Raw genomic sequence first — 1,119,788 nt, forward strand, 5'->3', positions numbered from 1 at the left:
TTTTATGACGAATGTTTTATCTCAAAAATATCCACATACCTAATGACGATTTTTGAATTGCATCCGATCTGTATATTTATATTCTACAACCTATTTAAAATTCTATAAGAAATACACCGAATTTAACATAGACTTCATACTTCTTTAACACTCCGGGAATGATTAATTTCGAATCAATTTAGAAACAGTTTATTTCCTGTTATTATACTGGAACAATCTATTCACACATTTCGGACTTTTATGAAAATGTGTGATTTAATCGCTCCTATTTGCATACTACAACGTATTAACTGTTTGAAAAAGCCATAAAGTGTAATATTTTTTTTTCAATAACCTCCGATTGTAAATGATGTTAAGTCTGGTCACCATGGTCTATTAAAAAAAAAACAAATTGTCACAAAATTCATTTGTAGCTACAGGAATCACAAACTATTTTTTTTTGCTGTACAGTATTGTACAGTTTTAAAAAAAGTTTAAGTATTTAGTTCAATTTTTTTTTTTTTTACTAATACATCATACAATTCTGGACATTTATAACTTGAAACTATAACTTTCAACAGTTTATTTTGTTTGAGAAATGCACACATCTTAAAAGAGTAGTGTCAATTTCCAATGTTACCAACGACAACCATTGACGAGATTCCTTACAGGAGTGGAAAAAAAAATGTTCTCCCTGTATTAAATGAGCATTTTTCAGTTTAAGTAAAATATTTCTAGAGGATATCCTATCCGGTGTATCTCTTTTAATAATTATTGACACTTAATTCACAGTACGTGCATGAAGTCTGGTGATGAAATTAAAAATATATACAAAAAGTACATGTATGAAGACAGTTATTTCAAGTATTGTTAATTTACTAGAGGTATAATTCCTTTGAATCCTACGCATACGAACACATATTTATCCATTCACTGCTTCGCGAAATTAAAGTCTCTGTCTGGTGCATACAATTCATAAATAGTAATGTTGATCAAGTATACAATCTTTAGGATTGATCAAGTTACAATGTTTAACGGTGTTGTCGTACGGATCTATACCCACAATGTCTTTGCCACCTGCGAGGGTTAAATGTGTAGATACTAAAACAATGTCCAATTCAAACAAACACTTGATTGAACCATATAATCATCATCATATCTATTTAAATGTAGTTAGACCAAAATAGTGTATTGTTTTTATTAGTGAACAATACAATTGTACAAAATATTTCGGCAGTCCACCAGATGATCGTTCGAACAAGAGGAAGTTAAGCAAAGTAACCGGATACCTTTCTGCGAGTCATAACCGAATGACCACTCCGTTGTTCCTTCATCAGTACAAATCTAACTAACACCTTGAACTTCAATTGATGTATGAATCAATGGAGAGTTTCATAACCAAAACGAGACTAAAGCAATGTAGAACAGTCAAATAAAAAAACTCACATAGCCTAAGAAAATTCAAGAAATGCAACCGTATTATATCTTTATTTTCACAATTACAATATTTATCATTGATAATAACAATAACAAAATGGTGACAATATTAAAAAACAATAATACAAAATATGATAATAATAATTAATAGATAATGAAAATGGTGTGATTGTCGTCATCATAACTGTTTAATGTTTATTGTATAAAAACATGGTGTTAGCTTGAATCAGGTAGTGTCTCTTTAGAATTGATTCAAGTTTATCCCGTGCCTTCTATATCTAACTATACGGTGTGTGTTTTCTTATTGGTAAAGTTTTATTTTTTTTGTTTTTGGAGAATATCTGTCTTATGACGTTGCGTTCCCGAGGGTATCACCAGCCCAGTAGTCAGCACTTCGATGTTGACATGAATATCAATTATATGGTCATTTTTATAAATAAACAGTGTGCAAAAAACTGAATTATTCGAAATACTAAGGATTTTCTTACCCCCAGCATAGATTATCTTAGCCGTATTTGGCACAACTTTTTGGAATATTGGGTCCTCAATGCTCTTCAACTTTTTACTTGTTTGGCTTTCTAACTATTTTGATCTGAGCGTCACTGATGAGTCTTATGTAGACGAAACGCGCGTCTGGCGTATCAAATTATAAGCCTCGTACCTTTGATAACTATTACGGGCAATCATATCATGTGCACATTTCCTTATTTAATTCGTATAACAAATACCGAAATATTCTAGACTGAACAGATACTCTTTTTTTTGAAAAACAAAATAAATAAATATTGAGTGAGTGGTAGTAAATCAAAGTAGAACAGAACGATTGTTGTTGCTGCTTTGGAATGTTTCTTCCTCTATCTTCATCTTATTCATATACTTAAAAAGCCAAAGGTGTTAGTAAACTCATTATAGAAACCAGGATGACTTGCGTTTCGTCTACAAAAGACTCATCAGCGATGACGCTTGAATAAAAAAAGTTAAAAGGATCAAATGAAGTACAAAGTTGAGGAGGATTGAGGATACAAAATTCCGACATTTTTTGGCCAAACACAGCTAATTAAATTATATATTGGGGAGCATTGTGACGAAAGGGGTTCTATGTTATCAAAGGGGATAGTCAAACCCATCCAAGATAAAACTGTATTTGTAAGGTTCAAGTCGTAATTGTTTTTAATATAAAACTTTTCTCTAGAGAATTTCTTAAATATCAGTAAGAATTCAAGTCTGAAAAAATAATACATGTAATAAATATGTAAGTGGAGTCAGTCAACATTAATATGAAGGGTCGGAAAATGTACGTTTTACCAGTTTGTATGATTAAAAAAATACGAGACTCTAAAAGCAGACGTAAGACTTATATACTCACTCATATTGTAAATAATGCATCATAAAAATGAGATCTGTATACATATTTCCACCTCACATTTTAAAAAACATTCTATGAAATTCTTCGATATTCAACTCAAACTGGTAATAAACATGAATATAAAAGAATAACATTTTGTATATATATATATGTATATATATATGTGTGTTCATATACATGTCCAGTAAAAAACGGGTATAGTTTATGCATTTGCATACAGTGTTTCTTGTGAATCTCTCTCAAGCAATACTTTGATACACTTGTAACAATACTCGTACTGATCCTGAAATACAAAAAAAGGAACATGTAACAGAAGATTCTTCAATGTTCGTAATCATCATGTATAATTGATACCAAAAAAGAGAGTGAAACGTTACAGCCATTACAAATACAAAAAAAAGTCTCAGCAAAAAACAAAAAAACAAATAGCAAAAAAAAAAAACAAAAAAAAACAGCAATTAATTACTAGACTATATTGTTATGTTCTCTCTTAGTTTGAAAAGTGCATTATGCAAACTTACATATTCCAAAATGAATTCGGGTCGCCTTATTTGTATTGTTCTTACTACTTGGAAAATATCAACTTCGTCATCAATCTGCAGTTTTTCTAAGACCATCCTAAGTGCAACAAATAATCCACTCTTTCTACAGCCATCTCTGAAATAGTGCAAGTTACAACTTTAAAAAACACTTTTGCGCAATAGATGCTAGTCAGACATAGCAATATTCACAGTGCTTCATTTGATATCTGGGTTCAGAAAAGGGTTATCTAATTTTTGCTGTCTAAAATTTTGTCCAGCAACTTATCTTCCTCTTTTTCTATGTCTTCGAATGTTTTGTTTTCTCCTGGGTTTTCGTCTTAATCATATTTTATAACTGTGTTATAGATACTTAGGATTTGGTTTCTATATTAAAATATCTTACAAAACTTATCAAGTGAAATATAAGCAAACCAGAATGATGAACCTTTAGTTAACAATATCATGCAAAATAACAAGCGCATCATTTAAACATAGAAGAAAATTTCAAAATTTACAATTTTCGACAACGTACCTACAAACTACAGTTATCGGACATTTCTGCTTTTCCCAACAATTGACTACACGTTGAATAAGATCCAACATACATTCGGGCGACGGTGGCACATCAGTATTTATGGTCCAATCATCAACGGTAAAAACGTTTATTGATCGTTTTTCTCTATTTCTCTGTAAATTCAAATAACTAAAGTATACAATTATTTTTATAGATAGAAAATGTTAAGAGTTGTAGAAATATGAACCTAACATCTTTTTTTATTTTGTTATCTGTTGGTATTAAGGATGTATTCCTCTGACGTTTCAGTCTCGTCGAAATCTCGTTCCGGAATTATTTCCAAAACATGTAATAAAGAAGAAAATATCAATGAATTTAAAAAAAATTATAATCAAACTTAACTCTGTGAAAAAATTGTGGATTTACAATAAGTAGTTTTGAGTAATAAAATTTTCAAATTTTATAACCAATCAAGTCAGTCTCATTAGCCAAAATGTTGAGAAAATGGTTGAGGGGTACAAGAAATGAGTTTACCAGAAACATGTACATCCCAGTTCAATTTTTTCTTTTCAAATTTCTTAGATATGTATTTTTTCAATCGTTTATAACAAAGAAGTTGAAATAATATGCTTTTTGTTCTAAAAAAAGAGAAAAATCCCAAATTTACAAAATAGACAGCATGGTAAATTTGACACGAAAAAGCAACAAAATTTTATAAAATTTTCTTATATTAAAACCTACCTATAGTTTTTTTAAGTTAAATTTATTCAGATTGGTCCACTTCATCATAAGTGAAAGTACGAAAACAAGTTTAATTGTGAAACTGTGATTTTTTCATGATAATAGCCCAAAAATGGGTAAGAATTGATGAAAAATGGGAAAATCATCAAAATTGGGTACTTTCAAATGGCCGTAGTAAATAAAGAAGTGCACTACCATATGATTTTTTCTTCCCCAATTATTTTTTTACAGTCATATAAACCCAAAAATCAGGTTAAGAAAAAAAGTTTAATTCTAGAAATTTTTGGCTTCTCAGAGGTGTACATCCTTAAGAAGATTGACACAATGGATGCAACTACTCATCTCTTCAGTCGCATTTTTATTATAGTTTATCTGTTTAAAAAAAACTAGACATTAAGACAAAGTTATTGTTATAAATACTTTATCTTCATTTAAAAGTGCATGGTCAATGTAATAAAAAGAATAACTAATCCAAGAATTAAAATATTCAACACGTGAACGAACAAAACTGATAACTAACTCTACGCGCATTCTTGAATTAATGTGTTGTTCAGTCGCTCGTTGAATATTTTTCTACATTGGAATTTTTGGATAAGTTAACGAAATTCTATAGTTATCAAACTTTAAAGATGTTTTTAGAAACTTACCTTCATTTCAGATTTAAACAAGAATAATCGAAGCCATTATAACTGTAATGTACACAATGAAAGTTTACACTACATGCATTTAATTAAATTAATTTCTTTTTTTCTTTTTGTTCTTTTATTTTTTGAAATTATTACTTCCAAAAATATAAACCCTTTGGATTTTGTTTAATTTATCAAACAATAACGCTTCTACAAAGTTATTACGTACCTGCCTTTTGAGTAAAACACAGAATAAATCACCCTCACCTTGTGATTTAAGATGAAGTGCAGCTCGTCGATCGCCTTTTCTCTTTCTTGATATATACTAAAGTTGTCAAATTCTAGCATTTCTTTCTTCTCTAACCATAGTGGAGCATCCTGATAAAATATGAATTTATGGAACTCTAAAACCTCAAAACTGTAAAACCAATCTAAACTTTTATTTTCAATAGGTTTTGAAGGCCGTCATGAACCAACTACTGTTCATTCATGAGCTTAGTGCTTCCAGCATTTGCATACACCAAACGTGCATGTTCTACATTGTCGAATCTACAATACTGCGGTAAAGGGTGCATTTTTACTGTAAACTTTGCTGAAGGAATTTGATATATCAAAATTGCCGACTGATTTGTACAGCTTGGTCTTATATTAAACTGTTACATCGCTTTCCAATTTGTTCTGTCACAAATCAGGAGTCTGTAATCCAGCAGTCGTATGTTGCTGTATGTATACGTTTATTGTTTTTAGCATAAACTAGGCTGTTGGTATCTTCATTTATTTCATTTTGTCATGCCGGGGTTTTACAGTATGTGTTTTGCTCATTGTTGAAGGCCAATAGTGACCTGTAGTTGTTCACATCTTTGTTTTGTTAGTCTCTGGTGGATATTTGTCTCATATGAAATCATACCATATCTCTTTCGGTTATTATCATCCACTATCCCAAGCTCTAAAACACCATTGGTCTAAAGCGGATATGAATAGATTAAAACAGACTATCGAAAATCTGTCATCAACCACAAGTTACTTAAATGACAATGTCTGTTTATCAATAGATGAGAAAAGACAACCACTATGCATGGGTCATATTGCAAACCTGGCTAGTTTCAATCAGTGTATGAACAAAAAGTAAATCAAAGAACATACACATATAAAAAAAAACCAGCACAGAAAAAAGCACTTAACTTTCAACTAAGGGTATTAAATATAGCAAAGGCGTCTTGATGACAGTGAAGGTTACCTATTTATTGTGACGAACCATGATTGAAGTATTTAGTTAGAATAAATCGTCATTCATATTTCAAACTAAAAATGCCGTCCAAAATCCTACAAAATGATGTTAGACATAAATGCAATCAGACACACGAATTAGTCATTATTGTAGTGCTATGTTTTTTTTCAGAATTTACAAAAAATAAAGATTGTACATTCATTGTACGTATGATACATGTAACTGCGTATTTAACGATTTCTTGTCCTTGAAAGTTAATTTTCGTACACTTGTTACTTTATTGGGTATATTAGTGTGTGAAACACCCTCGTCCGGTCCTCTAAGTTACATAAGTATTTTATGCTAAAATCGACCCAAGTGTACTGCTTACCTCATTTACTGGATCCAGTAAAACAATAATATCGGACCTATGGTCATATATCATAGTCCAAAAATCAACAGCAGTTTCCATCAATGGATACTGTGTTACAAAGAATTTGCTGTCAGCTGAAAATCCCTGCAACAAAATAGCAAGATCGAGTGAATGAATCATGTCATGTGATTTTAGTGGTGCAGGATATGCATTCCGGAGCACATTACATCCCTTCCCGGTTTGGCGGGCGGTGTTTGTGTAAATCAATCTAAAGTTTCCGGTGTAGTATTTTGTTTGACTGCTGTTTGACTTTTTGTCATGTTTTTTTCCATGGTATTGTTTTTTTTTCTTCGACCTCATTTTTGTCGAGCCTTCGACTTTTGTCGAAAAAGCGAGACATAGCGATCCTACATTCCGTCGGCGTCGTCGTCGTCGTCGTCGTCGTCGTTGTCGTCGGCGGCGTCCACAAATATTCACTCTGTGGTTAAAGTTTTTGAAATTTTAATAACTTTCTTAAACTACCCTGGATTTCTACCAAACTTGGACAGAAGCTTGTTTATGATCATAAGATAATATTCAAAAGTAAATTTTGTAAAAAAAAAAATTCCATTTTTCCCGTATTTTACTTATAAATGGACTTAGTTTTTCTGCCAGGAAACATTACATTCACTCTGTGGTTAAAGTTTTTGAAATTTTAATAACTTTCTTAAACTATCCTGGATTTGTACCAAACTTGGAAAGAAGCTTGTTTGTGATCATAAGATAGTATCCAGAAGTAAATTTTGTAAAAAAAAAATTCTATTTTTTCCGTATTTTACTTGTAAATGGACTTAGTTTTTCTGCCAGGAAACATTACATTCACTCTGTGGTTAAAGTTTTTGAAATTTTAATAACTTTCTTAAACTATCCTGGATTTGTACCAAACTTGGAAAGAAGCTTGTTTGTGATCATAAGATAGTATCCAGAAGTAAATTTTGTAAACAAAAATTCAATTTTTTTTTGTATTTTACTTATAAATGGACTTAGTTTTTTCTGCCAGTTAACATTACATTCACTCTGTAGTTAAAGTTTTTAAAATTTTAACAACTTTCTTAAACTATCCTGGATTTGTACCAAACTTGGACAGAAGCTTGTTTATGATTAAAAGCTAGTATCTAAAAGGAAATTTTGTTAAAATTTTGTTCAATTTTTCCGTATTTTACTTATAAATGGACTTAGTTTTTCTTCCAGTTAACATTACATAACAGTCTGCAGTCTGCAGTTTAAGTTTTTATTTTAAAACATTTATTAGATTCATAAACTATCCTGGATTTTTACCAAACTTGGACAGAAGCTACTTACAATCAAAAGATAGTATAGAGAGGAATATTTTTATTAATTTTTTTCCTCATTTTTGTTGAGCCCGTGATTAACAGCAGAAGTAGGCGAGACACTGGGTTCCGCGGAACCCTTACGAATTTTTTTTCTAATTGTCCCCTCTGTCAAAGTGGACTTTAGATAAGTTTTGTAGTCTTTATGTGTACTTTTTGGTCATATAGCTCCTCAAGTGTTCATGTATTTATACATCCCTGACTTTCAAAACGTGTAATTATGGGAGTTCCTGTTGAAGGTGAATACAAAAAAAAATCGCTACAGACGCAAAAAAGTTATAAAATGGTATTTTCATTTTCTAGCACTGGAATCATGATTGATAATATACTTTCCTTAAGTTTTTAATTTAGAAATTATATAGAAACTATAGTTCCGGATCTTGCAGGCAAAGTTGTCTTTAGATGAATTTTTCTTAACTGTATTGTTATGTCACTTTTAACCATACAGCTCCTCATGGAACTGATACTTATACATCATTGGCTTTCAAATTTTAGGTTAATCCTGAAAGCGCTTCGGACACACACAATTTTTAAAATATAAGAGAGAAGCCTTTCTCCTAAAGCACTTTTTCATTGACACCATAATAATTCAAATTAACAACGCGTTGAATAATTAGATATAAGAAGATATGGTATGAGTGCAAATGAGACAACTCTCCTTCCAAGTCACAATTTGTAAAAGTAAACCATAATAGGTAAAAGTACGGCCTTCAACACGGAGCCTTGGCTCACACCGAACAGCAAGCTATAAAGGGCCCCAAAAATGACTAGTGTAAAACCATTCAAACAGGAAAACCAACTGTCTAATCTATATAAAAAAGAAACATTTATGAACCACATCAACAAACGATAACCACTGAACATCATGTTCCTAAATAATGTTCGCCACAGACACTACTTGTCATATATTATTGTTACTGATACGAATATGTAGTTACTGTAGTAATTAATTAAAAGCAGATCATGAGTGCCATAGGTCACATATAATTTGTACACATATAGGTACTTGTCCATCATCAAAGAAATGTGCATATAGTTTATTTATTTTATTTATTTTGTATTTACATTGTATCATAGGTCAAATTTATTTGTTCAGTGTATGTTCACTGGTGTTAATATGCCCTTTGATTGAGTTAAGCTTTTTCAGTTGATATTTTATAGTGTGTCTTTCTATGTTGTGATGTTACACTATTGTTTCAGAAAAAGGGTGAAGGTTTGGTACCATTAAAACGTTTAAACCCGCTGCATTTGTTTGCACCTGTCCTAAGTCAGGAATCTGATGTTCAGTAGTTGTCGTTTGTTGATGTGGTTCATAAGTGTTTCTCGTTTCTCGTTTTTTATATAGATTAGACCGTTGGTTTTCCCGTTTGAATGGTTTTACACTAGTAATTTTTGGGGCCCTTTATAGCTTACCGTTCGGTGTGAGCCAAGGCTCCGTGTTTAAGACCGTACTTTGACCTATAATGGTTTACTTTTTTAAATTTTGACTTGGATGGAGAGGTATCTCATTGGCACTCATACCACATCTTCTTATATCTATATAAAAAGGTGGGTTAAATGTGGTAATACAAATGTACAGCTTAATTATATACTCACTGGAATTATAACTGCATTGATGTAGTCATTTCTGTTTATACCATATGATATTAGATAAGGTCTATATTGGTCATCTGCAAAGAAATCATGTTAAGTTGTCATAAGGTATTATTTATCTGAGTGTGTTTCTTCATTTCATTCGCTCAAAATGTTGCAAATAGCCTCATTTTTAGTAAAGTATTCGAAGCCTCGGTTATAATTGAAAACGCTATGATATTTATCGGTGTTTCACCCAAAATGAGGAGATTACAACTTAATTTTTTTAATGCAGTTTGATGATCGTCTTTTTGAAATTGAGTACCACCTCGATGGTCTTGTGTAAAATGCTCGCGTCGAGTTCAGGAGGTCGTAGGTTGCGATCCAGCTGGCTTGTGAAACCAAAATATGAGGAAGAACAAAGACTTGTTGGTTTGTAATCTAAGTATAATTGGTCCGGGCAGCGTGACATCATTTACTGTGGACTGTTACTTTGTGAACTAGCATGTTAAAAATCCTTCTCGGAGTGTCGATCTAGTACAAGGTACGTGTTATATTCATTCATTCTTAATTAACATTAATTAATGTTCTCGTCGTGATAGGCATGATAGGCATGAAATATTTGCAACTATACTTTGAAAATATAATACAAAATGCATCATATGTCGTTGTAAAATAACATACTCTGACCTATTCCGAAACAATATTAATGCTAAAAAAGACTGCATTATTATAAAATATAATTGTTTTATATGTTTTATTCAAACATACGTTCCTACATGTATCCCTTCAGTAAGGAGCTTAATGCATAATTCTTTGTTCTTGCTGGTTTTTTTCAGGTTCAGGAAATACTATTTTATTCCAGTTTACCATTCCAATTATTCATTCATTCGTATTCACAATTAAGATTTGAGTGTAGTGCCTCATATGCAATGATTTATGTACATGTATCTATGCAATGATTTATGTATCTGATCATTTGATATGTTTGCAACTAGTTATTGGTTTAAACTATTTGATCTTTGATGCATGAGCTTTTCTCTTACATAATATAACAATAAGGAGATGTGGTATGATTGCCAATGAGACATATATCCACTACAGTTCAAATGACGAAGATACGGCCTTCAACAATGAGAAATAGATCGGTACGAAGCACAAAAAAATAAACCTCAACTAAAATAGACAACTCTTTCACAAGCAAAAAATAAAATAAAAAAACCAAACCAAAAAGCACCATATAACAGACATCTCTCTCACAAGACAAATCCTAGTATGCTTATTTGGTAAAGCTAATTTATTTGTACATGCTTAAGTATATGTTTATAATGAAGAACTTTTTTTTTCTATCTTTGAATAAATTGCAATGATATTTGATATGTTCAGCAAAGCTGCTTCTCTCTGGATTAAGACTGCTTCCTTTGTATTTTCTTTCGATCTTATTATTATTTGCTACATGCATGGATACATCAGTTATTTATTTTACCTTTCGTTCTCTAAATAGCTTAATACTACGATAATTTAACAATGTCAATTAAAACTTCGTCAGTCAATGAAATGGACGGACGAACGTGTGATAAAAAACAACCGTAAACAAAAATAACAAGATGCTATGTTGACAGGGTGAGCATTTCATTCGATGTATGCATCAAGCGCGATACGCCTTTCAAGAAGTTTCCAATAAAAATCGTCAACTGGCAGAACACGACCAAACTGCTCTTAATGCCAGATGGACGACATATTGGGTGTATTGCAGAGTTCCTAAAGCAAAGACACATGCGATCAAACAAACTATGACGACGACGGTAACAAAATTATAATTTCAGATGTTCTACCTCATAAACTTGAATTACTTTTTTTTTTCGTCATGGGTATGTCTCTGATAGTAAAATTGCCATTATGAGAATATGCTTCGACATAGCATATCATTCGAGAAACATACAGGACGCAGATTTGTATGTTATTACTTCGAACATTGTAGTTTAAAACAGGAAACCTAAAATGATCCTGTTTGAAAGCCAGGAAAACGATATACATGTAGGTACGGATCAGGCACATTTGGTTTGTGGTGTCCATAATGTGAGGTTCATAGAGATTTGTGCGATTCAAAAGATGAAGCTCTCTGAAAAAAAGGTGCATTGACTGAAATAGCAATATCATTATACATGCATCTGAAAGTAAAACAATTTATAAATCCATGAATAATAGAGCCTTACCAGAATAAGGAATCAGAAATAGATCATGATTTTCAATTTCGAAATAAATTTCAAAATTTTGCCACCAGAAATTTATTTTAAATGATTGATGTTGTCTTTAATACCAAAACTCGTGCTGACCCTCTTTTGTGTTGTTACTGTCAGGAAATCAAGCCTAACTGTCAAATGTACACAACATTTAAAGTGGTGTACTTAATTGAACAATCTAAAAGGAAAAGCTCCTATTTTGATAATGTTTTGCATCCAGGGTATATGTCAAATATATATAAATGTTCAGACAAACAACACTTAATACATAACTATTGTTTACAAAACATGACTTACGTGCAAGAACATTCTTTTGAGAATTCTTCGATGTATTTTCTTTTGAACTCGCAGCAGTATACGCCTTTGTGGAATATAATGGCCTCATCGATTGCAATCTCTAAAATAATTTCAGAAAATATTCTGGTTAATTACTCTTAAGTTCATGTACAAGACATGAGATGAACCACTGTAGTTGATATATTTTTAATATAGATACATGAAAACCTATTTCAATTTAATGGCCAGCTAGATTTATGCATATTCTTAATGCAAAAACTATGAAAAATAAATAAACAAACGAAAGTTGACACAATGTATACTCAAGGTCAATTGGGCTAGAAAAATAAAAAGAATATTTTGTGTTGCCCCTATGTTGACTTTCACCATGAACGCTCATACTCAAAACATTGATAGTCATTAATGTATAACTACCTAAACACATGGAGAGCTATATGACCAAAAGGGACCTTTAAAAGAAGAGTAAACAGATGGCTGGCGTTCCTGTCACGAAACTAGATGCAATACAGGGTCAAACTGAGATATCACTAAATAAATACAACATCATATACAAGAATTATATGAAATAATTTTACCTGGAACTCTTCTTTGTACATCGTTTGATTTTTTGGTAAAGTCTTATTTTCTTGTTTCTCAATAGATATACAGAAATTGTTCTTTTGAATAGCCGTTTCTGGGACTGTGAACAGCTCTAACAATGCATCAAACACGGCTTTATATTGCTCCTACAATATTTGGGAAAAAAATAATACAAGTGTACGACATGATTAGGTTTTTTTTTGTATTGTTTAATAAGATTATTTAATATTCAATTCAAATATATTATTAGTATTTTTATCATTGTGGTTTGTTTTGTGTAGAATGTTTAAATTTGTTTGTTTAATTTGTTCTTTACTTTTGTACGAAAACGTGGAACTTTACTTGTATAGGTACAATGTATAGAAGTACTAAAATAAAGATTCAACCTCGAATCAGTTAAATTGAGAATGGAAACTGGGAATGTTTCAAAGAGACAACAACCCGACCAAAGAGCAGAAAACAGCCCAAGGCCACCAATGGGTCTTCAACACAGCGAGAAAATCCCGCACCCGGAGGCGGGCTTCAGCTAACTACTAAAAAAATTTGTACAAATTCAGTGAAAATGAGTTTTCTCTACACAATTAAAACAAATCCATAACATAATTATCGTCACAAATTCGCAGACCGAGTAAACGGCAAGATTTGCATACGCATAAGTTTTAGCTACTACTAGATACAGGCTTTATGGTTATGGACAATTAAGACTAGTGCTCTTTTAGAAAAAAAATATTTTAGTATTGGTGTTTCAAAAAAGGACGATACAATTATTATTATCAAAACCCACGACAACACCGTATCCAAAGAAGGATAAACAGACAAATAATAGTCCACAAAACACTACACAGTAAAGGTACGATTGAGCAACACGAGTCTCACAATTAAGATTCATTTTGATTCTATAAGTCCAAATTTAATATGGGGATACCCGTGTAACAATTTTCTTTTTAAAATAGAAACGTAGGGTGAACATTGTTGAGACAGTACAGCAACTTAACTAAAAAACTAGCCTGTTATGCTATGACTATGTAGAGGTATATTCAAGGTTGCAGGATGGCAGCAAACAATTACAGTTATAAAAAGGTAAGGTTTTATTACAGTTGTACAAACGCTACATTATTGCTACTGTTGTTTAAACGCAAGAAGAAAAAAGTGAACGATAAATAAGCTTACGTACGACATGTAATCAACAATTGCATCTATGAGTACATGTGCAAAATTGCAACAAAAAACAGTAACAATAATGATAAGCTTAAACCCCTGAGATGATACATACAATCATTATTAACTGATTGATGACTTATGAATGCTAAAGTGGCATATGTTAATGTGACATGGAGATACCTTGTTTTGTACTAGATCGATTTCGTATGTGGTTGCTTACATTGTAACTGTCCGCACGAAAGAAATAGAAGAACCCTATTCAGACACATTATTCGGACTATGATCCGAACGTTTTTTGATCTTATTCAATGTGCTTGGCAAATTAGCAGCAAATAGTTATACCAATTTGAAAGCATTTGTTTGACTATGATAACGACTAACCCAAAAACACCCTTACAATTGAAACGCTTCTATGAGTCCATCGAGGTGGTTCATACAAAACAAAATAACAGGTTAATTTGCAAATATAATACAAAAGGAAAGTGAGAAAATTGAATTGGTTCTCATGTTTTACTTTCCTTTTTAATTCATGCGGACAATTACAATCATGCTAGCAACAACACAAGAAATCGATCTAGTACAAAGCAGGTATCTCCATGTCACATTAAAAAATGCAACTTTAGAGTTGGTCTTTAAACTTTGAGTACTCTACGCTTTGTTTTCCCTGACCTGAAACATTTATACGAAACATTTTTGATTAAAAGTTGTTGAAAAGGACTACGGTAATTACAACACGTATATTCATTAATCTGATATAATTGCAGATATATAACATACATGTGTTTGTATCATATTCATTCTGTCCTTTCTCATCATCTGTACATAATTCATAATATCAACGTAACCAACTTTCTTCCCGTGCTCATATAATGCATCTATAGCAATGAATGTACCTGTCCTTCCCACTCCAGCACTGAAATGAAATGTTTAATGTATACAATATGATGCAGTGGAAACTTTGAAGGATTTAACATAAAACAGTTTAAATGTATATTGTTAAATTCAAAGTTGAAGTGCAGAAGGAAAGAAAACACAAAACAAATGGAAAGCAAACTTATTATAACGATATCAGGAGACAAGTACGCTTGTTACCGTTTGACAATAGTTTCAATATTATGGTGTGTATTACGACTCGTAACATATATGAAAATACCTGCAGTGTACAACCATTGGACCGCTCTGATCACGCTTTTCATATTTTACTTTCCTGTAAAAATGTACTAGTTTAATGCTGTCTGGTACACCATGGTCTGGCCATTGTGTGAAATGAAAGTGGTGCACTCTTCGTTCTTTCTGATTCTAAAAGTAAAGAAATCGGAATGAGAATGCGATAACACCTAACTATACAGATACTAATATTGTTAACATTTACGACTTAGTCTTATATACATTACAATAAGTATGATAAGTGACCTTGTAAGTCGATTCTAAAATTATAAAATTTAAGTCGGCGTTAGAACAGTGTCACTTCATTTTGCAGCTTATTTCATTTGTATATGGTTTTCAACGGGGTTATGTTTACGAATCTTTCAAATAATTATATTATAATGATATATATTATAAATAATTTATAATTAAAGCGAAAAATCAAATGAGCAATATTCAAATATATTAAACACGATGTTATCACGAAGAAAATGTAAAGCGATTTTGGTTTTTGGTAAGGAATTAAAAATGCATTCCGTTTTGACTATACACAATAATACATTTTAAATTTCAGTTCCTTTTTTTGTTTGTTTTCTGCCGTAAGCATAATCAAAGTGCTATATGCTATAAGATATTGGTTCATGCTCCACATTTTAAAGCTGATAGAATATTTAATTTGTATTTTGACTACCTTCTTATTTTGTAGTACAAGTAATCTATACACATAAATGGTATATATTGTTTCCTCCCTCATTGTGAGTTTATATTGGTCTACTACCATTGTTCTGTTGATCTCTTGTGGCCAATACTGTTCACATTTCCTCTGAAATAGAAAAATAGAAAATTACTTAATGATATATATAACAAAGCGTTATCATTTTACTAGTGGCCTTTATGGAAATTACATCTTGAACATCCAGTTTGGTTTAAATAATTATATTTTATTCAAGTAAACCGAATTGAAACCCGTGTATGCAGATGCATGAAAATAAGACGAAGTATTCTAAAATATATAATTGCTTCATATGATCAGGTTATCTAGTGAAACTAAGACATCAATAGACATCACTTTTATAGATATTTTGACCTGCAACATAGGACAGTCCATCTTTTAAGATAACTTAATATACTTCCACGACTCATTAAAATATTTTAGAAACCAAGACATGTATTTTTGTGTTTGTTTTATTTTTCGTATTATGAGTCAGAGCGACTGTATTTTAACAAGCATACTAGTTATGTATAATGTAGCCGTATAGCACCAGCTACTTCGAATTGTAAGGATTAAACATGACCCTGGCTTTTCCTGCAATCCTAAAGAAAACAGTACTCGGCCAATTGAACTAGTGGAGGGATGTTGTAAATCTGATTCGTAAAGTTAATTACAAATAAAATCTGCCAAAAACATTTGCAAACTACGCTTTGTTCTATAAATCAATTTTCATTATGTTTGGTTTCGTTTAAGCAGCAAATGCAATAATTTTTCCTTGCTAATTGAAACTCTGTACCACCTGGTTAGCAATTCAAGCTATGCAGTGAATTCAATATAGTAGAAATATATAATAACAGTAATCAACTGTCGAGGAAAACACCGCTACACATGCTGTATACCTAAGAGATAATTTGGGAGTTCCTTTCTTTATCGGAACACTGTTTTGCGATATTTTTGAAAACAAATAATCCGAGTAAACTAAAAATTCCCCCAAAATACCCGCAGTAACTGTTCATAGTTGAACATGAAAACAGACTATGTATAATCATGGAAGTATTATATTGACAGGAACTCCAACAAAACGACTCGACATGTCATATGGATGCATGGATTCAATCAAAATTTTGGAACCTCGTGATTGAACGTAATTACGGAACATACCGACATAACCGGATGTGTACTTAATTGTCAAGGAAATGACATTTAACGACCATGGTCACTAAATGACAAATATGTCAGTTTTGACGAGTTTGGCTGCGTTAAAACAAATAAAAAGAAAGAAACGAAAACCCCGCGACCTTTTTTTCACAAAAAAACTGAAGAGTAAAAATACTCTCAAGCCATGAACATTTCAGTTTTAGTTAATTACAATCAATTTAAATAGTAAGATTTTTATTCATGAGAGGGCCGTTGGCTAAACATGCATAACTGTTATAGTAAACATGCTAGGCTCGAAAATCAGAAAAAAAGGGCTTTGATCGGAAAAAAATATTATTTTTTGGCATATTGAAATAGTTCATGGGTAATCAAATCATATTTCCTTATTTTAATATTAGCTTGAACTTGGAACAGTAATTCACAGGCACTTGTCTAAGAAAACAAAATTTCCTATATACCTTAGTATAACAATATATTAAGGTATATAGGAATTTTTTTTCTGAGACAAGTGCCTGCGCAGTATATCTAATATATATGTTCCTGGCATGAATAACAATAAATTCCTTGTGTAAAGAAAGAAACGGTTGTAACCTGCATCTGAGGTTTATTGCTAAATTTGACAAATATTTCGAATAATTGTTTACTGAAAGTCCAATGGCAAATATTTCATGCAATTCAACAAGAAACAAGTCATTCCTAAAAAAAATTCTGTCAGACGTCAGATCGAGCAATTTCGGACTAGGTTGAAGGTTGAAAGTTGTTTTTAACTTTTGATATATTATAAAAGGTGTAACAATTCATCTGTCTCGTAGCCTGATAATGCTATGTAGAGGTCATCGCGTGCGTGTAATTATTAACCTCTTTCAGTCTTTAACTGAAACATATTTGATAAATACGTTAATAACATTTTTCTACATTGAGACGATAGAGAAAACCATAAATATTCTTGTAACATTCGATACAAACTTACAACCTTTAACTTAAATTTCAGAGATCCTTCGCCATCTTACATACTACACGCGCATCACATTATTTTACGCAAACACCCAACTTCAGGCACATGTAATTTTTAATACCGGATATTTTCCGGTTTCCAATTTCCAATGATTAAAACATATTAAACAAAACTAAAAATAATCTTGCCCTCTTTCCGAATGCACTTAATTTTCTTATGTCATTCTGTTAAATATGGACCGATTTTTTAGATCTTTTCAGCTTTTGCCTTCATTTATTCAACGGAAACAGGTGTCGTTATTCATGTGGCGATTCACAAATAACGGGAGTTGTCGTGTTTATTTACATTGGTAGGTAGATAAGACACTCGATACCAAATCACGTGATAAGACCAGCTTCAGTAAACAGAACAGGCAAAGGCGGCATCGCAGATACCCTACAAAGGAGTTATCACATACTTGACAAACTGATTCTGAACCTTTTATTTTCCTAAAGAAATCAGTGGGATGCGAATGTGCTAAATTTTCGTTGGAGTTCCTGAAAATATAATACTTCCATGGTATAACTGAAATACTACGATTTTAATACGAAAACAAACAAACAAACGGCATGAAATATATCGTGAATTATCATTTTCTGTCGGTCATGGTTTACTGAATACAATGATTTCATAACATAAAATCGAAAACATGAGGTCATAATATAACATGTGAATATGGAGTTGCAGCTTAGTTGAAATAATGTATAACTGAAATTAATACCCTTCTTTCTTCTTGTAGCTGCGTTACCATTACTATTTTACCGGTCTTTTCTTGCCAAACCATGTGCCAGAAATCCCTCACAGTATTCTTCTTTGGACCTAAGTTACAACAAAAGTAAGAAAAACTTGTTGAATAACAATAATTTTAAGAACTTGATTTACTTTAAGTAGTTATCCAAAACAAACAAAGTTAAAATAAGATTAAAAATAATAACAATTAGAAAAGGTCGCTTCGATTTTGTAATGAATTGTGGTTATTGTTTAAAAAATAGAGCAATGGATAAAAATATATGCATAGACATGTATATTCAATTAAATACTTAAGAAGAACCTCATCATAATAAGAAAAATGAAAGCAGAAACAACAAATTATGGAAATTGTAACTTGCATGACAGACCTATCATAAATATCTACAAACCTTGTGATGCTATGTATGCCTTTTCTTTGTCATAGCTCTATAATGAGTATCGATATATGTATTAAGGTGGTACCAAACACATTGAAGTGGTGACAAAATGTTTACTTTGACCCTTTGACAAAAATATAAAAAAATTTAAAAAACTTTGAACCACACACTTTATCGGAAAAATTTCATTGGATATCTAGCAGTCTGACTAACACTAATTTTGATCATTGAGAAGCTTAATATTTCCTCAACAATTATAGACCGTGATTAAAACGTTCAGCTGATTTTTACAGAGTTATCTCCCTGTAGTGTTATGTACCACCTTAAGCATAACATTTTCATTATCAATTCATTAATAAAATGTTACATTTAGCAGTTGTAGTAGTGTTTTTCTTCGGCATATTTTTCGCTGAGCTGAATAATTTATATCATTCAAAGGAAATATGACCATACGTTTTCACAATTACTGGACTGTCGCTAATGGCAAACTATCTGTCTCTGTGGATGACGCCTGATTCTTTGTTATAATTGGCATGAATTAAATGAAAATGTTAATTTAAAGATTGTTTTAGAGCAAAGGCTAGGTTTCAATTAGGCAAAGGTTATTTTAAGACTATTGAGTTTAATCAGTTTGGCCATATTGCACAAGCGGAACCGTAGTTCTTTGGTCTCTGCCGATTGCTTATATTGTGCGAACCATTTGTGGTCACCAGTTACATGTACCAATAAATGAAGTCATAGAGATTAGAGCTACTATTCTGCATCACGGCACTTTTGGTATTAATGCTTACAAATATGTTGCTTTTTTTTATTTTCAAACATTTTAGTCTCGGGTTAATATACTGTCACTGGATCGTTATCACTTCAATTGTAAAACTAGCATAGCTTATTATGATAGTAAATCCACCCATTAGCTATTGATTTGATACTGGTATGATTTAAATGATTTCAATTGACTATAAATGTCCAGTTATGAATTATATATTTGTATTTAAACAAAGGTTGCAACTGCCATATATTATTTTTTTCTATTTTGTGTGTCATATTTGTTTTTCGGCTATAAAAGTTTTGTCCTTCTGATTTATTTTTATCTCGAGCATACCTAGTCAGCGATACCTCAGACAATAAAACGGTGTCATGTGTTTTAATACATGTAATCAGTATTATTATCGTCAACAATGTTTTCCATTTTCAATTGTATTTAATTGGAGCTACAGAGAATATCATTGCGTTCTACTGCTTGTTGCAAAGAGTTACTTTTGGAGCGAGATATGGCTCAATCGTTTTGTTGTTGATAAATGGTGTTGGATACACATATTATAGGTTTTTGTGATATATTTTTCAAACAATGACACTTTAAACTTTATGCTATAAGCTTTAAATGTTCAGAATCATCACAGAACTATGAAAGTTTTTAAATGATAATAAAGGTGTAAACTCACGTCAATATAACTAGCATTTATATAATCATGTTTAGTATCTCCAACCAACACAACCCGTGAGTGGTCATCTACAAGAAGATAAAAAACAACAAGTTGGTTGGATAAACGTAATTTCTGTATGACCTTATGAAAATGTTACAAAGTTTGTAAAGTGTAGCTCATGACGAGCAGTTCTGGTAGATACTAAATTTGCTGTTCAGTATAACGGACCTTTATATATAAACAATTTTATTTTGTTTAGGTTTCTTGATAAAAACCAGAAGATGTAATACATAATGATCTTAGATATACTTTTGTTCTGACTATGGTCAAAAAAACTTTTTTTTTATATTTGAGATAAACTTATACTACTTTCATCTTGTACAATTATGTGTAAGAAAAAAGACTTACTGCATCATATGTTCAAAAGCATTAACTTTGTTACAATGGGATTGGTTACTCAGATGGTGGACTGTCAGTACCAACTAGTCGACTGCATATGAAACCAGAACAAAATTTACCACAAGATAGTATAGACATCATTGCTAATGCCTCAGTGGTTAAAAGACAACATCGAAATTCGACACCAGAAGATAAGAAAGACAAACATAGAATGTGTAAATAATAGGAGTGCAACGAACTAGCATAATAATTAATGCAAATAACATTAATATGTACCTGCGTCGCGTCTTAACTTTAACTTTTGAAATGATAAAAAAAAACAGACATGGTGCATTAAGGACCAGGTGCAGACCATTGTGTAACACATGGCAAAGCAAAGTATGGTATTTCATAGTTCTGTTTAGTAACTTGGAGCTTTGTTTGGTTCGTTTTGTTTGTGTTCTGCATAAACAAATGGGCACAATATATATAGTGGAGTCCGTTTTCTAATTTTATTTTTATTTTCCATTATTAAATGTATATAAATTTTATTAACATTTTTTAGAGATTAAAAAGGAGGTTCTACTTAGATAAAAAAAGGGTTAAATATGTTTGAATCCATATTTATGTTGAGTTATGTATCCAAAGCTATAGCTACATTTAAGTAAGAACTGGGCCATATTAGAACTTTGCATACTCTTGCATTTGGTTTTCAATCATTTGAGATCGTATTTACAGTGTTGCTGGGTAGGGTTTAGTATAGTGCATGCTGTGATCCCTTTTTTCACAGAGATTAGAAAACAGTTTACAAAACAGTGCTCGTTATTGTAAAATAAAAAAAGCACAACAAAAATTTAGAGAAGCCCATACAAACAACTATAGATACGGCTGATGACCGATGACATTGCAGGTACAAATGTAACAGGATTTAATACCTTTCACATATATCTTGATCCCTTGTAGAAAGAAGCACAAAATGTTACGCCATCAATATTATATTCAAATAGTACATACATATGTATATCATAGAACAATGTTGATTGACAAAGTTTCAATTCATCAATATTGTTCCAATTTCTCTTTCAAAACGCATTAATCGACGAACGTTTCAGAGTACAGCATCAACATTTATAACTAATACATACATGGCCATGTTGTAAGGAAACGATTTTTAATTTTGTTTTCGTCTTTGGAACCTTCCATATGTTGATGAATAAGTCCTTTAGGCAAAATCTATACAAAATGGGAAAAAAGAATATCGTATAAATTCAAAGGTAATTACATACTAGATATATCATTTCCAAATCTATCAGTGTTTGATAATCGAATATTGTAATCGATGATTTGATTATTATAATGATGATGAAGAAAGTAAAAACTTAAAAAAAAAAAAATTATCAAAGATACCAAGTTAATGATTGTGAACACCAGACGCACTTTACATCTACAAACGACTCATCAGTAACGCTCGTATCAATAAAGTGTAAGGCAAAATAAAGTACACTGTGAAATAACATTGAATAACCAGAATTCCAAAAGGTTCTGTCAAATACAACTAAAGATAACGTAATTTATTGCTGGGGTAGAAAAATACATAATATTTCGAACAATTCAAAGTTTTGTAAACAGTTAATTTTTAAAGATGACCATATCAATTATATTTCATGTCAACTCATAAGTGATGACTACTGGGCTGGTGATATGTAAAATCATTGTTATACATTGTATTTTGCAAGTTTTGTTTTAAATTTTTGGATAATATGTATTTTTATCATACCTCCTATACATTTCTAGGAATATGATTGGTTAAAAGCAAACGCGTGGAGACCGTGTATATTTCATATGGGGTTAAAAGGCGTGATTTATTTCAATACACGGTTAGTAGTGGTGTTACTTCCCTTAGTAAAAACAACACGATGTTGAGGAAAAATTTGAAAGGTTTCGTTACAGACGAAGAAATTGATGATGAACGATTGAAATAAATTCATAAAACACGTTTAAAGCCAACAACGGATGAAGTTGTTGGCATTTCTTTTGTATAGACCAATGGAAGTAGGTTCTGAATACTAGTATTGAAGACTTGATCACTTTGATAGGCCACATGTTAAGATAGTCGGTAAGATAAATTCGTTACGCAGTGTGCAAGTGACCTAATACGATATATATGGGGTCAGTAAATTAACCCCCGCTCTCACCCCATATGGAACTTACTGAACCCATGTAACTAATAATATTAGACGATTAATTATGCACACAAAAATAGAAACGTTTAGGAGTGGTAGAAAGTATTAACCTCGTAATCCTCTTTAAAACTTTCATTGTTCTGTTTCTCCTCTATAACCTGTTTTAGGTCTCCAATTGCTATGTTGAATTTAACAATAGTTTTTTTAGAAGGTACATTATTGTAGACGTTTCCTTCATCTTCAACATCATCTTCAGTAGGAAGTGCGTCTGACATTCTACTAGCTCTTTCAGGTACCGATACTGTTACGTCATTTTCGTCGGTTATGCAACCTACATTAATATATTCATTTCTTTCCTGATCTGCAATACAATTTTAAAAAAAATTGTTACCATTTAATGTTTATCGAAATGTTCGCACTACTACCTTTGCTCCGTATGTTCAAACTTATATGTTTGTAAGGAAAAAATAACTGATTTATATTGCAAGATATTTGTCTCTATCCTTTCTAACAGAGCGAAAACATTTCCTCCCCAAGCTTGGATTGTATCTTTTTGTTATTTTTCATTTCGCCTGTAGAATTTCTACTTTTTGTAGTAAAAATCTATGTTCAGTGATGCAGTAGCACGGTTGCAAAAATCTATGTTGTAGTTCGGTGGCAAAAATATGTGAATTGAAAAATTCAAAAGACAAGTCATTTAATATCCTCAGCATCATATTTGACTGATATTTTGCGCGCGTCTGACGTATTAAATTATAATCCTGGTACCTTTGATAAATATTGAATAGTCATACAAGTATGTGTACAAGCTATTTTTTTTTTTGAAAGTATCTAATTAACACTAATTGTCAATTGTCGTTTTCTTTAGATTTCAAACTAAGCTACTGCTAATACATGTAATATATCGAATATCTCTATTTTGTGGAATTGATAGCATTAGAGCACTTTAAATATCGGATGCACACATGCATGGGCGGATATTACTTTAAAAAAAATATCAAATGGTTTTTAATTAACCTTATTGTTAATGCAAATCTATAATGTGAATTTCTTTAAAATTCTTACAGATATGTAAGATTGACAGCGTTTTGAAATGTCTGAATATGGCACATACTTTAATATGCAAAGCCCATTGGTGCGGTTGGGAGCAACTGTACGTATCACTCTTTATGGATTAATCCGCGGAAACATAAAAACTTTACAATATAATCATGATAATTAATTTTTATTGGATGTTCAAAGTTGTGGTTTTAAAAATGTGTGTTGCTACTCACTCATGTATGGGTTTTCATTAGACTGGTTGTGGTGTTCACTGTCACTTGCATATCTCTTATGTTTGAATGGCAACCCTCTTCTGCACAGGAAAGCAAAGTGTAATGAAGAAATATGAACATTATCAAATTAAAAAACTATTCTATTTAAAACTCTTGTCTAACGAACATGTGACTAAATTTAGGAAAATGTAACACTGGCAGTACTCTACTTTCTATCAATATCATTTTGAAAAATTTCATAATTGTTTTATGAAATAGTTCCGTAATCGCAAATAAGTGTATTGAATGAATTTGTACTGCAAATGCTTAAACATGTTATGGCAAAATTAACAACATATATTACATAATATAAAACATGGATAGAGAGCAGAGAACAATAGTAAAATATCATGACAAATTTAAAGTTATGAAACTATATGAGATCTAATATGGCATGCAATTTTTATATAATTACATGATTTGATAGTGAGAGACCTGACGTTTGAAGAAAATACAAAAGTTTACGATTATAAGGCCAGGAACAATAATACTTTGGTAAAAATTGTGTTCTCATAGATCTACTAGCTAGACAAACTAGAACAAAATGATATTCATCTTCAATAACACACATTTCATAGCATCTACATAAACGATTTTCTCTCGGAATATAATTGTAATAACCAACTGCAACATTTAACGTTAATGTTCCACTGCATAATTTGTTAACTGACACACATTTTTGTTATAAGTAAGATATTTTCTAATACAAAAGGTAAATTTAAATCTACTATATAATAACAAAGTTTATTACATTCTTGAACAGTTGTTGACCAATTCTGCAGATATTGGTCTTTAATGCGTGTTTTAATAGCATCTATACAGACTGTGCTAGCATCTTGATACAACCATACATAATTAAATCCAAAATCATATACAATATCACGTATTTGTGAAGCCCAGTTAACATAACCATTGTTATCATTGTCATACAAGAAAATATTGTGTGCCACAACAAATAGTTAATCAATGAGAAAATAAAGTAAACTTCAAATCATGATAAAATTAAGGTAATTCTCAATTAATCTTCATTTTAAAGACCGTAACATGTTTTATATGTCAGGAAAAAACTGTTAAAACACAAACCATTCGTCAATTTAAATACTGGCTTCTATCCTGCTCCAAGTGCTTTTATCGAAAGTTTACAGCTTAAACATTATATAACAATATATATATCGTCATTCCGTTCGACTAAATTACCTGTTTAGTCGCTTCGTAATTCTCGTATGATTCGGCTTTGAGACGTGAGCAATCATTGTCGTTCTTTCCTCCGTTTATATCATCCTGCTTAGTTCATTGAAGTTCGTAATTTTCGTATGACGACTTAGAGACGTAAGCAGACATTATCAGCGACGTCACAATGTCAGGGGAGAAGTTATCAGCGACGTCATAATGTGTAAAGAGACGTTATCAAGCTTGTTTTCGTCAAACGTAAAACTGTCTAAGAGAGGAGCGAAGGACCAGTAATAGAACGATAAACAGATTACCAGGTCTTCTACGTATCGATATTGTAAAATATCAGCCGCTCGACATAATGTAAAGCTTTTCTGGTCGTTTGCTGCGCTCACTCGCCTATAATGTTTACATAGGCTCGTGGCTGAAATCTCGAGAATCAATTCTTATCAGCGACTTTACAATGTCTGAGGAAAAGTTATCAGCGACGATGTATGACGAAACGTTATCAAGCTTACTTTTGTTAAAACTGCTCACTTGGCTATAAGGTTTACAGTGTGGCTAGCGGCTAATATTTTACGATATAAATAAATACAATAACCTATACGTATTTTACAAGTTTGCCGAAGTTGACTTTTTCATGTAAAATAGTTTGCTCTAATATAAATCTTTCCAAGATATATTATTATACACAGTTGTTTTTAAAACGTATACATCTTAACGACACTGCTATAGGCGTCAGTGCAATGATAATCCGTTAAAACCACATTAATCAATTGATGCAGTCTCATACGTATTTGGACTAATGCAAACTCTTCTAATTAATTGGTCAATAATTTCAACTAATAATTTAGAGATTTATATGCGTTTTCATCTGACTTGATAAGTTTTAGTATCATCTCAAGGTATCCGTTGTCCGTTATCAATTTATATTTTCACATCTACTTTAGAACCAGTATACAAGGTGAATTCGTGTTAGGTAAAATATTCTTTAAATGTGTTGCCATGTGTGGGTTTTGTTTTCGATTCGTCAAAATGGTCGTTTCAGTATTTTATAGCTTCTGGTTTGACTGTACACTGAAATTTTCTTCTTAACAATTTGTTCGAGCATCTGGTTTTGCAAGGTTTTATGGACTTCCCCCTTTTTGAATTTACATCAAAGTTCGGAATTTTTGTTTATACTTTTTCTGAATAGAATGCAGACAGACTTCACTTGAAACATTTGTTGTTACTTTTGGCCCAATCAAAATGTAAACATCGCTTTTTAGAATAAAATAAAATTTTTGTTAATTTTGGTATTTGTGAAATGTGATTTAAATGGATCCAAAATAGATTGGTCCCAGTTCCAAAATCTCTCTTCCAAAGAACCAGACAGCAATTAAATAAATGTATTTCTGCGCATGTCCTGCAAATGTGTTCTTACGTAAATGCCGATTGGAAATTCAGAACCTGAACAGAGAACCTGAACAGAGATCGCAATAAACTCTTACACCGAATACGTGAGATTAGATTTTGGTTTTAATTCCCCAAGGAATCATGCAGGAATGTCCATAAGGTATTTACTAAAATCATTATTACTTTGCTCACGATGAAAACCCAATTTTGACCCAAGATCTAAACAATGTTGTACTGTTACACCACTATCCAAAGTTAAGGGGAGGGTTTGGCGCCAACAAACTAGTTTAACCTCGCCACATTCTGTATGTGGCTGTCCCAAGTCAGGAGCCTGTAATTCAGTGGTTGTCGTTTGTTGCTGTATATCATATTTGTTTTTTCGTTCATAAATCAGGCCGTTAGTTTTCTCGTTTTAATTGTTTTACATTTGCCATTTTGGGCCCTTTAATAGCTGACTATGCGGTATGGATTTTTCTCATTGTTGAAGGCCGTACGGTGACCTATAGTTCTTAACTTCTATGTCATTTGGTCTTGTTGAGAGTTCTTATTTTGTTCATTTCGGATATATTTTAAGAGTCTGTTGAACTATGCAGGGTTAGTTTGACGGATGAGCTATTCAAGCTACGTTGAGTTTGTATATACCTTTATACCCTTTTTTTATACCCTATATGTTAAATATACCTGTATATGATGATGGCAACTGCAGTTAATAAAATAACTAATATAGCAGCACTTATTCCACCTCCAATGGCTGGACCAGAATCGGTTGAGGATTGTTCCTGAAATTCTAAAAGCTCAATAACATTATTTTTATAACAGATGATTATAAGTCTTAGAAAAAAGTAAAATAACAAAAATACCGAACTCCAAGGAAAATTCAAAACGGAAAGTCCCTTATCAAATGGCAAAATCAAAAGCTCAAACACAAAAAACGAATGGAAAACAACTGTCATATTCCTGACTTGGTGCAGGCATTTCTTTATGTAGAACATGGTGGATTAAACATGGTTTTATAGCTAGCTAAACCTTTCACTTGTATGACAGTCGCATAAAATTCCATTATATTGACAACAATGTGTGAACAAAACAAACACACATAATAGGTAAAACTGTCAAAAATAGGGGTACAGCAGTCAACATTGGTGTTATAATCTGAATCAGTATAAAAACAAACAATTATGTCAACAAAGAAAAACAAAATGGCATATAGATAACGCACATATTTAAAGCAAAATTGAAAGACAATAATAAAAAAAAATGAATAGTATTTAATTCGTGTTGTCTAGTAAAACGCCATCACATTTCTGAATCATTGTTTTACTTGTAAGAAATAATTTAACAATTACATTGTATCTGAATGTTTTAAAAGGGTTCTTCTTTTCCCGAACATTTGTGTAAGATGACATTGAAAATTTAGAAATTTGTAGTTTGTCAATTATTATAAAATAAGTGAACAGCTTTTGAAAATTTGTAAAGAAGCCTAACAATCGGTGCATATGTGTTTTCCTTCAAATTTCATTGGAGGGAGCACAAATCTTTCAATATTTTATAAGAAAGAATGAATAATAAATTCAATAATGCATTTGTATATTAAAGTTATATTTAAAAAAAAAGAACGTACATGTAACAAATCAGAATGTTAGCATGCATATAAAATAATTACAAAACACACTTCACATTCATTGGAATGCAAATAAAGGTTTCCACATTAAAGCTGAGCACATGACATTAAGGAGTAGGAGAAATGAACATGACTGGTATGCTGGGTTTTAAAGAAATGCATCTAAATAGGATAACAAAATTATTAGCCCAGCAGAAAAACAGGGTTCAAATGCATATCATTAGAACACGGTTCCGTCCTGAATATGCATGATTGTAACAATTACCAGCAAAAATCCATCTATGATCCATCTATCCATTCACCATAGACATCATTTAGTTATTTGAAAGTTAACAACAATGTATTTTCATTTTCAACGTGCTAGCCATAAACAGAGTACTATGCCAAAGAGGTTTATTAATGTACTTGAGAAACTCTCTTACTTTTACATATAATCCATTAATATAACTAATTATGATGCATATATACCTTTATCTTTACATATCGGACCACTGTATCCTTCAATACACCCGTCTGTACAATTCCCGTCATATATATCACAGGACCTGTTGTAACATCCTTTACAGGAGTACATACAACTAAACCCAAAATAACCAGGACTGCATTCTGAAAAATAAACTTAATATACTTGACATTTCGTATATAATTATGTAAATATATTATTTCTATCTGCTGAGGTGCCTTGGTGGCAGAGTGGTCTAAGTAGTCGAATCTGAAAGTAAAACTTGTAACAAAAAACTTCGGCAGAAATGTGATGAAGAGCTTGAAATCAATTTTAATACGTCAAATGTACGTGATAAAGCTGGAATATCCATTTAAATTTTTGTTCAATAGCTCGTAAAATATTTAGCAAATTTCAATTATATTGTAATTTGTAGGATAATAATTTATTGATAATCATATATTTATCAATATCCTTGTTTCGAGATATACAGAATTGTAGACCACTGTTTTGTCAAATGAACAAAATTGGCGATTTTTTTTTTAAAAAGCATAGAAATTCCTTTCACGAAGTACACAAAAAATGCCAAAAAATAGTACTGATCAGTTAAGTAGGCGGAGCTAATAAATATGTTATATTGGAATACTTTCATACAGCGGAATCAAATGATTCGTCTTTCAACCAATTAAAGATCAGCATTTGTATGAAATGAACACCTACTGTAAATATTTGTTTATAATTGTTTCGTTTGTCCTATTTTACATATTACTTCTTATTAAAATAATTTTATGCAAACGAAATTTAAGAGTTCTGGTTGAACAATTTTTTATTCGCAATCTTTGTTTGTATCTGTTATCTATCTATTGATTTTACCCATAATTGAAAATGTAAAAGTGTAATAGCACCTTGGCAAACGATTAATACGGACATCTTCACAACGGAACGGTGACTGAACTTCTGTTCAATGAGAAATTATCCCTTTGTCGAACTCGCTCATATAAATGACTGATACGTTTGTGGAAAATTCATTTTTTGGTACAGAATTGTGCAACCGTTTGTCAAATTCTTATAACCAATAAAAAACCTAGATCTTTCTTTTATTTGAAGTCTCCTTTTTTAATATCTTGAAAGAAAAGAATAATAATCCTCAAATTACTATATAACTAGAAAACTGACATACCAGCAAGGGCCTCAATTGTGCATTTTCTTGTAAGACACAGCAAAAAATAACTGATACAGACGCATAAAAAGTAAGTCAATTTCATGGGGTATCAATTTTAGACTTTTTCGTCTTTTTGGGTTTTCTTTGTATATTTTATGCCATGGCATTATTAGTTTTTCGTAAACTTATGAGTTGTGAATGTGCCTTTGGTATCTTCCGCCTCTTTTTGCATAGATGTTGACAAATTGAATTAATATAAAATTGTTTTTTTTTAAATCCAAGTACTGTGTATTTTGGCAGAAATTTCATAAATGGCGGGCAGCCACTAACATGAATAATGTTTTGACCCAGAGAATCATTTTAGAAAATCAAAGTATGCCTACCTATAGGGGTTCGTTGAAATTCAAGAAAAATTATAGATGGTTCTCAAAATCAATATTTTTATTTTAACAAAAACTAAGTGTTTACCAAACTATTATATGTATATCAATTTTGTTGTAGCAGAAAAAGATGTTCGGAATCCATAAAAAAAAAAAAAATCAAAACATTTGACACAATTTAGTTTGGAATAGCTTATAATATCTGAATATCGATTTTCATTGAAATTCCAGTACCTCTCAAAATTTATGAAATTAAACATGTTTTACAAAAACTAAGTTTTAATGTCAAATTACCGACACAACTTACATGTATCACACAAATCTAAACTTGACTTTGGGAATCAAAACAATCAAAATGGAACTTCCTGTTATATGTATCAACACTGTGCATACGAATTTTGGAAATAGTTTGAGGATATATTGACTTAGACGACCTGACACTAATTACACGGCATATGAATAAAAGGAGATCTTATCCTTGGTATTAATCTATGATATACCAAACAAACGACAAAAAAAAAACCCACATAAGATATCCAAAGTTCTATATACCGCCTTCAACAATAAACATATGTCTATACAATATATCATGCTCTAAATCGTGTTTCCGATTAAATACAATTATTGAGATATTATTAGACATGTACAATCTATACTAAAATATTGAGTCATTCTTAATTTACGCCGCTTCAATCATACAATTTGATATAACATTGCTTAATGAAAATGTGAGAATTTGGTAAGCAATCCATTTTCAAACACAATCAATCTAATGTCTACCTTTATCACACGAGTCACCATGCCATCCCCTTTTGCACCCGTCATTTGAACATATACCACTTGATTTTTCACATGGCTGATTACGACAGTAACAAGTGTTTTCACAATTTTTTCCAAAATTCCAATCTGCACAAGCTGCAACATAAGACAATATTTATTATGATACGTATCTACCTCTTGTTACGACAATGACATAGTTTGCCGGCTTTGACTACAGTGATATTTACAAGAAACGTTTGTGATTTGTTTACGCGACTGACGAGTATCTCTACAACTAGTTGTGTCTTTTTTGAAGGTGAGCAGCAAATAATCCTGACTTTATATTGTTCAACTGTATTTTAACATTTTTTATTTTCCAGTTATACAGAAAGTTCGGTACTGTTCTAATCTTAACACATGGAAACGCTGTATATTATTTAATGAGACCTAGAACCAAACGACACAAATATACAAAAATGCATATAGTGTGCAACACACAGTCTGGTTGTATCGAATTTAAGAACATGCTTTATCAAACATAACAAAGTGACTTTAAGTGTCTGCTTTATCCCCTCGTATGCCAGTTTCACATTTACATGTGTTACATACTCGTATTGCAGTATTTTCCTAACATAAAGCCTGGTTTACAGCCACTGGAATTACTGCAAACACCATTAATGCGGTCACATTCATCCGATATACAGCCATCACAGGACTCTAAACAATTCTCTCCAAATGTTCCACTATCACATTCTGAATAAAAAAACTGTTATAAAGTATTTTAGTGTGTGTGTGTGTGTGTGTTTGGATTGATGTCTTATAAACATTTCACCTAGAGACCTAAATTGAAGGTCATATGAATACGGATTCAATAAGGTCGAATTATTCACTTGCAAGTGAATAATTCATCAGCGATGTTTCTTACCTTATTTTTGACAAAAATGAACCAAACTAGCTGCTAAAAGCGAATTATTATTGCACTATTGCACTTTTATTAATAATTGAACTAATTATTTTTTTTATTATCTCGTAGCTAATGTCTCTCTAAATTTTGAGCAAATTAATACATCAAGGGACAAGATAATTAGATACAATGAATATGGGTGTTTGTTTAACAATAAACAATAGCATTGCATAAATACAACCGATACTGCTCTTCGTCCAAAATCTTGTTTTGTATACATGGATGTAAATATAAAGCTACAAAATTACTTTGCTAGTCTTGTATTATTAAGAAAGTAGAAATTTTTGTTCTTCAAAGTTGAAAAATTCAAATCTAAAAATGTGATTTTCTTTATTTTCAATCATTTGAACGAATATATAAAAAAAGTGAACTGAAATCACCACAAATAATCGACAGTGCTTGTTGAACTGACATCAACAATCATCCAAGTCCAAAATTTCCGTAACATACATGTGACAGAGAAATGTTCTGTTCAGATTTTCTGATGCCAATTATTTTCAATCAAGACAGGTACACTCCTGTATGAAACCACTTACAGAGAAAATGAAATGATAATCCAAATATTTTACCGGACGTATCATTATATACGTTAAATACAAATATTTTTGATGAACACTCGTATAATTAAATTTGAGAACTAACAGAACTGATATATGTTCAAATCATACAAAGTACAAAGGGACGTATTTCTAAACCAAAACGGAAAAAAGAAAAAGATGACTCTGTTGATTTTTGCTATACAATCTTTTTCTCTAGAATATGTCTACCAGGAAAACTACGGTAAACGCACCTACAAATAAGAGAGTTTCTCTAGAATATGTCACTTAGAACTCGTGTTCTTCTCTTAACAAATTCTATCAGTTCTACACTGAAACAGATCCTGACATTTTCATTTAAGAACAGTTTTGGTATTTAGAGGTAAAGTGAGTCGTAATTCTCTGTGTAGTGTTTGTGTGGACTGTTGAATGTTGTTTCGTCGTTTTTTGTTTTTGTTAAAGGTTTCTCCGGTTTGTCTTCGACATCTGCATTTTGATTGCCTCTATTATTCGTTCAACCTTTTTTTCAACAGTTCTACCCTAGAACATTTCTAGAATAGTTTTATGACAGATAGACAGATTATTGTAGCAGTTCTGTAGAGAGGTAAGAATTGATTCCAACTTTTTTTTAGTGTCATAATCATTTGTTTTTATGATAAACAATAATCACATGTAGCATTCACCTGAAGGTGTAATTAACAAACCTTCTGTGCAGTTGAATCCTCCCCATCCTCTATGGCATTCTCCAACACATTCTCCCGTTACGTGATGGCAGTGTATGGACAGACAGTTTTTGGAACAGATCCGGAGACACTGACCACCGAAAAAACCAGGAATACAAGCTGATAATAAAATCATCGTTATGATCTATAAATAGCATTTATGTATGAAGCTATTTCAGAGAAATGCAGGGGAAAAAATACCAACATAAATCGTTAGATATGCAGCAAAGATTAACCCTTTTGACATGATAGTATTAAGCAAATTCAAACGGACCTCATCCCAATGAAAATATGAAATGCGAATACACCGAGAACACCGCAAATACACGTACAAAAATCGAGACGACCTTTTCTTAAAAATTTAATTTCTTTTTTTAGTAAAAACCTGTTTACTTATAACCTACTTTGTAAAAATATCTATCTTTGATTTTTAACCTGTATAAACACAACTATGAAATCGATATATTCACGAAAATACAATATTTCTATATTGAAAATTCACATGGAGCAGAACGGCGTAAGAGAAAACTGAACTGTGGAAAATATGCATATCTTGGGAAATTGTAACATGCTAAGGACTATTTGGAACACTCCGGAAATTGGCGACTTGAAAGAAGTTAAGATTGTGTATCCACATGATATTTTTCCAATTTGTTTTTAACAATATGCAGCAAAGATAAACAGTTTTTCTCAATTTCAGTTTCACAAGCTTCTAATGCAACTATCTCGGTTAATGATCAAAACAAAACATCATGTATTTGCAATGTATATTTCTAATAACACAAATACTTTCTTTAAAATGTACAATTATTGTTTAGAAATAACTTTTAATCAGTATCGTCTCCGGCATTGTAGAGTTTACTAATAGTTTTTTTCTACTTTTTCATTAGAAGAGAAACTTTTCTATAATTTTTCTCGCATCAACGGCTTTAGCCACTGCATATATGAAAAGCAACAGCACAATTTCGACAAGCATTTCAATGGAATTATCATAAAAAGTTAACCAAAACCCCTGCTCATATTATGGTCTTATCACCTAGATTAACGCATAACAGCTGATCATAGTCATATCGCTTGTCTATTTAAATGGTTGCGATTTTATAGTTGTCGTAATGTTAAATATATCACATTTTCAATAAAAAGAAAAAAAGGAAAATTCTAAATCGGATTCCAATATAAGACAAAATATTTCATCTTTTATTAAGCATACAGTGTTAACGATCACGTCTAACAACTACAAAATCTGAACTCTTGTATTCACATGAACATATCCAATTTTCTAGTATGCTTCCGATAAATTGTCGTAACTAATTCAAAATATATGTAGACAGCTTTTGTTGGGATAGTTAATATGGGAATAAAACAAAAGATTGTACTATTTGTCTTATCATAATTGGTTTATATTACCGTCAAACACATTTTGCAGTTTACCTTGGTCACATTTAACACCAATCCAACCATCCAAACAGCCAAATGTACAATTTCCTGTCACTATATCACATCGGTCAATGCAGTTTTTGGAACAGGGGGATTCACAATTGTGTCCATATTTTCCGGAAGGACATCCTAAATATTACAATATATAATCAACGAACTATATGTTGATATCTATGATCATCTATGTCATACATTTTCCAGATGCTGTATTTAAGCAAACAATTTTCGAACGGTATTTGACTGAAGTCTCTCAAAAGTTTTACAACAATCATATAATTATCTTAAATATTTTATTGATTCCATTGTCAGAAAAGTTGAAGTACTTACAATCATATAATTATCTTAAATATCTTATTGATTCCATTGTCAGAAAAGTTGAAGTACTTACCACCGATTTCTATTTCGCAGAACTCTAATTTGGAATTTCCAACAGATGGTACATAAGTAACATATCTGCAAACTTCTAAAACTGTAATATCCATGTTTACATAATCTTCGTTGTTTATAAAATGGATACCACTTAGGTATTCAGAGGTATTGGAACAATATACTGAAAACCTACCAACACTGGCCGTTTCATCTGCTAATAAGACAAATACCCATGTAAACTAAGAAATAAATCTCATAAAAAAATACTTTGAATATATCGTTTCGAGACAATATATAAATATTGCAAGCTATTACGAACGTTCTTTCCATTAAAACTAATGATAAAAGTAATCACTAGGATCATATCAAAGTTTAAGGAATTCAACATATACTGTCTATAGTACAGCGTCCAAACCTAATTATGAATACAATATTTACAAACTTGGTCGTATTATATCATGTTTACATTATTTCTCTAGCTATACCTGAACCAAAGGAAATGTGGGTGTACGCTAAACCTTTAAGTGGGATGTGCTTAAAATGGCCTTAGTATTATAAGGGAAACACACAAATGAGTTAAAAATTTTGTCAAATTATTAGAAAATCCTATCGATTTTCATAAATTAATAATTGACCAACTAACTTTATATAAAAATCCGAATTTACATTTCTAGTTATTGACTGCTTCAGTTAACACATTAATTTACTCCGAATAAAACATGTTCAACAATGCTGGTAACGACAGAAGTCTGCGGAACACAGTGGAGTAGAAAAATCACTACACGAAAGCGCAAATAAACCTAATTGTGCAAATCAGAAATTTAAGATATTCCATCATATTCATTATGTATGTTTAATCCTATCAAAGAAAAGGACATGAAAAGCACCCTTCAAATGTGTTTGCTTTTCGTCGATTTTTATTTTTTGTTATGGTATTGTCGCTCTTGTGTATTTTCCCACTTTCAAAAAAACAATAATTCAGTCAAAATCTATATAATGTAATAATCCACCCAATATTATAATTTGACTCTAAACCTTTCTAGCAGAGATTTCAATTTAAATGCGTCACGTATTGTATTAATATTAGCTACGTAACCATGGGCAATCAACATTATTATATAAATGTAGTGAGTCAATTCCTAATGAACGCAAGTTGCAATAGAAGTTATTATTATTGGTATTGGGAAATATGCATTGACCTTGTTTTTATATGGGCTTAAAAACTTACCTCCAAAAGCAAAATATAACATTGTTATGACACTTAACGATCCGGTGTCAATTTGTAGATAAGGATTAGGTTTGGTTGTTACTAAACTTATGCAGGATGTTATGTCTCCATCATTTGATAGACTCGCAGGAAGATTTCGATCATTAGGATTCTGTTGTGCTGTCTTACGGTAAGCCAAATTATCTGTGAATTAAACAATGTTCATGGTTTGTTAAAATATATCTTTATTGTACCTCATTTTGCAGAGTTTGAAAAGGTTTAAATATCTATACAGCTACATACATACCCAATAAGTTTACTAGTTTAAAGCCTTTCTGCTCGTGATTGTTTGATATTGACAGTGGTGTCACAGCACAACATAATAAAGTGCCAAATCTCCAAAACGTAAAATCAGAAATTTTAAAGATTCGAAAGAGAACTTCTGTCAATATATATAAACAATTACCAATGTTTCATGAAAATTGTTCAAAACATTTTTTAGTTATAGTCAGAAAACTGGAAAATCACCTAATGCTATGTTTTTAAGAATAAAACCACATAACTCAGAGACATAAAATCTAAAATTCATAAAAATCGAAAGGGAGCTTACATCAATAGATATAAACAATTCTCAAAAGTTCATGAAAATTGGTGAAAGCGTATTTGAGTTATTGTCCGAAGTGTGACGACGGACGGACATACGGACAACGATATACCGTAATACGTCCCGTAAATGGGCGTATAAAATAGTAAAAGAGTTGTAAATGCCATTATGGTTTCACTTGACTCATCGTATCGGAATGAAGCACAACAACAATTATGTAAACCTAACGACAAAAAAAAAACCCCACAAAGTACTGATCTAACAGTACTCGCAATTACTAAAAGATAGTTCAAAGCCAATAACAACTAACATATAAATCAAATTCTTAAAGACTTGAATATCAGTTAGCACTAATCCAACGAATTTTGTAAAACATGGTAAAGACCGTCATACGCAATGCATACTTTTTAAATTAAGATTAAATAGAAGAAATAAATAGCAGTCTTCAATGTATGTCTTTTCTGTTATTTCTCCATATCTGTCAATTAATTTTCAATCAAACATATTTTTATTTCTTTATAATATTGCTTAGGCAGTGGTGGAAATGTTCTTCAAATATTTCCGAAATTATTTTCAAAAATCATATATTATCTTGGTAAAAACAATAATACAGTTCGAGGAGGTCTTTGTGGTGTCTATTTCAGGTTAAATATATGGTTTACACAGTGACCATATCGTTTTCTTGGGGAGTACCTGTATATCTGACTTTATCTGCTTTGCTTGAACATTATGACATTATTTAATATTATGTCATGATACATTTGTGGTTAAGTATTCTTATATTAGTTTTAGAATACGCTTTTAACAACAGTTCATAAAGTTTTAAAAAAAGTTACAAAAAACAATTATTAAAAAATCTTTAAAAGTAACAACGATATATTAGAATAACTTATTTGATATGATAAAGATAAATAACATAAGTGAATAAGATTATTTGACTGTTGTAAGCTTTACATCCAGTGGCAAATATTTCATGCATGTTAAGGAGGTGAACAAACTAATAATAGATACAGCCGGTAGGTTCTGTTATAGAGTACTGTTTCGTGCTCAAAAATAATCTTACCGTATGAAATAGTATAAAATAGTGAGATGTCTGTCCCAAGTCAGGAATCTGTAGTTTTTAGTGACTGCTGTACATGTAGGTTGCTGTCTGCCATATTTGTTTTTCGTTTATTGTTTTGCTATAAATCAGGCCGTCGTATCTTTTTTCCTTTGAATTTCACATTTTATCATGTTGGGACCTTTTACAGCTGTCTATACAGTATGGGTTTTGCTCACGTTAAAGGCCGTACGGTGTGACAATAGCTCATATCCACCTTAATTTGACTTTGTTGGAGATTGTCATAATTGCCTCTTTATTTTATATTAAACGACGAAATGTAGTTAGTATGCATTTTCTATTTTGACTTTCAGACACATATTTAATTTGTAACAGTTATCTTTTTTTATAGATTGACAGATGAGTACATTAGTTTGTTTATTCTATATCCTTGTGCACGTATATATATGAAATGTGCAAATGCACGATTTTCCATTTATGATACTAACGTAATTTGAAACTACCTTATAAGTAGCTCTTTATTATAAGTATTCACACCGCCGATCACAGATTGAGTTTAAAATCACGGTGATTAGATTAATGATGCAATTTGCCTTCAACCAGAATCCAATTACATTATTATTTATTTATCATACAATTAAAATTTTAAAACAAATAGTAAGGTGTAATCAGTCTATTTAGTTTGGCCCCTTGTATCCGAAAAAAAAAACATAAATCTATACAAAACAACATCCTTCAGATGATCATATGTCTGTCAGACATCAGTTTTTATATTTTTGAAATTGTTTCTTGCATGTTTGCATTTGGGCTTCAAACTTTTTAGAATTAGTACAAAACTGCTTAAACAGACAAAATAGCCTCATTTTGAGATCTTGTCTGTTAGATATGAGCAACAGATTTACTCAAAAGATAATATACCGCAAAATGTATTTTACACACATGTTAACCTGAAGTTGGTACAATATATTTAATGTAGTAAATCTTTAATTCTTTTATATGTCTCTGAGCGATTCACAGTCTTTCAGTTTTTCTTCAAAATCTTGCCCATGAACCCCATTACTTGATAGTTTATTGGTACATAATTGTCAATAAGCTCAGTTAATTCCTCTAAGCCAATATCTAACAAAGTAGATTTCATGGAAATCACCAACTCGAGCTGTTTGCATGCATAGCTTTTAAATGAACAGACATATATTGATTGATTGATTGTTGGTTGCTTAACGTCCAGTGGCAAATATTTCATGCATATTCAGGACGAGAACAAATTTAACAATAAATACAATAGGTGGGTTCTGTAATAGGGGCTTCCGGGATTAAGGTCGGAGAAATTTAGACTGCCACGGGAAATAAGAGTATATTGGATAGGGACAGAAATTTAGCCTTGCAACAAGTCACCTACGGACCCCTCAAAGAGTTGTTGCAAGGATTCTTAACGTGCAAAGAGCGTGGCACTCACTTTACACGAGGCATCGGATTTAACGTCCCCATTCTGACCGGACGTGGCTACAAATTTTTACATCCCGCACAGCCAAACGGACGCCCCACTTTAGCAAGGGTTTTACTGCCGGTTGGAGGAAGACCAATGGTGACCATACTTCTATTCCCCAGTCACCCTTGGGGGTAACAGACATATACAAAATGTATTTATCCATTTAGATAATTTGATCTATATTTGGATTCGATTCATTTCATTTTCAAATTGACGAACGTTATAAGTATGCTAGTTGCATGTACATATGCATGTGGTAATTATGACTTAACCCAGTCATGCTGATGATTGGTCTTTATTACTGAAAGGGAAGTAGTCCTATATCCTCCTTTAAAAGCTGACTATACTTTTTTTTTTATTAAAGTACCGTGCTTGTTTCTTATGTTATTTTTAGTCTAATCTAATAGATAACATTATTCAGATTTGTATGTTATAGTTTTCGCATCTTTACCAAGAATATCATGAACAGTATATCTATATTTTCAGTATTTTTTTTATAGTCATTTTGATGCAAGGAATATATTCTTTCGTCCCTAGTCCAACCACCTCCCCTATTGAATATTTTGTGTCGAACACTTTTCGCCAAGAAAGACTGGGGAAGCGCAAGAAATGTCAAATCAGAGCTCTTTGTCAATTAAATAATGCGCTATCGGTGATGTGAATACTTATAAGTGGAAGATAATCTAAGATTTTATTGTAGTTTTCAATTATATCGTAGTACATTTAACAGATCTGAGAAACAATTCCCATTTATATACAGAAGTCAATAATGCATGTAATGCATTACCCTATTTCGTAATTTGAAAATTGAAATAATAATGAGTGACTATCAAATATGAAGTAATACATTATGTGAAACCTAACAATAAGAGGAGCCGTATTTGATTTTAGATTTTGTTTGAATATAAAATGCTTACAATGAGTACAGTATCTCCCTGCTCGTCCTTCTAAGCAACCTTTAGTGCAAACACTTGTATTAGTATCGCATGTACCATGGAAACAGCTAGGTAAATGACAACCCCAAACACAAAAGCCATTTTCAGGGTAACAGTCTGTGTTCAAACACTCTACCGGACACGACTTCGTACAGGTTTCCCCCCATCGACCTCTCCAACACCCTAAAAATCAAATATATAGATTGAAAATGTTGGCATATGGATGATTATCAGGGGACAGCAATCCATGCAATAGTAAAACTAACCAACAATTCAAACAAACAGAGTTTCTAGTGCTATTCTTAGTCTCTAATTTTATTGTAATGAAGCTTTTGCGATAAACAGTGATTTGTATAATATATTTTTCCTCGAACTAACCCGCCATATATGAAAAAAAATGCTCGACATGTATCTTATGTATGCCTTTCTCTCTATCAGAAAACTGTTAATCTGGACTCGCAATTGGTTCGAAAAAGGGTAGTCAATTTTTAGCGTAAAGTTTATTGTGTTGTTTTTCTCCTGAACAATTTATTCGGCTGAGTATATACTTCATATACCAAACAAGGCGTAAATACATTGTTGCAATGGCGTTGTCAGCTTATTTTCGACTAATGAGTTTGAATGTCCCTTTTGTATCTGTCACTTCCCTTTTTTGATAGATCAACATCATTTGAAGTTACTTGTAACTATAAAGATTAATTCAATTATCAAAATTTTTGTATTGACAATTATAACAGATAACTGGTTTATGATGATTATAGAAAGTAAAAAAAATTAACTTGTATTTTGAAAGATACTTTACCATATACTTCGATATAGCATAATTCAACAACTGCTTTTGTGACACCATGTCTTCTATTGAAAAAGAAAAACCATGTTGCTGGCAAATGGCAGGTTTTTTCCTGTGTTACATTAGGATGTGCATGTTCTGATTCTCTATAACACAACACTTCACCTGAATTCATGGAACCAACATATGTACCATTTGTAAAATACAAACGGAACCCATCCATATTACTGTTTTCTATAGATATAAATAAGAAAAAGAATGATGATGAGGAGGAGGACGAGGACGGGGACGAGGAGGAGGACGACGACGATGATGATGATGGCGATGACGATGATGATGACGATGATGATGACGACGATGACGACGATGATGACGACGATGATGATGATGATGGAGAATGATGATGATGGTGATGATGACGATGATGGCGATGGCGATGACGATGACGATGATGATGATGATGATGATGATGATGATGATGATGATGATGATGATGATGATGATGATGATGATGATGATGATGATGATGATGATGATGATGATGATGATGATGATGACGATGATGCTGACGATGATGACGATGATGATGATGACGACGATGATGACGATGATGGTGAAGACGATGACGATGATGATGATGATGACGATGATGACGATGACGAGGCATCGATCCAGGTGATTATATTTTTACACCCCGGTCAATTCCTGGAACTGAAAGGATAGATTAATACAGGAGAGTATGCTTAATGTATCATAAAACAGCACAAGTAACTACATTGAAGTATTAACAACAAATAAATAAAGATAAGTGCAATTTCTTTTTAATTTTACTTTTAAAATCAGACTGTGGTAATTAATTTTTAATAGAGCTAAAATCTCACAACACAAAGGTTTATATGTATATATATACATTCTAGTCTGGGTGAATGTGAGAAGTTATTGCTATCTTTACGCGATGTTTTTACTACAAATTGTAAAAACGGTTGTGTGTATGTATGTCTGTGTGTGTGTTTTTATTTTGTTTGGTTTTTGTCGGTTTGCTTTCTTGTTAGTGAATATCCCGTTTTGATGATATCTATTATAGATGTTTTGCTTATCTGCCCTATCCATTGCATTAGGTTTTGCAGTAAATTGTAGTCGAGTATTATACTTTCCCCGCTGATTGTAAGAGATGGTCAGTTGATGACAACATCTTTACCTTCGGATGTTAAGTTTCTATGTCATTAAACAGAGGTTTTGTTGCTGGTAACTATATGTCATTCGATGTATTTGACTGGTTGATCATAGATTGCATAACTCTCCGTAGCAAATATGCCAATGATATTCAAAACGGAAATATATCAAACATTAAAATTATTAAGTGTGTTTCGCAAAATGTGTCGATCATGACAAAAGCAAGGGCTTAACACTGGGAGAGAGTACATGTTGGCTAGGGGCGAAAAGCTTGTTTCGCAATATGCCATCTTGATTGCATTTTCTTTACATTGCACAGATCTAACTATGACACAATGTTACTCAAACATAATACATCGTTATACGGACGTTCCTCCTTTTCCCTGTTAGCACAAGTTTTACAAACTGATGGTAAAGTCTATAATACCATATAATATTCCTTTATCATTAGTCATATAACTATATTGATATCTTATTATGATTGTTTTTTGTTTTTTTGGTAAATTCCTATCAAGTTTTAGATTATTCGTACATAGCTCTTTGTAATTATCGGAGTGAAAGTCTTTAATAGGTTCCATTCAATTTTGACTTAGTTGCTTCCTATTTTGTCGTACAATTGATACTTACTACCACCGCGATAGTATATTTTTATATCTGTAATGAAAGCCATTTCAACAAGTTGTAGACCCCACCATGCCGTCCCTTGCTTTCCAGCTGTAGACGAGCATCCATCGTCCCAATTATTGGTTGCTGGTCCGTCTGTAGCTAGGTGTGCAGGGTAAGACTTCCCACCATCTGTTAACGTTGAATCTTGTAATACTTTGCCTTCTAAAGCAAGGTTTACTGCAATAATAAAATTGAGAATGGAAATGGGGAATGTGTCAAAGAGACAACAACCCGACCATAGAGCAGACAACAGCCGAAGGCCACCAATGGGTCTTCGATGCAGCGAGAAACTCCCGCACCCGGAGGCGTCCTTCAGATTGCCCCTAAACAAATATGTATACTAGTTCAGTGATAATGGAAGTCATACTAAACTCCAAATTATACACAAGAAACTAAAATTAAAAATGATACAAGACTAATGTATTTATTTTATAGTCTTAATTCAATCACACCCTATCAGTACGACAGATACAATAGGTAACACAGACAAAAGTCGGCTAAACTAAGACATCATTCTTTGTATTCCAATTGCAGTCGGAAACGCAGACACAAATCTACGAAACACGACAGCGAAAACAGTTATTGTAAATATTAATCGGAAACATAGATCAGTTGTACCTGCCGTAACGATACGCGGGATAAAAGCCTCAGTCACACATAAGGATTTTAACTGTCGTCCTTGATAGGACCATTTCCGATTAAAATTTGTCAAAATTCGGATCAAGATTCTTTGATTTGTGGCTGGAAATTTGTGAAAACAATTATAAAACCACGACAAAAATCAAATATTGTTCAGGAAGCGTCCCGTTCTAAATCCTATTTGCAATATTTCGCATGGTAAACAAACCAGAATCTGTTCTGACAGCGACCCAATTCTCCCGAATGCGACATGACAGAGATCAGACAGTGGACTGAAACAGAACATTGTTACGATTTTGATCAGATACAGCAGAATCTGTCACGACATAGTCACAACTGTAACCCGACTAGTCAAAATCCAAAATGTTGCCTAACGTACCTACATTTGTTGCAACTCTCGGGGATGCTTGACAGATCTCTCCTGACCATTTCTGATCCATAGGACTCTATTATGCACATATACGACTGCTTTCCGACAATAATAGAACATTCAAAATCATTAAAGATAGTAATCCAACTTTTTCACTTTCGTGTCGTTGTGCTGTATGATCTCAAACGGGAGCCATAATCGGCTATGTGTGAACGCTGCTTTATGATGTGCTAAATACATGATTTACATGTAGTTTCTATCTTATTTGCTTAGTGTCGGATTACTGTTGATTGATTCGTACCCCACACCCATTTGTACTAGATATTGCGAACATGATATATCAACCATATTGGAAAACAACAATAAAGTTTAAATGTTGCGTTTTACAATATCCAAAATGAAACGACACATCCATGATTGCACGTGCTCTCAATGACAATGCATACAATTTCGTAGAAATATTTAAAACAAAACAAACAAAAAGCCTGATTTAACTTGTTTTTTTCCTCTTTTTAGCATTATAATGGTATTAGAAGAATGTATTGTTTTTCTTTCTTTTTTTGTGTATAGGGTTGTTATAGCGCTGACATATATACTGTTTATGTGCTTGATACATAATGTGCTTCTGTCAATTTTTTAAAACTCTAATTAAACCACAAAAAGAAGCATTAAATTCTTTAATCAATTATTTATTATCTGTGACTTTCAAACACGGTAAGGTAATCTTATACCTAACAATCCAAGGAACAAACCTGCTTTCTGGCATGTAGACTTATTTTGTGAAAAGTATTTTTGTCTTTCAAAAGATCCTCTCTTTTCATATATAACTAAAATGTCTTGAAAAACTGAAGTGTTACTATAGAACTTTATCGAAGTGACCAATTTTCCCTTAGTGAGAGTCGTACATTGTACGTCTGTTAAACAGATTTTTATTAGATCAATGATTTTCTTTTAATATAAAGTCCAATGGCATGTTCATGTGTTATATAGAAAAACAAAGCCGCCATGCAAGTATATAAAACATAATATTTAACTTATTTTTTTCAAATTGACGTATCACATGACTTTAAACATCTAGAGATCTTTTTACGGTTCCTCAACTGCTAACAAAATCATTAATACATAACAAACTCTAAATCGCACTTTAAAACATTGACTATATACACTGCCTAAATCGAAGAAAGATAAAATTAGAAATACAATGGCCATAGAAAAAAATGTCGAAACAATATAGAAAAGTATAAAGTTCGTCAAAGAAAACTAAAAAATCCCTCAAAAATTGAACTCTAACTCATATATTCCTGAAAGTAGTTTCTACACCACTAGAGGCATCCGTCGTGTTGCTCGTATCGTGATAAACTAGTGACAATTTGCTTTATTTGAAGTCATAACCGAGGAAAGAGTAATGGGATTGTGGCAAGCCACCGACAACTTGGACGTATCCGTGGTTACCTGCGACACAAACTTTCCATAACAGTTAACTAACGAGATTGATTGATTGGTTGATTGGTGTTTCAGGCTACTTTCAGTACTATTGAGCCGGAGTGCCCGGAGAGAACCATCGACCCACGACAATAGGTTAACAAAATGAATCCTAGTCAATTAACATTGGAGTCTGGCGCACCTGACACTTGTGGATTCAAACTCACAACCTCGGTGTTGACAGACTTGTGAAATAGTAGTTGGGAACCAACGAAATGATGGCATCCTTAAACAAATTTCCTTAAGGATTACTTCGAATTTACCATTAAGAACCTTAAGTTAAATTAAATACCTTCCTGGTCTGCAGCAAATATATTTTGATTTAATTTAACAAAAATTACCGAAAATCGTTCATCAACATCCAATTTAATTTTATTATTCGATTATCATTTAAATATAAAAACGAAGCAATAACAAAAATCTATAAAAAAAAATATGAATAGAACAAAAAACTAGAAAACATATAATTGATAAAGACAAGCAATGATAGGTTTCCTAACTTGTGAAAGACACCACATTTATACACAGTGCACGGTTAAACGATAGTAGTCTATACACAGATGTATTAAGGACCCAAACAACGGTTACAGATGAGACGAAGCAAACGCTTGGTAACCGCTACTGGAATCTTGAATGACAGGAGTCTCCGCCTTATTAAATGGTAGTTTGTTGTAAGTCAAATACGTTATTCATTCATAAACGGAAATCAGGGTTACATGTAATATCAACCACTCCAAAATAAACATCTAGAGGTCACTATGCCACCTTAAAGTGCATTTATTGTATGATAAGCCCTACATCGACCCGACTGTGGACAAAGTCTGTCTAAACCGAATAGATTAATAAATACCTGTCACCATCAACAAAATAAAGAAGAAAACTGGAATTTACACATACCTACAGTGTGCGATCTGGTGACAAAATATTACCTCCCCTGTAAACAGTGCGCTCTTCTGACTAGAGGCGATCGGTAAAGAAAAACGGATGATGCTGTAATTGTTTTGCTTGTTTGAAATGAGCTAGCACAGACGAACTAAGACGTGTCAACATAATGTGAATATGATAATGAACCAGGTATATTATTAATTGTTAAGTTTATCACCTCATCGTATCTTCATATGATAGGTAAATGCGTCAATTTCGATTTTCAGTGTCGTCAGGGTTCAAACTTGTAATCATGCCATCCTTTCATTATTCTTTTTAATACTATCCTTGATTTTCTCCCAATTTGTAAAGTTGATCATGTTGTATGATATATATTTTTATCGGGGGAAAAAATTGATATGCAGCAAAGATTGGCAGTTTTTAATGTGTGTTGCTACGTGAAATAAAGTGAGGTAAATTAAAGTAAAAAGAAGGCGCGCTTTTTCAAATAGTAAACAATTTAATTCAGATGCATGGTATTGTGTCAAATGATAAAGAATATCGTAGAAATTTACTAGAAATTCATCTAATTTATGCAATTTTCATTAAAGATATACAATATGACATACTGAAAGCCGAAAAGGGGTAAAACCACCATACCTTGAACAAATTAGGGAAGGGGGGGGGGGGGGGGGGGGGGGGGATGTCGGGTGAAAATATTACGAAATTTAGATTATTTTTATCTGTGGTAACAACCATTTGATTTTCAGGGGGCATTTCTCTGTTCAAACATTGGTCTAATATTTTCAGGTTCTCTTTGGATTGCCAAATAATATTATTATCACCTAATTGAATGTTCAAATTTTTTTGCAGCGATATTCTGTATGGAAGGAAGACTGTCACAGAATCCAACAGTTCCGGAGGGGCCATTAAACTAACTGCTTAACATCAAGATCGATGTAAGATTCAAGTGCCTGATCCAGTACAAGTTGTAGCTAGTTTTTCCTTGTAATTGTGGCAGAAAAACCACTAGCTCTCAGCTGGGTAATAGACAGTTTCTGGCATTGAAAGGATTCCCAATTTAAACTCCGAAAAGACAAGAGCAAAGAAATGTACATCAATGAGAAACAGTCTCTGTGAATAAAATTATTCCAAAACTTAAATGTGTCATTAGTGTTGCATTATTTATCAGTAGAGATAATTAGATTACAGTAAGATTGCCCAACTGAAGGCTTTTGTCGGTAATGTTTTGTAAATCTTGAAGATTTCTTTCATCAATATTGTTGCCTCCATTGTCAGTAAATTTTAAACCACGTCTTTCAATATTTTGTTTACATGTAAATTCTGAATGCTCATGTTTTAAATTTCTATTGATAAAGAAGATGAAATAAATGAGTTTTCCTTAAGTTTGTGCATTGCTGTTGGACTGTTAAGAGGCCATCTTCTTTGTGTCTTTATTAGGCAGTTTCTTTCAATCCAGCATCGAAGTACGTTTTCATAACAACTGGCTAGGTGATTTTTAGAAAATGCTAGTCACTGAGGGAAAGGAAAGACCCACAAAAGTTCATCTGTATATTCAATTTTGAACATTAACATATCATATATTTTGGCATCAACGACATTTAAAATAAGGCCGCAGTTTAAATTTTAGCCTAAAGTTTCATGACTTTTTTAAGCTATATTGGGACATATTTGACAAGTGTCCGACCATCTCTTTTTTTGTGGAGGACCCTGGGGTTTGACACATTTGCATTCTAAAGAAATGTTACAACTGGGACAGAGACGGTCCAAGAATCATAAGCTATGATTGTCTTGTTACCAACTTAAAAAAAACTCCACAGCTTGTTCATATTATGATACGATCTGGTTGCCGTCTTAATTGCACATTTGGCACACTTGACATTTTTATCAAGGATGGGCTTTTGGTTTCAGTTTGCATGACATTGTAGTTCACAAAGTTTATGACAAAATAAAGATTTAATTTGTTTAATACGACATGCCAAGTTATAGTCCGAGATTACCCTGACGTCCAACGGCTGTTTTGCAAGAGAAGCTGGGGCCGTGCTTGTCTGGGAAAACAGTCGTTGGACGTCAGAGAACTAGCCAAGTTATTCTAAAAAAAGCTCCTCGCATGCTACCCGCCTGATTTACAAACTTTCATCAGAGTCTGAATAGGGGGCAGGGTGCCCGGCCGCCCCTTTCAGTGTGAGACAAATTTGGTTAATTATATACGAAATCACTGAAGCAGGACTGGAGCGGGTCCCCTTTTATGCAGTAAGTGGGCATCCCATTAAGTTTCAACCATTTAACTTCAAAACGGGGGAGGGGGGGGGGGGGTATGTATTTTTTGTCCGAGTCAAACATTTTTCATATATTAATAAATTCAGACTTAACATATACTTTCCTATGTGTAGTGTTTGTATAAAAGTATTACCAACAAAATTCATCAAATTGGGGATCATAATATCTTTAAAGAAAAAACCTATAACCCCCTTTTTTTTAAAGTTAAATGGTCGTTCCCTTAGGAAAATTTCTGAAACTGCCACTATTTATACTTTAATATGCACGTTAAAGATTTCAGATGCGGACTTCTGAATCAACACCTGCAAAAGTTTTCAATTATACAAAAGATAAGAAAAATTTATGCATTTTTAATTTGACTCGGATGGATATTTTTATTTTGCACACACTCCAACATATTACATGAACTGACAATAAACATAAATCAAAGTTAGAGAAATAAGTATATTCATATCAAAGAAATACCAAATAAAAATACTCATCATTTTTGAACAAAGACCAAACTATTGCGTAGTGTGTAAGTATTTCAATTTTTTCTTTTTTTTAACAAATTTGAATATGGAAGATGCGCATACTTGCACATCATAAAAGTGCAAAGTCTGTTCTTTAACACACGTGGTTAATTTGGATCACATGTTTTCTAGTCCTATATTATAAGAATTCGAAGGTTCATATCATTTACATTCAACGTTTTTATGGGATTTTTTTTCACTATCAATGTTGAACCTCGAGGTTACATTAATAGTAAAAAAATCCGATAAAAAACGTTGAATGTAAATGATATGAACCTTTAAAGTCTTATATTATAGGACTCATGTTTTTCAAACATAATATGTTGATCATTTATATTATGATGATTTCAATACACTTCACATTAGGTAATTTGTCACGTATATTGATTACATTATATCGAGTTGTCCCAACGATACACTTATCGGTGTGCTCGATCATACGAATTTACAGACATTGATATAGACAAAATGACCCAACTTTGAAAAATTCTTGTGGCGAAACTACATTTTGGAACACGTTAAACATTGGATCCTCAGAAAGCTACATTATTAAGGTTTGATATATATTTAAAAAAAAAAATAAAAAATATGCAGTCAAAATTGACAGTTTTTTATACACCCTATGTTGTGCAATAAATTGTTCAATTAACAGCATATTTGGCAACTAAAAAATCTGATATCAACAAATTCAGCTTTAAAATATACTTTACTTAGAGTGGTTGTATAAAGGTTATATTATGGTTCTGTGTTTTAAGAAATATTCATCCCTATGCATATCGAGTTTTATGTGTTAATTGTCTTTCTTTATTTTGACCTTTTCTATCTCTTTCATAAGAAGAGTCACTTTTCTATTGTTCTAGTGTCACTGGAAATCCCCCTGCCTATGACAATTTGAGTTAAAGAACAAGTTAATAATCTCCGATTTACAATTTCGGATACTTTACATAGGTAACGAAAAAATGTTTCTATACGTGCAGATTTAATATGAACTTTTTAATATAAAAATATATGATATTTTCCGATTACAAACTAATTTGTATCAATTCACCAAATGCTTATCTAAATACTTATACGGGGTATGTGTCAAAGAGACAACGACCCGAACAAAAAGCATAAAACAGCCCAAGTCCACCAATGGGTCCTCAACGCAGCGATAAAATCCCGCACCAGGAGGCGGGCTTCTGCTGGCTCCTAAACAGTAATGTATACTAGTTTAACGAAATAGACGCCACACTAAACTCCGACACAAATAAATGAACCAAAATTTAAAAAACGCAAGACAAACAAAGGTTAGAGGTTCTTGACATGGGGCAGGCGCAAAAATGCGGCGGGGTTAATAGATATAGGAAGATGTGGTATGAGTGCCAATGAGACAACTCTCCATTCAATTGCAAGTTACAATTTATAAAAGTAAACCATTATAGGTCAAGGTACGGCCTTCAACACGGAGCATTGGCTCACACCGAACAGCAAGCTTTTGCGAGATCTCATCCATTTCCCTATACCTCTAGCCAATGTTGAATAAACAAACACAGAGCAATACGCACAGTAAACTCAGTGTAAAAGAATCCGAGTCCGATGTTAGAACAGGTAATAGAAGAAACTAAGCAAAATGACAATGAACAACATAAATGGACAAAGGACTATTAGCAGTTACTGACATGCCAGGTCCAGACATCAGATTAACTGAACGACAGATTGTCTTCATCATATGAAAATCAAGCACAATCCCTCCCGTTAGGGGTTTACTATCAAGCCATCATAAATTAAACGAGACGAAAATAACCCGCATCATGCCAACAACTAGTTTTAGAATAAATGTGTTTAATTTCGATGCAAAGACCCTATGAGTGAATCAATATTAATTCCCAAAAATGCCATCTTTAATGATTTGACAACAGTATCGTAACTATATTCCCTGTGAATAAGTCTGTGAAAAGGTTTGATTATCTTTTGAGGTGAATGACGACATTGTTTTTCTTTTGGAAAATACTGTGGAGTAGTCCTTAGCTGTATTTGGCAAAACCTTTCGGAATTTTGGGTATATATCATGTATATGCTCTTCAAATTCGTACTTTATGTGGTCTTTTTTAACTTTTTTTTTATTCGGGCGTCTCTAATGCGTCTTTTGAAGACGAAATGCGCGTCTGAAGTACAAATTTTAATCCGAGTATCTATGGTGCGTTTTTTTTTGCCAGGAAATAAATCCAGCCGTTCTCATATCACAAACCAACTACATGTAAAATGACATTCATTTTAAGTTAAATCATTCGTTGTGCTGAAATTCTATTTTAACTTACCAATTTTACTTAAAAGGGAGTTTGGAAAAAGGACTACATATGCTTACTTTGTGCTGTTACTGTTACAATGAAGATCTCTGAGATTATTACGAGCACTTGCATCTGAAATTTAAGAAAAATGAAATATAACATCATTCTTCTGTTAATTTAAGATGAAATATGCTATACAGAAAAAAAAAGTGTTATCATCACAGCACTTCGAATGCAATTCTGAAAATTGTTAATGTTTTTTCGAATGACCATTCGAACATTTATTTCTTTTGGCGATGCTTAAGTTGTTATGGTCCATACCATTTCTGAATCATCAATATTAAAAAAAAAAAAATTAAAATTGAACTAAAATCGAAATCCTTTTTTTTTCATTCTGAAACCTCTCTTTTTATTGCATTTTAGTAACACATTTACACACATGAGTAAAATATTCTATCGTATGGTACATGTATGCAGGCCAGCCTCCAGGAGAAAAAACAGATTTTGTGGGATCTAAAAATGATCTGTAAACAGAGCATTACACCCTAAGTAAATAAATATGTGCAAAAAGAATTATCCTGACTACCAATGGGTAAAATGGAAAGATATAGATATAAGAAGATGTGGTATGAATGCCAATGAGACAACTCTCCATCCAACATATAACCAAGATTCCTGAAAGTGGCGTTAAAAACCAATAAGCAATCATCAGTCAAAAGGTATTTTTTTTATATTTGTGTAAGGAATATGATAATTCAACAGAAGTGTCGCCTTATTTTAGAAATCTTGATTATAATATTATGGAAAATGTCGAAAAAGATCTAGTAAATTTCAGAAAACAAGGTTATATTTTGGTCTTTGGTGACCTTATGCATGAGTATCCTCCATTCAAGTAAACAATGGCAGTCCGATTGTAGCAGAATATATTGTGAGAATCTGACGTATAATATATTGTTTAGGATAATCACCGACATAATTGTGTAGTCAACTGTGCTACATGTGGCTTTGTTTCGTGTAAAACATATATTTGATTTAACCAAATTTAGAATTTGAAAATGTTAAAAAAAAACCAATCAAGTTTCCATTTGCATGCATTTAGCTTGAGGGACCAAATTTGGCCTGATTGCAAATAGAAAACAAGTTATATTTAAAAACAAAAGTGACAAAGTTAAAAATAGGGGAAAATAGTCCGGTATTCTCTTTTCCTCTATTTTGTAACTAGTATACTATGCTCCAGTATTTTGCCCCAATATAGTAAAAAAAATAATATTATGAATTTAGGAAAAATAGCTCGGTTTTCTTTCTTTGTTGAAATTTCTGTTAAATATATCTTTATCATCAACAGCCAAAAATACCACAGATAACAACTATCACAGAACGACACAAAATAAAAACAGGACAATATACCAACAGATGACACACCAATAGGACTATACACCAATAAGACGACACACCAATAAGCCTAGGGTGACACATCGGAAAGACGACGACATGCCGACAGGAAGACAAACCGACAGAAAGACAGTCCTACATGCCAGCTGGTTGACACATAAACATGCCAACAGACAAACACAACAAAAAATAGACATACAGAATCAAGTCGACATTATAACACTGCGAGAGACTGACACAACTACAGGACGACACACCGAAAGGTCGACAAGGATAATTTAATCAAATAAAACAGATTAACAATTGACCTGATGATATTTACAGAACAAAAAAGACTTGGCATCCTAAAATTGATACTCTAAAATGTTGCTAATTGAGACTTTGGTTGGGATGAAACATCTTTGAATAAAGACAAATAATGTTTTGTAACAAGTGTAAGATCTGCCATTTTCAGAACAGCATTATTACATGTATTATGATTTCCAAGATTCTAGTCTATAATGCGTTAAGGAATTTGGAAACAAAATGTTGCTCTTTAATTGTCCATTCATTGTGCAAGTACGGAGTACTTCAAAATCATCTCTTGTTCTTTCATCCATCACAAGTTCACTATCAAGAGTTCACTTTTCTCAATCCGTCGCTGGAAAAATCGTAGCAGGATTTTCCGATTTGATTCCTTTAATCTTCAATATGTAAAATCGATACTTGCATTATTTTAACTGCAATTCTGCAGAACTATCGAATTTTTGACCTGTATGTCTGTTGTCTAGTCGTCTTTTGGATCTTTAAAAAAATACTTTAAGCAATTGATTTCAAACTTATGAACAATCATTCATTCGAACATTGCTGTTCGGTGTGAGCCAAGGCTCCGTGTTGAAGACCGTACTTTGACCTATAATGGTTTACTTTTATAAATTTTGACTTGGATGGAGAGTTGTCTCATTGACAGTCATACCACATCTTCTTATATCTACTCAGCATGTCGACCTGTTGGTTTGTTAGCATGCAGCGGAACAAACAAATACTGGCAAGGCTGCATGCATAAACCGATTTACTGATTATATCATCCACATTACACTCTTTAATTCCTCATTTTATAACCAATTTCTTCCATTTATGACCTATTTGAGTCTTAATTTTTTACTTGAACCTGTTAAACAAATCTTCTTAACAGTTGTGTGGCATGCTTTAATCGTCAAATAGATTGCCAAGTTGAAAAGAAAATATAGTATTTTGCATTTTTTTTTTTTTTGCGTCTGTCGCTTGATGTCTGTTTAAACATATGTCCACGGAAATTCGAAGCTACAGTCGTGAGAGTCAAACGATATCAAACACAATAACTCTGATTGTGCTTGATTTCAGATTTTTTTACCCTTTACACTTATCGATCGGAATATGTTTGTTACCCCTCTCGCGTATATTTTTACCAAAAGGGTCGAAACAGAATAGCCGAAAGATAGATTGTGTCTGAGAGAGTAGCAATATTAGGCTTGTTTTAAATACTTGTACATGAATACAAGTGTATGTGCAATAAGTTCATTTTCAAACTTTGAATTGACTGACGATGAACTGTCAGCCCTTACATCAGTAGACTAAACTAACGTTTGTTTTTATACTTAATCTACGGAATTTTTGTAAATACACGTAGCAGACTCTAGGATATCAATAGGTATGTCTCCGATAAAATCGTAAAAAAGATCAGCAATACAGAAAAGAACGAGGCACATGTATTTTTCCCAGAAAAAATGTTCTTAAAAATACAACTGTAAAACTGGATAATGTTATATATTCAGTACTATGTCCAAACTATCTAACTATTTTTTGTAGAATCAACATGCGTACCGATAAGGACACTGAGCACATTTAAATATATTTCAATTAAGTTTAAATAAAAATTAGTCATTATCCTTTTGACATGTTTTTTTTCGGTCAAAATAATTCAACCTAAACTAGTAAGAGGGAATATTTTCTTAAAGCAATAAAGTACTGAAAATTCAAAACTGGAAAAGAACCTAATTTAAATTGAAATGCATTATTATATCAGAAAATATAACCATGCTTTAAGTTATATTTTAGAAATATATTAATGATGATACGCGTACGTACAGACGGTTTTTTGTTAACTTAAGGGGAATAACCAAAGGTACGTGAATCTGAAGAGAGATATATAAATCTATTAATTTCTTGATTGTTTGTTGCTCAATGTCTAGTGGCAAATATTTCATGCATATTCAGGACGATCTTTCAAATAGAAGTTTTTCTTTAGAGTCATTCAAAGATTATGTGCAAAATTTAAGAAATACATACAATTATTTCATATGAACAGAATAATGTTTTCTTCCGGTATAGACCTTACAACTCATACAACTAAATTTTAACAATAAAGATGTCATATTTTTTATATAAAGAAGACTTTGACGTAAACTTTTGACACCTACCGGTCCATTGCATAAATTCAATACACATATTCATAACGGTTTACAAAATGTGATTGTGCTTTACTAGGATGCATGCGCACCTGTCTTTGTTATTAAACACATGCATTGATTCTTTTATCTTTATCTTAATTCTATTAAACGATTTTAAGTAAGTAAAAGTAAATATATTCTTTAAATATTCTTATTCCAAAATATAGATTAAAGACCCTTTTACACGCATGAGAATGTAAAACTCAAAGGAAATGAGGTATGTCCAAGACACGATGTAGTTTCGATATCGACGGCATCCACGATAACGAGTCGATATCGAATAGTTATTATCTAAATGTCTATCTGCTACAGTTATCTATATAGACAATTTAGTTTCTCCTGGTTTGTCTGTTTTAAGATGTCGATATCGACGATATTGTTCCAAATGTTTATCTGTTTTTACGTTATTAATATAGACAATTATAGTTTTTCCCAGTTCGTCTGTTTAAGATGTCGATATCGACGATATCGACGACATCAAGTCGATATCGACAAATTATGTTACATATTTCTTTCTTCTACATTTACCTTTATAGACAATTTAGTTTCTCCTGGTTCGTCTGTTGTAAGATGTCGATATCGACGATATCGATGACATCGAGTCCGAGTCGATATCGACACATAATGTTCCAAATGTCTATCTGCTACAGTTATCTGTATAGACAATTTAGTTTCTCCTGGTTCAGCTGTTTAATATGTCGACGATTTCAATTCCATATCAACATTTAAACACTTTCTTCATAATTTGTTTCTCTATTCATTTCGTTTAGTTTAGTATACCATTAAGATAAGAGGATGTTGTACGATTTCCAATCAGACAACAGACCACCAAACACAAAAAGGATGAGGATGTTAACAACTATACGTCACCGTACAGTCTTCAACAAAGATTAACACTAATACCGGCATGAAAAAATGTCAAATTTTTCAAATGGGAAAACAAACATTCTGATCTATGTATAAATGATAAACAAAAATCAAATATGACAGACATCAACCAACGGCAACCACTTAATGACAGAGCTCCCGAGAAGGGTCAGTCACACTGAGGATGTGGCGGGGTTAAACTTGAGCGTTAACCCCTTCCCTTAAATCTAGGACGGTAGTTTAGCATTAATACATAAATACAAAATGTAAAATTCAGAAGCAAAAGGCTTGACTTATCAAATCAGCACGAAGAACAACAATAAATAGACAAAATCACAAAGTACCGGTCTAAGAGTACTCGAAACTATTCAAATCAAGTTAAAATCTAATTTCAACGAAAAAATAAACCATGTTTTCTCTGTTTGAAATGGGAACCAGTTCACATCCCATGGATTTGAATTTTACATATATATATATATATATAGTAAGTCATGTGTGTACTGTATCTGCATTTTTACGACCTTCGTATGCAACCATATCTCACTTAGTAGCACTTAAATGTCATCGTTATACAACAAAATAGATTTTTATTATTTTTAAGAACACAAGAATACATTAATTTGTTTTTTTAAAGGATACAGTAATTTGGAGATTGAAGTGACCACCTGATTGTTTTTTTTTCAAATAAATAAATTACAATTCAGCCATCTTCTATAATATCAATCTTCATATTCGATCTTAATTTAATCAGCTTGATATGTCTTGATTTTTATTCATTATCTTAAGTCATTATCGATATCGAGTCGACATTGTCGATATCGAAACCAGGTTTTGTCATTGGTGTCGTCATCAAAATCTACATCTGGTTATGTTATGAGTGTATAAGTTCATCGAAATCGATTCGATATCGACATCTGGGTATGTCTTGGACATGATTGATGGAAATACATCGAATCTGTCCGTCACTCCATAGCATTCGAATTTATTACATTTAAGTAATTATTGTAAAGCTTGTATCATATGTATGGAATTTTTGTAATTTATTTTCAATTTGATTCAAAGTATATTGTCATTTAAGTTTGCGACAAATAACATATAACAAAAATCAAATATAACAGACTTATACAAAATAAGCATAGTTGTTAACTTATATTATTATACCATTTGGTCTCTGGTGGAGAGTTGTCTCATTGGCAATCAAACTACATCTTACCTTCTTATTTTTATATAACATAACATGGATAAAATGAATAAGTCTCCACTTCTTAGTTCTAATGATCATGTTCTATAAAAGATCTCATGATTTATATCGTACTCTTAAGGTTAGGTTTAAAGCCAGATTGCGGTAAACTCAATCAATATTTAAATGAAAAGGGGTAAAATTAATAAGTAAGTTATATGTTTTGGGTCTCATGAGTTATTTTTCACTAAGTTAAGAGTAAAAAATAAATAACGTACCGTTGAAGGTTTAGAATATCGTCTTTCTTGTTCATATTTTCATTTTAAAACCCGATTCAGATTTGAAAAAACCGGACGTTTTTAAGACAATGTTGTTAAGATTATATTTCAATAGAAATAATAGTAATCGAGAAACTTTGACACACGTAAAACGCGGAATTTGAAAAAAAAAGATGGTGTGTGTCGTTTTTGCTCAACATTTGTGTATTATTAAACAAAGTTTATGCATACAAATGACAAACTTGCAAAATAAGTCTACAGTAAATCAATTTGTTCGCATTTAATTTTTCAAATTTAAAAAAAGAAAAACTGCTCTAAACAGATTCACGAGAAAAAATACGATTCCAACTGAACATTGAACCTACTATGGTCATCAGTTGAATCTAGATTTTTAACCTAACTGTAGTGTCTGCTTTGGTTTGTATCTCTCATTGTTGTTTGGAATATTTTTTTCCTACGTTTAAAATTTAAATCAATTTCACTTGATCTTAACACGTAGTTGGATCGTACTCCAGTAAAACACTAACCATTTCATTTTTTGTGAGAGCCGAGGCCAAAGTCTTTCTTCTTTGGCTGACCTATTTTTTTTATCTAAAAAGATACAAATTATTTTTTCAATTACAAACAGGAAGATTTCTTTTAAATGCAATCTTTTTACTATATTTCAATGAACATAATATATTTCTTTATTCACCTCTCTGAACAATTCACTATTACTGCACAGTTCCAAAATTGTCTTTACGTCCGGTCAGAACGGGGACGTTAAATCCGATGCCTCGTGTAAAGAGAGTGTCAAGCTCATTACTGCACGTTTAGAAAACTTGCAACAACTCTTTGAGGGGTCCGAAGGTGACCTGTTGCAAGGCTAATTTTCTGTCCCTATCCAATATACCCTTATTTTCCCGTGGAAGTAGAAATTTCCACGAACTTCATCCCGGACGGCCTCTGTAACAGGACCTTCCTATTGTACTTATTGTTAATTTGTTCTCGTCCTGAACATGCATGAAATATTTGCCATTGGACATAATCAACCAACATTCAATCAACCCATCAATCAAAATTGTCTTTAGTTACTGAAAAGACCGACATAGATTGTTTGCACTACTCTATTGACAGTTGTACAAATGAAAATAGTTCTACAATAAATGGTTATGAACTCAGTACCCAATCATTCGATAAACCATTCCTATTTCCGTATCTTATCCGAATTTCAAAGGTACGCAAAGTGCAAAAAAATAATTTTACAATTATGAAATCATAACTCAACAACAAACTGTTATACAATACGGTTTTGAATAAAATGGACGTCTGGTATATATGGTATACTTGACTTTAAGCCTGGTATCTTTGATAGGGTTTTCTACAATATGACCAAGAGGAATATCAAAGTTTTATAAGATAAAAGAGTTAGAAAAAAGGATTGAATAAATCTAAATTATGAACACAAATGCACAAAAACAAGTTATTACATAAGAAATGGTGCAAAACTATTCCCATCTATCCATTTTGGAAATCATCAAGTGCAATTTGACCTTCACAGCAATACCTTAAATATTTCAAAACTTTAAGCCCACCATAATCTTGAAAGAGGTTAAGTACTTGGCATTCGCTACTTAACAATGTTGAATAATTAGTTCATCTATAAGAGATATACTTCGTTAACCTAGCCATAAATGCAAACACAGTCGAATAATCCATATCAGTATTTTTTTATAATATATATTGTATTTATCTATTTTTATCATATACTTAGCATTAATATGATAGTTTTTGCATAAATTCTCACCCAGGCTGATAACCCGTATCACGGGCCTCTCGTGCAAAAAACCCGTTACAGTGCTTCTCGCGCAAGTTACTTCCGGTATTTCTTTTGTCGTCTGTTAATATCGGACACACAAAGACATGACAGAGGGTGATCGGCTAATTAACGTTGCAATTGTGCTATTTGAGCAGTCAAATTGCATTGACCGTATATTCATAAGTGATATATAGGTAATGACCATATATCGCCTTGTTTATGACGTTGACAATGCGTTTCCGTAGAGTTTTATTTTTATGACGCAAATACAGAATACAGAATACAGGTTCGCGGAATTTTTACGTCGTCCGCTTCAAATTAAACAAATTATTATGGTTTTTACTCCAAATATTTCATTTGGAACAGTTGTAAGAGTTGCAGTTTATAAAGAATAACCATACATTTTCTCGTCATATAAATTTTATTTTGTACTCGGCATAAAAAAGATAAATACCTGGGCCGATATGGAAAAGGCATGGGACTGAAAAAAAAAAGTAATCTGTATGTATCCTATAGCAAAAAAGATCAACTGTGGTTACAGCAAAATATTTTTCTTCGTTGAAAATATTTGAAAATATCTTATTACCAGGTTAAAGGTGATGGGATAAAGATAGCAACCTGAGATACGGGTAATACGACACACTTTTATTTAACGATGCTTGACAAATTGTCAGACTGTTCGTTAATGCTTTTTAAGAGCGCAAATAAAATCTAAACAAGAGAAAGTTCCTATTTTTCGTAAGTTATCCTAAATGTGCTACACACATAGGCAATTTTAAACAATCTGAAAGTTTCGGTTAACAAATATATTGATTAAATAATGTGCCACATGAGAGTGTTGAGTTCTATTCGACATTCGGTTATTTTCAGAATTACTTTCTTGGAACCAAGAAATATTTTAGATCGACTTTGTGTATTGCATGTATTGATATAGCTGGAAGTTTAACCGTCTTGTTTGTCATTGAACGAAAAGCAAGGCTCTTGGATGCAGAATGTATATATATATACATGTATATGTCTATACCAATTTGTGTATACGTACTCACAGTATCAGCCTTTTTGTTCTATTGCGGTTTGTTATATACAGCAACTGTCAAACGTACCACATCATATTTTGTTTTAATTATACACAGCCATTTACAAAAAAGGAAAAGTTTAAGGTATTGGACACAAGGTTCGAAGGTAAAGCAACGCAACATAAAACACACTCAATAGTAAATGATACCGTATAATACATTGCCAGTCTCTGTTGTTATAAGCGGAAGCATTTAGTTTAAAGAACACAATAATATTTGTATAATGATCTAATATTGATTTACGGATCTTCCTTCTTCATGTTGTTAGGCACATTTTATAATGTATCCGTATGTAATGATATCTGGCTTATTGACTTTTACATCTTTAAATATTCCATTCGATCGCCTCCTATGTGTGTAATGATGGTGAAAAGCAGCGTACTTGTTCAAGAACGATACATGTAAGTCGTGGGTTGTTTCCAGTATGTGTTAAATAATAGAAAGTAACATTTGCCTTTTTTAGCTTGAGCTTAAGCAGCATGTAGAATCGACGATAGATATGCTCAGTCAGCATTACGTTTCATGGACATGGGTATAGAGTCTCAAGTCTCATCTTGTCTAACAATTTTAGCTCCTTCTGAGTTAAGAATCAGTTGTTGAGACAGGTTTATATTTATATTTTTGCCTAAAATATGCATGTAATTATTGACACTTGTCGTGAAACAATTATAAGTCAGAGACAAATCGTAATTTTTCTTATTGTAAATCAATTAAGTACATATACTTTACAGCTCACACCAATTGCAAGATATCTTTAATTGAAATTGGATACCTTGCATTACACGTATCATGCTTTGCAATAACATATGGTCATATTGCTAAAAGACCCCTCCTAATTTATTGAAAACTATCATTCCGCATTGACAATAATATCGTGGTGTAAAAAAGTCTAGATAGTACGTTAATTGTCGACAAAAAATCAGTGCACACAAATACATATGATGTAGCAATTAACTGTCACTCTTTATAGTTGCTATTGCAACAGACAAATCTAATAATACGAGCATAGTTTTGTGTACTTAATCCCTGCTGTATAAATCTGATAGAGAGAATACTGGCTAGCAGCTAACAGCAAAGTCTGGTGAACGGGGATTTAAGAAGAATAATTCTGAAGTTAAACATTTCACAATCTAATTAAAATCATATCTTTAACTCTCTACTTTTTTTACTGCTATATCGAACAAAAAATATAACAATTAATGAATAATTTAATCAAGATTGAACATTTCAATGACTAAAATTAAATCGATATACACAAGTCATATTAACAATCGAAATACTTTTAACATATCATTTTAGCAAGTGTTGTTCAATGAATAGAGAAAAAATACATACCTTAAGTGGAAGCAAAATACATTGCGTTATGGCTAAAGTAAACGAGGAAGAACTTATATTCGCTCTAAATTTTAACATATACCCTGTAGGATTTTAATCAACGGAAACTATCCATGCATAACAAATTAAAGGAACTCTGTGTGGGTATTATATATTATCCATCTTGGGTTTAAATTGTAAAAGGAAATGACATAAGGGGAGATACTATCAACATCCTATTTTTAGCGCTCAAACAAATAAACTTGAATTAGAAGTTTTAAGAAATAAGGAAGATCAATTTGTTGACAATTGTGAGCCGTCTCAAATTTCAGTATTATGCACATGTACGATAAGTCTTATTTAAGGATGTATTCTTCTGACGTTATAGTATCGTTGAAATCTCGTTCTGGAATTATTTCCAAAACATGTGATACAAGTGGAAAATATCAATGAATTTAAAAAATGTTATAATCAAACTTAACTCTGTGAAAGAATTGCGTATTTACAATGAGTAGTTTGTGAGTAATCAATTTTTACAAATTTTATTACCAATCAAGTCTGACTCAGTCTTTTTGGACAAAATTTTGAGAAAATGGGTAAGGGGTACAAGAAATGATTTTACCAGAAACATGTACATCCCATATCACTTTTTTCTTTTCAAATTTATTAGATATGTATTTTTTTAATCATTCATAACAAAGAAGTTGAAATAATATGCATTTTGTTCTTAAAACAGAGAAAAAATCACAAATTCACAAAATTGACAGCATGGTTAATTTGACACAAAAAAGCGTCAAAATATGATAATACTACCTTATATTAACACCTACCTATAGTTCTTTTAAGTTAAATTTATTTAGATTGGTCCACTACATCTTTATTGAAAGTATGAAAAAAGTTTAATTGTGGGACTGTGATTTTTTTCACGATAAACATCAAAAATAGGCCAAAAATAGGTAAAAATTGATGAAAAATGGGAAAATCATCAAAATTGGGTACTTTTAAAGGGCCGTAGCAAAACAAAGTGCACCACCATATGATTTTTTCTTCACCAATTATTTTTTTACAGTCATATAAACCCAAAAATCAGGTTAAGAAAAAAGTTTAATTCTAGAATTTTTCATCTTCGCTAGCCAAGGGTTACGATCCACTTCCCTCCTCTCCACCCTTGGCAGATTAAGCCAACATTTGTGATAACAATGTTGCGCCATCTATCGGTAGATTACAGTCACGCCCATTCCTAATACATTATTCTTAACCAATGATAGCACTTGAACTCTTCAATTTGGAGGTAAAAACACGGTAGCGTCTAGTTTCTACACACTTGGTAAAGCAGGAAACGAAAATATACGTTGACATTAATGCATTTGTGCAAGAAACATAGACAGGAACTTCTATTAGTTGATTAAAAACATTCAAATTGTCTGTCACTAAATATAGTCGTATGTTTAGGGATGTAAAGACTTGTTGCACAATAAGCACGTGGCAATTGTTTACATACACTTTCTACATTTACACGTGATCATGTTATAGGCGCTTTTTGATTGGATGCAGTGAGTTTCGACTGCAACCAATGAACATCATTACCTTGTGTCTCCGAAATTATATCTCAATCCGCCAAGGGTGGAGAGGAGGGAAGTGGATCGTAACCCTTGGCTTGCGAAGATGAGATTTTTTTGGCTCCTCAGAGGTGTACATCCTTAATGTGTATATATATAAATATGAAAATATACAAACGGTCTTGCAGAGATAATTGTTTTGAAAACGTATGTACACTAATTTGAATGATTCTTTAACTATGAAAGTACACAGTATGATCAAAAGAAACGGGGGATAAATCTAGTATGATAGAAAAAAAAAGTACTAATCCAATTTCGCTAATAACTTGTTTGACGGGCGGATGAACAGACAAACGGGCGGCAAACTGACGCACAACCTGATTACTATATACCATCATCTTGCAAAAATGGTTTGAGGTGGGGATACTATTAGGATACATGTATTATAATAACCATAAGCTTTTTCCGATTGCACATATTTTTAAAAGAAGAAATGGATCACACAATGTTAAATATGAAAGAAATACGAGAAATTCTAGAGTCGCTATTATAATTAAGAGACTAACAAAGATCTGTCACGAAAAAGACAAAACATTCATATAACACAAAAACAACACATAATAAGAAAACAATAATAATTAATAACATGCGCATGGTCGCACATGTTAGAGGCTTAAACTTTTTTTTTATATGTGAACCCTGTGAAAATTTACTGATAAATAAAGTTAAGAAACACAGCTTTAAATCGAAAAAAAAGTTTAAATGAAAAAATTTCAAAAGTTGAGGAAATATATTTTATATATATTTGCACCTTATGGTGTATGTTCTTTGTGACAATACCTAGTTTATTGGTATGTGCAGAAGTAAAGTTTGATTTTCAAAAATGAAATTTGAAATATTTGTTGCTGAACACATTTTACTCTGTATATATGTAATAAAACCTGTAATTATAAAGCAGCAAAATAAAAATCAACCAAGATCATGTATTATTAAGGCACAAAAATAGGTGTACATAAAATATCTCCTTTACTACGTATATGAAATCATAAAATCAAAAATGGTAATAACATATTGCTAGATAAACAGTTATGCATGTGGGCATATATTTGTTGATTTAATATGATTAAACATTACAAAAGATGGATTTAAAATCTTGATTAATATAAATATATATTTTAAAATATAAAATGATTGAATAATAGCCAACGATAAATCTTACGGGGCGATAGATCATAAAATTATGATACAGTACATTACAATATTTACGCTTGGTTAAGATAAATATTTGGAAATTGAATATTTGGACTATTTGTATTTTTGTTATTTTTTGTGTTACAAGAAATTACTAGCGACAATATATTTTGATATTTAAACACCTATAGCTAACGGAAAAGGACAACACGGCAAAGAACCATTGAATCGCACTACCGTAGTAACGAATGTATAATGAGTCTTAATTTGGTCGAAATATTTAGTCTTTTCTAATCAAATTTGTCATACTCCACTGGGATATTTCAAGTATATATAGTTTGTTTGAACTCTTTTCTGCAAACTAGGACCGACACCATTGCGGCATAATGCAAATGCTTTTCAATTTGGTCCATATTTCGGTCGACGAGAAGGACAAATTTAGTACCAGCGTTCATTTATCATAACAGAAATTAATGAATACTCAGTCTGGTATAAAAAATTGTTTCTTTATACAAACAAATATTTGGTATTTTTGTGGAAACTTAACAATCAATATATATATATATATATATATATCTATCTATTTTTATGACAAATAATGTACGTATCGGTATTGTTATATGGATAAAACAAATGAATCCAATTTAGAAAAATAAATAATAAACATGACTGTCACAGTAAATACTATGTATATGTGTATATGTATGTATACAATAGCACCTACAGTGAACAAGTAAAAAAGAAAAATCTAACAAACAAAAAAGTTCTCTGCTACATTGGAATTGCGAAAACAATTAATCTATCTATCAGGGAAAACAAATTTTGCTTAATCATACATATTCATTGTTCCTTCGTTTATCGTAAAAATAACTGCTCCATTCGCGGACAAGATGTAAATTAATCCTCGAGAGAATTGATCCTTTAGATACTAAAAAATGTATGCGTTTATTTTGTCCGTTTGTTGTCGAAATAAAGTTTGCTATTTGTATGTCATTGTTGCTTGTACATGTCAATGAAAAATGCTGATGCAGTACTGCGAGGCCAATAAGCATACATAATGTATAAAGAACAATAATAAAAAAACCACTTAAATATCGCAGAAAGTTTGAACTTCACTAAATATTCGCATACAACGAATCTCGAGAATCTCCATCCAGTAGCTCTTTGATACACTTATAACAATATTCGTACTGATCCTGAAATAGACAGACTAAAGTTAGGTGATGGATATGTCACTATTACAAAAATGTTTATATATATATATTCTGCAAACAAATAGGGTTGGGAAGAAAATATCACTAGCATTACCTCTTCAAACCCCAAGAGCTAAAAGAGAAACAGCTTTTATGATTCAAAATAACAAAGCTCTTTAAGTTATATAGTTCAAATTGTATAACAAATGATCTACACTAATTGGTAACACCGCGATTTTTAAGGCTTGGATTATAAATATCGTATGGGGTATCTGTTGCATACAATGAAGTGCATTAACTGTTGTAGAATATATTTTATCCGTTTGATTGAAATACTTACACTGATATAAGTTTGCTCTACTATAATGTAAATTACACATCAAACTTTTCTTTAAATGATAGAAAAATTACAGAAGAAAAACAATTGATGGTAAACAAAATATACGTGTTTCCAGTGCCACTGATGTAGTCGTAACGCTCGAATGACGCAATTAACTGTAAGCCTGGTATCTTTGAGGATATTTTAAAACCACTTGTGAAGAAATACTATTAATGCAGTCATTTCATGTTGATTGATTGTTCAAAGATGTATGTTTTTAGCCATTCAAATCACAGTTTGGTTGTTGCTTTCAACCAGACTCGGCACAACTTTTGAATTTCTGAAGTCTTTTGTAGGCGAAATAGTAATTCTGCTATTTTGTTGATTTTTTTTAAAACTAGAAGGACGTTATCAAGACTCGTGCATTGGAAAATGACAATCACTATTATGGCAAAAAGAAAAACCACCAAACGTTAACGAAACATTCCCGGTACAAAGTAATGCAAACATTGGTCATTTCAGAATCTTGTGTCTTTGTAGTGTATATTGAAATCAAGCAACACAAAAAACACAAGCAGTAGGTGCATTACGGTCAATTATTGACACCTGTAGCGTATGAGAACTATAATTAATAATGTAATAAGGCTGCGAAAACATGTCGCCAGTGAGTTGAGACACTAAAATATCTTATTGGTTAATCAATTCATGTTAGCGAATGTAAGACGTGTCGATTTAAGTCGTTCTTCTTCATAACTCTGTTGGGGCAACTTTTGTTTAAGAAGCACACCTCTGTAAATGAAGTCCGTGTAGTGTGAACTTACATGACCGTATGTGGGTATTGTAGTACCTAGAAAGGAGAGGTTGATAATAGGAAAGTTGAAATCATCTTTAAAGAGAGGCGAAAGTTAACAAAAGGCCATTCAAACTCATAAGTCGAAAATAAACTGACAACTCATTGGCTAAAGACTGATCAATACAAACCCTACTAAAAACTGGGGGTGATCCCTTGTGCTCCAGAAGAATAAGCAGATTCTGCTCCTCATTTGGCTACCGCCGTGTGACTCTTGTAAGTAAAACCCCACTTATAAGTCTAATTCGGTAGGTCACAATCAGGGAAAGGGGGACGGCATTGTAATAACGATAATTGGAACATATACGTCATCATCTGTGAAACAGTTATGCAATTACGGTCAACTAACTCGTGATTGCGTCCATAAAATTTTCAAAGGGATAATTTCAGCTTGATCACTTGAAACTCTTGATTCAATAGATTCCTTGTAAGCAACAACTCTCTATCAGCGAAATTATGATGGAAAATTCAAGCTCTCGAATATAGAATTAACTAGGAGATATATACTCAACATGCAGGTGCTGCATGTATGTTGCTACATAGAAATGGAAAGTTTACAATCAGAAAGCTGAACTTATTTATTTTGTCGAAAATATTTCTTCTGAACCGACCCTGCAATAGTCCATCTATGTCAATATCGGGGAAAAATATGACGCAAACATTCTACTTTTGGTAGTATCCTTAATTTTAAGTTCACTGAAATATATGATATGTAAGCCCTCGTTGAAATATGGTTTATTGAGTAATAGAATATTATCAATATATCTGAATGTGAAATTAAAGCACTTTGCAATATGCTTTTTCTTTTTGTCTTTCAGAAGGTTCTGTTTCACTTCAAAAACAAATCGAACAATAGTGGTGTACAATTAGTACCCAACGGAATACCGACTGTCTGCTGAAATATCAATATATTGACGTCAACAAAATCTTCGAAGCAAGACTTCATTTTGATAATTCTTGGTTTACTACTTTTGTCTTTCATATAATTACTCTGTAAAAAATAATGATAGGGTACACATGCTTTGCAATATCGTTTCAAGTGCATAAGCAGCTGGAATATTTGCATATATAAATGGCAAGTAAACAATTAAAAACCTGATGTTATCAATGTTGTCTTACTGTTTAGCTCTCAATCATTATTGAGTATTTGAAAATATCTGATTCGTATCTTTCATTTGGCAATGCGTATTTGTCAACTTATAGGACTGTACACATTTTTTACCGCAACATTTGACGTTAGAAAACATTTTATACATGTAAGAATTATTTTCCGTCATTGCATACTTACAAATTCCGTTAGGAATTCTGGTCGCCTCTTTTGAATTTCTCTAACTACTTGGAAAATATCGATTTCCTCATCTATCTGCATTTTTTCCAAAACCAGTCTTAAGGCAACAAATAGCCCACTCTTACTACAGCCATCACTGAAATGTTGAGAAAAATTGCGAAATAATGTTTACATATTTTTTTTTTATAATTAAAATAAATAATGATAATAATATATAAGTATGACCTTTATCAAAACTTTATATAAAACGTATTAAATCAAGAAAATTTATTTTCACAAGGTCAAGATGTGATTATTATCTTTTTATGAAGGACCTAATTGTATTGTATAACTGAAGTAAATAAAAATTATGAAGATGTGCTTCTTTTGTTGTATATTTTGTGTTTTTAAAGTCTTTATTGTTATATAAAAATGTCCATACATGAATAAGAACTGGAACCAAATCTTGTGGCTGCCATCAAATGAAAACTAGTTATTCTCTGACGGACGTATAAAACCGAACCAAATTTTACAGATTTTATTTTACTACGCGGACATTCCCAGTCAATTATTTTGCCTACGTGCAATATCATACCGAAGGAAAAGGGTTATTTTAACAACGTGCACATTCCAAATCATAAATTTCGTCTACTCGCAGTTTCCCGCGGGAAAAATGGTTATTTTTTATGATTATTTCATGAGTTTTCACTCAAGTAAAATAGAATGATAGTCATAATTTGGTAATAAATCTGTTATATCTTCATGGTCCTGATTTTATACGTATATCAGGATTACATGATGTAGTTAAATCTTCAAATGCTTATTCTGAATTTAGCCAACAATAGTTTACCGATGTTCAAATCAATGTAACAAACAAAAAAATGAGTGAATCGCATGAACTTCGAAATGAGTAATACCTGGTTTATTGGAGGTTTCGAAGGATGGTACTTCTAGAAAAGCGTTTCGGACACACGAAATTACCAAAATGCTATTTTCATTTAAAGTAGATTCTAATAAATTTGTAATAAATCAGCGTTCTTATGACAACTGCCACTAGAAGAACGGTTACTGCTTACTATTTTGGAGCAGTTGAATTCACGCTTACTTTATTTTGGAGTTCACGTTGCTCTATCATTATTTGTATGTATACTAACGTTTTACGTACTGTTTTCCTTTCGTCAGCTTTTTCTTTTGACCATGGTGTTGCCTGTGTTTTCGTCAACTTTTGATTTGGGATTGCATCTTCTGTTTATTTGTATTATTATAATATCGACACTTTAAGCGATTGATTTTATTAACGTCCTTTTATGACATGAAATGTATAGAATAAAATAAGTAAAACTAATTTCATGCCGGGGACTTTTATAGCCGACTATACGGTATGGGTTTTTTTCATTGTTGAAGGCCATACGGATTGCCTATAATTGCTTACATTCACTTCGTTTGAACTTTGATGGATAGTTGTTTCATTGGCAATCATACCACCTCTCTTAAATTTTATATTGTACAATTTTGAAAAATAATAGTTGTGACAACGGCATAATATAATAATGATTGATTTTTGGTGTTTAACGCCACGTTCAACAAAATTGGCTTGTGGTGGCTATTTTTTGTTGCGGAGGAAGACAGAATGCACAGATAGAACCACCGACATTCAGCAGAAAAACTGTCAATTCAAGTATATTATAATTAGGATCCGAGTGGAAAGCACCTGCCGCTTGCGGGTTTCTAACTCACAATCTAACTGTTGACAGCATAGACATTGCTGTAGATAAACAATTTAGACCACTCGGTAAATTAGGCACTGGCATAAAGTATATAGGTATACCGTTAAAATAATCTACATTTTGTTTCTGAGAACGTACCTACAAACTACAGTTATAGGAACTTTCTCCGTTTCCCAGCAATTTTGAACACGCTGCAGAAGATCTAACATATACTCTGGTGAGGGTGGTGCATTACTGGTCGTCCAATCGTCAGCAGTGAAAACATTTATTGAGATTTGTTCTTTATTTTTCTGTAAAGTTTTACGTACATCAGACTAAAAATGTGTTTTTGTAAAATATATTGCAAATTATTGTTCAATTGCATTCAAGATATTAAGAAGAATACTTTAACGAAATGATTAAACTTAAATAAAAATCAATTAGAATACACATTTACCTTAAGGTTGCAATACAATACATTTAATCCATTATTTATAATACTGTTCTTTTTCTAAGAAGATACATCGTAGTAGAAAAACAACATTATACCCATGTATAATATATCAAGCTAACAGAGAAATAAATCATGTAATTTGCAGATATCAAAGGGTCTTGATAATGGAATCTTCCTTTCGTGTAGTCTTATTTCTTTGGGCATATATCTCTTTAAAATAAATCGGTCATTATTGTCTTTTCTTAATTTTTTGTAACTGTTTTGTGTTTTTTTTCGTCCATAAAACTCTGTAAACTCCATTCATATCCTCTTATGAAGATGATTTTAAAAATAATAACAACTGTCGTAAAAATGTTTCATTGGTTAACGAAAAATACAAAATGTTCATCTCCACATTTACTACAGATAAAATAAATGCAATAATATTGCAATCTGATTGGTTAAACACCCGGGTGTTAATAACACCACATCCTTGTTCACCCGGGGATAAAATGTTGCCAAAATTAATTAAAAATTTTTTTAAAAATTTCTTCTTACCGTATGATTTAAAGTAAGCTGAAGCTCTTCTTGTGCATTTTCCGTTTCTTTGATAATACGGAAATCATCAAATTGTAGCATTTCTTTCTTCTCCAGCCATAATGGAGCTCCCTAAAGAAAAGAAACAAAAAGCCCTAAATTCTCTGAAAAAAATCTTTCCATATACGAACGCATCCAAAATACTCTTAACAAGCCCAACTTGGTGAATGTTTTCCCCCGTTATGGCTATTTCAGAAGACATCCAAACAAACTATTTTCGTTTTTTGTTGCTTTATTCATACTTGAGAGTACATGTTACACTTTTGCGACGACTTATATTAACAATATATTCTTATTCGCATAAGTCGCAGAAATCATTCTGTCTCAAAAGGTAGTTGGTTTGCAGTACTTATTGTTTATATTTACCACGTAAATTTATTCAAATCCGTCATAGATTAGTTGAGAGATATTAAATGATGAAAAGTAAATTCATCAGCAGGTGAATATCCATATGCCTCCCAGTGAAAATTGTGTATTTTCCCATAGCAATGTCAGGTTCTGATGCAAATGATTTAGTTTATTTTTCATTCGTCGTGGATTCGACATTTGAATGAGGACAGACTTAAATCCACTAGACAAAAGTGTATATCTTAAAAATAGTGTTTGCTGAATACTTGATGTATACCGACTTAAAATGAATGATTCTAACCTTATTTCCAGGATCCAACAAAACAATAATTCTGGAACTGTGATCATACATCATTGTCCAAAAATCAATTACAGTTTCTACAAGTGGGCACTGTGTTACAAACATTTTACTACCAACTGCATAGCCCTGTGAGGAAATGGACAAAATATGCATAAGGATAAGAAACAACCATTATAATTAAAGCAAATGAATATTAAAGATGAATACAGTTTTAAACATTTTATCAAGATTTGTTATATATTATGTATATAAAAGTTATATAGAGTTCGACAAATGTGAACAAACATTTATAATGTTCCTAATAAACGCAATATATTGCAGGATTACCAATTCAAATGTTTGAATTGTTTGATGGATTGTATGCCATTGTTGCCTTCCATTAATACATTTTCTTTTGAAGACGAAATTTTAGTACCTAGGAGAAAACATCGTCGTTCTTCAAGTAACTTATTCTATGTTCAATACACAAATATATACAGTGTGCCTTTTAGCCGTTTTCAAATAATCAGCAGAAAGGTCAAATGACTATGTCAACATGTATTGTATTATGAAACATGTAGCCCGATATATAGCAATAAGTTAAGCACAGATATTGCATCTGTGATGAGTCTGCCTGTGATGTTTGAAATGAATTTATATTTTAAATGGATAACTAGAACTGAAAAAAATTACAATAGATTGATGGTGTAAAAAATTTACTCACTGGAATTATTACAGTATTGATGTAGTCACTTCTTGTTTTACCATAAGACATTAAATATGGCCTATATCTGTCATCTACAACAAATATGTTAGACAGCGTTATTCAAATATTAATTGCTTTTCATTTAAACCGGCAAACGTGTATGTGTTATGCTGGATACATAAGCTTTATTTCTTTGGAAATATAATTTTCGAAAAAAGTAATTTTGTATATGCAATTAAAAAAACCAGTAAAGGTGGTATTTTTCGATCGATGAAAGCTGACTGAGAATGGCTATATTTGTAGCAAAATGCTTGCACACATTCTATTTTATTCGGGTTTTTGTTCTTTGTACCCTTTTAACGACTAACTTGCATTTTCCTTATCCTTATTTACAATCTATACATTCGCAGGGTATCAAAATGTACACATAGTCCATGTTTTATGTTGTTTTAGTTGGTTGCGTTTTGTAATTTTATTTAAAACCAACTTATGATTTGCTGCATCATACTGTACTGGATTGCATTTTGTTGATAACGCAAAGTTGATGTATTGACTTTTGGGAAATTTTACTATTTTAACGTTACATTAATGATGTTATACAATTATTGACTCTTGATTTATCAACCCCAGATATATGATATTCACCGAGGCCAATGGTAATCAATGTATCAACTGAAATTAAAAGTCAACAATTGTTTTATTGTATGACTTTTTATCCTTCTCCAATTTTTTAGTATTTGCTCAAGATACTTTTAAAACTGCTCCCTGTTTTTATACTAAATATATCATCTGCTTTTGCAGTGATTGAAATAAAGCTTAATAAACAAATACACCGAAAACAAGAAGCAGAGAAGAAATACACCGAAAGAAAAAAAAAGAAAAAAAAAACGGAATTTACATGACGCCATAAACCCACGTTATTGATGTTGCCTTGGATTATCTATATTTAGGTACATGGACGCTGTTACAAATCTTATATTAACCTCTCGTGATTTTTGCCGCGGTGAATATAATTTTTTATCAAAGAGGATTTCCTATGCTTTTAGCCAATGAGAAAACCAGAAATTGTATAGTCATATAATAATACATGATATTTACAACAAAACACTCGTATGAAACGTTAATTTATGAAAATGTGCAATTTGAATTAAACATTTCTTACGTGCAAGAACAGTTGTAGAATTCTTTGATTTGTTTTCTTTTGAACTTGCAGAAGTAAACTGATCAGAAGAATATGATGGCCGCAGCGTTCGCAATCTCTAAAGTGTTGAAATGAGAAAATGGTAAAATTAAGAAGCTGTAGGGCGATTGCAAATTAGATAAGTATCAGCCTAGAACCAAAAAGTATGGAAAAGGATTATTTTCACATCTATATCGGTCATTTAATTTGCATCAGTAATAGCCAAAAACTCACAATTTCACCTGATTTTCATTCTGACAATGCACTAACATTTTTGTGTCTTCCAAATGTCACATAAAGAGTCTTAATGGTTGCATTTTAGTAAATGAAATGATATTGCTAATTTCGATCAATAGTTGGCATAGACAAAGAAAGCACCATTGAAATCATGAAGTGCCTCACGTACTTTGTTTGTAAATACTAAACTACTTAATATTTAAAGACTATTGGAATATATGAAATGAAGTCCCTACAACCAAAAGTTATAAACAAATCAAAAATATAAAACATCCTGCTAGTGAATTATTTATTGAACAACTACAACACATATATCTATATATATTTGATAAAGAACCCACAGTGATGTAGAAATCCCGATACATTAAAAACTATTATGCTCTGACGTTTCGACAACACTTTGGGTTCGAAGTTTTATATTAAACTATTGGTTGTACCGTATATGACACAAACATATAACCAAAAAAAGAATGAGTCCTTGAAAATTAAAAGTTAAAACAGCCTAATCTTAAAACATTAGCAATAATATCTGCAAAAATCATACTACATGCCGACCGTCTCACAAGTGTCTGTTTAACTAAAATGAAATATAACAAGCTAACAATTAAATGAAAAGATGTACAATGTATTGAGTACCTGAAACTCTTTTCTGTATATTGTTTGATTTTTTGTCTTGTTTTCTTGCTTTTGTATATATTCACAGAAATTATTCTTTTGAATTGATGTATCTGGAACTGTGAATAATTCAAGCAGTGCTTCAAACACGATCGCATATTGCTCCTACAAAATTAAAAGATAATGTAAAAGGATACGCAATAAGAGCAATTTGTGTTTTTATTAACTTATATACGTTTAACCATTATAGACAATAAACAAAATAAGTTCAGTACACCGCCACAATCACATTTCAAATGATATCTTATTTAAGTCACACCGAAAAGCTAGACTTATAATAATCAATGAATTACTTCCCCGATTCATATAATGGACACACAATTATAACTAAAAGCAACTACAATGTACGAAATAGTGACATACTCTACCAAAGATTTGAAGAAAAAACAATGACTTGTTCAAGGGTGACGCTATCAACAGAAAGTAGTAGTCCATGTAACCATTTCCTGTCTCAGTCTAACCAATGACAAAGGTGTACAAGTGTCTTGTGCAGTTAACTAGTCAAACCATGGTTAAAAGACAATACCTTACAGGTATTTGAGAGTCATTACCGGTTCCGCACTGTCAATCTGTCTTCACGAGAGGGCATTTTGAACATCAACATGGTAAAACCACGATAACAAACCATTTCCTTTCCCGAGCTTTAAAAATTAATTTTCCAGCTTGCAAAAACTCATTTATGTGTCCGTGTAGTCCTTGTTGTAAAGCAAAGTGTATACATTTATCCATTAAAACATATTTTAAAGTGTACATATAAAAATGAGGAGATGTGGTAGGAGCGCCAATGAGACAACTATACACTAAAGTTCAAATGAAGTGGATGTAAGCAATTATATGCAACCGTACGGCCTTCAACAATAAGAAAACCCCATACCGTATAGTCGGCTATAAAATGCACCGACATTTAAAATAAGAAACAATTCAATTGAGAAAACTAACGGTATAGTTTATAACAAAGTAATTTACGAAAAACAAATAAGACAGACATGAACCAACGACAACCACTACAGGCTCCTGACTTGACAGGCACATGAAGAATGTGGCGGGGTTAAACATGTCTGTGAGCGCTCAAACCTCCCCTAACCTGAGACAGTGATGTAACAGCACAATATAAGAACAAACAATACAAAAGGAATGTTATATAGCCACCTACGTTTTAATATTGTATTTATACTGTGTTATAGATCAAACTTATTCGTTCAGTGTATGATTACTTGTTGTTGTTTAAATGTCTTTTCGATCGAGTTAAGCCATTTCATTTGATATTTTATAGTGCGTCTTTTTATGTGGTAATGTTTTACTACTGTCACAGGTTAGGGTGAAGGTTAGCGCCTGTTAAAACGTTTAAACCCGCTGCATTTTTATGCACCTGTCCTAAGTCAGGAGCCTGTTGTTCAGTGGTTGTCGTTTGTTGATGTGCTTCATTGGTGTTTCTTGTTTCTCGTTTTTTATAGAGATTAAACCGTTGGTTTTCCTTCTTGAATTGTTTTACACTTGTCATTTTGGGGCCCTTTATAGCTTGCTGTTCTGTGTGAGCCAAAGCTCCGTGTTGAAGACCGTACTTTGACCTATAAATGTTAACATTTTGTACATTTTGACTTGGATGGAGAGTTGTCTCATTTGACACTCATACAACATCTTCTTATTTATATTAATTGATCAGATCGATACAAAGAAAAAACATCAAACAAAAACACAGACAGGACGTGGCATGGTATATATGCATCCCTCATCCCTAACAACCTCAAAGACACTAAGTACAGATCTGAGAGTATTCGCAGTTAGCGACAGCTAGTTCAAAGCTAATAACAACTAAAAAAAAATCATGTATCTAAGACTAAAAGACTTAATTAGAACCTAACGTAATAATAACAAATAGATTGACACAACTTTTATTTAAATACCATTAGATAGGCTTTTGATGAATTAAGTATACCTTAACTACATTTTGTAAGGTCTAGGTGTATTCAGAGAGACTGTATAACTGGCTGTTAATTAATGCCAATATATTTGTTATGCATTTTCCTTTAAAATGTTACTTGCATGTGTTTGAATCATATTCATTCTGTCTTTCCTCATCATCTGAACATACTCCATTATATCAACGTAACCAACTTTCTTTCCATGCTCATAAAGGGCATCTACAGCTATGAATGTACCTGTCCTTCCAACACCAGCACTGAAACATATATGCTTGATATAAATGACAGCCAGGAGTCTACATACATCTTTTATTTTTAAGAGCCGTAGAATTCTAAATTTGAATATGATGTTTTCAAACTATTGTACTGCTGAGAAAAGGGAAGTTGAAACCATTTTAAATCGTCCATAAAACATACTTCTTGCAAAAAGAGTCTTTGCTACCACCAAAACCACTGTTGGGAAGAAAATCTCAACAAGTTTTGAAATCTATAAAACGTCTGACTTTACATCATTAGTACCTCAATCCATGAAAGATGACCCTATTTGATATCAGCGTTGAATTAGATTATCTTGTGGGTGATCTCAACGCAAAGGAATGGGAAAATATACTTGAACGTTATAGAGACCCATAGACTTACATGTAAGTACAAAATGATTTATAAAATAACGCGTATTATCTCATTATTATTTTACCGGAACGGTTCCATAATACTCATGACTGTAAAACCCGTCATGTCAATTATTTTCAACCCATTAAATGCATTCTCCATATGTTGTTTTTTTTCATACATGTCAGCATGTAAATATATATATTGGACGAATTCCTTATTAAAATAAGTTTTTGTAAAGATCACTCAGAGAAATAGCTCCATACTGTTTATTTAAGAAATTACCATAAACTCTAAGGTTTAACATGTTTAATGTATAATTACAATCGGATATGAGTTGTAATAATATAAACGACTAAAAGTACACAAATACATCGTACTAATAGAATAGTTAAACCTAAGATGGTTTTGGCTTTCATTTGTATGTCTTTTTTAGTCATATAGTTCTTCACCTTTTTCGATTCTTATAAATCCTTGGCTTTTAAATATATGATTTTTAGCGTTCTGTTGAATGTAACTACAGAAAAGCGCCTCGGACGCATAACATTTATAAAGTGTTATTTTCATTTTTTAAGTACACAAACCTGCAGTGCACCACCATTGGTCCACTCGTATCATGTTTTTCACATCTGACTTTTCTGTAAAATTTTACCAATTTGATGCTATCTGGAACACCATGGTCCGGCCATTGTGTAAAATGAAAATGATGAATTTTCCGTTCTTGCTGGTTCTTAAAATACATAGAATTATATTCTACAAACAACTTTTTGATTAATAACTGTATTTTGTATTTTATTAATCAATTAATGATTTATTTCCTATTGCATTTGAGTTACTTTTACATAACAACTAAAGCAGCAATTCCTTTATGATGTTTATCTGTTCACTATCATTTGGAGTAATTTGTACATCTCATTTGTATTAATTTATCATTGATACTCATAATATAAGATAATAATGATGGCTTGTTCTGAAAACAATGCATGTTTTTCGAAAGACCTTTTTTTCAAACTTTTAGTCAGTTTAAAGTTTTTGAATGTTGCATTTTTAGATTTGAATTTCTAATTGAACAGCAGTATTTTATAATAAAATTGAGAATGGAAACGGGGAATGTGTCAAAGAGACAACACCCCGACCATAGAGCAGACAACAGCCGAAGGCCACCAACGGGTCTTCAATGCAGCGAGAAACTCCCGCACCCGGAGGCGTCCTTCAGCTGGCCCCTAAACAAATATGTATACTAGTTCAGTGATAATGGACGTCATACTTAACTCCAAATTATACACATGAAACTAAAATTAAAAATGATACAAGACTAACAAAGGCCAGAGGCTCCTGACTTGGGACAGGCGCTAAAATGCGGCGGGGTTAAACATGTTTTTTGAGATCTCAACCCTCCCCCTATACCTCTAGCCAATGTAGAAAAAACAAACGTACAACAGTACGCACAGTAAAACTCAGTTTAAGAGAAGTCCGAGTCCGATGTCAGAATAGGAAACAAAAGAAAATAAACAAAATGACAATAATACATAAATAACAACAGACTACTAGCAGTTACTGACATCCCAGCTCCAGACCACAATTAAACTGATTGAAAGATTATGTCTTCATCATATGAATATCAGGCACAATCCCTCCTGTTAGGGGTTTAGTATTATACCGTCATAAAATATATGAGAAGAACACAACCCGTGTCATGCCATATAAGTATTTATACAACCTAGGAAATGTGCAATATAGTAATTTTTCTACCAATTTAAAGAAGAATATGTTAAATATTTATTTTGTCTATTCTGTAGAGCTAATCCCTCCTGGAATTGTTGTTTTGATGAATATTATACATTTACTTTCTAAAATTGTCCTTTTATAAATTTTGAAATTATTAAGAAACTAAGGTTTCAGCTCCCTCATGCAAAGTTCGCCTAAGAAAGATTTGGCTATTATTTTTGGTCCTTTTTGATTATATAGCTCTTCAAATGTTTCGGTTCTTATACAATCTTGGCTTTCAAATTTTCGGCTTTAAGCGTTTCTGATGAAGGTAAATCCAGAAAAGCGCTTCGGATGCATGAACTTTATAACGTGTTGTTTTCATTTTTACAGCACTATGTCGATACCTCTGCTGGTGGACTATCAGTCCACGAGGGTATCATCAGCTCAGTAGTCAGTATTTCAATACTGATATGAATTATACCAACTTTTTAACATTGTCCGTTTATAAATTTTGAAATTATTAAGAAACTAAGGTTTCAACTCCCTCAAGCAAACTTGTCCTTAGAAGTATTTGGCTATTATTTAAGGTCCTTTTTTATTATATAGTTCTTCAACTGTTTCGATTCTTATACATTCTTTGCTTTAAAATATTCGGCTTGAGCGTTCCTGATGAAGGTAAATCCAGAAAAGCGCTTCGGACCCGTGAAATTTATTACGTGTTGTTTGCATTTTTTACGCTAACAATATTTTTGAAATTAACTGGTCTTAATATATTAGAGTTACCGTTTTATTGTGTAGTATAATCAGTCGGTAAACATAAACTGTGTGCTGGATTTCTTCTTTCATTGTAAGTTTATAATTGTCTACTATCAATGTCCTATTGACATTCTGAGGCCAGTATTGTTCACATTTTTTCTGAAATTAAGAAATTCCAAAGTGTACGTGACATGTATAAAGCTATGATATGTATTATTTCACACACAGTGTACTACATATCAACCTATGTTTTGAGACAGATGCATCATACAGATTCATTATCTAATATATACTCCAATCATAACCATAACTTAAATGAATTACGCTCGCTTTTTACACAATCAAACAATTTTAAGGCCTTGTTTTAGAACATAAAATTTCAATATACTCTGATTAGTGAAATGAGACACAGCAATCACAATACTAGTTCTGGTGAATTTTACAGAAACAAACACGTGTGGCCTACTGTATTAGAAGACTGGTTCTTCATATAAGTTTTTACAGTACAGTTTACTATTCGTGTCAGTGTTAAAGATAACAAATTTCATTTTATGAACATAATAATTTAAAAAAAAAAAAAAAAATATACGCATTTTTCCATTGACCAATGGCTATGTCGTCGTATAGTTTTTTTTGTCGTTTACTTGCCCATTACTAATTATTACAAATTATTAAAGAGCAAAAAATAAAAACAAAATACATTTTCAACAGGTAAACATAAATAATTAAAAGAAAGAACTTAATGCAAAAGAAAACGAGCAAACTCCTCACGAAAAAAAAACAACAAAAAACCAAGCATTCAAAATTATACATATTAAAAAGCAAAACATAATCAAACAATTACAATTCTTTCTTCATTGTTCTGTTTTATAAATTAAGATTTTGTTTCTATTCAAAGTCAATTTGGTGTGCCTGTGCAAATTGATACATGTATTATCTAAAAATACCTGAAATTAGAATTTATAAAACATTTATATACCCTTCTTTCCTCTTCTAGTTTCGTTACCATCACTATTTTGCAAACTTTCTCCTGCCAGATCATGTGCCAGAAATCTCTAAGAGTAATCTTTTTTGGACCTTTAAGAACACAACACAAGAGTTTATAAATACTGACTTGATAGTATGATACATTTGATTAAAGCATAATAAATAAATAATTATAATAATAAACCAACAGGTATTCAGTTACAATATTTAATTAATGTGTTGAAAGAGAACCATAGGACTGGAAAAGTTTTTAAAAGAAAGTGAATTATAAATGTTATTATCTGATTTTAATGAGTTACTTAATCTGTTAATACAATGGAAATCTGCAAGTACATGTACATAACAAATAAAAATAATTTGCTAAATAAGTATAGCTTCAACAAACCTTGTGATGCTATGTATGCCCTTTCTTTGTCATAACTCTGAAATAAAATGAGCTTAAAATTATTGTAATCTTCAAGATAATAATATATTAGTATTAATTTCATTATTTTCTAGCATAAAAGTGTCAATTTGCATCTGTTATGACTTATGTAATTTTACGAGTTCTGCACCTATGTTCGACAGTTCACAGAGATAGGATTCTTTTTTTATATTCACAGTGTTCCATTTGTATTATAAAGAAAGTTACTATAAAAGTAAGAATTAAAGCAATAAACGTTAAAATCTTACGTCAATATAACTAGCATTTATATAATCGTGTTTTGTATTTCCTGTCAAGACAATCCTTGAATGGTCATCTGAAAGAAAAAATAAAACACTTGTTAACACTTTTGTATATTTATATATATATATATATATATATTATATATGGAATCAATAGAAAGAAATAATTAAATTTACAGTCTAATGTTTATATTATGATATTCAGGATTTTGGATTAAAATCAATCGACCAAAACTTACCTGTATTATTACTGATCTATGTTTACATCTTATACATTATATATCAGTATTGTTAAAACTTTTAACATTGAGGAAGGCCGTTTGTTGAGCCGAAATATTTGCAATTATTGTATAATTTATATCATCTGTTCAGTTTTTCCATCTTTGTGCGATGATATTCAACACTTTTTAGTGTTTTGTTTTCCATCTATTTATCGGTATTGTTACACAATCTTTTAGACTCATATATATATTATATATATATATAAGTACGTCTGAACCAGTGACAACTCTACAACAGATTTATCCATCGGATCACCAGCAGTGATGGTGATACATGGCTGTGTACATTCTGTATATACAAATCGTCCAAACATCAGCCCAACAATGTTAGATCTGTAAATTTGCTTTCGCAAATTTTTGTTCTTCCCTCGCCGGGACTCGAACTCATGCTACTGAAATAACGTGACACCAATTCGCCTGCACTGTATCCGAAGCGCTAGACCACACGACCACCTAGGCTTCACAATAATAAAGCTTTCGGTGGCCGGGTGTAACCTTTCCTCGTCAGTTTTAAGCTAGCGTCGTAATACAGTACATGATATATAAGGCATAAAGATGGAATTGTTACAGATCAGCTGAAATATCTATTGTAAAGGATCCTACAAATTAATGCAAGATACAGTCACAGATATAATTATATTTATAACTACGTCTGAACCAGTGACAACTCTACAACAGATTTATCCATCGGATCACTAGCAGTGATGGTGATACATGGCTGTGTACATTCTGTATATACAAATCGTCTTGCTACTTGCTACTTGCTTATCATATATTTTTATTTTGTAGTGTACTGTATCATATTTATATGATCAATCGCCTTGTAAGATTTATCGTTGGCTATTATTCAGACATTATGTATATATATATATATACAAGTCTAAATTGAAAACAACGTTCAAACCAATGATTGCGTTGGATAAAGACAAAAAAACATTAAAAACAAATTTCTTGGTAGAGGGGTATAAATACAGCACAAACAACATTTTCCAAAAGACCACAAAAGTGAAAAAGTATAATTTAACTATATATACAGATATAAGAACTCATTATCCTACATCTTGTCGATTCTGTTTTTCATGTCGGGCCGTTTAATAGCGGACTTTACGGTGTGGGACTTTGTCATTGTTGAAGGCCGTGTAATTGCCGACAAATGCTTACATTCACTTTATTTGAACTCTAGTGGATACTTATTTCATTAGCAATCATACCATATCTCCTTATTTTATAACAATAGAATTAGGAAAAGAGATATTAAAAAGACAATCAACAAAACGTTTGGCACTTAACATGCTCTTTATCATAGGTGGGAAACATTAGTCTGACTTGTTAACTACTCAATACTTTCCCAGTGTGTCGTATTCAATGGAAAGAGCAGTAAAAATAATTCAAAGATACCTGCCTTATAATTAAGTTAAAACACACAACTTTCTTTCTCATTTCAGAACATCAGAAAAACGGCTAAATGTAAAGAACTTCATGATACCACATCGTAAAAAGCTTCCTATATATAGATGATTTGCTGGAAATTTATAGATTAGATAATTTCATGATCTACTATATATTGTCGATGATTACTATAGTGAAAATTAGAAAATACTTAAAATTAATACATACATGGCCAAGTTCTCAGGAATCTATTTTTAAGTTTGTTTTCCTCTTTTGAACCCTCGTCGTGTGCATGAACTAGCCCCTTTGGTAAAATCTGTAACGATTGAGATAATAAAAATTTGAGAATATGTTAACATAGGCAAATGAACGTATGTATTACATCTACTTTCTGTATTACCTTTATATAATTTACCTTGTATTCATTGTTAAAACCTTCGTCTTTTCTTTTCTCGTTAATAACTTTCTTCAGGTCTGATATTGGTATTTTGTATTTAGTTTGTCTAGAAACTTCGTTTGTGTATAAGTCTCTTTCATCTTCGTCGTCGTATTCCTCTTCCTCTGGTAATTGATCATTTTCTTCACTATCTCTGACGTTACTTGCGTGTTGGCCAGTCACAGATACATGAACATCATCTACAGATGTTTTACTACCCATATTTGCATATCCTTCTTCTTTGTTTTGAATAATCTCATGATCTAAAAAAAAAATTAAAAATACCTTATCACGTTACTGTTCATATTGTGAACGTAATTTTAAATCTTAGAAATCTTCATAAAGAAAAGAAGAGATTTGTATAAATACCAACTAATGTGGCCTTGTAGTTAAACTAAATTAATAATTCACTAGAAGAACAAGACCACATATTATGTTGATATATATACAATATCTATTCGACTATTTAAACACAACACAATTTATTCAACTAATGTGTACTCACTAGAATACGTGTTTCCTTCTGATCGCCGTAGTGATTCATTATCACTCAAATATTTATCTTGTGGCGAAGCTGACCTCCGTCTGAAAAAAAGTAAAAACAATTATTACAATAAAAATGATTCTGTATTGTTTCTATAATGCTCGTTTTAAAGTAAAACGCTATAACAGTTACTGATACTAATATGCTGGTTTAAGAAGATTGACTGCTGAAAAAAAAACTTTAATAAAATGGCGTCTTGTATAGCGTGATGTAAGTGTAAGCGGTTTGATATTGTCAAAATGTCACGTTCAGTCGAATACCATAAACTATTTCATGTGTATTGATACATGTGTTTTAAAGAGCTATACATATGTGTTTCTGTGATCCTGTGTAAAATAAATTTGCAACTACTACTACACTGAATATACGTGAGTGAAGGAATGCAAACACAAATGGACGAATTGATACACCTTAAGTTTAAAAAAAAAGAATACACTGTAAATAGATGTTGTTAAGAATTATAACACCTTTGTAACTCGTTTAACCGTAAACATGGTATGGTTTTTTGTTCAATCCCAAACATGGATAAACACGAACATGTTCTGTGTTTAACGTATTTGGCAATTAAACAGTCGAGTTGACTGATATAGACACCTATACCAGAGCTCATTTTGCATATTGGATTTGTTTATAATCAAATGTTTCATATTCATCTCAAGTTTAATTTTGTGTTGTACAGAAGACACGAAAGGTCGATCATCTCTCAATTTCAAATACAATAAAGTAACGTCGTTGTGCATTTAGTGCTGCATAAAATGTATTACCTTCAATAATATTTAGCATTTCACTTAAATTTTGAGTAAAAACTCATCAAAGATACCAAGCTTATGATTTGGCACGCCATACGCGCGATTCGCCTACACAAGACTCATCAGTAACTCTTGAACAAAACAGTTCGAAAGTCATACCAAATTCAAAGTCAAAGAGCATTATAATATCAATATTTAATTTTAGTTGTGCCCAACACGGATAAGGCATTCTACACTTGGGGGTAGATAAACCTTAGTATTCAGCATCATATTTTAAAAGTGAATAGATTTTTTGCTCCTATTCTGTTGCAATTTAACCCTTTCCGGACCCATTGTATAAAAAAATTGAATCAACGTGTGGTTGCCGATGATCTCAGAAGATGATCAGATGTGTTTAAGGGTCATAACCTTTATCAGCTCACAGGATGAATAAAAATTCAGGTGTTAATGATATTGACAACTTTGTGGAATGTGGAAGGCACTCGAAGGGGATTTTTTGTTTATCAAAAATTAAAATTTATTTGATAATCGTAAGGGAAACAGATTCTCACATAGTTACTCTTGGGTTATCGGATTTATCCAATCTCGATAGTTAAATCATCAATTTCAAAGTCCTCAGACATTAAAATTTTATAATTTAACTATCTCGATTGGATAAATCCGATAATCCACTGGTACAAATGTAAGAATCTATATTTATTCCATATGTGACATATCAGGTAATATAATATATGTTTTTCTATTTTTTGCAGATACATCGAAAGAGTTTTGGAGTTGTTACATAGGCCTTAACATGTAGGAAGTATCTATGAGTTGATTAAATGTTATTTCAACACTATACATTTGTTGGGTGCAAACGGGTTTTAACATCCATCTAATAACATTGAAGGTGTCAATTTTACTGCACCAGATATGCATTTTGACAATTAATATATCTTCAATGATGCACGAGGCATAAAAAAAATTTAAAAGTAATAAATAATCGGCCTTTAAAAATTACATGAACGTGTTGCTGAACTTATACAGTAGTTGTTGGTACAGTCAAAAAGTACTGCCCTCTAGAAAAGATAACAAAATAAAAATAAAGAGATGTGGTATGATTGCCAATGAAACAACTATCCAACAAAGTTCAAATGAAATGGATGTAAGCAATTATAGGCAACCGTGCGGCCTTCAACAATGAGAAAAAACCCATATGGTATAATCGGCTATAAAAGGTCCCGACATGGAAAATATGAAACAATTCAATTGAGAAAACTACTGAACTACAGGCTATGCATATTTATGTCAGCTAAACATGTTAATACCCGATACAAATAAAGATTTATTTAAGACACACTAGTTTACCGATGTTCAAATAATTTAAAAATTAAACATGTGTAGATGCAAAACGCATTAAAAACTGTACAAACGAATTGTGTCTACGATTGTGGTTACAATCTAAACATCATGTTTGAATATGAAGTCACGTGTTCCTGATTTAATCATGTTACATAATATGTCATATTTCTGAAATTGTTAAAGCTTACATTAATAATGATAAAGCATGGTAATAATTTGTGGAAACCAGAGATACAGCAACGGAGAAAACGACAAAAATACAAATGAGTATGTGCATTTAAATCTAAAATTTGAATTGGTAAATAAAATTACATTCTTTGTATATTCATACAGAAAATAATACCAAGCAAACGGATAGCGCTCAGGCAAAAATAAAACCCAGAAATAAAAAGAAATATTAAAGAACCAAATCTGAAACAAACAATTCAAAAACAAAAACAGTGTATGAATATTTGATTTTTAAAACAACTGAAAGTGACTAGACTGAGAGACCGGCTTTTAAATGTTATGATTACAGTTGTTGAAAATAATGCACTTTGTCTAAGATAAGAATCTTGTCGGTAATTATTTCCTTAATGTGTAATCACAATTTACCTGTAGATAATAACAGTAAGTACAACTATTATAATAACTATAATGACACCACTAATACCTCCTCCTATGGCTGGACCAGAACCTGCTGGCGAATTCTGATTTGCTAGAAGATTTTTATAAATGTATTATAGGTATTAAAATGATTGTAAACTCTGTTTGTATAAACAAGTTGGCATGTGCATAAAAATTCATCGGAAAACAGTTTAGTTAAATCCCATCATTGATTATATACAAACAAAGATTTGACTGTCTCAGCATTTGTTTTCTTTTGTCTGTTTTTGTTAGGTGTCAGATAAGACGACTTATTTTTCTATGTTTATCGCAGCTTACTAAAATCTCCGATACATTAAGTAACTTTTGTTATCACTATGTCAATATAATTAGAATATATTTTTTTGTTTTCATAAAGAGACTTACAATGTACTAATTTGTTTGTTGAATACACTTTGCTTGTATTTAGGTAATGTATACGTTATATTTTTGTTTGTATTTTAAATATATTTGAAAGCTATTAAACAACAGAATCGCTTTTCGTAATCACGTTTTCCCATACTAAAAGTATTGATAAATGGTTCGTGTGATTTGTTTTAAGACGTTTCCAACAAAATCTCTTTTTATGTCCATTCTTATGCAGTTCTGTCGCAGTGATAACTTAATATTGCGATTATCGTGTAACAAAGAAGAAATAAAGTTTGATCTTATACGATTATCTGAAGATATAGAGCCGATTTCCCCTGTATTGGTTTCACTATTCGGGGTAAAAATCATAAACTTATTAAAACGTACTGGAATTTGAATTTGTAATTCTACATCATATACTCGAAATAGTTTTCAACAATTTGAGTGTCCCTTTGTTATCTTCGGATTCTCTTTGACGTATTTCCGTTCAATCAATATGTTAGTCAGTGCTACTGTGCATACTGCACTTGACAATTTTGCAAACTTTATATTTTGTAAAACTTTCCATCGACTTATATCTTTAACCATAAATGACTGCATTTGTATCTGAAAGACAACATATAATTGCTTCTCCAATTGTGGTGTCGTTTAAGAATGCTTTTTGTACAATTTCTTGTTAAAAGCTATCAAAATTTAAGCTTAAGCTATCCATCTTTAGACATGTATAACTCTGCTAAATATTTAGAAATTAACAATAATATTGTTAGATATTCTACATAAATACAGGATGCTCTGATACTGTAAAAATTAAGGAAGATTTAAATATCTTTTTTAAAATGGCTCTCTTGTGAAATAGTTCAGGGAAATTTTGCCTTACCACATGATCGGAAATAAAAATCAGTGTGATACCTTTATCTTCAGTTATTTTGGTTTCAATGACTAGCTTTGTCCTGGGGATACACATTTACTGTGACATTTTTAAAGTAACAGCATACGGGTGATTTGTATAATTAAAGCAAAACAATATGCACTATTAAGGAATATTTTTTGCGGAATTATCATTCAGCACAAAAGTTGCTCAACATAATTTTCACTCGTCTAGCAGATAATTAAAAAACACTCTTCTAGTGTATCATTTAGATAGTTTTGCTCAATACAATTTCTCTCCATTTGCGCTCGTGTAAAATTGGGAACACTTTACGTAAATTTGACAATTTACAATCTCACCCGTCAATTTAGGCTCTATACACATAATATTTACATACTATGATCAGTACATCAATGTATATTCATGTTAATGGAGAAAAACTGTATCAACATTGAAGTCTGCGAATATAAGACATTTTTAGGGCTATTTTAGTCCTGTATCGTTGACGTTAACTGTATCATTTACACATATACTGTTGTGTTTGACACTATTAAGAGACGGGTTTAGCTTTCTTCAATAATATATGCTGCCAACAACGAATTACATGTAATACTGATATCCATAAGGATCAAATGTAAAAGTATGTAACATGTCTAAATCTTTATTCTAAAAAAAAACATTTTTCTATCGATTTGTTTACACAAAAATGTATATTGTTTGAAATTTGCCGATTTTATTCATTTAATTGTATCATTTAACTAAAACAAATCTACCAAATATGCTACCAAATACAGTCATAATGTTTTGATTTTAATAATTTTTTATTGATTTAATGTAATCTTTATGCGAGTTGTCAATCTTGGTGTTATGTTACGAGAGCCTGTTTAAAAAAGTACAACAAAAACCAATTGAATGTATGTATTACATTTTATTTCGGCTTTAGGGTCGAAAGACTATTTTCTAATTGACGATTAACCAGATGTCCTTCAGTTTGTACGAAGTATAAAAATACCACCACTTACCTTTGTTTGCACATAGAGGACCACTGAATCCAAATTTACATTTAGCGTCACAACTGCCATTAAATCTATTGCATGAATGGTTAAAGCATCCGTCACAAAATTCTTTACAGTTGTATCCAAAATAACCGTCGGTACATTCTGAAATATTTTACTGACTTTCATTTTGTACGGTGTTTCTGCATACAGCTATGACAATATTATTGCTTTATTTTTTTTATCTGTTGCATTATCAATACTTTCCATTAATTTTGACATAATGGGTCACGTATGTCATGTAAAATTTCCTTTTATAAAGATCATGATAATTGTATAAATCATGATAATATTTTAACATTTTGCTATTTCGGGGTCTGTTATAGCTTACTTTACGCTTTGGGTTTGTCTCATTGTTGAAATCCAATATTTAAGTCCTTGTTTCAATATGAAAAAGCATATTCAACTTTTAAATTGATAAAGCATATACATTATTTTGTTTCATAGCAGTCGATAGCTGAACATTAACCTCCTGTTGCAAGTTAAAAGGGGACAACAAACGAGCAGAACCGTCTGCAAAACACTACGCAGAAACGATTGAACAACAAGAACAAGAGACCAAGAATAATCTATCTCGGATACTCCGGAAAGGTCAGCATACCCTAGTCTATAGTTACACTTGCTGTGAGTTTGAGTTGATCATGAGCTATGTACTTTAGTGATAGAAGATTGGTGAATGTCTCTTGTCTAACCCTAAGATAATATTAGTTATCAACCGACTCCATTGTAAAATTCGCCACGTAAGTCACAATATGAGACAGACATAAACTTATCGTTTGTATTCTTTTTCAGGTTCGATAATATAGATATGTTCAACATACTCATCAATCTGTAAACTCTTTAGTGAGTGGATATAATCGACATAGCGGAACATGAGGTGAAAAAATAAAGTAAGCTACTGGTCATCGTAACTGAGAGACTTATGTATGTTCTTAGACTGAATAAAGCAAGAGTCAGGAAGAAAAGAAACTAAATGGAATTTTTACCGACAATGTCAATTTTTTTTACCTTGATCGCATGAGTCACCTTTCCATCCCATTTGGCAGACATAATCTGGACATTCACCAGTTAATGTGTTGCATGGTTCGCTAAGACAGTTACACATCTTAGTACAATTAGTTCCAAAATGCCAAGCTTCACACGCTACACAAATGAAAGTTGACAAAGCAATCACATAAAGATAATGAACTAATTCTAAACAATATTCATACCTTAAAAAAATTATCAGATCAAGGTTTTTTGAATATGCAAAACTTAAAATGAACAATTAAAAAAGGGGCATGAATCAAACCCAAATAAAAGTATATTTCCGATAGTCACCATGACCCACCCGCAATATTACAATTCAATATTCATTGGACATTGAAATCTGGTTTAAAGATAGATGCAACAGAAGTACTCTGTCAACACGTGTACTAAGTTTTAATTGATGTTACTTTGATTTAATCATATTAATAGTTGACTACGCAATTTTGTAAAATGCTCACATCATAATGAATAATTGTTGTACTTTTAACGCTACTGTGAACTCAACTCCATAAAATCTACCTGAAACAATTAAACAAAAAGTGAAACCCGTTAAGGAACGGACAAACTGATGGACATCTTGACCAACGGACGGAATAACGGTCGAAAGGATAAATAGAAGGACGCACAGCAGAACAAACATGTATTGCCCTATCATTGTTTAAAAAAATAAATGAAACATGACAACCATAATTTTGACTTGCAAAACTACATTAAATATCCTTGATATATATGGACATTGAAATGCTCTTTTAGCTTATAAAACCCCTAAAACTTACTCTGATTACAGTATTTTCCATACACGTAGCCAGGTTTGCAAACACTGTCATTTTTGCAGACTCCATTGATATGACTACAAACATTTTTTATGCAGCCTTCACATGTCTCTGAACAATTCCAACCAAATTTTCCTTCACTACATTCTGAAATAACCAATAAAATTTTAAATTTATAGACTGGCAAGACCATTTTGTCAAGCCAATGTAATCCACATGTCTTGAAATCAATCTTTACTTATGTGCGTATAATTTTATCTCCTGCAGTAGTGGTTCTTCCGAAAAAGGTGAACATTGAAAAGGTTCGCGTCTGGAGTAAAAAAATTTAAGCCTGGTATATATTTTTTTAGATTGTCGTTAATTTGATTTTTGGCACCTTGAATTATGAAATCAAAAGGTGGTGCTAATTTACCAAAGATCATCCTTCGAATTTTCATAGGACATTATTCTGTCGGTGGCAGTATTTATCATTCATCATTTGGTCTTCCATTGGTATTTGAGCTTCAAACTTCTCACAGTTAATGCGAAACATACAGATTACCACAATTCATTACAATCTAAATTTTGAAATTTTGTCGTTTATATTTAGATATGAACAACAGCTTTACACAAAAGAAATATTTTGCAACATAATATAATTAACAAAGATGTAAATGTGTCAAAAATATTTTTTTTTGGGGTAATATTTATTTTAATCAAAAACTATACGTGAAATTGCCATTTTAGGTCAAAATATAAATCTCGACATGTTGATGACGTCAAAGTGACCTCACATGTGACCTTTCTGCACCCAAGTGTCCAGATTAAATTTAGCTGTTCATTTATCGATAAAATTGACCTAGTTTTGAAATGCTTGAATACATTTACTATTTTTACAATTTCAGGGCCAAGATAATATTAATCATCTTGATGTAATCAGGGGTGTACGGAATTTGACACCGGTGTTGAATATTCATTCAATCTGAGGCGCAGCTGAAGTCGTGTGAATTTTCAACACCAGTGCAAACGGAATTCATCATGGGTGCGGAGATTAATAAAAACACGTCCGTTTTCATTTGGGTACCTAAATAACTCATAAAATACGTCGAAAACAAGCTTAAAACCAAAGACAAGTTCCTACTTCAGAAAACAATACCATGAATACTTTATGAGTTCTTTAATAGTGAACTATGATTTAAAAAGGGCAATAGTATTGCTATCCATGTCAATTATACTTAATTTAATCTTCAGAAAGGTATTTTGATGACAATTATGCTAGTTTCTTGTAAAAAAACAGTGCGGACGTATACTACAGAGCTAGCTACCTTTTGCATAATTACGTCCGCTATGGGTTGTATAGGTACCGTTATCGATCGATCAAATATCAGTTGTTTCAAGGACTTAAAGTAATTACATTACTGACTAGAAACGTCGACTTTTATATTAATACATTATAGTTAACATTATTTTTTTCAAAATAATACATGAAGATTTGTTTCATCAATTAATATTATGAGTGATCATATTTGTGCGTCCATAATATAATAATCATTTATTGCCTACATGATTTAAGTACTTTCAAATCAAGTTTTCAAGAGTGGTTTTTATATCATGAATGAATTACCGTCGTTAGTACTTTATATAATATATTCATACATTTAGATAAAACCACAGACACAGCTCTACCCTTGTGACGGTTCATGACTTGTATCTATTTATTAGCGTTAGCTATATGCGATACACATCTTAAATATTATATCATTTTATGAAAGAAAAAAATGTTTGATAACTTTAAAAATATTCTAAACAGACGCATATAACAGCTTAAAGGACCGCTACATTCCCGAATAGTTTTTTTTGTCAAATGCGTGTAAAAAAGTTGCGAAAGTTACTAAAGGGACATTCAAACTCATAAGTCGAAAATAAACTGACAACGCAATGGTAAAAAACAAAAAGAAGGCCAAAGGCAAACAATATTATACAAATAACAACATAGAACACTAAATACTGAGCAACACGAGCCCCACCAAAACCTGGAGAGATCTCAGGTGCTCCAGACGGGTAGGCAGATCATGCTCCACATGTGTAAGGATGTGGTGTATGATAATCCATACTAGTTTCTAGTGCATAAAATATCTATTAATTATGATATATTACATGTTATTAGCGATTGTTTTATGATATCAATTCATTTTTTCATTAAGATACAATTTTTTGACTAATTATTTGCAAAATTCTCTTAAGATTAATCACGGAAAACTTAATTTAAAGATTTTTGACAGAGGTTGGGCCAACATCTCCTGTATATGTTTCACTCGAAAAGTCACAATAAATGTATTGCCAAATATTAACGGATACTGCATATCAAAGAGACGAAACAGAGTCTTTAACATATACTTAAAACATTTTCAAACCTAATATAATAAAATCAAAATGTGTAACAGATGAAGGCATTTTGATACAAAATTGCACAAATGGACTTCAGCTCTACATGTTGCTGATAAATGCATTTTGATACAAAATTGCAAAAATGCAATTTGGCGTTACGTGTCGCTGATGGAAGTTTTTTAATACAACATTGCAAAAATGCATTCGCCTCTAACGACCCTAAATCATATTCAAAGATTTGATACTGGACGTAAGAAAACAACTGCAACTTACTTAATGCAGTTTTCAGAGAGATAAAATTTTGTATTATTTATTTACCAGCCATCATATCACGGGGTCATTTTGATAGCAGTAGGTCAGTACTTTGATTTAACTTTGGTAGTTTCGGCAAAATTATATTTTTAGGGAACTGCACTTATCATTAATCTGACAGGACGGAAAAGTAACTGCCTTAATTGTATGGACCCATTGTCAAGGATTACTCAAATAATTGCACATCTTTTCCATAATATACATCTTCTTTGAACATCAACAAATATCATGATCGCAGGAAAACTTATAGATATACATTACTTAGTTTAAAACTCTGTAATTCAACTATTTAACTTCACTTCGTGTAGTCTGCTGCTTTTTTTCGTCAGGTCGCGTTATCTCAGAAGTATACCCTATATTAATCACTCAATTGTTCTTCTTAAAACACACAATTCATTTAAAAAATTCTTCTATTAATTCATTTAACGAGAAAAGAAGAGAAAATGAAGAATTCAGCAACAAGGAGTTGTAGGCTATGTCTTGCAAAATGATAAACTTCGTTCATTAAATAAAGAAGAAAAAAAATTCATCATCATTGGATAACCAAAACAATTTATAAAAGCGACTGGCTCTCAGAGCTGCCAATTGTTTATTAGACACAAATGACCAATGGACATGAGGTCATTAAGGCCAAATACATTGTGATATGATCCTTATCGCAACCATTTAACATACAAAATTATGCAGTCTGGCTGCTATCATGTACAAAAATAAGAAATAGACCTCATCGTAAAATATAAATTTGTGCTCTAGAGTATAAACATAAGTAATATAGCCGATGCTAACAGGTTAATGTAATATATCAACACTTAATTTTAACATGTGTATCTTACTTAAATATATCGGCGGTATCCTGTTTTAATTTTTTAAGATATTTTTCACTGGGAAATCGAGAGCAGACTGAACAGTGTCGTCTCAAGGAACTGGAAATATGAATTAATCAACAAAGTAAAATCGTTATACTCATCTTATCATCATTTAAATTAAAATAAGCAAACCGTCTGTGCAATTGAATCCTTCCCATCCTTTCAGGCAGCCTGCTTTACATTTTCCCGTCACATGATCACAGGGTGATGATAAACAGTTTAATGAGCAGTCTCGAAGACACTGGCCACCAAATTTACCTACATCACATGCTGTTAAAAAAAGAAGTAGTTTGCTCAATATATATTTGTCATACCAAACTTAATTTAAAGATTTTTGACAGAGGTTTGGCCAACATCTCCTGTATATGTTTCACTCGAAAAGTCACAATAAATGTATTGCCAAATATTAACGGATAATTATGTCCTTAACTGAACACTGAATAAATGACAGTAATTTACAAAGTAGGGTTATAAATACCACCACCGTCAACATGGTCACTACACAAGTTAAAAAATAAATAAACAAACAAATATTGTACATTCAAAGATAGAAAACACGTTATAATATATATTTACGTCTGTAAATTAATCAAGGGAGTGGGTGGGAAGAAAATAAAACAAATCTTCACTTCTATTATTTGACAAAAGAGAAATGGCGACAGTGAGCATTCAGTGAGCATTCAATGCAATTGCCAGATCACCATCGCATCTGAACGCGTGTTACGGGATAGCATGCACGTTATCCTAATTTGCAAATGAAATCATTAATAACCAATAACAATTATACTTGACCCAGATCATGAGGTGACCATACTTACCTTGATTGCCCGTAATCAAAAACTTACATCATTCCTCAACAGAACCCGTGCAAATTTCCAGGTTTATACCACAATGCTGATACGAATCAAAAAATAAACCATTTAAAAGGTATCTTAATGTATAAACATTTCTCGCCGAAAACATTTGTCTTACCATAAAAAAATGTTTGCTTTACCATAAAACGAATAATCGAATGGCATCTAAATCAAAAACTGACACAATTAAAGAATCACATTCAAACAAATTTGGAAATGCAGGAAATATATAAAATATTCTCCGACGTTGCAATACCTGTATTTATACAAATATACTGGTTTTGCTCGTAGATTAAACAAAAAGGCATTATACAGTTTTTCGTTTTAAGCATGCGCATGCATATTTTATAATCATAATTGTTATCATACTTTATTTACAAATTAATTACTGTAAACAATAATAATCATTGTCGTATTATTTCCTGATTGTCGATAATAGTTAGTAATAGTGCCTGACGAATAGGATGATTTTCTTTAATTGTTTCGTTCTTGAAGTTATATATAAAGAAAACTTGGATGTTTGACTTGATGAATTTATAATTTTGCCATGTCGATGCGAGCGAATGCAAGACTCCAAATCCATTTTTATAAAACACACCAACTGCCCAATTGCATACGCCATTTTTTAAATGCATATCTTAATATTTTGGATAATATTTTAAACGAAAGAAAATGTAGGAATTCAGGGTGGTAGTTTAATAAGGGCAGTTTGTAAGTCACATATGAATACATAATCAGGAATTTTAAATCTGATTGATACACTAGTGTAGCTTTCTGTTATTTGCAGAGGGATGAAATATTTCAGCAAATGGAAGTGAAGAAATCATGGTTTCAATATCCATGATATTATATTAAAGTCGTTTTGATATTCTGTTTTCAGTAATGGTTTGCATTTGTATCTTAACTACATTTTAGTAAGACTTAAGGCTGTAAGATTTTTATCGATTTTGTAACATTTTGGAATCATATATATTGGGCGTTTCAAACGTAATGGCGGAACCGATTTTCATTGATTAAGTGTTATAAAGTGGCCGGTAAATCTATGCAGAAAGAATCGAATGCAAAATTAGCATAAGTATAACGTTCATTTCGAATGGGGAAAACAACGTGAACAAACAAGCACATATAGACGACAAAAATTCCTTTAAGATGACACGAGGAAGATCTGAGTAAAATACCTACGTACTGAAGACGAAATCGTCCATTGCAATCTAAAGTCTCCGATTAATCAGAATATAAAAACACAGGACAAAATAAACAAACTGATCCACAATTTGAATGACAGTACACTACACTAAAAACGAATGCACTTGTATTATATCATAATGGGTTCAAATTTCCATTCCCAGATAAAAGTGTTACACTACTGTATGCATACTGCGCAAAACGATTATTTGCTTAACAATTCTGGAAAATCCCAATGTTATGTGAAAGAAGGCGCAAATTTTTATAATGCATGTGATTTGGAAATAGTTGATATGGAGTTTGAAGAAAAACGTGACTATATGCGTTTTACATGCAATAAGTACCAAGGTCAGGCGTTTGTATATTTAGCGCTTTAAACCTACGATGAACTGATAAAGCACCTTGGGGTTTACCCCCTGTGTCCCGTTATAAGGCTCTCCTGAAGTGGACCCTAGTGCATTAAGTGAAGTTACAGGAGTCCATTTAGATTTTACACCAGACGTCTCAAGTTGTTGTTGCAATGTTACCTAACGTGAAAAAGGCGTGACACTTTCTTTATACAATGAATCGGATTGAACGTCCCTAATCTGACCTGACACTGCCGTGTATTTATCCATTTCACAAAGCCATGCAAGTGCTTATCATTGGCTAGTGTTTTATTTCTTGATGGAGGAAGCCTTAGGGATGATATCCCCTCTATACCCCAGTCAACCCTTGGGGAGAGCAGACCTTGAATTACATATCTTGTGACTTCTTATGACTTTCTGTCGCTAATACATTTTGTTGATTTTCGAAAACAACTGATAATACAATTGAGACAAAACATCTTTAACATCTGGTAATACAACGTAACGGAAGATACCAAGACCCAATTGAGTCAACTTCACAAATAATGGTCATGAGTAATAGTTTCAAGATAATGATGTTTTGTATCATTTTATTTACTTGTGTAAGTTTTCCTTTTACTTATTTTTGAAGTTCATGTACCCTGAGGCTCGTATCTAAGTGTTTCCTTTGAACTTTATTGGATGATTGTCTGAATAACAAAAATAGTTTACTATCATTTTCTTGACGTCGTTGTTAGATTTATTTGCAGTAATGACGATTGTTTGTGTTTTTTTTTTATAATTTAGTTAAGTTATGTTATATTCTTAGATGTGCGTTCACACGGTGTTGGCTACCGAATTCCAATCATTGTCACGTTAACCAATTATGTCTGTTTGGGTTGCTCACACTGTTTTGTCAGTATAACTATAGTCAACTGTCATAAAAGTGGGTATTTGAACTAGTTAGTAAACTTGGTTCAACCCGAAATTCCCTTCGAAAAATGCCTGTAGTTTAGTCAGAAATATGCCAGTTGTTTTCCAGTCGTTCCGTAGGTTGATATGGTCGAATGTCTGGTTTTGTCAGTTTTTATAGATTTTCCCTTTTTATTGACCTTTTAGTTCGAAAAATGTTTTATCTATTTTTTTTATATTTACGTCCTGTTATTGTCTTAAAAATTATTTTTAGACACAATGCACTCATTTACGAATATATAATTACAACAATCCAACATATGAGAAAATATACCCATACATTTCAGTTGCAGCAGTTCAAGTGTCCCAGACAAAAAGAGGGGCATTAGATTACCAATTACTTTCAAATAAATCAATAACTAGTGTTTTGTTATGAAAGAAGCACACTAGTTAAAGAACTACTGATGATCTTTGAATGATAAAAAGTTAATGCTTATCATGAATTACAGTGATATAGGTTACATTAACAATCCATTTATATACTAATACATATTTACTGACTGGTTGTCATTGTGCATCATTAGACATCAATTGAGATAACGAACATTTTACCTTTTTCACATTTGTCTTCAAGCCAACCATCTAAGCAACCAAACAAACAGTTTCCGGTAATTACATCACATGGTCCCATACAGTTTTCTGGACAAGTTAATTGACAGCTCTCTCCATATTTTCCATAAGGGCATCCTGCAAGTAAAGCGTCGTCTTGGTCAGAATTGCCTTTTTAATTCGTCGTTGTCTATAAAAGTTTCACACACAAAAATCATGAAGTTTTGAATACTTTCAAAATAACCATTTTTCAAGTTCTGTTTGGGATGTTTGTTCGAATTGACGTTTCATCATTTTCTTTTCTGTCTTTTCTGTAATCCATATGAAAAGTTCTAATTCGCGTTCAAACAATCCTCGTATTTTCCCCTCTTTATCACATAACCAAATACGACTATTTGTACTTGCCATGAGCAATATGACGAATAACACTTGTGAGGCTGGATCTGCTCACCTTGCCAGAGTATATGAGATTAACCCCTGTATTGTGTAGTTTTTGTTATCCGTCTCGTCGTCATTTTGCTTGTCTGTTTTCTTCGACATATGTTTTTTTTTATTTCCTCCTTGATGTATTCTGACTATTTTGATTTAAATAAATTACGATACCAAAGGAGTAGAGGAATAAGGCTTTTATTTGGCCAAAATATTAGACTCACTGAAAATTGAAAAGTTACCATATATTTTCTTAAATTTGTCCTGATTACACTTAAGCTCAATCTGTTTAGAAAATTAAAAAAAACATGTTACAAGTTACTCAAGGCAACAAGCCATGACAAAATTTGTATATTTTGTAAAATTTTAGGAATTTTCTTGATTTACATCAATTTTTATTTGGTAAAAATATGTCAATAGCTATAACAAAACTTCTTTTAAATTATTTTGTTGTTTCGTGACTGCGTATGATGTTTCCACAACAGAAATACCGATGGTAGGTCTGGTGTTTTCTTTGTCTGGATTTAATTCAATTCCACACAATACGAGCACATTTGAAATACTTCCCAAAAACATTATTTCCTTGGGCCTACACTGGCCCTTACTGCCCCTACTCCTTTGTTTACCCACACTTGAATGACATCCTGAGTATAAATAAGTTCCTTTAATTAAATGTCACATGAAATTTACAGATAACTAACTTAATATCGCAAGTATATACTTACCGCCAATTTCGATTTCACATATATCAATCTGTGCATTTTCATTCAGAATGGGCGGTATATAAATAATATATTTGCAAACAGCAAATACGTCTATGTCCTCGTTAACATACTCTGCATTGTATAATAAGGTAGCATCAGTCCATGAATTAGAAGTATTAGAACAATAAACCTTGTGGTTACCGACACTTGGATTCCATTCTGCAAATGAGACATAACCGAATTGAGAATCTACTAATAATGAATACACAAGACAGTTGAACATGTTGAAAATAAGAATGCACAAAGAGAAACGTCCAAAGATACATGTTGAAAAAGTTGGCTATAAATACTGTTTGGCAAAATTGACAATATGTTTAATTTTATTAGCAAAATTGCTTCAAAGCTCCTTATTTTTACATCTAGTATTCGTTTATTGAAAGTAGATTTATCCAAACATGGTATTTTAAGTTTCCGACATATGCATAGTGTGTTTTTGTTTGCTGAAGAGTTGATAAATCATTAGGTTCACTATTTATAGTATTGGTATTGTGGACATTTCTACATGGTGTGTTATATCTGCTGAAACTTGAATAAAAAGGTCAAATATTTTTGGAAGGTTTACTCTATATCCTTTTAACGAATGTGACCTACCCAATTAGACATATCACCGGGTTTTTACTTACATGAGCAACACGACGGTTGCCACATTTGTAAAAGGATCTGTTTACACTTCCGGAGCACCTGAGATCAACCCCAGTTTATGGTGGGATTCGTGTTGCTCAGTCTTTGGTTTTCTATATAAAAATAAGGAGATGTGGTATGATTGCCAATGAGACAACTATCCACTAAAGTTCAAATGAAGTGGATGTTAGCAAGTATAGGCAACCGTACGGCCTTCAACAATTAGAAAAACCCATACCGTATGGTCGGCTATAAAAGGCCCTGACATGAAAAATATGAAACAATTCAATCGAGAAAACTAACGGCATCAATTACAACAAAACAATTAACGAAAAACAAATATGACGGACACGAACCAATTACAACCTCTGAACTACAGGCTCCTGACTTGGGACAGGCACATAAAGAATGTGGCGGGGTAACACTTGTTTGTGAACGCACAACCCTCCCCCTAACCTGGGACAGAGGTGTAACAGTACAACATAAGAACAAACTATAAAAATCAGTTGAAAAAGGCTGAACACATCAGGTAGATACAAATAGAAATACAACTAACAAAAACACAGAGTGGACGTGGCTATGTTGTTTGTGTACTGTTTGTCTGTTTGTCTTTTTCTTTTTTAGCCATAGCGTTATCAGTTTATTTTCGACTTATGAGCTTGAATGTCCCTTTGGTATCTTTCGCCATTCTTTGATTAATTCATTAGCATATTCTTGTCTATTAGGAGGAAAATAAGTAATTTTAATGAGCTTACGTTGAAAAAAAAAACTGTATGTCCTGTCAATGTCAATTCTGAAATGTCCGTCGGCTCGGTCAATGTATTCGCATTTAATTTTCGTAAAACCGTATTACAAAATAAAGTGTTAGTGAAAAAGTGTTCAATTTTTATACTTATTAAAGATCTGTTTTATACATGATGAAGGATATGTTCCAATTATCGAAACTACAATTCCGCTCTCTTTTCCTCGTATGTGACCTACCGAATTAGACGTATCACCTGATTTGTACGTACATGAGCAGGACGACGGCTGGCACATGTGGAGCATGATCCGCTTACTTTCTGGAGCATCTGAGATCCGCCCGGTGTTGCTCATATTTTAGTTTTCTAAGTTGTGTATTGTTGTTTGTCTTTTCTTCGTTTTTTTTTGCCATTACGTTGTCAGTTTGTTTTTGACTTATGAATTTGAATATCCCATTAGTATCTTTCGCATATCTTTTGTTTATATTGACTGTGCCGGAAAGAGTAAATGAAAGAATTGCTAACGATACACAAGTTCGACAATTTTACTTCTTTTTTTTTAAACATAAGAGCTTCGATATCTTTTTAAAATAATTTCGTAAAACTGTGTTCTATTTCAGAACATTCATATGAAACATTAGTTTTTCGACACAATAGTATAATAGTAATTCAAGAACCTACAAGCTGATATTTTATTATCAACATATCGATGAACTGATAATGCCGCATCCATTTTATAAATAGTTTTACGTCAAAATCGTCAAACACTTCCGGCCGATCAGGGAAAAAACATACACAATACTCCAAAAATACTGAAAAATTATAAAGTTTGAAATTATTCCTTTTAGAACAGTATATTCTGTTTTTATTTTAAACCATACACCGATTGAATTAATTTCAAATATTCCCATAAATATTATGTTTTTGTTACATTCAAACATTTTCTGAAATATGTTTTGTTGTGAAGGTTTAAACCAAAGGCAATCTAAAACCTACAAAAAGACGTATGTAAAAGATAAATAGAATTTTGACCGTTTTAATTGGTAAATATAAATTCACATTGGTGAGGGAAACATTAGTTTATCCAGACACATCAACAGTTTAGTTTCTATATTCTAAAAAATATAAACTAGAATTAAAAACCAATTGTTCAGAATTGTTCAGAGAACAATTGAAGGTCTTTCCACATAAATTTTCAAAGATATTGAAAAGAAGCTAGTTCCTGTTTACTCAAAGTTAAAATTGGCATCGAATCATGATTTTTTTTTTTCATACTGATGCGATAAATAAGTGATTTCTATATACTTTTGAGAGAAATAAGAGAGATAATTTGCTACTTCCGGTGAAGTCAATGTCACTTCCGGTCTCATATGATGGCTTCTTTCACACTGATTCCAAACATATATAGTTTCTTAATACTTTTGCCTGTAAACCAGGAGATAATTGGTCACTTCCGGTTTATCGAAAGTCACATCTAGTCTTTAGTGATAAGTTCATGTATTTAAATTACAAAATATATGGATTCCGAGTACTTTTTCATTAAAAAAATGCAAAAATTGCTACTTCCGGTTTTCTCAAGGTCACTTCCGGTTGTCATTTTTCAAGTCATATGTCACCCAACCTTTTGTTAAAGGTCATATGGCTTTATAATGAACCAAGTTGAAGTAATAATCAATTAACCTTATAATTAGACATTTCAGGGGCACTAACTCCTATAAGATGCCATTAGATTGTTTCAGACCAAATGTAACATATCTTCATTTCAATAAATCAAACATTTTGCACATGTTCTTTTATATATATCTTTAAACGTTGCGGAGAAAATGCAAAATCAAGGAAAAGTCAAAATTGGGAACTTGACCTTGACCTTTGACCTTGACCTCATTTTCTAAGTTAGGACCTCGGGGACTCAAATGAAAATATTCCAGGGTTATACAGTTAACGGTTTATGAGTTAAAAAAACATACAGACAAATTTATTTGGTAAGGGTAGATAACTTCTATAAAATTTCATCGAATCGCTTCGATCCAAAATAGCCAAAAATTTCTGAGGATGTAACGAACAATTTAAAAAAAGAATTTTGTCGATATCTTTTTTTGTTACGAAGAAGATACACACACATTATAAACAGTGAATAGGGAGATAACTCTTACAAAGAAAATTGTTCAGCTTAGACTGGTAGAAATTTAAAAGCGCATAAACTATACGATACAACATAAGACATATCTAAGCGACATATTGCGAAACAAAAATTTGTCGCAAGAACAAACTTTGGCGGAAGAAAAAAAAATAATAATATAAATCAATTGTTTTAAAAACAATTGTTAAACGGTCTTTCCCCTCCGAAACATGATTGGTTGGTTGGTTGGTTGGTTGGTCGGTTGATTGATTGATTGATTGATTGAAAGTTTGCATGACACTCCCTCTATGCGAGGCATCGGACTTGACGTTCATATTCTGACGAGGCTGCGTACTTGTATATCCCGCACTCCCAAACGGACAGCTTTAGGATTTCCTAATAAATAAAAATCCTAACATCTTCTTTTTTTTCTAATTTTCTCTATTTGCTACGAGAACTGATACTTCATGGTTTCTTTTATGTGTTGTGTGTACATTTTGTTTCAACTTGTAGGAAGAAAAAAAATGAGTAACATTTTGTCTTGGAAGTTTCACTTTCCATATTTGGATATGGATTTCGAATGTTTTATTCTAATTTTAGGTCCGCGCGCGTGATGATGTTTTGAAGTCACGTGACGCTCAAATATATATGTCTGAATATTAATTTCTTTTCAGGGGAGACCGTTGAACAGAGCACATGTGTACTGATCGGACAAACATGATCACTATTGGTTTTATTATTTACAGGTCATTGATGACGGATCATGCATGCATCTTACGTACACATGTTTACGGGAGCACAGATTTGTATTTCAATGCATGATTAAAAAATTTGATTGTAGGATTTCAGCAATATTTACGATTTTTCTACGTCATTGAATTTTATTTCTCAATCAAGCGGACCGCGTCTAACGGGAACATGAATTGGAGCCGATTTTTGCAGGAATGAATTTCTATTTAAGAAGTTTGTACATCAGAAGGATTGCATTTTTTACAGTAAAATGTACAGGACTGAACTTCAAGGCGAAATGGGATTCCTCAAAGTAGAAGAAAAAAAAAAAAAAAAAAAGGGGGGGGGGGGGGGGAGGGAGGTGGAGGATGGTGGACCTTGGTTGATAAATTAAGATAAGATGCATGTATACATCATGATAGCTGCAAAGTTTCAGGCTATAATTAGTTCATTTTGTTCATTTTACTATTTCAGTGACATGGAACCCCTAAATCAGTGACGCGTACCATTTTGACAAAAACTTTCCAGTTATATCATGTCGCGACTAACATTTTGGTCAAATTTTTTTCATACGGCTTACGGTTTACGTGTTACAAAAACATAACGACAAATTAATTTGGTAAAGGCAGATAACTCCTTTAAGATCTCACTGGATCGCTTCGATCCAAATAACGCAAAAATTCCTGAGGATGTAACAAACAATTTAGAAAAAGAATTTTGTCGATATCTTTTTTTGTTACGAAGGAGATGCACACATATGATAAACAGTGAATAGGGAGATAACTCTTGCAAAGAAAATGGTTCGGCTTAGCAGGGTGAAATTTAAAAGCGCATAAACTATACGATACAATATGAGAAATATCTAAGCGACATATTGCGAAACAAAAATTTCAAAAGTTGGCGGAAAAAAAAAAAAAAAAAAAAAATAATAATAATAATAATAATCAGAACAAATACAATAGGTCTTTCCACAGAAAAGTGGAAAGACCTAAATATAAATCTATTGTTTTAAAAACAATTGTTAACGGTCTTTCCCCTCCAAAACATGATTGATTGATTAATTGATGGGTTGATTGATTGATTGATTTATTGATTGTTTGATTGATTGATTGTTTGATTGATTGATTGATTGATTAATTACACACGTAGGATAGGGTCGCTTGAAACAAGCAAACACGAAACAAATGAGATCTTGGACCTGTATTAAACACAAGGGACCACAACAACCATGTAACGGTTGGTTGGTTGGTAGGTAGGTGGTTTGGTTGGTTGGTTAAACACATTGGGCCGATAAACTAGGACAACGCAAAAAGGGAATTGAGAGTCTAGTGCCCGTGTTTAAACACTGAACACGTGAAAAAGGCATTGAGAGCCTAGCGCCCGTGTTTAAACACTCGAGACCTAGCCTCTAGGAACACGTGAAAAAGGCATTTAGAGCCTAGTGCTCGTGTTGAAACACTTGAGACCTAGCCTCTAGGAACACGCGAAAAAGGCATTGAGAGCCTAGTGCTCGTGTTTAAACACTTGAGACCTAGCCTCTAGGAACACGCGAAAAAGGCATTGAGAGCCTAGTGCCCGTGTTTAAACACTTGAGACCTAGCCTCAAGGAACACGTGATAAAGGCATTGAGAGCCCGGCTAGTGCCCGTGTTTAAACACTCGAGACCAAGCCTCTAGGAACACGTGAAAAAGGCATTTAGAGCCTAGTGCCCGTGTTTAAACACCTGAGACCTAGCCTCTAGGAACACGTGATAAAGGTATTGAGAGCCTAGTGCCCGTGTTTAAACACTTGAGACCTAGCCTCTAGGAACACGTGATAAAGGCATTGAGAGCCTAGTGCCCGTTTTTAAACACTTGAGACCTAGCCTCTAGAAACACGTGAAAAAGGCATTGAGAGCCTAGTGCCCGTGTTCAAACACTTGAGACCTAGGCTCTAGGAGCACACGAAAACGGGTCCGTGCAACATTTAAGTTATATTCAAGTTATGATATTTGTAAGAACATGCAAGGATTTAAACAGGCCTTCAAAAATATCCTTGCATCTTCCTTTATAAATGTTCTTTTTTTTTTATAGTGCTTCCCGGAATTTGTGTCTTATTTTTTACTTATTGATCTTATTGTGTGTGCATTGTATTCAATTTTGTATTTAAAATGGCCCGACCTGACCTGCATGGATCTTTTGTATTTAACCTATGTGATTAATTCCTTCCGAAAAGGGGGAAACACCTATTTTATTTTAGGTAGCAGGCGTTGCACCGGATGGTTGACATGATTGTGACGTCACCAAGCTGATTGATATACACAGAAAGTTTATTTAATTTAGTTGCAGAGAGAGACGTCGTTCTGACCACACCTATGTATAAAGAATGTGCAACCGGATTTAATTTTCTTTCATTTACAGGTCATTGAAGTCTGATCATGCATGCTTTTTTCGTACACATATATTTACGGGAACACAGATTTCATTTTAATGCATGTTTAGACATTTGATTCTAGGATTTTACTACTATTTACGAACTTTGGAGGGAATTCTAGTAATTGATTTTAATTTCTCAATCCAGATTGGAACGTTAAGCGGACTGCACGTGATTTATACTGCTAACGGAAAATATATTTTTCCGATTTTTTTTACAGGTAAACTATTGTCCAATCGCTGACCACTGGTCGACTTATTCATTGCATGCACACAAAAACAATGCTGGTGTTGTAGTACTTTAACAAAACGTTTATCGATTAATTTTCAGAAATACATGTACATGATTTGGAGCAGATATTTTATTTTGCAGGAATAGATTTGTATTTTTGTATTTCAGAAACAAATTTATTCATGAAAAAAAAGAAGGATTAGCATTTTTATAATAAAATAGAAATGGGATTCCTAAAAAAAAGGGGGGGGGGGGGCGGGGGCTAAATGGGTAGTTGTGGGCATTGGATGATTTACAAAGATAAATTGCATGTACGCATCATGAGAGCTGTAAAGTTTGAAGCTATAATTAGTCAATTTGTTGATTTTTCCATTTCAGTGGCATGAAAACCCCCAAAATACTACGCGTATTATTTCGACAAATATTCACGACATAAATAATGTCGCGACTCACATTTTGCTCACATTTTTTTCAATTTTACCCCTAATTTTCTTCTGAGTAAAAGCAGTTTGAATTGAATGTCAAAATTTAGAAAATGACCTTGACCTTATTTTCTAAGTTGGGACCCAAGGACTTTCAATAAAGCGACTCTAGATTTATACGGCTTACGGTTTATGAGTTTATATGCATATCACTTATATCAAATGCATAAGGGGAAATAACTCTCATATGGAGACTCCGGAGAACTTTGGTGCAAACCGACTCATCATCTTGAAGATATAGGAAGCACTTTGGTAAAATAAATTTGTCGTAATCTTTTACGGTTGCGAAGGAGTAGTGGACACAAGAAAAACAGTGTTCGGGGAGATAACTCTTACAACGTAAAGTGTACGGTTTAACAGGGTCAGTTCCAAAAGCTCAATAACTGTTCGATATCATATGCGAAAAATCTAAGCGACATCTTGCAAAACCACAATACTACGCAAGAACAAAATGTGGCGGAAGATAAAAATAAAATCTCAGAACAAAACCAATAGGTCTTTCCACGGAAAAGTGGAAAGACCTAAATATTATAATAATCAGAACAAATACAATAGGTCTTTCCACAGAAAAGTGGAAAGACCTAATAACGCCTACAGTCTACAGGTAAAATTATTATCATTAAAATACAATAATTAGTAATCTTAGCCGTTGATGTACATATTATTATATTATTTTACTCACCCCCAAAGAAAAGATACACTCCAGTTATAACAATTAAAGATTCATTTCCAATCTGTATATATGAAATCGAACCGGTTGATACTATATTGATGCAGGAAGATGTGTTTCCATCGACTAAAACATTTGCGAGTGTACTTTGACCAGAAAGGTTTTGTTTTGCAGTTCTATTATAAACCGCATTATCTGTAATTGAAAGTATAACTAAGGTTTTTTTTTCAAAATAAGTTTTTAAAAGTAAACCTAGACATTTGGTTGAATTTATATATACATTTTTAATTTTGTACTCCCTTTCCACAAATCTGCTTTGCGCATCCCATACAAATCAAAATAAATTCTTAAATTTTGCATCTTGCATATTTTGACTTTCTTCACAATTATAATACTTGGAAAGCGAATTGTCTGAACAGTAATGAATTTACCGCAGTTGATAAGTCTGAATATTGACTGAAAACTGAAAATAACGTCTTAAGATTGAGAATCGAAACGGGGAATGTGTCAAAGAGCCAACAACCCGACCAAAGAGCAGAAAACAGTTCAAGGCCACCGATGGGTCTTCGAAACAGCGAGAAAATCCGGCACCCAGAGGCGGGCATCCGCTGGCCCCTGAACAAACATGTGTACTAGTTCAGCGAAAATGGACGTCACACTAAACTCCGCAACATATAAATGAACCAAAATTTAAAATAAAACATACAAGACTAACAAAGACCATAGGCTCATGACTTGGGACAGGCGCAAAAATGCGGCGGGGTTAAACATGTTTTCTGAAATCTCAAGTTATTGTTCAGTCTTTTAAGAGATGTTCAGATCAGCATTTGTCTACACGTGATAGTCACACTAGACTCAAGCTGGCAGCCACTTTTAGCAGCCAATCAAGATAGCAGCCACTTTTTTTCCAGCAGCCAATTTTGATGATATGTCTAAAAACCAAAAAACTGTATAAGACTCAAACGTTCCAAATATCTCAAAATCTTAGTTAAATGTAATTTAACAGCATAATTTGACAATTTCACGGCTTGTAGTCATTCTCAAAGGATTTCAGTCCGTTCTAAATACCAATAATGATAGCAGTCACTTTTTTGTTGGCAGTTGTAAGGAATCGTGTTATATATATAATTCAAACCAATTTGGAATGAATAAACCAGATGCAATGCACGATAGAAAAGTTACATACATGCTTTCCATAAACTCGGCATCCTCAAATATCAAGTATTTTCGCTGAAATCATTTTTAATATTTATTTTTGTATATATGAAATGAAAACATTTTGATATACTTGTAATGGTTATCTATATTTTAATGTGAACAAGTATTTTCACAAAACTCCTGCGTGGACTATTTTGTACGGCATGCATCATTACCAACTCATTGAATTAAAACTGAAACTTTCCTTGTCAAATGTGCCAGTACAAATACTTGACATATAACTAAAACTGTGGGTAAACGGACCCGGATCCCAGAAAAATATTTAAGCGGGGAATAACCTAGGTCAACACCTTTAAAATGAACTAGGTCTGGTTCGGGACTTTGCCGTATGGAATTGCCGAGGAGTACCGAAAGCAATTGTAGTAAATACGAAAAGTACGTATAGGGACAACTTTGTACCCCTGTGGTGGCCAGACGTATTTTTTTCTATAACAACAACTTTGAAAATCTACAAATACCGAATGGGCCTAACTCCCAAAAAAACCTTCCAGCGGGCCCTTCCCTAAGTTATTACTTTTCATTTGAGCCATGTCCGGTAGCGAACTTTGCCGTACGAAGCTGGCGAGGCTTACCGAAAGAGTGTAAGGTGGAGACGTATTTTTTTTCTATAACAACAACTTTGAAAATCTACAAATACCGAATGGGCCTAACTCCCAAAAAAACCTTCCAGTGGGACCTTCTCTAAGTTATTACCTTTCATTTGAGCCATGTCCGGTAGCGAATTTTGCCGTACGAAGCTGGCGAGGCTTACCGAAAGAGTGTAAGGTGGAGACGTATTTTTTTCTATAACAACAACTTTGAAAATCTACAAATACCGAATGGGCCTAACTCCCAAAAAAACCTTCCAGCGGGCCCTTCCCTAAGTTATTACTTTTCATTTGAGCCATGTCCGGTAGCAAACTTTGCCGTACGAAGCTGGCGAGGCTTACCGAAAGAGTGTAAGGTTGAGACGTATTTTTTTTCTATAACAACAACTTTGAAAATCTACAAATACCGAATGGGCCTAACTCCCAAAAAAACCTTCCAGCGGGCCCTTCCCTAAGTTATTAATTTTCATTTGAGCCATGTCCGGTAGCGAACTTTGCCGTACGAAGCTGGCGAGGCTTACCGAAAGAGTGTAAGGTGGAGACGTATTTTTTTTCTATAACAACAACTTTGAAAATCTACAAATACCGAATGGGCCTAACTCCCAAAAAAACCTTCCAGTGGGACCTTTTCTAAGTTATTACCTTTCATTTGAGCCAAGTCCGGTAGCGAACTTTGCCATACGAAGCTGGCGAGGCTTACCGAAAGAGTGTAAGGTGGAGACGTATTTTTTTTCTATAACAACAACTTTGAAAATCTACAAATACCGAATGGGCCTAACTCCCAAAAAAACCTTCCAGTGGGACCTTTTCTAAGTTATTACCTTTCATTTGAGCCAAGTCCGGTAGCGAACTTTGCCGTACGAAGCTGGCGAGGCTTACCGAAAGAGTGTAAGGTGGAGACGTATTTTTTTCTATAACAACAACTTTGAAAATCTACAAATACCGAATGGGCCTAACTCCCAAAAAAACCTTCCAGCGGGCCCTTCCCTAAGTTATTACTTTTCATTTGAGCCATGTCCTGTAGCGAACTTTGCCGTACGGAGCTAGCGAGGCTAACCGAAAGAATTTAGGATGTACACGTATTTTTTCTCTTAACAGCAACTGTGAAACCCAACAATTCCCAAATGGGCCTAACTCCCTAAAACACATTTCAGTGGGGCCTTCCCTAAGCTCTTACCTTTCATTTGTGCCATGTCCAGTGGCGATTTTGCCGTAGGGAACTGTACATAAAAACTGAAAAATGTGCCTATACCCATAATTGATAGTTAACTCATACTTTGAACGACCAGTGAAGTCATCATGTGCATTTTCCAACCTAGGTCTTCATATGTGTTGAAGAAATGGATAATAGTTTTCAATCAAACCACCTGTGGTCAAAAACTTTGCAGTAGAGAAATGGGAGGATAGCGATTCCTACCACCACCGCTGTGCTGCAAAATTAAACATTGGTTATATTTCTGGTGCACTTTCCCACCCAGGCATTATTATAAATAAAAGGGGCTTGGACAAGCTGTATGTTAATCTTACCAGTAGGACACTGTATACAAAGACTGAAAATAGTGAGACGAATGTACGGTGGACATTTCAACTATTAAAAAAGAAAAAAAAAGAAACATAAACTTTGAACCCCTCCAATCCCTAGTAGTTTCTAAGTTAGTGTACATTTTCTTGCATTGTCTCTGCAAGCATGACCAGCTCTGTACGGCAAATCTAGTCACCGTACATGGCACAACTGAAAGGTAAAAAATCAGAGCAAGGCCCACGGAAATATATTTTTTGGGGGTTAGAATCTTCTGGGAAATTGATGTGGTTCAAAGTTGATGTTAAATTTATTTTTCACGTGTCCACCGTTCATTTTTTCGGCAATCTTCAAAAGGAAATAAAAGGTAATAAATCAGAGCAAGGCCAAATGAAATTCTTTTTCGGGGGCTAGAACCTTCTGGGTGTCGTGAAAATGGGCCAAAAGACTTTAGAACATTATGTTATGTAATTGTTTCCCATACTTTCCCGCACTATTGTAATGTAACGTAGCACTATTGTTACTTATCAAACCGCGGGTAATTTATTACATTGTGATTGGTTCAACACCGTCACGTGATGACCCCCTTTAGATCCGTAGAGGGTTAGTAAATTTTATAGTGGATTCATGACGTCACGTCTACTGTTAATGGTGACGTCATCTATTGATGTTGTTGTATTTCATTGTTTATTTTTCTACAAAACGCTGCAGAAAAAGTCTCGCGTGCGATACATTCGTTATACGGTTCACTTCTTACCCCCTACGGACCATAGAGGGTGAATAAAATTACTAACCCTTTATGGATCCGTAGGGGGGTCAGTAGCGAACCATATAACTTATAGTATCTACGCATCTTAGAATCATACAGCATCTCAACTAGCAAGGCGATATTTTCGTTCACAAGTATAACAAAGTTAATAGATAAATAAAACAAATAGAGATGGTTCGCAACTCAAAACAGTACGAGCAGCACATCGACGAGCAGTAATAAAGCTTCTGTAAAAAGGAGACCAGACAGAAGATGTTGTTAACCTGAAATCCATCATGGAGCTAATCAAAACAAAGCAAAAGACATTGTCCGATCTTAATGAGAAGACTACGGAAATTATTAAACAAGATTAAGACATCGACGAAGAAATTGAAGAAGTTGACATATACGAGTTAGAGATCCAGATTGGTATCACGAAAATTGAGAAGTACATCTCAAAGAAGTAAGTCTGTCAAAAAATCAATCCGCATTAAACCCTCAAGCACCAAACTTCATATGCACTAACCTCAGCGTGCAAGAACATTAAAATCCGATAAATTTCAACTCAGAACAAATTGCCTAAAATCAACCTACCCACTTTTAGCGGAAATAAACTAGAATGGTCAACTTTTTGGGATACATATAATTCTGCCGTACATGAAAATCCTTCATTGAGTGACGTACAAAGATCTAATTATCTGAAATCGTAACTTTACGGAGAAACTAGCCAGTGTATATCGGGAATGCAAATTACTAGTACAAATTATAACCAAGCAATACAAATTCTAGACGAGATTGTGGCCAACAACACAAAATTGTATACACATACATGCAAAACTTAATAAATTTGCCTGCACCAACGCCCAGAATTAAAGGACACGATGGAAAGTTATATACGTGAACTAGAAGGAATCGGTCAATATCAAGAATCGTCCCGAAGCCAATTAATACCACTAATACTCAACAAATTTCCAAATTTAGTCAGACAAAACATTACTCGAGACCACGGTGATGATGATTGGGATATCTCAAGTTTACGTAAAGCAATAAAGAGAGAAATTTGTATACAAGAGGCCGCTAATGCCAATCATATTGAAACCGACATTATCTCAACCGCATCGATCGTTGGAAACATAAACTACAAATACAAGATGGAGGTCAACATGGTCTAAAGATAGTAACGACAAATGTACATTTAAGACTAAAAGGCCGTGTTTTTTTTGTCAAACCACGTATTACCCAAATGAATGTAAATATCACTGATATAAACGGCCGCACAAAAATTTGTTCAGGAAAAAAAGAGTTTGCTTTAACAGTTTCGGTAATCATAAGGGTTCGGAATGTAAGTCACAATATAGTTGCTGATGAGTTAGACACATCATAGTAGCATTTGCCGTAATAATTTACAAAATAGAAAGACCGAAAGAAAAGAAAGAATTCCAATGGAAGTAATAATTGTTCCATAAATTGCCCAACCGATACATATGAAGAAACGTGTAAATATCAACAGCTTGTCCTATTTACGAGGATTACAACTTGGCCACACCGTCACACACGATGAAAAGTTCAACATTTCACTACTCGTTGGAGCAGATTACTACTGGTCTTTGGTAGAAGATGAAATTATCCGAGGTGACGGACCAACAGCGGTTAAATACAAAATAGCCTATATGCTGTCAGGACCGCTGAACACAGGTATTAATACTAGATAATGGACCTCTACGGTGATGAATGATTTAGTGGCGGACAAACCGAAGGAGTGCGCTTTACAGAAATTTGGGGAGATTGAGTCGAACTGTTAAGAGATGGATTCTGTTGAAAATATAAAAAATGTACAAAACCTAATGCTTGAGTACCAAAAATAAGCATAACTTTTAAAACTTCCAAACTTCCATGGAAACCAGATCACCCAGAGTTACCTACAAATGAATATAAATCAAGAATAAGGACCAAGAATGTTACAGCTGGGTTAGCTAAAGACCCGGATATGTTACATTTATACAAAAAGATAATCAAGGAACAGGAGATGAAAGACTTCATAGAAAATGTACCCTCTACAGAAATCGATCGCGAAAATGAACGAATCCACTACATACCGCACGATCCTGTTAAGAAGGAATCAAACACGACCCCAATTAGAATTTTATATGACTGCATTTGCCATGGAAATCTAGATTTACCCAGCCTTAATGACTGCCTATCTTCAACACCACCTGTTTTGAATAAATTATCAAACATTCTTAGATTTAGATAAGAAAAATATGGAATCACAACAGACATAGAAAAGGCATTTTTACAAGACAAACTTGACAATGAAGACCGAGACGCTTCACGATTCTTTTGGTTGTCCGATTCAACTGAATCAACACGTGACTTGACAATGTACAGATTTAAAGTTGTACTTTTTTGAGCGACGTGTTCGCCGTTCATTTTAAACGCGACATTCCTAAAATATATATCGATGAATCCGAGAAAAGTAGCTACAACTTGTCGTGAAGATAGCGCGAATTACGTTCCTATGTTAATGTACTTTTGTTTGTCTATGTCGGAACAATGACTTCGGCGTGGGCGGAAGTCGAAACTACATGTATATGTTATGAAATAGTTGACTAGAACGGCTGTATTTCTATATATCTCCTATCGCCACTACTTTTTGGTGCCGTGACTGTAGGAAACATTGGAATCAAAGTTAAAAGCAGTACGGGCAGGACACAGAGGGCAAGTTACAAAGTTATTAAAGAAATTTGATGAAATTGAAAAGAATTCGGACTTAGACAAAGACGATGTAAAATCGGATGCAGTTAAACAGAAACAAAGGACTATAGTAGATTTGAATGTAAAGATACTGGATTTGACGTCGGAGGAGGATGTAGCGGTAGAAATTCAAGAGTCTGATGAGTATATGTTTAATTTCGAGTCCAAGCTTCGGAAAATTAGAAAAATATCACATACTGATTCACTTTCTCAAAATGTCGCATCAACGTCTTTAGATCCAAACGTAAACAGTTTTACGTCATCTTACCCCACAAATTCATCTCTTACCAACGACAATGTTATACACAGCAATAAAACTGAAATTAATGTACAGCAAACCCACTTTGATAATTTCCGCTCCGTGCAAAATACACATCGTGATTTGCATTCTACAAATAATTTGCACAACCAAGGCTTTTCTTCGGTATCAAATAGTAGTCAAAACGACAGATTAATTAAACTTAAACTAAATTTACCGCAATTTGACGGAGAAATTTAACAATGGCAAACCTTTTGGGATTCGTATGAATCAAATATTCATTTTAAAAGTAATTTGACAGAGATACAGAAATTTAGTTACTTGAAGGCCCAACTCCATGGTCATCACTCCTAAATTATTGAAGGTTTTGCACTTACAAATGTCAATTACACCACAGCCGTAAATTTGCTCAAAGAGCGTTTTGGATCGCCCAACAAGATAATTTATTCCTACATGAAAGCGTTAATGGAAATGCAGAGCCAAGCAACAGTTTAAAAACTTGAAGCATATGTCCGGGAACTACAATTATTAGGTCTGACGCAAGAGATGTACGGAGCCCTGTTAATTCCGGTAGTACTTGGAAAACTCCCAGCTGAAATTCGCAAAAATATCGCACGAGAACATGACAGCGACAACATTTCTTTGATTGAATTATGCAAATCGATTGTAAAAGAAATCGAAATACTAGAAGTAGGCCAGACTACAGATTACGAAAATAATCACAAGACCGCTACCTTTTTCGCATGAGCAAAGTCGAGACAACAACCTCATTATGACCATAAACAGACAAAAGGGACACGTACTTGCGTTTTTTGTGACGGAAGATTGTGGAGGATAAGGTGATACGAGATGATGGACCTACAGCAGTAGGCTCGAAAATTGGTAATTCATTGTCAGGACCAGTTAAAGATAACAGGACTTCATCAATTTCTCCCGTCCATTTGAATATTATTTCAAGTCATCATATGGAGGAGAAAAGTTTTGAAAACTTCTGGAAGCTAGAACCACTTGGGATAAATCCAGGTGAAACAGATGAAGATTTAAAGTACCTACATACATATCAGCAGACTTCACTGAGATTTGAAAATGGACAGTACCACGCCAAATTGCCATGGAAACAGGACCACCCTGACTTGCCATCAAATTTTTATATCGCTAAATCGAGAACAGAGAGCACAACCAGAAGACTTTTTATGAGAACCATAGATACTACATAGATATGGGGATATTATTCAAGAGCAAGAGAAAAGAGGATTCATAGAAAAGGTAAATGAAGACACAAATCCAGTCAAAACTCATTACGTTCCTCACCATGCTGTTAAAAAAGACTCAGCTACCACATCCATTAGAATAGTATACGATTTGAGCTGCAGACAATCGCCATACCATGCCAGCTTAAACGACTGTTTAATGCCAATACCACCAGTACTTAATGATCTAACAAAATTCTGATGAGATTCCGACAAAATTGGAGTAAGCACAGATATTGAGAAAGCCTTTCTACATGTTGGCCTAGACAACAGTGATAGAGATGTAACACGCTTCCTATGGTTGAGCGATCCGAACGATCAAACAAGCAAGCTGACTACTTACAGGTTTAAATCTGTATTATTTGGCGCCACATTTCTCCATTTATCTTAACTGCAGCATTACTGAAACACTTAGATAAATACAAAACGGAAACTGCATCCACTATGAAGAATGATTTGTATGTTGATAATGTTTTGTCAAGCCTTGAAAATGAGAAGAATGCTCTTACATATTTCTGTGAAGCAAGATCGTTAATGTCAGAAGCTGGGTTTGATCTACGCTCTTGGACATCAAATAGTAGCCATCTACGAGAACTTGCACAATCTGAAAATGTACTTGACAAAGACACCAAAACGAAAATACTTGGACTACGTTGGGATACAATTACAGACAAACTTTCTTTTCCGGAAGTAAACTTGAACTAGGAAATCGGGAATATCACAAAGCGGGAGATTTGAGGCCAGTCATCAAGGATTTACGATCCGTTAGTACTTTTAAGCCCCATAACTGTGAGTGCTAAAACATTAATGCAAGATTTATGGAGACAGAAAATAGACTGGGACAAACCTATACACTCGGCAGAACTACAACATCTATTTATAAAACTTGTCAAAGATTTAAAGATAACAACAACTACAGAAATTGAAAGGCACTATTTCACAAGCTGGTTAGTTATTATGGACCACAATGAATTACATATTTTCGTCAATGCAAGTATTGACGCATATTGAGCATTATCATATATTTGTAATGGAAGACATTCAGCAGTAGTAATGGCGAAGAATCGTGTAGCACCACTAAAGAAGGTGACTCTTCCACAGTTAGAACTCATGGCCGCATTTATTGGCGCTCGCCTCGCTAGCCACATCAGAACTACTCTACCTATCAACAAAGTGGTATTTTGGTCAGACAGTCAAATTGGTCTACACTGGTTGAATACGTCAAGACAGTTAAAACGATTTGTTCAAAACAGAATTGATGGGATCAGAAATTTGACTGCACAGGATGAATGGAGATATTGTCCAACTAAAGAGAATCCAGCAGATTTACTGACTCGAGGATTGACTGCAGAACAGTTTTTTACAGAACGCACTCTGGTTTAACGGACATGAATTGCTAACCGAAGAGGAAGAATGACCGACATGGATGTCAACACTCACAGATAGTACCGTATAATCATCCTTCGAAGAACACAAAATAACGACGACCCAACAACAAAAGAAGAAAGTAACAGTATAAATGAAGCTGGAATTGACATTATTATTGACAGTACTTGGTACAGCACTTTATTCAAAACTATCCAAATTCCAAAATCATAGAGAAAACCCAACCAGCTTACAACTAGTGAATTACAAACATGTACAACATGCCATGGAACTATGAATAATGAACTGTCAGCAGAGACAATACTCGGAGGAAATTGCAAACTTTAAGTCATAGTACAGCAAAAGATTGTCGATCGTGAAACAGTTAAGACTATTTCTTGATACAACTGGAACTATTCGTTGCGGGGGAAGGATTCACAACGCACCATTGACAGAGACTGCTAGATTCCCTTATTTATTAATTAGAGACCACCCACTTACTCGATTGGTTGTTCTGGGTGTACATGAAAGATTGAAGCATTCTGGAGTATTAGCTACAGTAACTCAGATGTGAAAAAACATACTGAGTTCCATGCATTCGCCAGTACGTGAAGAAGGTTCTACACAAATGCATAACTTGCATAAAAGTCAGCGGAAAACCATACATAGTACCTTATCCGCGGCCATTGCTGAATATCAGATTGACAGAAGCTCCGCCTTTTACAGACACTGGAGTGGACTTTGCAGGACCCCTGTACGTTAATGACAGACATTGAAATGAGAGGAAAGTATTTATCTGCCTGTTTACGAGTGCTGCAACACGTAACAGTCATCTTGAAGTAGTACCTGACCTAACAGAAGAATCATTTATACAGTCATTTAGAAGATTGACTAGCCGTAAATCTCTTCCTCGTACAATGATCTGGATAATGCGTCTACATACCTAGCAGCAGCAAACACAATAGAGAAATTCACAAATTCATCAACTTTGAAGGACAAGCGGCTTGCAAAAAATGGAACTACATGGAAGTTCATACCACGACGCGCACCTTCGTATGGAGGCTTTTGGGAGCGTCTTATTTGTTTGACAAAAACGTTTTTGAGAAGGACACTTGGTAGGTTATACGTCACTATGGAGACACTTCAAACTATCATCACAGAAATTGAAGCGATTATCAATGACCGACCCCTGACATATGTTTCTTCAAACATCGCAGACGAAGAGCCTTTGACACCATCACACCAGCTATATAGGAGGAAAATAACTGCAACCCCGTATCCACAAACAGACAATCAAGATATAGCAAATATAATCGAAAATCGGATATCTTGAAACGTGCACAACTACAGAGTAACATACTGGACAATTTTTTGGAACCGTTGGAAAAGGGAATATCTCACGTCATACGAGAATTCCATCGGACTACAGGAAACAACGAAAGAGCAATCAACACTGGTGATGTCGTGCATATTCATGAAGACATGTTACCAAGAAGCAAAATGAAACTAGCACGTCAGATCTGCCGCAGTGAGAACTAGCACAGGACACACAACGCGACCCATTGTTTAACTCTATCCAATTGAAGTGAATCTAAAAACTGACTTTGTACGAACAAACGATTCTAACGATCACGTTAAATCTCACGAAAACACATGTCGTACTTTATCAAAAAGAGAAGCATCAGTGCGAGCGAATGAAAGAATTCACCAGTTTGTATTTTGTGAAAGTTACAATTAGATTTTAGTGAAATCTAATATTGACAGTTTAAAGTTAATTTCACTTTCAACCGCAACTACACATGGACAATGTTGAGAATTATTTCATTTCTAAAAGCAATTAATTGGTAACAGGAAAATTGATTTTTTTTAAAAATTGTGTTTGTTTTCTTTTGCGCGCCCGGAGAATGTCGTGGATTACGTTTATATGTTAATGTACTTTAGTTTGTATACGTCGGAACGTCAATGACGTCGGCATGGGCGGAAGTCGAAACTATATGTTATTTAATTGTTGACTAGAATGGCTGTATTTATATATATCTCTTATTGTCACTACACAACTCTACAAGAAGACTTATATGTTGATAATGAACTTACCAGCATGTACTCCGAATAAGCAGCAGTTAAATAGAATCATTTTCATAACAGCGTGGACATGACTATTTCTTGGCGCGCTCAGGGTTATCAATTGACTGGGTTTGATTAGGTGAACGTTCGACTGTAACGCCCAGTTGTCATATCGCACGTGTTATACACATTTAAACTGTAGGTCGCCCAAGGTTGTAAACGCCTAAATCAAATTATACAAATAACTAGAGGACTAAATCTTGTGTGCTGATTTAAATGTGGAATACTTAAACTTTTTTTCCCTCTCGTGCACCTGTTTGTATTTTACTCTTTTATTCCATTTATATCCCCACTTGAAGGCCTTTGACAGACTGAGTGAGCGTAAAATCACTGTTATCGATAGCCGATGACAAACCAGTTTAAAGAAAATGATTCAGTTGCATTACCAACATAAGTATTGCAATTGTCCACGCTGTTATGAAAATGATTCTACTTCAATGAATCGAGAAAATTACATAAAAAGGGAGGATTTAACTTACAGTCATGGATGTCAAACAGCGACAAACTCAGAGATTTTGCACCATCTGAAAAGTACTAGACACAGACAAGGAGACGAAAATATTAAGTATGCACTGGAATACAGTATCAGATACACTCAGTATTGCCGAAACGAAACAATTAAACAAGGACACACAATTGACAAAACGTGTACTTTTGCGACAGTCTTCCGCTATTTGTGATTCGTTAGGACTACTCGTACCGATCACTATTAGAATAAAAATACTTATTCAAGAAATTTGGGGAAAAAGATATGCATGGGACGAGACACTACCGAAAGAAATAGAAAACCCATGGACGATGTAGAGAATGACATCTTATAGATAACTTCGAAACCTAAATTACAGAGATACTATTTTGCAAACCATGACGAGGAAACTAGTGAATCTAGTCTACACATTTTTTTATGAAAATCAAAAAGCATATGGAGCTTCTGTTTACTTGAGTAAAGGGACAGTGTCGACACTTGCTATCGCATAAAACCGTGTTGCGCCTTTGAAATTGATAACGTTACCGAATTAGAATTAATGGCTGCAGTGATCGGAACACGACTCTCATAAGATGTAATCGAAAACTTAGGAATTAAAAAGCAGTATTTTGGAGCGATAGTCAAAAAGTTCTACATTTGCTTACCTCATAAAAACCGTTAAACAATTAAACAAGGACACACAATTGACAAAACGTGTACTTTTGCGACAGTCTTCCGCTATTTGTGATTCGTTAGGACTACTCGTACCGATCGTGTAAGTGAAATTAAAGACATAACTGAAACTCACGAATGTAAATATGAACCCACAGAAATGAACCCAGCTGACCTTCAAACACGTAGAATAACTGCATCGCAATTTGAAGATTCGACATTATGGATTTATGGACACCAGTGGATAACGGACGAGCGTAAATGGCCTACGTGGACAGGACATATGGAGATAAGCACTAATATATCCAATCTAACAGGAACAGAGAGACACAAAATTGACGATAATACTGTACGCAGCGAATTTCACAGATCATAGATATGTCAAGGTATTCTAATCTACATAAAATTATAACTGTGACTGGATACGTCTTGAAATACGTAAATAATTGTCAGAAAAACGACCAGATCGACTTAGAAGTTCACAAGGTGACAGGAAGCTCAAAAGAATTTTAACAAAATAGGAAATTTCATTAGCTATGAACTTATGGATCAAAGATACACAACAAGGCAGGTTCGTGAAAGAGCTAGAACATATTTCATTGATTCCGAAAATTAAATCACTACCGCTTGTGCAACAATAACGTTTATATCTGGATGAAAGTGGAATCATACGATTTAAAAGCAGAATACAAAATTCATCTCTTTAAGAAAACGCTAAGTTTCCTATTTAATACCAAAGAACTACAAACTTACAGATTTTGTTATGAGGGACGCACCTCTAAGAAATCTACATGCAGGAGTCGGACAGACAATCATACTGGATACCAGCAATTCGACAATGTGTGAATAGTGTCTTACGTAAATGTGTACAATGCCAAAAATCATTGGTTAACCATATAACAGACCAGAACCTCCATCGCTACCAAATGATCGAGTAAAAGACAGCATACCACCGGACATGCTTCAAATGAAAGGTAATAACTTGGGAAAAGCTCCACTGACATGTTCTTGGGGAGTTAAACCCATTCAGGAATTGTTAGGGTTCAAAGTTGCTGTTAAGAAAAAAAAAGAACGTGCCCACCCTTCATTCTTTCGGTAAGCCTCGCCAGCTTCGTACGGCAAAGTTCGCTACAGGACATGGCTCAAATGAAAGGTAATAACTTAGGAAAGGGCCCACTGGAAGGTTTTTTTGGGAGTTAGGCCCATTCGGTATTTGTAGATTTTCAAAGTTGTTGTTATAGAAAAAAATACGTCTCCACCTTACACTCTTTCGGTAAGCCTCGCCAGCTTCGTACGGCAAAGTTCGCTACAGGACATGGCTCAAATGAAAGGTAATAACTTAGGAAAGGGCCCACTGGAAGGTTTTTTTGGGAGTTAGGCCCATTCGGTATTTGTAGATTTTCAAAGTTGTTGTTATAGAAAAATATACGTCTCCACCTTACACTCTTTCGGTAAGCCTCGCCAGCTTCGTACGGCAAAGTTTGCTACCGGACATGGCTCAAATGAAAGGTAATAACTTAGGGAAGGCCCCACTGGAAGGTTTTTTTGGGAGTTAGGCCCATTCGGTATTTGTAGATTTTCAAAGTTGTTGTTATAGAAAAAAATACGTCTCCACCTTACACTCTTTCGGTAAGCCTCGCCAGCTTCGTACGGCAAAGTTCGCTACAGGACATGGCTCAAATGAAAGGTAATATCTTAGGAAAGGGCCCACTGGAAGGTTTTTTTGGGAGTTAGGCCCATTCGGTATTTGTAGATTTTCAAAGTTGTTGTTATAGAAAAAAATACGTCTCCACCTTACACTCTTTCGGTAAGCCTCGCCAGCTTCGTACGGCAAAGTTCGCTACAGGACATGGCTCAAATGAAAGGTAATAACTTAGGAAAGGGCCCACTGGAAGGTTTTTTTGGGAGTTAGGCCCATTCGGTATTTGTAGATTTTCAAAGTTGTTGTTATAGAAAAATATACGTCTCCACCTTACACTCTTTCGGTAAGCCTCGCCAGCTTCGTACGGCAAAGTTTGCTACCGGACATGGCTCAAATGAAAGGTAATAACTTAGGGAAGGCCCCACTGGAAGGTTTTTTTTGGAGTTAGGCCCATTCGGTATTTGTAGATTTTCAAAGTTGTTGTTATAGAAAAAAATACGTCTCCACCTTACACTCTTTCGGTAAGCCTCGCCAGCTTCGTACGGCAAAGTTCGCTACAGGACATGGCTCAAATGAAAGGTAATCTCTTAGGAAAGGGCCCACTGGAAGGTTTTTTTGGGAGTTAGGCCCATTCGGTATTTGTAGATTTTCAAAGTTGTTGTTATAGAAAAAAATACGTCTCCACCTTACACTCTTTCGGTAAGCCTCGCCAGCTTCGTACGGCAAAGTTTGCTACCGGACATGGCTCAAATGAAAGGCAATAACTTAGGGAAGGCCCCTCTGGAAGGTTTTTTTTGGAGTTAGGCCCATTCGGTATTTGTAGATTTTCAAAGTTGTTGTTATAGAAAAAAATACGTCTCCACCTTACACTCTTTCGGTAAGCCTCGCCAGCTTCGTACGGCAAAGTTTGCTACCGGACATGGCTCAAATGAAAGGTAATAACTTAGGGAAGGCCCCACTGGAAGGTTTTTTTGGGAGTTAGGCCCATTCGGTATTTGTAGATTTTCAAAGTTGTTGTTATAGAAAAAAATACGTCTCCAACTTACACTCTTTCGGTAAGCCTCGCCAGCTTCGTACGGCAAAGTTTGCTACCGGACATGGCTCAAATGAAAGGTAATAACTTAGGGAAGGCCCCACTGGAAGGTTTTTTTGGGAGTTAGGCCCATTCGGTATTTGTAGATTTTCAAAGTTGTTGTTATAGAAAAAAATACGTCTCCACTTTACACTCTTTCGGTAAGCCTCGCCAGCTTCGTACGGCAAAGTTCGCTACAGGACATGGCTCAAATGAAAGGTAATATCTTAGGAAAGGGCCCACTGGAAGGTTTTTTTTTGGGGGAGTTAGGCCCATTCGGTATTTGTAGATTTTCAAAGTTGTTGTTATAGAAAAAAATACGTCTCCACCTTACACTCTTTCGGTAAGCCTCGCCAGCTTCGTACGGCAAAGTTTGCTACCGGACATGGCTCAAATGAAAGGTAATAACTTAGGGAAGGCCCCACTGGAAGGTTTTTTTGGGAGTTAGGCCCATTCGGTATTTGTAGCTTTTCAAAGTTGTTGTTATAGAAAAAAATACGTCTCCACCTTACACTCTTTCGGTAAGCCTCGCCAGCTTCGTACGGCAAAGTTTGCTACCGGACATGGCTCAAATGAAAGGTAATAACTTAGGGAAGGTCCCACTGGAAGGTTTTTTGGGGAGTTAGGCCCATTCGGTATTTGTAGATTTTCAAAGTTGTTGTTATAGAAAAAAATACGTCTCCACTTTACACTCTTTCGGTAAGCCTCGCCAGCTTGGTACGGCAAAGTTCGCTACAGGACATGGCTCAAATGAAAGGTAATATCTTAGGAAAGGGCCCACTGGAAGGTTTTTTTGGGAGTTAGGCCCATTCGGTATTTGTTGATTTTCAAAGTTGTTGTTATAGAAAAAAATACGTCTCCACCTTACACTCTTTCGGTAAGCCTCGCCAGCTTCGTACGGCAAAGTTTGCTACCGGACATGGCTCAAATGAAAGGTAATAACTTAGGGAAGGCCCCACTGGAAGGTTTTTTTGGGAGTTAGGCCCATTCGGTATTTGTAGATTTTCAAAGTTGTTGTTATAGAAAAAAATACGTCTCCACTTTACACTCTTTCGGTAAGCCTCGCCAGCTTGGTACGGCAAAGTTCGCTACAGGACATGGCTCAAATGAAAGGTAATATCTTAGGAAAGGGCCCACTGGAAGGTTTTTTTGGGAGTTAGGCCCATTCGGTATTTGTTGATTTTCAAAGTTGTTGTTATAGAAAAAAATACGTCTCCACCTTACACTCTTTCGGTAAGCCTCGCCAGCTTCGTACGGCAAAGTTTGCTACCGGACATGGCTCAAATGAAAGGTAATAACTTAGGGAAGGCCCCACTGGAAGGTTTTTTTGGGAGTTAGGCCCATTCGGTATTTGTAGATTTTCAAAGTTGTTGTTATAGAAAAAAATACGTCTCCACTTTACACTCTTTCGGTAAGCCTCGCCAGCTTGGTACGGCAAAGTTCGCTACAGGACATGGCTCAAATGAAAGGTAATATCTTAGGAAAGGGCCCACTGGAAGGTTTTTTTGGGAGTTAGGCCCATTCGGTATTTGTAGATTTTCAAAGTTGTTGTTATAGAAAAAAATACGTCTCCACCTTACACTCTTTCGGTAAGCCTCGCCAGCTTCGTACGGCAAAGTTTGCTACCGGACATGGCTCAACTGAAAGGTAATAACTTAGGGAAGGCCCCACTGGAAGTTTTTTTTGGGAGTTAGGCCCATTCGGTATTTGTAGATTTTCAAAGTTGTTGTTATAGAAAAAAATACGTCTGGCCACCACAGGGGTTCAAAGTTGTCCCTATACGTACTTTTCGTATTAACTACACATGCTTTCGGTACTCCTCGGCAACTCCCTACGGCAAAGTTCCGAACCAGACCTAGCTCATTTTAAAGGTGTTGACCTAGGTTATTCCCCGCTTAAATATTTGTCTGGGATCCGGGCCCGTTTAACCACAGTTTTAGTTATATGTCAATTATTTGTACTGGCACATTTGACAAGGAAAGTTTCAGTTTTAATTCAATGAGTTGGTAATGATGCATGCCGTACAAAATAGTCCACGCAGGAGTTTTGTGAAAATACTTGTTCACATTAAAATATAGATAACCATTACAAGTATATCAAAATGTTTTCATTTCATATGTACAAAAAAAAATATTAAAAATGATTTCATCGAAAATACTTGATATTTGAGGATGCCGAGTTTATGGAAAGCATGTATGTAACTTTTCTATCGTGCATTGCATCTTGTTTATTCATTCCAAATTGGTTTGAATTATATATATAATACGATTCCTTACAACTGCCAACAAAAAAGTGACTGCTATCATTATTGGTATTTAGAACGGACTGAAATCCTTTGAGAATGACTACAAGCCGTGAAATTGTCAAATTCCGCTGTTGAATTGCATTTAACTAAGATTTTGAGATATTTGGAATGTTTGAGTCTTATACAGTTTTTTGGTTTTTAGACATATCATCAAAATTGGCTGCTGGAAAAAAGTGGCTGCTATCTTGATTGGCTGCTAAAAGTGGCTGCCAGCTTGAGTCTAGTGATAGTCACTGTACGTTTTATCAGTTAAATTAAATACATTTGTATATCAAAATATATGTCTGACCTTTGAGAATAACGAAATACTTTCCGCAGAACTAAGTGATACATGTATATAGAGGGCTTTGTTATAAGGTATTGCAAATTAGTTGATGTTTCAGGAAACTTGCCAAGGGTGTTTCACAATTATGGAAACCAACTAGTTTTTAGAAAAATGCTGAGTTGTTTCGATTCAATTTAGCTAATACTCTAGATTTTGCCTGTAGATGGACAATGGGACATGCTTTTCATTATTATCTTGAAGTGTGTTATAGATACAGAATCACAAATACTTTTTTTTCTCTTGAACCTGCATTTTGAATCAGAAAAATCATATTTGGAAAAACCTTTTCTTGAAAAACCAAATAAATTTGTGTTTTAACGAATACTCTGTGAACTAAACAAATTGATCACAGATAACAACAGACGATGTTTTGGTGATTATTTCGTCTTTTTCCCTTTCTTATATATTTTTTGCGTTCGAATATCCAAGTTAATATGCGTAATGGCTGATGTATACATATGTAAAACATATATGTATAATGTATGGAGAAGACTTTGTAAGTTATAATAATTATTTATAATATTTTATAATATTTTATATAAAGAACTATGTTGAATCTAAAATGGAATGTTTTTTCTTGCACACATGCGGAGTTGGTCGAGTAATTGCAAAGCGACAACGAAATACTAACACATAATTGTTTCGTAATAAACTTAGTCTAGTGCAATTAATATAAAATTGTTGTGTATGGAATTAGATATGACTTCGTACAATCAAATAACATAGGGTCATACGTCTTTTTTATCGCTTATATTAATAAAGATAGACGGCAAAACGAACTTCACCAATCCTTCATCTATATGTGTAATGCAGGAAATTTCATTTGACTATATAATTTGTATTTATATTAAGCAACGTTCGAGTTTTAAAAAACTCATCCGATCAACACTGAAGCCATCTTATCTTTTTTGCAGCTTCAGACCCAATGTGTGTCCCTCTACATGTACCTCGGTCGTCTCTCTTAAAGAACCTGCACACTTGAAGGCTTGTGTAATTAATTACAGTGAAATATACCTGAAATAATTACAAATATATGTTATACAAATAACAATCTATCAATCAATGGGACATTCATCTGATGAATTATACCTACAAAAAGTACAGTATCTACCACCTCGTCCCGGTACACATCCCTTCGTACAAAAATCTGTTACTGAATCACATGTTCCGTGGAAACACTCCTGCACATCACAACCCCAAACACAGGAGCCATTTTGAGGAAAGCAGTGATTTTCTATACATTCACCTGGACAATCCGTTGTACAATTGGTTCCCCAAGTACCTTTCCAACATCCTACAATGTAGTGATTGCATGTTTATAATATGATGATTGTTTGGAACCAAATTTCCAATGTAAAGAATTTCCTATGTTTGTGTTGTCTGTAATGTATCATACTGGCAACGCATTACATTCCTGTAATACATTGTTAATCATAATTTCGATGGTTGTTTTGGTGGTTTTTTTTTCACGAATAAATCACGTAAAACAAGTTTATTCTGACAAAAGTTAGAATATTCAAGCTTTTTTAGTAGATTTGAAAAAAAAAAAATTGTCTCATTAGAGTGAAATGGAATAAATCTTTACTAAGAATTGATCGACAGTTTTAGGTGAGTAAATATTTCTTACCTCAATTCTCCTGCATGTGTATACACAGCCTGACAAGCATTGTGTGATTTAATGACTATTTGAGGCGTTTATAGATCTTTCAAATCAATATACTTTCGACCCTCTCAAGATTAGTCTTATAGAAAAAAAGGCTTGTAACTGATGCATAAGGCTTTTAAAAAGTATGTTTCCCCCTTGAGACATAATTAATAAGACCACCTTTCATTTGTTTCTTGTTTAAATTTTCAATAATCCATTTTAGTTAAGAAATGATGATAACACTTAATCAACTTCGTGCAACCAAAGCGCTTCCGAAGAATTACCTTCAACATGAATAATCAAACCCAAACATTTGAAAGCCAAAGATAGATAATAACTTCTGAATAAGTGACGATCTGTACATTTGTATGATCTAAAAAAACATGAAAAGAACGGCCAAACTCATCCAAGTCAACTGTGGCTGAGGAAGTTGGAACCGTAGTTTTTTTTCTGAAATTATTACTTAATTTAGCATTCGTAAACTTCAAGGTAATACGAAAAAACAATTGGAGTAATTAATCCTATTATGGCCCGAATAATGGTTTAAGTCATGTTTGAATTTCTTAGATGTGTGTTGCTGGTCGTTTTTGCTGCTTACTTTTCTTTTTGTCAACTGAATTTTCTTTAAAAAAATAAGCCAAAACTGCAAAACAGGTAAACACAGTGATTTATGGAGATAATTTTAATAAGGCGTTCGCCTACCTTCTACTCATGTTAACCTGTTTGTAAAGCTTGTCTTGCCAGTAAAAGTTCATCTTTATCTATTACAATTTTCGGTACAATATTCAAAATTCTAAAATTGTCAATATATCAAAATAGGAAGCCATTTAAGATTTCTGTCGTTCATTGATTTTTAAAGAATTTGTCGGTCATTTTTGCTGGTTTAGTTTGTATTTCATCTTAGTTTTCTAGATATTGACATGATGAAGGAAATATGCTTAACTTCGTAAAAACTGTCATTTTAAGGCAATAAAGTTTATTAGAAGTTCATTGAGGATTTTAGTCATTATTGACTAAATGTAAATCTCGTCTTGCTGAGGTGTTTGTGATTTATAGTTTTTGTTTATCTGTTATATTCTGAAAGATCACGCATACAGTCAAAAAACCATTTACTTTAGAAGACAAACTCATCATGGATACCAGGATTAAAAGTTTGTACGCCAGACGAGCATTTTTTCTTCAAAAGACTCATCGGATCACTAGAAGACTTGATTTTATTTTTCGGTGGGTTGCTGTATCATTGACATATATCAAAGTTCTTAAATTCCTATAAATGTCCTTGATTCTAGGTTGCTGTTTTATTGGTTGATACCCTTCATGTCCATTAAGGGCATACGATACAGTTACAGGGGACGTAATGACGCTAACGTAAAATGTAATTTTTTGCGACGTCAAACTGTGACATATCGGAACAAGATGCATTTTTGGACTTATTTATCCATTAGCTTGTACATGGACCCCCTTTTTTTAAATGACATTTGACTTGAGTATGTATAAAGATTATTTGTAACAATTTTAATAAAAAAATGACCGATAATTTTTTTTTAATTAGATAAATACACAGCAAAAAGTCTAAAATAATGAAAATTTAATAAAAAAAAAAACTAAGAATTATTTCCAAAGATTTTTTGCACAAATTAAGAATACATTTTTGTAACCAAAATATTCTAAGTGCTTTAACAAAAATCCGCTTGCATTTATCTTTTGAAACAAAAAAGCTAGGTATGTCTGACCAAAGGATAGACAATTCGAACATGTCGAAGAAATCGAAATTGAGTAAATGTCTTAAATGTCGACCCTATTCGTCTCTTAAAGTGGCATATGCAGATATAATTTTTATTACATATTTGAAATTGACTAGGTGAAAATATAACTTGTCTGCAAATGTTCGTGAAAAAATCACCGTGGGATCAAACTGTATCGTATGCCCTAACAATTATCAAAGGACGTCAACGATTGCAATAAAACTTCAAATTTTCACTGTCGTGATGATGTGTTGTAATTTCAACACTATATAATGATATTAAGCCAAATACACTTTCCAGAAAAGAACAGTTTTTGTTTAATAACCTTATCGTACAATTCACTATGTGCATGTACAAGCCAATATATACGCGTAATTCTTACCCTCTTCTTTACTTTCTTACCGTTTACTGCAATGTGACACAATTCAATAGCCTTATTTCTGTTAAAAAAGAAAACTTTTTTCGTAAGTATATAACAGTCGATATCCTGTGTAGTATCGGGGTATCCAGGTATATTAAGATCTGTGTAGCATAAAGTTTCACCTGCACCACCTATGGTTGTATTAGCAAGGTACAAACGGAAATTATCCATTTGCTCTGGCGCTGAAAAAAATGTACTTTATAATGACAGAAAACAAAGATGTCGTTTAAATAAAATTGTATATTTCGAAAATATTTAACCCAGAAGTTTCAGGAATTGTTAGAAAATTTCAAATACTTTCTGTCAAGTAGTTTCGGAGAATAAGGACATGTATTTGTGAAAATTGGAAAATCAGAATCAATGAAAAAAAAAGAATCAACGATTGTCTTTGGCGGTCTTGTTTTTATTTTCATCACACCAAAAGAAAGTTAGTTCGAAGGGGGGCATCAGTACATTATTTCACCAAAGTTTTATTAAAATTGTCGAAGCGAAGGCACTTTTTCAATTGACTGTTCATGTCAGGTGAGCTAAAAGAGTTTTATCACCATTGTTTTTTTTTTTTTTATTTTTCTTGGTTAAATATAAATTTGTGCAGAATTTGTCTTTGTTTCAAATAAATATTTGGCATGAGTAAAGTTGTATCCTGTCAGTACTACAGACAAAATTTCTTAACATTTCATTATATATAAGATAATAACCACCACTGGAAGTTAACCGATCCAATGTTCACCCCTTCTTTCCTGTTTACATGCTTTAGTAACCATGTAACCTTAAGTTTCTAAAACATATTATAGAAACGCCAAATACGATATGAATGGTGCTTTGAATCACCCAAGATATATGTTTATCATGTTTATGACTCAGAAATTATTTTTCTGCAATGAAATGTAGGATTAATTTCCTACAACTGTCAAAATCAAGGGAATATTTTTTTTCGACCTTGTTCGTATGAAACCGGATGTGACGTACTATGTTTTGTTGGTATTATACCTACAGATAAGCAGCACACCTTACGATAGAGTGTTATAAAATGAATACAGCATTGATTCTTTCACCGGAAACCAAGTCAATTTTACCATAAATATTTTGCCACAGAATTTCTGGACAAAATCACTCTGAAAAATCTTCGGCAATACATTTTTATCAGAAAGTTATTTTGAACCAGACCTGTCTGGGTTCTACCAATCAGGTTCTAAAATAAATTTTTCTACTGCAGGTTCTTGAAATTGCATAATTTAATTAATTTAAAATTATGTTGAGTATGTAGTGTTTTTGATTTGGTTATTTTAGTTAGTATTATTGTAAGTTTTAATGAGTAGCCCCCTAGTCCGAGGACACAGTTATCGTCTTAACGAAACAGAGCCTAGGCGGATACAGCGAGTGTCACCTGGTGCAAGTAACACACCCCTGAGGTTGGCAAGAATGGTGCACCATTAGAGTATAATTTAATTTTCTATTAATTCACCAGTTTTTCTATCCTTTATTTTAATAACTTACTGGTCATTTATTTTCCATTATCATTGATTTACCTTAAGGCAAAAAAAACTTGTACCTTGACGGGCTCGGTAACAGTCCTTCTGCGACAATTGCTATTTTCCTCATTACGTTGTGGTTACAGAAGAAAAATATTTAATATGAAAAAGGGACTATTTGAAAGTCAAAGATGCCTAAGACCTAACCACGTGAAGATCTTAGCCTGTAAGGCCAAAAACGGATCTTAAATAACCAAATTTATCTAAGGTCGCCTTTGCCGTAGGGAGTTGGAATCTTAGTTTTTTTCTTAATTATTTACTTTGATTTAGGCATAAGAACGGAAAATTTAAGAAAAGTTTGTTAAAAACCAAGTCATAAGTACCGAAGCACTGACTATTGAGTTGATGATACCCCAGGGACTAACAGTCAACTAGCAGTGGTATCGACTCAGTGCTAGTAAATGAAAATATCATTACTAATTTCGTGAGTCAGAAGCGCTTTTCTGAATTAAACTTCATCAGGAATGCTTAAACCCAATCATTTGAAATCAAAACATATAATTATATGACCTAAACCCATGAAGAACTATATCACCAAAACGGATATAAAAAGATAGAAAAATTCATCTAAGCTCAGGTTTGCCTAAGGGAGTTGGAACCTTAGTTTTTAATAATTAATCATTGAAAAATTTAAGAAAAGTTTGTAATAAATCATGTAAGTAGTACCGAAGGAATAACATTAACTTCGACAATGTAAACTGCTGGTCCGATACCACGTTTAAAAGGAGAAGTGAAGTCATTATAATTTTGTTTTAATTGATTGGCGCAATCTCATACTTTATTTTTGGCGCAACTAATTCTAGATATTTTTAGAACGTAACATTGGTTCAAACGTGATATTGGCGCAAATAAAGTGCTGCTGAAAAGGACGCATTTTTGGCGCAAACAGATTTCACCCGTCTGTTGCATTTGCGCCAATTTTTGAAAAATGCAGTGTTTCATTTGCGCCACAGGGTTGTTTTTCATTTGCATCAAAAATAAATACTGCTTTTGAGCCAATTTACAGGTAAAATATACCGGAAACTTTTTAAAATAAGTTGTATCATTGATACCAGGATTTAATTTATGTACGCCATACGCGCGGTTCGTCTACAAAAGACTCATCAGTGACGCGCAAATCAAAATAAGTTAAAAAGGCCAAATAAAGTACGAAGTTGAAGTGCATTTAGGTTTTTTGAGCCATTACATGCTAAGGTTTTTTGGTATTTATATTTGGGTTGATGTGTGTGTGTTTTATATAGGTAACTACGGAAAGAAACTCACCTGTCAATAAGTCGAAGTTATAAAAAGTAAGAATGGTTTTTAGGTTTTTCGAGCTACATGTATTGCATGCAAGGTTCGTTGCTTCTTCGCTAGCCAAGGGTTACGATCCACTTCCCTTCTCTCCACCCTTGGCGGATTGAGATAGAATTTCGGAGACACAAGGTAATGATTTTCGTTGGTTGCAGTCGAAACTCGCTGCATCCAATCAAAAAGCGCCTATGACATGATCACGTGTAAATGTTGAAAGTGTATGTAAACAATTGCCACGTGCTTATTGTGCAAGTCTTTACATCCCTAAACATACGACTATATTTAGTGACAATTTGAATGTTTTTAATCAACTAATAGAAGTTCCTGTGTATGTTTCTTGCACAAATGCATGAATGTCAACGTATATTTTCGTTTCCTGCTTTACCAGCTATAGGTGTAATACCACCATTGATTTTCCCCTATTAGTCTTTGTTAAATTTGCACTTTTCAAAAAATTGTGCAGAATTTATCTTTGTTTCAAATAAAGAAATACTTGGCATGAGTAAAGTTTTATCCTGTCCAGTACTATAGAAAAAATTTCACATAACATTTCATTGCATATAAGAAAATAACCATCACTGGAAGTTAACCAATAAAATTTTCCCCCTTTTTTAACCTATGTACAAGCTTTAGTAACCATGTAACCTCAGGTTTCCAAAATATTCTATAGAAACCCCAAATAAAGAAATAATGGTGCTTTGAAATACCCAAGATATATGTTTATGACTCAGAAATGTTTTACTGCAATGAAATGTAGGATCAATTACCTACAACTGTCAAGTTCAAGGGAATATTTTTGTTCGACCTATTTTCGTATGCAACCGGATGTGACGTACTATGACTTGGTGGTATTACACCTAAAGAAGAATTTTTTGTTAAATAAACTGAATGTGACTTTTGTCCTTTGTGATACTGGTTATTTCAAGCATTCCTGTCAAGTTTTGTCAGAATCAGTTCAATAGTTTGAGAAAAATCTAGTATAATGTAAGACGACATCTACAGCGATTCGAGCAAAATTTCTTCGAAAAATTCAAACCAAGCCGCTTCATGATAGAATATAGTGTGGACCAATAAATGATCAAATATTTATCTCATCTGCCTACAAACAGTTGAATATGATACAAAAGATGACTTTAGGATGATAAATACTACTAATGTACCTCTTTGTCTTCCTTATAAGGTCTCTTTTGGTCCATTTATACCTCTCATTTCCTCAAAATTTCTACTTTTTAGGCCAATAAATAAAAATTTTGGGGTAACTTTCACTCATTTATGATAGAAATGTTATTATAAATGATTAATTGAAGTATTCAAGCTGAATGAACTATCCGTATAAAAGTTTACTGTCTCCAAGGAGGTTTCAATAAGTCCTTACGTAAAACTTAAATTTACGCCGCGTTCCAGAGAGGGACATAAAAAACTTCTCTTTTGGTGAATAATTTGTTGTTACTGCTTTAAAAATAATTTTATTTACTTAAAACTATATATTTATTAAAGTATTTCTTAGGAAAATTTTTCTAGTATAGCAGAATATAAGAAATAAAGAGAAAAAGCTCCCCAAGACTCTAAGTATGGCTTGTTCTGTCAACTAATATTCATGGTAAAGTCCTATTTCAAGGAAATTTTCTCATAAAATGTATTTTGGAGACTCAATCCACTCAGAATATTTCATTATTTGTAATATTTCACTTAAATAGCAAGAAATTTTAACACATGAGAGTACTCACAAGGTCAAAGGTGCATGTACAGCTTCCCATAAAGAAGACTTTTTTGTTAAATAAACTGAATGTAACTTTTTTCCTTTGTAATACTGGGTATTTCAAGCATTCCTGTCAAGTTTTGTCAGAATCAGTTCAATAGTTTGAGAAAAATCTAGTATAATGTAAGACGACATCTACAGCGATTCGAGCAAAATTTCTTCGAAAAATTCAAACCAAGCCGCTTCATGATAGAATATAGTGTGGACCAATAAATGATCAAATATTTATCTCATCTGCCTACAAACAGTTGAATATGATACAAAAGATGACTTTAGGATGATAAATACTACTAATGTACCTCTTTGTCTTCCTTATAAGGTCTCTTTTGGTCCATTTATACCTCTCATTTCCTCAAAATTTCTACTTTTTAGGCCAATAAATAAAAATTTTGGGGTAACTTTTACTCATTTATGATAGAAATGTTATTATAAATGATTAATTGAAGTATTCAAGCTGAATGAACTATCCGTATAAAAGTTTACTGTCTCCAAGGAGGTTTCAATAAGTCCTTACGTAAAACTTAAATTTACGCCGCGTTCCAGAGAGGGACATAAAAAACTTCTCTTTTGGTGAATAATTTGTTGTTACTGCTTTAAAAATAATTTTATTTACTTAAAACTATATATTTATTAAAGTATTTCTTAGGAAAAATTTTCTAGTATAGCAGAATATAAGAAATAAAGAGAAAAAGCTCCCCAAGACTCTAAGTATGGCTTGTTCTGTCAACTAATATTCATGGTAAAGTCCTATTTCTAGGAAATTTTCTCATAAAATGTATTTTGGAGACTCAATCCACTCAGAATATTTCATTATTTGTAATATTTCACTTAAATAGCAAGAAATTTTAACACATGAGAGTACTCACAAGGTCAAAGGTGCATGTACAGCTTCCCATAAAGAAGACTTTTTTGTTAAATAAACTGAATGTGACTTTTTTCCTTTGTAATACTGGTTATTTCAAGCATTCCTGTCAAGTTTTGTCAGAATTAGTTGAATAGTTTGAGAAAAATCTAGTATAATGTAAGACGACATCTACAGCGATTCGAGCAAAATTTCTTCGAAAAATTCAGACCAAGCCGCATCATGATAGAATATAGTAATAATTTTATTTACTTAAAACTATATATTTATTAAAGTATTTCTTAGGAAAAATTTTCTAATATAGCAGAATATAAGAAATAAAGAGAAAAAGCTCCCCAAGACTCTAAGTATGGCTTGTTCTGTCAACTAATATTCATGGTAAAGTCCTATTTCAAGGAAATTTTCTCATAAAATGTATTTTGGAGACTCAATCCACTCAGAATATTTCATTATTTGTAATATTTCACTTAAATAGCAAGAAATTTTAACACATGAGAGTACTCACAAGGTCAAAGGTGCATGTACAGCTTCCCATAAAGAAGACTTTTTTGTTAAATAAACTGAATGTAACTTTTTTCCTTTGTAATACTGGGTATTTCAAGCATTCCTGTCAAGTTTTGTCAGAATCAGTTCAATAGTTTGAGAAAAATCTAGTATAATGTAAGACGACATCTACAGCGATTCGAGCAAAATTTCTTCGAAAAATTCAAACCAAGCCGCTTCATGATAGAATATAGTGTGGACCAATAAATGATCAAATATTTATCTCATCTGCCTACAAACAGTTGAATATGATACAAAAGATGACTTTAGGATGATAAATACTACTAATGTACCTCTTTGTCTTCCTTATGAGGTCTCTTTTGGTCCATTTATACCTCTCATTTCCTCAAAATTTCTACTTTTTAGGCCAATAAATAAAAATTTTGGGGTAACTTTTACTCATTTATGATAGAAATGTTATTATAAATGATAAATTGAAGTATTCAAGCTGAATGAACTATCCGTATAAAAGTTTACTGTCTCCAAGGAGGTTTCAATAAGTCCTTACGTAAAACTTAAATTTACGCCGCGTTCCAGAGAGGGACATAAAAAACTTCTCTTTTGGTGAATAATTTGTTGTTACTGCTTTAAAAATAATTTTATATACTTAAAACTATATATTTATTAAAGTATTTCTTAGGAAAAATTTTCTAGTATAGCAGAATATAAGAAATAAAGAGAAAAAGCTCCCCAAGACTCTAAGTATGGCTTGTTCTGTCAACTAATATTCATGGTAAAGTCCTATTTCTAGGAAATTTTCTCATAAAATGTATTTTGGAGACTCAATCCACTCAGAATATTTCATTATTTGTAATATTTCACTTAAATAGCAAGAAATTTTAACACATGAGAGTACTCACAAGGTCAAAGGTGCATGTACAGCTTCCCATAAAGAAGACTTTTTTGTTAAATAAACTGAATGTGACTTTTTTCCTTTGTAATACTGGTTATTTCAAGCATTCCTGTCAAGTTTTGTCAGAATCAGTTCAATAGTTTGAGAAAAATCTAGTATAATGTAAGACGACATCTACAGCGATTCGAGCAAAATTTCTTCGAAAAATTCAAACCAAGCCGCATCATGATAGAATATAGTAATAATTTTATTTACTTAAAACTATATATTTATTAAAGTATTTCTTAGGAAAAATTTTCTAATATAGCAGAATATAAGAAATAAAGAGAAAAAGCTCCCCAAGACTCTAAGTATGGCTTGTTCTGTCAACTAATATTCATGGTAAAGTCCTATTTCAAGGAAATTTTCTCATAAAATGTATTTTGGAGACTCAATCCACTCAGAATATTTCATTATTTGTAATATTTCACTTAAATAGCAAGAAATTTTAACACATGAGAGTACTCACAAGGTCAAAGGTGCATGTACAGCTTTCCATATTAGGTGTAATACCACCATTGATTTTCCCCTATTAGTCTTTGTTAAATTTGCACTTTTCAAAAAATTGTGCAGAATTTATCTTTGTTTCAAATAAAGAAATACTTGGCATGAGTAAAGTTTTATCCTGTCCAGTACTATAGAAAAAATTTCACATAACATTTCATTGCATACAAGAAAATAACCATCACTGGAAGTTAACCAATCAAATGTTCCCCCTTTTTTAACCTATGTACAAGCTTTAGTAACCATGTAACCTCAAGTTTCCAAAATATTCTGTAGAAACCCCAAATAAAGAAAAAATGGTGCTTTGAAATACCTAAGATATATGTTTATGACTCAGAAATGTTTTACTGCAATGAAATGTAGGATCAATTAACGACAACTGTCAAGTTCAAGGGAATATTTTTTTCCGACCTATTTTCGTATGCAACCGGATGTGACGTACTATGATTTGGTGGTATTACACCTTTATAAAGAAGACTTTTTTGTTAAATAAACTGAATGTGACTTTTTTCCTTTGTAATACTGGGTATTTCAAGCATTCCTGTCAAGTTTTGTCAGAATCAGATCAATAGTTTGAGAAAAATCTAGTATAATGTAAGACGACATCTACAGCGATTCGAGCAAAATTTCTTTGAAAAATTCAAACCAAGCCGCATCATGATAGAATATAGTGTGGACCAATAAATGATCAAATATTTATCTCATCTGCCTACAAACAGTTGAATGTGATACAAAAGATGACTTTAGGATGATAAATACTACTAATGTACCTCTTTGTCTTCCTTATAAGGTCTCTTTTGGTCCATTTATACCTCTCATTTCCTCAAAATTTCTACTTTATAGGCCAATAAATAAAAATTTTGGGGTAACTTTCACTCATTTATGATAGAAATGTTATTATAAATGATTAATTGAAGTATTCAAGCTGAATGAACTATCCGTATAAAAGTTTACTGTCTCCAAGGAGGTTTCAATAAGTCCTTACGTAAAACTTAAATTTACGCCGCGTTTCAGAGAGGGACATAAAAAACTTCTCTGTTGGTGAATAATTTGTTGTTACTGCTTTAAAAATAATTTTATTTACTTAAAACTATATATTTATTAAAGTATTTCTTAGGAAATTTTTTCTAGTATAGCAGAATATAAGAAATAAAGAGAAAAAGCTCCCCAAGACTCTAAGTATGGCTTGTTCTGTCAACCAATATTCATGGTAAAGTCCTATTTCAAGGAAATTTTCTCATAAAATGTATTTTGGAGACTCAATCCACTCAGAATATTTCATTATTTGTAATATTTCACTTAAATAGCAAGAAATTTTAACACATGAGAGTACTCACAAGGTCAAAGGTGCATGTACAGCTTCCCATATTAGGTGTAATACCACCATTGATTTTCCCCTATTAGTCTTTGTTAAATTTGCACTTTTCAAAATATTGTGCAGAATTTATCTTTGTTTCAAATAAAGAAATACTTGGCATGAGTAAAGTTTTATCCTGTCCAGTACTATAGAAAAAATTTCACATAACATTTCATTGCATATAAGAAAATAACCATCACTGGAAGTTAACCAATCAAATTTTCCCCCTTTTTTAACCTATGTACAAGCTTTAGTAACCATGTAACCTCAAGTTTCCAAAATATTCTGTAGAAACTCCAAATAAAGAAAAAATGGTGCTTTGAAATACCTAAGATATATGTTTATGACTCAGAAATGTTTTACTGCAATGAAATGTAGGATCAATTACCTACAACTGTCAAGTTCAAGGGAATATTTTTTTTCGACCTATTTTCGTATGCAACCGGATGTGACGTACTATGATTTGGTGGTATTACACCTTTATAAAGAAGACTTTTTTGTTAAATAAACTGAATGTGACTTTTTTCCTTTGTAATACTGGTTATTTCAAGCATTCCTGTCAAGTTTTGTCAGAATCAGATCAATAGTTTGAGAAAAATCTAGTATAATGTAAGACGACATCTACACACTATAAACCAGTAAAAGTCTGAAATGGCCTATATCTGTACTCGACTGTACTGATTTTTACTCGACCAGTCTGAATTGGTCTGAAATTTACTTGATAATACTCGACTGTAGTCTGAACCATACTTAACAGTCTGAACTTGTACTCGACCCTTAATCGACCAGTACTTAACCATTTTATACGGGTCTGAACCATGCTCGACCTAGTCTGAACCATGCTCAACCTAGTCTGAACCATACTTGACCTAGTCTGAACCATACTCGACCTAGTCTGAACCATACTCTACCAAGTCTTAACACCTACCTAGACCTATTTTTTGTATATATCTTTTGTATTCATCAATTTAGGAACTGTTTTTAGCAACAGCTATTCCCCCTGGCTAGAAATTTGAACAACAATTTGAAATTAAAAATGTATTCAATATAGCATTGAAACCAAAATTTCGCAATAAACATAATATAACTTCATCACCATTTTATCAACACTAATCTTATATACATACATATATATCTGTCACCTTTAAAATAAAAATATAACAAGCTGATCAAAGAATCTCAAAACTGAATTGTGACTAATATTTTCAATGTTATTCAAAATTTTTTGAATGTTTCAGATACATTTTATGGTTACTGGACAATTTTCACCATTAACCTAAGCCTCGTATAGATTTATGGTGTCACTTGAGTTTAGTTAATAATGCAGTGAATATTTTTTTTATTAAAATATATATAAAATAGCATATAAAGCAACTTAATAAATTTAAAAAATGACACCTTTGTTTTGTTAAACCAAGAATTTAATATAATCATGATAATAGAACTTCCATAGTAATCCTGTGATAAACTTTTAAAAAAGGAAATGTGTTCCAAAGTTACAGTAAAAAATTATTTCAATTAAATTTAAATAATTTTTGTCAAAATTAAAGACATGGCATACAAGAAGCACTTTAATAAGGTTTAATTACCTCAGTACATGTGTGTTTTACAGGTAAAAAGAAAACCCTATTTTTCTTAAACTCGTGTATTACTTACATTGTATCTAGTGAATTCAAAAGGCCTTGCGATTTAAGTTTCACAGGATGTTGCAATTTTGAATGAATGTTATTTAGAATTTAATACTCTCTGACCAGGTGTGATCTTTTTCATGAGTTTGCCAAAAGCAGGAGGTATTACTTTATACTTCACCACTAATCTGAAGAACAATTTTTTTAATTTCTTTAATTTTTATCCCTTTTTGCTTTATATTGTATATAATATATCCCAAATTATAATAATAAATATATTTCTAATAAACAATTTCAGTGATTTTGTTGGCTGTTGTTATCTCATTAAAAAGATAATTATATAACTATTGTACATTTTTTGTATGTAACCATGAAACCTATGTAGTTTTTATTTAGGAATTTAGGAAAATTAATTTGAAAAAAAAACACATGCCAAACAAGAAGCACCTTAATAAGGTTTAATTACCCTCAGTATAGGTGTGGTTTTTAGGTAAAAGAAAATCTTTTTTTTAAAAAACTCTAAAACTTTAAAATTAATATAATTAAATTATTATATATGATAATTTGATTTAACTATCTCTTCGATAAATCTGAGAATCATGTAAGAATGTAAAAACTGTTTTTATAATATATCTTTATTTTATTGTGGCTGTTGTCATGTCAGTTAAAAAGAAATTTATTTTAACAGTTAAAATTTAGAAAAAGTAGAGGTTATTTGGTCAAGTATGGTTCAGACTGGTCGAGTATTGTTCAGACCTTTGGTCGAGTATGGTTTAGACTGAAAAAAATAGGTCGAGTACAGGTCGAGAATGGGTTAAGACTGTTTCAGACTGGTCGAGTATGGTTCAGACTATTTTCAATGGCAAAGATAAGGGTAAAGTACAAATCAGTACAGTCGAGTATGGTTAAGACTGGGGTCTAGTAATGTCAAGTAAAATTCAGACCAATTCAGACTGGTCGAGTAAAAATCAGTACAGTCGAGTACAGATATAGGCCATTTCAGACTTTTACTGGTTTGTAGTGACAGCGATTCGAGCAAAATTTCTTCGAAAAATTCAAACCAAGCCGCATCATGATAGAATATAGTGTGGACCAATAAATGATCAAATATTTATCTCATCTGCCTACAAACAGTTGAATGTGATACAAAAGATGACTTTAGGATGATAAATACTACTAATGTACCTCTTTGTCTTCCTTATAAGGTCTCTTTTGGTCCATTTATACCTCTCATTTCCTCAAAATTTCTACTTTTTAGGCCAATAAATAAAAATTTTGGGGTAACTTTCACTCATTTATGATAGAAATGTTATTATAAATGATTAATTGAAGTATTCAAGCTGAATGAACTATCCGTATAAAAGTTTACTGTCTCCAAGGAGGTTTCAATAAGTCCTTACGTAAAACTTAAATTTACGCCGCGTTTCAGAGAGGGACATAAAAAACTTCTCTTTTGGTGAATAATTTGTTGTTACTGCTTTAAAAATAATTTTATTTACTTAAAACTATATATTTATTAAAGTATTTCTTAGGAAATTTTTTCTAGTATAGCAGAATATAAGAAATAAAGAGAAATAGCTCCCCAAGACTCTAAGTATGGCTTGTTCTGTCAACTAATATTCATGGTAAAGTCCTATTTCAAGGAAATTTTCTCATAAAATGTATTTTGGAGACTCAATCCACTCAGAATATTTCATTATTTGTAATATTTCACTTAAATAGCAAGAAATTTTAACACATGAGAGTACTCACAAGGTCAAAGGTGCATGTACAGCTTCCCATAAAGAAGACTTTTTTGTTAAATAAACTGAATGTGACTTTTTTCCTTTGTAATACTGGTTATTTCAAGCATTCCTGTCAAGTTTTGTCAGAATCAGTTCAATAGTTTGAGAAAAATCTAGTATAATGTAAGACGACATCTACAGCGATTCGAGCAAAATTTCTTCGAAAAATTCAAACCAAGCCGCATCATGATAGAATATAGTAATAATTTTATTTACTTAAAACTATATATTTATTAAAGTATTTCTTAGGAAAATTTTTCTAGTATAGCAGAATATAAGAAATAAAGAGAAAAAGCTCCCCAAGACTCTAAGTATGGCTTGTTCTGTCAACTAATATTCATGGTAAAGTCCTATTTCAAGGAAATTTTCTCATAAAATGTATTTTGGAGACTCAATCCACTCAGAATATTTCATTATTTGTAATATTTCACTTAAATAGCAAGAAATTTTAACACATGAGAGTACTCACAAGGTCAAAGGTGCATGTACAGCTTTCCATATTAGGTGTAATACCACCATTGATTTTCCCCTATTAGTCCTTGTTAAATTTGCACTTTTCAAAAAATTGTGCAGAATTTATCTTTGTTTCAAATAAAGAAATACTTGGCATGAGTAAAGTTTTATCCTGTCCAGTACTATAGAAAAAATTTCACATAACATTTCATTGCATACAAGAAAATAACCATCACTGGAAGTTAACCAATCAAATGTTCCCCCTTTTTTAACCTATGTACAAGCTTTAGTAACCATGTAACCTCAAGTTTCCAAAATATTCTGTAGAAACCCCAAATAAAGAAAAAATGGTGCTTTGAAATACCTAAGATATATGTTTATGACTCAGAAAATGTTTTACTGCAATGAAATGTAGGATCAATTAACGACAACTGTCAAGTTCAATTGAATATTTTTTTCCGACCTATTTTCGTATGCAACCGGATGTGACGTACTATGATTTGGTGGTATTACACCTTTATAAAGAAGACTTTTTTGTTAAATAAACTGAATGTGACTTATTTCCTTTGTAATACTGGGTATTTCAAGCATTCCTGTCAAGTTTTGTCAGAATCAGATCAATAGTTTGAGAAAAATCTAGTATAATGTAAGACGACATCTACAGCGATTCGAGCAAAATTTCTTCGAAAAATTCAAACCAAGCCGCATCATGATAGAATATAGTGTGGACCAATAAATGATCAAATATTTATCTCATCTGCCTACAAACAGTTGAATGTGATACAAAAGATGACTTTAGGATGATAAATACTACTAATGTACCTCTTTGTCTTCCTTATAAGGTCTCTTTTGGTCCATTTATACCTCTCATTTCCTCAAAATTTCTACTTTTTAGGCCAATAAATAAAATTTTGGGGTAACTTTCACTCATTTATGATAGAAATGTTATTATAAATGATTAATTGAAGTATTCAAGCTGAATGAACTATCCGTATAAAAGTTTACTGTCTCCAAGGAGGTTTCAATAAGTCCTTACGTAAAACTTAAATTTACGCCGCGTTCCAGAGAGGGACATAAAAAACTTCTCTTTTGGTGAATAATTTGTTGTTACTGCTTTAAAAATAATTTTATTTACTTAAAACTATATATTTATTAAAGTATTTCTTAGGAAATTTTTTCTAGTATAGCAGAATATAAGAAATAAAGAGAAAAAGCTCCCCAAGACTCTAAGTATGGCTTGTTCTGTCAACCAATATTCATGGTAAAGTCCTATTTCAAGGAAATTTTCTCATAAAATGTATTTTGGAGACTCAATCCACTCAGAATATTTCATTATTTGTAATATTTCACTTAAATAGCAAGAAATTTTAACACATGAGAGTACTCACAAGGTCAAAGGTGCATGTACAGCTTCCCATATTAGGTGTAATACCACCATTGATTTTCCCCTATTAGTCTTTGTTAAATTTGCACTTTTCAAAAAATTGTGCAGAATTTATCTTTGTTTCAAATAAAGAAATACTTGGCATGAGTAAAGTTTTATCCTGTCCAGTACTATAGAAAAAATTTCACATAACATTTCATTGCACATAAGAAAATAACCATCACTGGAAGTTAACCAATCAAATGTTCCCCCTTTTTTAACCTATGTACAAGCTTTAGTAACCATGTAACCTCAAGTTTCCAAAATATTCTGTAGAAACCCCAAATAAAGAAAAAATGGTGCTTTGAAATACCTAAGATATATGTTTATGACTCAGAAATGTTTTACTGCAATGAAATGTAGGATCAATTACCTACAACTGTCAAGTTCAAGGGAATATTTTTTTTCGACCTATTTTCGTATGCAACCGGATGTGACGTACTATGATTTGGTGGTATTACACCTTTATAAAGAAGACTTTTTTGTTAAATAAACTGAATGTGACTTTTTTCCTTTGTAATACTGGTTATTTCAAGCATTCCTGTCAAGTTTTGTCAGAATCAGATCAATAGTTTGAGAAAAATCTAGTATAATGTAAGACGACATCTACACACTATAAACCAGTAAAAGTCTGAAATGGCCTATATCTGTACTCGACTGTACTGATTTTTACTCGACCAGTCTGAATTGGTCTGAAATTTACTTGATAATACTCGACTGTAGTCTGAACCATACTTAACAGTCTGAACTTGTACTCGACCCTTAATCGACCAGTACTTAACCATTTTATACGGGTCTGAACCATGCTCGACCTAGTCTGAACCATGCTCAACCTAGTCTGAACCATACTTGACCTAGTCTGAACCATACTCGACCTAGTCTGAACCATACTCTACCAAGTCTTAACACCTACCTAGACCTATTTTTTGTATATATCTTTTGTATTCATCAATTCAGGAACTGTTTTTAGCAACAGCTATTCCCCCTGGCTAGAAATTTGAACAACAATTTGAAATTAAAAATGTATTCAATATAGCATTGAAACCAAAATTTCGCAATAAACATAATATAACTTCATCACCATTTTATCAACACTAATCTTATATACATACATATATATCTATCACCTTTAAAATAAAAATATAACAAGCTGATCAAAGAATCTCAAAACTGAATTGTGACTAATATTTTCAATGTTATTCAAAATTTTTTGAATGTTTCAGATACATTTTATGGTTACTGGACAATTTTCACCATTAACTTAAGCCTCGTATAGATTTATGGTGTCACTTGAGTTTAGTTAATAATGCAGTGAATATTTTTTTTATTAAAATATATATAAAATAGCATATAAAGCAACTTAATAAATTTAAAAAAAAGACACCTTTGTTTTGTTAAACCAAGAATTTAATATAATCATGATAATAGAACTTCCATAGTAATCCTGTGATAAACGTTTAAAAAAGGAAATGTGTTCCAAAGTTACAGTAAAAAATTATTTCAATTAAATTTAAATAATTTTTGTCAAAATTAAAGACATGGCATACAAGAAGCACTTTAATAAGGTTTAATTACCTCAGTACATGTGTGTTTTACAGGTAAAAAGAAAACCCTATTTTTCTTAAACTCGTGTATTACTTATCTAGTGAATTCAAAAGGCCTTGCGATTTAAGTTTCACAGGATGTTGCAATTTTGAATGAATGTTATTTAGAATTTAATACTCTCTGACCAGGTGTGATCTTTTTCATGAGTTTGCCAAAAGCAGGAGGTATTACTTTATACTTCACCACTAATCTGAAGAACAATTTTTTTAATTTCTTTAATTTTTATCCCTTTTTGCTTTATATTGTATATAATATATCCCAAATTATAATAATAGATATATTTCTAATAAACAATTTCAGTGATTTTGTTGGCCGTTGTTATCTCATTAAAAAGATAATTATATAACTATTGTACATTTTTTGTATGTAACCATGAAACCTATGTAGTTTTTATTTAGGAATTTAGGAAAATTAATTTGAAAAAAAAACACATGCCAAACAAGAAGCACCTTAATAAGGTTTAATTACCCTCAGTATAGGTGTGGTTTTTAGGTAAAAGAAAATCTTTTTTTAAAAAAACTCTAAAACTTTAAAATTAATATAATTAAATTATTATATATGATAATTTGATTTAACTATCTCTTCGATAAATCTGAGAATCATGTAAGAATGTAAAAACTGTTTTTATAATATATCTTTATTTTATTGTGGCTGTTGTCATGTCAGTTAAAAAGAAATTTATTTTAACAGTTAAAATTTAGAAAAAGTAGAGGTTATTTGGTCAAGTATGGTTCAGACTGGTCGAGTATTGTTCAGACCTTTGGTCGAGTATTGTTCAGACCTTTGGTCGAGTATGGTTTAGACTGAAAAAAATAGGTCGAGTACAGGTCGAGAATGGGTTAAGACTGTTTCAGACTGGTCGAGTATGGTTCAGACTATTTTCAATGGCAAAGATAAGGGTAAAGTACAAATCAGTACAGTCGAGTATGGTTAAGACTGGGGTCTAGTAATGTCAAGTAAAATTCAGACCAATTCAGACTGGTCGAGTAAAAATCAGTACAGTCGAGTACAGATATAGGCCATTTCAGACTTTTACTGGTTTGTAGTGACAGCGATTCGAGCAAAATTTCTTCGAAAAATTCAAACCAAGCCGCATCATGATAGAATATAGTGTGGACCAATAAATGATCAAATATTTATCTCATCTGCCTACAAACAGTTGAATGTGATACAAAAGATGACTTTAGGATGATAAATACTACTAATGTACCTCTTTGTCTTCCTTATAAGGTCTCTTTTGGTCCATTTATACCTCTCATTTCCTCAAAATTTCTACTTTTTAGGCCAATAAATAAAAATTTTGGGGTAACTTTCACTCATTTATGATAGAAATGTTATTATAAATGATTAATTGAAGTATTCAAGCTGAATGAACTATCCGTATAAAAGTTTACTGTCTCCAAGGAGGTTTCAATAAGTCCTTACGTAAAACTTAAATTTACGCCGCGTTTCAGAGAGGGACATAAAAAACTTCTCTTTTGGTGAATAATTTGTTGTTACTGCTTTAAAAATAATTTTATTTACTTAAAACTATATATTTATTAAAGTATTTCTTAGGAAAATTTTTCTAGTATAGCAGAATATAAGAAATAAAGAGAAAAAGCTCCCCAAGACTCTAAGTATGGCTTGTTCTGTCAACTAATATTCATGGTAAAGTCCTATTTCAAGGAAATTTTCTCATAAAATGTATTTTGGAGACTCAATCCACTCAGAATATTTCATTATTTGTAATATTTCACTTAAATAGCAAGAAATTTTAACACATGAGAGTACTCACAAGGTCAAAGGTGCATGTACAGCTTCCCATATTAGGTGTAATACCACCATTGATTTTCCCCTATTAGTCTTTGTTAAATTTGCACTTTTCAAAAAATTGTGCAGAATTTATCTTTGTTTCAAATAAAGAAATACTTGGCATGAGTAAAGTTTTATCCTGTCCAGTACTATAGAAAAAATTTCACATAACATTTCATTGCATATAAGAAAATAACCATATCTGGAAGTTAACCAATCAAATTTTCCCCCTTTTTTAACCTATGTACAAGTTTTAGTAACCATGTAACCTCAAGTTTCCAAAATATTCTATAGAAACCCCAAATAAAGAAATAATGGTGCTTTGAAATATCCAAGATATATGTTTATGACTCAGAAATGTTTTACTGCAATGAAATGTAAGATCAATTACCTACAACTGTCAAGTCCAAGGGAATATTTTTTTTCGACCTATTTTCGTATGCAACCGGATGTGACGTACTATGATTTGGTGTTATTACACCTATAGATGGAACGGCGGACCAGTTTACCGTGTTTTTACCTCCAAATTGAAGAGCTCAGTGCTACCATTGGTCAAGAATAATGTATTCGGAATGGGCGTGACTTTAATCTACCGATAGATGGCGCAACATTGTTATCACAAGTGTTGGCTTAATCTGCCAAGGGTGGAGAGAAGGTAAGTGGATCGTAACCCTTGGCTAGCGAAGATGGGTTTGTTGGTATTCATATTATATTCGAGCTGATTTGTGGTTCTTTCCTAATACAAATGGGCAAGATTTTCAAATCATGTTAACACAAATTTAACATTTGCATAAAATTTATATATTTTATACAATGAATAAATGAGGCTCTTATAAGCAATGTTTAAAGTGCCCACCCCCCTTTTTCCCCAAATTGGTTAGTAAGTGAATTTGATATACTCACTTCTCATACAAAACTATGAAATCGTATAGCATTTACATGTTCGAGTTGACAAAAAGAATATAATTCATTCAGAGATAAATAGAGGAGGAAATACGTCTGTAATTTTCACATTAAGGATATCTAATGTATTGAAAAACGGAGACACATTGTATAGATGTACCCAAAACCTTGCAACGCCATCTAAAGAAAATCAGTATTTATTTTTTTTTTCTTTTTGGTTTATTGATTAATGTGATTTATAATGACTATGTTTTATTATGCTATCAAAATTATTCTATAACATTGTTATTGAAAATTTGTTTTCAATATATATCTATTATTAAAATAAATATTATTTACGTGTATTATTAGCGCAGATGAAATATGTTTTGTGGCGTATTTTTATACAATAAACTTTGTAATCATCGATCGTTAATTGTGAGTTCGGTTCCTTTGATGTGACGGTCTGAAAATCTAGAAGCAATTCTCAATTTTAAAAATTTTCTTTCTATATTTTTATATAATATTTATATTTGAAATCCAAATGATTTGTCATTCGTTCTGATTATAATCAGCATCCTAAATCATAAAACCAACCCCTTATATATCACGAGTCCTGCATATTTTGATTTTTTTTAAACATATTTTGAAAATTTACATTTTAACAGGTTTTTTTTCGTGAAAAGTATTAATTAAAAAAAGTCTGACCCACTAACACCAGTCCTCCTTATTTTTTTTCCAAAAGCCCTTCACGGCCAAATTCAGATCATTGATGCATTTATCAGATAGACAGTACTTATGTTTTATCTTTCCGTAGAATTTTATAAAATGTATTCATTAGAATGCATCTTCAAGATACATGTAAGCAATTACACTTTACCAAAACACAGTTTTCTGCAATAATATCCCATTTTTAGTTTCAAGCCCCGTCTATAATAGTATGACATTTATATGTTTAGTCTGTGTGTCAGTCCAATCGTCCGTCTCTTATCGGATTTACAACATTTAAAGTTATAGTGTTTTGACCTGGATTTAGTGATTCACTGAAATTTTTGACACTTGGTAACGAGGCTGTTGCAGTTACTCTCCTTCTTTTCCAAAAAACAATTTTGATAAATGCAGTTGTTTGAGTTTTATATGTTAAGTGCCTTGAGAATAATAAAATTATTTCATGATACAAGAGCTTGGTTTACAAAATTTTATGATTTATGCTGGGTTGTTTTGAAAAAGTTAAACTAAAATTAAGGGTTGGCCAACAAAATATTCGTCTCAGACGAGACAACTATTGATACTCAAAAAGTGAGCTTTACGCAATATTATAGTTTAGAAATCTTCTTTTGGCGCTGATGACTAAAAAGTTGTCGTAATCAAAGAACAGCAATGATTATACACAGCCCAGGTGCGCATTAACTACCTCAGAAGTACTGCACAGCTCCAATGCCTCTCTGCCTTACATTTACGACATAGTTGTTGTTCTATACTGACGGACATTAAAAACGCAACACTAGATTATACTGGTTAATTCTCATTTTTAAATACGCAATGCTTGTACAAAAAAAGTATGAAAATAAATTTCAATCATAACTTCATTCATGTCGAAACAAAGCTCAGTAATATAGAATTTTTTTTTTTTTACTTGTTTAACTGTGGACATGGATTGAAAGAATTGTAAAAAAAAAACAAAATCAAAAAAAGCATTTATGGGTTTCAAATATCAAATATTGCTTAACGGAATTCGTTCGACATCATTCATCCGATATGTTCATTTACCTCAGGTAAGTCGGGTATTATATTTTTCTAACAGGAAAAAGTATGCTTAGCGTGAATGATACAGATGTAATTATATGAAGATCAATCATGATTTGGTATAAAAAATCACAAAATGTCATTTATAAATGACGCTTAGAATTTAAACGTCAGTGTTACATGATAAGGTCTAAACATGTTAAGGATTTTTTTATATTTTATATTGATGGCACGATACACGTGTTTTTGACGATTACAAGTTTAGATTTTAAACGTGTAATGCCTATTGTATTTATATTCTAACCGTGTTTACATCATTAACGTGTAATGTCTATTGTGCTTAGATCCTAGTTATACTAGGATTTTTACCAATGGTTTATCTGCCTTAACAGGTGGCGCTGCTAATAAATAATATTTGAAACGAAACAAAGGAAAAATGAGTTCCAGTTGCCAAGTATTGATGCCGACACCTGTGTGATTGAATCAGTTCACTTCAATATTAAACTGATAAATACTTTTTGTTTTCATTGTAATATAAGGAGAAGGAGTGATAAAATATAAGTCGTCATAATCATTTAATTTTACACTCGTTCATATGAAGAGAAAGTTCCAAATCATCAAGGAAGTTTTTAAGGGTTAATGTTATAAATTTTAACACTAGAGATTTGTTAAGTGCAAACGGACATCATGCATCACAAACAGACTCCAAATGAATTATTAAAAGGGACACCTGCAATCAAGACAATATGTACAATAAATTTCCTAAACAACAACTATCCGAAGCCTAAACCCTAATCACATTATTTGTAAAAAAAATCGTAAGGGTTTCCGCGGAACCGTGTGTCTCGTCTGCGATTGCTGTTGTCGGTGTAAAAGTGTAATGTTGACTTAAAAAGTGAGTCATTTATAAGTAAAATACAGACTTTAAAAAAAAACATTTTTATTTCTTTTGATGCTATTTCTTGGTCTTGAAGATTGAGTAATGTCCAAGTTTCATATCAATCTATGAAGGTTTACAAATTTATTATGTCTTAAACATTTAATCCCAGACTGTCTGTAATTGTTAACTGTAAAAACTAAGTCCATCAATCAGAAAAATACTGAAAATGAAAATTATTTTCACAAGTTTGTTTCAGAGATTATCTCTTAATCATAAAAAAAGCTTCTGCCAAAATTTCATAAAATTCTATGAAGGTTTGACAAAGTTAGTGATATGTAACAAAATTTAACCCAAGACTGTATCTACTTGTTAACTGTAAAAACTCTGGATACTGTATTTTGGTCATTAACCGACGACGGAAACTAGGATCGCTATGTCACGCTTTAGCGACATAAATGTTGCAGACTCGACAAAAAGGTAGTAGACGTGTTTCGATGATTTAGGCGCTTGAAAAAGTGGGACAAGAATGTCCTTAGTATTGTGATTAGAATCTAAACGCCATTTTTACAGTGTGTGTGTTTAAAGTCTATCAGTATACTTCATCGTATCCAAGTGCGAAAGTGTGAAGGATCCGATAAATTGAATGTTGTGTACATTTGCAAATCCCAATTCAGTCCCGAAGCTAATTAAAACTAGATATGGAATATTGTAATTTCCGAAAAAAAAAAGAAGTGGGACCACGTGCATTATTAAAAAAAACAGGTGTCTACACCATATGTCAATATTTAAATCGTCCAAAATCTATATAAAATTGTATATGAATTTAACAAAAGCAATCAAATGTCTGCTATTTAGGTTCAATTCACAAAATAATGTGACCATAACAGAATTGAGAAAGCCTAAAAAAGTGTATGATTTAAAAGAGAGACGGAGGATACCAAAGGAAATTAATCATATTCAAATTCATAAGTCGATACCAAACTGACAACGCCATGGCAATAATTGGTAAATGACCAGAAGACAAATAACAGTATATTTAAAACACAATATAGAAAACTAAAGACTAAACAACACGAACCCTACAAAAAGTAGGGGGCGATATCAGATGTTCCAGAAGGGTAAGCAGACCCCTCTCCTCATTTGACACCCGTAAAAGTTAACAACTTCTTTCTTCTGAAATGCGCATTTTCCTGTTTTTTTATACAAGAGAATTATCTCAGTAGCCGACGACTGACAGTGTAGTCTGCATAAACAATATGTTTGAATAAAAACAATCTCTACAAAACTTGTATGTAAATTAGTGACGTCATGTGTTAAAATAGTTAGATTTTTTTTAGTTGCTCATATTGCTCTTCAACTTGTTCGGTCCTTAAACATCCTTGGCTTTCAAATATTCGGCTTCGAGCCGTTATATATACACACATAAAATTGCGACCATTTATTGCATATATTTTTCGTATTTTCTTAAGAAATGATTTATTCCAGGAATTATTAAATAATCTGTTTTTCGGCTTGAGTTGCATAGAAAAAATGATGGGTACAGATTGTGTTTGTTTTTTTGACACGCATGTCACTAGAAAGATATGGGGTCGAGGAGTGGGGTGTTGCACCTATATTTTGTTACAGGGGTGGCGTTTGCATTCGAAAAATATCCCAATTCATTATATATTGACTCTGTCCAAAAATTCGATTTATTCGTACGGCTTACATAAAACTGTGTTCCTATACTGTGGATGATAAAATACTACTGTAAAATTTGGAGATTAACACTATCATAAAGATATTTTGACCCATTGATATATATGGTTTAATAAAAAATTGCCAGCCATTGGTATATGATAGGGTGAAAGTTTCCATCCTTTCATATATTTAACATCCTGAAAAACGGACACCGGTATAGAACTTATTTAAAGCAGTTACCCTACATTAAATATTGAACTTAATGTTTGTGCAGCCGTCTGTGTCCGCTAGCGTGCGCATGTCAGATAGTATGGTGATTTCATCACATATCTACAAATCTGAGAACATTTCTGCATGACCACTCGTCTGTCTAAATGTCCATTAGTCTGTCTTCATGTCCAGTGGTCTGTTAACGTGTCCACCAATCTGTGTATATGTCCACAAATTTGTTTACATGTTCACCAGATTGTGTATATACTAACCAGTCTGTCGACAGGCCTACAAGTCTGTCTACATGTCCACCAGTCTGTGTGTCTCCGCAAGTCTCTCTACATGTTCACCAGTCTGTCTACGTGTCAACCAGTCATTCGACATGTTCACCAGTCTATCTACGTGTCTGCAAGTCCGTCTTTGTGTCCTCCAGTCAGTCAATATGTTCACCCACCGGTCTAGCTATGTCCACTAGTTTGTTGACATGTCTACAAGTCTGTCTATGGGTCCACCAGTCTGTCAGTATGTTCCCTGGTCTGTTTATGTGTCCACGATGATTGTTTGGTAACGCAAAACTATTTGAAAGAAGGTTACCATCCTTTAATGGATAATTAATTTCCAACTGACGCCGCCAACGTTACTACAAGGAGGGAAATAGGCCTGATTCTGGTTATCCCCCCATCACGCTGTTGGGGAATAGTGGGATCATGCCAATTTTTCCGGGGAAAAAACTAGATCGATCCAGTTCTTCTCCCTTAAAAATTTAGCATGGGGAAAGAATGGCTATTGGACACCGGCTCGATACCGCTGCTGGTGGATGGTGGACTATCAATCTCCGGGGGGGGGGTCGAGTCGGAGGTGGGGGGTATCGTCAGCTCAGTTGTCAGTACTGATATTCTTTATGACGTAACTCACTTAAATAATTTATTAAGACAGAGGTTTCAACTACTAGTACCTCGTGTAAAGTTGACCTTAAATGGAAGCATCAAGTTTATAAAGTGTTATTTTTTAAATTTTTTTAGGGTCACCTAAGCTGTGCAGTATAATAATCTAATATATACTGACTTAATTATTCAATAATTATTTACATGATCTGGAAATAAATATTAAACAAATATATAACTTGTAATTTGCATATACTCTTGGAATTCAGATTGATAAACTACATTTTGTAAATATCCGGATAGAAAATAGAATTTCATATGTATCCAATACATGTCACTAAAAAAGTGTAGTGATTTTTACTATAAATTTACTATAAATTATTTGAATTCAATGTTCTACAATTTTCTTTCAAACGGAAATTTATTGTCACTGCAATCATATACAAAGCTGTTTGTATCAATATTACATTTGAATAGGGTTTATGACTGCATTGTGCATCGAAATCCTTTTATATTTTGTATGATTTATGCAATCCTAAAGATCGCTTTTAAACTTGAAAACGGTTTTTCTGTAATGGTTCAAGTTTATTATGTAACTGTACGCATTCTTTTTTTTTCAAAAATAATAATTCTTTACCTTTCTTTCAATATGCACATTCTTTTATTCGTAAATATTTCTACGGAAAATTTTGGGCCTCACAAATATCATCAAGAGGAATAGTGAATGAAAGAGAAGCGATAGTTATTAAACTGAGTTTTCTTATTTCTTATAATTAATTTATCAGCTAAGATATTTTAGAAATGACACTTTTTTTTTAAATGTGATGCAGTAGATCTATCAATTTTCAACTTTTATCAAATGAATACGTTGATTTCGATAAATGCATTGGAAATCTCAATTGAAAGACAAATATATCGACACTGTAAGTGGCATTCGTCAGTGGGAAAACGAAATATATTTAAATGAAAAACTGTACTTACTGTCACCACGATAGTGAATCACCACATTTGTAATGAAAGCTACTTGTGGAAGAGTAAGTCCCCACCACACATATCGCTGATTTGGTTGTGTAGATGAGCATCCATCTTTCCAGTCATTATTTGCTGGTCCTTCTATTGCCAAGTTTGCAGTGTGTTGACCTAAAGTTGATTGCTGATCAGCAGTTCCCTGAAGTGCAAGATTTTCTGCCCCAAAAAAAAATGTATTATAATTTTTTTTTGATCATCATCATCATCATCATCATCATCATCAATTGTAGAATAGATAAGTCACATGTATACAAATATGTTAACATAACAGATTTATATTTTGAGGCTTTAGTACGAAAATGGAGAAACATAATTTCAGTTCGTGTAAAAATTTGCAGGATCACAAACTAGTTCCATGCATTCATTAAAAAATATTGTTTAATATTGCGATTGATATTTTGTAGTGATATACATTATTCTAAAAGTATAATATAGATTATTAATCCTTGTACATACAACTTTACGAAAACATACAGGAATATTACAGTTAAAACTCAGGTAAGATCTGCACAATTCAAAAATTGAACCATCCAAGGCAATTATTAAATAAACAAGTAAACGCTTTTCTAAAAAGTTTGCAATTTTATACATTCATTCAGAATAGTCATTTGCATACAAACTGTATTGGGGTAACCAAACCTAGTACACTTGTAAGAGAAAGTAACCACGGGGAAGGCATTAATTAATTGATCACATGTGATTATATCTTTTCAATATTTCGGTAATGAACAGTAAGTTTTTTGGTTTTCTTATGAATGCATTTTTTCAGCAAACATTGCGATGTCATTGATGAATTTTATTTACTTTTCGTTTGTTTGTTTGTATAGACACAATGTGGCCAATTTATTCTGTATTTGTCTCATTCATAGAGCGTAAAACGGAAAGTTGGTAGCATTTGAATATAAAAGATTTCAAATACATGTGATATATTTCAACTTTAACGAATGTCCTAACCCGAATAATTCAGTCGTAACATCGCCTGGGAGAAAATCGGACATGGAGAGGGATTGAATTATTCGAGTTACGAATGTCCTTAAATATAACATATGATGTAGCATTCTTCTTTTAATTGGGTTCTACGATCACGTGATTCAAAGTGTATTTAAGTACATGGACGCTATGTTTCTATTTATTTAAGGAATGGCTAATATTTTTTTGTCTATGAAGAAATGACATCAAAAATGTGGTGCACACTGAATAGTAGCGGGTTATTTAAAAGTGTACACCACATTTTTTAGGTTATTTCGAATAGACAGAACAAATATCACAGTCATTCCTTATAATTTAATTCTAAATTCCCATTTTTAAGGAGTAAATTTTGAAAAAAAAACGTTGGTGACGTCACGGTCACATGACAAAATTATGCAAAACACTTTCAGCCAATCAGAAGACGTGTTACATCCAAAATTAAATCATATATATATATTGACGGACAATTTTAATAATCTTGCAAAATACAACGTAACATACGCTATGTTTCTATTTATATTATATATTGACGGTCAATATAAAAAATCTTGCAAAATACAATGTAAAATACACACATGTAAAATTATGGACTTTCACAGAGACTTCGTCCTCGGTCAATATAATCTTAACAGGTCCATATATTATGTATTGACCTTGTCAAAAGTCCATAATAATTTATTGATAGATATGTTTGCTTCTCTTTCCATCATATTTTTGTTTTGGTCAATATTGGCCTTTTATTTATTTTCAAAAAGAATAATCGAAAGGAGGTTGTATTAAAATGTCAACTCTTAAAATGCTGTCTTTTGTTATTTGTACATGTTAATGAGGAGTTGTTGATATCCAAAAGTAACTACAATGTACAGTGAACACTCCATACAAAATTATAATAAATATGTACAAAGTTACAAAAAGAAAAAAAACTTTATAAATATGTTGCGTTCGAAGTGCTTTTCTGGATTTACTTTCAACTGGGATGCTCATACCCAAAAACTTTAAAAACTAAGGACGTACATTTACGTAAACAAGTGGAGAGCTATAAAATGATCAAAAACATGTATGACAACTTGTACACAACCTATATATTGAACCCAGGTCAACGTCCCAAAGCGACAACCAATGCAATCGCAATCTGAAGTTTTAATAAAGTTCTATGAAGTCAAATTATTGTTTGTTATATAGTATTTAGTCAGGATAATAGGAAGTCAAAATGATCTCAACAGAGAACAAAATATAAAACACTGTGGATAAATTACTATTACTATTTGACACTTATCGGGCTGCGATTTGGTAATTTATGACTTTGAATTAAGCATCGATTAGAGGATATTAAATTTGGACGTTGATTTTAGACTGTGATGTCAGATCGGACTCCGATATGCGAAACGAACGTCGATAAGAGTCCGAATGTCTGTCTGAGTCAAACATATGTACATGTGTACATGTAGATGTCGTTGGATTGCTGACAAAATTGACATTTACTCTTTATTTATTTATAAATGTTGCCCAAATAAAAAGCTAGTTAATCAAACCCCAAAATTTATCTTGTATAAAACTGAAGCTGATGGTAGTTTGGATATCTACAAATTTGTCAATGTATGCAGTGCTTGCAAATATTTCTGATATGTTAGTAGTTAACAGGAGTAAAAAATATATGTACGAGGAGACTGAAATGTGTTAATTAATATCATAATTGTGATGGCTAATGTCCTATGTTCTGAATATGTGATGTTATTATTTGATAGATTTAATACTTATTTTACTAAATGATATTTTATTAACCGAGGAATTAAAAGATTTTTAATACAAGAGCACACACGTTAAAATGACTCGCCTGCTTTACTGATTTCATATTTTTGGTGAATTTATGTTAAAAGATTTGATTTACTACAAGGATCACATAAATACTACATTATCAATGATCAATGTAAATGTTGTCAAGGTCAGATTTACACTACCAGACATGCAGATATGTGCACCTAACAATCCTTCCATACACAAAATGTTGTTAAATTTTTTCTAAAGTACAAAATGTAAATGAGAAATAAACCAAACTAAAAATAATTAACATTGACGGAAGAACCATAAAAATGTAGTTCGATGAAAACTGCCAGTCATTCATGCACTTTGTGACACCTTACAATCAGTCCATACACCAAATATAGCTAACATATTGCGCATAGTATCTGATCAGAATTTCTGGCATCTGATAAAATAACCAAACCACATGCACTAAACATTGAATAATGAACCATGAACCATGAACCATGAAAATGAGGTCACGGTAAGATGATACCTGCAAGTCTGACATGTACATCTTACAATCATTCTATTATACAGTAATACACCAAATAAGATTGACGTATTGCTTATAGATTTTGAGATACGAAATTTACCAAAAAAACCTCGATCACCGTTCCATGTAATGAGGTTAATATCCGGTGAACCCTGTCTGAAGGACATGAAGACCTTGGAAGGTTGCACATACCAAACAGGGATGATAATTGAGAAATTCACTGTACAGTTTTATTTAAGTAGTCACTGAACCATTAACAAATTTTAAAAAATGAGGTCAAGGATAATGAACATATGCCAGACGGAAACATCGTAACATAAGGCATATGTATACAAGGTATGCAGCCAGGTATTCTTCCCTCTGAAATGTAAAGCTTTATGCATATGGTTTACGCTGTTGCCGCTGCCACCGGATAAGCATCTTTATGTGTTGCATTCTGGGACTTTTGTCGCAGGCAAGACAAAATTACAGTTGTGAACAAATGTCAGCCTTATCAACATCGAAAATGGTTCAGCTATATATGCTGTCAAAACATCAAAATATAAACATGTACACGAAGCTGTGTTAAATGGAACTTATAAATAAAATAACCAAGATTCTTCTAATGACAAAGTTAACACTGTTGAACAAGATATTAAAATTGTCAATGATGTGGTGTTGCACCGCTGTTTCATGTAATGGAAGGATTGGGCGCTCGCAAACATGTTTACCCCGACACATTCTATATGTGCCTGTTCCAAGTCAGGAGCCTATAATTCCGTCGTAGCGGTTTATTGCTGTATATCGTATTTGTTTTTCGTTAGGTATTTTTTTATTCATAGATGAAGAAGATCGCTAATCTCGTTTGAATTGTTTTACATTTTATCATGGTAGGGTCTTCTATTATAGCTTGCTATGCGGTATGGGTTTTCCTCACATATTGAATGCCGTACGGTAACTTACATTTGCTAACATCTACGTCATTGTGTATCTGGTGGATAGTTGTCTCATTCGTAATCATACCACATCAACTTAATTTACATTAACGGTATCATTGGTTATAAAAAAGCAATGTGTTTTATGACTACATCTAGAATATTTTAGAAATAATCTTTACTGGCGGAGAACAGTTTTTGATGCGGAATGTCACTTCTACAATTATATTGACACTAATACACTGCAGGGAAAACGGTACTATTTATTCTGCCATAGGCGTTGATAGGCGACAATACTATCATTTTCTAAATTTACCACTTTTTATAATAAAAACCTGGACAAAACAGTTATGTGTGGTATTAGTACTTTTTTACTCTGTTTTAAAAATTGAAGCCAAATAGTATCATGACCAACTTCCAACGGAGCTTGTTTATGTTATCTATGCCCACCGTCATTTTACACCAAATTTATGAAATTTCTGAAGTCTTTTCGAATAATTCTCTAGAAAATATTTCAATGGGTTTCAAAATTTATATTGTAAATATACACACTGCAGTTATTCATTATTATACACTGGACACTTTTAATTTGCAAAACACTCATTTGCAAATCCGCCGCCGCCTCTCCTTAGACCTACAGTGTCGTGTATATAACCAAAATGTGCGGAATTACATGGGATTCAATAATTTCATTGCTTTTCTGCTGTTATTATTATAAATATTTTGTAATTTGATTTAGAAAAACATGGGATTTTCAATATCCCATGGGATTGACCATTATCCCATGGGATTTTGGTTAAATCCCATAGGATTTTTTTGGGTCCCATGGGATAATTGTAGTCCCATGGGATATTTGTTGTCCCATGGGACCAAAAAAATCCCATGGGACTATAATTATCCCATGGGATTTTTAATATCCCATGGGACAAAATAAAATCCTAAGGAATTCAAATTATAAATATTCAGTAATGTGTATGTTACAATGAATTCTGTTTGGTAGTAAAAAGGTTATAATATAAATATGAGTGTATTTTGGGTTTTTTCATTTTGTCACAAACATGTTTTTAATTTGTTTATATGACAATAAAGATTATTATTATTTTGGAAAGTATAATAATATTTAAAGTCAAAAAATAAAATCCTTTAACTTAAATAAAATGATGACATGTCTTAATAAAAGTAAAAAATATTGATTTGAAATCTTTGTCCTGTTTGTTTTATTATGAAAAATAGAACTAAAAAAAATATTTCATATTCTGACTGAATAAATTGACAAAGCACAGTAAATAGTTTACTCTTTTAATGAGGTAAAGTTTTCTTTGTTATAGTTCCATTGCAATACATGAATATGCAAACGATTTGAATCTTATAACTTTGTGGGGTTCATAATATTACGTTTATATTTGCAAATTTATAAAATAAACACTTTTCCTGTTAAGTTTTAGTTTTCTTGTTTCAGCTTGCTATGTACAATTATTCAGTCCACTATATAAGAGTCAAGTAAATAAATTATTTCATCCACTAGAATATTCCTACAATTCTTAGACAAAACATTTTTGCAATCTGTTCTTAAAAAATCTTCCTCCGTACATCTTTATTGGATGGAGCGATTTAAATGAGTGGACAAAGCAAGTTCATTTGGACAACAAAATACTAATATATTTTTTCATTCCTCCCTTCTTTCAATTGATAATTACGTTGTTGCATTTACATGATTTAGTTCTTGTGCATCTATGATCATGATAATATGACTCCTTTTTGTTTATAGTCATTATGTTGAAATTTCCTCTTTCTTATGTAGGAAAAAAAACACATTCCATTTCACTTTAATAAAAAAGTCACTATGTAGAAAAATATCAACTTTAAGTTTTCTGTTCAGTATTGACCTGTTGAATGATGATCATGAAAACCAAGATGTCTGACCTACAAATACACAAAACTCAAAAATTATAAATGAAGAGAAATACAGCAATAAAATGGCTACTTTATCATGTTTATGTACATTTTGATAAAACTTTCATTTGAATATTTAAAATTGTAAGAACTCTTCATTTCAGTGCTTTGTGTCTATGGTTTCCATATTAGTTGTTTTTGTGCCTTGTTGCAGTCTTTTGAGTTAAGCCAATTGCAACAAATGTTTACAGTTTGTCCAAAGGTTGTGGTTATTAAAACCACTGTCCTAGGTTAGGGGTGGGTTGGGTGCTCATAAAATGTTTTTTTATTAGTTGATATTTGCTATGAATTAGCTGTCAGTAACTGTGAGTACTAATATATCTGTAGGTTGAGTCTTTTTTGTTATGTACAGGGAAAGAATAAATTTCCAGCCACATTCGGTCTGTGTTTTTGGTAGCTGTTTTTCTGCTTTGATACATTCTAATGAGTTAATAAAATTGAGAATGAAAATGGGAATGTATAAAAATAACCTGACCCAAGAGCAGAAAAAAGCCCTTTTCAACTGATTTTATAGTTTTTATATTGAACTGACACTTACACCACTGTCCTTAATTAGAGGAGGATTTGGTGCCAGCAAACATGTTAAACCATGCCACATTTTGTAAGTGTCTGTCCCAAGTCAGGGGCCTGTTATGCAGTGGTTGTCAATTGTTGCTATATATCATATTTGTTTTTTGTTTATTGTTTTGTGCAAAAATCAGGCACTTAGCTTTCGCCTTTGTGGTGTTTCCCCCAAGCATGTTTAGCATGGATAGACATTATGCCCTTTTTAAATGACGCCATGCCCTTTTTGAATTGTTTTACATTTGTTTTTTGAATTTCATGGCCTTTTATAGATTACTATGCAGTATAGGGTTTTCTCATTGTCGAAGGCTGTACAGTGAACTAATTTTGTTAAATTTCATGTCATTTGATCCTTATTGGAGAAAAGTCTCATTGGCAATCATACCGCTTCTTATTTTTATATCAACCCTGCCATATTTTGCCTGTCCGAAATCAGGAGCCTGTACATAGTTCAGTGGTTGATGTTGGTTCACGTCCGTCATATTTGTTTTTTCATAACTTGTTCTTTTTTATGAATTAGTCTGGTATATTTGAAGTTTGAATTGTTTTGTTCCAAATTTTATTTGTGGTGTCTTTTATAGATGACTATATCATGTATAGGTTATGGGTTTTCTCATTATTTACAGGTCATCATTGGCCTCTAATAAGTCATTGCATTGCTTTCATCCACTTAATTGAACTCTGGTGGATAGTTTTCTCATTTATCATACCACATCTTATTTTCATAATAATCATTATTCAAGGGCAATAACTTTTATAGAAGTGGACTTACCATTTAGGCTTTGTTGACGTCTGTAAATCTATTTTTGTTGATAATTTCTTTTGTTTATAGTTTCCTTTTATCTTTAATGTTCTTGCCCTACACATAAAAGGGTAAACATTATCATTTAATGACAATAACTACTATTACATAATTAGTAGGCAACTGACAATTTTGGATCATTTGTATATCTTGTCATGCTCATCATTTTTTTTGTTTCATATTATCAATATTCTATGAAAATGAGGTCACAGTAATATTAACCTTGGCAGACAGACAACTTCTTATTTTTATATGACACCTTGCAGTCATTCCATACACTTACAAGTAGACATATGCTTATAATATCTGATAAAAAGAAAACACCAAGAAAACTTAGCATTGACCAAAGAACCATAAAATACGGTCATAGTTATATGAATCTGCCAGACAGACGTGCACACCTTACAATCGTTACATCCGCCAAATATAATTTACCTGTTGCTTAAAGCATATGATAATCTGACAAAACAATGCAAACTTTTCATTGACCAATGAACCATGAAAATGAGGTCAAGGTCATATAAAACATGCCAGACAGACATGTGCATCTTACAATCATTCCATTCACCAAATATAGGGGCCTTATTGCTTACAGTATCCGAAAAATAGACCAAACCACAAAAACTAAACATTGTCCAATGTACTATTAAAATAAAGTCAAGGTAAGACGAAACTTCTCAGTCAAACATATCATGATATGCACCTTACTATCATTCCATACACCAAATATAGTTGACCTATTGCTAATTTGAAAATAAGAAAATAGAAAAACTGACCAAAAAACAAAAAAATTCGTAAGGGTTCCGCGGAACCCAGTGTCTCGCCTACTTTTTCTGTTAATCGCAGGCTCAACAAAAATGAGGAAGTAAATCAATAAAAATATTCCTCTTGATACTATCTTTTGATTGTAAGAAGCTTCTGTCCAAGTTTGGTAAAAATCCAGGATAGTTTATGAATCTAATAAATGTTTAAAAACTTTAACTGCAGACTGAATGTAATGTTAACTGGAAGAAAACAAAATTTCCTTCTAGATACTAGCATTTGATCATAAACAAGCTTCTGTCCAAGTTTGGTACAAATCCAAAATAGTATAAGAAAGTTATTAAAATTTTAAAAACTTTAACCACAGAGTTAAATTGTTGTTTCCTGGCAGAAAATCTAAGTCCATTTAAAAGTAAAAAATGGAAAAAATGGATTTATTTTTTTTACAAAATTTCCTTCTAGATACTAGCTTTTGATCATAAACAAGCTTCTGTCCAAGTTTGGTACAAATCCAAAATAGTATAAGAAAGTTATTAAAATTTTAAAAACTTTAACCACAGAGTGAATGTGTTGTTTCCTGGCAGAAAATCTAAGTCCATTTAAAAGTAAAATAAGGAAAAAATGGATTTATTTTTTTACAAAATTTACTTCTGGATACTATCTTATGATCATAAACAAGCTTCTGTCCAAGTTTGGTACAAACCCAGGATAGTTTAAGAAAGTTATTAAAATTTTAAAAACTTTAACCACAGAGTGAATATTTGTGGACGCCGCCGACGACAACGACGACGACGACGACGACGACGCCGACGGAATGTAGGATCGCTATGTCTCGCTTTTTCGACTAAAGTCGAAGGCTCGACAAAAATAACATTAAGCAATGAACCATAAAAATGAGGTCAAGGTCGAATAAAACATGCCAGACTAACTTGTACATCCTTAAAAATTTTCATACACCAAATATACTTGACATGTTGCATACAGTGTTAGAATAAAATGCTCCGCTGGGTGCAGCTTGATACGACCGCAGAGTTAGAACCCTGAACAGTTGAGGCAAGTATGGACACAACATTCAAGCTTGATACAGCTCTGAATTTGGATTGCTATTAAATATTTGACACAGCATAGGTTTCTGACACAGAATGAATGTGGTCTAAGAACTTAAAAATTTTTAATTTACCTATTATGGTCCAATATCCAAAATCTAAATACATACACGGTTAGATTCAGCATATCAAAGAACCCCAAGAATTAAATTTTTGTTAAAATCAAACTAAGTTTAATTTTGGACCCTTTGGACCTTAATGTAGACCAATTTGAAAACGGGACCAAAAATTAAGAATCTAAATACACGGTGAAATTCAGCATATCAAAGAACCCCAATATTTCAATTTTTGATGAAATCAAACCATATCATTATTATTTGCTTTTATACATAAATAAAAAATAACCAACTTAAAATGGAAAAAAAAAGGAAAAAAAAATCCCCCCCCCAATTTTTTTAACCCCCTTATGATTCATCACCCCCAAACTCAATCCCAGCCTTCCCTTTGTAGTATGGTACCTTGCAGTACAATTTCAGAGAGATCCATACACTTGAACACAAGTTATTGTCTGGAAACTAGAAAAATGCTTGTATTTTGGCCCCAAATTCCTAAACGTTTAAGTCAATTACCCCCAAACTCAAACCCAGCTTTAACTTTGTGATATGGAACCTTGTAGTACAATTTTATAAAGATTCATACACTTACACACAAGTTATTGTCCTGAAACTAGAAAAAGACTTGTTTTTTGCCCCTTGTTGGCCCCTAATTCTTAATATTTTAAGGCAATTACCCCCAAAATCAATCCCAGTCTTCCCTTTGTGGTATGGTACATTGCAGTACAATTTCAGAGAGATCCATACACTTGAACACAAGTTATTGTCTGGAAACTAGAAAAATGCTTATTTTTAGCCCCTTTTTGGGCCCTTATTCCTAAACGTTTTGGGCAATTACCCCAAACTCAATTCAAGCTTTCCCTTTGTGATATGGAACCTTGTAGTACAATTTCAGAAAGATCCATACACTAACACACAAGTTATTGTCATGAAACTAGAAAAATGTTTGTTTTTTGCCCCTTTTTTGGCCCCTAATTCCTAAGATTTGAACACAAGTTATTGTCTGGAAATTAGAAAAATGCTTGTTTTTTTGCCCCAAATTCCTAAACGTTTAGGGCAATTACCCCCAAACTCAAACCCAGCTTTCCCATTGTGATATGGAACCTTGTAGTACAATTTCATAAAGATTCATACACTTACACACAAGTTATTGACCTGAAACTAGAAAAAGGCTTGTTTTTTGCCCCTTGTTGGCCCCTAATTCCTAATATATTAAGGCAATTACCCCCAAAATCAATCCCAGTCTTCCCTTTGTGGTATGGTACATTGCAGTACAATTTCAGAGAGATCCATACACTTGAACACAAGTTATTGTCTGGAAACTAGAAAAATGCTTATTTTTAGCCCCTTTTTGGGCCCTTATTCCTAAACGTTTTGGGCAATTACCCCAAACTCAATTCAAGCTTTCCCTTTGTGATATGGAACCTTGTAGTACAATTTCAGAAAGATCCATACACTTACACACAAGTTATTGTCATGAAACTAGAAAAATTATTTTTTTTACCAAGGAATAGTGATGTCTTGGACTAGGAAAATTAGTCTGGGGACATAAATTACTGACATCGGACTAAATATACTAGTAAATTCTGTATCCATGGACTTTTTATACTAGTTATATTTGTCTGACCAGACAATTTTTACAAGGACTAATTTATCTTATACACTTGTTCTCAGAGAGACATGTCACCTTACCTTGACACATAATTCTGACTCTGAACAAACCAGTATTTGCTCTTACTCCTTAATAATACTGTGTGCTTAGGGGAGAAGCAGCTAATACCAACTTTAAAGTCTTTGGTTTTACCCCGTTGGGTTCAAAATAAACAACCTTCTGCACTTGAGGTGAACACGCTACCACGAGACCAGGCAGTATAAATATAAGGAGTTTACCCAAGATTTAAAGTTTCCAAGTTTTTGCAAAAACTGGATCAAAATCATCATTGGAAAGCAATAACTTTTTAATAAGATTTAAGTTTCTCTTTAAATATTACAGTTTTAGAGATAAAAAGGCAAATTCAAGAAATATGAAGAAAAAAAAAGGTAAAAATCTGTATTTAAGGCAACAACTCCTATGAGTCAGCTGCCAGTTTTGATGCCATTTAAATGGACAGTAGATTTTTTTTTCAACATTCTGAACATTTCTACCCTTGTCATATATTGTCGATCTATTTTGGCCTTATGTAGCTTATTACCCAGTTTGGCTTTTTAGCCCATTGTTGAAATCTGTACGGTGACCTATATAGTTGTTAACTTCTACGTCTTTAGTTTCTGTTGAAGAGCCGTCACATTGGCAATGTCCATTATGATACCATATTTGTATATGTTTTTGTCATGTAGGTGTAAGGGAGTTACCATTTGATTTTTATGGGGGGGGGGGGGGGGGGGGGGGGGGGCTAGGATGAAAAATGTTGTCCTGCATTTTTCTTAAGTTGTAATCTCTGTCCGGTAAGAGTTCCATATGGCACCCCCACCCAAAATGTTGTAAAAATATATTTAATTGATATATATTTAATCTACAATAATAATATATTTGTTTTACAAGGTATTAGGGGGTGTCACTTCTTGGAACAGGGGTATGTGCCATAAAAATGTTGTTAAAATTAATTGATTTATAATATGTATTTGATGTACAATAGTAATATATATATATATAATAACTATCAAGGAAAATGAAACAAAATGAGATTTATAATGATTTCATTTTTATTTTGAAATAATTAATTTCAAATCAAGAAAGGGGATATACTTTACACATGTCCTGAATGAAACTGTCAAAAAGTGATGTTTTATCTGAATATAATGTTCTCCACATATATTCCATTAAATGTTTATCAAAAGTTTTAGATCTAGTATGTGTGGTTGGCAGTTGTCGTTTGATACACCACCACCGGTTCTCAATTAAGTTAGTGTATGCACCACTAGTGAAATAAATAGTGAGTACGTGTTAATACAGTAGTATACCAATAAATTTTGACCAGTGTAACTATTATGGTGTGAAAAATACTAATTTCATTGTATTGCTAATTAGATTATTTAAACTTTACAAAAATATTTTGTTACCTATTTTAAAGTGCAACAATAACCCTGATTTCCCCATATGGAATTACCTAAAAGGATATAATTATTTTTAAAACTTATATCACCTAACTTGTCATAGCCTAGTGGCTAAGTCAGTAGACTACAGATCCCAAGATTGGAGGTTCGAATCCCAGCAAGGTATATAGATATATTTATATATATAATTGTGTTAAAATGTAATGAGATGTACTGTAATATGAATGATGCTTAAGATGTATAAGTAGTAACATGTGAAAATCTGAGGGTGTCAAAAGGAAATGGGGTACCAAAAGAAAAAAAAAAGGTTGTCAACAGAAAATGGCTCATATGAAAAGCAACTAATTTGTAATATTTTTTTTTCTATATTTTTTTTACATTTTTTTTTCCAATTATTTTTTTAACCCCCCAAAAAAGCCATGCCCCATTTTTTTTTTATAAAGCTCCCCTAAAAAAAACCCTATTTAGAATGTTTTCTAATCGGGAAAAATATATTTTTGGGTGGGGTGCCATTTGGAACTCTTTCCCTCTGTCCTGCCTTTATTAGTTTATCCTGACTTTATTAACATAAAATGTCATCTTGCCTTTTTTTTTGCCATGTTGCTCATCCTGCCTCCCCCCCCTACCCACCCTAAAAATCAAATGGTAGCTCCCTAAGGAGACAACCTTTTGATTTTCTGGTGGAATAAAAAGTGGAGACAGATATTTTATCACCTGTCCTGGTTAGTTTTTCAGGGTTTGTAAAGATAGAAAATCCGGCAAATTGTAACAAACCCCTGTTGTACGACCATATTTGCCAAAAGATTAGTCCAAATAATTATGACGACTTGCAAGGCTATTTTTACTTTTTTTCTGGGCACGTAATAGTCAAAGTTGTGACTGAGTGCGGAAATATGAAGATAGATAGTTAGAAAAAAAATTAAAATAGTCTTGCAAGACGTCATAATTATTTTGACTACCTAAAGATGTAACCTAATTCTTACTTGTTTGGGGAAAAGGAGAACTAACCGAACCACTATTCAATCTAAATCAGTGAACTGAATTATTGTCTTTTGCTTTTTGAGACTGGGCGACTGAAAAAGTTGTAAAATGTGACCTTGTGACCCTACTTGGAATTCTCCATTCATCGGCGTGTGTCGGTGTGGCTAAAAAGGGGGCATTGTTTTTTTTTTCTTGGGACAAAAAATTGTTTCTATCTTTATTAAAAAAATTCAAGACCAATCATAAACTTTTTTTTCAAAACTCAGTGTCGTATTTTATTGTTTTCCCAACAATGTTTAATAAAAGCTTAAAATGTTTGTTTCACTTCCCTCTGACTTCCCTCCTGATTTTTTTTTCTCAAGAAATTATAGAATCAGTAAATGGATATATATATATATATGGCCCAAGACCACAATTAATGATCCCGCTTTTCGTTGTCCACGAATATAGTTCCTTTTAATTAGAGTGTATTTTTTCTTAATTTTTTTTCTTTCCCTTCCTCACTCATTTCTTAGTTTTTTTTGGGTGGAAATAAAAGAAGAGAGGTGAAATAATCTTCTGAATGTTGTATTTTAACTGATTTTGATATGGAAAGAGTGATTAGGCCAGGTGCAAAAAGGTGATATTTACAGTTTTCGGAACATCTCTTGACTTGTCCATAGGGGTATGGATGTGTATTGGCTAAATTTGTAGGAGTCATTGGTTCAATCTTTCTGAATTTTGGATATATTTTTGGACTAGTACTATACATTATACACACAAAAGATTTGACAAAAATGCAAGGTGCAATTTTTTTAATGAAACAAAACGTTATAAAGAACTAATAGGGGAATTTAATTGTGGTCTGTGGCCTAAGAGGTGAATTCAGGAAATATTGAATTTGTACTTTGACAACTTCCCTGAATGATCTATTGGTATTAATTTGTCAAACTACATGAGAATAAATGATTTCCACTTTTATTTGATAGAAATTTTGTAAAAAAGTGACATTTCAGCCTACATGCCCAAAATTGAACTTTTTCAGTTGTTTCAATATTTTTACAAAAGTAGCATGCTTACTTTCTCTCTGACAGATTTTTCTGGTTTTCTATTTGTGTTTGTGGTATCTAATATAGATGTTTAACTCATTTTTGAACACTGAACACAAAAAAAAGTAGATAAAATCAGAATAAGAGTGCAAAATGTGCTGCTTTAATGGTCTTAGTCTAACGGTCAGTATGAAGCAAGTGAAAAATGAGGTTCTATGCACATACAAGTTGAATTCCTTTTAGCAGATTTCACTGAATCTGTATCAAAAGCACTTATTTCTGGTTGTTTGACCTTGTCTGTTTTACAGACTACCTTTATTTTTTTTTGTTTGATAGCTAGTGGTTAAAATATTGGCCTTTTGAGGCTGAAATTTCATGCCGGTTTTAAAAAGTAAAGTAAATAACTTTGCATCAAATCATACTGTCTACATATATAGTTGAAAGTGACAGTCATGTTACATCCAGGCTCCATGTTTTATCATATCTAAACAAAGATTTGAGCAAAAAGAAGCATATCTCTATCTACCATATCATTTATATGCTTTTTAATATGCAAATGTGGGGAACGACCTAAATTGACAACCTGTTTTTTTAAGCTTGACATTGCTGAAGACCATTTTATTCACATGTGTTATGCTATTTGAAACTTATATTTCCATTCAAAGTACATTTATAACATGTAAAAGGTGTTTTTATAACTTAACAACTTCAGAAAATTGTGGTAAGTGAAAAATATTACATTTCATATAAGGCCTCGATTCATTTGAAAACCTCTATTTTTTGGCACAGGCTCATATAAAATTTACTTCTGGCCATTTTTTATAAGTCTGAAACATGAAGTATGCTGTCTGTTGCTTTTAATAGGTGATAACTTGTACATAGAAACATTAAAAAATGTAAGTTTTGGTATATTTTGGTTTTTAGAAGCCCAAATTTGATAGTTGAAATTGTTCTAATTCAACGCCACAATTCAGCACCCAAAGTTCAGATATAAAAAATGCCACATTTTTTATAATTGGTATCATATGGCTTTGAAACTTTGTAAACTGTTTTATAATACACTAAGCTTAAATCATGCCAAGTTTTATTAGAATTGGTCAAGTTTTAGACCCCTAATAGGCCCAAGACCACAATTAATGATCCCGCTTTTCGTTGTCCACGAATATAGTTCCCTTTAATTAGAGTGTATTTTTTCTTAATTTTTTTTCTTTCCCTTCCTCACTCATTTCTTAGTTTTTTTTGGGTGGAAATAAAAGAAGAGAGGTGAAATAATCTTCTGAATGTTGTATTTTAACTGATTTTGATATGGAAAGAGTGATTAGGCCAGGTGCAAAAAGGTGATATTTACAGTTTTCGGAACATCTCTTGACTTGTCCATAGGGGTATGGATGTGTATTGGCTAAATTTGTAGGAGTCATTGGTTCAATCTTTCTGAATTTTGGATATATTTTTGGACTAGTACTATACATTATACACACAAAAGATTTGACAAAAATGCAAGGTGCAATTTTTTTAATGAAACAAAACGTTATAAAGAACTAATAGGGGAATTTAATTGTGGTCTGTGGCCTAAGAGGTGAATTCAGGAAATATTGAATTTGTACTTTGACAACTTCCCTGAATGATCTATTGGTATTAATTTGTCAAACTACATGAGAATAAATGATTTCCACTTTTATTTGATAGAAATTTTGTAAAAAAGTGACATTTCAGCCTACATGCCCAAAATTGAACTTTTTCAGTTGTTTCAATATTTTTACAAAAGTAGCATGCTTACTTTCTCTCTGACAGATTTTTCTGGTTTTCTATTTGTGTTTGTGGTATCTAATATAGATGTTTAACTCATTTTTGAACACTGAACACAAAAAAAAGTAGATAAAATCAGAATAAGAGTGCAAAATGTGCTGCTTTAATGGTCTTAGTCTAACGGTCAGTATGAAGCAAGTGAAAAATGAGGTTCTATGCACATACAAGTTGAATTCCTTTTAGCAGATTTCACTGAATCTGTATCAAAAGCACTTATTTCTGGTTGTTTGACCTTGTCTGTTTTACAGACTACCTTTATTTTTTTTTGTTTGATAGCTAGTGGTTAAAATATTGGCCTTTTGAGGCTGAAATTTCATGCCGGTTTTAAAAAGTAAAGTAAATAACTTTGCATCAAATCATACTGTCTACATATATAGTTGAAAGTGACAGTCATGTTACATCCAGGCTCCATGTTTTATCATATCTAAACAAAGATTTGAGCAAAAAGAAGCATATCTCTATCTACCATATCATTTATATGCTTTTTAATATGCAAATGTGGGGAACGACCTAAATTGACAACCTGTTTTTTTAAGCTTGACATTGCTGAAGACCATTTTATTCACATGTGTTATGCTATTTGAAACTTATATTTCCATTCAAAGTACATTTATAACATGTAAAAGGTGTTTTTATAACTTAACAACTTCAGAAAATTGTGGTAAGTGAAAAATATTACATTTCATATAAGGCCTCGATTCATTTGAAAACCTCTATTTTTTGGCACAGGCTCATATAAAATTTACTTCTGGCCATTTTTTATAAGTCTGAAACATGAAGTATGCTATCTGTTGCTTTTAATAGGTGATAACTTGTACATAGAAACATTAAAAAATGTAAGTTTTGGTATATTTTGGTTTTTAGAAGCCCAAATTTGATAGTTGAAATTGTTCTAATTCAACGCCACAATTCAGCACCCAAAGTTCAGATATAAAAAATGCCACATTTTTTATAATTGGTATCATATGGCTTTGAAACTTTGTAAACTGTTTTATAATACACTAAGCTTAAATCATGCCAAGTTTTATTAGAATTGGTCAAGTTTTAGACCCCTAATAGGTGAATTCAGGAAATATTGAATTTGTACTTTGACAACTTCCCTGAATGATCTATTGGTATTAATTTGTCAAACTACATGAGAATAAATGATTTCCACTTTTATTTGATAGAAATTTTGTAAAAAAGTGACATTTCAGCCTACATGCCCAAAATTGAACTTTTTCAGTTGTTTCAATATTTTTACAAAAGTAGCATGCTTACTTTCTCTCTGACAGATTTTTCTGGTTTTCTATTTGTGTTTGTGGTATCTAATATAGATGTTTAACTCATTTTTGAACACTGAACACAAAAAAAAGTAGATAAAATCAGAATAAGAGTGCAAAATGTGCTGCTTTAATGGTCTTAGTCTAACGGTCAGTATGAAGCAAGTGAAAAATGAGGTTCTATGCACATACAAGTTGAATTCCTTTTAGCAGATTTCACTGAATCTGTATCAAAAGCACTTATTTCTGGTTGTTTGACCTTGTCTGTTTTACAGACTACCTTTATTTTTTTTTGTTTGATAGCTAGTGGTTAAAATATTGGCCTTTTGAGGCTGAAATTTCATGCCGGTTTTAAAAAGTAAAGTAAATAACTTTGCATCAAATCATACTGTCTACATATATAGTTGAAAGTGACAGTCATGTTACATCCAGGCTCCATGTTTTATCATATCTAAACAAAGATTTGAGCAAAAAGAAGCATATCTCTATCTACCATATCATTTATATGCTTTTTAATATGCAAATGTGGGGAACGACCTAAATTGACAACCTGTTTTTTTAAGCTTGACATTGCTGAAGACCATTTTATTCACATGTGTTATGCTATTTGAAACTTATATTTCCATTCAAAGTACATTTATAACATGTAAAAGGTGTTTTTATAACTTAACAACTTCAGAAAATTGTGGTAAGTGAAAAATATTACATTTCATATAAGGCCTCGATTCATTTGAAAACCTCTATTTTTTGGCACAGGCTCATATAAAATTTACTTCTGGCCATTTTTTATAAGTCTGAAACATGAAGTATGCTATCTGTTGCTTTTAATAGGTGATAACTTGTACATAGAAACATTAAAAAATGTAAGTTTTGGTATATTTTGGTTTTTAGAAGCCCAAATTTGATAGTTGAAATTGTTCTAATTCAACGCCACAATTCAGCACCCAAAGTTCAGATATAAAAAATGCCACATTTTTTATAATTGGTATCATATGGCTTTGAAACTTTGTAAACTGTTTTATAATACACTAAGCTTAAATCATGCCAAGTTTTATTAGAATTGGTCAAGTTTTAGACCCCTAATAGGCCCAAGACCACAATTAATGATCCCGCTTTTCGTTGTCCACGAATATAGTTCCCTTTAATTAGAGTGTATTTTTTCTTAATTTTTTTTCTTTCCCTTCCTCACTCATTTCTTAGTTTTTTTTGGGTGGAAATAAAAGAAGAGAGGTGAAATAATCTTCTGAATGTTGTATTTTAACTGATTTTGATATGGAAAGAGTGATTAGGCCAGGTGCAAAAAGGTGATATTTACAGTTTTCGGAACATCTCTTGACTTGTCCATAGGGGTATGGATGTGTATTGGCTAAATTTGTAGGAGTCATTGGTTCAATCTTTCTGAATTTTGGATATATTTTTGGACTAGTACTATACATTATACACACAAAAGATTTGACAAAAATGCAAGGTGCAATTTTTTTAATGAAACAAAACGTTATAAAGAACTAATAGGGGAATTTAATTGTGGTCTGTGGCCTAAGAGGTGAATTCAGGAAATATTGAATTTGTACTTTGACAACTTCCCTGAATGATCTATTGGTATTAATTTGTCAAACTACATGAGAATAAATGATTTCCACTTTTATTTGATAGAAATTTTGTAAAAAAGTGACATTTCAGCCTACATGCCCAAAATTGAACTTTTTCAGTTGTTTCAATATTTTTACAAAAGTAGCATGCTTACTTTCTCTCTGACAGATTTTTCTGGTTTTCTATTTGTGTTTGTGGTATCTAATATAGATGTTTAACTCATTTTTGAACACTGAACACAAAAAAAAGTAGATAAAATCAGAATAAGAGTGCAAAATGTGCTGCTTTAATGGTCTTAGTCTAACGGTCAGTATGAAGCAAGTGAAAAATGAGGTTCTATGCACATACAAGTTGAATTCCTTTTAGCAGATTTCACTGAATCTGTATCAAAAGCACTTATTTCTGGTTGTTTGACCTTGTCTGTTTTACAGACTACCTTTATTTTTTTTTGTTTGATAGCTAGTGGTTAAAATATTGGCCTTTTGAGGCTGAAATTTCATGCCGGTTTTAAAAAGTAAAGTAAATAACTTTGCATCAAATCATACTGTCTACATATATAGTTGAAAGTGACAGTCATGTTACATCCAGGCTCCATGTTTTATCATATCTAAACAAAGATTTGAGCAAAAAGAAGCATATCTCTATCTACCATATCATTTATATGCTTTTTAATATGCAAATGTGGGGAACGACCTAAATTGACAACCTGTTTTTTTAAGCTTGACATTGCTGAAGACCATTTTATTCACATGTGTTATGCTATTTGAAACTTATATTTCCATTCAAAGTACATTTATAACATGTAAAAGGTGTTTTTATAACTTAACAACTTCAGAAAATTGTGGTAAGTGAAAAATATTACATTTCATATAAGGCCTCGATTCATTTGAAAACCTCTATTTTTTGGCACAGGCTCATATAAAATTTACTTCTGGCCATTTTTTATAAGTCTGAAACATGAAGTATGCTATCTGTTGCTTTTAATAGGTGATAACTTGTACATAGAAACATTAAAAAATGTAAGTTTTGGTATATTTTGGTTTTTAGAAGCCCAAATTTGATAGTTGAAATTGTTCTAATTCAACGCCACAATTCAGCACCCAAAGTTCAGATATAAAAAATGCCACATTTTTTATAATTGGTATCATATGGCTTTGAAACTTTGTAAACTGTTTTATAATACACTAAGCTTAAATCATGCCAAGTTTTATTAGAATTGGTCAAGTTTTAGACCCCTAATAGGCCCAAGACCACAATTAATGATCCCGCTTTTCGTTGTCCACGAATATAGTTCCCTTTAATTAGAGTGTATTTTTTCTTAATTTTTTTTCTTTCCCTTCCTCACTCATTTCTTAGTTTTTTTTGGGTGGAAATAAAAGAAGAGAGGTGAAATAATCTTCTGAATGTTGTATTTTAACTGATTTTGATATGGAAAGAGTGATTAGGCCAGGTGCAAAAAGGTGATATTTACAGTTTTCGGAACATCTCTTGACTTGTCCATAGGGGTATGGATGTGTATTGGCTAAATTTGTAGGAGTCATTGGTTCAATCTTTCTGAATTTTGGATATATTTTTGGACTAGTACTATACATTATACACACAAAAGATTTGACAAAAATGCAAGGTGCAATTTTTTTAATGAAACAAAACGTTATAAAGAACTAATAGGGGAATTTAATTGTGGTCTGTGGCCTAAGAGGTGAATTCAGGAAATATTGAATTTGTACTTTGACAACTTCCCTGAATGATCTATTGGTATTAATTTGTCAAACTACATGAGAATAAATGATTTCCACTTTTATTTGATAGAAATTTTGTAAAAAAGTGACATTTCAGCCTACATGCCCAAAATTGAACTTTTTCAGTTGTTTCAATATTTTTACAAAAGTAGCATGCTTACTTTCTCTCTGACAGATTTTTCTGGTTTTCTATTTGTGTTTGTGGTATCTAATATAGATGTTTAACTCATTTTTGAACACTGAACACAAAAAAAAGTAGATAAAATCAGAATAAGAGTGCAAAATGTGCTGCTTTAATGGTCTTAGTCTAACGGTCAGTATGAAGCAAGTGAAAAATGAGGTTCTATGCACATACAAGTTGAATTCCTTTTAGCAGATTTCACTGAATCTGTATCAAAAGCACTTATTTCTGGTTGTTTGACCTTGTCTGTTTTACAGACTACCTTTATTTTTTTTTGTTTGATAGCTAGTGGTTAAAATATTGGCCTTTTGAGGCTGAAATTTCATGCCGGTTTTAAAAAGTAAAGTAAATAACTTTGCATCAAATCATACTGTCTACATATATAGTTGAAAGTGACAGTCATGTTACATCCAGGCTCCATGTTTTATCATATCTAAACAAAGATTTGAGCAAAAAGAAGCATATCTCTATCTACCATATCATTTATATGCTTTTTAATATGCAAATGTGGGGAACGACCTAAATTGACAACCTGTTTTTTTAAGCTTGACATTGCTGAAGACCATTTTATTCACATGTGTTATGCTATTTGAAACTTATATTTCCATTCAAAGTACATTTATAACATGTAAAAGGTGTTTTTATAACTTAACAACTTCAGAAAATTGTGGTAAGTGAAAAATATTACATTTCATATAAGGCCTCGATTCATTTGAAAACCTCTATTTTTTGGCACAGGCTCATATAAAATTTACTTCTGGCCATTTTTTATAAGTCTGAAACATGAAGTATGCTATCTGTTGCTTTTAATAGGTGATAACTTGTACATAGAAACATTAAAAAATGTAAGTTTTGGTATATTTTGGTTTTTAGAAGCCCAAATTTGATAGTTGAAATTGTTCTAATTCAACGCCACAATTCAGCACCCAAAGTTCAGATATAAAAAATGCCACATTTTTTATAATTGGTATCATATGGCTTTGAAACTTTGTAAACTGTTTTATAATACACTAAGCTTAAATCATGCCAAGTTTTATTAGAATTGGTCAAGTTTTAGACCCCTAATAGGTGAATTCAGGAAATATTGAATTTGTACTTTGACAACTTCCCTGAATGATCTATTGGTATTAATTTGTCAAACTACATGAGAATAAATGATTTCCACTTTTATTTGATAGAAATTTTGTAAAAAAGTGACATTTCAGCCTACATGCCCAAAATTGAACTTTTTCAGTTGTTTCAATATTTTTACAAAAGTAGCATGCTTACTTTCTCTCTGACAGATTTTTCTGGTTTTCTATTTGTGTTTGTGGTATCTAATATAGATGTTTAACTCATTTTTGAACACTGAACACAAAAAAAAGTAGATAAAATCAGAATAAGAGTGCAAAATGTGCTGCTTTAATGGTCTTAGTCTAACGGTCAGTATGAAGCAAGTGAAAAATGAGGTTCTATGCACATACAAGTTGAATTCCTTTTAGCAGATTTCACTGAATCTGTATCAAAAGCACTTATTTCTGGTTGTTTGACCTTGTCTGTTTTACAGACTACCTTTATTTTTTTTTGTTTGATAGCTAGTGGTTAAAATATTGGCCTTTTGAGGCTGAAATTTCATGCCGGTTTTAAAAAGTAAAGTAAATAACTTTGCATCAAATCATACTGTCTACATATATAGTTGAAAGTGACAGTCATGTTACATCCAGGCTCCATGTTTTATCATATCTAAACAAAGATTTGAGCAAAAAGAAGCATATCTCTATCTACCATATCATTTATATGCTTTTTAATATGCAAATGTGGGGAACGACCTAAATTGACAACCTGTTTTTTTAAGCTTGACATTGCTGAAGACCATTTTATTCACATGTGTTATGCTATTTGAAACTTATATTTCCATTCAAAGTACATTTATAACATGTAAAAGGTGTTTTTATAACTTAACAACTTCAGAAAATTGTGGTAAGTGAAAAATATTACATTTCATATAAGGCCTCGATTCATTTGAAAACCTCTATTTTTTGGCACAGGCTCATATAAAATTTACTTCTGGCCATTTTTTATAAGTCTGAAACATGAAGTATGCTATCTGTTGCTTTTAATAGGTGATAACTTGTACATAGAAACATTAAAAAATGTAAGTTTTGGTATATTTTGGTTTTTAGAAGCCCAAATTTGATAGTTGAAATTGTTCTAATTCAACGCCACAATTCAGCACCCAAAGTTCAGATATAAAAAATGCCACATTTTTTATAATTGGTATCATATGGCTTTGAAACTTTGTAAACTGTTTTATAATACACTAAGCTTAAATCATGCCAAGTTTTATTAGAATTGGTCAAGTTTTAGACCCCTAATAGGCCCAAGACCACAATTAATGATCCCGCTTTTCGTTGTCCACGAATATAGTTCCCTTTAATTAGAGTGTATTTTTTCTTAATTTTTTTTCTTTCCCTTCCTCACTCATTTCTTAGTTTTTTTTGGGTGGAAATAAAAGAAGAGAGGTGAAATAATCTTCTGAATGTTGTATTTTAACTGATTTTGATATGGAAAGAGTGATTAGGCCAGGTGCAAAAAGGTGATATTTACAGTTTTCGGAACATCTCTTGACTTGTCCATAGGGGTATGGATGTGTATTGGCTAAATTTGTAGGAGTCATTGGTTCAATCTTTCTGAATTTTGGATATATTTTTGGACTAGTACTATACATTATACACACAAAAGATTTGACAAAAATGCAAGGTGCAATTTTTTTAATGAAACAAAACGTTATAAAGAACTAATAGGGGAATTTAATTGTGGTCTGTGGCCTAAGAGGTGAATTCAGGAAATATTGAATTTGTACTTTGACAACTTCCCTGAATGATCTATTGGTATTAATTTGTCAAACTACATGAGAATAAATGATTTCCACTTTTATTTGATAGAAATTTTGTAAAAAAGTGACATTTCAGCCTACATGCCCAAAATTGAACTTTTTCAGTTGTTTCAATATTTTTACAAAAGTAGCATGCTTACTTTCTCTCTGACAGATTTTTCTGGTTTTCTATTTGTGTTTGTGGTATCTAATATAGATGTTTAACTCATTTTTGAACACTGAACACAAAAAAAAGTAGATAAAATCAGAATAAGAGTGCAAAATGTGCTGCTTTAATGGTCTTAGTCTAACGGTCAGTATGAAGCAAGTGAAAAATGAGGTTCTATGCACATACAAGTTGAATTCCTTTTAGCAGATTTCACTGAATCTGTATCAAAAGCACTTATTTCTGGTTGTTTGACCTTGTCTGTTTTACAGACTACCTTTATTTTTTTTTGTTTGATAGCTAGTGGTTAAAATATTGGCCTTTTGAGGCTGAAATTTCATGCCGGTTTTAAAAAGTAAAGTAAATAACTTTGCATCAAATCATACTGTCTACATATATAGTTGAAAGTGACAGTCATGTTACATCCAGGCTCCATGTTTTATCATATCTAAACAAAGATTTGAGCAAAAAGAAGCATATCTCTATCTACCATATCATTTATATGCTTTTTAATATGCAAATGTGGGGAACGACCTAAATTGACAACCTGTTTTTTTAAGCTTGACATTGCTGAAGACCATTTTATTCACATGTGTTATGCTATTTGAAACTTATATTTCCATTCAAAGTACATTTATAACATGTAAAAGGTGTTTTTATAACTTAACAACTTCAGAAAATTGTGGTAAGTGAAAAATATTACATTTCATATAAGGCCTCGATTCATTTGAAAACCTCTATTTTTTGGCACAGGCTCATATAAAATTTACTTCTGGCCATTTTTTATAAGTCTGAAACATGAAGTATGCTATCTGTTGCTTTTAATAGGTGATAACTTGTACATAGAAACATTAAAAAATGTAAGTTTTGGTATATTTTGGTTTTTAGAAGCCCAAATTTGATAGTTGAAATTGTTCTAATTCAACGCCACAATTCAGCACCCAAAGTTCAGATATAAAAAATGCCACATTTTTTATAATTGGTATCATATGGCTTTGAAACTTTGTAAACTGTTTTATAATACACTAAGCTTAAATCATGCCAAGTTTTATTAGAATTGGTCAAGTTTTAGACCCCTAAGAGGTGAATTCAGGAAATATTGAATTTGTACTTTGACAACTTCCCTGAATGATCTATTGGTATTAATTTGTCAAACTACATGAGAATAAATGATTTCCACTTTTATTTGATAGAAATTTTGTAAAAAAGTGACATTTCAGCCTACATGCCCAAAATTGAACTTTTTCAGTTGTTTCAATATTTTTACAAAAGTAGCATGCTTACTTTCTCTCTGACAGATTTTTCTGGTTTTCTATTTGTGTTTGTGGTATCTAATATAGATGTTTAACTCATTTTTGAACACTGAACACAAAAAAAAGTAGATAAAATCAGAATAAGAGTGCAAAATGTGCTGCTTTAATGGTCTTAGTCTAACGGTCAGTATGAAGCAAGTGAAAAATGAGGTTCTATGCACATACAAGTTGAATTCCTTTTAGCAGATTTCACTGAATCTGTATCAAAAGCACTTATTTCTGGTTGTTTGACCTTGTCTGTTTTACAGACTACCTTTATTTTTTTTTGTTTGATAGCTAGTGGTTAAAATATTGGCCTTTTGAGGCTGAAATTTCATGCCGGTTTTAAAAAGTAAAGTAAATAACTTTGCATCAAATCATACTGTCTACATATATAGTTGAAAGTGACAGTCATGTTACATCCAGGCTCCATGTTTTATCATATCTAAACAAAGATTTGAGCAAAAAGAAGCATATCTCTATCTACCATATCATTTATATGCTTTTTAATATGCAAATGTGGGGAACGACCTAAATTGACAACCTGTTTTTTTAAGCTTGACATTGCTGAAGACCATTTTATTCACATGTGTTATGCTATTTGAAACTTATATTTCCATTCAAAGTACATTTATAACATGTAAAAGGTGTTTTTATAACTTAACAACTTCAGAAAATTGTGGTAAGTGAAAAATATTACATTTCATATAAGGCCTCGATTCATTTGAAAACCTCTATTTTTTGGCACAGGCTCATATAAAATTTACTTCTGGCCATTTTTTATAAGTCTGAAACATGAAGTATGCTATCTGTTGCTTTTAATAGGTGATAACTTGTACATAGAAACATTAAAAAATGTAAGTTTTGGTATATTTTGGTTTTTAGAAGCCCAAATTTGATAGTTGAAATTGTTCTAATTCAACGCCACAATTCAGCACCCAAAGTTCAGATATAAAAAATGCCACATTTTTTATAATTGGTATCATATGGCTTTGAAACTTTGTAAACTGTTTTATAATACACTAAGCTTAAATCATGCCAAGTTTTATTAGAATTGGTCAAGTTTTAGACCCCTAAGAGGTGAATTCAGGAAATATTGAATTTGTACTTTGACAACTTCCCTGAATGATCTATTGGTATTAATTTGTCAAACTACATGAGAATAAATGATTTCCACTTTTATTTGATAGAAATTTTGTAAAAAAGTGACATTTCAGCCTACATGCCCAAAATTGAACTTTTTCAGTTGTTTCAATATTTTTACAAAAGTAGCATGCTTACTTTCTCTCTGACAGATTTTTCTGGTTTTCTATTTGTGTTTGTGGTATCTAATATAGATGTTTAACTCATTTTTGAACACTGAACACAAAAAAAAGTAGATAAAATCAGAATAAGAGTGCAAAATGTGCTGCTTTAATGGTCTTAGTCTAACGGTCAGTATGAAGCAAGTGAAAAATGAGGTTCTATGCACATACAAGTTGAATTCCTTTTAGCAGATTTCACTGAATCTGTATCAAAAGCACTTATTTCTGGTTGTTTGACCTTGTCTGTTTTACAGACTACCTTTATTTTTTTTTGTTTGATAGCTAGTGGTTAAAATATTGGCCTTTTGAGGCTGAAATTTCATGCCGGTTTTAAAAAGTAAAGTAAATAACTTTGCATCAAATCATACTGTCTACATATATAGTTGAAAGTGACAGTCATGTTACATCCAGGCTCCATGTTTTATCATATCTAAACAAAGATTTGAGCAAAAAGAAGCATATCTCTATCTACCATATCATTTATATGCTTTTTAATATGCAAATGTGGGGAACGACCTAAATTGACAACCTGTTTTTTTAAGCTTGACATTGCTGAAGACCATTTTATTCACATGTGTTATGCTATTTGAAACTTATATTTCCATTCAAAGTACATTTATAACATGTAAAAGGTGTTTTTATAACTTAACAACTTCAGAAAATTGTGGTAAGTGAAAAATATTACATTTCATATAAGGCCTCGATTCATTTGAAAACCTCTATTTTTTGGCACAGGCTCATATAAAATTTACTTCTGGCCATTTTTTATAAGTCTGAAACATGAAGTATGCTATCTGTTGCTTTTAATAGGTGATAACTTGTACATAGAAACATTAAAAAATGTAAGTTTTGGTATATTTTGGTTTTTAGAAGCCCAAATTTGATAGTTGAAATTGTTCTAATTCAACGCCACAATTCAGCACCCAAAGTTCAGATATAAAAAATGCCACATTTTTTATAATTGGTATCATATGGCTTTGAAACTTTGTAAACTGTTTTATAATACACTAAGCTTAAATCATGCCAAGTTTTATTAGAATTGGTCAAGTTTTAGACCCCTAAGAGGTGAATTCAGGAAATATTGAATTTGTACTTTGACAACTTCCCTGAATGATCTATTGGTATTAATTTGTCAAACTACATGAGAATAAATGATTGCCACTTTTATTTGATAGAAATTTTGTAAAAAAGTGACATTTCAGCCTACATGCCCAAAATTGAACTTTTTCAGTTGTTTCAATATTTTTACAAAAGTAGCATGCTTACTTTCTCTCTGACAGATTTTTCTGGTTTTCTATTTGTGTTTGTGGTATCTAATATAGATGTTTAACTCATTTTTGAACACTGAACACAAAAAAAAAGTAGATAAAATCAGAATAAGAGTGCAAAATGTGCTGCTTTAATGGTCTTAGTCTAACGGTCAGTATGAAGCAAGTGAAAAATGAGGTTCTATGCACATACAAGTTGAATTCCTTTTAGCAGATTTCACTGAATCTGTCTCAAAAGCACTTATTTCTGGTTGTTTGACCTTGTCTGTTTTACAGACTACCTTTATTTTTTTTTGTTTGATAGCTAGTGGTTAAAATATTGGCCTTTTGAGGCTGAAATTTCATGCCGGTTTTAAAAAGTAAAGTAAATAACTTTGCATCAAATCATACTGTCTACATATATAGTTGAAAGTGACAGTCATGTTACATCCAGGCTCCATGTTTTATCATATCTAAACAAAGATTTGAGCAAAAAGAAGCATATCTCTATCTACCATATCATTTATATGCTTTTTAATATGCAAATGTGGGGAACGACCTAAATTGACAACCTGTTTTTTTAAGCTTGACATTGCTGAAGACCATTTTATTCACATGTGTTATGCTATTTGAAACTTATATTTCCATTCAAAGTACATTTATAACATGTAAAAGGTGTTTTTATAACTTAACAACTTCAGAAAATTGTGGTAAGTGAAAAATATTACATTTCATATAAGGCCTCGATTCATTTGAAAACCTCTATTTTTTGGCACAGGCTCATATAAAATTTACTTCTGGCCATTTTTTATAAGTCTGAAACATGAAGTATGCTATCTGTTGCTTTTAATAGGTGATAACTTGTACATAGAAACATTAAAAAATGTAAGTTTTGGTATATTTTGGTTTTTAGAAGCCCAAATTTGATAGTTGAAATTGTTCTAATTCAACGCCACAATTCAGCACCCAAAGTTCAGATATAAAAAATGCCACATTTTTTATAATTGGTATCATATGGCTTTGAAACTTTGTAAACTGTTTTATAATACACTAAGCTTAAATCATGCCAAGTTTTATTAGAATTGGTCAAGTTTTAGACCCCTAAGAGGTGAATTCAGGAAATATTGAATTTGTACTTTGACAACTTCCCTGAATGATCTATTGGTATTAATTTGTCAAACTACATGAGAATAAATGATTTCCACTTTTATTTGATAGAAATTTTGTAAAAAAGTGACATTTCAGCCTACATGCCCAAAATTGAACTTTTTCAGTTGTTTCAATATTTTTACAAAAGTAGCATGCTTACTTTCTCTCTGACAGATTTTTCTGGTTTTCTATTTGTGTTTGTGGTATCTAATATAGATGTTTAACTCATTTTTGAACACTGAACACAAAAAAAAGTAGATAAAATCAGAATAAGAGTGCAAAATGTGCTGCTTTAATGGTCTTAGTCTAACGGTCAGTATGAAGCAAGTGAAAAATGAGGTTCTATGCACATACAAGTTGAATTCCTTTTAGCAGATTTCACTGAATCTGTATCAAAAGCACTTATTTCTGGTTGTTTGACCTTGTCTGTTTTACAGACTACCTTTATTTTTTTTTGTTTGATAGCTAGTGGTTAAAATATTGGCCTTTTGAGGCTGAAATTTCATGCCGGTTTTAAAAAGTAAAGTAAATAACTTTGCATCAAATCATACTGTCTACATATATAGTTGAAAGTGACAGTCATGTTACATCCAGGCTCCATGTTTTATCATATCTAAACAAAGATTTGAGCAAAAAGAAGCATATCTCTATCTACCATATCATTTATATGCTTTTTAATATGCAAATGTGGGGAACGACCTAAATTGACAACCTGTTTTTTTAAGCTTGACATTGCTGAAGACCATTTTATTCACATGTGTTATGCTATTTGAAACTTATATTTCCATTCAAAGTACATTTATAACATGTAAAAGGTGTTTTTATAACTTAACAACTTCAGAAAATTGTGGTAAGTGAAAAATATTACATTTCATATAAGGCCTCGATTCATTTGAAAACCTCTATTTTTTGGCACAGGCTCATATAAAATTTACTTCTGGCCATTTTTTATAAGTCTGAAACATGAAGTATGCTATCTGTTGCTTTTAATAGGTGATAACTTGTACATAGAAACATTAAAAAATGTAAGTTTTGGTATATTTTGGTTTTTAGAAGCCCAAATTTGATAGTTGAAATTGTTCTAATTCAACGCCACAATTCAGCACCCAAAGTTCAGATATAAAAAATGCCACATTTTTTATAATTGGTATCATATGGCTTTGAAACTTTGTAAACTGTTTTATAATACACTAAGCTTAAATCATGCCAAGTTTTATTAGAATTGGTCAAGTTTTAGACCCCTAATAGGTGAATTCAGGAAATATTGAATTTGTACTTTGACAACTTCCCTGAATGATCTATTGGTATTAATTTGTCAAACTACATGAGAATAAATGATTTCCACTTTTATTTGATAGAAATTTTGTAAAAAAGTGACATTTCAGCCTACATGCCCAAAATTGAACTTTTTCAGTTGTTTCAATATTTTTACAAAAGTAGCATGCTTACTTTCTCTCTGACAGATTTTTCTGGTTTTCTATTTGTGTTTGTGGTATCTAATATAGATGTTTAACTCATTTTTGAACACTGAACACAAAAAAAAGTAGATAAAATCAGAATAAGAGTGCAAAATGTGCTGCTTTAATGGTCTTAGTCTAACGGTCAGTATGAAGCAAGTGAAAAATGAGGTTCTATGCACATACAAGTTGAATTCCTTTTAGCAGATTTCACTGAATCTGTATCAAAAGCACTTATTTCTGGTTGTTTGACCTTGTCTGTTTTACAGACTACCTTTATTTTTTTTTGTTTGATAGCTAGTGGTTAAAATATTGGCCTTTTGAGGCTGAAATTTCATGCCGGTTTTAAAAAGTAAAGTAAATAACTTTGCATCAAATCATACTGTCTACATATATAGTTGAAAGTGACAGTCATGTTACATCCAGGCTCCATGTTTTATCATATCTAAACAAAGATTTGAGCAAAAAGAAGCATATCTCTATCTACCATATCATTTATATGCTTTTTAATATGCAAATGTGGGGAACGACCTAAATTGACAACCTGTTTTTTTAAGCTTGACATTGCTGAAGACCATTTTATTCACATGTGTTATGCTATTTGAAACTTATATTTCCATTCAAAGTACATTTATAACATGTAAAAGGTGTTTTTATAACTTAACAACTTCAGAAAATTGTGGTAAGTGAAAAATATTACATTTCATATAAGGCCTCGATTCATTTGAAAACCTCTATTTTTTGGCACAGGCTCATATAAAATTTACTTCTGGCCATTTTTTATAAGTCTGAAACATGAAGTATGCTATCTGTTGCTTTTAATAGGTGATAACTTGTACATAGAAACATTAAAAAATGTAAGTTTTGGTATATTTTGGTTTTTAGAAGCCCAAATTTGATAGTTGAAATTGTTCTAATTCAACGCCACAATTCAGCACCCAAAGTTCAGATATAAAAAATGCCACATTTTTTATAATTGGTATCATATGGCTTTGAAACTTTGTAAACTGTTTTATAATACACTAAGCTTAAATCATGCCAAGTTTTATTAGAATTGGTCAAGTTTTAGACCCCTAATAGGCCCAAGACCACAATTAATGATCCCGCTTTTCGTTGTCCACGAATATAGTTCCCTTTAATTAGAGTGTATTTTTTCTTAATTTTTTTTCTTTCCCTTCCTCACTCATTTCTTAGTTTTTTTTGGGTGGAAATAAAAGAAGAGAGGTGAAATAATCTTCTGAATGTTGTATTTTAACTGATTTTGATATGGAAAGAGTGATTAGGCCAGGTGCAAAAAGGTGATATTTACAGTTTTCGGAACATCTCTTGACTTGTCCATAGGGGTATGGATGTGTATTGGCTAAATTTGTAGGAGTCATTGGTTCAATCTTTCTGAATTTTGGATATATTTTTGGACTAGTACTATACATTATACACACAAAAGATTTGACAAAAATGCAAGGTGCAATTTTTTTAATGAAACAAAACGTTATAAAGAACTAATAGGGGAATTTAATTGTGGTCTGTGGCCTAAGAGGTGAATTCAGGAAATATTGAATTTGTACTTTGACAACTTCCCTGAATGATCTATTGGTATTAATTTGTCAAACTACATGAGAATAAATGATTTCCACTTTTATTTGATAGAAATTTTGTAAAAAAGTGACATTTCAGCCTACATGCCCAAAATTGAACTTTTTCAGTTGTTTCAATATTTTTACAAAAGTAGCATGCTTACTTTCTCTCTGACAGATTTTTCTGGTTTTCTATTTGTGTTTGTGGTATCTAATATAGATGTTTAACTCATTTTTGAACACTGAACACAAAAAAAAGTAGATAAAATCAGAATAAGAGTGCAAAATGTGCTGCTTTAATGGTCTTAGTCTAACGGTCAGTATGAAGCAAGTGAAAAATGAGGTTCTATGCACATACAAGTTGAATTCCTTTTAGCAGATTTCACTGAATCTGTATCAAAAGCACTTATTTCTGGTTGTTTGACCTTGTCTGTTTTACAGACTACCTTTATTTTTTTTTGTTTGATAGCTAGTGGTTAAAATATTGGCCTTTTGAGGCTGAAATTTCATGCCGGTTTTAAAAAGTAAAGTAAATAACTTTGCATCAAATCATACTGTCTACATATATAGTTGAAAGTGACAGTCATGTTACATCCAGGCTCCATGTTTTATCATATCTAAACAAAGATTTGAGCAAAAAGAAGCATATCTCTATCTACCATATCATTTATATGCTTTTTAATATGCAAATGTGGGGAACGACCTAAATTGACAACCTGTTTTTTTAAGCTTGACATTGCTGAAGACCATTTTATTCACATGTGTTATGCTATTTGAAACTTATATTTCCATTCAAAGTACATTTATAACATGTAAAAGGTGTTTTTATAACTTAACAACTTCAGAAAATTGTGGTAAGTGAAAAATATTACATTTCATATAAGGCCTCGATTCATTTGAAAACCTCTATTTTTTGGCACAGGCTCATATAAAATTTACTTCTGGCCATTTTTTATAAGTCTGAAACATGAAGTATGCTATCTGTTGCTTTTAATAGGTGATAACTTGTACATAGAAACATTAAAAAATGTAAGTTTTGGTATATTTTGGTTTTTAGAAGCCCAAATTTGATAGTTGAAATTGTTCTAATTCAACGCCACAATTCAGCACCCAAAGTTCAGATATAAAAAATGCCACATTTTTTATAATTGGTATCATATGGCTTTGAAACTTTGTAAACTGTTTTATAATACACTAAGCTTAAATCATGCCAAGTTTTATTAGAATTGGTCAAGTTTTAGACCCCTAAGAGGTGAATTCAGGAAATATTGAATTTGTACTTTGACAACTTCCCTGAATGATCTATTGGTATTAATTTGTCAAACTACATGAGAATAAATGATTTCCACTTTTATTTGATAGAAATTTTGTAAAAAAGTGACATTTCAGCCTACATGCCCAAAATTGAACTTTTTCAGTTGTTTCAATATTTTTACAAAAGTAGCATGCTTACTTTCTCTCTGACAGATTTTTCTGGTTTTCTATTTGTGTTTGTGGTATCTAATATAGATGTTTAACTCATTTTTGAACACTGAACACAAAAAAAAGTAGATAAAATCAGAATAAGAGTGCAAAATGTGCTGCTTTAATGGTCTTAGTCTAACGGTCAGTATGAAGCAAGTGAAAAATGAGGTTCTATGCACATACAAGTTGAATTCCTTTTAGCAGATTTCACTGAATCTGTATCAAAAGCACTTATTTCTGGTTGTTTGACCTTGTCTGTTTTACAGACTACCTTTATTTTTTTTTGTTTGATAGCTAGTGGTTAAAATATTGGCCTTTTGAGGCTGAAATTTCATGCCGGTTTTAAAAAGTAAAGTAAATAACTTTGCATCAAATCATACTGTCTACATATATAGTTGAAAGTGACAGTCATGTTACATCCAGGCTCCATGTTTTATCATATCTAAACAAAGATTTGAGCAAAAAGAAGCATATCTCTATCTACCATATCATTTATATGCTTTTTAATATGCAAATGTGGGGAACGACCTAAATTGACAACCTGTTTTTTTAAGCTTGACATTGCTGAAGACCATTTTATTCACATGTGTTATGCTATTTGAAACTTATATTTCCATTCAAAGTACATTTATAACATGTAAAAGGTGTTTTTATAACTTAACAACTTCAGAAAATTGTGGTAAGTGAAAAATATTACATTTCATATAAGGCCTCGATTCATTTGAAAACCTCTATTTTTTGGCACAGGCTCATATAAAATTTACTTCTGGCCATTTTTTATAAGTCTGAAACATGAAGTATGCTATCTGTTGCTTTTAATAGGTGATAACTTGTACATAGAAACATTAAAAAATGTAAGTTTTGGTATATTTTGGTTTTTAGAAGCCCAAATTTGATAGTTGAAATTGTTCTAATTCAACGCCACAATTCAGCACCCAAAGTTCAGATATAAAAAATGCCACATTTTTTATAATTGGTATCATATGGCTTTGAAACTTTGTAAACTGTTTTATAATACACTAAGCTTAAATCATGCCAAGTTTTATTAGAATTGGTCAAGTTTTAGACCCCTAAGAGGTGAATTCAGGAAATATTGAATTTGTACTTTGACAACTTCCCTGAATGATCTATTGGTATTAATTTGTCAAACTACATGAGAATAAATGATTTCCACTTTTATTTGATAGAAATTTTGTAAAAAAGTGACATTTCAGCCTACATGCCCAAAATTGAACTTTTTCAGTTGTTTCAATATTTTTACAAAAGTAGCATGCTTACTTTCTCTCTGACAGATTTTTCTGGTTTTCTATTTGTGTTTGTGGTATCTAATATAGATGTTTAACTCATTTTTGAACACTGAACACAAAAAAAAGTAGATAAAATCAGAATAAGTGTGCAAAATGTGCTGCTTTAATGGTCTTAGTCTAACGGTCAGTATGAAGCAAGTGAAAAATGAGGTTCTATGCACATACAAGTTGAATTCCTTTTAGCAGATTTCACTGAATCTGTATCAAAAGCACTTATTTCTGGTTGTTTGACCTTGTCTGTTTTACAGACTACCTTTATTTTTTTTTGTTTGATAGCTAGTGGTTAAAATATTGGCCTTTTGAGGCTGAAATTTCATGCCGGTTTTAAAAAGTAAAGTAAATAACTTTGCATCAAATCATACTGTCTACATATATAGTTGAAAGTGACAGTCATGTTACATCCAGGCTCCATGTTTTATCATATCTAAACAAAGATTTGAGCAAAAAGAAGCATATCTCTATCTACCATATCATTTATATGCTTTTTAATATGCAAATGTGGGGAACGACCTAAATTGACAACCTGTTTTTTTAAGCTTGACATTGCTGAAGACCATTTTATTCACATGTGTTATGCTATTTGAAACTTATATTTCCATTCAAAGTACATTTATAACATGTAAAAGGTGTTTTTATAACTTAACAACTTCAGAAAATTGTGGTAAGTGAAAAATATTACATTTCATATAAGGCCTCGATTCATTTGAAAACCTCTATTTTTTGGCACAGGCTCATATAAAATTTACTTCTGGCCATTTTTTATAAGTCTGAAACATGAAGTATGCTATCTGTTGCTTTTAATAGGTGATAACTTGTACATAGAAACATTAAAAAATGTAAGTTTTGGTATATTTTGGTTTTTAGAAGCCCAAATTTGATAGTTGAAATTGTTCTAATTCAACGCCACAATTCAGCACCCAAAGTTCAGATATAAAAAATGCCACATTTTTTATAATTGGTATCATATGGCTTTGAAACTTTGTAAACTGTTTTATAATACACTAAGCTTAAATCATGCCAAGTTTTATTAGAATTGGTCAAGTTTTAGACCCCTAAGAGGTGAATTCAGGAAATATTGAATTTGTACTTTGACAACTTCCCTGAATGATCTATTGGTATTAATTTGTCAATCTACATGAGAATAAATGATTTCCACTTTTATTTGATAGAAATTTTGTAAAAAAGTGACATTTCAGCCTACATGCCCAAAATTGAACTTTTTCAGTTGTTTCAATATTTTTACAAAAGTAGCATGCTTACTTTCTCTCTGACAGATTTTTCTGGTTTTCTATTTGTGTTTGTGGTATCTAATATAGATGTTTAACTCATTTTTGAACACTGAACACAAAAAAAAGTAGATAAAATCAGAATAAGAGTGCAAAATGTGCTGCTTTAATGGTCTTAGTCTAACGGTCAGTATGAAGCAAGTGAAAAATGAGGTTCTATGCACATACAAGTTGAATTCCTTTTAGCAGATTTCACTGAATCTGTATCAAAAGCACTTATTTCTGGTTGTTTGACCTTGTCTGTTTTACAGACTACCTTTATTTTTTTTTGTTTGATAGCTAGTGGTTAAAATATTGGCCTTTTGAGGCTGAAATTTCATGCCGGTTTTAAAAAGTAAAGTAAATAACTTTGCATCAAATCATACTGTCTACATATATAGTTGAAAGTGACAGTCATGTTACATCCAGGCTCCATGTTTTATCATATCTAAACAAAGATTTGAGCAAAAAGAAGCATATCTCTATCTACCATATCATTTATATGCTTTTTAATATGCAAATGTGGGGAACGACCTAAATTGACAACCTGTTTTTTTAAGCTTGACATTGCTGAAGACCATTTTATTCACATGTGTTATGCTATTTGAAACTTATATTTCCATTCAAAGTACATTTATAACATGTAAAAGGTGTTTTTATAACTTAACAACTTCAGAAAATTGTGGTAAGTGAAAAATATTACATTTCATATAAGGCCTCGATTCATTTGAAAACCTCTATTTTTTGGCACAGGCTCATATAAAATTTACTTCTGGCCATTTTTTATAAGTCTGAAACATGAAGTATGCTATCTGTTGCTTTTAATAGGTGATAACTTGTACATAGAAACATTAAAAAATGTAAGTTTTGGTATATTTTGGTTTTTAGAAGCCCAAATTTGATAGTTGAAATTGTTCTAATTCAACGCCACAATTCAGCACCCAAAGTTCAGATATAAAAAATGCCACATTTTTTATAATTGGTATCATATGGCTTTGAAACTTTGTAAACTGTTTTATAATACACTAAGCTTAAATCATGCCAAGTTTTATTAGAATTGGTCAAGTTTTAGACCCCTAAGAGGTGAATTCAGGAAATATTGAATTTGTACTTTGACAACTTCCCTGAATGATCTATTGGTATTAATTTGTCAAACTACATGAGAATAAATGATTTCCACTTTTATTTGATAGAAATTTTGTAAAAAAGTGATATTTCAGCCTACATGCCCAAAATTGAACTTTTTCAGTTGTTTCAATATTTTTACAAAAGTAGCATGCTTACTTTCTCTCTGACAGATTTTTCTGGTTTTCTATTTGTGTTTGTGGTATCTAATATAGATGTTTAACTCATTTTTGAACACTGAACACAAAAAAAAGTAGATAAAATCAGAATAAGAGTGCAAAATGTGCTGCTTTAATGGTCTTAGTCTAACGGTCAGTATGAAGCAAGTGAAAAATGAGGTTCTATGCACATACAAGTTGAATTCCTTTTAGCAGATTTCACTGAATCTGTATCAAAAGCACTTATTTCTGGTTGTTTGACCTTGTCTGTTTTACAGACTACCTTTATTTTTTTTTGTTTGATAGCTAGTGGTTAAAATATTGGCCTTTTGAGGCTGAAATTTCATGCCGGTTTTAAAAAGTAAAGTAAATAACTTTGCATCAAATCATACTGTCTACATATATAGTTGAAAGTGACAGTCATGTTACATCCAGGCTCCATGTTTTATCATATCTAAACAAAGATTTGAGCAAAAAGAAGCATATCTCTATCTACCATATCATTTATATGCTTTTTAATATGCAAATGTGGGGAACGACCTAAATTGACAACCTGTTTTTTTAAGCTTGACATTGCTGAAGACCATTTTATTCACATGTGTTATGCTATTTGAAACTTATATTTCCATTCAAAGTACATTTATAACATGTAAAAGGTGTTTTTATAACTTAACAACTTCAGAAAATTGTGGTAAGTGAAAAATATTACATTTCATATAAGGCCTCGATTCATTTGAAAACCTCTATTTTTTGGCACAGGCTCATATAAAATTTACTTCTGGCCATTTTTTATAAGTCTGAAACATGAAGTATGCTATCTGTTGCTTTTAATAGGTGATAACTTGTACATAGAAACATTAAAAAATGTAAGTTTTGGTATATTTTGGTTTTTAGAAGCCCAAATTTGATAGTTGAAATTGTTCTAATTCAACGCCACAATTCAGCACCCAAAGTTCAGATATAAAAAATGCCACATTTTTTATAATTGGTATCATATGGCTTTGAAACTTTGTAAACTGTTTTATAATACACTAAGCTTAAATCATGCCAAGTTTTATTAGAATTGGTCAAGTTTTAGACCCCTAATAGGCCCAAGACCACAATTAATGATCCCGCTTTTCGTTGTCCACGAATATAGTTCCCTTTAATTAGAGTGTATTTTTTCTTAATTTTTTTTCTTTCCCTTCCTCACTCATTTCTTAGTTTTTTTTGGGTGGAAATAAAAGAAGAGAGGTGAAATAATCTTCTGAATGTTGTATTTTAACTGATTTTGATATGGAAAGAGTGATTAGGCCAGGTGCAAAAAGGTGATATTTACAGTTTTCGGAACATCTCTTGACTTGTCCATAGGGGTATGGATGTGTATTGGCTAAATTTGTAGGAGTCATTGGTTCAATCTTTCTGAATTTTGGATATATTTTTGGACTAGTACTATACATTATACACACAAAAGATTTGACAAAAATGCAAGGTGCAATTTTTTTAATGAAACAAAACGTTATAAAGAACTAATAGGGGAATTTAATTGTGGTCTGTGGCCATATATGTCTGTGGTCACCGTCATGCATTTAGATAAGAAATTCCAGCATGCATCATCAAATAATTCATGTGTATTTGTGACTTCAACATTATATTATTTCCCAGTAATTATGTAAACCATTTTGATTTATAAGTATATATGTCTGGGACTATATATCTCACAGGCACTTGTCTCAGAAAAAAAATTTCTTTATACTTTAATTAAGGTATATTAGGGGGGGGGGGAATCTGAGACAAGTGCCTGTGATATATCTGTCAGTCCCAGAATAATAAATATAATTGTATCTTAATCTTTGGAAAAATCCAATTATTAAATTGTTAAATTCTTTTACTTCATAATTATGTCAAAGTATACTTTTTAAAGTTTTAAATTTTAAAGTTATAATAAATATTCCGTTTTGATCTAAGGAAAAACTTTTTAAACTGTAATGACATGGTCAGTCAACTGATTTGTTGCATGGCTGATTACAGGTAATTAAAGCATGCAGTAATTTTCCATTACGACAGTGCGTTTACCCTGGGGTGTGTATAACCATAGATGTATACATCTATGGTATAACGTTTTAGAAATACCATAGTTTTCTAGAGAACATCCTGTCGATGTGTAATACAGATTGATGACATTACACAAAATTTCTTTCGTTAAATGTATTTAAGTATCTGTGTCCATTCCCTGTTGCAACACTACAAATTTTTCGAAGAAAAAAATGTTAAAATTTGAAAAAAAAATCATTTATATAAAATAAAGAAGAAAAAAAGTAGCAAATAAACTTATGTTATTTGCCTATCCTGCAGTAGACAAGAAATTGAGGATGAATACCATTTCTTCTCAGTCTGTCCATGCTATACATCATTTAGGGATACCTATATACAAAATATTAATAAAAATCTTAATTTCAATTTTATTAAATTGCAGTCACCTATAACAATCAGGCATATGACCGCACTTTTAAATAGCACTCTGCCAGTCATTATAAAAATCACCATAAAGTATATTAATGATTGTTTTTTATTGAGAACATCTGTATAACTTATGTTTCTTTTAATATGTATCCTAATTTTTATTTTTGTTTTTTTTTTGTTCATGAACATTAATAATGTGTTAATTGTCGATACACACATATTTATAGTCTTTTTTTCCCCCTGTGAATACCACTGCCACTCTAATATAATTATAGACAATTTAACTATTGTCAGTTTCTTGTCTCAATACTGTATGCCATAACCATTTAATGTACATGTGTTTGTGCTTATAAATATTGTCTATTGTCTATTGTAACTACGCATTGAGTAAACATAATTTCACTTTACATGTACAAACCCTTGAGAAAACGTATATATAGATGTGTTTTAAAAGGGTGCGTCTAAACACTGCTAAGGAGTCCTTAGTGCACTAAGGACTTATGATATGCCACTAAGGACTAGATGGGGTTCTATAACCTTTTATGTCTTTTCATATTATGGTAGATATTGATATTTAATGCATAAATTTCAAATTTTATAGAAAAATAATCACAAATAAATGAGTTATTCAACATTGTGTAGACACGTGCCTGTTTTTCTTTGATATGCCGAAAATCAATGAACCGTTAGAGACGTGTCAAATTACATAACTGATTACACGGGAATCCTGCTTTCTGTGAGGGGGCGGACAGGGTAAAGGGAGACAGGGAGAGAAGGGGTGGGAGAAAGGAGAGAGAGGGGCGGGAGAAAGGAGAGAAGGGGTGGGAGAAAGGAGAAAAGGGGGTAGATAAGGGAGACATAAATGTTTATAAAAAAATAATAAAAGTGAGTCGGAAATTGATTATATTATTAAATTAGATAATACAAAGCTTGAAGAAAGTGCTAATAAATGGCATAGTAGGCTTAATGAAAACGACCTCATAAATACGCCTAGCGACGTCACTTATTCAATCATTACGCTCTCTTATATACGGAGAAAGACTAAAAACTAACAGAATATCAATGATTGTATTTTGAATCCGTGCTTTTATAGAAACAAACATGTTACCATCCCTGTTTTTTAGATAAATTGCGTCAAAGTTGACCGATATGCAAAGAATTTGACAGAAAAGGGATGAGGCTTCTGCATATCAAATAACGTTATTTTTACGGAGAGGTATGAAAATATGTAACGGGATCTGAATGGTGTTTGTTATTTTGTTTTCAATTCCCCTGTCTGGTTACTTACATTTCGTCCTAACCGGGTGCATAATTAGCTCATAAAGAAATTAAAATCTTCAACTTAACCCTACTAGCCAAATTAGACAAGGGTGATGCCACCGCAACTTCCGTGTGTCAAATATTTCATGCATGTTTACAGTGGCGGATCCAGAAATTTTTATAAGGGGGGTCCACTGACTTCCTCAGAGGGGGCCCGTTTCAGTCATGCTTCAGTGATTCCCTATATAATCAACCAAATTTTTTCCACAAAAGGGGGGGGGGGGGGGGGGCGGGCCCCCTGAAAAACCATCTGAATCCGCCTCTGTGTTTAGGACGATTCAATACAATTAGAAATAGTTGTGTTTAAAAGACACATTTAATGCAACCATCAAAAAAGGTTAAACATTCTGTTAGTTGTAAAAATGATAGATACAAACAATATCTTTATGAAATACATATTCTTAATCAAGTATACTATATGGTGTAAACGTGTGATTTTTTTTAATGAGTTTGCTCATTTTAACATTTTTAACAAATTATATTCAAAATTTCACTTGAAAAGACAAAGTTCAACATTCTGTCATTCGTGAAAAATTATACAATATAAAATCCTGAGAATATATATGCACACTCGGCGCAATATAAAAGTTCAAGCTTGAAATTGTACATGTAGTCGTAGAAGGAGTATGGCCTTTAAACAATGAGTAAAGCACATACAACATAGTCATTATTTCATACAATATCTTAAACAGACAATTTGGTTATAAAAATACAAATCGGATTTCCTTCTGACATACTTGTTCTTCTTAAAGAAAAAATAGATTTAAAGAAATTATATTTGAAAATATTTCTGTTGGTTTAGTTTCAAGGATTTATATAGTAATATACAATACAGATCCTTGTTTTTTTCATTTTTACACGTGATAGATTTAGGTATAAAGTATTCAAATTATCTTGTATTACAAAAAATGATTATTTTCACATCATGAAAAAGCATATTTTCACATCATGAAAAAGCATATTTTCACATCATGAAAAAGCATATTTTCAAGGCATTTCGTGCGAAGCAAAACCTTTTTATGTGAAAATTATATCTATAGCTCTAAATTAATACATACGGGGTAATTTTCGTAAATAATGTGCTAAAAACTGTGGAACATTTAAAAAAAACATTTGTCTCCTTTATATATTTGAAAATGAAACTTCAAAGTTCGATAATGATTTTTAAGCTTCTTATACTTTTAGAAAAAAAAATGTCGAACAATTACAAAAAAATAATACGGTATGAAATCCTTTGTAAACAGCTATCAAACTGGTTGAAAACTAGTGGTTTTGAATAACCCCAAGGACGTCACATGATTTTTTTTTCTCAATTCAATCGTAATTCGTACTAAGTATGAAGTGCCAATAGAAAGTGGAGAAGCAAACACCATGTTTTGATAGTTTTTTTCGGAATTTACTCATAAATTTTAATGAAACACGCATCTTTGTTGGAATTAAAATTAAAACAAAAAACTTATAAATATATCTATTCCTTTTGTCTTGGTATCTCTAAATATTACTTCCATGCTCTTACATAAACATTTAACAAGCTGACCACACTCTTAACTTATTAGTTGGCGCACATCAAAGTCGTGCACAAATGGGAAATAACTTTGTCGAGAAAGATATAAAAAATAAATAAAATTATTTGTCCTTTAATCATTGCAAATAAGAACAACATATTTAATTATAAATTATTAAGCATTAATCTTTTCGATACAATTGTTAATTACTTAAAATAAAAAGATTATGATTGTTTATTCAGTTGGTATGTTATATGGCACGTGTCAATCGGTTCACTGATTTTCGGCATATCAAAGAAAAATGGGCACGTGCTTAAACAATGCTTAATAACTCGTTTATTTGTGATTATTTTTCTATAAAATTTTTAAATTTATGCATTAAATATCAATCTCTTACTTAATATGGAAAAATAATACATGTTACAGCACCCCATCTAGTCCTTAGTGGCATAGTATACGTCCTTAGTGCACTAAGGACTCCTTAGCAGTGTTTAGACGTACCGGTTTAAAAAGGTCAATTCTCAGTGGATTTATTTCACACAAGGACCACTGGCACTTTTCTCAGAATATTGATTCCTATATACTTTAATATAACATTAAAAGTATATAGGAAATTTTTTTCTAAGACAAGTGCCTGTGACTAGGACATAAGATAACTAGAACTAAGTTCATTGGAAAGTCTTTTTGTCTGATACATGTATACCTATAGATAATGTACATAATTAAGAACAGCTTCAAATATATAGGCCTATAGATTAACGGTACGTCTAAAAATCGCTCAGGACCTCCGTTGAGGGTATACATTCGATAGATAATTTAATTTTTGATCTTATAATTTTGGTTTTGATAAAATCAACCCAACATTAAAGAAGTTATTTGAGAAACGTCATGCATGACCGATGATCATATTCAATACCAATCATCATTTTGATTAGGTCGTTTGATCTTTAATAATTAGGACTGATTGGTGATGGTTATAGCACATACAAGTAAACTTTGCAAACAAACAAAAAAAAACGTGTCCTTGGAAAAATTATAAAAATACATGAATATTGTTTTTACAAAAAGAAGTTTAATACATTTTTCGTTTTGTATGTAATAATTGAAGCCATTTAGAAATATAAGAAATCTTCACATAGTCGGGAAATTTTCAATTCAAGTTATTTCATTTGAAAACGTTAAAAAATATAGATCTTATTCGATGTAAAATGTGGCGTCCTTGCGGATCAAAACCCCGTTTAAATAGGGTTTGTCTACTTTCATCTATTGCCGAACATTCTATAATCAGGGATATGTACAAATCCTTGCTATAATATAATGAATCTCGTCGCCAATATCACCACAATTACATAAATTACAAATACAATCTTCTAAATATTTGGCATCTAACAATTTCAATAGGAAATTTTGAGTCGAAACTGAAGTACCAAATCTACAAAAAGAATCACTATTTTTTGTAGTAGTAGGCGTCGAAAACTAAACTGTTTATAATCTTTTTTTTCTCCTAAATTAATTAAAACTCTTGAAATAATTTAACATTATCTATAGACAGCTTACACATTCAAATCTTTTTAGAAGTACATGAGTGTAACTGTATAGTAATAATTTGTTCATTAACCCCCCTTTTTTCTTCTATAAAATTACATTGTAATCGATTTTATTTCCAAATATGTGTTTGCTAGGATTGACACTTAGAACGTACAACATAAAGTAACAAGTAAAAAGTCACGATTCAGTTTTGGGATATTTTTTTCTTTGAATAAACTTAATTTTAAAAACGTTTCAGTATTTTTCTGAAATATTTTTAAAAGGAAACGGACTTGTAAACAAAATTTATTTTTTAATATTAATATTGAACAATGATTGTTAAGAAAACAATCTGCCAAAGTGGTTTGGTAATTAACTGGCTTCATGCTGTCAAAAATGTCTCCTTTTTATAAGTTTTTGATAAAAAAAACTATTTGAAGGCGAATAAATTATTTCCTCAACTATCTATAAATAAAGTCAATTCATCAAGAACTTTCTCTCATATATTTATACAATTGTAAAATAATTAATTTAAACTTTTGTACTGCGACTTTCTGTCCGTTTACCAATACTTATTCCTTGTTAGGTTTTGTCATATCCATTTACGAATACTAATAATGTGATAATTTTCGGATGCTTTTATCCTATTTTCATATCAAACAACCTTTCTTCTTCTTCTCTAGGTTACCCGTAGAACGGAGTTAAGTACAAATTTAGGAATTTAGTACTCAAAATTTTCAACAACAAAACGTTATACTTTCATTTACCTGGATTTTGTTCTACGCTTCGAAGCCGCCACCCTGTATCAAACATAGCCAACACCTCGCATGGCGTATTCACGATGTTGAGGGATTGACAATATACAATCAAAGTTAGCAATATACAGCAAGTAAGTAATTGGGTGTTGAATGCCAGTAGATCTGAATTTGTAAATTGAATTTAACCTGTTTAGAATGTGTATTGTTGAATTGTTTAATAAAATTACACACATATGATAATCTGGGCTGATATGCATAAAACCACTTTAAGTTCAAAGTATCAATGAAACTGGGTCTGCATGAAAAAATGACTTATCACATAATATCAGAACCTATGTTTACTGTTAGATGATAAGAAAATATAGCTGTAGGTCTAGTTTACAAATTATTTATTCTTTTGATTTCTATTTGACTGTCTGGGTGCTTCTTATGTGTTTTAAATGTTTGCGTTTTGTATGCTATAGACTAGTTAAGTTTTATAGACTGTTGTACGTCATTTGGTCGTTTTTAAGTTTTTGACATGGCGTTGTCAGTATGTCTTCGACTTATAAGTTTTATATAATCTGCATCTCTTGTGCTGTATTTTAAAATGTATCTTTACACATGTATTCATCAATACACCAAAAAAATATGAATAAAGCTTTCGTATATATAAAAATAAGGAGATGTGGTATGATTGGTAATGAAACAACCATCCGGGATATTTTGAGACAAAGTGCACGTATTAGTAGTCAGCCGAAACCACTAAGCGTTTTGCATCCATACGTTGTTTTTTTTTTCGGGATACTGACTGCATAGTAAATTATCAATATACTAGTTATAATGTTCTCGAGGGATGACCCTATTTTACACAGACATATATACACATATGTGTTCTATTACGTGTCAGTAACCTCCTCGACTCGGTTCATTTTACGGCGGCTAATTTTTGTCTTAAGAATAAACATAATTGATAAGTTTCTTTCCCCTGCATTCCTCGATCGCACTTGTAAATAGCACATTGGCCTTAAGACATTGGTACACTATATATATATGCTATACGTTACAACTCTTGCCGTCAGTACTCAAAATTGGAAAAATATTAAATAAGAAGGTATAGAAAATTAATGCACACACACTATTATCAACCACATACATGATGTTTTTCTCAATTGACCTAAATCGTTATTCCGCAATACAACGAGGGTGATGAAAAGAATCTGAAAACCCACCAATTTCCCAAATGAATAACTATCCATTACTTTTCTACTGTAAAGTTTTATTAAATACACATTTGATTTGAAATGGCATATCAGAGAGATATATCATAGGCTGATCCAAGGGAGGGGGAGGCTTGGGGGCCTGGGCCCCTCCTTTCTTGGGAAAAATTTGGTTGATTATATAGGGAATCACTGAAGCATGACTGGAGCTGGCCCTCCCTTATGAAAAGTTCTGGGTCCGCCACTGTATATTCATAAAAAAACCTAACAAATTATCCAAAAGATGAATAAATAGTCTTGAAGGACTCCAGGAGTCAATTTCACAAAAATACTTACGACTAAGATTGATTATAAGTATACTTGAGTCGGTTTTACAAAAAAAAAATTTACACAAGTAATTGTAAGTATACTGTATTGTACATGACTTAATGACTATCAATATTATTTGACTTAATGACTATCAATATTATTTATAAGTTTTTTTGTGAAACTGCTGAATTGTTTTTCCATGCTTATCTTACATCTAAGTTGTAAGCATTTTTTAAAACCACCTCAAGGGTATAATGTCTGCTCGCCCATAGAATCCGTTTGCCTTATTTTTATCAAAAATGAAATATATTGATATTAATACTGTAAATTCAGAAATTATTGCGTGCATTTATTTTTGCGATTTTTCAAAAATGCACAAGAATGCGATTTTAATTATTGCGATTTCAGAAAAATCTACATACAGATCTATGTTTCAGTTATCAAAATGCGAGTTTTTATTATTGCGATACTCACCTAGTCACATTATTCGCATTAATAAAAACCTCGCAATAATTTCTGAATTTACAGTAGTATAAAGGTTAAATAATTTATTCATACATTTTTAATTGACTAGAATTATTGAGGAATTTAAACCATTCCTATTTTTAAAAAGTGACAAAAATAAAATTTATATATAACAGGGTGATACAAATGAGAAAAACTCAAGAAATTGTTGTCAATTAAGATAAATACATGCAGTTAATAATGGTTTTCAGTTGTTTTTTTAAAGCAGAGGCAGATTTAGTGGGGGGGGGGGGGGGGGGGGTTTCGGGCCCCCTTTTCTTGAAAAAAAATTGGTTGATTATATAGGGAATCACTGAAGCATGACAGGAGCAGGCCCCCTCTTAGCTATAGGCAGTCACTTATGAAAATTTCTGGATCCGCCACTGTAAAATCGTCTTCAGTTGTATTATATTAAAAACTGTATACCTGTATTCTATAGTGCAAATCAAAGGAAAATAATGTAAATTATCTGGTAGTAGCAATACAATATAAATATTATTCAAAAATAAACATTATACATCAAGATAACATTGAAAATAAAATTTAAAATCAGGGCGAATGGACCCAGGGCAAACAGATATTAACTTATTCAGGCTAACAAGTAATTAAGGTTGAATGTGAATCAGGACGAACGGACCTGGATCCAAACTCCAGTAGGGTAACTCCTATAGGTCAAAAGTTCATGTTTATAAATTTCGTCAGGTCACCAGTACCTCACTAATCAAAATGAAACAATATGTTACAGACAATTTACATCTTTAATTTCAACATAATTTAGGTTATAAATATCTTTCTTCTATATTTTTGGATAAATACTCAATTATCCGGCAAATTCCAAGTTGAAACTTCTTCAGCAGGCCTATCCCCACCAGAGACCAAACGATGCACAAGTTAGGTATCGGTAACGATATGAATGCAACAATGAGCAAAAGCCATACCATCTAGCTAGCTATAAAAGGCTTTGAATAATAATAATAAATATAAAATAAATCAAACAAGGAATTTAATGGTTTTGGGCAACTGTTTTGAATTTAAAATAAAGCTTTAACAATGTTAATTTTTTTGTGCATTTATTGTTGCTTATTTTGAATAATGGACAAACATGTGAGATTGATTATTGTGATTTAAGAAAAACCTGCATACATAAAATTGAAAATGGAAATGGGGAATATGTCAAAGAGACAACAACCCAACCAGAGAGAAGACAACAGCCGAAGGCCACCAATGGGTCTTCAACACGGCAAGAAAATCCCACACCCGGAGGTGGTCTTCAGCTAATAAATGTGTATCAGATATAAGAATTCAATACAGCTCTCAGTCACATTAAATAATAAAAACCTCACAATAAGTTCTGAAAATCAGAATGAACAGTATTGTAAGATTCTCAAAGTGTACACATGGAGTTATGAAACTTAAATTAATCATGCTAATTTAACATGTTAAAGATTGGCATACAACTTGGAGTAGCCTTATGGCATTGTATAGTGTAATGAATTCAGGGGATAATGACACTACCTCTTTGATTTTAAAGTCATCAGAATCAATCTTTAAAATTAATATGCATACTCTTGTACAAAGGAATATAAGTATGCAATAGACATATGGTCTTCAAAAATAAGAGGTATCCATGCTATACATTTATGACAAGATCTTAATCAAGTATTAATTTTGGTTTGTTTAAATATTTCGGAGGTTAGTATGACTATGACATCCGTTTTAGTGATGATGTTTTCGTTTAAATTTGGAAAAATTGTTTGTACCAACAAAAATAAAAACACGAAGTTATTTCAGAATTATGTGTTTATCATTTTTTTTATGTTTTAGGTTGCCAGAAAGATGAAAAGAACAATGCAGTTCAAAAGTTAAAATGTGGATAAGCTGATGTACAAGGTCCTACTTTTGCAGATTTCATATTTTGCATGAATGAATTTGAAGTTTATATCATGGAGGGCAGAGAAAGGAAAGAAACACGTCAATTTTCCTGCTTCTGAAGGATAAATGTAAAACATCTTGTTCGGTAAGTTTTATGATCTGTTTTGATACTGTTTGTGCATCCATCTGTCTTTCTCTAAATTATATTCACTTAAAGTTTTTGGTTACAGTTCACCATGAACTTCAGTTAGTAACTTGTGGTTTTACATGTATATACTCAAAATTTAGTTCATTAAAATGTTCATGTATTTTTGTCGAGCCTGCGACTTTTGTCGCAGAAAGCTCAACATAGGGATAGTGATCCGGCGGCGGCTACGGCGGTGGCGTTAGCTAACTTCCTAAAAGCTTTATATTTTAGAAGGTGGAAGACCTGGATGCTTCATACTTTGTATATAGATGCCTCATGATACCAATTCTGTCTGTCACATGTCCATTATCCTTGACCTCATTTTCATGGTTCAGTGACTACTTGAAAAAAAAAGTTCAGATTTTTTGTAATTTTAATTTCTCTCTTACTATGAGTAATAGGATAACTATATTTGGTGTGTGCGTACCTTGCAAGGTCCTCATGTTCGTCAGAGAGTTTTCACTTGACCTAGACCTCATTTCATGGATCAGTGAACAAGAACTTAGTCTTAGATGCATGATTTATTTTATTAGTTGTTAGTGGCTTTGAACTAGCTGTCAGTAACTGCGAGTACTCTCAGATCTGTACTTAGTGTCTTTTTGTTGTTTGGATGTACAAGTACCACTTGTATTTGTATTTTTATCCATCTGATGTGTTAAGCCTCTTTCAACTGATTTTTATAGTTCGTTCTTATGTTGTACTGTTACACCACTGTCCCAGGTTAGGGGGAGGGTTGGGATCCCGCTAACATGTTTAACCCCGCCACATTCTGTATGTATGTGCCTGTCCCAAGTCAGGAGCCTGAAATTCAGTGGTTGTCGTTTGTTTATGTGTAAAATATTTGTTTTTTGTTCATTTTTATACACCCGTTTACGGGACTTATTATGGTATACCGTTGTCCGTCCGTCCGTCTGTCCGTCAAAAGCGCTTTAACCAATATGCATGAAACTTTGGTGAATTGTTTATATATGAAGTGAGCTCCCTTTCGTTTTTTTTATAAATTTCGGATTTACCATTTCTGAGTTTTGAGGTTTTATTCATTAAAAAAGGGGTGATTTTCCAGTTTTCGGACAATAACTCAAAAACTTTTTCACCAATTTGCTTGAAACTTGTGTGAATTGTTTATTTCTATTGATGTGAGCTCCCTTTCGTTTCTTATAAATTTCATGTTTTCCGTTTCTGAGTTTTGGGGTTTTATTCATTAAAAAAGGGGGGATTTTCCAGTTTTCGGACAATAACTCAAAAAACAATTTCACCAATTTGCAAGAAACTTTGGTGAATTGTTTTTGTCTATTGACATGAGCTCCCTTTTGATTTTTATAAATTTTAGACTATACATTTCCGATTTATGGGGTTTTATTCATTACAAAAAGGGGGATTTTCCAGTTTTCGGACAATAACTCAAAAATGCTTTCAGCTTTTTTTATGAAACTTTGGTAAATTGTTTAAATCTATTTTTGTAAGCATAACCATTGTACATGACCAACTGGCAGGTGTCATCTGACCTTGACCTCATTTTCATGGTTCAGTGGTTATAGTAAAGTTTTTGTTGTTTTGGTCTGTTTTTCTTATACTGTATGCAATAGGTCTACTATATTTGGTGTATGGAATGATTGTACGGTGTACATGTCTAGCTGGCAGGTGTCATCTGACCTTCACCTCATTTTCATGGTTCAGTAGTCAAAGTTAAATTTTTGAGTTTGGTCTTTTTTTCTAATACTAAATGCAATAGGTCAACTATATTTGGTGTATGGAAACATTTTATGATGTACATGTCAGTCTCGCAGGTTTTATTTAACCTTGACCTCATTTTCACGGTTCATCGCTTAGTGTTAAGTTTTTCGTGTTTTGGTCTGTTTTTCTTAATCTATAAGCAATAGGTCAACTATATGTGTTGTATGGAAGGATTGTAAGCTGTGCATGTCTGCTTGGCATGGTTCATCTGACCTTCACCTCATTTCCATGGTTCATTGGTCAATGTTTAGTTTTCTTGGTTAAGTCTGCTTCTTAGAAACTATAAGCAATAGGTCAACTGTATTTAGTATATTGAATGGTTGTAAGGTGTACATGTATTTTTTGTCGGGTTTATATGACCTTGAATTCATTTTCTTGGATCATGTTGAGTTTATGTGATAGTTGTAGTAAAGCTTTATATTTAGGACTATCAACATGATATCAATGATTAGTAAAGAAGGCGCAACATTTCAGTGTGTGCACTCTTGTTTATACATTATACACCACATTTACTGTTTTTACCCTGATTTTATGGATCACTGAACATAGAAATGTCATAATGTGAAATTATAGTACATTCTTAGGTTAAATTTTTAGGTTTAGGTACATAGCTTACCATGAAGTTGAATTTCATACACATGTTCATTATGTGGTGAACTTTTAAATTCAGTGCCAAACTAAGATTTTGAGCCTGATTACATGATTGACTAGACATTGACACATGCTAGTGTTTGCCAGGCATGGTGTCCTGTACTAGGAATTTGTCCTGTACTAAGAACTTTAATAGTACTCGCTGAGTATGGAGTTTTTGTGAAAGTTTAATATTAGTGAGATTTTTGCATGACATCCTGTCAACTGCTTGTTGATCATGTTTATACATGTCTTAAAATTAATGTCTGACACATTGGTGTTTTGTGAACTTGAAAATAAGTTATTTGATAGAATAATAATGTTTTGAGATTATCAAAATAAAAAATATCCCATTTTTACGATTAATAATTAAGTATTAAAAAAAGAAGATTTAGGATATATGTATAACCATATATAAAAATGAGACAGCAACCAAACAACACAAAAATATGAAAAAAAACCAATATAATTTTTTGTATCAATGTTATAATTTCCAACATGTCCAAAGAATTCAAGGCATTTTCTCATTGAAATAAAACACAAGTGGAACTCTTTCAGAACTTCAGAAGCTTAAATATGTTTCGTTTGTTGGCGTTTTGTATAATATATTGCAAATTCTTGTGAAAAATGGAATGTTATTGTAATTGCCTAAAGTTTTAACATTGATCTATTTATATATATATATATATATACATATAACTGGGGAAAATACCCAAATGTTATAAAGAAGAATACATAAATTGATTGTTATATAATATTAAAATAGGAAGATGTGGTATATTGCTAATTTGACAACTCTCCATCAGAGACCAAAGGATGTAGGAGGTTAGCAACTGATGACACTGGACAACCTTCAACAATCAGTAGCATAGCTATTTTTATTGAAAATCATATGTTATTGCTACATTTATGCCAACAATTTTTTATTATCCATAACTTCGGATTTTATTGGTTCTTTTTCAGAAGGATTGAAATTCATCAATTAGAATAAAAGGAGAAAACACAGAAACAAGACCAGAATAAATTCAAAGACAAAAGTCAGATCAGTTATTATTTTCATCACTCAGTCAATGAATTAAAGTTCTATTAAATATCTAAAGTCAAAAGATATTAAAACCACAATAATGACAATGTTCTGTGCTGAATGGCCAAAAAGTGGACTATACATTACGATCACACAATGCTGGATGATAAGAAACTATTAATTTTTTGGGTGGAGGGATATCCTGAAAAAAAAATAGATTTATGTAAAAAGCTACTAGTATGTTAAGCCTAATAAAAGAGTTTTCATTGATTTCAAATGGGAAAAAATTGTGTTTCAAAAAAGTATTCTAGAATTCATAAATAAACATATATTGATACTTACATTATCTGCTTTGTTGTTTAAAAGTTTAGTTTTGAACAGTTATAGAACAATATAATTGCATTAACATTTCCAAGGAAAAAAAGATATACAACTAAAAAGATTCATCTTAAAACAATTTACTACCAAACAGAATTCATTGTAACATACACATTACTGTATATTTATAATTTGAATCTCATAGGATTTTATTTTGTCCCATGGGATATTAAAAATCCCATGGGATAATTATAGTCCCATGGGATTTTTTTTGTCCCATGGGACAACAAATATCCCATGGGACTACAATTATCCCATGGGACCCCAAAAAATCCTATGGGATTTAACCAAAATCCCATGGGATAATGGTCAATCCCATGGGATTTGCCTTATCCCATGGGATATTGAAAATCCCATGTTTTTCTAAATCAAATTACAAAAAATATATAATAATAACAGCAGAAAAGCAATGAAATTATTGAATCCCATGTAATTCTGCACATTTTGGTTATATACACGACACTGTAGCTGTAAGGAGAGGCGGCGGCGGATTTGCAAATGAGTGTTTTGCAAATTAAAAGTGTCCAATGATCAGATAAATTAAAAAAAATATATTGTACCCTTACATCCAATCACAGCGCTCCTAAGTTGACTTCCGTCACCTGCCTTGGGTACACAAAAGGCCAACCTAATGCTGGGAAAATATAATAGTACTATTTTTCCTATAAATTAGAGATAAAAAAAAATCTGATACCAAATCCGCTCCTGTAGTAAGTAGGCTTACTGAGAAAAATAAATAAGCCACATTTTGTAGAATGTAGCTGTATAAACTACCTTTTTGAAACCCTCTGGAAAAATGGAGTCTTCGTCAACACAAGTATACCCTTCAAGAGAGGGGTCAATTGATTGTTATTTTGATGTTGTTGTTTTTGTTCTGGGATGATCATTCATTTTCCATAACTAATTTTGTTAAAAAAAAAAAAATCATCTACTCGCATCTCCCATTCTTACGCATTAAACGTTCGCAGTTTCGGTAATACTTCTAAAATTAACATAATATTGCTTAAAATTTGATTCATATCAAACTAAATATACGGAAAATAAGGATACATTTCACAAATATCTCGGACGTTAAATAAGCATCATCAATCAATCAATACATGTGTATCTCATTCATTTAAGCACAATAATTATAACATATCTCTTAGAACCTCTAAATATTGCGCGTTATGCTCTCAATATAAATACATTTCCTGGAACGGTGATAATGCATGTCTCACTGTCCTAATGTGAATATACATGTATTAATCATACTAGTTTGTATTCTTTTACCCGTCCTGAATCTGCATGATATTTGCCATTTGACATACAATCTGGACTTTCTATCTTGTTATAAAGAAAGCACTCCAAGTACAAACCAACATAACCAAGGGCGCGAACTTTTACATTCATAACATGAAATGACCAACAGTCATACTTTCAAACTGTCATTTCGTTCATATTCAACGTTCTCAAAAATGAACGTATGACGTAGAATCGGCATCTGAACAATTATTTTTAAGTAAAGATCTTTTAAGAAAGCTTACGAAATCTATGGATTTATCAGTCGTAGGAATTTCGGATGTTCTTATGGGATAAGTATACAGACAAATATGGAGCAGATATTTTGAATACATCATCCGTCATCTGTTCTCAATATGAGACATTTACCGTTACGTTTTCCATTCGTGTGACATTGCTCAATTTTTAAAAAGATCTTGAATACCAATATAACTGTAAGTTGTTATACGGAAGGTATCTCTTACCTTACAACAATTAGCGACAAACTCCAACAAGAATGTGAAGTACAAGATGTTTCCGCCGTTGCTGACAATATTGTGTTTAGTTTCTCAAATGGTACCTTCACTAATTTATTAGTGGAACAAACTGTTTAATTGGAGAAGGCTCTTCCCGCCCTTACACATGTGTGGTCAAATAGCTTCTTTTGCTAGATTTGTTTTTACCATACCTAGTTATTCCATAGAAAATTTACCACAATGTTGGTTATCATAAAGCAAATCTCCGGTTCTTGCTAATATACCTTTGAGGACAAACGTGTGCTTGTTTGTAACCTTACATATAATTCAATCCAGGAAAAAACCTTAAAGTGTGTAATTGATATAACAAACAATCGCAGATAGTCTATGTTTATCTCTATGTCATGTTCTCGCCACAAAGGTCTGCGCCCATGCATGTAACGTTATTAGTTACATTGTAACCACAATAAGTGAAGCAATAAGATGACAAATAAAATAGACAAAAGCAGTACGTGTGTGAAGTAAGAAATGCATATGCATAGATGTAGATACATAGAAAAGAGAGGAATTTAAGGTAAATAAAAGTGTTATAGAATGGTGGTAAGTCCTTTCAATGCATATGGGAACCCTAATATTCAATATGTCCTTCGTTCCCGCCTTGACGGTTACCACTACATGTATCAATAATCTAGTAAAAAAAGTATTTATAGTTCAAACACGAGCATGTAACAATTGGTCAAAGCTAATATCATTTTACAGATACTTACTTTGCGCTGCTACTGTCACAACAAAGGTCTCAATGATTATCAAAAATGTATGTGGTTGCAACATCGATATCATCTGAAACAGAGATTTGTTATTCAGCATATTTATATACAGATTGACACATGACCTTTTCTATATTGGCCCGGATATCATTCCGAGACCCCCATATCAGCCCGCGACGCAGTCGAGGGCTGATATGGGTCGAGGGATGATACATGTGATACCAGGGCCGATATGGAAAAGAACATGTATTAATCATTTTATCATATATACTACCGATGTACCAACGCACCCAGGCTGATAACCCAATATTAGTCCGACCACGTGACGTCACATAGTGCTGATATGGGTTATCAGCCTGGTGTGAATTTATGGCTAGTTTACTTCCGCTCGTTACACATATGCAAACAACTATCATTATAATGCTTAATATATGATAATTGAACATAATGAAATTTGTAAATTCTGTAAAGACATTCTGCCCTAAACAGTGACAATACGATATACTGACAACTATGCAGTTTACATTGCTTTATATAATTACATATTTTACCAAAAATGAAGAAAAAAATCCTAAACCAAACAAATGTAAAAATGTTGAATTGTATTTCAACTTATCAAACCGAAAGCACATTTAAGAAATTCACTAACATGTTGTTTGTTTAATTTGTTCTAAAATTATTTTTTTAGATTTATTTTTCAATTATTTTAACTTATGACAGCTTCAAAAGTAATCCATTTTTTTTTTAATTTATGACTACCCTAAAAAAATGTAACTTTGTTTTACTTTTTTTCAAATCTAAATGCAAAAAATCCCAATTTTTAGCCCCTTTTTTCTCTAGAAATTTAGCATGGTAATGTTTTATTTAGTTGTTTTTTACACAACTTTCCAAGACTACAACATATTTCAAAATGATAAAAAACGTGAAACTGTATCGGATCCAAATAATTCAATGCGTACCAATATGTTTTTTGTGTTTGTTATTGTTTTTTTTTGTGCTTAGCGGCTATTTGATGAGTCAAAACCTTTTCCGTCTGTTTTTACATTTTGTTATTATGTTGTGCTGTTACACACATGTCCCATGTTAATGGGGTTAAGTCTAAGAGCTCACACACATATTGACAGTCACATTCTTTGTGTGCCTGTCACACGTCTTTAATTTAGTGCCTATCGGTGGTTGCTGTCTGTTATATTTGTTTTTCGTGATGTTACACTATTGTTTCAGAAAAAGGGTGAAGGTTTGGTACCATTAAAACGTTTAAACCCGATGCAATTGTTTGCACCTGTCCTAAGTCAGGAATCTGTTGTTCAGTAGTTGTCGTTTGTTGATGTGGTTCATAAGTGTTTCTCGTTTTTTATATAGGTAAGACCGTTGGTTTTCCCGTTTGGGTGGTTTTACACTAGTGATTTTTGGGGCGCCCTTTATAGCTTGCTGTACGGTGTGAGCCAAGGCTCCGTGTTGAAGACCGTACTTTGACCTATAATGGTTTACTTTTATAAATTTTGACTTAGATGGAGTGTTGTCTCGTTGGCACTCATACAACATCTTCTTATATCTATTTAAATTGTTTCACGTTTTGTAAATCCTGGGTCATGTTATGACTTACTTTACGGTGTGATTTGTGCTCATGCTGAAAGCCGCATCATGCTCTTTAGTTGTTTGCATCCTTGTACTTTGGTCTCGGATGAATAGTTGTCTCATTAGTAATCAAACCATATCCCAATAGCAATATGTAAATTTAGTTTCTTAATTGTTGAGAATGTTTTCGCCAATTTTGGGATTAATTTTCATCATATGTGTGATACGTTAGAATTTAACTTCAATCTGAAGGAAAAACCAGAAGTTTAAAATAAATCAAAATAGAGCTTACTTATATCAATCTCAACAACAGCGTAAAGTATTAATCAAATCGATCTAGGCATATTTGAGTGTTCCATATGTAAAATTTCCTTAAATGGGATGGTAAAGATACCGCAACTCTGCAACTTCAGAAAAAATGAAAGTTATCTCAAAGAATCGTTCTGCAATTTACTAAAATATGTTATACAATTTTTTAGGTATTTGTTGAGCTTTATACGACAATTACACGTTGGACAGACGGACGGACGGACATACATACAACGGTATAAAGAAAGAGACAGAAGATAAAATGAGGCCCTTTAAACATTTGAAACTCATTATAAATCAAAATGAAATTGACAACGCCATGGTAAAAAAAAGCAAACAATTCCACAAAACAAAGGTACGAAGAAAACTCTGAGTAGACTAAACACCGTCAATGACGGGCAATATTTAAATGTTTAGAAACCTATTTTTTGATAAGGTATTTAGGAGTTTGGCACCAAAAAATGCCTAGTGACGGTAACTGGTAACTGACGGTAACTTGTCGCCGACCAGTATAAAGATGAAAATAACGAGCATAGTATTGCGGTCCTTTAATTATGTAATATGTTAAATTTATTCCATTATAAAATCCAGAATGACATTGTAGACGGATAATCATACTTATCTCTTAGACAAAAAGTGATTTAAAAATGTATTTTGATGCATAATTTTGCTATATTTTCAATCATCTACATAGACAATACAAAATTCCATATAAGGGATTTCCCGATTAAACATAATCCGTTTGAACTGTTTATTGAAGAATTTTAGGGTTCAGCAGTCTGTTTTATACAAGTAAAGAATGTGGACATAAGTCATCTAATTTATATGTTTCTTATTAATACAAGTTTTTATACATCAGTACATTTAAAAATTATATATTTTACACTTTTTATCATAGTACATGAACTAAAGAAAGTCAATCCTACCTTTATTGCAACCAGAACAACATCACATTATATCAGCTGCTAACCAGGAAGTACAAGACATACTGTTTGTATATACATTATACCCGTGTTGGATATCATAAGTACGCATAGAGAGCAGTCAGTCATACACATCTCATATTACGGTATTTAAAAGTTATGGGATTTAAATGTAAAGAAATTGTATTTAATAGTATTTAAAAAAACTAAATGTAAACTTTTCTACTTTTGTTCAGCGAAGCAAATGATCTGTGTATGTTCATTGTATAAATTGTCGTTAAGTTTTTTGTTTGGGTAAATCATGTAACTCGGTCATAGTCAACTGTAATAAATGTCGTTGTGATAGCAGTCAACAGACGAGTTACCATTTAATAATATTTATTGGTTTTCTGATAATACAGGTTTAATAAAAGTTTAAATTCCGTATTTATTCTCGTCCCCTCTTATTCTCCCCGTATTCTGAACCTTGACAAAGTCTGTGACGTTTTCGCTTTGTGGCGTCAAATGCCTACATCACTTTTAGAAGTTTCTAACGTTCGATCGGGAAGCTTGCTCAACGTTTTTCAATAATCCAGTTTTATCCACAACACAGATGAAACCTCAAAAGAGAAATAGACAACCGCCTTATAGTTTACGATCTGGTTTAGGAAAACAGGCAACTCCGAAGCGGAAAAGATCAAGTGTTGATAGTAATAGGCTTGTTTATTCTGATCCAACAAGACACGTGGCACCTCGTGGGAATCAGAACATTGATTTGGTTGCTACTTCGTCTACTCAAGGTAGCTTGAATACAAGCAGAGACGAGTGTGTTGCTTCCAATCAAAACCAAATTAATTTTGTGGAGTTGGACCCAGTGACAGAAGCCATATCTGGACAGGCGCCTTTGAGAGATCCGATGTCGAGGATAGATTTTTAGCGCACGGGATTCCAAGATGTCATCCCAGTGATTCGCAGTAGAGCGGTTGATAGCGATACAAGAATAGGTACTCAAGACGAGATGGTCCCGCCAATTCAGCAAAATAAAGGTCACTCCCCTTTAATCAAAGTAAGAGGTTCCAGTTGCCAAATACCGTTTTGAACTTAAACAGTGAGAAAATTTCCCTAGTTAGTCACGTTCCAGAAAGCATCCCTGGTATATTTGATCCTATTGGGCTCATATTCCGGTAAAGATTAAGAAAAACATTTGGCGTGGTGAGTTTATACACTTAGGAGTAATGTTAAAATCGGCTAAAGATTTGGCCTCTGATTCCTCCTTGGATGGTGATTTTGTTTTAAAAGGAGGTGCTCTTACAGTGATAAATAAGAAACCAAATTCTAAAAGCTACATTGTATATAGAAACTTGGACCTCTGTCTTTATGATTTACATGGCAATTCTATTAGAAAGATGGGCGTCAAAAGCCCGAGAGTATTTAAAATATATGCAAAGCATTCGATTGGCGGCTATAACAGGTACTAATAATGGTTAGGCGGTGTATGATGATCAGTACCGACTCAAAAAAAGAGCGCTATCCAACATCTTTATGGAGTGGCATAGATCAGGAGTTGTGGGTTTTGTGTGTAGTCACAGGGAACGCCAATCAGTCATCGTCTGTATTCATGAGCAACAATGTTTACCTCTCCTTGAATTATCAAGATTGTCAGGTCTCGGATTTCGGATTTCGATCCTAGAAGAATTCAAGCGGACAGTCCTCTAGAGTGGAGTCAGATGGGTGCTTTGAGGGACATCTCGTTTTTGGAATTTTTACCAGTCGTCGTTGCTATTCAACTGTGGGGACGATTTTAAGAATATACAAAGTTATTGTTTAAAGTTGACAACCAGTCAGTTACGTCAATTTTGAATAAATCCTGTTACTTAAGAAACTTTGCACCAGATTATACAATCACTGCTGTCAGTTTGCTCTTCTTATTATAAAGCTTCTATGTTTGCTTCAGCATTCAGTCTTGCATTTTTTTCCGTTATAAAGCATAGGTAAGCACGGCCGATACTAATATGCAGTCCACCCAATTTTTGGTAACGATGTGTCGTTGAAATTTTCACGTAATGAATATGAATTGCATTTGTAGATTCGCAGTTCGAAGCTGACCAAAAAAGTACGTATCTCTGTGGCTTTATTATGCCTCAACGGGAGGGAGATCTTTATCCTTTGAGCATGTTTTGTGTCTTTTTGAAAAGACCCTTCTACAGACAAACTTCTGTTTTTACTTTTTAATGGGTCTCCTTTGACTCGTTTTCAGTTCATTTCTATACCTGTGAACCCCCACCCCTTTGCCCTTTATTTTTGTGACGTTAAAGACAACATCCGAATGCATTCGCTTATAATAAATGAAGCGTCGCATTTGAGCAGAATGGAGGTTTCGGATACAGACATTAAAGTGGGGACGTTGGTGTCTGGTATATATACGAGCTAAATTCGTTTTTGGTAGATTATTAGAATAGATACGACGAGCTTGGAAGATGTATTTTAAATGTTTTGTATAAAGTTAAAGCAAAACTGCACTTATTGCATTTTTTTGTCATTGTAGAACCCCGTCATGTTTGGGTCATGGGATCATCTATAGTTTATTGGGCGGCCCGAAATGCCATGAGAAGATTAGGGGAGGGCATCAAAACTTGGATTACAGTCGAAAGGTTATGTTTTTCATTGGTATGGCCAGCGAGGGATGAAATGGAAAAATGTTGTACCTTCAGTCGAAGAAAATCAAAGATATTATTCGCCTCCTCAAATCTTGATTATACATTTGGGTTCAAACGATATGGGTCTAATCAAATAAGCAAATAAGGTTGGAAATGATTTGATTGCACGTGTTAATGCCAAATCTCTCCTTTGCCCGTAGATAGTGGCACTTGGCAGATAATCAGATGGCTATCAATTCAACTCGTAACGAGCTTAGTTAGCTGTTCATAATATATATTCAAAGAAGAAATAAAGCATGGCCTTGTAATTTGCCATGCACAGCCCAAGAAAGAGATGTTTCAGGCACGATGGAGTGCACTTGTAAGACGTAGGTAAAGGTGCTTTCTTGAACAATGTGCAAGGAACGAGTATTTCCAAATTAATCAGCTTTATTGTATTTTAGTACCATGTTGTAAACTCGTTTCTTTGGGGTTGAGAATGTTTAGACCTACTCATTTTGGTGGGATCTGGCAAGATGCCAGGGGGTTCATGACCTTATAATTCTACGTTAGACCATATGCTATATTTTCCTGTGGTACCACAGTGAAGATTTGTTTTCATAAACGGTTTTCTCTTGTTTACCAGGGCGACCGGTTCATTACTGGTACCACTTTTGAATTTTTTTATCCTCCGAATACCGGGGAAGCTTTATTCAGGTTATGGCCTAGCGTCGGTGTGAGGTCGTGCTCTTCGTTTACACAAAAGGATGTTTTGTTACCTCTGTTACCAGAAGAACATCTACTTGCCAATATTACAAATGCCGGCGGTTTGTATCTTCTTGCCTCGTTTTCTGTTTTTTCCTTGCGGCAGATTTATTTCACACAGTATGTCTTGAATTATTTAAATCTTTAATTAAACGCATATCAACTTATTTTTAGTACTGAAAAAGTGTTACAACAATATGTTTTTTCTTGACATTTTTCTGAATATCTCTATCAATGGAAGCTTAAACTCAGGTAGTGTTTTTTTGGACCCTCCCCTACATGTAACAATTCCTTTAATCTTTTTTCTCTCTCTCTGTCTCTTTCTCTCTCCCTTTCTCTCTCTCTCCATCTCGTTTTTTTCTATTATAATCATTACAACTGCCAAAAAGGAAACACAATTTTCCTTGCGATAACCATAACCAAAGTTTTTTATTTATTTTCCTCCATGGTGACTCTATCTACCTCAGGAATAGATTACCTTAGCTGTATTTGGCAAAACTTTTAGGAATTTCTTGGTCCTCAATGCTCTTCAACTTCGTACTTTATTTGGCCTTTTTACACTTTTTCATTCGAGCGTCACTGATGAGTCTTTTGTAGACGAAACGCGCGTCTGGCGCACATATAAAATTTCAATCCTGGTATCTATGATGAGTTTATTTACAACCACTGGGTCGATGCCACTGCTGATGGAGTTTTTATTCCCCGAGGGTATCACCAGCCCAGTAGTCAGCACTTCTGTGTTGACATGGATTATCATCGATATGGTCATATTAATTATAAATTAACTGTTTACAAAACTTCGAATTTTTGAAATACTAAGGCTTTTCTACCTCAGGAATAGATTACCTTAGCTGTATTTGGCAAAATTTTTAGGATTTTTTTGGTCCTCAATGCTTTTCAACTTCGTACTTTATTTGGCCTTTAAACACTTTTTGATTCGAGCGTCACTGATGAGTCGTTTGTAGAGGAAACGCGCGTCTGGCGCAAATATAAAATTTCAATCCTGGTATCTATGATGAGTTTATTTACATCCACTGGGTCGATGCCACTGCTGGTGGAGTTTTTATACCCCGAGGGTATCACCAGCCCAGTAGTCAGCACTTCTGTGTTGACATGGATTATCATCGATATGGTCATATTAATTATAAATTAACTGTTTACAAAACTTTGAATTTTTGAAATACTAAGGCTTTTCTACCTCAGGAATAGATTACCTTAGCTGTATTTGGCAAAACTTTTATGAATTTTTTAGTCATCAATGCTCTTCAACTTCGTACTTTATTTGGCCTTTAAACACGTTTTGATTCGAGCGTCACTGATGAGTCTTTTGTAGACGAAACGCGTGTCTGGCGTAAATATAAAATTTCAATCCTGGTATCTATGATGAGTTTATTTAATACCTGTGGACGTAACATTTGCATTGGATTGAACGACGTTCATAAAAAAGGCAACTTATCAGTTTTGTACAGTTGTACATTTATAGTGTAAACTGTACGTGTATACTTCTGTCCTTTCGTTTTATCGTTTCTAGAAATCAAAAACGAAAAAAAAATAACGGAGGTGTTTTTGTCTTTTGTTTTTGATTTTTTAAAACCAAAAATGATGGAAGAAAGTATTTTTGATTTGATATCGTATAAAAAAAAAAGAAAAACGAACGTATTTTCGATTTTTTTGTGTTTGATATATTAAAAAAAAAAAAAAGAAACACAAAATTGTTCTCGTTTTTTATTTTTTTGGTTTCTTAAAACGAAAATCAAATAAATGAATGGAAATATGCACCGAACGCCGTGGCTATCAGTAACATTTCCTTTTGATGGCATGAATTAAATGGTTAATCAATCATGTTTCTTAGTTTAAAAAAAGTAAGTAGCTCAAATGCAACAATGGGATATCTCGGTACACGATGTATGTATACATTCAACGAGTTGGGAAGATAATAATAATGATAACAAATATCCAAACCACATATATATATGTCTTTTGGTCTCATGTGGAGAGTTGACAGGAACTACTATAGTATGTTCTAAATTGCACATGTGTATTATCGTGAAATAAATTTATTCAAATATGCAATCTATAGTGAAATTGAACGTATCTTCTAGTATCTTAGCTATTCCATAGTACATGTATATGAGAATGGTTTAAAATGAAATGTTTATTTACGTTTTTTTGTTCAACCATCTAATCAAGATTTGCTATGCAGATTACACGTCAGAATACAAAAACCAGAATTAATGTTCAATTCAATATTTCATCATCAGACATTTCATGAAAACATGAATTGGGTTTGAACATTCAATATGAGTGAAATGTAGTATTACAGTCATTTTATTATATTTTTATAATTACACAAATAGAAAAAAACAACGTACCTTTATTGCATGCAACCAGAACAGTCAACATCACATTGTGTTCAATGATAACCGGGAAGTACAAGACATATTCACATGATATTATTTGTGTATGTATCCGTTTTACATTTCTTAAGTATGTTAAGCTAGAGCAGTCAGGCATACAAACAGCATATAAATACATTTAAAATTATAGATTTTAATTGTTAATAAAACGTGTTTGAATTGTTCACAAAACAGGATGTCAATTTTTTACTGTTGTTCAGTAGAGCAAACGATCCGTCTATGTCCCATTTGTTGAATTGTAGCTGGATAAAACATTTCACTTTGTCATACTAAACTGGCATAAATGACGTTTCGATAGAAGTGTACAGACGTAATCGGTTCATCGCTGACCGATTTTTTGTTCAGTATTTAAACATTTTGACAACAATATGTTTATGATGGAATTTATCAATTATTATTATAAGCTGCTTCAGCAAAGTAAATCTCGTTATGGCAGCTTAAATAGCTTAAATAATATTCGGAACCATCCGCAACTCTAAAAACATGTTGCCTCTCTCAGACAGATTATCATCAATTACATGTACAAACCTTGATAATCTGCATCGCACTCCTGATATCTTTTGCACAATAATGTCATTCTTGTACTTAAGAAAAGCCTGACCGTCAGAAGAGAATTTCAGTTTTATGCCTCAGCAAAACGAAAGGAACGACAGCATATATTTGGAGCAACACTACCGCTGGATTCTTGAGCTCAATAGTAAATAATGCATTGCCTCCTTATCGTTAGGGAATGATAATGCTAAGTTTGATGAAGGTCAGATGTATGTTTTAGAGGAAACACGAACAGACAAATAAACGCAACATTTGTGCAAGGTGTGCAGGTAAGAGATGCGGAAGTAATCAAGAAAAAAATTTGAAGGTTTTTAAGTACAAACTTAGATGTCCAATTGGTGTTTACACTTTCAATCGAACTTTGAAAACTATACCAATTGTGTTATTGATATAGCGTCCTTGTTTCAAAGGACATTATTTAAGGCCTCTTCGACACATTGGTACCTTGGTATACACCTCGACGCCTGCTTCCTGTGACAGTAAATCTGACCCCCACTGTTAAAGGACCTATAGGTGTTATCGATTTTATTTAAGCAATCTAATAGCACGAAATGATAAAGTTTGTAAAGTTTATCCAGATCATGACCGTAAGTATAGAAATTTGTGTTTGTACTTATAGAAGAATTGAAGTTCTTGTAATCTTGGACCAATCAGAGTCTAAAACAAAAATAACTATCGCATGCTTTTAGTAAGTTTTTTAAGGACTTCCATTACGATATTTTCTTTATCTGTTTCCACTTGTCACATTTGTTTCAAATCATAATAACAAAATGTAAATAGCACAGGATGTACACGTATTTAACATTAACAACGACAATGACGTTATTATCAGATGTTTTTCCTCTAAGTGCGGTAGGCTAAAAACAAAAATGAATTTTTAGCTATGTTGCACTTGAGAACCTAATTACCATGTACCTTATCATCATCTCTCAATATATTTTAAATTAACAAAAGGATATTATACGCACGCATGATGCTCGTTTCTCTTTAAAATTGATAAAATCACAAAATATGAACTTACAAACTTAAAAGTCTAATCTTTTTAAAAAGGTACACTAATCAAACCAGGAAGCAGAACAGAGGATCAAAGTTTCTAGGTTCACGGGCCGTACATATACTTTTTACATGTCCTCGTCGACTTGAGAACCACATCCCTATACATTTTGGGGGAAGGTTTCGTGTATATCACAAAAGACAAGCGGAACCCAGCAAACACAAAAACATCTTTAAAATGTTTTTAAAATGTTGTGTCTAATGTCATGAAAATATCACAAAAAAACGTGAGAAAAACATTAAATGTATGGTAGAATATATATCGCTAAAACGTTTTCTAATATATTTTCTAAAATATTTGCATAATATAATTAAAATGTTGTAAAGAAATATCATGATAATGTGAAAAACAATGGCGTATAAAACATTTTGATAATCTTTTAAAAAATATTTTCTACAAATATTTTCTGAACGTTTGAAAATCATCATGAACATCAAATAATGTTATAAAAATGTTTTTTGGATGTTTTCTTGCAAGTGAGACTGTGCCTTAAAAATGTTTTCAAAATGTTTTAAGGAGATGTTTTTGGTTGATATCTAGATCATATCAATATAAAATTTTCTCTCCTTTTGATTGAGTTTCCTGCTTTTTTAAATAACAAATCATTAGTTAAATTTATTTATACACAGTGATTAATTCTATATACAAACAAGAATAAATCAGTTGTTTTGCTAAGCATATGAAATTCACAATTCAAAGTCTCTAAAAACAAGAAGTATCTACAAATTTTGACACATCCAAAATGGCAGACACAACTCATCATGGTCAAGCCACTTACCAAATATGAAGTCATTCTGTTCATCAACATTACTAATTAAAGTAATGAAAAATTTGAGAACATTCAACATTTTGAAATACAATGTATAAGGGAACAGGAAACAGGTGCTAGATACAAAAATGTTCACACATCACAGTTCATCACTATCAAGCAGCTCATTAAATATGAACTCATCTTTATCAGCAGTTTTGGGAAAAACAGTGATGAAAATATTTGTTGGACAAAATCCGACAAATATAGGTGGACAGACGATTGACAGTGCAAGAATGCCCACATTCCAACCACAATGGTATAATGTTTAGTTTTTCACTCTCAACTTTTATTACCTATCTTATACACATCATGCATATGTCAACCTGAACATGCATGACATATATGCCATTGGACATTATGCAAACATTATACACATTTTTAAGTTCAAGTTACATTGACTAAAACTTGTGTCCCAAATTCAGATTTTTCAATACAACTTCTCTTTCTAAACTAAAACGCTACACTTCTAATAGGGTTACATCTTAAGTCAATAATCATTGATAATTGGCTGAAGAGATGAGAACAAAACACCATTTTACATCAACTACATGTATTTGATTTATTTAAGAATACATTGAAAAGTCAATCAATTGTGTTATTCAAAATCACTTGGAATGTCTTGTAGTGTCTTTTATCTTTTTCTTGCTGTGCCATGCTTCTGAAAAAAAAATTAATCTTACATTCATATATAAACTTCTTGCACATTCCTTTATCATAGAACGATTCACGTTGCCTGAAGGATATACATCCCCTCCCCTTTAAAGTTTTGAAACAAATAACGATGATAGTCTGTCGGAAGGGGAAAATAAATGGCTGACCGTGTTAAGAGAGAGCAATATGCCACGCTGAACTTCATTTAGTTATTTAAACAAGAGTGCACACGCTGAAATGTCTCGCCTTCTTTACTAATCATTGATATTATGTTGATAGTCTTAAATATAAAGCTTTACTACAACTATCACATACACTTAACATGATCCAAGAAAATGAGGTCAAGGTCATATAAACCAAACAAGAAATACATGTACACCTTACAATCATTCAATACACTAAATATAGTTGACCTATTGTTTATAGTTTCTAAGATACAGACTAAATCAAGAAAACTAAACATTGACCAATGAACCATGAAAATGAGGTCAAGGTCAGATGAACCATGCCAGGCAGACATGTACAGCTTGCAATCCTTCCATACAACAAATATAGTTGACCTATTGCTTATAGTATTAGAAAAACAGACCAAAACACAAAAACTTTACACTGAGCAATGAACCGTGAAAATGAGGTCAAGGTCAAATAAAACATGCAAGACTGACATGTACATCATAAAATATTTCCATACACCAAATATAGATGACCTATTGCATATAGTATTAGAAAAAAAGACCAAAACTCAAAAACTTAACTTTGACCACTGAACCATGAAAATGAGGTCAAGGTCAGAAGACACCTGCCAGCTAGACATGTACACCTTACAATCATTCCATACACTAAATATAGTAGACCTATTGCATACAGTATAAGAAAAACAGACCAAAACACAAAAACTTAACTATAACCACTGAACCATGAAAATGAGGTCAAGGTCAGATGACACCTGCCAGTTGGACATGTACACCTTACAGTCCTTCCATACACAGAATATGCTAGACCTATTGCTTTTAGTATCTGAGATATGGACTTGACCACCAAAACTTAACCTTGTTCACTGATCCATGAAACGAGGTCGAGGTCAAGTGAAAACTATCTGACGGGCATGAGGACCTTGCAAGGTATGCACATACCAAATATAGTTATCCTATTACTCATAATAAGATAGAAATTAACATTACAAAAAATGTTAACTTTTTTTTCAAGTGGTCACTGAACCATGAAAATGAGGTCAAGGACAATGGACATGTGACAGATGGAAACTTCTTAACATAAGGCATCTATATACAAAGTATGAAGCATCCAGGTCTTCCACCTTCTAAAATATAAAGCTTTTAAGAAGTTAGCTAACGCCGCCGCCGCCGGATAACTATCCCTATGTCGAGCTTTCTGCGACAAAAGTCGCCGGCTCAACAAAAAAACCTCATAAAAAACTTTAGACTAGATATGTGTCCAGTCAAGAGTCTTATTTCATTATACTTGTTGATTGTTGTCTATCATATTTTTTTTCTTTTATTGTTTTGTATAAATCAGGCTGTTGATTTTCTTGTTTTTTTTTAGTTTTCATTAAATGCATTGTGGCAGATTCCATATAAGAAAGTGAAACAACTCCCATAAGCACGTTAGGCAAAAATCATAAGCAATGAACTTCTGTTTTTGAATACATGGTTTACTAATAAAGATAAAGACAATTTGACCCAAAAAAAAATTATGAGCATCATCCTTTTTAAATAAACGAAGCCTTAAATATTATGTTTCTGACATAAGATTTGACAGACTTTATTGTTTCTGACATAAGATTTGACAGACTTTATTTTTTCTGACATAAGATTTGACAGACATTATTATTTCTGACATAAGATTTGACAGACTTTATTTTTTCTGACATAAGATTTGACAGACTATATTATTTCTGACATAAGATTTGACAGACAAATTGAGTTTCTGACATAAGATTTTGACAGACTTGATTCTGACATAAGATTTTTCATACATAAGATATTTTGACAGACAATATATATTTGTTTTTTTTGACTGACATTGGAAATCAAATCCTAGTTGAAAGTCATTTTTAAAACTCCTGGAAATACTGCAGCCTAACATCTAACAAGATTTCACTACAGGTCAAAGAACTTTAACTTTTAGCACATTCAAATGTTTCAGACATAAGAAAACAAGTTTGACAGATCTTATGTAGGAAACATATAAGTTAAAACTATTGCTTGAATAAAGTTAAATGAAAGAATCAACATGTGTTTTTTCTTATGCACAGCATGACTTACAGTTTTAACTGGCATATATTGGAACCTACAATGATTTTGAAAGTTTTTACAGCGATGTTCCTGACATAAGATTTATTGACAGACACTAAGCTATAAAGCAAGATATTTGAAAGTGAAAAAAAATATATATCACAGATGTTTTTGACTAAAAAAAGTTACAAATTTGGGAACAGGGATGTTTGAATAACCAGACTACACTAGTAAATACCAGTATACAAGTGTCAACATAAAGCATTGCAACACATAAACATTGTGTAAAAAAATGGGAGTTAATTCTGTCAAAATTTTTGCATTTTTTCAACTTGTTTTAATCATTTCTACTTTAAACGGAAACAATCATATCCAAAAATTATTTTTATAATTTCTTCTAACATCGTTATTCCTCAAAACATTCACAGATTATCTTTAAAATAACAGTTATTATTATTTTTATTTATTTATTCATTTTGACAGACATTTCAATTTCTTATATGGAATCTGCCTTGTATCATGTAGGGGCCTTTAAAAGCCGTGCTACATAATGTCATTAAACATCTTATTTTAAGTGTTAAACTCTGTAGAGTGACAAAGTTTATAACTTGTCATTTGAATCTACATGTAAGGGCATATGATACAGTCCTAGAAGTATACTATAGGCACATAACAACTTATCGAAGTGTTACGCATTGTTTTCGCAATGATGGCAAATTTAACTTAACTTCCAAGAAACACACAGATGTCATTAAATGAGTTGTTTATATGTATTTGAAATACTTCAAAGGAAAGCAAATATGTTGTTTATGAAAGCACACTGTTGGACTAAAAGATTGATTTAAACAAATAACTTGTTTCTATTTTGTCACAAAAAAAATAATTTATTCAAATATCCAGATATCTTTTCTGTATTGTATGCCCTTAATCTTGAATGTAATGCATTGTTTATGCTAAATATTTGAATTAAATATGGAATAACAGTAATTCTGTATGAAAATCTTACTTCAAAAAAAAAATCTCCTGAAAGGTTGTAGACATTCCAAAGAACCTGCGCCACTTCCAAATTGTAAACCTGCATATTGAACTTGTCCTTTGTGGCTTTTCTTTTAGCTCCTGTTAAAAAAATAAAAGATACATAGTATATACATTGTGTGTATGAAGCAATAAATATAATTTTGAGCAACAGTTTATATAATCTTGCTTGTACTGAAGTCTTACATAGTCTTTGTAATGTTCATTAAGCTGTTAAGGGAAATTTAATTTACTGTTTTGCAAATACATACATACACTGATTTTACTAGAAAAAAAAAATCTCCATATTCAAATGGTGCTTATATTAGTGTTATTGTAACTTGTTTGTGTGCCTCGGAAACAAGGTATTGAGTCATGCTTATTGCAATAGTTGTTGTTGGTTTAAGTCTGTCAAATTTCTTTTTCATAATGTGTATTTAATGTAGGCAGTTAGTTGTTTTGTTTCAATTGTGTTGAGAAAAATTTAACATTTGTTTGTCAAGGCTTCAAAGTGGACTATATGGCATTGGTTTTCTCAGTTTTGAAAGCCATACAGTGACCTATAATTTCTTTTATCCAAGTCATTTAAATTCTGGTGGATAGCTGTCTCATACACCTTATCGCTATTTCAGTATTTGGAAATCTGTCCTGCTTGAATTTTTTACGTCAGCATACGTCATACAATAATACACCTTATCGCTATTCCCGCTTGACCCGAGAATCTATCCTGCTTGAACTTTTGACGTCAAACAACAATCACTTTTCCATTGTGGCATCAGATATTTTTTATGATGACGTAAAAATTTTAAGGGAACTTGTGACAGTTGTGTGATGTCCAGTAATGGCGGACAAATAGCGATAAGGTGTATTACTTTCAATTGTGGTGTCAAATATTTTCTAATATGACGTCAACATTTTACGGGAACTTTTGTGATGTCCATGGCCAGTAATGGCGGACAAATAGCGATAAGGTGTATTGGCAATCAAACACACAAGCCACATATCCTTATAATTTTTTTATATCAATGAACAAATTCATAATTGGTGTACGTAGATGCTTGAAGTTGAACAGTGGCGGATTTAGGGGCCCCGACCCCCTTATGGAGCTACTTATAAGATAAATGTATAGACTTATAGACTATTTACAAGTATCACTCCAAACCGTAACGTTTGCTTGCCTTGGGCAGGGGCCCCCTTTTTTCAAAACCTTGATCCGCACCTCCAGAAACAGATGTAATTTGGTTCCGATTATGATTGAACACACACAATGAATGCACAAGTTTCATCTTAACAGATTAATCGTTCTTACCAAGTGAGTATATATCACGTAACAAACAATTTTCTTGGCTCTCTTTGTTGATATCCTGTCTTCGTTTCGAAATTCAAATTTCGAAATCATTTCCGGTGATTAAACAAAAGTCGATTCCGGAAAAGGTCGGTATTCCGTAAGGCATATAAACGATACGAAAATTGAACTTAGTACAGTTACAGTTTTCATTTCTTAATTTCTAAAATATACACGAACGAAATGAATAAACATTAAAGAAAGGTGATTGTTTATTAATACATTATTGCTTAATTTAATGTTGACTCTTTTGAATTTTAATATAAGAAGGAATAAAATCTGACTCCAAGGATCTTCAAGATATCAATTTAGGATTTCAACCATAGTATCTTGGTTGTCATGATATTGATGAAATGTAGTACTATATCTTATCCTGAAAAAAAACGAGCTAATTCCAGCTAATTCCACAAAACGTTGTTTGTGGGGTTTTGAATAAAGTTTAAATAAAATGTTATTTTTATACCCGTAAAATGTTGAATAAAATATCAGTAAGACTATTAAGTAATGTGTATGTCAGAATATTTTATAGAAAACATTTAGCTGATATTTTTCAGATGTTTTATGAAAACATTTTAATTTAACGTTATAAAACATTTTATGCAAATAGCAAAACTATATTTTCTGTAAAACATTTTTTTACAGAATGTTTCTTGGATATTTGGAAAATATTTACTTTAAATGTTGTTAAAATATAAAATACCAATTGAAGAAAATATTATTTTTTTATATTATAAAATATCTACGGGATATTTTAGAACAATGTTTGAGAACATGAATAAAAGATATTAGCAAATCATATTTTGCTAATGTTGTAAAAACATTTTACTTAAATGTCAGAAATAAAACATTTCAAAAACAATTAAAAATAAACTTTTTTTTTTATGTTTAAATGATATCTTATTGAAATATTTTGTGAGAGACGTCCATATGACATTTAAAAAATGTTTTTAAAATGTGTGTTTGCTGGGAAAGAAATTGCTCTAAATTAATTCCCCTATTTTTACATGTTTCATAAAGTTAGTAAAAAAAAGTTTAAAAATGACAGATTATAGTTATTCAGAATGTAGAGAATTGATGATATTTTGAGTTTTAAATTGATGGTGATATGTTATCTAGGAGAATAAAACGTTAATATTTATGAATCTGTGCTGGTTTATACAAAATGAACATAATATCAATTTTTCTTCTTTTTTTTGTGGAGTTTCCCTCTAACTTTTTATACTTTTATTGCTGTATTTATTTTTGTTTTATTGTGCTATTCTGATACTATATCAAAATTCATTATTATACAACGAATGAAATAATATTCTCTAAAATGGCATTGAACATTTTCGGTATAAATGTCCTATCTATGCGCTAAAATATTCTCCGCCGTTGATAGTGATACACTTTTGGTGAATGAATTGAATATGTCTAATAATATGACTTCAATTTACTATTTTCTGTTCGGGTAATTCATCTACATAAACTGCCTATACAGAATATAATACGGAAGGAATCAAAATGTTGAAATATCGCAAATGACCACCTAAATATTACGCACTAGGGATATAGTTGGCATAAAGGACATGAAATATAAAAGCAGACTATGTTGTTATAAATAAATAAATAATTCCAAATTATATGATCATATCTTTAGAAATTACCATGATAACAGTGTTATTAAATGTTTTATCGACAAGTGTTACACTCTATTGATTGTCAGCTGAGTGTAATCGATTGAAATTCATATTCATTTAACCAGAACCCGTTAATTACGCACGTGTATACAGATTGTAAATGAATATATTATTTCAGCATGTAAGTGTTTTTGTTTTATGGGTCTTGTATTTTGAAAAAAAAAATCATTTTAGTGAACAACCTGCAACTAATTGCAACACAAAGTTCTTCTCTGAAAAACAAGACTGTTACTATCTATGAACAACATACTAAAACTATACAAAAAATATATTTTGCGGAAAGTGGTGTAATTTATAAAAATGTTTTGTAGTAAAAGTAAGGTTATATGAGTTGCGTCCCCTTATTTGCCAAAGTTGGAAAAAATAAAATTATACAAAAAATGTCCTGTATTTTTTAAAACAGTTGGAATAATACAATTCAATACACAATTATTTCAATTTAAAAGAATAATATTACAAATGAATCACTTTCCTATCTCAAAATTTGTATATTTGAATAAAGATATAGACCGAGATTGTGTTCTGCTATTTTACAATCCAAGAATCTAGTTCTCCAAAAGAGTGTTGGTAAGTAACCTATAAATGGAAAACTGTACTAAATTAGAGTAACCAACTTAGTCACATTCTTACTTGGTATTTGAAAGAATTCTGCCCCTGTGTTAAAGGCACATACAGTTTATTTTTTGTTGGGGGAGGGGTTCCAGAAACACGTGTTTTGTTCTTTATAAAAAAAAATGTTATTGCAAGATTCAAAGTCTTTAATGTATTTTTTCTCCACAAGTTTATAAAGAAAACAATATATTTCTTTCATTTACCTTCTGGAACAAACATGTTAAGATTTAGAATCCAAGAATGTTTCATAAAAAAAAAAAGAATGATGAGTGTTAAATGATTTTATGTTAAATATTTTTTCACAAATGAAAATTTCAGGCTCCTCGAAGCAAATAGATACTCATGCAATTTGCGACGATCTCAGTACTCACACACCATATAAATAAATCTTTGACTGTAACACTGAATCCACTTTTCACTTTGGTTACTAATCGGATGTGTACTTATTTATATTTTAGTCGGTGCCAACAGTATTTATTCATCAACTGTAATTACTAAGCTTTGAACTAGCTATGAGAACTCAGTGTCTTTTTGTTAATTGGTTATATACTCCGTGCTGATCTTTTTGAGTTGAGCCCTTTCCAACTGGGTTTTACAATTTGTTCTTACGTTGTTTGCTATTTAAATAAAATTGAGAATGGAAATGGGGAATACTGTATGTCAAAGAGACAACAACTCGACCAGATCAAGAGCAGATAACAGCCAAAGGCCACCAATGGGTCTTCAACGCAACGAGAAAATCCCGCACCAGGAGGTGGTCCTAGCTCAGCCGACCCCTTAATAAAAACTGTTCCTGATTATTGGAGGGTTTAGTGCTCTCAAACAGGGTTAACCCTGCACTCTATGAATAAGATTATCACAAGTCAGTGGCCCTTTAACACTTGGTTGTTATTGTTTGCTGTCTGTCATATTTGTTTTTCTGTTTATTCTTTTAACATTAATCAGGCCTTTGAGTTTCTCGTTTACTAGTTTTATATTTTGGCGATGAACTATAGTTGTTTACATCCACACCCACATGCATCATTGATATCTCTTGTGGAAAGTTTTCTCATTGGCAATCATTGATATCTCTTGTGGAAAGTTTTCTCATTGGCAATCATACAACATCTTCTTATGTTTTTAAAGTGGGAAGATTTTATAATAAGTGATGGTTTCATTGGCAAGCGATCAAACTTACTACCAAGAGATCACTGATAGAGTTTAGTCGACCTTAAAAGCTAAACATTTATATTCTTTTGGCATGAGGTGTATTTTTTTTTTAAATATTTGTATAGTTTCGTTCAAATGAGTTGAATACAGGTCAGCATTCCGGAAGCAGAAAACAGCGTCTTTAACATTGATATATCTGTAATACAGTATATTTATGAACAAAGAGAGATTTGAGGTTTTTAAACAAAAACCAACGGACATACTTTCAGATTAGACATGACTATCTAAACGCTATCTCTGGCCATCAAAGTCGCCCACAGACACTGCAAATTTTAACTCATACACAGATGATGCATGATAATTTGTTTACAGTTCTTAGGCTGAATCTGATTAACTTTTATTAAATTAATTCAATGAGATATATTAAATAAAGAACTTGGTAATGCTTTTCTTTATATACTAGTAAGTATATACAAGTCTAAATTGAAAGCAACGTTCAAACCTATGATTGCGTTGGATATATCTTTGACCATAATATTTTCATATAGCAGACAACCCATGTTAGTTCTTTGTCATTACCATTTGGTTGATGTTTCAAACTACCACACACATGCAGGTTTATATGGTACACACATAAGGCGTTGTTGCTATAAACACTTCCTCCAGGAAGTGATCCCATTAATTCATTCAACAGTGCTTATCTCATTTTCAACATCCAAAATTGGACCACTTTAGTACAATTACTATTTAAATTCAAGCGCTTTAGGTAAACTTATAATCGTATTGACAAAGCTGCTCTTGAAAATGCCTTAAACAATATCAGATCTACATTTAATTTTCGATCTATGAGTTTGACTGTCCCTCTGGTATCTTTTGACCCTCTTTTAATGCTAATTCAGTGAACTAGTATATGTTCCTAAATTTAAAAAGCTTATATATCTGAAATTAAACGTGGATATTGATAGAGCTTGCTAAATAAAATTAGCAACACATTAAGAGAAATCTACAATCACATCGTCTGTGTTTAACTGTGACTTTATGCAATTCAAATATTGTAAAAGTAGCTAATGAAAAAATACACAAAAAGGACTACAGTCAATGACGATGCAAGGACACTAGAAAAATGACTTTTCCAGCAATTAACATGACAGAATCAAAGTCAGTACCCAACTGATTTAGAGTTATTTTTTAACACAATCATTTTTTGTTTATTATACCTACACGTATAATTACTATAAATACATAACCGAAACATAAGATAAAATTTCAAACTTCCACAAAATGCACATATTTAAAACTGAGTTTTACTGTGTGTTTGTTTATTCTATATTGTCTAGAGAAACTAGGGTAGGGTTGAGTTCTCACGCAACATGTTTTACCCCTGTCACATTATTGCACCTATCCCAAGTCAGGAACCTCTAGACTTTGTTTGTCTTGTGTGTTTTTTTTTTGGTGATAATTTTGGTTCATTTGTATGTACTGGAGTTTAGGGTAGTGTCCATTTTGCTGAACTAGTGTACAAATAATTAAGGGGTCAGCTGAAGCCCACCTCCGTGTGCCGGATTTACTTGCTATGTTAAAGAGCCGTTAGTGGCCTTGTTTTCTCTTTGACACATTCCCTGTTTCCATTCTCCATTTTTTCGTTTTTAAAAATCAAACTAGAAATAACCAAGATTTTAATATTTTCATTTTATATGCCCCTCACTTAGGTGCATTATGTCTTTCTGTCTGTGCGTCTGTTCGTTCGTCCGTCTGTCCTGCTTCAGATTAAAATTTTTTGTTAAAGTTTTTGGTCAAGGTATTTTTTGATGAAGTTGAAGTCCAATCATATTGAAACTTAGTACAAATGTTCCCTATGATAAGATCTTTCTAATTTTAATGCCAAATTAGAGTTTTGACCCAATTTCACAGTCCACTGAACATAGAAAATGATAGTGCGGGTGGGGAATCCGAGTTCTATGGATATATTCTTGTTTTGTAGTTAGTGTGTAAAACACAATATTTCACACCACAAATTGATTATTATTGATATCGATAACAAGAGGAATACATATGCGATAAACATAAGATAATATAGTTTGTCTATAAAGATCCTATGTTAAAAGTTTTAACCATGAATAATCGAGTTTTTATTTCCATTTTTCACAATTTTTCTCTACAAATCACATTTTACACAAGAATTACAATTGTTTAAATACTAATAACTATAGGGCTTCTCAAGATAAACATCAGATAGTATTCTCTATTTTCTGTTAAGATCCCAATTTGAAAGTTTTAACCATCAATAACCGAGATATTTTCATTTCCAGTTTTCCGGGTTTTCGCATATATTCAACCAAAATTACCCAAATATTAATATTGATAACTAAAGGACTTCACAAATAAAACATAAAATAGTTTGTTCTTTATCTATATAGATCAAATTTCAAAAATATTAACCATTAACAACAGAGATTTTCTACGTTTCCAGTTTTCAGCGTTGTTTCACTAAAAATCACTCATTTCACCTCAAAATTACTTCAATATGAATAGTAATGATTAGAGGACTACATAATACTCTATTAAGATAAGGTTTCCTGTCTTCAACAAGCTTTAGGTCTAAAAATGTAACCATATATAACAATTTTTCTTCTTTTCCAGTTTTCAGCATTTTTATTCTAAAAACCACATATTTCACCCCAAAATAACCTTTTCCGCAAATTATATCAATGTATAGTTTTAGTATGTTGTTAGTACAAGTCTATATTATAATTTGCACTAAAAAAACCTTGTGTTGCAATTAGTTGCAGGTTGAGCGATTTTAGAGCTAAATTGACTAGGCTATTGTCATATTTCTACGCACTGGAAAAAAAAATGATTTAAACATTTTTTTTTATCAATTTTTCAATAAGTTCAATAATAATAGAAAAAAGAATACTTTGTTATCACAACACACACGCGCAACCTCATTTAAAAACTTACTTGTCATTCCTTCATATTTTACTGGATAATCAGAGTTTTATGGAAGTTGCATGTTGAGTGCAACTTTAGATACGTAACCATATTGACATTTTGTAGAAAACCTGCATGCTCCAATAATTTAACATAAATCCTGCAGTTTCAACAAATTTCAATTTTTCTAAGAGAAGAACAATTAAAAGGAAAACATCATCCATACATAAAATAGCTGTTTCAATGGGAAGACAAATTGTTCCCATAGGTAGACAAATTTTCCCATCGGAAAAATAAATGTTCCCATGGGAAGAAAAATCGTTCCCATGGGAAGAAAATTTGTTCCCATGGGAAGATAAATTGTTCCCATGGGAAAAGTTAAATTCCCATGGGAACGTTTTGTATTCTTCTTTTCCCATGGGAACTGTAAATTTCCGATGGGAACTTTAAATTCCCATGGGAAAAGTACTTTTTCCGATGGGAACTTTAAATATTCCTATGGGAACTTCTAATATTCCCATGTGAATTTTTTAATTACCCATGGGAAATGTACTTTTAATCAGCTGTGGTGACAACAGTGATATGTTGGGACATATGGGGAAATTAAATTTTTTTAATTATCTTTCACTTGGCAAAAAAATATTTTTGATATCTTGTAAAACAACAAAGTCAGATTTGCCAATTCTGGAATGGCAAATTTGTCCCGCACAGTGTTCATAGTTTGTTGACCGCGAATACATGTCGTTAGAGAAATGGGAATCAGACACATCGCAACATCAACCAATTAATGACGGCGACCATAACACTTATTTAGTGTTGATTTCCATCGTTTTTTTCAATTCATAACTCTGTTGGAGCACACCCCTGTTAAGACAGTAAAATTAACACGAAAAATTTTTTAAGCTTGAATTATTCAGTATGAACATATTAAACGTGACGCAATTAACACCAAACAGTTAACCATATTTGACAGTCTAACAATATATACATGTACATGTACATGTAAATATAGTAACCGCTAAAAAATCATTCAATTAAGCTCTGTGATCTTTCTCGATATCATGACCCGAACTATGAGATGTCAGTACATTCCATATCAATTGATCCAGCTAGTTTGTATTGTTAATTTGATAATACCACATGACGATAAAATAAGATTACACAAACTAATAGACGTGTTAGGAAAGGGATTTAAATACTGCGCTGATGTTAAATACCAATACCGATACAAGATTTAAGTGTGGACTTTCTCAAAATGCAATTGCATTGAAAAGTATCCCGGCTTAGTCTATAGTTTAGCTTTGTGGTGTGTTTGATACAACATGAAGCGAACGGTTAATGTCGACTCTAAATTTTAAGACGTGCATTGGCCTTACGTAGATCTTCATACATTCATTTGTATTTGTTTGATTTAGGAGTGCAAAACAAAACTTAACAAACATATATGTAAGAGTCAAGAATGGGAATGACGGATGTTACAGCCACAAGTCCAAATATATGCATTAAGTGATATGGTAAGAATATGTTTAACAGTTAAATAACTCAGTTTGTCTCTCCACAATATGTCCTATTTTCGTTGCAAAATATACTAGTAGTTAGCATGCATTTTGTGTCCAGGGATACAGGGACACGTATGTGTGGCTTAAACAAATTAGTACTAATCTGAACACATCATTATATCTATATATAAAAAGATAAATAAATAGTGGAAACAAGTGGATACAGTGATATTTCCTATATAAAACTTAAAGAAACTGGGGATACAGGCGGACACAAGTGGACACAGTGTAATTTCTGTATAAAAATTACAGAAACCGGGGTTTACAGACGGACATAGCGTAATTTTTATATAGAAGTTTAAGAAAAAGGGCCAAAGGCGGACACACGTGTTCACAACATTACTTCTATATAAAATTATAGAAACTGGTAATTTTGAATAAAAGTTTAAGAAAGAGGGGGCTACAGGCGGATACACGTGAACACAACATTATTTCTATATAAAATTATAGAAACTAGTGGCTACAGGCTGACACAGGTGGACACAGTGCTATTTCTATATAAAACTTTAAGAAGCAGGGGGCTACAGAAGAAAGTCGTCTTGCTGCGCATCGTTTTAATGTTCAAGAAAACCACTTTTCACGAGCTATATGTGATTCGAATTGTCTACTACTATCTGGGTATGAATGCAATGCATGGACAGAGGGACGAAAGAACGGATGGATGGACCTATTCACCCATCACTATATCATGATTATATACCGTCCAAAATATCCTCCTGACCCAAAGATAATAAACTTAACTTCTCCATATGAAAGTTTAACACCACTTTCAACAATATCTCAATTTAATCGTGGTGTTCTGTTTTGTTGGTGAAGGAAGCCGTGATAACAAGAAAAATATCCAACTTCCGACCCTTCACCGAAACGTAAATTTAACATGCTTGAAAATGTCAGGGAAAATGTGAATAAGAGTAATTAATTCACACATTTTAACGTTTTTTTTTAGGTATTGTCGCTTTTCAACATTACATTAAATTGCCAGTGACCTTTCTAGATAAATAAAGATATAAAGATAATCAAATTAAAAACGCTTTTGTTTCATTCTTTTTTTAAATGTCAAGTACACACATTTCTAGTTTAGTTTATTTTTAGAATTTTACGCTACTGTGTAACACATTTCTCTATTCTAGAAAATGATATAAAGTAAGGAGATGTGGTATGATTGCCAAAATAGACAACTATCTACCAGAGACCAAATGACGTAAATGTTTGCAACTATAGGTCACCGTATGACCCCCAACATGCAGCAAAATCCATCCTGCATAAAATCTAAGAAAGGCCCCGACATGACAAGTATATTTTAAATAAATGAACGTTTTCAACAAAGATTGATGTAGAGTAAAAAATCGGATTCGAATGTGATTTAATTCCTGTGTATTTTTTTTTAATTCATTTATTTTGATCACTTTGTAGATTTTCCTTGTCTAGTAGTCGTTCAACAAAATAGTTAAAAAATGGGGGAACAACGATCTTAAACTTAATCGATCACTACTTTTTAAGAATAATTATCGTGTTGTTTTGCTGGATCCTCGTCCGTGTATTGCGGAATACATTGTTACTATTTATTGTTTAAAAATCATGTCAGCATTATCAAACAAACCCATACAGGTAACTATGATGAATGATTATCTGTGCTTTTTGAGATGGTCTCCACTATAGCCTGTAGTGGTATTGTTATTTAACATCAGCGTCAAAATCGTATTGACTTTCCTAACACGTCTACTAAAAGGTTGCAAATTAAATTACAATTCGTGCGAATTAATGTTTACGTCCAATAACCTATCATTACTGGTATTCATTCGACCTAAATTATGTCATATATTATATGTGTATTTATTAAATTTTTTTAAAAACATAAACTGATTTCGAATCTTTTCACAAACTTCTCATGCATGTATGTACGATTTTAAATAGGTATCCTTTTTTCAATAAATCAGTAAACATCTTCCTTACAGATACTATGCAAATGGCATTTGTGGAATAGACAGTGATAGATATTTTAATCCCTATCATGCGCGGAAATCAAAAGAAATAACATTGGGACAAGGGGCAAGTTCTGAACAATTCAGAAAATTGCAGTGTACGTAATACTAGAGTTATGTGTTCTTTTAACATTTTAAAACTTAAAAGTGCATAATATCAAATTTCAATTATTTAAATGTAAAGATTTGGTTACAGTTTTTTTTCTGACCGTAAACAAATTAATGTACTAACATTGACAATAGATTACTGTGTGTTAATATCGCATTAATTGATATATACACTGTAATTCTAAAAAAACATCGTCATAGTAGTATATGTTACTCATTGCTACACAAATGTAGGCATCTCCAATATATTTCAAAGCTGAAGTATAATCGATGGGCTTGTTCTTTTTTCCCACAAGCAAACCAAGTACATATTAAGTTATCAGTAACTTGAATATTTAAAACTATTTAGTCGTTCTGAATGTTCGGTATTCTTTTCTTAATAAAACCATATCGGAATATCAAACTACCACCTCTTGCATCACAATTAACAGAATGTATTGACAAAATTAGGTATAGTTTTCATATGTCTTGGGATATGTATGCCAGCAAGTTTGGAGATCATTTTTGTATACGTGCTAGCTAGAATAGGATTGGAAAAAAATTATCATTAATTTGCTCCACATCGTGAATATTGATCAAGAAGACATTAAATAAATTATTGAATGTAATTTTATTTAGTGAATAACAGGCTATATAGACTATATGTACAATACAATCATAAGTGATGAGGTTCCTTGCATGTACTGAATCGGAAGCTTGTGGTTAACACACAAGTCATGTAATATGATATTAATCAGTTTAAAGATAGTTGTCAGATATAACATTATTTAATTTATTGTATACACAGAAAGCAGTATTGGTATATCATACACGTCATAGTGATATTCGAAGTGTGTTACCAGAGAAAAATATATAAATATATATTTTAATACGGTAGTGAGTGTTCTATATATACAGTAATAAAATGTATGTGTAGAAACTGGGACTATAATAGTCCCAGGTAGAAATAGTAACCATCTCGAGTTAAATGGTACTGACTTGATAAGTTGGTGGGTCTTGATCAGAAATAAGAATTGAATGGATGGACTTCATGCTGTGTGTCGGTACTAATGATATCACTATTTTGGTCCGAAGTCATACAAGTGTCTGAGTAGGTTTTGTCTCTACTCAGATTGTATCGATCGTGTTTCATAGTAGTTATGGTTTTAAGCATTAGGATTGTTTCAACAACTGTTTTTGTCATTTGTGGCCTTACCATCTCATTAGAAAGGGGTGAATAAGTTTACACATGAAACTATGCAAGTTTTGATTTGTCAAGAACATGTTTTTATTTAAATTATACGGAAATTATGAGCTGGTAACCGCTAAGCAGAAAAAAAACCCAAGAAAAATAGAAACAGAATAAACTTACCCTTTTCTGGTTAAACGCATATTCTTTCAAAGAATCAGTCTTTATTTCATATCTTCAACGTGTACGAGAAAACTTTTAAAGAAGCCGTGCATCGGAAATGTAATATCCATATTCAATTATGAAAGTGTGAAAACTTCCGTTTATGTTGAAGATGGAAAATGTTACAAATATACATATCAAAATACTTATTTGCCATCTAATAAAACCGGAATATGTTAGTTGTACTACACAGTTCGTGTGACCCGTTAATCTGAACTAACCTTATTTTCAATGTTGATTGAATTTGTATGTCCAGTACATGCGAACAGGCATGGAATGATGTTATAGGCTTCCTTACGATCGGAGTCAAACTTAGATGGGGAAATAATGCTAAAAAAAAGAGTCGTAAATTTAGAATATTGATTAAATATAGAATATATCTGATATTCTGCACATATAAAAGTAACCGAGAAACTGACAAAGAGGTAAATGTCACCTAACACTGATTATATAGACCAAATGTATGTGACACTTTTACTCATAGTAACTAAAACAATTGTTTACAAGTGTTAGCTTTCTAAAAGGCTTTGACTTGGTATGTTGTATCATACAGTTAAGTGAGACGTGGTTTATGTGGTTGTTTAAGTACAGTGTATTTGGAAAGAGTTATGGTCTCCTTTGTGTATATATTCATAAATGCGGTATTAAACACCTATTTTAGACGGTTCTTATTATTATGTACGTATTCCAACCGTCCACACCTCCATCAATACTATGTACAAAATTCCAAATTTTCTTTTACCAATTCCAATAATTTGTTTACGCATCATTAGGATTGACAGAAAAAGCCCCTTTTCGATTATAAAATACTTTTGTGGTGTTATTCCATAGTTACGAGACTGAACTGTCAGATTGAGGAACGAACTCCATTATGTCCAGTGTCAGGCTTGGAGAGATTTTCTAAAAATCTTACACTATTGTTTGGATTGATAAATTGAGACGCTCTTTCGAATTGTCAATTTTCTGGGTTAGTTTTCTAGAGTAACTGGAATTAAATTGTTAGATTGAAGTAAAATTTTCCATAAATTGAGTATGCTTGGATTAAGATCAATTTGAATTTAACACAAATCTGATCTGTCCAGATTTACTAAACTTTGACCTTTAGACTATTAAAAGATAATTTTCTATTGGAGCTTGTACAATGCGATGTAACAATTTTATCCAGAAAAAGCACAATTATTCATTGGTCGAGTATCAAATACCACGTGGAATACCCCTAGCAACACTTAAATTGATGCATTATATACTGTTCAATAAAAAGAAACGCATAGCTCGGATGAATTTTTCAAAATGCAAAATATATATTTTACACGGTAAAATGAAACGGTCAATTGCATCATCAAATTTTTACAGGTAAGTTTTAAGCATTAAATGTCCGTTCTTTTGATTTGGCTCTCTGCCACATGAAGTTTGTGACTCGCTAAAAGTGCATAGCTGACTATGCGGTATGGGCTTTGCTCATTGTTGAAGACTGTATGGTGACCTTTAGTTACTAATTTCTGTGTCATTTGGTCTCTTGTGGAGAGTTGTCTCATCGGCAATCATACCACATCTTCTTATTTTTTTTATAACCTTTTTCGCCGAGAAGTTTTGCTAACGATTTTCACGAGAATTTTGTGGTCAACTCAACTGTTACACTTTTGCGCATATGAGGACCAAGTTTGAATATTTTATTCATCACAACGTTACAACGCTGCCATGCCAAGGTTGGACCCTGCTATTCGAAATATCGTATCTAGGCCGGAGTGTCCCAAAGTGAAGTAGCAAGAACTGAAAACTGAGGATCGCCCGAGGAGTGCAAGACCTCGCCTAACGACTCCCGTACAAGATCGCTACATCCGGGTATTTCATCTACGGAATCGAACCGTTGCCACACAGCAACTGCAGTTGGGATACCCGGATTGAGAAGAATCAGCACAAACAGTCTGCAATCGACTGCGACAACATGGCATTAGACCCAGGAGGCCTTATTTTGGACCCGTTTTGAGGCCGTAACACAGACGGAATAGAGTCCGATGGTGCAACAGATTGAGGGGCTGGACATTCCGCAACTGTCGCAGAATCTGGTTCAGTGATGAGTCCCGTTCAGAAACGTGATGGAAGATGACACATGAAGGAACGTTATGCTTCCTCGTTTGTCCAAGAAGCGGACAGCTTCGGTGGAGGAAGTGTCATGATGTGGGCGGCTATCTCTAATGACCGTAAAACGGAAGGGGTACATGTTCTGGGTAATTTAACGTCTCAAAGGTGCAGAGACAAAATTCTCCAACCTCACCTTATGCATGTTATTGACAGACAGAGGGAGTTATTCTAGCAGGACAATGCTAGGCCTCACCTAGCGCGTTTAACAATGGACTACCTTCAGCAGAATAACATCAATGTGCTACCTTGGCCTTCCAAATCACCGGACTTGAATCCTATTGAGCATCTATAAGACCAACTGGACAAACGTGTGCGCCAGAGTCAACCCCCCGTCTCAGACCCTTGATCAGCTCTGACAAATGTTGCAACAGGAATGGTAAGCAGTTCCACGCAACAACATTAGAACATTGATAGCATCAATGCCGAGGAGATGCGTAGCAGTCTTAACAGCGAGAAGTGGTCAAACACGGTACTAACTTTAATAGCACCAGAAGCAACTCTAATTGTGATAAATCACTTGTTTTCATCAATCTAGAAGGAATTGACTGTCCTCTTCTCGATCAAACACGTTTTGAGTGAATATCGTTATTAGTAATTGTAAAATTTCCATTCAAAATGCATGTATTAAAATTCTTAAAAATCCATTATGCGTTTCTTTTTTGCAGAGTATATTACAAATCTAATTACAGATAGAATACACAAAGTCATATGATTAGCAGAATTTTTAACATTAAAGAAACACCCACCAGAGAATGCATTATTTATACATAGATGGAGATAACTTTAAAAAATAAGAATGCAGATACAAACATTTATCAAAGAAAATTTATTAAATGATTCTATGATTTAAAAGTTTGTTCTAATGAGTAAACATACGTATTTTAGACCAATAAGAAAACACGTTGCAGTCCAGTTTGAACTGGAGATGGAGGATGTTTGGATGAATCGCCTTGGTAAACATTTTGAGAGAATTCCCAGTTCCTGCAACATACCATGTGACATTACCAGCGACAAAAGTTAATACTCCAGTGGCAACTATGAATGAGCAGGAACAGAGTAAGACTGACCTGAATGGTAGGTTTAATTAAACTCTAAGTGCAGTGAACAATGGCATTACAAATAAAGAAATTACATATATGTTAATGTTCGTTTTCATCTTTAAAAGTAAACCTATATATAGCCATCTAATTTGCTCCCTTTTTTATTTAACCCTAACATTAATTCATTCTCGGAAACTTTTGTACCAATTGTGAAGAAAGGTGCTTCTATAAATAACAGAAACTGTACATTTGCATATTTTGAATACCAATTCTTCAATTCAAATGCAAGTTGAATTAAGGTAAATGTTCATGATTTTCGCCAAAAACATGTGTATAAAATTTTGAATGTCAGAAATGCAGTACACTCAACCAAACTTGGACTGTGCAACATAAACTTACATATAGTTCTGTTTGTTTTTTTCTTTGGCTGATTCTTTTAAATTTTGTCAGATTAACGTGACTGTCATTCTGGAAAACTCCTCAGAGTTCTGTATTTTGTTGTTTGTTGTTTTATGCTTTACTGCTACATTGTATACAGCGTTAACTGCATGAAGAATATATATTATGAGCATCTAATGTAAAATATTCAGTCACTCAACAAAATGTATGTTAAACTGAACTTATTGTTGGTAGACCTTTGTTTACTACCAATGATCTACTATTGGTCAACAATATTTGTTATATCATATCCAGTACCCTAGAAATGAACATAATAACAAAAAGGAAACCAAGTCACTAAATCATACAATGCTGGTTAAAATGGCCCAATCCACCAACTACTCATCTTTGTACGGGGTCGTTTTTTCTTAAAAATAAATTGTTCGATTCAAAATTTCGTGAAAACAAATATATTTTGTTTCTAAAGGGAGGTAAAAATTAGAAGGGGAGGCGTGGCTATGTGGCTATGAAACATTGAGTTCTTGTTACGGTATGTTATGAAATTTTCTTTTTTTATTTAAGATAGTGTAAGCATTTGTCTAAAGAACAACCCATACCCACACCCTCCTAAAAATACACACACACACACACACACAAAAAAAACCATATGATGAAACAGAATGGTTGATGCATTATTCCTAAGTACTATCCATTGGTTAAGTTTCATTTCTCTGTTGTACTGTAAGTACCAAAACATAACCAAGATTATGAAGAATGGATAGACATGGATAAATACATATGTCCCATCTACATGTATGATGTTTATGATATCCTGTTGTACACATTTAAGTGTTAGAGTTCAAGTCAATAAAAATGTTTTACTTTTAGTTACACACATGTTTAAGGAATATACAAAGAATGGATTAGTGGAATTCATCACATTTCTTATATGTTTTATCTCGTTGTTTTCTAGAACCAGTGGAAATGAGCCAGCCCACATATATCCGGAGAAAAAGACAACTTATGATATGTACACATTACAGTGCAATTTCCTAGAATGGGAATTGGTAAAAACTAACCTGCAGATTCAGCTATATTAAATATTACATAGCTACCTTGATGACAATCTTGCTGCTGGATTTCTCTCTTTTATGAAGTAGTTTTAAAAAACATTTCTTCTTGATGCTAAGCTGTTATTTTTAAATGTGTTTTGTTTATCCTATTGAATATTTATATGTTAACTATTTGTCTGATTTGTTTGTGTTCCCCGAACACATGAAAATACATTAAATACACAAGAGTTCGTGCACACGCTCAAACGTCCCGCCGGCTTTCTTGATCACAATTGAGTTTATGTTGAAAGTCTATTAGATAAAAGTTTTATTACAAATATCACATAAATTTATCATTGTCAATGATCAATGTTAATCAGATCAAGACCAGATGATTCCTGCTAGACCAACATGTAAACCTTACAATAATTCCATATACCAAAAATAGTTACCAGACATACATGTACAATTAACAATTGTTTCATACACCAACTATAGTTGAAATTTGCATATAATATATGAGATAAGAATCAAGCTACAGGAACTTAACATTTTCCAATGAGCCATGAAAATGAGGTCAAGGTCAGATGATACCTGCCAGACGTTCACGCACACCTTACAATCATTCAATACACCAAACGCAGAAAATATCAATTTGTGCAAACCCTGCTATGTGTATTCAACTTAAAATTAAGTTATATTGTTTTACAAGTAATAGCTTTTCTAAAAAGCTAGCCGTCTTTAGCTGATGAAAGTGGAAAATGTTTTCGCTTTGTAGTTTAATTCATTCAGAATAGCCTTGTATATAAATTGTAGTGGATTACAAAACTTATAAAAGGCTTATACATTTTTTTTAGATTTACCAATATCTTTTTTGGGGGGATGTATTAATACTGGAAACGGAGGGGTAATATCTTAATCATCTGCGTTTGTAGTAAACTTTTGAAAATATTTTTTTTTTATTTTCAGTTTTTTCTGATAGATGGACTTAGGTTTTTACAGTTAACATTTACAGACAGTCTGGTATTAAACTTTTTTGACATTTACATTTTTAAATTCTTTGAATTTTTTATACTCATAAATGGACTCACTTTTTAAGTCAACATTACACCTTTACACTGATAGCAGCAATCGCAGGCGAGACACAGGGTTCCGCAGAACCCCTTATGATTTTATTTGCTATTAAGATATTTTTGTACATGTATTCACAACTATGCTATATATTATAGCTAGACTTGGAAGGATAAAGAACTTAAAATATTGTAATGACATTTCCATTGTTAAAGACCGTATGTTGATCTTTAGAAGTAAATTGTTTTGTTTTTTGTTTAATTGGGTTGCTTTCTAAATACATTATGTATACTTCACATCTCCTTTTAAATCATGCATACATATCAAATATTGCTTAAAATATGCTAGCATACATGTATAATTGCTTTATCGTCTGAGAGTAGTTTTGTTTTATTCTTCTTATATTTCCCTTTGGAGATTTTTTTAATCTTCTGTTCCCCAACATCTGCTATCTTTATAGGAAGAGCTAGGGAGAGCTAGCCAACGTCCAACCCAACCCATACCCGGATCCCCTTAAGATCTTGGGGTATGTGGAAAGGGGGAGGGTACTTATTATAATGAGTGGAAGGGATGAGCCGCTGGTCGAGAAATTTAGATGAAATATATAACAAGGTTGATGATTGTGAATCTGAAACTAATCAGATGTCGATATTTTTACAGATGGAATTGAAATTACTGTCGTAAATGCTTAAGACACTTGCAAAAACTATTCATCTCCCGTTGAAATAGCGTAACAATGATAGCTATATGTAGGTATGATTACTGTAAAAAAGAATATGATAGCTAAGGTATGTTCTTTTGTTATTCAAGATCTAGATGTATGAAAAGGGTGAGGTATTAGAAGTCTCAGCTAGTCACCCCTTCCATAAAGAGGTCGAAGTGCCGCCGCCCCCGGAGATGAGATATAAAGATTCCATTGTAAACTTATATTAATTGCAAATAAATGATTTGGATATATCCGTTTTCTATGTTTTTTCTGCCTTTTGTTTATCTTACTAAGAATTAATATCTATAACCTAAGAAAAAAACATGCGCGGTGTTTTCCTATGTTTTCATTTATAAAATGTACGTAACTTGGCAGTATGCGACTGGATTGAATGTGAAATAATCACATGTGTGTTTACAAAATTTTAGGAGTTTCGGCTATTTATTGATAAGTGTTACCTGTGTACCGATATACATGATGATAACCAGGCAAAATCTAATTGCTGAAATAAAGAGTTCAAATCCGAAACTCTACGGGATTAACATCCATATAAAATAATACGGCATATGCTATATATTATAGCTAGACTTGGGAGGATAAAGAACTTAAAATATTGTAATGACATTTGGAGATATTTTATTGGAGAAGACGGAACTAAGTTGAAAAACTTGTGTCTAATCCATTTGTTTTGTACAATAAAATATGTTTAAACTAACATCCATTTACTAGGTTATGATTGTCCCAACCAATCAACGAACTTCACTATTATAGAGTCAGTAATTATCTTCCAATCAGATAGTAAGAAGCATTCAGCCCGCAGACTGTGCATCGTTCGACTCTTAAGACCGTCTCCGAAGAGACGGTAATGAAAAGCTCTTTTCGATTGTATGTTATTTATAGTTTGAACACTGTCACAAACTAAGTGCAGTTTAAGGAGTTTAGTGCAGTAGGACCGCTTTGGTGGTGTTTAGACGCACCACTCTTTGAAATAAAGTGTATTGTTTAATTTTACAAAGCTAAGAAAATAGACTCTTGACCAAGTTTCACAAAAATAAATCGCACGACAATAACTAATAAATGCTCAGAAGTAATTATTTAGTTTAAGAGGAAAGTATCGAAAGATAATGAATTGAACCATCTGACATAAAAAATTATTGCGAAAAACAATTACCACACACATTTTATTCGGGATGAGCACTACATTGTTTTCCTGTCGAGTTAACACCATTTTGAAGTTAAGTGTTTATCAAACATGTTTTGCGAGTAACGATTGCACAGGATACCGATTTTCTCCAATACACACAATCCCCGTTTATTGCAAAGCTGTTATAATAGGGTAACTTTTACAATCCTATAGTTAATATACATGTACATGTATAACTTCTTTATGATAAAATGCAGGTTTCAAAAAATGTCGGTGAAAAATATCAGATTCAGCAACATACAATTATAATGAAATTATATATTATATATAAATATACTAAATAAATAAATGATTTGGAAAATTCGTTAAAGGTATAAAAAGTCATGAGATTTCCTAATGCAACTAGGTTCTATCCGGGCACTCGGGTTCAAAACCTTGGTTCCATCCGGGTCTTTTGGTTCTGAACCTTGGTTCTATCCGGGTTCTTTGGTTCGTAACCATGGTAACTTGTTCAACATCCGGGTTCTTTGGTTATAGGAACCCAACTTCTTGGTTCTATCCGGGTTCTTTTCTAACATTCCCGTATCCCAATAAAGAGATAAAGTAGGTCAAAGACGCTTATCTTGTTTTATATCATTTATACATTTCAGCCTCGCCGGAAAATGAAGCTGTAAGGTAAATACAAGGACCATACGTGTTATGATTCCACAACTAATGCAAACGTTGAAAAGGACCCAAATCAGGTAAGGAAGCAGAGCTACAGTATATATAATAATATGAAGATGTGGTATGATTGCCAATGAGATAACTCTCCACCAGCCTGAGACCAAATGACATGGAAGTTAACAACTATAGGTCACCGTACGGCCTTCAACAATGAGAAAAACCCTTGCCGCATAGTCATGTATGAATAAGGGTGAATGTCAAATACTATATAAATAATGTTTAAGAATGGAGCACATACAGATTTATCGACTTTATAAAATTTACTCTAATACATATACTTATACTTAAAGAAATTAATTTGCTACGTGTTTTCATGGGTCAAGCTAGTCGTACATAGATATAAGAAGATGTGGTATGAGTGCCAATGAGACAACTCTCCATCCAAGTCAAAATTTATAAAAGTAAACCAGTATAGGTCACAGTACGGTCTTCAACACGGAGCCTTGGCTCACACCGAACAGTAAGCTATAAAGGGCCCCAAAAATTACTAGTGTAAAACCATTCAAACGGGAAAACCAACGGTCTAATTTATATAAAAAACGAGAAACGAGAAACACTTATGAACCACATCAACAAACGACAACTACTGAACATTAGATTCCTGACTTAGGACAGGTGCAAACAAATGCAGCGGGTTTAAACGTTTTAATGGTACCAAACCTTCATCCTTTTTCTGAAACAATAGTGTAACATCACAACATAGAAAGACACACTATAAAATATCAACTGAAATAGCTTAACTCAATCAAAGGACATATTAACACCAGTGAACAAACACTGAACAAATAAATTTGACCTATGATACAATGCAAATACAAAATAAATAAACTAAGGGAAGAATAATAAAAGTAACATGTTATATCGGTATGAAATGTTAAACAATTTAAGAAAAACAATATGCTCGAACAAAAATATCAGCCATTTCCAATAACTTTAAACACAGGTAAATGAAAATAATTTTGTTGTTAGGTATACGTGTACAGTTCCAATAGAGAAAGGAAATATTTTTACAAAATAAATAATTTTGATGTTCATGGTACGAAGTGAAAATTCATAGTAATACCAAACACTTATCAAAGCTGGTATATAGACCAGATATAACCCTGAATAACATTAAATAACAAAAAAAGCATTACTAACAATTAGTATCAACAGGTCAAAAAAACAAGAAAGTACGATATGAGAGTACTCGCAGTTACTGACAGCTAGTTAAAAGCCAAAACAGTTAATAATTAGAAAATCATGCATCAGAGACTAAAATCAACTAAAACACATCCCAGGGATTTAGTATTTTAACGTCATGGACAGTCAAAGAAGACATGACTTGTGCAATGCCAAAAATAAATGTATCGACATACAGTAGGAAAGTTAGGAGTTAAACCTCTTTATAGATTAAAATGAACGTGGGTGTGTCTTTATACATCCCGTTTGAAAAGAATACAAATTTAGTTATGTTTTAATTTGCTGATGACAAAATCGATATTAGTGCCAATGTAAACTATACAATGTATATATGCCTTTGCATCATCTTTCATTTTTTAGTGTTTTTAAAGGGGCATAAATTAGCTGTCAAATTTATCATATTCATGTTCACTGATTTGACTCAAATTCTCATATTTGATTTATAACCATGATAATACACTAAAACGTATAATCCCAATTATTAAAAAGTCCTAAAGAAACAATTTGCGATCCATGGACTCCATAATATGTACATGATGTATCAAAATTTCACACGATGTTTGTGTTATAGGACTTGGATCATGCAAAAAAAAACAAAACAAATTTAAACATAAATTAAGGTGTAAAATGAATCCACCCTTGGATGGGATTGCAATTTCTTTAAATATCTCCAAATAGGGTATCTTTCTCCAAAACGAAATTGATGAAATTGCACCCTTTTCTCCCTTTGATAGTGTATAGATCTATGTGTTGTTCCATAATAATTCAATTTAATTAGTGGTTCAGATGTTTTTTCAATAGTTTTATTTGATGACTACGCAGAAGCAACAGGCTTGGTATGGAAAACTTTGGTCATTTTCAACATTGGGAGGAAAGCAATAAATTTTTAACACTTTATACTACATGAATATCTACTTTAACAGTATTGTGATGTTACAACAAAAACGTATTGTTGACAATCTTTCATATATTTGCAACATTTTATATGAAGATTATAAACTCATTGACTGCTTGTGGTCAGATTAAATTTTACTGTGAATGTAAGACTAAGGAGGTGTGGTATATTTGCCTTAGAGACAAACACATGTATGAGCCCAAATTGTTGTGGATGAAAGACGTAAGCAAAAGGAAACTCATTTTTTAGCAATTTCTTCTAACATTTATATTGGTCAGAATATTTATGTGTATTAAAAACTATATTGGATTTTCATTTCTCGTTTCAGCATTTTTTAAGCAGTGGCTGTACCTTGCCGGTTACTATTTATGTGTTGTGTATTATATACCGCAACACTTTATAGTTATTGGACAGGTTAAACTTAGACGACGAAACATCCAAACAGCACCAGATCATCATGATTATTTGCGATTCCAGCTGATTTCAGATTAGTAATAAATGATAACAGAAGGTTAGAAAGCTCTAGTTCATGTAACTGATTTTATTAAATGATTGACAAATATTAAATACAGAAAAAAGACACAAGCTTAACAATGATCGTAATAAAGAAAATGTAAGTTTTGTGAATGAAATGAAAATAGATCATGACATGATGTGCCGACGCATGGGAAGTTGCATACATCAAGTCCTGTGATATTGACAATATAGCAGGCTATGGCGTTAAGAAAAAACATATAGTGCAAAGATTCTGGTGTGTTCAATATGGAACTTTATAAATCCATATCAGCATCCTGCAAAGATGAAGATGCTATTTTCATATTTTTTTTTGTATTATCCGCCAACGCATTTTTAAAATATTCTGTATACAAAAATAGTAGTTGTTAATTGTACAAAACAACCTCTCAACTACAAAAGGTAATGAATTAATTATATAGGCATCCCATACTTTTTAGAACCAATGAAATTTGTTCAGCAGAATCTGCTACCCATAGAAATGAAATGAATCTGTATGCTTGAAGTAAGATTAGCATATGTTGATACTTAAAAAACAATTTAGTAGAAAATAAAACAAAAGCTTAACTTTTTCCCAGAACATGGTGAAATTTCATAGAAAGTACCACAAAATGATCATAAAAATTCTAAAGATATCAGTAATTTCTATAACAGCATATGAGAATTTACAATTTTAGTTGAGAACCCATTTTGTGCAGTATATGTAACAAATCGTTTGGTTCAAAACAGAGTGTTAAAAGACATCTAAAAGAGCAACACAACAATTGCTTAATAGAAAGTACCAAGTATACTATCATAGATGAAATTGAATATTATGTCCAGAACAATGCAAGACTTAGAGTTGTATACGAATGAAGAATTTGATAGATCCGAATTTTATTCAGAATGCACTAATAAGAAACCGTAGTTTTTCTTCAATTTATTTACCTAAAACTATTAAATCAGCTTCAAAATTATTATTATATGTACGCCTACATTGCATCAAACAGTGGAAATAACAATGTATATTTATATAAACGATCAAATTTGTAAATACATAAATAAACATAAATTAGAAAAATAAAACCAGAAACGTTAATAGAAGAACAATTAATTTATTCCTTAACAAAACTACAGACGTTTTAAATAGTTTAATACAATAATGTCTTTTAAACACAGCAACAGGAATAAAAAAAATAAACAGATGATTTTTTCTTCAATTATTCAAAAGTCACGTTATTAATTCTAGCATATATCAATGATTTATAGAGAACCATATAAATCCTTGCATATATATATATACTGTAAATTCAGAAATTAATGCGAGGTTTTTATTAATGCGAATAATGCGACTGAATGAGTATCGTAATAAAAAGAACTCGCATTTTTATATCTGATACAAATAACTGCATGCAGATTTTCCTGAAATCGCAATAATAAATCTCGCATTTTAGTCCATTCTAGAAAGTTCGCAATAATAAATGCACGCAATAATTTCTGAATTTACAGTATATATATATATATATACATTTTAATTTTTTTTTTAAATGTATCATCAACCAGAAGGGGCGTAACTCCTAGTATCTTACTGGTATACTGAACGGATCTGAATACGGTCTGACAAATTTGAACGTTATTTTTATGTTTAGTCTGGTTTCGTCCAGATATAAATTGAATAAATGAACCCTCCTTTATCTTGATATGACTAAACGGATTGAACTGACTTGAGTGACTATCGATCGGAACGGCGTCTGAACGTCTGAAAAAGTCTTAAAACCTTTACTAAATTCTTCCTTTGATATAAAGATTTGGTTTGGAAGTTTGGTTATACCTGTAGAAAACTTATTTTCAACGGGATAGCACATCCAAATTTTTACGGAGATGTTGTTTACCGAACCCGGAAATTTAGATACGATCCAAGTAAACTTATCGATCCTTTAAATAAACTTATTCTAAAGGGTAACCAATTCGATCAACACAATAATTAGATCTTTTAGTATTGTTTTTATTGGTATTGATATTGATTTTGTTATCAGTAAATTAAAATGAAACTAAATATTATTTTTATATACATATGCACATTCATGATGGCTCTGCAATCTGTCCATACCTGTATCTTGGTATTGCACAAGGTCATGTTTTTTCCCTGACTCTTAATGTCGTCTTTATACTAAAGCCATTGGATGTTGGGTATGTACTAATTGATATTTTAGCCTTAGATGCATGATTCTTTTATTAGTTTATATTAGCTTTGGACTAGTTACAGTAGCTGCGAGTACTCTCAGATCTGTACTTATTGTCTTTTTGTTGTGGGGATATCTAAGTACTCTGCCACATCCACTCTGTGTTTTGATGAATTTCTGCTTTGTATCGATCTGATGAGTTAATGCGTTTTCAACAGATTTGTATAGTTTGTTCTTATGTTGTACTATTACACCACTGTCCCAGGTTAAGGGAGGGTTGGCGTCTTCAAACTAGTTTAACCCCGCTACATTCTGTATGTGCCTGTCCCCAGGCAAAGGCCTGTAATTCAGTGGTTGTCGTTTGTTGTATATCATATTTGTTTTTCGTTCATTATTTTGTATATAAATCAGGCCGATAGTTTTCTCGTTCTAATTGTTTTACATTTGTCATTTCGGGGCCTTTTATAGCGGACTTTGCGGTATGTTTTTTACTAATTGTTGAAGGCCGTACGGTGATCTATAGTTGTTAATTTCTGTGTCATTTGGTCTCTTGTGGAGAGTTGTCTCATTGGCAATCATACCACATCTTCTTATTGCGTGAACCTCTGAGGGTTTACGCATGTATATTGGTTGATTTTGTAGTCTTTCGGAATACCGGAAGTCTCTACAGTCTTTTCAGAATGCATCTGTTCTTTTTCTATGGCAACCTGCGTAATGGGTAATTAATTGATCTAATGAATATTCATTAGCGTTTTACCGTTGCTTTAGAGATAAGTGTTTATCGAAACCAGTTGTTGTTCGTTGATTAGAGATGCATATGTGCAGTTTTCTGAAACACAAGCTTAGTTCCCATTGGCGATGAGATTTCAAGCGAAAAAAGTGACCGTCAATGGACAGGGCGTTTTTATGATTTTAAAACGTAGCCATTTTAGCGAAATTAGTGCGCAAAAAAAATCAATATTTATACTTAGTCTAGTAATTGAACATCTGTAAATTAAAATTACATAGGTGGAATTACTTTTTATTTTACCCAATGGAGTAACCATAATCGTTTCAAGAGGAATATATTGGGAAAACAATTTTTAACCTTCGTCAAAGTAGAAACAAAAAACAATAATTGCTCACATCCACTTCATTTGAACTCTGGTGGATAGTTGTCTCTTTGGCAATCATACCATATGTCCATTTATTTTTTATTAATCTTATATAAAAACAATGCCAGTTAATCCTGGAAATTTAGACGAAATTTAAAAGGCACCTTTTGTGTGTCCTAAATCAGAGAAATAGAATACGGTATTATATGTCTCATGTTAAATCCACAAATGGTGTCATATCGAAACAGTTGATTAATGAATAATTATGCGTTTGAGTCCTTAAAACTATTCTATATATATACAACGATTCACGAATGATATTCTTTGGCCTAAGGCGATGACTTTCTATTCATTTAAAACTTATATGATCCTTGCAATAAAAAAAAATGAGATTTGATATATTCTTCAATGTTTGGCATCGAAAACTATTGTAAATTACTACCGGTATGTGGTTTGCGAGAATGTGGTTTGTTTAAGTACTTATAATACCTGGAAGATAAATATTATTTAGTCATGATTATTTTATCAAATTAGAGATCCGCTTGTCATTTTTTTTGTGGAAAATGTGTGAGTTGTCCAAGGGACACCTGTGTTGACTACCCTCTCCAAAAAATATAGTTATAAATGGCAAAGTCAATTCTTTAGTTTTTGGCATATGAAACCCCTCCCCAAATAAATCAGATAAAAACATGAAGTAGTAGGTGCACAACTTCGTGTCCCATCTATAGAAAAAGCATTGCAAGTTTCTGGGAATTCCGTCAATTCCTTTTCAAGGAGTCGCGGCAATCTGTATTCATAAGCCAAGTTAGAGGGTCTAGTTCAAAGAGGCACATAGCGTGTTTGGCGACAAATAAGGACGATATGTTATATGCACAAAAAAAACAACACACACACACACACAAAATCACCCAGCTTAGTACAAATAATTTTTTTTAAAATCAATATCCCTATTCAACGGACAGGCGCTTGCGATTGATTATCAGTCTGATTAAAATTATACTTCTCACTTGCTGGCGTTTTTTTATATATCGTGTGTTAAAATTCCTCGTCCGCAACACACTGATCTACAGATTTCAAAAAGTCATATAACGAAAAACAAGAGGCCCCGCATTCCACGGAGCACCACAAAATATTCAATATTGATATTTACATAAAAAATAAAACGTGGACCACCCGCCAAGAAACTCAGTCATCAAAGTTTTTGCAACAAATGATATACTTTGAAGATCTCAATTTTTGTGTTTAAAAATAAGCTAAAATAATTTCTCTATTAAAATTATCGTTTTCACATGGATTTGCAGTATATTTTTGAATGTTCTCTCTTTTCAGATTTCCCCTATCACCCTTATAGTTTACAATATATTTGACAAGTATTTCCATTTTAGAATCGGTGCAGTAGGTTTGGAGATCTTTGTAAACGTGTACGTCGATGGAAATACCCCCCCCTCAAAAAAAGGGAAACACAAAAATTCCGGTCGATACAATTTGTACTATCCTCATTTTGTGTTAATTATCTTTTTCTTTTGCGGTCAACTAATTCGTGGCGGCGTCCGTACAACCTTAAACTTCAATGAGACGTCTTCAACTTTTACACTTGAAACACTTGTTTCAATAGGTTCCTTGTAAGCAGCAATCCTATATCAGAAAAAAGCGTAATAAGACACTATTCATATAAATATGTGTATGCACTCAATATGCAGATGCTGCAGGAATATTGCACCATAGAAATAGAAAGTTCACAATTTGAAAGCTAAAGTAATCCCTTTTGTCGACTACTTTTGTTCACAACCGACACTCATTGTCAATTTTTCTGTGGTATCCTTTATTTCCAGTTGGACGGGATAGATGCGTTCATCATAGGCATTCAGCTTTGAAATATTCAGTGAGAGGATATTATCTATAAAGAGGACAGGTAAGTTCAATGCTAATGCTAGCTACTTTTCACTCTTCTTGAGAAACCCCTGTATGACTGATTGATGTTTGCTTTACGTCTAGTGAAAACTTTCATGCATATTTAGGACGAGAACAAATTAACATTAAAAACAATAAATAGGTCCAGTAACAGTGCTCGACTAAGAAGATAGTCGGAAAATTTTGACTGCCACTGGAGGTTAATTGGATAAAGACAGAAATTTAGTCACCTACGGATCCCTCCAATAGTTTTTGTAAGGGTTCTCAGGGTGGTACACTCTCTACACACTGCATCGATTTTAACGTCCCCATTCTGACCGGATGTGGCTGAGTATTTAAACATCCCACACAACCAACCGGACACCCCATTTTAGCAAAGGTTTGACTGCCGGTCGGAAGAAGACCAAGCGTGACCATATTTCTGTTCCACAGTCCTCTGTACGAAGTTTGCATGTACATGTACATGTATTAATAAAGTAACAATTCGGCAAGAATAGGAGCACAGTTGCTTCCTGTAGGAATGCCAATTGTTTATTGAAAAACGCGTCCGTCACATACGATAAAACACATTTGGGAGAGATTTAGAAAATTATCAGCAGGACATTTCATTGATCCATTTCTTATTATAACGTTTACTTTCATTATGGAAAATTTACTTGTTTAATGTATTTTTGGGTAAAAACATTTATCAACCATTAACCGTCTTTTGAAACTTTTGTATACTTCATTGAGCTCTGCTATATATTATGAATACAGAAGATTTGGGTAAACGACTATGATGAAGCAGCAATCCAAAGACAAAAAGTTACCAGAATACATATCGATATCAACACAAAGATTTTAACTATCAAAATGCATTATCACTATACAAAATGTCACGCTCTTAATTGGTTTAGGAACTTAGGATACGAAACACGATTGGATGATATGTATGAAAATCAAAAGCCTCATAAAGAATTAATGACCACTCAAGAAAACAAAATCAAAACAAACAAATAAACATACAAAAAAAAAAAACAACCGAGAAACTAATCGCAAATTTACCAACTCTTATTGAAATATGGAAATAATTTTAGCGTTACTGTATGAAATCTACTATGAACTTCATAGTCTTCTATGATATTGTATGACTTTTTTTTTGTCTCTTTATTCATATCATTACAACATGTGTACAAAGCTCCCCTAAAAAAAGTACAAAAAGAAACAGAAAAAGAAAACAAAATACAAAATCAAATAATCAAAATCGAAAAATGAAAACGAAAACGAAGCAAACATAATAAATAAAACCAAATCAAAATAAATCAATATTTGTCTTGCATACTGATTTATTTATTAGTTGTTATTGCATGGCTTTGAACTAGTTTTCAGTAACTGCGAGTTCTCTCAGATCTGTATTTTATGCTTTGTATCGATCTGATGAGTTTTCAACTTTTCAACTGATTTAAGGTTGTACTGTTACACCACTGCCCCGCGTTAGGGAGAGATTGGGCGCCAGCAAACATGTTTAACCTAGCCACATTCTGTATGTGTCTGTCCCAAGTCAGAAGCATGTAATTCAGTGGTTGTTGTTTAAAATGTTTATTTGATATTTACAATGTAAGTGCATTTTACAACTAACAAGTTTAGTATCTATCAATTGGCGTATAGAGTATTAATCTGATCATACTCGTTTGATACTGAATGTGCCGTGAGGTCCTGATACGTAGATACAGTTTCCATTCCGAGATTGTCATACTGCTTTTCATGGCTAAAATAAAAATATTGTTTTACAGTGGAAGCATTCCTAACTGGTAAAATTCATTAAAAATGATAAAACTAAGTACATTTAACTATTATCTCCAAATGTTCTTCAAATATCGTATGGTTGTTCAAACCTATGATACACGTTTCAGTCACTTTTTTCTATTTAAAGTTTGAAATGTAACCTTAAGCACATGTGTTCATGTCAGATTTTTATTCTTGCATAGAACGTAAACAGAAAACATTGATATTGGAATAATCATTACAGTGACTAAGATCTTACTTTACTAAAGAAGGTTTACTACATTGTACATGTATGTCACGCAATTGGTTTATCTTTAAAGTTTTTCATATATGTCAGATTTTGTCATAAATCTAAGGAGAAATGCATGGTACCATTACCAATGCGGCAACTATATATCATATAAAGATGTTTACAATTCGGTTCACAATTGTTGTTTTAAAAGTAATTTAATTCATAAATTATACATACTGATTATGAAAATCTTAAATTCCATAAGGAACAACTGTTTAAACCTTTATTATGTTTCCTTGTTTCGATGTTTATCATTGTTTATAGCCTAAGAAATAACTTAAAAAAATATAATCTTATTCAGTTCATATATCTAATAGGGATTGATTATAATGATCCAATTCGTGGATAAATATTCGAATATTTCCTTTTTTTTTAAAGTCGAGTTTCATATTAATCAGCTATGTACAAATGTAGCAAGCTATACTGTATATTAAGGTATATTTACACATTACACACAGTTCAATATGCATCAACAAAAAATAAAATGCATACCTTTTTGGGTTGGCTGGTTTGTTCTTTTGTCCTATCAAAAGTAATTCAATGTATAATACTATTTTTTTATTTTTTTTTATTTTGAATAACTGAGTGGTTTTATTTTTATACAAACATAGTCCTACTATTCTCTGTTAAAATACCACTGCCTCAATGAAATATAAAGCTATAATTGCTACGACCTTCGCAAAATACGACATTTTTTGTTCAACATATGGCAATTTCTTCACATATTAAGTGCAAGGCTTGTATTTTTAAAACAACGGAGATGTCAACCTACACTAATGATCGTAATCGTAATTCTGTACGCCGGTTATTCGACAAAATTCTAGTTGAAGAGCATGCTACTTCAGTTTTTCCTAAATTGTATACATTTTCTCCGAATATTTGATGTCAAATAATTGATCCTATTGCATCCGTACACCAACATGTTTTCTTTTTAATTATGGTGCTGGCCATCTTACATGGTGGTATTGTGAATGGTATTTTGGACTTGTTTGTGAATTGTAATAATGTTTATCCAAATACAATAAATTATAACTATATGTGCTTACTTTGCTTTATGGATATTCGTCTTCTGTTTATGATAACCATTATACTGAAGGTCAACAAAGCTCCCAGCACCAAACCCCCAATAAAGATTCCTATTTGAGTAGACACCGGGGAATCAGTACTGGCTGAATCGGCTACAAATACAGATTTACTCAAAAATAGAAAGTGTGTATAATACTACTATTACTGATAATAATAATATCAGATTATAACATTGCATTTTCATATCAGATCAGATGTATAATCAGCGTTTTCACATGATAACAGTTAAAAGAGCCAAAAAGTCGAGAGGTGATATTAACCGAATGGATGATGCATGTGATACATTTATGACAAATGTCATGTCATGATACGTTTTACGTTTTTACAGTGTATTAGAATATTTACAAAATTTTACAAATCAACAAGTTAAATGTAGGACGGTAGATATATTTTATTCAGAAGCACCTGGTCCTCGGTTTTTTGGTGGGGTGCGTGTTGCTCTGTTTTTAATATTTTAGGGTATTTTTGTGGACACGTTTGTCTTTTCGTCCTTTTCTCTTTTTTGCAATGGAGTTGTCATTTCTTCTTGGACTTTTTAGATTAAATTATCGATTGATATCTTCTACCTCTGTGTATGATTAAAAGATATTAAAGGCCGGTTAGAATACTAGTATTAAAATTCAATTTGGTACTTTTATGTTTGTTCTTTTAAATTCAGTAACTAGTTTCGGTTTGGTGTTACGATTTTTCTGTGATATTATTTGAGTGACACTAAGAGGGAGATTTCACAAATTAAGGTAGAAATAATGCACTTTACTGGAATATTTTTGGTGAAATACAATATGGCACAAAAATCGATCAACATAAGTTTTGCCCGGCGAGTAGACAATTAAAAATTACACTTCTAGTATAAATAAATGTGGTAGACGACAATTATATCTAATACTGTTTTTCCATGTGTGGTCATGTAAATTTGATAGAAGTTTGTGTGAAGTTCGGTACTTTGCAGACTAGAATATCCATTAATGACCCTCATGTCTCTATACACTTGCGATTAAAATACTTTGACACGAATGACAATGCATTACTGCGGTACGCAAAACGAAGACATTTGGTGAAGATTTGTGCTTACGACTAGTGTAGTACCATGTCGTACATGTACTTTTTATCGTTCTCAAATATATTGTTGTTTTTAACACAATTAAGGTCCGCCTTATGCTTGCTTCATTAAATTTTTTTTTGTCACCTATATAACATGTATAATAATAAAAATGTCGTTTTGCTACATGGTATTTATGAAGAGCAAATGTTATACGAATGAAAAAGCATGTAGCACGTCTTATGTATACAAAATTTACAAGTTGTTTGTATCAAAGTCAAATTTGACAGTAACAGGATTAAACCCTTCTAATATCGTTTATTTATCAAAGTTTGAACTAAGCAGATTTTATTATTGTAGAATCCTTTTACTGTTGCAATGCTCTTAATAAGAAAACACGGCAATATGCGGCCACATACACTCATAATGCTTTATTTGTTTTTCATTTCCTGGAAATCCTTGTATTCTGTATGCGAGTTGTAAACTGAGGTTTTTTTACGAAAGACTTTTTAAATCAGTAAACAGAATATACTAAGTAAATGTATTTTTTTGCTTTAAGACCGTTAGGTTATTGTCTCATTGAGGTGCAACCTATATGTATTAATACGATCACTTACCTTTAATTGCACACAGAGGACCCATGAATCCATCTTTACAATAATGGTCACAACTGCCATTGAGTTTATTACATGAATGATCAAAACACCGGTCACAAAACTGTACACAGTTGGGTCCAAAATAACCGTGGGTACATTCTGAAATATTATACCTGCTTTAATTTTGTACGTTGTTACATCGAATAGAGTTACAACACTAGTTTGCTTAAATTTTTTTCATCGGATGCATTATTATTATTTTTTTAACATTTTGACATTTAGGGTCTGATGAGCAACCATGGTGACGTGAATCCTCAAGAAATCAACCTAAAGTATCACATCGAGTAAAGATATCTTTATAAAAATGTTTGATTGAAAATTAAACATTATAAATGTTTCACATGTTGACATTGCAGGCGGGACCTTTTATACATGTAGCTAACTAACGGTATGGTTTCGATTGTTGAATTCTAACGAAAAATCATCAGATTCTGGCTTGCATTTGTAATAATGTCGTCTAAACTTCTGAAAAGTTCCGAAACTAGAGGCTCTAAAGAGCCTGTGTCGCTCACCTTGGTCTATGTGCATATCAAACATAGGACACTCTCCAACATTGTAGACAAGAATAGACTTCATGACAAAAATCTCTATTTTGTTGATCTTGTATTACTGATCTTTTAGTCTGTTTAGTTTCTCTCTATCTTCTTTAGTTTTTGCTCAAAACACAAAAGAGGGTAAAAATAAATGGGGAATGTGTCCATGGGACACAGATGATGCCCCCGCTTGCATATAATGTTATAAAGGGATATAACTCAAGAACTGTAAAAGTGACGCTAACCAAATTTGTACTTGATCTGAGTTTTGTGGTAAGATGCATTGTTTATAAGTTTGATAACATTTATTTGAGGCAAACTTAAGTTAGAGAACGGAAATGAAAAAAAAAACAGCAAGTTTTCCATAATTTGTAAAGGGGCATAACTCTAGAACAGTAAAAGTGTCGCCACCAAAATTCAAACTTGAACTGTGTTTTGTGGTAATAAGCATTGTTTATAAGTTTCATAACATTTATTTGAGGCAAACTTAAGTTAGAGAACGGAAACGAAAAATTCAGCAATTTTTCCATTTGTAAAGGGGCATAACTCTAGAACAGTGAAAGTGATGCCACCAAAATTCCAACTTGATCTGTGTTTTGTGGTAATTAGCATTGTGCATAAGTTTCATAACATTTGTTTGAGGCAAACTTAAGTTAGAGAACGGAAACGAAAAATTCAGTAATTTTTCCATTTGTAAAGGGGCATAACTCTAGAACGGTAAAAGTGATGCCACCAAAATTCAAACTTGAACTGTGTTTTGTGGTAATAAACATTGTGTATAAGTTTCATAACATTTGGTTGAGGCAAACTAAAGTTAGAGAACGGAAACCAATTTTGGGACTTACGGACGCACGTACACACAGACAAACAAGGGTAAAACTTAATGCTCCCTCCGCTACGGCGGGGGCATAAAAATCCTCATTTAAGGGCAATCACTTCTATGAAGAGTGACAGTCTACTAACTATTTTTGCAAACTTTGACTTTGTAATAGATCTTGCCTTGCTGATCATTTTTGTGATTTAAAGTGTTTATTTATCTATTATAATTTAAATCATATAAGGCATAACGGAAAACAAAATGTTTCTCTCTAAATATCATAGTTTTCATGGTAATAGGCAAAACTGAAAACAAAAATGGTAAAATTTGTCATTTATGGGCAATAACTCCTATAAGAATTTGTCTAACAGTTTTGACGTATATGGACAATTGGTAGAGCTCATTATTCTGAACATGTTTGCTCCTTTCAGATTTTCTCTATTTATAACGTTTCAAAAAATAATAGACAAAACTTGCATTTTACCCCTATGTTCTATTTTTAGCCATGTCGGCCATGCTGGTTGTAGGCGGGGTCATCGGACACATTTTGTAAACTAGATACCATAATCATGCTAATGATGATTGTGGCCAAGTTTGGTTAAATTTGTCTCAGTAGTTTCAGAGGAGAAGATTTTTGTAAAAGATTGCAAAAATTTACAAAAAATGGTTAAACATTGACTATAAAGGGCAATAACTCCTTAAGGGGTCAATTGACCAATTTGGTCATGTTAACTTATTTGTATATCTTAGTTTGTTGTACATTATTGCTGTTTACAGTTTATCTCTATCTATAATAATATTGAAGATAATAACCAAAAACTGCAAAATTTTCTTAAAATTACCAATTCAGGGGCAGCAACTCCAACAACGGATTGTCTGATTTGTCTGAAAATTTTAGGGCAGATAGATGAACAATTTTACCCCGTCAGATTTGCTCTTAATGCTTTGGTTTCAAAGATATAAGCCAAAATCTACATTTCACCCTTATGTTCTATTTTTAGCCATTGCGGCCATCTTGGTTAGCGGGCCAGGTCATCGGACACAATTTTTAAACTAAATACCCCAATGATGATTGTGCCCAAGTTTAGTTAAATTTGGTCCAGTAGTTTCAGAGGAGAAGATTTTTGTAAAAGTTAACGGACGACGGACGCCAAGTGATGAGAAAAGCTCACTTGGCCCATTGTCAGGTGAGCTAAAAAGGGTTAGTTTCCCCGATTTTCATCAACAATGTTTAATTTTATATTTTTTTTCTGATTTTTCTTAACTTTGTGTCTCACTTCTTAACAGATCTAATTCATTCTGATTTTGTTTGAAAACATTCTAAACAGTCCTCACCCCGTCTGAAAAAGTGTGGTAACGAGTATTCTGAACTGTATAAATATATTCTAAAGTCACAAAAGAATGTGTGTTCATACTGATTAAATAATACATATAATAATATATAAATAAAAATAAGCTAGAATGATATAGATTTGTTTGTCGAAATCTTGAGCAGAAAAAACACTTAATTTCCTTTTCCTATTCTAGTCTTAACTTCCATCATGATATAATCTATTCATAAAAACAGAATTTATTTATTTCAAGAACTTGAAATAACTACACTCCTTGAAATTATGAAGGTAAGTGTCTGACACTTGACAAGTAAAACATAGATTTGTTAGCTTTATTTTCCAATTATACAGATGAGTACCTTCCAGCAGGATATAATGTAACAACTTCCATCTAACCATTTTAAGTTTGTCATCTTCTAGGTAGTTAAAAATAAATTCAAATGTGTGTTTGTGTATAAATTTTATTTGAATTTAACTCTTTTGTCCATTTAGAAAAAAGCAATTGGGAATTCTTTATCATTGTTTATCAAAATGTTTCTAATTTTTATTAATGTTAGTGTTTTTTAAAAAGAGTAATTCATATCTACTTTTCCTCTGTTTTGGTATGCTAGTTTTTATAAAGATAAAAAGCTGTGGTATGATTGCCAATGAGACAACTCTCCACAAGAAACCAAATGACATAGAAGTTAAGAACTATAAATCACCGTACGGCCTTCTGCATTATTTCGGCAATCCATATTTTTTAACATTTTAATTTATTCAAATTGTTTTCTTTTGAAATGTTACTGTTGTCATCAATAATGTCATTTACATAAAAACCATATCATTTTGTCTTCTATCTAGTTTCTGAAAATCAAGCTGTGTGTGTTAGAAATAAGAAGATGTGGTATGAGTGCCAATGACACATCTCACTATCCAAGTCACAATGTGTAAAAAGTAAACAATTATAGGTCAAAGTACGGCATTCAACACGGAGCCTTGGCTCACACCGAACAGCAAGCTATAAAGGGTCCCAAAATGACTAGTGAAAAACAATTCAAACAGGAAAACCAACGGTCTAATCTATATAAAAAACGAAAAACACTTAAGAACCACATTAACAAACGACAACCACTGAAACAGGTTCTTGACTTAGGACAGGTGCAAACAAATGCAGCGGGTTTTAACGTTTTAACAGGCGCCAACCTTCACCCTAACCTGAAATAGTAGTGTAACATTACAACATAGAAAGACACACTATAAAATATCAATTGAAATGGCTTAACTCAATCAAAAAGACATATTAACAAAAACTAGTAAACATACACTGAACAAATAAATTTGATCTATGACCCAATGTCTACGGAGATATTTTTTACAAAATAAATAAATTTGTTGTTCATAGTACGAGAACAGCACTGCAAATTTATCGTCATACTAAATCCGTATCAAAGGTGGTAAATATCCAAAAATAGTGAGACGAGATATAACACAAAATAAGTAAACATTGGATAACAAAAATGCATTACAAATTGTGTCAACAGGTCAAATTAACACGAAAGTACGATTTGAGAGTACTCGCAGTTACTGACAGCTAGTTAAAAGCCAAAAACAATTAATAATAAAAAAACATGCATCAGAAACTAAAACCAACTAAAATATATCCCAGGGATTTAGTGTTTTAACGCCATGGACAGTCAAAGAAGACAAGACTTGTGCAATGCCAAAATAAAAGTATCTACAGACAGTAGAATAGTTTGGATTTAACCTTATAATATATATGTATAATGTTATATATAGATAAAACAATCTCTATATAGAAAATGAACGTGGATGTGTATTTATACATAAAAAAAAACAATTCGAAAAGACTTGATACATTGATTTCCCCATATTATTTGCTGTTTAATTATTTTGAAATTATCAGGTTTGTCAGTTTAACCGCCCTTGTACCTAACCCATATGTAATGGTCGGTTAAGAACAACAAAATACGACAAAAGAGATGCTTCCAACGTGTGCACGTTCCATTTCAATGTAGCAGCATTTCATCAGCGCCTGCATATGGAGTATATTTTCCCAGTTTATATAATATTCCAGGGTTTGAATTTCCTACCATTTCATTGATAGAGGTTTGCTGCTCACAAGGAAGCTATGAAACCAAGAGTTCCAAGTGGTGAAGCTGAAATCACCCTTCAAAACATTTATAAAGGCCATCAATTCGTTGACCGTTATGGAATATCTGTTTCACTACCAAAATAGACTTATCACCTGGTGTGTACTTACATGAGCAAAATGACGGGTGTCACATGTGGAGCAGGATCTGCTTAAGTACCGGAGCATCTGCGATCAGCCCCGGTTTTTGGTGGGAATCGTGTTGCTAAGTCTACAGTTTTCTATGTTGTGTTTTGTTAACTATTGTTTGTCTTTTGGTCTTTTTCGTTTTTTTTTGTCATGGCGTTGTCAGTTTATTTTCGACTTATGAGTTTGAATGTCGCTTTGGTATCTTTCTCCTCTCCTTTAAGTAGCTCTTAATATAATGTTGATATAGGTTTTGCAACATCATGGATTGATTTAATACTATCTAAAATTAAGAGGGTTGATCCATATTGATTAAAATAATATGACGGAATTATTTTTCTAGTTTGCATTTTCATCATCTATCGTGTCTATTAAGCATTTTATCCGTTTAACCCTAATCAATTTAATATATCTATGTATATATATATATATATATATATATATATATCATTCCAATTCCTCCTTCATTTGTATTTGTCCGAATTTAACGAATTTCTCTTAGTTTTTTTCTGTCTTTCTAACCTAGATGGAATCGTATATCATTTTTTTTAATTCGAATAACGATTCAGTGTCGACATGAGAAACGGATGCAATATACGTTAGGTTTTGGATAATAAGTGAGTTCACCACATTTATTTTGCCTATAATTACATTTCTTGTTTTCATTAAATTCGGTCTTTTTTGTTTTTTGACATTGTTTTTTAAAGAAAAGTTTCATGCAGTGTGATTTGTCATGTTAAAAATAAACACCTAAACACTTAATAACATCTCTACTCCAATTTATGTTTTCATAATTGTCTTGAAAATTTTTTAAGTTGCCTAGTCATAAATATTTAGTTTTGTGACGATTTAGTAAAAGCCCTGATACAAACTTCAATTACATTGAGAGCATGAGTAATTTTGTCTTCAGAGTTTAAAACAATGTTTTTGTCATCTGCTAATTGACTTATTTTAAGACTATGTGTTTTCCAATCTCATTTTACTTTGATCCCTTTTAGTTTATTGTCTTCTCTTAATTTACATGCTGGTATTTCAATAGCTAAAACAAACAAAATAGCACTTAACGAATTCCCCTATACATTTCTAGTGAATTGTAGAGTCCAAATAGTGCCGTATCATATAATCAATAAACAGGCGCTACTTTAATGTAGCTAGAGAGAAATGAAAAGTTCACAAATTGAAAGCCAAAATCATCTGTTTTGTTGTAAAGTTTAGTTATCAACCAATCCCAGTATCAAGTTCTAAACGTTAGTTAAGATATGCAGCAGACATAACTGTATCTTTATTTTCGATTAACAGGTTCAATATGATACATACTTTCAAGAAAAGTATTAACATAATACATTTACCAAACTCCTAGGTAATTTGACCTATTCAACCTACGGATCGAAAGGAGAACAACCATCATATTTCTGCTTTGTACAGACATTTTCCGAAGAAAATGGTGGATTAAACCTGGTTTTATGTCTAGCTTAACTTTTCACTTGTACGACAGTTGTTTATAGTTCTGTTATATTGACAAAATTGGATGAGAAAGCTAGGCAGAAAAAAGCCTTTACTAAACTCTTCCATAGATACAAAGATTTGGTTTTGAAGTTTGGCTGTACCTGTACTGTTGTGTTTCGTTCATTGTTTTGTACATAAATAACGCCTTTAGTTTTCTCGTTTGAATTGTTTTGTATTTGTCATCTATGAGCCTTTTATAGCTGACTATGCAGTATGGGTTGTTGAAGGCCATACGGTGACCTACCTATGTATAATTGCTTACTTCTATGTCATTTGGTTTCTGGTGGAGAGTTGTCACATTGGCAATCATACCACCTCTCCTTATTTTTATATAAAAAAGGTTAATGCAACATTAATTGGGACCCAGTAGCCAAGACTGTAAACACGCAACACAGACATACAACACAAATGCTTAAACAAATTCAAACTAGCATACAAATAAATCTAACAAAGACACCAACACAAAAGTTGTTGTAGTCGATAGTAAATTTGACAAAGAAGCAAAAAAAAAAAAAACGTAGCTGATCGTACATACAGTATGTAGTATGCACTATCTACATAAACTACAAACTAAGTAATACATACATACAAGGGAAAACAGAATGAAAACAACAATGTAAAACCTTCTTTCACGCAAATCACCTGTACCAGATCATCCAAACCCAAACACCCTTTAGCTGGATGCATAAATGCTAAGTCATGTCATACAACAAAAAGGAACATAAAAGCACAGAGACAAATACAGGTTAAACTGTCATCGAAATAAAAAGATACGCAACTGCAGCACTTAGAATCTATAACTCAAGACCATCTTGTAGTATTTGGGAAGTAGACACTGAATGTTTATCTCTTATATATTGGTACTTTCCGATGAACTTTTGAGAAATAGGACGTGACTTTCTTTGACAAAACCCTGGATCATTAATTGTTTGTTCAAACACTGATGACTTTTTACAAGTCTGAGTAGCAGCTGCAAGCTCTTGTATATCGTATGCAGTTAAAAATGTATACTACATACGTTGATGGAGTTATATCATTGCTGCTAAGGTGAGGAAAATTTATAATTTCAATATTGAAATCGCTCCGTTTGTCATTGATTCTTGTACTGAGATGACTGCTGTAATCAAGTTCTAGGTTAATTATATATATGTCTAGAAAAGAGGCGGAGGATGCTGTATAAGAGGCGAAAGATATCAAAGGGACATTCAAACTCATAAGTCAAAAATCAACTGACAACCCCATGGCTTAAAGGGAGAAAGACCAACAGACAAACAACAGTACCTGTATCTGTGGTTTTGATCTCTACTTTATGAGGATATATTAATGAGACCCATTCAGAAATGTTTGCATCGGTACTGGAAAGAATATCATCAACATACATGTATGTGAAGTTAAACTTACTTTGATCTAGCATCTCTGATCTTCTTTTTTTTTACAAGAGTCTGAAGGAACTCCGATTTATATGAAAATGAGAAAAGGTCGGCCAGGAGAGGTGTTCATGTGGTTCCCAAAGGAATGCCGACAACCTGCTATTAAATTTTACCTCCAAATTAAACAAATATATTATCAGAGAGAATCCAGCATACTTATCACTTGTTCTTTGGTGTAGCAAGTTATGTTTTTGGGATATTTTTGGGATAATTTTAAATAAAATATGCTGAATTATATCCCAATAACAATACATTTGTAGAGTATGGTATCATTAATATTGTTATGGAGGAAAGCATTGTGAATTATTTCTTTAAGACGGGTTTTCAATTTTTCATGTGGTATTTTGGTGTAAAATTTAAGTCATCGAATGACCAAAATTTTCCAGAAGTTCTTATGAGTTCTTCACAATCCAAATATGGTTAATGACATATTCATCAGTGGGTGGACATCATCCACTTTTCAGAACGTGAAGTTAAGACATAATGTATATAGCTTCTTTTCATTTTCCATGTGAAGCTCATGTATGAAATCATACTCTTAGGAATAAAGTAACAAATCATCAAGAACAGTTGCACAATTGTATTACAATATAACCGATCATAATTTTACACTAATGAGCCTTATGTAGACGAAACACTCGTCCGGCGTAACAGATTATAAGACATTTATCTTTAGAGAGTTTTAAAAGCACCGTCAATAGTTATTTTTACCTTGATCGCAAGAGACACCTTTCCATCCCATTTGGCAGCCATCGTCTGGACATTCACCAGTAAATGTATTGCATGGTTTATTTAGACAGTAACACATCTTAGTACAATTAGTTCCAAAATGCCAAGCCTCACACGCTACAAAAAAGGTTTGAAAAGCAATCATATAAAGATAATGACACAATATGAAACAATATGTATACCTTATTAGGAGGTTAAAGACACCATTTTATTCGGAAAATGATTTTACCAAGTCAGGAGTTTTATTTGTTTTTAATCGTTCTGTTGGTTTTGTTAATACCTTTTTAATATGTAAAAGCCTGTATTTGGAGAAAGTAAAAGAGACTGACATTAATTATATGTCAATAAAGATATTTTCAAAAAGACAACTTGGCAAGCCCAAACTATCACAATTGAATATAAGATTATAAAATTAAAGGGATGTGGTATGATTGCCAAGAAGACAACCGTCTACAGAAATCAAAAGACGTGGATATAAACAATAATAGGTTACCGTACGGTTTTGAACGATGAGAAAACTCATGTCGTATAGGCAGCTATAACGGACCACGACAAGAATCATGTGAAACAATTCTAACGTGAAAATGTAGGGCTAATAACAAAACAAATATAGCAGACATGAACCAACGACAACCATTCAATCTGCAGTAAACAGTGTTCAGGGTTAAGGCAAGATGCAACAGAGGTATACCGTTATTAGTAAATATATTTTAATATACAAATATACGAAGTTGATGTGACCTGTACTTACTACCTTAAACTGAAAACTGTAACCCGATAATGCATTTATTCCATTTATATCACATAACATATATTTGAAAACATTAACATCATGACGAATAAGTGAACTATCTTTTAGTTTTATGTTACCTTTAATTAATTGAAAACTACTAGCATTTTTAACCAAAACTTATATAATTATACCTGATAAGGGACAGACAAACGGACAAAAAGAGATACAAAGGGATGAATATACAGACGTATGAACAGAAAAAACAACATGATGCCCCTAACATCGAAGACGAACCATATCAAAACCATGACAACCATGATTATGACTTGCAAAACTACACCATATGTCCATGTTGTACAAAGACATTATTATGCACTTGTTGTTTATAAAACCAATGAAACTTACTCTGATTACAATATTTGCCATACATATAGCCAGGTTTACAAACACTGTCATCTTTGCAGACTCCATTCATATGACTACATTCATTTGTAATGCAGCCATCACATGTCTCTGAACAATTCCAACCAAAGTGTCCGTTACTACACTCTGAAATAGCCAATGAAAATTTAAATGTAGAGTTGCGTAACGTTTTTGTCAGTCCAATACAATCCATTTGTCTTGTAGTCAATCAATAATTGTGCCCGTAAAATATTTTCTCAAGCAGCAGGGGTTCTTCTGTAATCTTATCACTGCTCTATTTCTCTCTTTGATCACAATTCAGCATGCTGATAATTATAAACTTCGTTTACTTTTTCTTATTTCGAAGACCTTTTCATGCAGATTGAAATTCGACAGTATCAATATCTATTAAAAATCTGTTTAATATGAAGACAAAAGCAGGCTAAATGAAGGAGTATCTAAAACTTTACCAAATACGAATGCATCTGTAATAAAGGAGTTTCCTACTGACCCCCTACGGATTCATAGAGGGATAGTAAGGTCATAGTGGGTGAGGCCGAAGCCCGAATGGATTTTACTAACAATTTTTGGATCAACAAAGCGTCAGCAGCGAACCGTTAAACGAATATATCGCACATAGGACATTTCCTGTCCAGTTTTGTACGAAAAAAATAGTAAATACAATGAAAATGATAATAGACACGACGTCCTGATACCCTTAGATTCGGTATTGTTCCATTTGTGTTTTGCACATACACCTAGGAACTAGATAGATACATTTTCAATTTAAAGGAAAGCGATATAGTTTGAAATTAAGGTAAATGTATTGTACCCTGTATGTGTTTAAGTTACAGCACAACCGAACACATAAACTGTATAAAACATAATAAATTTGCATATTGACATGATTAAAGACCTTGGATAATAGTTAAAAATATCTTTGTGAAATTTTGAAGGAAAGAGGTACATAGCTTTATTATTAAAATATGGTTTCGCTTTGGATGTTCTTTCGTGTTTATCAATTTATTTTAATACTTTTAAACATTTGCCATCTTTATCCAATTTGGTTGTATGTTTGGAAATAAGTCATAACAGAACACGCATTTAGCTTTACTGCAGTAAGTATTGTTTAGTTTCAAAGATCTTGCCATATAATTAGTAGCAGTTTTCATAGATGGTATCTTTAGTGAGTTTTCATATTTGCAGCACAGTATGTGAGTGCCCGTCAGATTGAAAATAGCTTATTAAAACCCAAATGAACAATGAACACAAGGTCATATAAATATAAGTGTGTCAAACTTCAAAGTGATATGCTCCTGGTCTCATCCGACCAACAATGGCAACACCCAAATAGTGCAGTCAGATATCCAATAAACATAGGTAACAAAATAAATTGTCCTCAGGAGTATAAAAATCTGCAATTGTCAGCTCAGTCACTCACTGAGATTATCATAAAGACCACTAGGCAATTTTGGTCACCCTATGGGTAACAACATTGAGGTAAAAAAAATTGACACCTTTGTCCTAAGGCGTCGAAATCGAGACAAAAACTTTGAAGAGAGCTTTTTATCCGAGCTTTGAATTCATTTTTCTTCAATGTGTTGGATGAATGAATGGTTAATAATTGGTGTGAATTATGGATTTCAGAAAACATAACAGTTTCTTTAACAAGAGAGGGCACACGCTATGTTTCGCCTGTTTTACTGACCATTGATTTGATGTTGAAAGTCTTAAGAATAAAGGTTTGACCACATGTATCACATAAACTTAACATTTTTATAGATCAATGACAATAAGATCAAGGTCAAATAAAAACTGTCACACAGACATGTACACCTTGCAAGTATTCCATACACCAAATATAGTTTACCCATTTAATACTTATGTTAATTGAAAAACAAACCAAAACACAAAAACTCGACGTTAACCAATGAACCATGAAAATGAGGTCAAGGCCAGATGATACCGGCTAAACAGACAGGTACACCTTACAATCATTCCGTTCACCAAAAACAGTTGCGCTATTGCTTATACTTCTTGAAAAAACAAACTTAAACACAAAAACTTAACATTAACCAATGAACCATGAAAATGAGGTCAAGGTCATTTGAAACCTGCCAGACTGACATGTACCCCTTACAATTACCATACACCGCATATAGTTGACCAACTACTTATAGTATCTTGGACACAGACCTAATAACGTTACTTTAACATTGATCACTGATCCATGAATTGAGGTCGATGTCAGGTCAACCCTGTCTGACGGACATGTAACCGTAGCAAGGAACCTATATAGCAAATATAGTTATCTAATTACTCATAATAAGTGAGAAATTCACATGACAAAAAAAAAGTTTTTTTTTCAAGCAGTCGCTGAACTATTAAGATGAGGTCAAGGACAATGGGCATAAGACTGACGGAAACTTCGTAACATAAGGGGTCTGCATACAAGATATGACGCATCCAGTCTTCTACCTTCTGTAATATAAAGCTTAATACAAATAGTTTACCCCGCAGCAGGATAGTAATCCCCATGTTTCGAATACTGCGACTTTCGTCACAGGCGAGACAAAATCTAGTTTCCTTTTGTATGGATATTTCATTTAATTTTAATCTATTTATACAGATATGTTATCGACTCACTGCTAGTTTTTGTTTTGATATTGTAACACAGTGATGACTGCTGTACCCATATTTTGACTATTTTATTTATAATGTCTGTTTTGTTCACGCATCGTTGTAAATGTAACGGAATTTGATAAGACTGTCGTAAAAGTGAGAGGTTAAGCGCTATAAAACCAGGTTCAATCCACCATTTTCTACATTTGAAAATGCCTGTACCAAGTCAGGAATATGACAGTTGTTGTCCATTCGTTTGATGTGTTTTGTCATTTGATTTTGCCATGTGATTAGGGACTTTCCGATTGAATTTTCCTCGGAGTTCAGTATTTTTGTGATTTTACTTTTTTCTAGTATATGAAAATACCATTTTATTGTGTTATCAATTTTGTGCGTCCGAATCGCTTTTCTTGATTAACATTCATCAAAAACTCCTAATATCTAAATATAAGAAATATACCTCATCGTAAACATTTACTTGTTTGCTGGAGTATTTAAGTAAGTAATGATCAGACTAGTAACTGGTCGACAGAGAAATGTCTCATCATGAAATGCTCCAGACAATTTATAGGAACATTGAAATACAATATCTAGGTTTAAAAAAAATAATGCAACCGTCGTCGTTGCCGTTTATTTATTCGAGCGTTGAATTAAATGTTCTGTGATGTGTTCATATTCTATACCTACAGTGCAGAGATAATAAAGACGATGCCTAGCTTGTAAATTGTGGCATATTTGATTACGGTAGCAGGTTTCGACAACATTAGAAAATTGATAGCTTACTTAATGGAATCTGATATATCATGTGTATGTCTAACATATATTTTCCTCTAAGAAATCGAAGGCTGACAATCAATGATAGTCGTTTAAAGTAACTTTCAATAAGATTCAATCCACACAACGATAAATGGTTATATAACGACGGGTGCCACATGTGGAGCAGGATATGCTTACCCTTCTGGAGCACCTGGGATCAGCCCCAGTTTTTGGTGGGATTTGGGTTGCTCGATCTTTAGTTTTCTATGTTGTATTTTGTGTACTGTTTTTTTTTCTGTTGGTCTTTTTCTTTTTTAGTCTATTTTTAGGCGTTGTTAGTTATGAATTTAAATGTCCCTTTGGTCTCTTTTGGCTCTCTTTTATACTCATCTTATCATCTAATTTCAAATACTCAAACCTTCTGTGCAATTGAATCCTTCCCATCCATTCATGCAGCCTGAATTACATTGTCCCGTCTTATGATCACAGGGTGATGCTAAACAGTTTGCTGAGCAGTCCCGAAGACACTGACCACCGAATTTATCTACACCACAGGCTATTAAATAAAATAAGTAGTTTGCATAACTTATTTTTCCCTTGATATTGCTACTAACAGCGCCACATTGTAAATAACACATTTGTGTTCACGATTATTGAGTATTATTCTTTTCTATAATCAATGATTCCATAATTATTCCACTCCGAGCTAAAACACTAATAAAATATACGTTGAAGGTACGCGATTCCTTTCAACCAAAAACGATTGGAAATATTAAAAGAATATTCCGATGTCACCCAATCTAAAACTGATACAATTAAAAATAAAATCTCCATTAAGCAAATTCAAATATTCTGGAACTAAATATAAAAGTTTCTGTTTATGCGAAATTTCGAAAGATGAAATATTTAAAGCAATTAAATTAATGAAAAGGGATAAATCACCAGGGGAAGATGGCATAACTGCAGAATTTTATCAGGAGTATTGGTATTTGATACAAAACGAACTTCCGCAAATATTAAAAGAAACTTTTTTTGATAAAACGCTTTCCGAATCGCAGAGACTTGGAATGATAACCCTACTATATAAAGGTGGGAAGTGGGAGGATATTAAGAACTGGCGACCAATAACTTTATTAAATGTAGACTACAAAATTTGCTCAAAAATTTCCGCTGAACGTTTGAAAATTGTTCTACCATCAATTATAGAAAAGGACCAAAAGGGGTTTGTAAAGGGCAGAAATATTTTCGATTCTAATAGAATGCTGCAAGATATTTTCGAATATATAGATATGGAAAATGAGGAAGGATCCATAATTTTCCTGGACCAACCAAAAGCTTTTGATTATGCAGAATGGGAATGGTTAGATGTATGTTTAAAAAATTTCAATTTGGGGAAATCTTCAGATATTGGGTTAAAATGTTACTAAAAAATGCTAAAACTTGTTTAATGACTAACGGTTTTCAATCAAGATATATCCCCATTTCTAGATCAATCCGTCAGGGCTGTCCAATATCGCCGATGCTATACATTTTACAAGCAGAGTCGATGGCAGCCACAATTAGGACTAATCCAAAAATTCAAGGAATTCACTTACCTAACCCCAATACAGATATTGAAAAAAAAGGGGTTAAAATAAATATGTTTGCAGACAATACACAATTTTTTAATAGAACAGAGGAATCAATCGGGGAAAAAATTTAAGGTTTTAAAAATATACGAGAAAGCATCGGGAGCTAAGATGAATTATGAAAAGACTGTAGGGGTATATTTGGGTCGTTGGAAAAATACAACTTCAAAATATAAAAAAAAATAGGTGGTCAAGTGAACCAATTAAAGCATTGGGAGTTATGCATGGATACAGTGTTAATAAAAAAGCTATATGGTTAGAAAAAATCAAGAAAATTAAGGCGTGTCTTGAGGTTTGGAAATCTCGTGACCTAACCTTCAAGGGCAGGGTCCTAATATTAAAATCATTGATTATATCTAAAATAGGGTTTGAAATTGAAATGCGAGGAATACCTGAAAAATTTAAAAAAAGAAATAAACAACATCATGTGGAATTTTATATGGGAGGGAAAAGTAAATTTAATTAAAAGGACGTGTGTTGCTTACCAGTAGAGGAAGGGGGAATGGGTATGATCAACATAGACTCGTTTGTTAAATCTAAACAAATCAAAAGCATGCAAAAGATATTAAGATAAGAAAACGATAACTGGAACACGTTAGCCAAATAGTGGTTACAGAAATATGACATTGAATATAATTGTAAAAAATTTTAAGCAAAATGTTCTGATTTACGAGGATTGCATATGGAAAGTTTTCCAAAATTTTAACTTGATTTACTAAAAACATGGTCTAAATTCTTAAGTATACAAAGCCCAATAAATGGAAACGATATCCTAAACCAACAATTATTTGGAAACATAAAAATTCAATACAACAGAAAACCTATTTTCTTCGCCAACTTTGGAAAAAGTGGAATTCATACAGTTAAAGATATTTGGAACGAAAAAACAAAAAATATCAAAAGCGACAAGTTTATATACAACTTCCTTAAAGATAAAAGAAACTGGATTTCGGAATGGACAAGATTGAAATTAGCTATTCCAAAATCGTTACCAGGACAGGCTAAAAAACGTCAACCTACAACCCGAACCACAAAAAAATGGTTATTATGTTAAAAATACTTTTGAATTTTACGATAAACGGAAGAAGTTAGTATTCCCAAGTGAAATATCTTTGAAATTAGTCCAAGTTTCGTTTAACTAAAATATTGTTCCAAACTGTAAAATAAAATGGAATATTCAGTATAATTCGGAATTACCTTGGAAAAATATATGGAGAAATTTAAATAAAAATATGTCCTCTAGGAAAGCAAATCAAATTAGCTGGAAAATTGTTCATAACATTATCTATACGGAGCAAAAACTGTTTAGAATGGGCAAATCCAATAATGGTAAATGCCATGTTTGTAAAACAGAAAACGAAACCCTCACACATCTTTTTCACAGCTGTTATATTATAGAGGTTGTTTGTGAACATATTTTTGAGGCTTTTAAAATGTATAATGTGCTGAAAAATACAGCAGATATCCCAATGAAGGAAGAACTTATCATACTAGGAATGTACGATAACAATAAAAAAATAATGGCATAACCAATATCATTATGAATACAGTTAAATGGGTTATTCGGAAATGTAGGAATATAATCAAATATCAGTCTGAAAGTTTTACTTCCAACCAATTGATATCATATGCAAAACGGGAACTCGACAGTTTAATTGAATCTATGGATACATCATTATCTTCACAAAAACAACAATATGCAGCTGAAATAAAACTTATTGTAAACTTTATACCTTAAATAAATTAATTATTAATTAATTAATTTGTATTTACATTCTTTGCCTATTTGGAACATTATACATTCACAAAAAGAAATACAGTATGAATAAATGAACAACGTCGAGCATGTGACCTTTTATAATTTCTGACCGACACATTACAATGTAATCCAGGTGTTAAAAGTACACATTTAAATGTCAATTATAAGTAAAGGTAAAGTGTATACAACTGTACATTTGTAGTGTGTATTTTGATGTATTTTATCAAAAGAAGAATGTTGTACTATTTTTATCGCATTTTTCTGTCTGTGTAATGAATAAGATTCCACGCTGCAATACCTGAACGCTGAATATTGCCAACTTTTTCCAATGGCCCACTTTCAAACCATTAGAAATTATTTTTGCAAACTATTTGGAAAGAAAATATAAGAAAGAATGTCAAGCAGAGTTTACATGAATTCATCAGCTAGATTGTAAATTTACCTAAAGCTGCTATTAAAGTTTTTGAGATATCGAAAACGCCCCTTTTATTTTTCTTTCTTTCTTTTTTTCTTTTTTTCTCCATATATTAAACTAGAAGCTTAAAAGTGCCTGTATAGCTCACCTAGGTCTAAGGTGCATCTTCACCAATGGACACTCTTCAACATTGTAGACTAGTATAAAATTCATGACAAAAACCTATTTTTTTGTCGATATTGTATTGATGACAATTTGTTCTGTGTAAAATGTCCTTCTATTTATAGTTTTCAAGATAATAGTCAGAAATACAAAAACAGGTTAAACGCGTCATCAAACTCCAATAATTAGTCAGCTGACGATTTCGGCCTTGTTGAAGAATTTGTAGATCTTGTCTAGATGATCGTTTTGGCTATGTATCTGTCTATCTATCTAATATACTTTTCAAGAAAATAGACAGACACACTAAAAATTGGTAAAAATCGTCATTAATGATTAATAAATCCAATAATGAGTGGACTGACAATTTCGGCCATTAAACTTATTTGTATGTGATGTCTTGCTGATCGTTTTGCTCTAAAATTTTCTCTCTTTATTTTATAGTTTTTCGAAATAATAATAAAATTCGTCATTTGAGGGCAATAACTCCTATAAAAAGTCAGCTGACAGTTTTGATATAAACCAACAGTAGGTAGATTTCAATATTCTCAACATTTCTGTCACGTCAGATTTTCTCTATTAACAGGCGTTGTCAAAATAAAAGACATAAGTTTCATTTTACTTCAATGTTTTATTTTTTGTCATGTAATCCAGGTTAGTTGGCTTAGAAGTTCCCCAGGAGAATGATTTTGTTAAGGTAAACGGACAACGACAACAACGGACGACGGACGACAAGTGACGAAAAGAGCTCACTTGGCCCTTTTGGCCAGGTAATCTAGCATAAACTATTTTACATTTCAAACAAGTACAAAGATATAGGAAGATGTGGTATGAGTGCCAATGAGACAACTCTCCATCCAAGTTACAATTTATAAAAGTAAACCATTATAGGTCAAGGTACGGCCTTCAACACGGAGCATTGGCTCACACCGAACAGCAAGCTATAAAGGGCCCCAAAAAATTACTATTGTAAAACCATTCAAACGGAAAAAACAACGGTCTAATCTATATAAAAACGAAAAACGAGTATATTCAAAATGTATAATCCCTAATGATACACCAAAATAACTACTAAAATTGCATATACGAATGCATAATAAAAAAGCAAAATGAGGATGTTAAATTAGATGTATGCTTTTTTGTGCTTCTTTGTTACACATGTTACATTTGATTGTTTTTATAGTGATTAAGATGAAAACACAATGTTGACTGCTGTACCTCTATTTTTGACATTTTTACCTATTGTGTCTGTTTGTTTTGTTCACGCATCGTTGGCGACTGTCATTCAAGTGAGAGGTTTAGCTAGCTATTAAACCAGGTTCAATCCACCATTTTCTACATAAGAAAATGCCTGTACCAAGTCAGGAATATGACAGTTGTTATCCATTCGTTTGATATGTTTGAGCTTTTGATTTTGTCATTTGATTAGGGACTTTCCTTTTTGAATTTTCCTCGGAGTTCAGTATTTTTTGTGATTTTACTTTTTACATTGATCATTATTTTCGGTCGTTTAATTTCCTGTTTTTCTATAGCTTAAAATAACTGTGCTTGATGAATATAATTCTTTTCATTTAGTGTTCCTAACGTGGATTTATACAAGAAGGACTGATGTTTAGGTTAAGCTGGATAACAAATTTATAATCTGCCTTGTCGATGCGAGCGAATTCAATACTCAACTCTTTTTTTTTAAAACTTAAAAAAAGCATACGACCTGTATCAGAATGTCTTTTAATGCATTGCTATTCTTTTGGATAATATTTTAAACGTGAAGACATATGGGAATAAAAGGGGAATGTTAGTATGGATACTTTGAAAGCCTTGTATGACTATATTGTTTTGGAATTTAAAATCATGATTGATTATTTGAAAAACTATAGCAAACAGAAAGTGAAGATTTCATGGTTTTAATATCATAAGTCGTTGAGATATTTTGTTTCCAGTAATGATATGCATTGCTTACCTTATCTACATTTTAGTAAGACTAAAGCTTAAGAACACATTTTTATCTCTCCTACAACTGACGAGAATAATATATCAGGCATTGCAAACGTGAAAACACAAGCGATACTCGAAGATTCAAGTATATCGAAGTTGTCGGTAAACCTCACGCAGATATAAATTGAATGCAAAACCGTCAAAAGTGTTTCGTTCATTTTGAGTAAGGTTACAGCCCTTGGATGGTGTAAACTTCCCAAAAAAAAAAAACGTGTATGGTGTAATGGTGTATGGCATATGGTGCAATGGTAGAAGGTGTATGGTGCTATGGTGTATGGTGTAAGGGGAATGGTGTAATGGTGTATGAGGAATGGTACCCGTGTGACTGTGTAACGTGCGATATCGGGAATGGTGTGAATGAATGGTGTACGACATTTCATTGGTTGAAACCGAAGTTCATTTTATTTTAATTTTTCGGATTGTAAACATAAACAATAATAATAATCTTATTGTTCTTTTTTTTCCCAGTATAGGAAATTAATTTACTCGTTAGACTCTATGTTATAGATATTATACACATATTAAATTTTTTTTTCATATTCTTATTTACATTAAACAATGGCTATAAAATTACACACTTGTGATCACATGCAGTTATCATAAAAGAAAGGATTTTTTTCCCTAGAAGGCGGATAGAAAGGTTATCCACGCATCGGAACAATATTTTTATATCATGGGTTATCAACATCATTTTTAACGTTGCTTCGTTCCCCATTTTTGACAGTCTCTTTATAAATATTTCATCGTAATTCACCTTTGTTTGCCTTAGATTTACGATTTTGTCTTTACGGATTATAAATGATATCTTGAACGTCCGAACAAATATACTTATGTGAACAGGAATGAAATATTTGACACTTGATATTTAGCCACCAACAAAATCAACCAACCGACATAATATACTAACAGTATACTTTTCCTAGAGGAGAGAACTTCTCAAACTTTTCATTATAAAGTACAAATGAAATCTGTCATGTTAGTCACAGTGTTGGATGATGTGGTGGAATAGTTTTATTATACAAAGCATCCTGAACTACTGAGTTTAAATCATCACACCTTAGCAAGCACGACTACTATGAGCAGACCAACCCATCACACAATATCCCAAAAGGAATCTGTGACGTACCCATCCATATTCAGAAGTGGGAAATACAGAATGTTCTCAATAAGAGCCGGCAACCGGCAAAATCCGCCGCCTATTGCGTGTTTTGTGCCGGCTATTAATTTCTTGACAAAAATATGACATACGCGAAAATCGCATAGTCAGGATCTGTAGTATATCTTTTTCTACTAACTGGTTACTAATACAATAGTAAACGTAAACCAGTTTCAAATCATTTAAACGTTTGAAACAAAGCAATAAAATCTGTACAAATCGAAATTAATGTTGACGCGGATATTTTAGACAGTTCGTTGCAAACTCAAACATGAAGAGAACGATCGGTGATTACTTTAAGCGTGAGCCAGATTTACAGTAAATTAGAGATAAGAAAGCTCGCTTAGTGTATCTTACATGAATTTAAACTTGTGTGCATTTATGTATTTAATTGTAGAATCGCCGGTGTATAAAGTAAAATAAAACACGGTGAAATCAGTCCGCATCTGACGGATTCTAGTCACTTCGGAATGTGGTTAAATCGGCACCAGGTATACTTAATTCGGTACCTAGTCAAATATACGTTGAATATATATTGTTTGTAGTATTTTAAGCAAAAAGATTAAAATAAAGAAGGGGGATGGCCAGAATTAATTATTGTATTTAATCAACGTTCTTTTTGTTTCTTTGTGTATTTTCTTCGGTCAACTATATGTGTATTCAAGGTATTGGATATTTATTATGCATATTTTAACCAGTTGATATGGATGACAGGAACTCATATTTGCCCTTCTTTTGCTTATTTTTTCATGAATAAACAACAGCTTGGGTAATGGTTTCATTAGTTTTTATTTAAGTTTTTGAGGAAAAAAAATCAATAACTACCTGTATAGAGTTAAAACAACAGACATGTTAATTATTTAATTTATATAAGTTATTGAATAATTAATTGAAAAGAAACAAATCAAGTCAAAACATCAGTCATAGGAGTTTAAAAAAAAGCCTCAAACATTTTACTTCTTAATAACAAAATTATTTTAACAATGTTACTGAACAAAATAAAATCCAACCCCAATTTTTTTCTAAATAATTAAAAAGCAGAAAACAGATGAAAATTATTATTTGGTGCCGAATTGACCAACTAAATGCCGAAATGACTTTAAAATAGGTGCCTATTTAATCAGATGCCGATTTGACTTTTTCGATAGGTGCCGATTTAACTTGTATCCTCTGACCAAGAGAGAAGATTGAGTGTAACCTGATAAACTGTTGACACTATATAGTTCCTATTTCCTGGATTTAAAATTTATTATTTTCCTAGCAATATTTTGTCAGTTGACACTTTCCAAAGGATACTCTGGTTTCCTCTAAATATAAATCTTACCAGTTTTTGAATAACTGAATAAAGCATAAATTAATGTTCTCAATCAATTATATTTTAAACTATAATACAAGACACTAAGAAATAATATGAAGTGAAGACACAATTATAAGGGCTATTCCAGAAATGTCTGTATGGGAAGGGGGAGGGCACATAAATAAAAAAAAAATGCATGGGCTACTTCACATATTTTACCAATAAAAAAAAAGTGCTTTTCCCTCCCCATACAATCAATTCTGAAGAAGCCCTTAGTCATAAAGAATTACAATAAGAAGAACATTGAACATGGAAAAGGGTGAAGCAAGCCATGTCATATAAAATCTGCACATTAATTTTCATGAATTTTCATTTTTTGAGCTACTTAAAATGGACAAATTAACATGAAGAATAAGAGGTAAAAATCTACTCAGAACAGCCCAGATGCCACCTCCTGCAATCTAGATTTTCAAAATTTTCTCGAACCCCCGGCTTAACGAGAAGGGAGGATACCGCCCTCTCGTACTCGCCCCCTCTCGCGCCTGCGACGCTCGGTTCAGGTCTTGCGGCCCTCAAGATTGCCTGCTATTTTTATTTTTCTTCCTCTTATTCAAATACTTATTGAGAACTGATACTGACTTTAGTGACAGTTTTATATTACGAATACAGAGATGAAATGCTTGCACTCTAAATTAAAGCGGACACGATTTTGTAGTCATTGTTTTCCAATATTTCTGTCTTATGTATTATATAAGCCATCCTAACATCAAAATATTATTGCATTATAATGCGGCTATATAAATGTAAATAATAAAATGCAAATATGGTCAGTTTTGTTTGATGCTGTTGAATAATTTTGTTATACGAGTCAGCCTGAGGTATTAAAATTACTGAGATTTTGTTGGGAGACAATATTTTGAATAAAAAGAGGACATGCTGGCTATCTAGATTGATGGGGACAAATTTGTGTTTTCATTGTATTGCAATGTTGCTGTCATTTGTATAATACAATCCATCTTGACATCAAAATGTTGCTGATTTACTATGCGGCTATATAGATTTACATAATAAAGTGCAAATATGGTCAGGTTTGGTTGATGCTTTAAAATAATTTTGTTATACCAGTCAGCCTGAGGTATCAAAATTACTGAAATTTTCTTGCGGGACAAAATTTTGAATAAAAAGAGGACATGCTGGCTATCTAGATTGATGGGGACAAATTTTTATTGTCATTGTATTGCGATGTTGCTGTCATTTGTATTATAGAATCCATCCTGACATCAAGATATTGCTGATTTACCATGTGGCTATATAGATATACATAATAAAGTGCAAATATGGTCAGTTTTTGTTGATGCGTTTAAATAATTTTTGTTATACTAGTCAGCCTTAAGTATCAAAATTACTGAAATTTGTTGCGAGATCATATTTTGAATAAAAAGAGGACATGCTGGCAATCTAGATTGATGGGGATAATTATTGTTGCCATTGTGTTGCAATGTTGCTGTCATTTGTATTATACAATCCATTCTGACATAAAAATATAGCTGATTTACTATGTGGCTATATACATATACATAATATTAAAAATGCAAATATGGTCAGTTTTGGTTGATCATGTTGATGTGTTAAAATAATTTTGTTATATAAGTCAGCCTGAGGTATCAAAACCTACTTAAATTTTCTTGCGAGACAATATTTTGAATAAAAAGAGGACATGCTGGATATCTAGATTGATGGGGATAATTGTTGTTGTCATTGTGTTGCAATGTTGCTGTCATTTTTATTATACAATCCATCCTGACATCAAAGTATTGCTGATTTACTATGCGGCTATATAGATTTACATAATAAAGTGCAAATATGGTCAGTTTTGGTTGATGCTTTAAAATAATTTTGTTATATGAGTCAGCCTGAGGTATCAAAACTACTTAGATTTTCCTGCGAGACAATATTTTGAACAAAAAGATCTAGAGGACATACAGGCAATCTAGATTAATCGGGACAAATTTTTGGTGTCATTGTATTGTAATGTTGCTGTCATTTGTATTATACAATACATCCTGACATCAAGATATTGCTGATTTACTATGTGGCTATATAGATATACATAATGAAGAGCAAAAATTGTCAGTTTTTGTTGATGCGTTTAAATAGTTGTGTTATACTAGTCAGCCTTAGGTATCAAAACGACTGAAATTTTGTTGTGAGACAATATTTTGAATAAAAAGAGGACATACTGGCTATCTAGATTGATGGGGATAATTGTTGTTGTCATTGTGTTGCAATGTGGCTGTCATTTGTATTATACAATCCATCTTGACATCAAAATATAGCTGATTTACTATGCGGCTATATAGATTTACATAATAAAGTGCAAATATGGTCAGTTTTGGTTGATGCTTTAAAATAATTTTGTTATACGAATCAGCCTGAGGTATCAAAACTACTGAAACTTTCTTGCGAGACAATATTTTGAAAAAAAACAGGACATGCTGGCAATTTAGATTGATGGGGATAATTGTTGTTGTCATTGTGTTGCAATGTTGCTGTCATTTGTATTATACAATCCATCTTGACATCAAAATATAGCTGATTTACTATGCGGCTATATAGATTTACATAATGAAGTGCAAATATGGTAAGTGTTGGTTGATGCGTTTAAAATAATTTTGTTATACGAGTCAGCCTGAGGTATCAAAACTTCTGAAATGTTGTTGCGAGACAATATTTTGAATAAAAAGAGGACATGCTGGCAATCTAGATTTATGGGGACAATTTTTTGTTGTCATTGTGTTGCAATGTTGCTGTCATTTCTATTTTGCAATCCATTCTGACAATAAAATATAGCTGATTTACTATGTGGCATAGATATACATAATAAAGTGCAAATATGGTCAGTTTTGGTTGATGCGTTAAAATAATTTTGTAATACAAGTCAGCCTGAGGTATCAAAATTACTGAAATTTTGTTGCGAGACATGTTTTGAATAAAAAGAGGACGTGCTGGCAATCTAGATTGATGAGGACAATTTTTTGTTGTCATTGTACATGTTGTATTGCAATGTGCTGTCATTTGTATTATACAGTCCATCCTGACTTCAAAATATTGCTGATTTACTATGCAGCTATATAGATTGACATAATAAAGTGAAAATATGGTCAGTTTTTGTTGATGCGTTAAAATAGTTTTGTTATATGAGTTAGCCTGAGGTATCAAAATTACTGAAATTTTGTTGCGAGACAATATTTTTAATAAAAAGAAGACAAAAATATTTCCAAATTTTTTAACCCTATATAACTTAACAGATTAACACATTCCCCATTTCCATTCTCAATTTAATAATTAAGTGCAAATATGGTCAGTTTTGGTTGATGCGTTAAAATAATTTTGTTGTACATGTACCAGTCAGCCTGAAGTATCAAAACTACAGATAATATATATATGTTCCTGAGACAGTAAAAAAAAAATGTTATATTGGAACCAGTCTGAGATGTGGAAACTACTGATTTTTTGTGATGATTCAATTATTTGAATAAAAAAAGGACATGCATACTTGCACTGTTGATTGGTGCAGAAAAAGAAATATTAATAATATTACGCTGGCCATAAGCATGATTAACTGTACACCAATATTGCTTTCAATTATCATGATTATTTTATATGATCTTAGTACTATTCGTTTTTGGCATTGTTTGTCGATTTTATCTGAAAACCAAGTTTATAAGATTTACGCTACATTTTAAAACCGATAATAATAGCATCGTAACCAATATCGTTTTTAATTTATAGAAAGACAGATCGCGGATAAATTTGCATTACAAGCAAAGTTTTATGCGTACTTTATTTACAAATACATGTATATATATTTAATCAGTATTGTTTATACAACCATCATAGGCATGATCACGGAGGTTTTAATTTTATACATTAATTCACAATATTGTGATCAAAATTCGTTTTTTAAAAACAAATAAATAATTTTGTAGTCGCACGCTTTCTTTGAAATTTAATTGCATTATGGGTAATTTCGGATCGTGTAGATAGAATGGGGAATGGTGTATGGTGTAATGTGTAAGGTGTATGGTGCAAAGGTGTTACGTGTATGGTGTAATGGCACAAGGTGTATGGTGTAATGGTGTAGGGTGAATGGTGTAATAGTGTATGGTGTAAGTGGGAAGTTTACACCATCCATCCAAGGACTGTAATCTATTTCAAACAAAAAAAACATATAGACTACATTATTCTGAGTATTCGACAAAGTGCCTTTAAACAGGCACGACGAAGATATCAGTTAATACCAAGCTACACTTGTATATTGCTATCTACCGTTTGTTAATCATATTACTTAAATTACACCGGACACTCAAACCGATTAATGATCATGACAAACTGATCATTGACTTGAATGACAGAACAATTCTCTGACAAATTCCTAGAAAATCCAAATATTATGTGAAAGAAGGCACAGGTATCAATGTGCACGCGATTTGTAAATCGTTTAGCTATAGAGTATAAAGAAATCAACGTGAAAGTGTTTCACATGCAATAAGTGCCTATGGTCAATTCCGTTCTGTTCAGTATCTTTTCAGACAATTCATCATGCCGTTTGTGTACAAGTAAATAACATCTACTGAGTAGGCAGAACATATAATGAACAGATCTAAAATGACACAATAACATGTCTTCAGTGTTTCTGTTTAACCAAATGCACTAATAAAGGAAAATATGGTTACGTTAACAGTCCTGTTGCATGCTAGTACATATATACCTACTGGCTGTCATTTAGATGTTTCTAGAAATAAAGAAAACTTTACCCGTGTCACATTTTTCACCAAGCCAACCAACTGAACAACCGGACAAACAATTTCCAGTTTTTAAATCACACGGTCCTATGCAGTTTTCTGGACAAAGTAATTGACAGCTGTCTCCATATTTCCCATAAGAACATCCTGCAAGTAAGGCATCGTTTTTACAATGATTGCCTTTAACATTTTGTCATTGTCTATCATGGTATCAAGTGTTCTTGCGTTTGTTTATGCTGTATTTCTGTCACGTAGTTTTGTCATTTTAGCGATAATTTTTGACATTGCCATATAAGAGGGAGGTTTGGCTAGCCATAAAACCAGGTTCAACCAATCATTTTTTCTTAAAATGTCCTGTACCAAGTCAGGAATATGGCAGTTATCATATAGTTTGTTTCTATGTATGTTGGCGTTTGTTTTTGTTGTACTTCAGTGTTTCTGTTGTTCCGTTGTTTTCCTCTTATAGTTGATGTGTTTCTCTAGGTTTTAGTTTGTAACCCGGATTTGTTTTCTCTCAATCGATTTATGACTTTTGAACAGCGGTATACTACCGTTGCCTTTATGGTACACACTCATACATCATGAAGTTTTAAATACATTCAAAGTAAGAATTTTGTTTTGTATACACAATCTTGTTATGCTTTCCTTGTTCTTACATTACTGCATGCGACTGTTACATAATTTGTACTTGCCATGAACAACATCATGAACATGACGGTTAATACTTGTGGACCAGGATTTGTTCATCTTTCCGAAGCACATGAGATTAACCCCTGTGAGGTAAGATTTTGTGTAGTGATCATAGAATATTGCTTGTACTTGTGTAATTATTCTTTTGCTCTGGTATTATCTTTTTTTTCGACTTATGACTTGTTCCCCTAAATATATTTTCCTCGTTTATTTAAAGACATTATGATATCAAATGAATTTGCACACATTTGAATGACATCTTGAATAAATGCAGTTTCCTCTAATTTTATATCAAATAATACGTACAGATAATTATCTTAGATCCACAAGTACAAAATGTATATTGTATACTTACCACCAATTTCAATTTCACATATATCTATCTTTGCATTGCCATTCATAACGGGAGGTATATAAATAATGTATTTGCAAACAGCAAATACGTCTATGTCCTCGTTGATATATTCTGCATTGTATAACATTGTACCATCAGCCCATGAATCAGTAGTATTAGAACAATACACTTTGTGAATACCGACAACGGGATTCCTGTCTGCAAATGAGACTTTACTGAATTAAAACTCTAGAAATTATGAATTAACAAAACAGTTCAACAATATTTCAAGATTAAAATGTACAGAAAGAATCGTCCAAAGATACATGTAGAAAGAGTTGGCTATATAAACGTTTTGACAAAATGCTTAATATATTTAATTTTATTAGTTAACTTGATGTTTAAGGCTCTTTTTTAATGTGTATTCTTTTAATATCTATCTCAAACTCGTTTATTGAAAAGAATGTTTATCCAAACATGGTATTTTAAGTTTGTAATATTAATGTAACATATTTATAACATCTACTTTTCTGCAGACTTAATTGAACATTGATTTTAGTATTTGAAGTATAGTGCACATTTCTACGTGTTGTCTTATACATGTATATTCCAAACCTTGGAATAAAAAGTTTAAACTTTTTTTAAAGAAGGTTGTGCTCTATATCCTTTTGAAAGTTGGCAATATCATTAAAACATTCTGGTCTATTGGGAGGCAAAATATGAATTTTTAATTCACTAAGTTGGTATTTCTTCACGAATGTCATTTACTAAAAGGTTATTGGACTTGATAAATGAAGGCATCTTCTACATTTTTATTGATCATTTCGTACAGTAGTTTGTTACTTTTGCTACCATATTAATGTTATATCGATTAGATTTTGAAATGAAAAAAAAAGACTGTATGTCCTATCAATGTCAAAATCTGAAGCATCTGTCGGTCCGTTCAATGTATTCGTATGAAATTGTTGTAAAACTTTTACTGCCTTCATTTATGATAAAAATAAAGTGTTAGGGATAAATTGTTGAAAACACGTACTTTCGCAAAAAAAATTATTTTGTTTGTCACGAAAAGACCACACGAAAGAATTGCTAACGTTACACATGTTCGAATATTAAAATTCTACTGTTAACCCTCGTTATCATTTTGAATATAACTTTTCCCAATCTCATAAAACTCTGATTACGACTATTTTTAGCTATCTTTAATTAATTAACAGTATACGGAAATTGGTAGGATTGATCCTCTATATGCGACAATACAAACATTTCCTAAATTCAACACTTTTGATAATAACCCTGACAAAACAGTTCTGTGTGATATTAGTACTTTAGTATTTTGTTTTAGAAATTGAAGTCAAATGGTGGCATGACCAATTTTGAACAGAGCTTGAACTTGAACTACCGTCATTTTACATCAAATTTGTGAAAATTTGAAAGCTTTTTCGAATAAACCTCAAGAAAATATTTCCCTGTGTTTCAAAATTGATATTGTAAATATACACACTGCACTTATTCATAAATAAATAAAAAAATATATCATACTCTTACATCCAATCATAGTGCTCTAAAGTTGACTTCCTTCACCTGCCTTGGGTACACAAAAAAACCAACCTTAAGTCATGAAAATGTTATACTACTGTGTTTCTCTATAAGACGTATCCTAGTCTTGTGATAGTCGTAAAGTCTGGCCTTAGGATCTTAGGAACTTTTGAAAACCAGCCATAGATTCCTATATCAGCAGATTCATATTGTAAAATATCAGCTTTTCAACACCAAATATAATTCAAGAAACAAAAGCTGATATTTCTAATAGGTACACTATTTATAAATTGTTTTACGTCAGCCAACATAGCAAAACCCTACCAGCAAATCAGGGAAAAACATACACAATACTACCAAAATAACTGATTACTCATAAAGTTGGAAAATAGTCCTGTTAAAACAGTATAAACTGACAGTGTGTTATTTGTTTAAATCATACACTGATTTAATACATTTTGAATGTCCCCATAAAAGTTATGTTAATATGTTTTGTTTGCACTATTCGAACGTTTTATGCCATTTGTTTTATTGTGCAAATTTTAGTCCTGCAGATCGGTGAATTAATTGTGAGTTTGGTGATAAAAACACCAAATTTGGCATGGTGAAGTTCTTGTTGTTTTGAAATTTTGTATTTTTTATATGCTTTCACTGGAAATCGAACCCCTCCTTGAAATCTGTAGTGTGTAACTGACATCAACACATCGATGACACCTCTCGGCTACCAATGGTTGCAATTTAAATGTCTAGTTTATATATTTAAATGAACATATGATACACATCAGTACAATGGACACACAGGGCTTGTACCTTTATTTATACATAATAGACAATCGTATAGTAGCAGTTGGTAGCCGCGAGATTAACATGGTTAATATCAATAAGTTAAAGGTAGAGACTTGTCGGATGAGGTTCGAATCCCTGTATTCTCTCTGTTGTCCCTATTCTTTAGTTTTTCCGTTTTTTCTTATTTTGTATGTTACTGTGGATCTTTTTGTAATAATAGCGGGTTTTCTCGTTTATTTTTGAATTATTATTGGCATTTTCCCATAATTTAAAAGAACATGGTTACATTCAATTTGTGCATTTTTGTTTTATAAATATAATATGCTTTCATCTGTTTTACTACATATCTTTACAAATATTTTTTCGCATCTTTATGCGAGTAAATCGTGATGTGTCTAGAATTAGGCTTCTTGGTAGTATTTTCGGTAACACACTTATTATATACTAGTCAACAAAAGTAACGATACACAAGTTTGAACTCCAAATGATCATGAAATATAATAAATAGGAAAAACTGTTAAATTATCCAATGAAAAACATTCATTTGCAAAGCAAATGCATACGATTAAAAGAATCTGACCAAATTGGAAAGTGAAAAAAATAATATGTTATTGAACACAGGGGTCAAATTCATTTTGCGGAAAATGATGACAAAAGCCGGCACTTATTTTCGAAAATGAGAATTAAGTATTCAAATATCTGCAAAGGCATTCAAAATTTCAAGAAGGACATGTTTACGTTTAAAGATTTAAGTTCTAATATCGATTTTTGAATATTTTGGTGAAAATACGATTTTTGAAATAACAAAAATTCGCGTATTTGCCTTAAATCAAAGATTTTGATAAGAAAATAACACTCTGTAAATATTAGACAAATTGGGCAATTATTTACCCTTGGTACAGTGTATCCAATTTCATTATATATAGACAATACATTGGCTTTTATCGTTTCATTTGTTGATTAGTATATGTACTTAGAAATAAGTTCGAGTATGTCTTATTATGTAAATTACGGATGATATTCAGATGCCTGATAATTTAAAGGCAGACGTGTTATGTTATATTTGTGTTTCTTTAACCAATTAGTTGTGAACTTAGATTTATTTATGAATCGTTGAACATGGTACATTGGCTAGGGGTATAGGGGGGAAGATTGAGATCTCACAAAACATGTTTAACCGTATTTTTGCGCCTGTCCAAAGTTAGGAGCCTCTGGCCTTTGTTAGTCTTGCATGTTTTTTTTTAATTTTAGTTAATTTATATGTTTCGGAGATTAGTGTGACGTCCATTTTCACTTAACTAGTACACATTTTTGTTTGGGGGTCAACTTAAGCCCGCCTCCGGGTGCGGGATTTTTCGCTGTGTTGAAGACCCATTGGTGGCCTTGGGCTGTTTTCTGCTCTTTAGTCGGGTTGTTGTCTCTTTGATACATTCCCCATTTCCATTCTCAATTTTATGATAGCATGGTTATTCAAACTCACTTACAATACCTTCTAGTTAAGAAAAGGCTTTAATTTGAAACGACATCAACACAATAGCTTTCGGGCTCATGGTTTCTTTTTCAAGAGTCAACGCTTATTCATTGTATCTATAATACGGAAGGGACACACAAATGATCTAAGAATCTGCATTCTTGTAGTAATCCGAGTTTTGGAGGGCAATTAAAAATTTAGTTGCGTTCTTTTTCTGTTTAATAATTAGTGTTGCATATATGACTGAAGGGAATCGATCATTTCAAAAGCTGCAGATGTAGTTCAAAAAGACATGATATGAACGCTTTATACATTCTTAGAAATCTTCAAGATAGGATGCTGGCAAATGTGTTTTCCACAGTCATTGAAAGCATTCGTTAATCATCCCATCACATGTCTCAGTTGGCCAAATATTCAGATGCAGTCAAGTTATTCCATTTAGGAATACTTACCAAAGACACTATGAAACCAACTATCAGGCGAATTTAAAGCAAAGATAAAACAAATCTTTGACCATAATTGGTAAATAAAAAGTCATATTGGTTTGGTTAGTGATAGTTTTTCCCGTCATATCAGCAGTTTGTTTACTATATTGAAAAAAGTAACAACTAGTACAAGAAAGACTACAGGTTTAATTATTATGACCAAAATTAAAGAAAAATAATATAAATGTAAGCCATGTATGTAAATACTACTACATCATTTACTCACCTCCAAAGAAAAGATACACTCCTGTTATTACAATTAACGATTCATTTCCAATCTGTATATATGAATTCGAACTGGTCGATAATATACTGTTGCAGGAAGTTGTGTTTCCGTCTACTAATTCATTTGCAGGTGAACTGAGAAAAGAATGGCTCAGTTTTGCAGTCCAATTGTAAACCGTATTATCTGTGATTGAAAGTTTAACAAAAAGTCTTTTGCAAATGATAGATTATAGAAAATAGGGGATCACCAAATTTTTTTCAAACAATTCTAAATGCAAATAAATTAAAAGTGTATGTGTTTATTTCTAAGCTGAACAATGGTTTATGATATTGATATTTGGATTTTGACAGTAGAAGTAAAATAATTGAAATATTTTTGAAAGGCGATTAAGATTTTGTTTAGCCTAATAACAGTTAACGATCTAATGAAGTATCCACAGCATCTAAGTCTGCATCGCCATAATAATGCACGGCTTCTTGCATTTCTGAGTAACTAAATGACATAAATTCGTGTGGATTGTCATCACGACGTATCTAAGCAAGTTATTGGTTCAACACAAATTAAATCAGTTCTTTTTTCGTGGTTGAAGTCAAGTCTAACATAAGAAAAGTTGTTCAATCTAAATGTTGGCAAAATGGTTTAATTGTAGATATTAAATACGCATCAAATATTTGCAACCATATGTAATCCAAACAATAATCAATACACATAAAATATGACGCTTGTTTGATGAATTGTACCTACAAAAAGTACAGTGTCTCCCTCCGTGTCTGGGCACACATCCACTTGTACAAACATCTGTTTTCGCATCACATACTCCGTGAAAACATCTCTGTTCTTGACAGCCCCAAACACAGGAGCCATTTTCAGGATAACAATGTCGGTTTATACATTCATCTGGACACGGCATTTCACAAGCCGTTCCCCATGTACCATTCAAGCATCCTAGAATTACAAAAATGTGTTTTTCCTGATCGATTCTATTTTTAAGTTTAAACAATGAATTGGTATTTTCGTGACTGATAACCTTGAGGGACTGTGAACATTGTTCAATGACGGGAAATATAAACACTTCCATAAAAAGGTCTTTTTAAACATATTAGGAAAGGTATGGAATTCAATAATGTGGTACGATTCGAATGCAAATATCCCAATAGATGATAACGTATTCTAGTGCTACTTTTTATAACTTTTTAGGAAAGGAAAATACTACTTTCTAAACATAAACGTTCGAGGCATGAGTTTGGAAAAGAGCTATCATCTTATTATCCTAATATCAAAATTGTTTTAAAGTCACAGGGGCAATTATCAGCATCTTACTGGTCAATTGTTTTTGTTTAGATTCAGCTTGTTTTGTAAGGATTGTTTTCTCTTCTTATAGATATGTACAATTATTGGATAAGTCACTAGCCTTTAATCTGTCTGTAAAGACAGAGTTCAAGCATTCAACATGCAATTAATACGTTTTAATCACCAAAAGGATAATGAAAGTGTTAGATTCACTATTCATGTTGCATATGCATTGTGTAGACTGAGTGCATCACGCGTTTCATTATGAAATTACATGCAATATTTGTGAAATACGAAACACAAATTGTGGACGTAAAAAAGTTCAAATAGTTTAAACACCATTTGAAAAAGTCTTACTTGATGGTGTATGCGTTTAAATTATGTTGCTATATCGTTGTTTAATAAATGTTTATCCTACATCAATAAGTCAGAGATGCAAAAATATAAAAAAAGTAAAAAAAAGGTCTCATAAATTTGAAATGCAACAAGCGTATATTCGTTGTACCACTTATGTTTCTATCCACCGAATTGCACATATATACAACAATAATGAAGAATATAGACAGAAAAATCTTAATTCAACATGTTCAACTAAATGGACAGATGAAATGTAGAAATTAACACTTTATTAATGTTCCGAATAGTCTAGAACAATACCAACCATTAAGGGTAGATCCAGTGGAAAATCTAAACATACAAACATAGTAGATCGATAAAGATGGAGTGTAAAAGGCCTTCAAATTACACAATGTTGACTGCTATACCCCAATGTTTGACATTTTTACCTATTATGTCTGTTTGTTTTGCTCACACATTGTTGTCAATAAAATGAAATTTTACGCGACTGTCATACAAGTGAGAAGTTTAACTAGCTAAACCAGGTTAAATCCACTTTTTCTACATAAGGAAATGCCTGTACCACGTCAGGAATATGACAGTTGTTTTCCATTCGTTTGATGTGTTTGAGCTTTTGATTTTACCATTTGTTAGGGGACTTTCCGTTTTGAATTTCCTTGGATTTTTGTTTGCTATTATAGTCTTATAAATAAGGAAGGAATGCCCCCTGAAGCCATCAAGTCTGGTGGAAATTACATATTAAAATATAAGTACAAGTTCCTGAATAAAATCTGGGATTTAGTTCTGTTATATTGAAACATTGGGTCAGGAAATTGGTCAGTAACGCTGCCGCAGAAAAGATGTTTTACAACTGAAGTTGCATGACACTTCTATCTGTAGCAAGTAAGATACACGAACCGTGCAAAATGATATTCACTTACTTATTTAGAATGCACTTTAAATCAAACTGTTGGGAAAGCAAAATGATATCTAATCAAGAATACAAAATGCACACCTAACTTTGCTATGCTTCAAGCCAAAGATCGAAATATAGGTTGTATGTTAACTGATTTTGATATGGAAAGATTGATCAGGGCAGGTGCAAAAAGTTAATATTTACAGTTTTCGGAACATCTCTTGACTTGTCCATAGGGGTATGGGTGTGTATTGGTTTAATTTGTAAGATTTTAAAGTGCCATTTTTCTGAGTGTTGTGTACATATTTTGACTTGTACTTTACATTAAAAACACAAAAGATTTGAGAAAAATAACTGGTGCAATTTTTTAATGAGACAAACCTTTATCAAGAACTAATACAAAAATATAAGTGTGCTCTATGGCCAGGATATTGGATTTGAAGCATGATTTAGCGTTTAAACAGTCTGCTAAATTAAAAGACAAATTTTAATAATAACTTGAATGTAATCGTGCCTTTTCGAATGTATCATGCAGAAATCCTGGCAATTTATTTCATATTTCTAAAAACAAGAACAGAAAACAAATATATACAGCTACTCAATACTTAACCGTATATTGCTATGAAACATAATTCTATTTTATCCACCGGATTGAATCTGTTGAATATGTAAACATTTCTGCCAAGCATGTAACACTCGATACTCTGATTCAGGTTTGGAGAGTTGGAATTCCATATATCCGTGTAGCAAACAGCAGAACTAGGACTGTTCTCAACAGTTCCATTTTTGACATATAAACGATAGTTTTTCAGACTTTGCTCATCTATAAATATAAACAGAATTTAAAAACTAACAGACATTAATAAGAAATAAGTAAAATATTATGTACAATGAACATCTATACACTATATATATTTGGTATATACAAAATAAAAAAATATACATATATATATGTTGTGAACAAGTTATCATTTTGTACAATTTATAGTTTGTACAAAAAAATTGTATACATTATAATTTGTATTTTGATTTTGTTCAAGTTCTTGTTTGTACAAAAAATGTTTGTACAAAATTTGACTAAAATTCACTTATAACTTGTACAATAATTTATAGTAAGGATTTTGTTATATAAAAACATTGATACACACTATGTGAAGTTGGCCCGAGTGACAACCAGGATGACACTGACGTTAAAACACCAATCATATGTGCCAGGAAGCGTGCGCTGTCTGGCCAACAGATCCAGGATAATTCAAATTGAAGCTGTTAAAGACACATCTGTATTCGCAGCAACGGTTTCTGAGCTTTACCTTTCGCTACGTGATGATGTTCAATAGCTTTGAAAAACTGGTGGTCAGGGGTTTCTTTCATGTAAATGCAAAGGGGGGTGCAGTACTTTTAAATTTAAATTGAAAAAAGCAAAAGATGTTGACTTTTTTGTTGTGCAATTCCTGATGCCATATTTCTCTCACATGCTAACAAATGATACAGAACTATTTGTATTTTGTAAATAAGGTTTATTGTGTGGTCATTGAATACAAACTATATAGCGTGTATCAATGTTTTGTTTATAGCAAAACCTATACTATAATATTGATATTAAAGAAATTTCTTGGTATTCCTAAACGGAAGATTTTATAAACACAGAAGAAGAAGTATACTTAACAACAAAATTATTTTCATTTACCTGTGTATAATATGACGAAGGTTTCTTCAAAAGTGATGATTTTCTAAAAATTGTTTGACATTTCACAGTGATATCATTCTTTAACTTTGTTTAAACCTGTTCATTTACTTTTGACTTTAATTATTTATCCCTTGTAATTTTTTAATAACTGTGTATTTGCATACAGGTGTCACAGGTCAAATTTATTCGTTCATTGTGTGTTAATTTACGTTTTTTGATTGAGTTAAGCCTTCCAATTGATATTTTATAGTGTGTTTTTCTATGTTGTGATGTTATACTATTGTTTCAGAAAAGGGAGAAGGTTTGATACCATAAAAACGTTTAATCCCGCTGCAAATGTTTGCATCTGTCCTAAGTCAGGAATCTGATTACAGTAGTTGTCGTCTGTTTATGTAGTTCATACGTGTTTCTCGTTTCTCGTTTTTATATAGATTAGACCGTTGGTTTTTCCGTTTGAATGGTTTTACACTAGTAATTTTTTTGGGCCCTTTATAGCTTGCTGTTCGGTGTGAGCCAATGCTCCGTGTTGAAGGCCGTACCTTGACCTATAATGGTTAACTTTTATAAATTGTAACTTGGATGGAGAGTTGTCTCATTGGCACTCATACCACATCTTCCTATATCTATATGAATCATTGTACAAGATCTAAGTGAATTTTAGTCAAATTTTGTACAAGTTGTAATTTGTACTAGCACTTTTTGTACAAATTACAATTGGTACAAGGTCAAAATACAGATTATAATTTGTACATTTTTTTTGTACAAATTATAATTTGTACAAAATGACAACTTGTACACAACATATATATATATATGTTGTGTACAAGTTGTAATTTCGTACAAATTATAATTTGTACAGGTTTTTTTTGTACAAGTTATCGGTATTTTGTCACACACCATCTTTCACCAGGTGATACAAGTTTATCTTCAATAATTATCCAGTTCGATGCTTTACTCACAAAATTTATATACTTCAGCCTCACATTAAGCACTGTCCTCTATGTCATAAAACTACAAATAAGGACACCTGATTGGTTAAGATTATATTTTTATTTTTTGACTGATACCAAATTCTATGTCCACAAAATATCTTAGTGTTTTTATATAAACTGTATGTCCATACTGTGTGCAAGACTGTAGCATGTAGTTGTGGAAATAAAACTTTGATAGACTTAACCAAAGACACTGTGCTTATTTTATCTAATTATGTAAAGAAATACTGATAACTTGTACAAAAATACTGTACAAATTATAATTTGTACAATATTACAATTTGTACACAACATATATAAATTATTTATTTTGATTTAATAATCGCTATGTACAAAAAGCTGCAAAAATATGTTTAAACGATATGTACAGTAAGCTGCAAAAATATATACAGCATCCGATTTTTCTCTGTATGGCTGCACGCCCCTGATAAAGCTAATTTGTATAGCGAAATATTGCGTGAATATATAAAATATATCAACTGTTTTTGTTACACTCATTTGTGTGTTAAAGTTACATTCTTAGGCATTTATATATTTATAAATATATAAACAAGTCTAAATTGAAAACAACGTTAAACCTATGATTGCGTTGCATAAAACCTATGATTGCGTTGGATAAAAACCGCAATTTTTATACGTGTGCATGCAAAACAAATTTCTTGATAGAGGGGTCTAAATACAACACAAACAACATTTTCCGAAAAGACAAAAAAAGAACAGAAAAAGTATACTTTAACAAAACGCAGTTGACTAGCAGGTCGAATAACGGATGTTCTTAAACCCTGCTGTCTGCCATGGCGATTGCCAAATCAACAGATCACCAGATGTAACAAAATGGATCTAAATAATAAATTTAATACCAAACAGAAAACAATAAATTTGCGGAAAAGAAAGTATACCGCAAACATGAGGTGCAAAAATTTGTACACCATATCCGGATTTCGACAATTAATGTTTCTTCAGTGATGCTAGGAATTGAAACGGTATTTGGAAGGCCATATGATTTACCTCAATTTAGGATTGACTCTTGAATTTTGAAGAGTCGAAATAGGATGAACAGATTATATAAACCAGAAGGCAAATATAATACAAGCCCAAACGAAAAAATATAACAAGTCTAAATTGAAAACAACGTTCAAACCTATGATTGCGTTGGATAAAAACCGCAATTTGTATACGTGTGCATGCAAAACAAATTTCTTGGTAGAGGGGTCAAAATACAGCACAAACAACATTTTCCAAAAGACCAAAAAAGTAAAAAAGTACATTTTAACAAAACGCAATTGACTAGCAAGTCGAACAACGGATGTTCTTAAACCCTACTGTCTGCCATTGGTGATGGCCAAATAAATGGATCGCCAGATGTAACAAAATGGATCTTAACTCTTAATTTAATACCAAACAGAAAAAAAAAAAAAACTTGCAGAAAAGATGGTATACCACAAACAAAAGGTGCAAAAATTAGTAAACCATATCCGGATTTCGACAATTAATGTCTCTTCAGTGATATAAAGAATCGAAACGGTATTTGGAAGGCCATATAATTTACCTCATTTTAGGATAGACTCTTGAAATGTGAAGAGTCGAAATAGGATGAACGGATCATATAAACATATATATATATATATATATATATTAATAAACAAGTCTAAATTGGAAACAACGTCCAATCCTATGATTCCGTTGCATAAAAACCGCAATTCTTATACGTGTGCATGTAAAACAAATTTCATGGTAGAGGGGTCTAAATACAGCACAAACAACATTTTCCAAAAGACAAAAATAGTGAAAAAGTACATTTTAACAAAACGCATTTGACTAACAGGTCGAACAACGGATGTTCTTAAACCCTGCTGACTGCCATTGGCGATTGCCAAATAAATTGATCACCAGTACAAAATGGATCTTAATATTAATTTAATACCAAACAGAAAACAATAAACTTGTGGAAAAGATGGTTTACCACAAACATGAGGTGCAAAAGTTTTATACACCATATCCGGATTTCGACAACTAATGTCTCTTCAGTGATGTTAGGGATCGAAACGGTATTTGGAAGGCCATATAATTTACCTCAATTTAGGATAGACTTTTGAATTTTAAAGAGTCGAAATAGGATGAACGGATCATATAAACCCAAAGGAAAATATAATACAAGCCCAAACGGAAAAATATAAACAAGTCTAAATTGAAAACGACGTCCAATCCTATGATTGCGTTGGATAAAAACCGCAATTTTTATACGTGTGCATGTAAAACAAATTTCTTGGTAGAGGGGTCTAAATACAGCACAAACAACATTTTCCAAAAGACCAAAATAGTGAAAAAGTATATTTTAACAAAACGCATTTGACTAACAGGTCGAACAACGGATGTTCTTAAACCCTGCTGACTGCCATTGGCGATTGCCAAATAAATTAATCACCAGTACAAAATGGATCTTAATATTAATTTAATACTAAACAGAAAACAATAAACTTGTGGAAAAGATGGTTTACCACAAACATGAGGTGCAAAAGTTTTATACACCATATCTGGATTTCGACAACTAATGTCTCTTCAGTGATGTTAGGGATCGAAACGGTATTTGGAAGGCCATATAATTTACCTCAATTTAGGATAGACGTTTGAATTTCAAAGAGTCGAAATAGGATGAACGGATCATATAAACCCGAAGGAAAATATAATACAAGCCCAAACGGAAAAATATAAACAAGTCTAAATTGAAAACAACGTCCAATCCTATGATTGCGTTGGATAAAAACCGCAATTTTTATACGTGTGCATGTAAAACAAATTTCATGGTAGAGGGGTCTAAATACAGCACAAACAACATTTTTCAAAAGACCAAAAAAGTGTATTTTAACAAAACGCATTTGACTAACAGGTCGAACAACGGATGTTCTTAAACCCTGCTGACTGCCATTGGCGATTGCCAAATAAATTGATCACCAGTACAAAATGGATCTTAATATTAATTTAATACCAAACAGAAAACAATAAACTTGTGGAAAAGATGGTTTACCACAAACATGAGGTTCAAAAATTTTATACACCATATCCGGATTTCGACAACTAATGTCTCTTCAGTGATGTTAGGGATCGAAACGGTATAGAAGTCTATAAAAAGGACCAACTAGCAAATTTACTATGTACCGGATCGTCTAGAGATTTGCACAACGATACTAATATAAGATAGTATTATACGAAGATGTTGTTATTAAATCGTGTTGAAAAATATTTCGGCTTAACAAATAGCCTTCTTCAGTGTCAATAATTTTAACAATACTGATTGTATGCATAAAAATAGCTCAGTAATACAGGTAAGTTTTTGGTCTATTGATTTAATCCAAAATCCTGAACATCATAATATATAGCAAAACTCAATATTCAAATATACGGGACTGTTTATATTTACATCCCAAAATGAGTGAAAAACAAAACTTAGTATTTTTTATTGATGCCGCTTGGATGATGTACATTAAGTTCCTTTTTCCAAAAGCTTTCCCGAACCTGTCGCTGGGCGTCACTCCAGTGAATGTTCTGTTCAATCACAAGGATCTTCATGCGGTTAAAGTCATCAAGTTTGTGACCAGAAAGTCTGAAATGCTGAGAAACTGGGAGAAGTGGCTTCTTAGAGATATCACTCCTATGGCCATTGAGGCGTTTGTGGAAAGGCTGCTTTGAATCACCAACATATTGGAGGACACAAACCGAACATTCTAGAATGTAAATAACATTCATACTTTTGCAGGTAACATTGCAAAAGATCCTATAGTTATTTTCGGTTGCCTTACTGTGAAAAGTTGATGAGTGATGCATCTGTAGGCAGCATTTGCAGCGTTTTTCATCACACGAACGACATTCTCCAGAAGTACTTCTATTATCAGACACTTCAGCGCGTACCAGCAGGTTCCGCAGACTATTGGGTTGCCTAAAAGCAATCATGGGAGGCTCGGGAAAATTCTTGGATAATTTGGAATTCATTTCAACTGTTTTCCAATGCTCGCGAATGACACCGAAGCTGTTTTTGAGAGATGGGTGGTAAGTAAGAACACATGGAGTCCTTTAATTTTTCTTTTTATATTTGTATTCTAACAGTTTACTCCTTGGAATAGTTTCCGCTTTCTGAAAATCTTTTTGGATAGTTCTGTGTTTGTAGCCCTTCTCTTCAAGCGGGTTTCGAGTTGACGTAGTTGTTTTTTAGTTGTTTCTGTGTTGGAACATATTTGCTTGACTCTGAGTGCCTGACTGTATGGGATGCTCTTAGTACAATGAGCAGGATGGCAACTTTTAGGGGACAGATATTGGTGAGTGTCAGTAGGCTTAGAATATAGATCAGTGGATATGATGCCATCTGTGAGCGAGCTGGAGGTATCGAGGAAGGTGATTTTGGATTTAGATTTCTCATGAGTAAATTTGATACTTGGATGTATGTTGTTGGCATGAGTGATGAATGTATCTAAATCCTCGTCACTTTTATTCCATTTCATATCCACATCGTCTATAAATCTAAACCAGGAAAGCGGTTTTTCAATGGAAAATTCAAGGAGTTGTTTTTCTAATTTGCCCATAAATATGTTGGCATATGATGAAGCCATTTTGGTGCCCATTGCAGTTCCATTAACTTGCAGATAATGATCTCCATCAAAAGTGAAGTTGTTTTTAAGTACCAGCGTGAGCATTTTGACCAGGCATTCAGGAGGTGAAATCTCTACAGCACAAACAACATTTTCCAAAAGACCAACATAGGGAAAAAGTATATTTTAACAACACGCATTTGACTAACAACTCGAACAACGGATGTTCTTTCTTTTGGGTTTATATGATCAAATATACTTTTTCACTATGTTGGTCTTTTGGAAAATGTTGTTTGTGCTGTATTTAGACCCCTCTACCAAGAAATTTGTTTTACATGCACACGTATAAAAATTGCGGTTTTTATCTAACGCAATCATAGGTTTGAACGTTGTTTTCAATTTAGACCTATTTATATTTTTCCGTTTGGACTTGTATTATATTTTCCTTTGGGTTTCTATGATCCGTTCATCCTATTTCGACTCCTTAAAAATTCAAGAGTCTATCTAAATTGAGGTAAATTATATGGCCTTCCAAATACCGTTTCGATCCCAAACATCACTGAAGAGACATTAATTGTCGAAATCCGGATATGGTGTATAAAATTTTTGCACCTCGTGTTTGTAGTATACCATCTTTTCCACAAGTTTATTGTTTTCTGTTTGGTATTAAATTAATCTTAAGATCCATTTTGTACTGGTGATCAATTTATTTGGCAATCGCAAATGGCAGTCAGCAGGGTTTAAGAACATCCGTTGTTCGACCTGTTAGTCAAATGCGTTTTGTTAAAATATACTTTTTCACTATGTTGATCTTTTGGAAAATGTTGTTTGTGCTGTATTTAGACCCCTCTACCAAGAAATTTGTTTTACATGCACACGTATAAAAATTGCGGTTTTGATCCAATGCAATCATTGGTTTGAACGTTGTTTTCAATTTAGACTTGTTTATATTTTCCGTTTGGACTTGTATTATATTTCCCTTTAGGTTTATATGATCCGTTCATCCTATTTCGACTCCTTTAAAATTCAAGAGTCTATCCTAAATTGAGGTAAATTATATGGCCTTCCAAATACCGTTTCGATCCCTAACATCACTGAAGAGACATTAATTGTCGAAATCCGGATATGGTGTATAAAATGTTTGCACCTCGTGTTTGTGGTATACCATCTTTTCCACAAGTTTATTGTTTTCTGTTTGGTATTAAATTAATCTTTAGATCCATTTTGTACTGGTGATCAATTTATTTGGCAATCGCCAATGGCAGTCAGCAGGGTTTAAGAACATCCGTTGTTCGACCTGTTAGTCAAATGCGTTTTGTTAAAATATACTTTTTCACTATGTTGGTCTTTTGGAAAATGTTGTTTATGCTGTATTTAGACCCCTCTACCAAGAAATTTGTTTTACATGCACACGTATAAAAATTGCGGTTTTGATCAAACGCAATCATAGGTTTGAACGTTGTTTTCAATTTAGACTTGTTTATATTTTTCCGTTTGGACTTGAATTGTATTTTCCTTTGGGTTTATATGATCCGTTCATCCTATTTCGACTCCTTTAAAATTCAAGAGTCTATCCTAAATTGAGGTAAATTATATGGCCTTCCAAATACCGTTTCGATCCCTAAAATCACTGAAGAGACATTAATTGTCGAAATCCGGATATGGTGTATAAAATGTTTGCACCTCGTGTTTGTGGTATACCATCTTTTCCACAAGTTTATTGTTTTCTGTTTGGTATTAAATTAATCTTTAGATCCATTTTGTACTGGTGATCAATGTATTTGGCAATCGCCAATGGCAGTCAGCAGGGTTTAAGAACATCCGTTGTTCGACCTGTTAGTCAAGTGCGTTTTGTTAAAATATACTTTTTCACTATGTTGGTTTTTTGGAAAATGTTGATTGTGCTGTATTTAGACCCCTCTACCAAGAAATTTGTTTTACATGCACACGTATAAAAATAGTGGTTTTTATCTAACGCAATCATAGGTTTGAACGTTGTTTTCAATTTAGACTTGTTTATATTTTTCCGTTTGGACTTGTATTATATTTTCCTTTGGGTTTATATGATCCGTTCATCCTATTTCGACTCCTTTAAAATTCAAGAGTCTATCTAAATTGAGGTAAATTATATGGCCTTCCAAATACCGTTTCGATCCCTAACATCACTGAAGAGACATTAATTGTCGAAATCCGGATATGGTGTATAAAATTTTTGCACCTCGTGTTTGTGGTATACCATCTTTTCCACAAGTTTATTGTTTTCTGTTTGGTATTAAATTAATCTTAAGATCCATTTTGTACTGGTGATCGATTTATTTGGCAATCGCAAATGGCAGTCAACAGGGTTTAAGAACATCCGTTGTTCGACCTGTTAGTCAAATGCGTTTTGTTAAAATATACTTTTTCACTATGTTGGTCTTTTGGAAAATGTTTTTTGTGCTGTATTTAGACCCCTCTACAAAGAAATTTGTTTTACATGCACACGTATAAAAATTGCGATTTTGATCAAATGCAATCATAGGTTTGAACGTTGTTTTCAATTTAGACTTGTTTATATTTTTCCGTTTGGACTTGTATTATATTTCCCTTTGGGTTTATATGATCTGTTCATCCTATTTCGACTCCTTTAAAATTCAAGAGTCTATCCTAAATTGAGGTAAATTATATGGCCTTCCAAATACCGTTTCGATCCCTAACATCACTGAAGAGACATTAATTGTCCAAATCCGGATATGGTGTATAAAATTTTTGCACCTCGTGTTTGTGGTATACCATCTTTTCCACAAGTTTATTGCTTTCTGTTTGGCATTAAATTAATCTTTAGATTAATTTTGTACTGGTGATCAATTTATTTGGCAATCGCCAATGGCAGTCAGCAGGGTTTAAGAACATCCGTTGTTCGACCTGTTCGTCAAATGCGTTTTGTTAAAATATACTTTTTCACTATGTTGGTCTTTTGGAAAATGTTGTTTGTGCTGTATTTAGACCCCTCTACCAAGAAAATTGTTTTACATGCACACGTATAAAAATTGTGGTTTTTATCTAACGCAATCATAGGTTTGAACGTTGTTTTCAATTTAGACTTGTTTATATTTTTCCGTTTGGACTTGTATTATATTTTCCTTTGGGTTTATATGATCCGTTCATCCTATTTCGACTCCTTTAAAATTCAAGAGTCTATCTAAATTGAGGTAAATTATATGGCCTTCCAAATACCGTTTCGATCCCTAACATCACTGAAGAGACATTAATTGTCCAAATCCGGATATGGTGTATAAAATTTTTGCACCTCGTGTTTGTGGTATACCATCTTTTCCACAAGTTTATTGCTTTCTGTTTGGTATTAAATTAATCTTTAGATTAATTTTGTACTGGTGATCAATTTATTTGGCAATCGCCAATGGCAGTCAGCAGGGTTTAAGAACATCCGTTGTTCGACCTGTTCGTCAAATGCGTTTTGTTAAAATATACTTTTTCACTATGTTGGTCTTTTGGAAAATGTTGTTTGTGCTGTATTTAGACCCCTCTACCAAGAAAATTGTTTTACATGCACACGTATAAAAATTGTGGTTTTTATCTAACGCAATCATAGGTTTGAACGTTGTTTTCAATTTAGACTTGTTTATATTTTTCCGTTTGGACTTGTATTATATTTTCCTTTGGGTTTATATGATCCGTTCATCCTATTTCGACTCCTTTAAAATTCAAGAGTCTATCTAAATTGAGGTAAATTATATGGCCTTCCAAATACCGTTTCGATCCCTAACATCACTGAAGAGACATTAATTGTCGAAATCCGGATATGGTGTATAAAATTTTTGCACCTCGTGTTTGTGGTATACCATCTTTTCCACAAGTTTATTGTTTTCTGTTTGGTATTAAATTAATCTTAAGATCCATTTTGTACTGGTGATCAATTTATTTGGTAATCGTCAATGGCAGTCAGCAGGGTTTAAGAACATCCGTTGTTCGACCTGTTAGTCAAATGCGTTTTGTTAAAATATACTTTTTCACTATGTTGGTCTTTTGGAAAATGTTGTTTGTGCCGTATTTAGACCCCTCTACCAAGAAATTTGTTTTACATGCACACGTATAAAAATTGCGGTTTTGATCAAACGCAATCATAGGTTTGAACGTTGTTTTCAATTTAGACTTGTTTATATTTTTCCGTTTGGACTTGTACTGTATTTTCCTTTGGGTTTATATGATCCGTTCATCCTATTTCGACTCCTTTAAAATTCAAGAGTCTATCCTAAATTGAGGTAAATTATATGGCCTTCCAAATACCGTTTCGATCCCTAACATCACTGAAGAGACATTAATTGTCGAAATCCGGATATGGTGTATAACATTTTTGCACCTCGTGTTTGTGGTATACCATCTTTTCCACAAGTTTTTTGTTTTCTGTTTGGTATTAAATTATTCTTTAGATCCATTTTGTACTGGTGATCAATTTATTTGGCAATCGCCAATGGCAGTCAGCAGGGTTTAAGAACATCCGTTGTTCGACCTGTTGGTCAAATTCGTTTTGTAAAAAAATATACTTTTTCACTATGTTGGTCTTTTGGAAAATGTTGTTTGTGCTGTATTTAGACCCCTCTACCAAGAAATTTGTTTTACATGCACACGTATAAAAATTGTGGTTTTTATCCAACGCAATCATAGGTTTGAACGTTGTTTTCAATTTAGACTTGTTTATATTTTTCCGTTTGGACTTGTATTATATTTTCCTTTGGGTTTATATGATCTGTTCATCCTATTTCGACTCCTTTAAAATTCAAGAGTCTTTCCTTAATTGAGGTAAATTATATGGCCTTCCAAATACCGTTTCGATCCCTAACATCACTGAAGAGACATTAATTGTCGAAATCCGGATATGGTGTATAAAATTGTTGCACCTCGTGTTTGTGGTATACCATCTTTTCCACAAGTTTATTGTTTTCTGTTTGGTATTAAATTAATCTTAAGATCCATTTTATACTGGTGATCAATTATTTGGCAATCGCAAATGGCAGTCAGCAGGGTTTAAGAACATCCGTTGTTCGACCTGTTAGTCAAATGCGTTTTGTTAAAATATACTTTTTCACTATGTTGGTCTTTCGGAAAATGTTGTTTGTGCTGTATTTAGACCCCTCTACCAAGAAATTTGTTTTACATGCACACGTATACAAATTGCGAAATACACTCGAACAGAGTGAAATAATTTTTAATTAAAATATAAGCGTACTTTAAATTATCATTCGATTTTCAAAAAAATTTGAAAACTTATATCGTGAATTTGATATTAAGCCTACAATTTTGTAACGGTGCAACAATTAATTCCTTTTAAAAACTATGTATAACGATTTAAAAAAATGTTCACCCCTTTTTTCCAGTATACAAGCTTAAGTAAACATGTAACCTCAAGTTTCCAAAATATTCTATAGAAATACCAAATAAAAAAATAGTGGTGCTTTGAAACACCGAAGATATATGTTTGTGACTTATTTTTTTACTGCAATGAAATGTAGGATTAATTTCCTATAACTGTCAAATTCAAGGGAATATTTTTTGGACCCTTTTTCATATGCAACCGGATGTGACGTACTATGATTTGGTGGTATTACACCTTAACGGGACTTTACAAACAATGCAAATTGAGGTATTTTTCTAATTTAAAATTGTATTATATAAACTGTCTCCTGTGGCAATATTCTGTTAGTAATGATTCAAATTCTGTCAACATTCCTAAAAGCATTAATTTCCCCAATTTTTTTTTTAAACATTGTCTAAAATTTCCTAAATTACTCTGATTATTCTTAACTGTGTTTATTGTGTATCTTCTCAGTCTTGCCGTTGTCTGAATTTGTATCAGCACATTCTCAACAGTCTTAGCATTGTATGAAATGGTCTAGATACGTAGATTCGAACTGTCTGAATAAGATAAAGTATGAAGTTGGAACATCTATGATTATTTCTTTAAAAAAAAAAGACGAAAGATACCAAAAGGGTATAAACTGACAACGCCATGGCAAAACACGAAAAAAGCTAACTACAGTACACAAAACACAACATAGAAAACTAAAGACTGAGCAACACGAATCCCACCACATACTTCATTTTGATATTTCAAGATCAATTAGTAAAACCTTATTATTATGGTCCCTACCAAATATGGAAAATTCTAATGACTTTTAGTGTTATTTGATTTTAAAGACTGATAAACAACTTTAAATGTTTTGTTTGTGTTAATAATGATGGAACAATAAAAAATAGTATATAAAACAAGAAATAAATTAAAACTAAACTAATGTTAATATATGTTTACTAATTGTAAATTTATGGCATTAACAAATCAATCTCCTATGATTAGTTGATAATTAAGATCTAAAAAATCAACTAATCATATCATACGTTCCCATGTTTGAACTTTAATACTTGCTTGATTTAATAATTCAAAATAAAAAAATATTTCCTTTTTTTCATCTTCGATGCAATAAACTGTGTTGTCTACATTTGTTTATTACTTATAGTTTAAAATCTGTTTATAACTTGTATCTTTCTCTGTTGATGATTGTTCACTAAAAGGGATCCATTTTGCGTCCCTCTAAGGAACGTGACGTAAATTTAAGTTCTACGTACGGACTCCTGGGAACCTTCGTGTACTCAGGAAACGTATCTACGCGTAGTGCATTCAACTTTAACATTTAAATTACTTATTTATAGCTGTAGCTAGATCTTTAATCAGTGATCAATAAGTACGGAATATTTCAATTCAGCAAACAGATAAATGAGGTCCTCTCAGAAATGAATAGAGATAAATAAATAGATGGGACACAAACGATTATCTACGACTTGTACAGCCATTCGATTTTATATACTTCCGAAAGTCCATAAAAAAGGGTTTTCTAAAAGAGTTATCAACCAATGGTTAACCTACCGAAAACATTTTTGATTATCAGCTTAGACCTCAAGTTAAACAACTGTCAACTGACATTCAATATCCAACATTATTTGTAGATAATGGATCCCTTACGACACAATTTTTGTTTCGATTGATAAAGTCCCCAACTGACTGTCTAGTTCAGTTACTTAAGCTTGTGCTCGAGCAACGACTAACACTCAGATTTCCTTGTCTTGGCACCGTTTTAACGATGATATTGACATAACATGGAACGATACTGCAGAATGCAAGTTTTTTTTAGAACATTGTACAAAGTTCCATTAAAAAGCGAGAAAATTGCTTTTCTTTAAACTAACACATTTGTAAACACAGGGTCATGTCAACTGATCTCAATGCTACGAAAACTGACAACACCAATTTCTTTCTCCGAGGAGATGTCATACAAAACACTGCTTTGGGATCATTCCTCACAGTATAGCCATCAGAATAAACCAAATCATCTCATCCAAACTCAACTACAAATTATCACAGAAGCTGTCGGTAGAACTCAAGAAAAGAAAAAAGAAAGATCCTCATGGAATTAATGTGAGGTCATTTTCAATTGTTCCTTTTAAAATGCAAACAACAGTTTACCAAATTATTCAATTCATTTGATAGTTATTGTATGTTGTTACCAATTTGGGTTTTACTTTTCAATTTTCCACCTTTAATATGTTTTAGCAGAATTAGTCCTTTCCTCCTTGTGTTAGACTGAAATACCAGAAAACCCATAACTAAAGTTTCGATCATATAAGTTTTGTAAATTTATCGCTACACTAAAGAGACATTACATGAGATAAATTCAGTAATGCAAAACTAATCATGATACTTTTAAAACAAGCCAAATTTCAGCAAACCCATGTGTAGGATTTTTAAAAGCAGGACAATCTTGTTAATTAATTAGATATAGGAAGATGTGGTATGAGTGTCAATGAGACAAATCTCCATCCAAGTAACAATTTATAAAAGTAAACCATTATAGGTCAAAGTACGGCCTTCAACACGGAGCATTGGCTCACACCGAACAGCAAGCTATAAAGGGTTCCAAAAATTACCAGTGTAAAACCATTCAAACGGAAAAACCAACGGTCTAATCTATATAAAAACGAGAAATACGTATGAACTTCATAAACAGACGACAACTATGGTACACCAGATTCCTGACTTAGGACAGGTGCAAACATTTGCAGCGGGATTAAACGTTTTAATGGTACCAAACCTTCTCCCTTTTCTGAAATAATAGTATAACATCACAACATAGAAAGGCAGTATAAAATATCAATTGGAAGGCTTAACTCAATCAAAAAACGTAAACTAACACACAATGAACGGATAAATTTGATCTGTGATACCTGAATGCAAATACATAAGTAATAAAAATTATAAGGGATAAATAGTTAAGGTCAAAAGTAAATAAACAGGTTTAAACAAAGTTAAAGTATGATACCACTGTGAAATGTTAAACAATATTTAGAAAATCATCAATTTTGAAAAAACCTGCGTCATATTATACACAAGTAAATGAAAATAATTTTGTTGTTTAGTTTACTTCTTCTTCTGTGTGTATAAAATCTTCCTTTTAGGAATACCAAGAAATTTCAATATCAATAAAACTAATTTAACACTTGGTACATATGGCAATGTATGGGGTGAATATCAACAATAAAACTATACAATAAGTGCTAGATACAACAAATGGAAGTTTTTAACGACCTTGACTGGCTATACAGCCCTTGCACGGTCGGTGTGCTAGATAAAACTTCCTGTACAGTATTGAAGGAGAAATGAAATAATTTTGATGTTCATAGTACGAAAAAGTGAAAATTTGTAGTAATACTAAATAATCAAAGCTGTATATAGACAAGATCCATGTTAACATTAAATATCAAAAAAGCATTACAAATAGTATCAACAGGTCAAATGAAAAAGAAAGTACGATTTGAGAGTACTCGCAGTTATTGACAGCTAGTTAAAAGCCAAAACAATTAATAATAAAACATCATGCATCAGAGACTGAAATCAACTAAAACACATCCCAGGGATTTAGTATTTTAACGTCATGAACAGTCAAAGAAGACATGACTTGTGCAAAGCCAAAAATAAATGCATCGACAGGTAGTAGGATAGTTAGGAGTGACTTCTTTATAGATAAACATGAACGTGTGTGTGTCTCTATACATCCCGTTTGAAAAGAAAATACAAATTTAGTTATGTTTTAATTTGCTAATGACAAAATCGATATTAGTGCCAATGTAAACTATATTCAGAGATCTAATTACAACATTGGTACGATAACCCTTACTAATAAGTTTGTTTAAAGATTCGATGAGTTTACACGGATCACATAGTGATTTCCGTGCTTTAAGTACAATATTACCGTAAAATTAAGGATGTGAAATACCATTTTTAATAAGTTTTCTACAAGTACAACCAAGTTAACTAATCAATTCTTTGTATCTATGAAAGAATTTAGTAAAAGTTTTAAGTAATTTATGGTAACGAAATCCATGACTTAATAATTTACCAGTGATGCATTGATTAAGTTCGTTAAAATCACACACGGGCATACCGAACGAGTTCGGATATATAAACAACGTATGATGGAGCCAAAATCACATCGCCGTCTAAAAAAGGAAAATTAACAATAGGGAATGAAAAATCGTCTCTTTTGTCGTAAATTTTAGTATGGAGTTTCCCTTTAGAAATTGAAATGTCTAAATCTAGAAAAGGACAACTGCTGCTGTTTATGTTAGATTTAGTTAAAGTAAGTTCTTTTGGGTAAATTTCGGTAGTATATTTAGAGAACTCTGGATTATTTAACGAAAAAATATCATCCAGATAACGGTAGGTATTGTTGAATGTATCAACCAAATGTAACAATGATGTGTCTTTACTGAGTTTGGTCATAAACTGAGATTCATAGCAATACAGGAATAAATCTGCTATTAAAAGGGCGCAGGAAGTGCCCATAGGAATACCTACTACCTGACAATACACTTTTTCGCCGAAACTTACATATATGTTATCTAGGAGAAAATTTAAAGCTTCAATCATATCCTCACATTTCCAGTGAGTGTATCTAGCATACTTTCCTTTTTCGTTACAGAAAAAGGCTTTAAACGAGTTACAGCAAATAAATTTACAATGAGATTTTTCGAAAGACTATTTTATTAAATATGAAAACTTTTTCTTTATTAGATTGTGTGGAAGTGTAGTGTAGAGAGTAGAAAAATCATAACTGTCAACAGAATTAAAAGGACCATCAAAAGCATGTATTTTATCTAAAACCTCTAAAGAATTTTTAACACTCCAAAAATAATTAATACCATTATTTTCATAAGCTTTATTACAAAAGTTAATAACCAGTTCTTTGATAGTAGTAAGGGAGGTAGTAAGAAGCACTAATAGATTAGTAGTAGAACACTTACTAGATGCAGAGATGAAACGGAATTTAAATGTTTTTTTGTGAAATTTCGGTAACCAGTACATGATAGGGACTTTCAAATGTTCGGAAGAGGCTTTAAGCTGGGTAGTGGCAGTGATATGCTTGTTAACGATTTGACTCTCAGTGGTGCGTACGGACCTGAATGTAAAGGAATTGATAATTTTGTTTTGAAGAACTTCCGTGTAGTATATGCGTCATACCACCACTACATTATTGGCTGTCTTTTCTGCCGGTACGAACACAAACCGCTCTGCGAGTACTTGGAGTTTATTTTTTATTCTAGAAATGGGAATATCATGGACCCTATTATTAATTTCAGAATTGTTTTCAAAATGAGATATTCGAATATTAACAGTATTCATAATTTTATTCAAATAACTGTCTAGAGATTTTTTATCAGATTTTTCACGTTTGCACCAATTTTTACAGTATGCAGACAGAGCGTCTTTAATGACCTGACGACACTGTTTCCAATCTATTATAGACGGAGGACGGTATTTCGGTCCTTTCTTTAGAAAAGTTTTGACCTCACGGTCTTCGACGATGTTGAGGTTTCCTGTAATAACATGACCATAGGGAACATATCTAAAACTAGATGTTTCACAGTCTCAAGTGGAAGGAACATTATTTTCTATATTGACGTCTGATGTAACTGACGTATAATTAAAAATCAAACTTCTGCTCGTTTTTTTATAAGAATACGAAATAATGGGTGGTTCTATATTATCAAAATATGGAGGTATTTGGCTATAGACGGAAGAGTCATTGAATATGCTAGATAAGTTAATAAAATCAATACCTCTATTTATATATTTTGATTTAAGAAAATGTCGTTTATGATTTTCATGTTTATCGATACTAGGAAACAGCCTGTGATGACAAAAGGCTGTAATAATACGGGTGTATTCATAAAACGGGCTAAAAAAATAAATTTTATCACACTCCAGAAAAATAGCATATAATTAACTTATTGGTATCTGACCAAGTTTGCATAATACTTGATGTCTGCCATTATTTTTTATTATATATAACAGATCAGCAAGTGTATAATTAATACGATGTTTAATACGTTGATTACGATTTTTGCGTTTACCATGAGACCTATTATTTCTAAGTCGTTTATCAACAATATTAATGACACCGATAGAAGTTTATGATATGTTGCCCTGTCCTAATATTTTGTCATTGAGACCGAGAGGATAAGCTGTTTGAAGTCTTTTTATCCAAAATAATTCGCGAACTTCACGTGATTTTTCAAATTGCTTGTGTTATTCTCCTGGTTGTTTCTGAACGGTTTCGAGGAGTTGGAATTTTATAAATTTAAGATTGTGATTTTGCTTACTTAAATGTTGATATACCAAACTTTTGAATTTTTTGGGTCTACGAAAGCGGTAAAGGTGTTCTTGATTTCTTTTGTAATACTCTCGTCCCGTCTGTCCCACATATTGAATGCCACACTTAGGTTGGGTTCAAGTTACCACATATATCAGGTTTTGAGTTTTTCAGGTAATATCACAGGAAAAGGAGAGCGAAAAAGTTCTCCCGTTCACTGTTGACCTTGCAGTATTTTGAGAAGTTAATCTAAAACAGGTTAGTAATTTTTTGGCATTGCACGGGAAAATTTGTGGATATCCACGTGCATTTTTGTTAAATAATCTGGATGTAGTGGCATTACAAATACGTTTATTTAAGCACGCGGATATCCTAGAAGTTGTGTTGTTAATAATTTTTTTTCCATTCCGTAAAATCATGATTATTAAATAGGGGTATAGGAACAATAAAAAAGACCGGAGGTTGCAACATTGAATGAGGGTCACAATTATGGAATAGGAAATAATAGGCAAAGCAGTAAAAGAACTCTTACAAAAACTGTTATAAAAGGCCCGACGTAAAGACTTAAGTATTACAAAACTGACATATATAACAAACACAGTGCAAAAACAGAGATTGTAATAAATCTTAGTAAAACCATAGCAGGGGGCAATAATAAAAAATAGCAGGCGTGGATGAGTATTTATACATCCAAACGCCGTAATATATAATAAACACACTGTATTGGAAATCGTACTTTGATCTATGTATGTCCTTTTTTAGTGACAATGTACTTTTCGATTTTGTGTTCTTTTCGTGCCAGTTCTTGGTTGTTTTACCTTTTACTCTGTCCAATGACTAAATATTTTCATTTTCTATACGGTAACAACCACTTTACGTACTTTATAATGGGGGAGTAGGGGTATTTTTATTTTGTCCTGATTCTCAATTAGTTAAAAAAAAATGTATTGCCAGACAAAAGAAAGAAAACCATCATTCTGGATAGTTCGTTTACAATTAATGAAAAACATATACTTTTCCGCACTAAAAATCGCATGCACAGGATGTATGATACACCTGAAAGCAGGTGGTATGGCATGTTTTATAAATTCAACATGTGAAAATTTGGTTTATTCAGCGGTAAAGCGATACATTGATACCCACATTGTGTATTGTTATAAGATTGTAAGCTCACCGGGACGTCGCAGGAATACCCGCATGTTACACTTAGCAACGACTCACGTCAATAATTAACGCAACCATGTCGATTTCCATAATAGGAAAGAACCAAGAATAAAAAATTAATTCTACAAATCAGCGACATATATACATCATAATTACACTGTATGGGAGTCCGGTAAGCCATGTGGTTTTTGGACTATATCGTATTAAGATACGAGATTATGTTTACCTAGTCGGATTACAAATACTGTGATGCTCACTTATCCAAGAGAATAAATAGTTATCATTAAAGAATAAATGCATACTTGTAAGGAATAAATAAACTTAACATCAACGTTTCATCTTTTGCCGAAGTACAGTGTCGGTACACATGGAACATTTGCCGAAAAATGCACAAGAGCACAATTTTAAAATCAAAGCAATATAAATAAAAAAATCATTAATTACTGAATAATGATTTCATTCCGACATTTTTGTGAAAATTACGTTGTGTTCCACTTTGTTACGGAAATGTGTTAGCACAGTTATAGTGCGCTTGTCTTTTTGACGTACAATGTAGCAATAGAGATAATTACGTCACTTCCCCGTGAAAATGAAGTCTTTATAATAGTATACTTTTAATTTTAGTTTCTTGTGTACAATTTGGAGTTTAGTATGGCGTTCATTATCACTGAACTAGTATATATATTTGTTTAGGGGCCAGCTGAAGGACGCCTCCGGGTGCGGGAATTTCTCGCTGCATTGAAGACCTGTTGGTGACCTTCTGCTGTTGTCTGTTCTATGGTCGGGTTGTTGTCTCTTTGACACATTCCCCATTTCCATTCTCAATTTTATCATTTATAAAACATTTATTTGTCAGTGACTGCATTCGATATCTTTACAATTACCAAATTGTATGGGGAATCATAAAAAGCTTAGACTGTTAATTTATCTGTTCACTCAGGTGCACATACGGAAGTCAACAGAGACAAAAATCAATTCGGATGTTCTTTACTCGCCACAAAATACATTTAAGAAAAGACGAGTACTTTTGAATTGTTCAATGTGAATTAAGATACCATATTGTGGTTTATGTATTTCACATACCGCTTTGACATTTTCCACACCTTATGTATATGTTTCGAAGGTAAGGCTTTTATTTAAACTTTCAACAGTTTAAGGATTGGAACTTATTGATTATATCGTGATAATGTTAAAGCATAAATATTATGCTAAGCCTTATTCAAAATTTTGAGAGGTATGTTCAAGACACAATGTAGTCTCGATATCGACGACATCGACGATATCGAGTCGATATCAACAAATAATGATCCAAATGTTTATCTGCTACATTTTTCTATAGAGACAATTTAGTCTAAAGTTAGTCTAATTTAAAGATGTCGATATTGACGACATCGACGATATCAAGTTGATATCGACACATTATGTTTCTAATGACTATCTACTACGATAATCTATATAGAATCATGTGCATAACAGTGTAGCCGAGACCATTGATTGGCGCGCTAAAATATCCCATTGACTGGGTCAGATTAGGTGAACGTTCGTCTGTAACGCCCAAAACTCACGACGTATTTATTATAGACATTTAAACTGTGAGGTCACCAAAGGGTCTCAACGCCTAAATAAAATAATTCGAAAAACTAATCAGGAATAACCTTTGTGTTTTGATTTATATTGAATACTTACACTGAACTGCGGCCAAGCTTAGCGAAAGGTCGTGCAACATAATCAGTCAAACAATCTTTATTAGATTAACTCGTTAAGGAACGATCGTTTTCATTGGTCAATTCAAACCTTCGACCTCACACCTGCGAAAATAGAACACGCGTACTAAAAAGCTGAATGGACTGATCAGTATTCACGTAGCCGGTCAAGGTCGTTAAAAACTTTCATCTTCGTATTCCCGAACATGATTGTGTTCTTGATTATCCCATGGCAATTTTAGCTTTTATACATGTGCATGTAAAATTTTAAACTTTAATATGAAACATTTTGTCCTACATTTTTTTAGTTGTTATCTCTGTCCTGTCTTTCTATTTTTCAGTCTGTTAGGTCCTGACTATATTTATTCGTTTATCCTGATTTTTTACATAAATCGTCATCCTGCCTTTTTTTGTCAAGTTGCTCACCCTGCCTTATCTTTTATTCAATAGACTTGATGAATTAACGTTGGACTTGAAATGAAACCGTACTTAACTACAAAAATAACCAAATTACATACTAAAGATATTGCTCGATTTTTATAGTAAATGGGTTTGTGTTATAAACTGTCATGTTCATTATTCATATTCTTTCATAAGTTTTAGGATAGTGTGATTTTTTTTCTGATTTAGTTTACTTGATTTTGAAAAAAAAATCTCGAAATTCTAAGTAAATTCAGAACATGTAACCAGCCATGCTTTGTTTAGAGAAAAAATGGAGATGGCAAACCATGGCACAGTGGAAGGAAATGTATTTTATAAACTCCAGCGATATACTTTCTTAATTCATAATTAACTGTTTTGCTATCCTCGGTTGAAAATTATATATTGTAAATATTTAAATAGTTGCATAGAAAACAATCAGTTTTAAACAGTGTGGTTATTCACTAAATGTATTGATAAAAGGTGACTCCATTTGTGTACATACTTTTACAGTAGTCATCCTCAATTTCTTAATATTTCGTTTATAAGTTTATCATACATGTATGATTTTGTATTCATTTTAAGGTGGTACCCAACATCTTGACTAATATTAATTTGGCTCGTTTAATTTTCATAAAATTTTGACAAAATGTTTACTTTGACCCTTTGACAAAAATATAAAAATTTCAAAAAATTTGAACCAACCACTTTATCAGAAAAATTTCTATGGTTATATAGCAATTTGACAAACACTAATTTTGATCATTGAGAAGCTTAATATTTCCTTAACAATACAACGTAATTAAAACGTTTAGCTGATTTTTACAGAGTTATCTGCCTGTAGTGTTAGGTACCACCTTAATACGCACGCATGCCACACGTTACTTTGGCGGATAGTTCAACAATGTTATGCAAAGCTCTATTCTTACGTCATGAAATTAAAGGATAAATTTTCAACCAATTAAAATCGAAAACAGTACATTTATATAGTTCCTTATAAACTACGACATTTCTCACAAGTATTTATTTATTTTTTAGTTCCACACATGCAAAAATAAAATCTTCGCCGATGAAACATTTCAAACCTTTTTACACCAACATGCCTTCACTGAATTCATTTGAATTTCGTGGTGACCATGATAGTACATTGCATAGTACATCTATATTCACGTGCACACATGGTACGATCTTTCGGGGACAATTTGCTCGTTTATGACACGTCATTTCTGAATGACCAAACGCTTAGCTACTTTATTTTCGTTTTATAGCATGAAAACAATAAAAGAGGAATGTGCAACCCATCATAAATTTGAAATGGATCAGTATTATGAGATCCTTATTATAAGTAACTACGACATTGTCAGGATAATAACCTAGCGTCAATATGAAAGAAATTAAAGTGGTTCATACATTCATCCGTATAAAAGCGGCACATGTGTTTTATTTTATCCTTATATTTTTCATAGTGCGGTACAAGTGCTGCATGCATAAAGAATATTACTTAACACAAATTATTAGTATAATATTTCGACCCCACTATTTGAAATTCACAAAATACTTATTTAATTATTTCGACCAAAAATCATTGTTTTTTACGTTCGTAGTAACGTAGTACATTCCATTGTCGGTCACCTGTGTCAATTCACGTGCACACAACAACTGTTGTTGTATTTAAATCTTTCGGCCAATGAAATGAGACGTTGCAAGTTGTTTGTTTGTGATACACCAGAATGTTATCAATGAATTATCAATCGCTAAACTTGACTGCATTTCAGTGTAAACGTTCTTTACTTGTGTTTTCGTTATGTTTTGATAATCAATTTTTATGATATCGCACGTTCTATTAAACTGGCTTTAAAAGTTACAATGCATGTGTTGATTATTATCTTTTTTTTCGGACGTCAAAGCGATTTAACAATTGCGGTTGCATGTCCAATTATGTCATCTTTTAACTTTTTTCTGGTCAAAATTTTATTTTAGAACGAATGCATGATCAACTTTAAAAAGTGTGCGTACACAAAACATATAGACAAAATATACTTCTGTCCTGTCTTTTTCGTACTTGCAAGTTATTAGACAATAAAAAGGCTATTTGGATCAAGCCTTGTGGAATTTGCATTTACGTTTTTGAATAGGTAAAATGTATAGTTTGGTGAACTTTTCTGCTAACTACTATACTTGTGGAAAACCCTTGGCAACAGAAACATTTTCAGCTTTTTTTTTAATCGACCCAATTTACATAGTAATGGACGACTTCGTACATTTTATGATCGCAAATAAAATATGTATATAATATACTGTGCACTGTAGTTCGTATATATACTGAAACCCTTTGGCAACCCCACAGTTTAAATGTTTATAATAAATACGTCGTGAGTTGTGGGCGTTACAGACGAACGTTCACCTAATCTGACCCAGTCAATGGGATATTTTAGCGCGCCAATCAATGGTCTCGCCTACACTGTTTTGCACATGATTCTAAACAATTTAGTTTCTCCTGGTTTGTCTGTTTTAAGATGTCGATATCGACGATATTGACGATATCGACGATACCGAGTCAATATTGACACAGTATGTTCCAAATGTCCATCTGCTTTACAGTTATGTATATATGAAACAATTATAATTTCTCCCTGATCGTCTATTTAAGATGTCGATATCGAAAAATTATGTTACAAATGTTTATCTCCTCCTACAGTTACCTGCACAGACAATTTAATTTCTCCTGGTTCGTCTGTTTAATGATGTCGATATCGACGATATCGACGACATCGAGTCGATATAGACACATGTTCCAAATGTTTATCTGTTGCAATTATCAATAAAGACAATTTAGTTTCTCTTTGTTCGTCTGTTTAAATATGTCGACGCTATCAATTCCATATCAACATTTAAACATTTTCTTCATAATTTATTTCTCTATTTATTTCGTTTAGTTTAGTATACGTACCTTAATTACACATTAAGATAAGAGGATGTTGCACGATATGCAATGAGACAACATACCACCAAACACAAAAAGAATGAGGATGTTAACAACTATACGTCACCTTACAGTCTTCACAACAAAGATTAACAATAATACCAGCATAACAAAATGTCAAATATTTCAAATGGGAAAACAAACATCCTGATTTATGTATAAATGATAAACAAAAATCAAATATGACCGAAAGCAACGGACGACAACCACTTAATCAAAGAGCCCTTTCGAGAAGGGTCAATCACAGTAAGGATGTGGCGAGGTTAAACTTGAGCGTTAAAACTTCCCTTAAATCTAGGACGGTGGTATAGCATCAATACATAAAATTCAACAAATAGACAAAATCACAAAGTACCGATCTAAGAGTACTATAAACTATTCAAATAAAGTTAAAATCTAATTTCAACCAATAAATAAACCATGTTTTCTCTGTTTGAAATGGGAACCAGTTCACATCCCATGGATTTGAATTTTACATAGCAAGTCATGTTTGTACTATATCTGCATTTTTAGATCTTTGTATGCAACCATATCTCACTTAGTTATGCTAAATCACTTAGTTAACACCTAAATTACCATGTCAGCCATTGTCAATGTAATAAAAGCAAACATTTTTTTTTTTTTTTGAAGAATACATTAATGTGTTTTAAAGGATACATTACCACCTGATTGTCTTAAAAAAAGAAATAGATTACAATTCAGCCATCATCTATCCCTATATCAATCTTCGGTCTTAATTTAATCAGCTTGTTATGTCTTATTTTTATTCATTATCTTAAGTCATCATCGATATCGAATCGATATCGAGTCGACATTGTCGATATCGACGATATCGACATCAGGTTTTGTCATTGGTGTTGTCATCAAAATCTACATCTGGTTATGATATGAGTGTATAATTTCATCGATATCGATTCGATATTGTGTGGCCATTGTCGATATCGACGATATCGACATTTTGGTATGCCTTGGACATGTATGAATTTTGAGAGGTGGATTAAGTAATATACAGATCCTATCGTCAATCAGAGACAGGAGGGTGAGACAGTTGTAGATCTGCACATCTACCATGTCTACCGAGCTAGTCTGCATAACGTGATTTACAACAAACAAAAATATGCACCTACACGCATAAAAACTTGGAGTACGTTATTTTACTCAAACTCAAAATGCAATCAATGAAAATATTGGATTTGGTGTTTCCATCACGATTTTGTACTACAAGTATACATTTAAGTACTATGACTGTGATGTATCTTAGGCTATAAAAGGCTTTCACGGAAGAGATCAATAAAACAACGCAATATTCGGCACTTTATATTTTGTCAATATGATGGAACTTTAAAAAACCATCAAGCTAGTGGGAAGTTTTTTTCAATTAACTAGCATAAAGTTTACACACAATCTTCGAAAAATACCCTTACCAGGTCAGGAATATGACAGATGTTTGCCATTTGTTACGTTGGTTGATATAGTCGAGCATTCGATTTGGTCAGGGTATTTTTACTTCCCTGTTTTTAATTTACCTTAATGTTTTATATGTTCGTTAATACTGTAACTGTTCCTTTAAAAACAATATCATAACAACAGCAAATTGGAAGGCACAGTAGACTACAGTCTCGTGGTTTGGGTCAAACACATTATGTGTATAACGGGGTTTTTAGGCTCAGATTTCCTTCTTTGACACTGATGTAACAGTGAAATAAAACACCAAACTGTCAAAATCTGAAACAGTGGACTTACTTAAAGTAATCGATACTAAGAAATTGAATGAAAAACTAGCGTCGAGATGTGTCGACCTGTGAGTGTTTGCAGTTCAAAATCAGATTAGAATTAATAGTGGAGTGACATTAACCATGATATTTATTTTAAATGCACGCACTAAACTCACAACTAGATAATATATCATTTGAGTGCTTATCTTCTGTAATTTCTGTTTTGTAAAATCGTTAACAATTTGTACGGTGCAATTTATGAAAAATCAAGATGCAGATTCAGTACTTATATAATAAAATAGTGTATGCAAATAACAAAACATTTTATTAACTAACAGTCACTTATCAAGCGCACTTTGAAATATTTAAAGCGTGTTTGAATACACAGTATATTCTTTTGCAGAAATTCCAGTAAAAATAATAAAACTGAGTGACAACCAAAATATTTCTTAGGGATTCAACTCTTTATTGAGTGATACAGAAGTTTTTTACATCATCAATTTACAAAAAATCACGCTTAATGCTACTTATTAAACAGCCGATTAAGACAACTCATACTGTTACATTAAATACACTAAAAACACAGTGTTTAGCACTTCTTATATAATTACGTTAAAACATTATGTATGCAGTCAATATATGTTAAAGAAACATATTTAGTAAAAACGTGAACAAATTAAAAGAAAATAATACACGCGGGCACATGTGATTAAATGGATAAATCGTAACATTTGATATTTCAATGTAATTCTTCTATGATTTTCATATCTACAAATACTTGAATTGGATTGGTCCGTTAGCATTTTTTCCTTGGTTTACACTTCGATAGACCATGTTACAGAAACTTTTTTCGTAACCTTCATTGTGATCTGTTCATGCGCGATACAGATGCATGGTAACAAGTTGTTCAAGCAAATTCAGATTGAAAAAAAATACATAACTGTTATTCCTATTCTAATGAATAATAAAAAGAAATAACGCATTAAAGCTTGGAAAATGTATAAATTTACAATAATATAAAATTCCGCGAAATTTCACGAATGAGCTGGGCGCATTAACGGCATGGGAAAACTTGACGTCATGCAAATGAAAACTCTTAAGATGAAGATTATTCCGTTTAATGTACGCTTCAAATTTGAATAATATCTCATTAATAAAATGAAGTTTTTGAGGTAGGTGTTATTTCATTTTAGATTCTATTGCATTAATCGATCAATTATAGATTTCAGAAAGTCAATATGGCGGCTTACTCCTTAGTTACGAAATGATGGTAAATAGTAGCCAATGTAAAAAAAATTGTGAATCAAAAATTGCAAATGTGCGGGTAAAGAATTATAAGGATTAAACACATTTTTTCTAGAGGTTATTGATGTGTAAACTGGTTCGCTGACTCAAAAAATTTACATAAAAGTCCTTCGGGTATTCAGTTTGTGAGTTAATCGCCCCAGTTTACACATCAATAACCTCTAGAAAAAATGTGTTTAATCCTATAATGTGTTATTAATGCTAGTCTTAAAGAATAACTCGTTCGATTTTTCTTTTTATATGTTAATAAGTTGATTTTATATTTCATGTCAAACATTGATATAAGTAAAGGCGTTATTTTATATCTAGTCGTCCAAAAAGAAATTGAAAAATTGAAATATATATTCACAAATTAATAAAAAGTGATTTTTTTTTCGAAATCTCTTAATATACAAATTATAAAACTTGTTTTCTTGGCTATTTCAACTGCATAATGCAATGTGCGTTATTTAAGTGCTTAAACCAATAGATGGCAGACGACAAGTTATAACTAGCATACACTACATGCACAAGACGCCGTTCTGATCGTCTTGCCTTTCCGAAGCAAACACCTGAATTATGAGAATTGATATGTTGCATTGGCTTTCACTCTGTATACTACCTTTCGTAAATTCTCTGATGACATCTATACTATTAAATTTGTAGACCAAAATTGTTTAGCCGGTTTGTCTCCGAGCCGACGATCGTCTGAAGTATTATTCAATAATAAATAGTTAGTTTATGTAATGTACTTCATAACTTCATATAGTAATTGCTTTAACTAGAGCAGCTTAATTTATTAAACCCCAAATAAAGTTCCGTCACCCGATGTTAGAATAGGTAACAAAAGAAACTAAGCAACATGACAATAATACATAAATTAACAAATGATTACTAGCTGTTACTGACATGCCAGCTCCAGACTTCAATTAAACTGATTGAAAGATTATGTCTTCATCAATTGAAAATCAAGCACAATCCCTCCCGTAAGGGATTTAGTATCATACCATCATAAAATATATGAGAAGAACATAACCCGTATCATGCCAACAACTGGTTTTAGAACAACTGTGTTTATTTCCGATGCAAAGATCCTATGAGTGAATCAATATTAATACCAAAATATGCAATCTTCAATGACCTGAAAACAGTATCGTAACTATATCCCTTCTGAATAAGTCTGTTTAAAGGTTTGGTTAGCTTTTGATGTGAATGCCGACATTTTTGTGCTTTGTAAAGAATATTACTGGCCATAAAAGATTGGATGTGAAATATCTGAACGTATAAGATGTCCGCATGTTGATTGATATTTACGAATAATGTCCTTTTACCGATGATAAAATTTAATAAATGTTTTGACTAGTTTGTGGTATCGAAAACCCTGGTGTAATAATTGTTCAGTAAAACAGAGATTTCTTTCGTTAAAATCAAATACGTTGTTACATACACGAGCAAATCCAACAAGTTGAGATATATGAACACCATAAGATGGTGACAAGGGAACGTCACCATCTAAAAATGGATAATTAACAATAGGAAATGAAAAATCATCTCTTTTATCATAGATTTTGGTATTAAGCTTCCAGTTAAAGATATAGATATCAAGATCCAGGAAAGGGCAGTGTTCATTGTTAGTATAAGCTTTATTTAAAGTCAGTTGAGCTCAGCAGGATAAATCTCTTTTGTGTACACACTGAAGTCGTCGTTATTGAGAGCCAACATATCATCCAAATATCTAAAAGTGTTATTAAATTTTTGTATCAGATGTTGTTTCGATGGGTCTTTGCTGATTTTAGTCATAAATTGCAACTCATAACAATACAGAAACAAGCCGCGCTCGCGCGTGTTTTTTTCAAGTTATTAAAAGATTTAGTTCCCAACTTCGTTAAACTATCTGCTTGACTAAGAAAAACATTTATTCACTTTATTTTTGGCCATATCAATAAATTAGCATAGATGTTGAAAACTATTGAGAACATTAAATTCCGAAATTTTTTGCCGAATACAGCAGGTAATCTATTCCTAATTATCGATCCCTCAAGACATATTTTTGGAGGAATTTTTATGAATTGTACTTTTATGTAAATACAACATGTATTGCGCAACTCACCTCTTAATTTTCGTTTAAACTATTGTATCATATCATATAAGGTCTATGCCAAATATTTTTGTAAGATGTTTAATGCAAAAGGACATGTTGAACCCAAACTGAAAGTAAAAAAAAATGCATTTAAATGATATAATTGACACTGATTAATGAATGCATATGTTTAAAATACGTAAACATGACCTAATAATGCAAGGCCAATATGTTTCTATACTCATAGATATGATAAGTCTTACTTTGTTTCGAATAGAAAAACCGAATACTTGTAATTTAGGCTAAATCTGTAAATTGGATACCCCACCAGGAGGACGAGGCTTTGTTCGTAGCTGAACATCCATCATCCCAGTTATTATTTGCAGGTCCTTCTACTGCCAATCTTGCCTCGTATTGAATTCCATTAATACTGTAAGTTGTCTGTTGTGATGCAGTTCCATATGGTGCAAGATTTACTGCAAATTATATTATATAAAGCATTAACTATTTCATAATTATGATCAGTTTATATATATCATTAACTGATATTTTCCAGGAACATTTAACAGTATGCATCCCATATCACCTATATTTGTTCCGATTGCACTAATGTTTAAACTCGTGAATATCAACAAAAATCTTCCATCGCTAGACTGCTATTAAAAAGTATGGTCTGCTAAACACCTAAACAACTCCAAATTTTGAACACTGAAGTGCAATGTTTGTTGTTGCATTTATGTAAACATTACATTTTCAAATATAAAAACAAAAACAAAAAACTAGAAACTTAGAAACAGTAAATTATAGACGAGAAAAGTTATAGCTATTTTCTATGATAACGTCTTTCAACCATAATTAGAAATTTTTTTTTTTTTATAGTTGACCTACTTAAGAATGAATTTGAATTATTTTTAAAGACTAAATCTAACCTAAAATGTGATATTAGCAATAGTCATGGATAACAATGCTTTGCTACTGCATTTAAATAGTACTACTAAAGATCAATTGTTATCCGTAATTCAATTCATAATATCCTCTTAGAAGTTTTCAATATGCACCTGTCCAAATTAATTTAATTAAAGATGTAACACAAATTTGGTTTTCAATGATTTTGCAAAAATTCCAATGAACAAAATACGATGCATGAACATGTCTTCACATGAAATTATGTAGATATTGTTGAAGTAGAGTTGAAAGAGAACCGCTTACATGGAAAATAGTGGTCACCTCTACATACATACTGATTCCATATATTAAGCACGTTGTATAGTTACTGATTGTTTTTACTTTAAATATCTCCTACTTCAACATTACGCCTTCGACCTATTCTGAATTTTCTTTAATAATATTTAGCCATACGCCTATATGCGTTTAGATAGCGAATTCTAGATTTAACTCGTTTTAATCCAATTCTGGAAGTTATATATTTCCTGAATGAAAGTACAAGCATACATAATGCAAACTGTATAAGTTCGTCTTCACATTTAGCTAAACTCGGTGGGATGTTGGTGTTCTCAATACTTAAATTAAACCCAAAAACGTTCCAATAGATAAACATCAACGTTTGCATGTAGTTTAAATTGGGCTTCGACAACATGCAATCGATAAGCAATGTAAGCCTTGTGTCGGTGAAGTGTACATACAAAAATATATCAAATCAATCAGAGACTAAAGGGCGAAACATTTTATAGGTCGCATCTAACAAGGTGGTCTGCATGCAGTGATAGACAACAGACAAAAACCTTAGGCGCTTTTCGCACAAAATCTTACTAATAAAATGATAGTAAGTTGTACTGAAATATTCATGATTTACGAGCATTTTTCTCGTAAGATGTTTTGTGAAATGAGTAGCAGTACTGTGCTTTAAGCAACATATGGCTTCCATAATAAAGATCAATTAAAAGATGCAATATAAGTATTAAATTTATCAGAAAAGTATTAAAACACCATAGCAAACACAAATTGGAAGACTTTTCAGTGAGCACAGTTAAAAAAAAGAATAACAATGATGGTCATAACTACACAATAATTTTGGCCAACTAAATTAGACTCAACTCAAATATGCATTTTGCCGTGCAGACAGACTGGAGCCAGCATTTAATCAAATTTTTAATCCAATACAACAATACAATAATCTCATATACATATGCAAACATCATATAACACAGTAATAGTATCTATACTAAGTAATTTACACGTACGCAACTTGGTGAACAAAAAATATACTTCCGGCAACAATAGTAATAAATATCTATTAAATTCCAAGAACATTCCAAATGTTAAATATCATATTATGAATACCTGTCATAAACGGACACTCGCCGCCTAGGAAAAAACCAAATAGTTTGGAAACCTGCGTCACGGAGCAATGCAAGAACCGTTTCTGGGTAATGATGCCGTACTTCATCATGATTATGATAATATAAAGATAAATTTTTATACAAAACAGGAAGTTTTAACTGTACGATGTCTACGGCTAGAATGACCACCTAGACGATTTTTTCACGAACCCGTGAAAAACAAATTAGCAAAACAAAACGTTAGGTCATCTGACCTATCAAATCATACATCATTGACCCATACATAATATGACAGAAACCTTAAGACAGTATTTTTCCGCTATACTGCGAAACGCTGAAAAATATATTTATACACAACACGTCACAGCATGGGCTTCAACAATGAACAGAACTCACTCTTTATGGTAAGCTATTGAAAGCTCCGGAATAACAAAATGTCAAGTCAGTGTATGTATCCTAACGTTACCATATTCCAAATCTGTATCTTTTCCTTCCTAAGTATATTTTGCGCCGCATGAAAACATTATTTAAATTCAGCTTAACATCTTGCAAGACAGGATATTTGAAGTAATCCATTTTAACATAACATCGACCTATATACGAGATAAACTTCATAAAACACTATTAAACTTCAACACGGTGTATATTTAGAAGGCTTGCTTTAAACATGTTCTTGGATTAATTTGCACTTCTCATTAGTGCAAATTGGAACCACACCTTTTTTAACGATAAAATCATCAAATTTGGCAATAATGTACCTCTGGGGATATGTAAAACAATACAAAACAAAATTTTGGTGTAGCTTGCCTGGTTCGGCAACTGGAGTGAAAACAGTGACAAAATCCTGTAGGATATTATTTTCTTCCATAGGATTTTTTAAAATCCTACAGGATTTTGAGAAATCCTATAGGATAAAGTAATAATCCCATGGGATATTTTTCATATCCTACACGATATTAAAATCCTATGGGATTTATAATCCCTTAGGAGAATAAAAATATCCTACAGGAAAGATTTTCTCCCTTAGGACTAAAAAAATCCCTTAGGAGAAATAAAAGCATTTCCTACAGGATATTTTTTATCCTTTAGGATATTTGTCAAATAAAATAATCCTGTGGGATGAAAAATATCCCATAGGATTAATAAAAATCCTAATGGATTTCATTACAGAAAAAATATCCTGTGGGATAAAAAAAAATCCTAAGGGTTAAAAATAAATCTTAATGGATAAAAAAAAAATCCTATGGGAGATTAAAGCAAATCATAAGGGAGAAAAAAATCCAATGGGACAACAAATATCCTATGGGAGAAAGAAATATCCTATGGAAGACATAAAAATCCTATGGGAGAAAGAAATATCCTATGGGAGAACAAATCTATTTGAGAACAAAACAAAAGAAAAGAGAATAATTTTTATATATTCTGGTACTTTGTAAAAGTATCATTTTATTTGACAAAATATCCCCAGATTTCATTGTTAAAGAAATGCAAATTTTACTACCAATGATACAGATTCTCGATAATTGTACTCCAAGTCTGGAGCTTGCATGTCAGTAATTGCTACTGGTCCTTTGTTCTTTTATGTTTATTATTACCATTTACGTAGTTTCTTCTGTTACCTATTCTAACATCGGGCTCTGACTTCTTTTAAATTGAGTTTTTTCCCTGTTTTTTGCAGTGTGGTTGTTTTTTCCCTCATTTGCTAAAGGTATAGGGGGCAGGTTGAGATATTAAAAATCATAAATCGCATTTTGGCGCCTGTCCAAAGGCAAAAATCTCTAGCCTTTGTTAATCTTGTGTGTGGTTTTTTTTTTTTTTTTTTATTTAAGTTCATTTGTATGTTTTGGGTTTAGTGTAGCAACCATTTTGCTGAACTAGTATACATTATTGTTTAGGGGCCAATAGAGGCCCGCCTCCATGTGCGAGATTTTCTCATGCGTTGAGGACCCATCAGGGCACCTGTACTCAACCCTGTTGTTATACTGAGACAAGACTGTGACACCATCTTAACCAAAACTTAATCTGTGAAAAAAATAAGAAGCAAATTCAAACAACACATGGTGTTGAGGCTAAGTATACCACTAGCTCGTAATTGAAAGTAAGGGCAAGTCGGAAATATGCGTCCAACAGATCTTAAACGCAATCATACGTTTGTATTCATCTCTGTTGAACTGCTACATTCATCATAGGAGTTCATTGACAGACAGACAGACTGACTTTGTCGTTTCTATAATCATGTAATGATGATCTCAATATTTTGAACAAGGTTTCTTTTTGAAAGAAAAAAAAATGTGCAATAGTATTTTAGCATTTTTCAAATTTAATGTACATGTATAATTGGTTAAAAAGTAGTACTGTAAAACATGTGCAACACAAAAAATCTTTGAAAATCGTATATAAGTGGGTTTTTTTTAAGTATAGGTAGCATTCCATGAAGTTTTATTTTAGTTGGAGATGCCTGAAGAATTTTGCCAGTTATTTTATTTCTTTGATTTTGTCCTCAATATGCATGAAGTATTTGCAACTGAACATTAACATTAACTAACAACAATAAATCCATCAACAGAATTTAATAATATCCCAAAAATTTTGAAACTAAAAACTAGATATTCTAAAGAGAATGTGTTGTTCACCTAGGTCTATGTGCATCTTCAACATGTTCAACAACGGATACACCAACACGTTAGACTAGAATATTATCCGATATTATTCATGACTAAAATCTCTTTTCTTTTTTTTTTAAATTATATTGCTGATAATTTATTTTATTTTCTCAAAAATGTATGCACTTGTTGATCATTGGTTTATACAGATAGAAAATTACGGAACTATAGACAATCACAATTTAAAATATATGTTGAAGATAAGAGAGAAAATAATCATATAAATTGCATACATTTCGCATATTTCTGTTTATTATAGGAACGAGTATACAGAAATTTTCTCAAATGTTGTAAGGGTAAATCATTTATGATTCCAACTTTTCTAGAAAAAAAAGCATTGTTCCAAAGGGGAATAAAAAAAACCACACTTCTATCGAAAGTTACAGATAAAACGTAAATTTTACAAACAAAATAGTTCCTGGATGTAATTTAAAAAACTAAATGTTTAGTTTAGTGATTAAAGTTGAGTCAGAATTTAAAACATTTACCCCATCTAGGACACATCTAAAAAGATGACTGATGATGCTTTACAATCGTGATAATTTCTGTGGCATGGTATATTCTGTATAGGTAGTGATTTACTTTGACATTTCCGGGTATTACAGCGGAGTTACATGTATATTACCTGTATATGGTAAGGTTCTGTCCCATGACGTCTCGCGTATATACTGGTTTATATTCATATTGGGGTTCAATATCTATTCATGATATTTAGGTTTTTTATCATATACTTGTAGAAAAAAATGGTATAATTGTACCCCTTGGTAAAACTAATTTATACATATATCTATACAATAAATTTGAAGAATTGTCTTAGCCGTGTGATATGACTTTTGTTATCAACTGCTTCCGGTATATATCAACTGTTTCCGGTTTATATCAACTGCTTCCGGTTATTATCGCATGCCTTTCTTTAACGTAATCGCTAAGCATTTCGACGTCATTCTGCAAATTCCGGAAAATAAACCTCAGTGGTACATTTAAGTGAGAAACATAGCTAAGTAGAATAACAGAAGGAATATTAGGAAACAGGAAAATATATTATTAAAAAACACCAAACAAATAATACAATAAGTAAATTTTATAAAGCTTTAAAAAAGTTTTCATGTCTGTATGGCTTCTGCTGAAGTATATGATAAAAAGAACATAACATGTAATTTTTCATATCAGATCCTTTATCAGCCCATGGTCAAAATCATCCTTCGAGCCTGTCGGCTCTCGGGCTGATATCATGACCTAGGGCTGATAAGGGGTCTGATATGAAAAATGGCATGTTATAATCTATATATAACATTCACCATTCTGCATGTTGTGTATACCAAATTCACATTTTATTAGCAGTCCGAATGTATATGAGGATATGTAATTTTTGAAGGAAACATATTGATTATCAAATTGATTTCGGTGGTTTTTTTTACTATGCATTAAATCATTGTCCACTAAGTACTACAGCCGATATTAAGGAGTATTTTATGAATTTACAAAAAGAATTTTGTTCATCGATGTAATTAATTGGTTTTTTTTTAAGTTAAGTGATATAAGTTGAGAAAAAAAATCTAGTCAGAATTCCCTCAATTTGGACCCCTCTTAAATCATGAATGGTCATGCTTTAAAATCGGGAGAGTTTCTTTGACATGGTACATAGGTAGTGATTTACCTTGACATTTCCGGGTGTTGCAGAGCTACATGCATATTACCTGTAGATGTAAGGTGCCGTCCCCCGAGGTCTTACGTATAGAGGTTCACGTTAATGATGGTGCTCAAAACTTTTGTTTTTAATTAAGTTTTTTTTCCGTGTAAACAGCCAAACTCTTATTATAACACTTGATTATTGGTGTTTCCAAGATTATTTCTTCGTTTTTAAACTAATTGAATAAAAAAAAAATCATTTTGATTTTAATAACTTCTTCTTTAGATTTATAAATTTGAACATTATTTATCATTTTTATAACATCGGATTTATCCATCCTACATGTATATGAAATTCATGTTAAAAATCATTATTTGGTAAACAACGGACCTAACCCTAAAGATAATTTAATATTCCACGGCCAAATATTTGTATTCGCCACCTCCTTTAATATGTATTTTAACTTTGTGTTTTAAACTCGACCTTCTATCTTATGATCCATTCAAAATGACAGTCACACCTGACACGTGTGCCCTAGAGGCCCGGCTAATTTCCGATCTGTAAATTACCGTATATCTTTTTACAAGCCTTCCACGAGTATTACAAGAGAATACTACACACATCGTATATACCTAGTCCAAGCGTAGATAGTAAAAGCCGATAAGCTTACACCTATATATTGTTTTTACAGTTTAAGTTAAATACTTTAATTTGTTCACCATATCCGTCGAAAAAAGCAAATATTAAAACATATAAAAGATTAAATTTTTGTGATGTAAAGAAAAATAAATTGAAACGGAAACGGCAAATATAGAAAATGATATCTCATGAATGTAAAAAGTAGCATGTCTGTTCATTTTATTTTCTTATAGACTGGGATCCTGGCTCATTGCTCGACAGTAGACGAAGTATTAGATTCGGTCAGAATGTCAGGCTTATTTTCTTGCTATCGGATGGTAAATAGCTATCAAAATTAATCATCGGCGTGCTCATAATTATGTTAAAATATGATAAAAGACCAAGACTTTAAATGATTGTACTTTAAATCACTGTGTCTAAACTACCCCGGCAAAAAATGTTTGGACTCGATGGTATCTAATATCCGGCACGGTGACGGAACATCAATAGACAGAGAAAAGGTAGTTTTCTGTTTATTTATTTGTTTTTTTTATGATATTGAAGAACATATATACATATATAACTATTTTCTATTGTGAGACGTAATATTTTCTACAACCGTTCTAGATTAACAGAGAAATAAGTAAAAATGCACGTCAAAATGACGAATTGAGTGAACCTTGCCTCGAATTTGTTTAATTTCTCATTAAATTGTTCACATGGTACAGAAAGAAAGGTACGGAAAGAAAGATATTGACATGGAGATTGCAAAACTAGTCACTTTGAGCACCTCAATCCTTGTATTTCTGCGTATGGAACGAAAGAAATAGGTCATGTCAAAATGGAAGCACCCGGTTTTGTCAATGTTGTTTACTACACAATGACCCGGTTTTGTCTATGTATCGAACCCGGTTTTGTTTATTTTATGAAAAACAACGTTAACACTGGTGCCCTGAAACAAAAAAAATAAATTAACAAATGGCTGATCATGTGGGTTTTCAAACCAGATACCTCAATAAAACCTGTAGCCAAGTTTAATTAATTTGTTAAAGAGGAGAAGATTTTTGTAAGATAATTGGCAAAAACGCAAAGAAATGGTAAAAATCGTAATTAAAGGTCAATAATTCTTACAAGGATATCGACCAAGTCGACTTATTCGTATATATTATCTTGCTGATCATTTTTGCTATATAACTTTTATATATTTCGAGATAATAGACAGAAATGGAAAAAAGGAGAAATTTGTCATTCAAGGACATTAACTTCTATAAGAATTCGTGTGAGAGCTTTGATGTGTATTGACAAAAGGTAGAGCTCAACATTATGAACATATCAGCTCCTGTTAAATTTTCTCTATCTATAGTTGTTTTCAAATAATAGACAAAAGTTGCACCCCCTTTGTTCTATTTTAAGCCATGTCGGTCATCTTTGTTGACAAGCGAGGGTCATCAAAAACTTTTTAAACTAGATACCCCAATGTTGATGAAAAACAGTTAAACATAATTTGTTAGACCTTTTAAAACCGACATACGATTGTGGATAAGGTTTGTTAAATGTATTGTAGCCCAGTAATTTCAGAGGAGAAGATTATGCGTTTTTTTTTTTTAACAAAAATAAATACTACGTATTATTTATACAGGAGTGACTGCACGCACTGACATGTCGCGACTGCTGGAATGATCGTTATCGAAATTATTTTGTTAATTTTATGAGATACTTTTATTTATACAAGTTGAACTATTAATAAACTAAGCATTATTGCATTTTTTCGATGGCCTGAGACTATTATAATACTAATTTATACTTAGTATTATAGTTACAATAAGGAATAAATAGATTTGATTTTTAATGCATGATTATTGTAATCCTTTTCTCACCATAAACATTCATTTTCTATGGCGATTCTGCAAGCATATATATACATTTGTTTGATTATCATGCCTTATAATGAACATTTAGCCTTAAGAAGATTTATTTTGTACAATCATAGGAAATATTACATCCCTAGGTACATTGGATTATTTATAAAGAAAACCATCCTGTTGTGCAAGAAAATCAAATATCAAATGTGCGTTCTTCAATTTTTAAGACCATCAATTCTAATTTTCAGTTTAAACACTAAAATTTACATAATTCATATGAAAAAACGTATAGAGAGCTTAAAACTCAGTTTGCGGTTTAACCTTCATTTCTATCTATTTCTCAGTTAGAGTATTTTTTTTTTAATGCAAAGCAAAATTATTATTTTTGTTCCAATAAAGTAGGAATTCAAGTGTTTACAGATTCAAATAAATAACAGGTTGTCCTCTGTAAGAAATCGTTTTCCAACCAACCACCAAACTTCTTTTAATTACTGAAGTTCAATAATTTTATGCGATTATGCATCTTTTTTCTTTGACAAAACCGGGTTCTGCCTTGTGAAATCTAGGACAAAACCGGGTTGTACACATTGACAAAACCGGGTGCTTCCATTTTGACATGACCTATTTCTTTCGTTCCATACGCAGAAATACAAGGATTGAGGTGCTCAAAGTGACTAGTTGTGCAATATCCATGTCAATATCTTTCTTTCCGTACCTTTCTTTCTGTACCATGTGAACAATTTAATGAGAAATTAAACAAATTCGAGGCAAGGTTCACTCAATTCGTCATTTTGACGTGCATTTTTACTTATTTCTCTGTTAATTTAGAACGGTTGTAGAAAATATTACATCTCACAATAGAAAACAGTTATATATGTATAAATATTCTTCGATATCATAACAATAACAAATAAATAAACAGAAAACTACCTTTTCTCTGTCTATTGATGTCCCGTCACCGTGCCGGATATTAGATACCATCGAGTCCAAACATTTTTTGCCGGGGTAGTTTAGACACAGTGTTAAATACCGACATGTAATACCAGGAGTTAACGTCGGCAAACGGACAGAAAGTCACAGGACAGAAAGTCACAAATTTGATAGGACAAAAAGTCACAGGACAAAAAGTCACAAATAATTTGTTGATTATAATTGCTCTCTATATAATATATCAGTGACCGCTGTGGATAGTACACTTGGAATTGATAGTAAATAGCAAATACAAGTTATTTGTAGTATATTATGTTCTTATGATACAGAAAAACGCAAAAACTAATTGAAATTAATAGAAAACGAAAAAATAACGGCTTTTGGAAAAAAGGGGAGGGTCAAAATAAAATAAAATTGTCCTGTCCCAAAGTACCTATGGTTTCAGCTAGGAGTTTGAGGGCTTAAGTCACTTTACCCGAGATGAAAATTAACCTTATTTTGGGTAACAGTAAGGTAGTTACCATTTGATTTTTATGGGGGGCTAGGATGAAAAATTTTGTCTTGCATTTTTTTTAGTTGTAATCCCTGTCTTGCCTTTTTATTTTTCACTCTATTCGGTCCTGCCTTTTTTTATTAGTTTATCCTGACTTTTTTTACATAAATTGCCATCCTGCCTTTTCTTTTTTGCAAAATGTCTTATCCTGCCTTTTTTTCTACTCAAAACTCCTGTCCTGCCTTTTTTCAAATTTCATCCTATTTTTCCAATAACTTATAGTGTTAAATTTTGAAAAATAATTTGATTGATAGCATAACAAAAAACCATGACCCCCACCCCCTTGATGTTAAATGGTTGCTCCTAAATGAAATTGTAACAACTATATCACTGCATCGTCATTTTTCCTGTAAACACGATTACATCGATATTTGGAATTCATTTTTATAAACTTGGTACGATTAAAATTACTGTATATTTAAATTCATCAAGAATAGATCACGTTTACTTTCGATTTTAAACGAAATAAAATCAGGAAGTGACAAGAGGATAACAAATTTAGAATGCATTCAAATTCATCTACAGATTGGTTCGTGTTTAACAAAAAGGCGGGAGATTATCAATTTTTAAATTAAGTTGCTCAGTAAAAAATATATTTGTGTCTCTCGTTTAATTTGATAGTAAATGATTTCGTATTTTACGTTTTAGTGTCTATTATTTTTTTAAGAATACGTTCACGCATGCGTAGTACATGATAAAGAAAGCACCTGTTTGACTCATGGAAATATTTTTTAACGTTTTAAAGTTTCATCTTTGTAACAGACCAGATGATATGATATAATTGGCATAAAGGACATGAAATATAGAAGTAGACAATTTTATAATAAATAATTCAAAATTTTATAATTATATCTTTTAAATTTATGAAGCTATTTAGTGTTTTATCGACACGTACCGCATTCATTATTGATTGCCACCTGTGTAATTGATTGAAATTCATATTCATTCAACCAGGACCAGTTTATTACGCACGTATATACAGTTTGAGCATGCATATGTTATTTCAGCATGTTCTAGTTGTTTTTTTTTCATGTGTTTTGTATTTGGTTTATAAAATAAAATTCTGGATAAGGACAAACGAAAATAAAAATTAAAAATTAAAAAAAATATTTTACTCTGGATACTCTATTTATCATAAAAAAAGCTTCACGAATTCCACAAGGTTTGACAAACTTTTGACTTTATACTTTTCTTAATAATGTTGATTTAAACTGCGAAAAAAAACTAAATCCATTTATTGGTAAAATACGGACAAACGAAATTGTAAAAATATCCATGATCTTTAAAATTTATTAATCTATTGATTCTAGTTTATAAATCAAAGGCGATCCCCTAACAGCAGTATTTGTAATTCAAACTAGTTTGATGGCGCGCAAACTCTCCCTTAACCTGGGATAGTGGTGTAACAATACAACATAAGAACAAACTATAATTAAAACTCAGTTGAAAAGGGCTCCACTCATCATGCCTATTTGCAAAGATACAACAAGTTTTCAAACTATGAACATATAATATAAAACTGTCTTAAAAAAATGATAATTACGTTGAGTAAACTTGAGCAGTCAAACCTAGCCCTATTTAGACTGGAAGGTATTCAAACGTAACTCTACAAAAAAGACTATGATATTTTGTAAAAGTTGAAAAAAAAACAGAACTGAGTGCCATTTCATCTTTGACTGCCCTCTCTATATTGACTGTCGAATTAACAAATAAGCAAAATATATAGTTCGTGCATGTCATGTATAAGACGACAGTTGCTGTATAACCCATAACATTTAAATTATTTCCATATTCAATCTAAATATTTGAAAATCTATTTCAATTTTGAATCGAATGAGATATATTATGTTAATATTTAGTCCGTGATAATGTATAAATCTACCAAATTTGTCAAATAGTTGACCTATAGGTCCAATGGGCCGGGTGCACCATTGATTATACCAACTGTAATAGTGTTATATTTATTGATATATGTTCAAAAGTCTGACTATTTTAAACTAATTGCTTACTTATTTTCTAGCAAACCAACGTGAGAAAATCCGTCCTTACTTTTGTTTTCTCAAATTAAAACTCAAAGTTGACTTCATGAAAATAAAAACAAAAGAAATTTGATTTTTTTAACAGTTTCCCTTGATACAAAATAAAACATAAGCACGGGTACGTCTAACACTGCTCAGGACCTCCTGATCGCACTCAGAATTTCAAAAGTGCACCCAGAACTCTTTATAGTTATCGTATATGCACACAGGACGGATATATGTATTTGTTGCACGCTGTTTATTTTAGTGGTAAATTTTGGAAGATTTTGAAAACGAACTTCGAGAGATATTTATTATTTTTTATTAAATAATGAGGGCACGTGTCACTGATTACACTACTACTCAGCCGTGAATTATCCAATCAACAAAATTGATTGGATTATCCTTTAGTTATTGCTTATGAATATCATGTTATTAGAACAGTGTTTTGAATAAAATTGAATTATTATACATGTTATACAATGTTTTTAAATTGTTTCGGAATTGTTTCATGTTACATGTATTAAATTTACTTTATGCGTAGTGCATTTTTACGATTATGAAGTAAAAAAATAAAAACCCCCTTTCAATACATTTTAATACAGTTTCTCTTATGATCGTGACCTGTTATATATTTCTTGTATGAGTGTGATACAAAATACCTAATTTTGATTATTAGAAAAATACCTTAATATGATAAATGACAGAGACGGAGAGAAAAACGGAGATAAATTAATATTAAAATTCATTCAAGGCTTGTAATACTGGACAAGAACAATTTTAATAAGAAATAAAATCTTACTATATGAGATGTGATCATATGAAAATCGTATTTTGATACGTACAGCAAGTTCAAGAAATGTATTACTGGACAAGAATGAGTTTTAATGGCAAAATATTTTTTTAATAAAATTTGCATATGTAAGCTGTCTATTAATAATGTTCAACACTATCAGGGGTTACAAGAAATTTAGGGGGGGGGGGGGACGATTAAAGACTATATACAAAAACAGTCTAACTTGTGAAGCCTACTTTGATATTCTACATGACAAAAATAGTGATTCTTTTTGTAGATTTAAAACTTTGAACACAAAAATTTCTATTGAAATTGGTAGATGGCAAAATAATCAGAGTGAACATTTTATTTGTATTGTATGTAATTCCGGTGATATTGGCGACGAGTTTCATTATGTTTTAGAATGTTCGGCAATAGACAAAAGTAGACAAACGCTGTTAAAACGGGGTTTTGATCCCCAAGGACGCCACATTTTGCAATGAATTTTATCGATATTTTTTTAACGTTTTTCAAATGAAATAAATTGAATAGAAAATTTCCCGACTTTGTGAAGATTTCTCAATTGGCTTCAATAATTACAAACAAAACGAAAAGTGTATTTAACATTTTTGCAAAAACAGTATGTTTATTATTTTTCAAAGGAAACCTTTTTTGTTTGCCAAGCTTAATTGTATGTGTTTATTACCATCACTAGTCACAGTGACACTCCTAATTATTAAAGATCAAACGACCTAATCAACATGATCATTGGTATCGAATATGATCATCGGTCATGGATATCCCAAAAAACGGCACGTGCCGATAAAAACTTAAATAACTTCTGAAATATTGAATTGATTTTATGAAAACAAAAATTACAAGATAAAAAACTAAATTATCTATCGAATGCATACCCTTAACGCACACTAAAACATCTATTACATGTCTTGAGTGCCCTTTTTATGTTCTGAGTGCACTCAGGGGGTCCTGAACGGTTTTTAGACGTACTGCATAAGCACTGTCAGAGACATATATACACAGAGATTGGCAACTCCGTGAAATCACGTTAAATAACGCGGCCCAGAATGAAAATCTCGCCAATAATTACTCTACAAATCGGGGACGAATAACCCAAGATAGCTAACCAAGAAAAACAATGGGAAAACTTATCTCAGATCAAATTTATTTCTGTTCTATAAAAAGCTACTAGAAATCGTTGTTTTTATTTTTATGTATTTATTGAGTAAAAATATGTCCTGCTTTTCGGAATTTCATTAATATTAAAATTAAAATCTGATAATGATCAAAATATCGATAATACCAGAAACATTTCTGTACTTCATTTCTTTGCTAAAGTTTGCTTCTTAATTACACATAATGTCTAAGTTCGATTCTCCGGTAATTAATTCCTTAAGAGTTGTGACTGTGGATACACGGGTGTGCGATTACGTAATTTATTGCTCTTCGATCACCTGAAATTTGCCGGAGGTGAAGTTCTAAATGGATTATAACTTGGGAATTGTTTTTACAACTAAACAAATGCTGATATATCATTTTAACCATGACCAAACTTTATTTCAACAGAAGCACTGGATAACATATTAAGTATTCAATCAGGAAAATAAAAATAGCCTTGGTATCACAGGTGTTTGTAAAACGGAGCTCATGAAACGAAGTTTTATGTTTTGTAAATCTACTCACTAGTATCATTGTAAGATATGATTTCAAAAGGCCCTTGACTCAAGAATGAGAAGATGGTAGCTACTGGTGTAAGTATGTATATTGATATAAAGCAATGTTTTACTGTACATGTACTTCTTTATATGGTAAGATGACAAAATAAATTGACCAAAAGCAGGCAATAATTAAATTGCAGTGGAAGCTTTAAATTCATTGAAAACATTTTTCAATTTCACAGTAAAACTAAAGCTTTAATAAATTTGAAATATATAGATAGTTTGTCCCCATAGATATTCTTGCGGATAGGCATTAAAAATTAAAGATTATAGGTTTTTTGTTGTTTTTTTTTGGGGGGAGAGGTAAAAGTAAAAACTAAATGATATATCAGAATATGCGTATATGTTTAAAAATAGTTAGCACATTCTCTTCTGACGTTATAACGGTTTTTCAATTCATGACATCGTCCTGAACATGCATGAAATATTTGCCACTGGACATAAAGCAACCAATAATCAATCAATCAATTCATGACGAAATAGATCAACTTCCTTCAGAATGTTTAAAAAATCATCACTAACTTATCTTAATGCACTTGCACAAAGTTTCATAGTAAGTACTTTTTTGTGTACAAAGTAATTGAAAAGATGATAAATTATCATAATTTTGAGACATCGATGTACTCTAATCAAGGTATAAAGAACCATATCTGTTACTCTTTATTTAAATGAAAGAAACTTGTTAAAAAACATTTTTTAAGATTAAAAGATTTTAAGATCAGGATATTTAAAAATCAATGTGAAAACTAATAACAAACGATTAAATTTAATTTGGAACACAGCATTTTATTTCAAAATAGCCAAGAGCAATTTTTGTTTTAATATCTTGATTACGATACAATCGGTACCCTTGTGGTCATTCATGCGTAGCTACTTAGTGCACGGGAAAAGTATGTACTATGAAAATGTACTATGAAAATTAGAAGGCAAATTCAAGCAATTTGAATTGACGCAAAGTTGTAAGTATGTGCTAATGCGTAATAATATATATATATGTTGTTTGTGCTGTATTTCGACCCCTCTACCAAGAAATTTGTTTTACATGAACACGTATAAAAATTGCGGTTTTTATCCAACGCAATCATAGGTTTGAACGTTGTTTTCAATTTAGACTTGTTTATATTTTTTCGTTTGGGCTTGTATTATATTTTCCTTTGGGTTTATATCATCCGTTCATCCTATTTCGACTCTTTCAAATTCAAGAGTCTATCCTCAATTGAGGTAAATTTTATGGCCTTCCAAATACTGTTTCGATCACTAACATCACTGAAGAGACATTAATTGTCGAAATCCGGATATGGTGTACTAATTTGTGCACCTTTTGTTTGCGGTATACCATCTTTTCCGCAAGTTTATTGTTTTCTGTTTGGTGTTAGATATTAATTTTTAAAGATCCATTTTGTTACATCTTGTGATCCGTTTATTTGGCAATCGCCAATGGCAGTCAGCAGGGTTTAAGAACATCAGTTGTTCGACCTGTTAGTCAAATGCGTTTTGTTAAAATATACTTTTTCACTTTTTTGGTCTTTTGAAAAATGTTGTTTGTGCTGTATTTAGACCCCTCTACCAAGAAATTTGTTTTGCATGCACACGTATAAAAATTGCGGTTTTTATCCAACGCAATCATAGGTTTGAACGTCGTTTTCAATTTAGACATGTTTATATTTTTTCGTTTGGGCTTGTATTATATTTTCCTTCGCGTTTATATGATCCGTTCATTCTATTTCGACTCTTTAAAATTCAAGAGTCTATCCTAAATTGAGGTAAATTTTATGGCCTTCCAAATACTGTTTCGATCCCTAACATCACTGAAGAGACATTAATTGTCGAAATCCGGATATGGTGTACTAATTTTTGCACCTTTTGTTTGCGGTATACCATCTTTTCCGCAAGTTTATTGTTTTCTGTTTGGTATTAGATATTAATTTTTAAAGATCCATTTTCTTACATCTTGTGATCCGTTTATTTGGCAATCGCCAATGGCAGTCAGCAGGGTTTAAAAACATCAGTTGTTCGACCTGTTAGTCAAATGCGTTTTGTTAAAATATACTTTTTCACTTTTTTGGTCTTTTGGAAAATGTTGTTTGTGCTGTATTTAGACCCCTCTACCAAGAAATTTGTTTTGCATGCACACGTATAAAAATTGCGGTTTTTATCCAACGCAATCATAGGTTTGAACGTCGTTTTCAATTTAGACATGTTTATATTTTTTCGTTTGGGCTTGTATTATATTTTCCTTCGGGTTTATATGATCCGTTCATCCTATTTCGACTCTTTAAAATTCAAGAGTCTATCCTAAATTGAGGTAAATTTTATGGCCTTCCAAATACTGTTTCGATCCCTAACACCACTGAAAAGACATTAATTGTCGAAATCCGGATATGGTGTACTAATTTTTGCACCTTTTGTTTGCGGTATACCATCTTTTCCGCAAGTTTATTGTTTTCTGTTTGGTATTAGATATTAATTTTTAAAGATCCATTTTGTTACATCTTGTGATCCGTTTATTTGGCAATCGCCAATGGCAGTCAGCAGGGCTTAAGAACATCAGTTGTTCGACCTGTTAGTCAAATGCGTTTTGTTAAAATATACTTTTTCACTTTTTTGGTCTTTTGAAAAATGTTGTTTGTGCTGTATTTAGACCCCTCTACCAAGAAATTTGTTTTGCATGCACACGTATAAAAATTGCGGTTTTTATCCAACGCAATCATAGCTTTGAACGTCGTTTTCAATTTAGACATGTTTATATTTTTTCGTTTGGGCTTGTATTATATTTTCCTTCGGGTTTATATGATCCGTTCATCCTATTTCGACTCTTTAAAATTCAAGAGTCTATCCTAAATTGAGATACATTTTATGGCCTTCCAAATACTGTTTCGATCCCTAACACCACTGAAAAGACATTAATTGTCGAAATCCGGATATGGTGTACTAATTTTTGCACCTTTTGTTTGCGGTATACCATCTTTTCTGCAAGTTTATTGTTTTCTGTTTGGTAATAGATATTAATTTTTAAAGATCCATTTTGTTACATCTTGTGATCCGTTTATTTGGCAATCGCCACTGGCAGTCAGCAGGGTTTAAGAACATTAGTTGTTCGACCTGTTAGTCAAATGCGTTTTGTCAAAAAATATACTTTTTCACTTTTTTGGTCTTTTGGAAAATGTTGTTCGTGCTGTATTTAGACCCCTCTACCAAGAAATTTGTTTTGCATGCACACGTATAAAAATTGCGTTTTTTATCCAACGCAATCATAGGTTTGAACGTCGTTTTCAATTTAGGCATGTTTATATATATATATATATATACATATATATATATATATATATGTATAATTAAATGGTTTGTTCTTATTTACCCAGATTAATTAGAATATAGCAAAGTGCACTCGACCAATGAAAGTGTAGAATTTGGTGTTCCTTAATTGTGAAGAATGAATGTAAATTATGGTCTTAGTAAGGGATTATCCTTTTGTTTAGGCCTATTTACAGTTCAAAATAAAGAATTTCTATAAAATGAGTTAGAACTGCCTGGAGCACATTTATAAGGATCATTGATTGAAAGTTGAATTTTGAAACAAACAAAAATGATCAAAACAAGTTTGAAGTTTATTTGTGCAGTACAATTTATACCGTTTGTGTTATTGTGTGAATATTTAGAACTTTCAAATTACAAAACAAAAAAGATAATATCAAGAAGAAAAACAAAAACAAAAACTTTGTATAACCTAAATCTTTAGCTACATGTATTACGCTTATTTCAGATGACTGTATTATGTTAGTAAGAATAGTCATTTCCGAAATACCGGTACATACGTTTGAATTTCCTATAAAAAGCAATTTCTTTCTACATTTACAATTTAGTTAATTAAGTAGTATTTAATGTAAAGAGCTGGAGTAAAATTGAACGTCCAATTCACTTTAGTTGTAACTCTGATTTTGAATTTATTAAAATGAACTGTAAATAAACAAAAAGATAATTTCTCATTAAAATATTACATAATTTACACTCATACTCACAATTAGGAAACTTATACAATTTCATTGTAACGTTGTGTCATCTAGTGCCTAAAACAATTTATCAAAATTTCCCAAATCAAAAGTAAGTCCTTATATCACTAAGACCAATACATAAATGAAATGCCTAAAAGGGAAGTCATCCATTAATTGTAAACATTGCACTGACAATGAAACAAATTCTTGAATAAAACCAATCAAGAGATCATTTGAGCCTTGAGCACTTTACAATATTCTAGTCTAGGTTAGTCTATGGAAAGGTATATACTATGAAATTTAGAGCGAGGGGCTTGCCCCGAGCTCTTAATTTCATAGTATATATCTTTCCATAGACTATCCAATTTAGCACATATTTACAACTCGAGTAATCTTTTAATTGGTCTATTGATAGTTTATTTTGGCTGACTACTTGTATCACAGGTGTTTGTAAAAAGGAGCTCATTAACGAAGTTTTGTAAATCTACTTACTAGTATTATTGTTAAATATGTGATTTCAAAAGGCCCTTCACTCCAGAATGAAAAGATGGTAGCTGCTGGTGTAAGTATGTATACTGATTTAAAGAGGTGTTTTACTATACATGTTCTTCTTACATGGTAAGATGACAAAATAAATTTTGAAAACATTTTTTAATTTCACAGTAAAGCTATAATAAATTTGAAACATAGAGATAGTTTGTCACCATAGATATAGTCTAGCAGATAGGCATTAAAAAGCAACTACAAATAGATCAGATATTATAGGTTTTGTGTTTTGTGTTTTTTTTTTTATTATTTCAAAGTAAAAACTAAAAGATTTATCAGAATATGTTTATATATATATATAGGTGGCACATTATCTTCAGACATAATCACAGTTTTTCAATTCATGACATCGTCCTGAACATGCATGAAATATTTGCCACTGGACATTTAGCAACCAATAAATCAATAATCAATCAATTCATGACGAAATAGATCACCTTCCTTAAGAAAGTTTATCACCAAGTTGTTTTAATTTTCCTGCACAAGGTTTCATAGTACACACTTTTCTGTGTACAAAGTAATTGCATGGATGATACATTATCATAATTTTAAGATATTGTTGTACTCTAATCAAGGTATAAAGAACCATATGTATTACCCTTTATTTAAATGATAAAATTTGCAATTGTCAAAAACAATTTTTAGATCCAAAGATTTTAATAGCAGGATATTTTAAAATCAACGTGAAAACTAATTACAAACTATTTAATTTAATTTGGAACACAGCATTTTATTCAAAATAGCCAGTTGCAATTTTTGTTTTAAATATCTTGATTACGATACAATGAAATCTTACCCTTGTGGTCATTCATGCGTAGTTACTTAGTACACGGGAAAAGTATGTACTATGAAAATTAGAAGGCAAATATAAGCAATTTGATTGGACGAGAAGTTGTAAATATGTGCTAAAGTTTGTAAGATAATGATAATCCTTTCCATCATGATAAGTACTCGCTAACGCTCGTACTTAATCATGAAGAAAGGGATTATCATTCTCTTACATATAAAAGGACAAATCATTTTGTTTTATTTGCCAAAGGTGTGTCAAATAATAAGTTAGAGTGTGGTCCCTTGTTAAAATAATTATGTAAGAGGTATCAGGACAAAAGGAATAGACATATTTATGAGTTTTATGTTTTTATTTGAATTTCGACAAAGATACGTATATACAGATGGTTTCACTAAAAATATGATGAAATTCTGAAAAACTATAATACATAATGCTTGCTCCATAATTATTACGAATTGCGATGATATAAAATTAAAAAAAATCACGTGATGTTTATTAAAACCACTAGTATTCAACAAGTGGCATCAGCGAACCTTTTTCTGTGTTTTTTGTAAATTTTTACCTGTAAACTTTGTCGAAATAGTAGACCATAAAATAATCAGTCATTCAAAGCCAAAATTGAAATGTTTTAACCAGCGCACATCTGACGTCAATTTTCTATTGAAGGTTAGGAATTTCAACGTTATTTCAGATGAAATAAACTGTTAAAAAATATCTATTTCAAATAAAAAAACGTTCAAAAAAATATATTCCAGCCAGAAATATATTCCTTAAACGAGTTTATGTATATAATTATATAAATTCAAAGGATATCTTGTGGTAGTTGAAATTATTCAGTTCAATAATTTTGTGTCCGTCATCGTCCGTCATACATATCATTTTCTACATATTTGTAAAACATACAAGTACAAAGAATTGTGTTGTCCAGTAATATATTTCTTAAACAACTTTAATATTGCACAAAAATTGAAATAAACAATAAAAGCAACCATTTTATCCATCACTTTGAGTGTGTCGTCTGTTTGTACGTTTGTACATTAAACATACAGTTAACTCTCGTTGTCTCGAACTCGGTTGACTCGAAATTTCGGATGAGTCGAAGTTTTCACGTGGTCCCGAACTTTGTTCCATGTAAATGTATGTAATTCGGCTCCTGATGAGTCGAAATTGGATGAGTCGAAATTTCGGTTGAGTCGAACTAAATTTACGATTCCAAGGTTAACAAAAGCATTCAAATTTCATTATTTATCTCGAACTAATACACATATGTCAAAACATGACCTCCGGCATTTAAATGGATTGAAGAGTTAATCTGACAATACACGTGTAATTAAATTTCCAGTCACTGACCACTGTATTGATTTATGACATGCTATTTCCACGAGTGTTTACCTAAGATTATCTTTTATAGAATTTTTATAAATAATTAGTGATGCATTGTTAATGTTCATGAAAAAGTATTTAAAATGTTTACATAACAATTAATTGTGATTTACACTAATGAGCTTGGGTGTGTATAAAGTAAGGATTATGACTTCCGTTGATGATCACCTAAAAACTACTCAATCGGCGTCTTTAATCTTGTTGTATTTTCTTTTGAAAAGAAAGAGTGAGATAAAACAAAATGAAGAGAAATCTAAATTTTCTAAAATCTCTTGTATCCGAGAATAAACAATTTTGTCAACTTTAAACGACCTGAATAACGAAACTATCGATTGGAAATTACTCTCTCGGATAAAAGCCAGAGGAAAAATTTGTAACTGAAACAATTGAATAAGTAAAAATAATGTTATTATAATAATGAAAGACCATGACATACAAATACATCGATCTGATACCAGAATATCGACCCCCTTCCCTTATTCACCCGGATTAATTTTAGCTTTACCAAGCTAAGCAAGAGTTGTGTCCCTTGTTCTGTCAAACTTCCGGTTTTCGTTTGAGTCGAACTATGTGTATCTCGAAATATTTCTCTGGTCCGGCTGACTTCGAGATAACGAGAGTCGACAGTACTAATTCGTCTTTTTTTTGTCCAGAAAACTGATATTCTTTAAACGAGTTCAAGTATGTAAATAAATTCATAGGGCATCTTGTGGTAGTTGAAATTATTCAGCGCAATCATTATGTGTCCGCCGTCGTCTGTCATACATACCAAATGTTGTATCCATTGTTTGCTGTTCGTTGTCTGTTGTTTACGGAAGTCGGACCTCTGTCTCCGATTTAGCTCCCGCTTGGGCAATGACTAATCATTAAGGGAGAAGGGGGGGGGGGGGGTGTGGGGTTGAACCTTTTTCGGGACAAACATTTTTCTTGACTAAAAAAAAACACTTAACAATGTTCTCTGTTTTATCATTAAATTAACCCATGTATACTTTTTAAACTAAAGGTGGTGAATAAATAGATTTAAAAACAATAATAAAACCCTAAGTGTTAAACAAATCTAATGTCTGCTTATTTTCTTATGCGAATATTTAATTTTTCATTATATTAAAAGATAATAGTGTAATCCGTTATTTTTTTTTAAGATATTTAGTCAAACAAAATAATTTTTGGTAAAAATAAGTTCCTGTAAAAAACGACGGTCTTGTAATCATTTCACTTGTAACATCTTATCTGACACTCTGTTATTTACAACAAAATATTATAAAGAACACCTGTGGTTGGTGTAGAGGTAAATTCAAGCTAATGCCACATTCAAGATGTTTTTTTTCCCTAACGGTTCTTTAAAAAAAATAGGGTCTTGATGGGGTTTACAGAATAGAAATAATGGGTAAAAAGTGCCGAATAAGGGCAAAAAAATATAATGAATACAGAAAAATCGAAAAAAAAATAACGAATAGAGAATGATGGAGTGCTAATATATAAAGAATAAGGAAAAGGACTGAACAAATAATCATACAGTGTTGAAGGACCCCATCCAGACCCTCATAAAACTGACACAAATTTCTTACATCTATTTTATTTTCACATAACAGTTTCTGGGTATATAAACACGGTGGTAAGCGTACACCTGCAATGTTTAAGTTGGTGTGAAAATTTTAATCTGGTAATTGAGATTAAATATAAAAAAAAATATGAAAATGATAAAAAATATCAAAACCTTTTTCAAGGACTTTTTCCCTACGTATACAATTGGATGATATTTTCTAACATATTTGTGACTTTTATCCTACTAATATCAAATATGTGTGACTTTTCCCGCATATATCATATATGGACAATTTGTTTCCGTTTAAAAAAAATATTTCTACTCTGATACACGTTTTTTTGCATTTAAAACTCGCATTATTATATGGTTGAGAAATATCGGGTTGTTTTAATTTATTATTTCTATAGAATTTGTAAAGATTAAAAAAAAAAATTAGAAGATGCACCTTAAATACTGTATTTTGACTTCGATATCAATCTTGACTTGTCAAGAAATCCCCTTTCAAGATATCTGACGACGTGATTGACGAATAGAATCTTATTTTGTTTCTATTTGTGGGATTTCTGTTTAAGGCTCATTCAATCCCTTTTTAAACTAGATATTATATTTTGTATTTAATATAAGAGTAATATTGGTGGAGTCATATGACAAAATTATACTTTTACAAGGGGGTAACCCTATTTAACGACATTGACTAAATAAGAGTCTGGCACGGTCGGCCTGGCTAATGCCTTTTTTTGTGCGTTTAAATGATTATTAATAAAATAAATATTTATACCTTACGGTATTTCAGAGACATTTATATGTATATATGCCTTTGGGTATTTTAATGTTATCATGGTCATGCGAGAGTAAAAATATAAAATGAATGCGTACAACAAGGCATAAAATTGAAATGAAAAATAATTTGATAAGTTTACAAACCTTTTCGTGCTGTTTCCGCTGTTATTCAACGCAAAATAATTATGTAAGACACATTGGTTGATCTCATTTTATAAAGAATATCTTTTGCTGACTTATTGTACCTCGAACTTATCAACCCAGCGTAGACAACTTATTAACAAAAGTTAATCGTGCATGACCAATAACACACACCGCTTAGAAGCAGGCGGTCCAAAATAGGATCGGGAAAAAATAGGCAAGTTAAATATCAGAATTTCAAACATTTGAAGTGCCTTTGTTTGAATATCTCAGGTTATGTCGATAATCAGACGGTATTAGAGTACAAATCCAAACTTTGCTCACATTAACTTCATCTGAACTTTGGTGGATAGTAATAGTGTAATAGTTGTCTCATTGGAAATCAAATCACATCTCCTTATTTTTATTCTGTCAGAAACCGGGAAATTTTAGCTGCAATAGGAATTTATTTACAAAAAAAGCATAGAAAGCATTTACTTAGAGTGGCAGTTATAGCCTGTTAATTCATTTTCATTTTTTTTTGGTGGGGGGGGGGGGGTGAGCCATTCGTCTACTGTTGAAAAAAATGGGTAGGTTGGGGTGGTAATAGCTTACCGTAAAGTTTTAATCATTGTTCAACTTTATTCTAGTAACTTTTATCTTTGCTAAAGATCAATCTTATTCCAAACGGACGTCACTTTTCAGCAAGGTTTACTGTCGAGCGGGAGAAGTCAAGAGATGACAATATTTCTATACTCAAGTCAACTCTTTCGGTTTGAATAAAATGAAATAAGAGTAAATATTAATGAGACAACAACCCAATGACACAGACAATCAAGACATTTAGAGTCAACATGTAGTCTTTTATAATAGAGAGATCCCTATACAGAATATCAAGATCAAAACCGCCCATGTATAAATAAAGTTAGGAGCTAATTTAATATTACATATAGTTAAAGATATCCAAACAGGCACAGAAATATTTTGTGTGGTTGAAAAGTTTTACCATTCCATTTTTTAATCTCGATCAGTGGAAATCAAAAAGGTACATGTAATAAAAATCAGTACAAGAAAAATACTTAACTATCACTACAAACCAGTAAAAGTCTGAAATGGCCTATATTTGTACTCGACTATACTGATTTTTACTCGACCAGTCTGAAATGGTCTGAAATTTACTTGATAATACTCGACTGTAGTCTCAACCATACTTAACAGTCTGAACTTGTACTCGACCTTTACTCGACCAGTACTTAACCATTTTATTTTCGTCTGAACCATGCTCGACCTTGTCTGAACCATGCTCGACCTAGTCTGAACCATACTCGACCTAGTCTGAACCATACTCGACTAAGTCTTAACCAACCTAGACCTAATTTTTGTATCTATCTATTGTATTTTATCAATTTAGGAACTGTTTTTAACAGCTATTTCCCCTGGCTAGAAATTTGAAATTTAAAATGTATTCAATATGGCATTGAAACCAAAATTTCACAATAAACATAATATAAATTCAACACTATATTTATCAACACTTACATATATATATCACCTTTAAAATAAAAATAAAACAAGCTGATGAAATAATCTCAAAACTGAATTGTGACTAATATTTTCAATGTTATTCAAATTTTTTTGAATGTTTCAGATATATTTTATGGTTACTGGACAATTTTCACCATTTACTTAAGCCTTGTATAGATTTATGGTGTCAGTTGAGCTTAGTTAATAATGCAGTGAACATTTTTGTTATTAAAATATATTTAATATAGTATATACAGCAACTTAATAAATTTTAAAAATCACACCTTTGTTTTGTAAAACCAAGAATTTAATATAATCATAATAATAGAACTTCCATAGCAATCCTTGATAACCATTTAAAAAAGGAAATGTATTCCAAAGTTGCAGAAAAAAATTTATTTCAATTAAATTTAAATAACTTTTGTCAACATTAAAGACATGGCATACAATAAGCACTTTAATAAGGTTTATTTACCTCAGTACATGTGTGTTTTACAGGTAAAAAGAAAGCCCTTTTTTTCTTAAACTCGTGTATTACTAATATATATATCTAGTGAATTCAAAAGGCCTTGTGATTTAAGTTTTACAGAATGTTGCAATTTTTAATGAATGTTAATTAGAAATTAATACTCTCTGACCAGGTGTGATCTTTTTAATGAGTTTGCCCCAAGCAGGAGGTATTACTTTATACTTTACCACTAATCAGAAGAAAACTTTTATCTATTTCTTTAATTTTTTTATCCCTTTTTGATATATATTATATATAATATATTCCAAATTATAATAAGAATAGATATATTTCTAATATAAGGTTAAACAATTTCAGTGATTTTTTGGCTGTTGTTACCTCATTAAAAAGATAATTATATAACTATTGTATGTAACCATGAAACCTATATAGTTTTTCTTTAGGAATTTAGGAAAATTAAGTTTAAAAAAAACAACAAAAAAACACATGCCAAACAAGAAGCACCTTAATAAGGTTTTATTACCCTCAGTAAGTGTGGTTTTTAGTTAATAGAAAACAAAACTCTAAAACTTTAAAATTAATATATTAATTAAATTATTATATAAGATAATATAATTTAACTAACGCTATTTGATAAATCTGAGAATCATGTAAGGATGTAAAAATATGTTTTTATATTTATCTTTATTTTATTGTGGCTGTTGTCATGTCAGAAAAAAAGAAAATAATTTTAACAGCTAAAATTAAAAAAAAGTATAGGTTTTTTGGTCAAGTATGGTTCAGACTGGTCGAGTATTGTTCAGACCTTTGGTCGAGTATGGTTTAGACTGAAAAAATTGGTCGAGTACAGGTCGAGAATTGGTTAAGACTGTTTCAGACTGGTCGAGTAATAGTTCAGACTATTTTCAATGGCAAAGATAAGGGTCAAGTACAAATCAGTACGGTCGAGTATGGTTAAGACTTGGGTCGAGTAATGTCGAGTAAAATTCAGACCAATTCAGACTGGTCGAGTAAAAATCAGTACAGTCGAGTACAGATATAGGCCATTTCAGACTTTTACTGGTTTGTAGTGTATATAGTAACGGTAGAGTAGATGATGATATTGGATGATGGCTTAACGTTCAGCGGCAAATTAAATGCATGCATGTTCTGGACGAGAACATGTAAATGTTATATGAATATTAACCCTGTTCTAGACCGACACGCTGAGATAGATTTTTAACGTGCCATTTCACAAGGTAACAGTCCGCAGTAAGACATGTTACCCACCCGGCATACCAGTCTTTGTTTTTACTCCTTAATGCCACTTGCTTTGCGGAGGAACAGCAAGTACAAATTTTGACGTCTTTGGTTTGATTCGAACGCAAGACCTCCCGCACTAGAGGCTAAAACACTACCACGAGAAATCTGAAGCGGTCAGAAAAATAGAATATCATACCAAAAATCTAAAGTGCAGTAAACAATTCAATTTCATAGAACTCTCCAGCAAAAAGTATTTAAGCTCTTGATATCATTAAAAACTTCACTTGAATATCGATGGTCGACTTCAGAGTAGATTTCATGCACCAACGCTTTCTGCACATTAAGAGCTCATGAAGCAATTATTTGAGGGATCCGTAAGTGGCCAGCTGTTGCAAGGCTAAATTTCTATCCCTATCCAATATACCCTCATTTTCCAGTGGTATTCCAAGTTTCATGTCCAACCTCACAGTCGACCTTCTATTTTTGCTATTGCAGGGCCTACCCATTATATTAATAATGAATGTGTTCTCGTTATGAACATACATGAAATATTTGCCACAGGACGTAAAACAAACAAGATTAATCAAACAACTTCATAAATAATTCCTTGTAAACAGTATACACGAAGACAAAATATTGTACAATGCTCTAAAGTTATATTTCCATGTATATCATTCGATAATTATTGAAACTAAAAAGGCCTTTTTTCAGTTATCTCTTTGAAAACCACTACATTAATGCACACTAATATTTATTTCTTTTTTTTTTAGATATCTTTTCTTTTGTTCTTCAGAACTTTCAGAACTTTATTAAACAAACTCAGACGCAGTAATTGCGCTACAGGAGCATCAATTATACATAATACATTATAATTACAGCTGATGACAGAATGAGTAGAAATTATCTAATATATCGAACTATAAAATTTCAAGATATTAGAACATATATTATAGATAAAGTAACTATAAATAATTGCATTACTGTAAATATATTATAACATATATTTCAAAAGGTAATACACAAGTTCATGCTTCAACTATTTATTTTTTGAGTGCACTCGATTCGGTTCTTAGATGTACTGTTTTATCACGATCTATCATATATGATTATGTCAATTTATTATAGAACTAAGACATGTAAGAATAGATTTTTAAGGGATGACTGCTTAGCTAAGACGTGTAAAGGAAATGACGGATGACTGAAATAAAAGTGTTTTTTTCATGTAATACATTGTATTTTAATTTAAGAACGATTGTCAATCTTGCCAAAATATCTCATCTATACCAGTTTTGAGCGAGCCACTCAAAACCTACATTGCTTGATTCTACATATATTACATTTAGGCCTTTTCAATACGATTTCATTCATTGAAGTTAACAGGCACAGTTTTGAATTAAAACAAACAAACAAACAAAAAAAAAACAATATTTATTAATCAATCGGACTGGACAGAGAACATTTATTAGTTTGCATTTGCATGTCACGTAGTGTAAGCAAAGAACATAATTTAAACCAAAATAAACAGTTATCTGAATATTCTCAAGGACCCTATGCATCTAAGCCTGTTTGATTAGAAGTTGTGTTACAATCTGTTTAAATATTTAGTTGTTGGAGGAGATTTACCTTACTGTTTTCGTATGGTCTTCTCTTTATAAGATGTCAAGATTGTCAATAATATGCATGAAATTCTTGCCACTAAACATTCAGCAAATATCAATAAAACAAATCCCATGCATGAAACGGAAATTACCTAAAATAGCCATTGGATATTTTGCATTGACGACAACTTTATATGATATTGAAATGTCATTCATTTTGATTAGTACGATTCACCAATTAGAATGAAACAATCATAATGATTTGATAAAAGTAAATAATTTCAGAATCGTTATGATATATATGAGACTGCAACCCAACAACACAAGCTAAACAGTTTGTATTGTCTTAATATCTTTCCTATTGATGTGTGATGTTCCATATTCTGGACCACACAAACTAGTTGCATTGACAATCAAAACAGTATTGTAAACGTTTGAAGTGCATGATGCGTTATTTTAAGGTATTATGCTCAATCAAATACAGAAACACTTGGACAAGCGAAGCCATACATATGTTTTGTAAAATACCAACAAAACTGACAAAACCATCTTAGAGGACAAAACGTATCCAAATTGTATCCTATGGGACAAAAAAAAATCCTATAAGACAAAATTATCCTAAGGGAGAACAAAAAATCCTACTGGACAACATTTATCCAAAGTGAGAGAAAAAAAAACCGGTAAGAGAAATATTAGCCTATGGGAGAAAAAACATCCCACAGGACAAAATAAATTCCTAAGGAGAAAACATAATCCTAAGGGACGTTTGTTTCTGAGAAAAAGTCTTTCATGATAATCCTATAGGATAAAAAAAATCCCATCGGATTTAACACTTTTTGTTTTAAATCCTACAGGATTTTAAATCCCGTAGGATATTAAATTTATCCCATAGGAGATAAATTTTCCTATAGGAAAAAAAAATCCCAAAGGATTTAATTTCCCATAGGATATTAAAAATATCCTACGGGATTATGACTTTATCCTATAGGATTTCATAAAATCCTGTAGGATTTTTTAAAATCCTATGGGAGAAAATAATATCCTACAGGATTTTGTCACTGTTTTCACTCCAGTTGCCGAACCAGGCGAGCTACATCAAAATTTTTGTATTGTTTACCTACCCCCAACAGGTTCATTATTGCCAAGTTTGATGATTCTACTGTTAAAAAATGTGGTTCCAATTTGCACTCATGAGAAGTGCAAATTAATCCAAGAGATTGCTTTTCCGATTCACTTGACGATAACGCTTGCTTTCCGGTTCACTTGACGATAACGCTTGCTTTCCATTCACTTGACGATAACGCTTGCTTTCCGATACCGGAAACGCACACTATCCGATATTGCATCCGAAAATTAAAGAAACGGTTGAAAGGTAAAATGCTAGTCTTCAAAAAATAAAAAAATAGCAATTGTCTTGAATGAAATTGAAGTTGCCAGAACAAAAAAAAAAAAAAAAAACCAACTGCACAGTTTCACAAAAAATCTTATGAGTTAGACTAACTTGATCGTAAGTCATGAACAATGCAGTATACCTACTTTCAACTTTAGTCGGAAGATTTTTTGTGAAACTGATCACTGGTATATAGTTTCATAATTTATTGTTTCTTCAAATGTTATCAAATGCAACAGATTTCGTTTACACCTGAACTATGTTGTTTTGTTAAACAGACTATAGACATGATAGAGTCAAACATATTCAAATAAAAAAAAAATAAATCTCATTTACAGTTACCAAACTTATCGACACAGCTTAATAAAACGGTTGATAACTCATTTCTATACGAAATATAAGATTCATCGTTTTTTTTTTCTTCAGAAAATCGATGTGTAACGTTTATACTTTGGAATCCAGGAAACGGTTACTTTAAGATTTAAGGATGCAAGTTCAGTCAAATATACTTTGACTGAGCATGATCAAACATGTTTCATTGTAGAAATTCTTTCCATTACGTAATGTTACATGGACACTTTTACTCATAACGGCCATATATCTCATCAATATTGTTTTACCAGTTTCTATTTTTATAGTATTATTTATAGGTCTTCATTTAGATTTGTCATCGTTTGTTTTCAATAAACACACACTCAACCAACCCTTCCAACCATCCCTGATCCTCAAAAATGTCACTATATCGGCCTTGACCGGCCAATTGACTTTCGTCTTTTCATTCTACAGCACGATTTAAAAAAATTTAGATAAAAGATGTAATAATTTTCCATGATTAACATGACATATAAAGTTAACATTGCTTGAGAAAATAATACTAGTCTAATTTTTCTCAATCTGTATTTTAAACAGATATATATCCAAATTCAAAAAAATATATAAACATTTTACTATAAAATATTGACAATATTTACAATATTATCAATTTTATTAATTATACTTTATCCAAGACTCGTATCGATATCCATAATAGGTAAGGGGTGTGTTTCTGGCATAGCAATATTTATTGCAAAATTAAATTATCTGTCCCCAAAGCAGTTAGAAAATTAATATCGTGGCCCCTAATCATGCTAATATGTCGTGAATAAAAAAAAGAAATACATATGAAAGTACTTTGTCAGATTCTAAAACATGAATACTGAGTCTCGTTATTTGCAATAACTGAAACCAATATTTTAGAGGAAATAATTGTCGAGATCCTTCTCCTAACAATGTCAAATGGTCGTCTCCTAATCTGCAGATGAAAAATGCTACTAGGCACCATATGATTGAAATGACTCATTTATAATATAAAAAAAAGAGATAGAACTTAGACCTAAATTCACATGTTACAAAATCATGAGTCTCTCATTTTCAGCATTTTAAAAGAACGGGGCAAAAATTATCAGTTACTCTTGATTACGCAGCATTTTAATATACCAGTAACAAGATTTATTTTTCGTTATCATCGTGCACTGATTTATCATTATGAGCTAAATGGTTTAACAATACTTTTATTTTCTTAACAATCATATTTTCGTTTTAATCAAAACTTTGTTGGATCCAAACAATTAAAAGATGTTCTCACATCCAATTTCCCCCGATTTTCACTAACTATTTTAGATAAACGAGGAGGGGAAACATCGGACCTACTAATAATCATATTAATTATCTCGTAGTAAATATTGTTTTCGCGGTACCAAATCACTGACAAGGATTATAAGCTAACTGTGAAGAAAATAACCACAAAAAACAGAAAAAATAATTGAAAAATAGATAATCATCTTCTGATTACAATATAATTTCTTACACACAGCTTGGAACTGAAAAAAAAAAACCCCAGTATTATTTAATTTATGTGATGCACTGGCGTACCAGGTGTAGATTTGCCCACTGGTTGGGGATCACGCCATGTGTCATTTCGACTTATTGCCTTCACTATGTCGTAGGGTGTTATTGAATAGACGTTATGAATAAGCAAATATAATTTCCATGTTGTCCGATGACTTGAAAATCGCATTCTGAAAATCGGAAGCAATCGTTTCCAAGAACGACACGGAAACTAAACAATCCGAAGAAAGCGTTGCCTGCAAGTTTTTGCAAATGTCACTATTAACTAGATGAATTGAATTTGGAGACATTGAACAATAATACTAAAAGGAAAGTCGGTAGATGATTTGAAACTAATCTTAATTCATAATGTTTTTAACAGTTTCATATAATCTTGTGTTACAGTTCGTGGTGTTACGCGTTTGTTTAACCGTTAACGACTGATTAAAACATTTCTGAATGACATTCATTGCATTTTGATCAAGTTAAATAATTCTAGTGTTCCGTGAGATACAAGAGAGAATTCCTCTTTCCAACCGATTGAAGCATCGTCCAACCTCAGCTCGTGTCTCATGATTCTCGTCGTCAACAAAAATATAAAAGTAAGTGTTGCGCGTATCGATAAGCAAGCATTACCATCGATTAGATCGGAAAACAAGCGTTCTGAATATATACCGTATTGTATTTTCAAAATATGGAAGTCAGAAAAAAAACAAATGTGTCTTTATAAATGACTAATATTTCTCAAAAATATTGCAGACTACTGCGATAAAATCTGCAGCAGTACTTAAAAAACACGACACCAAACAACACATTATTGAAGACGAATCACATTTAACAACCTACGATTGTCACATTACATTGCAGCGTGCACGTGATTCGTTTGAAAAAGAATTGTCAATGTGTTAGGTATTACAGCAATTTGTAAATTGTTTGAAATTAGAAAACTTTTAAAGTTCAAATTATTAAAAAAAAAGTTGGATTTTAGTGATTGATGACCATATTTGATCCAAAAATATCAGAAAACGTATTATTTTGGTAGTGAAAGGTAATGAGGGGCCCATTTTAGTAATAAGAAAATAAGATTTCTTTGACCAACAAAAATACTAAGTCTTGTTTTTGTTTTAAACTCCAGTCTGTGTTTACTTACAAATGTTATAAGAATGCTAATGACTGTTGTTTTTTCTGTAGTTTCTTTTTAATTGACCACTACATTATTTAAACTAAATCTCATACTTATGTACAAATAGAATGTTAATAGTCATTTAAAGAGGGGCAAAATGTGAGCAAGCCCGCATAACATTCGCCCCATATTTAATTGCGATTTTAATAAGTATTGTTGTCTCAAATAAGTTTTGTTTGACCTAGACCTTATATCAAGTGACTAGAAATTCAAAATTGATCCCTCTTAATTATATGTGACCACATTTCTAAGTAAGGTTAAAATTATTATAATACATCGAAAATCACGATCCTTAACAAATTTCTGTGCTTGAGTTATTGCATATGACCATTACCTTAGAATAGTAATATCAACATCCAAAGGGGTCTTACTTTCATTGCTCTCCAAGGTTGACTGGAGAATAGAAATATGGTCGTGTTGGTCTTCTTCCGACAGACAGTTAAACCCTTGCCAAAATTTGGCGTCTGTTTGACTGTGCGGGATGTATAAGTACGCATCTAGTCAAATCAGAAAGAGGACGTTTAATCCGATGCCTCGTGCAGAGAGTGTGCCACGCTTTCTGCACATAAGGAACCCTTGCGACAACTTTTTGAGTGGTCTCTAAGTGGCCTATCGCATGGCAATATTTTTGTCTTTATCCAATATACCCTCATTTACCAGTAGCAGTCCAAATTTCCCCAACATTTATAATAGACGGCCTCTATTACAGGACCTACCTATTGTATTTATTGTTAATTTTTTTTCGTCCTTAGCATGCATGCCATATTTACTACTGGACGTAAATTAAACATTAATCAATCAATAATTTCTTTCGTCCTTCGTGACCAAATCTCAGAGCAAAATTGAATTCAATATATGATGCATTTGACGTAGCATTCTGAAACCACTTTTCTGTAAGAATTTCAGACTTTACACTTTGACAAAGACTTAAACGAAGACCGTGACATACTAGTATTACGTATTAACCTCAAAATCTATAGGGATATTTTTTGCACTGTATATTACTGTAAATCCAGTTTAGATCACAATTGAATATACACAATTAGAGTTGGCACCAGGAAACGAAAATGACTAACACACTGACTAGCTGACAGAGAATGGTTGACTGACGGACTGACCGACTGACCTACTGATGGACTGACTGACTGACGGATATATACCCCCGATACTGCGTAGCGAGGGGGCTTAATAAAACAGTATGCATATATATATATATATGGAACTTTAACTTCCACGTTATGAATATTTATTCCTGTTTTCACTCAATAGTTTACCTTTCATTACGTTAAATCAGTGCGTAAATTATGTTTTCGCTTTTTTTATATTTGAGAGACAGTTCACTAAATTGCCAAGATATAAATGCCACCAGCGTTGTACCTAGCCATACAATTAGTGTTTTCATATATAATATTGCACTGGCAAAAGCGCAAAGCGGGAGTGGGTATTTGTGTCTTCATTGACAATACATTTAAAGGGTACTGGCCCCTTGCCACCTCCATTATTATCAGTGACATGTGTAACCAACGTCCTTCGTACGGAAAATGATGAACGTCATAGAACCTATCTTTATGGCGAAATTACTGCAATTCCATCGTATTATTTCCGCTTGATTTGTATCTTCGGAAAAATGGTAGTCAATTCCTTTACGTTAAGTATACATCACTAATTATAAGGAACGATAGCAAAAACCAAATAACCCGCTATCAGAATTAAGTGTCCGGGAACATTGGTATGTCTCATGCGGTCATTTTTACCTTTTATGCTCAAACGTATAAAAATATAGCGTGTCAGTCTTGAACAATTCCGATAGTACCGAAGCATTCAATGGTTCCAAACCTTTGGTGTTTGTCAAGGACAACGAGTTATTTTTTTAAGCTGAATTTTGTTACTTTATAATAGCATTGTGATTTTGGTTTGGTAATAACATGCATTATAACGTTTTTTGTTTAAAACATGGCAATTACTATTTGGAGATAAAAAAAATGATTACTGTCTCCCCAACAATGATAAATTTATGTTTATAAACACTTATTTCTTTATATACTCCTATTTGATTGATTTGATTTGATTTTGATTTTTTGGTGTTTTAACGCCACTTTTAAGCACCGCTTTTGGGCTATTTCGTGGCGGCCAGTTTTTATTGGTGGAGGAAGCCGGAGTGCCCGGAGAAAACCACCGACCTTCGATAGGAAAACTGACAATCCTAGTCAATTAAGATTGGAGTCGAGTGCACCCGCACGAGCGGGGTTCGAACTCACAACCTCAGTGTTGACTGGCTAGTGATTACAGTAGTAACTACTTAGACCACTTGGCCACCGAGGCCCCCCTATTTGATTGATAATTCGATACAAACGAGAGCTGTATAATAAACGTCTAGGTTCAGCATTGAGAGCTTCCTTGGCATGGGCAATAAAATCAGTGCATTTAACATGTTAAGAAGATATAATAACCAAAAGTCTATGATTTTCTCTTTCTATAGTATCAAAATCGGACTATTGCTTTGATTTTATAGACTATGTTAATATTACAACCCTTCGGTGAAGAATCCAATACAGCTGTTTTTACACTAAAAAAAATTGAAAACTTATTTGTAAATAATCAAATGTAATCGATTTTGGGGGTCTTCAATTCTGTTTTCTTAAAATATTCAGGTCCATTTTCTCTATTCTTACTACTTTTTGTCCTTAATTCTCTTTTCGTTGTCTTTTAGCATCCCGTTTATTACCGATATCTTTTTTACCCATTTTTCTCTATCCCTTTTCCCATTACTCTGTAGTATTGGCCAATTATTCTCTTTTCTGTAAACACCATCAAGACCCTCACTCATCATAGATACTCGGCTTAAATTTTGAACGCAAGATGAGACATGACCTGCAGATATATGGGATGAGATTCTCAAAGAGAACCATGGTCATTCCCCCTTTTAAAGAATAAAAAAAAAAAATAGGACGACCTTTAGTTATTGTGAGTTCATTAATATAAAACGGGGGCGTGTACCGTAATGTTCTTAGCATACACAAATGCAGAAATGTCTTATAGTCTTTATGGAAACGAAATTATTATTTACAAATCCAGTTGTAATTCACCTGGACAGAATATAATTTCATTTAGGAGCTTATTATAATTTACAGCCGTAAATTCATTTACAAGAACAGTTAACCATGTTAACTATTAATTACAGCGCGGGAGTCACATTAATTGGTCCATTTATGATTGACGACCTTTAAGTATTGTGACCGTAAAGTTTACGGCGTATTCTTTACGGCGTATACTTAATTAACGGCGTCCATAATGGATGACCGAACAACTAGCATATACACCGTAAATCTATTATTGTCTATTAATGTGGATCCTGCGTTCCATAATAATGTTTTAATTATCCTTAACAAAGTTGGATAAGCTTAGATAATTGACTTTTACGTAGGTTTAAAGGATGATACGACCGAGACAACCTCATGCCATTGAGTTTTACACATACTATACAATTTTACAAAATTGTACATTCATATACAGTCGTGTTATGAGATGAGTTTCATAAATTACCCAAGTTCATTCTCTCTAGAACAGACGGCATGAGTACATAAAAATAAGACAACGGGGAATGACCTTGAGTCATTAGGTTGTTTACAAATATACAAATGTGATTTATTAACCTAAAGCCATTTTGTAAAATTCATTCTGTACATGGTAAACATAGGAATCCTGTTGTCACTGTGTTGTGTTGTGTTCATATATCTTATTCGAGAGTGGCAGTTATCATAACCATCCTCTTTTTCCTTTTTTAACATTTCATACTATTCTATGGCTGAAAATCCCTTGAATATTTGGTGGCTATAAAACGAAAGTAGAATTGTCTTGCGAATTTATAATTAATCTGAACAACATATATCTCAGACGTACATTTTTTCGTTGACAATGACTTGAAGTCGGTTCTTTTGATTTATTCTAAATTGATTTTTGGTATTTACATAGTTATTCTCATAGTTATATACTTGTATAAATTATGTTATTAAATTTATGTTTTCATCTATATTAAGCAAAACTCAGTAAAATAGTTTGAAATATAAATGTAAAGATAAAGATGTAATATTTATATGCTAATTTGAATTTTCCTTGGAATTCGGTATTTGTGTTATTTTATTTTTTAAACCGACAAATTGTTTTATTCATTTTTGAAGGAAGATGATATTGGTGTATCTTTAAAGGAAATAAAATTAACCTTTTGGTCTTCAATGATCATGATGATATCAAACACCAATGGTAACGATTTTACCGGTACACTAATAATAATGAATAGCTTGTCAATACGAATAGGAACATGTTTTAAAAAAAAATCAGTATTATTTAATTCGTATCTAATAGGCGTATTATTGAAGATAAAACATCTAGTAAAGCATTTATAAGAGTACGTTATTTCCTGCGAAATCTTCGTATGTACGATGTACATGTGTGATCCATTTTGTTGCTTATAACAAATACAATATGATTAAACTAGCATTACTTACTTTGTGCTGGTACTGTTACAAAACAGATTCCACTGATGAATGAAAATACAACAAGCTCTATAAACATCTGAAACATATATTTTTTTATTAACAAAATTAATATTTATCAAGTGAAATTTAAAGATGTGTGATATATGAGTACTCGTCTATACAAACATACGGGGAAGCGGCACATTAAACAAGTTTACATTTCTTTCTTCCTAGTTGACATTTATCCCCTCCAACTTGACTTTTCTAACTTCCAAGTTAATATTCCTTACTACCAAGACATTTCCCAGTTTAAAATTGACGTTTCTCATTTCCAGGTTAATATTTCGCGGATAAAAATTGACATATCTCACGTGCAAATGTCTTATTTCAAACTTGTCCAAGTTGACATCTACAAGTTCAAAGGTGATGTTTCTCATTTACAGGTTGAAATTTTTTAAGTACAAATTGGGTACAGATATAGGTCCTGCTCATTGTTGAAGGTCGTATGGTGACACAGATTTGCTAACATTTACGTCATTTGGTCACTGGTGGATATTTTTTTTTATTCGGACTCATACCACATCTCCTTATTTTATATTGGAACTACTAAATTTCAACTTGGAAATGAGGAATGTAACTACTGAACAATAATCACCACACATTCTGGACAAAATTTAAAAAAAATGATCGCATTTTATGAGTCCTGCAGTGGTAGACCATCTATTGAGAGATAAAAAATGTGGATCGCTCTTTCGATTCTTTAAATCTCTTTACCGTTATTGAATAAGTAGATGTGTTATGATTGCAAATGTGAAAATCCAAAAGAGTCGACAATGACGTGAAATTAAGCAAACATAGCATGTATAGGTCACAGTACGGCCATCAACAATGAAAAAAGGAAGAATATTGTATGGTCAGCTATTAAAAAAAACTGACAAGATAAAATGTGCAACAATTCAAACGAAAAAACTGAGGACTTCATATAAGACAAACGAATAAACGAAAAACAAATATTACAGAGAGCCTCAGACGTCAACCCTGAATTACAGGCTCTTGACTTGGGACAGGCACATATAGAATGTGGCGAACTAAAAATATCTGTTAGCGTTTACCCCCTAACCTTTCAGAGTGGTTTACCAGCACTACATAACAACAGACTGTTAACTTAGTTGAAAACGGCTTGACTCGTCAAATTGGCAGAAAGCAAAACAAAAAAACAACTTACATAAAGACAAAAGACTCAAAATACCGATCTACGAGTACTCGTAGTTACTCAAAGCAAGATCAAAGACAATATCAACTAATAAATAAATCATGTTGTTCCAACCTAAAGTATCAACAAGTGCATATCCTACCGATTTAGTGCACAGATTTCATAAACAGTGTAAGAAAAGCATGGTATTGTGCAATGCCAATTATAATTATATATAAGTACATTACATAGACTAGACTCAAATTTTGATAAATTTATAGCAATGCATATTTAGATATGTTTCACTATATCATAAGCAAAGTCAATGTTTGTACCGATAAGAACAATATTCATATATCTTACTACGGTGTTGACATGATATCCTTTAAGAATACATTTATTCAAAGGATCAATAAGTTTACATGGGTTGCATCTTAAAATACGTGCTTTATAAACAAAATTATAATTATGATGTGATATCCCATTTTTTAAAACAATCATTCAGGTTCAGCTAAACTTTAAAACAAAATCATTATGTCATGCTTATTCATATCACAATCTTTCTTCAACTCTCTTCTAAATGACATTTATACTTCTAGATATGGTAGCGTTTAGTGCCTTTTATTAAATTCAACTGTCTTTTCTGTTGCATGAATTATGTCAAGATTAAAGGGATTAATCCTTAAGCCCCGTGACCTTGACTAGCATTTTACATAAAATCTACATTAGAAGACATTTTAGTGTGAAATATAATGTAGATTTTTGATACAAAACTCCATGTACCTCAGGCTAAATATACCTTAGATTGATTAGGCTATTACTTAGGTCCCTTTTGGTCATATACATGTTTCATTCTTTATCATCTTTGGCTTTCAAATATTCGGTGTGGAAAGTTCCTGATGAAGGTATATCATGAAAATCGTAAAATTGTATAAAGTTGTATCTCTTTTTTTTTTACAATAATCAATTGATTTGTTTGGTACATGTACATGTAGTTTTATTATTGCATGCAGGAAAGAAAAAAATTTAAAAAAAATTACAATGATAACCCAATGAGGATTGTGACCACGTTTGGTTCCAATACATCGAAAATCTTAGAAGAAAAGGATATTGCAATAGTTAACGGACGACGGTCGCCAAGTGATGAGAATAGCTCATTTGACCATTCGGGTTAGATCAGCTAAAACATCTTGAACCTATTTGTATTTGAATTACTAAGAGTCCTAATAATATATTAAAAGGATTTTTCATCAAATTTGCTGATATATTTGCATGCAATCAAAATACTGCTAAATAATATAACTACTAGTATTTTAACAATTTTTCAATTTTAATTTCGAAGTAATCTGTAAAAGATAATATGCACGTCGTCTTTTCTTCGAATGTGATCTTATGAATAAGATTTATCATCGGGTTAGTACTTACAGAAGTTACACAAACGGGTGCCACATGTAGGACAGGACCTAATTGGCCTTCTGGAACACATGAGATCACCGTCTGTTTGTGTGGGGTTCTTGTTGGTCAGTCTATAGTTTTCTATGTTGTGTTTTGTAGACTGTTGTTTGTATTTAGATCGTTTTTTACCTAGTCAGTTTGTTTTTACTCGTGAACTTGTACAAAGAGATTTAATTCAGAAAACATTTATGGTTTAGTTAAGACTCTCTTTTATTTATAGCATGATTGTATAGATTGAAAAAAACAAATCTAAAAATAAAAGTTTTGAAACATACATGTGTTAATGTTTATAGATTTATGATTTGCTTACATGCTCAGAATTATGGTTAATATCACTTGTAACATACAAGAACATATATAAAGCCATCACACTGCAGCTATCAGTAAAGATTGACGTTTTGTAAATGGCGATAGTACGAATTACAAAAGTATAAATAAGTTAGACATATGAATTAGATTGAAAACACTTTTCATATCTCATTTTCTTAGTAAACACTGTTGTGTAATATATTTACATTCATCAATATAATAAGATTATATGAAAACGATGTAACGTTATGTAAGTACAGATGTGTCTTTTTCAACCTTCAACAAACACATAGTAAAATGACACTACGTTTACTTAGTACTACGGTACATAACTTTTAATTGTGGTATAAACTTATTCAAATTTCAACTCTTTAATCAAATTGTATCCGAATAATCTTTAGTATTCTCTATATAATGATTAGGTATAATGTAACTTGGTGTATAAGTTTGTATCTTATTTGGCAACCATCCATATAATCAGTTTGAACAGTTTGCATGGGTTCTTCAATTTGTATTCTCAAAGTATTACACGAGAAAAGAAAAATAAACTTACCTTCATTGTAGCTAGATGAACATCTGTTAACCAGGAAGTACAAGACATACTGTTTATATAATTTTATGTATACCCGATTTGGATGTCATACGTAGGCACGTTTAATACAAAGAGCAGTCATGCATTCAAATATCATATTTTATTTTGGGGTTTAATAGCGCAACGATACTTGTATGTCCCATGTGTTAATTGTTTATTTGTTGAATTTCGGATGTTTAAATCATGTAACCTCAGTCAAGATCTACCTCGCCAAAATGATGTCTCCATTACATCACCGATTGTTTTTTTGCAATCGTAAAATTGCAATCCATTGTAGGGATGACGCGCTGTCAAGTTAGCTAATAAAAATCAATAAATGTATCCACATGGGGACTCTACGATCCTTGCATGGCAGATGCATGTTGAACAACTTACGTATCTACAAGCTATGTAGCATCATTAAATGCACTGCTTGGTATTTTGTTAAATTAAAACTATTGTTTGATTGGTTCCCAGGGAAAGTGGGTTTTTTTTTGTTTTTTTTTTAAATATTTCGACTAAAATTTTTCAGAGGTTACAGACTTATTACCTTAGATAACACACAAAAAGATATGCATAAAAAGTAATGTCAGTCGTCAAAAGCTTTTAGTAAAAAAAAAAATGTATTTTTACATGCATACATAACTAAATTTGTGCTATTTTCGAATGGTTTTTTGGATGTATAAATACACATCCACGTTTAATTTCTATTTAGAGATTGCTTTATCTATATATAACATGATACATATTTATTATAAGGTTAAATCCTAACGATCCTATTGCCTGTCGATACTTTTATTTTGGCATTGCACAAGTAATGTCTTCTTTGACTGTCCATGGCGTTAAAACACTAAATCTTTGGGATGTGTTTTAATTGATTTTAGTCTTTGATGCATGATCTTCTATTGTTAATTGGTTTTGGCTTTTAACTAGTTTTCAGTAACTGCGAGTACTCTCAAATCATACTTTCCTAATTTGACATGTTGACACAATTGTAATACAATTATGTAATTCAATGTTTACTTATTTTGTGTTATATCTCGTCTCACTATTTTTAATGTGTACCACCAAGTATTTAGTCTGACGATAAATTTTCATTTCTGTACTCGTACTCTTAACAACAAATTTATTAATTTGTAAAAAAAAATTTACTTCCGTACTCATTACAACAAAATTATTATATTTGAATTTACCTGTGTACGTTGTTTTATTTAACGCTTATTTGTCCCAGGTTAGAGTTGTCTTTTTGACACTGTCCCTTCATCTTTTTTATTACTACCTGTAACGTCTATGTTATATAGGCACCTACGTTTTAATATTGTATTTATATTGTGTCGTAGATCAAACTTATTCGTTCAGTGTATGTTTACTTGTTTTTGTTTGAATGTCTTTTTGATCAAGTTAAGCCATTTAAATTGGTATTTCATATTGTGTTTTTTTTTATGTTGTAATGTTACACTACGGTCTCAGGTTAGAGTGAAGGTTGGCGCCTGTTAAAACGTTTTAACCACCTGAATTTTTATGTACATGTCTTAAGTCAGGAGCCTGTTGTTCAGTGGTTGTCGTTTTATAGTGTGGTTCATAGGTGTTTCTCGTTTCTCGTTTTTATATAGATTAGACCGTTGGTTTTCCTGTTTGAATTTTTTACACTAGTCATTTTGGGACCCTTTATAGCTTGCTGTTCAGTGTGAGCCAAGGTTCCGTGTTGAAGGTCGTACTTTGACCTATAACTGTTAACTTTTTATACATTGTGACTTGGATGGAGAGTTGTCTCATTGGCACTCATACCACATCTTCTTATTTATATTAACAATACAAATAATGCATACTTGAGGGATTATTTCTTCGTCATTTTGAATTTTTTGGCGGGTACTTTAATGGTTTAAAAAGAGCAAAAAAAATGACATTTTTCGGACTTCAAAAGGGGGGGGGGGGGGGGGGGGTTACTCTTAAAAATAGCCTGGAAACCTATTCTCAAATTTTGATACTTTGTTATGGTACACCCCAAAGAACAATATATGCGAAATTTAAAAAAAAAACATTGACTAAGTTTGTTTTGCCTATAGTTTCCTTCTCTACCTTAATTGAAAAATTAGTGAAGGAAATTTAATAAAAATACGAGTCGGAAATATACTAAAAGTTTTAACATTTGTAGTAGCTCCAAGCTGTTTTTGTTATTCAAACACGCCTCTCTGTTGTTATGATTCATTTAAGGTAGCACTACAGTCCGACTTTTCTCCAACCGACAGTTTTTAAAGAATAATTTCTCCTAAACTACTCAATGGATTTTCATAATCTTTAACTCATTTTAAAGCTGAAATATTGCTCTTTCTTCATTTAGGATTATTTTGTTTTTGGAATGATCAATTAAAAAATATGGCTCATTAACTGCCAAAAAAGAGCTCTCCCAACTTGGATGAAAATAGAACATTCAGGTCATATGGTATTATAAATTTGTGTTCATCCCTTTAATCAGCCATACACAAACTACAAAAGTTTGTCTCAGATTTTTGTTATATGCCTCCAATTAGAAGATATATTGATTTGACTGCTCGGTACCAAACCTCATTTCACCTTTCGTCTTTGGAGAGCTATAAATTCATTGAGAAACAAATTATCCAAAAACTGGGACACAGTTTTGTATAAATGCTTCCTTTAATCACATATATCAAAGCCAAACCAAAAGGGGTTCCCATAAAGTTTCTATTTTCTTTTTTTGATAACAATGTGCAAAATTCTTTTGAAAAATTACCTAAAAACTGGAAATCCCCATTTGAACCCCTATAAAAGCAACATAAGTATAAACATTCCTCTGGGATCACCCTAGGAGTGTTTTGACACCATTATTTTATCATTAGAACACACAGTTTGTGTCTTTTATACACTTAAGCTGTAAATGTTGCATTATTTGTGCACTGTTCATCCCTTAACAACATTAATTAAGCATTTAGCGGGAGTCTGACGTCACAGATTTGACCAAAATCTGTAATGTTGTAATTAAATATGGCAAAAGCTCCTCCCCTGTCCAGACAGTGTAATATAAGAGAATACTAATAGTGACTAGCTGCATATAATCAATATTAAATACCATTCTCACTATGAAATAATACTTATCATTCATGTTTAAAAAGAAATGTTTGGTATTGCTAACTTAACTAGGACACAGAAACTGAAAAATGTACAATAAAAACTAGTTTCATACTACATGTACCGACTGTCCTCTACAAAACAGAACATTAAATAATAGTAAATTATAATTGAACTAGTTTATAAAAACAAATCACTATTGTCCAGGTGATATGTCTAAAATAAAGTTGGTTATGAATGTCACTGTTGCTGGTACAAATTATTCTTGCCTCTGTAAGAATATGTGTCAAAGACTTTAGGAATATTTGTCAGATGCCTAATTGCAAAGCTACTCTTACACATTTCTTATATTTGTTTTCTCTTTTATATTTCATTTGTTTACCTCCATAGTTATATAAATTAATTTTGATCGCAACATAATAAATTAGGACCACATTATGTTTCTTGTGGTCAGAGATTTACAGCTGGACACTTGGTATCAACATATGATTGCAATATTAGCTCCTCCCATGTGCTCTTATATATTAAAGTATTTACCATGTGCTTTTATTTACATAACTTAATTATTAAATTACTCCTTGTTGTGACTCGATAATGACTGTGGGATTTTTACAAAATGTTCAGATGGATAATTACTAAGAAATAATGTGATAAAAAAAATCCCTAAACAAATATTACAAGTCTGTAGTGCTACCTTAAAAAGGTATTTCGATTGATCACTATATTTCATTTTTTTTTTTTTTGGTACTGTGAATTTTTAATGTTTTTATATCAACATGTAGCCTAAATATATGCAAATAATCGAATCTGAAGCGAGAGAGTGGATGAAATGCATATTACTTAACCTTTATGCAAAGTGAAGGTATTTAAATGCGGAAGTAAAAAAGAAAAAAAAATGTATTTAAATAACCAAGATGTCCCATTGGTGTTTACACCTTCTTTCTAACTTTGAAACTACACCATTTGTGTAAATGATAGCTTCCTAGTTTGAATGGACACAATTAGAACGAATATAGAATGACATTACATCTGAAAAGCTTATTTAGATCTATCAGGCGTGATTAAAATTGTAAGATGCTGTTTTATTATTTAAAACATTGTCAGCCGGTATTCTGACACGCAATGTGCATCATTTACAGTTTTGTTTTAACAAAATTCATTAAGGAATTGCTATTTAAAATAAACAAATATAATCACGTAGGTCTACAAAAAGACTTTCAACTTGTTATATGACGTTTAAATAAATGAACGTTTGTAAAAATATACTGAAGGTCACGATCAGTATCATTTCTTACTTGTTATTGCGTTTAAAACGAGGCAAGTGTAACGTGTGGAAGAAGACGTTACGGTATTACATTCTTGATACTTTCAGGTAATCAGATACTTTTACAAAATTGTTGGAAACCGTTTGCTTTACAAAATGGTCAACAGCAGGAATGAGGAAGTGTGACTGTTGTAACAAATTATATTGATTTTGGATCACTAGTTTATTGATTTGCATATCGATTTTTATTTTTAATTATTATTTTTATTGGTACGAGAACTTCGTCCTCTTATATAATATAGTGTAATTAAATGGGTGTTTTCATATTAATCCTGTATTATGTTCAAGTACAGCCGTATTGGGTCGAGGTCATCTGTAATAACTGGAGACCTCTGATTGAAATGAACACGCGACGTTGCTGCACTGATACATGACGTCATTGCCAAATATTTTCGAGTATTTTAAAAGTCCTGAGCATGACCTCAAAAATAATTATAGGCAGTAAGATCAAAGGGAAACTGTACAAATTGCCGATAATTGATTCGATTAGCGGACCTTTATATCTCTGTTGCGTCATGTTGTGTCGCCTTCTTCGTGTTTTTGTTGTTTTTCAAGGAGATTTTTTAGTCATTCCGTTGTTCAATAACGAACAGTTTCTGTCATCACTTGTTGGTATATTATTTTTCGATCCCTCTGCTGTACCACTTGTGATTTCCCTGATTGGGATCACATTGTTCTATAATGGACTATATTTATAAGTCAAGTTAATACCGGAGTTTTCCTGAGGAATTAAGTTTATATTTGTAGAATTGCTAGGACAGTTTTCATGTATATTATTGTTTATAATGATATTCTATCACTATCACTATCTTTACTTATCAATCTTAATTCATGAATAATTGATAAATTATTCATTAAAAAATAAATTGCCGTCAAAATAATAACATTAATATACAAAAAGTATTTGAAATGAATCAGATGTAGGTGATCTGTATTTTAAGACTTATCATAAACAATTGGAAACTGCAAGCTCAAATTAATTGGTGTAAAAACCAAAACACTTTCAAGAACATTTTTTTTATCCAATTATCGTGAATTTAAAATCATTTCAATACGATTGAAATTTTTGTTGTAATTTCAGTATCCTATAATCATTTATTGCAAACAATAAATACAAATTATCGCATTACAAAAACGCTGTGTAAAACAATCGATCCTGAGGTAAAAAAGTATTGAATTATCGGGTCAGAAAATGAAGATCATTAAAACGAAGAACTATTCAATTTGACACTTGTTTGATGTTGTTGACATGAGTTTTAATAAGCGTAGACTACTAGAGCTCTCAATGCGTGTAAAACAATCCATCCTGAGCTACCAACAGAACAGAAATTAAATACCGGTACATAAGAGAGAGGCGAAAGATACTAAAGGGATATTCAAACTCATAAGTCGAATACAAACTGAAAAAAAAACGAAAAACAACGGAAAGAGATATAACAGGACACAAAACTAAAGACTAAGCAACACGAAGCCCAACAAAACCATGGGAGATTTCAGGTACTCCGAAACGGTAATGAAATCCTGCTCCACATGTGGCATCCGTCTTGTTGCTCATATAAGTATAAACCCAGTGATAAGTCTAATTCGGTAGGTAACAATCGAGGAAAAGAGGATGCGATTGTGGTTTCGACAATTTGAACATATACGTCTTCATCTGTGAAACAGATATCCCATAACGGTCCACCAACTCGTGCTGGTGTGCTGCTATAATTTTCGAAGGGTGGATTTCAACTTTACCACTTGCAAATCTTGGTTCAATAGCTTTATTGTAAGCAGCAACCATATATCAAGGAAATCATGAAAGAAAATGCAAGCTCTGGAACATCGTATCAAGTGGGCAATACATACTCCATATGCAGGACCTGCTGGAATGTTGCTACATAGAAATGGAAAGTTCACAATTGGGAAGCTGAAATCATATCTTTTGTTGTAAAGCTCATAATATTGTTTAAAAAGGGAAATTATTCGACCATTATACAGATGCCGACAACAAATATAGCAATTCTAAACTTAAAAGCTTCCTTTTCATGTAAAACAACCATCCTGGGGTATAAAAAAGTACCCAATTATCAGGCAAGTACATTAATATTATAAAAACGGAAAAAATGTTGGCATTTTCTATTGTTGTCCCCCAAGGATGACTGGGGAATAGAAATATGGTCATTTTGGTCTTCCTACCGGCATGTGCGGGATGTATCAAGTACGCAGCCACGTCCGGTCCAAACGATGACGCTAAATCCGATGCCTCGTGTAGAGAGTGCCACGCTCTCTTCAAGATAAGAACACTTGCAACAATTCTTTGACAGGTCCGTCGGTGGTATGTTGCAAGGCCAAATGTCTGTCCCTATCCAATATACCCTCATTTTCCAGTGGCAGTCGGAATTTCCCCGACCTTATCCCGGACGGCCTCAATTACAAGACCTACCTATTGATTTATTGTTTATTTGTTCTCGTTCGGAACATGCAGGAAGTATTGCCACTGGACGTTAAGCAACCAACCATCAATCAATCTATTGTTGTTGACATTAGTTTTAGTAACAGTAGACCATAGTGACCTTGGACTGTTTTCTGCCCTTTGGTCAGGTTGTTGTCTCATTCCCCGTTTACATTCTTAATTCATTTAAAGAGCTTTCAATTCGTGCAAAACTATCCATCTTGTGGTAAGAAAATAAAAGAAATGTAATGCCAGTACATACCATTTTAGAAAAAAAAAGGAAATATTGGCACCAAAATTAGATGCCGACAAAACAATTTTCAATTCTAAACTTAAATTGGTTTTCTTTTTATGTCACACAATTCATTCTGAGGTACACAAAACACTCAATTGTTATGCCAGTACATGCAGAATATAAAAAAGATGAAATATTGCCACTTTTTATTGATGTCAACTTAAGTTTAAGTAAGCTTATAAACTTATACACATGTAAATATCACATTATTGAACTCAGCAATATTTGACATGATACAATATTCAACTATGTAAAATTCTGCCTATGAACTTTTCACTATAGAATGTTCAGTATTGATTTATTCTTTACGTCAAATGTATGAAAAAAGGTATGGAATTATATAACTGTCGTTCGATAAAAAAGAAAAGGTAACTAGATAGCAAAAAATAAGAGTAGTATATTTCGAATATTACATAAATAGGTACTACATTCTCTGCAAATAACATTTAATTCGAAACCGACCTCAGTAAGAATATTCCACAACGCATAGTTAGTCAATGTTGTATTCTGTGCCCATGCATGTTTACCATTTCTTAGTCTCGTCATCCACATTTAAGATCATAACAAATAGCTAATTTGATATTAACTTAATATGACTGTTAAGCTTGCCTTGTACTTCACATGCTAAACGTATATATAACGTGCTAGTCGTTTTCTGACTTTTAGAAATTATTAGTGAATTTACATTTCTGCGGTAGAAAGTACACATTTTGATAACCAACAACCTTAGGAAAGGACAATACGGCAATAGCACTGCCGAAGTAATGAGTATACAGCGAGTCTTAAGTTGGTCGAAATAATTTGTCGTTTCTATCCAATTCGTCAGAAATTTAGTCGGAGTGAAAGTACGAATCGTAGGGAGAGGTCAAACTAACACGTATGTTATTACGCAAGTTAAGTCTTCTACAAATTGTTTCTATATTTCAAATATTTGGTAATTTTGTGGCAACCATAAGAACAAATATATCCATTATAATGACAAACAATGAATGTGTCGATATTATTATGTAATTACAGCACATAAATCCGATTTAATGAATATAACAGTTAAGATCATTACATATTATATATGAACAATAACACCTACACACCACTAGTAAAAATAGCTTCAACAAGAGCTTCAAATATGAATATTCTCCACTACAACTGGAATTGCAAAATCCATTAATCTATATATCGGTGAAACATATTGCCTTTAACACGCCAAAAAATATTCATTCATTTATCATAACAAAAAGTCATTTATTCAATTCATGGTCAAACTGTAATGCCTCGTGAGAGATCATTATATTTTAAGAAAAGTGTTCATAATTTTGTCTATATGCATCTAGAAAGAACAACAATACAAAACATACTAACCGTTCTCGTATCTCTCACGACCATATTACACCCGCCTTATTAATTACAAAGGCTGCAATTTTGTAATGTTTATAAGATATGATAATCACTATTATATATGATTTAAGTCAGATTTCTTTAAACTTTTTTTATCTGCTTTTATATGTTTAAAATTACAAAACAAATCCAATGTCTTCAGTGTGACTACATATACTTGATTTTTTCTTATGTTAAACTGATTTCTAGTAAGCATATAAGACCATATGTGTTCATTTAGATTTAAAAAAAAAAGTATGTATTTATATTGCTTGCTTGTTTTTGCATCAAAACGTAATGTTATTGTTAAAGACAAATGTTTATGGATTACTGTGATGTCAATTAATAGATAAACAATATACAATGATATGAAAAAAAATATTATCAAAACAATCACAGAATTTGGAGCTTCACTGAACATTGGCATACAGTGATCTCGAGAATCGTTCTCCAGCAGCACTCTGATACAATTGTTACAATATTCGTACTGATCCTGAAACAGACAAAGGAAAGTTAGGTAGATGAATACGTCACTGTTACCAAAAAGTAACATAAATCTACATGATGGTTTCAAATGCTTAAAGAATTCACAATCTGTTAAATGCATTTCAAATTGTTTCTTTTTATTATTTGAGACAGCTGATTATTTGATTGAAAGTATGTTCTGACAGTAAATGTCATTAACGACTATAAAACTTCAACATGGAAAAGCAACAATGGTACTTTTCAAAAGCATAAACATGCATGTTTTGCACAAGAGGAGATGCAAATATCATGAGTGTTTTATCTTAAATTCGTTAAAGTTAATACGGTACTAATAAATATGGTACAAACTGTTGGATCTGAATCGTTATAACCGTTTGGTAACATCGGCCATTAAAGACTTGGATAATAACTATCACATTAGGAAATCTGTAGCATACAAGAGAAAGCAGAAACTGTTGAACACCAAATTGTATACGAAACTGTATCAACTAAATGATAAAAAGTAGAAGAAAAAAGAGGCTGTCGGTATGTTTTGTTCCGAGCGAATAACAAAGATAAAAACTCAACACAGATGTCAGGCTTTTCGTCTACACAACAGTCATCAGTGGCACTCGACTCAAAACAGCAGGAAGGCAAAATCAAATTCGAAGTTGAAGATCGAAAATTCCGCAAAGTTATGCCAAATCCGGGTACGGGTAATTCACCCAGGGGTAGACACACCTTAGTCTTACGAATAATTCAATATTATATAAACAGAAAATGAACATAAGTTTATACTGATAGACAGTGACTAAAAGGAAACAGACAAACACAAATTCACACATCGTTATATAAAAAGGAGACTGTCCAATTTGCAAGTGGCATCTGTTTTGTTGGTAATGGTAAGTACATTTGCTTAGAGGGTGAATTTGTTACGACCAAGATATCCGTGGTTATTTGTGACATACACCTAATGTAGCAGTCAATCATGCCATGGTCGCTTTTTTAAAACATTCGATGGGACGACATAATATGTTCTGTTCCTTTTTATTGAATCATTAGTTTCTAAATAGTCAACAATCTTCTATCAAGGAAAATGAAATAAGGTACACTTGGTTTGAAATATCGCTTTCAATGGATGATCTGCTACATTAAAGTGAAACGGTCACTATCGAATGTTGAAGGCATCAATTGTATAAAAAACTTTAATGTTATTTTTTAAGTGTAATTACAGATATGAACTCTTAACAATGATTAAGCGACTATTTCGAGACAATTATAATTGTGGTTTTCCGTACACCCAACATGACAAATTTTAACACTATCGTTTATCAGCACATTTATATATTTCACAGATTGTATTTTTAATGAAAATTGTACATACAAACATTCCCAAATTAATTTATCGTAAACACCATCAATAGGACTGATGTATTTTGTTTAATAACAATTATTATCTCATTTACTCATTTCATTGCAGTCAGATTTAAACAGTATCATTCGTTATGTAAATAATTGGTTAACTGAAAGTTGCCTTATTCCTTTGATTTTTAGTTTTATCTTAAAGTTTTTGGAAATATATGTAATTACATCTAACCCCAAAAAGAACGACAATTTATTTGACAATAAAATTTATAGTTATTTGGATATCAGCTTTATGCACTATGCAGTCATAGTAGTCTCGCTTCCTACCTATTGGAAAATATGCTTCACTATTTTGAAATATTTAATCTTATAACCTTTACAAACTTACCAATTCCACCAGGAATTCTGGTCGTCTCGTTTGAATTTCTCTTACTACTTGGAAAATATCGATTTCCTCATCGATCTGCATTTTTTCCAAAACCAATTTCAATGCCACAAATAGTCCACTCTTGCTACACCCATCACTGAAATATTGAGAGTAACCATTCGGAAATCATGTTGTGCGTTTGTATTTGATCATTATCCAATTTATCAACCTTCATTATTTTAAAGTTCAGTTGACAATTAAACATCTGCTGTTGTATTTTTTATGTATCTCATGCTTTTAAAGTTGATTTTTGTGAATTTATAAATAAACCTTTTTACTAATGTGTCTTTTGTAGACAAAACGCGCATTTGGCGTACACAACTATAATCATGACATCTTTGAGGAGTTCAGTATGTCAAAACCTGCAAACGATAGGTTAAATAAGGATAAATTAGGGGCCAAGATGTTTCTAAAACCGTGATAAATATTAATATACATTATAAGTGTTAAGTTGTATATGTACTATTTATTTTTCAACAACGTACCTGCAAACCACTGTTATAGGACATTTTTGCATTTCCCAACAGTTTTGTACACGCTGAAGAAGATCTAACATATACTCTGGTGATGGTGGTGCAATACTGATAGTCCAATCTTCAGCAGTGAAAACATTTAATGATATCGTTTCCTTACTTTTCTATAAAATTACACAAATCACAATGTAATATTAAGTACTGTAAGTATAATCAAACGTGTTTTCTCATTAAAAATGTGTCAGGTGTTCAGTCAAAAATTAAAACAACACACTATAAAAACATTGTACAAGTCTTTATTTTACTTAAAACAAACGCGCGTTTGGTTTTCATTAAGACTCGCCAGTGCCGCTCAAATAAAATCTGGAGTTGGAAAACATTGAACAAATTCTAAAAAGTAGTGCCAAATACGGCTACGGTCAACTATGCCAATTGGGTTAGTATAAACCTTAGTGTTTCCAGTAATCGAAAAAAAAAAAAAAACGAAGCACGGAAATACATTACTCTAAATTGTTATACAGTTCATTTCAAATATATAAAATACATTTTCTAAGGAAACAACCGTCCTGTATCAATTAAATCACAAAATCGCAGCTAATTAAGACTTAACTCAAATAAGTGTGTGTATAAATATGATTATAAAAATAACAAGTTAAGGTAAAGTTAGTAACAGTACATTGGAAAATCTCATGCAAACTTTTACATCATTTGGTCTATGGTAGATAGTTGTCTCATCAGCAATCATACCACATCTTCTAATTTGTTTAAAGACACAAAACTGCTTCAACGTATTCCTTACAGTGTGTTTTTTTTTATTTGTAAACACATGAGGCAGATTCTCGCATGTGTTTCTGACATAGAATGAGAAGACACTAATAATTTCGCTTTTAAGATGACGTGATGTCAATGAATAATTCAAATTTTGTGAATATTTTGTCGCGTCTTCCATTTTTCATTTAACGAAATAAAGTATAAAGTAGTCGCTAGTTATTCTCCTGTATATCTTGACTTAATTTATTTAGCAACTTACAATTAATCGCATAATTTGTACATGCCATAAACAACACAACAGTTGCATATAGCCAACGTGGAACGACTAATTTTTACAAAACTGGACCAGCCGACTTATCTTCAGTGCTTGATAAAGTTTGTGTAGTTCAATTGTTAATTTTCGACGTTACAGTCATGTTTAATAATCATACTGTTTTGAGCCTTTTCGACGTTTTCTTTCAGCTGAAGCATTGTTTTGCTTTCTTTGACTTGTGGCTTATAATCTTGTCTTGGCATCACCAGTTTTTTTCTCACAGACATATAATTATTCACAATCTCTCGTTTTACATTCTTTTATTGTCAGTGGACTTTAAAGCATTGAGCTGGTCTCTGGTAAAGTTTGAAAAATATGTTTTGTTTACTGAAATCGGTGGTGTATTTCTCTAGAATTAGTCATCAAGCTAACAATTGATAATGATAATAAACTGTAAACACAGAGGTATGTCTCGGCTTTTTGCTATTTTGATAATGCAAATGTTGAAATTAAAATATCAATACTTTAACATGCAAGTTACACAAATATTCAAAGTCAATAAACCATGACTGAAGGTACAGGGCTGAACAATCTCCATGGAAATGAGATGTGCCAGTGCTAATACAACTGCAAACCAAATACCATTGACTTTTCATAAGTCATTCCCTTTAAACAAACCTAAACACAAACAGTAACTTCAAAGTCAATGAACCATAATTAGGGGGTGGGGTTATATAATCTCCATGGAAATGAAACTTGCAAATGCCAATATCATAGACTTAACATTAGTGGTTCATCTTAAACTGACCGAATCACAAACTAATACATGTAAACTAAGCAAAAGAAAGTTTCAAAGTCAATAAACTATGACTGAGGGGTAAGGACCAAAAATTCGCCATGGAAATGAGATGTGCTAATGCTTATACAACTGCATACCAATTATCATTGACCTACCACTAACAGTTCCCCTTAAACTGACCTAATCACAAACTAATACATGAAAACTAAACAAACGTTTCAAAGTCAATAGACCATGAATGAGGGGGCAAGGCCAAACAATCTCCATGGAAATGAGATATGCCAATGCTAATACAACTGCATCCCAAATATCATTGACCTACCACTAGTGGTTCCCCATAAACTGACCTAATCACAAACTAATACATGTAAACTAAGCAAAGTCTCAAAGTCAATAGACCTTGACTGAGGGGGCGGGGCCAAATTATCTCAATGATAATGAGATGTGCCAATGCTTATACAACTGCATACCAAATATCATTGACCTACCACTAGTGGTTCCCCATAAACTGACCTAATCACAAACTAATACATGTAAACTAAGCAAAGTTTCAAAGTCAATAGACCTTAACTGAGGGGGCAGGGCCAAATAATCCCCATAGTAATGAGATGTGCCAATGCTAATACAACTGCATACCAAATATCATTGACCTACCACTAGTGGTTCACCATGAACTAGACCTTATCACAAACTAATACATGTAAACTAAGCAAAGTTTCAAAGTCAATAGACCTCGACTGAGGGGGCGGGGCCAAATAATCTCCATAGTAAAGAGATGTGCCATTGATAATACAACTGCATACCAAATATCATTGACCTACCACTAGTGGTTCCCCATAAACTGACCTTATTACAAACTCATAAATGTAAACTAAGCAAAGTTTCAAAGTCAATAGACCTTGACTGAGGGGGCGGGGCCAAATAATCCCCATGGCAATGAGATGTGCCAATCCTTATACAACTGCATACCAAATATCATTGACTACCACTAGTGGTTCACCATGAACTAGACCTAATCACAAACTAATACATGTAAACTAAGCAAAGTTTCAAAGTCATTAGACCTGGACTGAGGGGGCGGGGCCAAATAATCTCCATAGTAAAGAGATGTGCCATTGATAATACAACTGCATACCAAATATCATTGACCTACCACTAGTGGTTCCCCATAAACTGACCTTATTACAAACTCATACATGTAAACTAAGCAAAGTTTCAAAGTCAATAGACCTTGACTGAGGGGGCGGGGCCAAATAATCCCCATGGTAATGAGATGTGCTAATGCTAATACAACTGCATACCAAATATCATTGACCTACCACTAGTGGTTCACCATGGACTAGACTTAATCACAAACTAATACATTGTTGACGCCGCCGCCGCCGTCGACGCCGGAAACAGCTTACCTATGTCTCGCTCTTTTGACTCCGTCAAGGCGAGACAAAAAGTTAGGGTAACATCATTTAACTAACCCTGTGCCCTAAAGGGGAGGTTAATTCATCTTCTAAATTAATGTATATTAAAATTAAGCTTATACTCACCATATGATTCACAGTGATCTGAAGCTCTTTTTCTAAATTTTCATTTTCTTTTATAATGCTAAAATCATCAAACTGAAGCTTTTCTTTCTTTTCTAACCAAAATGGAGCACCCTGAGAAGAATAATTATTTAGTTTTACACTCTTAAACCTAAATGTTGTTAAGCAAACTGTATTCGCTGATTCTTTCGTTGCATTTTCCTTTTTCGATTTCATTTCGCAGTGATGGATTGCCACGATTTTTTAATTTTGTGTTAATTATTCATAACAGGGAGAATATTCTACTTTAACGTTTTGATGTTGATTGATAAATGCATTCGCTTTATATTTTTTTCTCGCAAAAGTCACGGAAATAAATCGCTTGAGAAGATAAGTTGGTTATCATTAACTTTTTAAATATTATATCTACAAATACATTTTGCTTACATAGTTTTAAAAGATGAGAATGAATATATTTAATGACGAAATCACATTTTTTACTTGTTATACATTGTACATTTATGGATGAATGTTCCTATGTTTAATGCATGCCGGAAAAAAATAGTTCCTTATCACGTCAACAACGGTGACATTCAACAACCGGCTAGATAAGAGTCACTTTAGTCTTCGAGAACATGATTTATTTATTAGTTGTATTTCCCTTTGAATTAGCTTTCAGTAACTGCGAGTTCTCATATTTCTGTACTTTGTTTTTTTTTATATGTTAGTTGTTTCTGTGCCTCGTACCAATTGCTTCTGATTTTTACAGTCTGTTCTTATGATGTGCTGTTACAACACTGTTCATGGTTAGGGGAGGGTTGAGAGCTCACAAACATGCTGAACTCCACCACATTCTCTATGTGCCATTCCACATCAGGAGCCAGTAGTTCTGTGGTTGTCATTGGTTCATGTTTGTCTTATTAATTTTTCGTAAATTGTTTTGTTATAAATTAGGCCGTTGGTATTCACGTTTGAGTTTTTTCACATTTTTCATGTCGGGGCCTTATATAGCCAACTATACGGTATGGCTTTCCTCATTGTTGAAGGCCACACGGTTGACTATAATTGCTTACATCCACCTTTTGAACACTGCTGGGTTATTGTCTCATTGGCAATCATACCACACCTCCTTTTTTTATAAGAATAAACTTTATATAATTGAAATAAGTTAAAGTGGATTGATAAATATCACCTTATTTGCTGAATCCAACAAAACAATAATCCTGGAACCGTGGTCAAACATCATTGTCCAAAAATCAATTACAGTTTCAACCAATGGACACTGCGTAACAAATAATTTACTCTCCGCCGAATACCCCTGCATAACAAACAATGAATATAGTCATCATAATCACATTCAATGATAGAAAGAATGATTTGAAATTTTAATCTGTGTAAATGAAATTTGATAACGTTAAATGATAATCTAAAATTCAAAATACTAAGCTTGATGACGGAAAATATAATACTTCAAACAATGATCCCCTTAATGTTAACAAACAACTGCAATTTTGCTTTACAATATTTAACTTATGAGATTTTTTTTTATTTTATGCAAATTTCATTACTCTCGTGGTGACCTTATCTAGTGGTCGACGATATAGAAGCAAACTGGGCCAAAATTAATATTAAAAGAGTAACTTAGACTCTATATAACATGTTGATGATTAGAGCGTACCGTGTCATTTTTACAAATGATCAACCAAAATGTCAAATGACCCTATCAACATATAATCTACACGTAATGTGAAAACTAACATGATAAGCTGCAATGCTAAAAAAAATCAAACTTCAACAGGTGATACTATAGTGCGTCACCAGTCTTCTGTGCAACTTCATGTTAATATAAAAATAACTGAAGCAACTTCAGATGGTGGAAATTCGATATTGAATATAAGTATCGAGTTAAAGAGTGTACTCACAGGAACTATAACTGCATTGATGTAGTCGTTTCTGTTTCTACCGTAAGACATTAAGTATGGTCTAAAGTTGTCATCTAAAACGAAATAAGTAAAAAAAAACAAATAGTTCGTCTTCTTATCTACATGAAGTAGTGAATGTGTTCCACATATTTGTAAATTTTTCATATAATTTTTAAAACAACATTTGCCTCTTATCAATATGGAAAGATTTTAAATGGTCTTTGTTTATTCCATCTAAGATACTGACATTTGACGCTTGTTTATGCAGTGTTGACACTGTCGTATGTACACATAAAAACTAGCAAAACTAGATAAAAAAAATCAATCATCTATTTCTAATAAAATTGTTTATCGATGTTTAGGTTTCATAAATCAACGAAAAAGATGCCAACCAATGTAACAAACAAAATATGAGAGATTAACATGAACTCCAGGTGGAGTTATGCGTGTTGCGTCGACAGGGGTCTCCATTTATATATCATGTGAATCCCAGCTTAGTCAAAGTTTCAGAATCGGGAAACGGACACAATCGTTGAAAATATGGACTAGATGGCTGTTCTTGTGTCTTAGATTTAGGACAGTAAAAACAAGTCGCTAGTGAGTTTAGAAAAAGATAAATCGTATAGGTCAACCAATTCGCGATTGTGAACGTAGAACGTATGAGGTATCGATATTTATTGGCTCTTCCTTAAAGCTATATTGGAGCACTTTTTGGTAAGGCTCATACCTTTTATAATGTTGTCCGTATACTTGGAAAAGATACGTATTAATTGAGATATGTATACACCATACGATGAAACAGATGGTATGTTACTGTTGAGAAATGGGAAGTTGACAACTGGAAAGTTGAAATAATTTTGTTGTGAAGTCATTGATGTGTGTCAATATCGAGAAAAATCCACACTTCTAGTTCCGTCGATGTCCTTAAATTCAAGTTCATTGGCTTTTTCTCCGAGAAGCAAGCGCTAACTTAATTGTGGATTATAGAGTGACAGGACATCGTCAATATATCTGAAAGTGAAATTAAAGAACTTTGCAAGACTATTTTGTATTTGAAAAGGTTCTGTATGAATTCTTCTTCATATGCGTATAAAATAAGTCAGTCAGTAGGTCATTTAGTAAACCATACCATATAATCAAATTTATGAATCTGTACACATTAACAACGCTACAAGGGATACCAAAATAATAAACAAGAATTTGTCCATAGTAAACGGATGCCCCACTCACACTATCATTTTCTATGTTCAGTGGACCGTGAAATTGGGGTCAAAACTCTAATTTAGAATAGAATAGAATAAAATAGAATAGAATAAAAGTAGAAAGATCATATCATAGGGAACATGTTTACTAAGTTTCAAGTTGATTGGACTTCAACTTCATCAAAAACTACCTTGTCCAAAAACTTTAACCTGAAGCGGGACAGACGGAAGACCGGACAGACGGACGAACGGACGCACAGACCGAAAAACATAATGCCCCTACTACTATCGTAGGTGGGACATAAATATCTATCAAACTTTGTGTGTAAATGCAATATTCATTGTTAATATTTTTTTCGTCTGTACGTAAATTTCGTTTTTCGAAAATAAGAAGATGTGGTATGACTGTTATTGAGACAACTCTCCACCAGCAATTATGGGTCACTGTACGGCTTTCAAAAATGAACAAAACTCATAACGCTTTGTAAGCATTTTTGTATTACTTTTTAAAGCTGCTTATCTAATACTAATAGCATGTATTGGTCTATTACTGTAGAAAATGATCAATAGTCGGTCAAACTACACCGTAATTTTTCTTTAAATATTTGCATGAAAAGACAAGTTAAAATATGCTACATACGATGCCTGGTCGAGACTTTTCAGATTTGCACAATACATGCCATATAATTTTTGTTATAATTCCAAATAGCAGTAGTCTTAAAGCTAGTAGTGTGTTATATTAGAATATTATGTGAACATGCCATACGATGTATGCTAAAAAAATTACTGGTTGTCTGTTTGTTACGGGACGAAATGTACTATTCTTCATTAAACCAACACATAAAATATTTGCATTTGGCAAGCAATGTGTTTGTTAGTGTTTGTTTAAAAAAGTCAACTGAAGAATACTAATTAATCTAAAAACTATCTACAATACTGAACTACTGAGGTGAATTTTGTTTAAAGAAAGAAAGAAAAATATATTGCTTGTGGCATTTGGGAACAACTATAATTCTGATTTAAACATGTTCAATGAAGTAACGTTGTATGTACAACAAGAACAAACTTAAATTCAAATGAAGATCTATACAAATTACTAACTTGCAAGAACATTCTTCGAAGAATTTTTTGACAAGTTTTCTTTACGTCTTGCAGTTGTATAATTATCAGCAGAATATAATGGCCGCAGCGTTTGCAATCTCTAAAATGTAAACATAAGAAACTTTAGTGTGGTTGGATGTACAGATTGAAAATTGACTTTTTAGAAAGGAATGTACCTATTTTAATACATAAATTACTTCTCGGATCAGGATTGTTTCCCGATAATGTGTTTGTAATGGTAAATGATGCCAGCGTACCTCATATGATCTTGAATGTACAGTGCATGGCTTGAAATCAGTGTACCAAATGTAAGTTCACTTTGTATAACTGTGTGGTAACATTAACAAAATTACAGTTTACGACTGCGAGTTTTATGCTCTTACTGAGTTCATTTTAACGTTCAAGTCCAGAACACAGAGGAAATTACTTTTTAATCTTTATCATGTATAAAAATCAAAAAGATGTGGGTTTATTGCCAATGAGACAACTCTCCACAAGAGACCAAATGACACAGGAATTAACGACTATATGTCACCGTACGGCCTTCAACAATGAGTAAAACCCATACCGCATAGTCAGCTATAAAAGGCCCCGAAATGACAAATGTAAAACAATTCAAACAAGAAAACTAACTGCCTGATTTATGTACAAAATGTGACTGCTTCAAATAGTGATATAACCAAATATATTAAAATAAATATTAAACCGTTGTCCCATTATTGCTATTTAGGTGTTTTAGCCAAAACTGTTTCGAAAGTATAATGGCTAAGAAGAAATAAAGCCAACTTAAAAATAGAAGCTTTCTTACATTTTATATTAAAGCTACATGTAGACGTTTAAGCAGAGGCAGTGCCTCTTTGAAACAAATATTTTGCAAGACATAAACAAAAGAGAATACCTGAAACTCTTCTCTAAATACTGTTTGATTTTTTGGTAATGTCTTATGCTCCTGCTTTTGAATGTATTCACAGAAAACACTCTTCTGTATGGACGTATTTGGAACAGTAAACAATTCCAGCAGTGCTTCAAATACGGCCTCATATTGTTCCTGAAACATATAAAATATGGAAAAAACGTGTTCATTAGAATTGGTTGGTACAGTATTTATATTCATCACATTGGTGGCATTAAAATACCGTGATTTCCAAGTAGAATAAGAAACCGATAATTTCACATAGGAAATTAAGGTGGCTGGGGTGTCTTCCTCCATCTTGGATTTTGAAGTGGGAGACAACAATTGGTCTAGATCTTTAATGAAATGTGCAAATTTTGAGAGTAGTATGTAATTCATGTGTAAGACTTTTCTTGTTAATATCGAAAATTATGAGTTTTATCATATTTACGGCTGTTTTTTCTAACAAACACAATATTTTTGCCACATAAGGGGAGATAACTCAGATAAAGTAATTTTTACAATAGAAAGTGTTGTGAATTTGCCTATTTTAATATGTAGCAAGAAAACAAGTTCGGTGACCCTATTGTTTTCTTTTTCTTATCTGAAAGCATGTTATAAGAGCTATCTAATCACATTTTATCTTAAAATTTTATGGTGTAGTTTTCTTTTTTTCACACAAAATTGGATTTTCCATGCATAATCTATACAAAATCTGACAATTTTGCACAACCTGTAGCGTGAAAAAATATATTTATATTTTGGAAAAAAGCATGATAAAAACTACATTTTGACAAATTATTAAAACATTCTATGGATTTTAATTAAGACACCCCAATCAAATCTACGAATTCAAGTATTGAAAAAAATATTCAACACTGACAATTAGCTCATGAGGCAGTAGTTTATGTGTTGTTCGGTTACGATAGTTCAATTATTATACGTGCTATTCTATAATTATTTGTATTCATAAAAATATCATGTTGCAACAACAAAATTATGTAAACCGTATGAATATCGTTTTCAAATGATATTTTAATTGCAAAGTATGTCACTAGTGAATCAAAAGGTAACCATTTTTTTTCGGTCTCCTTTTGCAAGTTGTCTTTATTGTGAATAATGTACTCTTCTATGTTTGTTTTTCTCTTTATATCTCGTCCTACATCTCCTAGTGTGGTCTGTCTTTTCTTTTTTTCCTTTGGTGTGTGACTAATGCCATGAAATTCTTTTTTTTTTGAGTAACGCAATCTTTTAAAATTTCAACCCACTTTTTCCTACAGTTTAAACATTTATAAAAGAAAACTTTCAAAATTTTAATACAAATTACTATAGTAACTTACTCAAAAAGCTGCCAAAAAAAAGCTATACATAATATATGTTTTTAATGTGAACGTCAGCGCATTTAAACGATAAGAGAATTACTATTTCTCGGAAAGAAGTACGGTGCTAACGTATTGTGCTCTTTAAATTGGTATAAAAGCCGGTTAGAGAACAACATAATACAATTATAAGACGGTTTTCAATGCTTCAAAAAGGTATTGAAAGGAAACAAACCGATAAACTTTATACATCAGGAATTGCTTGATTAAACATATTTTGTTCGTTACAATAAAAAAAAAAATATCCATCAAGTAACTGATGTCTGCATGAAGACTTTAGATAAATGTTAATACATTAAATGTATAGGTACGATTGAAATTATACATACATGTGTTTGTACCATATTCATTCTGTCCTTCCTCATCGTCTGAACATACTCCATAATATCAACATTGCCTTCTTTCTGTCCATGCTCATATAATGCATCGATAGCAATGAATGTTCCGGTTCTTCCAACGCCAGCACTAAGACATAAATATTTGATATGAATAATTTCAAGAAAATGGTCATAATTTAAAACTTTTCTTCAATCTAGATTAATATGTAAAAACATACATTAGCGAAATATACTCCATATCACGGTTGATTGTAAGAAAAGTATTTTTATATTTAAAACGAAGTACTTTATCTTCAAATTTTCGTGAAAGAAATGGCGAGTAAATAATTATAAATAACTTTGATGTTTATCGCTGTAGAGATCATAATATGAAATAAACCGAGATGAAGGGTTTGATTACGAATTCTAAGTACAGTATCGGCAAACACGTTTTCCTAGAAATTACTTTTAAGTGTACATTTTAACCATAAACTAACAAAATATATGGATAATAACAAATCTAAAAAATAGGTATGTGTTTCATTTTTGCTAATGCAGCAAGAATCCTGCAATCTGTTTGGTTAATACCCAGTTGTAAATAACACTCACCCTTGTTCGACCGGGGATAAAATTTTACCAAAATTTCAAAAAAAAAAAAAAAAAAAAAAAAAAAATGAAAGAAAAACTATATAATATATATAATTATGTATAAAAATAAATAAATAAAATTTGGGGGACAAAATTCAAAAATAAAAAAAAATTAAAAAAAAATTAAAAAAAAACAACATGTTTTCCCCTAACTTCCTGGAATGCTTCATAAGAAATAAATTCGTTATCTTGATGTAATCCGGGGTGTATGGAATTTTACACCGGTTTTGAAAATTCATACATCCTTCGGCTGCGCCTTAGGGTGTATGAAGTTTCAACACCGGTGTGAAATTCTGTACACCCCTGATTACACCAAGATAACTAATACTATCTCAAAAATCAAGAGGACAACTTACCCCTTAACCCTTTCCTCCATAATGACGCCTTTTGACGCCACCCCCTTTACTCCATAATGACGCCTTTTGACGCCTCTGTATAGTACCTCAGTTGAAACACTTTGACTACGAAATGTCTGTATCAGACTTAATAAAATTTGTATCCAATATAAAAAGGATATTCATAAAAACATCTGACTTGAATTTCATAGATGAAATATTTGTTTTCGCAATGCATTAATACTTTAAACGTGCCGATTATTTTTATAAATAGCCGTCGCCATTTTTTCGAAGTTCTTGTTGACAACCAAGTTTCAGAATACTGACATTGTCACGTTAACTACATTTATTGTTGGTTATTAATACCAACTGGTTATAAAATACCTAATAATCAATGTTTACGATACAGTTTGCGTAAAAAATTATTTTCCGTAAGAAAAACTTTATTTTGAAACTCCGAGTGTTCACTGCCGCCTTTCTCGCTTTGGAGTCATACATTATTGCAACAAAAGCATTTTTTTTTTAAACTTACGTTGAAATATCAGAAATTTAATGAACAACGCGGAGATATGCAGTCGAGTCCATACAATTCTTTTCTGACCCATTGAGTGAACAAATATAGCAACTTGTAAAATGTAAACATGTGTTTGGGGAATCCCATTATACGACTTCCGGCGAGTCATTAAGTGGGCGGGAACATACAAATTTTAATGACCACAAAAAAATCTTTCAACGTACAATCTTTCAATGTTTTTGCTTATAGAAAGTGACATTTAAGTTTCAATCATAATTATTTTAAGTTCTTCAATTAAATTAACGAGAATATCGAATTATGCAACAATATTCAGCATCCGTAAGTTGTGATTCTAAGCCCCGCCCACCAATAGAATTTACCGTTTTTACAGTGATGTTTACACAAACAAAAGATGATGAATATTTTTTCCGCGATGTTTATTTCAACAATTATGAAGGCATATGGTTCCGTGAACCGCTTTGTTTTAGAAGTAACAATTTGACTAACAAATTACAGAGCCTTAACTTTGCAGTTCACTTCCCATTTATAAAATATGTCAGACTAAAAGAACAGACATACATGCATTTTTCTCTTCACGATTTTCGCCGTATTTCGGGTTTCAGAGAATCAAAATTCGAGATAGAAGTAAAAATGTAGTTAATCATTTGATTAAAAGCTACCTTAAATTTAAGCAACCAACTGATCAGCACATCTTATTATTAATGTTTAGTAGAGGAACAACAGGGATATCAAATAATATTAGTATCCTAAACTTTGATGAAAGAACATGTCATGTTCATACATTGTATGTTGCAAATTTTTTTCAAGTTGATTTTTGAGGAACTTGTTTTCTACTTCCACTGGCTGTTAATGACTAATACTTTGTTAGTCTGGGAGAAAAAAAAAACCTATTAATAGTTATAATTAATTGGCTTTAAACTAGCTTTCAGTAACTGTGTACTCTTAGATCAATACTCACTCACTTGTTTTGTTTTTTTTAATTTTTTTTATATGTACTTCTTGCCAATCTAATGAGGCAAGTCAGCCATTAAAGAGCATGTGTTTGGATGGATGCTTAGCACTCCTATCTACATCGATTCAAGCCATTCAAAGCAGACTTTTACATTTTATTCCTGTTTTTATGCCCCTGCCGTAGTGGTGGGGGCATTAAGTTTTACCCTTGTCCGTCTGTACGTACGTACATCCCAAAATTGGTTTCCGTTCTCTAACTTGAGTTTGCCTCAACCAAATGTTATGAAACTTATACACAATTCTTATTACCACAAAACACAGATCAAGTTTGAATTTGGGTAGTGTCACTTTAACCATTATTGAGTTATGCTATACACAATATTCATTACCACAAAACTAAGATCAAGTACAAATTTTTTGTTTCCGTTTTCTAACTTTATGTTGCCTCAACCAAATGTTATGAAACTGATACACAATGCATATTACTACATGATACAGATTAAGTACGAAATTTGGTGGCGACACTTTTACCATTCTAGTGTTGTGTCCCTTTATTATCATAAAAATTGCTGAATTTTTTAGTTTGTCTCAACTAAATGTTATAAAACTTATACACAACCGTTCTAGAGTTATGCGTGTTTACAAATAGAAAAATTGCTGAATTTTAGTTTCTGTTCTCCACTTAAGTTAGCCTCAACCAAATTTTATGAGACTTACACACAATGCTTATTACCACAAAACTCAGATCAAGTTCAAATTTGGGTAGCGTCACTTTTACCGTTCTTTAGTTATGTCCCTTTATAACTATATGATATGCAAGCGGGGGCATCATCTGTGTCCACATGTGGACACTATCCACATTTATTGTCTATTTGAATCACTGCCCAAGTTTGTGTTGCACAGTCTTAAGTTTTCTATATAGTGTTTTGTATACTGTTGTTTGTCTTTTTTCTTTTTCCTCGTTTACCATTGTGTTGTCAGTTTATTTCAACTTATGCGTTTGAATGTCCCTTTTGCCTCTCTTTGGGGAGTAATGTGCGCTCATAATCATAATTAACACAACCACATTATGTATGTTTCTGTCCAAAGTCAGAAGCCTATTAGTCCGTGGTTGTTGTTGGTTGCTGTCTATCATCTTTTTGTTTACCCTTTTAGCATAAATCAGGCCATTGGTTTTCTAGTGTGGATTGCTTCACATTTTGTCATAACATGCATAACACATAAACTATGAATGGTCATTGTCTTACATCCACATCATTTGGACTGTTGAAAAGTTGTCACATTGGCAATCTTACCACATTTCCTTATTTCATTATTGTATGCAAAACAGTCTACAGAAAGATCTTTAGAAGACTAGCATTGAGAAGAGGTAAACAAATAAGGATTTATAAGGACCTCCTTCTGAATATGCATGAAATATTTGCCACTGCACGTGAAACAAACAACCAATCAATGTAATGGCTATCTATTGTAGATTTTGAAAGATATGCATATATGTATGATTCGTGTTTTACAAATGAATGGAACCTTTCCTTCATCTTTTTTCTTTCAAATCTTCTGTGTATCTAGAAGAAGGAATGATGCAAAGAAAATACCTAACCCTGGGGAAGAGGTTAGCTGAATTCTTTCAAGTTAATGTATTGTTATTTCTGGAGGGGAAGGGGTTTGCCTTTATAGGAAAAAACCTATATTGAAATAATGTTTTTATTTTTTATAAATTCAAATTGTGATGAAACGCACAGCAGGATATCAACATAGGAAAAAGTTTAATACCCTTCTAGATTTCAGGATTGATGTTACATTTTCAAGGGGACTTTACAAAGAGAAACAGGCATATGCATAATCAGCATGTTGTTAACAATGACAGTGTCAGTGTTCCATTGAACACAACTAAAACCAGATGCAAAATGGTGTACAAAAATGTAATAAAAAGAAACTATACCACATGTTATTATTTTCATATTGCCTTTTCAAACTGTGATATTTATCACTACTAGTATACAAAAAGGTCTTTGTTAAACAACTTCGCAAACATCATAGATTTTCTTTTAGAAACAAGATATCTGATAACTAATAATGCATTTTCTAATTGGTTGGCCTAAGCACCTACTTTTTAGTCTGATTCTTGGGCCTTATTTGGATGCTAGGAGCACACATATGTTAAATCTTTTTCAAGAGCAATGTTGTGATAAAAAGCTTTCATTTGTTATCATCCAAAATATCTAACTGTCAACTGATCATTTTTTACTTATTATACAGGATTTCAGTTGGTTGCTATGAACAGAAACTGTTGCTAGGGAAAAATAATGTACAATACTATTTTCCATAATATATTCCAATATATGAGTCATCTTGATTAACCTGTAAAAACCTTATTTTTAAATATTTTCACCAATTTTTTTTTTAAATTCAAATTTAAATCACAATTTTCTTTGGTTGCTACGGAAATACTTCTGTTGCTATGAGGAAAAAAATAGACAAATTTTAAAGAAAATAAAGTTTCCATTCAGATTATTTATGTACATTCAATTCTCTCATTGTTTTCTTAGAAACAAATTGATATTACAAGATTTAACCCAAAATTTAACCATTTTAATTTTATATTTGGATAAATCTGTAACCATGGCAACAATATTAAAATTTTTTTTTTAGTAAATTTTGAAGATCTGACTTAAATGTATAACTGACAAAAAATTTCAAATGTCTAACTGGTCTATTAGAGGTACAGTCAATATTTCATTAAAGTAAGCATATTTTCAGCATTCTAATGAAAAATCCTATGCAAATCAAGTATGTAAAAAAAAAATTTCCATGGAGGAAAGGGTTAAGTTGAAACATAATATCTAAATAACTTATTGTTTCTTGTCTTTGTCTTTTGGCGAAACAAATATAAACGTACCTACAATGCACCACCATTGGGGTACTCTTTTCCACTTTTATGCTTTTGACTTTTCTGTAAAAATTAACCAATTTGACGCTATCTGGAACACCATGATCAGGCCATTGAGTGAAATGGAAATGATGAACTTTTCGTTCTTGCTTATTCTAAAATTACAGAAGAATTTTTTTTTTTAGATGTACAATTTATTGAAACCTGAAACATTACATAGATTTTATCTTTTTCTTCTTACTATTTATTTGTTGATGTTTTAATCAAACACTATCAAGATCTAGACAAAATATAAACTCAACCACCATGACCACATAAAAACAATGTTTTTCACACAGTTCATATGCAAACAGCTCGTATCTTAAATCAAAGGCACCGACAGCATTTACAATATGAAATTTATTTCGATCAATATTTACATGTATATCATTCCAACAAAGCTTTATGATTTTGTAAGGCGTTCCCTTCAAACCAAACAACAACAAATCCATGTCAAATACGCTACTATTGATAAAAGTGAAGAACACGGTTCAATGTTACTGCTTAATCTGATACCTTTGAAATGTATACCTATACCATGAGCAAGGAAAATATTTGACGGTAGTAGTCCTACACATTTTGTATATTACAGTTTATTCGTACTCTAAAGATTGCCAAATAAAAAATGTGACATTTTGTTGGTCTTTAACAATCTGCATGAGAGGACTCAATAGTTATAGCATATATACTACTCTTAAAAGAGTTAATAAAGAATTCACAGTCAAAATCACGAACTAACTAATTTGCCAAAATATTTGCCCCTCTAACCTTTTTAAACTATGTGTGTGTTAACTTATCTAAGTTAAACTAGCATCTGCTTTAACCATTAGGATTAAGACTTGTCGAAATCAAGCAGATCATATATATTCTCCAAGAACACTTGATGTATCTTTTATCTTTTATTACTTGTAAAAACTCATCAAAGATGGCTTATTATTTAGGACGCCTAAAGAATTAAATTACCTTCAAGCTGTTGTTTTGTAGAATAAATAATCTGTACACATACACTGTATGTTGTATCTCCTTTTTCATAACAAGTCTATAACTATCTACTGGCATTGCTTTGTTGATGCTTTGAGGCCAGTATTGTTCACATTTTTTCTGAAATATAAAACGTTTTAAGTTAAACATTAAAAAAATGTTTTATTTAACACACGTTTTCAATATACATATTTATTTTATTTGTGGTAGATGCATTAAAGCTATAAAACCAGGTTTGAACCACCATTTTCTGAATAAGAAAATGCCTGTACCAAGTCAGGAATATGACAGTTGTTATCCATTCGTTTGATGTGTTTCAGCTTTTGATTTTGCCATTTGATTAGAACTTTCCGTTTTGAATTTTCCTCGAAGTTCGGTATTTTTGTGATTTTATTTTTCACATTTTCTTTTATACATTCACCAATCAGTAAATATCCCACCGATAATTTACGTTTGTAGGCAGATAGCAAAATATACAACTAAATTTTTTTTCATTACGTAATATACTCTATACACAGAAATAGATCTGCATAATATAACAGTTACCACAGTATAAATAAAGGCAACAGTAGTATACCGCTGTTCGAAACTCATAAATCGATAGAGATAAAAACAAATCCGGGTTACAAACTAAAACTGAGGGAAACGCATCAAATATAAGAGGAGAACAACGACACAACAAAAACACAACATTAAAATGTAAACACACAGAAACGAACTATAATATAACAATGGCCATTTCCTGACTTGGTACAGGACATTTTAAGAAAAAAAATGTTGGGTTGAACCTGGTTTTGTGGCATGCCAAACCTCCCACTTTTATTGCTACGTCAAACACAACACCAAAAACGACAACATCACATGACAGGACCACAATACAACTAAATGGGAGAACATATAGGACAAAGAAACACACGAATAATAGCTAATAAAAGGTACTAGGCTTAAAATTCAATACGCCAGACGTGCCTCTCGTCCACACAAGACCAACCAGTGACGCTCAAATAAAAAAAGTTTGAAAGCCAAAACAAGTACAAAGCTGAAGAGCACCGAGGACCAAAACTTCCAAAAAGTTGCGCCTAACACGGCCAGGTTTTTTTTGCCTGGGACAAGAACATCTTTTTTATTTAGAATAATTTATAATTTTGCAAACAGTAAATTTTATAAAATGACTATATGATAGATATACATGATAAAACCGAAGTGGGGACCAACTACAGAATAAAAACGGATACATTACATAAAACAACTTAATCCAACACATAAAAATACACAGCCGAGTTAGCCAAAGCCTCAACGCACAAAGTGACGTCACATTTGAAATTCTAAAAAAAACACACAAAGTGACGTCACATTTGAATTTGTAAAAAGATTTCCCAAAAATAAGACAGGATTAGGATTGATTTAAGATTAGATTTGTAATACTAACATTACATTTATTAATACCAATGAAAATTACAGTACTTATTAGTGTCAAATTATGGTAGTATTTAGATAATTAATTGTATTATCTAGCTATATCGGTGTTTCTTCTGAATCAAACTGTAAACCAAATATATCGTATAAATTTCGTTGAACCAAACTAAAATCTAATAAATGAAGGGGGTGATTAATTATCTTTACCATAACACACGAATATAACAGAAAAGACAATAAGACAATTGACAAAATCCGACGAGAATATCAAATATAACATCAAATTAAATACATGAATTTGGGACAGAAAAGTACCGTGATACTATCTTTTTCATGTCGTATGGTTGTTTTCACTTTGGTGTGCACATATACCCCTCTACATTTTTGCTCTAAGTATACAGATAAAAACATCTTCAAGCTGTTAAAAAACGCCGTTAAAAGAAAGAATTATCACAGGACAAAAGATATGGAAACCATAGAAACGCAAAGACTATTGTGGATACAAATATTTTTGTCAGAAGAAAAACCAATCCTTTACTCTGTGGTCTCTCAGAACCTATAAAATTGGCAGTATTGTTTACAGTCCAAATGACTTGCAAAGTGTTTTTCTGTGACATGTCTTATTGAAGTTCATTTGTGTTTGCGCAGTACATTGAGAAGATACAAGGTCTGTACAGCTAAAACATTTCATACTAGAGACATGATACATATATGACTCATTAACTTAACCAGATAAATACCCTTCTTTCCTCTTCTAATTTTGTTACCATCACTATTTTGTTAACCTTTTCTTGCCAGATCATATGCCAGAAATCTCTGATAGTATTCTTTTTCGGACCTTAGGACATAAAAAAGTATGTAAGCATTAATACCAAGTATAGGTCCTTTTTTACATCATTTATCTTTATCGACTGCCAAAAAAAAAAATTATATGGATTAATATTTGTCTTACAAGGGACGATTCTTAATAGATAAATTAATTAAAAATCGATGTATTATTTGTTAAAGGCTGTATGTTGACATTTTAATGTCTTATATATTATTGGTGTCGACAGATTACTGTTTTATGTAGTAATAACTGTACCTCATATCTTGTTTCCAAACATGATATATGTGTTTGTAAATGTTTTTTTTAAGAAAGGGTCCTTTGAAAGATATTCCTCTGACCAATTTTACAAACATTATGCGAGTGCAATGATGCATAAAAGCTTTAGAATTATGAAAATCCTGGTTGAACAGAATTGTGTTCTGACAAGTTCGCTATAAAAATTTTAACAAACCTTGTGAAGCTATGTATGCCTTTTCTTTTTCATAGCTCTGAAATTAAATAAAATTAATATAATTGATAGTATTCCCAATTGAATTACAGTTTTATTATTTTTTATTTATTGTTTTTAATATTAATGTATCAAATATACGACGCAGTGGTGATTAATTATAGTGTTGTGTCATCAAAAATGTTCTGAGACTTTTATCTAAATGAGACCAGCATTTGGTTTGCCTATCTTTAAGTTACATTTGTACCATGACGCTTTTGTGTGTTTATATCATGTATACATGAATATATGTTTGTATGACAAGTATTACTGCATTAATATGTAAAGTTTTGAAATACAATTATCACGTATAACTTACATCAATGAAACTAGCGTTAATGTAATCACTTTTGGTGTCTCCAGTCAGAACAATCCGTGAATGGTCATCTACAACAAAGTGAAATAAAAATTTGTCTAATTTTTATTTACACATTTGAAGAGAAACGACACAGAAAAAATTTCTTATTATTTGACATAATATAATTCATAACCAATTTAAGCATATTTTATCGTGTTATGTTTTTAACCTCATATAACTGGATTTGGCATGAACATAATGAAGCAATATGTACAGATGTAATAAGTTACAAATGTAGACTTGTAGTTGATCTACTAGGATTGTTTGTTAATTTGTCAGGATAAACCAATAAAAAAAACCGTTCATCCTAGACCGCCACCCCCCCTCCCACCCCCCCCCCCCCCCCCCCCAGAACAATCAATTGGTAGCTCCCTAATGGAAGCTACGCATTTCCATATAATCTGATTAAGATAAACTAGGTGAACTTATTGAATGAATAGGAAATTGTGTTTAAATTAATTTTTTGTTAAAAAAGGTCTTTCATTAGATAAAATAATATATATACAAATCATTGTTCATTGACATACATAGACATGCCATTATAAAGAGAGACAACTGATGATCTGAAATTGAACAGACGATAGAGACGTGTATCAAGTAGAAAATAAAAGACAGTCATCAACCCGGCACCTGACAATTTATAGACTTTCATCGAAAGTCAAGAAAAATACTTTTCTTAAATATTCAGAGTTTACTCATTCATCGTTTTTAATGACTCAAATTAGTAGTAGTAGAAATAACCCAAGACAATTATTTATTTCAACAAGAGCACAACAAACACCAAATTCAAAATAAAACTGTAGATCCAATGTACCAAATTAGAAAAAGGGAGTTATTGACATTAGGCTGTTAATCAATAGTTTCATTAAACCTACATGTAGCAAAGTTGTTCAGGGTAATTTAGGTGAATAATACAACAATATTCAATCCTATATTTCAATGCTACTAATACATACATGGCCATGTTGCAAGGAAACGATTTTTAATTTTGTTTTCTTCTTTAGAACCTTCCACATGTGCATGAACAAGTCCTCTTGGTAAAATCTATAAAATGTAAGATATGACCAATTAATGTTTATCTGAATAACTGTTTTATAATAGTCGGTATTAATGTGAAACAAAATATTGCAATCTTTTAACTTCAAATTATTGAAGACATGAAGGTTGTATACTGAAAAAAAATAATCCATCAAAATAACTCACATCATATTCCTTTTTGAAACCGTCATCTTTCTGTTTTTCGTTAATTACTTTCTTTAGGTCTGATACGGATATTTTGTAGTCAGCTACTGCTTGTACATTACCATATACATTTCCCTCATATTCCTCGTCGTATTCCTCTGGTATGTCTTCGCTTCCATCATAACCACTTGTTTTACTAGCATGTTTTTGAGGTAACGACACTCCAACATCCTCCAGATCTGCGTCACAACCTTTATTTATAAATTCGTTCATCGGCTGTGGTGACGGCGCATGATCTAAAAGTGATGTTAATTACAAGAAATTAGCAGCAAACCGGGTTTTCTGTAGTTTGGAGGTATTCATTGTTGAACTTAATAGGGCAACTAGTACGATTGAAATTTATGTATTCTAATGTGTAGCGCTTTTATGTTTGTTTGACCTGTCTGTGATTTTTTTTCAATCCATCCATGTTTATACATGTATGTTCTAAATGATAAACATACAAATAATCAATCTCAAACTTTACCTCCATATAGTCATGAGTATCAAATCAAAAAATGTGAAAAGCATTGACAGAACAGTTCATAAGTTATTGCGCAGAAACTACATAAAGTGTAATTTTCCAATCTATCAAGGACCAAAGTTCCTGAACAGCATACACGATGTGTAAGTAAAAATCGTCAATATCAAACGTTATCTCCATTTTGTCATCAGTAACAACATTTTCAAATTTGAAAAACATTGGTTCATAAGTTATTGCACGGAAACTGATGGCAGCCGCCCACCAAAACCCCGCTGCCGAACTTCACTAGTTTAAATAGTTTAAATGAATGTTTCATTGGGAAAAACTGATAAAAATTGGGTACAATAAATATCATTCAAACAAAAACAAATCAAACATTTCGTCGTTTGAACGATTATATCAGTATAAAATAATATTTGTGATATAACCTACTAGCGGATAAACATGTACGTTGTGATTTAATAGAACTATGGTACCAAACTGTTGATTTGATATTAAGCAGCAATCTGAATTAAAATAAAATGAGATGATACACAGAAATTGTATAACATGATAACAGATATAACTCTTCTTACTAAAAGAATACATCGATGCAAAAGCATTTAACTGCTATAATTTTTCTTAGCAATTTATTGTTTACTCATTCCACTATCTACATATAAAGACTTCATATTGGAGTTGCTGCTGATATTTATGATACATAAAGATATATTTTCGTACCCTAAACATGATTTATTATACATTTGTTTTCATTTCTATTTGAGTAAACAAACATTTCGTCTGTGCAGTTCTACTCACTGATATAAGTGTTTTCTTCCGTTCCACTTAAATGTTCGCTGTCACTTAAATATTTGTTAGGTCTAGAAGCTGATCTTCGTCTACAAGTTATTAAATTGAATGATATTCGATTGCACACTAGACATAATAATGATACTAAAAACAATATCTTTTCCAGGCATTGCACAAGATTGTGATTTCTGTATCATTTGTGCATACTGTATAAAATATTCTATGAATTACAGCCGCGGATGAAATTGTAGAACGGTATGATTTTGTATCAGCACGTTAATTATTTTGAGCTTTCTTTTAGTGAGGTCTTTTTTTAAGTGACCTTTAACAATGACCTTTGACCTCCGGGTCAACGTCTGCATTTGAAGAACAAAGGCTTTTGAAATTCACTAGGTGTGGTGTTTCGCACATCATTAAGTCAGATTCAATTAAGTACCTAAAGATCAACTATTATATAATTATGAATGACTAAAACATGTCCGGGTCATACTTTTTATATTACCCTTTTGACCTATTGGTATATCAGCCAAAACCAAAATAAGTCACATGTCATTGTGTCAGTAATTGACTGGCCTTTGGTCTATATGTAAGCTTATTGATTTTATACGAAATTATCGTGTTTGGGTAAGAATTCTCTGTTTTATTTATCTATTATTTTCATATTATTTTAATGACTTCTTGGTTATTGGTGTGGGGATGAACTTGCCATAAATGACAGAACAGCTGTCTAAATCATTGAATCCTCTAAGGCATATGGTCGAATATAACATATATGTGAAAAGACAGTTTATGTTTTTGCATCTGCGAATAAAGCTAACCTGTAGATAATAACAGCAAGTATTACTACTATGATGACTATTACGATAGCACCTATGACTCCTCCTATTGCTGGACCAGGATCAGATGGAGACATCTGTTTCTTTGATAATTCTGAAGATTAATCACTTTTTTTAAAATTCTGTATCAGAATTTACATTAAAGTCATGATATGCAGTTTTACCTTTGATATAATTTTGAAGGATAATGTATACATTGTATTAACAAACATACAAGAAGTGGTAAAAACAGGCAGCTATTTTTCTATCATCAGAAATTAATGTTTATGTGATATGCGTAACAACAGTTATCATAAAAAAATACTACTGAATTTAGAATGTAATAAATGTAATGATCTAATCTAAAAATAGCAACATTTCGTATGATTGCCAATGAGACAATAATTTCACCTGAGACTAAATGGCGTAGAAGTTTGCAACTAAATGCCATCGAACGGCCTTCATAGATCAAGTGAACTTAAAATTAAAACTACTATCAAAACTAGATGGTCTGCTTTATATCTTGATCTCTTCCTCGATATACGACTTCAAACTAGAATTTATGACAACAAGATGATTCTAAATTTCTATTTCTAAGTATTATACTACCCTTTTCCCCAGTGCATTGCATTAACATATCTCAATTAATACGTTAGTCTCATGCAGGTTAACATTTCATTTATGCCCCTCACATACACGGATTTTGCTAACGAGTCCTTAAAGACCGTAAAAATGAGGTCAAGGTCATAAGAACCCTGCCAGACAGACATTTACCTTTCACAATTGTTCCATACACTAAATATAATTGACCTATTGCTTATAATATCTGAAAAATAGACCAAGCCACAAAAAAATGAAAATTGTCCAATGAACCATGAAAATAAGGTCACGGTCAGATGAAACCTGTCAGTCAGACATGTACACCTTACATTCATTCAATACACCAAATGTAGTGGCCCTAATGCTTATAGTATTTGAGAAATAGACCAAACCACAAAAACTAAACATTGTTCAATTAACCATGAAATTGAGGTCAAGGTAAGATGAAACCTGTAAATCCGACATATACACCTGACAATAATTCCATACACCAAATATAGCTTATAGTATCTGAGATATAGACTTGACCATGTAACTTTAACCTCGATCACTGATCCATGGAATAAGGTCGAGGTCAGGTGAACCCTACCTGACGGACATGTAGACACTGCAAGGAACCCATATACCAAATATAGTTAACCTATTACTCATAATAAGTGAGTATTTCACTTTACAAAAAATCTGTAATTTCTTTACAAGCAGTCACTTAACCATGAAAATGAGGTCAATGACAATGGACATATGACAGACGAAAACTTCGTAACATAAGGTATCTGCACAAAAGGTATGTAATACCTATGTCTCGCATACTGCGACTTTCGTCGCAGGCGAGACCATAAAATCATAATCACTCCTTAAATTTACTTTAGTTAAAGATATGCAATTTAATTAGTATTGCTAAATCATTTATTTAGTCTTACAAGGTACCAATCTTGTTATCCTGTTTTTCAAAACCAATTTACCGAACATTAAGTGGTTAATTGTCGAAGGAAATAGAATAACGCTTCTATACTTGATCTCAATTACATTATTATCAAGTATGTACTTGTTACATAATAAATACAATTATAATTATTGAATAGTATTTTTCTTCTTTCATTTTGATCCGTATCTATAAATTTTGGAGTTGTATGAAAGTAATTAGCGAGTTTAAAGTGTCTGGTTGAAGGTGCAAAAGTCTTTGTATTGTGCTACCTTAAATACCTAAAATAAAAATTAAAAACGTGAAGCGCGTATTGAAAATGTTATCGCGTATTTAAACTGATTAATTCAAAACGTAGGTATCTATACTTGCTTATCACTACATTGTACAAAACCTCTAAGTTATGTCAAGATTCGCACTCATCTATACAATAAACGAGTGTATAATTATAGTAGTTATTTGTTATTACTGCTAGCTGTCGTTTGATTACCAGCATGCACTAAATCAAGTGCTACTAAAAGTATTAAATTCCGGGCCAATATTATTAATTTTTACAAAATTAGCAAAAAGAATACAAGTTTGTTCTTGTGTGTTTGGAAAAACAATATGGTAAACGACGTAAATCACATGTCAAACAATATTGTATTACCTTTTATGTCACATACATCGCCACTATATCCTGTAGAGCAACCGTCCGTACAATTTCCGTCTAATACACTACACGACTCGTTCAAACAATTTGCACAAAATCCTTCACAGTTAAATCCAAAATATCCATACGTGCATTCTGAAACATTGTACTTTGATTTGATAATTATACATCAATTGTTGATACATCTGTACATAAACTAATAGATAATTTTGTAGATCGGCACAGAATCGTACTTGATGACTAAAATCAATATTGTCATTATTTATTTAAAACTGAACAATAATGTACATGGATCGGAAACTCATCTTCTCGCTTTTTATCTGTTGTTGATGCCTATAGTTATGACGTAAGTCACTAATATTTTCATTTAATTTTTCTAAATTTTAAGTCGTGGCCGTGTATGTATGCATCCTGCACAGCACAATTACCTCAACTTTAAAATTAAACCCAGTAACAAACTTTAAGTAAAGGAGATATCAAAGGCAAAACGGAAAACATTTGTTACTTCCAAAGCAATTAAAAATATTCTTCTTAAAGATCTTGAAAATTAAACTTTTTTTACATTGACCCTGCAAGAAAAAATAATGTATCCATCAAAAATTGCACAAGTCAATTAAGAACAGACAATAACCGGACGAAGTGAAAACAATAAAAAGACAAACAACTGAGTAAAACGAACCCATTTAAATCCGTGGTGAACACGTGCTCGTATAAGTAACATAACCATGTATATTTAAGACGCAATAATCACATGCTTTCCGTAACGGTGAAAAGGTTCAAGACGGCAAAAAACTAATTGCTAGCCGATTCATTTACTAGATAATTGTTTAAATAGTTTCTGTATAAGTAGTAACCTTAATTAAAAGAAATTCAGAATCTGTTAAAAACACAATCTTAATTAGTGAATACAATGATTGAACGTGCTACTGGCTTTTTATTTCTCGGTAAAAATGGGAGGTGCATGCGTTTAAAGTAAATACCAACACATCAATTAAAATCGTCAATTATAGCTCGAACCTTTTTTTTTAGTAGTTATCTTTTGATTTTGTACTTTTCTCTTTTTCATTTTCTTCGAATATCGTCAGTACTGAATTTGCAGTAATGCAATATGTGTATTTTTCCTAGAAACACTTAATGCATACTATGCAAATCAAGTTTTGGAAGCAAAACGCAGTTCACAGATGAATTAGGATAATATAATGTATAATTTAAATCATAGAAGATAGAAAGCAAAATCGCTGAACAACTCGAATTTTCATTTTTGACTTATTTAAATGTACTATTGGCTAAATGGAGATGTGTTGCATTAATCATGAAAACATGTAATTGACATTAACTTTATTTGAGTAGCTTCCGGAGCACCTGAGGTCATCCCCAGCAGTGTTTGTGTTTTGATTAATTTTTGGTATACTATTATTTTTTTAGACTGACATTGGTCTATTTTAATTTAACCACCAATTGAAACCATGTCTTTGAACTTTACTGGATAGTTGTCTCATTGGCAGTCATACCACAACTCCTTATTTTTATATAAGCTATTCTTATGTAATAGTTTGCCTTATATATAAATAATAAACAGTCTACCTTGATCACGCGAGACACCATCCCATCCTCTTTTGCAGCCTTCGGTTGAACAATGGCCGGAAAATCGATCGCATGGTTTTTCACGGCAGTTACAATATTTTGTACAGTTTGTCCCGAAATACCAATCTGCACACGCTACAAAAGATATTCCAAATGAGTATCACTATACAATTAGGAAGAAGAGAAAAATTCGCAGTGACAGTTTTCAAAATTTTAATAACCTTTAAGATACCTTCAATTTTATGGTTTAACTAATAGACATATGTTTTCATTAAACTTCGTCTATATCTGAATTATTTGCTCGAGATTTTGTTTTCCTCTTTTTAAAGCAACATAATTAGTCCAATATTTAACCGCTTTGTTAAAACATATTTATCTAACTGTGGTCTGATGTTTTGAATTTGACATTATTGATGTTACGTCAATCGGGAGATTTCATAGGTTTAGAAAACAAAAACGTTGTTCTGAAACAGTTGAAATTAATAAATGAAATAAATTACCAATGCACATATTTGTTTTCGTTAATGTTTTTTTTGTATTGGAGTATATATACGAAAACTACGAAAGCCATAAAGAGACAAATAAAACAAATCAATCCATGATATCGAATTTTTTTCTCGATTTGCAGTCCGTGATATCGGTTTATTTATCCGTGATCTGTTTCCTAATCCGTGATCCCGATTTCTAATCCGTGATGTCGGATTACCAATCCGTTATTACCGGATACCCAATCCGTTATCTCAGTTCCCAATCATGTCACTCTGACCTTGACCCCTATGATAGTAAAATATAGTTTGATTTCTGTCCTGCGCATATCTTTGGTATTGTAGAACTTAAAGATTGAACAAAACCTGGTATGTTGATGCATCTTGGGAAAGGAATGTGTTAAATATTAGTCACGTTACTCTGATTTTGACTTTGACCTTTGACCCCTGTGATAGTAAAACATTGTCTGATTTGTGTACGGTTCATAACTGTTGTACCTGATGTAACACGTACATTGATACGATTTTTTATGTAGAAGAATCGTGGGATCGAGTAGTGCTCAATACCAAAATCAGGTCACTCTAACTGTGACCTTGACGCTTGACCTTTTTGTTAGTTTTGTGTTCAGGGTTGACTATTCTTTGAAGAACTGAGGTTAACCGAACTATGTTAAATTAAGTGTGCATATAATAGGAAGGTGATTTGTTAGTATGAATACGTCAATGTGGCTTTGATCTTTGAACCTAAATAAGTTATTTGACCTTTAATATTGATATGGCTAAGGGCCAAAAATCTCAAAATGTCATTTTCCAAAAATTAAATGTCAAAACAGCAACTGAAATGCATGTACGAAGGGTATTAGTCCCGCTATGCGGACTGCTTTAGTTTAACTTCTCAAATAATAATAACAGATTTTTAAGGATGTCAGATGATCTGTTTCAAAATAACAAGTTTTTTAAAAGACTGTTATAAATTGATAGTATATAAATAACGGAACCAGAGCAGGGGAATAAATGAAAGGTACGTGTCCTGTTTTTGAGATATAAATCATTGAAAATTGGAGGACAATGATTCTGTCTAGATTGTTTATACATTTTAAATTGGCACCTTTTTTTCTTTCAAAATTTGGCACACCCCAATCCCATTATTCTTCTACATACAACGTTGGGTAAATGTTACTGTTAGGTACAACAGTTATGCACAGTAAACAAATCAGACAATCTTACAAAAGGTAAAAATAAACAAGGATTTTAACAGATTTAAAACAAAAATGTCTGTTTAACTATATGTAATAAAATTATGAAAAGAACAGAAGGGGTTGGTGGGCAAATTATTTATATTATTAAATTATAAAAGAATATTAAATCGGCATTAAGACAGATGCATAGTATGAATAAAAGGAGAAGATGGGTGTGTGCTTACGATAGAATCATACAGTAATCCAACGACAAACCAAAATAACATCTAGTCTAAGGGATCTACATATAGTCTTCAATAAACCATAAGCGTCATATGAAGCTCAAAATCGTTCAAAGTCTCAATATCAAATGTCCTCCGAAAATGTCAAAGGAAAAAATGTACATTATATCATTCTAAAAGTGTATTAGTTTTATTACTCCGAGTCAAAGCAGAATAAATCGTTTTTTTTATTTAGATATTCGCTTTACACTTTTTATGTAAACGCTTCACGAATTAATAAATCTAAAGGGTAACTTTATTTAATAACCGACAAATAATATAGAATAAAAGCTTTTTACTGAATCTTTTTTTTTTGCTGGAAATTGACAGGCTTGAAATGAATACTTACTCTTATTGCAGTATCGTCCATACACATAGCCTGGTTTACATCCACTAATGTTTTTGCAGACCCCCAAAACATGATCGCACGAATCTTCTAAACAGCCATCACATTTCTCGGAACAATTCCAACCAAATGTTCCTTGACTACATTCTGTAATAATATATGTATAATTCTTATATGATTTGCATATTAGGGAATGCGTTAATATGATTGGTCGAGAGGGCTTCCGGTAGTGGCACTTGAAGTTATTCATTTTTCGATAGACGACGTTGATGCAACTACTTTTGGTAATCAATGTAAACAAAATGGCAGCGATAATAACACAAACCGGCTCGACGTTAAAAATATTTATTTTCACTTCGCGTTCATCGTTAAATTATAAATTAAATAATAAACACAAAACATGCATTTAAATGATAGTAATTAAGATATTTCTGTAGTTTTTTTTTATCAGATAGCAAATTTCATGGAGTACATTTTTTTTGCGTGAACCAAAAAATATATTCATGCGCCAGGCCAATTCAATGACACAAATATTATACAATTTACGTGAGATAGAGGTTACGAGTGGGAAGATTAAATTTCTTATCTCCAATTTTAAAGAACTATGAAGATTAAACGCATTTTTAAAGGAATTTATTGGTGTATAAACTGGACCAAGTCACTCACAAACAAACATAAAAGTCCTTGGGACTGTTATTTGTTTGTGAGTGAATTATAGTTTTCAATGTTGTGTTTTGAAGACTTGTATGTCGTTTTGTCGCTTTTGGTTTTTTTTTTTGTTGGCCATGGCATTGTCAGTTCGTTTTTAAGTTATGAGTTTGTCTATCCATTTTGTATCTTTTCACATCCCTGTCATATGTTTATATTTCTTGTTTTATTTCTAAACAAATCATTTTGATAATGATATTGTATTCATCTTTACTTCAAACTTACAGAATAACTGATATAAAATGTATGATTTTTAGCTTGTTTACGCAGTTTTTATATTCGCCACTAAAACAATTTTTTTGATAAGATATATTAATGATTAAGTTGTAGTATTTGTGCACATCATCAGTTGAAAGCATATATAAACATATCAATATTCAAAAAGTTCTCTTCTAAAGATATATGTTTAATTCAACCTACTGTCAGTACAATTGAGTCTTTCCCATCCTATATTGCATCCTCCATTACATTCTCCTGTCACGTGATTACAAGGTAGGTATAAACAGTTTTGTGAACAGTACCGAAGACACTGATGTCCGAATGAACCAGCATTACAAGCTTTGAAATGATAAAAGTAAAAAGCTACATACTATTCACCCACCAAATATAAATCAAATACAAAATGCATCATTGCAGTAAACACGATGATTACTATGATCTATGGAACCTTCCTTTATTATTCAGGTATGCCAGTATGCATACTTGTTTTGCATAGTGTGGGGGTAATGATGAGCATGAAGATTGTTTAATATATTTTAACATCAATGATCCTTCATGTAGCAATTCAGCCTTTCTATTGAAGGCAAATAGTATTAAGATCTTTTCCGTATAATGTCGAATTATAAGCTGTATCACATGTGAATGGATGGCCAATTTATTTTCGAGTGTTTAGATATGCACATTGTATAAATATTTACAGATTTAGAGATATTATATCATTTAACAAATACAAAATGTAGCAACTGCCTCGTATGTGCGACAAGTATTTTACTTGCTAAAATAGACACAGTGGCTGGTTGCTGTCTGGTATATGTTGTTCGTTTATCATGTTTATTGGTTTTTTGTTTCTTTTTTCATTTGAAATGTTTCGCATGTTTTCATGTCGGGGACTTGTATAACTGACCTAACGGTATGTGTAATGTTCATTGTTGCCGTATTGAACAGTGACATATAGTTCCTGAAATTCTCGTATTTGAACTTCGGTGGATAGTTCTCTCATTGACAATCATACCACGTCTACTTATTGTATAAAGTTACAATATTGGAGATGACTGTTTTTGATAGTAATAATTTGTGCAATCGATGTTTTTTTAGGTCAGTTCTGACTACTTTTTTTTCATCCATATTTCTATACAATGCACATGTCATATCATGTATATTCATTTCAGACTTTTTATTTACAAACCTTTGGTTTTCGGCGTTTCAGTTTAATTCAGAGACAGACAATGGCGCACTTAGATCAGTTTTTAAATTTTTATTCCTACAATTGGGCTGCTACTTTTGCCATTGGATATTTGGCACCAGAAGCTTCATTTAGCCAAGTACCTTAATTATTATATGCTTACAAACGGCCTGCAAAAATGGTAATTAGTTCATCTGATGAATGATATTCAAGAAACACGTTTTGTGGTCATTGAATTTGGTATAATCCGTTTTTAAAGGTTAAAACATTTGTAATATGAATTAATAAAAGCAGTTCTTATTTCATAAATATCTACATGGCAAACATAATACCTTTGTCACATTTGTCGCCAATCCAACCATCTGAACATCAGAGCAAACAACTTCCACTGACTAAATCACACTGCCCGTGTCCCAAACAGTGTTCTGAACAAAAATGTTGACACTTTTCTCCGTATCTTTTATATGGACATCCTGGAATCAATGCAAGATGTGAACTAAACAATTATCAATTGATTGTCAGTGGATATGTAGCAAAGCATATTTGTATATCAAATCATGTTAAAATATTGTTTGAATATAATGATTGTCGTTGTCACAACGGTCAATCTTTGGTATGATGGTCTGATACAGGTACATGAAGTAAAATTGAGAATGAAAATGGGGAATGTGTCAAAGAGACAACAACCCGACCATAGAGCAGACAACAGCCGAAGGCCACCAATGGGTCTTCAATGCAGCGAGAAACTCCCGCCCCCGGAGGCGTCCTTCAGCTGGCCCCTAAACAAATATGTATACTAGTTCAGTGATAATGGACGTCATACAAAACTCCAAATTATACACAAGAAACTAAAATTAAAAATGATACAAGACTAACAAAGGCCAGAGGCTCCTGACTTGGGACAGGACCAAAAATGCGGCGGGGTTAAACATGTTTTTTGAGATCTCAACCTTCCCCCTATACCTCTTGCCAATGTAGAAAAAACAAACGTACAACAGTACGCACAGTAAAACTCAGTCTAAGAGAAGTCCGAGTCCGATGTCAGAATAGGAAACAAAAGAAAATAAACAAAATGACAATAATATATAAATAACAACAACTAGCAGTTACTGACATGCCAGCTCCAGACCTCAATTAAACTGATTGAAAGATTATGTCTTCATCATATGAATATCAGGCACAATCCCTCCTGTTAGGGGTTTAGTATTATAACGTCATAAAATATATGAGAAGAACACAACCCGTGTCATGCCAACAACTGGTTTTAGAATAAATATGTTTAATTCCGATGCAAAGACCCTATAAGTGAATCAATATTAAAGCCAAAATATGCAATCTTTAATGACCTGACAACAGTATCGTAACTATATCCCTTCTTAATAAGTCTGTTTAAAGGTTTTGTTAGCTTTTGAGGTGAATACTTGCATTTTTGTGCTTTGTAAAGAATATTACCATAAAAGATTGGATGTGAAATACCCGAACGTATAAGATGTCTGCATGTTGAGTTATATTTACGAATGATGTCCTTATACCGATGATAAAATTTAGTAAATGTTTTGACAAGTCTATGCATGCAATTTATCAAGTACTTCCAACGAGTTTTTGACACTCCAAAAGTAGTTAATTCCACTATTTTCAAAGGCCTTATTTGAACAATTTATTATCAGGTTTTTGATTGTACCAAGTGTACTAGTAAGTAGAATAGACAATTTAGTAGTGGAACAATGACTTGACGACGAAATAAATCTAAATTTGTAAGGTGATTTGTGTAGCTTCGGAAGCCAGTACATAGTTGGGATTTTCATTGTATTTGGTTCTGCTTGTAAAGAAGTAGCTAATAGTTTATGTTTGTTACAGATATCGTTTTCTGAAAATGAAGTCAGTTGGAATGTTCGTGATTTCCTTTTGCAGAACCTCAATGTAAAATTTACGTCAAACTATAATGATATTATTAGCAGCTTTAACAGCCGGGACAAAACAAATTCCTTGGCTAGTTCTTTTAGTTTATGTTTGATACGAGAAATAGGATTTTTATGGTTGTTGTTAAGAGTAAAATGTTCTTTAAAATGTTGTATACGTATATCAACTATCTTCATTACTGAATTAAAAAAAGAGTCCAAAGATTTTTTGTCAGCTTTTTCCCGTTTTATCCATTTCAAACAGTAAGCACGAAGTGAGTCGTGGATGATACTACGACACTCATTCCAATTAATAATTGACGGGGGACGATATTTAGGTCCTTTACTGAGGAATGATTTTAACTCTCGGTCGCGAACGATGTTAAGGTCTCCTGTTATAACATGGGAAATAGGGACATAAGTGTATTCGGAATTACTACAATTACATGAAGGAGGTGTATTTTCACTGATATTTACATCGTTACAGACTTGGCTATAATTAAACACAAGTTTTCGGGTAGATTTCCTGTAAATATAACAAATAAAAGGGAGTTCAGTATTATCAAAATATCCAGGAATTTGTTCTTTAACAGAATGGTCGTTAAAAATACCGGCAATATTTACAAAATCAAAACCTTTATTGACATACTTTATTTTAATAAAATGTTTTTTATGATCTTTAGGGCGATCAATTTTGGGAAACAGTTTAGAATAACAATATGCCATTATCATTTGAACGATTTCATACTTAGGACTGCAATATGAAATTGTGTTGCAATCCTCTAAAAATTTTTTTAATTTATTTATAGGTAAAGAACAGAGCTTGGTTAATAGATAATGTCTGCCGTTGTTTTTTTAAATAGAAATTAGGTCCGAAATATTTGTATGGTTGGTCCGAAATTTTCTTTGATTGCGATTTTTTCTACGCCCATGAGAACGGTTTTTACGAACAGTTTTAAAAACTATATCCAAAATGTTAACAGAATCTGTTTTTGATATATTACCAATTCCCATGATATTATCATTAAGAACGAGAGGGTAGACTGTCTGTAATTTTTTAATCCAATTTAATTCAATTATTTTCAGTGATCGTACAAACTTTCAATGAGATTCACCAGGCTGCTTATTTACTACTTCTAAAGGTTGAACTGTTAAATATTTAATAGGATGATTGTGCTTTTTAAGATGTTGATAAATGATACTTTTGAATTTATTGGGTCTTTTAAAACGATACAGGTGTTCTTGCGTGCGTTTAGATAAATATCGTCCAGTTTCACCAACGTACTGAATACCGCATCCCGGTTTGTTTCATGTGAGTAAATAAATTATACTGTTTGTTTTTCAAGTTATATCAGTTTTAAAATTTAAAGAAAATGTGCGACCATTAAACGTAGACCTTACCGTATTGTTGGTGGAAAGACGGGGACATGTAAGTCATTTTTTGGCATGACACTTATCGATAGAAGGGTAACCACGATTTTTATTGTTAAAAATGTTAGCGATGGTAGTATTTTTAGATAAGCGATAAGTATATGTATCTGTATGCATGGATAGATGATTTTTGTTTTTAATCATCGGTTATTCCTTGCTGTTGAAAAATGTTTCTGTGTTGTATTGGCAGAGTTTGTATCTGAGGTGCTGTTTGGGTGCAGTATAAAGTTTTCTGTACTCGAGGTGAATTCTCATATCAATGATATTTGTTTACCGTATTATACAATGTATATGGCCCTTTTTGTTTTAAATATTATGTTTGTCGATTTATTTTGCACTCATTTACCCTATGCATAAGTTATGCCAAGCAACATATATGTAGGTTATCAAGGAAATATCGATCATGATGTAAATGCACTGTTTCTTTGCTTTTGTTTATTCAGTACGTTCAAAAATGGCGTATTATGAAGTAATGCATCCTATCCGTTTTCCAATTGCTTTTATTTTTTCTCACTTATTTTTGTATGAATTCTAAAGCTTTGAATAATTTATTAATGTTTAAGAGACCATCCTAGGGAATACATGATTCGCGATAGGTATAGTTAAATGTCTGTTATGGCATTTATGCAGAAAACAATCATTGATGCTAACGTCAGTTTTATATAAATTATTGTTTTCAGTAGTCATAGTTAGTACATTATTACCCGATCAAAATATACAGGCAAATGGTTAGTTTGATTACGTATACGAAAGCGTTTTGTACCAATTTTAATTGTGCTTTAAAACACTAGCTGATGATAGGAAAAGAATTCAATACTGCAAACATTTCTTTCAATCATAATTTGACAACTCTCATACAATCAGGCTTTATGACATTATTTTATCATTTATAAAATACATCTTTTCTCTCTGCGTGGGTTCTAATAGTCCTTTTGTTAACGAATTGGGTCGTCCTTACATGTATAAACAACAAAATTAGTAAAACTAATACAGATTTTAAGACTACAATTTTAAAATTTTAAAGTCGTTTTTCGAAAGCAATTTTCTGTCAATTCCACTTTTTCCCTTTTGGAATTGCACACGACTTTGAACAAAGATTAGTTACATAAACGTTTTGGTATTCGAAATCGATTAACTTTTTAATGTAATATTATTATTGGCAACAGAAATACACATTTATTTTTTTTCTATTTTTGCTTATTTTGCTTTTTGCTTGATAGATTAAGTATCCTACAAAATGACCCCCAATGGTGACAGAGGAATAGAAATATAGTCACTCTTGGTCATCTCCCGACCGGCAGTAAAACCCTAGCAAAAGTGGGTCGTCCGTTTTGGCTGTGCGGAATTATAGGTTTCCTCACGAGTGAAAATTATATATCGCTTGTTATCATATACTTAGAGTAAATAACTTATAGTTTTTACAGTATGATAATAATATTAAATTTACGTTAACGCCATATTTTCCGAAATGGTGCTTACCGGGCTGATATGAAAAATTAATGTATCCACTGGTTACGGCTATTATCGCATGCTTTTCCGTAACGTTATCGCAGAGCATTCCGACGTTACTCGGCAAAGGAGAAGGTCCGGTAAGGGCCAATTTCGGCTTAAAATTCGGAGTACATCTGATGAAAGATTTTTGACATGTTTAAACACTAACGTGTCTTCTTCAGTCGATTCAATAAGTTTTTGTTTAAGATTTGAACTGATTTGGTCATTAAAGACGCTCAAATTCAATCTTAAATATGAAAAATCTATCAAATCTGCCAAAAAACGTCACTTTTTAGATGGTTTTTGTCTAAAACGGAAGTGGCCGCAATCGTGTTCAGTCTCAAGCTTTATATATTTTATGTATTATCATTTAAAACAACATATATCTAAATATTTAAACTGAACACAAGTGCGGCCACTTCCATTTTAGACAAAAAACGTCTTAAAGTTAGCCCAAATGCTAAAATTGTGAAGATTTCAGTATTTTTCCATGAAATAATGATGCTCGTACCTGATGCATGTCCATTGTATTGTCCAAAAAAGCCTATGTTTATGTAACAAAAATATTCTACTTTCCAATAAATAGTAAAAGTTTACATTTCAACAACTTTGTAAGAACGCTATAATTTGGAGCCAAAAAGGGGTCTTACCGGACCTACTCCTTTCAGAAAATACACCTCAACAGTACGTTTTCAGTGAAAAACATAACAAAGTAGGGTACAAAACAAATATTAGGAAACAGGAAAATATATTATGTGAAATACAAAACAAATGATACAATAAATGCATTTTTCAAAGTTTCCAGCATAATTTAGCAAGTTACTGTACAAATGTTGACTTTTCCAAACAGTGTTCATTATGTTTTGTTGATTTTTTTTTATCGTCAAAATAAAAATATATTATTCAGTTGTTTTTCTCCTCTGTTGAAGCATATAAAAAAAAGATTTCATATTGGATGTAGTACATTTGGCGTCCGTTGTCCGTAAACTTTTCACTTTTTGAAAATTCTACTTGAGAATCACTTAAAATGATCAATATATTAAACTGTTATTTTTCTCCATTGTTGAAGCATATGATAAAAAGATCATAACATGTCATATTTCCTATCAGATGTAATTTCAGCCCTCGTTCAAGACTCGAGGGCTGATATTGAACCTTGGGCTGATAATACATCTAATATGAACAAATGCTAGTAATAATCTGATAATACCAGTTCGAGTTATTTAATATCAATATGAAGGCTCGTTTATTATTACTATCTAAAAATTACGAAAGTTGATATCAAGCGATATCCAATTCGCACCAGTTGTTAAACCTATTTCTCTTCAGGTCAACACTCTCATTTGTAAATTAAAAATTCCGCGAATCGTTGATCTAGTCTTATGCGCATACTAGTATGACGTCATTTATCCTGTTCCGGCGTCAAACTTACACAACAGACATTTAAAAACTTTTTGTACGCTTCAGAATGAAATAAAATTTGACAAACAAGATTTTCAAGTGAAAAGTGTGAGTGCTTTGTATATTATTGAAGAAATCACGTACGTCCGTTGCCATGGACGAAATGTGCATCGTCTTCACCTTTGAAAGTCATCAATGACCTTACGAATAGCCAATGAAAATGTCGTAATCTCATCTCATGATGCTGGAAAATCCAATCAAATTAACGCAGTTTTAGTATCATTTTTTCGTATCACACTCCGTGCAGTGTGATACGAGAAATGTCTATTCATATAAGAAATAGATAACAGGCCACAACGATAAGAGAACATATGTATTTTATTACGCAACAACGTCAGTCAGAATGAGAACGTTAAATCAGAGGCTTCGTGTAGAGAGAGGGCCATGATCTATGCATGCTAAGAACCCTTGCAACAACTCTTTGAGGGTTCCGTAGATGACCTGTTGCAAGGCTATATGTCTGTCCCTATCCAATATTTCGTAATTTTTCAATGGCTTTCCAAATTTTTATCCCGGACGGCCCCTACACATCTTACACAACACAACACAACAAATACCTATTGTATGTATTGTTAATTTGTAATCGTCCTGAGTATAAATGAAATATTTGCCACTGGACGTTAAGCAACAAATAATCAATCAATCAATCCTACAAAAATTAATTCTTCAGTAATTGTTTTTTTAAAAGTATCTGCTTATTAGAACATGGTTTTGATCCAAATAATGTATATAAAATTAAGTGTTGTTACAAGAACAAAAAGGATGGCAGAGGTATTATTAACTTGTTGATCAATATTGTTTAAATCAAATAAAGCGTGGAAAATTTGCGTTAAACGTTTAGCGGTAAATATTACGTATATTTTGGTACCTTTTTTTTTTTGGTTATTTTTTTCCATAATTTTGTTTCATTATGCTACATGTATCCCTTTGGTTGCAACTCTTTCAATCAGAATTAATTCATTACATAAATATCACCAATACTTCCAAACTTCTTGTCACCAGCTTATCCAAAAAATTATTCATTTGTTTTGGAAACGGAAATCATACTAGCCTGTTTTTAAATGCACCAGACTAATAAATAAATGACCAAGTTTATTTAGAAACTTAATAAACGGATGTATTAAACTAAAGTGTATGAATGGACTATATTTGCAGTACATTACACGTGTATGCTCTTAGGATAAGTTTCATATTGATCGATTTTCATTAAAAAATAGACCAGTTGTTTTCTCTCAACATCCTGGATCAGTCTTTGTTTTATATATATTTATTTCACTTACACTTTTTTGTGAGATAAAACCTTAAAACAAACAACATATACTTTCGTTATCAACAAAATTGAAAAAATTAAATTTGGAAATAACATGAAACCTGTCAGCAATATTTTATTCAAGCAAATAGTTCTAAAAGAACACATTTGCAATCTTTTGGAGACGTCTAAAAGTTGCGCAGAGTAAAATAATATTACAGATATTTCTATATCGTAACATTGATCTGAAAACAAAGTTCCTGTTCTTCTTGGTTGTTTAGCTTACCAATGACTTTTGCAAAATGCCCCAAAATCCATGTGTATATGTCATTCAAAAAGTAAAATAAAAAAAGTCACTAAAACAACTTTTGAAAATGATCCTTGTAAAATTATTGACACCAGTTTTTATGTTGGAATAAATACAAATACTGTTTCCCTTCTTTAGATAACACACACATTAAAATATAGTTATTTAAGGTTAAGTTGCAGTAAATGGGCTATGTGAAAACTCCAACGAGTCAAGGTTGTAAACAAAATTTAAGCAAAATATGTTACATAGCCTATTTACTGTTCCTTGACCTTAACAGACATAGAAAAAATGTGAAAATACTTACCACCGATTTCTATTTCACACAGTTCTACAATAGACCCTCCACTTAACATTGGTGGTACATATATCACATATAGGCAAACATCAAAAACGTTTATGTCTGTGTCCGGACGTTGGCCACTGTACAATAAAATGCCATCATTCCACGTACCAGTGGTATTAGAACAATAGACTGAATGACCATCGTCAGGCGTTGTTTGATCTATAGAGACGAAACAACAAATAATATAAAAAATAAATACAATCAAATTTTGTCAATTATTTTTTGTTAATTTTGCTTTTAGTGTTTAGTTTTAATTGTTCGTGCTAACAACCAATCTGTTGTGTCTTGCCTCTTTATAATTTTGATGTTGGTGTACTGTTACAGCACTGGCCTATGTAAGGAAGAGGGTTAATATACCACCAACAAATGTCATCACGTGTCATTTTTCTTGGACAGGTCCAAAGCCAGAAGTCTTTAATCAGTAGGTTGTCGTTCAACTTGGTTCTTGTCGACATAAATGTTTTTCGGTTATTCCTTTTTGGTAAACATCAGGTCGTGTGTATTCTCTTTTAATTTGTTTCAAATTTTGTCAACATGAGGCCTCTTATAGCTTATATAAGCATGCGGTATACATTTTGCTCATTGTTGACGGTCGTACGGTGACCGTTACATGTTCACATCTATGTTCATTGGGTTTGATGGAAAGATCACCCATAATCATTCCACATCTCCTACATTTTAATTGTTATATTACAGCAGCAGATATTTTTATAAAGGGGGGATACGATCGTAAGATAACTACTTTTCCTGTACTGATTTATATTGTATGTACTGTTCGTTAGTCTACTGATCAAGATTAAAAATGGGAAGATTGAGCTCTAAAAAACGAATTCAACCCCGATTTATATCAATGTGCCTGTTACAAATAGGGAACCTCGATCATAGTGATTATCTAATGCAATTATTATAATATTATCTTTGTTATTTTGAAAATAATATTGTATTGATAGACCTATGATTGTTGATGTTCAATTCATTCACAACTTTAATCGATTCGATTTAGAATATGACATTGTTTATTGCGGAAATTATATTTTCCCATATATGTGTCTTTGGTTACTTTTGTCGTTGAGTAAATGTCGAAAGGAACATGTTGTATACCCATATCTCATTGAATGCATATCTAATCGAGTCGACTATTTATTTATAAAAAGCTGTAGACATCTATGATCTCTATCGTCACTATATATATGGCCAATAACCTTTTAACAAGATACACTACGATACTAAACTATTACACCTTTCCACACCAAATGCCCCGATACAAAAGCTAAGTAGAAAGATAAAGATGAAAGTGCAAGCTTTGTGTGAATATTTGGTTCATGTAATATGCTACAAGTTTACGAACATTCCATATTTATCGTTGTCTGCTTACCTCCAAAAACAATATGTACTGTAGTTATAACACTTAAAGATCCAAATTTAACCTGCAAATGGGAACTGGCTCCAATAGAAGAAAAACTGTTACAAGATGATATGAGTCCATCGACTGAAAGGCTTCCATTATTTTGGCCCACTGGGAAAATCTTTGCTGTTCCGTTGTAAGCCAAATTATCTGTGAATTAAACAATTAAGTTCATTATTTGGTACTACAAATGCAAATGAATAATTAAGTAAAATCATTTGTCACAAATTGGAAAAAAAAAAATAAACAAAGACAGAAACTATGATTAAAGTAGTGCAACTTCATAACACGGATGGAGTACTTTGTTTTAAATAAGAACATTGATCAGAATCAGTATTCGACCACTGGTATTGAAAAATATACTACACAAATCAGTCCTTTCAAAATGACGTTGATATACTTTAATATATTGTCTGCCCACCTCCAAATGCGATCTTTTCTCGCTGCGTTGAAGACCCATTGGTGGCCTTGTGCTGTTTTCTGCTATTTGGTTGGTTTTTGTCTCTTTGACACATTCCCCGTTTCCAGTCTCTCTTCCATTAATATATAAATAAGATAATATGGTCCATGTGGTTATTACTTTTTATGAAAACGTGAAATGTTACTGTGACATGCAACCGTGATTTAGAAAAAAAATAATATTTAAAGTTAACGACTATCAAACATAGCAGCAGCCTTACCCAAATTGTAGTTCATCTAAAGCGTGTTTTGTTTTTTTTTTTTGTACTGGTTACAATTGATACCGTTATCAGTAGAGTGCTTACATCTATTAATATCTTCGAATTTTCTCCCGAAGCATTATCATAGATAGTGATTTATACTATAAAATGTTAAGTGAGTTTGACATACCCGTAGTATAGTTCATGGCAATTAAAAATTCGATAAAAGTCTCATTCGATGATGTTTCAATCGGGAAAAGAGGACTTGATTATGGCTACGATAGTTGGAACATATTCGTGGTCATCAATGACACAAATATTACATATATTATGATGGCATCCGAAAAAAAAACATTTGGAGGAATGCTTTTAACTTTACCATTAAGATGCCTTGGTTAAATAACTACCATGTAAGCAGCAACCCTCTATTAATGATAGCTGTAGAAAACCTATGCTCACGAATATCGTATCAAGTGTGTGTATTATACTGGAATGTTGACCATCAAAATGGAAAGTTCAGTACTCATGTGACCCTCATTGTCAACTTTTAAATCTAATACAGACTAAACTGTATCTGTGGTAACTTTCATTTAAAGTTCAATGGGTTATTATATACATTCAACGTTGTCACAACACTATGATTAATTTAATGAGACGACTTTACCTACATAACGGAAAGTGAAGTTAAAGACAAATGCTACATTTCTTTTATTCTGACTGAAATTCTAATGAAGTCTAAATCTGCCTCAAAGGAATAATGGGAAAAGTCGGCAATATAAAGAGCTCATGTTGTTCCTTAAAAATGACGTATGTCTGTTGAAAAAACATGTCCTCAAAATATAATAAGACCTTTTTTATAATGTCAACAATATAAAAAAATCAGGTATTTTGTTGGTGTAAAATTCAGAGAATCAAAAGTTTTATTTAACAAAGTATAACTTGTCCTTTTTAAAACAATATATATCTATCTATGTTGACCATTCTTTTTTTCTTATCTGCATAAAACAAATTCAAACTCTTTCTTATAGTTTGTATTTTTTTGTTTGGAATGAGTAATACTAGTGTAAAAGGTAGAAAAGTCTGTTTGCATACTACTCTCTATTGCAAGAGGAGAGGGAGTTTGATTGTATGATCTCGAACAGATCTTTTGATTCACCCCATCTCTAAAGTACGTAGGTTTAATTGCTATTCAAAATCGATGTTAATAATTTGGAAAACGAGATCTCGTGGAGCATTTCTCAATCGAAACTTTTATATAATTTGGGTATCCAGTACATTGACGGGAGATCCAGCTCTTCATTGTTGGTAGCAATTCCATCGGAAAATATAACGACCTATGATTGCTTAGATTGTTCAGATTTTTGTCAAACACGCTGTATCAACATTCTGAACAAGAAAGTTTGCACACGTACACCAAAAACATTAGAATCATATTAAAAAAATACATTTTAATTAAATTTATACAATATTTGCAACAGATATAAAGACTTTTCTAAAAGTGTTATGAGCTTTTCCGAGAATCAAAATTTCTACGAATGAAAGATGTCGTCACGATGATATAACTTTATTGTAAAATTTAGTCACAACTGTACAAATTTTATTTGGACAAAAACTTCGTATTGTTGTCTTGGCACTGGATAGTACAGTTGTTTTGTTATGACTTTATGCAATTAAGTACATGGCATAAAGTCATTGTTAAGAAACACATGTCTAAATTTCATCTAACGTATGCGTGCTATATGAGTGAAACATTAAGTTTAAATGTATAATTATTTACGAGGTCGTGCATGATTATTAATTTACGCTTGCGTTTCAGTCATACAATTCAGTTATCCGATTATTCTGTCTGCTCAACATAAACTTGGAGTAAGAATTCAATGCACCTACATATATAACAAATTTGTCAATTCAATTTTAATTAAGTATTCATACATGTATGTGATATTCATTGTTCGGAAGTTATTCTTTGATATTTATTGTTCTATTCCATCTTGCGCATGTTACGTATTCGTGCTATGTAAACTGACACATAAGTTATAACTTAGAATTATTCATTAGGTCTTGCATGATTATTCAGTGACGCTTGCGTTTCAGTCATGCACTGCCGTAATCAAGTATTTTGTTTTTCTGCTCAACTTAGACTGGGAGTTAAAATTCACTGTATATCATCTGTCAATTTCATCTTAATAAAATATTCATATCCTTTGATATTCATTGTTCTGAAGTTACTTTATCCTGGTATTTAAAAAACGTTTTACTCAGTTCACATACATGAAAAATTGGTAATAGTACATCATATTCTTTTTTCATTTTTTAAACTTTCTATATCAAATGATTTAAGCAGTATTTACATTTGAAGACACGGAACAGTAAATGGGCTATGCCACAGATTTTGCTATAATTTTAAATGCAACTTCGGCCCGTTTAACTATAACTGAAAACGGAAAAAATAATGCATTTATAACTTTTATTATCTGAAATATGACTGAATGAATTCTTTCAAAAAAAAGGGGAACATTTGTACAGAAAGCACATAAAAACGGCGAAAGTTTGTCTTTAATTTGTCTTAACATCATCAAATCTCCGCATTCTTATACATAGATTTTTCGTAAAAAACTAAATGTTGTTGATACATAAAATCGGTGATATAGCCCATTTACTGTAACTGGGCCATACATCAAATATTGTGTGCAATGTATTGAAAGGAAATATGACTAGACAGATATTACATCGGATTACATTTAATTAGCCTTTACGACATATACGTTGTAGACCGCAATTAAAAAATGTAAATAATACTTTATAAATTGTATTCGTCCGAAACGCTTTTCTAGATTAAACTTCATCAGGAACGCTCATAGCCATATATTTGAAAGCCAATGATGTATAAGAACCGACAAAAAAGGGATATATGACCAACAGAACATACAATAATGATGATTGAAAATGTAGAACAATTATATCAAAAACTGAAGTCTGAAAAGCGGCGACAATGAGCTGTGCGTTATCGCTCATCGGTATATATATATATATACATGTATCAACATGTATCACCATGTATCAACATAAAACATAAAAATAACAGTTATAACAGCGCTTTACGATGCGTTGTAATATATTGTTCTTAAAATATAAAATATAAAAATAACCGATTGATGTTCTGAATACATCAAGTTTGTTACTATACCTACATTTATTACAGTATTGTCCTGCTCGTCCAAGTACACATCCTCCAAAGCAAACACCTGTACTGGTAAAACAATTTTTCATACAGTTATTAGGGTCACACCCCCAAATACAGCTCCCATTTGCAGGATAACAATGTTGGTCAATACAATTAGGTGGACACGGTACTGTGCAGTTTTCTCCCCAGAACATCCTACAGGTATACAATCTATGTATAAAATACATGTTCTCATGTGAACTTAGTGTTAAATGTCTAACAAAAATACCGAACTCCAAGGTATGCACACATACAATTGTGTAGTGATAATTCTTTGGACAAGTTTTATTTGTAGTAAAATAATAATATTCATAACATGGTTTTTGACGCTTTGATTTAAATAGATCATGATGTTCATAATAAATGAAATATGCGAGTAAAATTCAAATAAGACAGAGTTTGTCGAGTTTTGAAAGAAAAAAAAAAAACAGCAAATACAATCTACATTGTAATGCCAATTTTAAAGTGCACATAAACATAGATTAAAACCATAATTATATGCAAGCTTATTTTATTTAATTCAAATTGTCGTCTGTTTGTTTGATCTTCAGTCTCAGAAGTTATATTATCATGTCTGTTTGCCTTTACTACTTCAGTTTGTCTGAGTGTTGTTCGTGTCGTTGTGTATTTCTAGTGGCTTTCCATTCTAGGACTCGAATGATGTGCCTGTACAAAGTTTTTATCTTGACCCTGTGTTGCTCGTTGTTTGTCTTTGTTATTTTCACGACAGCAGGCTGAAAAGTAAATTTTCATCTAATGCTCCTATCTGGTCTGTCAATTGTTAAGGTAAAAGTTTTCAAATTCGAAATTATAATCAAAGATTCCAAATGTTTGAACGTAAATGATTCAGTTTAAACCCAAGTGTGCAGACCTCTTTTTCAGTTCCATTATTAAAATAATACAGTTGTTGAGTATGTTTCTACGTTTGTACATTTTTATGTACATGTAAGTTTAGGTAAAAAAACATTTTGTATTGTAAAAAAGTAACGAAGAAGATTAAAATATGGCAATAAAAACAAACCTTTTGGAAAATATAGGGTTATACATGCACCCTTGATGAAATCGATATTGAATTTAAAACACTCGGACGATCAGACTGTCAAACTATTTACTTATAAACCTTGAAGTATTGAATGTTAAAATGCAGATATGTTTTTTTTATCTTTAGAAATAATCATTTTATGCATATACAGAGCGCCTTTGTTTCTAACCTAAACGATGTAAACGATTACGCGCGTAGTCGTTTAATCCTTTGTTTTTTACATTTTTTGGTCAACGTTGAATTCGTTCACATAAACGATGTACGCGCAAAATAGTCGCGTAGTCGTTGATCGTTTATCGTTGAGACGTATAAATATACATTTGTTTCTGCATCTGTCGTTTAAATAATTACGAGCACATGTTGTTTTCGCAAAGTCCTAGTCATTGTCCTCACTTTTTACCTTTTTGTTTACAGTGTGTGTATGTAATCTATTTCTGTCTCATTACGCGGGGTCGATAAGGTCATTAAACGATGTATTTGTTTCTAGCAGCTTAACGTTTACTAAACGATTGTCATCGATGACAAAATTTCGGGTTAGAAACAAATGCACTCTTAATCTTTAGTGGTTATGAGTAAGAGTATCGGCAGTTGCTTTAAAACAGATTAAAACAGTTATTGCAAAATGCACTAACCACTCCGTTTTCTGACGTCACACAAAAGATGACCAGGATATTGACGAACGAACTTATCTCGACGAACGAACGTAATAGGAGCGGTAATTGTGTGTTTACAAATGTACTTAAAACCATCTTTAACGTGTGTTTGGATGCAATCACGTTAATAGATAGAAACGAATAAACTCTACCGATTTTAAAAAGGTTTTGATAATACAAATGAAAGATGTTTAAAAGTTTTTTAAAGTGTCACATATCTTACGATACAATGTGGTTGTTTGTTATTGTTGAACGCATGATGAAATGTACATCACACATAGGATTATTCGACTGCACCGACGACTTTTTCAATGTCCAAACAAATATGAATGCAAAACTTTGATGATTTGAAATAATCTATAAAATTATTGTCGTCGAATCGTATATTTGCTCTGTGTTATTAATTGTGTATTCAAGTTTCAGAAAAAAAATCTATCAGTTTATATATATTAATAAGTACCAACTGAAAAATGATTTCTGTTGCAAATAATTTTTTATCCTACAAATGTACCTGTCAACCTTTAATGATGGCAACACTATTTAAGAGTAAATAAAGTATTTTAAGGGGTTAACTAGACAAAAGGCCTACTTGGTCCATTAATTAAGTATACGAAGACATTAAAGATAACCTTAAAGCCTTACAGCTATTTAGAAGAGAAACAAAACATATGCCAAAATGACCGCATGCGCATGTGGAGTAGAACTCCCCCTTTTGATTGTTTTTTTTTGTGTGTGTGTAATTTCTTATTATTATTATTCATTAAAGTATTCAATTTTCTATATTTATACCACTCAATCTTATGTATCACTACTGCGTGTATCTCACCTAGTTTGGAGTGAATTTACAAACTCTGTTACAACCCCTTTTACTATCCAAACTTAAAACAACATTTTAGTATGGATATCAACCATATCAGAGGAGATGCAATGATAAAGTGCATACTGAATAGGATTAAAATTTATAAAGTCCAAAGGCCCGTTACTTTGGGGGAAAATTATGGACCTGAAAATACTTCGTCTGACATGGCTTGTTTGATACACATGCAATTGGGTAGATTGCTGAAGTATGTTTCACCGATTGGAGTATTTGAAATAACATTGATTTCACAAAATACTCAGAAAACAAATAATATGATTGATAAGAATATTATTTAGATGATGGTACGTCAACCTTTGTTTATTTCGAATACTGATGCACTGTTTTATTGAATAATATAATAAAAGTATTGAAACGTGTTTGGGGTGGGGTTGGTGAGTTGAAATTTTCATGTCTTTTGAATTTATTTTCCTTCTTAAAGATGGGGACTTGAAAAAAATTCAGATGTTTCCTCCAACTCTTCCCCAATGAAAGAAAATGACCAGTTCCAGAAATAACAAATATTTTTAACTTTTGAAATGTGGAAACGATTTCGTTTAGTTATATACGTATTAATCATTAATCGTATCAATATAGTAAACCTCAATATCTATGCTATCACCTTTTTCGTGCTCCCAGAACTCATTAAAACCCTTTTGGAAGCTCTATTGTCAATTCAAAGTCTTGGATATCGAGACTACCATATGTTATTGTAGAAAACATTGAATTATTAATGTAAGGAGTTATGTACAGATACAGGTAATATCTTCTTTAAACTACATGCAGACGATGCGAATTACTATACTTCAAACAGCGTTTTTATGTTAGATTTATACATTACTATGTATAAAACAGCAGCTCCCGTTTCGTACAATTCGTCAAGTTACGCTTTCGTAAGTTCGTTCGTCAATACCCTGGTCATCTCTAATGAGACACTTACAATTGTTCTCTAGATCTGTAATCGCGTTGAACTATCCTACATTTGGACTGATGCTACATCATCAAAAGTTAAAATCTTACCGGCTTTGTCCCATGCACATGATATATTCGAACTTTATCAAACAAAACAAAAACAGAACGTGTTTCTTCCTTAACTGATTTATAAGCACAACTTACTTCTAAATAATCATGTATCTCAAAAAAAAAATCCAAAGATGTTTTGAAATCATGTATCTAATCTAAGACTAAAATATCAATCAGTACACATCCAACATCCAAGGGATTTAGTGTAAAGACGTCATTAACAGTGAGCAAAAAACATGACCTTGTGCAATGCCCGACTATAGGTATCTACAGATTGTAGTACCGTGAAAGTACATATGTGAAATATTTAGTATGGTTTTAGTTTACTGTTTACTAATTCAATATGTATAACAATACAAACAATATTCAAGGATTTAATTACAGTGTTGAATAGTTAACCTTTTAGAATAAGTGTATATAAAGAATTGATAAGTTTACCCGAATAGTATCTAAATTTTTGTGTCGAGTTTCTGGTGTAATACTAAATATCTAAATCTAGGAAAGGACAGTTATTGCTGTTGATATTAAATTTATTCGAAGTAAGTTCCTTTCGGTAAATGTCATCAGTATAGTTAGATGATTATTGATTATTTAATGGAAAAATATCATCAAGATAACGGTAAGTGTTGTTGAATTTATCAACTGAATGGAATTTAGACGGTTCTTTACTGAGTTTTGCCATAAACTGTGATAAGATATATTGGCTTTGGGTTTTTCAAGTGATGTCATATGAATTGGATATCCACGTGCGTTTTTGTTGAACAATCTAGATGCAGAGGCATTGCATTGTTTAACACAATTGTAGAATGTGCGAAATTTGAAGGTGAATTTCGATTAGCGGCAGTTGAATTTATATTAGAAACGCGGTTTTTTAAGGACGTGGATATTCGAAGTGCGGAGAGGTTTTTTGTTGTGTTACCGTTTCTTTAAATCATGATATGATATTGTTTAGAAGAAGATAAGTAAAAGAGGCCGAAAGTCAAAGCTTTGAATTAGGATCATAATTACGGGATGAGTAGACCTAAGTAGTGCAGTCTAAGAATTCTAATAAAACTGGTGTTAACTTGCCCGAGAACACAGTTATTTCATTGTGTATTTCTTTAAGACAATAATACAAAAGAAAGAATTGCTCCTGCTCTATCTCAAACAGATGTTTATAGCTCTGACTAAATCTATGGACAATTTTATGTTATGGAGATCTATAGTTCAGTTTGACAGGTACAGACATACTAAATTTTGACCATATTAAACTAAACCAAATTACTACTTTACCTAAAAATACATCAACCAAAGTTATTTAAAAACATAAAATGTTATACTTCAAGCACATTAAATAATAAGGGACTTTAGAAATCAAAATAACGTACCATTTCCACCTTTCACGGAGCTCTCTGATTTCATCAGGAAGATTAATCAGATTATGAAGTTTCCCGGATTCACTTTTTGGATAGGAATTGCGCAAAGCGAATCTAGACTTATTCCGATCGGAAATAGAACGCATTTGGTAAATTTACAGACCAAGCTTGGAAACCGATCCAACAACACTCGAGGTATAAACGTTAAAATTGTCACCACCTAATTGAATTGGGAACTAGAACGCATATCAATGCGTACACATTCAAATGATATATTTCCAGGTAAAGATCCCCTCTCACTTCACGCATTTGCAAATGCAATTAACATCAAGATACACAGATATTTATTTTTTGACAAGTTAGGCTCCTGGTGATCTTATGATCTCGGAAGTATAGTTATTTTACATCTAAAGAGAAAGCATGACTTAATACGAGTCTATTCATATATAATATTGTTCATACTTCCCCTGTTATTGACCACTACTTTTAGTACTCCTTGTATACGCATATAAATCAAACAAGTATGTTCATTTAGTTTTATTAAAGAAGTTGATCTATTTGGATAACCTGATTCTTTTTTATGATTCCTTCCTCCTTTTAATAATACAACGGATAAATTTACAGATTGTGAAGTTGAATTGTATTAAAAGAGGGGCGAAAGATACCAGAGGGACATTCAAACTCATATGTCGAAAATAAACAGACAACGCCAATGCTAAAAAAAAAAGAAATAGACAAACAATAGTTCACAAAACACAACATAGAAAACTAAAGACTGAGCAACACGAACCCCACCAAAAACTGGGGGTGATCTCAGGTGCTCCAAAAGGGTAAGCAGTTCCTGCTCCACATGTGGCACCCGTCGTGTTGCTCTTGTTATTACAAACCCGGTTATTAGTCTAATTCGGTATGTCATATTCGGGAAAAGGGTATTGGATTGTAGTTACGACATTAGGAACATATTCGTTATCATTTGTGAAACGGACATTCCATAACGGTCAACCAACTCGTGATGGCGTCCGTAAAACTTACGAAGGGATGACTTCAACTTCACCACTTGTAACTCTTGGTTTAATAGCTTCCTTGTGAGTAGCTACCCTCTATCAAGAAAATCATGATAGGAAATGTAAGCCCTGGAATATCGTATCAACTGGGAGATATATACGCCGTATGCAGGCGCTGCTGGAATGTTCCTACATGCAAATGGAAAGTTCACAATTGGGAAGCTGAAATCATCTCTTTTGTCGTAATGTTTTGTTTTCAACTGACCCTCATTGTCAATTTCTAGATGTAAGTCAAGATATGAGGCAGACTTAACTGTATCTGTTGTATCCTTATCTCAAGTTCGATGGGATAGATTCGTTCAACATAGTCACCAAATTTTGAATTTTTTAGTGAGGGAACATCATCTTTATAGCGGAAATTAAACTTAAAGGATACTGCTAACTTCTTTTCTTTCTTCCTAAGAAGTTCCTGTATGCAGTCAGCCTCATATGAATAAAGGAACAAGTCGGCAAGAAGAGAGGCACAGTTTGTGCCCATGGAAATGCCGATTGTTTGTTGAAAAACACGTCCTCCAAACGTGACAACTATGTTGTCAATCAAGAAATCAAGCATCTTGATAATGTCAGTTTCAAAAAATGTTGTTGGAATCAGATTGATTTATTACAAAGTAGAATTTTTCCCTCCCTCAGACAAGATACTTGTATCTACGTTGGCCATTCTTTTTTATGAAACAAAGCAGGACCAACTGTTTCAATTTGTCTTTTAGTTTGGAATGGGGAATACTTGTGTAAAGTGTAGAAAATTCAAATGTTTTAATACTATTGCAAGATGAAAGAGATTTATGTTGTTTGTACTCTAAGAGATCTTTTGAATCTTTTAGTATCCCCATCTGATTCACGCCACCTCTAGAATAAGTAGTTTCATAATAACTTTGAAGCCCGGCTTTGAATGTTGGTATAATTGATAATAATAATTTAGAAAGAGGTTTCGTGGAGTACTTGGAAGACCCAGCAATATACAGTTGTTTGTAAGGACACTTATGTAGTTTAGGTATCCAATACAGTGATGGAAGATCCAGTTCTTCATCTTTGGTCGAAATTCCAAAGGAAAATAGAACAGACCTATGATTATCCAGGATTTCCTCTTTAGTAAGTATCGTGGGGGTATATGTTGAGTTTCCAAGTAAACTGTCAATACCTAATTCATTTATCAAGCAGTTTATGTAATGTGAAAAGTTAAATCACAAAAATACTGAACTCCGAGGAAAATTCAAAACGGAAAATCCCTAATCAAATGGCAAAATCAAAACCACAAACACATCAAACGAATGGACAACAACTGTAATATTCTTGACTTTGTACAGGCATTTTCTTATGTAGAAAATGGTGGATTGAACCTGGTTTTATAGCGCCAAACACACAAAAACGATGTTGTTTGGGGCTTTATCTGCGGGGACAACATAAATATTTGTCATGGAGGTAGGACAAGTGTTTTGCAACATTTGGTTCTTTAAAGATTGATGTAGCATGGGTATTAATAGACCCATTCAGTTTCTTAATTCTGATTTGTAATAACGACTCCACAGCCTTAATCCATTTTGAAAGAGTATCTACGTCTTCTTTCTTTCGTTTAGCCCATTGCCTGACATAATCCTCGACTGAATCCATCAGTATTTTGAAGTTGTGTTTCCAATTGATGGATTTAGGCTCACGATATTATATTGGATAACACATTTCGCAGAAAAGTATTGTTGACAATGTTTAGGTCACTAGTAATAACGTGGCCAGTCGGATTATATATGAATGGGGAACTATCTCAGGTACAATCAAGAGGTTTAGACTTGAAGTCGTCAATATTGAGATCCTGCAACACGTGTTTGTAATTGAAAATTTTAGTTGCAATTGGTTTGGTATAGGTATAAGAAGTGATAGGTACAGACTGAACTTTAAAGTAGGGAGGTATTTTCGAGTGCATTGATTTATGATGAAGGATAATGCCCAAGTTGATGGCATCGAGACCTTTGTTGGCAAAGGAAAGTTTAAGAGAGGATCTTTTCTCCTTTTCATCTTTTCCAATTCGAACTGGTTTGAAAAGTCTTTGACTTGCAATATCCGAAATGATAGCTGTAAGTTTGTATTGGTCAGATATGAGATATACACATAGTTCATTTATATTTAACAATCAAAATTACTAACCTAGTTGGGCTTATAAAAAGTTTGGAAGACCGTTGACAAAGTAATGAACGATAAATCAGGTTTTGAAGCATTATAAAAAGCTTGTATCAAATTTTCCCCTTAATTGTCGCTTCAGGGAACACAAAATATAACCATAATACCGTCAACAAACCTTCAGTAGCTAATAAAACAGAGCTAAGATGAAAAATTAAACGTTTTAAAATTTAAAAATCTAATTTTTTTTTATCGAAATCAACGAACCATGAAAGAAGAGTCAGTACTGTACTGTGATGCAAATGTATGGAACGCCACAGCTGTCTTATGCGGTATCTGGTATTACGTTATGTGGTTTAATTATTACTAGATGATATTTTATTTTTACATGATATGGTTTTGACTATTACTTAACTAATGTTTTGATATTACTTCATATGGTTTTGTCATTACTTAAGGGCATACGATACAGTTTTGATCCCACGTTGTTTTTTTTAAAGAAAATTTGCATTCAAGCTATTTTTCACCTCGCCAATTCAAATATGTGATAAAAAATATACCTTCATGTGCCTCTTTAAGAGATAAAAGGGGTCGAAATGTTAGACATTTACTAAAAACTTCGTTTCTTTTTTTACATTTTTATCCTTTGGATAGACATATTTAACTTTTTTGTTTCAAAAGATAAACACAAGCGGATTTTTGTAAGAACGTTTGGAAAAATCTTCTTTACATAAGTATGCTCTAAATTTGTATTACAATTCTCTGGAAATACTTACTGTTTATCAAAGTTTCACTATTTTAGACAAAAAACGAATTTTTGCTGTATATTTATCTAATTTAAAAAAAAAACGGTGACTTTTTCATAAAAATTGGTACAAATAATCATGTTAAAAAGAGGGATCCAGGTGCAACTTTTCCCGATATGTCACAGTTTGACGTCACGAAAAATAACATTGTACGTTATCTACGTTAGCAACGTCATTACCTCCACTGTAACTGTATCGTATGCCCCTAATATGGTTTCGTCATCATTCGATGTGGTTTCACCTTAATTAAATGCAGTTGTGTCATTAGGTACTAGTAATGTGGTTTTAACATTACTTGATGTGTATTTGGGTTAACGTAATGTAGTTGTTTCATCACATGATGTGGTTTTGTTATTTAGTAATGATTGTTTGTTAATTCTTCATATGACTTTAACATCATTGAACATTGCGTAATGATATTTCAAAATGTGATGATTTCACAGTACATGATGTGTTCGTTTCAGTATTTGATGTGGTCCTGTCATTCTTTGATGTGGTTATTATATCACTTGAAGAATTAAAAAACCACGTGACCATTTTGGATAAAAATAGTTTTATTTTTAAACTGATTTCCATCATACATTTTATATGTCGTTTGTTTAATGTGCTTCGGTAGGGGCGTTATCCATTAGTAAAAGTTCAAATTAAAGTTTGAGTTGTTGAGTTATTTGGTATGAAAAAGGGGAACGAAAGACAAAAATAAGAAATTTCAAATAAGTACAAACAAAAAATCACAATATTTCGGACATAATGGGGATATCCTCAAAGCACTTGGTCTGGCCGGTTTTTCCTTACTTCTCAAATGGAAGCAGTATTTTGATAAATTCGTGAAGGATTCCATGGAACCCTGTTTCTCTCCTGAAATTACTGCTGTTAGTGTAAAAGTGTAATGTTGACTGTAAAAAGTTCATTTATCGGTAAAACACAAAATTAAAAAAGTAGTATTTCTGTATGCTTTATTTTAATCGTAAAGATTAACTCCTAAACAAGTTTTATAACAATTCATGGAGGTTTACAAATTTATCATGACAAAACAGTTTAATTCGGTATTTACTGCAAAACCAACCTATATAAAAATAAGAAAATGTGGTATAATTGCCAATGAGACAACTTTCCACCACATATGTGTACCAAATGACGAAGAAGTTAACAACTGTATGGTTTTCAACAATGAGCAAAACCCATACCGCATAGTAAGCTATAAAAGGTTCCGAAATGACAAATGTAAAACAATTCAAACGAGAAACATTACGATTTAAATGATAAAGACGCCGACGCCACTACCGACGACGGAATATATGTTTGCTGTGTCTCACTTCCGCGACATTAATGGCGCAGTCTTGACACAAATCAAATTACTTGTACTTTATCGTCAACAAATGAGACACTTTTAATCAACTCACACTAAAGTTACAGGGAAACGCCCATCGTTTTTTCTTCGACTATAGTGTTTCTATGTTTTAAATTTAATACACGAGGCTGACCGAGTGTTTTAGATATGAACCATTTATCACCAACCTTAAATTTTGATATATTGTTAAATATTACATTTTTATACTGTATGTGTAACTTGTGTTTTCCCAAATTTCATTTATTTAAACATTTTTTCACCTAAGTTTCTTTAAGAAACATTTTTTTTGTTTTTGTGTGTGTAGATGTAGGGATCGGACTAATCGACAAAGCATCAATTTTATAAAATAAGAGTTTTTCGATTTTATTTTCAACGTGTATGATTACTTGAAAAAAAAAACTTTCTTGGGGAATATCTGTTTCACAGGTGACGACGGATATGTTTTAATTGCCGTCCTTTTTTCCTCGAATGTGACCTACCGATTAAGACAAAATCACTGGGTTTGTACTTTCACGAATAACACGACGGGTGCCACACGTTAAGCAGGATTTGCACGCGATTTACAGTGTTTTCTCATATTGTGCTGTTACACTACTGTCTCAGACTAGGATAAGGGTGGAGCGTTCACAGACATGTTTAACTCAGCCATATTCTTTATGTGCCTGTCCCAAGTCAGGAGGCTGTAGATGGTTGTCGTTGGTTCATGTGTGTCATTTTTGTTTTTCGTAAAATGTTTTCTTATAAAATAGGACGTTAGTTTTCTCCTTTGAATTGTTTCTCATTTCACGTGGTGGCCTTTTATAGCGACTATACGGTGAGTTGAAGGCTGTACGCATACGGTTGCCTATAGTTGCTTACATCCACTACATTTAAACTCCGGTGGATAGTTGTCTCATTGGCAATCACACCACATCTCCTAACTTTGTTTAGATTTTTATGTTGTGTTTTGTATACTACAGTCTTGTTTATCTTTTGTACGCATGAACCCCTAAGCCCTCTTTTCATAAGCCCGAGCAAAAGCCCTTGATCCGCGATAGAACATTCAAATACGAACTCATATTAGAAAATTCAAATTTCAACTCGAAACCTTAATCTAAATGAGACTCAAATTCGAATTGAAACTTGAACTCTACCTTAAAATGTGACTCAAACTCGAAGTCCAACTCGAGATTCAATGGTAAATCTAACTTATTTCTAATTATGGCTTGAATTCTAGCTAAAAATCGAAGACTAACTCGAAGTTTAACTCGCACAGTAACCCACGGAACGTCAATTTTGAATCGATGGATTGCCACACTCATCCGAGGCACATTTAACATGGAAATCAGTTTTAGAAATAGAACTATTTTTTTACGCCCGTTTACGGGACGCATTGTGGTATACCGTTGTCCGTCCGTCAGTCCGCCCGTCCGTCCATCCGTCCGTCCGACCGTCCGTCCGTCCGTCCGTTGTCAACATGTCGGACAATAACTGAAAAACGCTTAAAACAATTTCGAAACTGGGCAATTGTTAATATCTATTGACGTAAGCTGCCTTTCGATTTTTATAAATTTTAGATTTTACGTTTCCGATTATGGGATTTTATTCATCATATTCATAGAAAGGGGGATTTTCCAGTTTGTGGACAATAGCTCAAAAATGCTTTGAGCAGTTTTAATGAAACTTTAGTGACTGGTTTATATCTATTAAAATAAGCTCCCTTTGGTTTTTTGTTTTTTTTTTATATAAATGTCTGATATGACATTGAGGAGTAATGGAATTTTATTCGTTGAAAAAGCGACGGGCATATCATACGCTCATAGCGCACCTTTTTCTTCACAAAATTGTCACGTGGTTTTACCTCATCAAGTTATGTAATAACCACATCAAAGAATGACAGAACCACATCAATTACGGGAACGAACACATCATGTAGTGTAAAATCGTCAAATTTTGAAACATCATTATGTAATGTCTTCAAGCCATATAAAGATTTGGCAAATCATCATTATGAAATAACAAAACAACATCATGCAATGGAACATCTACATTATGTTAAGCCAGATACACATCAAGTAATGTTAAAACCACATTCCCTAATGACACAACCCGAATAGATAATGATGAAACCAAATCGAGTAATAACGAAATCATATTAAGTAATGACAAAACTATACCAATTCAATACTATTAGTTACATAGTGTATTAGTGACCCAATACGATATATATGAGGTCAGTAAATTCTATATGGGGTGTGAGCGAAGCTCGAATCCCTATATGGAATATACTGACCCCATATATATATCGTAACACCACTACTAACCGTATATTAAAATAAACCAGGCCTACTAACCACTTATGAAATATATACGGTCTCCACGCGGTTGCTTTTAACCAATCATAATCCTAGAAATGTATAGGAGGTAAGATAAGAAACAATCATTTGATACCGAAATAACATTAAGTTACGACTATTCCATATTGAGTTACATCAAAACATCCTTACGTAATGTCAAAACCATATTAATATGTAAAGAAAAAATATTATCAAGTTATAATAAAACAACATAACACAATATGTTGCAGTCTTGTAATTGACTGCTCCATAGGCTTACATGCAAAACAGCTGATCTTTTAAATTTTAAAAAATTAAAATGCTACATAGAAAAAAAAAATTCATGTACATATCATGTATGTAGTAATGTGAAATTGTGATTTAATGGGGAAAAAAGTGGGTCATGCCGGGAAGAATAAAAAGTTATGAATCCCTGAAGTCAAAACTACTTTTTTTCTACTTTCCGTTTGCTGTTTTTACTAGGCCGCACCATTCCTGTAAACATGATATCCTTACACTTTCCTGGTTTGATGTCCCCAAAAAGATGCATTTTTTTTTAATCTAAATACATGTTTCAATTCAGAATAAAGTTTTAATCAAACAGAAGAAATTGAGTCTAGAAAAAAATTCAGAAAAAAATGGACTATTCTATTTCACTCCATGTTTTGACATACTCCGGAAACTGGAGTTGTTATACAAGACTGGTACCAATATCTGGGTACCACATAAGACAGATGTTAAATTCCATACAAAAAAACACCTACATCAAATCTACCCGTAGCTGTTGTTAAAACACTACTAATCAGAAATCTTCAATATTGTTGACGCCGTTCAGTTCAAGGGAAAGATGTACGTGTGTACATTTGACATAGACTCTAGACCTGCAACCGATGTTTTCTTATTCTTGAGGTACAAGCATTTCCAAATACTTAGGTTATTGTGAGAAATTCCTGCTTCACAAGAAGTTAGGGTCGTTACCAGAACTGATTCGCCATATATATTTAGTTTAATAAAGCAGAAAAAATACATTCCATACAAAAAAACGCCTACATCAAATCTACCCGTAGCTGTTGTTAAAACACTACTAATCAGAAATCTTCAATATTGTTGACGCCGTTCAGTTAAAGGGAAAGATGTACGTGTGTACATTTGACATAGACTCTTTAGACCTGCAACCGATGTTTTCTTATTCTTGAGGTACAAACATTTCCAAATACTTAGGTTATTGTGAGAAAATTCCTGCTTCACAAGAAGTTAGGGTCATTACCAGAACTGATTCACCATATATATTTAGTTTAATAAAGCAGAAAAAATGTCCTTCTGAAACTAAAATTACTTTATTTTTATATCGGACAAAATCTTAAATAATGATATACAATAGATGACGAACATTTCATTCATTTTCCTGATAAACAAAAATTATTTTATATATTAAACCCCGCTCCCTTTATTAAAGCTAGGATCACACTGCCGATCAGATCAATTCGATTATGCGGCGTTCACACAGTGCCGATTATGGCTCCCGTTTGAGATCAGACAGCGCTAAGACACGAAAAGTGAAAAAGTCGGATTACCATCCTCAATGATTTGGAATGTCCTATCATTGTCTGGAAGCAGTCGTATAGGTTCGTAACAGATTCGTACGGATCGGGAACGGATCAGGCACCCCGACATTTAGATGCGTCCCGTAACATTCGGGGAAACTTTTTGTCTAGTCGGATTACAATCGTGACTATGTCGTGACAGATTCTGCTGTATCGGATCAAAATTATAGCAATGTTCTGTGTTTTCTGGACAGTGTCCTGTGGAATGGACATGATCTGGAGAAATCTGTCAATTTTTTGCCGATTGAGTCCAGATTGCATCCCGAATGCGAAACCGTCTCTGCCGGAACCGTTCCGGAACAGTCCCGTTATTTATACGAAATTCGGCAATAATACCCACGTCAGAGTCCCGTCAATTACAGAACACGATACGACTTAGTCCAGACAAAGCCGTTTGCAATGCGGTAAAGCAGACTGTGATAGCAATGCGTTCCGACAGTACCAGATCAATCCAAATATGGCGACAGTTTTCTAATGGATATCTTCCGTCAGCGTCGGTTCACTGGCTGATTACTGTCTGATGTCTGTCAGGTCGCATTCGGCAGAATCTTGACAATGTCGGAACAGATTCTGTCGTTTTTTTACCATAGGAAAGATACAAATCGGATTGAGAACGGGATAATCGGGACAAATTCGGATGGAAACGGCTGAATTTAGACGCTTCCTGTACAATATCTAATTGTTGTCGTGATTGAATAACTGTTTTTCACAAATTTTAATTAAAGTTGGAATTTCCAGCCACGATTCACAGGACCTTTATCAGACTTTTGACAAATTTTAATCGGGAATGGTCCTATCAAGCACGGCAGTAAAAATCGTGAATGTGTGACCCCGGCTTCAATCCGATTGTCAAAATTTCCACGACCAAGCGCAACCAAATTCTTGATCGGGCCTGTTTACGACTTCTATCCGACCGCTATCAGACCGTACACGACTCCAAATCGACCATTTACGACTCCTTAACGATTTTTTTACGACTTCAACCCAACCACTAATTGAATATCTATTCGATGATCCCGACCAATTCACAATCTCTACACGATCTCTACTCGACTAGCTAGACTAAATCAACAATACTCGATCCCAACCCGATCTCGAACAGACCAGATCGACCTGATCGTATAGGGGTCGTAGAAATAGTCGGGTATTGGTCAAATATGTACAATTGCTGTATAAAAACGTCTGATTTCTATGCCCCCACCGCAGCGGAGGGGACATTAAGTTACCCTTGTCCGTCTGTACACCCCCGTACGTACGTACGTCCCGAAATTAATTTCCGTTCTTTAATATAAAAAGAAGATGTGGTATGATTGCAAATGAGACAACTCTCCACAAGAGACCAACTGTCACAGAAATTAACAGCTATAGGTCACCGTACGGCCTTCAACAATGAGCAAAACCGATACCGCATTGTCAGCTATTAAAGGCCCCGAAATGACCAATCTAACTTTAGTTTACCTCAACCAAATGTTTTGAAACTTATTCACAATACTTAATACCACAAAACACAGATCAAACTCGAATGTGGGTGGCGTCAGTCTAACTGTTATTGAGTTATGCCCCTTTACAAATGGAGAAAATTTTTGTTTCCGTTCTCTATCTCAAGTTTGCCTTAACCAAGTATTATGAAACTTATACACAATGCTTATTACCACAAAAATCAGACCGTTCGAATCTGGGTTGCGTCACTTTTACTTTTCTTGAGTTATGTCCGTTTATAACGTTATATGCAAGTGGGGGCATAATCTGTGTCCAATGGACACATTCTCTATTTATTTTGGTTATCATTAAGTAGATCACAGAAGCTCTGAATAAAGTCATACATTTAAAATATCTACATGGAGATAGAGCAGTTGCACTTGTGGTCAAGGTGATTAACGCTTCAGGGAGACAGGTTCATAGCTGTGACAGAACTTGAAGAGGAGCGTAGAAAACGAACAAGAAAGTGTAAACAGCAACGGCGCCGAGAAATCTGGGTGAGGACCCTAATGATTATAAAAACTTCCTCAGAGTGGACGCTGATATATTTGGGGGTCTTTTAAACCGTATCTCACACAGAAAAAAAAAATTAGAACACCAATTTTAGGTAAGTAGACATGTTTGTGCGTTGATAATTTCATCCGAATGAAACCGAAGTAAAACTATGATATCATTGCAGGAATTGCTTTAATAAATTTTTCAATTTTTAAAGAAGCCTTAGAGCTTGTAATGTAATTGACTGTCACCCTTTGCCATCTCGCAACTGGCGCTTCTTATGCAGAGCTTATGTATTCATTCCGAGTGGCTAAAAACACAATTTGCTTGTTCGTTCCTGAAGTTTTGGAAGCTGTTATATATGAGTACTCGGAAGAGGTAATGCCAGACGTCGTCAAACCCGTACAGTGGCAACAGATTGTCGATGACTTCCAAGCCAAGTGGAACTTTCGTCATGCATGTGGAGCACTTGATGGCATGCACGGGAGGATAAAGTGCCCATAGGAATATGGTAAACTGTACTACAACTACAAAGGATTTTTCTGAATCATACAACTGGCCTTCATCGACACAGACTACAAGTTCATATAGGTCAGTGTTGGTGCTAATGGAAGTGCGTCCTACGTTTAGTACTTCAACCAATCTGAATATGGACTTTGATTGAGAAAAACACTTCGGTATGCCGCGCCATCACCTGACCCATTACCCGGCGATAACAAAAATACCCAATACTTCATGATTGGAGATGATACATTCCCACTGAAAACCTGGATGATGAAGCCATACTCCAGACGTAACTTAGTGGACGAAGAGCGCATATTAAATCATAACTTAGTCTTTAATAACAAAGTTAGGAACTGCCTTTAGCAAAATTAAGTAAAGTTATAAAATATCATAATCCTAACGTATATCTTGTGCTTTTTTAGGATATCAATTTTTCATTTTTGTTTTAAAACAATTTTTCACCATAGTATTCCCTTTTTAGTCTCTACCGGTACTAATGAAATGCAAAAGAGAAGGAATTCCATTGATTTAATATAACAATGGAATTTCAATTGTTTTTTGTTATAAATTTGCGAGAAAAAACAATAAAGTTATCAATTATTTGTGATAATAGTCTTGCATTTGAATACATTTTGTATAATAACACTTTTTTTTTTTACTTTGCAGACTTGTTCGTGCAAGGCAAGTGGTGTAAAACGCATTTGTTATCCTTGTAATGCGGTTTCAATGCCTGCTTGTCTGCTCGAAACAGTCTCCAGAGACCATTGATCCAATGATTGTTGCATGTATAACAGCATAATCTTCACAGAAATTGGAATCTTCTATTATTGTACGTCAGGCCATCGACCATGAGGATGAGCACAATCAACTACAACCTTGCGTCAGGGAAGGCAGATGGCAGATGGCTATCATACTCATGAAATGAATGCTGTGACACGCGATGGGGTCCGTCAAAGAGACTATCATATGCGCTATTTCAATTCATTAGCAGGTTCTGAATCAGTTGATTGTCTAGAGGGTATTTATTTAGTCCAGCAATGTAATTATTTAGTTACTTGTAGTTTCACCGTGAAACCGCCGATGTTTTTTTTTAATATGACATCTTGTTTACATGTGTTATAAAATTGCCAAGATTATTTTAAAATAATGGTAATTATGTTTTGTGTTGTTCAAAGTTTAACCTTAGCTTTGGTATATGTTTAGCCTTTTTTTTATTCTTTTATAAAAAATGTAGTTTCTTGATTGCAGCTTTATAAGGAGATCCTTAAAATAATACTTATAATAATAATAATTAATTTGAACCGTATTTTTTTATTCAAAAAATTTACTCTTCTTTTCTTGAAAATAACACCACCAAATGAGACTTGTCACTGGATTTGTACCTATGTTTAGCAATACGACGGGTGCAACATGTAGTACAGTATCTGCTCACCTTTCCGGAGCACACGAGATTACTCCCAGCAAGTTATACGATTTGATCAGAACTGCACATCCTTTTATAGAATCTTGTAGCAGTCATGTGTACTCGTGTATGACCAAGTAGATATCGAAAAGTGGTCGAATTTGGTCGAGTAGAGATCGGGTATTGGTCGAGTTGGTCTGGGATAAAAAAAAAACAGTAGTCGTAGTGATCGGGAAGCGATCTGGAATTGGTCGTGTTAATCTGAACCACTGATGAAACAGGATGGCGTTGGTCGAGAAGCGATCGGATATTAGTCGGTGAAAAAGTCCAGATGATCGAGTACTGATTGGCTAAATATGTGTATTCGGACCAAGCTCGATCTCTACACGATCCTTTCCCGATAAATTCGACGGCTACTCGACGGATTCCCGATCTCTCTTCGAGTGACTGGCTTCTCGATCCCCATTGACATGTCAAAAATTGTCGTGTAGAAAGTCAGAGCGATGACCAGCAAGGTAGACCACCCCGAACAGTCTTGTCGAACGAGTCAGACCAGTCTCCCGATCGCTTAATATGCTTTAATCGGGCTTGATCGAGTTGATCTGATCGGCAGTGTGAACCTAGTTTTAGACATGTTAGAATTATATCACTCATCTCTTTCTGTTGACTTTTAACAGCATTATTTAAATGTGATAGCTAATAAAACCGGGAGACGGATTTATAAAAGTTTTTCCAAACTTGTTTCTTAATCCCATATTCGACTGCTATGTATAATTGTACAACGTTATTGTTATAATATTTCAATAATAAATACTGTTTAAACTAAACTTGATAACTACAAATGTAACAGAATCCCTAAAATCAAACTTGAGATTGACATTGGAACTCTTATGTGTCGCTATTTAATTTTTTTTCTCGTTTTCACAACTACAGGGTACTCCATTTACAATGGTTTGATAGGTTTGAGTTGTATGGAAAAATTTATTGTCACAGAGAAAAATGATATGAATTTTATCAGTGAATTAATTTCTACATCAAATCATTGCTTTTGGCATAATCATAAATATGCTTTATCTTGTTACTTTACCATATATTGCTACATAGCATAATTCTGCTAGTATTTCCGATCCTCTATTTACGTAGTAAACACTTTTGGCAATCATGTTACAGTCGATATTCTGTGTTAGGTCAGGGTATCCACTTTTTCCTTTATCTGTATAGCATAAGCCAGGAGCAGAACTATCATCTGCCGTCCCATTGCCGAGGTACAAACGAAATTCATTCATTCCTGTCTGCTCTATTAAATTATATAAGAAAAAAACAAATAAGGAAGATAATCATACATAACTTGTTTCAACTGTTTAATCTAACACAAATGTGTCATCATAGCAATAAACGAGTGGCATTTCAAGAAGTTAATTGGAACTCTAACCACACAAACATTAGCCAGAATTAGATCCTACATTTACCCGTTGCGCATCCGAACAATAATGCTGATGTGGTAGAAGATGCCATTCGACAAAGCCGTTCTATGTACCGAACCATGCATTACAATTTAAAAAATAGCGGGAAACATTCAATGACGTCCTATCTTGAAAAAGCCCAGATGAATTTGCAAAATTTAAATTTCTCGTCGGAAGAACCAGGCGTGACTACATATAAGGTCTGTCCACGACTGAAACTACAAGTACTTTGCATTTTATATGAAGATTTGAGGATTTTAAGACAAATCTAATAACGTTTGTTCGCCGATTTTATGTGCTTTCTTTAGAAATGCGCATCCATTTTCATGACAATTAATTCAGTAATATTTCAGTAAGTAAAAGAGATAAAGCATTATTGTTTTCAATTTTGGGTTTTAGTTTAACAAGCCAAAGTTGTCATTTAAATTTTACCAAAATCTGTGACATTATAGAATTAAACAAAAAAAGAATATGGGGTGTCCATCCATGACACAAAATCAGTACATAGATATAAGAAGATGTGATATGAGTGCCAATGAGACAACTCTCCATCCATGTCAAAATTTATAAAAGTAAACCATTATAGGTCACAGTACGGTCTTCAACACGGAGCCTTGGCTCACACCGAACAGTAAGCTTTAAAGGGCCCCAAAAAATTACTAGTGTAAAACCATTCAAACGGGAAAACCAACGGTCTAATCTATATAAAAAACGAGAAACGAGAAACACTTATGAACCACATCAACAAACAACAACTACTGAACATCAGATTCCTGACTTAGGACAGGTGCAAACAAATGCAGAGGGTTTAAACGTTTTAATGGTACCAAACCTTCACCCTTTTTCTGAAACAATAGTGTAACATCACAACATAGAAAGACACACTATAAAATATCAACTGAAATAGCTTAACTCAATCAAAGGACATATTAACACTATTGAACATACACTGAACAAATAAATTTGACCTATGACACAATGTAAATACAAAATAAATAAACCAAGGGAAGAATAATAAAAGTAACATGTTATATCGGTAAGAAATGTTAAACAATTAAAGAAAAACAATATGCTCGAACAAAAATATCTGCCTTTTGCAATAACTTTAAACACAGGTAAATGAAAATAATTTTGTTGTTAGGTATCCACAGCAAAAACAAAACACAAAAAGCAAAGGAAGAGCGCTTTTAATGCTGTTCTTCATTGCCCATTTACTCTACCATGACCATGTGTTGACCTTAAAACATATTTTTGTTACTGATGACGTTGATATTTTGAAGCTTTATTGTAATATGATGGCATATTGAACGTTAACTTTTCGTAACGGTCTGAAGGAAATATAATTTTGCTACATGTAAACAAAAATACATGATCTAGTGCATGTCCAACTTGAAAGTAAATTTGTACAGACTTACAGATGATTATCTACAACTCTTAAAGAGCACACTGGAACAAACATTTAATAAACAGTTGATACATTAAAAGCTAGGATTTAAAAAAGAGTTACTTGATAATACGTTTTCCCGCTTTAAATTGACATATTGATACTTACTATTTTCCCGATAATATATCTCAATATTTGTGATGAAAGCAAATTTTGGAAGTTGTAGGCCCCACCAGGCGTAATTTTGTCCTTTAGCTGTAGATGAACATCCGTCAATCCACCTATTAGAGGCTGGTCCTTCTATTGCTTTATTTGCATCGTATTCAGTATCACCGTCTATTAAAGTTGTAAGTTGTATTGCACTTCCCTTTGGTGCAAGATTTACTGAAAAAAAGTATAATTTCAAGATAAAATGTGACAATATAAAGGATTTTAAAAACGTTTAATTCGAGTTGATAGAAGAATCGCTTGATATACATGTCATCATTTGGCATAAGTTTGTTGGTATTTTCAGTAATAACCACTGAAGCGATTGCAGTACATCTGAAAATTCGAAAAGCTGACAGTTTGCAACTGATGTTAATTTGCCTTGTTAACTTACGTATTACAAATATTTACTTCAGTAGTCTTTAGGTCTTAAGCAAGAAAGGTCTACATTCATTTCTAATTCACTTTTCTGACTATTGTTGTAAGATTTTTCATACTGCGTCCCTAAGACGGCTCGATGCAAAGTCTTCAAAACAAGCAACATGAATAACAGTTTGTGCACTTGCAAAATGATATAATGTTATTTGAAAATAATGTTTTCAAAGTTTCTATCATTATATATACTGGAAAGTTAAACTTTAATATAATGTGTCATTTGACGTAAAACTAAGTGTGCATGGAACCAAAGGCAGAGGCCAAATTCGTATATTTGTCGCATTGCTATAATCCGTTAACCACATTCACGCACATGAAATATTAAAGCCCACATATCTAACATTTTGTCATGCTTTTATTTCTGGTTGATAGTGTCTATATTGCAAACAAACCATATCAACTCATTTCTATAATATGAAATCATTACCATTTACTCGAAACTCCTGTCTTCATCATGAGTGATTGTATTTTGTAAATCCATAAAACAATACAGCTCAATATGCATGTTGGGAAAACAGTAGTATAAGTTATTCGTAAGGAGCCGATAAATCTAAAATTTTCCGATTTTGCTACTTTTTATAATAAAAAACAAGGACAATACAGTTATCATGGTTATGTGCGATATAAGAACTTTTAATATTATGTGTTAGAAAACTTAAGTCAAATAGTGGCATGACCATCTTCTTATCGAGCTTGTTTATAGTATCCACAGCAACCGTCATTTTTACATTACATCAGTTACATTTATGAAAATTTAAAATTTCGAATAATTTTCAAAAAATATTTCCTAGTTTCAAAATTGATATTGTTAATATGTTAATATACACACTGCAGTTATTCATAAATAATACAAAAATATATTACACTCATACATCAAATCACGGATGGTAATACTTACTTTGTGCTGCTACTGTTACAAAATGGATCTCAGTGATAATTATAAATAGCACTAGCTTTTCAATCATCTGAAACATATATTTTTGTGAATTATCATAATCAATAATTATAAATTTAACACTTAATTACGAACCAAAAAAAAAACCAAAAAAAAACACAACAACAAAAAAAAACCATAAGACCGATCTAAGAGTAACCTGCAGTTTCTGGAAGCTAGTTCAAGCCAAATACAACTAATAAATAATATTTTATATGTTTTCACTTTCATAAAAATCACTGTGTTGAGAAACTTAATAAGTATGTAAATCCGAATTATATTTCGGATGATCATGAGAATTAAAAATCTGTTTGGATTGAATAACGCAGGTCTGGTGTGAACTAACTAACTGCAATTTTTCAACCATCGTCAACATAAATTATGATACTAAATACCTAGATATTTTTATTCTTCCGTCAAGCATAAATTCGTTCAATAAAACTTATGTTTGATAAAAAAAAAAAATTCAGAACAGAGCAACCTACATCTCTCCGTGTGTTTTTTTTTTTTTAAATCAGAAAGAAATGGCTTACGAAATTGGAAAGCAAGCGTTCTGAATATACACCGTGTCCGAGTATTATTAACTTTGGACAGTTCATAAACCAAAATATAATTATAAAACATAAACAAAAACTAATAATGAAAATGAAAATAACAATATTGATAAAACCTTACACTTCATTGTATTCCCTGTAATACACTTTTAGGAACTACATTATTTTCATAAGAACATTTTAATATGATACTGCATGTGCATGCATCTGTTAAGAGTACATTCTCAAACGTTAATCGTTAACAATTGTTATTAGTACTTGATTTTCTATAGGTCAAAGCAATATAACGTTTTGACATGTCAAATATGAGTAACGTATGCAAAAATCTACGTATCCACTTGTTCCAGGTGACATTTGGAAATAAGAAGATTTGGTATAATTGCGAAAGAGACAACACTCCACCAGAGACCATCTGACGTAGAAGTGAGGAACAATAGGTCACCTCACAGCCTTCCACAATGAACAAAATCCATACCGCAAAGCAAGCTATACAAGACCCTTTAAAGACAAATGTAAAACAGTTCAAACGACAACCACTGAATAACAGGCTCCAGACTTGGGACTGGCACGTACTGAAAATGGCGGGGTTAATATGTTTGCGGGTGCACCCCCCCCCCCCCCCCCCTAACATGGGTCAGTGGTGTAACAATTAAACATAAAAACAAACTATAAAAATCAGTTGAAAAGGGCTTAACTCAGCAGACCGATATAAAGCACATCACACCACTAACAAAAACACAATATACATATGTGAGAGTACTCGCAGTTACTGAAAGCTAGTTCAAAGAAAAAAACAACTTATAAAAACATCCTGTATCTAAGACTAAAATGTCTACAACAAGTAGGTAGTGACATGTTAAATGTAAAAAAATTGAGATGTTTTGTTTACCTAGTAACCTATAATGGTTTGGCCTTATAAGAAAATGTAACATAAGCAAATAAACATAAAAAGTAACAGCTACATGTCTACGGAATTTATTGTTTAGTGGGTTTGAATAAGATGGATGGATGGACGGATGGATGGATGGATAGATGGATGGAGGGATGGAGAAAGGATGGAAATAAATAGAGTTGTCCAAATCTGTTCTAGAGATAGAACTGTTTGATTTGTTCTATAGTAAAACGGAGTCTGTTTTAGCGTAGACTGGCAGAAAGTTTGTAAAATAATTTCAACAAGCTGAGGTCCAAGGATTTGTATTAATCTAGTACAGTAAATTAGGTTAGTTTAAAGGGAACCATTTATGATAAGTCAATGGTATTTGGTATGAAGTTCTATAAGCATTTGCACTTCTCATTTCCATGGTGTTTATTTGGCCGTGCACCTTCAGTCATTGTTCTTTGACTTTGAATGTCTTGCATAGTTTACATGTTAAAATATTGCCATTCTGATTTCAACATTTATATTATATTATCAAAATTACAAAAAGGTGAGAAATTATAGCTCTGTGTCAATGGTTCATTATTTAAGTGGGTGTTTCAGATAGAAAAAAATGTACCGCGTCAGTGCAAACAAGGATGGACTGATAAAAATTTCGATAATTTATTATCATATAAAAATATCACATTCGGTCAATTGTAACAATGTAACGTAACTATTTGTTGTCTCATTAAAAAATCATACTACGTCTTTTTATTTTTATATTTATTAATATAAACTTAACATTATCAATGATTCATGTAAATGAGGTCACGGTCAGAGGAGCCCCGCAAGACAGACATGTACACCTTACAATCATATCATTATACACCAAACATATTTGGCATGTTGCTTATAGCATCTGAGAACAGACCTAATTAAGAAAACTGAACATTGACCAATGAACCATAAAAATAATGTCAAAGTCAGATGAACACAGCCAAACAAAATGTACATCATGGAATCATTCCATATATCAAATATACATGATATATTGTTTATAGTATCTGAAAAACAGAAATATTCATGAAAACATTGCCCAATGAACCATGCAAATGAGATTAAGGTCAGATGAACCCTGCCAGACAGACTTTTACATCTTACAATCACTCTATGCACCAAATCTAGTTGGCATATATTTTATAGTATCTGAGAAAGACAAAACCACAAAAACCTATCATTGACCAATGAACCATGCAAATGAAGTCAAGGCCAGATGAACCCTGCCAGACAGACATGTATACCTTATAATCATTCCATACACCAATCATAGTTGACCATTTGCTTATTGTTTTGGAGATGGGCAAAGAAAACTAAGAACGGAATGCTATTGTTTCCCGGTCACTGTTTGACCACAAGTCTATCAACAACTGTTACAATCGATTCACGTGACCGCGAAAATTCAGTAAAACTACGGATTAGACTAACATAATTTTTCTCAATAGCATACAATTCCATGATAAAAACTTTATGATTATTATAATCTTGAGTATATATGTTTTTCACTCGTCAAAACTAACGTATCAACCTAATAGTCCTACTTTATTTAATCGCCAAACCTGAAGTTTGTGTTCAAATTGCTCTATAGAACTTTTATCCGAATAGATATACACATACACAACATATGAAATGAAAATATGTTTCGAATAAAAAAAATGAAATAAACCCTTCCACATCCAATGATCTTCTATTTCATGCAGAATGCAATTATTTAATATATAGACCTACAAACATACAGTTAGGCGGGAACAGTACTTTGCACGGTTCATCACTCTATGCACCAAATCTAGTTGGCATATATTTTATAGTATCTGAGAACTATCGTCATGATAATGCTCTGAACATTGATAATTTATTTTGGTTTTTGCGCAATTCTATTATAGTTTAACTCTTCATACAAATGCATATATCTTAAAAAGCGGAAAAGATCCTATGACAAATTTGTACACTCGACAGAATAGATTGATTAGAATGAGCGTATTAAATGCCGTATATTGATCTTGTTTTACATAAATATCTCGGGTTATTTTTGTGTAGTCGGTGGGGTGGTGTCTCATCAACATATTCGCAACATCTTGTTTTATTATGTACAACAGATAATATGAGCAATGGATGTAAGCTGTGAGTATGCAATAATAGGCAACAGTACTGCCTTTAACAATGAGAAAAACCCATACACTATAGTCGGCTGTAACAGGCCCCGAAATGCAAAATGTGGAACAATTAAATTGAGATAACCAACGGCCTAATTTATAACAAAACAATATACGAAAAACAAATATGATAGACATGTACAAAATGTACCAACGACAACCACTGAACTACAGACTCCTGACTTGTGACCGGCATATACAGAATGTTCCGGGGTTAAACATGTTAGATGGCACCAAACCCTCCCCCTCAAGTTGAAGTTTATTACTGGACCAATCCATGCTTACAAATATGTATGTAGTAAACTAAGTTCTCTGTGTACGTTTTTTTAAATATTAAGTACGAATCCATAACGCATAATTGACAACAAATGTTTCCTTCGTTGATTGTTGATTGAAACAAATAATCAACTGAATATTTACGTTCAGGTGTTTCGTGCCAAAGTTTAACGATTGTGACCCTGATAAACAATCAACACATGCAAAATAAGTTAAATGATAGAGCGTTTTTTTTTTTTTTTGGTTTGTTTTTTTATGTTCAGATTATTTATTAACTTATAAACTTTGTCATATAAGTTGTTTTATATATGATTTGGTGTATCAAAACTTTTCGCTCATAATCGATTTCCATGTTTGTTAACCTTGTATTTCATTACGGTGTGTTCTACCTTTGCACTTGCGCTGTGTGGATGCTGAATTTCTAACGATAGATGTCATTGTTAAGATAACTAAAAAGCTGTTGGCAAATAATAGTACGAGAAGACAGTAATTCAATACATGTAGAAGTACATTTCGAAGATTTAGATAACATAAAGTATTTTCTTTTTAACAGAAAGTAATGTACACATGTTTTATAATACAACTTAGTCATGCAAGTATATAAAACATATTTAACTTGTTTGTTAAAGTATCATATGACTTCAATGCCTCTTTTAAAAGTCAAAAGAATATAACTTTAAATTTTGTCAATAGTATAGATTAAAGACTTGTAAACAAGTATATCCAGTCTGTGCATCCTGTCCTATACGACTTTCAAAGTCTGACCGGTCTTTTCAAAATTTAGTCTACATTCGAGAATCGCTATATGCAGTGGTACTCTTAAATACAATGTTTTTTGTTTTTTGTCGAAATCAATAAGTTTTATGAATAAAGAAAGACGGATTTCAAAATGTAACGTTTAAAAGCCTATAGATACACAAATAGAACAAAAAAGAGTGACTACGTTTTTAAAAAGAAAGCGGTTTTCTTTTTCTTATGTTCGAATTAATCGAGCTATTTTCAATCATTTGACATATTTTATAGCCAATCGTATGATTTGTCAATCATCAGTATATTGTTTGTTAGATAACATACAAAATCCAAAAATATTGGAATTAGGTTACCTTTTGTCAACAGTAACACAGAACAAACCATAATAAGCTTGAACAGTACGAATCATTTTCTTTCACACAACATGAACAATGACAACTTTTAAATTGATGGAAATTTGATAAAAACAATGTATGAGACGACATATTGATCAACTTACTTTCATTGCAACCAGAACAACATCACATTATATCCACTGCTAACCAGGAAGTACAAGAAATGCTGTGTGTACTGTATACCCGTCTTACAAATGTAAGTAGGTAAATATACTGGACCATTCATGCATACAAATCTCTAATTGCAGTCTTTAATACAAACTATACATTCAAATAGTCATATGAATTACAAAGCTATTAAATGTTTTGACTGAACGTAAGGCCATCCTTCTACTGTAGTTAAATTAAACAGGGGATAATGTCATTGAATATCTCGGATATAAATAGTTAATTTGTAAACTTAAAAGCTTTGGTTTGTCAATTCGTGTTACACGATCGTAGAGGAAAATGGCAGTTGATAGATCTCGGACTAATAGATAAAAATAACTCAATGCATTAGTTCCAGGATAGACAAGTAATTATTTGATAGAAGATAAGTCCAAAATTAACATAACAAAAACAATACTACACCAATGTGTCCGCTGTAGTAAAATATTTGCATTAATGATTATAAAAATGTCAACCTTTCATATACAATATTTCTCCACATCTACACTTTCTCAAACAAACAATACATTTTATTATACTTCATGTCAAAATACCAGATTTTGATTAGTTAATACGAGGGAGACAATTTACTCTATCCTATGGTAAATACTCTATTACCCTTCACGGAGACGCTTGATCAAGTGTGCGCTTTATTAAATACGGATGGTTGTTTCAAAATGTATGTACAAGACGTCATAGTTTATTACTTTGAATCTGAAATTTAATAGACAGTAATAACAGAACATTCAGTATAATAAATGAAATAACACGTATCTGAGAGGGTGATAGAGCAGATTGTTACCCCTCGAAAAGACATTGTCAACCTTGGCTTCGCCTCAGTTGACAATGTTTTCTCGGGGTAACAATCTGCTCTATCACCCTCTCAGCTATGTGTTATTTATATATTAATCCACACTGATATATTTTCTGTCGCACACTCTCTTCTCTCTCTCTTCTTTCGTTTTTTTTTATAATATTTATCATCTGATATGATTAAAATCGTTAATATTCAATTATAAATGTATCACTATAATTATTGTTTATCAAAAATATAATAATTATTAATTTTTCTATTATTATTATAATAAGCATCATTTTTAATTATAATTATAATCTGAAATTATGCATATTTGCTGTATGAGGCAATGTTTTCTTCTTCCTTCAGTGTGATTTAATTAATTGATTGCTGCTTGTATAAATATGTCCATTTGCAAATATTTCATGCATATTCAGTACGAGAACAATTTAACAATTATCACAAAAGCTCACTTGCTCTGGAAGGGGCTCCTCTAGTGAAACTCCTGTTAACATACGTTGACAGATAAGACATCAAACATTTGGTCTCCGGTGGAAAGTCGTCGCATTGGCAATCATCCCTCATCTTTTCTCCTGCTGTATTTTTATTAATTGATCGCTATTATTAATTAAACTCAAATCCTTTGAAAAAATATCACGCGAATGATTTAATAAAGAAATAACAATACTATACCTGAAACTGAAAGCTCTAAATTTGTACTTTCTTTTGCAACTGATCGATTGATTTTTTCTTGCGAGTGGCAAATATTCCAACCAATAACAAATGAACAATAAATGCAATAGGTAAGTTTTGCAAAGAAGCTGTTCGTTATAAAGGAACAAACATTTGAGTTTCTTCTGGATGTGAGGGTATGTTGGATAGGAGCAGAAGAGTTGCCTTTAGAACAGGAAACATACAGAGATTTGATTTCAACAGGCTTGTCAGCGGGGAGAAAAAATCAAGCCGCGTGTCGTAAGCGGGAAAAGGCAAACCGGGGCGGACGTCCCGTCAAACATGGGGAGAAACTTAAAAACATTCTGCTAAAAAATCATACCTAGGATTGATTAAAATACATGTACTTTATAACTAAAACATACATTCTTATACTCCATCTTAAAAGAGCAGGACATAGGAATATTTATGTACGTCTATTTAATCATTGATGGGTTGTCAGAATAGGTGATCATTCAAGTATCAAAAACTATTTAACTATCTAAATAATTCAAAGAACCATGCAATACATATTGAATTCGGTTTTTTTTTTCCATTTCCATTTAATTCTAATTTTTCACCATTTTTGTGTGAAAACTTCTAGCAAAAAGAAGGAAAACAGCCAAACATCAGAGGATGAGAATTCGGATTTTGTTTTTTATAGCCTCAAAGTGGAATTCTTCATTATTTTTCAATTCATATATAATTCATGACAAAAATTTGTTCAAGATTTAAGATTCAAGATTTATTAGGAAAACACTCAGACACATATACAATATGTTACAAGAGGTCATTATTGATAACATATATACATTAAATATGACAAAAATGAACATGTGATTAAATACAAATAAATATGACAGTACAACTTCACACTTTGGGCTTCAATTTACTATATTAATACAAATAAAATTTAGAGAAGAGAATACAGTTTTCTGATAAACACTGACAATTTCTTATATAATTCAATATTGCAAAGTGACAAAAGACCTTCCATTTTTACAATAAAATTGAGAATGGAAATGGGGAATGTGTCAAAGAGACAACAACCCGACCATAGAGCAGACAACAGCCGAAGGCCACCAATGGGTCTTCGATGCAGCGAGAAACTCCCGCACCCGGAGACGTCCTTCAGCTTGTTTGGATTATTTCTATAATATTGAGGTTAATATCTGTTTCTCAATTCTACTATATCTGCATTTTTACAAATAAATAATACATGATTTTCTTCACCAATATCCTCTTTGCATAAATCACACATTCTTTCTAATTTTGGTATATTGTACCATCTACCAGTTTCTATAGGCAATTGTAAATTTGCAGTTCTAAATTTTGAAATCCAAATTCTAAATGACTCTGGTAAACTAATAAGATATTTTTCTATTTCAAAACAAAACTCTTTTTGTATAGTGAATTAAATTGTCCACGCGATGTGGTGTGTAAGTCACTGTACCATTTTTGTATAAACTGGTCATACAAAATTTGTTTTACTAAAGCCTTTTCGTATACAGCAAACTGGTTTAAAATAATAAAGCTCATGCCTAACTCATTAAATATAGATTCTATGTGGCTTATCCACTTGAAATTCACTCCATGATTGCTTTTTAAACATAGCATTAACTTGTATAATGTACTGCTAAGTTTATTTTCATTTAATACTAATTTTCTCCAAAAAGAAATCATCCTCAATTTGACCCGAATTTCGAGTGGAAACCCTAAATGATGCAGTTGAATTTCGAACTTTAAAAATTCTTTTACAGAATTTCAAGTAGATTTGTTCAATAATTTTCAAGTTTTCAAAGCCCCACACTTCTGAACCGTACAAAAAAATTGGTTCAATCATAGAATCAAACATTTTTAATTGTTTATCTATAGGTATTGACACATTACGAAATAGTTTGTAAATGCAATATAACGCCTTTTGTACTTGATCTACAAGTTTTTTCCCTGTGTTAAACGTTCAATTATATTTGAAAATAACACCTACATGTAAGTATGAGTATGTATCAACAATTTCAAGGTTACAATCTTGCAAAGTAAAACTAAAATTCTGTCTTGATTTCCTTTTATAAAAAATTATAACTTTAGTTTTATTGTAACGTGTAACCGGGCGGGGACGTTTTAATATGTTTATCCTCGGGTTCGTACCAGTTTCCTGGGATTTGAAGAGCAATTCAAAAATTCTTAAGTCAATAAAAAGTTTATGCTATCACTACCAAATAATAAAACAAATACTACATAAAACGAAGTTCAACACCTATTAACTTAACCCGAACCTGGCAAATTGAAACAGTTTAACAAAACCCTTTCAGTCTGATATTAGTTTTAAACCAAATGTTCGAAACTAGGCTGAAACCTAAATGTATGAAACTGGCTGACACCTAAATGTATGAAACTGGCTGAAACCTAAATGTATGAAACTGGGCTGAAACCTAAATGTATGAAACTGGCTGACACCTAAATGTATGAAACTGGCTGAAACCTAAATGTATGAAACTGGGCTGAAACCTAAATGTATGGAACCGGGCTGAAACCTATTAAAACGAATGTATGATAACTATTTCAACTGGTGTAAACTTTCGGCGTATGAAACTTTATTTAAATATATGTATAAAACTGTTGGAATAACAGGATAGCACTAAGGTATGGTTTAACAGCAAACACTCACTGCAATAGTGAGAGATGTGGAACGCAAAACCTTAGCACTAGCCCTGTTTAGACAACTTGTACTGAACCAAAACTTTCCTATCTTTATCCTCTCAGCAGGTTTCAAACACTCCACTTTGTTTGACTTATCCTGCTACTCGTCTTAAACAATTAACTGTCCTACCTTTCTGCTCTACTTCTTACTATCTCTACGGCACAATTGACAACTTGAACTGAATAGCTACCCACTATTTATACTTCGAACGCGGACCTCGAAGAGAGCACCCTAGCAACAACTGTACAGGTAAAGCGTCTTATAGCAACCAAGGATAAAGGGATGATTTGGAAACTGTTTTCTACGATAAAAAGATCAAACAGGAAAATTCATAGATAAATCGAAAATACATAACTGTAGATATATTATAACATTCTTAAACTGTAAATTCGTAACACTACCCACGCCTCCGACTTCATGCGTCCTCGCATGAGTTTACAAATTTGTACTCACTAAATCAAAACACAATCAAAACCGTTCTCGTTAACACTAGCTGACACCATACCAAGGTCCTACTTTTAACCTCAATTTTTCCACTCATTCCGCAGAATACCTCTCCCAGCAACTGTTTGTACACCGAGGGTTATACCATGACAACCAACTAATGGCTTTCCTACAACAATCCGTCGGCAAGCGGCGGACCTAGGGGTACCTTAGCCTACTTACAGTTCTGGGGTCCCTGTCAGCCTCTTTCTTTCTAGCATGTTCTTTCTGTTCAGAATCCTGCACATCGCTATCTGAATCATCTGGAGTATCTAAGTCAGCACTGCTACTGTCATCCGAAATTTCATCTATGAGGTTCCCAGGATCATACTGATCCAGATCATCTTGTCCCCTTTCTGAAACACCAACTTTCTTTTCAATAACTTTGTAACTCCTTTTGGCAGTCTCTACTCCGTGAATGTTTTTCATGTGCCTTTTCAGATATTCCTGCTTCTTAAAAATAGTTCCACAGTCTTCACATCTTATCTCAGATTTTTCTTTTACACAGAGAAGTAAATGGTTTTTCAAATCCTCCTCGCTGCCAAACTCCTTTTGACAGAGGACACAAGGCGTCACCAAACTAACTTCTTTTGTCTTCCTTGCTGTTACTTTAGTGAGAGGCATTTTGTACTGAAACAAGAACAATACATAAACATATTTAGTTGTATTATGATTATTATTATTTTTTTTTTTTATCTTTTATATATATATATAAATATACTGTACATATAAACATATGAATAAAGACTTTTATTTAACAATTTGTACAACAAAATCATCAAATCTAGCTGGAGGTCTTATATTTCGTTTTGGTCGGCACGACTCCTGTACCAACTCTTCAACTTCCTCAACATTTTCAACTTCAATTATATCTGTTTCATGTGCCTCACTGGCATCACATGAATCCTCTCCTCTCATCGATTGTGCAACCTTTTTCCTAAGTCTATCACAATGAACTATTTGTGGTTGATTATTCCTACCACAGTCCACCTGGTTTAAAACTTCAGACACTTTTCTTAAGATCTGAAAGGGCCCCCTCCAGAAAGAAGTAAATTTAGGTGTACAACCTTTCTTCTTTTGTGGAAAGTAAACATATACCTTATCATCTGTTTCAAACCGTTCCCATGACGTCCGGCGGTCATGATATGTCTTTTGTCTGACTGATGCACCGTCGGAGTATTTGCGTACCAAGGCATGGGCGTCTTCTAATCTTTCACGAAGTTCCCATACCCATATGTTTGAAGGGGTTGTTTTTATAGCTGGTGGCATGCAATATATCAAGTCTAATGGAGTTACGGTTTCCCTACCTAACATGAGCATGTTTGGGCTCATCCCAGTTGTTTCATGCTCTGTTGATCGGTAGGCCATCATTACGTACGGGAGTTGTTTGTCCCAGTCCCTATGATTGTCTGATACATAAGCACTGAGCATGTTTTCTAATGTTTGATTGAACCGTTCTACCATACCATCCGACTGGGGATGATATGGAGTGGTTCGAGTCTTTGTAATTCCTAAATGTCTGCACATTTCTTGAAACAATTTACTTTCATACTGCCTCCCTTGATCCGAGTGTATGTAATGGGGAACTCCAAATCTAGTAACAACCTCTTCAACGATGATTTTTGCAACAGTTTGTGCTTCCATGTTGGGCATTGGAAACGCTTCCGTCCATTTTGTAAAGTAGTCCGAGACAACTAATATATACTTATTGCCATTTTCTGTTTCGGGAAGCTCACTTAAAATGTCTGTTGCAATTCTTTGCATTGGAACACCCGTTTTGACTAACTGCATTGGAGCCTGCTTCTTTTTAATTGGATGTTTTAGCTTCCAACATATTTCACATCCAGCAATGTATCGTCTTACGTCATTTTGCATGTCTGGCCAATAAAAATGTTGTCTAATTTTACTGAGAGTCTTTCTAACTCCTAAGTGACCAGATGTTTTAGTGTCATGACAAAAATGTAACACCTTCCGTCTTTGTTTTAGGGGTACAATAGCTTGTAAATAGGAAATATTACATTCATACATTGTCCACTTCCTACATAGTAAACCATCATTGATTGTTAATTTACTTAATTGACTGTATAGATACTGAACAGCGTAACTCTTGCCTGATACTTCTTCAAAACTTGGTTTTCTGTCTGTTTCAAGCCAAGTCTTAACTTCTTGTATATCAGAATCGGCACTTTGTGCATCTTTCATGCTTAAATTGTCTTCAACATCACCATGTGATGTTTCCTTGCCTGATATAAGGCATATGATATTAGCATCGTCATCCTGATTTCCACAATTTGTACATTGTTTGCATGGCAAACGACTCAAAGGGTCTGCATTGTTATGTTTACGACCAGCTCTGTGTTGTATCTCCATATCAAAGGAAAATAGCACCTCAAGCCATCTCGCCATCTGCCCTTCAGGATTCTTAAAGTTAAGGAGCCATTTCAAAGAGCTATGGTCTGTTCTTATTGTGAATTTTCTGCCAAGCAGATAATGTTTGAAGTACTGTGTAAAACAAACAGCTGCCAACAGTTCTTTTCTTGTAACGCAGTATCTCCTCTCACTTTTTGTGAGACTTCTGCTTGCAAAAGCAATAACTCTCTCATGTCCATTCTGTATTTGCGAAAGAACTGCTCCAATACTGTATGCGCTTGCATCAGTATCTAGAATGAAAGGTTGCTTGAAATCTGGATGTGCCAACACTGGTGCACTAGTCAAGAACCTTTTCAACTTGTCAAACGACCATTGACATTCATCTGTCCAAGCAAAGATCTTACCCTTTTGTGTAAGGCTGTGTAAAGGTTTAGCTATGCTACCAAAGTTTTCTATAAACCGGCGGTAATAGCTGCAAAATCCTATGAACGATCTCAATTCTGTAACAGTAGTTGGTTCCGGCCAGTTTTTGACAACCTCAATTTTCTTTGGGTCAGTTGAGATCCCGTTTTCTGCAACAATATGACCTAAGTACTCTACCTGTTTTGCAAACAATTTACATTTTCTTGGTTTGAGTTTGAGATTTGCAGCCGAAAGTCTTTCAAAAACTAAACCAAGGTTTGTTAACATTTCATCAAAGTTTTTTCCGAAAATAATTACATCGTCCAAATATATTAAACAAACCTCCCATTGCAAGCCTGCTAGTACGGTTTCCATTAATCGTTCAAAAGTGGCTGGGGCGTTGCAAAGTCCGAACGGCATCACTTGGAACTGAACTAGTCCTTTCCGTGTTGCAAATGCGGTTTTAGGACGGTCATTAGCCTCGACTTCTACTTGCCAGTATCCGGAACACATATCAATAGTACTGAACCACTTTGCTCCGGACAACTGATTCAATGAATCGTCAATCCTAGGAAGAGGATATGCATCTTTGGTGGAAACCTTATTTAACCTACGATAGTCAACACAGAAGCGTGTCGATCCATCCTTTTTCTGAACAAGTACCACCCCCGATGCCCAAGGACTTGTTGACGGTTCTATCACATTTTTATCTAGCATATCATTTATAGCCTGATCATACTCTCCCTGAAGATGGTATGGAACTCTTCTAGGAGGTTCTCTTGTGGGCTTTGCATTTTGAACATCAATACTATGTTTCACAATATTTGTCCTTCCGAAGTCTGCGTCATGTTTGGCAAATATGTGTGAAAACTTTTGTAAAAGTTCTCGAACTTTGGTAGCCTCGACCTTAGTTAAATCCTGTACCGTTTCATTGTATAAATCTGTTAAATGTAAAGGGACGGGGGTTCCTGATGTTTGCTTTAAATTAAACTTGGGTTCAGAAATTTTGTCAACCGGACTTACTTTAGCAATGATCGTTCCACCGTACAAAGTTTGAATCTGTGAAGACAAATTCATAAGTCGAAGTGGAATGTTTTTACTTTTTGCAACAAGAGCCCTACCTACTATTGCTTTATCACTTCTCTTATAGTCATCTGTAGGTTCAACAAGCCCTACTTCAAATGAGTCAGGAACTTCATCGGTTATAGCTCCATTCACAACAATCTCACTTCTAGGGGGTATGTTAACAGTTTCTGATATTGCAACTCTATAACAGCCTATGTGACCTTGGACATAAAATCTAACTTCATGTCCCTTGATAGTTAAAGTCCCCTTAGATATGTTTATGTTAGCTTCTTGTGTTCTCAAGAAGTCTAACCCTAGTATACAGTCTACATTAATGTCAGCAACTATGGCAGTATTTGTACATTTGAACTTGTCAGTTTCAATTTCAATTTCAGTTTTGCCGGACACATGCAACGAATCTCCATTAGCTGTAATTATATCCCTTTCAGTTGGAATTAAATTTGGCATATTTGACATTTTCTGAAACATTTTAGTGGAGATAACTGTAACTGTGGCTCCCGTATCTATTAACAAATCTGTGATAATTCCGTTTACCTTTGCTTTCAAGAACATACCTGCATCAGGAGATAGTTTATGAACCCCCACTTTTCCCGGTGTCGAATCTGACTTTCCATAGTTTTGGTTAGTATACCTTGTTTTAGGTTTGTTCTGATACCTAGGGTGCTGATAATTATATTGAAAGTTTGGATAAGTAGGACAATCAAATGCTCTGTGGCCTACCTCGTCGCAAGCATAACACCTAAATGGAAACGGCTGCGGGGCTCCACCCTGCTTCCAACCTTTATTGTTTTGTTTCAAGTCTCTCATTTCTTTTTGCAACTCTATTAATGTCTCCGACATGGTTTTCAAAAGCTGACTTGTCATGCTGTCAGCACTGTGTGTATTTTCAGACGCAGTTCGTAAAAATCCCTGACCTTCAATCCTTTTGCTTTCGGCTTTGTTGAAAGCCTCAAGCTCAACTGCATGTCTGATAGCGTCATTTAAATCAGTAGGTCTTGCCTGCTTTATTCGGAGCCTCATATCCGAATCTATTAACGAGTCTATGAACTGTTCTTTTGCCAAAGTCTCCCGCACTTCGTTTGGTGCAGTTGCATACGCAAGGTTAGTTAACCTTCTTATGTCTTGGCCTAACTCAGGCAAGGTCTCTACAGCTCTCTGGTGTCTCTCTCTGAGCTGTGTTCTGTACAGCTCCGTTTGGTTAGACGGAGAAAAACGCTCTTCTAATGCCTTAACCAGTTCTTTGAAATCTTGTCTAGACTCCTGGGTTAAGTTTCCCAAAACACCTTGAGCCTGACCCCTGAGAGAAACGGCCAAATACAGACCTTTCTCTTTGTCCGTCCAATTATTACTTTGGGAACATGCATCAAAATGTGACCTAAAGTCAAGCCAAGGGCCTTTCCCATCATAGGTAGCAGTCTTAACTATGTTCTTATTTTTGTATCCATCCAAAGGATAGGATTATTTGTCTTCATAAGACCCGGTATCACGAGTTAAACCAGTTTTACTTGCTCTTTTTGTGACAAATTTGTCACTAATTGGTAATTGTAATTGGTCAGAAAAATGTTTCGAAGTCTGTTTTTCCGCAGCAGGTGTTGATGTTTCAAACCTGACTGAAGATCTAGGTCTGGCTCCTAAAAAACCACCTCCGTTTACACTACTTCTAACATTTTTTTCATAAATCGGGGAGTTTGTTTGTTTTGACAACTGTTCGGAGCGCCTGACTGAACCTATCCCAGAATCACTATGTCTAAAAACTGTTCGGGGTGTATCAACATGGGAAATTGATCTGTCGTAATTAACATGCCGATATTTTTCTAATTCAGCATTTAAAATATCTATTTCCTGACTTAACTGTTCCTCAGTTAAACTTATGTCAGGATCATATAAAACACTATCTTTCCTGTGTGAATTCATGATAAAATACAATTTATAGAAATGCTAGACAAATCCCACCGCTAAGCCACCATTTGTAACGTGTAACCGGGCGGGGACGTTTTAATATGTTTATCCTCGGGTTCGTACCAGTTTCCTGGGATTTGAAGAGCAATTCAAAAATTCTTAAGTCAATAAAAAGTTTATGCTATCACTACCAAATAATAAAACAAATACTACATAAAACGAAGTTCAACACCTATTAACTTAACCCGAACCTGGCAAATTGAAACAGTTTAACAAAACCCTTTCAGTCTGATATTAGTTTTAAACCAAATGTTCGAAACTAGGCTGAAACCTAAATGTATGAAACTGGCTGACACCTAAATGTATGAAACTGGCTGAAACCTAAATGTATGAAACTGGGCTGAAACCTAAATGTATGAAACTGGCTGACACCTAAATGTATGAAACTGGCTGAAACCTAAATGTATGAAACTGGGCTGAAACCTAAATGTATGGAACCGGGCTGAAACCTATTAAAACGAATGTATGATAACTATTTCAACTGGTGTAAACTTTCGGCGTATGAAACTTTATTTAAATATATGTATAAAACTGTTGGAATAACAGGGTAGCACTAAGGTATGGTTTAACAGCAAACACTCACTGCAATAGTGAGAGATGTGGAACGCAAAACCTTAGCACTAGCCCTGTTTAGACAACTTGTACTGAACCAAAACTTTCCTATCTTTATCCTCTCAGCAGGTTTCAAACACTCCACTTTGTTTGACTTATCCTGCTACTCGTCTTAAACAATTAACTGTCCTACCTTTCTGCTCTACTTCTTACTATCTCTACGGCACAATTGACAACTTGAACTGAATAGCTACCCACTATTTATACTTCGAACGCGGACCTCGAAGAGAGCACCCTAGCAACAACTGTACAGGTAAAGCGTCTTATAGCAACCAAGGATAAAGGGATGATTTAGATACTGTTTTCAACGATAAAAAGATCAAACAGGAAAATTCATAGATAAATCGAAAATACATAACTGTAGATATATTATAACATTCTTAAACTGTAAATTCGTAACATTATTAACATTAACCTGCAATTTCCATATATCATAATATGATTGAAAAATGTCTAGAGCTCTTTACATACCTTCCAAACTTTCAGACAGAATGACTGTCATCTGCATATAAAATAACAAATAATTTATAAAAAATGTGCAACTCACTTTCGAGCATCTTTTTAATAATATTAAGAGGTTCTCCGTCTAACTGGCTGAAATAAATTTCTAGATCATTTATAAATATAGAAAAAAGAAAGGGTGATAAATTTTCCCCTTGTCTTACACCAGTAAGACAAGGGAAAAATCAGACTGGTCATCATTATACTGAACGCAAGATTTAATGTCATAGTACATTTGTACATGTTAAAGATAACCTTAAAACATTTACCTTTAATCTCACAATTTGTAACTTTGTCCATAGCCCCGATCGCCAGACGGTGTCGAACGCCTTCCTAAAGTCGACGAAAGTGCAATAAAGCTTCTTGCCAAACGAGAAATATAACTCAATTAGAGTATGCAATACAAAAATGTTGTCAACTGTTGAATATCCTTTCCTAAAACCAGCTTGGTTTTCGGAAATGAGACTCAATTCGTTGGCAAAAATAATTAATCTAGAATTTATAACAGACGTAATTAAATAATTTCCCAAGGCAACTGATAAGAGTGATTGCCTTGAAATTATCAGGGTCAGACGGGTTACCCTTGTTTTTAAAAACAGGTTTTATAATTCCACTGGTCAGGCTTTCTGGAATAATACCAGTATCTAACACTAAATTAAAAAGCTGACAATATATAGAAATTAAAAATGGAGTTGAATATTTCAAATATTCATTTAAAATTTTATCTGTACCTGGAGCTTTGTTATTTTTAAGCTCCTTTATTGCTTCAGATATTTCTAACTCTGTTATTTTTTCATTTAATAACTCATCATATACAGGATTTTCACAAATACTATCAACATTCAAACTAATATCTCCCTCATTATCTTCACTTGCATTTAAAATTTTAAAATATTCAAAAAAAGTGTCAATATCCACCTGTGGGTTATCTTTTCTTTTATTTGAAAATTTGTGAAGTGTATTCCAAAATGCTTTTGTGTTTGTTTTTGATAACGCTCCAAGCTTGTTTGCGCAATTTTCATAATATTTTTTATAATTCTTATTAAGAAGTTGTCGGTATTCTTTAGCCTTCATATTCATCAGTGTTTTGTTATCAGCAGTCTTAATTTTTTTGTATTTCCTTCTTGCTCTGTGGAACTCATCACGCATAATCTTACAGTCTTTTTTAAACCATGGTTTGTTTTGAGTTGATCTTTGAGGTGGTTTACCAGCTGGTCCAAACGCAGTTGAAGCCGTATCTAAAAGTACATTTCCGAGTTCACTTATTAGGTCATTGACCTGTACTGGTGTAACGGATTCAATGTGAAAATTTTCGAGGGTGTGCTTGATTAAATTCAATGCATCTGTGTCATCACTGAGTACCTTTGTAAACTCGTGTGCTTTGTTTGTATTCCATCGAACGTAAGTGTTGATTTTGTTATTTTGTTGATCAGTGTAATTTTTATTTGTAATGCATAAAGAAAAATGCATCTGATTATGAACATCAGATAGTGTAGGATTAAAGTCAAATATTTCAAATTGAAAAACTACTAGAACACACCTGCGAAATCGCGGGCATTTAGATCGTGGTTGAAAGTATGTAAACTGTAGTAGGATGTATTTTTGTGAAAGATTTTATGACCTGGAGAACTTCAGGAAAGGTATCAAAAGTCATAGGTACATTTGTACTTGGGGACAGGACAATTTTGTTTAGCCCTCCCCCTTTTTTCCAAAGTCCGCTATTTTTTGTTTTCTGTTGATAATGAATAGCAAATACACTTTATTTATAGTATAATTATGTATGATCATAGTATACAGAAAAACGCCAAAATAATTGTTCTGCCCCCAAGTACAGTCCTAAACGGAAGTCTTGTCTATGACTTAAAAGTCCGTCCTGTAATATTGTAACTTTCATTCATTCATAAATATTTATACAGTTCAGAGTTCATGCACGTGTTGTGTTGATGGACATAGCAGATAAGGGCGCGTCGTATTGCTTTATGTATTTGTGTTGATTACTTAGCTCTAGCATTATATTAAAGTATGTTAATCAGTACACATGACTTGTCTCTTAGTTAATATATATAGGCTACCAACGTTTCATTGGCGACGAGGATAAAAAACAAGTTGGAAATGTTAAAATGTATTTTTATGGATTTATTAATTAGTGACACTGATAATTAAACCATGGCTGCATCTTTACCAATTTTTCCGAGTTTTCCAGTACATGAGAACAATGCTGAAATAAGGTGGCGTAAATGGATAAGTAGACTAGAAAATTTATTCATCGGTTTGAACATAAAGGACAGCAAACGACAAAGAGCACTCTTGTTGCATTACGCTGGAGAAGATGTAAACGAAGTCTTTGATACCCTTGACAATACAGGAGAAGACTTTGATGCCGCTAAACAGGAGTTAACTGCTTACTTTGCTCCGAAAAAGAATACAGAATACGAAATCTACAAATTAAGGCAAGCCAAACAAACATCTGATGAAACTATCGACAGTTTTCACACGAGATTACGCCAGCTAGCTGTAAACTGTGAATTTACGGAAACTACTAAAGAAGTGAAATCGCAAATTATCCAAGGTTGTCATTCAACTAGACTAAGACGAAAGGCTCTTCGGGAAGACACGACCCTTGAAGGATTAATTTCATCAGCTAGAGCGTTAGAACTTTCCGAACAACAGGCAACGGAAATTGAACAATCAGACAAACAATCCGCAAATGCTGTGAGAAAAGGAGGTGGAAGACGTCGCAACGGACCACGATTTCTAGACACAAACGGACCAAAAGGTAAAGAAAAGGACTACTAGTACTTGCAGAAACTGTGGAAGTGACTTTCCGCATGCAAACAAGTGTCCAGCATTTGGAAAAAGTTGTAACTCATGTAAAAAGTTGAATCATTTCGCCGCTGTGTGTAGATCCAAACGTGATGGAACTAGCACTTTCAAAAGAAAAGTAAATAAAGTTGACAATTACGAACATGATGATGATCGTGATAGCAGTTCTGATGATGGTTACGTATTTGGATTGAGAGAAAATACTGTGAATAAAGTACAGAAAGGACAACCGAAAGTAAACGTGAAAATCAATAATTCTAATGTGGATATCTTTATTGACACAGGATCAAGTATAAATGTTATTGATGAAAGCACATTCGAGAACATCAAGTGTAAACCCAAACTTTCTCACGCCGACACTAGAGTCTTCGCATATGGATCAGATAAAAACTTGAAATTAATGAGAAAATTTCATGCTACAATAGAGACTGACCATAAAATAACAACCGCACCGGTGTATGTGATGAAAGGAAGATACGGGAATTTATTGTGCTATGATACATCTGTTGACTTAAGCATAGTTTTAGTCATTGCTTCAGTTGCAGACAAACATGAAATATTATGCAATAAATAAAGCGATGTATTCAATGGCATTGGAAAATTAAAAGATGAAAAAGTGAAAATTCATATTGATGGAAGTGTAAAACCAGTAATTCAACCACATAGGCGTATTCCGTTTCACATTCGCAAGCAAGTAGAAGCAGAACTCGAGAAACTCAAAAAACAGGATATAATAGAAAAGGTGGATGGACCAACACCTTGGGTGTCCCCGATAGTTGTGGCCCCTAAACCGAAAAACAAGAACGAAATTCGACTATGCGTGGATATGAGGGAACCGAACAAGGCTATTTTGCGTTCACGTCATATTACACCAACACTTGATGACATGATCTTAGATTTAAACGGATCCAAAGTATTCTCGAAAATGGACCTTCGAAGTGGATATCATCAACTGGAGTTAAACGAAGAATTCCGGAACATCACAACCTTCACGACACACGTAGGATTACGGAGATATAAACGACTCAGTTTTGGTGTGTCTTCAGCCGCAGAGTTATTCCAAAACACACTGAGTAATGCACTTGAAGGATTAGATGGATTGGAAAAATTATTTGCACGCCTTAAAGAGAAGAACTTGACATTAAATAAGGCAAAATGTGAATTCAACAAGAACAAACTGGAATTCTATGGTCATATTTTTAGTGCAGATGGAATATCAGCCGATCCAAGGAAAATAAGCGCTATTAGGAACACGACAATACCGAAAGATGTAGGTGAAATTCGTTGTTTCTTAGCAATGACCAATTATGTTGGACGTTTCATTCCAAATTACTCAACTATAACTGAACCGCTCCGCAGATTAACAAAGCAGGATTCAAAGTGGGAATGGTCATTTAAACAACAGCAATCATTTGACAAGCTAAAGAATGAACTTATTGCTGACCGTGTGATGTCGTACTTTGACCCTAACAAAGAATCAATGTTGATAGTAGATGCAAGTCCCGTTGGATTAGCTGGATTATTAACACAAAATGGGAAAAAAATCGCATATGCAAGCAGATCACTGACAGACGTTGAAACACGCTATTCGCAAACAGAAAAGGAAGCATTGGCAAATGTATGGGCAATTGAACATTTTCACCTTTATTTGTACGGACAGTCATTTACATTGGTATCCGATCACCAACCTTCTCTAGAGCAAAACCAAACCATTTCCAAAAATGTCTTCGAGTTTATTAAAAGTTCGGAAAGATTTCTAATTGTCTAGATAGCAAACCATGATCGCACACACACATCATCATCTAAGTAAAAGTCTTCCTTTTTTTTTCTTTTTTTTTTGTTTAATTTGTATTTTATTTTTTGTTTTTGTTTTCTAAATATTCATTTATTTATTTTATATATTTATTTTTTCTGTATTATTGTTTTCTTTCTGTCTTCACTTTTCTGTCTTTTGACATAAATCCATATATATATATATATATATATATATATTAAATAGATATACCATTCTATACATGCATGCTCATACATATATTTTGTATTATATTGCTATAAATGTTGAATGGAGAAGACTTCACAAGTCTGTTTGACTTGTGTCTTATCCAATTTGTACTTGAACAAATAAAATATGTTTAAACTAAACCAACCGCTTGAAACTATATTCAACAGTCCAAAGGCAAAAACACCAGCACGCATTGAACGATGGAGATTAAGATTACAGGGATACAATTTCAAAGTACAGTACAAACCAGGAAAGGTGAACGCGGCCGATTATTTATCAAGACATCCGACCCCGAATACATCTGTGATAGGGTCATTTATATATTGAAATTATTTATTTGCAATGTACATATATTTTATTATTTATTATTTTCCATGTCCAGATAATTGTAGTTTAAAATATATGTAGTATTGATTTATTACGAAAGTATGGACATAAACAGTAGATTAATACAGGTGATCAATACTTTATATACATGTTTTTACTATTGTGATGTCATATCGACTGTTTAGTTGTGATGTAAGTCTTGTGATGTCATTTCGTATATCTGTGTGATGTAGATTTGGTACAGGAGTTTCATTGGACGATTATGTCACAAGGGATTAATTCTATTTTCTGATTGGTTAGATTTGACCGAGGGAAATTACAAAATTTTGATATTGTTTGAGAGAAAGCACTGGATCATTTTGTCTTGTGTAACTTTCGGAAATTTATTATATTTCTGTGATTATTTATTAGGAAATGTTCCTGTTGTCTCTACGAATAAAGGTATATATATTTGTATTAATAAATACACTTGATGTTCAAAAGATTATAAAATTATACAATCAGATGTCCTGTACCATAGTCATGAAATTGTTAATAGCATTACTTCATTTTAATATTTGTATCTTATTATTTTAGTATAATGTATTGAGTGATTAAATGTTAAATAGCAAACTCTATGAAGTTTCCATACTCAATAATTGACAGTTGTATAAAGTCACCCTTTTTATGTTACTTTTGTAATTTATAGTAACTGGTATTATATTTGTTTTGAATATAAAATAACTATACATCTAAGACATAGTGTGTATTATTTTATTGTCTTATTACGAAGGGTAGTGAGAATTTGTTCAATTATGTATTTTTCAGATTTAAATGTTGACAGTTGAATTAATGTTACCAGTACGTGTGGTATTATAACCTAAGTCCCATAGACAGGTAATTAAATGTTTTATGTTATAATGTAAACAATGATTAAATAATGATTGATCTTGATTGTGGTATTTGATCAGTGTTTGTATAATGTTTACATTCTTGAAACTTTCACAGTTTGATTAACGTATAAATAAAGAAATACTATTTAATAATTATTTGAATATTGTATATTGAATATTATAGCAAATTACTATAAAGAATAACCTTCTTTTCATACTTATGTATTTGTGATACTTTGCAATAGCACTTTTATTTATTTACTGTTAATTATCAGGGACTAGATGTACAATTGTCTTTTAATGCATAATGTGATATTATTGTTTAATACATCTGTTTATACATATTATATTGTTAATTGCAGGGTTATATTCTTACCATCTATTAAATATTTCCTGTACACAAGGGTGTCTAGTTTTTGTGATTAGCCAGTGGCCACCCCCGTTACACATCTATTGCATGTAAACATTCTTAACTAGCAGAAGAATATGTCCGATACTTAACTGACAACGCTGTGCCGAAGGCAATGACCCTTAATGAGATAGCTGACAGTACACAAAAGGATAATGATCTACAAACTGTTATTACTGCATTAAAATCAAACAGGTGGGACAGGCATGAGAGTACTACGCTTGATACATTCTCAAGATTACGATACGAATTAACAGTCGTTCCCGTTAATGATATGGAGATCATACTTCATGATAATAAAATCGTCATTCCGAAAGATTTACAGATGCGTGTAATTGACCTTGCACATGAAGGGCACCAGGGCATAGTACGAACAAAACAGTTGTTACGTGAAAAGGTATACTTCCCTGGAATAGACAAACTTGTTGAACAAACGTGTAAATCATGTATACCATGTTTAGCGTCAACCCCGAAAAATGTTTTTGAACCGTTACAAATGTCCGAGATACCGAAAAATGTTTGGGAGAATCTCAGCATGGATTTTTGTGGACCGTTTCCAAATGGCTATTACGTAATGGTAGTCATTGATGAATACTCAAGGTATCCTGTAATAGAAACCTTAACCAATTTAACCGCAAAATCCGTCATACCACTATTAGACAAAACTTTCTCAATTTTTGGAATGCCGAAAGAACTGAAAACAGACAACGGACCGCCGTTTAATTCAGAAGAATTCCGAAATTTTGCAGATAACATGGGTTTTAAGCACCGCAAAATAACTCCGTTATGGCCTCGCGCTAACGCGGATAGTGAAAGATTCATGAGAACAATAGGGAAAGCAATTCGTGCAGCTCAAACGGAACATCGTAGTTGGAAGCAAGAAATACACACATGTCTTCGCAATTATAGAGCAACACCACACTCAACAACTAACGTGTCCCCGGCAGAACTTTTATTTAGAAGGAAAATTAATATGAAATTATACTTCGAGAAAAAACATTAAGTAAAAGTACCTGATTTTACAGTAGGAGATACCGTACTAGTTAAACAGGAAAAGAAAGATAAACTGTCTACCCCGTACAATCCTCAACCATTAACAATCAAGAATAAAAAGGGTAGTATGATTACGGCAACGAACGAACAACATAAAGACATCACTCGAAATTCGTCACACTTCAAAAAGGTTGGGAAATCTAAGATAATGACTGATGAGGAAATAGAAGAAATCATTGATGATGACATTATACCAAACACACCATTGAGAAGATCATCACGAGAAAAACAAACACCGAAACATCTCGATAATTATGTGCGTTAAAGAGCTGTGTTACAGGCATAATAATCCTGGGCCCGTATGCATAAAACATCTTAACTTAAGTGTTCCTTAAACTTAGATGTCACTAAGAATTTCCTTAGTTAAGTATAATTCTTAAGTCGTATGCATAAACTTACTTAAGTCTTCACTTAACTAAGGAATACTTAAATCGGAACCTTTCTTTAATTACCGTATGATATGTATTAGCTCATCGCACATATACTCATCCGTGTAAAAGTTTGTTATGATTATTTACATTGATTGATCAATACATACTTAGTTAGTAGCTGGGGTTAATTTTATGTTGGTATGTAAAACAATTCAATAATACGTAACATAACATTTGATAAATTGGCGCATAAGAGAAAAGGTTGACGTGTCGATGGATGGGCATGGGAAGAAAAACATATTTGTAATCCAAAACTTCCCTCTACTTACTAGTAATCTTTAATTCATCTTTCATGGGTGTTGGTGGATGGAGGTGCCTGTTTATTTTCTGGAGACAACAATATATTTTTAACTGTAACAAAACATGATAAAGGTTTCAATGGCGTAGCACCAGTGAAGCATTGTGAGCATGTGCTTACAAATAATTTTATAAAACCTTTTTTTTTCAATAAGAGTTTTATTATATTTGTTCAGCTTCTGGTGGGCTGCCGCCCCCTTCCAGACCCCCTGCTTATAATTTCTTTTGGGGTTTCAAAAAATCTATTTCGAATTGAAATAAACTCTTTTATCACTTCATTTTTACAACAATAAAAAAGGCGTAGAATCAATTTTCCACGAATCCATATAAAACAGGGCCATTTTTCAAAAATCCTGCAAGCTTTACTTAAACACACATTATTAGATTCATATGTTTATGGTAGGGTATGATCAACATCTTAGCGTACTAACAATATTTTCGTTTAAAGCAATATATCACTTAATATAATAAGGAAATATGAAAACTATTTAATACGGTTTAGGTATCATAAATACGTTATATACACTTTGAATTCCATGGGGTAGGTCTTAAAACTTTCCGATTTTGTCCCAGTAAGTGAAACAATCTGCCTTACATCTTTAGAATAAAACAAAATAATTGAAAATAATCAACCGATGTACCCCCCCCCCCCCCCCCCCCCCTCCTTCCCCCACACACACAGAAAACAGGATATTTTGCATGCCTGAAGATCCTCATCTCTTCCTTCCTTCATACTGTTTTTTACTGATGGTTACAATTGATACCACGCGGTGTATTTTAATAATTTAACGTTCAAAGTTATTTGTGTAAATATGCACGTATAGAGTAAACAAAAGAAAAATAATAGCACGAATTCCATGCGTGTAAAAACTGAGTACTTTTCGGTATACACAACAACGAGATTGAGAAATATGTGTAGAATAAAGTTATAAAACTACCCTGTTATCTCTTGATGTGTTGATTATACTTGATTTTAAGAACATTACAATGATCGTTATATTAAGTAATAAACAAACGAAATATTACTGATATAATTATTAATTATTAAACGGTAGCTAATCTATCAATATTTTGCAAAAAACGCATACTTTAGACTGATTTTTAACTATTTTTGAAAATTTAAGGTAGCTCTATAGGTACCTTAGACTTAAGTATAATCTTAGGCGTTTTCTTAGTATAAGGGGTTTTATGCATACCACTTAAGTTTTGTGGGCGTGACTTAAACAACTAAGATTTGACTAAGGAAATACTTAGTTTAAGATTTTTTATGCATACCACTTACGTAAAAAGGGCGGAGTTTCCTTAACTTAAGTGTTTACTAAGGAAAATCTTAACTTAAGTAGCTTTATGCATACGGGCCCTGTGCTCTTTCTGATGTATCAGTTAGGTTTGATGTTGATTTATATGTTTGTGAATTTATGATACAAATCAATTTGTGGAATTTACTATTCACACTCGTAATGATAGCCTTATCAGATTGATCAGATGATCCACTAATTATATTGACATTATAGTACGCGTACCGAATAATTTACATTTATCACAGACTATAAAGTTCTAATTTTCTATTGATACAATTTTATGCATCTTATCACTTAATTTGTTTACACAGACAGTTAAAGAATTCTATGACTACACAGACAGTAATATAATTAATTAAAGTAGAACTTTAATCTGAGAAAGTAAGAGATGTAATATTGTAACTTTCATTCATTCATAAATATTTATACAGTTCAGAGTTCACGCACGTGTTGTGTTGATGGACATAGCAGATAAGGGCGCGTCGTATTGCTTTATGTATTTGTGTTGATTACTTAGCTCTAGCATTATATTAAAGTATGTTAATCAGTACACATGACTTGTCTCTTAGTTAATATATATAGGCTACCAACGTTACACGTCCGAAGACGGAAATAATATCCGGACGCCTTTATTTTCGTTTTCCTCCCAAAATAACCCAAACTGAATAATAAAAAACGAGGATGACAAATGCAACTATGCATGGTACATTTTTGTACCTATAGGACACCGAGGCATAATTATAAGTTTATTGTGGAAGGAAGAGAAGCGACACACAAAATGAGGTCTTCTCATTTAATAGTATAGAAGTCAAACATGTCAGGTGACAAAATAATGTAATCAACAAGACTTGCGTCTTTACAAGTGTTTTTTCCAATAAATTTATCCTGATGCAATCTACCATTTGCAAAACATAATGAACATCGTTTGCATAACTCTATTAATTTTCTGCCATAATTATTTACACGAATTTTGTCCTCATTATACCTTTCAAGAGGGATACCCTTTTTTATAAAGTTATTTACAAACAATGTATTTTCATTCATAATTTCAGATGCATTAACATTATCTAACATACCAAACAGATTCTCGTCTATTTCAACAATATCACTCATATTTCATATTCTTGAGTTAAAATCACGCACAAACAAGAGTAATATTATTTATATCACGAGAAAAAAGTAAAAGTTCTTCTTCTATCTCAGTGAAAGCTTCTTCTGAAGAATACTTCGAATTTTCAGGAGGGATGTAAATACATCCAAATGGAAATTTATTACTCTGCAAAGTTTTAGTACAATTCAATGAAAATTCCACCCACTGAACAAATTCTGAGTCTGACTTCAAAAGTTTCAGGCAGTCAGAAAGCCATGTTTTAAATACTACGACTACACCCCCTGATTTTTTCTCAACTTTTTTTCTATTTTTTGCAAAATAGCTGTAACCATCTGGTAATTTTAACTCGTCAAACTCATCAATTTTAGTTTCTACAAATATGAGAATATCATAATTTTTACATCAAAATCTTGATTTAAAAGTTTTGATTTGATACCACACACATTTAGGTTATTTTCAAAGTATTGTGATTGTCATTTAAATGACCGTAATCAATGTCTGATGTGTTGTCCTAATCTCCACCATTATTAGGTAACGGTTGACCTGGAATTGTAGACGGGGGTTCACGATGGGCTTCAGGGTTGTATACTTCACCATCTAAAAGAAGTTTATCGTACACTAGCTTTGCGTGTCGTCTTTGCTTTTTGAATTCCTTCATCTTCGGGATGAGTTTTTTACGCCTGTCATTTATTTCACGCGGGTATTGCTGGTATACAGAAAAGTGTGTGTGGTTTTCCTTTAGTTTACTCGCAGCTTCTCTGTTAACACGCTCATGATCACTGAATCTAGTAACACGGGCTATAATGCTTCGTTCCTTGCCGTCAGACCGCTCACGAAGTCTGTGTACATTTTGGAATTGTATATCTCCAACATTAGGAATTTCCATTTCTTCCGAAAGAAAAGATCTCAATACTTCTTCTGTATTTTCCTCATAACCATCTCGATTTCGAATACCACCAACAATTAAGTTATACTTCATGGAGTGAGATTATAATTCAAGAAATTTTTCTTTCAACTCAAAATTTTCTTTTTCCAATTGTCTGTTTGATCTTCCAAGATTTCTCACGCTATCTTCAATGTTATGATGATGATTTTCTTGCTTACTTATTATTTGTGAGTGTTGCTGCTGAACATTTCTAATATCATCTATTTCATTGCTCATTTTGAATATGTGGTTTTCAAATTTCTCAAGTAGGTCTAACAGTTTGTCATTCATTATGTGTTCTAGACGTTGTAATCTGAGGTTTGTGTCGTTAATATTACTGTATATCATTTGTGGTGTAACGTTCGGAATAGGCATTATGCTTTCAGATTGAACGGAGGATGGAACAGAGGGTGGTATAAATTGCATCGGAACAGGTGCTGATTGTTGATAAATAACAGTAGGCTGAACTGGTAGGGGGTGCTCTGCAGAACTGGGCGAGTACCATTTTGTTGAAGTTGATATATCTGATTAGGACTACATGTAAATGTCTGATTGTTGTTCACATTATTGTTTACTAGAACACACCCGCGAAATCGCGGGCATTTTGAGCGTTGTTGATGGTATGTAAACTGTTGTGGGATGAATTTTTGTAAAAAATTTTATGACTGGAGTATTTCAGGAAAGTTATCAAAAGTCAAAGGTACTTGGGGACAGTACAATTTTTTTAGCCGTCCCCCTTTTTTCCAAAGTCCGTTATTTTGTTGTTGTTTTCTGTTAATTTCAATTATATTAGCGTTTTTTTTCTGTACACTATGAACATACATAATAATATATAATATATAGATACAGTTTATTTGGTATTTATTATCAATCCATGGAATTAAACTTGGAATTGATAGCAAATAGCAAATACACTGTATTTATATAGTATACATGTATGTTTGTTCATAGTATACAGAAAAACGCGAAAATAATTGTCCTGTCCTCTTGTACCTATGAAAATAATGTGTAAGTTTAAGTCCTAAACGGAATTCTTATCTATGACTTAAAAGTCAGTCATAGGACGGAAACAATATCCGGACGTCTTTATTTTCGTTTTTCTCCCAAAAAAACCCAAACGAAATATTTATAAGCGAGGATGACAAATGCGACTATGCATGGTACCTATAGGACATAAAAGCATGATGATTGATGTAATGTGGAAGGGAGAGAAGCGACACACAAAATGAGGTCTTCTCATTTAATAGTATAGATAGGGACTTCAGTATAGGATCCATGTAAAGATTCATGGGCTTGTGTCAAAACTTGTTCATATTGTTTTGATTATTCGTCGCCATCTTGGAACCTGTTTCGTAAGGTGGAGTCAAACCTGATTTCGTATTCTTGCTATTTTTTTGCTTTTTTGCTTTTTTGTCCATCAAAAATCAAATCATTCGTTCAATAGTTCATTTAAATTCACCATCATACCAATTTGATTATGTCAAACACTTTTAAACACATTTACTTGCATTTTTTTCGGGAGCTATCCCACAGTCAACTTGTTCATTCCGCCATATTATTATACCCTCTGTTTGGCAGTAATAGCTTCAAATCTAATAAAAAAATTATGTAATCTGACTTTCTCGATTACATGTTGGTCTGTGTATATTTGCGTCCATTCATTTTTCATTTTGAAATATCAAAAAGCAAAAAACAAAAAACGAGAGTGTTTTCATTTTTCGTTTTTGATTTCTCAAAAACCAAAACAAAAAACAAGTGTTTTCATTTTTCGTTTTTCATTTCTCTAAAACCAAAACGGAAAACGAAAGTGTTTTCATTTTTTGTTTTTGATTTCTCTAAAACCAAAATGAAAAATCTAAAGTGTTTCCGTTTTTCGTTTTTGATTTCACTAAACAAGAATTTTGTATTTAATTTTAATTATTTCTCGTTTTATAATGTACAATGTTTTCCTTTCTTGTTTCACAGTCATTGATTGTAAATAATGCCAATGTAAACACCCCGGTGTTCTTTCAACATAATGTAGACAAAATAGACCGCCTGACTTATGAATTGAACTACGGTGATAATTGAATCAAAGCCTTTCAAATTACCTTGTTTATATCCTAATAAAAATAAATGATTATATTTAAATATTAAACGAATCATAAATTTAAATGGTACAATATAACATTATATAAAGATGGTACAAATAAATAGATTGATTACAACATCACATTGACAAGGGAGGTTACTACTTTTTAAAACTTATAAGAAAACTACCCCGGTCGTTAAAGTATACATGCACAGTCACTGTGGTTATCAGATATTTAATCGAAGATAATGTCGACGGATGCAAAAGACTTTATCAATCTGAATAAGGGTGCGTGATTTTTACTTTTAAATTTAGAAAGGTTGATCTCAGATGATTAGAATTTATGACCAAGGTCCATTATACGAACATTCAGGACGATAATGTGTTTTGCTTGATCAATTGATTGAAAAACAAATTTACGCAATTTCACAATTCAAACCGAGATTGGCATTCAATCATTTTGCCATTCGGAGCCTACTCGGTATTAGTTTTGCTTATTTTTGAAAGCTATATGGTGACCTTAACTAGAGCCTGGGTGTGGATTGGGGTTTACGGAATAGAGAATAGTGGGCAAAAAATATATATAATAGAGACCATGGACCAAGAAATAAAAAAAAAAATAGAATAATGAGGTGTTAAAATATAAAAAGAATAGAATAATTGGAAAAAAGTATAAAGAAATAAACATGATAAAGAATAGAGAAAACGGGCCTGAAACACTGATTAAAGAATAGAGAAAAATGGATAGAATATCAAAGAATACAGAAATGAAGAAATACGCATCGAGACCATCATACTAGATGCCTAAACCAACGTTATTTTGTCTCCGGTAGAATATTATTGGTTTTCATACGTTTTCTTTTTATTTCTATGCCTATCAATTAAGACATGAGCTTTCATAATTTGCCAGCTTATTACATTATACAAAAAGACTAAGCCGAACATCACTCTGGATTTTTTCTCAACTAGACCTCAGCTACCCACCCTAATACACCATTACCGAAAATTTAATAAAAAAAATCTACGGCAATACTTTTGTCCGCAATAGGTGCAAAGGGAAGCTGGGTACCTGAGGTCTTCTGGAGAAAAAATCCAGGGTGTAGGATAAAGCAAAACATTGTAATCCATATAGCCAAGTGTGTGGTTGTTGTTTTCAGGGTATGAATGGTTCTTTTCCTCGTTGAAGACCCTCCAGCTACTTTCAAGATGAAGAACAGGAATAAAAGCCCTGTTCATTGATAATTTGTATTTTTTCTATGTATTGTGTGCGATTTTGTCCCATACACGTCTCTTTATTTTCTATTTTAGGGCCTATACACGGCTCAATGCAAGTTTAGCCCTTCAATATTAAAGGTCATATGTTACATTATTGTTTCGGATAAGAGTAAATTTGGTACCTATTAAAACGTTTAAACCCGCTGCATTTGTTTGCACCTGTTCTAAGTCAGGAACTTAATGTTCAGTAGTTGCTTTTTGTTGATGTGGTTCATAAGTGTTCTCAATTCTTGTTTATTATATAGATTATACCGTTGCATAGTTATCCCGTTGAATGGTTTTGCACTGGTCATTTTGGGGCCCTTTGTAGCTTGCTGTTCGGTGTGAGCCAAGGCTCCGTGTTGAAGATCGTACTCTGACCTATAATGGTTTTTCTTTTACAAATTGTGACTTGGATGGAGAAATGTTTCATTGGCACTCATACCACATCTTCTTATATCTATATAATTTGTATGGTCTTTTTAAGTGAATTGGGAGATTGGGATTTCTAGCTTTAATCTCACCCATGTCAGCTTTTTATTTGTATTTGCAGAAAAGAGAGCTAGTTTTGTATTCTTTAATATACTGTAACAGTTTAATTTTCCATGAAAAAGGACAGTTTTTTCTATGTCCGGTAGCATCGTATCATATCTGGACATCGGCTGTTGTCTGCTCTTTGGTCGGGTTGTTTTCTCTTTGACATATTCCCCATTTCCATTGTCAATTTTATTATCGGTAGGCATGTAAAATTGCCAAACCATACACGCCTGTTCATTTGTCATCGTAGATCTATTCCAAGTCTTAATAAGTCTACACAAAGCAGAAAAGGAACTTTTACAACAAGGAATATTACACAACTGAAGCCATAGTCATAAAGATCGATTGACTGATTGGTGTTCCTTTAACGTCGCTGCAGAACATAAAATTATTACCTGATCTTCAATCTCTATTGTTCCCAAGGAAGCAACCATTTGATTCTCTGGGGTGGGGCAAGCATTTGTACCCGAAGTCAATATTTTTTTTTAACCTAGACTGAAAAAAATGCCTTTATCCATGGCCACACACAAACACAATAATATTTTCAAGATTTATTAAAAAAAAAAGTTTTTTTACGCTTTTATATTTTTGTGTTGTTTTGAAGTATTAATTTGACTTGAATTTATACGAATTTACTAAATATACATGTTTATACAAAGCCAAGTCCGTTTATATCTTGTTTCTCGCCTGACTATACAAAAGGCCAGGAGAGCTTTGGCCATCATTTGTCGTCTTTGATAGATATGGTTGACTGATAAGCTGTCTATATAAAGTAATGGGACAATGGCATGAAGAAATCACCAAATCACCATATACAATACACAAAAAAACACCTAAAGCTTAGCATATGGTCTTCAACTACCCACCAACAGGCAGTAAGCTCTGGTTGGCCTTAAACATAAATCCAAGGGCACAGCAAAATGAGAAAATATCCAATTAAAACTGGGTGACCTTGGAGGAAAACATTGGAACTTTCCTAAGAAATACAAAAACCCCCTCCCCCCCCCCCCCCCCCCCCCCGCTTTCCCCCCTCAACATTTTAATAAGGAGATGTGGTATGATTGCCAATGTGACAACTATCCCCAAAGATCAAATGAAGTGGATGTAAGCAATAATATATATAGGCAACCGTACCACCTTCAACAATGAGAAAAAAAAACCAGTAGGGTATAGTTGGCTATGAAAGGCTCTGACATGACAAATATGAAACAGTTCAGTTGAGAAAAAACGGCCCAATTTATAACACAATAAAACGAAAAACAAATATGACAGACATCAACAAACGACAACCATTGAACTACAGGCTCCTAACTTGGGACAGGCACATACAGTATGTGGCGGGGTTAAACATGCAAGTGAGCACTCATCAACCCTCCCGTTAACCTGGGACGAGTTTTGTTACAGAACAACATACAAACAAACTATAAGAATCAGTTGAAAAGAGCTTAACATATCAGATCGATACAAAACAGAAAAAACATCTAACAAAAGCACAGAACGGACGTGGCAGGGTATTTGTACATCCTTAACAAACAAAAAAGGACACAAAGTACAGATCTGAGAGTAATCGCAGTACTGACAGCTAGTTTAAAGCCAATAACAACTAAAACAAAAATCATGTATCTGAGACTAAAATATCAATCAGTACACATCCAACATCCAATGGATTTAGTGTAAAGACGTCATTAACAGTCAGAGAAAGACATGACCTTGTGCAATGCCAAATCATAGGTATCAACAGATTGTAGTACCTTGGTGTGTATAACAATAATATGTAGTATAATTTTAAGTTACTGATAACAAAATTAATATTTATACCAATAAAAACAATATTCAAAGATCTATTTACAGTGTTCAATTGGTAACCTTTTAAAATAAGTTTATTTAAAGGATTGATAAGTTTACCCTGATCGTTTTTAATTTACATGCATACAATTTCTGTTTATATTATTATTGATAAAATTAATACAATATTGCAGAAGTAGTGGAAATAGATCTACAAGTGAGGGAACTTGTTTGTGACTTCAGGGAACTTTATTTGGATATGCCTGTTATGGTCTAATTGAGATTTACAAGACCTTCATTCAATTTCAGCACATTTTGTGAATGTATGTCCCATTTATAGCATTATGTTTTTCGGTCTGTGCGTCCGTTTGTTCTTCCGTTCATCCGTCTGTTCCGCTTCAGGCTAATGTTTTTGGTCAAAGTAGTTTTTGATGAAGTTGAAGTCCAATCAACTTGAAACTCAGTACACATGTTCCATATGATATGATCTTTCTAATTTTAATGCCAAGTTAAGAGTTCTGACCGCAATTTACGGTCCACTAGACATAGAAAATGATAGTGCGAGTGGGGCATTCATGTACTATGGACACATTCTTGTTCAAATCCTTTATTATTAAAGAAGCTAGTAAGTAAATTTACTTCTGTCAGATAAAAATACTAAATTAGACGAACCAATCTAATTAAAAGATATATCTCTGATTTCGTAATACTCATATAACTTTTTTGTATGAATTTTAATAAGATTACTGGACAAACGCGTTCAATCTTCGGACTTTATTCTTAACAATTTTACCGAGCGGAGCGAGGCGAAAAAAAATAACGTCTTTCAAGCCAAATTTTATATGTATGCTATACTCACAAATTTATTGTTTAAACTTGGTAATCAATTAATCTAGAATACAGTCCTAGATAATCAAATAATCATAAACCCAAATGTTGCATAAGATTCAAACGTACTTCAAATGTTTTTATTAATATATAACCACTATATTATCAGTTTTTAATATATAATTAAGCAGTCAAAGACACTATTCAATGAATTTCAAAATTTCATTTCTTGTTCATTAATTATATATTAAATACAATAGAAATCGCTTTCAATACATCACACAGCGTGCTGCACGCTTTACATTTCAAATAGTCAACACTTTTGAGTGTATATAGAATCGTAAATAATTATGAAATTATTTAGATGTTGGCAAAATTGCACTATTGTGTGAAATAGCATTCTATATTCTCGGCATCCTGTCAAATAGTTAATGAAAAGTAACAATTGTTCTGCATTAGAAGAAAAAAAAGTTACACTCGTGCTTTAACTTTTTTTTTTGCCACACAAAACTGTTTTGACAAAACATTCTACTTCTGAAACAGTGGATTTCGATTACTTATGATTGGACGAAAGGTTTATTTTTTGTACTCAAAGTATGGTGGGCAAGGAAATTATTTATTAGCTTTAAAAAATAATCCGTGCTATACCCAAACTGGGAATTTTGATCAAATAGGCGCTAGGTCTCTAGCTTACGTTTGCACCTAGTGCGAAAAAAAAAGTATTGCCATAGAACTTTTGTTTGTTAACTTTTCGGTAAGGGCTGGGTAGGGTATCTGACCTCAAGTTTGGACCTACTTTAGAAAAACAAAAACTAAGCCGAAAAATACCCTGTGTTTTTTCTACTGTAGACCTCAGCTACTTAGCTTCCCTTTGTCTTAGTGCGGACAAAAGTATTGCCTTAGAATTTTTTTTTATTAAATTTCGGTAAGAGTGGGGTTGGGTGTCCGCGGACCCCAACTTTGGACCTGCTTAAAAAAAAAAAACTAAGACGAATAACACCCTGGATTTTTTTCTCCAGTGGACCTCAGCTACCCAACTTCCCTTTGCACCTAGTATTGCCGTAGATTTTTTTTATTAACTTTTCGGTAATGGTGTTGGAAGGGTAGGTAGCTGGAGGTCCACTTGAGAAAAATCCAGAGTGATGTTCGGCTCTTAGTCTTTTTTTATAATGTAATAAGCTGGCAAATTATGAAAGCTCACATCTTAATTGATAGGCATAAAAATAAAAAGAAAACGTATGATAATCAATAACAATCTACCGGAGACAAAATAACGTTGGTTTATGCAACTAGGATGATGGTCTGGATACGGGGTTCTTCATTTCTGTATTCTCTGATATTCTATGCCAATTTTCTCTATTCTTTAATCAGTGTTTCAGGCCATTTTTCTCTATTCTTTATCATGTTTATTTCTTTATACTTTTTGCCAATTATTCTGTTCTCTTTATATTTTAACACCTCATTATTCTATTTTTTTTTTAATTTCTTGGTCCATGGTCTCTATTATTCATATTTTTTGCCCACTATTCTCTATTCCGTAAATCCCAATCCACACCCAGGCTCTAGTTAAGGTCAACATATAGCTTTCAAAAATAAGCAAAACTAATACCGAGTAGGCTCCGAATGTCAAAATGATTGAATGCTAATCCCGGTTTGAATTGTGAAATTGCGGAAATTTGTTTTTCAATCAATTGATCAAGCAAAACACATTATCGTCCTGAATGTTCGTATAATGGACCTTGGTCATGAATTCTAATCATCTGAGATCAACCTTTCTAAATTTAAAAGTAAAGATCACGCACCCTTATTGTTCAGATTGATAAAGTCTTTTGCATCCGTCGACATTATCTTCGATTAAAGATCTGATAACCACAGTGACTGTGCATGTATACTTTAACGACCGGGATAGTTTTCTTATAAGTTTTAAAAAGTAGTAACCTCCCTTGTCAATGTGATGTTGTAATCAATCTATTTATTTGTACCATCTTTATATAATATTGTATGGTACAATTTAAATTTATGATTCGTTTAATATTTAAATATAATATTTTTTTTTTTTATTAAAGATATAAACAAGGTAATTTGAAAGGCTTTGATTCATTTATCACCGTAGTTCAATTCATAAGTCAGGCGGTCTATTTTGTCTACATTATGTTGAAAGAACACCGGGGTGTTTACATTGGCATTATTTACTATCAATGACTGTGAAACAAGAAAGGAAAACATTGTACATTATAAAACGAGAAATAATTAAAATTAAATACAAAATTCTTGTTTAGTGAAATCAAAAACGAAAAACGGAAACACTTTAGATTTTTCATTTTGGTTTTAGAGAAATCAAAAACAAAAAATGAAAACACTTTCGTTTTCCGTTTTGGTTTTTGAGAAATCAAAAACGAAAAATGAAAACACTCTCGTTTTTTTGTTTTTTGTTTTTGATATTTCAAAATGAAAAACGAATGAACGCAAATATACACGGACCCATGTTATGATGGAACGGACACTGTACATTTAGACAAAGTTGGGATGTAAGAATGAAATTAGAATAAACATTTTATAATCATTGAATAATAAAGTAAACAAAATTCTACAGCAAAGAAAGGAAACACTGGGTTTGAACATATACTGGAATATTTACTTTTTAAGGCCTTCCCCAAATTTGGACGAAAGAGATACAAAATGAATGCAAGTCATATAATTCGTCTCTTGAAACACTGATGCATATGTTTCTCTGCCAAAAACAACAAAATTATAAAATCACTTTATTATGTTTTTTTTTTTTTTTTTTTTTGTCTTTTTATTTGTGTGTGTGTGTGGGGGGGGGGGGGGGGGGGGGTTGAGGTTTAGGAATGTGTCTAATAAGTCGATCTTTATGATAAGGAACAGTTATGAATAAATGGAGATGCAGAGTAAACACCACTGAGTTAGCAAGCAAACAACAAAATAACGAACAGACATCTAGAAGACAACATTTTAGGTACTATTATATAAACATAATGTTGACTCCAAAATAAGTTGTTCATCAATCTGATTAAAATTTAGGTCTATTGTAATTCTCTTACTCGTATTGGAAGATACCAAGACCTAAGGCTTGTTGATAAATATTCCGTATCAACTTCACAAATAATACATGATCATGATGATGGTCTTGAAGTATAGATTCTAGGTACTGACGTTGTTTATCATCTTTATTACGTGTTATAGTGTTCTTTTTTATTGTCTTTGTATATTTTTAGCCTTTACTGTTTAGTCCATTTTTGGTAATACAGATTTGACGTGGCTCGATATTTATACATCCCGCCATTGTGTTATTGTGCTAAGGTCATTTTTGTATTATTGTCTTTCATTTTTCGCTTATGTACTTTGTCTATAGAGTAAAATTGAGAATGGAAATGGGGAATGTGTCAAAGAGACAACAACCCGACCATAGAGCAGACAACAGCAGAAGGCTACCAATGGGTCTTCAATGCAGCGAGAAACTCCCGCACCCGGAGGCGTCCTTCAGCTGGCCCCTAAACAAATATGTATACTAGTTCAGTGATAATGGACGTCATACTAAACTCCAAATTATACACAAGAAACTAAAATTAAAAATGATACAAGACTAACAAAGGCCAGAGGCCCCTGACTTGGGACAAGAGTGTCTTTATGCCATTTTGTTTTTCTTTGTTGAAATCGTTATTGGTTTTTTTTTATAGTGATTAAGATTATAACACAATGTTGACTGCTATACCCCGATTTTCGACATTTTTACCTATTATGTCTTTTTGTTTTACTCACACTTTGTTGTCAATTTAATGAAATTCTATGCGACTGTCATACAAGTGAGAGGTTTAGCTAGCTATAAAACCAACATTTTCTACATAAGGAAATGCCTGTACCAAGTCAGGAATATGACAGTTGTTTTCCATTCGTTTGATGTGTTTGAGCTTTTGATTTTGCCATTTGATAAAGGACGTTTCGTTTTGAATTTTTCCTTGGAGTTCGGTATTTTTGTTATTTTACTTTTTTTTACGAGAATTACGAAATCAGAGATTTATATTTCAATTAGATTGGTTTTACATATAGCAAACATTGTAGTCCACTTTATGATATTACAAGAAACGGGAGAATATTATAACCAATTTTATTTGCTAATTGAAAAGCAGAACAAAAAAATAATTTAAGACAGCAGGGAAGATTAATTATGTAGTTTTATAGCTTAGACTGATATAAAGAGCGAGAAATTTATACTGTAAATTTTTACGATGTCTCTGTAGTAGCCAGTGGGTCAGATTTGTATAACCATGGAAGTATTATATTGACGTCAATATAATACTTCCATGGTATAACTTAATTATTCGATTAATTGTCTAAATTATATAACACTTTTTAACGTGTAGAGAACCAGTGCGTGAGTGGATTCCATCCTTCTAATTGGTCAATGATCTTACGGGGTCAGCACGAGTTCACGTTTATGCGCCATGTGTGCGCTTCCTTTCTTCATTAGCTTTTTGCGTGAAATTTAAATTCCCACCCGAAAACGTCCCTTTATTTTATCTTTAGAAGTAGATGTGTAAATGTGTTTATTTTTAGGGGGCAGATATTTTTCCCCACCTTTGCTATTCTTTGTCATTTATTCAAATGATATGATTTTAGTTGATGTAATTTCGTATTAATAATGTATTATAATTGCATATTAATTATGAACTTTTATGTTCAATGTTTTATTTGCAAATTGTATTTTTTTGCATTTTATGATTTTGAATAAATGACCTTTTTTCGTCAATCTTGTTTTTATATCATATAGCGAAACAAGCTCGGACTCTGGCCTGTTGTATATATTAGTATGTTTATGGTATATGTCTGTCTGTCTTAAATAAAGAAAATTATCACTTTTAAATTTGATTGCTTGTTGATTGTTAAACGTCTACTTTGCAACGGCATATTATTTTGAAAGATTTTTATTTCAAAGAGTGAAATTTAAGGCATTTTAATATTTTACTAATCAATGTAGTAGGGACGGAGAATTAGTTTATGTATATATAAGCTCTAACGGAGAATTAGTATATGTATAAGCTCTCTCTAAAATAGTATGTTTTATTTACTCAAATCACAGAGATGCAATCTATATCATATTTTGCAAATTCATTTATATTATCAAGTGCATTTGTTGTTTATATTTGAACTTGTATCATTGATTCAAGCGGGGTTTGTTTTTCTTTCTTTTAATTCAGCCTTTTCTGAATTCTTCTGTTAGGTCAAAGGTTTTATTCTGAATTGTTAATTTCTTGCCTATGGCAGAACGAAAAAGTAAATATTGGCTTAAATATCTATATATTGGCCTACACGTATATTTTCTTTAAGTTCTGCCGATGTCCTGATATTTCATTTTTTTTCGATTAACATTTTAGTTTTACTATGTCATGTATGTTGTTTTTCACATTTTAAATTTCGAATTGGAAAGTTCGGTCTATTTTAATAAAAAAGAAAAACTCTTTAAAACCCAAAAAATATTAAAAGATGTATACTATGTTAAGTCACGGTCTCTGTGGTGTGAAAGATTTGATATTTCGGGTTATTCAAAAAGCATGTTTTTTGGTCAAATTTGTTCATGCCATGAAAATGTACGAAATATAATAATCAGTCTTTCATTCTCTTATTAATAAAATTGTGTTGGCTATTTATAACAAGGTTTTTTTTAAATGTATTCTTAATCTAAATGAAAACGACGGTCAGTGACCGACACACATTTACGACCTTATATTTGACGTCACTTAGATGAATCAAGTTCTACGTTTCGACCTCAGATCGTTATCATAGAATGTCAACATAAAACAAAATACAGCTTGTCTTCGCCTCAGTTGACAATGTTTTCTCGTGGAAACAATCTGCTCTATCGCCCTCTCTGCTATGTGTTATTTATATAAGTTATAAACAATCTTTATGTTTCATATATACGTACTTATGACAGTCACCGTAAACCTGTTTTGAAGTTCAACAATTCTACACCAGGCTCAAGCTACAGAAACAGCCACTCGCTAGCAGCCACAACGCACAAACCCAAAAGATGCATAAGATTCAAACTCAACAGAATTGTTTTTAAAATATATCAAACTGTGCAATTGTAAAGTTAAGAAGAAGAAGAAGATGTTAAACGAATAATATATTTTAATTTCCTTTTCAAAAGTGAAAACAAAGGTATACATGTGCCTCATCGAAGTATAATGATAACTACGGGATAACCGAATCGTCCAATTGTGTTGCTTATTGTAAGGGTTAGAAATAGTACTTATTATTGCCGAAGATAATTTTTGACAGACTTTGACAGATGGGGATGGAGTGAGGGTTAGGCATCTAAGACTCTTTAGACCTAAGTTTGGACCTATGGTGAAGACAAACCACGAGTTGTCCCACAAGGGCCTTTTGGCCCAGTGGACCTCAGACCTTTACCTATCATTTGAAGGTAGTGTGTAAAAAAGTATTGCATGAGGAAATTTTTGACCGACTTTGAAAGATGGGAGTAGGCATTTATGACTCTTTTTTTTAAAAACCTAACTTTGGACCTATGGTGAAGACAAACCATGAGTTGTTCCACCTGGGCCTTTTAGCTAAATAGACCTTAGACCTTTACCTATAATTTGCACCTAGTGTGTACAAAAGTATTGCCGTAGGGAATTTTTGACTATTTTTAAAAGTCTGTCAAAAATTCCTACGGCAATACTTTTTTACACACTAGGTGCAAATGATAGCTAAAAGTCTAAGGTCCATGGCCCAGGTGGGACAACTCATGGTTTGTCTTCACCACAGGTTTAAAGTCAGGTTTATAAAAAAGAGTCTTAAATGCCTACCCCCATCTTTCAAAATCTATCAAAAATTCCCTACGGCAATACTTTTTTACGCACTAGGTTCAAATTATAGGTGCAGGTCTAAGGTCCATTGGGCCAAAAGGCCCAGGTGGGACAACTCATGGTTTGTCTTCACCATAGGTCAAAACTTAGGTCTAAAGAGTCTTAGATGCCTTATCCCTATTTTTCAAAGTCTGTCTGCCATAGTTCCAAAGTTAGGTTTAAAAAAGTGTCTTAAATGCCTACCCCCCCCCCCCCCCCCCCCCCCCTAAGGTCTCAGGTCCAATGGCAAAATAAAGAACTATTTCTAACCCTTACAATAAGCAACACAATTGGACGATTCGGTTATCCCGTAGTTATCATTATACTTCGATGAGGCACATGTATACCTTGGTTTTCACTTTTGAAAAGGGAATTAAAATATATTATTCTTCATTTAACATCTTGTTCTTCTGAATTTAACAATTGCATAGTTTGATATATTTTAAAAACAATTCTGTTGAGTTTCAATCTTATGCATCTTTTGGGTTTTTTAGATTTATCTCAAAAGTGGCTGCTAGCGTAGTGGCTGCTAGCTTGAGCCTGGTCAATTCTACCATGCTCTAAATGTTATCTTTACAACACGAAGAATTATGACTGAACACCCTCCCGTTTATTACATGTCTCAAGGCCTATGTGAAACTGTTCAAACTTATTTGTTTGTCTTTACCTAATCATAAAGGCGCATCCATGAATTAAAAGATAATTGGAATTGTTTATTTTGACGATTAGGGAGCTACCATTTTATTTTTATGGGGGGGCTAGGATGAAAGATTTTGTCCTGCCTTTTTATTTTTCCCTCTATTCGGTCCTGCCTTTTTATTTTTCACTCTATTCGGTCCTGCCTTTTTTTAAAGTTTATCCTGACTTTTTTTTTACATAAATTGTCATCCTGCCTTTTTTTTTTGCAAATAATGTCATCCTGCCTTTTTTTTTTACTCAAAACTCCTGGCCTGCCTATTTTTTTCAAATTTCATCCTAGCCCCCCCCCTATAAAAATCAAATGGTAGCTCCCTAAATTATAATAGAATTCAAGGTTTAGCATTGTGTCAATCGCTATTTTCATTAGTGGTTATTAACGTTTCAAAATAGATATTTTCCGCTTGGCACAATCAATATACATTTGACACCCTCACATTTATATGTGTTTTTAAATATTATGGATGTAATTACGATTTGTTATCTTTATCTGCATGTACATCTAACATGTCGAAGGACATTTAATGTGATCTCGACTATGAAACATTACAAAAATGATTGAAAAGCAAATCAGATCATTGGTGATATAAAATGTTAATTTATTAAACAATTACTAGTATTTTAAATAACACCAACCAGACGCAGACACGCGAAATCGTGGGTCCGTGACTGAATATAAGTAGTACGTCAATTGTTAGCTGGGATTTTTAGTATTCGTATTTGCATCTGATGGAGTCACTCAGTGAATTAGGTCGACTATTTTATCTGCTTGAAAAAAAACATTTATCTGAACCCGGCCTTTTTTGCTTACTATGGGACTTTAAGCGTGGACATCTTGACGAATGCCAAAGAGGAACGAAAATTGGTTATCCTTCTGGAGAACCTTATTTTAGCTCTTATTTTATTGGACCACATGTATGCCACTTGCTGTCATCTCAAGTTTCTAAAGAAAATTGCATATATCATGTATATATTGTTATGGATACATGTATGCCTATCCATAATTAAACATTTTTTTGTTCATTTAATTACACCTTCAGTAATCGCAGGAAAATACCTTTTTTCTGCAACTCCTCCTCAGCCTGAACAATTCTTCCAAAGTAACGGCATATACGCATTTTCGAACAATTTTCGTTTTTTCTCCGCATCACGGTGCGAAGCTAAATAGTTTCAGACGTAAAAACGCCATCTTTAATTATTTCTTAACAAAAGTTACTCTTTATTGATTGCTTAATGATGTGGCTAAGATTCTATTGGCTGAAATGATTTAAAGAATATGAAAGAGGCAACCACGTATAGGAGAAGAAGTTATACATACGGAATCCTGATCAGTATGTGTATCCCAAACCCGATCGATGAATCCATTGCTAAAACAAATACATTATTACACATCCTATGATGATGAATCTGCATTATAGACGATTTGTTTTTCTAATTATTCAATTAGTAGGTTTACATGTTATACAAAATGATAAATAATTAGCTCTGTTTACTGATGCGTTTACTCAGTGCTAACCAATATGTAATTTTTCGATATTTATTTGTTAAAAGTCATCAATTGATATAATTAAGAAATCAAAACAACATGCGAGTATACAACGTCAACAATAATCATGTTGTAAATTTAAAGTATCAATTCATGTATTATAAATGCAATGGATAAGCGTTGATTCTTGAAAAAGAAACCATTAGCCCGGAGGGCGAATGGTTTATTTTTCATGAATCAACGCTTATCCATTGTGTCTCTTATCTAAACTATTGTGTTGATATCTTTTCAAAATTAAAGCCTTAGTTTTCTTAATTAGAAGGTATTGTAAGTGTGTTTTAATAACCATGCATGTTATCATGTTCAACGATGCATTAATGAATCAAAGTTGACAATCTAAAGGTTAGATAAATACAAATATAACATAACACGTCTGTCTTTGAATTATTATGCATCTAAGTATTATCCGTAATTTACAAAATACATGTAAGATATATTCGAACTTATTTCTAAGTATATGTAATAATTAGATATAGGAAGATGTGGTATGAGTGCCAATGAGACAACTCTCCATCCAAGTTACAATTTATAAAAGTAAACCATTATAGGTCAAGGTACGGCCTTCAACACGGAGCATTGGCTTACACCGAACAGCAGGCTATAAAGGGCCCCAAAAAATTACAAGTGTAAAACCATTCAAACGGAAGAACCAACGGTCTAATCTATATAGAAACGAGAAACGTATGCAACCGAAATCTATAGCAACAAACCTAATTCTAGGCACATCACGATTTACTCGCATTATAATTTGCGAATAAACATTTGTAAAGATATGTAGTAAAATATAATTATGAAATCAAACCATATTTATAAAACAAAAATGGACAAATTGAATGTTGTCATTTTCTTTTCAAATTACGTGAAATAGCCAATAATAATCCAAAAAATAAACTGGAAAACCCGTTATTATTACAAAAATATCCACAATAACATACAACGTAAGAAAAACGGAAAAACTAAAGAATAGGTACAACGAAGTGAAAACAGTTATTCGAACCTAAACCGACAAGTCTCTACTTCTAACTTGACTCTAGAACTCATTGATTTTAACCTCGCGGCTACCAACTTATACTATACAATTGTCTAGTATGTATATATAAAGATACAGGCCCTGTGTGTCCGTTGTACCAATGTGTATCATATGTTCATTTATATATATAAAATAGACATCTAAATTGCAAACCATTGGTAGCCGAGAGGTTTCGTCGACGTTGATGTCAGTCACACATAACATATTTCAAGGAGGGGTTCGATTTCCAGTGAAGGCATATACAAAATTACAAACGTTAAAGGTAAGTTTTGAAATTAATCTCATTAGTGAACAGAAATCAGTAAATAAGCAAATTCAAACTTAATGAAATTAGGCACACAAAGGAAACAATTGAATATAATTTGATGAGTCCATTTCAGCGACAGATTTAGGAAGCGTTGATTCTAGAAAAAGAAAACACGGTAAATGAATAGGCTGACGTCACGGCAATGGTTTGAGTATAACTAGCGCTATATGTAAGTACAATAAATATTTATGTGACAATAATACCAATTTAATTTATTAGAGAAAGTACAGATATTTCAGAATTTAAAGTATCGGGTGTCAGTTTAATAAAGGAGATCCGAATAGAACCTTTCTGATTGAATTGAATTGAGTTCAATGTTTTATCAAAGTCTCATCTCTCAACAAGTACAATCGATATTTATACATTGTAAAAAAATACTAAATAAAATTAGAGCCATTCTATACAGAATTATAAGAGACTATTAAAATGCATAGATATAATACATTAAACAATATGAAATAAAGTACTATTTACAATATATAAAATTTCTACGTCATCTTAAAATCAAATAACAGGTTTTGGCACACACACGTATCATATTTACATCTGAGAATAAAAACACTAACTTTTGGTTATCATCTAAAGTATTAAAATTTTCATTCAAAGTTTCAGCAACATAAAATAATTGGTTTCTAAATTCCTTGTAAAGAGGACATCTTAATACACGATAAATGACTTAAATTCAGTTCACATAAGGTTTCCCTTACTAAAAAGTTTCAGTTTTTAACACACTTATGCTTAATACTCATATTATCAGCCCACTTATTCACTTTTGCATTTAACCGATTTGAGCTCATGTTATTTAATCTACAACACAAACGAATAATACTTTTCCATTGCTTATCAAAAACAGGTGTTATACCTAAGTCTCCAGTAACTGCAGCATTTGGTGCATATTTTCCTACTCCAAGAAAAAATCTACAGGCCCTATTATGTATGGAATTTATACAAGAATATGTATTTACACCCCATATACCTGCTCCATATTCTATTATAGAACAAACCAAACTCTCATATAATTTTACAACTACATCAAAACAAACACCACCTAAAAGTTTACACTTGGCTATTACCAACCCTAAAGCTCTATTTGATGAAGGTGCAACGGCTTTGCAGTGATATTTTAGTCTAAATGCTCGTTTAAAACGAGACCAAGATAAGTATAATTACTAGAAAACTTAATAGTATGACCATTACAATTAAAGTTTACATCAAATTTAGGTATAGATGGTGGTCTAAAATGTACAACGTTACTCTTGTTTGTATTTATTGTCATACAATTGTACTCACACCATGTAGATAAAGCATTTAAGAAAAGTTATAACTCTTTTTCATCGTTTGCTATAATAACAACGTCATCAGCATATAATAGAACACACAGTTTTTCATCACCTATTTCTATTCCGCAGTCAAAGAAATGCAACTAAATCATTAATATACAAGTTGAACAAAATGGGCGATAAGGGACATCCTTGTTTCAAGCCACAGTTTACATCAAACCAGTCTGTGAAATGACCGTTTATTTTTACAAAACATTAACCATTTGTATAAATTGACTTAATAGCAGAACAAATCGTCTGCGCAACACCAATTTTATCTAGTTTATACCATAAGATATCTCTTTGTATATTGAATGAATAATTATTATCGTGTCATTTAACTAATAAACTGGAAACCCAAATAGAACTACCCAAAAATGAAACAAAAATAAAACTAAGGAATACAAACTGTCTTATTCCTTAAAAAAGCACGTTACACAAAAACAAAAGATAGCTTAAATGTATGATACTGCGAAGCACTCATACCTTTTTAGAAATGTTAAACGATCCGTTTATAACTGATAAGTGGATGTAGTAAGCATACAATCTAAAAGCGATCGTTAAAATGGAAAGGACATCTGGAAATAAATCTGCTTTCCGACTTATTTCCCAAAATGAATAATCATTAGTTACAGTTTGTATAGCACCTTAGGATAGAGAGACTTCATGATTTATTTGATCCGGAGAAGCTACACACAAAAACAGGTCTCCTTGCAATTGTTTTTGATTATAGCTGATGAAATTGAAGAGCAATGAAAAGAAAAAATAACTAAAAACAAATCATATAGCTGTGTGTGCAGTATTCTCACATAACATTTCTGACATTGACTTAAGGGAACGAAAGAAATGCCAATGGTGGACCTCATTTAATAACAACAAACACTGCAACGTTTTGTTTGGTTTGATGCATCAGTTAACTCTAATAAGGAATCTAAATTAAAATATAACATGTATAAACTGCATGTACAAATGTATATAAAGTAATTCATTTCATTGGCAATTATCGAAATTGGAATGTATATGGATAATGACAAGTTTGATTACAATCAGATATACGGTTTTAAGGCCAACGAATAGAAAAAAATAAACGCGATATAATATTTTACCCCAGCTTTGTGCAAGGGAATACGGAAGGAAATAACAAAAAATCCGAACATCTTTAAATAGAAGCCTAGATGTCCCATTGGTTTTTACACTTTCATTTGAAGTTTGAAAACTACACCATTCGTGAAATTGATAACTTCTTTGTTTGAAAGCACTCATTGAATAAAGGCGTTTATAAAGTACATATGATGATCTTAGCAAAGTTTACTTTGATCCATTCCTATTAATGTCGCTGTGTAGGATAATGTTTCATTATTTCAAGTTTTATCGGTCGGTATTCTAACACGGAATGTTCATCAATTACATTTATTTAGCTTAATTTATTCATGAACTGTAGGTTATTTACATTAACAAAAACAAGTATGTCCACATGAAGACTTTAACTTCAAACTACCTTAAATTTTATGCATTTTAAATCAATAAACCTTTGTAAACAGATTTAAATGTCCACGACGAAACACCATTTCTTCCTTGTTTTTTTATCCACTTAAGGTAGATTAACTGTATACGGCCATCTTGGATTGTACAATAGCAGTACACAATTTTTCACAATTGGTCTAGTTCTTTGCTTAAATCTGCAAATGTTGAGACATATTGGCAATTAATGCGTCAGTCTGTTTATTTGAATTAGGAAAAATAAGTAACTTAATTAGTATTTTTTTTTTTATAAAGGAATGATAGAGAAATTTTCATTTTTCACTTGTAGCAAGAAAACAAGTTCGGTGACACCACATTTTATTTTTATTTTCTTAAAGCATATTGTAAAACCTATCTTCTCATATTTTATTTTAAAATTCGATCGCATAGATTTTTTTTTATTCACCAAAGAGTGTTTTTTTTTCATGAATAATCTATGCAAATTTGGGCAATTTTGCACGACTTGTAGCTTGACAAATAGCATGTAGACCCATACTCTTTTATTATATTTTTGAAAAAGCAAGGTAAAATCTATATTTTGGCAAAGTATAAGAAAATTCAAGCGTGTTCAAATATATACCGATGAACCACCTTAAGACGTCAAAGCAATGTGAACGGTCAGACCATGATAAGTAAACTGGAGCATTTTATTAGCTCGAACAAAAAAATAATTTTCTCAATTATGAGTGTCACTGAATATTTCAAAACCTGCTTCCAAACATTTTAACAAAGTCTTATACTCACTTATACTGTGATGTATGGAATTCAAAATGCTGTTCACAATTTCATTGTTTTAATCATTTATATACAAGTCTGGAATTTTGGAAAATACTTTAGAAATAAACCGATCAGAGCGTAAACTATTTCATGCTTTTGTTGATTTTTTTTAAATCAAGACTTCGCATACATTATTTCCTTAAGTTGGTCCTACTTGTCACTGGTATTTCACATAAGAATGACAAAATAAGAACAATAAAGAATGTGTACACATGTAACGTAACGACGACAATGATATCACCATCGTATGTTGTTCCTTTAAGAGAGGTAGGCTAAGGAGATGTGTAATGAGTTCCAGAGAATTTGAACAACTACCTTCCCATAAATATTTCCCTAACTATAATTAAAATTAAAAGATTGAAAATACTCATAAAAGATACCAGACTTATAATTTGTTAAGGATATTATTTCTACAATACTTCGCCATTATACACATGCAAGATTTCGATTCTTTTCAACACTTTTACGTATGTATGTATATTGAAGGTGTGCATTAAAAAATGATACTAAATCATCACAAAATATGAACCTAAAATATAAGTGTCTAAACAGCATATTTATTTTATATGTACAAGGTACATCAAATAAATCAGGATGAGTCGTATATTGTGACCGTACAAATCATTGTTCTTACGGTTGGTTATTCGTGCACTCTTTATGAGTCTACACCTACACATGTTTATATGGTGGTTTATTATATGTACAGGGTAAAAGAGGGGCGGGAGATTAAAAATCACAAGTTAAAGATAAACCATCAAAATCATGGCAAAATAAATCGAAAATGGATGAAAAGACAATAACGTTAACCATTTTGTAATGTATAATGTACCAAGTAATAAATATTTGTTATTCCTGTCTATTTGGACGAAGTTCCCAGTCTTGTTTCGTACTGCTTACAATATGAAGGGCTTATGCAGCCGTCGATAAGATACAAATGTACATGTAGCAATCGGCGAAGAAAACAATTCCAACATGTATATCGTACATATTTCAAATACAACAAATGAACAAGTCTTTTAAAATTAAACGCTGATCCACATCAAGGTCATTATGACAAAAAATCCAATGTTCAAGGTGTTCTACTTGTAACCATAATCCTTACTTAAACAAAAACATTTAAATTGCTGATTTTGATTAGCAGGTAATTCATGTAAAACGTGGGAGAAGATACCAAAGTCGAAGAAAACGAAAAAAAAAACAAAAACAAAAACAATGAAGAAAACGAAAAGATAACCGACAGTCTACAAGTCACTTCATAGAAATCTATAAACTGAATAACACAAAAACCACCGAAAACAGCAGAGTATTGTTAATTTTATAAGCGTGTTCAATTTCGGTTCAAAACAATTAAGTTTTGTATTTTCAGTGTTGATATATTGGACATGACAGCATCAACACCAAACGATAAAGAACATTCAGCAGTCTAACATACGTTAATTCTATCGTGGCAATAAGATAATTATAAGCCATAATTTAATGTTTAATTACGTGTTGTTATCTTTGTCTAGTAAATTAATATTTGTTATGAACCGCCCTATAAAATGTCAATACATTCCAAAATCAATTGCTTCATAATGACAAAGCATAGTTTGGATTGTTAATTCATCTTTACAAAATAACAATACATTACATAGACAAATAAAAAGGTTTAACAAAAATACCGAACTCCAGGGCAAATTCCAAAATGAAAAGTCCATAAAAACTGACAAAATCAAATGTCAGACTTTATCAACTAACGGAACGAATGGAAAACAACTGTCATATTCCTGACTTGATAGTTTCCGAATCAAATGGTGGGTTAAACCTAGTTTTATAGCTAAGTTAAAAAAAATACAAATCGAAGACACTAATGTTAAGATGAAATAATTTGTTATAACTTGTGTCTATTTATCCTAAATTATGTAAAAACATGTATGAAGATAATCGCCAAGACATTTATTGAATGATTTTAATAGGGCTAAGATTTCATTTTACACCAACACATCAGTATACATCTGCCAGGAATGTAGGAAACGTGCTACCTTGCATAATGTAATACTAGAGTTTAATGTCCTTTTTACGTTTAAATACTATAAAAGAACGTTATGTTTGCTTGCGTATCAGTTTTCCATTATTAAGATTTAAAGTTTTGGTATTTCATTTACATTCTGACAGTAAACACATATTAGATCTTTTTTACAATTTGACGAAAGATACGTACGCTTGTCGAATCATACATAAGACTCGTTTGAGGGATCCATAATTTAGACTTTTGAATTCTTTTTTAAAATCTATGTAATCTCAATTAAGGTTGTTATGGGACTAAGGTGACGTTTCGCCTAAATGTTTGCCTATCAAGGACCATTGCATTGCAGGCAACGACACATGTCATGAGACGTAAGAGATACACAAAATTTGCTAAACATTGGCTCGTCAGAAGAAGAAGGACGTCTAAAAAATAAGATTGTGCTCCCCCCCCCCCCCCCTTCAAAAAAAAATTAAAAAAATTACATCACTGTAATAATAGTAAAAAACGATCCCAAAAATATACGTTTAATATCCTTTGTAGAGATTTCCCCCTCCCCCTTGGAAATTCCTCTTATAGTCTTGTAGTGAGTACATACACCCGAGTTAGATACAGGTCTTAAAGCTTACCTGTGGAATCAATATTGCTTTTTCTTTCCACAATGTTAACTGTTTAATCGATTGTTTATAAGTTTTGTTGATATACATTCAGATATTAAAATCAGTATTTAACGAACAAAACAAGATGATTTATAATTGATTGATCTCAAGGACTTGATGGCTATCTTAGGAGTTGGGCGCACCCAATGTATCTCTACTTAGCAGACATATTCTTAACCTCCTATTCTGGATTTCCGCCTTGGTTTATTATATGCACATCAAAGCTAAAGACAGGGACGATTTAACTTTCCACAACACCTACGTTTTCCGTTTTTTTTTTGCAGTATACCTTGTTGCTAGTTGAAAATAGGCAATGCAATCATTTAGGAATAATAATTAAGGCAACGATCAGTTACTTTCAAAAGGGGAAAGGGGGGGGGGGGGGGTAGTATCCGTTTCATATTTGTTTTATGTGGTCGCAAGTGTCGCATTTGCTAACATTTAACCTTTCAATATTTGGGGAAAATGTCATCACAAAATCTATTTTTTCCTTCTCTTCTCCTAAATTTTTTTTTTCATAAATTTTGTTCATACATTGAAGCATCTTTGTTTGGCAAATCTTGAAAATCCATTCTGACAATTTGATGATGGCATACCCATTAATTAATGATAATAATAGTGAAGTTTGTGGTTTAATTTAGAGTATCATACTTCAAGAATATCATTAGTTAAAAATGTTAATGAAAAAGAAAAAAACATGCTTGAACAATTCCCGCGGAAATGTGTGTAATCGTGGTAAACATAACATAACGTATCAAACGTAAGTGTAATTTAAACAATTTTTCTTTATTTTCAGATATTAGATGCGTAATTTATGTGCGATATGCTTAAATTTTTAAAGATTCATTTAATTCAGGATAAAAATACCGTTTAACCAGATTAAAAATAGACTCTCGGTGTTATCGTGAGAATGAAATACATGCTCCCTTTACGTTCGTTCGTACCTTTCGTCAAAATGTAAGAAAGTTCTATTACAACGTAGACTACTAAAAAAATCATGTTTTACGGGTTTTCTCAGTGTTGAAGGCCGTACGGTTGCCTATACATGCTTACATCCACTTCATTTGAACTTTCGTGGATAGTTGTCTCATTGGCAATCATACCACATCTCCTTGTTTTTATATTCACGTTGGTATTGCTGTTGAATAATAACATACACTGTAATTCTGAACTCAGTATAAGTTGATTATAGGTTTACTAACCATATTGCGTAATATCAATTCGTCAACCTATTGGTGTAAACCATATTTTATTATGAATAATACAAGTATAATTATAAACACATTCACAATTAGGATTCAGAAACAAGCAACAAGTGCTTATATTTATCCATCTCCTTGATAAATTAAATACATTATAACACACAAATAAATCAAATCTACATGCTCTGTTACATAATAAAAATATTGATAATGTCAGTTGAGTTACATAATGAACTGAAAAGTAAAGAAAAATGCAACTGATAAGACGAAATGCTTACAGGTTTATTGTGTGAATTATTAATTTTTAAACCTTTTAGATTTAATAATGAACCTTTGTACCATGAGAAATAAACTAATGTTTTCTTCATTTGAAATCGTATTTGAGCCTTTTAATAGAAATTCGGTGTCCATTGGTACCGTTAATTTTAGGCTTCCAAATGATAGTATTAGTTCTTGTCTTATGTCCGAATATAATGGGCAAAAAAAATAAAAAATGTGAACTAGTTTCTAAGTCACCACAGCGACATTTAGGGGAAGAAACTAAGTTTCTTGGAAACAAGTGACAGTTTAAAGAACTACTATCCATTCTTAGTCGCGCGTGAAGAATTTGGCCTTTTCGACATCCAGCATAAAAGTATAAAGGGACGCGATCATTCTGATTACAAATTTGTTTCTTAAATACAGAGAGAGATTCACAATTTCTGACACTTAACGGTAAACGATTCCATAATTTGATGGATGACGGAAGGTAATAATCTGAATAAAGTTTTGTACGTGATTTGACCTCTAATAGATTATTACTTTGTCTTGTACTGTACTGTGGTCGTGTCGATCACTGACATAGCCAGGCAATTGCTCTTGCAAATAATTTGGGGTTTTATTATTTACAATTTTATGAAGCAATATTAATTTGTGGTTACTTCTCCGATCTGAAAGTTTCTCCCATTGGGTTTCTTTATATAACATCGACGTACTTGTGAGCTTAGTACCCCCTGTAACTATACGAGCGGCGTCCAACTGGATGTTTTCGAGTTTATTCTTTAAAGATTGATTTCCTGAATCCCAGATAACATCAGCATATTCAATGATAGGTCTTATAAACGATATATATTTTTTTCCCAGGGTCATTCTATCTAAAGTGTGTTTTATTTTCCTTAATATATTAAGTCTTTTGTAAGATTTCTGTACAATATAATCAACATGGACATTCCATGAACCATTATTAGAAAAATAGACTCCTAAGTGCTTGTGCCTTTCGACTACATGTAGTTCTTCGTTATTCATGTTTACAGATGGGTGATAAGGTTTTGCATTTCTACGGGAAATAGTCATGGTTTCAGTTTTCTTGGGGTTGAATTTTACAAGCCATTTCTGAGACCATTCGTGAATTTTATTCAAATCGCTATTTAGAATTTCAGCGGCCTCTGTTGGATTATCAACAGTTAAATATAGACTTGTATCGTCAGCAAAAAGCTTAATTTGGGCTTTAATATCAGTGACTATGTCATTAATAAATACCAAAAACAAAAGGGGACCTAATATAGAACCTTGTGGGACGCCAGCATTAGTAGATAACCAGTCAGAATTTGAACCATTTATAACTGCTCTTTGAGACCTTCCGTTCAAATAATTTTCTATCCATTTAAGTAAGTTTCCAGATATACCATATCTCTGTAATTTAATGAGAAGACCTTTATGCCAAACTCTATCAAACGCCTTACTTATGTCACAGAACACAACCCGTATTTCTTTGCCACTATCCAAAGCTTTACCAAAATCATTCGAAATGTCTACTAACTGATTTACAGCAGAGTCCCCCTTGGTGAAGCCGGACTGGTTTTGCGTTAGAATATTATTCTGTCTTAGGTAATTATAAATATGTTTATAAATACAGCGTTCCATACATTTTGATAAGACACTGAGAAGAGATATAGGTCGGTAATTTTCAACTTCGTTTGGTGAACTATTGTTAAAGACAGGTATGACATTCGCTTTTTTCCATTGGCTAGGAAATTCAGCTTTCCTTAACGACAAATTAAATAATTTGCAAAGAGGAAATTTTATGACCGATGAAGCTTCTTTTAATAACCTACGATTTAACATGTCAAATCCAGATGCTTTAGAAGGATTTAGAACATCCAAGGCATCCTCAATTTCTGTTTCATTTAATTCAATTTCGTTTAAGTTGTTAGCAGCATCGTTAAGGTTATTTAGGTTATCGGCCTCTATGTCGTCTAAATTAGATTGTGAAGCAAAGTAAGTGTTAAATTCATTTGCTTTTTCAATATCATCAAAGATTAATGTTCCGTTTCGTTCAATAGGTGGTATACCATTATCGCTAGGTTTAATACCAGAAAATTGTTGAACTGTTTTCCACCAGTTTGTGGTAGACGGATTACCATTCATAATTTTGTTTATAAGGTTATTATTGTAATCTTCTTTAGATTTTCTAACAAGTCCAGTGACTTTGTTTCTTATTTTTTTAAACTTATTCCAGTCAGATTGTCTATTCAATTTTTTTGCCTTTCTGTGAATTCTATTTTTTTTCCTAATTATTTTTTTAATATCATTTTTTAGCCATACAGGGCTGTTTTTTCGAACTGTAATAATTTTTTGGGGATACTTATAGTAGCTGCTTGAAGTATCGTATTTGTTATATTCTCAGTTACTTCGTCTACACTGTCGGATGCTATTATCGTGTCCCAGTCCGCTTCACCTAGAGTATTTCTAAATAAATCATAATCGCCTTTGTCATATAACCATATTTTACGTTTAAAAGCTTTAAGTTGAATTTTTAAGAAGTTCAAAAAGCCAATAACTGGACAGTGATACCGAATTTGGTCTGTCAACGGTGGGCCAACGCAACAGTACGAAATCTCATTTACGTTACTTGTCATTATTAGGTCTATCAGTGAAGTAGAATTTTCGGTAAAATGTGTTGGTTCATCTATCATTTGGGTTAGGCTGAACTGGTTTAGTAGAGCTTTGACTTTAGAGTTAGAGATATTCAGTTGGTTCTCGTTGAAGTCCCCTGTGACTATAATATTATCTTTGTTGTCATTTAAGGCCATATCTAAGCTTGTTTCAACTTTATCCCATGTTTCGTGTCCACTATTTGGGGGAATGTAAAAAGTACCAAATAGAATGTTTTTGTTTTGTACTTTAAGCTCGTCAATTTCTTAATCAGGGCGACGTCGTACATTCAAATTATTTTTAACATACACTACCCCCCCCCCCCCCCCCCCCCCCCCTCCAAGTTTTTGAGGGCCCCTGTCACGACGGAAAGGACTATGAAAGTTTAACAAGTTTATTGACTACTATTTAACCAAGACTCAGTAAATGCTAATATATCGAATTCTTCATATTCAGCTGCAATTAGATCTATCATAGGAGCTAAAATCTGGATGTTTAAATGTAGGAAAGATAAAGATTTCGAGAACAAATCGTAAAAATTTGACAAGTCGTTCGAGTTGATAGAACTATCTGGCGATGCTTCGTAATCAGATGGACCTGGATTCGTTTCAATGCCACCAAGAATCAGTAATATTTGTAACACAAGTAGAATAAAAGAAATGCCTCATATTTCTAAACTTTGTTGGCGGGTTTCCACAATAAATTTTGTATTATTAGATTTGGGTTGTTTCCGTTGTGGTACTTCTAAAACCAGATGAATGAATAAAACGAGTGCTAACGCTTGGGGTTTGTTCTTACTGGTAGCTATCAGCATGATACAAAAAAAATGTCAAGTAAAGAGAGTTTTCCTTTTAGGCCTTAACTATTACTGAAATTGCCGATTCTCATGCGATACGGCTCATTGCTCACTCCCATTGTACTATGTTACTCCTGTAACAGGGATTGTGTCGCACTGAGAACGGCTAAGTCGTAAGAATATACCTATCTGCATTTCGTCTTTCAAAAAAATATATGTACAAAATTGAGGAAAAAAATTAACAAAATTGTAAGAACTGAAAAATACAATAAAGAACGGTACGTAATGCTATATACAGGTATGGAGAAATGGGTGATATTGGAGGAGGTTTAATTATTATACAGCGGTAATCAATTAGTTTATACCATTGTACATTTAGTCAATACTATTCACTATTTCACCTTGACACTGTTGATAAATGTTACGCATGGTTGGTGTTTTTTACTACGTTGAATTGTGGTTCATAACATATAGTAAATATACAGAAAGAGCAATATTAAAACATACATGCACATTTTTTCAGTAAATTGAAAACAAACATGTAAGGGTTTAATTCAAAAGATCAATTAGTACAAATACACGCTGTGTTTTAGGTATTTATATCTATAAGAAGACTTGAAAATTACCATTCGTAATTCTTACACTACGCAAATGCAAGATCAACAAAAAATGAAATGAGTCTGAACCAAAAACGAAAAACAATAATGAGGTTGTTTATAAACACTTCTTAATCATGTTGTATAGATGTACCAAATAAAACTTTTGTTGTAGTCTTACGGTTCAACGTAGTTGCGGATATCAGTATGAAGGTGCTATTATACGTATATCAACTTACAATAACGTGGCAAAAAGGTGTATAAAAAGGATATCCATCATGGTGACATTGACAATTTTGAGAGAAACATATTAAATAATCGCTGTTCAAAAGATAGAACTTTGTACAAGTAATTATACTGCAATCAGCTATTTTACTATACAGATAAAGCTATACGTATAAACGTTAGCTTTATACGTCAATGACCTCAACTAACCTGTTAGCGACGCCTACTTACCGGAACTACTGTATTTCAACAACAATGTCAAGTCACAACCATGACAACGTGTAGTAACAATTGTCAAACTTTTGTAAATTTAAACTTGTTATGTCTTGAAATTCGTAATTTACATACCATTTTTATAAAATATTATTAAATTATAGTTTATTTCTTTCTAATTCCTAAAAATGTCAATGTCTTATCGCCTGGACTTTATGAGTTACTACGCTCATAGGGAAATATCCAACAATGGTACCCCAAGAGGGAAATTCCAAACACTTTTTTTTAACAATAAATTTGTTACGTATTTTATTATATTTTTTTATGTTTTTTATCGATTTCAGTATAAAGACAATATACGTTTAATGTCTTGAAATATAAAATTTATTTGTATTCGGCACGAAACAGGGGGAAATGCTCGGTAAACCCCGCATTTCCCACCGTTTCTTAGCCTCATACAAATAAATTTCATATTTCAAAACACTATACGTATATTGTCTAATTACTGATGAGATAAGAGACCGTAATAGTAGCGAAAAGGGAATAATGTACAAACGCATGGTATTAATACTGAGACTATGACTTCAAAAAGTAAAACATGTAAAAGTTAGCTATATAAGATACAAATATAAATCATAAAGAACAGGATTGACCGTTGGCGCCGGATTTTTTTTGCGGCTTCAGATTCGGCATATGTTATAAGTTTGTCTTTTGCGTCAACCTCTTTATTTTCATTATAATAATAATTGGGCTTTTGTCAAGGAGTTCATATCAAACGATATATAATTCTCTCAAGTTGTTAAACCCGTTTTCGATATTGTTCACATACTCTATGTGCATGCTTAATAAAAATTTCTGCGAAACGTTTGCTTGTCTTTTGGACGCACACAGTTTTGCATCAAATGATAACAATCATTATTGTACGCATCAGAATGGAATCAATTTGACAAAAAGAAAATTGTCTGGTACAAATGTGATTGGTTTGAAAATTATTGAAGAATCACATATAACTGTTGACACGGATTAAAAGTAGTCAGATGTAATCCTTGAAGTTATTTTCATTGTTTAAACTTTGTTATAAATAGAAAACTGTCCATACATGTAAGATAATATGTCCTTTATAGCTAAAAATTCCCATAATATGTATTAGTCAGATGACTTAACATAAACGTTTAAAACCGAAATATAATTCACTGACTTGCTCATTTTCACTCAAGAAGATATTTATCAATTAAGTAATTTGACGAGGTCAATACCTTATATATAGACCTGTTCGGATGATATTGACCGAGGACGAAGTCCGAGTGTCAATATTACCTAACAGGGAACTTTCTGTGGCGGAGAGTAATTTCGGAAAGGAACGGATTATATCTGGATCTGAATTTAGGAGAATAGAGTGACTATATATATAAATAGAAACACAGCTTCCATATACTTAAAAATAGAAACAAGGCTTCAGGTAAATGGAATACCATTGGAATCACGTGATCGTAATAACCAATGAAAAAAGAAGAATGCTACTCCATATGTAATATTACTACATATCAAAAACTAGTATATAAATGTATAATATATCGACTTTTCAATCCTTCTTAATGTTTGGTATAACTTCGTGACAATAATTAATTGGGTAAGCATATGACTTCCTTCGTCCTCAAGCAGTAGTATTCATGAAATTTCTTGGGCAATATATGCTATACTTTTTACATGTCAGCTTGTGTCGAAAAATCAATTACTATCATACGGAAATTTCCGATTTGTTATTCAACGTGTGTCAACAAGAGCTTATATATGTGTAGGCTTTTCAGTCCAGAATCACATTTTTCATGAATCTTAGGTGAATTTGTAGTTAAGCTCACACCACTAAGGATTAACAATATAATATCTCCTGCGTACTGTTTATGTATCTTTGATGAGAGTTTTTTTTTATACCTCTAAACATGTTTAAAACTCAAATGAGAATCAAGCTCGGTGTAGGACAACAAAGGCAATATTCCATCATATAGAAAAGTTTGCGCCACCACTTTATGGTAGCCGTCCTTGGCAATGAGACGTTTAATCTCATCAAAGAACCACAGAATATAACAGCGCCACCTGTCATTTACCACCTTAAGTGTAAAGATTAAAAAAAACTTCTGTTTTTAAATACTAAGATGTGTGCAATGCACAATACAATTTTTTTTCATCGGTGAAAACACAATTAAGAATAGCAACATAATCATATGTGTGTTATCATTGGTTTGTGTCTTATTTGTTATGTGATTTTTTTAACAAAATCCCCATTGCTTCTAACAAACAAACAAATAAACTCATCATAGATACCAGGATTGAAATTTTGGATTTGCGCCAGACGCGCGTTTCGTCTACAAAAGACTCATCAGTGACGCTCGAATCAAAAAAAGTTAATAAGGCCAAATAAAGTCCGAAGTTGAAGAGCATTGAGGACCAAAAATTCCTAAACGTTTTGCCAAATACAGCTAAGGTAATCTATTCCTGAGGTAGAAAAGCCTTAGTATTTCAAAAATTCAAAGTTTTGTAAACAGTTAACAGTTAATAGATAGAGTCCTTACTGTTTTTTTTTTCTATGCACCGGGTGTTACTTTCTGTCGACTCCGCTATTGGCTGTAGAATGCAAAATTTGCGTGGCACCATATCAGTAATAAAGGTATCATATTATGTAATAAGTTTCTACATTAAACACATCTGACATTTTTGCTGCTCTTTACTTAGACTATAAATAATTATATGCTTTTCCACTTTAAACAAAAGATGAATTTAAACAAACCATTTGATTTTGAAATGAATGGAATTGAAAGAAAGTGTAATAAAGAAAATTAAAGCGGTAGAATAATGAAATGTTCATGTGTATTTAGAAAAAAAACATACCATAGTCAATACCTCAGATACAACTTATACAGCCAATCGTTATCTGTGAAATACGGTATGTTAAGTAAGAACATATATACGTACGGGATCTGATATCTGTGGCAATTCAGGCTGGATTCAATAGAATAACGGGATATATAAGAATACACAGTATCTTATCATATATCAAAACCATACAATTGCTTAATATTGACGAAAATTTCAATGGATGTCTTTTAGAGTCTTGACATGCTAAGTAACACATTAAGGACGCATTCAGCAAAAATCAGGGGCTAACAACAACTAGCCAGTTCGCGGTTTGTTTGTCATTTTACTTACGTATGTGAATAGACGTATTTACACTTGTATGCAAATTTGTCCGCCATTACGTAAAATCACACAGGTTCCCGGAAACTTTTACATCATAATTCAAAACATTTGACGTCACAAATAAAAAATTGAATGTTGCCTGACGTCAAAAGGTGATTCGGAGTAGATCTAAGGTCATTCGGAGGCAAAATATAGCTAAATACCAAAAGTGTAAATACGTTTATTGTATTGAGAAAATCCACTACATCATGCGACATTAAATGTATTATACGAGAAAACATTCTGTGTTAGTTACATAATGCTATTTAAGTATATGAACATGTTCGTTTTTAAAGAATGCAGTTCCCTCCTTCTTAGTCTGATTTTTATTCAATTGTATTTCATTAATGCTGTTTCGTAGACCTTTACCCACTAAACGAGTACACAAACGTATAAGTATAGCGACGGTAATAAGAAACTTGCTGCCCGAGAACGATAGGTCGGGAGTGCTGCTTTGCTTGTATGGCATTTGTATCTTTTCTGATAAGCAATAACATCTATGTTTGCGAAAAAAATTAGATCGGTCGAGATACAAGGCAAATATGTCATTTTATTGCAAAAGAGGTGACAGAACTACAGAATATTGTCTTGTTTGGGGTATTTTGGCTGCATATGTGACCAAACATGCTTCTTAACGGGCGACTTTATTGAAGTGGTTGTAAAAACTAACACTTTGTTTATGATTTCAATAGCAGAAGGTGATCATCGGATACAGTACTTTGTAATTTTGCTCACACATTGTCGTCAATATAATGGAATTTTATGTGAGTGAGAGGTTTAGCTAGCAATCAAACCAGGTTTAATCGACCATTTTCTACATACGGAAAGGCCTGTACCAAGTCAGGAATATGACAGTTGTTTTCCATTCGTTTGATGTGTTTGAGCTTTTGATTTTACCATTTTATAAAGGACTTTCCGTTTTGAATTTCCCTTGGAGTTCGGTTTTTATGTTATTTTACGTTTTGCACATCAATTTCTGAAATACCATTGTTCTCAACAAAAAATGAAAATTATTTTTACCGCCAAGTGAGTGATTTTTGTCGCCATAACTTGTATGTTCGAAACGTAGCATAAACCGAAGGATATCTACTTTGATATTGTACATGTTGGATTTAAAATGATAAAGAAAATGACAACAGAGGGAATGCTGTCAGTTTTCTATTTTAGCACTAAATTATACTTATATTAGGTTATTAGGTTATTAGGTATTCCCAGAAATGAGGAGGATCGAGTTGTTGATAATGGGTAGACAAGATAGTTCAAAATTCGTGGGCATGTAATTTAAGAACAAGTCTCATTTACTGTGTGTGAACTAAGAAAAAAAAACATGATCTTGCAGTTTTGAATGATGTTCATTACAGCTTAACGTACTAACGTTATATATTGGCTGAGGTAATCGCGATTGTAATGGATATCAACAACAATGGTATTATGCGTGATATGATTATATCTTGTCCTCCCAAGGAATAGTTCAAAGTTTAGACACGTTCCCAGTCATTTGTTTAAATGTGGTCATTAAAACCCAAATTTTAATATGCTTTAAAAAATGAAAACAACACGCTATAAAATGTCATGCGTTCAAAGATTCCTAGATTTACCTTCATCAGGAACGCCCAAAACCGAATATTTGAAAGCCAAGGATGTATAAGAACTAATTCCTTTTTACGCCCTTAATGCCAGAGATACATTCATTTTTCAAAGCACTGTGTCGATACCGCTGCTGGTAGACTTTCAGTCCCCAAGATAGTCATCACCTCAGTAGTCCGTAATTAGGTGCCTATATGTTCAAACATAAAATTCCCTATTGAAACTAGAAGTTGGATAAATATTCCAAAGAAGAGAGATTTTGGACATTATGTACCACAAGGAATAGGAAACGCGTCTTACTTCATTTTATGTGCAAACATGAAGTAATCAGTAATTTAATAATCAAATATATTCCTAGGTCTTATGTTGCTTATTTAAGAGAAGAAAAATTAAAGGCCTGTTGATGTGTTATAATGTCACCGTGTTAAATAATCTTGCTATCTTTCTGAACAAAGTCACAAAATATCTAGTGTAAAGCTGTTATTTACCAGTATCTGTTTCTTTAAAATTTAGTACTATTATGTCAGTTAAATCCTAACACTAAATTGCTTTCTAGTGTAACTGTGTTTAGTACGTGACAATGTCATCTATAGTCTGATTTTGTTGATGTTAACATGATTATATAGGTTAATTATACTTTCAAATATATAAAGAGGAACATATTAGTTGGTTATACTTTAAGATAATTTATGTTCGCATTTATCCACTCTGTCCTGTTTGCCATTGTATTATTGTATATATGTTGTATTTGCCTGATTTTACAACGTATACTGTCATAGTGATCAATAAAATCTTGAATCTTGAATCTTGGTGCACACATAATTTATAACAAACCTTTCCAAAATTAAGACAAAGTTGACCTTATCTAAATTTGGCTATTATTTTAGGCCCATTTTGTTCATCTAGCTCTTCAACTGTTTCGGTTCTTAAACATTCTTGATTGTTTTAAATATTCAGCTTTGAGCGTTTCTGATGAAGGTAAATCCAGAAAAGAGTTTCGGATAACGAAATTTATCCAGTGTTTGTTTCCTTTTTTACAGCACTGGGTCGATACCCTGTTGATTAATTATCAGTCGTCGAGGGTATCGCAACTTCATTATAGATTTAGAAATTATTAAGAAACTAAGGTTTCAACTGCTTTAAGAAAAGTTGACCTTAGCTAAATTCGGATATTTTTTAAGTTCTTTTTGGTCATTTTGCTCTTCAAATATGGCGGTTCCTATACATCCTTGGCTTTTAAATATTAGGCTTTGAGCGTTCCTGCTGAAGGTATAACCAGAAAAGAGCTTTAGACGCATGTCATTTATAAAGTGTTGTTTTCATTTTTGATCATCTTCTGAAAACGTTTTGAAAAGTAATGGAGGGAAAATGACATTCATAAAAAAGTAGGGAAATGTAGTTAAATAGAACACGTAAACGGTTAATTGTACCATTTTATTTTGTAAATTTACATGATTAACTTGACTTTATATATTTAAATGCAAATAAACTTTATTATACTAAAAGACTTGAAAGTTAAATAATAATCAACATTAACGTAAGAACATGTACCCTTAAGCTTTGAAGGTCCATCATTATAACTCGTGTCGGTTGTAAAAATAAATCAATTACATAACCTTGATAACACAACGATTGGGTACCCGTCAAAATGAAATACAGAATGTACGACAACTAAGCTTTTTCGGTTTTGATTATATATGATATAGTTGAAATGATTTTCTACTCATTTAAACACAGTAAATGATAAAAAGAAATGGAGATCATCGGTCTCTGTTTTGAATCTAGTATTAAAAACATCATATTACGATAATGATTTGTTTGAATAGCTAACCAACATTGATGTTTTAAAGCTTCATTCATATCCTTTTCTTGTCCCACCTTTAATAACCTTCCCGTTGCAAAAATACGTTTAATTGTAAAACTGTCGGAAGGTTGTTTCTTAGCTCTTTTAGAAAAAAACAATATTGAAACTTCTTGAAAACCAGAGGAACGACGAGTAAAGCTCACGAAATGATACCTCCCGACCCTTGCAAGGAAAAAAAAAAGAATAAGTATAAAAAAGAAAATTATAGGTGCATAATGGTATCATATGGTGAAGATTCTGAGAAAGTATTAATTAATTCAAATAAGAGGTTGAAGAAAAGAAGCGGATAAAGATGTGAACTTTAGAGTGCAGATATGACGGAATTCATTTCATGCCATATCAAGCACTTAAGTATTTTAATAAAGAAATGAAACAGGAGGTTCCAAATTGCATCATGTGACTAAGAGTCTGTGAAAGTGTCACACAATAATTCTGTCAAGCAGTTCGGGATCAGTAGCGGATACAGAAATGGGAAGTATGGATGACCATACGAAAACGGAAAACGGACCAATATCCGAATAACTATATACTACCCTCTTCATGAAGCAAATAGTAAAATGCAATGAAAGTATAAAATTCATAGGGTTGCCAATAAAGTTAAAAAAGTATCGAAAATATGTCCTGAATAAAAAAGAAACATTAAGATAAAACAACAACAAATACTGAAAAGAAAGGATAAAGAAAATAAAGCACATGGTGGCATAGTAGGGGAATAACTTGTTTGTTAGAAGTGACCTCTTTCTTTTTGTAATGCTATATATATAGATAACATGTAATAATACAAAAGTAAACGAAAAATGTACAGGGATGTTTCTAATAAAAAAAAATCGTAATTATGTATACTTATGGTACATAAAAGATGTTTACACAAAATATCTTGTTTATTATAAATATGCGTTAATACAAATAACAATGGTAATAATATTAGATAACTTAATATGGTCAACATTACAAAAGGTATTTTACAGATTTGTAAATGTATCAATATGTAGTTTTGAAAAGAATTCACACTGAACAATGATGGATGTATTAAACCAATTGACATGGAGATCATATGACCCTAGTATTGTCCTTTGTGGTCTGTTCAAATACACACGATACACTAAATCTACAGAATTTCAAATTTGATCTTTTGAATATATTGCAGCTGTCGTAGCGACATAAGTGTGAGTTTTGACCTTACAGTTTGACCTGAATAATAACTATAAAATCCCCGGCTCGAGTGCGTGTTCCAGATCAATATTCAGAAATTGCTCATTAGCATTTTTTTTTTTTTTTTTATGTGTTTCCAGAAATTATTAGCCACATTATATATCAGTACTGGGAATAACACGTTTTGATGATGACAAACACCTAACAAAGAAGGACAAACATCAAAGAATCACGATTATAGAACATCCGTAGAAACGAGAATATAACGAGTCTTAATTTGGACAGAATAGTTAGTCGTTTCTAATCAAATTCGTCAAGATTATAGCCTGAGTGAAGTGGAGTCTTCCGTATTGTACATTGTTTTGCAAACAAAATTAAAGAACGATGCGAATGCTGTTACGTAAATATGTCGAACTAGGTATCGTTGCTCATAATTTTATAACGTAAATGAATTCACAAACAAATGCTGCCCTACATACATGTTCAACGTTTCAGCATTTTTTGGGGAAATTATAAGAAACGATATACCCAATTAAATGACTAACAATGTCGTTGTTATTATCTGATTACGGAATATGAATCCAATTTAAATGATGGGAACCATTAACATGACAGGACTAATGGTGTATTTATAATAACGTTCAAAGTCAAAAAAGGTAAAAAATGCAAAATCAAACAAAATAGCTTGACACTTTAAAATTATCGATTACAACTGGAATTGAAAACATACTTTTAATCATCATCGTATGTAATGGGGAAAGCCAGATTTTTCTTAAACACCCACAAAACGTGTTCAGTAATTTATTATAAAAACAAGTTCGATTTTTACAATTAGTGGCCAATGTGTTATGTTTTTGGGAGAATCATTATTTATATGATTTTAGTAAAATTTCTTGAAACCATATTTTCAATTACTCAAAAACTCCACATGGTTATTTTTGAAGGAATCTTAAACAGGACTTCTTGATCCAGTATGATTTAAACTGATTTCAGTAAGTATATCGGATCCTTATAAAAATAAAAATAATTGATCTTTCAGATACAACTATATGCATGCATATTTTTTGTTTGTTTTTATAAATGTTTGCAATTATATGTTGTTGTTAAATGAAAATTACGGACGCAATATTCTGATGACAATAAACACAAGTAGTATATAAAAAGTTGCGAATAGATACATAAAGAAATGACAGAATGCTTAAAATTTATTAAACATTCGCATACAGTGAATCACTAGAATCTCCCTCAAGTAACAACCTAACACACTTGTAACAATATTCGTACTGATCCTGAAATAGACAAAGGAAATATATAGGTTATAGATACGTCATTCTTATAAAAATGTTTACATATCTAATCTACAAAAGAGCTTTATTTTAAAAAGAGGAAGGTAGAAGAAAATATCATATGTATTTCGTCATCGATGGACCAAAAACTAATAAGGAAAACAGTATTGTTCAACATTAATAAGCTTAAAACATTGAATAGTTAAAAACGTATAACAAATAATTTTACCAGTTTGGTAACCCAGCCTTTTAAGATATGTATATCTCAAGGGGTATTTGTTGCATATAATGAGATGCATTATGTTGTAAAATATATTTCATCTAATTAATTGAATTACGTATTATGATAGAGGGTGGGTCTACTACAATGTATGTAAAGCCTTTCTATAAATGATAGAATCATTACAAAAAAAGAAGCAATCGATGGTAAAACTACACGCTTGCAAGTAATTTTATTCTTGTATTGTAAATGTCTTGATTTAAGCACCACTGAAGACTCTTATGCAAACAACAAAAAGCACACGTATTTCGTTCTAAACTACAATCCTGGTATCTTTGATAATATTTTACAACTACTAAGTGTATTGTACCTAATAATGTCACAATTATGTAATACTAAGCGCCTTGCTCATGAAACTGCTGAATATGAGCAGTTTTCCATCTATACTTCCGTTGTGGAAACATCATGCGCAGCCAAAAATCAAGAATTAATTGAAGAGAAGCTTTATGAAAGCTATTAACATAATCTCACTAAATACAAAGTTGCTTCTTGGGTGTACCCATACTTCATTTTATGTATTTCAGTGCAATTATACACATGTTATACTTGCCAATTTATGTAAAATAAGGAAAATCAAGAAACGTAACTCAAAAAACAATTTCGGCAAGTTTTTGGCCATAGTTACTCGTCAAATGTGATTTTTTAAAAGTTTTCTATAAACCTTTTACCTTACTGCTGTAAGGGATAATTAAAGAACACTTATTGTATTTTTTTTAATTTTCACTAAATATTCGACAAAAAGGGCATTATTGCCTCTACTCCTTTCGTTACATTCACTGCTTTAGAAGAAAACACTCCATTTTCACCAACCTTGTTTTACGACCTTCGTCTTTCACATAATCATTAAAAGAAAAAAGAAATAAAAAATGATAGCGTGCACATTCTTTGGAATATCGTTTTAAGTGGATCATCAGCAACTGGAAATTTTCCATATACAGTTTGTATAAATGGAATGTTAATAATGAAAAACTTGGTCATCAACTTTGACTTAAGGTTAAGCCCTCAATAACCAATGAGTTATTTGAATGCATCTTTAATTAGCATATGTCATTGCTAACTGATGGGACTGAGAGTAATTTCCAGTCACTAAACACTTACAAAGTCCACAAGGAATTCTGGTCGCCTTATTTGAATCTCTCTAACTACTTGGAAAATATCAGTTTCCTCATCTATCTGCATTTTTTCCAAAACCAACCGCAATGCTACAAATAGTCCACTCTTACTACAGCCATCCCTGAAATATTGAGAAACCATAGCATAATAATGTTTATTTGATAATTATAACAAATAGTAATAATAACTATTTTTATTTGTTAACAAATCTTCAATGTTTCAAGGTCATCATTTTGAGTTGTCTTTCAGGATTACATATAGCTAAATATGCCAATGCTTATTCTAAATTCAGGCAAAATCTAAGTTTCTAAATTTAGGCAACACTTGTTTACCAATGTTCAAATCAAGGTAACAATCAAAAAACATGCCGATAGTGTCATGAGTGTGTCGAGACACAGAGACATCATATTTGTAAACCAATTTGTGATAGTGACTGTTAAACTTATGTAGTGTCGATTTCAGTCTTTCTTCCCGATAATTCTGTTTTGTGAGCTTTGGTTCAAGGAGAACATTCCTGGTAATGATGTCAATATAATGTGAACATGCCTATGCTTAACTTATTAGTTGAGATATTGGCAGATGGCATATTTCTGCTGAAAAATGGAAAGGTGACAATGGGAAAATGAAAACTTCACCTTTTCCATAGCTTCTATTTTAAACTCGTCCATTTGTGTCAATATCGAGGAGGATATCAAGATGTAAAGCAGACATTGTAGTTTCGGTTGTATCCTTAATTTCAAGTTCACTAGAATATATGAGATGCAAACACTCGCTTAAATGTGGGTTACTGAGTGAAAGAATATCAACCATAGATCTGTAAGTGAAATTATAGAAGCTTGGACTACGCATTTTTGGGGTCTTAGAGAAGGTACTGTATGATTTCTGCTTCATATGAGTACAAATAGACCAAAAGTGGTGCACACTTGGTAACCACTTGAGTAACGACTGTCTATAGAAATATAAATAGTCGAAACTCAACAAATAAATTATCAATCGAAATGTCCAGCATTGTGATGACATTATCTTTGGTGTACTTGTTGGAATCATTGTGGTTCTTCTCATAGTAAGATTGTACATGAAATTTGTATCTACGATTCCCAGTTCTGTAGACAAACTCTGTTAAATGAGACAGTGTAGTCCATTTTGTAGTTGATCTTGGTGAATAGTAGTGGTTAGCGTAGAAATATAAAAACTGTTTACTGCAAGATTGTAAAAATCGTGATTGAAGATTTTGTAGTAAATTCCAAGACATTTCTTAAAAATAGTCAATTCGACGACTGCCACTAGTGGAACAGGAACTGCCTACTCTTCAGGAACATTTGAATTTACGCTCGGTTCATGTTGCTCTATCTTTAGTTGTATATATAATATTGTATTGACTGTTGTTTGTCCTTGTGTTTTTTCTATTTGTTCAATGTGTTGTCTGTTTTTGTTTTGACTTTTGCTTTGTGATTGCACCTTGGTATTTTTGGTTCTTTTTTGTATCGGCACTTTTGGACGATGGATAGCATACACGTCGTGTTATGATGTGAAATACTTAGAACAAAATATCAGGCAAAACTAATTGGGACATTTTTGCAAAATCATAGCTGTGGCAACGACATAGCTAAAGTTATATGTATATACCATTTAAACTTGTCTTTTTTTAAATTAATTTTCGAAGGACTTACCTACAAACTACAGTGATAGGACCTTTATGCGTTTCCCAGCAGCTTTGTACACGCTGCAGAAGATCTAACATATACTCTGGTGACAGTGGTGCATTACTTATAGTCCAGTCGTTTGCAGTAAATACATTGATTGAGATTTTTTCTTTATTTTTCTGTAAACGTAAATCATACTAAAATGTTGTTTTAATTCTTTTAACACATCATGTTTAAGATATTTAGTAGATTACTAAAACGACATTATTTAACTGTGGCAGAAATACTTATACTTATAAAATTATCTTCAGGTCTCAAAACAGTATGTCAATTATCTTCGTATCAAAAAAGTATAACAAAAATACCGAACGCCAAGGTAAATTCAAAATGTTCAAAAGGGGATGTAACAAAAAAAAAATCAAACGCTACCAATCAACGGAACAAGTAAAAAACAACTGTCATATTCCTGACTTAGAAACAAATTCAAACAAACATACAAATTCATCTAACAATGACGCCAACAAATACAGGTTTAGTAGATAATAAATGCACAGAACTGCATGAAACTTTTAATGCAGCTAATAAAGTATTAAATCAATGTGCTGTGTACATAACTGAGGGTCTGAATGTGAGTTCTTATCTATTTTTTTTTTGCCATTTTTTCTTTATTTTTCCTATTTTAGTTCCCAAGTTTTCACAGATTCTTTATTTTCTTTGCTCATCTTTTCTCTTTTCTGTATATTTTCTAATTATATTCTAATCTGTAAACCCTGTCTTAGACTATATATAGCTATATTATTTTAATGATGACAGCTGCAGTGAAAAAAACATTGGTTTTCGTCAAATACGAGGTTTCTTTCCAGCATATGACTACAGACAAAAACATATATTCTCTTTATTTGTATTCTCCGCGTATTCCTTCTTATTATGGTCGCAAGGTATTACCAAACATGGAGCTTGTATGACGTTTGGAAATATAACACCTTTTAAACGGAACCAAAGAGGAGTATTTGAATATTGTTTTTGGGTCAATTAATACATCTTGAACAGTTGTTAAAACGGAAGTGATATAGATTTACTCTCTGTTTTTTTATCGTCTGGCATATTTATGATTTTACATTTATATAAAAAAACAGCTTCTACTAACCGTATGATTCAATGTTAGCTGAATCTCTTCTTGTGCATTTTCTGTTTCTTTGATAATACGGAAATCATCAAACTGTAGCATTTCTTTCTTTTCTAACCATAATGGAGCTCCCTAAATAAAAGAAACATTTAGCCTTAAACTATTAATTCTAAATACACAAAATATATGTTCGCTTCCAAAATACTGTAAACAGACATATGTTGGAGGATATTTGTTTCGCTTAATGGCCATTTCAGCAGAAATTGCAGCCAAGTATTTTGGTACTTCTGTTGCTGTGTTCGTACAAGATATTATCCCAATGTAACACCGTCTGCTTACCTTTCCGAAGCACCAGAGATCACCCCCGGTTTTGGTAGGGTTTGTTTTGCTCAGTCATTAGTTTTCTATGTTGTTTGTCTTTTGGTATTTTCTTTTTTTGTCTTGGCTTTGTCAGTTTATTTTCGACTTATGAGTTTGAAAGACCCTTTCGTATCTTTTGCCTTTTAGCACTGATATATATATATATATATATATAAACGCCTAAAAAGTGTACACAACAACACCAATAACAAAAAAGGAACTATAAATGTAATTATTTATAAATATTTCGGATAACAGCTATCCTTCATCAGTAAATATGATTGTGATGTTGAATGAATCATATATCAGTCTACTTAAATTAAACTATAACAATCTTGAAATTTATACAATAAAAAAGTCAAACCGAACATCAGGTAAATATCCCTCGTGGGAAAAATCGTTGACTATTATTCAGACGTTTTATATATATATAAATATATATATATATATATTCACATTAGATTTTTACTCCTTAAGATTGTACTATTTGATTGCAATTTCAGATTCTGATGCGCACGAAGTGTTTTTTTAGAATTCGACATTGATTAGGTATCTAAAATACGCTAGACAAAGAGTAAACACTGGACACTTTTAATTTGCAAAACACTCATTTGCAAATCCGCCGCCGCCTCTCCTTAGACCTACAGTGTCGTGTATATAACCAAAATGTGCGGAATTACATGGGATTCAATAATTTCATTGCTTTTCTGCTGTTATTATTATATATATTTTGTAATTTGATTTAGAAAAACATGGGATTTTCAATATCCCATGGGATAAGGCAAATCCCATGGGATTGACCATTATCCCATGGGATTTTGGTTAAATCCCATAGGATTTTTTTGGGTCCCATGGGATAATTGTAGTCCCATGGGATATTTGTTGTCCCATGGGACAAATAAAATCCCATGGGACTATAATTATCCCATGGGATTTTTAATATCCCATGGGATAAAATAAAATCCTATGGAATTCAAATTATAAATATACAGTAATGTGTATGTTACAATGAATTCTGTTTGGTAGTAAAAAGTTTATAATATATATATGAGTGTATTTTGGTTTTTTTCATTTTGTCACAAACATGTTTTTAATTTGTTTATATGACAATAAAGATTATTATTATTTTGGAAAGTATAATACTATTTAAAGTCAAAAAATAAAATCCTTTTAACTGAAATAAAATGATGACATGTCTTATTAAAAGGAAAAAAATATTGATTTGAAATCTTTGTCTTGTTTGTTTTATTATGAAAAATAGAACTGAAAAAAATATTTCATATTCTGACTGAATAAATTGACAAAGCACAGTTAATAGTTTACTCTTTTCATGAGTTAAAATTTTCTTAGTTATAGTTCCATTGCAATACATGAATATGCAAACGATTTGAATCTTATACCTTTGTGGTGTTCTTAATATTATGTTTATATTTGCAAATTTATAAAATAAACACTTTTCCTGTTAAGTTTTAGTTTTCTTGTTTCAGCTTGCTATGAACAATTATTCAGTCCACTATATAAGAGTCAAGTAAATAAATTATTTCATCCACTAGAATATTTCTACAATTCTTAGACAAAACATTTTTGCAGTCTGTTCTTCAAAAATCTTCCTCCGTACATCTTTATTGGATGGAGCGATTTAAATGAGTAGACAAAGCAAGTTCATTTGGACAACAAAATACTAATATATTTTTTCATTCCTCCCTTCTTTCAATTGATAATTACGTTGTTGCATTTACATGATTAAGTTCTTGTGCATCTATGATCATGATGATATGACTCCTTTTTGTTTATAGTCATTATGATGAAATTTCCTCTTTCTTATGTAGGAAAAAAACACATTTCATTTCAAATTAATAAAAAAGTCACACTATGTAGAAAAATATCAACTTTAAGTTTTCTGTTTAGTATTGACTTGTTGAATGATGATCATGAAAACCAAGATGTCTGACCTACAAATACACAAAACTCAAAAATTATAAATGAAGAGAAATACAGCAATAAAATGACTATTTTATCATGTATATGTACATTTTGATAAAACTTTCATTTGAATATTTAAAATTGTAAGAACTCTTATTTCAGTGCTTTGTGTCTATGGTTTTTATATTAGTTGTTTTTGTGCCTTGTTGCAGTCTTTTGAGTTAAGCCAATTGCAACAAATGTTTACAGTTTGTTCAAATGCTGTGCTGTTATTAAAACCACTGTCCCAGGTTAGGGGTGGGTTGGGTGCTCATAAAATGTTTATTTTATTAGTTGATATTTGCTTTGAATTAGCTGTCAGTAACTGTGAGTACTAATAGATCTGTATGTTGAGTCTTTTTTGTTAAAGGGAAAGAATAAATTTCCAGCCACATCCGGTCTGTGTTTTTGGTAGCTGTTTTTTCTGCTTTGTTGCATTCTAATGAGTTAATAAAATTGAAAATGAAAACGGGAATCTATCAAAATAACCTGACCAAAGAGCAGAAAAAAACCCTTTTCAACTGATTTTATAGTTTTTATATTTTTATATTGAACTGACACTTACACCACTGTCCTTAATAAGGGGAGGATTTGGCGCCAGCAAACATGTAAAACCATGCCACATTTTGTAAGTGGCTGTGCCAAGTCAGGGGCCTGTTATTCAGTGGTTGTCAATTGTTGCTATATATCATATTTGTTTTTTGTTTTTTGTTTTTTGTTTTGTGCAAAAATCAGGCACTTAGCTTTCGCCTTTGTGGTGTTTCCCCAAGCATGTTTAGCATGGATAGACACCATGCCTTTTTTGAATTGTTTTACATTTGTTATTTCATGGCCTTTTATAGATTACTATGCAGTATAGGGTTTGATCATTGTCGAAGGCTGTACAGTGAACTAATTTTGTTAAATTTAATGTCATTTGATCTCTATTGGAGAAAAGTCTCAATGGCAATCGTACCGCTTCTTATCTTTATATTAACCATGCCATATTTTGCCTGTCCAACATCAAGAGCCTGTACATAGTTCAGTGGTTGATGTTGGTTCACGTCCGTCATACTTGTTTTTTCATAACTTGTTTTTTTTTATAAATTAGTCTGGTTTATTTGAAGTTTGAATTGATGTTTTGTTCCAAATTTTGTTTGTGGGGTCTTTTATAGATGACTATATCATGTATAGGGTATGGGTTTTCTCATTATTTACAGGTCATCATTGGCCTCTAATAAGTAATTGCATTGCTCACATCCACTTAATTGAGCTCTGGTGGATAGTTTTCTCATTTATCATACCACATCTTATTTTCATAATAATCATTATTCAAGGGCAATAACTTTTATAGAAGTTGACTTACCATTTAGGCTTTGTTGACGTCTGTAAATCTATTTTTGTTGATAATTTCTTTTGTTTATAGTTTCCCTTTATCTTTTATGTTCTTGCCCTACACATAAAAGGGTAAACATTATCATTTAATGACAATAACTACTATTAGATAATTAGTACTAGTAGGCAACTGACAATTTTGGATCATTTGTATATCTTGTCTTACTCATCATTTTTGCTGTTTAATATTATCAATATTCTATGAAATTGAGGTCACAGTAATATTAACCTTGGCAGACAGACATCTTATTTTTATATGACCACTTGCAGTCATTCCATACACCAACAAATAGACATATGCTTATAATATCTGATAAAATGAAACAAGAGTGCACACGCTGAAATGTCTCGCCTTCTTTACTAGTCACTGATATTATGTTGATAGTCCTAAATAAAAAGCTTTATTACAACTGTCACATAAACTTAACATTAACCAAGAAAACTAAACATTGACCAATGAACCATGAAAATGAGGTCAAGGTCAGATGACCCATGCCAGGCAGGCATGTACAGCTAACAATTCTTCCATACAACAAATATAGTTGACCTATTGCTTATAGTTCAAGAAAAACAGACCAAAACACAAAAACTTAACACTGACCAATGAACTGTGAAAATGAGGTCAAGGTCAAATAAAACCTGTGCGACTGACATATAGATCATAAAATATTTCCATACACCAAATATAGTTGACCTATTGCATATAGTATTAGAAAAAAAGACCAAAACTCAAAATCTTAACTTTGACCACTGAACCATGAAAATGAGGTCAAGGTCAAATAACACCTGCCAGCTAGACATGTACACCTTACAATCATTCCATACACCAAATATAGTAGACCTATTGCATACAGTATAAGAAAAACAGACCAAAACACAAAAACTTAACTATAACCACTGAACCATGAAAATGAGGTCAAGGTCAGATGACACCTGCCAGTTGGACATGTACACCTTACAGTCCTTCCATACACAGAATATACTTGACCTATTGCTTATAGTATCTGAGATATGGACTTGACCACGAAAACTTAACCTTGTTCACTGATCCATGAAATGAGGTCGAGGTCAAGTAAAAACTGTCTGACGGGCATGAGGACCTTGCAAGGTACGCACATACCAAATATAGTTATCCTACTACTTATAATAAGAGCGAATTTAACATTACAAAAAATGTTAACTTTTTTTCAAGTAGTCACTGAACCATGAAAATGAGGTCAAGGACATTGGACATGTGACTGACGGAAACTTCGTAACATGAGGCATCCATATACAAAGTATGAAGCATCCAGTTCTTCCACCTCCTAAAATATAAAGCTTTTAAGAAGTTAGCTAACGCCGCCGTCGCCGGATCACTATCCCTATGTCGAGCTTTCTGCGACAAAAGTCGCAGGCTCGACAAAAACCAAGAAAACTTAGCATTGACCAAAGAACCATAAAATGCGGTCATGGTTATATGAATCTGCCAGATTTTTTTTTGTATTAAAAAAGATAATGACAACGCTATCTGTAGATGCACGTGAAGTCGTCAAAATTCTTTAATTATCAAATGTAATTTGTACACTAGTCTCTCATCCTTAGTGAATGGAGTATTGGATAGAATTGTATGTATGGTCAAAAAGGGGACGTTAACTCTGATGGCTAGTGAAGAGAGAATGCCACGCTCTTTGCACGTTAAGAACACTTGCAACAACTCTTTGAGGGGTCCGTAGGTGGTCTGCTGAAAGGCAAAATTTCTATCCCTATCCATCAAACCTCATTTACCTATCTCCGCTAGGCGTCGCTAGGTAAACTCAATTTGCGACAGTAAAATCTACGTTGTACGAAGGCCACGCTTGAAATACAATACAGTTATCTCCTAATTTTCTAATGGCACTTTCAAATTTTCAGACCTTCATCCTGGACGACCCCTATTACAGGACCTAATGGCTACCTGTATTTATTGTAAATTTTTTTTTTCCTGAACATGCATAACTATTTGCCACTGGACATCAAGTTAGCAATCAATCAATCAACTAGCTTTCAGTAACTTCGAGTATTCTCAGATCTACATGTAATGACCATAGTTATTCCTAAGCAGGTAGGGATTATACAGTAGAGGATATCAGAAAATATGAATTTCTTGAACTTTGTCATGATAGTATGAACAGAACGTGACTTCTGCATTGGGCATCAACTGTGTGTGAGTGTCAAAACATGGATGGTCAATGTGTAGCCCAAAGGATAGTTTTATTATATATAGTAGTCTCAGTTTTTACGTGCCTATTCTTTTAATTAAGGATCGTCTATTATATACTATCAATTAACGTATATATCAATCACCTCAATCAGAAAGGAATAGATGTGAAAATACTAAATAGGATGTACTGCTTAATTAAAGTGCTACACTGATCTACGCTGGGCAATGCATATTGTAAATAATTTTTTTTTTTTTAGATTTCCGATCATACTGCTCTAATTCACCAATTTTTTATAATTCTTCGAACTTTTCTTCATGTATATTCATGATATTATCATGATAAAATAACCATTAAATTTAATATTTTTTGTACACAAAATTCTGCAAATAAAATGCTGAAAACCGTTTGTGCCTACAGTTGATTGGATACCTAGCTATGCCCCTGTTGCACACCTTACAATTGTTACATCCGCCAAATATAATTTACCTGTTGCTTAAAGCATATGATAAACTGACAAAACAATGCAAACTTTTCATTGACCAATGAACCATGAAAATGAGGTCAAGGTCATATAAAACATGCCAGACAGACATGTGCATCTTGCAATCATTCCATTCACCAAATATAGGGGCCTTATTGCTAAAAGTATCCGAAAAAAAGACCAAACCACAAAAACTAAACATTGTCCAATGTACTATGAAAATAAAGTCAAGGTAAGATGAAACTTCTCAGTCAGACATATGCACCTTACAATCATTCCATACACCAAATATCATGAATATAGTTGACCTATTGCTAGTTTGAAAATAAGAAAATAGAAAAACTGACCAAAAAACAAAAAAATAACATTGAGCAATGAACTATAAAAATGAGGTCAAGGTCGAATTAAACATGCCAGACTAACATACATCCTTAAAAATTTTCATACACCAAATATACTTGACATGTTGCATACAGTATTAGAAAAACTGGACATTTTTACCTCGGAATAGTGATGTCATGGACTAGGAAAATTAGTCTGGGGACATAAATTACTGACATCGGACTATATATATATACTAGTACATGTAAATTCTGTATCCATGGACTTTTAATACTACATGTAGTTATATTTGTCTGACCAGACAATTTTCATGATTTTTACAAGGACTAATTTATCTCTTACACTAGTTCTCAGAGAGGCATGTCACCTTACCTTGACACATTATTCTGACTCTGAACAAACCAGTATTTGCTCTTACTCCTTAATAATACTGCGTGCTTAGGGGAGAAGCAGCAAATACCAACTTTAAAGTCTTTGGTTTTACCCGGTTGGGTTTCAAAATAAACAACCTTCTGCACTTGAGGTGAACACGCTACCACGAGAACAGGCAGTATAATATAAGGAGTTTACCCAAGATTTAAAATGAACAGTAGATTGTTTTTCAACATTCTGAACATTTCTACCCTTGTCAGATATTGTCTATCTATTTTGGCCTATTGTAGCTTATTACGCAGTTTGGCTTTTTAGCCCATTGTTGAAATCTGTACGGTGACCTATATAGTTGTTAACTTCTACGTCTTTAGTTTCTGTTGAAGAGCCGTCACATTGGCAATGATACTATATTTGTATATATTTTTGTCATGTAGGTGTAAGGAGACAACCTCTTGATTTTCTGGTGGGATAAAAAGGGGAGACAGATTTTTTATCACCTGGCCTGGTTAGTTTTTCAGGGTTCGTAAGGATAGAAAACCCGGCAAATTGTAACAAACCCCTGTGGTACGACCATATTTGCCAAAATATTAGTCCAAATAATAATGACGTCTTGCAAGGCTATTTTAACTTTTTTTTATGCAGATAGATAGATACTTGTTTGGGGAAGAGGTGATTAACCGAACCAGTATTCAATCTAAATCAGTGAACTGAATTATTGTCTTTTGCAGTAGTCCGAGTCGACATCTGTAACTAATCATGCAAATTGATAGTCAACAGTATACCTTTTTCAGAATGTCAGCTTACAACAAAGAATCACTGGTGATAGGGGAGTGTAACCGATAAATTGATCCTGAATCAGATAAGATTTTCCCAGTAACGGAGAACCCCTTTCTTTCAGTGAATATAAATAGTGACGGGGGTCTCACAAATAAATATAAATCTGAATTACAGGAACATCGATTAGCAAAGTAAACTTACATATCAATCTCGAAGTTATTTACGGTAAAGACAGACTGTGCTCCTGAATTAAGGTATTATACATTTGTGTATTTTACTCGGGGGGGGGGGGGGGGGGGGTCATTTCCTATATACAAGGTGATAGGACGTGCCGCTAGAATAGGTCACTTTTTCCAGCTTGAAAATATGGGAATAGGTGGGGAAAACATCAGAAATATATGATTAGGTCGATAAAGTTCCAATTACTTGTATATGAAAAGCCCTGTCATTTAATCACAGCCAAAAGTCTCGCCGTAAGTAAACATTATACATTGAATCTTAGTCTTAAAATATTCCACGTTTCCAACACACTCCACGAAACCCAATCAATATGGGAAAAGGTTACAATTTTACCCACGCAATATATGAAAAGGTATACATTTTTACTGAGACTACTATAACACACTGACACTTAACACAGAGATTGGTCACTATAGATTTATCGGATTATCTGCGTCTCCGGTAGTTAGCTACGTTATTTTAACGTAGTTTCGTATTCGACCGTAGCAGACGACATATATCATCTATCACTGAGAATACTATAACAGTATCGGATATTATTATTTTTCTTTTAAAAATAATTTAAAAACAAAATTGAATTAATAAAAAAAAAAAAGAATATAGTTTTTATCTTTCAAATCTGAGACTACTATATGTGTTATAGTAGTCTCAGTTCAAATGCAGTTATCTCTATTCATATTTAAATTTTTGTTTTCAATCATTAATAATTTGTTAATAGTTTGTTATTATGCGGCCACTCTTGAAAATGTGAATGTGATTAATCTTATCAATCTTACAGTTACATTGTTTTGCTACACGTCCGTTAATTGTATCTAATATACAAATATTTTACCTGTAAAGACAGGTAGTCTCAAAAGCATGGGAGATGAATTTTGTTTCACAGTTGGGTGCCCAAGGTACACGAGGCTCCGTTTATTGCAGTAAACTTTTATTCTATACTTGTAAGGTATTTCACTGCTCAGTGCCCAATATACATGTTTATTGTAGTAAACCTTGTCAAATATCGTTGGTGCACTTGTGGTAGGATTCAGGAGGGTGTGGATGGGGTTTTATAGAATGGAGAAATAGGGGCAAAAAAGGTATAGAATGGAGAAAAATGGACCGACAAATAAAGAATAGAGAAGAGAAAATAATAAGTTATTAAGATTTAAAGAATAGAGAAAAATGGCATAGAAATTATAGGAAATAAAGAACCCCCATCCAGACCCTCATTCAGATTATCCAACGTAAATTTTTTTTTTCAAACAAGTTTCAACCCCCCACCCACTTTTTTAAATTTTCGTCTGATAATTAGGTCAAGTTTTTGCAAACAATGTAATAAGCGGCGATCACAGAAGAGAGAAAAAATTTCATTAAAGGTAAATGAGTAATTTTCCTTACGTAACAGATCAGCAAAGAGGTTATAACTGCAATGGATACATAAAGCAAACATAAGCCCTACAAATTATATATATGTTCCCAAAATATCGCTGGCATTTTCATTTTTCAATTCACAATGTCCAGTAACATTGATTTTTTATCTTGGGATGATAGTGATCTCAATCTTGATCTTTTACGTGGTGAATATACTGCATCAGATTTTGAATCTGAGGATGACTATACGTCCCTGCTGCAAAGACTGCAAAAACTACAAAAACTCCAAAAGAAGCATCAACCGCAAGTACATGTAAATCAGAACGAAGAAGCTTCAAAATTATGTGACTGAATAATCAAATTATCTCTATGTTAACATAAATAGAACCACATTAGGGTAATTTACGATGACATTTTTTCAACACCAGAAATATGTGCCCTCTTTCAAAATCCCAGACAAGAAATTTTGTGCTTCAATACAGAGCCGTAAAGTTTTTGAAAATTTGAATATTGTCTATTGTTAAAGTGTCGTATGTTTTAGTTATATCGCTATGCTTTTTGTAACCCTAATAATTGAGCAACTCAGATGAAAAGAGTTGTGATTTGCTTTAGTTTTTTTAGCCACAGCAAATATAAATGTGCTTGTTCAATGTTTGGTGACAAACCATGTTAATTGTTGTCTGCATGATGCTTTGTAAAAAGGTTTCCTATAACATTTTTTTGTTGGGTAACTGCTGACAGTTTACCATGTGAAAATTCTGAGAAGCCAAAAATAATGCGAAATGTATAAATAAGTAGCAATGTCAGATCTAAACAAGAATGTTAAATATGATAGCATATATTGATATCACCTTTCTGTAAATTCAACTTCGATTCACAACTGCTTGTCAGTGGCAAATATTTCATGTACAGTCAGCCTGATTAAACCGAAATGAACTATTTTCAAATTATGTTTAAAGTTTGTTTTTATGTTATGTCGTTACACCAATGTCCCATGCTAGTGGTGGTGATGAGCGCCTAAAAATATTTAACATTGTCATTCTTTATGTGCCCGTCTCAAGTCAGGAGCCTGTAATTCAGTGGATGCTGTTGGTTCATGTCCGTCATATTTGAATTTTCGTAAATTGCTTTGTTATTGTAGACACTTCGTTTTCTCTAGTGAATTGTTATATATTTTCCATGTCGGGGACTTTTGAAGCTGACTGCACGTTATAGGTTTTCTCATTGTTGAAGGTAATTACGGTGCATTCCAATAACTTACATCCACTTCATTGAACTTCATTTGGACTAAAGGAGTTGTCTGATGATCATTAGCAAAATTATATAAAAATCTCCTTAAAGTTTGCTTCAAGTGGCTATTCCTTTAATATATATATATATATATAAAGATGTGTGGTTACTTGTTTTTTTTTTTCTTTCATTGAACTGTTATCCAAACTGAGCGTGTTACACAATGTAGTGAATTTCTGCATTCCTGTCTTAGTTTTAATGTATATAATAATAAAAATGTATATTCAAAGACTTAAATATTTATTTCTCCATGTAAGACAAGCATGACAAATTCAATGAAATTAAAAAAAATACTAAAAAAAGTCATTTTCTCCTGTAGTATTTCTCCCTTCTTCTAATGCGTGATTTCTTTCTGGGGGTATTCCTACAATAAAGAATATATTATAAATAAAAAGAAATAATGTTTGTCAAGTTTATAGCATAGGCAATTCATTAATTTTTAAGACAGTAATCTGAGACTTGAGACTCAGCAGTAATTGACCAATCATGTCAATATGGATCAAAATAGTTAAACTGATAAAGGATGCAGACCAAAGGTGCATGTACTTTTTACATCATGTTTGGGTCAATTATTTAAAAAACATACGTCTATTTAGGAACTCATGATGTACTGGTATTTCACATGGTGACACATTTTCATTGCATAATATTATTATACTAGCATGTATAGACTGCATATATATTATCAAGGGAACCAAATATAAATCTGAATTTCTTTCACTAACAATACAAATTCACCTATCATACCTCATGTTTTGTGTGTGCAACTTGTCTCGTGTGTTTCTCAGTTCTGCAGCGGGAACTTACTGATACAGAAAAATTGGAATTTCATATAATTACAAATTTTACATCATTACATCGGTTAATTACTAAGGCTTGCACATACATTATCCGGAAAACAGATTGTTCATCTGAATGTAAGTTATGGGTGAGTTGCTCATTGACCCTGTCCCACGGACTGGTAATAACTCGAGGTTACTTTCCGGTTTGGTCGGTAAATTCAAGTCTATAACTGCACTTATTTTATTTAAAGTGCTTATAAACCAACATTTATGAACATTTCAAATCTTATATTCACACTTACCGGAACATAACACTCTTTATAAATCCACATTTGTTAATTATTATTTTCTCTTTCGCTGTCAAAAATGGCGGTCGAATCCTTCTTGTCAATCATTGCGAGTCACGTGCCGAGTCACGTGATCGAAGACTTACAATTAATTACTATTTGACTGGTCAGTACGGGAAGTGACCAATCTCTGTGTTATAGTAGTCTCAGATTTTTAAGATCTAAATTATATGAAAAGGGTGGGGTAACAGAACCCAAGCGACACCCCCTATCAATTAAGTGAACTGAATTATTGTCTTTTGCAGTAGTCCGAGTCGACATCTGTAACTAATCATGCAAATTGATAGTCAACAGTATACCTTTTTCAGAATGTCAGCTTACAACAAAGAATCACTGGTGATAGGGGAGTGTAACCGATAAATTTATCCTGAATCAGATAAGATTTTCCCAGTAACGGAGAACCCCTTTCTTTCAGTGAATATAAATAGTGACGGGGGTCTCACAAATAAATATAAATCTGAATTACAGGAACATCGATTAGCAAAGTAAACTTACATATTAATCTCGAAGTTATTTACGGTAAAGACAGACTGTGCTCCTGAATTAAGGTATTATACATTTGTGTATTTTACTCGGGGGGGGGGGGGGGGGGGTCATTTCCTATATACAAGGTGATAGGACGTGCCGCTAGAATAGGTCACTTTTTCCAGCTTGAAAATATGGGAATAGGTGGGGAAAACATCAGAAATATATGATTAGGTCGATAAAGTTCCAATTACTTGTATATGAAAAGCCCTGTCATTTAATCACAGCCAAAAGTCTCGCCGTAAGTAAACATTATACATTGAATCTTAGTCTTAAAATATTCCACGTTTCCAACACACTCCACGAAACCCAATCAATATGGGAAAAGGTTACAATTTTACCCACGCAATATATGAAAAGGTATACATTTTTACTGAGACTACTATAACACACTGACACTTAACACAGAGATTGGTCACTATAGATTTATCGGATTATCTGAGTCTCCGGTAGTTAGCTACGTTATTTTAACGTAGTTTCGTATTCGACCGTAGCAGACGACATATATCACCTATCACTGAGAATACTATAACAGTATCGGATATTATTATTTTTCTTTTAAAAATAATTTAAAAACAAAATTGAATTAATAAAAAAAAAAAAAGAATATAGTTTTTATCTTTCAAATGCAGTTATCTCTATTCATATTTAAATTTTTGTTTTCAATCATTAATAATTTGTTAATAGTTTGTTATTATGCGGCCACTCTTGAAAATGTGAATGTGATTAATCTTATCAATCTTACAGTTACATTGTTTTGCTACACGTCCGTTAATTGTATCTAATATACAAATATTTTACCTGTAAAGACAGGTAGTCTCAAAAGCATGGGAGATGAATTTTGTTTCACAGCTGGGTGCCCAAGGTACACGAGGCTCCGTTTATTGCAGTAAACTTTTATTCTATACTTGTAAGGTATTTCACTGCTGAGTGCCCAATATACATGTTTATTGTAGTAAACCTTGTGAAATATCGTTGGTGCACTTGTGGTAGGATTCAGGAGGGTGTGGATGGGGTTTTATAGAATGGAGAAATAGGGGCAAAAAAGGTATAGAATGGAGAAAAATGGACCGACAAATAAAGAATAGAGAAGAGAAAATAATAAGTTATTAAGATTTAAAGAATAGAGAAAAATGGCATAGAAATTATAGGAAATAAAGAACCCCCATCCAGACCCTCATTCAGATTATCCAACGTAAATTTTTTTTTTCAAACAAGTTTCAACCCCCCTACCACTTTTTTAAATTTTCGTCTGATAATTAGGTCAAGTTTTTGCAAACAATGTAATAAGCGGCGATCACAGAAGAGAGAAAAAATTTCATTAAAGTTAAATGAGTAATTTTCCTTACGTAACAGATCAGCAAAGAGGTTATAACTGCAATGGATACATAAAGCAAACATAAGCCCTACAAATTATATATATGTTCCCAAAATATCGCTGGCATTTTCATTTTTCAATTCACAATGTCCAGTAACATTGATTTTTTATCTTGGGATGATAGTGATCTCAATCTTGATCTTTTACGTGGTGAATATACTGCATCAGATTTTGAATCGGAGGATGACTATACGTCCCTGCTGCAAAGACTGCAAAAACTACAAAAACTCCAAAAGAAGCATCAACCGCAAGTACATGTAAATCAGAACGAAGAAGCTTCAAAATTATGTGACTGAATAATCAAATTATCTCTATGTTAACATAAATAGAACCACATTAGGGTAATTTACGATGACATTTTTTCAACACCAGAAAAATGTGCCCTCTTTCAAAATCCCAGACAAGAAATTTTGTGCTTCAATACAGAGCCGTAAAGTTTTTGAAAATTTGAATATTGTCTATTGTTAAAGTGTCGTATGTTTTAGTTATATCGCTATGCTTTTTGTAACCCTAATAATTGAGCAACTCAGATGAAAAGAGTTGTGATTTGCTTTAGTTTTTTTAGCCACAGCAAATATAAATGTGCTTGTTCAATGTTTGGTGACAAACCATGTTAATTGTTGTCTGCATGATGCTTTGTAAAAAGGTTTCCTATAACATTTTTTTGTTGGGTAACTGCTGACAGTTTACCATGTGAAAATTCTGAGAAGCCAAAAATAATGCGAAATGTATAAATAAGTAGCAATGTCAGATCTAAACAAGAATGTTAAATATGATAGCATATATTGATATCACCTTTCTGTAAATTCAACTTCGATTCACAACTGCTTGTCAGTGGCAAATATTTCATGTACAGTCAGCCTGATTAAACCAAAATGAACTATTTTCAAATTATGTTTAAAGTTTGTTTTTATGTTATGTCGTTACACCAATGTCCCATGCTAGTGGTGGTGATTAGCGCCTAAAAATATTTAACATTGTCATTCTTTATGTGCCCGTCTCAAGTCAGGAGCCTGTAATTCAGTGGATGCTGTTGGTTCATGTCCGTCATATTTGAATTTTCGTAAATTGCTTTGTTATTGTAGACACTTCGTTTTCTCTAGTGAATTGTTATATATTTTCCATGTCGGGGACTTTTGAAGCTGACTGCACGTTATAGGTTTTCTCATTGTTGAAGGTAATTACGGTGCATTCCAATAACTTACATCCACTTCATTGAACTTCATTTGGACTAAAGGAGTTGTCTGATGATCATTAGCAAAATTATATAAAAATCTCCTTAAAGTTTGCTTCAAGTGGCTATTCCTTTAATATATATATATATATATAAAGATGTGTGGTTACTTGTTTTTTTTTCTTTCATTGAACTGTTATCCAAACTGAGCGTGTTACACAATGTAGTGAATTTCTGCATTCCTGTCTTAGTTTTAATGTATATAATAATAAAAATGTATATTCAAAGACTTAAATATTTATTTCTCCATGTAAGACAAGCATGACAAATTCAATGAAATTAAAAAAAATACTAAAAAAAGTCATTTTCTCCTGTAGTACTTCTCCCTTCTTCTAACGTGTGATTTCTTTCTGGGGGTATTCCTACAATAAAGAATATATTATAAATAAAAAGAAATAATGTTTGTCAAGTTTATAGCATAGGCAATTCATTAATTTTTAAGACAGTAATCTGAGACTTGAGACTCAGCAGTAATTGACCAATCATGTCAATATGGATCAAAATAGTTAAACTGATAAAGGATGCAGACCAAAGGTGCATGTACTTTTTACATCATGTTTGGGTCAATTATTTAAAAAACATACGTCTATTTAGGAACTCATGATGTACTGGTATTTCACATGGTGACACATTTTCATTGCATAATATTATTATACTAGCATGTATAAACTGCATATATATTATCAAGGGAACCAAATATAAATCTGAATTTCTTTCACTAACAATACAAATTCACCTATCATACCTCATGTTGTGTGTGTGCAACTTGTCTCGTGTGTTTCTCAGTTCTGCAGCGGGAACTTACTGATACAGAAAAATTGGAATTTCATATAATTTCAAATTTTACATCATTACATCGGTTAATTACTAAGGCTTGCACATACATTATCCGGAAAACAGATTGTTCATCTGAATGTAAGTTATGGGTGAATTGCTCATTGACCCTGTCCCACGGACTGGTAATAACTCGAGGTTACTTTCCGGTTTGGTCGGTAAATTCAAGTCTATAACTGCACTTATTTTATTTAAAGTGCTTATAAACCAACATTTATGAACATGTCAAATCTTATATTCACACTTACCGGAACATAACACTCTTTATAAATCCACATTTGTTAATAATTATTTTCTCTTTCGCTGTCAAAAATTGCGGTCGAATCCTTCTTGTCAATCATTGCGAGTCACGTGCCGAGTCACGTGATCGAAGACTTACAATTAATTACTATTTGACTGGTCAGTACGGGAAGTGACCAATCTCTGTGTTATAGTAGTCTCAGATTTTTAAGATCTAAATTATATGAAAAGGGTGGGGTAACAGAACCCAAGCGACACCCCCTATCAATTAAGTGAACTGAATTATTGTCTTTTGCAGTAGTCCGAGTCGACATCTGTAACTAATCATGCAAATTCAGTGATAGTCAACAGTATACCTTTTTCAGAATGTCAGCTTACAACAAAGAATCACTGGTGATAGGGGAGTGTAACCGATAAATTGATCCTGAATCAGATAAGATTTTCCCAGTAACGGAGAACCCCTTTCTTTCAGTGAATATAAATAGTGACGGGGGTCTCACAAATAAATATAAATCTGAATTACAGGAACATCGATTAGCAAAGTAAACTTACATATTAATCTCGAAGTTATTTACGGTAAAGACAGACTGTGCTCCTGAATTAAGGTATTATACATTTGTGTATTTTACTCGGGGGGGGGGGGGTCATTTCCTATATACAAGGTGATAGGACGTGCCGCTAGAATAGGTCACTTTTTCCAGCTTGAAAATATGGAAATAGGTGGGGAAAACATCAGAAATATATGATTAGGTCGATAGAGTTCCAATTACTTGTATATGAAAAGCCCTGTCATTTTTTCACAGCCAAAAGTCTCGCCGTAAGTAAACATTATACATTGAATCTTAGCCTTAAAATATTCCACGTTTCCAACACACTCCACGAAACCCAATCAATATGGGAAAAGGTTACAATTTTACCCACGCAATATATGAAAAGGTATACATTTTTAAGATCTAAATTATATGAAAAGGGTGGGGTAACAGAACCAAAGCGACACCCCCTATCAATTAAGAATTGAAGTGCCCTCCCCCCCCCCCCCCCCCCCCCCCAGGTATTCTACTGCTACAAGATATTTGATTTCACGCACCAGTTGCTGAGCAGAGAACCATACTTTCAAGCCAGGGACAGTCTATACTAACAGTTAGTATAGAGAGTCCCTGTAAAAAGGCAGGCAAATCCTAACAGTACTGTAACTTAATGATACATGTATGTCAAGTTACAGCACCTCACCCAGCACAGTTAGCACACTGGTGTGTGTCAATCTTATAATATAAAACTGCGTAGGTTCATATCGTTTTTTCGGATATCTTTTAGGACCGTTGTCAACATGGTCAAATCCGACCTGCCACTTTGCAACCTGACCTGCAAAAATATAATTCGACTAAAACAATGCCAGTCATAATTGCTTTTTGAGACTGGGCGACTGAAAAAGTTTTAGAATGTGACCTTGTGACCCTACTTGGAATTCTCCATTCATCGGCGTGTGTCGGTGTGGCTAAAAAGGGGGCGTTGTTTTTTTTTCTTGGGACAAAAAATTATTTCTATCTTTATTAAAAAAAAATCAAGACCAATCATAACTTGAACTTTTTTTTCAAAACTCAGTGTCGTATTTTATTGTTTTCCCAACAATTTTTAATAAAAGCTTAAAATGTTTGTTTCACTTCCCTCCGACTTCCCTCCTGATTTGTTTTCTTAAGAAATTATAGAATCAGTAAATGGATATATATAAATATATGTCTGTGGTCACCGTAATGCATTTAGGAAAGAAATTCCAGCATGCATCATCAAATAATTCATGTGTATTTGTGACATCAACATAATTGAAACATTATATTATATCCCAGTAATTATGTAAATCATTTTGATTTACAATTATATATGTCTGGGACTTATGCATGTATATATCTCACAGGCACTTGTCTCAGAAAAAAAAAAAATCCTCTATACTTTAATAAAGGTATATAAGAAATAAAATTCTGAGTGCCTGTGATATATCTGTCAGTCCCAGAATAATAAATATAATTGTATCTTGATCTTTGGAAAAATCCGATTATTAAATTGTTAAATTCTTTTACTTCACAATTATGTCAAAGTATATTTTTATAAGTTTTAAATTTTAAAGTTAAAATGAATATTCCGTTTTGATCTGAGGAAAAACTTTTTAAACTGTAATGACATGGTCAGTAAACTGACTTGTTGCATGGCTGATTACAGGTAATTAAAGCATGCAGTAATTTTCCATTACGACAGTGCGTGTACCCTGGGTTGTGTATAACGTATTAGAAATACCATAGTTTTCTAGAGAACATCCTGTCTATGTGTAATACAGATTGATGACATTACACAAAATTTCTTTCGTTAAATGTAGTTAAGTATCTGTGTCCATTTCCTATTGTTACACTACAAATTTTTCGAAGAAAAAATGTTAAAATAAAAAAAAAAATCATTTATATAAAATAAAGAAGAAAAAAAGTAGCAAATAAACTTATGTAACTACGCATTGAGTAAACATAATTTCACTTTACATGTACAAACCCTTGAGAAAACGTGTATATAGATGTGTTTAAAAAGGCCAATTCCCAGTGGATTTATTTCACACTAGGACCACAGGCACTCGTCTCAGAATTTTGTTTCCTATATACCTTAATATAACATTAAAAGTATATAGGAAAAAAAAATTCTGAGACAAGTGCCTGTGACTAGGACCTAAGATAACTAGAACTAAGTTCATTGGAAAGTCTTTTTGTCTGATACATGTATACCTATAGATAATGTACATAATTAAAAACAGCTTCAAATATATGCCTATAAATTAACGGTACGTCTAAAAACTGCTCAGGACTCCTGAGTGCAGACAGGACATAAAAAGTAACTCAGGACATGTATATATGTTTTAGTGAGCGTTGAAGGTATACATTCGATAGATAATTTAATTTTTGATCTTATAATTTTGGTTTTGATAAAATCAAACCAACATTAAAGAAGTTATTTTGGATACGTCATGCATGACCGATGATCATATTCAATACCAATCATCATTTTGACAGAGACATATAATACATATACTGTATTATCTGTCTCTGATTTTGATTAGGTCGTTTGATCTTTAATAATTAGGACTGATTGGTGATGGTTATAAACACATACAAGTTAACTTTGCAAACAAAAAAAACAAAAAAAAACACGTTTCCTTTGAAAAATTATAATAATACATGAATATTGTTTTTACAAAAAAACGTTAAATAAATTTTTCGTTTTGTATGTAATAATTGAAGCCATTTAGAAATATAAGAAATCTTCACAAAGTCGGGAAATTTTCAATTCAAGTTATTTCATTTGAAAACATTAAAAAATATAGATCTTATTCGTTGTAAAATGTGGCGTCCTTGGAGATAAAAGAAAAACCCGTTTAAATAGGGTTTGTCTACTTTCGTCTAAAAGTCACGATTTAGTTTTGGGATATTTTTTTCTTTGAATAAACTTAATTTTAAAAACGTTTCAGTATTTTCTGAAACATTTTTAAAAGGAAACGGACTTGTAAACAAAATTTATTTTTGAATATTATTATTGAACAATGATTGTTAAGAAAACAATCTGCAAAAGTGGTTTGGTAATTAACTGGCTTCATGCTGTCAAAAATGTCTCCTTTTTATAAGTTATCGATAATAAAAAAAAAAACTATTTGAAGGCGAATTAATCATTTCCTCAACTAAATACCATCTATAAATAAAGTCAATTCGCCAAGAACTTTCTCTCATATATTTAAACAATTGTAAAATAATTAATTTAAACTTTTGTACTGCGACTTTCTGTCCGTTTACCAATACTTATTCCTTGTTTAGTTTTTTCATATCCATTTACGAATACTTATAATGTGATAATTTTTCCGGATGCTTTTTATCCTATTTTCATATCAAACAACCATGTTACCCGTAGAACGGAGTTAAGTACAAATTAAGGAATTTAGTGCTTAAAATTTTCAACAACAAAATTTTACACTTTCATTTACCTGGATTTTTTTCTTCGCTTCGAAGCCGCCACTCTGTATCAAACATAGCCAACACCTCGCATGGCGTATTCACGATGTGGAGGGATTGACAATATACAATCAAAGTTAGCAATATACAGCAAGTAAGTAATTGGGTGTTGAATGCCAGTAGATCTGAATTTGTAAATTTGTAAATTGAATTTAACCTGTTTAGAATGTGTATTGTTGAATTGTTTAATAAAATTACACACATTATCTGGGCTGATATGCATAAAACCACTTTAGATTCAAGGTATCAATGAAACTGGGTCTGCATGAAAGAATGACTTATCACATAGAACCAGAACCTATGTTTACAGTTAGATGATAGGAAAATATAGCTGTAGGCCGAGTTGAAAATCTTTACAAATTATTTATTCTTTTAATTTCTATTGGACTGTCTGGGTGCTTCTTATGTGTTTTAAATGTTTGCGTTTTGTATTCTATAGTAAAGTTTTATAGACTGTTGTACGTCATTTGGTCGTTTTTAAGATTTTGCCATGGCGTTGTCAGTATGTCTTCGACTTATAAGTTTTATATAATCTGCATCTCTTGTGCTGTATTTTAAAATGTATCTACACAATTGCTGCATCTTTACACATTCATCAATACACCAAAAAATATGAATAAAGTTTTCGTATATATAAAAATAAGGAGATGTGGTATGATTGGTAATGAAACAACTTTCCGCCAGTTCAATTCAAAAACCTGATATAAGCAAATGTGACTTACTTACTAACTTTAGTCAGAGAGGTCTTGAATCTGAATTCAAGGATACGAAGTGGAAAGGGGGTAGAGGTGGGTTAAGGTGAGGGCATGGGGGCCCGTCCCTTTATTGGATTTGATTATTTAGAGAATCACTGAAGCGGGTCCCCTCTTTATGCATGACAGTTAGTGCCTCCTTATGACATTTTTTGGATCCACAACTGGTGAGGACTTCATAAAAAAATATTTAGTAAGTTTTTGTTTTAAATTGTGATAAAAATGTATTTACATTCACATAGACAGAAATAGGATAAAATAAACTACCGAAAGCTTAAGTCCACATAAGAGGGTATGGATGGGGGTTAACAGAATAGAGAATAACGGGCAAACAATAAAGATTAAAGAATAATGAAATGCTAAAATATGAGGAAAGAGAGTAATGAGCAAAAAGTGTAAGTTTGTAGAAATATAGCTAAAAAAAAATTAAGAACACAGAAAAAGAAGACCCCACCCCCAAGATCCTGACTTCATCTTTAACGCTGCCGGGATATTTTGAGACAAAGTGCACGTATTAGTAGTCAGCCGAAACCACTAAGCGTTTTGCATCCATACGTTTTTTTTTCTTCGGGATACTGACTGCTGAGTAAATTATCGATGTAGTAGTTAATGTTCTCGAGAGATGACCCTATAATTACAGAGACATATATACACATAGGTTAATGCCTATTTCGTGTCAGTAACCTCCTCGACACGGTTCATTTTACGTCGGCTCATTTTTGTCTTAAGAATAAACATAATTGATAAGTTTCTTTCCCCTGCATTCCCCGATCGCACTTGTAAATAGCACATTGGTCTCAAGACATTGGTACACTATACGTTACAACACTTGCCGTCAGTACTCAAAATTGGAAAAATATTAAATAAGAAGGTATAGAAAGTTAATGCAAACACACTATTATCAACCACAGACATGATGTTTTTCTCAATTTGCCTAAATCGTTATTCCGCAATACAACGAGGGTGGTGATTGAAAAACCACCACTTTGAACACGGGCACCGGCATGCTGTGAATTCCCCTTTCTTTGGAAAAATCTGGTTGATTATATAGGGAATCACTAAAGCATGACTGGAGCCGGCCCTCCCTTATGAAAAGTTCTGTATCCGCCAAATGAGAAAAACTCAAGAAAGATAAATACATGCAGTTAATAATGGTTTTCAATTGTTTTTTATAAAGCAGAGGCGGATTAAGTGGGGGGGGGGGGGATTCAGGAGTTCGGCCCCACTTTTCTTGAAAAAAATTGGTTGATTAGGGAATCACTGAAGCATGACAGGAGCCGGCCCCTCTTAGGCAGTCACTTGTGAAAATTTCTGGATCCGCCACTGTAAAATTGTCTTCAGTTGTACTACATTAAAAATTTTATACCTGTATTCTATAGTGCAAATCAAAGGAAAATAATGTAAATTATCTGGTAGTAGCAATACAATTTAAATGAGCAAAATTAAACAAGTAATTAAGGTTGAATGTGAATCAGGGCGAACGGACCTAGATCCAAACTCCAGTAGGGTAACTCCTATAGGTCAAAAGTTCATGTTTATAAATTTTGTCAGGTCACCAGTACCTCACAAATCAAAATGAAATAACATGTTACAGACAATTAACATCTTTAATTTCAACATAATTTTGGTTTTGGTTATGAATACCTTTCTTCTACATTTTTGGATAAATACTCATTATCCGGCAAATTCCAAGTTGAACCTTCTTCCGTAGGCCTATCCCCACCAGAGACCAAAGGATGCACAAGCATGACAAGTTAGGTATAGGTAATGATATGAATGCAACAATGAGCAAAAGCCATACCATCTATCTAGCTATAAAAGGCTTTGAATAATATAAAATAAATCAAAAAAGGAATTTAATGGTTTTGGGCAACTGTTTTGAATTTAAAAAAAAGCTTTAACAATGTTAATTTTTGTGTGCATTTATTTTTGCTAATTTTGAATAATGGACAAAAATGTGAGATTGATTATTGTGATTTAAGAAAAATCTGCATACATAAAATTGAAAACGGAAATGGGGAATATGTCAAAGAGACAACAACCCAACCAAAGAGCAGACAACAGCCGAAGGCCACTAACTGGTCTTCAACGCGGTGAGAAAATCACGCACCCCGAGGTGGTCTTCAGCTCATAAATATGTATCAGATAAAAGAATGCAATACAGCTCTCAGTCGCATTAATAAAAACCTCACAATAAGTTCTGAAAATCAGAATAAAAAGTATTGTAAGATTCTCAAAGTGTACACATGGAGTTATGAAACTTAAATTAATCATGCTAATTAAACATGTTAAAGATTGGCATACAACTTGGAGTAGCCTTATGGCATGTATGGCATTGTATAGTGTAATGAATTCAGGGGATAATGAATTTTGATTTTAAAGTCCTCAGATTCTGACAGAATCAATCTTTAATATTAATATGCATACTCTTGTACAAAGGAATATAAGTATGCAATAGACCTAGGTCTTCAAAAATAAGAGGTATCCATGCTATACATTTATGACAAGATCTTAATCAATTATAATTTTGGTTTGTTTAAATATTTTGGAGGTTAGTATGTCATTTGTGTATGTCGTCCTTTTTTGTGAAGATGTTTTCGTTTAAAGTTGGAAAAATTTGTTTGTACCAACAAAAATAAAACAAGAAGTTAATCCAGAATTATGTGTTTATCATTTTTTTTTATGTTTAGGTTGCCAGCAAGATGAAAAGAACAATGCAGTTCAAAAGTCAAAATGTGGATAAGCTGAGATACAAGGTCCTACTTTTGCAGATTTTCATATATTTGCATGAATGAATTTGAAGTTTATACCATGGAGGGCAGAGAAAGAAAAGAAACACTTCAATTTTCCTGCTTCTGAAGAATAAATGTAAAACATCTTGTTCGGTAAGTTTTATGCTCTGTTTTGATAGTGTTTGCGCATTCATCTGTCTTTCTCTAAATTGTATTCACTTAAAGTTTTTGGTTACAGTTCACCATGAACTTCAGTTAGTAACTTGTGGTTTTACATGTATATACTCAAAATTTAGTACATGTACTTTAAAATGTTCATGTATTTTTGTCGAGCCTGCGACTTTTGTCGCAGAAAGCTCGACATAGGGATAGTGATCCCGCTGCGGCTATGGCGGTGGCGTTAGCTAACTTCCTAAAAGCTTTATATTTTAGAAGGTGGAAGACCTGGATGCTTCATACTTTGTATATAGATGCCTCATGATACGAATTCTGTCTGTCACATGTCCATTGTCCATGACCTCATTTTCATGGTTCAGTGACTACTTGAAAAAAAAGTTCAGATTTTTTGTAATGTTAATTTCTCTCTTATTATGAGTAATAGGATAACTAAATTTGGTATGTTCGTACCTTGCAAGGTCCTCATGCTCGTCAGAGAGTTTTCACTTGACCTAGACCTCATTTCATGGATCAGTGAACAAGAACTTAGTCTTAGATGCATGATTTTTTTTATTAGTTGTTAGTGGCTTTGAACTAGCTGTCAGTAACTGCGAGAACTCTCAGATCTGTAAGTGTCTTTTTGTTGTTTGGATGTACAAGTACCCGGCCACGTCCACTTGTATTTGTAGTATTTGTATTTTTATCTATCTGATGAGTTTAAAGCCTCTTTTGACTGATTTTTATAGTTCGTTCTTATGTTGTACTGTTACACCACTGTCCCAGGTTAGGGGGAGGGTTGGGATCCCACTAACATGTTTAACCCCGCCACATTCTGTATGTATGTGCCTGTCCCAAGTCAGGAGCCTGTAACTCAGTGGTTGTCGTTTGTTTATGTGTTACATATTTGTTTTTCGTTCATTTTTTGCCGTTAGTTTTCTCGTTTGAATTGTTTTACATTGTCATTTCTGGGCCTTTTATAGCTGACTGTGCGGTTTGGGCTTTGCTCATTGTTGAAGGCCATACAGTGACCTATAGTTGTTAATTTCTGTGTCATTTGGTCTCTTGTGAAGAGTTGTCTCATTGGCAATCATACCACATCTTCTTTTTTATATTTTAGGTTAAGTTTTGGTGGTCAAGTCCATATCTCAGATACTATAAGCAATAGGTCTAGTATATTCGGTGTATGGAAGGACTGTAAGGTGTACATGACCAACTGGCAGGTGTCATCTGACCTTGACCTCATTTTCATGGTTCAGTGGTTATAGTTAAGTTTTTTGTGTTTTGGTCTGTTTTCCTTATACTGTATGCAATAGGTCTACTATATTTGGTGTATGGAATGATTGTAAGGTGTACATGTCTAGCTGGCAGGTGTCATCTGACCTTCACCTCATTTTCATGGTTCAGTAGTCAATGTTAAATTTTTGAGTTTTGGTCTTTTTTTCTAATACTAAATGCAATAGGTCAACTATATTTGGTGTATGGAAACATTTTATGATGAACATGTCAGTCTCCCAGGTTTTATTTGACCTTGACCTCATTTTCACGGTTCATTACTTAGTGTTAAGTTTTTATGTTTTGGTCTGTTTTTCTTAATCTATAAGCAATAGGTCAACTATATGTGTTGTATGGAAGGATTGTAAGCTGTACATGTTTGCCTGGCATGATTCATCTGACCTTCACCTCATTTCCATGTTTCATTGGTCAATGTTTAGTTTTCTTAGTTAAGTCTGCTTCTTAGAAACTATAAGCAATAGGTCAACTGTATTTAGTATATTGAATGATTGTAAGGTGTACATGTATTTCTTGTCGGGTTTATATGACCTTGAATTCATTTTCTTGGATCATGTTGAGTTTATGTGATAGTTGTAGTAAAGCTTTATATTTAGGACTATCAACATGATATCAATGATTAGTAAAGAATGCGCAACATTTCAGCGTGTGCACTCTTGTTTATACATTATACACCACATTTACTGTTTTTACCCTGATTTAATGGATCACTGAACATAGAAATGTCATAATGTGAAATTATAGTACATTCTTAGGTTAAATGTTTAGGTTAAGGTACATAGCTTACCATGAAGTTGAATTTCATACACATGTTCATTATGTGGTGAACTTTTAAATTCAGTGCTAAACTAAGATTTTGAGCCTGATTACATGATTGACTAGACATTGACACATGCTAGTGTTTGCCAGGCATGGTGTCCTGTACTAAGAACTTTAATAGTACTCGCTGAGTATGGAGTTTTTGTGAAAGTTTAATATAAGTGAGATTTTTGCATGACATCCTGTCAACTGCTTGTTGATCATGTTTATACATGTCTTAAAATTAATATCTGACACATTGGTGTTTTGTGAACTTGGAAATAAGTTATTTGATAAAATAATAATGTTTTGAGATTATCAAAATAAAAAATATCTCATTTTTACTATTAATAATTAAGTATTAACAAAAAGAAGATTTAGGATATTTGTACATGTATAACCATATATAAAAATGAGACAGCAACCGAACAACACAAAAAAACAATATATTTTTTTGTATCAATGTTATAATTTCCAACATGTCAAAAGAGTTCAAGGTATTTTCTCATTGAAATAAAACACAAGTGGAACTCTTTCAGAACTTTAGAAGCTTAAAGAAGTGCTGTTTCTATTGTTGGCGTTTTGTATAATATATTGCAAATTCTTGTGAAAAATGGAATGTTATTGTAATTGCCTAAAGTTTTAACATCGATATATATATATATATATATATATATATATATACAACTGGGGAAAAAACCCAAATGTTATAAAGAAGAATACATAAATTGATTGTTATATAATATTAGAATAGGAAGATGTGGTATATTGCTAATTTGACAACTCTCCACCAGAGACCAAAGGATGTAGGAGATTAGCAACTGATGACACTGGACAACCTTCAACAATCAGTAAAATCCATACCGCAATGCACCATAGCTATTTTTATTGAAAATCATATGTTATTGCTACATGTATGCAAACAATTTATTATAATCTATAACTTCTGATTTTTATTGGTTCTTTTTCAGAAGGATTGAAATTCATCACTTAGAATAAAAGGAGAAAACACAGAAACAAGACCAGAATAAATTCAAAGACAAAAGTCAGATCAGTTATTATTTTCATCACTCAGTCAATGAATCGAAGTTCTATTAAATATCTAAAGATATTAAAACCACAATAATGACAATGTTCTGTGCTGAATGGCCAAAAAGTGGACTATACATTACGATCACACAATGCTGGATGATAAGAAACTATTAATTTTTTGGGTGGAGGGATATCCTGAAAAAAAAATTAGATTTATGTAAAAAGCTACTAGTATGTTAAGCTTAATAATAGAGTTTTCATTGATTCCAAATGGGAAAAAATTGTGTTTCAAAAAAGTATTCTAGAATTCATAAATAAACATATATTGATACTTACATTATCTGCTTTGTTGTTTAAAAGTTTAGTTTTGAACAGTTATAGAACAATATAATTGCATTAACATTTCCAAGGAAAAAAAGATATTCAACTAAAAAGATTCATCTTAAAACAATTTACTACCAACAAATATCCCATGGGACTACAATTATCCCATGGGACCAAAAAATATCCCATGGGATAATGTTAAATCCCATGGGATTTGCCTTATCCCATGGGATATTGAAAATCCCATGTTTTTCTAAATCAAATTACAAAAAATAAATTATAATAACAGCAGAAAAGCAATGAATTTATTGAAACCCATGTAATTCCGCACATTTTGGTTATATACACGACACTGTAGCTCTAAGGAGAGGCGGCGGCGGATTTGCAAATGAGTGTTTTGCAAATTAAAAGTGTCCAGTGTTAGTATCTAAAAATTACTATTTACTAGTTACCTGATGTACTTTGAAGTAAAAGGACGAATTCTTACCTTATTTCCGGGATCCAACAAAACAATAATTCTGGAACTGTGATCATACATCATCGTCCAAAAATCAATTACAGTTTCTACAAGTGGGCACTGTGTAACAAACATTTTACTATCTACCGAATAGCACTGTGGTAAGCAATAAGAAATGAAAATGAAAAATTAACACAGTTCTTTATGCCCGACCCGCAGCGGAGGGGGCATTAGGTGTTATCCTAGTCCGTCTGTTCATCCGTCCGTACGTCCCGAAATTGGTTTCCGTTCTCTAACTTAAGTTTGTCGCAACCAAATGTTATTAAACTTATACACAATGCGTATAACTACAATACACAGATCAAGTTTGAATTTGGGTGGCGTCACATTTACTGTTCTAGAGATATGCCCCTTTACGAATGGAAAAATTGTTGAATTTTTCCTTTCCGTTCTCTAACTTAAGTTTGCTTCAACCAAATGTTATGCAACCTATGCACAAGACTTATTACCACAAAACTCAGATCAAATTTGGATTTGGGTGGCGTCAATTTTATTATTTTTGAGGTATGTCCCTTTTAAACGTTATATGCAAACGGGGACATCATCTGTGTCCCATAGACACATTCTCCATTTATTAAATTTTTAACATAATATTATACCTTATCATATGTTTTTCAAAGTTATGTATATGAACATTTATAAAGAGATTGAAAATTGAACATTTGACATATAGTACGAACAAATAGATATAAGAAGATGTTGTATGAGTGGCAATGAGACACCTCTCCATCCAAGTCAAAATTTATAAAAGTAAACCATTATAGGTCAAAGTAAGGTCTCTTCAACACGGAGCCTTGGCTAGCACCGAACAGCAATCTATAAAGGGCCCCAAAAATTACTAGTGTAAAACCATTCAAACGGGAAAACCAACGGTCTAATCTATATAAAAAAACGAGAAACGAGAAATACTTATGAACCACATCAACAAACGACAGCTACTGAACCTCAGATTCCTGACTTAGGACAGGTGCCAGCAATTGCAGCGGGTTTAAACGTTTTAATGGTACCAAACCTTCACGCTTATCTGAAACAATAGTGTAACATCACAACATAGAAAGACACACTATAAAATATCAATTGAAATGGCTTAACTCAATCAGAAGACATATTAACACCAGTGAACATACAATGAACAAATAAATTTGATCTATGATACAATGTAAATACAAAATAAATAAACTAAGGGAAGAATAATTAAAGTAACAAATGTCTATATTATTACTTAGAAAATGCAATAGTTTACAGGATAACTATTTCAATTAAGTGAATTATATGATGGAGTGTATGTCATTTTCTTCCATTAAAAATATTTTATTAGAAGACGAATTATGAACATCTTAAATAAAACACCGGTATTTCGCAAGTTACAGTTGCTCTATGTCATTAGAAATAAATACAAACTACTTTTTCCGCTTGCAAATAATTAAAAAATAAATACAAACTACTTTTCCCGCTTTCAAATAATTAAAAGAAAGATCAATTGACTACTAGTATATCACCATGTACTTTATGCATGATGAAACATAAAGCCGGGTAGGCAGTACTAAGTTTAACATATAAACCTCTGTATTCGGTCTACTTGTGGTGTTCTTTGAATTTTGAATAGACAACTGTACCTAAGGATACTTGAAATAACACAAAAGTGATTTTCAATTGTTCGAAAAAAACTATTTACTCACTGGAATTATCACGGCATTGATGTAGTCACTTCTGTTTTTACCGTAAGACATTAAGTAAGGTCTATATTGGTCATCTGCAATAAATAATTTGCAAATAGCACAATTTTAATAATTGTTTGCATTTGTTGCATCACAAGTGACATGAGTGAATGTTTTTCATTCGCTCACAGATTTACAAAGTTTGTCACATTCGCTAACAGATTTGAAAGCATTGTTGAAGCATTTCTAATATAAAATTGGTTGGTTTTGATTTTTTTGAAGGTCACTGATATTTTATCATACTGATATTCGACATATATTTAAAGTGTGTTGACAATGTCAATTAGGAACAACAAGAAGTTACCTAGAATCCAGAAGTTTAAATGTATATATATCGATAAATATAGATGATAATCGAAAGCGCATGAAATAACATCGTATTACAGATCAGGATTTTTTTTTGATAATTTTTGCATGATCTATTTTGCTTTTCATTTAAGATGAAATAATGCAGGATGTTCAATCTTTATTTCTATGTTTTTAAACATTATTTTCGGCAGATGTAATTTGGTACATGCAGTAGCTGTTTTCAAATCGATCAAACCTGCCCGGGAATTTCTAGGTGTGTAGCAAAATGTTGGTACGCATTTCTTTGATTACGGTTTCTGTTCTTTGTATCCTTTTATTCCGACTCACATTTTCCTAATTCCCGTCGTTATTAAAGTAAGATATCAGAGTGTAATACTCATAGTCTGCGTTTGTCTTTTTGTATTATGAAACTTTATTTGTTACAAAATATGATACATATTTTAGGCATACAATGTACCAGATGTCCATATTATCAAGTGATTTCTTTCATAAATGGTGTTATTTGGTTAGATAGTAATGTTTGTAGATCATGATAACATCACATTACTGACCTTTTTGATAACGAAATGTAATTAATGCTTATTTGGTTTTTGCGATATCATATTACTTTATGTTTGCGACTACACACTCTTTGAGAATCAATCATTCATGGAAATATGTAATTTAAACTGAAAATTACTTACGTGCGAGAACAGTTGTAGAATTCTTTAATTGGTTTTCTTTACTTTTAGCACCAGTAAACTTATTAGAAGAATATGATGGCCGCAATGTTCGCAATCTCTAAAGTGGTAAAATTAGAATTCAATGTAAAAATAAGAAGCTGTTGGGCTATTGCAAGTAAGTTTACTTTAAACCTAAAACCAAACAAGAAAAAAAAAACCCAGATATTTGAGCATCTACATGTCACTAATGTGGCATCGATTTTCGCCAGAAGTAAGGTTACTGTCATTCAAACAAGATTGTGATTCATCCAAATATGCAAGAAAAGAGTCTAAATGGTTGTATCTTAGTAAATTTAATAATATTGCAATTTACTGTATGACATTTTGCATAGGCAACACAAACTACATTCATATCAGGCAGTGCACTCGCGTATTTTACTTGTAAATAAAATAAACAACCTCCTAAAAGTTCCACGACTATGTGGATTCGAGCCACTACAGCCCAACAGTAAGAAATAAAACAGGACTGGCAGTGAATTTTATATGAAGTACATTACCTGAGGATGTATTACTGATTTTTGAAAATTGAAAATTACGAGGTGACGGGCAGCGATGAATGCTTCTGAGAAGGCAACTTTCCTCCAAATTGTTCTCCCTTATTCATCTGTTTTGGACGGTGAAACTAATAACTTCATTATAACTAACTTTTGGTTTATTTTTTTACCCAAAATCTTCTGCCAAATCAAGTTCAATGATTGTTTGACCCACACACTTTAAATCAACTGAACTGGACTGTTGTCATTTTCTTCCAAACGGAAAACAAAAGCAATATGTAGAAATCCAATGATATTACAATGCTCTATGTTCTTGCGTTTTGACATTACTTTGAAAAATATTGAAATGAAAAGCAAAACTTACAACAACCAAACCACAAAGCATTAGCAACACTATATACAATGGGACGGGATACACAATATATAACTAGTTTATTAAAATGCACACCATCTAGTTCTAAGAACACTTGATTCTATTAACAAGATTGGTTTTTAGTTTGGCATGATATATATCTGGTTTGTTTTTCTTGCCATTAGATCATAGCGGACAAGTAGCAGAAGGAATGCAGTTAGACACATATTTAAAGCTCCTTTAATTTTTGTTATGGACACGAAGTAAATATGTCAAAACTTTATTTTGTTAAAACCTTATTTCAGCAATAAAAATAATGAAGTTTAACGTTCTTCTGAATACCATTGTAGGTTGGGTTTTTTCTGTCCAGTGTTGAATAACAACAAAAACGTGCAAAAGAAAGTGGTACATTTTAAGCGAAGGTTTTGGTACAAATATTCTTATATTACAATCTGAATTTTTATTATAATGTTATCATCCTTTCTGTGTAGAACACATCGGGAAAAATATATTTGGTACCTGAAACTCTTCACTGTACATTGTTTGGTTTTTTGGTAATGTTTTGTTTTGTTGCTTCTCAATATATCCACAGAAATCATTCTTTTGAATCGACGTATCAGGAACAGTGAACAATTCCAGAAGTGCTTCAAAAACGATCTCATATTGTTCCTACAAAATGAAAAAGATGCTGTAAAAGTGTGAAAAATTCGAAAAATATGATATTTATTTATTTATAAACGTTTTAACATTTTTACAAACCAAAACAAAATTGTTTGTACACTGCAGAAACCATATTCACTTTATATATAAATATACATTATAGATATGATATTAATTTCCCAGTAATGGACGCACAAACATATAAACGTAGTTCAAAATATTGAAACCGTTTACTCCAGGGATGAATCTACACGTATAAACAATTACTATATAAAAGTGGGCGCTATCAACATTAAGTAATTAATTAAGTTACCATTGACTTTGAATTGACAGTTGGTATGGTTCAAACGTTTACTGTGCACTGGTATAATAATAAATTTACTTAATAGTTGTACTGTTAAAATGTAACATACATGCGTTTGAATCATATTCATTCTGTCTTTCCGCATCATGTGAACATACTCCATAATATCAACGTGACCAACCTTCTTACCATGCTCATAAAGGGCATCCACAGCTATGAATGTACCTGTTCTTCCCACACCAGCACTAAAACATATATATTAGATGTAAATTATGATAGTCAAGAAAATAGCATACATCTTTTGACTTTTGGAAGCCTTAGGATATGCAAGTTTAATCTGATGTTTTCAATATATGTTTTTTAAACAGACTTGTTGCAAAGAGAATCTTTATTTCAATTGCTTGAGAAACAATTCTCAACATTTTTTTAAATCCATAAAACGTCCTGAAAGTACATCAGTAATACCTTAATCTCCATTTGATATACGTTTTAAATGAGATGATGTGGGAATGATCTGAAGGATACAGAATGGAAAAATCGAAAGGACATACGAGAGGCATATAGACTTAACTATTTGGACAAGATGATGTACAATATAACGCGTATTTTCTCAATAATATTTTACTGCCTTGCTCTATAATACACATGAATTTAAATCGCGTCATGCCAATGGTAATGTTTTTTTTTTCTAATCATTTTTATTCATCCACATTTTTTTTTTGTAAATTTCTATATTTTCAAATATACAATTTATATCCAATAATTACTAAGTATATGTAAGTTTTTCATATACATATTCGTCTGCCTCTCAGCATGTAAATACAATTTTGAATCATAGTATTTTAATTAAGGCAAATGCACAAGTATGTATATACAAATAAGACAACCGCTCATATCTCCGATTCGATTTTTTATTACTTGGCTGTGTATACTTCTTACTTTTTTATATTGGTATTCATAAATGACAAATTTTTATCAAAAATATGTTTTCGCTGAGATCATTTAGACCAATAGCTCCATACTGTTTATTCAAGAAATTACCATATACTCTCAGATTTAATGTATTATTACATTAGGTATGAGTTGTAATAATGTTAATCACGTGCACAACATTACATTATGTTAGTAGAAAACACGCACCTGCAGTGCACCACCGTTGGTCCACTCTTATCACATTTTTCACTTCTAACTTTTCTGTAAAATTTTACTAGTTTAATGCTATCTGGAACACCATGATCCGGCCACTGTGTAAAATGGAATTGCCGAACTGTCCGTTCCTGTTGATTCTTTGAATACAAAGAATTACATTATCTCAAGAAGTTTTGTGTAATACAACATGTACAATATTGGGTACTTTATACATAATTCAATATTTATTTTCTATTGAATGTGATTTACTTTTATATTCAAACTAAAGCAGCAATTTATTTATCGGTTTGTTATCATATGAAGTGATTTTTACATTTCATTTGTATTAATGCATCAGTCATACTCATAATATAATGTACGAATGGTTACTTCTTCGGAACTTTACTAAAATAGTGCTCGTAAAGATATTACTATACAAAGTCAATTTGAAGTATTTTATTGTTGCATTTCATTATTTGAATTTCTAATCTAAAAGCATTTATATTAACAAGTATTTTGTCGTCTTCTAGGACACAGGAAACAAAACAGATCAATGTGAGGTTATCTTTGCCTTCAATATAGTTTTCGCGATTATAGGTACCTTCATAAGAGGATACGTTTACTATCACATAAACTGCTCAAGAATGGTTACTGTTATCAGAAAAATATGCATAATATTATCGAGCGCCTAATCTCCTCACCGAAATTTAACCGTAATCAATTTTACTCAATATCTGCTATTATTATTTGGCAATTCATATTAAACGTTGAATTAAATCATGGATTTGTACAATTCGTTTGATATACTCTGTACAGTAAATCTTTACTGGCTTTTGAAGTTGGAATGAAAAGACATTCTTCATTTACACTAACACTATTTTGAAGTTAACAGGTCTTAATATATATATTGAGTTACCGTTTTATTGTGTAGTATAATCAGTCTATACACATAAACTGTGTACTGGATCTCTTCTCTCATTGTTAGTTTATAATTGTCTACAAGCATTGCCCTGTTGACGTTTTGAGGCCAGTATTGTTCACATTTTTTCTGAAATTTTGAAATTCCAAGGTAAACGACACATGAAAATATCTATGATATGTATTATGACCCATTTATTGTATATGTCGTAATACATGTAATCTTCTCATACATGTACGTAAACCTATGCCTTCAGACAGACGCACTTAACAGATTCATTATCCATCATTTACTCTTATCTAATATGTACAATCTGTCTGAATGTCAGTACTATATGTAGAGTGATGACCCAACAAATAATCAAACGTTGTCGCACCGTGATGACTACGTTAGTTAATGCTAATGACAACATCGCTAGATGACTTTAGATCAACGTAAATGTATAAACATAGAGATACATGCTCACAACCACCGAACGCAATACAAACTGGGTATATGTGTTTGTCTGTTAACATACAATCTCTGCACTAAATGAGGTAATATTATAAAACACATGACTAGATCTGGTAATAAAATTAACATGTTATATTCATTTTTTGTGTAGTATTTTTGGAAGTATTATTTGGCTTTCCTCGTTTTTCTGTTGAATATGGTGGTTTGTATTTCTTCGACCTCTGGTTTTGGGTTGCCACTTGATATTTTCTTCAAATACAATAAACACATATAGTTTATACCTGATGTTACAGTATCATTTATAATATATTAGTATAAACTTTCGAAAAAATTTTGAAAAAATGATTATCATTATTCCATGGACCTATGTTGACCTCAATTTTTTTCTCGTTGGGTTGCTATCTCATTGCATTTTACCCTGCGCCAATCATAATTCCTAAAGAGATAAAAAATATATATATTTTATGTTTGTGTTGTATTTAGAGCCCTCTACCAAAAATTTGTTTTGCATGCACACGTATAAAAATTGCGGTTTTTATCCAACGCAATCATAGGTTTGAACGTTGTTTTCATTTTAGACTTGTTTATATTTTTTCGTTTGAGCTTGTATTATATTTTCCTTCGGGTTTATATGATCCGTTCATCCTATTTCGACTCTTTAAAATTCAAGAGTCTATCCTAAATTGAGGTAAATTATATGGCCTTCCAAATACCGTTTCGATTCCTAACATCATTAAAGAGACATTAATTGTCGAAATTCGGATATGGTCCACTAAATTTGCACCTTTTGTTTGCGGTATACCATCTTTTCCGTAAGTTTATTGTTTTCTGTTTGGTATTAAATCAATAATTCAGATCCATTATGTTACATCTTGTGATCCGTTTATTTGGCAATCGCCAATGGCAGACAGCAGGGTTTAAGAACATTTGTTGTCCGACCTGCTAGTCAAATGCGTTTTGTTAAAATATACTTCTCCACTATTTTGGTCTTTTGGAAAATGTTGTTTGTGCTGTATTTAGACCCCTTTACCGAAAAATTTGTTTTGCGCATGCACACGTATACAAATTTCGATTTTTATCCAACGCAATCATAGGTTTGAACGTTGTTTTCAATTTAGACTTGTATATATATATATATACACACCTCATGTTTGCGGTATACCATCTTTTCCGCAAGTTTATTGTTTTCTGTTTGGTATTAAATTAATATAATTAAGATCCATTGTGTTACATCTGTGATCCGTTTATTTCGCAATCGCCATGGCAGTCAGCAGGGTTTAAGAACATCCGTTGTTCGACCTGCTAGTCAAATGCGTTTTGTTAAAATATACTTTTTCACTTTTTTGGTCTTTTGGAAAATGTTGTTTGTGCTGTATTTAGACCCCTCTACAAAGAAATTTGTTTTGCATGCACACGTATAAAAATTGCGGTTTTTATCCAACGCAATCATAGGTTTGAACGTTGTTTTCAATTTAGACTTATATATATATATATATATATATATATATATATATATAACAGTGTTGGGCTGTTGTTTAGACTAATTATATATATATATATTTATATAAGTCAAAAATGGTTGGCCTATGCAAATTGATAGATACATTATCAAAATATAAAACTGAAATCAGAATTAAGTAAATACTTATATACCCTTCTTTCCTCTTCTAGTTTCGTTACCATTACTATTTTGCCAACTTTCTCCTGCCAGATCATGTGCCAGAAATCTCTTAGAGTATTCTTTTTAGGACCTATAAGTACAAAACAGAATATTATACAAATACTGACATGATAGTATATACGATTATCTGTACTAGACTAAAACCAGCAAAGACCCATTGAAAGAACGTCTGATATAAAAATGTAATAACACTTTTAGATATTTGGATGATATATTGGCTCTCAATTATGACGACGTCAGTATGCACTAAAGCGATTTATCCTGCTGAATTGACTTTAAAAAAAGCTAATACTAACAATGAACACTGCCTTTTCCTGGATCTTGATATCTATATCTTTAACGGGAAGCTTAATACCAAAATTTACGATTAAAGAGATAATTTGTCTTCATTTCCTATTGTTAATTATCCATTTTTAGATGGTGACGTTCCCTTATGATGTTTAAATATCTCAATTTGTTCGATTCGCACGTATATGTAACAACGTATTTGATTTTAACGAAAGAAATCTCTGTTTTACTGAAAAATTATTACACCAGGGTTTTCGATATCACAAATTAGTCAAAACATTTACTAAATTTTATCATCGGTAAAAGAACATCATTCGTATATATAAATCAACATGCAGACATCTTATACGTTCAGGTATTTCAAATCCAATCTTTTATGATAATATTCTTTAAAAAGCACAAACATGTGGTCACTCACCTCAAAAGCTAACCAAACCTTGAAACAGACTTATTCAGAAGGAATATAGTTACGATACTGTTGTCAGGTCATTAGAGATGACATATTTTGGAATTAATATTGCATTGATTCACAAATAAGGTCTTTGCATCGGAAATAAACATATTTATTCTAAAACCAGTTATTGGCATGATACAGGTTATGTTCTTCTCATATATTTTACTAAACCCCTAACGGGAGTGAAAGTGATTGATTTTCATATGATGAAGACATAATCTTTCAATCAGTTTAATTGAGGTCTGAAGCTGGCATGTCAGTAACTGCTGGTACTCGTTTGTTAATTTATGTATCATTGTCACTTTGCTTAGTTTCTTCTGTTACCTATTCTGACACCGGACTCGGACTTCGTTTAAACTGAGTTTTACTGTGCGTATTGCTGTGTGTTTGTTTTTGCGCCTGTCCCAAGTCAGAAGCCTCTTGCCTTTGTTAGTCTTGTATGTTCTTTTAATTTTAGTTTATTTATAAGTTTCAGAGTTTAGTGTGACGTCCATTTTCACTGAACTAAATTGAGAATGGAAATGGGGAATGTGTCAAAGAGACAACAACCCGACCATAGAACAGACAACAGCAGAAGGTCACCAACAGGTCTTCAATGCAGCGAGAAATTCCCGCACCCGGAGGCTTCCTTCAGCTGGCCCCTAAACAAATATATATACTAGTTCAGTGATAATCAACGCCATACTAAACTCCAAATTGTACACAAGAAACTAAAATTAAAAATAATACAAGACTGACAAAGGCTAGAGGCTAGAGATCTCAACCCTCCCCCTATACCTCTAGCCAATGTAGAAAAGTAAACGCATAACAATACGCACATAAAAATTCAGTTCAAGAGAAGTCCGAGTCTGATGTCAGAAGATGTAACCAAAGAAAATAAACAAAATGACAATAATACATAAATAACAACAGACTACTAGCAGTTAACTGACATGCCAGCTCCAGACTTCAATTAAACTGATTGAAAGATGATGTCTTCATCATATGAATATCAGGCACAATCCTTCCCGTTAGGGGTTTAGTATCATACCATCATAACATATATGAGAAGAACATAACCCGTGTCATGCCAACAACTGGTTTTTAAAAAAATGTGTTTCGTGCCGATGCAAAGACCCTATAAGTGAATCAATATTAACGCCAAAATATGCAATCTTTAATGACCTGACAACAGTATCGTAACTATATCCCTTCTTAATAAGTCTATTTAAAGGTTTTGTTAGCTTCAGAGGTGAATACCGACATTTTTGTGCTTTATAAAGAATATTTCCATAACAAATTGGATGTGAAATACCTGAACGTATAAGAAGTCTTCATGTTGAGCTATATTTACGAATGATGTCCTTATACCGATGATAAAATTTAGTAAATGTTTTGACTAGTTTGTGATATCGAAAACCCTGGTGTAATAACCTTTCAGTAATACATAAATTTCTCTCGTTAAAATCTAAAACATTGTTACATACACGAGCGAATCGTACAAGTTGAGATATATAAACACCGTAAGATGGTGTCAAGGGAACGTCACCATCTAAAAATGGATAATTAACGATAGGAAATGAAAAATCATCTCTTTTATCATATATTTTAGTATTAAGCTTTCCGTTAATGATATAGATATTAGTACACATTTTTGTTAAGGGGACAGCTGAAGCCCGCCTCCTGGTGCGGGATTTTCTAGCTGTGTTGAAGACCCATTGGTGGCCTTGGGTTGTTTTCTACTCTTCGGTCGGGTTGTGGTCTCTTTGACACATTTCCCATTTCCATTCTCAATTTTATTATTAAAACAAAATATTAATAAAATATAAATAATAATAAACCAAAAAGAAAAATAACAAATATACCGAAGTCCAAGGAAAATTCAAAACGGGAAGTCCCTTATCAAATAGCAAAATAAAAAGCTCACACTCATTAAACGAATGGAAAACAACCGTCATATTCCTGACTCGGTACAGGCATTTTCAACTGGCGATGGCAATAAGTAACATTCTTTTATCGGTGTGGTTAACGAATTGTGGTTGATGAATTTTACTATCGACTTTAATGTTCTACTTTAAGTTTCATTACAATGGAATGGTCTGACTTACATTAGACAAAAAATTATTTGCCAAATAAAAATTACTTTTACAAACCTTGTGATGCTATGTATGCCCTTTCTTTGTCATAACTCTGAAAGGAAACGAGTTAAGTATTACTACAATCGTCCATATAAAATATGTTTTATTCATACTCATTTAAATATGTTTATACGTAAAAGGTGTCAACGATGAGTGTATCTGGTGTGACTAATATAATATCACGAGTTTTGAACATTGTGTGTTACTTTTAACAGAGGCAAGGTCTCGTTTTATGTATTCACAGTGTTTGATTTGTATTATACAATACAAGTTACTATAAAACAATAAACGTGTATATCTTACGTCAATATAACTAGCGTTTATATAATCATGCTTGGTATTTCCAGTCAAGATAATCCGTGAATGGTCATCTGAAAGAAATTGATAAAACACTTTTGAATCATTATATATAGACATGTATTATGTTAATGTTTTTAAACGAGTAACTCAAACTCATTTAAACTGATTTTGTAAAGTAATGCAGATTTATAACGACATTTGATTCTTTTGTCATGCATATTTAATCAAGTTTTTTTATTGTCATTTTAAAGCAGTGCTATTTTATAAATTACGAATAGGGTTTTTTTTTGTACACTTATTTTTGTCTACCTTCTTTCCCTTTTCTTGATAAAAAATATACATCCTCTGAAATAATGCACTACAAAAACGATACCTCAAGGTACATTAAGAACAATAAACAATAATACTTTGACGTGAAGACAGCATAATTCCCAAACACAAATAGCAAGAGGAGCTTTTTCAATTATCCTTGCATTTTGTTTCATAAACCGATACTGCGTAAAATGCAGTAGCCATAATTCTGATAATTTCCTAAAAAATGCAAAGATATGTAAAAGTATTCACAGCTGAACCGAAAACAGATCTTTATTTTACCACGTCGAAAAATGCCTGCATCTTTTGTCATTTTATAGCAATGTTAGTACTAGATCAAATCATGTTCTACTGTACATTGCCGATGGTTACATGTACTTTAGGTACAGATAACAATACTCAATACTAATACATACATGGCCAAGTTTTCAGGAAACGATTTCTAAGTTTGTTTTCCTCTTTTGAACCTTCCTCATGTGCACGAACAAGCCCTTTTGGAAAAATCTGGAATAATTTAGATTGAAACACTAAAATAATATATAAGCATTTGCTAACTTTCATAAATATTTAGTAATTGTTAAAAACAAAATATTTCTCAATAAGTGTTGCATTGAAAATATACCAATACTTGAAGGTTACTCAGAATAGAATATCTTTTCCAAACTGATTTCAGTCGGACTCCGTTAGATGGTCTGTAAAACAGGCAATGCACTTTTCACACTATGTCTAACCCCACAATACTTTTCCGTTAAAATTTCCAGCTTATTTGCAAACTACTTACGGAGATGCAGTGTGTAGCCATTCTGCTAGCAGATGACTTTTGGTATCAATACATAATTACTCGTAGTTCCCCAACAAGTACATATTCTCCCTAACTATAATTTCTAACACTCTAAAAGCGAGGATTCAGCCCCTAGTATTTATGAACCTGTTTTATGTGATTTTTCAATTTGTAAATACGTCGATAAATTATTCAGTTCTTTGAGAAAAGTCTATTGTTCTAACTCATGTAGCTGTAGATTTGTTTTACAAGAATCCACGGATCACCTACGTTAACTTAACATATAAGTGATATTTCACTTTCTATAAATAGTTGGAGGCCTCAATATAAAAGTGAACTGTATGGATACAATCACTTTCGAGATAAAGCAATACATTGATAAATAGTTAAATTATCTTGAGTTGATTCCCGTGATATATCAACAAAACTTAAAATAGATTGTAGTTTTACCCGAAATGGAAAAGTTATACAATTTTAAAAAAAGTAAAGAAATTGGAAAAGATAATCAACTCGCTCGTTGATTATTGTTTACGAATCCACTACTTCTTATCCATCCTCTACTAAATAACTACCTTGTATTCATTATGAAAACCTTCGTCTTTTCTTTTCTCGTTTATAACTTTCTTCAGGTCTGATATTGATATTTTGTGTTTAGTTTGTTCAGCAGCTATATTAGTATACAAATCTCCTTCATCTCCTTCATTGTATTCCTCCTCTTCTGGCAATTGATCATTTTCTTCATTATATCTGACTTTACCTGCTTTTGTGCCAGGCAAAGATATTTGAACATCATCGACAGATGTTTCACAACTCATATTTGCATATCCTTCCTCCTTATTTTGAATGATCTCATGATCTTAAAATAGGAAATACATAATACTTTCGTGAATTTCTACTATAACTATTTCGAATCAATTCAATTGAATCTTACAGGACTGAATATGTTTGAATACGCGCGTATTTATCTAGTTTCATCTTTAAAGGAAATAAAGGATTCATATAAATGCCATAAAACGATGATTCGTTAGAAGAGGAACATATATTATAAATATGCTTTTAAATATATCATGACAGTCCAAAAAATAATTCAACTATTTGAATACAACGATATATTATTCAAAAAATTTCTACTCACTGAAATACGTGTTTCCCTCTGCTTGTTTATTAAGTGCTTCATTATCACTTAAATATTTATCATTTTGTGAAGTTGACCTCCGTCTAAAAACAATTAAAGCAACTATATCAATATGGTCATACAAATCTTTATCAAATATAACTGTATAATGATACTGTATTATTTCTATGATACTCGTTGTAAAGTAAAAAAGCTAAAACAAATCACCAATCGAAAAGTTATTGATTCATGAGCATGCAGGTTTTAAAATGTTGACTGCTGAAAAATACCCATTTCAAATCACTTTTCATAAATATCGTCTTGTTTCAATATTGCGAACTGTTAGTGTAAGCGATGTGTTGTAATCATCAATATCACATTCATACGAATACCGTAAACAATTTTATTTTTATAGGTCGATTCAAATGTTCAAGTGATCTTGTGTGAATTAAACTGGCAACATCTACTTGATCAGCTTAAATCTATCTGAGCGAAGAAAGGGTACAAAAATGGAATCCCGAAAAAAAACCTTAAGCTTACGAACAGTGTAGAAACAAAAAATACATTGCAAAAATAGTGTTGAGCATGTTTAAAATTAGAACACTTTTGTATCTCGTTTAGACCTTTAAATGATTTAGTATACGTTCAAATCCTTAACATCGATAAACATGAACATGTATTGTGTTAAACACGTTTAGCATTTAAACATGTTTTACTAGCTAAAGTTATTACTTTTCATCATTAAAACATAGTGCAATGATGTTTTAACACCATCATAAACGTTTCAACACAATACTTAACATAACATGTAATGATGTATTATGTTTCAATTTCATAAACGTGTCCATGTTTAGATGCTAAACGTGATAACAACAATAGACAAGAACAATGTTTTAGGTTATATTTAACTGTACATATTACTGAAAATACTAATTTTACTAACAATTATGAAATGAAGTCAACTATTCCTAATAGTTAATCATAATCAAAGAGTTTTGATAGTCATTTGTCAAAATTAGGAAAGTTTACAAAAATATAGTGACATGGCAAAAATTGGCGGAAACCAGTGACACAGCAACGAAGAAAAAACAGATAAGTTTGTGCATAAAAATCGACACATCTACATCTCATATTTGTAAACATTTAACATTGTTTGCAGGTCCACACAAATAAATTATCAACTAAAGGAAAGCAAACAAACACAGCAGTTATTAAAAGAATTAAACAAAAACATAAAACCAAACTGGGTACAAAACAAAACAAAAGTAAGAATATCTAAGTTAAACTTACACCCGACAATGACTGGACTAAGAGAACAGATTTTTAAATGTTATGATTACAGTTGAAAATAAAGGCACTTTGTCTTAGGTTAGAAACTTGAAGGTTTTATTTATTATCTTTTACATGGAAACAAAATTTACCTGTAAATAATAACAGCAAGAACAACTAATGTAATGACTATAATGACACCACTAATACTTCCTCCTACAGCTGGACCAGGACCTGATGGCGACTCCTGGTTGTCTATAAGAACATTTGTATAGATGTTATTTAAGTATCAAAATTATTGTAAACTCTATACGGATTTTGTTCACTAGGAATAAAACTACTTATCTTTTTTAAAAAGCATCTATTTGGATTAATATATGTGTTATTTTTTCATATTATAAAACCGTTTTATGTTAATTTGTTAATGTAAAAGAGAGGCTGAAGATTCCAAATGGATATTCAAACTCATAAACTGAAAGCTCCATGGCAAAATAATTAACACGAATATCGGATGACAAAAAGCATACTAAAGACTGAGCAACCACTTTACTTATTTTACAACGTATTTGTATTAAGATTTGCATTAATAAAAATGAACCAATGGTTTATCGTGTAATAAAAATCTATTTAAGTATCAACATGATCAATGTTTAAATTTTACTATTTTATTAATTTAAAAGAATCTTCTTAGTACTACAAACCTCTAAATCAGTAAAACAACGGTATGCGACCAAATTGCATCATAATGTTTCGATTCGTATGTCGATTCCTGGTATTTTTAGTAATCTGAATATGCGTTTAGAATTTTTTTTTATGAGAGCCTGTTTAAAAAAACAGAATGTAAATAGTACATGTAGTTTTGATTTTTGTGTCACTTATATGCTATATTGTCTTACTTACATAAACCCATGTGTCCTTTAATATATACGAAGTATAAACATATCACCACTCACCTTTAAATGCACAGAGAGAACCAATAAATCCACCTTTACATCCAGCTTCACAACTGCCATTCAATTTATTACATGAATTGTTATAACATGTTCCACAAAACTGTATGCAGTTGAAACCAAAATAACCGTGGGTACATTCTGAAATATTATACTGACTATCATTTTGTTCGGTATGAGCAACTTAGCATTCAGTTACAACAATGACATTGCTTCATGTGTTTGTTATGGGCTGCATTATTATTACTTTATCAATTTTGACAAATGGGTTCGATGAGCGATCGCGATGACGTTAATTCTTATGAAATCACTGTGATGTATCATAAAATTTGAACATCGTGTATGATTATAAAACTAAAGAGACGTGGTACGATCGCCTATGGGACAACTTTCCACCAGCATTCCAATGACGTGTATATAAGCGATGTTCATAATGAAAGATCACAATTATGATGTTAACAATGATACTCATTTTTTCACATTTTGTCATGCTGGGGTCTCTTGTAGCTTACTTAACGCTATGGGCTTTGCTAATTGTTTAAGTCCGTACAATGCCCTGTAGTTGTTAACATCCTCATTCATTGCGTTCTAATGAATAATTGTCGAGTTTGCAATCATAACATATCATCTTACGTTTATATTTACTGCAACATTTCAGTCATTGTTTTAATAGGAAATCGCCGATGCAACTTTTGAATTAATAAAGATTATCTATTATTTTATTTCACAACAGTCGGTAGCTGAACATTAACCTCCAGTGGAAAGTCAAAATAAGGCATCTGTTACCAAGAAGACAATACCAAATCATAAGTTGAAGAGTAACAGACAACATGGACAATACCATGGTCGTCAAAGAGAAATACAACGAAAAAACAACAGTCTGAAAAACACTACGCTCCACAAGTTCCACCTGCTCTGTTACTCATGATACGTTCATGAGTCCTTTGAGTTGATCATGCATTATGTAATAGGAGATCGGTCAAATGTCTTTGGTCTTATCTAAGTTATCTCCAATTCATTAATCACAAATACAAGGTAATTCTCTACCTCTAAATTTGACCAAAATGGAATTTTGAAATGAAAACAAGTAAAGCGTAGTTATCAACCGACTCGATTGTCAATTTCTCGGCGTAAGAACGATATGTCACAGATTTTACTGCATCGTTTGTATTATTTTTCACGTTCACTATGAAAGATGCATTTAACATAGTTACCAAAGAGAGGCGAAACATACCAAAGAGACATTCAAACTCACAAGCCGAAAATAAACAGACAACGTCATGGCTTAAAAAAAGAAAAAGCCAACAGACAAACAATAGTACACAAAACACAACATAGAAAACAAGATACTGAGCAACACGAACCCCACCAAAAAACTGGGGTTGATCTCAGGTTCTCCAGACGGGTAAGCAGATCTTGCTCCATATGTGGCACCCGTCGTGTTGCTCATGTTAGTAAAAACCCGGTTATAAGTCTAAATCAGTAGGTCACATTCGGGGAAAAGGGGACGGGATAGTAGTTACGACATTTGGAACATATCCGCTATCATCTGTGAAACAGATATTCCATAACGGTCAACCAACTCGTGATGACGTCCGTAAAATTAACGAATTTACCAACCTGTGAACTCTATAATAAGTTGATATGATCCATATAGCGGAACGTGATGTTAAAGAATTATATAAGCTTCTTGTCTTTCCTCCTGAAAGGCTCGTGTATTGTGTCAGACTCGTATGACTAAAGAAACAAGTCTGCAAGAAGTAGTGTGCATATGGTATCCATAGGACTGCTAATTAACAAATGCAACGCAATAACATAAATAAAAATATTACAAACAATGGAAAATCATGTTTCTTTACCTTGATCGCATGAATCACCACGCCATCCTTTTTTGCAGCCGCCTTCTGGACACTTGCCAGTAAATGTATTGCATGATATGTTAAGACAGTTACACATCTTATTACAATTAGTTCCAAAATGCCAATCTTCACATGCTTCAAAGGAACAAGTTGACAAAGCAATCATATACAGATAATGAACTAATATAAGACAATATTATACATTAAAATAATGTGTTCGATCAAAAAAGATATATTTAATATGTGAAACATAATATGAAGAATTAAAAAAAAACCATTGCAATTCAACATTCAACACAATCAATGTTCAGTGGACAATAAAATATAGTTTAAAGCCAGATCGACAGTAGTATTCCGATGTTAAAAACTCGTAAATCCAATTCTAACATACAAACTATGATAAACCCATCACAAACTGATATTTGATTACAAAACCCAAATGTTATAAAATTTCATATCAATATGAACACGCGTGTTATGTTCAAAGTTGACTTCATAGTTAACTGTCTTCATAGTAAATTACGTAAAAATGAAAACTTAATTCAGAGATTGCACTTATTTCACACTATCACCTTTCAATTGAATCATGAAATCTGGGTTAAACCCCTTATCTAGCACAAATTTGAAAACGCTCAGATCATAATGAATAAGTATACTATGGAAAGACACACTGACTGAGGTTAAACGAACATCAGGGTGAACAGACAAACACCCAAACTGGAAAACCATTCTGAAAAGTATATGAGACATGGCAAACATAACTATGACTTGTAAAACTATATTAAATAGCCATGTTGTACATGAACATTGTTATGTATTTGTTGTTTATCAAACCAGTGAAACGTACTTTGATTACAGTATTTTCCATACACGTAGCCAGGTTTACAAATACTGTCATTTATGCAGACTCCATTGATATGGTTACATTCATCTGCTATGCATCCATTACATGTTTCTGAACAATTCCAACCAAAGTATCCATTACTACACTCTGAAACAGACAATATATCTCAACTTGTACGATTCGCTCGTGTATGTAACAACGTATTAGATTTTAGCGAGAGAAATTTATGTATCACTGAAAAATTATTACACCAGGGTTTTCGATATCATAAACTAGTCAAAACATTTACTAAATTTTATCATCGGTATGAGGACATCATTCGTAAATATAACTCAACATGCAGACATCTTATACGTTCGGGTATTTCACATCCAATCTTTTATGGTAATATTCTTTACAAAGCACAAAAATGTCAGTATTCACCTCAAAAGCTAACAAAACCTTTAAACAGACTTATTAAGAAGGGATATAGTTACGACACTGTTGTCAGTTCATTAAAGATTGCATATTTTGGCTTTAATATTGATTCACTTAAAGGGTCTTTGCATCGGAATTAAACATATTTATTCTAAAACCAGTTGTTGGCATGACACGGGTTATGTTCTTCTCATATATTTTATGATGGTATAATACTAAACCCCTAACAGGAGGGATTGTGCCTGATATTCATATGATGAAGACATAATCTTTCAATCAGTTTAATTGAGGTCTGGAGCTGGCATGTCAGTAACTGCTAGTAGTCTGTTGTTATTTATATATTATTGTCATTTTGTTTATTTTCTGTTGTTTCCTATTCTGATATCGGACTCGGACTTCTCTTAAACTGAGTTTTACTGTGCGTACTGCTGTACGTTTGTTTTTTCTACATTGGCTAGAGGTATAGTGGCAGGGTTGAGATCTTAAAAAACATGTATAACCCCGCCGCATTTTTGCGCCTGTCCCAAGTCAGGAGCCTCTGGCCTTTGTAAGTCTTGTATCATTTTTAATTTTAGAGTCTTGTGTATAATTTGGAGTTTAGTATGACGTCCATTATCACTGGACTAGTATACATATTTGTGTAGGGGCCTGCTGAAGGACGCCTCCGGGTGCGGGAGTTTCTCGCTGCATTGAAGACCCATTGGTGGCCCTCGGCTGTTGTCTGCTCTATGGTCGGGTTGTTGTCTCTTTGACACATTCCCTATTTCCATTCTGAATTTTAATAATAATTTAAATGTACAGAGTGGCACGACTATTTTTTCAGCCGATGCAATAAACATGTCGTGTATATATAGTATTATCTCAGGGATTCTACTAAGAGACTATCACTGATCTCTTTGGTCACTTCTGAACATGGTGATAATATTAAAGTTTGATTATTTTGAAGACCTTTACAGTCAAATCAAAATTCGATAGTATCAATTGCAGATAATATAAAATTGATAACAGATATTCAAAATCAGTTCAATCGCAAGAAAAGAAGGTTAAATGAAGGAGAATGTAAAACTTTATCAAATCCGAATGCATCTGCAAAAAGGAAGACATATTATAGTTATTTAATAAAAAAAAAGAAGCATCAACACCTTATTTTACGCAAATCTGTTAGTAAATTACCTGACCTGCATTTAAAATATCATTACGAATACATTGTTTATAAATTTCCGAAATATGTTATACCAAAAAACTACTGACTACAACATGTAAAACTTTTTTCTATCAAACATATCAAATTGTTTTTGCACAAACAGCTAGATGACTTTTCCTTTTAGAGGAAAGCTACATCAGTGTTAAACTTAGGTAAAGTTAGTGTATCCTACACTTGTTTTACTTACATAAACTGTATGAACATAATGGAATTTGCATATATAAGACATTAAATAAAGTACTTAAAACAATTTCATAGATCTCAAATTGTTAAATTTGGTCTTACGATGCCGTTGTAGACTATTTTAACATGATATTTGAAACTTAAAACTTAAAAGCGTTTATCTATATCAAATTTTGGGTTTCGCTTGACATGTTCTGATTTTGATATTCTTAATTGTTTGTCATCAATAAGCAAATCGGATATATGTTTGGTAATAAGTCTGTCAAATGACTGTGTGATTCGAACCTGAATGTGTGTTGAAGTGTCTGTGCTAGTCACTCTCGCTTTCAGCATTCAATACTGGCTAGCAGCTTGCTGTGAAAAGGAGAGCCGAGTGCGTAAGTTTTTCAATGAATGCTAGGTCAACCGATGAGTGGATATGCCCTGGTGCCTTCAAACCAACCCCAGCTATTGGTAAATAGTCCCACTGCTATATTGGTGACCGTGAAAAGTCAAGTGCTCTGTGAGATAACCCAGAAAAAAATCTGGACAGATGCAATCCGTTCGCATGGTTATGCATTCATCTACGGAAAGGACTACCAAGAAAGAAAACCCGGCCCGCCAGAGTGGAGGTTTGACGTTGGGCTAACAACCCAACTCGGTAAAAAAAGAGCTTATTACAGAAACCAAAAACGCTGAAGAAACCCAAATTCAGCGTGGTGGCCTTATGCGACTTCTGGCGCGGAGAGAATTAAGGTTCGTTTCTGTGTGTGTTGCATTTTAGTGTTGTGTTTCTGTTGTGTCGTTGTTCTCCTCTTATATTTGATGTGTTTCCCTCAGTTTTAGTTTGTAACCCGGATTTGTTTTTTTTCTCAATCGATTTATGAATTTCGAATAGCGGCATACTACTGTTGCCTTTACTTAAGGTTAATAAATAAGTCCACAGTACATACATTAAACTGTAATGCTTTGAATTTTAGTATAGATTGAAAAATCTTTAAAACTTTTATTTTGTTTGAACTTTTTTTTTACAAACTAAATCATTTAGTTTCATATCCCGGGTAAACAATGAGTAAAAATATTAAAATAAGTAATTGTCAGATCAGTAACTAGCGCACAATGTTAAGTCTCGCCATAAAAAGTTCTGGCCATTTTTGGGGGATTGTTGGGATACAATAGTTAGGATATTCGAAAAATAATGAATGCAACCTTCGATGTCGCCGTCGTTTTCTTTTTTTTAGCTTTTGATATATTATTACAGCGCATAACAAAGACAATGTTGTGCATGCAAAACTGTGTCATATTTTGTTTATCAAAATAGAAGGTTTGTGTAATACATCAAACATAAAATTATTACATAAGTAGCTTATTTTACTTTATCAGATCTGTAATATAGATACAATGGATAAGCGTTGATTCACGAAAAAGAAACCATGAGCCCGGGGGGGGGGGGGGGGGGGGTGGTTTGTTTTTCAAGAATAAACGCTTATCCGTTGTATCTATAACTTAAACTATTGTGCTAATGTCTTTTCAAAATTAAAGCCTTTTCTTAATTAGAAGGTATTGTCAGTGAGTATAAGTAACCATGTTATTATGTTCAACGATGCATTAATAAATCTAAGATCACAACTAATTGGTTAGAAAAATACAATTATAACACAACACGTCTGCCTTTAAATTATCAGGCATCTGAATATTACCTCTGTTTACAAAATAAGACATATTCGAACTTATTTCTAATAAAATTGAGAATGGAAATGAAGAATGTGTCAAAGAGACAACAATCTGACCAAAGAGCATATATAAAGTATATAAAATAATTATGTTCCCGCAATTTCTATTGAGAGGCTTAATTCTAGGCACATCACGATTTACTCACATAGGAATTTGCGAATAAACATTTGTAATATTATGTAGTAAAACAGATGAGATCATACTATATTTATAAAACAAAAAAGGACAAGTTGAATGTAATCATTTTCGTTTCAAATATCTGAAATAGCCAATAATAATCCAAAAATAAACGGTAAAACTCGCTATTATTAAAAAGATATCCAAAATTACATACAAAATAAGAAGAAAAAAAAACAAAAAAAAAAAACAAAAAAAACTTAAAAATAGGGACATAAAAGAGAATACAGAGATTCGAACCTAAACCGACAAGTCCTTACCTAAAACTTGACTCTTTAACTCATTGATTTCACCCATGCTAACCTCGCGGCTACCAACTTATACTATACGATTGCCTATTATGTATATATAAAGGTACAAGCCATGTGTGTCCGTTGTACCGATGTTTATCATATGTTTATTTATATATATATATATATATATAAAATGGACATTTTAATTGTAACCCATTGGTAGCCGAAAGATTTCGTCGATATGTTGTTGCCAGTCGCACATAACAGATTCAAAGGACAGGTTCGATTCCTAGTGAAGGCATATAAAAATTACAAAAATTAAAGGTAAGTTTTTAAATTAATTCCATTAGTGAGCAGAAATCAGTAGATTAGCCAATTCAAACTTAATGAAATTAGGCACACAAAGGAAACAATTGAATATAATTGGGTGAATCTATTTCAGCAACAGATTTAGGAAGCGTTGATTTTAGAAAAAGAATCCACGGTAAATGAATAGGCTGACGTCACGACAATGGTTTAAGTAATAGTTATACACCGAGGGATAGGTGTGTCTGGATAAAAAACCCCGTCGGCCGGAGGCCGGAGTGGTTTTTTATCCAGACACGCCGTATCCCTCGGTGTATAACTAACTTACACCCCATTCTAAACCCTATATTTGTTAACATTGATTATTAAAAGAAAAAAAAAACGATAGCATATTTATTGACAATATCAAATCATGATTTATAAGTATATTTTTTTTTAATTACATAAAACCCCACTAGTAACCTTTCTTTGGTTATCTTCATTCAAACTTTGACAAGTGAGTATATTTTACAAATGTCAAGTTGTTTTGCATATTCCCGTTAAATTCATGTGCTAATATGGATCAGCAGGTCAAGGTTGACTGTTTCGTGTATTCTTATTACAAACAAAAAATACATCATGACCTGGTATACAGTTGTCAATATGGACGGGTATAAGACGGACGACATTTTGTGGCAAGCGTTTGATTTGGTAGAAGAGACTAAAGATAAAGGCAATATTATAACCCAAAGTACTTACCTGTATCAGTTTAATAAAGGTAATCCTAACTGTATTTTATATCTTACGATTTTATCAAAAACAAAAGCCCCCCCCCCCCCCTCTTCTCGAGAATAAACAAACATTCATATTCGAACATACTAAGGAATAGGTGTGTCTGCATTAGAAACCCGACTACCAGACACGCTCAACATACACTATTTAATATAGAGGAACTCCCTTTTTTGGGGCAATCAGGGGCTGATCCAGCCGGGGTTCCCAACTCAAAAGAAAAAGGGGGGTCCGACCATTCCAGTGCATTTATCTTTTAAATAAAAGTCGGGTTCAACCCGCTGAACCCCCAACCCCGGATAGGCCACTGGGTTACCAAGGGGTTCCGGGAGTTAGAATCCCCATTTTTTTTTAAAGATCAATGCTTTAGAATAGAGACATATGACTGGGATAAAAAAAAATTACCTTCAAGCAAAAGAGTATTTAAAGGATTATTTTTGTATTCCATATAGATGCTTATTGTTATTTCCTAAAATGTGTTTTTTTTTAATATCATGAAACAATTTGTAGTGAACACTATTAGTAATTTCTTATGTTCATGCTATTTAAAACATAATCAATTTCTATTGTTACGAATAACAATGGACTTTTTTTTGCGGGATGTAGAAGCAGGGGTTTCCAGAAACCCCGCTCGTCACACCCTGTGGTCAAAATCCATTGTTATTCGTAACAATAGATCTATTCAATTTACACTTGTTTCAGAAATAGAAACTATGAAGTATAACAATAGAACTGGGGTGTAAATCATATTCTTTTACATCTCAAATATACTTTCCTCTACGAAACCAAAAGGACACGACCATGTTAGTCGTTTTAATAACAGGCAATATGATTCAATCCACAAAGATAAATAGAAATACAAATGTTGTCATCATTTAAATTAAAATAAGCAAACCGTCTGTGCAATTGAATCCTTCCAATCCTTTCATGCAGCCTGCTTTACATTGTCCCGTCACAGGATCACAGGGTGATGATAAACAGTTTGATGAGCAGTCACGCAGACACTGACTACCGAATTTACCTTCATCACAGGCTGTTATATGAAAGAAATAGTTTGCATAATAGATTATTTCCTACATTCTGCTATTATCAGTAAAAAACACACCTTTGTGTTCACGATTACGAACTATTATTTTCTTCTATATTCAATGATTCCGTAATTATTCTAAACTATGCTAAGTCTACAAAATTAAATAAATTATAATATGCGTTGAAGATTCCTTTAAAGCAAAGTCGATTGGAAACTATTACCCATAAAATAAGATATTCCGATATCATCCAAATAGAGTGTACTGTTTGTTTTTTATATATAGTTAAAAATAGCAGTAACTAATGAATAAGTTTTTTTCATTGAATGTAGATATAAATTTATCATTCTGCCTAGTGGATGAAAGTGCATGCAATACTTCAAACCCATGTTTATCAAAACACTCTAATGGTCTTTTGTGGACGAGACGCACGTCTGGCGTATTGAATTTTAAGCCTAGTACCCTCTGCTAGCTATTATTCGTGTGTTTCTTTGTCCTATATGTTCTCCCATTTATTTGTATTGTGGTCCTGTCGTGTGATGTTGTCGTTTTGGTGTTGTGTTTGACGTTGCTACAAAAGCGGGAGGTTTGGCATGCCACAAAACCAGGTTCAACCCACCATTTTTTTTTTCTTAAAATGTCCTGTACCAAGTCAGGAAAATGGCCATTGTTATATTATAGTTCGTTTCTGTGTGTGTTACATTTTAATGTTGTGTTTTTGTTGTGTCGTTGTTCTCCTCTTATATTTGATGCGTTTCCCTCAGTTTTAGTTTGTAACCCGGATTTGTTTTTATCTCTATCGATTTATGAGGTTCGAACAGCGGTATACTACTGTTGCCTTTAAAAGAATACAGTTTTTTTTACAATGTCTTGATGCATGTTTTTTTTTGTTGATAATATTTTCAACGAAAGGTAACGTAGGAATTAAGAGGACAAGTAAGCATGGATACTTTGTAAGCCTCATATGACTCCATTTGCTGTAACTTAAAATATGATTGATAGATTTTTGTTATTTTGTGAAGGGATCAAATATTACAAAAAAAAAACGGAAAGTGAAGACTACGATTTCAACATCACAAGTCGTACAGGTAGTAAGACTTACGCTTAGTCTCATATGTAAATCAAAATATGAAAACACCGGACATTCGAAACGAATAATTGTCATGACAGTCAACTGATCCCTGATTTCAACAACATAACTCTTTTCTTACAATTTCCGATAACAACCGAATATTATGTGCAAGAAGGCGTCATTATCATTGGGATTTGTTGATCGGTCTATATGGAGTGTAAGTGTTTTACATGCAATAAGTACGCAAGGTCGGTCTCCTGTAAATTTACCACTAGATACCATCGATGCCTTGCTAAAGCAGTTTTCAATTTGTCCTTTATAACGGCCCTTCTTTTAATCTGTCAGAGGGGACTGAATGGCTCTACAGATCATTTGCCAAAATTTTACACTTCGATTTTACACCAAACTTTTCAAAGAGTTCTTGAAAGATAAGTTAAAGTGCAGAGAGCGTAAGGCTTTTTTTACACGAGGAATCGTATTTAACGCCACAATTCTGACTGAATTTAGATTTATATACAGTTCTTTACCATTGTTTTTGTTTGTTAGTTTTCAATATTTCATTTACTTATTTCAGATTCCGATTAACACGGAAATTAATTTTTGCGGCCGGATCCCAATTATTGTCACATGAACCATTTATTTATGTTTGGGATGCTTGCTTTATTTTTTGTCAATATAGCGGAACCGTCGTCAACTGTCATACAAGTGCGCTTTCTTGCTACCTGTAAAACCAGGTTTTATCCATAATTTTCTTGGCAAAATGCATGCACCAAATCAAGAATATGACAGTTGCATTCTAGTCGTACGGTTGGTTGATATACTCGAGTGTTTGGTTTTGTCAGTTTTTTGTGTTCCCCTTTTTGTCATTACCATTTAGTTCGTTAATTTTGTTATTACATTTTTTTATATATATGTCGCCATATTGTCTTCAAGGTTTTCTTTTGACAAAATGTACCCATTTATGAATAGATTGTTACTTCAATCAAAAATATGAATATATATATATTCATACGTTACAGTTGCATCAGGGCAAGTGTCCCAACGGCAGAAAAAACGGGACATAATATTAACAATTACTATCACTTTTTGATAAATCAACATGTCGGTTATAAAAACAAGCATATTATACATTGTATGCCTTCTGCTAGATATAGGATGACAAATTGATAATGCCCAGCACAGATTGCAGTGATGCATGTCACAATACAAAGCCTTTTTGTATTAGTTCATATATACTAATTGGTTATCAATGTGCTTCATTTATACAACAATTGAGAAAAACCAAAGGTTTACCTATGTCACATTTTTCACCAAGCCAACCATCTAAGCAACCGAGCATACAATTTCCGCTAGTTAAATCACATAGTCCCATACAGTTTTTTGGACAAATTAATTTACAACTGTCTCCGTATTTCCCATAAGGACATCCTGCAAGTAAAACGAGATCTTGATCAGAATTGTTTTTAAAATTTTCTCATTGTCTATAAATAGTTCATAAATAGTTCAAAAATTAAAAAGTTTTAAATACCTTCAAAGTAAGCATTTCTTTCAAATTCTATTTTGAACTGACATGTCATAGTTTTCTTTTCTGTTCTGCATTTAATATTGTTCATATGATCACGGATATGTTCTAATTCTCCTACACAATTCCATCATGGTTTCCTCATTATTACATAACTAGATATAGGAAGATGTGGTATGAGTGCCAATGAGACAACTCTCCATCCAAGTTACACTTTATAAAAGTAAACCATTATAGGTCAAGGTACGGCCTTCAACACGGAGCATTGGCTCACACCGAACAGCAAGCTATAACTGCATGCGACTATTATAGAATTTGTTCTTGTCATGAACAACATGACGAGTGACACAGCTGGGATCTACCGACTCTGGTTTTGTTGGGTCAGATTTTGTGTTGTTTTTTTATAGATTGTTGCTTGTCTCTTCGTCATTTTTCTATGTCCCCGGTATTGTCTGTTTTCGTTGACGGATGAAACTTTCATTTCCTTTTGAAATATGTTGACTCTCTTTTTTTAAGATATATTATGATATCAAATTTGTTTACCCACACTTGAATGGCATTCAGAATATTATCACACATTTTGTACTAATATGTACGTTTTTGCAAGGCCAATATAGCCAGAAGTTAAGGTTAGTTATTTGTCCTCGGGGCCAATAGCGATATCAGCCCTAGAAAATCCATATCGTGCCCCCGACTTTCACGTCCGGTAACGTGTCAATCAAAAACACCATCATTAACTCACTGTGATACCTATTTTTGATTTTTTCTTCAAATGTTATTTGAATTTTTGTTGAAATTATTAAACATAATTTAATATATATGCTTTCTTTTTTCTCCAGCTGGAAAATATGTGATAAATAGATCATTACATGTCATTTTCCATATTGGCTCTGGTATCAGTCCTTGACCCATATCAAGCCCTCGGGCTAAAGCCCTCTGGCTTGATATGGGAGTCTAGGGCCGATACCCGGGCCAATATGGAAAATGCCATGTAATAATAATCGGGTTTCTCTATTTCATGTTAAATAACATCGATAAATAACTAACTTAATTCTACAGTTATATACTTACCACCAATTTCAATTTCACATATATCTATCTTTGTATTTTCATTCAGGATGGGTGGTAAATAAAAAATGTATTTGCAAACAGCAAATACGTCTATGTCCTCGTTATTATACTCTGCATTGTATAACATTGTACCATCAATCCATGTATCAGTAGTATTAGAACAATACACTTCGTGCTTACCGTCAGTGGTAGTATTGTCTGCAAATGAGATATAGTCTTATATAACAAAACTGTTCAAAATAAGAATGCACAAATAGAAACGTCTATTTTCTACATAAGGAAATGCCTGTACCAAGTCGGGAATATGATAGTTGGTTTCCATTCGTTTGACGTATTTGAGCTTTTGGTTTTGCCATTTGATAAGTGACTTTCCGTTTAAAATTTTCCTTGGAGTTCGGTGTGTTTGTTATTTTACTTTTTATGTATACATGTAGAAAGGGTTGGAGATAGAAACATGTTGACAAATTTTGCAATCTATTTAAGTTTACTAGTTGTATTGCATAAAAGCTCCCTTTTTAGATGTATTCATTTACCAGGAAATATTAAATAGTATTCGTTGATTCAAACGTGGTATTTTAAGTTTACATCATTGATGTAACGTAAGTATTGCTAATTCTTAGATTCAGAGTCAATCAAACATTGAGTTACTGTTTAACATTGTTTAAAGTATTATACACTTTTTACCATATTGTGTTATATCTCCCGAAACTTTGATAACAACTTCAAACATTTTTTGAAAAAAGTTATCTCAATCTCAATATCCATTTGACTAATTTATTTACATATTTTGGTCAATGAAAAGATTAATCAGTCACTTTTGTTTCGCACAGGTCGGTTCTTGTCATCGGTTGATGTCTATTAATCTAACGAATACAGGAAACGTCTGCATTTCTATTAATTATTTCGTACAGTAGTTTGCTACATTTTACTAAAACATTACTATTACATATTTACTTGATATTGAAATGTTAATAAAACTTTGTGCACTGTCAGCAAAATCTTCTGAAATAGCTATCGTTCGATGTATTCCTATGAATTTCTCGTAAAAAAATATTACATTCGTCTATAATTAGAAGACAGTTCGGGATAAAGTGTTCAATACACACACTTATTCAAGAGTTGTTAATATTGATTGCCTGAAAGAATTGCTTTCGCTGCATATGTACAACATTTAAAAGAGGGGCGAAAGATACCAAACGGACATTCAAACTCATATGTCGAAAAAAACTGACAACGTCATTGTTAAAAAAGAAAAAGACCAACAGACACAATAGTACACAAAACACAAAATAGAAAACTAAAGACTGCGCAACAGGAACCCCACCAAAAACTGAGGGTAATCTCAGCTGCTCCGGAAGGGTAAGCAGATCCTGCTCCACATTTGGCACCCGTCGTGTTGCTCATGTTAATACAAACCTGGTAATAAGTCTAATTCGGTAGGTCACATTTAGGAAAAGGGACGGGATTGTAGTTACGACATTAGGAACATATCCGCTTTCATCTGTGAAACGGATATTCCGTAACGGTCAACCAACTCTTGATGGCGTCCGTAAAATTTACGAAGGGATGATTTTAACTTCACCACTTGGAACTGAATGTCTTAATTTCAACAATAAGAACCTGTATATCTCTTTAAATATAACTATTCTAATCGTCCGAAATCCTGATTATGACTATTTATGTGCAGCTTTAATTCATTAACAGTATAAGACGTATCCTGATTATTTGATAGTCGTAAAGCAAACGCTATATATTATGACATGTGTTAGGGACTTATGATACGTTCGAAAACGAGCCCCAACATATCTAGTTCAGCACATTCATATTGTGAAATATCAGCTTTTTGACACATTTTGCCTTTTGAAGTCCAGCCCAATTCCCAATAACTTACCAATCAAACAGTAAAAACAAAATGGCAAAAAATTAAAACACTACCATAAAAAAACTGAAAAATCATTAAGTTTGAAATTATTCTCATAAAAACAGTCTATAATGTTTTATTTTGAACCATGCACTAATTCAATACATTTCAAATGTCCCCATAAAAAGTAAATCACAAAAATACTGAACTCCGAGGAAAATTCAAAACGGAAAGTCCCTAAACAAATGGCAAAATCAAATGATAAAACACATCAAACGAATGGACAACAACTGTCATATTCCTGTCTTGGTACAGGCATTTTCAAATGTAGAAAATGGTGGATTGAAAAATTTCTGTTTTTAAATGTTCAAACGTTTTCTTAAATATGTTGTGTTGTGTAAGATGTATATCGTTGACAATCTAAAGTACATGGAATCAAAATCAGGATAAACAGAAATTCGACCATTACGGGTAAATATGAAGTCCTATTTACGAGGGAAGCATTCGTTTATCCCGAAACACAAATGTCTGTGTTCTACAAAATACTAACTATAAGAAATCATATAATCTACAGGTATACTTATTATGATCAAAATACAATTAGTGGTATTTCAAAACCATGTATATACTATTAAATTATTTTACTCACCTCCAAAGAAAAGATACACCCCGGTTATTACAATTAACGATTCATTTCCAATCTGTATATATGAATTCGAACTGGTTGTTTCTATGTTGATGCATGAAGTTGTGTTTCCATCGGTTAATACAGTTGCGGGTAAACTAAGACCAGAAAGGCTATGTTTTGCAGTTCCATTATAAACCGTATTATCTGGGATTGAAAGTATACCAAAATTCTAATCTAACTGATTGTATCAGAAAACATATGCATTTGTTTTTAAAAATAATGAATTTCAAAATTAATCAAACAGATATGACTAGCTATTTTATGAGCACTCAAAATTGAAATGGTATTTTGATTGTCTTTGCTGATGTTCGCATAACTTTCAATTTGGCATTTAAAAACACATTTCAAGAAAGTAATGTTTGAAATGAGAATTTTGACATACATGGCAAGTGTCCAGCCCAACACACTCTGCTTACAAAAAGCAAAATGGTTGATTGCTGAAAAATTGGAATAATCGATCGCTTACAAGTACGGTGGTTTATAAAACGGCAAAACAGAAACCATGAAAAAAATAAATTATGAATAAACATTTAAACGCGTTTTGTAACAAAAAAAAAAAAAAAAAAGAACTAAACAAAAACACGGAAAACAAAATCTGATACTTTTAAACGGAACATAATTTTCAACGAATACATTTAATCTTACCCTAATTTAAATTTTAGTCTTCAGTAGGTAGAAAATACGTCGATTGTTTTTATTGAATGCTTCTTATAGATAATAATAAAATATGATCAAGAAATTCCAGTTATATAGTGTTTAAAGACATGTGCTATAATGTGTTTAAAAATGCAAACAACAAACTTAAAGAAACCAACAGATTAAGAAAAATGCCGATTTTATCGAGTTAATTTAGCTAATTATAATTGGTTGTTTCTGCATATGGGTAATTGATGGTGCTTTTCATTATTTGTTAGAGTGTTTTGTATATAGAATAACATAGAATTCTTCAATTTCAATTAAAAATATCAATTTTTGCCAGTTTTGAGACGACACTATGGACGTTTGTATAACATTATTAAACAAATAGCTCAACAGGCCTCAAACAAATGAAATGGTTGATCAAGCGTGAAAACAGGCGATGTAACGATTATAATTATATCCTTGTCTTTTTCTTCTTTTTTTATATATTTTAATTTATGAAAATGAATCTTAATATAGTGATCCAGTTACTTTATAATATTTTATAATAATTTGAAAATTATGGAAAAGGTTTTCTGTTGCCCGATCACGGTTGAGCCAACATGTCCTCTATTCAGTGGTAGTTCACATTTGAATCCCTCCACCCTCAGATGACTTCCAATAAAGAACTCACGTATCTGAATACTTTGTTTAAGTTGCTACCCTGAATATATCTTTAATAATTGTCTATGTATGTAATACAAACATCAATCAATCTATGAAAGTGACATTTGTTAAATTTATTATACCTACAGAAAGTACAGTATCTGCCGCCTTCTCCCGCGACACATCCCTTCGAACAAACATCCGTATTCGCATCACAGACTCCATGATAACACTTCTGTACATCACAACCCCAAATACAGGAACCATTTGCAGGATAACAATGTCTATCTATACATTCAACTGGACAATCCGTTGTACAATTGGTTCCCCAGGTACCTTTCCAACATCCTTCAATTTTAAACAAATTTATAAGGATGATTTTGAAATTAAATCTTGTATACTCAGACAAATTTCCAATGGGAAAATCCTGCTTGTAACACTGTATTGTTGTTTATGTTGTAGACATAACGAATGCTATTAGACTTTTACTTAAATTTTTACTTTTCTTTTTTCTGAATTCATCCTTTTTGGCATTAATTAATTTCACGTGTTCTCTTTCATTGGTTAATTATCACGAATAAAGCACGTAATGCAAGAGTAAACTGAGAAAGAGGTAAAAGTATTCAACCGAAATTAGTAGATATGAACAAAATGTCTCATTTTAGTTAAACAGAAAGAATTTTAACAAAGATTGGTTAAACTGTTTTAGACCGCAAAAAAAATGTCAATTGTATATTATTATAAGTCATAAACTTCTGTACCTATTATTAGGTTGTTTACATATTGATATTATAAAATATCAGCTGCGAGTCACACTATGAAGCTTTTTGTCGAGTGAGAGCATCGAATGAGTTCAAAGAGACTTCATATTGTGTCGAGCAGCTGACATTTTACAATATAAATATGATGAAAATCTGATAATCGATTTATCGGATGTATTTGATAAAAAAGGTGTTTTTCTTTGTTTCCAAATCAAACCGGAAAATGACTAGATAAGTCCGTTTCAAACTTATCAACGTCGGTTCATTTATTATGACGTCGGTGATATGTCTGGGTCAAAGTTATTAAGGCCGGATTAACGCATTTGACGACACAAAGTCGTAATGTGCAATTTTAAGAAGAGCTGCTGAGCAGAGTGGTACAGACAGTGGGGACACTGATAATACGTAGTACTCGTGTATATTATATGAGACAGAAACCGCTCACATTTATGGAGAAAGTGAGAATAAACATGTCTTAATGCTACCGGAAAGACTCTCTATTTGATTCAAACCAAATTCAAATATGTTTTTTCTTCCGTCTGTATGCAACCTTGATTGACTGATTGACTGTTATTTTGCCGAACGTCCAGAAGCAGTTATATTATTTTATTTGTATTTTGTTATTTTTGTTATTTTTCCTTTTCTATTAATATCTTTAGTTACTGTGGAACTAGTTTGTAGAATTAGTTTGATGGTATTTTTAAAATTATAAGTCTTAAGTGTTAGTATAGCACGGATATTTCTTTAGCGCTATTACGGGTGGGTTATATAGTCATATATTAGTTCGATGCTTTTTGTTTGGAATGTATCGAGGTGTTCACAGTAATTTCTAAGTACAAGGCATTCTGCATAGTATACTATTTATAGTATATTGTATTGATTTAGTGTAGAATAGCCAGATGTGTGTTAATTTGGAGATATTTGTAATGTGTTGTTATCTTTATTAAATGTTGCATTGCACAGACAATACTAAGATACTACGAGCAAACCAATGCTACGTTTTGACATGCTTCTTATTAAGCCATCTAGATAGATCAGAAATGTTTGTCTTTCGCACAAATTTATGAGAGAGAATGTAAGAAGGCATGTATTAACACGAGAAAAATGAAACAATTATAACCGTGTTGTTCGGCCGGGTTGAAGTTTTGAAAATTTAGACTTCCATTGAGATGAGTTGTTTTGTGAAAGTGACAAAAATGTTGCCTTGGATCCTTTACAATGTTGTAGAAATGGTTATTTAATGTGAATAGAACTTAGCATCTTCCATACACGAGACATCAGACTTAACGTCCCTAATCCGACCGGAAAGTATTTGCTGATAAACAAGTCTTGATCCTTAAACAAGAAGAACTGGCTTTTGAAGGCAAATCGAGATAAAAGTAGAAATAGGACAGGAGGCCATTCGAATGACACTGCTGTAGTTTACAAGTTTAAAACCGAAGTGAAACATGAGGCCACACGTAGAAAATCAGACATGTAAAAAGAGTTTGTACGGAGAAAAGCTAAAATGGAAGAAGAGACATAAACGAATGTAATCAGTTATGAGACAAAGAGACTCCTTATAAAAACACCAAACAGTAAGGTCGTTAGAAAAATTATTTCCAAATGTAAAATATCTGTTCAATTAAATTATGTGACAATGTCATGTGTAGAGTAGAGTTCACCACAAAGATAATGGTAACAAATACAAACATAAACTTACAAAAACAATAAATTAGACAGTTAAAGTATAACGCCTTTGTGAAGGGATTCGGTAAACTGTAAATAAAAAAGGCATCCAAAGTAAAGGGGAACAAATAGAACGACCAGTAAAACTATATCCAGATAAATTCAACTTGACCTAATCTATATACTGATCTATAGTTATAAATAATTGTATTTCGCATTTACATGTACCTCTGTATTGTACCATTTATATGTCGTGGGTTCGGGGATGAATTGTATGATTCTAAATTTTCTTCAAAAAAAATTTTTTGAAGAGGGAAATGAAATATATAGTTCGTTTCCATTTAAAATTATGGAAAAAAATATTGAGTTTTAAAATAATATTTTCTTGTGTCTGTATATATAAAATTGAAAACAAAAGCTGGTTTTAGATTAACGTCTGGTCGATACCAAATAGACCCAGGATGATTTACAGCTTGATATATTGTTTGATTCTTCTTAACTTTTAAAGTATGTATGTTTCCCCCAAGTTGTCTAATGATATTTTCGTCGAAGGAGTTTCTGTTTCGTTGACGTATACAGTCCACCTCCTTATATGAATGCATGAACATTAACACGCTGCAAGTCACTAACCTGTTGTCAGATTGAACTATGTTAGTCCAGATGAAATAAAATTAACGGTACCAATTTTACTGCACCATTCGTATTTTGAAAGTTCAGAGGTTAACAATTCGTTTTAATGCAAATGTAACTTGTATTTCTTAAATGTGACAAATGCAGTTCGCCCGTCTGTTCTAAAAAAACTATGTTTTGTTAATACGTTACCATATATTTCTATGTAACATAATTCGACAAATGTTTTTCTGTTAAAGAAATAAACATCCTTGGTAGGGCTTAAATCACAATCGACACTCTGAATCAGGTTACGGAAGGCCTGTTTCCCTATATCTACATAGCACAGTTCAGTTTTTAAATACACAGTGTCATTTGCAAGGTACAACCGGAAACCATTCATGCGATGTGCCTCTGTAAAACAAATAATATAGTAGTGAATAAATATGGCACTCGTGTTGCTCAAGTAAGCAGAAGTCGGTGATGACTCGATTTCGATAATGTCATCAACGAGAACAAAAATGCGATAATTGATATTCGCTGTTGCAGTTAACTATAATGTTCAAAGATTGCATGTTCCCTTTTCTATATCAAGCATGTCTAGCTATTACAGAATCAAATAAACTAGTATAATAAAACTTAGTATATGCCGATACCAACAAAAAAAAGACACATCTACCAGATGAATGATGTCATCCCAAGAAGAAAAAAAAACCGATACGGATATGACCACAAAGGCGTATTGCTTTGGAACAATGAAAAGTATTTCATAAACTGTCGAATTGGTTGGGTAATACAGGAAAATTGTAGAAACAAATTACAACATGAATCAATGATTTTCTGTGCATAATCGTCTAGATATGAACATATGAAGTTCACTATTTATTTATTTCGCTTGGAATGTCCATGTCGCGTTTTAACAATTCAAAGAGGGTATGAAATTAAGGTCACGTTTGTTTACATTTGTACCTCTTGCAAAAACCAAAAAGTATTATAAATCTATAATTGAATAACATCCTTCAGATATTTAAAAGACATGCATCTATCAGATATCAATCTGTAATAATGTTTTAAATTAAATTGTGTCTTATATGTTTGCTCACATTCAATTTCCCAGAAACTACGCGGAGTGAAATGGACCTTTTAGAAAACACATGTCAATGTTCCATGTTTATGATATCTACATCTACTATTTACTGGAAAATTCACCGTTTAAGGTCCATAACTCTTATAAGGAATCGTCTGACAGTTTTGATATCAAATAGAACGTAAGTACAAATGTAGCTATTATCATTCTGAACATGGTTGCTCCATCAGATTTTCTCTATCCTCTAAGTTCTATCTACAAAGACAACAATTGCATTTACCCCTATTCCCTTATTTTAGCCATTTAGGTCATGTTTGTCGGCAGGCAGAGTCATGGAACACATGTTTAAAACAAGATACCCCATTAGTGACCATGTCCAGGTTTGGTCAAATTTTACCCAGTACTTTCAGAGGAGATGATCTTGGTAGAAATTAACGGACGACGGACGACGACGACAGACGACGGACGCCAAGTGATTGCAAAAACAAACATCCTCAAACATGGGTTAAATTATCACTCCAGAGCAATCACTCATTTAAGCAGTCAACTGCATGACGATTACGGCCAAATAGACTTATTTTTAGATCATGTCCTGATTATCATTTTTGCTCTTTACAGTTTCTCTCTGTCTTCTATTGTTTTGAGTGCAAATCTTAAGTTTCTCTCTGTCTATTATAGTTTCCATCAAAATACACCTTAATAGAGAAAAATCGTAATTCAAGAGCAACGAAGGAGTCCACGGAATAGTTCAAACTTTTGCTTAATTTGGAGATGATATCTTGCTAGTTACAATGTCTCTCCATCTACTATCATAGTTTCCGGAGAGAGAAGAATCAAGACAAATATCGATAGAAATGTTTACTTACAATTTCATCGATTTATTTGTCTATTTTGTCCTGCTGATAATTTGTGTTCTAAATAGTTTCGTTTTATTCTCTATATTTTCGGCATAAAAACACAAATATGAGTTAAAATCGTCCTTCAAAGGCAATAACTCCTAAAAGGAGAAAAATTATTATTTCAACCATCTCAATTTTTTGTAAAATCTAGTCCTGTTGAACCGTCTATTACAGTTTCTTTCTATCTTCTATAATTTTCGAGGAAACAAATCACATAGATGGATAAAAATCGTCAGTAAAGAGCAATAACTCATATGAAGAGTCAACTGATAATTTCAACAGTTTGAAGTGTTTATAAATCTTTATCTGTTGAACATTTTGTCACATACAGTTTCTCTTTATTTAAAAATGTAATAATGTGATAGTTTTCCAGATAATAACCAACATCGCTTAAGACAAAATGTAAAATTCGTTACTGCAGACCTATAGCTCCTAAAATGATCGTCTGAATATAAATTTTTCCGTTCTGATCATGTTCCCAATTAACACTAGTTTACAAAATAAAAGACGATACTTGCATTTTTCCCCTTTTATAAAATTAACAAAGACATTTTATAATAACCAAATATTTTGGTACAAATCCAATTGTATGCAGTCAATAAAGCTACCATGTCTTTACATTTAAAGACTTAAATAATATAGTAATTTGTACAAATGAATATAGTTTTAGGCTCATAGATCAAGACAGACATTTGCGACTAGAATAAACAACAAAATGTTTGAAACGAGATTGTATTATGATATTGTGCAATACCAAGTTTCCTTTATTGTTTATGACGTTGGCGTATGCGATCCACCGGAAGGTAAATTTGCCGATATTAGAGTTTTAAATAGGTCAACAATTGTTTCCAAAGATGTTCTATTTGTAGCCTAGGTGGCCATTTTGGTTTGTAGACAGAATCATCAGACATATTTTGAACTTAATAACTAAATAACACAAGGACAATTGTGGATACGTTTGGTTTCAATTGGCAAAGAAGTTTCAAAAGAGAAGACTTTTGTAAAAGTTAACAGACGAATGACGTCGACGGACGAGTACGATTGCGATTTACAACTAATACAACAGACGACGGCAGATGCCAAGTGATGATTATAGCTCATACTGGCCCGTGGCACTTTGGTCAAGTTTACGATTAAAATATATTAAGATATTGTAAGGGTGTTGGATTTCAGAAAAAGAAACATAATGTTTGGGGATAAATAATGATTGAAAAAACTAACAGTTTGTAGATACAAAACTTACTATCATTCCTTAAATAATATTTAATATTAGTAATGTAGACTAATTTCGGGAAAGACATCCCCCACCATTGTGTCGCTTGTCCAGCGGCTGTAGAAGAACATCCATCTTTCCAATTATTATTTGCAGGTCCTTTTATAGCTAAGCTTGCATTGTATGAAATACCAGCTGTGTCTGTGTATGTTGTTTCCTGTCCTGGTGTTCCATGTAAAGCAAGATTTACTGTCAAAAAAAGGTGTATTTTTTACAGGGTACTTTGTTTTCATTTGTTATTTCATTCACTGTTCTGTCAAGCAAAGATCTTTCAACGCCCCTTTTTACCCCAAAATATCGGGGTAACTAAGGTGGCTTGGGTGTTTAACGAATCTGATTGGTCGAACCTGAAACAGTAACGCGAAAATTAACAAGTGAATTTCGGTCTCAAAAGTGGCACTTTCATATGCGCTTTTGAAGGAAGAAGATCGTAAAAACCATTTCACTGTGTTTGTTAAAACTGTTTCAGGTGAGTCAAGTATTTTAGTAATTCAAAGTTTATATACTTCGTTTTATCATTTTTTCTTTTAGTGTTTCTTTCGTTAGTTATTCAAATGAATCGTAAAAAACTTCATAAAGTTTCCTTTGTTTTTCCAGTAAAGTTGAAGTTAAATTTATAAGAGTTCTGCACGTAAAGAATTTCAGATCAAATTGTTGTTTCTCAATAAGTGTAAATAGATGTAAATATGTGTAATAAAAAGGGTTCGTTTATTGTTCACAAATTTTCTGTACTCAAGGGCATTTTTAAACGCGTTATAGAAATTTGTTTTACGCTCGCATGTTGGAAATGATAATTTGACTTATCGCTTGTTCATAATTAATATTTTATTAGTAATTATTTATTGTAAACTAGTACTCTCGTTTAGCCCTAAATCATCATAACGAGTCATGAATTTTTGATAAAAGCAAGCATGTATGTTTTAAAGCTAGTTTCCCCATTTCACATGATACTGTTTTATATTCATAATATTTGCCAGTGGATAACCACGTTTAGTTCCGTAAAGCTAGGTTTTCTCTCGAATTCGATTATTCCTATAATTCATCTACAAAGTAATTTCCCCTTTTAAATAGAACTATAGAAAATATTTGTAAACCAATGCTCATTGTCTGAATTGATTATTTTTGGGTTAATAGGTTTTATATAGTTTAAGTTTTTAGAAGCGCAATATGTGCTCTGCCAGGTTTATCATTAAAAAGATAAAAGAATTCAACATTTTTATACATGTTCATTGTTAAGATATTAATGTATTCAACACTTTATGCTGTTCAGCACATGATTTATACTCTCTTATGTTCAAATACTAGGTCACTCATTATGCTCATACTTTTAAGATTTAGTCCACATCTTGCTCATATATTTGAATGCTAATTAAGCATCTAACACTGGACACTTGAAATTTGAAAAACACTCATTTGCAAATCCGCCGCCGTCATTTCTTAATGATACGGGGTCATGTAAATAACCGAAATGTGCAGAATAAAATGGGATTCATCAAATACCAAGTGTTAAAGCTCTAGACTATAAAGTTTACATGCAATTTGAATTTAAAAAACATGGGATTATAAATGGGATTTTGCATAATCCCATTGAATTTTTTTCTATCCCATGGGATTTTTGTAGTCCCATGGGACAGAAAAAAATCCCATTGGATAAATAAAATCTCATGGGACAATTAAAATCGCATGGGACAAAATAAAATCCCATGGGATTCAAATTATAAATATACAATTATGTGTTTGTTATAATGAATTCTTTTTGGTACATGTGTAGTAAACTGTTATAATCTTATGATATAATAGTTAATGCAGTATTAGAAATGCTAGTCACTAAACTATAATATAAAGGTTTGAAGGATTCTATTCGAAGTCAATCAAATAAAATCCTTTAACTGAAATAAAATGATGATATGTCTACATAGAAGAAAAAAGTATTGTTTTGAAATCTTTGTCTTGTTTATTTCATTATAAAAACTAGAACTGAAAAAAAATTTTCATATTCTGACTGAATAAATTGACAAATCAGAGTTTATAGTTTACTCTTTTCACGAGGTATAGTTTTCTTTGTTATTGTCTCATTGCAATACATGAATATTCAACCGATTTGAATTTTATACCATTTGTGGTGTTCATAATATTATGTTCATATTTGCAGATTTAATAAAATAAACACTTTTCATGTTAAGTTTTAGTTTTCTTGTTTCAGCTTGCTGTGTACAATTATTCAATCCACTATATAACAGTAAAGCAAATAAATTATTTCATCCACTAGAATTATTCCTACAATTCTTAGAGAAAACATTTTTGCAATTTGTTTTTCAAAGATCTTCCTCTGTACATCTTTATTGGATGGAGCGATGTAAATGAGCGGACAAAGCAATTGTGCATTTGGACAACAACATACTCATTTTTTTTCTTCATTTGTCCCTTCTTTCAATTAATATTTATGTTGTTGCATTTACTCAATTATGTTCTTGTGCATCTATGATAAGACTCCTTTTTGTTTATAGTCATTATGTTGAAATGTCCTATTTCTTAAGCTTGTGTAGGAAAAAAACACATTCCATTTCACATTAATAAAAAAAGCACACAATGTAGAAAAATATCAACTTTAAAAGAGGGACGAAAGATACCAGAGGGACATTCAAACTCATAGATCGAAAACAAACTGACAACGCCATATGGCCAAAAATAAAAAGACAAACAGACAAATAATAGTACAGATGACACAACATAGAAAACTAAAGTCTAAGCAACACGAACCCCACCAAAAACTGGGGGTGATCTCATGTGCTCCGGAGGGGTAAGCAGATCCTGCTCCACATGTGGCACCCGTCGTGTTGCTTATGTTATTACAAATCCGGTAAATAGTCTAATTCGGTAGGTCACATTCGTGAAAAGGGAAGGGTATTGTAGTTACTACATAAGGAACATATCCGATATCATCTGTGAAACGGTTATTCCATAATGGTCAACCAACTCGTGATGGCGTCCGTAAAATTTACGAAGGGATGATTTCAACTTCACCATTTTGAACTCTTGGTTTAATAGCTTCCTTGTGAGCAGCAATCCTCTATCAAGGAAATCATGATAGGAAATACAAGCCCGGGAATATCGTATCAATTGGGAGATATATACTCCGTATGCAGGCGCTGCTGGAATGTTGCTACATAGAAATGGAAAGTTCACAATTGGGAAGCTGAAATCATCTCTTTTGTCGTAAAGTTTTGTTTTCAACCGACCCTCATTGTCAATTTCTAGATGCAAGTCAAGATATGAGGCAGACTTAACTGTATCTGTAGTATCCTTTATCTCTAGTTCGATGGGATAGATTCGTTCAACATAGTCACCAAGTTTTGTATTATTTAGTGAGAGAACATTATCTATATAGTGGAACGTAAAGTTAAAGGATATTGCTAACTTCTTATCTTTCTTCCTAAGAAGTTCCTGTATGAAGTCAGCCTCATAATAATAAAGAAACAAGTCGGCAAAAAGAGGGGCACAATTGGTTCCCATTGGAATTCCGACAGTCTGTTGAAAAACACGACCTCCAAACGTAACAAATATGTTGTCAATCAAGAAATCAAGCATCTTGATAATGTCAGTTTCATTGAATTTTTTGTTTGAATCACAGTGATTCTTTACTAAGTAGGATTTATCCCTCCCCAAGACAAGATACTTGTATCTACGTTCGCCATTCTTTTTAATGAAACTAAGTAATACCAACTCTTTCAATTTTAATATTAAGTTTCGTCTTCCGTTTTGACCTGTTGATGATCATGAAAACCAAAATGTCTGACCTGTAAAAACACAAATCTCAAAAATTGATATAAATGGAGAGAAATACAGCAATAAAAAAGGCTATGTTATCATGTTTATGAACATTTTGATAAACTTTCATTTGAATATTAATTGTGAGTACTGTTATGTCAGTGCTTTGTGTCTATTGTTTATATATTAGTTGTTTGTGTGCCTTGTTGCAATCTTTTGAATTGAGCCAATTGCAACAAATGTTTACAGTTTGTTCAAATGTTTTACTGTTATTAAAACCACTGTCCCAGGTTGGGGGTGGGTTGAGTGCTCACAACATGTTTTTTTATAAGTAGTAATTTGCTTTGAAGTAGCTGTAAGTAACTGAGTAGCAACAGATCTGTATTTTCAATTTGTGTCTTTTTTGTTATAGGTAAAGAATACATTTCCAGCCACGTCCGGTCTGTGTTTTTGTTAGCTGTTTTTTCTGCTTTGCATATCAAATTTTTATATGACACCGTGCAGTCATTCCATACACCAAAAAGTAGACATATGCTTATAATATCTGATAAAAAATAAATTACTGACATCGGACTAAATATACTAGTAAATTCTGTAACCATTGACTTTTTATACTAGTTATATTTGTCCGCCCGGACGATTTTTAACCAGGACTAATTTATCTGTTACACTAGTTCACAAGGTAACAGTCCGCAGGGAGACATGTCATCCTACCTGGACACATTATTCTGACTCCGAGCCGACCAGTCTTTGCTCTTACTCCTTAATACCGTGTGCTTAGCGGAGAAGCAGCAAATACCAATTTTAAAGTCTTTGGTTTCACCCGGCTGAGGTTCGAACCAAAGACCTTCTGCACTCAAGGCTGTATACAAGGAGTAGACCTAAGATTTAAAATTTCTACGTTTTTGCAAAAACTGGATCAAAATCATCATTGAACAGCAATTACTTTTTAATAAGATTTAAAAGTTTCTCTTTAGATATTATATTTTTCAAGATAAAAAAGGCAAATACATGAAATATGAAGAAAACAAAATTGAAAAAAATCTTTATTTAAGGCAACAACTTCTATGAGCTGCCAGTTTTGGTGCAAATTGACAGTAGAAAGATTTCAACATTCTGAACATTTCTATCCTTGTCAGATATTGTCTATCATCTATTTTGTCCTTTTATAGCTTACTATGCAGTATGGGTTTTAGCCAATTGTTGAAGTCTGTACGGTAACCTATAGTTGTTAACTCTACGTCTTTGGTCTCTGTTGAAGAGGTGTCACATTGGCAATGACCACATTTGTATATGAATATGTTTTAGTCATGTTGGTGTTAGGGGACAACCATTTGATTTTCTGGTGGGATAAAAAGGTAGAGAAGGATTTTTTTAAGGCAGAGGCTATTTTTCCGGCTCCGGCAAAATAGCCTCTTAGGTGTTATTTTACCAGATCCGGCAAAATAGCCTCCGGCAAAATAGCGATTTGTATAGAGTCATGCTTTTTTGCCGGTCTTATTTCAGATTTTTCTTCAGACTACATGAAATTAATTTTTTATTGAAACTAAAGTCAGCGGTTGATGACAGTCTGGTGATAGAGGAGGAACACATAGAAACCCGCCCTGAAATAGTTTCAGGTACATGTCCAGACAAACTAGTGAATATCATGAATATAAAATTAATAAAGAAATACCGATATTGTAAAGACGCTGATGGAAATCTATTGACAGCATCTATTCTATGAAGGTTGAATATAATATCTGCATTTTTTGTAAAAGTGGTGCAAACGTTATAAAAACATACAACATCTCCCTTTTTTATATAAGTGTTATGCGCAGTTCATGTCTGCCATGGCTGCATTGGTAGCATCTTCCCTTTGCAAGACTGAAAAATGCACCAAAAGGAAGGCACTGGTTTTGTAACACTTGCAAAGCATTTTGAGGTGGTTTTATGTTACTTTTGATTTAAAAACTTTTAAGATATAATTATTGAAATGTTTAGTTATAATGTCGAATTTAATATGCATGCTTTACTTAATGTGTATTAAAAAGACATATGTTTTAAAGACTTCTTATAACAGTAAAGAATATCAATTTTGATATATAGATATAGGAAGATGTGGTATGAGTGCCAATGAGACAACTCTCCATCCAAGTTATAATTTATAAAAGTAAACCATTATAGGTCAAGGTGCGGTCTTCAACACGGAGCATTGGCTCACACCAAACAGCAAGCTATAAAGAGCCCCAAAAAATTACTAGTGTAAAACCATTCAAACGGAAAAACCAACGGTCTAATCTATATAAAAACGTATAAATATGCATGCTTTGCTTATGTATAAATGTTTTAAAGAAGGCATATATTTTAGAGATTTTTTATTAAACTGTATGTTTCTATATTTTTTCTATTAATTAATACAGTTGGGTGCAGACCAAGCGTTACATAAAGTAAACGCAAGTTAACACCGCGTGCACATATTTCGTTAGTTAACTTCAATTTTCGCGTTTACTAGTAAACGCGCGTTTACTATAATTACGTTAACGCGGTCAAAATGGAAATTTCTAATGTTTACCCGAGTAAACGGGCGTTTACTCTGTGTCCGTTTAGTCAGTAGTAAACGGGCGTTTACTTCAGATTTCACAAATTTATTTTACGTGCACTTAAAAGTAAACGGGCGTTTACTACAGATTTCACAAGTGTACTTTTACGTGCACTTGAAAGTAAACGCGCGCTTACTTTTCGCGTTAACTTATTGTGTAAATTAAGAAATAAACTTCGTGTTCATTTGTACATTTATTTTATTAAAACAACTTTTATCTTAATATTTTACGTATATGTGTTTCAAACCAGAACAATTCAAAAACACTTTTAATTCGAAATATTAATTTTATTAAATTTCAAAAAATCAGTTCCAAACACTTTACAGATTAGCAGATTTTCTATATTTTCTTTTCAAAAGTTACATGTACATATATCGAGGCGGATAGAAAGGTTATCCAACACACCAGAAAAATATTTGTATATGATGGGATATAAACATCATGGTTAACGTTGCTTCGTTCCCCATTTTGAACTGTCTCTTCGAATTCCTAAATACCATGAGGTATAACTCGATGCATTATTTTTAATCGTAATTCACTTTGTTTGATTGGATTAACATGATTTAAGTTTCTGTTTTGCCAAATGTTCAAACAAAAATTGTACAGTGTATTGAAAGGGATATTATTAAAGTGTTGTATAAGTATGTACATTTGTACCATCTCCGATCTCGTCAATTTAAACAGACTTATCCATAACGATCGATTATAAATGATATTTGGGACGTCCGAAAAATATACTCGATCTGAACATGAATGAAATATTGCGACTGGACGTTATGCTACAAACAAAATCAATCAACCTACATAATATATTAACAGTATACTATTCCAAGAAGAGAACTTCTCATAGTTTTCATTATAAAGTACACGAATCAGTCATGTAAGTGTTGAATGATGCCGTTAAATAGTTTTGTTAAAAATGCTGGCACTCTAAATTGATGCGAACAAAATTTTTTAGTCATTATGTTCCAATATTGTTATCATTTGTATTATACAATCCATCCTTATATGAAAATATAACTCATTTACTATGCGGCTATATAGATTTATATAAAAAAGTGCTAACCCAGACAACATTGGTACGTTGGCACAATGTTAGCCCAACGTATCTACATGCATTGGCCCAACGTTGTTTTTAAACGTTGGCCCAATGTATAAGTGCAAAGTGGCCCTATGTTGGCCCAACGTGATGGCTAAACGTTGGCACAACGTTGTAAGGTTTTATACAATACATTGGCCCAACGTTTGTCCAATGATGGAATAATACTTGCCGATGTTAAACAAACGTTGGGCCAACGTAGTAATACAAACTGTTAACAAACGTTGGCACTCCATTGGTTCAATCTGTAAACTTTTCTATCCATATGAAGGATACTTAAATCCCTTCCAGCCAACAACTGCAATAATTCCTGGTTCTTACATCAGTTCAAAATGGCGAAAGTATTACTTTTTTAAATGTTGCAATTATTGCGTTTTACAGATCTACTATACCATGTTGTGTCTTACATACTACCCTAAAATTTTGTATTTTGCCACTTTCTCTCCATCTTCCTGAACATGCATGAAATATTTGCCAATGGACGTTTCAGTAACCAACAACCAATCAATCTCTCTCCAGGAATTGTACTTCTGAATTTTATACCCATATTTGTATAGAACTCAATCAACGTATCCATGTTACCTATTTTTCTTAAATATTGTAAATACAAAGGTATGATTAAATATAATTTATTATTAGCTAGACAACCAGTAAATTTAAAAAAAGTCTTTTTTGTATCTATACGTTGCTAAATCAGATCTATAGAATGAAAATTATAAAGTCTATTCATGATTACTCATTTATCCCATTTGTATAATATCATTACAGTTTATGTTGCAATATCCAAGCTCTGTATAAAGGCATTGATAAGTCATTGTATACAGCTATTTTTCTTTTTCTGTATTCCAACATGGTTTTTATTCACAAGAGTGTTCCTTTTGTTTTATGCAACACTTTGTTTTGTCACTATTTCTGGCTCCGTCTTATGTTAAATCCTTTAAATATCCAGTTTAGCATATCTTCATAAAAGTTATTTCACTACATGTACCTCTGTAATAAAGTAACGAATAAATGAGTACGCAATGTATGTATAATTAGAATATATTAAATCCTCCTAAAAAATAAACAAAAAGACAAAACATGCATTGTTTCCGGTGTCCTGGCACATTACAATAGTTAGAAAAAAAACTTTTTTTAGACATTTCCCCTATCCTTTACAAGCCAAGGCAAAAGGCATATTGCATGCTTTACCATAATGGTTAGACTTCACCTCGCTAGCTAGGTTAAACAGGACAATTGAGTGTAGAAATGGATACAGGAAACTTAAATTTATATTAAAATGTAAAGTTGTATATTAAAAAGAAAAGCTACTTCAAGTAATTCAGACAATAATCTTTATAGTCTTTTTCTTTTATAAATATCCTTATGTGTGGTATAGTCTATTAGTAATATAGTATATTAAAATATTAGCAATTTACAATGTGTTTGATGATACTAATGTTCAGTGGCAAATATTTCATGACTATTTAGGATTGAAATGGTTTAAACAAAATCTAGAAAATATTTTGCCAGAAACGAATACACTTCAAGATCAACATTATAAAATGATAGCAATTATATGTTTTAATTTTGAACAACATCCCTCAGATTAAAAAAAAACATATTGTATGTCATTCACAATCGTATATATAACCATGATAACAGAATTTTTAAAGTTATAACTTACATGTTACTTCCTTTTTCTTTGAACCTCAGATGATATGATTTTCTCTTTTTGTTTTCTTCGTTTCACTGCTTTCTTACAAATACACAACAGGAAATAACCACAAAAGTGACCATCCCATTACATTCAGATTTCCTATAAACTTAATTACCATGGCAACTATCTTTGAAATTTGTCTAACATATGGTCAACCTTATCAGAATGTGCTTGATTAACAGATTGGCTGTATCAAGTATCATTCTGTATATAAATGCTGAATTATTATGTTTCACAAAGTTTAATGAATAAAGTTATAAAAGATAATGATTGCAATAAATTTAAACTTTTAACCAGGCAATCTATGTTTACGATATACATTTTTTTTTATTACAGTAATGATATTCCAGAATAAATTTTACCTGGCTTATATATAGAGTATAATATAGTATCAACGTTGGCCCAGCATTCTCCCAACATAGAGTTGTAAATGTAATTTCAGTTGATGAACACTTTTGGTATAACATTAACTTTTCATAAAGCATGCAGCAATCGCAATTATCCGCCTCCAAGAGAAATAAAGCGTAAAATATTTCATAATCAATTTTTATTTACAAAATTTCATACCGGCCCTATGTTGCTACTAACATAATGCCAACGTTGGCCCGATTATTTATAACCAACATGAGATAATAATATTGATTTACAACAGAAGGCCAACGTTAGGCCAATGTTGTGCAGCCAACACCAATGTGCGACCAACGGACCGACAATTTGCCAACGTTGGGCCAATGTTGTGCAGTCAACATCAACGTGCGGCCAACGGACCGACAATTTGCCAACATTGGGCCAATGTTGTGCAGCCAACACCAACGGTCGACCAACGGACCGACAATTTGCCAACGTTGGCCCACTGTTAGTCTGTTGACTGGGAATATGGTCAGTTTTGGTTGAGGCGGATAAATAACTTAATGATACGAGTCAGTTTGAGGTATGAAAACTACTGAAATTTGTTTACGATTCATTATTTTTAATAAAAAGAGGACATGATTGCACTCGATAATGATGCGAACAAAATGTTTTAGTCATTATGTTCCGATATTGTTATCATTTGTATTATACAATCCATCCTTATATGAAAATATAACTCATTTACTCTGCGGCTATATAGATTTACATAATAAAGTGCTAATATGGTCAGTTTTGGTTGATGCGGACAAATAACTTAATGATAAGAGTCAGTTTGAGGTATGAAAACTACTGAAATTTGTTTATAGTTAAATATATTGAATAAAAAGAGGACATGCTGGTACTCTAAATTGATGCCTAAATTTTTTTGAAGTCATTAAGTTCTAATATTGCTATAATTTGTTTAATACAATCCATCCTTACATGAAAATTTTACTGATCTACTATGCGACTATAGTAATTACATAATAAAGTGCTAATATGGTCAGTTTGGTTGATGCGGACAAATAACTTAATGATACGAGTCAGTTTGAGGTATGAAAACTACTGAAATTTGTTTACGATTCATTATTTTTAATAAAAAGAGGACATGATTGCACTCGATAATGATGCGAACAAAATTTTTTAGTCATTATGTTCCGATATTGTTATCATTTGTATTATACAATCCATCCTTATATGAAAATATAACTCATTTACTCTGCGGCTATATAGATTTACATAATAAAGTGCTAATATGGTCAGTTTGGTTGATGCGGACAAATAACTTAATGATACGAGTCAGTTTGAGGTATGAAAACTACTGAAATTTGTTTAGGATTCAATATTTTGAATAAAAAGAGGACATGCTGTTACTCTAAATTGATGCAGAATTTTTTTTTGTAGTTATTATGTTCCAATATGGCTATAATTTGTTTTATACAATCCATCCTTACATGAAAATATAACTAATTTACTATGCGGCTATATAGATTTACATAATAAAGTGCTAAATTAAATATGGTCAGTTTTGGTTGATGCAGACAAATAATTTTGTTATACTAGTCATTCTGAGGTATGAAAACTACTGAAATTTGTTTACGATTCATTATTTTGAATAAAAAGAGGACATGATTGCACTCGATAATGATGCGAACAAAATTTTTTAGTCATTATGTTCCAATATTGTTATCATTTGTATTATACAATCCATCCTTATATGAAAATATAACTCATTTACTCTGCAGCTATATAGATTTACATAATAAAGTGCTAATATGGTCAGTTTGGTTGATGCGGACAAATAACTTAATGATACGAGTCAGTTTGAGGTATGAAAACTACTGAAATTTGTTTAGGATTCAATATTTTGAATAAAAAGAGGACATGCTGTTACTCTAAATTGATGCAGAATTTTTTTTTTTGTAGTTATTATGTTCCAATATGGCTATAATTTGTTTTATACAATCCATCCTTACATGAAAATATAACTAATTTACTATGCGGCTATATAGATTTACATAATAAAGTGCTAAATTAATATGGTCAGTTTTGGTTGATGCAGACAAATAATTTTGTTATACTAGTCATTCTGAGGTATGAAAACTACTGAAATTTGTTTACGATTCATTATTTTGAATAAAAAGAGGACATGATTGCACTCGATAATGATGCGAACAAAATTTTTTAGTCATTATGTTCCAATATTGCTATCATTTGTATTATACAATCCATCCTTACATGAAAATATAACTCATTTACTATGCAGCTATATAGATTTACATAATAAAGTGCTAATATGGTCAGTTTGGTTGATGCGGACAAATAACTTAATGATTCGAGTCAGTTTGAGGTATGAAAACTACTGAAATTTGTTTACGATTCAATATTTTGAATAAAAAGAGGACATGCTGGCACTCTAAATTGATGCGAACAAAATTTTTTAGTCATTATGTTCCAATATTGCTATCATTTGTATTATACAATCCATCCTTACATGAAAATATAACTCATTTACTATGCAGCTATATAGATTTACATAATAAAGTGCTAAATTAAATATGGTCAGTTTTGGTTGACGCAGACAAATAATTTTGTTATACTAGTCATTCTGAGGTATGAAAACTACTGAAATTTGTTTACGATTCATTATTTTGAATAAAAAGAGGACATGATTGCACTCGATAATGATGCGAACAAAATTTTTTAGTCATTATGTTCCAATATTGTTATCATTTGTATTATACAATCCATCCTTATATGAAAATATAACTCATTTACTCTGCGGCTATATAGATTTACATAATAAAGTGCTAATATGGTCAGTTTGGTTGATGTGGACAAATAACTCAATGATACGAGTCAGTTTGAGGTATGAAAACTACTGAAATTTGTTTAGGATTCAATATTTTGAATAAAAAGAGGACATGCTGTTACTCTAAATTGATGCAGAATTTTTTTTTTGTAGTTATTATGTTCCAATATGGCTATAATTTGTTTTATACAATCCATCCTTACATGAAAATATAACTAATTTACTATGCGGCTATATAGATTTACATAATAAAGTGCTAAATTAATATGGTCAGTTTTGGTTGATGCAGACAAATAATTTTGTTATACTAGTCATTCTGAGGTATGAAAACTACTGAAATTTGTTTACGATTCATTATTTTGAATAAAAAGAGGACATGATTGCACTCGATAATGATGCGAACAAAATTTTTTAGTCATTATGTTCCAATATTGCTATCATTTGTATTATACAATCCATCCTTACATGAAAATATAACTCATTTACTATGCAGCTATATAGATTTACATAATAAAGTGCTAATATGGTCAGTTTGGTTGATGCGGACAAATAACTTAATGATTCGAGTCAGTTTGAGGTATGAAAACTACTGAAATTTGTTTACGATTCAATATTTTGAATAAAAAGAGGACATGCTGGCACTCTAAATTGATGCGAACAAAATTTTTTAGTCATTATGTTCCAATATTGCTATCATTTGTATTATACAATCCATCCTTACATGAAAATATAACTCATTTACTATGCAGCTATATAGATTTACATAATAAAGTGCTAAATTAAATATGGTCAGTTTTGGTTGACGCAGACAAATAATTTTGTTATACTAGTCATTCTGAGGTATGAAAACTACTGAAATTTGTTTACGATTCATTATTTTGAATAAAAAGAGGACATGATTGCACTCGATAATGATGCGAACAAAATTTTTTAGTCATTATGTTCCAATATTGTTATCATTTGTATTATACAATCCATCCTTATATGAAAATATAACTCATTTACTCTGCGGCTATATAGATTTACATAATAAAGTGCTAATATGGTCAGTTTGGTTGATGTGGACAAATAACTCAATGATACGAGTCAGTTTGAGGGATGAAAACTACTGAAATTTGTTTAGGATTCAATATTGTGAATAAAAAGAGGACATGCTGTTACTCTAAATTGATGCAGAATTTTTTTTTTGTAGTTATTATGTTCCAATATGGCTATAATTTGTTTTATACAATCCATCCTTACATGAAAATATAACTAATTTACTATGCGGCTATATAGATTTACATAATAAAGTGCTAAATTAAATATGGTCAGTTTTGGTTGATGCAGACAAATAATTTTGTTATACTAGTCATTCTGAGGTATGAAAACTACTGAAATTTGTTTACGATTCATTATTTTGAATAAAAAGAGGACATGATTGCACTCGATAATGATGCGAACAAAATTTTTTAGTCATTATGTTCCAATATTGTTATCATTTGTATTATACAATCCATCCTTATATGAAAATATAACTCATTTACTCTGCGGCTATATAGATTTACATAATAAAGTGCTAATATGGTCAGTTTGGTTGATGCGGACAAATAACTTAATGATACGAGTCAGTTTGAGGGATGAAAACTACTGAAATTTGTTTAGGATTCAATATTTTGAATAAAAAGAGGACATGCTGTTACTCTAAATTGATGCAGTTTTTTTTTTTTTTGTAGTTATTATGTTCCAATATGGCTATAATTTGTTTTATACAATCCATCCTAACATGAAAATATAACTAATTTACTATGCGGCTATATAGATTTACATAATAAAGTGCTAAATTAAATATGGTCAGTTTTGGTTGATGCAGACAAATAATTTTGTTATACTAGTCATTCTGAGGTATGAAAACTACTGAAATTTGTTTACGATTCATTATTTTGAATAAAAAGAGGACATGATTGCACTCGATAATGATGCGAACAAAATTTTTTAGTCATTATGTTCCAATATTGTTATCATTTGTATTATACAATCCATCCTTATATGAAAATATAACTCATTTACTCTGCGGCTATATAGATTTACATAATAAAGTGCTAATATGGTCAGTTTGGTTGATGCGGACAAATAACTTAATGATACGAGTCAGTTTGAGGTATGAAAACTACTGAAATTTGTTTACGATTCAATATTTTGAATAAAAAGAGGACATGCTGTTACTCTAAATTGATGCAGAATTTTTTTTTGTAGTTATTATGTTCCAATATGGCTATAATTTGTTTTATACAATCCATCCTTACATGAAAATATAACTAATTTACTATGCGGCTATATAGATTTACATAATAAAGTGCTAAATTAAATATGGTCAGTTTTGGTTGATGCAGACAAATAATTTTGTTATACTAGTCATTCTGAGGTATGAAAACTACTGAAATTTGTTTACGATTCATTATTTTGAATAAAAAGAGGACATGATTGCACTCGATAATGATGCGAACAAAATTTTTTAGTCATTATGTTCCAATATTGTTATCATTTGTATTATACAATCCATCCTTATATGAAAATATAACTCATTTACTCTGCGGCTATATAGATTTACATAATAAAGTGCTAATATGGTCAGTTTGGTTGATGCGGACAAATAACTTAATGATACGAGTCAGTTTGAGGGATGAAAACTACTGAAATTTGTTTAGGATTCAATATTTTGAATAAAAAGAGGACATGCTGTTACTCTAAATTGATGCAGAATTTTTTTTTGTAGTTATTATGTTCCAATATGGCTATAATTTGTTTTATACAATCCATCCTTACTTGAAAATATTACTGATATACTATGCGGCTATATAGATTTACATAATAAAGTGCAAATATGGTCAGTTTTGGTTGATGCGGACAAATAATTTTGTTATACGAGTCAGTCTGAGGAATGAAAACTACTGAAATTTGTTTACAATTTAATATTTTGAATAAAAAGAGGACATGCTGGCACTCTAAATTGATGCGAACAAAATTTTTTAGTCATTATGTTCCAATATTGCTATCATTTGTATTATACAATCCATCCTTACATGAAAATATAACTCATTTACTATGCAGCTATATAGATTTACATAATAAAGTGCTAATATGGTAAGTTTTGGTTGATGTGGACAAATAATTTTGTTTTAAGAGTCAGTCTGTGGTAGGAAAACTACTGAAATTTGTTTATGATTCAATATTTTGAATAAAAAGAGGACATATGCTGGCACTCTAAATTGATGCCAACAACATTTTGTAGTCTTTGATAACATTATTAACTAACTGTAATCGTCAATATGTCAATCGAAAATGACCAGTTGGTGATTTAATTTTGATGTACCTTATCATTTGATATTTTAGGTCAGTGTATCCAGGATACGATGACAATCTGCGTTAACGCGCGTTTACTACAATCAGTAAACGTGCGTTTACTTTTGACAAAAATAGAAGACGCGCATTTGTTCACGTTAACGCGGAAGAAAACGCGAAAGTAAACGCCCGTTTACTCTTTACAAAATTAGAAGACGCGCCGTTTTTGCGTTAACGCGGAGGTAAACGCGAAAGTAAACGCCCGTTTACTTTTTATGTCTGCTGAAATTTCGGAATTAACGCACAGTTAACGCGGTGTTAACATGAAGTGCACGCGAGTAAACGCCGCGTTAACCTTTTTCGGCCCGTCTACATGTAATGCTTGGTCTGCACCCAACTGTATACTGAAAATCTGAATTAAGACCGGCACAATAGCAAAACTCTATATATAAATCCATATTTTGCCTGAGCCGGTAAAATAGCGCTAAGGAGGCTATTTTACCGGAGCCGGTAAAATAGCACCTAAGAGGGTATTTTGCCGGAGCCGGCAAAATAGACACTGCCTTTTTTAATGCATCACTTGGTCTGGTAATAGTTGAACATAAATAACCTTTCATAAGATAAGATGGACAGATGTATAATATTGAAAATAATTTTCGGAAAAAAAGCATGCGTAGCCACTACACGTCTCTGCAAGGATTTGTCTGACTATATGCAAATCCGTGGTCTCTAGTAGCAAGTTCAAATGAATAGCCAATCCACAAATAAAAACCTTCGACACTCCCACCCCACCCCCATCCACTTACACTGCCTTCAGATATCGTCATCTTAGACTTAGTACGACCATATTTGCCAACAGATGTACCTTAATTCTTATTTGTTAGGGGGAGAGGTGTTTAACCGAACCCCTATTCAATCTAAATCAATGAACTGAATTATTGTCTGTTTGCAAGTAGTCCGGGGTAACGAGTCGACATATGTAATCATGCAAATTGATAGTCAACAGCCCAGCAAACACAAAAACATCTTTAAAATGTTTTTAAAATGTTGTGTCTAATGTCATGAAAATATCACAAAAAAACGTGAGAAAAACATTAAATGTATGGTAGAATATATATCGCTAAAACGTTTTCTAATATATTTTCTAAAATATTTGCATAATATAATTAAAATGTTGTAAAGAAATATCATGATAATATGAAAAACAATGGCGTATAAAACATTTTGATAATCTTTTAAAAAATATTTTCTAGAAATATTTTCTGAACGTTTGAAAAACATCATGAACATCAAATAATGTTATAAAAATGTTTTTTGGATGTTTTCTTGCAAGTGAGACAGTGCCTAAAAAATGTTTTCAAAATGTTTTAAGAAGATGTTTTTGGTTGATATCTAGATCATATCAATATAAAAATTTCTGTACTTTTGATTGAGTTTCCTGTTTTTTTAAATAACAAATCATTAGTTAAATTAATTTATACACAGTGATTAATTCTATATACAAACAAGAATAAATCAGTTGTTTTGCTAAGCATATGAAATTCACAATTCAAAGTCTCTAAAAACAAGAAGTATCTACAAATTTTGACACATCCAAAATGTCAGACACAACTCATCATGGTCAAGCCACTTACCAAATATGAAGTCATTCTGTTCATCAGCATTACTAATTAAAGTAATGAAAAATTTGAGAACATTCAACATTTTGAAATACAATGTATAAGCAAACAGGAAACAGGTGCCAGATACAAAAATGTTCACACATCACAGTTCATCACTATCAAGCAGCTCATTAAATATGAACTCATCTTTATCAGCAGTTTTGGGAAAAACAGTGATGAAAATATTTGTTGGACAAAATCCGACAAATATAGGTGGACAGACGACAGACAGTGCAAGAAAGCCCACATTCCAACCACAATGGTATAATGTTTAGTTTTTCACTCTCAACTTTTATTACCTATCTTGTACACATCATGCATATGTCAACCTGAACATGAATGACATATATGTCATTGGACATTATGCAAACATTATACACATTTTTAAGTTCAAGTTACATTGACTAAAACTTGTGTCTCAAATTCAGATTTTTCAATACAACTACTCTTTCTAAACTAAAACGCTACACTTCTAATAGGGTTACATCTTAAGTCAATAATCATTGATAATTGGCTGAAGAGATGAGAACAAAACACCATTTTACATCAACTATTTGATTTATTTAAGAATACATTGAAAATGTCAATCAATTGTCTTATTCAAAATCACTTGGAATGTCTTGTAGTGTCTTATATCTTTTTCCTGCTGTGCCATGCTTCTGAAAAAAAAAATTAATCTTACATTCATATATAAACTTCTTGCACATTCCTTTATTATAGAACGATTCACGTTGCCTGAAGGATATACATCCCCTCCCCTTTAAAGTTTTGAAACAAATAACGATGATACTCTGTCGGAAGGGGACAATAAATGGCTGACCGTGTTAAGAGAGAGCAATATGCCACGCTGAACTTCATTTAGTTATTAAAAAAAAAAACCAAAAAAAATTTAGACTAGATATGTGTCCAGTCAAGAGTCTTATTTCATTATACTCGTTGATTGTTGTCTATCATATTTTTTTTCTTTTATTGTTTTGTATAAATCAGGCTGTTGATTTTCTTGTTTTTTTTAGTTTTCATTAAATGCATTGTATCATGTAGGGGCCTTTAAAAGCCCTGCTACATAATGTCATTAAACATCTTATTGTCCTTTTTAAGTGTTAAACTCTGTAGAGTGACATAGTTTATAACTTGTCATTTGTATCTAAGGGCATATGATACAGTCCTAGAAGTATACTATAGGCACATAATAACTCGAAGTGTTACGCATTGTTTTCGCAATGATGATAATAATATAACCTAACTTCCGAGAAACACACAGATGTCATTAAATGAGTTGTTTATATGTATTTGAAATACTTCAAAGGAAAGCAAATATGTTGTTTATGAAAGCACACTGTTGGACTAAGAGATTGATTTAAATAAACAACTTGTTTCTATTTTGTCACAAAAAAAATAATTTATTCAAATATCCAGATATCTTTCTTGTATTGTATGCCCTTAATCTTGAATGTATAATGCATTGTTTATGCTAAATATTTGAATTAAATATGGAATAACAGTAATTCTGTATAAAAATCTTACTTCAAAAAAAAATTCTCCTGAAAGGTTGTAGACATTCCAAAGAACCTGCGCCACTTCCAAATTGTAAACCTGCATATTGAACTTGTCCTTTGTGGCTTTTCTTTTAGCTCCTGTCAAAAAATAAAAGATACATTGTATGTACATTATGTGTATAAAGCAATAAATATAATTGTAAGCAACAGTTTATATTATCTTGCTTGTACTGAAGTCTTACATAGTCTTTGTAATGTTCATTAAGCTGTTAAGGGAAATTTAATTTACTGTTTTGCAAATACATACATACACTGATTTTACTAGAAAAAAAATCTCCATATTCAAATGGTGCTTATATTAGTGTTATTGTAACTTGTTTGTGTGCCTCGGAAACAAGGTATTGAGTCATGCTTATTGCAATAGTTGTTGTTGGTTTTAAGTCTATCAAATTTCTTTTTCATAATGTGTATTTAATGTAGGCAGTTAGTTGTTTTGTTTCAATTGTGTTGAGAAAAATTTAACATTTGTTTGTCAAGGCTTCAAAGTGGACTATATGGCATTGGTTTTCTCAGTTTTTGAAAGCAGTACAGTGACCTATAATTTCTTTTATCCAAGTCATTTAAATTCTGGTGGATAGCTGTCTCATACACCTTATCCCTATTTCAGTATTTGGAAATCTGTCCCGCTTGAACTTTTTTATTACGTCAGCATACGTCATACAATAATACACCTTATCGCTATTCCCGCTTGACCCGAGAATCTATCCTGCTTGAACTTTTGACGTCAAACAACAATCACTTTTCCATTGTGGCATCAGATATTTTTTATGATGACGTCAAAATTTTAAGGGAACTTGTGACAGTTGTGTGATGTCCAGTAATGGCGGACAAATAGCAATAACACTGAATAAGGTGTATTACTTTCAATTGTGGTGTCAAATATTTTATAATATGACGTCAACATTTTACGGGAACTTTTGTGATGTCCATGGCCAGTAATGGCGGACAAATAGCGATAAGGTGTATTGGCAATCAAACACACAAGCCACATATCCTTATAATTTTTTTATATCAATGAACAAATTCATGATTGGTGTACGTAGATGCTTGAACAGTGGCGGATTTAGGGGCCCCGACCCCCTTATAGAGCTACTTGTAAGATAAATGTATAGACTATTTATAAGTATCACTCCAAACGTTTGCTTGCCTTGGGCAGGGGCCCCCCTTTTTTCAAAACCTTGATCCGCACCTCCAGAAACAGATGTAATTTGGTTCCGATTATGATTGAACACACACAATGAATGCACAAGTTTCATCTTAACATATTAATCATTCTTACCAAGTGAGTATATATCGCGTAACAAACAATTTTCTTGGCTCTCTTTGTTGATATCCTGTCTTCGTTTCGAAATTCATATTTCAAAATCATTTCCGGTGAAAAAACAAAAGTCGATTCCGGAAAAGGTCGGTTTTCCGTAAGGCATATAAACGATACGAAAATTGAACTCAGTACAGTTACAGTTTTCATTTCTTAATTTCTAAAATATACACGAACGAAATGAATAAACATTAAAGAAAGGTGATTGTTTATTAATACATTATTGCTTAATTTAATGTTGACTCTTTTGAATTTTAATATAAGAAGGAATAAAATCTGACTTCAAGGATCTTCAAGATATCAATTAAGGATTTCAACCATAGTATCTTGCTTGTCATGATATTGGTGAAATGTAGTACTATATCTTATCCTGAAAAAAACGAGCTAATTCCACAAAACGTTGTTTGTTGGGTTATAAATAAAGTTTAAATAAAATGTTATTTTTATATCCGTAAAATGTTGAATAAAATATCAGTAAGACTATTAAGTAAATGTGTATGTCAGAATATTTTATAGAAAACATTTAGCTGATATTTTTCAGATGTTTTATGTAAAACATTTTAATTTTACGTTATAAAACATTTTATGCAAATAGCAAAACTATATTTTCTGTAAAACATTTTTTTGCAGAATGTTTTTTGGATATTTGGAAAATATTTACTTTAAATATTGTTAAAATATAAAATACCGATTGAAGAAAATATTATTTTTTTTATATTATAAAATATCTACAGGATATTTTAGAACAATGTTTGAGAACATGAATAAAAGATATTAGCAAATAATATTTTGTTAATGTTGTAAAAACATTTTACTAAAATGTTAGAAATAAAACATTTCAAAGACAATAAAATAAACATTTTTTTTATGTTTAAATGATATCTTATTGAAATATTTTGTGAGAGACGTCCATATGACATTTAAAAAATGTTTTTAAAATGTTGTGTGTTTGCTGGGAGTATACCTTTTTTAGAATGTCAGCTTACTGCAAATGGATCACTGGTGATAAGGGAATGGAACCGATCAATTGATCAGATCAGATAAGATTTTCCCAGTAACGGAGAACCCCTTTCTTTGAGTAAATATAAATAGTGTCGCGGATCTCACAAATGAATATAAATCTGAATTACATGTACACCAATTAGCAGAGTTGGGTCAATTATTTAACTTGCATATTAATTTCGCTGTTATTTACGGTTAATTTATAGCTGTAACAAATGGAAGTTTTTAACGACCTTGACTGGCTATACAGCCCTTGCACGGTCGGCCCTGGCTTGCGCCTTTTTGGGCATTACATAATTTAATTTTAACTAGAATGACAAAAAAGTTATTAAAAATAATATGGAGTAAAAATTTGAATAACTAAATGAATAAATAAATTGATGAATAAGTTAATAAATAAAGAAAAGAAAAGAATATAAAAATAGATAAAATAAAATAATATAAAAATGAAATTTTTATATAAAACATAAAATAAAAAAAAAATATATACGTAAAAATAAATTATTAATAAACACGGAGCCACCAGAAGTAGGAACAGGAGGAAAGCTAGGCCAAGGGCCCCAAAAAATTACTAGTGTAAAACCATTCAAACGGAAAAACCAACGGTCCAATCTATATAAAAACGTATAAATATGCATGCTTTGCTTATGTATAAATGTTTTAAAGAAGGCATATATTTTAGAGATTTTTTATTAAACTGTATGTTTCTATATTTTTTCTATTAATTAATATACTGAAAATCTGAATTAAGACCGGCACAATAGCAAAACTCTATATATAAATCCATATTTTGCCTGAGCCGGTAAAATAGCGCTAAGGAGGCTATTTTACCGGAGCCGGTAAAATAGCACCTAAGAGGGTATTTTGCCGGAGCCGGCAAAATAGACACTGCCTTTTTTGATTCATCACTTGGTCTGGTAATAGTTGAACATAAATAACCTTTCATAAGATAAGATGGACAGATGTACAATATTGAAAATAATTTTCGGAAAAAAAGCATGCGTAGCCACTACACGTCACTGCAAGGATTTGTCTGACTATATGCAAATCCGTGGTCTCTAGTAGCAAGTTCAAAATGAATAGCCAATCCACAAAAAAACCTTCGACACTCCCACCCCACCCCCATCCACTTACACTGCCTCCAGATATCGTCATCTTAGACTTAGTACGACCATATTTGCCAACAGATGTACCTTAATTCTTATTTGTTTGGGGGAGAGGTGTTTAACCGAACCCTATTCAATCTAAATCAATGAACTGAATTATTGTCTGTTTTCAAGTAGTCCGGGGTAACGAGTCGACATATGTAATCATGCAAATTGATAGTCAACAGTATACCTTTTTTAGAATGTCAGCTTACTGCAAATGGATCACTGGTGATAAGGGAGTGGAACCGATCAATTGATCAGATCAGATAAGATTTTCCCAGTAACGGAGAACCCCTTTCTTTGAGTAAATATAAATAGTGTCGCGGGTCTCACAAATGAATATAAATCTGAATTACATGTACACCAATTAGCAGAGTTGGGTCAATTATTTAACTTGCATATTAATTTCGCTGTTATTTACGGTTAATTTATAGCTGTAACAAATGGAAGTTTTTTAACGACCTTGACTGGCTATACAGCCCTTGCACGGTCGGCCCTAGCTTGCGCCTTTTTGGGCATTAAATAATTTAATTTTAACCATATGGTAATTGATATAATTTAGAATGACAAAAAAAGTTATTAAAAATAATATGAACTAAAAATTTGAATAACTAAATGAATAAATAAATTGATGAATAAGTTAATAAATAAAGAAAAGAATATAAAAATAAATAAAATAAAATAATATAAAAATGTTTTATAAAAAGACCATAAACCCACTTATTCATGGTATGGTATCAATATTTCTGACCTGACACTACGTACTTTTTATTGCTTAATTCTTTAGAATTTAATATGCAATGTTTCGGGTTCTTTCGGGAATAATCCCAGGTAAACCCTTATCAGAGGCCGACCTTTATATATTTATTTTATATCTAGTATAGTAGATAGATGTGTGTCTGTTTCATAACAGTTTTTTTCAAATTTACTACACGTGCATATAGGTCTACGTTGTAGCTAGTCTTTTTACAGACTAAAGACACTGACCAAGTAGATCAGCACCTTTGGTTAATCATTCATATATATAATGAAAAGACTTATTGTCTTTATTCTCGTTATCTAATCTATCATAAATCTACACGAGATCTAATATAGATAGTAGTTATCAGTGCTATACTGTTGAATTCACACTAGACTGTCGTGTATGTTTTAACACCTATTTGATAATAAACAAATGTCTCCATGTTTAACAATTGAAGAGGTTTGTGTAGATACCATGTCGGGTCTATGCATGAATATAACAGGAACCATTCTGTTTTCCCTTGTACGTGATCTCTTGAAATAAATCGGCATCACGTCTTTTTACATCTGTTTCACAGTATAATGATTGTATACTAAAGCCTCCCGTGGTGGGGTATTGTGAATCAATGTCTTCGGCTTAATGATTAATTATCATGTTGCCAATATTCTTATTGTTTTTTAAACCAATATCTGGTTTGGATTTAGATAGTTTTTTTTTTTTTTTTTTTTTATTTATTTTTTTGGCAATCGGATCTTTCCGAATTATACACCAAATTTTGTTATTATCGTGTTAAGATATTCAAGATATTTCTGCCACTTGTTTTCTAATATTTAGTTTCTTTCGAAGTTGCTGTCTGCTAACTTAGCCTAACTGTTTTGTTAGGGAGAAATCTGCAAGACATTTACACTTTAGACCGTATTGATACGATAATCTTATAAGTACATATTGCTATTGTTTCTAAGTATTCTCGTACCTTCAGAAGGAATGAAAACAATGTACTATTTCAAATAGTTGTTCACTTTGTTCACCTTCTTCATTAAATATATTAAATCCATCAATTCTCATTCTTTAGTGGAATTTAATATTATTTCCGTAGGATATTTCTCTGTTTTATGTCTATAATTATGGTTAAATATAGCAATATCAGATATTTCCAGGGAGGCAACTCTGCCCATTGAAATGCCAACGATCTGTTGCTAGTATAATAGTATAACTTTCGTTGTTCATTGAAAATCATATTTATTTGTTATTAGTTTCCAAGTAACCTTCAACGGCTTGACATGATAATTATTATCGATATTAGTTGCTTAACGTCCTGTTGCCAATATTTCATGTATTTTTAGGACTGTGATATAGTGATGACATAAGGTTGTTTGCTAGTATAATAGTATAACTTCCATAGTTCGTTGACAATCATATTAGTTGTAGTTAGCTTCCATGCTACCTTCTAAGGTTTGACATGATACAGCGATAAATTAACGATTTTTGGTTGCTTAGCATCCAGTGGCAAATATTTCATGTATGTTAAGGAATGTGATATATTGATGACATAAGGTTGTTTGCTAGTATAATAGTATAACTTCCATAGTTCATTGACAATCATATTAATTTGTAGTTAGTTTCCATGCTACCTTTTAAGGTTTGACATAAAAATAGCGATAAATTAATGATTGTTAGTTGCTAAGCATCCAGTGGAAAATATTTCATGTATGTTTAGGACTATGATATAGTGATGACATAAGGTTGTTTGCTAGTATAATAGTACAACTTCCATAGTTCGTTGACAATCATTTTAGTTTGTAGTAAGTTTCCATGCTACCTTCTAAGGTTTGGCATGATACAGCGATAAATTAAAGATTGTTGGTTGCTTAGCATCCAGTGGCAAATATTTCATGTATGTTTAGGACTATGATATAGTGATGACATAAGGTTGTTTGCTAGTATAATAGTATAACTTCCATAGTTCGTTGACAATCATATTAGTTGTAGTTAGCTTCCATGCTACCTTCTAAGGTTTGACATGAAACAGCGATGAACTAAAGATTTGTTGGTTGCTTAGCATCCAGTGGCAAATATTTCATGTACGTTTAGGACTATGATATAGTGATGACATAAGGTTGTTTGCTAGTATAATAGTATAACTTCCATAGTTCATTGACAATCATATTAGTTTGTACTTAGTTTCCATGCTACCTTCTAAGGTTTAACACGATACAACGATGAATTATTGATTGTGGTTACTTAAAATCCAGTGACAAATATTTCATGTATGTTTAAGACGATTATATATATAGTGATACCATAAGGTTGTTTGCTAGTATAATAGAATAACTTCCCTAGTTCATTGACAATCATATCAGTTTGTAATTATTTTCCATGTTACCTTCTCAGGTTTTACATAGTGATGAATTATTGATTGTTGATTGCTATACGTCCAATTGCAAATATTTCAAGTATGTTTAAGGACTATGTTATAGTGATGACATTAGGTTGTTTGCTAGTATAATAGTATAACTTCCATGTTTCAGTCAAATATGATTCGGTATCATTTTCCAATATATATATATATATCAGTGTCTTGTATGTTATATACATACATTTTGTTTCTGTATTATTTTATTTTATTTTTATTCATTACTTTATTGTTTCAGGTATATCTTTGTTTCATATGTAAATAGTGATAGCTATATAGTAGATCCATGTTATTTACATAATTAGTTACATGTATATTGTATAAGATGTACAGTGTTATATACATAAAGAAAGATGTACAGTTATAATATATACATATAGAATTGTATACTATTACATTGTGCATATAGTATAGTGTCGTACGTAGTTTCTCGATCAGAAATACGTCGTACCATAGCATAAATAAGGATAAAAAATTCTATAATTCAATAGAACCTGATTCAACGGGTGAGATCACAACTAGTGAAATATTCACCGTATCAAATTGTTTTATAAAAAGACCATAAACCCACTTATTCATGGTATGGTATCAATATTTCTGACCTGACACTACGTACTTTTTATTGCTTAATTCTTTAGAATTTAATATGCAATGTTTCGGGTTCTTTCGGGAATAATCCCAGGTAAACCCTCATCAGAGGCCGACCTTTATATATTTATTTTATATCTAGTATAGTAGATAGATGTGTGTCTGTTTCATAACAGTTTTTTTCAAATTTACTACACGTGCATATAGGTCTACGTTGTAGCTAGTCTTTTTACAGACTAAAGACACTGACCAAGTAGATCAGCACCTTTGGTTAATTATTCATATATATAATGAAAAGACTTATTGTCTTTATTCTCGTTATCTAATCTATCATAAATCTACACGAGATCTAATATAGATAGTTGTTATCAGTTCTATACTGTTGAATTCACACTAGACTGTCGTGTATGTTTTTACACCTATTTGATAATATACAAATGTCTCCATGTTTAACAATTGAAGAGGTTTGTGTAGATACCATGTCGGGTCTATACATGAATATAACAGGAACCATTCTGTTTTCCCTTGTACGTGATCTCTTGAAATAAATCGGCATCACGTCTTTTTACATCTGTTTCACAGTATAATGATTGTATACTAAAGCCTCCCGTGGTGGGGTATTGTGAATCAATGTCTTCGGCTTAATGATTAATTATCATGTTGCCAATATTCTTATTGTTTTTTAAACCAATATCTGGTTTGGATTTAGATAGTTTTTTTTTTTTTTATTTATTTTTTTGGCAATCGGATCTTTCCGAATTATATACCAAATTTTGTTATTATCGTGTTAAGATATTCAAGATATTTCTGCCACTTGTTTTCTAATATTTGGTTTCTTTCGAAGTTGCTGTCTGCTAACTTAGCCTAACTGTTTTGTTAGGGAGAAATCTGCAAGACATTTACACTTTAGACCGTATTGATACGATAATCTTATAAGTACATATTGCTATTGTTTCTAAGTATTCTCGTACCTTCAGAAGGAATGAAAACAATGTACTATTTCAAATAGTTGTTCACTTTGTTCACCTTCTTCATTAAATATATTAAATCCATCAATTCTCATTCTTTAGTGGAATTTAATATTATTTTCGTAGGATATTTCTCTGTTTTATGTCTATAATTATGGTTAAATATAGCAATATCAGATATTTCCAGGGAGGCAACTCTGCCCATTGAAATGCCAACGATCTGTTGCTAGTATAATAGTATAACTTTCGTTTTTCATTGAAAATCATATTTATTTGTTATTAGTTTCCATGTAACCTTCAACGGCTTGACATGATAATTATTATCGATATTAGTTGCTTAACGTCCTGTTGCCAATATTTCATGTATTTTTAGGACTGTGATATAGTGATGACATAAGGTTGTTTGCTAGTATAATAGTATAACTTCCATAGTTCGTTGACAATCATATTAGTTGTAGTTAGCTTCCATGCTACCTTCTAGGGTTTGACAGGATACAGCGATAAATTAACGATTTTTGGTTGCTTAGCATCCAGTGGCAAATATTTCATGTATGTTAAGGAATGTGATATAGTGATGACATAAGGTTGTTTGCTAGTGTAATAGTATAACTTCCATAGTTCATTGACAATCATATTAATTTGTAGTTAGTTTCCATGCTACCTTTTAAGGTTTGACATAAAAATAGCGATAAATTAATGATTGTTAGTTGCTAAGCATCCAGTGGAAAATATTTCATGTATGTTTAGGACTATGATATAGTGATGACATCAGGTTGTTTGCTAGTATAATAGTACAACTTCCATAGTTCGTTGACAATCATTTTAGTTTGTAGTAAGTTTCCATGCTACCTTCTAAGGTTTGGCATGATACAGCGATAAATTAAAGATTGTTGGTTGCTTAGCATCCAGTGGCAAATATTTCATGTATGTTTAGGACTATGATATAGTGATGACATAAGGTTGTTTGCTAGTATAATAGTATAACTTCCATAGTTCGTTGACAATCATATTAGTTTGTAGTTAGTTTCCATGATACCTTCTAAGGTTTGACATGATACAGCGATAAATTAAAGATTGTTGGTTGCTAAGCATCCAGTGGCAAATATCTCATGTATGTTTAAGACTGATATAGTGATGACATAAGGTTGTTTGCTAGTATAATAGTATAACTTCCATAGTTCAATGACAAACATATTAGTTTGTAGTTAGTTTTCATGATACCTTCTAAGGTTTGACATGATATAGCGATAAATTAACGATTGTTGGTTGCTTAGCATCCAGTGGCAGATATTTCATGTATGTTTAGGACTATGATATACGGATGACATAAGGTTGTTTGCTAGTATAATAGTATAAATTCCATAGTTCATTGACAATCATATTAGTTTGTAGTTAATTTTCATGCTACCTTCTAAGGTTTGACATGAAACAGCATCCAGTGGCAAATATTCCATGTATGTTTAGGACTATGATATAGTGATGACATAAGGTTGCTTGCTAGTATAATAGGATAACTTCCATAGTTCATTGACAATTATATTAGTTTGTAGTTAGTTTCCATGCTACCTTCTAAGGTTTGACATGCTATAGCGATAAATTAACGATTGTTGGTTGCTTAGCATCCAGTGGCAGATATTTCATGTATGTTTAGGACTATGATATACGGATGACATAAGGTTGTTTGCTAGTATAAAAGTATAACTTCCATAGTTCATTGACAATCATATTAGTTTGTAGTTAATTTTCATGCTACCTTCTAAGGTTGGACATGAAACAGTGATAAATTGAAGATTTGTTGGTTGCTTAGCATCAAGTGGCAAATATTTCATGTATGTTTAGAACTATGATACATATAGTGGTGGAACAAGGTTGTTTGCTAGTATAATAGTATAACTTCCATAGTTCATTGACAATCATATTAGTTGTAGTTAGTTTCCATGCTACCTTCTAAAGTTTGACATGAAACAGCGATGAACTAAAGATTTGTTGGTTGCTTAGCATCCAGTGGCAAATATTTCATGTATGTTTAGGACTATGATATAGTGATGACATAAGGTTGTTTGCTAGTATAAAAGTATAACTTCCATAGTTCATTGACAATCATATTAGTTTGTAGTTAGTTTTCATGCTACCTTCTAAGGTTTGACATGATACAGCGATGAATTGAAGATTTGTTGGTTGCTTAGCATCCAGTGGCAAATATTTCATGTACGTTTAGGACTATGATATAGTGATGACATAAGGTTGTTTGCTAGTATAATAGTATAACTTCCATAGTTCATTGACAATCATATTAGTTTGTAGTTAGTTTCTAAAGACGATTATATATATAGTGATACCATAAGGTTGTTTGCTAGTATAATAGAATAACTTCCCTAGTTCATTGACAATCATATCAGTTTGTAATTATTTTCCATGTTACCTTCTCAGATTTTACATAGTGATGAATTATTGATTGTTGATTGCTATACGTCCAATTGCAAATATTTCAAGTATGTTTAAAGACTATGTTATAGTGATGACATTAGGTTGTTTGCTAGTATAATAGTATAACTTCCATGTTTCAGTCAAATATGATTCGGTATCATTTTCCAATATATATATATATATCAGTGTCTTGTATGTTATATACATACATTTTGTTTCTGTATTATTTTATTTTATTTTTATTCATTACTTTATTGTTTCAGGTATATCTTTGTTTCACATCATACTAGCAAAAAACCTTATGTCATCACTATATCATAGTCCTAAACATACATGAAATATTTTGCCACTGGATGCTAAGCAACCAACAATCGTTAATTTATCGCTATATCATGTCAAACCTTAGAAGGTATCATGAAAACTAACTACAAACTAATATGATTGTCAATGAACTATGGAAGTTATACTATTATACTAGCAAACAACCTTATGTTATCACTATATATATATCATCGTCTAAAACATACATGAAATATTTGTCACTGGACATTTAGTAACCACAATCAATAATTCATCGCTGTATCGTGTCAAACCTTAGAAGGTAGCATGGAAACTAACTACAAACTAATATGATTGTCAATGAACTATGGAAGTTATACTATTATACTAGCAAACAACCTTATGTCATCACTATACCATAGTCCTAAGCATACATGAAATATTTGCCACTGGAGGCTAAGCAACCAACAATCTTTAATCTATCGCTATATCATGTCAAACCTTACAAGGTAGCATGGAAACTAACTACAAATTAATATGATTGTCAATGAACTATGGAAGTTATACTATTATACTAGCAAACAACCTTATGTCATCACTATATCATATTCCTTAACATACATGAAATATTTGCCACTGGATGCTAAGCAACCAAAAATCGTTAATTTATCGCTGTATCATGTCAAACCTTAGAAGGTAGCATGGAAACTAACTACAACTAATATGATTGTCAACGAACTATGGAAGTTATACTATTATACTAGCAAACAACCTTATGTCATCACTATATCACAGTTCTTAACATACATGAAATATTGGCAACAGGACGTTAAGCAACTAATATCGATAATAATTATTATGTCAAGCCGTTGAAGGTTACATGGAAACTAATAACAAATAAATATGATTGTCAATGAACAACGAAAGTAATACTATTATACTAGCAACAGATCGTTGGCGTTTCAATGGGCAGAGTTGCCTCCCTGGAAATATCTGATATTGCTATATTTAACCATGATAATTATAGACATAAAACAGAGAAATACCCTACGAAAATAATATTAAATTCCACTAAAGAATGAGAATTGATGGATTTAATATATTTAATGAAGAAGGTGAACAAAGTGAACAACTATTTGAAATAGTACATTGTTTTCATTCCTTCTGAAGGTACGAGAATTCTTAGAATCAATAGCAACATGTACTTATAAGATAAACGTATAAAATCGGTCTAAAGTGTAAATGTCTTGCGGATTCCTCCCTAACAAATACAGTTAGGCTGAGTAAGCATAGATGCAGACAGCAAGTTCGAAAGAAACCAAATATAAGAAAACAAGTGGCAGAAATATCTTGAATATCTTAACACGGTAATAACAAAATTTGGTATATAATTCGGAAAGATCCGATTGCCAAAAAAAACAAAAACAAAAAAAAAAAAACTATCTAAATCCAAACCAGATATTGGTTTAAAAACAATAAGAATATTGGCAACATGATAATTAATCATTAAGCCGAAGACATTGATTCACAATACCCCACCACGGGAGGCTTTAGTATACAATCATTATACTGTGAAACAGATGTAAAAAGACGTGATGCCGATTTATTTCAAGAGATCACGTACAAGGGAAAACAGAATGGTTCCTGTTATATTCATGCATAGACCCGACATGGTATCTACACAAACCTCTTCAATTGTTAAACATGGAGACATTGGTATATTATCAAATAGGTGTTAAAACATACACGGCAGTCTAGTGTGAATTCAACAGTATAGCACTGATACATGTAACTACTAACTATTAGATCTCGTGTAGATTTATGATAGATTAGATTACGAGAATAAAGACAATAAGTCTTTTCATTATATATATGAATAATTAACCAAATGTGCTGATCTACTTGGTCAGTTTCTTTAGTCTGTAAAAAGACTAGCTACAACGTAGACCTATATGCACGTGTAGTTAATAAATTAAATAAAAAAAACTGTTATGAAACAGACACATATCTATCTATGATACTAGATACGAAATAAATAGCTAAAGGTCGGCCTCTGATGAGGGTTTACCTGGGAATACTCCCGAAAGAACCCGAAACATTGCATATTAAATTCTAAAGAATTAAGCAATAAAAAGTACGTAGTGTCAGGTCAGAAATATTGATACCATACCATGAATAAGTGGGTTTATGGTCTTTTTATAAAACAAAAAAAAACTATATGCACGTGTAGTTAATAAATTAAATAAAAAAAACTGTTATGAAACAGACACACATCTATCTATGATACTAGATACGAAATAAATAGCTAAAGGTCGGCCTCTGATGAGGGTTTACCTGGGAATACTCCCGAAAGAACCCGAAACATTGCATATTAAATTCTAAAGAATTAAGCAATAAAAAGTACGTAGTGTCAGGTCAGAAATATTGATACCATACCATGAATAAGTGGGTTTATGGTCTTTTTATAAAACAAAGAAATTTTTATATAAAACATAAAATAAAAAAAAATATATAGTTACGTAAAAATAAATAATTAATAAACACGGAGCCACCAGAAGAAGGAACAGGAGGAAAGCTAGGCCAAGCAAACAGCAGTGAACGGCAGCAATGTTGTCCTGGTACACCAGCAGCCAAGTAAAGCATGTAAAGAGGGGAAAAGTTTGATATGCCAAATTGTGTATGTGAATTTATTTGCCAAATATTTTGTATAAACCGAAATATGCCCTAATTTGTGTATGCGAGTTTTGCAAAAATAATTAGTAAGATGTTTTGTATGTACTATAAAAAAAAAGAAAATTAAGTAAAATAAAAATAAAATAAATAAAAAACCAAAGGGTGTATGTATAATTTTTACTGCTTTGTGCTAGTGCTACTTATATTGAGCCTTTATAGTGTTAGTACATTGGAACGCTGCCCGCAGGAAGACAGCGCCCCACGCTTATTAAAACTGGGTTAGCGCAAACCAGATCTTGCGAAGTACCAAATTTTAAGTCTTAGATTTGACTTGCGGCTTAATGATATGGAAAATTTTTATAAGGACCTAAAGTAGACACAAAAATAATTTGGATGCCGCGAATTTGGAAAAAAGGGGGAAAAAAGCCAAAGGTTATCGTGAGTTACTGTTTAGTTAGCATAATTTCAATTGTTTAATTAACTTAGCACTACATATATTTTAACTAATTTTGAATACGTTTAATTATTTCAAACATTTTTTTAGATTATAAATTTATTTCGATTTTAATTCGTCTTGAAGAGCTTGCAGTAGTGCCGGTTACGGACTCCATTTCTGAATCACTGACCCGGATAACTCTTGCAGTGTAGTTGATCTTCTTAACGATGTTTTGTTGAGCCGTCTTGAAGAGCCTGCTGTACTGCCGGTTACGGCCTGACTCCATTTCTGAGTCACTGACCCGGATAACTCTTGCAGTGTAGTTGGTCTTCTTAACGATGTTTTTTTAAGCCGTCTTGAAGAGCCTGCTGTACTGCCGGTTACGGCCTGACTCCATTTCTGAGTCACTGATCCGGATAACTCTTGCAGTGTAGTTGGTCTTCTTAAAGGGAAATCACACTATTGTTTATACGCATTGCTCTCGGCGCCGCTATAGTGTCGTGACCGTATTATGACGTCGCCGTTTCGAGTCCGTCGTAAAGGTTGCTAATTTCTAAAATGGCGGCCCGCTCAAAGGGACGTTCACTAAAGCAAGAGAAAGCAAATGACGTTTTGATTTAAGTGCAAAAATGAAAATGCTACTCGAAACGGACAAAATGTAATGCAAAAAAAATAGCCGAAAGTGGTCTTGATATAGTCTGGAATTACCTTACGATTGGGTTTAATTCAAATGAGTTACTCTCTTTAAATAAAGATATTATTATTATTATTATTATTATTATTATTGAGTTAGTATTTACATACAATTCCATTTATACAATTATTTTTCTTAAAGGTTTATTAATTTCACCGAAAAATATTGTGAGATATGAGAAATATCAACATTTTTTGTTGATCTGGTCTTTATTATTGAGGGAAGGGGTGGTAGGACCTTTATCGGGACTCCGGGAGCGGGTGTTTTTAAGCTCGGGATTTCGGGATTGATCCTTTCGGGATCCGGGAATTCTTTTTTCGAATTTCGGGATGTCGGGATTTAAATTTTATTAAATTCGGGACCTCGGGATTCCATGTTCTTAAGCCAGGGACTTCGGGATCAGGATCTTTATTATTGAGGGAGGGGGTGGTAGGACCTTTATCGGGACTCCGGGATCGGGTGTTTTTAAGCTCGGGATTTCGGGATTGATCCTTTCGGGATCCGGGAATTCTTTTTTCGAATTTCGGGATGTCGGGATTTAAATTTTATTAAATTCGGGACCTCGGGATTCCATGTTCTTAAGCCAGGGACTTCGGGATCAGGACCCCTCCTACCCCCCCCCCCCCCCCCCCCCCCCCCCCCATTATTTGTAGCGAAATCCGTCGATTTGTAGAAACACTTTTTTTATTTACTGTAAAGTTTATATTTTCATATATGAAGAAAAAAAATATTTAAAAACAAAAGAGATATTTATAACACTATTTGTCAATCATTTCAGTATAATCAAAGCGTACATCGGCGAATGTGAAATCCGTCCGGTCAACTTTTTTTTTTAGAAAAACATTTTGTTTTACTATGAAGTTTAAATTTTCATATAAGATAACTATTAATCTCGCAGATTTCTTAGTTGTATGAAAAAATATTGTAAAACAAAAGAGATATATCTAATAACACTTTTTGTCGATCAGTTCAATATTGTAAACTGTACATCAGTGAGTGTGAAATCCGTCCGGTCAACTTTTTTTTGTTAGATTTTCATAAAATATAGTCTTATATTTCTAAGGTCTTCAAATATTAAAATAATCTATCAAATAACAAAAAAGTTCTGACTATTTATATCTCATCCGGGGGTTTGTGAGAAATGTTTTTGAACATTAGAGAAGTTTTCTTGTTAATATACCAAACAATATGTTTTTTTCAATAATTGGCACACTTTTTGTTCATCCGGCATATGGTTACTCAAAATAAACTTTTTAGATTAGTTTAATTATTTAATTACAAATCGTATCCACCCGTTTTGCAATTGCTGTATCAGCCCTTTCATCTATTCCACTAGCCGTCTTATCATGTGTGTTGGTCAAGTCTTGTGATCTTAATAAGGCTGTTTGGTGGTATTTTTTTTGGGGGGGTTAACATTCACCATTTGCTTAACACAATTCTGAACGGTTTTTTAAAAAACTGTCCGGGGTTGTCGTCAAACTTTTTAACCCGTACATTTTTTGTTTATGAAAAGTAAAAGAACTAGGTGGATTCCAGTTTTCATTTAGAATGCTATACATTTGAGCACTAGGTACAGATGTGGAAATAAAGTTTGCAATATCCTTAAATTCAGCTGGTGTCATTTTCTAAAAAAAATTCTTATTGATATGATAAGGTGAAAAAGTATTTGTCTTCAAATCAAGCAAACAGAAAACGTCGTTTTAATCATAAAACCAACAAAGTAATAAAATATAGGGATAACAGCCTTGGATTGTCTTAATTAAATCCTTTCGTCCTCTAATTATCAATTAAGTTTTCCTCAGGCCAGTGTAATTATGACATGTGTATATTTAAAGGAGTGTAGCTATGGGGGGCACAAACACATGAACACGAGTGATTCGTAGAGTAATCATATTTGTTGAAACATCAAACGTTATATAAGAATAACGCCAGTTAAACATAACTGTAAAAGAAGCATACATATACATTATATGTACATTGTCGGAAAATATAGAATTTATTTGTATGAGCTTTAGAAACAGGACGAAAAGCGAGGCTCGTCGAGCTTGTCTCCTGTTTCGTAGCGATTACAAATAAACTTTATATTTTCCGACAATGTACATATATTGTTTTTATCCTGAAATTTACACCTAAAACTTGAAACTTTAGTTGTTAAAATCTAAATCATTGTATCTAATTATTCAAAGAAATCGACACAGTTTAAACGCGGACCGCGAAGAGGACCCCAAAATGAACTGGTACGCAAAAAGAAATATCCACATTACCGCTTGCTCAACATAGAAGCGGGGTAACAGTAGACTTTATTTGTACAGTCAAGTACAAATAAAGCAAAAATTTATTTGTGTACCTGTTATTTGTACAATAGTTAGCTGATTTCAGGATAAAATTTTTTACATCGGTTGCTGGCTGTCGAAATCAAAGAAAATTTAGCACCGTATTATATAGTACATTATACTCAATCTTCCTTTAATGCTTTGTACAGGCTTACATAATTTGGGCACAAAAAATAAATCATATTTTGTAGTATTTCTTCAAACTGTCAATTAAAGCGAACTGTACGACCAGCAAGTTAAAAAATAAGGCCGCTAGACGTCAGAGCAATCTGGGAATATCAAACACTATGCCTAGTTATTTTTGTACTATTGATGACCGTACTGCCTACAACAACAACAAAAAATCCACACTGTATATTTGGCTTTACAAGCCTCCAACAAGAGAAATATTTAACACACACACATGTATTTATGTAGAGTAACATGTCTTTCAGAGTGCTAATCTGTAACCATCACATTAAGGTCCGTCTTGTGAAAGAGTATTCATCTCATATAGAAAAATATTTTGTGCTGATATTCATGTAATATTTGCCACTGAAAGTTTTGCAAAAATCAAGAAAAAAACGAAAACAAAAACAAAACAAAAACTAGTAGTTCAGATGTAGGTTAGTGTTCAGATCACTCAATGTGATCACTTGCATGTCGACAAACAGTGATATAGGGAGATTGTCAGATTCCGATCATGACTGTAAAGGACAACCATTTGTTTCATACAAAGGTAGCTGATTTACTCTTGATACCTTGGTTCTTTAAAAAAAAAGGCCAACATGATATAGCAGAGTGCTGAAAGTGGCACACACAATCAATCAGTTATTTTCAAATTACCTATCATTAATCAGTTTTGGCAAAAAAAAGTATATAGGCAATACCATACTGAAACATAAATGTGATAAAAGAATATACAATTCAAGAAAGAGAAGTGCACCAACAGAAAATAGAAACTGCAATCTTTCTTTTAATTTCATCGGATCTCAGATCTCAAAATTTTAACTCATACCAGAATTTATTCTATCTAACAGTATAACTCGGAAGTTTCTATGTGTACTCGAGCTTTAACTAGAACTCTTACTCGAATTAACATTCGAACTAAAAATAAAACTGGAACTTTAACTCTAAATTTAGCTGGAACTCGAACTCTTATTCTACATCAAAGGTTATCCACACTCTCATTTGTCCTCTGATAAAAAAATTCGTAAGGGTTCCACGGAACCCAGTGTCTCGCCTACTTTTGCTGTTAATCGCAGGCTCAACAAAAATGAGGAAAAAAATCAATAAAAATATTCTTCTCGATACTATCTTTTGATTGTAAGAAGCTTCTGTCCAAGTTTGGTATAAATCTAGGATAGTTTATGGATCTAATAAATGTTTTAAAAACTTTTACTGCATACTGTATGTAATGTTAACTGGAAGAAATCCATTTATAAGTAAAATACGGATAAACAGGTACAAAATTTTGACAAAATTTCCTTCGAGATACAAGCTTTTGATCATAAACAAGCTTCTGTCCAAGTTTGCTAGTTTTTCAGATTAAATTTCAGTGATCAATTTTGATTGGACTTCGCACTGAATAAGTTGTTAAAATTCTATTCATGTTTTTTTTTCAGATTCTCAAGAGTATTTTGTAATTAGAATCATGTGCAAAACAGTGTAAAATATCCCATTGACTGGGTCAGATTAGGTGAACGTCCGTCTGTAACGCCCACAACTCACGACGTATTTATTATAAACATTTAAACTGTGGGGTTGCCAAAGGGTCTCAGTATATATACGAACTACAGTGCACAGTATATTATATACATATTTTATTTGCGATCATAAAATGTACGAAGTCGTCCATTACTATGTAAATTTGGTCGATTAAAAAAGCAGAATATGTTTCTGTTGCCAAGGGTTTTTCACAAGTATAGTAGTAAGCAGAAAAGATCATCAAGCTATACATTGTATACTGAACTGCGGCCAAGCTTAGCGAAAGGTCGTGCAACATAATCAGTCAAACAAACTTTATTAGATTAACTCGTTAAGGAACGATCGTTTTCATTGGTCAATTCAAACCTTCGACCTCACACCTGCGAAAATAGAATGGACTGATCAGTATTCACGTAGCCGGTCAAGGTCGTTAACAACTTCCATCGTCGTATTCACGTACATGATTGTGTTCTTGATTATCCCATGGCAATTCTAGCTTTTATACATGTGCATGTAAAATTTTAAACTTTAATCTTAACAGTAACGTCGAAATATTTAATTCAACTGTCTCCTCTCAATTGGTTCTGGATTAAGGGAGCTACCATTTTATTTTGATTGGGGGTGGGGGACTTGGATGAAACATTTTGTCCTGCATTTTTTTTAGTTGTTATCTCTGTCCTGTCTTTCTATTTTTCAGTCTGTTAGGTCCTGACTATATTTATTAGTTTATCCTGATTTTTTTACATAAATCGTCATCCTGCCTTATTTTTTGTCAAGTTGCTCACCCTGCCTTATCTTTTATTCAATGGACTTGATGAATTAACGTTGTACTTGAAATGAAACCGTACTTAACTACAAAAATAACCAAATTACATACTAAAGATATTGCTCGATTTTTATAGTAAATGGGTTTGTGTTATAAACTGTCATGTTCATTATTCATATTCTTTCATAAGTTTTAGGATAGTGTGATTTTTTTTCTGATTTAGTTTACTTAATTTTGAAAAAAAAATCCCGAAATTCTAAGTAAATTCAGAACATATAACCAGCCGTGCTTTTTTTAGAGAAAAAATGGAGATGGCAAACCATGGCACAGTGGAAGGAAATGTACTTTATAAACTCCAGCGATATACTTTCTTAATTTATAATTAACTGTTTTGCTATCCTCGGTTGAAAATTATATATTGTAAATATTTGAATAGTTGCATAGAAAACAATCAGTTTTAAACAGTGTGGTTATTCACTAAATGTATTGATAAAAGGTGACTCCATTTTTGTACATACTTTTACAGTAGTCATCCTTAATTTCTTAATATTTCGTTTATAAGTTTATCATACATGTATGATTTTCTATTTCATTTTAATACGCACGCATGCCACACGTTACTTTGGCGGATAGTTCAACAATGTTATGCAAAGCTCTATTCTTACGGTATGAAATTAAAGGATAAATTTTCAACCAATTAAAATCGAAAACAGTACATTTATATAGTTCCTTATAGACTACGACATTTCTCACAAGTATTTATTTATTTTTTAGTTCCACACATGCAAAAATAAAATCTTCGCCGATGAAACATTTCAAACCTTTTTACACCAACATGCCTTCACTGAATTCATTTGAATTTCGTGGTGACCATGATAGTACATTGCATAGTACATCTATATTCACGTGCACACATGATACGATCTTTCGGGGACAATTTGCTCGTTTATGACACGTCATTTCTGAATGACCAAACGCTTAGCTACTTTATTTTCGTTTTATAGCATGAAAACAATAAAAGAGGAATGTGCGACCCATCATAAATTTGAAATGGATCAGTATTATGAGATCCTTATTATAAGTAACTACGACATTGTCAGGATAATAACCTAGCGTCAATATGAAAGAAATTAAAGTGGTTCATACATGCATCCGTATAAAAGCGGCACATGTATTTTATTTTATCCTTATATTTTTCATAGTGCGGTACAAGTGCTGCATGCATAAAGAATATTACTTAACACAAATTATTAGTATAATATTTCGACCCCACTATTTGAAATTCACAAAATACTTATTTAATTATTTGGACCAAAAATCATTGTTTTTTACGTTCGTAGTAACGTAGTACATTCCATTGTCGGTCACCTGTGTCAATTCACGTGCACACTACAATTGCTGTTGTACTTAAATCTTTCGGCCAATGAAATGAGACGTTACAAGTTGTATGTTTGTGATACGCCAGAATGTTATCAATGAATTATCAATCGCTAAACTTGACTGTACATATTCAAAAACGTAAATGCAAATGTTTACCGCCACAGTTGTTACATTTTATGGTTTTATCATTACAGTTTTTGGTGGCATGTTTACCAGCACATTTAATACATCATGTATTGATAGATTTTCTGCATTGTTTGGCATAGTGACCCAAACTTGCGCATTTAGTACAAAATTTAGGGTTAGGCTTATATGGCAGTAAATCATACTCTTGTCCCAGAGTGGTTAAGGGAATAGATTTAAGTTTTGAGTTTTTATCAGATAGAGTAACTAACAGATAACCAGCTTTACCTAATTGTTTAACAATTTTAATGTCTATCCCTGTTTGTCTTAGCATATTTTCCTGCTTTTTAATATTTAGGATTTCAGTATCAACAGGTTTAGGTATAACTTTATAGACTCTATTTTTAGTAACCTTATTTTCGTTTTTTTCTTTTGTAGCAGCTGCTTCCATGGTTATTTTGTTTTTGTGGTCCGTATCAAATTTAGACACTTTTATTTGAAACTTACCAAGTTTATTTAAGCCAAGTATTTTGCGCCTTATTGTTTCAGATGGAGCGTAAACCAGCACACTGTTCTTAAGTGGTTTGATCTCTATGGCCTGATCATTGACACTTCCTATCATAGTAATAATTAGATAATGAAGTGAATTAAGGATCAGTAAGACGGCGTTTTACGTTTCCGCAATTTGGCATTACTTTTCCGGGAAAAAAAGATGACATTTCCGCAAAAAAAAGTCTACGTTTCCGGAAATAAATACCTTACTTTTCCAAAAAAATAGTAACTATTCCAGAAAAAAATAAATTATTACTTTTTCGAGAAAATAAGTAAGGAGTACCTTATCTAAACCCCTGCTGTTGTTTCAATCTTATCTAGTTTGTGTCGAAGTATCAATCAGCGGGTGGCCAGTTAAAGGAGTACCTTGAACTTTGTCCTAAATGAAACCTGCAACAACTGATTGTAGCAGCATGAAATTTTTGTAACAGCAAATAAAATTGAGAATGGAAATGGGGAATGTGTCAAAGAGACAACAACCCGACCATAGAGCAGACAACAGCCGAAGGCCACCAATGGGTCTTCAATGCAGCGAGGAACTCCCGCACCCGGAGGCGTCCTTCAGCTGGCCCCTAAACAAATATGTATACTAGTTCAGTGATAATGGACGTCATACTAAACTCCAAATTATACACAAGAAACTAAAATTAAAAATGATACAAGACTAACAAAGGCAAGAGGTTCCTGACTTGGGACAGGCGCAAAAATGCGGCGGGGTTAAACATGTTTTTTGAGATCTCAACCCTCCTCATAGCAGTATGCATTGCACATTCAAAGTCAATATGATCTACCTCGGACTGGAGAGTTAGTCTTCGAGAAGTGCACACATCAATAAGCAGATCCCACATTTTGATAAAAGTGGAAGTAGCGCAAACACAAGAGGAATGTAGTTACCATTTTACACCCATGTATTGAATAATTAACTGTGCCATCTATGAAAATATTAGTTATTTCATTGCATAGACGATCATAGACATTTCAAGTTGGTGAAACATAAAAATATAACAAATGCAACATCATCATCTTTCACTAAGGTGAAACTTTCATTTTTTTTATATCTAGTATATTGTAAATATAAGATTAGAACCATTTTTGTATAAAAATGTGAAATAAATAATTTATCTAACATATATTCAAATATTAATAATTTACTACCAGGTAAATTTCCGGAAAAGTAATAAATACAATTTCTGGAAACGTATACTTTAAGTTTCCGGAAACGTAGTATTGGAACTTTGAAAAATTAGCGGAAATGCAATACGCCCCAGTAAGAGGAATTGTTTTGCCCTTGAGATAATAATCAGTGTTTCACTCGGGGGAAACATGTTTTTGCCCTTTTCATTGAGTGACTCAGGGCTTTTAGTTTTAGTTTTATTTAAGCTTAACTCTTACCTTTTTGCATATTGTATTTGTGGCAAATTGCCTTCACTATGTTTGTAAACTTTGGAATCAGGTGATTCCCCTTGTTGTGGACTTCTTGAGTCAATTTTCCTTTTATTGTTGGTCATATTGGTCATATTTCTTTTTATCTGAACTTTTAATTTAATTTATTTAAGTTTTGATTTTTTTTTCCGAAAATAGTATAAACTTTGTTTAACTTATTTTAATAAACTTATTTAGCAAAATCAAAAGTTTAAAACCTAAAAATTAAAAATTAAATTTATATAAACTTACAAAAAAAAATATAAAAAGAAATGAAAATAATCTTAAGTGAAAATAGATATTTTTTTTATATGCTAACTAAACAATTGAACAAAAACAAGAGACAGTAATCTTCTCCTGTAATTGCTATGAAATCGACGCGTACGATGTTGACTCGACGACGACAAGCGAAGGAATGATGTGATGTTATAGCTGTATATACCACAAGGGCTTTTATAAAGGCAGACCTGTATGCAAGGCCGTTCATGTCAAAAATCCGATAGAGTAACGCGTTAACATTTAACGCGATAAAATCACATTTAACGCGATAAATACAGTTTTAACGCGTTAAGAATCAATATATTTATCGCGGTAAACTTTGCAATGATTAAGTTTGAGATTTAACCCGTAAGTGAATAAAAGACATTTATCGCGATAAAATACCCGTCGGACTTGCCACATGTGTCATAATGAATCACATTTAACGCGTTAGATTCAACACAATTACGTTACTACGTAACATTACTTTAACGCGTTAAAACATCGTTAACGGGTTTAAACATCGTTTAAACGATGTTTTATGCTTTATGTCACAGAAGAGGGGGATATAAATATATTACATTTCGTCTTCCTCCCAAGATTAAAACATCGTTTAACGCGTTAAAACATCGTTTAATGCGTTAAAACATCGTTTAACGCGTTAAAATATTGTTTAACGTGTTAAAACGTAATTGGGTGGAATGACATAAACGGTACCAATTTTTCTGCACCAGATGCGCATTTCGACAATCAATGTCTCTTCAGTGATGCTCAAAGCCAAAATATTTGAAAATCCAAAGCTTATAAAAAGGATCAAGAGCTATAAACAAAATAGACAAAAATGTATAGTCAAAGCCGGATAAGGATTCAGAGCTTTACATGAGGGAGATACATTCCTTAATTTTAAATAATTTCAAAAATTTTGTAACAGCAAATTTTAATAACACAAAATCCGTATTTTCATGCCAGTACCGACGTATGGAATAATGTCGTTAACAAATACTATGATCTGTTTGCATTTTTGGAGTATCGTGGTGTCCTGGAAATCACAGAAGAGGAGGATATGAATAAATTACATTTCGTCTTCCTCCCAAGATTAAACCATCCTCATTAGCAAACCAGATTTCAAAATAGCATCCACGTTTGTCAACAGAAAATAACGGTGATCAAGCGTTAAGATCGGATCGTGAATGATCTGGTATCGGATTGTGAATGTAATAATTGAGATTCTTCTTCAAAATCTGTGAAAAATCTGTTGTATTTTCAAAACGCGGAACGAATTCGAAAAAATATTATGTCTGTCAAAATGATTTAACTTTCTCAATAATACTGTGCAATAAACTAAATAAAATATGCAAGTACTTTATGAGAAAACACAAAAGGCGCAACACAAGTCTTTGGGATTCATAAAAAAGGACATGTTTTGTACCTATAATGTCTACATTCCAAAATATAATCATATATTTCAAACTGAATATTTTGTGTGACAGATAATACAGAAAAAATACAAGTTCTTTTCCCCTTAAAACCGTTCATTTTGTTTTTAAAAACACTGAATTTTGTTGATTTTTCATTTAAATTGAACTTGGAAGATCGGGCAACGCTTTATCTAGATCGTGAAAGACAAAGCGTGACCAGTAAACAAAATTGACAAGACAGTTGCGTTTTTTACCTATAATAGTTGTATACCTGTAATATTAATAAAAAAAATTCACCAAAGTCATAGAAAGATGTTCACATATTCTTTGAAAGTTCTCCGAACAAATGAAAAATTTAGAAAAAATATTCGGGTAAACCAGGCATATTATAAAGAATATAGTATACGTTTCTTGGGCGCATTAGATTTTTCGCGCATTTAGGGATTAATTTCTGTTTACATTATGCGCATATTTTACAAATGATGGAACCTATCCTTCATAAATTTCATCTTTATCTTTCAAATTTTCTGTGGATCTAGAAGGAATAAGATGTAAAGAAAAATACACAAACTGGGGAGGGGAAGGGGGTTGCCATTATAAGAAACTACCTACATGGAAATAATCATCAACAGGAAAAAACATGATGAAAAAAGCGGTAAACTGATTACTTTCGTGAATTTTCTAAGTCCAAGCACCATACATTTGTAACACTGCACAAAATCGTCAAACCGGAACGAAATTCAAACCTGATTTGTAATAACTGGTCATGATAAAACTATATACCAAATATCAAATCATAATCCTCAAGCATAACGAAAAAAAGTTAGGAAAACTGAATTACAAATATAAGAAGATGTGGTATGAGTGCCAATGAGACAACTCTCCATCCAAGTCACAATTTTTAAATAAACCATTATATTAATTCTTAGTCTAATTTGAACTCTAACGCGTTAAAGTAGCTTTTCACGCGTTTAGGTGGTTTTTAACGCGTTAAAGTTGCTTTTAACACTTGAAAGTTTCATTAAGCGTTAAAGTAGCTTCTAACGTGTTAAAGTAGCTTTTTACGCGTTAAAGTGGTTTTTAACGCGTTAAAGCTGCTTTTAACGCGTTATAGATGCATTTAACGAATTAAAGTCGTTTAACGCGTTAAAGTTGCAATAAAGCGTTAAAGTATCTTCTAACGTGTTAAAGTAGCTTTTAATGCGTTAAAGTAGCTTTTAACGCGTTAAAGTAGCTTTTAATGCGTTTAAGTTGCTTTTAACGCGTTGAAGTTGCTTTTAACGCATCAACGTAGCTTTTAACGCGTTAAAGTGTTTTTTTTACGCGTTAAAGCCTTCATCGCGTTAAAGTTGCGTTTAACGCGTTAAAGTTGCATTGAAGCGTTAAAGTAGCTTCTAACGCGTTAAAGTAGCTGTTAACGCGTTTAAGTAGCTTTTAACGCGTTAAAGGTGCTTTTAGCGCGTTAAAGTTGCTTTTAACGCGTTAAATTTGCTTTAATGTAATACGATGAAAATCTCAACATCATCGCGTTAATTGACAAAGATATGACACATGCGGCTATTTCATTTAGTAAAATCTGACGCCTTTAAACTTAGATAAGGCGAAAGTAGAAAGTTTTTTTTCTGTCATATTTTGTAGTGAATTGCTTAACGCGTTAAATAATCAAAAAACGCGTTAAAAATTATGTTAACGCGTTTAAACTGTATTTATCGCGTTAAATGTGGTTTCATCGCGTTAGTTTATCGGGTGTTTGACATGAACGGCCTTTCATAGACCTGTCCTCCTGAATTAAGGTATACATTTGTGTTTTTTATTGCCACAAGATATTTGATTTGCTAATCACGGCACCAATTGCTGGGCAGAGTACCATACTTACAAGCCAGGCAAATATATGACTTTGAACCTGACAGTACTGGAACTTAATATCACATGTATATCAGGTTCCAGCACAGTTAGCACACCGGTGTGTTTCAGTCTTATAATTTAAAACTGCGTAGGTTCATATCGTTTAAATTCAAAGTTTTTTTTTTCGATTTTTTTTACTATTAATGCTGAACCACGAACGTTCAGCATTGATAGTAAAAAGTATATCCGTAAAAAGTCGTTGAATGCAACTAATATGAACCTAAAAAGTCTTATACATATATTATAGGACTACGGTGTGTGTAAGGTGATAAAAAAGAGGGTCGTAAACGGAGGTGTGTGTGTGTGTGTGTGTGTGTGTGTGTGTGTGCGTGTGTGTGTGTGTGTGTGTGTGTGTGTGTGTGTATGTGTGTGTGCACGGACGAAAGGGAAATACTATGGCCACTTCACAATGAAGTCCCAATGAACGGAAAACTATAGTTTAAAACAGCTTTCATGTTATTTTTCACCATCTTGCCCGAAACACGGTGAATAATGAGCTAAAAGCACAAAAACATGTGAAATAAACATGGCAAATACGTTATACGAAAATAACCCTTCACCTACCCCAATAAAGTTTAATGTTAAGTCAAATGAAAAAAATATTAGCGAGTCAAGATAGATTTGAATTTGTTCAGATTGTCGGTAACTCGAATAATAAAAACCCTTCTATACCGTCTCCGATTCTGAAGTGGTCGATAGTGAGCGTAAAATAACGACTGTATTATTAGGGTTAGCACAATTCGCCAATGTAACAAGCTCTATCTATACCTAAGACTAAAGATATAGGAGTGAGGACCGTTGTCAACATGGTCAATACCGACCTGCGACTTTGCAATCTGACCTGTAAAAATATAATGTGATTAAAAAACACTGAAGTCAAAATTGCTTTATGAGACTGGGCGACATGAGGAAGTTTTAAAATGTGACCTTGTGACCCTACTTGAGCCCAACCATTCATCTGTGTGTGTGTCGGTGTGGCTAAAAATAGGGGCCTTGATTTTTTGTTTCTTTGGACAAATAACTTGTTTCCATCTTTACTAAAACAAATATTTATTTTTTCAAGACCAATCAAACACTTTTTTTCAAAACTCAAGGTCGTGTTTTATTGTTTTCCCACTAATTTTCAATAAAAGCTAAATGTTTGTTTCACTTCCCTCCTGATTTCTTTTTCTCAAGAAATTATAGAATCAGTAAATGTATAGATCTTATGAATGCCTGGGTGAGATCCATTTCATGAGACCAAGGATTTGTTTAGAAATCCAGTATGCATCCATCAAACAATCCATGTGTATTTATCTGTGACATTAACATAACTAAACATTATATTATTTCCCAGTATTTATGTAAATCATTTTGATTAACAATTATATAGATCTGGGACTAATGCATTTATTTTTTAGTCCCAGAATAGCTATAGATAAATATAGTTGTCTCTTAATCTTTGGAATAATCCGATTTTAAATTGTTAAATTCTTTTACTTCATAATCATGTCTAAGTAGATTCTTTGAAGTTCTAAACATTAAAATGTAAATGAATATTCCATTTTGATCTTAGGAAAACTTTTAAAACTGTAATGACATGGTCAGTCAACTGATTTGTTGCATGGCAGATTACAGGTAAAGCAGTAATTGTACATTACGACAGTGCATGTACCCTGGGGTGTGTATAACTTATTAGAAATACGTTAATTTTCTAGGAAACATCCTGTCTATGTGTAATACAGATTGCAACTGATGACATTCCACAGAGTTTCTTCCGTTAAATGTAGTTAAGTATCTGTGTCCATTACAGGTTTAGCTAGCTATAGTAACAGGTTAAATCCACCATTTTATGCATAAGAAAAATACCTGTACCAAGTCAGGAATATGACAGTTTTTATCCATTCGTTTGATGTGTTTGAGCTTTTGATTTTGCCTCTCGCTTAGGGACTTTCCGTTTAGAATTTTCCTCGGAGTTCGGCATTTTTGTTATTTTACTTTTTACCTATTGAAACACTACAAGTTTTCTCGAAAAAAAATATTAGATAAAATTAAACAAAATTATATATACGCCTTCAGTAAACTTACTATATAAATCCTTGAGTAAACGTATAGATGTGTTAAGACCTAAAGACTAATTCCCAGTGGATTTATTTCACACAAGGACCTGAAATAACTATAACTAAGTCCATTGAAAAAAGTCTTCCAGTCTGATACATGTATACCTATAATGCACAAAATTATGAACAGCTTCAAATATATGCCTTAAATACAAGAAGTACCTTTTGTATCACGTATTGCTGAACATGCAATCAATTAATATTGTAAATGCAGAAAGAAGATTCAAAACCGCAATTTGTTTTGAGATATCTTTTTTCAATCCCAAAATAGAAAATGAATACTGATTAAATGAAAAATTTAGTGAGAAAAAAAAAACAAAACACTCTTTTCTACCGAATTAAGTATGTGAGTGTTTAGTAATAAAATATTATAAAATTTCATTGTGAATTTTCTTTTACGAAAGACCAATCAATCGATTTTTATTACCAAATTTGTGTTTGCTAGGATTGACACTTAGAACGTACAACAAAAAGTAACAAGTAAAAAGTCACGATTCAGTTTTGGGATATTTTTTTTTTCTATGGATAGCAAAAGACTTATTTTTAAAAACGTTTCAGTATTTTTCTTCAACAATTTTTTAAAAGGAAACGGATTTGTAAAAAACAAATTTTCTTCTTGAATATTAATATTGAACGGTTCATTCAACCTATGCCAACATTTTGAAATTTAGGTATAAAATTGTATGAAAAAGTGTTGGCATAGGTTGAATAAAATATAACAGATTAAGTGTTATAAAAACAAAAAATAATTAGGGGCCAATCAATTTACAACCAGTTTAAAATTGGCGTTTAAGTGTACCCAAAACTATTTTTGTTACTTGTAATAGTAAAAATGAAGGCAACTCTATGTGTTGCTGATCTCTTTTGTAGTAGGAATTAACATAATAAAACACAAATTGATGATTGAAGGTTACTTAACGTCCAGTGGCAAATATGCATGTTCAGGATATACCAGTATCATGTGAATATCATACAATAAATGATGATATTTTTCTAAAAGTAGAATTACGTCAAATGCATGGAAATAATGAATATAGCACTATTTAAAATCTGCTTCACATTGAAAAGTGTATTTTTTCACAGTTCAGTATTTATGAAATAATGGTGTTTTTGTATATATTTGTGTTACTTCTTATTACAATAGTGCTTTATTCTGCATTTCCATTCATGTATTCTAATATACAAAAACACATATTTCGTTATTTCGTAAATACTAACATCGAATTAAATACAATTTTACAATGTTCACTATAACATCATAAAAGAGACATATATATCTGATAATACTGTAAGACACCTGAGATCAACCCCGATTTATGGTGGGTTTTGCGTTGCTCAGTCTTTAGTTTTCTATGTTGTGTTTTGTATACTGTTGTTTGTGTTTTGGTCTTTTTCTTATTTTGCCATGGCGTTAGTTTATTTTCGACTTTTGAGTTTGAATGTTCCTTTGGTATCCTTCGCCTCTCTTTTTGAATAGTCTGATAAACGGATATAGTATCCGTTACGAATATCATATATTCTAGAAAGGACATATCTGGCATTTCCAAATCTGAAGATTTCAGAAGCAGTCTGACATATTACCGTTTATACATATTATGTACATTAATATAAGTATGCTGCTACTCATATGTGCTTAGCAAATTGTAATTTTCTGTGTATAGATTTCTATTCTTTTATAAAATATTGTAAGATTCAATGGGGAATTATGTTTCTAAGACATAGAAATCATACTGAATTAAAGAGCTCTGTGAAAACAAGTTAAAGCCCATTTTTTATATATATGATTACCAAAAATAATAAAGCACTTTTTCAAAATAAAATTTAAATTTAGATATAGAACATGAATCAGATTTAATACACTCTTTAGCTTGGATACTCAGCAACAAGTCATATTAAGTGTATTAAAAAAATCCCAAATAAAATATTTTTTTACTTTAATTCTTTTTAATTTTTATAATTATTTATTTATTCAATTATTTTTGTTTGTTTTGTTTTGTTTTGTTTTGTTTTAATTTTATATTTAGAACAACAAAATTTTGGAAGTATATTACCATACAAGAGTGTTCTATTGTAATATTTTTATCTAATTTTTTCAAATATCATATTTTTACTACAACATAATTTTGCAAGTATATAACTGTTGTTTTTTTATTCTAAAGGAGTAATTTTTAATGCTTTAAAATACTGACTGTATTTTACCTGTAATTAATTATTAATTATTTTAACAACACCCATTGTATTTTGTTTGTAGGCATAGGTTGAATATATATTTTCAAATGTTGGCATAGGTTGAAGACACCTATTGAACAATGATTGGTATGAAAACAATCCGTCAAAGTGGTTTGATAATTAACTGGCTTCATGGTATCAAAAATGTCTCCTTTGTTATAGGTAATTGATAAAAAAAAAACAATTATGAAGGCGAATTAATCATTTCCTAAACTAAAATACATTTATCTAATAAAGATAAATACGTCTCATATATTTAAACAATTGTAAAATAATTTATTTAAACTTTTGTACTGCGACTTTCTGTCCGTTAACCAATACTTATTCCTTGTTAACAGTTTTCATATCCATTGCTCATTATATATTCGAATACTTATAATGTGAACTACTAGTCACAACTTTTACGGATGCTTTAGGTGTCAGACCACCAATTACTCCCTCTAATTTAGAACGTAAAAACTATGTAAAAGTAGCCCTACTCTGACACAAAATATAGTGCTTTTGATGTCCTTGTTTATTTAAACTAACCAATAAATTTGCAGAAATGAAACTTTTGGTGAAAGAGAAATATATTTAGACCAAAATTTACTTGTCTATGGGTTTGCATTAAAAATTGAGGATTAATGCGCTCTATAGTATACTAATTTAAGATTTCCAGAAAACCAGGGGTTATTTTTGGAGTACCTCTTTTTGAAGGTCAGTTTTTTTCTTAGAAGGCTTTAAAGGTATGTTGAAAATTGACATGCAGAAAGCTGATACATGTACAATTCAGGATATACCTGGTTTCTATGAAGTTAAACTTAAGGTAAACTATTTAGAAAGCTGTGAAAATTGCAAAATTTGGTTGAACAGATAGGAATATTTAATTGATGGTCTGACACCTTTATTCCAATTTTCATATAAAACAATCATGTTACCCGTAGAACACAGTTAAGTACAACTTTAGGAATTGAGTACTTAAAATTCTCAACAACAAAATTCAACACTTTCATTTACCTGGTTTATTTTTTCTCCGCTTCGAAGCCACCACCCCATATCAAACATAGCCAACACCTCACACATGCATAGCGTATTCACGATGTTAAGGGATTGGCAATATACAGCAAGTAAGTAATGGAAAGTGAATGGATGTTGAATGCCAGTAGATCTGAATTTGTAAATTGATAAATTGAATTTAACCTGGTTATAACGTGTATCGTTGAATTGTCTAATAAACTTACACACATAATCTGGGTTGATATGCATAAAACCACTTAAATTCTTCTTCTTTAGGCACAGAAAGCCCTGAACATAATGAAGATTACTTTCCGGCGCATGCCTGAGTGAGGTTCCTTTAAAGTTAATTACATTTTTTTCTTTTATTTATAAACTTTACAATTTTGTATTTAACTTTTAATTTTTAATTTTATTTTTTATGTATATTTTTTTCATATTAAAAAGTTAAGAAATCCAATAGTAGTACTAATTTCTCGTAGAACCTGTAGACAAATCCGTTCCTTCGGAACAAATATTAACTTAAGTAGTTTTATGCATATCAGCCCTGACTTTTATATATATTGATCGTAAGGTAGGAGTATCGGTCGTTTGGTAATCATAAAACTGGGTTTGCATGAAAAAAGACTTATCACATAATACCAGAAACCTATGTTTACTGTTAGATGATAAGAAAATATAGCTATAGGCCTAGTTCCAAATCTTTACAAGTTAATTTTTTTAAATGTTTTATTAGACTGTCTGGGTGCTTCATATGTGTTTTAAGTGTTAGCGTTTTGTATGCTATAGTTGTGTTTTATAGACTGGTGTTCGTCGTTTGTTCTTTTTTTTTTAGTTTTTGCCATGACGTTGTCAAGTTTTTCTTCGACTTGATATATTCTGCATCTCTTGTGCTGTATTATAAAATTTATTTACACGAATGCTGCATCTTTACACATTCATCAATACACCAAATCTAAATAAAGCTTTCCTATCAAAATAAGGAGATGTGGTATGATTGGTAATGATACAACTATCCGCCAGAATTCAAAAGCCTAATATAAGCAAACGTGACTTACTTACTATCTCTAGTCAGAGAAAGCTTGAATATGAATTCAATCGAGGTGGGAAGTGGGTAGAGGCGGATTTAGGGGAGGGGGCTGGGGCCTGTCCCCCTTTTGGGAGAAATATTTAGTTGATTATTTAGGGAATCACTGGAGCGGGCCCCCTCTTATGGCAGTCAGTGTCCCCCTTGTGAAAGTTTCTGATCCGCCACTGGTGGGGACTTCATAAAAAAAAAATACGTAGGTTTGTTTTTGTGATAAATAATGAATTTACAGTCACAGAGACAAAAATACGATAAAATAAACTCCCGAAAGCTTAAGTCCACATAAGAGGGACATACAGAAAAGAAGCCACCCCAGACCCTCACTTCAACTGGTATTTAACGCTGTGGCCGGGATATAAACAAAGTCTGAGACAAAGTGCATGTATTAGTAGTCAGCCGAAAACCACTAAGCTTTTTGCATCCATATGTTTTTAATCGGGATACTGACTGCATAGTAAAATATTAATGTACTAGTAATTTTAAAGTGAATTTAATATTCTCGAGGGCTGTCGGTAACCTCCTCGACACGGCTCATTTTGGTCTTAAACGTAGACATAAATGATAAGTTTCCTTCCTCTGCATTCCTCGATCGCACTTGTAAACAGCACAGTGGTACACTGTAAGTTATAACACTTGACGTCAGTACTCAAAATTGGAAAAAAATATTAAATAAGAAGACACAGAAAATTAAAATACTGATATGCACCTGGGAACAGTATATTTAACAAAATATATATATGTTCCTGTATGCACAAACACTGTTATCAACCACAGACATGATCTTTTTCTCAATTTGACTAAATAGTTATTTCCACAATACAAAGAGTGTGATGAAAACCCACCAAATTGAAATAGTATCCCTCACTTTTCTAGTGTAAAGTTTTTTTTTAATACACATTTTATTTGAAATGGCACATATTCATAAAAAATCAAAAAATTATCCAAAAGATGAATAAATAGTCTTAGGAATCCAGGAGTTAATTTCACAAAATACTTACGACTAAGATTGATCATAAGTATACTGAATTGTTCATGACTTACCATGCTTACGATCCATCTAACGTCGTAAGTGTTTTTTTAAACCGACTCCTGGGTATCGGGTCTGCTGCCCATTGAATCCATTTGCCCTACTTTTATCAAAAATTAAATATATTGATATTAATGGTATATAGGTTAAACAAATGTATTCATATACTTTTAATTAACTGACTAGAATTATTGAGGAATTTGAACCATTCCTAAGTGACAACAATAAAATTTATATATATCAGGGTGATATAAATGAAAAAAACTCAAGAAATTGTTATCAACAAAGATAAATGCATGCAGTTATAATGGTCTTCAGATGTTTTATATTAAATACTTTATACCTGTATTCTACAGTGCAAATCAAAAGAAAATAATTTAAACTATTTGGTAGTAGCAATACAACATAAATATTCAGCAAAAGTTCTACAAACTTTACCATATTCTATTCAAAAATAATCATTATACATCAAGATAACAAAACAAAATTTAAAATCAGGGCGAATTGTCTCAGGGCAAACAGATATTAGGGACAACAAGTACTTAGGGGGAATGTGAATCAGGGCGAACAGACCCGGATTCAAACTCCGGTAGGGTAACTCCTATAGGTCAAAACGTCATATTTATAAATTTTGTCAGGTCACCAGTACTTCACTAATCAAAATGAAATAACATGTAACAGACAATTTACATCTTTAATTTCATCACAAGTTTGGTTTTGGTTATGAATATGTTTCTTTTTTCTACATTTGTGGATAAATACACATAATCCGGCAAATTTCCAGTTTGATCATCTTCAGTAGGCCTATCCCACCAGAGACCAAACGATGCTCAAGTTAGATATAGGTAACGGTATGACGCAACAATGAGCAAAATCCTTACCATCCAGCACGCTATAAAAGGCCTTGAAATGACATATGTAAAATAAATCAAACAAGAAATTTAACGGTCTGACATTTATAATTTGGGCAACTCTTTAGATTTAAAAAAAAAAAGCTTTAATAATGTAAATTTGTCTGTGCATTTATTATTGCTAATTTTGAACAATGGGCAAAATTGCGAGATTGATTATTGTGATTTCAGGAAAATCTGCATACATATATATATATATCAGATATAAGAATGCAATACAGCTCTCAGTCGCATTTTTCGCATTTATAAAAACCTCGCAATAATTTCTGAATTTACATTATTGTAAGATTCTCTCAGTGTACACATGGAGCTGTGAAACTTACAATTATCATGATAATTAAACATGTTAAAGATTGACGTACATTTTGGAGTAGCCCTATGGCATTGTATAGTGTAATAAATTCAGGGAATAATGGCACTACCGCTTTGATTTTAAAGTCGTCGGAATCAATCTTTGATATTAATTTGCATGTACAAACGCATACACTCATGCAATAGACATATTGTCTTCAAAAATAAGAGGTATCCATGCTATATATTTAACAGATCTTAATCAAGTATTAATTTTGGTTTGTTTAAATATTTCGGAGGTTAATATGACGTCCATTTTTTGCCATGTTTTCCCCAGCCATCAGATCTTGGGTTCATCTGAGTAAACAGTACATCAGTACTTTGATTAAAGTTGGAAAAAATTGTTTGTACCAACAACAAATAAACTTGCCCCAACAAAAGACGAAGGATCCTGCCTTAAGAAATAATCAAGGTTATTCTAGAATTATGTGTTTATTATTTTTTTATGTTTAGGTTGCTAGCAAGATGAAAAGAACAATGCAGTTCAAAAGTCAAAATGTGGATACGCTGAGGTACAAGGTCCTACTTATGCAGATTTTCATTTCTTGCATGAATGCATTTGAAGTTTATATCATGGAGGGCAGAAAAAGAAAAGAAACACTTCAATTTTTCTGCTTCTGAAGGATAAGTGAAACTTATCTTGTTCGGTAAGTTTTATGCCCTGTTTTGATAGTTTTTGTGCCTCAATCTGTCCAGTCCTTTGTCTGAATTGTATCTGTTTAAAGTTTTCGGTTACAGTTCACCATGTCAGTTAGTAACTTGTGGTTTTGCATGTATACAAAATTTAGTACTTATGTTCATATGATGTATGTTTATACATTATACACCACATAACTGTTTTTACCCTGATTTCATGGATCACTGAACATAGAAATGTCATAATGTGAAATTATAGTACATTCTTAGGTTAAAAGTTTTAGGTTAAGGTACATAGCTTACCATAAAGTTGAATTTCGTGCACATGTCCATTATGTGGTGAACTTTTCAATTCAATGCCAAACTAAGATTTTGAGTCTGATTACGTGATTGGCTAAACATTGACACATGCTAGTGTTTGCCGGGCATGGTGTCCTGTACTAGGAATTTTAATAATACTCGCTGAGTATGGAGTTTTTGTCAATGTTTAATAATAGTGTGATTTTTGCATGACATCCTGACAAATGCTTGTTAATCATGTTAATACATGTATCTGACACATTGGTGTTTTGTGAACTCAGAAGTAAGTTATTTGATAGAATAATAATGTTTTGAGATTTTCAAAATTAAAAATATCCCATTTTTACTATTAATAATTAATATTAAAAAAAAGATTTATGATATATGTATAAACATATATAAAAATGAGATAGCAACCAAACAACACAAAAATAAGAAAGAAATAACAATATAATTTTTTGTATCAATGTTATAACGTTCAAAGAGTTCGAAGTATTTTCTCATGGAAATAAAACAGAAGTTGAACTCTTACAGGAGTTTAAAGTATTGCTGTTTCTGTTGTTGGCATTTTGCATATTGCAAAGTCTTGTTAAAAATGGAATGTTATTGTAATGCCTAAAGTTTTAACATTGATCTATATATATAACTGGAAAAATACCCAACTGTTATAGAGAAGAATACATATACTGATCGTTATATAATATTAAAGTAAGAAGATGTGGTATTATTGCTAATTTGACAACTCACCATCAGAGACCAAATAATGTAGGAGGTTAGTAATTGTTGACACTGGATAACCTTCAACTATCAGCAAAATCCATACCGCATAGCTATTTTTTTTATTGAAAATGATATTTTCTTGCTACATGTATGCACATTTTTTTTTTATTGTCTATAACTTAGGATTTTTTTGGTTCTTTTTCAGAAGGATTGAAATGCATCACTTAGAAAAAAGGGAGAAAACACAGAAACAAGGCCAGAATAAATCCAAAGACAAAAGTCAGATGAGTTATTATTTTCATCAGTCAATGAATCGAAGTTCTATTAAATAAAAATAGATATTGAAACCATAATCATGACAATGTTCTGTGCTGAATTGCCAAAAAATGGACTATACATTACAATCACACATGTTGGATGACAGGAAAGACAACAGACATTTTTGAAATAAACAGTAGCATTTATTAACTAATGAAAAATAATCTTTACATATTTTCATACACTTTCTAATAAATCAAATCAAGATTTAAGACAGTATGGTATTATACAAACACAAAAGTGCAAGCATGAAGTCTTCAATAAAATCATAAGTAGTATAAGGTGCCAAATATGTCCTCTAGTTAAAAATGAAACTCTCTTGGGCATATTGAAAGGCTTTAACATCCAAATTTAAGACATTCTTTTCAATTTATACATTTTTTTAACAAGACTTTTCACAAATCTATTGACATATCACTTTTAATTTGAAATAAAATTGCATTTGTCAAACATTCAGTAAATTGACTTCAAATAGAGTTCTTTAACCCTTTAGTACTGTAGTTTAGTGATACTACATCAACTATTTTAGAAATTTATAACAGCTTACAACCAAGTAGAAGTCATTTTAACATACACATTACCTTATATTTGCATAGGTATTATTTGGGTCTCAAATTGAAATAAAAGAAATCTAGAATCTGCTTAAATTTTGGTAAATTACCTTTTATGAGCTATTAAAGTCTTATATGACAAGAAAAGTGGTGTTATGGGGCAAAATATTTTACCCTGTATCATAGGGGAAAAAACCATGGAGTCTGAACATCTGACACAAATTCCTAAACCTGACCCAAGTATATCCTTAAGTTCATTTTCTTTAAAATATTGTAAAGAATTAGATATAATATATGGATAAGGGTTACAGTATATATTCATACTCATACTATTCCAGTTGTTTGATTAAACTTTGAGGATAGCTCTTGTTATATTGTATTATTCATATACTTACCATGCTTACCTTTTCGTTATCATTTGTTGTATCAAATTCATATATCATTAGTCCTGTGTAAATACTATCAGTAAAAGAAAAAAGCGTGAAGAACAATAATAAATGATAAGATGCAAGCTATTTGTATGATATTCTTTTTTAATTATGAAACTAAATTAAAAGTATAATGGTCGTGATTAAATTGAATGGTTGTGATTGTGTAATATACTTGTGTTTCTATTACAACCAACTGTATGTGTAATGGGTATTTGTATCTTTATAGATAGATATAAGATATTTGTAACAGTTTATTAAAAGTAGTTATTTAAAGTTAAAAGTTTAATTTTTTTTCCCATGGGACAACAAATATCCCATGATATAACAATTATCCCATGGGACCCAAAGAAAATCCATGGGATAATGGTCAATCCAATGGAATTTTGCCCTGTCCTATGGGATTTTGAAATCCCATGTTTTTCTTAATCAAATTGCAAAATATATTTAATAATAACAGCAAAAATGCAATGCATTTATTGAATCAAACGTAATTCTGCACATTTTGGCTATATACATGACACTGTAGCTCTAAGGAAAGGCGGCGGCGGATTTGCAAATGAGTGTTTTGCAAATTAAGTGTCCAGTGTTTTTTATTTATTAGAAATATTATAAGCATACGTGTTCGTCATTTAATATTCATATGCTCATGCATTTATGTAAAGTTTGTTTAGTTCAATACTGAAAATATTAATTGATCATTTTTGGTGGAAAATTACATGAATTATATGTTAGTATTATTTGCATTATATACTATTTTTTTGTTACTAATTATATATGACTTTTCATCATGTTCATATGCGCTTTTGAAGAATCAAAATAAAAACCATTTCACTGTGTTTGTTATAACTGTTTTAGGCCCTGGCTCATCCCCTTTAGACCGCAAGGTGTGCTTTTGTTTAAGTCCAATCATAGCAGTCAAACGACAGTTCAACTAACACAGAAACCAAATTCTGATAACTCGTTTAAAAATACCCTTGAGTACAGAAAATTCGTGAGGAATAAACGAACCTTTTTTTATACAAAGACGCTACTGAGTTTCTATAAATAAAAATATGTATTTGATTAAACCATTTCTTTCAGTATAAACGAAGCTATTTAAAGCAAAGAGGTATCCCATGTTGCAAATAATTGAATGTATTTATAAATTTTAAAGAACATATTATTTATTTTATAAAAACATATTTTATCTTTTTTGAATGAAAATTTTGTGTGTATGAATATATATTGAACTCTTTATGAATATATATATATCTAACTTTTATGATCAAGTATGTATTTCTATGAACATATATGTCTTTTTAATGAACAATTATTTGTTTTAATGAATATATATATATATATACATAATTTTTTTAAGAAAAAATATTTTTTTTATGATCAATTATTTATGTTTTATGCATATATATTTTATTCTATGAACACATATTTTTTTTTTGAATATATATTCTGTTTTTATGAACATATATTCGTTTTTACGATCAATTATTTAATTTTACAAACATATTTTGTATATTTTGTGAATATTGCAACGTTTGGCACACCATATGTGTCTCTTGATAATGAAGAATATTCTGTTAACGTTTCCTGAAATTTATTTAAGGTTTAAAGTAGGTTATTCGGAATAATAAAACACTCAATGATTTCGAAACAAAGTATACCCATCGGCTTTACCTCGAAAATAAGTTGACATCTCAGGGACAACAAACTTTTCATTTGATTGTATTGTAAGTTATAATTCCCTTTCATGTGATTTCTCACTTTACATATTAAACTGCACCTGTCTTGTCTCATGTAACCACAAACGATTCTTTTGATAGCTCACGTTTTCAGATGTATATTGTTATTTCATAACAGATACATGTTACAATAGGCAAAGATAGAACAACTTTGTATATACTTACTTTGTGCTGTTAGTGGTACAAAAAGGATCGCTATAATAATCAAAAATACATTTGCATGTGGTTGCAGCTTTGACATCATCTGAAAGTAAGTTTTGTAATCATATAAACCTGAAGATTATCAACATAATGAAATAGAACTTACATAATGCAGATATTCTGTTTTAATCGGAAGCAATTAAATAAACTAGCAGTCTTACATTTCACCGTGCCTTCCATGATTATAATGTATTTAAAAAATAGGAACCAAGCATCTTTAATTAAATTTTGTAAAATTTGAATATAGTCTTGAAACTTATCAAATCGAGAATTCAAATAAATTTGTTCGTTATGTCGTGAATAGAATGTGACTAATCATCGACCAAACAGGCTTCGAGTTCAAAAGTACTTGAATGATGTCTACAAGTTATACTAGAAAAATGTATATTAAATGAAAAATGAGTATTACTTTGTTTGTAAATAAAATTGGAAAAATAGCGGGTGGATGCAAAGGGCGGGGACATCCCGCTTATGTCCGAAAATGATTGTTTTTCATTTTATTTCTACAATTTACTGACACCAATTCGTTCTCTTTAATGACTCAATGCAAAATGTGACACAATTGGATAAAGTTCAAAGAAAGATGTATGTGTTGCTTGTTGTGGGAAACGACCGTCTATTTAGCGTAGATATTGTCGTAAAATCAAAATTCATAGCGGTGTTTTTGTTCGAATCAACATTGCGACAATTCCCCTTTCTCAACGTAGTGCCTCAATATGTATGAATAACTTTCCATGTACATATGTTATATTCTTATCGGTTACATAGTCACAATTACAAAATGTCAAAACCTACAGGAATTTTAATATCAAAGAGTCGTAACATAATTAAATGATTGTCAACAATTTCGCCATATGTATACAGTGTATATGAGACAATATCTGAAAAAGTATAATTTTTGGCAATAGGAAAAACCAAAAAAAAAATAAATGTCTTTAGAACCGGTATTTTAATAGCACAAATCGAAGAACACACATTGATGATCTAGGAACTGTTGTCTGTAATTCAAACAATTGTTAAATGTGGTAACAATGGCAATTTTAAAAATGGTACAAAAAATTCCAGATCTTTCCTGTTACCAAAGTGAATCAATTTTAAAAAGTTTCTAATGGGAATAAGGAATATTAAGTTTAAGACACTATTTGTGGTTTACTAGTATATCCTTCAATAGTTTATCAAATGCCAATTATTTATTTTAGCATTTGCAATACAAAGGTTAAGAAATATACTAAAATATAGTCCGATATGTCGGTAACATGAAAGAATCTTGAGTAACAGGACAAGTAACAGGATAGAGTTGGTAACAGGAAGGAATTTTTTTGAAAAATACATCATTTCAGATTGGTCACAATTGGAGGATAACCGCAAACAATGTCATTTATCGTTTGAAACTGTATTTGCAAGATTAAAAATCTGTCTAGGTAATGCAAAATTCTAAAATAAATTCCTTTCTGTTACCATCTACTATACTAGAATCGCACAATGATCTCTGCTGTTCTCAAAAGTAAAAAACCTGTCATTTCATTCAATATACTGTATATTATGTTGAGATTTTTTTAATATGATGATCATAACTTATATTAAATGTAATGTTTGACATATAGTAGATTAATTTTGTGATTCATCAGTGAAATTGTCTTTAACACCCTTCCTGTTACTGATTATGGTTATGCTGTTACTTTTTATCAGGTAACATGACAGAATGTAACAGAAAGGAATTACACAGTACTTTTTGTCCTTTTATTCGAATTGTGTAGAAGTTTACTTCCATCTACATGTACATATCAATTTGATAAGATACTATAAAAACACATTTACTGTTATAGTGCTGACAATGAAATATGCTCAGAAGGTACACAAAAAGGCTGTAACAGGAGAGAACAACAACATTATTTTTCTCTAAATTCGGATTTTTTGGGAGTTCGAATTTTCAAACTGGCTGCCATTCACTTATACATATGGAATCATACATTCAGGAAATGATACTCATCTCATTGCATTACAAGAAATAAAATCTTTGTCTTTCAAACGTTTCCACTGGTGAAAAAAACCCAGTGGTAACAGGAGGGAAATTACCCCTTGGGACAAAATTTAAAAGACCCTTAAAAATGCAAAATTTTATCACATGCTTTAGTTACAACAAAATCAGACCATTAAGGGACAAGTTTTCTATATAATCTATCATATTTGTGAAAATCGGAGGCCTGTTTACTTAATTTAGATATTCTTTGAATGATTTAGTTGTCAGCAAACAACACCGAACAACATGATTTTTTTGGGGGGTTGAACATTTAAATTATAATAGTTTATTAGAAGAAATATTTAAGAAAGAGTGTTTAATTGGCAATAGTTGGTGCATAATATACTCTTAAACTGAGTTTTACTGTGCGTACTGTTGTACGTTTGTTTTTTCTACATTGGCTAGAGGTATAGGGGGAGGGTTGAGATCTCAAAAAACATGTTTAACCCCGCTGCATTTTTGCGCCTGTCCCAAGTCAGGAGCCTCTGGCCTTTGTTAGTCTTGCATCATTTTTAATTTTAGTTTCTTGTGTATAATTTGGAGTTTAGTATGACGTCCATTATCACTGAACTAGTATACATCTTTGTTTAGGGGCCAGCTGAAGGACGCCTCCGGGTGCGGGAGTTTCTCGCTGTATTGAAGACCCATTGGTGGCCTTCGGCTGTTGTCTGCTCTATGGTCGTGTTGTTGTCTCTTTGACACATTCCCCATTTCCATTCTCAATTTTATCTTGTTAATACTGAAACTTATTTTTTTTCAAAAAGATGCCTGAAGAAAAATATAATTGCTGATGAAAGATGGAACATGGAAATTAGACTTTTTCAGATATTGCCTCATATCCATAACATCAACATATTATTCAAAATTGTTGTTAAAGATTTTTTGTACAATTTGCAACATAAAACAATTGATTTGATTTTTGATTTTTTGTGTTTTGACGCCACTTTTAAGCACCGCTTTTGGGCTATTTAGTGGCGGCCAGTTTTTTATTGGTGGAGGAAGACGGAATGCCCGGAGAAAACCATCGACCTTCGATAGGAAAACTGACAATCCTAGTCAATTAAAATTGTAGTCGAGTGCACCAGCACGAGCGGGGTTCGAACTCACAACCTCAGTGTTGACTGGCTAGTGATTACAGTAGTAACTACTTAGACCACTCGGCCACCGAGGCCACTAAAATACGTTTTAAACCAAACAGATTGACTACATGTGTTTAAAGCCATTATTCGGCTTGGCTATATCATGGCGGTCTTTTGTTTCGGTAGAAGAAGCCGGAGTACCGACCGATGAGATCCACCGACTTTAAAAACACTAGCAGTCCTAGTCAATCAATATTGAAGTCGAACAATTTCTCAACTTCAGTGTTGAAAAATTATATATACAAAACAAATGTCGGTATAAGGAACATGTATAATGATTAAAGATCTACAGAATGTGAAACCCAACAGTCACGTACATGTATCAATCCATGGAACAGTGGCAAGCTGTTTAGATTGGCAAATTGTTTTAATGGCATTAAATTAGGAGTACAATAAATTGTCCTTATGATTTAGTTTGAAATTTTTTTAAATATCAAATGGAACAATGACGTATATCAGTAAACACAGTTGTGAAATATAAATACATTCCTCAAGATGAAAAGATAATGATAACAAATACACAAACCATGTAACGTCTACACAGATGTTTGTAATTATTACATGTGCATCTTACATAGCCACCAACACAAATTAAATCAACAATCTTAATCATTCCCTATATAAACTAAATGATGTTTATATAAATAAGAAGATGTGGTATGAGTGCCAATTAGACAACTCTCCATATAAGTCACAATGTATAAAAAGTTAACAATTATCATGATTATAGGTCAAAGTACAGCCTTCAATACGGAGCCTTGGATCACACTGAACAGCAAGCTATAAAGGGCCCCAAAATGACTATAACATGTATATTATTGTATAAGTTTGTACCTTGTCATTCATCTATACAAGTGGTTTGACAGTATGTATGGGTTCTTCGTTCTGTTTTCTAAAAGTATTTCATAAAGTTAAAAAAAATAAACTTACGTTCATTGCACCAATAACAACATCACATTATGTCCACAGCTAACCAGGAAGTACAAGACATAATGTGTACTTAATTATATATACCCGCTTCGAATATCTTAAGTTGGTTTATTGTTACCTAGAGCAGTCAGGCATAGATCCGAAGTATCATATTAATGTCTTTATCCTTAAAGAAAAACGATTTAAATGTGAAGAAAGTATTTAAAAGTATTCACAAAATTGAATGTCAACTTTTTTTACTGGTGTTTAACAGAGCAAATGACCCGTGTACTGTATGTCTAATATGTAAATGTTTTACTTGTCAAAATTCGGATGGATAAATCATGTAACTCGGTCATACTATACTGGATTAAATGACTTTGGTTTAGCAGTCGACAAAAAAATATAATCTTTAAATCGTAAATCGAATCGAATTGTTTTCAGTATTTTATAAAATGTATCAATTACCGCTTTAGAAAAGTGCATCTATAATTTATGTTCTTGCATTTAGAACAAGTATGCCAAGTTTTAGGATGATAGATATATGTTCTTCAGGACATATGCACAGACAATTACACGCGATGTAATACATATTACGTAACCTTTGTCTAAGGGAATGAAGGTAAAAAATGCGGAAGTAAATACGAAACAATGTCTCTAAATAACCGAGATGTCCCATTTTTTAACTCACCATTGGTGTGAATGATAGCTTCCTAGTTTGAAAGGACATGCTAAAAAAGTTGATAAAGCAAAAAAAAAATCCTTGCTAAGTTAACTTAGTTCTTTTCCTATTTAAGTAGCTGCTGTGGTAAATCTTTCATTGAGAAGCTGCTTCATTAATTGAAATATGTTAAATAAGTCTATAGTTTGACGCGCAGTGTGTATCAACTATATTACGTTTGTTAAATTCATTTTGAAGGTGATATTTAAGACGAACAAGTCCTAAACTCTTCATGAATTTAAATCAAAATAAAGTTTTGTAAACAGTTTTTGAAGGTCACGAACAGACGTCCTTTCTGACTTGTTCTTTCTACTTTTATAATGATTTTGGTCCAAAATTTCCCCTTTTGACACATTGATACCATGATAGACATTTTGACGCATGCTTCATGTGACGATAATATCGGTGCTTTGCTTTTGCGCCAACTATCATTTCATTTGCGCCACAAACCGTTTTTCATTTGCGCTACAGACAGTATTTCATTTGCGCCAAAATAATATATTTCACTTGCGCCAAAAATACAGGTAAATAAATAATCGAGACTTGCACTTTTTGCTGGTCTAAACCGTGGTTGACTGTGTAATTCAATGTCATTATAATGGTTTTGCTGTCCACATCTGTTGTGATTCTGGTTTTGCAACTTTTTGTGGTACATTAATACGATTTGTCTCCGTTTTTCAATACATTATTTATCCTAAATGTGAGGTCTTAAAAGTTAAAGACGTATTTTCTCATCTATTTGTCTCCGAAAGAAGTATGTCCAATATGTCACCTCTAAAATGTGACTACTATACAATTTTAGACCTGTTAGCGACTCTCAGTTTTGTATGAGAAATGAGTATGAAATCACTTATCTAACCTATATATATAGGGGAGGGGGAATAATCTACAGCATTTCTTATACGAGCATCGTAATCAGGATACAACTTATATTAGACGTGTTACGAAAAAAGTATATACTCGACACTGAGGTTGACAAATTAGACTTTAAATGTGGGGACTGTGTCAAAACATTGATTATCGATAAAAACCGGTAAAATTTGCGTGGTGTTAACCAGGTATCATATACACTTCTTGATTCATTTAAATGTTTGTCAATTTAGAATATAATTGTTTTCTGGTATCATTGCTTATGATCATAGGACGGGAAAGGTGTATGTGTGTGCAGGGGTAGATTGTTTTTAAAGTATGCACTTCTAGATTCACAAAATAAGCCAGTTTGATTTTTTTTTTATTAATTACTGTTCTTCGAACATATCAATCTGCCACTCTACTACTTAACCTCGTACTGAAAAAGGATGAAATATTTGTCACTAGACGAAAAACAAATAACAATCAATCAATCTCTACTAAACCCGCACAAAGTTCTACAGTCTGGTTGATTTTTTTTTCGGATTTCACCATACGCTTCCATTGACATTGAAAGTTTTTAAGCACCACAAATACCCGGCATCCGAAAAATAATCGCATGTTCATTTTTTACATTATATTCTTTCTGCTCGTGGTATAGATGTAGCTCAATGTATATGGCGCCTATAGAGGATAACGAGCGGAGAACGACATGCGGTATAGTTGTTTTTTTTTTACCTAAAACGACGAAGTCCTGGGGGAAATCTAATTCCATCCGTGTGTGTTCTGTAAATGGTACAATAATTGCTGTTAATTGACGCTGACGCTGTGGGCATTTTCTGCCACCCGCCATGTAGTTGTCTCCAATTTTCAACGGTCGACTAAGAAGTATTTAGTGCATAGATTTCACAAAGAATCTGTATTTAAGCATCTATTTGTGCACTCGCAGCATCAACAGAATCCTCAAAGATGAATATACAGGAATATGTATTTAGGATGTCAAACCAGCGAACAACGAGTCACATTTTACTTACATGCAATAGAGGGTATATATGACAGGAAGCACTTTTCTGACTGTTTGAAAGTCTGTTCAAACAGGTAAGACAATTTCAGACCTTAGAAATTACAATGCGAAATGTTTTGAAACCTTGCATGAATATGAAAAGGATGTCTTTTTCCACAGATATTCATTTCGTTTGGTCAAACCAGTCACATTTAACATGAAAATAGTATAAGGGGAACTAAGCTTTTCCTGAGTAGGTATTAACAGATTATTATAATTATATAAAACCATTTCCAATGTCCAATAAGGGCCTTAGAGGTATTATTTTGGTCATATGTACAATTGCCAAAAAATCACAAAGTACATTTTGCAAACTTTAAAAGTACCTAGGTTAGGAGTATATTACTCAGAACGGGTACCTTCTTCTCCCGCCCGCCAGCTGGATTTCATCATATTATATAATAAACCTGTTCTGCATTGTGTGCAACCTGTCCAAAAGTTCTGACCTCAGGTCAGTGCTTTTAAACACCCCTTTGAGTTAAATGGTATGCTGCTATTGATTTCAAACTCGCAAAAATTAGAATTGGCAAGTACATATTGCTTTAATTTTAAAGGGTTGGTGGGGGATTTGTTTCTTTCATTCCCCTTTTTCTGCTTTCCTTCTGGATATTATATCCTTTCTGCAATACCCTTGCCTCCTGTTAGTGTTCCAAAAGGAAAAATTATTTTGGGATTTTTCATTTTTATTCCTCACGAGATAACTATTATGGAATGAATATCTGTTCCATAAGGAATATTTATCTGTTATAAAGTTTTCAAATGAACGTCTGTTTTAAGGAACAAATATACGAGGACATCAGTACTATGCAGTTTAAATACAAGATTCAAAATTGATACACAGGTAAATTAAATCTTTAAATCACTTTTATGTTTTTATACGATACCCGCATTTAAAGTCTATATGTACTACTTTCCAGTATGTTCTTTTTTACCAGGCCCGACTAGGTGGTGTAACATCTGACAGTCTATCCAAATTAATTTTTGCAAAGAATGCAGCTCAAGCCGACGCTAGGGGCCGTCTTAAACTTGCAGTGAGGTGAGAGTTTTTTCTTTTTTTTTTTTTTTGCTTCGTGTTGAAGGCCTCACTGTACCTTTGAGATGAAGAACAGCAATAAAAGCGCTGTTCCGTTGCTTTTTGTGTGTTTTTTTACTGTGCATGTACTGATTTTGTGTCATGGATGAATACCCCATATCCTTTGTTTTTCTATTATATTAACGGAGTTTGTTTCTCGTGCTGTGTTGAGGCCGTAGAAAGTTTCCGCGTGCTTGATATGTATGCTCCTCTGTATTTTTAAAGTTATGGTGTATATATCCTTGAGATAACTTCTCTTTATGTGTGCCACATCATTCTCTCAATTTTAAGCCAGTTTGTATACTAAAATTTTAATAAGACGCACACCACCTATTCTTGGTCCTCATTCCTATCCACGTTAAATTTTTCACTTCAAAACATTTTATGGAAGCGGGATCAATATACCTGTATTTATTTATACATCAGAACGTACTGCACTGGTTACCGGAATTTGGGATACACCAAACCAGGCACTTCATATCTGAGAAACAGGCTATATATGCCCTCAATTTTAGAATCCATTCATACATTTTTGTATTATTCAAAATTATTAGTAAATTATGTGTTCTACAAGGATCACCAGTCCTTCTCCCTTCATCTGATACCGTAATTACTAAAATATATGCTACATAGTTGAAGATTTACCCTTATGCATGTTATGCGTAGGAACTATTTTGTTTTAAACATGTACTACTTTCCAGTATGTTCTTTTTTGACCAAGAACGATTAGGTGATGTTACATCTGACAAAGTTGCAGTGAAGTGAGAGTTTTTTTGTTTTTTTAAATTTGGCTTCGTGTTGAAGGCCTCCCTGTGACTTTGAGATGAAGAACAGCAATAAAAAAGCTGTTCCCTTGCTTTTTGTGTGTTTTTTTACTGTGCATGTACTGATTTTGTGTCATGGATGGATACCCCATACCCTTTGTTTTTCTATTTGTCAACTTCAGCGTCGAGTATATACCATTTCGTAACACGTCTATTAAAACGTTTCCGTTGTATTTTATCTTAAATTGGCACAGAGGCAGTATTTATTTTGGCGTAAAGGCAGTATTTATTTTTTGGCGCAAATGAAATACTGCATTTTTTTAAAAATTGGCGCAAATACAATGCGCCTGGTAATTCTGACCTTTAATGTTAATTAGAAGATACACAAACAATATTATTTACAGGTTTAAACGACCTAAGGCGTCATTGCTTTTATTTATTCAACTTTACAGCAAAAATGATAAAGTTTGTCCATATTATGATTTTACATAAAGAAGTTAGTGGTCGTACTTATAGAAGAAAATAATTTGAATCTTGGACCAGTCAGAGTCTTAATTAAATAGAGATTAATATATGGCCTTTTCCAAATCGGCCCGGATATCATCCCGAGACCCCCATATCAGCCCAAGACGTTATTCTAAAATTAATCCTATCGCTAGTGTTCTCTTAGTCTCATATTCATAATTAAACAACGGATAATCCTTAAATTCATAAAATACCTAAACCGTTGATTTTGACCAGCAGGGCTCGAAATGGTCGACAAATTGAGATGTACTGATAGTAATGTAATTTATATAAAAGAAATCCTGTAAGGATTATCAAACTAACTTATCAATAAGCAATAAGTCATTAAACTGATATGCACCCCGTATAACTCCGATACAAATGAATCCGGACGTTGACGCGTTCGAAGCGATACTCAGGACAACATTTGGGATGACACCAATTTCGAATGCCTTTCTAGAACTTATGTGAGTATATATCAATATGTTCATGAACATGGTAGTTTATCTAATCAATTATACAGTTGTTGAAAGTTTCAGATTTTGTATAGAACGTTTGATAAAACCGCTAGATGCAAAATGCACAGACATGGTGCGGTTTTCAACGCTTTATGAGGTAAAAATGTGAAATATCTGTTCTTACATAAACTTTTGCGTAGCAATACTTTAAGCAATTGTTAATAACTATACGTTAAATTACTACGTGCCTTCAAATGTTCTCTAGAACTCAGAATAAACACGATACCATGCTAAATATGTTTGTCTCTTACTGTACCGTTCGTTTCACCAAATGTGTCGAGTTCGTTGCTCTTTTAAAAATAATCACTGTTCAATTCGTTGACAAAAACCGCCACAAATCCCTTTCTTTTTTAACGTTTTCGAGATGGCAGCATCAAACCTTTTTCTGTGTTTTATTTTTAAATTTTCATCTGTAAACTTTGTCGAACTAGTAGACCATGACATTATCAGTTATCCAAAGCTAAAATTGAAATGTTTTAACAGCGCACATCTGACTGCAATTTTTCTCTCTAGGACAAGGAATTTCAACGTTATTCCAGGTGAAATAAAGTTTTAAAAAATATATATCAGCCAATAAAACTTCAATATTTCTTACTTTTCACGATTTGAGGCTCTTTCAAATGCAGATGTTGGTCTAAGTTTGCCTAAACGAAAGCGGCAAGAGGAGCTCGTTGAACATTGTTTGCCGAATGCATTAGATGACAGTCCAACATTTTTTTTATATATAAAAATATGTAGATGTGGTATGATGGCCAATGAGACAACTATCCACCGGAGTTAAAATGAAGTGGTAGTAAGCAATTATAGTCCATCGTACGACATTCAACAATGAGAAAAACCCATACTGTATAGTCGGCAATGAAAGATGCTGATATAAAAAAAATGTGAAACAATTAAAACGAGAAAACTAACGGTCTAATTTATAACAAAACAATTAACGAAAACAAAATAAATGACAGACATAACCACTGTACTACAGGCTCCTGACTTTGGACAGCCACATACAAAATGCAGCGGGGTTAAACATTGGAGCCCTCAACCCTCTCCCTATAATGGGACACTGATGTAACAGCACAAACTGTACAAATGTTTTGATTTTTCAAAAAACAAAATCAATGTTAGTACTGATAAAACAATATTTAAAGATTTTACAACTGTTAAATTGATAACCTTTAAGAATAAATTTATTCTAAGGATCAATTAGATTACATGGATCGTGTCTATAAATTTCCGGGATATTTAAACAACATCATGGTAAAAATTAGGATAATTTATGATATCTCGTTTTAAATAAGAATTCGACAAGTACAGCCAAACTTTCTAACCAAATATTTTTTTTATCTATGAAAGAATTTGGTAAAGTCTATTCTCATCTTGTGTTTTTACACCACTATCTTAGTTTAGGCAGATGATTGACTTGCAAACATGTTTAACCCAACCGCATTATGTACCGATGACCCCAAATCCTGGGGAATATAAATATGGTCACTTTGGTCTCCTTCCGACCAGCAGTAAAACCATCGCTGAAGTGGGGCGTCCGTTTGGTTGTGCGGAATGTACAAGTACACAGCCATGTACGGTCAGAATGGGGATGTTAGATCAAATGCCTCGTGTAGAGAGAGTACCATGCTCTCTGCACTTTAAGAACCCTTGCAACAACTCTATGAGGGGTACGTAGGTGGCCTGTTGCAATGCAAAATGTTTGTCCCTATCCAATATATCCTCATTTTATCAAGTTGCAGTCCAAAATTCCCCGACGTAATTCCGGACGGCCTCTATTACAGGACCTACCTATTGTATGTATTGGTAATTTGTTCTCATCCTTAACATGAATGAAATATTTGCCAGTGGACGTTAAGCAACCAACAATCAACCATTATTTACCTGTGTTATTGACAAAGGAATTATTGATAATTATAAGGCCATCAAGGTAGCAACAAAGCAAATGTCTAAAGTGCGGTAGATAATTGATGTTTTACCCAACCGCATTATGTACCGATGACCCCAAGGGTGACTGGGGGGTATACATATGGTCACTTTAGTCTTCTTCCGACTGACAGTAAAACCCTCGCCGAAGTAGGCCGTCCGTTTGGCTGTCTTGAGTGTCTAAATTAGCAGCTACATCCGGTCAGATTTGGGACGTTTACTCCGATGCCTCATGTGGAGAGTGCCACGCCCTCTACACGTTAAGAACCATTGCAACAACTCTTTGAGTGACCCATAGGTGGCATTTTGCAAGGCTTAATTTCATTTTCCAATGCCAGTTTAAATCCCCCAACCTCCACCATCACAAACTCATTCCGATCAACCATTAACCCAGGACCTACATATTGTATTTATTGGTAATTAATAATGTATAGTGATGAAATATTTCCCATAGGACGTCAAGAAAACATAAATCAATCATATTGCACGTGCATCAGTCAATCCATCTAGTCATTTCTATTCTTTTTTTTAAGTTAAATAAATGTGCGGGAACCTGAGATTCCTATTTGAACGCTAACATTCTTATCGATCGTGCTGACAATTTTAGAAATGGCAAATGTTTGGAAAGTCAAACTTTTTGTGTTTCTAAATGCTTTTAGTTGCTGACTTTGGTAACGTTGAATTTGTATTTCACCAGAAATACAACCACACTTTATTTTCGAATGATAGTTCACTCGGGCTAAACAAGACCGGCTAACAAAAATCAAGAAACACTGAGTTCTTCGGAGTTCTTGATATCCATCTCCTAGAGAACAGGGTCCATAACAATGCTAGGTCTATTAAGGGTCGTTGGTTCTTCAGATTGGTGCTTATTTGTGTTTTTTTTTCGTGAAGATAAAAGGGAAAAACACGTAAGAAGTCAAAAAATTTGAATGAAATTCATATGGATGGGTATAGATTTTAAGGTGCTAATAATTATCAGAACAAATGACAAATCAGTTGGATTTTGGCATCACAGTAGCAAAACTGTAATGTTCGGGGAAATTAAGCATAACGTTTATACCTTAAAGATAAAAAAAAACTTAGTTGAAGAAAGCAAAACAGTTAATATTGAGAATTATCTGTTCGTTTTTGGGCATAGGACATTTGAGGAAAAATAAAAAATGAGCATAGGATCATATAATTCCTCAAATGTCCTGCCATTTCGGTCAAATGTCCATTGCCGTCATTTTTACATTTCCACATCAAAGGAACCGAATTACTAATTAACGATGGTAATACGTTACATGTTCATTGTATAAACATATCATTTAGCCTCAAAGTAAATCTATTGTATTTGTATTGCATGATCCCCTAGATCCGCCTTAGAGATTCAGGCCAAGAGCCTATAATCCGTTGGTTGTCTTTGATTGCTGTCTGCCATGTTTTGCTTGTTTTTGTTTCTTGCTGTAGTATCGACTATATCTCTTATTTTTATCTTTTTAATTAGCTCACGTTTTTTCATCCTATACGGTCCTATACGGTGTGGGATTTGCTCATTGTTGAATGTCGTACGGTTAAAGTTTAAAAATAATGCTATCAAATTGGCAGTCGGACGCGTCTATCCGTATGCTCAGCCAGTGATAACTGCATGTGTCGAGCAATTGTATTTTCCTACCAATTTACACTTTCATATAGATAATGAAACTTCTTACATGTACAAAATATCTCCAAGAGTATTTCAGCAATAAAACGGATATTATATGTTGCTTTGTGCATGTTATGGTGGTAAATTCATTTTTTTAAACATGTATTATATTGGTTAAAAACATATGAAACCTTACTTTCATACATGCAAAATTCATTTTACAAATACAATATTGTCGCAACGAATCGTAGAGTATAAAAAAAAGTGTAATGACAACGAACCGTACACAATATGAAAATAAAGACACGTTAAAACATGATTTTCTTTGTTTCTAGATAACACATAAACCTACGTTCTGTAGTAGTTGTTAATTTTAAACAATGATTTTTTTTTCAAAAATGTATGTTTTAAAAAAAATTAGGCACGAGAAACTTATAATTTTTAATAATTAAAAATAGTAAGCATGCTTTTATCAGTTGTAAGATCGTGCGTTTTTAAATGTTTGCCTATAAAAGATATCACATAATCATTTAAAAAATCTTGTAGAAATTAAGTTCTTTAAAAGTGTAAATTCTCCACTGTCTGAACTCAGTGATACACAGCCTGTTTGATTCGAACGAGTCAACGTCCGGATTCATTTGTATCGGGGTTATACGGGGTGATATGTACTGATAGATAATATGCAACTTCATAAAACCTATCATTGATCTATCACAAGTAGTTCATTTGATTTAAGTAGAAAACTTAAAATTGAAAATTGCTAATTGTTCAAAGTCACTGTACCACGACCTAGGGAACCGGCCTCGAAATAGTCGACAAACTGTGATGTACTAATAGTAAGGCAACTTTATAGAATAATCATTGATTGATCTATCACACATATTTCCTATTAAACCGACTTAAGAAGAAAACATAACAATTGTTGACTCCGCCAGAGAGCAAAACCTATATGTCTCGCCTTCCGCAACTTTCTTCGCAGGCGAGACAAAAAAAAAGAGACAACAAACATACGTGTATACAAACCACTAAATAGAATACTACAACTTAAAAAAACTGCAGGTTGTTGTAAGTTGTAAATATAAACCTTTCGACTTTCGTTACAAACTTTTAATGTGTGTGGATTTATTGCACTTCCCCAAGTAGCACAAAACATTTTCAAAACATTTTTATAAGGTTGTATAAATGTCTTCTCAAAACGTTGTCGAAAAAATATTTTCGTGATGTTATGTACATATTTTTTCTGTGTATTTTAAAAACATTTATTTAAAACATTTTTTGAAAATGTTTTTACAATGATGTAAGAATATTCATGAAAATGTTTTCAATAACATTTTTTAAGATATTTTGTTTGAATGTTTTATAAATGTTCAGAAGATATATTGGTTCTACCTCTGAAAAACATTTTAAAAGCATATGAGTAAAACATTCTTAACAATATTGCTCCGATGTTTTTTAAACATTTTCTAAAAATGTTTCATGAAATGTTTCAATAACATGCCTTTAAGATATTTTAACAACATTTCTTCATAATATATGATGAAAACATTTAAAAAACGTTACGCATTTAATATTGAGAAAATGAATTTATAAAACATTTTGTTGCTAATATTTTAACAACATTTTAAAATAATATTATGAATACATTTACCCAAATCATTTTAAAAACGTTACGCATTTAATATTGAGAAAATGAATTTATAAAACATTTTGTTGCTTATATTTTAACAACATTTTAAAATAATATTATGAATACGTTTACCCAAAAACATTTAATAGAAAATGTTTAAACAATATTTTGCAAACATTAATTTAGGTTATGGAAGAAAAACTTTATTTCATCAAATGACAGTGATTCGAGCGGTACTTCATATATAGCCTTATATAGTGCACGTATTGCTATTTTCCGGATTTTCTGTTCCAGTACCGACAACAAACGTTTACGCATTTAAAATCTAACTGTTCCCGATGACCAACGAACATGATCCGAAGCAATTTTGGAACCAGTTACCGGAAGTTTTATTTACCGCCATGCTGTAAACAAAGACAAAGGAAATGTACAATAAAGAATAACCTTATCATGCGTTAAAACTGGTAAGATATGACACTAGTTCAAATTTATAAAACATTGTTATGCTTCTGGAAATATCTTGGTTAATTTGATTAATATATTCCAAGAATTAATACGAGTGTAACTGTAAGCAAGCACAATGCAAAAAGGGGGGTGATGATTTAGTCTGCCTAGATGTTATGATGTTTATGTCCAGTAAACATTACGAATTATACAAAAGGTGTTAAACTTAAGGGTTATTTATATGATTTTAAAATTCATAAATGTAATCACTTGTAACCAGTGAGCATGTCTGTAAAGTTCTGTGTTACAAGTCAGCCCTTTGTTGATCTTTGTTGGCTTAAACAGACTGAGCTATTAACACAATGTATAATGCATACAAGTCGACTGGCATATATTTCCGCCCCAAAACATCTATGATATATGCCAGTCGACTTGTATGCATTATACATTGTGTTAATAGCTATTAACACAATGTATAATGCATACAAGTCGACTGGCATATATTTCCGCCCCAAAACATCTATGATACGCGCCCCTGTGCTATAATATATTGTTTATGTAACTTGTACATTTGTGTTTAGCCCTACAGCCCAGCCCAAGGCCAGATAATTATTTATGTGTCGGTCCCAAGACAGGAGTTTGATTCAGTAGTTGTCGGTTCATTTCTGACATATTTGTTTTATAAATTATGCCATTAGTTTCATTGTTTGAATTTTCTTTCATTATACGCCCGTTTACGGGATGTATTATGGTATATGTTTGTCCGTCTGTCCGTCGTCAAAATGTCGGACATTAACTCATAAACGCTTTAACTTTGGTCGATTGTTTATATCTATTGATGTGAGCTCCCTTTCCTTCTTTTTAAAATTTTAGATTATACGTTTCCGAGTTCTGGGGTTTTATTCATTAAAAATAGCAGTATTTTCTAGTTTCGGACAATAACTCAAAAACTCTTTCAGCAGTTCTCATTAAACTTTGGTGAATAGTTTATATCTATTGACGTAAGCTCCCAAATTGTTTTCTATAAATTTTAGATTTTACATTTCCGAGTTCTGGGGTTTTATTCATTAAAAAAGGGAGAATTTTCTAGTTTTCGGACAATAACTCAAAAATGCTTTCAGCAGTTCTCATTAAACTTTGGTGAATTGTTTATATCTATTGACGTAAGCTCACTTTCAATTTTCATGAATTTCTGATTTGACATAGAGAAGTGATTGAACTTTTTTCTTAGAAAAAAGCGACGGGTGTATCGCGTGCTCATGGCGCAGCTGTTTATTTTTTAATGTTGTGGCCTTTGTAGCTGACTAATACAATGTTTTTTCTTACCTGTATTTTATTTATTTTGTTTATTTTAACTTTTGTAGGATCAATTAGACGTACCAAAATTTAGGATAGATTTTCAGAAATGCAGATTAAAATTGAGAATGGAAATGGGGATTATATAGAAGAATATAAGCTTAGAAATGATTCAAACCATCCTGGAGGAGCAAATTTTATGAAGGTATTTATTCTTTAAAATCCTCAAACTATATTACATGTATTTGCGCTAAAATATACAATAACCATTACGTAACTTGTTTTTTTTTTGTAAGACCAAGAAAATGTTACAGGCCCTACATGGCTGGCTACTTTCAGTTGAGAAATTTGTAGTGTACAGTATACATGTATACATGTCTTATTTTATAAACTGGTGAAATCTACCGTTACACTTGTGTAATAATAATACACCCCAAACTCTACAGATGTATAAAGTAGCTACAACTGTTGCCTCTGAATCCATCATGTCCATTAACACTGATTAGATGACACTTTTCAATATATTTTTATGAAAACACTGGATTAATTGAAGAAAAATAGTTTATTGTGTAATTCGATGAAATTAGCTGAATCTCCACTCGTTTAATCACAACAGAAGGACTAATTTGTTTACACTTTATTTTACAGAAGCCAGCAGATGTCAAAAGAAATAAAAAGAATGGAACAAAAGAAACTTTGAAAAAGAACAGTGATATGAAAATATTGAATAAATGTTTTGCATTTATAATTGTAATTCTATCTTGTATATTGTTGACTAAAGCAGCAAAGATCTTGTATAGTGTTGACTAAAGCAGCAAAGAAAGCAGTTAAAAAACTGTTCAGAAAAAAATGTCGTATGCTACTTGTGATCAAACATCATGAACATGAGATTAAGAAATACTTCAAAAAAAAATGCACTAAGATATTTAAAATCAGAAAAAAATCATGACAAATTATAACGTGTTCAAGGCAATACAAAAAAAAAAGGGTTATGCCAATGAGACATCAATCCGACAAAAGTAAACAAAATATATGTAGATTCAACTGTAATCAACAAACAATTGTATTAAAAGGAGATGTGGGGTAAAGATCAGTATGACAGCAGTTGTTTTTCAGATGCAGATCCAGGATTATGAAAAGAGGGGCCACAGGCTCTAAACTAGACAAATTTTGAGTGAAATAGGTGGAATTAGATTAACCATAATTGTAGCTCCATAAGGGGACCCAGGACCCCCCCGATCAAACATGATTAAAATGTTTTTTGAATATTTTATAAAACATTTGAATGATGATGCTAGAAAACATTTTCTAATGATATTCATATAACATTAAAATGATGTTTTGAGAATATCAACATTATTAAAACATTTTGTAAAATGTTTTTTGAACATTTTCACAACATTTTATCCTGCAAAAACATTTTTTTTTTATGTTTTAAAAATGTTTCAAGGATATTTTATAAACAAGCATACTTAAAACATTTATAAAACATTTTACAAACATTGTCAACAAAATTCAGAAACGTTTTAATGATGTTTTAAAAATATCCTTGACATGTTATGGAAAATGTTTTGAAAATATTTTTAGCGCCATACATTTTAACGTGATTTTGATATTTTCTACGATATTTTCACAACATTTTTCAAAATGTTTTTAAAACATAAACAAAATATTTTTGTGTTAACTGGGTCACACTGTCAACGCCAAACGCAAAAGTACAATAAAATGTACGTGTTAATCTATTGGTGATTAGATAAACATTAACTTACAATGTAAGCATTGTATTCTTTGTCTTCTAAACGCGGCATTACCTGTCAAATTCATGTTCACCGGTTTGTCTGAAATTCCCATTATTTTTATAAAATTATAACACACTAAAACGGATATCCAAATTATAAAAAATCTAAAATAAACAATTTACAATGCATGGACTAGATAATATGTATCAGATTTCATATTATTGGTTTAAAAAATATGTTCATCATCGTTTTTACCTGTATAAGAATGAGATTTTTTGGGTCGACTCAGTCAACCAAATGGTCTACCCTTGTTTTACTTTCAATGTTGACATTCTTTTCCTTTTTTAAATATCTGAATACGCATAGTTTTTGCGTAAACCATCTCTATCAAAGGGGTTAAATTGAAGGTCATATGAATACAGATCAATGAGGTCGAATTATTCACTTGCAAGTAAATAATTCATCAGCGATGTTTCTTTGCTTTTTTTTTGACAAAATTGAACCAAACTGGCTAAAAGAAAATTATTATTTCACTATTTCACTTTCATTAAAGATTGAACAAAAAAATAAATCATATTTTTTTCTTTTTCTTTTTTTTTTATCTCGTAGCTTATGCCCCTTGAATTATCGTTTATCATGACCCGTTCTATAAAATGTCAATACATTCTTAAAATAGATAGATTAAGAATTGAATGCTTCTTTTTGTAAATTCATTGGGGTGTAAAAGCTTGACCGAAGTACGTTTTGTATGAAGCGCGGAAGCGGTTCATTCTAAAAATGTGCGCACGGTCAACGCTTTTACAACCCTATAAAATTACTAAATGAAGCATTCAATACTTATAATTACATTTTTTAGCTGGGAGCATGAAAACACTATTTCTATCAAGTTTTTCTTTTATTTACCTTTGCACTTTATTGTGAAAGCTCGTGTCATCATGAATGTTACATTTCATTTTGAAATTTTGAAATGAAGTTAACTTCAGAATGACGAGAGATTGCTGTTAGCCAATCAAAAATAACGTATTATAATTAAACATAGTTGGTATTATTGATTCAACACAATACATTACCGAAACACACAAAAACGACAAATAAAAGGTTTTCAAAATAATTTTATAATTCGTCAAATTAATGTTTTAATTAGATCAAATAACTTATCCCTGCTAGTATCCAATCGTTCTAAAATATGTAATATAATATTACAAGTGTAAATGATCATCGACAAAGCATGTATTGCATGATTTTTAAAACATTAAAACTGAACAGATGTGCATGTATTTTTTACAAACTTATAATTTATACGAGTTGAACTAGATTTAATGAAATTCATATCATAAAAAAATACAAAATATTAGATTGATGTCAGAAAAAATGTCCATTTGTTTGTATGAGGCTTAGAAACTGTGGAAGGACGAGGTTTAGCGGGCCCTTCAGAAGTTTTGTGCCGAATACAAACAAAAGAAAATGATATTTTTCTGACATTCGATCTAATATGGTTTTTATACTGCAGCTAAACTTGGCTCTTATAATATCGATTATAATGTAATTTCAGAAATAAAACTTATTTTCCATCCATAAACAAACCACAGAAAGTGACGTGACTTTATATCGACATTGAACGAAATGTCACCAGAGACACATGTCTCTAATATCACCAGAGACATGTTACACTGATATCACTAAGTCTGTCTTACTATTTGTAAATAAAGACAACAGGAAGTGTGCTAGACGCGGCAGAAATGTGTATGTATCTACCAATCATGTTGAAAACATACTTCATGTACCTTGAATTATGGAATACAAGATGTCCTTCTTACGTTTTAAAATTAAAGTACGCGTACGTCATATAAAATTTCAGTTACTAGTATATAAGAATTGCATGTTGCTTTTTGTAATGAATGCCTTTGCCAAGCAAAATTACGGAATCGTTTAGAACTACCATGCATTGTAATAATCTAAGAATTGAATGCTTCTTTTGTAAATTTATTTGGTTATAAAAGCGTTGACCGAAGCACATTTTGTATGACGAGCGGGAGCGCTTCATACGAAAAATTTGCGCACGATCAACGCTTTTACGACCCTATGAAATATTCAATTCTAATAATCACATGTTTATGCTACAACCATGAAATAGCGAATTTTAGAAAAGTTTTCGTTTGCTTTCTTCCTCATTTGTTGTTAAGTTGACACTAGAAGAACGTGCTGTCATAAATGTTGAATTTTATTGACAAATACAATTTGATATTGGAATGCCTCACAGTTGCTTTCAGACAATCAAAAGTCCGGATTTTTATGAAACATACATGTAATGTAATTATTTATTTTAAAGTTTGGTATACCCATTTCATTGTCAAGTATATTATAACGAAATATTCATGTCCGAAAAATTATAATGGAATGGATACGTCAGGTTAGTATTGCCAATAATTGATAAAATACACTGTAATTCTTAAGATTAGTAGTAATATGTCTTATTTTACCTAACATTATATAGTAATTATTTGATTAAATAATACGGAATCACATGTCATAGTTTAATTTCGATGTTTTTCCCAAAAAAATGGCAGAAGCGGTGAATAACCCCGACAAATTGAAGCCTCCATCGAACAACCCTATAATCCCCGGTGAATAACCATTTTCGTACCTCAATGATCACGATTTTAAAACTCCCTTTAAGTATGACGTCACTTAACGTCAAATAAACAAAAAACAAATATGGCAGCGGCCAGGTTAGAAGACCATCAAAAATCATCTAGTGCCGAGGATATCTCTTGTAAACGGCCCTTTTCATGGCCATCTATATTTTACAGAAAGAGTCTACCTTTGTTGTACATACACAAAATAGTTTTCTAGTAACTCAAGTGTTTTGACAATCTGTTACAATATTTTACACTTTAAAATTGTTTGTTCGGTATAATATACAATTATGGCCCGTAGAAAAGGTGAATATCCAAAATTGTTAACACGAAAAGGTTATTTCACTGAGGGCGTGAAATAATGTTTTCGTGTTGACAATTTGTTAGGGTTGACAATTTCGGATATTCATCGCTTCTAAGGAACCACGATTGTTTTATTATACCGAACGAACACTGGATGGGCCGTTTGAACCATTGAAGAAGATTTTACCTTACTGTAGTAACACACATGTTTTAACGTTTGAAAATAAATGTGTGTACGAGAATTTCTCGTATGTCCAACAAAGGTAGAATCTTTTTGTAAAATATTGATGGCCATGAAAAGGGCCGTTTATAAGAGATATCCGCGACACTAGATGAATTTCCAAGCCTTGTTTCTTCGTCACTCGATGGACTACCTTCTTGTAACGTGAACGTTGCCATTTAGTTTACTAACGTCTGTGACGTCATTTTATGGGAGATAACTCGTGTAAGAATCTAATTAACTAATTAAAAAATGAGGTATCTAACTTAACGACTAACATTTCAATCAGTACACATCCAACAACCAATGGATCTAGTGTAAAGACGCCATTAACTATCGACAGATTGCAGTACATTGAAAGTGCATATGTATATAACAATAATATTTAGTATGGTTTTAATTTACTGATAACAAAATCAATATTTATACCATTAAACACAATATTCAAAGATCTAATTACAGCGTTGAATTAGTAACCTTTTAGATTGAATAAGTTTATTTTAACCGGGTCGTATATGTGAATTTCTGGGCTCGGTTAACAGCCGTAGGAGGTGCTATTCCGTTTGAATAGGTTTTCTACAGGTACAGCCAACCTTGCAAGCCAAATCTTTGTATCTATGAAAGAATTTTGTAAAGAGTTTAAGTAATTTGTGCTAACGAAATCACTGACTTAATAATTACCAGTAATACATAGATTACGCTCATTGAAATCCAAGACGTTACAGACACAGGCATAGCGAATGAATTGGGATATATAAACACCGTAAGATGGTGCCAAAGGAATATCATCGTCTAAAAAAGGAAAATCAACAATACGGAAAGAAAAATCGTCCCGTTTGTCTTAAATCTTTAATAGAGTTTCTCGTGTAAAACTGAAATATCTAAATCTAGGAATGGACATATCCTTTTGGACCAAATCCAGATCTGAATTGCCCTAATTATTTGCCAAAGACAACAACAAAAAAAAAGAGGAAAGTTAGTGCGGCAACTTTATGCTTAATATTGTCGTCTTCATGACAAATTCAACTTATTTTCCATAGATAAATTCATGGACGGACACTGTATCATGGAGCATACATTTCTTATAACTTGAGTCCGAGGAATGATGTTTCTATATAAAGGATTAAAGAAAGTCCAATATACGCTGATCTTTTGGAGAAGTAAAAAGCATGTGTGATGCCGTTCTTGCAAAATACGTATTGTTCTTTCATCCATATAAATTGAACGCAAATTTACAACATTTACTGTTACACTGCAAACTAGAAAATCATTAAATGTGATTCCATTGTGGTTCAGACTCATAGATAACAATGAAAATATGATTGGCATTGGCTCAATCAGTTTGTCAGATGCTTTTAACGCTGCCTGCTGTTTGGAATCGGATTTAAGCGGATTTGAAATTTTTAGAGGTAGAATCAAGTTTTTTTTAATGATTCCACAACACGAAAAGACCAGACCCTTCATGATGCTGCAACAATTTTAAGAAACAGTTTACAATCGTTCAAAATGTTAAAAGTTCACTATCCATCTCTATCAGCAGTTTCTACAGTTTAACACGTTATCCCTACCTCTAAAAACTTATTTGCTTTCTTGGTTTGCAAATGATAATTTTTTTCGATATAGGAGAATATGCACATGTGCTATATAATGAATGCGCGTTGCAAGACCGAGACGAAATATTCTGATCTAAGTTTTGGTTAAAAAATTCAGAAACTAATGTAACATTGTGCCGCTACTGCCCGTGGCTGTCTTCATTCAATACAAAGGAAGAGGCAGATGTTTCACTAAATGTTATTACAGCAGTCGTATTGAAATGAAGTCATCAGACACTAGATTAATGTTTTGTTCCTTTTTGTACAGTATTTTTTGCATGTGTCAAACATTGGAGTTAAAAATGACCAAAGACTCAAGACGACTCTTGCCGTATACATGATCTTTACAATGATATTGGGTCATCCGTAGCAAATTACCGGCTGCTCACCCTCTAGCAGGATACGAAATAGCGTCTTCTATCGTCGGCATTGTCAAAAAGCCTTAGGGCAGTTGGACCGCATTGCAACACCTATTAAAATAAGAAGATGTGGCGTAATTGTTAATGAGAAATTCTCCATTAGAGACCAAATGACGAAGAAGTTAACAACTATAGGTCACGATTAGATAACTTTAATAATACGATATCGTATCCATTTTCAATGTTTTTCTTCGATAAATTTAGAATCTCTGTAAATGATCGTCTATTGTTTGTATTAAAATGCTATTCTTATTGAGCTTTAATATCGGTTTCATTCAAGTGCATGCCATCTTTTTTGGTGTCTTATAAGGAGATAAGTTTTCAATACACAACTTTCTTGTACTAATTGACTTATTCAAGCAAAATCTTCATACATGATACATATGAGGTTGACTTTAATCATCAAGCTTATTATTATTGTTTCAATTTTCTTTTTCTTTTACGTTTAAGTAACCAATTAATGAAACCCTTTCTTCCTCTTCATTCATTTAATAGTAGATACAATTTTCTGAAAATGGGTATATATGTATATGTTGTAAAATATAATGGCATATCTAAATCTAATATTTCAATGTTTTGGTTGACAATTTCGTGGATGAAGATAGATTTTGTCTTATCTCACATGATTGAAGCCGCGTATAAGTTACCAATCTCTGGTTATTGGGCGAAAATTTAACAAACTAAATGTAAAAAATATGTCAAGAGCATGATTCCATTGTAACAGTATTTCTTATAAGTAATCCTTAAAGAATTAAACATATGGGCTGTTATCTGCTCTTTGGTCGGGTTGTTGTCTCTTTGACATATTCCCCATTTCCATTCTCAATTTTAAAATGTAATAAAAACAAATGTGATTTTTGAAACATTGTCTTCTGACTTATTACCACAAAATTCTACACCACTTTAGCAGTTAACACAGGCTTTTGTGGAAGGGCATTGTATTTATCTTCAAATGAATACCAAAGTCAGCCGTGAGGTAGGTCACTATTTCTTTTGAATTACTCTCCTTGTCATCGTTCTTTATTAAACATATTCTACGCCTTTCATACAATGTATATACAGTACATTGTATTTAGGTTTGTGGCCTCAAAATCCTACACCAAACCCAAAGTTGAAACCTTTCATGGTTGTTTTCACCACTAAAACAAACAAAAGCAACTGCTTGTAACGAAAAATATTAAATCCATGAAATGACCATGCACGTTATTAACTGTTTTCGATCGCATTATACAGGCCACAAAGATAATTATGATCAGGCAGAATAACTTTCAAGGAATTTGTATTTTGTGAAAGTCCACACTTAAATCTTGTATCGGCACTATTATTTATCTTAAGTAATTTGCGTCCTTTTCCTAATACATAGATATAAGAAGATGTGGCATGAGTGCCAATGAGACAACTCTCCATCCAAATCAAAATTTATAAAAGACATGTATGTCTATGTATTGCTAGGCATTTCGATACTATTTAAAGCTAAAATGTAATTATTCACGGACTTGCTTGTTTTCACTCAAGCAGTCAAGCGGACTGGATTCTATCGTACTATTTAGTTACTCTTAATGTTCTGTATTCTTTTATGAAAATGACAATACACGTTATATTTCTACATATCTGGGAAATGCATGTCATCTACTTTATAAATAAATTTTTCATACGTATCAACTAAAATCGGAAATTTCCAACGCGTCCGTCAGCATGGTTAAAGAAAGGCACGTATATAGGTTAGAAGTCATTTACATGAAAATAAGTAGAGGCAGAAATATAACATTGGACTTTAATAGGCCGGGAAGTTTGGCACGAGGCCATTTGAATGTTAAAGATATATTTTTCTAGCATGAAATCGTCAAAATATATTTTTTTTTAGACTCGTTTCACTCGGCGGTATTTCTTCAATGTTATTATTTACGCCCCCTTTTGAAAAATCCTGGCTCTGTCCCAAAAGGTAAGAGTACATTTGAACTGTGCAGTATGTATGAGGTAGTTAATGCATACCTAAGCTGTGCATTATCTAGATTTAAGCACAGTAAGAACAGTTTGAAAGAGATTTTGCCTACGTCATTTGTTAATTATGTAACAAAGTTAGAATGTTTTTTTAGATGGTTTGACGATTTCAAATACTTCCTGGCACCTCACAAATACAACTGACTCCAATTAGATGCTATGACGAGACTTCGTTAAAGCTGTCATGTTTTTGATTTCTTGAGCAACAGTATACAATCGATAGATGAAGCTACTGGACCCCGGTAGAAAATTTCATTTTCACATATTTAGTAGATCTTTTTATGCTAAATAAAAAAAAAAATGCAAAGAAAAAGGGGGTTACCAGAATCGTTTTTTTCTCACAATAGGAAGCAAAACGTGTGATTTTGACCCTATTTTCAAACATTTCCAGGCTTTCAACTATCAGGTCTACATCAAATTTAAAGACTTTTAGAACTAAGTCAGTATGATTATTATGTGAAAAAAACTCTAAATTTAAACGTTTACCTTGATTGCTTTAGACTTTAAATTACTTTTATTTTTAATCTATGTCAAAATTTTTACCATTTTCTAATTTCAGTTTAAGGCTAAAATATTGGTAAAATCGATTTTTTGTAAAATTTCCTCGGTGAATTTAAAAAAAAAAACTGATATGTCAAAGCTATGAACTTTTCGACCATTTTCAGGTAAAATAAAATTGGGGTCATCAGGCTTTTAAAAAATTATGTACTTTTGTTTTACACTTCTATCCGATAAGGTCTGATTTCAATGCACTCCATTAATTACTTTGTTGTGAATGTTTTATTGATCGCTTTAATAATATAATGTGTGCAATTATATCAATGGACGATATCTCAATATAAATTTGTTTAACGTATGTTGTTTGTAATGACAAAGCGAAATTTTGATTATTTTGATGAAATACGGTAATTTTGTCAGGCGCGAGTTGTTACCCTTTAATTTGGCACCAAAATCGGACAACAGAAATTACAGTGTCGCAGTGTTTGTCCAACGCTGATGAATACGTCCATGTACCTGAATAACAGACATGGTGACGAACAGAAAACGATGCAGGTAAAGTCATTGCAAAGAAAAACACAGATTTTGATATTAAAGGCAGCCAATTCAGTACCACGAAAGAATAAAAAAGGGTGTGTGTAAGCTTTTTTTAGGGGGTGGGGGTCTCAAAATACTCGCTACTGTAGAAAATATCTGCGGCTGAAAGCTTCCATGGGTTAAAACATGAATACTTTTTGAGGAACGTTTTCTAAAATTCTAAACGGCAAGTTGTGAATTTCACATGTGGCCAGATATCGATGCCAAAGAACTTGGACTATTTTACTAGTATATATAATAGTCCTAGCAAAGAGTAAGATTGTCTAATTTATTGACAAGAATATAACTGGCCAAATTTGTAAATAATAACCCCTACAGTATGTGTGGTTTCTTTTACATAAAAATAAAAAAATGTGTGGTTCCTGTTACATCCAAATTAAGAGTATTGTACATTAGAGATTGATTTTTTTTTTATTAATTGAATTGCTTGATGAGGAGTACAAATATAGCTGCATTTCATGATTTAGTGGAGAAAGTACTTGTCCCTGGCACTCAAACAGCCTGGCCTGAGAAGTATGTATTCTGGACAGGTTAAGAGGTGTTTGTGATAAAAAAAATCTCAATTTATAGATGTAATCCTATTTTGTTTGCTCATAGATGATCACCATAACCTCTTCATTTTTTTAAAGATGAATTACGTTATACAGTTAGAGATCAATCATGGTTGATTTTTCTGACAGAATTAATCTGAAATTTAATTTCAGGCTTCAAATACTGAATGCTGGTTCATATAAGACAATTAATAGGAAGAAGTGATTTGTTGTAAAAGGTTCTGGAATGTTAAACTTTACTTGGGAACTATTTGCAAAGTACAGACAGAATTCAATATCTCTGATCTATTAAACATTTTAAAGAAGAAAAAAATCAAAAATGAATAAAAAAATGAAACAAAATTCTTTTCAGATCTGTTTTAATTTATTCATTTTGCTGCCTGTAGTGAATTTTGCACCAAACATGATAAAGCACATGCACACTGCAACATATGCATTTGTCTTTATAAATTAGGCTTATGAAAGTTGTATATTTTGGAAAACATAATATCAGGTAGTTGTGGTAAATGCACGTGCCTTTCCCTTATCTTTTACCTCACCCACTACTTGACCCAATTGGCCACTTGAATTATTTTACATCATTTGCCATTTCTTTTCCATCCAAATGCTAATCAGTAGCTATTTCAAAAATCTTTTCTAGATAAAAGGAGATTTGGAATATAGTCCAACGAAACAGCAACCAAACAAAACAATCATACACCATGAATACATAATAAACACGTTATATATTGTCTGAAAGATCTGACACAATTAGGAATGTTGATTATATGGTTAAACTGTAAAATTGTCTCACTTACTGCCAACTTATCACCTATCACCTTGAACCAAATTATTAAAATCAGGCAAATATGTTTTTTCTTAATAATTCAGATTGCACTCCAATTAAAAGGGATCGTAACAAAGGTTTCTATATGACACTATAAATCTAATTATGGCCTTATAAACTTAAAATTTAACTTGCAAATATTTCTAAGACCAGAAACGGAAAAATCATGTATGCACAATTTTGATCTCATTTGAATTATGTTTGATCAATCACCTGAATGCCACCAAAAATGAAGTACTTCAACATTACTAGAATTGCAAATAGTGAAATTCTAAAATCCTTTAAAGATATTGCAGGAGAAAAATGGAGAATTCATATACAAAACAACAACCAAATAACGTTTTGACTCGCCTGCGGCAAAAGGGACAGAATGCGTAACATAGTTATTACAATTTGGCATCGGCATATGATAAACTATAGTAAGTACTAAGCTTTATATTTAAGAAGGTAGAAAAACTGGAGCGTCATACCTTGTATTAAAATGCCTTATGTTACAAAATTTCCGTCAGTCATATGTCTGCTGTCTTTGGATTCATTTTCATGGTTCCGTGATTGCTAAAATACCATACCTATAATTATATTTGGTACATGGGTCCCTTGCAAAGTCTACATATCCATCAGACCGGGTTCACCAGACCTCAAACTTATTTCATGGATCAGTGAGCAAGGTTTAAGATACCTGACTAGGGCTGTTTCTCAGATGCTTTTAGCAGTAGGCCATTAGTCAATGTTAAGTTTTTGTGTTTTGGTCTGTTTTTCTAATACTTTAAGCAATAGGTAATCTATATTTAGTGTATGGAATGATTGTTAGGTGAACATGTCTGTCTGGCAGGTATCATTTATCCTTGACCTCATTTTTAAAGTATATTGGTCAATGTAAAATCCTAATCTTAGATTCTATAAGCAATAGGATAACTACATTTGGTGTTTGAAACGATTTTTAAGTGTACATGTCTGTCTGGCAGGGTTCATTTGAACTTGACCTCATTTTTAAAGTATATTGGTCAATGTAAAATCCTAATCTAAGATTCTGTAAGCAATAGGATAACTACATTTGGTGTTTGAAACGATTTTTAAGTGTACATGTCTGTCTGGCAGGGTTCATTTGAACTTGACAGCATTTTCATGGTTTATTGGTCAAACTTTAGTGTTCATGGTTTGGTCTGCTTCTTGTATACGATAAATGCTATAGGTCAACAATATTTAATGTATGCAATGATTATAAGGGTGACTTAGTTTATCTGACCTTGTCCTCGTTTTCATGGATTATTGATAATATTTAGTTTATCTGATACTTGAAGCAAAACTTTATCTCAGGATATCTAAGGAATATCAACTTAAAATCAATCATGATTAGTTAAGCAGGTGAGACATTTCAACTCGTACACTCTTGTGAACACAAAAAATGTGTTGAAAACTCTGACTACCATACATGTAGATGTATCTAGGAATCTGGTAACAATTGAAAAATATGTGATATATCCTGATACTTCTTGTTCGTATTAAAATACGTTCTGATAGTTCACTACGTTTGCATGTAAGCATTATATTTTTTAAGAATACTCATTTTCTTATATTGTCTTGTGAAATTAATTTCACAAAACACAGCTATCATGATTGAAATGCAAATCAATTTCCTTGTGACTCACCATTTTTAAAGTTTGGAATTAACATATACTAAAAAAAAGCTTCCTTGTTAGGAGACAGTGGTTGTTTTCAAAGTGTTTCTTTCGTGCCCATAGTTTGATAAAGAATTTAATTGTGTAAAATTAAAATGTCGGATTAGACTGTCACTAGTTATTCTTTGCATGAAAATTGTTATATTAAAAATTGTTTTTGTTAAATGAGAAATATTTAACTATCAAACCTTTTGTAGTGAGAAAATGTTTTATATAATCATGATAATCCAGAATAAACTCATGGCCATTACTTGAAAATAAAGAAATTTCAAGTTAATAGAGATTTATGACAGCACACAATGTAATAATAAGAACGGTGACTGTAGTGTTTAATTTACATGTTAGTTGTTCTATTTCCTTACTTTGTTAGAGCAGTTTTTTTTGTAACGAGCTCACCACTGTTAATGAAGTCCATGTAGTTTGAACATGCACGAGCGTATTTTACTCCTGAACATGGGACGTTGACAATTGTGAAGTAAAAATCATCGTGTTTGTCATTGATTCTAGTTTTCAGTCTACAATCTGTGTCAATGCCGAGTTTATTATCAAGATATGAAACAGACATTCTACTTTCCTTAATCTCAAGTTCACTGGGATATATAAGTATCATTGAAATGTTGTTTATTGAGTGACAGAATGCATAAAGTAATAGATACCGAATCTGGATTTCTGTATTTGTCATCTTTACTGATTCTGATACTTTTGTGTTTCATGAATTTATGTTTTTTAGTGACACGAAATGAAACAGTATAAACATATTTTATTAACTTATTTATGAAGTTATACAAAAAACAAAATGGCATGAACATAAACAAAAAAAAAAAAAAAAATATCAATAGGATTACTTAAAAATACTACATGGTTTAGCGATTGGTGTTTTTAACCATATGTTAAAACAGTATAAAGATCATATGACCGTAGCATTGTCCTTTGTAGCCTGCTCAAATATATACGATACTATATCTACTATATCTACTCTATTGTTTTGTGTACATGTGGTACATTAATATAACGGTACAGTTTGACATGAAACATAACGATTAAATCCCCGGCTCGAAAATCAAGTGTTTGTTCTAGATCAAGTTAATATAGTTATGTAACAACAAAACAATTGTGAGATAATTATTTACTAAGAAAAATGTTTAACAATTGCATCAAGAAAGCAAAATGATTCAAAACAATGTCAGTTAAAAGAGTTGTAATAGGGCAACAGATACTCGGCGTCTTGATCCCTGTTTTTGTATGATTAACTTATTTTAACTGATTGAAGTGCGTATATTTAGCACAAAACAAAATCCGTCAAAATTTAAAAAAAGCATACGGTTATATCATTTTTTCGTTTTTAAATACATGTATGTTTGCGATTTGTATGTTGTCGTTAAATGCAAAATGCGGAAGCACTACTGTAGAACCAGAAAGCATAATATGTATATTACAAATAACAATTAAATAGAAAATAACAGATTGTTTTAACTTCACTAGGTGTTCGCATATAGTGAATCTTATATATTAACTCTATGACAGAAGTAATGATAATGAGCACATGTCTTTAAACTATTGTTTCATGTGGTTCATGGGCTACTGAAATTTTGCAAATAGAAATGCGACGAAAACAATGAAAAACTTAATTTTGTCATTTTTGTCTCAACATTTAGTTCTTAATTATCATTTAAAATTTGCAGGTGAAATTCAAGCAAACTTATCATTTGGTGACACTCGACAGTGTTTTTCCCGACATCATTTAAGACGGATTTATTTTTTATTTGGCATTGGAAAATTCAGACACATTTTTTAGATTATTCTAAATGTACGTATACGTTTGTGGTCATACAGGGCTGTTGCAAGGTTAAAAGGTTAGAATATAGAAATTAATCAGAACATTTCAGAGAAGTTGTTAACTGCGTTTTCTATTGTTGAATGACGTAAATAAAGAAATACATATGGTCCGAATTCCTTAGTGTCATAATTTTAGAAGTGTTATTGTCAAGAGTTGATTAGTCATAAAATGTTAAACGAAACGTTTATATATTTGAAGCACTCGATTAAAAATTAAACATGAGGAACATTTGCAGAAATGATTAAGTTGATTGATGGATTTTGTTTTCAGTGAAATGGAATGTTTTGTTATTCTCATTTCATTTTTTTTTCAGATATAATCGATATAAGAAGATGTTGTATGAGTGCCAATGAGACAACTCTCTATCCAAGTCACAATTTGTAAAAGTAAACCATTAGAGGTCAAAGTACGGCCTTCAACACGGAACCTTGGCTCACACCGAACAGCAAGCTATAAAGGGCCCCACAAATGACTAGTGTAAAACCATTCAAACAGGAAAACCAACGGTCTAATCTATATGTAAATTCTAGCTTATCTATGTAGCTGTTTGTCGATGTTGTTTATTCTATCGTTTTAAAATGTAAATAAGCAAACTATTTATAAAATTATACTCCATACCGTAACTCTAGTTATTAGGAAAGATCTTATTCTTATATTTTATCAGCGTATTTCTTTGTTAGCTGATGGGAACGTGTTAGTATTGTAGCATTTGATGTTGGATACATGCCATCGGGATTGTGTAATTTTTCTTTACTTCACACTTACAAATGCAACAAGGAATTCTGGTCGCCTTTTTTGAATTTCACTTTCTATTTGAAAAATATCGATTTCCTCATCTATTTGCATGTTTTTCAAAATCAATCGCAATGCTACAAATATTCCACTCTTACTACAGCCATCACTGAAATAATAAGAAAGCTTTGCAAAACTTTGTTATCAGTTGTTGAGTATAACAACCTATAACACAAATTATTATTATTATATGATAACAATGTTTAAATATTTTTATTGTGATCATGTTTACTGTTGTCAACATTGCATATAGCTAAATCTTACAATACTTATTCTTAAGAATTGGTGAAAAAATACCACTGTCTTACCTTAATACGGCGGTTGCCACTGGTGGTACCTTTACTGCCTACATTCACGCGCGTTTTCGTTAGTATTTGTGTTGCCAAATCGTTAGTTGAATGCGTAGTATTTTATTTTGGTTTGGTTTTTTTCCTTGACGTAGTGTATCTGTTATTCTTCTGCTATTCTAGTCAGGATTATGACAGTTGTTTTCCACTCGTTCCTTTAGTTAATAACGTTTGATTTTGTTAGTTTTTGTGGACTTTCCCTGTTTGAATTTACCATAGAGTTCGGTATTTTTGTTTTAATTTATTCATTATTTTGTTTGTCCACTATTCTCCATTTTTATTTTTTAATATCTTAGAACCCGCATTATTTTCTACTCTTTACTTTCTTTGCCATTGTGTTCATATTAAACCTTAAGCTTCTTCTTACCGTATGATTCAAAGTAAGCGGAAACTCTCCTTGTGCATTGTGAATTTCTTTGACAATACGGAAATCATCAAACGGTAGCATTTCTTTCTTCTCTTACCACAATGGAGCACCCTGGCAAAAAGACATATGTAGTCTTAAATAATAAATTTATAACAAAAAAAAAACTGACATTCTTTCCGCATTTTGTTCTTCTTAGCCGACATCGCAATGCTAAATGTCCTTTTCGCTGTTCGGTAATCATTCAAGAGAATATTACAGTTTATTACATTGGTTGCAATGAATAACAGTGATTTCCAAGTGAAATAAAAAACGATGATTTCACATGTGAAAATAATCTGATAAATTCACTCCTCTGACGGCAAACAACAATAGGTTTGTCACGACGTGGTCGATGATGTTGCATGTATAGAAAACGATATAGTTCCTTTAATTTTCTGCTTTATTTTCATTTAATAATCCATGGTCAATGTAATAAAAGGAATAACTAATCCAAGAATTCAAATATCATAAAATATTCAATGTGTGACCCAACAACACTACGCGCATTCGTGAATTAATGTGTTGTTCGGTCACACGTTGAATATTTTTCTATATTTGAATTCAGTGATTAGTTATTCTATGAGTAACACATTCACGACAACTTATATTCATATCACATTTTATATTTAATCGATTATAGTACCGTGATAATGTTCTTTTTTAAATATTTGCTGCAATACTTTTTTCAAACCTCCCATAGATTAGAAAAAACAACTCAATAACAACAAAAAAATTTATCTAGATCTTATTTTTTGCGAATGTCCCTATGCTTTTTGGTTAGAAATAGTGTCTTCTTCCATATATACTAGGTTTTGATATGAATCAATTCTTGTTTTAGTTAAATTTGACACGATTTGACATCAAATTGATGACTAACTAAATACAGCTAAGCAAAATTCCTATCTTAAAATAACTATTAACTAGATACCCCATGTAATCGAAACGAACAGGAATAAAGCTCACCTTATTTCCAGGATCCAACAAAACAATAATTTTGGAACTGTGATCATACATCATTGTCCAAAATCAATTACAGTTTCAACAAGTGGGCACTGTGTTACAAACATTTTACTATCAACTGAATAGCCCTGTGATAAAATTAATGAATAAAAAAAGGACTAACATTAAAATTTTTAATATAAGCAAAGGCAAGTAAATAGAAAAAATCAATAAAATATTCAATATTAAGCTTATAAAATATTGTTATATGCCATGTTTCTTCGTTTAACGAAAGTTCATATTACGCCAAAATTTAAGCAACTAGGGCAAGCATTCATCGTTTTTAGACAAGCAAATGACGCTCTATGCCATATACGAATAGATAATGTGTACGTTATCACATTTGCAAATGAGAAGAAAAGAAGGCAAAAACAACTATAACCATGATAACTATCTGAAGTATACTGTGGTACAAATAGCTATACACGCATCAATAAGTTAAATGTAGAAAAAACAATGATTATGAGTCTACATGTAATGTTATCTGAATTTAGAGTGATCAACTGGCCATGAACATGTGATACTGTAGAAACTTCAAATACTAGTAGTATAAACACAATTAGAGAACGTTTGATTTTAACATTTACTCACTGAAATTATAACGGCATTGATATAGTCACTTCTGGTTTAACCATAAGACATAAAGTAAGGTCTATATTTGTCATCTGCAATATATAATTTGACAAATATCACATTTACAACTGTAATATAATACATAGTCATAAGTGAAGGTCTTCCATTCGCTCGCATATTTTGAAAACAGTCACATCATTTGTAAGACAACACTAGCTGTTTCCAAAAGAAACCAACAACACCATCATGACCATGGCAAATGACGAAACACGAGGAACAGAATAACAACAGTTTGTAAAACACTACATTCAAAAACTCAGCACTGAGCAACACAAACCCAACCGGAAGCTAGAAAGGTCTAAGGTACTGAGGGAGCGTGCGCCGATCGTCAACAGCACGTGGCAACAGTCAAAAATTCAGTAATAAGTCTCAATCGATAATGTCATAATCAAGGAAAACAAATTTTAGATTTGAATCAAACTTTTGTCACATTTTTCTTTCATGCAGTTTTGTTTGTTTCAGACCTTTTGCCACAATCAAGAAAAAAGGGAAGGTATTGTGGTTACGACTATTGAAACACATTCGTTGTTCTCGTTCTCAATGACATTAAATATCAATATATAAGTTTTGTTTTTTGTTAGCGTAATATTGTGTCTACAGAGGTTATGATGAACATACAGTTAAAAAAATAAATGTAGTACTAGATGTCCTAGGAAGCCTGTCTGAGAATATCGAGATTTGAATCAACTTTTTGCACTTTTTTCTTCCATTCAGGTTTCTGTTTTGTCAGTCCGTTTGTTTCTTCAATACATCAATATTTAGATACCATATCAAACTGCAATACTCAATCGGTGTGTTTGTGTGTTTGGTGTGGTTATTTTTGCTAATTATCAACATATAAATTATTACATTTCACTGTACACATTTAAGTTAAACCAGAATTACATTTTGTCTAGCATTTTGTTTTACATATATTTGTATCATACAAATGGTTATATATTTATGTTCGTTATTCGTGCTAACATCGCATTGCGAAGATACTTGAATGATTTATCTATCAATTATATATTTGATGTGGTTTTTTTTCCGAAATCCTATATTCCAACTTTATTAGCTTTACTTAATAATCGCGACAACAAACTATTTAGGAAGCATTAATTCATAAAAATGTGTACTTACGTGCAAGAACAGTTGTTGCAGAAATCTTTGATTTGTTTTCTTTACCATTTGCGGCAGTAAACTCATTAGAAGGATATGATGGCCGCAACGTTCGCAATCTCTAAAGTGGTAAAATTAAAAACATATTAAATTATGAAGCTGTTTGGCGATTGTCAGTTAGATCATGTAGATAACTATAACCAAATGAAGATCACTTGACTTTCTGAACATCAGGTCATTGATGTGTAATTGCCACGGTGGCGTCTTTCAATTCAGGCAATGCCCCTTGTATTTTGCTGGTAAATAATCAACACCGGGGTTTTCCAAGTCTATGGACTATATGAGATGAGCCACTACAACCAAAAGTTGTACACAAGTCCCGTTTCATCTGATATGTCAGAAGGCAAATTATTTACACCTTCCTTGCCTCATTCATCTGCCGCGGACGGTGGCATTGTTTACTAATTTCTTACGAGTTCCTTGTTCGTTTTTCGTCACTATACCGTATAACGAAACAAGGCCAGCGATTATTAGAACAACACACTTAAAATCAAAAGCAATTGACTAGGGTCATCCTAACGTCTTTTGACAATTGTTTTTCAAAACTGAAGATATAAATCAACTATTTTAGATGATTTGTATTTAACAACTGCACAGATTATATCCCAGATTCAATAAAGGAGCCGAAGTTATGTAAAAATCTTGATGTTTGAAAATATGTTTTGTTCCGGTGTTTCGACAGCGCTTTGAGTTTAATAATTAATATATATATATTTAGGTTCCATCATATTTAACACAAATACATAATAAAAGAGGCATTTCCATGAAACACAAGAGTAAAAACAATCAAACCATAAAACATTAGTAGCAATAAATGCAATAAGGGGAGTTACAAGATCTGTCATATTATTAGTTTGTTAAAAGTCTCAAAAGGTATTAACAGAAACAAAAAATCTAATTTACTAATATGAAATATATAACGAACAAAACATTGAATGAATAGATGTGAATAATAGCAAGGTCGTGTCTTTCAAAAAATTAAAGATATATACACTTCCTAATGATTAAATTGTAGGTGTTGATTTATTCAATAAAGAAGTGACAAATTACACGTGAAGTTTACATGTAGCTACGTCAGGCATGATGGAGCTTGGGTACAATAACTAATTTGAGATTGTGTTCAAACACTAATAACATAAACATTGTGAAAACATTTTGCATTATTGAAGTTTGTGTTCGGGTTGCTCGCAATTGCAATGATAGCAAATTTCATATTTCATGTGTCAAAATCTGCACACGGTCACATACTATTAAACAAACAAAGCAGATTATAATGCAAAGGCAAACATTTTTAAGTGAAGACATTTGTTAGATACTAAATAACAAGCGGGACTCTTATGTATTAAGATTGTATCTACCATGCATGGAAATGTTAAAACAAATAATCTTGACAGTTGTTTACCATTCGTTTCGTTGGTTGATATAGTCTAACGTTTTATTTTGTCGGGTTTTATGGTTTTCCCCCTTTTTGAATTTACTTTGAAATTCGGATTTTATGTTAGAACTTTTTTGATACAATGTCAAAACACGTCTTACACAATATAATGTAAACGATATATCTTAATTTTCATTGTCTGCAAGTTGTTTTCATTATTCATACAATTCTTTTCTAAATAAAAACAATGGCTGAAGGAGTTTTGAAATAAAAAAAAAAGTTTGACATATGAACATATTGGACAAGTTGAAACAGTTATTCAGTAAAACCATTACATTTAAGTGTTGGAAATCAGTAATCAAAATGCTCTTATAATTTTGATGTTCATGACATAACTCACTTAAATCTTAATCTTGTGACTCTCCTCATTTCAACAATAGATATAATGAATATGAACGTACTTCTGATGACTATTAGACATGTTGTATTCGTTTTTTCTTACCAATGCTGCACACAACATAAATATGTTAAGGAATTTTACAAATTGGTAGCCAGGTTTTTGATGCAACAGTTTTTACACTTAAATCCGCCTGTAGAACATATCCCTTAAAATATATTTGATAACTGAAACTCTTCTCTGTATATTGTTTGTAATGTCTTGTTTCTTGCTTTTGTATATATTCGCAGAAATCTTTCTTTTAAATGGATGTATTTGCGACAGAGAATAATTCCAGCAGTGCTTCAAAAACGATCGAATATTTTCCCTACAAATTTAAAAAGATATGGTTAAAGAGTAAAAAACGAGCAACATATGTTTATTATTTATCATCGTTTAAACATAGTAGACACAAAACAAAAATATATCAGAACAGCGAAGAAAGCACATTTCAAATTATATCTATTTATTTGTTATCTGCTGTACCCATATTTTGACAATGTTACCTATTATGTCTGTTTTGTTCATGCAATGAATGTACCTGTCCTTCCCACATGAGCACTAAACACGTATGCTTCATACTGATAATAGCAAGGAATATAACATAAACATGATAAAGGTGGAGATATAGATACGATAAGAGCCATTGTTAGGCTTCTGAAATATCACAAATAGGCACACCATGCAAATTGTTATATTTGGATACGGTAGTGCATAAAGGTTACTTCGATGTCACAATGATGTCCTTACCATGTCGGAAATGACGAATTGGACGTAAATGGCCTTTTTACACTAAGTCGTTGGTTAGAATTGTTATGAGTCAATGCCTTATCTAAAATTGTGCGTTTCTATACATAAAACTAACTTAAAGCAACATATCTTTTTTTTGGTCAATCATTGACAAATACATGTAAGGTCTAATTATTAGTTACAAGTTCTCAAAATAAAGCTAACTTGTTGGATTTTGCACAAATAAAGACGTTTGAAGCATGAATTCCAATTTGAAAGACTAAAAATACAACAAATACTGCTGTCTGACAGACTCAGGTCGTATGGTCATCTGAGGATTGTTATTTGGTAAATTTTGAATTTGCTCTGATCATGCTGATTGTCCTTTTGAAGGTTAAAAATGGATGAGTTAAATCATACCTTCTCTTTTTTGTTATTAAAAACAATATGATTCTATATTTGAGTCAGTTTTTTTCAGTCTAAGGTTTTGTAAAAACTTTACATTTAACATATACATGATATAGTCAGTATCATGATTGTTTGGAAAACAGTATGTCAATTAGATAAATTGTGAGCTTTTAACAAAAGCGTCATAAATTTTTCGACAATGAAATGGATCTGAAAGTACGTCAGAATGTTGCTTATAGTTGGAAAATAGGCAAACACAAATATATTTATTTTCATATATACATAATTATAAAGTGTATTAATATAAATGGCTAAGAGGACAGAAATACATTTTATCTAAATGAATGATATGGATGTAACATGCTCACGTTTCTAGTTTGGTAAAACGGCGTAACGTATACATTTTCCTGTTATGCACCACCATTGGACCATTCTTATTACATTTTTTGCTTTTTACTTTCCTGTAAAGGTTTACAACTTTGATGCTATCTAGAACACCATGATCCGGCCATTGTGTGAAATGAAAATGATCAAATTTTCGTTCTTCCTGATTCTAAAATCACCAAATTTTACTCATTCTTGACAACATTTAATTATTCCTAAGTCCAGTATTTCGTATTTTATATCTTAAAATGGTATTTTATTTCCTTCTCCTTTTATTGTTTTATCGTGTCTACTAAAACATTATTCCGTTTGCATAGTTCACTAGCATGTGGAGTCATACGCATATATCATTTTCATTTGGTTGGCAGACATCCCCGTGATTGATACTCTTCGACTATTTTCTTCTTCGTAATTTTACTTATTATATGTCATTTACAAGTTGTTCGTAATAACTCTAATTCATCAAAAAAAAAAGAAAGAACAATAAGCATATTATAGTATGCAAGTATCTTGTCTTGGGGAGGGATAAATCCTACTTTGTAAAGAATCACTCTGATTCAAACAAAAAATTCTCTGAAACTGACATTATCAAGATGCTTGATTTCTTGACTGACAACATATTTGTTACGTTTGGAGAAGGTGTTTTTCAACAGACTGTCAGAATTCCAATGGGAACAAATTGTGCCCCTCTTCTTGCCGACTTGTTTCTTTATTATTATGAGGATGACTTCATATAGGAACTTCTTAGGAAGAAAGATAAGAAGTTAGCAATATCCTTTAACTCTACGTTCCGCTATATAGATGATGTTCTCTCACTAAATAATACAAAATTTGGTGACTATGTTGAACGAATCTATCCCATCGAACTAGAGATAAAGGATACTACAGATACAGTTAAGTCTGCCTCATATCTTGACTTAGATTTAGAAATTGACAATGAGGGTCTGTTGAAAACAAAACTTTCGACAAAAGAGATGATTTCAGCTTCCCAATTGTGAACTTTCCATTTCTATGTAGCAACATTCCAGCAGCGCCTGCATACGGAGTATATATCTCCCAATTGATACGATATTCCCGGGCTTGTGTTTCCTATCATGATTGCCTTGATAGAGGATTGCTGCTCACAAGGAAGCTATAAAGCCAAGAGTTCCAAATGGTGAAGTTGAAATCATCCCTTCGTAAATTTTACGGACGCCATCACGAGTTGGTTGACCGTTATGGAATAACCGTTTCACAGAAGATATCGGATATGTTCCTTATGTCGTAACTACAATACCCTTCCCTTTTCACGAATGTGACTTACCGAATTAAACTATTTACCGGATTTGTAATCATAAGCAACACGACGGGTGCCACCTGTGGAGCAGGATCTGCTTACTCTTCCGGAGCACCTGAGATCACCCCCAGTTTTTGGTTGGGTTCGTGTTGCTTAGTCTTTAGTTTTCTATGTTGTGTCCTCTGTACTATTTTTTGTCTGTTTGTCTTTATTTTTGGCCATGGCGTTGTCAGTTTGTTTTCGATCTATGAGTTTGACTGTCCCTCTGGTATCTTTCGTCCCTCTTTTATATATGTATATATATATGTGATACGATTGTAGATATGTACATGAATGCAATTCAATCACAAACACGAAAGAGAAGTGGGCAAAAATAAAACTTTAAATCAAAGCGACAGTTGTCTACCGATTTTGAAATATTGAAAATCGATAATTGAAATATTAACTAAAGCTTTTTTTATGCGAATTCTTTCTTTTTTCATTGTTGTAATGTAAAAGGAAAGAAATTGCATGAAAAAAGCTTTAGTTTTTACTGCTGTGTATCCTGATTTTTTTTTTCTAGACCGATTCGCTTAGTCCGATTTTTTTAACTACTAGTTCAAAGGTAAAAGTTGAAACGAAGACATATTACCCTACCGGAAAAAAATATTCCTCCTCCAATACTACTAGTCTTTGATTTTAAAATTTAGACCGGCTTGCTTTGCGGAGAAGGAGCAATATCAAATTGCAAGTTTTTGGTTCGAATCGACCGGGAATAGAACCCACAACCTCCCGTAGTTAAGATGAGTTCACCACTACAAGACCGACGAGGCGGTTCAAGGCAAAATAGAAGAAAACATCATTGCAAAGTTTGAATTATAAACTTTATAACATTCATCTTAAACGTATAACTGCATGTTTTATAAAATAAAAACTATATATGGTTTGACTTAACAATGTTTGTATAGACTACGCTAATATTCAAGAAGGAATACATTTACGATCAAATAAATAGCTAATTAATGCTTATTATTATCCTATTTTGATAAAAGAGAGGCGAAAGATACCAAAGGGACATTCAAACTTATAAGTCGAAAATTAACTGAAAACGCCATGGCAAAAACAGAAAAAAGACCAAAAGACAAACAACAGTATACAAAACACAACATAAAAAAAATATACACTGAGCAAAACAAACACCACCAAAAAACCGGGGACGATCACAACAAGTTCTCCGGAAGAGTAATCAGGGTAAATATACCAAAAACATATCGAGTGCTTCATGTTATTTTGTACAACTTATAAATGGCATATAATAAGTAAAATTACGAAGAAGAAAATAGTCGAAGAGTATCATATCACGGGGATGTCTGACAATCAATTACAAATAATATATGCATATGACTCCACATGCTAGTAAACTATACAAAAGGAATAATGTTTTAGTCATGTTAGTAGACACGATAAAATAATAAAAGCTGAAGGAAATAAAATACCATTTTTACATTTGAAATACCAGATAATTAAATCTTGTCAAAAATGAGTAACATTTTTAATTTTAGAATCAGCAAGAACGAAAAGTTCATCATTTTCATTTCACACAATAGCCGGATCATGCTGTTCTAGATAGCATCAAAGTGGTAAACCTTTACAGGAAAGTAAAACGAAAAAATGTATAAGAATGGTTCAATGGGGGTGCACTGCAGGTAAATGTATACGTTACGCCGTTTCACCAAACTAGAAACGTGAGCATGTTACATCCATATCAGTCATTTAGATAAAAAAAAATGTATTTCTGTCCTCTTAGCCATTTATATTAATACACTTTATAATTATGTAAATATGAAAACAAATATATTTGTGTTTGCCTGTTTTCCAACTAAAAGCAACATTCTGACGAACTTTCAGATCCATTTAATTGTCGAAAAATTTAAGACGTTTTTGTTTAAAGCTCACAATTTATCTAATTGATATTCTGTTTTCCAAACAATCATGATACTGACTATTTGTTAAAAGTAAAGTTTTTACAAAACCTTAGACGGAAAAAAAACCTGATTAAATATTTGATCATATTGCTTTTATAATAAAAAAAAGAGAAGGTATGATTTAACTCGTCCATTTTTTAATCTTTAATCGGACAATCAGCATGATCGGAGCAAATTCAAAATTTACCATATAACAATCCTCAGATGACCATACGACCTGAGTCTGTCAGACAGCAGTATTTGTTGTATTTTTAAATTTTCAAATTGGAATTCATGATTCAAACGTCTTTATTTGTGCCAAATTCAACAAGTTAGCTTTATTTTGAGAACTTGTATCTAATAATTAGACCTTACATGTATTTGTCAATGATTGACAAAAAAAAAGATATGTTGCTTTAAGTTAGTTTTATGTATAGAAACGCACAATTTTGGATACGGCATTGACTCATAACAATTCTGACCAACAACTTAGTGTAAAAAGGCCCTTTACGTCCAATTCGTCATTTCCGACATGTTAAGGGCATCAAAGTGACCTTTATGCACTACCGTATCCAAAATATAACAATTTGCATGGTGTTCCTATTTGTGAGATTTCAGAAGCCTAACAATGGCTCTTATCATATCTATATCTCCACCTTTATCATGTTTATGTTATATTCCTTGCTATTATCAATATGAGGCATACATGTTTTAGTGCTGGTGTAGGAAGGACAGGTACATTTATTGCTATCGATGCCCTTTATGAGAATGGCAAGAACGTTAGCTACATTGCCATTATGAAGTATGTTCAGATGATGAGAAAAGACGGAACGAATATGATTCAAACACATGTATGTAACATATTTAACGAACATTAAAAACATATATATTTGCATTAATAAATTATAGCCTGTACATTGACTCTGAAGACAACTAATTAAATTTCAAGTATTTTCTATTAAAGTCATACTTTACAGTCAGTTGACATTGAGCTGTGAATCTGCAATATAAGTCGCATTATGCTAAGATCAAATGTTTTTTTACTACAAATAGACCAAGGATTTAGAATAAAGCAAAACAAAAGACTTCTGATCAACTGTTATGTCTCTTTAGGGATCACCACCAATTCACCAACTCCAATTTAGAACGTATGTAAAAGTAGCTCTTCCCTGAAAAATAGTACTTTTGATGTCATTGTTTACTTAAACTAACCAACAAATTTGCAGAAATGAAACTGTTGGTGAAAGAAAAATATATTCAGACCATTTTGAGCAAAATTTACTTGTCCATGAGTTTGCATTGAAAATTGAGGATTTTAAATGCGCTAAGATGAGTTTATTTATATTCATAGTATACTAATTTAAGATTTCCAGAAAACCAGGGGTTATTTTTAGTAGTACTTGGCTCCCGAACGTTAGTTCTTTGTTACTGGACTTTAAACATGGGTTTAAGATTGGCATGTAGAAAGGTGATACATGTATGATTCAGGATGTACCTGGTTTCAATGAAGTTAAACGGAAGGTAAAATATTTAGAAAGCTGTGAAAATTGTAAAATTTGGTTGAATAGATAGGGATTTTGAATTGGTGGTCTGACACCTTTAAATGTAATTCAAATATCATACAATTATTGACTAATGATACGGTTGATACAATGATATATTAACCCTAGAGATATGATATTCACCGAGGATAACGGCCGAGGGTGAATATCTTATCTTTGGGTTGGATTAATCATTGTAACACCTGATATCAAATGTCAACAATTGTTTTATTATACCTCTTTCTTTATCTATCTCCAATTTCCAATATTTGCTCAAGATATTTAACGGCTCCTTTTATACTATATAGGTTATCTGGGTTTTTTTTCAATACGATTTATTAAAAAAAAAATAACATCGAATAAAAGAAGAACAATGAGAATGTTCATGACGTAATAAGGCTATATTATTAGCGTTACCTAAGAAAAAACTGTTAATAGGTACACGTTAGCTGTACCAAATCTTGTATTAACCTCTCGTGATTTTTCCCGCGGTGAATATAACGTTTTATCAAAAAAGACGCCCTATGTTTTTAGCCAATGAGAAAAGAGAATTGTTATAGTCATATAATAATAAAATTTACAGATTTGTTTTACCCTTTTAATTTTGAACGTAAACAAGTATTATAACTTTATATTCATATACGAAAATTATAATTGAATGAATATGTTAGGTTGGGATTGTCATTGATTGATAACATACAAACACTTTTTGATGTAACTAGAACTATGTCTTTGGAATCTCCGTCATTGAATATTTTAACGTAAAACATCATACATTATAAAGTTGGTCTTTTTCACCAAAGCAGATGCAAGTACACTAATTATAAGTAACTGGAAAAAGGCGTACTTTTTAGTCGCTGTTAATGTTCGGTGTCCTTTCTTGATTATATCAAACTGGTTAAGCGAATAATATTTATCGTCCATCGATCTATTGGTAAAGATCGCAATACTAGGAAGAAATCTAATGGTTGTGTGTTTGTTTTGTTTTTGTATTACTGTCTTATTGACCCAGGACCAGGACGACCTTTTATTTAAGACATATACTTACATTTTAGAGATATAAAATCATGTCAAAATGTAGATATACCCAACACCTCGATATGTGCTTGTCCTTTAGTCAAGGACCTCGTCAGTGGTTATTTGTAATTATATCCTGTAATAACTATTTATCCATTTGAAGCAGTTGGTACACCGGAATTCGAATATCCGTGTTTTCGTCTTTCCCGATCCAATTATGTGTCGTTTATAAAACTAAAACATTAGCTAATTGTATATAAATTAAACCCACAGAATTTCTTTCATTAATCAACATTACGAATTACAGGCATGATATACTAATGTATTCAGTGAAAGAATTCTTTCTTCCGATGGTCTTATTTTAAATACTTATTGGCCTCTAACAAATACAACCGATTTAAATTATAAGCCATTATGAGCTCGAGACTTCATGAAACCTGAACGTGTAAAAGTATATTTATTCCGCAAAACAGAAGTTCCACTTGAAACTTGTTAGAAACAATGCCATGATATCTATTCCTAATTGAACAAATGACTTATAATCTTAATTGCGTTAGAAACAAACACTGTAATATTTGTTCCTTTGGAAATAATATTACAGAATAATTCTTCCATTTTATGCAGGAACTTCTATTTCATCACAGACGAGTGTTGTTTCTATTTATTTTGTCTTAAGCGGCAGTATCCAACCAACAGCTGTGGCTACATGTACCGTAGTACGCATTTAAAAGGAACTCAGCAGGATACTCCACTATGAAGGGACAACCTGCCAGACAGACAGTTCAGAGACAGATTTGGGGACCCGGGACCCCTTATGGAGCTTTTTTATATGATACATGTATAGGCATTTTACAAGTATCACTTCAACCGTAGGCTTGCCAGACACCCCCCTTTCAACGACTCTATAGATCAAATATAATTGACGGGTTTTATTAAAAAAAAAAAACAATATATAAACGAAAACAAGTTATGACAGACAGCAACCAACAACAATCCCTTAAAAACAATCTCCTGACCATAGAGAACAGGCACATGTATAACGTTGCGGGAATAATTATGGTTGTGAGTGTCCAACCCTCCCACTTCATTGCGAGGGTGATATTACAAGTTATATTTACAGAAAGGTTAGTTCTAGGTGAATTGTAATGCAAGGGCGTGATAATATTCGAATTGCGCACGAAATGAATATCTACATCCCCTGTATTGTCAATCCCTAACAACTTCTACATTGTACAGTAAATGTTTTGTTTCGAATACTAATAAACATATTCATGGGGGTTATCCCGCGATACTTTTTTGATTTAACGATCTGTGCATAAAAAAATTCTTGTAGTAAAAATAGTCCTCAGAAAAAAGATGACGAGGGAAAGCAATCGGATTAAATGGATAAAGACAAGTGGATTTAACTCGAAAGGTAAGAATGTTTCATTGCAAAGAGTTCAAGCTCGGTATGCCCGTTTAGGCATGAAGTTTGATAGATGCCGTCTTTAATGTTTGTCATGCATATACATACATTGTTTTCCAATGTGAGTTGTCGCAAAATTCAATCAATATGTCCTTTTGCAAATTTGAGGAAAACATGTATTATTTTCAATTTGTCTTTTACATAAATTTTAAACAGTCATTGCAACTTAAATCAATGTACATATAGATATATAATAGGCACTAAGTATAAACCCTTTTGGGGAACAATATACATTGTAAATCTTTGTAAATATTTGAGTCATGTTTTTTTTCCATGTACATGGTATTTGCATATGAAAATGTCTGTTCTTTAAATCGTAAAAAGGGTTTATTGAAGGAGCAAGCCTGCACTATAACTTCCAATATATCATAAAATATAAAGTTTGATCAAGTCTTATGATGAAATGCAATTCAAAAACGATTTTGGTTTAAATTTTACATGGAATACAATATAATACATTTACACATCATACTACCTATATTGAGTAAACATTTATGAGGCTACACGAATGATTTGCTGTTATCATTCGTCCAGCCTCTTAAATTGTCTTAACAATAACCACAGCGTACATTACTGTCATTAAAATTATGAATGTTCATTTGATCTGCACGAAGAGGAACATTCAAAGAAATGTTACCTGCTTAGCCTAGTGGTAGATTAGAATCTCACATCGTCTCAATCAATAAAAACTCATTTAATATAAGGTACACTACTATAATTCAATACAGAAAGTATTTGGAAAAGATAATAACATTGGTGGCCTTGGACTGTGTTCTGATCTTTGGTCGGGTTGTTGTCTCTTTGACACATTCCCTGTTTCCATTCTCAATTTTAAATTAATAATTTTAACTTCGAAACATAGTATGGATGTAATTTATTCTTTAAAAATGCTTAAAAGACTCGGACTAAGGTACCATGTCTAGGAATCGTGTTGGGAAATAACGTAAATAGCCTCATCCTACTCTATTCTAGCGTAAAATTAAAGGCTTTATGAAACTTCGGAGTGTGCTTAGTAAAACAAATGAGAACGGATATTTTTTTGGCTTTTAAATTGAAAAAAAAAAATTAGAGATCTATCAAAAAGTTTCCTTTTGATGTTCACGAGATACTTTAAACTTGAAAAAAGGAAAACAAAAAAGCATTGATATTACTTGTCCATTTTGTCATGCTTGTGCCTATAAAAATAATTACTTTGAGAGAGAATTTCAAATTTGTAGGAAGTACACTTAGTCTAAATACAGTTGTATCAATAGTTTTACTTGAATTAACTAAAACTATTCCATATGTTACAGTAAATTTGTATAATTAGAGATTATGTATAACCACTGGTTACTTTAGTGATGATATTTAGGAATTATACATAATCACTAAAACAAATGTCAAAGGTTATACATAATAACTGTAATGAAGAGACAACGAATAAAGCTTAAATAATGTATTCTATACAATCATATATAAACATCTTGAGCAATATATATATCAAAATTTTAAGCCCCATAATCTAGTACAAATAATTTATTTTTACAAACTTCATAATTTGCTGTTTAAAGTGTCTCTGTGTCTATTATAGTTTTCAAGATAATAATACATCAACTTCATTTAAAATTATGTGGATAGTCGTTAGACGATTTCCTGCATATTGACTTATATGAAGACCTTGCTGATCATTTTGCTCATTTCAGTTTCTATCTATCTATTATAGTTGGCCATAGACCACAATTAATTTACCTATCATTTCTTTTTAACGTTTTGCACATTAAAAAAAAATAACCTGCAAATTTGCCAAATTTTGGTATGTGTAATGTACAGTACAAGTCTCACATTATATCCAAGTTTTAGGAAAATTCCTTCTATACAGGTCATTAATTTAGCTGGTATGGACAAGTCAAGAGGTGTTCCGAAAACTATCAATGATACCTTTTGCAACTGGCCTTATCACTCATTCTCACTACTGAATAGTTAAAATATTGCATCCAAAAATTTATTTCAACTCTCTTCTTTCATTCCCATCCTATAAAAACTAAGAAATGAATCAAGAAGGCAGAGAACAAAAATAAAGAAAAAAGACACTCTAATAGCAAGGAACTATATTCGTGGACAACGAAAAGCGGGGTCATTAATTGTGGTCTCGGGCCAGTTTTTAAGATAGAAGACAAAAACGCAGTTTTACTTTGGATCTTGTCTTGCTGATAATTTTTGCGTGTTTAAGTTTCTACATATATATTAAAATTCTTAAGATATAAGACAACAGGCAAAAAATTGATAAAAATAAAATCGGCATTAATGGGCAATAACTACAAGAAGGAGTTGTCGGACGATTTACTCTATGTTGACTTATATGTAGATCTTGTCTTGCTGATCATGTTTGTTTATTTAAGTTTCGATTTATTTATTAGAATTTTAAGATTTAAGGCAAAAATGCACAAAAATAGGAAAAAATGTTATGAAAGGGCAAACATTCTAATAAAAAGTCGTCAGACGATTTGCTCTAGATTGTTTTTTGCAAACTATTAATAATTTTCTTTAATTTTGGTAAAATTTTATTTTTGTGGAAATTTTGCCAACATTTTATTCCCCAGATGAACAGAGATAGAGTGTTTAATCATTCGGGTAAATATACAATCAGATTGCTAGATTCTTGCTTAACATAATTATCTACCTTAATCCTTTGAGCAATACTGTAATATATTACTGGAGCATTATTGTTGTATACATTACATGTAGTTTAGATATATAACGATATCGAGTTAACATTAGATGTCTGCGTATTTGCATCTCTTACAATATGGATCACGTTTTTAAACGTCATGGGAATATAAGTTGGTTTCCAAAGATGTACAAGTTTTGATTATGTTAAACGGATATCTAGTTAGTACATTGGACCCTTATCAACAAATGAATCCCCGAAATAATTGATCCTTAAGATTCTTAAATCTATTTGCGTTTATATTGTTTCCTTGCTGTTTAAACGTTTGTGGTGTATAATGTTATTGTTAATGACAAATGTTGAGGAGTTCTTTGGAGGCAATTAATAGATCAACAATACATAAAGATGTGTATAAAATATTGTCAAGACAATCACAGAATATGGAGCTTCACTGAACATTTGCATACAGTGAATCTCGGGAATCTCCCTCTAGTAGCCCTCTGATACACTTGTAACAATATTCGTACTGATCCTGAAATAGACAAAGAAAAGTAAGCCAAATTAATACATCTCTGTTATCAAATATCTGATGACTTTAAATGCTTTTAAAATCAATATATGCTGCCAAAAAAAGCAAGCCGTTAGAAACGTTTCAATCCGTTTTTATTTTATTGTTCCAGATAGTTCTTTAGTTGAAAGAAGAGAGGCGACAGATACCAAAGTAATATACAAAATATTCAAACTCATAAGTCAAAAATAAAATGATAAAGCCATGGCAAACAAAGAAAAAAAGACCAAAAGAAAAACTAGAGTATACAATAACAAAGAAAACTAAAGACTGTGCGACGCGAACCCCACCACAAAAATTGGAGTAACCTCAAGTGCTTCGGAAGGGCAATCCGATCTTGCTCCACATGTGGTACCTGTCTTGTGGCTCATGTAGGTAAAACCCCATTCATAAGTATAGTTCAGTAGGTCACATTCGTGGATAAGAGGTCGGGATTGTGATTACGACAATTGGATCATATCCGTCGTCATCTATGAAACAGACAGTCTACTGGCGGGTGATGGCTTCCGTTAAATGTTCAAAGGGATGATTTGAACTTCACCACTTGGAACTCTTGGTTTATTAGCTTCCGTGTATGCAGCAACACTCTATCAAGGAAATAATGATATGGAATGCAAACTTTGGAATACAGTATCAACTTGGAAATATATACTCTATAAGCAGGCTTTGTCGGAATGTTGTTAAATAGAAATGGAAAGTTAACAATTGGGAAGCTGAACTCGAGATATGAGAAGACGTAGATGTACAGTAGCTGTATCTTTATTTCAAGTTCACTGGAATAAATGCGATCAACATAGTCACCAAACTTTGCATTATTTAGTTAGGGGACATCATCTATATAGCGGATTGTGATAATGTTAGTTTTTTTTTCATTCGTCATAAGAAGCTCCTGTATGAAAGTATGTTCTGACAGTAAATGTCTTCTACGTCTTTACAACTTTAATATGGAAACAACCAACTGTTTCATTTTGAACGAATCAAAACAGTTGGATGGTCAAATCAATACCGAAGTTGAAAAGGAATCATACCGAAAATTCCAAAAAAAAGTTATGGCAATTACGGCAAAGTTAATCTGGTGGTAGAAATACTTAAAATGATTAAAATATGTCAACGGTTAATGTATTGAAAATGACCATATCAAAATTTACACCTGTTAAAATGGATTGATTGATTGATTGATTTTTTGTGTTTTAACGCCACTTTTAAGCACCTCTTTTGGGCTATTTCGTGGCCGCCAGTTTTTATTGGTGGAGGAAGCCGGAGTGCCCGGAGAAAACCACCGACCTTCGATAGGAAAACTGACAATCCTAGACAATTAAGATTGGAGTCGAGTGCACCCGCATGAGCGGGGTTCGAACTCACAACCTCAGTGTTGACTGGCTAGTGATTACAGTAGTAACTACTTAGACCACTCAGCCACCGAGGCCCCTGTTAAAATGGATGGTTAATGACAAAAATAAAACAGACAAGCAAAAGTTCAATCATTAATATATGAAAAGCTTTTTTATGGATGATTTTAATACATCTGTTACGTAAAAATGTCATTATTTGAAAGTTGGAGTTAAAAAAATGTTATTATAAACTTTATTTGCAATCGACCTTAAATGTTTACATTCACGTTTGTCAAATTAAAAGGATTATCTCATCAGATGTTAAATGGTATAGTTAATATTCTACATAATGGGTTACTTATTGAGATGCCTAATTCCTTTGTTTTGTAATGTTATCTAAAACGTTTTTTTATAAATAAATACAATTACAACTAACCAAGAATAGAACGACATTTTAGATGTTTTTAGACAATTATAGTTATTTTGGAAACATCTGATTTCTGCATATCAACAGCCTTTTTGGATACCAACTTTAGACACACTACGCAGACATTTTAATCTCGCAACCTAGCAATTGGAAAATATACTTCACTATTTCATGTATTTTGCAATATTAAATCTTTGCAAACTTACCAATTCCCCCAGGAATTCTGGTCGCCTCGTTTGAATTTCTCTAACTACTTGGAAAATATCGATTTCCTCATCGATCTGCATTTTTTCTAAAACCAATTTCAATGCCACAAATAGCCCACTCTTGCTACAACCATCACTGAAATAATGAGTGTAACCATCTGGAAATTATGTTTGGCGTTTGTATTCAGTTATAGTTCAATTTATTAATCTTCAATATTTCAAAGTTTAGTTCAACTTGACAATTGAGCATTTACTTTTGTATTTGAGTTTATGTATATTATTCTTCAAAGGTTGATTCTTGAGTATTTATGAATAATCCTGTTTGAGCGTCAATGTTATGTCTTTTGTATACGAAACACACGTTTGACGTTCAACATTATGAACCTTGTATCGTTGAGGAAAACAGAATGTCAAAACTTTTAAGCGATAGGTTAAATAAGGATAAATAAAGGGTCATAAATGTTTCTAAAACCGTGATAAATAAACAAGCATAGAGTTAATATATATTATAAGTGTGTAAAGTTGTATATGTACGATTTATTTTTCAACAACATACCTGCAAACTACTGTTATAGGACATTTTTGCATTTCCCAACAGTTCTGTACACGTTGAAGAAGATCTAACATGTACTCTGGTGATGGTGGTGCATTAGTTATCGTCCAATCGTCAGCAGTGAAAACATTTAATGATATCGTTTCTTTACTTTTCTGTAAAAATACACAAATCACAATGTAATGCTAAGTACAGTAATATAATCAGATAAGTTTTCTCATTGAAAATGTCAGGTGTTTAGTGAAAAACTAAAATAACACTAAATAAACTAATCAAAGATACAAACCATTTTTATAACAGACGCGCGTTTGGTTTTTATAAGACTCATCAGAGGCGATGAAATCAAATAAGTTAGGAGGCTAAAATCAAAGATGGCGCATTGAAAGTTTTAAAAAGTTTTGGAAAATATCATGATAACTTCTGATTTAGGGTTGAGAATTGTCTTATTGACCATCATACCACATCTTCTAATTTATATTTACTGCTTCACCATATTGCTTACAGTGTTTTCTGACTCGTAAACGCATGATGCAGATTTCTTTCAGGTGTTTCTAACATATAGAATGAAAAGACACTTATAATTTCATCTTTTAATTCGTTATGCTTTTAAGATGACGTACTCTCAATGAATAATCAAAATTTTGTGAATATTTTGATCGCATCTTCCATTTCCCATTGAACGAAATTAAATACAAAGTAGTCGCAAGTTATTCTGCTGTATATCTTGACTTAATTTATCTAGCAACTTACAATTAATTAATCGCCTAATTTGTACATGTCATAAACAACACAACAGTTGCCGAGCCAAAGTAAAACAAGGAATTCTTACAAAACCGAACCAGCCGAGTTATCTTCCGTGTATGATAAAGTTTGTGTAGTTCAATAGTAAATTTTAGGCGTTACAGTTGTATTTAATAGGCATATAGTTTTTTTTTCTTTTCGACGTTTTTCTTCCGGCTATAGCATTGTTCTGCTTTCTTTGAATTGTAGCTTATGATCTAGTCTTGGTATCTAAACCTCTTTCTCACATACATAGCATTATTCATGTTGTTATATGGAATAACAAAGCGGTATGATTTCTATTTTTTTAAATTTGCAGTCTATTATTAACAATCTCTCGTTTTACATTCTTTTATTGTCAGTGAACTTTCAAGCATTGAGCTGGTCTCTGGTAAAGTTGGCAAAATATGTTTTTTTTACTGAAATCAGTGGTGTATTTCTCTAGAATTAGTCATTAAGCTAGCAATTGATAATGATAAAAAGTTAGGGTAACATCATTTAACTAACCCTGTGCACTCAAGGGGATGTTAATTCATCTTCTAAATTAATGTATATTAAAATTAAGCTTATACTAACCGTATGATTCACAGTGATCTGAAGCTCTTTTTCTAAATTTTCATTTTCTTTTATAATGCTAAAATCATCAAACTGAAGCTTTTCTTTCTTTTCTAACCATAATGGAGCACCCTGAGAAGAATAATCATTTAGTTTTACCTTCCAAAACCTAAATGTTGTAAAGCAAATTGTATTCGCTGATACTTTCGTTGCATTTTCCTTTTTCTATTTTATTTCGCAGTAATGGATTGCCACGTTTTTTTTCAATTTTGTGTTAAATATTCATCAAAGGGAGAATATTCTACTTTAACATTTTGATGTAGATTGAAGCAAGCATTCGCTTTAAATTTTTTCTAGCAAAAGTCAAGAAATAAATTGCTTGAGAAGACAAGTTGGTTAACATTAACTTTTAAATAGTATATCTACAAATAAATTTTGCGTACAAAGTTTTAAAAGATAAGTACAGAATATATTTAATGACGAAATCACATTCTGTACTTGTTATTATACATTTATGAATGAATGTTCCTATGTTTAATGCATGCCTGGATAAAATAGTTCCTTATCACATCAACAACGGTGACATGCAACAACCGGCTAGATAAGAGTCACTTAAGTCTTGGAGAACATGATTTATGTATTAGTTGTAATTGGCTTTGAACTAGCTTTCATTTACTGGGAGTAGTCATATTACCACTGTCTGAGGTAAGAGGAGGGATGAGAGCTTACACACATGCTGAACCCCACCATATTCCTTATTTGCCTGTCCCACGTCAGGAGCCTGTAGTTCAGTGGTTGTCATGGGTTCATGTTTGTCATATTTTTTTTCGTAAATTGTTTTATTATAAATTAGGCCGTTAGCATAGTTAGTATTCTCGTTTAAATTTTTTCACATTTTTTATGTCGGGGTCTTATATAGCCGACTATATGGAATGGGTTTTTCTTATTGTTGAAGGCCATACGGTTGTCTATAATTGCTAACATCCTCTTCATTTGAACACTGCTGGGTAATTGTCTCATTTGGCAATTATACCATGTATACCACACCTCCTTATTTTTATAAGAATAAACTTAATATAGTTGAAATAAGTCAAAGTAGATCGACAAATCTCACCTTATTTGCTGGATCCAACAGAACAATAATCTTGGAACCGTGGTCAAACATCATTGTCCAAAAATCAATTACAGTTTCAACCAATGGACACTGCGTTACAAATAATTTACTTTCCGCCGAATAACCCTGCATAATTAACAGTGAATAAAGGCATCATGATTACATTTAATAATAGGAATAATGATATGACGTTTTATTCAGTGAAAATTAAATTTGATATCGTTATATGATAATCTTTAAATCAAATTAATAAGATTTATGACGGAAAATAGTATACTTCATAACAACGAACTCCCGTTATGTAAACAAACAACTGCAACTTTGCCTTACCACATTTAACGTATGTGATTTGTTTGATAGGATTTTATGCAAATTTCTTCACTCTTGTGGTGACTTTATTCACTGGTTGACGACAAAGGAGCAAACTGGGACAAAATCTATCTTAAAAGAGTAACTTACACACTATATAAAATGTTGATAATAAGAGCGTACCGTGTTATTTTTACAAATGATCAACCGAAATATCAAATGACACATACCCTATCAACATATAATTCACACGTAATGTGAAAACTAACATAATAAGTTACAATGCCAAAAAATATTAACATGAAGTTGCACAGGAAACCTATGGAACGCCACAGCTGTCTTATGTGGAACTCTGATATTACTTTATGTTGTTTTATTATTACTTGATGGTATTTTGTCTTTACTTAATATGGTTTTGACATTACGTAATGATGTTTTGATCTAACTCAATATGGAATAGTCATTACTTAATGATATTTCGATATTACACGATATGGCTTCGTATTGACTTGATATAGTTTTGTCATTACTCAATATGGTTTTGTCATTACTCGATGTGGTTTCACCATTATTTAATGTGGTTGTGTCATTAGTCAATGTGGTTTTAACATTACTTGATGTGAATGTGACTTAACGTTATGTAGTTGTTTCATTACATGATGGGGTTTTGTTATTTCGTAATGATGATTTGCCTATTCTTTATATGGTTTTAACATTACGCAATGATGTTTCAAAATTTGACGATTTTACACTACATGATGTGTTTGTTTCATTATTTGATGTGGTCCTGTCATTCTTTGATGTGGTTATCCCATTACTTGATGAGGTAAAACCACGTGACCAATTCGGAAAAAAATATGTTCTATTTTTAAACAGATTTCAATATATCGTTTGTTTAATGTGCTTTGGATGGGTATCGCTATTCATTGAGTTAAAGTTCATATGAAAGTTCGAGTGGTTGTTCAAAGTTATTTGGTATGAAAAAGGGGAACAGCAGACAATAATAAGAAAAAAAGTATTAAAAAGTTTACAGTATTTAGGACATAATTGGGATATCCCCAAACCACTTGGTCCTGTTGTTTTTATCCTAAGTTCTCAAACGGAAGCAGTATTTTTGTAATAAATTTGTAAAATATTCCACGGAACCCTGTGTCTCGCCTGATATTGCTGCTGTAAGTGTAAAAGTGTCATGTTGATCGGCTGTACATTTATCTAATATACATTCATCGGTAAAAAAAAAAAAAAAAAAAAAATGATTTTCTGTAGATGTTTTTGCTTGAAATTGAGGAATAACTCCTATACAAGTTTTAAAACACTTCATGGAGGTTTACAAATTTATCATGTCAAAACAGTTTAATTCGGTTTTATTTAAATAAAACAAAACTATATGGTTTTCAACCATGAGCAAAACCCATACCCTATAGTAAGCTATTAAAGGTCCCGAAATGAAAAATGTAAAAACCTAGAAACCTAACGATCTATAGATAGATAGATAGATACTTTATTCTCTAAAAACTAAATACAAGTTTACAGAGAAACATACAATATAAATATAGATACAATAGTCGAGGTAAACAAATCCAGTATGATATTCTGAAAGTAATATACATGGCATACATGTTTAGTAACATGTATAATGAAAGGTTAAACTCAATAAAAATAAAAAATAGAGATGGAGACGCCGACGCCACTATCGACGACGAAATAAAGGTTTGTTGTGTCTCACTGCCGCTACATTGATGTCGCAGGCTCGACACAAATCAAAAGACTTGAACTTTATTGTTAACAAATGAAACACTTCAAATCAACTCACACTAAAGTTACAGGGAAACGGGGGGAGGTGGGCTCGGACTAAGCGACAAAGCATCAATACTATAAAATAAGAATTCTCCGAATTTTTTTTAGCGTAAATGATCATTTGAACTTAAACGAATATCAATCTTTTATTTGTAATCAATTGAATTCCCTGAACTACCTCGCACTAATTGAAAAATAAACTTTTTGGAATATCTGTTTCATATGTGACGACGGACATGTTCCAGTGGTCGTAACCATAAAACCGTCATCTTTTCCTTGAATGTAAACTACCAAATAAAACCAAATCACTGGGTTTGTACTTTCTCGAATAACACGACGGGTGACTTTCTGGAGCATCCGAGATCACCCCGACGGATTTATATTACCCAGTCATACCGATCTATTGAAACAGCCAAATGAAACTGTTTTGTATGCCACCGCAACTGAAAGTTGGGGGGGGGGGGGCATATTGTTTTACCCCTGTCTGTCCGTCCGTCCGTCCGTCCCATTATGGGTATATAGTTAATCCGCATAACTCCTCCTACAGTTTGAATCCTAGGAAGTTTTCTCTTTACTTACTGTTTGTACATATATTGAAGGTGTGCATGTGGTCAGGGTTTTTATTTTTATTATCTTTTGTTCTTTTGGGAGATAATTGAACTTTTTTTTTCATTTTTGGGGTAAAAGCGGTTAAATGAGTTGAGTGCGGGGGCATCACTTTGTCTAGTTTACCTTTTTTTTTTCTCGTGTTGTCCTGTTACACAACTGTAACAGTCCGATGTAAGGTTAGGATTTAGCGCTCACATACATGTTAAACTCCGCCACGTGCACTTTCTTTATGTACCTGCCCCACGTCAGGAGCATGAAGTTCAATTGTTGTCGTTGTATAAATGTGTGTCATTTTTTTTTTGTAGATTGTTTATTTATAAATAAGACCGTTTGTTTTTTCGTTTGAATTTTTTCACATGTTGCATGGTGGCCTTTTTGTAGCTGACTATACGGCGTGTTGAAGGCTGTACGGTTGCCTATATATGATTTCTTACATCCATTGCATTTAAACTCTGATGGAGAGTTGTGTCATTGTCAATCACACCACATCTAACTTTATTTCAACTTCTATGTTGCGTTTTGTATACTGTAACATTGTTTATCTTTTGTACGCATACCCCGGAGCCCTCTTTTCGGAAGCCCGAGCAAAAGTCCTTGTTCCGCGATAGAAAATTTAATTACGAACTCATATAAGATAGCTCGAATTTCAACTCAAAATCTTAATTAATCTAAATAAGACTTAAATTCGAATCTTACTCAAACTCTACCTCAAAAAGTGACTCATATTTAATGTTGTAACTAGAACTCTACCTCAGTTAAATGTGACTCAAACTCGAAATCCAACTCGAAACTCAATGCTAACTAAAACTTTAATTCTAATAATGACTTGAATTCGAAATCGAAGACTAACTCAAAGTTAAACTCAAACAGTAACCCGAACTTTAATTTGAACTCTAATTCGATGGATGGCCACTCTCATCCAAGGCACATACAACATGGAAATCTATCTAAAAATAGAACAGGTTTTTCCGAATTGGTCACGTGATTTTACCGCATCAAGTAATGGGATAACCACATCAAATGACAGGACCACATCAAATAATGAAACAAACACATCATGTAGTGTAAAATCGTCAAATTTTGAAACATCATTACGTAACTTTAAAACCATATAAAGAATAGGCAAATCATCATTACGAAATAACAAAACCACATCATGTAATGAAACAACTACATAACGTTAAGTCACATTCACATCAAGTAATGTTAAAACCACATTGACTAATGACACAACCACATTAAATAATGGTGAAACCACATCGAGTAATGAAAAAACCATATTGAGTAATGTCAAAACTATATCAAGTCAATACGAAACCATATCGTGTAATATCGAAATATCATTAAGTAATGACAATCCATATTGAGTTATATCAAAACATCATTACGTAATGTCAAAACCATATTAAGTAAAGACAAAATATCATCAAGTAATAATAAAACAACATAAAGTAATATCAGAGTTCCACATAAGACAGCTGTGGCGTTCCATAGGTTTCCTGTGCAACTTCATGTTAATATAGAAATAATTGAAGCAACTTCAGAGGGTAGAAATTGTATATTGAATATAAGTATTGAGTTAAAGAGTTTACTCACAGGAACTATAACTGCATTTATGTAGTCGTTTCTGTTTCTACCGTAAGACATTAAGTAAGGTCTATAGTTGTCATCTAAAACCAAATAAGTAAAAACAAATAGTTCGTCTACTTATCTATATGAAGTAGTGAATGTTTTCCACTTGTTTTTATACTTGTAAATTTTTCATATGAATTTTAAAACCAACATTTGCCTCTTTTCAAAATGCAAAGATTTCAAACCATCTTTGTTTTTCCGTCTATGATACTGACAATTGACGCTTGTTTATACAGTATTGACACCGTCGTATGTAAACATAAAAATAAGCAAAACTAGATACAAAAAAAAACTCAAACTTCTATTTCACATAGATTGTTTACCTGTATTTAAGTTTCATAAATCAAATAAGAAGATACCAATCAATGTAACACACAAAATATGAGAGAATAACACGAACTCCAAATGGGGTCTCCATTTTTACATCATGTTATAACCGCCATGTGAACTCACGCTCAGTCAAAGTTTTAGAATTGTGAAACGGATACAATCGGTAAAAATATGGATTAGATTACTGTTCTTTTATCTTAGATCTAAGACAGCAAAAACAAGTCGATCGTGAGTTTCGAAACATATACATCGTATCGGTCAACTAATTTGCGATGGTGAAAACTTAGGAAGTGTCGATTTTTAATCGCTCTTTCTCCAAGCTATGTTGGAGCACTTTTTGGTAAGGGGCATTTCTCTTATAATGTTGTCCGTATAATTGGAAAATGTACGACAGTAACGTATTAACTGAGATACGTATACGCCATACGATTGAGAAGATGGTATGTTTCTGTAAAGAAATGGATAGTTGACAATTGGAAAGTTGAAATAATTACGTGTATATAAGATTTTAGTGTGAAGTCATTGATTTGTGTCAATATCGAGAAAAAAAAACAAGATTTAAAGCAAGACCTCTGGCAAAAAAATTGTTTGTTAGTGTTTGTTTAATTATTCCGAAGAATACTAATGATTAGACAAAAACTACAAAACTACTGAAGTGAATTTTTTTTTAAAGAAAAAAAAATAAAAAATAAATTGCTTGTGACATTTGGAAAAAAACAATAATTCTGATTTTAACATATTCAATGAAGTAACGTTATATGTGCAACAAGAACACACTTAAATTCAAATTAATATATATCCACTTTACTTACTTGCAAGAATAGACTTTGAAGAATTTTTTGATAAGTTTTCTTTACGTCTTGCAGCTGTATAATTATCAGCAGAATATAATGGACGCAACGTTTGCAATCTCTAAAATGTAAATATTAAGTAACTTTTTTGTGGTTGGACATACTGATTAAAAATAAGACTTTTTAGAGAGGAATGTACCAATTTTAATTCACAAATTACTTCTCGGATCAAGATAGTTTCCGGTAATTTGTTTGTAATGGTGGATGATGCCAAGGTACCTCATATGATCTTCAGTGGACAGTGAATGACTTGAAATCAGTGTACAAAATGTAAGTTCAGTTTGTATGAATGTGTGGTAACATCAGCAACAGTTTATGACTGCGAGTTTTATATTCTTACTGAATACACGTTAATGTTAAAGTACATGGAGGAAAGTGCTTAATCGTTATCATGTGACTTCTTTCAAATAATAATATAATGACATATATTAAAATGAATATTAAACCATAGTCTCATTACTGTTATTTATGTATTTTAACCAAAACTGTTTCTGAAGTATAACGGTTGAGGAGAAATAAAACCAACTTAAAGATAAAACTTGATTTACATTATATATTAAAGCTACATGTAGATGTTTAAGCAGAAGCAACACCTCTGTGAAGAAAATAGTTTGCAAGACATCAACAAAAGAGAATACCTGAAACTCTTCTCTAAATACTGTTTGATTTTTTGGTAATGTCTTATGCTCCTGCTTTTGAATATATTCACAGAAAACACTCTTTTGAATGGACGTATCTGGAACAGCAAACAATTCCAGCAGTGCTTCAAATACGGCCTCATATTGTTCCTGAAACATGTAAAATGCGGAAAAAGCGTGTTCATTAGAATTGGTTGATATTTATATTCATCACATTGGTGGTAATGAAATACCGTGATTTCCAAATAGAATAAGAAACCAAGAATTTCACATAGGAAATTAAGCTGATAATTTCTATCTTCTGACGTCATACAACAATTTGTAAGGACTGTAAATATAGTTAAGGTTTTATTTTATTTCCATTACAAAACTCTATGACCAAGTAGAAAAAAAAAATATATTCTACGAAATCAAGTATCAAAACACTGACAATTAGCTCATGAGTTAGTTTATGTGATGTTCGGTTAAGATAGCTGAATTTTTGGACTTGTTATTCTATACATATGTTTGTTCATAAAAGATATCATATTGCAACACAAATGATTATGTAAACCGTAAAAATAGCGTTTTCAAATGTTATTTCATATCAAAGTATGCTCCTGCTTTTGAATATATTCACAGAAAGCACTCTTTGAATGAACGTAGCTGGAACAGTAAACAATTCCAGCAGTGCTTCAAATACGGCCTCATATTGTTCCTGAAACATGTAAAATTCGGAAAAAGCGTGTTCATTAGAATTGGTTGATATTTATATTCATCACAACGGTGGCAATGAAAGACCGTGTTTCGAAGAATAGATTTATTTTTTTTCCTTTGGCCATAGAGTTTTGTAACTGAAATAAAATAAAACCTTAATTATATTTACAGTCTTACAAATTAGTGATTCAGCAGGTATTCCTTATGGAGCAGGGACTGCGTACCCTTTCTGAGCATACAATTTGTTTTTGTTTAATATACCTTTATATGTTTTGTTTTTCTCTTTATTTCTAGTTCTACATGTCCTAGTGTGGTCTGTCTTTTATTTGTCTTGTGGTGTGTAACTAATGTCATGCACTTCTTTTTATTAAGTAGCGGAATCTTTTGAAATTTCAAACCACCTAATTGTACATTCTCAACATTCACAAAAGAAATTAATTTCAAGGTATAGATATATAATACATAAAGTAACTTACTATAATAAGTTGCAAAAACATGCAATATGTATCTATAAAGCTATACATAATAGATGTTTTTAATGTGAACATCAGCGCATTTAAACGATAAGAGAATTACTACTTCTCAGAAATAAAATTGGTATAACAACAGCTTACAGAACAACTTAATACAACTATAAGACGGTCGTTAATGCTTCAAAAAGGTCGTAAAAGGACCAGTTGCAATATGTAAAACTGAATAAATGAGAAATCCTCTACATGAGCTGCTCATATTACAGTAATTCCTTTAATGAATTGTGATGTTTGTAATTCAAAGGTATTTTGGTTCTTATTACTTCTGATTTAATTACACAATGGAGTCAGGCTGCACGAGCTAGGATAAATGTGATGAAATTTAACAAGAACATACATTGATCTTTTTCAATTGTAGTAACACAATTTCGTTCATCGCATCTTTGATATAGTGGATCCAATATATCAATCTCTAATATACTCGGACGTTGCATTTCTATCAAATTTTTTTCTAGGGGTGTCGTTACTGCACATTTTTTATCAATTTTCGGTTTCTATCTATTGTGTACACGAATCTCATCAGATCAAATATTTCCGTCTTTGCCATATACTTCTATTGGAATTTAGGGATTTTCCCTTTGGTCCTCAACGTTTCATTTTCGCCCAACACTTTTTGTTGGGTATATTGAAAACAGTCATCCTTCTATCGTGCTCTCTGAATATTAGGTATTCGATTTTGTTAAATAAGAAACTTAGTTACAAGTAAATACCATGTGGAATGATCCACAGTACTTTGTGCACAAATCACCACTAAATACTATAGCAATTTATTACCTTTAAAGATATACTCATATACCGCACATACGATAAAGATTATGCATTACAATGATGCTTATGCGGTAAAACGATTGTACTGGTTATTTAAATACCTGTATGTAAAACAATGGGAGTTTACACTCATTTGCTATTTTCCCTGGTCAAGTGATGTTGTTAAAATACAGGGGTCTCTAAGTATACAACCTGGGCTACACTATACACCAGGAATTGCTTGATTACACATTTTTTTTCGTTAAAAAAAGATATACTCATCAAGCAACAGTTGAAGTTGAAGACTTTAAATAAATGTTAATACATTGAATATATATGAACTATTTAAATTATACATACATGTGTTTGTACCATATTCATTCTGTCCTTCCTCATCGTCTGAACATACTCCATAATATCAACATATCCTTCTTTTTGTCCATGCTCATATAATGCATCTATAGCAATGAATGTTCCGGTTCTTCCAACGCCAGCACTAAGATATAAATATTTGATATGAATAATTTCAAGAAAAAGGTCATAATATACAACATGTACACGTTTCCGTCAATCTAGATCAATATGTAAAAGACATACATTAGCGAAATATACTCCGTATCACGGTTGCTTGTAAGAAAAGTATTTTTATAGTTAAAACGCCGTACTTTATCTTTAAATTTTCGTGAAAAAAGTCGAGTAAATAATTATAAATAATTTCGATGTTTACATTGTATTCCTGTAGAGATCATGAAATTAACCAGGATGAAGGGTTTGATCAAGAATTCTAAAAACATTATCGGCAAATACGTTTTCCTAGAAATTACTTTTAAGTGTACATTTTAACCAAATACTAACAAAATATATGGATAATAACAAATCTAAAAAATAGAGATGTATTTAATTACTTCTTATGCAGGAAGAATCCTGCAATCTGATTGGTTAATCACCCAGGTGTAAATAACACCCAACATTGTTCGCCATAATTTCCCCCCAAAAAAATGAAAAAAAAGATAAAAATATATCCATATATAAAATTCAAACATATTTTTTTCCCCTCATTTCCTGGAATGTTTCATAAGAAATAAATTCGTTATCTTGGTGTAATCAGAGGTGTACGGAATTTTACACCAGTGTTGAAAATTCGTACATCCTTCGGCTGCGCCTTAGGGTGTATGAATTTTTCACATCAGTGTAAAATTCTGTACACCACTGATTACACCAAGATAACTAATACTATCTCAAAAATCAAGAGGACAACTTACCCCTTAAGTTAAAACATAATATCTAAAAAAAACTTATTGTTTCTTGTCTTTGTCTTTTGGCTAAACAAATATAAACGTACCTACAATGCACCACCATTGGGGTACTCTTATCTACTTTTATGCTTTTGACTTTTCTGTAAAAATTAACCAATTTGACGCTATCTGGAACACCATGATCCGGCCATTGAGTGAAATGGAAATGATGAACTTTTCGTTCTTGCTTATTCTAAAATTACAGAAGAATTTATTTTTTTATATGTACCAATTATTAAAACCTGAAACATTACATAGATTTTATCTTTTTCTTCTTACTATTAAATTGTTGATGTTTCAATCAACCACTATCGAGATCTAGACAAAAAATAAATTCAACCACACATAAAACATATGCAAACAGCTCGTATCTTAAATCAAAGGTACCGATTGGTCTTAATTGGTCTTAAACAATCTACATGAGAAAACTCAATAGTTATCGCAGAAACTACTTTAAAAATAGTTGATATAGGATTCACAGTAAAAATCACGAACTAACTAATTGTTTGTAAGCGTATTTGCCAAAACATATGCCTTCTCTAACCTTTTAAAATCATTTGTGTGTTAACTTATCCAAGATAAGCTAGCATCTGCTTTGACCACTAGGATTACAACTTATCGAAATTAAAGCAGATCATGTCTATTCTCCAAGAGCACCTGATATACCTCTTAACTCTTATTAATCGTAAAAACTCATCAAAGATGGCTCATTACTTAGTACGCCGGATATGTTGTTTTTTCAGTATGCTATATGTTTGAATTGTTCCTTAAAGAATTCACGTTCTCTTTAACGGTATCAGTTATCGATGGATAGAAGTGTAACATTGAATCATGCATTACTTAGACATGGACTGAAGTTAAAAAATTAAATTACCTTCAAGCTGTTGTTTTGTAGAATAAATAATCTGTACACATACACTGTATGTTGTATCTCTTTTTTCATTACAAGTCTATAAGTATCTACTGGCATTGCTGTGTTGATGCTTTGGGGCCAGTAGTATTCACATTTTTTCTGAAATACAAAAATTCCAAAGTATACGTGTTAAGTTAAACATTAAAAGAAATGTTTTATTTAACACACGTTTTCAATATACATGTTTTCGTGCATACATATTTATTATTTGTGGTAGATGCATTCACATTTTCTTTTATACATTTACCAATCAGTAAATATCCCAACGATAATTTACTTTGTAGGCAGATAGCAAAATATACAACTAAATTCTTTTTCATTACGTAATATACTCTATACACAGAAGTAGATCTGCATAATATAACAGTTACTACAGTATAACCATGTTGTACATAATGCCGTGCAAGGTACACCGTAAATCATTGTTATACATGAATATGTGTCCTTATAACACCGCTTGCACTATCACATTTACAAGTCCAGTTAACCATGACAACCGTACTTTTGCATACCATTGTAGAAGCTCGCACCATAAACAAAAAACGTGAACTACGTTTCAAATTGATTTGAAGACAACTTCAGATTACAATACTTTGACCATTGACTTGTTCATGACAATGTTATGGATAAACAATAACACCGGTACCTATCAATTTTCAATGAACTGTAAAATAAGGGTCATAACCGCTATATGTCACACGAATTGAAATTTCATATCATAATGAGCATATATACTAACTTTCAAATTGGAGTGACTATGGCAAAGTAGCTTGATAGAAAAACTTTAACCTGATACGAGATGGACAAACAGAATAACGAATGGGCGGACGGGCGCTAATTAAAGGCACACAAGGGGCGTAAAAAGGAGGAACAAAATCCAAACTGAATGCCTTTGGATGTAATTTTCACAATATTGTCAAACAGGACCTGGCTACTCATCTGATCTGAAAATTGCATTTGGAAGTAATAATTAAAGGCAATCTTGAACGGAAGAGCGGTAAGAATTACAGACGAAAGGATTGACCAGTTCATTCTTTTACACCGCCAATTCCGTTCAAGGGTTTTTAATGATATTTTAGACATCTAAATCTATACATGCAGATATAATTTGCTTTTCATTAAATAATGACTGATATTAAAATACAAAACAGCTTTATTTTATCTTAATATATGTCAGGAGAACTGTTCCAAAAAACAGTCTCTGGAACAGTTCTCTTGACACCTTTTGGACAGTTTCTGACAAAAGCTGTTCTGACCTGGAACAGATTTCAACAGTTCTACCCTAGACCCGTTTTCGAAAGATCTTGCCTGGATTTTCTTTATTCATATAGTTTTATCCTAGAACAGATTCTATCATTTATATCAATAGAACAGCTACTGACAACTGTAGCTATGACATAGTTATTTTTTAGCTTATCATGATAATTAAATAATTTATTAATACTTTCAAAAGAAATTGCTGAAAATAATTAATTAAATATTAAACACATACTCCTCTTGTGCTCATGTATATATATATATATATATTATTATAAAGAAATAAAAATAGTTTTGATTAAATTTTTAATATACGGAAATAGCAACAGAAACATACACTAAAGACAATGCGTGCTTTTTTACTTTTTAATCCTTTGATCTAAAACAAACGCCAAACAGTTCAATGACAGATTACTTTGACAGTTATAGAGAGAGGTTAGAATTTTCACAAATGTACAAACTGGATAGACTTATGTTGACATCTAGTTGTGTTTCTTTTATCATAACCGTCTCGTGGTTCTCGTGAGGTTTTTTTTGGGAAGATCGCGTTTCGTTCCTTAGTTCGATCAAATGAAACAAAGAAAAAAAAAATGAAAATTGCAGATTTTCCGCTTAGCATGCGGCATCTTGAAGTAACTGCAAAATCCAGTCAGCTCGGCATCAGAAAAATATGTCCAGGTAGGGTAATACTATTTTGTTCATGTCGTATGGTCGTTTTCTCTTTGGTGTGCGCATGTACCCCTCTACATTTTTGCTCTAAGTATACAGATAAAAACATCTTTAATCTGTTAAAAAAAAACGCCGTTAAAAGAAAGAATTATCACAGAAAAAAAGATATAGAAACCATAGAATTTGTATTTTCGTAGTACATTGAGAAGTAACGCGTTCTGTACAACTAAACCATTTTATACTAGAGACATGATACATACATGACACTTTAACTTAACCAGATAAATACCCTTCTTTCCTCTTCTAATTTCGTTACCATCACTATTTTGTTAACTTTTTCTTGCCAGATCATATGCCAGAAATCTCTGATGGTATTCCTTTTCGGACCTTAGGGCATAAAAAAGTATGTAAGCATTAATATAATACAATAAGTCCTTTTTTACATCATTTATCTTTATCGAATGCAAAAAAAAAATTAAATAGATTAGTATTTGTCTTACAAGGAACGATTTCTGAGTAGATAAATTATTTCAAAATCGATCTATTAATTGTTGAAGACTGATTGTTGACATTGTAATGTCTTTTTTGTTGTGGTGTCGACAGGTTGCTGTTTTATTTAGTAATAACTATACTTCACACCTTGTTTCCAAACATGATTTATTTGTTTTCAAATGTTTTTTTTAAGAAAGGGTCCTTTGAAAGATATCCCTCTCACCAATTCTACAAAAAATATGCGATTGTAATGATGCATAAAAGCTTTAGAATAATGAAAATCCCTGTCTCAATGCATAAAACAGAATTGTGTTCTGATAAGTTCGCTATTATAACTATAACAAACCTTGTGAAGCTATGTATGCCTTTTCTTTTTCGTAGCTCTGAAATTAATTAAAATTAATATTATTTCCAATTGAATAACGGTTTTATTATTTTATAATTTTTTTGTTTTTATATCAATGTATCAAATATACGACGTATTGGTGATTAGTTATAGTGTTGTGCCATCAATAATGTTCTGAGACTTTTATCAAAATCTTTAAATGAGACCAGCATTTGTTTTGCCTTTCTTGAAGTTACATTTGTACCATGACTTTTTTGTGTGTTTATATGGTTGTATGACAAGTATTATTGCATTAATATGTAAAGTTTTGAAATAAAATTATCACGTATATCTTACATCAATGAAACTAGCGTTAATGTAATCACTTTTGGTGTCTCCAGTCAGAACAATCCGTGAATGGTCATCTACAACAAAGTCAAATAAAGTTTACTTTGGTCATTGGTTTATTGGTCGGGTTGTTGTCTCTTTGACACATTCCCCATTTCCATTCTCAATTTTATTTAGTTTAAATTTATTTAATTTTTTATTTACACATTTGAAGAGAAATGACACAGAAACAAATTCTTATTATTCGACACCATATAAGTCATAACCAATGTAAGCACATTTTATCGTTTTATGATTTAAACCCATTAAATTGGATTTGGCATGAATATAATGAAGCAATATGTACAGATGTAATAAATTACAAATGTAGACTTGAAGTTGATCTACTAGGATTGTTTGTTGATTGTAAGAAAGAAATACAAAATAAGTGTGCTCAATACGTGGTCTGTTTAAACAAAAAAACTTAAAAATTCGTTGTGCTGCTTTTGACTAAACACGTGGTATTTAGGGGTAAATAAAGGTTGCCCAGGAATCAGAAGAATGTGTCTAATAGGGTGATAAGGCTTCCTATGAACTGCTTCTTTCTGCACTAGCACCTTATAATGCGGCTCTATGTGTCGGTCTGTAACTAGTACAAACAAGGTTGACACATTATTATGCTACTGTCTCAATATACATCTAGTATTTTCTAGAAAAAAGAGTGGTATTTCATTTCTGTTCATAAAATATCGAGAATATAGCAAGGGGCAACTATAAACAATAAGTTAAAAAAAAAAACAAATCATACAACGTTTTAAAATATCTGCATGGCAACCAATAAGTTGTTATTGTTATAGGTTGCATTTTGTAAATACAGCTGTTTCAAAAACCACGCCACTTTTGGGGAGATATTCATAGATATTTTGTTTTGTTTACGTACTGGTTCCCAGATATGATATCTATGTTTCATCTCATAGAGACATAACTTGGGAATGTTACCTGTATAAATGCACATGGTAGGCGGTGGAATTGAATTCTGAGTAAGACATAAAGTGAAAGGAGGGGCAGTGCATAATTTTTTATTTTTTTTTTATTCAACAACAATATTGCACATGCTGTTAACAGATTTCTTCACTGGTACAGCTATTTCAGTGGAGATCCCTGTATATTAGTACCTTAAGACCAGGGTATCTTCAGGTATATATTTATAATTTTGTTAGTATGTATATTATATGTCTTTAATACATTGTTTATCATTAATACATTATTTCTCTATTATTTTACTATTATATCTCTGAATATGAACTTTATATATATAGTAATATACAATCAATTGTTACTATCTGATAGATGTTGGGAATAAAACAGAATAACGGGTTATCTTAGCGTGTTCGGAACTTGGTTTGTGGTTTAATATATTTCTCTGTTGTCCGGTATACGGTTTTTCAGTTGTTGTATTTTTGTGTGGATTAATTGATTTCACCACGTGTCTCCTAAATATAATTGTATTAGGCACGGAAGGTATGTACACAAAAAAAATTTTGGTCTCATATAGTAAGCATAATTTATATATCTTCCGTATAATCTAAAATTACAGTAGAAATAAGAGGTACTTTCACTTTCAAAACTCATTGAAATTGTAAAATGAAATGATCATCTATCTAACCGGTCTGTTAAATTACATATATAATAACAATATTGACAATAATATAACAATGTTGTCAAATATAAGAATATATCTTTTCTAGTATCCCATTTCCTTCAATATAAATATATTTTTTTTGTAATAATAATCCTTTTTTAAATTCTGACCTAAAAACATTATATAGATTGATATTTTTTGTCCTATATTCTGACAAATAGTGTATTTTGTGTATAGTGAACACAATAACTGTAAGTAAAAAGTTTATTTCATAATAATGTTCATCATTAATTTTATATCCCCAAATTAAATTTTTTCAGTGAAAATGTGTCTACCAATCTTAGCTATTTCAAATAACTTATATATTTCGCCCCAAAACTCATCTAAAAAGTGGCACGTTACAAAAAAATGTTCATAGTCTTCTGTAAGGTTACAAAAAATACAGGTAGAGTTATGGCTTATTTTCCATTGTTTTAACAACACTTTGTTTGGAAGAATAAAGTGTAATAGTTTCCATCTGCACATTTTCAGTTTATTATCTTTAAATAGTTATGAATAAATTTTTGCATATATTGAGCTTCACTTTGTATATTTTCACATTTTAATATTCTGTTCCACTTATGATGCCCTATTGGAATTTCTTTCTCATATTCTATTAAAATTGTATAAATTTTCTTCGAATCTAATTTTTCTAGTTTATGTTTGCAATTATTTTTTTCACTTATATATAGTGAGTTATTTGTTAAAACACTAGTTTTTATTGAATTTTCTTCATTTAATATTTTTAACCATTCTTTTGGGATTACTTTTCTTAATTTTTAGAATTCAGCTATCCAATTCGATTTATTCTTTAATTTTAAACTTATAATTTTTTCTGAAAAGACTCCATTTTCATCAATAATATCATTTATATGAATGATATTGCTATCTATCCAGTTTTGGAAAAGTAGTGTTTTCTTTTGAAACTTGATCAATTGATTTCCCCAAATGACTTCTTGGCGGATAAGTCTGTAATTATTTGGATGTTTAGTTTTATTATTTTTATTTTTAAACCATACTTTAATCATATCAAGATAAAATTCTGGTAGCTCTTTAGTACCTGGTAGCGAGTATATATTATAAGTATTCACTCTTAAGATAAGTAGATTGCTACCAAATTTATTTAGATAAAATTTTGGTATAACCATCCGATTAAGAAATTTATCAGCAGTTAATCTTTTTATCCAACCTATCTTAATAGATTCTATATATTTATCTATATTTACCATTTTTAATCCGCCATCTAGTTGGTTGAAGCTTAATACAGTGCGTTTAACTTTTTCTGTCTTATTGTTCCATAGAAATTCATATATAATTTTTTTTAAATTTATCTAAATACTCTTTGCCCAAGGTTGAGACTGTAGCCAAATAAGTAATTATAGGAATAACTAAAGATTTAATAACTGTTATTCTTCCTATCATGGTTAAGTTTCTTTTTTTCCAATAAGATATAATTTTTACAGACTTTTCTAGCTGTTTTTCAAAATTTAGTTTAAGACACTCTTCTTTGTTATACCCAAAATATGTCCCGAGACTTTTAACTGGTTTATCTGTAAAGTTAATATTTTAATATTTTTCTTCACAATGTTTTTGTTTCCCTAGCCAAATACCCTCCGTTTTAGATCTGTTAAGTTCTAATCCTGACAGTGAACCAAATGTTTCAATCATGTTAAGAGCTTTTGAAATATCTTGTTTTAATTTGAGAAAAAGAGTGGTGTCATCTGCTAGCTGACTTATTTTTAAAGTATGGGGTTTTCCATCTATCTTGATTTCAAATCCTTTAAGGTTATGGTCTTGCCTAATTTTACAAGCTAGAATCTCCACAGCAATAACAAAAATTATCGCACTACATGGACAGCCTTGACGTATTCCACGATATATACTCATGGGTTTTGAAATCCACCCATTATTTAAAACTGAACTTTTTATGTCAGAATATAAAAGTTTTATCCATCTCATCATAGAATTTTGAAATCCAAATTTTTGTAAAGCAAAGAACATAAAATCCCACTCTAATGAATCGAATGCCTTTGAAAAATCTAAGAATAATAAAGCGCCCTCTATATTAAATTTGTCTGCATAATCTATGACATCTTGAATTTGTCTAATATTATATCCTATATATCTGTTTTTAACATACCCATTTTGATCTCCATGAATAATTTGGGGTAATATTTTGATGATTCTTTGAACTAGTGAATAAGCAACTAATTTTGTGTCAACATTCAATAATGTTATTGGTCTATAATTGTCTAAACTGAGAGGATCATTTTTTTTATGTAAAAGAGAAATAACTCCTAATTTTTGTGAATTTGATAATTCCCCTTTTTCAAATGAGAAATTAAAAGTTTTGACTGCAAACTCTTTAAGATGTTCCCAAAAAGTTCTATAAAATTCTACACTTAAGCCATCAATTCCTGGGGCTTTATTTAGTTTCATTTTAAATAATGAATCTGTGCATTCTTGAGTGCTTAATAAGCCTTCCATACTATCGCCTTCTTTATCTATTAGGACATGATCACATTTTGTATTCATAACATAATCTTTTATAAAATTTTTATTGGGATTTGAACTTTTATAAATTTCTTCATAAGATTCCCTTTCAAGATTTAGTATTTCTGTAGGATGTGTATATATTACCCCCTCTTTGTCCCTGAGCGCTGTTATAGTTTTTCTTGTTTGCCTAGCTTTTTCTAGTTCCTAGAAGAATTTTGTGTTTTTTTCTCCTCCTTCTACCCACTTAATTCTAGATCTTATTTGTGCTCCTTTTGTTTTTGAATCATATAGTTTACAAAGTTTTTCTTCTATAATATTAATTTCCTCTTTAAAAGAGTTAATAGCAACCTTTTTACATTTTTTGTTTGTACCCTCATTTAATTTCTTCAATTTGTTTTCTAAAATATGTATTTCTTTTACATTATTTTGTGCTTTTCTTTTGCAGAATGCTATGGTGTGGTCTCTAACCTCGGTTTTAAACAGATTCCACTTGACACCAATATCATTGGTGAGTAATATTTTCTTTTTATATTGTTTGATTAGAATTTTGATAAGGTTTTGATATTCTTCATTTTCTAAAATACTATTATCAATTTTAAAGTATCCTTTACCTTTTTGGTCTGATCGACCTTTTATCTTTATTGAAATTGCCTGATGGTCTGTATGAGTTATAATAGCTGGCCTAATATCAGTAGATTCTACTTTAGTTCTTATTTCAGGACATGTTAAGAAAAAATCTATTCTAGATGCTTCATTTAAATTATTTTTACGTCGCCAAGTAAATTGTATTTCCCTGCCATGAAGCTCTCTCCAAATATCACTTAGTTTTTGGGTTTTAATTAAAGATTTAAGGCTAAATACTGGTTTTGTTTGTTTTGATTTTTGTGTTGACATTTTTTTTTTGTTATCTATTTTTGTTAAAGTGTCATTCATATCTCCTCCAATTATAACCATTCCTAAACTATTTTTTGTAACTACTTCTTTAACTTTTTTCAAAAAAATATTTCTTTTTTTAGGCATATTTGGTGCATAGACATTTACTAAGGTGTAAATACTGTCTTCAATTTGAACATTTATTAAGAGTAGCCTGCCCTCTTGGTCTTTGAACATATTTATAAATTTGCATTCTAAATCGTTATTAATAAAAATTGAAACTCCTCTGGACTGTGAGGTTCCAAAGCTATGATATTGTTGACCTTTAATTTCTTTCTCTAAATCTTCAGTGAAATGACTTTCCTGAATAAACAAAATATTACATTTTTGATATTTCTTCCACAAATATAATCTATGTCTTTTATCTTTTACTCTGAGACCTTGACAATTTAAAGAACATATATGAATTGTTTTTGTCATAAGTTTTTGTTTGTGTTAATATAATATATTTATTTGAATGTTTATTGAGCCTACCCAACAACATTCTTGTATTCTCCTAGTTCTTATTATTCTTTTAAATGTATACACATATTTCAATAATATACAATATTCATTTTGCATTAATACACAATTTAAAAATAATACAAACCAGAGATTTTCTAATGAATTTGTTACAGAACATTTGATTAAAATCAAGTACACATTATCAGAGACATATGTGTCTCCAACATTATTAGGTCTATTACATTGTGATGCTGTGCAAAAAATAATGCTGTGACATGTCAATTTCAATATTGTAAACAACTGATTTCTTTCATATCGTAACACCTGTTGTTTTCTATTTTTAGACACCAGACAACGTAGCTGAAGAAACAATAGTAATTGGATCTTATCGTGTAAATTTTGGAATAGTGCATAATTTTAGTATAATTTTAAACTCCTAGAAGTTCGGGGCATATAAATGTTGAAAATATGCCGCACAGCCCTATGTTTTGACCTTTGAATAAAAAAGTAGTGCATATCAACTTTCCAATCTAGGATATAATTTTTTACGAAACTTCATAGTAAAGGTCGCGCAGTTTAAGCCGTAAAGGGAGTTCCTATGGGAAATTGTATTGTTTATATTTACAGAAATGCAACCTATATTGGGTGCAAAAAGAGAACATAAAGAATTTCACCAAATTTGGTTTATCTCAGAGATTTTAATGAAATTAACTCAAATATAAAATTTATAAATATTTCATGAAGATTGAGAAAACCCTGGGCCTTAACTATGATGACTCAGCATATAAATTCACAGTTTACAGTATGCATAGTTTACTTAAAGCCCTGAATGCAAAGTAAATTCGAAATATATGCATATTTGTAATTTAAATTGTTTAGAAGTGCTTATATTTACTCTTCGCAGTCATTGAAACTCATAGATCCTTGATGAATATTGTTGCTAGGGTGTTTTTGTCCTGTCCATAACCCAAAAGTAAGCCGTAACACCTGAATGTGCTTTTTTGTGACCGTGGCATAAAAAAATACAAGCTAGAAATACAAAAATACCTCAATAAAACAAACAATTGTGTGTTCTATCCTAAATATGTACTAAATATTTCATATTCATAGAAACAGCAGAATTATTTAGCAAATTTGAGGCCCCAGGGGCAAAAAATAGAGATAAATGCCTACCCCCTTGGTCATAAAACAGATAATTTAACCTGTAAATGCTATGATTTTATTATTATAAAGGTCTTTTGTAAAGAAAACAATAACTGTTCTTAGAAAATATGCAAAAAACAGATGTAAGCAGTCAATTTATAAAACTTTTATTGAATGCATACATCAGACTGGTAACTTCATACTTACAACTTTTGCAGATATGGCTTTGTTTAAACACTTCTAGTTCATATATTAGCTAAATTATGTTAGATATATGGTTAGAGATGACATTGTTGTGACAAGATTTCTAAACTGACAATTTGATGCAGAAATAGTGAACTTTTATTGATAAATAGGCATACAGTAAGATGTGGACTGGAGACAGAGGCAGGATTGGATATTTTATATAATCTTGAATGTTGGAATTATTAACTACTAAACTTTACATTTATAGCATTCTGAAATGCTTTCAATTTGTTATCAGAATAGTTTCAAACAGGTTCTATACATTTCATGTCAGAAAACATGCACATAGGGTAAGCTGACAATAATTAAAGTCTTGTTTCAAATTCTTTCAAAATAGAAACCGGGGTGGGGGTATAAAACGTACTGTAAAAGAAAAGAAAAGTTAAGAGTATATACAGTGATTTCTTTAAGGCTATGATTCTGATAAATAAGTATTGATGTGAGAAAAAGTGTTGTTCAAGAGTTTTCTATTTGAATAAATGTTAGTATAGGTTGCACTTTGTAAATACAGCTGTTTCATACACCACGCCTCTTTTGGGGAGATATATAATATTTATGGATATTTTGTTTCGTTTACGTACTGGTTCCCAGATATGATCTCTATGTTTCATCTCATAGAGACATAACTTGGGAATGTCACCAGTATAAATGCACATGGTAGGCGGTGGAATTGAATTCTGAGTAAGACATAAGGTGAAGGGAGGGGTAGTGTAGAATGTTAGTATAAGTTTAAACTCTTAGAAGTTCGGGGCATATAAATGTTGAAAATATGCCGCACAGCACAATGTTTTGACCTTTGAATAAAAACGTAGTGCATATCAACTTTCCATTCTAGGATATCATTTTCTACAAAACCTCATAGTAAACATGGTAAAAGTCGCGCAGTTTTGGCTATAAAGGGAGTTCCTATGGGAAATTGCATTGTCTATATTTACAAAAATGCAACCTATGTTGTCATTACGCAATCTGGTAAAGTGTTAAACAAACTAAATTTCATTGAAAATGTAGCTTAATCTCATACTATGTTTCTGCCTTATACATTACCGTCAGCGGTATATCTTGGCCATTACCTCAAGAGAGGCAAACTGTTTGAAGGCGCGAAATTAAAGACTACGACGACTTTGGAGTGAATGAATGAAGGGAAGTCGGCGTCAAATCTCATAAATCGATTACGAAGAGGCAAATCAAGGTAACAAACAAAAACTGAGGAAATAGCATAAACTCAAAAAGGAAATAGACCAGTAGCGCAAATTCACACTTCGTTTAAATGTCACAATTGGGAATAGGACACAAACGGTTAAGTTACGGATCAGACGACTATTCTGTTATATACGATAGATCAGGTGCCTATTTCTGACTATCTCGTCTGGGCATGTTGCCAAAGTACTTTTTTGATTCAAAAATATTTTACCAATTACCATGCAATACAATACAAAAGAAACATCTAAAACCTTAAATTCAAAGATTAAACTATCAAAACAGTAAGTGTCGGGGATAGGATGAAATTTGAAAAAAAGGCAGGACAGCAGTTTTGAGTAAAAAAAAAGGCAGGATGAGCAACTTTGCAAAAAGAAAAAAAGGCAGGATGACAATTTATGTAAAAAAAGTCAGGATAAACTTATAAAAAAAGGCAGGCCCGAATAGAGTGAAAAACTAGAGGCTCTCAAGAGCCTGTGTCGCTCACCTGACTCTACTTTGGTTTTAGAAATCATGTAAAGATAGATAAAAATCATAACAGATACCCAAATAATGATTGAGGCCAAATTTGGATTAATATTGGTCCCGTTATTTAATAAAATATCCTGGTGGCCATCTTGAACAGTAAATCGGCAACAAAGTAGCCACACTTGGTCAGCACTTCATAAGGAACATTCATGCCATGTTTGGTTTCATTCCATTCAGTGGTACTCTAAAAGAAGACATTTGTATGTATTTCCCATAGGGTCCTATGTTAAACTAAACCCCCACCCCCCACCCCCCTAGCGGCCATCGTGGACGATGGATCGACTGCAAAGTAACAACACTTGGTCAGCACCTCATAAGGAACATTCATGCCATGTTTGGTTCCATTCCATTCACTGGTTCTCTAAAAGAAGACAATTGTATGTATTTCCCATAGGGTCCTATGTTAAACTTAGTCCCCAGCTGTCGGCCATCTTGGATGATGGACTGACTGCAAAGTAACAACACTTGGTCAGCACCTCATTAGGAACATTCATGCCATGTTTGGTTTCATTCCATTCAGTGGTTCTCTAAAAGAAGACATTTGTATGTATTTCCCATAGGGTCCTATGTTGAACTAAGTCCCCCGCTGGCAGCCATCTTGGATGATGGATCGGCTGCAAAGAAACAACACTTGGTCAACACCTCATAAGGAACATTCATGCCATGTTTGGTTCCATTCCATTCAGTGGTTCTCTAAAAGAAGACATTTGTATGTATTTCCAATAGGGTCCTATGTTGAACTAAGTCCCCCGCTGGCAGCCATCTTGGATGATGGATCGGCTGCAAAGTAACAACACTTGGTCAGCACCTTATAAGGAACATTCATGCCATGTTTGGTTTCATTCCATTCACTGGTTCTCTAAGAGAAGACATTTGTATGTATTTCCCATAGGGTCCAATGTTAAACTAAGTCCCCCGCTGTCGGCCATTTTAGATGATGGACCGACTGCAAAGTTACAACCCTTGGTCAGCAGCTTATAAGGAACATTCATGCCATGTTTTGTTTCATTCCATTCAGTGGTTCTCTAAAAGAAGACATTTGTATGTATTTCCTATAGGGTCCTATGTTAAACTAAGTCCCCCGCTGGCGGCCATCTTGGATGATGGACCGACTGCAAAGTAACAACACTTGGTCAACATCTCATAAGGAACATTCATGCAATGTTTGGTTCCATTCCATTTATTCGTTCTCTAAAAGAAGTCATTTTTATGTATTTCCCATACGGTCCTATGTTTAACTAAGTCCCCCGCTGGAGGCCATCTTGGATGATGGATCGGCTACAAAGTAACAACACTTGGTCAGAACCTCATAAGGAACATTCATGCCATGTTTGGTTTCATTCCATTCAGTGGTTCTCTAAAAGAAGACATTTGTATGTATTTCCCATAGGGTCCTATGTTAAACTAAGTCCCCCGCTGGCGGCCATCTTGGATGATGGACCAACTGCAAAGTAACAACACTTAGTCAGCATCTCATAAGGAACAGTCATGCCATGTTTAGTTCCATTCCATTCAGTGGTTCTCTAAAAGAAGACATTTTTATGTATTTCCCATAGGGTCCTATGTTAAACTAAGTCCCCCGCTGGCGGCCATCTTGGATGATGGATCGGCTACAAAGTAACAACACTTGGTCAGCACCTCATAAGGAACATTCATGCCATGTTTGGTTTCATTCCATTCAGTGGTTCTCTAAAAGAAGACATTTGTATGTATTTCCCATAGAGTCCTATGTTAAACTAAGTTCCCCGATGGCGGCCATCTTGGATGATGGATCGGCTACAAAGTAACAACACATGGTCAGCACCTCATAAGGAAAATTCATGCCATGTTTGGTTTCATTCCATACAGTGGTTCTCTAAAAGAAGTCATTTGTATGCATTTCCCATAGGGTCCTATGTTAAACTAAGTCCCCCGCTGGCGGCCATCTTGGATGATGGATCGGCTACAAAGTAACAACACTTGGTCAGCACCTCATAAGGAACATGCATGCCATGTTTGGTTTCATTCCATTCAGTGGTTCTCTAGAAGAAGTTCAAAATGTAAAAAGTTAACGCCGACGACGGACGACGACGGACGACGCCGGACGACGACGGACGACGGACTAATAAAAAGGCAGGGCAGAGATTACAACTAAAAAAAATGCAGGATAACATTTTTCATCCTAGCCCCCCTGCCCTTCCATAAAAATCAAATGGTAGTTCCCTAATGGAAGCTACGCATTTCCATATAATCTGATTAAAATAAACTAGGTAAACTTATTGAATGAATAGGCTCACGAAAAATTGTTTTTAAATTCATTTTTTGTTAAAAAAAAAGGTCTTTCATTAGATATAATAATAAATATACAAATCATTGTTCATTGACATACACAGACATGTCATTATAAAGAGAGACAACTGATGATCTGAAATTGAACAGACGATAATGACGTGTATCAAAAGGAGAAAATAAAAAACAGTCATCAACCCGGCACCTGACAATTTATAGACTTCCATCGAAAGTCAAGAAAAATACTTTTCTTAAATACTCAGAGTTTACTCAAATTAGTAGTAGTGGAAATAATACCAAACAATTATTTATTTCAACAAGAGCACAAAAAACACCAAATTCAAAATAAAACTGTAGATTCAATGTACCAAATTAGAAAAAGGGAGTTATTGATATTAGGCTGTTAATCAATAGTTTCATTTAACCTACATGTAGCAAAGTTATTCAGTGTATTTTAGGTGAATAATACAACAATATTCAACCCTATATTTCAATGCTACTAATACATACATGGCCATGTTGCAAGGAAACGATTTTTAATTTTGTTTTCTTCTTTAGAACCTTCCACATGTGCATGAACAAGTCCTCTTGGTAAAATCTATGAAATGGAAGATGTGATCAATTAAAGTTTATCTGAATAAGTGATTTATAATTGTCGGTAATAATGTGCAACAAAATATTGCAATCTTTTTAACTTTAAAATAATTGAACACATGAAGGTAGTATACTGACAAAATAACTCACATCATATTCCTTTTTGAAACCGTCATCTTTTTGTTTTTCGTTAATTACTTTCTTCAGGTCTGCTATGGATATTTTGTACTCAGCTACTGTTTGTACATTACCATATACATTTCCCTCATATTCATCCTCGTATTCTTCTGGTATTTCTTCGCTTCCTTCATAACCACTTGTTTTACTAGCATGTTTTTGAGTTAACGACACTCCAACATCCTCCAGATCTGCTTCACAACCTTTATTTACAAATTCGTTCAACGGTTGTGGTGACGGATCATGATCTAAAATTGATATTAATTACAAGAAATTAGCCGTGAAATTGACAGCAAACCATTTTTTTTATTTCTTGTATTTTGAAGGTATAATTATTGTTGAACTTAAGAAGGCAACCAGTACGATTGAAATTTATGTATTCTAATGTAGCGCTTTTAGGTTTGTTTGACCTGTCTGTGATTTTTTTCAATCTATCTATGTGTATACATGCATGTCCTAAATGGTAAAGATACATATAATCAATCTCAAACTTTACCACCATTGTGTCATAAGTATCAAATTAAAAAAATGCGAAAAGAAGTGACTGAACAGTTCATAAGTTATATACATGCATACATAGTGTGTAAGTAAACATCTTCAATATTAAACTTTACCTCCATTTTGTCATCGGTAACAACATTTTCAAATTAATTTGAAAAGCATTGGTTGAACGGTTCATAAGTTATTGCACGGACACTATTGGCAGCCGCCAGACAAAACCCCGCTGGTGAAATTCACTAGTTTAAATACCGAATGTTCATTGGGAAAACCCGATAAAAATTGGGTACAATAACTATTATTCAAACAAAAACAAATCAAATATTTCGTCGTTTGGACATAAAACTAGTATCAGTATACAAATAATATTTGTGATATAACCTACATGTACTAGCTGATAAACATATACGTAGTGATTTAATATAACTATGGTACCAAGCTGTTGATTTGATATTAAGCAGACATCTAAATTAAAATGAGATGATACACAGAAATTGCATAACATGATAACAGTTAACTTTTCTTAATAAAAGAAAATAAATCTATGCAAAAGCAATTAACTGCTACAATTTTTCTTAGCAATTTATTGTTTACTGACATTCCACTATCTACATATAAAGGCTTCATATTGGAGTTGCTACTGATATTCATGGTTCATAAAGAAATATTTTTCGTACCCTAAAATTTGATTTATTATATATTTGTTTTCATTTCTATTTGAGTAAACAAACATTTAGTCTGTGCAGTTCTACTCACTGATATAAGTGTTTTCTTCCGTTCCACTTAAATGTTCGCTGTCACTTAAATATTTGTTAGGTCTGGAAGCTGATCTTCGTCTACAAATTATTAAATTGAATGATATTCGATTGCATACTAGACATAATAATGATAACTAAAAAACAATATATGTTCCAGGCATTGCACAAGATTGTGTCTTTCTGTACCATTTGTGCATACTGTATAAAATGTTCTATGAAGTACAGCCACTGATGAAATTGTAGAGCGGTATGATTTTGTTTCAGCATGTTAATTTTTTTTTAGCTTTCTTTTAGTGAGGTCTTTTTTAAAGTGACCTTTAACAATGATCTTTGACCTCCGGGTCAACGTCTGCATTTGAAGAACAAATTAAGGCTTTTGAAATTCACCAGGTGTGGTGTTTCGCACATCATTAAGTCAGATTCGATTATGTACCTAAAGATCAACTATTATATTATTATGAATGACTAAAACATGTCCGGGTCATACTTTTAATATTACCCTTTTGACCTATTGGTATATCAGCCAAAACCAAAATAAGTCACATGTCACTGTGTCAACAATTGACTGGCCTTTGGTCTATATGTAAGTTTATTGATTTTATACGATATGATCGTGTTTTGGTAAGAATTCTCTGTTTTATTTATCTATTATTTTCATATTATTTTAATGACTTCTTGATTATTGGTGTGAGGATGAACTTGCCATAAATGACAGAACAGCTGTCTAAATCATTAAATCCCATAAGGCTTATGGTCGAATATAACATATATGTGAAAAGACAGTTTATGTTTTTGCATCTGCGAATAAAGCTAACCTGTAGATAATAACAGCAATTATTACTGCTATGATGACTATTACGATAGCACCTATGACTCCTCCTATTGCTGGACCAGGATCAGATGGAGACATCTGTTTCTTTGATAATTCTGAAGATTAATCACTTTTTTTACAAATTCTGTATCAGAATTTACATTAAAGTCATGATATGCAGTTTTACCTTTGATATAATTTTGAAGGATAATGTATACATTGTATTAACAAACATACAAGAAGTGGTAAAAACATGCAGCTATTTTTCTATCATCAGAAATTAATGTTTATGTGATATGCGTAACAACAGTTATCGTAAAAAAACACTATTGATTTTAGAATGTAATAAATGTAATGATCTAATCTAAAAATAGCAACATTTAGTATGATTGCCAATGAGACAATAATTTCACCTGAGACTAAATGGCGTGGAAGTTTGCAACTAAATGCCATCGAACGGCCTTCATAGATCTAAGTGAACTTAAAATTAAAACTACTATCAAAACTAGATGGTCTGCTTTATATCTTGATCTCGTCCTCGATGATTACACAGATATTCGACTTCAAACTAGAATTTATGTTACAAGATGATTTCAAATTTCTATTTCTAAGCATTATACTACCCTTTGCCTCAGTGCATTACTTTAATATATCTCACTTAATAAGTTAGTCTCATGCATGTTCAAACTTAACAGATTTCATTAATGCCCATCACAAACACGGATTTTTCTAACGAGTCCTTAAAGACCATAAAAATGAGGTCAAGGTCATAAGAACCCTGCCAGATAGACATTTACATCGCACAATTGTTCCATACACTAAATATAATTGACCTATTGCTTATAATATCTGAAAAATAGACCATGCCACAAAAACTAAAAATTGTCCAATGAACCATGAAAATAAGGTCAAGATCAGATGAAACCTGTCAATCTGACATGTACACCTGACAATCATTCCATACACCAAATATAGCTGACCTATTGCATATAGTATCTGAGATACAGACTTAACCATGTAACTTTAACTTTGATCACTTATTCATGGAATAAGGTCGAGGTCAGGTGAACCCTACATGACGGACATGTAGACATTGCAAGGAACCCATATACCAAATATAGTTAACCTATTACTCATAATAAGTGAGTATTTCACTTTACAAAAAAATTATAATTTCATTTCAAGCAGTCACTGAACCATGAAAATGAGGTAAATGACAATGGACATATGAGAGACGAAAACTTCGTAACATAAGGTATCTGCATACAAGGTATGAAGCATCAAGGTTTTCTACCTTCTGAAATATAAAGCTTTAAACAAATAGTTTACGCCGTTATCGCCGCCGCCTGATTGTAATACCTGTCTCGCATACTGCGACTAAAGTCGCAGGCGAGACAATAAAAACTTAATCACTCCTTAACGTTACTTTAATTAAAGATATGAAATTTAATCGGTATTGCTAAATCATTTATTTAGTCTTACAAGGTACCAGTTTTGTAATCCTGTTTTTTAAACCAATTTACCCAAACATTAATGTGTTAATAGTCGAAGGAACTACAATAACGCATTCTATACTTGATCTCAATTACATTATAATCAAGTATGTACTTTATTACATAATAATACAATTATAATAATTGAATAGTATTTTTCTTCTTTCATTTTGATCCGTATCAAAAAATGTTGGAGTTGTATGAAAGTAATTACGCGAGTTTAAAGTGTATGGTTGAAGGTGCAAAAATCTTTGTATTGCGCTTCCTTAAATACATAAAAAAATAAAATAAAAACGTGACGCGTGTATTGAAAATGTTATCGCGTATTTAAACTGATTAATTCAAAACGTAGATATATATACTTGCATATCACTACATTGTACAGAACCTCATTTGCACTCATCGATACAATAAACGAGTGTATAATTATAGTAGTTATTTGTTATTACTGCTAGCTGTTGTTTGATTACCAGCATGCACTTAATCAAGTGCTACTAAAAGTATTTAATTCCGGGGCAATATTATAGTTTTTACAAAATTGACAATAAGGATACAAGTTTGTTTTTGTGTGTTTGGAAGAGCAATATGGTCAAACAATGTTGTATTACCTTTTATGTCACACAGATCGCCACTATATCTTGTAGAGCAACCGTCCGTACAATTCCCGTCTAATACACTACACGACTCGTTCAAACAATTTGCACAAAATCCTTCACAGTTAAATCCAAAATATCCATACATGCATTCTGAAACATTCTATTTTGATTTAATAATTATACATCAATAGGTGATACATTTTGTACATAAATAATATATTTTTGTAGATCGGCACAGAATCATGTTATAGCGTCGTACTTGATGATTAAACAATACTATTTGTGATTATTAATTTCTAACATGTCTAAAACTGTCAATGGAACGGGAATTTTCATCTTCTCACTTTTCATCTGTTAGATTTCTGATATCTATAGTTATGATTTAAGTCACTAACATTTTTTTCTAGATTTTAAGTCATGGCCGTGTATGTATGCATCCTGCACAGCAAATTAAACTCAACATTAATTTTTAACTCAGTAATTTTAAAAGCCCCGTCACACTAGACCAACACCATGAAGATCCCACTTCGATCTATAAAAAAAATAAGGTCGTGGTGAGATCGTGGTATGGTCAGCTTGATTATGCAATATTTCATAGTTTTCAAGTTCATACCACGACCTTGCTATGATCCTGATAAAATCCTGTTACTATTCCGCTACGATTTTGTTACACGTTCTAGGAACGATCCTGTCACGCTTTCGCTACGTCTAATAAGACCTTACCACGACCACCAAGGTTCTTCAAAATTTCTGAGGTCGTAGCGGGTTCGTGGTCCAGTGTGATGGGGTTATAAGCAAAACACTGGAATACACTATCATGGTGATTATCTCTAACAATAGCGAGAAATTAACTGTACAAACAAAAGTTATTAAGTATTTCAAACAATAGCCAGAAATTAACTGTACAAACAAAAGTTATTAAGTAACAAAAATATCAAAAGCACTGCGGAAAGCATTTGTTACTTCTAAAGCAACAGTTATAAAAATATCCTTTTATAAAGATCTTGAAAATCTTGAAATTTTTTTTTAATTGACCCTAAAAAGAAAAAAAAATGTATCCATCAAAAATTGCATTAGTCAATGAAAAACAGACAATGACCGGACGAAGTAAAAAAAATAAAAGGACAAACACCGGAGCAGAGCGAACCCCATTAAAATCCGTGGTGAACTCAATTGCTCGTGTAAGAAATATAACCATGTATATTTGAGATACATGCTTTTTGTAACGGTTAAAAGGTTCAGGATGGCAAAAACACTTTCGAAGAATTGCCGGCTGATACATTTAGATAAATGTTTAAGTAGCTTCTGTGTAAGTAGTAACTTTAATTAAAAAAAATTCTGATAAAAAAACGCAATTTAAATTAGTGAATACTGTAACAATGATTGCACGTGATACTGGCTTTTTATTTCTCGATAAACATGGGAGGTGCGTTCAAATTAAGTACCAAGAAATCAATTAAATCATAGTACGAATAACAATTTTTATAGTCATAATCTTTTGAAATAGTGTTTTTTTTTTCTTCTTTCTTTTTTTTTTTCATCTCATCGACTATCGTCAGTAATGAAATATGACATTTGTGTTTTTTCCCCAAGAAACATTTCATATTATGCAAGTCACATTTTGGAAATGAAACACAGTTTACAGATGAATTAGGATAATAAACTCTATACTTCAAGCCATAGAAGATGGAATCATAATCGTTGAATTTTTATTTTTAGCTAGTGTACTAATCGCCAAAAGGAAATGCGTTGAAATAAAAAAAAATCACGAATACATGTAATTGCCATTAACTGATTTGGGTAGCTTCCGGAGCAACATGAGTTCATCCCCATTGTTTTGTGTTTTGATTGGTTTATATTACTTAATCTTTAAACTTTTGTGTTTGGTATATTATTATTTTTTTAACTGGCATTGGTCCATTTAATTTAACCACCAAACCATGTCATTTTAAATTTTATGGATAGTTGTCTAATAGGCAATCATATCACAACTCCTTTTTTTATATACACCATTCTTATGTAATAGTTTGCCTTACACAAATGATAAACATTCTACCTTGATCACATGAGACACCATACCATCCTCTTTTGCAGCCTTCGGTTGAACATTGACCAGAATATCGATCGCATGGATTTTCACGGCAGTTACAATAATTTGTACAGTTTGTCCCAAAATACCAATCTGCACACGCTGCAAAGGATATTCTTTATGAGTTTCACCATACAATTAGTAAAAAGTAAAACATACGCTGTGACAGTTTGTAAAATGTATAACCTTAACATCCTCAATGTTAGGCATGAGGTTTCACTTAACCCCGTCAGTATCTGTATACAATACCTGTCTTGTGAGCTTATTTTATCCTCTATTTCTAGCAACATAATAAGTCCAATATCAAATCTAGCCTAGCTTGTCTAACTCGTATCTGATGATTTGTATTTGACATTACTTTTAACAACAAAACATTATTTCTGAAACAGTTGAAATTAATAATTAAATAGATTACCTATGTATACATTTATTTTGTTTTTCTGAATGTCTTTTTGTATAAGAGTATATATAAGATAACAGATGGGTGATTACGATGAAAATATAACGTTATGTAGGAATCAGAAGTCAACGCGCATTAATAGTTATAATTAAGGCAGTCTTGTTGGGAAACGGGGAAATAAGTATACGAAACAGCAAAAACTAACTGAAAACTAAAGGTTGAGTATTCGAACAGTTCAACTGACAATGATATACGGTGGTCTAGATGGATAAATGAATTGAACTGCGTATGTCTGTATAGTAATACAATTGATATCTAAGAGATCTACATAATTATGGATTTCAACAAAACATAAGTGTAATATGAAGCTCAAAATCATTTCTAAGTCTCAATACCAAATCAGCTCCAAAAATTTCAAAGGAAAAATGTATTTATATCATTTTCAAATTGTATCAGTTTTAATTGGAGTCAAAGCAGAATAAATCGAAGGTTATTTTTATATATTCGCTTTTCACTTTTTAAGTTGAAGCTAATATACTAATTAGAACAATAAATAAACCTGATGGGTAACTTTGATTAATAAACTACAAATAATATAAAAATATTTTTTTTAAGGATTTTTTTGACTGGACATTTATAGGAGAGAAAAGGATCCTGCTTACTCTTATTACAGTATCGTCCATACTCATAGCCTGGTTTACATCCACTAATGTTTTTGCAGACCCCAAACATATGATCGCATGAATCTTCTATACAGCCATCACATTTCTCGGAACAATTCCAACCAAATGTTCGTCTACTACATTCTGTAATAATGTGTATGTTTATATATGTATACGCAAATACTTGTTTTATCTTTTGTGACTATTATAATAAATAACAAATTGAACAAGATACAGCTCTACAAAATTAATTTATTCAATTTGATTTACTAACACAATGGGGGACGTTTCTTCAAAAGAAAAAAAAAAGGTCAATGGTGTACTTATCTACAATTTATATATATTTTTTTTTACAATACAATGTGGACTATGGAATTAGACTTATCACCGAGTGTGTACTTACATGTGCAATACGGCGGGTGTCAACGTGGAGCAGGATCTGCTCAAACTGTCTGGGCACCTGAGATCACCTCAGGTTTTTTGGTAGGATTCGGGTTGTTCAGGCGTTCAATTTTAGTTTGTTTTATAGATTGTTGTTTGTCTTATGGTCGTTTTGTTTTTTTGCCATGGCATTGTCAGTTCGTTTTCGATTTGGTATATTCCGCCTCCCTGTTGTATGTTTATATTTTGTATTATTTCTGTTTTATATATTATGTTTTCGACTGCTATTGACAAAAATGATATAACACATGAAGCCTTTTTATGTGCCTCATACGAAGGATATAATTGTATAACGTTAAATAAAAGATCTATATGATATCTTAATACAAAATTCTTCACTTAGGGTCGTTATGGTTTTTTCCTAAACAAATATTCTGATCCACAATTTGATGAAAAAAAAATATTGTGATCAAGCAGATGACGACAAAAATACTCATACCCCACCCCCTTGAAATTAAATGGTTGCTCTCTTACAAATGTGTATATTAATTCAACATACCGTCTGTGCAATTGAGTCTTTCCCATCCTCTCTTGCATCCCCCATCACATTCTCCTGTCACATGATTACAAGGCCATGCTAAACAGTTCTTTGAACAGTTCCGAAGACATTGACTTCCGAATAAACCAGGACTGCACTCTTTGAAATGAAATAATCAAAGTAAAAAGCTTTAAACTAGTCCCCCCGCAAGTATCAACATAAAAGCATCATTGCAGTAAAAAACATAATAACTAACTTTTTAATATAATTTTGACGTATACATTTGTACCTATTAACATTATAAAGTGAGTGTATTTACATAGTAATGGTAGTTATACGTTAGTAAAACATGAATCAACGAGAATCATTCTATTATTATGTAAAGTGCATTTTGTTAAGCAAGCAAACAATTTTTTTTAAACAACACAACAAGACCTCAGCAAGTCGTGAGAATGATGAAAACTGTTATAAAGCAGGTGCAGGTGTGCCTGTCGAAAAAGGGGTGGCACTTGCTATATATATATGTGTAGTAGGGATGATCCTCCAGAATATGTCACTTTTTCGAGCCTCGTGATATATGAAAAGGTCGAGAAATAAGGATGAACTATATATGACAAGGTTTCTGATTGAATCATAAGTATCTGAACATAAGCCGATGACGATTTGTTTTTCACAGATGCGATGAAAACACTGAGTCATAAATGCATCAGATATTTGTCACACCTAAATTTGTATTTATGCAATAACGTAAGCACGCTAGCTATAGGTCTGTTTTTGTTAAAAAAATATATGTGATAGGGTATGTATTCTGTTATTCGAAATCTATGAATAATCAATGATCCTTCATGTAGCAAATCGGAATTGTTACATTTCGTTTATCAGCCTTTCTTTTGTAGGTAAATAGTATTTAAGGTGTTTTCCGTATTATGGGAACAGAAAGCTGTATGGGTGGCCCAATTTTTTCTCGAATATTCAGATATGTACGTACACTGTATAAATATTAACAGATATAGAGATATTATATCATTTGAAAAAAATATATAATGTAGCAACTGTCTTGTGTGTGACTAGTACTTACTTTGCTAAAGTTGGCAGAGTCGTTGGTCGCTGTCTGTCACATGGTTTTTTTTTTCGTTTTTTTTTTGTTGTGTTGTCATAAATCAGCTGGCCGTTGATTTTTTTTCTCGGTTGAAATGTTTCAAAGTTTTCTCATTGACAATTTACTACAGTTTCTTGTATACAGTAAGAATATAAGAGATGTGATAATATTAATGTGCAATCGGTGTTTTTTAAGGCAGTTCTGACTCGATTGTTTTTCCTAGCATATTTACATACAATGCAACTTTCATATATTAAAGAAAAACAAAGGATATGTGGTGTCCATCCATGACACAAAATCAGTACATGCACAGCAAAAACACACAAAAAGCAAAAGAACAACGCTCTAATTGCTGTTCTTCATCTCAAAGTCAAAGTGAGGCAGGCTTTCAACACGGAGCCAAAAAAAAACAAAAAAAACTCTCACCTCACTACAAGTTTAGGACGGCCCATAGAACCGGTTTGAGCGGAATTCTTTGCAAACTGAAATAATTTGGGTAGACTTTGAATGATGTAACACCACCAAATCGGGCCAGGTGAAAAAGAACATACTGGATATTTAAAACAAAATAGTTCCTACGCATAGGTGTAACTATCAAACTATACTAGTCAACAAAAGAAACGATACATGGCAATGTATTTTCCTTATACAATGAAATTTGATACACTGTGCGAAGGTTAATAATTGCCCAATTGGTCTAATATTTACAGAGTGTTATTTTCTTATCGAAACCATTGATATAAGGCAAATATGCGAATTTTTTTTTGGAAATTTTTGTTATTTCAAAAATCGTATTTTCACCCAAAAATTCAAAAATCGATATTAGAACTTAAAACTTTAAACTTAAACATGGTCTGCTTAAAATTTTGAATGCCTTTGCAGATATTTGAATACTTAATTGTCATCTTCGAAATTAAGTGCCGACTTTTGTCATCACTTTCCGCAAAATAATTTGACCCCTATGTATAACACGGTATTTTCTCACTTTCCAATTTGGTCAGATTCTTTTAATCATATGCATTTGCTTTGCAAATTAACGTTTTTCATTGGATAATTTAACAGTTTTTCATATTTATTATATTTTATGATAAATTGGACTCAACCTTGTGTATCGTTACTTTTGTTGACTAGTATATGTAGAATATATTTTAGTAATTTAGGTAACAAATGAAAGGTTTTGACTGATAATTTTGAATAATACAAAAATGTATGAATTAATCTAAAAGGGAGGCCACATTTTTCTGTTTCTCAAATACGAGGTAACTGATTTGATATATCTAAAGTTCCGGTAACCAGTGCGGTCTGTGTAAATAACGGTGTATAGACCGCGCCCCTAATAAATGCTTGAAATTGAAAAATTTAACATAGCAAATGATGAGGGCCAAGAAAAGGTTATGTGCGCAAGTACACAAACTGGCCTAAAATTGAGAGAATGATGTGACACACATCAGAGAAGTTATCTCAAGAATAAATACACCATAACTTTAAAAATACAGAAGAGCATACACCTCTAGCAAGGGAAAACTTTCTACGGCCTCCACACAGCACGAGTGACAAACTCTGTATATTGCATATTTTTTTCAAACATTCTATTTCAAATCTTTGGTTTTCGTCGTATCAGGTTAATTCAGAGACAGGTGTCGCACTTGTATCGGTTAATATACTTTTTTTTACTACAGCTGGGCTCAGCCTGCCATTTTTGCTATTGGGGCAGCAAAAACCTCATTTATCCTTAGACTAGTACCCTGTGTTTACAAACTGGTATGTATTTCATGGTTATTAGTACACCTGATGAATTCTACTAAAGAAACACGTCGTGGTTATTAGGATTGGTATTACACGTTTTAACGACAAAAACAAGTTGCTTTCTTTAAAAAAAGAAAAGCAATACGTGAACCTAAGATCGCTGACTGGTCACCAAAAGATTGTTGCTGAATTTTTGTTTGATTTTGAATTGAAATTATTGACTGTGAATAGAAGGAAATAATGATGAAATTGAACTACCTTTATCAAAAATATGTAATAGTGTGTATATTCTTGCACAAGTCAGTTGAAAGCAATGTTGGATAGGTGTGAATAGAAAAGTGTATATACAGCTACTATTTGAATATACATTTCAAAGCTCTACTATTTCATTTATTACTTGGGATTGTACATCATTTTTTATAATCCTATTGCAAATCCCAGTGTCTACAAACCGGATGTATAATGAAAATTGCACAAACCAATCGCAATATAAATTTAAGCACTCAGTTTGCTTTATATTCTGGATGCATTTATTTTATCTATCACATCTTTATATTTTGTTTCCTGCAAGGCTGCCTTCATATTCTCAACTCGTTATTGAAGTTGTCTGTACTCATGGTAGATGTTGTACAGATAAATTTAAAGTCCATTTTCCATGTGAAGTGAAACCCTGTGGCATGCAACTTATAAGAAGGTTTCGTATATTTTTCTTGAGAGTAACACACCAGCTTCATTTAGACCTCTTATATAGAGACTTATTTTGGTCTCATAAAACATCTCAAATTTTAGGGATTTCCTGCTTTTACTTAAATCAATCCAAATAGTTTACAGGGAAACTTGGTTTTGAAGAATATCTTATTTTCTGAAGTTTTATGAATACCTGAACATACTCTCAAAAGAACCAATTTATATAAAAAGACATGTAGATATAAAATAAATACCAGGATTAAAATGTTGTACGCCAGACGCGAGTTAAGTCTACAAAGAATCATCAGTGACGCTCGAATAAAAATAGTTAAGAAGGCCAAATAAAGAACGAAGTTAAGTAATCTATTCCTTGGGTAGAAAATCCTTGGCATTTCGAAAATGTCAAAGTTTATAAAAAAACAGTGACTCAAAAAAGAAAACAAAAGAGAAACAGCGAGATGTCAGAATACCGTAAGCAATGATGTTCGTGCTTGAAAGTCACATGGCAAGCTCTTATTGTCGTGCCCTGAATTTAGATAAGAAAAACGAAAATTCGCATTCGCGAGTGAAATTAATATTTATGCATGAACGTGGTATTTTTGCGCAAGAAATAGTAAATAGAAAGCATACGCACTGATACTTTGGATAAGAATACGCATTTGCGTCATCACATATATTAATCTAATAGTTGAATTCGGATGTCAAACTAGCTACCTCAAGTGTTTTGACTCCGGATTCATTGACATTTTATCCGGAATGTTTGTGAACGCAAACCGATAGTGTGCGTGTGAACAGGGTGATGTATAATGTGAATGAATCAAGACGTGTAGGATAGCTGACCAACACAATTAATACAATTTTCAAAACCGTACCATAGTACAAATATTTAGATGCTATAAGGTTGAACTAATAAAAGAAAAAAAAAATTTTTTTTAAATAAACATTATGATAGTGATTAAATTTTGTTATGATTATTGTAAAATATTAATTACGTTTTTTGTTAGATGCAAGGATTTAAAATCCTTGTGAATTGAAACCACGCAAGTATATTTTTCATTCACGACCGTTTAAAATATATAATATATTTAGCTAACTTTGGGTACGCATCCCAGCTCATTGGTGCTCATACGTTACATATAATTTTCATAAATGTAATGACTGATCAAACCTGTGAGACATAATGCACGTATACATTACAATTTTAATTATATTCTATAATTATTAGGAATAAATTCAGTCTCAGTTTTACCTTAACAATGAATATTCTCTTAGACTCTGGTAGTATCTATTAATGAAATTAGATATTTTTTTACAGAAAAATCCTTTTGTTTGATTATATGCTTTCCGACCACTGTGTTTCCGACCTTTGATAAATATTTTTAACAGAAATATCATTTTCTTAATTTTCTTCATTCTTTCCGACATTTTCTCATGCTATGATTGAAATTCTAAATATCAAATGATAAACGTTCAGAAATAATCAGTTTATTCTGGGTCATTGTATATCAATAAACTATTCCCAGGTTCATTAAATACAACACACACAACGAGTAGAGGGACCGTCTCAAAGCATGAATTATATAATTGCATTATCATTATACTTGATATTTAATAAACATTCACATTATTAAAATCATATATGTTTTGTCAAAAGGCAAATAGGTAAAACAATAAAGACTAGTCTTTATTGTTTTACTTTCAAATCTACAAATGAACCGTTTGTCGGAGTGTTGAAATATACAATATGACGTTGTAGCCTATCCATAGAGGGACCGTATCAAAGACATAAATTTAACTACCATTATAAATGATGGAAAATTTTCGAGACGTTCCGAGGATATCGAGTGGCCCATAGACACTTCCAAAACTCGCCAATATATAAGCGTGAACCCCTCAGGGGGTTCACGCAAAAAAAAAGAAATATAAATGTATTAACACAGTTCTAATATCAAAAATATCTACATGATAAACATATAATTATTATATATATATATAATATATACCTTTGTCACATTTTTCACCAACCCAACCATCTGAACATCCCGACAAACAACTCCCACTGACTAAATCACACTGCCCTTGTCCCAAACAGTGTTCTGAACATAAATGTTCACAATTTACTCCGTATCTTCTATATGGACATCCTGGAATCAATGAAAGATGTAAACTAAACAATTATCAATTGATTGTCAGTAGCAAAGCATAATTATACATGCAGAAGGTGTAAAAATAAACAAACACCTGAATTGCATTTGATACTGTCCACTCAGTTACTACCTTTAACTCACCTATAGATGTGTAGATATCTATTGTCCATGCCAATCAAGTACAATCAATACAATACAAACCAGTTGTTACTTGAGAGGGAGCATCTCAAAGTTGTATCCCAACTTAGTTTATTTTTACACCTTCTGCAGGAATGAAAATAAATGCCCATTAAAATCCAAAAAAAGATGTTACCTTTCTGATATACAAAATACATTTAACTTTTATGTATCTTGTGGATGCCAGGCCCTAAAACTTTCCAAACTGCTCAGGTAAGTCTGTACACAGAGTAGTTTTTGAGGTGAAAATACGGCCATATTTGTCCATTTGTTATGATGAACCTTAAATACAGACACTGAATTAGACTTCAGCAGAAATATATAAGTATTCCCAGATTATTTACGTCAACAACATCATTCCAGTTTGTGAATTTATTGGACATATTTATATTCCGTTTGAACTCCGCAACAGTTAAGAGAAAAATTTTAGATAAAGAAAAGATTGATTGATTGATTGATTGGTGTTTAACGCCACTTTCAACACTATTGTGCTATTTCGTGGCGGTCAGTTTTAATTGGTGGAGGAAGCCGGAGTGCCCGGAGAGAACCGACCTTCGGTAGGAAAACTGACATTCTTAGTCAATTAAGATTAGAGTCGAGTGCACCTGCGGGACTCGAACTCACAATCTCAGTGTTGACTGGCTAATGATGCAGTAGCTCCGACTACTTAGACCACTCGGCCACCGAGGCCCCCAGATAAAGAAAAGACCATTGGATCGGACATTCAGATATTTTACAGTTAAGTTGACATTTCTATTTGTGTAAAATTCCTTGTAAAATTGATTAATAAAAGCTTGTTACGTTTATTATTGACCTTTGTCTTTTGTTGGCTAAACATTCAAGGTGTCATCTGGCCGACACATAATGATTGTCTTTGTCATAAAATTTCATTTATGACAGAACGGTCAATCGTTGGTATTATTGACTGATACAGGTACATGCAGTTTAGGTATTGGTGATTTTGTTGTTGTTAATCACTGGTTATTCCTTGCTGTTAAAAGAATCTGTAATAGTTATACACCGAGGGATATGTGTGTCTGGATAAGAAACCCCGACGGCCGGAGGGGTTTCTTACCCAGACACGCCGTATCCTGAGGTGTATAACTTACTTACACCCAATGCTAAACCCTATATTTGTTAACATTGATTATTAAGTAAAAAAGAATGGATAGCATATTTATTGACAAAATCGAACCATGAATTGTAAGAAATTTTTTTTTTTACATGAAACCCCACTAGTAACCTTACTTTGGCTATGTTCTTTCAAACTTTGACAAGTGAGTAGATTTTACAAATGTCAAAGTTGCTGTTTTGCATATTCTCGTTACATCCTGGTGCTAATATGGATCAGAAGTTCAAGGTTGACCGTTTCGTGCATTCTTATCACAAATGAAAAAATTTGTCCTGCCTTTTTATTTTTCACACTATTCGGTCCTCCCTTTTAATTTTATTAGTTTATCCTGCCTTTTTTTTTTACTCAAAACTCCTGTCCTGCCTTTTTTCAAATTTCATCTTAGCCCCCCCCCCTCCCCATAAAAATCAAATGGTAGCTCCCTTACGGTTTTATAAAAAAAAAAAGAAGCCCCCCCTTCTCAAGAATAAACAAAGATTCATTATTCGGACACACTGAGGGATACATGTAGGTGTGTCTGGATTAGAAACGCGACGACCGGGATCCAAGGGAAGGGGGGGGGGGGGGGGGGGTGGGGGGTGGTTCGGGACTTAGAATATCTGTTTATTTTAAGATCTATGCTTTAGAAAAGAGACATATGACTGGGATCAAAAATTTTACTTTCAAGCAAAGGAGTATTTAGGGAGCGACCATTTTAACTTCAAAGGGGTTGGGCGGGGGAGGGAGGGGGGTATGGTTTTTTGTTGGAGTCAGAATTTTTTTCATCTCGCAAATCGCGAACAATTTTATTTAGTTTTTCAACGCTATCAATCAAATTATTTTTCCCTTGAAGGATTTTTTTTATTCAAAATAGATGCATAATTTTTTTTTCGCTATTGGAATTTCCTAAAATGTGTTTTTTAATATGTTGAAACAACTTGTAGTGAACACCATTAGTAATTTCTTATGTTCATGCTATTTAAAAAATAATCAATTTCTATTGTAATGAATAACAATGGACTTTGTTGTCGGGATGTAGAAGCAGGGGTTTCCAGAAACCCCGCTCGTCACACCCTGTGGTCAAAATCCATTGTTATTCGTAACAATAGATCTATTCAATTTACACTTGTTTCAGAAATAGAAACTATGAAGTATAACAATAGAACTGGGGTGTAATTCTGGTGTACACGTAACTTGCGTCGATTGAAATTAAAAATCCAAAATCTTTCACATTAATGTACGGAATTTGTGCTACCAGGTATCATGAATTAAAACGCAATGTTGTATTAGCAGAGCTTGTATCTAAGGCGATGTTTAGCTGCAGTATAAAGTTTTCTGTACTCAAGGAGTGTTCTCATATTTGTTTACCGTTATGTACATGTATATGGATTTTTTTTTATAATATTATGTTTGTCGATTTTTTTTTTTTGCATTCATTAACCCTATGCATAAGGAAATATCTTGATGTGCCTCGTAGTTTTCTAGTATTGCCTTTACTTATAACAATTAGATTGTCGGGCAAATTATGATAGTATTTATTAGATATGTGTGAGTTCTGTGATACACGTTTTCAACATGTTCAATGCACATACAATCAAATACAAATACAAAGTTTATTATTGTCAATTATGACGCCCAATGATTTGAGCAGTACAATTAAGTTCAATTTCATACAAGTGATTACATATTGATTACATTGATTATTTAACAATTAATCAGAATCAAGTCTTTCTCAGCAGAATAATTTCTACAGGAATAATATGTATAGTTTTCCCATTGCTTTTATTTTTTCTCACTTATTTTGTATGCATTCTGAAGCTTTGAAAACATATTAATGTTTAAGAGACTATCCGAGGGAATAATTGATTGGCGATGAGTATAAAAAATGTCTTCTGCTTCCATGGCATTTATGCAAAAAAAAAAAAAATCATTGATGCTAAAATCATTTAAAAACAAATTGTTGTTTTCAGTAGTCATGGTTAGTAATGGTTACTGCCCGATCAAAATATACAGGTAAATGCATGATTAGTTTGATAGGTGAAACTAGTGTATACGAAAGTGTGTTGTACCAATTTCAATTATGCTTTAAAACACCAGCTGATGATAGGGAAAGAAGAATAACATACATTCTGTACTGTTAACATTTCTTTTAATCATAAATTTACAACTCCCATACAATCAAGCCATTTCAATTGATGTTTTATAGTGCTTGTATTTACCAGATTGAGGGGATTGCCTGTATTCCTGCACTATTAAAGTTCATCAAGCGTCTTCGTGATCGTCATTATGCAGTGTAAACTAGCAATAATGTTTGTTCCGTAGGTACTTAATCACAATTCCCTAATGATAGCAGTGCTGATGATCAATTATAAGAATTTAATTTACCGAATAATTCGTGCAATATAGCATTATATTTTTTCAGCCTCTCGCTCAACACGGGGAGGCAGTAACGATGCCCTTAAACACACGAATGACGTTTACTAAAACCAGAGTTTTTGACGGAAATGTAACGAACGGAAGTTGTCTATTGTTTTACACTAGTCATTTTTGGGGCATTTTAAATTATAGCATGCTGTTCGCGGTGTGAGCCAAGGCTCCATGTTGAAGGCCGTACTTTAACCTATAATTGTTTACTTTTTACACGTTGTGACATGGATGGAGATTTGTCTCATTGGCACTCATACCACATCTTCTTATTTATATTTAAAGCATTGATTTATTATTTATATAATACATCCTTTCTCTCTGCGAAGGTTCTAATAGTCCCAGGGGCGGATCCAGGATTTTGGAAAGGGGGGGCGTAGTATTAAAGTTCGCGGAGCGGAGCGAGGCGAAAATTTTTTTGGACCTTTTTTTGGCTAAAAAATATAAAATAAGTGTAAAATGCATTTTATAGTTAAAGTGTAGGGGTTGGACATTTTTGGTGCCGTGTTCTCTCCATCAATTGTCTATTATGAAATGATTAGATGGATCCAAAGCTATGTACTAATTAATATATTTGATGTGGGATTTGTCAGTAAAAAATGGACATGGAAAATTCTCGTTTGTTGTATGGTTAGTTAGCATAACCTCACAGATTTCTTGTTGTAAACAAGATATACGGCTATTCAATGAAATTCACGATACGACCGACACGAAGAAAGACAAACAAGCAATTTTCATCCAAATGTTTGGTTGAAATGTTTCACCCAACAAGGGAAGTGAGGGGTTCCAAATCAACCAAAGGCTACGAATGAGTCGGAAATGACAATGAAGTTGTGAATGACGGTCGACACATGGAGACATATAGGCCACACACAGCAGGCTGGTTGCAGTCGGGCCTTGAAAAAAGTATTCAGTATATCAGTTCGGCGAAACAAACATTCCGGTCAGATATAGGATTCACATGCAACCCCCCCCCCCCCTCTCAAAAAAAAAATTACGCCCGTTTTTTATTCATCATGTTCATTTAATGCTAAATAATTCTGTTGAAAATATTTTTTTCTAATAGTAAAAAAGTGGACAAGATTATTGTTTTCAATCCAGATACGGCCAGAATTTTTGTTTAAGGCAAAAATCAGGGTCAGAATTTTTTCTCTAAAATATCTCAGACTGCCCCCTCAGATCAAATGGTCCATACCTTAGATTTTAAATCTATATCTAGAGCTTACTGACTGGGGATCACTATTCAGCAATGTTATTAATGGGCTGGGGCGTGTGGGGTTAAACATGTTTTCGTAGGTAAATAATATTGCTGTGGAACTTTTTTTTATGAGAGTGTAATAGAGTATTACTTTCTGTTGGGTGGAATTGTGAAATACTTTGTCGCTTTGTCATCCTCAGCCTAAGCAATGTGTTACTGTAATTTGAATTTCATAATGACTGAGTGACGATTTTTTCGACGAACTGGTCAACTCCACCGTAGAGAATCACATGACTTTGACATTATTAATAATATATTACAGTAAATACGAGCGAAAAATATATTTATAAGTCAAGAATTGTCGCATAAAAATTAAATACACGGGAAATGACAAAGTTCACGAAGTCTAGTCTGATTAATCATTTTACAAAAAAAAAAAAAAAAAAGTGCAAGCAAAAGGGGGGGCGTACGCCCTCTACGCCCCCCTCTGTATCCGCCACTGAGTCCTTTGGTTAAAAAATTGGATCGTCCTAATCTTACACGTATAAACAACAGAAGTAAAACTAATCAACATTTTAAGACTCCAATTTTAAATTTTTAAAGTCGTTCTTCACAAGCAATTTTCTAAAAATTCAAAAAAAAAAAATCCCTTTTGGACTTGTACATGACTTTCAACGAATATTAGTTACATAAACGTTTTGGTATTCGAAAGCAATTAACTTTTTGATGGATTATTATTATTGACCACAGAGATATACATTTCTTTCTATTTTTGCCTATTTTTATTTAGGTTGAACGACTACGTATCCTACAAAAAAGCTCTCAAGAGTGACAGGGAAAAAATAAAGTCACTCTTGAACTTCTCCCGACCGGCAGTAAAATCCTTGCCAAAGTGGGGCGTCCATTTGGCTGTGCGGGATGTACAAAATACGCAGCCACATCTAGTTAGTATGGGGACGTTAAATTCAATGCCTCATGTAGAGAGTGCCACACTTTATGCACGTTAAGAACCCTTGTAACAACTCTTCGAGGGGGTCCGTTCAAGGCAAAATGTTTGTCCCTATCCAATATATGGTAAATTTCTAGTTCATAGTTTTGTGTAATTGTGCTACCAATATGGTTGCAAATCTGTCAATCAGAATTACAGCATAACATACATTTGGCTGTTCAATTCATGTTATTCTGGTTTGTATGCATTCAATACTTTCAATCTTTTTGTCACCAGCTTATCCGAAAAAAGATATTCACTTGTTTTGGAAACGGAAATTATCCTGTGCTTTAATACACCAGAAAAATAGATAAACGAACTAAGAACCGGTTTATTTAGAAACTGGATGAATGGATGTATTAAACTGAAGAATATGCGTGGATTATGTTAAACTGTTCAGTACATTACGAGTGTAAGCTTCATATTGATCGATTTTCATTAAAAAATGGCCAGTTGTTTTCTCTCAACATCAGTCTTTGTATGATATATATTTATTTCCCTTACGCTTTTTTGCGAAAAAAAAACTAAAACAAACACATATACTTTCGCTATCAACGAAATTGTTCAATTGACACAAAATATTAAACTTGGAAATAACATGAAACCCATCAGCAATACTTCATTCAAGCAAATAGTTCTAAAAGAACACATTTCCTTCGAATACTTTACATGATGCAATCTTTTGGAGACGTCTAAAAGGTTCGCAGAGTAAAATATTATAACTATTTCTATATCGTAACATTGATCTGAAAAGAAAATTCTTGTTCTTCTTGGTTGTTTGGCTAACTTTGACTTTTACAAAATGCCCTAAATCCATGTGTATATGTCATTCAAAAAGTAAAATAAAAAAGTCACTAAAAACAACTTTTGAAAATGCTCCTTGTAAAATTGTTGACACCAGTTTTTATGTCGGAATAAATACAAATATTGTTTCCCTTTTTTAGATAACACACCCTTTAAAAATATATTTATCTAACAAACATAGATAACATATGAAGATACTTACCACCGATTTCTATTTCACACAATTCTAACATAGAATCTCCACTTAACATTGGCGGTACATATATCAAATATTTGCAAACAGCAAAGATGGTTATGTCTGTGTCCAAACGTGGGCCACTGTACAATAAAGTGCCATCTTTCCACGTGTCAGTGGCATTAGAACAATAGACTGCATGACCATCGTCAGGCGTTGTTTGATCTATAGACAAAACAATAGATAACTTAAAAATAAATACAATCAAATTTTGTCAATTATTTTTTATTTGTTTTTGTGTTGAGTTTTAATTTTTTAATCTGTTGGGTCTAGCCCTTTTACAATTTTGATGTTGTTGTACTTTTACACCACTAGCCAATGTCAGAAAGAGGGCTTTTATCCCACCAACAAATGTCATCACGCCACATTCTTCATGGACAGGTCCCAAGTCTTTAATCAGTAGGTTGTCGTTCAACTTGGTTCTTGTCGGCATAAATGTTTTTCGGTTATTCCTTTTTGGCAAACATCAGGTCGTGGGTATTTTCTTTTGCTGTGTTACAAATTTTGTCAACACGAGGCCTCTTATAGCTTATATTAGCATGCTGTATAAATTTTGCTCATTGTTGAAGGCCATACGGTGACCGTTACTTTTTCACATCTTTGTTCTTTAAGTTAAATGGAAAGATTACTGATAATCATACCACATCTCCTTATTGTTATATTACAGAAGCAGTCATTTGTTTAAGGAATACAATCGTGAGATAACTAGTTGTCCTGTACTGGTTTTTATTGTACATTTAATTTGTATGTAGTTTGTTGGCCTACTGATCAATATTAAAAATGGGAAGATTGAGCTAAAGAAAAAATAATAACCCCGATTTATATTAGTGTGGCTGTTCCAAGGTTGGAGCCTCGATCATAGTGGTTGACTTATGCAATTATTATAATAATGTCATTGTTATTTTGAAAATGTTGTTGTATTGATAGATCTTTGATTGTTGCTGATCAATTTATTCACAACTTTTATAGATTCGATTGTCGTTGGGTTACTGTCGTATTGATCATGTTGATGTATGCCCATAATTTATTTGATGCATATCTAGTCAAAATGACTATTTATTTATATTATTAATCGAATTTTTTTAAGGATTTGTGATTCGTTAAAACTTGATCACATGTACATTTGCATTTGCTCAGTTTGCACGCCAATACTGCTGTGTTAAGCTTTTCGTAGGTCAAAAACAGCATATTGCACAGGGCATACAGCATGTTACTAAAAATAGATTCTAGAAATCCCCAATTTTACATTGTTCATGCAATAGTTGTTGATTAATAATATAACAATTGTAGCCTTGGTTGAAGTCAATACGATGTTATATCGACCCAGAGAAGCATATCGACCTCGGACTTCGTCCTCAGTCAATATGCTTCTCTTAGGTCGATATAACCTCGTATCGACCTCATACAAAGGCTATAATTGTATAATAAAAATAAAAGCTGTAGACATCTACGATCTAGCTATAGCGTTACTACATGTATATGGCAACTAATCTAGCAACAAGATACAAGTTACAAATGTTCATGCAACTGCGAGACTAAAATATTACACTTTTCCAAATAAATAGCCAAATACAAAAGCTTTGTAGAAAGAGAAAGATGAAAGTGCAAGCTTTATCTGTACATTGGGTTCATGTTATATGCTACAAATTAACGAATCAACATTCCATATTAATCGTGATCTGCTCACCTCCTCCAAAAACAATATGCACTGTAGTTATAACACTTAAAGATCCAAATTCAACCTGCAAATAGGAACTGGTTGCAGTAGAAGAAAAATCATTACAAGTTGATACGAGTCCATCGACTAAAAGGCTTGCATTAGTTTGGCCCACAGGAATTATCTTCGCTGTTTGATTGTAAGCCAAATTATCTGTAAATTAAGCAAATTCATATTTTGGTACAACAAATGCAAATGAATAATTAAGTAGAACAAGTTGCTTTCTTTAAAAAAAGAAATGCAATCGTAAACCCAAATGCTTGTTTAGCATTAGATATAAGATAATAGTTTAAAAAAAAAAGATTTATTGTTTTATATCATTTTTGTTATATAAGAATTAGAAACTGACAGTGACTTTACTTAAAGTAAATACTGTTCAATGTGGGGTGAAATATTCTTGTTAAAGGAATATGTTTTTCTCTCCTCTTTCCCAAAAGACATCATGTTAAGTCACCCACTTGATGTTCCATTCTAAGATGCTCGTTTTGGTTTTTAAATAAGAGTTAGTTTTTAGGCTAAAGTTCAAATGCAAATGTGAAAAAATTTAATCAATTAATGATTATATGTGTTTAAGAAATGCAATACGTGAACCTGTAAAATAGCCGATTTTATTGGAATTTGAGATATGTTCATGGTTATTTGAACAATGGCTTGATATTGATCATTATTAAGATCCTTACACCTGCTCTGCAAGGTTTTTTATGCTTAGGGTAGCAAGCATTGGCAATTTTAAGTTCTGTGCTTTGTGTATGCTCTTAAAAGTTTTAGATGACAAACCTCTTTTGTTAAAAACAAACACTTTTAAAACCTTTAACTCGCTTTGAAGATATTTTCCGGATGTCCCTTTTTATTTTGATGTTTTCTTATATTTTAAATTGTGGGTCATGAAAAAAGGCTTGCAAGTTTAATTGTAAATATATACAATTTGAATCGCACTGTATCCTCTTCACCTTGATGACCGAAACCAATTCATTAAAAAAGATATTTATAGCCTAGACAAAACAGCTTACACCTTGTACTTATAAATAAACAAACAAAATTGAAAACAACAAAAAAACTAGCATGGTCAAACCTGAAAATACCACTGATCAGTATACCCATCACATAAATACGAGTTTGTTTAAAGGTCACATTTATGAACTGTTGTAAGGTGCTCCTTTTTGTCGAGCCTTCGACTTAAGTCGAAAAAGCGAGACAAAGCGATTCTACATTCCGTCGGTGTCGTCGGCGGTGGCGTCCACAAATATTCACTCTGTGGTTAAAGTTTTTGAAATTTTAATAACTTTCTTAAACTATTCTGGATTTGTACCAAACTTGGACAGAAGCTTGTTTATGATCATAAGATAGTATCCAGAAGTAAATTTTGTAAGAATAAGATTCCATTTTTCCGTATTTTACTTATAAATGGATTAAGTTTTTTTCTGCTGGGAAACAATACATTCACTCTGTGGTTAAAGTTTTTAAAATTCTAATAACTTTCTTAAACTATCCTTGATTTGTACCAAACTTGGACAAAAGCTTGTTTATGATCATAAGATAGTATCCAGAAGTAAATTTTGTAAAAATGAAATTCCATTTTTTCCGTATTTTACTTATAAATGGACTTAGTTTTCTGCTGGGATACAATACATTCACTCCGAGGTTAAAGTTTTTTTTAAATTTTAATAACTTTCTTAAGCTATCCTGGATTTGTACCAAACTTGGACAGAAGCTTGTTTATGATTAAAAGCTAGTATCTAGAGGGAAATGTTTTGTTAAAATTTTGTACCTGTTTATCTGTATTTTACTTATAAATAGACTTAGTTTTTCTTCCAGTTAACATTACATACAGTCTGAAGTTAATTTTTTTAGATTTATAAACTATCCTGGATTTTTACCAAACTTGGACAGAAGCTTCTTAAAATAAAAAAAAATTGTATTGAGAGGAATATTTTTATTGATGTTTTTCCTCATTTTAGTTGAGCCTGCGATTTACAGCAAAAGTAGGCGAGACACTGGGTTCCGCGGAACCCTTACGATTTTTTTTTATCTGAACTCGATTTTTTCATTAAATATTAAAGGGTGTCTTTTACATGGTAAAATTACACTACTGTCTTATGGTATGTATGTAAATTCTTTTAAACCAGGTGTATTCATAAGCATATGTCCCAAGTCCGAAGCATGTTGTTTAGTGGTTGTCTTTTTTTTGGTGCAGTTCATATTTGCTTTTTTGTTTCTGGTTTGAAGTTAAATTAGATCTGTTTGTTTTTTCCTGTTTAAATTGTTTTATACCAGTGTTTCGGGGCCTTCGGTAGGATGCTGTCCAATGTGAGCCAAGCTTTTGTGTTGAAGGCTGAATTATAACCTATAATTGCTAATTATGACTACACTGTGTTTTGATGGAGAGTTGTCTTCCTACCACATTTAAAAAGATATTCCCTGACATTTGACAAATCCATTAGAATAATCGAGATATTGAAATTGAACTGAAGTTGCCTAGTAGTTTTCTTACATTGACCCGGCTATCCTTTTTCTCTTTTGCTTGATAGTTTTATACTGGTCATTTGGGGGCACTGTGTAGCCTACTTATCAGTGAGATGGCTCAAAATCTTCTTACACTATTTTACATTTTCGTACTTAATATATTAAAACCGAAAATTCATCATCTGATCGTCTTTATGAAATAATAATTATTTATTTTTATTTTGACGAACATTTTGAAGAGCATTTATTACTACAGGCCGAACATATAGTTAGATAATCTGTTCCCTGACCAAGATAACTATAAATAGAAATTAATTTTTCTTATCTCTGCCTGCATCTGTCATCACTCGGTGTCTATTAATTAATGACATTTGATAAAGAAATAACGTTGCAATATTTAAACAAAGAAAATTGCAATTTTAAAGAAAATAAAAACTATTCAAAGACGTCTATCAATTTAGATTATATACGTCCTTGGTCTATCCTAGACGTAAAATTTCAATAAAGAGCAAGAAAGACTTCATTTTAATTTCAGTATTGTCCTTTAGTTAGTCCCACAAGGACGTTCAGGTATGAAAATTATGAAATAGCCTGCTTCGTACATTATGAACATTTTCCCTAGACTCGGAATCTTAAGTGAAATGCTAGTAATACTTCTTTTATAGATTTTAGCTTTAACAAATCTCGTTTCGAATATAAATCGCATTGTTTACGTGAAATCTGATCTCATATCTAAACACAGCTGGTTTCAACGTTTGACTCTAATTAGAATAACTACGCGTATATGTAAGGTAAATATAAGCAGCTTGTAATTGCGTAAGGAAGTATTCAAATGTTTATTAAAGTAGCTTGCGTCATAATAAATTTCGCATCATATGTAACATATCTCTATAGCAACTTTAAGATGCTAATGATTCAACAGGTCAAATAATAAGCTATTGCGCATGTATATGAAAGGTGGCCATAGAAAGAAACAGATGTATTCCGAATAACATCCGGTGTTCCGAAAGACTACGGACATAGTCCAATATATACTGCGTAAACCCTCAGGGGTTTACGCAATCATATGTCACAAATGGGGGGGGGGGGATGAAACAAAGGCAGACACGATTAAAGTAGTACGGCTTCATAAAACGGATGGACTACTTTGTTTTGAAAAGGAACATAGATCAGAATCATTATTTGACTATGCAATTGAAAAAAATACTACACACATCAGTCCTTTCGAAATGTCCTTAATATACATTAATATATACATATAATTGTCTTCCCGCCTCTGTGTGCGAGATTTTTCTCGCTGCGTTGAAGACACATTGATGTAATGGGGCTAATTTCTGCTCGTTGGTTGGATTGTTGTTTCTTTGATACATTCACCGTTTTCATTCTCTTTTCCATTAATATAAAATTAAATAATATGTCCCATGTGGTTATTACTTTTTATGTAATCGTGAAATGTCACTGTGACATGTAACAGTGATTTAGAAAAAAAAATACAATTATAACGATTTAACACTATCAAACATACCAACAGCCTTATTCAAATTAAAGTTCATCCAAATCGTGTTTTGTTGTACTGGTTCCAATTGATACTGTTATCGGTATAGTGCTTAAGGAGAAAAAACGATGAAAATAGATTTAACACCTATTAACATCGTTTTTTACTCTGTAAGCATTATCATAGATATTACTATAAACTACTAAGTCAGTTTGAGATATCCGTAGTATAGTTCATGTAAATTAAAGATTCGAGAATGAGTCGCGTTCGATGATGTCTCAATAGAGGAAAAGAGGACTAGATTGTTGCTATGATAGTTGAAACATCAATGACACAAATATTACATATGATTATGATGGCATCCGTAAAACGTTCGGAGACATTTTGTGTTAGGATGCTTAGGTTAGATAACTACTTTGTAAGCAGCAACCCTCTATCAATGATAGATGTAGGAAACGCAAGCATCCGAATATCGTATCAAGTGTGAGTAATATATATATATGCTTGAATGTTGACCATAAAAATGGAAAGTTCAGTACTCATCTGACCGTCATTGTCAACTTTTAAATATAACGCAGTCTAAACACCGCGCTGAAGTACGTCCATTATTCATTTTTCATTATTCAAAATTCAATAATGAATAATGAAATAATTCATTATTCACTATTCAACATTTAGTGATGAATAATGAAATAGTTTATATTTCAGTATTCAAGTTGAAAATTGAATAATGAAATAGAAAATTTATTTTTCGACTGTGACGCTATATCCCGTATTTCTGAATTCGTCATTTTGGTGTTATTTAACAAATATTCAAATTGATATCAGAAAAAAAAAATCAAAACACTCTTTGAATTTTTTATCTTTATTTATTAATTTAGTTTCGGAGGATAAATTAGTGGGTTTCCCTAACTATTTTTAACAGAAATTCCTTGTTTTAATGTATGGACGACCTAAATACCGAAACATAATTCTATAAAATCTAAAATACAATACATTGTATTTTTTAAAATTTTAACTGGACCTTTGCTATTCTACATCCCCTGATTATAGATATAAATTGTCGATTGTGCCGCAATGCACATTAGATGGGGTTACGTAGGACCTAAATACCAAAAATACGCGTGAATATTAAGAAATAGCCAATTTTGAATAATGGAATGAATATTTTGAATAATGGAATGGACTGATGCTACCTTTCAGCCTCTAATTACAGATATACCTTATAGGTCATTCGAAAGCTTATCAATAGAGAAACAAAAGGTATTTAGTCAATATGTTCCGCAACGCCTATTAGAGGAGTAACAGAGGACCTAAATGTCGAAATACGCGTGAACATTAAGAAATAGCTTATTTTGAATAATGGAATGGACTGCTGCGACCTTTTCAGGACTAATTACAGAGAAACATTATACGCCTTTCGAAAGCTTATCGATAGCAGAACAAAATGGTTATAATCAATATGTGCCGCTATGCTCATTAGAGAGGTTACGTAGGACCTAAATACCAAAATACTCGTGAAAATTAAGAAATAGCCAATTTTAAATAATGGAATGGATATTTTGAATAATGGAATGGACTGATGCGACCCTTCAGCCTCTAATTACAGATATACATAATACGTCATTCGAAAGTTTATCAATAGAGGAACAAAAGGTATATAGTCAATATGTTCTGCAATGCCTATTAGAGGAGTTACGGAGGACCTTAATGTCGAAATACGCATGAACATTAAGAAATAGCTTATTTTGAATAATGGAATGGACTGCTGCGACCCTTCAGGACTAATTACCGATAAACCGTATACGGCATTTGCAAGCTTATCGATAGAGGAACAAAATGGTTATAATCAATATGTGCCGCAATGCCCATTAGAGGGGTTATGGAGGACCTAAATGCCAAAATAGGCGTGAATATTAAGAAATAGCCAATTTAAATAAATGGAATGGATATAATTTTGAATAATGGAATGGAGTGATGCGCTCCTTCAGCCTCTAATAAAAGATATACCTTATACGTCATTCGAAAGCTAATCAATAGAGGAACAACAGGTATTTAGTCAATATGTTCCGCAACGCCTATTAGAGGAGTAACAGAGGACCTAAATGTCGAAATACGCGTGAACATTAAAAAATAGCTTATTTTGGATAATGGAATTGACTGCTGCGACCCTTTAAGGACTAATTTCAGAGAAACCTTGTACCCCAGTCGAAAACTTATCGACTGAGGAACAAAATGGTTATAATCAATATGTGCCGCAATGCTCATTAGAGGGGTTACGTATGACCTAAATAACAAAATACGCGTGAAAATTAAGAAATAGCCAATTTTAAATAATGGAATGGATATTTAAATAATAGAATGGACTAATGCGACCCTCCAGCCTCTTATTACAAATATACCTTATACGTCATTCGAAAGCTAATCAATAGAGGAACAACAGGTATTTAGTCAATATGTTCCGCAACGCCTATTAGAGGAGTAACAGAGGACCTAAATGTCGAAATACGCGTGAACATTAAGAAATAGCTTATTTTGGATAATGGAATTGACTGCTGCGACCCTTTAAGGACTAATTTCAGAGAAACCTTATACCCCAGTCGAAAACTTATCGACTGAGGAACAAAATGGTTATAATCAATATGTGCCGCAATGCTCATTAGAGGGGTTACGTATGACCTAAATAACAAAATACGTGTGAAAATTAAGAAATAGCCAATTTTAAATAATGGAATGGATATTTAAATAATGGAATGGACTGATGCGACCCTCCAGCCTCTAATTACAGATATACCTTATACGTCATTATAAAGCTCATCAATAGAGGAACAAAAGGTATTTAGTCAATATGTTCCACAACGCCTATTAGAGGAGTAACGGAGGACCTTAATGCCGAAATACGCGTGAACATTAAGAAATAGCTTATTTTGAATAATGGAATGGACTGCTGCAATCCTTCAGGACTAGTTACAGAGACACCGTATACGCCATTCGAAAGCTTATCGATAGAGGAACAAAATGGTTATAATCAATATGTGCCGCAATGCTCATTAGATGGGTTACGGAGCACCTAAATGCCAAAATACGCGTGAAAATTAAGAAATAGCCAATTTTGAATATTGGAATGGATATTTTGAATAATGGAATGGACTGATGCGACCCTTCAGCCTCTAATTACAGATATACCTTATACGTCATTCGAAAGCTCATCAATAGAGGAACAAAAGGTATTTAGTCAATATGTTCCGCAACGCCTATAAGAGGAGTAACGGAGGACCTAAATGTCGAAATACGCGTGAACATTAAGAAATAGCTATTTTGAATATAGGAATGGACTGCTGCGACCCTTCAGGGCTAATTACAGAGAAATCTTATACGCCATTCGAAAGCTTATCGATAGAGGAACAAAATGGTTATAATAAATATAATCCGCAATGCTCATTAGAGGGGTAACGTAGGACCTAAATACCAAAATACGCGTAAAAATTAAGAAATAGCCAATTTTGAGTAATGGAGTGGATATTTTGAATAATGAAATGGACCAATGCGACCCTTCAGCCTCTAATAACAGATATACCTTATACGTCATTCGAAAGCTTATTAAGAGAGGAACAAAAGGTATATAGTCAATATGTTCTGCAACGCCTATTAGAGGAGCTACGGAGGACATAAATGTCGAAATACGCGTGAACATTAAGAAATAGCTTTTTTTGAATAATGAAATTGACTGCTGCGACCCTTTCAGGACTAATTACAGAAAAACCTTATACGACATTCGAAAGCTTATCGAAAGAGGAACAAAATGGTTATAATCAATATGTTCCGCTATGCTCATTAGAGGGGTTACGTATGACCTAAATACCAAAATACGCGTGAAAATTAAGAAATAGCCAATTTTGAATATTGGAATGGATATTTTGAATAGTGGAATGGACTAATGAGTCCCTTCAGCCTCTAATTACAGATATACCTTATACGTCATTCGAAAGCTTATCAATATATGAACAAAAGTTATATAGTGAATATGTTCTGCAACGCCTATTAGAGGAGTTACGGAGGTCCTTAATGTCGAAATACGCGTGAACATTAAGAAATAGCTTATTTTGAATAATGGAATGGACTGCTGCGACCCTTCAGAACTAATAACAGAGAAACCTTATACGCCATTCGAAAGCTTATCGATAGAGGAACAAAATGGTTATAATCAATATGTGCCACAGTTCCCATTATAGGGGTTAGGACGACATAAATGCCAAAATAGGCGTGAATATTAGGAAATAGCCAATTTTGAATAATGGAATGGATTTTTTAAATAATGGAATGGAGTGATGCGCTCCTTCAGCCTCCAATAACAGACATACCTTATACGTCATTCGAAAGCTTATCAATAGAGGAACAAAAGGTATTTAGTCAATATGTTCCGCAACGCCTATTAGAGGAGTTACGGAGGACCTTAATGTCGAAATACGCATGAACATTAAGAAATAGCTTATTTTGAACAATGGAATGAACTGCTGCGACCCTTTAGGACTAATTACAGAGAAACATTATACGCCATTCAAAAGCTTATCGATAGAGGAACAAAATGGTTATAATCAATATGTGCCGAAATACCCATTAGAGGGGTTTCGGAGGACCTAAATGCCAAAATAGGCTTGAAAATTAAGAAATAAAATTGAGAATGGAAATGGGGAATGTGTCAAAGAGACAACAACCCGATCATAGAACAGACAACAGCAGAAGGTCACGAACAGGTCTTCAATGCAGCGAGAAATTCCCGCACCCGGAGGCGTCCTTCAGCTGGCCCCTAAACAAATATATATACTAGTTCAGTGATAATGAACGCCATACTAAACTCCAAATTGTACACAAGAAACTAAAATTAAAAATAATACAAGACTGACAAAGGCTAGAGGCTCCTGACTTGGGACAGGCGCAAAAATGGGTCGGGGTTAAACATGTTTATGAGATCTCAACCCTCCCCCTATACCTCTAGCCAATGTAGAAAAGTAAACGCATAACAATACGCACATTAAAATTCAGTTCAAGAGAAGTCCGAGTCTGATGTCAGAAGATGTAACCAAAGAAAATAAACAAAATGACAATAATACATAAATAACAACAGACTACTAGCTGTTAACTGACATGCCAGCTCCAGACTTCAATTAAACTGATTGAAAGATTATGTCTTCATCATATGAATATCAGGCACAATCCTTCCCGTTAGGGGTTTAGTATCATACCATCATAACATATATGAGAAGAACATAACCCGTGTCATGCCAACAACTGGTTTTTAAATAAATGTGTTTAGTGCCGATGCAAAGACCCTATAAGTGAATCAATATTAACCCCAAAATATGCAATCTTTAATGACCTGACAACAGTATCGTAACTATATCCCTTCTTAATAAGTCTATTTAAAGGTTTTGTTAGCTTGTTAACATATTTTGAATAATGAAATGAACCTCTGCGACCCTTCATTATTTGAACTAACAGTAATCTTAATTTTTTAACCTCAAAATTGATTCCTTACGTCAACCACTGTATAAATTTCTAGCAGGATCAACTCGTTCTACTATCTGGATACCATTTTTATACGACCGCAAAATTTTTGCGGTCGTATGATGTTATGAAATTGTCAGCGTCAGCATCGTCGTCGTCGTCCGAAGACATTTCATTACCAGACAATAACTTCATTATAAGTGTATGGATCTCTATGAAATTGTACCACAAGGTTCCATACTGCAAAAGGAAGGTTGGGATTGATTTTTGGGGTTATTATCCCTACTGTTTAGGAATTAGCGGCCAATCAAAAAGGAGCCAAAAACAAGAATGATTCTTGTCTTAGGACAATTACTTGTGTATAAGTGTATAGATATCTATGAAATTATACTACAAGATTTCATACCCGAAAAGGAAGGTTGGGATCGACTTAGGGGGTTATTGTCCGAACTGTTTAAAAGTTAAGAAACAGAAAGGCGCTAAAAACAATATACTTTTCTAATACTTTGTATAAATTGTTTATTTCTCGACCAATTTCAATGGGGTTTAATTCAAAGTCTTGAATTGTCGGGTTCTTCAATTTTGGATTTTGGACCCCGTTTTTAAATGGTCCAAAGGGTCAAAAATTAAACTTTAAGTTAGTTTGATTTCAACAAAAATTGAAATCGTGGGATTCTTTGATATGCTGAATCTAACTGTGTAATTTAGATTTTTGATTTTGGACCTGGTCTTCAACTTGGTCCATATTAAGGTCCAAAAGGTCCAAGATTAAAGTTAAATTAACAAAAATTGAATTCAAGGTTATTTTTTAAATGATGAGTCTATACATGCATTTAGATTTTTTATTTTAAACTTCGTTTGATTTCATAAAAAAATTGAATTCTTGGAGTTCTTTCATATGCTGAATCTAATCATGTATTTAGATTTTGGATATATGACCATAATATATAAATAACACATAGCTGAAAGGGTAATAGAGCAGATTGTTACTCCGAGAAAACATTGTCAACCGCGGCGAAGCCAAGGTTGACAATGTCTTTTCAAGGGGTAACAATCTGCTCTATCACCCTCTCAGCTATGTGTTATTTAATTTATTATACTGAATGTTCTGTTATTACTGTCTATTAAATTTAATAAACTAAAAATTCTTGTACATACATGTAACAACCATCCGTATTTAATAAAGCGCACAACTGATCAAGCGTCTCCGTGAAGGGTAATATAGTATTTGCCATGGGATAGAGTAAAGTGTCTCCCTCGTAATAACCAATCAAAATCTGGCATTTTGACATGAAGTATAATAATAGGAAATGTCCAATTTCAAATTTTTAAATTCATTCTGTGTCAGAAACCTATGCTATGTCCAATTTTCAATCCCCATACCACACAAGGAAGGTTGTGATTGATTTTGGGGGTTATTATCCCTACTGTTTAGGAATTAGCGGCCAAAAAGGAGCCAAAAACAAGAACGTTTCTTGTCTCAGGACAATTACTTGTGTATAAGTGTATGGATATCTATGAAATTTTACTACAAGATTGCATACCTAAAAAAGGAAGGATGGGATTGACTTAGGGGGTTATTGTCCGAACTGTTTAAAAATTAAGGACCAGAAAGGAGCTAAAAACAATACTTTTCTAATACTTTGTATAAATTGTTTATTTCTTGACCAATTTCAATGGGGTTTGATTCAAAGTCTTTAATTGTCGGTGTTCTTTAATATGCTGAATCTAACCGCCGGGTTTTTAGATTTTGGATTTGGGCCCCGTTTTTAAATTGGTCTACATTAAGGTCCAAAGGGTCAACAATTAAATTTGTTTGATTTCAACAAAAATTGAAATCTTGGGATTCTTTGATATGCTAAATCTAACTGTGTAATTTAGATTTTTGATTTGGGGCCTGGTCTTCAAATTGGTCCACATTAAGTCCAAAAGGTCCAAAATTAAACTTAAATTAACAAAAATCGAATTCAAGGTTATTTTTTATACATGTATGATGAATCTATACATGCATTTAGATTTTTTATTTTGGGCCCAGTTTTTTAAGTTAGTCCAAATCGGGGTCCAAAATTAAACTCTCTTTGATTTTAACAAAAATTTAATTGAAGAGGTTCTTTGATATGGTGAATCAAACTGTGAATTTAGATTTTAATTTTTGGGTCCCGTTATTTCTCCACATTGAGGTATAAAGGGTCAAAAATTAAACTTCGTTTGATTTCATCAAAAAATTGAATTCTTGGAGTTCTTTCATACGGTGAATCTAACCATGTATTTGAATTTTGGATATTGGACCATAATAGGAAATTTCCAATTTCAATTTTTTAAGTTCTTAGTCAACATTCATTCTGTGTCAGAAACCTACGCTATGTCCAATTTTCAATCCCAGTCCAAATTCAGAGCTGTATAGCACAATTAATAGAAATTGTTAGTAGATTCATAGTTGAAAATATATATAGCATCAAATTTTATTTTTAGAAATTATAAAATTATGTATAAATATAGTTTGAAGTTTACCGTTCATTATTAGATATTTTGAAAAGCTAATTAAAGATAAGTTTCATAGATTTTTTTAAAGACATTGTATTAATGATAAATATTATTATGGATATTTTTTTTTTCATTTTTTTTGTAAATTTTATGAAGAACTTCGTGTTATATGCGTTTGTTATTCTGTATAAATTAATTTTCAGAATGCTATATATATATATGTTCCAGACCATATGCGTATTTGGACCGGACCGTATGCGTATACTCGTACGGTCCGACCATACGCGTACGGTCAGACCGTATGAATATACTCATACGGTCTAGTACGAGCTGGATCATACATGTATTTTATTTAGATCATATGGGTTAATTTTAGACAAAAATTTATCAAAATCTTTTATTGAGTTTTAAAAATTAATATTATTATAATTAAATAATTAAAGTGAATAAGTGAACATTCAATCAATTGAAATTAAATATTTATTTAATTGTCTATCTGAATCCTATGTTGGCACTCTCGCCCAGGATGACACTTGCTACCACAAGGAACGTCAGATGTTACATTTACATGTTTTGTTCATGCATGTTCCTTTTGTTTGCATCTATTGCTAGCAAGAGAAAAACTTGCATGTTTTACGGCAGCATGCAGTGAAATTCTTTCTGTGTTTACAATGTGCAGTTTCAATTTTGCGTGTCTCGCTGAATCACTTTTCCCATTTATCAAGCCGTACGCGTACGGTCCAAATACTCAGCACAACAATGTTAAATCTGAAAATTTGCGGAAGCAAATTTTTGTTCTTCCCTCGCCGGTATTCGAACTCATGCTATTGGAATATCGAGACAACACCGCCTGCACTGTGTCCAGCGCTCTAGACCACTCGGCCACCTAGACTGAACTAAAAATTCAGCTTTCGGTGGCCTAGTATTACCTTTCCTTGTCAGTCGAACTCATGCTATTGGGATATCGAGACAACACCGCCTGCACTGTGTCCAGCGCTCTAGACCACTCGGCCACCTAGACTGAACTAAAAATTCAGCTTTCGGTGGCTTAGTATTACCTTTCCTCGTCAGTAGAATCTAGAGTTGTAACACAGTACATGATAATATAAGACACGAAGATGGAATTGATTGCAGATTAGCTAAATTATCTGTCGTAAAGGATCGTAAGATGCAGTCTCAGAAATAATCATATATGATAAGTACGTCTAAACAAGTGACAACTCTACGACAGATCCATCCATTGGATCACCAGTGAAGGTGATACACGGCTGAAAACACATATTAATATATTCATAATTAAATATTTTATGAAGCGAACTCCTTTAAAAACAAAGCTAATATTGTCCATTAATAAATAGATAAATTGAATTATTGGTGTACTTGGATATGCTGAATCTAACCGTGTATTTAGATTTTGAATGTTACCATAATAGGTAAAAGTCCAATTTTAAATTTTTCAGTTCTCTGACCACATTCACTTTGTTTCAGAAACTTATGCTGTGTCAAATATTTAATCACAATCCAAATCCAGAGCTGTATCAAGCTTTAATGTAGTAATTAGTATATATAATTGCCCCAACTGTCCAGGGTTCGACTTCTGCGGTCGTATCAAGCTGCGTTCCGCAGAGCATTTTATCAAATTATGTTCTTCTTTGAGTAACATTACACGATGACCATATCTTTATTCTATTGACCCCAAAAATCAACAGGCTTACACAATTGTCACAGTTGTTTTTAAAGAGGCATTGCCTATACAGCAAGATTATTCAACAAAAAAGGCACGTCGACATCCACAAATATTCCCGTGCAATGCCAGAAAATGAGAAACCTGCTCCAGATTATCGTCAGATAATACTGATCGGTCATCAGTGAACGGAAGATTTTTTCTCTCTCCTTTCCACATGATAATCCTTGAAAAACCCAAGCCTCATATATTTGTTATATGAACAAAACCGAAATGTGGTATTCAATTTGTGGGGCCAACTGGAATTGAATTTTTTAAACGAACACAAAAACATCTATAGCCCTTCCGCAGACCTAAGAAATTCAAAAGTTTAATTTACCAACATTTAGAAAAACACAAACACAAAATTAAATTATTAAAATTCCAATCCACAACCGTCCGGAAACAACCAAGACAATCACATTAACAATTTGAAGATATCCGTAAAATTTGCGAACTGTCTTGGATTAAAAGACTACAGACATCGTATCCCCTAGGTGTTAATGACAGTATCATTAGCCAAGGGAACATATCTTAAACTTCCTGTATTGATATCATAACTGTTGTTGATAAGAGACAACGCAACCAATGGTCTCATGGCGATCGCATTAACCACAATCAACGAAATAAGCATCGTTCTAATTTTACCGTTAATTATCCCTTATCTACATTTGAAAACAATGGTAGACATCAATTATTATGCAAACTGGGTCAAATGCAAATTAGTAAATTGCACAATATTTATAATGAGTGTAATACAACATCGTTTTTCAGTCCAAAATATGAGTGTACACGTATCATTAATGCTTTCTGTCACCATAGACGGTTCCCTCGAATTGACAAACCTCAAGATCATATAAGATATTTTCTAAAAATAAAATACATTAACATTAATTTGTCTAGTATTTTTAATGACTCAACCGTTCAAAACCTTCATATTTTGATAACATAGAACCACCTTTAATTTCTTAAACATATACAAAAACCAGTTAAAGTTTATTTCTTAATTATATGGCAGTTACATAAGACGTCAGAATAGAAATAATGCTCCTTCAACATGAGGCTGTAAAACTTCGAAGTTTAGATATCATCACTATGGCCATGTATTTAAAGGGGACCTTAACATCGTTCAAGAATGAGAGGTTATAAACTTTCTGAAAAAATGACAAATATATATCGTCCATCGTCGAAAATAAATTGGAAAGTGTGTCATCAGGTCATTAGAGATGTTCTTCCATCCTATTGTAAAAATTTGTGTAATAAAGAGAAATCTGACATAAAATAACTTGATTCCTATTTCAATATCAAAATGTCTGAATATTGTTGATATCCGCATATCACATTTCGAAAATAAATTAGAAATAAAAAAAAATAAGTTATACACCCATTTCTAAGACTAAAAACAAAATTTAAGTACTCTAAAAGCGTTTTGTGTTCGTACCGGCCGACAACTATCTGTCGATACCTATATTTTGGCATTGCACAAGGTCATGTTTTTCTCTGACTGTTAATGACGTCTTTGCACTAAATCCATTGGATGATGGATGTGTACTGATTGATATTTTAGATACATTTTTTTATTATTAGTTGTTATTGGCTTTGAACTAACTGTCAGTAACTGCGAGTACTCTCAGATATTTACTTACTAGTGTCTTTTTTGTTGTGGGGCGTATAGATACGCTGCCACGTCCGGTCTGTGTTTTCTTTAGATGTTTTCTGGTGTGTATTGATCTGATGAGTTAAGCCCTTTTCAACTGAATTATTATAGTTTGTTCTTACAATGTATGTTGTATTGTTACACCACTGTCCCAGGGGGATGTTTTTGGTTTGGCGCCAACAAACTAGTTTAACCCCGTTCTATATGTGCCTGTCCCAAGTCAGGAGCCTGTAGTTCACTGGTTGTCGTTGGTTCATGTCTGTCATATTTGTTTTTTGTAAATTGTTTGGTTATAAATTAGGCCGTTAGTTTTTTCAATTGATTTGTTTTACTTTTTTCATGTCGGGGCCTTATATAGCCGACTATACTGTATGGGTTTTTCTCATTGTTAAAGGCCGTACGGTTGCCTATAATTGCTAAAATCCACTTCATTTGAACTTTGGTGGATAATTGTCTCATGGGCAATCATACCACATCTCCTTTTTTTTACAAAGCATCCAACAATGTGGTGGTGGTATGACGTAAATACTACACGGAAGTCCTTAAGAATGAAATTACTCTTTCAACTACATTCAAGGCCGTGCGCTCCACACAGAAACAAACAGAAAATAATTATGTCACTACCACCGGTCAGGTTAAGGTCTCCTCTGAAAATTTGAAAGTCCCTACTATGGATTTGCATCCTAAACTATACACAAAAACCCGTTCCTCTCAGCTTCTACTGCTAATCTTTCTCGGCTTTTAACTAGTTCCCTTACTTCTATTAAAAAACTGGTTATTAATTTTTATAATAAAACATATGAAAATAGTGGAATAAACTATTTTGAATTGTCATTAACTACTAGTATTTGGATGTTTTGGATAGATTAAGTGCTTTTGGTGGTCCGTTCAATTCGGTTGACAGTTATGATTTTTCAACTCTATAGTCTATACATTACACTATCACATAATCGTATCGTAATTGGAGTTTTTTTTTATCAAACAGTTGCTCTCTAATTTATTTAAACAGTCCTGTAACAAATCTGGTTGCAGATTGCAGTATGTTTTTTTTTTACTGTGCCCGATTTGGTGGTGTTACGTCTTACAAAGTCTACCCTAATTATTTTACAAAGAATTCCGCTCAAACCATTTATAGGGGCCGTCTTTAACTTGCAATGAGGTGAGAGTTTTTTTTTCTCTTTTTGTTCCGTTTTGAATGCATCACTGTGACTTTGAGATGAAGAATAGCAATAAAAACGCTGTTCCTTTGCATTTTATGTGTGTGTTTTTTTTTTTTTTTTTTTTTTTGCTGTGTATGTACTGATTTTGTGTTATGAATGGATAACCCATATCCTTTGTTTTATGGTGTTACATCTTACAAAGACTTCCCGAATTATTTTACAAAGAATTCCGCTCATACCGGTGAAAGGGTCCGTCTTACACTTGCTCCGTGTTGTAAACCTAACTGTGTCTTTTAGATGAAGAGAGCAATAAAAGGTTTGTTCCTTTGCTTTTTGTGCGTGTTTTTTTGTTTGTTTGCTGTGCACGTACTGATTTTGTGTCATGGATGGATAACCTTTGTTTTTCTATTAGATACATTATACTTACTGGAACTATGATGAGATGATTAAAGCTTAAAATTTAATTTACTTCTTGACAACATATAATTATGTACGTTTCGGCAATACAGTTTATTGACAGGTTGTAGGTATTCCGATGGTTAACAATTGCGCCCCTTTAATAGCAGACATGTTATTGTACTGTTATGAATCACGGTTTATGGTCAAACTCCGTCTAAATTACATTTAATTGATAAATCTAAAAACACTTAAAGCAACATTGATGATATTGTAGCTTTAAATAATCAAGAATTTTCGAATTTTACGGCCGGAATTTACCCAAAAGAAATACGTTTAAATAAATCCAATACAGACAGCAATACTTTTTCTCTTCTAGATTTGGATATTTCAGTTTAACACGGGAAACTCTATTGTTTATTTTCGCCTTTAGGACGGTGGTGTTCTTTCCGCCAAATTTTACGGTGTGTATATGTCACAACTTGTTCGCTATGCCCGTGTCTGTAGTCGCGTTTTAGACTTCAATAAACACAATTCATGTATATCTGATAAATTAGTAAGTGAGGGATTTTCGTTACCAAAAATAAAAGTTAAAACCTTTACCAAATTATTTCATTATAGATACAAATATTTAGTTTTGATGTTTGGCTGTACCTGTAGAGTTCTTATTTTAAGCGGAATATCACATCCTAATTTTTACGGCGATGTTGTTTATACAGCCTATAAATTTAGATACGATCCATGTGAACTAATTGACCCATTGAATAAATTTATTCTTAAACGTTATCAATTTACCGCAGTAGTAAAATGTTTAAATATTGTTTTTATTGGTATTAACATTGATTTTTTTATTGAAAAATTAAAACATAAATAAATATTATATATTGCTGTATATGATCCTACATCCAGTCAATACTGTTAACTTATATTTGGGCATTGTTCAAGGTCGTAGAATTGAGAATGGAAAAGTGGAATGCGTCAAAGAGACAACAACTAGACCATAGAGCAGAAAACAGTCCAAGGTCACCAATGGGTCTTCAACACAGCGAGAAAATCCCGCACCGAGAGGCGGATTTCAGCTGGCCCCTAAACAATAATGTATACATGCATTTCTCAGACTGTTTATGACGTCTTTTCACTAAATTTGTTGGATGAATGGTTGATATTTTAGTCTGGGATAACATGATATATTTATTACTAGTAATTGGCTTTGAACTAGCTCTAAGTAACTGCGAGTACTCTTATTTCTGGTGCTTAATGTCTATTGTTTTTATGCAAGTTGTTTTTTGTTGGTTTTTTTTTTTTGCCTCGTACCGATCTCTTGAGGTCAGCCAATTGCAACTGATTTTTAAAGTTTGTTCTTATGTTGTTCTGTTACACCATTGTCCTAGGTTAGGCGGTTGAGCGCTCACAAACATGTTTTACCAAGACTTATTCCTTATGTGCCTGTCCCAAGTCAGGGGTCTTTAACTCATTGTTTATCTTTTGTTCATATCTGTCAAATTTGTTTTATCGTAAATTGTTTTGTTATATATAAATTAGGTTGTTATTCTTCCCAATTGATTTGTTTCACATTTTTCATGTCGGGGCCTTTTATAGCCGACTATACGGTATGGATTTTTTTCCTTGTTGAAGGTCGTATGGTTGCCTATAATTGCTATCATCCATTTCATTTGAACTTTTGGTCGGTGGTTTTCTCTTTGTCAAACAAACTACATCTTCTTATTCATATATTACTTCCCTTCCCAATTCGATATCTCCGGAGAATCCCATATGTAAATATTTCTTTCAAATCAAATAATTAAGTTACAATAATCCTACAACCATTTTTGGAAGACAAACACAAACAATTTATATAGCTTTTGTTCCTCTGTCTATAAGCTTTTGGATGGTGTATAAGGTTTCTCGGTAATTAGGGGCTGAAGGATCGCAGCAGTCCATTCCATTATTCAAAATTAGCTATTTAAATATTTTCACGCCTATTTTGGCTTTTAGGTCCTCCGTAACCCTTCTCATCGGCATTGCGGCACATATTGATTATATACCTTTTGTTCCTCTATGGATAAGCTTTCGAATGGTGTATTAGGTTTCTCAGTAATTAGGGGATGAAGGGTCTAAACAGTCTATTCCATTATTCAAAATGTCAAGTCCATTATTCAAAATTGGCTATTTCTTAATTTTCATGCGTATTTTGGCATTTAGGTCCTCCGTAACCTCTCTAATGGGCCTTGCGGCACATATTGTATATAACCATTTTGTTTCTCTAACGATAAGCTTTCGAATGGCGTATAAGGTTTCTCGGTAATTAGTCCTGAAGGGTCGCAGCAGTCCATTCCATTATTCAAAATACGCTATTTCTTAATGTTCACGCGTATTTCGACATTTAGGTCCTTCGTAACTCCTCTAATAGGCGTTGCAGAACATATTGACTATATAACTTTTGTTCCTCTATTGATAAGCTTTCAAATGACGTATTAGGTATATCTGTAATTAGAGGCTGAAGTGTCCCATCAGTCCATTCCATTATTCAAAATATCCATTCCATTATTCAAAATTGGCTATTTCTTAATATTCACGCGTATTATTGGTATTAAGATCCTTCGTAACCCCATCTAATGGGCATTGCGGCACAATCGACAATTTTTTATCTATAATCAGGGGATGAAAAATAGCAAAGGACCAGTGAAAAGTAAAAAAAATACAATGTATTGTATTTTAGATTTTATAGAATTATGTTTCGGTATTCAGGTCGTCCATACATTAAAACAAGGAATTTCTGTTAAAAATAGTTAGGGAAACCCACTAGTTTCTCCTCCGAAACTAAATAAATAAATAAAGATAAAAAATTCAAAAAGTGTTTTGAATTTTTTTTTCTGATATCAATTTGAATATTTGTTAAATTACACCAAAATGACGAATTCAGAAATACGGGATATAGCGTCACAGTCAAAAAATAAATTTTCTATTTCATTATTCAATTTTCAACTTGAATACTGAAATATAAACTATTTCATTATTCATTATTCATCACTAAATGTTGAATAGTGAATAATGAACTATTTCATTATTCATTATTGAATTTTGAATAATGAAAAATGAATAATGGACGTACTTCAGCGCGGTAGACTAAACTGTATGCGTGGTAACTTTTATTTCAACTTCACTGATGGGATATTAGATGCATTCGACGTTGATGCAAAAACTATGAATTATTTAGTCAGACGAACTCATCTATATAACGGAACGTGAAGTTAAAGGAAAATGCTACATCTCTTTCATTCTTACTGAAAATCTCATTATGAAGTCTAGATCTACCTCATATGAATAATGGGACAAGTCGACAAGAGAAAGATCTCAGTTTTGTCCTTTAGGAATGCCGATTGTCTGTTAAGTATGTTAACAATAAATCAAAATCAAGTATTTTGATGGTGTCAAGTATTTTGATGGTGTCAAATTCAGAGAATCAAAGGTTATTTCTTTTACAAAGTATGATTTTAAAAAAATATATTTCTATCTATTTTGACCATTTTTTTTTTCATAAAACGAAGTTTTACTCTTTCTTCTATTTTGTATTTCAGTTTAGAATGAGGAATACCAGTGTAAAAGGTAGAGAAGTCCAATGTTTGCATACTACTGTATATTGTACGAGGACAGGGATTTGATTGTATGATCTCGAACAGATCTTTTGATTTATATCTTAAGTAGATAGGTTCACAGTAACTCTAAAGAACAATTTCAATTGCTGTTAAAATTCGATATAAATAGTTTGCAAAAAAGATTTTGTGGAGCATTTGTCAAACCTACCGCTATAACGTTGTTTATTGGGTCCCTTATATAATTTAGGTATACAGTACAGTGACGGGAGATCAAGCTCTTCATTGTTGGTTGCAATCCCATAGGGAAAATAACGACCTATGATTGTTATCAACATTCTATACAGGAAAGTACGCAGACGTACACGAAAAACAAAACTGTTATGTTAGAATTAAATAAAATAAATAAATCTTAATTTAATTTATACAATGTTTGCAACCGATATAGTGACTTTTCTAAAAGTGTTATGATTTTTTTCCTAGAATCAAACTTTCAGGAGATTTTCTACGAATGAGAGACAGTGTCACGATAATACTTAATGCCTTTTATTGTAAAATTTAGTAATTTACATCTATGATTACTTGAACTAAAACTTCGTATTGTGGACTTGACACTGAAAGTAGAGTAGTTTTATTATGACGTTATGCAGTTAGGTACATGACGTAAAGTCATTCTGAACGGAGGTCTATATTTCATCTAACGTATCCGTGCTATGTGAACTAACACATAGGTTATAAAGTAGAATTATTCACGAGTTCTTGTATGATTATTTATTTACGTTTGCGTTTCGAACATAAATTGCAGTCATCAGATTATTTTGTCTGCCCACCTGACCTAGCTGGGAGTAAGAATTCAATGCACGTACGAGTAATTTTTCATTTAATATTAATTAAGTATTCATATCCTTTGATATTCATTGTTTTGACGATACTTTATACTGGTCATATAAAAAAGTTTTAAAACAGATAGGCTGTCTCACCTATGACGTGTTTTCACATGTACATTTAAATACCATGTAAAGTGAAATACAAATCACTTATTAATAAATAGTCACAAAGTTTTATGTAATTAACTCGATTATCTCGATTATGAACTCCCCTTAATAATATATGCGGGACATTGAATGTCCTGCAGCAATATCTTTATCTACAAATATTAAAAAAAATAAAATGTATTTTTGGATGGCCAACGTTATATAATGTTTATGTCTTAACTTACTCAACTATATATATCAGTCCTATTCAGGACCGATAACTCTGTCGATAAATATTGGCGGGTATACAATGTTGAAATGTATGCAACAACATATTTTTGTACACAAGTTAAAATTTCAATATCGATTTTTTTTTAATGCCTGGATTTTGTGCTTAAAACATTAAATTAAAAAGATAAACGACAAAAATCATATGCAATGAAGTCTCGTTTAATTTTCTATGAAATAAAAAAATCTATTAAAAATAAAATTTGAATTAGCCTGAGTATTTTTTTTAAACAATTATCGTATTTGGTTATTTTTTTAAGCAAAAATCAACTTATCGAAGAATTTTTCATAATATTCATATTTTCTTAAAGTTCTTTATGATATATATTTCTTCGGTAGTGTACACGGTAAAAAGAATTATATATTTTGTCCATTTTCGAAAACTTGTGTACATCACTAAAACTAAACTCTGGAAATACATGTGTCAGGAGCCTGTTGTTCAGTGGTTGTCGTTTGTTGGTGTGGTTCATAGGTGTTTCTCGTTTCTTGTTTTTTATAAAGATTAGACCGTTGGTTTTCCTGTTTGAATTGTTTTACACTGGTCATGTTAGGGGCCCTTTATAGCTTGCTGTTCGGTGTGAGCCAAGGCTCCGTGTAGAAGGCCGTACTTTGATCTATAATTGTTAACTTTTTATACATTGTGACTTGGATGGAGAGTTGTCTCATTGACACTCATACCACATCTTCTTATTTATGTTCACAGGATGTTAATGTCACCCTATGCTTTTTGGTTTGACACGATTCCTTTACATTACCTGATAATTTGTTGTATGTAACATTATAACTTAAATCTGAGTCAACCTGTTCGTATATTGGTCATATTCGTCATAGAAACTTTAAAGGGACATAAACTTTAATAGGTAAAGAGCATTTATCTATTGTTGTGCAATTGTTTTTTTCTCTCGGAGAGGAAAATATTTATTTTCTAAAAAAATGTATTATTTTTCTATATACAGATAAATTATACAGAAAAAAGGGAAAAAATCTTTAAAAAAATTAAAAATATTTTTCGTATAAATTTCAGTGGTAACTATTTTTTCCACTTCACACTTCACACTTGAAATAATTTATTTTTTATCAAGAAATTTAGAAATCAAACATATCAGAATATCATGCAACGTAAAAAAATAACATAAACAGCACAAATTCTGCATGAAAAATACAAGATGTATAAAAATACATGCGACACTTCCAAACACATCCGCCATTTTGAAAATTCCCGAAAAATTCACTTTTTTAAATCGATGTGGGACGTAATTTCCCCTCCATTTAAACTGTTAAAAGTAGCCTCTTTTGCTAGATATATGTGTTGGTATTTTCAATATAGCTGCAAAGTATTACTTTTATCTACGGTATTTGTGAATTTGATGTACAAGTAAACATGGGGTCGCTAGATTTACCATTGAGTCAACGGGGAAATGAGGCGAAGTACGATTTTTACGAATCTCCAGGGCCGTGATTTAATCAAAAATTAAAATGTCAGGATCAACATTTTTAGGTAGAATTATGTTCGAATACCAAGGGCATAGCTGCAAAAGTTAGAAAACGGGTCAGAATAATGAGAAAATTGAACTTTATTGAAGAACCTATGCATTATACATGGGACAAAATGACAAAAAATGGCGGCTTGCTACGTCACCAAAGTCACGTGATGTCTTACTTAGCTGAATGTATGATTCATTTTTCAAATATTGGCTTTTAATTTGATGACGTCCAAAAAATGCCCAAAAAGGAGTATTATAAAACAAACATATAAGTAAAGTAAAGTAATTACATAAAGTTTGCATAGATGTTAAGATTCGTCATGGAAATAAAAAATTGACAATAGTTCATAATCTTCATTATTCTTTTATTTTAAACCATGTTAAGGTAACAGGTACGTAAATGGGTAATCTCACGGATTTTTATGAATTTTTGCAAACAATTTGAACATGTGGAACTGCATATGGATATCGATAAAATATTTTAGTAACTTTTATACTTTCGGATATATAGAAAACTGAATAGTCTCTAAAAAGAAGTACAAATGTATAGGATGCACGTAAAGATCGAAAAAAGATATCGAAATTTTGACTCTAAATTGTCTTTTCTCAAAAACGTGTCCTACGAATTGTTATTGCCACGTAAATTTCCGTTTTATTGATATGAAAGTTATATATGGTCACCGAATTCGTTTTTGCTGTATAAATCATTCAAGTGTCTCTGTAATATTTAAAAAAAAGTTTAAAAAATACATTTTTAGCCACGACGTCTCGATTAATTTTGCCTTTTCGGCGCTTTTTTTTCATGCTGTACAGAATATTCAACTATTCATACTCAAAAAACGAACTTCGGTGACCCCCTATAAATTTTATATCAATAAAATGGAAATTTCAGTAGTACATGTAGTAATAACATATCATTTTTAAAGAAAATTCGTAGGACAGGATTTCGAAAAAAAGTTAATTTTAGATCAAATTTGCTGATTTTTTTAAAGATTTTTACGTGCATTCAATGCATTTGTACTACTTATTTCCGGATATTTTATTTGCTATATCTCAGAAAGTATAAAAGTTATATTCATGATTTTTTCGATGTTCATGTTCCTCATGCTCTAGTTGTATGCAAAATTTCATAAAATTACGATAGATCATTCCTGGTCAAATGATTTGAGCAGTATTTACATTTAAATCAAGATTCTGTTTGCGATGTACAGAAAGGAACTATGATTAAACAGATGTTACATCGCATTACACTTTATTAGCTTTTACAACAAATACGTTATCATAGACCGCAATTCAGTAGAAATGAAAATAACACTTTATAAATAAATTCGTCAGAACAATATCAAAAATGAGGTATGAAAAGCGTAGCCATTGCGTTGTGCGTTATCGCTTATCGTTAATTATATATGAATTTCAACATTAAACATACAAACAACAACTAAAACAGCGCTTTACGATGCGTTGTAATATTTTGTTCGTTACATGCAAAATGTTAAAAAAAAAAACAACAAAAAAAAAACAATTGATCTTCTGAGTAAATTAACTATGTTATAAAACTTACATTTATTACAGTATTGTCCAGCTCGTCCAAGTACACATCCTCCAAGGCAAACACCTGTAGTGGTATAACAATTCTCACTCATACAGTTCGTAGGGTCACATCCCCAAACACAGTTCCCATTTGCAGGATAACAATGTTGGTCAATACATTTAGGTGGACATGGTACTGTACAGTTTTCTCCCCAGAAACCTTTCCAACATCCTACAAGTATACAACGTATGTACACGATATCTGTTCTCATGTTCAGTGTAAAAAAGTATAACAAAAATATCGATCTCCATGGTATTACTATTTCCGTGAACGATTTTTTTTGTTTTTTTTTTTTTGTTAATAAAATATAATTTGATTTAATGGGATTGGTCGTTAAATCGTGTTATCAGAGGAAGGCAAAACTTGCAACAGGTCACTTCATGCATAGGTCAATGTAACGCGCATGTCTTTATTCGATTACACGGCATATACATGTAAATTTTAACAGCTAATAGCACTCCTCACAATATTCTGAATGCACGATCTGCAAGGAAGTAACTGAATATATCTAAGGTCAGATTGGTGAGTTTATTGTACTATACGCATATTTAATGTAAAACTTATCTTATTAATTTTTCAATTTGCAACAGATTATTAAGTGATTAATTGTAATTGGTCACATTGATAATTTATAAATTAGTGGACAATTTATTAAAGTGATTACGATACAAGCGATTTTTTTTAATTTATATTGAATTGTATAATAAATGGTTGATTGACGTAGTTTTTAATTCCAGTTACATTAAAGGGGCATTAGCTACGAGACATAAAAACAAAGGTTGCTTTCTTTAAAAAATAGAAAGGCAATACGTGAAACCGAGACCACTGACTGGACACCAAATAATCAGTGTTGCTGATTTTTTATTTTTGCTTTTGATGTGAAATAATTGACTGTGAATAGAATAAGGTAATGATGATGTTGGAACGCCTTTATTGAAAATGTGTAATTGTGTGTAGATTCTTGCACAAGTCAGAAACATGCATACATGTCTCTGCACAAGTCAATCAAAAGCAATGTTGGATTTTAGTTGTAAATAGAAAAGTGTATACAGCTACATGTACTATTTGCGGTTACCTTTTAAGGTTTTACTATTTTGTTTATTACTTGGGAGTGTACATAATTTTTCTTCGTGTTTTTAATATACAAAGTCCTAATCCTATTGAAATTCCCAATTTCTGCAAACAGGATGACTAAAGCAAATTGCACTGACCATGGATGTATTATATCGACAGAAACTCCAACGAAAAATTAGCACATTCGCATCCCACTGATTTCTTTAAAAAAATAAAAGGTTCCGACTCAGTTTGTTAAGTACGTGATAACTCCTTTGCGGGGTATCTGCGATGCCGCCTTCGCCTGTTCTGTTTACTGAAGCTGGTCTTATCTCGTGATTTGGTATCGAGTGTCTTATCTACCTACCAATGTAAATAAACACGGAAACTCCCGTGGTTATTTGTGAATCGCCACATGAATAACGACACCTGTTTCCGTTCAATAAATGAAGGCAAAAGCTGAAAAGATCTAAAAAAAATCGGTCCATATTCAACAGAATGACATAAGAAAATTAACTGCATTCGGAAAGAGGGCAAGATTATTTTTAGTTTTGTTAAATATGTTTTAATCATTGGAACTTGGAAATCGGGAAATATCCGGTATCAAAAATTACATGCACCTGAAGTTCGGTGTTTGTGGAAAATAATGTGATGCGCGTGTAGTGTGAAAGATGACGAAGGATAGCTCAAATTTAAGTTAATGGTCGTAAATTTTTATCGAATGTTACAAGAATATAAAATTTTATGGTTTTCTCTATCGTATTAATGTAGAAAAATGTTATTATTATATTCATCAAATATGTTTTAAAGACTAAAAGAGGTTAATAATTACACGCTCGTGATGACGTATCTCTACATAGCATGTATCAGGTTACGAGACAGATGAATTGTTATACCTTTATAATAATTCAAAAGTTAAAAACAACCTTCAATCTTCAACCTAGTCCGAGATTGCCCTGACGTCTGACAGAATTATTTTTAGAAATGGCTTACCTTTAAATAGTTCTGGATGCATTTAAAGAACGATCATCATGATGGGCCCTAAGCAGTATAATATTTTTTTATTCTTAAAATTTTATCATGGGAACAAAATTTTTGCATGAAATATTTGCCATTGGACTTTCAGTAAACAATCAATCAAAATCTTTGCCAAATTTAGCAATAAACCTCAACTACAGATGCAGATTACAACTATTTTTTTCCTTACACAAGGAATTTATTGTTATTCAAGATAATATTAAAAAATGGAGATATAATATGATTGCCCATGCTCTATTTCATTATGCCAAAATAGATATTTTTTCCCGATCAAAGCCCTCTAACCCCCCGCCCCTCGCCGCTACGGGGAACCAAATTTTGAATTAAATTTTTGTTGGAATTCATGAAATATTTAAATAGTTTGGCACTTGACATTCAGTAAACACTAAATTGAAATATTTGTCAAAGTTAGCAGTAAAACTCGATAATAATTGCAGATAAAAACTTTTCAGTTTATTTTTTATAAGAATTTTATGATTTTCAAGCCTAGCATGTATATAACAGTTATGTATGTTTAGCAAACGGCCCTCTCATGAATAAAAATCTTACAATTTAAATTGATTGTAACTAAAACTGAAATGTTCATGGCTTGCGAGTATTATTACTCTTCACTTTTTTTGAGAAAACAGTCGCGGGGTTTTCGTTTCTTTCTTTTTATTTGTTTTAACGCAGCGAAACCCGTCAAAACTGACATATTTGCCATTTAGTGACATGGTCGTTAAATGTCATGTCCTTTACAATTAAGTACACATCCGGTTATTTCGGTATATTCCGTAATTACGATCAATCACGAGGTTCCAAAAATTTGATTGAACCCATGCATCCATATGACATGTCGAGTTAATTAAGAGGTACTTAACGATTTTGCGGCATCGCACTTTAAACGTTTGAAGTCGGTTTGTTGGAGTTCCTGTCAATATTATACTTCCATGCACTGACCAATCACAATATAAATTTTAGCACTTAGTTTGATTAATAATCTGAATGCATTTAATTTATCTTTCATGTCTTCATATTTTGTTTCCTAAATGTCTTCAATTATTCTTATACTCATTATTGAAGCTGTCTGTACTCGTGGTAGATGTGGTATAGAGAAATTGAAAGTCTGATTTCCGTGTGAAGTGTAACTCTGTAGCATGCAACAGATATAGTTACGATACAATTGTCAAGTCATTAAAGATGGCCTTTTTTGTAACTAATATTGATTTACTCATATGGTTTTTACATCGGAAATAAACATTTGTTTTTTAAAACCGGTTGTTGACATGATACGGGTTATTTTCTTCTCGTATAATTTATGATGACATGATTCTAAACCCCAAACGGGAAGGATTGTTGTTGATTTTCACATGATGAAAACATAATCTTTCAATCAGTTTAACTGAAGTCTGGAGCTGGCATGCCAGTAACTGTTAGTAGTCCTTTGTTAATTTATGTGTATCATTGTCATTTTGTTTAGTTTCTTCTGTTACCAATTCTAATGATGACCATGCTTTAAAGTCGCATGTCACATGTCAAGCTTTTACCGCCGTGTCCTGAATTTTGATCAGAAATGCGAAATTCACATTCCGCGAGTGAAATTAATATTTATGCATGCACATGGTTTTCTTGCGCAAGAAATTGTAAATGGAAAGCATACCCACTGATACTCTGGATTAGAATATGCGTTCGCATCCAGTATTCTAGGCATCAATCTGCTGTTATTTGTATCCGATTTTGTGTCGTGTGAACACGTTGTAATATAATGTAAATAAACCGAGAGGTGTGTAGGATAGCTGGTCAACACAATGAATATAATTTTCAAAATTGCACCATATTGCAAAGATTAAGATTCTATAAGATTGAAGCATTTAAAACAAAAACAAAAACAATTTAATTTAATCAACATGCATTCCTGTTAATGAATCTTTTCCGAAAATTTAAAATATAATATCAGAAGTCCATTAAAATTACTTCTGATAATATCAATAAACACAAACGTCAAGTATTTACTGATGGACATTAAATTTATCAAATCAATCTCTTCTTCTTCAAGTCTAACTTTCCATTTTATGAATATATTGCTATAAAAAATATTAGCAGAGACTTATAAAACCATATTAAAATGGTATACAATAATTAACGTAGTAATTTATAATTGTGAAATACGATTAAATTTTTTCGTGAGATGCAAGGATTTAAGACCATGCAAGTATTTTTTTCATTCACTACAGTTTAAATTTTAGATACTAACTTAATTATGTGTACGCATCCCTGATAATTTGTGCTCATATGTTGCATATAATTTTCATAAATGTATTCACTGTTCAAACCTGTTGGACATAATATGACATTATCAATTATATTCTATGAATGATAAATTTAGTCTCCGTTCAAACTTGCCGACGATAACTTTAATGTATATTCTCTTGGTCAGTTAGTATCTATTAATGAAATTAAATATTTTTACAGAAATCTTGTTTTGTTTCATTATCTCTCCGCTTTACGACCACTGTGTTTTCGACCTAAGATAAATATTTGTAACAGAAATATCATTTTGTTAGTTTTCTTCTTGCTTTCCGACATTTGCCCAGGCTATGATTGAAATACAAAATATCACTTGGTAAACGTTCAGAAATAATCAGTTTATTCCTGGACATATGATAACATATCAATATAGTTTTTACTATTCCTAGGTTTATTGACAAAATGTGCAATAGCACGTTGTATTAGATAATACATACACAACGCATACAGGAACCGTCTCAAAACACGAACTACATAATTGCATTATCATTATACTTGTCAAGATATTTATTAAACATTCGCATTATTAAAACGCATATGTTCTGTCAAAAGACAAATAGGTTCCAATATATAAATGATTTTTTTAAATGCATTATAGTCTTTAATTTTTTACTTTCCTTAATCTACAAATGAACTTTTTTTGTTGAAATATACATGTCACGTGGTAGCATATCTATAGAGGTTGCACTTTGTAAATACAGCTGTTTCACAAGCCACTCATCTTTTGGGGAGATATATAATATTCATAGATATTTAATTTTGTTTACGTACTGGTTCCAACATATGATATCTCTATGTTTCATCTCATAGAGAAATAACTTTGGAATGTTACCAGTATGAAAACAGATAGTAGCGGCGATAATTGAATTCTGAGGGACACCCAAAGTGGAGGTAGGGATTGTACAGAATTTTAGTATAAGTTTAAACTTTTAGAAATTCGGGGCATATAAATGTTGAAAATATGCTGCACAGCCCTATGTTTTGACCTTTGAATAAAAAAGTAGTGCATATCAACTTTCCGTTCTAGGATATAATTTTTTACGAAACTTCATTGTAAAAGGGGCACAGCTTTAGCCGCAAAGGGAGTTCCTATGGGAAATTGCATTGTCTATATTTACAGAAGTGCAACCTATATTGGGTGAAAAAAGAGAACAAATACAATTTCACCTAATCTGGTTTATCTCAGAGATTTTAATGAAATTAACTCAAATATAAAGTTTTATAAATATTTCATGAAGATTGAGAAAATCCTGGGCCTCAATTATGACGACTCAGCATAAATTCACAGTTTACAGTATGCATAGTGTACTTAAAGCCCTGAATGCAAAATAAATTCATAATATATGCATATTTGTAATTTAAATTGTTTAGAAGTGCTTATATTTACTCTTTGCAGTCATTGAAACTTATAGATCCTTGATGAATACTGTTGTTGGGGTGCTTTTGTCCTGTCGATTACCCAAAATTAAGCCATAACACCTCAATTTGCTTTTTTGTGACCGCGGCAAAAAAATACAAGCTATGAAATACAAAAATACCTCAATAAAACTAACAATAGTATGTTCTATCCTAAATATGTACTAAATATACCATATTCACAGCAACAGCAGAATAATTTAGCAAATGTGAGGCCCCAGTGGCAAAACACAGAGAAAAATGCCTACCCCTGGGTCAGAAAACATATAATTTAACCTGTAAATGCTATGATTTTATTAATTTAAAGGTTTTTTGTATAGAACATAATAACTGTGCTTGGAAGTTATGCTAAAAACAGATGTTAGCAGTCAGTTCTATAAAACTTTTAGTGAATTCATACATCAGACTGGTAACTTCATACATACAACTTTAACAAATATGGCTTTGTTTAAACACTTCTAGTTCATATATATTAGCTAAATTATGTTAGATATATGGTGAGAAATGATATTGTTGTGACAAGATTTCTAAACTGACCATTTGAGGCAGAAATTGTGAACTTTTATTGACAAATAGGCATACAGTAAGATTTGGACTGGACACAGAGGCAGGATTGGATACTTTATATAATCTTGAATGTTGGAATGATTAACTACTAAACTATACATTTATAGTATTCTGAAATGTTTTCAACTAGTTATCAGAATAATTTCAAACAGGTTCTAGCCATGTCATGTCAGCAAACATGCACATAGGGTAAGCTGACAATAATTAAAGTCTTGTTTTCAAATTCTTTAAACATTGAAACGGGAGTGGGGGTATTAAATGTACTGTTAAAGAAAAGTTAGAGTATATGCAGTGATTTCTTTTAGACTATAATTCTGATGAATAAGTATTGTTGTGAGAAAAGGTGTTTTTCAAGAGTTTTCTATTTGAATACATGTTTGTATAGGCTGCACTTTGTAAATACAGCTGTTTCACAAGCCACGCCTCTTTTGGGGAGATATATAATATTCTTAGATATTTAATTTTGTTTACGTACTGGTTCCCAGATAGAGAGATAACTTGGGAATGTTACCAGTATAAAAACAGATGGTAGCGGCGATAATTGAAATCCGAGGGTCACCCAAAGTGGAGGTAGGGATTGTACAGAATTTTAGTATAAGTTTAAACTCTTAGAAGTTTTGGGCATATAAATGTTGAAAATATGCCGCACAACCCTATGTTTTCACCTTTGAATAAACAAGTAGTGCATATCAACTTTCGTTAGTGCGTATCAACTTTCGTTTGTGCATATTAACTTTCCGTTCTAGGATATATTTTTTTACGAAACTTCATAGTAAAAGTAGCACAGCTTTAGCCGCAAAGGGAGTTCCTATGGGAGATTGCATTGTCTATATTTACAAAAGTGCAACCTGTAAGGACCGTATCAAAGACATATATACCTACCTGTATAAATGATCGAACATTTCCGAGACGTTTCAAGAATAAAAAATTAACACCATCAAATGCAATTAACTATGGTACCATTTATTGTTCTTTAGCATGTTTTAGGATAGAAGTAAATCGTAAATTATATTTCAAAGTTGAGCCTTCGTTAAAAGAAATTATTTGATAAAAGTTTTGAAATGGCAGCTACAGTGATGTTTTTATAACCGATTATTTTTCGGTCAGGCAAATTGCGTTGCATATATATTAATTTTTATTTCAAATAAAATATATATATATATATTCATTTATATATGGTAGTGATGTCTTTATAACCGATTGTTTTTTCGGTTATCCAAATTGCAATGCACATATTTTAATATTTATTTGAAGTATAAAATGTATATTATTAGTTATATTTGTTCATTTATTGGTAGGTTTACGATGCCTGAGTAGAAAGGGCGTTGAAAGAGGTAGTATGATTTGGGTAAAGAAAACTGCTTGAATTTTATATTTTGCCAATATGGTAATAAATATGTAGCTATTTGTTTTTATTAAAAGATTGATAATTTCCTTATTTTATATTTTATCATGTTTTTTTTATTTTTCTATTTATCATTATTATATTCTATGTTGTTACTTTGTCATTATTATATTTTATTTCTTTGTTTCTCTATCTATCCATTTTGTTTTTTAATACTCCTGTCTTGAATTTTAGTAGGCGAGAATAAAATGTATGCTTAGTTGTGGGTTTAACACATTTTGTGTAATATACATAATATGTAAGAAGAGTCAGTAACTATGCGTTCCATTAATATTATATTTACATTATCACGCTTTTATTTAGTGATAAAAAATGTAAATGACACAAATAGGATGATATCTTTTCCTAAACAGTGGTTGCAGACACTATTCGCTGACAGAAGCAAACTATGTAGTTATTATACTAAGGAATAAAACCACTTAAGTATGGTCCCAATTGCTTTCTATGTTAAATTCTGCAATTTCAAGCATTAATTCCTATCAGGATCAGTTCTATAGCAAAACTGCTTTAATCTGTTCTAGGGTACAAAAGTATTAACAAAAATACTGAACCGTAAAATTCATATCAAGCATTTCGGTTTTTTTTGTGCATTGTGTTAATCTTGTCAAGGATAGCACGTGTAGTCATGTATGTTGCATTGTTTACGAAAATAAAATTTAACTTCTGGTATGCCTCAGACAATCAAAATTACGCAACCTGTATAAAAACTTTTACATAGTGTAATTATATCAACGTGAAATCTACAATTTGTCTCCACATTGCATGAAAATCATGTGTCTCTATACTGCTGTTGACGTTGCTGCAAGAAAATGTTCATGAAGTACAGCACTCGTTGAAACCTTGTAAAACGGTATAATTTTATATCAATAGGTTACGTACTTTGACCCTTTCTTCCAGTAACTTCAAACATTCTTTGGTACGGTATACTATATTAAACTTTTTATTTGTTTGTCTGTGCTTATAATCGGATTTTGTTTCCTAGTTTATCCCTTTTAAAAAGGTCAATTGAGTTCTCTTTACTGTCCATGAGATCTAGAAAAATTAGTTTAACTCGCCACATAGTGACAGTGAACCTGTCCGTAGAAAATAACATCGTCAGTGGTTCTCTTATGACCAAGTTGATGGTGTGTTGAATTTTGGTTTTGGTTTATTGTTAAATTTGGTGCTGATCTCCAAACATTTATTCTGTTTCAGTTATAAAATAAGCTCAGAAACGTTAAGCATCGACCATTTATTTGTCGTATGTGAGGGCATATATTTTTTAATAAATTGTTTGATGCTAAATTCTTTAAAAGCTGTTCAAATAGGATAGTGCAAACTATTTTTTCCATGTAAAATTGTGGACAAAAAAATAAGGTTCAAATTCTATTTTCTAGTTTCTGTATGTTAATTAAAAATAAAAATAAATCATTATTTAAGTCGAACAAAATTGTTTTTCTTGAGACAGAAAACAAGATCCACCACAAAAGATGAATGGTCGATGATTAAGTTTATAGACTCCGGACGATTTTTATCTTGATATATTGTTAAGATTTCTTGTCTACTTTTGAAGTCTGCATGTTACCCTCTAAATTCATACCGTCGTTTGGTTTCGGTTTCATTCACGTATTCATTCCATCTCCTTTTTTGCATATGAACATTAAGACACGTACGCTGCACATCATAAACTTGTTGTAAGATTAAACTATGTTAACGCAAATAAATAACATTAACGATTCCAATTTTACATCACCAGTCGTAATTCGACAATAAATTAATGTTTATGCAGTGATCCTTTTGATGCAAATGCAGCTTGTATTTTTATTTTTTTAATTTGACAGATGCAGTTCGCCCGTTTGATTCTAAAAAAAAAACTATATTTTGTCAATACTTTACCATATATTTCTACGTAACATAATTCGATGAGTGTAAATCTGTTAAAGAAATAAACATTCATGGTTGGGCTTAAATCACAATCGATACTCTGATTCAGGTTAAGGTAGGCTTGTTTGGTCGTATCTCTGTAACACAATTCACTTTTAGCATACACAGTGTCATTTGTAAAGTACAATCGGAAATCATTCATGCGCTCTGGTTCTGTAAAACAAAAACAAAAATATGAATTAATACGGCACTCAAAGTGTTTGTCAGGCAAGCAGCGCATTGCCGAAGTCGATGATAACTCGCTTTCCATAATGTTATAATCGACAACAAAATACCATGGTATATATGTTACTGTTGCAGTCTACTATGTTGTTTTTTTTTCGTTATATGTAACAATTACAGAGACGAAAGAAAACGAAAGAAGAAAGAGGATTATTATTCAAGTCTGACTGAAAGAAACTTCTACCTGAATCAATACTACGCAAATATATAAATGAAGATATGAATAAAATTGCCCTACAAAGGTAAAAGAATAAGACCGATCATAACAGATGTGATAGAAAAATCAATGTTGAAATCCGTACTTCTTTAACATGTTTAAAGCGATTAGAATGTGTGCATATTTTACAGATGATTCTAGATATGACCACAAACGGGTTTTGCTTAGGAACAATGAAACGAATTACATGAACGATTGAACTGATTGGATATGACCAGAGAAATGCGGAATCAAATCATCAAGAGTCAAGGAACTTGTATGTACATTTTTCTTGACATGAACAAATTAAGTTCACTATAATATTGCTTGGAATGTCAATGTAAGGTTTTAAAATTCACATGGGAAGGTATTATAATATCACATATTTAGCCCCTTGAATTAGAAAATCAAAAAAGTTTTATAAATCTATTTAATAGCACTCATCAGATATTCAGAATACGTTCGTCTTTCAGATATCAATTTGTAATAATGTTTGAAATTAAACTATGTCTACTATTTTTGCTCTTATTTTATTTTCCTAGAAACTACGAGTGAAATTGCTCCTTTGTGACAAATATGTCAATGTTGTCATGTTTACGGTAGTTATCATACTGACATAACAACAGACATTTCTGAAATAAAGTGTCAAGATTATATTTATCACAACTATCGTCCCATCTTTATCATTAATGTTCACTATATTCGCTACGTCAGGGCAGGCCATGGCACTTATCATGCATACATCTTCTTGTTAAGATGATATATATTTTTTTTATTCTTTATTATTTTTTTACATTTCTGTCCCTATCCAACATGCCTTAAATTTCCAGTGGCAATCCAACTGTCCCAACCTTCCACTTTGTAGACCAACTAGCACATCCTTCTCGTAATATCGTTTGCCCATTTTCTGCATGAAATAATTGCTATATTGTCAACCGGGCAACAATCAATAAATTAATCAAAAGGTAGATTAACAAAAAAAAAATGTTGAATTGCTTCATGTGTCGGTCAATTACAAAGCAGGGTATATTTTCTTTGTTCTCGTCATGGTATACATTTGTACAAGAAAGACAATACATTGATAAGATTTGATATTCCTATGTTTTCGTCCCCCGCCAAGATGCAAGGGAGGGATATGGAACTGCTGCAGTTCGTCAGTCCCTCCGTTTGTTAGTCCATCCGTCTATCTCTCTGCTCATGCTTTTATCTGATTGTTTATCTGTCCGTCCCACTTAAAATGTAAGAGACCGAAGTTCAGATATTGAAAATTATCTCTAATAGTTCCAAAAATCAGCGCCGATCGTTTATTTCATGACAGTTCCCGATGGAATTGAAATTACATAGACATTCAAATTATGCATCTATCGCACTAAATTCCAAATCAATTTTATGTCAATGGTTTGTTTCTTGGTAAGTGACATTTTACCGAAAAAAAATAAACCTAAAAGGCGGCTATGATATATACCATTGTAAGTCAAAAGTTTGTACTGTGTAATTACCGTTTAATCAAGGTCAACGGTCACGAATGAACATTCCTAATTTCGGTAAATACAAGAATATGACCTTTGTTACAATCAAGAATTTTTAGCTATACTGCATAAATTAACCCAAGATAACTGACTTTAAATAACTATAATATAAATAGCAATAATTGTCCTTTAATAGATTTGGATACTTCAGTTTCACACTGGAATGTACGACAAAAGAGACGACTTTCCGTTCCCTATTGTTAATTTTCCTTTCTAGCGGTGTTGTTCCTTTGCCCCTTCTTACTTTGTGTTTATTTCACAACTTGTGTTCGCTATGCCCGTGTCTGAAGTGACATTTTAGATTTTAATGCACAGATTCTATGTATAAGTGGTAAATTATTAAGTCACTACAGGAATTTGTTTAACACAGATGATTTTTTGTGTGATTACTTATGATCATACACCCTATCGATACTGTTTACTCATATGTGGCATTGCACAAGGTCGTGCGTTTCACGGATTTTTTACACTAAATCTTTAGGATGTACACTGATTATTACTTTAGTCTTGAAGTCTTTGTGTCGTGTTGTGCAGTTATACCATTGTTCAAGGTTTGATGAGGGTTCAGGGCCTACAAACATGTTTAACCCCGCCACTATCTTAAGGTGCATGTCTTAAGTCAGGAGCCTATAACTTAGCGGTTGTCGTTGATGCATGTCTGTCATATTTGTTTTTCATAAATTATATTGTTTTACATTAGGCCGTTTGTTTTTTCGTATGCATTGTACACAATTTGTCAGCTGACTATACGATATGGGTTTGCTCATTGTTGTAGACTGTACGATCCTTTATTTGCATAAATCAACGTCATTTGAACTCTTTTTTTTATATAATATATAATAAAAAAAAAGGCAAATTCTTCTGTGGTCAACATTGTCTGCATGGGTTGGAACCTCAGTTTCTCACTAATTTATGAATTGAACAAAGGGTTAATTAAAAATAAAGAGACAAATCAGATCAGTACTAATTATTGCACTGACTTCTGAGGTGATGATTCCCTCGGGGACTAACAGTCCGCTAGCAGTGGTATCGGAGATATACACAGGAAAATGTCAAAACAAATAATCAAAAAATGTATTAGAAACTGAAAAGAGTAATCGAATGACTGAATTTAAAGACGGAGTTACTTATCTTGAACGAAAAGCAATATATTTATACTTTTTAACTTAAGAAATTCTCAAAAGTGTAGACAGAAATGTTAAACGCATTTATTCAGTTTGAAAAAAAAAATCTTAGTTCGATTTATTTATTGAGGACTTTAATATACGTTGTTTGTGAATGACTGGAATGATACGTTACGCATTATAATTGTAAATATGTACATATATGTCGGTTCAAAGTCTTGAATTACTTATAATGAGTGTAAGTCAGAATTGTTTTCCTTGTAGTTACAGAGTAAATCAATGGGAACATGTTTCACCTTTTTTTTTGCCTGGTTAGTTATGAACGACTTTGAGTTCCAATTACCAAACTGCAACTAAAAATTGACTGAAAATGATTTCCAACAAAATTAAAATACAAACGGGGCCTTTTATAGCTGACTATGCGGTATTGGTTTTACTCATTGTTGAAGGCCGTACAGTGACCTATAGTTGTTAATGTCTGTGTCATTTGGTGTCTTGTGGAGAGTTATCTCTTTGGCAATCATACCACATCTTCTTATTTTTATATTTAAAACTATTTGTAATTGAACACGCAGATTCTACTGTGTTTATGGCGAAATCATCAAAACATATACAAAAGCAACTTGTATTTAGAAATAAAGGAGATGTTGCCAAAAGGACAACTTTCTACCAGAGTCCAAACGACATGGATAAAAGCTTTTGTTGGCAATGATTGCCTACAACAACAAGAAAAAACTAACACTGCAAAGTAGCTATGAACGGCACCGATATAACAAAATGTAAAATAATTTCAATTGAGAAATTAAATGTCTGATTGATATCAAGGCAATTAACAAAAAACATGACGGACAGTAACCAAGGACAATCACGGAATGACAGGTTTTCCGACTTGGGATGGGCAAATAAGGGGACCACTATATGATTTTTTTTATGAGGGTGGGATGGCAGGAGGATTTTTTGTTGGTTGTCGATTCATTGTCAACCAGGTTTTTTCGCGAAAATTTTCACTTTTGTACAGAATGGTATCCTGCATTTTATTCTTTATATTCATTTTCATCCTGTATTGGACAAAATTATTTATATTCTATTCTTACCATGTCAGGATATTCATTTGTAACACCTCCTGTTCACTCCCCCCTCCCCGTCAATAAAATCAAATAGTAGTCGCTCAAAGAATGTCGCGGAGTGTTAAACATGTAATGTAATGTTATGTTAACTTATGTTTGTCCGTAAGTGATTATTTAACCCATTTTCGCGGTTGTTAGAATCAAATAGTTATAATTAATAATAAAAAAAAATCAGCAAAATAAGATCGAACCTGGCCAGAATCATCAATGGCTCATTAATGTAGTTAATGACCCTATATCCATAAACATAAACTATCGGAAATTGATTGATTGTTTTGTATCAATACCGGTTGAGCAAAACAGGCTCGTTGCAGATTCTATTTTTTTTTTTTTAAATTAAACACATCCTCAAAACAATTATATCACTTGTAATGAACAATTTGTTGGATTAATTTGTATGTTCCCATGATTGCAAATCCAAGACACCATATTTCTCAAAATAAGTAATATATAGCCAAACAATCTTGTTTATATCTCATCTGGATTTGTGTCACAGATATAAACGTATAATAAGCCTAAAGGATATCTGAATATCCCATAGGAAGTGGCAAAACCTATTGCATTTTCACGTCAGAATCCTATAGGATATTAAAATAATCGTACAGGATTTGTTCTCGTATAGGATTAAAAAATCCATGTAAATGATAAACGTTCTATACAAAAAAAATCGAGAAAAATAAAAATCCTATATCATAAGTAAACATGTAGGTACTCCGTGCTAAACCTAGGGTGAATACATCCCTTTTTTCTATGTAAACATATCTTGAAATATTTTCATTTCGAATCTTAAAAATTTCACTAAATATTCAAAAAAACTTCCGAAGCTGACATTATCTTTAAATAATCTGTAATATATAGCTTTTGATGATTTGTGTATCAGGGAATGTCAATTGTGTTCAATTCTATAGAACAAATCCTTTAAATATATAAAAATAAGAAGATGTGCATGGTATGATTGCAATGAGACAACTCTCCAAGATTAATATCCGTTTAATATTTTATAAGATTAAACCTTGAAAATCCTTTAGGCTTATTACTTCTTTTAAACTGTAACGCCAGATCGAGGTGAGATATATTTGATCATTGTAAAAATAAACCTACATGCTTTTTAGCTATGTATATTATCTTCATTCCCCACAAAAAGCCACCATTTGATAAGGACTAGAGAAATACATAGGTACAACAATTACAATCAATTGTATTGTAATATTATTTCAAGACATATTTACATCAAAAATAGGGACTAAATCACCCTCATGCTAGATTTAGCCTGTAGTACATATCACATGTTTACGTATGATTTTGATCAATTTGCAAACGTTTACGTTTTTTTAGATTTCTACATTTTAGTTTCCTCTGTAGTATTGTTCCATCTACCAGCTTTATTTGGAAACATACGGTTTGTTGTTCTGAATCTCTAATTTAACCTTGGCGGCCATGCTGGTGGGAAGGCAGAATCCACATGTTTTAAACAAGATATCCAAAGCATGATTGTGATCGGCCTTGTAGTTTCAGAAGAGAAAATTTTGTAAAAATTTTCAGACGTCTGACAGCAAAAGGGACGATGCGCAACTACGACGACAGACGACGACAGACGGCAACTGATGACAAAAGTTCGTACTAGTTTCCAAAAAAAGAAAAAAGGTATTGGAATATTGTCTATTGTTGGATTTCAGACAAAAACATGAAATTTTGGGGGAAATCATAGTTTGGAACAAGAAACAGTTTATACATTCAAAATTTACCATCCTTCCGGTTATATCTCTTCACATTTGTAACGTAGACTAATTTGGGAAAAAGTAGACCCCACCATGCTGTCTTTTGATTAACATCTGTAGCTGAACATCCATCTTCCCAATTATTATTCGCAGGTCCTTCTATTGCCAAGTTTGCAGTGTATGAAATACCTTCTGCGTCTGTATATGTTGTTTCTTGTGCTACGGTTCCATGTAAAGCCAGATTCACTGTTAAAAGATGTGAACTATTTACAGGGTACCTTCTTTTTCATTTGTTATTTTGATACTAGTTGTTTACAGTTGCATAATTTTGTTACATTTATACTAAACTAGTCACTGCCAATCTTTTTTATGGATACTTCCAATGTGTTAAACTATTTTAGTAATACACGGGTGTTTTTTTGTATCGTAAGACACATTTTCATTTCAGTTTTTAATCATAGTTTTTCTGCTGATGTTTGAGGTTTAACAGTAATGTTTTTTTATAAAAAATAGTTTTATACATATCCAATTGTATACAGTCATCGAAGCTAGTATTCCATTACATTTAAAACCCATGATATTATATAAATTTGTACAAATGAATGCATATCTTTTTTGTAATTGTTCATGACATTGATGTATAATGGGTATCCAATCTACCTGAATGTAGAGGGGCTGAGATTAAGTGTTTGAAATTAATAAAGAACTGTTTTTCAAAGATTTTCAAATAGTCCACCTTTCTCCTCGACAATTGTAAGATATTGTAAATTATTAACAACCTAATAAAATATATGTTTTTCAAAACACCTTGTTATTCCTTTTGTTTGTCTGTTTTTTTCCTCATTTTGAAACCTAGCAACCATAGATGTGTATCAAAAATTGATGTACGTTGTTGCAACTTATTTACAAAAGTAGATGTTTTAGAATGCAGTTTGAATCATTATGCATTACCAGTAATTTCACAAGGAACTGACTAATCTTCCTAAGAACAAAAGCATAATTATTGTCGTCGACTGTTTGTTTCCGGTTGGATGTCTTTTGGGGTTGTATTTTGTCGTCGGGTTGTTTTTTTCTCGTCGTATACCTTCGTTAAAGGCAACATTTCCTCATTATCAGGAACAGAAACAGGGATAATATATTGAACAAAATGAATAGATATTTACAACATTAAAAAAACAATGACGGAGAACACAACCAAAAGAGACAAGACAAGACACCGAAAAACAAAAAACTACACGAAGTTCTACTGAAGGAAAAAAAGCGAGAACGATAGACAAACAACTCAATACAAATGCGACAATAAATAATGTTCTTAGAAATAGTAAAGAATTCGGTGGAATACTGCGTTTGTGTAAAGTTAGCTGTTAAAACATTAAGTCATGTGTTATCAGTAAAATATATCAAAACAGTTTAAACTTGTTTTGGTGCTATAAATTTGAAATTTCAACAAAGGTATTCAAGTTTTGAATCTTTAACCACAGACTGTAACTTATGTTGAGTGCAAACAAAAAAACAATATTACATTTAGTATTCAATACAGACAAGTGAAAAATAATCAAAAGTTTACCCTAAAGAGCATCTCTAGATTATGAGGGGATTTTGTAAAAGTTAAATGAAATTCTAATAAGGTTTGAAAAAACCTAGAATATTTTAGTGTTAACTCTTATGAAATAACAATATATTTCTGAATTTCTATTGATTCATCAAACGAATCGTTTGTGGTTGCAAGATACAATGCGGTTGCACTATACATATGAAAGGTTAAGGCAATTACCGCAATACTTTACAATAAATATTATACACTTATTGACTAGTTATAAGAATAGCAAGTTTGTTGTTACATGTGAGATACATGTTTTAATTGGCAAAGATGGTAAAAAAATGTATATACTTACTCTGCGCTGTTACTGACACAAAAATGGTCGCTATGATAATTAAAAACACAGGTGGTTGCAGCTTTGAGATCATCTGAAAGTGAGTTTTGAAATCATATGAATTTCTAGATTGTCATCATAATCAAATATAACTAAAACCCATTACAGATATTCTTTTTTAATCGGAAGCAATTGAATAAACTGGCAGGCTTACTATATATACTTTTACAGTTCAAACCGCAATTCGAGATTATAATGTATTTAAAAAAATTTGAACCAAATATATTTAATTCACTTCTGCAAAAAAATGAATATATGCTTTTAAATTATCAAATCGAAAATACAAATCAAATATTGTTCGTAAGTTCGTAACTAGAATATGACTAACCATTGAGTTAGAGTTAAAAGTTCGAGAAATGGTTCTATTTATAGTCCAGTTCGATTTAATATTCGCATTATGCTTCGAGTTCAAAAATACCTGAATGTATACAAGTTATACTAGAAAAATGTATACTAAATGAAAAATATATGACTTTTGTGTCTATTTGTATGCAAATCATAATGGAACATAGCAGGTGCATCCAGGGGGCGGGGTACCTCTCCCTTATGTCCGAAAATTTGTCTTTTTCTGATCTAATTTTTCACTTCGGAACCCCTTTAATATTTCAGCGGGCTTCTCTGTCACATTTAATTTAACGTCCTTGATTTGTGACTACAGTTTGTGGGGGGAAAAAGTAAAACAACAAAAATACCAAACTCCAAGGAAAATTCAAAACGGAAAGTCCCTTTTTCATTTCCTCATGTAGAAAATGGTGAATTAAACCTGGTTTTATAGCTAGCTAAACCTCTCACTTGTATGACAGCCGCATATAATTTCATTATATTGACAAAAATGTGTGAACAAAACAAACAGACATAATAGGAAAAAATGTCAAAAAAAGGGGTGAAGCAGTCAACATTGATTTATTATCTTAATCACTATAAAAACAAACAAATATGTCAACAAAGAAAATCAAAATGGCATATAGACAAAGCACATAAGCAAAAATGAATGACAAGAATACAAAAAATGATCATAGCACAATAACACAATGGCGGGATAACCAATTGCATTTGCTAATTGAAAATTAAGCTGAATAAAATCATTTAAGACAACAGAGAAGATAATTCTGTAATAATGGTTTATTACTCAGACTTAAATAAAGAGTGAGCTATTTATACTGTAAATTTATGACATCTCTGTACTGGTCAATGGGTCAGATTTGTCAGCACGAGTTCACGTGTAAGTGCGTTGTGTTCATTTCCTTTTATCATTAGCTTTAACTTGTAATTCTTATCAAACAATTTGTGAAAAATTCTCACCCGCATACCTCCCTTAAGTTTATCTTTAGAAGTAGACATGTATATTTTGACTTGGACGGAGAGTAGTTTCATTGGCACTCATACCACATCTTCTTATATCTATATATGTTTATTAGTGGGGCAGATTTTTCTCCCCACCTTTGCTATTCTTTGTCATTTATTCAATTGATATGATTTTAGTTGATGTAATTTCGTATTAATTATGTATTATAATTTCATATTATTTATGAACTTTTATGTCAAATGTTTTATTTGCAAAATGTATTTTTTGCATTTTATTATTTTAAATAAATGACCTTTTTTCGTCAATTTAGTTTTTATATCATATATCAAAACAAGCCAAGGCTCTGGCATGTGTATACATTAGTATGTTTATGGTATATAACTGGCTGTCTTAAATATAAGTACCGAGCCACGCCAAAAAGAAAATTACCAAAAATGGACTAAACAGTAACGGTTATAAATTTACAAAGACAAATAAAAGAATACTATAACACGCAATTAAGATGATAAACAACGTCAGTACCTGGAATCTATACTTCAAGACCATCATGTATTATTTTTAAATTTGATACAGAAAATTTATCAACAAGGATTGGTATCTTCCGATGAACTTTTTTAGAAAAAGGACGAGACGTTCTTTGACATAACCCTGGTTCATCAACTTTCTGCTCAGACACTGTTGACGTTTTGAAAAGTCTGAGTAGCAGCTGCAAGCCCTTGAATACCGAATGAGTTGGGGAAATGTATATCCCATATGCAGGTGAAGTTGGTATATTGCTACTAAGGTGGGGGAAATTGACAGTTTCAAAATTAAAATCGTCTCGTTTGTCATAGATTCTGGTACTGAGATGAACATTTCGAATTAGGATTTAAATCAAATTTTTACTCAAAGATTAACTCGAAATCTTACTCATCGGATTAAGTGTGAAGAAAGAATATATGGGTCGCTTGTTCAGAATAATGAACCTCAATTTCGCGTAGCCATTGTCCCAAAATCAAAATTCATAGGAAGAAAACATATTTTATCACTGCTTTTTGTTCGGCGCGCCATTACGACAATTCCCCTCCCTCAGCACGTTGTGTTTTTTAAAATATGTATGACTAATTTTCCATGAACAGATATGTTTTCTTTTCAGAAACATAGTCACAATTACAAAATGTCGAAACCTACAGGAATTTTAATATCAAAGAGTCATAAAACAATTAAATGGTTGTTCAACAATTTTGACATATGTATACATTATATATCCATACAATCAAAATTATTGCACATTACTGTTGAATACTTTAATATGTACAATTTGCAACTTAATCAAATCAAAATACGACCGCGCTGAAGTACGTCCATTATTCATTTTTCATTACTCAAAATTCAATAATGAATTATGAAATAGTTCATTATTCATTATTCAACGTTAAGTGATGAATAATGAATAATGAAATAGTTCATATTTCAGTATTCAAGCTGAAAAGTGAATAATGAAATCGAAAATTTATTTTTTGACTGTGACACAATATCCCGTATTTCTGAATTCGTCATTTTGGTGTTATTTAACAAATATTGAAATTAATTTAAGAAAAATAAATCAAAACACTCTTTGAAATTTTTATCTTTATTTATTTATTTAGTTTCGGAGGATAAACTAGTGGGTTTCCCTAACTATTTTTAACAAAAATTCCTTGTTTTAATATATGGACGACCTGAATACCAAAACATTATATAAAAATCAGAAATACTACACATAGTATTTTTTTTTAATTTTCACTGGATCCTTGCTATTCTTCATCCCCTAATTATAGATATAGCTTATCGATTGTGCCGCAATGCCCATTAGAGGGGTTACGCAGGACCTAAATGTCAAAATACGCGTGAAAATTAAGAAATAGCCAATTTTGAATAATGAAATGGATATTTTGAATAATGGAATGGACTGCTGCGACCCTTCAGCCCCTAATTACAGATAAACCTTATACGTCATTCGAAAGCATACCAATAGAGGAACAAAAGGTATATATTCAATATGTCCCGCAACGCCTATTAGAGGAGTTTCAAGGGACCTAAATGTCAACATACGCGTCAACAATAAGAAATAGCTTATTTTGAATAATGGAATGGACTGCTATGACCGCTACGACCCTTCAGCCCCTAATTACAGAGAAACCTTATACACTATTCGAAAGCTTATCGACAGAGGAACAAAATGGTTATAATCAATATATGCCGCAATGGCTATTAGAGGGGTTACGCGGGACCTAAATGCCAAAATACGCGTGAAAATTAAGAAATAGCCAATTTTGAATAATGAAATGGATATTTTGAATAATGTAATGGACTGCTGCGACCCTTCAGCGCCTTATTACAGATATACCTTATACGTCATTCAAAAAATTATCAATAGAGGAACAAAAGGTATATCGTCAATATGTCCCGCAACGCCTATTAGAGGAGTTTCGGAGGACCTAAAAGTCAACATACGCGTCAACAATAAGAAATTGATTATTTTGAATAATGGAATGGACTGCTACGACCCTTCAGCCCCTAATTACAGAGAAACCTTATACACCATTCGAAAGTTTATTGACGGAGGAACAAAATGGTTATAAACAGTATGTGCCGCAATGCCCATTAGAGGGGTTACGCAGGACCTAAATGCCAAAATACGCGTGAAAATTAAGAAATAGCCAATTTTGAATAATGAAATGGATATTTTGAATAATGGAATGGACTGCTGCGACCCTTCAGCCCCTAATTACAGATATACCTTATACGTCATTCGAAAGCTTCTCAATAGAGGAACAAAAGGTATATAGTCAATATGTTCCGCAATGCCTATTAGAGGAGTTACGGATGACCTAAATGTCGAAATACGCGTGAACATTAAGAAATAGATTATTTTGAATAATGGAATGGACTGCTGCGACCCTTCAGCCCCTTATTATAGTGGAACAAAAGATATATAACCAATATGAGCTGCAATACTGTATTCAAATGATAGTAAGGACCAGAATCTTACACATATACTTGTAAAAAAGCTTCACTGCCAACTGATGCTCCCCGAACTACATTTTATGTACATAAGCTTACAATTATAGTGAGAAAGAAGCAGGAACCTTCATTGAAAATATTTCGTCTGTATACATGTGTTGCAATTAATAATGGGATACTGTACCGAAAGCCAAATTAAAAAATTTCTATTTGAACTAATAGTAATTTTAACCTATTCCCTATATCAACCATCTGTATAAGTTTCATTCCACCAAGCAAGATAAATCTGTGCTACTATCTGTATACCATTTTTTAGCTCACCAGGCCTAAAAGGCCAAGTGAGCTTTTATCATCAATTGGCCGTCGTCGTCCGTCGTCGTTAACTTTTACAGAAATCTTCTCCTCTGAAACTACTGGGCAATTTAACCAAAATTGGCCACAATCATTATTAGAGTATCTAGTTTAGAAATATGTCTGATGACCCCACTTACCAACCAACATGGCCGACATGGCTTAAAATAGAACACAGGAATACAATGCAGGTTTTGTCTATTATATTGAAAACTGCTACTAATAGAGGCAATAGAGAAAAATTATAGACAAATAGAAAGAGGTTGAAATGTTCAAAATGATGAGGTCTACTTATTATCTATTATTTCAAAACTTTTTGGCTAATATTCCAAAAATGATCAAAGCACATAGTCGAAATCGTCGGACGACTCTTCATTCGAGTTATTGTCCTCTAATGACGTTTTTTTTTTTATTATCAATTTGAAAAACTGTAATAGACAGATAAAAATATGAAAAAAACAAAAATGATTAGTAAGCCAAGTACTACAAATAAGTGTTTGTAGAAGTTATTGTCGATTTTTACCAATATTTTACGTTTTTGCCTACTATCTTGAAAACCATAAAAAAAAATAGAGAGACACAGCAAAAATCAGTGTATATAATGTGCGAATCCTGAAATACCATTTTTACTGTATCCGTTATGAATTTCTAATATAGAATGATAAATAAACAGATGATTTTTGAATATTATAAGAAATAATACATAATATGTACTGTTTTTATAAATTCATGATATAGATATGAGAAGCGGACGGGTTTTCATCGCGCCTACAGCCTTCCAGGTGTAAAATTGATACACAAATAGATAAATATTAAGAATAGTTCACGAACAGAGCGTGCAAGAGATTGAAAAGAGCAGTTAAGTTTCATTTGCAGAAAAATGTACCTTTTAACATAATTATTAATGTTGTATAACTTAAAACAGGTTTCATGTTAACTGTCGAATAATGATACTAAACTTTCATTTTCACTATAAGAGCGATTCATTTTTATTGTACATGCGATGCATTTTCACAGAAGAAAATTAATTTATTTTCATCATATAAAGTCTTAATTCAGCCGACTCTCTAGCAAAATTTGTGAAGTCAGAATGATTGATTATATATGCATACTTTGTGAGTGAAAGTCTGAGGTAATATATCAATAAATTCCGAAAAAATAGCATTTATTGCTAATATTGTCAATTCTATTTTCTCTAATAATTTGTTTAGATTCAGATCTATATGTAGGATAAAATTTATCCTTTCATATGACACGCCATCATTGAATACATATATCTTGGACAGTTAAGGCAATCCACGTCACCGAAAAAGCAAAGTGTTCGGTTTCGGTCTAAATCTACATCACATACTAATAAAACGTCATTAGAGCTATTTTTCGAATGCTTGTAGTTTAAAGGTGTGGTTGGCTTGCTTGCTTTGTTTGTATAAATGTTTGCTTAGGCATTGAAATTAAGTTGAGCAAACATTTATACAAACAAAGCAAGCAAGCCAACCAAAACTACAAGCATTAGGAAAATAGCTCTAATGGATGCATCTTAGATAACAAAGAGCATTAAAAAACGATCTTCATTTCACGATTGAGTGAGTGGTAACGTTTTCATCTCGCACAAACAATTGCTTTACATTTGACGCTTGGATGACTGGATAATTGATATTTCTTATTCCATTGTGTATACATCTTATACAGTAAAGAAAGCTCGAGCAACAGTTGAGTCACCTTAATTTATGTTTGAAATTCTTATAAATTGTTGTTACAAATAAGCAAATACGTAATTGTAAGAATACAAGGATATATTGAATACAGTTTATTATTACATGTTTAAATTGTTCGGGGTATAACCGCCGTACAGTTGATTCTGGACGTTAATCGCTGCATCGCAAAGCGATATTGGTATACAGACCGTCCTAATATTTTCACCAAAGACTAATTGACGTACAGTACTGTTCAGTTAAGTATTCGATGTTTATGAAAACAAAGTTTACTCTCCCTGACAGCATTATATATTATCTATATTACATGAACACCATGTGACTATTTTAAATAGACAGGTCTGTGAATTACTTGTAAACATCGATAACAACAAACACTCTGTGTAACTCAAACTTGATTAAACTACAAATATAGCATAGTTGGTTGACTCTTACACTAAATGCGACCGTGTATTTTGTGATTTGTTGTTGATTAAAATACATAATGCGAATGAGAAACCCCTTGTTTTATTCTATTTGCAGACATTTATTTGAAAAACTGACCTCAGAATTTTGGCACTGTACGATTTATTCTCTTTGTAGTTTGTTTGCTTTCTTTAGAACCGTTCGTTGTACATTCCTGTACTGTTCGTTGTGCAAAAGCCTATCAATATGGTGGAAATATGTATGAAACGGCGTGACAAATTTTCAAAGCTTACAAAGCTTTAAAAAAACGTTATAGTCATTGATGTTCTACTCAAGTATATTTTCGGATCCATGACACACTAATAGCAAACTCACCAAAAATATTTGAATATGCATGATATGAACGTGTATCATCTTAAGGCGATGTGACGCATATTACCCTGACCTTCGTATGAGCTTGACCTTTGAACTCGAGATAAAAATACTGGATTTCTAAAAAAGATGGATTGCAATCAGGCGCTGCCGATGAGTGGGCTTCTCTAGCTCCAGTTAGTTCTGTTTCACGTCAAACAAATACAAAATTCAGGTTGTTTTAATTTTCAATATGAAATGTTAGAAATGTCAAATAGTTTTAGTAGTTTCAAATGCTTGCTAAGAAAAAATAAAAGATAGGTATTTCAATAGAAACAGCTAATTTTGTTCTCGATGTTTTACTAACGAACGGTACAGAACTTTGAAGAAAACACGCAACGAACGTACTGAAAAAAATTGACGAACGGTACACAACGCACAATGTCCGGAATCAACCATACGTTGGTTATACCTGTGTAAGTAAGCATCTACAACTAGCTTGCATTTCAAATTGTAAATATCATCAATATTAAAGTCATTAAAAGACTATTTTCAGTTGTTGCATGTCGAATTATCATATAAAACAACAATGAAAATTCATCGCACCTCCAAAAATTCCACATCAGAAATGATCGCACTTACAGTGATAATGCATCGCATTTATAGTTAAAATAAATCGCATTCAGTAATCAACATTATGGATTCAGCTGCTTTAGTTACACTTTCTTGGACTTTAATCCTGTTTTCATACATTAAAAAGTTATATTCTAATGAAATTGTGTTAAAACATACTTTCAAATCAATTATTTTGTATTTTCAAAAAGTAAACAAACGCAGTTTTTCCCGTCATCTTTTTTTCTACAATAGACACACTCGCATACGACAGTGAAAATGAACTAACTGGATTCGCACTTTATATACACTGAAAATGATCACCAGGACAAGATCTACAAATAAGTCAAATTTTGCCGAAATCGTTGGTTTACTCTATACAGAAGTGATTTCCTTAAATGTTATTTTTTCATCTTTTCTTTTTTTTGGGGGGGGGCTAAAACTAACGAAAAAAGAGAGAAACTTTAAACAGAAAAATTGATCAGCAATACAAAATAAAAAAAAGTTTTGTCATTAATTCTATTCTAGAACTTTGTTGAAGATGCTCATAGACCTAGGTGAGCGACACAGGCTCTTTAGAACCACTAGTTAAATAATATTCTTCTTTGAGCAACATAAGACGATAACCATACCTTTGTTCTATAGACCCAAAAATTAACAGGCTTACACAGTTGTTTCAAAAGAGGCGATGCCTCTGCAGCTAGATTATTCAACAAAAAGGCACGTGGACATCCACAAATATTACCGTGCAATGCCAGAAAAATGACAAACCTGCTCCAGATTATCCTCAGATAATACTGTTCGGTCATCAGTGAACGGAAGAATTGTTTCTCTCTCCTTTTCACATGACATAACTTGAAAACCCAAAGCCTCATATATCTTGTAACATGGTCAAAACCGAAATGTGGTATTCAACATGAAGGGCAAAACGTGAGTTTTTCAAACGAACACGAAAAAACATCTATATCCCTTCCGCAGACCTATTAAATTCAAAAATTTAATTTACCAATATTTAGAAAAACAAAATTAAATTATCAAAATTATAACCACTTCAAACTGTCCAGAAACAACCAAGCCACTCACATGAACAATTAAAAGGTTCCCGTAAAAGTTGCAAACTGTCTTGGATTAAACGACTACAGACCGTGTATTCCCTAGGTCTTAATGACAATATCATTGACCAAGAAAACATATCGAAAACTTCATTGATATCATTACTATTTTGATAAAAGACAACGCAATCATGGGTCTCATGGCAATCGCATTAACCACAATCAACGAAATAAACATCGTTCTAATTCTACGATAAATGATCCCGTATATATGTTTAAAAACAATGGTAGACATCAATTAGTATGCAAACTGGGTCAAATGCCAATTAGTAAAATTACATAATATTTATAACGAGGATGAAAAAATTCGTTTTTTAGTCCAAAATATATGTGTTCACGTATCATTACAGCTTTTTGTCACCATAAACTGTTCCCTTGAATAAACAAACCCGAAGATCATAAAAGGTATTTTCTAAAAAAAAAATACATTTACATTATTTTTTCTAGTTTTTATAATGACACTACCGTTCAAAACATTATACCTCCATATTTTGAACCACCTATAATTTCTCATACGTATACAAAAATCCAGTACAAGTTTAATTTTTAATTATACGTCAGTTACATAAAACGTCAGTATAGAAAATAATGCTTCTAAAAGGTATAAACATTCTGATTAAAAAGATAAAAATATTGTCCTCCGTCGAAAATAAATTGGAAAGTGTGTCGTCAAATCATTTAAGATTCTCTTTCATCCTATCGTAAAAATTGGTATAAAAAGAGAAATCTCACAAAAAGTCACTTGATTCCTATTTCAATATTAAAATGTCTGAATATTGTAGATATCCGCATATCACATTTTGAAAATAATTTAGAAATAAACAAAAGTAAGTAATACTTCTAATTCTAGGACTAAAAACAAAATTTAAGTAATCGCAAAGCATTTTGTGTTCGTACCGGCCGACAAAACAGCCAATGATGTGGCGGTGGTATGACGTAAATACTACACGGAAGTCCTTAAGAATGAAATTACTCATTCAACTACATTCAAGGCCGTGCGCTACATACAGAGTCAAATAGTAAATAACCTTGTCGCTACCACCGCACAGCTAAAGGACTCCTCTGAAAATTTGAAAGTCCCTACTATGTATTGGCATCCTAAACTACACAAAAAAACGTGCATATTTCGTTTCCTCTCGAGTTTTAGTAAATGTTCTACTTCTAATCTTACTTGACTGTTAACTGGTCTCCTTACTTTTATTACAAAACTTGTTATTAATTTCTGTAATAAAGCATATGAAAATAATGGAATTAACTATTTTGAAGTGTTATAAACTATTGGGTGTTTTGGATAAATTACGTGCTTTTGATGGTCCGTTCAAATCGGTTGACAGTTATGATATTTTCGACTCTATAGACTATATTACAATATGGTCGCAGATTTAATTGCTTAAAATCATATAAGGTTCTTCTGTAATGAAAACGGGAAATATGCTACTTTTCAGTATGTCTTTTTACCGTCCACGATTTAGTGGTGTTGCATCTTACAAAGTCTACCCGAAGTATTTTACAAAGAATTTCTTTCAAACCGGTGCTGGGGACCGTCTTACTCTTGCAGTAAGGTGAGAGTTTATCTTTTACTCCGTCTTGAAGGCCTCACTGTGAATTAGAGATGAAGAACAGCAATGAAAGCGCTGTTCCTTTGCTTTTTGTGTGTTTGTTTGTTTGTTTTTTTGCTGTGCATGTACTGATTTTGTGTCATGAATGGATACCCCATATCCTTTGCTTTTCTATCAAATATGCTTACTGGAACTGTGATGAGATGATTAGAGCTTTAAATTTTCTTCTTGACAACATATATGTACGTTTCGGCAATAAAGGTTAACGAAATTATGTAGGTATTCCGATGGGTACCAATTGCGCCCTTTTAATATAGTAGACTTGTTGTTGTATTGTTATGAATCACAATTTATGACCAAAATCAGTAAAAATCCGTTTAAATTACATTTAATTGATAAATTTAAAACATTTACAGTAATTGATGATATTTTTGCTTTAAATAATCCAGAATTTTCTAATTTTACTGCGGGAATTCACCCAAAGGTAGTTAGTTTGAATAAATCTAATACATACAGCAATATTTTTCTTTATCTAGATTCGGATATTTCAGTTCCACACGGGGAAACTCTATACAAAAATTTACGACAAAAGAGACGATTTATTGTTAATTTTCGCCTTTAGGATGGTGGCGTTCCTTTCGCCCCCTACTTACGGTGTGTATTTTTCACAATTTGTTCTCTTTGCCCATGTCTGTAGTCATGTTTTAGATTTCAATGAACGTAATTCATGTATAACTGATAGATTATTAAGTCAGGGATTTCGTTATCAAAAATTAATTAAAACCTTTTCCAAATTCAATATTTAGTTCAGAAGTTTGGCTGTACCTGTAGAGTTCTTATTAAAAGTGGAATACCACATCCTAATTTTTACGACTATGTTGATTATAAAGCCCGTAAATTTAGATACGATCAATGTAAACTAATTGATCCTATATATAAACTTAATATCATTAAATGTTATAAATTTACCACAGTAGTAAAATCTTTAAAGATTGTTTTATTGGTATTAACATTGATTTTGTTTTTGATAAAATTGAACCATGAAAACTAAACATATATTGCTATATATATTCCTACATCCTGTCGATACTGTTAACTTATATTTGGGCATTGCACAGGGTAATGCATTTCTCAGACTGTTTATGACGTCTTCACATTAAATATGTTGGATGTGTAAAGATTGATATATAAGTCTGGGATAACATAATTTATATTTTACTGGTAATTGGGTTTAAGTAACTGCGAGTACTCTTATTTCGGTACTTTATGTTGTGATGTAACACCACTTTCTCAGGTTAGGGGAGATTGAGCGCTCACAAACATGTTTTAACCCGGCATATTCTTTATGTACTTGTCCCAAGTCAGGGTTTTTTATTTCAGTTGTTGTCGTTTGTTCATATCTGTCATATTTGTTTTATTGTAAACTGTTTTGTTATAAAATAGGTTAGTTTTCTCAATTGAATTGTTTCACATTTTTGCATATCGGGGCCTTTTATAGCCGATTACATGGTATGATTTTCCCCCCTCATTGTTGTAGGCCGTACAGTTGCCTATGATTGCTTACATCCACTTCGTTTGAACTTTGAAGGATAGTTGTCTCATAAGCAATCATACCACATCTCCTTATTTTTATATAACTTCCCTTCCCAGTTCAATATATTGCTTGTGTAAATGTTTCATTCCAATCATGCAAAAAAAAAAATCAAGTTAGAATAATCCTACAACCATTTAAAAAAAAAGGATAAGCGAATAAGTAACGAATAAGTAACAGGGCATCAGTCAAGCGCGGAAACGGGTACATACGCGCTAATAGGACAATTTCACCGCTACGAACTAAGAACTAACACCAGAGAGAAGAACAGAAAAGAAAGCATTAAACAGGTGCAGCGTATAAAAGGCGAATAAGGAATAAATAACTAGCGAATAAGTAACAAGGTATCAGTCGAGCGTTGAAACTTGTACATATGCGCTAACGGGCTTATTCTAACTCTGCAAAAACAGAACTAACACCAAAGACATGAAAAGAACTAAAAGGGATGTACAAGTACCCGGCCACGTCCACTCTGTGTTTTTGTTAGATGTATTTCTATTTGTATCCATCTGACGAGTTAAGCCTTTTTCAACTGATTTTTATAGTTCGTTCTTATGTTGTACTGTTACACCACTGTCCCAGGTTAGGTGGGGGGAGGGGGGGGGGGGTCCCGCTAACATGTTTAACCCCGCCACATTCTGTATGTATGTGCCTGTCCCAAGTCAGGAGCCTGTAATTCAGTGGTTGTCGTTTGTTGCTGTGTTACATATTTGTTTTTCGTTCATTTTTTGTACATACATTAGGCCGTTAGTTTTCTCGTTTGAATTGTTTTACATTTGTCATTTCGGGACCTTGTATAGCTGACTATGCGGTATGGGCTTTGCTCATTGTTGAAGGCCGTACGGTGACCTATAGTTAATTTCTGTGTCATTTGGTCTCTTGTGAAGATTTGTCTCATTGGCAATCATACCACATCTTCTTTTTTATATCAACACCAAAGACATGAAAAGAATAATAAGACATCATTAAAAAGGGGCAATGTATAATAAGCGATAAAGGAACGAATAAGTAACATGGTATCAGTCGAGCGCAAAAACAGATACATACGCGCTAATAGGGCAATTTCACCTCTACGAACCAAGAACAAAAACCAAGAAAAGAAAAGGAAATTAAGCATTAACAAGGTGCAACGTATAAAAATCGAATAAGGAACAAATAAGTAGCGAATAAGTAACAGGGTATCAGTCGAGCGCAAAGACGGAGACATCCGCTTTAACAGGAAATTTCAACTCACCGAACCCATATCTAACACCAAAGACAAGAAAAGAAAAGAAATCATCAAAAAGGGGTAGCGTATCAAAAGGAAAAGGAACGAATAAGTAGCGAACAAGTAATAGGGTATCATTCGAGCGCTGAAACGGGTACATACGCGCTAACAGGTTATTTTTACCTCCTCAAACCAGAGTTAAGAAAAGAAAAGAAAGCATTAAAGGGGGACAACATATGAAAAGATTATATGGAAAAACAAGTAACGAATAAGGAATAATGAATCAGTAACGAATAGGTAAGAAATACGGAATAAGGAATACAGAATAAATAATGAATAATAAATAAGTAATAAGTTACCAACTTGGCAAGCCTAAGGGTCGCAGCAGCGCAGCAGTCCATTCCATTATTCAAAATATTTTTTCCATTATTCAAAATTGTTTATTTCTTAATGTTCACGCGTATTTTGACATTTAGGTCCTCCGAAACTCCTCTAATATGTGTTGCGGGACATAGGACATATTGACTATATACCTTTTGTTCCTCTATTAATAAGCTTTCGAATGACGTATAAGGTATATCTGTAATTAGGGGCTGAAGGGTCGCAGCAGTCCATTCCATTATTCAAAATATCCATTTCATTATTCAAAGTTGGCAATTTCTTAATTTTCACGCGTATTTTGGCATTTAGGTCCTGCGTAACCCCTCTAATGGGCATTGCGGCACATATTGATTATAACCATTTTGTTCCTCTGTCAATAAGCTTTCGAATGGTGTATAAGGTTTCTCTGTAATTAGGGACTGAAGGGTCGTAGCAGTCCATTCCATTATTCAAAATAAGCTATTTCTTATTGTTGACGCGTATGTTGACATTTAGGTCCTCCGAAACTCCTCTAATAGGCGGTGCGGGACATATTGACTATATACCTTTTGTTCCTCTATTGATAATATTTCGAATGACGTATAAGGTATATCTGTAATTAGGGGCTGAAGGGTCGCAGCAGTCCATTCCATTATTCAAAATATTTATTTCATTATTCAAAATTGGCTATTTCTTAATTTTCACGCGTATTTTGGCATTTAGGTCCTGATTAACCCCTCTAATGGGAATTGCGGCACATATTGACTATAACCATTTTGTTCCTCTGTCAATAAGCTTTCGAATGGTGTATAAGGTTTCTCTGTAATAAGAGGCTGAAGGGTCGTAGCAGTCCATTCCATTATTCAAAATAAGCTATTTCTTATTGTTGACGCGTATGTTGACATTTAGGTCCTCCGAAACTCCTCTAATAGGCGTTGCGGGACATATTGATTATATACCTTTTGTTCCTCTATTGATATATTTTTTCGAATGACGTATAAGGTATATCTGTAATTAGGGGCTGAAGGGTCGCAGCAGTCCATTCCATTATTCAAAACATCCATTTCATTATTCAAAATTGGCTATTTCTTAATTTTCACGCGTATTTTGGCATTTAGGTCCTGCGTAACCCCTCTAATGGACATTGCGGCACATATTGATTATAACCATTTTGTTCCTCTGTCAATAAGCTTTCGAATGGTGTATAAGGTTTCTCTGAAATTAGGGGCTGAAGGGTCGTAGCAGTCCATTCCATTATTCAAAATACTGAAATATGAACTATTTCATTATTCACTATTCATCACTTAACGTTGAATAATGAATAATGAACTATTTCATTATTCATTATTGAATTTTGAATAATGAAAAATGAATAATGGACGTACTTCAGCGCGGTCAAAATACGTATAAAACCAAAACGATTGATTGAAGTGTTTGAAGGTATTTTCAGCACAGTTGACTATATCATGGCGGCCGGTTTATATTGATGGAGGAAGCAGGAGTACCGACTGGTGAGATCCACCAATCTTCGTCAGAAACACAAGCAGTCCTAGTCAATCAAGATTGAAGTCGAACGCATCATGCCGCAGTGACGTTCGATTTCGCAACTTCAGTTTTAAAAAACCATATATAAGCTAGTGATCGCTGTTGATATTGATGGAATACTTAGATAACTCGGCCATCGAAGGCCCTTTAACAAAATAAAGTTAATATTACGTTTTGGGACATATGTGTTCAGGTACATGTTAAACGATTAAGGATCTACAGACTGTAGAACCCCAAAGTACACATAGCAACTCATTGAACTGTGGCTATTGGTTAAAATTGTCCAATTTGTGTTTAAATGATCAAGGTACGCATTAAATAAAGAGTAAAGTAAACTGTCCTTTTGTTTTTGTCTGTAAATTTATTTGATATCTTAAATGAAACAATGACGTAGACACGGTTGAAGAATATGCATACAATGTAGATTCATCAAGATGAAAAGATAATGATAACAAATAGCCAAACCATGTACCGTCTACACAAATGTATGTAATTAGTACATATGCATCTTACGTAACCATCAACACAGAAATAATCAATAATCTTAATTATACCCGATACAATGATGATTTAAAACGTAGCCTTTTGTATAATTTTGTACTTTGTTTGTCAATCCTCTAAATTAGTATGGATGGGTTCTGCGTTCTGTTTTCTATAAAACTTTCATAAAGTTGAAAAATAAATTTACCTTCATTGCAGCAAGAACAACATCACATTGTGTCCACTGTTAACCAGGAAGTATATGACATACTGTTTACATATATATACACCCGCTTCGAATGTCTTAGGTTGGTTTATTGTTACCTAGAGCAGTCAGGCATAGAAATATCATTAATGTCTTTAACCGTAGAGTTATACGATTTAAATGTAAAGAAAGTATTTAAAAGTATTCACAAAATTGAATGTCAACTTTTTACAATCTAATTAAAATATAGATCTCGGATTTTATACTACATACGAAATCGTATGTAGTATAACGTAGTATAACGAAATCCGAGATCTATATTTTAATTAGATTGAACTTTTTACTGGTGTTTAACAGAGCAAACGACCCGTGTACTGTATATCCAATGTGTATTTTTTTTATTTTTTTTAATTCGGATGGATAAATCATGTAACTCGGTCATAGTATACTGGATTAAATGACGTTGGTCAATCAGTCGACAAAAAAAGTAACCTTTAAATTGCAGACTGAATTGTTTTCAGTATTGATGCATTGTAACATTACTATGTTTTTTTTTTAAATTCATCAATTACCGCTTTAGAAAAGTTCATCTATTTATGTTAGCTTAAATTCATCCATTTTTAAACAACAACTCCTCCTTTAAAACTCACCATGTGTGTAAATGATAGCTTCCTAGTTTGAAAGGACGTGCTAAAAAACGTTGATAAAGTAAAAAAAGATCCTTGTTAAGTTAACTTACTAGTTCTTTTCCTATTTAAGTAGCTACTGTGGTAAATATTTCACTGAGAAGCAGCTTAATTATTTGAAATGTCATTAGCCTGTAGTTTGTCGCTATGTCTCAGATCAAAGTTATTTACATAGAAATACACTGATTTATAAAAAAAAAAATCCTTTTTGACACAGTGGTACCGTGGAGGACACTTCGACGCATGCTTAATGTGACGGTAAATCGTACCTTAACTATTAACTATTTGTATAAGAAAAGATAAAAAAAAACCCATTTTTCTCACAGGTTTAAAAGACCTAAACGATAAAGTTTGTGAAGTTTACCCATATCATTATCTTATGTATAGAAGTTTGCTTTTGTAGTTATACATGTACAATGTACATTTTAAAATAGACCAGTGAGAGTCAAAACTACCCCATGTTTTTAGTTAGTTTTTTAAGGATTCCATTAGGTTATTTTCTCAATCTGTTCCCACTTGACACACTTGTTTCAAAATAGAACGAAAAAATATGAATAACACAGGATGTACATGTATGTACATGTAACATAACCGACGAAAATGATGTTAGTATTGGATATTTTTCCTCGTAGTGTGGTAGGCCAAACTGAAGAGCTATGTCGCACATGAGAACCTAGTACCTTATCATCAATAGTTCCCCAAATATATTTAAAATTTTTAAACTGATATTACACGCACGCATATTGTTCGTTTCTCTTTAAAATTGATAATGTCACAAAATATAAACTTAAAAACTTAAAGTCTATTCTTTTTCATAAGATACACCAATCAAACCAGGATGCGATGCATATAGTGCAGAACAGCATCAAAGTTTCTAGCAATAGATTTACGGGCAATACGTACACTCTTTATAAGTCCTCATCGACTTGCACATTACCCCCATAAACATTTTTGGTGAAGGTTGAATGTATATTATAAAAGACAAGCGGAAGATATTAAATCAAAAATCAAACATTAAAAAAATCGAATTAAAACAATATCATGAACAAAATTGAAAACAACAGTAAACATGACATTAAAAGTGCTCCAAATAATAAGCTTTAATCATTCCTGTCTGTTTGGACAAAGTGCACAGTTTTTAAGCGTACATGGACAATACATAGGTACATGTATTATGCTGCCGTCGATGAGACAGCAATCGACGAATGAAAACAACAAAAACGATGTTTATCGTGAATATTTCAAATACAGCTCTTTATCTTTTTTCTTACAAAACGATAAACTCTGGCTGGAAAGCTTAACTTTAACTTCTGTCAAGGTCAATCTAATTGAAATATCGATCTACCGTAATTTGCGTCGTATGAGTGTAACAAAATCAGAGGTATTAATTTTAATTAGATTGTGTCAAGGTCAATATAAAAATGTATCCTATCGCTAGTGGTTTTTCAGCCTTCTATCCATAATTAAACATCCTTAGATCTTTTAGATATATTAATCGTTGATTTTGATCAGTAAGTGTTACACTTTTAAAAAGAAAAGGAGGGAGGGGGGACGGAAGATGAAATAAAGGGACAATAAAAAAACCACAAGTCGAAGAAAACTGACAAAACTATGACTTAAACGATAAACTGTTGAAAATTCAGATATAGACAATCTAATGGACAGCAACATTTCTAATTAATTCAAAGTTGCTGGACCATGATCAAGGGGGCAGGGCCTCGATATGGTCGACAATTTAAGATGTACTGATAGTAATGCAACTTAATAGAAAATATCATTGATCTATCACAAGTAGTTCCCATCAAACTGATTTAATCAGAAAACTTTAAAACAATTGTTGACGACGACGCCGGAAAAAAAAACACCTATGTGTCTCCTTCCGCGACTATTGTCGCAGGCGAGACAAAATCAAAAAAGACGAAAAGATAACCAACATACGAGTATACAAAACACTACATGGAAAAATAAAAACTGAGCCACTCTAAAAAAAGAAAAGCAGGTTATTGTATGTTTTATGAGCCTTTCCACTTCCGTTACAAATGATTTAAATTTCAAATTTTTAAAGTGGATTTATTGCACTTCAAACAATCAACACCAAACGCAAAAGTACAATAACAGTCTAACATGTACATGCATATCTATTAGTGGTTAGATAAGCATTTAATTACCTGTTGTATTCTTAGTCTTCTTATTCAATGTGTATCATGACCCGCTGTATAAAATGTCAATACATTCCCAAATCAATTGATCTTCTATGATGAAACATAGTTGGTATAATTAATTCAACACAATACACTTCCCAGACAAACAAAAGATACATTAAAGGTTTGTAAATAATCTTATAATCGAACAAATTAATATTAAGAACAAATAACGTATCACTTCTAGTACGAATTCGTACTAAATTATGTTATATATTACATACATATATACATGAAGTTTTAAGATCATTGACAACGCATAATTGTATTGAATTATTTCAAAAACATTAAAATTGAACAGGTGTGGATGTTTCTTTTTACAAACTTCTAATTTATACGAGTTAACTTAAAGCTAGATTTAATCACTTTTATATCATAAAAAAAAATACAAGATATTAGGTCAATGTCAGACAAATATTCTTTAGTTTGTATGAGGCATAGAAACCTGGGAAGGACGAGGTTTACCGAGCCCTTCAACAGTTTCGTGCCGAATACAAACAAAAGCAAATAAAATGATATTTTTCTGACATTGATCCAATATTGTTTAAAATACTGAAGCTAAATATGGCTACAATTATACTATTTTATAAAGAATTAGTACAAAAAAAATGTTGTCTATTCTTAAACGAACCCTGGATTGTAAGGCAAAGTGACGTGGCATGAAATCGACAATGTACGAAATATCGCCAGAGACATATCGTCGTGTGAATCTTAAAATGATATATTTTCCATTTGGTAATAGTGGTAAAAATCTAAGTTAATTTAAAAAGTTTAAAAGCTCAATATCATAAATATTTGACTGAGACATAAAAAGTTATATAGGAATCGTATCTACGTACATGAAGAGTAACTCTTTGTTCGATTGTTATTTTAATAGACAAGTATTTTAGATAAATAAAGCATCCCCCTTTTTGGAATATTTCACTACAAACAATGTAGTTTTAGAAATTTATCCTTATATTTCCATTGGAGATAGACCATGGATTTTTTAACTTTGTAATTATCCCCAATTCTGTATGGCTAGATTTACTAAGAATTGCTCATAAATTGAGTTCAAACGATGCAAACTATTTAATCATAATACTACTAAAGATTATTTTAATAATAATTATTTAACATAAAAAATACATGAGAAATAGTGGAGATACAACACTATAAAAACAAGGAGATACTAGACTGTACTTGGATTTTTTTTTTATTAAAAGTGGACATATAACACTATAAGATTCACACCACGATACGATATGTCTCAGATATCACTAAGTCTTTCTTACTATGTTTTGTTAATAGACGTGTTACGAAAAGGTATATACTCGACGCTGAGGTTGACAAATTAGACTTTAAATGTGGGGACTGTTTCAAAACATTGATTATCGGTAAATATCAATATGCGTGATGTTAACCATGTATCCTACACACTTCTTGGTTCATTTGAAATTGAATAAATTTAGAATTATCATTTTCTGATATCATTACTTGTGATTATAGGACGGGAGAGGTGTAAGTGTGTGCGGGGGAGGGGGTTAATGGTTTATCAAATATCCACTTCTAGATTTAAAAAAAAAAAATCACAAAATAAGCTAGCTAGATTTTTGTATATTAATTACTGTTCTTCGAACATATCAATTTGTCACTCCACTATATTGAACCTCGTCCTAAAAATGTATGAAATACTTGTCACTGGACGAAAAACAAACAACTATCAATCAATCTCTACTAAACCCGTACAAAGCTTTACAGTCTGGTTGATTTTTTTGTTCGGATGTCTCCATACGCTTCCATTAACTTTGAAAGTTTTTAAGCGCCTAATAGCGTGTTCCTCATATACCAGACACCCGAACGATAATCTCAAGTTCATTTTTTACATTATATTCTTTCTGCTCTGGGTCTACGTATAGCTCTAAGTTTATGACGCCTATAGAGGGTAACGAGCGGAGAACGACATGCGGTATATATTTTTTCCTAAAATGACAAAATCATGAGGGAAATCTAATTCTATACATGGCTAATTGAAGGCAGTAAATTAAACTATTGATTATCATCCTGTTGTCCTAGGAAACTACTGCGTGTGAATCTTATATTATTCCTATATTGTCCGCAAAAAAACTGCGTAAGTATGGAATGCCATATCTGGAGTTAAATTGTGCCCAAGGCTCCGTGTGTGGTCTGTAAATGGCGCGAAAATTGCTGTCAATTGCCGCTAACGCTGTTGGCATATTATGCCACCCTCCACGTAGTTGTCGCCAATTTTCTATTTTCGACCAAGAAGTATTTAGTGCATAGATTTCACAAAGAATCGGTATCTAAGCACATATTTGTGCACTCGCAGCATGAACAGAAACTTCAAAGAAAATATGCAGGAATATGTATATAGGATGTCAAACCGGCCAAAAACGAGTCAAATGTCACATACATTAATTAGAGGGTATATGACAGGGAGTACTTTTCTGACTGTTTGAGAGGATGGTCAAACGGGTAAAACAATTTCATACCTCAGAAATTACAATGCGAAATGTTTTAAAACTTTGCATGAATATGAATAGGATGTCTTTTTCCAAGTAACCTTATTTTGTTGGGTCGAACAAGTCATATTTTACATGAAAATGATACAAGGGAGGGTCCTCCATTTCTGTATTCTTTAATTTTTTATGCCATTTTTCTCTATTCTTTATAATTTTGGCCATTATTCTCTACTCTTTATAATTTAAAACCTCATTTTTCTATATTCTTTATTTTTTTTGGTCCATTTTCCTCTATTCTTTATATTTTTTTGCCCAATATTCTCTATTCTGTAAACCCTCATCCACATCCTCATGTACAATTGCAAAAAAATCACAAAGTTTCAACCTCTGAAAAAAAAAATGAATCCATAAAAAGAGTTGCAAATTTTCCATGTATATACATACATTGTGCACAGTTTAAAAGCGCCTAGGTTAGGAGTTTATTACTCAAATGGTTCCCCTCTTCTACCGCTCGCCTGCACGTCCAACCGCCCGCCAGCTGGATTTTTATCATATTATATAATAAGTCGATTCTGCATTGTGTGCAATCCGATCAAAAGTTCTGACCTCGGGTAAACACACCTTTAAGTAAAATGATCTGTCGCTATTGATTTCGAACTCGCAATTAAAATTGGCAAGTACATATTGCTTTAATTTTTCAGGGCTGGCGGGGGATTTGTTTCTCTTATCCGTTACTCCTTTTCCACGGCTTTCTTCTGGATTTTATATCTTTTCTGCAATATACCCTAGCCTCCTGTCAGTGTTCCATTAGGAAGAAATAGTTAGGGATTTATCATTTTTATTTATCGAGCATCACTGAAAAGACATTTATAGTCGAAATGCGCATCTGGTGCAGAAAATTGGTACCGTCAATGTTATTTATTCCCCACGAAATAATTAGTATGGAATATTTGTTCAATAAGGACTTATATGTCTATTTATATAATGAAATGGGTCTCTAATAAAGTTTCCAAAGGGACGTCTGTTTAATATAAGGAAAAAAATGTACGTGGACATCAGTACAATGCGGTTTAAACACAAGATTCAATTGATTATGATACACAGGTAATTAAAATCTTTAAATCACTCTTTGTGTTTTGATACGATACCCGCATTTAAAGTCTAATTTGTCAACCTCAGCGTCGAGTATATACCATTTCGTAACACGTCTATTAAAGACAACAGGAAGTGTTTTAACGCAGTAGAAATGTATGTACCTACCATGCATGTTAAAAACATACTACCTTGCATTATGTAATAAAAGAGTCCGATGTCCTTTTTACGTTTTAAAATTAAAGTATGTCATATCAAATTTCCATTATTTAAGAATTAAACGCTGCTTTTTGTTAGTTTTATTGGAGTGTAAAAACGTTGACCGAAGCATATTTTGTATGAAGCGCGAAGAGCTTATACTAAACGTGTGCGCACTTTCAATGCTTTGATATTATAAGAAGAAGTATTCGATGCTACAATCACGAAATTACGAGTTAAATCAATCCTTTCGATTGTTTTTCCTGTGCATTGTTTTGATGTTGTCATGAATATCACGTCCTGTCATGGATTTTGCATTTTATACGGAAACAAAATTTAACTTCAGGAATGCCTCGGCTAAGCAAAATTACGGAATCGTTTGCAACTTCTATGTATTGTAATTATCTAAGAATTGAATGCTTCTTTTTGTAATTTTATTATGGTGTAAAAGCGTTGACCGAAGCACATTTTGTATGAAACGCGGAAGTATTTTGTGGTTTATGGTATAGCCATTGATTGATAAAATACACTGTAATTCTTAAAATAAGTAGAACTGTGTCTCCATAATATGTAAGACCTTTATTACATCACGAACCTGGAGCCGGTATCATGAAGCAATCTTAGTGCTTACGACCATATTAAGATCATCTTATCTGCCAAGAGTGTATCTTGAAGTAATCTTAGAATGATTGACAGCCCTTAAAATTCATGTTGCACTCGCAACCCTAAGAGTACTCTTTATCCTTCTCGGAACGCTCTTTTAGTTTTAATCGTATCGAGTTGGTATCTCGAATGTCGATAATCAACATAAGATCGTCTTTGATTACTCTTAGCAAATTTTAAGTGCATCAGCATTCTTTTTTTACAGAAAACTTAACAAAAAGTTCTAAGAGGGGTGCCCCCTATCTCTCTCTTAGCTGATAAAATGTCGCTTGCAATGTTCTTACATGTGCGTTAAAGAGAACAAAATAGGATATCCAAAAGGATTTCAGAGATCGATCAAATCCATTGGATTTTCTAGACGGCCGTAGGATTGTCCGTGATAACAGAATCGGCAAAAGTCCCGCGTATCAGCACTTTGTTCTGCTGAATAGCTGTCAGCATTGTTTCCAATTCATCTTTGTTAAAGTTGGCGTTTCATATAAAAATAAGTATGATTGCTAATAAGACAAATATCTACCAAAGTTCAAATGGAGTGGATGTTGGTAGCAATTATAGACAACCGTACGGACTTCAACAATGAGACATGAAAAATATCAAACAATTCAACTGAAAAAACAAACGACCTAATTCATAACAAAACAATTTACGAAATACAAATATGACAGACATGAACCAACGACAACCACTGAATTACAGGCTCCTGACTTGGGACAGGCACATAACGAATTTTGCGGGGTTAAACATGTTTGTGAGCGCTCAACCCTCCCCTAACCTGGGACAGTAGAGTTACAGCACAACATAAGAACAAACTATAAAAATCAGTTGAAAAGGGCTTAACTCATCAGATCGATACAAAGCAGGAAAACATCTAACAAAAACACAAACAGGACGTGGCAGAGTATTTATACATCCATAACAACAAAAAAGACACAAAGTACAGATCTAAGAGTAATCGCAGTTACTGCCAACTAGTTCAAAGGTAATGACAACAAATAAAAAAAAAATCAGGTATCTAAGACTAAAATATCAATCACTTCACACCCAACATCCAGCTGTTTGAAATAAGTTTTCTACAGGTACAGCCAAACGTTTGAAAACCAAATCTTTGTATCTATGGAAGAATTTAGTAAAGGTTTTAAATAATTTGTGGTAGCAAAATCCATGACTTAATAATTTTTCAGTAATACATAGATAACGTTCATTAAAACCCAAAACGTCACTACAGATATGGGCATACAGAACGAGTTGGGATATATAAACACCGCAATACGGTGCCAAATTGTCCTTTGTTTTCTTCGGACCGTTTGGAGCACCTCCTTCTGCTATTTTCGTTATATTTCGTTAATATGTATATAAGGAAATATGGTATGCTTGCCAATGAGACAACTATCTACCAAAGCTCAAATGAAGTGGATATAAGCAATTATAGGCAAACGTACGGCTTTTAACTATGAAAAACGCACACCGTTTTGTCGTCTATAAAAGGCCCCGACATGAAAAATATGAAACAATTCAACTGAGTGAACTAACGGCCTAATTTATAACAAAACCATTTACGAAAAACATATATATGTCGAGAAAAAAACGACAGTTTGGTTCAATTTTGTCATAATAAGCTAAGACACATCGCTGATGAATTATTCACTTACAAGTGAATAATGTCCTCATTGAATCCGTATTCATGTGACCTTCATTTTAACCCCTTAGCTAGAGATGGGTTGCGCATAAATAAGGGCGTGTTTAGCTATTATTGGGAAAAGAATGTCAACATTGAAAGTGGAACAAGGGTAAACCATTTGGTTGACTGCTTTGATCCACAAAAACTTATTCTTATACAGGCAAAAACGTTGATTAACATATTTTTTAACCTATAATATGAAATCAAACAGACCTAGAAAAATCCGATTGCACGTGTTTGCTTTATATTTATATTTATATTCATGTTTAACCCAGGTTATATGACCGTCGGCAGTCTTCGGAGGTCACCTCGATGGTTAATTAAATGGCGTCTAGACTAAAATACATGCGATATGCTGATACATATTATCAGAGTCCATGCATCGTTAATTGTTTATTTTAGACTTTTTTATAATTTGGATAAACGTTTTAGTATGTTATAAATCCAATAAGAGAATTTGAGTCAAATCGGTGAACATGAATTTGACAGTTAATTTTAATGTTCGGTATTCTTTTTTGATAATAACATACTTTGATTGATTGATTGATTAGAGTTTAACACCGATTACATCAAGTGGCGGTCAGTCTTCAAAGACGGGATGTTTTATGGTCTACCGTTTCCCGTCCGTCTGTTCGTCCGTCCGTCCGTCTGTCTGTCTGTTCGTCTGTCGTCAACGTAAGGTCCCCTTTCGATTTATATAAATTTTAGATTTTACGTTTCCAAGTTATGGGATTTTATTGATAAACATGGGGGATTTTCCCATTTTCTTACTATAACTCAAAAATGCTTTGAACAATTGTCATTAAACTTTTGGTGAATTGTTAATATATATTGACATAAGTTCCCATTCGATTATCAAAAAATTGTGATTTTACGTTTTGGAATATTAGGACTTTATTCATAAAAAGGGTGGATATCCAAGTTTTCGGACAGTAACTTAAAAAAAGTAGTGTTCATGAAACTGTGGTGACTACTAAAATAAACTTTCTTTTTCTTTTTTTATAAATTTCTGTTATAACATTGCGGAGTTATGGAACTTTATTCGTTGAAAAATCTCGAAAACTGTCCATGTTTCACACTTTGGACGGTTGTAGCCTAAATAGTGACAACTTATTCATGTTTGGTGTTAGTGGGTACCACTGTGTGTGCATACATTTTTTTGGGGGGAGGGGGGGTCTATTTGAGATGTGCTCTCAGTATTTCTAGTTGATTATATAAATTCATTTAAAGCATAAAGACGAGCTAAAAGGGCGACGGGCGTATCATACGCAGCTCTTTATTATTGGTGGAGGAAACAGGAGTGCCCGGAGAGAACCACCGACCTTCGTTAGGAATAGATAATAACATACTGGATAAGCGAACATTTCAATAAAATGTTCAACCCCACCACATTCCCTATAAATGCCTGTCCAATTTAGGAGTCTGTAATTTAGTGGTTGTCGTTTGTTGTTGTATATCATATTTGTTTTTTTGATTAAGTGTTCGAATTTTAGTTATAATGTTCGAGTTCAGAACTCGAGATATAGTTCATATTCAAGTTGAAGTTCGAGTAAGAGTTAAAGTTGTGTTTCGAGTTCGAATTATAATTCGAGCTATATTTCGAATTTTGTCCCGAGAAACACCTCGATTCGAATTTCGAGTAAAGAGTTTGAATTGAATTTCTTGTTAGAACTCTTTTTTTTTAGGTACAAACGATGTTTAATTGAATTTATGTTTAAAAACATTCGTATTGATTGCAAATCTTCGTAGTTTTTTCGCTTTATTTTTTTTGTTTAGAAATAAGGTATAGATACTGTAAAATTGAGAACGGAAATGGGGAATGTGTCAAAAAGACAACAACCCGACCAAAGCAGAAAACAGCCGAAGGCCACAAATGGGTCTTCAACACAGAGAGAAGATTCCGCACCCGGAGGCGGGCTTCAGCTGGCCGGCCCCTAAACAAAAATGTGTACTAGGTCAGTGAAAACGGACGTCACGCTAAACTCCAAAACATATAAATGAACTTAAATTAAAAAAAATACGAGATAAACAAAGGATGAAGGCCTTTGTTTATTTCGTATGTTTGGTGAAGACCGTAATTATACAATGTTGAGATCTAGATTTTTAGTGTTTGTTGTGGGTTTTTTTTATTACTGGCCTGATCCCACATCCTGTTTTATTCATACACTTACATTTGAAGATATAAAAACATAAAAAAAATGTAGATTTAACCCCACACTTCGTTATGTGCCTGTCCACAATTTAAGAACCGTGTCATTGGTTGTCTGTTATTATATCCTGTAATATTCATTTATCTTTTTGAAGCGTGTGGTACATTTTGGGATGTGGATGTCCGTGCTTTCGTCATTACCGGTTCACTTAATTTGTGCCGTTAATAAAACTAAAACAATGACTAATGATATATTAATTGAAAGTCGGAGAAATTTCTTTCATTGTTCAACAGCAAGATCTATACAGAAGTGATACATGTATACTCACTAATTTAGTGAAAAGGATTTTTTTCTCCCGATGGTCTGAATTTTAAATACTTACTAGCCTCTTAAAGATACATCCTATTTCAATGAAATGCTCTGCTGAGACTTCAGTAAACCTGTAAGGAGTGTTTTTAATTTGTTTATTTTTTCTAGTGCGGCAGTATCCAACCAACAACTGTAGCTACACGTACCTTATCTAGTTTTCCGTGGTGAAAGACAATCTTGGTCCTACTTTTAAAATTAAGTACCGCTTTTTATTTACTTTTTTAAGTCATTGGTATCCAGCTGTTTGTAGCTGCACTGTGCAGGTTTTTTTATTTTGTGTTTTAGTTTTACGACATATAGTCTAGATAGGAAATGGGAACGGAGGAGTTGATTATTTGTGGTTGATGTGGTCTGTTGTACGGTCCAATCTTTTTGGTGAATCTTTTTATCCTTTTGATGTAATATTTTGAACGTTATTTTAAATCGAAATAAAAATGAATATAATTTCCTAGATACATTTGTAGAAAATGTACGCCATGAAATAAACGATGCAAAAATTGTTAAATATAATTATCAGTAGAAATTGCAAACCATACCTAAATAGATTAATAATAAACCAGGTTTATGCTAGCAAACAATAAGCTAGCTAACAATAAAATGTATCAAGCAAGCGAACAATAAAAAAATAAGCGCCAAACTGATCGTGCCTAAAAACCGAAGACTTGCAATAACATGAAACGTCTTTTGAAATCAGATAACAATTTTTTCCAGGAGGAAGACGAAATGCATTACATTTAGACAAAAGACAACATTGATTAATTATTTATTCTTTGATTAGAAACTGTTTTCCCTTCATAATAGTAAAATAAGTACAAACTAGATGAACGTCTGCAACTGAGGTCCAAACTCAGGCGACCAGACCCCCTCCCAACTTTAAGCAACGGCTTATGGCTTGCGGGATGCCCGTTAGCTAAATTCATTAAAGGCCCAAAGTTGGGGCGTGGCAACCTTATAGCTACCCCATTCCAACTTTGGTTCGTACAAAATTTACTACGGAAAAACTTTGGTCCACATAAAACATCACCTGCGCTTATATTGCTGTTTTTATTTGACACATGCTGGAAGATCTGACAAAAGACAGTTGTAGGCGTTGCCAGAATGATCTCAACTGGGCATTTTAGTCCGGACAACCTTAAGCTTAGGCCCTTAACTACCATATTTATCTAGTGTGGACAAAAACTTTGCCGTCGGTTTTTTTTTAAAGAATTACAGTTGGCGTGGGGTAGTATCGACAGACCTAACTTTGGAATTAAGTTGAAGGCTTCCTGTGAATGTACCCACCAATTTTTGGCATTGTTGCCCGGCAAGCCTTATGGCATTGCCTACGTTTGTTTCTAATGAGGACAAAAGCTTTTCCATGGGCGTTTTGTTATGAATTAAAGTTTGAATTTGGTTTAGCTATGAGGTTGCCAGACCACAACTTTGGGACTCAGTTGTAGGCTTTAAATGACTTTACCCACCTATTGGGCATTTTATCCCGCAAGTATTGTGCGATTGTCTATCATTTGTATCTCGTGTGGATAAAACCTTTACAAAACCGTAGGGAATTTTCTACGTTTTAAAGTTTTGAGGCGGTAGGGTTGCCAGACCCTGACTTTGGACCTAAGTTGCAGACGCTCTGTGAATTAACCCACCATGGCTTTTAAACCCAGCAAGTCTAAGGTTATCGGCTATAATTTTTACCGAGTTTCGTCATATCTTTGCCGTGGGGATTTTTTTATGAATAAAAGTTTGGATGGGTTAAGTTCGTCAGATCCCAAATTTAAATCTCAGTTGTAGGCCATCCGTAAATTTACCCACCTAGGCCTTTTAGTCCGACAGGCCTTGCGCCATTGTCATTATTTGTACCTCGTGTGGACGAAAGCTTTGGTGTAGAGACTTAAAATCAAATACCGACCTTTACAATTTGGCAATTTATAACTTTTTCTTTCAAAGGAAGAAAACTAACTGGAATGTCTGGGTTTTAGATTAATGTTTTTCAAAGGCCTCAAAGCATGTGGATTTTATTCAATTTTTACAAAAGTTAAATATCATCTATTTTTAAGACTTATTTTATTATTATAAAGAGAAAACAGTTTTTAATCAAAGAATATCAAAAAAAGGAGAAGAGTAACGGAAAGGACGCATGGAAATTCGATGTCTGTGTTTCAAAAATTATTATGGTGGCTTAAAAAAATAAATAACTAATCAATTTTGTCTGTCCACATTTATTGCATTTCGACTTCCTACTGGATATGCAAAGACGTTATATATGGAACGCCAAAACTGTCTTGTTGTGCCCATTTTCATTATATGATGTGCAAACATCTTTATATGATGTGCACTTGTCATTATATGATGTGCAAACACCTTTATATGATGTACAAATATCCTTATATGATGTGCAAATATCCTTATTTGATGTGCAAACATCCTTATATGATGTGCAAACATCATTATATGATGTGCAAACATCATTATATGATGTGCAAACATACTTATATGATGTGCATATATACTTATATGATGTGCAAATATACTTATATGATGTGCAAATGTACTTATATGATGTGCAATTATTCTAATATGATGTGCAAATATCCTTATATGATGTGCAAATATACTTATATGATGTGCAAATGTACTTATATGATGAGCAAAGATCCTTAAATGATGTGCAAACATACTAATATGATGTGCAAATATACTTATATGATGTGCAAATATCCTTATATGATGTGCATTTTCCTTTATATTATGTGCAAACATCTTTATATGATGTGGTTGTGTCATTATATTATGTGCTTGTAATCTTATATGATGTGGTTCCGTTTACTTCATTATATGATGTCGAAACGTCATTATATGATGTGCTTTCGTCGTCGTTATGGTCAATGAACATGATTACGATTAGAATGATTACTGTCTACGTCATAACTGATTCCGATCTGCTTCTGCGGAGTAACTATACACCCGGACAAATCTGTAGCTATCGCTAGCGAAAGTGTAATTTATAGGAAAAATGAGACAATGCAATTTAACAAAAATCAACGTTTCAAACATTTCAGAGGAAGATTAAGATCATTTAATACAGGAGCTAGTTGACGAAATTTCCGGCTGCGGCGAAAATATGATAAAACAAATTTTAGGGCTCTTTAAAGCTTGCTATTCGGTTTGAGCAAAGGCTCCGTGTTCAAAGTCGTACTTTAACCTATAATTGTTTACTTTTTACAAATCGTGACTTGGATGGAGAGTTGTCTCATTGGCACTCATTCCTCATCTCCTTATTTCTGTGCAAAAGACACCGTCCGTTTTAAAAATATTTCATAACAATAGCTATAAAATTATCTACTCATGCATAATATGGCGAGATGGTTTGTTTTATAAAATTATATTGAATAATATAAATGGTAAGATGTAAACATGTAATGTAATATTGAATATGTACAGTGGTATTAAATCGAGTACTAGTATATCATATAATAATTGTAATTCGGAATACTTTGCTTGCTTGTGACAATGGTGTACGATAAGGAGAAAACTTATCACCTTTCCTATTTTCTTTACTTTTAAAAATATTACAGGACTTAAAACTGTAGCAGAAGATCTGCAAAGAGAATTAGAAATATATCTTAAGTTTGTTATTATATTGTACGCAGATGACACGGTATTGTTGGCCGAAACATCACAGGACCTGTAGACTCAACTCAATGCCTTCCATGATTATTGTAAGGCTTGGAAATTGAAAGTAAACGTTGACAAAACCAAAGCCTTAGTGTTTGGTTTTAGACGTTTGCCAAAAAATCTCCGATTTTCTTACAATGACACTAACATTGAGAGAGTAAAGCAGTATTACTATTTGGGAATTATTTTTACTAAAACAGGGAATTTTAATATGACAAAAAAATATTTATCCGATAAGGCCTTAAAAGCCATGTACGAAGTCCTGAGAATGGGAAGGATGTATCAGCTTTCTGTAAAATGTCAACTTGATCTTTTTGACAAAATAATCAAGCCCATTCTGTTGTATGGGTGCGAAGTATGGGGATTTGGTAATAATGATATATTAGAAAAGATACATTTAAAATTCTGTAAATTACTTTTAAATCTGAAATCCTCAACACCAAATTATACGGTTTACGGGGAACTAGGTCGCCATCTGTTCGACATAGATATAAAAATTCGAGCAGTATTATTTTGGCAAATTTGATATCCGGAAAACAAGCAAAGTTTTCGTTTATATTATATTAACTTTCTCGCCATATGAACGGTCATCATAACATGCAGACTACATGGATTCTGTTTGTCAAAAAAATATTTCAAAATTGTGGTTTCTCATATATATGGTAAACACAAAATTTCATTAAATAAAGATTGGTTAAAAACTGTTATAAAGCAAAGATTGTTAGACCAGTTTCTTCAGAATTGGAATTCGCTAATCCAAAATTCGTCAAAAGCTATTAACTACAAAATTTTAAAGAAAAACCGGGAATTTGAGGAATATTTTAATATTTTGAACTTTAAAGATGCCGTTGTTCTCTGTCGATTTCGAACGACTAATAACAAAATGCCAATTGAAACAGGAAGGTGGCAAAACGTATGAAGAGAAAACCGTTTTTGCCATCAATGTAACAATCGACAAATTGGAAACGAATATCACTATATATTTAAATGTACTTTTTTCGATCAAAAACGTAAAGAGTATTTATCATCCTATTTTGTACAACGACATAATGCAGTTAAATTCTTTGAACTTATGTCGAGTACTCGAAAACCAGTCCTGAAGAAGCTTTGTTCATTTATAAAAAATATAAAGACGTGTGTTTGTCCTCCTGGCTAGTGACTTTTGTAACCTCTCTCCCTTGTTTTGTATATATTGTAAAAAGTTATTGTTGTTATCTCTGTACTGATGTCATGCATTGGCTTATGAGAATAAAAATATAGATAAAGAAGCCATAATTATACCGGTATGGATGATTGATTGTTGTTTAACGCCACTTTCAACACTATCATGCTATTTCGTGGCGGTGAGTTTATATTGGTGGAGGAAGCCGAATTGCCCGGAGAGAACCACCGACCTTCGGTAGGAAAACTGACAAATTTAGTCAATTAAGATTGGAGTCGAGCTTACCTGCCACGTTCGGGATTCGAACTCACAACATACAGGCTAGTGATACAGTAGCTCGATTACTTAGACCACTCGGCCACCGAGCCGTCCCCCCTCCCCCGAAATTGAATAAAGGAGATATGGAATGAAATTCATCTCGGTGCATTACATTTGCGTGCAGCTTTTTATTATGTTTTCGTGCATATATTTCACAGCTTCAACTAGATGATTATGAATGGATGCTTGACGTCCAGAGGCAAATTGATATGCATACTCGTACGAGAACATGTTAATGTGATATGCAAATTAACCCTGCTTTGTACTAGACCGACACCTGAGTCTTATTTTTAACATACTAGTTCACAAGGTAACAGTTCGATGGAAGACATGTCACCTTACCCGGACACATTATTCTGATTCCGAGCCAACCAGCCTTTGCTCTTACTCCTTAATTTCGCGTGCTTAGCAGGGAAGCAGCAAATTTCAATTTTAAAGTCTTTGGATTTGATACGGCCGGGGTTCGAACCCACGACCTCCCGCACTCGAGGCGAACATGCTACCACGAAAGCACCGCCAATACAGTAACCCGCAATATAAAAGGTTTCGTGGGAAGCCGCTCATATATACACCTTCAGACTCAAGTAAACATGGCTAACGTACCAACCATATTTTTTTTGGTGAGCGGGGGGCATGTTTTTATGTAAATGTTTGATTCCAAATTTCTTGAAAGAGATTTTATCTATTTCAGAAGGGAAGCGAAATAGTTAGTTTCCATTTAAAATGAGGGAAAAAAAAACAATAATGATATTAAAAAAAAATAACCATGATATTTTTTATTAAAGTCGAAAAATGTGTTTGTCCTGAGCACAAGGAAATACACGTTTTCCTGCCCACACTAGATGAAGAGTCGGTGCCTAACCAATCGGATTAAGATACAAATGTACAGATCATCTGTCTAAGCTTTGGTTACAAGGATCTGACAACACTTCATTTTACTTTCTGTTCTGGTAAATATTACATCAGCCAATGAAATTTCAGCCTTCATATTTTTTAAGGTGTGGATCAATCCGACAAAACCAGAGAATCCCAATGGTCTTCAAAACAGAAAATAGAATGGAGCGTTTTCAGATCGGCGTAAGCAAAGCTTGAACACACAATATCTGTAATTTAATCAGATTGGTGTCTAAATGAACATAAAAAAATGCATTTATTTATTGTTTACTGAGACCTGTTGGTCTCTTACAGATAGAGAGTTGTGTTTTAAATTTTTCTAAGTGAAGATTTACGGCAGCGGCTTTTAATATTTTGCGTTTATCCTGTAAACTTCAATAGATTAAAAAAAACAACAAATAGTGCAATGTGTCTGAATATACTCTATAGTAAAGGTTCCATTTGGGCAATTTTGGTCCTTAAGAGTTTTGTTGTTTTATTGCCTATTATCTTGATAACTTATCTATAGAGATACCTTTCCTTGCAAAATGGTATAGTCTAGACAAAAACAGATTTAAAAATAAATAAATTAAAATTATGGTCATTTTCTTTCATTGGGGGTGGGGACGTGGGAGGAAACATTGGAATATCTCTTATTTTTTTCAAGTCTACACCTTGAAGAAGGAAAAACAATCAAGACCCCCTTTCCAAAGACATAAGCATTTCAATCCCCCCTCCCCCCCCAAAAAAAAAAGCTACCACCGAACAATCACACACAAACACACACACACACACACACACACACACATACACATTTTCAGTACTTTTGTTCGTAATAACAAAAAAAACAACGCATTAAGTTTCTATTGCATTATACGTTTAAAATATTGCGTCAGTAGTGTATCTAGAACTTCAAGTGTGGAAGTTGTTTGCGACTTCAGGAAACTTAATTGGGATATGCCGATTATGGTCTCTTTGATATTTACCCCACCTTCATTCAATATTAGCTTCAGATGAAAAATATTCTGCTAGAAGAAATTGTTGAAACTAAGGATTTAGCGGAACGAGGCGTAAAAATTGATGTCTACGGATGACGAAACATCGCCATAACATTATATGGCGGCAAATCTATACCTATAAAAAATTGAATATCACTTTTTCCATTCCAAAAATAATAAAATTAAAGGTCCCCTTTATTTCTTCGTATCCCTTCTTTTTGGGGTTACAAATGACCGGTCCCTGATATGAGCCATTACCCTATCAATGTCCGATTTTTTCCCATTTTTTTGTGTATATCTTGAGAAAAGTAATATATTAAGGGAAACTTGAACAGTTAAAATGATCAACAAGTTAAAATTTACAAAAATGAACATACTGGAAATTCATGTATTAACTTCTTATAGAAAAAACAATAACACACCTAATATAAAGATATTGACAAATATAATGTCTACCCTTGTTAAAACGAGCATAGAGCATGGCATAAAAGAATTATTTCTTAAATTTAATAACTTTAACCGTATGTTCATTATTGTAGACCCATCGATTCAAACTAAACTTTGCAATTCATATTTTGACAATTTTCCACAATATCAGATGTGATTTTTTACATCTTAAAACGAGATACCAACATGCCAAGGTTAAAAATCTCAACCATTTTCCAAACGATAGCTTCAGATTTGAGCCGGGTTTATAGTAATTCCGCAGAAGCAGATCGGAATCATTTATGACGTAGAACGTAATCATTCTAATCGTAATCATGGTTAATTGACCATAACGACGATGAAAGCACATCATATAATGACGTCTCGAAATCATGTAATGAAGTAAACCAAACCACATCATATAAGGTTACAAATTAAGCACATAATATAATGACACAACCACATCATATAAAGATGTTTGTACATAATATACTGGAAAATGCACATCATATAAGTATATTTGCACATCATATAAGTATATTTGCACATCATATAAGGTCTTTGCACATCATATAAGTACATTTGTACATCATATAAGTATATTTGCACATCATATAAGGATATTTACACATCATATAAGAATGTTTGCACATCATACAAGAATGTTTGCACATCATATAAGTATATTTGCACATCATATAAGTATATATGCACATCATATAAGTCTGTTTGCACATCATATAAGAATGTTTGCACATCATATAAGGATGTTTGGACATCATATAAGGATACTTGCACATAATATAAGGATACATGTATTTGCACATCATATAAAGGTGTTTGCACATCATATAATTACAAGTGCACATCATATAATGAAAATGGTCATAACAAGACAATGTTGGCGTTCCATAGTTATATGTTGTTGAAAGTCTTCGGTTTTTAGGTTCTTACGTAAAACAAACATTTGTCTTGGTCAATTTTGAAAAAGTAGAATGATACTTAATGAATGACTTGTTTATTTATTTAGTGGATGACAAACAAACAACAACAACAAATCATAAGTGGTGTATTTCCTCACAGTTGCTGAACCGGAATAATCCGTTTAATGGTGCTTGTCAGATATTACATTTATCTATTTTTGTATACATTACATGTAGTTTTGATACAGCTTAATTATTCATTTTACGGGTGATTAAAACTGATAAAAAAATGTGTCCTTATACCCTGTGTTTGCGTCTTTAGTAACATGGATCATGTTTGTTAATGTCATGTCAATAAAAGAATACTTCTTATGGTTTTAGATTCTTTGAATACGGTAGTTTTTGACCCATTTGCATGTGTAATACCTGCACCACTACGGTACGGTTTAGTGTGTTGACGGGTATTGGATCAAAAATGAAGATTGGAAGGATGGACTACAAATGGTTTTAAACGGTTCAAACAAGCTTAAATATCCACAATATGAGACGCGATACTTTGTATCTTAGAAGAAATAATCCAGCACAGAAACCTTTATGAGTGAGGACCAATTTAGTGTGATCTTGTTTGAACCGTTTAAAACCATTTGCAGTCCACCCTTCCAATCTTCATTTTTGATCCAACACACCAAACTGTACCGTAGTGGCGCAGGTATTACACATGCAGAATTTTTCTGGTTTACCTCTCTTTGCCGCTTAATATATTAATAAAAAAAATATAACATTTTGTACGGTATACATTTTGCTCATTATTTCATTATTGAAAGCATAGGGACGCTTTACATGTAGCTGCTAAAATCCACGTCATTTGGACTTTGGTGAATAGTTGTCTAATTGGCAATCCTACCACATCTCCTTATTTTGTTTTTATAAATGTAAATCTAGAAGTTATGATTTTTGAAGAACAGGGAACATCATACAAAACTTACCGTGTAACAGTTATTAAGCGGAAAACCTAAAAAAATAGAACTCAATTTACCTTGTCTAGTTAAAGTTGTATTTCATTCAAAAATCATTCCTAATCTAGATCATGAACAATAAACCTTTCTAAGGATCCGTTGATCGGAAATGTTATGTAATTTTGTTTGTGTGAAATTATACATTTAGGTTGATGAAGACATGTATTACATATACATATTAAAACACGTTATGACCAACTTAACCGGTACACATGTATGTCAGTTGTACGGGTGACACGATAATCTCAACTTCCGACGTCATTTGGGTCATTGTAATGGTCATTTTAGAATAGATCAATAGATGTACATTATAACTACATATACCATGTACTTATATAACAGAACCAAGCTCAGAAAAAGGTTATCTGCTACAATATTCAATATTCCTGTAAATTTATGTTTTTGAACTTTTTATTTATATATTTTTTATTGTTGATTAACTATTTACGTCAAGTATATACCAAAACAGACATGGGTTTTTCTCATTGCTGAAGACCGTACGGTTGCCTATAATTGCTTACAACCACATCATTTGAACTTTGGTGGATAGTTGTCTCATTGGCAATCATACCACATCTCCTTATTTTTATGTGGAATTATAAAATACTACTTTGCGATATGAACGGACGGAATCGTTCACTGTACTGAGTTTTAGAACGAATGTATCGGATTTATTTAAAGAAGAACAAAACAGGATCCTCGTATGGAAACAGAAGCATTTTTTTTTGAAGCAAGAAAAAAAAGTTAGCAATGTTCATTCCTTAACCATATTTACTTTTCATACAAAAGAGGTCTTAAGATAAGCTTCCTATCGGGGAAACATTTAGTGAATCATTGAAAAAAGTGCAATTTGGTACAAACAGATCCATCTTGTATAACTTTGTTTTTAACGGACCATATCTTTGCTTCCGATTTAACTTTGGTTATTTTTTTTTCTAATTTTTTCGAATAGTCAACACTTGCACAATCTTAATATAAATGCAACTTTTAGCGCTTCGGACGCATGAAATTTATAAAGTGTTGTTTTCATTTTTTCAGCACTGGGTCGATACCACTGCTGGTGGACTATCAGTCGGTCCTGACATGGTTTATAACAAACCTTTGTAAATTGTCCGTTTATTAATTATTAAGAAACTAAAGTTTCAACTCCCTCAGGCAAAGTTGATCTTGGACGGATTTGGCTATTATGTTTAGGTCCTCTTTTGTCATATAGCTTTTTGAATTTGTCGGTTCTTATACATGTACATCTTTGGCTTTCAAATATTCGGCTTTGAGAATTCCTGATGAAGGTAAATCCAGAATAACGCTCCGGACGCACGAACTTTATAAAGTTTTGTTTTCATTTTTTACAGCACTGAGTCGATACCGCTGCTGGTAGACTTTTAGTCCCCGAGGGTATTATCAGTTCAGTAATTAGTACTTCTGTTCTGACATGATTAATAACAAATCTTTGTAAATTGTCAGTTCATAAATTTTTTAATTTTTAAGAAACTAAGATTTCAACTCCCTCAGGCAAAGTTGACCTTAGATGGATTTTGGCTATTATTTTTAGGTCCTCTTTGGTCATATAGCTCGGTTCTTATTTACCTTCGGCTTTCAAATATTCGGTTTTGAGCGTTCTTGATGACGCAAAAACCAGAAAAGCGCTTCGAACGCACGAACTTTATAAAATGTAGTTTTCATTTTTTACAGCACCAGGTCGATACCACTCCTGGTGGACTATTAGTCCCGTAGGGTATTATCAGCTCAGTAACAAGTAGTGCGGTGTTGGCATGATTTATAATAACAAACTTTTGAAAATTGTCCGTTTACAAATTTATAAATTGCCAAAAAACTAAGGTTTCAGCTTTATTATATTATTTTTAGGTCCTCTTTGTTCATGTAGCTCTTCAAATATTTCGGTTCTTAATATTGGCTTTCAAATATTTTGAGCGTTCCTGGTGAAGGTAAATCCAGAAAAGCGCTTCAGACGCATGATATTTATCAACTATTGTTTTCATTTGTTTTACCATCTCTATCATAACGTGGTTACAATCTTTAAAAATATAAAAACAAATGTTGTGAGAACGTTCTTGCGCATTCACCAAGCTGACTACTGCCCTGGCCACCGTTTCACAAAGCCTTCTTAACTTACGATCACCGTATCATTTTACGATCCGTTTACGTGTGGTTCTACATTCCCGTTACGTGTGTTTCACAATGGCATCGTAAAGGACTACTAAGTTGATCGCAAGTTACGCACTGTGTATCATCGTAAGTGTATCGTAAAACGGAACTCTAGCTGTAAACAGGAGGTGTGAATCGTAGTTTATTTACATTGGAATATGGCACACTCTTCTTTCACAGATCGACGAGTCGAGCATGCCGATGAGAGCGGACGTGAAAATGTTTGCAGAGAGAATCCTTCAACGTCATTGAAATTGTTTTGCCAAATTGGCTTCATTAATAAATATTGTTATCCTTACATCTTATATTTTATGTTTTTAATTATATTTTTTTGTTGAGGAAAGTTCTCTGCAGATATTTTCAGGTTTGTTTGATACATGTGGTCAGATGGAATCCATTAGTAGTTTCCATGTGGGAAACTATCAGACCAATCTATTTGATGTCTGAGGGTTTTAGCTGTTGTTCCCCTGATGGATCGGTAGTTTCTTTCCGAGATGCTTTATTGTAGGATTTTCGGCTTTCCTCTACCAGGAATACAGTTGGGCATTTAGCGGTATCGGTTTGGAATCCAAGTATGTCCTTTCAGGTTTCTCGTTCGTTGCCTTGGCATTTGAAAATAAATAAATAAATAAATAATCTTTATTTCAAGAGGATAATCCCATTAGTTAAAACTAATCTTCCTGAGAGTCCTCAAAATAATAATAACATATTTATAAGTACATACAATATTATAATGATATATTATACACAATATACAATTGTATCTAGATAATAATGAAAAAGCATATTAATTTGCGCAATTGATGAAATTACCATCTCTATCATAACGTGGTTACAATCTTTAAAAATATAAAAACAAATGTTGTGAGAACGTTCTTGCGCATTCACCAAGCTGACTACTGCCCTGGCCACCGTTTCACAAAGCCTTCTTAACTTACGATCACCGTTTCATGAATAAATATGTGGGTGACCTTATCCTTTATTTTGTATATAATTAGGTCTTTCCACTTTTCGGTGGAAAGACCTATTGTATTTGTTCTGATTATTATTTTTTTTTTTCTTCCTCCGCCACTTTTATTTCTTGCGTATAAATTTTGTTTCGCAAGATGTCGCTTAGATGTTTGGTATATGATATCGAACAGTTTATGCGCCTTTGAAATTCACCCTGCGTAACCGAATACTTTTCTTTGTAGGAGTTATCTCCCCGAACACTGTTTTCCTTGTGACTGCATCTCCTCCGTAACCGTATAAGAAAGCGACAAATTTATTTTATAAAATTGCTCGTTATATCCTTCGCATGATTTGTTCATTTTTGACCGAAGCCATACGAACACTCCATATGAGAGTTATTTCCCCTAATGCATTTGAAATAAGTGATATGCATTTGTAACTGGTAAACCATAAGTGATAGAGACCTAGAGTCTGTTGATTTGAGGTCCTTGGTCCTAAAGAATAGAAAACTAGGTCAAGGTCATGTTGTGATTTTTTACATTAAGTTCATATCGCTTCTTCCTAGAAAGATTTATAGATATCGACAAAACAATTTAACCAAAAAGTTTACTAGAAAATTTTTGTCGAAATGGTACGCGTCATTTTATTGCAGGGTCAATGTCCCTGTTGTGGTCGAATCAACAAATTAGTTATCAAAACTTTAAACTTTGCAGCTATCATGTTGTAAATGTTTCTTATCTCAATTATCAACCACAGTCTACCACTACACTCCCCCCTTTTTTTTCTACTGATTTTTTTAAAGTTATCCCATTTCTATGAAAAGAAAATCGCTTTTAGTGCAGTACATTATACTGTAAAAGCCAACCCTTCTTATGTACAAATTTCTGTCTGAAATAGAAATCCATCCCTGCAAAAATCTGCTCCAATTCATGTATTTTCTGAAATTAATCGATGAGACACGTGCGGTCCGCTTGATTGCGAAATTAAAATCTGTGTCGTAGAAATCGCTCCTTTAAGTTCGTAAATATTACTGAAATCTTACAATCAAATTTCTAAACATGCATTAAAATACAAATCTGTGCTCCCGTAAACATGTGTACGTAATATGTATGCGTGATCCGACATCAATGACCTGTACAAAATAAAAACAATAGTTATCGTGTTTCTCTGATCAATACACATGTCCTCTGTTCAACGGTCTCCCCTGAAAAGAAATTAATATTTTTAACTCCAGACATATATATTCGAGGATCACGTGATCTCACAACATCATCTCGCGCGCGGACCTAAATTTAGAATAAAACATTGCATATCCAAATAAGGAAAATAAAACTTCCAAGATAAAATTTACTCCGTTTTCCTACAAATTCAATCAAAATGCATACACAACAAATAGATGAAAAATGGAAGTCCGAAGTAACATAGAAACTAGAGAAAATTTATAAACGAATGATGCTAGGATCAATTTTTATGAGGACATCCCAGGCGTCCGTTTAGCTGTGCGGGATGTCTAAGTACGCAGTGACGTTCGGTCAGAACATAGGCGTTATTTAAGTTAGCTGCGTCGCACAGAGAAAGTGCCATGCAATCAATCAATCAATCAATCAATCAACCAATCAATCAATCAATCAATCAATCAATCAATCGACCGACCAACCAACCAACCAACCAACGAACCAACCAAAAAACCAATTAATCATGTTTCGGAGGGGAAAGACCGTTTAACAATTGTTTTTAAAACAATTGATTTATATTTGTTTTTATATTTTGATTTTTTATATTTGTGACGACGAGCGAATCAGGTGAGTGGGTGTGTTCGTATGTTTTCATTTGTAGACGAAACACAAGCCTTGTATCTTTGATGGGTTACTTCCTTTGATATTCAATAATACCTTTTTTTCTTTGTATCGGAAATTTGAAATAATAGGGGAGTGACGAGACGTGTTTATATCTGATCAAAGGATTAAACGAATTTTTTAACAATTATTTGATAATGTCTAAAGTTATTATAGTACTGCAATTTTAGAGGAGATATGATTGATTGATTGCTGTTTTCTGAACGTACAGTTGCAAATATTTCATGCAGATTTATGACCAAGAGAAGAATTTTCAAACAAGAAATAAGAAGTTGCATGCGTTGTCGTTAAAAAAGAATTAAAAGAAAGTCCAATAAAAATAAACAAAACCAGTGTATATAATGTGCGAATCCTGAAATACCATTTTCACTGTATCCGTTATGAATTTCTAATGAAGAATGATAAATAAACAGACGACAAATTCATGATTTTTGAATATAATAAGAAATAAGATATAATGTGTACTGTTTTTTATAAATTCATGATATAGGTATGAGATGCGAACGGGTTTTCATCGCGCCTACAGCCATCCAGGTGTAAAATTGATACACAAATAGATAAATATTAAGAATAGTTCACGAACAGAGCGTGCAAGAGATTTAAAAGCAGCAGTTAAGTTTCATTTGCAGAAAAATGTACCTTTTAACATAATTATTAATGTTGTATAACTTAAAACAGGTTTTGTTATTCAGCTTGTTGATATTGAATTAAATTCCACTAAGCTGTTTTCGTTATGCGATTCATGTTTACTGTCGAATAATGATACTAGACTTTCATTTTCACTGAAGGGGCGATTCATTTCTATTGTACATGCGATGCATTTTCACGGAAGGAAATTAATTAATTTTCATCATATAACGTCTTAATTCAGCCGACTCTCTAACAAAATTTATGAAGTCAGAAGAATTGATTATATGTGACCCGCCACGACATTTCCAGGCTTATGAGGGTAGAACATCATTGTGAGAAAAACGCCGTTAACTATATGTGACTAGCCACTTCCAGGCTTATGAGGGTACATTGTCTAAACTTTGCTTTTTGTATATTTATCTAGAACATTCTGAAGCAAAAAAGAAAACTCTGTCATGTTATTATGACCTATTTTTTGTAATAACAATGAAACAAGTCATTTCGAATACCGACATGATAATGAGACTGTTCGATGACGAATTTTTCATTATCGAAGACACTAATTTATAAAATACAAAATTATTGTATTTTATTGGCGCTTAGTAATCTTCAACAGCGTATTTGAATAAAAATTTCAAACGAATTAAATTTACAACATTACAAACAGTTCTTACCTCTATTTTAGAAAATGTAATTGAAACTTGTTAAAATGAAGTTAGTATAAAATTTGTCAAAGAAAGCTTTTAGAATTCCTTTTTTTTTAATTTGTCTTTTAACTTAGATTTATGATGCATGTCTCTATACATAGTATGCGACGCGTAGCAGTTTATAAGTAGTTGTTCTCATATATAAGCATATTTCTTACTGAATAGAGAAAAATGACAAAAAGAATTACAGAATGCAGAAATGTAAAAACCCCCACCCCCTCCCCCCCCCCCCCCCCCCCTAAATCCAGACCCTTATATATCATTGTGACGGACAGTTTTGTTTGTTCTATTTAACTGTTTTTATTTTCGAAAAGAATATTTGTACAAGGTGTTGTTAATAAATGTAACGGACAATATATACCATGCCCTCTCAGCCGAAATCGTAATTTCATTTTTAATGAAAGAAAGTATTCAAAAGCTTCCCTCCCTGTGCAATATGATTTATTAAACTCATTAGGCAGAGCAATTTTTATGACTACTTGCATAATTGTTTAATTGTATCAAATTTATATTAATAATAAAAGTTTCAGATCTTTAATATCGAAAACGGGTTAAAATTATTTACTTGCATTAATATTGATATAAAAACACCCAGTTCGTTTTTTTTTTGTGTTTTTTTGGAGATCTAAGAAAACAAGAAGCTCTGTTACACTAAAACAATTGACTAATTAAAATTGTCACATTGTGTCTTCTTATGTCGTCTAAATTACAATGCACATGTAAGTTATTGATCTGTAATTTATATATTCGCCATCCGTAATTATTATATAAAATGTTTATTTGGCATGCCATACTCGATAGAAATGCGGACGTGAAAGAAAGCACTCTTCACAAAAACGTGAACGGAGATTACATTCCACGGAGATTACATTTCGATGATTTCGTCATTTATATATAAAACATAATACGTGAATCTGAAGATAGAATTTGTATCAAAATTGAATGTTGACACCGATATCGATTTGTTGGATGTAGAATTTATTTTCAAAATAGGTGTTTGTTTAGGATATACCATTCCACGGAGATTACAGGCTTAACAAATCTCTGCAGTTTTCAACTTTGTTTAGTTTTCAAGACTGATATGATTTGGAATAAATGACGATTTAACAAAATTATTTATGGTAACCTTATAAACAAAATTATTTATGGTAACCTTATAATCAAATTTATCTCATATCACACTCTATGTTGTGCTGAATATTTAGTCTTGCCCCCGTTAACGGGAATTACAGGTTTACGAAGAAAACATTATGACGGCCGGTACGATCACTATCGTTGTGCAGTGTGTACTAAACTTTATAAAAATTAAAAATATAGATAATGAAGAAATATAAAAATCTCAGATATAAGTATAACAAGCTACGGGTATATAACTCGAAGTCGTTAGTTTTGCTTTGTTACATGTACGGAGGGACAAATCAGCGTCATAAAATGGGCGCTTTAAAACCGGAGAACCAGTGAGTAGCGCAAAGCTAACAAAACCTGCGTTTCAGGAGTAAGTGCATGGGACCTATTTGTATCATGTTTTATATCTAATTCTATTGCCATTGTGATTTCATTGATACTGTGTCTATCCAGTCTGTATCTGGATATAATATCAATTTCATTTTCAAAATGATCAAACGAAGAAAGTGTGGTTCTAATATTGAAGATTCTTCTTCGTCTTCTAACATTTGCGGCATCTTGATCGAGAATAAAGCCATCTTAGATGTGATTTAATTCATATTTGCGGAAAAAACTACGATCGAGATACGACTGGGTATAGCTGTAGTAAGTTACGCCAGGATTTACGTATTATTTACGCTCATCTTAACTTACGACGGCTTTGTGAAACGGCTGTAAAACCTACGATTTATTTACGATGACGTACGATGACACGTAGACTTACGAAAGCTTTGTGAAACGGTACCCAGAATGTAATGTAGATTAACTGTATACCGCCATCTTGGATCGTAAATTAGCAGTACGCAATCGATCAAGTTCTTTGCTTAAATCGGCAAATTTTGAGACGGAATAACAATTTATGTGTAAGATCGTTTATGTAAATGAAGAAAAAAAAAAAAGATTTATTGCACTATTTAGAGTGTTTTTAAATACCAAATATTTCCTTTTGTCCGATTAAATTTTTTCAACTTAGCCATATAAGGAGAGATTAATCTTTATTGCTTATATAATTTTTTTATAAAGGAATTTTAATGAAATTTGCATTTTTTACTTGTAGCAAAGAACGCAAATTCGGTGGCTTCATTTTTTCTTTTTATTTTTTAAAAGCATAATTATTATAAAACCTATCTTCTCATGTTTTATTGTAAAAAATTATTTTGATAAATTTCTTTCTATTCATTAAAAGGCGTCTTTTAAGAATAATCTATGCAAAATTGGGCATTTTTTCACAATTTGTAGCTTGAAAAATAGCAAGATGAGCCATACTTGTTACTGTATTTTAGAAGAAAAAAAAGTATGGCGAAATCTACATTTTGGCAAAATATAAGGAAATTCAATCTATGGAAATTTATTTATACTGTAAATTCAAAAATGTATTGCGTGCATTTAATATTGCGTGTTCTGAAAAAAAAATGAAAAATTATTGTGATTTCAGGAAAATCTGCATACAAATATATGCAAAAGATATCAGAATGCGAGTTCTTATCATTGCGATAATCACCAAGTCGCATTAGTCACATCAATGAAAACCTCTCAATCATTTCTGAATTTACAGTAGCTAGTGATGATCAACCCTAAACATTTTAAATAGAATTGTGTGACATTTTAATCCGTTTTAGATATATAATAAGTATACTTTGAAGCGAATCAATCTGAAGCTGTTAATGCAAACTCATGGACAAGTATAATTGGGCTCAATGTGGTCGAAATACTTTTATCGTTCAGCGAAAGCTTAAGGTTCATGTAAGATAAGATAGGATAAGATAATTTTATTGGTTCAAAATCCAAAATTTTCCCTCTTTTGGCACTTTGGTATTCCACTTTTCCAACACACCAAACGAAATCCACCAATATGGGAAAAGGTTATGTTTTACCTACGCAATATATGAAAAGGTATACATATTCAAAATCGAAAAAAAAGTATTGAAGTGCTCCTCCCCCTCGTGCCTAACACAGATCTTATGTCGGTGTGCTACTCGTTATAATCTCGAGACAAAGAGAAAGTTATAAAGTATAGATTATACTTGAGCTAAATAATACCATCAGAAAGAAAAAATATCACAACTAAGATTTGACGAAAGTGTAAGTTGCTTTTTAACAGAACCGTTAATATAACAGTCTTTCGCAAAATCGGTACGCCATCCTCCATGTTCCTTAATTAAACGATATGAAACACCATTTCTTGCAGCGGCATTTGCACCAGCACTGCGCAAACTATAAACACAAAATTATTTAAAAGCAAGACCAATAGCAGTTGATGTGGTCAAAAAGTAATTCCCTGGCCCTTGTATGAGATAAAGGACGATTAACTTCCGCTCACTTTTAAGAATTTTTTTACTTCAAAAATCTAACAGAACGAATAAGATATTGATCATGATCTAATGACAGCTTAGCTCAATCAATGTATGTCAATAACCAGGCTACTGGACATGTAGGCAAATGTGTACCAGAAATCATAACACTATTTCCCCTTCTATATACATCTGTTTTTCCCAGATTCAATATTCAAAGAAACATAAGTGTCAAACATTTTTATATTAGACATCTTTAAATTTAGAATATCGACGTAGCGTAGAAATCCGGCATAACCAGCTGACATCATTGCACAAATACTAACATTCGGTAAATGAGAATGATCAGTACCAACTTTTAATTACTATCTTCTGTAAATGATGTGGTTCTTTCTTCACTATTGGTTTACTAAGAATTCTCTTCGCTCCTTCAATCTTCATATCAATAAGCTTGTCTTCACATGGTTTATACATTAAACTGAAATCATGATATCACGTAATGCTATAAAAATGAGCTAATAACACTGCTTCAGACACGGATTGTTGTACAGCCTACTAATATAAACTGCAACGGATGATACACTTGAGGGCAACGGATAAACTTTTAATTATATGTAATACACCGTACTTTTCATTTGTAGAAATTGCTTTACTGCTTCTTACAATATTGAATATGCCTTTTTTCACGTTTGGTAAATTGTTGATTAGAGATCGCAAACTGAGAAATTTTCCTCAATGATGCACTGTCCTGTAATAATGAAACATAAATAAAACTAAGCCGCAACAACTTAGCTAAATAAGAAGTTATACAACATAATAACGTAAAAATCATGCAAAGTGCATCTGTATTACAACTGAATGTAACTGCATATTTGTCTAACAACTGCACAAGGTGCATCTTTATCTAATAACCGCAGAAGGTGCATCTTTATTCAAAAACTGCACAATGTGCATTTTTTATTCTTTAACCGCACAAGGTGCATATTTTATTCTTAAACCGAACAAAGGCTATTGTTTACTGTTAAACTGTTGCATTTTTCATTTTTAAACCGCACAAGGTACTTCTCAATTATAAACTGCACAAGGTGCATATCTCCGTTAACAATGTATGTAACTAATAAAGTATACAAATGAAAACGTATGGTACATTCTGCAATTTCTACCTTTTGAGATACGGTTATTGACCTCAAAGTAATAATTTTACACCCGATAGTAAAAATGTGCAATGAACCGTACAAAAGAATGCGACCTCCTATGATGAACAATCAAGATTAAAAACGAGGACGTTACTGATGAATGGGATTGAGCGAAAACACTGTTTTTGTCTGGACCGGATTGAAAAAAAGTTATTGTGAACGGTCGAATTCAACAAAATATGTAATAAACTCGTAAAACTTTTTTTCTGTGTTCCAAACCATAGGCCGAAAACAGAGCAGACTTCCACTTAGGAACTACCAATACACCTTTTGCTCGACAAATAAACATATGATTCAGAATATAGCAAAGTGCTCTCGACCAATGAAATTGTAGGATTTGATGCTTCTTAATTGTGGGGATTGAATGTAAATCATGTTCTTAGGAAGGGATTATCCTATTGTTTATGCCTATTTAGTATTACAGTTCAAAACAAAGAGTTTCTATAAATGAGTTACAACTACCCTGGAGCCATTTATCAGCTTGAAAGGATACGTGATTGAAACTGACTAATAAAACTTTAATTATGAAAAAAATAATAATTAGAATATTTTTAGATTACTTCAAATTAATAAAACATTAAACGATTCCAAAGCAATGATAAAAAAAAATAATAATTTGAAATTAAATATAACCTAAATATTTAGCTAATATGCTTGACAAAACGCAGATCTCTGGATCCGCTGTTGGTAAAAAAATCATTTCCAAAATTCTGATACAAAAAGGAATTTCATTTAACTTTTGAATACATTTAAAACTTTTAAAGGCATTTCATTCGAACATTTCCCTGACACAATGAAGTAGCATTTGATGTAAAGAGCTGGACTAAAATATTGGCTGTGAAATAAAATCTAGCTTTAATTTAAATTTTGAATTTATTGATTTGAACTTTAAACAACAAAAAGATAAGACCTCACTATAACATTACATGAATAACATTCATACTCACAATCACGAAACTTATACAATTCCTACCATGTCATTATACTGTTGTGTGATCTAGTGTCACTACAAACCAGTAAAAGTCTGAAATGGCCTATATCTGTACTCGACTGTACTGAGTTTTACTCGACCAGTCTGAATTGGTCTGAAATTTACTTGATAATACTCGACTGTAGTCTGAACCATACTTAACAGTCTGAACTTGTACTCGACCTTTACTCGACCAGTACTTAACCATTTTATATGCGTCTGAACCATGCTCGACCTAGTCTGTACCATGCTCGACCTAGTCTGAACCATACTCGACCTAGTCTGAACCATACTCGACCAAGTCTCAACCAACCTAGACCTATTTTTTGTATCTATCTATTGTATTTCATCAATTTAGGAACTGTTTTTAACAACAGCTATTTCCCCTGGCTAGAAATTTGATCAACAATTTGAAATTAAAAATATATTCAATATAGCATTGAAACCAAAATTTCACAATAAACATAATATAACTTCATCACCATATTCATCAACACTTATATACATACATATATATCACCTTTAAAATTAAAATAAAACAAGCTGATCAAATAATCTCAAAACTGGATTGTGACTAATATTTTCAATGTTATTCAACATTTTTTGAATGTTTCAGATATATTTTATAGTTACTAGACAATTTTTACCATTAACTTAAGCCTCGTATAGATTTATGGTGTCAGTTGAGTTTAGTTAATAATGCAGTGAACATTTTTTTTATTAAAATATATATAAAATAGCATATAAAGCAACTTAATAAATTTAAAAAATGACACCTTTGTTTTGTTAAACCAAGAATTTAATATAATCATGATAGTAGAACTTCCATAGTAATCCTGTGATAAACATTTAAAAAAGGAAATGTGTTCCAAAGTAACTGTACAGTAAAAATTTATTTCAATTAAATTTAAATATTTTTTGTCAAAATTAAAGACATGGCATACAAGAAGCACTTAAATAAGGTTTAATTACCTCAGTACATGTTTGTTTTACAGGTAAAAAGAAAGCCGTATTTTTCTTAAACTCGTGTATTACTTATATAGTGAATTCAAAAGGCCTTGCGATTTAAGTTTCACAGGATGTTGCAATTGTGAATGAATGTTATTTAGAATTTAATACTCTCTGACCAGGTGTGATCTTTTTCATGAGTTTGCCCCAAGCAGGAGGTATTACTTTATACTTCACGACTAATCAGAAGAACAATTTTATTAATTTCTTTAATTTTTATCCATTTTTGATATATATTGTATATAATATATCCCAAATTACAAAAATAGATATATGTCTAAAATAAGGTTAAACAATTTCAGTGATTTTGTTGGCTGTTGTTACCTCATTATAAAGATAATTTTATAACTATTGTACATTTTTTGTATGTAACCATGAAACCTATGTAGTTTTTATTTAGGAATTTGGGAAAATTAATTAAAAAAAAAAACACATGCCAAACAAGAAGCAACTTAATAAGCTTTAATTACCCTCAGTATAGGTGTGGTTTTTAGGTAAAAGAAAATCTTTTTTAAACAAAACTCTAAAACTTTAAAATAAATATAATTAAATTATTATATAAGATAATTTGATTTAACTATCTCTATTCGATAAATCTGAGAATCATGTAAGAATGTAAAAATCTGTTTTTATAATATATCTTTATTTTATTGTGACTGTTGTCATGTCAGTTAAAAAGAAATTTATTTTAACAGTTAAAATCTAGAAAAAGTAGAGGTTATTTGGTCAAGTATGGTTTAGACTGGTCGAGTATTGTTAAGACCTTTGGTCGAGTATGGTTTAGACTGAAAAAATAGGTCGAGTACAGGTCGAGAATGGGTTAAGACTGTTTCAGACTGGTCGAGTAATAGTTCAGACTATTTTCAACGGCAAAGATAAGGATCAAGTACAAATCAGTACAGTTGAGTATGGTTAAGACTGGGGTCGAGTAATGTCGAGTAAAATTCAGACCAATTCAGACTGGTCGAGTAAAAATCAGTACAGTCGAGTACAGATATAGGCCATTTCAGACTTTTACTGGTTTGTAGTGTGTCTAAAACACAATGAATTATATTTCCCGAAAATATAAGAAAGTCTTTACATCAACTAATTCATGAATGAAATAAACAAAAAGGAAGTCTTGCATTTCTCATAAACATTGCACTAAGTCTAGGTTAGTCTATGGAAAGGTATATACTATGAAATTTAGAGCGAGGGGCTTGCCCCGAGCTCTTAATTTCATAGTATATACCTTTTCATAGACTATTCAATTTATCACATATTTACAACTCGAGTAATCTTTTAATTGGTCTATAATTGATAGTTTATTTTGGCTGACTACTTGTATCACAGGTGTTTGTAAAACGGAGCTCATTATCGAATTTTATGTTTTGTAAATCTACTCACTAATATCGTTGTAAAATATGTGATTTCAAAAGGCCCTAGTGACTCCAGAATGAAAAGATGATAGCTGCTGGTGTAAGTATGTATACTGATATAAAGCGGTGTTTTACTAAACATGTACTTCTTTACATGGTAAGATGACAAAATGAATTGACCAAAAGCAGACAATAATTACACTGCAGTGGAAGCTTTACATGTTTTGAAAACACTTTTCAATTTCACAGTAAAACTAAAGTTATAATAAGTTAAGATTATTTGAAACATATAGATAGTTTGTCCCATATAGATAGTCTAGCGGATAGCATTAAAAAGAAACTACCAATAGATATATTTTTTTTAATGTTTTTTTTTTAATCAGAATACGTATATATATATATATATATAGGTGGCACATTCTATTCAAACATTATCACGGTTTTTTAATTCAAGACATGCCTGAAATATTTTCCACTGTACATTAAGCAATTAGTAATCAATCAATCAATTCATGACGAAATAGATCAATTTCCCCAAGAAAGTTAATAAAATCACCAAATTGCCTTAATTTTCCCTTCACAATAATTAATAGTACACACTTTTGTTTTGTGTACAAAGTAGTTGCATTGATGATAAATTATTACAATTTTGATTAAGATAGCCCTGTACTCTTATCAAGGTATAAAGAACCATATTTGTTACTCTTTATTTAAATGAAAAAAAACTTGCAATTGTCAAAAACATTTTTTAAATCCAAAGATTTTAATAGCAGGATATGTAAAATCAACGTGAAAACTAATTACAAACTATTTAATTTAATTTGGAACATTTTATTTCAAAATAGCCAGTGGCAATTTTTGTTTTCATATCTTGATTACGATACAATGAAAGCTTACCCTTGTGGTCATTGATGCGTAGGACCTTAGTACACGGAAAAAGTATGTACTATGAAAATAAGAAGGCAAATTCAAGCACTATGATCGGACGAGAAGTTGTAAGTATGTGCTAACACAATGTAACAATAAAACTAATTCTTGAATACAACCAATCAAGAGATCATTTGAGCCTTGAGCACTTTACAATATTCTAAGTTTGTAAGAGAATGATAATCCCTTTCATCATGATAAGTACTCGCTAATGCTCGCACTTAATCATGAAAAAAGGGGTTATCATTCTCTTACATATACCTAGTACTCGGCAAGCTAAACCAACTTGGGGCACAATTCAGTTGTTTTCTCCGGACAATTCGAAAGCGACTCTTTGGGTTCATGGAACCTAAAATTTTGAAATAAACCGATCAATGTTTTGATTTTTATCGTCTGTAAATCTTAATGTTCCCCATCTGTTACCAAACATACGAAAAACCCTGTCAGCCACAGCCCAGTCGTCAAAATCAAAAATTCTACCAAAGTAATCTGCTTGTACATTTTCAGATCGTGGGATCCTCTCAACTTCAATAGTTATATTATTAACTATGCCAATTGTATAATATTCATAGCAAGTTCATGTAAATCAGGCTTCATGCTGCCCACTTGGCATATATGCACAACATTTTGATTGTCTGTATACATTTTTACAAGTTTTAACTGCTAACTGTACAAACATACTTTCTAATATGAACTCTACAAATTTCAATTCTCCCCAGGTGCAGCTCTTAAGTCTTTCTTGTTCACTAAACATATTATGAGCAACTTGTTGAACATTGCCATCAATAAAAGCTGCTCCAGCATACATACTGGTATCGGAAAACATAATACGGTCTGGGATCTTGTGTACAGGACAGACTAATAAATTTTGTATAGATCTATAATTACTTTTCTAAAATTCTAGCTCGGTTTTGACTGAGAGGGGTTATCAAATACAAGTCCTAAGTATCTCTCTGGTATACAAACATGAATGAATTACGTGTCACCAGTTGGCAAATATTGACAAAAGCTTTAATCAAAGATATAAATATATATACTATTATCCCGAGAATAGATGCCAAATTTGTGGCAGTTGAACGATTATCTTAAAGAATCGTTTCGAATTTGAACTGTATTTTTTAATTTTCTGGACTTCAATAACACCAGATACTAGATCAATGAAAAAACAGATTCAATGAAAACCCTAACCAGTCTATTTTTTGCACTGGATAAAAAAATCCATTTTCACGAAATTTGGTAAAAAAGCAGATTTCAATAAAGTGTGTAAAACAGATTTAGACAAACGATTGCACCTCCAAAAATTAACTAAATAATGTTCGAACAACTTTAGCAAAGATATGTCCAGCAAAAGATAGCCAAAATGGTAAAGATGTGAAAATAAAATATCTTTCTTGTCCATCAATTACCAAAGAAAAACCTAGATATTTCTAATGTACTTGATGCATATCTAATTATGAGGTGATACATGTTACCAGAACGTAAATCGAATTTAAAAATGAAAAAAAAAATACTTTTTTGCGTATTGCTAAGCCTCCTTAACGCCTTCAATTTTTTTCTGCTTTTGTACATATTTATTAGTTGAAGACTAATTACCCAAGATAACACACACAAAAATGAAGTTTTTTTTAAGTTATGCATTTTTAAGATCCACCAGAAAAGTTTCTCGTCAAGTACTTTTAGTGAACATTTGTTATTCGAACACACCTACTCTATTGTTATGACTCATTAGAAGGGTATTTCACTTGACCCATATATATTGTAAATTGTTAATGCTATTGTATCAACATACAGCCTAAATATATAAAAATGATAGAATTTGAAGCGAGATGATGTGTCATATATTTTTCTTTTATACGTTTTCAAGACAGAATATTCAACTCAAACACGTCCGAACCTAAAAAGATGTACTCGACTTTCTCTTTTCGATGACATTATTGCCTATTTTTGGGATTTTCCCCCAAAAAAACGACACAGGGGGCAGAAATGAAACTTGATACTTTAAAAAAGATAAATCTTTTATCTTTCTTTGGAATTTTTTTCGGCGGAATTTATGCTTATGCACAAAAAAGATCCACGAGAATTTGCACCTACCAAAATCGACTGTTTTGTGAAAATTTGTATTTAATCTAAAAGTGAACACATACCTCGAAGCTCAGCTCAATAATTAAGTAAAAACACATACATAAGATGCATACAATCCTAAATAAGGCACATTCATTAAACTTTTAAAGCCCATAGAAACAGATGTAAACAATTCAAATTTACCAGCTTTGCCTTTTTTTACCTTCTCTAACACAGAGTTCCATTTCTTTTGTTTAATTTCAACTGGGTTTCCGCCTGAGTTAATGCCCTCAAATCAAGATTTCTTTGTGCTAATTTTCATACTATTGCTCATTATGTACAAAACAATAAGAGATTGGTAGAAACAGTAAAACTGAAAAAATGATCAACAATAGAAGATATTCAAACCAAGTCCCAAGTCAGGAGCCTGTAATTCAGTGGTTGTCGTTTGTTGATGTGTTACATATATGTTTTTCGTTCATTTTTTTTGTACATAAATAAGGCCGTTAGTTTTCTCGTTTGAATTGTTTTACATTTGTCTTTTCGAGACCTTTTATAGCTGACTATGCGGTATGGGCTTTGCTCATTGTCGAAGGCCGTACGGTGACCTATAGTTGTTAATTTCTGTGTCATTTGGTCTCTAGTGAAAAGTTGTCTCATTGGCAATCATATCACATCCTCTTTATTTATATTTACTGCAGGGTTTGTTACTCGTGCTGTGTTGATGCAGTAGAATGTGTCCCCGTGCTTGTAGTGTATTCCTTTATAATTTTACAGTTAGGGTTTTTTTGCTTGTGAATGAGCTGTCTACATATTCCTTATATATTAATATTCTCTATATTTCTACTGTATTTTTATCCTGCCCCCTTCTATGGTTTTACTAAGAGTTCTTATATCTTCCTGTATTTGCCTTTTATTAGGTCCGGGACACAGTTATCGTCCTTTTAATTGTCTACGAATAGAGTCCCCAATGCGGACAGTGTTTAACAATTTGTTTATACATCTTCCAAATTTATATCCTTATATTTTATGCATATAATAGTAATATGTAAATTACATGTATAAACAGTTTATAATAATTTTTACGTGTAGGTAAATTAGTGATCTGGTCCAGTTTGAAAAGGTCAAAAATTAGTATGTCTTGATCTGAAGCTGTCATACTATATTATACACCCACTCTACATAAAATTGTTCTTAATTTGAGTGACAGCTTATATACTTTTCTATAATTTTGATATAATGTATCCCAAAATTAATACACTACACTGTAAAGGTATTTTTTGGATAGTGCCGGTGGGAATTTTTGTTAAAAATTTGTTGTTGTTTTATGTCTTAGATAAATTCACTACGATATAACTGTTTTCTCGGACCAATGTTTGTTATATGTCTGTCTTGTTTTACTAACACCATTCTGTCGGGCTGTTCTATATAGTTTTTAAAAGAATTCTTCGACTGTTTTATAAATTGTTTATATATTCCGTTATTGTAGTTCTTATTCAATGTCATGCCTTTCGGCCTCATTTAATTTTCTCATTACCCTTAATTAATCATGATTTTCGAAATGGCAAGAAAACATTATACACCAATCGTTCAAGGATATTCACGTGTTCAAAAAACCTCATTCCAAATAATAATTCAACCGCCGTCAATCGAAATTCCCTTTCTAAATTTAGTACTTTTTACAATTGTGTCAAAGGTGGCAATGCTGCTGCAGCCATATTATTAAATAAAAATGCACGTGGATATCCACAAATATTCCCGTGCAATACCAGAAAATGACTTACCTGATCTAGATTATCTTCTGATAACACTGTTAGGTCAACAGTGAACGGGAAAGCTTTTTCGCTTTCCTTTTCCTGTGACATTACATGAAAAACTCAAAGTCTCATTTATCTGGTTACTTGAACAAAGCCAAAATGTGGTATACAATATGTAGGAAAAACAGGACGGGAATTTTTTAAACGAACACTGGAACATCTATACCACTTCCGAAAACCTAAAAAATTCAAAAGTTTAATTTACCAACAGTTAGGTACACACAACCACAATATTAAATTTATAAGATTCCAACCGCTCGAAACGATCCAGAAACAACAAGGGCAATCGCATAAACAATTTGAAGATTCCCGTGAAATTATCGAACTGTCTTGGATTAAACGACTTCAGACAGCTTATCTCCTGGGTCTAAATTACAATATACTTGGACAAGGGAACATATCTACAACTTCTTCTATTGATATCATGAACATTGTTGATAAAAGACACGTAATAATAGGTCTTATGGCAAACGTATTAATCGAAATCAACGAATTAAACATCGTATAAATTATACACTTGATAATTTCCTATCTATATTTAAAAACAATGGTAGGCATCAATTATTATGTAAACTGGGTCAAAATAGTAAATTACATGATATTTTCAAGGAGTATGACACAATCTCTTTCTTCAGCCTACTCTATGAATATTCGCGTATAATTACAGCGTTTTGCCACCATAGGCTGTTCCCGCGTATCGCTAAACCTGAAGATAATAGACGGCACTTTCTGAAAATTAAATATATTAACAGAGGTATTGATTTTAACTTATCGAGTATATTTAATGACTCTACCGTTCAAAACTTTATACCTCCCTATTTTGTTAACACAGAACCACCCATTGTTTCGTACACATACAATGAACCCAGCAGAAGTTTAATTTTTAATTATACGACAGTAACATCAGACGACAATGTAGAAAATAATACTCCTCTAACTTGAAACTGTGAATCGTCGAAGTTTAGATATGATCCCTATGGGCACGTTATTACGGGGGACCTCAATATCGTCCAAGACAGAGAGGTTAAAAACGTTTTGAAAAAAAGGACCAAACTATTGTCCTCCATCTAAAATAGATTGGAAACAGTGTCGTCAGGTCACAAAAGACGCTCTTTCCTCGTATTGTAAAAAGTGGTGTAAACGGGAAAAATCTGATAAAAAGGCTGTTGATTCTTATTTAAATGAATGTATGAGTGTTGTGGATATTCGAATATCACATTTTGAAAATAATTCAGAAATAAAAAAAAGAGTACATAATACGCCTATTTCTAGAATAAGAAAAAAACTTCAAGAACTTTCGAAGCGGATTGTGTTTGTACGGGCCGACAAAGCAGCCAATAATGTGGTGGTGGTATGTCGTAAATACTACACGGAGGTTCTTAAGAATGAAATTTTAAATTCATCTACATTCAAGTCTGTACGCTCCACAGAGAGTCATATAGTAAACAAACATATCATAACCACATCACAGGTTAAGGCCTTTTCTGAACATTTGAAGGCCCCTTCTATGTATTGGTTACCCAAAGCTACACAAAAAACCAGTCAAATATCGTTTCATCTCGGCCTCTAGTAAGTGTTCTACAACTAATCTTTCAGTGCTTTTAACTAGTTCCTTAACATGTACAACTATTAAAGAACTTATCATTAACGTTTGTAATAAAATATATGAAAATAGTGGAATTAACTATTTTTGGAGTGTAAACAATTCTTTGAATGTTTTAGATAAATTGCGTGCATTTGATTGTCCTTTTGATTTTGTTGACAGTTTTGACTGTTCTACTCTTTACGCTACACTTCCACACAATCATTTCAAACAAAAGTTTTCCCATTTAACTACATGGTCGTTTGGTAAATCTGAATGCAAATATATTTGCTGCAACTCATTTTAAGCCTTCTTCTCTAATGAGAAAGGTAAATATGTTAGATATACTTACTGGAGGTGATAAGATGATCGGAGCTGTAAATTTTCTCCTTGATATTTATGTACGTTTCGGCAACAAAGTTTATCGACAGGTTGTAGGTATTCCTATGGGCACTTATTGCGCCCCCTTAATAGCAGACTTGTTTTTGTACTGTAATGAATCACAGTTTATGACTCAACTCAGTAAAGACCCGTCTAAATTGCATTTAATCGATAAATTCAACAACACTTACCGTTATCTTGATGATATTTTTTCGTTAAATAATCAAGAACTTTCTAAATATACTGCCGACATTTACCTAAAGGAACTTACTTTAAACAAATCAAATGTAAACGGTAATAACTGTCCTTTCCTGGATTTAGATATTTCAGTTTTACACGGGAAACTCCACACTACAATTTACGACAAGAGGGACGATTTTATGTTCCCTATTGTTAATTTTCCGTTTTTGGATGTTGATGTTCCTTTGGCACCATCTTACGGTGTTTATATATCACAACTCGTTCGCTATGGCCGTGTCTGTTGTGACGTTTTGGATTTTAACGTAATTCATGTATTACTGGTAAATTATTAAGTCAGGGATTTCGTTACCACAAATGACTTTAAACCTTTACTAAATTCTTCCATAGATATAAAGATTTGGTTTTGAAGTTTGGTTGTACTTGTAGAAAATTTATTTCAAACGGAATAGCACATCCTCATTTTTACTGAGATGTTGTTTACCGTGCCCGGAAATTTAGAAACGATCATGGCAAACTTATTGATCATTTAAATAAACTTATTCTTAAAGGTTACCAATTCAACAAAGTTATTAGACCTTTGAATATTGTTTTACTGTTATTAATATTGATTTTGTTATCAGTAAATTAAAAGCTAACTAAATATTATTGTTATATACATATGCACATTCATGGAACTACAATCTGTCGGTACCGGCATCTTGGCATTCCACAAGGTCATGCTTTTCTCTGACTGTTTATGACGTCTTTACACTAAATCCATTGGATGTTGGATGTGTAATGATTGATAATTTAGTCTTAGATGCATGATTTTTTATTAGTTGTTATTGGCTTTGAACTAACTGTCAGTAACTTCGAGTACTCTCATTTGTCTTTTCGGGGCCTTTTATAGCTGACTATGCGGTATGGGATACGGTGACCTATAGTTGTTAATTTCTGTGTCATTTGGTCTCTTGTTAAGAGTTGTCTCATTGGCAATCATACCACATCCTCTTTTTTATATGACATGGCCAAAACTATTGGATAAATCTCTAAGGAGTTGTTGCTCCTAAATAAGGATTTCTGACTACTTTAACAGGGCTAGAACAAATAAACAGTTAATACAATAGGTAGGTACTGAAAAAGGGGGTCGACCTCAATGATTAGATGGGAAAGGACAAGGTTCACCTCAGGCCAAATATGGCTTTGAACTTACAGTTTTTCATAAAATATCAAATTTGCAATAATTTGGTTCTTAAATGGATCTACTTCATAACTTACTGCTAGGTTAAACAAATCACTTCACTAGACATTATAGGCTTCAAAGTCAGCACATTTTGTATATATTGTCAAAAAACGATGATTTTGTGCATTTTCTTTTCCACAAAAGCGTGAGGAAACCCTTGGCTGCAACATAGGATCTAAAATGTCCTGACGCCAAAAGTTGCCAATGATGATATTGAATCCATAGAAACAAAAACAAATCTGGCTCAGGGGTGCCGGCCAAAGTAAAGTATGTGAAAAACTTTTGAAACTTATTGGGAAATTGAACAAAATTGACGTTACAACACAAATACACTTGAGGGGTTATTTTTGTTTTTTGTCTTTTTTAATATGATGTGCCAAAAGATAGTTTCTTAGTATTTAATATGGATAGTTATATCACAACTATTTCTTTGTGAAACTTGAAGTATGTTGGCTTGAGTAAAAAATCTTCAAATTCGTAGGGCTAATTTTAAACAATCATGAACATACTCCTTTGCCATTGGAAAATGATCAAGGTATATTGAATATTGACAGACATTTAGCCATATTACAGGCTATCCTACAGAATCCTGGTCCTGAGGTAATTAACATACAGACAACGCCAAATATGATATCATGTAAAAAGGCAGAAAAAAGTTATAATTTCCGATATAATGGACTTAAATAAAATCTTTTAAGTTTTTCGTGCTAATATATTGATAAATATGAACATGATGAAGCAGTTATACAATTTTTCTTATTATACTTTAAAATGATAATGTAGCAATACAAACACATTATATTTTCTCAGACAATTGAAGTTACAAAAGATACACCTTCACAGGGCCGTTTGTTGGGGTTAATGGCTCTACTTTATGTATGTTGTGTGTTTACGTTATGTAAAACGGTGTCCCCCATGGAATGTGTCTTCGCGTTCATTGTGTATTTGGACTTCCATTTTAGCAACACCACATGACAACACTCAGTTTTGTATGTTTATTTTGGTTCCTATATTGATTCTTCACTTTTTTTAATGAAACGATGTATTTTGAATACAAATAATGATTCATTTAATAGTAGCTTCGTGAATTATCTGAAAGTCAGATCACGTTTCAGGAATTTTGACAATTTATTTAGAAGATATTGTTACAAATGCCAAAAGCAGGAATTAAACCCGTCTTCCGCATTATGTATCGTTGATATCAAACCAGCATGCCCCTTAATATAGTTGCATACTTTTACATATAATGAATAAACATGGTAGGTTTGGTCAGCAATTTCAATCCGTAAGAATCGTTTCATATATATAACAGAGGGCTTTGAGATACAATTACGGGTTTCTCTCATTTGACCCTTATTAGTTATATGAATGATCTGTATTTTGTGTCTTATAACATATTGTTATGACAGTCACAGTACACCGAGAACGCGGTGGCACACTTCATAGAGGACGCCGTCAGCATAAGTTGGTGGTGCTGTTTCAGATTCACAGCTCCTCACCTTCTTGTTTACCGAGAATATTCTAACACAAAACGGTAATGCATGAAATACTCGTCACATTTATCTTTGGAGCTGCAAATGAAGCTTCCTGAAATAACTTTTTGGGCTTTACATATATGTGAACATGATTAACTGTGATAAGTTTTGAATTTATTGCTCATCAGCTTCCCAGTTACCAAACTCTTTAAGCGGGGGTTTCGTTAGTGGGCAGTGTCCTACAGTTTTACATGTTAAATCTTAATAATTTTGTTACCACTCATGAAAAACGAAGACTAACATTATTTTGGGCGAATTTCTACTAGCCACTCAGTAGTTATGTTATTTGTTTGCTTGTGCAATGCCCCGAAAAATGAAAGACACAGAAATCGGTTTCTAAGCCTCATACAAAAAAGTTAATATTTTTCTGACATTGACCTAATATTGTATATACAATTATATATGTCAAAAAGATACTTCATGCAGTTTGTTCAAGTGATCTGTTGTGTTGTCTACAATATATTTTCTTCCTATTATTCTTTGTATGTTTTGTTCTAAACATCATTTGAAAATGATAATAATGAATGAAGTAAATGTTCTATGGCATACATGTACGCCATTGGGTAATCGATGCAAATACTATAAAATATAATCATACAGTAATCGTTAAAAATCCATAGATCAAATCGACAGTACTTTTTTCGATATTCCTATCTCGTAAATCGATATAGAAGAGACTAATCAGCATGATTAACGGAACAAACAAAAACTGATGAAATCACATGAACCACAAAAGGTGTGAGAAAGGGTGCGTCGAGATGGTAACCGTCTCCTGCTATAAATGTATTTCCATCCATGCAAATTTACACCCAGTCAAATTATCAAAATCGGGAATAGGACACCATATGTAAAATACCGAATCAGAAAAACTAGACTGGTATCAAAAGATCTAAGACCGCGAAAACATGTTGCTAGTGAGTGGGGTTCGTGTTGCTTAGTCTTTAGTTTTCTATGTTGTGTCTTGTGTACTATTATTTGTCTGTTTGTCTTTTTATTTTTTAGCCATGGCGTTGTCAGTTTATTTTCGATCTATGAGTTTGACTGTCCCTCTGGTATCTTTCGCCCCTCTTTTGAGACACAGACTCGTCGTATCAATCAATCAATCAATTCGTTATGGTGACTGTAGTGTTGATTTCAGTTGTTCTATATCATTACTCTGTTAGAGCAGCTTGTTTTGTTAAGGAGCAAACCACGGTTAATAAGAGTCCATGTAGTGTGCACATGCACGAGCGTATGTTACTACTGAAAATGGGACGTTGAGACAATTTGAAAGTTAAAATTATCATTTTTGTCATCGATTCTATTTTGCAATCGTCAATCTGTGTCAATATCGAGTGTACAAATCAAGATATAAGGCAGACCTTATACTTTCGGTAGTGTCCTTATCTCAAGTTCACTGGAATATATAAGCACTCATTGGAATGTTGTTGATTGAGTGATAGTATACGTACATTAATAGATACCGAATCTGGAATAATGTATTTGTCATCTTTACTGATTCTGATACTTTTATGTTTCATGAATTTAGGTTTTATAGTCACACTGATTAAAACAACGCGATGTAGCTAGTGTAATCATATTTTATTAATTTATTTATGAAGTTATACAAAATAAAAAATATAAAAATGGCATGTACATATACATGTAAACAAAAAATATCTTAAGGATCGGAACTAATCTATGAATTTGTTATTATATTAACCCGTTTCTTAGAGTAAAGAATCTTTTGATATGTTTAATTTTGAGATAGTAGACATTTAAGTAATTAAGAACTGCATTTCATGAAAGACGAAAAACAAGGATAAAAATATCTTGGTAAGAAAAAGCATTGTGATAGTTTTTTCATGATATGTGTAATGCATGCAATTATCGGACATAGAACATGTATACATAAAATATTTTGTATGTTTCACACATGCGTTCAATGACATACAATTATAATTGGTTATAGCAGTAAATGAATTAACAAGTTACTTGATAAGCAGTTGTATATATTGAAGGACATTCGTCAACTTAAAACGATCAACAATAATGAACAGTATTTTAAAGATCTTGATATGTATAAATATGCATATTCGTGTGTAGTTTTGATAGAATTTCTATTAACAATCGATGTTTAAGACCATCTCTTGCGACTATATGAAGATCATATGACCGTAGTATTGTCGTATGTGGTCTGCTCAATCATATGCAATTCATAAACTCTTTTCTACTTTGTATGTTGTTTCATACATTGCGGCTGTCATGATGTGCATGTGATACATTGTACATGCATGTATAACGTTATAATTTGACATTTACAATTACTAATAATTCCCTGGGTCGAAAATCCAGTGTTTGTTCTAAATCAATGTTTAAAAAATCGGATCACTTGCATTTATGCCATTTTTCAATAAATCATATGCGAAATTATGCATCTGCATTTTGAATAATGATTTTATAACGGCACGTCCAAATTGAAATCACCTAACGTTTCCGATGTGCATGTTGTAGTTAAATGGTAAATGCAAACGCAGTACTACGGAACCAATAAATACATAGAAAATAACAGAGGGGTTGAACTTCACCATGAACTTCACTAAGTATTCGCATACAGTGAATCTCCAGAATCACTTTCAAGTAGCACTTTAATACACTGATAACAGTATTCGTATTGATCCTGAAACAAACAAATGAAAGCATTATTACAAATTCGTTCGTCTTACAAAAAATATTTAGTAATACATAATTATCTCATCGGCCAAAGAACTATATTTCCTTAAAAGGAGGGAAAAGAAAATATCACAAGTATTTCACCTTTGATTCCCCTTAAGGGCATACGATACAGTTAAAGGGGAGATAATCACGTCGCAAACGTAAAACGTTATTTTTCGCGACGTCAAACTGTGACATATTTTGGAAAACATGCATTTTCCGACTGATTTTAATCATAAGTTTGAAAACGAGGTTCCTCTTTTTCAAAATGACATTTAACTTGATTATGTATGGAGAATACGTGTACCAATTTTTAAGAAAAAATCACCAATGAATTTTGTTTAATCAGATGAATATAAAGCAAAACATGCCGTTGTTTTCTTAAGTCGTGAAAAATTAATAAAAATAAATTATTTCCAAATAATTATCACACAAATTTAAAGCATACTTAGGTAAAGATGATGTTCCAAATGTTTTTACAAAAATCTGTTTATGAAACAAACAAGAGGCTCTCAAGAGCCTGAATCGCTCACCTGTATTTCAGAGGAGAAGATTTTTCAATGTTAGCAAACTTGATGAACAAATTGTGTAAAATTGTCTTTAAAGGGCAATAACTCCTTAAGGGGTCAATTGACAATTATGGTCATATTAACTTTTTTGTAGATCTTACTTTGCTGAACATTATTGCTGCTTACAGTTTATATATATCTATAAAAGTATTCAAAATAATAACAAAAAACTTCAAAATTTTGTTAAAACTACCAATTCGGTGGCAGCAACCCAACAATGGGTTGTTCGATTTGTCTGAAAATGTCAGGGCCGATAGATCTTGACAAATTAAACAATTTTACCTCGTCACATTTGCTCTGAAAGATTTAATTTTTGAGATATAAGCCAAAAACTGCATTTGACCCTTATGTTCTATTTTTAGCCATGGCGGCCATGTTTGTCGATGGATACAAACTTCGGATACAATTTATAAACAAGATACCCTAAGGAACATTTAGTTAAAGTTTGAAGGTAATTTGCCCGGTAGTTTCAGAGGAGAAGATTTTTAAATGTTAGCAAACTTGATGAACAAATTGTTTAAAATTGTCTTTAAAGGACAATAACTCCTTAAGGGGTCAATTGACAATTATGGTCATATTACTTTTTTGTAGATCTTACTTTGCTGAACATTATTGCTGCCTACAGTTTATATATATCTATAATAGTATTCAAAATAATAACAAAAAACTGCAAAATTTTGTTAAAACTACCAATTCGGTGGCACCAACCCAACAATGGGTTGTTCGAGTCCTCTGAAAATTTCAGGGCCGATAGATCTTGACAAATAAAACAGTTTTACCTCGTCACATTTGCTCTGAAAGATTTAATTTTTGATATATAAGCCAAAAACTGCATTTGACCCTTATGTTCTATTTTTAGCCATGGCGGCCATGTTTGTCGATGGATACAAACTTCGGATACAATTTATAAACAAGATACCCTAAGGAACATTTAGTTAAAGTTTGAAGGTAATTTGCCCGGTAGTTTCAGAGGAGAAGATTTTTAAATGTTAGCAAACTTGATGAACAAATTGTGTAAAATTGTCTTTGAAGGACAATAACTCCTTAAGGGGTCAATTGACAATTATGGTCATATTAACTTTTTTGTAGATCTTACTTTGCTGAACATTATTGCTGCTTACAGTTAATATATATCTATAATAATATTCAAAATAATAACAAAAACTTCAAATTTTGTTAAAACTACCAATTCGGTGGCAGCAACCCAACAATGGATTGTTCGATTCGTCTGAAAATTTCAGGGCCAATAGATCTTTACCAATTAAACAATTTTACCTCGTCACATTTGCTCTGAAAGATTTAGTTTTTGAGATATAAGCCAAAAACTGCAATTGACCCTTATGTTCTATTTTTAGCCATAGCGGCCATGTGTGTCGATAGATACAAACTTCGGATACAGTTTATAAACAAGATACCCTAAGGAACATTTAGATAAAAGTTGAAGGTAAATGGCCCAGTAGTTTCAGAGGAGAAAATTTTTAAATGTTAGCAAACTTGATGAACAAATTGTGTAAAATTGTCTTTAAAGGGCAATAACTCCTTAAGGGGTCAATTGACAATTATGGTCATAATAACGTTTTTGTAGATCTTACTTTGCTGAACATTATTGCCGCTTACAGTTAATATATATCTATAATAATATTCAAAATAATAACAAAAAACTGCAAAATTTTGTAAAAACTACCAATTCGGTGGCAGCAACCCAACAATGGGTTATTCGATTCGTCTGAAAATGTTCTATTTTTAGCCATGGCGGCCATGTTTGTCGATGGATACAAACTTCGGATACAGTTTATAAACAAGATACCCTAAGGAACATTTAGATAAAAGTTGAAGGTAATTGGCCCAGTAGTTTCAGAGGAGAAGATTTTTAAATGTTAGCAAACTTGATGAACAAATTGTGTAAAATTGTCTTTAAGGTGGCTCACCCCAATAAGGACCCCCGGAAGAATTTTTTTATTTTCACATATTTTGTAGATTTTTTTATGCTGAATCCAAAAATGCAAAGAAAAAAGGGGGTCACCAGGCTCGTTTTCCCCTCAAATGGAAGCGAAATGTGCGATTTTGACCCTATTTCCAAACTTTTACACCCTTTCAACAATAACGACTACATCAAATTCAAAGACTTTTAGAACCATGTCAGTATGATTATTATGTAAAAAAAAAAACAATTAAATTTGAAATGTAAACGTTCCACTTGGTTGTTTTAGACTTAAAAATCCTTTTATTTTCAGATTTATGTCTAAATTTGGCATTTTTATATTTCAATTTAAGGCTAAAAATATTGGTTAAATCGATTTTTCGTAAAATTTCCCCGGTAGATTTTTTTTTAAAACGGATATGTCAAAGCTATGAACTTTTCGAGCATTTTAAGGTAAAATAAAATGGGGGTCACAAGGCTTTTAAAAGTTTCGAGCTTTTGTTTAACCCCTCTACCCCATGAGGTCTGATTTCAATGCACTCCATTAATTACTTTATTGTGATTTTATTTATTGATGTCTTTAAATAAATAATGTTTGTAATTATATCAATGGACGAAAGCTGAATATAAATGTGATGAACATTCTACTGTTTGTTATAAAAAAGCAAAATTTTGATTATTTTAGTGAAATACGGTAATTTTGTCTGGCGCGAGTTGCTTCCCTCTAATCTGGCGCCATAATCGGACAACATAAATTTCAGGGTCGCCATTGCTGAGCAGCATACTGCACTGATAAATACGACCATGTGCATGAATAACAGACATAGTGGCGAATAGACAACGATGAAGGTAGAGTCATTACATAAGAAAACATAGATTTTAATATATTAGACAGCCAAATGTTATCAGTATCACGAAAAATACAAAGTGGGGGTTATCTCAAAATACTCGGTACTGTAGAAAATCACTGCGGCTGAAACCTTGCATGGGCTAAATTTCTGTTCTATGTATAATCGTTATGGTTGGTATCTTATTTATGTGTTTTCTTGACCCTAACCTGTTAACCGGCAAGTTGTGAACATCTATAGCCTGTTTTGAAAAAAATCCGTGTCAAACAGTCAAAGAGAATGGGATGGTCATTTTCAGCATCTCATGTCATGATCTGCGCTACCGTTAGCGTCAAATGAGTCTTGATTTTATATCGTCATTCGTAAAATCTAATTTCGTAGCCACGTTAGGGTCAAATGAAGTTAAATATTTATCGTTAGCGTCTATAATGACTAGTAAAACAGGTTGGGAACAAACCCTCTATATAGTGTTTATACCTGTATAGAGGAATAATCCTTCTATAGAGGGATATAAGAGGGGTATTTTTGTTAAGACTGGATTTAAAGCAAAATAGGGCAGAATGGCATTTTCTAGTTATATTTGCTATAATCTATAGTACTATATATGCATCAATTATTGCACTTTACTGTATTCTGTATTTCTTTACTAAAAAATGGCCTGGGATGCCCAGTTTTCTGCTAAAGTGACAGAACATGCAATCTATTGTATACCTATCTGAACACCTGATCAACAACAAAAGGGACATGCAGTTGACCTTTATATTTTATGTTAAATCTAACAATAGAAATTCTGTTCAGTGAGGCATAACTGAGTGGAATTTACCTGATCATCACAGCTTTCAATTATGGTGTACAATAGATTGTATATTCTGTCAGTTTAGCAGTAAACTGGGCATGTGAAATGAAATTAAGTACATCAATTGGTGCATCACATGTAGCAGGTTACTGCCATAATAAGTAGAAAATGCCATTCTGCCTTATTTTGTTTTAAATCCAGTCTAAACAAAAATACCCCTCTATAGAGGGATAATTTTATCCCTTTATAGAAGGATTATTCCTCTATACAGGTTTAAACACCAGTGGCGGATCGGGCGGTCCGGGGGTTGGAAACCCCCCTCTTTTCTTTTTTTGACGATCAATACATTTGAATTGGACATATAGTTGGAACCCCCCCTTTATCCTGGGTTAGAAAACCCCCCTTTTATAAATGGCTGGATCCGCCCCTGAACACCATATAGAGGGTTTGTTCCCAACCTGTAAAATGGGGTACCCCATAACTTCCCTCGGACAGGGGTTCATGATTACCACTCCCTATCCCCAACTCCCATTTCTCTTCCCTTTTACTCTAAAATTTTCTTCCCTAACTTCTACTTCCATCCCCCTTGCTCCCAGACAAAAAAATTGCAAAATATATTTCCCAGATTATTCATCCCCCCCCCCCCCCCCTCTTTTCGAATTCTTGTCCTTTCACCCAAAATCATGTTCTCTCCAATTCACATTCATCCCTCTTACATTCCCACCCTGAGTCTGTTTGTACCCTTCCTTTTATCTAAATCATGCTTTTGTTAGTATAGTTCTATAACAATAAAATAAAGATATATTAAGTTTATTTTTATTGTTTAAAAATAAAGTGACTCACGCGAGATCAAAGGTTTTTTTTTCTATTTATAATCTTCATAAGATTTACTTCTACCAAATTGGTTACTTTTATTTTCACTTCAGACCAGGCTAACTAACGGTAACAGACCTGCACATGATACCCTTTTTCTCGCTTCCTGATCCCTCATTCCCATGTTCCCTTACCCCTGTCCACCCGCTCAAGGGGTTCGATTGTTTCGTTTGTTTTCTTGAGAATATAAATGGCCTGATTTGTAAATTATAACCACTACAGTACGAGGCAATACATTTTATTGATGGATTCGTCTTGATCACAATTTGTTTACAATTAAACACACACACACCCCTGGTCTCTCTTTTGTATAAAAAATTTCATAATGTCAAGTATCAGGTTTAAACATACACGTAGGGATTATCTAATAACACATAATTTGAGTTGAAAAATTCATTATTGTTTTGTGCTTAGTATTTTAAAACACAACATTTGTATATCCCATATTCCAAACAGGTAACAAGACACCTCAGCATAATTTGGTTGACGAGGAGTACAAATGTAGCTTAGCTGCATTTTATAATTTTTAGGCATAGACATAACTTGTCCCTGGCATCGAAACAGCATGCCCCGAGAAGTCTGTATTCAACATATATATAAAAACAAAATCACTATTTACACTTGCTGTGCATGTAATTTTATTTTGTTTGCTCATTATTGTTGCCACAAATTCTTCATTTTTTTACGCCGTAGTGGAGTGGGCATTAAGTTTTACCCTTGTCTGTCTGTACGTACGTCCCAAAATTGGTGTCCTTTCTCTAACTTCAGTTTGCCTCAACCAAATGTTATGAAACTTATACACAATGCTTATTACCAACAAACACAGATCAAGTTTGAATTTTTTTTGGTGGTGTCACTTTTACTGTTCTAGAGTTATGCCCCTTTACAAATGGAAAAAATGCTGATTTTTTTGTTTCCGTTCTCTAACTTTAGTTTGCCTCATTCAAATGTTATGAAACTTATACACATTACTTATTACAACAAAATTCAGATCAAGTAAAACTTTGGGTAGTGTCACTCTTACCGTTCTTGAGTTATGCTCCTTTATAACTTTATATGCAATGGGGGCATCATCTGTGTCCCATGGACACATTCCCCATTTATTTAAAATATGAACTACATTATGCTTTTAAATGTCAATCATGGTTGATTTTCTGACAGAATTACTCTGACATTTAATTTCAGGCTTCAAGTACATGTAAGAGGAAGGAGTGATTTGTTGTGAAAGATCCTGGAATGTTCAACTTTACTTGGAAACTATTGGCAAAGAACTGACAGAATTAACACGAGAAGCCAGTATCATCTTGTCTTGCAATTGGGAACTATATGTAAAGTGCAGAAACTTAAGAACAACATTAGAAGCCAAGATCAACAATACTTGGAACTACATGTATAATCAAAGTACTGTCAGAATCCATATGAGAGAACCCAAGATCATCTACACTTGGTTTCTATATGCAAAGTGTTGTCAGAATCCACTTACATGTAAGAAGCCAAGATCAACTATAATTTGGAATTATATGCTTTAGTGCTGTCAAAATCCATAAAAAAAACCAAGATCAAAAGGACTTACATTGTACTTTACCTACCTGTCCCAATGATGAATACAGATTAATGAGTCTTATAAAAAACACTGATGAAGAATATTGATATAAAAATAATGAAAAAATAGAGCTGATCAGCTAATGATTGTACATGTACATGATGTATGCATGTCAACAATTACTAGTATACTGAAATTTACAATGCTAATAAATGTTTTATAAATTTTATCTCGTAGACATTTTAGGAATAAATATGATAAAAATCAAAAATGTTTCAAAAAATTAATTTTAATAGAGCTGAATTAATTTTTTTTTGCTGTCTGTAGTGAATTTTGCTGCAAACACATTTCATGATATGCAAACTGCAATATATGCAGATGTCTTTAATACAGAAGGTAGCTATGAGATTTGTAAATTTTGGAAATCATAATACCAAGTGGCAGTTGTGATAAATGCACATGCCTTTGCCTCATCTTTTACCTCACCAACCCCTGACCTAAATGGCCACTTGAATTATTTTACATCATTTGGCATTTGTTTTCCATCCATATACTATTCAGTTTCTATTTCAAAAATTATATTTTCTGGATAAAAGGAGAAATAAAATACAGTTTTGTTCAATGAGACTGCAACCAAACAAAACAACCAAAAGAATTATATATTGTCTGGGAAAACTTGTGTCTCACTATTAACTGACAACATTTTTACCTACTGTAAATTCAGAAATTATTGCGTCATTTATAATTGCGATTTTTGACGAATGGACTAAATTGCGAGTTTAATTATTGCGATTACAAAAAAAATCTGCATAAAGATCTATAATTCAGTTATCAGAATGCAAGTTCTTATTATTGCAATATTCACCCTGTCACATTATTTGCATTAATAATAACCTCACAATAATTTCTAAATTTACAGTATCACAATGATCCAGATTAATATTGTTTTGTAAATTTAGATATGCACTCAAATTAATACAGATTGCTACAAAGATCTCAAAATAGGTCATTTGTCAATGTCATGTTTTTGTGTTTTTGTCTGTTTTTTCTTATACTAAAACTACATGTAGTAGATAAACAATATGTATGCAATGATTCACAAATGTATGGAGTACATGTCTGTCTGGCAGTTGTCACTGACCACATTTGCATGGTTCATTGGTCAATGGTAAGTCCTCTTTTAACATATGCTACATTGTGTAATCAATGGGTTATTATATTTGGTGTATGGTATGATTATTAAATGTATATATTGAAATATTAAGTAAAAAGATGTGATATGATTGTAAATGAGACACTCCACAAGAGACCAAATGACACAGAAATAAACAACTAAATGTCACCAAATGACCTTCGACAATGAGTAAAACCTATACTGCATAGTTGGGTATAAAAGGCCTCCAAATGACAAATGTACAATTTAAAACAATTCAAATGAGAAAACTAACGGCATGATTTATGTACAAAATAATGAATGAAAAACAAATATGCCTGTCTTGCAGGGTCTATCTGAACTTAACCTTATGTTCATGGTTTTGTCTGTTACTGGCATACTATATATATGTTTAAAATATTTGGTTCATGGGGTGATTGTAACAGAGGCGGATTTAGGGGGAGGGCCCATTAGTTGATTATATAGGGAATCACTGAAGCATGACTGGAGCAGGCCTCTCTTAGGCAGTCAGCCCCCCCTTTCATGAAAAATTCTGGCTCCGCCACTGTGTAAGACTGGCTTGGATTGGTTTATCTGATCGTTTTCATGATCATTGATAATATTAATTTTTTCTGATACTTGTAGTGAAACTTTATCTTTAGGAATATCCACATAAAACCAATCTTGAATGATGATTAGTAAAGCAGGTGAGACATGTCAGCTTGTGCACTCTTGTTAACACAAAAATTATATGGACTGCCGCTAGAAAATAAATGGACAATGCATGCTTGGTATGGACAAAATTCCCCCTTTTTACCATACGAGGCTGCATATTTATCTCGGGTGGGGGTGGGGGAAGGGGGCACTTCCTATATTCAAGGTGATGGGACGTGCCGATGGAATAGGTCACCTTTTCAAGCTTGAAAATATGTGAATAGGTCGGGAAAACTATCAAAAATATATGATAAGGTCAATAAAGTTTCCATAACTTCTTCGTCTGTCATCTTTCTTGGTGTTCCCGGGTGTGATTTTATCAACCAAATTTTCTCTTTTAACACTTTGGTATTCTAGTCTTACATTACACTACATGAAACCCAAGCATTATAGGGAAAAGGTTACATTTTTACCTACGCAATATATGAAAAGGTATACATTTTTGAAATATAAATTTTTGAAAAAGGTGGGGCCCCAGCGGCACCCCTATCAATTAAGTATTGAAGTGCCCCTCCCTACCCCCCCTCCCCCGAGGTGTTTATACATCCAGCTCACGGTATGAACACCCTGTCATAGCAAGGGATTATCTGTCAGATTAGGGAAGTCATATTTCTATACCCTACGATATGAAAATAAGGAGATGTGGTATGATTGCCAATGAGACAACTATCCACCAAAGTTCAAATTTAAAAGTCAATATTAAAAAAAATTGCATCTCCATATTATCATCATAGGCCGATAATTACGTTTCTTTGCAGCTAGCAGGGGGGTCAAACCAGTGTTCACACATCATTAAAAAAGTTGTCATGCATATTTCTTGCCGCAATGACACACTCCACTTTAATTTTTTTAAATCAAGAACTTTCCTTATTAGCTTCCCTTTTGAAAAAAAGTAAGACAGAAGTTAAAATTTGCCAATATCACCGACTATTATAGCGTCCCTGTGTACTGGGCGGAGTTTTAAAATTACAATCCCAACTTTTCCTGAACCTAGTAAGTAGTATATATTTTGTGTATATATAATGTCCTTAACTGGTAGTGTTTCGAACTGCCCGGTAGACTGCGGATGTGTGTCCTAGGCAAAATCCCAACTTGGTGAAGCAAACTATTTTGCGCCGCAAAGCATGTGGTATTGAGGGATAATAGCATATACCGATATATAAGGCCGGAATACTAGTAAGGTCCCGGTTGCTAATGACCAATTTTCATCTACATGATCAAAGGTTGAAAACTGCAAATTTTTGAAATGTCCGGTTTTTTTCTGCGTAAAACAAAAAATGTGTTGCTCGAGTTCCGTTAGTCTATTATAATAACTCATTCTTAATCAATTATTTTAGTTTTTACGCTGATATTTCCTCTTTTTTTTAATGCGAACTCTGTTGGCATATTGATAGATACAACAGAAAATAGAAAAATTAACAAATAGCAAAATAAGTAAAAGGAAAACATTGGCCCCGTCGGAGGTCTCATGTTATAGGACTAGAGTTCCAAATTTCACAGAATCATGATACGAGAAAATTTGTTACATATTTTCGTGCCCATTATTTGATAAAGTATATAAATCTTTAAATAAAAATGTTATGTGCGACTGTCAAGTATTTAGTCTTTGTTTGAAAATTGTAATGTCCAAAAAATGTTTTGGAAAATTAAAAATACTTAACTATTATCAAAATTTTGCAGTGTTAAAATATTTCACATACTCCGGAATTGTTATGTTCAAAAATTTTTGGCAAATAAAAAATACGTAGCTATATATATTATCAAAATTTTGCAGTGGGAAAATATTTCACATACTCCGGAATAAGATCCTACCAATACTTGGAAATGAAGATATTTCAAGTAAAAATGAGATTTATGACAGTAACAAAATGTTATAATACGCCAAACGGATAAAACGGTTAAAAGCTCATTAGAGCTTATGTTGACTCTGTTTGTATACTTTGCCGACTCTAAATAAAGCTTATTTATTATTATTTATTTATTTATTATTTATAGCGTGCAGATGAACCCCGATGCCTTTATACAATAGCATACTATATGGGTTTTACTTGTTTTTGAAAGCCGAAAGGTGACATGCAGTTGTTTACATCGCTATCCTTTGTTTACGGTTAAACATTGCGTCATTGGCAAAATATGTTCATATATATTCTTATACATCTTAAAGACATCTTTTGATATATTCAACCAGTATTTAAATGAAAATAGGGTGTGAACGGATCCAAGGGGCGAACGTGTAGGGTGAGAATGTGTTTTTGGAGTGAACGCACCAGATACCGTCGTACAAGTCAATATTTATATTTTCTTTTTTTTAATGTTATGCTTTAATATATCATGTATAATTCTGTCCTTTTTATGTGAAAAATGAACAAACCACTCTGTAGTCCTGACCGTACGTATTTCCTGTTTTGTGGCTTTTGTAGAACGTTTTGCATGGTTTGTTGACATCGAGAAAGTGTGCTTTCATACACGCCCGCGTTCCAATGTCGTCAAAACTATTTTTGAGAAAACCCCTCAAAGCGACCGTTTCCAAGGCGCTCGTCGTTAGTAACATGCGTTAAAATATGCGCACTGTTAAAGGGCCGAGCCACCTTAAAGGACAATAACTCCTTAAGGGGTCAATTGACAATTATGGTCATAATAACTTTTTTGTAGATCTTACTTTGCTGAACATTATTGCTGCTTACAGTTTATATTTATCTATAATAATATTCAAAATAATAACAAAAACTGCAAAATTTTGTTAAAACTACCAATTCGGTGGCAGCAACCCAACAATGGGTTGTTCGATTCGTCTGAAAATTTCAGGGCCAATAGATCTTGAGCAATTAAACAATTTTACCTCGTCACATTTGCTCTAAAAGATTTAGTTTATGAAATATAAGCCAAAAACTGCATTTGACCCTGATGTTCTATTTTTAGCCATGGCGGTCATGTTTGTCGATGGATACAAACTTCGGATACAAGATGCCCTAAGGAACATTGAGATAAAAGTTGAAGGTAATTGGCCCAGTAGTTTCAGAGGAGAAGAGTTTTAAATGTTAGCAAACTTGATGAACAAATTGTGTAAAATTGTCTTTAAAGGGCAATAACTCCTTAAGGGGTCAATTGACAATTATGGTCATAATAACTTTTTTGTAGATCTTACTTTGCTGAACATTATTGCTGCTTACAGTTTATATATATCTATAATAATATTCAAAATAATAACAAAAAACTGCACAATTTTGTTAAAACTACCAATTCGGTAGCAGCAACCCAACAATGGGTTATTCGATTCGTCTGAAAATCTCAAGGCCGATAGATCCTGACCAATTTAACAATTTTACCCCTGTCACATTTGCTCTAAAAGATTTAGTTTTTGAGATATAAGCCAAAAACTGCATTTGACCCTTATGTTCTATTTTTAGCCATGGCGGCCATGTTTGTCGATGGATACAATCTTCGGGTACAATTTATAAACAAGATACCCTAAGAAACATTTAGTTAAAGTTTGAAGGTAATTTGCCCGGTAGTTTCAGAGAAGAAGATTTTTAAATGTTAGCAAACTTGATGAACAAATTGTGTAAAATTGTCTTTAAAGGGCAATAACTCCTTAAGGGGTCAATTGACAATTATGGTCATATTAACTTTTTTGTAGATCTTACTTTGCTGAACATTATTGCTGCTTACATTTAATATATATCTATAATAATATTCAAAATAATAACAAAAACTGCAAAATTTTGTTAAAACTACCAATTCGGTGGCAGCAACCCAACAATGGGTTGTTCGATTCGTCTGAAAATTTCAGGGCCAATAGATCTTGAGCAATTAAACAATTTTACCTCGTCACATTTGCTCTAAAAGATTTAGTTTTTGAAATATAAGCCAAAAACTGCATTTGACCCTGATGTTCTATTTTTAGCCATGGCGGCCATGTTTGTCGATGGATACAAACTTCAGATACAGTTTATAAACAAGATACCCTAAGGAACATTTAGATAAAGTAATTGGCCCAGTAGTTTCAGAGGAGAAGATTTTTAAATGTTAGCAAACTTGATGAACAAATTGTGTAAAATTGTCTTTAAAGGGCAATAACTCCTTCAGGGGTCAATTGACAATTATGGTCATAATAACTTTTTTGTAGATCTTACTTTGCTTAACATTATTGCTGCTTACAGTTTATATATATATCTATAATGATATTCAAAATAATAACAAAAAACTGAAAAATTTTGTTAAAACTACCAATTCGGTGGCAGCAACCCAACAATGGGTTGTTCGATTTGTCTGAAAATTTCAGAGCTGATAGATCTTGACCAATTGAACAATTTTGCCCTATATCAGTTTGCTCTAAAAGCTTTAGTTTTTGAGATATAAGCCAAAAACTGCATTTGACCCCTATGTTCTATTTTTATCCATGGCGGCCATGTTTGTCGATGGATCAAAACTTCGGATACAATTTATAAACTAGATACCATAAGGAACATTTCATTAAAGTTTGAAGGTATTTGGCCTAGTAGTTTCAGAGGAGAAGATTTTTTAATTAGTTTACGACGACAGACGACGACAGACGACGACGACGAAAGACGACGGACGACGACGGACGTCAAGTGATAGCATAAGCTCACATGGTGCCCTTTGGGCCCCGGTGAGCTAAAAAGCTGGGTATGTCTGTTCAAATGATAGAAAAGTCATAGAAAGTAAAATTTTGAATAAATGTATATAATTTTTGTCAGATTTAAGACTATATGTAAATGCTAGCTCATCTATGTAGATATAAGAAGATGTGGTATGAGTACCAATGAGACAACTCTCCATCCAAGTCAAAATTTATAAAAGTAAACCATTATAGGTCACAGTACGGTATTCAACACGGAGCCTTGGCTCACACCGAACAGTAAGCTATAAAGGTCCCCAAAAAATTACTAGTGTAATAGTTGAATCATTAGAAGAAAAACCGTATTATACCGTACTATGTACCTGCTTGATGACGACGTTGTTCATTCTTTCTTTTAAAAAATGTATGTAAGTAACTAATACCATTTTAAAATTGTATGCAACAACATAACTTTAATTTTAAGGAAACATCTAATTGTTATCTATTTTGAACACTTGATAATAGATTTATTGAACTAAAGTTGATTCTTATCTTTCATTTGGATATTTTTTTGTTATCTGATAGAAATGTGTTAGTATTGTAATATTTCACGTTGGATACATGACATACGGATTGGGTATTTTTTCTTTACTACACACTTACAAATTCAACAAGGAATTCTGGTCGCCTTGTTTGAATTTCTCTAACTACTTGAAAAATATCGATTTCCCCATCTATCTGCATCTTTTCCAAAACCAATTTCAGGGCAACAAATAGTCCGCTCTTACTACAACCATCACTGAAATATTGAGAAATCATTTTAAAATTATGTGTTATTAGTTGTTTAGTATGATAACTGATAATAATTAATACTATGTCGTCAAAACTATTTTTGAGAATGTTTTGATATTTTTATGGAATCATGTTCACCGTTGTCAGGATTGCATATAGCTAAATCTAACAATAGTTATTCTTAAAAATTGGTGAAAAAATACAACTGTCTTACCTTAATATGACGGTTGCCATTAATGTTACAAGAACTGCTCATCATTTAAGGTATCCTGAATTCACGTGCGATGCATGTACAGTGGTGTTTGTGTTGACGAATCGTTACTTCTATACGTAGTGTTGTTTTTTGTTTTGTGTTTTCTTGACATAGTGTTGTCTGTCTTTCATGGACTTATAATCTGTGCCCTTTTGGTATATTCTGCGTCTTCTTTTAATACAGCGGTAATTTGTTACTACAGATGGGTGCGGTCCTAACCTGTACAAAAGTTAACTTTGAGTAGACTTGTTGACTGCTTTTCAAGTTAACTTGGGAAATTTTAAGCAGACAAGCAAGTTTACTTTGTCGTTGGTAGACCAGACCTACGGTCTGCTTTTAAGGACTACTGCTGGATTTTTTAACGTTCTTTTACAATATGGAGAATTATGCATAACAAATTGGCCAACTATTGTCGAAACATAGTTGTGGAAACAACTAATTGTAATGTTATTTAATGTTCACCATACGAACTCATCTACCAGGTTTTTAATGACGTACCTACAAACTACAGTGATTGGGCCTTTCTGGGTTTCCCAGCAGGTTTGTACACGATGCAGAAGATCTAACATATACTCTGGTGACGGTACTGCATTAGTGATAGTCCAATCCTCAGCAGTGAAAACTTTAATTGAGATTTGTTCTTTATTTTTCTGTAAATGTAAATAAAACTAAAAACGTTGTTTTGTATACTATATATCATTTTTTTTTTTTTTGTTTGATTTTTTTATATCATGTAAGAAATTATTAGAATATTTATTCGATATGATTTAAATGTGGCCTAAATACTAGGTCTTTCACGATTAATCTGAAAGGCCGCAATACAATACAGTTAATTGCAATAATTAATAGGTATGATACATTTCTTTTCTTAGGAGTTGAATCATTAGAAGAAAAACCGTACTATACCCATTATTTGTTGTTTAAGCGAAAAGAAAATACAATCATGCAAAGTGTTGGTATCTGTGGGTCCGGATTGAGGAGTCTTCTGTTCCGTTTTCTTGAATTACTTTCCTCTTTTTGCACACTATTCTTCATTTTGTTAAATTTGAGCATCTTATTGTTTTTTTATTTTCTTATATTTTAGCATGCCATTATTCTATATTCCTTATTTGCGTGGTGATTGTTTTCTTTACTCTTTTTTCCATTTTTCTCTAGTCAGTTGTTTTCCACTCGTTCCGTTGGTTAATAACTTTTGGTTTGGCAATTTTTATGGACTTTCTTTAGAGTTTGGTATTTTGGTTATACTTTTTTTTTATTATCATGATTATTGTTTTGCCTAATATTTTCCATCTTTTTTTTGTTAACATTTTAGTACCTGTATTATTTTCTACTCTTTATTTTCTATGCCATTGTGTTCATATTAAACCCTAAAGCTTTTTCTTACCGTATGATTCAAAGTAAGCTGAAACTCTTCTTGTGCATTTTCCGTTTCTTTTACAATACGGAAATCATCAAACTGTAGCATTTCTTTCTTCTCTAACCATAATGGAGCACCCTGACGACAAGATATAGGAAGCTTTAACTTATAAATTTATAACAAAAACTTGCATACGCTTCGAAAACAACTGTAAATCAACTTCTCGCGGACATTTTTTCCTTGCGTTCTGTCCGTCTAAGCCGAGATCGCTATAATATATGTCTATTTCGCTGTCTTGTAATCTTTCAAGAGAATATTACAGTGTAAAACAATTGCCACGATTTATTTTAATATTACATTATATTTAATCAATCGCTTAGAATAGAATAGTCGGATAACTGTACCTTGTATAAAAAAATTATATTTGTTTTAGATATACCTTATCACGTTTGCTAATCAGTAGAAAAGAAAGAACAAACGACTAGAACTATCTTAATTAGACCGTTGGTTTCCCGTTTGAATGGTTTTACTCTAGTAATTTTTGGGGCCCTTTATAGCTTGCTGTTCGGTGTGAGCCAAGGCTCCGTGTGGAAGACTGTACTGTGACCTATAATGGTTTACTTCTATAAATTTTGACTTGGATGGATAGTTGTCTCATTGGCACTCATACCACATCTTCTTATATCTATATGCTGTGGTACAAATAGCTATTCACCCATCAATAAGTAAAATGCAGAAAAAACAATGTTGCTGATTCTACGTGCGGTTTTATATACATGTATGCATTATTTAAATTTGAAGTAGTTATGCGTAAAACAATTGCCCCGATTTATATTAATATTACATAATATTCAATCAATCGATTAGAATAAAATAGTCAGAGAAGCGTACCTTGTAAAAGTGTTTTAGATATGCATTTAATAGTTTTTTCATATTTCCCATAGATTAGGGAAAAAAACTCAATGACAGAAATGAAATCATCTAGATATCATGTTTGTGAATGTCCCTATGATTTTATGTTAGAAATTGTGTTTTCTTCCATAAATATTAGGTTTTGAATTGATTGAATTCGTGTTTTTTTTTAATTTGACATGATTTGACACTCAATTGCTGACTCATTAAATTCAGCTAAGCAAAGTATAACTATAAACAAGATACCTCATGTAATCGAAAGGAACAGGAATGAAGCTCACCTTATTTCCAGGGTCCAACAAAACAATAATTTTGGAACTGTGATCATACATCATTGTCCAAAAATCAATTACAGTTTCAACAAGTGGGCACTGTGTTGCAAACATTTTACTATGAACTGCATAGCCCTGTGATAAAATGAATGAAATGTGAATGAATAAAACAGGACTAACATTAGAATTTGTTGTATAAGCAAACTAAAGTGAAAACAAAAAAATTAATACAGTTTTAAACATCAATCTATAAAATATTGTTATACTTTTTGTATATATGAATTTATATGCAGCTAACTGTTGGTATGCAAATACAATATTTTGCCAGATAACCAATGCAATGTATGAACTGCCGGATCCAATTGTATGCCATGTTCCCACATCTTGCTTCGCGTTTGTTATTTTTCTAATGACTGTAACGTTGTTTTTTACATGACTTCATAGACTATTACTTTTAATTAATAGACAATTTTAAATGACAACAATGACAGAACATTCATTATAATAAATTAAATAGTGCATAGCTGATAGTGTGATAGAGCAGATTATAACCCCTCGAAAAAAAAACATTTTCAACCTTGGCTTCGCCGCGGACTACAATGTATTCTCGGGGTAACAATCTGCTCTATCACTTCTCAGCTATGCGTTATTTATATAATGTGTACCTTATAACGTTTGCTAATCAGTAGCAAAGAAAACAAAAACAAACGACTAGAACTATCTGAACTATACTGTGGTACAAATTGCTATACACACATCAATAAGTAAAATGCAGGAAAAAACAATGTTGATGAGTCTGCATGTGGTTTTTTATAAGTATTATTTTAATTTAAAGTGGTCATGAGGAATTGAAGAAACTTCATACTAGTAGTATAAACACGAATAAAGTAAATGCTTATAGAATGATGAATTTAAACATTTACTCACTGGAATTATTACGGTATTGATGTAGTCACTTCTGGTTTTACCATAAGACATTAAGTACGGTCTATATTTGTCATCTGTAACATATAATTTGAAAAAATCACAATTGCAACTGTTAAATCATACATAGTCAAAATTGAAAATGTTCCATTAGCTCGCAGTTTTGAAAAACAATCACATCATTTGTAATACAACACTAGCTGTTTTGCCAAACACAAATAACGAGGAATTAATACCAGCAGTGGCATAGCATTACATACAAAAATCTAACACTGAGCAATACAAACCCAACCAGAAACTGCGGAGGTCTCATGTACTGAGGCAGGGTACACTGATCCTCAACAACATCTGACACCCGTCGTGTTGATAGTAAGTCAAAATTCAGTTATAAGTCTCCATCGATGATATCACAATCAAAGTAAAGATATCGTAGTTGTGGCCACGACAATTGGAACACATCATCCAAGGTCCTCAGTGACATAACTTTTAGATATATATATTTTTTTTCTCGTGGGAACATACCATTTTGTCGACATAAGTAAATATCAACATTCAGTAAGTGAAACCAATTTGATAATAGAGGTCCTAGGGTGCTAAACCGAGCACTTCAGATTTGAATCAAAATTTGGCACATTCTTCTTCAAACAGTTTTAGGTTTTGTTTCAGTCCTTTTGTCACAATCAAGGAAAAAGGGAAGGGATTGTAGCTACGACTATTGGAGCACATCCGTGGTCCTCAATTCCACAAATAACTCCTAATTACGTCAATATCTAGGTACCATATCAAATTGCAATACTCAGAGTCGGTGTGTTTGTGTGTTTGGTTTGGTTATTTTTTTATTAAGTATCAACAAATAAATTGAAACATTTCATGTACACATTTAAGGTATACCAGATTCACATTTTGTCAACCATTTATATATATATATATATATCATAAAGATGTTTATATATCTCTGTTCGTATTTCGTGCTAACATCGCACTGCTAAGATAGTTGAATGATTGTTCTTATCAAAAGGATGATATATTTAATGTGATTTTTCAGAAATACTATTATTCCAACGTTATTTACTTTATTTTATAATCGCAACAATACACTCTCTAGGAAGCGTTAATTCATGAAAATGTGTACTTACGTGCAAGGACTGTTTTTGTAGAATTCTTTGATTTGTTTTCTTTACAATTTGCAGCAGTAAACGCATTTGAAGAATATGATGGCCGCAATGTTCGCAATCTCTAAAGTGGGAAAATGAAAACGATGTTAAATTATGAAGCTGTTTAGGGATTGTCACTTAGGTAACTAGAACCAAATGAGGACTTGACTATTAGAACATCACGTCACTGATATGTCATCAACAATTCAAAATCAGACAGTGTCACTTGTATTTTGCTGGTAAGAAATAAACTCTGGGGTTTTCCGAGGACTATGGACTAAATGAGATGAGCCCCATCAACCAAAAGTTATACACAAGTAAAACATGTGTTGCTCGTTTCATCTGATATGCCAGAAAGCAAATGATCTACATATTTCCTGCCTTATTTATCTGCCGCGGACAGTCACATTGATTACCATCTGAATATGAGTTCCTTATTCGTTTTTCGGCACTATATAGTATACCGAAACAAGGCCAGAGATAATTAGAACAACACACTTAAAATCAAAAGCAATTGACTAGGGCCATCTAAACGTCTCTTTTGACGATTGTTTTTCAAAACTGAAGATATAAATCAACTATTTTTAGATGATTTGTATTTAACAACTGCACAGTTTATATCCACGATTCAATATAGGAGTCGAAGTTATGTAGAAATCTTGATGTATGAAAATATGTTTTGCTCTGGTGTTTCGACAGCGCTTTGAGTTTAATGGTTAATATTTAGGTTGCATCATATTCAACCCGAATAAACAATAAGAAAGGCATTTCCATGAAACATAAGAGTAAAATAACCAAACCATAAAAGATAATTGGCAATATATGACATGAGTGAAAATGCAAGATCGGGCATATCATTAGTCTGTTAAAAGTCACAAAGGTATTAACAGAACAAAAATTCTGTTTAACCAATTTCAAATATATCGAAGAAATTTTTTGTTAAATGAACAGATGTACAATACTAGCATGGTCGTATCTTTCAAAAATAAAAAAAATATATACAGTTTGCAGGTCTTGATATATTGATTTAAGAAGTACCAAATAGCACGTAAAGGCTAGTTATTTCAGACATGATGGAGCTTGGGTACAATAATCAATTTCAGATTATGTTCAAACACTAATAACATAAACATTGTGAAAACATTTTGCATTAATGTAGTTAATTAATGTGCTCAGATTGCTCGCAATTTCAATGATAACAAAAGTCATTTTTCAAAATCTGCACGTAGACAAATACTATTACAAAACCAAAGCAGATGATAATACAAAGGCAAACATTTTTAAAGTAAGACATTTGTTAGATACTAACTAACATGCCCAACACATATAAACAAAGATATTATTATATCTACCATGCATTGAATTGTTAAAACAAATAATCTTGACAGTTGTTTTCCATTCGTTCCGTTGGTTTATATAGTCTAACATTTGATGTTGTCCGGTTTTATGAACATTCCTCTTTTTGAATTTATTTTGTTCGGTATTTTTGTTAGTACTTTCCTGATACAAAGTCAAAACACGTCTTACACAATATAATGAAAAAGATACATCCTAATTTTCATTGTCTTCAAGTTGCTTTCAATATTCAAACAATTCTGTTCTAAGTTAACAATTCATGTTACCAACATAACACTATTATTTAAATAGAATAGAAGAACAACGGTCAATTGCTTACATCCATTTCATTTAAATTTTGGTGGATAGTTGTCTCATTGGCAATCATACCACATCTCCTTATTTTTATATGTTATGTATTTAACGAAGAAGAAGATTGTAACATCTATTTTATTTCTTGTCGATTTTTAGAACACTTTTTCATGTTTTTGGAAACTATTCATGAGTTAATGAGAAAATCAAATTCAGATTTTAGCGTATCGTTAAAGCAATTAGTCTTTGGAAATAAGAATTGACTAAAAATATTTTGGTCTGAATTATTTCCTTAAAATTTTAGGTTCATCTATATACAAATTATATTATGTATCTAATCAGAAATTAAAACATGTAAATGTTAATAAAATTTCTGTTGAAATACATTAACAAATATAACGAAAATAGTACAATGAAAATAATCCATTACTGAAGTCAATGAAAAGATGTATACAAAATTGAAAAGATAAAAACATGCTGCATTAAACTTGCGTACAATTGTATGTCTAGAACTGTTTATTTATATATGTATATAGCAACAGCTGATTACTAATCTGGGTAGTCAGTGGAATATTACATCATACTTCACAAAAAACTTGGACTCTTGAAGTAATTATGTAACAAGCATATTTGGTGAATAAATAGACAATGCCGTTAATAAGAAAAAAAGAAAAAAAAAACACAATGATACAATTGTAATAGGCACATATTGGACAAGATGCGACAGTTTTGCAGTAAAAACATTGTATTTTAGTAATGGAAATCAGTAATGTCCTTACCAAATGATATTTTAATTCTGATGTTCAGGACATTAAACACTTAAATATAAATCTTGCAAACTACCCCATTTCAACAATAGATATAACGAAGTTTAACGTACATCTGAAGTTTAATATACATATTGTTTGCGTGTTTTTCTTACCAATGCAGCACACAACACAAGCATGTTTAGGAAACATAAAAATTAAAAGGCAAGTTTTGGTGCAACACTAAAATCCACATTTTTATGCAGATATAATCTTCCTTTCTGTGAAGAACACACCATTTAAATATATTTGGTACCTGAAACTCTTCTCTGAATATTGTTTGATTTGTCGGTAATGTCTTGTTTTCTTGCTTTTGTATATATTCGCAGAAATCATTCTTTTGAATGGACGTATTTGGAACCGTGAATAGTTCCAGCAGTGCTTCAAACACGATCGAATATTGTCCCTACAAATTAAAAAAGTTACGGTTAAAGGGTAAAAAAAAAGCAACATAGTTTTTATTATTTCTTATCGTTGAAACATAGTAGACACCAAACAAAAATATTTCAAAACAGCGTAGAAAGCACATTACAACATAGGTTTAGTTTAGTCTCATCTAAAGGCGAAAGTAATCACAATCCACGAATTACTTTCCCTGTTCTTATAAACAGTAAGCAAGTACCCATACTAAATAGATTAACAACATATCAACAAATTGACAATATTTATATATAATTAAGTATTTTGGCGAATTTGGGTTATCTAATTTAGTACTACTTGTCTTCATAGACTGCGCAGCTTATAGATTAATGCAAATATATTTATTTTTAATGTTCGTTTAAAATGTTACATACATGTGTTTGAATCATATTCATTCTATCTTTCCTCATCATCTGAACATACTCCATAATATCAACGTAACCAACTTGTTTGCCATGCTCATAAAGGGCATCTACAGCTATGAATGTACCTGTCCTTCCAACACCAGCACTAAAACATGTATGCTTCATATAAATGATAGCAAGGAATTTAACATAAAGGTGGATATATAATAAGAGCCATTGTTAGGCTCCTGAAATTTTACAAATAGTATCATCATGCGCATTGTTATAGTATGGACATTGTAGTGCATAATTGGCCCTTTTACACATAGATGTTGGTCAGAATTGATATGAGTCAATGCCTCGTCCAAAACGATACGTTTCTATACATAAAAGTAACATATCTTTTTTGGTCAGGCATTTACTAATATCTAAATATTAGTAACAAGTTCTCAAACGAGGCTAACTTGTTGGTTTTTGCACAAATAAAGAAATTTGAAGTATCAATTCCAATTTAAAAGACAAACGCAAATACTGATGTCTGACAGACTGGGGTCATTTTGGTCATTTGACGATTGTTATTTGGTCGATTTTTAATTCGCTCTGATTGTCCTTCTGTAGGGAAAAACGTTTGAGTTATAACATACCTTTTCTGTTTTGTTATTAAAAGCAATATGATTTGAGTCAGTTTTTTTCAGTATTAAGTTTTATAAAACTTCACTTCTAACATATAGTCAGTAGCATGATTGTTTGGAAAACAGTATTTCAATTCTATAGATTGTGAGCGTGCTTGTAACAAAAACATCTAAAACTTTTCGACAATAATATGGATCTGAAAGTACGTCATAATCTTGCCTTTATTTGAAAAACAGGCTTACACAATTTTGTTTTTATATTAAGATATAAAGTGTTTTAATATATATGACTAAGAGGACAGAAATACATTTTTTTATCAGAATGAAAGATATGGATGTAATATGCTAGTATGCTATTTTGATAATAAGGCGTAAAGCATATATGTACCTGCAATGCACCACCACTGGACCATTTTTATCACATTTTTTGCTTTTCACTTTCCTGTAAAAGTTGACCAGTTTAATGCTATCTGGAACACCATGATCCGGCCATTGTGTGAAATGAAAATGATGAATGCTTCGTTCTTGCTGATTCTAAAATTACAAAATGTTACTAACTCTTAAAAACATTCAATTATTCCTCAGTCCAGTATTTGGTATTTTAAATGTAAAAATGCTATTTTATTTCGATCAGCTTTTTATTATCCTATTGTGACTACCAAAAAACATTATTTCTTTTTCATAGTTTTCTAGCATGTGGAGTTGTTTGCATATTTTATTTTTATTTGGTCGTCAGACATCTCCGTAATATGATACACTCCGAATACTTTCTTATTCGGAATTTTACTTATTATATGCCATCTTTAAGTTGTTCAAAATTACTCACATATGCATCATCAAATTCTTTTTGAAATTATACATAATCATAATATAAACACATATATATATATATATAATTTCTTCAAAATTCAAGAGTCAATCCCAAATTGAGGTAAATTATATGGCCTTCCAAATACCGTTTCGATTCCTAACATCACTGAAGAGACATTAATTGTCGAAATCCGGATATGGTGTACAAATTTTTGCACCTCATGTTTGCGATATACCATCTTTTCCGCAAGTTTATTGTTTTCTGTTTGGTATTAAATTAATATAATTAAGATCCATTGTGTTACATCTGTGATCCGTTTATTTGGCAATCGCCATGGCAGTCAGCAGGGTTTAAGAACATCCGTTGTTCGACCTGCTAGTCAAATGCGTTTTGTTAAAATATACTTTTTCACTTTTTTGGTCTTTTGGAAAATGTTGTTTGTGCTGTATTTAGACCCCTCTACAAAGAAATTTGTTTTGCATGCACACGTATAAAAATTGCGGTTTTTATCCAACGCAATCATAGGTTTGAACGTTGTTTTCAATTTAGACTTGTTTATATTTTTCGTTTGGGCTTGTATTATATTTGCCTTCGGGTTTATATGATCCGTTCATCCTATTTCGACTCTTCAAAATTCAAGAGTCAATCCCAAATTGAGGTAAATTATATGGCCTTCCAAATACCGTTTCGATTCCTAACATCACTGAAGAGACATTAATTGTCGAAATCCGGATATGGTGTACAAATTTTTGCACCTCATGTTTGCGATATACCATCTTTTCCGCAAGTTTATTGTTTTCTGTTTGGTATTAAATTAATATAATTAAGATCCATTGTGTTACATCTGTGATCCGTTTATTTGGCAATCGCCATGGCAGTCAGCAGGGTTTAAGAACATCCGTTGTTCGACCTGCTAGTCAAATGCGTTTTGTTAAAATATACTTTTTCACTTTTTTGGTCTTTTGGAAAATGTTGTTTCTGCTGTATTTAGACCCCTCTACAAAGAAATTTGTTTTGCATGCACACGTATAAAAATTGCGGTTTTTATCCAACGCAATCATAGGTTTGAACGTTGTTTTCAATTTAGACTTGTTTATATTTTTTCGTTTGGGCTTGTATTATATTTGCCTTCGGGTTTATATGATCCGTTCATCCTATTTCGACTCTTCAAAATTCAAGAGTCAATCCCAAATTGAGGTAAATTATATGGCCTTCCAAATACCGTTTCGATTCCTAACATCACTGAAGAGACATTAATTGTCGAAATCCGGATATGGTGTACAAATTTTTGCACCTCATGTTTGCGATATACCGTCTTTTCCGCAAGTTTATTGTTTTCTGTTTGGTATTTAATTAATATAATTAAGATCCATTGTGTTACATCTGTGATCCGTTTATTTGGCAATCGCCATGGCAGTCAGCAGGGTTTAAGAACATCCGTTGTTCGACCTGCTAGTCAAATGCGTTTTGTTAAAATATACTTTTTCACTTTTTTGGTCTTTTGGAAAATGTTGTTTGTGCTGTATTTAGACCCCTCTACAAAGAAATTTGTTTTGCATGCACACGTATAAAAATTGCGGTTTTTATCCAACGCAATCATAGGTTTGAACGTTGTTTTCAATTTAGACTTGTATATATATATATATATATAATTGCGTTGTATAAAAATCGCAATTTTTATACGTGTGCATGCAAAACAAAGTTCTTGGTAGAAGGGTCTCATAACAGCACAAACAACATTTACAAAAGACCAAATATTGAAAATGTATATTTTAACAAAACGCATTGGACATGTTGGACTAGCAGGTTGAACAATGGATGTTCTCAAACCCTGCTGACTGCCAAATAAACGGATCACCAGATGTAACAAAATGGATCTTAATGATTGATTTAATACCAAACAGAAAACAATAAACTTGCGGAAAAGATGTTATACCGCAAACATGAGGTGCAAAAATTGGTACACCATATCCGGATTTGACAATTAATGTCTCTTCAGTGATGTTAGGAATCGAAACAGTATTTGGAAGGCCATATAATTTACCTCAATTTAGGATTGATTCTTGAATTTTGAAGAGTCGAAATAGGATGAACATATATATATGTGTGTGTGTGATAAGATTGTAGATACGTACCCGATTGGTTTTCAATCACAAAGAAGAAAGAGAAGGTGTCCAAAATAAATCCTTATATTTAAGCTACAATTGTCTACTGATTTTGAAATATTGAAAATCGATGATGGAAAAATTAATCAAGACAACAACCAAAAAAAGAAGGAAATCGCAAAAAAAGCTTTAGTTTTTTTGCCTGCTGTGTATCTTATTTTTTTTTCTAGACCGATTCGATTAGTCTAGTTTTTTAACTACAAGTTGAAAAGGTAAAACTCTGCTTAAAGAAAAATTACCCATCTGGACACAAATCTTTGCCTCCGATAATTCTAGTCTTTGATTTTAAAATTTAGAGCTGAGTGCTTAGCGGAGAAGGAGCAAATACCAATTCTCAAGTATTTGCTTCGAAGAGACGGGAGATAGAACCCTCGACATCACGTACTTGAGATTAGTTCACTACCACAAGATCAACAAGACGATGCAAGGCAAAATAGAAGAAAACTTCATTTCAAATTTGATTATAAACTTTATAGCATTAATCTTAGACGTATATCTTGATGCTTTTATAATAGTTAATTTACTGCAAAGACAGCTGAAATGAAATACTATTTACATGATAAATGGTTTTTGTTTAACTTCACAATGGTTGTACAGCATGTACAGATTACGCTAACATTACAGAAGGTTTACATTTACGGTCGCATAAACAGCTAAGCAATGCTAAATGTTATCCTAACTAGGTAAAAGAGAATCGAAAGATCCCAAAGGCACATTCAAACTCAAAGTCGAAAATAAACTGGCAACGCCTTGGTAAAAAAAAACATACCAAAAGACAATCAAACGAGTTTACAAAACACAACATAGAAAACAATACAGTTAGTAAAAAGAACACCCCCAAAAACCAGGGGCTATCACAGGTGCTCTGAAAGGGTTAACAGGGTAAATATGCCGAAAACACATCGAGTGCTTCACGTTCTTGACAACGATACATTTCCCAACTTTTAACTAGTGTATGCTGTAGTTATTGAGCAATGCTAGCGCTGAGTTGATGTCGAATGAAAAATAGGTCGTGCTTACTATATAAAATCTTCATGGAAACCAGGCTAACAATATGGTACGTCAGATGCACGTTTCGTCTACAATAAACTCATCAGTGACGCTCGAATAAAAAGGTTAAAAAGGCCAAATAAAGTACAAAATTGAAAAGCATTGAGGGCCAAAACTTCCGAAAGGTTTTGCCAAGTACTGTAAAAGGTAATCTTTTTCGGAAATGCAAAAAGTCTTGGTTTGAACTCGCCTGTATAGCTATAACAGTTATTTTATGTATTTAAATATTTGTTCTGGTACCGGTGTTTTGATGGATACATGTAATGGCTATTACATTGACACTTACAATTGTTTTGAAGTAAACTGAAATATTTTATTCAATATTACCGTTTTGTTATGTAGTATAATCAATCTGTACACATAAATGGTATGGTATATCTCCTCTGTCATTGTTAGTCTATAGTTGTCTACCATTGTTGCTTTATTGACGGTTTTAGGCCAGTATTGTTCACATTTTTTCTAAAATACAGAAATTTCAAAGTGCATGTGATATGTATTCAACTATAAAAGAAGTTTGTTTGACACACATATTTCAAAGATATTATCTACAGAAATGCAAACGTTTATCGGAGACTTAAGACCGATGTTTTTTTTTCAAAATTGAGTTGAGTTGTAAACGGGAGAATTTCAAAATATGATATTTAGAAATTTAAAAACAAAATCTATTAAAACAACGCATATTCAAATAATGAGGATCCTCTACTTTACGGTTAGTCAGTTTTTATTAAGTAAAACATTTTTTGTTTTATCCTGTTGTCTGATTAAACCGGTTGTATTTGTGTGATCGGATGCCTATTAAGGAAACAGCAGTTTACCAATGTTCAAATTTCATTCATCAATTACGAAGATACATATAAAAAGTAACATAGAAAAACGTATGAACTCCAAAACGAGCGATATCGAGGGCGTCGACAAGGAACGCTTTTTTTTGGCAATCCAAGATTATTCTATTTTCATTCAAACTTCCTGAGAAGCTTGATAAATAGCAAAGACGGTAGACCAATACACTATATATTATAGCTAATGATAAAAAAGGGAGTGCAATTATGATTATGACTACAAATACCTACCCTTCTTTCCTCTTCCAGTTTCGTGACCATCACTATTTTGCAAACATTTTCCTGCCAGACCATTTGCCAGAAATCCCGTAGTGTATTCTTTTTCGGACCTACGTACACAACCAAAAGTGTGTTAGACCTTATCCCCACCCCTAAACTATAAAAAAAATTAAAATTGACAGATTCGTTTAAAATAAGGTTGTTATGCGTTTAAGTTTCCGCAAAAATGGTTTTTGAACACTGACATCATCATGATAAATATAGAAACCCCCCAAAAACTACAAAAAATAGATTTCAATAATACTGGAACTTCTATAATTTTACAAACCTTGTGAGGCTATGTATGCCTTTTTTCTGTCATAACTCTGAAAAAAATACGCTAGATATTGTTAAACCATAAATACAAAACTTATTTGATATTGATTACACTTTTTCACTTTTTTTATATTAGATATTACTTTTAAATATGGTTGTAAATCAGGGCAACAGTAATGTTCCAATGTTTAAATATCGTAGTGATTCGAGATGAAAAGTCAAGGTTACACACAACAACTAAATAGATCGCTTGAACTCCAGAAATGAACGTAACAGGGTGCTTTTACCGGATAAGTGTCTCCTGATATGGTAGCAGCAACCACCAGTCACAATCAGTAAAAAATGTCACAATCGAAAATAGGACGCAATCGATAAATTTACCGATGAGAATTCTCTAAAATTTACTGATCTAAGACTTCCAAATTATCTCACTAGTTATTTGAGACTCAAATATCGTATCGATCAACTAATTCATGAGGGTGACAGTAACACTTATGTAGTGTAAATTACAGTCGTTCTTTATCATAACTCTGTTGGAGAATTTTATTCGTCAATGGAGCACTCCCATTTGCATGATATCTATATAATGTGAAATGTACATTCATAATGAATCCTTTAGATATCGTAACGCCATTCGATGAGGCAGAGGAAATGTTATTATTTAGAAATGATAAGTGAACAACTGGGAAGTTGAAATCTTCACGTTTGTCAAAAATTCTAGTTTAAAGTCGTCTATCTGTGTTAATAACGACGAAAAGATTCAGATGTAAAGCAGACCGTCTAGTTACGATAGTATCCTTCATCTCAAGTTCTCATTGATATGTATGATACAAGCACTCACTGAAAAATTTGACTTTGAGACTTGAGTGACTGGGAATCATCAACATATTTAAATTTGAAAATGAAATTAAAGAACTCTGCAAGAAGTTTTTATTTTTATTTTTGATAAGTTTTGTTTTAATTCAGATTCATACGATTAAAGACAAAAAAAGTCGGCCAGTAGTGATGCACGATAAGTACCAATATGAATATTGCCTGTCTATTGAAGTATCAATTCATAAAACTAAAAACCTGTCCACATAGCAAATGTCAGAGTAACCTGACTTTGGTATATCACACACCCGAAGCTCATAATACAACTGCAAACAACGTTCGGTTAACCTTACCAATACGGTACAAAATAATTGAGCGGAAACAAATTGGTTAAGATTTTACTATCATAGGGGTCAAAAGTCAAAACTAAGGTTAGAATGATTCGACGTTGTAGTATATGACACACTCCGAGCCTATAATGCAATTACATACCAAGCTTGGTAAACTTAAGTTTACGGTACAATAGATATGAAGCTGACACGCATTGGATAAGCTTTTTCTATCATAGGGGTCAAAGATCTGACTTTATTATAGGACAAACCCCAAGCCAATGATGTAACTGCAAGCAAAGTCTGGTTATTCTAAAATGTAAAATAAAAAAGTTATGAGCCGAATATTAATTGGATAAGGTTTTACTATCATAGTGTTCAAAAATTAAAGTCAAAAGGTCAGCATGACCTGAATGTAGTAGGTGGTACATACCCAGCCCATGATGCAACTGCATACCAAGTTTGATTTACGGGACAAAAGTTATGTATTGGAAAAGAAGCGGGACGGACATACGGACAGATAGATGGACATGGTGATTTCTATATAAATAACCCTAAACAAATGGGGGGAGGGGGTTTGTCGATCAAAAAGTCCATCATCTCGGATGTTTGTGTTTTTTCGAATTAGTGCAGTTCTTCACAAAGCAAGTTTTTGCATGACCTAAAACACGAAATGTGTATCTGTAATGCCCATTTTCTTCTAATGGAAAGCTATGTATAATGAGACGATGTAAGTGGTATTCGATTTTTTATTTGACCATGGGGAATAGAAGTGTAATCGTAGACAAAGATCTTAAGTTTGGATATTACAGTAAAGTTATTGAAGATTGTAATTGAACATTTTGCCGCGATAAAACAATGTGATGTAATCCTGGACTCTTTAACTACTAGTCACTTATAGGAATCTGACAACGTTGATAAATTTTGCCGTAATGTTTTGATGTTGTACTTTAATTGGTGGACGCGATGATTACTTAGTCAGCATGGTCAGATCGTGGAACCTGACGATGTTAAAAATCTCAAAGCGTTATATTAAAGGACATTATCTTACATCAATGTAACTAGCGTTTATGTAATCATGCTTGATATCTCCTGCCAACACAACCCTTGAATGGTCATCTACAAGAACATAATATAGTTGATACAATATATACATATACATTTACTGTTACGTTCAATACATGAGATATATTAAACTGGTACATTTAAAAATATGTTTCATAGTACAATTACTTATTTTTACAAGCTTTCCATTACGTAATGTTATAGAAAACATAAACTAAGATAGGTATTATTTATGTCCAATGCAATGCATATATGCATGAATCTTATGCAGAAAATGGTTTGATAAGGAAAAACCGAGAAATAAACATCAACATGTTGTAGATTTAACTCCAATCAGTTATAAGACAAATTTCAAGTTAACCTATAACGCAGACTTGGCTTAATACGTTTTGTGTTTGGTTTTTTGAGTGCCGACAAAGATTATTTTTTACAAATCCGTTGCTAATGATAGGTTTAAAGCACCCTATGTTCTTCAATTAAATGAAGCAGTTTACTAGTATATTACTTTCCAGCCTCAACATTTGGTTTTTTTTTTATATGTAAACCGATCGTTTTCTGCATGTGTACGATCGAAGATGACGGAGAAACTCAATACTACGTTAATTTGATCACGAAATAAATTGCATCATGCAAAATCATCCCATAGTTAGTCTAAATAAAGGCAATAGTAGTATACCGCTGTTCAATAGTCATAAATCGATTTAATTTAAACAAATGCAGGTCACAAACCAAAACTGAGGGAAACACATCAACTATAAGAGGAAACAAAACGGAACAACAGAAACACTGAACTGCTACAAAAACAAACGCCAACATACATAGAAACGGACTATGTGATAACAACTGCCATATTCCTGACTTGGTAACGGACATTTTACATGTTTTAAGAAAAAATGGTGGTTGAACTTGGTTTTATGACTAGCCAAACCTCCCGCTTATATGCTAATGTTGAAAATACCGCAAAAATGACATATTACGTGACAGGAATACAGTACAAATAAATGCAAGAATTTCAGGATATAAACTGTCCACATATTTGTAAAGATTTATGTAAACAAATTTGACGTTAGTGGAAACCTTTGTCATAACCCCTCCCTCCCCCCCCCCCCCCCCCCCCCCCCAATTCCCTTGTGTGAGTCGTTTTCATCAGATTAAGTAGTTGAAACATCGTGTTCAAACAATCTAGAAACTGCACCCAAAACAAAGTTATTATAATGCATGTCACCTCACATTTAAATGTTGAATCGGTTCCCGTGCTCCTTGTTTTCTTAAGTTTTGATTATAAATTAAAAATATAACTAAAAATACGTACATGGCCATGTTGAGAGGAATCGATTTTTAACTTTGTTTTCTTCTTTTGAACCTTCAGTATGAGCATGAACAAGCCCTTTAGGTAAGATCTAAAAGGAGTATGGTGTAATCAATTTAATATATCCACTTGAACGGTTTAATTTTAGGTACAAATATATCCAAAAATGTAAACAAGAAATTACTAAAGATGAGTATCGATATCATGAAATGTGAGGTTACTTAAAGAGATCGTAAATGAACAACCTCAACCTATTGGTCCTTTAGGAGTCTGTAGTTCAGTGGTTGTCGTTTGTTTCTGTCTGTTTCAAATATTGTTTCATATAATGGCATGTGCAAAAATCGGGCCGTTAGTTTTCTCGTTAGGATTGGTTCAATTTTGTATCCAGAACAATTTATAGGTTCGTAGTTTTATTCATTATTGAAGGTCGTAATGTGGTCTGTAGCTGTTCGTTTCATTGTTTCTGTTAGCTTGTTGTCTAATTGTCAATTATATTGATTTTCCTCATTTTTATTTCTTTATATTTAACAATAGAAAGGTGTCTGTACAATACATAAAGATTTATATCACACGTCATGTCAATTATGTACATTTCTAACTTCATATTCTATCTTCAAATATAGAAAATTTCTGTGCATTCATCATTTATAAGAACAAGATAGTGGAACTCGTCATAGTTATCATAGAACAATGAATTAACTGACCTCATATTCATTCTTGAAACCATCATCCCTTTTTTTCTCGTTGATAACTTTTCTAAGGTCTTCTATTAGCACTTTGTATTTAGTAATTTTTTGTTCAGAAGGGTCATTATGATACACATTTTCTTCTTCTTCTTCATCATCATACTCTTCTGGGTATTCGTCTTTTACTTCAATAACACTTGTTTTACTTTCTTTTTTACCAGACATGGGATGTTTTGCATTATCAGAATCCTGTTCACTTTCTAAATTTAGATATATATCCTCCGTCTTCAGTTTATCTTTATGATCTTAAATTAAAAAAAATAACAACTATTAAATGGACGAATAGATAGATGGAGGAAGGGAGGAAGGGATGGAGAGGAAGAGGGATGGATGAATAGATGACTGGACACATGGAGGGAGAGAGAGAACATGGTATACAATTTCAAATTTTCGACCGAATATAACATGTATAATGATTTACTCACTACAATACGTATTTTCGTGGCTTCCCGTTATCTTGTCCCGGTTGCTGAGATATTTTTCACTTTTAGGTTTAGATCTTCGCCTACAATTAACAAAAAAACTATAGCTTTTTCCCTTAAATGCAAACGTTTGTGAAATTCTCAAATTTTTTAACTTTTTTAAATAGTTATACCTTGTGAGATGTTCTATGATAGTTGTTATTCATTTGAAGATTTTTTGATATTTTTCATTCTCTTCGATATATTAAATTTGTCCCTATACATGCTATACAATGAGTTCCTGAACAAAACCGTCTGCCGTTTGGAGAATATGAACCGTTTAACTTTATGCTCAGATATTGTCTTCATCCCATCCCATCATTTTGATTTGGTAAGGTTTTAAGTTCCCAGTCGTAAGTGGTCTGTGTCGTTTTGTATGTTTTGCTTGTCCTTTTGACGTCATCCAATTTGCTTTTCTGTAGTTTCTATTTTTTCGACTTATGGCTTTATATTATTATAAGTAAGAAATTCTGTAATAAACATGTCAAAATAACTGTGCATTCCTGAAATTAATATTGCGGAGGACAGTCATTTCCGTGGAATTGACTGTTATTTGGACATGTTAAAATAAAAATACACCTTGCATATTGAAAACGAGTCTTAAGAGTGTAAAATTTCGATATTTTTTTTTTAGTTTAGTAATGGCTTTTCTTTCATTTTCCTCGTGTTGTACCCACTAATCCGCGGGCAGTATATTACGATCAAGCTCACTTTGTACCCACAACATGGGATTTTGATGAACGGTAGTATATACACCATAGAATAAAGTTCATCAATAATTATTTTAAAAGTCATATAACAAGCACGTCTTTCTTGTAGTGGAAATGAAAGGATATTTATTTGTGTTTTTAAGTTGTGTTTTTTTTTTACAAAAAACTAACATGTGTGTATATTTTTTGCTGGATGTGTTTTTGTTTGATTAATAAATACTGGATGAAGAACAATCTAAGAAGAACTATCTGGTATACGTAGGGTAATTTCCCATGTACATGTATGTAACACTGGGTTCTATATAATTTAACTAGTAAGGTCGTGATCGATTATTAATGATTTCGGAAATAAGATATCATTCTATATCTCTAATCATTTCATCAGATTAAATAACATAAACAAGACAAACATGGTTAATGCAAATCAGCACATGGATTTGGCTTTGCTGGTTTCAAAGAATCATATTTTTATCTAATGTACTACGAATCAATTGAAGAAAGAATTCGAATAATAATAAAAAACAAAACAAAAATCCATTGAATAATTTTCCCTTTTCATGAAATGACGGTACAATTTTTTAGACTTTCAACAAGGATTATTGATTTTCCATTGAATCAAGTTGAACACTTATTTTGTTTCATGTCACAAAATTGTACATGCCAAACGTTTTGTAGATGAGTCCTGATCCTGATCCTGATACTGTCTAAAATGACATTCCGGGAAAACTTATTTTTTTATTCACTATTTTCCATCATCCTATCGGAGCATTAAAGTTTATAAACATCCGCATTACTAGAAAATTTCATGGTTCCGTCTTTAATTGCTTTAAATTTAATGAAAAGTTACTTTTTAATCTTATTAAAACATTTCAACATTAACTTCTTCATGTATATAGCCCATATAACTGTGATATTTACTTCTGAACATTAAGAAAAATAGTCAATGCAATCGACTATGTAATACGTTTCTGTCGAAAATAAAACATAAACCCGGACAAAAATATAACAGTTGCCTTGGTTTGATTTCCTTCACCTTCCAAAACATCCGTCCATCCCTGCCGTATGATATTTATAAAATCGTAAACACTTAGCAACAATAAAAGATCTAAACAATTCTTATGTCCACCACCGAATGTTCACTACTTTCTAATGTTTTTTTTAAATGCAACAAACGTTTTGCCTGTACGTAATCTAAATACAGCGTTATCGTCATTTCGAAGAGATGATATTTTAAAAGGTTAAATTTGAACAAATCTTTAAGTGATGTTTTTTTCGTTAGTTTTCATTATTAAGTTAAATTAATGTACTGTGCTCAACCTTCTAAAAAAATTAAATTGTGTTACAATTAATATTTTTAAGATGACCAGAAAAGGAGTGGTACGAATTAGATAGTGCTCGTTTTTACCCACTTGGATATAATCTGTGACAGAAATTCAGCCATTTTTACCCGCTTGGATATAAGCAGTGACAGAAATGCAGCCAGAAAATGCATTGGAATATAAAAAAATAATTTTAAAACTGTCTTGATTAAAATTATAAAGAATCTTAAGTGTACTATGAACAGTTGATTGGGGATATTATTGCTGAATTTTAATGAATCCGATGATATATTTTATACGATAGTATTACGACTTGCAAGTAAAAACTGTATTTTAATAATGAGAAAATTGGTGACATTGTATTACTACGTTGTCATTACTCCCATCCGGACTATCATACCTTTAAATCCAATATCAACCGTTTTAGTAAGTGTTCACCTTCATTCAATTTCGCAATACGTCATTTAGAAATATTTCCATGGGCTAACACTTGGTCCATCACAGTATCCAATGGGCGAGACGTCCGGATGTATAACGATGAACCATAGAGCGTTTGAACAAAAATGTTTGTCACAGGTGAATTTTAATTGATAAACGGTTTTCTTATACAATTGGAAACTACTTGACACATCATGATTAAATATGAACAGCTGAATTTTTGACCTGTTGCGTTTCTTTTGAAAAATAGTTTCATATACTTGCACGTGTTTAATTTAACATAATAGATGATTGACCAATTTTCAAACGATTGCCTTCAATTCAATTCAATAGTAAGTAAAGTTTTTGTTCCACATATCACTTGACACAGCTTAAGGTAATATATAATCAAGCGATACATAATTAATGTTTGCTTACATCAACGCACATGATGAAAGGCCAAAATCTTAAATATTTTGAAGGTAAACTTACCTGTATATAATAATTATTATTGCCACTAAAGCTATGATAACAATTGTAGCCGCTATGCCTCCTCCTACTGCTGCACCTGAATTGTTGCCGTTGGACATAACCCCTGCAGCTACTGAAAATATCAGGAGTTCTTATCTTGGATGATAAAAGAATTTTAACTCCTTCTTTGTACATTTTAGGCAGATTTTTACAAATGTTTTAGCGTTATCAAGCAGAATCATTAATTGACAGATTTTGTAATCAGACATTTGTTTACTGTATTGTTTTGTCACTAAAAGAGAGGCGAAAGATATAAAAGGGACATTACCTCTAATATATCAAGGCAATTATATTATATTATCAGAACGATAATTAGCGTACGTGTTTATTTTTCTTTCCCCATTATAACTCTGATTATGATAAATACATGAATTGTTTACTTACCCTATAGCTATTATTACGATACATGCATGAATTGTACAGGTTTTCTTTTATCGTTAAATCTAGTATCATTATAGTTGTTATTATTGGATATTTGTTTAAAATAACTGTACAGGATACACCTCCGTACTTTAATCTTGCCATGTATCGCTAGGTACATGATATTCAAATAGGACCTTATTATTATGATCTCTTTTTCCTGTTTTTACTTGTTCTGACTGACAAGTCATACAAGGGACAAATCACTTTATATATATTTAAAAACTTGCTGCAAATCTTCAGACATCAAAGGCTTAATAAAGCAAATGTGTCAATGGTAGCCCGAACTCGCTGTGTAATTATGTTATACATTCACAAGTTGTGAGTAGGTTGCATCAGGCCGATAATAGCCAAAAACTCAAAACTTACGCAGACAATATCAAATTAAATCATTAGTATAATAAAGTCAGCTACACATCATAATGATTACCTAGTATGAAAGCTCCTTACAATCACAAATAGTAATTGTGTAACTATATTTTAAAGATTAGTTAAAACTTCAATGACTCACGTAAAAAAGTCATATTAAAATCTCGGCAAGGTATGGTCCACTACACACAAAAAACAATCGTATTCAGTATGAAACTTTTCTAACAAATTGTCTGAAAGAATGTGCAGAAAAGTAACCTAGAAAGTATCACAGCTTATGGTCAAACTGTATCTTGGTATGCATGCGCATTGGAAAGTCGGACTAACAGACGAAGACTATTGGCATATCCCTAGCAAGGCTCGATCGGGGACAGCAGTTATGATATTTTCCCTTAATATATCAAGAAAATTTATTTTCACGGACAAATTCATCGGTAAAAATAATCGTGTTTATAACGCATGATACTATATTTACTCATTAAATTTCTCAATTGTATAGTTGATAAGAAATAATATAGTGTATCAAATTATCACATAAAACCACTACACGAGTATGGAAACCCATTAGCAAAGTAGCATCTTTTTTATTGTTGTTCATAACGAGAGGAAATATTCAACATAAAGCAAACACTCTCAATTCACTGCAACTTTAAGACGGTCGCTATCACCGGCGAGATCGCCGCAAATACTCGCAACTCACTGCAACTTTAAGACAGTTTCTATCACCGGTGAGAGCGCAAACATTCTCAACTGACTGCAACTTTAAGACGGTCGTTATCATCGGTGAGAGCGCAAACACTTTCAACTCACTGCAACTTTAAAACGGTCGCTATCACCGGTTAGATTGAGGTTTTTTCTATGTTAATCCTTCAATATCGGTGCAGTGATGAACACGGTTGCGGGGTAATATCAAATTAAAAAATAAAAAACTGGCATATAAAAATACAGTAGAAATGAAAAAATGCAGATAAGAAAAGGTGGGAACATAAAGTTACATGTTAAATATTCCATATTTAGCAGTACCTATATACAGAAAAAAATCTCCCAGTTGATACGTTCTTCCAAAGATTGCGTTCCCTTCATTATTTCCACGATAAATGGTTTCTGCTTACAAGAGTTCCAAGTGGTTAAGTCGAAGTCATTCTTTCGAACGTTTCACTTACACCATTACGAGTTGGCTGCCCGTTTTAGAATATAGGCGTCACAAATGAATAATGATATTTTCAAATTGTCGTAACTACCATCTTGTCTTCCTTTCTTCGATGTGTCATCAAGACTTATTACCGGATTTGCACTTGCATAATAAACACTACAAATGCAACATGTAGAGCAGGAATTGCAAACTCGTCCGGAGCAAAAACGTTCACCCTGGGTGTTGACTTGAGTCGTGTTGCTTTGTCAGTTGATTTCTATGAAGTATTGTGAGGGCTTGTTCGCCTTTTCGTCGTTTTTTGGTTTTGCAATTGCATTGTCAGTTTTTGTTTGATTTATAAGTTGAGAATGTCCCCTTCCTTTAGACTCTTTTAGATATCTTTATAGGACATTGCGTTTATGAACAGAGTAAACATTTAGTTATTATTTCGGAAAAAAACATTGTTAGGGAAATCGCGTTTACATTTCTAAAGACTAAAAGCAGTGATGTGTATTCCTTTAAATGAAACATTCAGACGCCAGAAAATGAAATGTCACAATAAGCCAAGTACAGCATAACTGTATACATTACATACTAGTTAAAGTAAACACACATGCATTAACACGAATATTGAGACACAGAACACCAATGAAGGTAGCATCCAATCTCATGAGCGTGTATTGTTAAGTTAAATATACCTTTGCACTTAACTCCTTCGTATCTGTCAATACATCCATATGAACAATTTCCTTCAAGTATTTCACATGACTTGTTGAGGCATGTTGTACACTCCATTAGGCAATTAAAACCATAGAAGCCATCGTCACATTCTGAAAGAGTTTCCAATTTAAGGTACACAAATCACCAATGGATCATACATTCGAAAAGATGCATTACAATACTTCATGTTGATATTTGAAAGGCCTTATAAAATAGGGATGGGCACGAGTTACTGACAAATGTAATCGATTAATACTCGATTACTTGAAGGATTTTTGTGTAATCAATTACGAATCGATTACTCTGATTTTTGTATGTAATCGATTGCAATCGATTACTTTATCGAAAGTGATTACATTACTTTTCGATTACTGTCAATTACATGCTGCAAAACTACCAAAAAAAATAAAGTAACTTATAATAAACACAATTATGTTGATCAACGTACGTAAAGTGGAAATTAAGAACTTTACAAAAAAAAAACAGCATTTAAAGCATTGTTTCCAATTTTTTTGTTGACAGTTGTTTTCTGGATGGAAGCTCTATTTGAGGATCGAACCATCAAAAAATTCTTGAAATTTTGATTTTCAACATGATTAAGTGGTGATAAATGTATCAATCATTTTTTTTATATTAAAGATGATTTTCTCGACGCATTAAATTTGCGCGCAAAAATCATTACCTTTGCACGCAGCTTTTGATTACATTTGCGCGCATTGGTTTACAGATAAACTCTGGTAAATGCAGGTAGCTTAAACTTATTTATTTTCGAGAAGGATAAGTCCATTTTATTATGAACAAGCACTTAGTCCTGGAAATATATACAGATAAAAATGTAAAAACCATAACAAATCTAAAGATTAAAAGTTCTGATTTAACATGTCGTAACGCTCTGCATATTGGAAGCCCAATTCTTTAAGAAAACACAAAACACAAAAATACTATAAGTACATGGTTGTGCTGAATAGAATTGCTCATTGAAGTGAGTAAAAAGGGAATCTGCTGAAATACCTTTGCAATTATTTATGGTGCATCGCCATGAAATATTCTCTGACCTCAGTGTTCTGTCGATACGAAAAGTAAATCCATCATACACTAATGATATTCTCCTACGACTTGTTTCTGACAAACGAAACTCCGTGTTTATGCCTTGGAGCAATTTTTAAAACTCACTTAAATAATACTAAAGTTTTCACTATTCGGTAAAAACAAGGAAACAGAATACTATTTACTTTGAAATATTTGCAATTAAGTTACATATATGTCTTATATAGATATAGGAAGATGTGGTATGAGATGATTTCTCATGATCACTTTATATCTTTTTAGAATTTAATATGAAAAATATATAATTTAAATGTACAATTATGTTCATAATTCAGAACAACTATAGTCATACTAATTATGTTTTTTTTTTACCTGTGTTACCTGTAAATGTAATCAAAAGCTGCGGGCAAACGTAAAAAAAATGTAATTCCCAAATGCGCGCAAATGTAGTGCGCTCGATTTTCTCCATATTTTGCTGCTATTCTGACTTAAGCTAGTTTTTTTACTCATTATTAACAAGTATTTTTGAATATAATTCATTTCAATGTTGGAAGTTTCCTCTAGAAAACAAAAATATATAAAAAGTAGAGTAAGTAATTAGTTCAGTTAATTTTTTAAATGGAAATTTATGATTTAAAATTGCATTGATGAATAAATCCTTTTGTTTGGATAACTCAGTATTTATAGTTTGTAAAACTGCAAATGGAGTACAACTTATAACCTGGGGCAATCTAATGTAAATCTCCTACTGAATAAGACATAAATGAAATCAAAATCAAAGTCTGCATCTTATTGATTAGAAGTCTTTGATCATCTCGTTAGTAAAGACAAGACGTTTGCTGAGAACTTTTTATTCTCTATTCAAAATTATAAACAATATATATGTTAAGGGTCAAAATGGGATACATGTATCTATTTATGAACAAGGATTTCAATGCATAGCCATTAGTTCGTTGTCAAAAGAATTTTGTTTACTTTCTTGATTTTTATATCATAACATTATGACGAAATAACTGTTTATCTATTCTAAGATAAAAGTCTAACTCAGTCATTTGTTTTCAAAACCAGGATATACAATAAAATTTGGTAGGAGATCTTTTTGATCATAATGCAGCTTGCAAAAATAGATAGAAATAAGGCATTTGATAAACTCTTAAGTCGTATAAATACATTCTGTTTTATCTGTACTATAAAGTGATGGATACATACATATTTTCATTTAAAATAGGTTATGTTTCATCAAACTATTTTACTAAAGTAATCGAAATGTAATCGAAAAGTAATCGATAATTACATCATAATTTTTGCTGTAATCGATTCAATTACGATTGCATGTAATCGAAAATGTTTTCTATTACAGATTACTGTCGGTTACTGGAAAAAATGTAATCAATTACAATCCATTACGATTACAGATTATGATTACCCCATTTCTGATATAAACTGTTATGACTATGTTTGGCTAGCCACGAAACCAGGTGCAACCCACCATTTTTTCTTAAAATGTCCTGTACCAAATCAGGAATATGGGAGTTGTAATCAAATAGTCCGTTTCTATGTATGTTGGCGTTTGTTTTTGTAACAGTTCAGTGTTTATGTTTGTTCCGTTGTTTTCCTCTTATACTTGATGTGTTTCCCTCTGATTTGGTTTGTGATTCGGATTTGTTTTTGCTTAATCGAATTATGACTATTGAACAGCGGTTTACTACAGTTGCCTTTATTTATGACACTCTTCCAAGGATTTGGATTTGAAATGATGTTGAGTGCATATAATCAATCGAATGATTAAGTGTGTTTTGCATTATCTTTAGATACTACATAATTACGGAAAATCGAAAATGAGTATTTTTCATTGAAAATTATTCAGAATTAGAACACTCAAATTAAAGAAATGTCGTAACTGAGACTATCAAAATTTGACAAAACGATAATGCAAAAAAAAAACATTATGTCGAGCAAAGCATGCTTGCAGTCACATGAAGCAAATGCAAGTCTGTTTTAAGCTGTGTTGAACGGAAAGTTGGAGATCGATAATTTCTGATGTAGATTAATGTAGCAATTTAATGTACATTGTAACTTAACAGTTTTATACAACCTTCTACTTGAACTCATATCATCACTATAATTTTAACTCGAACAAGAAGTATAATATTAGTTGTCATTGCCAACGTCGTTAAGTCATGTTTAACTTTGAATTTTAAACCCGGCAATCAATGTTGAACAAACTTAAGGGATTTAAAGCAAGGACTCGGTTCTTTAAATAACTCAAAACGTTAACAAAAACTTTAATCTATCTCTCAAATTAAGATTTTTTTTTGGTGGGTTTGAAGATTTTGTGTCATTCTTAAAAATTGAATAACCCGTGTACCATTAGTAACATGCGTTGTATTCAAGTGCTCGTTCATGACAATGCATTCCTATTTGACAAGTGATACTCGTCGCAATTCGTATCTTGACATGCAATTTATAATAATTTTTGGTTATATTTTGTAGGTTTTATAACAAAGAAGATTCAATTTATATGCCCAGATGCATAAAATATCAGTACTTTTAAGTTTTCTTCCATGTGAAATTACCAGAAGCTCGATATAAATGCGATTAGTTTTCAGGATAGAGAATATAGACTTTGATCGATGGAAATTACACAGACAATGAAAAATAAAAGATCACAACAATCAACGCAGGAAACTAGTGAAAAAGCAACATAAACCATACAACTGCATGGACTGAAGTCGGCTGCTCTGAAAGGACACACAATAGTTTCACTCGTCCCTACTCTCATAACAAGAACACGATTCCTATGATAAAGTTGCATTCGGTAATAAATTAAATGAGAAAAATATGGCAGGATTATGTTTACAAAAATTGCATAGATTCGTAGACTTTTAAGACGGACCTCAATCGAAAACTAACATGACCTATACTTATATCCTTAAAAGTACACCACTCAATTGATGCCCAATGTTTAAACATATATATTAGACCAACAATACACATCAGCATTGATTTCATAAAACAAGTTTATCTTATTAAAACGTGATTTGTGATTGTGTTCAGTTATCATAAAAATAGAGAAACAGTAAGGTACTTAATATTAAAAAAAAGTAGACACACGAAACTAAGTTAACGAGCAGTAGTTATGGAATATATAAAGATCATTGTCATTTTAACATTGCTTAAATGTATAGACGCATTTGAACTGGAAACATTTCGGAAGCATAATATACCACTGTCATGTCAGTTGTCAAAATCTTTTACGTATCTCATACAATTGTCTTGATTTATATGCAATTGCAATCTGGAGGCCAGAATGTTGAAATAGAATTGGAATAAAAAAAACAACATAAATTTCTAAAATTGAATAAAACACTTCTGTTCAATTTTCGATTCCTATTATAATATAATCTATAAACGTATTGTATAGAAGTAATACGACGGGTACGACATGCGTAGACGAATCTGGTTACCAGACACGAGTGCATGAGATCACCTACATTTTTGTAGGAAGTGTGCTGCTCAGTCATTTTATAGTTAATAATCATGTCACTACCACCACTACCACAGCTCAGCTTAAGGCCTCCTTTCAACAATGGAAGGTCCCCAGTATGTATTGGTTAACTAAACTACATAAAAAAAAAACGTAAAATATCGTTTCACCTCGGTCTTGGTGTTTTACTACTAATCTGTCAGTGCTTTTAACGAGTTTCTTAACTATTATCAAAGAACTTATCATTATTTTTGTAATAAACATATGAAATTGTGGAAAACAATTCTTTGGGTGTTTTAGATAAATCACGTGCTTTTGATGGACCTTTTGAATCGGTTGACCGTTTTGACTTTTCCAATCTTTATACTACACTTCCACATAGTCTTATCAAAAAGTTTTCCTATTTGATTTAATGATCGTTTGACAAATCTGATTGCAAATTTATTTGCTTTAACTCATATAAAGCCTTTTCTTAAATGAGAAAGGTAAATATGCTTGATATACTGTCTGGTGGTGTGATGAGATGATTAAAGCCATAAAGTTTCTCCTTGACAGCAATTATGTACGTTTCGGCTTTAAAGTTTATCGACAAATTGTAGGTATTCCTATGGGCATAAACTGTCCCTTTAATATCAGACTTGTTCCTGAACTGTTATGAATCACATTATATGGCCAAACTAAGTAAAAACCCGTCTAAATTCCGTTTATTTGATAAATTCGGCAACACTTTCAGTTATCTTGATGATATTTTTTCGTTAAATAATCAAGAATTCTCTAAATATATTGCCGAAATTTACCTAAAGGAACTTACCTTAAATAAATCAAATATTAACAGCAATAAGTGTCCTTTTCTAGATTTAGACATTTCAGTTTTACACCAGAAACTCTACACAAAAAAGCGACGACAAAAGGGATGATTTTTCTTTACCTATTGTTAATTGTCCTTTGATGGACGGTGGTTTTTCTTTGGCACCGTCTTACGGTGTTTATCTATCCCAACTCGTTCGCTATGCCCTTGTCTGTAGTGACGTTTTGGATTTCAATGAGCGTAATCTGTGTATTACTTGTAAATTACTAATTCAGGGATTTCGTTAACACAAATTACTTTAAACCTTTAATAAATTCTTCCACAGATACAACGATTTGATTTGCAAGTTTGGCTGTACCTGCAAAAACTTATTTCAGATGGATTAGCACATCCCTAATTTTACGGCGATGTTGTTTACCGAGCCTGGAAATTCATATACGATAACTGTAAACTTATCAATCATTTAAGTAAACTCGTTCTAAAAGGTTACCAATTCAACACTATACTTAGATCTTTGAATATTGTTTTTATTGGTATAAATATTGATTCTGTTATCAGTAAACTAAAACCATACAAAATAGTATTATTATACACATATGCAGTTTTACGGTACTACAATCTGTCGATACTTATATTTTGGTATTGCACAAAGTCATGTTTTTCTCTGACAGTAAATGACGTCAAACTAAATCCATTGGATGTTGGATGTGTACTGATTGATATATTTGTCTTAGATACATGATTTCTTTTATTAGTTGTTATTGGCTTTGAACTAGCTGTTAGTAACTGCGAGTACTCTCAGATTTGTGCTTTGTGTTTTTTGTTGTTAGGGATGTATAAATACCCCGCCATGTTCGGTCTGTGTTTTTGTTAGATGTTTTTCTGCTTTGTATCGATCTGATGAGTAAAGCCATTTTCAACTGATTTTTATAGTTTGTTCTTATGTTGTGTAACAACCCTTTCTCACGTTAAGGGAGGGTTGAGCGCTCACAAACATGTTAAACCCCGCCACATTCTTTAAGTGTCTGTTCCATGTCAGGAGACTGTAGTTCGGTGTCGTTGGTTCATGTCTGTCGTATTTGTTTTTCGTAAAGTGTTTTGTAATAAATTAGTCCGTTAGTTTTTCTCAATTGAATTGTTTCATTTTTTTTCATGTCGGGGCATTTATGACTTATGTGACGCTGAAGTGACTTATGTGACGATGTAATTTATTGAAATTATAAATGTTTTTGAAGGAAAGTTCACGTAACGTTTGGAAAATATTTATGTAAATACATAATACAGAATTGGTTGCCAAAAAATTCATTAAAATGATATGAAACTAACAGACAACGCATTTCTTGAAGAAAAGTTGTTTCGAAGTAGAAAGATTTGCCGCACTGTTTCTGTGTTGTATTCGTCCAGAAAAAGGAAATTATATCTTACCTTTATCGCATGATTTGCCATGCCATCCTTTTTTACATTCTCCATCAGAACAAAGACCATCGAATTTGTTGCAAGGTTTAGTGCGACAGTAACATACCTTTGCACAGTCTATCCCAAATTGCCAATCTTCGCATTCTATAGAAATAAGATAATCTTATGTTATAAAGGAAAATAGGATATATTGTTTATGTGTTGACAGATTAGAGTTGTTCTTCCTTTTACTACATACCCCATCCTCGCATCCCCTCCAAAAATCGCAAAAACATACAATCATACAATATATGTTTATTAGTAGTTTGGTTATGTTGTCGCGTCTGATTTGGCACTAAATATTTTGGAATAATACTTGGCTATTTCCATTTAATCATTAGAGATTTCCTTCCAGGTTTTTTGTTAGGGTTTCTGCTACTCAATCTTTAAATAATTTTTTTTGTAAAACCATTTGTTTTTTTGTTTTTTTTGTATTTATTTGTGTGTGACTTATTTCGTTTAGTCATGGTGTCATTTTTCTACGTCGATTTGGAGTTTTAGATTGCCACTGCTTTTCGGTACTAGTATATGATCTTCTGTCGTTACTTTCTTGAAAGGGATTTATTTCAGAATCAATCGGATGTTAGGTAAGAATCTATGTGTTCATTTGTGAATGTGACAACGTGTGTAGCCTCTGTGCATTACATCATTAAGGTTGTATTCCACAGTAGCGATAATTATAATTATCGTCCTTTTTGTTGCAAAACCATTATTTAAGATTAAACATTAAAATCAAACATTTAGAATTAATAAGATTAGAAAAACATTTTTTACTTTAATACAAGTGCACGAGCTAGTAATCCATTGAACGAGTTGCTTGCTTATATTGATTTGTTGTGGTGTACGATTGCGTTGGTAAGCGTAGCACAAGGTATTCAAACTGGATAAAATGATTAAGTATCTTTGTCATCTAAATGTGTTTGAAAAGGGTGAAATAAGCATAATTTAATTTGTAATTTTATGAATTCTGTTATCGTTGAAATGCCATTTGTTCCCTTGGACAAATGCAGAATGTAATAAAACAGGGCTCCAAAAGTTTGCTTTCCTGGCATGCTTAGGGGTATTGCATAACAGGAAAAATTTGAATAAAATGATTTATTAATTTAAAAAAAACATTGCTCATTCATTGATTTGTTTAAAGCTACATAATGTTAATTTAACAATATTTTCCTCTATCCCAAGTGATGTTCAATTATCTGACTGCAGATAATACATACCCTGATTGCAATATTGTCCTTTTACATAACCTGGTTTACATCCACTCGAATTACTGCACTCGCCGTTAATTTTATCACATGTGTTTGATATGCATCCGAAACAGGTTTGCGAACAGTTCGTACCAAAATATCCATCGTCACATTCTACATTTAAACATCAGAGGGAAGAAAAACAAAGATATAATATACAAATAAAAGGCAAAAAGAATGAGATAAGAACAAAAACAAAAATATTGTTTATTTGGAAAAAAAAGTATCGCATTGCTGCAGGCAGTCTCGAAGGTTCCAGTTAGAACAAAATAACATAAATAAATTGTGAAATTTGCGTTTCGTAATGCTAAAATCAAAAATTAGCATTTGTAACTTATCTTTAGAATAGTGCGTCTTTTAATAAATTCACAAATCTTACGTGTAGTTTCCATTGTTATATTCAACGCAAAATAAGTATATCTAAGAGACCTAGCTGGGACGATCTCATTTCATAAAGGATCTCTTCTGTTTACTTAGTGTACCTCGAAATTATTTACCCGGTGTAGGTCTTTAAGTTGAGGTTCAAATTACTGAAAATGCATCGGGCATGACTAATAAGACACGCCCACTCAGAATCAGGGGAGCCAAAATGGGATTGAAAAAAGGCAAGCAAAATACAATCATTTACAATTCCAATTCCCAAAAGTAAAGGTGTATTTGATTGATATTTCTAATTTAAAATCAAACGATATAAGAGTGAAAATTTAAACCTGTCTGAAACCCGTAGAAAATAATATACACAATCAGTACAAAACTATTTACTTACATGTGTAGATAGCCGTCATTGCCTTTAAAATTGTTTTTGTTTTTTGTGTTTTGTGTTTTTTGTTTTTGTTTTTGTTTTTTGTTTTTTTTGCATTGAGAAAATCGGGGGAGGGAAATAAATAGCTGACCTTACAATACAGTTTAAGTTCGACCTTATTCTTGTAAGGCATATTTTTTAGCCTCTTTCCAATGTACGATTTTATTCAAGTGTCTTTTTAAATTAAGTTTTTCAACGTTTGTTCTGCATTATTCTGGGTCAAACCACTTTGCATTTTGTCCTAAATATGCATGAAGCATTTGCAACCGGACATCTAAGGAGCAATCATTTATTCAGTTTCATTTATTGACTTATGTTGATTTTAGTCTTTAGTGGTTAACTGACTCAAAACGATTTCCTCTTTTAAGAAGGCTTCTAAAATGTGTGCAACTTAATATTTAAACGATCGATTTAGTTTAATCTGAAATGGAAGGTTTCTGATTCCGTTAAATATAACATACAACTTGTTTCGGATTTTCAATTGTATAAATGCTAACATACAAATGTCGAAGGGTTAAAAAGCGTCAAGCGACAGAAAATGGAACTGCTTTATTATCCAGTATTTGAAGCTCAATGGTGTCATACTTAAATCGTTAAACAAGAAGATCTTCAAGACGTATCATTTCATTCTGCTAGTGAAAGTTAACATTAGCTTTTCCTTACTCATTTGTCTTTCCATTTGCATTTTGTAGATGACGTAGTCTACAATCTTACATATGACTCGATACGCTTGGTAGATGCCTTAACAATCTAGAAAGTTTGTTTTATACAACATCACTGTTTAATTCATTTACAAATCTACGTACTCATTTGGAATATGCATATTGACACTTACAATGTAACTATCATCGAAGCCCGTTAATTGACCTCAGTATCTGTTAAAAGTGACCAATAGGATTATTGCAGAACTACCGATGACGTTTACCTTGACCTCCATTTAAAAAAGTACTGTAAGAATACATTGTATCCAAACTAGGATAAGGAGTAGAACTGAAAATAAAACGTCAATGTTGGGGCAATGGCTTTAGCCAAATAAATTACGATCACAGTCATGTTGACTCATTTGCAGATATTGTCTAGGTAATCATACCAGTACATTTTTGTATTTGCTGTTTCAAGATTCTCCTTATCTCTTCCATTTTCATGAGACAAACACGGCTAAAAAGTTTCCTTTAAGGGCAATAATTTCTATAAGGAATCAAATGACGATTTCGGCCGTTTAATAATAAGTAGATCTTGTCTTGCTGTTTTTGGTGTTTTGTGGTTTTTTTTTTTTTGTTTTGTTTTTTTTTTATTTTCGTCATAAAATGTCATAGCCGAAAATGCATGAAATGGGTTAAAATCGTCATTGAAGGCGACTGACCATTTCAGTCGTGTGATTTACTTAAAATTTTGTCTTTACCTATTGAAGTTTACAGTTTACATATTATATATTCAGATATACTTAATTACAATAACTACTAAAAGGAGTCGATAACCCTTCCCTATTGAAACAAACCTTTCTTAAATTGGCCCGCCATTGCATTTTTTCTTAGGCGAGCTCATCCCAACGCATTGATGATACCAAAGTTTCATTGAAAAGAAAAATGATAAACAAGTGTACAGACGAAATATCAAAGAGATCGATGAAAAACATCCTCATTCAAATGAGGAAACAGTACTCACTTTGACCTCTATGTTGCAGTACTTAGTGTGTTAAATCGATATTTTAATAAATAGATTGGTTGATTGATTGACGTCCACAGACAAATGTTACATGCATATTAAGGACCAACGCAAACTGACAATTGATACAATTGAAAAATCGACCAGAATTGAATAATTAACGTTCAATGGCAATTATTTCAAACATATTCAGGGCAAGAAACTATTTACAATCAGATAAACTAGGTAGGCTGGTCCTCTCCCTTGCAACATACGGGTATCTCAGACTGTACCTTTGTTGTCAGAGCCAAACAGATAAAGGACAGGGAACCAGTCTAATAAACTAGGCAGGTTCTGGAAGTTGGGACAACACGAATGAAGATCGGTAAATTTGCATCGATGCCAATTGGAAAAAATGAAATGTTGGAAAGAGGTAGACATTTTACCTAAAACGGGGCCCTTAAGGACCCCATAAAAGAGTTGCTTCAATGGTTCTTTTACTAGACGAGAACGTGACACTCTCGCTACACGAAGCACCGGATTTAACGTCCAAATTTCCATCGAACGTGTCTGCGTATTTATACATCCCGCACATCCAAAAGGATGCCCTTCTTTAGCAAGGGTTTACGGTTGTCCGGGAGAAGTCAACTCTTGGGATTTGAAAAAAAGATGTGAGTTATACTTTGATAAGACAGCAAACCAACATTACAGAACAATCAAGACATCTAGAGTCAACATACAGACTTTTTATAATGAACAGATGCCTGTATTAAAATTCAAGGGTGTTTGCTAAATTAAGACGTGGAAAGTGAACTACGGATAATTAAACCCAAAGTTTTTGTTTGCACGTAGTTTATTGAATCTAAGAATGATGCTCAATTTTGAACAAGCGAGCCACTCAAAACTACATTACTTGATCCTGAAGATGTTGCATTTAATCTGTTTATATACAATAAAAAGTAAAATCACAAAAAAACTGAACTCCGAGGAAAATTCAAAAAGGAAAGTCCCCAATCAAATGGCAAAATCAAAAGTTCAAACACATCAAACGAATGGATAACAACTGTCATATTCCTGACTTGGTACAGGCATTTTCTTATGTAGAAAATGGTGGATTGAACCTGGTTTTATAGCTAGCTAAACCTCTCACAGTATGACAGTCGCATCAAATTCCATTATATTGACAACGATGCGTGAACAAAACAAACAGACACAATAGGTAAAAATGTCAAAAAATAGGGGTACAGCAGTCAACATTGTGTTATCATCTTAATCACTATAAAAACAAACAAATGTAACGAAGAAGCACAAACGGGCATACATCAAATTTAACATCCTCATTTTGCTTATATTATACGATTTTATATATCTATGTAAAATCCACCCAGTATGACAGTCGCATCAAATTCCATTATATTGACAACGATGCGTGAACAAAACAAACAGACACAATAGGTAAAAATGTCAAAAAATAGGGGTACAGCAGTCAACATTGTGTTATCATCTTAATCACTATAAAAACAAACAAATGTAACGATGAAGCACAAACGGGCATACATCAAATTTAACATCCTCATTTTGCTTATATTATACGATTTTATATATCTATGTAAAATCCACCCATAAAGGATGGAAGGTTTTAAGTACTGGCGTAAAATCGCGCGTTTGAAATTCGCACAGGTAGACAGTAAATAATTTTGTCGTTCAAAGTATGACGAGACACATAAATACAGAGTCACGTAAAACGGATATCACAAAAAAACAGACTTAACAGTAAAAGTAATATTAATAGATAAAATAATTGTGTGGTTCAAAGTATGACGGGATAAATAAGTAAAGAGTCACGTCAAATGTATATCACAAAAAACAGACTTAACAGTAAAAGTAATATTAATAAATAAAATAATTTTGTCGTTCAATTTTATTCATTGAAGTTTACAGGCATTTTTTTGTTGTTATTAAAACAAATAATTTATAAATCAATTTGACAGAGAACACTGTAATCATTTTGCATTTGCATATCACGTAGCTTAGGTAAATGACATAATTAAACGAACATTTACATGAATATACTGATGAATCTTATGCATCTCGAATTGTTTGGTAGGAAGCTGTAAAACAAGCTGCTTAAAAAAAATTGCTTACTTACTGTTTTCTCGTTATATATTCTTTAAGAATCTATTTCCTTATAACTGACAGATAAACAAATGCCAAATATATATAACAAAAATTTTTTGTACAAAATATTCATTGGTCAGTTATGAATGAGGTAAGTAAAGGGTTTTGAAGAAATTAAGAATGGTTATTCTAAAAATTTGAAGATTAAAAAATATGTATTTTCCCTGTTACTTTTATAAAACCACCCCATGGTGTTTATTTGGAGCCAAAAAAAAATGTTAAATAATTTAGTGATTAAATTATGTAACTGTCATTGCATCGGTCCGTTTTCGTTGCAATCAAGTAACTGTTATATGTATATACCAGTCTTCAAGTGAGTCTTGAGTACTTTTTATCTATTATGTAAGTTGAATCCTATTTAGACTCGTCCATTCTAGGAGGTAAGGCTTATGTAAGTGCCTTTTCTGTGCTGTTCCTAAATTTTTAACGATTTGTAAGTCAGTACAAATTAAATGATAAGTTAATATTGACATTAAAAGACCTCCTCACGAAAAGAGCTGTTAAAATTCCTGTTAAAATGTAAACATCCCTTTTTGTTCGGATGTCTTTTAGTAGCACTCTGCTATACTGGAAATTAAAAGGAAACGATTATATATAATACGTATCAAGCCAATAACACATGAATAAAACAAACCTTTTGTACAGTTATATTCCTCCCATCCTTTATTACAACCTCCAGTACATTCACCTGATACATGATTACATGGCGGATTTAAGCAGTTTGCGGAACAAGGTCTACTACATCCACTTCCGAAGTTTCCACTAGCACAAGCTGTGAAAAAGAAATATGATTGATTTATTGTAGGTTTCGAAACTCTGTGTTAGAGTTAAGCAATACAAAAATCCTGTAATATTTTTTTTTTAAACGAACACTTTGCATCCTGTGTTCAATTTAGTAGTGCAGACACATCATGTTTACTGAAAAGCAATATTAGTGTATTCAAGAAATTTACAAGATCAGACTGTTTTATGATAATTCAATACTATAGATACCTGTAAGAAAAAAATGTTAAATTGTTGCAAAAGGGCAATGTTTTTGTATAAAATTGTACACAATTTATTGGTGATGTAGCCTGCAAAAGGGGTTGTTGAAATTAATATTCAAACACTCTTTTCCATGTTATAGATGTTGCATGTACACTGTATAAGATTCTTAAACCTTCACCCTCCCCCGGCCACACAAACACATACACACACAGAGTCGATACGTCATGCAGAAGTTCTGTTCTGTTCATACTATCTAACAAAATTCAAGAAATGCATATTTCCTTATATCCTGTACTGTAAAATCCCTACCTGCTTAGGAATTTGAATAATTATTGTCATTACACGTAGATCTGGGAGTACTCGAAGGTACTGAAAGCTAGTTGATTGATTGGTTGATTGCTAATCGTCCAGTGGCAAATAGTTCATGCATCTTCAGGACTAAAACAAATAGGGGTCTTCCAGGATGAAGATCTGTAAATTTGGAAATGCCATGCATTGGAAAATAAGGGTTTGTTGGATAGGAACAGACATTTGCCTTTCAGTAGACGACCTACGAACCCCTCAAAGAGTTGTAGCAAGTTTCTTAACGTGCAGAGAGCGTGAGATTCTCTCTACACTAGGCATTGGATTAAACTTGGGCCAGCAACAACTAATTAAACAAAAATCATTTATCTAAGTTGAGGTTCATTCAAGTATTTGTTGATAGAAGTGAAATGATCTGAACCAATTAAAGTTCTAGTTTATAGATTCTATATAAGGTGGAATATAATGACATACAGTTCCAATACTCCACTGATTCACTAAGGATGATAGACTAGTGTACAAATGACATGAAATAATTAAAGAGTTTGCATCTTCAGATAACATTGTTTATTATCTTTTTTAATAAAAAAAAGTATTTGTGAAAAAATTATGTTTAGGCACGTGCCTAAAGTGGCTAACGGCAGCTACGCCCCTGAGTCAGTCCACAAGGGGGTCATTAGATTTGATTGAAACTTTATGTGCTCAAACAACATTATGAAAGAAATAAATAAAAGTCAAGGTCATTTTTATGAGATACACTATCTTACTGTAATACACCTTCATGCCAAATATCATAAGCCAGTGTCAAAAGATAAATAAGTTTTCATCATTAAATACATGGATTATTGTGGAAAATTAGTGAACATTAGAAAATGTTTATTCAGTTGTCATGGTAACGGTGTAATTGACCCCAGCTAAAAAAAATTAAAACTTATAGCACCCATGTAAACCTTTATAGAAATATTTAAAACATTAAAAAAATTATAAGATTTCATGTCTTTTTGTTGATCTTTTTAGAAAGTATCCAAAAAATGCTTTTGTTTGTAGAAATTTTGGGAAATTAAGCATTTTCCAGTAGATGGCGCTGCAAAATCTAAAAATAGCCTAAAATCCAATTTTAAAGTTAGAATTTTTTTTCTGTTAATTAGCATAACATAAGTGCAAAATTTCATTACAATTTGGTTGACATGTCATTAGGACCCATTGCGTCAAAGACTGGGGGTTAAGTCCTATTTTATACCTAAAATATATCTTTCATATCTTTTTATTGTAAATACTGTACGAATTCGACAAATCTGTCTTCAAAAATAGTGTAGCTATATTGCCTTCTTATATTCGATTTACATTTGTTTTTTCAAGTCGAAAATGAGTTTGTTTTGAAAGTTAAAGTTAATCTGTTTCTTAGTCATCAAATACTACAATTTCTTTTGTAGACGAAACGCGCGTCTGGCGTGGAAAAATGTAATCCTGGTATTCCTTAATAAGTCCATAAACATGTGAAAAAAACGATAACATTAAGTTCCAATACGTGATAATAGGTTAAAATTTAAAAAATGCATGACGATTTTACAATGACACAAATATATTTACCAATGTCACATTTATAACCAACCCATCCATCCAAACATCCAGATGTACAATTTCCTGTAATTAAATCACATGGTCCGTTGCAGTGGCAATAATTTTCACAGTTGTCTCCATATCTTCCTAGAGGACACCCTAAAGATCACATAAATAATTGAAATTAATAAACAATTATATTTGAAGAAACAATCTACATAGCTTACTGTACTGAATTTTATTTGCAAATAATTTATTCATCCTTTAAAGATATATTTTAGGCTTAAAAAGCTTTTAAAACGGTCTTAACTGTTCTTAAGTGTATGTCCTCTTTAAACATTCTTCAAATAAGGTTTTGCGTGGCCTTTTAAAGAGACGTGTAAGAGAATCAAAGTAGTAGTCTGCAATATCACGGATTATTAAGGTCTAGTTATTTGTTTGTGTACAATTCAACAACTGCACTATGAAGTAGAATATTTAACAAAAATAACAAACTGCACATTTACCGCCAATTTCAAATTCACACACATCAACTCCACTGGCTGCAGGTGGTACATACGTAATATATCTACAAACGGCAAATACATTAATATTCTTAGTCGGACGTTCACCCGTATATAACATAATGCCATCAACCCAGGAATCACTGGTATTGGAACAGTATACTACATTTTCACCCGTTGTTACCGGTATATCTGTAATAAAAAAAAATTAGATATTGCTTTGCTATCATAAATCTGTTTGCCGTTTAAAATTGTCAAAAATAAGTTGATGAGTAAAGCTAGCAAATATGATAACCAAACATCTAAGCATTTTTATTTTAAGCAATGTGAATATGCAGTAAAGCGTTTGGTCCACATTGGATTTTTTCTTTAAAAGAATAAATCGCGGAGAAGGTCTAAAAGTGGGACGACTTGGGTTATCCGACTTGGGGTATTGACTCGAAAATAATCATATTATCAAAAAACAAAAAGAAATTACACCAATTACTATTATAATCAATTTAAAAAAGACTTCCATATGCGTGTTTGTTTTACTTTTTGTTTCCTCTTTTTCAAAATTAAAATTAAAATTTATATTGATAAATAAACTGTCTTAAGAAATCATAATACAAATTTTGACCAGGTTCTGTATTTACGGATTTTTTTTCAGTTTGAATTAGTTCTACACACGACAGACTTCTTGCCATAATTTTGACTTTTTATTTTGGCAAATTTGATTTATACTATTTCAGTCAATGATAAATTATCATTAGCAATCAATGTAAAATATCTGACTGGTCTCTGTATTTTAGTTAAAAGTTAAAAATTTGCAGTCAATATTTTCCTGCAAGGGGAATTTCCGACCACGATGTTGTCCTTTTCTTATAATTTCTTTCTTTTTTAACATGTACAATTGTATTTGTTTATAGATAGACTTTAAAATCATACAGCGGTTTTTTTCGCCTTTTCGATACAATGGAGGCTTCCGTCCATGATTTTGTCCTTTTACCTAACGTATTGCTAAAGAATTCTAAACCATATCATCCCCATAGTAAATTTAAATGGTACTCAGGATACATCAAAGTCAGACAACATTAACTAAGTAGAGAAAAAACAGACTACATTAAGATTTGTTTCACGGAGTTTCCATTTCTGTTGAATTTACTAAGCGTTATATTAACAATTTTGATTTGTATCGCAATACCGACTTTACTTTTGACAACACCACATCATGAAACATCGCCGAAAAAACACGTAGGATGCCAAAATTGATATATAATTTTTGTGAACATGTAAACCAAGACTAGCCTGTACAGAATGTATGGAAACAGACGATCAACACTCGCAAATCGTGTAACAAAAAAAAAAAAAAAAAAAACAAGAGAAAAAAAACTTGAGAGCATCGTATGCATTAACTCTAAACGAGTGACATCGGGTAGTTCGATAGGGCACGGGCCGTCTGCTTTTATCCGTTACCCACAATGCGAAGATTCAGACAACTAAAAATTAATAAGGAACATGAAACCAATTTAGGTCAGCGTTTAACTTACCTTAGTTTATTTTAGTCAATCATTCATTAAATGCTCTTTTACACCCCAAAACGTATCACTTGAAATAAATTAGTAAACCCGGAAGAATGTAAACAATGTCGTAGTTTGTTATTCAAAAGCGTGACCAGGAGTTACAATGTACATAGTGGCTACTTAACATATTCAACGGCTGATTAATACTTACCACCAAAGGTTAGATAAACTGTAGTTACTACACTCATTGAGCCAGTGTCGACCTGTAAGTAAGAACCTGGTCCTGTTGTCCTGGAACAAATACCATTTGTCCGATTTCCATCAACGGACAAACTTGCAGGTTTTTTTGGATTAAGAGGATATTGTGTTGCTGTCCCATGTGAGGCTAAATTATCTGTGTTGTATAAATAAACTCATCATAGATACCAGGATTGAAATTTTATACGCCAGACGCACGTTTCGGCTACAAAAGACTCATCAGTGACGCTCGAAACATAAAAGTTAAAAAGGCCAAATAAAGTACAAAGTTGAAGAGCAATGAGGACCCAAAATTCTAAAATATACACTTTAATCAATATTGTTTCATACTGTATGTCCAGAAAATGCATTTCATTAACCGAATTAAGCAAAATAAACTAACAAGTTCTTGTATGTTAACATATTCAACTGTAATCAATACTATTTGTAGAATATTGATAGAAAAAAGATGCAAAACTAAAATCAAAACAAAATAGAGAGCTAATAAACAATGAAAGCAATATAACACTAGAGACTCTTAAGAGCCCGTGTCGCTCACCTGTGACGTTGCGCATGATGTTTGTATGAATTTCATTTTGCTATAGATAAATGCGTGGACTGGTCAGCTCGATTAAAAAATTGTGATTTTTGGTTGAATTGAGTTAAATAGGCTTGAAAGTAAAGAAAAATAGTAATCGAAATTTAAAATACCAAAAATTATAACACTTTATTATCCAATTTTCACACAAAAACGTAATGTCAACGTTACATTGTGTGTGCAAAAGATCAGAGTTCCGTGTCTGTCATATCGTATTTTTTCTCTGATGACAAGAATATTGCTTTTATTATAGTTACATGAGTTATGTGCATGTAAAAGCAAAATCAATATCACTGAAACTGTAAACCGGAAAATGTAATTTTTGTTTGAAAACGGTCTGAAAAATATCCAAGCATTTGCAAGGTAGGCATATATCGGGTTCGTGCATTTATATCGTGAAATTGGAAAAGTTGAGAAGAAAAATATTTATACATTAAAAAGTTCATTTCCTTTATTCCTGTTCCATAATATTTTCCTGCCGGAAACATGAGTATTGTCATTACCGCATTGACTTCAAAATGTATAGCCATTTTGTCACAACGGAAAAAAACGTTATATTTTTTTTTTACAATTAAGGTTTTGAACGGCTGTGTATCTAAAAAAAAAACATGGTTGGATCATAGACTAAAAAATTGGTAGTAAAAGTTTTTTAGTTTTTCTTTTTTAAACTTAAGGGGTTTTGTTAGGCAACACAATTTATGGTATAGCCATTTTGTCACAACGTCCGCAAAACGTAATTGGTGTCATGCCCGTGTTTTAGAATTTATGTTATAATTATATGTTTTCAGTTTAATTCAAATAAAAAAATGTATATAAGTTATCATATAACCCACGTATTAGAAAAGATAATTTTAAGTTAAAAATCGAATGTTGATCAAATGAGATTAATATAAAAAAAAAATTCGTGATCATCGGTTTTTAGTATTCATGTATTTGTTTTACTGTTCAAAGAAACGTTGTCTATCTGTAGGTTTCAAATCGTCTAAAGAAAAAAAAAGTATATTATTATCGAAAAAAAAACAGAGAAAATCCATTGCCGGCAAATTATAACAAACAAAGGACATGCCTCAAAAATACGGAAATGAGAAAAACATGACTCTCAAATATTGAACTAGCCTAGACCTTTTGCGACAAGGAAGGCATCGGGAAATGAGAAAACATAGAAACGAAAGGAAACTGAAAGAAATGCAATAAAATGGGTACGTACATGTATATCCAAAAAGTATGGAAAATAAATTCAATATCTACTTTACAGGCCTATTAAAAGGAATTCTGTGTAAATTTGGAATTAAATGTATGCATTAATTAATTATTTTCAATTTTCAATTATGGACCTGAAAGACAAACAATTCCTTTAAATGAACATTCATTAAAAAAATATATGCGACCACTTTGAGTTTCATTTGTACAAACGATGTATTTTTCGACAAACCGAATTCAGGTTACCAAATTCATAACAGTTAATTAGGTTTATCAAATATATGCTTGAACGCTTGAAACGTTCTTTGGAACACTGTCAAAATCATCTCATTATAGTGAACGTCGTGTAATGCTCACTAGTATCAACATCGTGCGCAACGTCCTGTATCTTCAACAGAGGCCAAATTTTAGTAAAAATCATCATTAAAGGGGGACAACTCTATTAAGAAATAACAATCAATTTCAGTCATGTTGACGAATTTGTAGATCTTATCCTGTTGATTGTTTTTACTTTTTAAAGTATCTATTTCTCTATATAGTGATACTAATTTTCCAGATCATAAATTAAGCTAAACGCCAAAAAAAGTTTTAAAAAAATGTTAAAGGAGCAATAACTCCAATAATGGGTCGACTGAAGATTTCGGCCATCAACATTATTTGTTGACCTTGTCTTGCTGATCATTTTTCTATTTAAAGTTTCTGTCTATATGTTACAGTTTTCAGGATAATAGGCAAAAATGCAAAATTTGAGAGAAAATCGTCATTAAAGGACAATAACTTCATTCAATAAGTAGTCGACGAACGATTTCAGCCAAGCTGATATATTTGTAGATCTTGTTTTTCTGATCAATTTTCCACCTTAAAGTTTCCATCTATCTATAAAAGTTTTAAGTTTATAGACAAATATGTAAAAATTGAGAAAAATCGTAATTAAAGGGTTATCATGGTAATAACGCCAATAAGGTGTTGACTGACGATTTCGGTCATGCAGACTTATTCGTAGATCTTGTGTTTTTTTGTTTTTTTTTTGGGGCTGCTTATTTTTTTATATTTAAAGTTTCTGTCTTTCTATTGTTATTTTCGAAAATATAGGCAAACATGAAAAACAAAATTGGTAAAATTTGTTGTTTATGGACCATAACTCTTATAAAAAGACGTCTGACAGTTTTGCTGTCACATTCAGTAGATATCATCATTCTCAACATATTTGATCCCGTCAGATGTTCTCTATCTATAGCGGTTTTCGATATAATAAACAAATATTGCAATTTTACCCCTATGTTCTTTTTTTAGCTATGTCGGCCATATCTGTCGGCAAGCGAGGTCATTGAACACATGTTATTAACTAGATACCCCGTTGATGATTTTGGCTGAGTGAGGTTAAATCTTGCCTTATAGTTTCAGATGATCTTTGTAAAAAGACGACGGACGCCAAAGTAATGGCAAAAGTTTACATCGGCCCTTCGGGCGGGGTTCGCCAAAAATGTGCTAGGTAAAAGTAAAATTTGAAAAAAAATGTATTTTTATTTCAGTTAGAATAAATTAAAGTCGAAATCGTTAAAGAATATGTAACAACTTTTAAAAACTTAGCAAGTTATTAATAAGCATAATTATTCTTGGTTTCGTTTCAATGGGCTCTTCATTTCAACGGGAACATTTATTAATATCTTAACCAAAATCAGAAAAAAACACTTACATTTGCTACAGTACTGCCCAGCTCGTCCAGCTACGCATCCATCTGCGCAAATACCTGTGTGTTTATCACATCTGTTATGAACACAGTGACGTGAGTCACATCCCCAGACACAGGTGCCGTTTCCAATTTCACAATGATTGCTTATACAATTTGATGGACATAGTTCTGTGCAGTTATTTCCCCAAGTACCTTTCAAGCAGCCTACAAAGTACATTATTATGAATAAAAAATACTGATTTCAATTCAAGTCTATTCTGTATCATTTGGTGTTTACTCTTCCATTAAAAGGCTATGCATTTACTGTTTTGAATGCGATACTCGTCGTATTGCTAATTGTACAAAACCGACAATGACTCAAATTTGGTAAAGTTAATATCGTTGAAACATAGTTCAGCACATATGTTCAACTCGTATAACGTCTGTCTTTCAAAGAAACAGATACACCAATGATGAGTTTCAAACAATTACAGGTCTGTTTAAAGCCCATTTTTAGGCACAAAAATTGACAGGGTCTTCAGTAATCCCATTGAGTTTGACGTTTCTTAAGTATCAATAAATTGTTTTTGAAATACATATATATATATATATATATATATATATATATATATATATATATAAACAAGTCTAAATTGAAAACAACATTCAAACCTATGATTGCGTTGGATAAAAACCGCAATTTTTATACGTGTGCATGCAAACCAAATGTCTTGGTAGAGGGGTCTAAATACAGCACAAACAACATTTTCCAAAAGACCAAATGAGTGAAAAAGTATATTTTAACAAAACGCATTTGACTAGCAGGTCGAACAACTGATGTTCTTAAACCCTGCTGACTGCCATTGGCGATTGCCAAATAAACGGATCACAAGATGTAACAAAACAGATCTTATTATTAAATAATTACCAAACAGAAAACAATAAACTTGCGGAAAAGATGGTATACCGCAAACATGAGGTGCATAAATTTGTTCACCATATCCGGATTTCGACAATTAATGTCTCTTCAGTGATGTTAGGAATCGAAACGGCATTTGGAAGGCCATATAATTTACCTCAATTTAGGATAGACTCTTGAATTTTGAAAGAGTCAAAATAGGATGAACGGATCATATAAACCCGAAGGCAAATATAATACAAGCCCAAACGACAAAATATAAACAAGTCTAAATTGAAAACAACGTTCAAACCTATGATTGCGTTGGATAAAAACCGCAATTTTTATACGTGTGCATGCAAAACAAATTTCTTGGTAGAGGGGTCTAAATACAGCACAAACAACATTTTCCAAAAGACCAAATGAGTGAAAAAGTATATTTTAACAAAACGCATTTGACTAACAGGTCGAACAACAGATGTTCTTAAACCCTGCTGACTGCTATTGGCGATTGCCAAATAAACGGGGGATGTTACAAAATGGATCTTTTAAAATTATTAATTTAATACCAAACAGAAAACAATAAACTTGCGGAAAAGATGGTATACCGCAAACAAAAGGTGCAAAAATTAGTACACCATATCCGGATTTCGACAATTAATGTCTCTTCAGTGATGTTAGGGATCGAAACGGTATTTGGAAGGCCATATAATTTACCTCAATTTAGGATTAGACTCTTGAATTTGGGAGAGTCGAAATATTAGAAATGGGATGAACGGATCATATAAACCCGAAGGAAAATATAATACAAGCCCAAACGAAAAAATATAAACAAGTCTAAATTGAAAACAACGTTCATACCTATGATTGCGTTGGATAAAAACTGCAATTTTTATACGTGTGCATGCAAAACAAATTTCTTGTTAGAGGGGTCTAAATACAGCACAAACAACATTTTCCAAAAGACCAAAAAAGTGAAAAAGTATATTTTAACAAAACGCATTTGACTAACAGGTCGAACAACAGATGTTCTTAAACCCTGCTGACTGCCATTGGCGATTGCCAAATAAACGGATAACAAGATGTTACAAAATGGATCTTTTAAAATTATTAATTTAATACCAAACAGAAAACAAAAAACTTGCGGAATATATATATATATAAAGGAAATGAAGTGTTCATGGTTTCGTTTTTACTTTTTGTTAATTTTGAAAATTAACGTCAAAAGGGCACGATAACAGTCTCGTATTTCAATTTTTATCAATGGATTGGTATAAATCTAATACTAGTAACAATAACAATACAAATCATTTAATTTTTCCGTTTAAGTAAGGGTTTGATAACCATGTTTTGATTTACATTTATTTCAACTTACATGATAGTGTCGATTATATTTAACTACATTAATTTTGTAATTACTTACCGTTAACTTCTATATAACATATCACAACAACCCTGTTTCGGTTGAAAAAATAAACATTTCTCGTCAGCGTATTACAGTCTTTATCATGTGTAGATTCAGGGAAGCCCGCTTTTCCTAAATCTGTGTAGCATAATGATTTAACCGGGTCATGTTCTGATGAATTAGATAGATACAGACGGAACTCATTTGTTTGCCCTGGATCTAAAAGAAACAGTTCTGATAAATGAAATCCGATAACGATAATTTCAACCAGCCATTTAGAAAAAAAATCATCATGGATACCAGGACCATGTACATGTACCATCTACGCTAGACGAGCGTTTCGTCTACAAAAGAATCATGCATCGATGCGATTGAATCCAAACAGTTAAAAAGTCCAAACAAAGTACGAAATTAAAGAGCATTGAGAGCCGAAAAATTCCGAAAGGTTTTGCCGAATATAGCTAAGGTAATCAATTCCTGGGGTATAAAATCCTTAGTATTTCAAAAACTTCAAAATTTTGTAAACAGTTACTTCATAAATATGACCATATCAAAGATCATTTATGTCAACACAGTGGTGCTGACTACTGGGCTGGTGATACCCTTGAGGGTAGAAACCTCCACCAGCAGTTGCATCGACCCAGTGGTTTAAAAAAATACATCATATATATTAGGATTAACATTTAGTACACAAGACGCGCGTTTCGTCTATAGAAGACTCTTCTGTAAATTACAGAGTCTATGAATAAAAAAAAAAGAACTGCTGTAGTTGTTTAGGCTGCTAGTAAAAATTGTAGTACATAGTTAAATGTAATCAGTATGATGAATACATTTAGACAGTTTCTTCGTCATCATTGAAATAAAGGGAGAAATAGTAGCAGACGAACTTTTCTTTTGATTTTTAAGTTGTTGTTTTTTGGTTTTTTTTTAAGATGACAAACTACAAAATTAATATGTGTCCTGTTTCATTTTAAGATGAGTAATAAAAACACATTTCTTTCGTAAATGTGTTAAAGAAAACAATCTCTCTCGATAAAGAAAACACGTGTTCCTGTAATAGCATTCATCGTGTGCGTTCTTACTGCATGTTTAGACGAAATAATTAAAAAATCCAAACTATAAAAACTTTGTAGAGCACACGAAACCGTCAATTCGTTGATGAACTGTATATCCTTATTTAACTAATTAATTATTCTATCTGTCGTCGTAAATTCTTGTCGTATTATTGGTCTAAATCGATTAAACCTGGCCTGAAAATTACTTATACTCGGCCGCCATGGCTAAGGGATCTTCTATTGTTGTTAATATCCTACCGTCGTTACAAAACTGTTCATTTTACATTAAATTAAGTAGTTCTTATTTTCTGTCAATTGTCAAAAATCATAATCAACGAATCAGTCAGGTTATTGAAAATAAATGAAATTAAATGAAGATAAATGATAATGCAAAAACTACATACATTTGTATCTGAACTCTTATTATATGTACATATACATTAACTTCATCCACTATGTATATACCTGCATACCAACATGGTGGTAATACACGCATACTTTAATTTTACCTATATATGTATTTACATTATCAATTAGAGTATCATTTTGAAAGAAAAAACATAAAAGATACAGTAATGATACTAATTATAAATATTCGCTTTTTGTTTGTTTGTAAAAGAATATTTATGAATGTACTACTCAAGTGTATTTTTTATATTACAAGAAAACTTAGTTTCCACCTGATCTCCTGTCGTCATTGCTATTTAATGTCTATATGAATCATCTTGTTGATGAGGTTTAGAAATTTAACAAAGGTATAGTCATTACAAACCATAAAGGTTGGCATGTTGTTATATGGAGATGACAGAGGCGGATTAAGAGGGTTTTCCAGGGCCCCCCCCCCTCTTTTGTAGGAAAACATTTGTTGATTATATAGGGAATCACTGAAGTATGACTGGAGCGGCCCCCCTCTTAGGCAGTCAGTGGGCTCCCCCTTATGAAAATTTCTGGATTCGCCACTGGATGATCTGTTATTTATTACAGTAACTAAACACGAGGGGGGCTTACAAAAGATACAAGATTTGTTTTAATACATGGAGACCTACCAGTTGATTTAGAAAAATCTACAATAGTACATTTTAGAAACAGTCTGTATTGAGATCAACTTTTCAATTTGGGTTTAAAATTAATGGTAAAAGTCTTGATATTGTTTCCCAATATACGTATTTAGGTTAGTTGTTTAATGAGCAATTCAGCTATGATAATATAGCAAAAAATGCTAGTAGGTCTTTGGGTTTGGTGATATCTAAATGTAGAGCTAACGGTGGATTTTTAATATTGTACATTTTTTAAATTTTTTGATACTCTTGTATGGTCTGAAATAGATTATGGTGCATCTATATGGGAAACACGCAAATTTTTATGTATAAATAGTGTCAAAAATAGAGCCATGTGCTTTTTTTCCTGGGTGTAGGAAAATACAAAAAATGTGTATGGTGACATGGGCTGTATGTCATGGAAAATTAAACAGCGGACTAGTGTCTTTAGAAATTGGACATGTTCAAATAAAATGAATGATGATCAAGTAAATAAAAGAGTGTATATAGGGTAACTCATGTAGAAGAGTACAAAAATTGCATTTTAGATTGAAAAACTAGTTAAAAGGAGCTTGATATGAAATATTTGTGTAATAGGGCTATTTCAAACAACGATTAATTTAGAAATTTGAAAATGTACCTTTTGAAAAATTTAATGAAAAATGGTATGACAAAATCATGTCAAATGAAAAAAATAATAACGTACTGATAATTATCTGATTTGTAATATACCTGGTAAATATTGAAGCGTTTTGGCCAAATTAAGATGTGGTGTTTATAGCGCCCATCAGAACTAAAACGGGTCGTTGCGAATATATTGATATAGAAAATAGAGTATGTATAAATTGTCGTGATGACGTTGAACATGCAAAACATGTTTTGTTAAACTGTTGTGTACATGCAGATATCCGTAGTGTTATTTCTAACTGTGCTAGTATTGTTGATGAGAATTATTTTATAATATATATATATTAAACTGTTTATAGTCTCTCATACATGTAACTCTTTATAGAGTGGCTCTTGATGTTATCTTTTTACTGTGCTGTATATTTTATATGTTACAAGTGGTGATACTTTAATAAAGCATTTGTCTTGTCTAATTTGTCTATGAAATAAGTAATTAAAGTACATGTATCTAAAAAAGTAATCATTTATTATATATAATTTCTAAATTAGGAAGTATCGTTTTTAATTAAACATGTATTTACAAAACTTATTTATAACATATATGTATTGATCAATATTAATTAAAATCTTTTCAATACTAGGGAGCTTAACTCCGAGTATCATGAGTTTATACTGAACACAACTGCACACGATCTGACAAATCTTAACGCTTTTTTTTTTTTTTTATCTGTCGTCTGATTTTTTCCACAAAAGACTGATCTAGTCTTATCTGAACGCTAGGACAATCCGTTTTGTTTATCTTGACAGGTCTTAAGAAGTTTTAAATGCCTGCAGTCATGCACTATCGATCAAAACGGCGACTGAAAATCTGAAAAAGTGTGTTTCTCTTTCGGAATATTTCCCTAATTCAAGTCATATGAAATGAGCTTCTGGTAATTATATTATATTATAATGTTATCGAAATTATTGAACCAATGCATGCATATATACTAAACTAATAATGTGCACGGTTTTTACCTTTGTTACAAATTTTGTTAACGTAGTATCGACAAATAAGTATTAGATACAATACAAAAGTGACAAAGAAACAGGCCGGTAACAACCGTTACCGGATAGTTTTTCTGCACGTGTAGTCAGGTGAAGGTCCGAGGTGATAGCCGAGGACCTTGACCTGGCTACAAGTGCAGAAGAACTATACGGCAGTTTGTTTCCGGTCGGTTTTTTGTTACCTTTGTTTTGTATTTGACTTGTACGACGTTTCAAGAACGAAGTAGTACATTTTGCTTTAGAAGAGGTAGCAAAATTAAACAGATTAGAAACTTAAATGGCGATATACCAGTTAATGTAAGTTACACTGAACTAGTATACATATTTGTTTAGGGGCCAGCTGAAGGACACCTCCGAGTGCGGGAGTTTCTCGCTGACTTGAAGACCCATTGGTGGCCTTCGGCTGTTGTCTGCTCTATGGTCGGGTTGTTGTCTCTTTGACACATTTCCCATTTCCATTCTCAATTTTACAGTTTAAACAAACTTTTTTTTTCACTTCCCTTCAGCTGAGAGTTTTTTTTCTCAGGAAATTCAAGAATCTAATAATTTTATAAAAAAAGAACCATGGCAAGTAAAAGATGAATGTCGTACACATTTGAGACTTTTTAAAATGCAACTTCGTAAGTAAGTAATGTATGAAAACATTTCAGAGGTAAGCAAGCTAACATTTGATTTTTATTTGGGGAAAAACGGGAAAGGGTTGGAGGGGAGGGGGGGGGGGGGGGGGGGGTTAAAATAAATTTAAAATAAACAGGCTTGATCCTTGTTTTGTTAAAAAAAATGCAGGATTTGCCATTCTATTCCGCCATTCCCCTTTTAGAAATAATAAAAATCGCACGTTTGCTCCCAAATATATGAATTAAATATATATGAATTCAATAACAATATAAATGTATAAATGGATTTTGTCTTGTTATTAGATATATCATGTATATATAGGCATATATTTTGGATTTAAAAAAAAAATCATGCTTATAGGTTTTTATATGTCTTTAATAGTGTTGATCAGGATTAGACACGTGTCACAATATGATCCAATCGCAGCTTACCGTCCAAAATTGGTGACATAAGTTGAATGATTTTCTTCAAGATTTGCTGCCTACTAGAGATTTACGGAAAGTCTAGGTACCGACAGTTGACACCGACTTTGATAGGTAAAATGCAAGGGGTCGTCTCAAAAATGAATTGTACGGCGCACTTGATTCATAAGGTATTTTTGAGCAAATAAAACCAGTCTCCTTAAACGGAGCGTACTTTCGCTCCACCGGCAAAAAGCAGCAAAATTTGAATTCACAGTTTCCTTAACAGCACATATCAATCGGTTGTATCGTCAAGTTCATAAACATAATACACATAATATATGAAGCCAGATAAGTACTGTACTTTTGAATGATTTTTTTCCTACATAATGATGTAACGCACAAATAAAAAAAAAATCCGGTTTTCTGATAGAAATATTTTCCTGTTCCACAGATACGAAAATAAAGGTAAGTTTAGTTAACCAGGGAGTGGGAGAAGGGAGAACAGATAATCCGTGCTGATAAAAAATTCATGATTTGTGCCAACCAATAAGAGTCTGTTGCGGCCATTCTGGCAACCAAGGGAAAATTTCTATCAAGTTTGGTTCGAATGAGCCAACAAATGTTTGACGAAAGTCTGTCAACAAATCACAGGCCATGGTGGCCACTTTTTTTAAATTTGTTGGAATAATCAGTAGAGGTTTTGGAGAAGATCATTCCAAAAACATTTCTTCCGTCTAATTTCAAACCTACATTTAGCAGATTTTGAGGAGAAGTCTACCGTTCAAAGTCTGTGATGGCCATTTTGAAAATTGGATAGGGCTGTTAGATATATTTTTTGTAGTAAACCATGTAAAGAGCATTTCTATATGGGTCATAAAAAAAATGTCGAAATTGTAAAATTGAATAAAAGTTACTAGTTTAAGCCATCCTCTTTATGTTGTCTATCCTGTTACTTAAACTATAGTAACAGGATATGCAGTAACACTATAGACAAATTTCTATATTTATGAATGCTGTTGTGCAATAACTACTCCCTTTTTTGCAGGGATAGTGGTTTTCTTTTGTGGTCTTGGTTTCCAATACGTATTTGCACATTTTACAAGTATAATATTGTTGTAATTTATAATAGATTTTTTGGTAACAACATAGAAATGACAGAACGGTACGCACTTAGTTTTTCTAATTAAGTTATTTTCTCTACACTGATATGTGAGAAACGTGCCGTGTACAATTTTTATAATGCTTTGTGATTTTTATATCATCACTGAATAGTTCCTTTTTAAAATAATTAAACGGTTATTCTAGTATCGGTAACGTTATAGTCATGCATTTTATGTACGCCGATTGAAATTAGTTATTCAAAAAAATGTTACATACAATAACAAAGAAACTGTGAGTTTTCGTTAGTTATTTTAAACATTCTATAATGGTTATATAGCAGATTTCAAGGCAATCAGAAAACAAGGAAAACAAAATCAAAATTTGTTTTCCTGACACTGTACGCACATAAATTACGCAAACATCCGACTTTAAAAATATTTTAATCTCATAAAAATAGATCTTAATCATGTTTATTATTGATTTAAAGAATCACAAATGCTACAATCCTTCATTTAAGTACTTACAAATGCGTTTTTCATTAACCATAATAAGTTTAGCAGGTGTACTGAAAATTCGACATTTTTTCTAAAATGACCCATTTACTAAGTTTGGCTCAAATACTTTTTTAAGCCTAAAAAACAACCGGTCAATGACGGATGCAAGTGGTCATGGCAATAGTTCACATTTACCTTTGGCCCAAGTGAGCTAACAAAGAGGGGGTGGGGTAAGATTTGTGAAATTTTATATGACAGTTTATTGTTTCATTCTAACAGTTATTTACAACTTTTACCTTTAAATGCTAAAATTTTAGTACATTTTTTTTTATTTTGAGACGATCCCCTTCATTTTTTCTGTCAGAGTAAGTGAAAACAGTCGGTACCGAGACTTTCCGTAAATCTCTACTTGAACATGTATTACACGTTAAGTTTTTTTCTGAGTAAGAACATTATTTAGTTTTTCAACGCTATCGCCCAAATATTTGTTTGTAATTAGCACTATTATATACGGTATTCGGAAAATCAGGATTCCCCCGAATCAGAACATTATTTTGTCATCTGCTTGACCACAACATATTTTTTCTCATAAAATTGGGGATCAGAATATTTTTTTAGGAAAAAATAATAACCCCCCTTTTGAAGCTAAATGGTCAATCCCTTAGTCTACTGATATGAATAGTAATATACAGGAATTGTTTGAAAAAAATATAGTTATTGATGCCAACGTAAATATTTTAATAAAAAAGACAGAAAATATGTCGGTGAAACAAAAAGTTCAAATCTAATTGAAATTTAAAGTGCCCAAGAACTCACTGATCATACACGAGTGATTCTATTCATAAAAAGTGTCCGTGCATGTAACAACTAAAAAGTGTCCGTGTATCATCTAAAAAGTGTCCGTGTAACACCCGTTGATGTACTGTTTTTCTATAGCTCTGCTGGGGGCAAAGTCGTACAATATCTCATTCAGTAATTGTTTGAACGCAAGCTAATTAACTTTCAAGTGCGTTGACGAAGTTTACCAGATCGTGACATTGATAACCATTCAACACAGAGCACGTGAAACATAAGTGAATTGATGGAGCCATGATATGTTTTACCTTCCAGTGCACGTTTGTTTACAATCTTTCGTGACGGGTTGCCCCACTCACTTGCGTTGTGTGGTGGCTGAAGTTCTAACGAGAGGTTCGAATTCGTAGTTGATAGTAGATATAAGAAGATGTGGTATGAGTGCCAATGAGACAACTCTCCATCCAAGTCAAAATTTATAAAAGTAAACCATTATAGATCAAAGTACGGTCTTCAACACGGAGCCTTGGCTCACACCGGAAAGTAAGCTATAAAGGGCCCCAAAAATTACTAGTGTAAAACCATTCAAACGGGAAAACCAACGGTCTAATCTATATAAAAAACGAGAAACGAGAAACACTTATGAACCACATCAACAAACGACAACTACTGAACATCAGATTCCTGACTAGGACAGGTGCAAACAAATGCAGCGGGTTTAAACGTTTTAATGGTACCAAACCTTCACCCTTTTTCTGAAACAATAGTGTAACATCACAACATAGAAAGACCCACTATATAATATCAACTGAGTTTAGTTTTAAAAACGAAAAAATATCGACGATTTAGAGTACAAGAAGACAGAAAATCAATATCAGTAAATGTATGAAGTTGTAGATAATATAAAGGATTCTTTTTTACAAGAAAACTCACGTACACTAAGTCTTGTTTTATAGTAAAATGTAGCTTTAGCCATTCAAGTATATAAAACATATTCAACTGAAGTTTCATATGACTTTAAGACTTGATTAGACCAAAATGACTAGGCACTAGTACTGAAACGTTTATGGCTGTAGTCGACTAGAATTTTCTTCTAAGCCAAGCGTAAATGACGTTATAAAGTCAAATTCACCAGTAGTAAATAAACTTAAACGAAAAATTGACGAATTTAGGTTGAACAAATTTGCAATAACCATCGTATGGGGAATTATTTCATTGAACGTATATACATAAAAGACATCAAATGTATCAACTTACATGATATGTATAACTACACATAAAAGATGACAAAAAAAGTTAAGCTTAAGGCATCTCATAAACTTTACTACTTTTGTGGAATTGGAAGGATATTACATTGCACATATATTATGTATATAGACTCCGTCGATGGAAATATGTATCCATTCGAATGAAAAGCCGGACTTAAAACTTACCGTCGCCACGAAAGTAAAACACCACATTTGTAATATAGGCTAGATCCGGAAGAAACAGACCCCACCACGCTTCAGGCTGACCTGGAAGTGTAGATGAGCATCCATCTCTCCATTCATTATTTGCAGGTCCTTCTACAGCCAAGCTTGCACTGTGAACTATTCCACCTGCATCTGTAAACGTTGTCTTTTGTCTTGCTATTCCCTTTAGTGCCAGGTTTTCTGCAAATAATTATAATAATAATTACAACCATCCTCTTTTTCTTCCCCTTCCTCCTCCTCCTCCACCTCCTCCTCATCATCATCAATACCTATTCAACAGCATCATTACTACTACTACTACTACTACTACTACTACTACTACTACTACTACAACTACTACTACTACTAATAATAAAGATAATAATGGCTACATATTTAGTTTACATTATTTTTTTTATCTTGATACACTTAGAAATATTGTAAAATAGGCGACCAAAACAAACAATATAGAATCATGTGCAAAACAGTGTAGGCGAGACCATTGATTGGCGCGCTAAAATATCCCATTGACTGGGTCAGATTAGGTGAACGTTCGTCTGTAACGCCCACAACTCACGACGTATTTATTATAAACATTTAAACTGTGGGGTTGCCAAAGGGTTTCAGTATATATACGAACTACAGTGCACAGTATATTATATACATATTTTATTTGCGATCATAAAATGTACGAAGTCGTCCATTACTATGTAAATTGGGTCGATTAAAAAAAAAGCTGAAAATGTTTCTGTTGCCAAGGGTTTTTCACAAGTATAGTAGTTAGCAGAAAAGTTCACCAAACTATACATTTTACCTATTCAAAAACGTAAATGCAAATTCCACAAGGCTTGATCCAAATAGCCTTTTTATTGTCTAATAACTTGCAAGTACGAAAAAGACAGGACAGAAGTATTTTTTGTCTATATGTTTTGTGTACGCACACTTTTTAAAGTTGATCATGCATTCGTTCTAAAATAAAATTTTGACCAGATAAAAGTTAAAAGATGACATAATTGGACATGCAACCGCAATTGTTAAATCGCTTTGACGTCCGAAAAAAAAGATAATAATCAACACATGCATTGTAACTTTTAAAGCCAGTTAAATCCTTTTTTTTTTTGTTGAAAGAACGTGCGATGTCATAAAAATTGATTATCAAAACATAACGAAAACACAAGTAAAGAACGTTTACACTGAGATGCAGTCAAGTTTAGCGATTGATAATTCATTGATAACATTCTGGCGTATCACAAACAAACAACTTGTAACGTCTCACTTCATTGGCTTTAAATACAACAACAATTGTTGTGTGCACGTGAATTGACACAGGTGACCGACAATGGAATGTACTACGATACTACGAACGTAAAAAACAATGATTTTTGGTCGAAATAATTAAATAAGTATTTTGTGAATTTCAAATAGTGGGGTCGAAATATTATACTAATAATTTGTGTTAAGTAATATTCTTTATGCATGCAGCACTTGTACCGCACTATGAAAAATATAAGGATAAAATAAAATACATGTGCCGCTTTTATACGGATGAATGTATGAACCACTTTAATTTCTTTCATATTGACGCTAGGTTATTATCCTGACAATGTCGTAGTTACTTATAATAAGGATCTCATAATACTGATCCATTTAAAATTTATGATGGGTTGCACCTTCCTCTTTTATTGTTTTCATGCTATAAAACGAAAATAAAGAAGCTAAGCGTTTGGTCATTCAGAAATGACGTGTCATAAACGAGCAAATTGTCCCCGAAAGATCGTACCATGTGTGCACGTGAATATAGATGTACTATGCAATGTACTATCATGGTCACCACGAAATTCAAATTAATTCAGTGAAGGCATGTTGGAGTAAAAAGGTTTGAAATGTTTCATCGGCGAAGATTTTATTTTTGCATGTGTGGAACTAAAAAATAAATAAAAACTTGTGAGAAATGTCGTAGTTTATAAGGAACTATATAAATGTACTGTTTTCGATTTTGATTGGTTGAAAATTTATCCTTTAATTTCATACCGTAAGAATAGAGCTTTGCATAACATTGTTGAACAATCCGCCAAAGTAACGTGTGGCATGCGTGCGTATTAAAATGAAATACAAAATCATACATGTATGATAAACTTATAAACGAAATATTAAGAAATTAAGGATGACTACTGTAAAAGTATGTACAAAAATGGAGTCACCTTTTATCAATACATTTAGTGAATAACCACACTGTTTAAAACTGATTGTTTTCTATGCAACTATTTAAATATTTACAATATATAATTTTCAACCGAGGATAGCAAAACAGTTAATTATAAATTAAGAAAGTATATCGCTGGAGTTTATAAAGTACATTTCCTTCCACTGTGCCATGGTTTGCCATCTCCATTTTTTCTCTAAACAAAGCATGGCTGGTTACATGTTCTGAATTTACTTAGAATTTCGGGATTTTTTTTTCAAAATCAAGTAAACTAAATCAGAAAAAAATCACACTATCCTAAAACTTATGAAAGAATATGAATAATGAACATGACAGTTTATAACACAAACCCATTTACTATAAAAATCGAGCAATATCTTTAGTATGTAATTTGGTTATTTTTGTAGTTAAGTACGGTTTCATTTCAAATACAACGTTAATTCATCAAGTCCATTGAATAAAAGATAAGGCAGGGTGAGCAACTTGACAAAAAAAAGGCAGGATGACTATTTATGTAAAAAATTCGTAAGGGTTCCGCGGAACCCAGTGTCTCGCCTACTTTTGCTGTTAATCGCAGGCTAAAAAAAAATGAGGAAAAAAATTAATAAAAATATTCCTCTCTATACTATCTTTTGATTGTAAGTAGCTTCTGTCCAAGTTTGGTAAAAATCCAGGATAGTTTATGAATCTAATAAATGTTTTAAAAACTTAAAGTGCAGACTGTATGTAATGTTAACTGGAAGAAAAACTAAGTCCATTTATAAGTAAAATACGGAAAAAATGGAATTTATTTTTTACTTTTTTACAAAATTTACTTCTGGATACTATCTTTTGATCATAAACAAGGTTCTTTCCAAGTTTGGTAGAAATCCAGGATAGTTTAAGAAAGTTATTAAAATTTCAAAAACTTTAACCACAGAGTGAATGTAATGTTTCATGGCAGAAAAACTAAGTCCATTTATAAGTAAAATACGGAAAAAATGGAATTTTTTTTTTACAAAATTTACTTCTGGATACTATCTTTTGATCATAAACAAGCTTCTTTCCAAGTTTGGTAGAAATCCTGGATAGTTTAAGAAAGTAATTAAAATTTCAAAAACTTTAACCACAGAGTGAATATAATGTTTCTTGGCAGAAAAACTAAGTCCATTTATAAGTAAAATACGGAAAAAATGGAATTTTTTTTTTACACAATTTACTTTTGAATATTATCTTATGATCATAAACAAGCTTCTGTCCAAGTTTGGTAAAAATCCAGGTTAGTTTAAGAAAGTTATTAAAATTTCAAAAACTTTAACCACAGAGTGAATATTTGTGGACGCCGCCGACGACAACGACGACGATGACGACGACGACGACGCCGACGGAATGTAGGATCGCTATGTCTCGCTTTTTCGACAAAAGTCGAAGGCTCGACAAAAATCAGGATAAACGAATAAATATAGTCAGGACCTAACAGACTGAAAAATAGAAAGACAGGACAGAGATAACAACTAAACAAAAAGGTAGGACAAAATGTTTCATCCAAGTCCTTCACCCCCAATCAAAATAAAATGGTAGCTCCCTTAATCCAGGACCAATTGAGAGGAGACAGTTGAATTAAATATTTCGACGTGACTGTTAAGATTAAAGTTTAAAATTTTACATGCACATGTATAAAAGCTAGAATTGCCATGCGATAATCAAGAACACAATCATGTTCGGGAATACGACGATGGAAGTTTTTAACGACCTTGACCGGCTACGTGAATACTGATCAGTCCATTCAGCTTTATAGTACGCGTGTTCTATTTTCGCAGGTGTGAGGTCGAAGGTTTGAATTGACCAATGAAAACGATCGTTCCTTAACGAGTTAATCTAATAAAGTTTGTTTGACTGATTATGTTGCACGACCTTTCGCTAAGCTTGACCGCAGTTCAGTGTAAGTATTCAATATAAATCAAAACACAAAGGTTATTCCTGATTAGTTTTTCGAATTATTTTATTTAGGCGTTGAGACCCTTTGGTGACCTCACAGTTTAAATGTCTATAATAAATACGTCGTGAGTTTTGGGCGTTACAGACGAACGTTCACCTAATCTGACCCAGTCAATGGGATATTTTTGCGCGCCAATCAATGATCTCGGCTACACTGTTATGCACATGATTCTATAAAGTATGGAGAGAAAACACTAACGTTAAATGGCGCACATGTATCTTGTAAATTTAAAAAAATTATGTCAAAGTAATGGACAGATATATATATTACAATTTTTTATTACAATCAACACTTCCCCAAACACAATTTAAAAAACTAAAGACTGAACAACACGAACCTCACCAAAAACCGGGTGTGATCAGATGGTCTGAAAAATCGGAAACTGCAAAACCTATAAAAATATTGATACCAGATGATCAATTCACCAGCTATTAATCAGCAATGACGATTATATAAATCCCTGATAGTCAATCAAGTTATATTATTTATGGATTGGAAAGTATAACCTTTTTTAGCGAGTTTTGAAATGTCATCGAAAGCAAAAACAGGATAAACAAACATAGATTATTATATATTCACAGCAAAGCAATTGACATTTTTAATCATCATTTTAATCAGTCTGGGCGTTCAATCCTTTTAATGCGAGTTTCTAAATTCGAAAAAAATGTATGACTCAAGATCAACAATCCTCAACATTTCTCCGAAGACACAGAACGTCATTTATCCGGAAACTGTGACAGGTTTAGGTTACTATGACAAAAAAACAAATTGGTTTTATATCTAGTTACTCCTGAAGCCCGGTAAATGAGATAAATACTGTCATAGATATAAGAAGATGTGGTATGAGTGCCAATGAGACAACTCTCCATCCAAGTCAAAATTTATAAAAGTAAACCATTATAGGTCACAGTACGGTCTTCAACACGGAGCCTTGGCTCACACCGAACAGTAAGCTATAAAGGGCCCCAAAAATTACTAGTGACATGTAAAACCATCCAAACGGGAAAACCAACGGTCTAATCTATATAAAAAACGAGAAACGAGAAACACTTATGAATCACATCAACACGACAACTACTGAACATCAGATTCCTGACTTAGGACAGGTGCAAACAAATGCAGCGGGTTTAAACGTTTTAATGGTACCAAACCTAATTTAACCCTTTTTCTGAAACAGTAGTGTAACATCACAACATAGAAAGACATACTATAAAATATCAACTGAAATAGCTTAACTCAATCAAAGGACATATTAACACCATTGAACATACACTGAACAAATAAATTTGATCTATGATACAATGTAAATACAAAATAAATAAACTAAGGGAAGAATAATAAAAGTAACATGTTATATCGGTAAGAAATGTTAAACAATAAAGAAAAACAATATGCTCGAACAAGAATATCAGCAATTTGCAATAACTTTAAACACAGGTAAATGAAAATAATTTTGTTGTTAGGTATACGTGTACAGTACCAATAGAGAAAGGAAATATTTTTACAAAATAAATATATTTGATGTTCATAGTACGAAGTGAAAATTTATAGTAATACCAAACACTATCAAAGCTGGCATATAGACCAGATATAACCCTGAATAACATTAAATAACAAAAAAGCAATACAATTAGTATCAACAGGTCAACTAAACAAGAAAGTACGATTTGAGAGTACTCGCAGTTACTGACAGCTAGTTAAAAGCCAAAACAATTAATAATAATAAATCATGCATCAGAAACTAAAATCAACTAAAACACATCCCAGGGATTTAGTATTTTAACGTCATGGACAGTCAAAGAAGACATGACTAGTGCAATGCCAAACATAAATGTATCGACAGACAGTAGGATAGTTACATGTAGGAGTTTAACCTCTTTATAGATCAAAACGAACGTGGGTGTGTCTTTATACATCCCGTTTGAAAAAAATACCAATTTAGTTATGTTTTAATTTGCTGATGACAAAATCGATATGAGTGCCAATGTAAACTATATTCAAAGATCTAATTACAACATTGGTTAGATAACCTTTACTAATAAGTTTGTTTAAAGGTTCGATGATTTTACACGGATCACATAGTGATATCCGCGCTTTAAGTACAATATTACCGTAAAATTTAGGATGTGAAATACCGTTTTTAATCAGTTTCTACAAGTACAGCCAAATTTACTAATCAAATCTTTGTATCTATGAAAGAACTTAGCAAAAGTTTTACGTAATTTATAATAACGAAATCCCTGATTTAATAATTTACCAGTGATGCATTGATTACGTTCGTTAAAATCTATGACATCACTACACACACGGGCATAACGAACGAGTTGGGATATATAAACACCGTATGATGGAGCCAAAGGAACATCGCCGTCTAAAAAAGGAAAATTAACAATAGGGAATGAAAAATCGTCTCTTTTGTCGTAAATTTTCGTATGGAGTTTTCCTTTAGAGATTGAAATGTCCAAATCCAGAAAAGGACAACTACTGCTGTTTATGTTAGATTTAGTTAAAGTAAGTTCTATTGGGTAAATTGCGGTAGTATATTTAGAGAACTCTGGATTATTTAACGAAAAAATATCATCTAGATAACGGAAAGTATTGTTGAATGTATCAACCAAATGTAACAATGACGTGTCTTTACTGAGTTTGGTCATAAACTGAGATTCATAGCAATACAGGAATAAATCTGCTATTAAAGGGGCGCAGTTAGTACCCATAGGAATACCGTGTCATCTCTACCCATCGGCGCAGTCATACAGCTATTCATGATGTCTCCATTCATATCAATAAAATCCTACTATTTATAAAGAAGTCGTTTGGCCTGCAAACCCTCCGTACGAAACCATAATCTCATACATTTTTAGCTCATCTGGCCCGAAGGTCCCCATTTGAGCTTATGCCATCACTTGGCATCCGTCGTCGTCCGTCCTCTGTCGTCGTCGTCTGTCATCGTCGTCGTAAACTATTTCAAGAATCTTCTCCTCTGAAACAACTGGGCCAAATACCTTCTAATTTTAACTGAATGTTCCTTAGGGTATCTAGTTTTTAAAATGTATCCGAAATTTTGATCCATCAACAAACATGGCCGCCATGGCTAAAAATAGAACATAGGGGTCAAATGCAGTTTTTGGCTTATATTTCAAAAACTATAAGCAAATCTGACATGGTAAAAATGTTCAATAGGTCAAGATCTATCAGCCCAGAAATTTTCAGACGAACCGAACAACCCATTGTTGGATTGCTGCCACTAAATTGGTTATTTTAAGGAAATTTTGCAGTTTTTGGTTATTATCTTGAATATTATTGAAGATAAAGATAAACTGTAAACAACAAAAATGTTCAGCAAAGTAAGATCTACAAAAATGTTAAATGACCAAAATTGACATTTGACCCCTCAAGGAGTTATTGCCCTTTAAAGACAATTTTACATAATTTGTTCATCATGTTTGCTAACATTTAAAAATCTTCTCCTCTGAAACTACTTGGCCTAACACTTCTAAACTTTAACTGAATGTTCCTTAGTGTAACTGGTTTATAAATTGTATCCGAAGTTTTGATCCATTAACAAACATGGCCGCCATGGCTAAAAATAGAACATAGGGGTCAAATGCAGTTTTTGGCTTTTATCTTAAAAAAAAAACTTTAGCAGTAAGAGCAAAAGTGACATGAGTTAAAGTGATGAATAAGTCAAAATATATCTGCTATGAAATTTTCAGACCAATTGGACCACCAATTGTTGGGTTACTGTCCGAAATAGTTAGATTTATGAAATTTTACTGTTTTTGGTTATTATCTTTAATATTATAATAGATAGAGAGAAAGTGTAAATGGCAAAAATGTTCAGCTAAGTAGGATCTACAAATAAGTTAAATGATCAAAATAGTCAATTGACTCCTTAAGGAGTTATTGCCCTTGAAACGTTTATTTTTACATTTTTTCGTAAAACTGCTGTGCCAAATACTTCCAAACTTTAACTGAATGTTTCTTAGGGTATCTAGTTTGTAAATTATATCCGAAATTTTGATCCATACAGCAGTTAAAGCAAAATTGAAAGGGAGTTAAAGTGATAAATGGGTCATGATCTATCTGTTATGAAATTTTCAGACAAGTTCGACAACCCATTGTTGGGTTACTGTCCGAAATAGTTTATTTTTATGAAATTTTACTGTTTTTTGTTATTATCTTTAATATTATAATAGATAGAGAGAAAGTGTAAATGGCAAAAACGTTCAGCTAAGTAGGATCTACAAATAAGTTAAATGATCAAAATAGTCAATTGACTACTTAAGGAGTTATTGCCCTTGAAACGTTTATTTTTTACATTTTTTCGTAAAACTACTGTGCCAAATACTTCCAAACTTTAACTGAATGTTTCTTAGGGTATCTTGTTTGTAAATTATATCCGAAGTTTTGATCCATACAGCAGTTAAAGCAAAATTGAAAGGGAGTTAAAGTGATAAATGGGTCATAATCTATCTGTTATAAAATTTTCAGACAAGTTCGACAACCCATTGTTTGGTTACTGTTGGAAATAGTTTATTTTTATTAAATTTTACTGTTTTTGGTTATTTTTTTCAATATTATAATAGATAGAGAGAAAGTATAAATGGCAATAAATGTTCAGCTAAGTAAGATCTACGAATAAGTCAACATGATCAAAATAGTCAATTGACCCCTTAAGGAGTTATTGCCCTTAAAACGTCTTTTTTTTAACATTTTTTGTGATAGTCTAATTACTTTTCAAAAATATTCTTCTCTGAAACTACTTGGCCAAATACTTAAAAACTTTAATTGAATGTTCCTTAGGGTATCTAGTTTATAGATTGTATTCGGGGATTTGATCCATTCGAAAAAATAGCGGCAGTTTCTAAAAATAGAACATAGAGGTCGAATGAAGTTTTTGGCTTTCATCTCAAAAACTAAAACAGTAAGAGCAAAACTGACATAGGTGAAAGTGTTAAACAGGTTTAGATCTTCCTGTCAAGTAATCTTCAGACCCATGGGACAATTTATTGTTGGGTTACTGTCCAGAAATAAATAATTTTTAGGAAATTTTACAGTTTTGGGTAATGTATTATCTTTAATATTATTATAGAAAGAGAGAAAGTTTAAATGACAAAATTGCTCAGCAAAGTAAGATCTACAAATAAGTCAAATGCCAGAAACTGAAATTACAGGTGAGCGATATCAGGCTCTCATGAGCCTCTTGTTTAAGACCTGTTACCATACAAAAATTAAAACGAAAAAACGATCCTTTCAAAAATTGTCCAATGCAAACAAAGATCACGATGCAATCAATTTTAGCAATATCTTTCATCCTAAATTAGTGAAATCTATAGTATTTTCCTCTTCACATATATCAAGCTGCACCAATTATCTCTTAAACCTATACAACATTTATTGCAACCACAATTTTCTATAACAAATATGTTATGCATGTTGTTAACTAATAATATATATTGAGGACCTATACAAGTTCCTAATTCATATATAATAATCCAGATGACCACGTTATAAATGGTGACCTTAACATTGTCAACAGCACTTCTCTACAAAAAAAAAATGTGTTAGGCAAAGGGCCGTCATATCTCGATCCAAAACTCGTAAACTGTAAACATAACTTTAATACTAATGGATTCCGTTGAGTATTTTGCAAGGTAGGCAATGGGCAAAACTTGAAAGATGAAGACGTTGATACTCTCACCAAAAAAGATGTGAGGTCATTGGTACAAATCAGGTCAAAACAATCAAATTGATCTACTCGTGCTTCATCTATGGTCAAGACCCACGTATTGCTAAGTGTTTGATCTACATGGAACTCCGTGACAAATATCGTGTTGTCACTGCAGACAAAACCCAAAACATTTATCTTTGTTTAACACTGTTTACAGATTGATTGAGGAATTGAGTATATCCCCATTACACTTCATCAGGAGGAAATCCATAACAAATATTGATAGGTTAACGTTTTATGTTCTTTTGGAATTTCAACTTAGGATGGTGAACTGGATCTCTTCACCAAACTAGAAACCTGAATTACATGTCATTGAGTGTCCTTAAAACCACAGTTTAATGTATCATTTTGTCGATACTTATGTTTTGTTTTTCTTACTTTTTTATAAGTCTAGTGCTTTTGAATGTTCAAGGCGAGAACATTTTAGCAATACATTCAATGAATAGCAAAATTTTCCTTTAATGAATAAGTTATCAATTATAATATGTCAACATACAAACTTCAACAATGAGCCAAACCCATGCCGTACAGGAAGATATAAAGACACTGTGAATGTACAAATTGATAAACCTTAGAAGAAGAAAAAATACAACGGCCTAATTTATGCACAACAATAAATGAAAAATTATGGCAGACAGCAACCAACGACATCCACTGGATGAAAATCTTCTGATTTTGTTTGGACAACAAAATTTGTTACGTTTAAAACATTTCTGGGCGTTCAATCCTGTCTATTGAATGGTATAGTCGTGTACCAATAATATAAAAAAAGAACAAAGTGTAAAAATCAATTGACATGACAAATGTAAAATAATTCAAACGTGAAAACTGGCGGAATTATTTATTTTAAACAACAAAAAAACGAAAAACAAATGTAATATACAGCTACAAAAGACAACCACTGGAATACAGGTTCCTGATTTGAGACAGGCACATACAGAATGTGGTGGGATTAACGTGTTTGCGGGCGACCAAATCTCCCCTAACCTGGGACAATGGTGTAACAGCACAGTATAAGAACAAACTATACAAACCAGTTGAAAAAGGCTTGACTAATCAGATCGACAAATAGTCCAAAAAATACACTACTCCTCCACACGTATACCAAGCTGTACAACATCTATTACAACCACAATTTTCTATAACAACCATGATGCTGAATCATAATATTGAGGACTTCAAGTCTAAACCACCTGGTTGCACCTATGCAAGTTCCTAATTCATATATAATCCAGCTGACAACGTTATAAGTAGCGACCTTAACATTGTCAATAGCACTTCTCTACAACATTTCTTAGCCAAAGGGCCGTCATATCTCGATCCATAACTCGTAAACTGTAAACATAACTTTAATACTAATGGATTCCGTTGAGTATTTTGCAAGGTAGGCAATGGGCAAAACTTGAAAGATGATCATGAAGACGTTGATACTCTCACCGAAAAGGTTAAGGCTGTGAGGTCATTGATACAAATCAGGTCAAAACAATCAAATTGGCCTACTCGTGCTCCATATATGGTCAAAGACCCAAGTATTGCTAAGTTTTTGATCTACATGGAACTCCGTGACAAATATCGTGGCGTCACTGCAGACAAAACCCCAAACATTACCCGTTTCTCTTTGTTTCATCTGTTTGAGATTGATTGAGGAATTGAATATATCCCCATTACACTTCATCAAGAGGAAATCCTTAACAAATATTGATCGGTTAACGTTTTATGTTCTTTTGGAATTTCAACTTAGGATGGTGTCCTTAAATCCACAGTTTACGGTCTCATTTTGTCGATACTTATGTTTTGTTTTTCTTACTTTTTTATAAGTCTAGTGGTTTTGAATGTTTACGGCGAGCACGTATTTAGCAATACATTAAATGAACAGCAAAACTTTTCTTTAATGAATAAGTTATCAATTATAATAGGTCAACATAACAACTTCAACAATGAGACAAACCCATGCCGTATAGGAAGATATAAAGACACCGTGAATATACAAAATGATAAACATTAGAAGAAAAAAAAAATACAACGGCCTAATTTATGCACAACAATAAACAGGAAATTATGGCAGACAGCAACCAACGACAGCCGCTGGATGACAGTCATCTGACTTTGTTTGGACAACACATACAAAATGGGTTACGATTAAAAGATTTATGGGCGTTCAATCCTGTCCCACACATGGGATAGTCGTGTTCCAATAATATAAAAGAAGAACAAAATGTAAAAATCAATTGTAAATGTCTTGACTCATCAAATTGGTTGTTAAGTCAAAACAAACAACAAATACTATGTAAAAGACAAAAGACAGAAAGAAACAATGTAAGAGTACTCGAAGTTGTCGAAAGCCAGGCCATAGCCAGTTTTCAACTAATAAATAGGTCTTGTTTTCCAGTCTAAAATATCAATATTTAATTTTTTTTGCTTTCTTAGCAATTATTTATATAAAAATAAGAAAGTGTGGTATTATTGCCAATGCGACAACTTTCTTCCAGTGACGAAATGAGGCAGAAGATAGCAAGTATAGGTCACCGCACAGTTTCAACAGTGATTAAATTCATACCGCCACAGGCACTTGTCTATGAAAAAAATGTCCTATATTATACTTTGATATAACACAAGGTACTTAACTCGCATTTTTGAAAAATTTCACCCGGTCGCGAACTTCCGTTATATTGGTTGTGGGTATACGAAATAATTACGGTTGACATACTTGAGGAGGCCTGCTACGAATGATTCTGACAACAAAGGTAGGCGTATTTTACACCATTGTGTAGATAAATCAATTCAGATTTACGGTATAACAAGTTTAGTGGGATAGCTATATAGACAACCGATAAATCGAAATATAAGGGAAGTTCGCGATTTTTAAATATTGACCGTCAATAAATATTTGAATAGAAACATAGCGTCCTTATACTTAAATATATTACCATTTGAATCACGTAATAACCATGATAACCAATGAATAAGAAGAATACTACACCATGTGTAATATTCTAGTTTATTGAATTATAAAGCCAAAAAAATAACTGTCCCTCTCTCAAAATAGCTCAACATTAATATGATCAGTATCTAAGAGTTTGTTTTTTGTTAAAAAGGTCACCGTTTTTACAAAACTACAAAAGGCTGACTGCTCTTCAACATTTCAAATACTTTCAAAAATGAAAACGAACATGATTTTTTTCCTGATATGAATATGAATGACTAAATTACTATTCTGAAAAATGTTGTTCCATATTAATATTGCAAAAGTCTCTCAAAATTATTTTATTGTAGCTTTTTTTTATCGTGAAAAGGTTTGTGAAAGATCTGGTGTCACTTATTTGTCATTGCAAAAATCATTCAAAGTTATTGAGTATTAAAATTGTTTTGTAGATATGAGAAAATTGTTATGTAATTGCTACAGCACAAGACTGACTCTCCATGACTTCTTCCGGTTCACTTTTGTTGGAGAATAAAACTGTAAGGCTATGATGGTTCAACCCCGTTTGGGCTGGTTTTGTAACGCAAACACTCCGACTAGTCCGTGGTTTCCTATAGTACATGTAATTACTGTCTATCTGTTCGTCCGTCAACATTTTTTGTGGTATTATAAGTAAAGATTGACTAATCTGATATTAATATTTTTCATGAACAATATCTTTATCTACATAAGAAAGACCCTTGTCGTTTTGTTTTATTAAAAACAAAGGGAACTTCTTTGAATTGTTTTGTTGTTGTTGTTGTAAACAGCATGTGAAAATTAGGATGTGGTAAAATCTTGATTTTTTATTTTAAAAAATTAAAAAATTATGTTTTTCATCATAAGTTTTTATTTATAGGATTTCCAAAACAACTTATATCAAGGTATAATATAGATAGATTCCAAATGTCAAATTTTCTTTAAATAACATGACTTAAACGAATTAAATAATGCGTATTACGCTATTCTAAATGATTATCGGTGTCCTTTTTGCGGTAAATAGTGAGCTTTTATTTTTTTCAAATCACAAAATTTGAGAATCATATTTGTATGTTATGATTTTTAACAAAAATTGAAACACATGTATTGTTTGCTTTCAGGAACATTATTTCAAAAGGATTGTGAAATATTCTGAGTATATAGATCTTGTCATTTCGGTCACTTTTGCAGTTTAGCAAAAAATGCAAATGCCGGCCTAAATAAAAGTTGGTATAAGGAGTGAAGCGAAGTAAAAACGTTTTATACAAATTCGCGTCAAACACTCACACAATAGATGCATTATTCAATAAGATACGCAGAAATCTATATAATTATATATGTTATTCAGACGGAATCAACATGTGAATAAAAACGTATGCCATTTGCATGGAGGAATATAAATATAAATAAGAGATAAATAAACTTCACCACTTTTTTCCATTGATAACTAATGAAATTTTCAATAAATTATGGTTCAAATCCCTTTGGCAATATTGACCTCAAACGATTTTGACTATTCTTTTTATGTTACCTTTTTAGTTGGCTTATAATTTTTCTGTGTATTTATACATCCTTGATTTAAAATAATTGGTTTTCAGCTTTTCTGGTTAAAGTAATTCCGATTCGAAACACACGAACTCATAAACGGTTAAACTTATTATTAGTATTGTGGAACTCAATGTGAACCCTCACTTTTCATAAGGGGACAACCATTTGATTCTGAGGGGAGCTGCCAGATCTTGGAAATAATATGTCTGGTCCCAGTTAGGTGAAAATAAATAGTCTTGACTTATCACACATGCAAATAAATGTTCTGGCCCCAAATATTCAAAATGTTCAAAATATTTTTGGCTCGCTTCGCTTGCTACATTTACAAAAGTATCCACTAGTTACAGATAATCTCGAAAAAGTTCGCAGGACACACAGAATTTGTAAAGTGTTATCATTGTTACAGAATTATTGTCAGTGGTTACTTCGAGAGTCGTCCTCCTTGCTTTTGACCTGAAAAAATTATTTTGTTTATGAAATCTTACCAGAAAAAAATTGACAAGCTACGCATGTACGCTCGCCAGAAATTTATCATTTTGGATAATAATACCCCTCTTTCCTTGAACCCTGATTCCACCCTTAATTGTAATGCTATTATATTTTCAATAGTAATCTTACCAGAAAAAATTTGACTGGCTACGCATGTACGCTCGCCAGAAATTTTATCATTTTGGATAATAATACCCCTCTTTCCTTGGACGCTGAATCCACCTTTAAATGTAATTCTATTACATTTTCATATCAATTGAATATATATTCTTTACTTCATTTTGACCGCTCTATTTGCTTGTTGTATGTACCAGTGTGAAGCTAGCCGGCGTTAAAATTCACGAGGCTAGCAATATCAAATATAAACAAAAAACTTTATTTTATCATAATAATCGATAGTTTAACACTTCATCGAACGCAAGTCATCTCATGAATATTATTGATGGCTCATGAATATTATTGAAGGCTCGCCTCATGAATATTACCGCCGGCTGTTATCGACGGCTAGCTTCACACTAGTGTTGTATGTGTATAATATTAGAAAAGTGATCTGTATCACAAAAATTGTATTATTTAATTATTTTAGGGGATGAAAAGTTGATTCTAATGGGGGTGGGTTGGGGGGGGGGGGGTGGAGGGGGTATGGGGGGGGGGCGGTCGTTTGAATCAATTTGTGTATGAGCAATAAACAAATATTCTGGCCCTGTTCTGAGTGAAAATAAATAATCTGGCAGGCTTTATATGTCGGAAATAAATATTCTATTCTGACCTCATCAAGTTTGCCAGGCCCTCAACTAAGAATTAAAAGGTCGTCCCCTAAGTACTTTCCAACCGATTTGTCTCCTGTCACCACAAACGGTTCTCTTGATAAATTAACGTATTAAGTTCAGAAAAATATCGTTATTTCATTCAGTTTGTAATAGATTGTTGTTACAATTGGTAAATATAGTCAAGTATGCAGATACTTACGCTGTGCTGTTACTGTCACAAAAAAGGTCTGTATGATTATCAAAAATACACAAGGTTGCAGATTTTGGATCATCTGAAACAAAGATTTTTAAATCATTTATTTTAAAATTATCAGATTTTCTTTTTATTAAATGATGTATATGAATATAATATACCATACTCAAGCTGACAGCCACTTTTAGCAGACAATCAAGATAGCAGCCACTTTTTCCAGCAGCCAATTTTTATTATACATGTAATTATGTCTAAAAACAAAACAAAAATCTGTATATGACTCAAACGTTCCAAAAATCTCAAAATGTTAGCTAAATATGATAGCACCTCCTTTGTTAGTGGAATTCGACATTTTCACGTCTTGTCGTGATTCTGATAAGATAGTATATATTTATACGTTTTTTATACCAATGATTCCATTCTTTTTCTTATTTTTTATTGTTTAAGATTAGGAGGAACAGAATCAATGTAAAAAATGATGAAATGATCTAAGTACAACTACCATAATTGTCCTATCTAATAATCTCCTATACATTTCTAGGAATATCATTGGTTCAAAAACGACCGCGTGTAGACCGTGTATATTTAATATGGGGTTCTTATGCGTGGGTTATTTTGATACACGGTAAGTAGTGATGTTACGTCCCTTTATAAAACAACACTCCCACTAAGATATAATAGCCAAGGTTTGACACTAAACAAATATTTACAAGGATATTTACAAAGTGTAAATTTAAGCACCCTTTCACATTATGTAAATATCCTTGTAAATATTTGTTTATTAAGTGTAAAACCTATATCCAAAGTGGGAGTGCTCCGATATATAACGGAGGATCATACCTGTACAGAACACGCCGTATGAAGAAATTGATGATGAACGATTGAAATAAATGCAGAAAACACACTAAAAGCTAACAAGTTGTTATTGTTGGCATTTGTTTTTGTATAGACCAATGGAAGTATGTTTTTAATATTGAAGACTTGATCACTATCATAGGCCACTAGTCTAAATGCCACATGTTTAAGTTAAGATAAGTGAAGTAAATTCGTTACACCGTGTGCTAGTGACCTAGTACGATATATATGGGGTCAGTATCTTCCATATGACCCCATATGTATCGTAATAGGTCACTAGGCTAAGCACACTGTGTAACTAATATTACTTCACACAGATTCACACAGCATGTATAACTGTGGAACTAATATTACTTGATTTGAATAAGTTACAATGAATTATGTTATTCTGAATTGTTGTAAATGATATATTTTCATTGAAAAAAAAACAGATTCAGTGCGTGTTTGTCGGAAAAACTACATACAGGCTTTTCATACCCTTGGTATCCTCAAATATCCCATATTTAAGTAAAATCTTCTTCGTATACATGAAATGAAAATATTTGGATCTACATGTTGTGTGAATCTGTTTTTCAATGTGGACTATATTTTGTCTAAATTGATACGGCATGCAACATTGTCAATTTATCAATATCAATTACAATTTCGGAACTATTCGGCTTGTCCCTACGGCAAAATTATGAACCAAAGCTGATATGCATAAAACCACTTAAGTTAAGATATATCCAATCGTAGTACTAATTTATAGTAGGACATGCAGAAAAATTCGTCCGTTCGGAACAAATTATTACTTAAGTAGTTTTATGCATATCAGCCCTGGCCTAACTCATTTCAAGTTAAGATAAAAAAAAAATGGTAATGTTGCATGATTTATAAATTTAGACAAAATAGTCCACGTAAGATTTTCATTGGAAGGACTACTTGTTCACATTAAAAAATAGAATTACCCAACAAGTATTTTCAAATGATTTCATTTCACGTATAGAGAAGTGGATATGATATTAAAAATGGTTTTAACCGAAATACGAGATATTTCAGGATGCCGAGTGTAAGGAAAGTCTTATGTAGTTTCCATGTCGTACTTTGCACTTCTCATATTCAGTTGAATGAAAATATATATAAAACGCTGTTCATAACAATTACTTAAATAATCATAGTAGTTGACCTAGATTATTTAATTTTCTATCCTTACATTGTTTCTGTACCTCCAATCTTAAGGATTAAAGAATCGAGAGAAAAAAGGAAAACGGATTTAAAAATGCACATAGCTTGCTGTTCGATGTGAGCCAATTGCAAGGCTCCGTGTTGAAGGTCGTACTTTGACCTATAAGGGAACGACCATTTAACTTCAAGGGGGGGTGGGGGTCCTAAAAAATATATTCTGATGCCCGATTTGATGAAAAAAAAATATTGCGGTCAAGCAGATGACAAAAAAAAATATTCTGAATCCAGATTTCCCCCATACCTTATAGTGTTAAATTTTGAAAAAAATAATTTGATTGATAGCGTGGAAAAACCAAATAAAAACATTCTGACTCGGACAAAAAACCATAACCCCCCCCCCCCCCCCCCTTGAATTTAAATGGTTGCTCCCTAATTGTTTACCTTTACACATTGTGACTTGGATGGAGAGTTGTCTCATTGGCACTCATACCACATCTTCTTATTTCTATATACAATATTGTTTGTATTTAACAGGCAGTGGCCTCCGAAAAAGTGGATACTGGCATCATTGGTATATAACATCGATTGTCATTTTATGACAATCATGACAAGGCGTGAAAATGTCGATTTCCTCTGTCAAAGGATGACTGTGCTACCATTTCAAGCTGAGATTTTTAGATTTTCGGAACGTTTGAGTCTTGTACTGTTTTTTTGGTTCTAAACATATCATATATTTGGCTGCTAGAAAAAAAAAGTGGCTGCTAGTTTGATTGACTGCTAAAAGTGGCTGCTATTTTGATTGGCTGTTAAAAGTAGCTACTAGCTTAAGTCTTTAACCAAAGCAATTAGATAAACTTACAGCTTCACAGCTTATGTTGCATTCTATAATTAAATAGATATTTAATGAATTTGAAACAATTTCTGAAAGACATCTTTGCAAACCATTGGAAATATTCATATAACTTATCAATTCGAAACTTGACTTACATCTAGAAAGTTACAATGAGGGTTGGTTGAGTTAAACTTTAAGATACAAAAGATGACATTAGCTTCCCAATAGTGAACTTTCTACTTCTATGTAGCATCATTCCAGTAGCGCTAGCAACATGGAGTTGATACGATATAACTGAGCTTTCACTACCTATCATAATTTCCTTCATAGAGGATTATTGCATACAGGGAAGCTATTAAACAAAAAATTACAAGCGTTGAAAAATTTTACAACCGTCACCACGAGTTGGTTGACCGTTATGAAGTAACTGTTTCAAAGACAAATATGTTTCAAATGTCTTTACCGCAATCCTCTTTTCCTCGAATGTGACCTTCCGAATTAGACTAATCACCGGGTCTGTACTTACATGAAGGGTGTCACATGTTCAACAGGATCTGCTTACCCGTACCCATAAGATGATACTCGGGATGGGGTTCGTATTACTTTGTATTTAGTTGTCTATGATGTGCGTTGTATACGTTTTTTTTCCGGACATACACATACATGTTGTTTGCTAGCTGGTAAAAAATCTGTTATGGGACACCAAAGTATACCGTTCTCTTTTAAAACTTCATGAAAGCGATGAAATCAACGGATAATCTCTCTCTCTCTATCTCTCTCTCTCTCTCTCTCTCCTATTACTTTTATTTGAATTTCTAAGAGTCATAATAACATAATTATAAGATGTTTTAAACACATTTGTTAATACATTATCCACATAATCAATTTTGTAATCAGTGGTACACAATGCTGATGAAGATTTTTTATAGAATTGTGCATTTTAAGGATGTTCGCTCCTCTGTTTGTAAATAACAAGATTAACAAGAAATGATTGTAACAGGATGCTGTTACGAAGTCTCCCAAACGAAGCTCCCATAATTCGTCATTCCCATGGTCGCCTGACATTGGGCAAAGTCCAGTACAAATTGGTTTGGTCCGGTAAAGTGATATGCTTACGCCAAGGGACTGACCCTGTATGTCATTCAAATTTTGTGAAATGACGAACAGGAATATATATAGTTTAGGGGTGGGGATCTCGACCATTTACAAGATATTAGAACATTTGGGGTGGGGGAACCCCTTGAGACTGACCCTATATGTCATTCAAATCTTTTTGACATGACGATCAGGAATATGTATGGTTTAGTGGTGGGGATCTTGACAATTTACAAGACATTAGAACATTATGGGTGGGGGGAACCCCTGGGGACTGACCCTATATATTAATAAAATCTTTGGAACATGACGAACAGGAATATATATGGTTTAGGGGTGGGGATCTTGACCAATTACAAGATATTATAACAAATGGGGGTGGGGGAACCCCTCTGGACCTCTCCTATATATCATTCAAATCTTCATGACATGACAAACAGGAATATAAATGATTTAGGGGTGGGGATCTCGACCATTAACAAGATATTTGAACACATTCAAATAACAGGGGGTGGGGATGACCCTTTGGGTCTTACCATGTATATCATTTAAATCATCTTGGCATGACAAACCAGCATATATATGGTTTAGGGGTGGGGATCCTGACCACTTACAAAATATTAGAACTTTCTCAAATGGCAGGGGGTCGGGATGACCCCTGGGGACTAACCCTGTTTATCATTCAAATCATCTTGGCATGACAAACCAGAATATGTATGGTTTAACGGTGGGGATCTTGACCAATTACAAGCTATTAGAACTTTCTCAAATGGAAGGGGGTGGGGTTACCCCTTTGGACTAAACTTTTATTCATTTAATGTGCTTTTTCATTCAGAACATTTTCAATTATAAAGATTGTGTCTATCACTAACTGTTTTCAAGTTAAAATCATTTGAAAATAAAAATAATAAAATCCCTTAGGGTTCTATAGTAAACCCCTCCTTCCTTTTTGCCCCTCAAAGTACACCTTTATAAACCCCATTGCACAAACAAAACCCCGATTGCACCACTAGTCATGTTAGTCTAACATATTGTGAAATCCTAAGTTAATCTGACCAACGGTTTTGGAGAACGGGTGCGGACAAGTTCAAAAGTTCGAAAGAAGAAGAGGAAGAAGAAGAACTAGATTTGTAATTGCTAGCAATAACGGATGGCACCCTTCCCCCATTGTCAGGGTAACGGCAGCCATTTTGAAAATTCCAAAGTCAAAGAGCACATCTACACATGCTAATTATGATCATTTCTGTAAAGTTTTATTAAGTTTGGAGCATTTAGAAATTTTTTTAATTTTTGCTGTTTCTATGGTAACGGCGGCCATTTTGGAAATTCCAAAGTCAATGGGACATCTACGTATGCCAGTCAATATTTGTGTTAAGTTTCATTTACTTTAGAGCATATTGATTTTACGGACATTTTTGCTGTTTCCATGGTAACGGCGGCCATCTTGAAAATGCCATACCCCGATTGCAAATCTGCACATGCTGGTTAACAATATTGTATAGTTCCATTAACATTGGTTCATAAAATTTCGAGATATAAGCTGGACAAAAAAAGTGGAAGAAAAAAAATAAGAAAAAAAGAAACGTAGAATAACAATACGTCACCCCAACTCCGTTGAGGGTGCCATAATAAAAATAAAATATAATAAGAACTGAGCAAAAACAATAAGTCTTCGCAAACTTCGTTTGGGAGACTTAATAAAAGACTAATATAAATTGATAGTATATAAATAACGGAACTTAAAAAAAAAATGAAAAAATGATAGGTCGATATCCTTGTTTTTTTTAGATTCTCTCTATAGTTTTCTTACATTTAACATTGACACCTTTTTTTCTTTCAAAAACTATGAAAAATAACAAGGATTATATTTCATAAAATTTTCAAAATGTATATGTAATAAAATAATGCAAAGAAAAGTAGGGGTTAGCGGGCAAGTTTTTTTATTGGCAATACATGGATAAACCTAGAGGATTCTGAATATCTGACAAAAAATCAAAAACAAAAGTAGCGAACATCCTTTAACACGAAATGACTTCTGTTAACCAAAAATGAAGTAGTACGTGTTTTATTTGTTATATAAGATAACAAGTATATGAAGATTGACTTCAAATAACTTTTTTTTTCGTGAAGCCTCTTTATGTCTTTCTTTCTTTCATTTTTGTTTATGAATAATCTCTAATTTTTAAATTCTATAAAAAAGTAGCTCTGAGACATGATACATTTAGGTTTTGACGTCATGTTGAAAAAATAATGTAAAGAAAAATCATGAAGCCAAAATATATATTAAGCCATGACACTGTGGCTATCAGTAAAAAAGACAACAAAAACTAACACTGTTTTTAAATGGCCATGGCATACATAGAGTAAACTGAAGTTTCTTTTGTAATCATCAACACACGTCAAATAATAAAATGAAACTAAGTATTTCAATTGTGACATCAACTTATTCAAATTTCAAATCTCTAATAAAATCATATATGAATAATCTTAATTACTGCTTCATAATAGTATAATGATGATTTAAGATGTAACTGTTTGTATGTGTTTGTGTTGTGTTTTTCAACCAACTTTAAGATTGGCTGGGGCTCTTCGTTTTGTTTTCTAAAAGTATTACATGAAGTAAAAAGAATAAACTAACCTTCATTGCAGCAAGATCAACATCACATTGTGACCTATGTCAACCAGGAAGTACTAGCCATAATGTTTATAAATACCCGAATTGGATTTTTTAAGATGGTTCATTGTACACCTAGAGCAGTCAGGCATACACATATCATATTGATGTGTTCAAAAGTTACAGGTTTAAATGTAAAGAAAGTATTTAAAAGTAATCGCAAAATTAAATCTTAACTTTTTAACTGGTGTTTAATAAAACCAACGACCCGTGTATTTGAATTGTTTATTTGTTAAAATTCGGATGCTTTTGGATAAATCACGATACATACTTGAATAAATGACGTTAGTATAGCAGTCGACAAATAAAAGAGATGTTTAATTTCTGACAGAATTATGTAGAGGCATTGTAACATTTTTGTTAAGTATAGAACAGTGTAATCTATATATACCAGCTTAAATTCGTCCATTTATAACCACCCATTTTCCCCCGCAACTTTAAATGCATAACTCCTTATCGCACTCGGAATACGTTTTAAAAGTTTGAGGTACGAATAGACAATTACACGTGATGTAATACTTATTACGTACACTTTGTCTAAGGATATGAAGGTTAAAAATGCGGAAGCCAATACGGAAAAAACGTCTCTAAATTACCGAGATGTCCCATTGGCGTTGACACTTTCATTCGAACTTTTAAAACTTGCAATTGTGTGAATGATAGCTTCCTACTTTGAAAGGACATGCTAAAAAGTTGATCAAGTAAAAAATGATCCTTGTTAAGTTAACTTAGTTCTTTTCCTATTTAAGTAGCTGCTGTGGTAAATCTTTCACTGAGAAGCTGCTTCATTATTTGAAATATTATAAGTCTGTAGTTTGACGCACAGTGTGTATCAATTATATTACTTTTGATAAATTCATTATGTAGGTGATACTTTAGATAAACAAGTTTATTCGAAGTTTCAACTCTTTATGATTTTAAATCAAAATAAACTTTTGTAAACAGTTATCGACGGTCACGAACAGACATCATTTCTGAATTATTCTTTCAAAGACATGTTTAATACTGATTTTGATAAAATAAAATAAAACACCATGCAACACGCGTACTATACACTGTACAAAGAGAAAAATCTTTGTGTATTAATCTTTATTTAGAACGATCAGAGCCATGGAAAACGCTCTTCATTAGCTCGTACATAAAAAAAACTAATGCTCTAAATTATAAGTGTCATTGAAAATAAGAAGGTGTGGTATAATACTATTAATTGCCATTGAGACAAGTTAACAGCTATAAGTCACCGTACGGCCTTCAACAATGAGCAAAACACATACCGTATAATTAACTATAAAAAGCCCCGAAGTGACAAATATGAAACAATTCAAACGAGAAAACTAATGGCCTGATTCATGTAAAAACAATGAACGAAATACAAATTTGATATACAGCAACAAACGACAACCACTGATTTACAGGTTTGGGACAGGCACATACAGAATGTGTCGTGTTTAAAGTTGTTAGAAAGCGCCCAACCTCTCCCTAATCTGGGACAGTAGTGTAACAGTACAACATATGAACAAACTATAAAAATCAGTTGAAAAGGTCTTAACTCATCAAATCGATACAAAGCAGAAAAACAAGTAACAAATCCACAGACCGGACGTGGCAGGCTAGTATACACCCCTACAACAAAAAAGACACTAAGTACAGATCTGAGAGTACTCGCAGTCACTGACAGTTCGTCCAAAGCCAGTATAATAATGAATTGAAAAAATCATGTATATAAGACTAAATTGTCAATCAGCACACATCCAACAATCAATGGATCTAGGGTTAAGAAATCATTAACTGTCAGAGAAAAACATTTGAGCACAAGCGCAAAAACATTTAATTTATATAGTTACATTTTTACGCTACAATCATAAAATAAGGAGTTAAATTGTTTTTCCTCCGCATTGTTTTGGTGTTTTCACGGATTGCACCAGTCATGAGTTTTGAATTTTATACAGAAATAAAATTTAACTTCGGGAATGCCTCGGCCAAGCAGAATTACGGAATCGTTTGCAACTTCTTTGTATTAAAATTATCTAAGAATTGAATGCTTCTTTTTTTTTTGCAATTTTATTTGGGTGTAAAAGCGTTGACTAAATATGAATAAGAAGATGTGGTATGAGTGCCAATGAGACAACTCTCCATCCAAGTCACAATATTTAAAAAGTTAACAACTATAGATCAAAGTACGGCCTTCAACAAGGAGACTTGGCTCACCCGAACAGCAAGCTATAAAGGGCCCCAAAATGACTAGTGTAAAACAATTCAAACAGGAAAACCAACGGTCTAATCTATATGAAAAACGAGAAATGAGAAAACACCTATGAACCACACCAACAAACGACAACCACTGAACAACGGGCTCCTGACTTAGGACAGGTGCATAAAAATGCAGCGGGTTTAAACGTTTTAACAAGCGCCAACCTTCACCCTAACCCGAAACAGTAGTGTAACATTACAACAAAAAAAGACATACTATAAATTATCAATTGAAATGGCTTAACTTGATCAAAAAGACATTTAAACAAAAATAAGTAGGCATACAATGCACGAATAAGTTTGAAGCACATTTTGTATGAAGTGCGGACACTGTTGTGGTTTTTGGTTTAGCCATTATGATTGATAACTTAAGATAAGAAGAACTACATGTATGTCTCCATTATATCATAGAGCTTAAATATCATAAATCACTCAAGCAGACAAAAGTACATTAATTATGAGTAACTGGAATAAATTGTACCATTTGATCTTTTTTAATGATCGATATTCTTTTTAACTGGTGTTTAAAAGATGTTTTATTGATTGATTTAATGGAGTTTAACGCAACTTTCAGCACTACTGTGCTATTCTGTGGCGGTCAGTTTTTATACGCCCTTACTTAAAGACACTTTGGACGTTTTGTAGGCTTAATCGTGCCAACTTATTCATATTTTGTGTCAACGGGTTCCACTGTGTGTGCATGTCTTTTTTTTCTAGGGAGGGGGTCTATTTAAGAAGTTCTTGCAGTATGTCTAGTTGATTTTAGAAATTCATTTAAAACATAAAGTTGAGCTAAAATGGCGACGGGAGTATCATCCGCTCATTGCGCAGCTCTTTGTTATTGATGGAAGAAGCCGGAGTGCCCAGAGAGAACCATCGATCTTTGGTAGGAAAAGATAATAACATACTGTTTAAGCGAACAACTTACTAAAATGTTTAATCCTACCACATTCTCTTTATGTGCCTGTCTCAATTCAGGAGCTTGAATTTAGTGGTTGTCGGTTTTTTTTTTGTTTTTTTTTTTGTTTGCTGTATATCATATTTGTGTTTCGTTGTACATTATAGTGCTGTTAGTTTTCTCGTTTGCATTTTGTTTCATTTGTCCTTTCGGGAACTTTTATATCTTGTTATGCGGCATTGGTTTTGCTCATTGTTAAAGACCGTACGATGACCTATTATAGTTGTCTAGTTCTAAGTTATTTTGACTCTGGTCGAGAGTTGTCTCATTCTCAATTATACCTTATAGTCTTTTTACTCTTATAACCATCAAGTTAAGAGTTCGAATTCAAGTTAAAAAGTTCGAGTTTAGAGTTCGAGATATAGTTCCTGTTTGAGTTGAAGTTTAAGTCTATATAATAAGTTCGAGTTCGAGCTATATTTCGAATCTTGTCCCGAGTAAAACCTCGATTTGAATTGCGAGTTCGATTCGAATTTCGAGTAAAGTGTTTGAATTGAATTTCTTGTTAGAACCTTTTTTCAAGTATACATACAAACGACGTTTAATTGAATTTTGTTTAAAAACATTCGTATTGATTGCAAATCTTCGTATTTTTTTTCACTTTATTTTTTGGAGCGGTTTAGAAATAGTGTATAGATACCTATATTTTGGTGAAGACCGTAATACTATGTTGAGATGTAGATGTTTAGTGTTTCTTGTGGAATTCTTTTATTACAGTCCTGTTGATCCCACATCACTTTTAATTCATACACTTACATTTGAAGATATCAAATCATAAAAAAATGTAGATTTAACCCCACACTTCGTTACATGTATATGCCTTCCACAATTTAAGGATCGTGTCATTGGTTGTCTGTTATTATATCCTGTAATATTCATTTATATTTTTGCAGCGTGTGGTAGATTTCGGGATGGAAATGTCCGTGCTTTCCTCTTTCAATGTTCACTTAATTTGTGTCGCTAATACAACTAAAACAATGACTAATGATATATTAATTGAAAGTCGGAGAAACTTCTTTCATTGCTCAAAAACAAGATCTACACAGAAGTGATATACTCACTAATTTAGTGAAAGGGATTTTTTCTCCCGATGGTCTGAATTTTGAATACTTACTAGCCTCTTAAAGATACAGTCGATTTTAATGTAATGCTCTGATGAGACTTCATGAAACCTATTAGAAGACTTTTTATGTTAACATAAAAATAAGGAGATGAGGTATGATTGCCAATGAAACAACTATCCACCAAAGTTCAAATAAAGTGGATGTAAGCATGTGTTTTCTTGTAAGGCAGTATCCAACCAACAACTGTAGCTACACGTTCCTTATCTAGCTTTCCACAGTGCGAGACTATTGGTCCTACTTTTAAAATTAAGTGCCGCTTTTTATTTACTTTTTTAAATCATTGGTATTCAGTTTGTGGCTGCACAGTGCAGGTTTTTTATTTTATGTTTTAATTTTACGACATATAGTCTAGATAGGAAATGGGAACAGAGGAGTCGATTATTTGTGCTTGATGTTGCCTGTTGTACAGTCCAATATTTTTAGTGAATCTTGTTATCCTTGTAATGTACAATTTTGAACGTTATTTTAAATCAAAATAAAAATGAATATAATTTCCTACATACATTTGTAAAATGTACGCCATCAAATAAACGATGCAAAAACTGTAAAATATAATTATCAGTAGAAATTGCAAACCATACCTAAATAGATAAATGATAAACCAGATTTATGCTAGCAAACAATAAGCTAGCTAATAATAAGATGTATCAAGCAAGCGAACAATAAAAAAATACGCGCCAAACTGATTGTGCCTAAAAACTGAAGACTTGCAATATTATGAAACGTCTTTTGAAATCAGATAACAATTTTTTCCAGGAGGAAGACGAAATGCATTACATTTAGACAAAAGACAAAATTTATTAATTATTTATTCTTTGATAAGAAACTGTTTTCTCTTCATAATAGTAAAATAAGTACTAAACTAGATGAACGTCTGCAACTGAGCTCCAACCTCAGGCGACCAGACCCCCTTCCAACTTTAAGCAAAGGCTTATAGCTTGCGGGATAAAAGGCCCGGTAGCTAAATTCATTAAAGGCCCAAATTTGGGGCGGGGCAACCTCATAGCTACCCCATTCCAACTTTGATTCGTACAAAATTTACTACGGAAAAACTTTGGTCCACATTAGGAACATCACCTGCGCTTATATTGCTGTTTTCATTTGACACATGCTGGAAGATCTGATAAAAGACAGTTGTAGGCGTTGCCAGAATTATCTCAACTGATAATTTTAGTCCGGACAACCTTAGGCCCTTAACTACCATATTTACCTAGTGTGGACAAAAACTTTGCCGTCGGGATTATTTTTAAGAATTACAGTTGGCGTGGGGTAGTATCGACAGACCTAACTTTGGAATTAAGTTGAAGGCTTCCTGTGAATGTACCCACCAATTTTTGACCATGTTGCCCTACAAGCCTTACGGCATTGCCTACATTTGTTATCTTATGAGAACAAAAGCTTTTCCATGGGCATTTTGTTACGAATTAAAGTTTGAATGGGGTAGCTATGAGGTCGCCAGACCACAACTTTGGGACTCAGTTGTAGGCCTTTAATAACTTTACCCACCTATTGGGCATTTTATCCCGCAAGTATTGTGCAATTGTCTATCATTTGTACCTCGTGTGGATAAAACCTTTAGAAAAACGTAGGGAATTTTCTACGTTTTAAAGTTTTGAGGCGGTAGGGTTGCCAGACCCTGACTTTGGACTCAAGTTGCAGACGTTCTGTGAATTAACCACCAATGGCTTTTAAACCCATCAAGTCTAAGGTTATCGGCTATAATTTTTACCGAGTTTCGTCAAAAGCTTTGCCGTGGGGATTTTTTTATGAATAAAAGTTTGGATGGGTTAAGTTCGTCAGATCCCAAATTTGGATCTCAGTTGTAGGCCATCCGTAAATTTACCCACCTAGGCCTTTTAGCCCGACAGGCCTTGCGCCATTGCTATTATTTGTACCTCGTGTGGACAAAAGCTTTGGCGTAGAGACATACAATAAAATGCCGACTTTTACAATTTGGCAATTTATAACTTTTTTTTTCAAAGGAAGAAAACTAACTGGAATGTTCTGTGCTTTAAATTAATATGTTTTTCAAAGCCCTCAAAGCATGTGGATTTTATTCAATTTTTTACAAAAGTTAAATATCATCTATTTTAAAGACTTATTTTATTATTATAAAGAGAATACAGTTTCTAGTCAAAGAATATCAAAAAGGGAGAGGGTAACGGAAAGGACTCATGAAAATTTGATGTCTGTGTTTCAAAAATTATTATGGTGGCTTAAATAAATAAATAACTAATCAATTTTGTCTTTTGTCTACATTTATTGCATTTCGACTTCCTACTGGATATGCAAAGACGTTATATGTTGTTGAAAGTCTTCGGTTTTTAGGTTCTTACGTAAAACAAAAATTTGTTTTGGTCAATTTTGAAAAAGTAGAATGATACTTAATGAATGACTTGTTTATTTATTTAGTGGATGACTGACAAACAACAACAACAAATCATAAGTGGTGTACTTCCTCACAGTAACTGAACGGGAAGCATGTGGTTAACTTACTATTATAATATTAATCCGTTTAATGATGCTGGTCATATATTACATTTATCTATTTTTGTATACATTACATGTAGTTTTGATACAGCTTAATTATTCATTTTACGGGTGATTAAAACTGAAAAAAGAACGTTTCCTTATATTCTGTGTGTGCGTCTTTAGTAACATGGATCATGTTTGTGAATGTCATGTCAATAGAAGAATACTTCTTAAGGTTTTAGATTCTTTGAATACGGTAGTTTTTGACCCATTTGCATGTGTAGTACCTGCACCACTACGGTACGGTTTGGTGTGTTGGCGGGTATTGGATCAAAAATGAAGATTGGAAGGGTGGACTGCAAATAGTTTTAAACGGTTCAAACAATATCACACTAAATTGGTCCTCACTCATAAAGGTTTCTGTGCTGGGTTATTTCGTCTAAAAAACAAAGTATCGTGTCTCATATTGTGGGTATTTAATTAGAATTTTTCTGATTTACCTCTCTTTACCGCTTAATATATCAATAAAAGAAAAAAATAACATTTTGTACGGTATACATTTTGCTCATTATTTCATTATTGAAAGCATAGGGACGCTATAGCTGCTAATATCCACGTCATTTGGACTTTGGTGAATAGTTCAATGGTCTAATTGGCAATCCTACCACATCTCCTTATTTTGTTTTTATAAATGTAACTCTAGAAGTTATGATTTTTGAAGAACAGGGAACATCATACAAAACTTAGCGTGTAACAGTTATTAAGTGGAAAACCTGAAATAGAACTAAACTTACCTTGTCTAGTTAAAATTGTATTTCATTCAAGAATCATTCCCAATCTAGACCATGAACAATAAACCTTTCTAAGGATCCGTTGATCGGAAATGTTATATCCATATATAATATTGTTGTGTGAAATTATGCATTTAGGTTGATGAAGACATGTATTACATATACATATTAAAACACGTTATGACCAACTTAACCGGTACACATGTATGTTAGTTGTACGGGTGACACGATAATCTAAACTTCCGACGTCATTTTGGTCATTGTATGGTCATCTTAGAATAGATCAATAGCTATACATTATAACTACATATACCATGTACTTAAATATGCTACAATATTCAATATTCAATATGTAAATCTTTGTTTTTGAACTTTTTATTTATATATTTTTCAATGCTGATTAACTATTTACGTCAAGTAAATAGTTAATGAACATTAAAAAATGTCAAAAAAAACCGCCATCTTGGATCGTAAATTAGCAGTACGCAATCGGCCTAGTTCTTTGCTTAAATCAGCAAATTTTGAGACAGAATGCCAATTTATGTGTAAGATTGTTTATGTAAATGAAGAAAGATAAGTGATTTATTGCACTATTAAGGGTGTTTATAAATACCAAATATTTGCTTTTGTTCGATTCATTTTTTTCAACTTAGCCATATAAGGAGAGATACATCTTACATGTATATGATTTTTTAATAAAGGAAATTTAATTAAATTTTCATTTTCTACTTGTAGCAAAGAAAGCAAGTTCGGTGGCACCATTTTTTATTTTTATTTTTTAAAAGCATTATTATTATAAAACCTATCTTCTCATGTTTTATACTAAAAAAATATTTGATAAATTTCTTTCTATTCATTAAAAGGCGTTTTTTTCATGAATAATTATGCATTTGGCATTTTTTTTTACAACTTATAGCTTGAAAAATAGCAAGATGAGCCATACTTGTTACTGTATTTTTGAAAAAAAGCATGGTGAAATCTATATTTTGGCAAAATATGAGAAAATTCAATCGAAGGAAATATAATTATACTGTAAATTCAGAAATTTATTACGTGCATTTAAGATTGCGTGTTCTGAAGAATGGACAAAAAAGCGAGATTAATTATTGCGATTTCAGGAAAATCTGTATACAGATGATTTATATGTAAAAGATATCAGAATGCGAGTTCTTATTATTGCGATAATCACCAAGTCGCATTATTCGCATTAATAAAAACCTCGCAATCATTTCTGAATTAACAGTAGTGATGATCCACATTAGACATTTTAAATAGACTTGTGTGAAATATATAATAAAAGAGAGGCGAAAGATACCAAAGTGACATTCAAACTCATAAGTCGAAAATAAACTGACAACGTCATGGATAAAAAAGAAAAAGACCAACAGACAAACAGACAACCAACAGTACACAAAACACAGCATAAAAAACTAAATACGGAGCAACACGAACCCCACAAAAAACTAGGGGTTGATCTCAGGTGCTCCGAAAGGGTAAGAAGATCCTGCTCCACATGTGGCACCCGTCGTGTTGCTCATGCTAGTACAAACCTGGTAATAAGTCTAATTCGGTAGGTCACATTCGGGGAAAAGGGTATAGCATTGTAGTTACGACATTTGGAACATATCCGCTATCATCTGCGAAACGGATATTCCATAACAGTCAACCAACTCGTGATGGCGTCCGTAAAATTTACGAAGGGATGATTTCAACTTCATCACCTGGAACTCTTGGTTTAATAGCTTCCTTGTGAGTAGCAACCCTCTAATAAGGACATCATGATTGAAAATACAAGCCCGGCATATTGTATCAACTGGGAGATATATACTCCGTATGCGGGCGCTGTTGGAATGTTGCAATTGGGAAGCTGAAATCATCTCTTTTGTCGTAAAATTTTGCTTTCAACCGACCCTCATTGTCAAGTTCTAGATGTAAGTCAAGATGTGAGGCAGACTTAACTGTATCTGTTGAATCCTTTATTTCAAGCTCGATGGGATAGATGCGTTCACATGGTCACCAAATTTTGAATTATTTAGTGAGAGAACATCATCTATATAGCGGAAAGTAAAGTTAAAGGATACTGCTAACTTCTTTTTATTCTCCCTAAGAAGCTCCTTAAGAAGGAACAAGGAACAAGTCAGCAAGAAGAGGGGCACAGTTGGTTCCCATTAGAATGCCCAAACATAACAAATATGTGGTCTATCAAGAAATCCATCATCGTGATAATGTAAGTTCAGATAATTTTTTTTTGAATCAGAGTGATTTTTTACAAAGTAGTATTTATCCCCCCTAAGACAAGATATGTGTATCTACGTTGGCCATTCTTTTTTATGAAACAAAGCAGGACCAACTCTTTCAATTTGTCTTTTAGTTTGGAATGGGGAATACATTTTTGTACTTGTGTAAAGTGTAGAAAAGTCAAATGTTTTAATACTATTGCAAGATAAAAGTGTCTTAGATTGTATGTGCTCTAAAAGATCTTTGGAAATTTTTAGTATCCACATCTGATTCACACCACCTCTAGGATAGGTAATTTCAAAATAACTTTGAGGCCCAGCTTTCATTGCTGATAAAATTGATATTAATGATTTAGAAAGAGGTTTCGTGGAGCACTTGGAAGACACAGCAATATAACGTTGTATGTAAGGACACTTATGTAGTTTAGGTATCAAAAACAGTGATGGAAAATCCAGTTCTTCATCTTTGGTTGAAATTCCAAAGGAACATAGAACAGATCTATGATTATCCAGGAAGTTCATTTATCAAGCAATTTATGTAATGTCATTTACACACAAAAACGATGTTGTTTGGGACTTTATTTGCGGGGACAACAACTTTGAAGCGAATCAACCCAAAGCTGTTAATGCAAACTCATGGACAATTATATTTGGGCTAAACGTGGTCCAAATACTTTTTTCGTTCAGCGAAAGGTTCGTGTTTGTAAACTTATTTGTTAATTTCAGTAAACAACAAATCAAAAGCACCATGTTTCTACATTTATTTCTTGATGCTGACTGGTTTTGTGATGTTCTCAATGCTAATTATCCCCATTTTCTCAATTTGATAATACAGATAGATTCGCTTAATATCATTTTAAGACACAACTCATTTTTTTTACTATCAATTACAAAAGCGATCCCACATTTCTGTAGGCATTTTATAATAAATTATTTGCCGGACTGTTAAAATATTTACTCTACGACATTCCTTTTCTAGGAAAAATCTATAATTATTATATCAGCATCTTCTTTGGTTCGGTCTGGTTTGTTTAGATGTATTTGTGGTACTTAAAAATACTAATGTTAATCCCGTTGCTTGTTTTTGCTGTGGTTGTGTATGTGCCTCATGTTAATCCGTTCATAGATCATGCAAATATTTGTAGGCGTGTGTCGTATTATGGTCTCTTATGTCTAAGTTGCTTTGTCCATTATAGCAGATCTTAATTTTGTCATTATTGTTGAGAGATTTCTTTATATAAATGGCGTATAGATTGTGTGCGATGGCAGATATACAAGTATACTTGACGTATAGATTGTGTGCGATGGCAGATATACAAGTATACTTGACGTATAGATTGTGTGCGATGACAGATATACAAGTATGCTTGACGTATATAATATACAAGTATACTTGACGTATAGATTGTGTGCGATGACAGATATACAAGTATACTTGGCGTATATATTGTGTGCGATGGCAGATATACAATATAAAAAAGAAGATGTGGTATGATTGCCAATGAGACAACTCTCCACAAGAGACCAAAATGACACAGAAATTAACAACTATAGGTCACCGTACGGCCTTCAACAATGAGCAAAGCCCATACCACACAGTCAGCTATAAAAGGCCTCGAAATGACAATGTAAAACAATTTAAACAAGAAAACTAACGGCCTAATGTATGTACAAAAAATGAACGAAAAACAAATATGTAACACATAAACAAACGACAACCACTAAATTACAGGCACCTGACTTGGGACAGGCACATACAATGTACATACAGAATGTGGCGGACACAATCTATACGTTAAGGAATGACTGTAATATTTTTTTCTGTCTATGAAGACATACATGTATCATCATAAATGGTTTTATATTATAATTTAATTCTAAATTCCATTTTTCAGGAGTATATCATGGAAAAAAAAACGTTGATGACACCACGGTCACATGACAAATTATGTCTATGAGCTGATAGACAAAACACTTTCAGCCAATCAGAAGACGTGTTACATCCAAAATTAAATTATTCTATAATACATGTAAAAATTAATACAGTCTTTATTGATGGACAAAGAACTAAGTTGATTTATATTCTCCCTCATTACGTTCGTTTGAATATAAAGTATTCATTTACTATGGCCTTTACAAAGAACACAGATCTAATGTAGATGTGATACTCGCTATAACCTTTAATTCTATATCTCATATATAAAATATAACTCTGACATTATAATAATAATTTTCATAATTACAAAAAGGAATGCACATTAAATTGTCCGTGAAAAAACATGTCTCTTCTTTAGGCTAAAGCGAGAGTCGATGGTCAGAAAGATGACCACAACGGTTTAAAGTGCAAACATATAGATTAAGGTCAACAAAGTTGTTAATTCTTCTTCGTCTGTCAACTTTCTTTGTGTTCCAGGCTGTGTTTTTATCCACAAATTTTCCCTCTTTTGACTCTTTGGTATTCTACTTTTCCAACATGCATCACACGAAATCCATCAATATTGGAAAAGGTTACTTTTTTTACTTACGCAATATATGAAAAGGTCTAAATATTCAAAATCGAAATTATAAGAAAAGGATGGGGTAACAAAACACCAGCGGCACCCCTATCAATAAAGTATTATAGTCCCCCTTTTTCTTCGAGTGCAAACACATATCGTATGTAGCTGTGCTACTCGATATAACCTCGAGACAATGGGAAAGTTGTAAAGTATTTACTTGAGCTAAATAATAACATCAAAAAGAGAAAAAAATACAACTAATATTTGACGAAAATGTAAGTTGCTTTTTAACAGACTCTTCAATATAACCGTCTTTAATTAGCAAAATCGGAACGCCACCTTCCATTTTCCTTAATCAAACGATCTCGACACCATTTCTGGCAGCAGCAGTGGTGGTGACAATGCAGACAAATTGGTTTACAATCAAGACCAATCGCGGTTAATGTGCTCAAAAGTAATTCCCTGACCCCTGTATAAGATAAAGGACGATGATTAACTTCCGCTAACTTATAATTGTTTTTTTCATTTAAAACAACTAACAGAACGAAACAGATATTGATCAGTGTCTAATGACAGCTTAGCTAAATTAGTGAATGTCAATAAACCAGGCTACAGGACAGGAAGACAGATTTGTTATTATTTCCCCTTCTATATACATCTGTTTTTCCAGATTCAAAATTCAAAGAAACATAAGTGTCAAACATTTTCATATTAGACATCTTTAAATTTGGAATATCAATGTAGCGTAGAAATCCGCCATATCCAGCTGACATCATTGCACAAATACTAACATTCGGTAAATGAGAATGATCAGTACCAATTTTGTCTAATATCTTCTGTAAATAATCTGCTATAATTGGTTCTTTCTTCACTATTGGTTTACCAAGAATTCTCTCCTCTCCTTCAATCTTCATCTCAATAAGCTTGTCTTCACATGGTTTATACATTTAACTGAAATCATGATATCACGTAATGCTATAAAATGAGCTAATAACACTGATTAAGATACGGATTGTTGTACAAGCCCACTTATATAAACTGCAAAGGATGGTACAATTGATGGCAACGGATTAACTTTATATGTAATACACCATACTTTTCATTTGTAGAAATTGCTTTACTGCTTCTCACAATATTGAATATGCTTTTTTTCACGTCCGGTAAATTGTTGATTAAAGATAGCAAACTGAGAAATTTTCCTTCATGGTGCACTGCCCTGTAATAATGAAACATAAATAAAACTAAGCCCAACAACTTAGCTAAATAAGGAGTTATACAACACAATAACGTAATAAAGTAAATAAATGTAAGCGTATGTTACATTCTGTAATTCTACCTATTGAGATACGGTAATTGACCTCAAAGTAATAATTTTACACCCGATAGTAAAAATGTGCAATGAACCGTACAAAAGAATGCGACCTCATAAGATGAACAATCAAGTTTAAAAATAAGGACGTTACTGATGAATGGGGATTGAGCGATAACAATTTGTCTTTGGCTGAACCTGATTTAAAAAAAAAATGTTTTGAACGATCGATTTCAACAAAATCTGTAATAAATTCGTGAAAATTTTGTCTGTGTCGTTCCAAACCATAGGCCAACACAGAGCAGACTTCCACTTAGGAACTACAAATGTACCAATACACCTTTTGCACGACAAATAAACATATGATTTTAAATTGGTATTCGACAAACTAACTTAAAAACCAACTTGGGACACAACCAGTTGTTTACTCCGGACTAGTCCATGTAGTCGAAAGCGAAAGAGTCGACTATTTGGGTTCCTGGACCCCATAGTTTTGAAATAAACCGATCAATCTTATGATTTTTATCGTCTCCTTATCTTAATTTCCTTATTTAAAACTTACATGTATCTTACAGAATTGTTTCGAATTTGAACTGTATTTTTTTTATTTTATAGGACTTCAATAATGGAAGATACTAGATCAATGAAAAACAGATCCAATAAAAACCCTAACCAGTCTAATTTTTGCACTGGTGAAAAAATCGATTTTCACAAAATTTGGTAAAAAAGCAATAAAGTATGTAAAATAATTTAGACAAACGAATGCACCTCCACAAATTAACTAAATAATGTTCGAACAACTTTAGTAATTTACAAATATGTCCAGCAGAAGATAGCCAAAATGGTAAAGATGAGAAAATAAAATATCTTTCTTGTCCATTAATTATCAAAGAAAAACCTAGATATTTCTGATGTGCTTGATGTATATCTAATTATGTGGTGATAACCATGAATTAAATCGAATTCAAAAATGAAAAAAAAAACTGTTTTTGCGTATTACTAAGCCTCGTAAACGCTTTCATTTTTTTAGTCTGCTTTTGTACATTTATCAACGTGTCTCAGATCTAAAACTAATCTCTCTTTCTTGGAATCACTGATATACACAGTTTGAGGATTTATTACATATGGTCTATATGAAACTTCAGTAATACAACCATTATCTTTAATTATGTAATTATAGCTGTCAAAGCAAATGGAGAATTTTTAAAAGCTGACCTGTTATTATTCAAATAAACTGATTGTCTTTTACACATAAAACTCGAGGAAACCCTTGGCCGCAACCTAGGATCTAAAATGTCCTGAAGCCAAAAGTAGCCAATGATGATATTGAATCCATAGACACAAAAACAAATCTGGATCAGGGGTGCCGGCCAAAGTAAAGTATGTGAAAAACTGTTGCCACTTATTGAAAAATTGACCACAACTGACGTTACAACAAAAAAAAAAAAAAAACACTTGAGGGGTTACTTTTTTGTCATTTTTAATGTGACGTGCCAAAAAGAAGTTTCTAAGTATTTTGTATTAATAGTTATATCACAACTATTTCTATGTGAAACTTGAAGTACGTTGGCCTGATTAAAAATCTTCAAATTCGTAGGCCAATTCTAACCCTTTGTGAACTTACTCCTTTATAATGTCATTGGAAATGATCAATGCATATTGGACAGACATTTAGCATTGCAGCAGGCTATCCTACGGAATCCTGTTACTACAGTAATTACCATACAAACAGCGCTAAATATGAAATCATGACAAAAGGCAAAGAAAAGTGACCAGTTCCGGTAAAATGGACTTAAATAAAATCTATTCATTTTTTCAGGCTAATATATTTATAAATATGAAGCAGTTATACAATTTTTCTTATTATACTATAAAAATTGATACATTTAGCAATACAAACACAATACATTTTTTCAGACAATTGTATCTAAAAAAGATACACCCTTACAAGACAGTTTATTGTTTGTTTTTATAGTGATTAAGATTATAACACAATGTTGACTGCTGTACCCCTATTTTTGACATTTTTACCTAGTATGTCTGTTTGTTTTGTTCACACATTGTTGTCAATGTAATGGAATTTATTGCGACTGTCTTACAAGTGAGAGGTTTAGTTAGCTATGAAACCAGGTTTAATCCTCTATTTCTACATAAAGAAAAGGAATATGACAGTTGTTTTCCATTCGTTTAATGCGTTTGAGCTTTTGATTTTGCCATTTGATAAAGGACTTTCTGATTTGAATTTTCCTTGAGCTTGGGGTTCGGTTTTTTTGTTATTGTACTTTTTACTGGCTGTACTCTATGTATACTGTGTGATTACACTATGTAAAACGGTGTCCTCTATGGAATGTGTCTTCCCGTTCTTGGTGTATTGTGACTTTCATTTTAGGAACACCACACGACGACACTCCTTTTTATATTTTATTTTTGATGATAAAATTATGTATTTTGCATACAAACAATGATTTATTTAATATTAGCTTCGTGAATTATCTGAACGTCAGATCACGTTTCAGAATTTTCGATATGTTTTGAATCCGTCTTCCACATTATGTATCGTAAATATCAAACAAGCATGCCCCTTAATATAGTTGCAAACTTTTACATGTAATGAATAAACATGGTAGGCTTAGTCTGCAATTTCAATCCGTAAGAATCGTTTCATATATATATATATATATAACAGAGGGCTTTGAGACTTAATTTGGGGTTGCTCTCATTTGACCTTTATTAGTTATATGAATACTAGTAATCTGTAGTTTGTGTCTTTAGCATATTGTTATGGCAGTCACAGTACACCGAGAAAGCGGTGGCACATTTCATGGAGGAAACCGTTATTATAAGTTTGGTAATGCTGTTTCAGATTCATAGCTCCTCACCTTCCTGTTTACCGAATATATTCGAACACAAAATGGTATTGCATGAAATACTCCTCAAATTTATCTACGGAACTGCAAATGAAGCTTCCTGAAATTAGTTTTTTAGGCTTTACATATATGTGAACATGATTAACTGTGATATGTTTTGAATTCATTGCTCATCAACTTCCCAGTTACCAAACTCTTCAAGCGGGGGTTTCATTAGTGGGCAGTACCCCACAGTTTTACATGTTAAATCTTAATAAGTATGTTAACACTCATGAACAAACGAAGACTAACATTCTTTTGGGCGATTTTCTAATAGCCGCTCAGGAGTTATGTCCCTTTTTTGCTTGAGCAATGTCCCGAAAAATGAAAGACACACAAACCGGTTTCTAGCCTCATACAAAAAAGTTAATATTTTCTGGCATTGACCTAATATTGTAGATATATATATATTTTGTAAAGATACTTCATGCAGTTTGTTTTCAAAAAAAAACAAATGTTATATTTTAATCTATTGATTGACATATGTATTGTTAATTTGATCATAGTCGTTTGATACAGTAACTGTTTGTTTCGCCAAATCCTGATATGCTGACAAACCTTCCATTTTCATAATGTCAGCATAATGCTCGTTACTACAAAATAAAGAACACAGGATGGAATGTGCATTGTTAGTGGGAGACTATAATTATTTATAAACTTACCAACACATAACATATAAGACTGTCAAGGGTAAATGTACATTGTAAATATACAAATCGTTTAAAGTCATTTTTGTATATCAGAACATGAAAGTAAACATTAGGAAAAGTCATGCCGGTTGTATGCATTTTTGAATTGTAACTATAATCAATATATAGACATGTATGTACAATACATTAACATTAAAAAAAAAATGAAATTCATTTGTACGAGCTAAAGAAACGAGAGGGAAAACAAAACGAGGATGTTTATCGTCAAGCTTTTCTCCTGTTTCGTAGCACTTGCAAGCGTCAAGGAAGAATGTTTTGAACGACCCTATTTCAAAAGCTCTATACAAAGAAATTGAGTATTTTCTGACAATAAACATACATTGTTTTTTTTTTTGCAATTTAAACTTGACGCTGAGGATTGAAAGTAAATTCTTTAATTATCAACCACTGTCTTTGCTTATTACACAAATTAGAGATTCGTAAATCCGGGCGGTAAAGCGTACAAAAAATAACTGTGACACAGAAAGTTATTTTCACTTACCATTCACTCAACATAGGAGCAGGACAACAAGCGATTTGATTTGCATAAGTACAACTAAAACATTTATTATAATTTGTATACCTTTTATTTGTTTATGCATGAAATATTTGCAGATAGACGTCAAACAAACAATGATCAATCAATGATTCTAATTTTATGTCATGTATTTGCACTAAACATTCCTGATGAATAACATGTTTTCCCTGCCTATTTAGATATTGCTACTCATAATTTCTACCGGTATACTATTATTTAATGTTTTCACAGCGTATCTTTTGTTTTTTTTATCTTGATTTAGAAGTGTATAATAGCAATTGCAAATAACATGATTGTAATTGTAAAATATATAATAGAGTTTTCTTATAAAGTATAAATTCAATTCTTAACTGATCGATCATTTTTTAACAATTCGATATGTTTATATAGAAAATGTTAACGAAAACAGATTTTTTTTTGCCATCAACTTTTTGAAAGCGTTTTCTCAAAATGTTGTTTATTATGAATTTCTGCTCTCACAAACAAAGCCTGTTATCCGTGCCTTTTGTCAAAGATCTTATTCTCAGCTCCTAGCTTGTTGTGTTTCAATCAAATAGAAATTTCGTAAGGATTCCATTATCAATAATGTTTTGTTTTATATTTTTCTTTTTATTGAGAAGGTTTATCATCATGCTGAAGTTTTTTTTTCATAGGAATGCAAATAATCGGTATATAATGCAGAAAATTGAACAAAAAAACTGTTTGTCAAATATACTTACCTATTTGAATGTGAATCGTTTATAGCTTTTCGACTATCTGTAAAACAAATGTGTTAATTAGAATTATTGTCACAGAAGATCCAATAAGAAAAGACATTTAAAAGTGCACAAATATGATACTAGGAACTTCTACTTTTTAAAATCTATTCTATATCAAACGTATAATATATTCAGCTGATCCGTTGCAATATGTTTTAAAGAATAGCACAGCAACAATATATAAAAAAAAGAACAACGATTATAGTGCTTGGAAAGTCGTCAAATATAATTAAAAGACTTTACATCTAACAGACAGACATATGTAGACAATCACTTTCAACAACTGTATGGGTATTATTTAATATCCATTTCAACCAGCCATTATGGATTTATTAGGAACGCTTAATCCTAAAACTTTGAAGCAAATGATGTATAAATAATCGAATATGCAAGAAGCTAAAGGACAAAAACAACACTTTATATGATAAGCTGAATTCACTTAAGGGCAGTTTGCATGAGGGTGTTTGGACCATAGTGTTTTTCTAATTTTCAAATTCATCCAATTTAACCAAAAAATGCTATAAACTTTGAACTCCTAATTTGTATCTCTCCTCTACGCTACAATTAAGGAAATTGCTTTATCATCGTCTGACTATTGCTAAAAAGCACGTGCGCTTTTGACACTGTTGTGCTAAAAAAAAATTTTGGCGTAAAATGAAGTCTTTACTATCTTAAATTTATTTTGTCTTTATTTATCTATTCATTCATTCAGCTGAACCATTGCAATATGTTTCATTTTTATAGTCACCTATATTTAAAAATGTGGACAACAAACTTGCCAATTTCCTTCAATATCTGCCAATAACTGAAATCTTACTGGAATGTTTCTTTCTTAATTATATATACTGTAATACGTTTTTCAAAGTTTAGATACCTTGTTTTTTCAATATTCGTCTTCTCGCATTTATGACCATCCAAATTATTAACAGAACAACAAACATGCTTGCTGAACCGCCTATGAAGAACCCAAATCTGATTATTGCTGATGATTCTGCTGAAACTGAAAAAAAAATGTAAACATGAATCAATATATATCTAGGCAAAATAAAAGATGCATGTTTTTTTTTTACCAAATCGGCTGCCGCAATCGAAAAATAATCAAAAGCTTTTTCAGATACACAAATATAGAATAGATTTTGAAAAAAATCTGAAGCACCAATACACAGTTAGTAGTGTGATCTCGCAGTTTGGCCCCTTGTGAATTTTTCAAATATAAAAGTTATAGTTCACTAAAATTGGTTTTAGATAGCTAAGAATAATTCAACCTTCATAGTGGGTTTATATTAACATCAGGATTGTTTTGTTTTCATGTTTTGTATGCCATTTTACCATTTTCTGATTGACAGTCCGTATTTTCACAACCGTACCAGCCACAGGTCCAGAAATTACGTAATGTTTCCCCAAAACAAATTTTCGCTTCAACTTTTCGATGCAGTTTTATGGAAAAACAAGGTCAAATGCGTGTGATTTTATATTTGAACTCTTTATAGATAACTGTCAATGGTTTCAGAAAAGGTATCACTCAAAGGGGTTGCAATTATACTCGAAATAAAAAGTTTGGGGAATATGATGTGCATGCCCCTTTTGCAATATTTGATGGCAAACAAATGAATAATGTGGCCATGAATACACAAAAAGGAATTTATGTTTCAACATTTTAACTATTGAAAATTAAATCTATGGAAGATAATAATGTCATACAATGATATGCAATTGTGTTACACAAACAGTTACCTTAATGTATTAGAAGACCAAGAAATGAGGATTGTTAACAATTTTCAATATTAATTAATTAAGAAATGATATCAAGCTATTTCCAGCAAAAGCCGACGTTTGTTTTCATCATAATCCACAATAACATAACCGACTACACCAAATACACCTACAGTAATTGTGACATTATGAATTACCTGGCGTCTCGCACTTGCGACCACGGTAACCGTCGTTACAACCGACTCTGCAATTCCCTTCAAAAATGTCACAAGACTGATTGAAGCAAGTCGCACATAAGTAAGCGCAATTAAAACCAAAATAGCCAGATACACATTCTGAAATAGATAAACTAGAAGCTAATATATACTGAACATTGAATTAATGATTACATCTATCACCTCCGATTTTTGATGGGATTCGTATTGCTCAGCCTTGAGTTTTCTCTGTTGTATTTTGAAGAACGTTGTTTCTTTTTCAAATTGCCATAGCCATTCAAACTACTTTGTATAGTATTGATGTTTTAAAAAGTATTTGGCATGATTAAATCAAACATGTTAGAATAAACCCATCATAGATACCAGGATTGAAAATTTGTATTTGCGCCAGACGCGCGTTTCGTCTACAAAAGACTCATTAGTGACGCTCGAATAAAAAAACGTTAAAAAGGCCAAATAAATTACGAAAAGATGCTTAAACATTTTTACTTAACCATGGTATTTTGAACCCCCACCATTAATAATTGAACCCCTATCCAATCAAAGGTATATTTAACATTTAACAATCGTTTGGAGCAACTACAAAGGTTGACTATCCATGGGGGTTCAAATTCTGATAGGGCAAAATTGACCCTGTGGTAAATTTAATTCTGATAGGGCAAAATTGACCCTGTGGTAAATTTTCCATATGATAATTTGACCCTTGGGTCACTATTCAGGGGGAGTGGTAAAAAAAACTATATGACACCGTAGGTGATCACAGATGCTTCAGAGTGGTCATCATATCCTGCTCCACTAGATACATCCGATGTTTTACCTATGTTATAGCTAACCTTATATGAAACGCAAGGTTTTGAAAATGGTACAATATAAGAGAGATACTCAATTAAAAAAAGTATAAAATAAATACTAAACTCCAAGGCAAATTGAAAATGGGGACGTTTATCAAAACTGACAAAATCAAACGCTTTCAATCGACGGAACAAGTGAAAAACAATTGCCATATTCCTGAATTAGAACAGGCATTTTCAGAAGAAAATGGAGGGTTAAACCTCGTTTTTAACAGGCTACAGAAAATTGGAAAGCTCACAAATGGAAAGCCAAAATCCTCTTTAATGTGGTAAACCAACCCCATTGTCAAGTTCTAGACACTTATCAGGATATGAGGTAGACATAACTGTATCTATCGAATCAATTTACAGGTCTGACGGGAAATATGCGTTTACCATAGAAACTATATAGTGAGTGGACATAATCTACTTACCAGAACGTGAAGTTTAGCAAAAAAAGGAAACTTCTTTTCATTCTTTCTTTAGCATGTTTAGCTCATGTAAGATTCATATGAATAAAGTAACACGCCAGTAAGAACCGGAGCACAAGTGTTTAACACTATAACCGTTTATATTAGTTCGCTGATGAGCCTTTAAGTAGGCGAAACACGCTTCCGGTATACCATTTTATAAGGCTGGTATCTCTAAAAAGCTTTTACAAACAAATTCAAATGTTTGCTTTCTTTTTTACCTTGGTCACATGAGTCACCTTTCCATCCCATTTTGCAGCCTTCATCTGGACATTTACCAGTAAATATGTTGCATGGTTTTTTAAGACAGTTACACATCTTATTACAATTAATTCCAAAATGCCAAACTTCGCACGCTACAAAAAAGGTTTCAAAAGCAATCACAAAAAAATAAAAACCTAATATGAAACAATATTTATACTTATATATTACAGTTGTCGGATCAAAGATATTTTGATATGTAATACCTAATATGAAGAAATTAAAAGAAAATGGCATTATACTATTTTTCCAAAAGACACCATGGCCCGCTCGTACTATCACAATTTAATATAAAATTCAGGGGATGTGGTATGATTGCCAAGGAGACAATTATCCACCAGAGTTCAAACGACGTGGATAAAATCAAATATAAGTCACCGTACATGTTTCAACAATGAGAAAAACTATACCGTATGGATATAGGCAGTTATAAAAGGCACCGACAAGACAAATGTGAAACAATTCAAACGAGAAAACTACGGGTTTATTTACAACAAAATAAATAAATGAATTCAGAGGTAAAGTTACGTTGACAATTTTTAATAAAATTGAGAATGGAAATGGAGAATGTGTCAAAGAGACAACAACCCTTTCGTAAATCTATTTTTAATATACAAATGAAGATAAAAACAAAACAAATTAGGAGATTCAAAATCCCGAATTAGGCATACGTTTTAAAAACATTTATTCTTTATGATCACGTTTTTTTAGTTGAGAATACATTTAATCCATACTTTGACATTACCATGTACTTTGCACCGTGAAATCTAGATAAAACCCCTTAACTGTTATATATTTAAAAACGTTCACATCATAATGAATAAGTGTACTATCTTTAAGGTGGATGTTTAAAAAGTGTAACAAAAATACTGAACTCCAAGGCAAATAAAAAAAATGGGGAAGTCCATAAAAACTGACAAAATCAAACGCTATCTGATTCAAGCAACGGAACAAGTGAAAAACATCTGCCATATACCGGACTTGGTACAGGCATTTTCCAAAGAAAATGTTGGGTTTAACCTGGATTTTCCGTAACTTCATGGAAGAGAATCTTAAACCAATACTTAAACCTGATAACGGACAGACAAACGGACGGAAAACGTACGAAGGGATGATCTTAAAGACGCACGGATATGGAAACAAAAACATAATGTCCATATCATCGAAGACGAGAGAAATGACAACCATTTTTATGACTTGCATAACTACATTATCTGTCCAATTTGAACATATAAATTGTTTTGCACTTGTTTATAAACATATAAAACTAGTGAAACTTACTTTGATTACAATATTTTCCATACACATAGCCAGGTTTACAAACACTGTCAATTTTGCAATCTCCATTAATATGATAACATTCATTAACTATACATCCATCACATGTCTCCGAACAATTCCAACCAAAGTTTCCGTTATTACATTCTGAAACAGCCAATTAAAATTTAAATGTACATAGTGGCCTGATTTGTTTGTCAGGCAATTACAATCCATATGTCTTGTAATCAGTCCTTTATTGAGCGCGTATAATTTATTTCGAGCAGCAGGGGTTCATCTAAAGCCATACATCTGCTCTATTTGGTCACAACTCCACATGGTGAAAATTGTAAAATTAGTTCCTAATTTTGAAGACTTTTGCTTCTGAATTCCTTCGATTATCAGAACAAATTATAGTGTAAGTAGCCGGAAAAATAGTCCGGATACTTTTTCTCCGGCAGGTCGAACATGTTAGTGCCTTAGGTGTGTTTACCCAACATCAAAGATTACGCAGATAAATCAGTCTCATACTATACATTTCTGGCAACATTAACAATTACTGTGAACCAACTAATTTTCGCGAGTAAAATAATAACGCGAATATAAATCGTGCGAATATGTAAAACTTGCATCTTTCCTTATATACAAATAAATAGAAAATTACAAAATCGCGAAACTAATTCGCTGGGAAGTCGTAATGAAAGAGGTTAACGCGAAAATAAAGTATCCACTAGGATAAGTTGGTTTACGGTATCATGATTACAAGCAATTTTCTTCTTGTAGGGTCGCTTTATCGTAAAAGTATACCCTACATTAAGCACTGAGCAGCCCTTTTTAAACACACAATTCAATCCAAAATTATTTATCTATTCATCATTTAACGAGAAAAGAATATTAAATGAAAGCTTATTTAACAAGGTATTGTCTTGCAAAATATTACATCCCACTTTTAGATGATGACGAATAAAATTCATCCTCAGTGGGTATAATAAAATAACATTTACCCGCGTTTCGATCAGTATAGCGGGTAAATGTTGTATTCTCGGTATGCAATCGTTAATTTTCGGTAGGCCGATGTTAAACTGTCCAATTTGGCGGCTGATTTGTTGTCATATCTAAGGTGGTTTGTGTGGTAGTATCACTTTCTATCCGTCGTTTGACCGAGTAAACTAATAGCCGCCAATTTGCAGCAAGTAATTCAGACAGAAGTACAGAATGCTGTTCGATTTACACAGGACCAGTTGTTGAACAACATGACTAAGTTATTGGATACACGTCTAGAGGTATTCCAGAAAAGAATACAAGACAACCAGAAAGTGATGTCAGATACGCAGATAGCAAGAATGGACGAATCCATGATTGACATTTACAAATTTCAACCATCACAAACAGAACCAGAAAGTGTTCATGAAAATCCAAGAAGCACACCGCCGAATTTGAGACCGACAAAACCTGACGCAGTCCAACATCAACAGTGTTAAGAGAAAAACTGCTGAAGGAATGGATTTAATTAAAAATCAGACTAATATTAGATGCAAGACTATCAATCCACATGTCGTTAAGTTTAAACACAAATATGAAGATGGAAAAACTGCAAGACAATTATACGAAAAAACAGATTTGATCATCATATAAGTATTTTTCAAGCAGACACGATATGTTTCAATTGGGAGCATGCATATTATGTGTACAACGATTTGCCTTTTGGATTGTCAACTAGCGGATATTTTTATTCTAAGGTAGTCAAGAAGGTTATCAAATATTGGAGAAGTACAGGTCTAAGAACCGTCATGTATCTAGAAGGTGGCCTCGGAGGGGGCAAAGACATGGAAGAGGCTATGTTAGCGAGTGCAAAAATTTCAGTCTGATTTGGAGAAAGTTGGTTTTGTTCTTGCACCAGAGAAGTGCAATTGACCCTTATTCAAAGTTTATATTGGTTGGGCTTTCATTGGGATATGGCAGAAGGGGTGATAAAAATTACTCAGAAAAGAATATAAAAGCCTTTGAAAATTTTAGAAATTTCCGGGCACATTTTCACTGTGGTATTAGGCTTTTCCATTGCAAGTATTGTAGGACAGATTATAGCAATGCAGCCTGTATTAAGAGATCAGGCACGTTTAAGAACAAGGTATTTGTATCAATGTTTATTAAAAGGACAATTTGGAACGCCCAGGTACTAGAAAGTACGGACGCATTCAAAGAATGCAATTTTGGGAAACAGAAAGCTAGAAGGATAGAAATTGGCAGTTGAATGTACAAACTTTATCCGAAGATGTTTGAACTGTTAATCAACTCTAAAAGAGACAATACATTTAAATCATATTTTAATTTTTACAAACGATGGGAACGTTTCATTTCATTGCAAGGTCATAAATATTTGCCAGCTCAGCCAATTCATGTTGCACTGTATTTAACACATTTATTGAACAATGATTCAACTTATCATCGCGTTTTAATGCAGTATACGGTATTAAATGGACACATGAGATAAATGGACTAAAAAAACCCACAAAAACACTTTCGTTACATCGATTCTTGAAGGTTCTAAAAGAGTAGCATAACATAGACAAAACAAAAAGGAAGATCCAATTACTCCTTAAACTGTAATTGAATTTTGTGACATGTTTAAAGATTCTTCAGATTTGTTTGTAATAAGACTTTTTGCAATGCTGATTTTGAGTTTTTCATGATTTCTTAGATGTGGTGAGGTCAGGTTCGTACGTTTTTATGATGTTAAAGTACATGAACCTCAATTGTTTTGCATATTAGTAAAAGCAAAACCGACGAATATAAACAAAGCTACGAAGTGTTGATTTTTAGGGGTATCTCATCTGCCTGTACTTACACAATGTTTATTAGGTTCACTAGTTTGGCGGGTTTTAATGATTCTGGTCAGCAGATTTTTTTTTGAGTCTACTTATTTATAGATCTCGTTATACATGCATGTTCATTGCTAATTAATACAAATTTAGTCACACAGCGACTAGAGAGTCAATTCTTAAGAGAATAAGAACAAATTGTCCAGAGGGAAACATTTCTTCATTAATTCAGATAAGGTGGAGCCACGGTGGCCGCTAACGCTGATGTTAGCGACAGATGCTTAAAGAAGCACGGTAGATGGATGTCTGACTCTACATAGTAGATTCCACAGATAAACGTTTGAAGATGTCTAAGGTATAATGTCTGTCGATTACCCCTTTCTTTGAATTTATATCACGTACGATGGGTTGTCGGCAAATTTGAAATTGCGTTTGAGTTATTTATGTTTCTGTCATGGGTACGATGTAGGTGTTAGTAGTTTACTGTCAGTGGCAGAAAAGGATGTGTGTTTGTCGTCTATAGTATAGATATCACTCATAATTTTCATCCACAGTTAGTGTTTTCCCGTCAGAGCTGCAAATCACTTATTAAAACCAAATCATTAATTCATATTTATTTTCAGACTAATTCACTGCAGTAAATTCAGTACTGTTCAGACAATTTGCTTGCAGTTAATTCTGAGCTGTTCAAAAGCTTTTCAGACAATTCAGTATGGAGTTGATGTGTACAGGTAAACAACATCTACTGAACAGTCTGAACATAGATCGAACAGATCTTAATTGACTTCAAGAGAATTGTCTAACCAGTACTGAATTCATTCACCGCAGTGGATAAATCTGAAAATTGACTGAAAGACTAAAAATGTTTTGTTTTTATTTATTTACATCAGGAACGCTAAAACCCCAACATATGAAAGCCAAAAAAATAACTAAGTTCATCTATGGTCAACTGTACCTGACGGGGATATAACTTAATTTCTTAATACTTTATGAATTTATTAGCGGATAATTCAGGAAACTTTTATAAACAATCATGTCAGCCCCGAAGCACTGACTACTGAGTTGATGTTATCCTCGGAGATGAACCGTCCACCAGAATTGGTATCGAATCAGTGCCAATAAATAAAATTAGCAGTCTATTAATTTCGTGCGTCCGTATCGCTTTTCTAAGTTTACATTCATCATGAACGCTTTATACCCAAACAAAAAGAAATAGACCGCATCTTAAATATTTAAACTGTTCGATGGACTATTAAAAAAAGTAATGGTCAGATATGGTACTGCTTGACATTGCGGTGCAAGGTCTCATTATGAAATGCTCCGTACAATTTATGGGAACGTTGAGATAAAATATTATGGATTTTTAATAAAAATAATGCAACCTTCGTCGTCGCTGTTGGCATGCGGACAAATCTATTCGAGTGAGCTATTTATTCGAGCAGTGAATTTAGAGGTCTTTGATGTGTTTGAATAGTATATAATTGATGATCGTGAATAGTGTGTCCCCCCCCCAACCCTCCCCCCGGAAAACATGAATTAAACAAACATCCTCGTTTGTGTGGATTTTTTTCGATTTCAATCTGTACTTACAGTGCAGGGATAATACACACGATGTTGTGCCTGCAAAATTGTGTCATATTTGCTCACAATAGCAGGTTTCTGCAATATAACAAACATTACATCATCAAACTGGCAGCTTTCTTAAATGAATCAGATGTATTATGTTTATGTCTACAACTCTCCCCTGGGAAATCGAAAGCTGAACAATAACAGTCGTTTCAAGTAACGTGCAATATAATTCTAACCACACAGATCTTGATTTAAATAAACAAACCTTCTGTGCAATTGAATCCTTGCCATCCTTTCTTGCAGCCTGCCTTACATTTTCCCGTCATATAATCACAAGATGATGATAAACAGTTTGCTGGGCAGTCTCGAAGGCACTGGTCACCGAATTTTCCTTCATCACAGGCTGTTAAATAAAATAAGTAGTTTGCATAATATATTATTTCCTTAAAACTGCCACTAACAGTGGCAAGACCACCTTGTAAATAACCCATTTGTTCTATAATCAACGATTTTATAATTAAAGTTGAAACTACGTACAATACAATGCATACTATACGTTGCAGAAACTTGATTCCTTCAAATTAAGGTCGATTTGAAGTTAAAAACGATATCTCAATGTCATCTCTCTGTAAGACTAACACAGTTAAAATAAACTTTCATTAAAGCAAAATGAGAAATTTAAGAAATGCATAAACTATTCCTGCAGGCTGCAATACCTAAATATTGCCAACATTACCGAGGGCCTACTTTCAAACCAATTTAAAAGGATATTCTTACAAAAAATGTCCATTAAGGTAAAACTATCAGTTATGTAAATGGCAAGCAGAAGGTACATGTATAGGAAATCAGCAACTAAATTATCAATTTACCTAAAACTATTATCAAAGTTCTTGAGATATTTAAGACACACTTTTTATTTTATTCTATAAACAACTAAGACTTTGTCCAATATACTGGTTTCCATAAAATAAACAAAATAAACGCTCTAAAGAGAGCTTATGTCCCTCGCCTAGGTCTATGTTCATCTTCAACAATGGACACTCTCCAACATTTTAGACTAAAATAGATTTCATGACAGAAATCTCTTATTGTTGATCTTGAATTCCAGATACCTTTTTTTTTAGTTTACAGCTTTTCCCTTTTTTCCCAGTGTTTGCCCAAACACAAAAAAGGGGAAAAAAATCATTGAGGAGTTATACCACCATCGTTTTTCCCCTGTAAGTCTAAGTTAAATTGGAACTTTTCAAAACAAATGTGTAGAATGTATCATAGTTTCAAATAAAGAAATACTTGGCATGAGTAAAGTTTCATCCTGTCCAGTACTCCAGTGACAATTTCACATAACATTTCACTGCATATAAGATAATAACAATCACTGCAAGTTAACCAATAAAATGTTCACCCCTTTTTTCCTCTTTACAAGCTTTAGTAACCATGTCACCTCAAGTTTCCAAAATATTTCATAGTGACACCAAATAAAAAAGAATGGTGCTTTGCGACACATAAGATATAAGTTTATGACCTACAATTTTTTTTCTGCAATGAAATGCAGGGTTAATTTCCTACAGCTGTCAAATTCAAGGGAATAGTTTTGTCGACCCCTTTACGTATGAAACCAAATGTGACGTACAAAGATTTGGTGGCACCCTAAGGAGAAATTTTTGTAGAATAAACTGATTGGGATTTCTTAGTTTAAAATACTGGTTATTTCAAGCATTACTGTCAAGTCTTGTAATAATCAGTTCAATGGTTTCAGAGAAATTTAGTATAATGTAAGACGACATCTACAGCGATTTATGCAAAAATTCAAATCACGCCGCATCATGATAGAATACAGTGTGGACCAATAAATGATCAAGTATTCATCGCATCTGCTTAAAACAGCCGAATAAGATACACAAGATGACTCTAAGATAATAAACGCCACTAATGTACCTCTCTTTTCCATTAATAGGTCCCTTTTGGTCCATGTTTACATCTCATTTCCTCAAAATTTGCACTTTTACGGTAAATAAATCAATTCGACCCGTTTTTTCAACCCTGTTTCTTATGAAACCGGATGTGACGTACTGTGATTTGATGGTATTACACCTTGACGGACAATTACTTCTATACAGAGTCGCGTGAGGATTTCGGTAAAATTTGACTTACATATATTCGTGGATATTGTCTAGAAGGTCATTTTTGCTATTTAAAGTGTCTAAACTATTGACAGTTTTCAAGATCATAGTCAAAGGCGCAAAAAAGGGATAAAACTCGTTATGAAAGAGCATGAGCTCCAGAAATGAGTAGATTGAAAATTTCGGACATGTTGACTCATTTGTAGATCTTGTCTTGTCGATCATTTATGATAAGATTTTGACGTTTCTATCTATCTATAATAGTTTTAAAGATAAAAGGCAAAATTACAGAAAATATTAAACAGCGTCATTCAAGGACAATAACTCCAATAAACAGTCAGCTGACGATTTTGCTCATGTAAATTTAATGTAGATCTTGTTTTGCTAATCAATTTTGCATTAAAAAGTTTATCTCTATCTAATATACTAGGTTTCAAAATAATAGGCAAAAATGGTAAAAATTGATACAATTCGTCTTTTCAGGGCAACAACTCAAAGAAGAAGTCGTCAGCCAGTTTTAATAAAAATAGACAGAAGTTAGATCTCAACATTGTGAACATTTCTGTCTATCAGATTTTCTATATTTATATAGACGTTTTGAAGATAAAAGACAAAATGTGCATTTCAATTCTTTTTGCTACTATTAGCCATGTCGTTTGCTACTACTAGCCATGTCGACCACGTTGGTTATATATTTAGTGGGGGTTCATCAAACAGAAGTTTTGTAGGAAACTATATTTGTTAAAATTTTGAGAAAAGCTCACCTAGCCCTGTAGGCAAGACGAGATAAAAAGCATAAACGTTAAACACGTACAAGTATAACCAAAATTTATAATCAATTGATTATCATTGATAATTCGTATATTACTATATTTTTCTGGAAAAAGTGCACCAAAAAATAGAGAACTCCAAGGTAAATTGAAAAAAAGGGGAAGTCCAGAAAAAATGATAAAATCAAACATGATCAGTCAACGGCACGAGTGAAGCATGGCTGTCATGTCAATGTCCGAAGATAATGGTGGACTGAACCTGGGTTTATCGTGCTTATAGCTTGTTTAACCTCTCACTTGTATGACGGTTGTTTCTAACTCTGTTATATTGACAAAATTGGGTGATCAACCCAAAAAGATATAAAAGTTAAATGACAATAAATGGGAATTTACAATCTGATTGATAGCTTACTGTTATTTGTAAAACGATGACATATTATAATAGCAAACGGAAAGTGAAGAGTTCATGGTTTTAATATCAGAAACCGTTGAATATTGAGATATTTTCGAGATATTTTATTTCTAGTAATGATTTGCATTGTTACTTGTACGTAAGACTTACGCTAAAGAATACATTGTTATCATTCCTGTAACGGATGGGAACTATTTATCGGGGCACTGCAAACGTTATGGCAGAAGCAATTATCGTTGATTCAAGTATCTTGAAGTGGCATGAAAACCTCATGCTGATAGAAATGGAATACGTGTTTCGTTCATTTCGAGTTAAGCCAAATAATATGAAACAAATTAGCATATATCATACGTCTTAAAATTGACTGAAAAAAAGAAAATGACTTAATACTATGTATTTAATGTTAAGGTTTTGATCAAATGCACCAATCAATGATATTACTAATCACTATTGATAAGAATGTTGTTTTGTGATCAATTTTTCGGTTGTAAAAGAAGCACATCAAAATAAATAACTTCTGTTGATCATTGGATGATAAAATGTTAAGTCTCAGCATGGATTGCAGCTATATATCTTAGATTACCAAGCCTTGTATATACTAATACAGATAAACCTTAAAATTAAATTAATTTCACTACGCATTATTTAGACATTAGTAGAAATAATGAAACTGTTACCTCTGTCACATTTTTCACCAAGCCAACCAACTGAGCAACCCAAAACACAGTTTCCAGTTATTAAATCACACAATCCCATACAGTTTTCGGGACAAGTCAATTCACATCTGTCTCCATATTTCCCATAAGAACATCCTGAAAGTAATGAGTCGTATTGCCCATGATTGTCCTCAACATTCTGTCATTGATTAAAGATGGTTCACACGCAATGTCAAGTTTTAAACATTTTCAAAGTAAGCATTTTTGTTCAATTTATATTTGTATTGTATGCTGTATTGACTTTATAATTTGATTTCCTGGCCAAAAAAGATACAAGTATCTTGTCTTAGAGAAGGATAAATCTTACTTTGTAAAATTTTGCTCTGAATCAAACAAATTCTCTGAAACTGACATTACCAAGATGCTTGATTTCTTGATTGAGAACATATTTGTTACATTTGGATGACGTGTTTTTCAATATACAATCGGCATTCCCATTGAAACCTACTGTGCTCCTCTTCTTGCTGACTTGTTCCTTTATTCATATGAGGATGACTTCATACAGGAACGTCTTAGGAAGAAAGAAAAGAAGTTATCCCTATCCTTTTATTTCACTTCCCGCTATATAGATGATGTTCTCTCACCAAATAATTCAAAATTGGTGCCTTTGTTGAACGCGTCTATCCCATCGAGCTTGAGATAAAGGATACAACAGATACAGTTAAGTCTGCCTCATATCTTGACTAACATCTAGACATTGATAATGAGGGTCGATTGAAAACAAAACTTTACGACAAAAGAGATGATATCAGCTTCCCAATTGTGAACTTTCCATTCCATATCTATGTAGCAACATTCAAGCAGCGCCTGCATACGGAATATATATCTCTCAATTGATACGATATTCGAGGGTTTGTATTTCCTATCATGATTTCCTTGTTAGAAGGTTGCTGCTCACAAGTACGCTTAGAGTTCCAATTGGTGAAGTTTAAATCATCACTTCGAAAATTTTACGGACGCCATCACGAGTTGTTTGACCGTTATTGAATATCTGTTTCACAGATGACAACTGATATGTCCAATTATCGTAACTACAATCCCGTCCTCTTTTCCCCGAATTTGACCTACCGAATTAGACTTATCACCGGATTTGAACTTGCATGAGAAACACGACGGTTGCCACATGTGATGCAGGATCTGCTTACCCTTCCGGAACACATGAGATTAGTTTATTTTATACCTATGAGTTTGAATGTTTCTTTGGTATCTTTCGCCTCTCTTTGATAATGTTTATTAATCACGGATATGTTCTAATTCTTGTATACACAATCCAAAGTCATTTTTCCTCATTATTCCATTAAGGAATTCTATTGTTTAATTAAAAGTCATCCAAACCCACCCAAGCAGAAAGTATTGATCTATTTTCTATATTAATATGCTCATATGCGCTGGTTATTTTAAAAGTATTTGTTTTGCTTTCCATATATATGTATGCTCATTAGCATTGATAATATTTTTTGAAAAGATCATGGAATACATATTATTGACATTGGTTTTATTTATATTGATGTTTTATATGATTACGGGATTTTTTATGGTGTTTCACCTCTTATTTTTTACGTGGCGAGGATCTTGATTTCTGACTGTTGGAAACAACCAATGAGAATCATGGTTAAGGAAAATAATAGAATAGCTTTAAACGTTCAAGACAATCGAGCTGAAAGTTATAAACCTTAATCAAGTACAAATAAATATACTTGTTACAGATCATTTCTTGTAACTGAATAATATTTAGCAACGTATTAAATATCCGGTGTATGGTCCATAATCTATCACAATCAGTGAAACGTGGAGGCCGCTGAAGATCCTCGCCACGTAAAATATAAGAGGTGAAACACCATAAAAAATCCCGTAATCATATAAAACATCAATATAAATAAAACCAATGTCAATAATATGTATTCCATGATCTTTTCAAAAAATATTATCAATGCTAATGAGCATACATATATATGGAAAGCAAAACAAATACTTTTAAAATAACCAGCGCATATGAGCATATTAATATAGAAAATAGATCAATACTTTCTGCTTGGGTGGGTTTGGATGACTTTTAATTAAACACGGATATGTTCTAATTCTTGTATACACAATCCAAAGTCATTTTCCCCATTATTCCATTAAGGAATTCTATTGTTTCAGAATTTGAACTTGCATGGACTACATGACGGGTGCCACTTGTGGACCTGGATCTGCTCACCTTTCCTGAGCACATAATATTAACCCCTGTTTAGAGGGGTCAGGTTTTGTGTAATTTTGTCTATTTGTGATTCTCCATTTTGCCCCGGTATTGTCTATTTTCTTCGATTTAGGATTTTTTTTCATTCCCCCTTGATATACTCATATTATCGTTTAAAACATAATGTGGTATCAAATTAAATTTGTTCACCCTGAACATAAGCGGGATCCTCTAATTTCATGTCATTTAATAATTACAAATAACGTACTAAATTCGAAAATTTTATATACTTACCACCTATTTCTATTTCACATATGTCGATCTTAGAATTTCCATTTAGAATGGGCGGTATATAAATAATATATTTGCAAACAGCAAATACGTCGGTGTCATTGTTATGATACTCAGCATTGTATAACACTGTACCATCAGCCCATGAATCAGTAGTATTAGAACAATACACTTTGTGAATACCGACAGGAGGATTCATGTCTGTAAGATAGAAATAACTGAACTGAGACTCTAGTAATTATGAATAAACAAAACTGTTCAAGAGATAAGAATACACAAAGAAAAACGTCCAGAGATACATTTAGAAAAAATTGGCTAAAGAAACCTATTGACAAATTGACAATATATTACATTTTACAAGTAATATTGCATTTAATGCTTCTTGTTTTATGTGTATTCCATCTATTACTCATTTAAGTCAAAACTCCGACAAGTAAGTTCATTTAAAAATCGTATAATAAGCTTGTAGTTTAGATGTAACATATTTCATTGCTTTTTCTTACATATTCGTGTCCATGGGAATGTAAATCAGCAATGTTTATCTCGCTTAAATTGTTACTTCTCGTCGATTGTTTTTTATCAATCTGATAGATACAGGCATCTTCCAGCTTTTAATAATTATTTCGTAGTTTGTTACTTTTCACCAACCTGTTACTGTAATAAAGACTAGATATTGAAATGAAAATAAGACTGTATGTCCTTCCGACAACAACTTCTAAAATAAATATCCGTTTAATTTATAGCCCACATAAAACATGTAAAAATTCGTAAAGTTGCGTTTTTTTTATCATAGATAAACAGTTTTGGGTAACTTGTTGATACACGTACTAGTTCAAGAGGTGTTAATAGTACCTGTTATGCAAAACGCAGCACATGTTCGATAATATTAGTTACATAGTGTGGTAGACCTAATACGATATATAAGGGGTCAGTAAATTCCATACGGGTGAGAGCGAAGCTCGAACCCCATAAGCAATTTATTGTCCCCATAAATATCGTATTAGGTCACCACCACACTGTGTAACGAATGTATCATACCGACTATCTTGAGACATGGCATTTCGACTTGTGGCCTATCAAAAAAGTAAAATAACAAAAATACCGATTGCTTTTTTGTCATAATAATTATAGATCAATGGAAAAGTATGGAATGTGCTTATTAGGTGTATTATAAAACTGAACTGTCAATAACTTTTCGATGAACCGATTTCTTATATTTCAAGGCAGAAATGTAGAATGAGAGTACAAGAACGTATCATATTTAAATTAAGTATTTAATCATGTATTCAAACAAATGTTTACGTTTAGTTATAAAGCATAGTTCTAAAATATTTTTGTTGAACTTTCAATCTCAGATAATACGGTGTACTATAGACCAGATATTATACACGGTCTCCACGAGGTAGCTTTTCAGTTATAATGGAAAGTAACACCACTACTAACCGTGCATTAGAATAAGCCACGTCTAATAACCCCATATGAAATATACACGGTCTCCACGTGGTAGCTTTTAACCAATGATATTCCTAGAAATGTATAGGTTGCAATTCTGTAAATATAGACAATGCAATTTTCCATAGGAACTCCCTTTGCGTCTAAAACTGTGTCACTTTTACTGTGAAGTTTCGTGAAAAACTATATCCCAGAATGGAAAGTTGATATGCACTACTATTTCATTCAAAGGTCAAAATATAGGGCTGTGCGGCATATTTTCAACATTTATATGCCCTGAACTTCTAAGAGTTTAAACTTATACTAAAATTCTATACTAGCCCTAACTCCATTTTTGGACCTCCTAAGAATTAAATTTTAGCCGCTACCATGATATTCTATACTGGTAACATTCCCAAATTATGTCTCTATGAGATGAAACACAGAGATCATATCTGGAACCAGTACGTTAACAAATTAACATATCTATGAATATTATATATCTCCCCAAAAGAGGCGTGGCTTGTGAAACAGCTGTATTTAAAGTGCAACCTATAGGAGGTAAGATACTTTAACCTCGTATGTTAAGCACTAATTAAGAGCTTTCGAATCTTTTAAAATTATATTTCCTAATAGTTTATAATCCTGATTAGGACAATATCTTTCTGCAGCTTTAATTTATTAACAATTGAGACGTATCCTGGTCCTGTGATAGTCGTTAAGTCTTGCATAGAATCAATCTAATGCCATGCCTTAGGGTATAAGCATACTTTCGAAAATAAGTCACAAGATTTCTATTTTAGTATATTCATATTGTGAATTATCAATTTCTCGACACAATCTTAAATTCAAGGACCGATATTATTTTCATATCAACATAACGAGGAGCTGTTAATATCGTGTCTGTTTTTACATTGCCTGAAAATGTATAAAGTTTGCAATTATTCTTGTCAAAAGAGTGTTTGTGAAAGACAATTTTAAACTAACAAGCAGGCCGACTCATCGCAAAGTCAACAGAACTTCGACCGTAGCTGATAAATATAAACTAGCCATATCAGCGAGGGAAGCATTCGTTTATCCCGACACATTATCAGGGTTTTGTTTATACTATACAAAAAATAACTACAAGAAAGGCTGCAATCTAGAGGTTAAATTATTATGATCAAAACACAATTTTTATCATTACATTGTTTTACTCACCGTCATCGAAAAGATTTTACTCACCTCCAAAGAAAAGATACACCCCGGTTATGACAATTAACGATTCATTCCCAATCTGCATATACGATTTCGAACTGGTTGATACTATACGGATGCAGGAAGTGGTGTTTCCATCGGTTAATACATTTGCGGATAAACTTGGACCAGTAAGGCTTTGTTTTGCAGTTCTATTGTACACCGTATTATCTGAGATTGAAAGTATAACAAAAATATTTTGAAACTATGCTTTATAAGCAAACATAACAATTTGTTTGAATACATGAATAAATACTTAATTCAAATATGATACATTTTTGTACTCTCATTATACATTTCTACCTTGAAATAAAAAAAAAAATCGGTTCCTCTATGGACAGTTCAGTTTTATATTACACCTAATATGCACATTCCATACACATCAAAATAAAATCTTTAAATTTGTTTAATGAATATTTCGACTTTTTTACATTTCTGTACTTTACCATTTAACAAATCTGTCGAGGATTTTCATGAAGTTTGTTCTAATATTTTTATAATATGATGATCTTACTTCATACACACTTGATTTATCTCAGTATTATTATATTTGTAAAGTTTGGCTGTCACACATTGGTGCTTGGTATAAACTTTAAATTATAGCTATATATATTTATTTTGCAAACCTTTGAATATTTTCATTTAAAACGAATAATAGCTATTGTATTAACCATTTAAATTCAAATTGTATATATAGATTGTAAATAAATGAAAAAAGTTTCTGCTATTAATTTAAAAGAAAACCAATGGTCTGAGGTATTGGTGTGAACGTAAAACTATTGACATAATTTCTTCGTGATGTTTCGGATTTTTAGTAAGCGTAATCAAAGTTAAATTGAGCTAATGGACTATTCTCCAGCATCCACCTTCGTGTCCGCATGTGCATATGCGTCCTCAACCATTTTTTAACTATAGATTAAATTGTTATGAATCTTTAGAACTCGATTCAATAGTGTGAGCAGGTATTGTGAAAAATATTTTTGTCTTTGTTTTGTTTTTTCCAATTTCCTCAAACTTCGTAGCACGTTGGTGTTCCTTTTAATTTTGAAATGTTCGTGTACAAAAAAAGGACACGTCCATGAATTCAAGTATGTGGCTAGATGTAAAAGGGTCAACACATTTTATTTTCTTAAGATCAGCTGTTGTGTCCTAGATTTTAACTCGTTAACATCAATTAAAATAAGGATATTCTCCAAAATATGTAACTCAGCAAGATTTTCGTTACTAATGGTATTTCCAATTATATGTAATTCTAAAAATATATAGCATATACTGCATGTAAACTATTTCAAAATATATATAATTTTATATTACACAGTGGTATATAATCCTTCTGTTGAATCTTGATCTTGTTAATGCCCTGTTTACAAATGGTAGTGAAGCAAATCCGTTTATATGTAGCCAATATTGCTATCTAGTTGTATTGAAAAATCTTCGAGAGGGTTGTTTAACAATATAATTATTTACATGCATTTTTTTTTTATTGGTTTTGTTTTCAATTTATGAATATCAATCTGTTTTTTGTCACAGTCACTGTACATTTCATCAGTTAATTAAATATATAATAAGATCTGCGTGGCCTTTTAGAATAGCGAAATACTTTGCAAAGAATGTGGTGATATGTATATCAAAGGCTTTTTTTTAACGTGTTGCATCCTGATCTAATGTCTAATGACAAAATGGCAATCCTATGATATTTTAGGAAACTTGCGAAGGGGGTTAGAATATAATATATCACGATTATAGAAACCAACAAGTTTAAAAAAAACGATGATTTTTTACGAGAAAATGGTGCTGATTCGCGAGATTATGCCTGCCGGTAGTCATTTGAAAATTTAGTTCATTATTTTGGGAGTGTGTTTTATTTACAGAATCACAAGCTAAGAGGGCTTAGTCAACGATGAATACAGACGACGTTACGAGGATTATTTCCTCTTCTTTCTTCCCTTTCTTATGAATATACATGACTGTACATAATTGTAACTGCTGGTGCATACTTATGTAAAACCAAAAAAAGCTAAACATCTGTATAGTGCATAAAGTAGACTTTGTAGTTTTTGGTAATCCTTTGTAACATTTTATAAAGAAATATGTTTTAGGTATAATGAAAGCATTATTTCTTGTCCGAATGCGTCATCGATCGAGTGAAGGAACAGCGACAACGAAATATAAACAAATTATACTTGTTTCGAAACAAACTGGGTCTACTACAATGATATATAATTGCTGTGGTTTAGCGTTGATATGACTTCGTAGACTGACATAACATTGAGTCGTTTATTTCATTTATTAAACCTACAGAATGTACAATATCTCCCACCTCGACCTTGTACACATCCCTTCGTACAAACATCTGTTCTCGCATCACATTCTCCGTGATTACACTTCTGTACATCACAACCCCAAATACAGGAGCCATTTTGAGGAAAGCAGTGGCTGCCTATACATTCAACTGGACAATCAGTTGTACAATTGGGTCCCCAAGTACCTTTCCAGCATCCTTCAAATAAATACAAACATAATTATGATTTCGAAATGACACCTTTTCTTCTCAACCAAATTTCCAATGTAAAAATCTGCTTATACGATGTGTGTAGACATAATGTACATGTAGACTAGTACACTTTTCCTAGAATTTAATTTTTTTCAGAATTCCTCCTTTCAGTTGTGGTAGATTTAATTCCTTCAGATTTCAGATTTCCGGTGACGTAATATATTATGAGATAAATCATAATTACTCTCTTTGATTTTCCTTTTTTGTTTGTCAATTATCCCAATTTAATCACATGCAGCAAGTATATGCTGAAAAAATTCATATAACTCAGCCAAGTTAGTCGAAATAAAAAGAAATGTCTCATTTTAGTTAAATGGAACGAATGTTTACAAAGAATTGTTAAGGAGTTTCAGATCAGAAATGGACAATGGTATGTATTTTGATATAGCAAGAAAATATTGCAGTAAAAAGTAGTTGAGTTCAATGTAGATTTTTGGTGGGTATCATGTCCTTTTCATGCATGTGTACATTAACAATTTGCACATCACCAATTTGTTGTCAGATTAAACTATGATAAAGCAAAAGAAATGGCACTATCGGTACCACCTTTTATTGCACCAATCGTGATTTTCCTTTTTTTACTGGGGGAAATGCAGTTTGACTGTCTGATTCTATACATCACTTTGCTTTGATACTTTACCGTATATTTCAATGTAACATAATTCGATCATCGTATGTCTGTTGAAAAAATAAATATTCTTGGTAGGGTTATTATCCAAATCGATACTCTGATTCAGGTTAAGGTAGGCTTGGTTCGTCCAATCACTGTAGCATATTTCAACGTATGAATACACAGAACCATTGCCGAGGTACAACCGGAAACCATTCATGCGCTCTGGTGCTGTAAAACAAACAATATAGTAGTGTACTAATATGACACTTGTGTTGCTCAAGCAAGTAAACGTCGGGTTTCAACAAAAACTATGGTATAATTTACGAAACACCGCAAAACTATCCAAAAAATATGGAATATCTGTTTTAACCTATCGCATCGTTTGCTGTTTAAAATTGTATATTTTATATATTTTTGTTTGTTTACTTTAAAAATAGTTATGTTAAAGGAATTAGATGTTCTGGATATGGACACAAGAGACCCCATATTAAAAGTTGAACTGCAAAGGGTTAGTTTTTTTTTTATTTTATCAAAATGTTCGAATGTTTTAATTTTTTAATATTCATTTATAATTCTGAGAAAATTAATTTCAACAGAATCTTTTTGAGAGTTTGGATGAATTGTTCCACATTTTAATTTGTACCTGAAGCCCAAGTCGTACATTAATTAAAAGGGATTTCAAAATGTTCATGATTAAAATCACATGTTGACTAGCAATAATTTATAAAAAAAATAAGCTTCATATAGAAAAACCAGACGCTATCTAATTTTAACATTTTAACATTATTGTAATTACTTGAGCAACCTCGTTAAAGTCTAGATGTCAGAAATGTATAACAAATCGGGTGCTGATCCAGGATACAGAAAGGGGGGTCTACTAAGCCAACATTTGGAGTAATACAATGAAAAAGTCTACGCATTTACCATATATGGAGCTCCTTAAAAGGGGCTTGCTCCCTGTCCCCTACCGCAAAAAAGCCACCTCGGCAAACTCAACCTATACATGTAGCTGTACAGTGGAGCGTATGGAATACAATCCAAGTATAACAGTATAAATCTCAATAACCGAAAACCAACTTATATTTTCCAGTATAATATATACACATTTATATATTTTTTAAAAACCAAATTTGTTTGTTTATTTGTTCTAGGAGCGATTTTTATTTTCATTTAAAAATATAGGACAGCAGAGTTGGTGTACGTGGGTTCGATTCCCTTCCCACCCTAGGCATTCATTTATATCGGCTGGTGCAAAGCGGGCAGTTTAGCTTAGTGGCCCCGCACTGACTCTGTTGTTCAAATGTCAAAAAATTTAGGCAGCCAGGTCTTGCTATCTTTCTTTTTCTTGAATACAACAAAACCATGGTATAATTGTGAAAATTATACCATAGATATCTATGGTATAATTTCGGTTATTTAGATTTATACTCGGGTTGCATTCCCATAGGTTCCATTGCACGGCTATATGTTAATCTATCAAAATACAACCTACAGATATTCAGAGGACTATCAATCTGTAATCATGTTTTAAATTTTATTGTGTCTATTACTTTTGCTCATATCTAATTTTCTCAGAAATTACGAGTGAAATAGCTCTGTGGTGACATATATGTCAATTTCTTAATGTTTATGATATCATATTGACATAATTTAAAAATTACGGAAATCTCGGAAATCAAGTATCCTGATTATAATATCCTAAACATCATCGTAAAAAGTTCACATAACTTTTAAAAGGTTGAAAAGATATTCGCATCTTCAGAGGCAGGTCATGACACTAATCATGCAAACATATTCTTATTTTAAAGATTATAGTGTTTTTATTTTTTTGTTCATTTCTTTCGCTATCTAACATCCATCAATGTTCCAGTGGCAGTCCGAATTTTTCAAACTTCCTTTCAATAGATCAACAATCAAACCTATCTGTCTATTTTTTTATAATTGCCACATCGTCAACCGAACAACAATTAACCGATCAATCAGAAGGAAGATTAAAAAAGAAATAGTCATGCTTAGTGTGTCAGTCAAGTACAAAGCAGTGAGTTTTATTCTTCTTATCACATTAACATCTTTGCGTCCTCGTATATATGTTTTATTTTCCATTGGACGTTAAAAGTCCATCCCCCTCCCCCTCATTCTACTCCTCATCATCATCATTTAACTTTGTCTTGAATTAGTTTACATGTACAATCAAATTGAGCTGATTTGTACCAGAAAAACAATCCACTGATAAGATTTTATATCATTATTGTTCGTCCCCTACCACGAAGCGAAGGATAGATATGGAAATGTTGCAGTTCGTTAATCCTTCGTCCGTCAGTCCGTTCGTCCGTCTTATCTGTCCGTCTGGCTGCCTTATCGTGGTATCGTTTAGCTGTCCGTCCGATTGAAAATATAAAGAACGAAAGTTCTCATCGGAAAGTACTTGCGAGTCCTCTTATGTCGGTGATTTGTGATCATTGTTTACATGTAAGTACTTTTGTGGTTCGTATTGAGCTATAGAATTATAAGTTAGACATTTGCAACGGATTTTTACGGTTTGTTCTTATGTTGTGCTGTTACACCGCTGTCATAAGGTTAGGGGGACAGTTGAGCGCTCACAAAGTAGCTAGTTCAACCCCGCCACATTCTTCATGTGCCTGTTCCAAGTCAGAAGCCTGTAATTCAGTGGTTTTCGTTGGTTGATGTCTGTCATATTTTTTGTTTCGTAAATTGTATTGTTATAAATGATGCCATTACTTTTTCGCATAATTTTTTTTTAACTTTTTGTCAAATTGGGACTTTTATACTATATGATATGGTTTTTGCTCATTGCTGAAGGCCGTAGAGTGACCTATAATTGATAACAGTTGTCTAGTTTCTTAGTTATTAATGAATTTATCAAGGAGAAAATTTAAAAAAAAAAGTAGCAAATCAGGTCATTTCTAAAGTCCACTAACTTCTGAGCTGATAAAACCCTGTGTGACTAACAGTCCAGCAACAGTGGTATCAACTTTTTGCTCGTAAATGAAAATGATTTATAACTCCAAGGTGCTTTTCTGGATTAAACTTTATCAGGAACACTCAAATCTAGACATTTAATAGCCAGGGGTGTACATTAGGAGCGATATGACCAAAGGGAACCTAAAATGAATAGTCAAAAGTCATTCAAGGTTAACTTTAAAAGAAATTCAGTTCTTTAAAAAAACTTATTCTAAAAGGTTACCAATTCCACACTGTAGTTAGATCTTTGAATAGTGTTTGTATTGGTAGTAATAGTGATTTTGTTATCAGTAAATTAAAATCAAACGAAATATTTTTTTTATGCATATGCATATTCCTGGCTCTACAGTCTGTCGATATCTGTATCTTGGCATTCCACAAGGTCTTGTTTTTTTTCTGACTGTTTATGAAGTCTTTACACTAAATCCATTGGATGTTGGATGTGTACTGATTGATATTTTAGTCTTGGATGCATGATTCTTTTATAAGTTGTTATTGGTTTTGAACTAGTGTCAGAACATGTAACTGCGAGTACTCTCAGATCTGTAATTTGTGTCTTTTTGTTGTTGGGATGTATAAGTACCCTGCGACGTCCACTCTGTGTTTTTGTTACTTGATTTTGTGCTTTATATCTATCTGATGAGTTAAGCCCTTTTCCTCTGATTTTAATAGTTTGTTCATATGTTGTTCAGTTACACCGCTGTCCCAGGTTAGGGGGAGGGTTGGGCGCCCGCTTACATGTTTAACTCCGCCACATTATGTATGTGCCGGTCCCACAATTAAGTGGTTGTCGTTTGTTTTGCATATCATATTTGTGTTTCGTTCATTATTTTTGTACATAAATCAGGTCGTTAGTTTTCTCGTTTGAATTGTTTTACATTTATCATTTCGGGCCTTTCAAAGCTGACTATGCGGTATGTGCTTTGCTCATTGTTGAAGGCCGTACAGTGACCTATAGTTGTTAATTTATGTGTTATTTGGTCTCTTGTGGAGAGTTGTCTCATTGGCATTCATACTACATCTTCTTATTTTTATATTTATACTAGTCTAATAGATCAAATCAGAATTATGAAAATAACAAAAAAGTGATGGGCAAAGTTATTCTCGAATTACAAAAGAAAATTATCGAGAGATTAAATTCGAAAGAATTCAGGAAACTATTGAAAATGTGTAAAAATCGCGAGATACCTAGCACAAAAAACCTATACAATTTTAAAGCGTTAGCGAGTAACCACATGATAGGCACATCTTCAATATGACACTTATAGATCCGAAAAATGTTCTCGTGTCTTTTACATGTATATATGTCAAGAATTTAATAACAAAATGCATTACAAACAACAACAAAAAAATCTGTGCAGTCGATTTATTTATGATAAATATATTCAATCAACAGCAAACACATTCAAACAAATATGTAATGCTTTTTTTGTAATAGGTCACGTCACAGATAATTAGTTTAAGGAAAGTATAAGATCGATTTATTTAGTTAAGCTATTGCAACTTATATGATACTGTTTGTTCTTATGATGTGCAGTTACACCAGTGTTCCAGGTCAGGTTGATGGTTGAGCGACCACAAACACGTTTAACCCCGTCACATTCTCGTGCGCTTGTGTGTCAAAATTGTTTTTCGTAAATTGTATTGTATAAATTAGGCTGTTAGTTTTTATCATTTGAATTGTTTCCCAGCATTACCGTGGGAGTTGAAACCTTAGTTTCTTTACAATTTTAAAATGTATAAACGAAGGACTGACTACTGACCTGAGGATGCCACATGGGACTGATAGTCCCACAACAGCGGTATCGACCCAGTGCTGTGAAAAATGGAAACAACACTTTATATATTTCCGAAGAGCTTTTCTGGATTTACCTTCATCTGGACTGATCAAATCTAAAGAATGTGGCGTAGTTGAACATGTTTGGGAGCGCTGTTTCGTGTAATTTAGACTCATTTCAAGTTTCTTGTTCTAACTGGAAACTTAAAGTTAATGCAGATAAAAGTGAAATGGTGTTGTTTGACACGTTAAGGGAATCTAATATTTTCCAGGTCGGAAAAAAACTAGAAATAGTGAATGCTTATGATAATTAAGTACTACAATTAAAAGGAATGGACTCTTTAAGACAGCCAAAAAGTCTATACTACGAGATCCTAACATAAAAAGACATTACGGTCTTGCAATCAAAACACAGATCGAATGTTTAGTTAAATGATCAAATTTTTTTTTCTGTACAGGTGTTTTAAAAGTATTGGGTTTCATCAATAACGATATAGTGAAAACAAAAGTCCATTTATAATTGTAAATTGTTATTGTTATAATGTTTTAGATAACTAAAATTTGGTGGAATTTTGTAGATTTAGATCAACAAACCATAAGTTACCTAAGGAAGCATTGAAGCTGGTAGATAATATAATACGAACAGACGAAAGAAAAATTGAGCGCTCTGTAGAAATGCAAAAAAAAATGTAAACGGGAATAAGCTTCGGATTTGCTCCATGAGATGTATACAAATTAATCCGAGAACATGTTCATTGCAGGAAATATCGATCATTGGTTTAAGTCTTTGTTTAGAGTTTGAATTTAAAAACAAATATGCAATCTGCATCGAGGCTGATTCCTGTGTTTTGAGAAGAAGAAGAAAAAAGTGATACAAAACAATAAAAAAATGTATGTAAAAACTAGAGGCTCTAAAGAGCCTGTGTCGCTCACATTGTTCTATTTGCATATTCAACAAAGGACACTCTCAAACCTTGTAGACGAGAATAGAATTCATGACAAAAATCTCTGTTTTGTTGATCTTGTATTGCTGATCATTTAATCTGTTTAGTTTCTCTCTATATTCTTTAGTTTTTGCTCAAAACACAAAAGAGGGTGAAAAAAAATCCTCCTTTAAGGGCAATCACTCCTTTAAAGACATGAAAGAGTGACAGTCTACTAACTATATCGGCAAAATTTGACTTGTTAGTAGATCTTACCTTGCTGATCATTTTGTGATTTAAATGTCTATTTATCTATTATATTTGTTATCATATAAGGCAAAACGCCAAAAATGGTAAATATCGTTAATAAAGGGCAATCACTACAATAAGGAGTCGTCGGACGATTTCCTCCATATTGTCTTAATTATAGACCTTATCTTGTTGATCGTTTTTGCTCATTTAAGTTTCTATCTATCTATTAACATTTTAAAGATATAAGGCAAAAACGCCAAAAATTGGTAGAAATCGTCATCAAAGGGCAATAACTCTAATAAGGAGTCGACTGAAGATTTCGACCATTCAATTTATCTGTGGGACTTGTCTTGCTGATCATTTTTACAATTTAAAGTTTCTCTCTATATATAATCTATTATATTTATAGTTTTCAAGATAGTAGTCAAAAATGAGAAAAAATGGCAAAATTTGTCATTTTTAAAGAGCAATTACTCCTATAGGAAGTCGTCTGACAATTTTGACGAATATGGACAATTGGTAGAACTCAACATTCTGAACATTTTTGCCCTTGCCAGATTTTATCTACTCATAACGGTTTTCAAAATAATTGACAAAACTTGCAATTTACCCCTATGTTCTATTTTTAGCCATCTTGGTTGGCAGACGGGGTCATCGGACACATTTTTAAAACTAGATACTCCAATGATGATTGTGGCTAAGTTTGGTTAAATTTGGCCAAGTAGTTTCAGAGGAGATGATTTTTGTAAATGTTAACAGACGACGACGGACGCCAAGTGATGAGAAAAGCTCATTTGGCCCTTTGTGCCAGGCGAGCTAAAAAAATGATTGGCAATTGTAACAACCTGATATCATTTTTCTATTTTGCTTGAGTGTACGTGATAATAGCCAACATGTCGACATGCTTTTGTTTATTTAGATGTTTAGCGAGCATATGCAACACAAGTATGTGAAATGAAACAGGTACAAAAGGCGTGGTAAAGTGCTTTTATACAAATTTAGTGAAATCTTTATGTTGAATTTCAACTTTTATGTACCAAGCTCCTCCCATTTTACTTGCTTCAAACAGGCCGTTAGACCATTCATACAACACATTTTGTCTGTGATAATCTACTTTTCTCTAGATTCAGAGTTCACATATGAATAATACAACTTGGTAAAAGCATAGAAACACAAATACTGACACATGAAAACCTGTCAGATAGAAAGTCAGGTATGAAAAATAATTGCGAGTAATACACTGTGCACACTAGGGACCACTTAGTTCAGTATATATGCATGCACTGGTTCAATAATTTCTATAATATTAAAATTACAAGAAACTCTTTTCATATGACTTAAATCTTTTGAAAAAAATTAATTACAAATGAATAGTGACTTTTAAAAGATAAATTAAGTTCACCAAAATCTTACAAACAAACAATGAACGGTTCAAAAAAATTGTTATTTTTGCCCCCTGAATTATGTCTTTAATAAAGTTTGATGATTTTCCTCTCATGTAAGGGTTTCATTCTAATATGATAACTAAAGTATCATTATTTGTTTTAATGAAGTTCATATTGAGCAGCAAAAACCAAACATATTTCAATTAAAGACTACACAATCATGTATTCGTCTTCGTTTTGTACAAATAAGCGACAATCTAAATCAACTTGTATGTATGCGAATCACTAGCAACAAGATAAAAAAAATCATTTCTATTGAAAGTTGAAATCAAATGTTGAAAAGAAAAAAAAAAACAAACAAAAACTAAATTTTTGAATGTTGAACGTTGAAATCGAATGTTGAATGTTGAAAACGAATGTTGAACGTTGAAAACAAATGTTGAATGTTGAAAACGAATATTTAATGTTGAAATCGAATGTTGAAAAAAAAAATGAAAAAAAAAAACAAATTTGAAAAAAAAATTTGAATGTTGAATGTAGAAATCGAATGTTGGATGTTTAAAACGTTTAAAAAAAGTTAAAAAAAAAAAAAAATTAATGTTGAATGTTGAATATTGAACCAACTTGACATCCGTCTTATTTGTAGATCCTCTCCTGCTGACATTTTTTGTTCTAAATAGTTTTGTCAAGGGCAATTCCTTTTAAAAGGAAAAGAATAACGATTTCAGGAATCTAACTTTTGTGTTAATCTAGTTCTGTTGCACCGCTTATCACAGTTCCTTTCTATCGACTATAGTTTTCGAGAAAAACACAAAGATGGATACAAATCGTCAGTAAAGAGCAATAACTTCTATAAGGAGTAAACTGACAATTTCAAGGGCGTCTGATTTTCACAATAAACAAAATATTAGACGATTCTCGCATTTTACCCACTATGTTTTATGTCCATTTTTAACTGGTAGACAGAATCATCTGACATATATTTTGAACTAGATCACAAGAACTAGGGCTAGGTTTGGTTTAAATTGGTACAGTAGTTTCAGAAGAGAAGACATTCTTAAAAGTTAACGGACGACAACGATAACGTTGGATGACGATAGGCAACTACGTCGACGGACGACAACAGACGCTACATGATGACAATAGCTAATACTGGTCCAGGTATCAAACAATAATGTATTAAGATATTGTTTGGGAATTTGATTTAAAAAAATAAACATAAACTGTTGGTGAATATCATGATTTGGAACAACTAACAGGTTGTACATTACATTCAGGGCTTACCATCCTTCCGGTAATAACTCTTAACATTTGTAATGTAGGCTAGTCGTGGGAGAAATAAACCCCACCATGCTGTCGCTTTATTAACAGCTGTAGCTGAACATCCATCTTCCCAATTATTATTCGCAGGTCCTTCTATTGCCAGGTTTGCAGTATAATCAATACCTGATGCGTCTGTATATGTTGTTTCTTGTTCTACTGTTCCATGTAAAGCCAGATTTACTGTAAAAAGAGGTGAACTATTTACAATGTTGTACTTTCTTATTCATTCTTATTTTAGTAGTAGTTGTGTACATTTGCATATTTCTGTAACATTTATACTAAACACGTCACTGTCATTATATTTTTTATGGATGCTTTCAGTTATATACTTATATTGTAATACATGGTCTTTATCGTATGACATATTGTCATTTCAGTTCTTAAATATAGGTTCACTGCTGGTGTCTTAGGTTTGACAGTACATTTTAAACATACACAAATATATTGGAACACGTGCAATTATATGCAATCATCGAAGCTACATGTAGCATGCCATTACATTTAAAGACCATAATAATAAAGGAATTTATACCAATAAATTCAGATGTTGTTGGTGAACAACAAAATTTGTTCATAAATAAAAAAAAAAAAAAATGGCGACTATAATAAACGACAAAACTTTGGAAACGACATGTTGTCTGTATTGTTCATGGCATTGGTGTATAACGGGTATGCATTCTTCTACATAAAGTTAAGGTGCCGATATTAGACGTTTGAAATTAATAGACAATTTTTTTAAAAAGATTTCTAAATATTCCACCTCTTTCCTATACAATTGTAAGAGATTGTGCAATATCCACAACTAAATACAAAAATATCATTTTTCAAAACATCCTTCAGAAAGATCTTTAACACCTCGTTAATAATTCCTTACTTTTTTAACTGGTTTTTTTTCCCTCATTTTTAACATAGCAACTATAGTTGTGTAGGCTAAATTGATGTACACAAATTGCATTGTTGCAACCTATTTGTAAAGTTGATTTTTATAGAATGCAGTTTGAATCAAAATGCACTACCGGTATTTCACAAAAAAATTACCTAAGAAGAAAATAATAAGTATTGTCGACAACTGTTTATTCACGGTTGAGTGGTTTTTTGTGGGGGGGATAAGTTTTGTCGTCGGGTTGCTGTTTCCTTGTCGTACACCTTACACCTCTTTTTAATTATATTCGTTGAAGCCTATTTATATGAGAATATATATGTAAAGATGTAAAGATTCATTTAGATAGAAATATTCTTTACCTTTAAACAGTGAACTAAGAAATTTCTAAACTGAAGCGTAAAACACAAATTCAGAAAACAATTCGTAATAACAACTAACTTCTACAATAAATCTGAAATAGTTAAACAGAACAGAAACAGGGATATAATATGAACAAAATGAACAGAAATGTGCAAATAAAAAAAAAAATGGAAAACACAACCAAAACAGACAAATGGCTGTCAAAACACTAAGTCATTTTATCAGTGAAATATACAACGATCTAATCTTGCTTAGGTGCTATAAAATGAAGATTCAACGAATCTTTAACCAAAGACCGAACTGTATAATGTTAAATACAGAAAAATTGTAAACAATGAACATTTTTCACTTAAGAGCATCTCTTGTGCTTAAGGGGATACTGTAAAGGTTTACTGTTATTCTAATAAGGTTTAAAAGAAAGAAAAAAATAGAATATATCTAAATTTTAACTCCTAATAAACACCCCATTTAAAGGTAAAAAACAAATGATTGTCTTCATTATAATTTTAGTGTGAAAAAGGTTGTTCGGCATAATAAAAACACTTAACGACCCCGAAACCAGATATTGCCCTCGGCGTCGCCTCAATCAAAGGTGGTATCTCAGGAACAACAAACTTGATATTCCCCTTATAACCAGTCAATACGTGTATACTTTTCAATTAATGTTATTGCTGTTAGTCCCTTCGAAAAAATACCTCATTGTTCATATATCACTGCACCCGCATTGTCTCATGTTACCATAAACGGTTCTCCGAATAAATCAATGGAAGTTCAAAATGTATCGATATTTCATAATAGATAAATGTAACAATTGCCAACGATGGTACAATTTTTATTTATACTTACTCTGTGCTCTTACTGGAACGAAAAGGGTTGCTATAATCAAAAGTACACCTTGTTGCAGCTTTGATATCATCTGAAAGTGAGTTATGTAACCATATACATAATAAACATAATAAAATGTATAACTTAAATTGTTTCAGACATTCTCTTTTAATCGGAAGCAGTTAAATAAACTGGCAACCTTACTACATATACATTTACTTATACAGTTCACACTGCATTCCATAATTATAATGCATTTAATCAAAATATGAACCAAAATACTAGACTGTAACTAACCGTTGAGTTAGAATTCGATTTAAAGTTCGAGTTATTGTCGAGTTGGGGATTATGGTTTTTTCCTAAAAAAAATATTCAGATACCCAGTTTGATAAGAAAAATATTGTGGTCAAGCAGATGACAAAAATAAATTTTCCTAATTCAGATTTTCCCAATACCTTATAGTGTTCAATTTTGAAAAAAAATAATTTGATTGATAGCGTTGAAAAACTAAATAAATTGTTCGCGCTTTGCGGGAAAAAAATTTTCAGACTCAGACAAAAAACCATAACCCCCTCAGACTCGAATAGTATCTTGAGCTTTAACTCGAACTCTTAATCGAAGTAGAAGCCCAACTCACACTATACTCAAACGTTTACTTTAACTTTTTCTCGAATAGCACACGAACTCTAACTCGATCGGTAGTTATACACATGTTCGTAGCTCTTCATTGGTTGAACCGCTATTATGTGACTCCAAATTGAATCGTTCATTGTCTGAAAATCTAAATTCATTTAAAGAAAACAGATTCGATAACTCCTTTATGTTCGGCAGCACGACATTACAACAAACCCCTTGTCTTCCTCAGCACGCATTGTGTCTCAATATGTACGACTAATTTAATATTAATATTATGTATTCTTTTCAGAAACATAGTCACAAGATGTCGAAACTTACAGGAATTTTGATATCGAAGAGTCATAAGATAAATAAATAATTTTTTCAACAATTCTGCCATATTTTGTACATAAAATTAAGAATGGAAATGGGGAATGTGTCAAAGAGACAACAACCCGACCATAGAGCAGACAACAGCCGAAGGCCACCATGTATATATAATAAGGTGTTTAGCCATACCATCAAAATATTATTCCATATTTCTGTTGAAGACTTTAAGTACAATTTTCAACTTAAACACATCAAAATAAGTCTGCAACCAAAACTATTGATTGCAGATGTTTCAAGCCATTTTAAGTACACTTGGCTATATCATGGCGGCCTGTTTATATTGGTGGAGGAAGCAGAAGTACCGACGAGGAGATCAACCGATCTTCGTCACAAACACTAACAGTCCTAATCAATTAAGACTGAAGTCGAATGCACCTTGCCACAGTGAAGTTCTTATTCACAGGTTCAGTTTTGACAAACTATATGTAAGCTAGTGATCGCTGTAGATGTAGATGGAATACTCAGACCACTCGGCCATCGAGGTCCCTTTACCTAAATAAAGTTATATGTATCTGAAAGAAAATATGCTCATGAAGATTTACGTCCGATATTTTTTTTTTTTTTAAAGACTCTTTGTTTCATTGTCTTTTTTTTAGAATAATAATTTAAAAAAAATCTATAAACAATTACGTTTTGGGACATAAGGGTTTAGCTACATGTATAATGATGAAGGATCTACAGACTGTAGAACCCCAAAAGTACATATAGCTATTCAAGGAACTGTCACTCCCTAATAAGATTGACCTTTTTTTAAATGGTCATGGTGCACTTTAAATAAATAGTACAGTAAAATGGCCTTTGGTTTTAGTTTGAAAATTTATTTGATATTTCAAATGAAAAAATGGCGGATTTAAGAGACACAGCTGCAGAATATGCAGAAATTCAACAAGATGAAAAGATATAGATAACAAATGGCCAAAGAATTAATCGACTGTGTATGAAATGAGTACATTTGCATCTTAACATCAACACAGAAATACAAATGAAATTGTATGGGAATACTCTTAATTCTTCCCTATATAAAGACAATTTAAAATGTAACTTTTTGTACTATTTTTTATTGGGCTATACCATTGGATACTGCCTCGATGGTCTCTTGGTGGTGTGTTTGCCTCGAGTGCGGGGGTTCCAACCCCTCTGGGATCAAACTAAAGACTTTAAAGTTGTTTTTTTGCTGCTACTTCTCTGACAAGCACACGGCATTAAGGAGAAATGGCAAATACTGGTTGGCTCGGAAGTCAGAATGATGTGACCTGGAAGGTTGACATGTCTTCCTGCGGACTGTTACATTGTTAACTAGAACGTTATAAATCCGGCTTTGCGTGTCGGTCTAGTACAAAGCAGGGTTAATATTCATATTACATTTACATGTTCTCGTCTTGAATATGCATTTATTTGCTGCTGAACGTTAAACAACCATCCATCATTATCATCTATAACATTTGTTTGAATAGTATGTATTCGTTCTGTTTTATAAATGTATAACATGAAATATGTAGCGTACCTTCATTGCAACAAGAAAAAAATCACCATGTGTCCACTGTCAACCAGGAAGTACAAGACATACTGTTATATGTTACAGTATATACCCTATTTGGATATCTTTAGTCGGTTCATTGTACACAGAGAGCAGTCAGGCATACAAATATCACATTACTGCCTTTAAAAGTTTTAGATTCAAACGCAATGAAATTATTTATAGTATTTACTAGTGTTTAACAGAGCAAACTGTATATGCCATGTGTAAATTGTTTATTTGTTAAACTTCGTCTGGATAATCTATGTAACGTTGTCAAAGTATAAATGAAGTTGTGATAGCATACGTGACAGAAAAAAAAAAAAAACGTTTAAAGGGATACCCATCACCATGACAAAAAAAAAATCCTGTTGTATTTTTTTTCATTTTTGGTGGACAAGAAGATAAGCCTTTCCTACAAAGGCTGTCAACTTTTTAGGGGAAATTCACCATACGAATTCAGAAAAAAACCAACTCAAAGGTTCCATACCTAGGGCCTCATGTTTCCTTTAAAAATAGGGTAAAACAATGGGTATAGGGTTAAAATATCACTATTTTTTCAGTTGTAAGCATATAATCCTTTAAATGTCTTGTTTACATGTGTAAGTATTGATTCATTTGCTTATATTATACATAAAATACTTAGAAAATGTCTTCATAATGTTTATTGAAATATAGATTTTGACTTGTAATGTCATACTGAAATCCTTGGTAAAAACGGATAGCTCTGATCTACTAAATGTTTGCATTAAATGCATGGTTAGAAAAATTGTGTCGTATAAAATTCTTTAAAAAATCGAATAAAGACTAAACAGAACTCATATTTGAACTTGTCAAATGTTTTAAAAATTCCACCTCCTAATCTTGTGTACATGTATTTCTTGGTCAAGGTTGACTTTTTTAAGCTTGAAAAACCTATAGTTATTAAAAATAATTTTGGTGTTTTTACTTACATTTTCAAACTTTTGATTGAACAGGACTTAATTTGGGGGTAATTTTATGTGTTAGGCTTCAGATATTTGGTTTACAAGCACAATGGTGAGTGAAATCGTTTGACATGAGAGCCCATTTATCGTGACTTTTAAGTGATCTTGACCTCTAACACCAGGAAAAATGTATTACTTTTGAAACAAATACGTTCTTTTTGGAAACCTTTTGCTTTCATACTACATGCCTTTTGTATGTATGATTTTGATACTTGAAGGTTGATACGGTATTAAAAGGTGAATCCTATCAACAGAAATGTACACCGATTCTATAGAACAAATATATATTTGACAAAAGTTCTGCTATCATCGGCCTGAGTTATTCTAAAACATTTTTTTAACGGCATCTCAACCAACGACACTTAGTGTACAACTGTCTCCTGCCTAAGAGTACAGGCACATACATACATGTAATGTTGCATGGTTAAGTGCGGTTGGGAGTGCTCAACTCTATCACTTACCAGGGGAAGTGGTCTTACTTGCAGTACACTTTAGGAGTTATTAGTGATTTACAGTGCAGGGGGAAAAAGGGGGGGGGGAAATATTTGAGTCGCGCAAGCAACAAGAATACTCCCATGTCCCTGCATTGTCATCACTAACAACTCTTAGATTATACTCTAAATATTTTGTGTCATATACATATTCAAGAATTTTTCCCACGGTCTGTGCAAAAAGATCTTGCATGTAGTTAAAGTAGTCATAAAAAATGAGTGACGAGAGAGAGGGTGGAATAGGCCAACAGATTTGGCTCGAAAGGTAAGAATATTAGTTTTGCAAAGAGCTCAACCTTGGTATGTCATGAATAAAAAATGCATGGTTGACGACGTTTTAACGTTTACGCTGGATATGTTTACATTAATATTTGCCACGTGGTGTTATCGCTATAATCAATCATCCAATCCTTCAATGTATTTTTCATTTTTCCACCCCTTTTTTATTAATACCTGTTACATTTGTTTCCTCGTGTAACAAAAGATCTGAGTGATAACAATACATAGAAATTAAAACAAATGGGTAGACTTGTACTTATTTTCCCTAAATATATAAAGCACCATAACATAATTTTAAAGCCTACTTAAAATAGTACCATATACATGAGGGCAAAAAGGATCACAGCTACTAGATATTGTTTAAAGCGGCATTCGCTGCCACATTCATGTTCATCGATTTGACTCAAATTTTCATCTTTTATTTAAAACATACTAAAACGTATCATTATCTAAATTATAAAAGGTCCAAAAGAAATAATGCACAATATATGGACTAGCAATAATGAATCAGCATGTAGTGTGTATTTTAGACTAATTTACCATCGATATGACCTCCAAAGAATGCCAAAGCGCTTCTTACTTAATATGAGCGCACGATCAGCTCTTTTACAACCCTATAGAATTATAAAAAGAAGCATACAATGCTTAAGACCGTACTTTGACCTATAATGGTTTACTTTTATAAATTTGGACATGGATGGAGAGTTGTCTCATTGGCACTCATACCACATCTTCTTATATCTGTTAAGAGTTATATCAAGCTTTTTGTTTGTTTTTCTATGCATTGTGTTTTAATATACTGTCGGGGATCATAGAATTTTTAGTCACAGCTGTTGTATTTTATACGGAAATACAATTCGATATTGGAGTGCCTGTAGATTGTTGTCAGCCAATCAAAGAGGACTCGGTAGCCAAGTGATCTCAGTAGTCGAACTACTGTATCACTAGTCTGTCAACACCAAGGTTGTGAGTTCGAATCCTGCACTCGACTCCAATCTTTATTTGTGTGGATTGTCAGTTTTCCTAACGAAGGTCAGTGGTTCTCTCCGGTTTCCTCCAACAATAAAAACTGACCGCCACGAAATAACAGAATGCTGCTAAAAGTGGCGTTAAACACCAATCAATCAACAAATCAATCAATCTATATGTGTATATATATATATTATATAACTCGTCTCAAATTTTACCCAACAATGTTAGATCTTCAAATTTGCGTTAGCAAATGTTTGGTCTTCCCTCAAGAAGGTTTACCGATCCCTTCAACAGTTTTGTGCCAATATAAACAAAAAATTGATACTTTTCTGACATTGACCTTATACTTATTTTATACTGCAACCTGAAATTGCAACAATTAGATTGATAATGTAAGCACAAAAATAAAACATATTTTCTATCCTTTAGCGAACCCCAAATTGTGAGGAAAAGTGCCATGATAACTATCATTGGTAGATAAAGATACGAGGAAGAGTTGTAGCTACAGTATACAAACATAAATATGATATAAAATACCAGAAAAGAACGGCAATCGTACAATAAATTATTTTTTAAGTCTGTTTGAGCTCATGTCATTGATTAGAAAAAAAGGTAAATCCTCGTTTTACCTCGAATGATTGTGTGTGTGCAAGATCAATCAACGCAATGATTCTTCCCGGTGGTTTCATTTTTCTATGTTGACGTTCTTTTTCTTTTGTAATAACTGAACATGCTGAGCACATGCATAGCCTATCCCCAGCTAAAGGTTTAATTGATAGTCGCATTAATAGGGATTCAACTCGCGTTGAATAATTTACTTGCGATGGTTTTGAGCCAGGCATTTTGACAAAATTGAAGTAAACTGACTGCTAATAGCGAAATAGTGTTGCACGAATCCGCTTTTATAAATGTTTGAAATAAAACAAAATTCAAATTTTAGTTGTGTAACTAAATCGTAGCATATGCCACTTTAATAGGTTTAGATATAAACATTTATCATAAAATAAGGTCAAATGAAGCTAGAATTTAAACACTACTATAAGTTTATCACCACGAGGAGAATTAAACAAAGTTGATGAACATTATAATATAGAGGATGGAAAATGTCAGAATGTATCACAAAAACAATCTAAGTATACTGTTAAAAAAAAAAAGAAACGCATAGCTCCGATAAATTTTTCAAAAATGCAAAATATATATTACAAGGTAAAATGAAGCGGTCAACTGCATCTTCAAATTTTTACAGGTAAGTTTTAAACAGGAATGGCGAGCAATTCCACGCAACGACATTAGAACATTTATAGCATCCATGCCGAAGAGATGCTTAGCAGCGAGAGGTGGTCATAGACGGTACTAACTTTAAGGGCACAGGAAGTAACTGTAATTGTGATAAACTGACTTTTATTCATCAATCTCGAAGGAATTTACTGTCCTCTTCTCAATCAAACACGTTTTGAGTGAATATCTTTATTAGTAATTGTAAAATTTCTATTCAAAATACATGTATAAAATTTCTTAAAAATCCATTGTGCGATTCTTTTTTGGCAGAGCAAATATGTAGTCAGTGTGATTTGGGACTAAAGCATGAATAAGTACAATGTGTGATTCAGTATTTACCTACTGTGCTTGGTCAATCATAGTTCAAGTTGTTATTAAGTGTTGTTAAAATGCGACTTGGATAACTTCGCCCATTTTATTGTTATTTGTTGATTAATCAAGCATTTTAGCTAGGTGTCATCTTAGAATTACAGAGAGGGTTAATGTGTTTTGCCCTACACCGAAGGCCTCACGTTGACTTTGAAGAGAAGATTAAAAATCAAAGCATCATTCTATGACAATTCGTTCATTCCTTGTGTTTTTAGTAAAGATTTTGTCATAAACATTACATTTTTCTAATATGTATGTTTTTCAGGCATGTCATTCAACACATTTTTTTTCTCTATTTTATCAATTTTTAACTGTAACAAAAATAAAAAGTAAAAGAAACAAAACAAAATAAAACAAAACAAGAGATCAATACTATCTGCACGAATATATTGACACAAGAATAAATGACAAATCTCAAAAGCAATCCAAACATGGATTATGGAAAAACTATTTCTCATTTCCAATGTAGTAATTGAATTTTGAACAAATGATACTAAATATGTTACTTCTTTTTTGTTTCATTTATCAGCAAGCGTCTCAGCGTTCACACAGAAAGTTATCTAGATTTGTTCTCCGCAAGAACATGTCTTTAAGTTATTGATTATGTACACATTTTTGAACTCGTCGACAGGAATTGTATTTCTCTTTTTCTTTTTGGGGGGTTTTACCTGTTCTAAAATGTGGTCAGCACTGTTTTCGTCTGAACTTTTACTCATTATTAATGATTCCTGGAGATTCATTTCTGAACTTTGCCTTGGTCGTTTGCGAGATGATGCATCCATCTGCACATCTCAATGATCTTGGCTACTACATGTAACACACGCTTGAATTTTTGCTTCTTTGACAATTTGTTTATATAAGATCGTTTTGGCTTCATCTAAAATAAAAAAAAAATGAATTTTCCATTTAGGCCTAGACTTATGTTACATTATATAAATTTCAGTTGCGGGGGCATAAAAAATGGAGATGTTATATGGTTGCCAATGAGACAACTATTTGCAAGAGTTCACATGATGAAGATACTTAGTTTTCAACAATTGACACTATTTTCTTCAAATTGACCCTATTTTCTTGCTTGAAATATCGTCTTGTACTTGTTCTGGTATAACATTTAATACTGCACTATAATAAGGAGGTTTATGACAAAAATATTATTTATTGATTGATTTTGGATGCTTCACGTCCAGTGGCAAATATTACATGCATGTTCAGGACAAGTTTATGCATAAACATATACATTGTAAAGGTCAATTTAAAAAAATGTATAGTTGCACCAATATGTCTGGTTTTCTTCTCTTTTACTAACCGTATTCTGGCTGGTACACTAGCATTACTTTTATTGTCCTCTTTTTTTCTTAACTATTCCCCTGCAAATTAAAAAAAACACGTAAAAATATCTTGAGTAATAAAGGATGTTCGCTCCTCTGTTTCAAAATAACAAGCCCTGTAAAAGACTGGTATACATGTAAACTGATAGTATATAAATATCGAAACTAAAAAAGCAGAAATAAATTATAGGTCAATGTCCTTATTTTCAAATGGTGAAGTTGAAGTCATCCCTTCGTAAATTTTACGGACGCCATCACGAGTTAGTTGACCGTTATGGAATAACCGTTTCACAGATGATATCGGATATGTTCCTTATGTCGTAACTACAATACCCTTCCCTTTTCACGAAAGTGACTTACCGAATTAGACTATTTACCGGATTTGTAATAACATAAGCAACACAACGGGTGCCACATGTGGAGCAGGATCTGCTTACCCTTCCGGAGCACCTGAGATCACCCCCAGTTTTTGGTGGGGTTCGTGTTGCTTAGTCTTTAGTTTTCTATGTTGTGTCATCTGTACTATTATTTGTCTGTTTGTCTTTTTATTTTTGGCCATGACGTTGTAAGTTTGTTTTCGATCTATGAGTTTGACTGTCCCTCTGGTATCTTTCGTCCCTCTTTTTCAAGATATCATCAATAGAAATTTGGCGGAAAATGATTCTCTCTAGATTTTTCATGCATTTAACGTTCGCACCTTTTTCCTTTCAAAAACTATGAAAAAAAAACTATGAAAAAGTAAAAAGAATTTTATAATATTTTCAAAAATGGCTTTTTAAACTACATGTTATAAAACTATAAAAATAGAAGTAGGGGTTAGCGGGCAAAATTTTTCTTGGCACTACATGGATAAAAATAGAGGATTCCGAATATCTAACAAAAAGTCAAAATCAAGAGTAGCGAACATCCAGATTTTTTTTCTTCAGTTTTTGTTGGGGCCTCGGTGGCCAAATTGGTCAAAGTAGTCGAACTACTGTATACCAAGCCTGTGAACACTGCGATTGTGTGTTCAAATCCGGCAAGTGGCATGTGAGTTCAACTCCAATCTTATTTGACAAGGATTCTTAGTTTTCCTACCGAAGGTCAGTGGTTCTCTCTAGGAACTCTTTTTTCTTCCACCAACAAAAACTAACCGCCGCGAAATAGCACAATCAATCAATCAATTAGTTTTTGTGCAGAATACTGTTATCAATCTACCGATAATTATTTCTTGAAATAGACCCAGCCCTCCCCATGTGTTTCCTGTATACTCACATCATTTGCGACATGCGATGTTGACATTTAGTCTGCAGCTTTACAAGGACGACCATTAGTTATTATTGTCTTATGCAAGTTATCTATTTTTGGCTCTTGCTAGGGTGGGGATAGGAGGTGGTTTCGTTTCGAATTACAGGGGAAATAAATACCAAATCATGAATTCCCGTGAAAATAATGTTGCCTTATCACGATATCATTAAATCCAGAATTCCCGATGACTTAACTTGCAGTTCCCGTATTCCAGCGTTTTGAACGGTTCAATCCTGAATTCCCCAAAAAGGTCCTTCCATACCTTTACGTGGCCAGGATATTCATATAATCGAATCAGAGACAATATGTCTCTGTTTGAATGTACGTAACATAAATAATAATATCCCCTAAAAACAAAGGTTGGGGAGGTGACTTTATGTAGCTACATGTATGGTTAATGCATAGGTTTCCCTTCCTAGCGTTGTCTTGGTTGGTCCCCCTTTTTCAAAATCCTGGATTTGCAACAGAACAAGTTGTCCGTTGTTATAAACCTGTTATATTGTTTGTTTCAAATACTACTACCTTCAACACTCTAACTTTCATTTAAACTTACAATCTTTCTTTTCTTGTCGCCATCTTTACTCGCTGACTTGTCCTACAAATTCTTGCATTGATAGGGATTGTACCAGAGTAATGGCAATAGGTCACATTACGTGAGAACTCTAGAGTAACAAGTGAAAACTGCCAGTTAGTCTCACTACGTTTAGAAACAATGTGATTACTGCTGACAGTTACAAAAATGTATCGACACTTTTTACATTGTGTTGTTTTCACCTGCAAAAAATTATGCAAAGTGACCTTAATTTCATAACTCTACCATGATTGAAGATTGAGTAGGGATTATTGGAGGAATAAAATAAAATGAAAGTATAAACACATGATTTTTAAACCCTTTTGTGATTTTATTTTGTTTTGTTTTGTTTTTGTTTGTTTTATTACTGCATTATTTTAATGTCTGCTTTTATAAAACATACAAAGACACGACGAAGATAATTTACACATTAGTTTGATTGTGCAAAGCTGTCGACCGGGATGATGGACGGGGGGTTTGCCCTCTTTTCGGAGAAAGTGGGTGCTTTCAGGGGCGGATCCAGGATTTTGGTAAAGGGGGGGAGCAAAGTATGTTAAGATCGTCGAGCGGAGCGAGGCGAAAATGTTTTTGGACCTTTTTTTGGCTAAAAAACATAAAATAAGTGTAAAATGCACTTTTTTAACGGTTCCTGACGTAAGGCATGTATATTTTACAGTTAAAGTGTAAGGGTTGGACATTTTGTTTGCCGTATTCTCTTTATTAATTGTCTATTATAAAATGATTCGATGGATCCAAAGCTATGTACTAATATATTTGATGTGGGACTTGTCAGTAAAAAATTGACATGGACAATTATCGTCTGTTATATGTTTAGTTTGCATAACGTCAGGGATTTCTTGTAAACAAGATATACGCCGGGCTATTCAATGAAATTTACAATACGACCGACACGAGTTAAGAAAGACAAACAAGCAACTTTTATCCAAATGTTTGGTTGAAATGTTTCACCCAACAAGGGAAGTGAGGGGTTTCAAATCAACCAAAGGCTACGAATGAGTCTGAAATGACAACGAATATATGAATGACGGTCGACAAATGGAGACATAAAGGCCACACCCAGCAGGCAGGTTGCTGTCGGGCCTTGAAAAAGTATTCATTTTATCAGTTTGACGAAACAGACATTCTGGTCAGATATGTGATTTATATGCAAACCTCCGGCCCCAAAAAAATTACGCCCGTTTTTTATCCATCATGTTCATTTAATGCTAAATAATTCTGTTGGAAATTTTTGTTTTTAATAGCAAAAAAAGTGGACAAGATTATTGTTTTCAATCCAGATACGGCCAGAATTTTTGTTTAAGGCAAAAATCAGGGTCAGAATATTTTCTCTCAAACATCTCAGACTGCCCCCTTAAATCAAATGGTCCTTACTTAGACTTTAAATCTATCTAGAGCTTATTGACTAGGGATCATTATTCAGCTATGTTATTATTAGGCTGGGGCGTGTTGGGTTAAACATGTTTTCGTAGGTAAATAATATTGCTGTGGAACTTTTTTTAATGAAAGTGTAATAGAGTATTACTTTCTGTTCGGTGGAATTGTGAAATAGAAGTCAATAAATACGTTCTTGCTCAATCCTTTGTCGCTTTGAAGGTGTCATACTTGTCATCCCCTGCCTAAGCAATGTGTTACTGTAATTTGAATTTCAAAATGACTGAGTGACGTTTTTTCGACGCACTGGTCAACTCCACCGTAGCGAATCACAGGATTTTGACATAATCAATAATATATTACAGTAAATACGACCGAAACATATCTTTATAAGCAAAGAATTGCCGCATAAAAATTAAATACGCGGAAAATGGCAAAGTTCACAAAGCCTAGTCTGATTAATCATTTTACAAAAAAAAAAGTGCAAGCAAAAAGGGGGGGGGGGGGGGGGGCGTACTGGCTTTTTGGCTTTTGTTATCGATGTGCTGCCATCGTCCGTATACTTTTACAATGAACCTCGAAACTACTCGACCAATTCTTAAATGCAAGCACTTGTCGAATATCTTGTGAATTATAGGAGATAGAAAAAAATCATTGGTGGTGAACTCTTTGATGACTATCCTATGCATTTTTTAAGCAGTGGAAGCATGGTAATGCTTTGTGTTATCCTGATTTTTTTTGTATATGTAAAGGCCATCATTGAATATGTTTCGGTTCTTGTTTTGACTTTGCAATCTCTACATATTATGTATTATTTTTTATCTGTAAATCACTGTGTTGTAGAAGAAACAAGAGAAATATCGCCAAAGCATGTCCTTTATAGTTTTAGGAACATTTTGTAACGTAAAATACATGTGTTATCCTATCGGTGATGTTCATGATTTATTATCATAGTATAACACTGTAACACTATAATGTAGTGTGCAGCTTTTACAAACACAAAAAAAAAAAAAAAAAAAAAACAATGCAAATCACTGCTAGAAAAAATAAGAATTTTTTTTATTATGTTTCTTGCTATAGCTCCCCATGTACATGTAATTATCCAACCATCTCTCCTCGTATTCAGGCATAACGTAGATGATTCAATGATACGCATAAAATGCAGCAAAATATGTGTACGCACGTGTTTACGACTCTCGAAGAAAAAGACTCAACAAAAAAAAAAATTCAGTGGATTTGTTCTATGAAAAGTACATATACATGATTGTATTTGTTTAAGAATTATCATGGTATATCGATTTACCTAACTTTGAAAATGAAGACATGGAAATGTGGGGTATGCGTCAACGAGAGAGGAAAATAAACATATTGGACAAAAATAATCCAAAGACATCTTGCTGCTTAAGTGTTTCGTTTAGTCCGGTCCTTGAATAAATTGCACAATAATCAATTGTAATATGGTGAATAATAGCTAAGGACAAATCAAACAACTAACCAACAGACATCTGTCGTAGTATTATTGGGTCTTCAACAAGAGCATGTGTCTATAGAATATAGTCAGATTTAAATCGTCCAAAGATTAAAACAATAGGGACAACTATTAGCAGAGATTCTTTCAGATCTGCTAAGAGACTACCATCAACAGCAATATACGAAAGAAAAACTAATAAACATGTATTTAGACATGACAGGAGACAAAAACTTACGAGTATCCCGACTTTGGAGAGACATATGGGCATGTGGCCGGGTCACACTAGTGTTCTTGTTATCTCAATTCTCTACTCATGATTCCTGAGCAGTGCACTAACACGAGATAAATAAAAGAACAGTCTTTACATCCTTCTCTTTTTGTATTTGATGGATTGGTGGTTAATTGGTAACCAAGCAAAGTCTATCTTTTTTATTATAGCAATTCAAATGAGTACTGAAAAAGCATTTAACGAATGAATATAATTACGGTAATAATATAGTTGATATAAAACAAAGTACGGTAACAACAATTATCAAAGAATGCTCACGGTTAATGATAGCAATTAGCTCAACATGTCGATGTTAAATCATTTCATCCTACACTCTTTAGAATCAGTCTGTAAGAAAACCATGCAATAGGCTCCAAATGCAATGTTATCATATTGACCTGAAATTTTGCATACATGATACCTTTATAGCAACTACTCTCTGTGCAAAGTATTTTAAACAAATATTCAATGTTACTCTCTTTATTGAGCGCCATCTATAAATAGCCATTTATGGTCAAAATAAAGCTGAAAATTAGCCAATTTCAGCAGTTTTAAGCTGACAAATACCAGTGTTTATCACCATGTAACTGTTTTATTGGTAATAATATGTTGTAATACTGTATTTTAACTGTCAAAACATTGATGGCTCTACTTCAAAGAGGCTGTCATACAGCCATGTTATATATAGAAAAGGCATATATGATAAGATGAAGCTTGAAGATGCAATTCGAATAAACTTGCGTTGTATGGATGATTATACATGTATCCTTGATTTATCTTATGAAATTATGTCTAACGGTCGCTGGTGATATATTTCTAATAACATACTACAATGCATTTTACAATTACCAACTGAAGTTTAAAATCTATTAATTGGCGTACCGAGTTTTACTTAATCTGATCATATTCGTTTGATACTGAGTGTGCCGTGGGGTTCTGATACGTATATAAAGCTTAAAACAGTTCTATGACATATTACTCTGATAGTTCTGAAACTGATTCCAACTGTAAAATTTCAAACTAGAGGCTCTAAAGAGCCTGTGTCTCTCACCTTGGTCTATGTGCATATTCAACAAAGGACACTCTTCAGCATTATAGACAAGAATAGAATTCATGACAAAAATCTTTGTTTTGTTAATCTTGTATTGCTAATCATTTTGTCTGTTTAGTTTCTCTCTATCTTCTTTAGTATTTGCTCAAAATAAAAAAGATGGTAAAACAATCCTCATTTAAGGGCAATCATTCCTGTAAAATGTGACAGTCTACTAACTATATCGGCAAAATTTGACTTGTTAGTAGATCTTGTATTGCTGATTTTTTTGTGAATAAAAGTGTCTATTTATCTATTATCACTTAAATCATATAAGCCAAACGCAAAACAAATGGTAAAAATCGTCATTAAAGGGCTATAACTCCAATTAAGACTCTTCGGATGATTTCCTCCATATTGTATTAACTGTAGATCTTGTCTTGCTGATCATTATTGCTTATTTAAGTTTCTACCTATCTATTATAATTTTTAAGATATAAGGCAAAAATGCAAAAAGAAAATGGTAAAACTCGTCATCAAAGGGCAAAAACTCTAATAAGGAGTCGACTGACGACTTAAAACATTAGACTTCTTTGTAGAACTTGTCTTGCTGATCATTTTTGCATTTTAAGTTTCTCTCGATCTATTATTATATTTTTCAAGATAATAGTCAAAAATGACAAAAAAATGGTAAAATTTGTTATTTAAGGGCAATAACTACTGTCAGAAGTCGTCTGACAGTTTTGTCGTATATAGACAATTGGTGGACCTCAACATTTTGAACATTTTTACTCATGTCCGATTTTCTCTATTTATAACGGTTTCAAAATAATAGATAAAACTTGCAATTTACTCCCTATGTTCTATTTCTAGCCATGTCAGTCATCTCGGTTGGCAGGCGGGGTCATCGGACACATTTTTAATAGATACCCTAATGATGATTGTGGCAAAGTTTGGTTAAATTTGGTCGAGTAGTTTCAAAGATTTTTGTAAAAGTTAACGGACGACGCTGACAGACGACGGACGACGAACGACGGACGCCAAGTGATGAGAAAAGCTCATTTGGCTCTTTGGGCTAGGTGAGCTATAATGAATACAATGAAGTTTTTTGATAGGTTATAACCGAACAGTGGCAAACATTACATGCACATCGGGATTTTAACATATAAATCCTCTACGTATATGAAACCTGCCTTGTACTAATCCGACACGCTGTTGGATTTATTTATGTGTTATATGGAGTAAACAATGTAACGGTCAACATGGAGATGTTAACCCTTCCCCCAAAACATAATTCTTTCTCTGGTTCGACAATTGTTTTGTCTTTCTCCTAATTGGTGCTTACTACGTGGAAAGTAATTTCAAGTCTTTGGTTTGACCAAGCGCGATCGAGAGTATATAAATAACACATAGCCGAGAGGGTGATAGAACAGATTGTTACTCCGAGAAAACACTGTTAACCGCGGCGAAGCCAAGGTTGACAACGCCTTTCGAGGGATAACAATCTGCTCTATCACCCTTTCAGCTATGTATTATTTACTTTATTATACTGAATGTTCTATTATTACTGTCTATTAAATTTCAAATTCAAAGTAATACACTATGACGTTTTGTACATAACAGTCATCCCTATTTAAAAAAAAGTGCACACATGATCAAGCGTCTCCGTGAAAGGTAATAGAGTATTTGCCATGGGATAGAGTACATTGTCTCCCTCGTATTAACCACTCAGAATCCCGCATTTTGACATAAAGTATAATAAAACAACATATCTCACTCGAGGTGAGCACGTTACCACTAGACCACAGAGACAATAAAACAAATGAACAAGAAAGACAATTCTTATCCAAAACCAAATTATATTTGAAATAAGGATTGGTTTTTTTTAATTTTGGTTCCTTTGAATTGCTGAACTAGTACACATTATTATTTAGGGGCCAGCTAATTAAGCCTGCTTCTGGCTGCGGGATTTTACCGCTGCGTTGAAGACCCATTCGTATCATTGGGCTGTTTTCTGCTCTTTGGTCAGTTTGTTGTCTCTCTGATACATTCCCCGTTTCCATTCTCTTTTATATGTATTATTATGCACACATTAGATTAAATTTATTCCGGATACAGTATGTAATAAGGAAATGTTGTATGATTGAAAATGAGACAAATATCTGACATATCCCAAAATAAAGCGGATATAAGCAACTGCATGTCACCTTAACACATGCCATGGGCAAAATCTCTTTGTTCTTACTGTGCAATAATCTGGATAATGCACAGCTACGTTGTGCATTAACTACCACAGATATACTGCATATTAAAATGTACTCTTATCATTAAGGAAAATTGACGATTTTATGTTATAAATAATTATATATTTTCCAATCAAAGGGGGGGGGGGGGGGGGTGTAAGTCCTCTACGCCCCCTTCCCCTTAATCCACGCCACTAACCTTGCAGTTACGACATAGTTGATCAATTAACAATGTTGTACAAACTTCGTTTCAAAGATGATATGTTATAGTTATTGAACAAGCAAATCGGTATATATCATTTAATCTGCACGGTTCGGATGACCCTACTTGACCCGAACGAATTAGGCGTTCGGGTTCAAGGGTCATCCTGTTTTAATTGTTTTAGCACATGGCGCCATCAATTTATCTAAAGGTTTTGGAAATGTGCGGACGATATTTAATCCATGGGTCCTGAGCAAGTTCTCTTGTAGGGTAAAAAAGTGTAAAATACGCTTTTAAGTAGTAATTATTCATACATCTATGCAAATTTAAAAACAAAAAACAAAAACATATATATAAAGCACCGAATAATATTTAAATTTCATCAATTAGTATGGATATAATTGTACAAAAGTCTTGTACATGTTATAAACATGGTATGTAGAATCCCTTACATGTATATTGCAACTAACACACGACATAGGCAAAATCTCTTTGTTCGTACTGTGCTTTAATCTAGATAATGCATAGCTAAGGTATGTATTAACTACCTCAGATATAGTGCACAGTTCAAATGTACTCTTACCTTTAGGGGCGGATCCAAGTTTTTCGAAGTGGTCGTAATTCCATAAAATTAATAACCAATTCTTTGCCAAGGTGTAATGCTTCTTGGGGGCTTGAGGGATCACTATTGACTAAGCAAATTGTCTAACGTCACAGTACCCACATTGCACCGAGTACCCAAATTGCACCTGTTTAGTAAACATAGTAGCGAAAATCTTACAAGTTTTCTTAAGGACTAAACAATTAGTATTTTTTTCTTATTTGACATTATGCTCGTCTTTCAAATAGGTAAATATATTCAAATAGTCACAAAACGTTCACAGTATATATCAACAGATAAAGTGTTCACTGGAAAAAGTAAAATCTACGGAAACGTCGCCATGCGACGTCCACAAAAAGTCATCTTTTAAAAATGAGCAAATAAAATATGTTACGAGCATCCATTTCTCAAAAAAAGAATAGTAAGCATGGACTAATGTCAAATTGTTCTAAATATTTGAAGAAATGTAACAAAACATCTGTTTTTCGATTTTTAAGGATGTGAATTTAAGCTTGGATGCAATGTGGGTACTTCTCATTACAGCATCATGGATCGTTTGAGGTCGGTTCAAACCCATTTTTATATGATTCAATATCGATTCAAAATTAAATTGGTGGAACTATATAGTGAATAAGGATACATCTACAAAATAAACACGTAATGGAAACTTTTGTCTGGATCATAAATAAACGTAGGTGAAAAAACTGTCAAAATAGGTGCAATTTGGGTACCCTCACGTTATTTGTTGCAAGTATTTAACAACAGCAAAACAAAACATATGTGCCTTTTTCGAATATTTCACGTTAATTCATCACCTGCATTGTTGTTTCTTAACACGTAATTTATGTCATGTTCATATATTATGGATAATCATTAATTATATGATTTTAGTAAGATTTTCATAAATTATTTTCGTCGTCTTTACAATTACAAAAACTACTTCACATGGTGATACGAGATTGAAATAGGACGACGAATAGACGTTTTGGTTCCTGTTTGTTCTTAGGATTTTAATTGATTAATGTAAGTATATTGGATTCTCATAAAAAATGATAAATGAATCAATCGTTCAGATACTAAGAATTGCATCCGTTTATACTGTTGGTAGGTTAGAATAAACGTTTTAAATTTGCATAATGTTGTTCAATAAAAATCACACACTACTGTGTTTAGAATAATAACAGGCAAAAAAAAAAAAAACATAATCAATTAAAGACTATTTAGAGTTGATTATATATTCGCATACAGTGAATCGTTGGTATCTCCTTCCAGTAGCACTCTGACGCACCTGTAACAATATTCGTACTGATCCTGAAATTGACAAAGAAGAGAAAGGGTAAAAGATAGGTGATTATTACAAAATGGAGTGTATTTTTATCAGCAAAATAAATCAGCTTCCAACAGGAGGAAGAAGACCATCTCTCAAATATTACGTCTTCTAACTCCCGTAAGCTAATGGAGTAACAGTTTTATGGTTCAAATTAATTGAGCTCTTTAGAATTGAATAGTTCAAAACGTTTAAAATAACAAACTATGCAAGTTTGGTAAGTCCCCAGGTTTTTACGACTGACGATATATATACATATTTTATGGGGTAATATGTTGAATATAAAGAAATGCAGCAACTGTTATAGCATGTATTTTATCCAATCTATCGAATCACTAATTATGACTGGGAATGTACATTTAATCTTTCTTCAAATGACAGAATTATTCCAAAAAATGAATCAATCGACGGTAAAAAGTATATGCGTGTCATTACTACTTTGTTTCTAATTTTTGCAGTTGACCGCCACTGGCGAGTCCTTTGTTGACGGACTTATATGCCTAGTATCTTTAGTAACAGAAGTAATCATGAATCATATATATATATATATAAGAAGATGTGGTATGAGTGCCAATGAGACAACCCTCCATCCAAGTCCCAATGTATAAAAAGTTAACAATTATAGGTCAAAGTACGGCATTCAACATGGAACCTTGGCTCACATCGAACAGCAAGCTATAAAGGACCCCAAAATGACTAGTGTAAATCAATTCAAAAAGGAAAACCAACGGCCTAATCTGTATAAAAAACGAGACGAGAAACACATATGAAACACACCAACAAACGACAGCCACTGAAAAACAGGCTCCTGACTTAGGACAGATGCATAAAAAGGCAGCGGGTTTGAACGTTTTAATAGGCGCCAACCTTCACCCTAACCCGAAACACTTGTGTAACATTACAACATAAAAAGGCGAACTATAAAATATCAATTGAAATTGCATATGTTTGACAGTGACAGACAACACTGTGACCAAAAGAAGAGGAAAAACAAAAGTACAATTCACAGTATACAAAACAATTAAAGAAGTAACAACGACCACTCAACAAAAAGGGGCAAACTGGGAAAATATAAGGATGAAGTTATTGTTGGTAAGGAAAAGTTATTATGGCACCAGTAAAGTCTTCGAATAGATGAATTCATCTTCATCCGTTTTGGCTTAGTATCTATCTCTCTTTTGTACAACTACTCCATAATGGGAATATAACAGGATGCACAAGCTTTAAACTATCCTTTCAACTGGCCTTTCAGCTTCTGGAATTTTGCACATATAGCTTAAATAATGAAAAACCTGATGTCATCGCTTTTGTCGTGAGGTTTAGTTCTCAATCATTCTTTTCTGTCGATGTACAGGTGAAATTAAAGGTATTGAGCATATTTATCATTTTGTGAGACTCGCTATTTATTTTTCTCACATCCCTATGGAACAAATTGGTGTCATTGTATACAACACTGCACACACATTATGCATGAATGTGGTCACAACAGTTGCTGTAAGGATAGATGCTAAGAATTTAGAATAAAAGAAGAAAATTTAAAAGAAGTTGTCAAACCCAGGTTGATGTAAATAGGAATGACTGTTAACTCCAAGCTTTGAAAATGGGATATTGACAATTCATATAGACAAACATGACAAAGTATGATGCTTAGGAAACGTAAGATTCGGTGGTTGATTTTTATTTGCTTAATGTGCAATGTAAACTATTTCATGCTTTTTTGCATGAGGTAAAGTAAGATATACATATGACACGATTTCCTAAATGTTATAATTCATGGAGGGCAAATTTGACCAGAAGTTGATCAACGATTTAATAGAGTTGTAAGATGTTATTCGAAGCGTCCATTTATTTGATGTACTGCTGAAAATTCGAACATACGGGACATTTGCAGTAACAATGTTTGGATTGTTAAAATTATTGTTAAGCGGTTATAATTAGTTTGATCGATGTAGTTATTTTTCCACTGAAAGAGAGTATCTGATTGTTCTCTTTTCAATGCAATTATATTAAAACTATATGTAAATCATTTTACTTATGTATATTCTAATTGTATTTAAACATCTGAGGATCTTTTCCCAAAACAAATTTTTTCAAGAAAAATACTCATGAACATGACAGTTGAACTTACGATCCAGCTTAAAAAGAGTCGCAGTAAGTTTTATTATCAATTAATGACTTTCAGAAGTGTGCATGACACTAGTATTGATATTTTAAAATTTGGCTTTTCTTCTTTGCTTTAGGTTTTTAACCCTTTAGAACTTTTTAAATTTATAAATAATTATAGGCAATAGATATCTAAAAATGATCATTGTAAAATCCTTAAAAGTTGAACTTTGATAGTTTCGATCATTTGTGAACGTCTCGTTTTGTCGTATAGCTCATGAAGTATGTACCCATCCCTAATTTTTTTTGTTAAGGATTGGAGCGTTCCTATGTAAGATCAATCCAGAAAAGCGTGTCATACCCACCAACAAATCTTATCCAAATATACACTCTGCTGAAAGATGTCATAAACAGAAATATTAATGTGAATAAGTTTTCATTTTGAGAAGGCTGTTGCTCATATTCAATTTTGCCAACACATGATTGTAGAACCGTCACTATCACTACAAACCAGTAAAAGTCTGAAATGGCCTATATTTGTACTCGACTGTACTGATTTTTACTCGACCAGTCTGAATTGGTCTGAAATTTACTTGAAAATACTCGACTGTAGTCTGAACCATACTTAACAGTCTGAACTTGTACTCGACCAGTACTTAACCATTTTATTTTCGTCTGAACCATGCTCGACCTAGTCTGAACCATACTCGACCTAGTCTGAACCATACTCGACCTAGTCTGAACCATACTCGACTAAGTCTTAACCAACCTAGACCTAATTTTTGTATCTATCTATTGTATTTCATCAATTTAGGAACTGTTTTTAACAACTATTTCCCCTGGCTAGAAATTTGAACAACAATTTGAAATTTAAAATGTATTCAATATGGCATTGAAACCAAAATTTCACAATAAACATTATATAACTTCAACACCATATTTATCAACACTTACATAGATATATCACCTTTAAAATAAAAATAAAACAAGCTGATGAAATAATCTCAAAACTGAATTGTGACTAATATTTTCAAGGTTATTCAAATTTTTTTTAATGTTTCAGATATATTTCATGGTTACTGGACAATTTTCACTATTTACTTAAGCCTTGTATAGATTTATGGTGTCAGTTGAGTTTAGTTAATAATGCAGTGAACATTTTTTTTATTAAAATATATTTAAAATAGTATATAAAGCAACTGAATAAATTTTAAAAATCACACCTTTGTTTTGTAAAACCAAGAATTTAATATAATCATGATAATAGAACTTCCATAGCAATTAATCCTTGATAACCATTTAAAAAAGGAAATGTGTTCCAAAGTTGCAGAAAAAATTTATTTCAATTAAATTTAAATAACTTTTGTCAAAATTAAAGACATGGCATACAAGAAGCACTTTAAATAGGTTTAATTACTTCAGTACATGTGTGTTTTACAGGTAAAAAGAAAGCCCTTTTTTTCTTAAACTCGTGTATTACTTATCTAGTGAATTCAAAAAGCCTTGCGATTTAAGTTTTACAGGATGTTGCAATTTTTAATGAATGCTAATTAGAAATTAATACTCTCTGACCAGGTGTGATCTTTTTAATGAGTTTGCCCCAAGCAGGAGGTATTACTTTATACTTTACCACTAATCAGAAGAACAATTTTATCTATTTCTTTAATTTTTTTTATCCCTTTTTGATATATATTATATATAATATATCCCAAATTATAATAAGAATAGATATATTTCTAATATAAGGTTAATCAATTTCAGTGATTTTTTGGCTGTTGTTACCTCATTAAAAAGATAATTATATAACTATTGTATGTAACCATGAAACCTATATAGTAATTGGTTTTTCTTTAGGAATTTAGGAAAATTAAGTTTAAAAAAAAAACAAAAAAAAAAAACATGCCAAACAAGAAGCACCTTAATAAGGTTTTATTACCCTCAGTAAAGGTGTGGTTTTTAGTTAAAAGAATTTTTTTTTAACAAAACTCTAAAACTTTAAATTTAATATAATTAAATTATTATATAAGATAATTTAATTTAACTATCTCTATTTGATAAATCCTGAGACTACTATAACACATATGTGTTTAGTAGTCTCAGATAATCTGAGAATCATGTAAGGATGTAAAAATATGTTTTTATATATATTTTTATTTTATTGTGGCTGTTGTCATGTCAGAAAAAAAGAAATTAATTTTAACAGCTAAAATTGAAAAAAAGTATAGGTTTTTTGGTCAAGTATGGTTCAGACTGGTCGAGTATTGTTCAGACCTTTGGTCGAGTATGGTTAAGACTGAAAAAATTGGTCGAGTACAGGTTGAGAATGGGTTAAGACTGTTTCAGACTGGTCGAGTAATAGTTCAGACTATTTTCAATGGCAAAGATAAGGGTCAAGTACAAATCAGTACGGTCGAGTATGGTTAAGACTGGGGTCGAGTAATGTCGAGTGAAATTCAGACCAATTCAGACTGGTCGAGTAAAAATCAGTACAGTCGAGTACAGATATAGGCCATTTCAGACTTTTACTGGTTTGTAGTGTATGGGTATAGAATAAAAGAAAGGATGAATATGGTGACAAAATGTCCCTTATGCAGTTGCAAAAACAAAACAAAAGTAAAATCAATTAAACATTTTGATGAAATCATTTAGGACAATATATATGCTGCATTGAAATGACCAAACTTGCATATCGTATGTCATCATATTCATTTAACTGGTGACATCTCACAACTAACATATAATTGACGTGATGTTTAAAAACTCTAACAAGAGCATTTACCATTTTCCATATTTAATTAGTCATGTTATTTGTGGTATTCCTTGTCATTGTCATAACCCATTTTGTAAACAGATATTAAGGAGATAATTCTTTCTCAAAGCAAATTTATAGGAAATGAATGTCAAATGTAACGTTGAACCCCGACGAAGAAAATTGAATATTGTTTAATGGTTTCTTGTTTAAGATTTAAGTAATAAAATATTGATTTTTTTTTTCAAATCGAAATATGTTATATAGAACAAGAGAGGCGACAGATTACCAAGGGATAATCAAAATCATAAGTCGAAAACAAACTGACAAAGCAATAGCATTAAAAGAATAGAGTGCCAATGTCCCCTGCGTTGTACATAGTTTAATGTATCTATCCAAGGGCCATAACAAAAAAACAATTATTTTTGTTTGTTCTTTAAAACTTTTTACAAATGTTTTAGAGAAATGCAGGCTTGAGAGCAAATACAATGCAATTTCCAATATAATTTATATTTCCAAGGGGCATAACTGTTTTAGAAATATTTGATTAGCACTCATTTTCGAACTTGTCCAAGACAATGCTTATATAAACCAATGATATAAATTGGATGAAAATCTGGGAACAATTGTACACGAGAGCGCTAACAATGCAATTTTCCATATATTTGATATTCCGAAGGGGCATAACTCTTTTAGAAATAACTGATCGGCATTGATTTTTGAACTTGACCGAGAAATTGCTGATATAAAACTATGATATAAGTTTCGTAAAAATCTGGCAAGAATTATACACATGATCGCGCTAACAATGACATTTTCCATATAATTAATAATTCCAAGGGGGAACTCTTTTAAAAATAGTTGATCGGCACTGGTTTTAAATTTGTTCAAGAAATTGCTGATACAAACCTAAACTATAAATTCTATAAAAATCTGGCAAGAGTTTTACAAATGAGAGCGCTAACAATGTAATTTGCTATATACTTAATAATTCGAAGGGGATTAACTCTTTTAAAAAAAAATTGATCGAGACTGATTTTCAACCTTGTCCGAGACATTTTGATATAGTATCGTTTTCATAACAGTGTGGACGAGACCAATTTTTGGCGCGCTCAAGTCTCCCATTGACTGGGTTAAATTAGGTTAACGTTCGTTTGTAACGCCCACTTATCACTTCGTATTTATTATAGACATTTAAACTGTGAGGCCACCAAAGGTTCGCAACGCCTAAATCAAATAGTTCGAAAAACTAGTACAGGATTAACCTCTGTGTTTAATTAATATTGAATACTTAAATGTTCTTATCTAGCGTTTTTGTTATGTTTTGATTAACAATGTTAATGCTAACGCACGTTCTTTAAACATAAAAAATAATTTAACTAGCTTTAAAAGTTACAGTGTATGTGTTAGCTATTATATTTTTATGACGTCAAAGCGATTAACCCATTGTAATTTTCACAACGTTACTTTTTTAAGTGTTTATTTAAATCCCCACTGGAGGGCCTCTAAAATCTGAGTGAGCGTAAAATCATTGTTATCGATAGCCGATGACAAACAAGTTAATGGTAAATGATTCAGTATATTTAACAACAAAAGTACTACGGTTGTCCACACTGTTACGGGAATAACTCTAAACCGATGATATAAGTTGTATACAAATTTGGCAAGAATAGTGCACATGAGAGCACTAACAAGACCGGACAGACATACGGACCGCCAGTATTTCTTCACCCGCAACGCGTCGCGCAGGGGATAAAAAAGTGAAATACGACGAAATGACAAACAAAAGTGCATAAAACACAGCATTGAATCTAAATACTAAACAACACTAACCCCACCAAAAACAGGGAGTACTCTCAGTGGCTCCTGGATGCTAGGCAGATCCTGCTCCACTAGTGGCACCAGTCGTGTTGAACATGTAAGAACAAACCCGGTGATAAGTCTAATACGGTAACAGTTAACAAAACACAACAAAGAAAACTAAAGTCTGAGCAATACGAACCCCACCAAAACAGGGAATGATTTCAGGTGCTCCGGAAGGGTAAGTAGATCCTGTTCAACATGTTATACCCGTCATGTTGCTCATATAAGTATTTATACAGTTACATTATTATTTATTATTAGTCGGTATAAATACCTGGCAATGTGCACCTGTGGCCACTGTATCCGTCGATACAACCGGCGCTGCAATTCCCTTCCAATATATCACAGGAATTATCAAAACATGTTTCACAAAAATCCTTGCAGCTGAATCCAAAATAACAATTAGTACATTCTGTAAAAAAACAAATATTAAAACCTGCATATTTTTTAAAAGCACATTAGAAAGACATAAAGTGTCACCAATTTTTTATGAAGTATTTCGTGGACTGCTGTCTGTCTTTTTGTTTTTGTTCTCTTTTTAATGGTCGGTCTTTCATCGAGCTGATGCATTAATTGCCTTCGTGGTATGTTTTTGCTTTTTGAATTTCTTAACTTAACGGTCCACTATACTATGCTACTACTTTTTGCAAACGAAGAACCCGTATACGATGTTAGAAGTCTGTTTGTGTGTTTCGTAGTATGTAGCTTCGTGGAATGCATACACACTACTGTAAATTCAGAAATTATTGCGATGTTTTTATTATTGCGAAAAATGCGACAGGGTTATAATCGCAAAAATTTAAACTCGCATTTTGAAATTTTTTATATGAATTAAACAAGATTTTTCTCAATATCGCAAAAATTTAAATCGCATTTTAGTCTAAAATGCCAAAATCGCAATAATAAATGCACGCAATAATTTCTGAATTTACAGTATATGTATTAATGGTTATTAGGAATCTGTTAGGAATTAGTCAAGTGATAACAATGCCGGTAAATGCACAATCAATTAATGTAGTGCACACGATACGATGTTAAACCTGTAAGCAAAATACAAAATACATAGCTCAGGGTTGTTAATAATAAATAAAGAGGTGGAAGTAAACTTGATATGAGGTCATCAATTCACGAGCTGAAACTTGACGTCAAGGTTAAAAGTCAAGGCCAAAATGCAAGGTTATTTTTCAATTTGAACTTTTGTTTTCGCGAAAGCGTAAACATTATCGACATAAAAAATTTGACAAATGGTAAATTAACATGACATGACGCAACGCTACTACATTTTGGTCGAAGTGCTCTGATGACTTTTTATCGTTTTCTCCTTTAAAATATTCCAAATAAGGTGTTTGGTATGATAACTTCCAAACCATACATATTATAGCCCATTATATCCCTCGGATCTTTTGATTTGAGATCCTTGTCTCTAACTGTAAAATTGGGATCAAAGTAAAAGGTCAATTCGACGTTCTAGAATTTGACCTTCGCTATAACTTCATACTAGTACATGATACAGTCATTATGTCTTTTTTATTTGATTAGACGATAGAAACTTGTATGACCCTGAATTAGTCAACCGGAGGGGACATTGTGTAAATCAGAAGTATCCTTTTTTATAAATTTCTTGTGAAAGTACCTATAAATATATTCTAAGAAGTGTGAAGTTACCTATCATATCAATATATATTTTGTAACCAGACCTAGCAGTTGTCTTCCTTATTCGTGTAATTTTAAGCAAAAGTATGTTGAAACCATGTATTTTTCAAATCAGTGTAATATTAATGTAAGGTATCATATGACATCGGAAGCGCATTTTGCAGAGCAGAAGTAGCTAATTACCACCCTTATTTCAAAGGGATATACATAGACACCATTCATTTTTGATATTAGTTACATATTAACCGGAAGAAGCAAATGTTCTCCCTTATTTCAAGTAAAAGTATATACAAACTGTATTTGTTATTTTTACTATCTCACTTACTTCAAATAAAAATACACAGAATTTTTTTAACTATCAAATTTTGAGTAGGGAAAAGTATGCTATCAGTTGTCTCTGAATTAGACTTTTTGAAACCGCAAGAAGGTGATTATCTACCTTATTTCAACGAAATCACTGCAAACTATATATGTTTCTGGGTGCGGGATTTTCTCGCTGTGTTGAAGACCCCATTGGTGGCCTTGGGCTGTTGTATGCTTTTTGGTCGGATTGTTGTCTCTTTGACACATTCCCAGTTTCCATTCTCAATTTTATTAGCTATCTGTGCAAGATAAATTATTTTCTGACACCGTTTCTTACTTCAAAAGGCTATGTTCTTGTAAATAAATTACATTTTGCATATCTGTATAAAACATAATTATCAACATGTGTTTGCGAAAGACCTGGAATTGTACTTAACCTTATCAGTACATACAATAGTAAAAATCAATGATGGACGTCTGCCGAAGTGTGTCTGCTGTGTGTCTGAGAATATTCAAATTTCGATCTACCTTTATCACACAATGCACCACGCCATCCTTTATCACACCCTTCCACAGAACAAGTGACATCAAATGTATTGCAAGGCTTAGAACGACAGTAAGATTTATTTGCACAGTTTATTCCAAAATACCAATCGTCACGTCTACCGAAAATTAACATTAATAATGTGTTATAAGCAAAAGATTGTCATAAATACAGAGTAACAGCAGTTCTATTTGACAATCAGTATATACATTTTTACCATCAATATGTAACTTATAAACCTTACTTTGTAACTTTGTAACTTCGAAATTGTTTAATGTTTGTCCTCCTTGACTGCTGTTATTGATTGCGTATAAATACTAAGTTTTGTAACTTTCTCACACCAAAAAGAGTGCAAATGAGAGACAGTTGACGAGGCGATAGAAAAAAAAAAAGCATCTGGTTACACTTTTTCTTTATTATTAAAGTCTATGAGCCAAATCATTTAGAGGTTGTGTAAATTTCAATTAGTACAATGACATAAATTTGGTTCCTTCAATTTTTCATGTAAATAAAATATGATTGTTGCAACATTTATTTTACTGGAACTAAACGATAGAAAGATTTTGTTGTATTGTTTTACAAATTAAATGCGTTAGCCTTATTTATTCGACACGTTCATTACCGTCCAGTCATGAATTAATATTCAGCCTATATATGTATCATTTTAGATTTTTTTTATAATAAGTCACTACCAGGCAATTAAACAGGTTTGGCTGTTTCAATCGAGAACCTATGACACAATACAAGAAAAAGTAAACCTACTGGTGTTTTCTACTGGCATAAAAAGATACTCCAATGTCAAGTTCAGAATACATAGAGCATAGTATGCCACAATTATTTTCTACAATGATATGGCAGACCAGATATAGACACAAACCCATACGATGACGTAAATATAGTAAAACGCAAATGATGGTTCCTTGTCGTGTTGCTCGTGGTACCCTTAGAATAGCAAAGACCAGTGTTATACATTTTTGACGGACCTCACACATTTGGTTGCAACGTGCGATTGGCCATTCACTTTATTCAGAATATCATACTTGGAATTGTTCATTAAACCATGACTTCTAAAGAAACGGATTATACAAAAAACTGTCATTTAACATATAATTTGAACTTGAGTTGATAAATAAAACTATCAACAGGGAGTTGTTTTAGAATGTATGAATAAATCCGAATACATTTAATTGTTATTCATCTACATGTATATAATCCATAAAATCGAACTTGACAGTAGTAATTAGTGTCCTTTAAAATAAGAAAAATATTCTAGATGCATAACCTTTTTTTTTCGTAACCAGTGTTGAATATCTAACTTCGCCCATTAAATATTTTCTTAATCAACAAACTTATACTATATTGAGTACATACCTTGATTACAGTATGTTCCTCTTAAATAGCCTGGTTTACATGCACTGGTATTTGTGCAGACACTGTTTACTTTATCGCACATGTTTAATATACACCCAAAACAGGTTTTCGAACAGTTTGAACCAAAGTATCCAATGTCACATTCTAGAATTACAAAATATGAATTGTCAGCATTTTCACTTTACCAATAGACCTTGGTGATAGTGTACAAGTTCATACACTTTAGCTTTACCACTCATATGCATCTTATATTTTAGTTGTGCATGTCTATCGATGTCTGTAGATCTATCACATTACTTTTTTCCCTATTTCAATAACGATACATTAAATGTAGTTCTGATCATCTAAAATACAGTCTATGATGTTTTAATTATGGATATTAGCATTCCTATGATCTATGATTAATATTGGACAATTTAATCATTTAATTTCGCAACAGGAAAATTAGAGAGAAAAAAACATTTTTAATCTCTAGAAATCATTAGTTGATATATTGGAGTTTGCTTTAAGCCGCATCAGCACAGAAAGGTCATATCGAGACAAGATATAAAACCAGGACACAAATTAGTTAAACACTTTTCTTGTATTTTCAATACTACGATATTGACCAAGGTTCGTCTTGCGGGATATAAAAATCCGCTGTAATGTGCCACACAAGTGTATCTTTTTCAAGTCATAATGAACTCTAGATGTAAACAAAAACCATATAAAACTGATTTCAGGATGTACATGCTGGAACACATGTATACATTGTCAAGAAGTTTGTATTTGAAATGGAAACAAAACTTTACCAGGATATAAACTTTATATGCCAGGCAATGGGCTAAACGCAAGAAAGAAGACGTAGATACTCTTTCCGAATGGATTAAGGCTGTGAGGTCGTTCATACAAATCCGAATCAAGAAACTAAATGGGCATATCAATACCCACGCTACATCAATTTTTAAAGACCCAAATGTTGCAAAACACTTGTCCTACCTCCATGACAAATATGTTGTTGTCCCCGCAGATAAAGCCCCAAACAACATCGTTTTTGTGTGTAAATATCATTACATAAACTGCTTGATAAATGAATTAGGTATTGACAATTCACTTGGAAACTCAACATATACCCTCACGACACTTACCAAAGAGGAAATCCTGGATAATCATAGGTCTGTTCTATGTTTCTTTGGAATTTCAACCAAAGATGAAGAACTGAATCTTCCATCACTGTATTGGATACCTAAACTACATAAGTGTCCTTACAAACAACGGTATATTGCTGGGTCTTCCAAGTGCGTTACGAAACCTCTTTCTAAATTATTAACAACTATTTTATCAGCAATCAAAGCTGGGCTCCAAAGTTATTGTGAAACTGCCTATTCTAGAGGTGGCGTGAATCAGATGTGGATACTAAAAAATTCAAAAGATCTTTTAGAGTACATAAAATCTAAGACTCTCTCATCTTACAATAGTATTAAAATATTTGACTTTTCTACACTTTACACAAGTATTTCCCATTCCAAACTAAAAGACAAATTGAAAGAGTTGGTATTACTTTGTTTCATTAAAAAGAATGGCGAACGTAGATACAAGTATCTTGTCTTGGGGAGGGATAAATCCTACTTTGTAAAGAATCACTCTGATTCAAACAAAAAATTCTCTGAAACTGACATTATCAAGATGCTTGATTTCTTGATTGACAACATATTTGTAACGTTTGGAGGACATGTTTTTCAACAGACTGTCGGAATTCCAATGGGAACCAATCTCTTCTTGCCGACTTGTTTCTTTATTATTATGAGGCTGACTTCATACAGGAACTTCTTAGGAAGAAAGATAAGAAGTAAGCAATATCCTTTAACTCTACGTTCAGCTATATAGATGATGTTCTCTCACTAAATAATACAAAATTTGGTGACTATGTTGAACGAATCTATCCCATCGAACTAGAGATAAAGGATACTACAGATACAGTTAAGTCTGCATCATATCTTGACTTACATCTAGAAATTGACACTGAGGGTCGGTTGAAAACAAAACTTTACGACAAAAGAGATGATTTCAGCTTCCCAATTGTGAACTTTCCATTTCTATGTAGCAACATTCCAGCAGCGCCTGCATACGGAGTATATATCTCCCAATTGATACGATATTCCCGGGCTTGTGTTTCCTATCATGATTTCCTTGATAGAGGATTGCTGCTCACAAGGAAGCTATTAAGCCAAGAGTTCCAAACGGTGAAGTTGAAATCATCCCTTCGTAAATTTTACGGACATCATCACGAGTTGGCTGGCCGTTATGGAATAACCGTTTCACAGATGATATCGGATATGTTCCTTATGTCGTAACTACAATACCCTTCCCTTTTCACGAATGTGACTTACCGAATTAGACTATTTACCGGATTTGTAATAACATAAGCAACACGACGGGTGCCACATGTGGAGCAGGATCTGCTTACCCTTCCGGAGCACCTGAGATCATCCCCAGTTTTTGGTGGGGTTCGTGTTGCTTAGTCTTTAGTTTTCTATGTTGTGTCATCTGTACTATTATTTGTCTGTTTGTTTTTTTATTTTTGGCCATGGCGTTTCGATCTATGAGTTTGACTGTCCCTCTGGTATCTTTCGTCCCTCTTTGACAGATTTACTTTATAAACAAAATACTTGAACTCTGATACATTTGTAAAATTGAAAAAGTCTGGTCATACAATAATAAAAAAAGTTAAGACTAACACAACATTTTACATATCTTATAAAATTGGTGTTTAAGGGTGTATTCTTCTGACGTTTCAGTCTCGTTGAAATCTCGTTCTGGAATTTCCAAAATATTTGATACAAAAAAATTTCATAATAAAAACTTTACTCCTTGAAAAAAATGTGTATTTACAATAAGTAGTTTTTGAGAAATAAAATTTTCAAATTTGATTACCAATCAAGTCAGTATCATCAGCCAAAATGTTGAGAAAATGGGTGAAGGAAACAAGAAATGATTTTACAAGAAACATGTACATCCCATATAATTTTTTTTCAAATTTCTTAGATATGTATTTTTTTCAATCATTTATAACATAGAAGTTGAAATAATATGCTTTTTGTTCTTAAAAACAAGAAAAATCCCAAAGTTACAAAATTGACAGCATGCTAAATTTGACTCGAAAAAGCAACTTAATTTTTAAAACTTTCTTATATTAATACCTACCTTTAGTTTTTTTAATTCTAATTTATTCAGATTGCTCCACTTCATTTTTATTGAAAGTATGAAAAAAAGTTTAATTGTGAAACTGTGATTTTTTTCATGATAATAGCCAAAAAAGTGGGTACAAATTGATGGAAAATGGGAAAGTCATCAGAATTGAGTACATTGTACTTACAAATGGCCGTACAAACAATGTATCAAAAAAAAGGAAGTGCACCACCATATGATTTTTTCTTCACCAATTATTTTTGTTTTGTTTAATTCTAGAAATTGTTTGCTCCTCAGAGGTGTACATCCTTACAGAAGCAACTCGATATACTGATATTTAAATGTATTTTTTTACAATACAGTTCAAACCAGTATTATTTGTATTAATTGACTATTCTTCAATTACGTGAATTTTGTTATTTCTGATTGAAACACAATCACAGTAATTTTAAATTTCAATTTTGACTATCAAATTCAGCTGAATATAATAATTTCCCCAAAAAGTTCAGTAATGTAATTTTGACTATTCTATCAATTAGAAAATTACCACACACAAAACAAAACAAACGCCAAAACAAACCTTTTGTACAATTGTTTCCTTCCCATCCTACAATACAACCTCCAGTACACCTGATACTTGATAACATAGTGGATTTAAGCAGTATGTGGAACAAAACCTACTACATTGACTTCCGAATTGTCCACTAGCACAAGCTGTGAAATTAAGGATAAATTTATTTACTCTGCCATGTGTCTGTCGAATAAGGGAAAACAAATCAATCCCTTTGAAACAAAGACTAGCAGTGTGCTTTCTTATAATTTTGTCAGATCATTTAACTGTGAATGAATATATTAGGTGTAAATCAGTACATTTTCTTTGTTTACTTTGAAAGGCAAAATATTTCGGTTTTTTTTTTCGTCTTTATACATGTACATTTTTTCGTTAGAAAATATGTCTTTTTTCACCAACTATGTCAATTATTGCTAAAATGACAAGTTTTAATCCAATCGAAACAGTGCATATATAAACCAACACGGTAATATTAGGGGGTTATTATAGATAAAACTAGAATAAAATTAAACACACGACATCATTGACCGGATTCGGTATAGGCACAATACGTGGTAAAGTACAACATTTTTTTAGCGCGCAAAACCACAATTACCTTTATCATGTATATAGATCCTATTATGTCATTAAACGTAATCAGACAATACAAATGTATATGTATTTTATATTTCAAACGCACCCATTTATTTGGATTGCACATTTCTGAAACTCTTAATAAATGGACTATCTAAAATCCTTGAACTTTTCGCATTACAATTTAAACGTTCAAAATAGTCATCAATAATTCTTTGTATTTTGTACATCAAACAAAATACAAAACTTCTCTGAATAGGTCGAATTCAGATTAGATTAGACAAAAAGAGAGTTAAGAAGAATATTTCACAGTTTTTTTTCACTATGACTTTTAATTTTTTTTTTTCAAATTTACAAACTTTACTAATCGTTGCTTTGTTTCATTCGTACTGAGGTATTAACTTGCGGTGCTAACTGTGGTTCACCCGACTTTTGTTTTAGGAATCCCCGCCTCGAAACGAGTTTGGTTGCTAATTTAAAAATCAGTGAACACATAACAATCAAACAGGCTTGAACAGAACAATGACAGCTTTGTACTAAATATATCCTAAATAAGTCAATTATGCAACAGTACTCATAAACTGCTAGTGAACAATAAAATATTGACCATATACACAAATTGAATACTGCAATTCTAGCTGCACCTAAACATAAAGGTATTCTGTAAAGCAGCAGAGTGGCAGTTTGGTCAATAGTTTAAAGTCATATGAAACTTCAAATTAAAAAAAAAATTGAATATGTTTTATATACTAGAATGGCTAAGTTTTACTATAAAGCAAGTGTATGTGAACTTTCTTGTAAAAGAAAAGCCTTTATATTATCAAAATCTTCATACATGTACTGCTATTGAATTATTGTCTTCCCGTACACTAATTCGCCGATATTTTCCCTTATGCAGTGACCTTAACTACGAGACCTCTCGTTAGAACTTCGGCGACCGCACAGCGCAAGTGTGAGGGGTATTACCGTGATGAGATAATGTATAACTAAACAAACGTGCATCGGAAGGTAAATGGTACAAAATGATTCAAACAACAAATCAAATACACCAAATCATTCAAAAACTGCTAAAAACAAGTTTAATTTAGAAACGGGAACTTATAGATAATATAAAAATAAATATCATTGTTCTACCAATTCACTTATATTTCAAATGCTCCACTTACACTGTGTTTATTGTTTATCAATGTTACAATCCGGTAAATTTCGGCAACACACTCGAAAGTCAATTAGTTTTCGATCAAGAATCACTGAAAGAAATGTTATTTGTCGATAATACGTTATAGATTCGTAATAAATGTAAAAAAAAAACGTGCTAACAGGGCTTAGTTGAGTATATATGCATGCATTGGTTAAAAAATTGTGATACAAATTCAAGAAACTCGTTTCATATGACTTAAAAGCATATGATGGCCTCTTAATACATTCCTCAGCTGATTATGTCTTACCACCAAAGGTTATATAAACTGTAGTGACAACACTCATAGATCCAGTGTCGACCTGTAAGTAGGAACTTGATGCAGTTGTCCTGGAACAGATACCATTTGTCCGGTTTCCATCAATGGACAAACTTGCTGGGAAACTTGGATTAGGAGGATTTTGTGAAGCTTTCCCATTGGAAGCAAGACTATCTGTGATATGAACTTCTAATCAATATTTTATTATACGTGTACATGTTATACTATATGTAAAGAATATTATTTGCTTCACCAAAGCCAAACCAACAAATAAGTGTTGTTACATTTTTAATTTTAATCAATAGTATTGAACATGTTGAATAATATTACGAATAGAAAAAATAGACAAAGATAAAATATTAAAGCGAGAATTAAAACAAAAAAAGTTATAATAAAAACAATAAAAACAATTGCAAAAATTTACTCATTACAAACATGTGTATCAATTAAAATGTATTGTATCGAAATTTGATACAAGTGCGAAAATCCATAGTTTACTCTTTTAGAATGATTTCTTTCAAATTGGGTCCTCATTTCAACGGGACCATGGATTGGTATCTTAACCGAAATTAAAAGAAGATACATACATTTGCTACAGTATTGTCCGGCTCGTCCATTTATGCATCCATTAATACAGACACCGGTCTATATATCACATTGGTTATCAACACAGTTATATGGGTCACATCCTCAGACAGAGTAGCCATTTTCCAGATCACAATAATTGTTTATACAATTTTGTTGACATAGTTCTGTACAGTTTACTCCCCTTGTTCCTTGGAAGCATCCTACAGTGTAAATTATTTTTTGACTGAAAGTGCCTTAAAAACAATGAAAACAAAAAAGTTTCAGGTTATTTGTTATAACGGAATCCCTGGCTTAATCATTTACAAGTAATACATAGATTAGGCTCATTGAAATCCAAAACGTCACTACATACACGGGCATGGCGAAAGAGTTGGGATATTGCGTCCAAAAAAGAAAAATTAACTATAGGGAAAAAAATCGTCACTTTTGTCGTAAAACTGAAACAAATAAATCTACAACAGGACACTTATTGCTGTTAATATTTGATTTAATTAAAATAAGTTCCTTTTTGGTAAATTTCGGAAGTATATTTAGAGGATTCGTGATTATTTAACGAAATAATATCATCAAGATAACGGTAAGTATTGTTGAATTTATCAATTAAATGGAATTGAGACGAGTTTTTACTGAGTTTGGCCTTAAAATGCAATTCGTGACAGTACAGGGACAAGTCTGCTATCAAAGGAGCACAATTGGTGCCTATGGGAATACCTACAACCTATAGATAAACTTTATTGCCTAAACGTACATAAAAGTTGTCAAGTAGAAAATTTACAGCGTTAATTATCTCATCACATCTGCAGTAATTATATCTAGTATATTTACCTTTCTCATTAGAGAAAAAAAGGCTCTATGAGTTGCGGCAAATATATTTACAATCAGATTTATCAATTGACCAGTTAATTAAATAGGGAAAACTTTGTTTTATAAGACTGTGTTGTTATTTATAGAATTTGAAAATTGAAAACAAGAAATTTGAAATCCGAATGACAATATACAAGAGAGACAAAAAAAAACATGGACACATAATTTTGAATGGACCAGCTAGATAAACAAAATTAACGAGTACGAACAACTAATACATGCACTTGAAGAAAAAATGTATATTTCACATGTCGATAATCAAGGTTCTAATGAATTTTTATACAGAAAGACAAAGACATTTTTATTAATTACAAAAATGCAATCTCGTTTTAAAAAAAGAATGATGTCAGAAGATAAGAAACTCCAAAAATAAAGATAACAAATTATAAAAATATAAACAGTTTGTAGTTCGTTTTTTTAAAATAATTCCGTTTTCAAAAGTAATTTCCGCCGTCAGCTTATGGCTTACATGTCACTGATTCTAAAAATACATGGTTTCTTAGTTTTTCTCTTTGAAATAAGGGATGCGTCGCTACTTCTGGTCAACTAAATGCCACTTCCGGTGTCAAATGATATCTTACATTAAACTGATTAAAAACCCTTATGATTCCCATTTATTTTTGCTTGAAAAAAGATAATTTGATACTTTCGGTTACACAAATGTCATTTCCGGTTCGTATAATAGGTCATGCTGATCTAAAAATATATGATTTATAGGAATTTTAACCTCAAATAAGTGTAAACATGGATACTTCTGGTTTACACAATGTAACTTTTCTGTGGTCATATATTGTGCAAGCTAATACAACATACCAATTTGGCTTTCTCATGTGTCAGTTTAAAGTTTTGGCAAATGGAAAAATCTTGAACGTCAAATTGACCTTTGACCTTGACATCAATCGTGAGTTAAATATACTGTATATAAAAGAAAGAGAAGCATTCATATAAGTATATTTGAAATTCACTTTGAAACATATGAACCTGTATCAATTTGGCAATATATAACTGTTGAAGTGATGTTTGCTCAGACAAAATATAACACCAACAAGGAAGTATGTGTGGTATCACTTGTGCTCTCTCAACAATACACTAAACCTTAAAACAAATCTGTCATGAACAGCCTTTTAGATGACAGTTTTTGTAGAAACAACTCGAAACATTGTATAAACAAATGTTTAGAATAACGAATAGTCTTGTTTTTCAATAACTTGTATGCAGGATCACTCCTTGTCAAATGGCACAGCAAAACAACATGGACATAAATAGCGTAAGCTAAATTGCTCAGTCTAAACTTCGGTATTAACTTTATATAATTTGAACTTTGTTTTTTTTTACCTTTTATTTCTCTTCGAGTCTTGTTATAAAGAAGAATATCGAGAGAAAGAGAAAACTCTTTTAAAACAAGTTTTGATCAACTGCAATTGACAGGATATGATGCAATGTCGTTGAATTTATCGCTCCACAATTATTAATAAATTGTTTTATTTATAAAATAGTACTATATGTTATTTTGATTGAAGACCTTTGTCCTTGATAATGAATTCAATGTCAAAGACAAAAAATGTTCTTAAGTTTCAATTGAATGGATTATTGTAGTTTCAGAAAATAATAAACAATCCATTAAAATTTATTTGTTCTCAAAACTGAACATTAAAGTGTTGGTCCTTATTTGCTATTTTCTAATACGGTAGTTTTATAGCATACAAGTCAAAATGCATGACAGCGTCCTATTTTAGGCAAAACTCTTTTACCATTTATTGCTATATAACATAACTCAATAACCGAATATCTGTTTAAAAAGTAAAGCGTTTTCGCGAGTGTATTGCAGTAGATGTCTTGAGTGATTTCCGGATAGCCAGATATTCCGACATCTGAGTAGCATCCAATCTCATCCGGACCACTCAAGCTGCTATTAGATGAATACAAACGAAAATTATCCATTGTGCCATTTTCTGAAATAAAGAATGTATAAAAAGTAAACTAACAAAAATACCGAACTCCAAGGAAAATTCAAAACGGTAAGTACTTTCTCAAATGGCAAAATCAAAAGCTCAAACACATCAAACGAATGTAAAACAACTGTCATATTCCTGACTTGGTACGGGCATTTCCTTATGTAGAAAATGGTAGATTAAACCTGGTTTTATAGCTAGTTTAACCTATCACGTGTATGACAGTCGCATAAAATTCCATTATATTGACAACAATGTGTGAACAAAAAAAATCAGACATAATAGGTAAAAATGTCAAAAAAAAAGGGGTACAGCAGTCAACATTGTGTTATAATCTTAATCACTATACAAACAAACAAATATGTAAACAAAGAAAAACAAAATGGCATATAGACAAAGCACATAAGCAAACATGAAAGACAAGAATACATAAAATTACCATAGCACAATAACACAATGGCGGGATGTATAAGTACCGAGCCACGTCAAAAGGATATTACCAAAAACGGACTGGACAGCTTTAAAGGTTAATATTATACAAAGACAAATAAAAGAACACTATAACACGTATACATGGCATCAATGAAGGATTTATTCTATAGTAAACTTGTAAATGTTATGACTCAATCATCAACCGACTCAGATGATTTCGTTTAGTTTAAACATATTTTGTTTGCTCAAAGCAAAAAAGGATCAGACACAAGTAAACATACAATACAAATTGAATTTGAGCATGATTTATATAAAATAAACAACATGAATATTACTGAACTATACTGAGAAAAAGGAAAGGGGATGTAGAAAAAACGACAGAGATTATTGTGATAATGATAATGATGATGATGTGCGTTTTACCAATGTTGATATTATACTACGACGTTTTGATCTCTTTATAAAATTTAACACTTGTTTAACAATTTGCACATTTTAATCATAGAAAAGAGTTTCTTTTCCAAAAACCAATAGTTTTAACTACAAATTGTAGCCTTCGGGAATCCAGCTGAAACTATTAAACTATTAAACAGAATAGCCCTTTATTTGAATAGAAAGGTTAATAATATATCCAATCCACATTTATTTGTTGAATCAGATATAATGTTAGCTCAAAACAAGTCACAATTCAAGAAAGATGCCGAACATCTGAATTGGGTTAAGATTATATTCAATTTTCTAGAACCATACGACAAATGTTGAGATTGATTCTCATTTCGAATGTCGTGGTTTTTTTAATTCTATTTTGAATTTTGATAATGAGTCTACATTTTGAACTGACATGTTCAGACTATTCCAAAGTTTAATTGTTGAGGGGATAAATGATTGGGAAGTCAGTGTCAGCCCTCAAAATGGTAAATTAAGATCTTGTCCATTTTGCAAGGAATATTGTGTTGTACTTTGAATTTTAGGGGGCACAAGGCTACATAAATATCCAGGGGCATTATTATTCTGAATTTTATAAAACAATAGAGTTTTCTTCTTTTTCTTCGTTCCTCTAAAGTTTCCAAACCAACCTCTTTTAAGACAGTTTCATAATGTGTGAAAACAGGTAATCCTGTTACAATTCGTGCAGCTTCAAGTTGAAGCTGTTCTAATTTAATTGAATACACTTTTCTGCAATTGTCCCATAGTTTATTTGCATATTCAAAAATTGGTCTAATAAATACAAGATATAATTTTTCCAAATGTTGTCGGCTGAAGTGATATTTTAATGTTTGCAGTACATTTACATTCAGATGCTGTTTAACACTTTTTAATATGTTTCCAACATGGTTGTTCCATTTTGCGTCACTTCTTAATGTAACCCCTAGATGTTTATGAGATTGCACAATAAGTATAATTAGTAAAATTAAGATCTTGCGTCTCAATATTTGAGAAAATCATTATTTCTGTTTTTACAGGATTGAAAGACATAAGCCACTTTCTTTATCATTCATCCAGCTGTCTCAGGTCACGTCCAACAACTGATTGTATAAATCCTTCGTCATGACCCGAGTAACTGAACGAAGTGTCATCTGCAAATAGTCTGCATACAGAAGTTTATATATCATTAATATATATGATAAACAATAAAGGACCGAGAACTGATCCTTTCAGTACACCAGCTGACACATTGCAAAAGTCGAGGATGATTGATTAATGATAACCTTCTATTTTCTTTGCTAAAGGTAGCAATTTAACAGGCTTTCATTTTATGTAGTAAACTAATATGCCACACTTTGTCAAAAGCCTTCGAAAAATCCCAAATAGCAAAACAGGAAATTTCTTTTGTTTCTAGTGCATTTGAGATACAATCATATGTTTCTAATAATTGATGCACTGTTGAGTGTTTTGGCAAAAAACCTGATTTGAATTCATAAATAAGTTTGTTATTAAAGAGATTATTATATTAATGTTTAAAAACAACTCGTTCCATAACTTTCCCCACGCAGCTAATTAGAGATATAAGTCTGTAACTAGAAGGAAAAGATGAGTCTCCCTTTTTAAAAGTAGCTGGCTGGATATACACATTGACTAAGGGACTTGTTGAATATAATTTGAAGAGGTATTGCAACTTTATCTTGGCAGATCTTGATCATCCTGTGGCTATTCACATCTGGTCTCGATGCGTTATTTGGATCAAGAATAATAATTATGTCTATAATTTCTAGAATAGTGACATATAAGTCACAAATTTTATTGTCAGATTTACTTTCAAATTGCTGTATGTTGATTTTTTCCTCATCTACTTTGGAGATCAAGTTAAAATACTTGTTCAATACACTAGTAGCAACATTTCATTCTGAAACGGTCATTTTGGTCTGATCAAGTCTTCATCGACTGAAGTTACTGCTAGAGAAAAACGTCAAGACTTTTTCAGACTTTCAGACGCTGTCCCGATATATCGTGTTCAGTCCGTATAGTCATGTCAAGATAAACAAGACAGATTGTTCTAGCGTTCGATTAAGACTTGATCAGACCACGTTCAGATCAAATCAGACCAAAGGTAAAAATGCTGTTTAGATTTTGTAAGATCGTGTTCAGTCGTGTTAAAATTTTTAATATTCGGATGCAAAACGGGCGACACTTTCTCTGTGTTTATCAGGGGTTGTTCCCCTTTTATGAATAAAATCGGCAAAGCTTGGAGGATATTCTTTTGTAGTCTTTTAATGTTATATTGTATGTCTATTTCAATATATAACGTTTGTAAACTTGCAATTCATTTTTTCCGATGTTATTTTCAACATTTAATTGGTTATTTAAGGAAAGAATAGTTGTTGTAACCGGAAAAGTGTGTAAGTCATAAAAACTTTGCAGTCGTAAGTAATCTAGTATTTATTCATTCCGTCTGTAAAGATATAATGATTAGTAAAAAATATCAAAAATGTTCTTGATAAAATTTTCGTCTGTGATTTAAAATCATTGTTCTTGGCCGGATAAAATTTGTCAAGGAAAATATATTCTGAGTATCTTATTTATTTTATATTGTTTTAATTTTTGACAGATGACAGATGTTTGGTGAAAGTTATTTACATTTCAATATACGGATTATCTGAGCAGTCAACCGAAACGGATTGTCACACACTATCTTAATAATTATAAATACCCATGCAATGCTGTGGCTATTTTATCCATGGAAGTAAAGTGAAATATATTTCCATGTTTTATCGTATATCAGGATACACCGGGAAAAATTATTACATTAACAAATTATAAAACATTATTTCAACATAAATGCAACAAGAATACAAGCATATTTCAAGAATCTAGGTAACAGTTTATATTTAATATACGTACCTATAAATATGATACTTTTCTGACCTTTTTTTACCATCAAGTCTATTTTTAGCAAGAACTAATAAAAATAAACTATATTATAGAACAAATATAAAATAGAATAAGTTATGAAACGATTGGTAAAAACAAAATGTACATAATTTTAAATCTAGTGTACGGTTTGTATATATCTGTTTCGTAGCAAATGTATAAACATAATTATACACCTAGTGTTCGGTTTATGTATCTGTTTTGTAGCAGATTTGTTTTTATTTCACAATATTAACTTCTAATTTTAAAAACAAAATGTAAAAGTGGCTTGGTACCTAAATGGCTTCATGGTATTAAGAAATATATCCTTTTAAAAAACTTTATTTATCAAGATTAATGAACAATTTCCTAAACTGTAACAAAAATATAATATGTAATAAAAAGTAATTATTTCAAGAATTTTTCTTTAATATATTCAATCAACTGTCAACAAATAATTTCTTAGTTTTTGTCCTGTGACTTTCTGTCCTGCGAATTTTGTCCGCTTACCGTTAAAAAAGACCTCCCGCACTCAGGGAGAGAAAGCTGCCGAGACTAACAATGCTGATTGTTAGATAGAATGATAAGTACATCAGTCATTCTCAATTTAATATTTATATAATCAAAAGATGCACGCTAGTGCTTAACAAAACCTGTTTCAAATGTTTTATTTAAGGAATGCTCTGATTTTAAACCTTAAATCTTTCTCTTTTACTTTCGATTGATATCATTTGCATATCATGTAATATTGTTCGCTGAACTTTCAACTATCTTAGACAAGCCTGTGCACTTCGGAATGCAATCTATAGAAAAAATAAATAAATATATAAAAGAAGATGTGGTATGATTGCCATTGAGACAACTCTTTACAAGAGACAAAATGACACAGAAATTAACAACTGTAGGTCACCGTACGGTCTTGAACAATGAGCAAAGCCCATACCGTATAGTCAGCTATAAAAGGATATAAATCTGTTTACAATTTTGTACATTGTGCGAGTGTCGTGTTCGACCTATTATCCTTTAATCTATAAAATAGTCATAAATTACTATCAATATAATTATTCTGTTCAATATCCTCAATTTTCCTCATTCAATTTGCTACTCGTCTACAAAAACACATTTTTTGTTTCATTTGTTGCCATCGAAGTTCTTGTTATATATGTCTTTTATGATCTATTTATCAGGTAAATATCAAAAATTAATTGAGAGTTTTGCATGTACATGGACGGTTTTGAATTAAGGATTAGTTACTTTTTGGAAAACTCATTTACCTGGATGGTAGCACACACTTTTTTTATATTATCCTTAGTCTGTATTTTAATAATTTCATCATTCTTCGTCTTCAGCAAATAGATAAAGAATAAAATGAAAATTTGTTTTCGATTGCATTCAGACAAAGAGAAAAATATTTTTTTGTTTTATTTCAAATAATTGCAGAAGATTTTTAGTACGGATATAAAACTATTCTTAATCTTTTCCAATTTGCAAATATAATTTGGTAGTTTTTTTGTTTTTTGTTTTTTGTTTGTTTTGCACATGGTAATTGAAAATTGTATGATCTAACTTTTTTCAGAGGTCTGTCAAATCTTGAAAACATGATAATTCCGTGAATCACACGTTGCTATATAGAAATCTTGCAAAATTCAGAAACTTGCAATACGGTCATTTTTTATATTTCACCGTTTAAAACGAAAGTGTTAAAATAAGAGACCGAAAACGGGAAAAGGGGGAGGATTGTTACACGACACGTTCTTCGCAATTTAATGTTGAACGAATAGTAACTATCTTACTTTTTTTTCAAATATCGAATACACCATCAAATCTCTAACTTATCCATGTTTGCAGTAATTTTTTTTATTGACAGGTTTATGAAGGCATTTGATTGGACATCACTTTGATGTATACTTGGGAATCTATCACTTTTATCCAATCAGCTGTCTAATAAAACAAACCTGTGTGCGATGATGCTTGAACACTGTCGACATACAATGAATTCTACATCAAAAGGATGTTGTTGCTACTGTGGTCTTGTCAATATAGACAACGCTTATACCTATATATTAAGAATAAAAAAGTTACTATACAATTGATGGAAATTTAGACTAATCCACTATTCAGTTATGATATACAGATGAAGAAATAACGCCGAGTGAAGCGAGGATAAAACAAATTTGATGATTTTATACTAAACAAATCAAGGATTTATACAGTACAACACAAATCCTTGATTTAAGTATGTGCCAAAACAGGAACAAAATATAAGCTGCAAATCAACCAGACTTCGTTTGGATGTGACATGTCTTTAAAATTAAAGTTGATATATTGTGGGAGGAGGGGAGATTAAGTAAAGGCTGAAAAGTGAAACGTTTTCTGTTAACTATGTACTATAACCCTATAAAATTTAGGTAGATATCTCAACGATTAATCTTCCTCTGAGTATATTCATGGCTTGAGGGAAAGAAAGCAATTAATCTATACTCAATAACCCTTTCAGTTATGATTTGTCATAAACTGATATAAAAGTAATCATACGGAACTCAATCTGTTGGAGATGTGGGTTAAACGTCACTATGACAGCAATCGAACGACAAAATCAACATAAGACATCAAGAGAACAACATATATAGTCTTCAACAAGAAAAAGGTGTCTACATTAAATTTATATGTCAAGTTATAAATCGTCACGGGGCCTTGGTAACCGATTGGACTAAGTGGTTACTACTGTTATCACTATCCAGTCAACACTGAGGTTGTGAGTTCGAACCCGCTCGTGCCGGTGCACTCGTCTCCAATCTTAATTGACTAGGATTGTCTTTTTTCCTACCGAAGGTTGGTAGTTATCTCCGGATCTCCGGTTTTCTCCACCAATAAAAACTGGCCGCCACGAAATAGTCCAAAAGCGGTGCTTAAAAGTGGCGTTAAAACACCAAAAATCAAAATCAAATCTAAATCGTCACGAGTTTATATATAAATTGTGAATACATAAAACCAAAACAATTAAAGATCTGCCGTTTAAACACAATTCTCCAAATTAGGTAACAATTTGGGAAAAAGCCTCAATATAAAATATGAAATATATAATTTAAAAGGTACCAATTTTTTACTACTTAAAGGATTAATGTTCCCTTATTTTTTAACCTACAAGAGAACTTTACCAGGAGCCATGGATTATATCGTCCGCATATTTATTTCCCAAACGGTCATGTAGATTGATGGTGTCATGTGTTAAAACAGAAGTAGGGTCACCCGAACCATACAGATTAAATTACATACACCGATTGTTTGCTTGCTTATTGTTGGAAACTTACATTGCGAGGAAATCAAATTAAAAGAAGAAAAATTTGATGGACCACGTCTCTTTTACGTCAAAACATATACAAAAGTGAAAACGTTTTTCCTAATGTTAAACTTTTGAATGAAATAATGTTTTAATCTAAAACATATCTTCTGAAATAGTATTTCGCTCTTTATTTTATTTCGTAGCGACAGAGACATGTATACTATATATTTTTGGATCGTAGGTTGCGGACAAGGTTTTCCTAAAGCTTTTAGTTCACAAAATCATCGTATTTTCACAAAACATTACAAATGTAATGACTTTGGAGACTATATCAGGAGATTGTTTTTACCTAGTATTAAGGCCTTTGAAAACGACCATATTAGGGATCAAATCGTGGCCTTTCTTATATGCTATTAAGTTAAAATTTACGGCCATATCTTGCTTCAAGTCGGCGAAATACAAAAAGTGGTTTCGTCTCTCCTCGGCTATTCTCCAATCTTTTAATGACTACTCAAAATTGCGGTTTTGCAATATCTTCAAGTTTAGGGTTAACTGTGTCATTTGTAGTGTTCAGAAAGAAGCCATTATAATATTGTTCGAACCTTAAACTACACATACTGAGCTATGATACTACATGTATGATAGGTGTAACTGTAAAATGGTCATGTAATTGCTAATTTTCTTTCGTGCGTTATGGATCATTGGGTTTATTACGTGTTGTCCCGGTTGATTACTAGCACGTGCCATTGATCTCAATCTTTAAAACAGAACATACTAAATTACGCCAAGGATTTATGTAGTAAGAAGGATTAGAATCTCGTGTGTTATCGTGTTATCTTACTATATAAATCCTTGATTACACTAAAAATTCTATGGTTTATGAAAAGGAATATATTGTTTTAATAAAAAGCTCTATCCGAAGGTATTTCATTTATAATTTTAATATTGTCTCATCAAGGGCTAAGTGCAGTTTTAGAAGTTCAATGCACTTAGGCGCCCTTGGTAACGTTTATATGCACCACTGTGTGATGTAAATCACTGTCTAGAAATATATTGTACAATACAATCTAAGAAAATAGAAACTTGTCCAAGTTTTACAAAGTACCCCGCACAAAGGTAACAGGTTTATAAAATGCTCCAAAGTAAATATCTAGTTTACGAGGAAAGTATCGACAGCACCTGACATAAAACATACTTAATATGGGTTAATTATATTGCTTACATCCACTTAACTTGAAATATGGCGGATAGTTCTCTCATTGGCAATCATACCACATCCTTATATTTATATTTTTAAGTTTAAAATTTCCAGTTACCTTAACCTGCCGGGTTAACAACATGTTAGGGTTAAGTGTATAACATATATGTTTTGTAAGAAACGATTGCATAAAAAAAAAAAATTCTCCAATACACGCAATTTTCGTTTATTGCAAATCTATTTTAATACGGTAACTTCTGAGGGTAACTTTTATAACCCTTAGTAAATATACATGTATAAATTCCATATCTTGAAATACAGGTTTCAGCAAATATTGGTAAACTTTATTCGCCGATATACAACAAATAAATAAATAAATAAACTACCATTGATTAGAAAAATAAAACCAAAGAAGAATATTTTTTTAATTCCTCAACAAAACAACAACAGAAATAAATAATCAACAGAACATTATCTTTATTCGTTTATTCGAAAGTTACGCTTTTAATTCTAGCATATATTTTTCAATTTAAAATGTATCATCAAGCAGAAGGGGCGTAACTCGTAGTATTATACTAGCATACTGAACGGATCTAAACACGGTCTGACAAATTTGAAAGTTATTTTTTAGGTTTGGTCTGATTTCGTCTAAAACGGTCTTAACAGATCTTAATCGCTCGCTAGAACATTCAGTCTTGTTTATCTTGACATGCTTAACGGACTGATTTACCTGATGGGGATCGGAACAGCGTCTAAATATCTGAAAAGTCTTGACGTTTTTCTCTAGCGGTAAATCAAGTCGGTTAAGACTTGATCAGACCAGAATGAACGTTTCAGACTGAAATCAAGCTACTAGTGATAACTCACATATTTCGCCATCTTCATATGCAATTTCGTCTATTTTTGCGGTATTTATAATATTTTGAAGTGGGGGATGTTATTTGATTCATTGTTTGACTTGATTAACATTTTCATTATTTTCCAATAAGTTTTAGTATTCGATAATTTTTTTAGAATTATGTGGATATTGAAAGATTAGGAAGTTCCATTTAACACCCTGTCCCTTTTTCTTAGATTTTTAATCATTGAAATAAAATTTCATAACTGACACTTTTGGTCCTCTGATGTAAATTAAAAGCATAACTAGTGCTTATTTCTCTTCGTAGATCGCTATTGAACCATGGTTTGTCGTTTTTTCGCATAGTTACTTGCTTAGTAGGAATGCACTCCCTCGCAATGTTCAAGAAAAGTTACAGTATATATTTCGCAAAATTCATTAACATCCTTGTCATCTGGAAGAAGTGCATATCCATCCGTTTCATTCATAATTTTCAAAAAATATCTGTATCCATCTTATCATATATCCTGAGACAGACCTCACTTCTCATTTGAAAGTACGTGACACTGCTGATGTACACTCAAGAAATATGACTGCTGCATTTAATCACTAATCTCTGAGGGAATATTTAAAACAACTGATAAATAATATGACATACAGTTGCTTATTATTGTAGGATCTAAGAGTGTACTACTTTTATCAGTAACTCTTGTTGCTTTATCAATTACATTTCTTATATTGAACAAATCCAGTGTCAATGAATTTATCATTATTGACATTAAAAAGATCAGAATTCAGATGAACAATGACCACTATATTTTTGTTTATTTGAAAAGCAGTTTTTATTGCATGATTTAATCGTGCCCAGATGTGACAGAGAAGGAAGTTTTGAACTTTGGCTCTATTTTAACCCATAGTGTTTCATCAAAGGAATTTTCTAGTTCGTTCTTACGGACAATACCGATATCATCTTTCATATATAACAATAATCCACCACCAAAATTGTTTCGATGCTTTTGTTAGTGTTAAAGAGGAAATACACAATCGGCCCTTATTGGGAATACTTTAGAGAATTTACCTTTCATCATCCTATAATCAAAAATATGATTTTGCCATATAATACCAGAATAGAGGCAATTCACAAAATGTAGCGCTAATTACCAGAAATTTCTTTATTTGACAGGTCGACCACATTTAGATATGGCAAAGATTTGGCTTGATATGTCCGCGTTCATAAAGATTTTTCTAATCTTTGATTCACTTTTGCAATGTGGAAATTTATCTGTAGATGTACAAACCCCGACACATAGATATTCTTGACGGAAATGTATTAATATGTGACTTTTTCTCATTTTTGATCTGGTCCAGATTTATGACGAAATTATCAAATTCTGATGCCCAGCTGCAATTCTTTGTAAGACCTTTCATTTAAATAAAGGAGTCCGGTCTGTGTTTTTGTTAGACGTTTATCTGATGAGTTAAGCCCTTTTCGACTAATTTTTATAGTTTGTTCTTATGTTATACTGTTACGTCACTGTCACAGGTAAGGAAAGGGTTGGCGCCTTTAAACATGTTTAACCCTGCCATATTCTTTTTGTGCCTGTCCCAAGTCATATGATTTATTTACCCTTACCAATCGTCATTTTTTTTGGTGATCAATCGAAAAGCTACCTTCTATTATATTAAACATTCTGTCATATGGTTTTCTCCATAGTCATACAATACTTTGTTTTCCATTTCAAATTATGTCAAATGTAAGCAACAGCAATTAACTGATGTTCAAAATAAGAGTAAACTCAAGTAAACAAACATATGGAACTCTTACTTTTTATTATATTTTTGAAAAGTAGCATGATATAAAATTAGGTTTGAAAAAAAAAGAAGCAATTTATTTCATAATTGGGTTATTCTCTTATGCTACCTTAAATGATGTGTGTAACCGTTATATGGAAGGGGCTGGGAAGCGTTTTTGTTACTGAACAATTTCGATATACGTATAAAATTATACAAAAAATAAACACAAAATTAGCCTTATAAATAATTCCTTTACTAATGAATAAATAAAGATGTGTAATCTACATCGATAAGAAAGAACACTCAAGACACATTTAACCAAACTAGAGGTCCTTAAAAGTTTTTCACCAGCAGATATATCGACACATTAGTAGTAATAACATTATCGGTACCAATTCCTTTCACAATATGAGCAATTCGGCAATAAATGTCTCTTCAGTGATGTAAAATGTAAAATAACAAAAATACCGAACTCCAGGAAAATTCAAACGGAAAGTCCTTGATCAAATGGCAAAATCAAAAGCTCAAACACATCAATCGAATGGAAAGCAACTGTCATATTCCTGACTTGGTACTACAGACATTTCTTTATGTAGAAAATTGTAGATTAGACCTGGTTTTACAGCTAGCTAAACCTCTCACTTGTATGACAGTTGTATAAAATTCCATTATATTGACAAACAAACAAACATCATAAGTAAAAATGTCAAAAATAGGGGTACAGCAGTCAACAATGTGTTATAATCTTAATCATTATAAAAACAAATAACTTTTTTAACAAAGAAAAACAAAATGACATATAGACACTCTATAGACAAAATCCTTAAGCAAATATGAAAGACAAGAATGCAAAAATGACCATAACACAATAACACAATGGCGGGATGTATAAATACCGGGCCACGTCAAAAGTATATTACAAAAAAACGGACTTAACAGTAAAGGTTAAAAATATACAAAGATAAATAAAAAGAACACTATAACAGCTAAATCAGATGATAAAAAACGTCAGTACCAAGAATCTATACTTCAAGGCCCTCATGTATCATTTGTGAACTTGACACGGAATATTTACCAACAAGGTCTTCTTATCCTCCGATGAACCTTTTTAGAACAAAAGACGAGACGTTGTTTGACATAATCCTGGTTCATCAACTTCCAGCTCAGACACTGGTGCCGTTTATGCAAAACTTTCAAAGTCAATGAACCATGACTGAATGTGCAAGGCCAAATAATCTCCGTTGAATCTACAAATGGCAATGACTTTTTCATTTTGAAACCCCTGTAATGACGGAATAAGTATTGACATACACGAAAAGGAAGTATTCAGAGGATCAGCAATCAGGACAATGTGTCCAAATAATACAAAACATAATGAGACAAACAAAGAGGCGGTGAGAAACTTTATGAAATATTCTATAAAGGTTTTTTCTTCTAACTGGAGGCGTTCTTTGATACGGAATGGTGTTATATATTATAACTTTTTGTGTAACTCTTTCGCGTGCCTTTGTTAATACATTCCTTTCATACATATAACACAGTAGGTATAGTGTCCGGCTGGAATTGTGTTTTTTCGAGTGATTTGTTCAGTTTTGTTTAGTGTGACCACGTTGTGTCGAGTGAATATGATCAAAAATTAAATCAAACTGACTTCTTTTGTTTGTCATACGTGAAATAGATCATGTAGATGCTGTAACTAAATATACAAAATCATACAAGGTAAGTAAGTATTGTTGGTAAAAAGAAATCATCACCTCTACTTTATTTTGTGTTCTAAAAGTTTAACTTAGCTTTACAATGTTTTTATTCCAAAAAATAAAATAAAGCTATTTGTATGCAAGTACCAATGCAAATGTCAAAGGAAATGTATGTTTCGAATCTATATATCCTATTAAATACACTAGGTGTACGCTATTGTATACACATTTTTGTTATTATTATTTCAAAAGGAACATATTAAAGCTTATAGATTGTTTATTTCATTGTGTATTATATATTCCATTTAATTTAAAATTGTTTGTCAATAGGAAATAATACTGGGGTGGATTAAGTCTATTTTAAGGGGGTGGCTTGGCTGGTCCCAGGCATCTCTTAAAAGAATATTTGTGGTAAATTGTGGTATATTGCATATTTTTGAATTTACAACTTCTGTCCCTTTGTTTTCTTTACCCTATTTTTAAACATCAAGGTTTCGCCACTGTAATATATTAATCATTAACTAATATTTACTGTGAAAACAATTGAAGCATGAAATTATATTGAAAAGATTATGAATCACCTGTTCTCGGTTCTAAAGACAGTTTTATATAGAATCCAGTCATGTTTAAAGTATTTTAATACTGCAAGATTATAGTAGAATGATTTAAGAACAGAACATTGTCATTAAATTGAAAAAGGTGAAATTTGATCAACATAGTAATAAGTTTTGTTACTTATTAGAAATATATAATATTGCCCTTCGCCAAATTGCAATTACGAACTAGAAAAGTTAGTTTTTAAGCCCAAACACGCGTTTTTTCTTATTTACATTTTCTTTGAAAAACCCGGACCATTTGTTTAAAAACCCAGACGTTTTAAATGTTGCTCTCAAAAAAAACACGGACAATGTAAAACACTGAATTGTTTGTGAACTACAAGGACATTGTGCGTCGTTTGTGCTCAAAACATGTTAAGTAACCAGAATAAGATGAACAGTCATGAATAAAAGTATTATATACGCGAAATAGCAGTAAATTGATCTGATCGCATGTAATATGACTCAAAATAACCCGATCTACACTTGAACAAAGTGGACTGATTCACGATCTCCGCCTGAAACTATACCTACCGTGTATAATTAAGGGCTTGAATTGACACTTACCGTCGTCACGAAGGTAAATTACCACATTAGTAATATAGGCCACTTCTGGAAGATCTAGGGTCCATACTGCTATTAGTTGTCCGGTCGCTGTTGATGAGCAACCATCGTTCCAGTTATTATTTGCAGGGCCTTCTATTGCCAAGTTTGCATAGTGAACTGTACCATTTGAATCTATCAGCGTAGTGTCTTGTCTTACAATTCCCTTTAGTGCAAGATTTGCTGAAAAACAATATAATAGTAACAATAAATTGACAACTTGTTAACGTTTAATGAAAATGGCGACCACTGCAAGATTCAGCTCTGATTTTAGACATAGGAAATAATTATTCTACATCAAAACGACTTTAAAAAATGCACAGAGCTTGAAGGAATATTCTATTCTCGGTTTAATCATTTCTGATATTTACATTTGGTGTGAAGGCCATTCACTTTTCTATATTACTACTCTTATTGTTTTTATAGTAAGATGAACTAATGCATTGCTCTGCACTGAATAAAAATCCGTAGATACTAGAGGTTACTCTTGATATCTAATACCAGGGATGGGGTAATTGAAAATGTAATGGTAATTAAGTGTAATGCATTACAATTTTCCATGTAATTGAATGTAATGTGTAATTGAGCATTTCTTTAATTACGTGTAATGGTAATTTAATTAATTACAACGAAAAAAGCATGTAATGCTAAATTACTTTTGAATTAGATTTCAATTACATGTACTTTTATGGTGTTAATGCTAAATTAATATCAGGTACATACTTTTTTAATACACAAAGTCTAATAAAATCTGAAGTTTTTATATTATTAATTTGACATACAGAACTATTTGTTTAATAGTCTTATAATTTAAAAAAATGTGTAAACATTGTTGAATAATCTTTCTTAGACATTACATTTAGAATTTTAAATCACTGCACACAATCATTTGTCAAATTAGTATACACAAAAGGATTATAGAAATAAAAATTAACAGCTGTAAAAACAAACAGCAATTAATCAGATTAAAATGTGTAATAAAACAGCCTAGGGACAATGCCACTTTTACATGTATTTTATCTAATTAGCAAAATATTGCTTACATTTAGACATTATACATTGTTTGCACTAAAAATCAAATAAATTAAACTAAATATTGTGTGTGACGAGCATACTTTTTTATATTTGTAAAGTAAAAAAAAAATTATTTATTTATAATTTCTTTATTTATATTATGTTTGATTAAATGACTTCATTTCCGAGATGTCAAAATACCCCTTAGTTTAAACATGTTAAAGGCCAGTAAATAGGAACAAATTCCCTCTTCTATCAAGTTATCAACACATCTTCTGATCGAGCTATATCTGCCACATAAGCTCCTGTCGAAAGACTATTTTGAATTGATGGCAAAGTGTTCAGACCAGATAGATGCAGACTAAATGACAAAACATTAAAACTATTAATGATGATCAAATGCAATGCTTATTAAACTATGTTGTAAGCTTACATGAAAATTTTACACATGTGCTATATATGATATTGTTTAAAAAAATATGATAAAATGTGATGTGTAATTTTATTACTTACTTTAGTAAAGTAATTGTAATTTAATTAATTACATTTCAAAAACTGTGTAATGGTAATTAGTGTAATTGATCATTTTTGCAATGTAATGTGTAATTTAATTGATTACATTCCAATGTAATTGACCCCAAGTCTGTCTAATACATTTGAAAATTGTATGTTTCAAAGAATAAAACTGTTGCATTGAAACGCTGAAAAGAAACTCGAGAAAATTCCAATGTTTTTACAATGACTTTCCCGATAATTTAAGCTAAGTTTAATCAAGTCATTTCTACGGAACTCCTTAATTGCCATGTAAATATAAATGTTATCGTTTGCTGGAGATTTAATCTGGTGCGCACCAGTAGAAAAAATCGTCTGCACGACATTTAAAACTGGTGTAAAACTCTCCGCAATAGGAGAACTAATTTTGCGACAAAAACAAATTAAAAAATCGGCTTAGGGTTTGTCATAATGAATTTACTGTGTTTGTGTATGATTCAACAGACTTTTAAAAGAGAAAGCGTACATTGCAGAACTCTGATATGTATTTGTAATGTCATTTACACCACAGTAAGATTGTTCTAATGAAAAGAGGTTACTTAACATCATTGCTTTCATGGTCGGATTGCTGTCTCCATTACGTATAACCCATTTCACTTTATTTACATAGAATACCCGCCTAATCTAACGAAGGTCTTTATAAACACCAACAATGGTCGTTTGGATAATGACTGGTAAAATCATTCTAACTGAAATTCAGAAAAAAGCAACAACAAGCCAACTCATAGCAATAACTGTGATGTCGTGGTAATCCTCTTTATTTATGAATATCTATTTAAAGTGTCCTTCATACCCGATAGATAGATACGCTGTTCAAAACATATATGAACATGTATCTGTGAATTCAATTGTTCTTATATTGTAAACTCCTGGTATACACCTATAAGGACTTGACCTAAACATTTTAGAGATTTTCTAGGGCTTTGTAATTATATTACACTATACAGCATTTTCAATTTGTGATGTAAAATTCACAGACTAGTAAGAATGTGTCGAAGTTATTCAAACATAGAAAGGAGGAGAGGAGGGTGCTGTATAATTTTTCGATTCGCCGCACAACAAGATTGTGGAAAGGCATCCTTGACGTAGCCATCTTTCTGGTTAAGGTTGATGTATGTTTTTTTTCCGGTTAGACGGTATGAAAACATACACTTACGGTTATCAAATGAAGATCATGATGCGTATTTACAGGGATATGTACGTACATATATATTGTACAAGAAACTGATGTCTCCAGTAGTTACTCGAAAGTAAAACAAAACTTAATAAGCTACATGCATGTTCTTGGCTATCGGCTAATTGTTAAACATATATTTTTGACAATTCATTTGAAATGTGAGATGTGAAGAGGATATCCATACACCGACAATACTATGTTAACAGGTTTATTGTGTGGTTTATATGACGAAACTAAAAAATGCAAACTTATGTATTTTTTAATGAGGTATGGACACGTTAAAACCAATTGCCAGAAACATGTTCTTGCAAATAGGAATAGAAAGAAGCCCAATTTTCACAAATCATTTAAAAGTGCTAAAGTATATGTATGACAACTTTTCATCATCAAAAATAAAATTCAAATTTATATTCCACGAACAGTATGCTAACGGAGCAAAACAAAAATGGGTCTTTAAGTCATACTGACACACTTATGCGATGGCGTAGCTTTATCCTTATTTCTAGTGAGGCTAACTATTTGATGCTGTTGGAGTTGCCATGGATGGTCCAGGGGCAAAACCATCGTCACAAACACAACGTTTCCGGTAACTACTGGGGCACAACATTGACTTCTATATTCAGTTTTGATTGATTAATTGTCGTTTGCTTAACGGCATAATGAATTTTCATGCAAATTCGGTATACGGAAGAAAATAGCAATAATTTAATAGGGTGGGTTCGGACAGAATAAGCATGATGACGGGTATTATTTAATGAATGACTATTATTTATTTTGAATTTATTGAACCATAAAATTAATTTTTGACTCTTCACATTGAATAATCCGCGAAGCGGATTATGTAAAATGTGAAGAGTCAAAAATTAATTTTATGGTTCAATAAATTCAAAATAAATTATTGTCATTCATTATAAATAAATTTCTATCAAAAATAAGGCTCAAAGAGCTTTTTATATTATTTATATTAACAATAACAACGTACACACATGTTGGCGTATAAATACACAACGTCAGAGTGGGCGTGTCGCCATAAAAATTGACAACATTGAAAATAAAGGTAATACTTTTAACCAATCAGAAGACAGTAAATACACCAAATTTATTTATTTTGAAATGCAACGCGAAAAGAAAATTTCACCATGTAACAAACCATCTATACAGACCTCTGAAACAGTTGGTGAGTTCTTAAATGTTCTGAAACGAGGCATCGCATTTAACGACCCAATTACCGATCGTACATGGTTGCGTATTTATACCGGATATAAAAAGATGTAGTTTAAGAAGATATTCATAACTGTTTATTTACAGTGAATGATTATATGTTCGTAGTTGTGTATTGATTGGTTATATTAAAGGAACATGTCGATGAGAAGTAGACCATAATTGCTTCTAATGAGATTTCCCACTGTCCAAAACAAAAACAAGCATCATCAGGAGCCTGTAATTCGGTGGTTGTCGTTTGTTGCTGTATATTATATTTGTTTTCGTTCATTATTTTGTACAAAGATCAGGCTGTTAGTTTTCTCGTTTGAATTGTTTTACATTTTCTATTCTGGGCCTTTTATAGCTGACTATGCGGTATGGATTTAACTCATTGGTGAAGGCCGTACGGTGACCTATAGTTGTTTATTCTGTGTCATTTGGTCTCTTGTGAAGAGTTGTCTCATTGGCAATATTTTTAATCATACCACATCTTCTTTTTTTTATATCATGTGAGATTTACAGTTATGATATCTTGGTTGTATCAAGAACAAATTTGTATAACTTGTCCGTTTCCTTAAAAAAGATATTTGTATCTACCTTGTCCTTTTTATGAAACAAAGTTTGACTTGTTATGTTACTCTGTATTTAAGATAAGAATTAGGGATGGGTTATTACTGGGAAGAAACAAGCAAAGTAGTGTATGACTTATCTACAAGCTTAAAGTTTCGACTGGAAGAAAAAGAAAACAGTCAAAATGAAGAAAGCAGAATAGACTAGCCAAGTTTATGTTAGCATGTTTTTTTCTATAATCCAAGGGGTTGACCAGGAACCAGACTTTAACCTTAATATTAGTCTTCAAATAACAGGAGAAAGGAAAGACTTAACATATACTTAAAGAGAATAGTGGAGGTAGAGTCTGTGTCAAAAAAGAAAGAGATTTTTGCACATGCAAGTTGTATCTAAATAGGCCATCAAAGGGAATTGACAGCTTTTATCATGTGTGAAATAAACTTCGAAAGAACGGTTTACAAAATAGAGTATAAGGAAAGGTTATTGGAAGAAAAGAAGAAAATATTTCGCTTGTGATTATTAATAAGTCAACAATGTTTCAGTTGATTTTTTTACGTTAGTAACCATCATGACCATGGTAGAAGCTTTTTTTGTATCGAAGACATTTATCTTACACAATAATGTCCCTATACTGAACGGATGTTCTGAAATATATTTAAAATCACATTTTAGTTTACTTATGTGATGTAATTAACAAAAACAAAAACAAAAACAAAAAAAAGTACATTGCATCAAGTGAGACAAGTGTGTTTAATGTGTGTATCCTACTCCATGAGCGAGGCACTGACTATTTATCCTTTGAAGGGGTGTTTCTTCCGGGTTTTTTTGGTTTTTTTATCAATGAGACGTATTATTTAAAGGATTGTTATTCACATGATTCAGTAGTTCTAAAAACGCAAAATCCAATTATGGGAATAACTCCATTTCAACTTTTCAACGCATGAATATTGAGCAATATTGTATATGAAGACACTTACAGATAAATATAGCTCGCGTTAATTTCAAATATGTACGAGGAATATATTAATCTTTCTCAATTTGAGAACAGAGCGGAAAGTATAATTAGTGATATTCAAATAAGAATGACATAGTCGATATACTTCTCGCTATTGATTATAGAAAAAAAGTGTGTGGGTAAGACAGAATCAGTCATAAGACACTTAACATCCTTCCTCCAAAATAAACAATAATAAATAAGTTTCAAAATCACTTGAAATTATATTCGGTAAATTGTTGTCCCGAGTTGAAAAACACTTCCTCATAGAAAATAAATGATATGATTGCTATAGCTAGTAAAGGAGTAGCATCCTTATATTCTACGTATTGACTAATATCCTTATCTAGCTTATTATAAATAACAAAGAGAGTAGTCTACAGACATATTATTACCATCTACATAAAAGCAAACTTATTAATGAGTATCAGTCAGGATTTTTAGTGACATATTCAGCTGTACATCAACTGCATTTTGTAATCAAACTTTATAACACTATATTAATCATCTTCAAAAGAGAGAATTCAGTTGATTTGTTTTCTGTGATTTTTAAAAACGCATTCGATAACGTATGACATAAGCTACTAAAGTACTAAAGGTTGCAATTCTGTAAATATAGACAATGCAATTTCCCATAGGAACTCCCTTTGCGGCTAAAACTGTGCCACTTTTACTAGGAAGTTTCGTCAAAAATTATATCCCAGAACGGAAAGTTGATATGCACTACTATTTTATTCAAAGGTCAAAATATAGGACTGTGCGGCATATTTTCAACATTTATATGCCCTGAACTTCTAAGAGTTTAAACTTATACTAAAATTCTATACTACCCCTACCTCCACTTTTGGACCTCCTCAGAATTAAATTTTAGGTGCTACCCTTTTTTTCTATACTGGTAACATTCTCAAGTTATGTCTCTATGAGATGAAACACAGAGATCATATCTGGGAACCAGTACGTTAACAAATTAACATATCTATGAATATTATATATCTCCCCAAAAGAGGCGTGGCTTGTGAAACAGCTGTATTTACAAAGTGCAACCTATAGTACATAAATGACATACAATGAAATCATATTTAATAATGGGAAATGTACTTGCATGGATTACAATTATGTATTTTTTTTTCTCGGAGAAATCATCAGCCAAAGTTACCAGAAAATCGTACCCGTCTTCGTCATTGTCCATTATATCTGCTCAGTAGTAGAATGACCAAACTTGTGATGAAGAAAGAAATAAAGATACAAAGAAATATGAAATTAAAATTATAGATAAACGAAATTATTGCAGTACACTACTGTGCTTCCCTTCGATAGGACTCCGTTCCACTCTTCTCATATATGCATTGTGCCATCTATGACTCTTATCGAAACGAACCATTCTCTTGAGAAATCAATATCTGTTCAGAAAATATATTGTAATTTAATACGTATACATCTTAATATTTAAACCAATGATATAATTTCGCATATACGTACTCTGTGGTGTTATTGTCACCATAACGGTATGGATGGTAATCAGAAAAGCATGTGGTTGCAGCTTTGACATAGTCTGAAACTGAATTATTTTTATCATTAGATTAGCAGGTATTTATTTTTAAAATCTAAAACTTACTTTGTAAAAATATTAAAAAAAAAACTGGAATATTATTTTAACTTCAACAGAAACCACAAGAGCAAAAATAAGTATGATTTGCTTGTTAATTTCGGAAAAAAAAGAAAAAAAAAAACATTCACTGCATTGTGTACGGCACGCCATAACGGTATTTAACCCCATCCTTCACTAATCGTGCTTCAGTTTGTATGGTAACTCTTCCTTGTACATGTCTACAATGTTGTTTTTGTTGTTCCATCATAAAGTCAACGTCATAAAAGTTTTAACGTACCGGCACTCAAAAATCACGGAGTCCTAATGATAACACAACTAAATCATTGTTCAACAATTTTACATAAATACAACGGTAAACATTGCTGTTGAAAACTTTGTTTACTAAATTTTGTAACATATACGTTATTTGTAACATTTGGTTAGAATAACATTCGTAACAGAACATGAGTAAAGTTCTATCGGAACGACAATACGTATGTTATTTTACTACTTGAAATTTGTCTGTAGATAACTGTGACGTTACCGATCGATTCTTCATTCGTAATTTGATATGAAATATCAAACTTGCCCTGAGAGCTGGTTCGATATCAGGATTCAAAAGAAACAAACATTAATTTTGGTTTTCAAAGACTTTTAAAATTTATAATCAGATTCAGTAGATAAGAAAAGAGAAGTTATAAAATGTATGTGAGCCCTGCAGATTTCCACAAATTTTAATATTAACCTTTCATCAATCACAATTCTCTCTTTATAGTGTATAAATCGTTATCAATAACATGGAACCAAAATATCATTGTAGTGCATGACCGCTCCAGCAAAGTGTACAGTTAAATATACGAACACTCCAGAAACCCGTAAAAGATTACACATAACTATGTATGAATCTGTCCCAAGTCAGGAGTCTATATTTGAAAGGTTGGTTGTTGTTTACGGTCTTTCATATTCAGTGTTCGTGCATTGTTCTGTAATTAAGATGTCACTACAGTCTTACTTCAACACACAGTCTTGAAAGACTAATTTTTCAAAAACTACACACTTGATATAAAAAATCTTTAGCTAATTTAAAGATGAATAAGTTTAAAGGTAAAGTTTGTATTGTACGGAAGCCGATAAGAGTCATTCGAAAAAAATAATTTTTGTCGTAATTACGACATAGCATGTCGTAATAACGACATCACTATGTCGTAATTTCGACATATCATGTCGTAATAACGACATCAATATGTCGTAATAACGACATCGCTATGTCGTAATAACGACATCACTATGTCGTAATGACGACATCGCTATGTCGTTATAACGACATCCTTATGTTGTTATAACAACATCGCTATATATATAAACAAAGAGTATGTATATTATGATTACCAAGAGACTAAATGACACAGAAATTAACAACTATAGGTCATCAAAATGCCTTCAATAATGAGCAAAGCCCCCGCATAGTCAGCTATAAAAGGCCCCGAAATGACAAATGTTAAACAATTTAATTCAAACGAGAAAACTAACGACTTTATTAATGTACAAAAAATGAACAAAAAATAAATATGTAACACAGCAACAAACGACAACCACTGAATTACAGGCTCCTGATCGCTATGTCATAATTACGACAACCTTAGCGTTGTCACTTTTTGAGGCGATAGAAAATTCAAAATGGTCGTCAATGAGGGCAAAGTTTGTAGCGTAAACAAATTCATCTTTTTTTGGAGAATAATGAAAACTAAATGCAATCAAGCTTAATTAAAGTTATTTACTTGCACATACTAGAACTTTATTTTATAATCAAGTCAAATGAGACCCAGTTGAACAGGGGAGCAATTCAGGCTCCTTGGAGCCTCTAGTTATGTTTGGCATGTACAGATTCGTGTAAAATATGACTGCATTTCCATTGCAGATTCTGAAGAAGATGAATTTTAAGCTTTTCCAAATAAAGACTGTGTTAAACTTTGGACTCTTAGTGCTCAGACCCATGGACCTATGTACCTTCATGTGTACACAATTGCATCTTAATGGCCTACTGATGCCTGATGCAAATTATAACTGCATTGCTACTTTTATTTCTTAATGAGATTCTTACAGCGTCTTCCCCATTGACGCCTGTATTAAACTTTGGACCCAAAGTTCTTTAAACCAATGTTCCCCAGGACAACTATTCCTACAAACTTAGGGGGAGGGTTAGGATCCCGTTAACATGTTTAACCCCGCCACATTTTGTATGTATGTGCCTGTCCCAAGTCAGGAGCCTGTAATTCAGTGGTTGTTGCTTGTTGATGTGTTACATATTTGTTTTTCGTTTATTTTTTGTACATAAATTAGGCCGTTAGTTCTCTCGTTTGAATTGTTTTACTTTGTTATTTCGGAGCTTTTTATAGCTGACTATGTGGTATGGGCTTTGCTCATTGTTGAAGGCTGTACGGTGACCTAGAGTTATTAATTTCTGTGTCATTTGGTTTCTTGTGGCAATCATACCACATCTTCTTTTTTTATATTCAATCCTCATCATATAAGGATCATCCATTCTCTTATATTGATCCAATATGGCCTGGTAGTTCTTAAGGAGAAGATTTTCAAAGCTTTTTCCATTGGGGCTTATGTTAAACTTTGGACCCCTAATAATCGAGCCTAATGGATCCCCTGACCTTCACCTATCACCCAAGGAAGTTGTGTCTCGTACTCGAAGTGGTATGCGAGCGATTGCCATCGTTTGTTGTCCGTCGTCGTCTGTCATAAGCGTGTTTAAAAAAACTCCTTTGAAACTAATGTGCAAAATTGTTTAAAAGTTAGTTTTATTCTTCCTTGTTAAATATTTCCTTCACAAAAGGCGTGCTTTGATTTTCGACTCCTTAAAAACACAGCCGCTGTTATTAACTTGAAAAAATAGGACATAATGGTCACACATTAGTTTTTTGATAATGTCTCGAATATCGTTACATTTATCTCAAATCTGTTGAGGGTTCATCATGACAAAATGGACCTATGCCGAAAATTTCAGAAAGATCAGTTTGACCCATACCTGAGTGGTGTCCTCTAAAACATTTTTTGGGATAGCTGCATGTATTGTCATCACTTGAAGTCCGTCGATTCTGACCGGCAACCTACAGCATGGACACTGTTACTAAATAAAGGCAACAGTAGTATATCGGTGTTCAAAGGTCATAAATCGATTGAGAGAAAACAAATTCGGGTTACAAACTAAAACCAAGGGAAACATATCAACTGTAAGGGGAAAATAAACGAACAACAGGAACACTAAAGTGAACAAAAATAAACCCTAAACATACATAGAACAAACTATTTGATAACAACTGTCATATTCCTGAATTGGTACAGGACATTTTTGGAACAAATGGTGGGTTGAACTTGGTTTAATGGCTAGCCAAACCTCCCGCTTTATGACAATGTTAAAAATGTCGCTGAAATGATAACACTACGTGACAGAAATACAGATCAAACATACGCAAGAACATTCATCACAGAGAAACGCACAAACAAATAATATACTACAGTGTAGTAATAGTCGCAAAACATGTAAACTGCAGTACAACAACGAACATATTTCATCAACGACAAACACCACAGGATATCACATGCAATCTCGAACTTTATGCAATTATTTCCACAATACTATACAAATAGACCACATAGCGAAATAACAGATTTTTGCCTCGCCTGCGATGAACGTCAAAAATAACAAAACAAAGGAATTGATTTTTCGACGACGGCGGCTAAACATTTTGTGATTTTTGTAATCTTTAATAAATGTTTAACGGTAACTACAGACGACGACGGACGACAAGCGATTGCAATAGCACACATAGTCCTTCGAGTACTAAACACATCTTCTTGATGTGATCTACATACATGCCAAATATAAATAGAGGCCCCAAGGAGCCTGAATCGTTCACCATTTCAATAGGTCGAGAGAGAAATGCACGGAATAGTAGTTCCTACTTCCTTCTTTTATGGTTATGTGTTAGCTAATATGAAACGCAAAACCCTGCACGATTTTTCTGTTTGCCAGAAAGTAAAATTTAAATTTTTAATTATCGTGTATATCAATATAGGAATATTTTTTTTCATTGTCTCAGTTATAGGGCAAAATAACAATCCGACATGTCCAGTGTATGCCGTTAGTAAATATTTTCCTGAAACGACAACTGCAACTACAGTTTTGCTGACGTTAGCATGTACTGATGCAGATGCTCTACCAGATGGCACTCTATCATATAGTATTACATCAGGAAATGACCTGGGACTCTTGAAGTATTGATAGTATTTCTGGCGCAATTAGTCTGGGTACAGCCATCGACTATGGCGATTTTTTTACTCCACATTCGTTCACGGTAAGTTCACAGATGATATTGGAGCTTAAACATATTAAACAGGTAAGTTACCGATCATGTTAAAAAGACATTCGGAACTGCAATCACAGCAATAACAACATGATATCAAAAGTTTCAGTTAGCATAACAAAAGATTAAAAGTTTAAAATATTTGAAAAACTTAAAGATTTCACATTACGCACAGATATATTTGCACTATCCGCTAGTTCTGTGTTGCCATTAAACATATATGTCCCTCGAGCACCTTAAGGAAACAACTAACACATGGATCTCTCATTACGTACAAGGTCAATTACGGAACTGGAATATTGATATTGGTTTTCTAACTAAATTGGTTTTTTTTTAATGTTCCTGATAAAGGTAAATTTAAAAAAGCGCTTCGGACACACCAAGTTTACAAAGTATTGTTTTCATTTCCTGGCACTTTGTCAATACCGCTCTCGGTGCACTGATAGTCCGAGAGTATCATAAGCTCAATATTCAGTGCTTTCGTACGGACATAATTTATAACATGATACATTTATTAAATTCTCAATATGCCGTTTCGGAATCTAATGCATTCTGGGTAATATTTTCAAAAGCGTACATCAGATCGTTACGATTAGCTAACCATATCCTCAAAAATGGAAACTCAACCAATGACATGACATAGTTTTCATTTTGAAGTACGAACAATGATATTACCCACAAGCCTTTACACTTGAAACGGTGAATTGATGAAATGTTTAAGAAACTGAAGATTCAACTATATCAGGCAGAGTTGACCGTATATTATTCTATTTAAGGATGTTCGCTCCTCTTGTTTTGAGTTTTTGCCAGATATTCGGAATCCATCTGGTTTTATCAATGTAGTGCCTTTAAAAATTTTGCCTGCTTAACCCTACTTTTCTTTTCATAATTTTATTACATATAGTTTAAAATATCATATCTGAAAATCTTATAAAATCCTTGTTATTTTTTCATAGTTTTTGAAAGAAGAAAAGGTGCCAATGCCAATGTTAAATGTATGAAAAATCTAGAGAGAATCATGTACTGCCAAATTTTCAATGGCTTTATCTCGAAAACAAGCACACGGACCCCGGGACGGACCCTTCATTTTTTCTGCTTTTTAGTTCCTTTATTTATATACTATAAAAAAAGTACCAGTCTTTTAAAAAGCTTGTTATTTTGAAACTAGAGTCCAATGACGTTTATCTAAGCGGCCTTAATCATTGAGCAAAACCCATACCGTATAGTCAGATATAAAAGGCATAAACATGACAAAATGTGACACAGTTCAAAAGAGAGCAACAATTTCCTGATTTAAAACAATACTAAACAAAACAATAAAAGAAAAACAAATACAAATGTATGACAGACATGAACCAATGACACTGAATTACAGGCTCCTGACTTCGACAGGCCCATACAGAATGTGTTATGGTGAAACATCTTTGTAAATGCTCAACCCTCCCCTAACCTGGGATAGTGGTGTTAAAGCACAACATAAAAACAAAATGTACAAATCAGCTAGGAATGGTTTTACTAAATAGATTGGTACGAAGAACAAAAACAAACCAAAATTATATAAAAACAAAAGACAAAAGTACAGTCTATTACACAGGGAAATTTCACTCACATCAATTTCACGTGAATTTAAATTCTTGTGAATCTCATGTGAAATTCACGAGAATTTCACCTCATACAAGCTTGTACATGAAACTTACGTAAAGTCAGTTCATGTGAGTTTCACGTGAATCTCATGTGAAACTCACGTGAATTCCACGTGAAAATAACATATTTTTTTTTTCACATGAAATTCATGTGATTATTTAAATAAAGTTATTCAAATAAAGATCTAAATTTTCAAATTTGATTAAAATTATAAAAAATACCAATTTTTTGTTGTTGTAAAAATCAAACTTGAGATTCACGTGAAATTCATATGAAAATTTTCACATGAGTTTCATGTATAAGCTCGTTTGAGGTGAATATCACGTGAAATTTTTCACGTGAATTTCATGTGAGATTCATGTAAAATTCACATGAGCAAATTTTGCCTGTGTATTTACCTAAACTTTAACTAGCTCAAGGCAAGTAACACCTAATAAATACCCGGACTAAGGCTTACTAAACGGTATTTTCGCTTATTGTTGTTGGCTGTAAAGTGACCGACAGTTGTTGCTTTAAATTTGGACTTTCATGGACAGTTGTGTCTTTGACAATGATGCTGTCCTTATTTTCATAATAAACTATGTTTTCGTTTAAGTTTTACCTACATGATTATGGTCTTAAGAAAAAAAATATCAGACCTCCCATACATTTTTTTCATGAAAATAACTTTTATACTTATCATTCCATTATATTACATGATCATCTTCTCTTTACGCGGTTGAAATTGACCGGCTCATCAGTTCAAATTGTAATTTTTTAGTAAAAATCGGTATAATATTATAAAACAAAAAGTCATTATATGATGTTATTTGATTTAAATAGAATGCGAAACTTCCAAATAAACTTTTAAATGATAAGGATAGAATGTGAAACTTTCATTAGTAGTATAACACATTGCTTAAAGTCATCTTCGTAATGTTGAAAATAATGTAACAAAAAACGCGCACACCAACACGTACCAGTGGCTTCTGAAAGAAAAGTTAAAACAATATCGGTTTTGTATTTCTTTCCTGTTGATTATTGTACATATTGATATTTTGTTTAAACATACTTGCAAGCATCGCTTTGTAAAATTAAAAACCAATTGTTCAGAGAACAATTGAAGGTCTTTCCACAGCAATTTTTAAATTTATCGAAAAGAAGCTAGTTCGTGTTTACTCAAAGTTAAAATTTGCATCTTATCATCAGTTTCTTCATACTGATGCGATAAATAAGTGGTTTCTATATACTTCTGAGTGAAACAAGGGAGATAATTAGCTACTTCCGGTGAATTAAATGTCACTTCCGGTCTCATATAATAGTTTCTTTCACACTGATTCCAAAAATATATAGTTTCTATATACTTTTGCTTGTAAACCAGGAGATAATTGGCCACTTCCGGTTTGTCGAAAGTCATTTCTAGCCTTCAGTGATAAGTTAATGTATTAAAATTACAAAATATATGGATTCCGAGTACTTTTCCATGAAGAAAGTGCAAAAATGGCTACTTCCGGTTTCTCAAGGTCACTTCCGGTTGTCATTTTTCAAGGTCATATGTCACCCAACCTTTTGTATAAGGTCATATGGCTTTATAATGAACCAAGTTGAAGTAATAATCAATTAACCTGATAATTGGAAATTTCAGGGACACTAACTCCTATAAGATGCCATTAGATTGTTTCAGACCAATGTAACATATCTTCATTACAATAAAGGAAACATTTTTCACTTGTTTTTTCATATATATCTTTAAAAGTGTTTGAGAAAATGCAAAAACAAGGAAAAGTCAAAATTGAGAACATGACATTGACCTTTGATCTTGACCTCATTTTCTAAGTTAGGACCTAGGAACCTCAAATAAAAAGATTCCAGGGTTATACGGTTAACGATTTATGAGTTAAAAAAACATAACGAAAAATTTATTTGGTAAAGGTAGATAACTCCTTTAAAGTTTCATCGAATCGCTTCGATCCAAATTAGCCAAAAATTTCTGAGGATGTAACGAACAATTTAGAAAAAGAATTTTGTCGATATCTTTTTTTGTTACGAAGGAGATGCACACACTTCATAAACAGTGAATAGGGAGATAACTCTTACAAAGAAAATTGTTCGGCTTAGAATGGGTGAAAATAAAAACGCATATACTATATGATACTGTATAAGAAATATCTTGGCGACATATTGCGAAACAAAAATTTTACGCGATAACAAAATTTGGCGGAAGAAAAAAATAATAATCAGAAAAAATACAATAGGTCTTTCCTCAGAAAGTTTACTTGGAATTTATTGTGGAAAAATTATGTCTTTAATAGTATTAAATGAAAAATGGTACAAAAATTATGACTAGAGTAGACAATTTAGTGGGTCGGGTGAAACCGCACTTGCCTGACTGATTATTCTCATATAACTTTATTAATATAAACGCTACATTTACCATAAAGCACTCCTTTTAATTTGCAATATATATTTATGTTAATAATAAGATTTCCTATTTACTATACTATTGAATACAATTTGCTCACGCTGTTGTGTCTTTAAGTAAGTCCTTAAGTCGTTCAAGTGAAAATGTAATTAAATTTGCTTATTGGAATTAAAAGCTCATTCGTCACAGACTCATTATAAATTTAAAAGATCTATATGCTATCCTTTTTCAATTTGTGTCGGATTATTGAAAAAAATGAAGGGATAAAGCTTGTAATAACATATATCAAACCGGGTGACAGAAAACACACATATTTTCATCTTGGCCTTATCATAATATTAAAACGTGCTGATTTGGTCGAAAAATAACCTTAAAAACACATGCATCATTTCCACATGATATTTCTACTTGTAAATGTTAGTCATGAATGACGTCCAGGAAACTACATGGTATTACACGTATTATTTATTTACATAAATGCAAAAAAAAAGCGCTTTGTCATGTTGATGAATTGTTTTTCTCAAAAGTTATCATATATTTTATTGAACTTATATATTCTATTTTCTCTCCTTAATCTCGTTCATTATGATTTATTTCAAATTGTATTAATTATTTAACTGCATATGTAAATCGGATCCAACTACAGATTTTTAGTAAGATAAATTTGAATAGACCACACATTAATTAAAATGTCGGCGTGTGATATCTATATGTACTATGCTGTGTGTTTCTTTATTCTACATTGGCTGGAGGTATAGGGAGAGGGTTGAGATCTCACAAAACATGTTTAACCCCGCCGCATTTTTGTGCCTGTCCCAAGTCAGGAGCTTCTGGCCTTTGTTAGTCTTGTATGTTTTTTAATTTTAGTTCATTTATATGTTTTGAAGTTTAGTATGACGTCCATTTTCTCTGAACTAGTACATATTTTTATTTAGGGGCCAGCAGAGGACCAGCTCCGGGTGCGGGATTTTCTTGCTGCGTTGAAGACCCATTGTTGGCCTTCGGCTGTTATCTGCTCTTTGGTCGGGTTGTTGTCTCTTTGGCATATTCCCCATTTCCATTCTCAATTTTATTTTTATAACTTGGAATTTTTGTTTTATCTAGATCATAAGTAAAACAGATCCTCATACCGTAACCATGGTAACTGTATTCCATTTTTTATACATGTATATGTAAAGCTTCTCAACAAGCTCTTTTTAAGTGGTCATTAAGTGACCGGTTGTTTGGCAAAATTTTTTCCAACTGGTTTTGGCTTTGATATATTTTTCTGTGGTTTATAATTTAACTATTTGGTAATTTGGTTTTCATGGTCTAACTTTTGTCTAAAATCTGTTAGTATTCTTACTTTGATGAGTTGAGCCTTTTTTCAATTAATGTTTTATAGTGTGTCCTTTTATGTCGTAGTGTTACACCACTGTCTCAGGTTAGGGTGAAGTTGGCGCCAGATAAAAAGTTCAAACCCGCTGCATTTGTTTTCACCTGTCCTAAGTCAGGTACCTGATGTTCAGTGGTTGTCGTTTGTTGATGTGGTTCATACGTGTTTCTCGTTTCTCGTTTTTTATATAGATTAGACCGTTGGTTTTCCTGTTTGAATTGTTTTACACTAGTTATTTTTGGGGCCCTTTATAGCTTGCTGTTCGGTGTGAGCCAAGACTCCGTGTTGAAGGCCGTACATTGACCTATATTGGTTTACCTTTACAAATTGTGACTAGGATGGATAGTTGTCCCATTGGCACTCATACCACATCTTCTGATATCTTTATAGCCAACCTCGATAGTATATTTTCATTTGTTTTGATACTGAGCAACTTGAAGCGTCTGATCACTAAGTTTTCAAATATGAAACTTTAACTATTACGAATGGATAAATTTCAGTATCAACAGGATATTGTGGTTTATTCTATAATGAATACATACGTATTCTAAATGAATGTTTATAGTATTTCACATTGTACATTTGTTCATTAGCAATTTTTCATTTTGCCTGTTTACGAGAAAATATGAAAAGGCCATTAATATAAAAATCAAAAAGAATGATTAATTTATCGAATTAGGTCCTACAGAGGCTCAAACAATATTAATATCAAATTTAAAAAAATCAAATTTCTTAAATTTGTATTATTATAAATATATTTGCCTTCAAACGTTGTGAATGTCTTGGAAAACTGAAAACTGCCAAAATAGCGTAATTTTAATGAAGTCTTTAAATCTAGTCGTCTTAAAATGATATTCCTTGATAAAATTTTGTTTGATTCGGTAGTAATTATTTTTTATAAACGTAGTGCAATTTCTATGGCGATATTTTTTATTGATATACGAATACAATGTTAAGGTTAATCTAATTGTATCATTTACCTCTTCTTGCGGAGGTTTTTTTTTTAATAATGCAAGTAATGCTCATATATTATATAACCACTATTTTGGTTGTACAGTAGGGTCCAGCAAAATCAGAATCGCACTTGCATTCAGAGGTGCCAGTTTTTTTGTCAATTATTTTACAGCTCCCATGCACCCCACAATCTCTCGTACATCTTTCACTACAAAACGAACCAGTATAGCCAAATTCACAAAGACAGGAAAAACTCCCCTGATGTGTTGATTCAGTTTTTAGGCACACACCCCGTTTACATCTTAAGCCTAGACCACAATTAGGATTTAAATCAGAGCAACTGTAATTATAGCTGTCTGTGTAACTTTCAACACATTTCCATCCATTTTGACAAGTATTGCGACATTCATTCCATAACGATTGTCGACTTTGAAAGTTTTCTCGATTATAATGAATTGTTACATTTCCTTCAAAAGTTTCGTTGTATCGATTTGGATCGGTTACTGGTTCAAATAAACGGTCCACGAAAGAGCTCTCCGGAACTCTATCATCTTGTTTTGTAGAAGTATGGCGACGGCGAGACATGAAATGAATACTTGGCCTAGTTTTATTTTTTATGGCTTCTATTTTGATGTCACACCATCTTCCAGTAGTATTCACAGGACACACACAGCTAAACAAACACGTACGATTATCAAATACACAATGTCCACGGTTGCAATTTGTAACAACACAGAAGTCTAAACAATTTTTTCGAGGCGGTCGAAGTTCGGTTTTTCCAACAGATCCTTTACGAATAATTGAAGGATTTACTATATGAATACGAATAATAATCGCAAATATTACATGCAGCCAAGAAAAGTAAATAAGCATGACGGAACCTATCAACGCTACACACACTAACAGTCCATTAATAGAATAGTAGATTTGTCGTCATTTTACCTGTGGGTTATACTAATTTATCATACCTGACACATTGTGACGTGAACAATTATATCTGAGCCTGATGTGGGCTCAACTATACTAATTGCACAATTCATCAACACAATTTTGATTTAAGTGCATTTTCTATTTTGTTACGCAAAGAGTTTATTTACATGGATTTTTACTTAAATTTTTAATGTATTAAGCGATGAGGAGATAACTCATGTGCTTGACATCTACTGCATATATTAAACTTTAAAACAGTACATAAATTTCACATACGAAAGAATTTTTGAATATTTTAATTTTCATTTAATGTTTAGTTTTAACAGAATATTTAAAAACAATTATTCGAAAATATCTCTATATAATGTACATTGATAAAGAAGATGTCACATATACAATAGAAATTTCAAAATCCCTAAAAATGCTAGTTACCTGAAAACGACAATTTTATATATAGTTTTCGCAGGTATGCTGATATTGAAAATCAATTTTTAATAAAATTGGGATTTTCAATTCGGCAAAATGCCATAGTATTCAACCTACGAAGATTCGTGAGTGATTTGTTTTTAAATATATATCAGGGAAACTGAAAATCTATTTTTGATAAAATTTTAAAAAAATCAGTTTAAGTTTTTGTCGTCATAGTACAAAAAGATAATCTTATATTTCCGTTAATGCAGCTGAAATCGTAAATTTGTGTGTATAGAGAGATTAATCACATTGTAATATTTGATCATTATAAATGAAGTTTTCCAATTTCATATTATTTTTCAATTTCATATTATTAAAACTATATGATGCGGGTTGTTCGATTTGTCTTAATACAACGAAAGGACCTTTAAAAAAAAAACAAATGTCACTAAAGACTTTTAAAGATCAATCGCAGGTCAGACAAAAAGATTATATTTATAACGATGTAAAACATCGAATTCTAAAAACAGATGCAGAGAATTAATACTAAAATTAAAAAAACAAAAATACCGAACTCCAAGGAAAATTCAAAACGGAAAGTCCTTTATCGATTGGCAAAATCTGAAGCTCAAACACATCAAACGAATAGAAAATAACTGTCATGTTCCTGACTTGTACAGGCATTTCCTTGTGGATAAAACCTGGTTTTATAGCTAGCTAAATCTCTGACTTGTATAACAGTCACATAGAATGCCATTATATTTAAAACAATGTGTGAGCAAAACAAATAGACATAATAGGTAAAAATGTCAAAAATTACAATGTAGTTTATTCTAATCGAAAATGTTACTCCGAATTTACAAATTCAACTAAGATTAAAAGGTTACAAAAACAAAGAACGAGCTTTTTTCCAAGCAGCAAAATTAAAATGGATCAGGAAATGAAACGAAAATGCAGCATCAGAACACACCGTTAGACCGTTGACTTTATGATTTGTATGATCTGCCAGATACATACCGTTACAAAGTCTCGCTACTTACATGGAGTAACGTCTTTTAACGTTAGTGAACTTATCATTAACATATTTAAATATCACAGTGTCACGAGTACACAGTTATCTGCTATAAGCGAGCAGATCGCTGCACAAAGAAAGTATCATACAGATTTATTAAGTCGTCAGACGAAAAATGTGAGATATATTTGTACTGTGCAAATATTTATTCGTTGCCCCAATCCATGGGTGCAAGAAACAAAAGGGAAATACAAATGATTTTCCACTCTTTTTCTAAAAAGTAATCAATGATTAACATAATGATCAACTATGTTACAGTGATTAATACTAACAAGCAGAAACGATCAGAATAAAGAACAACTATGTAACAGTGATGAGTACCAACACACAAAAGATAAGTTTATCGACCTTGTATCTGCCATCACAACCTGTATAATTTTGTAATTATATAAAAATTCATCTACGTTTTACACTACTATTACCCATGCTTAGTTGAAAGATCGACTACATCGTCTCATTAAACATAGCATTTATTCTACAAAAATGAGAAACGTAGATACAAATTTCATGTTTTAGATCATAAAAAAAAATCAATTTGTAAAGAACCACGCCGATTCTAAAAAAAAACACAAAGATGATATCACCAAAATGCTGGACTTTTTGATCGACAACGTATTTGTTGAGTTTGATGGATTGGTATTGCAGCAGACAGTTGGCAATCCATTTGGTACTAACTCTGCAACATTAATGGGCTTCTTGTTTTTGTACTCATATGAAGCAGCAATCTCGGGCGCAGAGATCATATCCTTTCCGTTCAATACTTTGTAACACTACACTCAATATGACCTCTGCCATACCTTTTTTTGCGTACTTTTTTCTTCCAAATCTCTAAACGAAATTAACATTACTGTATATTTATTTAAGATACTTTTATGGGGAAAAGTATGGAAATTCTCATTTTAACGAGGATAACTACATTTGTATTGATATAAAACGAAAAAAAATCGCTATGTTTATTAACTTATACTTACAGTTGCATTTCCGTTAGAGATTAAATGTTATTCAAAAATTATGTAAACACAGCTGGTTGTGAAGGACTATTTTGTTAACGTTATTAACCTTTTTATACTATTTCAAAATAATTTTATATGGATTTCTACCTATAATATTAATTTTTAATATGTTTTGTAATGCCTGTAATAGCACAGATTCTTGGAGATACCACTCTTTAAATTTTGACCTTTCTACGTTTTTTGACAAATTTACATGCAATTTTATAAACAATTACATTACTGCCTCTAAAAAAACAATATTGTGTAATGCTTGTTTTTGCATGGTAAAGAAGATTAAAGAATGGAGCGAGAAAATTAATAGGTAACTTGTATTACACAGAAAACAGAAAATTTCAATGTACACCATTTGATTCTAGGAGAAGAATTTTCCTATTATTGACAAGGCTCATTTTACAAACAGTAATCAAATTATGTATACAGACAAAACAGTATAATTATGATTATCAATTTTGTTACTTGTATAACAACAATAATTGGTCACCAATATAAAAAGTCACCCGGCTAGCCACTAATAGGTCTTGAACAATACCCCACAGCTTCAGTGAGCTTCAGCTGGCCTCTTACATGTACATGTAAATAATATTTCTATGTTGTACATTGTAAATAAAGATACAGTCATGTAGGTTGACACTTACTGAGTGTACAATTTTTATACTTTGATATAAGTCATCTACATTCATATCTTAGATATGGGTATTTAACACCATGAAGTACAAATGTACATGTACCCCAGTGGCATTACATCCTGGAGTTGTACATGGGAATGACTGGTGTTATCAGGGACATTTATATATATATACTTCAAATGTAAGACTACAATATATTTATAGACAAGAGCTATTAGATATAACATGATTTAACAATTGTCTATAAAAATATCATCAGTACATACACTTAGTAAGTAAAAAATGCATGGACCACTAAACATGAAAAATTACATCTAACATATTTAATTAAGGTTTTAATGAAATTAAACATGTTATTCTTTTAGGAGTTCACAAGATCAACATCCAGCTGATCTGTTAATGAATGGGGAATTTGGTATCATAGAGTAAGTAATTAAAAAATGTATAAGTTGTTCACACAGCTGAATATACACTGACATTGTACAGTAGATTTTTTACAACAAAATCACTGTGAAACTAATTGCTTCTTTTCATTTAATTTAAAATTAGAAAAAAATCAATTTACTATCTTTAGTTTTTGTCGCAGAAAGCTCGACATAGGGATAGTGATCCGGTGGCGGCGTTAGCTAACTTCTTAAAAGCTTTATATTTTAGAAGCTAGAAGACCTGGATGCTTCATAGTTTGTATATGGATGCCTTATGTTACGAAGTATCCGTCTGTCATATGTCCATTGTCCTTGACCTCATTTTCATGGTTCAGTGACTACTTGAAAAAAAAGTCAACATTTTTTGTAATGTTAATTTCTTTCTTGTTTTGAGTAATAGGATAACTATATTTGGTATGTGCGTACTTCGCAAGGTCCTCATGCCCGTCAGACAATTTTCATTTGACCTCGACCTCATTTCATGGATCAGTGAACAAGGTTAAGTTTTCATGGTCAAGTCCATATATCAGATACTATAAGCAGTAGGTCTTCTATATTTGGTATATGGAATGATTGTAAGGTGTACATGTCCAACTGGTATGTGTCATCTGACCTTGACCTCATTTTCATGGTTCAATGGTCAAAGTTAAGTTTTTGAGTTTTGGTATTTTTTTCTAATACTATAGGCAATATGTCAACTATATTTGGTGTATGGAAATATTTTATGATGTACATGTCAGTCTTGCAGGTTTTATTTGACCTTGACCTCATTTTCACGGTTCATTTCTCAGTGTTAAGTTTTTGTGTTTTGGTCTGTTTTTCTTCAACTATAAGCAATAGATCAACTATATTTGTTGTATGGAAGGATTGTAAGGTTTTTTATGTCTGTCTGGCAGGTATCATCTGACCTTGACCTCATTTTCATTGTTCTATGGTCAATGTTAAGTTTTCATAGTTAAGTTTGTTTCTTAGATACAATAAGCAATTGGTCAACTATATTTAATGCATACATTGATTGTAAGGTGTACATGTCTGTCTGGCATGGTTCATCTGACCTTGACCTCATTTTCATGGTTCATTGGTCAATGTTAAGTTTTCTTGGTTAAGACTGTTTCTTAGAAACTATAAGCAATAGGTCAACTATGTTTGGTTTATTGAATGATTGTAAGGTGTACATGTATTTCTAGTTTGGTTTATCTGACCTTGACCTCATTTTCTTGGGTCATGTTAAGTTTATGTGTTACTTGTAGTAAAGCTTAATATCTAGGACTATCAACATAAAATAAATGGTTAGTAAAGAAGGCAAGACATTTCAGCGTGTGCACTCTTGTCTACTTTTAACATGGAGTTAGAAAATCCTATGTACATTAAAAACATATTAAATTACAGTCACTTTTGACAGCACAACTTTTTCGTTTGTTTTTTTTGTTTTTTGATTATTTTTTCCTAACTTGGACTGCTATATTTTTAAGGTATATACAACTACTGTTTATTTATGCTAGGGTTTTGTTGATGAATTAAAAAAAAGTTATTTAGAATTTATGAGTGATATATTATATTACCATATTTGTACTTAAAGTCTACCACCAGTTCCGTCCCATACAGTTTGTCCAGAAAGTCTACCACAAGTTTTTTCCCATACAGTTGGTCCAGCAGGGGATGCAAGTACAACAGACAAAACAGAGTAAGTAAAGTAAAAGTATCAACATATTAATCTGTTTTCTAGCAAGTGAAGGGGCACATTTAAAATATGATCACCGCAGATTTACATGTGTATTTTTATAAAGGGACAAATTAAATATTAAATATGGTAGTAGATGCATAATTAAATCAATAATCATGTCTTTGTTAGATTTACCATATTTTGATTTAAAATAAAACTCTTTCTAGTAGTTTAAATTAGTTTTTGCACTAATATGTGTTTAGTTTCGCCTATTTATTTTGGGTCTGCTTTTTTGAATTCATTTATACAGGTAGAAATCATAGTTATGTGGAGGGGCCTTGGTCGCCGAGTGGTCTAAGTAGTTACTACTGTAATCACTAGCCAGTCAACACTGAGTTAGAACCCCGCTCGTACAGGTGCACTGGACTCCAATCTTAATTGACTAGGATTGTCAGTTTCCCTATCGAAGGTCGGTGGTTTTCTTTAGGTTTGTGACTAAGCTACGAAGGTCTTTCTGAGAATAAGCCAGAAGTTAGTCCTGTTTTCGTTGGTGTTTATGTTACCATGGTTACTTGTTTGAATTAGCATTTGTTCATACAATTCATTCTTTAAATTTAATTTCTATGAACCTGAAATGAAACATCTATAACAGCTTCATCTATTACTGTTTTTACATAGTATTCTTTCAGGTAGAGAAAGTCATTATTTTGCTAAATTCAAAAATTTGTGCTCATCAAAACAAGTCTTTTAGTGAACTCAGGCAATTTTTGTCCAATTTTACATAGTTCAATTTTTTTCGAAATCCCATTTTTTCTGACACTTAAACATATTATATAATATATATATATATATATAAAGTGCCTCTAAAATCAGCATAATGATGTTAGAGTAGATCTGATTCTTTTACTTTCTACATGACCAAGCTTGAAATTGCACTTTATATATGAAAATAAAACAAAATAGGGGAGACAATTATTAAAAAATTAAATGTAGTAGGGATTATTTCCCTTAGTTCAGTATTTAATAAAATTAACAGATCAAAAATAATTGAAAATTAAATTGTTAAAAAAATCCAATCCAAACTTTACTTATTCATGTTATTCTCCAAACAACATGAAGAACAATTGATAGAATATTCATTTGTACAATGCATAAAAATGCAAGAACTGGATTAGCACATTTAAAACCTTGCAGTTTAATATTAAAACTGCATTAACATTATGTACTTGTATAGTGTATATTAGAATAAAGATTTTTAATGTGTATTTTATATAAATATATATAGTTTTCGTATAAGATAAATAAAAAAGACACTCAACCATTGAAAGACTGTTTATCCAAATTACATGCTTTTTCCGTTTATATTTATCTTTAGTGGTTGTTAATTCAAAACAATTTTGCTTTGCAGTCTTAACCGTAATTTTTTTTTACAGTGCTTTTGTGCATATAATTCATATGACTTGTTATACAATGGACATTTTATTAGAAAATGAAATTCATCTTTAATATCACAAATACAACAATAATTATCTCTGTGACTGTTAACTATTTGTCTGTGTTTATGTCATTCTTTTCCCACTTGAAGTGGGGTTATGCAAAATTTACATATATCTTCAGCATCCTACCTGTGGGTATAAAGGGCATACAATACAGTTTCGATCCCACAATGAATTTTTTACGAAAATTTACATACAAGCTATTTTTTACCTAAGGAATTCAAATATGTAATAAAAAATATACCTTCATGTGCTACTTTAAGAGATAAAAGTGGTCTAAATTTTAGACATTTACCTAAAATTTCGTTTTTTTCGACATTTCTGTCCTTTGGATAGACACACCTAACTTGTTTATTTCAACAAATAAACACAAGCGGATTTTTGTAAAAACATTATAAAAATATTCTTTACCTAAATATGCTCTTAATATTTACAACCATTCTTTGAAAATAATAAACTTTTAACAAAGTTTCAGGATTTTAGGAAAAAAACAGCATTTTTTGCGGTATATTAAAAAATTTGACAAACATCTATAATCATTGATTTTTTTAGGTAAGACTAGAAGACATAGATGCAGAAATGTTTGTTTTGAATGACAGTGAAACAGTTAAGATGAATGACGTAAAGAAAGTGCTGATGGGTCGTCTTCTTTGTGACAGTGATGAATTTGAGTGGCTGAAAAAAAAATTACCACAACACATACCACATCGGTACCAATATTAACTCTAAACTATGGCAACAAGTTTCATAATTTTTTTACACAATTTGATTAAAAATGCTGTAATTTTTATAGTTTACCAAAAACAAATAGATGTCAATATTTACACTAGAAATGGTAAATATTAAATAAACTGGACAGATTGTCTGTTTTAAATTGTCTAGGGAGATTTTGGTGAAATTTCAATTCAAATATCAGATTACTTGAATATAATTATAATAACTGAATCTCTTTAGCTCATCTACTGTTATAAGAAAAATCATCAATTGTATTTGAAACAATTCCTTCTCCTTCATTCATTTAATCCTTTATTCCTGCATTGAATAAATTTATATGTTTTCTTTATTTAAGTTACAGTGACACCATGTCAAAGAAACAACAGGTATTCACATTAAAAATCATGTTCAAAGATGAATCAAAAAATGAGGATTGTCTGAATATAATGAGTGATTATGAGTATCAAATAATTGAATTGCACACAAAGGCATATGGTAATTATGTAATCATAGTTTTACAATACAGTCAAGAATCATCTACTTTTAATTGCACTTCCTTTGTTTTTCTTAAATATATGATTGGTTTAACTTCTTATTTTTAACATCAATAATTAAAATAAAACTAGTAAGCGATAAAATTGAGAATGGAAATGGGGAATATGTCAAAGAGACAACAACCTGATCAAAGAGCAGACAACAGCTGAAGGCCACCAATGGGTCTTCAAGGCAGCAAGAAAATCCAGCACCTGGAGGTGGTCCTCAGCTGGCCCCTAAATAAAACTGTGTACTAGTTCAGAGAAAATGGACATCACACTATAACTCCAAGACCTATAAATGAACTAAAATTAAAACACATACAAGACAATGCACTAATCAAAATTGGGGTCATGTGGTTAAGAAATTCCTGTTTTATTTGTCCAGGGTATATATTGAAACTGAAAAAATTAGTGTCAAATTTCAAGGGAGATAGTTGAACTTACTCAGTTTAATATTACAATAAAAAGTCTTTTATTAAAGTGCATCTCCTCCTTAATGACTTGATCAATATTGAAGTGATTTTACACTGTTGCACTAGTACACAACTACAGAATGTGCCTGAAGTAAAATATTTAAAGGGAGATAATTGATCTTCTTAATTAAATATTGAAATATGTGGCGACCTTTGTCGTAAGCAGAACTTCTATTTAACAAGGGGATCTTCAATGATAAAACTTAACACAGTTTCTGTATCCAAGCTGGTCTGTCCACTCTTGTTATTACTATAATATATTGGTAAAGAGGTTTGAATGAATATAACTAAATCTTCAACATTGAAAAAAAACATAATAGATTTTTTTTAACAGGAAACACAGATATGTTAGATAGGCATGGGGTTGTTTTGGGTGGAGATATGCTGACCAGGGAGAGGCTGCAAAATGCCAAAAATATAAGACATTTAGCATTGACACCAAAGGGTCGTTTCCAACATTTGGCTCCAGTAACATGTGAACTGTGGCATGTCAAGCAAGATCTTTTAGCAGTAAGTTTTTTTTATATCTATAGTTTGTTCTTTTCTTTCAAGATTGTCATGGGTGGTCCTTAAAAAAATCAGTGTTTTTAATAAACTTTTAAATTAAAATCAAATTCACTGAAACTTCAAAGGGAGAATATACACATAATCATTTTGATCTCTATTTTAGCTCACAGGGTATAGCAGCTCATATACCATGTCAAATTTACCAATAACAGTGCCAGATTAGACAAAATATGAACTATTTAAAAGAAACAGACACTCACACAAAATTTATGGTGAAGTAAAAAGATAAATTACATCTAAATCAATAACCTAATAATGTGTAAATAAATAATGCATAACAGCCATCAACGGTTAGCTATCTAATTTGAACAGTAATTCAGGTATTTTTTACACTGCATATAAATTGTTTTTTCAGAAAGCATATAAAGCACTATATAAGCCAGAATCATTGGGACAGTGTGGAACTTTGTTCCATTTGAAAACTGTTATAAGAAGAACAAATGCAAATGGCAACGTCAAGTCAAATTATAAAGCCCATGAAGAGTTGCTGTTGCTTATTGTAAAAGCCTTGGTTCACATAGCGGCAGATGACATCACGAACAGCACAGAACAAAATAGAGACACTGTGCTGAGTCATATATTTTCAAAGATTTATGGTCAATTTTAGAATATAATGAATATAATTTCCATTTTATAAGACATTAAACATTGTCCTAACAGTATAAAGAATATCATCCAAATGTATGTCATACCTCACAGCAAAAGGTGTAAGATCAACAAGTTAACAAAAAAGTAGGGTAACCGATCATAGACTTTATTGAAAAAGTGTATGAAATCAAATTCCTTTATAAATTAAATTTTTATATAACATTCACCAATGTTCGTAGGAGGAATATTATTAAGATTATTTGTAAATTAATTTCTGTTAGACACTGACAATGTCAGAGGCAACAGCTAATGATGTCACACATTTTTCTGTACTTTGCTACAAAAAACTATGACAATTAAGATGTGAATGAAATAAAAAAATACACATAGAAGATCAAATATTTGAAACATATAAAATTAATGTGTTTCAAAAGTTTTTTGTTTTTTTTATTAGGTCTAAGATGCAGTAATGATGATTTTATCCATAATTATTACTGCAACCTGATTACATGGGGAATGCAGATCATTAACATGAATGATACCGCAAAAGAAGGAGATACGGAAAGACTCATGCTGAACATGAAAGAAAATGCAGAATTCTTCTATTCAAACTCAGCCATGAGCAAGTACTTCACGGAATGTGTAAACACCATCCTTCAAGTGAATTATATGTTATCTCCCCACACAAAAATAAGAGTACTAGAAGGAGCCTTTGTTAAAACCACAGGCGGAGAAGGTAAAAACAAAGAGGCAGACCTGGTTCAGGAGCATGCAATCAGGAACTAGAAAGACATTATGAGAGGTCTAGGTAAGAGTAGTTGATGTAAAAAAAATCTATCAATTCAAGAGTTGTCAGAATGACTGTAAACAGAATTTTTCAACATTTAACTATGCAGACATTTTTTGTCAATATTGAACTTGACCTCCGTTTTGTCTTCAGTAACAACATACTAAAATTTGAAAAGCTTTGGTGGAATGGTTCAAGAGTAAATGCACTGACTTAAATGGAAACACCATTTTTCAATCTTTAAGAACATTAACTAAATAAACTGCTTCGCTGAGCGCAGCTGGATACGCCCGCAGAGGTCCAACCCTGAACAGTTGGGGCAAAAATGGACACAATATTCAAGCTTGATACAGGTCTGAATTTGGATTGTAATTAAATATTTGACATGTTATAGGTTTCTTAATAAATGTAGTCAAAGAACTTGAAATTGGTTATATGAATTGAATTTATATTCAATTAAAGATTTCTTGCTGTTGTGCAATACACTGTGCTGTTGCGGAATACTTAGTAAATCTTTGGGGATAGTTGTCACATTGGCAATCATACCACATCTCCTTATTAAAATGTTGAGGGGGGAGGGGGGGAGGTGAAATTTGTATTTCTTAGGAAAGTTCCAATGTTTTCCTCCCAGGTCACCCAGTTTTAATTGGATATTTTCTCATTTCGCTGTGCCCTTGGATTTGTGTTTACTGCCTGTTGGTGGGTAGTTGAAGACCATATGGTAAGCTCTAGGTGTCTTTTTGTGTATTGTATATGGTGATTTGGTGATGTCTTCATGCCATTGTCCCATTACTTTATATAGACAGCTTATCAGTCAACCATATCTATCAAAGACGACAAATGATGGCCAAAGCTCTCCTGGCCTTTTGTATAGTCAGGCGAGAAACAAGATATAAACGGACTTGGCTTGGTATAAACATGTATATTTAGTAAATTCGTATAAATTCAAGTCAAATTAATATTTCAAAACAACATAAAAATATAAAAGTGTAAACAAATTTTTTTTTTATAAATCTTGAAAATATCATTGTGTTTGTGTGTGGCCATGGATAAAGGCATGTTTTTCAGTCTGGGTTAAAAAAAATTATTGACTTCGGGTACAAATCCCTGCCCCACCCCAGAGAATCAAATGGTTGCTTCCTTGGGAACAATAGAGATTGAAGATGTTGAGAATGAAGATCAGGTAATATTTTATGTTCTGCGGCGACGTTAAAGGAACACCAGCCAGTCAATCGATCTTTATGACTATGGCTTCAGTTGTGTAATATTCCTTGTTGTAAAAGTTCATTTTCTGCTTTGTGTAGACTTATTAAGACTTGGAATAGATCTACGATGACTAATGAACGGTCGTGTATGGTTTGGCAATTTTGTATGCCTACCGATAATAAAATTGACAATAGAAATGGGGAATATGTCAAAGAGACAACAACCTGATCAAAGAGTAGACAGCAGCCGATGTCCAGATATGATACGATGCTACCGGACATAGAAAAAACTGTCCTTTTTTCATGAAAAATTAAACTGTTACAGTATATTAAAGATTACAAAACTAGCTCTCCTTTCTGTAAATACAAATAAAAAGCTGACATGGGTGAGATTAAAGCTAGAAATCCCAATATCCCAATTCACTTAAAAAGACCATATATAGATATAAAAAGATGTGGTATGAGTGCCAATGAGACATTTCTCCATCCAAGTCACAATTTGTAAAAGAAAAACCATAATAGGTCAAAGTACGATCTTCAACACGGAGCCTTGGCTCACACCGAACAGCAAGCTACAAAGGGCCCCAAAATGACCAGTGCAAAACCATTCAAACGGGAAAACTATGCAACGGTATAATCTATATAATAAACAAGAAACGAGAACACTTATGAACCACATCAACAAACGGCAACTACTGAACATTAGGTTCCTGACTTAGAACAGGTGCAAACAAATGCAGCGGGTTTAAACGTTTTAATAGGTACCAAATTCACTCTTATCCGAAACAATAATGAAAATATGACCTTTAATATTGAAGGGCTAACTTGCATTGAGCCGTGTTGAGGCCCTAAAATAGAAAATAAAGAGACGTGCATGGGACAAAATCGCACACAATACATAGAAAAAATACAAATTATCAATGAACAGGGCTTTTATTCCTGTTCTTCATCTTGAAAGTAGCTGGCGGGTCTTCAAAGAGGAAAAGAACCATTCATACTTTCAAACTTTTCGGTAATGGTGTGGTAGGGTGGGTAGCTGAGGTCTACTTGAGAAAAAATCCAGAGTGATGGTCGGCTTAGTCTTTTTTTATAATGTAATAAGCTGGCAAATTATGAAAGCTCATGTCTTAATTGATAGGCATAGAAATAAAAAGAAAACGTATGAAAACCAATAACATTCTACCGGAGGCAAAATAACGTTAGTATGATGGTCTGGATGCGTATTTCTTCATTTCTGTATTCTTTGATATTCTATTCCATTTTTCTCTATTCTTTAATCAGTGTTTCAGGCCATTTTTCTCTATTCTTTATCATGTTTATTTCTTTATACTTTTTGCCAATTATTCTATTCTTTTTATTTTTTAACACCTCATTATTCTATTTTTTTTTTAATTTCTTGGTCCATTGTCTCTACCATTTATATTTTTTGCCCACTATTCTCTATTCCGTAAACCCCCATCCACACCCAGGCTCTAGTTAAGGTCACCATATAGCTTTCAAAAATAAGCAAAACTAATACCGAGTAGGCTCCGAATGGCAAAATGATTGAATGCTAATCCCGGTTTGAATTGTGAAATTGCGGAAATTTGTTTTTCAATCAATTGATCAAGCAAAACACATTATCGTCCTGAATGTTCATATAATGGACCTTGGTTATGAATTCTAACCATCTGAGATCAACCTTTCTAAATTTAAAAGTAAAGATCACGCACACTAATTGTTCAGATTGATAAAGTCTTTTGCATCCGTCGACATTATCTTCGATTAAAGATCTGATACCACAGTGACTGTGCATGTATACTTTAACGACCGGGGTTGTTTTCTTATAAGTTGTTAAAAGTAGTAACCTCCCTTGTTAATGTGATGTTGTAATCAATCTATTTATTTGTACCATCTTTACATAATGTTATATTGTACAATTTAAATTTATGATTCGTTTAATATTTGAATTTAATAATTTATTTCTTATTAAAGATATAAACAAGGTAATTTGAAAGGCTTTGATTCATTTATCACCGTAGTTTAATTCATAAGTCAGGCGGTCTATTTTGTCTACATTATGTTGAAAGAACACTGGGGTGTTTACATTGGCATTATTTACTATCCATGACTGTGAAACAAGAAAGGATAACATTGTACATTATAAAACGAGAAATAATTAAAATTAAATACAAAATTCTTGTTTAGTGAAATCAAAAACGAAAAACGGAAACACTTTTAATTTTCATTTTGGTTTTAGAGAAATCAAAAAAAAAAAAAAATGAAAACACTTTCGTTTTCCGTTTTGGTTTTAGAGAAATGAAAAACGACAAATGAAAACACTTTTGTTTTTTGTTTTGGTTTTTGAGAAATCAAAAACGAAAAATGAAAACAATCGCGTTTTTTGTTTTTTGTTTTTGATATTTCAAAATGAAAAACGAATGGACGCAAATATACACGGACCCATTATATAACGAGTAATAATTAAAATTGAATACAAAATTCTTGTTTAGTGAAATCAAAAAAGAAAAACGGAAACACTTTTGATTTTCATTTCGGTTTTAGAAAAATCAAAAACAAAAAATGAAAACACTTTTGTTTTCCGTTTTGGTTTTAGAGAAATCAAAAACGAAAAATGAAAACACTTTTGTTTTTTCGTTTTGGTTTTTGAGAAATCAAAAACGAAAAATGAAAACACTCTCGTTTTTTGTTTTTTGTTTTTGATATTTCAAAATGAAAAACGAATGGACGCAAATATACACGGCCCGAAAACACTTTTGTTTTCCGTTTTGGTTTTTGAGAAATTAAAAACGAAAAATGAAAACACTCTTGTTTTTTGTTTTTTTGTTTTTGATATTTCAAAATGAAACAGAATGGACGCAAATATACACGGACCGTTAAAACAGTATTACTCCTATCAGCAGAAATATACAATTTACACCGATTCTATAGAACAAATATATTTGACATAATTTATACGATCATCGGCCTGAGTTATACTAAACAATATTTTAATGAAAAAATGTTATGACAGACATCAACTAACGACAGTCAGTGAACAACTGTCTCCTACCTAGAGTAAAAGTACATACATACATGTAATGTTGCATGGTTAAGTATGGTTGGGAGTGCTCAACTCTCTATCTTATCCTGGGAAGTAGTGTTACAAGTTTGACTTGCAGTGCACTTTAGGAGTAATAAGTGATTTACAGTGCAAAAGGGGGGGGGGGGGGGGGGGGGTGAAAATATTTTGAGTCGCGCAAGCAACAAGAATTCTCCCATGCCCCTGCATTGTAATGACTAATAACTCTTAAATTATACTCAAAATATTTTGCGTCATATACTTCTTCGCTTCTTCGCTCTCACCCCATATGGAATTTACTGATCCCATATATATCGTATTAGGTCACTAACATACTATGTAACTAATAATATTTGCCACGTGGTGCTATCGCAATAATCAATCATTCAATTATTCAATGTAAATTTGACTAAAATATATACAATTTTCCATTTTTTACAAAATGATCTTTAACAGCAATTTCAAAACTTGTTGAAATTTTAATATCATGCATAATTTTTATTGACATATGGAGAAATTATTGCAAATTATTTAAGCAAAATAAACAATAGATTAAATCTGATAATGTTGTAACGTTCGTTAAATGTCCATGAAACCACTTTATGATTTCAATTAATGTGCAATTTAATAATTAGAATTTCAAAACAAATACGAGTGAAAAAGTCCTGTTTTTTTTTATTCTCCCCCTCCTTTTTTTTTATAACTACCTGTTAGGTCTGTTTCCTCGTGTAACAAAAGATCTGAGTGATTACAATACATAGAATTTAAAACAAGTGGGTAGACTCGTACTTATTTTCCCTAAATATATAAAGCACCATAACATAATTTTTAAGCCTACATAAAATAGTATCATATACATGAAGGCAAAAAGGATCACAGATACTGAATAATATTTTAAAGCGGCATTCGCTGTCAAATTCATGTTCATCGATTTGACTCAAATTCTCATAATATATTTAAAACAAACTAAAACGTATCATAATCTAAATTATAATATAGGCCCAAAAGAAATAATGCACAATACATGGACTAGCAATAATGTATCAGCATGTAGTTTGTATATTAGACTAATTTACCATCGATATGACCTCCGAAGAATGCAAAAGCGCTTCTTACTCAAAATGAGTGCACGATCAACTCTTTTACAACCCTATAGAATTATAAAAAGAAGCATTTAATGCTTAAGACCGTATTTTGACCTATAATGGTTTATTTTTTAAAATTTTGACATGAATGGAGAGCTGTCTCATTGGCACTCATACCACATCTTCTTATATCTGTTAAGAGTTATATCAAGCTTTTTGTTTGTTTTTCTATGCATTGTGTTTTAATATACTGTCAGGGATCATAGAATGTTTAGTCACAGCCGTTGTATTTTATACGGAAATACAATTTGATATTGGAGTGCCTGTAGATTTTTGTCAGCCATTCAAAGATGATTCGGTGGCAAAGTGATCTCAATAGTCGAACTTCCGTATCACTAGTCTGTCAACACCGAGGTTGTGAGTTCGAATCATGCACTCGACTCCAATCTTTATTTGTTTGGATTGTCAGTTTTCCTAACGAAGGTCAGTGGTTCTCTCCGGTTTCCTCCGTCAATAAAAACTGACCGCCACGAAATAGCAGAATACTGCTAAAAGTGGCGTAAAACACCAATCAATCAATCAACCAATCAATCAATCTATACGTGTATATATATATATATATATAAATTATATAGGTAAATTATATGGCCATCCAAATACCGTTTCGATTTCTAATATCACTAAAGAGACATTAATTGTCGAAATCCGGATATGGTGCACTAATTTTTGCACCTCATGTTTGCGGTATACCATCTTTTCCGCATGTTTATTGTTTTTTGTTTGGTATTTTTGAATTAATAAATTAAATAAAGATCCATTTTGTTACATCTTGTGATCCGTTTTTTTGTCAATCGCCAATGGCAGTCAGCAGGGTTTAAAAATATCCGTTGTTCGACCTGTTAGTCAAATGCGTTTTGTTGAAATATACTTTTTCACTTTTTTGGTCTTTTGGAAAATGTTGTTTGTGCTGTATTTAGACCCCTCTACCAAGAAATTTGTTTTGCATGCACACGTATAAAAAATGCGGTTTTTATCCAACGCAATCATAGGTTTGAACGTTGTTTTCAATTTAGACTTATTTATATTTTTTCGTTTGGGCTTGTATTATACTTGCCTTCGGGTTTATATGATCCGTTCGTCCTATTTCGACTCTTTAAAATTCAAGAGTCTATCCTAAATTGAGGTAGATTATAAGGCCTTCCAAATACCGTTTCGATTCCTAACATCACTGAAGAGACATTAATTGTCGAAATCCGGATATGGTGTACAATTTTTTGCACCTCATGTTTGCGGTATACCATCTTTTCCGCAAGTTTATTGTTTTCTGTTTGGTATTATTGAATTAATAAATTAAATAAAGAACCATTTTGTTACATCTTGTGATCCGTTTATTTGGCAATCGCCAATAGCAGTCGGCAGGGTTTCAGAACATCCGTTGTTCGACCTGTTAGTCAAATGCGTTTTGTTTACATATACTTTTTCACTTTTTCGGTCTTTTGGAATATGTTGTTTGTGCTTTATTTAGACCCCTCTTCCAAGAAATTTGCTTTGCATGCACAAGTATAAAAATTGCGGTTTTTATCCAACGCAGTGATAGGTTTGAACGTTGTTTTCAATTTAGACTTATATATATATATATATATATATATATATATATATATATATATATATATATATATATATATATATATATATATTATATAACTCGTCTCAAATTTAGCCCAACAATGTTAGATCTTCAAATTTGCGTTAGCAAATTTTTGGTCTTCCTTCAGCGAGGTTTACCGATCCCTTCAACAGTTTTGTGCCGAATATATACAAAAAGTTGATACTTTTCTGGCATAACCTTATACTAATTTTATAATGCAACTTGAAATTGCAACAAATAGATTGATAATGTAAACACAAAAATAAAACATATTTTCTATCCTTTAACGAACCCCAAATTGTGAGGAAAAGTGCCATGATAACTATCTTTGGTAGATAAAGATAAGAGAAAGAGTTGTAGCTGCAGTATACAAACATAGATATGATATAAAATACCAGAGAAGAACGGCAATCGTACAATAAATTATTTTTTTAGGTCTGTTTGAGCTCATGTCATTGATTAGAAAAAAAAATTGAATCCTCGTTTTACCTCGAATGATTGTGTGTGTGCAAGATCAATCAACGCAATGATTCTTCCCGGTAGTTTCATTTTTCAATGTTGACGTTCTTTTTCTTTTTTAATGAATGAACATGCAAAGCACATGCATAGCCTATCCCCAGCTTAAGGTTAAATTGATAGTCGCATTAATAGGGATTCAACTGGCGTTGAAAAATTGACTTGCAAGCCAATAACATCTCGAAGGAACTTACTGTCCACTTCTCAATCAAACACGTTTTGAGTGAATATTTTTATTAGTAATTGTAAAATTTCTATTAAAAAAACATGTATTAGAATTCTTAAAAATCCATTGTGCGATTCTTTTTTGGCAGAGTATATATGTAGTCAGTGTGATCTGGGACTAAAGCATGAATTGGTACAATGTGTGATTCAGCATTTACGTACTGTGCTTGGTCAATCATAGTTCAAGTTGTTATTAAGTGTTGTTAAAATGCGACTTGGATAACTTCGCCCATTTTTATTGTTATTTGTTGACTAATCAAGCATTTTAGCTAGGGATAATCTTAAAATTGCAGAGAGGGTTAATGTAGTTTGCCCTAAAATGAAGGCCTCACGTTGACCTTGAGGGGAGAATAAAAATCAAAGCATCATTCTATGATAATTCGTTCATTCCTTGTGTTTTTAGTAAAGATTTTGTCATAAACATTACATTTTTCTAATATTTATGTTTTTCAGGCATGTCATTCAACACATTGTTTTCTTTGTTTTATCAATTTTTAACTATAACAAAGATAAAAAGTAAAACAAAAAAACAAAATAAAATAAAACAAAACAAGAGATCAATACTATCTGCATGAATATATTGACACAAGAATAAATGACAAATCTTAAAAGCAATCAAAACATGGATTATGAAAAAACTATTTCTCATTTCCAATGTAGTAATTGAATTTTAAACAAATAATACTAAATATGTTACTTTTTTTTTTTTTCATTTATCAGCAAGCGTCTCAACGTTCACACAGAAAGTTTTCTCCGCAAGAACATGTCTTAAGGTGGCTAGGGCGTCTTAATTAAAATTGATAGAATTTTTTAATAATTTTTCAAAATGAAGTGTTTATCATGCTCTTTTCAAAAATATAATAAAAAGTATGGGTCACAGGACTTTTTTTCATGCTACAAGTAGTGCAAAATTGTCAGATTTTGTATAGATAATGCATGGAAAATCTAATTGTGTGTGATAAAAAGAAAACTACCTGATAGAATTTTAAGATATAATGTGAGAAGATAGCTCTTATAACATGCTTTCAGATAAGAAAAAGAAAAAAATGGGGTCACCGAACTTGTTTTCTTGCTATAGATAAAAATAGGTAAATTCACAACACTTTCTATTCTAAAAATGACTGTATCGGAGTTATCTCCCCTTATTTGGCAAAGTTGAAAAAAAATTAAGCAAACACAAATAAGGTGTTTTTGAGAAATTACAGCAATAATTATGATAAAACATACAATTTTCTATAATTTTATCAAAAGTCTTACACATAAATTGCATACTACTCTCAAATTTTGCAGATTTAATCAAAGATCTAGACCTTCTGCTACTTCAGAATCCAAGATGGAGGAAGACACCCGAGCCACCTTAAAGTTATTGATTATGTATATATCTTTGAACTCGTCGACTGGAATTGTATTTCTTGTCTTTCTCTTTTTTTCCATTTCTCTTTTTCTTTTTGGGGGGTTTTACCTGTTCTAAAATGTGGTCGGCACTGTTTTGTCTGAACTTTTACTCATTATTAATGGATCCTGGAGATTCATTTCTAAACTTTGCCTTGGTCGTTTGCGAGATGATGCATCCATCTGCACATCTCAATGATCTTGACTACTACATGTGCCACACGCTTGAATTTCTGCTGCCTTGACAATTTGTTTATATGAGATCGTTTTGGCTTCATCTAAAATTAAAAAAAAAACAAATTTTCCATTTAGGCCTAGACTTATGTTACATTATATAAATTTCAGCAGCGGGGGCATAAAAAATGGAGATGTGGTATTGTTGCCAATGAGACAACTATTTTCAAGAGTTCACATGACGAAGATACTTAGTTTTCAACAATTGATACTATTTTCTTCAAATTGACCATATTTTCTTGCTTGAAAGACCGTCTTGTACCTGTGCTGGTATAACATTTAATACTGCACTATAATAAGGAGGTTTATGACAAAATGATTATTCATTGATTGATTTTGGATGCTTAACGTCCAGTGGCAAATATTACATGCATGTTCAGGACAAGAGTATGCATAAACATATACATTGTAAGGGTCAATTTAAAAAAAAAATGTATAGTTGCACCAATATGTCTGGTTTTCTTCTCTTTAACTAACCGTATTCTGGCTGGTACAGCTAGCATTACTTTTATTGTCCATTTTTTTCTTAACTATTCCCCTGCAAAGTAAAAAAACACACGTAAAAATATCTTGAGTAATTAAGGATGTTCGCTCCTCTGTTTCAAAATAACAAGCCCTGTGAAAGACTGTTATACATGTAAACTGATAGTATATACATATCGAAACTAAAAAAGCAGAATTAAATTATAGGTCCATGTCCTTATTTTCAAGATATCATCAATTGAAAATTTGACGGGAAATGATTTTCTTTAGATTTTTTAAGCATTTAAAGTTGGCACCTTTTCCTTTCAAAACTATGAAAAAGTAAAAAGAATTTTATAATTTTTTTCAAAAATGGCTTTTTTAACTACATGTTATAAAATTATGAAAAGTAGGAATTAGCGGGCAAAATTGTTAATGGCGTTACATGGATAAAACTGGAGAATTCCGAATATCTAACAAAAAGTCAAAATCAAGAGTAGCGAACATCCAGATTTTTCTTCAGTTTTTGTTGGGGCCTCGGTGGCCAAATGTTCAAAGTAGTCGAACTACTGTATAACCAGCCGGTGAACACTGCTATTATGTGCTCGAATCTTATTTGACAAGGATTGTTATTTTTCCTACCGAAGATCAGTGGTTCTCTCTGGGAACTCCGTTTCCCTCCAACAAAAACTAACGGCCACGAAATAGCACAAATAATCAATCAATTAGTTTTTGTGCAGAATACTGTTATCAATCTACAGATAATTATTTCTTGAAATAGACACACCCCTCCCCATGTGTTTCCTGTATACTCGCATCAAGTGCGACATGCGATGTTGACATTTAGTCTGGATCTTTACTGCAGCATTTGTTATTATTGTCTTATGCAAGTTATCTGTTTTTGGCTCTTGTAATTCCAGTGGAAATAAATACCAAATCCTGAATTCCCGTGAAAATAATTGCTTTATCACGATATCATTAAATCCCGAATTCCCGATGACTTAACTTGCTGTTTCCGTAATCCCGCGTATTGGACGGCTCAATCCGGAATTCCCTAAAAAGGTCCTTCCACACCTTTACGTGGCCAGGATATTCGTATAATCGAATCAGAGACATATATGTCTCTGCTTTAATGTACGTAACATAAATAATAATATCCCCTAAAAACAAAGTTTGGGAAGGTGGCTTTATGGATTATGGTTAATGCATAGGTTTCCACTCCTAGCGTTGCCTTGGTTGGTCCCCCTTTATCAAAATCCTGGATTTGCAACAGAAAACGTTTTCCGTTGTTATAAACATGTTATATTGTTTGTTTCAAATACACATGTACTACTACTTTCAACACTCTAACTTTTCATTTAAACTTACAATCTTTTTTTTTCCTGTCGCCATCTTTACTCGCTGACTTGTCCTTCAAATCCTTTCATTGATAAGGGTTGTACCAGAGTAATGGCAATATATCACATTACGTGAGAGCTCTAGAGTAACATGTGAAAACTGCCATTTAGTCTCACTATGTTTAGAAAATATGTGATTACTGCTGACAGTTACAAAAATGTATCGACACTTTTTACATTGTGTTGTTTTTATCTGGTAAAAATATGCAAAGTGACCTTAATTTGATAACTTTACCATGACTAAAGATTGAGTAGGGATTATTGGAGGAATAAAATGAAATGAAATTATAAACACAGTCATGATTTGTAAACCCTTTTGTGATTTTATTTTGTTTTGTTTTGTTTTTGTTTGTTTTATTACTGCATTATTTTAATGTCTGCTTAACATACAAAGACACGACGAACATAATTTAAAACACACTGTGAAATAATAAAATTACGGTACTAATATGGTTATATGTTATATAACAACAATTATAAACAATGCGTATCAAAGAATGCTCACGGTTAATAATAACAATTAGCTGTCGATGTTAAATCATTTGTGCCCACACTCTTAACATTGATGGCCCTATTCCAAAGATGCTGTCATACAGCCTATTATATATAGAACAGGCAGATATGATAAGATGAATCTGGAAGGTGCATTTTGAATAAACATGCGTTGCATGGATGATTATATTTGTATCAGAAGAAATGATTTATCTAATGACATGATGTCTAACGGTCGCTGATGATATATTTCAAATAACATACTACAATGTATGCTCATTTTACAATTACCAAGTTTATTAATTATTGATTAGCGTATCGAGTCTTAATCTAATCATATTCGTTTGATACTGAGTGTGCCGTGAGGTCCTGATACGTAGAAAAAAATTAAAACAGTTCTATGACATAAAATGATATTTCGGAAAACTGATTCGATCTGTAAAAGTCAAAAAATGAATACGATGAAGTTGTTTGATAGGTTATAACGGATCAGTGGCAAATATTACATACACATCAGCATTTTGACATGTACAGAACTGCTATATGTAAATGAACTCTGCCTCGTAGTAATCCGACACCCTGTCTTGGATTTTTTTATATGCATGTATATGTTATATGGAGTAAACAATGTAACGATCAACAGGGAGAAGTTAACCATTCCAGGAGACATAATTCTTACTCTGATTCAACAATTTTTTGTCTTTCTCCTTATTGTTGCTTACTACTTGGAAAGTAAATTATAGTCTCTGGTTTGACCAAGCAGGCGGTCGAGAGAACAACATCTCTCACTCGAGGTGAGCACGCTACTACTAGACCACAGAAACAATAAAACAAATGAACAAGAAAGACAATTCTTATCCAAAACCAAATTATATTGGAAATAAAAAAGTTTTTTATTTTTTATTTTGGTTCATTGTATGTTTCTGAGTTAAGCGTGGCGTCAATTTTAATTTCTTCAGAATTCTAGTCAGAGAGATCCGGACTATTTCTTGTTGCACAATGCATGCCCAGACACAATTAACGAACTGTGCAAATGATGTCCCTGTAACGTACATGTGTCGGTCGTAAGAAGGTCAAACTTGAAATCGGCGGTCATCAATTTATAACGTTATTCCATTTACAAAACGACTTGATTTTATACATATAAAAAATTTATATTTGAGGCAGTTATAAGTCAGAGTTAGTAAGTCAATTTTAATGACACCCACTGTATGTTTTATAACTGTGTGTGATTACAGCATTTGAATCCGTTGTGAATGAATATAAAAAAAGTAACAAAACAGTACGTACACTATGTAAACAATATATTAAACCGTTAAACAGATTAGAAAAGGAGCAATATCACAAAAGATTTGCATTTGAATATTCTGTACTACAATTCACGTACCAAACATTTTAATCTAACAGGAAAATACACCTCTTTCTAACAAACAAATAAAAATATTCTGTAAATTAACCAATTTTTTGCCAAGGTGTAATGCTTCTTGGGGGATCACTATTGACTAAGCAAAATGTCTATATCTTGCAAGTAACAGCGAAATAAAACAGGGACACTTGTGTTTTTCTCTTATATCCCACAACAATGTATCACCTGCATTGTTGTTTTGTAACACTGAATTTATGCCAGGTTCATATAGTATTGATAATCATTGATTATATGATTTAAGTAAGATTTTCATAAATTATTTCCATCTTTTTGACAATAATAAAAAACTACTTCACATAAAGTGATGAGATTTTGATACAGGACAAGAGCATATCGAACTTTTGAATCTTGTTTGCTCTTGTGATTCAAACTGATTTTAGTACACAATGTAAGTATATTGGATCCACATAATTTTTTAGTACAAAATGTAAGTATATTGTATCCACATAATTTTTAAAAAAATAATGATCTATCAAATACTACAAATTGCATGCGGTTATATTGTTGGTAAGTTTTTGTAATGAACGTTTCAAATTTGCATGATGTTGTTCAATAAAAATTGCAGTCGCAATAGTGTGGCGGGAATTACTAAAGGCAAATACAACTAGTTACAAATAAATACATAAAAAACATGACTACACAGACTATTTGAAGTTGACTAAATATTTGCATACAGTGAATCTCCCTCCAGTAGCACTCTGATACACTTGTAACAATATTCGTACTGATCCTAAAACAGAGGAAGAAGAGTAATGTGATAGATCAAATGTCATTCTTGAAGGGTGTTTATATTTCATTACTCCATTTTGGAATTTTTTGCGACTGTAATATAAGTGAGAGGTGTAGCTAGCTATGAAACCAGGTTTGATCCACCATTTTCTACATAAAAAAGTCCTGTACAAAGTTAGGAATATGATAGTTGTTATCCATTCGTTTGATGTGTTTGAGCTTTAATTTTGATTTTGCCATTTCATCAAGGACTTTCCGTTTGGAATTTTCTTCGGAGTTCGGTATTTTTGTTATTTTACTTTTTTCGTAAAGGAAGAAATAACATATAACAAATATAACATCTGCTACCGCCCATAGACTAATAGGGTAACAGCTTTATGGTTCAAATATATTTACTCTTTGAAAATGTAATCGTCCAAAACGTTTAAAACAACAAACTATAAAAGTTTGGTAGCACCCTACATTTTACAACTGGGGATATATACATATTTTATGCGGTAGTATGTATAATATGACGAAATGTAGAATATACTTTATCAATTCGATGGAAATACTAATTATAAGAAAGGTTTATCTCAATGTACACTGAACCTTTTTTTTAATGATAGAATAATTACAAAAAAAATCAGCATAGAATAGAATAGAAAATAGAAATGGGGAATGTGTCAAAGAGACAACAATCCGACGAAAGAGCAGAAAACAGCCCAAGGCCCCCAATGGATCTTCAACGCAGCGAAAAAATCCCGCACCAGGAGGTGGCTTCAGCTGGTCACTAAACAATAATGTATACTAGTTTAGTATATTCCAAGGAAATTGCAATTTCCGTCATCTGTCGTGTAATCGGGAATGCCTTAAAACTTCAAGCATAGAGCAAGGAAATGTACAATTCATATAGGCGAACATGACAAAGTACGATGTTTTGGAAACATAAGATTCAGTGGTTGATTTATATTTGCTTAATAACGTCCAATGCTACATATTTCATGCTTATTTGCACGAGATAAAGTAACACTTACATATAGATCAACTTCTTAAATATTATAAATCATGATGGACAACTTTCATTTGGAGTTGATAAACAATTTTATAAAGTCATGAAATGTTATATGAAGTGTTCATTTATTGTATGTTCTCGCTTAAATCATACGGAACATTTGCAGAAATTTGGATTCTTTAAATCACTGTTAAGTGAATAGTTTGATTGATGTAGTTTTTCATTGAAAGGGAGTACCTGCTTATTGTTTTTTCTCTTCATTTCATTTAGATTTACAACTATACGTAAATCTAAGTTTAAGTATGTAGTTGCTGGGGGCGTTGCTCATTCTGTCCTTCGCAAATGTCTGTTATTAAAGGAATGATAAAATCGATCTACAATTCTACGCAAAACTCTCTTGAAATATCTGATTCTTATCTCTTATTAGCATATTTTGTTGTCAAATTATGGGACTATGCAAATGTTTAGTAATGTTACTCTAATGTTTGAAAAATGTGACACGGACTTAATAATTTCCAGTCAATACACACTTACGAATTCCACAAGGAATTCTGGTCGCCTCATTTGCAGTTCTCTTACTACTTGGAAAATATCTATTTCCTCATCAATCTGCATTTTTTCTAAAACCAATGTCAAGGCCACAAATAACCCGCTCTTACTACAACCATCACTGAAATATTAAGAATCGATTGCGAAATCATGTTATTTTTTTAATTTATAAAAATGATAATTACACGTTTTATTATTGGTAATAACCCTTTGTTATTTTTAGAGTGATAATTTTCACAATCAAATATTCCCATGTTTACTCTCTGCTTTATAACTGATATGCAGCTGTCGACACTTGTGGAACAGGGACTGCTTACCTTTTATGACCTCCTTAGTACATTAATGGTTTACTTTAAGATTCGTGTTGCACACTCGTTATTATGATTTGTAGTGCTATATGTTTTATGTTATACTGTTGCATTTTTTCCACTTGTGATAGCCCCTTGGTATATGATGCCTCTTTTTTGATATTGACAATTTGAGACGACGGTATAATATTATTTTCTTCAAATATTAAATGTGCAGACTAATACGAATAAAAGAAATTTTAACGATCTTACAAAACTAAAGATATTACTTAGTATAGAATACTGAAAACAACACGTTTAATAATTCCATGCGTCCGAAGCGCTTTTCTGGATTTACCTTCATCAGGAACGCTCAAAGCCAAACATTTGAAATCCGAGGGATTTATAAGTACCGAAACAGTTGAAGAGCTATATGACAAAAAATACCTAAAACAAATAGCCAAATCCATCTAAGGTCAACTTTGCCTGAGGGAGTTGAAACCTTAGTTTCTTTATAATTTCAAAATTTATAAACGGGCAATTATAGAAAAGTTTGTTATAAATCATGTCAGTACCGAAGTACTGACTACTGAGCTGATGATACCCTCGGGGACTGATAGTCCACCAGTAGAGGTATCGACCCAGTGATGTAAAAAATTGAAAACAACACGTTTAATAATTTCATGCGTCCGAAGCGCATGAAAGTTACATATTACATGTAAACCTAATTTATTAATTTACAAGTTTTTATGAAGGACATACCTGCATACTACAGTGATAGGAACTTTATGCGTTTCCCAGCAGGTTTGTACACGCTGCAGAAGATCTAACATATACTCTGGTGATGGTGGTGCATTAGTGATAGTCCATTCGTTAGCGGTAAAAACATTAATAGACATCTGTTCTTTATTTTTCTGTAAAGGAATATCAAACTAAACATTTTGTGTTTGTAGATATACCCCAAGAGGATTTTGAATTGAATTGATTAAATATTTTTGGGAGAAATTTAAAACTAAAACGATATTATTAAACTGTTTCTGAAAAATTAATACGTTCACAATTACTAGTATATTTAAGAATATAGCAAAGTGCTCTCGACCAATGCAGTTTAGGATTTGATGCTTCTTAATTGTGAAAAATGAATGTAAATCATGTTCTTAGTAAGGGATTATCCTATTGTTTAGGCCTATTTACAGTTCAAAACAAATTTCTATAAATGAGTTACAACTGCCCGAAGCACATCTATTAGCTTGAATGGATTTGTGAATGAAACTGACTAATACAACTTTAATTTTGAAACAAAACAAAAAAAAAATTAAAAACAAAAATTAGAATATTTTAAAATAACTGCCAATTATTAAAAATTTAACTATACCAAAGCAAAGCAAAAAAAGTTAAAAAAAGTTTTGAAATTAAATATAACCTAAATATTTAGTTAATGTGCTTGACAAAACTCAGATTTCTGGATCTGCGGTTGGCAAAACAGTAATTTCCAATATTCTGATAAAAAAAAGGAATTTAAGTTTTAACTTTTGAAAATATTTAAAACTTTTAAAGGCATTAAATTCAAATATTTCCCTTACATAATGAAGAAGCATTTGATGTAAAGAGCTGGACTAAAATATTGGCTGTGAAATAAAATTTAGCTTTAATCCAAATTTTGAATGTATTGATTTGAACTGTAAAAAAAACAAAAAGATAATTCCTCACTTAAAACATTGCATGAATAACATTCATACTCACAATCACGAAACTTATACAATTCTTACCATTTCATTGTACTGTTGTGTATCTAGTGTCTAAAACTCAATGAATTATACTTTCCAAAATCATAAGAAAGTCCTTACATCACTAAAACTAATTCATAAATGAAATACATAGTATGAAATACATCATATAGTCCCTTTCATCATGATAAGTACTCGCTAATGCTCGTACTTAATCATGAAGAAAGGGGTTATCATTCTCTTACAAATACTAAGTTACACCTGTCTGAGACAACAACAGCCTTATACTCACGAATCGCATGTTTGCACCTACTAGCAAATTAAATAAATGCAATACTAGTATACACATATCCGAGGGTCTAAATTTGGAGGAGGCGATCCTCATTTTTGTATACTTTATTATCAGGATGAGTTTATCAATTCTTTACTCATGAAATGTGTCGTGAGCATTATATTGGATGCCGGCGAATATAAATTAATGTTTCTTTTCTAGATTGACTTAAGACGTTTTAGTATTTCCTGAATGCCGTAAAATTTTCCTAATTATAAAGTTTGAAAATGTTTTTTTTTTTTTCTCGTTCTTTACGACAAATGATAGTCACAAGGTATCCTATAAACACTGAGCTTGTGAAAAGTTTGGAAATATGATACTTTCTACATGTTCTGTACAAATTCAAAATGGTGTATTTCATTGAATTTGGTATTTGTATCAACTTATATGAATCGTATTTACCGTATGATGCAAAGTTAGCTGAAGCTCTTCCTGAGCATTTTCCGTTTCTTTGATAATACGGAAATCATCAAACTGAAGCATTTCCTTCTTCTCTAACCATAATGCAGCACCCTGAAGAGGAAAAAAATGTAGCCGTAAACTATAAGTTCTAAAACCTGATATACGCTTCTAAGGCACTGTACACCAACTTATTTTTGCGGATATTCCGTGTCAGCGGACATTACAGCAATTCATTTGCGTTATTATGTTGTTGTTTTTATACAATGTACATGTAAATCCCAGTGAAACATATTTGCGACAATTTGTATTCACTTCATATTTTCACTCTCGAAAGTCGCGGAAATCTAAGCTCCCCAAATGTATTTTGTAAATGTTTTTTTTTTTATAAATATGTACTACTAGATTTTTAAAACCTCTCATAAGGAGAAATAGGTCCAACGACAACATTTAAAATATCGAAATCGTATGTTGATAAATAAACCTATGCCCCCGTTCACAACAATTTCAGGTTGTGATATCAGTAAATTGCTTGTTTTCTTATTCTTTGAAATTAAGTCAACATTAAAATGATGACATCATCTAGACAAAGAGGTCTTTCTTAAGATCACTATTACTAGATACTCAATGATATCCGAAGTAAAAGAAAAATAAATCTTACCTTATTTTCGGGATCCAACAAAACAATAATCCTGGAACTATGATCATACATCATTGTCCAAAAATCAATTACAGTTTCCACAAGTGGGCACTGTGTTACAAACATTTTACTTTCAACTGCATAGCCCTGTGATAAAATAATTGAAATATGCATCCAGATAGAAAAATAAAATAAGATTTGTAATGTAAGTCAATTCATTTGAATTGGGACGATGAAAAGTCTCTACAATTTATCAAGATCCCGACCAAAAGCCAATAATATTTTGACGGGAAAATATTTTAGTTGTGTGTATTGTCTAAAAGAAGTTTATGCAATTACATTACTTAATGGAATTTCATTTAAAGATAAAATTGGAGAATCATGGGCGTACTTCTGTCTTTTGCAAATAGCTTACTGAAAGAAGAGGAAAATGTCTTAACAGCAAACCTATTAATCAAGTATCATTTTGGTTTTGGATACTCTGTACTAACGAGCGATGCTCGGGTACTCGATTGCACGTTGACATCCTTACTTTTAATGTAATGATGGAGAACAATTTTTAAGTTAAACTCACTGGAATTATCACGGCATTTATGTAGTCACTTCTGGTTTTACCATAAGACATTAAGTAAGGCCTGTAATTGTCATCTGCAACAAATAACTTGATAAGAACAATTCCACATTCCGATGCATGTAATAGAACCAACATTGCATCAAACAGGATCTACTGGTTACTTTGGGTTTTTTTGTTTTGATAAAAACTTATCAACTGCATAATATACATGTATGTTCTTTGACAGCATACATGTCGACGTTATTATGTACATGCAGTAACAAAACAAGCATGTAGTGGATGATTTCTTTTAAACGAATCCTAACCGGAAACTTATAGATGTGTACAAAGTCTAATCTTCAATAAATGAAGGATCGCTAGAAACTTAAAGAAAAAATGTTGTCATGCATGTACATTCCTTAAATATAGGTTTCTGTTCTGCTTTTTATTATCATAACTCACAATTTCCTAATACCTTATTATCATCTACATTTATGCAAGTTAAAAAAAACTGTAATACTCATATTCTGTGATGGTTTGTTTGCGTTTTGTCATAAAATTGAGAATAGAAAAGGGGGGATGTGTCAAAGAGACAACAACCCAACCAAAGAGCAGAAAACATTCCAAGGCCATCAATTGGTCTTCAACACAGCAAGAAAACCCCGCACCCGGAGGCGGTCTTCAGCTGGCCCCTAAACAAATATATTTTGGCAAGTAAATTCATTAATATTTAGATTTGTTGAAGACAAATATTTTATATCCGTATATGTTGCATACATCACATTGCTTTGATACTGGAGAGGGAATATCGTTGATATCGATATTAATTTTTAAACGTTTGCCTAAAACAATTAAGTTCAACGTTATTGATATTCCTTTATATTTGCGATAACGCATTCTTTATGGAATGATACTGAAATGTGTATTTGCACAAAAACTACTTACGTGCAAGAACAGTCGTTGAAGAGTTCTTCTGTTTGTTTTCTTTGTGATTTGCAGCAGTAAAATTATTCGCAGAATATGATAACCTCAGCGTTCGCAATCTCTAAAGTGTTAGAATAAGACATTGAAAAATTCAAAAGCAATTACGCGAAATATAGTTAGATAGAAATCTAATTATCAATGAAATACGGAAAATGTTCAAAAACAACTGAATAATTGTTGTTTATATTTTAACTCAAAGAAGCCTCTGTCCAAGTTTCAAAAAATTCCATGAGGGCTAAAAATAGGTATTAATTACTCATAATGTTAATCTCTGAAAGTATCCTAATGTGAACTGCAAAAAAACTGGTTAAGAAAAAGGGCTCGTTAACGCATAAACAAAGCGTAAAAGAAATTTGTGGCATATAGATGCAATAATATTAGCGGTATCAAGTTTACCATGTTTACTTCCCCAGACAATTTCAATAATCATTTTCTCTTCATTGTGCTCCATACCAAATTGTTGTCAGAACTAACCACAATTCGACTAAGTTTTATTGGTTGTTTGAAAAAGAGACAAATTAAGTCAATTGTCAAAAATCTGTTTTGCATTTGCTTTCAAATATGAACTATACTGTAATTGGTGTATTAATGTGTCTCGCATGAATGCAATAAAAAGTATTCCTAACACTACATACAAACATAATAGAATTATTAATATGAAATCGAAACACCTGACTTACGAGACCTTACTAAATCAGTAGTTACAAATTAAGATAGTGTTGCATATACAACTACTATTACTCCCTTGGAGTGAATGTCAAGTATTTTCAATTGTGTCTACAAGATCATATTGACAGTTGGCCCAATGATTGGCTAGTGCATGTTTTGGTCAGTCAGTTGTTAATTTAATTTGTTTCACAGCAATATGAGTCTGTTAGTGAAGTTTAAATTATTAAAATGAATAATCATAGGAGGGATTGAGTTCGAAGTATGAGCTATTTTGTTCTTGACATATTGAACAAGTATTAGGAGTTTTAGTGTTGAACATCTGTAAAGATTCAACGAAAATGCTCTACCATTTTTTTACTCAGGTTATAGACATGTTTAAGGTGTCTTAATCAAAATCCATAGAATTTTTTAATAATTTGTCAAAATGTAGTTTTTATCATGCTTTTTTCCAAAATATAATAAAAAGTATGAGTCACCGGTTTTTTTTCACGCTACAGGTGTGCAAGATTTTGTATAGATTATGCATGGAAAATCCAATTTTGTGTAATAAAAAGAAAACTACACCATAAAATTTTAAGATAAAATGTGAAAAGATAGCTCTTATAACATGCTTTCAGATAAGAAAAAGAAAAAATGGGGTCATCGGACTTGTTTTCCTGCTACATATTAAATTAGGTAAATTACAACACTTTCTATAATAAAAATTTCTTTATCTGAGTTATCCCCCCTACTATCTGTGTTATCTCCCCTACTATCTGTGTTATCTCCCCTTATGTGTCAAAGTTGGAAAAAAATGGATCAAACAAAAGTAATTTGTTTAGATCGAAAAAAAAAAAACAGCCGTTAATATGATAAAACACATAATTTTCTATATTAACATGAAAAGCCTTACACATGGATTACATAATACTCTCAAAATTTGCACATTTCATTAAAGATCTAGACCAATTGTTATCTGTTTCTCCAAATCCAAGATGGAGGAAAACACCCGAGCCACCTTAATGTTAATTTTGTGTATACCCTTATTTCTGCAATAGGAAACATGAAGTTGTCAACTCTTTTTTAAAAACTATTTTATTATCATCTGACTACTGCCGCAAACAGCAGGTCAATGCTCCAGAAATTCTTTAATGTTTAGTTAAGTGTTGGTGCATATATTCTTATTTAAAATATGGCTTTGGTGTAGATGTAATCATGCTTGTTGTAAAGAACACAATATAGGATACCTGAAACTCTTCACTGTACTTTGTTTGATTTTTTGGTAAAGTCTTATTTTCTTGCTTTTGTATATATCCACAGAAATCATTCTTTTGAATGGACGTATCTGGAACAGTTAATAACTCTAGCAGTGCTTCAAACACGATCTCATATTGTTCCTACAAATTTAACATGACTATGTTCAATTATAAAAAAGATATTAGCAACATGTAATTTATGTCTGGCCTACACGCTACAGTTAATCACTATCCACAAATTACTTTTACAGATCACATAGAGGACATAAAATCAATTTAAGGGGGAGGGTTGGTGCCTTCAAACATGTTTAACTACGCCAAATTCTTTATGAGACTGTCCCAAGTCAGGAGCATGTAGTTCAGTGGTTGCCATTAGTTCTTGTCTGTCATTTTTTGTTTTTGAAATTGTTTAGGTTATAAATTAGGACGTTTACTAGTTTTCTCAATTGAATAATTTCATATTTTTCATGATGGGGTCTTTTTTAGCCGACAATACGGTATGGGGTTTTCTCATTGTTGAAGGACATGCGGCTGCCTATAATTGCTAACATCCTCTTCATTTGAACTTTGTTGGATAGTTGTGTCATTGGCAATTATAACACATCTCCTTATTTTTATATTAAGTAAACACGATTAAAATGTTCAAAAACGTGAGCAATTTTGTTCATGTGTTGAATCTAACTTTTTAAAAGTAGACACTATCAGAAGTACGTAGATACTAAAATTACAATTATCTGACTTTGTTAATAGATAGACAAGGAACATATTATACAAGTGTTTTGTGCACTGAAATTTGGATATATTTTTAAAGCAACATAGCTTCGGGTATTTAACAATCATTAATGGTGCAATGCTGTCAATTTGACTTAAAAAGGGGGAGTTTTGATCATCAAAAAACATACTTGAACCAGAAATTACTATTCTAGGCGGAATATAACAACCCTTTCAGCTTGCAACAACCAACTTAGGGATCCATGAATAAAATACGTTTGCCTTACGAGTTTATATCATTTTCAAGTTCTGGTTTCAAATGCCTCCGCATTTATTTGTTTTGTTTTTAAATCATACATACATGTGTTTGAATCATATTTATGCGGTCTTTCCTCATCATCTGAACATACTCCATTATATCAATGAAACCAACTTTTCTGCTGTTTTCATAAAGTGCATCCACAGCTATGAATGTGCCTGTTCTACCAACGCCAGCGCTAAAACATACATGCTACATATAATTGAGTGCAGAAATATCATACAGGTGAAGTAAATGATCCCTTTATTAGGCCCTGAAAATGCACAACTGGTAATATAAGGGAAACTTTCTAAAATTATGTTGATTGTTTGATAAATGAATATGTCGGTATAATCTGGACGCTCCAGTGAAATATGTCACTTGTGATGTCACTATGAATTAAAGCGACATTATTTTACCGATATTAGAATTCAGATAAATGACTAGGACGATAAATCATGGTTACACACAAAAACTAAAGAAGTCGCATGCATTCCAAAAGGAAGTATACAGATTGCGTCAAAAGGTTAACATGTTAAGCGTTTCCTACTCTGATGCATAACCCACAAAGCAAATTCACAGTTAGTCAAAACGTCACTATCGCCAATACAGATCAGATGACTATACTGATATCTAAAGATCGTATCTGCGAAAAAAATGTTGTTAGAGATTTGAGGCACCAACACATTGTTTCGATCAATCAATTCATGGGTGACCGTAAAACTTATTTGGGGCCAATTTCATCTATTTTCCTCAGAACTATGTTGGATCAGTTACAACAATTGTATGTAGGGAGCAAATTCTGCTAAAGAAGCCCGTATAATGGGAGAATGAGAAGTTGACAATTGTAAAATTGAACTCATCATGTTTGTCATAGATGCTTGTTTGAAGTCGTTCATCTGTCAATATCGAGTAAAATATCAAAATATGAAGCAGACCTTCTTTTTTGGGTAGTGTCATTAATATATAGGTCACTGGGATATATGAGATGATAGCACTCATTGATACGTAGGTATTATTTTTTCCCTAGGCCTGAAAGAAGTCATGATTGGAAATTTTCGTTCTTAGGGGGATAATCGAGAAAACTATCTCCATATTCATTATTTACTCAATTAATCTCATTTTGTTAAAAAAGAATCCTGCAAACACATATACACGTATATTTGAATTGAGATATGAGATGTATTACTGTACATGACTAAGCAGACAGAAATACTAATTGATTCAAAAGGAGATCAGAATGTTTTAGGCTAACTTTCAAATTTTGGTATTATGGCGTAACGTATACGTATATACCTGCAGTGGACCACCATTGGACTACCAAGCACATCACATTTTTCACTTTTCACTTTCCTGTAAAATTTGACCAGTTTGACGCTATCTGGAACACCATGATCCGGCCATTCAGTGAAATGAAAATGATGAACTTTCCGTTCTTGCTTGTTCTACAATTACAATAACATTACATTAAATTTAAGCTTATTCCATGTTTTGTACTACAAATACAAAGTTTGCATTTTACTTCCCTTTGACTTTGTTTTATCCTATCGTGTATATTTATAAGCAGCAAACACTACATTATTGTTTACTAGCATATACAGAATTTGGAAAATGCTCGTGATTTGATACATGTATGAATATTTTCTCATTCTTAATTTTACTTATTTATAATGTTCTTTTTGTGTTTGTAATTCAGAAACCTTATGGCATAGAAATCCTGGAATCTGTTGCTGTGAGTTCTTTGTGGTATAAACAGGAAATTCAGTTTGAGGTCAAAGTTCAAGGTGATATAAATTTCAAAGTTTGTTTGTTATCGCAACTCTATTAAACCACTAACAGTTACGGACATAATGTGTTTGTCAAAGTGAAAGCTACGTCTTGACGCCAAGTGAATACCAATAGGGTATACAGTATATAAGTGCAATGGTGATTTCTTATTGGCATTTTCTTAAATTGTTTTTTTTTTGTTGTTATTTTTACACTTCGTCTGAATTACTCCATAACATGTAAAAAGCTACTATGTTTATATTATGTTTGGATATATGGTGTCCTGGTTTGGGAGTTTAGCCAGAAATGTGAAAAACTTATTATATTGACTTTAACAATATTTTTTTCTGTAAATTGAAATTATTGAAAAAATTTACCGTTTTATTGTGTACAATAATTAATCTGTACACATAAACGGTATGATATTTCTCCTTTGTCATTGTGAGTCTAAAGTTGTCTACCATCGTTGTTTTATCGACAGATGGAGGCCAGTATTGTTCACATTTTTTCTGAAAAACAAAAGTTCAAAAGTGCATGTGACATAAAGATGATGTATTTACCTATAAAATTAAGTTTGTTTGACACATTATTTACTAATATGATATACATTGTACATAAATGCATAAATAGACTTAAGACATATGTTTTATTAAACACACAGCTATTAACCATTGTCGTACTCAGTTTTGAGGAGAATCGTAATACAATTTATAAACAAAACATACGCAAACAATGATGATCCTGCACTGTACGATCGGTCATCCTTAGTTAAATAAACGCCTTTTCTGTGTGTCATCTTAATTGGGCAATTTCGTTTTTCTTAGGTAATGTAATGTCTATTTATGAAACATTAGTTTACCACTGTTCTAATTTCATTTATCAATAAAGAAGATACATACAAAAATAACAAACACAAACTACCACTAGTAAAACATCAGTCAATTTTCTTATTTATCATGTAATTAAGTGCTATTCAGACAATTTGTTTGCAGTCAATTAGGATGATGATGATGTGTGACTGCTTAACGTCCAGCGGCTAATTAATATGCATATTCAGAACGAGAACATGTTAATGTAACTTGAAATTTAGCCCTGCTTTGAACTAGACCGACACTCTGAGCCGGATTTTTAACGTGCAAGTCCATGAGGTAACAGTCCACAGGAAGACATGTCACATTACCCGAACTCGAGGCGAACACGCTACCACGAAAGCACCGAGGTGGTCAGCCAAATTAGGATCTGTTCATTCTGAGTTCAGACTTTTCATTTAGTTGATATTTACCTGTACAAGTCAACAAAATGCTGAATTGTCTGTAAAGCTACTAGACAGTACTTAATTGACTGAAAACGAAATTTGTCAACAATACTTAATTTACCACAGTGGGTGAGTCTAAAAATTGACTGACAGACTGAACATGACTGAAATGTGTCGACATCTATGAATATGTCTGTTCTTCCAACGCAAGCACTAAAACATACACACTTCACATAATTGAATGGCATAAATATATCATACAGGTGGATGGAGGGATGATAATACCCATTATTAGCCCCTGATATTGCACATTTACAATTAATAAAGAAATCTTCTAAATTGTGTTGCTTGTTTGGTTAATAAACATGTTGATATATATAATCTGCACACTTTAGTGCAAAAGGTCACTTGTAATGTCACTATGAGTTAAGACAACAGCGGTATCGTAAATCGATAAGGAAGACAAAAATCAAGGTAACAAACATAAACTGAGGGGTGCACATCAATTCCAAAACGACCGCGATCGACTGCATCGGCGTGGGAAGGGTAGCCTACTTTGCATGTATATACTGTTTTCATTTAACTATATGAGAACCTCAATACACATTGACGACTGTTAACTCAAAACACTTTATACAAGAGGCTTAATATAGAATGTGACTGATATTATGAACAAAAATAGAAATACATACCCTTCTCCCCTCTTCTACTTTCGTTACCATCGCTATTTTGCAAACCTTTTCCTGCCAGACCATTTGCCAGAAATCTCTTAGGGTGTTCGTTTTCGGACCTACGTACAAAACAAAAAGCGTGAAAGAACTTGTATTATAATATAAATCGCATAATGTATCATTTGTTTGGATTGAACTTATACCTGAATAACCTCCTCCAAACCCATATCCGACAGAAAAAAAAAATATCCATAATGGAAGATTCGATTTAAACTATATTGTATATCATTTGCTACTAAACGAAGGAAATTTTTCTTAACCAACTAAAACCTTATAATGCCCTATTGGCTGTAAAAAGAACTTTTTTATTTTAGTAAAAACTGGTCAGTTTAGCATTGATTAACCTTACAGGTTAATAGTATGCTTTAAACAGACATTGAATAATTGATGAACAGACTGAAAAAAATGCAAATGGACGTCTTTAATTATAAAACTGTTATAATATAAACAAACCTTGAGTTGCTATGTATGCCTTTTCTTTGTTATAGCTCTGAAATTAAATAGGTTGCATATTGTTAGAAGCAGAGTAACAATGAAAATATAGCTGTGTTTTCTATTAACTACACGGTTAAATACTTTAATATAATACATTTCACTTTCAAGTATGGTTGTAAATTCAGACAAAAGTAGTTTACCGATGTTCAAATGTCTAAATCGGTTAAGGAGACAAATTTTGAAAAAAAAGGAAACTCCAAAAGGCAAACAGCGGTTGCGTCGATAGGATAAGACGTATCCTCCTGTACAACCAGCCATGCAAATCTTCACTTAGTAAACATGTCACAAATGAAGTCATGCAATCCTTCAAGTACAGTGAAATAATGTACGAATAAAGTATCAAGCGCCCTTATGTTTTAAACCAATGTTTTCATTGCATGGATAGGTGCCATGCACTCTGAAATATGTATTACATCTTATTCAAATTTACTTGACAATAAAAATGTTATAAAAAAGTTATATACATGGAAATTGTCTTACATCAATGTAACTAGCGTTTATGTAATCATGTTTGGTATCTTCAGTCAGCACAACCCGTGAATGGTCATCTACAAGAAAATATTCACGTTTGTTTTAGAATATATACGTATATGTTTAAGTATTCACCAAACTTTGGAATGTTACGTTTAATTTGATATATGTGACATAATTAAACACTTATATTATAAATTGTACATTTAAAACTGTTAAATTGTATATTGAGAACAGTTAAGGATAGCTCTATTTATTCATTTATTCATTTATACATTTATTTATTCATTTTAAAAAATATGAAAGCATAAAACTAAATTGTATTAAAAGTAAAATAGTAGAGAAAATACAAAACTAGCAAACATTCTTGTTTTCTAAACTGTAAATCGTATTTTTAGAATAGTTAAATCGTATATTTAGAATAGTTAATAGTATATTAAGAACAGTTAAGAATGGCTCTATTTGTTTATTTATTCATTTGTTCATTCGTTTATGAAAATATAAAGATATAACTCTTAATTATATCAAAAAACTAAATAGTGGAGAAAAAAAAACTAGGAAACATTTTTGTCTTACAGACTTAAGGACATGAACAAAACGGTTATTAAAAGTCTTGCGTTCAAATTGCGTTTCTGGAATACCTTTATCACAATGTAGGATCGCTCACATCCAATATTGGACAGCCGAGGATGTATAAGACAGCTTTATGACCAACAGGAACCTACATATAACCAAATGTATCTTAGGACAATCTTATTCGAGAGAATCGGTACCAGATTCTAATAAGTTTTTGTTTACTTTATAAACGGAAGATTTTAGAAAAGTTTGTAAAGAAATCATGCTACTTCCAAGTGGATGACTTCCTCGGGGACTTAATGTCTACCAAGAGTGATATCGACCCAGCTCTAGTAAATGAAAAGAACATTTACAAGTTCGTGCGTAAAAAGCACTCTCAAGATTTACATCAATCAGGAACGCTCACAGTTGATAGCCAATGACATGAAGAATGTATCAGACTTAGACACACGAACAGCTGCATCTAAGATAGCGAAACGTATCTTAATGTCAACAGTAGATGAGGAAGTTGGAACATAGGTTTTATATTATTTTTTTTAATTTATCAACTGATGATATACGCATTTTAAATTAAATACCATGTTAGTACCAGATCACTGACTACTCAGTTACTACCCGTAGGAACTAACAGTCGACCGCAAGTGATATTGAACCAATAAACGTTTAAACCATTAGTAAATAAAGACTGTTTTACTTTTAACTATTTTTTTTTTTAATATGTTTCACCCAGGTGTATATTAAACAGAAAACGCCAAGTTAAATGCTCCGGATAGTCTCGACAAAATAAACTCTCCTAAATCACGAGAGAGAGAGATAGAAGGAACTTTTTTTATCAACATCTTGTAGAACAGGTGTATTCTTAATAATATTCTGAGTGTTATTTTCTACTTCAGGTTTAACCGTTATACCCTACAACATATAATAACAGCACTTATACATGTTATAAGGGCAGATCTGCTCTAATAGAGTTTCAAAAACACATAAGACCTATGATTCTGAAAGTCTTTATAACCGATCCTAACTGTTTAACACCAAAAACCTACAGTTATTTATTAATAAAGTTAAATGAAATCAACAATGTATGAAAACAATATACGCTATTGCATAAAGTAAAGAAAATGCGTAGTTAAAGGACGGCAAACAAAATGGTGAAAATCAAAATAACAAAAATACTGAACTCCGAGGAAAATTCAAAACGGAAAGTCCCTAATCAAATGGCAAAATCAAAAGCTCAAACACATCAAACAAATGGATAACAACTGTCATATTCCTGACTTTGTACAGGCATTTTCTGATGTAAAAAATTGTAGATTTGGTAAAGTGTGATCTTGGTACATGTAGTGCAGGATCCACATGTATTCTCCATTTGGACAAATAGGCCAAGGTAGAATAATGATTTGTACAAGTAATTATCTTTTTCTCAATAAAAATTGTACAAGTAATTATTTGTACAATTGTATTTGTACAAGTAATAACCTATACAAAATAATTACGTGTACACGACATATTTATTTAAAACCTTAAATGTCTAGATCTATATCAAAACAACGTGTCACAGACATGACAGAGAGAAAAAGAAACCAATTAATGTCTTCTACAATCCCTAAATTTATAGTAAAGAGCGGAATGTTGGTTTCTGGCTAAATTTGTTAATAAACGGTGGTGGTATGAACAACAAAATGTATTTCTATAATAAGTTGAAAATTATGTTTATTTTTTGGTTATTTGATTCGGAAGATTATGTTTGGCCATTTAAATGTGAATAACATTGACGGAATCAATTGTATTGCACCAGATTGGCATTTCGTCAATTATTATCCTTCAGTGATGCTCGAGTTCAAATTTTTTGAAAGTCCAAACCATATACAAACGTTAAAGAAGTGATACAACCAAACATAGAGCCAATAATAAAACCACACCCGAACAGGGAATCAGAGCTTATTATTACATGTAGTCTATTATGTAATAGTAAGCGCATGAAAATGTCATATTTAACATACTAATAAACGCTAATAAGGGTCAACATTCTATATTATCTTATTTACTATCTTTCATTCGACCAGTAAACAAATTTTTCGATGCAGATTATTGATAAAAAATGCCTAGACAATACATACATGGCCATGTTGTAAGAAAGCGATTTTTAACTTTGTTTTCTTCTTTTGAACCTTCGGCGTGAGCATGAACAAGTCCTTTAGGTAAGAGCTAAAAAAAATAAATGTGATCAAATTAATATATCCACTCTGACAATTTTCAGTCAACTACGGGTACATATTAATAATAATTAGTAACCAGTACGACAAATATAAAGCAGAGTGATTAAGTGTACACTACAATAACTTTCGAAAGAAAAGATGGAGCCGTAAGGTATATTTCAACTAGATACCAGCTGAAAATCACAAATTATCAAAACACATCACACGGTCAACAAACAGTTTCCTAAAATCTAATTGTTACGGTTATGTGGCATAACACGCTCTGTAATTAGGATACAATCCACTTAACCTACCGGTCCATTTAGTAACCCTACTTTATACATGTATAAATGTAAGATATTTTGATATTATTGTTTTTGGTTGTTAACATTAATTTTTATTTAAATTATTTAATACATCAAACATATCAAATAAATATTATCATCGTTCAATTATTAACACTTATAGTTCTACATACTGTGGATGTGTATAGTATGGCCGTGCACACGGTTATGCTGTTCCCAGAACGCGTATGGCGATTCGTTCAGTTGGAGTTCTAGTGATTTAAATTTTAGTCAATGAGAACTTGTTCTATGCAGGAGTTGCAAATTTATCTTTGAGATATCAACGTCGAGTACTATTAGATCGGTACATTGCGCCTTTTGTCATATTACTTATTTGTTGTTAAAGTACATATAACTATTAGTTACACCCTGTACCTGGTCATATGAGGAGGTAAAGCATATCCACTAGTAAATGAATTTAATCATAAACGGGCATTCCGATTTTCACGATATCTGAAAAGTTTGAACAATAAATTGATAAATCATGTTTAGTCTTTTGCTCAATTTTCAGATTAATCCACTGCGTGTAATTCAGTACTCTTTAGATAATTCGCTTGCCGTCAATATAGTTCTTTTCATTAGCCTTACACAAAATTCAACATGATGTTGATTTGTACAGGTTAAAAACAACTACTTAATACTCTGAACATTGAGTAAATTAACTTGTAAGTAACTGCAAGCAAGTTGACTGAAATGATGTACTAAGTGAAAGAGTCTAAAATTTGACTGACAGACTTAAAAGGACTGAATAAATGATCGTTCATTTTTTTAAGAGCTGTTCAAATCAAAATGATATTTTCAGATCAAAATTGGTTAACTAGTGTACACATGTTTCAAACATTATAACACCGGCATGTTCCGCATGTGCCCGTCCCATGCCTGGATATTGTTGACTGGTGATTGTCGTTGGTTGCCGTTTTTTATCAATATTGTTTTAATGCTATTTTTCTTAAATGTAGTCGTCAAATCTTTCGTTTGTATTGTTTCACGTGTTATTATTCAAAGCTTGTCATTGTATATAGTTCAATAGTTGTATCTATCGTTAAAGGTCGTTGCATGTCCTGTTTTTTTTTATGTTCTTGTTTCCTTTGAGTGTCGTTGTCAAACATAATATATTGTCCTTATTTCTGTTATGTTCAACAATGGACAGATTTTTTTCAGGTTCTTAATAGCACATTAAGAATTTACATTTAGTCTCAATATTCTATCTTAAAAGTATTATTTATATACATTGATTATTCAGCAGACAAGAAAGGGGAACTAGTAATGGTTACATTGTAACAGAAAACTATTTTTAAGTACCTCGTATTCATTTTTGAAACCATTTTCCTTTCTTTTCTCGTTGATAACCTTTTTAAGGTCTGCTATAGGTATTTTATATTGAGTAATTGTTTGTTCAGAAGGTATGTTATTATATACATTTCCTTCATCTTCCTCGTCATGCTCTTCTGGATATTCGTCCATTACTTCAACAACATTTGTTTTCCTCTCTATTTTACCAGCCAAGGGAGGTTTGTTCTTCGCTGAATCTTGTACACTGTCTACATTAAGACATACATCCTCCGTCTTTAGTGCAACGTTATGATCTCAAAGTAAACAGAAAAGAAATAACTGTTGATATTCAATTAATGCTTTATGTAGATTGTACTTACATATATTAAATATGTTCTGTTTAGATAGATGATTAAAATACCTCCAATTAAACAAAACACAACAAAAACAAGAATCGCTTAAGCTAAGACAAAACAAAAATTAAAAAAAAAAAATTTGCACGGATTTTGTTTTTCCGAAAGCATTCTTATTCATGAATCACACACAAAACAAGCAAAAAAAAAGAATCATTACTAAGCCAATCTCAAAGTAGAATATACAAATTGTAACGCTATTACTTTGATAATTTTGTGTACAATTCAAAATATTTAAGGTTACACGATACCGAATGACGTTACGCCACGGGTTCCCAGCTAACACAAAATATTTTCATGATATTATTGACTGATTGTATATATGTTTATCAGAAATATTTTCACAAAAATATTTTAAAGACATTTTGTTTACATCGGAAATTAGGTGTGAATGATATTTTACTAATAGCATTTCAATCCAATGTTTGATTGCAAATATAAAAACGTTTTTTGTAAATAGTTTTTTATAATAAATAAATAAATATTTTTTGCTGATGTTTTTTAAACGTTTAAAAGACAGTTTTATAAATGAGAACAGTTTTATGTCGAAGAAATATTTCTTTATAATATTAAAACAATATCTGATGGACATTTTTATATTATAATTATAATATATATTTGTAAGATGTGTAAAAGAAATGTTTATAAAACATTTTTGATTAGTATCTGCGTTAAGCATAGGTTTGATGTATAATAAAATATCTTTTTGATGTAACATCTAAATAATTTTCTTGTCCTAATTAAAAATATAAGCGGGTAATATCTAATGAATATTTGAATAACGTCTTAACAAAATATTTTTTCGATTTTATTTAGAAAATATTAGTTGAAGACCCTTTTATAAACATTTTAACATAATATGTCTTCTAGATATTTGTAAGATGTATGACAGAAATATTTGTCAAATGTTTGTTAGTAATATTTGAGTGAAGCAAGTGTTTGATATGGAAAAGAAATATTTTTTAGATATCACATTAACATGAATGACTCCTCATTTTTATAGAAGCGCTTTAATAATTCCAAAAGGGTTATATGAGATAATCTCCTTGATAATTTTAACCTTTGAGGAACATTTCAATCGTGTATTATTATAACTTTTTTCGTTCAACTTTAATTGATGAAACATAATAAACAAATATATACAGAGTGATATTTGATACAACCATTCTGTTAATCAAACACATTCTGATAAGGTTAACCAGATGTTGGACACATTTCAAAGATAGTTGCTATGGTAATTAAGATTATAGAAAATCTAAATGTAATGGGATGGTCATCTTTGAGGTTATTTCCTGTCGTCTATTTGTAACTTCCGAAAGCAGTGAAAACAAAGAAAACTAAAAGAGAAAATTACAGTTCAAAGAGAAAGAAACATGTAAGTTGTAATTTTAAAAAATCGTAATTGATATACGGACTCGACTGAATCTTGTTTTTTTGTCCTCGGCAAAACTTTGGCAACACAAAATCTGTATTTGAATAGTTTGTAGGAGTAAATATCACAAAAAGTTGAAGACGCTACTTCTTTAAATTATATGTATGCAGGGTTATAATAAAACATTAGGATATCATGGAAAAGTGAAAAAGATATATTTTAAACAAAATGAAATGGCATGTATATGTAAAAAAAGGGGGTAAAATGTGAAAAAAATATCATACGGAAAAAGTCTATACAAATTTGCAGACAGATTCGTGTATGAATTACTTGAAGTAGAGTTTCTTTTTAATATACAATTTTACATTCTCATATAAATTTATAGATCTGGTATTTGAGAACTACAGAAGACAAATTAAAGCAGAGTGCAGAAGGAATTTTAATAATCATTGATAATATTCTGGCTTCAAAATGCATGGAAATGGAGATGGGACAAAATGCATTCTACCATTTGATAGCCCAGAATGAATTACTTTAAGTAAGTAACATAATAGCCATCCTTTATGCTACATCGGATTTGAAATTCGCAGATATATATGCATAAAATGTTTAATATTACTGTCAATGTTACGTGTCACTTTGATTTAGATTTGACTTTGTATTTTTCACTTGAATTCTTTATTTAGTTAGAACGTTTTTGACATAGTTCTGTTTCCTGAATCTATATCATAATCAAAACAACGGCATACCTGTAATCTAATTATTAGGTCTTTCCACTTTTCTGTGGAAAGACCTATTGTATTTGTTCTGATTATTATTATTATTTTTTTTTTTTTTTTTTCTTCCGCCAAATTTTGTTCTTGCGATAAATGTTTGTTTTGCAATATGTGGCTTAGATATTTCTCATATTGTATCGTATAGTTTATGCGCTTTTAAATTTCACCCTGCTAAGCCGAACCATTTTCTTTGCAAGAGTTATCTCCCTATTCACTGTTTATCATCTGTGTGCATCTCCTTCGTAACAAAAAAAGATATCGACAAAATTCTTTTTCTAAATTGTTCGTTACATCCTCAGGAATTTTTGGCTAATTTGGATCGAAGCGATTCGATGAAATTTTATAGGAGTTATCTACCTTTATCAAATAAATTTGTCGTTATGTTTTTGTTACTCATAAACTGTAAGCCGTATAAACCTATAGTCTTTTTATTTAAGGTCCTTGGATCCTAACTTCGAAAATGAGGACTAGGTCAAAGGTCAAGGTCATGTTCTGAATTTTTTCTTTTGCTTGTTTTTGCATTTTCTCCGATATTTTTAATGTTATATATTAAAGAACAAGTGCAAAATGTTTGTTATATTGTGATGAAGATATGATACATTTGGTCTGAGACAATCCAGCGACATCTTATTGGAGTTATTGCCCCTGAAATGTTTTATTTTAAGGTAAATTGATTATTACTTCATATTGGTACATGATAAAGCCATAAGATCTTTTGTAAAATGTTGGGTGACATATGACCTTGAAAAATGTCAACCAGAAGTGACCTTGAGTGAACCGGGAGTAGTTTTTTTTGCACTTATTTCATGTAGAAGTACATAGAAACCATATATTTTTTGAATGGTCATACATTAATCTATCATTTGAGACCGGAAGTGATATTTTATAAACCGGAAGTAGCATATTATCTCCCTTATTACAGGCATAAGTATATATAAACCATATATTTTTGGAATCAGTGTAAATAAATCTATCATATGAGACCGGAAGTGACATTTTCTAAACGGGAAGTAGCCAATTATCTCCCTTTTTACAGGCAAAAGTATATATAAACCATATATTTTTGGAATCAGTGTAAATAAATCTATCCTATGAGACCGGAAGTGACATTTTTTAAACCGGAAGTAGCCAATTATCTCCCTTTTTACAGGCAAAAGTATATATAAACCATATATTTTTGGAATCAGTGTAAATAAAGCTATCATATGAGACCGGAAGTGACATTTTCTAAACCGGATGTTGACAATTATCTCCCTTATTTCAGGCAAAAGTCTATAGAAACCATATGTTTATTGAATCAGTATGAAGAAACCTATGATTGGACGCCAATAGTAGCTTTGAGTAAACCAGAATTAGCTTCTCATCAATTATTTAGAAAATTGATGTGGAAAGACCTTCAATTGTTCTTTGAACAATTGGTTTTTAATTATAATACATTTTTTTTCATAATGTTTGACTTGATATCGGCTTAAAAGCTTAAATCTCAATTGAGTTTAAACATTTATGTATTATTTCTTCTTCAGAAGGCTAACAAGAAGAGGAGGCTCGCAGTAGAAGATACAGACTCTGAATAATTAATAAAATGTTAAAATGCTAATCAGGAAAATTCAATATTCATTGACAGTCGTCCTGTCATACATGTATGAATAAGCTATTCTATCAATGCTTTTGTGTTGGCAGTATACAATGTCATGCTTTGACTGCTCTTAATTGTTTGAAAGAGTTTGAAAAATATCAAACAAAATTCAAATTTCCACAAGTCGGAGAAAAACAATCGCAATGCAAAACAAAATAAAAAAATAAACAGTCTACATTACACTACATATAATGATAGAACAAGAAACAGGTGCCCTGGAGGAGAGCTGATAAATTTTAGTCTAAATATGCATGATATATTTGCAAGCTGAGAGTTGGCCTGAACATAAAACGTTTTTTGAATATTTATATAATGTTTTTTACAAACATTTAACCAAGATGTTTTAAGAATATTGGGAAGACATCCATAAAACATTGTTGAAATATTTAATTAACATTTTCAAGAGATATTTCTACCTCAACTTGCCTCTGATATTTTAAAAACATTTGGTAGACATCCATAAAACATATTTTAGACATGAAAAGGATATTTTTGGATAACGTTGAATATATATATGTTGTCTGAATGATATCAAAATTATGTTATTTAAATATAAAATCAAAATATTTATAAAAAATGTTCTTTAAACATTCAGAACAAATATCAGCTGAAAATATGCTATTCACATTAGTACGGCCATACATTTCACGTCAAAACAATATTTCTGAATGATATTTTTGTGACATTTTGCAATATATTTTAAAAACTTAATATCAATAAAATGTTTTTGTGCTATCTGGGTTATCGTTCCTGCTGTTGTCGACATCTTTGAAATTGACGGCAAACGTAAAACCTGATGTTTTATAATAACTTAGAACGAATTAAACAAACAATTTGCCTCAGTCTGGTATAAAATAGTTGAAAGATAAATGTTTCTTTATTTCAAAGGAGTAGGCCCAGTAAGACCCCTTTTTGGCCCCAAAATATAGCAGTTTTACAAAATTGTTATTAATGTAAATTTTTAGCTATTTATTGGAAAGAAGAATAATTCTGTTACATAAATATGGGCTGTTTTTGACAATACAATGCACATGTATCGGGTACTAGCATCATTAAGTCATGCTAAATTACTGAAATCTTCGAAATTTTAGCATTTTGGTTAATTTTTAGACGGTTTTCGTCTGAAATGGAAGTGGCCGCATTTGTGTTCATTCTGAATATTTAAATGTAAGTTGTATTTGATGATAATACATAACATATATAAAGGTTGAGAATGAACACGGATGCGGCCACTTTCATTTTTGACAAAAACCATCTGAAAAGTGACATATTATGGCATATTTGATAGATTTTTCATATTTAAGCTGGAATTTGAGCGTCTTTAATGACTAAATTAGTTCAAATCTTTCACATAAACTGATTGAATCGACTGAAGTAGACACTTAAGTGTTTAAAAAGTGTCCAAAATCTTTCATCAGATGAACTTGAATTTTGAGGCCAAAATCGGCCCTTACCGGACCTACTCCTTTTCAAATATATATGATTAAATATTAAAAATACCTTTATTTTCACGCCGCTTTCTATACGTATCATATTCAATCACAAAACAAAAACCTTTGCATAATTACGATCCAAATAAAAGAACAAAAATGAGAAAAGATAAAACAAAATACAAAAATAAGAAAAAGAAAATCACACTTAGGTGAAATATAAATAGTAAATTACCCTTTTATTTTTATTAACATTTTTAATAATAACTTTGCATAGATGCAGAATGTCGAGGGATTTGATGCAATACGTTATTTGAAATTGATTGTTTCGGCCTCTTCCTCCCATTCTTCTTCTCATTCTTCACATTTAAATATATACTTTTTAAATGTTCTGTTTCTATTGATAAGTAAGCATGTGTACGATTAATCTATTTATATTCTTATGCATAACAGACTGAGCTTTTTATTCTGGGTTGAAAGTAGAAATCCAAATTATAAAAACGCATGATAATTGTACCACAATTAATGCAATTCCGCTATGAAGCCCATTCGTTTTTGTCTCGCTTTGACGGAGTCAAAAAGCGAGACATAGGTATTCTGTTTCCGGCGTCGGCGACGGCGGCGTCAACAATGCATTAGTTTGTGATTTGGTCTAGTTCATGGAGAACCACTAGCGGTAGGTCAATGATATTTGGTATGCATTTGTATTAGCATTGGGACATCTCATTACCATGGAGATTATTTGGCCCCACCCCCTCAGTCAAGGTCTATTGACTTTGAAAATTTTGTTAAGTTAACATGTATTAGTTTGTGATTAGGTCAGTTCAAGGGGAACCATTAGTGGTAGGCCAATTTTATTTGGTGTTCAGTTGTATAAGCATTAGCACATCTCATTTCCATGAAGAATATTTGGCCCCGCCCCCTCAGTCATGGTCTATTTACTTTGAAACTTTTGCTTAGTTTGCATGTATTAGTTTGTGATTAGATCAATTTAAAATGAACTGTTAATGTTAGTCAATGATATTTGGTATGCAAATTTATTGGCATTTGCAAGTATTGTTTCCATGGAGATTATATAGCCCCACCCCTGATCATGGTTCATTGACTTTGAAACTTTTACATAGTTTACAAGTTAATATTTGTGTTTATGTTTGTTTAAAGGGAACGACTTATAATAAGTCAATGATATTTGGTATGCAGTTGTATTAGCATTGGCACATCTCATTCCATTGAGATTGTTTAGCCATGTACCTGCAGTCATGGTTCATCGACTTTGAATATTTGCATAACTTACATGTTAACGTATTGCTATTTTAATTTCAACATTTGCATTATCAAAATTACAAAAAGGCGAGACATATCTCTGTGATAAGAGTTTATTAAATGGTCACCGAAAAACGTCGCTAGCAAAATAGAAAAAGGAAATTTATTTGGAAAAGAATACCGATAGAATTTAGCGGAAAAACAACATGCAAGCAGAACAACAAACTCAGGCAGATACTGGTTTATTGGCATGGAATGAAAAAAGAAGAGTTGTTGAAATTGGCTAATTGGCCGAACAACATTCCCTATGTTTCAAGTGTAAACTTATTTGAAATTTATTGGACTGTACAGAAGAAATCCGATAAGGTTTCGGAAGCTTGTTTAAAACAAACTACTAGCATTGTAACTTTATAAGCACAGTCTAAACAGGACAGTTACATCGGAATAAGGAGAAAGTTAAAAAAGGCTTAAACATATGGAATGTCAACACTAAATGCGCACTCGGTTAGGTCGAAATAAAATTTAATCATTCAGATTCCGTTACATCTTTTTCCTTCAATTCCATTCTGAAATAAATTATTTCTCAAAATTTACAATCAAACGATTAATTAAAAACCTGTGGCCCCACAATGAATGAATGATCGGTGCTTCGATGAAGGTTAATCCAGAAAAGCACTTCGACCGCAAACACGCTACAAAACGATAGTTTCATTAACCCATTTTATTCAAACGGCAAATCAAACTGATTAAAAAAAAACAGTTTCAATGCTCCCCATCCCACCCCCGTTAATAGAGAAATGCAGATTTGAGAGCAAATGCAATGAAATTTCCGATATAATTATTATTTCCAAGGGACATAACTCTTTTAAAAATATTTAATCAGCACTGACCTTCGAAATTATCCAAGACAATGCTGATATAAACCTTTAATATAAATTATTCAAAGATCTGGCAAAAATTGTACACGTGAGAGCGCTTAAAAATGCAATTTTTCATTAATTAATTAATTAATCAAGGGGCATGGCTCTTTCAAAAAAAAATTGATTGGCATTGATTTTCAAACTTTTCAGCGAAAATGCTGATATAAACCTAATATATAAGCTGTATAAAAATCAGGCAAGAATTGTACATGTCAGAGAGCTGATAAGACCGGACAAACAAACGAACGGACGGAAGAACGGACGCCCGGTATTTGTATGTCTACCACAACGCGCGCGCGGGGACAAAAATCCAACGAGATCTTAAAATCAATTTTATTTTAGATTCATATTAATTTGCACTTTGTCTTCGGGGAGGGGTGTGTTTTTGGTGTTTTGGTGTTGGACATGATGTACAAGTACAGCTGATAAAAACGCACCTTTTCACAAAGTGGGGGACAAAACGACTCACAGACGATTAGCAAAGGTGCCTTTTGGGGTATGGGCATATTGCTCACATAGTCGTCGGTAAAAGCCCGAGATACTTCGCAGTCTTAAAAGGAGTTTTTACAACAAGTATACAAAAGTTTATGTAAATTAAAAGGGTTTTTTTTTCTTTGTGTGCATAAATGGAAATGTGGGATATACAATAAAACAGCAAATAGCCAATTAACGACACACAAAACCAAAGACATTTATATAACACGTGACTAATGCAGGATGGACGAGTATTTTTTTAATGCTAATTTGTAGTTTTAGTGAAGATTCGTTGGTCCCTTGAATTGGAAAGTTGATAAGTATATTTTATAACAGCAACATATTTCAGTCTCCTAGTACGTATTTGTTAAGTCTTTAAAATTCTTGTATTTTAGGAGAAAACTCAATCGCTTATGAAATAAGGAGATGTGATATGATTGCCAATTAGACAACTTTCATTCAAAGACCAAATGACGTAGACGTTAGCTTTCTTACGTTGCTACATTTGAGCTCTCCATATTAACATTCCACTATGAACTGCATATTCAAAAAGATATTTTGTCACCAAATGATTTATATAAATTACATAAACTTTACGACAAAAGAGATGATTTCAGCTTCCCAATTGTGTACTTTCCATTTCTATGTAGCAACATTCCAGCAGCGCCTGCATACGGAGTATATATCTCCCAATTGATACGATATTCCCGGGCTTGTGTTTCCTATCATGATTTCCTTGATAGAGGATTGCTGCTCACAAGGAAGCTATTAAGCCAAGAGTTCCAAATGGTAAAGTTGAAATCATCCCTTCGTAAATTTTACGGACGCCATCACGAGTTGGTTGACCGTTATGAAATAACCGTTTCACAGATGATATCGGATATGTTCATTATGTCGTAACTACAATACCCTTCCCGTTTCACCTATGTGACCTACCGAATTAGACTATTTACCGGATTTGTAATAATATAAGCAACACGACGGGTGCCACATGTGGAGCAGGATCTGCTTACCCTTCCGGAGCACCTGAGATCACCCCCAGTTTTGGTGGGGTTCGTTTTGCTAAGTCTTCAGTTTTCTATGTTGTGTCATCTGTACTATTATTTGTCTGTTTGTCTTTTTATTTTTGGCCATGGCGTTGTCAGTTTGTTTTCGATCTATGAGTTTGAAAGCATATTGTTTTACCCGTGTCCTTCGACAGTCCGTCCCTTACTTGGTATATAGAGTTTATACGGCTGATTTTTTTTAGGATTACAGTTTTAAAGCTTTAACTTTTAAATTATGTACTTGGTGTTAGTACATATACAATACGCGCATCTTGTCAGATTTTTATTTTTTTATTACAGGTTGCTGAATTTGGCATTTTGATAATATATTGCACCAAGTTTTTTTTATACCTATATTGCATGTATATTCTCAAGATCTTTTTTTTTTTAATAATTTTCCACGAATGACAGAATGTTGAACATTGTCTATTCATGTGAAATTTTGCATACAGTTTGCAAGGTTTGTCTGACTAACTACGCACACAACCCACGCGTTTATATCATACAGAGTATACTATATTTATAGAATACGTATTTTATCAGGATGCTGATTTTCTTTATAATTTTCACAACTAACAGAATGTGTAATCTTTTTTGACGGCTGCATCAAATGTGTCTTTTAGACATAACTTTTCAAATATTGTATTGTATCGTCCTGAAAATCCATGAAATGTTTGCCACTGGACGTTAAGCAACCATCAATCAATAAATTCAAATTGTACTTCAATATCACTGTTTACATAACATTTTTAAAGCACTTTATTTTATTCATGCATGGATACATAGGTGTCAACAGCATTGTCTAGTTTGGTAGGGTTAAGTAAAGTTGAAGATTCAGTTTTGAAAGCTAAAAGTGCACCCAGTTAGGGCGAAATAAAATTAACTCATTAGAATGTTATATTGAATTATTAGGAAATTTCCGACAGGGGGAATAAAAATAAAATAACAAACACCATTCAGATCCCGTTACATATTTTTTTTTCAATCCCTCTGAATAAAAAAAACGTTATTCTGTATTCCGTAACGTCACATATTTTTGTCAATTTCTAAGCATATCGGTCATCTTTGAAGCGATTTATCTAAAAAACAAGGATAGTGACATATGTTTTTTTATACATGTATGGATTTAGTGTACAATCCTGGATATTATGTTAGTTTTTAGTCTTTCTTCGTATATTAGAAAATAGCCATCCATTGAAAAATCTAGAAAAGTAAGTCGAAAAAAAGGCATTTTCCCTATATATGTATGTAAATTTGGCGCCAAAATTGACATTTAGTTATCAAAATTACAAAAAAAACAAGAATGGTGACCCCCATTTATTATTTCATATTCCGATGTAGCTCGATTCAAAGTACCAGTGTGCCAAAAATTTTAGAAATCGGGAGATATGTCATTCGGTATCGTGTTACCTTAACTAAATGTGATGATTTACTCACTGCAATAAGAGTTTTCGTCGCTTCTTCTTATGTTGTTTTGGTTTCGTTTATACTTTTCCCTTTTAGATTTAGATCTACGCCTACAAATGACATTAATCATGTTAATGACACAACAGTTCATACAATTTAGTATGATAAAAGTTGATGTGATACTAAAATTAATTCAACCTTGCGATAGACAGACATACGTCTTTTTACATACTATAATAATTTCTATTTAATTGAAAGTTTGAGGTAGCATTAATTTTCACACATAGTGCATATAGCCGTGTATTCAAGTTGGAAGCGTAATACAATCCAGATATGTGATAATGTAAGTACATGCATGTTTGTCAGGGCCCTACTGCTCAGTTTGAAGCTTTATTCTAAGTATTTTGTGGACTATTGTTTTTCTTTTTTGTGTAATGTGTATTGTGTATTGTGTCCTTGTTTTACTTTTTCCATTGACATCTAACTTTTACCAAATGAAAGGTAATGGTTTTTATCATTATTTATGTTTGTTTGAGCGTTTATTTATTATCTTTTATCATATCAAAGGTTAAATTAGTTTTATAAACGGTGATTGATTGCTAATTTTGTATCTTCATTTGTAATTTTTTGTGTGAACAATTCGATTTTCTTTGTGGTATAAAAAAAAACAAATTACTCAAACTAAGGCCGATTTCTGCAATCTAATTACAATGTACCTTATTTTTTATTATAAATTTGCCTTCCCTCCGGATTATTCAAAGGAAATGCATAACCTTTAGCATATAACGAAACACCTACAAATATCTAAACAATTGGCAAGATAGTTTACCTGTATATAATAATTAGTATTGCTACTACAACAATGATAACAACTACAGCCCCCATGCCTCCTCCTATTGATGCGCTGATTTTATTGTCTTTGGTGTTCAACTCTCCATTCTCTACAAAAATAATGTAGATTGTTTTACATATATTCATGCCTACATCTTTCATACAAACATGAGGAGCTGTGGTATGATTGCCAATGAGACCAAATAACAACAAGAATTCAATGAAGTTGATATAAGCCATTATAGGCCAATTTAGGGCACCGTTCGACCTACAACAATGAATGTAGAAACATGAGAAAATTCAAACCGAATAGTCGGCTACAATAACAAACTATAAAAATCAATTGCAATTGGCTTAACTCAAACGATCGGTACAAGGACTAAACAACTGACATAAAACAATAGACACAAAGCACCGACATAAGAGTACTAGAAGTTATTTAGGTATGTTTTTTTTCGAAAACAAAATCGAATCATCATCATCATCATCATCATCATCATCAAAATGTGTCTATATAGAACACCTCCAAATGACGTACATTAGAGCAGTTATAGGGTCGAAACAATGGCAGTAAGCTGGATTTTCCGTGTAAGTATCTAGTATCTTAGACAACACGGATTAAATAGTAAACTTAATTACAGTCTTTGATATATCATATCTTTACTTCTATTATTCTTGTCTAAGTAACTGTTCTCGTAAATATCTTTAGTTTTTATTGATGCCTTAGCAAAGAAAACATTTAGTCCCTGTATTTCCGTAATCATTATCACTAGTAATATGTATTCTTTTAAAAATACAAATAGCACTCACACATTGTTACAACAAGTAAACTACATGTATTTTGGAAGTTTATAACAGTCAAATATTTGGATTACACAGTGACTAAATCGTTTTCTCGGGGACAATTCAGTATACTCCAGTTTTTCTATCAGTTTACAAACTATAATGATAGACGTGTGTTTTATTTTTTTCATTTTTCATATTTTTGCACGTGCTAATATTAACCACAGTTTATGAAGCTAAAATAGTAAGAAAAAAAAGAGAGTAAAATGTCCATTTTCACTGAACTAGTATACATTTTTGTTTAGGGGAAAGCTGTAGCCAGCCTCCAGGTGTGGGATTTTCATGCTGTGAAGAAGACCCATTGGTGGCCTTGGGCTGTTTTCTGCTCTTTGGTCGGGTTGTTGTCTCTTTGACACATTCCCCATTTCCATTCTCAATTTTACAATACTAAATCATTAATTATCAAAAATTACAAAAGTTAACGATCTCCAAGATCATATTTTTCAAAAAATGAAAATAAGATTTAAAAAATCAATAATAAAAAACTTTTTACAAATAGCTAAATTGTTTAAAAATCAATAAATAAACAAAATCACTGGATAAAACAATATTAACATAGAGTAGAAAAGTAAAGAAAATATGTTTACTCTGTGCGATACAGGGGCAACGTCTCGCATTTTACTTTGTTTCTCAGCCATTTATAAATATTTTCTATCTTTTTTTATACTTTACTAATATTGTATATATATATATATCTTGATTTTATTTAGTATGCTTCTATAGAATTTTAGTATGTAGATTCCGAGACCTAGTATATACAATTAGGTTTTGCTGATTGCAAACACTAATCAATTGCATTGATCAACTAAGCATACCTAAGGTTTGGCACCTCATCCCTTCGTATCTGTCGTCAATACAGCCATAAGAGCAATTTCCTTCCAATCTTTCACACGACATGTTAAAGCATGTTGCACACTGTTTTTTGCAATTAAAACCGTAAAAACCATTGTCACATTCTAAAATAGTTTTAAATAATTAGTACTACAATGCATTATAGTAATATAGATGTCATTGTGTGCCCAGATAATATATGTTTAAATTGAAATGTTTTTAAACCTTACAATGCTAGATCTGTAAATTTGAGGTAGCAAAATTCAGTTTTCCCTCTCCGGAATCTCAACCCATGCTTTTGTGATTTTCTGCTAGGGAATTTCCTGAAGGTATGTTAATGACGCGTTACTTTTCATTTTATGATTACTGGATCATATCATTCTAGAATGTGGCACTAATTAAATGACCCGTCTGTGAATTGATACAAAGGCAACCAGTATTTCTATCATCATGCATAGAAATCGATAGTCGATAGTCGATCTATCTTCAAATAGAGAAAGTATAATTGAAAACAGAAACATAAAATACCAATCCAGTCGAAAATTTAATTTTGATATCAACACTCGAGAGTTGCCGAGTTTATTGAATATTTGAAATTTAACTGTCAAAAGTAAAGAAATATCGTGTTGCACGAAAAACATTGGTGGAATCTGTTTGGATAATGATGTTTGAACGATACGTGGACAAACTTTAACTTTTTTTTTAAATGATCTTTAAAAATATGTGTTCTTTCTATCTTCAGGCTTGATTGCCTTTCTTCATGACGTCAATATAAAAAAGTACTGAGAAAAGAAGACAATTTTACGTCATAATTAAATTTGACTAATACAGAACTGGGATCGAACGATCGACACATTGGTTATACTACAAAAAAGAATCAACCGGTCGGGAAAGGTATAAATCGTATAACAATTAGAGGAAACGGGATGCATCACACTTTACAGCTGTCATACACTTTAACAGTATAGTTTCAAAACCAAATAAGAGTTGTCATCTATGCAGATTCGATAATTTAAAGATATTCTAAATCCTCTCAAAAGGTTGATGATCAACACTTCATTAATTGACAAGTCAATGATAATTAAAAGACTGACAAAAGCAACGTCGTAATGATGGATATCTGATGCTAATACATGCAACTGAGTTTTCAGCATTACAGAAGTAAATATCGATTTTATTTTAAATATCTTAGATCTAATGTTAATACATGACATTTGTTTAAAAGGAGAATACACCATAAAAAAACTGTTATTACCTAAAAATGGTAAGAAAAACATATATGGACCCGGACAAATTGTAGATAAAACCTACAAATTAAATTCAAAAGATATAGAAAATACCAAATAGTGTTGGGATGAGTATTTAAAATATAGTGCCAATTGCACGACATATTGTCAATCAAATAAACACAATAACTGAATACATTCATATGTCCTATTGTGCAACCAACACAAACGTTACTAAAGGATATGTCTGATTGTATATTTCTACTATGAAATCTGTTTGATTTGAGGACATATTTAAAACTCACTAATTATTTTTTTATATTTCCCCACATACGTAGCTGAAACAATAGATATGTATTATCTTGCTTTATCAAAGCTGAGGTTAAACAGTACATACTGAGAAGTATTAAGAGCCAGGATGAATTATAGCTAACACTCACACAGTTCAAATTGAACACGATGAAGGGAGTAAATAAGGAGTTATAAATTACGTCCTTAGTTAACGATAGATTTATTAGAGAAAGGCAAAATTGGAGAAAGGCAAATACTGAAGGACTGAATACCTTGATTCAAATAATATGATGTTTTTCTGCAATAAAAGTTAGATTCGAAAACAGCAATAACGAAGGATTGGAATGATTTATTTGAAGGTGAAGGAACCGTGGATATTTGATTCAAATCGATTTGAAATATATATGTCTTTGTGTCGATTTAATCACTTGTACATTTGCACATATGATTTGATGTTAAATGTTGGTGGAGCTTTAGAGAAAAATATATTAGAGGTATCGCAGTTATCTTAATTTTTAAATAAAAAAAAATGTTTGTTTTCGTAGGACATTATTTATGTTATCTACCCTGATGCTAACATGACATATGCTTTGATCAGTTGTAATTTGTACAACCATAAATTTCAGTTGTTAACAGTATTGTAAAAAGATTGTTAAAGAATCTAAATCAAATTCTAGAATAGTGAATTGTTGATCTGATTATTTACTTACAAATGTCATATACCCCGTTGATTAATTAAAAAAATATCTAGAATTCAGCTAGATCTGGCAAAGTTTACCTACTATGGATTTGCTTATTCTTTTCAAGTGCCTTTTGGGGATTCTGCTACTCAAGTCTTTTTAAATAATTTATACATCATTGTAATGGACTTTATTGTTCTTGGATAATGAATGTATGTT

General features: G+C 32.3%; 6 protein-coding genes and 13 long non-coding RNA genes across 31 annotated transcripts; 6 read left to right on the forward strand and 13 right to left on the reverse strand.

Moving 5' to 3' along the window:
• Positions 1-1,451: 1,451 nt before the first annotated feature.
• Positions 1,452-62,261, reverse strand: LOC127699995 (receptor-type tyrosine-protein phosphatase mu-like). Of its 3 annotated transcripts, none has more exons than XM_052203425.1 (30): positions 62,135-62,261; positions 51,818-51,872; positions 43,264-43,479; positions 41,476-41,697; positions 40,656-40,856; positions 36,607-36,789; positions 35,398-35,589; positions 35,004-35,138; positions 33,555-33,692; positions 31,960-32,103; positions 31,372-31,506; positions 29,076-29,213; positions 27,668-27,773; positions 24,383-24,462; positions 23,219-23,469; positions 22,071-22,158; positions 20,566-20,633; positions 19,136-19,172; positions 18,718-18,815; positions 15,824-15,955; positions 15,140-15,285; positions 14,764-14,899; positions 12,822-12,971; positions 12,247-12,346; positions 9,731-9,804; positions 6,783-6,908; positions 5,452-5,562; positions 3,836-3,990; positions 3,304-3,439; positions 1,452-3,065 (listed from the first exon to the last, which is right to left on the reverse strand). In XM_052203425.1, exons 1-30 carry the CDS (start codon positions 62,210-62,212, stop codon positions 2,985-2,987), a joined length of 3,912 nt encoding a protein of 1,303 aa, XP_052059385.1. In that variant the 5' UTR covers positions 62,213-62,261; the 3' UTR covers positions 1,452-2,984. The 3 variants fall into 3 exon arrangements, with proteins under 3 accessions (XP_052059385.1, XP_052059394.1, XP_052059396.1); XM_052203434.1 differs by lacking the exon at positions 62,135-62,261 and adding an exon at positions 58,453-58,514; XM_052203436.1 differs by lacking the exon at positions 51,818-51,872 and having other exon boundaries at positions 62,135-62,171.
• LOC127700571 (uncharacterized) lies at positions 46,711-47,820 on the forward strand. Its single transcript, XR_007981645.1, has 2 exons — positions 46,711-46,867; positions 47,531-47,820. It is a non-coding gene; the product is annotated as an uncharacterized LOC127700571 (long non-coding RNA).
• LOC127700015 (receptor-type tyrosine-protein phosphatase alpha-like) lies at positions 61,990-643,195 on the reverse strand. Of its 4 annotated transcripts, none has more exons than XM_052203454.1 (30): positions 643,098-643,195; positions 638,973-639,051; positions 579,970-580,188; positions 576,954-577,154; positions 573,850-574,050; positions 572,380-572,562; positions 569,870-570,067; positions 568,570-568,704; positions 566,072-566,209; positions 560,179-560,322; positions 559,332-559,466; positions 557,476-557,613; positions 556,675-556,777; positions 555,275-555,357; positions 554,712-554,995; positions 553,775-553,862; positions 553,050-553,117; positions 552,762-552,798; positions 549,860-549,957; positions 392,116-392,253; positions 391,123-391,268; positions 76,698-76,833; positions 74,616-74,759; positions 73,725-73,821; positions 72,581-72,654; positions 71,878-72,003; positions 71,190-71,300; positions 70,358-70,509; positions 68,514-68,649; positions 61,990-66,059 (listed from the first exon to the last, which is right to left on the reverse strand). In XM_052203454.1, the coding sequence occupies exons 1-30, from the start codon at positions 643,101-643,103 to the stop codon at positions 65,979-65,981; spliced, it is 3,879 nt and encodes a 1,292-aa protein (XP_052059414.1). In that variant the 5' UTR covers positions 643,104-643,195; the 3' UTR covers positions 61,990-65,978. The 4 variants fall into 4 exon arrangements, with proteins under 4 accessions (XP_052059414.1, XP_052059438.1, XP_052059422.1 ...); XM_052203478.1 differs by lacking the exons at positions 391,123-391,268; positions 392,116-392,253; positions 549,860-549,957; ... (16 more) ...; positions 638,973-639,051; positions 643,098-643,195 and adding exons at positions 77,770-77,915; positions 79,679-79,810; positions 80,631-80,728; ... (16 more) ...; positions 323,105-323,317; positions 442,606-442,641; XM_052203462.1 differs by lacking the exons at positions 391,123-391,268; positions 392,116-392,253; positions 549,860-549,957; ... (16 more) ...; positions 638,973-639,051; positions 643,098-643,195 and adding exons at positions 77,770-77,915; positions 79,679-79,810; positions 80,631-80,728; ... (15 more) ...; positions 323,105-323,317; positions 442,606-442,642.
• LOC127700599 (uncharacterized) lies at positions 203,064-207,023 on the forward strand. The gene is made up of 2 exons (XR_007981654.1): positions 203,064-203,250; positions 206,620-207,023. It is a non-coding gene; the product is annotated as an uncharacterized LOC127700599 (long non-coding RNA).
• Positions 221,119-226,238, reverse strand: LOC127700550 (uncharacterized). The gene is made up of 3 exons (XR_007981635.1): positions 225,812-226,238; positions 224,495-224,604; positions 221,119-221,243 (listed from the first exon to the last, which is right to left on the reverse strand). It is a non-coding gene; the product is annotated as an uncharacterized LOC127700550 (long non-coding RNA).
• On the reverse strand, positions 506,391-799,436 carry LOC127700008 (receptor-type tyrosine-protein phosphatase mu-like). 2 transcript variants are annotated; one of them, XM_052203443.1, is made up of 30 exons: positions 799,294-799,436; positions 783,471-783,543; positions 781,603-781,821; positions 775,612-775,812; positions 765,942-766,142; positions 741,129-741,311; positions 739,409-739,606; positions 732,361-732,501; positions 726,847-726,984; positions 725,907-726,050; positions 724,812-724,946; positions 722,768-722,905; positions 720,671-720,782; positions 719,854-719,933; positions 718,573-718,847; positions 718,339-718,426; positions 706,923-706,990; positions 706,587-706,623; positions 706,038-706,135; positions 547,751-547,882; positions 546,847-546,992; positions 545,816-545,951; positions 545,262-545,411; positions 543,858-543,954; positions 542,827-542,900; positions 541,118-541,243; positions 513,460-513,570; positions 512,340-512,491; positions 510,655-510,790; positions 506,391-509,279 (listed from the first exon to the last, which is right to left on the reverse strand). In XM_052203443.1, exons 1-30 carry the CDS (start codon positions 799,297-799,299, stop codon positions 509,199-509,201), a joined length of 3,876 nt encoding a protein of 1,291 aa, XP_052059403.1. In that variant the 5' UTR covers positions 799,300-799,436; the 3' UTR covers positions 506,391-509,198. The 2 variants fall into 2 exon arrangements, with proteins under 2 accessions (XP_052059403.1, XP_052059397.1); XM_052203437.1 differs by lacking the exons at positions 545,262-545,411; positions 545,816-545,951; positions 546,847-546,992; positions 547,751-547,882 and adding exons at positions 699,642-699,791; positions 701,975-702,110; positions 702,957-703,102; positions 703,784-703,921 and having other exon boundaries at positions 799,294-799,434.
• LOC127700539 (uncharacterized) lies at positions 515,026-530,142 on the reverse strand. Of its 3 annotated transcripts, none has more exons than XR_007981625.1 (3): positions 529,866-530,142; positions 517,106-517,192; positions 515,026-515,750 (listed from the first exon to the last, which is right to left on the reverse strand). It is a non-coding gene; the product is annotated as an uncharacterized LOC127700539 (long non-coding RNA). The 3 variants fall into 3 exon arrangements; XR_007981629.1 differs by lacking the exon at positions 529,866-530,142 and adding an exon at positions 525,598-525,870; XR_007981626.1 differs by lacking the exon at positions 529,866-530,142 and adding an exon at positions 521,292-521,563.
• LOC127700476 (uncharacterized) lies at positions 524,393-525,447 on the reverse strand. The gene is made up of 2 exons (XR_007981587.1): positions 525,254-525,447; positions 524,393-524,533 (listed from the first exon to the last, which is right to left on the reverse strand). It is a non-coding gene; the product is annotated as an uncharacterized LOC127700476 (long non-coding RNA).
• Positions 528,657-529,555, reverse strand: LOC127700524 (uncharacterized). The gene is made up of 2 exons (XR_007981620.1): positions 529,518-529,555; positions 528,657-528,797 (listed from the first exon to the last, which is right to left on the reverse strand). It is a non-coding gene; the product is annotated as an uncharacterized LOC127700524 (long non-coding RNA).
• On the forward strand, positions 535,016-540,643 carry LOC127700511 (uncharacterized). The gene is made up of 3 exons (XR_007981613.1): positions 535,016-535,169; positions 536,989-537,183; positions 540,246-540,643. It is a non-coding gene; the product is annotated as an uncharacterized LOC127700511 (long non-coding RNA).
• On the reverse strand, positions 588,062-589,322 carry LOC127700612 (uncharacterized). The gene is made up of 2 exons (XR_007981659.1): positions 589,115-589,322; positions 588,062-588,438 (listed from the first exon to the last, which is right to left on the reverse strand). It is a non-coding gene; the product is annotated as an uncharacterized LOC127700612 (long non-coding RNA).
• Positions 597,711-600,261, reverse strand: LOC127700487 (uncharacterized). The gene is made up of 3 exons (XR_007981591.1): positions 600,167-600,261; positions 598,856-598,965; positions 597,711-597,990 (listed from the first exon to the last, which is right to left on the reverse strand). It is a non-coding gene; the product is annotated as an uncharacterized LOC127700487 (long non-coding RNA).
• Positions 654,041-656,235, forward strand: LOC127700480 (uncharacterized). The gene is made up of 3 exons (XR_007981590.1): positions 654,041-654,211; positions 655,556-655,692; positions 656,136-656,235. It is a non-coding gene; the product is annotated as an uncharacterized LOC127700480 (long non-coding RNA).
• LOC127700039 (receptor-type tyrosine-protein phosphatase T-like) lies at positions 686,715-939,879 on the reverse strand. 3 transcript variants are annotated; one of them, XM_052203485.1, is made up of 30 exons: positions 939,731-939,879; positions 933,153-933,225; positions 917,276-917,494; positions 908,686-908,886; positions 906,389-906,589; positions 902,869-903,051; positions 901,159-901,347; positions 900,683-900,811; positions 898,437-898,574; positions 893,149-893,292; positions 891,902-892,036; positions 885,113-885,244; positions 882,455-882,566; positions 879,481-879,560; positions 879,014-879,300; positions 878,313-878,400; positions 876,987-877,054; positions 874,807-874,843; positions 874,491-874,588; positions 873,748-873,879; positions 869,783-869,928; positions 868,793-868,928; positions 868,255-868,404; positions 698,965-699,064; positions 697,787-697,860; positions 693,476-693,601; positions 692,383-692,493; positions 691,030-691,181; positions 690,474-690,609; positions 686,715-688,473 (listed from the first exon to the last, which is right to left on the reverse strand). In XM_052203485.1, the coding sequence occupies exons 1-30, from the start codon at positions 939,734-939,736 to the stop codon at positions 688,390-688,392; spliced, it is 3,867 nt and encodes a 1,288-aa protein (XP_052059445.1). In that variant the 5' UTR covers positions 939,737-939,879; the 3' UTR covers positions 686,715-688,389. The 3 variants fall into 3 exon arrangements, with proteins under 3 accessions (XP_052059445.1, XP_052059453.1, XP_052059463.1); XM_052203493.1 differs by lacking the exons at positions 693,476-693,601; positions 697,787-697,860; positions 698,965-699,064 and adding exons at positions 863,477-863,602; positions 864,395-864,468; positions 865,528-865,627; XM_052203503.1 differs by lacking the exons at positions 686,715-688,473; positions 690,474-690,609; positions 691,030-691,181; ... (2 more) ...; positions 697,787-697,860; positions 698,965-699,064 and adding exons at positions 845,758-846,850; positions 860,545-860,680; positions 861,425-861,576; ... (2 more) ...; positions 864,395-864,468; positions 865,528-865,627.
• LOC127700501 (uncharacterized) lies at positions 846,857-853,562 on the forward strand. Of its 2 annotated transcripts, none has more exons than XR_007981604.1 (3): positions 846,857-847,905; positions 849,291-850,224; positions 853,078-853,562. It is a non-coding gene; the product is annotated as an uncharacterized LOC127700501 (long non-coding RNA). The 2 variants fall into 2 exon arrangements; XR_007981607.1 differs by lacking the exon at positions 846,857-847,905 and adding an exon at positions 848,239-848,402.
• Positions 847,370-849,182, reverse strand: LOC127700562 (uncharacterized). The gene is made up of 2 exons (XR_007981641.1): positions 849,030-849,182; positions 847,370-848,034 (listed from the first exon to the last, which is right to left on the reverse strand). It is a non-coding gene; the product is annotated as an uncharacterized LOC127700562 (long non-coding RNA).
• A 15,332-nt stretch (positions 939,880-955,211) lies between the features above and the next one.
• On the reverse strand, positions 955,212-993,090 carry LOC127700173 (multiple epidermal growth factor-like domains protein 10). Of its 2 annotated transcripts, XM_052203589.1 has the most exons (15): positions 992,972-993,090; positions 990,484-990,553; positions 988,356-988,574; positions 979,780-979,980; positions 978,885-979,085; positions 976,574-976,756; positions 973,922-974,119; positions 971,410-971,544; positions 967,696-967,833; positions 963,067-963,210; positions 961,746-961,880; positions 960,207-960,344; positions 959,171-959,296; positions 958,258-958,294; positions 955,212-956,904 (listed from the first exon to the last, which is right to left on the reverse strand). In XM_052203589.1, exons 1-15 carry the CDS (start codon positions 992,975-992,977, stop codon positions 956,781-956,783), a joined length of 2,055 nt encoding a protein of 684 aa, XP_052059549.1. In that variant the 5' UTR covers positions 992,978-993,090; the 3' UTR covers positions 955,212-956,780. The 2 variants fall into 2 exon arrangements, with proteins under 2 accessions (XP_052059549.1, XP_052059550.1); XM_052203590.1 differs by lacking the exon at positions 961,746-961,880.
• Positions 993,091-1,085,561: 92,471 nt separating this feature from the next.
• On the reverse strand, positions 1,085,562-1,117,493 carry LOC127700105 (receptor-type tyrosine-protein phosphatase epsilon-like). The gene is made up of 19 exons (XM_052203564.1): positions 1,117,357-1,117,493; positions 1,115,697-1,115,808; positions 1,114,898-1,114,977; positions 1,104,161-1,104,444; positions 1,102,437-1,102,524; positions 1,099,753-1,099,820; positions 1,099,231-1,099,267; positions 1,098,739-1,098,836; positions 1,097,169-1,097,300; positions 1,096,321-1,096,469; positions 1,095,088-1,095,223; positions 1,094,007-1,094,156; positions 1,092,073-1,092,172; positions 1,091,149-1,091,222; positions 1,090,596-1,090,721; positions 1,089,938-1,090,048; positions 1,088,240-1,088,391; positions 1,087,176-1,087,311; positions 1,085,562-1,085,648 (listed from the first exon to the last, which is right to left on the reverse strand). Exons 1-19 carry the CDS (start codon positions 1,117,436-1,117,438, stop codon positions 1,085,577-1,085,579), a joined length of 2,187 nt encoding a protein of 728 aa, XP_052059524.1. The 5' UTR covers positions 1,117,439-1,117,493; the 3' UTR covers positions 1,085,562-1,085,576.
• LOC127700532 (uncharacterized) lies at positions 1,105,576-1,108,288 on the forward strand. Its single transcript, XR_007981623.1, has 2 exons — positions 1,105,576-1,106,453; positions 1,108,215-1,108,288. It is a non-coding gene; the product is annotated as an uncharacterized LOC127700532 (long non-coding RNA).
• Positions 1,117,494-1,119,788: the final 2,295 nt, after the last annotated feature.

The sequence above is a fragment of the Mytilus californianus genome, unplaced genomic scaffold (genome assembly GCF_021869535.1).
Source record: "Mytilus californianus isolate M0D057914Y unplaced genomic scaffold, xbMytCali1.0.p SCAF_1, whole genome shotgun sequence".
Classification (NCBI taxonomy): Eukaryota; Metazoa; Mollusca; class Bivalvia; order Mytilida; family Mytilidae; genus Mytilus; species Mytilus californianus.

What these genes read in the sequence shown, in the direction of transcription:
- LOC127699995 (XM_052203425.1), bottom strand. Translation starts at nt 62,212, where the DNA reads ATGTTAAAATTTAGAGCGAATATAAGTTCTTCCTCGTTTACTTTAGCC. An exon ending in CTGCGAAATAGAAATCGGTG is followed by an intron (nt 35,139 to 35,397) that starts GTAAGTACTTCA and finishes TGTAATATTTAG; the next exon opens with GATGTCCTTCCGGAAAATAT. An exon ending in TAATGAAAACCCATACATGA is followed by an intron (nt 23,470 to 24,382) that starts GTGAGTAGCAAC and finishes ATTGTATTGCAG; the next exon opens with ATCAGGAAAGAAATGAATAT.
- LOC127700015 (XM_052203454.1), bottom strand. An exon ending in CTTGCTGTTATTATTTACAG is followed by an intron (nt 555,358 to 556,674) that starts GTAAATTTTGTT and finishes AATTGTTTTTAG; the next exon opens with ACGGAGGTCAACTTCACAAA. An exon ending in AGCTTACTTTAAATCATACG is followed by an intron (nt 70,510 to 71,189) that starts GTAAGAAGAAAT and finishes AAAACTTTACAG; the next exon opens with AAAAATAAAGAACAAATCTC.
- LOC127700008 (XM_052203437.1), bottom strand. An exon ending in TGTGTCAGTAACAGCGCAGA is followed by an intron (nt 781,822 to 783,470) that starts GTAAGTATATAC and finishes ATCTTTTAACAG; the next exon opens with TGAATCTGGCTTTACATGGA. An exon ending in TTCTACAACTGTTCTCGCAC is followed by an intron (nt 542,901 to 543,857) that starts GTAAGTAATTTT and finishes TATTTATTGCAG; the next exon opens with ATGACCAATATAGACCTTAC.
- LOC127700039 (XM_052203485.1), bottom strand. An exon ending in TTATACTACATAACAAAACG is followed by an intron (nt 869,929 to 873,747) that starts GTAATATTGAAT and finishes TTGTAATTTTAG; the next exon opens with AATCAGCAAGAACGAAGCAT. An exon ending in TATTCAGAGAAGAGTTTCAG is followed by an intron (nt 699,065 to 868,254) that starts GTACCAAATATA and finishes TTTACATTTTAG; the next exon opens with AGATTGCAAACGTTGCGTCC.
- LOC127700173 (XM_052203589.1), bottom strand. An exon ending in CGTTCCAGTAAGAGCACAGA is followed by an intron (nt 988,575 to 990,483) that starts GTAAGTATAAAT and finishes CTCTTTTTACAG; the next exon opens with TAAATCTGGCTTTACATGGA. An exon ending in AGGATTCAATTGCACAGAAG is followed by an intron (nt 963,211 to 967,695) that starts GTTTGTTTATTT and finishes TGGCTGTTTCAG; the next exon opens with AATGTAATAACGGAAACTTT.
- LOC127700105 (XM_052203564.1), bottom strand. Translation starts at nt 1,117,438, where the DNA reads ATGTCGTGTGAAAGATTGGAAGGAAATTGCTCTTATGGCTGTATTGAC. An exon ending in AAGTAGAAGAGGGGAGAAGG is followed by an intron (nt 1,097,301 to 1,098,738) that starts GTATGTATTTCT and finishes TTTGTTTTTCAG; the next exon opens with AAAAAATGTGAACAATACTG. An exon ending in AGTACAGTGAAGAGTTTCAG is followed by an intron (nt 1,092,173 to 1,094,006) that starts GTATCCTATATT and finishes CTAACACTTTAG; the next exon opens with AGATTGCGAACGCTGAGGTT.